The sequence below is a fragment of the Bubalus bubalis genome, chromosome 19, assembly GCF_019923935.1.
Source record: "Bubalus bubalis isolate 160015118507 breed Murrah chromosome 19, NDDB_SH_1, whole genome shotgun sequence".
NCBI classification, from domain to species: domain Eukaryota; kingdom Metazoa; phylum Chordata; class Mammalia; order Artiodactyla; family Bovidae; genus Bubalus; species Bubalus bubalis.
In genome coordinates, this window is record NC_059175.1 from 195339 (window position 1) to 1342567 (window position 1147229).

Below are 1147229 nucleotides of genomic sequence, written 5' to 3' on the forward strand. Positions count from 1 at the left end.
CATTCCTGTTTAGCATGTCACTAGAGGTGGAATTGCTGGTTCATCAGGTATATGTATTTCAGCTTTAGTCAATAGGACTAAACAGATCTCTGAAGTAGGCATTCCGATTTACATCCCATCACCAATGTGTGAGCATTCTAGTTGTTCTGCATTATCACCTGTATGTAGAGTTTTCCATCTTTTTTATTTTAGCCATTCTGGGTTTGTGTCACATTGTGGATTTCATTTGCATTTTCCTAACAACTGAGAAAGCTGAGGGTCCTCCATATCTTTATCAGACATTTGGTTATGCTCTTTTTCAAAGTGACCTATGATACCTCTTTCTATTGCATTGTTTGTCTCTTTCTAGTTTATTAAGGTAGAAGGTTAGGCTATTGATTGAGGTCTTTCTTCTTTTCTGATATAGGTATTTAAAGGTGTACATTTCTATCAAAGCAATTTTTTTTTTTTAGCTACATCCCAGGAATTTTGACCTTTTATGTCAGTTTAGGATGTTTTCTTATTCTCTTGTGATTTCTTCTTTGACCCATGGGTTATTTGGAGATATGTTGTTTAATTTCAAGATATTTGAGGAATTTTCAGATTTCTTTCTGTTACTGACTTTTTAAAAAAATTTATTTTTAGTCTTAGTTGCAACATGTGGGTTCTTTAGTTATGGCTTGTCGGGGTCTAGTTTCCTGACCAAGGATTGAACCTAGGCCCCCTGCTTTGGGAGCATGGCATCTTAGCCACTGGACCACCAGGGAAGTCCCATATTTCTGATTTCTAATTTAATTCCATTGTGGTTGGAAAACACACTTAATATCATTTCAGCCTTGTTACCTTTATTAAGACTTGTTTTTTGACCTAGCATATGCATCAGATTTTATTTGACTTTCAAAAGCTTTTAGCCTAGCTCATTTATCTTCCTGTACTCCTAACCTTTGGAGTCAGTGCAGCATAGTCAGGAAAATCAGATGTGTTTGAGGCTCCTTACTCGGATTTTGTCGTTCCAGCTCTAAGGAGCAGTAGAAAGATTTGACAGTTGCCCTTTCCCTGCCTAGTGTTTATCTGCCTGGGCCAAGTCCTGATCCACAACCCATGGCTGGCTTTGGCAAATTTCAGCTGCCAATCTGACAGGTCTCTTCTAAAATAGTCTGTCTTCTCTGAGATTTTTTTGGTCCGTCCAGTCTTCATTACTGCTGCAGCCCTTTGATGTCTTTAAAATGTGATTTTGCATATTGGTAATTTGTCTAGTTTTGTTTTTTTGTTTGTTTGTTTTTGGCTGGGCTAAGTCTTTGTTGTTGTGCACTGGCTTTCTCTAGTTGTGGTATGTGAGCGTCTCATTGAGGCTCGGCTTTCAACAGTTGCAGCAGCTGGACTCAGTAGTTGCAGCTCCTGGGCTTTAGGGTGCTTGGGCTCAGTAGTTGTGGTACGTGAGCTTCGTAGTTGTGGCACATGGGCTTAGTTGCCCTGAAGCATGTGGAATCCTCCCAGACAAGGGATGGAACCGTTGTCCCCTGCATTGGCAGGCAAGTTCTTAACCAGTGGACCACCAGGGAAGTCCTGTCTAGATTTTAATAGTTGCTGTTAGTGACAATGTTGGCCTGTTTCAACCTCCGTCCTACCCAGAAGTAGAAGTTGTTTGACCTATCTTATTTTTTTTCTTAAAGCTTTGAATTTTTAAAATTTGTTTATTTTTGGTTGTACTAGGTCTTCTTTGCTTTGCATGGGCCTTCTCTAGTTGCAGCAAGGAGGAGTTATTCTTCATTTAGGTGCACAGGCTTCTCATTGAGGTAGCTTTCTCTTTGTCAAGCACAAGCTCTAGGTGCATGGGCTTCAATAGTTGTGGTGCACAGGCTCAGTAGTTGTGGCTAATGGGCTCTGGAGTACAGGCTCAGTAGTTGTGCTGCATGGGCTTAGTTGCTCCACAGCATGTGGAATCTCCCCAGACCAGGGATCAAACCCATGTTCCCTGCATTGGCAGGTGGATTCCTATCCACTGTGCCACCAAGAAAGTCCTGTCCATTTTAGATGACAGAATCTTTGCGGTGCTGTTTACTCATGTTTATTTCACATACGGTGTGAAGCTTTCCTGTGGATTTATTTCTCTTTTTGCTGGACTATTACTTGCAAAGTATTTTCAAAGATGATCCTTGAGTGATAAACTGAGACTTTTTATATAGATAAAAATTCTGGGTTTTATGTTCTTTTCCTTTAATCATTTGAAAATGTTGTTTCTCTTTATGATAGTATTATTCCTTGAGGTCCCAAATTGGAAAGAAGCTAAAAGTCCATCAGCAGTAGAGTAGATAAATAAACTTTGACATGCTCATACAATGGAGTACTATACAGCAGAGCTAAGAGCAGAGCTAAGAGAAGATGAGGTTGCCTCCGTGGAGACATTTGGCAATGTCTGGAAATATTCTTTTTGTTATCACAACTTGTTGGGGCAGGAAGAGAAGATTGTTACTGGTATCTAGTGGGTAGAGATTGTGGATGTTGCTAAACATCCTATAATGCATAGGACAGCCTCCCCATAACAAAGAGTTATCTGGCCCATACAGGTCAATAGTGCTGAGGTTAAGAAACTCTGCTTTCGTCAGTGAGAATAAATGAATGACTGCTACATGGGTGCAACTACATGGTAACTCCTACAAACAATGTTGAACAAAAGAAGCTAGCTATAAATGAGTATATACAGTGTGCATCTGTTTATATAAAATTCAAAAATATGATATGATGCTAGCTGTCAGGATAGGGTTGTCTTTAGGCAGCAAGTGATGATTGATAAGGGCCAAGAAGACTTGCTTGGTGGTGGGTAATATTCTCTTTTTTGATACATGGGTCAGTTACACAGATATGTTCACATTGTAAAAAGCAAACTGTGTGTTATAATTGGTATGCTCTCTCTCTATATATATATGCTTTTAATAATAATAATTTTACATATATTTTATTAATATATGTTATTTGAGTAAATATTTTTCAAAGTTTCATTGCCTCATTTTAAGATATGATCTGTTCCTCCTCCTTGGGAGCATTTACATTTTCTCTTTGCTTTTGATGTTCTGAGCTATCATTTTAATGCCCCCATAAGTGGGTTTAGTCATACCTATCTGTCACTCTATTAGATCTTTTAATCTAAAGTGTTTCATTTCTTTCTAATCTTAGGAACAAATTTTGGTTATAGTTTCTTCAGATATTTTCTTACTTGTTTATTTTTTTCCCCTACTGGGATTTACTGACAGATCTACTTCTTTTGTGCATATGCCCTAACTTCTTTTTTTTTTTTTTTTAATTTTAAAATTGTATACTTCTTTGATCTCTTCCCAGTTATTCTGTGGGTAATTATCTGGACTAGAATTTCCAATCTTACTAATTCTTTTTTCAGCTCTATTCATTCTGCTCTTCAACCAGTCTGTTAAAGTTCATTTTTTTTTTTTACCATAATAGTTTTTATAATATTTCAAAACTCAGTGTTCCTTATTGTTTTATGCTTTTTATTCCTTTTTAGAAATATTTATTTATCTATTTGGTTGTGTCAAGTCTTCGTTGTGGCACTTTTAGTTGTGGCATGCGAACTGTAAGCTGCAACACATGGGTTCTAGTTCCCTGACCAGGGATCTGACCTGAGCCCCCTGCACGAGAACACGGAGTCCCAGCCAGTGAACTGCCAGGACTCCTTGTTTTTATGGTGTTCCAATACAAGTGTTTGTTTCTGAATGGTTTTATGAACTCTGATCCTCTTCTGTGGTTTTGAAGATATTGTTGTTCATATTCGAATTGTCTATGTTATTTGCTGTTCTTTGTCTGATTTTCATGGAATACCCTTTTGACTTTCTTCTATGGTGTTGCCCCACTAGTTATTTCACTGTGTGAGTTCACACACACTAACCCCCTTTGACTTGGCAGGTAGTGTATGTCCAGAGGGAGGCCTGAAAGGCCTGTCAATGGCTTGTGTTCTGCCAAGTGTTAGAAATGTAAGTATGTGTGTGGAGGTGTACACTTCAGGATGAGTGCTCTGGAATAACATCCTGGAACGAACTGTTATCAAATACAAGTTCATGTGCCTAACGCACAGTGAGGCCAAACAGTACGAAAACGTTGGACTTTGGAGCAGAGAAAAGTTTATTGCAGGGCCAGTCAAGGAGACAGTGGCTTATGCCCAAAAGGCCCTGAACTCCATGAAGGGTTTCAGCAAAGCATTTTTAAAGTCTGGATGAGGGAAGGGGGTTTCAGATGTGATCAACTGGTGTACAATCCAGTGATTGGTTGATATTAAGGTAACAGGGCAGTGTCACAGGTTTATTTATCAATCCTTAGGCTCCAGGAGGCCTAGGGGCTATGTGTTCATGGTCATCAATTGGTTTTTTTTAAAATGTATTATTTTAAAAATTATTTATTTATGTATCTGACTGCACCAGGCCTTGTTGTAGCATGCAAGATTTTTAGTTGTGGCCTGTGAACTTTAGTCACAGTCTGTGGGATCTGGTGCCTTGACTAGGGATTAAACCCAGGCCCCTGCCTGGGGAACGCAGAGTCTTAGCCACTAGACCACTAGGGAAGTCCCTTAATTAATTAATTTTTTTATTGAAGTATTGTTGAGTTACAATGTTGTGTTAATTACTGCTGTACAGCAAAGTGACTTGATTTTATACACACACATACACACACACACATTCTTTTTCATATTCTTTTCCATTTATGGCTTACCACAGGATATTGAATATAGTTCTCTGGGCTGTACAGTAGGACCTTGTGTATCCATTATATATATATACCAGTTCGCATCTGCTAATCCCATATTCCCAGTCCAACTCTCTCCCACTCTTCCTTTCCCTTGGCAACCTTGGTGGGGTTTTCACATCTGTAAACCAATTCAAGGAGTGTGCATCAGATACTATTATCTAGATTCTGAGATGGGAGCTAAAGCAAGGGATATGGGGGAAGGGTCTGCCCATTAGGGCCCCCCAGGGTCCTGCTCAGTTACATAACCACTGCTTTCCTTGCCCTGTCCTGGAGGAACCTGGCTGTTCCTCACCCTTGGGCACTGTTCTTTCCAAGAGTTATTTTCTTTGGCTGTACTTCCCTTGTCCTCAGGCTGTGGGGCAAGGAGGAGTGCCTGGAGCCAGACCTCTGTGTGCACCTGCTCTTCTCTGTTCCCAGCCCAGCCAGAGCCCTGCCGCTGCTGTTCTGCCCCAAAGCACTGGCTGGCAGGCAGTTCCACTCCAGTCCCCAGGGAAACACAAGGGAAAGAATAAAGTGGCTCTAAGATCCCCTTCAGAACCTATTACCTGGTTGTCACTCGGCTGTCCTCTTATTTCCTAGGTTACTGTCAGATTCATCAACCAACTTCAGCTTCTCCCTTTCACCTTCATGCTTTCTCCAGGGTCAAATTGGGGAGAGGGAGCCAGCAGCCTCTGCTGATTTCTCATCTTGCCGGAAACCAGAAATAGTAATGAGTGGACTTGAAAAGTAGACTCTTAAAAACCATATGACCTCAGCCTAGTTACTTCAGTTTGCTTATCTGTGAACTCTGACTGATAAGGATACCTGCTCCAGCAGGTAATTGTTTGTGGGTTGGTACAACACTGGCACATGTTATCTGTTAGTAAGTATTTATTATTGTTGTTATGACATGGTTCATGTAGTCATCCCTGGGAGCGGATACTGGTGGTTGGACTTGAGGATTTGAATGGCATGTCCCTGTGGGAGTGAGTAAAAAAGGGATGACGAAGGCTTCGGAAGTAGCCCTGGCATTTAAGGGTGAATGGGGAAAAATAGAAAAGGAGATGGAGATGGAGGGTGCATGTCAGGAAAAATTAGGGTCTCATAGGCTAGGAGAAAGCAGAGCCTCAAGAAACATGGGGGTGAAACAGGAAGGAAGAAGCAAGGCACAGAATTTAAAAGAATGACATAGTGACATAGCCCTTGAGGACACAAAATAAACTGGTTAGAACCAACTAGTTCGAAGATGATGGAAGATTAAATTTTCAGTAGACCTTGAGCCTTATTATGTGCTCATTGTAATACATTCATTCAGTCAGTTCAGTTCACTTCACTCCCTCAGTTGTGTCCGACTCTTTGCAACCCCATGAATCCCAGCATGCCAGGCCTCCCTGTCCATCACCAACTCCTGGGGTTCACCCAAACTCATGTGCATTGAGTCGGTGATGCTATCCAGCCATCTCATCCTCTGTTGTCCCCTTCTCCTCCTATCCCCAAATCCCTTCCAGCATCAGGGTCTTTTCCAATGAGTCAACGCTTTGCATCAGGTGGCCAAAGTAATGGAGTTTCAGCCTCAGCATCAGTCCTTCCAATGAACACCCAGGACTGATCTCCTTTAGGATGGACTGGTTGGATTTTTTGCAGTCCAGGGGACTCTCAAGAGTCTTCTCCAGCACCACAGTTCAAAAGCATCAATTCTTCGGCACTCAGCTTTCTTCACAGTCCAACTCTCACATCCATACATGACCACTGGGAAAACCATAGCCTTGACTAGATGGACCTTTGTTGACAAAGTAATGTCTCTGCTTTTCAATATACTATCCAGGTTGGTCATAACTTTCCTTCCAAGGAGTAAGCGTCTTTTAATTTCATGGCTGCAATCACCATCTACAATGATTTTGGAGCCCCAAAAAATAAAGTCTGACACTGTTTCCACTGTTTCCCCATCATTTCCCAAGAAGTGATGGGACCAGATGCCATGATCTTCATTTTCTGAATGTTGAGCTTTAAGCCAACTTTTTCACTCTCCTCTTTCACTTTCATCAAGAGGCTTTTTAGTTCTTCTTCACTTTCTGCCATAAGGGTGGTGTCATCTGCATATCTGAGGTTACTTATATTTCTCCCAGTAATCTTGATTCCAGCTTGTGCTTCTTCCAGCCCAGCGTTTCTCATGATGTACTCTGCATATAAGTTAAATAAGCAGGGTGACAATGTACAGCCTTGATGTACTCCTTTTCCTATTTGGAACCAGTCTGCTGTTCCATGTCCAGTTCTAACTGTTGCTTCCTGGCCTGCATACAGGTCTCTCAAGAGGCAGGTCAGGTGGTCTGGTATTCTCATCTCTTGAAGAATTTCCCACAGTTTATTGTGATCCACACAATCAAAGGCTTTGGCATAGTCAGTAAAGCAGAAATAGATGCTTTTCTGGAACTCTCTTGTTTTTTTCAATGATCCATTGGATGTTGGCAATTTGATCTCTGGTTCCTCTGCCTTTTCTAAATCCAGCTTGAACTCCATAGTTCATCAGGCATTCTGTCTATCAGACCTTGTCCCCTTAAATCGATTTGTCACTTCCACTGTATAGTCATAAGGGATTTGATTTAGGTCAAAATGGCAACCCACTCCAGTATTCTTGCCTGGAGAATCCCATGGACAGAAGAGCTTGGTGGGCTACAGTCCACGGGTCACAAAAAGTTTTACACGATTGAGCGACTTCATTTTCACTTTCACTTGAATGGTGTAGTGGTTTTCTTCACTTTCTTCAATTTCAGTCTGAATTTTGCAATAAGGAGTTCATGATCTGAGCCACAGTCAGCTCCCATTCTTGTTTTTGCTGACTGTATAGAGCTTCTCCATTTTTGGCTGCAGAGAATATAATCAATCTGATTTCGGTGTCGACTATCTGATGATGTCCATGTGTAGAGTCTTCTCTTGTGTTGTTGGAAGAGGGTGTTTGCTATGACCAGTGCATTCTCTTGGCAGAAGCCTTTGCCCTTCTTCATTCTGTACTCCAAGGCCAAATTTGCCTGTTAGGTGTTTCTTGACTTCCTACTTTTGCATTCCAGCCCTCTATAATGAAAAGGACATCATTTTGGGGTATTGGTTATAGAAGGTCTTGTAGAACTGTTCAACTTCAGCTTCTTCAGTGGTACTGATCAGGGTATAGACTTGGATTACTGTGATTTTGAATGGTTTGCCTTGGAAACGAACAGAGGGAGTGGTGCTGCAGAAGAATAAAGAAAAATAAGACTCAGAAATAAGGTGGGGATTAGAGAGCTGATGCCATTCGAAGGCAAAAGCCCAGATCCTAATCCTTGCTTGCCTGTTATTGTTAACATCTACTTCATTGTTCGTGCTCTAGAGATATCTGTTCTTTACGATCTCAGATCAGGGATAAAGATATATCATGCACAGTCCTCAATGTCAAACCTTCAGGCCTTTCATGACTTTGTTTAGCCCTTCAGCTAGTGACGCCCTTTCTCAGCAACTCCCTCAAGGCTCTGGTCACGGGAACAGCCACTAATGGTTTTCCATCAGTCACATCAGTACTTCAACATCTTGTTTTCAAGATGTCTTTCCACAATGTACTTTTTACTGCTCCCAGCCCTTCTCCTGGAGCTGATGAGAAAGTCATTCTTATTTTTCAAAGAAGCCCTGTTAATTATAGTACAGGCCTGTGCATAGCATATTCCCTACAGGTTGCCATGCCCCACTCCAAGGGATCCCAACCCAGGGATCAAACCCAGGTCTCCCACATTGCAGGTGGATTCTTTACTGTCTGAGCCCCAGGGAAGCCCCAAAAGTGGGCAGTGACCAAATTCCTGGAAATCCCTGCTCCTTTCTCAAAACCATTGGAATAATCCTCCCACTCATTAGCCTAGAAATTACCCAGCCCACAAAAACTAACCACCCAATATTTCAGTGCCTCTCGCCTTCTGAGATGGCCCACGCTCTGTCTGTGGAATGTGTTTCTCCCAAAGCCATTCTCACACCTCATTCCGTCTCTGGAATCTGTATCTCTCTAAATAAATCCACTTCTTACATATCACTTTGTTCTCATTAAATTATTTCTGTGATGAGACATAAAGAAACTGAGCTTCATTAAATCCTGTGACTAGGTATATGATCTCAGTTAAAAGTCTGTGGTTTCTGGTTGGGGTTGAGTCCTGGTTCATGGGTTCAAGTCCCACCAGAGGTGCATAGTTTGTGGGGAAGTGTCATCCTCAAGACCACATGTTCAGGAGAAACTTTTTTAGTCTGTTGGATTTTGCACTTAGATTCTCCCTGGTGAATTTAAATCAGTTTTAGTGGAGCATAGGGGAGCCACATTGCGGCCAGTTGCAAAATAAACAGGAGGTGATGAAGTAGACACAGATATAGACCTTTTCCCCTGAAATGTTTGGCTGTGAAGAGGAGCGTGATAAGGCAACAGTAGGTGGAAGTGTCAAATCAGAAGACTTGCTAGTGTGTTTGTTTCTTGATGGCAAATAGCCAGCTCCCTTGCTCATATCTTTCTCCTCTTCCTTCCTCTTCTCTTCTCCTTGATCCTTTCCCTCTTCTCTTCCTAATTTTCTTCTATAAGCCTAAATTTCTATCATGCTAGAAATGAATCTTAGACTGGAAGGTCCAAGAGAGAGAGAGGGGGAGAGATTGCACTTACTTGAGGAGGGATGGAGTAAATGTCCATGGGATTTCTCCTGAGAAGGCAGTAGGATGGGATCCAGAGCCCAGATGGGGAGGAGAGGTATCAATGTAGTTAAGTTTGCAATGGCAGAAGATGGGGAGGGAGAAGAAAGTAATCAGGATTTCTTCTACTGAATTTACTTTGGTTTATTTAGAGCTGAGACCTTACAACTCAGATTGGAACTTGCGCCCACATCTGGTCTCAGGAAGTAAAGAAGCTCAGGTTCTTTATGTTTCAGCACAGCAAAGTAATAGAGAAGAAGCAGATTTATTTAGAGAGAAACACACACTCCACAGACAGAGCGTGGGCTATCTCAGAAGGTGAGAGTGGCCTCGGAATATGGTGTGGTTAGTTTTTACGGGCTGGGTAATTTCATAGGTTAGTGAGAGGGAGGATTATTCCAACTGTTTGGGGAAAGAGCAGAGACTGGGCCACTGCCCACATTTTAGGTTGGTCTCAGAACTGCTGCGGAGCCTTGGTATGTCATTTAGCTTGCTGATGTGTTGAAAGTGAAACTGTTAGTCTCAGTCATGTCTGACTCTTTGCAACCCCGTGGACTATAGCCTACTGGGCTACTAGAGTAGGTTGCCATTCCATTCTCTAGGGGATCTTCCCAACCCAGGGATTGAACCTGGGTCTCCTGCACTGCAGGCAGATTCTTTAAGGTCTGAGCCACCTGGGAAGTCCTGCTGATGTTTTACAGCCAGCATATACTAAGGCTCAAAGTCTAGTGGAAGTTGACTGGTTTACCATGTTTTACTTAAGGGACTCTAATCAGTTTCTGTCATGTCCTTGGGGCTATGTCATTCTTTTAAAGTTTGTGCCCTGTCCCCTTCCCTCCTATTTCAAAATGAACACATAGAAATGCAACTGGAGGGCGCTGAATGGACCCTAGGCCTGCAAAACTTCTCCACAGGTGAACCAAATGACTTAACAGAGTGACGTGTGACTAGGTGTTTGGGGCCTAGATGATGCTTGTGGGGATAATACTTCTATCACCTAGGTCTCAGACCCTGTTTTCAGTTCAGTTCAGTTCAGTCACTCAGTTGTGTCCAACTCTTTGTGACCCCATGCAAAGAGGACTGCAGCATGCCAGGCTTCCTCCCTGTCCATCACCAACTCCCAGAGCTTGCTCAAACTCATGTCCGTCGAGTTGGTGATGCCATCCAACCATCTCATCCTCTGTCATTCCCTTCTCCTCCTGCCTTCAGTCTTTCTCAGCATCAGGGTCTTTTCCAATGAGTCAGTTCTTCACATCAGGTGGCCAAAGTATTGGAGCTTCAGCTTCAGCATCAGTCTTTCCAATGAATATTCAGGACTTATTTCCTTGAGGATTGAGTGGTTGGATCTCCTTGCAGTCCAAGGGACTCTAAAGAGTCTTCAACACTACATTTCAAAACCATCAGTTCTTCTGCGCTCAGCTTTCTTTATGGTCCAACTCTTACATCTATACATGACTACTGGAAAAACAATGTGAAGGTCACTCAGTTGTGTCCAATTCTTTGTGACCCCATGGACTATATAGTCCATGGAATTTTCCAGGCCAGAATACTGGAGTGCATAGCGTTTCCCTTCTCCAGTGGATCTTCCCAACCCAGGAATCGAACCAGGGTCTCCTGCATTGCAAGCAGATTCTTTACCAGCTGAGCTATCAGGGAAGCCATAGCTTTGACTATATGGACCTTTGTCAGCAAAGTAGTGCCTCTGCTTTTTAATATGCTGTCTATGTTTATCATAGCTTTTCTTCCAATTTCATGGCTGCAGTCACCATTTGCAGTGACTTTGGAGCCCAAGAAAATAAAGTCTGTCACTGTTTCCATTGTTTCTCCCTCTATTTGCCATGAAGTGATGGGACTAGATGCCATGATCTTAGTTTTTTGACTGTTGAGACTCTGTTTTCAGCTGCTTGTATTTGTGTGTGTATGGGAGGGGTGTGTGTGTATGTGCATGCATGTACACGTACAAGTAGGGTTAGAATTTACTCATTATATGCAGGTGTGCAAAAAAGAGGAAGGAAGGAAAGAAGGAAGGAAGACAGTGTATAGCATTTTTAAAAATTAATTTGTTTTTATATGTATTCTTTACTTTTACTTGACGTATAGTTATTTACAATATTAATATTAATTTCAGGTGTAGTGACTCAAAATTATTATAGATTATACTCTTTAAAGTTGTTGTAAAATGTTGGTTGTATTCACTATGCTATACAATATATTCTTGTAGCTTATTTATTTTCATCACAGTAGTTTGTATCTCTTAATCTCTTACCCCTATCTTGCCCCTGCCCCACCCCCAGGCACCCTTGATTTTCTAATATTCTGGTTGTCTTGCTCAGAAATGCCCATAGAGCTGACAACGAAAGGTTAAGAGCCTGTATGTTCAGGCCACTGAAGCTGGTTGCTCTCTTTCCTCTGCCCATCTCCTGCCTGGCCAGTGCCAGCTTCATCCATACCATGGGTACCCAACTAGCCTTTCTCTGTGCATGCCCCAGGCCATAGCTGGCGATTGTTCTCATCTGAGAGGTGGTGAGCAGCGTTCCCTCTGGAAACTAAAGAGCCCACCTGAGATCAGTTCCCCAATAACTGGTACTCTCCCCTTCTTCCTCCTAGGAGTGAACGCCAGGAGCCAGCATGGGAGTTCCCACCCATGACAAAGGTCATGCGGAGAGGATCTGACATGCAAAGGCAAATCAGAACTCGAGAGACCCCCTGGACCTGCCCGAGCATCTACCCCAGAACCAAAATCTGTCTGTTTTACTATCACGACTTTCACCAAATTAACGGGGGGCTATCACCGACCACCTTTCTCTGAAGAAAATCAACTTAGAGCTCTAGTTAATAAGTCTCCTGGGCATAATAGGAGTGTTTCAATTCAAACCACTCTGATGACTTTCTAGCTTGCCTGACAGGTTTGTTCGGACTCCTGCAGCTACGCATGTGATTGTTCACAGCCTCCCAACCACGAGAGGCATGGGAAGCTTAAGATATTCTAACAATGCAGAGCTTCTCAGAGAGTTAAAATTGTTAGAATAGCACTAGTAGAGGATTTCTTTGTTGAGCTAATGCTTGCTGCCAAGTTTCCATATCCCTTACCTACTGTGTCCCTGGGAGTGTATTGATTAATATAGTTGGTATATAGAAATGTAAGTAGTAGCTTTACTGTTTGTAACCTTTGAAAGGTTGTTGTTGAATCACGCGAATACACCGGGATTCTTGGCCCCCGGAGGAGAAGAATTCAATCCGGGGCCAGAGACGAGGCTTGATCGCTCAGAACTTTTGTGTAATAAAGTTTTATTAAAGTGTAAAGGAGATAGAGAAAGCTTCTGACATAGGCATCAGAAGGGGGCAGAAAGAGTACCTGCTTGCTAGTGTTAACAATGAGGTTATATAATCCAAAGAATGTCTGGAGGTTGCAAAGACCTCATCAGACCCTCTCCCATAATTTACATCTTAAGGTAACACTGTCCTCAGGCAAGATACATCCTTGTAAAGACCAGGTCTACTCCCATAATTAACATTGTAAGATAACAAAAGGTTGAATCCAAAGACTGTCCTTAGGCAGGATACATTATTGTTAAATAATCCTAAGGAATGCGGAGAAAGAAAAAAAGCTTGTCCTTTCTTCCTCCTTGAGAATTCCAGACCCCTCTCTCCTTGGGGACCCCTAGACTCCCTATTAACTTGCCTAGGAACTGACTCTCTCACCTTGAACCCTTGAGTTAATTCTTTTCTTGTTATAACGCACCGCACTTTTGCCCTATAGGAATGCAACTTTATCTAATGCTTTCAGAGGGTGGCACCTGACTTTAGAATAATCACCTTTAGAGAAAATAAGTTTTCTGATTGACTAACCATTATTCAGAAGAAAGGGTCATAAAATGTTAACAGGCCTCCTGGCCAGAAGATGATGTAAATCACCTAAAGCCTTTGCATATGATAAGTTTGCAGAAAGAAAGCCTGGCTTCAATATAGAGTCAACGACTGCTGACCTTGCATGACTCTACACCCCCTATTATCCTCTACACACAACTTAATGTATAAAAGCTACTTTGGAAAATAAAGTTGTGGACCTTGCTCAACAGGCTTGGTCTCCCCGTGTCATTCTTGCTTCCTTTTCTCTCCTTTTCTTCTCTGTTCTTCCTTCAGGATGACTAATTTGGAGCACGGGGGCCCTCTGAGACCACTTATTTGCCCGGGCTTCTAAGACCCACTCGAGAAGGTGCCTAAGGTGGGGCACTTTCCGCAATTTGAGAGGGCGCCTGTGGCCTCCGTGGACAGTGCAAGACTGATGTCACAGGTTTTATTGGCTGTCTGCGTAAACCAGCTAGTTCAAGCCTGTGTCTCTCCGCTTTGCTATCCTTTCGCCAACGCCATCCTCCAGAGGGAATCCCTGGATCCAACCGGGGCTGGACCCCAGTGAGTGAAGATGCTGCCACATCCCACCCGGCATCTGCTGCCCATGGACCTTGCTTCAGATGTGAAAGCTCCCCCATCCGTGAAATCACTGATGTCTCTGTTGTTGACTCCAGGCTGTTTCTTTGGTCTTGAAGCTGAGCAAGTGTTGGGCTTGCAGGTCTGTGGGGTGCAGCCCAACAGAGCCCTCTACATCTGAGGGAGATGCTAGACCAACTATGCAGAACATATAAACGGGGATCAGAAAACATGGCCTCTTTGCTTCCTTGAGACTATAAAAGAGGCAAGTGGAGACGTCCCTGGTGGTCCAGTGGTTAAGACCCCTGCTGTGAATGCAGGGAATGGGGGTTCAATCCCTGGTTGGGGAACTAAGATCCCACATGCTGCAGGGTGTGGCCAAAAGATAAGCAAGAAAGCAAAAACAGAAATAAAATGAACCAAAGGGGCAGTAAATGGTGAAGGAAGAGTGACCAAGACTTGTACTGTCTTTGAGAGGTGCTGTATATTTTCTCTCCCTGCCCATCCTCACGTTGAGTGAAGTGAAGGGACTCCCTGAGGACCACTGTGAATGTCACAAGTGTCTCCCAGAGTTCAGGGGTCAGTCTGGAGCAGACACCTCTTCCTTCCTAAAACTGGAGGCAAGAGATTGGCTAGAACCCACCTGAGGAGGCAAGGCTACCATGGGAGCTCACCACACCAGCTGGCTATGGAACCCGCACTAGCTGGCCACACCAGATTGGCCTTGCTGGGCACAGAGCAGACAGCAGGGATTGAGTTGGCTGACGTGTGCGTGTGTGTATACGCCGATGCACTCGCTTTCTTGTGTGTGATCTGGAAATTCATCCTGAGCAGGCACCACAGTGAGATCTTTTGGGAGATACTCATCCATCTCAGTTTCTCCTTTGAAGAGCTCCAGTTTGGAATCACCTTCAGACTTCCCACTAGAATCCTTTTCTGCTCCTAGAAGCCTCTAAGTAAGTAAGTGGTAGTTGCTCAGTCATGTCTGACTCTTTTTGACCCATGAACTGTAGCCTGCCAGGCTCCTCTGTTCATGGGATTCTCCAGGCAGGAATACTGGTGGGTAGCCATTCCCTTCTCCAAGGCATCTTTCTGACCCAGGAATCAAACCCAGATCTCCCACATTGTAGGCAGATTCTTTACTGACTGAGACACCAGGGAGGCCCCAGTGACTTAAAGGAAACATGATGTCTCAGAGCCAGGACATTTCAGCAGCTTTTCCTCATGTTGCAGCACTCATGTAGAACTATGGGGGTGGTTGTTGGGTCAGCCTGAGCCTAGTATCCAGGGACCTGGGCCTTCCTGACCTTCACTCTCCTGGAAACTCCAGAATTCTTGCAGTCCACCACCAGTTTCATAGCCTGTTACCCTTGGCCAGAGAGATGGAGCAATTGCCAAAGCTGCCCAGTGCTGGGTCCTGGAGCTGTGAAGTCTGCTACAGTCAGAACCCCTGGCTGAGCTGTAGCCAGAGTTAAAGAGGCAAGAAAAGTCATAAGTTACCCTAGTTGAAACAGAGATCATGAAATCCCAGAGAGCAGGCCACTCATTGAAGATTTCTCCGCCCTCACAGATCCCACGGGTGCCTGCTCACAGCACGGCTCCTCTTCTCTCTCTCTTCTTGTTGCTCAGCATCTCCACTGAGGTGCACAGGCTTCTCTTGTTGTGGAGCCTGGACACTAGAGTGTGAGGAATTCACACACTCAGAATACTAGTGCACCAGTATTCTCTGGTTGCAATGGAGCAGGTGGGATCTTAGTTTCCCTGTCCCAGAATCAAACCCATGTCCCCTGCCTTAGAATGCAGATTCTTAACTACTGGACCACCAAGAAAGTCCCTAGGCCCCCTTTCTCTAGCCAGCACCTCAAGTCAAGGTGGGATGCACTCACATTATTAGGCCTTTTGTTCAGAAAGAGCTTGGACCTTCTATCAGCAGATTTGGATTCTAAGCCTGGTTTTATCACTTTACCAGCTTCGGGACTTTGGATGGCTGTGTCTCTTCCCTACGCCAAGCCTCCTCACTTTTTTTCATGCTTGGAGATGATCATGCCTATTCTAAAGGGTTGTTGTACAAATGAACTGAGATAACACATGTGAAAGAGCTGCTGCTGCTAAGTCACTTCAGTCGTGTCCAACTTTGTGCGACCCCATAGACGGCAGCCCACCAGGCTCCCCCATCCCTGGGATTCTCCAGGCAAGAACACTGGAGTGGGTTGCCATTTCCTTCTCCAATGAATGAAAGTGAAAAGTGAAAGTGAAGTCGCTCAGTCGTGTCCGACTCTAGTGACCCCACGGACTGCAGCCCACCAGGCTCCCCTGTCCATGGGATTTGCCAGGCAAGAGTACTGGAGTGGGTTGCCATTGCCTTCTCCGATGTGAAAGAGCAGGGACACACAAATTGCTTTCTTTCCTTGTCAGCTTTGACCTCGACCCCTGTCTCTAATCATATTGATGGGCAGCCACTGCTTATTGGGAAGACAGAGGGAGAGAGGGTTTCTGCCCCTGTCCTTGTAATGCTGCTGTGCTGGTGGGAAGGATGGGTATGTTTTCTCTCAGCCAGCCACTCCCCATGGGGAATGCCATCCACCTGTAGCATGCACGCGATGGATCCACATGGGGCACAAGCAGCCAACCGTGATACAGGGTGGGGTCAATGCAGAGTGCAGACAGAAATGCACAATTGGAAAGAAACACCTGACTCATGGCCCTTCTCCAGGGCCTGTCCCCAACCGTAATGGCCTCCCCACCTGATCTTCTAGTTCCAGTCTGACACCTTGAATCCATCTTCCATGCTGCCCCAGAGGGAGCTTTCTGAAACCCTAGTCTGTTCATGTCACTCTTCCACTTCAAACCCTAAGTGCATCCCTATTGTTTAGAACTTTGATTTTCAAATAATGGATTATAACCTTTAATGGGTCACAAAATCAATGTAGTGAGTTATAATCAGCATTAAAAAAAATTAAATAGACTAAATGTCAGCCTCAATTGCATGTATTGTTTTCTGAAGCGATTGTTTATTTTAGCATATCTTTACAATTCTAAAGTTTATTAAAGTTTAACTTAATAAAACATTGAAAGCATTTTGTTTCTCAAAACAGCACATTTTCTATTTTTTAAAAAGCCAATTGAGTCCATCAAAATTGATGCTGTATAGCAAATGCTCCATAATAATTAACCACATGTGGTTAATTATAAAATGCACTGGATTTAATTAGGTTGAAACAGCACTTTCTGTATATTACAAAATGAACTAACATTCTTTGGATAGTTATTCTTCAGAAGGAAGTACTCTTTTTTCACAGTCTGTTTTTTTCATTTTTAAGAAAACTGGAGTACAGCTGCTTTACACTGCTGTACAGCAGTTCTGCTGTACAGCAAAGTGTATCAGCCATATATACAAATATATCCCCTTTTGTGGATTTCCTTCCCATTTAGGGCATCACAGAGCACTGAGCAGAGTTCCCTGTGCTATAACAGCATGTTCTAATTAGTTATCTGTTTTATACATAATAGTGTAAATATGTCAGTTCCAATTTCCCAGTTCATTCCCACCCTCCTATTTCAGTATTATTTCAGATTGTTATAAATGTGAGCATTTATTTTAATGGGAATTTGAGTCCCACATATTTTACATGTATTTATGATAGTGTGGAATAATTTTTTAAAAACTTTGCACTGAAGTGTAACATATATTTGAGTAAAATTCAGGGTCTTAAGTGTGCATCTTGATGGATTTTTATATAAGCCTATTCTCATTTAGTCACCACTCAGATCAAGAGATGGAGAAGGCAATGACACCCCACTCCAGTACTCTTGCCTGGAAAATCCCATGGACAGAGGAGCCTGGTAGGCTGCAGTCTGTGGGGTTGCTAGAGTCAGACAGGACTGAGTGACTTCACTTTCACTTTTCACTTTCATGCATTGGAGAAGGAAATGGCAACCCACTCCAGTGTTCTTGCCTGGAGAATCCCAGGGACGGGGAAGCCTGGTGGGCTACCGTCTATGGGGTTGCACAGAGTTGGACACGACTGAAGCAACTTAGCAGCAGCAGCAGCAGCAGCAGATCAAGAGATAGAGCATATCTAGCACCTCAGAAAGCTCCCTCATGCCCATTCTCTGTCAAAACTACTCTCCTTCCTGTACCCCTCTTTCCCGCAAGGTAATCGCCATTCTTACTGTTATACTCTTCAATTCTGCCTGTTCTTGAACTAAATGTAATTAAAGAATATGTACTGTTTTGGGGCTTGGCTTCATTAGCTCAATATTATATCTGAGATACATTCGTGAAGTCACATGTAGCTGTACTGTATCCATTATTGTATTCCATTGTATGAATATACTGCAGTTTAATTATCCAGTTCTCCTATTGATGGACTTTTAGGCTGTTTCTAGTTTCTGGCTATTAGGAACAAAGCTCCTGGAATATTTTTGTGCATGTCTTTTTGTGGGCATATTACCAGAAGTAAAAATTTTGGATCACAGGGTAGATCTATGATGACTACTTAAACGGCCAAATGGTTTTCTAAAGTAATTATGTTTGAGATTCATATCTACATGTCTACATCTATGTATATGGCATATATATGTATGTACATATGGTCCAGGTTGCCATGTGAAATGATTTTATTATCGTTGTTCTTAGTAAGAGAAACACATTGAAAAGTACTCATATGAGGAAAAAGTCATATTCCTTAGCACGCTTACATCTCTTTTTTAAAAATGTTTCCTGCCTTGTCTCCCACCCACCCTTCCAGCTCTTCAACTGCCTGAAAGATCTTTTCCCTCTTTTTTTGTTTGTAGACTCCTACTTGTCCCTGAATATTCACTTCAAATTAATTTTCTTCTAGGAAATTGCCTCTGTTCACCCCTTTCTTCTCTCCCTTTTTGCTCCTTTAGAATCTGTCCATTCTCCTATCATAGTGCTTACTGCCTGGTATTTTATCTCCTACCAAACTATTTCATTATACATGAGATCCTTGAGGGAGAAACTGTGATCCACCATTAGAATCTATGGTGAACATTTGTTCTTTGCCCCCCTTTCTCCACCACCCCTCCTTTTGCTAACAGCCTCGAGTTTTAATCCAGGGAGATACCTTTTCTGCACTCTCTGTTCAGGCAGGTCAGAAGTGGTCCCATTCCCCTGGTATCAAAGATATGCTTGGAATCCTGGTCTTGGTCCCTCTGCACATCTTGTGTCTTTGCACCTGTGTCATAGCACTTGGTTGCCTAGCTGGTTGGAAAGAGCTCTAGGGGATCATGGACCATGCTGTCTATGTCTTCGCCATTCCCTGCACACCCTGTAGTCATTAGCCCCTTGTTTACTAGGCACTGTGCCAAGTGCTTTACATTTAGAACAGAGGAGCCTGGTGGCAGTCTGTCTATGGGGTCGCATAGAGTCGGACATGACTGAAGAAACTTAGCAGCAGCAGCAGCAGCAGCAGCAGAAGCCCTATTGTTACTGACTCCAAGCTCACTCTGCTCACTGTATAACAAATCAGTACGTCTACAGACAAGTGGTTGAGGCAAGGAATAAAGCAAGTTATGATCTACTTTTTTTTTTCCCAGAAAGCTGGCAGAACAAGAAAATGGCAGACTAATGTCTCAAAATAACCTTATGGGGTCTAGATGCTGTTTTGTATTTTTTTTTTAATAGAGCAGAGAGAGAGAGGAGGTGAAGAAGTAAATAAAAAGGCTGTTTATCTTGCAAAATAGGAGGGGATGTGTTAATTTCTTCTTTTCTGCAGTCATTCAGAGGTAGGCAGGATCAGATTGTCTCCCTGCTGAACAAAGCCACTTTAGTTTAACATTCAGGCAGAGGGGCAGGATTCCCTGAGGCAGGTCAGTATATATGATTATAATAACAAAAGCAACAAAAAACAAAGGCTAAAATCATAGACACAGATACATCATGGAGTCAGAATTAGGTCTTCCCTGTTGCACTATGAGGTGAAGTTACTATTATCATCCCTGTTTTAGAGATGAGAACTTGGGTTCAAAGAAATTGAACAGCACACAGCAAATGTATTCGAGAGCTGAAACTTAGACTCAAAGCTCAGGGCTGCCTTTGTATCAATGATAAAACATTGAACTTTTCCTCTGTTGAGATTAGATGCTTAAAGAAATGTATGAGTAGGCTTTTCACAGGTGTTGCATGAGTGGCTCCTTTACTTTTCTTGAAACATTTTAAAGATGTTATTCTGTTGTCTTCTGGTCTCCATTGTTTCTAAGGCATAGTGAGCTATGATTATATTTGCTCTTCTGTATAGGATGTGTTGGGTTTCCCTGGTGGCTCAGTGGTAGAGTCCACCTGCCAATGCAGAAGACATTAGGTCAGGAAGATCCCCTGGAGGAGGAAATGGCAATCTGCTGTAGTATTCTTGCTTAGATAATCCCAGAGACAGAGGTGCCTAGAGGGCTACAGTCCATGGGGTCACAAAGAGTCAGATACGATTTAGGGACTGACTCAACAACAACAATAGTATGTGTTGTGTCTTTTATTTTCTCGGTATTTTACAGATTTTCTTCTTATCCTTACTCATCAGTAATTTTATTATGATGTGCCTAGGCATGGTTTTCTTTGTATTTATCATGTTTGGAGTTTTTTTAACTTCTTGAATTGTGGATTTGTCAGGGGAGTGTGTAATTTCCTCGGTTCTGTCTTGTCACAACAAAAATTTGAAGTGACGGACATTAAAGCCCTCAGTGCATCACAGCTCTTGGACAGTGTTACAGCTCCGTGTTATAGCTCAATTTTATTTAGAAAATAAAGGAAAATACATCCTCGAGGCCTGAGGACATGCCGACCCAAAAGACGCAAAGAGGAGAGACAGAGAGCGAGAGCGCACGAGTGTGCATGGAAGAGACCCTCTGGCCCCTTGGCTCCTCTGTTTATATGTTTTTTTCCCTCCCCTGGGCCTGCCCTATGTAAACTGGGCTAGCCAGGAGTGCCATTTGTTCTACCTGAGGTCCTCACTCCAGTCCTCGAACCTTCCTTTGTTCCATTTTTGCAGGCTTTTCCCTTCCTTGTCTTTTAGCCACCACTATTCTGAACTGTTTTTTCCTATTCTAACTACCTAACAGATTGAAATTTTTTCTTATTGAATTTGCAAAAATTTCAGACATTATTTCTGCAGATATTTGCTTTCTGTCCACTTTTCTCTCCCTTCTTCTTAGACTCCAATAACACAAATGTCAGTCTACTTAATGTTTTCCATCAATATTCTGTTCATGTAAAAAAAAAAAAAATTCTTTCCTCTGTGGTTCAGTTTGATCTGCCCTCACTTTCAGGATATCAAGTATGCTGTTGTCTTATCTAGTGAATTTTTAATTTCAAATATTGTATTTTTTAGTTTTAGGGTTTATATTTAGCTTAATTTTTAGACTTTTCTTATTTATCTTGAATTTCACCAGGTCCTCAATGTTGCACTAATTTTTTTATATAAAATATTTTAAATGTGTTTATTATTTCAAGATTATTATCTGCTAATCCAATATAGGTTTCATCTTTAGATCTGTTACTGTTGACTACTTGTTCTCCTGATTGTCACATTTTTGGGGTTCTTTGTATGCCAAGTAATTTATTATTGTATGTTTGTTATATGTAATTTACTCTAGAGTGTCTTGATTCTGTTATCTTTCTTTAGAAAGTACTTTGTCTTAGTAGATGGGTCAGTTGCTGACAGATCACTGTAATCTGTAGAAGCTTAATTTTAGCTTTTTGGGGAGTTTGTTTCTTTTAGTTCTGTCTTATTCCTAAGGCATAGATCTGGAATGTGATCTTTACTCCTAGTGTGTAGTCCCAGAAGAGTGTCAGTGGAAAGACCATAGTGTTTATTAAACCTCTCTGACATGGCAGAACTTGAACTTCAAACTCTGCTCAACTCTTTAGTCTCCCTGAAGTTGCTTTCCAAGAAACATAGAGTGGCACCATGTGTGTGAACTGTTGAGCAGTCAGCCTAGGGTTTGAGGAGTGTTGTACATGAATTTCAAGGTGCCTTTCTGTGCTTCCTTCACTTACAGGATTTCTCCCTTCAGCTCCCAGTCACTCCATCTCTTGTACATAGTGTAAAGAGGGATGTGCCTTTAGTGGAAGATCTCTCACCCAACTTGCTTCCTTTCTCTCAAGAGTCAAAGCCCCGCCATCCTTCCCTGCTTTGGTTGCTGTCCTGTGTCTTAAGGCAATTGTTTTTCCAGAATATAGAATTGTTACATGTGGGAGGATTAGTTTGATATGAGCTATTCTGCTATTGGGTCTCCCAAGTGGCACTGGTGGTAAAGAACCCACCTGCCAATGCAGGAGATGTAAGAGACACAGGTTTGATCCCTGGATCAGGAAGATCCCCTGGAGGAGGGCATGGCAACCCACTCCAGTATTCTTGCCTGGAGAATCCCATGGACAGAGGAGCCTATCAGGCTACGGTCCATAGCATTGCATAGTTGGACATGACAAACGATTTAGCACAGCAAGCATGCCTTCTGCTATTACCAGAACCAGCACATCTTCCTCACTTTCCTTCCCCCTGTCATCTCAACACCATGACTATGAGAGAACTAAGATGTCAAGGAAGCAATGACAAAATGTTCCAAGAGAGATTTACAAGGGCTAATAAGAAAGAGACAGTATAATGGAATGGCTAACTCTATAGACTGGGGAGGTAGTCTTGGGTTGGGTTTGAATCTTAATTCTGCCACTTACAAGATGAGTAAGTACATGAGCTTATGCAGCTTATGAGCTTATGCAAGATGCTCAACCAGTTGGGATCCTGTATTCCTGTCTACAAAATGGGTTTGGAAATACTTTTTTTTTTTACTGCTCTGGATCCTCATTGTGATGCTTGGACTTTCTCTAGTTGGGGCATGCAGGCTTCTCTTCCTGAGCAGCACAGGCTCTAGAGCTCAAAGGCTCAGTAGTTGTGGTATATGGGCTTAGTTGCCCCATGGCATGTGGGCTCTTAGTTCCCTGATCAGGAATTGAACCTGTGTCCCCTGCATTGTAAGTCAGATTCTTCTTCTTCTTTTAAATATTTTGGCTGCACTGGGTCTTAGTTGTGGCATGTGGGGTCTAGTTCCCTGACCAGGGGTTGAACCTTGGCTGTAGCATTGGAAATATGCAGTCTCAGCCACTGGACCACTGAGGGAAGTCCCTGAAAGTTGAATTCTTAACCATTGGACCACCAGGGAAGTCCCTGGTAATACCTTTTCATACTTTTTGGCGGGGGTGGGGGGCGGGTGGGGGGGTGGTGAGGGTTAAATGAAGTGCTTAGCACCAGGGATGCTACACAATAAGACTATAAGCAAAGGTAGTTACTACCATTAATTTGAGAATGATGTATTCTTTAACTGTGGGCTTACAGGAGAAGACAGAGCAAGAAAACACTCTTTTCCAGGGAATAGGTGGGTGCCTTCTGGTGGGACTATTGGGACTAGAAGTCTCTGTCTACAACAGTGCAGTTGTTTGGAAATAAGCAAAATCCCAAACTTCAGGGTTTTCTTATTGTTCCAGGAAAGGTTTATCAACAGCTGGAGGATCTGGACCAGATCCAGCAGGAATTTTAGAATAAAGGGACAAAGGTGATGGAGTTCAGCAAGAAGCCGTCTGGAAGTGGATATCAAAGGTAAAGGCTAGGAGATGACATCTTTCCCCGACCCCTGCTCCAATGCAGATCCCTTTCCTTAGCTCTCTAACTAGACATAAAGTGGTCTTTCTTAACAAACTCAAGCATCTCTGGAAAAATTTTTTTGGAGGTAAAGTTCGTATAATAGAAAATTCCCATTTTAGGCATTTTAACGTGTATGCTGCTGCTGCTGCTGCTAAGTCGCTTCAGTCGTGTCCGACTCTGTGCGACCCCATAGACAGAAGCCCAACAGGCTCCACCGTCCCTGGGAGTCTCCAGGCAAGAACACTGGAGTGAGTTGCCATTTCCTTCTCCAATGCATGAAAGTGAAAAGTAAAAGTGAAGTCACCCAGTCATGTCCGACTCTTAGCAACCCCATGGACTGCAGCCTACCAGGCTCCTCTGTCCATGGGATTTTCCAGGCAAGAGTACTGGAGAGGGGTGCCATTGCTTTCTCCGTTTAATGTGTATAATTAAGTGAATTCTAGTACATTCATGATGTTGTACAACCATCATCAGTATCTAATTCTAGAACATTTTCATCACCCCCAATGGAAATCCCATACCCATTAAATAGTCTCTCCTAGCCCATACCAAATACCATCTACATTTTAGATTCACCTAGTCTGTACAACAGAGAAGGCAATGGCACCCCACTCCAGTACTCTTGCCTGGAAAATCCCATGGACGGAGGAGCCTGGTGGGCTGCAGTCCATGGGGTCGCTAGGAGTCGGACACGACTGAGCAACTTCATTTTGACTTTTCACTTTCATGCATTGGAGAAGGAAATGGCAACCCACTCCAGTGTTCTTGCCTGGAGAATCCCAGGGACGGGGGAGCCTGGTGGGCTGCCGTCTATGGGGTCGCACAGAGTCGGACGCGACTGAAGCGACTTAGCAGCAGCAGCAGCAGTCTGTACAATTTATTTCAATGGAATCATACAATAGATGGTTTTTGGTGTTGGGATTCTTTTCATCTAGCATATGTTTTTGCGGTTTGTCCATTGCCTGGAATTTTTAGATACGCATTTTTGTGTAAATTTCTGTGTCTTTTGGACTTTTCCAAGTTAATTTCACCTCAGGGGTTTCCTATGGGGAACAGGGAATCTTGAAGAAATAAGGAATGAGGGGCGGGGTGCAGAGTGTGTGGGGCATGCTACACCCTTCTGTCTGTAGCTCTCTGTTTCTGCACCCTGTTAACAATGCTCTCCTGTAGGACCATCTCTGTTTTCCTAGCAGAAAATCCCCTCATCTGGGACCACAGTCAAAAGGCCGACGTCTTTCTGAGGTGCCCATTTAAATGCAATGAAGCAATGCTGTTTAGGAAAAAGTTCTTGTGTTTTAACATCAGATGTGGCTTTGAATCCCACTTTAAAGACTACATATAGACTCTGGGAATACCAGAGTAGAGGAGACCTGTGTCCATTTTGCAGCAGAACTGGGGAAAGGGCACATGCCCAGAGATAACCTGAGCCATAACGTGGCATGAGAGGAGCACAGTAGAAACAGCTGCTGTGCGCCAGGCCTATGTCAGTTCTGTGTGGTGGTAGTGCAAGATGACTTTTCTGTGGCCTAAGGGTGGGAAGCAAGTGGGGGGACAGACTTAGCTCCCCTCATTTCTTTTTTTGCTGGTGGGCATGTGGGGTTTTAGCTCCCTACTAGGGATTGAACCTGCACCCCCTGCACTAGAAGTGTGGTGTCTTAACCACTGGATTGCCAGGGTAGTCCTCCCCCTCCATTTTTAAAAAAAATTTTCTCTCTTAATATATATATTTTATTGAGGTATAGTTGACTTATAGTGTTCCAGGTGCACAGCAAGGTGATTCAGTTATACATATACACATATGTTATTTTTGAAATTATTTTCCATTACAGGTTATTACAAGATATTGACTATAGTTCCTTGTGAAAGTGAAAGTCATTCAGTCGTGTCTGACTCTTTGGCACCCCATGGACTATATAGTTCATGGAATTCTCCAGGCAAGAATACTGGAGTGGGTAGCCTTTTCCTTCTCCAGGGGATCTTCCCAACCCAGGGATTGTACCCAGGTCTCCTGCATTGTAGGTGGATTCTTTACCAGCTGAGCCACCAGGGAAGCCCATAGTTCCCTGTTCTATACAGTAAACCTTTGTTGCTTGTTGCATATCTGTTTTTTAATTAAAAACCTAGCATTCCAAAAACAACAACAACAACAAAAATAAAAAGCAAAAGAAAACAGATCTAGCATTCTATTCAAACCAGGTCAAACAAGTGGAATTAAAATGTCAATTTTTTTAGTTAGGCAAAAATTCAGAAGTTTTCTAAAATTTATATAATATACATATTTATATATATGTATCCAAAAGCTTTTCTATGTCCCCCCCCACCCGCCCACCCATTTCTGATGGTCTCAGCATGGCCTAGGGGCCACTAAGGGCTCCCAGACATCTGGGAGAACAGAGACGTGTAATAGAGAACCTGCAGACCTTGAGAAGACCTGTTGGATAGATGAGGCACAAGTAGCCAAGACAGATGTCCAGAGGTCCAGGCAAGCATCAGGACATTCGGCAACTTGCAGGAATACACAAGGACAGCAAGGGCAGACATCTCCACACAGAGCTCACATTCACATAGAATTTATGTTACAGTCCTGGAGAAAGAAACTGGCAGAGGCCGAACTGAGCAAAATGAAGTTTCTGCTCCACAGCAGGATGGGGGCTAAACAGAATTCAGGACAAATAGACACACAGGGAAGGTCATGTGAGGATGCTGCTGCTGCTGCTGCTAAGTCGCTTCAGTCATGTCCAACTCTGTATGACCCCATAGACGGCAGCCCACCAGGCTCCCCCATCCCTGGGATTCTCCAGGCAAGAACACTGGAGTGGGTTGCCATTTCCTTCTCCAATGCATGAAAGTGAAAAGTCAAAGTGAAGTCGCTCAGTCATGTCCGACTCTTCGTGACCCCATGGACTGCAGCCTACCAGGCTCCTCCGTCTATGGGATTTTCCAGGCAAGAGTACCGGAGTGGGGTGCCATTGCCCTCTCCTGATGAGATAGGCAGAAATTGAAGTGATGAATCTGTGAGCCAGGGAATACCAAGGATTGATGGCAAATACCAGAAGCCAGAGGGGAGAAAGCTTCTCTCTCATAGCCTCCAGTAAGAATCAGTTTCGCTGACACACTGATTTTGTACTTCTGGCCTCCTGAACTGTGAGAGAATAGATTTCTCTTATTTTAAGCCAGTTTATGGTACTTTGTTACAGTGACTCCAGGAACCTAATACAGATTAGACACTGTTTCTGGGATTCATTCATATTTTCATAATGTTTATAGTTTTAACAAAATGTACTCACATAGTTTATATCTTATGGTAAATTCTTGCCAAATGTGATACTGTGATTTGCAATAAAATATATATTTGGTCCTCCTCCCTTTTCCTGGCACAGAGCTCCTAAAAACCTTGAAGTTTCCTGTGATAAGTGCCATAAAGATGTAGTTTATTGTGTCAATGAGATGATTTCTGGAAAGCACCTAAGGATGGGGGCTGGTTGCTCTTGGAGCCAAACTCGTGATTAGAAGGTGGGAACTTTCAGTCCTACCCGCTGGCATGGGGAGGGGAGAGGGGCTGGAGATTGAGCTCACTTACCAGTAAGACTGGATTCAGAGAGCTTCCTGGTTGTTGAGCTCCAAGAGCAAGTTCTCATAACTTGCCCTACCTGTCTTTTCCTTCTGGCTATTTCTGAGTTTTATCTTTTTGTAATAAACTGATACTCTAGCAAGTAAAATGTATCTCTGAGTTTTGTGAGCCACTCTAGCAAATCATTTGAATCCAAGGAGGAGGGGTCATGAGAACCTACAATCTACAGCTTGTCAATCAGAAGTACGCACAACAACTTGGGCTTGCAGTTGGCTTCCTGAAGGACTGAATCTTTATCCTGTGAAATTTGATGTTTTCTCTGGATAGTGTCAGAACTGAGTTAGATTCTAGGTCACCCAGCTGGTGTCTGAGACTTGCTTCATAGTATATGGAGAAGCACACCCCTCCCCCCACCCCCTGCTCTGAAAATTAGGTTAATGCAGGCTCTTTTAACCAGCTAACTTTTCTGGACTGCAAGTGAATTTTATCAGCCTATTTCTTTCTTTTTTTAAAAATTTTATTTATTTTTGTCTGTGCTGAGTCTGTTACTGCGTACAGGCTTTATTGTGGTGCATGGGCTTCTTACTGCCGTGACTTTTCTTGTTGTGGAGCACAAGATCTAGAGTACTTGGGCGTCAGTAGTTGTGGCCCACAGGCTTAGTTGCAAACCAGAGATTGAACCCATGACCACTGCATTGGCAGGCAGATTCTTAACTACCAAGGAAGTCCCTTGAAGTTTATTTTTCTCTTGATGGCACTGTGCAGCTTCTGGAAAATTAGTTCCTTCATGTTGCAGGAAGGGGACTCTTGTCTGACACTCAGAAATGAATTGTCAAGGAGACACATGTGCTGCAAGAGCAAGAGACTTTATTGGGAAGAGGCACCTGGGCAGAGAGCAGGAGAGTGAGGGAACCCAGGTGGACTGCTCTGCCACATGGCTCGTAGTCTCAGGTTTTATAGTAATGGGATTAGTTTCCAGGTTGTCTCTGGCCAATCATTCTGACTCAGGGTCTTTCCTGGTGGTGCATGCATTGCTCAGTCAAGATGAATGCCAGCAAGGAGGATTCTGGGAGGTGGTAGAACACGTAGCATCTCCTTTTGACCTTTCCCAAACTTTTGCAGCTAGTGCTGGCTTTTTAGTTACCTGCTCCTTACTAGGACCTCCTGTTGTAAAATAACTCATGGAAATTGTTACTATGGTGCTTGGCCAGTGTGGGCAGTTTTGGTCATTGTGTTTCCCCTAATTTCACCAGGGACTAAACCCGGGCCCACATCAGTGAAATCCCAAGTCCTAACATGTGGACCACCAGGCAAGTACCCCATTCCTTTTCTTGTGTGTGTGTGTGTGTGTGTGTGTGTGCAGATGCTCAAGAGAGATGCATATTAACCCATGTGACCTAGCAAATTAGGGGCAATCCTAGGACCCTAGTTCATGTGCTTTTCTCTCTAGTGCAGGAGTGAATAGAGGATGTTGGTGATAACATTGCAATGGCCCCCATCAGCTAAAAAGTTCTGAATCCACAAGAATATGTATGATGGAAAATGACCCTCATAGGCATGGGTTGAAGGCCACTTGCGGAAGGGCCAGCCTCTTCAGCTATTCCTGTGCTATCCTTCCTAAGGTCTGCCTGTGAGACTCAGACTTCAGCTTCCATGAGTCACCCTTCCTCCTATCTTTACAACACCTGTTGCAGTCCCTCCTCGTTGTTGTTGTCATTTAGTCCCCAAGTCATGTCTGACTCTTTTGTGATCCCATGGACTGTAGTCCACCAGACTCCTCTCTCCATGGGATTTCCCAAGCAAGAACACTGGAGTGGGTTGTTGTTTCCTTCTCCAGGGGATCTTTTCGACCCAGGGATTGAACCTGAGTCTCTTGCATTGGAGGCTGATTCTTCGCTGCTGAGCCATCAGGGAAGCCCCTTGCTATACAGTAGGTCCATGTTGATCTATTTCATATAGTGTGTTTATGTTAATCCCAAACTCTTAATTTATCCCTCTGCCCCTTTCCCCTTTGGTAACCGTAAGATTGTTTTCTATGTCAAGAGTCTATTTCTTTTTTGTAAATAAGTTCAGTTATACCATTGTGTTAGATTCTACATGTAAGTGATATCATATGATGTTTGTCTTTATCTGATGTGCTTCACTTAGTATGATCTCTAGACCCATCTGTGTTGCTACAAATGGCATTATTTCACTCTTTTTTATGGATGAGTAGTATTCTATTGTGTATATACACCACACCTTTATTCATTCATCTAATGATAAGTTGCTTCCAAGTCTTCAGTTCAGTTCAGTCGCTCAGTCGTGTCCGACTCTTTGCGACCCCATGAATTGCAGCATGCCAGGCCTCCCTGTCCATCACCATCTCCTGGAGTTCATTCAAACCCATGTCCATCGACTCGGTGATGCCATCCAGCCATCTCATCCTCTGTCATCCCCTTTTTCTCCTGCCACTAATCCCTCCCAGCATCAGAGTCTTTTCCAATGAGTCAACTCTTCGCATGAGGTGGCCAAAGTACTGGAGTTTCAGCTTTAGCATCAGTCCTTCCAAAGAACACCCAGGACTGATCTCCTTTAGAATGGACTGATTGGATCTCCTTGCAGTCCAAGGGACTGTCAACAGTCTTCTCCAACACCACAGTTCAAAAGCATCAATTCTTTGGCACTCAGCTTTCTTCACAGTCCAACTCTCACATCCATACGTGACCACTGGAAAAACCATAGCCTTGACTAGATGGACCTTTGTTGGCAAAGTAATGTCTCTGCTTTTCAATATGCTATCTAGGTTGGTCATAACTTTTCTTCCAAAGAGTAAGTGTCTTTTAATTTCATGGCTGCAATCACCATCTACAGTGATTTTGGAGCCCAAAAAAATAAAGTCTGACACTGTTTCCACTGTTTCCCCATCTATTTCCCATGAAGTGATGGGACCAGATGCCATGATCTTCATTTTCTGAATGTTGAGCTTTAAGCCAGCTTTTTCCACTCTCCTCTTTCACTTTCATCAAGAGGCTTTTTAGTTCCTCTTCACTTTCTGCCATAAGGGTGGTGTCATCTGCATATCTGAGGTTATTGATATTTCTCCCGGCAATCTTGATTTTGGCTGTTGTAAATAGTGGTGCAGTGAACATCGGAGGTACATGTTTCTTTGTTGAATTAAAGTTTTTGTCTTTTCTGGATATATATGCAGAAGTGGGATTGCTGGATCATATGGTAACTCTATTTTTAGGCTTTTAAGGAACCTCTGTACCATTCTCTGGGCTTCCCCAGTGGCTCAGCTGGTAAAGGATCTGCCTGGAATGAGGGAGCCTTGAGTTCAATCCATGCGTTTGGAAGATTCCTTGGAGAAGGGAATGGCTACTCGCTCCAGTATTCTTGTCTGGAGAATCCCATGGACAGAGGAGCCTGGCGGGCTATAGTCCATGGGGTCACAAAGAATTGGACATGACTGAGTGACTAACACTTTCATGCCGTTCTCTATAGAGTTCTGCCTTTTTTTTTTTTAATCAATGTTTTTTTTTTTGCTATTGAATTTTATGAGTTCTTTATAAATTTTGGATATTAATCCCATATTAGATAAATTATTTGGAAATATGTTTTTACATTTGGTAGATTGCCTTTTTATTTTGCTGATGGTTTCCTTTACTGTGAAGAAGTTTTTATTTTTTTATTTTTAATTAATTAATTAATTTTTTGGGGGAGGCTAATTACTTTACAATATTGTATTGGTTTTGCCATCCATTGACATGAATCCACCACGGGTGTACACGTGTTCCCCATCCTGAACCCCCCTCCCACCTCCCTCCCCATCCCATCCCTCTGGGTCATCCCAGTGCACCAGCCCCAAGCACCCTGTCTCATGCATTGAACCTGGATTGGCAATCCATTTCACATATGATAATATACATGTTTCAATGCCATCCTCCCATATCACCCTCTCCCACAGAGTCCAAAAGACTGTTCTATACATCTGTGTCTCTTGCTGTCTTGCATACAGATTATCATTACCATCTTTCTAAATTCCATATATATGCATTAGTATACTGTATTGGTGTTTTTCTTTCTGGCTTACTTTACTCTGTATAATAGGCTCCAGTTTCATCCACCTCATTAGAACTGATTCAAATGTATTCTTTTTAGTGGCTGAGTAATATTCCATTGTGTATATATACCACAGCTTTCTTATCCATTTGTCTGCTGATGGACATCTAGGTTGCTTCCATGTCCTGGCTATTATAAACAGTGCTGTGATGAACATTGGGGTACTGCTGCTGCTGCTAAGTTGCTTCAGTCGTGTCCAACTCTGTGTGACCCCATAGATGGAAGCCCACCAGTCTCCCCCATCCCTGGGATTCTCCAGGCAAGAACACAGGAATGGGTTGCTATTTCCTTCTCCAATGCATGACCCCATGGACTACAGCCTACCAGGCTCCTCCATCCATGGGATTTTCCAGGCAAGAGTACTGGAGTGGGGTGCCATTGCCTTCTCCGATTGGGGTACATGTGTCTCTTTCAATTCTGGTTTCTTTGATGTATATGCCCACCAGTGGGATTGCTGGGTCATATGGAAGTTCTATTTCCAGTTTTTTAAGGAATCTCCATACTGTTCTCCATAGTGGTTATACTAGTTTACATTCCCACCAACAGTGTAAGAGGGTTCCCTTTTCTCCACACCCTCTCCAGCATTTATTGCTTGTAGACTTTTGGATAGCAGCCATTCTGACTGGCGTGAAATGGTACCTCATTGTGGTTTTAATTCGCATTTCTCTATTAATGAGTGATGTTGAGCATCTTTTCATGTGCTTGTTAGCCATCTGTATGTCTTCTTTGCAGAAATGTCTGTTTAGTTCTTTGGCCCATTTTTTGATTGGGTCACTTATTTTTCTGGAATTGAGCTGCAGGAGTTGCTTGTATATTTTTGAGATTAATTCTTTGTCAGTTGCTTCGTTTGCTATTATTTTCTCCCATTCTGAAGGCATTCTTTTCACCTTACTTATAGTTTCCTTTGTTGTGCAAAACTTTAATTTTAATTAGGTCCCATTTGTTTATTTTTGCTTTTATTTCCAATATTCTGGGAAGTGGGTCATAGAGGGTCCTGCTGTGATTTATGTCGGAGAGTGTTTTGCCTATGTCTTCCTCTAGGAGTTTTATAGTTTCTGGCCTTATGTTTAGATCTTTAATCCATTTTGAGTTTATTTTTGTGTATGGTGTTAGAAAGTGTCCTAGTTTCATTCTTTTACAAGTGGTTGACCAGTTTTCCCAGCACCACTTGTTAAAGAGATTGTCTTTTCTCCATTGTATATTCTTGCCTCCTTTGCCAAAGATAAGGTGACCATAGGTGCATGGATTTATCTCTGGGCTTTCTATTTTGTTCCATTGATCTATATTTCTGTCTTTGTGCCAGTACCATACTGCCTTGATGACTGTGGCTTTGTAGAAGAGCCTGAAGTCAGGCAGGTTGATACCTCCAGTTCCATTCTTCTTTCTCAATATTGCTTTGGCTATTTGAGATTTTTTTGTATTTCCATACAAATTGTGAAATTATTTGATCTAGTTCTGTGAAAAATACCATTGGTAGCTTGATAGGGATTGCATTGAATCTATAGATTGCTTTGGGTAGTATACTCATTTTCACTATATTCATTCTTCTGATCCATGAACACAGTATATTTCTCCATCTATTTGTGTCCTCTTTGATTTCTTTCACCAGTGTTTTATAGTTTTTCTATATATAGGTCTTTTGTTTCTTTGGGTAGATATATTCCTAAGTATATGATTCTTTTCATTGCAATGGTGAATGGAATTGTTTCCTTAATTTTTCTTTCTGTTTTCTTATTGTTAGTGTATAGGAAGGCAAGGGATTTCTGTGTGTTGATTTTATATCCTGCAACTTTACTATATTCATTAATTAGCTCTAGTAATTTTCTGGTGGAGTCTTTAGGGTTTTCTATTTAGAGGATCATGTCATCTGCAAACAGTGAGAGTTTTACTTCTTCTTTTCCAATCTGGATTCCTTTTATTATTATTTTTTTTCTGCTCTGATTGCTGTGGCAAAAACTTCCAAAGCTATGCTGAATAGTAGTGGTGAGAGTGGGCACCCTTGTCTTGTTCCTGACTTTAGGGGAAATGCTTTCAATTTTTCACTGTTGAGGATAATGTTTGTTCTGGGTTTGTCATGTATAGCTTTTAATATGTTGAGGTATGTTCCTTCTATTCCTGCTTTCTGGAGGGTTTTTATCATAAATGGATGTTGAATTTTGTCACAGGCTTTCTCTGCATCTATTGAGATAATCATATGGTTTTTATTTTTCAATTTGTTAATGTGGTGTATTACATTGATTGATTTGTGGATATTGAAGAATTCTTGTATCTCTGGGATAAAGCCCACTTGCTCATGATGTATGATCTCTTTAATATGTTGTTGGATTCTGATTGCTAGAATTTTGTTAAGGATTTTTGCATCTATGTTCATCAGTGATATTGGCCTCTAGTTTTCTTTTTTTGTGGCAACTTTGTCAGGTTTTGGTATTAGGGTGATGGTGGCCTCATAGAATGAATTTGGAAGTTTACCTTCCTCTGCAGTTTTCCGGAAGACTTTGAGTAGGATAGGTGTTAGCTCTTCTCTAAATTTTTGGTAGAACTCAGCTGTGAAGCCGTCTGGACCTGGGCTTTTGTTTGCTGGAAGATTTATGATTCCAGTTTCAATTTCTGTGCTTGTGATGGGTCTGTTAAGATTTTCCATTTCTTCCTGGTTCAGTTTTGGAAAGTTGTACTTTTCTAAGAATTTGTCCATTTCTTCCAAGTTGTCCATTTTATTGGCATGTAGTTGCTGATAGTAGTCTATGATCCTTTGTATTTCTGTGTTGTCTGTTGTGATCTCTCCACTTTCATTTCTAATTTTGTTGATTTGATTTTTCTCCTTTTGTTTCTTGATGAGTCTGGCTAAAGGTTTGTCAATTTTATTTAACTTCGCAAAGAACCAGCTTTTGGCTTTGTTGATTTTTGCTATAGTCTCTTTTGTTTCTTTTGCATTTATTTCTGCCCTAATTTTATTTTATTTTATTTTTTAACTTTACAATATTGTATTGGTTTTGACATATATCAACATGAATCTGCCACAGGTATACACGTGTTCCCCATCCTGAACCCTCCTCCCTCCTCCCTCCCCATACCATCCCTCTGGGTCGTCCCAGTGCACCAGCCCCAAGCATCCAGTATCGTGCATCGAACCTGGACTGGTGACTCGTTTCATACATGATATTTTACATGTTTCAATGCCATTCTCCCAAATCATCCCACCCTCCCCCTCTCCCACAGAGTCCGAAACACTGTTCTATACATCAGTGTCTCTTTTGCTGTCTCGTATACAGGGTTATTGTTACCAGCTTTCTAAATTCCATATATATGCATTAGTATACTGTATTGGTGTTTTTCTATCTGGCTTACTTCACTCTGTGTAATAGGCTCCAGTTTCATCCACCTCATTAGAACTGATTCAAATGTATTCTTTTTAATGGCTGAGTAATACTCCATTGTGTATATGTACCACAGCTTTCTTATCTATTCATCTGCTGATGGACATCTAGGTTGCTTCCATGTCCTGGCTATTATAAACAGTGCTGTGATGAACATTGGGGTACATGTGTCTGTTTCACTTCTGGTTTCCTCAGTGTGTATGCCCAGCAGTGGGATTGCTGGGTCATAAATATTTCTGCCCTAATTTTTAAGATTTCTTTCCTTCTACTAACCCTGGGGTTCTTAATTTCTTCCTTTTCTAGTTGCTTTAGGTGTAGATCTAGGTTATTTATTTGACTTTTTTCTTGTCTCTTGAGGTAAACCTGTATTGCTATGAACCTTCCCCTTAGCACTGCTTTTAGTGTTCCATAGGTTTTGGGTTGTTGTGTTTTCATTTTCATTGATTTCTATGCATACTTTGATTTCTTTTTTGATTTCCTCTGTGATTTGTTGGTTATTCAGCAGTGTGTTGTTCAGCCTCCATATGTTGGAATTTTTAATATTTTTTCTCCTGTAATTGACATCTAATCTTACTGCATTGTGGTCAGAAAAGATGCTTGGAATGATTTCAATTTTTTTGAATTTACCAAGGCTAGATTTATGGCCCAGGATGTGATCTATCCTGGAGAAGGTTCCATGTGCACTTGAGAAAAAGGTGAAATTCATTGTTTTGGGGTGAAATGTCTTATAGATATCAATTAGGTCTAACTGGTTTATTGTATCATTTAAAGTTTGAGTTTTCTTGTTAATTTTCTGTTTAGTTGATCTATCCATAGGTGTGAGTGGGGTATTTAAGTCTCCCACTATTATTGTGTTATTGTTAATTTCCCCTTTCATACTTGTTAGCATTTGTCTTACATATTGTGGTGCTCCTATGTTGGGTGAGTATATATTTATAATTTTTACATGTTCTTCTTGGATTGATCCTTTGATGATTATGTAGTGTCCTTCTTTGTCTCTTTTCACAGCCTTTTAAAGTCTATTTTATGTGATATGAGTATTGCTACTCCTGCTTTCTTTTGGTCTCTATTTGCATGGAATATCTTTTTCCACTCCTTCACTTTCAGTCTGTATGTGTCCCTTGTTTTGAGGTGGGTCTCTTGTAGACAACATATATAGGGGTCTTGTTTTTGTATCCATTCAGCCAGTCTTTGTCTTTTGGTTGGGGCATTCAATCCATTTGCATTTAAGGTAATTATTGATAAGTATAAGTTAAATAAACAGGGTGACAATATACAGCCCTGACGTACTCCTTTTCCTATTTGGAACCAGTCTGTTGTTCCATGTCCAGTTCTAACTGTTGCTTCCTGACCTGCATACAAATTTCTCAAGAGGCAGATCAGGTGGTCTGGTATTCCCATCTCTTTCAGGATTTCCCACAGTTTATTGTGATCCACACAGTCAAAGGCTTTGGCATAGTCAATAAAGCAGAAATAGATGTTTTTCTGGAACTCTCTTGCTTTTTCCATGATCCAATGGATGTTGGCAATTTGATCTCTGGTTCCTCTGCCTTTTCTAAAACCAGCTTGAACATCAGGAAGTTCACGGTTCACATATTGCTGAAACCTGGCTTGGAGAATTTTGAGCATTACTTTACTAGCATGTGAGATGAGTGCAGTTGTGCAGTAGTTTGACCCCTATATATGTTGTCTACAAGAGACCCACCTCAAAACAAGGGACATATACAGACTGAAAGTGAAGGAGTGGAAAAAGATATTCCACGCAAATAGAGACCAAAAGAAAGCAGGAGTAGCAATACTCATATCACATAAAATAGACTTTAAAAGGCTGTGAAAAGAGACAAAGAAGGACACTACTTAATCATCAAAGGATCAATCCAAGAAGAACATGTAACAAGAAGAACATGTAACATTCTTTAGCATTGCCTTTATTTGTGATTGGAATGAAAACTGACCTTTTCCAGTCCTGTGGCCACTGCTGAGTTTTCCAAATTTGCTGGCATATTGAGTGCAGCACTTTCACAGCATCATCTTTCAGGATTTGAAATAGCTCAACTGGAATTCCATCACCTCACTAGCTTTGTTCGTAGTGGTGCTTTCTAAAGCCCACTTGACTTGACATTCCAGGATGTCTGGCTTTAGGTGAGTGATCACACCATCATGATTATCTGGGTCGTGAAGATCTTTTTTGTACAGTTCTTCTGTGTATTCTTGCCACCTCTTCTTAATATCTTCTGCTTCTGTTAGGTCCATACCATTTCTGTCCTTTATCGAGCCCATCTTTGCATGAAATGTTCCCTTGGTATCTCTAATTTTCTTGAAGAGATCTCTAGTCTTTCCCATTCTGTTGTTTTCCTCCATTTCTTTGCATTGATTGCTGAGGAAGGCTTTTTTTTTATCTCTTCTTGCTATTCTTTGGAACTCTGCATTCAGATGCTTATATCTTTCCTTTTTTTCCTTTGCTTTTTGCTTCTCTTCTTTTCACAGCTATTTGTAAGACCTCCTCAGACAGCCATTTTGCTTTTTTGCATTTCTTTTCCATGGGGATGGTCTTGATCCCTGTCTCCTGTACAATGTCACAAACCTCATTCCATAGTTCATCAGGCACTCTATCTATCAGATCTAGGCCCTTAAATCGATTTCTCACTTCCACTGTATAATCATAAGGGATTTGATTTAGGTCATACCTGAATGGTCTAGTGGTTTTCCCTACTTTCTTCAATTTAAGTCTGAATTTGGTAATAAGGAGTTCATGATCCGAGCCACAGTCAGCTCCTGGTCTTGTTTTTGCTGACTGTATAGATTTACTTTACCATCTGAGCCAGCAGGGAAGACCTAAAGCTTACACTTAAGGTAACTAGAAAAAGAAAACACTGAAAGCCAAAGAAATAAATCATAAATATCAGAACAGAAACAAATGAAGAGAGACCAAAAAGCAATAAAAAAGATCAATGAAACTAAAAGATGATTCTTTGAAAAGATAAAGCTGTTAAATCTTTAGCCAGGCTCATCAAGAAAAAATGGGAGAGGGCCCAAATCAATAAAATCAGAAATGAAAAAAGAGAAGTTACAACCAACACCACAGGAATACAGAGGAATATAATCAATCTGATTTCGGTGTTGACCATCTGGTGATGTCCAGGTGCAGAGTCTTCTCTTGTGTTGTTGGAAGAGGGTGTTTGCTATGACCAGTGCATTTTCTTGGCAAAACTCTATTAGTCTTTGCCCTGCTTCATTCCGTATTCCAAGGCCAAATTTGCCTGTTACTCCAGGTATTTCTTGACTTCCTACTTTTGCATTCCAGTTCCCAATAATTGCAATTTCATTTGTTGGTATTTTGTTGAGGATTTTTGCATCTATGTTTATAAGTGATATTGGTCTGTAATTTCCTTTTTTAGGTGATATCTTTGTCTGATTTTGGTATCAGAATGATGCTGGCCTCATGGAATGAGTCTGGATATATTTCTTCCTCTGCATTTTTTTGAAATAGTTTGAAAACTATAGGTGTTAATTCTTTAATAAGTATTTGGTAGAACTCTCATGTGAAGCCATCTGGCCCTGGACTTCTGTTTGTTTGAAGTTTTAGAGTTACTGATTCCGTTTTATTGCTGATAATTGGCCTGATCATATTTTCTATTTCTTCCTGGTTCAGTTTTGGGAGATTGTACTTTTCTAAGAGCTTCTCCTAGAATTTCTCTATTTCTTCAAGGCTGGCCATTTTATTGGCATGTAATTGTTCATAGTTGTCAAATGATCCTCTGTATTCCTGTGGTGTTGGTTGTAACTTCTCTTTTTTCATTTCTGATTTTATTGATTTGGGCCCTCTCCCATTTTTTCTTGATGAGCCTGGCTAAAGATTTAACAGCTTTATCTTTTCAAAGAACCTTCTTTTAGTTTCATTGATCTTTTTTATTGCTTTTTGGTCTCTCTTCATTTGTTTCTGTTCTGATATTTATGATTTATTTCTTTGGCTTTCAGTGTTTTCTTTTTCTAGTTACCTTAAGTGTAAGCTTTAGGTCTTCCCTGCTGGCTCAGATGGTAAAGCGTCTGCCTACAATGCGGGAGACCCGGGTTTGATCCCTGGGTCGGGAAAATCCCCTGGAGAAGGAAATGGCAACCCACTCCAGTTCTCTTGCCTGGAAAATCCCATGGACGGAGGAGCCTGGTAGGCTACAGTCCATGTGGTCGCAAAGAATTGGATATGACTGAGCGACTTCACTTCACTTCACTTAAGTGTAAGTTTAGGGTTTTTATTTGAGATTTTTCTTGTTTCCTGCGGTAAGCTTCTATCGCTATAAACCTCCCATTTAGAACTGCTTTTGTTGCATTACCTAGGTTTTGGACCATCCTGTTTTTTATTTTCATTTGTTTCTAGATTTAAAAATTTTCCTCTTTAATTTCTTCAGTGATTCCTTGGTTATGTAGTAGCGTAGTAGCTAACCTCCATGTGTTTATGTTTTTCAGTTTTCTTCTTAGAGTTGATTTCTACTTCATAGCATTATGGTCAGAAAAGATGCTTGATATGATTTCAGTTTTCTTAAATTTACTGAGGCTTCTTTTGTGGCCTTGTATGTTGTGTATCCTGAAGAATGTTCTATGTGCACTTGAAAAGACTATATTCTGCTTCCAGATGAAATGCTCTCTATAGATCAGCTAATTTTGTCTGGGTCTAATGTATCTTTTAAGTTCAGTGTTTTCTTATTGGTTTTCTGTCTGGATTATCTGTCTATTGATGTAAATGTGGTGTTGAAGCCCCCTAATATTATTTTGTTACTGTCAGTTTCTCCTTTTATGTCTGTTAGCATTTGCTTTCTGTATTTAGATGCTGCTGTGTTAGGTGCATATATATTTACAATTATATCTTGGACTAAACCCTTGATCATTATGAAGTGTCTTTGTCTCTTGTCTGTCTCTTTATTGTAAAGCCTATTTTGTCTGATATGAGTGCGGCTGCTCTGACTTTGATTTCCATTTGCGTGGGATACGTTTTTCCACTCCCTTCACTTTCAGTCTGGTGTGTCTTTAGATCTTAGGTGAGTCTCTTGCAGGAAGCATATATATGGATCTTGTTTTTGTATCTGTTAGCCCAGTGTGTCTTTTGATTGGAGCATTTAATCCATTTATATTTAAGGTAATTATTGATATGTATGTTCTTTTATTTTGTGAATTCTTTGAGGGTGGTTTTTGTAGGTATTTTTTTCCCCTTCTTTTTGCTGTCTTGTGATCTGATGACTATCTTTAGTGTTTGGATTCCTTTGTGTATGTATACCTATTACAGATTTTTGGTTTGTGGTTACCATGAAGTTTCTATATAGCAGTCTGTACATATATGTAATTATTTTGAGTTGCTGATCTCTTAATTTCAAATGCATTTAAAAAATCCTGTATTTCTACTCTTCTCCCTTTTGCAATTTTCATACTTGTTTTTGGTATTATATTTTGCATTTCTGTGTATCCCTTAACTGTTTCTTGTAGATATAGATGATTTTGCTACTTTTGTCTTTTAAGTTTTCTGCTAACTTTGAATGTGGAGACTGGATGTTCCAGACTTTACCATATGTTTGCCTTTACTGGTGAGTTTTTTCATTTCATAATTTTCTTGTTTCTCCTTGTGGCCTCATCTTTTTCATCTAGGGAAGTTTCTTTAACATTTTTTGTAAGGAATTCCCTCGCATTCTAATGGTTAGGCCTCTTCACTCTCACTGCCAAGGGCTTCGGTTCAATCCCTGGTCAAGGAACTAAGGTCCCACAAACCAAGAGGTACAGCCAAAACACACAAAGCATTTGCTGTAAAACTGGTGCTGAACTCTTTTAGGTTTTGCTTGTCTGTAAAGCTGTTGAGCTCTCTGTCAAATCTGAATGAGAGTCTTGCTGGGTAGAGTATTCTTGATTGTAGGTTTTTCCTTTCATCACTTTAAATATATTGTGCCATTCCTTTTTGGCCTGCAGAGAAGAAAATCAGCTGATGCCCTTATGGGAGTCCTTTTGTGTACATTTTTCCCCTTACTGCATTAATATTCTCTCTTTAGTTTTAATTTTTGTCATTTCAATTACAATGTGTCTTTATGTTCCTCTTTGTTTTAATTCTGTATGGAACTCTGAGCTTCTTGGTCTTAGGTGACTGTTTCCTTTCCCAGGTTAGGGAATTTTTCAACCATTATGTCATCAAGTCTGCTTTCTGCCTGTTTCTTTTTTCCTTCTGGGGCCCCTCTAATGTACATATTAGTGTGCTTGGTGTTGTCCCAGAGGTCTCTTGAACTGTCCTCATTTCTTTTCATCCTTTTTCTTTTTTTTCCTGTTCACTGTCAATGATTTCAACTACTTTGGCTTCCATCTCACTAGTCTGTTCCTCTGTATCATTTAGTCTACTGTTGATTTCTTCTATTAATCTTCCATTTCAGTTACTGTAGTCTTCATCTGTATATGGTTGTTCTTTATATTTTCCAAATCTTTGTTAAAAAAACTTCTAGCTTCTTGTTATGTGTACCCATTCTTCTCCTAAGTTCTTTGATCATTTTACAATCATTAGCCAAACTCTTTCCAGGGTAGATTACTTATCTTTGTTACTTATGTAAAATAAGATAACTTGTCTTCAGATCAGATCAGTCGCTCAGACATGTCCAACTCTTTGCAACCCCATGAATCGCAGCACACCAGGCCTCCCTGTCCATCACCGATTCCTGGAGTTCACTCAGACTCACGTCCATCGAGTCAGTGATGCCATCCAGCCATCTCATCCTCTGTCGTCCCCTTCTCCTCCTGCCCCCAATCCCTCCCAGCATCAGAATCTTTTCTAATGAGTCAACTCTTCGCATGAGGTGGCCAAAGTACTGGAGTTTCAGCTTCAGCATCATTCCTGCCAAAGAACCCCAGGGCTGATCTCCTTCAGAATGGACTGGTTGGATCTCCTTGCAGTCCAAGGGACTTGCAAGAGTCTTCTCCAACACCACAGTTCAAAAGCATCAATTCTTCGGCACTCAGCCTTCTTCACAGTCCAACTCTCACATCCATACATGACCACAGGAAAAACCATAGCCTTGACTAGATGGACCTTTGTTGGCAATGTCTCTGCTTTTGAACATGCTATCTGGGTTGGTCATAATTTTCCTTCCAAGGAGTAAGCGTCTTTTAATTTCATGGCTGCAGTCACCATCTGCAGTGATTTTGGAGCCCAGAAAAATAAAGTCTGACACTGTTTCCACTGTTTCCCCATCTATTTCCCATGAAGTGATGGGACCGGATGCCATGATCTTCGTTTTCTGAATGTTGAGCTTTAAGCCAACTTTTTCACTCTCCCCTTTCACTTTCATCAAGATGCTGTTTAGTTCTTCTTCACTTTCTGCCATAAGGGTGGTGTCATCTGCATATCTGAGGTCATTGATATTTCTCCCGGCAATCTTGATTCCAGCTTGTGCTTCTTCCAGCCCAGCGTTTCTCATGATGTACTCTGCATAGACGTTAAATAAACAGGGTGACAATATACAGCCTTTACGTACTCCTTTTCCTATTTGGAACCAGTATGTTGTTCCATGTCCAGTTCTAACTGTTGCTTCCTGACCTGCATACAAATTTCTCAAGAGGCAGATCAGGTGGTCTGGTATTCCCATCTCTTTCAGGATTTCCCACAGTTTATTGTGATACACACAGTCAAAGGCTTGGCAAAGTCAATAAAGCAGAAATAGATGTTTTTCTGGAACTCTCTTGCTTTTTCCATGATCCAGCGGATGTTGGCAATTTGATCTCTGGTTCCTTTGTCTTTTCTAAAACCAGCTTGAACATCTGGAAGTTCACGGTTCACGTATTGCTGAAGCCTGGCTTGGAGAATTTTGAGCATTACTTTACTAGCGTGTGAGATGAGTACAATTGTGAGGTAGTTTGAGCATTCTTTGGTATTGCCTTTATTTGGGACTGGAATGAAAACTGACCTTTTCCAGTCCTGTGGCCACTGCTGAGTTTTCCAAATTTGCTGGCATATTGAGGGCAGCACTTTCACAGCATCATCTTTCAGGATTTGGAATAGCTCAACTGGAATTCTATCACCTCACTAGCTTTGTTGTAGTGATGCTTTCTAAGGCCCACTTGACTTCACATTCCAGGATATCTGGCTCTAGGTGAGTGATCACACCATCGTGATTATCTGGGTCATGAAGATCTTTTTTGTACAGTTCTTCTGTGTATTCTTGACATCTCTTCCTAATATCTTCTGCTTCTGTTAGGTCCATACCATTTCTGTCCTTTATCGAGCCCATCTTTGCATGAAATGTTCCGTTGGTATCTCTGATTTTCTTGAAGAGATCTCTAGTCTTTCCCATTCTGTTGTTTTCCTCTATTTCTTTGCACTGATCGCTGAAGAAGGCTTTCTTATATTACTTCATTTTGTTCCTCTTCTGAGGTTTTACATTGTTCCTTCATCTGGAACCTCTGCCACCTCATTTTGTCTAAGTTGCTATCTGTATTTTTACGTATCTATTAGGTTAGTTACATTTTCCAACCTTGTAAAAATGGCCTTCTGTAGGAGACATTCTATGCATCCCAGCATTGCACTGCCCCCTTATCACTAAAGCTGTATGCTATAGATGTTCCCCCATAAGGTCTGCATGGGTCCTTCTCTAGTGTCAGGCTGACTGTGTGGGTGATGTGATAGGCTTTGCTGGCCCCTAGCCTGCTTGGACGCCAGACCCTGCCTTTTGCAGAGGCTGCTGGTTAGTAGTACATGATCACCTGGCAGCTGACTGCAGAAACCCAGGGCCCAGGGGCTAGTGCTGGCTCCCTGGTGGGTGGAGTCAATGTCCAGAAGGCTCGAGGGCTGTTGCCCACCTAGTCCTAGAGTTAGTGCTAGACTGTTGACAGGCAGAGCTGCGTCCTGGAGTCTGACTTTAGGGCCCAGTGATCCCAGGGCCCAGTGTCAGATTGCTGGTGTGGGTGTTCTGATATAGGTGGTTTTGGGGTGTCTAGGATATTCTGAAGCATATGTTGACCTGCCAGTGGGCAGGGATGAGGCCCAGCTGGTCCCAGGGAAAGGTCTGGCCTGCTAGGTAACCTGGTCTCCAGGCTGCAGGGTTGTGCTTTCCTTGCACCTGGTGTCTCCCCCCGTGGGTGAGGCTGGTCTAGAGGCTAATGCAGGCTGAAGCCTGCCCATTGGTGAGTTGAGTTGGGTCTTGGCCCTCTAGTGAATAAGGCTGTGCATTCAGAAAGTTTTTAGGCATCCTGTTGCTGATGGGTGGGGATATAAATAATTAGTTATTTGGCCTGAGATATCCCAGCACTGGCACCTACACACTGTTGTGTGGGGCTAGGTCTTGGCACTAAAGAGCTAGAGTGAGGATTCCACAATGTTGCCCACACATACCAGTGTCCATGAGATAGAAGGAGCTCCAAAGTATGGCTGCCACCAGTGTCTATTCCCAGGGCAAGCCACAGCCACTCACTGCCTTTCTGGGGGACTCTACAAGACCAACAGATAGGTCTGGCTGTCTCCTATCAAATTACTGCTTTTGCCCTAGGTCTTGGGTGTGTGAGATTTTTGTGCATCCTTTAAGAGTGAAGTCTATTTCCTGCTGTCCTTTTGGGACTCCCAAAGCTTTGCTCTCCATAAAAGTCAATTGCTCTGTTTGCTTGTCTTCCTGGCACAGGACCCCCAGGCTCGGGAGCCTGACATGGGTCTCAGAATTCACTGCTGTGGGGGAACCTGTCTAATATAATTATTCTCCAGTTTTTGGGCCACCCACCAGGGGGTATGGGACTTCATTGTATTGTGAGCTCCTCCCTCCTACCTGTCTCGTTGTGGTTCCTTCTTTATGTCTCTAGTTGTAGACGTTCTTTTTTGGTAGGTTCTGCAAATACTTGTGATTTTGGTGTGCCCATGATAGGAAGCAAGCTCAGTCAGGGTCTTCATACTCTGCCATCTTAGCTGATCTCTGACTATGTTTTCAAAAAGTGGTTTCTCCAATTTTCTTTTTAAACAGACATTCTTTTTTTTTTTTTTTAGTAATTTTTTATAACCATGTTATTTTAATAAGCTCATAATTAGACATTCTTTTAAAATATTTTTCTTTATTTTTAATGGAAGGATAATTAAAAATTGTGTTGGTTTCTGCCATACATTAACATGGATCAGTCATAGGTATACATATGTCCCCTCCCTTGAGTGTCCCTCCCACCTCCCACTGCATCGCATCCCTCCAGGTTGTCACAGAGCCCTGAGGCATTCAGTCCCACTGGCTATCTATTTTATTTATATTAGTGTATATGTTTCCATGCTACTCTCTCCATTAGTCCCACCCTCTCCTTCCTACCGCCCTCCCTGTGTCCATAAGTCTGTTCTCTATGTCTGTATCTGCATTGCTGCCCTTCAAATCAGCTCATCAGTACCATCTTTCTTGATTCCATATATATGTGTTAATGTATGATATTTGTCTTTCTGACTTACTTCACTCTGTATAATAAGCTCTGGGTTCATCTTTCTCATTAGCACTGACTCATTCATGTTCCTTTCCATGGCTGAGTAATATTTCATTGTATATATATACTACAGCTTCTTTATCCATTCATCTGTCGATGGACATCTAGGTTACTTCCATGTCCTAGCTATTGTAAACAGTGCTGCAATGAACATTGGAATACACGTGACTTTTTTAGTTTTGGTTTTCTCAGGATATGTGCCCAGTGGTGGGATTGTTGGGCCACATGGTAGTTTTATTCCTAGTTTTTTAAGGACTCTCCGTACTGTCTTCTCTAGTGGCTATATTAGTTTACATTCCCACCAACAGTGTAAGAGGGTTCCCTTTTCTCCACCCCCTCTCCAGCATTTATTGTTTATATATTTTTTTAATGATGGCCAATCTGACCAGGGTGAGGTGATAATCTCATTGTAGTTTTGTTTTGCATTTCTCTAATAATGAGTGATGTTAAATGAGCATTTTTTCATGTGTTTACTAGCCATCTGTATGTATGTCTTCTTTGGAGAAATGTTTAAGGTCTTTGCCCACTTTTTGGTTAGGTTGTTTGTTTTTCTGGCTTTGAGTTGCAAAAGCTGCTTGTATATTTTGGAAATTAATCCTATGTCAATTGTTTTATTTGCTCTTACTGTCTTCCAGAGAAGACAATGGCACCCCACTCCAGTACTCTTGCCCAGAAAATCCATGGACAGAGGAGCCTGGTAGGCTGCCGTCCATGGGGTTGCTAAGAGTCTGGCACAACTGAGCGACTTCACTTTCACTTTTCACTTTCATTCATTGGAGAAGGAAATGGCAACCCACTCCAGTGTTCTTGCCTGGAGAATCCCAGGGGCGGGGAAGTCTAGTGGGCTGCTGTCTATGAGGTCGCACAGAGTCGGACACGACTGAAGCGACTTAGCAGCAGCAGCAGTAGCAGCATTGTCCTCCATTCTGAGAGTTGTCTTTTTACCTTGTTTATAGTTTCCTTTGCTGTGCAAATGCCTTTAAGTTTAATTAGGTCCAACTTGTTTATTTTTGTTTTTATTTCCATTACTCTTGGAGGTGGATCATAGATCTTTCTGTGATTTATGTCAGAGAGTGTTCTACCTATGTTTTCCTCTAAGAGTTTATGGTTTCTGATCTTACACTTTGGTCTTTAATCCATTTTGAGTTTATATTTGTGTATGGTTTTAGGAAGCATTGTCATTTCATTCTTTTATATGTAGCTGCCCAGTTTCCCCAGCATCACTTACTGAAGAGACTATCTTTGTCCCATGTATATACTTGCCTCCTTTGTCAAAGGTAAGGTAACCATAGGTTTGTGGGTTAATCTCTGGACTTTCTATCTTGCTTCATTGGCTTATATTTCTTTTTTTGTGCCAATACTATACTATCTTGATGACTGTAGCATTGAGGTATAGTCTGAAGTCAGGAAGGTTGATTCCTTGAGCTCCATTCTTCTTTCTACAGTTTGCTTGGGCTCTTTGGGGTCTTTTGTGTTTTCATACTAAGTGTGAATTTTTTTTTTTTTTTGGGTTCTAGTTCTGTGAAAAATGCCGTTGATAATTTGATAGAGATGGCACTGAATCTGTAGATTGTATTTGGCAGTATAGTCATTTTCACAGTAATGATTCATCTAACCCAAGAACATGAAATATCTCTCTATCTGTTTTGTTCTCTTTGATTTCTTTCATCAGTGTCTTATAGCTTTCTGCATATACCTCTATTGTCTCCTTAGGTAGGTTCATTCCTAAGTATTTTGTTCTTTTTGTTGCAGTGGTAAATGGCATTAATTCCTTAATGTCTCTTTCTAATGCTTTGTTGTTAGTGTATAGGAATGCGAATGATTTCTGTGTATGGATTTTGTATTCTGCAACTTTACTAAATTTATAAATTTACTGATGAGCTCTAGTTATTTCTGATAGTATCTTTAGGGTTTTCTATGTGTAGTATCATGTCATCTGCAAACAGTGAGAGTTTTACTTCTTTTCCAACCTGCATTTCTTTTATTTCTTTTTCTTCTCTGATTGCTATAGCTAGGACTTCCAAAACTATGTTGAATTACAGTGTCAAGAGTGGGCACCCTTTAGGCATTCTTTTTTTTAAAGTAATTTATCTTATTTATTTTTGGTTGTTCTGGGTCTTCTTTGCTGCGGGTGGGCTCTCTCTAGTTTCAGTGAGTGAAGGCTACTCTTTGTTGTGGTCCATGGGCTTCTCACTGCAGTGGCTTCTCTTGTGGAGCATAGGCTCTAGGTGAACAGTGTCAATAGTTATGGCCCGTAAGCACAGATGCTCCTCAGCATGTGGAATAGAACCTGTGTCCCTTGCATCGGCAGGCAGATTCTTATCTACTGCACCACGAGGGAAGTCTGGTTTCTCCAAATTTTAAATGTTGTTTCAATTAAGAAAAAAATTAGACAAACCAAACAAAGCATGTCTATAGACCATTCTCAGTCTGTGGATTCCTGATTTTCCAGTTCTAAGATTCATTGCTGTGAAGATCTGATTGACCCAGTTGATTCAGTGTATAAGCTGCTGATAAGATATGTGGTGATTCTTTTTCACACTGAGAATCAGTTAAACCATAAATAAAACTGAAGGTGGTGTTAGCTATACACCTAACATACAATAGACTATCATCATTTAATGCTAGTTTATGAAAGGTGCTTTGCTTACATTATCTCATCTATTCCCTACAACAACCGTGCAAGACAGGACTATATATTTTTGTGGCTTCCAGTAGTTCAGAGAGTCAGTGTCACAAAGGGGAGGATTGTAGTTAGTACCTGGATTCAGGCTGATTGGAAGCCGCATCTTCAGGCAACAGCTTTTAAAGTATGCTCATACACCTTTTTCAGGGAAGACTGGAAGGTTGACATTTCTGTCCAATCCCTGTGCACTGAGCCCTGCAGTGATGGCCAGTTGAGAACTGCTTCTTACTTTGCTACCGTTATGTTTAACCCATGCGCACAAGCACCATCTGCCAGCAGAGCTGGGCTGTCAAGGGGTATTTACTCTTGGTGGCAGCCCCAAAAGCCAGGGTCCTGGGCATATGCTAACTTCTTTCTTGGAGTCACCAATGATCTGGGGCAGAGCATAAGGAGAATATGAAGATGGCACCTGCCAGGTCTCCTGGGTCTTTGGAGAGGGCTGTAGTCAGGTCCTTGATGCCTGTTTAAAGAAAAGCCTCCCCTCAGTTTCTGACTGTGGATGTAAGCCAATAGGCCTCTTTCAAAGAAATGCCGGAGTTATGTTTCAGTCTGCTGGCTCTGCACAGTGTCCTGGGGTCAGGGTAGCCAGAAAAGAACTGTTGTTATTTTTGTGATGATCCCATAGGACCCATGAATGTGAGCCCTGGCTGGCCACCAGACCTAGGTAGAGTAAGTCCCCTGTGTACAAACCTTCAAGTTATCAACTTGATGCAAACATGCATTCTTTCATCAGGTGTGAATGAAATTTCATTTTGCCCTCCATCTCCTATTTCTGATGGTCCTTCAGCTCTACCATCTCCCACCTCCTCTCCCTCTTCCAGTCAGTAACTCTTCTTGCCTGTTCACTCAATGCCAGCCCCTGTATGCCAGCTGTTATACTGTACTACTGTACTTTTCAAAGTACTGTACTATAAGATTAAAAATGTTTATTTTTGTGTTTGTTTGTCATGTATTATCTATGTGAAAAGTACTATAAGCCTGTTACAGTACATTGCTATATAGCTGATTGTGTTAGTTGGGTACCTAGACTAACTTTGTTGGACTTATGAACAAATTGAACTTACAAATACAGTCTTGGAATGGAACTGGTTCATATGTAGGGGACTTCCTCTAATTTAAAAACTAAGGAATGTCCCTTGGGCAGCAGCTCCTAGAACTGGGACACTAGATGTATGGACAAACTCCTTTCTGGGAGATGCTGGGAGGATGACAGAGGAAGAACACAAAGATAGCACCTGTTCCTCTGAGGCTTCTATATAGGATTGTGGTTGGTCCTTAGATGTGTGTTCAATCAGAAGCCTGCCCCTCTGTCTGCAGCTATAAAGATAAACTCATAGGAGCTTTTCCCAGAACGACTGGGCACCTCCATCTGTTGCCTTGTGCTTTGGTCTCGGGTGTGGCTGGTTAAGAACTCTCCCTCTCGTTTCAGTCCTGTGGGACTCACAAACACAAGCCCTACTGGCCTCCAGAACCAGCTCATCAAGGGGTGTTCCCTGGGTGGCAGCAGCAAAAATCGGGCTGCCAGCTGAGTGCACAAGCTCCTTTCCAGGAGATGCCAGCAACCTGGAGTGCGGAAGAGGGAAAACCCAAATATGGCTTTGTTTTGGGAGACTATTCTAGTAGGTCCCTAGATGTGTGTTAAATTCGATGCTTTCCCCTCAGGCTGCAGCTTTTTAATTTTATTTTTGTAATTAAAATTCTTTTTTAAATTTATTTTTTTTATTTTTGGGTGTGCTGGGTCTTCATTGCTGTGTGTGGGCTTCCTCTGGTTAGGGTGAGTGGGGACTGCTCTTTGTTGTGGTTCATGGGCTTCTCACTGTGGTGGCTTCTTTTGTTTCAGGGCACAGGCACTAGGCGCATGGGCTTCAGTGGTTACAGCATGTGGGCTCAATCGTTGTGGTACTTGGACTTTCATTGACCATGGCATGTGGAATCTTCTCAGACCAGGGATCAAACACATGTCCCCTACACTGGCAGGTGTTTATTATCCATTACACCACCAGGGAAATCCCAAACTTTTAAAAATAAACAAATAGGCCTCTTTCACAGAAAGATAGCACTTTGTACCCTGTGGCCTTTGTACCACTGATTTTCTCATTTTGCCACAGCCTCACTGGTCTTGAGGACACAAACCTCACTGGCTTTTCAAAGCTAGATGTTTTGGGGTCATGTATGTCAGGTGCAGATCTTAAAAGCTGGAGTGCCAGATGTAGGCTTCAAGCCCTTTGCTTTTGATGGAGAAGCTCAGGGTTTGAGTTCCCTCCTGATTGTGGATCACCACATGGGGTGTGAGGTTTATGGCAAGATTTGATGTGAGATGACTTTTTTGACATAGGATGGCCATGATATTCTTTAGACTCCACAGAAAACTGGTTAAATGAATTTGTCTTTCCTTTGAAACTGCAAAACTGGCTCTTTTTGCATAAGCAATTAAAAACATCTAACTTGTTAAAAAAGGCCTGCCTAGAAAAAGCTTCCCTGGTGGCTCAGATGGTAAAGAATCTGCCTGCAATGTGGGAGACTTGAGTTCGATCCCTGGGTTGGGAAGATCCCCTGGAGGAGGGCATGGCAACCCACTCCGATATTCTTGCCTGGAGAATCCCCATAGACAGAGGAGCCTGGCAGGCGGTAGCCTGGGGTTGCAAAGACAGAGGAGCCCGTCCATGGGGTTGCAAAGAGTCAGACATGACTGAACAACTTAGCACAGCACAGAGTATTTTTAATTTCAGTATTTGTGTTATTCATCTCTCATCTCTGTTTGCTTTGTCTTTATTTCTTCTATGTCCTTGGTAAGTGTGTTAACTGTGTTTCTTGCATTTTCTCCATTCTATTTTCAAGGCTTTGAAACATCTTTACTATCATTATTCTGAATTCCTTTTCAGGTAGATTGCTTATTTCCTCTTCATTTATTTGGTCTTGGTTTCTACCTTGTTCTTTCATTTGTGCTGTATTTCTCTGTCTTTTCATTTTTTTTTTTTTTCCCAAACTTACTCTGTTTGAGGTCTCCTTTTCCCAGGCTTTAGGGTTGTATTCCTTCTTCCTTTCGGTTTTTTGCCCTTGGAGGGAAAGGTTGGTTCATTGGTTTGTGCTGACTTCTTGTTAAGGGGTGAGCTGTGCCTGCATGCTAGTAGGAAGAGATGAGGTTTTTTTTTTTTTTTTTCTTTTTCGTCTGATGCGCAGGGCTGTGTGAGGTTGTATATTTTGGAGTCTGTGGAACTCCCATCTGTTGATGATTGTTTTTGTGTTTTTGTCTAGCTTGTTTGGGTAAAGTGTCCTTGAGTGGATGCTGTCAACAGCTAGGCTCTGTGTACAAGTGTCAAGTTCAGTCAGTTCAGTTGCTCAGTCGTGTCAAAGTTCTCAGTAATCAATATCCCCTGGGGTTAGGAGTTATTTGGCAGTCTGGGATCTTGGACTTAATGTTCCCACCTCAATGGTTCAGGTGTGATCCTTGGTCAGGAGATTGGGGCTCCATACGTCATTTGTTCTGGCATTAGAGCGGGTTAAAGCAAACACACCAAGACAAAAAGCAAAACATGACATGAAATAAAAGATGAACCCATATAGATGGTAAATACAAGATCAGACAGGAAATTATAGAAATAATAGGACATATACACACACTTCCACACACACAGGTATAACCAAAGTATTCTAAAGAACAGAGTACAGGAGATTGACTTGGTGAGCAAAGGAAACCAAAAGTTATGTCAACCAATTAAAAGCAGAGCTAACTAATGCTCAATGTGGAAAACAGAGACTGAGCAGAGTGCCAACTGGAGAATATAGCAAAGAGAGCATCACAGTTTAACTTACATGGTGAAAAAAGAGTGAAGGAAAAAAAGAAAAAAAAGAGAAGGGGGAGAAAAGGAAGGGGTGGAAGAGAAGGTAAAAAAAAAGAGAGAGAGAGAGAAAAGAAAAAATAGAAAAGCAAAGATAAATAGATGTATGTAAAAAAGATTTATATATATTCAGGAATAGCTACACCCAGTAAAGAACTATAAAAGCAGTCAAACATAACAAAAACAAAATAAAAGAAATTACAAAGGAAAAAAAAATTCTTAAAAAAAGGAAAATGCTGCAGCACTGCAAAAGGTTAATGCAAAGGTAGAAATATGTAGGGGGTATGAACAGTGTGATTTAAAAGAGAAGACAAAACGTAGTTTTCTTGGCCTGTGGAGTCTGCCCTGGGGATGGGTTTGGATTAGTGTCCTGTGGTGTTTTCCTGGTTGGGGCAGCTTGTGCCTGTGTTCTGGTTGGTGGAGTGGATCTCATCTCCGAAGGGCAGCACAGTGTCCAGTAGTAGGTTTGGGCTTTCTGTGCGTTCGGCATGTCTGTGGGCAGTCCTCCTGGCTCCGCAGTGGTGGGCGCGTCTGTTTCTGCAGCCGCGTCGGGGCGGCCCTCTCAGCATACCCTCACTGCATGCGCCCCCTGTCCCTGGGATCTTTGCTGGTGCTTCTGTCCCCTGGTCTCGCTCTGCACTGCAGGTCGAAGCTTGCTAGGGGGGGGCTTTGTGTGGATCTTTTCTCAGCTCCCCAGCCCTGCCCTCTGTGTTGTGGAGACTTGTGTGGATCTCCCTCAACACCCTGAGCTCGTCCTCTGTGTTGCGGGGCTTGTGCGCTCCTCTCTCCGCACTGTGGGGCTTCTGTGTGCTTTTCTGGGTTCTCCAAGCCTGCCATCTGGTTGGGGTCATGGTCTGTGAGCTGCTTATAGGTTGAGAAGTGCAGCTTTCTCTGTTTTCTGCCCTCTGGGTCCCTGCTCTGCCACAACAGCTAAGATTCTCCAGCTCCCCACTTAGTCCCACCTGTGAGGGAGCCTCCCAGTGCACCGGGCCTCCTCCTTTTGCACAGCTCCCACAACTGCCTGGGGGCACAGGCTCCGTCCTGAAGTTCTTGGTCTCTTCCGTTTTTGCGTCTCCATCCTCTCTCCAACCTCATTCCAGGGAGCTTAGCCTGCCCTCCTGGAGGCCTGGGGTCTTCTGCTGTCGCCTAGAGGTTGCTTTGAAGGAGTTGTTTCATATCTTGATGAGTTTTTGATGTATTTGTGGGGAGGTTGACGATCTCCCTGTCTTACTCCTCCACCATCTTCTTCCACCTTCAAATGTTGCGTATTAAGCCAGCTTTTTCACCCCTCCTTTTTCATTTTCATCTAGAGGCTCTCTAGTTCCTCTTTGCTTTTTGCCATTAAGGTGGTGTCATCTGCATGTCTGAGTTTGTTGATATTTCTTCCTGCAATCTTAATTCCAGCTTGTACTTCATCCAGCTCAGCGTTTTGCATGGTGTATTCTACATAAAAGTTAGATAAGCAGGGTGACAGTATACAGCCTCAATGTACTCCTTTCCCAATTTTTAACCAGTTTCTTGTTCCATATCCAGTTTTAACTGTTGCTTCTTGACCTGCATACAGGTTTCACAGGAGGCAGGTAAGGTGGTCTGGTATTCCCATCTCTTTCAGAATTTTCATTTTCCATAGTTTGTTGTGATCCACACAGTCAAAGGGCTTCCCTCATAGCTCAGTTGGTAAAGAATCCACCTTTTCTGAATCCAGCTTGAACATCTGGAAGTTTTTGGTTCATGTACTGTTGAACCCTAGCTTGGAGAATTTTGAGCATTACTTTGCTAGCATGGGAGATGAGTGCAATTGTGTGGTAGATTGAACATTCTTTGGCATTGCCCTTCTTTGGGGTTGGAATGAAACTGAACTTTTCCAGTCCTTTGGCCACTGCTGAGTTTTCCAAATTTGCTGGCATATTGAGTGCAGCACTTTGACAGTATCATCTTTCAGGATTTGAAATAGCTCAGCTGGGATTCCCCATCCACCATCAATAATGACGTTATAAATGCAAGTATGACCATTAGCCTGCTATGTGTCCCGACAGAGAGACCATCCTCCCCTGAAGAGGCCACTATTTGTATCTATTTAGCACTCCTACATCCTTCTTCCTTTCTCCATGATTCCAGCCAACTGTTCAGTGAAAGATCCAATTAGTCCAAGCCAGGGTTTCTCAGTCTTAGGACTACTGATATGTTGGGCAGGATAATTCTCAGTTGTGGAGGCTGTGCTGTGCATTTTAGGATGTTGAACAGCATTTCTGACCTCCACCTGCTCTGTGCCAGTGGCACCCCCTGCCCTGGTCACACAATCTAAATGTGTCTAGACATCTCCAAATGTCTCCTGGGGTGGGGGGGCAGGCAGAGTCCTTCCCAGCTGAGAAGCTCTGCAATGGACGGATACAAACAGGAACTTGAGAGGGAATAATAGATCTATCAGTTCCAAACTTGGAAGGAGGGGCTCTTTGTTTTAACCATGGAAAATGGAGGTTATGGGCTCCTGGCCAGCAGCTCCTCCTGGCAGGGATGCCCAGGATGTGTGACACAGTGTGTGTGTGTGTGTGTGTGTGTGTGTGTGTGAGGCTGTGTGACTGTGTGTGTGTGTGTGTGAGGCTGTGTGTCAGGCTATGTGACATGATTTGTGTGTTTTGGGCTGTGTGACAGTGCGTGCCACACAAAACCTACCTCCTCCCCCATCCCCCACCCCCACCCCCAATTTCTTTCTTTCGTGCTGAGAGGTGGGACGCTCATGTCAAAGGAGTGTTGATGGGGGCTCGGGGCACCTGGCCTGTGCAGCTCTCTCTTGCTCAGGAAATAGCAGGCAAAGGAGTGCCTGGGTTATTTGCTGACGCTTGGTGAATCTGCTGCCCACCAGAGTCTTTTTCCCAGTGGGGTTCGTCACAGGGGAGATAAAAGCCATCTTCCAGGGAAGTGAAGGTGACCTGCATCCAGCCAGTGGTGGCCTCCAGACCCTTGGCATTTCTCATTCAGAGAGGCCCTGGGCCCCCAAGGAAGCCTGTTGGCTGGAAGCCGAGGGTGGGGTCTGCCCCCTCCCCTCACTCACTAGTCCTCTCCTAGTGCTCTCTTGCTACGGCATCAGTTCTGGCCTCCTAAGGATCTTGGGCTATCCACCTCCCTCAAATGAGACCTGTGTGAGGGCAGACAGGTAGGGAGGGCTGCAGGGCCAGGCTTCTTCCATTTCTTCTTTACCCCACCCTGAGTTCACATTCTTCAGAGAGGCCTTCCTCAAATTTGTTGTGTAAAGTACCCACCAGCTAATGTGCCAGGCCAACTCTACTTTTTAAATATTATCTGATGTTTTCTTTGGTTGATTGCTTGTTTTATATGTTTATTTATTTACTTGTCTGTTTGCACTGAGTCTTAGTTGTAGCATGTGGGATCTTTGATCTTTAGTTGTGGCTTGCAAACTTCTAGTTGTGGGATGTGGGATCTAGTTCCCTGACCAGGGACTGAACCTGGACTCCATGCATTGGGAGCTCAGCATCTTAGCCACTGGACCACCAGGGAAGTCCCTTTTTGATTGTTGATTGACACTCAGTTAAAAGTTAAGCTCCAGGAGAGGAAGGAATTTATCTTGGTCATCTTTGTAGTCCTTACTGCCTAGATCAGAACCTGGCACAAAGCAGATCTTCAGTAAATGCTTATGGAAGAAATGACAAAGGAGGGGATTTAATTAATTGGAGTGCCCGGGAGGAAATCTTCCTTCATATCATGTTCTCTGTGCTGGAGTGGCTTCCTCTTCTGTGACCCTTGGCATCCAGTATGTGACCACATGCCCTGCAGACCCTATGCCATGTGGCCATGTGTTCCGTTTTCTCTTCCGTATCTCTGGGGAACTCTGGATCCGTTTTTCCCACGTCATGGTGCAAGAAGCCAATTTTTTTCACTTATTCCACACCAGACTTGCCCCAACCATGAATGCAGTAATCTTTGCCCCAGGGAGTGCAAAGGTCAGGAGTAAAAATAAAACACACATCACAGAGGAGGGCTAAGCTTCTGGTATTCACAAGAGCATCTGATGGCTCTCATCCATTTATTTTAATGATATCAGCATATGACAGTCTGTTGAAAAAAAAAAAAACACATTATTTATCCTGTACTGGTGAAGTGGCACTATTACATTGTTTTTTTAAAAAAAAATCTTAAAATTTTTCTTTTTAGAAACTTATTGAGTTAGAGAAATAAGCTTTGCCAAATGCCCCATTCTGTCTTTGCTGGCCCTGCTAGCTGGCATCTCTTGTCAACTTTCCCCAAGTGTTTCCTATGGCACTGTCTAACCCAGACTGGGAAGTGTGGTTAAGCGTTACCATACCAGATCACGCCCCAGCTTGCGGACCACCTGAGGACACCGGGAGACGGCTGTGAGGGAAACTGTAGACACTTTCCTGGCCACTAATTGGAGAGTCTATTTCAGGCTTTGCGCTGCCTGGATGCCCCTGGGGAGTCGCAGGAAGAACTTTAGCCTGGGTAGTCTCTACCTGCTCCTGGCGTTGATTTCCTGGATGATCTTGGTCTCTGGTCTAGAAGTGCCATTTCTCTGATTTTCGGTGTTCTAGCCACCAAGGGCCCCTATGGGTTCCTCCCACTCTGATATCTGGGATCCTTTGTTTTTGAGGGCAGGTCCACTTATGCCAGGGGCTTCTGCTCCTAGCAAAGGCAGTGGCTGGCTGCTCAGCCTAAGGGTTCAGTCTGTTGATAGCTTTGTATCTGGTGAAGGGCAAGGTTGGCTCAGTTCCCTTTCTGGCCACCTCTATGTTCCTGAGGGTTGTCCTGGGGATTTTTGCCTCTTTCCCTGGCCCTCGGGGATCTCCCTCCCTTTCCTTGCCTCTTTCCCACTTTTCCTCCTCTCTGTCATCTTTCTGAAGTTTCAGACTCAGTTTCTTTTCAATGAAATTGAAAAGGCAAAGCCATCTTGTGTAAAGGACCTTTTGGCATGTCATTAATAGCAACAACAACAGTAATAATAACAGTAGCATCTTACATTTAAAGTTTTTAGAATATACTTTACAAAGAACTTTTAAGTACATTCTCTCGTTAGGGTCCCTTGGTTGAGTTAAAAGGGGATGTTTCCCTCCACTCCCCCTGAGCCCTGCTCGGGGGGAAACATAGCCTGAGCTGCTGCTTCTGCACATGTGCATCCTCACACACAAGCACTGAGCCATTGACTGTGCAGGTTAACTGAACTGTTTCTGCCCCATGGGACTTTCTAGAATTTGCCTGCTCCACTAAGAGAGTTTTAACCTCCATTTGTTAGAGAAACTTCATTTGGGGAGAATTTTCTTAATGGTACTGAGTTTGGCATTTCATAAAGTCAGGGCTTCCAAAATTGAGGAGGGAAGGCTCAAAATTGCCCCCTACCCCAGCAGCCACCCTGAAAGAATCTTGTCCTTTTGGCTGTCTTGGCTGACTGTGACTGATTAGGTGTTGGTCCCAGGGGGTGGCTGGCAGAGAAAGGCCTCAGAATGCTTAGGGCAGATGAAGGGAAAGCTGTGAGCTTGGCGAGTCCTCTGAGAAAGTCAGGGACCCTGGGTGGGGCTCTCAAGATGGCAAGCTGGGTGGGCTTTGTGCTGGGTGGGGAGAGCTGGGTAGGAATGTCGGTGGTAGAATAAGGCTCAGGACCACCTGCATGCATGAGGAGGGCTGGGAGTGTGGGGGGGTGGGAGGGGTACTGGGGAGACCCCTCCCAGGGCAGAGCTTCTGAACCACCACAAGGACTTTGTGACCCATTTGGAAATGAGTGTTGTCTAGCCTCAATAAACCAAAGTCAGCAACTAGGGGGAACCCAAAGGCCATTTTGGGTGGCAAAGCCCTGTCTTCTTCTCCCAGACCTTTCTCTACTTTGCCACCAGCTCTTTTCCTAAAACAGAGCTTGTTCTACTTCCCCTGCTCAAAAACCTGCTGGAGCCCTGTGGTCTAAGCCTGCTACACGTGGCTTTTTGTGGTCAAACTCCTGCCTTCACGTCTTCCCCATTTATCTCTGCTCCCCAGTATGCAGCCATACTCCCGCCACTCCAGACCTCTGACTGCCCCCCAAACATGCCAGGTCTTTTCACATTTCCCTGCTTTTTAACAGAGAATCATGGACATTTCAACTCCCTTCCCTGTGTCCTGGCAAACTCCTATTCATTCTTGAAGACTCAAGATTTGGAAATTCCTTACTCGGGACAGCTACTTCCATATAATAAAGCAATTATCTATTTCCATGATTGTTTCTGCCTCAAACTATAGAATCCTTAGAAGCAGGACCTGTCTCCTTCCCATGAAGAGAAAGTCCTGGAGTCAGACTGGGCCTAAATCCTGGCTCTGTAATTTATTAGGCATCTGTTCTTGTGCAAGTTAACTTTTCCATGATTCAATTTATTGAACTGTAAGATGGGTTAGCAGTGTCTTTACTACAGAGTTGTTTAGAGAATTAAATGTATATTATATGTTAATATATATAAATTAGAGTGGTACCTGATGTATAATGTAGGAAGCACTAAGCCAACCTAGCCATTAATATGTAAAACAGTCATCATAAGGTACAGTAAGTACCTGGAACATGATGTATATTATATATACATATTTTAAAGAAAATGCCCCATCTTATCCCTCTCTCCTCTTCATCATCTCTTCTTTGTTCTCTTTCTCCCTCAGTCCCCCTTCCTTCCCTTTTCTCCTTCCTTCCTACTCCTCCTCCCTCCTCATATTTTTCTTCCATCTTCCTTTCTTTTCTTTCTCCCATTTGACTCTTTGAGCCTTTGGCTTGCAAGAACCTCGAGGCTCTTCTGGGAATGCTAAGTGCTGGATGGTCCACTGCACCCCGCTGTCTCTTCCCTGATGCTTCTGCAGGGGGAGGCTCCTGGGGGAGGGAGCAATGGTTGTGGGCCCAGAGGTTGGTGTGAGTGGCTGGCCCCTGGGCCGTCTGGCCTGATGGGGGTGGAAGGGGGTGGACAGGGATGGGGCAGGGACAAGTCTCCTTCAGCAGTCTGGGCTGAGTGGGCTGGCCTTGCTCACGTTCCCTGATACCTAAGTCTCTCAGTCTAGAGTCTTTCTGGATATTAAGGAAGCAAAACGAGAACAGGAAAAATACCAGAAAAAACTGACTTTCCCTTCCTGGCAGGGCTTCTCTGATGACTTTAGCTGCCTGATCCTCCTGCATTTATGCTACTCTGGAGACGGAACCCAGAGTTTAGAGTTTGGGCTTTGGTCTTCCACTTATCATAGATGAGACATAAGGTGAGTTACTGGGGTAAAAAAGGCCTCAGTTTCCTCATCTATGAAACAGGAATACGTTCTCAGGGGCAGGGGATATGTGGACAGAGTAGGGTGCATTATGGCTATGCGTGGAAAAGTGTTGCAGATGGGCACGGCGTCTTTGTCATAAAGATAACGAACTGGAGGATGAGGTCTCAGAGGCCTATCTGTCCCATGGCAGGAGCCTTCCAGAACTTTCCAGAGCTGTGGGCAGGCTTGGCCCCTGACCCTCCTCATTCCCAGGAGCCCTGGCTGCCTGTTCTCCTGATTTCGCCTTCCAATATGAGGTGGACCGAGGGAGGAGAGTGGCTCAGAACCTCCAGAGGAAGGGCCAGGGCTAGGGCCCGAGGAGACGGGTGAGCACTGTGCCCCTGGGGGAGCCGCAGGGGGACTGCCTTTCTGGGGACAGGCAGGAGAAGGGGCACTATTTTCAGATTTGGCCAAACAGGCTCAGACTAAGCCTGTGGCACATTCAGACAGTCCCAGAATGGAGTCAAGGGCAGCCAGGAAGGGGTGGGGGCTGTGAGCTCTGACCCTGCAGGACCCAGGGCTCAGCGGTTTTTCCTGGAAGAAGTGCACACCCTGGGCCTCAACCACCAGGGCTGAAAAGCTGAGTGCTTCCAGGGAAGGAAGAAAAGTCAGTAAAGGTCAGAAGAAACAAAGGAAAATCTCTTCCTTTACTGTCTTCCTCTTCTCATTCCGTTTCCTGAGCTCCGTAAGCAGGTCCTCCTTTCTGCTGACACAATAGTGTTACCTAAACATTTAAGCCTCCTCCTTCTGCCTCAGTCAGGCTGTCACTTCTTTGTGTTCATCCTTTTGTTTTAAAACATTTTTATTAGTTCTTTTTTTCCCTTAAAACTTTTAACAGCTGTTTATAAAAACATGACAATTACACAACATGGAACAAAAACTCTGGTAAAAAGAACTCCCTATACGGTACATATACTCAGACGGTGTGATGTATTTATATAATAAAAGATGAAAATAGTCACTTTCCATAATAAAAATAAGTTCTATTTTTTGTTTATTTTACAATATACTTAATATTCTTTTCTTCTTTTGCTTCCTCTCCGGTTCCCACTTCTTCACTCCAGGCCTCGCCGGCGGGAGACCGGTGGCCGTCCCCATCCGCCCGGCCGGAGCCCAGGAGGCAGAGTGGGTGCAGGGGCCTTAGGAACACGGGCGGCAGGCGCACTCTAAGTGTCTCTCCAGCTCTTCCACGAATGAGGAGCCGTCTGTGCACTGAAAGACGTACTTCCGCCGCTTGCTGCGGGTGGGCTGGCAGCACTGGGGCCCGCAGCCCCCACGACACTCCATGACAGGTATCTTGGAGGCCGTGGCACATGATGCATAACCCTTCTGGCGGCGGATCACCTCTCGGACCACCTCTCCGAGGCAAGGCGTTTCTGCAGAGGGCACAAGAGGCAAGGACAGGGCATTGGTGGTACAGGTGGCGGGCCAGGGCAGGCTGCTCCAAAACACTTGTAGTCTGAGGACCATACTTACACATTCTCTCCTCCTTCCGTCCATCTGTCCACCCATTATCCCAGAGGTCCCCAACCTTTTTGGCACTAGGGACCAGTTTCATGGAGGACAATTTTTCTATGGATGGGGTAGGTGGGGAGATGGTTTTGGTTTTGCCTGCTGCTCACCTCCTGCTGTGCCTGGTTCCTAACATGCCACAAAACACCCTGTCCATGGCGCAGGGGTTAGGAACCTCTCCATTAACACATCTATTTCATGAAAGTTTAGTGCCTTTTCTGTGCCAGGCTCTGTGTGTGCGTGCGTGCTCAGTTGCTCAGTCGTGTCCAACTCTTTGCAACCCCATGGACTGTAGCCTTCCAGGCTCCTCTGTCCATAGGATTCTCCAGGCAGGAATATGGAGGGGGTTGCCCTACCCTCCTCCAGGGGATCTTTCTGACCCGGGGATCAGACGCTTCCTGCAGTGGCAGGCAGATTCTTTACCACTAGCGCCCAGTTTAAAACTAAGCCCTGAGGATATAAAAGTGACAAGATCAGGCTTGGTCCCTTCCTTCAGGGAACTTAAAGACCAAAGTAAATGTGGCAAGTTGGTGGACCGAGGGCTCAACCCCATCTCACACCCCATCCCACGCATATGTTGATTGCACCACAGGTGATTAACAACCAAATTAAATGCCAACATAAAAAAAAAACCCTGAATATTTCATCTAAACGTTGGGATATCTGGTTTCTTTGAAAACCAAGGGGTCTGGGAAGCCAAGCCTGCATCCCTGCATGGCAGTGATGGGCTGAAGCTGAGAGCTTTAGACAGGACAGGAGACATCCAGTTTGCCCCAGTCCTCACTATTCACAGTAGCCTGTCTCCATTGGTGTAGGGTCTAGACACTATATAGTCATTTAAATACATATATTTGTAATGATAAACTGAGGTGAAGAAACAGGACAGGTTTACACAAAATACATAGTAAAGGAGCCTGACTAGCCTAGGGGCCAGATATTGTCTTTCTGGGAAGTGATGCTGGAGTTGAGTTGTGAAAGAGGAAGAGGAGTCAATGAGCCAAAGGTATGTGTGTGAGCTTTTGTACAAGTTGTAGAAATGAGAGGTGGGAACCCTGTGGATCTGCTTAATCCTCTGGTTCCTGACCCAGCTTCTCACCTTGACCCTGCTACTGTCCTCAGTCCACCGGGAGAGCATGTGGAGCAAGGCAGTGAAAAAGGGAGTAATGGACCTTGGCCACATGGGATCTTTGGCCTCTCAGCCTTGGACCAGTCCCTTGCCATCCCTGACCCTCAGTTTCCTTGTCTGGAAAATAGTGACTCATTTCCTGGTCCTTCCCGCTTCTTCATGGGCTCTTATGAGCATCAGAGGGATTGTGAGTGCATTTTAAAGCTTTAGGTGGTTAATGTGATGTCATGTGAATTTTGTTAAGCTTGATGTAGTTTTTCAAAATTATGAGATTGTTAAAAGGATAGAAAAGAGACTCATGATCACAGGTGTGTGTGATGTGGGGAGGGGTGGAACGCAAACCCCGCACGCTGGGCCGTCGAGTTGAAGGGAACAGGAGTGCTGTTTGTATTGTTCTGGCAACTTTTCTGGTAGATCTGAAATTATTTCAAAATACATTATTTAACAAAGTTAGTTAAGAATGGTATTTTAACAAGGTATAAAATGTGAAAGAGTCCTCTAGTGATGGGGGGTGAACTGCCTGGGATTCTGGTGACAGGGAGGGAAACAAAGACTCAGGTTCTGTGCCAGAGAAAAGCCTCCAAGAGGAGACAGAACCATTTCAACTGTAACATAATTTCAACTTTGCTTTTTTGATTAACGCACTAAAGGGGCCACTAAGGGAGGTAAGTAATTTGATGTTTTCAAAATGGGATCAGACCAAGGAGCTGTCTTCTGTTGACCCAATAACGGCAGGAGGATTGGAAGGAGACTGCAGAGCAACAGCTGAAATGTCAGTGTGTGTAAGAGTCAGCACGGGCTCTTGTTAAGATGCAGGTTCTGCTTCGAAAGGGCTGGGCAGGACCCGGGTGTCTGCTTTGCTAATAAGCTCCCTGGTGAGCCAGTGGCGCTGCTTAGAGGGCCACGCTGGCAGCTCGAGGGCTGGCAGCTGCAGCAGGATGAAGGGAGGGCAGAGGGGAGAAAGGGTGCCCAGACAGCTCACCTAGTCCTGGCTGTTCGCTAGATAGTTTCAGTTTGGGTCTCTCAAGGTTGCCAAGCTGTTTCTGAATCTTTGACCTACAGGAACCATGTGGGATAGAGCATGTTTAGTGCAGTTCTGAACTGCTATGTTCTGGTGCTAATTTATTATGCAGCAATGGATAGCTCATACAGGAAGGTACAGCGTTGCTCCCATATTCAAAGTGAAGGAACTTGAGGCTCAGTAGGTGACTCAATGAGGGTCGCACAGCCTCTAAGTAGCACAGCTGGACCTGGAACTCAGGCCACGGGATGAAGGTGGAGTCTGACTCTGACCCCTGCATCCCTCTGAGGGCCCCCTCCCCTGCGCACAGTGGACTCACCTTCTTCACAGTGCTCCCCACTAAAGCCAGGCTGGCACAGGCAGTAGGGCTCCCCTCGGTCTGAGATGTGGCACTGTCCCTGGTGACATTTGAAGGTTGAGCAGGCGCTGCTGGAGTCATTCTTTTGGTCGCACAAGGCCCCTCCATAGCCTTCGGTGCATCTGCACACGTAGGAGGTTCCGGATGCCACACACTTCCCCTGGATGCAGCTGGGGGCAGAGGAAGGGTGAGAGGGGAACCAGGAGGCAGAGCAGCTGCAGGCTTCCTCTGTCCACCCCAGCCACTCCTGGGCTCGGACCAGGGGTCTTGGAGCCGCGGGATCCTAGGCCTGCTCCATCACATGGTCCGTCCTCTGCCAGCCCAGTGGCCCAGTATCAATCAGCTGGAGCTCGTGAGTATCACCCAAAGACCACTGTCAGCTGTGAGTGCAACAAGGCTGGCTTATTGGCTGTTTCATACCCAGACATCAGAGCCCACCAGTCTTGGTGGCAAGTCACTGCTCAGAGAAACCTAAGCAGTCTCCAACCAGTCCAACTGTTCTGCCGTCTTAACTGTTAACATGACTATTACTACACCACCACCAGCTACCACCTGCCCTGTGTCAGGCATTAGAGCACATACTTGACCCCCAACATCAGTCTTATTTTCTACCATCGCCTCTCCTCTGTATACCTGCGTAGTAGACAGTCTTATCTACACCTCACAGAGGACAAAGTGATGCCACAGCTGGGTTCTTAATCATGCTGCAGCATTCTCCCTCCTGGGATGACGTTCAGAGCCAGGGTTCATTGTGGACATATTCACTGTAGAGTCAAACATGCACACACACTTCAGAGCGACCCAGGAGACCCTGCCCCCTTCCAGCTGTCCTTCGCTTCCGATTCACAATATCATGTCCCAGCTTGCTCAGCCACGCCAGTTACCAGGCATGGCTCCAGTGTTGGTTTCGGTTGATTCAGATCTCTGAACACTGAGGACGCTGGGCGTCTTAGGTTTGGTACAAGGTCCGACACATCATAGACCCTCAGTATTTGAATGCATAATGAATGCCAGAGCTATGCCATGATTCATCTCTGTCTGGCTATACACCCCTGGTGCCTGCATGGGGGGGCACTGCTGAGAGGGGAGCTGAGTTGGGGCTGAAATGCACCCACCTGCCATGGCATGTGTGCACTGGTGCCCCATTCCACTTGGCTCAGAGGCACGTGGGGGCTGCTGCAACTCTAGGCAGGCTCTGACGGTCATCTGACAAGCACTTTTCAGCCAGGCCCTTGCACACTGACGTCCCTTCTGAGCAAAACCTGCTCTTTGTGTAAGTGCCTGACCTTCTGAGCAGCACCCCCACAGGTCCTGCCTACAGTCTGACTGCAGTCCTTCCAGCTTCCATCTGTGCTCACTTCCTGCTGGGGCGGGGGTGACGGGGGAGCGGGGAGGGCACAGAACACAGACCTGTGGCCAAGGCAGGGGTTGCGGGCCTCCTGGTCACACAGCGGGCCGGTCCAGCCCGGGTGGCACTCACACACCACGCTGTCCTTCTCCACGGCTCGGCACAGACCGTGCCTGCACACGCTGCAGGACTTGCAGCCCGGCGAGACACCCAGGGCCTGTGGGGGGAGGGCCTTGAAGTCCTGGAGCTCATTGTTGATGCGCACCTCATGGATGCAGCCGTGGAAACCTCCCAGCTGCCGGTCCATGCCCTGGCGCAAGGCTGAGAGGCCGGTGGAGGTGGGGATGCCTGCAGGAGGGGCACCAGACGGCAACCTGAAGACTCGCCCTGCCCACCCTGCACGCCCACATCCCAGCCCTCGGAGGTGGACTCTTGGGGACAAGCCTTGGGAATCTCAGTGTTGAACAGCCTACTCTGGTCCTTTTTGGGTTTTTTTGTACATAACCCTTTGAGAACTACGAGCACAAGGCTGTGCTTCAGGCCCAGGCTCTGCCAGGCTGGTCGCTTCTTCTCTCTTTGGCCTTTGAATGCCCTTAATTTTAAACATGCTCCTCCATACACATCAGCTGAGCCTCAAAGCATCAGAGGAGGTGGCAGAGCCGAGGTGAGCCTCCATATTGGAGGGCCTGCACCCTGTCTGCATCTCCTCCCTCCCCATTTCATCTTCACCTTCTCCCAGCCCCTGAACAACTTGTAGTTTCTCAGAAGGAGCCCTGCCCTCTCTCCTTTTCTCTTCTCTTCCCCATGACCTGGCTAACTGTTCACCCTTTAGGAAGCAGCTTGGCCATCACTTCCTGCAGGAAGCCTCCCTTGATTGGCTTTGACAGTGGGTGCTGAGATGAGAGCTGTGAGCCCCACCAGTGGGCCTGGGTGTGGGTACCAGAGTACAAGGGACAGGTGGGAGGAGATGGGGTTTACCTCCAAGGTAGAGGGGGCTGTTGATGCTCACTGCTGGCTGCTTCTGGAGCTTCCCCAGGCTTTTGGGGGCTCCTTTGTCCACCACCAGGTTCAGGGTCTGGTTTAGCATCACTAGCTCCACGCTGTGAAACTGCCCATCATTCACAGTCTCCACGCTGGGCAGGAGAGAAGGGGGAGAGACAGAAGGTTTGCGGAATGCCTTCCACAGCCTGTACCATGTGTGAACTTGACTGGGATTCCTTGCGTTTTATCTTGGAGTAATTCCAAACAACATAAATCACAAAAATAAAAACAGTACATAGAATTCTTAATACCTGTTACACCTATAGCTTCTCCACTTATTCATTTCATCTGTCTTATCTATCTATATAGATATACCTCAGAGAGAATGCAGGTTCAGTTCCAGATCACCTCAGTAAAGTGAGTCACTTTTCTAGTTTCCCAGTGCATATAAAAGTTATGTTTATTAAATACTCCATTAAGTGTCAATAGCATTTTGTCTAAAAAGCAATGTATGTACCCTAAAAATACTTTATTGCCAAAAAAAATGCTGTCACTTGAGCCTACAGGGAGTCAATTTTTGCAGTAATAACGTCAAACATCACTGATCACCATAACAAATACAAAAGTGAAAAAGTCTGAATATTGTTAGAATCACCAAAATGTGACACACAGGCATGAAGTGAGCAACTGCTGGAAAAATGGCACCAATAGACTTGCTCAACACAGGGCTGCCACAAACCTTCAATTTGTAAACAATATAATATCTGTGAAGCACAACAGAGCAAAGTACAACAAAACGAGGGGTGCCTTTAAGGGTATTGAATCAGTTATCAAAAACTTCCCAACAAATAGAAGTCTAGGACCAGATGGCTTCATAAATGAATTCTACCAAAAAAATTCGTTTTACTTTTTTTCTACCAAACATTTAAAGAAGACTTCATAATAATCCTTCTCAAACTCTTCCAAAAGTAGAATAGGAACGAACACTTCCAAGCTCTTTTTACAAGGCCCGCATCACCCTGATACTGAAAAACAGGAATACCATAAAAAATGAAAATTACAGGCCAATATCCCTGATGAAAACAGATGCAAACATTCTTAATAAAATATTAGCAAACCTAATTCAACAGTACATTAAAAGGATCAGACAGCATGATCAAGTGGATCAATCAGTGTGATATACCACATTAACAAAGGATCAAAATCAAATAATCAGCTCAATAAATGCAGAAAAAGAATTTGACAAAATTCAACCATCTATTTATGATAAAAACCCTCAACAAAGTGCGTGTAGAGGGAACATTCCTCAACATAACAAAGGCCACATATGGCAAACCCACAACTAACATTATACTTAGTAGTGAAAAGCGGAAAGCTTTTCCTTTAAAATTGGAAACAAAACAAGGACGTCCGCTCTAGCCACTTATATTCAACATAGTATTGGAAGTCCCAGCCTGAGCAACTAAGAAAGAAAGAAAAAAGGTATGAAAAAAAGTGAAAGTGAAAGCCGCATAGTCTGTCCAACTCTTGGCGATCTCATGGACTGCAGCCTTCCCAGCTCCTCTGTCCATGGGATTCTCCAGACAAGAGTCCTGGAGTGGGTTGCCATTTCCTTCTCCAGGGGATCTTCCTGACCCAGGGATCGAACCCAGGTCTCCTGCATTGCAGGAGATTCTTTACCAACTGAGCCACCAGGGAAGCCCCAAAAGGTATACACAGCACAAAGAAGTAGAACCGTCACTACTTGCAATGAGATGATATATACAGAAAAATCTAAAGTTTCCACTGAAAAACTGTCAGAACTAACAAATTCAATGAAGTTGCTAGACATAAAATTATAAACATCAGTTGCATTACTCCACTTACATCAATGGACAGATCATCCAGACAGAAAATAGGGAAACACAGGCCTTAAATGACACATTTAGACTAGACAGACCTAATTCATACCTATAGAGAGTTCCATCCAAAAGCAGAACACCACACATTCTTCTCAAGTGCACATGGAACATTCTCCAGGATAGATCACATGCTGGGCCACAAAGCAAGCTTTGGTAAATGTAAGAAAACTGAAATCATATCAAGCATCTTTTCTGACCACAACACAGTGAGATTAGAAACCAACTGTAAGGCGAAACTGCAAAAAACCCCACAAATACATGAAGGCTAAACAATCAACCAATGGATCACTAAAGAAATCAGAAAGGAAATAAAAAATGCTTAAAGACAAATGAAAATGAAAGCATGACTATCCAAAACCTCTGAGATGCAGCAAAAGCAATTTTGCTTTTATAGGGACGTTTATAGCAATACAAGCCTACCTCAGGAAACAAGAAAAACCTCAAACAACCTAACTTTATACCTAAAGCAACTAGAGAAAGAAGAACAAACAAAATCCAAGTTTAACAGAAGGAAAAAAAATCAAAGAGCAGAAGAACAACAACAAAAAAAGAAAATACAAAAGATCAATGAAGCTAAAAGCTGGTCTTTGAAAAGATAAACAAAATTGATAAACCTTGAGGAAAACTCATCAAGAAAAAAAGGGAGAGGGCCTAAATCAATAAAATCAGAAATGTAAAAGGAGAACTTAAAACCAACACTGCAGAAATACAGAACACCATAAGAGACCACTATAGGTAGCTGTGTGCCAATAAACGGACAGCCTAGAAGAGATGGACAAAAGCTTAGAGAGGACAACCTTCCAAGATTGAACACGGAAGAAATAGATGATGTGAGCATACCAGTTATAAATGCTTAACTTCTATCTGTGATTAAAAGACTCCCAGTAGGGACTTGCCTGATGCTCAATGGTTAAGAATCTGCTTCCCAATGCAGGTGACATGGGTTTGATCCCTGATCAGGGAACTAAGATCCCACATTCTGCTGACTAAACCCATGCACCACAACTACTGAAGTCCATATGCCTAGAACCTGTGCTCTGTGACAAGAGAAGCCACTGCAATGAGAAGCTTGCACATTGCAATGAAGAGTAGCTCCCACTCTCTACAACCAGAGAAAACCCATGCAGCCAAAAACAAGGTTTTTTAAAAAACTCCCAACAAACAAAAGTCCAGGACCAGATGGCTTCGTAGGAGAATTCCATCAAACGTTTAGAGAAGAACTAACACATACCCTTCTGAAACGATTCTAAAAACTTGCAGAGGAAGGAGCACTTGCAAACTCATTTTGTGAAGCCACTATCAACGCAATACCAAAACCAGACAAAGATATCACAAAAAAGAAAATCGCAGATCAGATCACTGATGAGCATAGACACAAAAAATTCTTAAGAAAATATTAGCAAACCAAATCCAACAATACCTTAAAAAGATCATATACTATGATAAAGTGGGATTTATTTCAGGGATGCAAGGATTTTTTAATATTTGCAAGTCAGCTGATACACTATATTAACAAATTGAGGGAAAAAACCATATGGTCATCCCAATAGATTTGAAGCTTCTGACAAAATTCAGTATCCATTTATGATAAAAGCTTTCTAGAAAGTGGGCATAGAGGGAACCAACCTCAATATTACAAAAGCATGTGTCACAAACCCACAGCTAATATCATATTCAACAGTGAAAAGCTGAAAGCATTTCCTCTAAGATCAGAACAAGATAAGGGAAGTCCACTCTCACCACTTTCATTCAACATAGTTCTGGAAGTCCTAGTCACAGCAATCAGGAAAGAAAAAGAAATTGAATGTGTCTTTTTGAATTAAGATTATAAAACATATATATGAAACAAATATATAATAGAAACAGATCTGCAGACACAGGAAACAAACTAATGGTTACCAAAGGGGAAAGGGGGGTGGGGACAAATTAGGAGTTTGAGGTTAATGCATGTACCCCAATATTCATTGCAGCAGTATTTACAGTAGCCAGGACATGGAGCAACCTAGATGCCCGTTGACAGATGAAGGGGTAAAGAATATGTGGTACATATATTCAATGAACTATTACTCAGCCATACAAAAGAACAAAATTGGGTCATCTGTAGTGATGTGGATGGACCCAGAGTCTGTCATACAGAGTGAATAAGTCAGAAAGAGAAAAATATCACATAATAATGCATATATATAGAATCTAGCAAAATGGTACAGATGAACCTATATGCAGGGCAGGAATAGAGATGCAGATGTAGAAAACAGGTGGACATGGGGATTAGAGGAGGGTGGGATGAACTGGGAGAGCAGCTGACATATATACACTACAACGTGTAAAACAGATAGCTAGTGGGAAGTTACTGTCGGCACAAGGAGCTCAGCCCGGAGATCTGTGACTTAGTGGGGTGGGTTGGGGGTGGGCGGGAGAGAGGCTCAGGAGGGAGGGGATACATATGTATGTATAGATGATTCAATTCATTGTACAGCAGAAACCAACACAACATTGTGAAGCAATCACACTCCAAAAACAAGATCTAAACAGATATTTCTTCATAAAAGATACACAAATGGCCAACAGGCACATGAAAAGATGCCCAACATTACTAAATATTAGAGAAGTGCAAATCAAAACCACAATGTATCACATCACACTGGTCAGAATGGCCATCATCAAAAAGTCTACAAATAATAAATGCTAGAGATGGTTTGGAGAAAAGGGAACCCTCATACACTGCCAGTGGGAATGTAAATTGGTATAGCTATTATGGAGAACAGTATGGTAGTTCGATAAAAAACTAGAAATAGAGTTACCATATGATATTGCAATCCCACTCCTGGGCATATATCCAGAGAAAACCATACTTCAAAAGACATCTGCACCCCAATGTTCACTGCAGCACTGCTCACAATAGCCAAGACACGAAGCAACCTAAATGTCCATCAATAGACGTGGCACGCAAATACTGCAATACACCACCACTCAGCCAGAAAGAGATGAAACAATGCCATTTGCAGCAACACTGATGGACCTAGAGATTATCACACAAAGTGAAGTAAATCAGAGAAAGCCAAATATCATATGATATCATTCATATGTAGGAGCAACGAAATAATACAAATGAACTTTTTGACAAAACAGAAATAGAGTCACAGACATGTTACCAAAGGGGAAAAGTGGAGGGAGGCATAAATTAGGAGTTAGAGAGTAACATAAACACATTACTATATATAAAATAAACAACAAGGACCTACTGGATAGCATAGGGGGCTATACTCAGTCTTTTGTAATAACCTACATGGGACAAGAATCTGAAAAAGAATATATATATAAATACTTTGCTGTACACCAGAAACTAACATAACACCGTAAACTATATTCAACTATACGTCAATAAAAAAAGCAAAAAAAAATCAGTTTCATTTCTATACACTAATAATTTCTATCAGAGAAATAAAGAAGGGGAGGAATAAGATGAGAGGTTGGGACTGACATATAAACACTACTATACATGAAATCAGAAAAGGCAATGGCACCCCACTCCAGTACTCTTGCCTGGAAAATCCCACGGAAGGAGGAGCCTGGTAGGCTGCAGTCCATGGGGTTGCTAGAGTCAGACATGACTGAGCGACTTCACTTCCACTTTTCACTTTCATGCATTGGAGAAGGAAATGGCAACCCACTCCAGTGTTCTTGCCTGGAGAATCCCAGGGACGGGGAAGCCTGGTGGGCTGCTGTCTATGGGGGTCGCATAGAATCGGACATGACTGAAGCGACTTAGCAGCAGCATACATGAAATAGATAACTGATAAGAATCTATTGTACAGCATGGAGAATTCTACACAATACTCTGTAATGACCTATATGGGAACAGAATCCAAAAAAGAGTAGATATATCTATAACTGACTCACGCTGCTGTACAGCAGAAACTAACAGAACATTGTAAGTCAACTATATGCCAATAAAAATTCATTTAAAAATAAAGAGAAATAAGAAAACAATCCCATTTACACTTCATCAAAAAGAATAAAATACCTAGAAAAAAATAATTAAGGAGGTAAAACACCTGTACACTCAAAACTGCAAGCCACTGATGAAAGAAACTGAAGAAGACAAAAATAAATAGAAAGATGTTCAGTGCTCAGGGACTGGAAGAATTAATATTGTTAAAATGTCCATACCACCCAAAGTCATCTACAGATACAATGCAATCTCAATGGCATTTTCCACAGAAATCGAGTAGTCATCGAATTTATGTGATACCATAAAGGACTGTGAATAGCCAAAGCAATCTTGAGGAAGAAAAGGCTGGAGCCATCGCTCTTCCTGATTTGAAACTGTATTACAAAACCATAGTAATCAACATAGTAAGATATTGGCATAAAAACAGACACATCAATAAATGGAACTGAGAGGGTAACAGGCAGGAAGGCCAGCGGTCTCCAAACGGAGGAAATAGGCTGCAAGTGTCAGACTTTTTTCTCTCTTAAGCGGCAGGAGGAAACAAACTGGGGATATTTTTTTTCCCCTTCTCTATACAAATTTAGGGGGCTTCCCTGGTGGCTCTTAAAATACTGTGTTGTCATAATGACACCTGGTTTCACCTGAATTTACCTTTTCTCAAATCTTGAGTTAACCAATGCATTTTTCATATGGAAATGTTTGTCTTAAGCTATGCTAATGTACCACGAATTTACCCCAGTCTCTGTCTTCAAGTCAGTTCCACCTAATGGCTCAGAACTGACTTGACAAACCAGTATGTTATATTCAAACACTGTTCCCCTAATCTATGTAAATGAAACTATTTGTATGGTAATCTGCCTTTCTACAAGACTCAAGTCAATCATTTTACAGCCCGGGATGACTCCTCTGGTGCCAAGATTATCGCAAAAATAAAGAACTAAATAGACATTTCTCCAAAGAAGACATACAGATGGCTAACAAACACATGAAAAGATGCTCAACATCACTCATTATCAGAGAAATGCAAATCAAAACCACTATGAGGTACCATTTCACACCAGTCAGAATGGCTGCAATCCAAAAGTCTACAAGTAATAAATGCTGGAGAGGGTGTGGAGAAAAGGGAACCCTCTTACACTGTTGGTGGGAATGCAAACTAGTACAGCCACTATGGAGAACAGTGTGGAGATTCCTTAAAAAACTGGAAATAGACATGCCTTATGATCCAGCAATCCCACTGCTGGGCATACACACTGAGAAAACCAGAAGGGAAAGAGACACGAGTACCCCAATGTTCATCGCAGCACTGTTTATAATAGCCAGGACATGGAAGCAACCTAGATGTCCATCAGCAGATGAATGGATAAGAAAGCTGTGGTACATATACACAATGGAGTATTATTCAGCCATTAAAAAGAATACATTTGAATGAGTTCTAATGAGGTGGATGAAACTGGAGCCTATTATACAGAGTGAAGTAAGCCAGAAAGAAAAACACCAATACAGTATACTAACGCATATATATGGAATTTAGAAAGAAGGTAACAATAACCCTGTGTACGAGACAGCAAAAGAGACACTGATGTATAGAACAGTCTTATGGACTCTGTGGGAGAGGGAGAGGGTGGGAAGATTTGGGAGAATGGCATTGAAACATGTAAAATATCATGTATGAAATGAGTTGCCAGTCCAGGTTCGATGCACGATACTGCATGCTTGGGGCTGGTGCACTGGGACGACCCAGAGGGATGGAATGGGGAGGGAGGAGGGAGGAGGGTTCAGGATGGGGAACACATGTATACCTGTGGAGGATTCATTTTGATATTTGGCAAATCTAATACAGTTATGTAAAGTTTAAAAAAAAAAAAAATACATCTTATGGGTGAGGGGCCTGGTGCCACTCTCTGAGTTTTAAGACATTCCTTTCTTTCATTGACAGACTGCTAGTGACTATATAACATCCAGCTAAAAACTAGCAGGCGGGTATTCTTTCTGCCCCCTTCTGATGTCTATGTCAGAAGCTATCTCTATCTCCTTTATATTTTAATAAAACTTTATTACACAAAAGCTCTGAGCGATCAAGCCTCGTCTCTGGCCCTGGATTGAATTCTTCTCCTCTGGAGGCCAAGAATCTCGGCGTCCTTTTGTGGTTCAGCAACAACCTTTCAGAACTAAACGGAAAGTCCAGAAATAAACTCATGTACATGTGGTCAATGAATTTCCAAAAGAGGAACCACCAATATAAAATGGGGAAAGGACAGTCTCTTTGACAAATGGTGCTAAGAAGAGTGGGCATACAAAGGTATGCAACTGCACCACTGTCTTACACCATACACAAAAATTAACTCAAAATGGATTAAGGACTCGAACATAAAACCTGAAACGTAAAACCCCTAGACGAGCACAAAGGTGGTGATCTCCTTGACATCATCTCGGTGATGATTCTCTGGATTCGACACCAAGAGCACAAGAAACAAAAAATAAATGAGACCACATCACGCTGAAAAGCTTCTGGGCAGCAAAGGAAATCATCAACACAATGAAAAGGCAATGAAAAAGTAGGTTACTGAAATGGGAGAAAATATTTGTAAATCATATATTTGATAAGGGGTTAATATCTAAAATATACAAAGAACGCATACATCTCAATAGCAAAAACCCAAACAATCTGATTTAAAAATGGGCAGGAAATTTGAATAAACAGTTTCCCAAAGAATTCATAAGATGTCCAACATGTACATGAAAAGGTGTTCAGCATCACTAATTGTTGGGGAAATATAAACAACTACCACAATATGTTGCCTCACACTTGTTGGAATGGCTAGTATAAAAAAGACAGATAACAAGTGTTCATGTGGACTAAAGGGGACTCTTGTGCATTATTAGAATATAAATTGGTGCAGCCACTATGGAAAACAATATAAAGGTTCTTCAAATAGTTACAACTACCATATGATCCAGCAGGTCCACTTTGAGATATTTATTTGAAAGAAACAAAAATTCTTGTGAAATATCTATGATCTCACATCCACTGCAACGTTATTTACAGTAGCCAAGACATGGAAGCAACCTAAATGTCTATCTACGGATGAATGGATAAATGTGGTGTATGTATGTACAGTGTAATATTATTCAGCCATGAGAATGAAGGTCACACACTTATTGTACAGCACATGGAACTCTGCCCAGGGTTATGTGGCAGCCTGGATGGGAGGGGAGTTTGGGGGACAGTGGCTACATGTATATGCATGGCTGAGCTCCTTCGCTATACACCTGAAATTATCACAACATTGTTAATTGTCTATATCCCCAATACAAAGGGCTTCCCTTGTGGCTCAGCTGGTAAAGAATCTGCCTGCAATGCGGGAGACCTGGGTTTGATCCCTGGGTTGGGAAGATCCCCTGGAGAAGGGAAAGGCTACCCACTCCAGTATTCTGGCCTGGAGAATTCCATGGACTGTATAGTCCATGGGGTCGCAAAGAGTTGGACACAACTGAGTGATTTTCACTTTCACTTCCCAATACAAAATAAAAAGTTAAAAAAAAGAAGGTCATACAATATGACTAACTTATATGTGGAATCTAAAACAAAGCAAAATGAAAAAAACCTGAGCTTGCAGATCCAGAGAGAAGTCTGGTTGTTACCAGGGGTGGGGGATGGGTGGGTGACCATGGAAGTGGGTCAGGAGGTACAAACTTCCAGTTACAAGCTAAGTCAGTCCTGGGGGTGCTATGTACAGCATGGTGACTATGGTTAATAATATTCTATTTTTGGAAGTTGCTAAGAGAGTAAGCCTTAAAATTTCTCATCATGAAGTTAAAAGAATTATAACTCGGTGTGGTGATGAATCTTAACTAGACATATTGTGGTGATCATTTTACAATATATACAAATATAAAATCATTATGTTGTACACCTAAAACAATATAATGCTATATGTTATATATAACATATATGTGATGTTAATATCTCAATTAAAAAAAAAAAGTAAGGATTCACTCCAAATCAAACCTCCCATAACCTTGCCTGTGCCAGTAGGTACTCATCAGTTAATACGCAACCTTCTTCCTGCACATCCTAACCACGGTCTCCTGGAAATAATGCCTGAAGCTGGTGGTTTTGAAACAGTGGGTCCCTGAAGGTTTGGGATTGGCAGTGCCACAGGTTCTGATTTTTTGGCACCACCTTGTGAATCACAATGGTTCCATTTCTACTTCTTTTTTTCAAATCGTGGACTTTGAAGTAAAACACAGATGGGAAAAATGGCTCTGCTGCTACAAAAGATGAGAAAAAAATTGGAAAAAAACAAAGTCAAACCCCAAACAACTTGCTGTGAACTCTAAAAGAGATAATCCTACTATGGGTCTGAGGCCTAGTGAGTAGTTTCCTGGTCATCTATTTAGGAATTTCAGAGGAGAAAGGGGCTCTGACATTCTTCCTCATTATCCACCAAGCCCAGTGAAATGGCACGGAGTAGGAGGTGGGAAGCCCTGGCTGCATCAGAGCCAGGCTGGGAGGTTCCTGTCGGGACTAGCATGAGAACTTGTGTTGGCAAAGAGGGGCCCATAGTGCTCTCTCCTTTTAGTAACAGCTGTGGCAGGGGAGAGGGGTGGAAGAGGAGAAAGCTTGTGTGGAGTGGTTAACTATGCTAAAGCACTTGTATTGTCTCATTTAACCCTAACACTTGTACATGGGATGTACAATTTTTCTCCATTTTAGAAGTGAGACCTAAGGCTCAGAGATCGAAGGTGTCCAGATTGAAATCTTAAAGTGTGGGTGGTGGAAGCAGGACTCAAATCCAAGTTCCCAAGGCACAGGACCATACACCACAGTGGGTGAATGGTCATCCCTCTTCTGTGCTGGAAGCATGCACCTGGATGCTGAGGCATGGCCACTAGGTGGCGACAGAGCCTCACAAAGAGTTCCTGGGACTCCAGCTAGGCAGCAGCCTGAGACCTCAGCCTGCTCTGTAGCAACCCTAGGCTCCCAGACCATCAGAGCGGGACCACACGCTGTCTCTTGGCCCACCTTTCTCCCTAGGATGTTGGACAGGGGGTTCTGATAGGAGGCTGTTCTGGCTTCGAGTCCCAGCTCTGCCACTTACTGGCCTCTGGGCCAAGGCTTCATCTGAGCATCAAAGTTCTCACCTCTAAAACAGGGGGGATGATGCTCGCCTGTGGCCTGCAGTGAGGACTGGATGAGACAAAGACTTAGCAGTGGATGGGTCTGTGGTAATTAAGACTGGAGGGAGCATGCACTGGTCACCAAAGAGGGATCTCAGGGGCTGTTTTAAACTTTGAATTCCCGTGGAAACCCTGAATTGCTAGCTTCTTTTGAGACTCTGGGGCTTCCCTGGTGGCTCAGAGGTTAAAGCGTCTGCCTGCAATGTGGGAGACCTGGGTTCGATCCCTGGGTCAGGAAGATCCCCGGAGAAGGAAATGGCAACCCACTCCAGTATTCTTGCCTGGAGAATCCCATGGATGGAGGAGCCTGGTGGGCTATAGTCCACAGGGTCGCAAAGACATGACTGAGCGACTTCACTAACTAACTCTGAGACTCTGCCTCCCCACACAGCTGCATCTGTTGGCATTGTACCCTCCAGGCTACCACGGTCTCCAACACTCCCTGCTGGGACCCACTTCCCCCAAGTCTGTCACCTTACTAGGTCCCTTGGACCTTGCATGCAGGTGAGTTTGCTCCTCAGACAAGTCTTAGAACAGAGGAATAGTGCAGTCTGCCTCCATTCTGGGGCAGGGAGGACTTGGGTGAGTTTTTGTAGATTGGGTATTATATATCTGGGCCTGGAACAGAATCTTTCTACTTGCAACTTCAGCTGGGAACCTGCACGGAACCCAGCTGCTCTGGGGCTGTACTTCCCTAATGCGGTCTGCAGCTGCCCCCTCCCGGATCAGATCAGCTGTGGTTTGCCTTCCTGTGAGGAGGCTGGAGGAGCCATGGCAACCCACTCCTGCATTCTTGCCTGGAGAATCCCCATGGACAGAGAAGTCTGGTAGGCTGCAGCCCATGGGGTTGCAAAGAGTCGGGACATGATTGAAGCAACTTAGTGGGCCCTGGCTCTGAGGCTGAGCAGGTCAGAGTTTACTGCTGTGATTCGGGGGAGGAGATCTTTCTGAGGCTGGTATGGCTTCCTGGTTCCGTAGCTGCTGTTCAGCTCCTCCCAGCCTGGCTTCCATGCATACAGATGGGGTCTCCCCTTCCCCAGAGTCTCCTCGTTTCTCAGCCTGTGGAAACACTCATCAGCCATAGCTCATGTCTCAGCTCAGGCATCACCTCCTCCTCCAGGGAGCCTTCCCTGGTTCTCTAAGCAGAATCAACTATCTGTTCCTTCTTCATTGCCCCTATAGCAGGCACTGGCGTCTTCTGTGAGACCTCTTTTATCCTGCTCCTACAACACTTGCTTATTTACACATCTGCCTTCCTCCCTGGACTGTGTTCTTCTGAACACTGTGGCTCCAACCCCTAGCACAGGTCCAAGGCGAGGTATTGTAAGCAGTTTTTGGCAGGAAAGAGCTCCCTGCAGGAGGCTCTTGTGTCTTTTCACTAACCTTACATCAGGAACCCCCATGCTCTACTCAGATCTTTGGATTGCACAATACTTCGCCTGATCTGTTAGTTCTTTCTATAGATCAAAGTAGAACAAATGAGTAAGTAATTAACAGATGACCAGATCTCTTCCCCAGCTTCCCCTTCAGTCATCTCACAGACAAACTCTGTGAGCAAGACAGCGTCTAAAGAAGAGTCACAAGAAGTTGACAGGTCTGCACAGAGTGGGAGAGGTGACGACTCTGAGTCCCTGTCTCAGTGATTAACTCAGACTTCTCTTTCCTCTTTAAAAGCTTTCATGGCAGTACAGAATCTTCGGAGGTGGTTTCTGGGGGACACTGAGTCCACCATCTCCCCAGATTGCCAGCATTCTGATTAAAAGCAACTTCCCTTTCTATCAACATTTGCCTTTCTCTTGAGTTGAATCAGTCAGACCTGATTCAGTAACAGTGCCTGAGAGATGTTCCTGAGTGAATGCACTACTGGGGAAAAACCAGGGCTACCTAGAGAAAAGTATTTGGAAGCAAGACCACTTGTTTTGGCCACGCCTCATGGTATATGGGATCTCAGACCCCCGACCAGGGATCAAACCTATGTCCCTTGCACAGGAAGCATGGAGTCCTAACCACTGGACTGCTGGGGAAGTTCCAGCAAAACCATTTTTTAATACGAGATTCTTAGAGTCTTGGGCCTTTAGGATTGGGGGTTGAAGGGCAAAAAATATGTCACCAGACTTGGCATGAGGATCCTGGTAGGGACATCCTTTACTTGGTTCCTCCCAGAGGTAAGAAAAGGGCCCTGGGGTCTCCCAAGGGCCACCTGCTAACTCTCACCTGACTCCCTGACAAGCGAGTAGCCATTCTACGGGTTCCTGATTCATTCCTGCCCTAAGACACCAGCAGAGTATTTCAACATTTGTATCAACAGCACACCGCTTGCCCAAACCAGCAGCTGACCTCAGTGTGGGAAGGGCAGGGAGTCCCTACGCTTTGGAGCAGCCTAGCCGCTCCGCAGTCTGGCTGTCACCTTCTGTCATTGCCCCACCCACGTCCAGGCCGCCAGCAACACCTGGAGGGACGCAGTCCTGTCATCCGCAACACGCGGGAGAACGCTGTGCGAGACACGGGGGACCCAGCCACACCTACATGCGTCTGACACTTCAGGCTTTGGTCAGGCAGCCCTGGACCTGGTCTCTGTCCCCGGGACTTCACCCATAGCCAGCGGCCCTAGGAACACAGATGGTAGCAGTCCCTGGCTCCAGGGAACTCTGAGGCCACGGGGACGTTCACTGAACCTGCTGGCCAAACCTGCCTGGTCTCTTCTCCAGCCACCCCCTCTGCTGTGACTCTTCATGGCCACTGCCTTTTCATGGTCCCTCAGGCTGGTGGCTGCTGTTCTCCCGGCCTGCTGGCCCACTGCTTTCCCTGCTCACACACCTTCTTCAGGACCCACTGCAAATGGTTCCTCCTCCAGGAAGCCTTCATGGGTAAGCAAGCACTTCTCAGAATCTCCTACAGGTTCCTTAAAACTGGTGGCTGGGTCGGACCCCAGAGAGCTTCAGGTTGGGTTGGCAGGTCCAGGGTGGGGTCTGAAAACGTGCATTTCTGACAAGCTTCCAGCTCTGCAGCTGCTCTGGGACTTTACCTCAAGAACGACTGCTTTCGGACGTCCCTGGTGGTAGTCCAGTGGTTAAGAATCTGCCTTACCAGTGTAGGGACACGGGTTCAATCCTGGGTGCAGGAAGATCCCACATGCCGCAGAACAACTACTCCAGTGCACCAAACCACTGAGCCCGCACTGTAGAGCCCACGGGCCTGACGACTGAAGCCCCCAGGCCTCGAGGCTGTGCGCCACTGCAAGAGAAGCCCCTGCTCTCTGCCACAGGGAAAGCCTGTGTGTAGCAACAAAGATGCGGCACAACCAAAAGTAAAAGCAAATAAATAAAGCTTAAAAGAAAAAAATCCGCCTTGCAATGAGAGGGACACAGGTTCAATCCCTAGATGGGGGGCTATGATCCCACATGTCATGGGGCAACGAAGTCCCGGCTCTGCAACTGCTGAGCACAGGCGCCAGAATGAAATATCCCACCTGACACAGTGAAGATCCCACATGCCACAACTGAGACCTACGCAGCCAAACAAATACATGCTGCTAAGCCACTTCAGTCGTGTCCGACTCTGTGAGACCCCATAGACGGCAGCCCACCAGGCTCCCCTGGCCCTGGGATTCTCAAGGCAAGAACACCGGAGCGGGTTGCCATTTCCTTCTCCAATGCATGAAAGTGGAAAGTGAAAGCGAAGTTGCTCAGTTGTGTCTGACTCCTAGCGACCCCATGGACTGCAGCCTACTAGGCTCCTCCATCCATGGGATTTTCCAGGCAAGAGTACTGGAGTGGGGTGCCATTGCCTTCTCCGAACAAATACATAAGTTTTTAAAAAAGAACGACTGGTTTGTGCCAATGGTTTTCATGGGATTCGTGGGAGGCGGGCTGGGGCTCCACGAGGGTGTGTGTGAAGGAGGAGGCTGCTCCCTCCAGCTCTGCAGGGTGGCTGTGCTCCTGTGTGTTTAGCATGATTGAATTCCACGTACAGTTTTGATTGAAGAAAGGATTTAGTTACTGGGAAAAACGTTGCCCTTCACTCATCGCGACCAGACGTGCTCTTGCTTCCAGAGGCGAAGGGCCGGCCTCTGGACGGGATTTGCTCTTACATCCTGTGCTTTCCCCAAGGAACGGCTCTCCTTCCACGGGGAGGTTTTATGTGATTTTAAGTGTAACACAGACAAACATGTCTCGTTTGAGTAGTTCCTTTTATACCTATTATAAAAATATTTGTAACTAAAATAGTTTTTAAACGTTCCTAGTTGAGAATTCATTTGACTGAGGAAAAAAGTAAGGCATGGCGAACTAGCAGAGCTGCAATGTCACAGATGCTATCACTCAGGAGGAAGCTAAGTTTAAAAAGTGAGCAGATTTAAAGCTGATGCAAGGGAGGGCATTGAGTAATAGCCCAGCCAACATACAGATAATGTAAAAATCAGGGTGATGGTTGGAAAGACCGAAGTTTAGGAAATACAGTTTGAAAGTCACTTAAGGAGAAGTCCTGCTCTCTCCATGCTCTGGAATTTCTTCCCCTTGAGTTCCAAGCTCATCTCCCTCTGTTTTCTTTCTTAAACTAATCAAAGATTGGGATGACATTTTTAAAAGGGCATCTCATTAAGCAGCCTCGTCTCCATTGGAGCAGAGGCTCCTGCCCAGGAGCCAGCTGGCCATTTATCTTATGGTAATGAGGTGTCATCTCCCCGTGGGTCTGCCTTCCTCCCTTCCTCCAAGACCGCCTCTCTGGCTCCCACCCGCCACTCTGTGACTATGTGTGACTGTGTGTGTGTGTGTGTTGGGGGTGGGGAGGGGGGAGAAGCAGACCCAGAGCCGCCAGCAGCTTCTGCAGCGCTGGATGCAGGCCGGAAGGTGCTGGGGTGGGGGGCGCTCGTGCAGCAGGGGCGGGACCGCGGTCCTCACCTGTACACTGTGGTCGGCGGCGAGCTCAGGCTGTCGTAGACGAGCCTCACGTGGCCCTGGTACAGCTCTAGCGCCAGGGGGTCGTTGTCCCCCTTGTAGAGGAGGAGGCCGTTGTCCTTGTCCGTGGCCACCTGGAGGGAGGCGCGAGAGTCAGGGCCGCCCCGAGGCCCGCCCCCCCGCCCCCTGCCCAGAGCCCTCTTCCAGGTGGCATATCCTGAACGAACCCTGGGTCTGAAATCATGTCCTTGTTTCCTCTTCCGTCTAGTCTGTATATTTCCATAAGGAAGGCCTGTGCTTAATACTCAAGCAAATGCCGATCGATCAATTCCAAATACTTATGGGGTATTCAATATGCGTGGCTATTGTTTTTATGGGGTGTGTGTGTGTGTGCGTGTGTGTGTAAGTGAACACATATATAAAAATGCCAGGAACCATGAGCTCTGATCTAGCCTCTCGGGGCCTTCATCTCTTTGTATATAGTAATAATTATAAACAAAAGACTAACCACTACTATTTAATTCAGTGTTGACTATGAACTCAGGAATTTTTTAAAACACCAGTGTCTGGGCTTCACCCCAAACCGATTACATGCAAATCTCTAGAGGTGAGACCCAGGCAAAGATAAGGTGCCCCGGGAGATTCTAATGTGTTGCCAAGGCTGAGAAGCCCTGGTTTCAGAAGCCGCTGCTCAGAGGGCATGTTCGCCAGGCACTGGGCTCAGGGCTGGGCTCTCGGACAGTCAGTCAGTGCCCACTGCCAGGCACAGGGGCAGTGGCAAGAGGGGGTGTGGGGCAGCTGGTTGGATAGAACACTGGGGTGTTTGGGGCCCGGGGCCCCATTAGTTGGGATGTAATGCTTGGGTCTCTGGGTGAGTAGGACTAAGAGAGGAAGGCAGGAGGGCAATGAAGTGACCGGGACAAGGGATGATGGCACCCAGAGCTTCTGTCTTGTATGTGCCAGTGGTCCACCCCCATCTCAGAGGTCTGCTTATGGACTGGAGGCTCCGCGAGGTGAGGCCATGGGAGCATTTGTGCATCTCTGCAGCCCCAGTCTCTAGAATGGTACCTGGCAGGTATAGATGGCCAGTGGATCTTTGTTGAATGAATATTTTTCTCCATAAGCTTAAACCCAGGCTAGTGTAGCCATAGCCAGAAGGAAGAAAGGGCCTCGGTGGATGCCACATGGCAGGGCTGCTAACTGGCCTGCACCCTCTAGCTGTGCCTCTGGGTTCCCACTGCTCACCAAGCCTGCTCTATAGGCAGGGTCCTACTCTATGTCACGTGCGTGCATGCTCAGTCAGCTGTGTCTGACTCTTTGTGAGCCCGTGGACGGTAGCCCGCCAGGCTCCTCTGTCCATTGGATCCTCCAGGCAAGAATACTGGAGTGGGTTATCATGCCCCCTCTTCTCCAGGGGATCTTCCCAACTGAGGGATCAAACCCACATCTCTTACATTTCCTGCATTGGCAGGTGAGTTCTTTACCATGAGTGCTATCTGGGTCTCTCTATACCATATCCCTTGCCTTCCCCTCTGCCCCCAACAGCACTGACAGCATCTGGAAATGTGGTTTGGAAGAACTACTCAGATCCACAGGTTAAGGAGCCTGACAGAAGTTAGATGGAAAAGAATCTGGTTCATGCTAAACAGTTTCCTGCTCCCTGAAAGATGCCCTGCTCCCTCCTGCCTCTGGGCCTTTGCACATGCTGATCTCCCAGGTTCGAATGCACCCCTCTTCACCCTGCATTATCAGCCCTTCCACCCTTCTCCATGCCAACTCCTACTCATCCCTTAGTTATCACTGCCTCTGGGAAGTCTTCCCTGATTCTTCCAGGCAGGCTGGGATCACAGCCCCACCTGCGTGCTCCCACATCACCAAGGATTATCATTGACAATTTTCTTGTTCTCCTGCCCTGGGCAAGGGGCTTGGCTGTCTTATCCCCCACTGAATCCCCACTGCCTGCTTGGCACGTAGTAGTTGAATGACTGTTCCCTAGAGGAGTCAGGAGCTGTCTGTAGAAGCCATGGAGTTGGCCAATACCCCCCACCCCAGCTGTTTCCAGAACAGTCAGAGCTTAGCGTCAGCTCAGGGTCCTTCCAGGCTGAGTCGGGCGGGGCGCACCTGCAGAGAGATGTTGGCCTGGGGCCGGACCTTGGCTGAGGCCAGCTCCACGTAGGAGTCCTTGCCCACGAAGTTGACGGTGATGAGCTTCTCGCACCTCGGGCCAGCGAAGCCGGGGGGGCAGCGGCAGGTGGGCTCCTGCTGCACCACAATGCACTGGGCCCCATTCTGGCACTCGTACTGGTCACAGGGGCTGGTCTGCAGCAGGACCATGGGCGGGGGGTGTTCACAGTGGAGCCCACTGGGAGGGCAGAGAGGACGGTGGGGAGAGAGGACAGGGGAAGGTGAGAGGAGATGCCAGGTCAATGAGGCCAAAGAGCTGCCTGGGGAGAGGGTGGCATGAAAGGGAATGGGGACTGGTTCCAGCCCTGCCAGAGATGGGGGGAGGACGGTGCCTTCTCTAAGCCACAGATTTCCCACTTTTAAAATAATGCGGTTGGACTAGAGTGCAGGTCCTCAGTTTCTGTGTCATCAGAATCACCTGCGATACATTTGTTAACGGTGCAGACTCTCTTCTAGCCATGAATGAGCAGATAAGCAGCATGGCATGTGCACACTATGCAACACTATTCAGCCTTGAAAAGGAAGGGCATTCTGACGTATGCGACAATACGGATGGACCTTGAGATGATACTGAGCCAAAGCAGCAGTTACAATGAGACAAACACTGTCTGATTCCATTCATATGAGGTACTCAGAGGGGTCAAACTCATGCAAACAGAAAGTAGAGTGGTGACTGCTGGGGCTAGAGAAGGGGGAATTGGGAGGTACGGTTTCAGTCGGTGAAATAAAAAGGTTTCTGGAGACGGACGGTGGTGATAGCTGCACGGCAATGAATGTACTCACTGTACATTGAAAAACGCTTAAGATGGTAAATTTTGTGTTATGTGCATTTTGCCACAATTAAAAACATTTTTTTTATAAGTGTGGGTTTCCAGCTCCTTCTCCCCACCCCCGATTCTCATTTCATAGCCCTGATGTGGGGCCCTGAAACTTATATTTTCATAAGCCTCGCTTGCAAAGGGCCTCAGTCAGCCTTTGGAACCAACCGCCTTGAGAACTCATGGTTCCTTCCAGGCTCATGTTCCCAGTCTATGACCAGGGCTCGTCTGCACAGTTGGCTCTATGCTTCCATGAGACCTGACGTGTATACAGAACACATCCCCCAGGCTGATCCCCTTGACTGCAGTCCCCAGCCTCCCCTCCGGGATCCCCTGTGCCCTTCCCTTCTGGTCAGTGTGGGAGCTGGAGCTGCCACCCATATACTCCGTCCATACACCCCACAGACATCTGACCACCTGGCCAGCACCTCCTGTCTCCCTTTTCTCGCCCGGCTTCAGTGACTTCCCCAAATCCTCCCATCCACCTCCATCTTCCTGTCACTAGGGAATCCATAATGGTTTATTCTCCAGCCTAGAAAGAAGATCCTGCCAGCGTGGCCATGTGGTTACCTCCACCCTGCAAGCTGGGCTCCAAAATGGAATCATCTTTCGTTACATGGAATCATGCCCAAGTTTGACCCTAAGTCCAACTGCCAGGGGGTTGCCCTGGGTACCTCCTTTTTCCATCTACAACACGGGGTTAACAATGTCTACTCTGGGACTTGGAGGGCGTGAGGAAGCTTTGGGAAATAAAGACACCATGGACATGCAGGGCTAGGGTCGCCTGGGCCCCCCAGCCCCCCACCCTCTGCTGCCTGCCCCGCAGCCCCTCAGCCCTACCTGAAGCCCTGGGGGCAGATGCACGTGTAGCCATTGGCCGCGTCCACACACTGGGCCCCGTGGCGGCACCGGTGGGCGGTGCAGTCATCATTGTTCACCTCGCAGAGCTTCCCGCTGTAGCCAGGGGGGCATTCGCACCTGCAACATGTCAGAGCGAGGCTGCTCCAGGCCCGGCTAGCTTCCAGGCAGCCTCTCCTGTATCTTCTTGTGTCCTCAAGGCCCCTCAGCCCCCACGAGCTCCCCAAAGCCCGGCCCACAGCCTGCGAGTCGGTGTCTGCCTGTTTTACACGGGCACCCTAGGAACTAGTTCTATGAAGACAGTGGTAGATCCCAGTTAAAACCTTGTCAGCAGCTGGCTGGGGGCTCACGTTGTGGTCAGACAGGTTTTGGCTCAGATCTGCCACTGTCTACGTAGAACTAGTATTCAGCTTAGCCCTCCTTCACGCACCTCTCACAGAGCACCTTGCTGAGGTCTCTCAGCACCCAGTGAGGGAGGGTCTGTCCCCTCCAGGATCAGGAGGAGACCGGGCTCTGGGAGAGCAGACTGGACTTCCCCGAGGCCCCCCCAGTGTAACGATGTTTCGTCTACGCGTACGTGTGTCAGATGCTGTTCTGCATGTGTCTGCTACTCGGTGCCTGTTTCAGCGTCTCCACCCTTAAATGTGGCTGATGATCAGTACCTTCACCTCTTATGGCAGCTTAAGAAACTAAGCGATCCACTCTGTGCGGGGCACTAGATCCACATTGAATAAAAGTGTGATATGCAGAAGGAGCTGGTAAGCATGGTGAAGAAATGATGCTCTCGGCACTGCCTTTGATTCTTCTCTATTGTTTATTCCTTTTCTCCCCCAGAGATTCAGGCTGATATAAGAACTGGGATAGATGAAGAAGATGTGGTACGTATATGCAATGAAACGTTACTCAGCCATGAAAAGGAATGAAATTGGGTCATTTTGAGAGATGTGAATGGACCTAGAGTCTGTCATAAAGAGTGAAGTAGAAGGAGAAAGACAAATATTATATATTAATGTGTATATGTAGAATCTAGAAAAAGGGTGAAGATGAACTTATTTGAATCTAGAAAAAGGGCAAGAATAAAGGCGCAGACGTGAAAACAGACGTGTGGACACAGTGGAGGAGAGAAGCACTGACATATATGCGCTACCGTGTGTGAGACAGATGCTAGCGGGGAGCTGGGGTGCAGCACAGGGAGCTCAGCCTGGCACTCTGTGATGACTCAGATGGGTGGGATTGGGTGGGGTGGGAGGGAGGAAAGTGAAAGCAGAAACCAACACAACATTGTAAAGCAATTATACTCAAAAAAAAAAAAAAAAAAGAAAGAAAAGAAAAAAACAACACTAAGCTGGAAAAAAAAAAGAGAGAGAAGGGTGAATCCCTTTGCTTTCGATAGATGCCTCTGGTCTCCAGGGGAGAGTATGGAGCTGTGGTTCAACTCAGGCCTTGCGGGCCTGCCCCGCCTCTCCCAGAGGAGCACAGTGTCGGCAGCTCCATGGTGTCCCTGCAGGCTCAGGCTTCAACATGGCCAGAGGCAGCTGCTATGGCCAGCCTCCCTGAACGTGGGCCAGAAACATGCATCTATGGGCTCCTCTCTCTGAGGTGACAATGTGTCAAAGTCCCAGCAAGAAACAGACCACAGGTACCACCTTACTCACAGGGGCTCAAGCACACACACAGGCACTTATGAACACAGATCCTTCCTAGCTCCTCTCCCTCCTGCAGGGCCTTGAGCCTGCACACCTCTCTGGGGTCCCTGGCTGAATTTTACTGGACTGACTATGAAAAATAAACACAGCCTGTGCAAGTCAGAGGAGGAAGCTGGTACAGAGGAAGCTGTGCAATAGGTGGTGAGGTAGGAAGTGAGACCTTGGAACACTTACATGATGAGGGAGCCCAACTGGGGAAGCATCAGGACAAAGGGACGGTCCTCCCTCCCCACTTTCCTTGCTCCACCCCCTACTAGGATGGAGAAAAGTGGGCTGGAATCGCAAGTAGATCCTGGTGCTGCTGGGGTTGCTGCGTGCTGTGGATTCGTGGTAAGGTACGATACTCAGGGGGCCTGGATGTCCCTGGAGGCCGGCAAGTTCTAGAATGTGAGGATTTACTGGGCCTGCACCCAAAAGCTGCGACATCTCTAAGAGCTGACCTATTCACCCTTACTTGTATGATGGATAAATTTGAAACACGTGACCTAGTGCTGCAGCAGCTAGAGCAAACTTTCACAACCTCGCCCCCACCTCAGCCCAGTCTTTGAAAGCGACATCCTGGGGATGACTTCGTGGGAGTGCATGCTGCACATACTGCAGGCCAGGCCTCTGCGAGGGTTAAACCTGGCCCCGGTAGGTACATGTGGCTGTGTCTCCTGAATTCTAAGTACCTGCAGAGCAACTCAAGCTGTATGAGCTTCTCCGAGGCAACGATAGCTACTCACTACTTACAGGGGCAAACCCAGCCTGGTAAGCACGGAGTTCAGGGCTGCTGAAGTCTTCAGGAGAAATGAGGGAAGCCATGCTCTCTTGCACATGAAGCAGTAGAGGTCTGGAGGCAGATGTGGTTACGGCCTTCTTTTCTTTCCAATGCTACAGCCCTCTCTACACATGTGCTTCCTAAACAAAACCCCCAGAGTCTTGTAAAAGTAGAGCTTCTGATTCAGGGAGTCTGGGTGGGGCCTGGGAATGAGCATTCCCAATAAGCTCCCATGGGATGCTGGCGCCACTGGTTCATGGACCTCATCTCTAATGGCAAGGATCCCTACAGTTCTTTATCGGCTAAAGACAAGCAACCGGTGGTATACCCCGCATTCCCTGTTTTCAAATGTTTTGCCTTTTTTTTCTAAGGCATAAGGTTTATGCCATTTTGATACGCATTTAACCTACTGATTCTGGACAAAGAGGAGTAACCAAGTGACATCCTTGGTTTCAGGACATCAGGAATCTCCGGACTGAGCTGAGGAATCAGCCAGACCTGGGTCAGCTCTCATCCCCTTCCATGCACACATGTCGGCCACTCGCTCCACCTCGCTGTGCTTCAGCCCACATAGAAAGTGGTAACAGTTTCTACATCCTAAGGGTGCTGAGTGTCAAACGTGGTCATACCCAGCGCCTGACACAGAGGGAGTGCTGGCCACTGCCGTCTGTTTCTGGTTCTGTCGCTTTCAGGGTGTAGCGGCAGTTACTTTCAGGCCTTCAGTATATTATTTCAGCGTTCACGTCACAGATACTGATATAGTCCTATCTGCTTTGTTGAGTTGAGGCCTCATTAGAACAGCATACAAGGAAACCCCCGAGGATAAACACCTTCAAACTTGGGCAAAGGCTGCAGGGACTGCACGTCTCTTTTGCTAACGTCCCTGTGGCCTGCCTGGGGATGTGAGTCATTATGGTGATGGTGGGGGGTGGGGGGGCATTGTGGGATAAAGTGAAAAATGTTGCACTGGGAGAAGGGGCTTTTGATTTAAATGCATCTTAATTCAAAAAAAATCAACATTATTGAGTTGGCCTGTAGACTTCATCAAGATTCTAAGAGACACTGTGCATAAATATATTATCTCAAGATTTTGAAAGCTAGACTGGTTTCTTTCTATTTTGTCCTTGAACTCAAGGAGGTCTTGGTTACAGTACAGAGAGTTTCCAGGGACAGGGAGCAGAGAATCAAGATCTGTGGTCCTAACTCCCTAACACCCCAGCTCCAGCCCAGCACCCTGGACCACTTCTGACCAGTCTCCATGCTCGCTGTGCTCATCCAAGCCAGCCTCCTCTGAGCCTGCTGTCCACTTGGCTGGGAACACCACTGATGTCCTTCCGTCCATGGATATTCTACCCAGTCTTCCTAGCTCAGCGACCACCACTACCCCTTCCTAGGCATACCCAAAGCACTCTGCCTGTCAGTCCAGCCGCCGCAGCTTTGGGTTCAAGTCTGTGCTTTAAGCCTCTCCTTCCAGCCCTTTGCTCGCCCCTCAGTTAAAGAGTAGCCCTGGTCTGAAGTCCGATCCTGGAGTGGGAGAAGCAGGGGCAAGGCAGCAGAGGCATCTCTCGCTCTTCCTTATGCTTAGGTAACTGGTTACCCGAGAGCCTACCTGGCACATCTGGAAGGGACGGAGTTGGCAAGGCAGACCTGAAGGACCTCAGCTTCCTCTGTTCCCTCTGAGCCAGAGCCCTGCACTCCTCTTACATTTTCGTGGTCACGGGCTCTAGGCTTCATATGTCCAGATGGAAAAGGAAAACTCAAGCAGGCCTGCTCATGGCCCTCGGTCACCCTTATGTACATAGACTCTGCCCCGCCTGCACGGTCCTGCTTCTCTCAGCCCATCCCAATGCCACCCATCCTTTGGTGGTCACCTCCAGTCTCACCTCCTAGAGTAGAGGGCTTCCCTCTCTACTCCAGGAGGTTCTTCCCCCTCCTCAGAATGCCAGCAGCACCCAGGGCCCGAAACTAGGGCCCCAGGAATTCCTTCTTTTCTAAACCTCTGTGTGGTGTCAAATTCCCTCCCCCAGGTCCATGGCAAGAGCCTCGGATGGAGGAAATAAGAAACCTCCTACACTACCCACCACCCTCACTGCAATGAGGATTTGGGGACTGCGGTGGGTTGGTGGGAGGACAGCAACTGGAACCCATCGTTCTTACATTCTAGGATTCTAAGAGTTTACAAGTTCAAGTTTTGGAGAATCCATGAATCTAAGAGTCCACAGTTCTAAGACCCTGTGATCTCATGATGTCGGGGGCCTTCTAAGATCATGGGTTTGCATGAAGTCCTGAGCTTGCAGTACAGAATCAGAGTCTCAACACCCCCAGGTCTGAGAACTCTCTGTCACGTGGTTGAGAGCTGAACAGACTCTGAGTGGTGACAGCTCCTGGGGACATCTAGACCACAGTCTGAGCTTGTGTCCTGAAGTGGCTGGGGATGCCACTGGGTGACAGGCTGGCCAGAATTCTCTTTCAAGGCTCGTAAGCACAGGCACCGAGCTCCAGACCCACATCCCTTATCTCTGCAGGTGGCTGTGAGGGTCATGTGGGGTGTCTTTGCTGAGGGCTTGTTTGGGGTTCCCCCACAGCTGCTCTGGTCTCTGTCAGATCCCCCAACCCTGATTCCTTGGTGTTAGAGGACCTCACTTTCCCCACTCAGTGCAGACAGAGCCTACTGGAAGGAGGGGAGGCAGGTGTGCGGTCAGGGATAGGAGAGTGCTCTTGACCAAAGGGTTCTGAGGTGTCCCTCCCAATATCAGAAAATCCCAAGACCTGAAGGGGAGGCAGGTGTGCGGTCAGGGATAGGAGAGTGCTCTTGACCAAAGGGTTCTGAGGTGTCCCTCCCAATATCAGAAAATCCCAAGACCTGAAGGCCTCAGGATCTTCTCCAGAAGAGGCAACGGCACACTTTCACAAAGGAGTGTGGAGGGAGGAGGTGGGGACAGTGCCCAGGAGTCCCCAGGGGCGCCCTTTGGTCTGCAGGCTCCTCCTGAGGCGGCCTCTTGTGTTCCCTTAGAACAGCCTGAGCGTGCCCCTGCTCCCCCGGAGACACCGCCCCAGAGGCCACATCGCTGGGCCTGTCAGAGCCCACAGCCTGCCTCCTCCCTGCCCACCCCCACCATGCGCAGGCACACAAGCTGGCGGACTTGCTGGAGCCAGGGGGCAGGGCGGGCTGCATCTGGGGAATGGCACCAGATGCCCTCTGGCCTCTGCTTCCTCTGTGGGGTGGCTCCGCCGCACTAGCTCTGGAAAGAAAAGATGTGGTGACCACAATGTCGTTTTCAATTCATTTCCCAGAATAATGGAAATAAAAGCAAAAATAATAAATGGGACCTACTTAACCTCAAAAGCTTTTGTATAGAAAGGAAACAATAAACAAAACAAAAAGACAACACACAGATTGGGAGAAAATACTTGCAAATGATGTGACTGATAAGGGACTGGTCTCTCAAATTTACAAACAGCTTATGATACTCAATAGCATCAAAACAAAACAACCCACTCAAAAAACGGGCAGAAGACCTGAACAGACATTTCTCTAAAGAGGACACATGTGTCCATAGGCACATGAAAAGATGTTCAACATCACTAGTTATTAGAGGAACGCAAATCAAAACCATAATGAGATACCACCTCACACCAGTCAGAATGGCTAGCATCAAAAAATCCACAAACAATAACTGCTGAGGGTGATGTGGAGAGAAGGGAACCCTCTTGCAATGTTATACTGGTACAGCCACTATAGAGAACAGTATGAAGGTTCCGTAAAAAATTAAAAATAGAGATACCATATGACCCTGAAATCCCACTCCTGGGCATACATCCAGAGAACTGGCCCTAAAAGACACATGCAGCCCAACGCGGACGGCAGCACTGTTTACAACAGCCAAGGCACGGAAGCAAGCTAAACGCCCACCGGCAGAGGAATGCATGAAGGTGTGCTACATATACCGTGGGATACCATCCAGCCGTTAAAAAGAATGACATAAGGCTATTTGCGGCAACATGGATAGACCTCGAGAGTGTCATACTGGGTAAAGTAAATCAGACAGAGAAGGATAAATATCATATGCCATCTGTCATATGTGGAATCTAAAAAGAAATGATACAAATGAACTTATAAAACAGAGACTCACAGACTTAGAAAACGAGCTTGTGGTTGTCACGGGGAAGGGACAGTTCAGGACTTTGGGAATATATAGGCTATATTTACAAAGGATAACCAACAAGGACCTGCTGTAGAGACCACATGGCGCTCTGCTCACTCTTATGTGTCAGCCTGGATGGGAGGGGAATCTGGGAGAATGGATACACGTGCACGTATGACCGAGTCCCTCCACTGTTCACCTGAGACTATCACAACACTGTTAATTAGCTGCTTTTGGCGTTAAAATAAATAAATGCATAAAACTCAAGTGTTCTAACAGGAAAAAGAAAACATGTGCTGGGAGAGAGGGAGGGAGGGAAGAGAAGGAAGACTAGGGAGGGGTCAAAGAAAGGGGCTCACTCGCTCTCTCAAGAGAGGAGAGAACAGGGAGGGCAGACACAGAGACTCATAAAGAAAGACACTGACAAAGAGAGAATCAGACCGTGACTAGTCAGGGGTACAGAAAAGCACATGCTAGCAAACTAATAGAAAAAGAGAGAGTGAAAAAAAAATATGGAAAGAACCCCAGAGTTTCTGCTGCAAACCCAGGCTACTGGAGCCAAATCCTTGGGACCTGGTGCCAGGCATGAATGAGCCTCACCTGAATCCTCTGTCCAGGGAGATGCACTTGGCCTCATGCTGACAGAGGTTCATCCCCGGCACACAGTGGTCAATGACCTCGTCGCACAGCTCACCTGGTGGGGCGGGTAGAGAGCCCAGGCGTCAGGGAGGAGACGGGGGGATACCCCGGCTAGGTCAGGTTCATCCAGTCCCCGGTCAGGAGCCTGCCATTTATTCTCTAGGCATCTCCTTTCTTCTGCACCTCTGTCTCAATTTCCCTGGCAGTGACCACAAGAAGACCCCAGGACCTCTCTTGGGCACTGTTAGAGCTTTGCCATTTGGCTGTTTCACTTGATTATCCAGGGGCTGCAGTAGCCGAAATCACCCCTGACTTGGTCAAAGTCGCTCAGTTGTGTCTGACTCTTTGTGACCCCATGGACTATTCAGCCCATGGAATTCTCCAGGCCAGAATACTGGAGTGGGTAGCTGTTTCCTTCTCCAGGGCATCTTCCCAACTGAGGGGCTGAACCCAGGTCTCCCGCACTGCGGGCGGATTCTTTGCTGCCTGAGCCGCTGGGAAGCCCGCCCGACTGTGGGCTATGCTTATCTTTCATTCTACACTCATTTATGGAGCATCTCCTGTGTGGTAGCACTCTGCCAGGGGCCAGGGACACCGCAGTGATCCAGTCCCAACCTCCCCCGTGGTGTGTGTGTTGGGTTGGGGGCGTGGATCTACAAATAACCAGGCAATTATAACACACAGCTATCAGCACGATGATGGGAAAACCTGGTGGAAACTCAGGGGTTTCCTGGAGGGGCAGCCAGGGCTTAGCAGTGCAGTCCACCTGTTACAGATAAGTAAGCCCCGTGGGTTTTCTCAGAGAAGAAAACATGGAAAGAATTTGAAGTTCTGGTCTCTGGCTACATCCCCTTTGAAATTCACAGGGCCAGAAAAATGCCTAACAGGTCATAAATACCCAAAGATATAAGCCCTGCCAATAAGCCCTGGAAAACTCACACCACCAGAAAGCAGAACGTGGGAGGTCAGACCAGCCTGCAGGGGTCAGGTTCCTGGAAGACACACCACTGATAACTTCCTTGCATTCCACCCAGTCAGGCCACGTGGAGAGTGATGGAGAGAAACAAGCTTGCAGCCAGAGAGGCGTGGGGCAGGTGTGTCCGGGGCAGGGTGAAGGAGGGTCCGAGGGTGGCTAGGTGGAAAAGCGTGGCAGACACAGCCCCAGAGTTGGCTCTCTGCTGTGGTGGGGGCAAGCGGACCCCACCCTGCCGTCACCGTGTCCCCAGCCTCTCGAGACCACAGAGGGTGCCTGTGTGCCTTCTAAGCCTCTTCTGCTTCTTCTCCGCCCGTGACACTGAGAGAGGTGTATTCTCTGTGGGACACTTCTGACATTTTCTGGCACAGACAAAACCTCGATGTCCCATTCTTAGGAACAAAGTACAATGAATCAGAACTGCATCGGGTCAATGGAAGAGGCAGGCAGGAAACTGCCTTTCTAAGTGTTTGCTCGGCACGCCTCCCCCCCTGCCCCCGTCCATTCTCCCACCTCAGTTCAGACCTGAATGAAGCATGAGCTGAGCGCAAGGCAAGTGCCTCTCAGTTGGCCTCAGACACCACTGGGGAGCCCAGGGCTCCCGAAGGAGGGGATGAACATGAACTAAATGAACAGAGAGCTGAAAGCCGGGGACCTGCTCAAAGTGGGGAGGAGTGAGTGTTTTGTGGGGGTGGGTGGGGGAGGGGTGGACAAACGAAGGGAGAGGGTCTTTGGGAAGCCCCTCAGGGCATATTATGGGTTTTTTATTTTTTTGGATTCAAGTTTTTGTCCAGAGGGGGAAAGGAGGTGGAGTTTTTGGAAGAAGCCTAGAAAGTGGTGGGCTTCCCAGGGGGTGCAGCGGTAAAGAACCTGCTGGCCAACGCAGGAGATGCCAGAGACGCAGGTTTGATCCCTGGGTGGGGCAGATCCCTGGAGGAGGAAATGGCCACCCACTCCAGTATTCTTGCCTGGAGAGTCCCACGGACAGAAGCTGGCAGGCTACAGTCTGTGGGGTCTGCAGAGTCAGACTTGGCCGAGCACACAGCGGTCTCCTCTAATGCGCGCCAAGCCCACCCAGGGCCCCGCACGGCAGCCCGCCCCTGGGCGTCGGGGGCTCACGCCAAGCCCACCCAGGGCCCGCATGGCAGCCCGCCCCTGGGCGTCGGGGGCTCACCCGTGAAATTTGGCGGGCACACACACACGTAGTTGTTGACCCCGTCCACACAGGTGGCGTTGTTCTCGCAGTCGTTGTCCTCGCAGTCGTCTGGGTTGATCTCACACCGCTGCCCCTCGAAGCCCAGAGGGCAGGAGCAGCTTTGGGGATGCGTGGGTGGGGTCAAGGGTCAGGGAGCGGCAGAGGGGAAGGCGGGGGTGGGAAACACAGTCAGTCAGGTTTCTCCTCTGGCTGGCAGTCTGAGGCCGTTCTTGGGGCACACAAGGCCTGGCGTTCTGAGCAGGAAGACCTTTAGGAGCCTTCGGGGCATTTCTGATAGCCCCCTGCCTCCAGTCTCTCCTGGCCCTGGGTGGCTGCCTTGCCTGGGGGCAATCCTACGGCAATGCCTCCTTCACGGCTCCCCCAGCTGCAGTGGTAGAGCTTTAATTCCTCCCTGTCTCCTAAGCGACCCTTCAGCTATGTTCTATGGGTAGTCTCTTTTGTAGACAAAGAGAGAAACAGCGTAACAAACTCTGTACTTTTTTTTGTGACTCAAGGGCAGCTTTTTAATTGGGAGCAGGACTTAGTGGCCAAGATCAGGCTTTGCAACCAGGTTTCCTGGGTTAATTTCCGTATCTGTTTCATCATCTGTTGACTGGTGGAACTATCTACCTCCAGGGTGGTTGTAGGCATTAAATGAGATTATACAAGGAAAACACTTAGAGGGGTACACAGCACAGAAAGCATGTCAGCTAGATTTTGTTCTAGACAAAACCACACACCTCCTTAACCTTCCCTCGGGGATGCCATTGCTCCTTCTCATGTATCCCTGCTACTTCTGAGCCCCCTCCTGCTTCTGGAAGATGAGGGGGTTGGGTGGGAGGACACCTTTCCTGCCAACACTTTCTGGTTAAAAACACCATAGACCAGCATGACACAATTCCTTAACGTGTCTCTGAAGTGTTAAACCTCTTGGATACAAACCTCATTCCCTCTCCTCTGCCTGGCCTTGGCCACAGCCCCAGGGTCAGGCTGCATTGTCCGATAATAAGTCAGAAAAAAAGTCAATATTGATGAAGGCTGGGCAGATGACAAGGGGTGAGGGGAGTTGAGAGGGTGCAGGTGGAAGATGAGAGTCTGATTAAATGAAATTAAATGAACGATGTAGGAATCTCATTCTTCCTGCAGGCTACCCCTCTCGTCAGGGACCAGAGTCCTGTGTTCCAGCTCAGACCAAGAATCCCAGGCCTCTCTCCATTTGAAACTAAACTAATAGAAAGTGGATTTTTGTGGTCTTATTTTTTTTGTTTTTTCCCTGCATCATGTGGCTTGTGGGCTCTTAGTTCCCTGAGCAGGGATTGAACCCAGGTCCATGGCAGTGAAAGCCCAAGTCTTAGTCACTGGACCACCAGGGAATTCCCTTAGAATCCAAATTAACATCCTTTTTTCCATGACCTGAAAAGTGGGTCACATTTCCTACAAAAGGCAGGCAGAGGATTCTTGGGTCTGAGCTCTTCATGGAGCAAAATAAATGACTCTAACTCCTCTCTTTTTCTTCTTCTTTTTTCTCTTAGGGACCCTGGGCATTCATGAAGAAGGTCATTTCTTCAGAGCCACACGGGGGTGGGTTTCCAAAGATCTTAAACCATAGTGTTGTCTATTTTCCTGATATGAGTTATTTCCCTCTGACTTTCCCCAGAGAGGACTTAGGACTCTTAGGACTGCGTGAAAGTGGGGTAAGAAGGGGCTGGTCCAGGGAGCGGAGGTTGCTCATGGACTGGACCAAGGGTGGAAAAGAGGTTCAAGTCTCTTTTGTCCTCACTGGAAACCTGGTGGGAGGTGGGGGGAGGAAGGAGGAGGGGATGTCAAAGATATCTCAAGAGCAGTGTTGGCTGTGTGGACAGACAGCAAGTCACATCTCCTGTGCAGCCAGCCCTGCCAGCCTTTGCCTGTTTTGTGAGCAGACAGTCAAAGCGTCAAGACTGGAGAAGCATCTGGATTAAGAGGTGGGTGATGCTTCCAGAATTCTGACTAGTCAGAGGTGTCATGGATTGAATTGTGTCCCCTCAAAAAGATATGTTGACATCTTAACCCCCCTCCCCCGAGCCTTGGAATGTGACCTCATAATTGAAGACGAGGTGACATTGGAGTGGCATGGGCCCCTAATCTCACATGACTGGTGTCCTTATAAGAAGCCAGTCATGTGGACACAGACCCAGGGAGAAGGATGTGTGTGCAGCTGAAGGCAGAGACTAGAGTGACACAGCTGCAGGTCAAGAAACGCCAGAAACGGCCAGCAACCATCAGCAGCTAGAAGGCAAGAGAGGAGCCCCCGCCCGGTTTCAGAGGGAGTGTGCCCCTACTGCCTGAGCCGTGTGAGAAGCCATTCTTTGGTTCCAGGCCCTCGAGCCTGTGGTCCTCTGTTATGGCAACTCTAGGTCACTGAATAGAGGGACACGAGAGCAAAGCCGCCCGACAGGGGCCCTCCCTGTGCCAGCCTACCAGGTGCTGCCCTGGGCGGTGGGGTGAGGTGGGGGATCCCACACAAGCTATGCCATCCCAGGATGAGGGCCTCATTGCCTGAGCCCTGCATCCCATTTTCCAAATCCTGTAGGTCTGGGCTGTTTTCCTTGAAAATTAAGTCCTAAACAATCCAGTTCATTTGGATTTCCTCAGTGATGGAGAGTGCAGACAGACCCTTCCGCATCCCTGCAAAGAGGGCAGTAACACCTGCAGGGGCGCCCCTGCCTCTTGTGGACGATGACGTGGGTCCCGGGGCTGGGGGTGGGGATGGGGCCAGGCTCCCCAGGCCTGGAGGAGTGCTTCCTGACTGAGGCCACGTGGCCACTGCTGTGCGAGCTCTGGGTGGCTTCTCCTCACGTCCACTCTCAGTGGGGGAGAGCTTGGCCCACTGCAGGCAGGAAGATGAGCTCTGCCTTGAATTTTGCTTTTCCAGAGTTGAATTTGATGGGGCTGACTTGGCGGATGGATATGTGGGCGGCTGTTTTCCCCAGGGAGAACCCGGAGCCCAGAAGCTGAATTTCTTTCACAGACCACATAGTAACTCGGCCAGGGGGCCTGTGGTTGTTCATTGTTTGTTCCCTGAGTGCTCTGACCTCCTCACACAGCACGGCACCCAGTGCCCCTTCCTTTGCTGCCTGGCCCCTGGCTCTTTGGGGGTGCCCTATGGGCCCGCCCCCCCTGATCTGCTCTTGCCAGGATAGGGCCCAGGAAACGGCATCAGCAGGCAGCAAGGGGTGGGTGGGAAGCAGGAAGGGGCCAGAGGTTTGGCAGAGGCCCAGAGGGCCAGCTCCAAAGACAGGGATGAGAAAAATATCTAAGTGGCTTTTACCTTTTTTCCTCCTGAGTGTCAGGATATGTGACCCAGAGCAAATCAATCTCTGTGCCCCAGTTTCCCCATCTATTAAGCAGGGACAGGAACTACCTGTACTGGATACGGTCCTTGGGAGGATTTAAATGAGATTTAGAGTTAAGTGCCTGGCACATATGAACATGTAATCAACACAGGAAAGAATAGTGGAATTTCCAGGCTGGCAGGTTTTTTGAGCTATTGATTATCCTAGTCTGCTCTGACTTCAGCCAGCAACTGTAGCTTCCCTTGGAGACCTCCTGGCTCTGGAGACAGACTCCCTGAATTCAGATGCCAGTCTGAACACTTTCTGTGTAACTGCAGATGAACAATTTATCCCTTTGATGCCCTAACTTCCTTATCTGTACAAGAGGGATAGCAGTAGCTGCCTTATAGGGAAGGCAAAGCCTGAAAGTCCTTCACATCGAGGGCTGGGTGGAGTGCGGCCCGCAGGAGGCGCGGAGCTGGGTTTCCTCCGCCTGCCACAGAGTCGTGGGGCAGACTGAGGAGGGAGGCCCAGGGCGAGCTGTTACCTGAACCCACCCTTGTGGGTCTCGCTCAGGTGGCAGGTGCCTCCGTGCAGACAGGGGTTCTGAATGCAGGTGTTGATGGGCACGGTGCAGTCTCTGCCCTGAGGAGAGACAGAGAAGCACATGGTGAGGGAGGCTCTCCACGGCCGCAGTGAAGAGGAGGCCCTGTGGGCTCCCAGCTCCCTCTGCGATGAGGGCGGGGGAGGTCGCCTGGGGCTCTGGGACCAGTGAGCTGGCTGTGTGCCCTGGGGAAAGCCCAAGGGAGCCCCTGCCTTGGGTTGCTCCATGGTGCGTGGCGCGGGGAGGAGCGCCGAGCTCAGGACCGCGGCCCCCAGCCTCACTACTGCCCAGACTTCAGCCCCTCCCCACCGTCCTAACCCATGGGCCGAGAGCAGGGGCTCTGGAGCCAGGAAGAGCTGGTTCACCTCCCAGCTTCACCTCTTCCTGGTTGGCTGACCTTTACTTTGTATTCGCTTTTTAACTTCTACACGCCTACCTCATAGAGCTGTTACCAGAGTTGAACTAGACCTTTCAATAAGGAAGTGCTTAAAATACGACATAACACATCTAGCACATAGTAGGCACTCTGTAAATGCCAGTAGATGATATTACCTCTAACCTCACTGAAGCATAACTGTAATCTACAACTTGGAGGGTAGACTATGGCTGAAGTGTGGTTAGCAGACCTTCGCCCCCTAAAGTGACAAGCTTGTCTCTGATTGGTCCAGACATGAGCATGGGTGTTGCTATTTGCTCTTAAGTTCTGTGGGTGATCCTGATGGTAGGCTACCCTGAGACCCCCTGTGAGAGAAATTTTGGGCAGAGTGGGATTCCTCTGTACCAGGCGCCCTGCAGGGGATGTGTGAGCTAAGAAGGTGCCAACTCTGTGCAGGTGGGGGGAGCATGCCAGGGAGGAGAACAGTGAGGGCAAGGCACCACAGAGCCAGGCCTCCGTCCCAGGGAGTCGCCCCTGGCTTGGTCCTCTGCCACCAGCTTCTCCCGTGGCACCGACGGACCAGCACTGCACCCAGGTTTTGGCAGCCGGTTCCCTGGACAACCTGCGCGATCCTGGGGGGATGTCTCTGCGTTTGCTTCTGGTCTGTGTGCTCAGTGTGGGCGCGGGGCCAGGCGGGGCCATCATGGGTGCCCTCCCACTGCCACACCACCTGCTCACCATCTGCCTGAGAAAACCCTCCTTCCCGCTCTGCCACTGCTGCCCGCGCCCGCAACAAGAGGCACTGGGCTTCCTGGCTGGACCCTGCTGCGCTCTGCCTTCTCCCACCGCCTCAGCGCTGCAGCCTCAGGTCCCGCCTCCAGCAGCCAGAAGGCAGGGCTGTGTCTGTCCGCTGCTTTTTGAGCCTGGCACAGTTAAAGGGCCCGTCAGAGGTTTCTCGGAGGGGAGGAGATCTGGGGTGTGAGCTGGGCTTATCCTAAACCACAGCAACATAAGATCCCTTTTGGCAAGCCGGTGTGTCGATGGAAACTGCAGTGCTCATCCTCACTCCCATATTCGGAGTATGGTTTCTGTTCCAGGACTCATGCTGAGTTTCACATTCACAATGGTGTATAATGTTCATAACACCCCTACCATATGGGTGTGGTTGTTATTACCCTCATTCTTACTGAGAGGGAAGATGGACTTGGAAAGTGAGGCAATATGTCCACCATCGCACAGCAGTATGTGGAACCAGCACAGTTGAACCCAGACATCCAGTCCAAAGCCAATTCTGGGAACCGCTTGCTGGGCGCTTACTCTGCCTCTCTCAAAGCACAGGCTCCGCAGGTACGCAGATCTGAGCGCACATGCTGGTCTGGCTGCTGCTGCTAAATTGAGGAAATTACCAGTTCTCTCTGAGACTTGTTTTCATTATCTGTAAAATGGCAGTAATAATACCTATTGTATGGATTTAACAAATAATTAGAAATCACACTCATCTAAGGTACCTGACCCTGGCAGGTAACGGTAGCTCCATAAATAAGAGCTATTCAGATACAGATCATGATGATTATGGGGGTCTGAGATAGATTTTTGGGTCTCCCTGGTGACTCAGATGGTAAAGAATCCACCTGCCATGCAGGAGACCTGAGTTCACTCCCTGGGCTGGGAAGATCCCCTGGAGAGGGGAATGGCACCCCACTCTAGCATTCTTGCTTGGAGAATCCCATGGACAGAGGAGCCTGGTGGGCTACAGTCCCTGGGGTCGCAAAGGGTAGGACACCACCTAGCGCCTAAACAGCAACAACAGCGAAATAGTCCAGGCATGTGTTGTGTGCGTGTCTGCGTCTGTGTGTTGGTGGATAAATGGGCCTGGAGTGCAGGACAGGAGAACCCTGAGCAGGTCAAGGCATGGCCTCCCTGCTCCCCGCCTGGGCCAGGGTCTTTGCTCCGGGGACTTGCAAGCACCTGGGGCTCCCTGGTGGGGGTTCCTCCCCTGGGGTGGGGGCAGGGGTGGAGGTGGTGTCTCCTCTAGCCCTGGATGCCACAGGGCACTGGAATCCAGGAAGCAGAGCCTGCATTTGGTAATGCGGTGCCTGGGCCCAGAGGTGGGGTTTCTATCATTCACAGGCTCTTCAGAAACAATCACCATTGTTAGCACCTGGCCAGTTAGCATAGTTCCATGCTCTTGAGCCTCATTTTGCTCAACCCACTTGATCTGTAATGCTCCTTGGTTGTCTCCCGTGACCCCCTCCCTACGGTGTGTGTGTGTGGAAGAGGGGGGACTGGGACTTGGCCAGGCCTTCTAGGTTCCTTTACAGGACCTTGGAAACAGGTAACCCCACTGGGATCCTGTTTCTGAGATGGGACCAGCAGGGTGGCTCTAAGACCTTGCTACTCCAAGTGTGGTCCTTGGACTACCAGCCTGGTGTCCCCGGGAAGCTTGTTAGACATGCACAATCTCAGACCCGATCTCAGATCTAATGAATCAGAGCCTGCACTTTAACAAGGTCTTCAGGTAGTTCCTGTACACTTTAAAGTGTGAGAAGCACTGTTCTGAGACACTGGACATATGTGCATGAAGCTAAATGGCTGCAAAAAAATCAGCCAAAATTTCGATTTTATGTTCTCCAATCTTAGAATCATGGTAAGAGTTACTCTTTGTTAAGTGTCTACTGAATGCTGGTACTGAGGCAGGCCAAGACACATGTGACCCCTTTTAGTCCTTACAACAGCTCTGCAGTCAGTATGGTTATTCCCATTTACAGGTGATAAAAGTGGGGCTACAGAGAGTCAGTTACTAGTGGAGGGCTTAGTATAGTCTCTGCAGCAAGAGAGAGCTGGGTTCTGGGTTTAGTGAATGTGCCCCCGGGGTGTGTGAGCTTGGGTATGTTTTTCAATTTTTCTGAACCCTCGGTTTCCTCATCTATCAAAAGAGATCGTCCTTCTTTTGGAGGAGTATTAAGTGAGATAGTGCACTTCAATTGCTTCTCAGGGACCTGGCATTATAACAGATGTACAGTAGCTGCTAGTAAACATTCAGCAGTGGCTGCCATGCTATTTCTATAATACTGTGGCTTCTCAAGGCCACTCACTAGTCACTGGAAACATGGAGATCTCTGGGAACAGCTAGATAAATGCTTGAACTTTGAGCTGTGTTTTGCAGCTGTCTGGTAACCGTTGTCATCTTAGCAATTCACCCAGAACTACTATGCCGGTCACTCTACTGGCAGAAAGGACAGGCGTAACGAAAAAGAGTGTGATCAGTATGTGATTAAGGGACCCCTCTGGTTCAGTCTGCTGCATTTCACTGTTGAGGAGCCTGAAACGAGCGGGGAGGAGAACCAGAGCTGTCCAAGGTCATGTCAGGTAGAGGCAGGCTCCAGAGGGTCCCAGTGGTGTTCTTTTCACCACCGCCCTGTGTATTTCCCGGTCCTGGAGATTTAGGCAGATTATAAATGGCCAGGGCCCCTCATCTGCAGCCCTGTCATGGTGCTTGCCAATGGACAGTGAATGCACTGGCTGAGGGCATGGATTCTGGAACCAGTTGACTTTGAGCTTTGAATTCTGGCTTGCTCACCTCCTGTGTCCTGTTTCCTCAACTGTAAAATGAGGGTCACTTTAGGAGTGGCCTCCTAAGGCTTTGATGAGGACTATGCAAATCAAAAGACGCTTACTCCTTGGAAGGAAAGTTATGACCAACCTATATAGCATATGCAAAAGCAGAGACATTACTTTGCCAACAAAGGTCTGTCTAGTCAAGGCTATGGTTTTTCCAGTGGTCATGTATGGATGTGAGAGTTGGACTGTGAAGAAAGCCGAGTGCCGAAGAATTGATGCTTTTGAACTGTGGTGTTGGAGAAGACTCTTGAGAATCCCTTGGACTGCAAGGAGATCCAGCCAGTCCATTCTAAAGGAGACCAGTCCTGGATGTTCACTGGAAGGACTGATGTTGAGGCTGAAACGCCAATACTTTGGCCACTTCATGTGAAGAGTTGACTCATTGGAAAAGACCCTGATGCTGGGAGGGATTGGGGGCAGGAGGAGAAGGGGACGACAGAGGATGAGATGGCTGGATGGCATCACCGACTAGATGGATATGAGTTTGAGTGAACTCTGGGAGTTAGTGATGGACAGGGAGGCCTGGCGTGCTGCAATTCATGGGGTCGCAAAGAGTCGGACACGACTGAGCGACTGAACTGAGCTGAACTGACCTGATGCAGGATAATGCATGCAGCTTGTCTGGGATGCTGCCAGCAGTCAGTAAGCGCTCAGTAAATGCCAGCCGCTAACTACTGTCACGGCCACCACAGCATCATGCTATCACCGGAATCATCACCACCACCAGCACCATGAGCAGTAGCAGCAGCAATGTACTCTATACCTGCCTGGACCCTTCAACTTCCTAAACATCAAAATCTCTGTTCAAATTCTTCCAAAATCGACAAGATGTTCAGGATCTTATAAGCAAAACCCAAATGCATAGCAGTATCCTGCAGGAACCCCAGGGGTGCACTCCTTGCTCTGACACCGAGGGCCAGGCAAGCTTCACATTGTCCTCAAGTGTGATGGGAAGAAGCCTGGGGCTTTGAACCTGGCTCCAGTGCTGTCAGACTCAGGCCAACTTTAAAGTGAGGGAAGTGAGACTCAAGAGTGTGAAGTAGTTATCTTTAACATAGGGATGACACCACCCAGCTCACAAGGTGATTATAAACAGCAGAGGAAGGAATAAATGCATGAGGTCCAGGTGCTTGGTGCACAGTTGATGCTCAAAAAGATGACTATGCATGTACGGAACTGGGGATGTATAAATATACATGTCACAGCTCTAGGAAAGCAGCAGACACTCCTTGGGAGTTCAGTGTCACAGACTGAGAATCCCCAGTGAAATCACCTGTTCCCGACAGCCACCACCCTGGCATTAGGGACCGGCATGTAGGGTGAAGGTAAAAGACAGCCATATTTCAGCTCTTGAGTACTTACTGAATGCTGGGTACTGTTCTAGGTACACTGCATGTGTTACTGTACATCTGATTCTCACAGCAAGACTTTGGGACGGGTCCTATCCTAGTGTGCAGATGGGAAGCCTAGGGTTATCACCACACAACTAGGAAATGACAAAGCCGGGATCCACACCTGCTGAGCAGTGTAAATCCATAGCCTGCGTTTTCTCCATTGAACATAAGGGAATTTGAGAATCCAGGTCTCTGGAGCATGTCTGCTTAACTTCTCGTCTTCCCCTACAATATGTATACATATGTGGTGCCGTGGTAAAGAACCTGCCTGCCAACGAAGGAGACATAAGATACATGGGTTTGATCCCTGGGTTGGGAAGATCCCCTGGAGGAGGGCATGGTAACCCACCCCAGTCTTCTTGCTTGAAAAATTCAGTGGACAGAGGAGCCTGGAAGGCTACAGTCTATGGGGTCACAAAGAGCTGGACATGACTGAGTGACTAAGCACATGTACGCTGCTGCTACTGCTGCTAAGTCACTTCAGTCGTGTCCGACTCTGTGTGACCCCATAGATGGCAGCCCATCAGGCTCCTCCATCCCTGGGATTCTCCAGGCAAGAACACTGGAGTGGGTTGCCATTGCCTTCTCCAGTGCATGAAAGTGAAAAGTGAAAGTGAAGTGGCTCAGTTGAGTCTGACTCTTCGCGACCCCATGGGCTGCAGCCTTCCAGGCTTCTCCGTCCATGGGATTTTCCAGGCAAGAGTACTGGAGTGGGGTGCCATTGCCTTCTCCGAAGCACATGTATATAACTATGTATGTGTGTGTGTGGGGGGGCATGAGTCTGGGACCACCCTGAGTTTGAGGTCCTGGAAGTGGCTGCACAACTGGGCAACTGAGCACATGTATGTAAGTGTGTGTGTGTGTCTGGGACCACCTTATGTGCATATGTGTGTGTCTGGGATCACCTTATATATGTGTGTATGTGTGTGTGTGTGTCTGGGGTTGGCTGCCTGGGCAGGGAGGGCTGTCTGCCCAGCTTCAAAGAAATCCTTTGGCTGTCTTATCTCAAGCCCATAGATGGCACTCTGACACTGTCTACCGGAGGCATGGATACAGCAGAGAAAGTCACCCCAGAGGCCTGCTGCCCAGAGCCAGTCTGCCTGTCAAGCTTGTCACCATATCCAGAGACCCCCATGGGGACAGAAGACCAGGGCTGCCAGCTCCCTCCCACTCAGCTCGGACCAGGTGTGGGCATCAGATGGGTTGGGCATGTCTACAGACTCTCGGCTCACCTAGAGCCTTCCGATGGGGGCCCTGGGATGCTGGAATCTGGGAAGCTGGCAGTGTTGTGGGGAAGAGGACCCAGTCATGGCTTTGCTGGCCTCTGTGAGGCATGCTGAAGGGCTCAGTTATCCAGGAAACCCTCCAGGGGAAAGGGGGCGGGCTCAGGAATCATGTAGCCCTGGGTCCTAACCCAACTCGACTGCTTACAAGCTTGGGACATTGAGTCAAGCCCTTTCAACAAGTCTGAGGCTCAGTTTCCATGTCTGTAAAATGAGAATTCATAAATCCTTCCTCACAGAGGAAAAGATGAATAAAGTGCCAAGCGGAGTGCGTAGGACCTCTTCCATTTTCTCCAGAGATTAATGTGCTCTAGATATGGCAGGGAGAGGAGGAAGGAGGCAAGGGTTATTCTGGAATTAGCCTGGGTCTCCAGGGAGGACAGGAGAGCTGGAATGTCCATCCCCGGCTTGGCTGAGCTGAGCCTGTCAACAGGGAAGGCTGGCTCGGCAGCCCGTAGGCCTGTTAATCCCCATCCCTGAACCTCCTCAAGCTGGAACCAGTGCTTTCAGGACTGGTTGTTCTGAGAGCAGAGAGGGGTCAGGGGTGGGGGAGACTCAGGAGTCCCCCTGTAAGGAAGTCAGGATGGTGGTGGGTTCAAGGGATGTCTCTCATTGGAGGAAAATTAGCTCTTGAGACTTAATCTGTCCACGTTCGAGCAAGAAAATACAAGTATTACATTTCCTCCTGCATCACAATCAAGACTACAGGGGTCCTCCACTGCACAGCACAGGGGTCTCTGCTCACTGTTATGTACCAGCCTGGATAGGAGGGGGGGTTTGGGGGAGAATGGATACACGTATATGTATGGGTGAGTCCCTTTGCTGTTCACCTGAAATTATCACATTGTTAATTGGCTATACCCCTATACAAAATAAAAAGTTTAAACTTTGGAGAAAAAAATCCAAAAAAACTGAAGGAAAAAAAAGAAAAGACTATGTGGGGTCCTCTGTGACTGGCGTGGATGTGATACCACTGGGAAGGCCCCACCAGTTCCGGGGTTTGCTGACAACACGGCTTTGGGGTGCGCTGTAAAGTGGACTTATGCACTGCCCTTGGAGAAGGGGTGGTCAGCGGGGTGCAGCGCCCCCCAGCGGCCGGAACGTGGGGGCGGCCTGCGTACCTTGTAGCCGTGGGGGCAGGCGCAGCGGTGCCCCTCCACCGGGTCCTGGCTGCATGTGCCGTTGTTCTTGCACGGGCTGGAGAGGCAGGGGTCGCACTTGGCCACGATGCCAATGTCCACTGGCCCTGGCGGCAAACCACAGAGAGTTGGCAGGCGGGCCCCGTAGGCTCACTGCCACCCCTCCCTTCTCTGCCCTGGCTCCTTCCTCGGTCAGCCACAGGCTCTCCTCATCTGTCCAGACGGCGGCTGGCCCTCTCCAGCCAGCACATCCAGTCCAGCTAGAGTCCCATTAATTCAGTCATCGTCCAGAGAGGAAAAAAGTCACAGCAGGACATCATTCAGAAGCACTTCTCAGTCAAATCAATTACTGTAATTAGCCTGATCCGATTTTGGTGCTAATCTGCAAACAATGCACCATAATTAGAAACCCCTTGTGTATCTTTTTATATTCGGGAAGCTCCAGGCCCAGGCTCCACTGGGACCTACCATTCCTCCTTCCCCAAACACCTCTCCCCACGGAACAGTCTGTGCCAGGCTAAAGAGGGCACAGACCCTGGGCCAAAGGCACACATAGGAAGTCCTCCTTACGGAGCCCTTGAGTCGGCAGCAAGAGGTAAGAAATGGCCCTGGAAGACACAGCAACGTGCTGACGGTGGCCAACTGGGCTCAAGTATATTTTGCATCCATGACAGTTTCAACCATGCCCCCTGTTCTACTTGGCCATCAGGGCTGGAAGCAAGGAGGCCATATTGATAGAACCCTGGATAGTCACGCCATGTTTCATGTCAGGACTTTCACTTATCCTGGGGTAACAGTCATCAGTTTGGAGACTGGTTTGAGATTGACCCCAGGGTGAGTCTGACCATTTGTGGGTGGAGTGAACAGAATGGCCTGACTGAGAACCAGTGCCAGTTGGCTCAATCTTGGCTTCACTGAAGAACAGGGACATTGTCTGTTCTTGGGACAGTGTGTTCCAGGGACATAATGAAGTTTTAGAGGTAAAGTATATCTGTAAATCGAAATAAACATTGAGACCTTAGGATATAAGCAAAGGACTTTAAGAAACAAATCTGTAGTACAAATGTAAAGTAAAGTAAAAAAGTAAGTTTTTGAAAAAAAAAAAAAAGTTCCCCCAATAACCAAAGGCAAAATATAAACGTATATAATATTTTAACTATTGAATTAGCAATAATTACAAAATAATTACAAAATAAGATAAAATAATGCAAGGGTCTGATGAAAAATGTACTCCAACGATGCTCCTGGGAGTGAAAATCGGTTACAACCCTTTCTGGAAATCAATTTGGCAATAAATGTGAAGACCTTTGTAATGATCATATACTTTGGCTCAGTAATTTCTGTTCTCTGAATCTTATCTAAGGATGTAATTTTAAACAGCCATGGTAAGGAAAAAATGGGAAATACTCTAAAAGTTCCAACTCAGGAACTGGCTAAAGCTCCTGTGGAGTTATGGTGGAGTGGCACGGCTTGGTGATCAAGACCATGCTCTGGGATCAGAAAGACCTGGGATTCTCTTAACTGTAATCTTGAGAAGTCAACTAACCTCAGTAAGTCTCAGGTTTCTCATTTTGGGGAATTAAATGACTCCGTGGAAAGTGAGAATTAAATGAATAATACATGAAAAACTGCTTAACAGAATGCCTGCCACAGAATAAGAACCTAGCAGTAGTTTGTTATGATAACCATGCAGTCCATCAAAATCTCATGAGATCAAAGTATGCTATAGTAAAATGGTAAAAATGCTTATGCTCTAAGAATGTTGGGTTAAAAATTAAGGTTAAAGATTTTCCCAACTATGCAAAAATAGGTAGAGTAAGAAGTCAATGAGGAATACATAGAAACAGCAGCAAGGGACTTAGGGGAACAAAGGACAAATGGACACTTAGGTGCAGGTCTACATTGGTTTCAGCATCTGAGTCTTTGTGTGGCCCATGGAAGAAATGGGACAATGGTTTTAGAAGTCACACTTGTTGAGATGCCTAGCTCTGACGGGCTGTTGGAGACAGAGCAGACCCTGCGGGCGTGGGGGGGGGGGCGGGGGGGCAGGCACACGCAGAGATGGGTGGAGGGGTGGGTCAGCACCTACCTTTGCACTGGAAGCGGTGGGTGGGCGTGGTGAGCAGGAGCCGGTCAGCCATGGGCTCAGGGCTACTGCAGCGGGCAATGCCAGGCTCCTTGTACCCAGCTTTCACCCACTCTGACAGCCAACGGAGGCTGCAGTCACAGTGGAGCGGGTTGGTTCCCAGTGCCCTAGGAGGCAGAGCAGGAAATCAGGGTCCCCTGCCCAGCCTGGCCCATAGGCTCCAAAGTCCCTTGAAAAAGTAGACTAGACTTTGCCTAGATTGGGGGTGTCCAACAGGAGGACCAGCAAAGACATTATTCCCACTGGGGTGAGGTCAATGACTCCAGACTCTATCTCCAATCCCTGAAGATGTTCCAACCCCACAGAAGCCTCTCCCCTCTCTGTGGCGTGGTCTCACCTACCCTGGTGAGATCCCATCCTCAACTCATCCCCAACTCCAGCCCCTCCGGGAGGCTTCCTGGGCCTTCTGCCACTGATTACCTGGCTCTCTTGCCCCACTAAAGAGTGCACTAGAGGATATACTCAGAGAGGTTTTGATACCCAGCAACCTAGGAAGCAGCTTCAGACCACCAAAAGGGGCTCAGAGGATGCCAGTTTCAAATATGCTGTGCTGGCTAGTGACTGTTTTGAGTTGAAGGCACTTAAGAAACATGAGATGCTGTTTCTGCCTAAAAGCAGGTCATATTTCCTATGAGAAAGGTACCCTCCCAGCACTAGAAAGAAAAGAACATTTTTATCACCAGAGACTGGGAGTTGACACCAGAATGGATCTGTACAAATAAACCTACTAAAATATTTCCTAGTCACTGTCCCATGACTTACTGCCTCTCGCCCAGGCCCCTCTGTCTTGTTACGTGGGTGCAGAGTAACTTAGCTGTGTTTGACTCTTTGCGACACCTTGGACTATAGCCCATCAGGCTCCTCTGTCCATAGGAATTTCCAGGCAAGAATACTGGGTGAATTGCCAGGCCCTCCTCCAGGGGATCTTTCCAACCCAGGGATCGAATCCCCATCTCCTGCATCTCCTGCACTGGCAGGTGGATTCTTTACCACTGAGCCACCAGGGAAGCCCTTAGCCCCACACTGTATCATTCTTTCTGTAAAAACATATATAGGAATTCCCTGGTGATCCACTGGTTAGGGCTCTGCGTTCTCACTGCTGTGGGCCCAGGGTCAATCCCTAGCTGGGCAACTATAAAACTAAAAATCCCACAAACCGCAGAACACGGACAAGAAAAAAATCAAAAACAGATAACGTCTATCAACTTTGGGGCTCAATGGTATCTTTGGATTTTCAATTTCCTTTTGAAGACTCCCATGTACACATAAAAATATTAAATGATTTGTATGCTTTTCTCCTGTTAATGTGTCTTATGTCAGGCTGGCCACAGAACCAAAGAGGGTATAAGGAAATTTTTCCTCCCCTATAGCACTCAGCTTTAAAATGTAGGGGAGGGAAGCCTCCAAAGAAAGACACCTCCAGTGCAGATACCTCCAAAGTGCTGTCTGGGAAGAAAACATGAAAACTTCCACTGAGTTTTAATCATAGCCTTTTCTGGGCTTCCCTGATAGCTCAGTTGGTAAAGAATCCGCCTGCAATGCAGAGACCCTGGTTTGATTCCTGGGTTGGGAAGATCTGCTGGAGAAGGGACAGGCTACCCACTCCAGTATTCTTGGGCTTCCCTTGTGGCTCAGCTGGTAAAGAATCCGCTTGTAATGTGGGAGATCTGGGTTTGAGCCCTGGGTTGGGAAGTTCCCATGGAGAAGGGAAAGGCTACCCACTCCAGTATTTGGGCCTGGAGAATTCCATGGACTATATAGCCCATGGGGTCGCAAAGAGTTAGACACGACTGAGTGGCTTTCACTTTTAATTTTCTAGTTTTTGAATATTTTATAATATGCATGTATAATATATCAGTATTGTAGTATATATGCACAATATCAAAATAATTAAATATACAGAGAGTCGATATACAAACTCAAACATGTGCACGGGGAGAGATATGCAATACCTAATATTCAGGGGCCTCAGTGCCCCCTGTGTGAAATGGGAGGGGCTACCTGATACTGGGTTCAGAGAGCATCTGTGTTTTGGCATCAAGGCAAACCTGGATTGAACCAGGTCTTTGCCACCTACTAGCTGTGCAACCCCTGGACCAAGTCTTCAGCTTTCTTAACTTCAGTTTCACCATGTCTCATAATGGGATAAAAATGCCTTATTTGCTATAAGAAATACATGAGATAATTCATTTAAAGTGTTGAGCACATAGTAAGAGTTTTATGTGCATTCTTATTAAACATTTATATTGTTTACATAATTGCTGATGATGCCCATGAAGGCATCTGAAGCTGGGAACACACAAGGTACTCAGCGTGGGTATGTTTCTGTAAATAAAACATGTTCCATACATACGGGAAGAATCACACCGAGCTGGTAACAGTGACACCATCACCCCTGGCATTACAGTCTTTTCTGTTTTGAGTGATGCATGAGGGGGAGAAACAGGGCTACTTACAGATGGGAAAGAGACATCAGGTCATTGAAGGAGCCTTCAGGAACACTGGAGATGTCGTTGCCGTGGAGGGTGCTGAAGCAGAAGCACAGGTCAGAAGGTCAACCTGCAGCAGGAGCTTTGAGCTCACTACCCTCTCCTGGTGTCCCAGGCTCTGAGCACACAGAGCCCCGCCACCGGCAGCGGGAGGGGGCATCTCCTTTAAGTCACGAGCATGGATGCTTCCACACCCAGCTCAGAAGCAGGAATGCAGTGGGTAGAGGGTTTGGGGAAGACCAAGATGGATTAGACGTGGGATGGAATCAGAAATCAGTCCCTTTCAGCTGTGGAACACTGGGTGAGTTATTTTCCTTTTCAGGGCCTCCATTTTTACACCTGAAAAATGGAGAGAGAGAGCGATCTAAAGAAGACACTGGAGTTTCAGAGATAATGGGAAGAACTGTGGTTGAGATGGGACGTTCTGGAGCTGAGCTGCCTGTATTCAAACTCTGACTCCACCACCTACCAGCTGTATGACTGTGGGCACAGTTACTCATGCTCTCTGTGCCGTGGTTTCCTACTGTAAAACAGGAATGACAGAAAGTAAGGAGATTTGGCATAGCAGGTAGCTGTGGATGCATTAGTCCATGTGGAGCCTGGCATTTTCTAAGTACTAAATGGTTAACCATTATTAATATTCATAAAAGGTCTTGAACAATGTCTGGTACAGATCACGAAACTGGTTCCCTTCATATTTACCTAGAGAGATTTAAGGGGGATTGAGAAATGCTATCAACCCCAGCTCAGGAGACAGAAGGAAGGGCTGTATATTTAACTTATTTAACTTATATGCAGAGTACATCATGAGAAATGCTGGGCTTGATGAAGCACAAGCTGGAATCAAGATTGTCCGGAGAAATATCAATAACCTCAGATACACAGATGACACCACCCTTATGGCAGAATGCAAAGAAGAACTAAGGAGCCTCTTGATGAAAGTGAAAGAGGAGAGTGAAAAATTTGGCTTAAAACTCAGCATTCAAAAAACAAAATCATGGCATCTGGTCCCATCATTTCATGGCAAATCGATGGGGAAACAGTGGAAACAGTGACAGACTTTATTTTGGGGGGCTCCAAAATCACTGCAGATGGTAACTGCAGCCATGAAATTAAAAGACGCTTGCTCCTTGGAAGAAAAGCTAGGATCAACCTAGATGGCATATTAAAAAGCAGAGACATTATTTTTTCAACAAAGGTCCATCTAGTCAAGGCTATGGTTTTTCCATTAGTCATGTATGGAGTTGGACTTAAAGAAAGCTGAGCACTGAAGAATTGAACTGTGGTGTTGGATAAGACTCTTAAGAGTCCCTTGGACTGCAAGGAGATCAAACCAGTCAATCCCAAAGGAAATCAGTCCTGAATACACATTGGAAAGACTGCTGCTGAAGTTGAAACTCCAAATCTTTGGCTACCTGATGCGAAGAACTGACTCACTGGAAAAGACCCTGATGCTGGGAAAGATTGACGGCAGGAGGAGAAGGGGACGACAGAGGATGTGATGGTTGGATGGCATCACCGACATGATGGACATGAGTTTGAGCAAGCTCCAAGAGTTGGTGATGAACAGGGATGCCTGGCGTGCTGCATCCATGGGGTCACAAAGAGTCAGACACCACTGAGCGACTGAACTGAACTGAGAACTGCTGTCAACCCCAGCTGAGGAGACAGAGGGAAGAGGGCACTCGGCCCCTGGAGAGGTTCCCTGGAGCTGGACATTCATCTTTATGGGAAAGGGTTTGGCATCAACCACACACATACGTGGGTCTCACTCTTACGTGCATTATCTGACACTATGTCTGAGGGGCCAGGCAACCTGCTTGGCATTAAACATACCTCTGTCCACTCTGTGGTGCAGTAACTGAGAGCTATTCTCACTTGCAGGGTGGGGACACACACTGAGCTTTTAATAAATTCCCAGAGAACAGGTCTGTGAAAAAGCTGAAGGAACATGGTTTTGCTGCTCAAGTAACAACACGAGTGAATCCCCAATTCATGGGCTATCTCCCCATGGAGGGATGCGTCATCCACTGCAAAGAAAAAAAATCCCCATGCTGATGACTCACTTAGGGTCTGGCCTGGGAAATGCAAGGTGGAGGATATTCACAGAAACTCTAAGGTTTCCTTAGTGACTGCTGGGCACCATCCCCTGGGCTGCAAAGGGAGCCCTAGTTAAACGAAGGGGTGATTAACATTGACTGTGGAAGTGTAAACAGGATAATAACTTAAGAACCTGCTCTTTTGTTTTCCTGTTAGCTGATGTTAGCCTGCCCTGGGTCTTCAGCTGGAATATAGATGTGAGCTTAATTACACTTAATAACAAGTAAAGCATCTTGAGCTGACTGAGCATTGGGGCTAACACACATGCATGTTTCTGAACCCCATTTCCAGAAATTCTGATTCCGTGGATTCTGCGTTTCTAACACGCTCCCAGGTGATGCTGCTGCCCTGGTCCTCCAGACCACACGTGGTTGTCCTGCGTTGCTCTCCTCATTACCATAAGCCCCTTCCCCTCCATCCCTGGTCTCCCTGAGTAGCGGTCCTCGATGCTTAGGCGGCCAGGAGAACAGGATGAAAGTGCCCAGTCCTCTAACCAGTGTTCGTGCTAGCTTCTCACCTTCCCGGATAAGAAGGGGCTGAAGCCCTCCCTCACACATTTATCAGTATCATTTAGTCTCTAATCCATGTGGTCACTTATGAATCAGAGTGGCTCCCGACTGCTATTAACTTGGATGACTTCATGGCTGCTTGCTGTTTGCAAGCAAATGCACCCAACCCCGTTGTTAATCATTTCCAAATGCGGCTTGGGCCCCTGGAGAGGCACAAAGCTCTAATTTAAAAACACCAAATGACCCAAAGGCAGCTTTGGTCCTGTGACTCCTGCAAGTCACACTCCCATTTATTATGAGCTGAGCCACTGAGATCTCTATAAACTGCCAAGTAATGGGGCTGTAATTTACTGGGATGATGCTACAGAAATCTGCCTACGCTGCAGGTTCTGGCTTCTGGTTTGGCCCCCAAAGAAGCACTCTCGCATGTCCAGTCACCCTCTTAAAAGATGCCAGGGGAGTGGGACCAATGCACCCTCCTGGGAAGCACTTTTCTCTCTTGTTCTCCTTTATACCTGATGGACGTGGGTAGGGCAGGGAGAGGGTGATGCGGGTGGGTGCAGGCAAGCAACTCTGAGCTGGACATGACTCATCTTCAAGTGCTGGTACTCCTTTTCTCCACCTGACTCTCAGTTGCTGTTCAAGCAGCCTAGGGAACTCCAGGATGCATGTGAGAAGATCATGAGAGCAGCAGGAGGGCGTAACCATTCCCTGTCAGTTCTCGGTTGCCTGAACCTGGATCTGAATAACTAGGTGTTGCTCACGGCTTGTACAATACATTGCATGAACTGCCCTCGTCCTAAATGTGGGATGGGTTGGGTGAATTCTCTTCTGAGCAAACTAGGCAATTCCCAGGTGATCTGGGGGCTGTCTAGAGCCAGAAAACATGGGTTCAAATCCTTATTCTGATAATCAACGCCTGTGTAACTTAGACAACTGACGTATTCTTTCTGTGCCTCCGTTTTCTCATCTCTAAAATGGAGGAGTTCTTAATATCTACTTCCCTGGTGGCTCAGTGATAAAGAATCTGCCTGCAACAACACAGGTTTGATCCCTGGGTTGGGAAGATCCCCTGGAGGAGGAAATGGCAACCCACTCCAGTATTCTTGCCTGGAGAACCTCATGGACAGAGGAGCCTGGCGGGCTACAGTCTACAGCGTCGCAAAAGAGTTGGACATGACTTAGCGACTAAACAATTTGTAGTAGATACTTTTCTGGGGTATGGGTTGATCAACATCAAACACCTCTTTTCTGTTAACAGCTCCTCCCTCTTCCATGGGGACTCACCCCTCCCCACTTCTGAGTCCAAGCGGTTTGGCCTTGTGGGCAGAGCTATGGGCCAGGTCTGCCCAATCGGAGTCATGGTGATTGCTCTGAGGTTGAGCATGTGACCTAAGCAAGTCAATGAGAGACATTTCTGGGGTTTTCCTTGGAATTATGAGGACAGTGGCAGTTTTAGTCAGTGAGGCAGAGAGAGTCGCATTTCTGACAGTACCCCCGGGGTACTGGCATCCAGCCTGAGAACCTAATACCTACTATTGCATTTTTCAGTTCCCTGCATTGATACAGTCTCTATTTCTGTCTAAGGTAGTTTGAACTGGTTGTCTTTGCCTTCATTCGGGAAGGGATCTCATATACTGCTTCCTAAGCTAGGATTTACGGATGGTTCAGCTGATGCAGGGCCGGCACGCGGCGAGCCCTCCTTTACGTCAGCCAGGATTACTGCAAACATTCTCCCAATTCCTCCCTTCCCTGTTCCCGGTCACACTGGGGCCATTCCTCTCAAGGCATTACTCACCCAGGGTGGAAGCCTGAAGCCTTGCAGCCTATTGTTCCCAAGGGGCCCCGTGTGGGGTTCCAGCAGACACGGTGACTTCTGGCAGAGCCGCCCCGGGTGTCTTACCTCTCTGCCCATATCTTTCATGCCACCCCACTCTTTAATTCTTATCCCAGCCCTCTCTGGGTAGGAAAAAAAAAATCTATTTTTAAAGAGGCCACGTACCCTCCCCCGCCCCCATTCTTCAAGAACAGTCTGAATTGAGAGGCCATAAAAATCGATGATAACCAGGACTTCCCTGGTGGTCCAGTGGCTAAGATGCCGTGCTCCCAATCTAGGGGGCCCGGGCCTGATCCCTGGTCAGGGAACTAGATCCCACATGCTGTGACCAAAGATTCCACACACCACAACTAAGACCCCGTGTGGCCAAATAAATAAATAGATGGTAACCTACAATGGAGCAGGACGGAAGGTGGTGGACAAAGCACTAGACTAGAAGCCAGGAGACACGGGTTCCAGCCTTGGTCCTGCTCCCACTTTATAACTAATCAGCAGTCTCCACCCCTGCCCCCATCCCCAGAAGCCCCATTCCAGCTGTGCATGGAGCTTCCTGTATACACTCCTCACACACATGCCCTTCCTGACTTCCGGGCTTGTCCAGAGAATTTATATTTCTCTTGCCTAGAATGTTCTTTACTCCATCCCGATTTAGGTAACTCCCTCTGACATTTCAGACTCAGCCTTCAGGACAGAAGTTAACAGCAGTGATTCAGACAGCAAACAGTCTTGGGTTCAAATCCCAACTTGACTCTCCTGGTTCTGTCACTTTGGAAAAGCTACTCAATCTTGCCAAGCCTGTGTTTCCCCATCTGGAAAATGGGGATAATAGTGGTATATTCTTCCTAGAGTTGATGGGAAGAGTGAATATGACAATGTAACAGAAGCGTCTACCCCAGTGTGCAGTACATAGTCAGGGTTTAGCAAATGTCAGCAGTGAGAAGTATTTTTAAATCAGAAAGTCTCGCTGGTGACCAGCACCGGCTGCGTGCCTCTCTTGTACTCCTGTGGCTCTCTTACAGGCATCACCCAGGACTGCAGCTGCTCTGCTTCCCCTTTAGACTATGTGTTCTCTGAAAGCATAAACTGCTACCTTCACTATTTCCACCCCTTTCCTCCCAGTGTTTAGCATAGCATTAACTCACAGTGGGCGTTCAGGAAAGAATGAATAAATGAATGAACTTGAGCAAGGCATCCAACCTTTCTGAATCTGTCTCCTTGTCTTATAAATGAATGGTTTGGACAGGATAATTTCTGAGACTCACTCCTGATTTCTAAAACTCATAATTAAACTTCTTTCTTTTTTTTTTTGTGGCACCATAAAGGGCCAAACTAGGACCATGGTTTGAAGGTCACAAGGAGTCACCTTTTGGCTCTCCAGGACTGTCTGATATTCAATATCTGGTCACCAGCCGGGGACTTCCCTGGTGGTCCAGTGGTTAAGACTGCACACTTCTACTGCAGGGGGCAAAGGGAACTAAGATCCCACATGTCACGTGGCCAAAAACTAGGAATATGGTTGTCTGGGAAGGGAGTGAGTTCTTGGTCTCCGAGGGTAAACAAGCAGAGGGCAAATGGGGCCCTTCACAGAGATGTTGCAGGGAGGGTCCATACTGACAGTGAAGAACAGCCCTGGGTGCATACGCAGCAAGCACAGGGACTTACTTCAGGGACTAGGAGCTAAAAATACAGAGGATGATGAATGACAATAGCCCGCTTGCTCCCTCACAAGCCCACACCAACACAGTCCTCCTGGTGCTGATTCCAGGTGGCCCTCCTGTGACTGGGGATGACAGCTGGGACCACACGCACGCAACGCGTGTGGCTCGGCGTGGGGCAAAGATCAGGGAACAGGCGGATCCCCCAAGGTCTAGAATGTCTGGGGGGAAGCTCGCTTCCAGCTATTTTTAGATTAGGAGTCAGGTAGGAAAAGCATATTTTCACACAATATTTTGTACTCCAAAGCTCCTTGACCAATGTACTATCTGAAATATATTCATATCCACCTGCCAACACACACACAAACTCTGTCTCTCACCTCGCCTCTCTCTCTCTCCCCGTCTCTCATAAATGTCAGGTCTTTCTTCCTGCTTTCCAGAACACTTTTTGGCCTTTTTATACAACTAGACCTTGCTGCTCATCCTCCTTATTCATCCCAAACTGCCAGTATCCCTGGGTCTCGGATCATTTCTGAAATTTTAATCAAATTAATGAAATCCTTTAGATATGAAAAAGGAATATACAAATGTCCACAAACAGCTACTGATACTATAATTACTTATTTTAAAAACCCTATCTGGGACTTCCCTGGTGGCACAGTAGATAAGAATCTATCTGCCAATGCAAGGGACACAGATTTGATACCTGGTCTGGGAAGACTCCACGTGCCTTGGAGCAACTAAGCCTGTGCACCACAGCTTCTGAGCCCGCACTCTAGAGTCTGTGAGCCGCAACTGCTGAGCCCATGTGCTGCAGCTACTGGAGCCTGTGCACCCTAGAGCCCGGAAATGACTCGATGTTACCAAGTTAGCCTTCGATGGTTCTCTTCATTCACCCATGCTCCGGTATAGTCCTTTGTGGTTATCAACATTTATCAGTTATAATTGTAACATATACACAAATTAGGCTTATTTTTTCACATAATACTGTGTAGTAAACAGGCTCCCACTCTGCTCCCTAGTTTTCCTCTTTACCTCTTTTAATAATTGTACTTCATCGACCGGTTGCACCATGCTTTCCTTATATATTCCCACTATGGCCCTTCTGAGTAATATTTAAAATTTAGGTTAAAAATAACAGTGCAACTAAGATCTTCAGGCAGAGAACCTTTCCCTCTTTTTGGATTATTTTTTTGTAAAAAAATCCTAGGTGCCCAATTACTGCAAGAAAGGATACAAATATTGTAAAAGAAATGTAGCCCATAAACATTTTAATTTTTCCTGCTTTGGCCCTTATGCAGAGAATGGTTGCTCCCCACTGAGGTAGACAGTTTGAGTGAGAGCCTCTAAGATCCCCTTTTCTGTACGAGAGCCCATCATTCTAAAATGATGCTGCGAAAAGCCTACGCGTTCTGAATTCAAGAGACAAGCATAAGTGTGTTGGACGTGTCTGTGGACTCCTGGTGAGCTAACGACAGCTCTGCTCCTGGAATGACACCAACGAGGTGCCGAGGAAGCAGGAAATCCCGGGCAGGGGGTGCTGTGCACCCCACCACGCTGGTCGACAGACAGATGGACAGGCAAGCCTCTTTCTCCCTTCCACACGTTGAGCTGCCCCAACCAGAATGGCTCTAATTATGAACACATGTACACAGACCCCACTGAGATGGTGGGTTCCACCCCTGGCAGCCCATCTATGCCCAGAACTAGAAGACTGGTGGGGGGGGGGGTCAATAAGCTGGGATTGAAGGGTGGTGGGGGAGTAGGTCCAGCCGTAGCCCCGGCCAGTGAGACAAGCCCCACTGTATTCAAGTCGAAACAGGGAAATGGTTTTGCTGATGTTTGTATTCTCCAGCTCCCCTGAGAAGCTGGATAATAAATAAGTGACAATAACAGATTGCACATTGTCAGCGCGGGTACTTTTTTGCCCCTAGAGAATTGATCTTTAATAACAGCACAGATGACATGTGGTGGGACTTGTCGCTGACACGGGTGTTTTGTGGGCCTCAATAAATCGCATCAGCTTGGAGGCTCATGAACGGACCCACTTGTTGGGTGCTGTCTGCTGATCATCACTGGGTCCTGGGAAGGATCCTGGGGCTCTGAGTCAGAAGGCTTGATTCTGCAACCTCCTGACCGCTGAATTTTGGTCCAGTGATGTTACCAATCTGGGCCTCAGTTTTCCTGTCTTTAAAATGGGTATAATTCCCTCACTCTCACAACATTGTTTGCAGAAGATTCCGTGAGGCAATGACCACAAAAAGCCCTGTAAAATATGGCTCTGACTATTATAGTTAATAGTCCAAAAGGGTAAGAAGTTGATAGGTTTAGGAGCAGAGTGTTTGGCATCTCTCTTCTCACAGGAATATCATTCAAAGGATCCTCCCTTGCCAAGAAAACAGTTGCAATATGGCAAAGCACAAAAATCAGGCAACAAAGGGCCAGGGTGAGGGGTGGCAGTGAAGTGCCACTCCTGCTGTTGCAAGTGTTGATGTGAAAACAGCCATAACAAATGCATATAAAGTGTTTCTCATGGACGGAGCTGTGCTGGGTGCCTTACACACAGTATCTCATTTAATCCTCATAAGACTGTGAGGCAATTGCCCTCATTATCTGATTTCACGGATGAGAAGACACACATCTGGGGAGGGGCAGAGCATGCCTGAAAAGCAAGGGACCCTACGGCCATCTCGCCTTTGCTCAGAGGTCACCTGCCTCAGCTGGCTGTCCCCTACCCGTGCGTAGCCCGGCCAGGCTACGGAGCTAAGTGGGCGGAGAGGGGGCATTGGTGAGGAGGCTGCTGACTGCAAAGCTCGGTTCAAAGGGGCGAGACTGCTCAGCCCTGCAGGAACGCAGAGGGGAAGCTGGGAGGGCCAGGTCTCTCCATTTTCCAAGAGCGTATATAGAAGTCAGAATTGATAGGAAAAAACTTCATGATATTTCAATGTTAACAACTGATTAAAACTTTGAAGAACTCTGTGAGTCGACTCCATTCCAAACAGACAGCTGTGTGTGCACGGGCCCTGGGCACTGGCTCCCAGCTTGGGCTCTCTGAGGCAGGAGCTCAGTTTCCTTGTGGAGGTTTGCATTGTTAACATGGCCCTTCTGAAGCCAAGGGGACTGACTGAAATAATGACCATCAGAAGAGAGGCCAAGTGCTGGCTACTGGGCTCTGCTGGGATGCGGAGTATAATCACATGTAACTACAGATCCTAATCCTCGCAAGGGAGGTGCTATGGATCCCGTTTTGCACATAAAGAAGTAGGAACTCAAGAGGGGTTAGTGATGTGCACCAGGTTGCTCAAGAGGAAGTGGGCTGGAACCAGGAATGACTGACTCCTAAGCATGAGCTCCCTCTGCCCCATGGAGCAAATTACGAGTGTTGGGTGGGGAGGGACGTGGGCTTTGAGTAAAGGCAAGCAGGGAATAGGAGTGCTCAGTCCTGTCTGCCGTTACCAGCAAAGTATAAGTCAAAGGCGGCTCACTGGGGTACTCACAGCACTCGGAGGGACCGCAGCCCGTTGAAGGAGTGGACGGGGATGCACCGAAGCCGGTTGTAGCTCAGGATCCTGTGGAAAAGGACACACAGGCTCTATTGGCCCCTCCTAGTCTCAGCTATTGGCGCGCATGAGTCCACACTGTGCACCAGCCAAAGCAAACGGTTTCTTTACCTTCTCCAATTTAATAAACTGGCAGAAAGCACCCTAAGGATAAAGGGAAGAGAAACATCCCCTGCCACTCCAGGAAGCTCATGGTTTCATCTCCCCATTTCCTCAGAGGCTCCTTTGCAGGCTGGCTCCCTGGCCAACTTTGCTGTCATCTCCCTCTATTGTCGAATGGTGAGTGCCCACAGTGCACAGAGCTAATGGGCAATAAATGGGTCTGAAAGTGAAGCTGCTCAGTTGTGTCTGACTCTTTGCGACCCCGTGGACTGTAGCCTACCAGGCTCCTCCATCCATGATGGCATTTTCCAGGCAAGAATACTGGAGTGGGTTGCCATTTCCTTCTCCAGGAGATCTTCCCGACCCAGGGATTGAACCCAGGTCTCCCACATTGTAGGCAGACGCTTTACTGTCTGAGCCATGAGGGAAGTCCAAATGGGTCTGAGCTAAATATAATTGAGTAGGGAAAGTTCACAAATCACAGAAGGTATTCCAGACATGGACTTCAGAAGTAATTAGGTGCCAACCCCTTTCTACCTGCCCACAGTTATGACCTGTGTTGCTTCCCTTCTGATGATGAAGGTCTGCCCTGTGCTGGGTCAGCCACTGTCCTGAGGGTCACTGGAGCAGGGCACGTAAGCCTGAGGGACAGGGGAAGGACACACTTTGTGCCAAGCCCATGTTAAACACAGTAGCTCTCTGTACTCACAGGGTGGAGAGGTGAGACATGTTGCTGAAGGTGTAGTTGGTCAGCATGCCAATGCTGTTGTTGCTCAGGTCACTAGGAAAAGAAAACAGAAGGGTCACATTGTACTGTTAGTTGCGTGTGAAGGGGTCTTCATACTTCCACACATGCACATGTGCTTCCTAAGCATCCACCCATTCATTCATTCACCCACTCACCCATCTCTCCATCCACCCACCTGTCCATATGTCCACCCACCCATCTTCCCATCTCATCCCATGTTTATCCACCCATCCATCCACCTACCTTTCCATCTGTCTATCCACTTATCTTCCAATCCATCCATGTATCCAGCCATCCATCCATTCCTCCATCTTCCTATATGTCCATCAGCTCATCCATCCATGTGTCCATCTGCCCATTCATCCACCCATCTGCCCAACTGTCTGTCCACCCATCTGCTCATTCATCGAGCTGTCCATCAGTCCAACCTTCTGTCTGCCTATCCATCCATCTACCCAACCCATCCACCCACCCATCTATGCATCCTCCCATCTGTCCATCAGCCCATTCATCTGTCCATCTACCTGTCCACTTCCCTGCCCATCCATCCATCTATCCACCCATCCATCTATTCACCTCATTAGTACAAATGTTCATTTTTAATTGTAGATTTATTCAATCAGTCATTCAGGAAACTGCCATTTATTCATTCATCCATTTATACAGCTGTCTACTCATCAAATTTATTCTACCAGCAAAACATAATACACAAGATAACAATTTCTTCTTGTTCTAGAGCTTTTTATTCCCCTTGATCAATTCTTGCTTTCACAGTCCCTCCACCTTCCCTCTCTCCCAGCATTCATTTTTTCCCATCTTATCACATTCTTTCTTAGAGGGAATGAGGTTGGTGGAGTATAATGCTCTGCCAACTGCAAGCTCCAGCTTCTCACCAGGGATACATATCCAGAGCAGCAGTTTTCAGCATCAGCTGTACATTAGCATCACCTGGGGGGCTTTGTGTCCTCTAAGACCTGAGTTTCATGGCCAGATATTCTGATTTAATTAGTCCAGGGTGGGCTTGAGCATCAGTATTTAAAACAAAACCTAAAGTACTATAATCAGCTGAAGTCCAGGGCCATTGCTCCAGGGCTCCCTGCCCCCTTAGCACATGGGGCATCTTTCAACTACCACTTGCCCAAGGATCCCGCTTGCCCTCTTGGCAAGGCAGTGAGGCTGTTGAGAGACAAAGCTCATGGACCAGTCAGCTTCCTGAGCCCCACTCACGCCTAGCAGCCCTGCTCCTCACTCAGGGGTTTTCCTGGGTTTTGGCAGACTTGGAGACAGTGGCAACTCCCACCTGAAGGAGTCTCAATTTGAACTATCTCCCTGGGTCGGGAAGATGCCCTGGAGAAGGAAATGGCAACCCACTCCAGTATTCTTGCCTGGAAAATCCCATGGACAGAGGAGCCTGAAGGGCTACAGTCCATGAAGTCGCAAAAGAGATAGACATGATTTAGCGACTATACAACAAACACCTGAGAACATTTACTGAGTAACTAAAGAAGTAGGAAGAAGAAAAGGCAAATTTATGCTTTTGGCCATCCTGAGTGCAGCCACTGCTTGCAAGAAACTGAAGACTAAGGGATCTCAGGAATTTAACTGGGAGCCCGGAAGGTCAGAGGCTCAGAAGGCAAGGAGGGAGGTGACGCAGGTGGCTACCGAGGCTGGGCTCTGGGTGCTTCTGTGCGCAGTCCTCACTGGGTGAGGCCTGGCCTCTCTGGTTGGCCTGTTCTTCCTAGCTGTCTCCTGCTGCTCCACCCAGGGGGAGAAGGGCAGGAACGCCCCAACGGCTGCAGTGCCATCCTCCCCTTCCTCCGCACCCGTTTCTTAAGCTCCCGTAGGAGAGAAAACTAAACATCCCACTGATGTCCCACTGATGCTGGGCTCCTTACATGAGTGTCAGATGTCGGAAGCTGGATAGCTCCCTGGGCACGGCCGTTAAGTGGTTTCCTTCCAGGTACCTGAAAGAGAGGTGCAGAGTCATGCTGGGCAAAGAGATGCCTGCTGTGATTTCCCAGGCTGCACTGGGTCTCTGTTTTGCTCTCTCATAGTTATATCCCACCCACTTCAAAGCACAAACTACATTTGTCATCTAATATTTATTTGCGTGATTGTTCAACTCAGGATGCTTTTCCACTGGGCTGCTAACCTCCATGATGGCAGGGCTCTTGTCTAGATCTCTTCAAGAAAATTAGAGGTAACAAGGGAACATTTCATGCAAAGAAGGGCACAATAAAGGACAGAAATGGTATGGACCTAACAGAAGCAGAAGATATTAAGAAGAGGTGGCAAGAATACAACAGAAGAACTGTACAAAAAAAGATCTTCACGACCCAGATAACCATGATGGTGTGATCACCAAGCTAGAGCCAGACATTTTGGAATGCAAAGTCAAGTGGGCCTTAGGAAGCATCACTATGAACAAAGCTAGTGGATGTGATGGAATTCCAGTTGAGCTACTTCAAATCCTGAAAGATGATGCTGTGAAAGTGCTGCACTCAATATGCCAGAAAATTTGGAAAACTCAGCAGTGGCCACAGGACTGGAAAAGGTCTGTTTTCATTCCAATCCCAAAGAAAGGCAATGCCAAACAATGCTCAAACTATCACACAATTGCACTCATCTCACACGCTAGTAAAGTAATGCTCAAAATTCTCCAAGCCAGGCTTCAACAGTATGTGAACCGTGAACTTCAAGCTGGATTTAGAAAAGGCAGACGAACCAGAGATCAAATTGCCAATATCCGCTGGATCATTGAAAAAGCAACAGAGTTCCAGAAAAATATCTATTTCTGCTTTATTGACTATGCCAAAGCATTTGATTGTATGGACCACAACAAACTCTGGAAAACTCTTAAAGAGATGGGAATACCAGACCACCTGATCTGCCTCTTGAGAAATCTGTATGCAGGTCAGAAAGCAACAGTTAGAACTAGACATGGAACAACAGACTGGTTCTAAATAGGAAAAGGAGTACATCAAGGCTGCATATTGTCACCCTGCTTATTTAACTTATATGCAGATTACATCATGAGAAATGCTGGGCTGGATGAAGCACAAGCTGGAATCAAGATTTCCAGGAGCAATATCAGTAATCTCAGATATGCAGATGACACCACCCCTATGGCAGAAAGAGAAGAATAACTAAAGAGCCTCTTGATGAAAGTGAAAGTGGAGAGTGAAAAAGTTGGCTTAAAACTCAACATTCAGAAATCTAGGATCATGGCATCTGGTCCCATCACTTCATGGCAAATAGATGGGAAAACAGTGAAAACAGTTGCTGACTTTATTTTCTTGGGCTCCAAAATCACTGCAGATGGTGACTGCAGCCATGAAATTAAAAGACGCTTACTCCTTGGAAGAAAAGTTATGACCAACCTAGACAGCATATTAAAAAGCAGAGACATTAATTTGTCAACAAAGGTCTGTCTAGACAAAGCTATGGTTTTTCCAGTTGTCATGTGTGGACGTGAGAGTTGGACCAAAAGAAAGCTGAGCACCGAAGAACTGATGCTTTTGAACTGTGGTGTTGGAGAAGACTCTTGAGAGTCCCTTGGACTGCAAGGAGATCCAACCAGTCCATTCTGAAGGAGATCAGTCCTGAATATTCATTGGAAGGACTGATGCTGAAGCTGAAACTCCAGTACTTTGGCCACCTGACGCGAAGAGTTGACTCATTGGAAAAGACCCTGATGCTGGGAAAGATTGAGGGCAGGAGAAGAAGGGGATGACAGAGGATGAGATGGTTGGATGGCATCACCGACTCAATGGACATGAGTTTGAGTGGACTCCGGGAGTTGGCGATGGACAGGGAGGCCTGGTATGCTGCGGTTCATGGGGTTGCAAAGAGTCGGACACAACTGAGCAACTGAACTGGACTGGACTGGAGGCCCCAGACAGTATACAGAGTGGCACACAGTAGGTGTTCAAGAAATCATTTGTTGAATAAAGCATGCACATTGTACCTGGCCCTCACAATATCCTTACGTGGCAGGGATTCACAGATTCTGACAGAAGTTCAGAGAGGTTAAAACACTTGCCCAAGGTCACAACGTGAGCAATGGCTGAGCTAGGACTTGAACCCAGGCCTCTCTGACTCCAGTCTTTCCCACAGTTCCCTCTGGCCTCTCCTTAGCTACTGGAGGGTGTGGAGAGCTGAGTCAGGATTCACCTTCAGAACCCTAATTCCATGTTGAGCATCTCTGATATGCATCTCAAAACTGAGGGAACAGGCATGTACCTGAAACCCTGGGCATGGCCCGCAGCAGGATGACCACACAGGAAGGGCCAGGGTTCAGAATGAGGGCGCATCAGCAGGAGACTCCTCCTGGACAGACAGAGGCTGAGCCTAGACCTGCCTGGACTTTGGGGTCTGTACCGCCCTGCTCATCAGACACATGAGTGTGGCTGAAGACAGAGAAGGCAGTCTTGTTTGAGGATGAATCACAAAGGGCCCACGTCCCCTCTCACTACCCGTGACAGGAGACATGGGCCAATTCATTCATTCCCACCCTTGCTGCAAATCCTTTTCCTTGAGATTCCTGCTGCTTTAAGTACAAAATAGCAAAATTTTTCAGGTGGTTTTTAATGCCTGCTCTGATCTCTTTGCAGCCAAATATAGAGAAGCTCTATACAGTCAACAAAAACAAGACCGGGAGCTGACTGTGGCTCAGATCATGAACTCCTTATTGCCAAATTCAGACTTAAATTGAAGAAAGTAGGGAAAATCACTAGACCATTCAGGTATGACCTAAATCAAATCCCTTATGATTATACAGCAGAAGTGAGAAATAGATTTAAGGGCCTAGATCTGATAGATAGAGTGCCTGATGAACTATGGAATGAGTTTCGTGACACTGTACAGGAGACAGGGATCAAGACCATCCCCATGGAAAAGAAATGCAAAAAAGCAAAATGGCTTTACAAATAGCTGTGGGGAGGCCTTACAAATAGCTGTGAAAAGAAGAGAAGTGAAAAGTGAAGGAGAAAAGGAAAGATATAAGCATCTGAATGCAGAGTTCCAAAGAATAGCAAGAAGAGATAAGAAAGCCTTCCTCAGCGATCAATGCAAAGAAATAGAGGAAAACAATAGAATGGGAAAGACTAGCGATCTCTTTAAGAAAATCAGAGATACCAAAGGAACATTTCATGCAAAGATGGGCTCGATAAAGGACAGAAATGGTATGGACCTAACAGAAGCAGAAGATATTAAGAAGAGATGGCAAGAATACACAGAAGAACTGTACAAAAAAGATCTTCACGACCCAGATAATCATGATGGTGTGATCACTCACCTAGCGCCAGACATCCTGGAATGTGAAGTCAAGTGGGCCTTAGAAAGCATCACTAGGAACAAAGCTAGTGGAGGTGATGGAATTCCAGTTGAGCTATTCCAAATCCTGAAAGACAGTGCTGTGAAAGTGCTGCCCTCAATATGCCAGCAAATTTGGAAAACTCAGCAGTGGCCACAGGACTGGAAAAGGTCAGTTTTCATTCCAATCCCAAAGAAAGGCAATGCAAAAGAATGTCAAACTACTGCACAGTTATACTCATCTCACACGCTAGTAAAGTAATGCTCAAAATTCTCCAAGCCAGGCTTCAGCAATACGTGAACCGTGAAATTCCAGATGTTCAAGCTGGTTTTAGAGAAGGCAGAGGAATCAGAGATCAAATTGCCAACATCCGCTGAATCATAGAAAAAGCAAGAGAGTTCCAGAAAAACATTTATTTCTGCTTTATTGACTAGCCAAAGCCTTTGACTGTGTGGATCACAATAAACTGTGGAAAATTCTTCAAGAGATGGGAATACCAGACCACCTGACCTGCCTCTTGAGATATTTGTATGCAGGTCAGGAAGCAACAGTTAGAACTGGACATGGAACAACAGACTGGTTCCAAATAGGAAAAGGAGTATGTCAAGGTTGTATATTGTCACCCTGCTTATTAACTTCTATGCAGAGTACATCATGAGAAACGCTGGGCTGGAAGAAGCACAAGCTGGAATCAAGATTGCTGGGAGAAATATCAATAACCTCAGATATGCAGATGACACCACCCTTATGGCAGAAAGTGAAGAGGAACTCAAAAGCCTCTTGATGAAAGTGAAAGAGGAGAGTGAAAAAGTTGGCTTAAAATTCAACATTAGGAAAACGAAGATCATGGCATCCGGTCCCATCACTTCATGGGAAATAGATGGGGAAACAGTGGAAACAGTGTCAGACTTTCTTTTTGGGGGCTCCAAAATCACTGCAGATGGTGACTGTAGCCATGAAATTAAAAGACGCTTACTCCTTGGAAGGAAAGTTATGACCAACCTAGACAGCATTTTCAAAAGCAGAGACATTACTTTGCCAACAAAGGACCATCTAGTCAAGGCTGTGGTTTTTCCAGTGGTCATGTATGGATGTGAGAGTTGGACTATAAAGAAACCGGAGCACCGAAGATTTGATGCTTTTGAACTGTGGTGTTGGAGAAGACTGTTGACAGTCCCTTGGACTGCAAGGAGATACAATCAGTCCATTTAAAGGAGATCAGTCCTGGGTGTTCTTTGGAAGATCAGATCAGTCGCTCAGTCGTGTCCAACTCTTTGCGACCCCATGAATCGCAGCACGCCAGGCCTCCCTGTCCATCACCAACTCCCGGAGTTCACTCAGACTCACGTCCATATAGTCAGTGATGCCATCCAGCCATCTCATCCTCTGTCGTCCCCTTCTCCTCCTGCCCCCAATCCCTCCCAGCATCAGAGTCTTTTCCAATGAGTCAACTCTTTGCATGAGGTGGCCAAAGTACTGGAGTTTCAGCTTCAGCATCATTCCTTCCAAAGAAATCCCAGGGCTTATCTCCTTCAGAATGGACTGGTTGGATCTCCTTGCAGTCCAAGGGACTCTCAAGAGTCTTCTCCAACACCACAGTTCAAAAGCATCAATTCTTCGGCACTCAGCTTTCTTCACAGTCCAACTCTCACATCCATACATGACCACTGGAAAAACCACAGCCTTGACTAGATGGACCTTTGTTGGCAAAGTAACATGTTATCTAGGTTGGTCATAACTTTCCTTCCAAGGAGTAAGCGTCTTTTAATTTCATGGCTGCAGTCACCATCTGCAGTGATTTTGGAGCCCCCAAAAAGAAAGTCTGACACTGTTTCCACTGTTTCCCCATCTATTTCCCATGAAGTAATGGGACCGGATGCCATGATCTTCGTTTTCTGAATGTTGAGCTTTAAGCCAACTTTTTCACTCTCCTCTTTCACTTTCATCAAGAGGCTTTTGAGTTCCTCTTCACTTTCTGCCATAAGGGTGGTGTCATCTGCATATCTGAGGTTATTGATATTTCTCCCAGCAATCTTGATTCCAGCTTGTGCTTCTTCCAGCCCAGTGTTTCTCATAATGTACTCTGCATATAAGTTAAATAAACAGGGTGACAATATACAGCCTTGATGAACTCCTTTTCCTATTTGGAACCAGTCGGTTATTCCATGTCCAGTTCTAACTGTTGCTTCCTGACCTGCATACAAATTTCTCAAGAGGCAGGTCAGGTGGTCTGGTATTCCCATCTCTTGAAGAATTTTCCACAGTTTATTGTGATCCACACAGTCAAAGGCTTTGGCTAGTCAATAAAGCAGAAATAAATGTTTTTCTGGAACTCTCTTGCTTTTTCTATGATTCAGCGGATGTTGGCAATTTGATCTCTGGTTCCTCTGCCTTTTCTAAAACCAGCTTGAACATCAGGAAGTTCACGGTTCACATATTGCTGAAGAAGCCTGGCTTGGAGAATTTTGAGCATTACTTTACTAGCGTGTGAGATGAGTGTAACTGTGCGGTAGTTTGAACATTCTTTTGCATTGCCTTTCTTTGGGATTGGGATGAAAACTGACCTTTTCCAGTCCTGTGGCCACTGCTGAGTTTTCCAAATGTGCTGGCATATTGAGTGCAGCACTTTCACAGCACTGTCTTTCAGGATTTGGAATAGCTCAACTGGAATTCCATCACCTCCACTAGCTTTGTTCCTCATGATGCTTTCTAAGGCCCACTTGACTTCACATTCCAGGATGTCTGGCGCTAGGTGAGTGATCACACCATCATGATTATCTGGGTCGTGAAGATCTTTTTTGTACAGTTCTTCTGTGTATTCTTGCCATCTCTTCTTAGTATCTTCTGCTTCTGTTAGGTCCATACCATTTCTGTCCTTTATCGAGCCCATCTTTGCATGAAATGTTCCTTTGGTATCTCTGATTTTCTTAAAGAGATCGCTAGTCTTTCCCATTCTATTGTTTTCCTCTATTTCTTTGCATTGATCGCTGAAGAAGGCTTTCTTATCTCTTCTTAGGAAGGACTGATGCTAAAGCTGAAACTGTAGTACTTTGGCCACCTCATGCGAAGAGTTGACTCATTGGAAAAGACTGTGATGCTGGGAGGGATTGGGCGCAGGAGGAGAAGGGGATGACAGAGGATGAAATGGCTGGATGGCATCACCGACTCAATGGACATGAGTTTGAGTGAAGTCCAGGAGTTGGTGATGGACAGGGAGGCCTGGCGTGCTGTGATTCATGGGGTTGCAGAGAGTCGGACACGACTGAGTGACTGAACTGAACTGACTGAACTGATCTCCTGGGTGAGTTTCCCTTGATATAAAGCTCTCAGAGTTTTTTCTTCTCTCATTAATACCTCCAGCTGCTGCTGTTCACTGATGCTCTGCCTGCCTCGGGCTCCATGAAGGCAAACATTGTGTCTATCTTTTTCTAGACCAGGACTTCTCAACCTGCAGTGTACACGTAAATCACCTGGAATCTTCCTAAAAGGCAGATTCTGATCTAGTAAGTCTGCCATTAGGTTGGAGAGTCTGTGTTTCTGATAGGCTCCTGGGAGATGGCAGAGCTCCTGGTCTACAGACCACATCTTGAGTAATGAGGTGCTAGCACGCTGCCAGGCTTCCAGTAGACCCATCACAAAATGAGTGAATGGGACAAAATGGGTAAAATAGGTATGGGTAAGTTTGTCAGTGCTTCCCAGGTGGCTCAGTGGGTAAAGAATCCACCTGCAATGCTGGAGATGCAGGGGATGCAGGATTGATCCCTGGGTCAGGAAGATCCCCTGCAGGGAAGGCATGGCAACCCACTCCAGTATTCTTGCCTGGAGAATCCCATGGACAGAAGAGCCTCGTGGGCTATGGTCCATGGGGTCACAAATAGTTGGACACAACTGAGCAAGCAGCATGCACATGCCAGTTTGTCAATGACCAAACGGGGCTTAGCTTTAAGGACAAGTTGAAATGGGTAGTACCATAATTTAAGGCCAAGTGACTTTATCCCCCTGACTTGCCCCAAGGGATCCTCAAGGCACAGAACACTAGGGAGGGCCCCCCGTGGTCTCTGGTCGCCGCGGCATGTTGGGTTAATGTCCCTTTGATCCTCAGTTTCTGCTGTGTACTTATTCTGTGCTGAGAACTCCACTAGATGCTGGGGAGATACAAACATGAACCAGACCCCATTTCTGCCTCTGGAAGCTTGACCATCTACTTAAAATTCAGCCCCTCCACACACACACATGTGCACACACACATGTGTGCACATGCACACACACATTTAGATTGCGCCCTCAGGCAGAGGAGCTAAGACAAACGTATTCACTGATGTCGTTATTTATTCAGGCAGAAATATTTACTGGGAAACTGAAATGTATCAGGTACTGTATATACTGGGGAATAAGGCTGAGATGGTGCCTATTTTCTGGCATTTAAAAATTTAACATGTGTATGGGGTCATGGGAGAGGTGAAGGGGTTGAAGGAGAGAGAGAAAGACACACACACACAAAGTAACGAAGATTACAAGCTGCAATGTGTGCTCTGAAGGAAAGGAACAAGATGCTACAGTAGAGAATGCCGCCGGCTTACTGCAGAAAGATGCAGCCAAGGATGCGGTGCCCACAGGAGCGTGAAGCCTGGGGAGGGCCCTGAAGCTGAAGGGAAGAAGGTGGGGGAGGACAGTCTGCGGTGGGGCAGATCACAAGGCAGTCAGTTCATCCACCTGTCAGAACAGCCGCTACCAAACAGGCCAGGGACTTCCCTGGTGGCCCAGTGGTTAAGAATCCTTCTGCCAATGCAGGGGACGTGGGTTCAATCTCTGGTGCTGGAAGATTCCACATACCACAGGGCAACGAAGCCCATGTGCTACAACTGCTGAGTTGAAGCACTGCAACGACTGAGAGCGCTCTGCCTGTGCTCTGCAACAAGAGCAGCCACGGCAGTAAGTCTGTGCACCGCAGCCAGAGAACAGCCCCTGCGTGCTGCAACTAGAGAAAACCTATACGCGGCAACAGAGACCCGGAGCAGTCAGAAATTAATTAATTAAAAATTGTAAAGAAAAAAGTCAAGAAACAACAAGGGTCAGAAAGGATGTGGAGAACAGGGGTCACTCGTGTGTGCCCAGTTGCTCAGTTGTATCCAGCTCTTTGCCATCATGGACTGTAGCATGCCAGGTTTCTCTGTTCATGGGATTTTTTCACTCAAGAATACTGGAGTGAGTTGCCGTTTCCTTCTCAAATGGATCTTCCCGACCCAGGGATCAAACCTGAATCCCCTGCATTATCAGGCAGGAACTTTACCATTGAGCCAAATTAAAAATAGAACTACCATACGTTCAGCAACTCCACTTCTGAATAGTTATCGAAAGAAAAGAGAAACACTGATTTGAAAAGATATGGGCATCCCGATGGGCACAGATGCCTTCTTTACCACAGCGAAGACACGGAAGCAAACCAGGTGCCACTGACTGGTGATGGATGAAGAAGAGGGGGTGCGCATACACAAGGGACACTGCTGCTGCTGCTGCTAAGTTGCTTCAGTCAAGTCCGACTCTGTGCGACCCCATAGATGGCAGCCCACCAGGCTCCGCCGTCCCTGGGATTCTCCAGGCAAGAACACTGGGGTGGGTTGCCATTTCCTTCTCAAATGCGTGAAAGTGAAAAGTGAAAGTGAAGTCGCTCAGTCGTGTCCGACTCTTCGTGACCCCATGGACTGCAGCCTGCCAGGCTCCTCCTTCCATGGGATTTTCCAGGCAAGAGTACTGGAGTGGGGTGCCATCGCCTTCTCCGCAAGGGATACTACTCAACCATAAAAGGGTGAAATTCTGCCATCTGAGCAGCATGGATGGACCCAATAGATATTATGTAATTAAAAGAAGTCACACAGAGAAGGCCAAAAACTATGATTTCACTTAAATGTGGAATCTAAAAACCCAAACAAACAAAATAGAAACAGACTTAGAGATGCAGAGAATTGGTGGCTGCCAGAGGGGAGGGAAGCTAGATGAAGTAAGCGAAGGGGATTAGGGGACACACATTTCTGACTATAAATAAAAAGTCACGGGAAGGAGATGCACAGCATAAAGAACATAGTCAATAATATTGTATATGAGGATGGACTGTAAGTGGCCTTGCTGGGGTGATCATTTCATAATGTATAAAAATACTGAATCACTGTGGTATACACCTGAAACTAATAACAGTATTTTAATTATCACTTAATTAAAAAAAAAAAAAATCCAAGCCTGGGACTTCCCTGATGGTTCAGTGGTTAGTACTCCACATTCCCTTTGGGGAAGAATGGATACGTGGACATGTGTGACTGAGTCCCTTTGCTGTTCACCTGAAGCTATCACAGCATTGTTAATCAGCTCTACCCTAAAGCAAAATAAAAAGTTTATATAAAAAGAAACTCCAGACTCAGATCAAGCAGAGGGCTCAGGTTCGGTCCCTGGTCAGAGATCTAGATCCCACATGCCACAGTGAAGATACTGAGTGCTGCAACAAAGACCCAGCGCGGTCAAGAAACAAAACGTAAAACCACCCTCCACCCCAGACAGGAGCCCCGAGATGGCTAAAGAGAGATGCGTGAGAGTCCAGTCAATCTGAAAGGAAATCAGTCCTGAATAGTCTTTGGAAGGACTGATGCTGAAGCTGAAACTCCAATACTTTGGCCACCTGATGCAAAGAGCTGACTCATCTGAAAGGACCCTGATGCTGGGAAAGATTGAGGGCAGGAGGAGAAGGGGGCGACAGAGGATGAGATGGTTGGATAGCATCACCGACTCAATGGACATGGGTTTGGGTGGACTCCGGCAGCTGGTGATGGACAGGGAAGCCTGGCGTGCTGCAGTCCATGAGGTTGCAAAGAGTCGGACATGACTGAGCGACTGAACCGACTGACTGAAGACAGTTAAAATCCAAAGTGCAAGGAGAGACCATGATTGCAGACAGGTGCAGGGGCTGGTATTTGGGGAAACTTCCCGAATGCCTCTTCCCCAGCATCACCTGCAAGGCATTTACAGTCTGTGGACACTGACCCTGCCCCTCATCAGGTGATGGCAGCGGAGAGGCAGGCAGGTGAGATGAGGCTTCCAGCTTTCTCTGCTGGGCAGGGAGGCTGTGGGGTTGTGGGATTCTGGGGTCTGCTCACGCTGAAGGAGGGGAGACAGGCTGCACTGGGCTGCCGCCTGCTCACTTGCAGGCAGTGTTTTGTGGACAAGTGTGGCACAGAGGGAAGCTGGGAGGCAGGAGCTGGGTAAGTGAGCAAGGCTGCTGGAGGTGCTGGGCTAGAGGCCATGTCTGCTGGAGGGAGACTAATGAGCCCCCAGGTAGGGCGAGGCTGGGGGGAGTCTGGCCTCGCCTGGCAGTGATCTCCCACCCTCTTCTTCAGCTCATTCTCTCACTCTCCTCAGTTGTTTTGCTACAATTACTTAGCAAACTTGAGGCATCTAAGATGAAACCCAGATTAAGATACCCAAATACTCTAAGCCTCCTTGCTGGGGTCTTTACAGTAGGCCCTGGGGCTGACACATTGGAGGGTGGGCCTATGGCTTGGGTTTGCTGTGTGGCTCCAGGAAAATTACTTAACCTGTGTTATCTTGTCACAGGTAACACAGTGACAAGAAGACTAGCAAAACCAAAACAAATCTCACCAACATTTGCTGAGATGTGCACCACAGTGCTTTGGGATAGAGACTCTGGTCTATTATCTCACTTGTCCTCTGAAGCTGGGCGTGTGAATGTGTGTCTTGCTGCGTACTTTTGTCCATTTTGTTGGTGAGAACATGAAGGCTCAGAGAGGTGAGCAGGAAGTGCAGAAACCAGGATCTGCTGGACTCTGGAGCCTGAGAAGTTGCGCTGTGCTACTTGACCTCTCCACTCTGTTCTCTTATTTTCAGTTTTGGCCACCTCAGCCCAACAGGCTATGCTCAACATGTCAGCTCGGTCAGCGGCCCTGGTGGTGTCCGTACGTTGCACGAAGCGGGGTTTTGCCAATTTTGTTTCCTGCTATATCCCATAGTGTAGTGTTCAGCTCATGGCAGAGCCTCCAATATTTGTTGAATGAATGAATGTAGAGAAAGGCTGTCGATAGGACCATAGTCAAGGAATGCCCTGAGCCCAGCCCATTTCGGTGGGTAGGGCAGGCCACGCTCCATAAACACGCGCATCTGCCAAACAGCTGAAGAAACGCATGAACGACCACTGGGATCCGGGGGTGCCGACAGTATCCTCACCTGTCTGAGAGAGGTTCAGGACCCTGCAGGATGGGCAACATGACACAGATGATGCTGGGGCCCCTGGAGCCCACCACGCCTGGCCCCTGGGTTCCATCCTGGCTCTGGGCAGGACTGTGTTGATTGTTTCAGCCTCTCTCCCTGCTTAAAGTCCTCTGTCTCCCATAGCTTGTTGGAGAAGAGCTACCCAACTTAGCCAAATCCTGCAAGGCCTTCTATGGTCTGTCCTGTGTCAGTCAGGATTATCCAGAGAAAGTGACCAATAGGGAATATGACCATATTATATGCACACATACACATACGTGGAGGGAGAGGGGGATGAGAGAAGTTATTTTAAGGAAGGTCAGGCAAGCAGACTTAAAGCAGGATTTTTATGCTATAATCTTGAGGCAGAATTCTCTCCTTTCCAGAAAACCTCAGTTTTCCTTTCTTAAGGCCTTCAGCTGATTTTATGAGGCCCACCTCCACATTAGAAAAATAAGAATGGCATTAAAACATGTATAATATCATATACGAAACGAATCACCAGTCCAGGTTCGATGCAGGATACAGGAAGCTTGGGGCTGGTGCACTGGGATGACCCAGAGGGATGGTATGGGGAGGGAGGTGGGAGGGGGGTTCAGGATGGGGAACACGTGTACACCCGTGGTGGATGCATGTTGATGTATGGAAAAACCAATACAATATTGTAAAGTAACAAAAAATAATAATAATAAAAAAATTAAAAAAAAATTAAAATAGCCTCCTTTACTTACAAAGTACACTGATTGTAGATGTTGATTGTATCTACAAACTGTCTTCATAGCACCATCTAGCTCATGTTTGCCCAAACAACTAGGCACCACAGCCCGGCCACATTAACACATGAAATTCACCCCTGTAGCTCCCGCCCGCCTCTCTGGTTCAGCTTACAGCAAACTCTCCTTTGACCTCTGGTTCGACCTCCGCTGACCTTACCCCTCCTGGAACACCCCCTGCTCTGTCTGGCGGGGCAGTCAGGTCTTTGCACCTGCTGGTCCTTCTTCTCCCCCCGTCTGGTGAATTCACACTGCCGCTAAGACCGCGGCTCAGGCCCTGCTTCCCCGACACCACCCCCACGCTGACTGGCACTGTCCCTTGGGTGACTGTGAAGATGGGGCAGAACGCAGTCTCTCGCACGCACTGCAGTGTCCCGCATGCTGGCAGGCAACAGTAGGCGCTCAGGACATGTCGTCTGTGTGACGAAGGCCCCAGAACTCCCAAGGCGTCACTGCAGTTGGCACTGTGGAGCTCAGTGGGAGCTGGGAGGGAGCTGTTTTAAGTACAGAATATCCCTGGTGATCTGGCACTGAGGCTCAGAAGATGCAGAATCAAAAGGTTTCCCCTAAGAAATGCAGATGCGGTTGTGTGGGAAAGCACTCTTTGTAGGAAGCCCTTCATGAACACTCTGAACTCCAAAGTTGCCTGTAGCCTGCAGCCTGGGCCCCAGAGGGACCCTTTAGAAGACTGCACTCTTGCCCTGCCAGCCTTAGAACTACCAGAGCATTTCCAGCGGGTCAACCTCTGCATTGATCTGCATTTAAATGCTCTGTTTCAGCCCCAGCACTAGTGAGAGCATACATCTGCCTTGCATGAAAATCCGCACGGAGCTCTGTCAAATGGATGGTTCCCCATCTCTACTCTGAGCTTTGTGGTGCTGATAAGGGCTCCTCGGAGAACTCTCGGACCTACTGAATGGTGGAGGATGAGGAGGGCGGCCACCTTCCAGGAACCCCAACTCCAGACCAGGAGTCCATAGGGGGCCTCTGAGTGAGCATAGGCAACTCAGGAGTCAGGAAGCTGAGGCTCATATCCTGGCTCCACTAGCTAATAGCTGTGTGACCCTGGACAATTTACTTACCCTCTCTGAGTTTGTGTCGCCTCATCTGTAAAATGGGGTTGATAACTATTTCACCTTGAACTGATTATGATGATTAGATGAGAGTTTTTGTGGAAAGCCTTGGAGCAGTGCCTGCCTCCAATACCTTTGAATTGTTCAGTACATTTTGTATATATAGAGAAAAAGATAGAAGTGTTAGTTGCTCAGTTGTGTCCAACTCTTTGCAACCCCATAGACTGTAACCTGCCAGGCTCCTTTGTCCATGGAATTCTTCAGGCTAGAATACTGAGTGGGTAGCCATTTCCTCCTCCAGGGGATCCTGCTGACCCAGGGATTGAACCCAGGTCTCCTGCATTGCAAGCAGATTCTCTACCATCTGATTACATATGTATATACGTCACCTCTCCGAGCTTGCATTTCATCTGTTTACACATGCAGATACATTCATACACATACATACACACGTCTGTCTCCCCGTCCGACAATACATTTGATTACTGAAAGATAGATAATGATCCCCTGGCTGCCTATTCTCCAGAGTCTGCTTCCAGAGTAATATTTCTAAAACGAGAATCATATCATGTCACTTTCCTGTTTAAAAATTGCTCCTTGGCTCTCACGTTTCTCCTGGGATAAAGAGGCACCCCTCCACACAGTCTACAAGCACGCACATGGCCCTGCTCAAGTTTCCAGGACGCACCAACCCCTGAACCACTCTGTCTGCGGCATCCCTTGGTCTTCTCAGTTTCCTGACTTTAAGATCTTTCCTCCTTGGGGGTCTTCATGGAACACTTTCTTCCCACTCCTTCCTGTCCTTTGCTTTCCTGGGAAATGCTACCCCCATACCTGAAAGCCTGATTCCCTGGGGAGCTTCTGCACTGTTTCTCTGCCCACTGCTAAGTTTCTGACATCAGGGGTCTTATCCGTCGTGGAAGCTGCTGTGTTCCTAGCTTCTGCAATGGGATCTGGCATGAGAAACTCCACGACCACGTGACTGAGCAAAGGGGGCTTGCTCAGGCCTCCCTCAGTCCCCCTCTCAGATGGCCGTGCCTGCCTGCCGGCTGAGAAGCGTCTTCTCCTGCAGTCATCTGCTGAGGTCTCCTCCAGGCCAGGGTCTGTGCCAGGACTCCTGAGTGCCGCTGTGCCCACAGCCAGTCCGCTCTCCAAAGATGCAGTCAGCTCCCTCCAGCTGGCTGTAGGCAATTTCTGCCCCTCTTGCTGGGCCAAGTAAAGGCAAGGACGCAGTCAGAGCTGAGCAGCTGCTTTAGAAAGTGCTCAGAGGAACCTGCCCAGGACAGGGGGTCACAGAAAGCAGCAGCCTCTTCTTGGGCAGCAGCTGGCATTGCTAGCGCGGGTCCAGCTGTCAGGACAGACCCAGCTGGAATCATTGACAGGTCCCTACTGCCTCATAGCGGGAGTGCTGTGCCTGCCCTCTCCCTGTTTGAATGCAGGTAGCAGGTCCCCAGAAGACTGTGGCTATCTTCTGCAAATGCCCAATAAGCTGGGCCACTGGGCTGGGCACACAGGGACCTGTGCTTCTGCTATGCAGGAGTATAGTGGCTCAAGGATGGGCCTGTGGATCAGATAGACCTGGACTTGTGTTTATGTTCTGCTGCTTCTTGGCAGCATCATTTTACAAAATTATTCAGGGACTTCCCTAGTGGTCCAATGGCTAAGATGCTGTGCTCCTAATGCAGGGGGTCTGGGTTCCATCCCTGGTTGGGGAACTAGATCCCACGTGCTGCCACTAAGAGTCCACATGTGGCAATGAAGTTCCTGCGTCCTGCAACTAAGATTCAGCATAGCCAAATTAGAGAAACAGAAAAAGCAAGAAATTATTCAGCCCTGCTGTGTCTCAGTTACCTCATCCGCAAAATGGAAATAAGTCCTACATGCTGCCTTGTCGGACTATGGGGAGGATTAAACGAGATCACATCTGAAAAATCTGGCACAAGTAAAGCTCTATAAATGATAGCCCTGGTGGATTTCACACAGTCAGGGCATTTTTCCTTGCTTTCCTAATGGTTTCAGTGGGCAAAACTTCCTGGATTTCTCCCTGGTCCAAAGCACATCTGTCCACGCTACTCATCTGTGCTCACCACTTGGCTCCTCCTCCTCCTCCTCCTCCTTCTTCTTTTTTTTTGTTTTGGCCATACCATGCAGCAGTTGGGATCTTACTTCCCTGACCAGGGATTGAAACTGCGCCCCCTGCATTGGAAGGTGGATTCTTAGCCACTGGACCGCCATGCCATGGAAGTCCCTTTTCTCCTGGTTTTGTATGCATATCCATTACCTAATTAGGTTGGAGATGAGGAGAAAGTTTCATCTGAGCTACCTGCTGTACCCCAGACCCCCATCCTCTAACCCCTTGGAGTTGACCAGTACTGGGCTAGGTCCTTCAATCAATGCATTCTTGTCATCACCTCCTGCTGCATTCACTCCCACAGAGCTGTGTCTTAGCCTGTGCCCTCCTGGTCGAGCCCAGGCCCTTTTAAGTCTCCTGTCAGTGTGTGTGTGCGAGTGCGTGTGTGTGCGTGCGTGTGCTTCTGCACTGCTGTCCTGCTTCCCATGATCCCTCAGATCCCATCTCCCTATAGAAATCCTTTCTTTCCACAGTTGAGATGGGGGAGGTAGATCATCCCTCCCTTCCTCTCTCTGTGGGATGTCAGCGGTCGGACACCAAGAAAAAAATCAGGTCCTCCTACCAAAATTATTAACAACACTTCCTTGATACTGACCAGGAGTGGACCATGCAAAAACTCCCTCTACCAGCACTAGATTCCCATCCTCCTCTCTAGCCCTTAGGAAGATGTAGGCTTGCAAAGTTTGTTTCCAGAACCAAGAAGGCCTGATGTCAGTAGCATTCCCTTAAGTGGAAGCAAGCCGATTTTAGGTATAAGTTTTTTCAGACTGGTAAGTCTGAGTCTAAAAAGTCCATGGATGGAGTAGCAAAAATTTCTGAAGCCAATGAGGCTCCACCTTTGCAGAGAGTATTTGAGTCAGTGACCTTGGCAGCTCAGATGTCCCACGCTTGTTTCTGCTCTGCTTGTTTGTTTTCAGCAGCACCGCATGGCTTGTGGGATTTTAGTTCTCAGATCAGGGATTGAACCTGGGCTCTGGCAGTGAAAGCACCAAGTCCTAACCACTGGCCTGCCGGGAAATTTCCCTGCTCTACTTTTAATAAGACTTCTCAGGCGTGCTTTTAAATCAGGAACTCGATGCTGACTTCTAATGGGTGGCTGTCTGCATTCTTTGCCTGATAGTATGTAACAAGCTGAGTGGTTCTCAAAGTGTAGTCCCTAGACGCCTATGTGGATCCTGCTGCAGGGGTCTATGAGGCTAAAACAACTTTTGCAATAAGATTAAAACATTTTCCTTTTATGTTGTGTGAGTAAAAGTGTTGGCACATCAGGATGAACTAAGGCAGCAGCACCAAATGATATTAGTAGTCACTATTCTACACCTCCGGGAGTTGGTGATGGACAGGGAGGCCTGGCGTGCTGCGATTCATGGGGTCGCAAAGAGTTGGACATGACTGAACGACTGAACTGAACTGATTCTACACCTCCACGCCATTTGAAGGTTAAAAAACAAGGCAAGTTTCACTTAAGAACGCCCTTTTCAAAGCAGTAAAAAGTTAATAATTGAATTAAACCTTGACTCTTGAGCACACAACGTTTTAGTGTTCTTTGTGGCCAAATGGGAAGTGTGCCGAAGGCCTTTCTGTGCTGTAGGAAGGACATTAGTTGTCTTGAGGAAAAGGGCCTGGGAAACTGAGTTACAAGCAGAACTGCTTTTTTTTTTTTTTTCTTTCATAAAACACCATTTTAACTTAAACGAATGACTAGCAAACAGATGATTCAGAGTTGGGTATTTAGTAGACAGTTTCTTGACAATGAAGAGAGTGAGCCTGGCACTTCAGGTAGAACAACTGACAAGACTTTGTGGAAGATGAGAAAATCTGAGCTTCCACATGAAAATTAAAAATTTAGAAAGCTTGTAACTGTCACCCAGGACTTGAGAGGGTTCCCTTAATTAAAGACTTTCCTGATGAGGTCAGTGGTGACCATTAATGGCTATCACATTTTTTTTTAAATATTGTATAATGCCATGTGTCAACATTGAGAAAAATCTTCAAAACTGAGCAAAGCAATATTTTCCAAATGACGAGTGCATTATAAGAACATGAATCAGGGGGAAAGTCACATTCAAAATGCAAGACAGATCAGTGGATTTTAAAGTAAGAGTATAAAGAGCCCATTGATACAGTTTCGAGTTTCACACTACAACCAGCATTTAAGAAATGACCACCATGTACTGGGTACATGTAAACCAATGAAGTTAGAACACACGCTCACCCCGTACACAAAAATAAACTCAGAATGGCTTACAGGCTTACATATAAGACAAGACACCGCCAAACTCCTAAAAGAGATCACAGGCAAAACATTCCCTGACATAGATTGTACCAATGTTTTCTCAGGTCTGTCTCCCAAGGCAATAGAAATAAGAATAAAAATAAACAAGTGGGATCTAATCAAATTTATAAACTTTTGCACAGCAAAGGAAACCACAAACAGAATGAAAAGACAACCTAAGGACTGGGAGAAAATAATGGGGAGAAGATATTTGCCAATGATGTGACTGACAAGGACTTAATTTCCAAAATATACAAACGGTTCCTATAATTCAATAGCAAAAACCCAAACAACTCAATTGAAATATGGACAGAAGACCTAAACAGACATTTCTCCAAAGAGGACACACAGATGGCCGAGAGACGCATGGAAAGGTGTCCATCATCTCTAGTTGTTAGAGAAATGCAAATCAAAACTACTATGAGTTACCACCTCACACGAGTCAGAATGGCCATCAGTAGAAAGTGTATAAATAATGAATGCTAGAGAGGGCGTGGTGGAGAAGGCGATGGCACCCCACTCCAGTACTCTTGCCTGGAAAATCCCATGGACGGAGGAGCCTGGAAGGCTGCAGTCCAAGGGGTTGCTGAGGTTCGGACACGACTGAAGTAACTTAGCAGCAGCAGCAGCACAGAGGGTGTGCAGAAAAGGGAGCCTCCTACACTGTTGTGGGAACGTAAATTGGTGCAGCTAGTGCTGCTGCTGCTAAGTCGCTTCAGTCGTGTCCGACTCTGTGCAACCCCATGGACGGCCTTCAACCAGGCTTCTCTGTCCCTGGGATTCTCCAGGCAAGAACACTGGAGTGGGTTGCCATTTCCTTCTCCAATGCATGAAAGTGAAAAGTGAAAGTGAAGTCCATCAGTTGTGTCCAACTCTTAGCGACGCCATGGACTGCAGCCCACCAGGCTGCTCCGTCCATGGGATTTTCCAGGCAAGAGTACTGGAGTGGGGTGCCATCGCCTTCTCCGGGTGCAGCCACTATGAACCACAGTATGGAGTTCCCTCAGAAAACTAAAAATAGAATTACCAGCAATCCCACTCCTGGGCATATACCCAGACAAAACTATAATTCAAAAAGATACGTGCTTCTGTGTTCATAGCAGGACTATTTACAATAGCCAAGGCATGGAGACAGCCTAAGTGTCCACTGACAGATGAATGGATAAAGAAGATGTGGCACATGTATCCAATGGATTACTACTCAGTCATTCAAAGGAATGAAACCACGGCACCTGTAGCAGCATGGATGAACCTAGGGATCAGCACACTGAGTGCGTCACAAGGGAGACAAACACCATGTGATGTCACCTATACATGGGATCTGAAATAGTACACGGAACAACATGTCCATGACACAGAAACAGACGCACAGGCACAGAGAACAGATTCGTGGGTGCCCAGGTGGGCGTGGGGAAGAGAAGGAATATGAGGTTGGCATTAGCAGATGTAGACTAGTATAAATGGACTGGATAAGCAACATGGTCCTACTATGTAGCATAGGAAACTATAGTCAATATCTTGTGATAACCATAATGGAAAAGAATATGAAAAAGAATATATATATATATATATATATATATGTATAACTGAATCACTTTGATGTACAGTAGAACTGAGTGACTTCACTTTCACTTTTCACTTTCATGCATTGGAGAAGGAAATGGCAACCCACTCCAGTGTTCTTGCCTGGAGACTCCCAGGGACAGGGGAGCCTGGTGGGCTGCTGTCTATGGGGTCGCACAGAGTCGGACACGACTGAAGCGACTTAGCAGCAGCAGAAATTAACACAACACTGTAATCAACTATGCTTCAATGAAATTCAAAAGAAAAAAGAAATGACTACTATGCTGTTTTGATATATTATCAGAGAAGAATGTTCACAATTATTTGAGAAAGCTACCAAAATTCTTTTTCTAACTACACATCTGTGTGAAGTCAGATTTTCTTCTTATAGTTCACCCAGAACATATCACAACATAGTGAATGCTGAAGCAGATATAATAATCCAGTTTCTTCTATGACATTTATAAAACATAATGTCATTCCTCACAATGAAATTTCTTTTAGTTTGTTTTCACAAAAGTATGATTTTTATAGAAACATGTGATGGTATATTGTTGTCATTTTTAAATGAAATTAAAATAAATATTTTAAAATATAATTTAAACTACAACTACTCAGTTGTAGTTTCCAATATGGTACATATCAATAGATTAAAACCCACATAGAAACACCAGTTCTTAGAGTCCTGGAGGCTTCTGAAAAATGTAAATGGGTCTTGATGGTGGTGAAGAATCTGCCTGCCAAGGCAGGAGAGGTGGATTTGATCCCTGAGTTGGGAAGATCCCCTGGAGGAGGAAAAGGCAACCCACTCCAGTATTCTTGCCTGGGAAATCCCATGGACAGAAAAGCAGTGGCCACAGGACTGGAAAAGGTCAGTTTTCATTCCAATCCAAAGAAAGGCAATGCCAAAAAATGCTCAAACTACTGCACAACTGCACTCATCTCACACGCTAGTAAAGTAATGCTCAAAATTCTCCAAGCCAGGCTTCAGCAATACGTGAACCGTGAACTTCCAGATGATCAAGCTGGTTTTAGAAAAGGCAGAGGAACCAGAGATCAAATTGCCAACATCGCTGGATCATGGAAAAAGCAAGAGAGTTCCAGAAAAACATCTATTTCTTCTTTATTGACTATGCCAAAGCCTTTCACTGTGTGGATCACAATAAACTGTGGACAATTCTTCAAGAGATGGGACTACCAGACCACCTGACCTGCCTCTTGAGAAACCTATATGCAGGTCAGGAAGCAACAGTTAGAACTGGACATGGAACAACAGACTAGTTCCAAATAGGGAAAGGAGTACATCAAGGCTGTATATTGTCACCCTGCTTATTTAACTTCTATGCAGAGTACATCATGAGAAACACTGGGCTGGAAGAAGCACAAGCTGGAATCAAGATTGCCTGGAGAAATATCAATAACCTCAGATATGCAGTGACACCACCCTTATGGCAGAAAGTGAAGAGGAACTAAAACGTCTCTTGATGAAAGTGAAGGAGGAGAGTGAAAAAGTTGCCTTAAAGCTCAACATTCAGAAAACTGAGATCATGGGATCTGGTCCCATCACTTCATGGGAAATAGATGGGGAAACTGTGGAAACAGTGTCAGACTTTATTTTTGGGGGCTCCAAAATCACTGCAGATGGTGACTGCAGCCATGAAATTAAGAGACGCTTACTCCTTGGAAGGAAAGTTATGACCAACCTAGACAGCATATTCAAAAGCAGAGACGTTACTTTGCCAACAAAGGTCCATCTAGTCAAGGCTATGGTTTTTCCAGTAGTCATGTGTGGATGTGAGAGTTGGACTGTGAAGAAAGCTGAATGCTCAAGAATTGATGCTTTTGAACTGTGGCGTTGGAGAAGACTCTTGAGAGTCCCTTGGACTGCAAGGAGATCCAACCAGTCCACTCTAAAGGACATCAGTCCTGGGTGTTCTTTGGAAGGAATGATGCTAAAGCTGAAACTCCAGTACTTTGGCACCTCAGGTAAAGAGTTGACTCATTGGAAAAGACTCTGATGCTGGGAGGGATTGGGGGCAGGAGGAGAAGGGGACGACAGAGGATGAGATGGCTGGATGGCATCACCGACTCGATGGACGTAAGTCTGGGTGAACTCTGGGAGTTGGTGATGAACAGGGAGGCCTGGCGTGCTGCGATTCATGGAGTCGCGAAGAGTCGGACACGACTGAGCGACTGATCTGAACTGATGTACAATAGTGTATTAGGTTCAGGTGTACAACACAGTGATTCAACATTATAGCTTCAGTTCAGTTCAGTCACTTAGTCGTGTCTGACTCTTTGCTATCCCATGGACCGCAGCACGCCAGGCCTCCCGGTCCATCACCAACTCCTGGAGTTTACTCAAACTCATGTCCATTAAGTCAGTGATGCCATAGCTTACACTTCATTTAAAGTTATTACAAACTGTCGGCTATATTCCCTGTGCTGTACAGTATATGCTCGTAACTTACTTATTTTGCACATAGTAGCTTGTGCCTCTGAAGCCCCTTCCCCCACCTGGCCCCTTCCCCTGCTTTTCTCTCCCCAGTGGTGACCACCAGTTTGTTCTCTGTTTGTGTGAGTCTGTTTCTGTTCTGTTACATATATATACATTCATTTTGATTTTTAGATTCTACATACAAGTGAGCTCATATGCTATTGTTTTTCTCTGACTTACTTCACTAAGCATAACACTCTTCACGTCCATTCACACTGTTGCAAACGGCCTATTTCAACGACAACATGGGGGCACTGAATGAACAGGTGTGGGTGGGGCAGAGAGGCCTCTGTTTAGCCCGACTCACCCAAGAGGAGAGGACAGAGGAGACCCACAGAGAGCAGGGCCATGGGGTGCCTGCCTTGCTCTCTTGTGCTGGTTGCAGACTCCTACACTGTGACCTTTGGAGAAACACTGTATAACTTGTTTTTTTCTCTTTCTCAGTGAATTAAGCTTATTTTTGTTTTGTAAGTTGGCAGCTCTGCCCAATATAACTAAAGATGCCGAGGGAGCTGAAAAGCCAACCTTGGAAACACTGACTCTGGACTCAGCCAATGTCCCTGACAAGAGCCCTCCGAGACCCGGTGTTCTGGGCCTGCCAGCTTTCCCTTTCTCCTGAGGCTGTTCCCCTGCCTCCCCTCCCCGCTCCTCCCCACTCTCTTCCCCCTCCAGGAGATGGCTGGTGACGGAGGTGAGGGGGAGGTGAGGGCTGCCCTCGTTGGTGAGCTTTGGATCCCACGTCTGGCAGAGAGCAGTGCCGTCATTTCCAAAGCAGGAAATCAGGTCTCCTTCCAAAGCTCTGAAGTTTATAATTACGACCAATTATGTTTGTTATTTCAATCTCTGTTTCGTGAGCTTTTGGGGAAAAACATTTGAGGGCCTGTTTTCATGGCATTTTCTTCTCTTTGACATGTGCTACTTGGCACTTAATTAGCTCAGGGAGGAGGCGTAAACCTGGGTCATTTTCTGCAGCCCCCACCCCCCCAAGTAGCCCAGCCAGGAAAGCATGGAGCTCTTCCCATTGCTCATGTGCATCTCCAAGGGTGCTTCCCAGGTGGCACAATGGTAAAGAACCGGCTGGCCGATGCAGGAGATGCAAGAGACGTAGATTTGATCCCTGGGTTGGGAAGATCCCCTGGAGTAGAAAATGGCAACCCACTGCTGTATTCTGGCATGGGCAATCCCGTGGACAGAGGAGCCTGGCGGGCTACGGTCAGAGTTGGACACCACTGAGCGACTGAACACGCGCACACACACATCTCCACAGGCACATCTCCTGCTCAAACCCAGGACTGACACGGGCTTTTTGTGACTATCCCAACCTTCCTCCATTGGGCTGGCAGTGCGGGGACAGTCTCACTGAGTCTCAGGACATGCCAGGAGCCACAACACACACAGGAACCGCTCAGCTACTCTAGAGCAGTGCACACTCAGGCTCCACCCCGCGAGGCGCTGGCAGAACCCAGCAGAGAAACATCCCCTCAAGGGCATTTGCTAAGCTCAGCCTCAGGACCGGGTGTGCCTGGGGCCCTGGGCAGGGACAGCCAGCCTGACCTGTGGGTGGTACAGTGACCCCAGTGGGCCCGCTGGGCTTCCACCAGCCCCTCTCCCAGCTCTGCCTACCCGCCACGATGGCCTCAGCTCGGGCAGCCCCCCTTCTCTTTATCAGCCCCTTCCCCTTTAGAGTCCAGCTCCAGCCCCTATCCTTACCTCCCACCCCCAGAGCAGCTTTCTCCAATCTTCACATCCAAGTTAAATCTCCCTACTTTTGGATGTCATAAGAATCTGGTTCCTCTTCTTTGTAGCACTTTTCATGGTTGTCACGTCACATGTGTGTCTGAGATGACTGAGCAAATGTCAACCTTCCCCATGAAACCAGGAGCCACGCGGGTAGGGGTCGCACCTGTTTCGTGCACCATCACCTCCTTGGTGTGAGCAGAGTACCTGACACACGAGGCACCCAGCAAACATGCGTGGAGGCAATGACGAAGGGATGGGAGACGGCACGAGGCTGCCTGCCTGGCCGTGCCTGCGCTGCGACGTGGCCGTGCCCACGAGGCCTTCCTGCCTGTGAGACCCTCTCAGCTTCCCAGAGGGCAGACAGAAGGCTTTTTCCCACAATAGTAAAACCCTTCATGAGGGGAACGGCCTCACTTTCATTTAACTGGGAGCTTCTGACGAAGGAGCAACCCCCAGAGACTTAGTGTCAGGAGGTGGGGTGCAGAGTAAGAAGGCTCCTGGGTGGAGACTAAGCGGAACTCAGAACTAAGATTTCCTCTGTAAAATGGGTGGTTTTAAGTTAAAATAGGACCATATTCGAAGATGTGCTTGCTAAGCCGTAATGCCTGCTGGGCTGTGTTTTGACCATTACGTGCTATTTCTGGGGTCAGACTGAGAAATTGTGGGGGGTTGTGACCAAAAAGAAGAATGAGCACCGAAGAACTGATGCTTTCAAACTGTGGTGCCAGAGAAGCTCGTGAGAGTCCCTTGGACAACAAGGAGATCGAACTAGTCAATCCTAAAGGAAATCAACCTTGAATATTCACTGGAAGGACTGATGATGAAGCTAAAGCTCCAATACTTTGGCCATCGTGAAGATGTGAAGAGCTGACTCACTGGAAAAGACCCTGATGCTGGAAAAGATAGAAGGCAGGAGGAGAAGGGGACGATAGACGATGAGATGGTTGGAAGCCATCACTGATTCCGTGGACATGAACTTGGGCAAACTCCGAGGGATGGAGGCCTGGTGTGCTGCAGTCCATGGGGTTGAGAAGAGTAGGACGCGACTTAGTGACTCAACAACAACTACAGACTGCAGACCAGGGGGCCCGGGGGTGTCAGAGAACACGAGACAACAGCCCTCCCACTTGTATTCTAGAGGGTCGTCACCGCCAGGCAGAGGTTTGGGTGGGAGAGCTTCCTGTGCCACGTGCAGGACGCCACCTGACCCTGGCCAAGGCTCCCGCTTTGCGGGGACGCCTTCGGGGAGGGCATCTCCAGGTCGTGCTGGTGGCAGGGTACTCACAGCTCCGTCACGTCCTTGGGGATGCCTTTGGGAAGGGCACGGAGCCCCCGGTTGCTGCAGCGCACCACAGTCTCCACACAGGTGCACTGCTCGGGGCAGCGCGGGCCCAGCTGGCAGCTGCTCTCATCGTTGCCTGCGGAGAGCCGGCAGTGAGCGAGGCAGGAGAGGGCCCCGCCTGCCCGGGTGAGCTCAGCCCGCTCCCTGACCCAGCTGCTAATGTGACAGGGGAGCCTCAGCTTTGAGCCAGAACGGGATAAGGAGCTTGCTGGTCTCCTCTGTGGCTGAAGGGAAAGGAGAGGCGCCTTGGAGGGAAATAGGGCTGTCTATCTTCTCCCACATTTATCATAAAACAAAGATGCTAAAAACTCGATTAATCAGATACTAGGAAGGGAAGCGGTCACTGTTAACCAGTTCAGGAGTAAGCCAAATGGGGACTTCCCTGGCAGGCCCGTGGTTAGGACTCCGTGTTTCTACTGCAGGGCCGCGGGTCAGATCCCTGGTAGGGTGACCAAAGGAGTAAGCCAACCTGACCGGAGGGGTGGTCCTGGTGGGGCGGGCCTGTGTCCAACTCCTCCTGTTCTCCACATCTTCTACTACACAATCCCCCTGGGGTGGCGACTGTGTCCCCAGCCCCCGTTATACCTGAACTTCTGTTAATTTACAAACCAGGTTGTCCATCTCTAGTTACCTAAAGTTGACCCAGTAAAAACCATGCTGGCCTGAATTTACGCAAAGAAACACGTGTCTCTAATCCTAACGCTCAAAGCCTTGGATCTGCAGGTGTGTACTGCCTAGCCCAGGACAGGAATTTCCCAGAAGCTCATCTGGAAGTCTGTTTCTCATGAGCACCTGCTCTGAGCCTCATGATGATACAGGCAGGAAAACTGCAGGCCAGGGCTCCCATGTTCAGCTGTGTAGGTGGCGTACTGCTCAAGGGTGCCCCATCACCCAACGGGCACCAAACTCGCTGTGGATACAGCAGATTAGGATATCTGGTTCAAGAGTGTCTTCAGAGATGGCCACAAACTATCTTGCTTTAACAAAAGCAGTATCTTACAACAGATTTCTAACTGATGGAAGCCTTAAGGTCTTTAGAAAGAGGCAACTGTTTTTAATTTGCATGATGGAACTGTGTGGGCCAGCAAGCAGGCCTGCAGAGTCCTTCGGAGCTCCGGCTGCCCGCCGAGGGCAGAGGAGACTCAGGTTTAAGGGGTCCTGACCTGCAGTTACCCCTGCCCGCGCCTCCCGTCTCTCCTCGCTTCCTTGCCTGGCCCGGCCCTGCCCCCAGCCTCCTCACCGTCACAGGTGAAGTCCTGGATGGCCACGTCCTGGATGGGAATCTCTTTGAGGAAGAAGGGCTTCTGGCACCGGGGGTTCCCGCTGACTATCCGTCTCTTCCTCAGCCACTTCCCGAGCCAGGCCAGGTGGCAGTTGCAGTTGAAGGGGTTGGAGAGCAGGTTTCTGGGAGGAGAAAAGGGCCCCCTCTGAGTGCTCAGCGTGTCTCCTGGTCCCAGGGGGGTTGGTCCTGGGATCCAGGTCTGCAAGCCTAGAACCTGGCTCTCCAGAAAGGTCTGCTTCCAGTGCAGGGGAATGAGGAAAGAGGAAGAAAGTCTGGAAAAGGAAGCCGGACCCTCTTCTACATCCCAGGGGCGGTCTTTGCAAGGATCTTATGCTAGACCTCTGCCGACAGACAGGACCCCATCCTGCCACGCCCTCCCTTGTTCAATGGGCTCTACCTGTGTGAACTGACTCAATTTCTCAAACTCAGAGCCTTCACTCAAAGCTGTCCCTCCAGTCTGGAATGAAGTTCTTTACCGTGTGCCTGGCTGGTCTCTCAGCTTAAATGACCCCTCCCCAAAGAAGCCCTGGGCTTCCCAGGAGGTGGGAGTGATAAAGAATCCATCTACAATGCAGGAGACGTGGGTTTGATCTCTGGGTTTGGAAGATCGCCTGAAGGAGAGCATGGCAACCCACTCCAGTACTCTTGCCTGGGAAATCCCATGGACAGAGGAGCCTAGTGGGCTACAGTCCATGGGTCGCACAGAGTCAGACACGACTGAAGCGGCTTAGCAGCAGCAGCAGGAGCAGCTGCTCTGTTCTGTTCTTGCTTCAGTCGCCCGCAGTTCCTCCGCAGCACACGTCGGAGCTGCTAATGCCTCCCTCCTCGGACTCGCTGTGAGGAGGGACCAGGCCTGTCCTCCTGCTCTGAGCCTCAGGAACCAGCAGGGCGTCGGCACGGCACTTGACACATATCCGTCAGATGCGATGATGGACGGATACGGGAGTTTCCCAGAGGGCTGGAATGGGGCCGAGAGCTTTATAAACCCATTCTCTTATTCAGACTTGTCATAGCAACCCTAGGAAGGATGTGACATGATTCCCACTTCACAAATGAGGGGCACAGAGCGTAGGAAGGTTGAAGAACAGGGCCAGAGAGCCCACGAGGGGCTGTGGTTTGACATGGCAGTTGAGGGCTTGGGAGTCCTTCCTGGGGTCGACTCTGGCTCTGAGAGTCAGCAACTGTGAGAAGGCGAGTAAGCTCCTCCTCCTGACGGAGTCGGTTCCCTACATGCTCTGTGGCTCTAGCCCTCTGGGTTTTGGATTTCCAGGGTGGAGGCATCCAGGAGAGGTAAGAAGTGGGCTGAGATAAACCGACCCACCCACACTGCTAGTTCCTTACCCATTGTCCTCCATGTTGATGTCACTCATTCATTCAACTCATCCACTTGTTCAGCAATTATATAAAGGTGGGACTTCCCTGGTGGCTCAGATGGTAAAGCATCTGCCTACAATGCCGGAGACCTGGGTTCAATGCCTGGGTCGGGAAGATACCCTGGAGAAGGCAATGGCAACCCACTCCTGTACTCTTGCCTGGAAAATTCCATAGACAGAGGAGCCTGGTAGGCCCCAGTTCACGGGGTTGCAAAGAGTTGGACACAACTGAGCAACTTCACTTTCACTTTCTTTCACTGAGTGCCAGGCTCAGATGTATGTAGTAAGGATAGAGCAGTGAACAAAGCAGTCATATATCCCTGTTCTTCTTCCTTCTGGAACTTATATTCCAGCTGATGGGAGGCAGATAGTTTCTAATTAAGAATACTGAAGTGGGTAGCCATTACCTTTTTCAAGGGATCTTCCTGACCCAGGGATTGAACCCGTGTCTCCTGCATTGCAGGTAGATTCTTTACCCTCAGAGCCGCCAGGGAAGCCCAACAAGCAAAAAGTGTAGTATGTTAGGGAATGGTCAGTGCTATGGAAAACAACTAGAAAAGCAGGGCTGGAAGAACTGGGGGTGACTGCTGAGGTGGAATGGGCGAGGCAACTGACACTGGAGACAACTTCGGGAGTTGGGGAGGGAGTGGGAGAAGGGCTTTGCAGGCAGTGGGTGCAGCGGTGCAGAGTTCTCAGGGGGGAGTGGGCCTGGGGCATGCGCAGAACAAGAAGGCTGATGGGACTGAGGGACTCGATGGAGTGGGGACTTTAGCACATTCTGGAACTTTGGCTTTTATTCCCAGCGAGGTCAGTGTCTGGGATCATGAACATGGGCACCTACAGGAGATGCAGGAATAGCTTTCGCTTCTGTCTACCAAAGGGTCTTTGGAGAAAAGAAGAGAGGGGAAAAAAAGAGCGAGTAACTAAGGGTAACAGAGCCACACGGAAATATGATCGACAGCCGTAAAGGCTGACACACGCTGAGCACTTTCCCTCTCAGGCCCCTGCTGTGCACTTTGCAAATATTAACAGATTCAGTCCTCAAACAATCCCATGAGGATTATGAGAAGTGACAGCAAAAGCACAGAGAGGTGAAGCAACTTTCCAAGGCCACACAGCTAACACGAGGTACAGCTAGGATTTGAGGCCAGAAAATTTGGCTCTAGAGCCCAAAGTTTTCACCATTATTCTAGACAGCCTCCCTTCGCAACGCAGTGAATTTTGTGGGCAGGAACACTCGTCCAGAGAGCTAGATTCTAACTGGTTCTGATACACATTTAAGCAGTCAGTGACATTGCTTAAAAAAATCCCCACTGGCCTGCTTAAAACCTTTGTGCGTTCCTAACATGCTCTGGTTAGAAACCGAACGGCCCACGGCTGTCCTGCAGCCTGGCCCTGGCCCCCTCCAGCCTTGCGCGCTCTGTGTATGACCACGTTAGGCACTGCTCGTCCTGCATCTCTGCCCTGCTTTAACCCAGGGCCTTTGCACATGCTCTTCCCAGTGAAGGAATGCACTTTCCACTTTCTTGAACAAGCTAATTCGCCCTCACCTTCCAGAACACAGCTCCAGTGTTCCTTGACAAGGCCCATATTAGGTTTTCATATCACTGTGGGCCTCTGTTCTGTGGCAGCTCGCTATGCTCTGAGCTCCAGGAAGCGGGGCCCACGTCTGTGCCTCCTTAGCATTTAATGGTGCCTGGCACATGGAGGGAGCCTGACACATGTTTAAACTGACAGATGGAGAGATGACTTTGGGTCAAAGACAGTCAGGCGCTGAGAGGGCAGAGGGCTGCAGGAGAGGTACCCAGAGTGAGTGTGTGGTGGGTCCAGGGGGACTTACATGGTGGATAGGGAGACAAGCGTGGTGAAGGCTCCGGGGGTAATGGTGGTGATCCGATTGTCGTAGAGAGAGAGCAGCCTCACTGAGCTCAGGCCAGCAAAGGTGTCATTGCTCACACAGCTGATCAGGTTACTTCTTAGCATCCTGCAGGGAGAGGGGTGCAGGCAGCAAGCACAGGTGTCGTCTCTTCCCTCCCATCCTTTCCGTGTGTGTCTGTGAGTGTAGGGCGCTCCTTTTTCCTGCCCCAAGGGTGTGTGTGTGAGTGTGGGGTGCTCTTTTTGCCAACTCCATGCTCAGACCTGTCATGATGCTGAGGTTTGCCATGGCTGGACCTGGGGCTGCCTGTAAATATGTGCGCACATTCTTGGCTGTGGGTGATTTATAGTAGAAGCAGGTGTCATGTGTGTATACGTATACACATGCGTATTGTACGGTGGTTAGTGTATGTGTGGATATTTTGGGGAGGAGAGGAGAATCAAGACGTGGCTCTGGACATCAGTTTGTGTGTGTGTGTGTGCTGATACACACGTGCCTGTTTGTGTATGTGTTTATCTGCGTTTTGCATGTATGTCTCTATGTCATTTTATGTACTTGTGTCACGCCTATGTTTGTGTAAATGTGTGCCTGTTTCGGGTATGAATCTGCATCAGTGTATATGTGAGGGCTAGTGTGTGTGTGTGTGTGTGTGTGTTGGGGGTGCATGCTAAGTTCCTTCCCATTCAGGGCTGGGAAATGCCTGACATCTCCCTGGGGAAAGGAAGGAAAGGATTCTGCTGCCCAGGCCTGCGACCAGCCCCACCCGCCCCCGCCAGCCCTCACTGGCCCCTCCCTGCCTCCCCAGCCCCTGCTACTGCCTCCCCAGTCCCTCCCTGCGGCCGTGGCCCAGCCCCCTCCCTGCCTCCCTAGCCCCCTCCCTGCCTCCCCAGCCCCCTCCCTGCCTCCCCAGCCCCTCCCTCCGGCCGTGGCCCAGGCCCCAGGGACTCACAAGGTCTTGAGGCCGCTGAGGCCGCGGAACGCGCGCCCGTGGGTGGTCTCCAGCTGGTTCCCCGTCAGCACCAGCTCCTGCACGCTGGCCGCACCGTCAAACGCGCCCTCTCTCACCTCCTTGATTCTGTTGTTACTCAGGTTTCTGGAGGGAGGGACAGGACAGGTCAGGACTCAGGGCGGGAATGGCCAGCTCTGCAGCCACGTGGTGACTGTGGGGAGCCCCCAGGACTGAGGACTGCCTCGGGGAGGCTCCATCTTGGGCTTCCTGACCTTCGGTCTTCAGCACCCGTGCCCCAGGAAGCAGGGAGCCCAGACCCACATGGGGTGGGTGGGGAGGTTACCTTCGTGGAACAGACTGTGTAGTGTTTGAAGTCTTTCAGTACAATTCTCCTTTCTGTGCCCTGGGGACTGGCAGATTTAAAATGGTTCTCAAACTTGTTTTCCCTCTTTAAAAGATCCTCTCACTAAGTAGTGATGCTCAAGAGGAGGGCAGGAGAAAAATTTCAAACGTGCCTACTCTCTATGGGGGTGAGGCATTTGTAGAACCTTCCGCTCTTCATCATGGGAGATTCCCGATATAAACGGACCCTTTCTAGTTACTACTTCTTGCGCACTTATTATGTACTAGGCACCATGTGAGGGCTTTGGCCAACAGAATCACATCAAATCCTCAAAACAACAGCCATCAGATAGATATTATTTTTATCATTGTCTTGTTTTATGGATGAGGTGACTGAGATTCAGAGAGGTTAGGTACCTTGCCCACAGTCACACAGCTGAGAGAGCTGGGATTGAAGCCCAGGCTTTTAAGCACGTAGAAAAGCCTCCAGCGAACTGCTTTTCCTAACTGGATATTCCTCTGGAGATGTGGGTGCCCACCCCTTCTATCAGGGCTCTGAAGGATTCAGGGTTTGGGACACCATGTTTTCCTAAGCGGGCTCAGTCCTATTAAGCCACTTCCGATTCCGCTTTGGAGGTCAGACAGCAGGCTCTTCCCTGCCAGGGCCAACACCACGTGGCAGGCTGTATGGGAGCTGAGTGGCAGCAGGTGCCGCAGAGCTGTAGGTGCTGTGAGGGGCAGGGGTCTCCACAGACCACTCAAATGCTCAGGCCTGAACGGCAGCCCTGGCTGGCTGGCTGGAATGGAAAGGGATGGGTTTATAGGAGCCGAATGAAGAATCCAGCCTCCTCAGCAAACAGCCTGGGGGACCTTATTCTATGACCGGGAGCCTCGTAGGTGGACGTGGAGTTGCTGACTGGCTGAGTGCCTTGAGCTTATTAGAACCGAGGGCTCATGAGAGAGACAGCTGGCCCACTGTCTTGCTGGATGCACTGAGGCCCAGGGCAGGGAGGGCACTGCTCCTGGGCCCAGAGCACCGAAGGGTAGATAGCACTCCATGCATCCCTGGTACTACTGCTTCTCTCAAGAGCTCTCCTCGCAGAGCCTGGGGCGGACTCACGGCCCCCCACCCTACAAGGATGTGTGAGTGCAAGCTAAGTCGCGCTGTTGTGTCTGACTCTTTGCGACACTGTGGACGGTGGCCCGCCAGGCTCCTCTGCCCATGGGATTCTTCAGACAAGAATACAGGAGTGGGTAGCCATGCCTCCTCCAGGGAATCTTCCCGACCCAGGGGTTGAACCCGCATCTCTTTTGTCTCCTGCACTGGCAGGCAGGGTCTTTACCACTGGCACCACCTGGGAAGCCCCATGGGGATGGTTCAGGGCAACTGAAATTCAACTGGGCACCCCGGGGCTCAGTGCAGGCTGCTTGCCCCCTTTGCACGTAGGCCCTGGGTTTGCCAGGGGTGGCAGTGCCCACAGCCGTGCACAGGCATCGAGGACACAATTCCCACCATGGCAGCATCTGCTTCCTCCGTGCTCCCAGTCAAGGCCTTCCTCACGTCCCCTCTTCCATCCTGCTGAGAAAACAGGTTCCAGTGCTCCTCTAACCCCTCCCCCAAGATCTGAGCGAGCTGGGAGATTCTCAGAGTAGATTTTTGCTCCCTGCCTGACTCTTCTGAAACTCAGCTGGATTCCTTATAAATCCTGGTAGTCTTGGTCCACAAGAACACAGAAGTAAAAGTCACACACAGGGGAGACTTCAAATTACCCCCAAATTTGACATGGGAGGAGAGAGAAAGGCTCTCCCAGCAGCTATAACTCATCCAAATGCTGGAGCTTCTCCTCCAGCTCGAGAGAGTTCGGTTTCTTGGAGAACTGAAGCAGACAGGGCGGGCAGTGGAGATGAGTTTGGGCAGCTAGCAAGCGGGAGGTTCCCGCTTCCTGACGTTTGTTTCTTTAAATGAGCAGAATTAATATCACGCTACTGTAAGGTTTGAGAATATGATTTCCTCAGGCTGGGAGAATGGAAAACATAAGGGCAAAAAAGGAGGATAGAATTTTCCAAAAGACCTGGATGCTGCCCTCTCTCCATCCAGGCAGCTTGGGCTGAGGGACAGAGACAGAGCAACGCAGGGCAAGCGCCGCAGTCAGCCAGCGCCTCGGGGCTTTGTAAGAGCTCCATCTTCCCTGGTGGCCCAGACAGTAAAGATCTACCCCCAAGGTGGGAGACCGGGATTCGATCCCTGGGTCAGGAAGGTCCCCTGGAGAAGGAAATGGCTACCCACTACAACATTCTTGCCTGGGAAATACCATGGACAGAGGAGCCTGGCGGGTTACAGTCCATGGGGTCGTAGAGTCAGACACGACTGAGCAATTCTTACACACACACACACACACACACACATCATCATCATCATCTTATTCTCAGGAATATCTTCCTGAAGACACCTCTGATCCCAGCAAACCCCCAGATGCAAAACTCAGGCCACTGAGGAAGCCTCTCCCCATTTCATCTCTGCAGACCACCTGAAGGATGACTGCTTCATCGCGGCTTTGACTGCACCGAGGATGGGGGTCTCACACCTGAAAGGACCCAGCCCCAGAAATCCCTGCCGCAGGCCAGGGGGTTCAGGACACAGCGAGTGCCAGGCTGCACTGCCTCTGCAAACTGCTGGGTGCACTTTTAACCCCAGAGACACCGAGGCCATTCCAGGCTGAGGGATTCACTCTGGAAAGCCCGTGTCTGGGAAGGAAAGCTCAGGCTTCTTCTAGGACCCTGTCTCTTCAGGTCTGTAGGACATCCCATAAACCATGGTAACATGGAGTATGTTAGTCGCTCAGCCGTGTCTGACTCTTTGGACTGTAGCCCACCAGTCTCCTCTGTCTATGGAATTCTCCAGGCAAGAATACTGGAGTGGATTGCCATTCCCTTTTCCACAAAGCATCTGCAATCCTATTGTAAAGTCCAGTCCTCCATGGAAAAGCAGTAGGGAGAGTGCTACGTGGATTTTTCTGGAAGGTGAGTATGCCGGGTCATGATTGAGCAGTACATTGGCACTGTGCTGGGTTGGTGAGGTCCTGTCCACCTCCTTAGGGATATCTCCCTTCCCCTGATGTGGAAACTCTACTTCAAGCTGAGGTTACAAGCTCAAATGTCCCAGGGTCCAGGCAAGTGGTGTAAAGTCAGAAACAAGCCCTGTGGGGACAGCAATGATCAAGAAAGCATGTGCCCCAGCTAAGGGGGCAGCCGCTCCTCAACTCAGCTCAACTGGAGCCATTTGGGAACATGGGCTGTTTTGCCAGATCTTCTGGTTTCCCAAAGGATGCTAGAAATCCACATTTATTTTTCTGCGGAAACTCTTGATTTTTAAAAGAGGGTGTGCATGTATGCTAAGTCACTTCAGTTGTGTCCAACTCTTTGCGACCCTATGGACAGTAGCCTGCCAGGCTCCTCTGTCCATGTGATTCTCCAGGCAAGAATACTGGAGTGGGTAGCCACGCCCTCCTCCAGGGGAATCTTCCCAATCCAGGGATTGAGCCCACGGCTCTAGCATCTCCTGCACTGTCAGGCATGATCTTTACCACCAGCACCACCTGGGAAGCCTAGCAATTACTTCTTATTAAAAATACAATCAGCATCACCAAGTCCACCCATGGGGAACTGATTTTGGCTAGAGGGGTGCTAGGTTTCAGTCTCTGCTTGAGATGTCCCTTCGGTATAAGAACTGACCTGAAATTCACCTGAGAGAAGCCGTGACCCTGCTCGGAAGGGGAGGTCACTTGAAAAGCTTCTTTGAGTTTCCACAGTCCTGATAACCCTTGTGGGGAACAGCTCACAGCTTTTCTCTGCATCCCTTAGCACAAGTGATCCTTACGAAATCTTTTTCCCCACAAGATAGGAAAGGACACAGAGGTTCAGAATAGTTTGGAAAGGCACAGCAGAGTCCAAAGTCCTGGCTCTGTGTCGACCCTCCTTTGCCCTCGTGCCCTGTCAGGATGCTCCCGTCCAGACCGTAACCTGAGGGTACTGGTCCCACAGACCTTGGGGAAGCCAAGCAGACTCAGTCACAGACACAGCTGGGTGCAGCCACTCTGATGGGCAAGATTCCAGCTGACCCATCGCCTCATTGGGGTGTCGGCGTGGTGATGGGTCCCAGCAGATGAGGTCTGTTTACTTAAAAAGAGTTGCCATCAGGACTTGCCTGGTGATCCAGTGGCTGAGACTCCACACTCTCAATGCAAGGGGCCTGGGTTTGATTCCTCATCAGGGAACTAGATCCTATATGCTGCAACTAGGAGTTCTCAGGCCTCAACTAAAGATCCTACAGGCCTCAACTAAAAGGTCCCATGCACCACAACTAAGATCCAAAGAAAAGAAAATACAATACCCATCACACATAATGTCCCTACTGGGACATTCGCTTGGTTGGCTGGCACTTAGGCGTACATGGGTTTAGGCCCGCACGCATGCGCACACGGGCGTTTGCCGCCTCGAGCTCCAATCCCAGCCGGCCTGCGCTGTCACCACTCTTGGCTCCCGGCTTGACTTTTAAACTTGGACAAGTTTCCTTCTGTGTTTCAGCTTCCTCGTTTGGGAAATGAAGCAATCTCAAAGCTGTTGTGTTTTTCCCATGAGGGGTAAACGCATGAATATCAGTACAGTTTGGCACAGAGTACAGTGATTGGTAACCGCGATCGGCCATTATTATCATTGTTGCCTTGCACCCACCGCCTTTTCACAGGGGGTCTTAAGTACTCGAGTTTGCAACTCCTGTTTTAACCATGTGCTCCAGGTCACTCAACCCAGATGTCCTCTTTCTGTCTCTCAGCACCTTCTCACCACAGTCCCATGGACAGAGGACATGTCTTTCCCCTTATCTTTTACACTTCTTTTTTTAAAATTAGTTTTTATTGGAGTATAGTTGCTTTACAATGTTATGTTCATTTCTGCTGTACAGCAAAGTGAATCAGCTCAATGTATACATATATCCCCTCTTTTTTTGCATTTAGGTCACCACAGAATACTGAGAAGAGTTCTTTGTGCTATATAGCAGGTTCTCATTAGTTAACTATTTTATACATAGCAGCCTTGCACTTCTGATCCTCAACATAACTTACAAGGAAACTGGATTTATTTCTATTATGCAAATAAATACATTAAAGTACAGAAAGGCTAAGGGCATTCCTGGAGTGACATAGCAGGGGAGGGGCAGTTGAACTCAGAACAAACGCAGGTCTGCCTGCTCTTCCCCTACACCTGGATTTCTGGCTGCTCTCAGGAAGGGAATATTTGGCAGCCCTGACCCTCCTCTCAGCATGGGAAATGCCAGGATGAGCTGCGTGCCACCTGTCTCCTCTGATGAGAGCTCAGCTCACATGAAGCCACAGTCCCCACCCCTCCCTTTTGCTGCTTGGACACTGAGGCTGTGCCGTGTCTTACTTGTGTCACGTAAACTCTTTGTTGCAGTATGTGGGATCTAGTTCCACAAGCAGGGATCGAACCTGGGTCCCCAGCATTGGGAGCACGCAGTCTTAGCCACAAGACGAGCAGGAAGTTTGCGGTTGAATTTGAAAGGACATGTCCTGGCAAGCGATGGGTGATGTCTGTGCTGTGTTCCTGAAGCTAGAGGCGGGCCTGACCACCTGGACAGCCACGGTCCTCCCCAGGACCTGCGTGAGCCCTCCCTCCTCTGCCCCTTCAGTTCCTGTGCTCGCCAGTGCTCCCAGTCAGAGGGCGGTCCTGAAGCCACGTGGTGCAACTTCAGGCAGGGAGGGAGGGACAAAGCCTGACCAGCTCTGATGGGACTCAGATGCTGCACAGGGCAGGGAAAGGCTCTTTCCTTCTTACCTGAAGGGGACTGATGTGATGGGTGGAGAGCAACATAAAATAAGGGTTACAATTAATTCTCATTATTCATTGTGCTTCAGTTCTACAAAGTCACTAGGCAAGATGAATTAGTGAATGCTAAACCATCGCTTCCAGGGGAAATTGAGGGTTAGGTCCCTGTGAGCCCCTGGTTATGATCTTTTTGGTAGTTGATCAATGCATAACCTTGTTTGATGCGTGCTTCTGTTTAAAGACATCCTGTTGGATATATTGTTGATTGTTACACTGTGCTCACAAACAGCAGTACTGTAAGTCTTGCCTGAACAAAGCTTATGTAACAAGTATTTTCTCCGTACAGCACACAGCCCTTCTGGACTATGCTTTAGGTCCATTTTAAACAGTGAAATCACCTACAAAAGCACGAATATGCAAAAAAATGTGGCACGAAATACACTGTGGATTGGACACTTGTTTACAGTCTGGGAGCTGAAACAAGAACTCAGAGCGTGGCCTTGTTCTGTGTCAGCTGAGGGCATGCGTGTAGGGTGACTCAAATTTTTTGCTGCTCTGTGTTTAGGAAGACCATGAAAACACCTGAGTATGGATTTTGAGATTACAAATAAATGTTAGCAAATACAGGGTCTGTGAATAATGAGGCTACGACCGTATTTCCTTTGTTCCAGATGCAGACCCAAACTCGGGCTGGGAGATGTGGAGGATGTGGTGCAGGTGGGGAGCAGGGTCAAGGAGAAGGGAATTAGATGGTGAAGGGGCCCCTGTCCATGCTGGCACGTCTACTGGGGCACCTGGGGAAGGGAAGGCGGGGGGAGTGCGTCCAGCTGTGTACCAGTGTGATTATGGATGAAGGAGGTGAGGCAGCTGGTGTTTCTGCTCCAATGGGTCACACCCACATGGAGGCCTTTAGAGTCTGTCTAAAAGCAGACCTTCCAAGTGTCATCTCATAAAAATTACTACAGCCCATGGGGTTGCAAAGAGTCAGACATGACAGACACTAACACATGTAGCCTAGGTCCCCTTATCTCACTGCTGGTGCTCAGTAGAGTCCCTCCCACCACCCCTTGGGGGTAGATGATGAGAGCAGAGTAGGGGGCAGGGATGAGCAGAGGGGAGAGGGGCTGAGGCTCAGGGCTTGTGCAGAACGCATGCTCTGGCTCTGCATGGCCCTGTCTCAGTGTCCTGCTTCCTGGGGTGTGATGGGGGAGACTGAGATGGGCCAGAGCAGAGGGAGATGAAGGCACCACTGCCCTGATGCTCTGCTCCAGTCTACCAAGGTCCTGAAGCTGACTTACATTTTCCGCAGGTTGGGCAACTTCTTGAAGATGCCAGTGGCCTCAAGAACAGATATCTCATTGTCGTTTAGTCGCCTGTGTGGAAAGCAAGCGGATGAGGGGGTGGGTGAGCTGTGGAAGGGACACCTCCCTCACCGGCCCCCCGTCCTCCCAGGCCTTCAGCTGAGCTGACGCCCGGACCTCACTCAGCCCAGGTCCATAGCACTGCAGAAACCGTCTGTATTGACTCCTCAGCACGGGGCGCCCAGCAGTGAGAGGAGGGGTGTGCGAAGGGTGGGAAGGGAGGCCAGGCTCCTCTGCGTGGAGGAGCCCCTGTGATAAGGGCCTGTGCAACTTGCTGAACACTCAGCACTTGAACAATCAAGGGCCAGAGATTTGCCTTAATTTTGTAGGGGTACCAATGACCACTTAAACTTCCTGGGAGGGCTCCCCAGATTCTCCAACTCTGCAAGCCACTCAGCACTTTCCAGACCACGTCCCTCTGCTAAGGGCAGCTCAGGGACTCCACGCTCAATGTTCATACAAACCCAGGGAGAGCAGAAGACAAAGAAAGGCCCCACTATGATTTGTAAAGTCAAAGAGAATAATAACAACAACCATTTACACAGGGCTTACTCCACGCGCACATTCAAGATGAAGCCTGTGCTCGCCTCCTCTCACCTCATCTTTCTCACCCCTGTGGGAGTGAGGTATCATCACCTCCATTTTACAGCTCAGATCTGGCGCTCAGATCTAAGAAGCAACTTGCGCAATCTCAGGAGAACTGGAAAAGGCAGGAGTCAGGCCCAGGTGTGTCAGCCCCCACCGCAGCACCCTCATCACCCCACGCTGGAATTTTGAGCTCTCTCATTTCTGGATAAACGCCTTTTTATTAGCAGAGATAGCCGGAGGCTCAGATACATCTGATGGTTCTCGCTGTTTTCTCACTTCAGGTCGTATCCATCTTTCTGGTTATGTTGTAAGTGTCCTAAGGGCCAGGAAGGGTGGTCTGCCTTATTCATGTGGAAACGGGTGGGCCTGGCAGTGCCTGGCTCCCAGCGAGTGTTCAGAGAATCTTTGTAGAAAGAATGAATGGTCTTTATTTGCAAGTAAACAGTCCCCAGTGGAGGCGTGAGGGTCTGCACTCAGCTGGGAAGTAGCAGACAGCAAGGAGCACCCAGGTGACTGAGGTGGGGGGGGGCGGTGGCCTCTAGAAGCCCACCCCTGCCCTGACTGGCTCAGGGAGATGGGTGTGGGGATGTGCGGGGGTCCTGCCCCCGGAGCACTCACAGGTCGGTGACGTATTCGGGGAGGTGGCTGGGGACGCGGGCCAGCTTCTGGTTGGAGCAGTCCACGATGGTGCCCTCGCAGCGGCACCTGTCTGGGCACACGAGGTCCATGAAGCACTCGCTGCTGAACCTGCTGCGGTAATCCTCCGAGCCTGGGGGGCCAAAGAGGGGCGTCAGCATCACCAGCCCGGGCCGGGGCAGGGCTGTGGGGACGGGGGATATGGATGGGGGGGTTGTCCAGAGCCAGAGGCAGCACTGCCCTCAGGTTATGGGCACCCGGCCGTGCCTCCCGCCCCTCAGCCTCCAGGCTGCTTGCTTCCCTTTGGTCTTTGTCATTCAACACTTTCAGGTCTAACAGCACAAACTCTATGTGTTCTTAAGCTTCGGTGGGTCACGCAGACCTTTTTCCACATTGGGAATTTGGTGTACAATTTAGGGGTGTCTTAGTCCGTGATGCCCACCATCTATGGACATTCTAAATACATTCTGAAGACATTTTGAAGGGGTTTTGATGAAAGCTATACCAAGGGTGGGAATGAGGTCAGGGAAGCGGGTAACAGACTCAGCTGTCTTCAGGGACAAAGCAGGGACTGAACGATAAAGGGGCCCAGCACACGGCAATCAATACCACTGACGCGCGATTTTATTATTGGGAAGTAATCATGAGAGTCGGGGTACTGGGGAATTGATGCCTGCTGCCCTAATGCTTGGGAATTTGGCTCAGGGTTGCCTGACAATTCTTTAAAAAAAATACTGGTAATGAATTCATACTTAAAACACTGTGACATCAAGCACAACTCTTGTGAGGGTTAAATGTACCTGCTGCCTTTGAAAGGAAGCTCTGTTTAACTACAGTCAAAAGCCACTTACAATCAGCTAAAAGTAGTTGGAGCTAAGATTAATGTTTGGAGTTGAGTTTTTCTTCAGGTTGCACAGCGATGGTAACAGGGTCAGTGATGCACTGTCTTGAGACATGCCCTTAGGAGCTGCTTTAATGATCAAAATGATCCCCTGGCACCTGGGCGAACCTCTGTAAGACCACAAATCTTGCCTGAGATAAAAGGGAAGTTCTGATTCTCCTATCAGACATGAGCCAGCTGATTGGGGTTGAGTCTCTTATTTTCACCTTCAACATATCATCAGCACAATGACAGGCACAAGAGCTTGGCTCACATTTGTCCAGTGCATAAATGGGCTGTCGGCACATAAACTGTCCACAGTGCTTCAGGGAATGTGAATGTCACTTGTTTGCCTGGCTAGCTGAGGTGGGCCTTCGCCAACTTACGTATATTAGTAGTAGAATGGGGCACCTGCAGTACAGAGATTTGGGCAGTAGAGGGCGCAGGTTTGCCCAGGCTTCGCTACTTAAACCTCAATCTCTCTGCCTGTAAAATGGGAATTATATAGTTGCCCCTATCTCACAGGGGTTGTCATGAAGATTCAAGGAAGATCAAGATGGTGGAGAGCTTCTGGGCAAGGGTCAAAAGGGTCAAGAGTTCTACAGATGTTTGTGATTCTGTTTTTTTTCCCCCTAGGACGTAGTGGAACATGTGACATGTCAGAGGCCATTACCATCAGCATGTGAAGTCAAGTCGCTCAGTCGTGTCCGACTCTTTGCGACCCCGTGGACTGTAGCCCGCCAGGCTCCCCTGTCCATGGGATTCTCCAGGAAAGAATACTGGAGTGGGTTACCATTTCCTTCTCCAGGGGATCTTCCCGACCCAGGGATTGAACCCCAGGTCTCCTGCATTGGAGGCAGACACTTTAACCTCTGAGCCACCAGGGAAGCCCAATCAGCATAGCGAGTGATAATAGCTGACACGTATGGAGCATGAATCACGAGCCGGGCACTATTCTGGGCACTTCAAACAGATGACTCTATTAAATCCGTCCCACACTCTGGGACTATTATGACTCCATGTTACAGATAAGGACACTGAGGGCTGCAGGTCATTCAGGACGTGGCAGAGAAACAAACCCAGGCAGACTGCCGCCAGGGTCTGTGTGACTAACACCATGCTTACTGCAGATCTGCTTTTGGACAAAATCTTAACCTCAGTCCTGCAAATGATAATACGGTCAAGTGGAGGTGAACTGAATGGCATTTTCTGCCAGTGGGCCTTGGGGAGACAGGAGGAAGGAAATGTCTCCACTGACTGCTTTATTTTTCACTCCTCACATTTTCTGCCCATGGTAATGCCTGATTAGGGAGAGACTGAGGGGGTCTCTGATTCTGAAGGGACATCATCTACCTAAAACAGAAGGTCAAGGCTTGGACCTGTTTCCTTTCCCTCTCTGCTCCTTCCCCATCCACCTCCTTCACCCCATTTCATCCCAGGCTTGTATAAGCAAAATTCATGCAGGTATCCCCGGTTATTTGGATGGCTTCCTGGTACAATGTATTATGCAAATCTCTTGCCCTTGGCTTGCCAGCAGCCATCCCACTGAATAACTCTGACCTGAGCCATTTCCTCCCAGACACATCAGTGTGCTGAGTCTTGGGTAAATCGCATCGTGCAGACCCTGCCGAATGACAGCACTCTCTTATTCCCTGACGGGGGTTCCCCATAGTTGTAAAGAAGCTTTTTGTGTATTTTTCCTTGAGAGGGTGTCTACAGTGGGATCATTGCAAATGGAGGAGCCCTGTGTGATCAAAGCCAGAAAGACAGGAGGGAGGACAGTTTGCTCGCCAACACAATGAGCCTGAAGATGTGCACGGCTGGGCCGCGGCCAGGGACAGCCACTGATTAAATGCGTTTTCGTTTTAATCAAGGTGAGAGCATGTGTGCTTAGCGGGAATCGCTCTCTGTAGTATACTTAGACTACAACTGGCCGACCTCTGCAATGGAGCCGCCGACCCATTTTAATGAAATGATTTTGCAATTAGATTCGATAGACTAATATGTTCTTCCCAACATTTTTTCCCCTGCTGTTTTTGTTATTGCCCTGGTTTGTAATAACGAGGGGGTCGGAGTGTGATATTTCCTATGAGCGGGAGCCAGAAATGTTAATAACGGTGTACGCCCGAGACCGAAAGGGTGCGTGCCCCAGCCAGGGCCAGCCTGAAATGCCACCTCCATCACTTCATATTTCATTACCCAAATTACCCAGGGTTTCTCAGAGCCATTTGTTATGCCTAATGTTCATAACTACCCAAAAGTATTTTTAACTTTTCTAGAGCTTTAAAAGTCAATTTCAATCTCCATGCCTATTCGTCACTGACAGAAATACTTAGTAGGAGAGGAGTAACTTAAATAGGCTGTCATTTCTTCTCTTTGGGAGAGTTCAGAGAGGAGAGATCTCAGAGGATTTGAAGAAGGGCCATAAAACTAGACCCTGGCTGAAACGGGCTTTTGGGGGAACTGACGTCAACTGGCATTTCACCAGCTTCTGCCCCCGGAGCCCTCCTCCCCCTTGGCAGGCAGTTCAGAACGACGACACTTAGAACATGAGCACAGAGAAACTCTAAGAGACCAGGGGAGTGGATGCACAGCAATGTGACTTTATTATGAACCCCTGCCCTGCTGCCACTTCCCAGGAGAGAATGTGTGCCACGCTGGCATGGTTTGGGCCTGGGGCAGGTGAGGAGCCAGAGCTCCCACTCTTTGGACGGACTCGGCTCTGAGGCTGGCGCTGGGCCCAGGGTGGCTGCTGTCATGAACAGTCTGCATTCCGCACCATCCTCTGGGCAATGAGTTGGTTGAACAGAAGTCATGGATGCACCATTATCAGAGGACCAAGGAAAGGCCAACACACACAACTATCCTCTTCTAGCTCCCTAAGGTGGGTGGGATGAAAGAAGAAGGAAAGGAGCAGAAAGAGGAACTAGGGGGAGCAGGAGGCTTGCTGGGGCTCTTCGGCTTGAAAGGACAAGCAGAGGTCAGAGGTAATGAATGGAATCAAGAGAACACTGCTAGGCATACAGTTATTCACTCATGGGCAAAGGCTGGGGGACCAGATATCAGTTGCCTGGTCACCAGGAAACACCAACTGTTCACCAGGAACTTGGAGATTGGTTGGGCAGACAGCTGTCCTAGTGAGCTCTGCCCCTCAGAGTCAGACATGAGTCAGCCATCTGCCTGGCAGCAGAGGGAAATGGCCACAGCCTGCAGCTGGGTACTTCCTGGTCATAGCCAGCTGAGGGCCAGGAAAACTCGGCATGCCCCCTCTGTTCAGAGGGAAAGGGAGTTTCTCTGGGCCCGAGGACTTGTTCTGTTCCAAATGGGTCTTGGTATGGTATTCATGCTGGAGGGGAGGAGCCGTGTAAACAGGGGTGTTTGCTCTCTTTCTTGCTCAAGCCTTTTACGGTTAACAGAGGAAGCTTGAAAGGGGGTGTTAAAAGATTTTTTCAATATCCTATCAAGTCAAGTCAATGTCTTTTTGATTTTGTAATTCAAGGCAAAGGGCCTTGTCCATAGCTGGGAAGGCTGAGGATTACAGCTGTAAACAGCATTCATGTTGGACTCTGATGACCCTGGGCAAGTGAGTTAACCTCTCTGTGCCTCAATATAAAAAAAAGAAAGTGTTAGTCACTCAGTCGTGTCCAACTCATGCGACCCCTGTAGCCCGCCAGGCTCCTCTGTCCATGAGATTCTCCAGGCAAGAATACTGGAGTGGGTAGCCATTCCTTTCTCTAGGGGATACTTAATCTGCAAAATGGGATTTATAGGGCTGTTGTGAAGACTGAACAAGGTGATGATGTAAAATAGCTCAGCACTGGGTCTAGAGTAAGCACTCAACCCATAGTAAAGGAATCTAGATTTAAACAGGATTCTCCATGGCTCAGCAATGCTGGGCCCTGGCTCTGGGGGTAACTTGAGAGAGAAAAGACAGTAAGAGCCGCACGTTGCCACGGGAGCCCAGAACTCAGCTCCTGGCTCAAGCCCGAGCTGTCTCGCATGTGGGCCAGGATACAGACTGCAGGGTATGAACCAACAACACCATCTTCTGGTTATGCTGGGTCTAGGGTTTATCAAGAAATAAACAGAATGGGAGGCCCCAAGACCCCTCTCTTTATTATCAGAGGCAGGAGGGTCTACATGGTAGTCAACTAGAACCACTGAGCAGCCCAGCACTTTGGTCTCATGTTAACTGTGCTTGACAGCTCAAGGAAACAGCCTGGACCTTAGGTTGTGAGGGGACCAGGGTCAAAGTCCTCATGAGGAGCGGGGTCAGTTCCAGGAGAAGCCTCAGGCTACACCCAGTGTCTCAGACTCACGGATGTTTCATCATTCTCATGCTCACATTAATTCCTAATGCTCCTGGTAAAGATGGTGGGTGAGGGGTGGGTCACCTCCAGTATGACGTTCAGGTTAAACCAGTTGAGAAGATGACCTTGGTCTGGGGCTCTTCGATGAAGCAAATGGCATATGCCTTGGGTATACATTTTCCCTTCAAATGGAAGAAGAAAAGCAGTGGTCTCAGATCTAAAGACCTTCCCCTTGGCTGGCACTCGGACTAGACTTAAAGACCTTCCCCTTGGCTGGCACTTGGGACTAGACTTGGGGAAGAGCAACTCCCTTGTGACAGAGACATGGAGGCAGATCTGGGCCCGCCCCGCCCCGGTGGGCTTCTGCAGCCCCCCTTTCAGCCCGGATCTGCTAGCTGGAGGGGGTGGGGGGCACTCTGTGAGTCCTTCGCGACTGCTCCCCGCCCCTGGACCCCCGCCCATGGTGAGGCTGGCCCGGGAGAGGTGGGTCTGGCGGAGGCGGGTGCGGTGCTCCAGAGCAGAGAAGAGGTGTCCGGCGTGGCGGGCCATGCTGCAGGAGAGCGCGGTGCTTTCCGCGGTGCTTGACAGAACCATGTTCCGTTTCCATCGTTCCACCACATGGTTAGATCAAGCACAAAGGAAAGCCCCGCGGCGACTGGTCAGAGTCAAGGTCAGGAAGCAGCGTCAGAGAGAGGACAGGAGCGCTCAGAGGAAGCAGCGTGGAGCAGCGGAAGGCAGAGCAGGCCCCCACCGAGGGTGATTAGTACCGGGGGTGGGATTCCACAGGAGCATGTCCAGAGACCGGGAGCTCGCTGCCCTCTCACCCCGCCCACAGGGGAGACAGGAGGAAGGGAGGAAAACCGACGGGAGGCCACTGGACACCCCTAACTCCGGAGTTTCCGGGCAGGACACATCCTTCCCAAGGGAACTAAGACCGCAAACATCTGTGATCACGTCACAGGCCTGAACTGAGACTCTGCACCCCACTCAATCATCTTCTCTGTTCTCTGCTGCCGCGGGCCCGCCCCTCGGCCGGGTGCCTCTGTAACCTTTTCCCCTGGCGCCTTCAGTAAAGACACAGGCCACGCTTCCCAGTGGTCCAGCAGAGCTGCAATGCTCTTCTTTAGTACAAGTCCCTCTGCCGTCTCCTCAGTATCCTTTAAGGCCCCAGAAGCTCTCTGGCGTCCGGACCTTCATCCCAGATCACTCGGGTGTGGCACGGAGACACGGTGTATGTTCCCAGCAGGGGGAGTCAGGGCCAATCCGGGGCCTTGGGTCTGGGGCTGAGAAACCCACAGCCCAACCATTATGGCGGGGTGCCTCTCTCAGACGGAGAGAAGGAAAGGAAGTGCGAGGTACCAGACTCGAGGGTCCTTCCTGATTTCCTCCTTGACTGTGAATCAGGAAGTGGGTTGGAGAGACCAACAACAAATCGCTTTGTTTGCCATGGCCCAGATGAGGGTGCTCAGCCTTTATATCCTTGTCTGCACTAGATTGGGGGTGGTGTTCATGAACTCCCGCCCAAGCCACGGGGAGGAGATGCGTGCATCCTGAAGAGGCCAGAGTCAGGGCTACGTGACTGGGACCCTCCGTGTCCTGCCCTCTGACAGGAGGGACAGGGTCACCGCTCCTCCACAGTATGATTGTAGGAAAGATGGCGGCAATATCTTGACAGCGTAGAGGTCATCTGCATTGACTGACTGGTTAGTCCAAGTCACTCTACAGCTCCGCACCTGGTTCCGCCTCTTGCTAAGCCCTCTCTGGAGGTGGCCACTGTCATTTAGACTCAGCTCTGCTTTTGTCCCTCCCTCTCCCCTCCGCCAGTCAGGCAGAGCTCTGCAAACACTCTGGTCTGAGGATTTCATACTCAAGTTTGATCAGGCCCTCAGTGCCCGAGAAGGGAAAACCCATCCGTTCACGCCCCTGCCCCCAAGCCTTAAAATCTCCTTCTGCTTCTCCTCCCGGACACAGCTGGGAAGCCAGACACCCAGCCTAAGGAGGGCCTCTATGCTTTGCAACAGCAGCCCTCAGATTGGTTTGGTTTGATTATCTTGGTTTCCCTCAACAGAAGGAAATGGAGGGACCCAGGAGAAAAGTAATCAAGAATCTTCTCAACATTAGAAGGCCTGGGTTACAGATCTTGTCCTGAGAATGCTGTTATTTGTTTAGTTGCTCAGTCGTGTCTGACCCTTTGCGACCTGATGCACTATAGCCTGCCGGGTTCCTCTGTCCAAGGGATTTCTGAGGCAAGAATACTGGGATGGGTTGCCATTTCCTCCTCCAGGGGATCTTCCTGACCCAGGGATTGAACCCGCATCTCTACACTGGCAGGCAGATTCTCTACCGCTGCGCTATCCTGAGAGTCCTACTCTATAATCTCAGATAAGACTTTCCGCTGCTGGCTTCAGCTCTCTAGCATGGCCTGAATGGCCCCCAGGGGCTCCAAAGCTCTGTGGTGCCCTGAGAAGTGTCCTGCTCTGTGCCATTTCTGCGCAGACAAGGACACAGAGGATGCCACTCTGTACTTTTCACCAGGAGTTTCTTGCCCACTGAATCTCCACACACAAAGTGGAGGAGGCAGGTCAGAAGACAGACAGCATTTTCCAACCTCCAAATGCTCCCCTGAGGATGGGCGTGGGGTCTCAGGCAGCCAGACGGTGCCTTCTGAAGACTTAATCTGATGGTCAGATTACCGCAGCAGGCAGCACTCACCTCTAACCCGATCTTGCTGCCTAGGGCATCGGATGCGGCTGATGGAGGCAGACACAGGGCAGCTGGGAAGCCAGACGGCCCAGCCTAAGGAGGGGCTTTACGCATTGCAATAGCAGCCCTCAAATTGGCTCCTAATTACATCAGCTGTTTTTGCAATGGGGGTGCTTTTAGGGGAAAGTAAAATGCAGACTTGTTATCTGTCAAATTCAGTACATATCACCTGCCCCTCCCTTCTTTCTTCTTGAGCTTCCAGGCAACAGAGCTTCAGAGCCACGGCTGCTGCGTCCCTCAAGGCTGAGCATGTCTGGGTCCCAGTGTCTCTCAAAGCCAAGGCCTTCGGAGTTCACCAGGACCCAGCTTTCTCAGCCTCTCTTGTCTGTAGCTGTCAGGATTACCACTGCTCTTTCTCTACCTTTATAGGAATCATCTTTCTGCTTAGTATTGATGAACAAAAATATTTTAGACAAGGTGAGTCAAAAAACCCTGTCCCTTTCTCCTATTTCTTTTTTTTTTAATTAAAAATCTTTTTTTTCAGTAGTTGTGGCTCCTGGGCTTTAGAGCGCAGGCTCAGGAGTCATGGCTCCCAGGCTCAGTTTCTCCGAGACACATGGGATCTTCCTGGATCAGGGATAGAACCCATGTCTTCCACATCAGCAGGTAGATTCTTACCCCTGAGCCACCAGAGAAGCCTTCCCTAATTGTTCCTTTTTAAAATTCCAGATCATTCCTACCCCACATAGGAAAAGAAGACAGCGTTCCTCACAGCGGTCCCCAACCTTTTTGGCACCAGGGACTGGTTTCGTGGAAGACAGTTTTCCCACTGACTGGGACAGGGTGGATGATTCCAGGATGATTCAAGGGCATCACATGTATTGTGCACTTTATTTCTAATCTCATGCCGCTGCTGGTCTGATAGGAAGTACAGGTCTGCGACCTGGAAGTTGGGGATCCCTGTGTCCAGTGTGAACGCAGGTAGCTGGTGGCAGAGCTCGAGTTAGAACTAAGCTCTACTGTTTCTAGGTCTGCCGGCTGATTCCTCTTTCTCCTAATTAGTTCTGTCTGTACCTCATCCCCAGTCCCAGCCTACAGTCATTCTGAGCCAATGGCTGACCCCTGGGCTGGTTCCACCCTGCTCTATGCCCCAGGGTCTTGGCGTCAATCAGGATGTTGAAATCAGGACCGGACCCCCGTGAGACTGAGGGATTGGGGTGGGTAGACCGCACCCTGCCTCCTTGGCATCTTATCACCTCTCTTCTTGGGCACAACTGCTTGTCAGAGCTAATTAGCTCAGCCCTGGCCAGACATGGGTAGGAACAGAGTGGGTGGGAGGGATGAGGGGCGTAAGTCATGAGGAAGGGGCCTGGGGAAAAGATGGCTGTGCCTCAGGGCGCAGAGACAGAGAGCACACTCCCCCCGACTCGCTGTGGGCCCCAAGGAGGGACCTAAGGAAGGAGTTCAGGGCCTGGGGCTGGGGCCACAGGCTGGGGGAGGTAGTCACCGCAGCAGTGGGGCCTCCTTCCCAAAGGCCCTGCCCTGCCATGTGCTCCACGGTGTGGCGGGGCGAGCCAGCCCTGGGTTCGAGCCTGCCCCTACTGTTTGCTTGCTGAGACCACAGCCTGCCCCTTCACCTCTGAGCACTCAGCTCCTGCTGCTGCAGCAAGGGGACCGCTCTTGCTGCTTTTGAGGGAGGAGACGGATGGGCCCCTGGGCTGGACACCTGATGTTTGTCTAGCAGAGTAAAATCGAAGCTTTATTCTCACCTAGACACACCAAGGACAAAGCTAGTGGCAGAAGCTGAGCTCTGCTAAAGAAAAGAGATAAAGTGCCCAGTCCTGAGGTCAAGGAGGACTCCCCTGTCTGCACATGCACAGGAAGGTTCCTTTGGGGTCAAAAATGGAGGGGTCACCACCCCATAATTAGTGTGGATACCCATCCATAGACCTCTGTGGAGGGATCCATCTAGGCAAAAATTTGCACACACATCTTGGTCCAAGAACGAGTTCGGTGTGGAGAAAGAAACAAGATAATGAGCCAAAGGTAAACAAAGACCTGGAAAGACTGTCTGATGTAAGTGATTTAAATCCTTTCTTTACTTAGCTCCTCACTCAGGACACCTGCACTCCTTTCCGGGTATGTATTTCTGTCTTGCTTCCAACTTAAATAAATAAACTGTTTCTCTGTGTGTTCTCCCATATGTTGTGCTGTCTCTAATAATAAACTTTGTACCTGTTTTGCAGTTTTTACCTCCTTGAAACAGTTTTGCTTTCAAACTGGGGTAAGAATCAGGGAACTTGGCTTCTGGACTCTAGCCCCTGGTGGACTGGCAGGTAGGTTCAATCCCTGGACAGGGAAATAAAATCCTGCTTCAAGACCCCTGTCCCTCCTAGAACAATCTCACGTGACTCCTGGAAGAAGCAAGCCCAACAAGGAGCCCTGAGCACAGTGCTCCTCAGGGGTGAGAGACTGCTCTGTAATCAACACTTATTCTGGGGAAGACAAACTGAGATCAGTGTCTCAGACTGCCACAGAGTCCTTGGGGTCCCTCCAAGCCCTCTCGAGGTATTGGCTTCTGCTGAAAAAAATAAGACAGCCCAAGTTTATCATTCTGGAGACACAGACTGAAGAATCTGACTTAGAGGATAAGAACAACAAGAAGAGGCGGAGGCTGGCCTGCTGCTCTCCTCCTGGCGACTAGGATCCATGCGGCTTTCTCCCCAGGAAAACCCACCTACACACGGCGCTTAGGCAGGGGAAGAAGACCCGTTCCTGATGACACACAGGTGGCCAGGCTTGGCTTCACCCCTCCTCACCACGTCATACTATCGACATCTCACCACTGGGAGCACAGAGCAGCTTGGCGATTTTTTTTTCTGCAGTAGCAAACAGGACAAATGACAGCCATTTCTAACAGCCTGTTCATTCAGCTCGTGGGTCAAGGAGAACAAGTTCTGTCTCCAAGATGAGCTGAGAATTCGCCTGCCACTCACCCCCTGCTTCATTTCCGGGTACAGCAGGGAGGAAGGTTTCTAGAGAGAGCTTGAAAACTAGAGAGCAAGGCTGTGCTTTCTTCCTGAGCAACACTCTCTGTGGTTCTCTCTGGGATCAGTAAGCACCCGTCTAGTTTGGAGGGGAGAGCAGACATGTCTGTGAAACCTACACTCTGGGTTAAGGGCTGTTCCGAAGGTGGCTTTCGAGGGCAAGAGGAAGCCCCCAGGACTGCATGTTTCCCGCAGCCTGGCCTGGGGTAGATTTAATTTCTCTATCTGCCACTTGGGGAGCATGGTTAGGAAACTAAAAGCCAAGGAAATCAATCATATCCTCTAAGAGCACATGTGTCCATGCTGCCTCATGGCCTCGCTTCCACCTGGCTCTGGAGATCTGTGGCTGCCTGGGTTCTGTATCTCCAAAACTGTGCCCCTCCTCCCCCCAGTGCTTGTATTGTGTGTGTGTGTTTTATTTTAAATCCATAAGCTAATTGGTTTTCTGCAGGGCTAACTGAATTTCCCCAATTTAATTTGCAGAGATGCTCCCCAGGAGCCATTACAGCATGCGATGTCCTCCAGATTGGATTATCGGCCTCTCCGGGGCTGCTGTACTGAGTCGGAAGGTGGGGCCCAGCCCCGTAACCTGATTACCTGAGCAGCGGAACTTCTTGCTCTTGATCTGGCTGATGCGCTTGTTGGCCAGCCGGCGTGGGCTGCTGCAGCGGGCCCCGCTGGTCTCAATGGGGTTGTCCTGCAGGTAGTCAGCCAGCCACCTCAAGTGGCAGTCGCACACGAACGGGTTTTGGGCCAAGTGGCTGCGAGAGGGATGGGAGTTCATTAGGGGGGCCCTCGGGGCTCTGTTCCGCCACCGCCCCCCTGGCACGGGCGCTGACAGTACAGCTCCAGGCTCCCACCCTCAGTGCCCCAGGAGGCCTCGGTGGGTGCCGGGGCTGCTAAGACAAGACCTCCAGACAAGACCTGGATGGGGGCCTGAGGCCTGCTGTTGGCAAAAGCCAGTCAAGGTGCAGCTGGCACCCAGTCTGGGGCATCAGCCTTCCAAACCCTCCCCACCTGGGGCAGGACCCAGGTCTCGAACCTCACCCATGACACTGCTGACGGGCAGAGTAAGCTGCGGGCTTAGGGTTTATGCGGAGAGCAGGCTGAATTTTGTTTTCCAAGCTCAGGAACACCCGGTGCATAAAGCAGCTGGTGTGGCATCGGGCACAGGGCGGCTGTTCCATTTACAGTAGCAAGTTTTGCTTTTATTATCCTCAGCATCACGGGGGCGTCAGCCCCGTGGGCTCACTCAGAAAACCCCCCACAGCGCCGCGCGGTGCTCAGCACACGGTCGGGCTTCAGTGTGCGGCAGCTGTCCTTACTCTCTGTGGCTCCTGTCTCTGGCTCCACGGGCAGTGAGCGCTAGATGACTCAAAAGGCCTCCAGAAACCCCCAGGATCGCGGTCAGGCCTGGCGCTGGGGCGAGGGTCTAAGCTGAGGGGGGGAGCCATCAGAAACACAGGCTGAGATCTGTCCTCAGGTGTCATCTGTCTAATGGAACTGTTTATGAACATCTGATATGCTTGCCTGGAGAATTCCGTGGGTGGAGGAGTCTGGTGGGCTGTGGTCCATAGGGTCGCAAACAGTCAGACATGACTAAAGCAACCTAGCACGCACGTATGCCATGCTTGGAAGTGAGGAACTCCTCTCAAAAGAGGGAGGTGAAATACCCCTGCATTCTGGTACAAGGTGCCTGTCCCAGAGACTTGGCTTTGTGGTGTGGAGAGGGACAGGTATTAGCGGGCAGGAATGAGTTTTCAGCAGAGACGGAGCCTGCTCAGAGAGAATACAGCACCCAGAGTGGTTAAGACAGCAGGTGAACCAGCCACTTGGGCTGGATTCAAATCCTGCTGCTTAGTAGCTGTGCAACCTTGAATAAGTTGCCTCACCTCTCTGTGCCTTGGTTTCCTACCAAAAATGGGGCATCATAGTAGCACCTACCTCCTAGGGTTGCTGTGAGGCTTAGTGGTTTGGATACAGGGAAACCATCCCGTGGAGCAGTGAGCATGGCATGAGTGCTCAGGACAGGCCCGCTAGCGCTGTGACTGGTGCTCTGCTCGGGCTGCAGGCTCCGGGGCTCCTCTGGGACGTGCCCGCTCTGCCTGGGTTGTGAGTGCTCTCTGGGACCGCCGGCGGTGGCCTGTGCTGGCACTCCTGACATACTCACAGTGTCTGGATGGCCTGCAGAGGGGCAAAGAGCCCCTTGCTGATGGTCTGTAGCTTGTTGTCGTACAGGGAGAGCAGGCTGAGGCTCTGCAGATCCTGGAACGTGTTCACCCGCAGGCAGTTGATCTTGTTGGCATTGAGGAGGCTGCAGACAGAAGAGAGGCCGCTGACTGCCTCATCCCAGTGAGGCCTGCAGAGCAGGGGCAGGGCTGCCGGCCTCCCAGCACCCTCCTGACGGCCAGGCCCCCCCACCAGAGAAAGAGGGGACCTGCGGGCCTCTGGCCGCGCAATCTCCTACCACACCCGGGCACTGGCAGCCGCGCAGCACAGATGCCGTGTGGCACACCAGCCCCTTGAGCCTTCCCCTGCACCCACGCCCTTGGAGGAAGACTGGAAATCGCACCCTGCGTGTTCCACTTTCTACTGTAGAAGGCAGAGCCTCCAGGTCTCAAAAGAAAGAAAGAAAGAAAGAAATCTTTGGCACAATTGCTTGGAAGCTGTAGCTGACTAAGAGGTAATTTTGATTCAGAAAATTCCTCAGAATTCTTCTGGATCACTGATCCCATTGGGAACCTGCTGAAAGCCGTAGGTCATTCTCCCAGAAAAAATTCAGCCACGGGAAGGCATGAGTGCACACACACATGCAGTCTCAGTCTCTCACACACAAACACGGAAGGAGCCCTCGTGATTGTGCAAATATGCCACGAGCTTTGGTCCAGGCCTTCTGAACATACTCTGTACCCCTTTCATCTGGAGACTCCTTCTCCTCCTCTGTATCTCAGCTCAGATGCCACCCCCTCAGACAGGCCTACCCTGACCACCTCATTTCCAGTGCAGCCCCACGATTGCCCGTCATAACCCCCGTTTACTCCCCTCATAGCCCTTCTCTCAACTTGTGATCAGAAGATATTTGCCTCCTACTCAAGACAGTACACAAATGATATATATTTTATTCTTGCCTTTATTCCTAGTACTTAGCCCAAGCGTTTATTAAGAAATACACCTGGCTCCAGCTCTGAGTCCAGGGGATCACACTCATCTAAGGTGACACCCATCCCCCAGGGTCAGCCTTCCTATCCACGAGGGCTGTGGCTTTAATTCTTCAGAACCCTGCCCCCACCAAAAACAAAGCTGTAAAAGAAAGCTTTCTGGTGAAAGGCTGGCCCAGCAAGAGTGAAGGAGGGTTACAGGAGTGTTTCCAGGATGTGGCTGCCAAGGCAAGCACTTTGGGTCCTAAAAACCCTTTATGATCCTAGACCGATGAGCTGTGCCCTTCAAACTCATGTGAAACTATTTCTATTTCTCACTTGCTCTTGAATGAAAGTGAGGGGCTACTAAACTAACCAGCAAAAATCTTGAATTGTAAAATTTTCTCTTTTTAACACTGGCTCAGAGCTTCCCTCCCGGGGAAGGACCCGAGAGATACATCATGGCTGGCTTGCCTCTAGAGTTCCTGGTGCCAAGGTCCACAAGACTGGAACTGGTAATGGAGGGACTGCCATGGGAGCTCAGCCATCCATGCCACCTCTCCATGGCTGCAGCTCCGTCCTCACAGGGGCCCCTGAGCATCCTGTGCGAGGCAGGCGGCCGCGCTGGTGACAAGAGGAAGCGCTGCCTGTTTAATCTGGCTAATGATGGGCAGGGGTCCCAAGGGTTCACACAGGTGGCCTCCTGCCTCGCGGTGGAACAAAAAGCTCACGTTACTAGAAGACTTTTCACGTTTTCCAACGTGCTTTCCTGACATCCCGTCATTCTCACAGTCACCTGGGCAGAGGGGCAGAGCCAGCCTCACATGTTAAAGGCGAGGAAACTGAGGCTGAGAGTTGGGGGAAAGAGAGGGGAGTTGTACAACGTCATGCATTTCCAAGGAGTATGCTGGAAGCAGTTATGGTAACTGAAGTCTCTGGAGGATTTCCTTCTTCTTTATGAGTGCTTCATCTACCCTGCCCATATGTCTATCCCTTTGCAGCAATTTCCCCCCAAGAATATCCTATGCTTTGTATATTAAATTTTACTCAAAGTCACTCCATTTGTCGGGGTGAGGAGCATTCCAAGGAAGATGCTATGGAACACAGAAACGGGGAGAAAAGAGAAAGAGTCCAATAGGGCTAAACCCCTATGAGTCAGGAATAGATGCTTCACACAACTATTTTTTGGTTTTCTTGTTAAAAAGAAAAATAAAGTAAGTGGTAAATGATTTGTTCCAAGCTTGATGTTCAGGGCCTTTTGAGGGAAAAACTGAATGAGGTAAAGAGACCAGGTCTGAGGTGCTATCTCATGACCTAAGGACAGACCCTCTCTGCAGCATCCTGCAACATGCCACATGCAACTCTTTTCATCCAGCCCTCCCAGTGTGCTGAAGGTGGGGACAAAGCTACCCTGAGGTGTCACCTCACACCAGTCAGAATGGCCATCATTAAAAAGTCTATGAACAGCAAATGCTGGAGAGAGTGTGGAGAAGAGGGCACCTTCCTACACTGTTGGTGGGAACGTAAATTGGTGCAGCAACTATGGGGAACAGCAGGTAGGGTCCTCAAAAATCTAAAAATAGAACTACCATATGATCCAGCAATCCCACTCCTGGACATATATCCAGACAAAACTTGAAAAGATGCATGCCCCTTAATGTTCATGAGGCGTTCTTTACATCAGCCAACACATGGAAGCAACCTAAATGTGCATCAGCAGATGAATGGATAAAGAAGATGTGGAGTATACATATATGTACACAGTGAAATATTACTCAGTCATAAAAAGAATGAAATAATGCCATTTGTAGCAACATGGATGGACCTAACGATGATCATACTAAGTGACATTAGTCGGACAGAGAAAGATTAAAAACATGATATTACTTATATGTGGAATCTAAAATATATACAAATGAACTTATTTACAAGACAGAAACAGACCCACAGACAGAGAGAGCAAACTCATGGTTATAAAAAGAGAAAGCGGGGTGTGGACTGATAAATTAAGAGTTTGGGATTAGCAGATACCAACTACTGCATATAAAACAGATAAACAGCAAGGTCCTACCACATAGCACAGGGAACTATATTCAATATCTTGTAACAACTTATAATGGAAAAGAATATGAAAAAGACCTTATGCACATACACACATACATATGCACATACATGTGTGACTGAATCGCTCTGCTGGACAACAGAAACCAATACAACACTGTAAACTAACTATACTTTAATTTAAAAAATCTGGATATTTCTGTCTGTCTCTCTCTGTCACACATACACACACAGACCATAAAAGATTTTTATTTTCTCCTGGAAAAAAAAACAAACCAGCTGTCCTAGTCACACTGGGTCTCCTGGGGGCGGTCACGGAGCAGCTGCCCTCTTTAGATAAGACGTGCGCCCCGTGGGCCACCGTCCTCATCGTTCCCTAGTGCCTGCCCCTCTCAAGGGGACTGATGCCGAAGCTGAAGCTCTGAGACTCTGGCCACGTGATGTGAGGAGCTGACTCATTGGAAAAGACCCTCATGCTGGGAAAGACTGAAGGCAGAAAAAGAGGCAGGCAGAGGATGAGACGGTTACATAGCATCATGGACTCAATGGACATGAATTTGAGCCAACTCTGGGAGATAGTGGAGGACAGAGGAGTCGGGCGTGCTGCAGTCCATGGGGTCTCAAAGAGCTGGACATGACTTAGCAGCTGAACAACAACAGCAGCAACAACTCAAGCTTATTCTCCCTACCTTGTCTGACTGCTGCTGCTGCTAAGTCACTTCAGTCGGGTCCGACTCTGTGTGACCCCATAGATGGCAGCCCACCAGGCTCCCCTGTCCCTGGGATTCTCCAGGCAAGAACACTGGAGTGGGTTGCCATTTTCTTCTCCAATGCATGGAAGTGAAGAGTGAAAGTGAAGTTGCTCAGTCGTCTCCGACCCTTAGTGACCCCATGGATTGCAGCCTACCAGGCTCTTCCATCCATGGGATTTTCCAGGCAGGAGTACTGGAGTGGGGTGCCATTGCCTTCTCCGACCTTGTCTGAGTAGGAACTGAAATTTGAGACCTGAGGGCAGATTCACAAAGACAAACTGCAGAACTGGGTTCTGGGGAATGCTAGACACCAGATAAGGAGGGTGGCCACGGGGAGAGTGGAATGGCGCTCCGATCCGCCTTGAAAGGGCATCCAGATCGCAGGCCACTCTGGCAATGCTCCTCACCCATCAGGACTATCGAGGCTTCTTGTTTTGATCCAGATGCTTTCTTGTTCCCCATTGCTCCTAGACCTCTCAGCATGGGATGCTATCGCAAAGATGGAAGGCATCAAAACAACCCAGGCTGGCACGATTATGAGGCAAAGATAGCGCGAGCAGCAGGAGCAGAAAGAAACACAAAAGGGCAGCGCCTCGGGGTCACTTATTCTCCCCAGGAATGCTTGGCTCCCTAAGGCAAGACACGTAGGTGCAGGGAGAGATAAAGCTAAGCTGCTTATCCAGATTTAGATGCCCAGGACCGCCTCACTGATCCCCAGCACCGGCAGCATCCAACAGCCTGTCCTTCTGTCCCATCTCCTCTGGGAGGAAGGTTGGCAGCTACTCAGCTCAGTCTGGCTTCCATAAAAGGATCTCTCAGCTATCTGGTACAAGAGGACAAGAGCTGCAGGGGAATTAAAAAAAAAACAACAAACACCCTAAAAACACTAAATTAAAAAACCCTACCCTATGATGGAGCAAAGAGACAGTAACTAACTATTTGAAATAGGGTTCAGCAATTCTGTAAGAAGTTCGGAACACAAGCCTTCTCCCTCTTTCAATGGAGGGATTGATTCTGTCGCCATTCATCCCCCTTTGAGGAGCAGTGGTATAACGGCTGTGCGAATTAATAATAATGTAGCATTGTCTCGAGAGACTGCAGCTTTGTGAGCAGCCCTGTGTGAAAGGTTTTCCAAAGCGCTTTTCACGTAGTGTCTCCTTTCACCCTCACAGTAGCACTGCGATCGTCCTCATTTTGGGGGATGAAGAAATTGAGGGTCAGAACGGTGGTGGATTTAACCAAGGTGATAGTGAAGCTCCAGTCTACCTGAGTGCAAAGTTCATCTCTCACCCACCATATGGAGAGAAAAATCCGTATTCTGCCCCTGTACTTGGTGGAAGGTATTCCCTGTCCCTGGGGAGCTATTTTTGCTAGCTTGGGAACGCACCTGGGCACACTTCAGGTTGATGGAGGTCTGGCTGGGTCTGGAAGACTGCTTGCCTCTTGGCTGTGAAGAGGCATCAGGAGTCCCGCTGGCTCTTAGCGAGTGCCCGGCACCAGGTGGGTGGGATGGGATGCCCTCTGAAATGCTCACTAAACTTCCATGGGCACGATGGCAGGCTCTTCCCTGAGTGGCCTGCACCTGTGCAAAGCAGGGTCTCAACCTCCAGAGCCCACTGACTAAATGCTGACTGCGGAGCTGGTACACTCAGCCCTGTACTCCCCTCAACCTGGATTCTCACACGAGGCAGACCAGGGGAGAGCGAGGAAGCAGAGACAACAGCTTCCCTTATGCAAGACGGGACGCTCCAGTCCACCTCGCACAAGAGACAGCCTGGTACTCAGGGTCCAAACTTTGATCCCCAACTAGGTCTCAGCTTGACGGCCTGGTGGATCCAGTGAGGGGGAAGGGCTTGGAGGTATATTCTGTTCATAAATATTTCCCCGGAAGCAGATCCAACCATCTATCGGGGCCATCTGCTCCCAGACCCACCTCCCAAAGGAAACTCAGAGGCCATATAAACAGAAAAGAGATGGAGGTTGGTGGGGATGAGGGTTCGAGAGGATCCTGTCAGGTGAACCTGGGGCCACATGACCTAACAGGTAATAAACACTGCGTGTGGCCAGGCGCTCTCCCAGCCCTTTACAAATAATAACTTGCTGAATCTCCCGACAGCCTCAAGAGGTAAGTGCCCCTCCGTCCAACAGATGATACCTCTGGCACACGCAAAGCGTAAGTACCTTTGCCTGAAGTGGCACAACTAGTAAGTGGTAGGTCGAGATCTGGATTCATGCTATTTTAGTTCAAAGACTTTGCTCCTATTCCGACTGTGGGAAGTGCCTGCAGCTTCTGGGAGGAGGTGGAAGTTGGTTTTTTGTAGCCACTCCCATTGACTTAGTGATGATTCTACAATGAAATGAAAGCACAGAGCCATGCTCCCCTCAGAGGAGATCAAGGAGAGTGGAGCACGCGCACATCCCCTTCTAAATTTATGTCTAACCGCTAGCTCTGTGAGGCACTCTGCTACCCGCCTCTTCACCGAGCATTTTCAGCTTCCACATATGTTCCATGTCAAGAGGTATTAGCACTCAGCCCATTGACTAACCAACCTAACAATGCTGCTGAGAGATTATCCTTTCCAGAAGTTGTTGCCTTCAGAAAAAGCAAAGTGGGCAACAGAATCCATGGAGAGTGTCAGAGCTGGAGCGTGGGGTGGAGAGAGGTGGAATAAAATATCCAGAGTCCTGGGTCTGGGCTGAGGAAGGGCCCCTGCCTCCAGGCCTGCTGCGTGATCAGGCCTGGCTTGACCGCAAGAATCCCAGGGGCTTCCATCACTCACAGCAGCTTGTAGCCTCCTCCACTCAGGGTCCAGGTAACAGGAGGAGATGGGCCACAGAAGGGAAGAGAGGTTCACCCTAACCCTAACCCTAAAGAGGCCACAAGTTCGGGGTTCACTTGGCAGCAGCTATTCTTTCTCATGACTGGCTCTGCTCCCGTCTCTGGCTACAGGAGCAGTAATGGGACAGCAGACCACTGAGGCCGCCTTTCTAGCTCTGCCCTTGCCCACATCCCCTCCTCCGTTAAGATTCCCCTGAGCTTACAGCCTTAGCCACGAGGTTGAGAAAACACCAACTTCTGGAGTCAGGTTTAATGATAAATTGCATCAAAATCACCTTGGCAACGCCAGTGGTTCACACATTGATTCAGTGGCCTGAGCTCTCATTTGAATGATATTTATATTCTCCACATCTGCCCACAGGTCTGCGGAAGACAGCAGTTTAAGGCTATTCCTCCTACTTATACTGTGTTTGTCTGCAAATGCCAAAAGCATAATGCAAACCCCGATGCACAAGGTGTTCTTAGGAAACTGCTGTCAAGAAAGAGGGTAGCGGCCACGTCCTGGAGAGTAAGTGAAGCCCTCCTGGGAAAGACCACGGGACAGGAGGATGAGCCCAGCTTCCTGCCAGGAACCTGGGTGCTTCATGGAACCTCCTTTTCTTAAGTGAGGCTGAGGGGGGGTCGCGTGGTCAGCTTCTGTTTCATAAACACTCAGATGTTTATCATGCTATGGAGGGGAAAGGTGGTACCGACGACCTCAGGGGATAACCCTTTCTCTGCCTCCTCCAGTAGGGGAATCATTCTTCAAGAATAGGTTACGGGGAACATGCCTAGTGGTGGGATTGCTGGGTCATACAGAGATGTGGATGGACCTAGAGTGTGTCATACAGAATGAAGTAAGTCAGAAAGAGAAAAACAAATACTGCATCTTAATGCATATAAATGGAATCTAGAAAAAATGGTACAGATGAACCTATTTCCAGGGCAGGAAAAGAGATGCAGATATAGAGGATAGATATGTGGACACAGTGGGGGTAAAAGAGGGTGGGAAGAATTGGGAGATTAGAATTGACGTGTCTATGTGTACGCATGCTAGGTCACTTTAGTCACGTCCGAGCTTTAGTCGCGTCCGACTCTGCGACCTTATGAACTGCAGCCCGCCAGGCTTCTCTGTCCATAGGATTCTCCAGGCGTGAATCCTGGAGTGGGTTGTCATACCCTCCTCCAGGGGATCTTCGCAACTCAGGGATCAAACCCGCGTCTCCTGCATTGGCAGGTGGATTCTTAACCGCTGAGCCGCCTGGGTAGCCCCGGACATGTATACACTGCATGACCGCAACAGACAGCTAGTGCAACGCTGCTAAAAAGCACAGAGAGCTCAGCCCCTGTGTGATGGGATAACCTGGAGGGGTGTGATGGGGTGGGTGGGAGTGAGGTTCAAAAGGGAGGGGACATGTGTACACATACAGCTGATTCACTTCGTTGCACAGAAGAAACTAACACAACATTGTAAAGCTATTTTATTCCAATAAAAAAAGGAATGGGTTGCAAAGGCTCTGTTATGAAAACAGAAATTCACTGTGTGTCCCTGTGAGTATTTCCCACTATTAAGCACTGGCATAAACTATTAGTGAGGATGCCAATTAGGGGAGCCATTCTGGACCCCTGATTAAGCTGCAGTATTTAGAGTTGACCCCTGCAGTATTTAGAGTTGACCCCTTTGTATCTTCTCTTTTAAAATTTTTCCTTTAGAATTAACCCTCTGCCATCCTGAAACTCTTTATCTACTAAGTGTAACAAGGGCCACTCTCTTGTCTTAGAATAAACATGCTCTCATCCCTCCCATATGAAATATGAGGGATTTATTTTGACCTTTGGTAACCTCCTGAGGCTTCCCAGGTGGCTCAGTGGGTAAAGAACCTGCCTGCAATGCAAGAGACACTGGAGATGCGGGTTCAATCCCTAGGTTGGGAAGATCCTCTGGAGGAGGAAATGGCAACCCACTCTAGGATTCTTTCCTGGGAAATCCCATGGACAAAGAAGCCTGGCGGATTACAGTCCATGGGGTCCCAAAGAGTCACACGACTGAGCATGCATGCAAGGCAACCAGAGGGAAGCTGAGATACTGACAAATCAGACAAGGGAGCCAGCACCTGCTCTCAGGAGATGGAGGGCTTGTGTGAGCTGGCTTGCTCCTTTCTTCCCCAACAGCTACTAGGGTCACACTTGCCTATCTGATTACTACCTGGTTCTGAATCAGTCCTTTAAGAGGGATAAACCCTTTAACAAGGATAAACCATCCACTCAATGACCAAAGCATGGAATGATTCCAGAATTTAACTCTCCCTAAGAGACTCAGCTTCCCTTAGGGAGCTCCAGATACACAAGAGAGGGAAGAATTCCTCCCTCAAGAATGCATGACAAGGCTTCCTTGATGACTCAGTGGTAAAGAATCCACCTGCCAATGCAGAAGTCACGGGTTCAATCCCTGATCCAGGAAGATTCCACATGCTTCGCAGCAACCAAGTCCGTGGGACACAACTACTAAACCCATGTGGCACAACTACTGAAGCTGTGTGCCCTAGAGCCTGTGCTCTGCAACGAGAGAAGCCACCGCAGACAGAAGCCTGTGCACCAGAACTAGAAGGTAGTTCCTGCTCGCCACAACTAGAGAAAGCCTGCGTGCAGTAAGGAAGACCCGGAGCAGCCAAAAACAATGCATGACAGGGACTTTCCTGGCTAAGACTCCACAATCCCAGTGAAGGAGGCCTGGGTTTGATCCCTGGTCATGCTAGAGAAGACTCCTAAGAGTCCTTTGGACAGCAAGGAGATCAAACAAGTCATTCCTAAAGGAAATCAGTCCTGAATATTCACTGGAAGGACTGATGCTGAAGCTGAAGCTGAAGCTCCAATACTTTGGCCACCTGATGCGAAGAGTTAACTCATTGGAAAAGACCCTGATGCTGGCAGATTGAAGGCAGGAGGAGAAGGGGGCGACAGAGGACAAGGTGGTTGATGGCATCACTGACTCAATGGACATGAGTTTGAGCAAACTCTGGGAGATAGTGAAGGACAGGAAAGCCTGGCGTGCTGCAGCCCATGGGGTCACAAAGAGTGGGACACAGCTTAACAGCTGATCAACAATAACAGGGAACTAGGCTACTAAGAGTTCGAATGCCACAACTAAAGATCCCACGTGCCTCAGTGAGGTTCTGCACTCGGCAACAAAGATCTCGCTGCAACGAAGACCTGGTGCAGACAAGTAAATTAAAAAAAAAAATAATAATAGAAGGAATGCATTACAAAGTAAGTCTGCTTCTACTTCTGGAGAGAATTCTCATCATCTCACCTTAGCCCAGTCTTTTAAAACAAGCAGCTTCTTGACCGCCCTCTCACTGAGTTCAGGGCAAACTCTAGTGGGGATGAGGACAGTGAACTCGAGGATGTGCCACAGGAGACAGTGAGCCCATGCTTTAGACTGAGGCTAACAAGAGGAGCTGAGTAACAGTTCCATGGTACTTCCTCCTTGGCTTGAGAGAGTGAGGAATTCTTGTTTCATGTATCACCAAACTAGCTCTGCAGATTGACCCACGACTGGGTCAGACGCAGATGTCTGGCAGGGACTCCACGTTCAGAGTGCTCGGGTTCCAGTGCTCCATCACTTACACACTGAGAGACAATGGCCAAGCTACCTACATCATCAGTTGCTGAGTTTCTACATCTGTAAAATGAGCCTCTCATCAATACCTTCCTCTTGGCATGGTTGTAAAGGTTAGATGAGGAGATGTACATGAAATTGCTTAGCACAGGTTCTGGAGCATATTAAGTCTTCAATAAATGTTATTAGCAGCAGTAGCTGTACTAGTGAAATAGCTGGTGAGGGAAAGTGAGCTATAGGGAATTAAGTTTTGCTCACTGCCCTGTAATTGGCAGGTTGCTTGGAAAACTCCAAGACCCTTCAATGGTCTTGTCTGCCTTCCAAGAAAATCAAACAACAGGTGCCTGGGTTGCCTTAACTTCTCCCAGCCCCAAGACAGTGTGGCTAGGGTTAAGACCTCCTGGAGCAGGTTTAACATCTACTGGAGCCAGGATTTATGTGAAAGCTTCCACCTCAAATGACTGCCCACCCCACCTGAGTGTCTCTCCCATGTGTGCTGTGCAATCAGTGAGCACTAACTGAATGCACTGACCCCTGGGGAGCTGTAACATTGCAGCCTGATACCGCCCATCCAAGGAAGAAGTGATGGCTCTGGAGACATTCTCGCTGCTTGCTTCCCTGCATTAGAGAGGGCCAATTCCTGAGCTGCAAACTCACAAATCTGGGGGCATTTTGGCTGGACACACACTCAGGATCACAATCTCCAGGAGCCCAGGAACCACGGTGGGCAGGGGAATGGTAAGATCTAAGCTTTCACACTAAAGTTTCCAGTGATAAAGAGGGTAGATGGAGCCTGGGAGAAGAGGACAGGTCACTTCTCAGGTGATCAGAGTTGGGAGTACACGTCCAGTGGCATGTCCCGTCCTAACCGTGATTCTGAGATGTCTCCATGTGGGAAGTTTCAGTTCCCCGCAGCTTACAATGGAATGTCTCGACACACTTCTTGCCCAACTGGGCCCCTGACTTGCATCCTAGCAGCCTGTCTCAAGGAAGAAAGCTGGCAGATTCGTTCATACCCTCAAAGATCATAAGGGTTGTTCGAACTAAACAACAAATGTGTGTTTATACAGATGTAAGTCTGTACTTTTAAGTCTGTAGTCAGTATTTATGCAGATGGAAGTCTGCAGCAACTGAACCTTTTAGGATTAATTACGGGGAGACATACTATTTTCAAACACGTGAAGAATATGAGAATAGCCTTTTCTGAGTTTTGCAGAAGCCATGACTGAAGGTTAGTATAAGAAATAGCTGGAGCCCCTTTGCTGTCCACCTGAAACTATCACAACATTGTAATCAATTATACTCCAATATAAAACGCAAAGTTAAAAAAAGAGAAAGCACTTCCTGACCTTTTCAGTACGCCGAGAGAATTCACCACGGAAACCATCTGCACAAGAGCAGCAGGGTTTGTGCCAGCGTGTGCGGGACATGATTCTACACCAGCTGGGACAGAAGCTGTCCGGGAAGCGCTGAAGATTTTGGAACTCCAGCTAAAGGAGGTGACTCTTGCGAGGCTGACACCCAGAAGACAGGGTACTGGACTTGCAGTCCCTTCCCAGGGCTGCTGAAGCTTGTTCATGGAGACCTATTGGCTGCAGCCTCTGAGAAGCCCTGAAGACTGAGTTTCCCGTTAGTGTTGGCCATCTGCCTGAAGCAACAGGGCATGAAGATGACCCGGGAGGGATGGGTACCTAACAGGCTGGCCTAGTGTAGTAGGGTAGCTGAAAAGTTTGGGGACACGGGGAAAGAGGGGATGGGCAGGCAGGACAACTAGCTTCAACACACCTGCTTTATTATGGGCTGAGTATGAACGCTGCTTATTGTACTACAGTGGGCTGGTCATGGAACTAGAGCGGCTGTCTCTTGTTTACAGTCATCTTTTTACTCTAATTTAATGTGTATAACATGAAAAGTACGGGCACATGGGAATTTATAAAGAAGTGCCAGCTATATTTAAAATGGCTAACCAACAAGGTCATACTATATAAGAGAACTCTGCTCATTGTTATGTGGCAGCCTGGTTTGAAAGGGAGTTTGGGGGAGAACGGATACATCTATTTGTATGGCTGAGTCCCTTTGTTGTCCACCTGAAGCTATCACAACATTGTTAATCAGCTAGACCCCAATATAAAACAAAAAGGTTTTTTTTTAAGTTCCAGAAAGGAAACATCCAAGATCATTTTGGGTGACAGAGACAGCTTGGCTTTTTGCTGTTGTTTTTCAGTCACTAAGTTGTGTTTGACTCTTTGTGATCCCTGTGATCTCTGGACTGGTACTGCCAGGCTTCCCTGTCTTTCATTATCTCCTGGAGTTTGCTCAAACTCATGTCCACTGAGTCGATGATGCTATCCAATCATCTCATCCTCTGTCGCCCCTTTCTCCTCCTGCGCTCAACCTTTCCCAGCATCAGGGTCTGTTCCAATGAGTTGGCTCTTCACATCAGATGGCCAAAGTAATGGAGCTTCAGCTTCAGCATCAGTTCTTCCAACGAATATAGTTGCTTTGTGATGCGACCATAGTTTGAGAGACGGAGAGAGAAGAAAAAACACAAAACCCTTGCAGAAAGCTTTCAAGTCAAAGGAAAGGAAATTTCCCAGACTAGCAGGGTATTCTAATCAGAGCCTTCTTATCAGAATGTCTCCAGTCTAACAAGGAGAATCCAATCAGAATCTGTTTTCTAATTTGCTCAACACCAGGTCAGAGCCCAATGACGGCTACTGTTGCTGGTTCTTTCTGGAAAGTGAGGAACTTGAGTTGTGTCAACTCTTGGTCTCAAGGGAAGAGAAAAGCTTTGTCTTCACTCCCAGATATTCAGCTCCATCAGCTCAAAGTAACGAGACGCAACCAGAGTTTTTTCCTGGCCTATGCAAAGCTCTAGTCATCTTATGACTGCTGTCAGCTGGGAGCTGGAATCTATTTCCTTTTTAAAAAACATGCATTCAGGACTTCCTTGATGGTCCAATGTTTAAGAATCTGCTTTCCAGTGCAGGGGACGGGGGTTTGATCCGTGATCAGGGAACTAAGACCCCACATGCTGTGGGGCAACCAAGCTCAGGCACCACGACCAGAGAGAAGCCTAAACACCGCAACGAAACTCCTTAGTGCTGCACCTGAGTGCTGACACAGCCAGATAAAACAGCAGATACATAAACAGAGCGAACGGCAAGAAACAGCCCCCGAGCGTGCGTTCGTGACACTGTTGCTGTATGCCCTGCACCCTGCTGGGCACTTTGATGCGTTCTATGTTTCTCCCTAATGCCTACAAGGGCATATAGCTTTCAACAATCAAAACACGACTGTAACAGGATATCTACCCCAGCCCAGTGAAACACGACACCTCCGAATCTCCCTCTAGGCCATCCTATTGTTATCTTCTGGCAGGGGATTAATAGGTACAGTCAACTGGCCTTCTGGTGGCAGTTATACCTTACATGTTCTTTGCTCCAAGCAAAGAATACCATCTGTGAACCCCCCCAGCTCACTGCAGAGCCCTGACATGTCATTCTAACAAATAGCCACAAAGGCCCAACAAGGGCTGCGACCCTTGAGCACTGATAGGTACACAGAGCCACACACAGAGAGACAGACACGGAGACAGAGGTGTGCAGGGCTGGACAAAGAGGAAGCAGAGAAAAAGACACTGAATTTTCTTTCTCTGCCTTTCCTCTTCACTGAAACAAGCCTGCCCAGTGCTGTGATGGATGCCCTGTCTGAAAACTAGCTGGCCACCTCATCCAGGCGTGATTCATGTGCTGATACTGTGTGAGGAGACTCTGTCCAGGGCTGAGTCTTACAGGGCACAGAAAGGGTAGAGAGCAGAGATGTGGGAAGAAAAGGCTAAAGGAAAAGCCTCACTTCCTTTTTCTTGAAGAGTCTTGGGCGTCCCTGTGTGAGACGCACTGTGAACCTTCTTCTATCCACCCTTGCTCCTGACTGCCCACCCATCTGGAGATAAAACTTGACTACATTGTCAGCAAGCTTGTGATGGAGCTTCACTTAACTGCACACGGGAGGCAGGAAGGGCCCAGGCCCCTTCTGTAAGGGGCCTGCGACTTGGAGGTGATTTTACAAGGGAGCATGTATGAGTGCGTGTGTGCGTGCACACACACACACACACACATACAAACACACACACACACACACACACACACTCATCTGTACTCAGATGCATGCTTCTTGTGGTATTCAGAGGTGTGGGGGCCTTCTGAGCCACAGGACCATGTAAGCTCTTCTCCAGCTTCCACACCCATTTTCTGTATGATTGAGGGCAAGTCATTTATCTCTCTGAAACTTGGTACTGTCCATTGCTAACAGGATACTCAAGATCATTTCCTAATACCAATAGGAATTATGATGTGCAGACATGGATGTGTACGTGTATACACACACGTGTACACACACACACACTTCCCACACCCACAGTACATGCGTGTAGATGCTACGGCTACCTGATCACAAACCAGGGATAATTCTAGCCTGATCATAAAATCTTAAAATACAAGATGAGCTAAATTCCTTTCCTTGTCTCTCCACATCAGAGTTCACTTCCTTTCTTCAAACATTTAAGCTCAAATGACCAGAATGAAATAAATGCAAATAAATAATCCCAGAGCTTAAAATTTGAGGCAAGAAATCCTCCTTTAAATTAAATAAACACCTCAGCCATATCTTTCCCAGATAGAGTCACAACAGTGACTGATTATGCTCCTAATTATTTCACTGCCCCACCCCTACCTCCTTCAAGGTCACATGTCTACCGTCAGCTCTGTTTCAGCTTTAGTATTGGAATACAGTGTATGAATGTTTTAGTTCCCTAAATACTGAGGATTATCGTGGGATTCGACTCTGGCTTAATTTCTAGCCCCCCAAGCCTGAGGGTGGTGATTCTTGCTCGGGTCAGGCTCCCAAGCTGCATCACCTAGCTTGTTCACACTGACTTTAGCCTTCCTCTGCCAACTCCCCGGCTCTCTTTCCACCAACATGAGGCGGTGGAGGTGAGGGCTGGACAGCTCAAAACAATTTCTTTTTTCCTTTTAATGAGCACAAAGTCAAAAGAAGAACTCTACAGAGCATGGCTCAAAGTTTGCAAAAAAGAGCCTGTTAACCGTTCTAGAGACAATATTAGTGACAAAGTTCCTACTCACAGCAGCTGCAGGGACACCAGCCCATCAAATAGTCCCTTGGGAATCTCCGTGATCTTGTTTCCGTAGAGCACCCTGGAAAAGAGCAGAGGGGACAGTGGTCACTGTGGATGAGAGGCCACTGTCACCCCTTCACGCAGGAGGTCACCACCTCGGCCCATTCCGGTGGGATCTCAGCATCGCCTTCCCCAGCCCGCCTCTTCCCTCCTCCTCACCAGTGAGACAGCGAGCTCGCGCCTCTGAGGCTGGAGGGGCAGGCCACCCGAGAGGCGAGGAGGAAAGGACTCCATCCTCATCTCCTTCTGGGCAGCCCCACTCAATAAGTAATCCACAATAGCAAGACACAGTCCCTTTGTGGTGTCTCCCGGAGCTGCTAATATGACTCACACCCTGGCAATAAATAAGACGTGTGGGAAGCCAGCCAGCCCTGTGTTTTCTTGTCTTCAATGGGTATTGATCAGGCTGAGCCCAGCCTACAGAATGTTTCCTTTTAATATCCTGTTCCATCCTAAGGAATTCCTGAACTGAGTCCTTTAATCATCCATCTAGACTGGGCTTTGGATATCTGGGGTCCTACCCAGATGGCTCAAGGACTGGAGTCAAGAACCGGCTCTTTGGAAAAACTAGGGAGCAAGGAACTGTTATTGCAGTAATAGCAGCTTCTATATTCCAGCCTCTTTTTCCCTTCTCTGAGCTCCAGGAACCAAGGAATTCTTTTTACCCTTCTGTCTTCCAGCCTACGGAGTCCCTCACACCGGGTCTCCTATTCAAGGGCTGGTCTCTGGTGACTTCTGACGCACCAGAAGTGTGGGGAAGAAGTCTCCTGAGTCTGGCTCTTCCGTAGACACTGCTGGCTTCTCTTCTCTCATCCGTGGCACAGACTTTGATGATCTCTTGAGTCCAGCCTCCTCTGAGATGGAGGGAACTTAGCTAAGAAAGATCTTTTAAAAAAATGTTTCCCTCTTGAGGCCTGGAGCACACTGAATTAACTCAAGATTTGATTCCCGCTCCGATTGCAAATCCAGGCTGTGACGTGTCTTTGAGGAGGCAAAATATTTGGATGAGGAAATGGTAAATGGGAGTGATAAACCCACCCCCCATTTTCCAGACACCACCAGGAGAGAATAAGTGTCCCGCTCAGCCTGCGGGTGTGTTTCATTAATGTTTCAACAAATTAATGACTAAATAAAAGTCAGCATGCTGGCTCAGGCTCCCATTTGTAACTCATATGACTGTCTCCCTGCTCACTGTGGCAAATGCAGTACCATCACTGTCTGCTCGGCGGCAGATGGCAGGCCCTCCAGTGCAGCAGGGGCTGGTGGGTGACGGGCAGGGTGGGGAAGGGGGTCCTTGAATCACAGGTCCTCGTGGGGTGTGCCTAAGCCTCAGTGGGTCGAAGCCACTCTCTGGAGGCTGATGGGGGCTTCTGGGCATAGACCTGTCTGCCTGTATCCTCAGCTCTTTCCTGGACTTCCCTTCCCACCTTTCGGATCTGGCCTTAAACACCTCGTCCTTGGAAGGTTCTCTTGAATATCTCAGTCAACATTTTCTGTCTTTCTGCATTTGATTTTTTTTAAATTAAGTAACAGTTTACATACATTAGTCACTTTCTATCACCTATTTTTTTATTACCTCACCCCTTTTCATTATGTCATGTTATATTATTACACATTTATTCATTTTAAAGATTTTCTGTGTCTCCTCTACAGCCCCCTTTAATAGATGAATAGACCCCGTGTGTGTGATGACATCATGTGGACTGTTCACGGCTGGCTCCCTAGAGCTGAAAACTGAGCAGGATCTAACACGGTGAACGCCTGTTTGAGAGAACGGTGCACAGGTATGGGGTAAGCCCTTCTTGCCCTTTGCTTTGGCCGCTCCTCACTCTGGGCAGGGGGTGTTGTGGTTCGAAGCCCCTTGAGGCCAAGACTTGCCTGTCCAGTCACGGCCACTTTCTCAGAGCCTGTGAGGCTGCTCAGCACGTGGTAAGCATCTGTTGAATGGATGATACGTGTACTGGGGATGAGAGCACTTCATTTAAACAATGCCCTGATGGAGTTCAGAACTGGCTAGTGGCATGCCAGTTTCCCATTTGGCAACCAGATTGTGAATTTCTTTTCCTGTAAGACAGGAAGTGTCTCACGGACCTCAGCAGGCTCCCAGACCCCGGCAAAGGGAAAGCAGAAGGGGACAGGAGGGCGGGGGCAGGGAGAGGATCCTGGTGGCAGACAGCCACTCTCCCTCCTCCTCTGTGATCTTCAGCACAATAAGCAGACACTAATCTTACGCACAATCCTGTCTTTGATATCCCAACCAGATGTTCTACCTGATAAATGAAACTAATTTACTCCGCCAGCAGCAGGCAACAGCTGAATCAAGAGACCTCCCTGTCTCCAGCCCCTTCCCAGCAGGATAGGGCCAGGTGGGGGAAAATGTGTATCTTGTTACCTGCCCACTCATCAATTAAACAAATAGGTTGCACAGAGAGACAAAGCACGGACAGCTCGCCTCTGAGCATCCTTTTCCTTGCCAGGTAGGGCAGGTCACCAAATAATACAAATATCAACTGATGACACCTTAGCTGTATCTTGTACTTTTCACGTTATCTCAGGATGCAGTGTAGATGGGGATCAAGAGCATGGTTCTGGAGACAGACTGCTTGGGTCTAAATCCTGCCTTTCTCACTTGTTACTGTGGACTCTGGATATCCAAAGTTACATTTGTTTATTCAACATGTCTTTTTTTTTTTGCACAATCACTACATGGCAGGTACCATTTGAGGTACCAGAGGTTCAGCCAGGACCAAAAGAGACAAAAGCCTCTGTTTGTATAGAGTTTAGATGACCCAGTTTTTAGATGAACCATTAAAGACAGATGAGGACAGGTTTCCTATTTTAGGTCCTTGTGAGGATGAAGTTTGCAAGCCTCCTAGAAGAGTACCAGGTACACAGTAAGTGCTCAGTAAGTACTGCCAGGGATTGTCGGGACTGCAGTCATGAACGCATTTCAGGCAGGAGAGGTGTCACTGTGCCATGTTGCCTGTGAGGGAACATGCACACCAGATGCACGTGATGGTCCTGTGCCACAGGGCAAGTCACCAGCAGGGTCAGAACAAAGCTCTATGCCTTCCTGTCCCAGGGGGTCTCTGAGCCCCTGCTAGGCACAGCTTTGGTTCCATCCAATAGCCTGCTTTCGGGTTTCAAAATCAAAGGAAGGCTTACAGGATGGGGTTGATGCCTTCTCAGAACAATAGCCATGAGATTGGTTTGGAGAAAAAGCCTTAAAATCAGAGGAAGAAAATGAGATCCTCCCTAGACAAGGCCACATGCATGGAAAACACGGGCACATGGTACTAATCATACATTACAATCCTCTCTCTCCATCTCCCCGGACAGTGCTGCCGAGGTGGGGGAATGCGGTTGGAGGAGAAGATGCATTCGAATTAGAAGCCAATAACTGGGAAGGCTGGTGGGCACTTAATCAATACAAATAATGCATTTGGGTTGTAGAAATATTCCCCAAGATCAATTTCCCCTGAAGAAATATTTGTTTCTTTTACCAGGTTGCCACAAGTGTGTAAGGGAACATAAAAACCTTGATAAACACCGCCTGGAAAATATGAATGCATCCCTCTCCCACTCCCACCCCACATGCCTCTGCTCCCCACTTACAGTGACGTGAGCGACTTCAGACCCTGGAAGGCATCTGGAGCAATGTCTGAGATCTGATTCTTGCTGATGTCTCTGAAAAATTAACAGGGAAGTCTGAGAACACAGCTCAAAGGTATGATATGGCCATATCTGAGGGGTGGACCAAGCATTGCAGGTATGCAAAATGGTGAGGATGAGTTCATCAATTTATTTATTTATAGTGCGAGAGCAGGTCTTAAAGATCATTCAATTCAAATGCCTCATGATAAAATGCGTTACATATGTGTATCCCTCTTCTTGGCTTTCAAAGCACACTTACTCGTGGCACCTTGACTTTGACATACGGCCATGCACATGGCAGCCTTCGCTCTGCAGGTGGGAAATGGCACCCAGTTCGATGAGGGCCTTATCGTAGGTTGCAGAACCAGGTAATTATAGCATAAAGGAAGCAAAAGCCAGCTTCGCCCAAACATAGCCCAGGGTTCCTGTGAGCCTCACCTTCCTGTGTAATGTCTTGGCAAATGCTTATTTTTCTCCCATAAAGTCCTGAGTCATTTTGCCTCCCCCAGTGACTTCTCCCTGACCTGAATGGAGGTTTTGAGCAGTGTCTGCAGTCTCTGGTTCAGTGCATCTTCAGCCGTGTGGTATAAGGACATCATGAGAGCCTCACGGTGACTTTGAGACATGTGAATGCCACTGGCAATACTCCTTGGACGGAAGCAAGCCCAGGGTGGTGAAGACCAGAAACAATGTGAGTGAGAAGGATACTGTGTGTTAGAAGGCAGCTAACCCAGCCTTGGGGCATTGGGATCTCCCCTATCGGGAGGTTGCTCACTCCGCAGCACCCCAGTGACTTCTGAACACCCACATCTAGTTCTCACTAACGACATTTCCCTGAGTGCAGAGATGTCTCTTAGGAGTCATTAGCTCAGAGACAGCCTCTGGGCTCCTGTCCCTGGATGTGGAGATGCTCCAATTTCCAGCTACAATGAACTCTGGTGCCTCATCTTTAACAAAATAAATCAACGGGTCTTTGCTTTTGTGAAGAAGAGGGGAAGTTGGGGACCTTGGAGGGTCAACAAGGAGGAGACAGGGGAATATTGAGAAGAAAGCATGTCTAAGCAACTGCTTCTGCTGAAGTCAGACGCCCGGCTCCCCTAGCCTCTTAAGTGCATTCCTTGAGCCTGTTTCTCTACTCCTTCTGCATGTGTGTGCTACGTCACTTCAGTTGTGTCTGACTCTTTGCAACCCTATGGACTGTAGCCTGCTAGGCTCCTCTGTCCATAGGATTCTCCAGGCAAAGAATACTGGAGCGGTTTGCCTATTACCTCCTCCAGGGGATTTTCCTGATCCAGGGACTGAACCCCTGTCTCTTATGTCTCCTGCACTGGCAGGCGGGTTCTTTACCACTAGCACCACTTGGGAAACTAGCCTTCAGAAGGGCTGCCCGACAACTTGTGCTTAGGTCTCTGCTCCCTTCCCTCCCTGTTTCCATGGCTTGTGAGTTGAAAGCTGCTTCTCAGGTTAACGTTTCTTAGGCACAGCTGGTGGGCTTATCCCTTGAGCAGGCAAGAGTGCCTCTAACAAATCCACAGATTGTGCTCGCAAACTCATCAGCTTACACCAGGCTTTTCTTCAGAGCTCTTTTTTTTTGTATAAGGGTCTTAACAAGCAAATGCCCCAGATTACCCTAATCTTGCTGGGCCTCAGTGTGGCTGCCTAGTAAGGCACTTCAGGCAAGTGCATAGTCTGTATTTAGATCATTCCAGTGAGAAAGCCTGTTTTGTTTGGTGATGATTTTTTTTTTTTTTTTGGTGACATTCCTAGTGGGATGTCCCTTCAAGGTCCTGAGCCCTTTACCATGTGAGAGAAAATTCTGTGACCAGTGGAGAAGCCCTCTTTAGCCTTGTCAGTGCAAATTAGTTTTAAGTTCACAGCTAAACTTCTGGAAGCATTTTTCTCTAAGGACAAGGTGAGATGTCTCATGATTTGAAGATGCTGGGGAGTAGACGTGGGATTGCTCCCCCCGCCCCCACAGTGGCTCAGCTGGTAAAGAACTTGCTGGCTAATGCAGGAGATGCAAGCAATTTTGGTTTGATTCCTGGGTCAGAAGATTCCCTGGAGGAGGGCATGGCAACTCATTCCAGTATTCTTGCCTGGAAAATTCCATGGACAGAGGACCCTGGTGGGCTACAGTCTGTAGGGTCGCAAAGAGTCGGACATGACTGAGTGCCCAGGCATGCATGCACGCAGACATTGGAGAAGTGATAGTTTAGCTGGGAACTGACTGTGGTGGTTCTTAATTCTGTAGGAAGGAAATAAGCAGCCATGGCGGGTAAAGGACCAGGAGTGACAAGTGATCAGACACAGCAATTTGGGCACAGAACTGGCATCTCCAGTCTCCTTTCTATTTCATCGAGTTGGGTGCAGAAGGTGGTGGCCCTGGACAGGAAGGCAGCCTAGGAAGGTTGAGTGCCCACCTATCTCCATGCCTGACCACCCCAGTCCACATCAGGTGGTCCCAGAGCTGATTCCTGGTGTCTGGGTCACCCTTGACTAGTGGTTCTCAAACCCCATTAGAAGTTTATTAAAATGCACCCACAAGGGCTCCCCTGATGGTTCAGTGGTTAAGACTCCATGCTTCCAATGCAGGGAGCCCAGGTTTGATCCCTGGTTGGGGCACTAAGATCCCACATGCCACGAAGTGAGGCTAAAAGATTAAAAAAAAAAAAATTAAACACACCCATAGAAAGTCTGATTTGGCCAGCTGGGGAATTGGGGTTAGAAACCTGCATACATAACAAATCTCCAGGTGATTCCAAGGCAGGTGGTCCCTGAGTTGTACTTGAGATCAGTATTTCAGAATATGGTTAGTCTCAAACCTACCCCAGTCCCCTGGATGATGGAGAAGAAGTGGCCTTTGCAAGCTGTTCAGAACAGAGGGTAATTTCCAATGCTGATGAGGGTCAAGTGGGGAATATGAGCTTAAAACACTAGAAGTTGGTGGAACTTGTAGAATATTGCTCTGCCTAAGAGCATGGGAGGGAAAGAACTCAACATCTTGAAGGTGTGGCCTTCAAGTGTCAGTGCTCCCGCTTAACCAGCCCTGTAAGACTGGCATCCTCCCTAATCCCTCCTACTCTTTATTTTCTTGGGCTCCAAAATCACTGTGGATGGTGAGCACAGCCATGAAGTTAAAGATGCTTGCTCCTTGGAAGAAATGCTATGACAAACCCAGACAGCATATTAAAAGACAGAGACATCATTTTGCCAACAAAGGTCTGTATAGTCAAAACTATGGATTTTCCCAGTAGTCATGTATGAATTGAGGGTTGGACCATAAAAAAGGCAGAGCACCAGAGAACTGATGCTTTCAAACTGTGGTGCTGGAGCAGACTCTTGAGAGTCCCATGGACAGCAAGGAGATTCAACCAGTCAATCCTAAAGGAAATCAACCCTGAATATTCACTGGAAGGACTGATGCTGAAGTTGAACTTCCAATACTTTGGCCACCTGAGGCGAGAGCCAACTCATTGGGAAAAAACCCTGATGCTGGGGTCTTTTCCTCTCCTGACGAGGGCAGGAGGAGAAGGGGGCAACAGAGGATGAGATGGTTGATGACATCACTGACTCAACAGATGTGAGTTTGAGCAAACTCTGGGAGATAGTGAAGGATAGGGAAGCCTGGCATGCTGCAGTCCGTGGGGTCACAAAGAGTCAGACACGACTGAGTGAGTGAACCACAGCACAACCTTTATATTAGATTTTACCTGGAAATACTTTTTTTACACTAAGCTGACCACTTGAAATTCATTCTATTCAGGAACAAAGACATTCAATCAGGAAAACTTTTTTTTGTCATTGGAATGGAGATAAGAAGAGGATGTGGTTCATTCATTGTTGAAGGAAAACATCTTTCTGTGAGATAGTAGAGATAAACTGGTCACATACGCCTGGGAGGAATTCACCCTTTGTGTTTTAAAATCTATTTTCACCAGGGACCCTACATCTCCCAAGCCCTTGCACTTCAGTCTAGATTTCTGACGTTAGTCAGAAAAAATTTTAAGTGCTCTCTCTTTCCTACCACCATCCTCTTGGGAAGGAAAAAAAGAGCATCATAGTAAATATCAATAGCATCAAAATGATCAAAAATGAAATTCACTCCCCAGGTCATAACTGAGAAGGTCTTATGAATTTTGAATGCACAGATCGTGGCAATTCTAAGCAGATGGAGAAAGGGCAGTAAAACATAGCCATGTTCTAAATTACCTGGACTTCACAAAAAATTAGAGTAGTCACTTAAATCATGCAAGAGATAGAGGTTGGGGCAGTGAATGAATTTGTCATTTTTCAGTGAAATTACTATCTGGCTGCATAATCAAGCTGGGCTTTAAAAATGAATTGGGAGGGTGGGGATGGAAAATGAGCTGGAAAAGCAGGGAGACCGGGAGATGAATGGCCTAAGATTTTAAATATTAAGGCCTATATTTATACAGCCCCTCCAACAGGAATGCTGCCTAGTGGGGGGAAGGAGAATGTGCTCAGGGCTGGCACATTATGTTGGTTTCTACTTCTGGAACTGTACCAGGAGAAAATCTTGTTTGGTTTGGATTTCCAGGGAGATGGGAAGTTGGTTTCCTGATATCTGAGGGTAAAGCTTGACAATGCCACTGTTTCTCAGGGGTATTTATTTTTAACATAAAAGGAGCCAGCAGACACTTAACCTCTTTAATGTAGGCCCTCCTACTCAAGGGAGACTGATGAATCAGCCTGCAGTGGAAGGGAACAAAACCAAGCCCATGCCTATTTCTACCTGCTCTCTCTCCTTCCTTTGTCAGGGCAGAGAAGGAAGCAAACGCAATGAAAATGGCATCATGATTACTGGGCTATCATAAATGATTTTTTAGGTTGGAAAAGGGATGAGAGCCCCCCTCCCAGTTCTTCATGTCTATGATGGCAATGGTTGCGGGTGTATCTGAGTCCTACTAGCCTCCCTTCAGAGTGCCCCACTCTGACTGACTCACAGAGAAGTGCTCATGGCAGTCATGTGAAGGGGAGGGGCGGTGCTGATGACGTTGCCACGATGGTGGGGATGAGGGCAATGGGGCTCAGAGGCTGTGAGTCACGTTGGTGTCACCAGGTCCTGGTAGGATGTAGTGATGGCGTAATACTGGATGTGGTGCTAATGGCCATGATTCGGATCATCACGGCTGAGGGTGATGATCTAACCTTCTTATCTTACTTAGAAAGATTAGAAAGTCCTGACCATGGGTCTAAAGGGTCCATAGGACCTGGCCCTTACCTACCTTTCCTGCACAATCTCCGCCACTTTCCTTTCCATTCACTCCATTCTGCCTCACTATTGTGCAAGCCATCCTGAGAGCTCATCTAGACGCCCTCCCTTCCTTCCTTCAGGTCACCCACACAGAGGGTTTCTTGGGCCAACCCTCCTGGGGACGGCCTCTCCATGACTCTCGTCCCTTCTTTTATTTTATTCCATAAGATGGTACAGAAAACCCCAAACGAACTTTTTGGCCAACCCAATACTTTCTAGTACTGATCAATTTCTGATATTTGCCCTCCCACTCGAATGTGTAAGCACCATCATCAGAGCAGACTTCATCTTAGTTTGTCTTCTACCCATAGATGCCAGCACAGCTCTCTACACCCAGTGGACACCTGCTAAGCATTTGCCAGCTGCATGTGTGCATGGTGGTACGGGTGTTGGTGATGGTGCTGTGGGATGATACGGAGTCACTGTCACATCTCTACTGAAGCGCCTACTTGAGGTCCACATCCCCAAAGCCAGAGGGCAGTAAAGCGGCGAGATGGGACCTTCTTTAGGCCAACACAGTCCCACCTCCTACCCAGATAATTTTACCGCATTGTAGCTGGAGATGCCTAAGCTCTGAGATGCCTGAACCCACACACCTTCCCATCTGAAGGCTACACTCAGGCCGCACCTCCCAGTCTTGGGAGACATTCCAGGTCTAACACTGAGCTCTCCAGAGCATGGTCATGCAGCTCCTTATCTGAGGAGATTGCCCACTATACCTATGACCCCCTGAACTGAAAAGATCCGGCCTCCTTTCTCGCCAGGGAGACTCACATGCGCTTCAGTTTCTTGTACTGGGTGAACGCTCCAGCAGGGATGGATCTGATGGAGTTCTGCTCCAGGCGTCTGGGAAACAGAGCAGAGAAGAGTCGATCAACCATTTATTAATCAACCAGTGGTTGCCGGGGGCCTTGAGGACAGGATCGTTTCTCCCATCAACGGCGCACATTCTTGGACAAGAGAGACTCAGTCAACGCTGTCAAAAGCCAGAGACTCATGTTCTGGTGTCTGGGGGTGCCCAACCCAGGGTCTAACTCCCCTGGGAGAAAGCTAGAAAAGATGACTTCTTCTTGAGCACATTTGGTTCTTGCTGATGACAAGCTGTCTTTGGGAAGCAGTTGTCATCTTCAGGAAAGGTTGTAGGAAGTAACCAGAGGGCTGAAAAAGCCAAAGCGATAAAGAGAAGGATGAGCAGAGAGAGATGGACAGGTAGCATTGCCTGTCTATCCTGGAAGCAAGTCACCATTCAGTTAAAACCTCAAGTAGTCTACTGCTGGCAAGCTGCACAGGCAGACGTGACCAAGGCTGACTTCATTTCTGGGCTTTTCTTTTCTTATTGGAGGTATAATTGACATAGAACTTAATATTAATTTCAGGTGTACACCTAATGATTCAATATTTGTTTCTGGGTTTTTAACTGGCTGTTCTAATATGATGGAGTCTACCAGTCTTTAAGCTCCCAGCCTGACATTCCCCAAACTGGATCCTTGACATCTGGAGGGCCCCAGGAGCCCAGAATGGACCATTCCCCTGCAGTCTGTGGCTTTACGGTCTTACAGACTTTGCTGAAATGCTTCCTCCTCTATTACTCTAGAATGAACAAGAGAAGCTGCAGGCTCAGGGTCCACAGCTTCCTTGGAAGAGAAGGAGCGTGAGGAGTGAGCATGCTTCTCCGTTCTTTATTCTTTCATCTCTCAAATGACTTCCCGTCACCAAGAACAGGTGTGGTGGGAAACGGGCATGAGCAGGAGGCAGGGCCCTCTATTAGAGGTGATGAATGAGGGCCTGGTCCAGGCTGAGGACTCAGCATCTCCTCCTCATCCATCTCCCATCTCTCCGAGGTGCGGATCTTTTCATCACCTCCTCATTTGGCATGGATGAGCCCCCAACCCTTCGCTGGGAAGACACACAAAAAGATATGTGTGTGTGTGGAGGGGAGGGCTGGGGGAAGCAGAAGGAAGAGACAGGAGGAGCTGGCTCCCTCGGAGGCTACATCTAGAGGAAGCACATTTCTGGCTGGGATGAACCCATTCATCTTGAAGAGTAATCCCCACTGCAGAAAAGGGGAGACAGTCATATTAATTTGTGCCCCTGCAATCTCATCTTCATTGGGGGAAAGAGAGTATTTGTTACTGGAACCACTAATGGAGCAGTTTGCCAGCAATTTTCCCATTTCAAACAACATCTTAGCTGCTAATGTGGAATGGTTTGTCAGGCCTACCCATAACACAGACAAATCACTCTCCAGGCGGAAGGAAGGGGGTGAGGGGTGGGGGGGTAGAATGAGGAAGGGCGGGTGAGAGGAGAGAAGAGCATCAGGACAGATCATTCCTGGCTGCTGGATGAATCGAGTCTACAAATGAGACTGCCAAAGTCTATTAAGAGAGCCTTTGTGGGGCTGGAGCGGGTGGGGGTGTGCTCTGTTGGGCTCGTGGGCACAGGATGGCTGGACAGGGGCCTGGTTGGCTCACAGTGAGCCAAAAAGCATGGCACGAGGTTGCAGAGGTTGCGAGCTACGGGATACAGCCACCCACAGAGGCGGCAGATCTGGGCAGGCCGCCTTGACTGAAAGGGTCCAAGGACATTCTCATTTTCCAGCTGAGCAGAGTTTAGAAATTTCTCAGCCAAGGCAGCAGCTCTGTGGACCACTGGGGTGGCCAGTCGGGTGGCAAATGCTCTCCAGGAATCCTGGGATTCACCTGCCACTTTGGCAGGGGGCTGGGGGCTGGAGGATGCCTCTGGAGAGAACCACTCGCTGTAACGATGGCAACCCCTTCCACTCCTGCAAGAGGACCCACTGCTCCCGGCTGAGGCTAGGAGCACATGCAAGTCAGGTCAGCCAGCTGCCAGCGCAGAGCGTAAGAAATAACGTCCACCTTAGTGAGGGGTGCCAGAGCTAAGGGAGGGGTGCATCAGGGAGTAGGAGGTGATAGTGATATCTGTCCCCAGGAGTTTAATAATGTGGTGACAGAGACGAACCCAAGATGGCCCATCACAAAGCCAGATTTTATTGCTAATATAACAAGAAGAGCTGTCCTTTATGGAATCGAGTTGACTTATGTCTGTTTCTCTCTTTGAGTCCTTACACTGTGGAGGAAAGCTGTGTTGGTCCTATTTTGTGGATGAGGAAAATAAAACCTACAGGGACCCAATAGCCTATCCAGAGAGACAGAGCCTTAAGTGGCAGAGATGCCATCTTTCTTTTTCTACCCAGTGGAGGCTCTGCCTTCTCTGAAAACATGGAGGAACTGAGGCCCAGGGACCAAGGTAGCTTTCCCAAAGTCCCAGAAAAGTTTAAGGGGTGAGGATCCCAGTTGTCATCTGGAGACATCATGTATCCTCTGAAGTACGTATTTTGTAAAAAAAAAAAAAGGCTGTAGAAGTTGAGGGAAGGTGGAATATAGATGTATGTGTGTGTGTGTGTGTGTGTGTGTGTGTATTTGGGATTTCCCTGGTGGATCAAATGGTAAAGAATCCAACTGTAATGCAGGAGACCTGGGCTGGATCCTTGGATTGGGAAAAGTGTATATATATATGTGTGTGTGTGTGTGTGTGTGTGTGTGTGTTTATAAAATGTATGCAGAGTGCAAAGGTGTGACTTTGAACAAAGAACAAAGAATTCCGATCTTAGTCTGTTAACCCTGGCTGGGACATTGCTGTGTATCCTGTACTCTTTACCCTTGCACACTCTGGTCTTTATCTCTGCAGTCTCTCTGCCTCTTATGCTGCTGTGGGTACCAGCTGGACACCCAACCCCTTATAGAGTGCCAAGGCCAGGACATGATGTGGGTTAGCCTTGCCTCAGGGGGCTCCAGAGTTGGTCAGTGTACTTCATATGTGAAGTTAAAGCCAGGGTGAGAATGATAACAACAATAAGAGCTAATATGTATCAGCCTGTACTTGTTAAGTCAGGCATTGGGCTAAGAGCTTTGCACAGGTTGGTCTAAATATTTACACCTCCTGGAGGCAGGTCCTATTCCTTATCACTGTTCCCACTTTAAACATGAGAACATTGAGGCTCAGAGAGTTTAAGTCACTAGTTCAAGTTCACAAAGCCAGGAAAAGCTACAGCTGGGACTCAGACTCATGTTCATCCAATTGGAAAGCCCGCACTCTCGGTCACCAAGTTTGCTGAATACCATTTGCAGCCGAGGCATCGCCATTCCTTTAGTACTGCCTGTTCATCCTCAGGAAAATGGCCCCTCGGTCAAGGGTGGAATTCTGGGGGGTGTGTGTGCCCCGCGGCCACAGGCTCTACACAGTAGGTGCCCTCTGGTGGGTTTTACACAGCTTGGAACAAGCATGCAAAGGTCCATGCTCCCATGACAAAAATTCAGTGTGACAGACAAAGAGAAGCATGAACATCAGCAAAAACTGTCACATTTGGGATGTCTGAAGCCAGCGGCTGTCTTCAGTCTCTCTTAACTGGCACGTGTGTCTTTCTTTGGCAAACATTCTTCAGGCTGCAAACTGATTTAATAGAACTAGCATAAAAACAAACATACAAATCAAACATCTGAGCATCTTCCGGCACCAGAAACAATGGGAACATCTGATGGGGATTTCAGCCATTTGTGCGTTGTATTGATTTGCCCTAGTTCCTCGGTGCTTCCTTAATGATCTGTCATTTGCAAACACTCAGCTGAGCACAATACATTTCTAGCAACACAGAAGTCAACGTGATGCCAGAGGGATTGGCAGGGACACAGCCAGAGCAGGGCCATGGCAGCAAGTCACCTGATAAAGAGGTTTTGGAGTTGGGTTAGAGCATTGGCTGCGATGATGATGGACAGCTACCATCTACTGAGGGCCTGCTGTACATCACACGCCGTCCTCTGCACACTGGCTCGTTGTATTCCTTCAACAGTGCTACAAAGCAAGTCGTATTACTAAAGTAGAAACAACATGGGACTTCCCTGGTGGTCCAGTGGTTAAGAATCTGCCTTGTAATGCCAGGAGATGCGGGTTTTACCCCCGGGTGGGGAACTAAGATCCCACATGCCACAGAGCAACCAAGCCTGCACGCCCCAACCAGTGAGCCCATGTGCCACAATGAAAGACCTTGCATGTCACAACTAAGGTCCAGTGAAGCCAAATAAACAAATAAATTAAACAGATATTAAAAAATAACAACAAAGATGAAGCACGTGGGCATATGTGGCATGAGTCATTCCTAACCAACTGTGCAGAGTTCCTGGCATTCCCTACAGAAACCAGAGGGCCGACACAGGGTCAGGTCTGCCCTTATTATTATGCATTTTCTCAGACTCCTCTAACAGAGAAACCTTTGTCATCAATGCTGAAAAAAATAGAGAACTTGAAACTAAAGCCTTCCATCACGTCACGTATGTGACACGAGAATCAGCTTTTCCCTTTCGGATTCCATTTAGTAGTTTTCAAACATTGTGCTAATTTCCCACACAAGTATGCTATTTAACCCTCATGGAGAATCTCTAGTGGGGATGATGAGCCCCACTTTGCAAAGATGGGAACTGAGAGAACCATGAGCTGTTAAGCGTGCGTGTGCGCTAAGTCGCACAGTTGTGTCTGACTTTCTGTGACCCCATGGACTGTAGCCCTTCAGGCTCCTCTGTCCACGGGATTTCCCAGGCAAGAATACTGGTTGCCATTTTCTCCTCCAGGGATCTTCCCAACCCAGGAATTAAACCTGCATCTCCTGCATCTTCTTGCTTTGGCAGGTGGATTCTTTACCACTGAGCCACTTGAGAAGCCCTAAGCTGTTAAGACAGGTACCCAAAGAGCCAGAAGCAAGATTCAAACCCCAGGACTGGACTTCCCTCATGGTCCAGTGGTTGAGAATCTGCCTGCCAATGCAGGGGGTCCAGGTTCAATCCCCGGTCTGGGAAGATTCCACATGCCAAGGAGCAACTAAGCCTGTGTGCTGAAAATATTGATCCCTCACTCTAGAGCCCTCTAGCCACAACTACTAAGCCTATGTGCTGCAGCTACTGAAGCCCACATTCCTTAAAGGCCATGCTCCGCAACAAGAGAAGCCGCCACAATGAAAAGCCTGTACACCCCAACTAGAGAGCTAGCACCTGCTTGCTGCAACTAGGGAAAGTCCTTGAAAAGCAACAAAGACCCAGCACATCCAATATAAATAAATAAGTAAATAAATAAAATAAAAAACACCCCAGGGCTATTTATCTCAAGGCTCTGTTGTTAATTATTCTGCTGCCTGATTGGCTTCCCCTTTACTCAGCCTGTCCCCACCCACCCCATCCCCCTCCTTCCACATGGCAGTCCCCCAGAAACTCAGTGTCCTCAGAACGTTTTAAGAATCCAAGATGTTGGTGATGCCCAGAGTCCTCTAACCCTTTTGTTCTGCTGGCTGCTTTTTTAAAAATTTCTCTAAAAAACTCCCTGGTGACCAGTGTTGTAGACGCACACTTGCTTTGTTAAGCAGATAAACCACTGTTTATCCCTCCACTGCAGATAGACAATAGGGCTGAGGTGAGGCCGGGTGGAGAATGGGGCTACCTTTCTCCCTAGATGCTCTGATTTACGAGTTGGCATCTAAGTCCATCCACAACCTTTCTCTGGGCTTGGTGGTAAAACAATCTGCCTGCAAATGCAGGAGACATGGGTTTGATCCCTGGGTTGGAAAGATCTCCCAGAGAAGGAAATGGCAACCATTCTAGCATTCTTGCCTGGAAAATCCCATGGACAGAGGAGCCTGGCAGGCTACAGTCCATGGGGTTGCAAAGAACTGGACATGACTTAGCAACTAAACAACAATAATCTTTCTTGAGAAGCTGAATTTATTTGTTAGAGCTGAGGGCATGAGACAGGAATGACACTAAGTGGGGTAAAAGAGTAAAAATGGAAGGAGATGGGACAGAGATGAAGAAGGAGCTCTAGGCACTGAGAGTCCCTCTCAAGCCTTGAGGACCTAGGAGGGTGGAATGAGGACCACAGAACAGAAGACTGTGTGGGCCTCTCACTCTTCCCAGAATCATCCCTGCTGGAGGCTGGAGCGGGTTCAGAGAAACGACAGGGAGCAGCAAGAGCTGTGCTGATGGTGGGAGCTCAGTTTCGAGGAAAATCTGCAGTGAACTGTCTTGCTGTGGGTTCTCTGAAAGAAAGCTATTTTTAGAGGAATTGGCTCTGCTATGTGGGGAGACCAGCGCACACTGTGAACTGCTCTGGCTTTGAAAAACAACCGGAAAGAGTCTGCCAGGTTGCTCCGCATGAGAGACAGCCCTTCCATCCCCCAAATGCTGGGGAGTGCAGATCCTTCCCAAGGTTTAAGAGCATCATGACCAGCTCAAGACTGGGCAGATAGGGAACAGAGAACTGGATGTAGTGCAAATTATCCCTAAGGAGAAGGAGATATCTGGGTTATACAAGTGGCCAAGGATGTAAGATGGAATTTTTTTTTTTTTTTTTTGGCTATGCCAAGGTCTCAGTTGCAGCATGTGGGATCTAGTTCCCTGACCAGGGATTGAACCCAGGCTGCCTACTCTGGGAGCACAGAGTCTTAGCCACTGAACCACCAGGGAAGTTCTGAGGTGAAATTCTTGATGGTAAGAGGAGAAGTTACATTCAGATGCCTTTGGATGATAAATCAGACACTTCCTGTGCATCTTGGGGTGCATGTTATGATGTCCACTCTCTGCTCCTTCTTTCCCATCTTTCGACCTCTCCCATCTTCTGGTCTCTCATTGATTAAGAACATGAATTTTAACTGCTCTAAAGACAGGTCAACACACAGATCTCCAGCAACAGGCTTTGTTGCCTCAAGGAACAAACAGGTTTCCTCTGCAAAGTTCTCTCAGTATCCAATCAGAGAGCCTTGCCTCAACTGCTTTGATGTTTCGGCTTCATTTTATCATGAGGAGAAAGAGTAAAGCATACAAGAGAAGTTCCAGGCAATCTGTCTGGTGGGCCATGGGTGCTGGGTTAGCAGGGGCAGCCTTATTTTCATGTCTGCATATATTTGCATGAAAATGAGCTACTGCCAGCCTCAATTCATAATGCAAGTGGCTAGCCTAGTTTTTTAACCTATTCTCTCTACCATAATCTTCAAAGAACTGAACAAGCTTTAGGGAGGGATCTAATGCAGGTAATTCCAGCTCCTGTGATGTGGTTCCCAACCCCTCTTACCATGGCTAAGATAAAAGTGGTGGGAGTAGTAGCCGCAGTCATAGCAAAATCATACCAGTCACTGCTAACACGTATATCTTATGTGCCAGACCCAGTGCTAAGCATTTGATAGCACATATTCATCTAACTTTCACATGAACCATTAAGAAGGTACCATTAGCCTCTACATTTTCAGTTGAGTAAACCAAGATGCAGAAATGTTATTTGTCAATGGTTAAAAGGCAGGGAAGAGCTAAAATGTGGGTCTGTCTGAATCCACAGTCTACAGTCTTAAGACCATGCTTGTTGTTTCTGGCTGCTTATTTTTAGAGGTACTCTAGCTAAGCTGGCCATTTCCAGGTTTCTAGATTTCATGGGCGAATTTGATCCAGATGACCATTACATCTACTACTGTGGGCAAGAATCCCTTAGAAGAAATGGAGTAGCCCAACAACAACCCAATATGCAGTACTTGGGTGCAATCTCAAAAGTGTCAAAATGATCTCTGTTCGTTTCCAAGGCAAACCATTCAATATCACAGTAATCCAAGCCTATGCCCCAACCACTATTGCTGAAGAAGCTGAAGTTGAACGATTCTATGATGACCTACAAGACCTTCTAGAACTAACACCAAAATAATATGTCCTTTTCATCATAGGGGACTGGAATGCAAAGTAGGAAGTCAAGAGATACATGGAGTACCAGACAAGTTTGGCCTTAGAGTACAAAATCAAGCAAGGCAAAGACTAACAGAGTTTTGCCAAAAGAACACACCAGCCATAGCAAACATGATCTTCCAACCAGACATGAGACGATTCTACACATGGACATCACCAGATGGTCAATACAGAAATCAGGCTGTTTATATCCTTTTTAGCCAGCCGAAGATGGAGAAGCTCTATACGGTCAGCAAAAACAAGACCGGGAGCTGACTGTGGCTCAGATCATAAACTCCTTATTGCCAAATTCAGAATTAAATTGAAGAAAGTGAGGAGAACCACTAGGCCATTCAGCTATGACTTAAATTATATCCCTTATGATTATATAGTGGGAGTAAAGATAGATTCAAGGGATTAGATCTGATAGAGTGCCAAAAGAATTATGGATGGAGGTTCATAACATTGTATAGGAGGTGGTAATCAAAACCATCCCCAAGGAAAAAAAAATGCAAAAAAACAAAATGGTTGTTTGAGGAGGCCTTACAAACAGTTAAGAAGAGAAGCTAAAGGCAAAGGAGAAAAGGAAAAATACATCCATCTGAATGCAAAGTTCCAAAGAATAGCAAGGAGAGATGAGAAAACCTTCCTAAGTGATCAATGCAAAGAAACAGAGGAAAACAATAGAATTGGAAGGACTAGAGATCTCTTCAAGAAAATTAGAGATACCAAAGGAACATTTCATGCAAAGATGGGCTTACAAAGGACAGAAATGGTATGGACCTAACAGAAGCAGAATATATTAAGAAGAGGTGGCCAGAACACAGAAGAGCTATCCAAAAAAGATCTTAATGACCCAGATAACCACAATGGTGTGATCACTAACCTAGAACCAGATATCCTGCAGTGCTAAGTCAAGCGGGCCTTAGGAAGCATCACTACGAACAAAGCTAGTGGAGGTGATGGAATTCCAGTTGAGCTATTCCAAATCCTGAAAGACAGTGCTGTGAAAGTGCTGCACTCAATATGCCAGCAAATTTGGAAAACTCAGCAGTGGCCACAGGACTGGAAAAGGTCAGTTTTCATTCCAATCCCAAAGAAAGGCAATGCCAAAGAATGTTCAAATTATCGCACAATTGCACTCATCTCTCATGCTAGCAAAGTAATGCTCAAAATTCTCCAACCTAGGCTTCAACAGTACATGAACTGAGAACTTACAGATGTTCAAGGTGGATTTAGAAAAGGCAGAGGAACCAGAGATCAAATTGCCAACATTCGTTGGCTCATAGAAAAAGGAAGAGAGTTCCAGAAAAACATCTATTTCTCCTTCATTAACTACGCTAAAGCCTTTGTGTGGATCACAACAAACTGTGGAAAATTATTAAAGAGATAGAAAACCAGACAACCTTGAGAAATCTGTAAGGAGGTCAAGAAGCAACAGTTAGAACTGGTCATGGAACAACAGACTGGTTCCAAATTGGGAGTACGTCAAGGCTGTATACTGTCACCCTGCTTATTTAAGTTATATGCAGAGTACATCATGAGAAACGCTGGGTTGGATGAAGCCCAAGCTGGAATCAAGATTGCTGGGAGAAATATCAGTAACCTCAGATATGCAGATGACATCACTCTAATGGCAGAAAGCAAAGAGGAACTAAAGAGCCTCTTAATGAAAGTGAAAGAGGAGAGTGAAAAAGCTGGCTTAAAACTCAACATTCAAAAACGAAGATCATGGCATCTGGTTCCATCACTTCATGGCAAATATAAGGGGAAACAATGGAAACACTGACAGACTTTATTTTCTTGGGCTCCAAAATCACTGCAGATGGTGACTGCAGCCATGAAATTAAAAGACACTTGCTCCTTGGAAGAAAAGCTATGACCAACCTAGACAGCATATTAAAAAGTAAAGCCAATACTTTGCCAACAAAGGTCCATCTAGTTAAAGCTATGGTTTTTCCAGTAGTCATGTATGGATCTGAGAGTTGGACCATAAAAAAAGTGAGTGCCAAAGAACTGATGCTTTTGAACTATGGTGTTGGAGAAGACTGTTGAGAGTCTCTTGGACAGCAAGGAGATCAAACAAGTCAATCCTAAATGATATCAACTCTGAATATTCATTGGAAGGACTGATGCTGAAGCTGAAGCCCCAACACTTTGGCCATGTGATGTGAAGAACTGACTCATTATAAAAGATCCTGATGCTGGGAAAGATTGAAGGCAGGAGGAGAAGGAGATGACAGAGGATGAGATGGTTGGATGGCATCACCGTCAATGGACATGAGTTTGAACAAGCTCCGGGAGATGGTGAAGGACAGGAAAGCCTGGTGTGCTGCAGTCCATGGGGTCGTGAAGAGTTGGACATGACATAGTGACTGAACTGAACTGAACTGTGGTCGTTTAGACCTCTTATTTAATCAATTAAGGCAATTTCTGTGTGTCTATTATACATACTATTTATATACAGACATATATTTATAATTATGTAATAATCACACATATAATTAAACACATTTCTATTACACACACATATTCTTCCTTGAGTGCCCATCATTTTATAAAATGAAGAATATTTTTGACAATAATGGTAATGGAATAAGGAAGTCTAGAATGTTAAAATAAAAGATGCTTCTTTAAATGGAATCTTTTTGCTCAATGGAAAAATATCACATTGTTCTTGTTATTTTTAATTTACCTCATTTAAGGAAAAACTCAGTAATAATCAGACAGGCTTTCAGAAATAACTAGTCTAGCCTGTCCATGTTCCTTTTAAAATTCAATGTTCGGGTGTGAGCCCAGTGGCCTAGGTATGGTCTGGCCTCCATGGGCTTCCCCTCCAATGTGGATGTCTGTGATTTCTCTCCTTCAGGTGCCTGATCTGTGAGCCTGTCGAGCCCGAGCTGGAAGTGCAGGCACATGGAGCAGGAAAGGAGGGTGAGCGGGCCTGAGCTCCTGAACCAGGGCTGCTGTGGGGGTCAATGGTTGCAGCGTGATCATTAGACTGGCCTTTTCCATCATGCTATGGTTTGAGACCTGGCCAAGGGAAGCTCTGTGGCTGCCAAAGAAAAAAGATAAAACCCGGCAGATGGAAGGGGAAAGAAGTGAGGCAGTGCAGAGACAAGAATGTTCAATGTGAATCTGAACTGAGGCATGAATTGGCAGGAATTCTGTCTTGACATCCACCTTTGGAGGATCAGAGTCCTACTCTGGCCTGGATGGAAGACGAGGGGCGGGCTCCCGTAATGAGGAGCACAGGGAGGACCAGGCGGAGAAGGAGACCTGGCTGACAAGGGAAGTGGAAAGATCACGGGTGCAGAAAAGGATATAAGAGGGCAGAGGAATGGATCAGGAGAGGCAGAGAGGCTGGGAGGGGCCGAGAGGGACAGGTGGTGAGGTCTAAGTGAGGTCCGTGGAAGGAAGGGTTCTCCAAGGCTGGGGCAATGGACCATGAGGAGTGAAGGCACATCCCAGTGAAGCACAAAGGGAAGTTGTTCTTGCTGAAAGAAGACTGAGTCAAGGTGGGGGAAGGCACAGGAGGGATGGATGTCAGGCCAAAACCACCCTTGGCTAACACGTTCCTGCCCTCAGGAAGGATGTGGAGGCACAGATTGTGTCCACTGGGGCTGGGTGAGAATGTTTCAAAAGGAATCAGAGAAAAGTTAGCAAAGCAGATGAAGAAAGAGAAACTAAGGCCCCTGTGTTGTAAGCTAGATGTTTCTTCTCGTCTCAGTGGGTGAAACTAAAGTCCCTAAAATGCCCCCATGATCTGGCCCCTCATGACCCCTCTGACCTCAACCACTAACACTCTCCTTTGTGTTTACTCCACTCCAGCCACACTGGCCTTCTGGTATACCTGGCACAGCCCTACCTCAAGGCCTTTGCACACACTGTCCTCTCTGTGTGCAACACTCTCCTCCAGATAGCCACTTGCTTTTTCTCGCTTACTTCTTTGCTTTTCTCCACAGAACCTCCCATCTTCTACCATATTACCTGACTTACTTTGGTTTGTTTACTGGTCGTTGCTCTCTTCTCTCTATGGCAATGCAAGCACCATAAGGGCAGAAATTTGGTCTGTTTTGTTCATTGCTGCTCCCTAATCACAGAATTACCATTGGACCACAGTTGGCTCACAGAAGATGTTTGTTGAATGAATCCGTGAATGAATGAAAGGGTCGACTTGGTCACCCACTGGAGTGCATTGGCAATAGAAGGGTGTACGTAAGAGGAGAAACAGGTGGCAGAAGAGGGGAAAAGGAGAAGGAGCGGGAAGGAGGGGGAGTAGGGGGAGCCAAGGTGTAGCAGAGAGGTGAGGGAAATGTGTACCATATCTTTTATTTGGAGGGATTTTTTCTAATGATGCTTTCAGTGAGAGGGGTTCCATCTAACTGATGTTTAATAAAGCCATCTAAAAGTAAAGGTGAATATGTTATCAGTTATTGTCATGTAAGGAGTGATCTTGAGGTCAGTGTTCATTGACCTTCTAATCCAGAATGAGACACTGGCCATTGTTTAACATATGAGAGAAGAGTCGACAAGATTGAGCTACATGGACAAATGAATTTTCTTGGAATTTTGGAGATCAGTGCACACACAGACACACACAAACTTGTCTTGTTACCTAAAGGCCTAATCTGGATGACGATAATCTGATTCAGAATGATGAAAAGCTCAGTCTCTTGCTCTATAACAGTAACTATAAAATTAGTGCATTATTCATATGCTTTGTACCACCACCATTTTATGGAAGACTTGCCCTTGTGTCAAGGGCTCTATTAAGTGCTTTCCATGTGGTATTTCATTCACTTTTCATGACCTGTTGAGTAATACTATAATTATCACATTACTATAAGAAAACTGGAGATGAAAAAGAGCAATTATTTTGCCCACAATTATACAGCCAGTGCATGGTAGAATAAGGATATAATCACAGAGTGACTCTAGGGTAGGGAATGGTGAATCTTTACTGTAAAGGACCAGATGGAAGATACATTAGGCTTCGTGGGGCATAAGTTCCTATGTCATTGCTACTCAATAATGCCCAACAAGAACAGCCATACGTAATATGTAAATGAATGGGTGTGGCTGTGTTCCAATAAAACTTTATTTACAAAAATAGGTGGTGGACATATTTTGTCTACGGGTTGTCACGTGCTGACTGTGCTTGAGAGTCTATGCTTTTGACCCCTGAGCTGTAATACCTGGGAAAGCGTGGGAGGAGGGCAAAGAGATGGCTGAGCGTTTTCAACAGTCAGCTCTAACAGCCCAACATGCTGCCAGTCTGCAGGGATTGGCCGAGACCACGAGGTGAACTCACCAGGGACAGATGATGGCAGGCAGGCACTTACATTTCAACGATGCCCTCTGGCAAGTTGGTGGGAATCTCTGTCAGGCCCTTCCCTCGACAGTCCACGATGTTATTACTGCAAGTGCAGGCTGAAGGGCAGGAGATGGAGTTGGCATTGCAGGCTGGAGGCTCTGAGTGGGGGCCTGTGGGGTCAGAACACAGTGGTCAACTCATGTCAGTGTGAGGAGCTCCCTGGGCTTCTGTGATCCTTAACCAGCTTCCCAAGAAGGCAGTGCTACCTCATCACCTACCTGAAAAATGATCGCCAGCTGACATCACCCCTCATCTGGGAGTCACAGGTGCTACTGGCTAAATATTCAGCCAGGAGGAGAGAGCCTGACCTTGACCTATTTCTGGATTCTTCCACCTGCTCTGTCATCTGATCGTGCCAGCTCTTCAGTCACAGAGTTGCTCTCAGAGTCAACTGCACATGGAAATACACCACTGGAATGCAAATAACATACCCTGGGACTGCTTTTTCAGGGGCCCAAAGTCTGAATGGCACCCCGAGGTTTTGATCTTTTATCTGGGGCTTGGCTACTGAGTTTAGATACATTTTCATTCCTTTCTCAAACCCAAGTGGGAGGAGAAAAGATGACAGAATTTCCCCATTTGGGGGCACTAATGACCGAATGTCATCAACAGCAACATTCAAGGCCTGTTCAAATAGCTTTTCTGTCCAGAGATTATGCAAATAAAACTTATCTCATGAGAGAAAAAGGTGAACAAGTTACTACACATTTTGGGGCCTTAATTTTGCTTGAGGTGAGAACCCATGTGAATGTAATGCAAAGTGGTAAAACAAAACAAAACAAAAAAAAGAAAATGGTATGGAAGGTGTTTGTTTATTAATAGAAAGCCGATGGGGAGTTCCCTGGTGGTCCAGTGGTTAAGACTCGGTGCTTCCAACGCAAGACCGGGGAACTAAGATCCCACGTGTGGTGAGGTGTGGCCAAAAAATTTTTAAAAAGAAAGAAAGAAAGAAAGCCAAGTGAAAATAAACATACACACTGGCAAACTAACTCAAGATTCAGAGAGTCATAAGAATCTTAGTCAGTTTCTCTGGTGGTCACATCAAATCACTAACAGAAGTAAATTCCAATTTAAAAGACAGTGTATAAGTTTTCATATTATGACTATTTCTTCAAAGTGAAGACTCTCAAACCTGTGGTTAGTTTTTCAAATGTGGACAGGATGGTCCAAAAGGTAAACTCAACCCAATGGCCTCCTCAGGCCCTTACCCCACACCCGGGGATCCAGCCAACAGGGACAATTTCAATGTCTTTCCAGGTCCCCCTCTCAGAGCAAAGGGCCATTGGCTGAGAGCAGATGCAGACCAGCTCTGCAAATACGCTCACTGTTCAGACACGGACCATCTGGCCGGGGGCTCTTGGCCAAAGATAAAAGGTGAAACATGGAAAATGTCTGTAGAGAAAGATGATTTTGGTTTGGCCCCTGTTCACTGCAGAAGCTGAGGCTGGGAAGCCAGAGCAAGTCCAGCCACAGAGGTTGAATCGGAGGACTGACCGGGCCCGGGGCCAGTCCTTGTTCAGACACTGAGCGAGGCTTCCAGTGGAAGGTCCCCTGCTGCATTCAACAGTCCCTGTACCTGGGGCGGTCCTTCTTCAAGACTCAAATCGATGCCTGTGGCTCACTTAGGAACATTTGCTTTGCTAGAAAGTGCTAACTCAGTGATCAAAGCTTCTTACTTCCCTTGGCTTCACTTTCACACACACACATGCAATTTCAAAACATCCTCTTAGATGGAACATTCAAGAAAATATTCTTGTGTAGGGTACAAGCACTTCAAACTCTCCAGTATCACACTAGTGGATCTAACAGAGACCATGGAAAATGCCAGTGAGATGACAATGTACATTAAAATCCCCAAGTGAAGCATTCCCTTAGAGAGCGAGGTGATGCTGGCTTTGTTCCAAACTGGTAAAGTCTTTACACTTCTGAGAAAATGAAAAACCCAGAGGGCTGGCCTGTAAGAAACTCAGGTCAGGAATGAGATTATCGTGGCCAAAAGTGTGGGCTCTGGAGTCGTACGGGCTCAATTTGAACCCTGATTCTATACTATTATCCTTAAGTCCTCCTGTCTCAGTTTTCCCCATCTTTAAAATGGGGGAAAACAAGAAACCTTACTTCATAGCATGGCTTTATTGTGAAGGTGAAATTAATGCATGTGAGGTATTTAGAAGAGTTTGTGGAACACAGAGCTCAGTCGTGTTATTTGTTATTGTTATTAACAATGGTTCTGGCTCGGCCACAAGTTGTCTGCAGGATGTTGGGCAAGTCATAGTACCCACCCTGAACTTTTCTGCTGCCATCTCAGTGAACAAGAAGCTTCGACCGCACCACTGACACCCTTCTGAGCCTAAAGGTCAACCACTGCTCTTCAGACAAATGGAAGCAGGAGGACTAAGGCACCTGACCGCCTCCCCTCCTCTGCTCCCTCTCTTCGCAGCTGGCAAAGAAGATCTATTGTGGGCAGGGCTCTCGTCCCCTCACCCACATCCTCCCAGGGAGGCACAGAGCAGGAAGGCTTCAGATGTCAGGGCTTCTGAAGTGCAGTGGTGCCCAGCAGAGAAAACCGCCATGCCTGGCCCTCCACATCAAGGGGCTCGGGCGCCTGGCCAGCCAGGAAGACAGGCCACACCCTGCCCCTTCCTGGAGGGCAAGTGTCAGGGGCTGCATGGAGCGCCCTGAGCCTGAGCACTTGCCTTTCCATCCACTGAGGCACAGGGTCTCTGGCGGCTGTGCCTCTTTTGATCTGTCAACTGTGATGTAGACGGGGTGTGTCAGAAAAGAATGGAAGAAAGACATCATGTTCTGGTACTCCTATGGGCAAAAGGAGGTTCTGAAATGGAGTTTCTTCAAAGGGACCCCTTCTGACTTTTAGGCTGAAATGAATTCTGTTTAAAGCAGATCCAGACTGCAGCCTTGAGTCCCTCTGTAAACAAGCTGGGTGTTTCATGGGGTGGCTCTGATTCGGAAGAAAGGGTGTGCTGCATTGTAAGGGATGTTGTCAAGGCAAAAAAGCCTTTGAAAAGATTCCTTAACCAGGTCAGTAACAACACCTTTAATTACACAGAGGGAAACACTGGTAATTATAGCCTCTGTCAGCATCCTGGGCTGGCAGCTCCCCAGCCAGGTATTCACACGTGGTGAGGGTGCTCCCCTCTTGTTGTAACAAAACACGGTCTACGCCAGGCTTGAAAGATGAGTTCACTTTCCCTGCAAACACTTCCCCTGAGTCAGCGCTGGAGGGGACCAAGCCCATTTCCCTTTGGGTCTCTGAATCCTGTGCTGGCAGGAGTCTCTCCCTTAGGCCTTGTGTCTCTGGACAGATGGATGTTAAATTCTACAAGGGCAGCAACCTTTTCCACCTTCTTCACGATTACATCTTCAGTGCCTAGAATAGGGCCCAATACAAGTCAATAAACACAACTTAGGTGAGGGAGAGGATGAATCCATGAATGAAATTGGCCCAGAAGCCTTAGAGAGGTGGGGCCTGAATGTCACCAAGCTCTGGAAGGACCCTAGGGGTAGGCTCCCTGAGTTCCGAGTGCCCTGGGCTCTTGTCCATAGGATCAGTCCCAGAGTGGGGAGACGAGCGGCTCTGGAGAAACAGGACTCTCGCGCTGACGCGCAGGTCGTTTTAACCACAGTGAAGGCCACTGGTCCGGTCTCCTGCAGCCCCATCTGAGCTGAGACCCCCGCGCGGATCAGCAGGGACGTCCAGGCCCCGCGCCAAGCTCTGTCTGCAAAGCCACCCCTCCCAGCCTTTCCTGTCCACACACATGGAGGCCTAAGAGAGTGGTGCAGGGGACAGTCGATTTCCAAGGGGGACTAAGCGTGGAAGCACCTACCTTTCTACCCAGCAAAATCTATGACTACAGGCTAGGAAGCAGAGAGGAATGGGAACAGAGTTTTAACATTGGGATAGGAGTGTGTACAGATCTTCAATGGGAGGGTCTCTCTAGGTATGTGCCTGCTCCATGCACATGTGTTCCCATTGCATGATGTGTTCTCTGGGGACACATGAGTCCTCACGGTCCTCGAGCGAGCCTGCTGATGGGTACCACCCCCTTCCCTCCCTGGCACAGCAAAGGCCTTAAATCAGAGCATAGCGATGGACTAGTGGGTAGACCTTCTGTCACCTACTCTCTAAGACATCCTCTCATAAACTTAGCAGTGCACATGGACTTGCTCTTCCTTTCTTCGTTTGAAAGTGTGTGCCCAGGCTCCTCTGCTCTTGGACCTCTTTCAGGCCCAGTGTGAACACGCTACTGCCCTGGGGTGGAAGGATGTGCTCATCAGAGCAGGGAGACGGGCATGCGGCCCAGGTGCCTGCCTCTGCTCTGGGGTACCATCTCACCTTTCCTCAATCACTACCAAAGCTCGAGAATTTCAATAAGGAGTCAAAGCTACCTCAGAGGTACTTCAAGAAGGGAGTTGCGATGTCCAGCCTTCAGAGATCTCCTAAGACTCCCGGCCTGTGGTCCACTGTCTGGAGGGAAGGCAGGGCAGAGCTCGGGGGGAACAGACACGTTGGCCCTTCCTGATCTTACTGGTCATCAAGGGAGCTGCTTCCCAGCCCTGGGAGCCCTCAGCGAGGGAAAGGGCAAGAATGCGTTCCCAGCTAGAACTCTCACAGGGTGAGAGCCTGAGGGTGCCTGCATGGACACTGCACAAATTCTCCTCCCTCTACTGACTATAAGCTGCCCTCCAGTTCTACAGGAGAGGAAAAATGGAGACGTGACCAGGGCAGTGATCAGCGTTGACTCCTGCTCAGCGCTCACCTCATTTTCGTTCTTCTCCTTGTTGGCAAATGAAGGTGATCATCATCCTAAAAGTCCAGATGAGTGGGGCTGAAGTCACTGAACTTCAGATCCAGAGAGGGCCATGGAGATGGGGTAAAAACAGAAGTCTTGAGAGAGGAGCGTGCGTGCCCATGGACACAGTTGTGTCATTCTCACAAGAGTAGCTAACATTGGCGGGGTACTACCTATGCGCTGCATTAAGTGCTTCGGATGTGTCATCTCACTTGACCCTCATAAAACCCCTGATGTAGGGACTTTAGTGGTGGTCCAGCGGTTAAGACTCCATGCTGCCAATGCAGGGGACTTGGGTTTTATCTCTGGTCAGGGAACTGAGATCCCACATGCTGCACAGTATGGCCAGAAGATTAAAAAAAATTAAACTAAAAACAAAAAAACACCCTGACATAGATCCATTATGTTTATTCCCATAATAGAAGGGCTCTTCTACCATCTCCTCTGCCAAGAAGACACCCACCATGCTTTTCTATTGCCCTGAAACAGAAAACGTCGAAGTCTTGAAATCTTGGGCGGCAGGAAGAGAAGGCTCAGGGGCAAGACTCAACTGAGTCAGCCACACTGGGGACTGCTTGACATGCTTGTGTTAGAGCCGGGTTTCTTTCTGTCTGTCTTTAAAAAGAACTTCACCCAGTAGAATGAATATAGTTGGAAAATCCAATGGCCTGGTGAGCATGTAGAAATAAATTAATTCCAGTATTCAAATTAAGCATCCCTGTTGCCCTCTGGCCTTTCAAAAGCCAACAACAGACTGAATGACAATGGGACTCAAGCAATTATGATGAGAATATAAATGAACGTGATTTAAATACCAGAGGCATGATCATTTGGGGAATGACTAAATAAACCTAATAATCTCATTCCTGCAATGTCCAATTATGGTGTTTTAATTAAAACCTCCTAAGGAGATGGGCGGCTAGTCATGGCTTACCTTAATTATCTTTATACTTAGTAACTAGTCTCAAATTTTAAAAAAAAGGAAGTAGAAGGAGAAAGTTTCTTGTTTCCAAGGAGACATACCTATTTCATTTTAATAATAACTGAGAAAGAGTTTGTTGAGAGGCTGTTAGGAACCAGCAGAGCTCTAGGTGATGGGGCACCTGGAAAAAGTAAGACATGGCCCCTTATTACTAGAGACAGGATCGATCTTCATGAAGAGATATCTCACATTCAGAGACACATTAACAGGTTCAAAGATGCTCAGAGGATGGTGGGAAGGGTTAACTAGGGAGTTTTGGATACACACACACACACTACTATATTTAAAAGGGGTAACCAACAAGGAGCTACTGCACAGCACAGGGAACTCTGCCCAGCGTTAAGCGAAGCCTGGATGGGAGGGGACTTTGGGGGAGAATGGACGCACGTGTATGTACGGCTGACCTGCTCGGCTGTGCACTGAAGCTGTCACATTGTTAACTGGTCATACTCCAGTATAAAATACAAAGTTTAAAAAAGATGTTCAGAGGAGAGAGATAATTAACTCAAGAGGTCAAATATTTAGCTAATACCCTTGATCATATTAAGGGACCAGGAAACTGACACAAGGAAGAGAAAACCTAGAGTTTAAACTCCAAAACAAGCCCTTTACGTAAGGATAGGAAACAAAATTCAGCAACTTGCAACTCACATGAGCCTAAACATGGCCAAAGCAGAACCTTTTCTCCGATCTATCGTATGAACTCATAAAGTCCATTCAGGAACTCTTCTAGTCCTATGGCCCTAAGCTTTCTCTTAAAACAAGGGAAATTAACAGACAAATCCTTTCAGCAAGAGCGAAAGGAGACCAAGCAGTCCCACTGTATATCATAGAAAATCATTAATAATAAATAAAATAGTCTCCCACCCTTGTGAAAAAGTCCCAGTTGTCTCCCCAGGGGAGGAAACTAAACATCTTTGATTGAAGGGGACCATTGACAGAGGAGATGAATTTTACCCAAGTATGCTGCTAGCGAATTTCTGGGTTAACCTGGCATCATAAGAAGCCTGTAGCCAGGGCTTCTGGGGAGAAGAGGCTGGGCTCAAGACAGCCAGATATAATTCAGAGGGAGCTATCAGGGACTCGGGCAGGCAGGGCCCTCACAGGCTGAGAGAGATAAAGCTTATTTCTGTCTCTGGGGTCCTGTGTCAGGTGACTTTTTTGACACCGCATAGGGGCTCAGGGAGGTTTCTCTTAGGCTGCCTGGGGAGGGACCACTGGTGATGAATACTCAGAGGGACGGCCTAATTGCTGCCCTAAGCCTTCTCTCCTCAGCAGACGGCTTCATTTTTTTAAAGAAATGTTCACGCCCCTTCTTTCTTGACTGAAGTCCGTCTCTTGCAGGTTATGGGAGGAACAGCTTGGATGAGGCAGAAACCCTGATGGTTTTGCAGCTTTAAACAACCGCCATCAGGTCTGTCCCAGACCGCCTCCTTCAGATGCCGTTCTGGGCTCTGCCGTGGGGCGGGCCTGCCCCCTCAGAGGTGGGCTTCACTTCACAGGGCTCGAGTTATGGTGGCAGGTACATGAGAACAGCCCATCTCTTTGACCTCCTGCATGTACACAGGCTGAGCCTTGCTCCACACTGCTTCCCCCAGCACCCCCCCCTTTTTTTTTTAACAGTCTCACCAACTACCTTGAATCATTATTAAAGATATAATACTTTTCGGAAGGGCTGCTCCTCCTGAGCCCCACTAATGAAATGCTTCATTCATCATGATGTTCAACTAACCAGTTCCCCTGGCCATTGTATCTGATTGACTTTTCAGAAAGTAACCCAGCACAGCATCCTGTTTTTAATTCTTCATAACCTGGGAAAAACATCTAAAAAATCCCCCATGCATAGGGGCTCCAATGTGCCACTCCCCTAAATTTACACTATGAGCAAGAGGGTAGAGTACAATAGCATATTCATGTCTGGAGTCTGTGGATTAAATTCTCATGTCCTTAAAAGACACTTGGCTTTGTATTAAGAAGCTATAAGGACCATCACAGCAATAACAAGATTGCTATAAACAGGGGATGTGATAAAGGTAACAGTCACCTATGTAACTATTAACCCACCTGTGAGTCCATCCTAAAGGAAATCAGTCCTGAATATTCATTGGAAGGACTGATGCTGAAGCTGAAGCTCCAATACTTTAGCCACCTGACGCGAAGAACTGACTGCCTGGAAAAAATCCTGATGCTGGGAAAGATTTAAGGCAGGAGGAGAAGGGGATGACAGAGGATGAGAGGGTTGGATAGCATCACCGACTCGATAGACATGAGTTCGAGCAAACTCCAGGAGTTGGTGGACAGGGAAGCTTAGTGTTCATGGGTCACAAAGAGTTGGACACGAATGAGCAACTGGACTGAACTGAGATCCAGCCTTTTCAGAGGAGGGAGACTTGGGGCAGCAGCACCCTCAGGATCCAGGAGGATCAGCCTTCCTGCCCTGGGTTTTGGGTCCTGACTGCTGCTGGGTAAGCAATGTCTCGGCACTTCTCTGATGGGAAGGTGCTTTTGTGACGAAGTGTATTCGTGTTGGTGCATAGCTTTAAACTTGGCACCCACCTATAATGATGTGTTTTACCATTTTCCCTAATTAGGTTTTCTCACTAGCTCTTAGATGACTCCTGCACTCTATAATTATTTCTTTCACTGGCACTTATGCCGATATTATACCCTTTGCCTAATAATTACTGTAATTACAGGCACTATATTTGAGTTTGGTGCCTGTGTGATAAACGGTTTTATTATGTGTTTGATGGAAAGTGATTTCTAAGTGGGTGTCTATAGGAAATTGTTGAGGTACTGCTCAGAGACATGTTAAAATGTTTTTGGATAATAAGGAATTTGATGAAGCTGTAACATGACAGGGGAAAGCAGTAGAGTGTGAAGTTAAATTCAAGGAAAATTCCTACATACGGCAAATGCAGCCTAAGAGCTGGAGAGGACCAGCCTGTACTCCTGGCCACTTGCGGTCCCTAACATGTAGTCGGCTTCTGTACTGAGAACGCTCCTTTTTCCTTATTTCTGCTCAATGTTACGCGGCAGCCTGGATGGAAGCAGGGGACTAGGGGAGAATGGAAACATGTACATGTATGGCTGAGTCCCTTCACTGTTCACCCGAAACTATCACAACATTGCTAATTGGCTAGATCCCAATACGAAAAGTTTTTGGTGTTAAAAAAAATTAAAATTTAAAAAAAGTTCCTTTTTCTACACATCAGCACTCCAAGATCAGCCTTTAGAAGCCACTGGACCCAATTGCAGGACTGAGCTCCTGAATTTCAGGAATGCCTCTTTGGGGATCTCTCCAACTGAATACTCTCTGTTTTTGAGGCAATCAAGAGATTAGCTCTACATCCTTGCCACCAGAAAAGGGAAGACTTGATGGGATTGAGAATGTCAATGAAAGTAAAAACAAATGAGCACATAACGTTTAGGACCCAAGGCAAAGGTAACCTCCTCTGAGAAGCGTTTCTCAGGTCACTCAGTCACCTCGCATCCTGGGGACCTAGGCTGCCTTCAGTTACGCTCTGTTTTCTGTCCTATTACACTTCAATTACCCACAGATCAAACTCTCGTGTTTGCTTGGCACATTCTGTGAGCCCACTAAACTCTAATAATTAAGCTCCACTCATTAGCTCTCACCAAGTGCTGTGTATCATGCTAACTGCTTCATATGCATTATTTCATTGGATCCTCCCACCCGTCCCTTGAGTTATAGACGACGATTATTTCCATTTGGCAGACATGCAGCAACTTACCAAAGTCACACACCACTAAGGGACAGAGCTAAGATTTCCAAGCAAGCAGATTTGGAAATAGCCTCCATTAGCCTGGGCTTAGGAATGCGTTTGGCCAATGTTAAAGGACCTAACGAATGTTAGCTTCTCAGGATTGATGGACTCTGAGGCTTAACAGAAAGGGATCCATGAGTTCCTTCAGTAAGAGCTTCTTTTCCTGGCACGCCTGGAGGCACACTAGAGTGCTCCACACCAAGTTCTGGGCTGGGCATGTGTTCATGGCTGAGACGAGCTCACAGGTGGGCGAGCGGCAGGACAGGAGGGGAGGGGAGCCATGCCATCTCACCTGGGCACACGTACTCCTTCTTCTGCACGTCTGCCACGTTGAAGCCCCTCAGGTGCACAGGAGCCATGCAGAGAGTGAACTGGCCGATGGTCCGCCGCTGTCGCAGCCAGTCCGAGAGCCAGGCCAGGTGGCAGTCACAGTACAGGTGGTTGGAGTGGAGGCGCCTGGGAGCGGGGGAGAGCGGGGAGAGGCTGTCACCGCAGGAAGTGGGGAGGCTGCCTCTGGCAGAATGGAGTGCCGAGCCTCAATGCTCCTTTGCCCAGTGTGACCATCCTTGGGGTCCCGGGGAGAGCTGCCCTCTGCACTGCGAACTGCCCCAGCGGCCTCAACCCTCCTATTGCTAAGCCACAAATGACAGTCATCTTCTTGTGCCAGCCACATCCAATGGTGGCCTTCAGGGTTCTGAGCAATTCCCATTTCTTAATAGTAATTCCACCCTTTCATTTCCACCAGGGAAAGCCTCAGCATATAGGAGAGGGAGGGTGGCATGACCACACTGACAATCCTGATTCAGGTCCAAATTCCAAAAGGGTGGCTCGGGTGCAAATGTCAGTACTTTAGCTAACTTGAGTTACAGATGGCTCGCAACAGCTTCCTCATGGCCATGCCCTAGTCTATAGTGAATTGTGGCCAAGATTTGCCACAATCTTTTCTCTCCCTCCTTCATTTCCACTCTAAATCTCTTTAATGGACCCCCTTCAGGATGTCACACTGGGCTTCCCTGGTGGCTCAGCTGGTAAAGAATCCACCTGCAACACAGGAGACCCTAGTTTGATTCCTGGGTTGGGAAGATCCGCTGGAGAAGGGCAAGGCTACCCACTTCAGTATTCTGGCCTGGAGAATTCCAAGGACTGTATAGTCCATGGGGTTGCAAAGAGTCGGACACGCCTGAGTGACTTCCACTTTTCCTGTCACACTGGTGAGCCTAAAACACCGCTGTGTGCACTAGCCAGGGTAAGCAGGTCACAAAGAGAAGGGGGCTTTCTGAAGAAAGCATCTTCTCTCCATCCTCCTATTTAAATAAGGTATTATCCATACAGACTCCTGCAAACCAGAGCCATCTCTCCAGAGTGCCTTTTATTGCCTTCCCAAGCTCAATTCCATCCGGTATATTTGCTCTTCTAACTGCTTCAGGGCTTCTGAAAAGGCTTTCCATTTGTTTTCAGGACTCTTGGGCTTTCTCCCTCTAGTAGCTATAATTCCAGGTCAATTTCTCATTCTGGACTAAGATTCCTGAGAGAGATCTGCAGATTCCACATCTGAGGGGAACCCCAATTGGTTAAGTGAAATTTCATTTCCACTGACTGGAGGGCAACCTAAGGATAGCCAGGGCTTCTAAAGGTTCTTTCCAAGGTTCTGCATCAGGGGTTTCCAGTGTCCACACTCCCTACCAACCTCGGTCATTACAAGTAGCCCGCGGGTGAGTTCTAGTCACGACAGTTCATCATACACTTGACTTTATGATGTCAATTTCAATGCCCCATCCTGCACATGCTAATCAGCCAGCCATATCTTGGGGCTTTTGAGTACTCTGTGTTATGCCAGTTAATACTGCATGGCAGCCCAAAGCAGTTGGCTCGGGCTACATCCGTGCCTGATGTGGAGAGAGCTGAAGGGCTCTTGACCACACTCCACTTAGGACAAGGTCAACACTGCTAAACATCGGCCGAGTGCAGCTCGTCTGTGCTGCCTGCAGGCAGAGACTCCCTGCCACTGCATGGGTGCAAACCTCGGGCAAGCCAGGGCCACTGGGGAACTCAGCAGCCTCAGGGTGGGGCCCCCAGATCCCACTGTATCCGACTGACTAAATGAACCCATATCCCACCCAGAATATAATTTTTTTTTCTGCTGAAAAAATTTGAATTTTTTTTTACGATTTTGTTTAAAAGTGATGAATTGTGATGTTACAATTTTCTTTTCATACTTCAGAGCCAATACTTTAAGGTCAGTCAGTTGCGAGGACAGACACTGTGCCTATAATGGGCCCAGAGCAAATCTCACTTCTGAGCATCAAAGTTCAGGTCCTGATGCTGTGGAAGTGAGCCTGGCTTCCTCTTAGGCTGGCACTCCAGGAGAGAGGGACAACAGGAGGGAATTGGGAGGGGAGGAAAAACCCTAAGCTTGGGGGAAGGACCTCAGTGCTAAGGAAAGCAAGACACATGTGTGTTCAACAAAGATGACTCCGCTTTGTGGCAAGGACAGAGCAGAGCTTGGTGGAAGGCCTGGAGTTGCTTATTCTCTCCTAAAGAGCAGGAAGGGGAGAAGGGAATCCCTTTTCTGCACTGGGACCTGTGGGGAAACTGCAGCATGAGGGAAAGTGATCTGTCTGCTGACCCATCAGTGAGCTGTTGAGGGAGAGAGGAATGGCCAGGAATACACCACCAGCTCTAAAGGCTGCCTAGGAAAAGGGCGATGGCGGAGCAGCTCTCGGTGACAAGGCGGAGCAGAGGTGGGCTACCGTGGCACACACAGGCTGAGGCACCAGAGGTTTTTTTGTGTGTGCCTTTTAATGAATTTGGCTTTTACTGGGAAAGGCGGTTGCCCTCTTTGGCGCTGAGGTATGGAAGGTAAGGAAACAAGGTGGATCAATGCAAACAAATTCCCATCAGTTCCAATGAGAAGGAAGAGATCAATGAAACAACACAAATGAGATTTAGGTAAGTCAGATCCTTATTGAGCTTATAAATTTCTGGGATAATCAAAATGTCAGAGGTTTTCCTTTTGGAAGATTATATTAGGCTGTTTCTTCCTGAATCCCCACTGGCCAGTCCTAAGCCACTCGTCTTCTTAAGCCAGCTATAGATGGCCCTTACCCTTTTGTTTGTTTCTGTAGGAATTTCTCCTCTCCCAAGTAGGAACATGGAAAAGAGGAGACCCAAACTGTCTTTGAAGCCATATGAAGGCCCTTGTCAAAAGCCCAGGGGCATGGACGGACTCAGGCCTCCCTTCTTGGAATTATACCTGCCTGGAGAGCTGAGCTGAGCTGAGTCTTTCAAGATGCCTTTTACGTCATGTTTGGGAGATCAAATTGAGCAATATCATCCCAAACACTAATATTAAAAGAAAAAAATAATCATGATGATCTTGAAACTTGAGCCCAGACACAGCCAGGAGTATTCTTAATTTTCTTGAGTGAGAAAAGAAATGATTTTGATTACTTTCAGTAACTTTTGTTATGGTGATAATACAGGGGAGAGTGGCCTCCTGTGGCCCTTCAGCCACGTGAGAGCTCAGATCTCCCCTTTCTCAACTCACCTGATACCCTTCTGCTTTTGTTCCTAGAGCTTAGCTCTAGGAGGTCAGCTTCTGAGAAGAGCTCAGCTTCTGAGGTCAAAGTTTCGGAATCTGACATGGGCTCTGTGCTTTTTTGACTTTGACCGTGGGCAGTGATTTAACCCTGGTTCTCAGTGTTACCAGGCTTCCCACATGATGCTAGTGGTAAAGAATCCGCCTGCCAATGCAAGAGACGTAAGAGACACAGGTTTGACTCCTTGGTTGGGAAGATCCCCTGGAGGAGGGTGTGGCAACCCACTCCAGTATTTCCGCCTGGAGAATCCCATGGACAGAGGAGCCTGGTGGGCTACAGTCCATAGGGTCGCAAAGAGTCAGATATGACTAAAGTGACTGAGCACGCAAGCATGCATGCTCAGTGTTATCATCTATAAAATGGGAATATTAATGGTGCCTTCTTCCTAGAGCTGTTGTGAGGGTCAAAATGATCCATGAAAAGTGCTTAGGGACTTCCCTGGTGGTCCAGTGGCTAAGACTCCACGCTGCTAATGCAGGGATTGTGGGTTTGATCCCTGGTCAGGCAACTAAGATCCAGCATGCCATGCAGTGTGGCCAAAAGATTAAAAAACAAAAGTGCTTAGAGCTCAGTTTGGGATACCGTAAACTCATGAAGACATATTTGCTATTATTATTCTTACTGTATGGAGACTAGCTCCAGACTTCAGGCTCTTCTCAACCCAAGGTCCTGCCTGTACAAGGTTATCACCTCTTATCCACCAGAGCATCAAGGCAGCTAGATGGTTCCTGCCACTTGCTCTGTGGTCTCTTCCTGATGGAAACACCATATTGCATGTTGGCAAAACCACCTTTACAGGAGATAAGGTGAATGAATACAAATGCCAATTTGTAGAAGGTGCCTTTTAGCCACAGACGCTAAATTAAATTTCCAGCAAATCCTTTTAGAGAGGGTCAGTGTTCATTTTCTATAAAATGTGGCTTTCTGAATTCAATATAAAAGCTTTCCTTTAGAAATCCCATTTATGACTTCCTTCCTCTCCCCTCTTCCCTCCTTCTTCACCACCAGCACACCCCTCCTCCCCATCCCCACCACGCTTTAATTACAGTGAAGGGGGATTAGTCAGCTCAGGTCTCCAGGGAGTTCTTTGCAGAGCCATCTCTGAAATTAAACTAAAGAGAAAATGGCAGCAGGCAGGGAGCAAAGAGAGCAGACAAGATTGATTGATTGATCTGAGCTCATCAGATGAGTGTTCAGGACCACAGGAAAGTATGACCACAGAAACAAGCAGAAGAAACTCTCCCGCCCTCCTCCCTAGTGCCTACAACACCCACACAGAGCGCCCAAGATCAAGACCTGGCCAGCTTCCCTGCCTCCCAGGGCCCCTCCCAGCTCTGACTGATTTTCCCACCGAAAGTAACAGGAGAGGGAGCGGACATCTCAGAGGAGCAGCCCACAGGAGCTGGGCTGCTGGTTTCTGCAGGTGAAAGCCATTATTTCTTCTACTCAACCCACTGTCTGGGGAGATGCACTCCAAGGCTCACTTCTGCTTACCGGCCGGAAGCCCTGGGCCACGCTCCATCCGTGGCTCACTTGTGGTTTGCTGTGGACTCCGAAGAGGCCTTGGAAGGCCCCATGGTTTCTCTGGCATCATTCCCTTTTAAAAGGGAAGGAAGAGGACAGATTTTCTTGACTGAATTCTGCCATCCCAGGAAGGATCAAAGGAAGAAGTGGGGCACCATGATGGAACCTGAGCTCGGAAGCGCCTTCATATTGGGTGGCCAAAAAGTTCATGTGGAATTTTCATAAGATGGTATGGAAAAACTTGAATGAACTTTTTGGCTAAAACAATACTAAAAGGTCAGTGTTCATTCCAATCCAAAAGAAAGATGCCAAAGAATGCTCAAACTATCACACAATTGCACTCATCTCAAAAGCTAGTAAAGTAATGCTCAAAATTCTTCAAGCCAGGCTTCAGCAATACGTGAACCGTGAACTTCCAGATGTTCAAGCTGGTTTTAGCTAAGGCAGAGGAGCCAGAGATCAGATTGCCAACATCTGCTGAATCATCAAAAAAGCAAGAGAGTTCCAGAAAAACATCTATTTCTGCTTTATTGACTATGCCAAAGCCTTTGACTGTGTGGATCACAATAAACTGGAAAATTCTGAAAGACATGGGAATACCAGACCACCTGACCTGCCTCTTGAGAAACCTGCATGCAGCTTCAGGAAGCAACAGTTAGAATTGGACATGGAACAATAGACTGGTTCCAAATAGGGAAAGGAGTACATCAAGGCTGTATATTGTTACCCTGCTTATTTAACTTATATGCAGAGTACATCATGAGAAACACTGGGCTGGAGGAAGTACAAGCTGGAATCAAGATTGCCATTAGAAATATCAATAACCACAGATATGCAGATGACACCACCCTTATGGCAGAAAGTGAAGAAGAACTAAAGAGCCTCTTGATGAAAGTGAAAGAGGAGAGTGAAAAAGTTGGCTTAGAGCTCAACATTCAGAAAACTAAGATCATGGCATCTGGTCCCATCACTTCATGGGAAATAGATGGGGAAACAGTGGAAACAGTGGTTGACTTTATTTTTGGGGGCTCCAAAATCACTGCAGATGGTGACTGCAGCCATGAAATTAAAAGACGCTTACTCCTTGGAAGGAAAGTCATGACCAACCTAGACAGCATATTAAAAAGCAGAGACGTTACTTTGCCAACAAAGGTCCGTCTAGTCAAGGCTATGGTTTTTCCAGTAGTCATGTATGGATGTGAGAGTTGGACTGTGAAGAAAGCTGAGCACCAAAGAATTGATGCTTTTGAACAACTGTGGTGTTGGAGAAGACTCTTGAGAGTCCCTTGGACTGCAAGGAGATCCAACCAGTCCATCCTAAAGAAGATCAGTCCTGGGTGTTCATTGGAAGGACTTATGTTGAAGCTGAAACTCCAGTACTTTGGCCACCTGATGCAAAGAGCTGGCTCATTTGAAAAGACCCTGATGCTGGGAAAGATTGAGGGTAGGAGGAGAAGGGGGAGACAGAGGATGAGATGGTTGGATGACATCACCAACTCAATGGACATGAGTTTGGGTAAACTCTGGGAGTTGGTGATAGACAGGGAGGCCTGGCGTGCTGCATTTCATGGGGTCACAAAGAGTCGGACATGACTAAGTAACTGAACTGAATACTAGCTAGTATTTTTTACCTGGACACCATGACTCTCGGGGCTGACTCTCCCCTACTCCTGTGATGTAAATTCTGCTGAGGCTCCATCAACACAAGAAAAGCATCAAGTACCAATGTCTTAGACAGATCAGCAGAGTCCATTTGCAGAGAAACTTACAAAAGAGTTTCTGGCTCAGTGAGGGGACCTTCCCAGGTAATAAAGGCACTAGACATGTTCTTGGTATGGGCTATTAAGCGGAGATTTGCTTCTTGAGTACATACTTTGGAGGGCTTGAGCCCACCCAACTCATTACAGATAAAGAACTGAGTAACTGCATTCTGATACCAGAATATCATCCAGGGAGCAGGAAAGCACGGTGGGTGGGGACTAGGAGGATGGGGTGAAGGAGGAGGTAAGACTCCCTTTCCTCCATTGATCAGCGTGCATGCGTGTGTGCTCAAAACTGCTAAGTCATGTCTGACTCTCTGCGATCCCATAACTGTAGCTCTCTGTCCATGGGGTTCTCCAGGCAAGAATACTGGAGTGGCTTGCCATTTCCTCCTCCAGGGGAGCTTCCTGACTCAGGAATGGAATCCATGTCTCCTGTGTCCCCTGCATTGGCAGGCATGTTCTTTGCCACTGAGCCACCTGGGAATCCCCCACTAGTCCCAGAGGGGAAAACATTATAACCCTTGACAGTACAATAGAACGGCCAACAGTACAGGACATGAGCTAAACAAATGACAAACCATCACACCCCTATTCTAATGGCAACGTAACACTAACAAACTTTTCCAACCAGTGAGAAAACACAAAGATTTCCCCAGTCGAGGAAGATCCCAGGGTGAAGAGAAATAAGCCGGCCCAGAGCAAGATGGTGGAGAACCATGCATGCTCCGTGACCCTGCCCCAACACTAACACACCACTTAGTCAATAGCAGAGGGAGGAGGCATTTGGATGCAGGAACCGAGGGCGAAGTTTTACAAGCAGCCGAGAGTGCTGCCCCATGGGCCTCCTAAGGGCAGGAGCAGATGGGGGAGGAAGCAGGGACTTTTACTCACAAGGTTCGAATCTTCGGCATGTGGTTGAAGCTGGTGACCAGGATGCGGCTGATGTTGTTGTTGTTGAGGGTGCTGCGGACAGAGAGGAGAAACATGTCAACAAAGGAGCATCGTGGGAGGTGGATGCTTATGGATGGTGTGGGAAGGATGGATATAACTGCAAGAGGGACCATCCCTCAGCAGCCATGTGTCAAGCAGCAACCAGTGGATGGGGCTCCAGATGAGAAGAGAATCTCTGTTTCCTTTTTACAGGTGGATCCCTCCTCCCCTCTGCTGCCCTCTTGGTACTTACTACCTGGAGCAATAAGGCTGCCCTTGTGAAATCCTATTGTGAGGGTTTCATTACAACATCATTAATTCCCACAACATAATACAACACCAATTAAATATTGTCCTCATTTCAGAGAGAAGGAATCAGATACCCAACACCTTGCTCAGTTACATATAACCCTACAGGGCAGCCTTTATCCTTGCATTATAGATGGGACTGCTGAGCTTCAGAGAAGTGAAATCATGCTTCCAAGGATACACAGCTGTTAAGCTGTGGACATTGGATTTGAACCCAGCACTGTTTTTTTTTTAAAAAAATGTATTTTTAATTGGAGGATAATTGCTTTACAATGTTGTGTTGGCTTCTACCATACACCAGCGAGAATCAGCCAAGGGTGTGCATAGTCTCCTCCCTCTTGAAGCTCCCTCCCACCTCCTACTCCATCCCAGCCCTCTAGGTTGACACAGAGCCCTGGTTTGAGCTCCCTGCCTCACACAGCAAATTCCCGCTGGCTGTCTATTTTACTATGGTAATGTAAATGTTTCCACGCTACTCTCTAAATTCACCCCGCCGTCTCCTTGCCCCATGGTGTCCAAAAGTCTCTTCTCTATGTCTGTGTCTCTACTGCTGCTCTGCAAATAGGCTCATCAACACCATCTTCTAGATTCCAAACATATGTGTTAGTACACGATATTTATTTTTCTTTCTGACTTATTTCACTCTGTATAATAGGCTCTAGGTTCATCCACCTCATTAAAATGGACTTAAATGTGTTTCTTTTTATGGCTGAGTAATATCCCACTGTACATATGTACCACAGCCTCTTTATCCATTCATCTGTCAATGGCCATCTAGGTTACTTCCCCACCCTAGCTACTGTAAATGGTGCTGCAATGAACCATTGCGAGTACATGTGTTTTTTTCAATTATGGTTTTCTCAAGGTATATGCCCAGAGTGGGATTGTTGGGTTAATGGTAGTTTTAGCCCGTTTTTAAAGGAATCTCCATACTGCTCTCCACAGTGGCTGTATCAATTTACATTCCCACCAACAGTGCAAGAGTGAACGCTGTATTATCTTGCTCCAAACTCCTTGCTCTGCCCATTACACACACTGCCTCACAGGATGCTATGTGCAGAGGTTATTTTATGAGTAGTTTCCAGGCATCTGCTGACTCTTCAAGCACATCCTAAGTGAGTCTGTGAGCTCTGTGGAGACAGGGATTAAGTCTCTCTTGCGAAGCCCCACGACCATGGATAGGAACTCCCCTAGTATCTTGGTGCCTGGGGGAAAAGGGAAGAGAGGGATGTGAGCTCCATCAATTGAACAAAATGAAATAGAATGAAATCAGGCTATAGGTAACTATAGTCCAAGGCTTACCCTTCTAGAAGGACTTACTACGGGAGCCCAGGGAAGCATGGTAAAGGAAATGGCAACCCATTCCAGATTCTTGCCTGGAAATCTCATGGACAGAGGAGTCTGGTGAGCTATAGTCCATGGGGTTGCAAGAAGTCAGACACAACTTAACAACTAAACCACCACCATCATAGGGAAGCATGGCAGCCAAGGAAGCCATCACGTGGCTGGAGGTGGAAACGTGATGGAGCAGGAGGGCCTTTCTGGGTCGGTGAGTTCAGTGGCTATGCAGACAGAAGCAACCATCTGTGGCAAGACTGGACCTAGCTCTCAGCTCTCTGACCCACACCTCCCTCACTCTGGATCCCCAAGAGCAGGAGTTGGATCCAGCCCACGGTATACTCCTTGGTGATGGACCCTTGCTCCTGAGCTCCTCCAAGGTCACATCAGATACCCTCCTCTCATCAGCCCCACTCCTCTTACTCTCTCATGGGACCCCACTAGCCCAGGAAGCAGCCTTCCCTAGAAAGGCTTCACTGGTTAAACGGAATTCTTTTGCCCTTGGCTCTTGATGAATACGTTATCTTACTCTTAGAATACCCTCTAACATTTTCCATCTTGTGTGTTACCACAGTCCATACATGGTTCAGATTAAGTCACGTATACCCTAGTCGTGTGGTCTCAGGCAGATTATCACCATCACTTAGCCATAGATTCTTCACTGGCAGAAGAGGGCAGGCAATGGTACCTACCTCACAGGCTGGTTAGGGTTAGGGTTAGTATGTGATTGGTAGGTGGAGGCTACCATTTAACTGACTTTGGTGGAGAGAACCTAGCCCTGTCCTGGTCATTCCTGTTCCCCTCACCCAACCCCAGACCCCAAGGGGGTATAAACAGAGCTTTATCCTGCACACAGAGGCCCCTGTGCCCACCCCTGCACAGACGCCTTCTCCCCTGGGGACCCTAGTCCACAGCAGGATTCCAGGGACCACATCCCCTTTGACCCAGGCTTTTTCTCAAGGCCTTTGGCCAATAAGACCCAGAGGAAATCTATTTACACAAAGGCACAGAACCTAATACTTTTTCCTCCCCCCCCTCCCCATACTTCTTCTGCACCTACTGGCATTCTTCTGGCATTCTTTTAGGCATATGGTATTATGATAAAGTGGAATCAACCCAATTTACATTGCCAGCTTCAGCCCACTCAGGGAATTCATTAATGCATCAATTCTGACACCTGGCATTTTATGATCTTGAACCTATTCTGTTGCCTGTGGCTTATCTTTTCTATAGATGTGTGTGTGTGTGTTGGGGGGGTGTGAATCCATCCTATCTTCATCCACCCAGGAGGTGTTCAGAATACGTCATCAGATAGGGCGCAAGAACTTGTCACTCCCATCAGACCAGGCCGTCCTGCCTTGACAGGGAGCTTCCCCGGAGTGAGGGTCATGCTCCCTATCCCACCCCTTCTCCAGCAGATTAGGAATGCCTCCGGGGTGGAAGCAATGCCTTCATCTTTCTTCTATCCATCCCAGAGTTCCAGGCTCCACACCTGGGGGAGACCTAATTAGAATCGTTGACTCACTAATCAGACAAAAATCTGGGTCCCCCTTATCTCTCAAAAACAAAGAGCTCAAGATGCCTTTGCAGAAAAGAGGCTGCCTTCCAAACATGCCCAGCCACTCGACATCAGACTGAGTTCACAGCCAGCCCTAATTTAGCTGAATATACAGTGCAGTTATATACAGGACTTGAATTGTAACTGCATCCGGCAGGCGTCCGGCAGTGATGACTTATTAATGTATTACTACACTGATATTTAAATGTGAGCCATAATGAGGGCAATAAAACATTTATGATAATAGCAATTATTCCAGAACTAAAATGACTAAACACAGTATTCAGACTTCCATGATTTGCCGGCCCAGGGACCTCAGAGGGTTGGTAACCTCTTGGACGTGGTTCTCCATGGAAGCTACAGTTTCTTTTTCCCTAATGAGCCCAGATTTATTTGATTTCCAATCTTGGTGGCTTTTGCCCATGCAGGCAGCACTCTCTGGTTCTTGTGCTTAGGCCCAGCAGCTGGCATTTGATGAAGGTGGTGTTATCATAACCCTGATGCAGAGGAGCAGAGTGGGGGTGTGTGTGTGCTCAGTTGCTCAGTTGTGTCTGACTCTTTGTGACTCCATGGCCTGTAGCCCACCAGACTCCTCTGTTCTTGGGATTTTTCAGACAAGAATACTGGAGTGGGTTACCATTTCCTCCTCCAGGGGATCTTCCTGACCCAGGGATTGAACTCGTGTCTCCTGTGTTGGCAGATGGATTCTTTGCCACTGTGCCACCTGGGGAGCCCAAGAGTGGGTGAGCATGGCCTCAAAGGCAAAGCCTTTGTTAAGATTCTGACTCTCCTACTTATAAGCTGTGCAACCATGAATAAATTTTCTTAATCTTACTAGGTTTCCTCCCGTTTAACATGCAGAAACTAGCAGCATTGATCTCATAGAGCTTTGTTGGTGGTTCAAGGAGATGGTTCTAATAATTGCCAACATTAACCGAGAGCTTATTGTAGGCCAGGCAGGTATTGGGTTGTGGGTTCTACGTGTACCATCTCACTTAATTCCTACAACCACCCGATGAGGCAGGCACTTTCTATCATCTCCATGTCAAGGATGAGGCAAGTAGTGGTATCAGAACTTGACTCCAGAAATGATGCCCGTCTTCATTGTCTATTGCTGCTGTAACAGATTACCACAGTTTCTACGGTTTAAAGCAACACAGACTTATCTCATACAGTCTCGAGATCAGAAGTCTGAAATGGGTTCATGGGACTGTGTTTCTTCTGGAGGGCTTTGAGGAGAATTCATTTCCTTGTCTTCTGCAGCCTGTGAAAGTGAAAGTTGCTCAGTCGTGTCTGGCTCTTTGCGACCCCAAGGACTACACAGTCCATGGAATTCTCCAGGCCAGAATACTGGAGTGGGTATCCTTCCCCTTCTCCAGGGGATCTTCCCAATCCAGGTATCGAACCCAGGTCTCCCTCACTGCAGGCAGATTCTTTACCAGCTGAGCCACAAGGGAAACCCAAGAATACTGGAGTGGGTAACCTATCCCTTCTCCAGGGTATCTTCCTGACCCAAGAATCGAACCAGGATCTCCTGCATTGCAGGCAGATTCTCATCCCTTGGCTCCTGGTTCCTTCCTTGTATCACTCCACCCTCTTGCTTCTGTTGTCACACCTCCTGCTGTTCACTGCAATGTCCTGCCTCTTAAGAGGACCTGTCTGATGACATTTAGAGCATGACAGGATAATCCAGCTCAGGATTCTTGGCCATATTTTCCAAGTTCCTTTTGGCACATAAGTTCCTGGGATGAGAACACGGGACACTTTTGAGGGGACATTATCCAGCTAGCTATCATGACCTTGAAACTGGGCATGGAAAGTATACGCACACTGGCTTGTAGGCAGTAATCTGCAACTATTAGCTATTATTTTTGTAGCCTGGGATTCCCTGATAGCTCAGTTGGTAAAGAATCCACCTACAGCGCAGGAGACCCCGTTTCGATTCCTGGGTCAGGAAGATCCTTTGGAGAAGGGATAGGCTACCCATTCCAGTATTCTTGGGCTTCCCTTGTGGCTCAATTGGTAACAAATTGCAATGTGGGAGATCTGGGTTCAATCCCTGGGTTGGGAAGATCCCCTGGAGAAGGGAAAGGCTACCCACTCCAGTATTCTGGCCTGGAGAATTCCATGGACCAGTCCATGGGGTCGCAAAGAGTCAGACAAGACTGAGTGACTTTCACGTTTTTGGTAACCTGTGTTTGGTCTTTTATGGTTTACTATGTATTTTCACATTCATCTTATTTGGTACTTGAAGCACTCTGCAGTTGAAATTATTATTCCCATCTTACCAATGAGCAATTTGAGGCTACAAGAGATAAGAGACTTGCCCAGCACAGCAACAAGCTCCAAGAGGATTCAGGACTATTTCTTCTTTACATCACAATTTCTCCCAACTTTCCCACTGCCTTCTGTTTTCAGGGCTAGTTTGCTTCTCCAGCAAAGATAGTCTCTACCATGTCCCCTTAGGGACCCAAAGCTAGAATTCACTGCACAAGTCTATTATTGCCTCCTATTCTAGAAACCTTCTTGAAAATGAACCACAGAAAAAATAAATGGTTTGATCTGACAATGACCCACCTGGACTCCCATTATATGATTGCCCACACTTAACCTATGGTGACCTCATCAGCCTCATCTTATTTACTTCCATCTTCTGGAAGAGTATTGCTAGTTCTAGAATGTAGCTTTAACCTCACTGCTTTGTTCTTATTGAGAAAATATGCTTTACCCTAAGTTGCCCCAGTTGGAAATTTTTCTCCAGGTGTGTGTTAGTTGTTCAGTCATGTCTGACTCTTGTGACCCCATGGACTGTAGCCTGCCAGGCTCCTCTGTCCATGGGCTTCTCTAGGCAAGAACACTGGAGTGGGTAGACATTCCCATCTCCAGGTAAATGCTGTCAATTCATTTTGTGTCAGGTTTCAAGCTCAAGTGCAGGGTCATATCAATTCTATGAAACTTCAGGACTGGCCCCGTCTGCCCTTTTTGCATCCTGACTAACTACTGAGTGGGCATTAGAGTATGAACCAGAAATAGGGCAATTTCCCTCTGCTGGATTTAAAAGTCAGTTGGTCCATCCAACTCCCCTTTCTCTCTTATACAGCCCTTACTTACCAAGCCCTGTGTACACAGCATTTCTGCTGAGGTTTAGCTGTGCTCTCTGCAGCCTCTCTTCCATTCTGTCACAGTTGGAGCACCTAGGCCACACCAAAGTCACCTGTTTGGACAATGCTCCTTCTACCAATGGATCTCTCTTGCTTGTGAGAACTAGAAAACATTAAACACTTTTTCTGGGGACTTCCCTGGCAGACCAGTAATTAAGACTCCCAAGGCAGGGAGTGTGGGTTCAAGCCCTGCTCAGGGAGCTAACATCCCACATGCCTCATGGCCAAAAAATAAAAACATAAAATACTAGCAATATGGTAACAAATTCAATAAAGATTAAAAAAAACAAAACTTTTTTCCCAGGTCACTAGGAGATTTGCACACTTACTACTGCTTCTATTATTGTTGGTTAGCCACTAAGTTGTGTCTGACTCTATGCTACCCCATGGATTGTACACGGCCAGGCTCCTCTGTCCGTGGGATTTTCCAAGCAGGAATACTCAAGTGGGCGCCATTCTCTTCTCCAGGGGAATTCCTGACCCAGGGATCAAACTTGGGTCTCCTGCATTGGCAGATGGATTCTTTACCACTGAGCCTCCAGGGAAGCCCTACAGTACAGGTTGCGCTAGTGGTAAAGAACCCACCTGACAATGCAGGAGGCGTAAGAGACACGGGTTTGATCCCTGGGTGGGGAAGATCCCCTGGAGGAGGGCCTGGCAATCCACTCCACTATTCTTGTCTAGAGAATTCCATGGACAGAGGAGCCTGGCGGGCTACAGTCCATAGGGTTGCAAAGCGTAGGGTATGACTGAGCGACTAACACAACACACCTTCACAAACTCCGCATTTGCCTGGGTTCCTCAGCTAGATACCGGGGCACTGCAGCAACGCAGGGGCTCCGAGTCACGATGTATGTATGAAGCAGTGGTACACACGCCGGTCTGTTCCAGGGCTTGGTGAATCGCTACCTACAGGCCCATCTAATGCCACCTGCATTTGTGAATACAGTTCTATCCATTTGTTTAGTCACATCTATGGCTGCTTTCAGATTACAGCAGCTTAGTTTCGACAGAGACCATATGGCCTAAAAGCCTAAAATATTTACTAATTGGCTTTTTATAAACCATGTTTGCTGCCCTCTGGCTGCTTGAGAACTGGGCAGTTCTGGTTCTGCCTTCTCCAAAGACTAGCTGTGATAAGTAGGATGTTACGTAACTGCTTGGTGGGAAGAGGGGGTGAGGTTAATGCCTTTGAGGTCTCAAAAACAAAAACTATAAAACAGCGGTAGGAAAGTCCCAGTGGCAAATGGTAGGGCTGGGATTCAAAAGCAAGGAGTCTAGGTGGTTCAGTGGCTAAGACTCCCTTGCTCCCAATGCAGGGGGCATGAGTTCAATCCCTGGTCGGGGCACTAGATACCACATGTGCAACTAAGAGTCTGCATGTGCAACTAAAGGTCCTGCATGCCAGGATGAAGATCAGGATTCTGACGGCTGCAACTAAGACCTGGTGCAGCTGTTAAAAAAAAAAAAAAAAAAAAAAAAAGGCGCCAGCAGAGTTGGTTTCTGGTGCTGCATCTCTTCGGGCAAAAACAAAAGCAAACATAAGCAGGCAGCCTCACCCTAGATCTACGCTTCTCCCTCCCCCTTCCCCCACGATCCTACCTGGAAGCTGGGTTGCAATGCTCCCAGAGCCTGCAATGCTGTGATGGAATCAGAGCCTAGAAGACCTTTTACAAGAGACAGGGTGGGGAGATCCACCTCTGGGTGGTCGTGCAATGAACCTGGACAGTGGTTCTCCAAGTGTGGCTCTGGACTTGCAGCGTCATCTGGGAACTTGTTGCTGCTGCTGCTGCTAAGCCGCTTCAGTCGTGTCTGACTCTGTGCAACCCGAGAGACAGCAGCCCACCAGGCTCCCCTGGCCCTGGGATTCTCCAGGCAAGAATACTGGAGTGGGTTGCCATTTCCTTCTCCAGTGCATGAAAGTGAAAAGTGAAAGTGAAGTCGCTTAGTTGTGCCCGACTTTTAGCGACCCCATGGACTGCAGCCCACCAGGCTCCTCCGTCCATGGGATTTTCCAGGCAAGAGTACTGGAGTGGGGTGCCATTGCCATCTCTGGGAACTTGTTAGAGATGTATATGTTCAGGCCCTGCCCCAGCCTCCTGAATCAGAAACTCTGGGGAAGGCCCAGCTTTGTGTGTTTCAATGACCAAGAGGATTCTTATATAAGCTCCAGTTGTAGAACCAGTGAACTAGGGGAAAGGCTAAGGACAGAGCCTTGACCTGAGTGTGGAGGGCAGCCTGTGGCTGCCCTGGGCCCAAAGGCCTCACGTGTGGACAGCATGAGGGAGCTGGGCCTCTTCCTGTTTAGGAGGAAGTCTAAGTTCTGAAATAGTATGCAGCCCTCAACGGAGGTGGCTGTGATCACTCTTAGAGAGGTTCACTGGTCTCTGCTGGGTGCTAAAATGTGGCTCTCCCAGCATCACGCAAGATAGCAATCTTTGATCTGGAGGAGCTCAGTCCAGCTGCAGCCACACCACCCTGGCAATTTCTTAATAAGGCTGACATTTCCCTCTGTCTCCTCTGATCAGGCCATTGCTTTATCAAGCTGTGCTTTCCTGGCTCTGGGTGTAATCTGCATGTTGTGTGTCCATAATACTATGTAATTGGCTCTAATGCAGCAGTATTAACTGCAAGCATGTACCACATAATTTCAGGATCAGGCATCCACAGTAAGTACCAAGCTTTCTGGGGTGCTCCTGGAAACCCTCCTCTTCCCCTCTGCACAGGTGATCCAGAATTCTAGAGTCAGACAGATCCTCTTGGTAGCTTTGTCCATTCATCTCCTGTCTTGGGGCAGGTTGACTTCTTAAGTCTAGATAAATAAGGTGGCTCCCTCATTAAGGAAGGGCTTGTCTGGTGGCTCAGCAGTAAAGAATCCACCCCTGCAATGCAGGAGCTGCAGGAGACTCAGGTTCGATCCCTTGGTTTGGAAGATCCCCTGAAGGAGGGCATGGCAACCAACTCCAGTATTCTTGTTGGAGAATCTACGGACAGAGGAACCTGGTGGGCTACAGTCCACAGGGTCGTAAAGAGTCAGACAACTGAAGTGACTTAGTATCTATGCACCTACTCCTTAAGGATCCCTAGGAAGAAGAATTTTGGTGGGTCAGCAGCAGCCATAGCTATGGCCACAGGACATCTTTTTTAAGTGACCCTTGAGATTCCTTGACTTGTACTTACCAAGGTGGGAGCCCAGCAGCCAGCACTCTAAGCCCAGAAGATGTAACTACTTCTTACAGGGCCTACATTGAACTCACAGGGACAGGCACAACCAAGGTAGGCAGAATCATTTCCTAAAGAGCAGCTGAGTGCAAACACGTAGAGGATCTAAAGCAGCCTCAGTTTCATCCCTCTCTCCTTGCCTGAGCCAGAAAGAGGAAAGATGTGAGCCCCCTAGAGCCTCCTTTTGTGGCCCTCATGCTACTGGAACCCCTCTGTGCTCTTCATGCCCCATGCCAGCTGTTCAGATATTTCTGCACAGGGTATGGCCACAATGTTTGCACTCACTGGGAGGCACACACTGGGCCTACAGAGGTTGACAGAGGCATTCCCAAGCCTCTCCCCCCAGCCTAGGGTCCCTCTCCAACTGCACTGTCTCAATCACTTTGTTTGTTTCTTTGTTTTCAATTTGTTTTTTGGCTGTGTCATATGGCAGGTGTGATCTTCGTTCCATGACTAGGAATTGAACCTAAGTCCCCTGGATTGGAAGCACAGAGTCTTCACCTCTGGGCCACCAGGAAAGTCCCAGGCTCAGTCATTTTTGAATGAAGCTCCTTAACTGTTTTCCTCCTATCAAGTCTGAACTCGCCTTTCTCCCCCAGCTACCCACTGCTCTGATTTGGCTAGAGGCTCTGGGAAATTCCAGAAATCAAGAAGAATATTATAAAATAACACATCATTTGAAAAATCTAAATTGATGTTACAGATTCTCCCATGAACATTCTGCTTTCCTCCAACGAGCTGGACTAGTAAAGGATATTGCTTTGAGGTGAGCTTCCAAAGATCTTTCAATACAGATGTCCACAGTAACAGCAATACTGATGTTACTGATCATGTTTTTGCTCTGTGCACACATTATCTCATTTAATTCTCCCAACAATCTGAGATCCTCTTGCCATTTCCATTTTGGATCCTAAAAAGATCAGTGAACTCTGCCTGATCATGTAAGTATGGAGTTGTGGAGCCAATATTCAAATCCAGGAAAGCATCACACCAGACCAGACTGTATTTTTCATCATTACACAAAACTGCCTCTTACAGGATTGTCTTCGACAGACAGCAGCCACCCAATTTCCCCTGCTGTCCCGAGGAGGAGATGAATCACACGTGTTAGTGGTAAACTCAGTCCTTCCTGGCTTCAATGTGGCAGGGACCCTGGTGTTTGACTCGCTATCAAGCCTGCTCATAGCAACAGCATTGCCTAACTCTCCTCTGGTCCAAGGAAGACGGTAGTAGGGGCTTCAGAGTGCGTCTGCACGCGTGCTAAGTTGCTTCAGTCGTGTCCGACTCTTTGCAATCTTATGGACCATACCTTGCCAGGCTCCTCTGTCCATGGGATTCTTTAGGCAAAAGTACTGGAGTGGGTTGCCATTTTCTTCTCCGGGGGATCTTCCCGACCCAGGGATCAAACCTGCGTCTCCTGCATTGGCAGGCATGTTCTTTACCACTAGCACCACTTGGGAAGCCCAGAGGCTACAGAGAAGAGAGGAGAATCATGGCCCAACACCTTCCAAGACTCAGGCTTGGCTGACAAGTCTAAGTGTTGCCAAAAGTCACCCTGACTGTTGGATTGGCTAATAGAGATTTTTCAGAGCACCCTGAAGAACCAAGAATCCAGTCTTGCTCCTTGAGCCAAGCTCATCCTTGGTCTGCTAGGAGCAGACAAGGAGTCTCTGAGGGCAGATGGGGCAGGAGGAATGAGAGATGGAGGGAGAGAGAAGAGGGATGAGGGTAAGAAGCTATCTTGCTTATGGTACCTCCTCTCCTGGACTATCCTGGGTGCTGCCTATTAGTGACTTCCTTCATCTCCCTGCGGACCGTTTAAATTAAAGCTCATAACCATTGTGTGGGCATATAATGAAAACAACTGATGCTGCACTGATTAGTCCATTACTCTCAACTGTTAGAAAACATAATGACCTCACAAGGGGCCTTATTCACTGACGTATAGCAGTCGGGCTCTCATTTGACACCTCAAATTAGCAGCCAAAGCAATAACAGCTGGGGTTTTTGTCTCAATATTTGTACCCGACTCTAAAGTGATTTGGCACCGGGTGAGTGTTATTTTTAAACACAGAGCTCTCACCGCCAAGTAACATTTTAAATGGTCTCCAGGTGTCATGTAAAACCTACAAAAATAAATAAAAACAATCAGCTTCCAATTAGGGCTTTTGATGATAGGGGTTCCTGAACAAAAGGGCTTGTCTTTGTTTCTGGCTTCATTATATATTCATGTTATGGCAGCAGAAACTCATCTCCTTCTACCCAGCGGAGCCTCGGTGTTAAAAGGAAGAAAAAGATGCCAGTAAAATAAATAGAAAAAGTGGAAGAGCAAAAGAGAAAGATGAGTCTTCGAATCCCACCACTGCTCAGTCAGATGCTGGTGGTATAAGTAATCAGGATGCTCCAGTGTTTTTGGTCCCTGAATTCTGAAGAACTCCTTACTCATTTATTGAGATCACCACAGATCCTGCCTAGTGGTGATGCAGAATGATTCAACTGCTTCCCAGTGACCTACTGAATTGTAAAATGTGCCTTAAACGACCCTGGGAATGAGATGGCCCTAGTCCCCTAATTCTATTTCATCATCTATAAACTGGGAACCGGGACCATTAATCTTGTCTACTACATTATTTAGAAACACCACAGTTTCCAGTGTGCAAGATATCTGTGGGGGGTGAAGAAATGACCTCCAACTTACATAACTGGACAGGTGAGTTTGTAGCTGAGAAGGAGAGAAGCAGACAATTCCACCTCAGCTGCATTTGAGCAGGGACAGGAAGAAGGGGCAAAGCCTTCAACATCTATGAATGTGTACAGTAAGAGACATGTACACTCAGAGAAAGCAGAGGGCGCATCTGGTTTACCCCTCCTGCCTGCTCCCCACCCCCACCCCCGGCGCTGTGTAGGCAGGACCTAGCTCTGTGTTTGGCACCAAAAAGGACTCAAGTATTTACTGAAGGAATGGATGAGTTTCCAAATGCGAAGGATCATGCTTTTAGCATCTTTTGATAAAAAAATAAATCTCCACTCTAAACAGCCTTCTGGGCTGATCCCAGAGTACAAAGTTAGCTGCCTACAGGAGCAAGGCTTGACATCGGAGGAAGGGGACTGTACGGGACCGTGGTAAACACAACTTTTCTACCCAGGGCCATCACTTCTCATTTCCAAGGACTGCTGCCATGCTGGAAAGTGGGTGCAGTGCTGCCAGTAAGCCAGCCATCTAGAATTTGTATATGAAATCTCCTTATTCGTTGGTCCATATTGATGACTAACTCTCCTTAAGGAACAAAAGTCACAAATGAAACATACCTGGGGGCTGGGTTTGGCTTGCAGGGGCCAGTTTTCAGTCTCTGAACCAAACAGATTACTTCAACAATTTTAATCAAACATATATATTTAACACCTAAAGATCACATATGGGCTATATAAATCAATCAATCTATCAATGTATTTTAACGGCATCATGGTACTGTGTGATTAAAGCCTTCTTCCTATACTGCATTTCCTGTAGGGCAGTCACTAGCTAAGACACACTCCAGGAACCTACTATTTTGAAACCAACTATCTTTAAATGGTTGAAACTTATTCAATGCTCCCCCCTCCACCCACCGCTATCCTCACTGAGGATAATGTACACTGTGAGCTATTTGGGCTCAAAGATGGGTAGGGGTCGCTGATGCTGACTCACAGGGCCCTGGGCATGCCTGCTAGCTGGGATCATAATGCAGAATTTGATGTCTCCCCAGGCTGCCTCTGACCAGGGTGGTCATCTCCCAAGCACTGGCTGTAGGACTGGAAGACTCTAGAAAGGGAGGGTGTGGTCCCCATGTTGAAGGTAAAATGTTTCCTCTGGCAAAATGCTGGAGATTAAGGGATGATGGGATGGACAGGACATACTGGCTGGCTCCACCAATTTTTGTTTCCTGCCTGCTAAAATAGAGAAAGGGCTTCTTGGATAGATGGCAACACACTGCATCAGATAAGAGTCAACAGACCCATTTTCTGGCCTGGTTCTTCTGTGAAACTTTCTCATGGCTGTGGGCAAGCTGCTTAACCATTCTGGGGTGTTTTCCCCGGCCCCCCCCCCCACCCCCATCTTCAAATGAAGTGGTAGGACCAGCTGACCTCCAGGGTCTTTGCAGCCTACAGTTCCACTCTCCAATTTACTTCAGCTGATTCTGAGTCTACAATGGTATTTCTGGAATGGGAATAGATTTCTAGAAGGCAGTGGGAAGGACTGTGGATACCCAGAACTGTCCAGATCTGCCTAAAGACAGGACATCTGGCCAAACTCTGAAAGTCACAACCAGCCCCCACTGTGCAGCATTTGAAAACACATAGTTGCACGGGTTGGGGCAGAGGTGTTGGTTCCTTTTCTCTCTCTCTCTCTATGCAGATACCGAGCTCAACTTTTGCAGGGTTAATGGGCTTGCCTGTCACATCTCCACTTACATATGGAGCAGGGATGGGTCTGGAGTGATTTTCCTATCCAGTTGACTTTGCGGAAGTCACTTGAAGAGTGGAGAGAAGAGAATAATTGGGATCCAGGAAGTAATTCATGCAGAGAGGGTTTTGCTTTGGTGGGAGTCAGTTTTCATAACCATACTCCTGGGTTTCAGTGAAAATGGGTCTTTTGGGGGTATAAGATCCAGATGTTTAAATTAAGAACCAGCAAGGGCAGAATGGGGGCGGGGGGTGGGGGAAGAGGGAAGTGGTAGATATTTCAAAGTATCTAGCTTCAGAAACGGAGAAGGCAATGGCACCCCACTCCAGTACTCTTGCCTGGAAAATCCCATGGATGGAGGAGCCTGGTGGGCTGCCATCTATGGGGTCGCACAGAGTCGGACACGACTGAAGCGACTTAGCAGCAGCAGCAGCAGCAGCTTCAGAAAATACACCGTTTAACCATTCTGCTTATTAATGGATGTGAAATGGCTCCAGGGGGTTGAGTCAGGCAGGCAGGAAAACATGCATGGTGGGAGCTATGGAGATCTGCAGAGGGCATGCTCTGTCCAAATGCAGTCCTTGCCACTCAGCTTCAAGCCTGCACTCTTCGATAAGGTAGCCACAAGCTAAATTTGGCAATTTAAATTGAAATCAAGGAAAATCAAGTGAAGCTAAACACTTAGCTTCTCGGTTGCACTAGCCACATTGCAAGTGCTCAAGAGTCACATGTGGCTAGTGGCTACCTACTGGACAGCTCAGATATGAAGCAATTCTTTCATCACAGAGGGTCCTTTAGGGGACAATGCTGCTTCAGACCATCACAGCCACATGTCCACCCAGGGTGGAATCAGCTTCTAAATATTCAAGGGAAATTGAAATTATTTCAATAAAATTACCCAAGATTTAAGTGTTGGGAACTAATTCCATTTTTCTTTAAACATTGGAAAGACCAAAAAAAAAAAAAAAAAAAAGAAGAAGAAAAAATAAGAAGAAAGCTCACATTAGCAGGTCTGATTCAACCGATGAATAAAATAGAGCTGATAGGTGGGATCCTTAAAAGACAATGGGTGCTCCAGAGCTTTTCTACAGTGAATCCAAATCTGGTCTTAGAGAAATAGGACCATTATTCCCTCCATCCCCGCTCCTCGCCATCCCTTACTCGTAAGTGCCTTCAAAAATAGGAAACAAAAGCTCAGGACAAGGGAAAAACTGAGAGAGAGCTCTGATTCTCCACTACTCTGTGTCCTTGTCTTCTCCATGCCCTCCTCCCCTCCACAAACTGACAGGAGGGATCAATTTCCTGCTTGGCTCTTAGAACCCCGTTCTGTAGAGTAACGGACCCTCAGCCACAGGGAAGCCAAGCCATCCAATATTTTTCACACCCTGGGTGGAAGTGGTAGCATCAGTCATAGGCAAGTTCAACTCTACAAGGGGACTCAAAAGCTGATAAGCGGAAAGATACTAAAGATGCTCAAACACTGGCTACCAAAGCCACTGTTGGTAGCTGGGACATGGAGGAAGCTCAGAGTCTGAGCATCCACATGGGAGCACCTTTTCAAGACAGAGGCAAAGCTCTGTTTGGGGAGAGAACTGACTCCTAAGTATATCTGGCAGCTCTGAGGCATTCCCCCACCAGCCACTTGCTACTGAGAGAAAAGCCTCTGGAATCTTTTTTCAAAAATGCAAAGGTATTTTCCCATTTTGTTTTAGATGGGACAAAGCAAACCAAAAGGCTGCTCCCAAACTTGGTTTGTCAAACCAGAATTTCAGCTCCAAGACCTGGTGGCTGCATTATACAGGGACATAGAGACTGTTCTCACTCCCCAAGGACAGAGAGACTTCCGTTACCGGATTCCACTGAAGTGCTGCTCACAGGAGATGCTGACACTGGGGGTCCTGCTGACTCAGAACCTCCGTGGGTAAAGAATGGCTCAATGATCTTCACTATAGACTCTTACCTCAGGAACGAACACCATGACACTTTAAATTCAGACACTAGACTAGCCTTTAGTGAACAGGAAAATGAAGTAAAGTGGAAACCACAAGAACTCCTCAGATTCTGGTTACTTGGACTGCTAAAGTGCTGTTTATTTAAATGGAAAATATCTCTACATTTCAAAGAAAGGGTCAGTTTTTCCTTAGTCTTATGTTCTCAAAACCAAGCTTGTCATTTTCAGAGCTTGACTATGATCCAGGTCCCCGGCTGGGTGAAGTGCATTTATGGGAAACCCAGTTCCCTTCCTAATACCCTGGGGGTTGAATAGAAGTTACCAATGTTTTCATCAGGGTACAGTTTTAATCCTGATTGCCTCCTCAAATCACAATTTGCAGCACAATACCAAAAAATCATATTCCGGAGATATTTTAAGACTTTGATTAAGTGATGACAGTTCCATATTCAAAGCTATGTCATGACTAAACACCCTGATTCCTAAGGCTGTTGAAACAAGCGCTTGCATCTCCCAGAGAAACCCAGGTGAAATAGTTTGCAAATAAATGAAAATGAATCTTGTCTCTGTTAGAAAGCACCAATTTTCACTGTGGCTCTAATTTTGTTCATTAGGAAAAAGAAAAAAAAAAAGGGGGGGGGGACCCACTTAGCTAAAGGAATAGAAAACCAAAGGTAATGTGAGAAATGTGTGCTGTTTCAGAAAAAAATACTATTGAACACACTGTTCAACATCTAAAATAATTCTGGGACAACCACAGTCTTAGTTCCGTTCAGGACACAGGTAAAACAGAGACTCTAGAGACTGGGGTGGGGTAAGCTTCAAATTCAGTTAATTACAACTGGCCCTCTGCATCCGTGGGTGATGCATTTGGGGTTTAACCAACAGCATACTGATCCGAGGGGATCTGGGATCCACAGGATAAGGCACCAGGGGATACAGACAGCTGACTGTAATTTCAACTCAATTTGATTCCATGAACTTTAACTGACCACCAGGCTTGTGCAAGGCAGTGAACAGTATAGGAATACTCTCCAACTATGATTTTTATGAGTGTCCTGACGGGGTATCTGTTAGACACACACCTGAGGTTATCTCCTTTAATCCCTAGCCTAAGGATTGGTATTAATGCTTCTCTTTTGAAAGGAAATGAAGCCCAAACCACTCAACTTAGTGGAGCTGATTTGGCAACCAGTCCCGTGGGAGGACTGAAATGCCCCCCCACCCCCAACCCCAGAAGAGCAGCCTTTTCCTCCCGCCTCCTTGTCTGGGCAGTCTCATGTAATGGGATGTGGTGCTGAATAAAGTGATGTCATAGGTTCGGATCTGAGCACCCTAGGAGTCGACCTCTCAAAAAGAAAGTCTGCAGTTCCTGAATTATTCTGGGCTACAGAGAATAACCTCACTAATGCACATAACTGTTTCTCTTGTATGTGTGCTCTGGGATGTATTTTTTAACTCTAATTTCTTGTGTGTAGCAGAACAATTAAGTGCAGGGGATTTGATACTGGAAGAGTAATTCCCTTCTTGTACTTGTTCACATCACCCTGGGACAAGTTGTTCAACTTCTCTAAGCCTCAGTTTCCTCACTGGTAAAATGAGGAGATTACCAAGATCTACCTTGGAAGGCTGTAGAGAGGAGTTATGTAAGATGCTGCATTATAATGTTTTATCACAGTGCCTGGAAGGTAGCAGGTGTTAGAACATGGAGACTATCATGGTAATTATAGCAGCTATAATGCCTAATAATTCCTATGCTATCCTTTCATTATACAATGCATCAGCATATTATTATTATTCATTAATCAGAGCATCTGGTTCCACACCCAGAGGAAGCTCACTGGAAGTGGAGGACATACCACCTCTTGCATTAAGCTCTGGGTTTTCGGAATTGGACCAACCATGTCCATAGAGGTCCCAACACCCAGTGCCCAGCACCCCTCGGCCAGGACCACCACCCTCTGCTAGGAGAGTGAGCACATCCTGATCTGAGTATCAGGACTACTGTCCATTTCTTTTACTGTCTTCTTCTTATATCAAAAAAGGACTTTCTTTCTGTATCTACAAGTAGGGCTCAGGGTCGGGCCACGTCATATTTGCCCAGAGATGGCTGAATTAGAACTGCACTAAAAGTCTAGTTAATTCCCATCATTGCATTAACTCTTTTCTTTAAAGGGAGCTCATTACCCAGGCTAAAAGACTCTCTTTTCTCTAACGGGAGCTCATTACCTGGGCTGACGCTGGGCTCTAGGGAACAAGGAATAGAGTGGGAGGTTTTCCTCTCTTGCTTCTCATGCTATGTTCGCATGTGCACGCTAGGTTGCTTCAGTCGTGTCCAGCTCTTTGCGACCCTATGGACTGTCGTCCACCAGGCTCTTCTGTCCATGGGATTCTCCAGGCAAGAACACTGGAGTGGATTGCCACGTGTTCCTCCGGGGATATTCCCGATCCAGGGACTGAACTCGTATCTCTTATGGCTCCTGCATTGGCAGGCACTTTACCACTAGTGCCACCTGAGAAGCCTGTATAAACCCAGTTACAACTGCTTTACAATCAAAGGGAGTCTGGAAGCAAGTTCAACTCCTGAGAAGAACTTCCCGGCAGATGAGGCATGAGGCATCCCAGGTGGCTTCCAAGGCGCCCTTGTTCAGTCTGGGAGTCCTGGACTCCCCATCACTTACTTTGTCTGTGCTTGTCTGATCAACAGTTCTGATAAGCTCTCACCTTTAGTTTGATCCACTAAAGCACCTGCTCATTTAAAGCTTTACTGTCCTTGGCATCTGGCACAATGCTGGCACATATCCTTGCTTTTTGGATGGATTAAAGCAGGGGCTGTCTGGGCTGGTAGGTAACTGAAATGGGGGGAGGTCAACAGGAAAGTGGAGGCTATACACACCCCATCTAAGGAGGGTATGTGCTTTTCAGTCTCAACTGATTGTCACAATGCAGATGTCCAGGCCAGAGTTGCCAATGCTTCTGCTTCACTGAAGTCCAAAGCTGGAATTCTGGACGTTTACAAAAAATCGCATCAATTTTCAATATGAAATGCTAATTTAAAATGCTAAAAACACTCTTAGGATGAAAAAGAAAACCTCATTTGTGACCAAAATGTAGTCTGTCATCTAGTTTGCAACCTTTGGTTTCAAGAGAGTTGATTAGCAGATTGTGGAAGGGCAAACTTCAGTCCATGATAGAATCAAAGAATGATTCTGCTTTCAGCTCTGCTAAATGGGGCTTCCCTGGTGGCTTGGATGGTAAAGAATCTGCCTGCAATGCAGGAGACCCAGGTTTGATCCCTGGGTTAGGAAGATTCCCCTGGATAAGGAAATGGCAACCCACTCAAACATTCTTGCCTGGAGACTTCCATGGACAGAGAAGACTATAGTCCATGTGGTCACAAAGAGTCAGATATGACTGAGCGACTAATACTTTTACTTTTCACTTCAATCTGCTACATAATATAAAACATTTAATGATAGGTTTTGAAAAGACAACTGTGCTTAGGATCCCCAGACTTATCAGAGGATTTCTTCTGTATAGCTGAATTGCTTAGGGGTGCCTACTGTGAGCAAAGAACATGGAATCAGGGGTCCGGAGACCCAGGTTCTAGTCCTTTGCTACTGCTAACTTTCTGTTGCCCTGGACAAGCCAAGGTGAGGGCTAGGACTAGGGGGAGGGAAGTGGGGCACCCAAGGTAAAAATGTTAGAAGGCATGGGCCTCACTCTAGTCCTGACCCTGCTCTCCGCCTCCCCGTGCCTTATCTCAACAGTAAGAGGTCATCCTGGAGACACCGAAGGTCTTTGCAGAGCCAGCCTATGATGATATCACTGAACTTCCAAAATTGGTAAGTGACAGAAAGGCGAGCAAGGCTTTCAAGACAGCACACACTGGTTATCGAAAGACGTGTCTGATCGATGTGAGATTTGGCCAGTACAATTGCTTTATCAAGGGCAGACCACTCACTGAAAGTGTCTTGGGGATGCGTTCCTAGCATTTTGGCAGCATATCTACCAAACTTCTGATCTCCTACGTTTGTCTTCTGGCTAGGAGACAATGCCTAAGAATCTTTCCTCCCACAATACTATTGAAAAAAAAATTTAAATATTTGATTAGCTACGTTGGTTTTTGTTTCATTTTCCCCTACTCATTTTTTTTGCCATTCAATATTTTTTCTGATTTTTTTTTTTTTTTTATATAAGATGGCATGTAGGGCAGAGAGGAGCCTGGTACAACTGGTGACATGCCTGGCTGTCCTCAACCTAGCTGGCGGGGTCTAGAAACCCAGGCTCAGAGTCCCTCCAGAAATGATTCCTGGCCAGCCAGGGAAACGCAGTCTTGGCATATTCGACCATGGTTTACACATGCCTTACCTAGAGAAAACCAAAAACCGAGGACGTGAACGGCCAAGTGTACAAACCCGCAGAAATTAGCAGTCTATGATTTGGATAACAGAAGGGCGTCTAAAGGCGAAGTAACAGAAAGTGAGGTCCCTCAACTAAGAAACGGAGCAGCAGCGAGTGCCAAAATTGATTGGTGACGCCCAGCAGTGAGGAGAAGTTGTCTCTGGGACTCAAATGTAAGTCAGTGAAAGAGCAGGATGGTTTTTTTCCCCTGTGAAGTTGAGTTACCTTCAGCTTTATGGGGACCCATCCCTGGGTAAAGGGAATGACAATCTCAGAAGCTGTGGGAGGCTCCGGAGTTCTCCTCAGCAGGACCCTGAGGCCCTGGGAGCTCCCCAAGACCAGCTCTCGGGGCCAGTTCAGACCACCGAGGCACACGCTGGCCCTGCCTCAGCGGGCCAACACCTGAGAGCCGTAGTAACACATATTCTGCTGCTTGCCAGTTAGGCAGTTACTTGGCTTCTCGGAAATAGGTATCCTCTGTGAAAAAGAAGGCGACAGTGTTTCACGGAGGGTGGTGAGAATGCAGAGAGAGAATGGATATAAAAGCACCACTTTCAGTGCTGGTCCCAGGTGGCTCAGCAGTAAAGAATCCACCTGCCAGTGCAGGAGACGTGGGTTCGATCTCTGGGTCAGGAAGATCCCCTGGAGAAGGAAATGGTGACCCACTGTGGTATTCGTGCCTGGAGAATCCCATGGACAGAGGAGCCTGGCGGGCTACAGTCCATGGGTCGCACAGAGTAGGACACAACTGAGCGACTCAACCACAACCAGCAGTAACCACGCGCCGAACGCCAGCTATCATCACTTGCCTTAGGGTTCCTTCTCTGGAGTCTTGCCCGTACTACGCGTTCCTTCTCCATCCCCTTCCTGGCTGCCTGAGAAGGAGAGGCTGGTGGCTCTCTTCCTTCGTGTACCATACTCTGCGCTGAACATCCCCCATTGGGCATGAGTCAAAAATGAGGCTGAGGTGGACAGATTTCAGTCTTTCCAAAAGCTTGTACAGTTCCTTACTCCTCACCGCTAGGGGTTCCTGCCTAGACTCACCCTTTATGTTCAGTGCTTGCAACCTCAGCCTGGATGGAAAGAAGTTTTATGGCATTTCCATCCACAGAAAGGATGGAATAATAGGGTGATCCTGTGTGAAATACTTTCAATACTAGTTTTTGTCCCTAAACTTGAGTTAATTTTAAGAGAGATTTCTTTGAGGTAATGGGGACTCTTTCCTTATTTTATACTTTATTCTGCCTCACGTTGGAGAGAAAACATACACAAAATACTATATCTCGTCTTCTTTTTTTTCCCCACACCACGTGGCATGTGGAAACTTCTTTCCCCAACCAGGGATTGAACCCATGGCCCACGCAGTGGAAGTGCAGAGTCTTAATCACTAGACTGCCAGGGAAGTCTCTATACTTTGTCTTCTTGATTTGCAGGCTTTAAAAGCTTTAGATATGTAGAGAAGGCCTTTGTGGGGAGGGTGTGTTTTGCATTTCCCTCCCCCTCCCCCTGATGTCTCGGTCTCTCTCTGAAGGATTTATATGATGCCCTCACTTAGCTCCTATTTATTATTAATACTTCATTGTCAAGTTTCTTTATAGTGCCTAAGTTGTGATTACAGAGAAATATTATAAAATGTCAATGTGAAGATGAGATTTGGAAGGTCTGGGGGTGGGGCAGAGAGGGTCTTTAAATGGAGATGTCAGCTCCAGCCAATTTCAGTATGCTCACCATGAAGATGGATGGTTCCAAAGCTGTGTGCCTCTGCTGGAAATTAAAAACCCATGGAATACCTGATTATGATTAATTTTAAGTACTTAGCCATGTGAAGCCAAATGAGAGTGTCTTTAAAACAAAGCTATTGATCTAGCTTTGTTTAGAATTGAGAAGATAAACTAATCAGATCCTTTGAGCTCTTTACAATGATGGGGAGAGAGAACTTTTTTTTTTTTCATAGTGAGTTTTTAAGCTTCAAGTTGTGGTGTATCTGGATAAAAAAATATATATACATCATGAATATTATATATATATATATGTGTGTGTATATATATATATATATATATATATATATATATATAAAATCAGAGTAGACAGGACAGTTCAATTCTGTCCTGGACAGGGGTTTGATGGCGATGAGGGCATGGTGGGAAGAAAGTTAGGGAAGTGGAGGGGACCCCAGGTGACTCAGATGGTAAAGGATCTGCCTGCAATTCAGGAGACCTGGATTTGACCCCTGGGTTGGGAAGATCCCCTGGAGAAGGGAACGGCTACCCACTCCAGTATTCTTGCCTGGAGAATTCCATGGACAGAGGAGCCTGGTGGGCTACAGTCCGTGGGGTCGCAAAGAGTCAGACACGACTGAGTGACTACTAGAAATCCTATGTAGTATAGAGGGCATCTCTTAAAGTTAAGGAAACAGAGAGGTAGAATAACTTGGCCAAAGGGACACCACACCCAGGACTCCACACCCAGGGGTGTCTGACTAAAGCTTCTCACTCCCCCCAGACAGCATTCCTGGTGAGGCAAGACGACACCCCGCCAAGCCGAGAGCACTGATATGTGGACTGTCAGGTCATCACAGCTGTTTTGTGGCAGCTAGCGACTTCCATTTCTTGGTCCCTTCCCAGGGAATTTTCTCATCCTTCTCAAGAAGAAGGTGATATGCTCCCAGCAGCCCTTTCTACAGAAGCTTTTTTTTGCAGTCAGGGAAAATCGCGCCTACCCTTCTCAGCTCCAGCCTCTTGATAAGAGGAGTCCCGGGTTACTAAATTTGGGCTGGCATCCTTTCCCAAGCAGACACGCATTTGGTGCTGGTTCCGGGGTCAGAGTTTGGGTGAGGAGAGACCACCCATCTTAGGAATGACAACCTGACCGGCCTCCTGGCTGTGGGTTCTGCCTTTTCTGTATGGGGATTCTCGGCTTTCATCCGATTTCCAGCAGCTTGCAGCATCAGCATCCCCTTGATTTCCAGTGATTCCTCTTGGAATCACCTTCCTTTCACACAGTGTGGACAGGGTGTCTCCAACCCACTGTTGCTGCCTGTGGGGCCAGGTGAAAAGGAAGGTGGGCCTCCCCTTGTGGACAAAGGGACATTTTAATGTACTCATTCATTCATTTGTTTGACATTTATTCATTCTTCTGGAAGTCAGAGATATGTAACCTGGTGACCATGTGATTTTTTTTTTTTTTTAAATTTTCAGGGGAGTGTACCCTGCCCTTATCATTCTGGCTAGAACTGTACCATCAAAATTATTTTTAGAAGCAAGCAATTACAGAAATTGGAAAGGGGAAGTCCCTCCACGATATGGCAAGCACCCCCTTCATTTTCCAAGTGAGAGAAGGGAGGCTGCAAACACAGACGGCACTTGCCCAAGGTCACACGGCTAATTGAGGGGCCACGCTGGGGCTGAATCACACGTCTCCCAGCGCAAGTTCTGCTAGGCTTGGTCACCTTCCTCTTCAGGTTTCCCCAAATCAGAGACAGCTGGAGGTGTAGTTTGGGGTGGGGGAGAATAATCAGAAGGTTTTCTTACACAATCCAATTTTAGTCTGAATGACCCGGGGATGACTCCTAGCTGACTCTCCCCCTGGAAATCAGGTTTCCTTAGCTAGACCCATTTGAAAATCCAGAACACATGAAGACAGCTACACGTTTTCCCTAGACAGGGTATACAAGGTGGTCTTCTGGGGAGGGGTTCATCTCCTCTCATCTTCTCCTTCACCTCCCAGCCCCTGTCACTTTAAGGCTACTGCTTAAAGTTTGGATTTAAACCTGAGATGGGATCCCAGGAGCCACAGCCATGACTGGACTTTACTAGCTGTCTGGCATTCCACCTGGTTCTGTGCCAAGGTCCCTTTCTGATTCTGGGTGATTCCAGCCTCGACCCCACAGCGCTAGCTCTTCCTCATCTCCCAGACCTGTAACCTGCTCTCTAAGCCCACACTCAGATGCTCCCTGAATGCTCCGGCAGGCACTGGGGGTCTACTCTAGCCCATCTGTTTCACCCAGCAACAAATATCGTGGGAGCATCGGGGGAGAAAGGACTCAATCGAGACTTAATTAACAGGAACCCCAGTTTGTGGGAGGTGAGAAATCACACTTTGCTGCCCGCAAACACTTTGACCAAGGTGAGCTGGAGGGATCTCCCAGTTCCCAATTTTAATAGCACTGCAGCAAAAGACACAGAAACGCATCCACACGGACCCCTGGGCACACACACTCCCCCTGTCTCTTCCTCACCCGGACGGACACTCACACACACACACACACATACACACACACGCACACCAGGCAGCGATCGCAGAATCAACTCACAGGATCTCCAAGTCACGCAGCGCTCGGAAGGCTCCATCTTCAATGCAGCTGATGTGGTTGTTGTCCAGTTGCCTGTGGAAAAGCAAGGGGAGAGCATGAAGGGCTGAGCGGGGGCCGTGCGTGAGCCTGCCGGGCGTCCCCGGTCCCCGAGCACTGGCCCCTCCACCCTCGCGGCTCTGCTCGCCCGCCAGGAGCTCGTGCAGAGCCAGCCTGTCTGCCACGCTGCTGTCTCTCCTCTCTGACTGTCTGAGGGAACTACACAGACGAGCGCACCAAAGGCTGTCAGGTCTCAGTAAATATTAATTGCGCATTTTTTTTTTTAGGCAGAAGGGAGTAATTTCATTACATTAGGGCATCCAATCCATTACGAGCTCTTACCGTCATGTCACTGAAACAATTTCATTAAGCTAAAGGCCTGTAAATCATTGGAGGTCACTGCTCTGCCCTCGGTGACCTCCCAGAATGCTTTCTTCCCCCTCGCTCCCTCTCTCTGTCTCCCTTTTACTGGAAGTTGCAGTCTTCCGCTCTGACACAGTGCTAAATCTTTAGGCTTTATCTGCCCAAGAGCAGTGAGGGTGCATGGGGAATATACCAATTCCAAATTAGACTCAACTAATCTAATTTTATAGTCTTTTTATTATTCTAAGCACCAAATGTCTGTGGTGGTTTGATGCCTCTGTGCTTTGTTATGGGGCCCATCTGGTAGGTCATTCTATTGAAGCAGCCTCTGACTAAATACAGATTCCCTCAAACTGCATCAAGCATCATCGACATTAAAGAAACTCATTGATGGAAGCGTTCCTGATGGGGGGAAAAAAGGACTATCGTTATCGCTTTAAAGATGTACCACTTAAATTTAAATTGGGGAGAATTAAATGCACCTATTTTGGGACTTTTTTTCTTATTTCCCTTTCCATCTTTTGAGCATGAAAATCCTGTCTTTTAAAAAGACGCCTTGACTAATATACATTCCAGTTGGGGACTAAGGTTATTCTAGTTGAGTGATAACAAATAGATACTGCTATCTCAAATCAAAATATGCCTGATGTGTAAGTCAGGAGATTGATCATGACCACACCTCAACTTAAATATCATCTATTATATATATTAAAAAACTCATTTAATTAAAAACTATTTTATACAGAAAATAGTGATTATCACCATACTGTCTTAAATTTTGTGTGTGGAACACACCACGGTCTTTGGAGGAGGAGGAGCAGTAGAAAGAAGTATAGCTGAAGTGACAAATTCTTGTCTAGACTCCTATTTCTTTCTTTTGTCTCAGACAGAATCAGTCCTCTCAGGTGGAGGGTTCTCCGGCTGCTGGAATTTACACCTGAAACTTGAGTTTGTCTTGCACCAAGACAACTCTCTGCAGAAGATATGTCAGAGCTGCCTTTGGTAGCCCACTTGGAGTGTTTTATATTCTGCTGAAGGAAGGTGGAATTACAATTATAATCCTGTTATCATTGAAAAAAATATATAGATGTAGGATTGCATAAATGCACATGAATGAAATATGTACAATCAAAGTGATGGAGTGCATCAGAGCAGATGGGCTCTGCTGCGGTCCCATGGGGAATTGAGTCATCTCAAAAGACGCTCACGATATAACACACTAGGCATTTAGAATGAAAGAAGCAGCAAGAAATGGGCGTCTCAAGAAGCAGAACCACTCCGTAAGTTGATGAATTCCACATCTAGCGTTCAAAGTCCTTGCTGACGCCAACTCACGCTTTATCTCTGAGTAGTTCCTGCTACCCCAGGTTCTTCCCGAGCCTTTCTTAACGCGAGTTTAGAGAGTGGCCTTTTTGTAGATTTCCCGTAAGTGTTGGAGCCACTGATTCCCCGCAGAAGTTCTATTAAGGCAGTCTAGTACTACTGTCCAACTTCTAGATTTATCATCTATTTAAGGGTCGATGAATCAACAACTCCTGCCCTGCTACAAGGCCACCAAACCTTACCAAGCAGAAATGCAGTGGAGTTGGCATTTGGCTCCCAGAAATTGTTCAATGAACGTGCTGAATTCGGCAAAAACGGGACCATCCACCTAAGTAGAAAAGTCTCTAAATCATCAAATTGGGAAGTCTGGGGTAGTGCAGAGAGATGGCCATTGTGTGGTGCACCTGCTTTTGTACAGACATGTTAGAGAGATCCTGGCTATTAGAATATTGTTTATTTGCTGGATTTTGGAAGCATTTTCTATTCCTTTTCTTTACAAGAGTGCCAGAAACCAACCAGAATACTCTAAATGTACAGCATTTTACATGGAAAGAATGTAATGTTCAGGGGAGGAAAAAACTCATAGAACGGAGGAAAAAAGAGAAGTGGTTGAATGAAATGAGAAAGGGTAGAGGGAAAGGATATGTGCAAAAGATTTTGAAAAACCACTACTCAGTCTCCCATCAGGGTTCTGCCGCTCAGGATACAGAGCAGTGGCGACCAAGAGTTGCTGAGAGCGCCCTGCTCATTTTAAGGCTAAAAGCAGAGATGTCTAGTACGCTATCAATTACGTGCTGTTTAAATAGTTTTCAGTGGGTGGCACAAGTCGACACCTTGTTGTGTATTAGTAATGGGGAAAACTGAACTTTAATATAAGCATCTCTGTGGGTGTATTTTATAGAGTGTCTTGGAAGCCATGAAATGTATCAAAATTTAAAATATTTATGCTGAAATGTGCTTTTCTAGAAGACATTTATTATAATCTAGATTGTCTCCTTTCATTCTAGTCACAGATAAACAGTATCCCCGCCTTGGTAGTAAAGAGTTCTTCCCAAGATGTCTTGTTCATTTTGAAAGTCTACGGGGTAAATGCCTGCGAGGGTCTTGTCAGGCAAATGTAAACCCGAGTTATTCACTTCCCAACAATCACATCTGCATGGCACTGAGCCTCAGAGTGTTCATGATACGCGCGTTAATTATCTGCAATCAATTCTTATATTTCCTGCAAATAAGCTAGATCCCTAAAACAAAGTAAACACACACTCGGTCCCGACAAGGTGTCATTTTCTTTCTAAATTACATCTCAGACACACACAACTTAGTCCTGAAGCACAGAAGGGAGGTGAAATACACGCAAATGTAGCATCTTTCTGTGGGTATTGGGAGAGAAGTGAAATTAGGCACACAGAGACCTTCCAGAGCTAAGGACAAAACGTCTGACTTAGCAGTTTGCTCCCAGGGGTGGACAGAGGCTGCCGACTTGTGTTCTAAGCTTTCTGGTCAAAGGTCCATATCACGCCTTTGAAGATTCATTCAAAGATCCTCTAAGGACAAATCAGAAAGCCAAGCATCCCCTCCACACACCGTTTACTCAAGAATCAGGTGCAAAAGGAACCCCGGGAACGGGAGCACTGAGAACCTGGCCATCTGAAAGCACCTGGCGGCTCTCTTTCTAGTCTGCCTCGGCAGTGAGAGGTGGGTCTGGCCCTGCTACGGACCCTGACTGCCTGCCACACAAAATAACCGCCCCCAGTGCTCAGCCTAGTGCCAGGGGCTTCACAGCTGTCACCTGTGGTTGTAGAATGAGGCCTTCCAGCGCCACCGTGGCAGGGCTGAGCTCAAAAATATGTGGACGGAAGCTCTAAGCCACAAGCCGCACGGTTCTGGCTGCGGCCCTGTGGCCCCATCACTAGCAATGACGATGGAGCGGTCCTTCAGGAGCACAGGGTGAGAGGCGGCCTTTCTGCCTCACACATCTCCACTAGCGAGCGTCTGGGGAGTCTGCTTGGAGTAAAGGGAGATTTCCACAGGTGCAGAGTGAGGCTGAGGGGCAGGAAGGCAGCGGGTGGAAGCGGCTCTCACTGTCCTCTGCTTTATACAGAATACTTAATGTGATTTACACTCCCCCACCTGTGAATCAGGCAAGAAGCCCCCAAACATTCATGATATTAAATTAACTGCTCTAATTTCCCTGGGCAGCTCCAATTTTGGCAAACAATGTGAGTTGCTAACATGATACCAAAGTCCGTTTAGAAAGGAATCCTCAGACAAGAACTAAAGGCAGACACCCCAAGAGGAGCTTTCTGACTACTGTATTTTTATACTCTGAGAATATAAACAAGTCAGAAAGGAAAGTCAGCGTGAGTGAGGACTTAATCTTCACAAACAGCAGACAGGGAGAGTGGGCTTTTGTAAGAATTCCCATTTGTAAGCATAGTATTATCACAATTCATCTCTTTCGATTGCAATTTCAAATTTCATAATTGATGCAGGATGGAAAATATTTTTGTGGCTCAAAAATGAAAAGAAGCATATCTAAATCCTTTTAAAAGGGTTTAAAAAAAACTGATTACAATTTTGAACCATCTACCTATCTCTCAACCACCACCATCACACAACAAGAGAAGAAAGAAAATTTCATGATTTCAATGATACATTTGAGACTCTGTGAGGAATACCTTGAAAGTAGAAATCTCCAGAAACAGGTTTTTGGAGAGCTGGAAGAAAAGAATTCCCAACTAATTATCTAGATGCAGTGTCTACACTCTATACTCCAGAGTACACCTACCCAGATGTTCACCTCTCATCCAGATGTTCTGGGGACCCAGCATCTCAGCCCGGGATGGTTAAAGTTAGCCTCAGGGCGCTGCCAGTCTGGGCCTCAAATCCAGCTGCAGTGCCTTGCTCTAGGACTGCAGCTAGATTTGCTGCAGTCCTTCTGATGCTAAATGCGAAAAGTAGCTGAAGTTTAGCACCCTCTGCAGTTGAACAGTTTGGTAATTTCCAAGCAAAACTATCTACATGAAATGTGTGAAATAAAGAAATGGAAGGACTTCTGCATGAAATTCGCAAGGGAAGCCTAATAAGAAATTCAAAGCAAGTCTGTGGTCTTGGAATCCAGCTAATGAACTTACAGTTAAAGATCCTGTTACAGCAACTGAGTATTATTAGATGTTCACACTGTATTAGGGACTGGGATAGAGAATGAAGTGTGAGATACCCTTTGAAAGTATCTGGAAGGTTACCTTTGGTGCTTACATTTCAACTATCTTAAAATGTATAAGAGAATTCTAAAAACTAAACTAACTTACATTTTTTTTGATGAAATAGATATGCTCCAATATATATATATTCAAAGTGTATTTCTACACCAAGGAGAAATAGAATTTTGCAACTATGAAAAGAAAAGAAAAACCCTGGGGAAACCCCTGTTTTCTTAAAACAATCCAGAAGACAAAACACGAAGTAGCTTTGACTGGCTATTCTTTTTCTCCCCAGCATTCAATTGTCCTTTAAGAAGAAAACAAGAAATCTAGTGGCATTTCTGAAGGTTGTTTTATATGACAGTTTAACATTCTAAAAAAATCATTATTGAAAAACATATTATAGAAGTATTTGTCTTCTGCTGGTAGGGTCTTCAAAAGAAAAAAAATAAAGCTCAAGGTTATTTTAACTGGCAAAAGGAAAAAAATTGCGTTCAAAAGAAATGCAGACACTTCATATAATTGAACACTGGTCACACTCTGTAGGCAAATCGAACACTTGATCCAAGCCACAGTCTGCTAATGAATTGTCACTGCCTCTCATCATTAAGGAGCTACTGTAATTTTGCATTAAAACAACATCTCAAATGAGCAAAAGGAGGTTTATCTATTATTTTGCACATTTTGTACACTTGTCCACCAGACCCAAGAATACATGCATATAGATTTGTTTACTGATCTATGAATTATTTATGTATCCACAGAGATTCCTATATATAGAACTGACAACTTTATGCCTATTTCTCCTACATAATAATTACATGTACTGTCTCCCTATTGTATACATATAAAGGCAAAAGTATATTATAAAACAGGTAAAGTAAGTGGTATTGACTTCTGAAATTCAATGTGCCTGCATCAGTCATATTTACAGAGTAATTTAGATAATTAGGTGATTGTCAGCATTCCCAAACCTCAATCAACCAAACCCACTTTGCAAAGGACACAGTCTTACGTTAATTAAGCTCTCTGATCAGAACATTCTGCCTAGAATGTAGTTAAAAACTGAAGCATGAATCTGTTTTGCCAAGTAGCGTTATGCATACTTTGCCACATGGCTAGCATAATACCTTTTATTTAGTATATATCATATTGCTGTTTGACATATGCAACTTCTCAGCAGGAAAATAACTGCAGCCACTCCAGTAGATGCTCCCAAACTCAAGCTCTGCAATAATGCAAACCCAGATGATGGATTAGCACCAAAGCAGCATGCCAGACCTTGGAGAATAAAGGCGTGTTTTACACATCGCTGGGAAATATCAATAACTCCACTTCTGTGTTTACACAGTTTCCGGTTTGTTGGGGATTTGGCAAATGAATTTGTGCAGAAAAATGCAGGGGGGGGTGGTTAGAAATCCCTGCAAATTAATTTAGCAGGAAGGATGGTTGTCAGGAAGACGCTGAGCTCTCGTTTATTTTGGACAAGTTTCAGAAACAAATTTCTGGCTTTTCTAGATAAATAAAACAATAACAAAAACCACGCAGATAAAGGGCAAATCAAACGAAGATACCCCCTATTTATAATGAGAGAACTTCTTTTCTTTCTAAGCAACTTTTAGACCAAGGGACAGAGGAAGTTTGGCTATTGTTTGTAAAATGAGCTCTCTTGTTTTGAGGCATGCTTCAAATCCAGCCTTTCTTCTGTCAACCTGATCTGAAGACTAAAGCACGTTAGAGCTGGGATGTGCAACTTAACCACGTTTGCCCGGAACTTCCCTGTTTAAGTATGGAGACTTCTGAGACTGCTCTAGGAAACTCTTCTGTCCCAGGCACTGTATTAAACCTCTGGAGCTGACTCTGTTGGAAACATTTATTCTCAGCACCAGTTTACTTAAATCTTATGTCTGTTGTTTCACAAACTCAGCTTTCAGTTACATCAACTCTAAAAGGCTCCGTACTGCAGCTACTGTAAAACGGGCTGCTCCTTTAAACACTCCTGCAACTAGGCTAATGGGAGCCCTCAAAGTGGCTGATACATTCTAATGTGATTCTTAACTTTGCTCATCAGGAATCATTGATAAAATTTCTTTGTAAGAAGCATCCTTGCTGATGTCGTGAATACTCAGAGGCCAAACAAATAAAAGGCTGTCTCCATAGTGATGGGGGCAGGTTTGTGGTTTCCTTAGTTACACTCTTGAGTGATAACCATCTGGGGTTCCTCCCTGGCAGAGGGGAAAGGGAGTTAGAACCTGGAAAGATGAAATGTGCTTTTGTTAACAGGCCTGAGAGTTATCTCCCACATCTCTGTGTTTGACTTTTTTTTTAAAATCAACCAGTACAAACTGTAGTGAGTTTTTAAATTTTTTTCATCCTTGTGGGGGTTTTGGAAATTTTCCCTCTGGACTCTAGAGAGAAACTATTTCAGCCGTGAGAATATGACCCGTAAGCGCAGCCAGAGCAGAGAATTTCTTCTTAGCCCGAAGCAGCTGCAGGCGTCGGACCCCAGACAGGATGCTGGTTTTCATTCAAATACAGGAGTCCTAAGCAGCACTCTTCTGGGCTGAAGCTGAGGATCTCTTGGCCCCCATCACAGGAGGGCAGGGGTGGCTTCCTAAGACTTCAAAAAGATCTAGTTTCCTTTAAAAAAAAATCACATGGATCTCTCATGTAGAAATTAAAAAAAAACTTTCTTGAATTTATTCACCTTTCCAACTCATATTAATTACAATATTTGCTGGGTCTTTTTTATAAAATGGAAGACTAGTGCTCTTGTAAATTTCTGGCATGTGAATAAGGAGAGTCACATAGGCCCCAGGGGGCCTTGAGTCTCAAGGTTTTGGGTTTGCTTGGGACTTGCCACTCCTTTCTTCTGTCCTGTTTCTCCCTCTTGGAATGGGACCATCTGTCCTCTACCTGTCCCACCATTGTGTTTTGGAACCAGATATATACATGATTTCACAGGTTCACAGCTTTTGCCTCAGAATGACCCAATAGCTCGAGTCACACCCATATCTGATTTAGGTGATATTTAGAGGAGACTTTAGACCCCAGTTGGATTCCTGGGTTGGGAAGATCCACTAGAGAAGGGATAGGCTCCCCACTCCAGTATTCTTGGGCTCCCCTGGTGGCTCAGCTGTTAAAGAATCCACCTGCAATGAGGGAAACCTGGGTTCAATCCCTGGGTTGGGAAGATCCCCTGGAGAAGGGCAAGGCTACCCACTCCAGTATTCTGGCCTGGAGAATTCCATGGACTGTATCATCCATGGGGTCACAAAGAGCTGGACACAACTGAATGACTTTCACTTTCACTGGACTTCAGACTTTTAAGTTGAGGCTGGACTGAGTGTGGATCTACTGGGATGGAATGAATGTATTTAGCATGTGAGAAGGATGTGAATTTGGGGGGATCAGGGGCAGAATACTATAGACTGAATGTGTCCTTCCACCAATTCATATGTTGACGCTTATCCCCCAAAGAGACTAGGAGGAGGGACCTTTGAGAGGTGATTAGGACATGAAGGCAGAACCCTCATGGACAGGATAAATGTCTTCATAAAAGAAGCCCTAGAAAGCTTCCTTGCCCCTTGCATTGTGTGACCTTACACCAAATAGACAGCTATTTAGGAAGCAGGCCCCCAGCACACACAGAACCTGCTGGCACCTTGATTTGGGACTTACCAGCCTGCAGAACTGTGAGAAACACACTTCTGCTATTTATAAGCCACCCAGTTTTTGTTACAGGAGCCTGAACAGACTATGCACTGTCCGTGCACCCAAGTCTCAACTTCCTCTTCTGTAAAATGGAGATAACATTTAACCTGAAAGGAAATTTCCAGTATGAAAATGATGAACTGTATGCACTCTGAAAATGTGGCCTTGCTTAATTTTCTTTGCTTTGAAATAAATAATATTAAATATAAGAATTTGACTCACATAATCTCTAAAGGCTCTTTCAGCTCTGAAGATGTGCAGCCTGAGGTCAATTTCTTATGAGATTTTTAAAGAAAAAGTTCCTGCTCATCTTACTCAGATCCTGCTGTGATTTGAGCTTATCTCTTTATCCCTTCTTCCATCCCAGACCAAAGAATCTATTATTGAGATATTCAATATATCCTTTCTGGACTGAGGGCAGCAGTTCAGACTCACATGCTCTTTGTACTTCTCCAGCTGATATGAGATTGAAATACAAGAAGCCATCAAAACCCTGCATGGACGACAACACAAAATTTTCTCTCACCAGGACGATGATATCCATATGTACAACTCCCATAGGCATGAACCACTAAGGAGGGTAATACAAAATTTAACCCTATTTTTTTTGGTGGCCATTTGCAGTTAATAAACAATCAACTAACGTCTGGAGCACCTAAACTAGTGAAATCCACACCATCATCTATGGGGTATGATTTCTTCATCTTAATATTCCTTAATCTGTACACAAATGTTGAACAACTCCCTGTGGCCTATGCTCTAAACTGTTACAACAAGAATCCAACCACAATAATTGTTGCACAGAGTACATATTCACATTTATTAGGCATTAAGTATTGAGCTGAGCATCTTCAATATGTTCATTAAGTTGGGTCTTACAACATTAGTACTCCAAATTTACAGAAAAGGCAACTAAGGAAGAGTTCCAGCTCTCACCTTGGCTTTGAATCCAGATCAGTCCATTGCCCACAATGACTGCAGGCTATGCTGCTTTTTTTTGTACACGGCCCAAACTTCTTAGCATTGCACTGCCTACCTCATCTCTGCACCAGAGAAGAGTACCATGCACTCACTCGTGCTGGTCCTTTCCCTCTCCTCTGTTTGGGAAATCCCTTCCCCTCCATCAAGGCCCCCCTCAAAGCTCACATCCTCTATGAAACCTTCCTGTGCAAACTCAGCCAAAATGAACCACCCTCTCCAAAACCTCCAGTAAATCACTTATTTCACATCAGGAGGACTAGCTGTAAACACAGAAGGAAACCAAGGTTCAGAGAGGTTATGTAGCATTTTCAAGGCCACTCAGAGAATGCATTGAAGAATCAGGTTCATACCTGTCTTCCTGCCTGGGAGCCTTAGGTTTCATCCTACTGGTATGCTGCCTCTCTCTGACTTTTGGCGTGGAGGGACAAGGAGCCTGTTATGACTTAACTCACTATCTTTGCATAGAAAGAGGCTGGTGAGAAATGTCAAGGTTGGTCTCAGCATGTCACTGGGTCCCAGTTGCTTTCACTGGCTTGCAAGCATTCTGACCCAGAAGATGGTAGGTGAGGGCAGTACAGTCCCCTCACCTCCCTTGTGTGTGTCTGAATTAGATTACCTGGGAGTCCCAGGCCAATTGACTTTTTAGCAGCATTGGGGAAAGCAGGCTGATTTTAGCTCCAGTTTCTGGGAATAATGGGGAGGGACCTCCACCCTAAGGAGACTGCCACCATTCCAGGTCACCTACTGAGACAGATGGGCAGCCTCCTGACCAGGCTGGCACAGTTTAGAGCTTCTCGAGCAGGGGCAAGGCACATCCAGAGAAATGGCTCTCCTTGCTCCAGGCAAGTGGCCAATTACACAGATTTTAATCAGGCTTTCCTGGGCCTGACCTTCCCCAGGGTGACGCAGGCCTGTCTTCTAAAGGTATACACGCCACAGGTCCTGAAAGAACTAGGTAGCCCTCAGCAGGTCGTGTACTCGGATGTACGGGGTCGGTGGCCATTAGCGAGGTGTCACTCAAAGGTATCTTTGTGGCAGCAGAAGCCAATTAAAATGTGTCTTGTAAGCTCAGCGTAAGGGGATATCAAGGTCTGTGTAATTAACTGTTGAAAAAAGGGGCATCAAAACTCAGCAACATGGGCAGTGCTGATAACTACGTTCAATTCAGCAAATGCACAGAACTGAAATACTCTAGGAAAAGGCCAGCTTCTTTTTCTAAACTAGGACTTGTAATGAATAATGGATGCCTGGATTCACTGGCAACAGGACAGCAGGGGCAGGATCTGTCTTGCTCACAACTGCACCTTCTTCACAGCACCTGGCACATAGGAAGTACCTGGTGTAAAACCCTAGGGGGTCACAATGAGATACTGCTTTACACCCACTAGGATAACTAGACTCCAAAAAGATGGAAAGCAAGTGTTGGCAAGGATGTGGAGAAATGGGGACCCTCCTACATGGCTGGAGGGAATATAAAATGGTACAGCCACTCTGAAAGACAGTTTGATGGTTTCTCAAAAGTTTGAACATAGAATTACCCAATGATCCGGCAACTCTACTCTGAGGGATATACTTAAAAGAACAGAAAACAGTGTTCAAACAAAAATTTGTACACAAATGTTCATCAGTTCAGTTCAGTTCAGTCGCTCAGTCATGTCCAACTCTTTGCGACCCCATGAATTGCTGCACGCCAGGCCTCCCTGTCCATCACCAACTCCCGGAGTTCATTCAGACTCACGTCCATCGAGTCAGTGATGCCATGCAGCCATCTCATTCTCTGTCGTCCCCTTCTCCTCCTGCCCCCAATCCCTCCCAGCATCAGGGTCTTTTCCAATGAGTCAACTCTTCGCATGAGGTGGCAAAAGTACTGGAGTTTCAGCTTTAGCATCATTCCTTCCAAAGAAATCCCAGGGCTGATCTCCTTCATGTTCATAGGACTATTCATAATAGCCCAAAGGCAGAAACAATTCAAACACAGCCAATGGATGAATGAAGAAACAAACTGTGGTACATCCATACAATGGAATATTATTCAGTCGTTAAAAAGGAATGAATCCCGATCACACTACAACATGATGAACCTTGAAAACAAAGGGTCACCAGAGGGATGGAATGGGGAGGGAGGAGGGAGGAGGGTTCAGGATGGGAAACACATGTATACCTGTGGCAGATTCATTTTGATATTTGGCAAAACTAATACAGTTATGTAAAGTTTAAAAATAAAATAAAATTAAAAAAAAAAAAAAAAGAAAACAAAGGGTCAGACAAAAAAGGACCCATGTTGTATGACTCCATTTATGTGAAATATCCAGAACCTATAATCTACAGAAACAGCAAACGGATTAACAGCTGCTGGAGACTGGGGGTGAAGGAGGGACGGGAGGGGCTGCTTAATGGGCACAGGGTGTCCTGGGGGTACGAGTGCTGGAGGCCACAATGATGGCTGTGTAACCTTGTGGGTGTACTAACTGCCACTGCACCACATACTCCAAGATGGCGAATTCTGTGTTATATGAATTTCACATTTAAAAAAATTAAAAAGAGGAGCTTTCTGAGGGCATCCCATTGTGAGAGCAATTCCCCTGTAACAACATCACAGGAAAAGGCAGGGAAACCTAGGACCAGGTCTTACATTGGGCACAATCAGGCAGGAAACCCAATTCGGCTTGATGTGGAAAAAAAATATCTTGGCATTTGTAGAGCAATGAGAAAGATGGAAAGAAACAAGGGTGGGGGGCGGGGTGGTGGGAGAATTATTTGCAGCAAATTTTAAAACTCTCTCCTGGCTGGCTTTGGGCACACTACCAGTCACTCTACACTTAAGAAAAAATAAAATTGGTTTAAGCAAGAGAATGAGGATCCTAAACTTGATGGAAAGGGCCAAAATCACCTTCTCTATTCTCAAGGCAAATATAAAATGCTGGGGGATTAGCCACTATTTTGTATTTTCCACACCACTGCTCTCTCCTCTCCATGGGTAGCCAGCATAGATAACTCAGTAGATTGTGTCTGCATTTCAGAAGCCGAGTTCCTCACTTTGTTTTCACCCTTCTTGGGACTGGTTCTCTGGGTTCCCTCTCTGAGAAGGCTGGAAAAGAGGCCTTGGGCTTTCCCTTCGAGGCAGAGACAGTAGCGCCTCTCACTAGAAACCCTTCCCTGGCTGGGCGTCTGTCTGTGTGGGCTGTGGGAGCCCCCAGGCGAGGTTTGTGGGCAGAGTAAGGATGGAGGCCAGGTGACAAAGGTGAGTCATCTTCCTGCCTGCTGGGCTCTGAATTCCCACAGGACTCTGGGCAGCCACACTGCTCTCATTGAGCTGGATAAATCCAAAAAAATTTGGATTAGAAAGAAGAGGCCAGAAAAACAAAAGAGAGAAAGAGCCGGAAGCCAGAGGGGTCCTTCTGAGACGGTTCCCACTTGGGTACTTAGCTGAAAGCCAGGTTAACCAACAAGCATCCATGTCCGGGGCCACTGTTTCTGACTTTCTGTTGTGGCCATTTTAGTTTAACTGGCCATAGCCAGCCTGATGGCTCAGCAGGTAAAGAGTCTGCCTGCAACGCAGGAGACACAGGAGATGCAGGTTCGATCCCTGGGTCAGGAAGAGCCCCTGGAGTAGGAAATGGCAACCCTCTCCAGTATTCTTGCCTGGAAATCCCATGGACAGAGGACCCTGGTGGTTTACAGTCTACGGGGTTGCAGAGTTGGACACGACTGAGTAACTAAACACACACACACACACACACAGCCTCAAAGAGGTTTCTAATTCCTCTCCTGATTCCAGGAAAAAGAAATGAGGACATGCTCCCACTTCAGAACTAAGGATAAGAAACACCGCACTGGTGGGGTGAGGGGGGGGCACTGGTTCTCTTTTTCTCATTTGCTAGTAGTACAGTTTTATCTAAGACACTGTGGTTTAGTGGGGAAAATAAAAACAATTCGCTTGGGAAGCAGATGACAAGGATCTCTGACCTTGCTGAGTCGTGGTCTAACTTCTCTAGGCTAAAATTTCCCTGTCAGTCAAAGACATAAAATAGATGATTTCTATGCGCACCTTGTGAGCAGACATTCAGGGCTGCAGAATATTATTCCAGCCTCTGGATCCTCACATGAGGACTTCCTTATTTTGTTGTTATACTATCCAAGGAGTGAGATTTGATTTTAATGCAGTATGTCGAGAACGCAAATATGAGTTTCTTCTTGTCTGGAACAGTTAAGACAGGAAACTTTCAAAGCACTGGAGATCTGAACAGTAGGTTGGGAAAAAAAATACAAATATGAATGAAACGTGCTATCAACTTCTTCCAAACTGCTCATGGGACCCCACCAAGCTCAGACGCCCTCACCAGTGCCTATGGGGTAGAGATTTGTGGAGCACATTGCAGATAAGACAAGTCCAGCTCTCTCAGGCTTCTGGATGCTTCTAGGGTTAGCAATAAGGGGTTAGGTTCCTTCTGCTTCATCTCCTTGAAGTGTACCCTTTTAGAAACAGTATTTCTTCCCATTAGTCACAGAGATGATTTTTGCTGTTGTTGTTTTTAAAACTTTTTTTTTAATGCAGACCATTTTTAAGGTCTTTATTCAATTTTGTTACAATATTATTTCTGTTTTATGTTTTGGTTTTTTGGCTGCGAGACAGGTGGGATCTTAGGTCCCCAACCAAGGGCTGAACCCGCTGCACCCCCTGCATTGGAAGGTCAAATCTTAACTTCTGGATCACCAGGGAAGTCCCAGAAATGACTTTTGAAAAGCACTGAATAATTTTTCAGTGGCATCAGAAAATGAAGGCTAGTCACCCACATCTCACAGGGGGCCGACACAATGTGGAACACAGCCTCTGAATGCAGAAGGGAGAAAACCACCCTGGGGTGATACCCTCAAGTTGAGTAGATTTATGGAGAAGCTGCTGGGAGGAGCCAGGGCAGAGAACCAGCCTTCTAGGGTTTTCCCAGGATTTGTCAGTAAAGTACATTAACAGTGGGAATCCTTACCCCCAGAAACAAACTTGGGACTGGCACTGCTCTTTCTGGCAAGTTCACTCTATTTTTATATCCTAGACTGAGCGACTTCACTTTCCCTTTTCATGCATTGGAGAAGGAAATGGCAACCCACTCCAGAATTCTTGCCTGGAGAATCCCAGGGACGGGGGAGCCTGGTGGGCTGCCGTCTCTGGGGTCGCACAGAGTCGGCCACGACTGAAGCGACTTAGCAGCAGCAGCAGCTAAATGTTAGTTCCCTCACAGCCCTTGAAATTTGGACCTGAGGGGGAAAATGCTCACTTTCAGGTCCAAAGCGCTATTTTTCCAGCCTCTCACACTCTCCCTGCCGAGCATGCTCCTCTCCGTGCAGGAAGTCCCCGGAAGCAGCCCATCAAGCATCGGGCGACCGGAGTGCGGAGCTCCCGCGTCTGCCGCTGTCCTCGGAGCCCGAGCCCAGCAGGCACAAATGCAACAGCCTGCATCTCCCTATGTCGCCTGTTCTTCCATTCTTTTTGTTTCCCCCTTAAGAAATTCGTTTTCATATTCACCATCCCAGGTTCCAACTTCCCATCCTGGGTTCTGAACATCCTGTCCCAGGCACCCACATCCTCAGCAGAGGACACAGCACATTTTCACCCCAGTACTCTGGTTCCTTTACCCCCGGCCAGACTGGATTCAGGGGTTCGAGATTCATGTGTGAACTGTAGAACGGGGGTGACCCCGGCCACAAACGAGTCTCCTCTAGACAGAGGGCAAGTGAAACTGGAGATGGGCTGAGCCCAGCGGTCCTGCCACAATGAAGGGTGCCATCTCGCAGGACTCGAAAACAGAAACATCGGAACCCATCTGATCAGAGGAAAGGGTTGGGTAGGGTTACTCAGAGCTAACATTTCCTTTGTCTGTGATGGATAGCCACTTTAGAACTATTTCCTTCCTGAGTTTTCCTTTGGTCAGTGTCGCGGGGGGAAACGGGGGGTGGAGGGATGGGGTCTATTTCGGTCACGATGTTCTATGGACCCCTCCAAGAAGAGTGCAGGACTAGAATTGTGTCTGTACAAAAGGTTTGCATTAACTGTAATGAAGCAAATGACAAAATCAATAAAGCGGGAATTGTGCGGCTGTCATAAAGATGATGTAAATCCAGGGTTCACGATGGTTATGAAGCTATTTAGAATTGTAATTAAAACCAGCACCATTTTTTTTCAAGATAAAAGCCCCTTTGACAACCATAAATGCAAGCTACAGGAAATTTTCAACAAATATATTCAAAATTAATGTATGGCACAAAGATGGCATAAATTAACGGTGGATAATCCATAAGCCCAGGCTTCGGAATGTAAGAGCACTGAGTAAAGAGATTTCGATTTTGCATTTGGTTTTCAAGCGATGTGGTTTTCAATTTTAATCAAGTTAAAGCTTGACAGAGCACTTAGAGACTCTGAATGAATGGCATATTTCTGACAACTACTTTTCAATGAGACTGAAAATGCTGTCTCTGTATTTGTACAACTTGAGATCTGACAGCATTTGCTATTTTATGCATCCCAGATATTTTAGAGGAGAATCTAAGGTGTGGGGGTGTGTGTAGGAGGAGATGACCTTCTTGTTTCATTCAGGAGTGGGAGTGGGATGAAGTGGGGGAGGCACAGGATGGGAGGTCCAGTCTTTTGGTACTGATGAGCTATCTTCCTTGGAGTTTCTTTTGAGTCCTGATTATAAACTGTAACACTGAGATGTCTTGGGAAACATCCACCTACCTACCTATCCATTCACCTAACTTCAGAGCATCACTGCTTGCTTTTAGGTCATGGACAATATACCCTACTATGGCCTTCAGCCCTGCTGAAGGAGATTCTAGCCCTCTGGGTGATTATAACTGTACAGTCACTGAATATCAGTGTTGGGAGCAATCTCAGAGATCATCAGGTCCAAGTCTGTCATTTTTAACAGAAGAGGAAAGTGAGGATTAGAGAGAGAAAGAGTTACTTAAAATCGTAGGATAGCATTAGGCAGTGTACTCCGGACCTGATCAAGAACCCCTCAGGTCACACTATTTGGAGCGGAAGGAGTGACATATGCTAAGTCAGTGAAAAACTAAGACAGCAAATGGTGATTAAATTGCATTGTCAAGTCGGAAGTGCCACTGGAATTCAGATATGCTTGATTCTTTCAATCTACTTGGGGCTTCAAGTGTGGTAAGGAGGTGGTTGGGGGAGACAGTAAGTAGGAACTGAGGAATCCTAGTGATTGAGGGGTGTATTCATGTTCTTTGCTTTTTCTGTATTTTATGATGATTTGACATCTTAAGGGGTCTTGAGACTTTAGGGAGAGCCTGCCCCTCCCAGAGCTAGTTAAGTCCTTCAGATAATGAACAATTGATCAGTGAGCCCATCTTTCACATACAAACCAAATGGTCCCCAAGCACCTTCTTTACCTAATTCTCACACACTGAGCCAGTATCAGTGTGTGAGTCACTCAGTCATGTTGGACTCCTTGTGACCCCGTGGACCACAGCCCACCAGCCTCCTCTGTCCATGGGATTCTCCAGGCAAGAATACTGGAGTGGGTTGCCACTCCCTTCTGCAGGCCATCTTCCCAACCTAGGGATCAAACAATATTTCCCCTCCCTAAATCACCCCAGGACCTGGTGCCAGGCTAATAGGATAGTCCCTCTGCCCCAAGGCCTGAGATTATTCAGACTGGCTGATCCCAAGCTGTTTACAGAGTCCTGCTTGGCTTTCCCAGGAATCCTCAATACAGTCTGCGGTCCTGCCCTCTTACTTCTGCTTCCTCCTCGGGTGCCTCCTGGTGTGGTCCTGCGTGGCATGGTGTGCCTCACATTTCTAGGAGAGCTCTGAGGAATGATGAATTTTTCTTTCAATGGCATTGACCTCCCTGTGTTATCACTCTGTCACCTTTATAAATTAAGACCCAGACATAGGTTTAAGGGACCCAGGTTTGGGTTAAAACTCAGGTGCACTATCTGAATGATCCTAGACAGGTTTCAGATCAGATCAGATCAGTTGCTCAGTCGTGTCCGACTCTTTGCGACCCCATGAATCGCAGCACGCCAGGCCCCCCTGTCCATCACAAACTCCCGGAGTTCACTCAGACTCACGTCCATCGAGTCAGTGATGCCATCCAGCCATCTCATCCTCTGTCGTCCCCTTCTCCTCCTGCCCCCAATCCCTCCCAGCATCCGAGTCTTTTCCAATGAGTCAACTCTTCGCATGAGGTGGCGAAAGTACTGGAGTTTCAGCTTTAGCATCATTCCTTCCAAAGTCATCCCAGGGCTGATCTCCTTCAGAATGGACTGGTTGGATCTCCTTGCAGTCCAAGGGACTCTCAAGAGTCTTCTCCAACAGGTTTAATCACATTTAAAAAAAATTTTAGTTTTATTGGAGTATAGTTGATTTACAGAGTTGTGTAGTTTCAGATGTCCTGCAAAATGATCCAGTTATACACATACACATGTATTCATCCTGTTTTAGATTCTTTTCTCACATAGGTTATCACAGAATACTGAGTAGACTTCCCTGTGCTATACAGTAGGTCTTTGTTAGTTATCTACCTTGTATACATAGTATAATCACTGTATTTTTAAAAAGGAAAAGTGTGGACTGTATCTTCTTCAAGTTCTTCCTAGCTTCGTAAGTCTATGACTCTACGTAGAGCCACCTGAATTCCAAGTCCTTTGTTCAACAGGTAGCGAGGCGGGCTGCCGTAGACGAAAGGCTGCTGCTAAGTCACTTCAGTCGTTTCCGACTCTGTGCGACCCCATAGACGGCAGCCCACCAGGCTCCCCCGTGCCTGGGATTCTCCAGGCAAGAACACTGGAGTGGGTTGCCATTTCCTTCCCCAATAGACGAAAGGCAAAGCTAGCCAAATCACTTAGTATAAAAGCACAGCTCACGCGTGTCTCAGTAGGAGAATAGGCAAAGAAAGGAATTCATTTTAGGAACTCTAATTACATTAAGGAGCTGATTCTAGCAAATAGTCTTGGATTGATAGTCTACTCTGATGCCTTGTCCCCTGTGATAGATAATCCAGCAGAGAGGCGCACATCCACAGCTCGATTATCCTGGTTGACAGCAGGTCCCCAAACTGCACAAGGGCCATCTTAATTGCCAGAAATGTGCGGATTTGGGGAAGCTGCTTCACAATGGACCCAAAAGAAAGCCGAATGCCAGCCTTCACTTTTAAATGACCCGAGAAGTGTAAAGAGGTCCCAGGAAAGTTTGATTTAAACCATTCAACCTCTGGGACATGCACTAAGAAAATCCCTCAAAATTCAAAGCAGTAACTCCTTCCTTGGGAACCTTGGGGTTTTTATGTTTAGGGCAAAGATGGGCCTTTGTTTTTTAACAATAGCACCAGGAGCTGTAGTGAGAGTATCACTTAATGGGCTTCAGGAGATAAAACTAGGAGAGACGGGCCTTCTCTTTTGAGAGAGAATAGAGCAGGACCAATTCCTAAAGTAGAGTTAAAGTTTAGAATCTTGGCTTTGTGTTCTGTGTGTTCTTTGTGTTCTCTCTAGCTGGGTAAGGCTGACTCAGAGCCGAAGGGATCTCTTGGGATATCTGAAGTAAGGCATGGGCAGTAAAGGCAGATTAAAGGAAATGGGGGCAGGGAGAGCCTGCTTGAGGGAATTTTTGGAAAACCTCTTTTGCTTGGACCCCTGTGAAATGTCTTAAATTTTGAGTGCAAAATACTCCAGAAATTGATGGTAGTTAACTGGGGTTTTATTGTCTGGCAGAGTTGTCTTACTCTATTATGCTGGGTTGAATCACCAGCACCTAGCCACGCCCTCCTTCCCATTCATTTCTCCCTTGTCTATAACTCCTAAAGATCATATAACAGAAAACAGGCTTTTATCTGCTTCATTGTCTGGCTTGGGTAACAGTGTGTGCCGGGAACGAAGGGAAAAAATGCCACACAGGAAGCACCCATGTTACGAGCCCCAGAGCATTCACAGACCCGAACTAAATGCAGGCTGTTCACAGTGGCACAAAGTCTGTTTTGCCTGACAACCGAGTAACAACTCAACGTCTGTATCTTCCCAGTGAACCAACGCACTGGTTGATCTCAGGACCACACAGGGCACACTGTGAATTTGGGTGTGGAGTCTTATTTGAGAAGGACTCAAGCCAACATCTTTAGGCTTGTGAGCCGAATGTGCTTAAGTAGACAAAAACGATATTCAGCCAGTGATCTAATTGACATTTTCCTTGGGCAAGAAAACTGAGGCCGGCCCAACGGCAGGCAAATTCATTTTCCAAAGGTCATGGGGTTGGCTGCTGGTGATTCGTTGTTGAAAGATATCTCAGGGCTGGTCAAGGCCACAATCAGAGATGCCAGTGGAATACAAATAATTCCTCTCATTCAAAACTGGCAGCCAGGACCATGGGTCAATGTGGTTGTACTTATGCAAATAGTAATGATCACAGTTTCCAGTTACAGAGGGTCAGCGGTGACAGAGACAGGCAGCCTGCGGCATGACCGGCTCAGAGTCCTTGTGAGTCCTTGTTCAGGAAAATACACTCTGGTATCTTGTCCCAGAGAATTGAGTGAAATGGAAGTACTCCCGTTCTTTGGGCTGAGATCAGATGGATTTCGTTAAGGCACAGAAATATTTTTGATATGTAAATATATGCACAAGATAAGGAAAGTCCAGAGAGCCTCAAAGAGTCCAGAGAAAAAAGCAACACCCTCTCCTGCCCCCTCCCCTCCAGTTTTGTACTTTGTAGTAATTACTTTTAGAGTTTTCTAAAATTTGTCCACAGAGATTCCACATATCTAAAAGTCTGTGAGAACAAATAGAAGCATGGTGGTCGTGGTGGTTTAGTCGCTAAGTCGTGCTCAACCCTTGAGACCTCATGGACTGTAGCCTGCCAGGTTCCTCTGTCCATGGGATTCCTCAGGCAAGAATACTGGAGTGGGTTGCCATTTCCTTCTCCAGAACAGAGGCATACTGTCCTAAAAAGCGCAAATGGTGAAAAACTGCACTGATCCTCCTGCCTCTTGTGTTCTCATGAATCAGCTTTGGACGCTGTCCTGTGTCATATAGAAAGATCAGTCTCCAACAGATGAGTGAATAAAGAAGATACGGTATATGTATGCATATTTATACAACGGAGTATTACTCAGTCACAAAAAAGAATGAAGTAATGCCATCTGTAGCACTATGGATGGACCTAGAGACTATCATACTAAGTGAAGTAAGCCAGACAAAGACCAAGATATCATGATGTCACTTATATGGGGAATCTAAAACACAAATGACAAATGACACAATGAAGTTATTTACAAAATAGAAATAGACCTGCGTGCGTGCATGCTAAATCGCCTCAGTTGTGTCTGACTCTTTTGCCACCCTATGGACTGTAGCCCTCCAGACTCCTTACAGAACAGAAAACAAATTTATGGTTACCAAAGGGGAAAGGGGGTGGGGGAGGGAGAAATTAGGAATTGGGGATTAACAGATACGCACTGCTATATAAAGTAGATAAACAGCATGGGCCTCCTGGGTAGCACTGCGAACTATATTCAGTATCTTGTTATAATCTACAATGGAAAAGAATCTGAAAAAGAATATGTATATTCTTATATATAATATAATTGAATCACTTTGTTGTATACCTGAAACACTGTAAATCAACTATACTTGACAAAAAATTAAAAACTTGGAAAAGAATCTGAAAAAGAATATGTTCTTATATATACATATATATATGTACATATAATTGAATCACTTTGTTGTATACCTGAACCATAAATCAACTATACTTAACAAAAATTAAAAACTCATTTCCTAAATTACAGTAGCACTTTTTAAGTGTTTAATAGCCACACACGCCTAGCGGCTACCGTTATTCTGTGCTAATATAAAACACTTCTGTTATTACAGGACATTCCATTGGACAGTGTCGGTCTAGAGAATCACAAGAAGCAGCACTAGGAGCATCAGATTAGAGCAGCCCTGAAGCCTGCCACGCCTCTGGACTCCAGATACGTGAGCCAGTAAATGCCACTGTGGTTTGAGCCGAGGTGAACTTAGTGTTCAGCTCCTTCTAGCTGGAAGCATCCTAGCTGGCTAGACAATCAAGCTGTTTAAATATTAAAAATTAAGACATTTTGTGTACCAAATAAAACTGTGGCTCTCTCATATGACAGCTCCCATTATTCTGTTTGGCTCTTTATTAATTAAAATATAGTTGATTTACAGTGTTATGTTAATTACTGCTATATAGCAAAGTGATTCAGTTTTATACATACACATATATATATAAATTCTTTTTTAAAATATTCTTTTCATCATGGTTTATCATATGTCTGGCCTTTTGGTAAGCACTAAAAGTTTTGGTCAATTAATAAAGGAATGATTACATAAATTAAAAAATTAGTCTCATTGCTCTTAACTACCCTTCAATAGTCCAGTAAATGACACACCATGATTTATTTAACTAGAGTGATACTAAATGGTTTTTAGGTGGCTCCTGAGACATTTTCTATACAAATGATATTGACCTATAAATCTTTTGGGGACTTGCATAAGTTTACCTTTAAAATAAATTCATAAAATTCAAACAGATGGATTGAGGAGTATATGTATTTTCAATTTTGATAGCTGCTGTCAGATTGCTTGTTGGGGGGATTATACCAAGTGACGCTCTTACCATCAGTGTAAAATACTGCCCCACACCTTTGCCAGTTCAGTGACCTATGAACTCTTACCAAGCACTCAAGGAATCTCTCTAATCATATCTAAATTTCCTGGGAAGAAGTTGGATGCACAGGCCTGGCATTAAATGGTCGTAGCTAAAATGCATTGATTAAGGCTTTCTCTGCCACCTTATGTGAGCTTCCTACAACAATGCAAGCAGGGCGGGTTTTCTCTACTCTGGTCTTTGTTGCTATCACTTTTAAGTAATGTTGTTCATTGTAGAAATATTAAAAGCCAGACAAAGCTAAAAAAATAAAGCCATTCAGGTATATACTCAAGAGAAATGAAAGTGTAAGTGAATGTTCATGCATCTTGGTTCACAATGACCCAAACTTGGAAACAATCCAAGTGCCCAACAACAGGGGAATGGAGAAATGTGCTGTAATATATCCACACAGTGGAGTATTACTCAGTAATCAAAGCTGATAGACAACACAAGATGAATTTCAAAGTACTATGTGGTGTGAAAGAAGCTAGATACACAGCGCACTGTGTGAGTCCATTTATATGAACTAATTGTCGAGATAAAGCTACACAGAAAGACAGAAAACAAACCAGTGGTTGCTAAGTCTGAGGCGGGTGGCGATCACGTCCTAGTGTACTTACAGAAGAGCAGCGAGCTCTACAGCTTAAATGCGTGTATTTTTTGTTAGTATTTTTTTTTTTACTGACGCATAGTTGACTGTATTAAAACATTTTTGTGAACTTTTAAGGGTCACTTTTCATTTGCAGTTATTACAATATATTTGCTAATTCCCCTTGTTGCACAACACATCCTCGAGCCTGTCTTACCCCCAGAAGTTTATACTTTCCACTCTTCCACCCCTACATCGCCCCTGTCTCTCCACTGGTAACTGCTGGTTTGTTCTCTGCCAGGCTGCTGCTTTTTTGTCACACTCACTAGTTTTTGTACCTTTTAGATTCCATACACAAGTGATATCACACAATACTTGTCCTTTTCTGAGTCACTTCACTTAGCATAATGCCTCCCAAGTCCATCCATGCAAATGGAAGATTTTCATTCTTTTTATGGCTGAATAGTATTCCATTGTGTAGGTATACATACACACATTGTATATATATACTCATACATACATAGTGTGTGAATACTGGAGGGCAAGAATACTGGAGTGGGCTGCCATGCCCTCCTCCAGGGATCCTCCGGACCCAGGAATTGAACGCGCATCTCTTGCGTCTCCCGACTGCCTGGGGGGCTCTTTACCACTAGTGCCACCTGGGCAGTCTATATGCACACACACACACACACACACAGTCCACAGCTTGATCCATTCATCTGTTGATGGACACTTAGGTTTCTTCCATATCCTGGCAATTGTAAATAATGCTGCCATGAACACTGGGGTGCATGTATCTTTTCAAATCAGTGTCTTTGTTTTTGGGATATATACCCAGGAGCGGAACTGCTGGGTCATATGGTAGCTCCGTTTTTAGCTTTTTGAGAAACCTCCATGCTATTTTCCATGCTGGTTGCATGAATTTACATTCCCACCAACAGTTTAGGAGGGTTCCCTTTTCTCCACATCCTCACCAACATTTGTTATTTGTGTTCTTTTTGATGATAGTCTAAAATGGGTGCATTTTATGGTAGGCAGATTATACTTCGATAAAATAGCCTCTTGATTTAGGTCCTTCTGACTTTACTTCCCATGCAAATATATACACATATAAAACTATAATCACACTTTTTAAAATGTACCTTCTATTTTATTTTTTTTAATTAAATGGGGATATATATGTCTTGGTAATTTGATTAAAAAAAAAACTTTATGATATATTGGCTGGATTCTTTACTAGTTTAATTCCTCATCTCAAACAGAAATAAGTAGTCAATTTCACCTTCCCACCCAGCCCAGCATCAGGTGAAAAATCATCCTGGCAGAGTAACCAAGCTTGAGGAAGCACTACAAATTTCAACATCTCCTGTTTGAGATGCCTTTCTCCTTCTCCCTACAAGATGTGTGGACTAAGCTGGCCTCAGGCAGATGGCACTGCCCACCGGGTCAGCTTTCACGGTGCAGCGCCGTCAGCAGAAACCAAAAGCTGGGCCAGGCTTCTCCACAGCTGGGAGGACGTGCATAGCGAGAAACTGAAAAAGGCGCCAGAGAAAACCAGAGACCCTGCACCCTCCACTATCTGGGGAAACAAAAGCCTCAAAGGACCCGAAAGGGAGGCTTTGTTCTCTGGCTTTGCCCCAGAGGAGGCTCTCCCAGGTCCTCCAGTGAACACTCCAATGCGCCCTCAGGATAGGGAAACTCCTTCAACCACAGCCTTCCTACGGGTTGGCAAATTAAGGACAACAAAGGCTGAGGCTTTGGACACAAAAGGAGTCAATACAGGTCACAATCCCGGCCTCTCTCATCCTCAAGGCACAAAGAGAAAGTCCAACATCACAACAGAGGCGTGCCTAGCCTCATGTGTGGGTAGGTCCCCCCCAATTCTGTTAATCCTCCATAGGCTTCTAACCATCATTTTAATTTGGACGGATTTCCCACAGTTGTTTTAAGAATAGTTAACAGTTTGAGTCACATCAACATAGGTTCAAATTTCAGCAATGCTGTGTGATCTTGGCAAACTACCTACCCAACCTTGCTGAGTGTACATTTGTTCATCCTTATTTCATTCCAATCCCAAAGAAAGGCAATGCCAAAGAATGCTCAAACTACCACACAATTGCACTCATCTCACATGCTAGTAAAGTAATGCTCAAAATTTTCCAAGCCAGGCTTCAGCAATATGTGAACCGTGAACTTTCTGATGTTCAAGCCGATTTTAGAAAAGGCAGAGGAACCAGAGATCAAATTGCCAACATCTGCTGGATCATGGAAAAAGCAAGAGAGTTCCAGAAAAACATCTATTTCTGCTTTATTGACTATTCCAAAGCCTTTGACTGTGTGGATCACAATAAACTGTGGAAAATTCTGAAAGAGATGGGAATACCAGACCACCTGATCTGCCTCTTGAGAAATTTGTATGCAGGTCAGGAAGCAACAGTTAGAACTGGACATGGAACAACAGACTGGTTCCAAATAGGAAAAGGAGTACGTCAAGGCTGTATATTGTCACCCTGTTTATTTAACTTCTATGCAGTGGCACCCCACTCCAGTACTCTTGCCTGGAAAATCCCATGGATGGAGGACCCTGGTGGGCCGCAGTCCATGGGGTCACTAAGAGTCAGACACGACTGAGCGACTTCACTTTGACTTTTCACTTTCATGCATTGGAGAAGGAAATGGCAACCCACTCCAGTGTTCTTGCCTGGAGAGTCCCAGGGATGGGGGAGCCTGGTGGGCTGCCGTCTATGGGGTCACACAGAGTCGGACACGACTGAAGCGACTTAGCAGCAGCAGCAGCAGCAGCATGCAGAGTACATCATGAGAAACGCTGGACTGGAAGAAACACAAGCTGGAATCAAGATTGCTGGGAGAAATATCAATAACCTCAGATATGCAGATTACACCACCTTTATGGCAGAAAGTGAAGAGGAACTGAAAAGCCTCTTGATGAAGGTGAAAGTGGAGAGTGAAAAAGTTGGCTTAAAGCTCAACATTCAGAAAACGAAGATCATGGCATCTGGTCCCATCACTTCATGGGAAATAGATGGGGAAACAGTGGAAATAGTGTCAGATTTTATTTTTCTGGGCTCCAAAATCACTGCAGATGGTGATTGCAGCCATGAAATTAAAAGACGCTTACTCCTTGGAAGGAAAGTTATGACCAACCTTGATAGCATATTCAAAAGCAGAGACATTAATTTGCCAACAAAGGTTCGTCTAGTCAAGGCTATGGTTTTTCCAGTGGTCATGTATGGATGTGAGAGTTGGACTGTGAAGAAGGCTGAGTGCCAAAGAATTGATGCTTTTGACCTGTGGTGTTGGAGAAGACTCTTGAGAGTCCCTTGGACTGCAAGGAGATCCAACCAGTCCGTTCTAAAGGAGATCAGCCCTGGGATTTCTTTGGAAGGAATGATGCTAAAGCTGAAACTCCAGTACTTTCGCCACCTCATACGAAGAGTTGACTCGTTGGAAAAGACTCTGATGCTGGGAGGGATTGGGGGCAGGAGGAGAAGGGGACGCCAGAGGATGAGATGGCTGGATGGCATCACTGACTCGATGGACGTGAGTCTGGGTGAACTCCGGGAGTTGGTGATGGACAGGGAGGCCTGGCGTGCTGCGATTCATGGGGTCGCAAAGAGTTGGACATGACTGAGTGACTGACCTGATCTGAAAAGAAGGATATCCCCACGAATCCCACTGGGTTGTTATAATAATTCAATGAGATGATAATAATTAACATTTAAAGTGCTTGCTCTGTGTGCTCACTGCTTTACAAGTGCGAAAGTGTTCATTCACTCAGTCATATATGATTCTTTGCAACCCCATGTGACTGTAGCTGCCAGGGTCCTCTGTCTATGGAATTTTCCAGCAAGAATACTGGAGTGGATTGCCATCCCCTTATCCAGGGGATCTTCCTGACCTAGGGATTGAACCTGGGTCTCCCACATTGCAGGCAGATTCTTTACTATCTGAGCCACCAAGGAAGCCCCCACTACTTTATAAATATTTCCTGACTTAAGTATTACGTGTAGTCTCCATAAAAATGAAACAAGCTTGAGAAGTCAGCCACTTGCTCAGGACAGCCAGGAGAGCTGGGACTCACACCCAGATTTCTTTTACTTCAGTGCAGAACTTTATTCAGCATGTCAGTGGCTCTCAAACATACTGAATTAGCTGAAGAGTGAATTAAAAATTTAGATTCTTGGGCCTTGACTGGAAACTGATTCACTCGGTCATTAATAGGGCTCAGGAATCTGCTTTCTTAATAAGGTCAGGAGATTTAGAAGCAGGTGGTTTTCAAACCACACTTGGAAACGTTGCACATGGCTATATTGAAACAACATGATTATTACCTTACAATCATTACTTAAAACAAAAGGAGAGACATTCCAGGGTGGATGAGCACTAGAGGAAGGAAAGGGACTATAGGATTTGTGAGCTCTGGTCATTTCTCAAAGAACACAGGATCAATGACAGGGTCAAGATGGCACGGGAGATGGAAGGGGCACAGAGATAGATGTGCATGAATTGAGTAAACAGTCTATCTAAATAAATAACCATGACTCAAGCTAGAGAATGCGCTGGTCCCAGGAGACTTGGAGGCTTTGGGATGCTTCAGTGAAGATGACTGCTGGGGTGTGACTTTGAAAGAAGCAGAGCAAAGGCATTCACTTCAGGAATGGGCCAGGGAGATGCTCTGATGCAGCAAACCCACTTCCTGGCAGAGTATAGGGTTTGGCCTCAAAACATGATGAGAGTTGGCCGAAGGGGAAATTCAAGTTCAGAGTCAGGGCTCTGCTTAGCGCAACGAGCAACAGCCCATGCAATATGGTGTCAGGAGTTTACACTCGCACATTTGTCCCTCTTTAGCCATCTTAATTGTTACCACCAGAGTCCCTCTTTCAGGGCCCTTTAAGACAGGTGGATTTTAACTGGTTTGAGAAATTACGGCACCATGACCTGCCAGCACATTAGCAAGGGTTAGATTATTAAAACATGGGGCTACAGGACAAACCACCAGAACCTTTTGCTTGCTTCTAGTCCTGTGGCCAGTTCACTGGTGGTAGGGGGTGGGGTGGGGTGGGAACTTTAGCCTGTGGTTGAATCTGACCCACGGATGGTGTGCTCTGCCCTGCCCAGTGTGGATGCTCAGTGTTTAGAAAAGATTTTATGTTTAGATGCCAACATGCCAGAATCAGATGATTTCACACAGAAATCTAAATTTCTTGCTTCTTTCAGAAAAATGAAAAACAATTGTTAATTCCGGGCCTCTGTGCATCCACTGGAGAGGACCAGCTTAGATGAAGCCCACGTTCTCCAGGGAGCGGTTCCCACCACCTCCTGCTGCTCCTTACACAGAACTCAGGCTGCGTTCAACTGTCCTTTGTCAACTCATGGGGTCTAAGTTTATAATCCCTTATTGAAGGGTTTTATCTTCAATATACTGGATCAGAGAAAATCCTCAAGCCCACCAAATCACACCCTCCAAACCCTCTCTTCCCTTCCAACCCTGCAGGCCAATAGCACAACTGTGAAATAATCTCTTTGCATCCATGAAAGTGGAAAGATGTGCGGGGGTTAGGGTTCAGAATATTAATATGTCCTAAGCATCTGCTTTGTGCCATGTTTCACCTTAAATCCTTTCCCCTCATACATGAAAGTGTGTGCCTGGTGGACTAGTGGCTAAGACTCTGTGCTCCCAAGGCAGGGGTCCCTGGTTTGATCCGCAGTCAGGAAACTAGATTCCACATGCTACGGCTAAAGACTGTGGATACTACAACAAAGATTGAAGATCCTGTGTGCTGCAACTAAGATTTGACACAACCAAATAAATATTTTTTAAATGAATAGCTTGGTTAAGGGTAAATCGTCTTCATTTGATTGAGAAGGGGATGGAGGCGCAGGGAGCAGCAGCAGTGCCCAACCAGCAAAGCACAAAGAAGAAACCCCAGCTATTGTACCAGAGACTGGGATCTTTCCAGGGTAAGAGGTGGGTTGCTAACTCTTCCTTTAAGATGGCTCTACACAGCAATGGGATCCTCTGGAAGCTAGTAATTAGGACTAGTGAAGCAGGCCTGCTGGGACAGGTGGGCACACGGCACATGGAAGAAGGAAGCTGCCATTCAGCTCCACTCTATTACTACATGATTTTTCCAGAGGAGCTGGAAATACAGATTTTTTTTTTTTTTTAATGCACAAAAAGAGGAAACGCAATCTATCTGGATATGGGATTTGGGCCACAGCTTTTGATCTTCATGACATGCTCCTCTAAGCTTTTAGTCAGTATTGCATAGTGGTTACAGGATCTAGATTTAAACTCTCTGGGTTCAAATCCCCGCTCAGCCACTTGCTGTCAGCATGTGACTGTGGCTAAAGCCCTTCCCTGTACTTCAGGTTTATCATCTGTGAACTGGTGACAGTAATCATATTGTCATAAGGTTTAAACGGGATCAGTTCAGTTCAGTCACTCAGTCGTGTCCGACTCTTTTTAGGTCGGTGATGCCATCCACCATCTCATCCTCTATTGTCCCCCTCTCCTGCCGCCTTCAATCTTTCCCAGAATCAGGGTCTTTTCAAATGAGTCAGCTCTTCAAATCAGGTGGCCAAAGTATTGGAGTTTCAGCTTCAACATCAGTCCTTCCAATGAAAACCCAGGACTGATCTCCTTTAGAATGGACTGGTTGGATCTCCTTGCAGTCCAATGGACTCTCAAGAGTCTTCTCCAACACCACAGTTCAAAAGCATCAATTCTTCGGTGCTCAGCTTTCTTTTTTTTTTTTTTTTAATTTTATTTTCTTTTTAAACTTTACATAATTGTATTAGTTTTGCCAAATATCAAAATGAATCCGCCACAGGTATACATGTGTTCCCCATCCTGAACCTTCCTCCCTCCTCCCTCCCCATTCCATCCCTCTGGGTCGTCCCAGTGCACCAGCCCCAAGCATCCAGTAGTCCAACTCTCACATCCATACATGACCACTGGAAAAACCATAGCCTTGACTAGACGAACCTTTGTTGGCAAATTAATGTCTCTGCTTTTTAATATGCTGTCTAGGTTGGTCATAACTTTTCTTCTAAGGAGTAAGCGTCTTTTAATTTCATGGCTGCAGTCACCATCTGCAGTGATTTTGGAGCCCCAAAAAATAAAGTCTGACACTGTTTCCACTGTTTTCCCCAACTATTTCCCATGAAGTGATGGGACCGGATGCCATGATCTTCATTTTCTGAATGTAGAGCTTTAAGCCAACTTTTTCACTTTCCTCTTTCACTTTCATCAAGAGGCTCTTTAGTTCCTCTTCACTTTCTGCCATAAGGGTGGTGTAATCTGCATATCTGAGGTTATTGATATTTCTCCCAGCAATCTTGATTCCACCTTGTGCTTCTTCCAGCCCAGCGTTTCTCATGATGTACTCTGCATAGAAGTTAAATAAACAGGGTGACAATAAGCCTTGACTTACTCCTTTTCCTATTTGGAACCAGTCTGTTGTTCCATGTCCAGTTCTAACTGTTGCTTCCTGACCTACAGATTTCTCAAGAGGCAGGTCAGGTGGTTTGGTATTCCCATCTCTTTCAGAATTTTCCACAGTTTGCTGTGATCCACACAGTCAAAGGCTGTGGTATAGTCAATAAAGCAGAAATAGATGTGTTCCTGGAACTCTCTTGCTTTTCCGATGATCCAGTGGATGTTGGCAATTTGATCTCTGGTTCCTCTGCCTTTTCTAAAACCAGCTTGAACATCTGGAAGTTCACATTTCATGTATTGTTCAAGCCTGGCTTGGAGAATTTTGAGCATTATTTACTAGTGTATGAGATGAGTGCAATTGTGCAGTAGCTTGAGCATTCCTTGGAATTGCCTTTCTTTGGGATTGGAATGAAAACTGACCTTTTCCAGTCCTGTGGCCAATGCTGAGTTTTCCAAATTTGCTGGCATATTGAGTGCAGCACTTTCACAGCATCATCTTTCAGGATTTGAAATAGCTCAACTGGAATTCCATCACCTCCACTAGCTTTGTTTGTAGTGATGCTTTCTAAGGCCCACTTGACTTCACATTCCAGGATGTCTGGCTCTAGGTGAGCAATCACACCATTGTGATTATCTGGGTCGTGAAGATCTTTTTGGTACAGTTCTTCTGTGTATTCTTGCCACCTCTTCTAAATTTCTTTTGCTTCTGTTAGGTCCATACCATTTCTGTCCTTTACTGAGCCCATCTTTGCATGAAATGTTCGCTTGGTATCTCTAATTTTCTTGAAGAGATTTCTAGTCTTTCCCATTCTATTGTTTTTCTCTATTTCTTTGCATGATCACTGAGGAAGGCTTTCTTACCTCTCCTTGCTATTCTTTGGAACTCTGCATTCAGATTGGTATATCTTTCCTTTTCTCCTTTGCTTTTCACTTCTCTTCTTTTCACAGCTATTTGTAAGGCCTCCTCAGACACCCATTTTGCTTTTTTGCATTTCTTTTTCTTGGGGATGGTCTTGATTCCTGTCTCCTGTACAATGTCATGAACCTCTGTCCATAGTTCATCAGGCACTCTGTCTATCAGATCTAGTCCCATAAATCTATTTCTCACTTCCACTGTATAATCATAAGGGATTTGATTTAGGTCATACCTGAATGGTCTAGTGGTTTTCCCTACTTTCTTGAATTTCAGTCTGAATTTGGCAATAAGGAGTTCATGATCTGAGCCACAGTCAGCTCCTCGTCTTGTTTTTGCTGACTGTATAGAGCCTCTCTATCTTTGGCTGCCAAGAATATAATCAATCTGATTTCAGTGTTGACCATCTGGTGATGTCCATGTGTAGAGTCTTCTCTTGTGTTGTTGGAAGAGGGTGTTTGCTATGACCAGTGCGTTCTCCTGGCAAAATTCTATTAGCCTTTGCCCTGCTTCATTCTGCACTCCAAGGCCAAATTTACCTGTTAGTCCAGGTGTTTCTTGACTTCCTCCTTTTGCATTACAGTTCCCTACAATGAAAAGGACATCTTTTTTGAGTGTTAGTTCTAGAAGGTTGTAGCTCTTCATAGAACTGGTCAACTTCAGCTTCTTTGGCATACTGGTGGGGCATAGACTTGGATTACTGTGATACTGAATGGTTTGCCTTGGAAACGAACAGAGATCATTCTATCATTTTTGAGATTACAGCCAAGTACTGCATTTCAGGACCCTTTTGTTGACCATGATGGCTACTCCATTTCTCCTAAGGGATTCTTGCCCACAGTAGTAGATATAATTGTCATCTGAGTTAAATTCACCCATTCCAGTCCATTTTAGTTTGCTGATTCCTAAAATATTGACATTCACTTGTGCCATCTCCTGTTTGATCACTTCCAATTTGCCTTGATTCATGGAGCTAACATTCCAGGTTCCTATGCAATATTGCTCTTTACAGGACCGGACCTTGCTTCCATCACCAGTCTCATCCACAATTGGGTGTTGTTTTTGCTTTGGTTCCATCTCTTCATTCTTTCTGGAATTATTTCTCCACTGATCTCCAGTAGCATATTGGGCACCTACCGACCTGGGGAGTTCATCTTTCAGTGTCCTATCTTTTTGCCTTTCTATACTGTTCATGGGGCTCTCAAGGCAAGAATAATGAAGTGGTTTGCCATTCCTTTCTCCAGTGGACAATGTTTTGTCAGACCTCTCCAGCATGATGGTGTCTGGTACATGGTCAGGGCTCTATAAGAACGTATTACCTACTAAGAAGAATGTGTATCTGTGCAGAGTTACTCCTTCTTTCTTGAGAAAGCCTCTGTTTATTCTGGGTGTGGGGACAGAGGTTCAGGGATACATAGGAGCATTTTGGGTAGTCTGGGCTTTAGAGGGATTTCAGAACAAATACTTCATGACTGTCCCCCAAGAAATGCTATTGCCTCTAAGAGCAGAAAAAGAAGTTCAAACTTCCTAATAAAATGTTAATTAGCTATAAAATTCCAGAACTGCTCCTGGACCATGCACCGTGGAAACCCAGACTTACTCACCGGAACTTCCTTGTCTGGCTAAGGTAGTTTTCCTGGCAGACCTACTTCTTGAGAGCCAGTCATCGGCATTTAGAAGAATTTAGGTTTGCCATTGTGCCTGAAGACTGGTTATAGAGAAATTTAAAGGAAGGTGTTAACAATGGCAAATAATAGCTGTCGTTTTAAATGGACACATTGTAACACCCTGCCCATTTACAGAGCAGAACGCCAGTGGCAGGCAACCAAGCGCTCCACTCAGGCATGGCAGGCGCTGTGCATACGGATTTGTCAGCTTCAGGACACGGCGCTCTGAAACATCAGCTCTTATAGCAAAGCGCTCGAACCGCAAGCAGTGTCAAGGCTATCTCAGGCTCTGAACACCGGGGCCCACACCCTGCACCAACAACCTCCTTGTCTACCCGACGAGTAATTTTTGAGCACTGTGGCTGACAGGTCTTCCCCATTGAGTCAGTAAGAGCTCCCTTTCCCGAACTGGCCATTTCCTTGAGACACAGAGCATCATCTGGTGCAGCGAGCAGAAGGCCAGATGGTGCAGGAAAGTTGGCTGAACTCAGACCTGCTGCAGAGATCACTAGCCAGCCCGAAGGATGTTGGAAAGATTCTAGAGCCCCTCAGCCTCATTCCAGAAAATATCTCTCAGTCAACATCTAACTTCCTCTTTTCCTTTTCTCTGAAGGTGAGCCCAGCCCAGACCTCAACCTTAATATCCAAATTCTGGGCATCAAGATCTGCTGTCAATCTGACTCCTCTTTTCTGCTGTCCCTCACCAAAGCCTGGCTTCTTGACTCTGCTCCTGAGTTCTGTCTTGATAACAATAAAGCTTTGCTCCTCTCTGATAGAAGGTGGTCTTAAAGAATCATCACACTAAACAATCTGACCTAAAAAGACTGTCTGTCTAGCCCCAGTGATTTTTTAAGCCTTTTTTAATTAAAAAAAAAAAAAAATAAGACTCTTCATTCCACCAAAGTCTCTTTATGAAGCTTACTGTCTAAAAGAGACAATTTTAAACATTATCCTTATTGGAAAACTACTTTTTATCTGTCAGCTCTCGGAGCACTAGAGTTTCTCAGTACACACACTGAAATCCACTGATCATAACGTGTCCATGACTTATTTTAACAAATGTGAAAACTGAGACCAAGAGGTTAAGTGGCGCCCTGAGGGGAGTGTTAGTATTGGTTTCCTATTGCTGCCAGAACAAATTACCCCAAATTTAGCGGTTTACAACAAACAAAACAAACATATTTTCTTAGCATTCTGGAGGTCAGAAGTTCTAGATCAGTTTCACTGGGCACGTGCCAAGGCATAAGCAAGGCTATATTCCTCCTGGAGGCTTTAGGGGACAGTCTGTTTCCTTGCACCCTCCAGGATTATTAGGTGGGTCCACATTCCTTGCGGGACCTGGGGGATTAGGAGGGCTTCCCTTCTAGCTCAGTTGGTAAAGAATCCGCCTGCAATGCGGGAGACCCAGATTCGATCCCTGGGTTGGGAAGATCCCCTGGAGAAGGGAAAGGCTACCCACTCCAGTATTCTGGCCTGGAGAATTCCATGGACTATATAGTCCATGGGGTCACAAGGAGTCAGACATGACCGAGCGACTTTCACTTCACATTCCTTTCCCCACATGGTCTCTTCTTCCTCTGCTTCCAGCTCATGTCTTCCTTCTTTTAAAGAACCTTCTGATTACACCAGGCCTACTGAAGAGCTGACTCAGTGGAAAAGACCCTGATGCTGAGAAAGACTGAAGCCAAAAGGAGAAGGGGGCTGCTGAGGATGAGATGTTTAGATGGCAATGACTGACTCAATGGACATGAATTTGAGCAAACTCTGGGGGATAGTGGAGGACAGAGAAGCCTGGTGTGCTGCAGCCCATGCAGACACAAAGAGCTGGACACAACCTAGTGACTAAACAACAAATTGAAATAATCTGGGATAATCTGTCTACTTCAACATCCTTAATTTCATCACATCTGCAAAGTCCCTTTTGCTGATAGGGTACATGGTCACATACTTCAGGGAATAGGATGTGCACCTTTGTGGGGGTGCGGGGGGTCATTATTCAGCCTATCTCACATAGGCAGCAATTAATAGCAGAGCTGTGACCAACCCCGGACTTCCTGGGCTCTTGATGGGGACTGGGGGAGGGAATGGGGTGAGGAAGATACATCTTTTTATCTGAACTATCTTGTTCCTGGTCTATTACAAGCCATAAACCAGAACAGGGCAGTCCCACTGAAAGAAAGAAGAGAAGGTGTGAAGTTAAAATTTTCAGAGTTAGGGTTACTTTGGGAGCAGAATATCATAAATATAAGCTTTGTTTCTGGGTATGTAGGCTCCTCTGTCCATGGAATTCTCCAGGCAAGAACACTGGAGTGGGTTGCCATTCCCTTTTCCAGGAGATCTTCCAGACCCAAGAATTGAACCCGAGTCTCCTGCACTGCAGGCAGATACTTTCCCATCTGAGCCACCAGGGAAGTCCCATGTAATTATCTAGGAAGGGAAGATTTAGTCTGTTAGATGTGATAATCTCAGCCAAATTAACTCTCAGAGATGGAATAAGGGCAGAAGTATTATTAATCTTCATAGCAATACCATGATGAGAGCAATATTATTTCCACTTAACATATGGGGAAACTGAGGCTAAGAAAGAGATAATTTGCTTAAGATCACATAGGTGATAAAAGTTAGAGTTTGTTTGATTCCAGGCAGTCTAATTCAGGAACCTGAACACTTGACCGTCTAAACATTCCAGAGTTGATGTGGTTTATACTGAGACTCACGCATGGGCAGGTTCTTTGAATCACAGATCTTCTCTGAAGGAGAAGAAACTGTCACCTTCCTGGCTTAGGCTATGAGACTTTTCCTGCTGGTTTGCTCTGTGGCACTTAAACTTGCAAGGTGTCCCTACCTTCTCTCCAAGAAGAAAAAAAGATGATTCATGCTGTTGACTCTGAAAAGCTGAATAAACATAAGCTATTGTGAAGGGCTATAAACGGTGAAGGGATGAGATGTTTAGATGGCATTTAAAAGCTCACCCTTCTCTGCTTGGCAGAATAGAAGGAGGAGGGGCAGAATAGAAGGAGGAGGGCATTTCCAGGGCAGTGAGACTCTTCTGTGTGTTACTACCATGGTGGACACCAGTCATTACACATTTGCCCAAACCCACTAAGTGAGCCCTAAGGTGAAATACGGCTCTTAGTGAAAATGTTCAGTATTGGTTCAGCAACTGTGACAAATGTACCGCACACTCAAGCAAGGTGTTATTAACAGCAGAGACTGTGTGAGGGGCAGGCAGGGGGCACATGGGAACTCTACTTCCCACTCACTGCTTCCATGAACCTAAATCTGCTCTTCAAAAAATAAATTAAATTTTTTTCTACTAATTAAAAAAAAAAAAGAAGAAGAACTCATACTTTTAGACAATCTCAACGGTCTTCTCAGAAATATTTTCCCAATGGTGAGCATTACAGCTTGCTCCTGCCTGGGGTCGTGGCTGGTGCTGCAGACCACAGATGCTTTTCCAAGGCTCCCCATTGAATCATGCCTGCTGCTTCCTACAAGCCATCACCCCGTGCTTGTCAAGTCTCAGCCCTTTTCCTAGCTAACCCCTCAAAAACAGTTTAGACTTGTCTTAGATTTCGCTGACTAGCCTGGTTGCCTTGAGAGAGTTTCTGAATTTCTTTGAGCCTCAACTTCCCCACCTATATCTAGAAGCTAATAAAACTTTCCCTAATGATCTGGCTGGGCTGTTGCATTAATTAAACAAGATAGTACCAACGCAGGCTTTGGGCAAACCACAAAGTAGCAGTGTTCACATATTTAAGACACAGAGTTTCCCTACTTTACACCTCACTGGTATTTTCCCCATTTTAGCTTGTGAGCCTGAGGCTCAGAAACATAAGTTACCTGTTTAAAGTCACATAAGTCATAGCAGCAAATCGAGAATTAAACACGAATATCAAGTCTGACCCCATAACTCATACTTTTTTTTTCTGACTTTTTATTTTGTATTGGGATATAGTTGATAACAATGTTGTGATAGTTTCAGGCGAAGGGAATGGGTCATACCAATACATGTATCCATTCTCCCCCAAACTCCCCTCCCATCCAGGCTGCCACATAACACTGATAGAGCTCCCTGTGCTACACAACTCACACTTCTAACCACTCCACTACAGTGACCCCAAATGAGGTAAAGAATCAGAACAGCAATAGGTGCTAGGGTCTCAAAGTGTGGTCGCCACTGTGATAACCATCTTCCCTCTTCTTAAGGCCCTTTCGTTTCCCTTCGGATCTACAAGTCTCCAGGCAAAAGCTCGGTGCAACAGTGAATGCCTCATAGGACTGCTCAGCCCTGCTCGGAGGGGCCCAGAATCACTGCGGCTTCTTGCCAGCCTGCAGGAAAAGATGCGACTCTAGGTCACGTGCTTGTCGTAAACTCCGTTTGCTGTGTATTTAGTGCTCAGAGAAGTTAAATATCCGTGATGGTTTTTTAAAAAAGAATTTGGCCTACAAATAAAAATATCCCAGATGAGAAATTTTAGTGCTGGATCCAGAATAAGAGTCTCTGTTATCCTGAAGAAAAAAAAAAAAAAAAAAAAAAAAGAAGGCTTCTCTGGGCTGATTCTTACAGCTTTGCTTTTATCCTTCTTTGTTCCAAGATATAGACATGCTCTTTCGCTCAGGGTTTTAGCAGTCCTCTAAGTGTTGGCATCTTTTTGTTCTGAAAGTCACCCACTTATTTTCAATGTTTATTGAGCATCTACTATGAACCAGGCATGAAACTAACTCAAATAAAACAGTGGGTAAGACAGATTCTCCTTCAACCTCTGCATAGCTTGCAGGCTGTTGGAGCAGAAAGACGACTCAGAAGGCAGTTAGAACTTAGGATGGGGGGTTATGTGAAATATCTAATGCCCAATGGAGGCCCTCTAACACAATCTATAAAATGATGTAATCTTGGCCTAGAAGGGATTCTATGTGTTGCCTGTATAGCTTCCAGTTCTAGACACAACTTCTGGGAAGTGGCACTTACCACCACCTTGCTTTTGTATAAAGTGAAAGTCACTCAGTTGTGTCCAACTCTTTGCAACCCCATGGACTCTACAGTCCATGGAATTCTCCAGGCCAGAACACTGGAGTGGGTAGCCTTTCCCTTCTCCAGGGGATCTTCCCAACCCAGGGATCGAACCCAGGTCTCCCGCATTGCAGCTGGATTATTTACCTGCTGAGCCACAAGGGAAGCCCAAGAATACTGAAGTGGGTAGCCTATCCCTTCTCCAGCGGATCTTCTTGACCCAGGAATCGAAACAGGGTCTCCAGCATTGCAGGAGGATTCTTTAACAACTGAGAGCTATCAGGGAAGCCCGCCTTTAGATAACACTGTATCATATCTTAAATAAACTGGCAAATTAGACTCCTTGAGTCTGGAGAAGATAGGATACACTTTGGATAACACTGTATCGTATCTTCTGCAGACCAAAGGAGGCTAATTTGCCAGTTTATTTTACTATTGGCCTCGGTTCAGAGGATTAACTTTAATAAATCAACTGGTATTTATTGAGCACTTACATTGTTGGCCCTGGGAGCAGAAGGAGCAGAGTGCTCTCGGGGAGAATGTATCATATTGTACACACTCTTTGTGCACCTGTTGGTCTCCTTCTGTGATGGTGTGTCTCAAAACCAGGGGCTGTGCTTACTCATCTTTTTCTTTCCAGGACTTGCTCTGGATCTGGTGAGGGTAAGGGCTCCATGATGGTTTGTGGAAGGAGGAAGGGAAAAATGGAAGAGCTGTAAGAAAGAAGGAAGGAGGGGAGGAAGGAGTAAGGGAGGGGAGTGGAGGGGAGGGAGGAGGAAAGAGAGGGAGGAGGCAGGCAGGCGGGCTGCTGGGATTCTTTTCTTCAGACAGCTTATTTGGGTAGCACTTAGCATCCTGGGGTGCAGTCCAACTTCCTCCAGCGGCACCTCTGAACCTGACACACACAGCCAGGAATGCAAAGAAGGAGAGGCTAGGAACCCGCTGCACCTGGGGAAGGTGACGCATCGGCATCTGCTTGCCACCTGTGAGCAGATTTTCCCAATTCTCCCTTCCAAGAGGCAACAGGCTTCCATCAGGAGAGGCAGGCACCAGTCATGTCCTCTGTCTCCACCCACTAAGCCCTGGTGACAGGCACTCGGTTCACTGTCCAGTCCGCCCCGTGGGCCTGCCAGCTTTCTCCAGGTTGCTGCCAGCTCTCTGCAGGTTGCTGCTGCCTCTTTAGGTCCACTTTGCCTGCTTGAATTCAGGACCATAAGCTTTCAACAAGTCTTCTCACTGGCCAGCCCGACTTCAGTCTCTGCTTCTCACCCTCCCCACTGACACCAGAGCTGTCTTTTTGAAATGAAATTCTGCTTATGCTGCTCATCTACTAGAACCTTTTCAGTGGCTCCCCCTTGCTGTTGCTGTACTGATCAGGCATTCAAGGTCCTCCCTGACCCCCACTCCTCCATATTCCGCCTCCCCTCCCTGCTATCCTCATCTCTCTTCACTGTTCCTCTTGCTCACTGTGCATCAGCCATGAATCTCTGACAAGACCCAACTCTTTCACACACTTCTGTCCCTTTGCACAGGTGGGTAATTTTTCATATGCTGTTCCTTCGGCCTGGAATGCCCTTCCCCCAGCTGAACTCCTACTCATCCTTCAAGACCCAACTCATGTCACTTCCTGAGTGAGGCCAGAATCAGGTCTGCTTCCCGCATCTTTGTTCTTACCTCCAACAGAGTCCTGGCCCCTGTCCTGAACCCACTGATTTACTAGTTTGCCTCCTCATCACACTGTGAGTTCTCTTTCTATAATATTATTTTCATATTAAGTATTTCAACAATTGTGCATGATTTCTTATATGGAGTAGGCCAACTGCAAACACTTGAAAAATGAAAGAACAAACACATTCATTTGATATATTTTTTGTCAATCTTTTTCTCTGCTATGACCTGTTTAGGCACTGGGGATTCCACAGTGATTGAGATGGGCAGGGTTCCCGTGTGCACATGTTCACTGTGTCTGACATCAGAGACAGGGTGACAAGTAGAGGAAGAAGATCATTTCAGAGGCCAGTGCATGCTCTTAACAAATATAACTGGGTAGTAGGCTAGAGAACAAGGGCAGTGGGGGCTGGAGAGCTGCTCCAGATGGGTAAAGTAAGGCCACTCTAGGAGGTGTGATGTCTGAGCTTAGACTTAAACCATCTGAAGGAGCCGACTGTGTGGAGTTCTGAGGGTTTAGCCTACCACAAAAAGGGAGCAGCAAGTGCAAAGGTCCAGTGCAGAAAGAAGCTCAGGCTGTGTGTGAGAAGCACCAGATGAGCGAGAGAGGACCCAGACAATGCAGTCTTGCAGGGCACGGCCAACAGCATGAACTCTGTACCAGGTGCAGCGAAGAGTGAGCTGAGCTGAGATGAGCAGACAGAGATGCCACCAACCGATGGGCGGCCCCTGCCCCTCCCTCACCCTCACACAAGATTACTGCCTGCTCATGGGGCCGAGACAGCCCTCATTAATCTCAGGAAGCGGGAGGGCAGACTCGGGCAGTGCAGCAACTCAGACTAACTAGGGAACACAAAGGCTGCCTGCCCAGCTTTGTTTTGAAAGCGTCAATTCCAAATTCTGCTAGCTGGCAGAGACAGGGGTTATTGATTTTCTCTTCTGGAATGCATGTCCTACAGAGTCCTCGCAAATAGAAACTGAAAAACAGAGGAAAACATAACTGCTGAGAAAGATAGAGCAAGGGGACATTTTTAAAAAACAATCTATGCTGGTTTTGTCTTTTTCTTATTACGCTTTGTTGGATTGTGGCTTGTCATCTCTCTTTTTGTTCCAATTCATTTTCTCCCTTATTTCTATGTCTTATGATTCTCTCTCTCTCTTCTCTCTTTCCCCCCTCTTTTTCCTCCCTGGGTCTTCACTGATCCCTATCATGGTATTTGCATATTGAAGGCAGAGAACATTGGCATGTCAAATATTGGTCTCTCTACAGGTCGGTATGCCTGAATGCCTCTTTTGCCAGAGCAATCTAGCCATCTTATTATCTCTCTTTGTTTATTTATTTATTTATTGTGTGTTAAAGATGATTCTACTTTTAAAATTTTATTTTTATTTTTTAAAACTTTTCATTGGAGTTTTTGAAGCGACTGAGTGCACAGACACACACTTGTTTTATAATGGTATTGTGTTAGTTTCTACTGTACAGCAAGGCGAATCAGCTATACATATACATATATCCCCTCTTATTTCAATTTCCTCCACATTTAAGTCATCAGAGCACTGAGTAGCATCCCCCATGCTATACAACAGGTTCTCATTAGTTATCTTGGTATCAGAGTGAAAGTGTCAGTTGCTCTGTCATGTCTGACTGTTTGCAACTCCATGGACTGGAGCCTGCCAGACTCCTCTGTCCATGGAATTCTCCACGCCAGAATACTGGAGTGGGTAGCTGTTCCCTTCTCCAGGGGATCTTTCCATCCCAGGGATTGAACCCAGGTCTCGCCCATTGCAGGCAGATTCTTTACTGTCTAAGCCACCAGGGAAGCCCCTGCTGATCTTATTTACAAAGCAGAAATAGAGACACAGACATAGAGAACAACCTATGGATACCAAGGGGGAAGGGGAGGACGGGAGGAATTGGGAAGTTGGGACTGACATATATACACTGTTGATACTACGTATAAAATAGACAACTAATGAGAACCATTGTCTCTCTTTAAATAGAGAAGCTCTCCTCTCCCAGGCAGGCACTGTAGCAGGATCAGCCCATAAAACCAGCTTTGAGTAATTGCATAGAGGGATATCCCCAGCTAATCGCATTCTTTCTTTTCTCCAGAGAAGCAGGAAGCAAATCCGGGCTTCCTTCTGCTGCCTGGGTGGGGGCAGCACTAAACCCCCAGCACCTGCATGACACCGGTGCCTCCTCATCCCCACCAGGTTCAAACACTCCACGGCCCTTTCAGCTCTGATGAATCAGGCCTCTGCTTGCCAGCAGCCCCGTGGGTTACTTCCCTTCCTCTTTCTGCTGGTGGGGCTGAGTGGGGAGCAAGTTGGGTAGACAGAAATGTCCATGGACTGAGTCCAGAAGATGGGTGGGTGAGTACTAAGTGCAGAGGCCTAGGCCCAACGGGGTCTGCTGACTTTTACTAAATTAAATGCAACACACTCATTGAAACTTAGTTTTGTCATCTGGAAAATGGGGGTAACAGTCTCTTCCTTCTTGAAGGGGAATGTCAGGATAAGCGAAGAAAATCCACATCAAGACTACAAAATCATAAACCACAAATAGCCAATCCTTGATTTTCTCCTCTTAATAGTATCATGAATCGACAGCCTGATACTGCAATAATTTATCATCTCCTATTTTGCTTAAGTAATAGTAGAAGACTGTTACGTTCCCTGGCAGGTGGTTCTCAGATCAACGGCAGGGATATACATTCCCGAGGTTTAAAATTTGCTCTTTGTCACTCACAAGAAAGACAATCTACAACTGGGTGATTGAGGTGTGGCTGAGTAGGGTGTTCCCTTAACAGGTTTTATACAAACAATTTTTACAAACTGTCTCCTATTTCACATGTAGTGCTGCATATTTAAATGTACAACTACAGCCATCAACCTTTATTCAGATGCTTCCTTCTTGACCTTGCTCCACAGCTTGGGTCCTAGACCTTCAATTGCGTGCCTGCATGCGTGAGTGTTCGGTCATGTCCAACTCTTTGTGACCCCATGGGCTGTAGCCTGCCAGGCTTCTCTGTCCATGGGATTTCCCAGGCAAGAATACCGGAGTGGGTTGCTATTTCTCCAGGGGATCCTCCCGACTCAGAGATCGAAGCCGTGTCTCCTGCACCGGCAGGCAGGTTCTTTATCACTGTGCCACCTGGGAAGCCCCGTGCCTCTAATTACCTACACTTCATTTTCTCTTAAGGCTAGGAGATGATTGAGTTTTATACCCTCTGAGTTAAACCAGAGATGCAGCTGTGACCACAGACCAAAGTCAGAGAACCAGCAGGAACAGGGTGGGAGGTCAAGTTCACCAATTTCCTAATGCACAAAAGATGCTCCGCCCACACCGTGGAAGACTTGACACTACTTTACACTCAACTCAGCATCTTCCAGCCTCGATCTTCCTCCTGATCTTTTGATCTCTGTGGAATAGGAGCTCCAAGAAGGCAGAGCCCACAGGTACATATCTTACTTCCTGTGTTTTTCCCTAGAACTGGCATTTAGTAGGAGCTCAGAAAACATCTGAGCCTGCATGTATGGATGACTATCAGAACTTGCCATCACTCTCTGTGTCATCTAAATATGGAACGTATCCTTTTCCTCTTCTTTTCCTCAGTCTAATAATTCACTGATTGCCAGCCCTGCTGCCTTGGTTCTCCCTGGCATCTTATTGTGGGACTCCTCCTTTCACTCCTGCCTGCGAGCCCTGACCCCCATGTTGGACCAGCCTCATCTCCACATCCGCTCTCCTTCTTCCACCTTCTCCTGTCCGAGGTTCCTCTTCCAGAGTGAATGTTTCCATCATGACCTCTTTCAGGTCGGAAGCTATCCACCTTCTCAGTACCTAGCTAAAGTGCATGCTCCTTGCAGGCAAGGCTCACCACCACCTGGCTCCACCTCTCTTTCTGACCTGCTCACCTATTATTCTGGCGCATAATCTCCCTACTCTGCACACAATATTTGCCCGTTCACTCTGTGCATTCCAATCAGGATTCCAGGCTCAGTGCAAGTCTTTACAATTATAACCACACTACAGCGCTCGTTCTGACCTGATCACCTGTGACTCTGGCTCATGATCCCCCAACTCTCACGAGACGGCTCAGCTTGTGTCCCTTGACACCCAACTTGTATAGGCTTGCCTCCCCACTCTGCACACACCATTTGCCTGTGCGTTCTGTGAATTTCGTCGTCACTCTGTCTGGGCTCAGTGAAAAGCTTCACAATGACAACAACAACAGAAGACAGTGGTAACATTAGCTACAACTTTCTAAGCACCTTCCGAGTGCCAAGTAAAGTACTGTATTATATTCAAACGTGTTATTCCATTCACCTTCACAAAAGCCCTGGAGGTGAAGTACAATTCTCATCCTCCTCTCACAGAGTAGAAATCAAGGCTCAGAGCGTCAAACGCTGTACCCTGGGGTCACAGAGTCAGTACGGGGAACAGCTGGGTATCAGGCACATGTCTAGCAGATAACCAGAGTCATGGTTCTATCCTTTAGGTGACACTGCCTAAAGCTAGTGTTCTTCTTCGAGCTCTGACAGTCCTTCGTAACGCATGGCCACTGGTCAGCTCATTTTCCTGTGGGCTGTTAAAACTCTTGATTTTCTCTCAGATGCATGCTTCTTGTCCCCAGTTACACCATAAGTCACCTGAGACCATGACTCATACTTCTGGGCCTTAGAGGTCCTGGTCCCCCAGAGCATGCTGACTGATCAGAAGCATTAAGTAATCAACCTCTTGCGCTTTGTTGGTTAATTCATCCTTTAAGCAGTGAGTTTATTTGCCTCCCCTGTTCCCCTAGACCCTTGCTGTTCAGGATGCACATCTGGGTGGAAAAGGAGGCCCTGTCCATAGTGCTTGAGTTTGCAGACTCTTAACACCTGCTCCTGAGGCCTGTGTGAAATCAGAGACAGTACAGAGAATAGCAACAATAAACCCTCAAACCCCAGCAACTACTGAGGATGACTCTAAGAATGAATCACTTTCCTGAGAGTCAAAAATGTGCTTAGTAATTACACAGTCCTGCTTATCCATCACCATGATTTACTTTTATTAACTGGCTCATTTAAAAGTACAGCCATGACACAGGATAGATATATCCCTTTCTGTATGTAAGATGTTGATTGGGGGCTCAACAATCAGGAAGATGGTTGACTTTGAGTTAGTCACTGTTCTCTGGTCCTCAGTTTTCTCACTGACCTGGGAAATTTAGGGATCTGATCCTTTCCTGCTTTTCTGGGACGCTGTTCAACACCACCTCTTTTGTGCTCCATCTTGAGTCACAGTCTCCACAGTCTTTGTCTGCTCTTCCCAGCCCTTCTCTGATGCTGGGCAGATGAAGCAGTGGGCAGCCTCCTACCTGGAGACCCTTGCACAGTCCTCTCTGGCCCTTGCCCCCTTCACTCCAGATGCCTGTGCCCTCTGGTGTGCTTCGCATATTAAACACCTAAAGCTTTCTGCTCAGTTCTCAGCAAGGGGAGGCAGATAGCCTATATTGGGAAGCCATCATCAGCTGCCTGGCACACCGAAGTCCCCGCAGTCCTTACAGGGAAACGTCAGAGCTACAGTAGTTTTGTTTTGTTTTGTTTTTTTAATCTCCTTCAAGACTTTTCAAGTTGGAGACAAGCCTGTGCAGGAGGCCAGTGGGCAGAAGCGCCCCCTCTGTGCCCCTCTCCAAACTCAGGTTCTGAGCACATGGACTCAGGAGGGTAGGCAGAAAATTCCAAAGGCACACTCCTGGTGAAGGAAGGGCCCAGGAGCCATGATTAGCGGCAAACAGTGGGGGCCAGGCAAGAACCGACAAAAGCCATTTGGCAAGTTCAAAAGCAGGGTGATGGAACAGTTCTGCACCAGTTGCGGTAACGGGCAAGGGAATCCTAAAATGACACAGACCTGCCCATGCGCACGTGTGCACACAGACTCACGGGAGTGCAGAAAGGGTACACAGACCGGTCCACTACTTTTGAAACTTCCTATGAATCAATACTTACTTCAAAATAAAAAATGAAGAAAAGCCCCAAGCGCCTAGTGCAGTAGGTCTGGCTATGTCGCCCCAGGATCCTGGCACACAAGGCCTGATGCTCCCTCACAAGCTCCTACTTATTAACAGTGAGATCTTCACCATCAGGATCTTCAGCATCATCAAGGCTCCCACTTGCTGAACACTTACCACGTTGAGGCACTCAGCATGAAAAGCATTTCCTCATTTGCACCAACACCCCACCAGGTTATCACCCCCGTTTTACAGAAGGCAATGAGCTTGGGAGAAGCTGCATCGAGCCTCAGGCCACAGGGCTGCTGTGGAACAGGAGTGGGACTGGGGTCTGGGACTCTATACTGATGCTTGGGGCCGAATGATCGAAGAAGAGCTGCCTCGGCATTCTGGAAACCACTTCAGCACACCCCTCAATCTGTCCCAAAGGCAGCTGGCCGGAGGCAGCTCCAGGCGCGGGATGCTGCCTGCCTGTCCCGGTGCTCACCCCGCCTTTGCCCAGAGAGCCGTCTGCAGCAAAGCAGCAGAAACATCACTTACAGGTTCTTCACGTCGGCGATGCCGCGGAACGCCTTCCTCGGGATTCCCAGGATCTGGTTTTCGCTCAGATCTCTAAACAAGAAGAGAAGAGGCACAGGCGTTAAGGACCCAGCCAGGTTTTATCTGCATCTCATTATGATAACAAAACCCCTCTGGTGGCTGCGTCTGCGGTCAGGAGTGTTTGGGGAACTGTTTAGTTTCAGGCCCCAGGCTGGGAGCAGCCCTCACATTGTTCTTCTGGTGACGGCCTTGCTGAAATGGTTCGCAGGCGGCAGGCTGCCTCCAGGGCGGGCTCTGTGGGTGGTCTCGCACCTCCAGGCCGCGAGCCAAGCGTGGGTTATTTGTTGCACACTGCACCCAATTCTGTTTTGCCACCTCCCAGAGATGACCCCTTCCTCCCCTCCCCCATTACGCCCCTCCCCCAGGGCAGGGTCAACCCCTCTCCCTCTCCCATCTTCTCAGGGACTCTCCTTTGTCATCTGAGATGGGAATGCAGCCTGGCCATCCGGATTTTCTGACGTTGGGGGAGATGCCATCTCCGCTTTTCTGGGGCTCCGGAGAGACTCGGGGTGGGGGGGCCTCCTGGATTGTCTTAGGGATAGGTATGATGGATTCAAGTTGCATTTCCACAAACCCACCCAAAATAGGGGTTCTACTGCACTTCATGTAGTATTTAGCAGCGTACCATGCTGTTTTGAGCAGGGAGGGGAAAGGGACAAAGTTCGGGTCTCAAAGCTGCTCAGAAACAAGTCTGTATCAGCGTCCTCTTTAAGAATCCCCAAAGCCTCAATTTCCTTTCCTGAGACCCATGCGTTTGTTTTGGTTCTCACGGCCTTCCAGTTTTCTTTTTTGCTGGACCAAATATATGCACCTGTTTTCATTCATACCCCAAAGCTTGCTTGGGGTCTTAGTGAGTAATCAAGCATATATTTGTGTATCAATCATGTCTATATATACAAATATGTATCTTCCTTATTTTGAAAAGAACACAATAACTTTCAGATATTAAGGTAAAAAATGTCCTACCCAGACACAACCACTGTTACCAATTAGGAGTAATATATATATATTTCACCAATATGATCTCATAGTATATAGTCTGCTATAACCCTTTTTTTCCCACTATATTGAGAACATCTGTTTCTGTCATTAACAGTATGCCAATGCCAACATTTCTTAATGGCCGTACATCGTCTGATTCTACAGATGGCTATGATCCTATGCTGTCAAGTATTTATTTATTTGTCATTTAAGGCAACCCTGGGATGAATTTTCCCAGTGCCCACACATTTTGAGGACACTTGTTTGGCTACCTCCTTGATATAAAGTTGTATGAGGAGATGTACTGGGTCACAGGGAAAATGTCTTAAATTGCCATGCTGTCCTAGAGGCAGCTGGACATTCCCATGCTGATTTTCCATGGGCACCTAATCCAAAGCTATGCTGCTGCTGCTAAGTCGCTTCAGTCGTGTCTGACTCTGTGTGACCCCAGAGACGGCAGCCCACCAGGCTCCCCCGTCCCTGGGATTCTCAAGGCAAGAACACTGGAGTGGGTTGCCATTTCCTTCTCCAATGCATGAAAGTGAAAAGTGAAAGTGAAGTCGCTCAGTCGTGTCCGACCCCTAGCAACCCCATGGACTGCAGCCTTCCAGGCTCCTCCATCCATGGGATTTTCCAGGCAACAGTACTGGAGTGGGGTGCCATTGCCTTCTCCGAATCCAAAGCTATAGATGATTCCAAATATATTTGGAAAGAGAAGTCAGACCACCATCCTCCACTAAAACCTGGGCCCTCTAAATTAACCATTTTGCCAGGAGCAAGAGGAAACCTAGGAAGCAGGAGAGAGGTGTCCCTTTTTTGCTCTCATCCGCTGAGCTGAGTGGCCCTACTCTGAGCGGTGGGCCAAACTCAAGATCCATGGAGACATGGGCCACTATTAGGCCCCGAGGCCAGGTCTGGTGTTGGGGTCAGGTGCAGAGACAAATTCAGAGGGAAGTCTTGGGGCTGAGTAACAGGGTGCTCCCAGTCTCGAATCCAGTTTCCTCTGCCTGCAACTGATGTCAGTCAATTCAGATGCAGAGTGCGCCCCGCTGCAGGCTCCCCAGGCTGGGCCTGATTCAATGAGCAGGGCTCCAGCCTGCAGTCTGGGCGCTGAACAAAGCCCATGACAACAGCAGAGGTCAGGCAGTGTCACCAAGGCCACTCCCCTGCTCTCCATCAGCCTTCAAGAGAAGGGGGCCCAGGTCCTGTCATCCGACTCAGGCAATTTCCACCAGGCATCTGGGCTGAACCCGAGGCTCTGGCAGCCACAAAGGGCCCAGTCTTTTCTGCCAAGTGGAGGCTGGTCTCCAGGACAGCGAGCCCCTGCCCGCTTCTCTCTCAGGCTTGGCTGCTGGCTTTGGCCGCTCTGGGAAACCGCTCAGGCCACATTTTTGGCAAACAGCTAATGATCAAAATCAGGGGCAGGTAGAGGAAACAGGAGAGAGGTTTAGAATGGTCAGCTCTAAGCACATTTGAAACCCAGATGAAGTGGTACATAGTCCAATAATGCCTTCACCCTTTGGGTTTACTTACCCCAGTATACCGAACCAATAACAATTGTATGCGTATTCTGGTTTGCAGTACAGTGGGATGAAGAGAGGACAGTCTTATTTAAGCACAAAAATCTGGTGGAGGTGCCGGGCAATCTCCCACGAAAGTGGTCACACAAACAAAATCCTGCACTGGGATGGGACGGCTACATGGGTTTCCATTCACTTTTCTCTGGCTGTAAACACACCCGGTCTTGCTCCTACTTTCAGAAGCCCCATTTAAAGCACTGCTCTTGCCACCTCCTTGCCATGCCTTCCTCTTGCCACAATTTGAGCAAAACTGTAGATGGTAGGGAATTTATCTGTTCCCCCATGACAATCTGCTTGTAAATTTTATTAATTTTATTTTCCATGGAGCCTCTTTTCTCTGGCTACTGGTACCACTGCCATTTATCTGCAGGACTGTATATTGATTTTATAAATACCTCTAGTGGGCTGACAAACTGGCAGCTTTAATGGTGTTACTGATGGGGTGTGGAGGAGGGTTCAGGGCTGGGTGCTCCATTTTCGGTAACTGTCCCTTCACAATTATCTTGGGGCCTTTGTGAGGGTTCCTAATAGTGTGTTTATCTCAGCGTGATGCCAGAGCATGGAGCTATTGTTAAGTACTATCTTTGAGAGAGACAAGAGCCACCATTTTCGCCTGACACTTAGATAAAAATAACAAAGTCTATCCGGGGTGCTCAGAGCGTAGTTCTGGCCAGTTGCTTGTCGGGGGTTAGTGCTTCCCTCTTCCTGGAGAGATGCTCAAAAGTGGCCAGGGAAAAAACCCTAGAGGAAAGGAAGAGGTTGGACTAGGGTGAGAGAGAATTGAGCTGGGGTTTTCTAGGGCAATAAAAGAAGATGACCGGTAGGAAAGGCTTTCTTGGTTGGAAAATGGGGCTACAGATTGGAATGCATTTTTAAATAATTAGGACTCAGAAAGGAGAACTGCATTAGCTAAAGTGCATTTTCCTGCTTCCAGAAAATGATTAACCAACTGATTATTCCATCCCAAAACACCAAACCAAAGAGGACTTATTAAGGAGACAGTAAGTCAAACAGGAGTTGGCAAGAACCAATAGATCCCCCTTCCAGCCAGCACTCCCCCCCGCCCCCGCGCCTTTTTAATTTACTAAAATGCTTTGGACACAGATTAACTTTCTTCGCAAATTTATTATTGTTTCATCTACCTTGAAACGGGAAATGCAGACACTTTGATAAATGGATTGAAAGGTTGTCTAGTTTCAGTGGCGCTTTTGAAATGCTTCCCGGGGCTCTCCCTGCAATGTCAGGCATGCTTTGTTCTCAGAGTAGCGGTGAATGACAGTCCCCACCTTCAGCCCACCCCTGCCTCCCCATGTTTACCAGGCAAGGCAAGACGCAGGAAAATGCTCTCCTCTCTGCTCCGGTGGGGACAAAGTGTTTGTCCTGATCACCTTCAAGCTACGAGGAAGTCCTGTCTGTGTTAAATGGCAGTTTATGGGGGCGGGGGAGATTCGCTCCTGGAGGCCCATCTCTAATTACTCCCAAGTTTCAGGCACGGTTTGGAAGCTCCCCAACCATGGGAAATTCTTGTGTCTGAAGTGATAGAGCCACTTATTAGCTGTATGATCACAAATACTACTGAAATGCTCCATGCCTCAGTTTCCCCTTATTGATCTCCTGCAGATTAACACTGAGGATGAAATGAGTTGGTGTGTGTATACTTTGCACAGTGCCTGGAACCCCGGAGGCATTCAGTGAAAGGCTGCATTTATTTCTTGAACTTTCCCCCATTCCGTCCTGGACTTACAGTGCTGAAAATGTCCCTTTTCACCAACCTCAGGACATAAGCCTACAACTCCGCAAAGAATAGAACACGTAAACATCGTTACTATTCTTTTCATAAAATCTGAGGGAGATCAAATTTCCTCTCGGGTTTTCCTGGTGATCCAGTGGTAAGAATCTGCCTGCCAATGCAGGGGACACAGGTTCCACCTCCAGTCCGTTAAGATTCCACATGCTGCAAGGCAAATAACCCTGAGCACTGCAACTACGGAAGCCCGTGTGCCCCGGGCCTGTGGTCCGCAGCAAGGGAAGGCGCCGCAGGGAGAAGCCTGCGCACTGAGCTAGAGGGTAGCCCTGGATCACCGCAACTAGAGAAAACCCAGCACAGCCAAGGGTAAAAATAAACAAATAAATGATTTAAAAACTTCCTCTCATCTATCATCTAGATAGCAGTATCCTTATTTGACTCTAGATTCTTTTGGATAAAACAGGAGCGTTTGATTCAGGAAGAAAGGAGTATCTTAGAGGGGGCTCTTTCAGAAGCAGATGCTTGCTCCAGTGATGGATTTAAAAAGTACTCCCGGGAGAGACAAATAAGGGATGGAGAAAATTGGATGGAGAAGGAAATACAGGACAGTCAGGTAAAGTGCTGGCTTTGGCCCAATGCCCTGGGAGCTCCAGTCTCTAACCAAGGGTGCTGGGTCTTCATAGCCCAGCATTAGACAGTCCTTGTTCGACCACCCAGGAGAAATGTGAATTCCCTGGTTTGCCTGCTGTCTGTAGGTCTGGGTGAAGGGACTTCAGCAGCTCAAGGACAGACTGCTGAAGAAGTTCCCAGCCATGAGGTTCAGAAGCAAAGTCCGAAGAAGCAGGAGATGGGAGCTGATGTTGGTAAAGGGAACCCAAGGGATTCAAACCAAAGCACTTGATATGAAGGCTTCAACGTTAGTTTTTCTAAATCAGGAAGTTCTCAGAAGATTTAAAAAATCACCCCAAGATGACATATCCAGGATCAGGGGTCAAGAGGCCATGAGGGGAAGCTAATTGAGAAAAAAAAACCAAAAAACTGCAGCAACCCAATCTGGCACCTTCTTTGTCTATTTCCTCAAACCCTTTGCACTGAGACCAATCAAAGGCCTTTTTAGTAACGTAAAAAAAAAAAAAAAAAAAAAATATATATATATATATATATATATATATATCTCTCCATATATCCATCTACTCTTGATTAGCCAAACTAAAAGAGGGTATGATCTAAAAGCATTTATATTTAGAACCTTCATTGGACTGGGGGTCAGGATTCTCTTTGGCCCAAGACTGTACTAAAATTACTTTCCTAGTCACTCACACTGCCTAGCAGAAAGAAATAGTCCATTGGTGTAGTAGGTATCAACCCAAACTCATTTCATTTCTGACGGATAATCCATGAATCTAAAATTTCTTGGACTCTCAATGTTATCATCCTGTACAAAGCTGAACCTTCCTCCCTTACCCCCAACTCCTAAAATATAGTAAACGTGATGCATCACTCTGCTCTAGGAACTAAAGAGAGAGGTTCTGCTTTGCTTACCTTGTTTTATACAGCAGGAGGGACAAATATGCAGGAAAAATTATTCCCTGGGGATTTTTACAATGTGGGCTTCAGGGGGGATTCATCTTAAAAGGTAAATCTCTTGTGCAGGCAATTTATCTTAATAAGCAAGATTATACATTTGCAGTTGGGTCACTGTCAAAATCAAATGAGCCCCAAACATAGGTCCCAGCTAAGATGGAGAAACAGTGGAAACAGTGGAAACAGTGTTTCACAGACTTTATTTTGGGGAGCTCCAAAATCACTGCAGATGGTGACTGCTGCCATGAAATTAAAAGACACTTGCCCCTTGGAAGGAAAGTTATGATCAACCTAGCGAGCATATTAAAAGGCAGAGACATTACTTTGCCAACAAAGGTCTGTCTAGTCAAAGCTATGGTTTTTCTAGTAGTCTTGTATGGATGTGAGAGTTGGACTATAAAGAAAGCTGAGCATTGAAGAATTGATGCTTTTGAACTGTGGTGTTGGAGAAGACTCTTGAGAGTCCCTTGGACTGCAAGGAGATCCAACCAGTCCATCCTAAAGGAAATCAGTCCTGAATAATCACTGGAGGGACTAATGCTGAAACTCCAATACTTTGGCCAGCTGATGCGAAGAACTGACTCATTTGAAAAGACCCTAATTCTGGGAAAGACTGAAGGCAGGAGGAGAAGGGGACAACAGAGGACGAGATGGTTGGATGGCATCACTGATTCAAGGGACATGAGTTTAAGTAAACTCCGGGAGTTGGTGATGGACAGGGAGGCCTGGCGTGCTGCAGTCCCTGGGGTCGCAACGAGTTGGACACCACTGAGCAACTAAACTGAACTGACCAAGTCCTGATAGGTCCAGCTGAGTGTCTGTCAATAGCATTCTTTGTCTGAGGGAGGTTACAGTAGAATACCCGAATCGTTTCCTGAAGGAAACGCCACCGATCTCAGAGATCCAGAGACTCAAAGTATCAATGGGGGACCATCGCCACCTCCCCAACAACAACGATTTCCCACGGCTGCAGCTGGGTTTCTGATATTTCACTGCAGCAGGGTTGACATTGCCTGCTCCCTTTATGTTAAAAAGTTACAGAATGAAGCACTTCAATAAGAGTTCCTTCCTTTCTGCCTTCTCTGGACAAGCTCGTTAGAAAAGTTCTAGCATTCAGATACTTAAGATTGGTGGGGATTAAATGACTGTTCAGGTTTTTACTCCACTCAACAGAAAGTGAGTTGAGCACCTACTGTGCGCTGCACTACTGAGACCCAGAAGTGAACAGAACCAGGTTTCTCTTCTCCTGGAACGTGCATCTTATTGATCACAGATACAAATAAACAGACTCCTTCATATATATGAATATAAAAACCTAGACACTTCAAAACATAAGAGCTGCAATTTCACTGTTTTCTTTTTTTCCTTTTCAACAAGTAGAAAGCCTGTATCTAAATCCACACTGTAAGATTGTTGCTAACCACCAAGGAAAATAATTCACAGTTTTGTTTTCCTCAAAATTCAAAATCTTTTTAGGTTTTAGGGGGGGAAAAAGGGAAAGATGCCAATCTGAACTGGGACTTGCAGAGATGCAGATTTGTTTAATCAAGTACTTTGGATTTGTCTTTTAAAGTGGACAGTTGGGTAAAAATCAGGATAGTTTGAAAATGTTATTAACAGGGCAGCTATCCCCACACTGGGGCTCACTGCCTACCTGATCAGAATTTACTGATGATGCTTTGAAAAAATATATGGATCCCTGTATTTAAAAATAATGTAGATATGATGATAGTATTATGTTTTCAATGTTTTGTATGTGTTATTTTTTTTCTTTCACTTATGTCTTTATCTTTGAGAGATACATACTGAAATAATTAAGGATGAAATGATAATGTCTGAGTTTTACTTCAAAACAATATAGGAGAGGAAGAACTGAGTAGAGAGATTGATAAAACAAGATTGGCCATGAGTTAATACTTATTAGAGCTCAGTGATGGGTATTAAGGGGGTTTGTTTATAATCCATGCTTGACTTTTACACAAGGGTAAAATTTTCCATTATAAAAAAAAAATTTAAGACCGATTCCTGGGACCCATCCCAGATCTACTGAATCAAAAGCCTTGAGGATGATTTCTGGACACTTTGAACAAGTTTATGAACATGGGTAGGATAATTAGTGTATCTGATTAGGTGCCAAGTTCATATTCTAGCTGTGTGTCTTTAAGAGTATTAATTCAATCCTTTAAGCTTCAATTTGTACTTCTTTGAAATTATGATAAGCATCATAGATAATGGACAAGCAAGTGCTGTCTATATTCTAGGCAGGATATAAATGCAAATCACTATCTTTATTTTATCAGCATGGAGTTAACAGAGCATCCTACTTCTTTACATATCTAGTCTGCTTAGGGAAAATCTTGGGTTCAAGATGCAAAGGAGTTTGTAGGCTTGCTGGTGTTGGGCAAAATGATCATGGGATAGGTAGGTAGATGGGTAGGTATGTAGCTAGATTGATCAATAGATAGATGGGTGGATGGGTAGGAGGGTAGATGGATGGATGGATGGATGGATGGGTATGTGGGTAGATGGACGGATGGATGGATGGGTATGTGGGTAGATGGACAGATGGATGGATGGGTAGGTAGGTTGGTAGATAGGTAGATAGATGGTAGATAGACAGATGGATAGATAGGTAGGTAAGTAGATGAAAGGAGGGTTGAATGGATGGGTAGGTAAATGGATAGGTAATAGATGGATAGATGGAGGGAGAGTGTCTCCTCACAGGAGGAGGCTGCGGCAGGTAGAGTGACAACGTCTAACCTGTATCTTAGAAATCCACTCAGGGGCCCAGTTTGGAGGCTGACCCAGAAGGGACTAAGAGTCCCTGGGTGACTCCACCTCTCCCCAGGATCCCAGAGGTGCGGCAGAGGCAAACCAAGTACTTTGTCCCTCCCAAACCCTCAGGTGAGTGAGACAGGACATTCCTGGGGGAGCCTCACAGATGAGGAATTTCCCACAGATTTCTAAGAGAGCTGCAATCTAAGAGAGAAGTCACTGGAGGGCAGGGAGTGAGCAGAAGGGCACGGCCAGGCTGGGAGGCAGATCTAGAGCCACGACGGCCGACGCAGGCCTGGTGTTTGAGCACAGTGGAACTCAAGGACCCTCTGAGGGGCCGAGGGCTATAAGCTGCTACAAAAGCCTGCAAATGGAATTGGGGCTCTTGGTTTGCTCTGAGTAGTAGAGGCACCCTTTCTCTTTCTTGGCTGATGTTCTAGAGACCACAGACTAATGTATTCAGGTTTCCCAGGTTAAAGCAAATAAGTAAAGCAAAAGATTGTTATGGACAATCATAACAGTGAGGAGGTAGGCTGGGGGAATGCAGGGCCCATTTAAATTAATTTCCCCCAAGTCAAAACCAAATTATTCTCTGTGCTTGCCAACAGAACACTCCAAGGACTGAAGGGTGCCGAGGCCAGTATCCTTCCAAAGAAAGTGAAAGTATTAGCTCAGCTGTGTCCAACTCTTTGTGACCCGCTGGACTGTAATCCTCTGTCCATGGACTTCTCTAGGCAAGAATTCTGGAGTGGTTGCCATTCCTTTCTCCAGGGGATCTTTCCGACCCAGGGATCAAACTCAGGTCTCCTGCATTGCAGGCAAATTTTTTACTGCCTAAGCTACCAGGGGAGCCTGGCCCTTCAGAGAAGACCTGCTAATTCTAGAGCAGTTCTGTCTTATCCAAGTGTCATATGAGCCTCTAGTGCAACTACACTTCCTCAGGGACTTTTCTGGCGCTCCAGCAGGTAAAGCATCGCCTTCCAGGGCAGGGGTGAAGGTTTGATCCCTGGTCAGGGAACTAAGATCCCATATGCTTCAAGGCCACAAAAACCAAAACATAAAAGAGAAACTACATTGTAATCAACTCAACAAAGACTTTAAAAATGGTTCACATTAAAAAAAAAACTTAAAAAATATTTCTCTTAGCTGCATCAAAAGCAATCAGTTGAGATGAATATTAATAAAGTATTTCACTTAACCTGACATATCCAAGACATAATCATTTCAATATGAAAATAAATTAGTGAGATACTGTACATTCGTTTTTTCATACCAAGTCTCTGGAATCTGTGTATTTTAAATCCATGTCAATTCGAGCCAGCCATCCCATAAGTGACTGATGGCTGCATGTGGCTGATGCCTATTGTATCAGTCTGTTCTAGGGCAAAGCTAGGAGCTGCATGCTAGAGTGATGTGTCCACTCATTGCCAAGAGAGAAAGAGCCTTCCATGTAGGAGTCAATCTAAAGGAGCCCAATGGAGGGTTGCTGGGTGGTGAGGGGAGGTTGAGTTATCAATGGGAAATGTGGAAAGGAGCCAGTCAAGATAGAAACCCCTGGATTCAGGGAAGCAAGTCATGAGTTGAAATATTCCAGTCATTCAATCATCCCTTCTAGGAGCAGAGAACCTCTTTCCAGTCGTGGGGTTTAATTACCTTTCCCAACCACTACCCTTCTAGGGCTGGAAGGATAAAACTAACACTTCCAGTCCAAATAGAAGCTTTCTTCATTGAACTGTCATACGTAGCTCCAACCAAGGCTCTCTGTGCTCATGATGTAGCATTATAACTGATTGATCATCTCCAGATAGTGGTGCAGAGGCTTAGCTTCTCAACAGTTTACTAATCCCTGGGATTATCACAATTTACCGACAAAACAGTTACTTCGGTGTGATTGGGGAGCTCTTATTGTCAGCCAAATTGAGCCTTCTGTTCTGGCCTTCCTCGTGTCACTGAATGATCAAGGAAATATTACCAGGATTCCAATTACTGGCATCTGACTTGAGTTTATGTGTTCATCACCAACGAACACTTCAGGCAGTAAAACTGTGATCAGGTATTCTTATATCATGTGCAAAAACCTGGTGCTGAAAATAATCTGACTATAATGACCTAATGATGTTAGTCGTTCAGTTGTATCTCACTCCTTGCAACCCCATGGACTGTAGCCTGCTAGGCTCCTCCACCCATGGAATTCTCCAGGCAGGAATACTGGAGTGGGTAGCCATCCCATTCTCCAGGGGATCTTCCCAATCCAGGGACTGAACCTGGGTCTCCTGTACTGCAGGCAGATTCTTTACCATCTGAGCTACTGTACCTGAGATAGTCCCTTGCCAACTTTTTTCCATTCAATGAAATGTTTTGGTTTGATTTGTCAATATTGGCTGGGGTGGGAAGAGCGGTCCACTTGGTTCAAAAAGATGGAGACTGGTGTTTTCTAATTTTCCTTTGTTTGAAGCTGTGCATCTGCCCAATGGAGTTTGGGAAAGGGAGCCCATTTCTGTGCAATCCATCCTCCTCTCCATGAGACATGCTGTTCCCACCCCCTCCTTCCCCTCCGCCCCTCTCTCTTGGCAGCCCTCCGAGGCTTTCATCCCTAATTTGATTGTTGTAGCTGACACTGTCAATCTGAAATCCAGTAGCATGTCTAATGCTGGCTGGAGAAGGGGAATGCAGGAGGAGTCGAGGGGGAGGCAAATTCATCTTGCGAAGTAGCTTTATGTAAATCGATCCTTTGGCCGAACGCTGGAGCCAAGCATTTGCTGATTAATTGGAGAAGCGTCCTTGTTCCTGAGTCTTCTTTAGAGCGATGGCAGAAATTGAGTCTGCTCTCCTTCACAAAGACATTCCCACGCCAAAAAGCCTTTGCAATTAGGAGATGAAACCTTGGGAGTGAGGGGGAGGTGGCAGGGGTGGGGGGAACGCTTATGGAATTGTTCTGAAATGAAGTGCGTGCACTAGGTCTGCTTCGTGATCAATTGCTGACCTGAGTACCCTCATTTGCCTCCCAGACGGTGGCCTGACAGCCTAAGTTCTGAGGCAGAACACCCCATAGGTGAAGATCTGCTTGTGCAATAATTAGCAAAAACCAAGAGGGTGGCTCGTGTGTCTTCTACATGTGTTTTTCTTGTGGATTCCAAATATATCTGTTCAGTTACTGCTCAGATCCATTTCTGTTGGTGTCAAGAAGGAGGGAGTGAATCTGTGATTGATCCAATCCCTCTTTCATACCTTCTAAACTTTTCTGGAAAAAGAAAGCCCCAGCAAGATGTTACCTCATCCTCCAATGTGATCCTTTTAACTCTGTCCTGGAGCACTGTCTGGGGCTTCCTAGGTGGCCTGCCAATGCAGGAGACGCAAGAGATGTAGGTTCGATCCCTGGGTCAGGAAGATCTCCTGGAGGAGAGCATGGCTACGCACTCCAGTATTCTTACCTGGAGAATCCCACAGACAGAGGAGCCTGGGGCTACAGTCCATAGAGTTGGAAGAGTCAGACATAACTGAAGCGACTAAGTGTGGACATGCATGCAGGGCATTGTTTAACTTGCCTATACCAAACCTTCTCTACCCCATCGATGATGTTTATACTGAAATGTGCCTTCAGAAACTTGGCTCCAGAGAGACACAAAGCCTTCAGGACATTTGATATAGAAGAGAAAAGCAGGAGTAACATTTGTTCCTATGTAGATTTGATGTTGGTACATAGTAGAAAACCTCAAGAGATGATTGATATTTGGTCTTGGTTGCAGAGTACTCATTTAAAATACTGAATTATGTGCAAACTACATTTTACATAGCCATGTATCTCAAATAGTTCCCATTTGTGTTCTCTTCCATTAGAGGTCGTTTCTATGTAAAACCATCAAAATTGCCTTTATAGGTCATATACATTTGACGGCCTCTAAACCCTTCAGTTCAGACGGTAAAGCGTCTGCCTGCAATGCAGGAGACCTGGGTTCGATCCCTGGGTGGGGAAGATCCCCTGGAGAAGGAAATGGCAACCCACTCCAGTGTTCTTGCCTGGAGAATCCCATGGATGGAGGAGCCTGGGGGGCTACAGTCCATGGGGTCACAAAGAGTCGGACACGATGGAGCGACTTCACTCACTCACTCACTCATACCAAAAAGCTAATGACAAATGAGCAGCCTGCACACAGGTTAAGTGAGCGTGGATCTGGAAAGATTGCTTATGACTGCTAACCCACGCACTGATGAGAGGTGGAGCTGGCCAGGTCACATGGTCTCTGCTATTGACCCCTCACTAAGTTATCCGCTTCATGTGGCCCAGGACTTCTGCTGAGCATGAGGCCTGATGCATAGCTTAAAAAATACCTGTCAAATGGATAAAAGAAAAAGCTAAAAAGATTTCATGGCATTACCTGGTCCAAGGGTGATTGAGAATAAACCTCCAGCTATGAGGAATTTTTTTTTCCAAGTCCAGGTTGTCCATTTAAATTAGAAAGAGCTCTGGACTCTTCCTTGACCCTTCTGCCTCTCCCTTCCTGATGGAGTATCATGTGTGTGAACTGATACAGTTAAAATAGGCTTGCATCCTATGGAGTCACAGATAAAGTGTCCAATTCAGAAGGGTTTAGTGAGCTGCGCTGAAGAGTGGGAATGAGCAGTTATATGGGAAGATAGGCTATGCAGATGAATAATTAGCCTTTGGGGGACAGAGTTTAAACCTGGCCTGAGAGGGTACAGCAGTTTTGGAAAATGGATTTGATCTGGAAAGGGGCTGTGTGCCTGACAATCTTTCATCTCCCCATTTCTTATTTCTGGCACTCGTGAAGACTAAGATGATATAAGACAATGAAACTCCAGCTAGAGAAGGAGACACTTTGAGCATCAAGTGGCAGGAGATGTCAGAAGGGGATGACTGGCAGTGAGGAAGTGTTGATTATCTTTGTGATAATCTGCTCTGTGATCAATCTCCTCACCACCAAATTGTCTGAAAGATCTGGAAATCCTCATGGAGGCTGAGGATTAGCAGAAGCCAAGTCGGGGGTGAGAGCAGAGGAAGCGGAGGTGGGAAGGAGAGGGGCAACCTGGAGTGAGACGTAACTGTGTTCGGGGAGCAGCTGAAGCCCCTTTCCCATGTCTATCCCTTGTAACCTTAAATGTTCAACTTGATGATGAGGAAGGATTCTTTGAACACATTCTCCTCTGCATGCTCTGGGGGCTTTCCTGATGACTCAGATGGTAAAGAAGCCGTCTGCAATGAGAGACCTGGGTTCAATCCCTGGGTTGGGAAGATCCCCTGGAGCAGGGCACAGCAACCCACTCCAGTCTTCTTGCCTGGAGAATCCCCATGGACAGAGGAGCCTGGCGGGCTACAGTCTACGGGGTCAAAAAGGGTCGACACGAATGAGCAACTAAGCACAGCACACTGGAGGCTCTGTGTGCACTGCAGCCTAAGACTAACATTTTATGGCTGAACAATTTCCCCTTAAGGGGATAGAGCACGGGGGTACCCCCTGTGACCCATCTTGTCTTCTTTTTCTTTTTAAAATATTCATTTACTTTTGCCTGTGCTGGGTCTTTGTTGCTGCACAGACTTTTTCTCTGGCTGTGGCAACTGGGGGCCACGCTCCAGTTGTGCTTGGGCTTCTCATTGTGGTGGGTTCTCTTGTTGCAGAGCATGGGATCTAGGTGTGGTGCATGGGCTCAGTTGCTCCATGCCATGCGTATTTTCCTGTATTAGGGACTGAACCCATGTCTCCTGGATCAGCAGGCAGATTCTTTACCACTGAACCACCAGGGAAGCCCCATCCTGTCTTCTTAAAGACCTAGGAGGTGGCAGGGGCTGCAGCTGGCTCTGCCTTAAGCTGCAGCTGCCTAGAGGCTGGAATTTGGAATTCAGCACTGCAGCTCAAGGATACATGGCTTGTATATGCCTGTTCTTTCTTGTAACTTTTCAGAACCCCATCAAACAAGTGAAATCTCAACAGTGAAGGTGAGATGCCATCCTGGGGGCCATCTGCCGATAAAATCAATGTGGTTTCAGAAAGGCTCAAAATTATCTCCTGCAGAAGCAGGAAAAGCAATTCAGTAAGAGCTCAGCACTCTGGGTTGCGAAGCCAGCTCTGGAAACCAGTGTTGGATGGAGTCTACAGCAGTTTAAGGCATTCGCCTATGCTAATTCTATACAAGGACATTTCTCATCATGACCCCTGTGCTATTTATTGTTCCACTCAAAGCAATTACAGTTATTGCTAATAACTCACACCTGTGGGTGTCCCGGTATTGACGAAAGCAGAACAGATGCTGTTCTCTGGCTTATTTATGTAAAAATGGATGCAGTTCAATAGATTTACACCAAGTTTGAAGTTAACACTAATATTTAATCCCAGACCTGCTTCTGGCTATTTAGCTTGAAAGGCACCAGATGAGGGATGCGAGCGAGGAGAGAGCCCAGTGAACCGCAAAGATGAAATTAATTTGTGCCGAGCGTGAGACTGCCGCCACTAGTCTCATGCCAGATGCAACAACCTCTCCTGTCCCAGGCGAAGAGGACAGGATCTCCATGGTAAGAGGTGGGGCAGGGAGAAGGGAGAGAGGGGACACATCTCCCTGGCCCCTCTGAGACTGTGCATTGATTGCAGCCTGAGTTATACTTTTCCGGACAATCAACTCCGTTCCCTGCATATCTGAGCCCAGAAGTCCTGCATACAGTCAAGGCCCCAGGAGACAGTGAAGTACTATATCAAACGCATGGCTCAGGAGCCTGGAAGACCCTGGAGTGAATACCAGCTTTGCCTCTGGCTAGCTCTGTGACTTTGTATGAGTAATTACCTTGTCTGAGCCTCAGTCTCCTCATCTATAAAATGGGCATGATGAAAACACTTGTGTCAGGGGATTATTACAAAATGGATAATGAGTTCAGAGCATTTTTCATGTTATGTGGCTCATCATAAGCACTTAAGAAGTATTCATCATTATGAGTGCTGCCTACATCTGTTCAAGTCTTCCATCAAACACTCTGAATAGAAGACAAGAAAATCCCTGCCTCTCTGTCCCAGAAAATATCACATAGAAACTCTAAAATTGTAAAACAGCAATTCAAGGTCAAGTTTAATATCAAAGGAAGCAAAATTGGGTTCCACTCAGCCTGCTGTGTCTCAAAGCTTCTGCACGTCCTGCAGGGAGACTTGACCTCTTGGAATCTCCCAGGCTCCCCTGAGGATGGAGAGGGTGGGTGGGGTACAGAGAGAGACACATAAGTTAAAGCTGCACAACTCTCTAACCCCTGCGGAAGCTGGCTGGACACGGTCTGCAGTCCCTGCCGTGCTGGGGAGAAGGCGGCAGGAGACTTCTATCAAGAAGGAGAAGAAGGGCAGCCAGAAGGCAGCTGGTGCTCCAGCAGGGAGGAGCAGGGAGATCACAGCCCCAGCAGCATTCAGACTGGGAAGCAGCCTCAACATGACGCCGTTCTGGGCTGAGAGCAGACTGCTGATCCAGCCACATGTACACAGACTCAGAACAAGCCAAAGTAGTTCTCCGTCTTCCCGAGGAAGCTGGGGGCTTGTGTGAGCTTCCAAGGGGTCCAGAACCATGTGGGGAATGGCCCTCAGAGGAAAGCCTGAGATGGGGCAAGGTGGGGAGTCCAGCTGACTTTGCTACTAAAGCAAATTTCTGGCTGTGGTTAGTCTCCGGAGAACAGACTCCTCGCCGTCCTGGGGCTTACATTTCAATGAAGGGTCACCATTAGTAGGATGACTACGATGTTCCCAGGGAGTCAGGTGCTGCAGGTCAGAGCTAAGTAAATGAGGAGACATGGTCCCTGGAAGACGCCATGGCACAGCAAATATGATGTCACCTCTTAGGAAAGCTCGGTCCCCTGAGGAGACAGAGCCGGCTGCTCCAGGCAAGACTGCTTTCCTATCCCAAAGTGAAGGAGGCTGCTTGAGGATTGAAGGGTGGAACCAGAGAGACAGCCTCTGTTATGCTGGTGTGGAGACTGTTGGAGGCTCTACCTCAGTGAATGAAAGACCACCTTTAGAGTCAACGGTTGGGCAGGAGAACCCACGCATAGCGAGATAGAGATAGATGTATGTATGTATGTGTGGATGGATGGGTGGATAAATTGTGAGCCAGAGACACAGGACAGAGAGAAAGAGAGAAAGACTGGCAGGCAGAGAGACAAAAACCAAGAGGGACAGAGGAAGAGAGTGACACAGTGAGACAGAGTAAAACTAGAGAAAACAAAAGGAAAAGAAAGCCAGAGAGAAACACATAAGCACAGAGACAGTCATTGCATGGAAGAGACCCTGAGAGGAGAGACGCACAGAGGAAGAGGGCTGCATGGGTGTGAGGCCAAGAGACGCAGGATGCACACAGGTCCACACACAAAAGGAGAGACACAGAAAGACAGGCTGGGAGAGCAAGAGACGACAGAACGAGAGGAAGAGGCTCAGTGGAGGCCAGCAAAGCTTTGTGAGGCTGAACGTGAACCTCCTCTCCAAAAGACCAAGGGTTTAGGCTTTCCCACGACCTGGGGGCCCAGAACGGGCGGAGGTGTGAGGGCTCCCCACAGCAGACTGCGAGGTTGCTCCAGGATGAGGAGTGTTCTCCTTGTCTGGACCCTGCACCGAGCTCAGGTCTCGGCCCTCCGGGACAAACCCTCCTCTTCACCCCAGGAAAGGAGCGCCCCAGGCCAGGGCGAGCGGCTGCTGGCTTTCTCTGAAGCTCTCAGCTCCGGGGGGCCCAGGGCTTCCTGTCTCCCTCACCTCTGGAAGCCAGACTGGAGGTTCTGGTGGGGAAAACTTGCGGGGGTTTCAAACTTTTTACATGACAAAGCGAGTTTTTAAAAGCCCCATAAAATTTCAAGGCACATACTTAATGTTCAAATGGCAGAATATATCGATCCCTGCCCATCCTCTAGTATCTTAAGTTTACCCAGAGGACCGTTTTATTTAATTAACTTGGTGCTTTATTAATATAAATATTCTCCTATTGATCATAAGAGGGCTTGACAGGCACTCACGCTGGGTATACATCACCTCCCCTCCGAGCAACGCCACTTAGAGGACTAGCTGGCTCTGAATCAAGGAGAGTGGCAGGAAGTGGTCCCCTGGGATGTCAGTTGCAGATGAATCTACAGCACTTTTATGGAAGGAGACTTTTTTTTTAAGATCCAGCTCCTCACTTCTCTTAAAGTAGAAAGCATATGGAAATGAGATATGAAAATGGTCTTGGCTTACATGTATCAATTAAGCATGTCAATACCTTAATTAAATCGCTCAGCTTAATGAGATTTATACCAATGAGTATGTTTTATAGTTATAATAGCTTTTTTGGCCACTGTTCAAAATGTCAAATAAATTGTGAAAAGGGGATTTTTAAAAAGACATAATTGACATTCTGAACCGAAGCCAGTTTTTTTCTCCCCCTCCCTTCTTTCCCCTTTATTCATGTAATTTTGGAGAATATATATAAAGTAATGGACCTTATAATGGATTGGGTTTTTAAAAGTCTTTTTTATCCTTCAATTCTAATCCGTCTTATCAACTTTTCTAAGCCTCAGATCACTGAAACTATGAATGCCCCTCACTTTTTTCTGGCCCTCTGGAGCTTGCCTTTTAATAATCTATAACTGAGGCTCACCATCTATACACACAGAAAAAAAAACATACTCTCTGCCCTGATGAACAAAACCCCAAACAAAACAGGGTATAAGGTTAAAAGGCCTTATGATGTGAGGTTATTACCAAAACATCAGAACATCTGGATAAAAAGTATTCTTAATCTCTTATGAAAAATCATATTTTATTTAACTTACAAGGCAAAGAAAGTCAAGGTTCTGCCTCCCTTCTCCTTAGATTATTTTTCTCTCTAAGCTTTTCTAAATCATTTCTTCATTTACTTTTGTATATAACCATGACCTACTTCCTTAAGGACAGAAAACCAGGAGAAGACCTTCTAGACATGGGCACACACACTCTAAAGGAGGTGAAATGATCGGGGAAGTTTGCTTCCGGTCGTGGATTCCTCCCAGTAAGTCATAGGCAGAATGAGCGAAGTTGTGAGCATTGCCATGTAGGTTCAAGGTTATTACAAAAGCCATGATTGCAAACAAGAAAATGAAAGAAAAACAATATACACGATTTGGGGGCACTTGTCTGAAATGCCATGGACAGAGTGGGCTACAGTTCGTGGGGTCGCAAAGAGTCGGACATGACTGAATGAGCACACACGCACGTCTGAATGCACAAGTGCATCTTGAGTCGTGGTTCAGTCCTCCAGTCCTGAGGTCTCAGCCAGGCCACGGGTTGAACACTGCCCTAGAGCAGGCTGACTGGAGGCAGGAGACCCTTGGGCTTTGTGCTGGATGATCCCCTCTGAGGTTCTGGCCTTTGAGGACCATGTCTGTGGCCTCTCAGCCTTTCACAGTCAATCCCCTCCCAATTCCCAGGGAAGAATGGTACCAAACAGAGGCTCCAGAGGCAAGCAAGAACCAGGTAGGTCCACCCATTCTGATTCCCTTCGCTGACAAGATCTGGCCAAGGTTTGCAGAAAAGAGCAAAAACAGCAACCATTGTTGGATACTATTCAGAATAAAGCATCTTTGCTCAGAACCCATGAAAACTTTGGAGCCAAAACATCCAATCTTCTTGGTTTACAGATGGCAAAACTGAGGACCCCAAAGAGAAAGGATTTGCCCAAAGTCACACCGTTTGAGGCAAGTACACAGGACCCCGACTCTGAGGACAGGCCCCTGGCCTTCTCGTGAGTTGTTTCTGCTCACTATCCACGGGACAGGACAGGAGGGAGGGCTGGGTCCAGCAGTTCTCATCTGTCTGGTTGCTGGGGAGCATCCTGGCTCATCTAGCTACCTGGCAGGGGCCCTCCCTCCTCTGCTCTCTCTGCCTACCTTTAAAATGGGTAGTCTTTCCAGATCCATCCGTCCATCCAACCAACACTTATGGAGCATTTACTGTATGCTAGATATGGTGCCAGGCTCAGGGGAAGAGAAGGTGAACTAGTTCTCTGTTCCTGTAGCTTAGACTTTTAGGGAAGACAAACATGAGCAAATAATAGTACAGAGGAGCATTTGTGATTTAAACCCTATCAACACAAGATGCTTGTATGATAGGAACATGTGCAATAAGAGAGCTCAATCCAGAGAAGATAGCTAGAGGAAGTGAAGCTTGGATGGGAACACAAAGGATGCAGAGAAATGACGCAGGGGAAGAGTGCTCACAGGTGTGGGCTGGTGCAGTGGTTCTCAGAGTCTGGTCTCTGGACCCACAGCACTAATATCATCTGGGAACCTGTTAGAAATGCAAATTCTTGGATGTAATCCCAGATGTTCTAAATTAGAATCTTGGAGGGGAATAGCTACCTGTGGGTTTTTCTCCCCTCCAGGGATATAATTTTTTATTTTAGTGTAAATTGAAAAACATACATGAAAGTAGAGAGAGTAGTATAATAAACATCAACTTCACCAATGATCAATATTTTGCTAATTGGATCTTAGTTCCCTGACCAGGGATCAAACCCAGACCCATAGCAGTGAAAGCCGTGAGTCTTAACCACTACACCACCAGGGAATTCCCTCTCTGGAGTTTTTTAAAAGCATCTTAGACATCATGTCATTTTGTTTATGTATAAACATATTTCAGTATACAATTCTAGCCAGTGAGGACTTTTCCTGCAGCTATCTAGAATTATTTCACCTAACAAAATTAACAGTCCTTATTGCTCGGCTGGCATGCTGAAGTCCACGGGGTCGCAGAGAGTCTAACATGACTGGGCAGCTGAACAACTACGATTGCTTGCAGTCAAGGTTTAAACAAAGCCCAGGCACTGCATGTGAGCCACCTGTGTTTTAAACAAGTCCTCTGGATGATGCTAATGCCCATGGGAATCTGAGACCCACTGATAAAGAGCATGCTGGGAAAGAGAACATGTGGTGAGGATGCTGAGATGATAAGCATGAGGCATGTGTGATTTGAGAAGCCGAGAAAGGCGAGTGTGGCTACATTGGGGCAGCTAGAGAGTAGTGGCTGAGAGGGGATTGGTCGGGAAAATAGGAGGGGATGGCAGATGGGATCAGGTTTGGACATGATCCGAGGACAAGGAAAGCCACTGAAGGGTTTTAATCAGGGGAGAGGAAAGTTCATTGAATGTTGATGAAAACTCTCAAATGAAACCAGCAGAGCAACAGGAATAGGCCCTCCTTCTGCTGATTTGGAAAGCCAATTAAAAAATAACTGATATTTTAACGAATTCACATTTACATGTAAATTTTCATTTAAAAAGCCACAGGCTGTCACTGTCTCACCATATGCTTCTTCTCCATTCCGTTCTCCACAGTGACGAACAAGCCCCGAGTCTCCACATGCACCAAGCGGGGCAGGAGAAGAACAAAGAACTCAGAAGCAGCCGGGTTCTCCGGGAGTGGGAGCCGCGAGCCTCTGGAAACCCCGAGTGTTTGCTTCATTATGTTTTCCCAGTCAGGGCTTTACTTGTTTCAGCATTTTCAGAAGAGTTACAGACTTATCTGCACCTGACAGACTCCTTAGAAAGGAGCCTGATGCTGGGAAAGATTGAAGGCAGGAGGAGAAGGGGACGACAGACTGACTAGATGGACATGAGTCTGAGCAAGCTCCGGGAGTTGGTGACGGATGGGAAGCCTGGCATGCTGCAGTCCATGGGGTCACAAAGAGTCAGACACGACTGAGTGACTGAACTGAACTGAGCTAGCATTTCATTAGAAGAGGGAGCACAGTCCTATTCTCCAGACCAGAGGGCGAAGGCTTTACCCCATAATCCAATGTCACAGAAAACCAGGGCAGGACCCCAGGATTGCTTGCTCTTTATTCTAGCTGCCCAGGAGAAAAGAGTGCACGTGTTGGGGGGGGAGGGGGACATGGAATGAATGACTTAAGGGTTAAAGGGCCTTCGGGCCTGGCCCCACTGCTGTGCATGCGTGACTGGAGCACGCTGCCTTCCTTCTGGCCCTTCAAGGTTCCGCCGCAACCTCGCCTCCCCTCCCTGTCCTCACTCCTGACCCCAACTCTACGCTAGCTACCCCTTCCTACTCTCCACAGACATCAGTCATGGTGCTTCTTCCAGCATCTAGTTCAGTAGGTTCTGAATGATTCCTTACATGCAGATCGTTTTGCTGAGTAGATGTTTGCCTAGTGCCCTGATGCACAAGTAGATCTCACTGGAGCTTCTCTGATTGCAGTGGTGGGTGACAGGGGATCCTGGAGGGACAAACACCCATGGCGTCAGTTTAAATTTCACCATCCCCTTCAGTTTATTCTGGAAGAGGCGGTGTCACGAGCGTCAATGTCTGTCTGGGGCGCTCGGCAGAGGGAGCCTCAACACACCTACCTTTCATGTTCTGCCGTCTCTCACTCCATCTCCAGAAACTCAGGAATGTCTGGAGCCTGGGAAACTACTCTCTGTGAAGACTCGGTGTTGCCCACACTTGCTTGTGTGTGTGTGGTCAGTTGCTCAGTCGTGTCTGAGTCTTCTGTGACTCCCTGGACTGTAGCCCACCAGGCTCCTCTATCCGTGGGATTTCCCACGCAGGAATACGGAGTGGGTGCCAGTGCCTCTCCAGGGGATCTTCCTGATCCAGGTATCGGACTTGGGTCTCTTGAGTCTCCTGCATAGACAGGTGGGTTTTTTACCACTACCACCACCTGGGAAGCCGCTGTGCTTGCTTACTAGTAACTAACTAGTTCTAGGTGAGAACCACACATTCTTGAAAAAGAAAAACTACTATTTTATTTTTATCCTGACCTTTCCTGCTCAGTTTGCATGGGGTAGAAGACTAGGGAGAAGATGAACAGAGAAAACAGTCCCAAAGAGCCTAATTCTCCATTCCTGATCATCAACTTCCCTCAGAGAGAAAGTGATGGAATTTTAAACCTTCTGACTCTTACCTCCTCTGAGGGGGTTAATCCAGAAAACTTTACTTTAGAAATAATAATAACTGATAATAATCCCTCATGCACACTTAACCAGCATTGGCCACGTTACTGTAGTCTTCCTAGTATTTCTGCATACGCTTCAATTTCTCTTTCCTATCAGAACACAGGAAACAGCTCCCAGACATCACTGCAAAATGCTAATTCCAGTTTTGGGTGCAGGCATAATGGCAGGAGGGTGAATTGCCATGGAGATAATACATTGTGACAGACACGTGTGCATAATTAGAGGAACCCATAACAAAAGGGATCATGCCACTGGTCTCTGGAAAGGGCAGTTCTTCTGTGCCACCATTTTAGCATCACAGGGGTGCCCTGGGCTGGCACAGAAATTCTCAATAATTTTGAATTTCCTCAGGGTTAAACTCTGATAAGCTTCTTTGAAAAAAAGAGAGATTTCCAGACCCTGCCCATTGACAGGAATGCAGCTACCAGGCATCATGAAATACTAGGAGTCATGGCTTAGATCTGCACTCATTCAGAGAAATGAACATTTGATGAACACCTACTATCTGCTCACTTCAGTTCTGAAAACGATAATGACACAGGGGATTTTATACACAAGATCACAGTTCAAACACTAGGCAGCTTGCTCAAGGGCACATGGCAAAGAGGAGCTGAAACTGCACACGTCTGTCCTGACTTCCGGAGGAGGCAATGGCACCCCACTCCAGTACTCCTGCCTGGAAAATCCCATGGACGGAGGAGCCTGGAAGGCTGCAGTCCATGGGGTCGCTGAGGGTTGGACACGACTGAGTGACTTCACTTTCATTTTTCACTTTCATGCATTGGAGAAGGAAATGGCAACCCACTCCAGTGTTCTTGCCTGGAGAATCCCAGGGACGGGGGAGCCTGGTGGGCTACCATCTATGGGGTCACACAGAGTTACTTAGCAGCAGCAGTCCTGACTTCAGAACCTTGTTCTGACCTCGCTAGACCATAGCACTTCCTGGAGGAGCCAGGTTCACCACCCATCCTGCCCAGCCCCACCTCTCCCCCGACATCAGCCAGTTAGAAAGAAGGATACACTCAGGTACCCATGAACACAGAGATCATGTCTAGACTTTTAGCTTTGGCTTTAATGAGGTTCTGGGGATAAAAGAAGTTGAAAGAGCAGTCTCTTTTGAGAAGATTTTGGCTAATGAGCCATCCATATCATGTGGCATAGATTTGGGCCTAGAGGTCGGTTTCTGGGTAAGTTCTCGGTTGAGGTACTGAGTGTTAGACAGGAAAGCACTAAGATGGGGAGAGAGCTGGAGAAATGTAAAGGCCTGGGGAATTTCCTGGTGGTCCAGTGGTTAGGACTTGGTTCTTCTACTTCTGTGGCCTGGGTTCAATCCCTAGTCCAGGAACTAAGATTCCACAAGTCTAGCAGTGCAGCCAAAAAAAAAAAAAAAAAAAAAAAAACCAGAAATACAAGGGCCTTATAAGAACTCAGCTAGAGGGCTAGAAACAGCAAGCCCAGAACTCGAATTATCAGCAAGTCCTAATTTCTGTCTCATGTTCCTCAGAGTCTGTAGAAATCAGGTTATCCATGTGTTTTCTTATAAGGAAAGGATCACATTCCCCGCCCTACCTTACCCCTATGTTTTGATGTTCAAGAAAGGAAAGAAGAATCAGAAACAATTCTTAACATACCATACCATGTTGATATACTTAAAAGTGCAGAAAGCATGAAAACGGCCAGAGTACATTAAAACTAACGACCAGTTTGGTAAAACCCCACGTTGCCTTGGCACTGCCCATTGTCTCCGGCAATAAAGAAACATCACAGGCAATTTATTGGGAGTTATTCTCAAATGAACTGCATTTGCCAAGAAGAGCACATTTAGCACTTGGTGATTCATACATGGTAAACATTATCATTCTGGTGAAGAACTTCAGATAAGTGAGATTTAGAGCCCAGGGGATAAATAAAACCTGAGAGTTTAAGTTTAATTAATATTTAAAAACACACACTCATTATGTGTTCGTGCACGGTGATGGATCTGGATAAAAGTGCATCAGGAAAGTTTCGTCTGGATCTCAAACTACAGGGATTATCTCTAGAATGAAGAATGGAATTGGGAAGAAGGTAAAGGGGAATTGTCCATGTTTCTTACCAATAAACACAGAGGAATAATGTGGCAAAAAAATACATGTTATAACTTGATATTTCTATATTTTAAATGATGTTTCCATATTTAAGTGATTTTTGTAACAAAGTATTCACAAGTTGTTTGTGTGTACTTGAAAGTTCAATTTAAAGGGAGTGATTTCATTTTCGAGAGCACCTTTTTACTGCCTTTGGAAGTAAGGTAAGTGATTTTTTTTGTCCTTTTTCACCAAGTAGTTTAGCTCCTGTGCTCCAAGTGACTAATGTCAGCCCCATCAAGTGCTGTGTCCACGCAGAAGCAGAGCTGTGGGTTGGCTCGGCTCAGTGACCTCGGCTCTAGGACCTCACACTAAAGGCAGATTATGGGAACATAAACATTGCTGTCCTTTCTCCTCATTCGTGTGACTGGTTTATCAGGATGTAAATTTATCTACACCCTCCCAGTTGGAAAACCTTTCTTTCTTGTTTTCCTCAGCACTTGATGCACAAAGATGCAACATTTCTCTTTTGAAAGTTCTTTTATAGTTATATAGGGAATAGGAAAAGATGTCTTGAATATTTCGTTAATCAGAAGGCAAGTTATTGAACCATATCAAAGTGTGATGCAAAGAAAAGGCCAGGAAGGTAGCATGAAAGCAGATGAAGCAGCATCAGTAGTGAGCTGAGGGCTGGGAGGAAATGAGTAACTTTTCTTCTCTTTGAGGATTGGTCAGTACTCTTGCCTGGAAAATCCCATGGATGGAGGAGCCTGGTAGGCTGCAGTCCATGGAGTCGCTAAGAGTCGGACACGACTGAGCGACTTCACTTTCACTTTTCACTTTCACGCATTGGAGAAGGAAATGGCAACCCACTCCAGTGTTCTTGCCTGGAGAATCCCAGGGACTGCGGAGCCTGGTGGGCTGCCGTCTATGGGGTCGCACAGAGTCGGACACGACTGAAGCGACATAGCAGCAGCAGCAGCAGCTTGGCCACTTTTGGTCCATAATTTTAATGAGGTACTATACTTACACTAAAGAAATGTATGTATTATTTTTAAAGAGCAAAATATATAGAATAAAGACATTTTAGAAAATACAGGAAGGTAGAAGCAATTACCTGTAATCCTTCTACTTGAGATAGCCACTGAAAACACTCCACTTATTTTTTCCAGTCTGTCATCTATGGATCCTCTGCTTGTGTTTATATACATATATATGTAAGCGAATATATAAACAAACATGCATATCGAGAGAAAGAGATGGAAGAGAAAGAGAAAGGCTTATCTTAGAAAGGCTTATACTCTTCTTTTTTCACTTAACATCACATTGCAACCGGAGAGGGCTATGTACACGGAGAGTGGTAGACAGAGAGAGGCTTTTCATCACACACCCTTTTTATCATTTGTATTTTGAACCATTAAAATGTACTGCCTATCTTAAAAGAGACTGTAATTCCATATTTTATTAAGCATTTTACCACGCTACTGCATTTCGTGTACTCATCCTTTTAAGTGACTGCATTATCCTCTTTGCAAACATTCTGGAAGGGACCGTGACCACGGCAGTCACCCATCAGTCACCCCTCGGTCCTCCCGACCTTCTCACACCCTTGCCTGAGCTCTCCTCAAATCTGCGCGAGAAGCATGTGGTCCACAGCTTGGTCTGTGGAGATGGAGGGCAGGGTTCCAGCAGAACTGATGTCACTCTGTGGAAACGAAGCCTGATGTCAAGAAGGATGAGAGGTGCAGCAGAGAAACACTGAAGAGCCTGAATGAGTAGTGTCTCCAGTTCCCAGACCTCTCATGACTGTACTGCTAAAGCGAGAGGGGGCAGAGTGCTGCGGATGCTCTTAAGGCGGCTCCAGGGGACTTCTTCCTCTTTCCACAAGGGATTTTAGAACACCTATCATCAGGGTAACAAACTGTGTAAGGAAATACGGCAAGGACATGCACTAAAAAGGAGAAATTCTGAAGACTGGCAAACATGGCTTATTTTTACAGATCCTTATCATGAAATAGGATAAAAAAGCAGGCCAGATAAAGTTCACTGCCATTTTTCTAAGCATGATTATTCTCTAGCACATATTAAGAATGATAAATACTTTCAAGCTCTATTTCAAATAAAAATGTTTCCGAAGTAAGACCTATGGAGGAACAGTCATTTCTGTGTAAGAAAACTCCCCAGGAAGACAAGTAACACCTACCTATCCCCTGCTTCTCAGGTGGCTCAGTGGTAAAGAATCTCTCTGACAAGCAGAGACGCAGGGGAGATGCAGGTTTGATCCCTGGGTCAGGAAATGGCAATCGACTCCAGTATTTCTGCCGGGAAAACCCCACAGACAGGAAAGCCTGGCAGGTTACAGTCCATGGGGTTGCAAAGACTCATTCACAACTTAGCAACTGAACAATAAACCCATACCCTACATTGACGTTCAACCTCCCTTACAGACTAGATACAGTGGTGACGTGGAAACCACATCAGGCTACTCACCCTGTCTCCTTGCCTTTTCTCCCAATACACTCGTGGGCTTTCCTACACAAATTTGTATCGTACACAAGAGAATCTGTCCTAGTGTGTGCCACACACGCATATGTGAATGTGTGTGTGTGCTCAGTCATATCTGATTCTTTGTGACCCCATGGGCTGTAGCCTGCCCGGCTGCCCTGTCCATGGATACAGAGCATCCAAGACAGCAAGGGCCCCTCCCAGAGTGTCCTTGCACAGATGACCAATACTTAGGGCACAGTTTTATTTCTTGGGGATTCTCCCTTTGCCTACAGCAGCTGTTGCAAACTAACATTTCATTTGGCTTGTGCATCCATAAAAATTAAAAAAAAAAAAACCCAGCCACTATTTTAAAACTGGGGAATTTGTATAAATAAACATCTGGATTTGGGGCTACTCTTGAAAACTCCAAAGCCATCATCTAGACCCTCTGTCCCGTGCACAGAGCCCATCAGCAGCTGCTCTTACAGGAAGGGGCAGACCATTTCTATTTCAAGCTCAGCATCATCCATGGAAGTCCCCATGGCCCCCTAACCTTGAGGCCCCTGTGTCCACTGCCATTCGTTATTGGGCTTACATTGTTGTTTCTCTGATCGTGGAGAAATAATTTTATTATGCCTGCCCATTTCACTCAATTATCCCATACTTTACTTGAAGGTATTTGTGTTGTAACCCCTGGTCTAGAGTTTTGAGAATATGACCTCAAGATTTATTCAGGAGCTATAAACAATAAGAAACACAGAATAAAACCATGCCTTCTGCTCCATGCTGCCACCACCACCCCCGCCCCCTGACTGTGACCATTCTTCTAATTCCTGGCATTAAAACCGGGTTTCTGGTCTGGCTTTGGGCACATTCTAAGGGACTGAAGTTCATGAGGCAAGACTCCAGACCTGTCTACCTCGACTTTGTTGTACTTTCCAGCCTTTCCCCAAAGAAGCCCAGCCTTCCCCTTTGCACGATCTGCTCTAAATCCATTAACTTAATTTGTTACAAATGTGCAGCATTCCCTTTCTTGTTATAAACATGGACAGATAGGTGCATGATTTCAAAGCTGAGAGAAGCACATAATCAAATGATTTTGTGCAGAACCGAACCATCTGGGCTGAAAACAAGCTTCTCAAAATAACTGTTTTCTCCCCTTGGTGGGGGATCACATTAGAGTACTTAGCTCCTTGGCTGGTTCAGCCTAGCTATGCAGATGAAGCCTGTTTATTTACACAGTAATGAAACTAAAGGTTTGCTGTCACTACGCCCAACCATCACAGAGAAATCACCCTCCACACTGAAACATCGAAATGAGCAGAAGTTCCACATTACATTAGCTTACTCCAGTTGTTTAAAGGAATATTTTATTCATAGACACACATATACTCTCGTTTAGATAGTCACTTTTGCACATTCATATGTTGACACATTTACACACATACATACATATTCGGCCACGCATCACGGATGGATTAAACCATCACACGAACCTTGCAAAGTCAGATGGTCATAACAAGTGGATCTTTATACTTAATCAAAGTGACCTCTGTAAATAGAACCTCTTTTGAAATAGCTTATGTTTTTAATTCTTCAGAAGGACATCTGGAGCCCTACCAATGAGACCGGGAGAAGACACAACCCTCATCCCTCTTTTGGAAAGAAAACACTAACAAAACTCCTAGACTCTGGGAAATGGAGAGTGTAGCCTGATATTTTTGCACCAGGAAAAACAGCAAAAGAAGAAAAAGCTTGTGTTTAAAATCAAGTAGCTTCTCTATTGGGAGAGGGCAATGGCACCCCACTCCAGTACTCTTGCCTGGAGAATCCCATGGACGGAGGAGCCTGGTGGGCTGCAGCCCATGGGGTCTCGAAGAGTCGGACACGACTGAGCAACTTCACTTTCACTTTTCACTTTCATACATTGGAGAAGGAAATGGCAACCCACTCCAGTGTTCTTGCCTGGAGAATCCCAGGGATGGCAGAGCCTGGTGGGCTGCCGTCTATGGGGCCGCACAGAGTCGGACACGACTGAAGCGACTTAGCAGCAGCAGCAGATTCACTATTGGTTTGATGAAAGCCTGCCTCTTCTCTCTGATCCTGTCTCTCAAATCAGCCTGATTTTGCAAGACAGATAATGCACATTAATTAAATACCAAATAATTGTTGAAAACATTTGTGAAGAATAATTAATTGTGTATGTAACAGATATATGTATGTTAGACTGCAGTACCTACGTTTGAATAATTTACTGGGTATCTGAGCTGTAGTAGCTCTCCGATTAAGTTTCACCCTTTTCTTTACAATCTCCAATTGCTGGTATAACTTATGCACGTGGGAGAACAGCTGCATTGTGGATTTAAACTTATTTTCTCTCTCTTCTCATTACTTCCCAATGAGTAAGTATGCTTTTAATGAAGAGTCTCTGAATAAAAATAGGATTTTGCAAAATCTAAATTAAATGAATGGCTTAGAAACTTTTTTTTTGTAAAACAGTCTCACTACATGTAAGTTTGTTAGAATTATGAAAATATGTGCATCCTGGCAATAAGTAGGGGCTACTAAATAAGCACCTTCTGGCTACCATTCTAAATAATTCCAGCCCTGATTTCAGAATGAAGGAGGTTTACATTAGGTGGCATATTTAACGTCAGGATGATAGTGGGAAAAGCCAGTCATTTAGAGCACAGCACAGTCATTTAGATTCAGGTTCAAGTCTGAGCTCCATCCCTTTTTAGAGAAACCTTTTCTGTTTCTGGGTCTTAACTCTCTTGTCTCAGAGAGGATTCTATTATAATAATGTTTTAAAACTGCCTGATACCTGGAGTGCACAATGTAGGCTGTAGTGGATCCGCTTTTTGAATGGGCCTTCATTCATACAACAACCATTACCATTTATCGAGCACTTAGTACACACGTTTCTTCACCTTCTTCCCATTTAACTGACAAGAAGACCAAGGATCCAAGAGGTCCAGGAGGCCTTGTGTCACACAGCTGAGAAGCAGGAGAGACCGCACTGCACCCAGGTCGTCTGACTTTGAAGTCAGCCCCCTTTGCTACACGCTGCCTCTGCCTTTCCACTCTCTTAGTTCCCCGACCAGGGATTGAACCTGACTGCAAGGTGGATTCTTAACCCGTGGACCGCCAGGGAGATCCCTGCCCTTTATCTCTGTGATTTCTCTCTCTCCCCATACATATCCAGAGCTAGGGAAGTCTCGGTATGTATTATGCACAAATTGACCACAGAATGTACATTATAATCTTTAATCTTTATAATGTCTCTACAATCTATTCTACACATTTTACAAATGAAGGCGCTAGGTCACATATTTTTGCCTATGTGTCCTCAACAAGTAGCCAAGTTGGATGTAAACCCATGGCCCACCAAACAAAAGCCTTTGAAACTTCTGCATGGCTCCCCTGGTACTCACTCACTTTCAGTTCCAGTGCTCTGGTCCTGCCCACCCTCTCCCTTCTCCGTGTGCCCATCCAGCCTGGATGCAGCTATTATCGTTGATGTGGCTTAGGGATTCCAGCCCTCCCTGCCCAGCTCCAGATAGGAGATTCTCCTCTGTGTTCTGAAGCACCCAGAGGCTAGAAGCCAAGATCAGCATTTAATTCCAGACTGGCTGCTACTTTCGGAGTCATTTGAGGTCTATTGGTCTTTTCTCCCTAATGGTAGCAAGCTCCTTACCATTGCCTGCTCCTCCCCCACTGGAGGGGCTTCCCTGGTGGCTCAGACAGTAAAGAATCTGCCTGCAATGCAGGAAACCCAGGTTCGATCCCTGGGTTGGGAAGATCCCCTGGAGAAAGGAATGGCTACCCACTCTAGTATTCTTGCCTGGAGAATTCCACAAACAGAGGAGCCTGTTGGGCTACAGTCAATGGGGTCGCAAAGAGTCAGACGTGACTGAGTGACTGACACTTTCTCTTTCACCCACTGCATCCTGCTCAGTGCCTACCAGGCACCTCAGAGCTCAGTACACATGCACAGTAATGCAGCTGGTGGCTGCTGGGCTGAGAAGTATCACTGTCCATTTATTCAGCAACCAAAAGACCAGACTTTTAAAACTGCATCCTCAGTTTTCCCTTATATTAAATTTATAGGCAAATTTGAACGTTCAAATTTGCCTATAAACTTAATATTTAACAAGTTAATATATGTCCATGGTGTTAAAAAATAATGATAGAAAAAAAAAGTAAAATCAGTATCTTTCCCCCATTACTCTGACCTCTGGTCTCTTCCTCTAAAAATCTTAATATTCTCTTGTGTATTTTTCTTGGCATTATTTAAAATAGACACAAATTTAAAACAAACAAACAGACAGAAATTTCAAACAATTAAACAGGCACAAGTACATACTGTTCTACATTTTTCTTTTTTAACTTAACAGTGCCTTTTATACTTAACGGTACTTTTCCCATATCTGAACATGCAGCTTTAGCTAACTCTTTTAAATGACCACATACTAATTCCTTTACAGATGGATGTGCCAATAAACTATTAACTGGTCCCCTATTGAAGATTGGTTCCAATGTTCTGTGGGGACAGTGAACTTTAAGACCCAAATTTCTTGGAATATTTTGTGAATATATCTGTTAGAAAAATTCCTAGCAGCACAACTGCTGGGTCTAAAAGGGTCAATGCACTGAAAATTTTGATAAATATTGCCCAAGGGGGTCTCCAAGGAGGCTGCACTAATTCTATTTATTTTGCGTACTTCACATTGACTCTCTAGGTCACTGTCCCCAAGGAGGGCCCTTCCTATTGGCCTGGGAAGCATCAGAATCTGCCCAGGGTTTGGGAAAAATTAAATCATGGTCAGAGATCCAGTGGCAGCAGTACTAAATTGTCATCTGCATGAAGAAAACGCAGAGCACAGATTGAAAGGGTGCCTTCCACTAGCTGCTGCCCTGTTCCTTAGACTTGCTGGGAGCAGCCTCTTGGCAGCTGAGGGTGAGCACAGTGGTCCTCCTGCGGGGGAGGAAAGGTGACTTCCAGTGTCAACTCCCCCCCTCACTTTGCCTTTTCACCCTCGGCCAGTTCCTGCTCCTCTCTGTACTTTAATTTCCTTGCTTATAATGTAAGACAGATTCAGGATCACAAACTCAAATAACAGGGATGAAGCATAGAAATTAACTCAGTAGCTGGTGGGGATGGTGACCCCTCCGGGAGCACACGCCTGCCTAAGCACTGAGCCAGATTCCATGCCAAAGAGCCCTGGGGACAAACTTATGACCCATGGTTGCTAGATCCCCCAGTGTCTCATGGGAATTCCAAAATAAAAAATGTATGCAACATTTCCAGATTTCTTTTTCTAGACTTTTAAATGCTAGAAACAGATTTAAAATCTTAAAAATTCTATTTGATACTTAATATTAAAAATCCATGAGTTCACAATCATACTGAATAAGAAAAAGTAAAAAAAAAGAAAAACAAGAAAATAAAGTTTGTCACCACTGAACAACTCTATTCTGAAAACTGGAATTTAAAGAGAAAGAATGAAACATTTATCTAGTCTTTTCTCTAGGAACTGCATTTCAGGGTAACCAAATGGCCTGGGTTCTGAGTTTTTCTTTATGTATGTTTTACCAACAGATGTAAACAGAATGGCAGACAAAAGTTATTTTGCAACCTCTAATTAAATAACTGATCTGGGCAACAGTCACCAATGACTGCTAAAATCATTAAGTTATAACTTGACTTAGGGTGCCAAATTACTATTAGTATGGGTAGAAAAACAACTTTACAAAAGAGAGATCAGATTATAACTATCTGATCAGACCTTAGCATGAGAACAGTTAAACCATGTTAGGTGTGTCCTGAGATACAGGGTCACTCAGAGTATTCCTGTCAAAAATTTAAACCTGAATTTAACCAAGTCTAATTAACTGGTGGCTAGAAACATGGGGTGTAGAGAAACAGGTTAAACTACAGCATGGAGAAACCATTAAAAAAAAAAAATCCAGAAAGTGGGGCATACATCAGGACTTGACTTCTTCAAGTCAGCGGCATGAGAAAAAACGAAAAAAGTGGAGACTCTTCCAGATTAAAAACAGAAGAAAAACAAAAAACAAAACAGAGAGTAATGTTTTAAACCAGCACCATCTGATGTAAATACATAAGCCCTAATGCCAGCCACAAATGTAATTTTACATTTTCTAGTAGTTGCAGTAAAAAATAAAAAGAAACACATTTTAAGTGTATTTAATAATAAATTTTATTATACCAAACATAACCAAAATACTATAACTTCAACATAGAGTCAACATAAAATTGTTCATGAGATATTTTTACATTCTTTTTCCAGTACCATCTTTGAAATCCCATGTATATTTCACACTTACATCTGAATTCAGCACATCTGAATTTGAACCAGCCATGTTTCAAATTCTCATTGACCATGTGTGGCCAGAGGCTACCGCAGGGAACAGCACAGTTCTATCTAGACTGAAAGAGGCGTAACAAGTAAATGTGATGCATGAACTGTGTGTGGTCTGCAGTTTGAACAAACCAATTGTTGAAAAATATTTTGGGGATAATTGGAAGACTTGTAATATGGACTAGACATCAAATGATATTAAGGAGTTATTATTCACTTTCTTAGGTATGATAACAGTGCTGTAATTATATAAGAATACATTTTTACTTTAGGTGTACTGAAATATCTCAGTAAACTGCCACAGTGTCTATAATTTACTTTAAAATACATGGGCAAGAAAATAATAATCACCCACAGAGAGCAAAATATTCACAAATGTTAAATCTAGGTGATACGTATATGGGGGGAATTTCAGTGGGTCAGGAAGCAGGAAGATCCTCTGGAGGAGGAAATAACAACCCACTCCAGCATTCTTGCCTGGGAAATCCCAAGGACAGAAGAGCCTGGAGACCTGCAGTCCATAGAATCTCGAGTAGGACACAACTGGGCCACTAAACAACAAAAACAACTGAAATGATCTTTACGATTTTTTCTAGATGGGAAATTTAGGATGCCAGTTACATCTCTGCCTTTGAATTTCATTGCACTGGGCAAAAAGTATATACAGCAAGCAAGGAGCCCTCACTTGAACAGGGTTTTTCTCCTCTCCTCTTCAGGGAAAACCTAGGAGAACCTACATACAGCTGGAGGAGGCTGTCTGCCGAGCCTGCTCCACAGAGCTCAGCGGAGGGAGCAGGACCTGGAAAGTCAGGTCCCAGCTGAGCTGGAGCCAGAGAGGAGGGGCCCTCCAGGCGCCCAGCGCGCCACTTACCGGACTCCAGGCAGGACGCATCTACATTGCCCTTCATTAGCGCTAATGGAATTTCAAGGTCAATGACCAGTCAGAAATACCAGCCCTAAATTAAGTGTATCTGAGGCTCCTTGCCCAGAGGATTTTTTTCTTTCTTTCTTTTTTCTTAAAAACTAAGTTGCTTGGGAGATAGGGGAGTGTCAAAAATACAGTTAACCTTTCAACAGGAAAACGTTATCAATTCTATTGATTTGGATCATAACTCACTTCCACTTAACTGATCAAAAAGGACTGCCAATTTTAGAAACAATGCATTTCTCAGTCTCAGGAAGTTTTTTTCCTTTCTGTCTCCCACCCATCCCCCACTCCCCAACTCTCTTTTTCTAGGCAGCTTTTGTCTCCGCTAGGGAAGCCTCGTGCAGGAGATGGACTTGGGGGCTGGCTAGATGGCTGACACCACCAAAATGCTGCCCATCTCGCCAGTGGTGCTTTATATTATTGATAGCAGCTTCTCTGCTTGTCATCTCTCCCCTTTCTCCTTCTGAACAGCTGGGAATATCCCCGCAATCCTTGTCATGCAACATGACTAATATGCTCAGCTTCAGAGGTACAAAGGAGATGGAAATAAATGAAGGGATCACTAAATAGGAGTTTTTCTATCTCTCTGGTGGGATGATTAGTAACTAGGAGCAGACAACCACGAACGTCACCGCATAATAATCAGGTTGAGAGCTTGAGAGACTCAAAGAATCTGACATCAATACCTTATCTAAGGTCAGTTGTACAGTGAGATTAGGTTCCAGGGCCAGAGTAATTCCTAGGTAAGTCCTGGTGTTATCACGCCATGAGGCTTTCAAGCCAGGGTTTAGCAGTTCCCAGTACCCCCCACTCAGCTCTGTGGGATGTTGTGTCTTGGCTGTATACATCAGCTCGTTTCTCCGCCTACGTCTGATGTGTGTGTGGCACTACCCACAGAGGAAAGAACTGGTCTGACAAAAATCAGTCAAAGTGCTATATTTGTTTTGTATAGATATTCCATGTTGAAGAATCCCCACCAGAACTCCAAACAAGGTACATCTTGCTGCAAACAGGAATGATGATTTTTTTTTTTTTAAACAGAATTCTGTCTTTATTGAAGAAAGCTGGCCACAGCCCATCCCCCATGCCCTCATGGCTCCCTGCCAGCCTTCTCTCCAAATCCGGAAGTCTGTTGAAAGGTCTCCTGTTTCCCATCAAAAGAGAGAAACTAGGCATTGCTTTTATGTCCATGTTGTCTCTAGAAGCACACCTTCTGATATGGAAGGTTTGGGTGTATTTAAATCTAATTCCTCTTTGGAGAAGCCAAGGAAACCTTTGCAGCACTATTGTGTAATTCTTTTATTTCCCAGGCTGAAAGAGTTAGCTTTATCAAGCTAATACAATCTTGTCTCCCAAGACAAACTCGGACTTTAAACAATCTGTGAATAAATAGCTGAGCTTTCCTCCAAGTCTCTTTCCATTCATCTCAGCAGAGGAATGAGGGAATATGGATTATCGTTTTGGTTACAAATGTATTTCAATCTAGAGGAAGATCTACAAAGGGCTAGAGACACCTCTATAAATTTAAACAGTCTCTAGTTAGTCCTGAAGAGTTAAATCCTCCCACCCTTTCTTTTTAAAAACATCCTGGTACCTCAAAGATGTTATATTAGACAGATGTCACATTTATATAATAAACAGCAATGCCAAATCTAATGAATGAAGGGAAAAGAGAACCATATGCTGAGATTTTCAGATGAAATCAGGTAATGACAGGGGAGAAAAATGAAGCTGCATTTAAAAATGACTTAGTCCAAAATTCAAGGTTTGAAAAGGCTCACAGCAGAAGAAAGCTCACCTGTGCATTGCATTCATCTTACATTTATATGCATTTCTGCCCGATGTCCTGACTTGAGCAAAAGAAAAAGAAATTTAAAGGGTCCCTGGAGCGAGTAGTACTTTGGTAAAGGAAGCTTGTATATTAGTTGTCACTGAAGGCCTCAGCCATGTTGTCAACGGCTGCACTAAGGTGAAGGTTTTTAGAAGATATTTTATAAAAGGTTTGCAAACTCGATTTATGTTCCTAACCACTTACTTGCACTTGTCATTAATTATGATCGGGTGGAAGAATTCAGCTTTCAAGGTTTGGATCTGGGGACGGATGTGTGGCCACAGCCTCCCAAAGCATCAGCATGGCCGTGCACGTCCAGGCCTGAACCTGGGTGGTTCTTCTTATCTGTGGATTAGGAGATGCCACCACCTCCATGGTGCGCTCAAGGTTACACACAGAAGACCAAGCCCGACTTTCTGTCCAGCTCAAAGAGCTCTGGCTTTAATTTGTGCCCGTTTCACTTTATGTCTTCAACATGTTCTACAGAGGGGGACACGGCTTCTGTCCCTGGTCTGGGAAGATGCCCCTGGGCAACTAAGCCCATGCACCACAACTACTGAGCCTGTGCTCCTGAGCCCATGCTCCTCAACAAGAGAAGCCACCGCCGCGAGGAGCCCATGCACGGCAGCCCCCTTCACAGCAACTGGAGATAACCTGCTTGCAGCAACAAAAAGCCAGTGCACTCAGGAGTAAATAAATAACTATTCTGCAGATACATCAACACCCTTCTCAAAACAGAAATCAAAACACCTTCCTAGAACTACTTGGTAATACCTAACCAAATAGAAAATGCTTAAACTCTTGGCTTAGCCATTCCAGTCCTAGAGGTTCATCCTATAGATAACTTAGAGTAAGGACTTTCCAGGTGGCGCAGTGGTAAGGAATCCGCCTGCCCAGCAAGAGACTCGAGTTCAACCCCTGGGTTGGAAAGATCCCCTGGAGAAGGAAATGGCAACCCACTCCAGTATTCTTGCCTGGATAATCCAATGGACAGAGGAGCCTGGCAGGCTACAGACCATGAGGTTGCAAGAGTTATGACTGAGCGACAAACAACAGCTTAGAATAATGTGCAAAGATATACGCACAAGGCTGTTTACTGCTGCACCGTAGTATCAACATACAGAAATAATTTAAATCTCTATCAGTGCTTACCTAGTGACTGTTAAAACTAAATTCTAGCATGTCCAGACAACAGAATGCCAAGCAATCTATAAAAAATGAGCTGTGTTCTGACATGGAAACATAGCTATGATATATTGTAAGATGAGACAGCAAACTCCAAAACAGTATACAGACTGATTCCATTTGATCATGCATAGAGTCTGGAAACCGAGACCCAAGCTTCTAATAATGGTTACCTCTGTAGAGAGGAAGTCAGGAGAGGACAGGCACTTCTGTGTTCTAAGATTAGGTAGTATGTGATTTTGGACTTCCTTGGCGGTCCAGTGGTTGGGGATCTGAGCTACCACTGCAGGGGGCGTGGGTTCTATCCCTGGTTGGCGAACTAACATTCCACATGCTGTTTGTGTTGTCAAATAAAAAAAATAAATAAAACTACAATTTAAAAAAAAAGGCCCTCTGCTTTAAAAAAATATATGATATTTTTAAAACACAAAGAACATTGTTTTTATAATTAAAAACAAACAAAAAAGCCCCTTATCTAATAAAGATAGATCAAATTACACTTTAGACTTCTCTTTTCCAGGTTAAATACAACCAAGTGCTTTAATTTTTCAATCCTAATAATAGTAATAATAATAATAATAATAATGTTATATTTTGGAGTTTACACATTTATTATTTAATGTTACTTCCTGGTTGGGGAACTAAGACCCCATATGCTGTGTGGTGCAGCCAAACAAATAAAATAAATAAAACTACAATTTAAAAAAATGACCTCCTGCTTTAAAAAAAAAATGCACTTTTTTTAAAAAACAAAGAACATTGTTTTTATAATTAAAAACAAACAAAAAAGCCCCTTATCTAATAAAGATAGATCAAATTACACTTTAGACTTTTCTTTTCCAGGTTAAATACAACCAAGTGCTTTAATTTGTCAGCCCTAACAACAGTAATAATAACAGATATGTTGGGTTCTGCATATTTATTATTTGAGGTTACTTCCTCATTGATAAACAGTGGGAACGCACAAGCAGAAATCTTCTTCCATGCCGCAGTTTGGTGTGTGTGCGTGTTCGTCACTCAGTCGTGTCCGACTCTTTGTGACCCTATAGACTGTAGCCCACCAGGCTCCTCTGTCTATGGGATTCTCCAGGCAAGAATAGTGGAGTGGGTCATCTTTTCCTACTCCGGGGGATCTTTCCAACCCAGGGATTGAACCCAGGTCTCCTGCATTGCAAGCAGACTCTTCAAAATCTGAGCCACAAGGGCTGACTTACACTCAATTCAATATTATGCAATATGCTTTCTTCTACTGAAGGCCCTGCTTTGAGGACAGTCAGTGTCAATGACCAGCACGCAGTACGTGGTTCTGAGCGGTTACAACCAAGTGCAGTTTCGGCTGCTACTACCTGGAAGTGACTGTCGTTTTTTTCCAGGAAGGATGTCTTGCACCTTGAGTTCTCTCTGTAACACTGACCTTGATTCTGGAAGATAAGAGACTTTTGGTGATCTGGTCCCTTTCAGGGAGAATTCCAAAAGAGGACAATAAACCCTACAAAGTAAGGGTGTCAGCCTCGCCTGCAGGGAATGTATACGTACTTATTCGATTACTTTGGTTTGTATTTGGGAATCAAACACTTCAGCCAGCTGGAGCCTCCGGCGCCTTCTTGCCAGTCCTCCACCCCCACTCCCACCACCAGGGTCTGTTGAAATCCTGTATCTGTGACCCTCACCGGTTGCTAACTTCCCCTCTCCAGGATTCCTCAGTCTTACAGAATCACAACAGCTTCACATGCCCGGGCCAAATCTTCGGAGAACAAGAGCAACAAGTTAACTAGAGACAGGGAGGATAATCTCAGGATGAATTATTCACCGGTGAGATGATCAGGGCTGCACGGAGGGGATACAGTGGCCTGCTGTGGGTCTGCATCTCACCAAGGCCCTTACTCAGTTTAAATATGTCTTTCCAACCCTTGTGAATCGAGTGCTTGTATTGGCATTCAGGGAGCTTCCGCACTGATTCCAAAACTGCTGCCTTCCTGCTCCATCTTCCAGTTCAAGCTTACGTCTCTGAGCATGGGTGAAGTCCCTTCTTTTAAAATCCTCTTTTTTAAGTCCGTTTCTCTGTTTCTGCCCCTGTCTCTCTCCTTTTTTGGCTTATTTAAATTGAGTCTCCCCTGACCATTGGAAAAAAATAGGAATCACAAACACCACCCACTCATGCTGCACTCACTGACACATTAGATAAAAGCTATCCGTGTAAAAACCCATGCACATCACTCATTCATTCATTTATAGCCTTTGAAATAACTGCAATCCCACCATCATGACACAGTGTTACACTCCTTCAATGGGGAGTAATATAGCAGAATGGCTGAATGCAGAGGTTTAGGGGTCAGATCACTAGAGTCTGAATCCCAGGTCTCTGATTTAAAATCCTAATTTTTTTTCCCCCCTCAAAATCTGTTATTTCAACACCGTCTATTTTGCCCTGACCCTGATCATGCTCAGAAAAACAGCTTTTCTTTTTCTTGTTCTTCCCTCTGTAATCTTCTGGAAAACTCTCACAGTCCCACACTCTTCATGTTCCAAACTTCCCCTAATGCTTCCACTCAGAGACGCACACACAGGGGCTCATCCATTCAGCTCACGTGCGAGATGAAGGGGGTGATTTTATGTAGTAAAGATATATGGGATGAGCCAACCTCAAGTTCACATCATTAAAGCATTTCTCTGTTGGCAACATTTTTACAAGCCTCTCACAGCTATATGTTTAATTAAAATAAAAGGGTGATATATATCACTGCACCAAGTCCTTGCTGATGTAGAGGAAGAGAAGGGAAAAAAAATGAGTACATTAGTTCTACTTTATTAAAAGAGTTATTTCAGCATGACATCTCAAATAAAGACTAGCCATTAGCAAAATTAAAAATTACGTGAAGTTGATTTTGGGAAATGCACCCATTAGTGCCCTCCTGCCTCTGGCTGCATCTCCTCTGGTCCTGCCCAGCTCTAAACTGCCTACCCACCCCACTCCAGTGGCTTTCTTGATCTTCAGCTCCCAAATCTGATTATCATAACTGAAGGACAAGCAGAAGGAAAACTGTTTGTTTATAAATTCTGCCTAATACTTCCTTAAATTAAATAAGAAAAAACTTAGTCTTTTCGAGCACCTACTATGTGCTGGACACTATTTCAAGCTTTATTCATAAATGCTTGCTTAACTATTTAAACCACTCTTAGGGTCTGTAGGGGGACTTCCCTGGTGGCTCAGATGGTAAAGAGTCTACTGGCAATGTAGGAGACTGGGATTTGATCCCTGGGTTGGGAAGATCCCCTGGAGAAGGGAGTGGCAGCCTGAACAATCCCATGGACAGAGGAGCCTGGCGGATTACAGTCCATGGGGTTGCAAAAAGTCAGACACAACTAAGCAACTATCAATTTTAACACTAGGGGCTACTGGGGAAAAGAAGGCCATATTTACTGCACACTTGCCACTTTCTAAATGCATGATGTGAGTTTTCTCTGTATATGCTCATAACGACCCTGCAAAATTAATGAAATGAACCCCATTTCACAGATGAGAAAACTGAGACTTTGAGAAGCTAAGTAACTTGCCCCATGCTGCAGTGTTACTAAGTCAAGTGCAAGATTTCAAACTGAGGCCTTCCTCTTTGCAAACAAGATCAACCCAATACAGAACACAGTAGGAAGAGGGTGGGAACCAACATGAGTAAAAATCTGCAGAGAAGATCTCCATAAAAAATGCCATGAGGCACACGAAAAGACACTCATCACCTACAATCGCTGCTGCTGCTGCTGAGTCGCTTCAGTTGTGTCCAACTCTGTGTGACCCCATAGATGGCAGCCCACCAGGCTCCCCCGTCCCTGGGATTCTCCAGGAAAGAACACCGGAGTGGGTTGCCATTTCCTTCAATGTATGAGTGAAAAGTGAAAGTGAAGTCGCTCAGTCGTTTCCAACTCTTCACAACCCCATGGTCTGCAGCCTACCAGGCTCCTCCGTCCATGGGATTTTCCAGGCAAGAGTACTAGAGTGGGGTGCCATTGCCTTCTCCCATCAACAATTGCTAGAGAAATGCAAAGCCAAACTACACTGAGGTACCACCTCAAACTAGTTGAAATGGCACAGGGAGGCCTGGAGTGCTGCGATTCATGGGGTCGCAAAGAGTCAGACACGACTGAGCGACTGAACTGAACTGAACTGAACTGAAATAGTCTACAAATAACAAATGCTGGAGAGGGTGTGGAGAAAAGGGAGCCTGCCTACAGTCTTTGTAGGAATGTAAACAGGTGCAGCCACTATGGAGAACAGTATAGAAGTTCCTCAGAAACCTAAAAATAGAGTTGCCATATGATTGAGCAATCCCACTCTTGGGATATACCTAGACAAAAATATAATTTGAAAAGATACATGCACCCCAATGTTCCTAGCAGCACTATTCATAATAGTCTGGACAAGGGAACCCAAATGCTCATAGACAGATGAATGGATAAAGAAGATGTGGCACATACGTACAATGGAATACTACTCAGCTACACAAAAGAATGAAATGCTGCCATTTAAAGCAGCACGGATGGACCTAGAGATTATCATAAGTCAGAGAGAGAAAAACAAATACCACATACTATCACTTATCTGTGGTATCTGAAAAAATGACACAGATGGAGGACCTGTCTACAGAAACAGACTCACAGACACAGAGAACATTGTGGTTGCCAAGGGGGGAGGGGGAGGGGGAGGAAAGGACTGGAAGTTTGGGATGAGCTGTTGCAAACTATTATATACAGGATGGATAAATAACAAGGTCCTACCACATAGCACAGTGAACTACATTCACTATCCTGTGATAAACCATAAAGAAAAAATATGAAAGAGAACATATATGCATAATTGAATCTCTTTGCTGTACAGCAGAAATTAACACAATATTATACATCAGATGTATGTCAATAAAAATTTTTAAAAGTCTGCAGATGTAGGAGTGTGCATGGTACATTTGAAGAGGGTGAGGGGATTAACCAAGGCCAACTCGTCCTGAAAGGCAAGACAGAGAGGCCATGGTCACAAAGACAGGCTGGGCTGTAACTGCAGATGTTGGAAGACTGGGTTAAGGCTGTGAGCTTCAGCCTGGAGGCGGTGGGCACCCATCATAGGTTTGCAGGCTGCCTCACTAAAAAAGCACTTTATGACAGTTGATCAGCAAGTGATGTATAAACCGATTACAGGGGATGCTGGTAAGGAGTCTGGGCTCGACTGGAGGTGCCACTGAGAATTAATAAGAAACTGTGGGCGCTGCTTGATAAGGGAGGTTTTGCTGTCCTAATTCAGGAACTGAGCTGATTCAGACAAATACTGTGTGATACCCTTACCAACTGAACATGTTGTATCAGAAGTCTCGTTATTTGAACTAGGAATCAGCAGATGTGGAAAGCGAGGATATTTGCATTTAAGAAGCGCTGAGTTGCTGAATTGACAGATCAGGTACTTAATGAGATAAGAGCAGGACTTGTAGGAAAAAAGGAATCAAGGATGATTCCAGTCTGGAGTCTTCACAACTGGGACAGTGACAGAGAATCCACAAATGGAAGAAAGATGCCAGGACTGAGAATGTTTTGAAGAAATGGTTTGCTTTAGCACATCATTAAATGGAAGAGAAAAAGAAGGGTGAGCAAAATGACCCCCAGAGCATTCTATAAGTCAGAGCCCTGGGTATCAGTCTTGATGTTTCCGTCTCCTTCTTTAAAAGAAAAAAAAGAAGTATAGTTGATTATAATGATGTGTTAGTTTCAGGAATATAGCAAAATGATTCGGTTATACAGATACATTTATTCCCAGGTGGTGCAGTGGTAAAGAACCCACCTGCCAATGCAGGAAATGCAAGAGACTTGGTTCGATCCTTGAGTTGGGAAGATCCCCTGGAGGAGGAAATGGCAACCCGCTTCAGTATGCTTGCCTGAACAACTCCATGGACAGAGGAGACTGGTGGGCTATCGTCCATGGAGATGCAAAGAGTCAGACATGACTGAGTGACTGTGCACACACACACATCTATTCTTTCTCAGATTCTCTTCTATTATGGGTTATTACAAGATATTGAATATAGTTTCCTGTGCTATACAGGAGGTGCTTGTTGTTCACACACTTGCTATACAGCAGTGTGTATCCGATAATCCCCAACTCCTAGTTTATCCCTCCTCCTCCTCATTTTTCCCCTTTGGTAACTGTAAGTTTGCTTTCTATGTCTATGAGTCTGTTTCTGTTTTGTAAATAAGATCATATGTATATCTGTCTAATCACCAAGTTCTATTATCTTTACTTCCAAATATCTGTGCCATCCATCTCTCTGTGTCCACCAGCAGCATCCTCACCTAAGCCACTCACACCTCTTCCTGGGCTGCTTAGATCCCTCTGCTCCGTCCAATCAACTCTCGACTCTGAAATCAAAGGGCTCATTTAGAAACATAAATATGATTAAGCAACCCCCTTACTAAGTATCTTTTAAGGCTTCTCCGTGTCCTTAGACTAGGTCCTGCATCAGCAAACTATGGCCTGTGGGCTGAATCTAGCCTGCTGCCTAAATAAAATTTATTAGAGCACAACCACACTCATTCATTCATGCACTGTCTGTGGCTGCTTTTTGCCACAATATCAGAGTAGAGGAGTTATAACAGAGACTGGCCCTTTATAGAAAAAGCTTGCCAATCACTGGAATAGATCAGAGTCCTTAACATGGTCCATCAGGCCCAGCATGATCTCCTCATCTCCTACTTCTCCACTCTCTCTTTGTACCAGTGATCCCTTGCTCTTGGCACTTCAGTCATTCTGTCCAACTTCCAAAAGCTAACAAGGCCACAGTAACGGGGCTACACGGTCATGCACTGGCACGGTCCACAGAGCATCCCGCCTCCATGTGCTTCTGGGGAACAGGCCTTTGGACCAAGGGCACTCCTAGCTCTAGTCTTCACTGGCTTCCTTGTCCTCTGTCCTGCTTCTCTTCTCCCCGTGAACTTGGGTCTACTACCCTCCATCTCTCCCAATGCTTCCTCTTTAAACCCTCCTTTAAGGAAAGAAGCCCAAATCAATTGCAGCACCTCATTTCAACTCAAGCTGATATGATGAAGGCAGGGACATTTTCGTTCTGAGCCTTACTTCTAAATGAGAAAGTCTTTTCCCTTTTTCAAAACCTTCCAGATATCAATGAGCATGTGGGAGGACTCAGCAGAGTGGAGGAAAAAAGGTAGAAAAATCCCTTCCTTGCATCCCTAAGACCCCATTATAGAGCAAAGCAGTGGCCTCCTCCACCAAGGTGAAGATCAGCCTCAATTTCAGATTCAGGGTCAGCCAGTTTTTACTGAGTATCTTCTAGGAGCCAGGAATGGTGGTAGGAAAATTTGCTTGCTATTTTGTGTTGTCCTCCTAAATCTGTAAACTAGTCTGGGACTGGTTGCAGGTAATAGGAGCCACTTCTAGAGAGCTTAAGCAGGAAGACCAACAGTTCTGTAAGCATTTATCACTTTTGTAGCAAATGGGATTAGAGGCTTACAAACTTGTTGGGTGTGCTTGAGGAGAAGGCTCCAGGATGTGCCTCGGGAGTAGCTTGCAGAACTGATTAGCCAGGGGAGCTACCTCTATGCAGAAGCAGGATGCAGCTGACCCTACTGTTGCTTCCAGAATCAGACCCTCTTGGCTGCCATGTGGGGATTTGAAGACTACATACAGAGCCACTGGCTCCATAGCCAAGCCCCGACTGCACAGGCCCACACCGACAGGGCGGATCCTTGGCAGGCCTCGTTTCTTCCTATCTAACTGGGTTCTAGATTCCAGTTTGGTATACACGCATCAGATAGCAGATATTAAATCACCCCTAGAGCCCCAGCTACAGGAGAGTCTGGGAATGGTCATTTTTAGTTCTTTCCATCTCTACAGGATAGGAAAGTACACAAGGAAGTTGCTGGGGTGGATGTTGAGTGAGGCAGATTAAAAGTCTCTGTCTACAGTAAGAAAAAAAAAAAAAGGTGGAGGTTGTTTCCAAGGGTCCAAGAGTGATGTGTTTAGTCTCAAAGTCAAGTCCAGGTGTGCCAACTCTAAGTGCTTTTACTTTTCTAATATAGGAAAAGAAAATGTCATTTGTTACACTCAAAGGCAGTAACCAAATGAGGTCTTAGGCTTCTTGCTGGCCAAAATGATACATTTCAGAGCTGCAGCTAGCTGCTAAGAAACTGATACACAGGCAGCTGACAAAGGTCAGCCCTTGAACCCAGATGGGTAGGATCTGGAATCTCTACCAGTTTTTCCAGCAATTAACCATTCAGAAAATGATATCCACAGGAAATGGTTCATCCCCCAGTGTGCCCAATGGCAACAATACTTTTCTCCAGGAGCATGACTCAGAATTCAAGATCATCATGAAACTACAAGCCATAGTTCCCAAAGAGCCGAAAGTCTAAGTCCATCCACCAAACTGGAAGAGAAGGATGAGTATGAGGTCCTGAGGGGAAACCCATTTCTCTAGGGGGGAACATGAAAAAAAGTGAATGTGTTAGTCACTCAGCTGTGTCCGACTCTTCGCGGCTCCATGGACTGTAGCCCACTGGGCTCCCAGGTCTCTTGCATCGCAGGTGGATTCTTTACCATCTGAGCCAGACACAGAAAGACAAGCACTGTATGATTCCACAGATGTGAGGCATTTGGGTAGCCAAGTTCACAGAGACGTAAAGCAAAGTGGTGGTTGCCAGGGTTTGGGGATGGTGGCAGGATTGGGAAAATCGCTATTTAACGAGTATAAAGTTTCAGTTTATATGATGAAAAGAGTTCTGAGGATATACTCAACCCTATTGAATGGTATACTTCAAAATAGTTAAGATGTTCAGCTTTATGTTATGTGTCTTGTACAACAGTTAAGAAAATATATGAAGTGCAAGTCACTTGGTGGGCATTCAATGCCTTAAACAAAGGGCTCCAACCTGTGGTTGTAGCTTCGCCCCCAGCTGCTTCTTGCAGTGAACTCTACTGGCCACTCCTGAGTTCACCATGCCTTTCCACATCTCCGGGCCTTTGCTCACACTGTCCCCTGGACCTGGAGTGTCCACATGTTTGCCAGACAGCCACCCACTTCCTCTCCCGACTTCTCCCAGAGTTTAGCCTCACAGTCAGTCTTGACTGTGGCCCACAGGACCCTCTGCTGCTGTGCCTGTGAACCAAGCGCCGCCTTGCACCCTGTTCTACGCTCACACGGGCCCTTCTTTCAGTTTCTAATACACTCAAGTTCCTTCTCGCCTCAGAGTCTCAGTCCCGCCCGCTTCCCTCTGGTCAGGGCACCCTGTGTCGCCTTTCCTGTGGCCGGCGTTTTCTCATCAGCATGTCTCAGCTTCACTCTCCAGAGACACCTCCTCTGACCAGTCCACACAGAGGCAACCCCCGCCCCACTGTCCTGTAGCTCTTTTCCTTCACGGCTCTTGTCAAAACTTCCACTGGCATCACATGCTTCCCTGACCATTAGGAATTTGCCTACAAAAATGTAAGCTCCCTGACCTTAGGCACTCTGTTCCCTGCAGCACTAAGTGTCTATTACTAACGGTGGTGGACATATCACCATCAGGTCTGGCTCCAATGTCCTTCCTCTTGGGTGCCTGTTCCAGTGACCCTGCCAGAATGAATCCTTCCTTTACCTGGTTTGGTCTGCACTTTCCTCAGCAGCTAACTCATAACCTATCGTATCGTGTTACCGGCAGCGTGGATGTGGCTACTTCTCACAACGGATGGAGAGCGGCAAGCCAGCAGTCATAAATTGTAACACTGATGTTCCCAGAATCCAGCAGAGTGGTTGGCAAACAGGTGTTCAGTAAAAGGTTTGTTTCATGCGGCAATTTCCAAGCTTTCATCATTTTTTTCACCTTCAAGATTTCTGTCATATTTACTTACCTTTAAATTGGCTCATGATTTAAAAATTATTTAAAGAGGAAAAACAGTCATACCAGTAAAATCAAGGGTTTCCTGTGCTCATGTATTTTTCTCTATTATACACTAAGTTAATAATAATAAATTTTTTTAATGTACACCTCAATAACGTTGACTATCATTCTTGGGAAAACATTGGTTTAAAGGTTGAGCACTTTGACTCCGTGCCACTCTGCAGTGCCTCCAGGGTCTCCAGAAAAGACTGGATTTGGGCCGAGCCCAGGAAAGCAGGGGTCAGAGGCTGCCGTGTCCATCGCGTCTGTCCACCTTTCTTTCCTCTGCTCAGACACCTGGCCACGGGCCGCTTCTCGCCCCCGTGTGCATGCTCAAGTCTTTCTGGAGGAGGAAATGCCAAACATGATTTAAAAATCTCTTGCATTTGACATTCTACATTCTCCTTTGGAGGATTTCTTCCTCTTTTTTTTTTTTTTTTTAACATTTAAACAGTAAGGACTGAATCTAATTAATATTTTAGGTACTACTTTACTTAAAATAGAACTTGAAGAGCCAAAGAACTATCGCACCTACTTTCCCATTTTCTCTTCATAACTTCTCAGGAAGGAAGTGGGAAATGGGCGATATATTATGGACAGAGAGAGGGATCCAGGCTGAGGTCATCGGGGTGTCCCTGCCCCAAGTCTCTGGGCTGGTCAAGGCTGCACACTTTTGACTCTCTGCATAAGACTTATGTTCCCGGTACATTAGATGTCATCGGCCTGGATCCAGTAGTAAATAATAATAAATTGTTCATCAAAATACTAAGTAGTAATAATGATAATATAATAGCTAATGCTTGGGGAGTGTTTATTTTCACAAGGCACTGTGCTTATTCAAAGCTAGCAAAGACCCTGAGAGTTAGGTACTCTTGTCTGTTTAATTTTTTACTTTATACAGGGGTTTAGCCGATTAACCGCGCTGTAACAGTTTCAGGTGAACAGCAAAAGGACTCAGCCATACCTGTGTCCGTGCTCCCCAAATCCGCCTGCCCAGTCCAGGCTACCACATAGCATTGAGCAGAGCTCCTTATGCTGTGCATTGGGTCCTTGTTGATTATCCAGGTTAAATGCAACAGTGTGTACATGTTGATTCCAAATTCCCTAGCTGTCCCTGCCTCATCCTTCCCCTAGGTCCTCTTATTGTCCCCACTTTATAGATGTGGAAATGAAGGCTAATAGAGATGAGGTCACCCACTCAAGGTTATAATAGCACGTGCTTCCCCACCCCACCCAATGTCCTGTAATAATATATCAAGCATTGTTACCACTGTGACTGTTCTTATCATGGCAATAGCTCACATTTATGGAGGGCTTACCTTGAGCCAAATGCTGTGTTAAACATTTTACACGACTGAAATCATTTAATCATCACGATAATCCTATAAGTAGGTGCTACCATGACCTACTCATGAGGAAATAACCTCAGAGTGGTTGACTGACCTACCCAAAGCTGTGTTGAGCAGTGGCAGAGGCAAGGTCAGAGCCAGGCATGTTCTGGATGGATGAGGGTCAGAGAAGAGTAGAGAGGGAAGATTCTGCATGACTGGAAATGAAGCTTCCTGGGATTAAAGCTTCCCCCAGTCCCCCTGGAGCGAAACCTGGAAGGTTATTTATCTGAAGTCTACCTAAGAAATCTCTTTGTGCATGAACAGACGAAGCCTGGCTTTGTGGGGAGCTGGGGAGACTGTCCGATAGTTCACGGAAGCCTTGGGCTGTCATGGAAAGAAGTTGCTCTACTGGGTTGGCCAAAAACTTCATTTGGGTTTTTCCACATTATGTGACTGAAAACTGGAATGAACATTTTGGCCAACTCAGTAAAATATGGAGGCTTCCCTAGTGGCTCAGATGGTAAAGAATCCACCTGCAATACAGGAGACCCAGGTTCAATCACAGGGTCAGGAAGACCCCCTGGAGATGGGGATGGCTATCCACTCCAGCTTTCTTGCCTGGAGAATTCCATGGGCAGAGGAGCCTGGCTGAGCAGCTACCCCTGCCACTGACCGATATAATAGAACATGGACCACTGGGGAGTGGCTGACGCTGGCCTCCGTGCAAGGAAGAGGCTGCCTCCTCACCCAGGCTTTGTCCCTGGAGACCACACCCACCAGTGTCTATACTGCAGGCAGGTGGGTGTGGAGGAGACACAGTGAGCCCAGCAACTGGCGGCACCAGTTACCCACAGGACAGAAGTGAGGTCTCAGTCAGGGTCACACTGGTGAGGCAAGTGGCCCCCTGGAGTCACTGGGAGAAAGAAGTGACATACAAATTTCTGGGCACCCCTCAGATGAACCAGAACCTGCAGGAGCAAGGACTCTCAGCTTTGAAAACCCATGGCTGCAATTTGCCTAAAGAAAAGGTGGCTGAAAACGAGGTGAGAACCATCCATTGCATGAAGGGCTATCAGTGTGGAGGAGATGAAAACCTCTAAAATTTTCTCTTAAAAAAAAAAAATTCTTCTATACAGTCCTGCAGGCTTCCCAGATGGCTCACCTGCAAATGCAGGAAATGCAGGCTTTGATCCCTGGGTTGGGAAGATCTCCTGGAGAAGGGACTGGCAACCTGCTCCAGTATTCTTGCTTGAAAAATTCAATGGACAGAGGAGCCTGGTAGTTCATGGGGTCACAAAGAGTCAGACACGACTGAGCCAGAGAAATAGGTACACATTTCAGCAAACAGTAAAATGGCAAACACCTCTGGAGGTCGAATGCACTGTTGTTTGGGGCTCTGAGGTCAGGCAAGCTGACTTCCACTGGGCCCTCTGTGACTTCTGGCCATGTGACTTCAAGCCAGTTGCTCAAACCTCTCACAGCCTCAGTTTCCCTATCTGCACATGTGCGTGCACGCTAAGTCGCTTCAGTTGTGTCTGACTCTGTGCGATGCCATGGACTGCAGGCCATCAGGCTTCTCTGCCCATAGGATTCCCCAGGCTAGAATACTGGAATGGATTGCCATGCCGTCCTCCAGGGGATCTTCCTGACCCAGGGATCGAACCTGTATCTCTAAGTCTACCTGCTTTGGCAGGCGGGTTCCTTACCACTAGTGCCACTTGGCCACAGTGGAGTAAACTGGCCCTGCTGTCTTGGAGTTGTTGAGGGGCTATAAGGGGGCAGAGCTCTGAGAGAGCCGAGCTTAGCCTGGCACACAGTTCACGCTGAATGGGCACGACCCTCGGGGCTGTAACTGCTCTTGCTATGATTGACGAGGAAGTCTGCGGCACTGCCCTCCTCTCCTCAGGCCTAGAAACAGAGCCCTAGGTAGCATCAGCAGCTGACAACTGCAGGTCAGTTCACATGAGAAGCTGAGCTCCAGACCTGGAAATTCTCAAACCAGGAGTCCCCTGGAGACCTGACCCACCCAGCACAACCCCTGGTCCTGTTTCCTGGTGCCACATGCCATGAGCGATGTGCCTCCTGGTCAATAACTTGTGGGCTTTTGGGTCCAGGAAAGATGTAACATCTTCTGTCAGAGGATAAACGATGAAATCCACAGGGAGCCTGCAAAGCCTCCTGGAATCTCCCAGGCTGAGCATGGCTCTGCCTCCCTCGCTGCAAATACCATCTCCTGCCCGGACTGCTGACAGCCAGCCTGGGCCTGATGCCCTCCATGCCCATGGCAGGGACAGCCTGGAAAACCCTCGTTAATTGTGTCACTGGTTTTGCCCATGATTTGCCAGGAAGAAACACAGGCATCAATTAAAATCCCCAGAGCAAGACAGAGCAGCAACTGAAAAGGTGCCCCCTGAAAGAGAAAGACCACACTTAATTTTATTTTGCCTTTGCTTATATTGTGTATGGAGTTTAGACTATGTCTTACTTGATAATTTCCTTTTCTGGAAAAAAAATAGATGAAGAATTTGAAATAACAAATGATTACTTGATTGACTGATTCATCCACCCATCATTCAACCATGCATCCATCCTGCTAATATTATTGTACATGTATTATGTGCCAGACATTGTGTTAGGATTTGAGGATACAGGAATGAGCAGAATAAATACATGGTCCCTGGCAGGACTGAGCTTAAGATTAAAGTGGAAAATTCAACTGAAGCCTAAGATTGATCTGCCCCTCCACAAAAACCTCAAGTCTCCAGTTCAGTATTCTGATGGAAGTTCTCTCTGAGAAGGAAAGGCATGGTGTGTCTGCGAGCAGGTAACAAGGGGCTGCGTAGGGGGCACTAGATGGTTAGGGATCTCAGATTAGGATCTCACGATCTCATGATCGCAGGCCCAGCCTCCTGCCTTTAGCAGCTCTGTCCTGACACTGCCCTGAGTGGATGCACGTGAATAAAGCAGAATGAAGACATGTGGGTGGCATGTCAGGGCACGGGAGTCTGTTAGCACACACTTCCGTGCAGGGAGAATTGCCCAGGGCATGCTGGCCTGAGATGACTCCCGAAGGTTCCCCTCCCAACATGTGCTGTAATAGCTTCCTGGAGAGGTTTTCACCATGTACCCAAGCATTGGAGCCAGACTTAAAAACGTTCCTTGATACTTCTACTCTGAGCCACTGACCTGCAGGGGAGGGAACCCTTCCTGTCCGCCAGGCCTGTAGCTATCAATGATTCTGGTAGGATGGTGCTGCTTTCAAATATGGCAGAGTCAGGACCAGACGTTATCACTGAGGATCACAGATGGGTGAAGAGAGGGGAGGCTGCCCCCTGCAGGGGATCATGGTTGCCATATGGTAGCAGTTCTCCGGCAGGTGGGCAGGACCTGTTGGGACCATTTCTCCCAATTTGACCCCCAATCACATCTCTCTGCCCCATTCCTGACACTTTTCTTTTTGGTAGAAGGTATCACCAATTTGGGCTCCCCTGCCTGCCAATGCAGAGGTGCAAACGATGTGAGTTTGATCCCTGGGTTGGGTAGAGCCCCTGGGAGAAGGGGCTCTCCAGTACTCCAGTACTCTTGCCTGGAGAATTCTATGGACAGAGGAGCCTGGTAGGCTATAGCCCCACAGGGTCGCAAAGAGTCGGACATGACTGTACAACTTGGCATGCACACACACGCATTGTCAATTTACAAGTTATTCTTCTGGAGCAGATACGAAGGAGAGAAAGGGGATGAGGAGAAAAAGACATATGCGCGGGCTTCTTCTTTGTACATCTCCTCCTGGGTCCCTCACACAGGGAGGCAAAAAGCACAGTAGTTTCTGCCTTTTTTTTCCTTATTTTGGTTGGCAAAATTTCTTGCAGATAGCACAGCCTTAATGTACCCATATGTCAATCAGTCAACAAGCATGACGTGGGTATGGGCCTGCCCGGGGACACTCTGTGGGGTGGCACGGCGAGTCATCCACGAACTTGGAGAGAATCAGCACCGGAGTCAGATCCCAGCTCCTTCACACATATCCAGTTGTGTGACTCGGACCAGTTCTCACCTCTCACCATATCTGTAAGATGGGGAAGCCTGTCTCCTAGGGGTGCTGTGAGAACTCATGAGGTCCTGCACGGTTAAACCAGTCCCACATGTGTGAAGACTTCATTCAGCAGCACAGACCACCAGCTGGGTAGCACCCCCTGGAGTGCAACAGGCATAACCTTACGTGGGAGTCTGGTCCTCACCAAGAGCTCACACACTAGGAACAGTTATAATTAGAGCTGATCCTTGTCTTCAGAAGCTAGCCTTCCATATGAATAACAGCACCAAGCTTACCAGGCAAAGTGGGAGAACTGCCAGCTTCCAGAGATGACAACATTTACTGTCCGTGGATAAAGAGAAGCTCACAGACAGGAGAAAAAGCAGCATCAGCAAAGATTCAAGGCATAGATGGGCAGGGGTGTGAAACAGAGCCACTGTGCTGGAGCGGAGAGTATTTAATCATCACTAGCGCATTACAAAGGACTTCCCAGTCTGTTAAGTGCTTCTGACCAGCATCTCTGCTAATTCTTGCAATTATAAAAGGAGGCAAGAAGCGTGATTGCCTTTTTAGGGATGATAAAATTGAGGCTTTGAAGAGCTGTGTCCCTTCCCCTAGAGAGCATAGTTAGAGAGTTCGGGAGCCAGGACTTGGGCCCAGTGGCTCAAACGCATCCATGTGGGTAAAGTGTCAGAGAGAAAATGACAAGATAATCTGGGGCCAAGCCCTGAAGGACAGCAAAGGCCCAATGGGACAGCTGGGATTATGCTGAATAAGCAATGAAAGGGAAGAAAGGTTTTCCAACAGAAGAATGACATGAGAGATGTTTCTAGAGGATGCACTGGGCCAGGATGGGCTGAATGGTGTGTGCAGTAGGGAGAGAGGTAAGGAGGAATTTGTCCTTCATTTATTATTCTGGGCTTCCCAGGTGGCGCTAGTGGTAAAGAACCTGCCTGCCAATGCAGGAGACTTAGGAGACTCGGGTTCGAGCCCTGGGTGGGGAAGATCCCCTGAAGGAGGGCATGGCAACCCACTCCAACATTTTTGCCAGGAGAATCCCATGGACAGAGGAGCCTGGGGGGCTACAGACCATGGGGTCACAGAGAGTCGGCCACAACTGCACCCGATGTTTCCTGAGCATGGTGCTGAGCTCCGAGGCCTGCTTGATTCCCTCCCTTTCTGACTCCACTCTTCCAGGCAGCAGGGGCTCTGGAGTACTGACCAGTCCAAAACCGCAGTACTGCTGATCAAGGGAGGGGCTCAGTTTACCTCCCAGAAGCACACCGGGACTTCAGCTCTGTTATCCTCTAAAGTGACCCACTTGCCAACGTGGGCAAGGCCTTCCAGCAGATGGTGTAGGGCTCATCATCTTCGAAAGCTTCCAGGAGGAATAATTAACCTATTGGAACCTCCCGCTTGAGGGGAGAGAGGAGAGCAGAGCAGACAGCCCCCTCAAGCCTGTTCCCCCTTCCTGAGGGTTGGGATTCAGCTTAAAGGCGTGCTTCTCAAAGATCTCCTCCCAGTTCCCATTTTCTCGGCACAGAGTGCAGCTACAGGAGAGAAGTAGTTCACTCATGCAATCATTCATTCAGCCCACCATTACTGGGCCTACTGTGGGGAGAAACAGAGGTTCTCTGAGAAACAAAGAAACAGAGGTGTGCAACGGTGTCTGTGTTCAGGAGACGCCAGGCTGGTGGGAGAGAAGGGCTGATCCCACGCTGCAATGACAGGAAAACAGGAGGCTGCAGGAGCGCCTAGGCTGAGGGGGAGGCTTCCTGCTAGCACTGGCGTTCAAGCTCAGTCTTGAGAGAAGAGCAAAGTCAGCCTCCGAAACCAGGCCAGCATAGTTAGGAGGGCAGAGCCCGTGCAGAGAACTGGAGGCAAGAGAGCCCGTTTGAGGATCTAAAACAATGACAGCAAATAACAGCTAATTATTCTTAGGCTCCCCAGGTCGGTCAGTGGGAAAGAATCCACCTGCCAACACAGGAGATGCAGGCTTGATTCCTATATCAGCAAGACCTCCTGGAGGAGGAAACGGCAACCCACTCCAGTATTCTGGCCTGGGAAATCCCATAGACAGAGGAGCCTGGCCGGCTATAGTCCATGGGATCACGGAGTTGGACATGACTGAGTGACTGACCACACACAGAGGAAATTATTCTTAAGCTCTTATTGTGGGTCATGTGCTATGCCAAATGCATTATATAATTATCTCATAAATCTTTAAGTGCCAAACAACAGAAAAGAATAAGTTTGTGAAGATCAATTTTGCCCCCATTTTGCAGATGAGACGTTAAGACTCAAAGAGGGTAGCTAACTTGCCCGAGGTGCCCAGTTAAAATAAGGTGAAGTCGGTTATGATTGCCAGGGCAGGAAGGATGAGGGGAAGGAGGGTTGGGGAGTTTGGGATGGACATATACACATTGCTATATTTAAAATGGATAACCAATACTGTATTGGTACAGTAACCAATACTGTACAGCACAGGGAACTCTGCTCAACGTTATGTAGCAGCCTGGACAGGAGGGTAGTTAGGAAGAGAATGGATGCACGTATATGTATGGCTGAGTCCCTCTGCTGTCCACCTGAAACTGTCACAACAGTGTTAACTGGCTATATTCCAATATAAAATAAAAATTTTTTAACGTGGTGAAGTTGGTATTCAGACGCAAGTTATCTCCCTCTGGGTCCAGAAATGGAAGAACCACACTGCGCCTTCAGGGCCTCTCTGGTCACACCCCCACCAGGAAGCCTTCCCTGACTTCATCAGCCTGCAGGGATTATCTGCTCCTATCCTGGTTAGCTTTAGCATCATTCCTTCCAAAGAACACCCAGGACTGATCTCCTTTAGGATGGACTGGTTGGATCTCCTTGCAGTCCAAGGGACTCTCAAGAGTCTTCTCCAACGGGCAGGAGGAGAAGGGGATGACAGAGGATGAGATGGCTGGATGGCATCACCGACTCGATGGACGTGATTCTGAGTGAACTCTGGGAGTTGGTGATGGACAGGGAGGCCTGGCGTGCTGCGATTCATGGGGTCGCAAAGAGTCAGACACGACTAAGAGACTGAACTGAACTGAACTGACTAATCCTGATTAGCTCTGGATTCCTTCTGATCTCCACCATGAGAGAGCCCTTCCCCAAAGACAGGGTTGCAGCCTCCACTCTTGCTTTGGCTTGTTTGTTCACTCTATGGTTTTAATTCTCCCACAGCACCTGAAGGTGTATTTGTTGACTAACCATTCTTTTGTCTCACGGTCATACTGATGAAATGATCTTTTAAAATGGAAAAACCTGGTGGGTCTACCCATGCCTCTAACCCCTGGCTGAAAGGAAGTCTGAGTGTGTTTCAGCTTTCATGGTGTTTTCATAAATACACAGGGATATCGGGTTATGATGAAGAGTAAGGAAAGAGAGCTTCAGCACAAATCATGACATTCTGTTCTGAGCTCCTGGGGCCCTGGAGAAAGTCAGAGAAATCCCATCACAGCACTCACAGACCCTGTGGTGTGGTTTCTTTGAGAAGCATCCTTTGTATTTGTGTCTGATTTTTGTTTAAAGAATATTCTTTCCAAGATGGCAAACATTAAAAAAGCAAATCTGTTTGTATTTGTCTGGCAGCTAAAAAAACACAGCAGACTAAAAGCAAATTTCAAACAAATGGAATGAATCTGGCCTAGCAAATAAAGGCTCTGGAATCCCATAGTTACAATTAGTTTCCCCTACACAATTAGGGATGCTTAGCCTAGGGAGGACTACATGGATGGGAAATTAGTAAACTGGAAAAAGGAGAGTCTAATATAAGTGATCCTCTGGCACCAAGATACTGGATTCCATTACTTATAGATGGGAAATCAACAGCCATCAGGCCAAAACCAAAGATGGGGCAGCTTATTCAAAGGCCCCTTCTGGACCACAGCCTTCCACTCAAAACAAGCGGTCATTGCAAAGACCTCCCAAGCCATAGCATCCACCCAGAAAGAATCAATATTCCCCAGGACAGAAGAAATTAACTTTATGAGCAGTTTAGTTTATATTGGAATAACAAAGACATAGCTTTCCTAGCCCCACGACTACCTATAATGGCTGGCTCCAAGGCTCAGATCCTCAGTGGATCCAGCGTGGTGCTTAGTAAAAGGAGCAGGCTTTGAAATCACTGTCACTTAGTCAATCAACACACATTTATTGAGTACCTACTAGGTTCTTGTCCCATCATAGGAACTGGGGCTACAGTGGTGAAGATTCAGTGTCATCCTGCTCTCCTGGAGCTTCCAGTTTGGTGAAGGTACCTGGAGGTGAAACACCTATACAGGGAGCTCTTTAATGAAAACTGAGCTTAGTGCTGTGGAAGTGAGTTTATTACACTCAGAGGTGTATATGGGAGTGAAGCTGCAGTCACAGAAGCCTTCTTGGAGGAAGGGACATTCAAGTTGGGGTTTGAAGAATGAGCAGGACTCAACCAGGTCGAGTCAGGGAAGAAGACCCTGTGGTGCTATGGCATAGGAAGGAGTCCACACACTGGAGGGACAGGAAGAAGGCTGGTGTGTCTGAAGCGCAGGGGCTGTGGGGTGAGCGTGGTGATGATGCTGGGCCTCGGAGGCCACGTGGGAGGACTTTCATTTACCCTAAGAGAATGGAGGAAACCATTACAGTGCTTAAAGCAGGAGAGTGAGGGGATGAGAGGTACAGTTTGGAAGAGAGATGCCAATTTCATGGAAGATGAACTAGACAGGGACAAGACTGCAGGAGGAGATATTTAGGAGGCAGCAGTCCAACTAGGCCAGTGAGATATGGCGTTGGGGAGGTGGTATCCAGGACAACCTCACGTTGTGCAGCTGGATGGCAGGCTCCGGCATTCCTTGAGCCTGGGACACCAGAGGTCACTGGACTGGGGAGGAATATCACAGACAAGGGTGAGGATCCCAGGTGAGAGCTCAAGGACAACTCACCAGCCGTATGGCCTTGCGTGAGTCAGGCACCCCATGTTTTCTTTTTTGAAAAATACTAACAGCTCTTCTTTTAAAAAAGGATTAGAATAAACATTGATGTCCACTGGGAATATATCTGGTTAAAGCTATAATTCAAAAAAATACATGCAGCCCTATGTTCATAGCAGCACTATTCACAATAACCAAGACATGGAAGCAAACTAAGTGTCCATTCACAGATGAATGGATAAAGAAGATGTGACACACACACACGCACACACACGCACACACACACACAACACACGCACACACACACAACACGCACACACACACACAAACACACGCACAACACACGCACACACACACAACACATGCACACACATGAACACACATAACACACACACACACGCACACGCACGCGCTCACACATGCACACACACACAACACACCCACACACATGCGCTCTCACACACACACATACACATGCACACACACACACATGCACACACACAACACACGCACACACGCACACAACACACACACACACATGCACACGCACGCGCTCACACACGCACACACACACAACACACACACATGTGCTCTCACACACACACATACACATGCACACACACACACACACACGCACACATGGATACTACTCAGCCATAGAAAAGACTGAAATGATGTCATTTGCAGCAACATAGATGGACCTAGAGATTATCATACCAAGCGAAGTAAGTCAGAGAAAGACAACTATCATATGATATCAAATATCATGATACCGCTTATGTGTGGAACCTGAAATGTGACAAATGAAACATATCTACGAAACAGAGGCCGACTCACAGGCACAGAGAACAGGCTGTGGGTGTCGAGGGGGAGGGGAGGGGAGGATTGGGATCAACAGATGCAAACTATTACATATAGAGCAGATAAACAACAGGTCCTGCTATATAGCACAGGGAACTATATTCAGTGTCCTGTAAGAAACCACAGTAGAAAAGAATATGAAAAATAATACACATATGTGTACAACTGAATCCCTTCACTGCACAGCAGAAGTTAACGCAACATTGTTATCAACTATACTCCAACATAATACACTTTAAAAAATAATAAACTTTGGTGTCCAGCACAACAGCAAATATATAAAAGATTCTAACAAATGATAGCAGTTACAATCGTGAGTATTTTTTCCAGAAGCAAACCATCAGATTTCCATCAACTGCCTGATCACAAATAACTTAGATGGCAATTCTGACTTCTAGCATGCAAGTGTACCATGTGGACATAATCCTAGGGGATTCCAGTCACATCAGAGACACTGTAGGTCTGTGTATTTATCACATTTTCCTCCTCAGAGTACGGCAATAGAGCCCTTGTTCTAATAAACCAAAACATTATAGCAATTTTCTATAATGCTGGTAAACTACCTGGCGGAAGGATAAATTTTTCTCGTTCACACAATTTGTCGTGGTTCTGTCCACGATCACAGCATGTGAGGTGTATTCTGGTTAAACACTAGGCAGAAAAGCATCGGACGTTTTTGCTGGCATTTAACTGTCAGTAAGGATGGATTGTAGCACCTTTTACAGAGAATGTTGGATTCTAATATAAGACATTAGTGTGTGAGAGAAAGGGGCATTTAACAGGAAATGGTGAGAGATGCAACTGAAGTGCTCAACACGTTGCCTGGTCCCCCTTAACTGACGACTACATGGTGGCATGACTGTACAGCTGCTAATCTGATATTTTTGTGTTTTGTCACAATCCTCGATATCTGAGTGCTGTAATTCACAAGAACCCCTTTTCAGGGCATTTGGACACTATGATCTGATTTTTAATCTCCTATCTTTATTCTGCTCTGTCCCTTTCTCTATATAATAATTGGAGCAGACAACATTCTACTCTAATGTGGAAGACAAAGAGACTTGTTCAAAATGGAAGATGTGCTACGCCTCCAGATCCACTGTGGGACAATGATGTGAAAAAAAAAGGTCCTTCTTCACTGGGTGTAAAAAACCCTGCAGACACACAGGAAGCGGGAACCTGGTGGGGAGGGAGGCAAGGGACCCAAGGCAGACGAATCAGCAGCAGGCCAGGTAGAGGCAGCTGGGCCACAAGCCTCAGCTGGCTGCAGGTAGGGGTGGCTAGAGGGGTCGTCAGGTGTCACGCTGGGCCTGGGGATATTTCACCATGGGAAGCCACCATCTTCTGGTCCCCAAATTGCTCATTAAAACAGAAAGCAGGGAAGAGCACTGATGTGTACCTGGTTTAGGAATTTCAGCTAGAATGCTGTCTGGTGAGCATCCCAGGAATACAGGAAAACTTGTGGATTCTTGCACTTCAGAAATTTGGAAGTTTTGCTAATTCAGAAGGGCTTAAGATGATCTGAGTTTATTCTATGAAGAAAGCCTTGGTGAAACAATTTACTGCTGCAGAACTAATAGAGACCAAGTCACGGAAAAACCAAGCCGTTCAAAGCACATCAGACACCTTGGGAGGAGCCAAGATGGTGGAGGAGTAGGACGGGGAGAACACTTTCACCCCCACAAATTCATCAAAAGAGCATTTAAACGTCGAGTAAATTCCACAAAACAACTTCTGAATGCCGGCAGAGGACATCAGGCACCCAGAAAAGCAACCCAACTCTTCGAAAGGAGGTAGGAAAAAATATAAAAGACAAAAAAAGAGACAAAAGAGGGAGGGACGGAGTTCCGTCCCGGGAAGGGAGTCTTAAAAAGAGAGAAGTTTCCAAACACCAGGAAACCTTCTCACTGCCGAATCTGTGCCGAGCTTTGGAAGCACAGAGGGCAACATAAAAGGGAGAAAAAAAATAAATAAACAATTAAAAATCGCAGATTGTGAGTCCTACGGTAACTCCCCCAGCGGAGAAGCAGTGCAGACGCCTGCACACGGCATTAGCAAGCGGGGGCTGGGCAGGGAAGCGCGGCGCGGGCTGTGTCCCTTAGAGTAAGAATCGGGCTGAATGTCCTGAGCGCTATCTGAGTGAAATAATTTGGGCTAGCAAACCAAACTGTGGGATATCTACCAGGCGAAAAGCCAGCCCTAACCTAAGACACCGCCAGGCCCGCGCACGGAACAAAGGACTGAACAGAGATAGCCGGCTGCAGACCTTCCCCCTCCGGTGACAGGGAGCCAGAGCCGGAAGGGGGCAATCACAGCCCCAGAGAGACACTATATATAATACTGTAAGCAGGCTTCTTTGCTAACTAAAACTTCTTGGGGGTCTGGACGGTCAACATCTGCCTGAGAAGGTGCGCCGGTTTTACACCCAGATAACCGAGTGGCGGGGAGGCGATAAGTCGCAGCATTGGCGCTCGCCAAACACCTCATCACCTGAGCTGCTCGGACCTGGGAAGAGCACAAAACACAGGCCCAACCGAGTCTGCGCCTCTGAGGACTACCCGAGTGCCTGAACCTGAGCGGCTTGGACCTGGGAGCTCAGCCCAGGGCCGGCCTCTGATTGTTCCCGGCGGAACAACCTAGAGCCCGAGCAGTGTGGGCAGGGAGGCTACACGCGCCGTGAGCGGGGGCAGACCCAGTGTGGCTGAGGCACTGCGAGCGCACGCCAGTGTTATCTGTTTGCAGCATCCCTCCCTTCCTCCCCACAGCGCGGCTGAACAAGTGAGCCTAAATAAAATAAAAAAAAAATAGTGTCCCCCACCGCCCCCTTTGTGTCAGGGCGGGAACCAGACACTGAAGAGACCAGCAAACAGAAGAAGCTATAACAGAGGGAAATGCCTTGGAAGCTACAGGCCATAGATTAAAACCCTGTGGTTACTACGGACTACATAGGAAGGGGCCTATAGATCTTGAGAAATATAAGTCGGACCAACGAAGTACCCAAAAATGAACTGAACCCACAATACTCACAACAAAACCAGAGAAAGACCTAGATATATTTTTACTATTTTTACGATCAATCTTTCTTTCTTTTTTTTTTTAATTTTTTAAAAAAAAATTTTAAGTCCTCTATTGTCCTTTAATTTTCACTTTTATAACTATTACTTTGCAAAAAAAAAAGACCCTATTTTTTTTTCTTCTTCAGCAAACTTCATATATATATTTTATAATTTTTTGACTGTGTTTTTTTTTTTTTTCTTTTTCTTCTTTTCTTTAACATTGTATTTTTGAAATTCCAAACTCTACTCTAGATTTTTAATTTTAGCCTTTTGGTATATGTTATCAATTTTGTACCTATAGTTTTTTTCATAATTTCTGTGACTTGTTTTTTTTCCTCTGTTTCTTTCTCTTCTTCTTTTGTATAACATCATATATCTGCAATTCCAAACTCTACTCAAGATTTTTAATTTATGCTTTTTGGTATTTGATATCAATTTTGTACCTGTATTTTCTTTATAATTTTTGCGACATTGTTTTTGTTGGTTTGTTTGTTTTCTCTCTTTATTTTTCTTCTTCTTTTTTTTTTTAACATTGTATTTTTGAAATTCCAAACTCTACTCTAGATTTTTAATTTTTGCTTTTTGGTATTAGTTATCAATTTTGTACCTGTAGTTTCTTTATAATTTTCACGACCTTGTTTGTTTTTCTTTGTTCGTTTTTTCTCTCTTTCTTTTCCTTCTTCTTTTCATTAACATCGCATTTTTGAAATTCCAAAGTCTACTCTAGATTTTTAATTTTTGCTTTTATGTATTTGTTACCAATTTTGTACCTTTAAGAACCCAATCTTCAGGACCCATTTTTCACTAGGGAACGAGATTACTGGCTTGACTGCTCTCTCTCCCTTTGGACTCTCCGTTTTCTCCACCAGGTCGCCTGTATCTCCTCCCTAACCCCTCTCTACTCTACCCAACTCTGTGAATTTCTGTGTGTTCCAAATGGTGGATAACACTTAGGGAACTGATTACTGGCTGGATCTGTCTCCCTTCTTTTCATTTCCCCCTTTTATCCTTCTGGCCACCTCTGTCTCCTGCCTCCTTCTTCTCTTCTCTGTATAACTCCGTGAACATCTCTGAGCGGTCCAATTGTGGAGTGCACATAAGGAAGTGACTACTGGCTAGCCCACTCTCTCCACTATTGATTCCACCTCATCTCATTTGGGTCACCTCTAACTCCCTCCTCCCTCTTCTCTTCTCCATGTAACGCTGTGAACCTCTCTGAGTGACCCTCACAGTAGAGAAACTTTTCATCTTTAACGTAGATGTTTTATCAATGGTGCTGTATAGAAGGAGAAGTTTTGAAACTACTGTAAAAATAAGACGGATAACTGGAAGTAGGAGGCTTAAGTCCAAATCCCGACTCCAGGGAACTCCTGACTCCAAGGAACATTAATTGACAGGAGCTCATCAAACGCCTCCATACCGACACTGAAACCAAGCACCACACAAGGGCCAACAAGTTCCAGGGCAAGACATACCAAGCAAATTCTCCAGCAACAAAGGAACAAAGCCCTGAGCTTCAAGATACAGGCTGTCCAAAGTCACCCCAAAACCATAGACATCTCATAACTCATTACTGGACATTTCATTACACTCCAAAGAGAAGAAATACAGCTCCATCCACCAGAACATCGACACAAGCTTCCCTAACCAGGAAACCTTGACAAGCCACCTGTACAAACCCACACACAGTGAGGAAACACCACAATAAAGAGAACTCCACAAACTGCCAGAATACAGAAAGGACACCCCAAACTCAGCAATTTAAACAAGATGAAGAGACAGAGGAATAGCCAGCAGATAAAGGAACAGGATAAATGCCCACCAAACCAAACAAAAGAGGAAGAGATAGGGAATCTACCTGATAAAGAATTCTGAATAATGATAGTGAAATTGATCCAAAATCTTGAAATTAAAATGGAATCACAGATAAATAGCCTGGAGGCAAGGATTGAGAAGATGCAAGAAAGGTTTAACAAGGACTTAGAAGAAATAAAAAAGAGTCAATATATAATGAATAATGCAATAAGTGAAATTAAAAACACTCTGGAGGCAACAAATAGTAGAATAACAGAGGCAGAAGATAGGATTAGTGAATTAGAAGATAGAATGGTAGAAATACATGAATCAGAGAGGATAAAAGAAAAATGAATTAAAAGAAATGAGGACAATCTCAGAGACCTCCAGGACAATATTAAACGCTACAACATTCGAATCATAGGGGTCCCAGAAGAAGAAGACAAAAAGAAAGACCATGAGAAAATACTTGAGGAGATAATAGTTGAAAACTTCCCTAAAATGGGGAAGGAAATAATCACCCAAGTCCAAGAAACCCAGAGAGTCCCAAACAGGATAAACCCAAGGTGAAACACCCCAAGACACATATTAATCAAATTAACAAAGATCAAACACAAAGAACAGATATTAAAAGCAGCAAGGGAAAAACAACAAATAACACACAAGGGAATACCCATAAGGATAACAGCTGATCTTTCAATAGAAACTCTTCAAGCCAGGAGGGAATGGCAAGACATACTTAAAATGATGAAAGAAAATAACCTACAGCCCAGATTATTGTACCCAGCAAGGATCTCATTCAAGTATGAAGGAGAAATCAAAAGCTTTTCAGACAAGCAAAAGCTGAGAGAATTCTGCACCACCAAACCAGCTCTCCAACAAATACTAAAGGATATTCTCTAGACAGGAAACACAAAAACGGTGTATAAATTCAAACCCAAAACAATAAAGTAAATGGCAACAGGATCATACTTATCAGTAATTACCTTAAACGTAAATGGGTTGAATGCCCCAACCAAAAGACAAAGACTGGCTGAATGGATACAAAAACAAGACCCCTACATATGTTGTCTACAAGAGACCCACCTCAAAACAGGGGACACATACAGACTGAAAGTGAAGGGCTGGAAAAAGATTTTTCATGCAAATAGGGACCAAAAGAAAGCAGGAGTAGCAATACTCATATCAGATAAAATAGACTTTAAAACAAAGACTGTGAAAAGAGACAAAGATGGTCACTACATAATGATCAAAGGATCAATCCAAGAAGAAGATATAACAATTATAAATATATATGCACCCAACACGGGAGCACCGCAGTACATAAGACAAATGCTAACAAGTATGAAAGGAGAAATTAACAATAACACAATAATAGTGGGAGACTTTAATACCCCACTCACACCTATGGATAGATCAACTAAACAGAAAATTAACAAGGAAACACAAACTTTAAACGATACAATAGACCAGTTAGACCTAATTGATATCTATAGGACATTTCATCCCCAAACAATGAATTTCACCTTTTTCTCAAGCGCACATGGAGCCTTCTCCAGGATAGATCACATCCTGGGCCATAAAGCTAGCCTTGGTAAATTCAAAAAAATAGAAATCATTCCAAGCATCTTTTCTGACCACAATGCAATAAGATTAGATCTCAATTACAAGAGAAAAACTATTAAAAATTCCAACATATGGAGGCTAAACAACACGCTGCTGAATAACCAACAAATCACAGAAGAAATCAAAAAAGAAATCAAAATTTGCGTAGAAACGAATGAAAATGAAAACACAACAACCCAAAACCTGTGGGACATGGTAAAAGCAGTCCTAATGGGAAAGTTCATAGCAATACAGGCACACCTCAAGAAACAAGAAAAAAGTCAAATAAATAACCTAACCCTACACCTAAAGCAACTAGAAAAGGAAGAAATGAAGAACCCCAGGGTTAGTAGAAGGAAAGAAATCTTAAAACTTAGAGCAGAAATAAATGCAAAAGAAACAAAAGAGATCATAGCAAAAATCAACAAAACCAAAAGCTGGTTTTTTGAAAGGATAAATAAAATTGACAAACCATTAGCCAGACTCATCAAGAAACAAAGGGAGAAAAATCAAATCAATAAAATTAGAAATGAAAATGGAGAGATCACAACAGACAACACAGAAATACAAAGGATCATAAGAGACTACTATCAACAATTATATGCCAATAAAATGGACAACGTGGAAGAAATGGACAAATTCTTAGAAAAGTACAACTTTCCAAAACTTGACCAGGAAGAAATAGAAAATCTTAACAGACCCATCACAAGCATGGAAATTGAAACTGTAATCAAAAATCTTCCAACAAACAAAAGCCCAGGTCCAGACGGCTTCACAGCTGAATTCTACCAAAAATTTAGAGAAGAGCTAACACCTATCCTGCTCAAACTCTTCCAGAAAATTGCAGAGGATGGTAAACTTCCAAACTCATTCTATGAGGCCACCATCACCCTAATACCAAAACCTGACAAAGATCCCACAAAAAAACAAAACTACAGGCCAATATCACTGATGAACATAGATGCAAAAATCCTTAACAAAATTCTAGCAATCAGAATCCAACAACACATTAAAAAGATCATACACCATGACCAAGTGGGCTTTATCCCAGGGATGCAAGGATTCTTCAATATCCACAAATCAATCAGTGTAATACACCACATTAACAAATTGAAAAATAAAAACCATATGATTATCTCAATAGATGCAGAGAAAGCCTTTGACAAAATTCAACATCCATTTATGATCAAAACTCTCCAGAAAGCAGGAATAGAAGGAACATACCTCAACATAATAAAAGCTATATATGACAAACCCACAGCAAACATTATCCTCAATGGTGAAAAATTGAAAGCATTTCCTCTAAAGTCAGGAACAAGACAAGGGTGCCCACTTTCACCATTACTATTCAACATAGTTTTGGAAGTTTTGGCCACAGCAATCAGAGCAGAAAAAGAAATAAAAGGAATCCAAATTGGAAAAGAAGAAGTAAAGCTCTCACTGTTTGCAGATGACATGATCCTCTACATAGAAAACCCTAAAGACTCCACCAGAAAATTACTAGAACTAATCAATGACTATAGTAAAGTTGCAGGATATAAAATCAACACACAGAAATCCCTTGCATTCCTATACACTAATAATGAGAAAACAGAAAGAGAAATTAAGGAAACAATTCCATTCACCATTGCAATGGAAAGAATAAAATACTTAGGAATATATCTACCTAAAGAAACTAAAGACCTATATATAGAAAACTATAAAACACTGGTGAAAGAAATCAAAGAGGACACTAACAGATGGAGAAATATACCATGTTCATGGATTGGAAGAATCAATATAGTGAAAATGAGTATACTACCCAAAGCAATATATAGATTCAATGCAATCCCTATCAAGCTACCCACAGCATTCTTCACAGAGCTAGAACAAATAATTTCACAATTCGTATGGAAATACAAAGAACCTCGAATAGCCAAAGCGATCTTGAGAAAGAAGAATGGAACTGGAGGAATCAACCTACCTGACTTCAGGCTCTACTACAAAGCCACAGTTATCAAGACAGTATGGTACTGGCACAAAGACAGAAATATAGATCCATGGAACAAAATAGAAAGCCCAGAGATAAATCCACACACATATGGACACCTTATCTTTGACAAAGGAGGCCAGAATATACAATGGATTAAAGATAATCTCTTTAACAAGTGGTGCTGGGAAATCTGGTCAACCACTTGTAAAAGAATGAAACTAGAACACTTTCTAACACCATACACAAAAATAAACTCAAAATGGATTAAAGATCTAAATGTAAGACCAGAAACTATAAAACTCCTAGAGGAGAACATAGGCAAAACACTCTCTGACATACATCACAGCAGGATCCTCTATGACCCACCTCCCAGAATATTGGAAATAAAAGCAAAAATAAACAAATGGGACCTAATTAACCTTAAAAGCTTCTGCACATCAAAGGAAACTATTAGCAAGGTGAAAAGACAGCCTTCAGAATGGGAGAAGATAATAGCAAATGAAGCAACTGACAAACAACTAATCTCGAGAATATACAAGCAACTCCTACAGCTCAACTCCAGAAAAATAAATGACCCAATCAAAAAATGGGCCAAAGAACTAAATAGACATTTCTCCAAAGAAGACATACAGATGGCTAACAAACACATGAAAAGATGCTCAACATCACTCATTATCAGAGAAATGCAAATTAAAACCACTATGAGATACCATTTCACACCAGTCAGAATGGCTGCGATCCAAAAGTCTACAAGCAATAAATGCTGGAGAGGGTGTGGAGAAAAGGGAACCCTCTTACACTGTTGGTGGGAATGCAAACTAGTACAGCCACTATGGAGAACAGTGTGGAGATTCCTTAAAAAACTGGAAATAGAACTGCCTTATGATCCAGCAATCCCACTGCTGGGCATACACACTGAGGAAACCAGAAGGGAAAGAGACATGTGTACCCCAGTGTTCATCGCAGCACTGTTTATAATAGCCAGGACATGGAAGCAACCTAGATGTCCATCAGCAGATGAATGGATAAGAAAGCTGTGGTACATATACACAATGGAGTATTACTCAGCCATTAAAAAGAATACATTTGAATCAGTTCTAATGAGGTGGATGAAACTGGAGCCTATTATACAGAGTAAAGTAAGCCAGAAAGAAAAACACCAATACAGTATACTAACGCATATATATGGAATTTAGAAAGAGGGTAACAATAACCCTGTGTACGAGACAGCAAAAGAGACACTGATGTATAGAACAGTCTTATGGACTCTGTGGGAGAGGGAGAGGGTGGGAAGATTTGGGAGAATGGCATTGAAACATGTAAAATATCATGTATGAAACGAGTTGCCAGTCCAGGTTCGATGCACGATACTGAATGCTTGGGGCTGGTGCACTGGGATGACCCAGAGGGATGGAATGGGGAGGGAGGAGGGAGGAGGGTTCAGGATGGGGAACACATGTATACCTGTGGCGGATTCATTTTGATATTTGGCAAAACTAATACAATTATGTAAAGTTTAAAAATAATATAAAATTAAAAAAAAAAAAAAGAATTTCTTACAGTCCAGGTCTGCTGAAATAAATTCTTCATAATTTTTAAAAATTTGTCTTAAAAAAAAAAAAGCACATCAGACAGGGACTTCCCTTGTGGCCTAGTGGCTAAGACTCTATGCGCCCAGTGCAGGGGGCCTGGGTTCAATCCGTGGTTAGGGAACTAGACCCTATGTGCTGCAACTAAAGACCCCACATGCCGCAACTAAGACCTGAGACAGTGAAATAGATAAAATAAAAGTTAAAAAAAAAATCCACAAAGCATAATTGGACAGATTTAAGCACTTTTCTTCTGTAAAGCAAGTTGTCTCAAGCATCTCTATTGGTCACTATTTTGCTCTAGGATATATATAATTTCTAAGTGCAGTGAAATTTATCTTTTAAAATAAATGTTCTATAATCAAGAGTTTTCATGGATGCACATTACAGGCGTACCTCAGAGAAATTGTGGGTTCAGTTCCAGACCTCTGCAATCCAGTGAATATTGCAATAAAGCAAGTCACACAAAGTTTTTGGTTTCCCAGTGCACATAAAAGTTATGTTTAAACAATACTGCTGTCTGTGTGCATACATGCTAAGTTGCTTCAGTCGTGTCCAACTCTTTCTGACCCCATAGACTGTAGCCCACCAGACTCCTCTGTACATGGGATTCTCCAGGCAAGAATCCTGGACTGGGTTGCCATGCCCTCCTCCAGGGGAACTTCCTGACGCAGGGATCGAACCCGTGTCTCCTGTGGTTCTTGCACTGCAGGCAGATTCTTTACAGCTGGGCCACTGGGGAAGGCCATACTACAGTCTGCTAAGTACATAATAGCATTATGTCTAAAACAACAATGTACATACCTTAATTAAAAATACTTCATTACTGAAAACCGATAACCCTCATCTGAGTTCTTAGGGTGTCATAAACTTTTTGCTGGTAAAGAGTTTGAAACATTTCAAGAATTAACCAAAATGGGACAAGGAGGCATGGAGTGAGCAAATGCTGTTGGAAATGGTGCCAACAGCTCCATCAGGGTTACATAAACCTCCAATTTGTAAAAGATGCAGTATCTTTGAAGTGCAATAAAATGGGGTAGACCCGTATCTGCACTTATGCCAGGCACTTTGGTGTACAAAATCAAGAGTAACATTTAAGACCATGTTTTCTGTCATTAGCATTATTACTATTGTTAGCCATAATAATATCACCTGCCATTTATGAAACATGTTCCTTGCACTTGGCACTCTTTTTCTGTTAAAGATGTTTTAAATATTACTTAATTTAACTGTATTATCCTATTTTTAATCCCTATTTTGAAAATGAGAAAATCAATTAGGGGTTAAGTTAAATAGCCGTGGTTACTACCCAAGTAGTAACCATGAGATGGGATTTAAAACTGAATTGGATTAACTCTGGAGCTGTATTCTCAGGAGATGGAAGTACAGTGGGGGAGGATGAGACAAAAGCTAAATTAGACTGTCAGGCAATAAAGGACAAGTGTCAAATGAGATGCAGGTAATAAATGCTAACAAAGGCTAATAGCTCTCGGTGAGTGCCACAGGCTGGTTTGGTAATAATAGGGTTGTTCTGTTCAAGTCTTCATCTTGAAAAAGTATGATGGCTGCTCAGGGCTTAAAAGAAAAAGAACGCTTAAATGATGGAATGCTTCTGGCTGGTGCTTCCACAGGTTTGTCATATTGAATGCCAGATGTCACCAGTCTTTCATGCAGAGTGGTGATTCCTGAGAACGTAGGTGATTTCCCACTGCCACAAATCAATGGTTAAGAAGAACCACATCCTTGGATGTATTTACCGCTATTTAAATTCAAACGACATAACTGATAGCAAAGAAGGGGGAAAAAAAAAAAAACCAGGATCTCCTAGACATATAAAGTTATAAAGTATTTTTATCATCTCTGTTTAAAAAAAAAAAAGGAAGCAACTAGAGTCTTCAGATTCTTTTACAGCCTGGCCTATTTTGCAAACACCAACCATCCTATTAAGGGTATCAACAATACAAGGATGATTTAGTCCCAACCTGGAGATTGGAAATAAACTACTAGGCAGGTTACATTAAATCAATCCTGAAATGAATCTTCCAGCTATCAAATCTGGGCTTTTCAGGACAGTTTTATTTGCTAATAAGCCTAATAAATTGAAAGCTGCCAAGTGTTGTCATGAGACATGTACCTTGAAAAGTATAAATGATGTGAAAATGCGAGTTTGCAGCAGACTCGGCAAAAGACAGGGCTGGGAGCAGGACTGGGCGCTGTGTTGCAGTGAAGCTCCGGTCGGTCTGCCCGTGTCTCCATACAGAACCACTCAGGGCTCCCCCAGGACTTGTCACTCCCAAGTGAGTGACGGCAGCAAGTGAAACACAAGCCTCTCCCACGAGAGCGAACTAGCCCACAGGGCTGGACAATTAAAAGCTCTCGAATGTTAACTTCCAGAAATCTTTGAAAGATGATATTCTTGTTTCAGCCTGTACTTTGTCTGCTTGTTTGTTTCTCATTATTTTGACTGGAAGCCTTTTGAATCACCAGGAATTTGTCTACAATCTAATTTTCTTCCACTTTTTCGGGACCCCCACAAAGTTGGAGATGGATGCTTTTCTCATTCCCCATCTCTACCCAGATTTCTAATGAATTCTAATCAATCTGTGACTGAAATTGAAGACATTAGGCACACTCATCTCTCTGTAGGAAGAACAGCAGGAAAGTGAGAGCTGGGTTCAACCTCTGGCTCCTACGTTAGGTGATTTCATCCTTCTGAGACTTGATTTCCTCAGCTATCTATCAGAAGTGAGAAGTCCTGCTACATACGGTTGTTTCTAACATTGAGTGGGATATTCTCTTTTTTTTCTTTATTTTTAAAACCCTTTTTATTTTATATTGGCGTATAGCCGATTAACAACGTTGTGATAGTTTCAGGCGGACAGCAAGGGGACTCAGCCGTACGTATACGTGGACCCATTCTCCTAAATGGGATATTCTTCATAAAGTGTTCACGTGACTGCTTGGCACATAGTAAGTGCTCAGTAAACTATAGCAGGTACTGTTTCTACCTTGTACCTACGTACTGATGCCCAATAGGGGACACAGTTCTCCTTATTGCAACTTTGAAGGCTTATTCCTAAGGGAGAAATGGAAATCCACTCTCTGATTTGCCTCTTTCAAGTAAATGAGTAAATAGTTTCAATTTTTCACATGAATATTCTTTCCTGTCCCAACACAGGGATCATAAAAAGGCATAGAATTTGGAGCTGGCTAAATTGAAGGTCAAGTGCCAGGTCTACTCAGGTGGGTTACAGAGCTCCTCTGAAACATAACTTTCCTCATCTATACAATGGAAGGAATAAAAATACTTATCTTGTGATGTTTGTCAGAGTCTAAAAGGGTTATTTATTTAGAAAGAGTCTGCAAGTTGTTGAGTTTTTGACCTGTTTGTAATGTCTTCTTTCAGCATCTAGCACTGGGCCTGGTATATAGAGCAAGCAGTTATTTGAGAGGTGGTCAATTTTCCCTCCAATCCAGAATATCTACATCATTTTTCAGAGTAAGTAGTTGGTGTGTGGAGGGGGGAGAGGGGAAAGGGCTAGTTCCAGAGAGACCACATGGCCCAGGCTGGCCAAGCTGAATAAGTGCACCCCCCAGCAGCAGTTACTGGTTCAGGGATGGGCACATGACCAAGACAGACCCAATCAGAATAAGTTTTAGAACTTTTATAGAAACTCTAGGGAGAAAAAAATTCTCTCTTTTTTTTTTCCTGCCAAACTCCATGCTAAAGTGATAAATGTGGAACTACTGGGATTTACCTTGTAGGAAAAAGTTACAACGACATTACTGAACTACTAGATCCAGCCTTGCCTAAAGCCCTTGCATTTTTAGTTTAGAAGCCAAGAAATTTCCTTTTCTTTCTTTCAAAAGTCATTTTAAATACGGGTTCGACTGCTTACAAATGAGAATCCTGACTATACTTCAACAGTCTATATTTGTTTTATTTGTCTGCTGTTTTAAAACCTTGGTCTGTACACTAGATGTGAAATAAGGGATGAACATGTGTAGAGCATATTGTATCTATGTGTATTTCTTTTGAGGAAGTAAGGGTATACAGACTCACTGGTCTGCAGCAATCTAGATTTCTACTTACGCACACACCTTGCTTTCCTGGAAAGTAGACTTCTGCCTTAATCTTTACTGTAATTGTCCTCTGAATATATTAATTTCCTAAATCTAAAGTTTTTTTGATCATTCCACATTCTCCTTGACCTTCTGTGGGTGTCTTGAATTCTTGATCACCAATTGAGGCCATAAGATGTTATCAGACTGGTTGATCTTGCTGCGGCTCTCAAAGGCCTCTGGAGTTTTGTGGGGTCACCAGAGTCTGTGATCAGAAGGCTAGAGAGATGTCATCTTGCTAGTCAATTCTTGACTCTCTGTGGTGGCTGGCTGGTGGTCAGTGTTGAGATGTGTTGGAAGTCCTAACCCAGACCAAGTAGAGAACTGGTGATGGTCTATTAGCAATGTCTGCAATGGGCTTAAGAAGGGGAAGAGAAGCCACTGCTGACCCTGACAGACATCAGGAGCTCAGATTTACCTACTTAGAGCTTTAACTCTTACCAGTTTACCAGAGGAGTTTGGGGCCCAAAAAAACTGTCATTAAGTGAAATTATAAGAGACTGGTAATTTACATCTTTCCATTAATTCTAATATCCATGTCTCTAAACCCAGGATCTTCAGAAGGAACTTGAGCATTTACTCTAGGAAAATGAAGTGATTCTTAAAGGAGGACAGACTCTAGTTGAATATGTCAGAAGAGAGGTTTGGGGTAACACCCAAAGAATAGTTCCATCTTGTGTTCCATGTGCAAAATCTTTCTGAGCGTGGAAAGAAGAAGAAAGTATCTAGCAACTAAATCAGTTGTTCAAAACTGACATCTACATCCCATGGCACATAGAGGAAGAAAAGAAAAACCAACTGGGTTAATTCAAATATTCAACTGCCATGAGCTGAACATATACATACTTTGTGTTTAAAATACATACATAAACTGAGTTCACATGTGTTTGTAGAATGCTAGGCTAGGGATAGCAACTGTGAGTGGTAACCTAAGTTCTGGGACCATCTAGCTGGGTGACCATGGATTAACCTCTCTTGAGTCTCAGTTTCATTACCTGAAAAGTCATTATAATAACGCCAATTTATCCCAAAGCGCTGCCGTGTGGGTTAAACGAGGAATGTGGAAGTGCTTTGTAAAGCTATGAAACATTATGCAAATGCAAGGTATTATATGGGCACACACTCTTTATATGTGCACATGTACGCAAAACTGATGAATAATACATGAGCTCTGTGAGTTTCAGATCCACTCTGATCAATAATCTCACCTCCATGCTCACACAGAACATTAGTGACAAACATCTTGGATTAGTGCTTTGACAGCGACTACAATGGCACTGAAGAACAGTGTTGAAAAAGGAAAACAAACAGGAAATTGTTAACCGTGGCTTTAAGCCATCAGCTCTATCCGAACAGAACTCCTTGGCGAATCCCTAAGCAGTAATTCAATAAACAAAGCCATTCACTCAGTTTTACCCCCAAAGTCCTTGGTGGCCCAGCAGTGCACATTCTGAAGGTTCACTTTGTTATGCACAGTCCCCATCCTTGGACTAATCTTTTTATAATGAACCTAATCCAGTTAGAACTCCCTAGAATGGCCACATGTCAACGTAATTGGATAACGGTCTGAGATTTTGTAATTATTCCTACTCTTCAAGCAGAGCTGGTTTGAGTCTGCCCATCCCTTCCTCTGAGCACTGACAACCGTTCCCAGCAATAAAGCTCACGCTGAGGGGGGAGACCGTCAGATGAGCTCTGTCCTGGAGGGCCAGGGTTTTTGCAGGAGGAAATGGGGAGAGAGCGGTGGAGAGTCAGCTGCTCTGGGTAGACAATCTGTCTCTCTTAATAGGCTGCTCCTTGCAATAAAGAAACGCAGACTTCAAAAGGCATAGGTGTCTCTGCACCACAGGGAAGAACAATTAACCCAGTTGAGAAAATGGTTTTGAACAATCTTGCAGCTGCTTGGGCACTGTGTCCCTCCTCATTTTCCCATTTAGCTGATTTACCTTTCCCCTACCGAAGCACACCGCACTCACCTCTGTTCTCCCCAGTGCCCTGAGATACAAAGACACAGAGCCTCTTTGGGGGCACCAGTCCCAGAACACTCTGAAAGCGGAAGTACGGGCTGAGTTGTGATTATGGAATGATGACGCCATAGTGATCACAATCACTTTAAAAGGGTAACTTTCCAGTTTTGTTCCTTGAATGTCTGTGGGTCAAAATCATGAGCAATTCTGGGCTTCCCCAAGCCATTTTGAAGGGGGTCTTGATGATTCTTTAACATCAAATGGGAATCTTATGTGTATCCCTAACTTCTGAGCTGAGAGTGTCGGCTTAACTGTAATAAGCCTATTTCAATACTTCAAAGGGTCTCTAACTAAAGTCATCTAAAGGATGCTGATGAAGTAGAGACAAGCATCAGACCCCTAACTGGGAAAGATCTGTAATGCTAGAGGGAAGAAGAGCTCCCCACAACACCCCCCCACCCCCGTCCACACCTGGTACTTCTCTCCAGCTCAGCAGATTTGCAACACTGGTGTTTAATTTGTGCAAAGTGAATGGGAACCTGGTAAACCTGGCAACTCCTGAGAAGAGAGTGAGACTGTGATGAACCTAGCCACACGATCCAGAGTCACACCATATTGGTGGGTATCAGGGAGTCATCTTAATAACTCACAAGCATGCAATCTCATTCTCGGGAAGGAGACCCAAAGGAGATCAAAGGCTTCCTGACTGGCAGCCCCCATTAGGGCAGGAGAAAGGCTGAGAGACGCTGGCCTCCCTCTGAGGGTTCACGCCTCTCCTCTCCCACCGGGGCTGCAGCCCCTTCGGGGAGCCCAGTCCGTATTTCCTTTTCACGGGTTTGAGGTCTATTTTCAGTTACTTTGAATCTATCAACACTGAGATAGGAAAAAAAATCCCCTGACTGTTTTACAGCTTAACTCGGGTGCTTCCTCCCAACAAGGGGATCAAAACACATGTTTGGTATGTGTTTTGGTAAAGAAGCAGCTGGTGACTTAAAAAACTCAAACCAAGTAAAGAAAAAACGAGGGCATTGGTTCTGTTAGGCCTGGGCCAGGTCACTCTTCAATTTGTTCTAATCTCTGCTGTGTGTGTTGTGTGCACAATATTATCCAAGAAAAAGGATAACATTCTCACTTCTTTTTCCCCCTTTTCCACACTAAACTGTAGGCTCCTTGAGGAGTAGCTGGGAAAATAATAGTTGCTGAGATGCCACTGGGCCCTTCCCAGGGGCCAGCCCCTCTGCTAAGCACTTGCCGTTTCTTTGAATCCTCACCATGACCCTCATGACCTGGCTATAAATTGTCCCTCAGAAATGCAAGCTGCACGCATGGATGAAAGCTGTACCAGTCTGCTCACAGCCATGGCAGTGGGAAGAGAAGCATCCTTTTGGGTTATGCCTAAATCTCCATGCAGGTGTCAGAGCAAAGAAATCCTCCAACTGAATCAGGTTCTTAGGAAAGAAATCGTGTTTTCTGTGGGATCTGCCTCCCTATTCACTTTGCTCCATCTCACTTTTTTCTTTTAATTTTTAAAATGTGTTTATTTTGGGGCTGGGCGGGGTCTTTGTTGCTGCTTGAGGCTTTCTCTGGTTGTGGCGAGTGGGGGCTGCTCTCCAGCTGTGGGGCGTGGGCTTCTCATTGCAGTGGTTTCTCTCGCTGCAGAGCACTGGCCTAGAGCACACAGGCTCAACAGTTGGTGGTGGCGCATGGAAAAAATACTAATGATCGTGTGTGTGTGTGTGTGTGTGTGTGTGTGTTAGTTGCTCAGTTGTGTCCAACTCTTGTGACCCTATGGACTGTAGCCCATCAGGCTCCTCTGTCCATGGGGATTCTCCAGGCAAGAACACTAGAGTGGGTTGCCATTTCCTTCTCCAGGGCATCTTCTTGACCCAGGGATCAAATGCGTGTCTCCTGCATTGGCAGGCAGATTCTTTACCTGCTGAGCCACCAGGGAAGCCCCGCTAATCTCTGCACTAGTATTCGATTGGATTGGAGACAAGATTTTCCTCCCAGGCTAAGGCCTTGGGAGATTCTTTGCTAAACTTCTTGTTATAATGCTAGCTGCACTATATATATTAAGTTTTATGTACACTATGCCCATTTAATTCTTACAGAGCTGAGAGGAGTCCCATTCAAGGCACGTGATGAACCAGAAGCTTGGAGACGTGAGACAGTTTGGCCATTTTATACGCCTGGCTGTTTAGAGTGAGGCCAGGTTTGGGTCTGACCCGTGCACATGCTGGCCTGGAAGCCTCTCCCTTGGCTTCTGACTTGGCGAGCTCTGCCCCGGGGCCTGAGAGCCTCGAGGAAGAGGGGCGGGGGCTCGGCTGAGCCCAGTTGTCTCAGCTGCCCCAGCCTCCCTGCACTAGAGAACCATGCCAGCTCGGGCCTGGCGGGGCTCGACGCCTTGGTGTCACCGCAGGCACTGTCGTGGGGCAGCAAGGTCTCTGGGACTCTGAGCGCCCCCCTTCCCGAACGCCTGCTCATAGGTCTGGTCCTCCCTCTTCCTACTGGGCCTCCCCACCAGGAGCAGCTGCTTCCAGGAGGGTTCCTCATGGTCCTGGAAGTGCTCCCCAGCGTTGTTCACATAGCACAACAGTGACATCCAGGGGAGAGGCTGGGTGATGGCAAGCACCACCTGGCCCAGCTTTTTCTGTAGGTTTCAGACTGACTGACAAGCACACAGACCTTGACTCATCAGAGGCTGGGCGTCTGGGGCTCTGTGGGTCAGCACTCCTCTGTGGCTTGCCCCAGGGTCCTTCTACACAGACTACCTGCCTCCCCCACCCTCTCACTCCACCTCATCTCCAGCCTTTGCGCAGTGACTCCAGAGTTCAGGGAAGGTGTCTTTAACTTGACTAAGTTGGACATGTAGCAGCTCCCCCCACCCCTCAAACACACCTCCATGCATGAAGTCTTTTATCAGCACCATCTGATGACAGAGAATGAGCTCAGTCCTTTCCTCTAAGAGAAACATTTTCACAAGCGACAGGCAAATGTGCTGAGTGTCTTATGACGAGTCTTATGTCTCTATTGTTGTGTCGTTCATATTCAATGTGTTGCTCCCTATGGCTTGATCTGCACTATAAAGAGTAAAGGTTGTCTATGGAAACAAGAAACAGTCACTGCACATAGAGAATGAGACCCTAAACACAATACACACGCGTACTTGTATACACAGCACACACACACACACAGCACACACACACATACAGCACACACACATACACACACCGAGAGAGAGAGAGGGAGAGGTAGAGAGGGAGAGAGAGAGAGAGGGAGAGATAAACATGCAAGCATTTAACCATCTAAACAGACGCCAGGGGCAATATAAACACAAGAGTTGAAAGAGAAATGCAACAAGAGAACACAGATCCTTGCCTCTATGGGGCCACTCTCTGAGGAGCATTTGGGCTGGTGTCTGCCCATCACAGTCCACGGTCCATGGGTGTCGTCTCCGCAGAGCGCACTCGGGATGCTCCCTGAATCCCGCAGGCATCACAGGGAGAGCTGCTGCCTGCAGCCTGGGCTTTGGGACTTCTCTCCCACAGGCCCCCGCTCGCTACCTGCTTTGGCCAGGAGGTGGCAGGGCAGAGATGCTGCCCAAGACTGAGGCCCAAAGCGGTAGCAAAACAGGGAAGCCAGACTGAGAGGCTCAGCCCTGGTCCTTTGTGCTCTGCAGCCCTGCCCCGGGAAGGAGTAGGGTCGCCGCCCGTCCAGGCCAAGTGAAGCCTCAGCCCATCACTGCTACTCTTCTCCTCTGTCAGGTTTGGTGAAACCCTTCTTCAAGTGTCTGCCCTGTGTCCAGGGGTAGGAACAGGGTGAAGTCCCCAGGTCTGGGCAATAGGGAAGGAGCCTGGAAGGCAGATTTGCATCATCCTGGGAGGAAGGCAGCAGGGAAAGAAGACTGGAAACTGCTGCTCGAGGGAGGGTGGTGAGGGCCCGCTCAGCCGCCTCCCTTTCTCTTCTCCGCCAGCCGGATGGTCCACCTGAGCAGCACGCCTGCCTTGTCCAGGGCCTTACCCAGTGCCAGGCACAGGTGCTCGACCATCATAAGAATCATAGTTATGACTACACGAGGCGCTGGGGCTGCTGAGAGGAGAATCAGAGAGGGGAGGAGCTCCATTTGGAGCAGGTTGTGGTTTAGTCGCTCAGCGGTGTCCTACTCTGTGTGACCCCATGAACTATAGCCCACCAGGCTCTTCCGTCCATGGGATTCTCCAGGCAAGAATACTGGAGTGAGTTGCCATTTCCTTCTCCAGGGTGTCTTCCTGATCCAGAGTCTCCTGCACTGGCAGGTGGATTCTTTACTGACTAAGCCACCAGGATATCCTGGAGCATGCAGGGATTAGATGCAAATAGAGTTCAGGGCCAGACCCGTGGAGACTGTGGAAGGACACATGGCTACAGTGGCAGATTTCTCTCAGTTCCTGAGAGCCCTGGTTGTGAGGACTGGGTGATGCTCTGCAGGTTTAGGTGGTGGAGTCCCCCGCCTCTGGAGAGTTTTGAGAAAAGGAGACTCTGGCAGAAAAGGTTCAGTGGATTGATTTGCTGTAAGACGCGGTGATGAGAGTTTCCTTTTTCCATTAGAAGATATTTTTTTCTTGCCTGTTCTTGTTCTAGAGACAAAATCTAACCTGAGCCTGACACAGACAACATATAAAAGGAACGAATCTGGCTGAGCATGGACAGGGCCAGAGCTTGGCTACTTGGACCACGCCCTGGTTGTCCTTACCTCCTCAAAGGCACTGTGTGAAGACCTCAGGGCTCTGCTGGTATAGGTCTGGAAACTTGGCGAGGATGGATCGTCAGGGCCCACAGAGTCTGATCCTAACCGTGGTCCACTGGGTCAGTGTCACTTCCATCTTCCTGACTCTCAAGGGAGGGGTGTGGACCAGACCTGCAGCTCCCTGACCGTTCCTCAGATGCCTTACGTCCCACATCTCTGGGATCAGAACGTCCCGGGGCAGCAGAGAAGTACATGTACTTCTCATAAATGTGCTTGGGGCCTCTGATGATCCGGACTGGGAGCCCCTGGACAAGCTGACTTCTGAGGTTCTCCCCACTTGCCTGGACTTGAGGCTCTGCAGTCGTGCCTTTAAACTGGAACAAATCTGACTGGGTTTGGGTCAGCAACGCTTCCCTTCCAAAAACATATCCACAGAGCAGAGGCCTCAGGCGGTCCAGGCAGTCACAGGAGCTGCTCGGCACCTCCACAGACATTGCAGGAGGAACCACATGGTGGGAAATACAAAGCAATGGGGTCGACGAGCGAGGCTCGGATCTGTAGTGTGTCAGCCACATGCGGCTCCATGAAACGCCAGTCCCTGGAACACGTCACAGGGGTGCTCCCGCGCTTAGTACAGCAGCACATTATCTGGAGAATATCCCCTTGAGAATTCTCCAAAACCATGTGCCATGGCTGTATACACATGAGGCAAAAGATGGCTGACTACACTGGGTAAAAGAGGTTCAAAAGCAAAATGCTGCAGTGGAGGAGAATCTTTGTTAAAGTTAGGTAGATAAGTCAATATGTAAGGCAAATTCACAGCTATTTAAAATTGCCCTGGAAAATTCCTTAAATCGCCCATAAAACACTGCATTGGACAGCTCTGTGTATACAGCTCTGTATAGGAATATGTACATGTTCATATATAAAGCAGGGCAGGAAAACTTTTTCTTAAAGGGCCAGATGGTCAACATTTCAGGCTTTGTGGATCATACAAACTCTGTCACAACTATCTGATTCTCCTGTTGTAGTTAAGAAAGCAGCCAGAGTCACACAAATAAATAAACATGGCTGTGTTGCGATAAAACTTTATTAACAAAAACAGGCAGTGGGCCAGACTTGGCCCTTGGGTCAATTTTCCAGGCCAGAGTTTGTCATCCTCTGGTATGCAATATAAAAAAAAGAGAAGGACCTATTTTACAAAAAACTACCTGTCCCAAAACTATTGTACAACGTTGTGGGGTTGGGGAGAGGAGTGGATTCGTGTGTTCCATCTTCGGCTCACTGGGGAACACACTGGCCGGAATGGCAGGTGAAATCACCCCGTATTAAGTGATGTATTTGCCTCTCACTGCTGAGCACACAGAGTTGATTTCATAAGTTGATTTTTACTCTTCATAACTTAATATAGAAATGCAAAAACACCACGCCTTTTTATTATTTTTTTCTAATTTCAATGAGTTATATTGCATCCCAGAGGGTTAGACTAGGGTACATCTAAATGGATGGCAGCGAAGGGAACTATGAAAAGTCAGGTTCTGTCCCCTTATCTAGAAAGATGGAAGTCATCAGGAGGAATACCAGCCCCTGGGGAGGGCAGCTATTGGTTTGGGAGAGGGGAGTCAAGGTCTTCTTACTGCCAATCTTTGGCAAGAGAATAGCTCCACTCTGTTTGCAAAGGTCAAAGTGCAAAAGTTCTTGTGAAAGGCTTACACATACTTGGCATAGTATTAATATTTAAGGCAGGGTGACTTAATGTCAACACTGGTTAAAGAAAGAGGTAATTCCCAGCTGTGAACAATGCTTATTAAGAAAAATGTCATTTCAGGCATTAGGAAGGAGCTCCATCTTTAGATGGAAAAGTCCAAGCAATAAGCCCTTGGCTCACTCCTGAGAGAAGGGAGCCCTCTCTGTGATGAGCAGGTTCTGCTGACCAGAAGTCTGACCCCTAGTCTGGCCTGATGCGTCACTCTGTCTGCCCCTACAAAACCATCTCACGAAGAGAGACCTCTACCAAAGAGAGATGCAGAGCCAAGAACGAAGAGACCCCCAACTTAAGTTCATAGGCGCACAGGGCTCTTTCAGACAAGGGAAAGCGCGGCAGAGCCCTGACACACCTGGCTGCAAGGCCCCAGCCACTGCTCCCCACCACCCGGTTTCCAGGCTCAATTCCAGGAGACCCACCTTGCCCCGCTGCTCAAGCCTGTCTTGAATTTTCTGGTGTTTCTCAGAGCAGTCGGAAGGAGCTCCACAGAGCTGGGACATAGATTTAATGAGAAATAGTCCCCCAAAGTTCCCAAGTGTTATGGGTTATAAATGTGGCCATGAATCATGGGACTGCCTGCAATATTTTATCAGTGGTGTTGGAAAACCACCTCTAATAAACTTGGGGGAAGATGGATCACCTTTCTGAAAAAGCAAAAAAGGGATGTTGGAGGCATAATATATGCAAAGAGCAGGTTCTGATCACCTCTGGTTAAGAGGCAAGGCCTCGTTTCCTGCTCCTTCTGGCATCCCCAGCCCTCCAGCTGTGTGAGCTTTATTACTGGAGCTCAGTGCACACCTCAGGCTGGCTGTGGGCACCAGCGTCACACCTGGTATTACTACCCCCATGTGGCTGCCTTCCTCCCCGCCCCGGCCCCGGCTCCGTCACCCTCAGAACTTCCCACAGATGTTTCTCCTACAATCTCAAAGGCCTGAGGGCTAACAGTGTGGGGAGCAGGAGGAAGAGGAGGAGGAAGAGGACGACAGAGAGAATGGGGAGGAAAAAGAGAAGTAATGGAAGAAAGAGAAGCAAGGGAGGGAGGATAGGGAGGAAGGAAAAAATGAGACCAGAAGGGCAAAGGAAATATTACAAGAAAAAAGGAAAGATGAGAAAAAGAATAATGAGAAAAAAAAGTGGGACTTCTCAGGTGGTCCAGTGGTTAAGAATCCACCTGCCAACGCAGGGGCCACTTGCTTGATCCCTGGTCCAGGAAGATTCCACATGCCACAGGCCAGCGTGGGGGAACTGCTCAGCGCCACAGCTACTGAGTCCTAGAGCACGCGCTCCACCGCAAGAGCCCTCGCCGCAATGAGAAACCCACGCGCCGCGGCGAGGAGCAGCCCCCATTCACTGTAACTAGAGAAAGCCTGCCCTGCGAGCAGCGACAAAGACCCAGAGCAGCCGTAAGCATAAGAAAATGAACATTCTGGAGACACATCAACGCCCTTCTTAAAACAGAAATCAAAACACCCGCCTAGGACCCCCTGGCAATACCTACCCAAAGAGAAAATGCTCACCCTCTTTGCCTAGCCATTCCAGTCCTAGAGGTTTATTCTATAGATAACTCAGAGTAAGGCCTTCCCATGTGGCACGGTGGTAAAGAATCTGCCTGCCAAGCAGGAAATCTGGGTTCGATCCCTGGTTCAGGAATATCCCTGGAGAAGGAAATGGCAGTCCACTCCAGTGTTTTTGCCTGGAGAATTCCATGGGCAGAGGAGGCTGGCAGGCTACAGCCGTCCATTGTGTCACAAAGAGTCAGATACGACTAAGCGACTAACACACACGATCATTAGATTTTTTTCCATGCACCACCACCAGCTATTGAGCCTGTGTGCTCTAGGCCGGTGCTCTGCAGCAAGAGAAACCACTGCAATGAGAAGCCCGTGCCCCACACCCGGAGAGCAGCCCCCGCTTGCTACAACCAGAGAAAGCCTCAAGCAGCCACAAAGACCCCGCCCAGCCCCAAATAAACACATTTTAACAATTAAAAGAAAAAAGCGAGACGGAGCAAAGTGAATGGGGAGGCAGATCCCACAGAAAACATGATTTCTTTCCTAAGAACCTGATTCAGTTGGAGGATTTCTTTGCTCTGACACCTGCATGGAGATTTAGGCATAACCCAAAAGGATGCCTCTCTTCCCCCTGCCATGGCTGTGAGCAGACTGGTGTAGCTTTCATCCACGCGTGCAGCTTGCATTTCTGAGGGACAATTTATAGCCAGGTCATGAGGGTCATGGTGAGGATTCAAAGAAACGGCAAGTGCTTAGCAGAGGGGCTGGCCCCTGGGAAGAGCCCAGTGGCATCTCAGCAACTATTATTTTCCCAGCTATTCCTCAAGGAGCCTACAGTTTAGTGTGGAAAAGGGGGAAAAAGAAGTGAGAATGTTATCTTTTTTCTTGGCCCGTGTCTATGCACGCCTGGTCAGAATCAGAAACAAACTCAGCCTGTTTTCATCTGTAAAATGAAGAGTTGCAGTAGTTAAATGAGATACTTAGTGCAAACCTCTAAGCAGGTCTCCACGTACGTAAGTATAACCTGTTATCACTGACTTCAGGCCCAGTGCCGGCCCAGAGTAGGTGCTCAGCGTCACCCCACGCAAGGGATGCAGGCACTGCATGTTCGCCCACTCCCACACTCTCTTCTGGGCCCCCTAATTGGCTCTCGGCTTGGGGAATTGGGGCAACAGAATCAAACATCCACTGTGCACAAAAAGCCATCCTGCATAAATATTTATTTGCCCTTCAAAAATATTTTCCCTGCTGCTTCCAGCTGAGAACCAAAGAAATGCTCTCTTCAAGCACCCGTGTTGACGATGTCTACAACGCAGCCATAACGGGCCCCAAATAGGTTTTTCCTGTGGAGCTGGGAGCTGAGAAAATTTGGCTTCAAAGGTGTCATTTCTGCTCCAGGGAAACAGGTGTCACTCCAGAGTCCAACAATTCCCTGAACATGGTTTGATTCTCCATGAGCAAACAAAGGAAGGAGGGATTTGGGGAGGGTGGGAGAAGACTTTGGCCACTGCTTCTCCAAAGGAGTTCACCTCGGGCAGAATATTTGACCCCTGGACTCTAACTGCTCATCCATAAACTAGGAAGGAAAGCCCTGTTACTTTGCAGGACTAAAAGCAGGACAGATAATGGACATGAAGTAAGAGACCCAAATCTGGCACATAAGGCTCTCTCCATAAATGTTGGCTATTGGAGAAGACTCTTGAGAGTCCCTTGAACTGCAAGGAGATCCAACCAGTCCATCCTAAAGGAGATCGGTCCTGGGTGTTCATTGGAAGGACTGATGTTGAAACTGAAACTCCAATACTTTGGCCACCTGATGCGAAGAGCTGACTCATTTGAAAAGACCCTGATGCTGGGAAAGATTGAGGGCAGGAGGAGAAGGGGACAACAGAGGATGAGATGGTTGGATGGCATCACTGACTCAATGGACATGGGTTTGGGTGGACTCTGGAAGTTGTGATGGACAGGGAGGCCTGGTGTGCTGTGGTTCCACCTGCCAAAGCAAGAGACTTGGGTTTGATCCCTGGGTTGAGAGGATCCCCTGGAGAAGGGAATGGCAATGCACTCCAGTATTCTTGCCTGGTGAACCCCATGGACAGAGGAGCCTGCCAGGCTCCAGTCTATGGGGTCACAAAGAGTCAGACATGGCTGAGCAACTAAACAAGGACAACAACCAGGGTATGTCACCTGCATTCCGCAGATGAAAAAAGCAGGGTTTGCAGACAGGATATGACCTTTACAAGGGCATTTGGAGCCAAGGTCCTCTATCTCCTAAGTCTAAGAACTCAAGGAGTTCAAAACCCACTCATTAGCAGGGCCCAGGTAGGTCAGACAGACGAGCGAAGTAGTCACAGAGAAAGCCATTATTTGGCAAAATGGAGAGTCAGGGCTTGCTTACAGGGGCAGCACTTCTGAGTATTGCCATAGAAGAATGTGGACCACTGTGGCTAGGTCTTCTGATTGCCAAGCAAATCAAATACTCTGGATTTCTAATGACAATAACTTAAAAAAAAAATCACATGCATTTGTCAGATGTCCTGAGGTCCTCCCGGTTCCTGCCCCCACCCCTTATCTCTGTCTCTAGGGACTTCAGAATGTCTCTAGGGGTTCTGGAGGAAACCCTGTTCTCCAGACATGCTCCTCCAGACACCAGTGGCTCTCCTGGCCTCCCCCACGGTGGGTCCAGCTCACCAGGTGTTTCCTATTTACTTTTGATGCGCAGGTTTTAACAAGAGCAATTTATAAGTTTGACATTGTCAGTGGTGGTCTGAACGGCTTCTCAGACTAATACAAAGGCTGCCAGAACCCATTAGCAAATCAATTGGGCAGTGTGGCATTTCTGAAAAGAAAATTATTTTTCTGTTTTTGCAGGTTAGACAGCACTGCTCCCTGGAGACTTCTTCCAGAGCGAGTCTGGGTGGCGGCTTTCTCTAAGTCACGAACACTAACGGTCAGGACTGAACTGCTTCCTCCACACACATTCCCCTCACCCCCTACCCCACCAGCCTCAAGCCTGTTTACTAGTTTGGATTGAAGGAGTTTATTCAGCCCCTTCTGGGTGTCAAGCTGTTCTAGGCCCTGAGAAATGCATTTGAACATGAGCTCAGAACCTGTGGCCTGACTGTACCGGTAGACTGACCATGGGGCCAGATGAGCTGGGGAGTGCAAGGGACAAGCTTGGGGAAAATCACCACTGGACCGACCCCCCAACCTTTGTGGGGCCAGAAAGGACACCAAGCTTTGGGCCTCTGCTGAAGAGAACAGGGTAGGAGTCGGGATTATAGAGGCTGTGTGTCAAGGTGAAGGAGGGAGATGAGACCAGACCGAGCAAGGAAGGACACCAGCAAGGAAGAAACCACTAATGATTAGTCTGTTTAAATTTTGTTTTGTGACCTGTGATGGAAGCTTTTTTCCTGCCCCTTTATCTCTTCCAATAAATCCTATGGGAATGTCTCCAGGTGTGGCTAAGATGTCAGGTTTGGGTTGTGACTCCTGCTGAATCTGCTCCTAATTTGGTCAAGAAGCAACAGAAACCAGCCCGTGAACATCTCGCTTATTTCCACACCAGCAGAACAGCAGGGCCGGGGATGTGCTCTGGGCCAGCACACACTCTAGAGGCAGCCCCACCATGCACGTGGGCACCAAGCCTCACCAGCCAGAGGGCAGAGTTGAGATAGCACTTGTCCGGGGATCTGGAGGCCTGAGTTCTAATCTGCCTCTTGCATCAGCTAGCCTGTGACCTCACACAGGTTCTGTCCGACCTCGCACTTCAGCCTGAGTGTGTGCGTAGTTGCTTAGTCGTGTCCAACTCTGCGACCCTATGGACTGTAGCCCGGCAGGTTCCTCTGTTTATGGGATTTCCCAGGCAAGAGTACTGGAGTGGGTTGCCATTTCCTCCTCCAGGGCATCTTCTCAACCCAGGGACTGAACTCGAATCTCTTGCATTTTCTGCACTGGCAGGTGGATTCTTGACCACTGAGTCACCTGGGAATCCCAGACCTCAGTTTACCCACCCATAAATGAAGGAATTGACCTATATCTTGGAGAAGCTACAGTCTCTCTCATGAATAGCATTGTAAAGTGATTAGCCTCCAATTAAAATTAAAAGAAAAGAATAGCTTCCCAGCTCTGACACACAAAAGGCTCTGTGTTAGTTAATATGACTGGAGGCCAAACCCATATAAGACAGTATACCCACAGGTGAAAACCACCCTGGACAGGTCACTAGTCTACATTGCTTGCAACTGTGTGGGATAAAGTGTCAGTAAGTGGAAAAGGAAGTAAACAATTAGGTTTGCTTTAACAATGGAAAACAGAAGTCCCACCCTTGGCTGTACGGAGTAGGTGATCTCTCTGGAATGGAACCTGAGGTGTGGGAACCAGGACCCCGTCCTAATGATGTGGGCAGAGGGAGCTGGAGTCTAGAGGACAAGGCTGCTTAGTTCTCCTGCAGCTTCCAGGCCTCAGCTGCCCTGGGCCTGGGAGTTGGCCTGGAGTTGCTTCTCCTCCATTCAGCTCAGATATGAAGGACCCCGACTGTGGCCTCCCAGCAAAAATGAAGATGTCTGGCCTTAGTGAGAAGCCCATCCTTCCAGGTACTAACAACAGCGTACATTTATCAAGTGCTCCATCTGTGCCTGGCACCATGATAGACGCTTGAACCGTCACAATCCAATGAGGTAGGAACCAGTCTCACTCTGATTTTAGGGATAAGGGAGCCAAGGCACAGAGAGGTGATGGAACTTAGCTAAGGTGACACTCGGGCAGAAGGCAGGGCCAGGACTCAGTCCCAGGCAGTCAGCTCCCAAGTCCTTCACTTCGGCCACATTGAATACTGTTCCCTAACAGGGCCTGTGGCTCAAGAGAGAGTCAGGGACTCCGCTGCATGTTCTCTACACTCTTCTTTAAATGAGTGTCTTCCCAGAGAAAGACAACTATCCTATGACATTGCTTATGTGTGGGATCTGAAAAAAAAAGATACAGATAAACTTCTTCACAGAACAGAAATGGACCCTCAGTCATAGCAAATAAACTTATGGTTATCAAAGGGGAAGGGCGGTGGCAGCGCTCAGTCGTGTCCAACTCTTTGCGACCCCATGGACTGTAGCCCACCAGGCTCCTCTGTCCGTGGAATTCTCCAGGCAAGAATACTGGAGAGGGCTGCCATTTCCTTCTCCAAAAGGGGGAAGGGGTGAGGGATAAACTAGGAGGTTGGGGTTAACATACACCCACTACTACAGATAAAATAAATAACCAACAAGGTTGGTATGGCACAGGGAACTCTACTCAGTATTTTGTAATAACCTATAAGGGAAAATAATCTGAAAACGAAAACACACACAAACACCAACATACACACACAACTGAATCACTGTGCTGTACATCCGCAACTAACACAACATCGTAAACCAACTACACGTCAGTAAAAAGAAAGTGTCTTCCCTGCTGGGTTAGACACTCTAGGAGAGCAGGGGCCACGTCTTATTTATTCACCACCGTGCCTGCGGTGCCCAGCAAGCATGGGGCACATAGTAACGCTCAGTGAGTCTCTGGTTTGCAGACGCATAAATAAAATCCAGCAGGTGAGACATAAGGAGCAATGCTTCCTCTCTAGAATTTTAAGCTTTACAAAAACAAAAAGGAGGGAAAGTGTTAGTTGCTCAGTCGTGTCTGATTCTTTATGACTCCATGGAGTGTAGCCCACCAGGCTCCTCTGTTTATGGACTCCTCTAGGGAAAAATACTGGAGTCGTTAGCCATTCCCTCCTCTAGGAGATCTTCCAGACCCGGGGATCGAACCTATGTCTCCAGCATTGCAGGCAGATTCTCTACCGTCTGAGACACCAGGGAAGCTGTTAAATGTCCACTTATTGGGACGTCCCTGGTGGAACAGTAGCTGACTCCAGTGCAGGGGCCCCGGGTTCAAGCCCTGCTCAGGGAACTAAACCCCACATGCTGCAATTAGGAGCTCACATGCTGCACCCCAAGACCCTGCATGGCACAGCTAAGACTCGACACAGACAAACAAATACGTGTTATTTAAATGCCCACTTATTTGCTAGATTCTGTGTGGAAGGCTTTACATGATTGGTTTCTTTAAATGTCATAACAACCAAGGGAGGTACAACTTCATTCTTCCCTACATATGGGGGAAATTCAGGCTCAGGGAGCTTCAATAAATTGCTCCAAATGATGTAGGTTTAAATGCTAGATGTGGGATTCAAACTCAAGACTATTTGACTCCAGAACAATCCATGACTGTGTGTCACTGAGTCCAAACTTAAACCAGTCCTGGTTAAAGATATCCTCTTAGGCTTGGATGATTTGGTTTGAGAGAAAATAAAGAATCACCATCTCGTGCAATGTAAATAACATAAAACTGAGTATCAGAAGCTGTGGATTTTAATCTTGGCATCTTTACTAAATTAGGAACTCTCTCCCCTGTCTGGGACCATCTGTAAAGTGAGGAGTCTTGAGCAAAGGATCAGTAAAGAACCTCTCCATTTTAATGGTTTATGACTCAATGGAAGAAACAGAGCCCAGGAGAGAGCCAGGAGATGCAGCGGTCATTTTAGGGAGGGGTCCCCAACCTGCAGGATCTGATGCCTGATTATCTGCAACGGAGCTGATGTAATAATAATAATAGAAATAAAGTGTACAACAAATGCAATACTCTTGAATCATCCTGAAACCATCCCCTGACCCTGGTTGGTGGAAAAATTGTCTCCCATGAAACTGGTCCATGCTGCCAAAAAAACCATCCCCTGACCCTGGTTGGTGGAAAAATTGTCTCCCACGAAATTGGTCCCTGCTGCCAAAAGACCACTAATCTTGGGGATTTGGGAGGAGGTGATTTCTCTCTGGTCCGCTGGAGGTGGTGATGAACAGGACAGCAATGAGAAGGTAGGCATGTTGCCCTTACATTTTTTTTTGTTTTTCCAATTTGCCATCCTGCCTGAACCTTGCAAGCCTTCAAAGTCCTTGAGACAGTTACTAGCTCAATGTCAGGAAGTGGTGGCTGCTTCCTCAGCATCCCAGATAATGCTAAGATTTTAAGAGAGAGTCGATGATACAAAGCCAAGTTATGACTGTTGGAAGGAAAATACCCGAGCGTCTCACAAGGATTTGCAGTAGTCATAGAACCAGAAAATATTAATAAAGTCAGAGCCTGAGGGCACCAGGAGATAGGAACTAGGAGCTCAAAGAGATGTTTTATTTGGCCCAAATGGTACTTTAATAATAAAATGGTATAATAAAATAATAAAACACCAAATATCCAGATTTTCTTAGGGAAAAAACGGAAAATCTGAAAAGTGTGGGCCTGCATTCTCGCCTGGTAAATACTGGATAGAGCTGAATTGGGTAAGAATCTTGTTTTAACAGAAGTAAAGGAAAACCCAAGCCAAATACCTGAAAAGCCAGAGGGAGATTAGAAGGCAAGGTTGGTTAGATTTAGAGCCTAATAGAGTCATCAATGACCCTGTTTCTTTCTGCTTCTCCATTCTTTTTTCTAAGATATTAGCTTCCTCTTAAAGCTGGCTTCCCTTCTGGGGGAAAAATGGTGGTTATGGTTCTAGACATTATTGCATTCTGTAGAACTGAGAGGGAACCAGCCTTCGTGTGTCTCAGATTTTCCAGCAAAGACCCCTGAGCTTTCGACTGACTGGGCCACTTTGAACCAATTCCTGTGGCTTTGGGAGTACCATCTGTGGGTTGGCGTAAACCTGGACGGCCTGAAACAGTTGAAATACTGAAAGAGCAAGGTGTATAGGATTCTTCCGATTAGTTTCTACCAGCCAAGGGCACAGTGTGTGGCTGGGCTGGGGGTGGGGGTCCCACCCTAGGTGCCTGTTTCCCAGCGCGGGGAAGGGCAGGATTGATGTTGGAAAGACAGCCTCGTTGTTCCCAGACACTGCTGTCCCCCTCATGGGGTATCTGCTCTCCAGTTCACCATGCTCCCCACCACTCTCCAGTGTCTGACACCTGATTCATTTTAGCCATGCTTTCTGGGTACTGGACAATGAGTCTAATTCGTGCCCTCAATTAAATGAGAGAACATGTATATGCTTAGAAGCACACTCCAGGTAAGTGTTGAGTTGGCGTCATTTTACAAACGGGAAGTCAAGGCTCAGGAACCTGGGACGTGCTGCACAGTTGCAGGTTACACCTGGGGAGTTAGTTCCAAACGGCATGGCTGAGCCAGGGAGAGAGCCCAGGGAATTCCATGCTGTCCACCTGGTGGCAGGCTTGATGTGGAAGGACAGAATCAGTCCCACTCAAGAGTTAACTTTCAGTCCATGTATAGATGGAAAGTGATGGAGATATCAAGCAATGTAGTTTTGATGAGCAGAGGCCTTTAACATATACAGGGCTGAGGGAAATTCCTGTTTTTGAGGTGACATCTAGCAGTTTTTTTCTGCTAAGGACAAGGCTGAACTAACACAAGCTGGGTAAAAAGCTCCTAAACTGGTTTGTAATAGCATCCCAGGTTCCCACCCCTAAGCAGTCCTGGGAGGTCTTGGTTTGAATGTGGGTGTTTACTGAGCTGAACTGCATAGAAACCCATGAATGCCACTCCATGGTTTGACAGTAGTCAGCAAAATTACAAATCAATGTATCATGGACACAGAACAGGTAAGTTTCTAGGATGATATTAGGTCATGAAAGGTGGGCAAAGGGACCCCACCCTCTAGAAGATGCTGGGCACGCCTGGAGTGGAAAGGGGCACTGGAGCTGGTTGGGGTGAACAATGAAACTGGAGAGGAGGAGCCCAAGAGGGAAGGGGAAGAGGTCCTGGAGCTCAGTTTCCTGAGGTTAGTTTACTTTCCTTTTTTTTTTTTTTTTTTTTTTTTAAAGGGCACTGCACTCAGGAAAGATGGTGCACTGAGAGGGGGGCAGGCAGTACAGCTTCTGGTAAGAATCCATCCTAAGATGAACAATTGGGCTGTAAAGATGTATGGTAATCTAATGAACCTTTGACCTTGGAAACCTTTAGTTTCTCACTTGTACCATGAGGAGTCAGTGGATAATCTTATCATATCTTCTTTCCTTCAAAAACTCCTCATTCCAAAGAGAATTGTCACCACTCCCTGCCCCACCCCCTTTCACTGTTTAAAATGCCCAGTTAGGGACCAATGCATCTTTGATTGGATAAAAGCCCTGGCAGAAGGGAAACCTGCAGGTAACAGGCTAATTATTGTAATTACTCAGGTTTCCACTGCAAAAGCAATTAGCTCCCCACCCCCAAAGTCACTCATTCATTATAAAGGTACTGTATTTAGTTTCAACATGTACTAGACACCACTGTCGTGCAAAGATAAACAAACAGACAAAACAAAAATAGAATCAATACAAAAACATAGACCCAGCCCTGTTTCTTGCCCCAGGACAGATGACTTAGGGAGTGGAAAATGAAAACCAAGATTAACCAAAGGTTAATCAAGTAATACAAGGAAATATTTAACTATAATAGTAATAAGTGCTTTAAAAGAGAAACAAAGGGTGTTTAGGGATATAGAGAAGAGAAAATGGACTTACTTAGGAGGCTGTGTATTTGAGCTGAAAACAAAGTGATGAGGTAATAAGGGAACAGAGTTTTCATGCAGAAAACAGTGTGGACAAAAGTTTATAGCAGAGGAGGCAGGATGGGCTAGTAGAACTGATAACAAGTTCAGGGATGTTGGAGAAAAATGAAAGATGATTCTTGGGAAAAAAACGTCAAAGGCCTAACTATGTGGGTATTTTGTGCTATGTTGGGGAAGTCTGCCTTTATCTTAAGAGCCATAGGGTACTATTTAAGGTAGGCATTCGTATGTGTATACAAGGCTTCCCGGGTGGTTCAGTGGTAAAGAATCCACCTGCCAATGCAGAAGCTGCGGGTTCAATCCCTGGGTCAGGAGGATCCTCTAGAGGGGGAATACTGGCAACCCACTCCAGTATTCTTGCCTGGAAAATCCCATGGACAGAGGAGCCTGGCAGGCTACAGTCCACAGGGTCACAGTGTCGGACATGACTTAGTGACAAAATCAACAAATAACAACCATGCTTTATCTGTATATGCACTTGTATGCCAGAGAGATGGGGAGAAGGTGGCTCTGGGTGGGGATGGGGTCAGGGAAGTGTGATGAGGCCGCAATAGCCAGTGAGTCTGCTGAGACCTCCAGGGCCCAGGACTACGGTCTCACGGCTGTTTTACTGGGTAGAACTACGGATTCCGATGCTCTAGAATCTCCAGCTGTCCACCTGCTCAACTTCTGCCCCAACCAGGGACCTCTGGCCAGTTTCGCTACCCATGGGGAATTTCAGTACCCTTCAGGGTTCAGGGCATCTCTTCAGGGGCTAGTTATGATGGAGACAGCTTCTGGATGCAGGAAATACATGCATTCTGCTCTTCAGATAGGACCAGATGATGAAATTCTGCCTTGGAAATCAAACAGTGCACACACACACAGACACACACACACACACACACACACACACACATGTACAATGGTTCCCTGCAAATCTGTCAGAAACCTGTTCCTTGGACAAATGATGATTTATGGGAGGCTGCTCCGTTTCCCGCCTTTCTCTTGCTCTGTTTTAGGAGAATAAATCCAGACCATGTGTTTTTGCTTAGCCTGACACATTCCAAGCAAACCTTCTGTTTTCCATGTACTGGTGAAAGGTCCTCTCTTAAGAAGTAGAAGGAAAAAAAGAAAAAGAAAAAGCAAGCCCCTCTGCCCCCATCTGCCCTGGGTGGCTAGAGGAGAGGCCTGCTAGCCACACACTGGGAGTCCCAGGGAAGCCCCAGGGCAGCCTGAGCCATTGCTTTCAAGGCCAGATGCTAGAGTACGCCAACAGACGCCCCCTGCATTTCATAGGAACACCCCACTTCAGGCATGAAGGGCGCTGGGGGGGATGAAAGGTGCCCCAGTGGCCTTTCAGATCCTCAGACTCATCAAGCACCTTCCCTCCTCTGGCCTGCAGCTCTCACCGCCTGACACCCCCACTTCACATCGCTGAGCCCTCACCTGTCTCAGGACTCAGCCTAGGTGACACCTCCTGAGCTGCCTTCCCTCGAAGACTGCTGTGTCCAAAGGAGGGCCCCCATCGCTCGTCTCCCAGGGCCCTGTTTCTTCTAGGGCAATGACCACCTACGGGAATTATCATAGTTAGTTCTTACTTGTTTTCACATCTTTCTTTCATTTGGCCAGCGATAGGCAAGCTGTTGTATCCAATCCACTGCCCGTTTTTGTAAATAAAATTATATTGGGACACAGCCACTTATGCTCACTTCACAGACTGTCCAGGGCAGCTTTCACCACACGTGGCAGAGGGCAGAGTGGAGCTGCTGTGCCAAAAACCATACGGCGCCACAAATGAACTTATCTACAGAACAGAAACAGATTCACAGGCTTAGAAAACAAACTTACGGTTATCAAAAAAGAAAAGAGGGGAGCGATAAATTAGGAGGTTGAGATTAACATATACATACTACTCTACATAAAATGATCAACAAGGACCTACTCTATAGCACAGGAAACTCTATTCAATAACCTGTAATAACCTATATGGGAAAGAATCTGAAAAATAGATACATTTATATGTATAACTGAATCACTTCGCTGTACACCTGAAATTAACATAACATTGTAAAACAACAAAAGAAAAAGAAAGACCATATGGCTTTCTAAGTCTAAAATATTTACTCTCTGGCTCATTACAGTAAACGTTTAGTGACCTTTGTATTAAAGAAAGCAAACTTCATGAAGGCAGAGACTAAAAAAGCTTGTCTTTTTAAAAATCGGTGTTTGGCCCACAATTGGCACGTGAAAAGTATTTGTTGAAAGACCCTTGCAAATGTTAGGCTGAGTAACAAGAGGGGACCTGCATCTTTAAACCTCAGAATCTTGTTGCTGTCGCTGCAGAAAGTATAAGGCTTGCCTTCTACTTAGTTTGGAGTTGAAAACCTGGAGAAGATAACTTTTGTCTCATAACATAGTATCCTTAGAAAAGACAAAAAGGTACAGTTTTAAGAGAAAGAGGAAAAAAAAAAAAACACAACCCTCAAACTCAATTTTAAAAGACCAACAGAGACATAAATATTAACAATTCTGATTTATGAGACCACCGAGGGTTGTCCCTCATTACAATAGCAAACTCGAGGAAGGCAGCTTGAAAGGAGAGAAATACAAGCGGCTGAAAAAAAGAGGGGGTGGGGGTGGGGGTGGAAATTCATTAACTTGGTTTTTCTCCAAGAGGGCACAGACTTCCTACTGATAAAAAGAGAGTGTTTGTGCAAATCTTAATTTGATAAAGCATTTGGGAAAATACTTTGTAAGCACAACCAATATTTTTAAAGTCGCTGTTATGGGAAAATATTAGGAACAATTTCACTAGACTCAGTGATGGAATACTTTGAGAACTATAATTTGATCAGAGACATCCAATGTGGGTTTTTATAACGAAGTGTTTAATACCTAGCCTGTTGGAAATAAGTTTCCTTGATAAATTACTACAGTGAGAGATAAGAGAGAGGCGGATATTTACATGCACTTCCCAAAACCCTGGGGCATCGTTTCATGTACCATCAGCTGGCCAGTAAGACATACGAGATAATGTTAGGAGACTGCCACATGCATAATGCTCCACACTAACTCACTTCATTTTTCAAGCTGAACAAAAAGTATGAAGTCAGGTGAACTGAGTGAACTTGATTATCTATAAGTAAAGCAAATGCTGAAAAACTGTAAAATCACTCAGTTCAACACAGTCAACCTTCTGAGACTTCTGGCCATCTAGTGGTACTCATTTCAAAGCTTTTGGTCCAAATGGAATGGTGGCAGAGATGTCACACAAGCTAGGACGGATGTGGAAGAAATAGCATCCAATCTGTGTTGTCAGGAGCTGAGCCGCCTGGAGATCAGCAAAGAGGGACCTCTGTCCCGTTTAAGGCACGTCTGCTCTCCATCACCCACACACCGCAAAGCACATGTCCCTGAACACATCTCTAGCGCAGAAGGCTCTAAAAGCCAGGTATCAGTGATGAGTCCCAAACAAGCCTGGGGATCAACTGGGCCCGGAGCCAGGACCAGGGTGAGGACGGTGGAGGGGCCAGCACACTATTCAAGGAGGCAGCTCCTCCCGGGTGCCGAGCTTACACCTATTCGTCCCCCAGAGCAGGTGGGGGACCCGCTCCTTACATGGTGAGCAGTGGGCATCGCGCTTGCCCTACCCTACTCCAGGCTCTCACCTTGTGTTCTCAGAACAACTGAGCCCAGATGGATCGCTCTCACAGGAAGAGAAATGGTGATTTCCTTCATTCAGAGTGTTGTGAAAGGGGAAAAAAATCTTAAAATGCTGCTGCTAAGTCGCGTCAGTCGTGTCCGACTCTGCGTGACCCCATAGACAGCAGCCCATCAGGCTTGCCTGTCCCTGGGATTCTCCAGGCAAGAACACTGGAGTGGGTTGCCATTTCCCTCTCCAATGCATCAAAGTGAAAAGTGAAAGTGAAGTCGCTCAGTCGTGTCCTACTCCTAGCGACCCCATGGACTGCAGCTACCAGGCTCCTCTGTCCATGGGATTTTCCAGGCAAGAGTACTGGAGTGGGGTGCCATTGCCTTCTCCGCTTAAAATGCTAAATATCTATTAAAGATAATATGGTAAGAACAAAATCAAGACATAAGCTCATTCTCCCAACATTTAGGAGATAAGTAACACATTAATTAGGGATGAAAATACGCTCACTCTAACAAGCAAAGTCCCTTGAAGTAAACCTGAAGCAGGAAGATGACGTTTGAGACCATAACAGCTAAGCAGCCAGTTCTGATAGGATAGTTCTTTTTTGAATCGTGAACATGAACTTAATAAAGCTATGAAATACTGAATTATTGATACTTAGCCCATTCTAGACAGTCCCCAAATATCTAGCTGGGACTTGCATTGCATCTTGACCGATGTTAAGTTAGTTCAGGAAAAGATGATGCGTTCTGCCTGTTGGAGCGTGGTCCCTGTGGATCCCTTGTTGGTGACCCCAAACAAGCGTTGTGCCAAGAGCACTCTGACAGAGCAGTGTTGCCAACTGATAAGACACGGCAACTCCGAGCACAGGCTGGATGCTTCTCTGTCACTCACCAGCCCTGCCACCTAACAGTTCATTGTCTTTTTGAGGGCAAACCTTCCAACCGATTCTGACTTGGTGGTTCTGGCTTCTAGGTAAACAGCTCAGCCATCCCAACTCGAATGTCCTGGGGCCTTCCCTGGTGGTCCAGTGGCTAAGACTCCACTCTCCCAATGCAGGGGACCGGGTTCAATCCCTGATCAGGGAACCAGATCTCACATGCTGCAACTAAGGTTCAAATGCTGAAACTAAGGATCCTGCATGCTGCAACTAAGACCTGGCACAGCCAAAAAAAATAAGATGAAAAATACAGTTTGAAAAGCTACTAAAGGAAGAGAATGTCCTGCGGTGCATCTGCCTTCCCCACGGTGAGGTCCCCAGCTCCCTCACTCTGCCTCCCCTCTCACTGGCGCGCTGAGGGAGACAAGGTCAGCCTTCTCAGTCACCCACTGGTGAGGGCTCAGCACGGGGGATCTCGACAAGGACAAGCACGCAGGAGCCTGTGTTTCCTTCACCAGAGGCAGGCCTGAGTTTATACCTACTCTACGTCATGTGCAGAAACGCCTGGAGAGATGCTATATTGATTATGAGATACAATTGTGAATTTTATTACCTTCTGGGAACAAATAAAAGCAAGGAAACATAAAAGCAAGAGTTTTGTGCCAGATGTAAGAACTAAACGCTACGGTTATCTGATTAGCATTAGAGACATGTGCTTTGAATGCGAAACACTTGTAAGTCTCCCCAGGTGAGCTCTCCATTTTCTCTGCACCATTGATGTCAGACTTTTATACGCCTGCTCTCCTCAAATGGGACCCAGATGAAGTTCAGTCTCTTGCTGGAAGAGACTGAGGTGTTGGGCAGATTTGTTTTAAAGCCAGGGTGATTTTTTAAAGAGGAAGATGACACTTGGGGACCTTGCTTGGAATCACCAAGAAGCAGGAGGCCAGAGAGGGCAGAGGCAGGCAGTGGTAGCGGTCTCTTTCCCCATGCCACTAGGGGCCCGCTACCTGTGTGCATCCTCTTGAAAGTGTCAGTTCTGATGCAGGAAGCTGTTGTTTGATTCTACATATGAAACCTGACAAGGAGAGGACCTCCCAGTCACCACCACGGCCCAGACGTTAAATACATTTGTTTACATGTCCTCTGATTTCTCCAAATCCACCTCCAGGGAACCCAAATGTCCCGGATGACTAAACCTGTTCTGCCTGAAGAGTGCTGGGGAAGGGGGGAGGGGTGGAGCTTCTAGGGAGAGTTAGGTCATGGTATTCTTTCAAGACTCTTAAATTTAACAACATCAACTATTTTTTTTTAACGATGATACTCTGTGAAAGAGAGCATGGGGAGAGACAGATGCTTGCACTCACTTCTGGAAGGAATACAAACGGGTAATGCCTTTCAGTTGGGCAATTTGGCAATATATCTCCAAGGCTCTTCCTGTGTGCCTAACCTTTTATTTAGCAAGTCTACATGTAAGAAAATCGTCTGAAAAAGGCACAAACAATTATATGTAAAGGCTATTCATTGGAGCTCATTTGATGACGGAAAAAACGGGAAACCACCTACACTTCCCAACCGTAGGAGCTGGATGTCAGGGCCCACCACTACAATGGAAGGCCAGCGGTCGTATAAAAGGAGGAGGTTATTCAGAAATCTGGACAAAGGCTTGGGACTTCCCAGGTGGCGCTAGTGGTAAAGAACCCACCTGCCTATGAAGGAGACATAAGAGATGCGGGTTCAATCCCTGGGTCGGAAAGATCCCCTGGAGGTGGGGATGGCAGCCCACTCCAGTGTTATTGCCTGGAAAATCCCATGGACAGAGAAGCTTGGCATGCTACTGTCCATAGGGTCGCAAAGAGTCAGACACAACGGAAGTGACTTAGCATGTACTCAGACAAATGTTCTGTATATATTTTTAAGTGAAAAGGGGGTTTCCAAAGAGTATGCACAGTGCAATTTAAAGCTATAAATATAAACTATAAATGTATGTGTGGTATGTAAGAGAGAAGAAGGACTGGAGGAAAATTGCACCAAAATGCTCATAGCATATGTGTCAATTATTTTTATATTTTGGCTTCTCTGCAATTTTTCTGCAGTGAATATATAACACTTGCGTGGTAACTAAAAAACAACAACAAAAATCCTCATTCCTTTGGCACCCCCATCACAAATCTTTGAGGTTTTTTTCATGACCGTATTGCACCTGTCTTCTTTCTCATAGCTCTGCTGCTGAGATATTTGACGTGGTCAGCTTTCCTCTGCAGGAAGGATAATGCGTCCGTTTCCCCCTTTGCTTCCTCCCGTGGAAAAGATGAGGTCTGCACTCTTAGACCCCCTCACACCTCCTGCTGGTGTCTCTGCGCTGGCACGGGATTTTCTTCCCAAACTCTGCTCACCTGCTCTGGCAGGTTTTCAAATTCCTTCCTCACTACATTCCCCGAGCCTTGGAAAAGAGAGTGGGTTTTGAAGATTTCTCGCTACCCTCCTCCCTAAACATAAAGAATTATTGATCTCTCCCCGCCCACTAAATATGGCATTTGTTCTCTTACAGCCTGTCTCCTCCTCTCCTTGCCCAGGTCAGTGGAGCCGGGGCTATGTCTCATCACCATCGTTATCAGCAAGCTTTCTCACTCTCTGCTTCCCCCCCATGCCCTCACTCTGCCGTTACTCTTCTTGTGTCTCCCAACACAACCTGTAAATCTTCTTCTTTGCCTCTCCCTGTTAACCTGGAATTTCAAACTCATCTCTTTCCAAATACGGCTGGTCTGGGAGCTCCAGTCTCTGCACTTGGCCGGCAGCAGGCTCTCATTCCTGTCGTCACCCTGGCAGACACCGGCCTTCACTGCCAGCATTGTCCATAGCATCCCTGGAAACGTCCAAAGGTATCTTTGTACTTGGCTCTGCTGGGTGTACTACAAAGGAAAATTTTCTGCAGACCTATTTGTAGACTCTTTTGAAGTACTTGTCTTCAAGGAGCATAAAATCTCATTGGGGAGATAAGACATAAAGCTGAACTCACTCATCTGCAGCAATGCAGCTCCCACCGCCGCTGTCAACCCAAACTACTTTCCTAAGGCTAGCGTAACTCCCATGCTTACCACATCTGCCCCTGCTCTCACAGGGTCTGGGCTATGTACCTCTGAAGATCTTTGCCCTATTGACCATGATCTCCTATGTGAAACTCAGGAAATTTACAGGCTTCTACTCAGCCAACCTTAGATTTGTCTCAGCTCTGACTCCTAGCTGTTTGACCTTGGGCAAATCACTCTACCTCTCTGATCTTCATCTATAAAATGATAACAACGTGTACCCTGTTCTGATGTGTTTAGAGGCCGAAGATAACCTCGTTGGAATCTGTAACTGGGGCTTTGCTTTCCTGGTCTAGAGAACTTTGAGAAAATAACCCAGAGCATATTTTCTTTTCAGGAAACATTAAACTTGAAATAATAATAATAATAATCATTAATCATTAGGATGCAGTCGCTTTCATCCCAGCCAGTGGAGAAAACAAAGCCATTCGAGGAATAAATGAAAGAACTGTTGTTGCAGTTTTGTGTTTTGGTTTATCTTACTCCCCTGAGCGGACTCTTCTGTTTTCTCTTTAAACAGACACAGCGGAAGCAGTTAAATGAGCTCAGCCTGAATACAGACAAGCAGGGAGTCAGTTTTGGGTTGTGATGAATAAACTATACAGAGGGTTTTGGCTTTAATTTTCTCCTCGGTGGATGTGTTATACCTTGAGCCACTGACTGCCCAGGCGCCAGTGTCTAACTGGACAAAAATAGACACAGCTAACCCAGGCAACCTGCGGCGGCAGGCGGCTGTGCTGTTGGCGTCTACATCACCCCCAGCAGCGAGCGTGGCCGGTTTGTTTTGCTTCCCTCCTGTTCAGGGCAACACCAGCAGGAAGAGAGCCTCTCCTCTCAAAGTCGCCCTGAGCAGAGCCAGCCAGCCAACCTCAAGAAAAGCAGCCGATGGCGCTGCCCTGCTCCATTTAGCTGATTGACTCAAACACATCTAGATGGTTTTCTGACACGTTAGGTGTTGACAGCTTGATTAATGGAAAGGAGTCTCCCTAAATGTGTCTGTGACAGGTGCAGTTTCCATGAACCTTGCTTTTCTTCCCCAAAACTGCCCTAGCTCCTGGGGATGAAGAAAGGTGTGTTTAGTTCAGGTTCTCTTTGGGGTCCTTGAAACAACATTTCTCATTGTGATGGAAGATTAGTTAACACTCTTTTTCTTCCCTTGCCATCCTTCCCTTGAAAAACAAGACCTCCTCAAAAAACACCCCAAAACAAAAAAACAAATTCTTCTGAATGGAACTGTGTAAGAAAACCCAGAAACAGAATCTTTGCAGAGTGCAGTGTTAAGCTGACTTTGTTCTACAAATTACATTGCTTACAGATGTCCCAGCAAGTTATAGCATTTTTTGAAGGTTATCTCAAACTCACTCTTGCACCCTCATCTGTTATTTTCTATGCAGTTTTTTTACCCCAACTCCTAAACCAGAAGTACTCTTCTTTTTTTAAAAAAAATAATAATTAAAAGTTGAGATGGGAAGGGAGTTTGGGGGAGAATGGATAAAATGTATATGTAGGTTGCTGTTCACCTGAAATTGTTACAACAGTGTTAATTGGCTATATTCCAATAAAAAGTAAAATATTTTTTAAAAAGCCAACTGTCACCACTTAACCACTCCCTGGCTATGTGACTTTAGGAAGGTTACATTACCTCTCCAGGCCTCAGTTTCCTCATCTGCAAAATGCGGAGGTGATTACTCAGCAACTATCTATTGAATACTTCTTTTGTGTTAGGCATTTCTTAGGCGTCACATGTGTGCTCATGAATTATGAATCACAGTCAAACAAGCCCCTTGCATTAAAAGAGCTCGTATGCTGGTGGATAATTACAGGGCCCACCTCCTTTATTCATTCAGCCAACAACCACTAAACATCTTCTACAAACCAGACACCACTCTAGATGCTGGTGAGTCAATGATTAAAAAGGCAAGTTTCCTGCTCTCACGAAGCTTATGTATGTACAGAAATCCTGTGGGGATGGACTGAGATAAAGCCAGGAGAGGGGCTCGGGCAGTGCCAGCCTGTTGCAAACACGCACTGTGTGGTATTGTCGTTGTTCAGTCGCTAAGTCGTGTCTAACGCTTTGTGACCCCATCGACTGCAGCATGCCAGGCTCCTCTGTCCTCCGCCATCTCCTGGAGTTTGCTTAAATTCATGTTCATTGAGTCGATGATGCTATCCAGCCATTTCATCCTCTGCCACCCTCTTCTTCTGCCTTCAATCTTTCCCAGCATCAGGGTGTTTCCCAATGAGTACGTTCTTTGCATCAGGTGGCCAAAGTATTGGAGCTTCAGCTTCAGCATCAGTCCTTCCAGTGAATATTCAGGGTTGATTTCCTTTAGGATTGACAGGTTTGATCTCCTTGCTATCCAAGGGACTCTCAAGGGTCTTCTCCAAAACCACACTTCAAAAGCATCAATTCTTTGGTGCTCAGCTTTCTTTATGGTCCAACTCTCACATCCATATATGATACTGGAAAAACCATAGCTTTCACTAGATGGATGTTTGTCAGCAAAGTGATGTCTGTGCTTTTTAATATGCTATCTAGGTTGGTCATAGCTTTCCTTCCAAGGAACAAGCATCTTTTAATTTCATGGCTGAATCACCATCCACAGTGACTTTGGAGCCCAAGAAAATAAAGTCCGTCACTGCTTTCACTTTTCCCTCTTCTATCTGAGGGGCAAAAATGAAGTGATGGGACTGGATGCCATGATCTTAGTTGTATGCTGCTGCTAAGTTGCTTCAGTCGTGTCCGACTCTGTGCGACCCCATGCGACCCCATAGACGGCAGCCCACCAGGCTCCCCCGTCCCTGGGATTCTCCAGGCAAGAACACTGGAGTGGGTTGCCATTTCCTTCTCCAATGCATGAAAGTGAAAAGTGAAAGTGAAGTCGCTTAGTCGTGTCCGACTCCTATCGACCCCATGGACTGCAGCCTACCAGGCTCCTCTGTCCATGGGATTCTCCAGGCAAGAGTACTGGAGTGGGGTGCCATTGCCTTCTCCGTTTAGTTGTATAGTGACCCTCAGTTTTCTGGTGACCCTCTGTATGGTGACCCTTGCTCTGATCACCAGCATGTTCACTACTGCCACATGTGAATCACTTTTGATCACAGAGCAGTTAATTTGGACACAGGGCTCTCACATTCTACATCTGCCTTGGACACCTGTGAGGCTGGGAAAGTTCAGCCTGTGAAGATGAACTGGTTAGGTAGCTGCAGGGACCACAGAGTCACTTCTTCCATGCCCATCTATGTGGTTATAACTAATGCAAGTTAAAATAGATTGGAGTTCCTCTTGTCCTTGACAATCCTACCCCTCCCCATCCCTAACCTAGGACCACAGACTTTATAACTGCATCTCAAGGTCAAATCTCAACTTCAACATCCATTTTCCTGCTGCCTAGGATATCTATTTGCAATTGCTAAGAAGTGGATTTTATTTTTAATAAAAAGAAAAGTGTTCAATAAATACCTTTGGAAATGAAGGCATGAGAAAAGTGTTCAAATGCTCACAAAAAGTGAGCAGAAAACCAGGGCATCCCAGAGTCCTCTGCTCCCTAGACACCACTGTAATGAAGCTCTTCTTTACCCTGTGGAGTACCTCCAGAAGGCCCCCTTCCACCTTCCCTTCCACGTTCCCTCTCCTGAGAATCTTCCACGGGTAACACACTGTCCAAGGTTCCAGGACATCTCAAGGAATAAGAGAATTGAATCCCTGACTTTCTGGACTTATAGTTAGGGACATAGTGAACAAATATGACTACAGATAAATAGACTGAAAAGAATAACTGCAGATTAAGATAGGTGTTGGGCTTCCCGGGTGGCTCAGCTGGTAAAGAATCTGCCTGCAATGCAGGAGACCTGGGTTCGATCCCCGGGTTGGGAAGATCCCCTGGAGAAGGGAAAGGCTACCCACTCCAGTATTCTGGCCTGGATAATTCCATGGACTGTATAGTCCATGGGGTCGCAGAGTCGGACACGACTGAGTGACTTTCACACACACACCAAGGTAGGTGTTCTATAGGAAGCAATCCTGGCGATGGCGGAGAAAGTAAGTAGGGATGGCCATATCGGATGGGCTTCCAGGAAGTTTCTTTGAAGAGGTGGTGACCCTTGAGCTGAGACCTGAAGTAGGAGAAAGGATCCAGTGGCAAGAAGACCTAAAAGGGCATTTCTGACAGAGGAGAGCACAGGTGTTCTCCCAGTGGAGCAGGAAAGAAGTGAGCGAGAAGCTGAGAATGGTCTAGGCTGAGTCTGCGCAGGGAAGGAGGAGCCAGGGCACACATGACCTGAGGAGCCAGCTGAGGACTTCGATCTGACCTGCCTTCCTGGATGGACTGGTGGGAGCAGAAATCAGAGCATTTCCAGAAGAACACCTCTTAGGTTTTTGCCTGGAGCAGCTAGGTAGATTATGGCAGACCCTTTCTCTAGGTCTGCTGTAGGGCAATGCTGGTGAAGATGCTCCAGGCTTCCTTGGGGGCTCGGTGATAAAGAACCCGCCTGCCAATGCAGGAGATGCAGTTCAATTCCTGGTCAGAAAGATCCCCTGGAGGAGGAAATGGCAACCCACTCCCGTATTCTTGCCTGGGAAATCCCATGGACAAAGGAGCCTGGCGGGCTACAGTTCATGGGGTCACAATAGTCAGACACAACTGAGTGCAAGCGTGGGTGAAGATGCCCTAGGTCTTGTGCTTGGGTCTCAGTTTCCCTCCTTGCTAACTGAGTGCCCTTCTGAGAAGGACCATCACCTCTACTGGCCAGTTTCCTTGCTTGTAAGAGTGGTGTAACAGCACCTACCTTTAGGAACGCTGTAGGGGCTGAGCCACAGGGTGCTTTGTGAAGCTCCCAGTACCCAACGTACTTATGATGAGGGTTTTCCCTGAGGCCGGTTCCTGTCTCTTCCCTTTTCTGTCTGCTGGACTCATAGCTGTGTCTGCCTGCTTTGGCTCCGGGTTTGCTTGTCTGCTGGGTGTGAGCAGCATCAACATCTCACTCACACTTCAGGGCAGCTGTTGTCAGTCTGTTCTCTCCTCCCATATACGGGGTCAAATGCATTCTTTCCCAAGTCCTTCCTTCCTCTCCAAGCCGTGCCACAAATGTCCCCCACATGTATTTTTAAGTTCTCTTCTCCTCTCTAGGTGTAATTTCCTGGTAAAAGCAGAGATTAAGAAGTGTTTGGCTGAGCTGAGATGCTGGCAGTGATGGGCATATTTTCCTTAGATGACCTCTGAAATTCTTTCCAACTTAAGGAGGCTAAGCTCCAGCAGAACATAGATTTTGGGTATTGTCCCTGCAGAGCACAAAGGAATGAAGGGACACAAACTAGTTCCTTCTGTCCTGTTTCCACGCCTGTCAAGAACAAGACTACAGTCTTCTAATCGTTGGCTTCTGATTCAGTGTCAAAAGCAAAAATATCTAGAAAAACTTTTTTCCCTCCATTCACTGAAAATTTTTAAACAGTATTATTGAAACATAATTCATATACTTAAAATTCACCCATTTAAAGTATACAATTCAATAGTTTTTAATATATTTACAAATAAGTACAACTATCACTATAATCAATTTATAGTTTTCATTGCTTCAAAAAGAAACCTCATATTCTTTAGCTAATACCCCATCCCCCTATCTCCATCACCAAACAGTCAATAATCTACTATTTTTTCTCTTTAGATTTCCCAATTCTGGATTTTCATGTGAATTGAATCATGAAACACATACATTTAGTGACTGGCTTCTCTCATTTCGCATAATGTTTTCAAGAATCATCCATGTGTTAGCATGTATCAGTATTTCATTACATTTTATGGCTGAATAATATTCCATTGAATGGATATACCATATTTTGCTTATCTATTGTCCTTTGACAAAGCCTTTGACTGTGTGGATCACAATAAACTGTGGAAAATTCTGAAAGAGATGGGAATACCAGACCATCTGACCTGCCTCTTGAGAAACCTATATGCAGGTCAGGAAGCAACAGTTAGAACTGGACACCGAACAACAGACTGGTTCCAAATAGGAAAAGGAGTACGTCAAGGCTGTATATTGTCACCCTGCTTATTTAACTTCTGTGCAGAGTACGTCATGAGAAATGCTGGGCTGGAAGAAGCACAAGCTGGAATCAAGATTGCCGGGAGAAATATCAATAACCTCAGATATGCAGATGACACCACCCTTATGGCAGAAAGTGAAGAAGAACTAAAAAGCCTCTTGATGAAGGTGAAAGTAGAGAGTGAAAAAGTTGGCTTAAAGCTCAACATTCAGAAAACGAAGATCATGGCATCTGGTCCCATCACTTCATGGGAAAAAGATGGGCAAACAGTGGAAACAGTGTCAGACTTTATTTTTGGGGGCTCCAAAATCACTGCAGATGGTGATTTCAGCCATGAAATTAAAAGATGCTTACTCCTTGGAAGGAAAGTTATGACCAACCTAGATAGCATATTGAAAGGCAGAGACATTACTTTGCCAACAAAGGTCTGTCTAGTCAAGGCTATGGTTTTTCCAGTGGTCATGTATGGATGTGAGAGTTGGACTGTGAAGAAAGCTGAGCACCGAAGAATTGATGCTTTTGAACTGTGGTGTTGGAGAAGATTCTTGAGAGTCCCTTGGACTGCAAGGAGATCCAACCAGTCCATTCTGAAGGAGATCAGCCCTGGGATTTCTTTGGAAGGACTGATGCTAAAGCTGAAACTCTAGTACTTTGGCCACCTCATGCAAAGAGTTGACTCACTGGAAAAGACTCTGATGCTGGGAGGGATTGGGGGCAGGAGGAGAAGGGGACGACAGAGGATGAGATGGCTGGATGGCATCACTGACTCGATGGACGTGAGTGAACTCCGGGAGTTGGTGATGGACAGGGAGGCCTGGCGTGCTGCGATTCATGGGGTCGCAAAGAGTTGGACACAACTGAGCGACTGAACTGAACTGAACTATATCCTTTATGGCTACTTGGAGTGTTTACACTTTTTGGCCATTACAAATAATGCTGCTATAAGTATCTGAGTACCAGACTTTGTATGGACATGTGATTTCATTTCTCTTTTAAAACTTTAAAAACTTTTAAAACTTATCTTTGAACAACTTAACTTTGAACTTTTAAAAACTTTTTAAAATCTTTTAAAAACTTTTAAAAACTTATCTTTGAACAAATTTTCCCACTGTGAGGATGTTAATTACCATTATCATAACAAAGGATATATATCGGGTTAGTTGGTGTTAGGAACTATGCTAAGTATATCTCATCAAATCTTCATACCACTGGCTTGAGATAGGTATGTTTTTATCCCTGGTTTACAGATGAGGAACCTGAGGCTTATAGAATCCAAATAATGTAAGAGGAAAGAGAAACTCTTAGATATCAACCAGAAGAGATATGTTTCTCTTCTTAGGAAACAAACATGAAAGACATAGAGTGATTCTGAAATTTTTTTCTTCCAAAGGGTCATAAGATATCTGTGACACTAAGATACCATCTCCCACAATTTTATATTCATTCTTCCAAAAAAGAAATATATTTGCCTTTATAGTTTGCATCCAAAGCCACCTACCTGTTCTCTAATAACTCTAATATACAGGAAAATATTGCTACAAAGACTACAAAAACAAATATATGCATCAATACATACAGACTTTATGTTTATCCCATAACCATGACAAAACTATGGTCTTGGCGGCCCAGTGTCTACAGAGTTATATGTAAAGAAGTAGAGTTATACGTAAAGATTTGGACCACAATCACAGGTGGTTCAAAGAGAATTCTAATATTTACTTGACTGTCTAAAAGGAAGACTTTTCAGACATTCTTTCTCATGATCTCTATGTGTCGTGTACATTCCTCATGGAAGCCTGCACACTCTTTGCTGACACACCCCATGCCTCAGTCAATCTTGCCATGTTAGGGTTGCCTTTCAGATCCTGTCTCTCTATTTGTTCTCCAGATTTACATCATAAGAAATATAGCAACTAGGTTGGTCCAAATGGGACTTCCCTTTGGAGAACAGGATTCAGGAGAGGCAGGGAACAGGGGAGCAGAAACAACTAAGGGGGCAGAGAAGGAGAGAGTGGGTACATATAATTACATTTCTTTTACAGTGCATTCATTCTCCACTTTATTTTTTCATTAGCAAAAATGGGAAAATTCTGACTTGCTTAAAGGGTCCCACCCAGATCACATGACTAATAGATTTTCATGAAAGGCAACTGTGAACATGATCAGCAGAATATTAAAATGAATAATTTACCTAGTTTTGACTAGAATGTAAATGATTGACATTACATGGATAGCTGATTTTCATTATTTGCAGATTCCAACTTTATAAAATTCTCCTACTTGTGAAAACGTATCTGTAACCCCAACAATCAATCCTCACCATGCTTTCGAGTTCATTTATGGACATGTGCAGACAGGGGAAAACCCTGAGTTGCCCAATGAACAGGTTCCCAGGTCAGGTCAGACAAGGCCACAGTCCACCTTCTTGTCTCAGGCCTCACAGAGATGGCTGGAGGCGGGGAGTCTGAGGGCAGGGCTGGGCCCCGCAAGATCGGCTCTCAGGCCAATTGGATGGAGTTGAATCCCAACTTTGGCATCGGTCTAGTAGAGTGGCCTCAAGCAATCCACTTACTACTTCTGTACCTTGTTTTTCCTTTCATAAAATAGAGGAAACGAAATCTACGAGGATGATCTGCTTCTAGGAATTAAGACGATGTTTTATGGGAGTTGTGTGCGTTTCTGTGTGTGTGCGTATTTTCCCCTAGGGGCAATGATTCAGTATTCACTAATTCATGTTCAAGGTGACTTTATAATCTATAACTATTGTGAATAATACGAATTGACTGTATATATTGGTTTCATGGCCTGGGGTGAGTTGGATCATGAAAAGGAATCTACACTCAATCTTGGAAACTAGCAGAGAGCTGAGTATTCTGCTTAGGACTCATCTGCCCAGAACTGGTAAACTCAGATCTTTGTCTGTTTCTCTAAAACATCACAAAAACTTAGATGTGGGAGACCTCAGACTTTAAAGACTGTCTGTCTCTTTTCTTTCTTTTTTGTCTTACTATGGACCCTTTATTTACATGCAATCTGACATGAAACCCTTAATATATAAATCAGATAAAAGTAGAGCTATATCCTTGCAAGCAGGGACCCAGGGGAACCTGGAGTCTTGACAGCTAGGAATTTCCTCATCTACTTTCTCCCTTTTCAGCTCCTGAAAGGGTCCCAGGGGCATGTGCAGAGAACCTGACCAGTGTGTGTGAAGATCATGAATTTAGCCCAACAGCCACATGGTCTGTTTGAGTAAACTCAGTCTCCAAGAGGTAATTCTGTAAAAGTATACATTTTCAAAGTCCTAAATAGTAAGGCCTTCAAGTTTTGTAAGATGGTACCACCCTGTCCCATCTTTGGTCTCTCTGGGTACCAAAGAGTCAACTAAGACTTGCCTCTAATTCACCTTCGGTATCGCCAACACACATGGCATCTAGAAAGTCATAAGGAAGGATTTTTCTTGGTTCACAAAGAGGACATCAAAAATATTAGCTGATTTCAACCCTAAAATAGGAATATTCAACACTTACAAATAAATTCTGGCCATCTGTAATCTATTTCAACAATATCAAGGGGGACAGGGTTGTATTTCTAGTTCACAGGGCTTTCATGGAAAATATATATAATTACAAAGACATAACTGTAAAAGTATCTCAGTCTCCTCTACTTTGGGATACTTTAAATCATACATTAAAAAAAAAGGATGGAATCTAGCTATTTATTCACCTACTTACCCATCTTTTCACTGAGTTTGTTCTAAAGTTTGGAAAATTACTATCCAGAGGGGTCAAGTGTCTTGTTCAAGGTCACACAACTAGTTTGTAGTAGAGCTAGACCCAATTTGAGATCTCCTGCTTTTTGGTTCACTGCCTTCTAGATTCTTTTTTTTTTCTTTTTTTTTTTTTACTGAAGTTACATCTGTAAGCACATTGGACTTAGAAAACAGAACTCCATCGCTCAGCAAAAAGAGAAAAATCCATCATCATTCTAGATCAGGCTAGATCTTGGCCTTGAGTACTCCAGGGAAGGTTGGATCTCAAATGAAAACAGAATTTAGAAAGGTAAGTCCCTGGGACTTCCCTGGTGGTCGAGTGGTTAACGGTCTGTGCTCTCGGTGCAGGGGGTGCGGGTTTGAGCCCTGCTTGGGGAACTAAGATCCTCCATGCTACACAGAATAGCAAAAAAATAAATAAATAAATAAATAAATAAATAAAAACATAAAATTAAAAAAATAAACACAAAAAGGTAAGATCCCTTTTTTGGCTTTTGAGTTTTGAAGGGAGCACATTCTGGAGATTTATGAGTGATTTAAGGGATTTTCAAGGGCTCATATGATTATACTGTTGACTTTAGAATCAAATGTTTACATTCAGTGGGTTGCATTGTATTTCCCTCCCCAATATGAATAGTTCCACTTAAAGATCCTGCTGGACTCTGGAATCACTGGAGGACAGAGGAGAGGTAGCTCTTTAAAAACAGCAGTTGAGAATGTGGTCACCTCTATCCATAGGGAGGGGCTGTCACCCACTTATTTCTGTCCTGGGCCCTCTGCCTGAGAGACTAAGGCTCAGGCAAGCTAATCTCTCCTCTGCCAAGGTCCCCTGGCTGCTCAGCTCCCGGGAGTCCCATCCCAGCTGCGGCAGGGGCTTCAGGAAATCCCCAGAGGAGGGGGCTCTGGTGTCCCACCCGCTAACACACCCTTAGCCTTTTCCTTTGAGGATGGGGGAAAAGTGGCAGTGCCCCTTGTAGGAATCCTGCTCCATTTCTGAGTCTTCCCTCTTGGCCTCAGGGGGCTGGTCTTGAGGGTGGAGGACCATTCTCTTTCCAAGTTTGGCCACCCATCCCCATGGTGTCCTTAGGCTGGTGCTCTGGTCAGGTAGAAAAGTCACATCAAGTAGAAATGCTGGTACATGGAGGATGGGACCTCCCAGGCAAAGGACTTCTGAGTGCCTGGTAGATGATGTCCAGCCCGCTCCTCTTCAGCCTACACAGACAGATGAGGAGCAAAGGGAGTGGGTGTAAGACACACCTCGCTGGCCAGGGAAGCCCTGTGCAGGCCCAGTCTCTCCAGTACCTGGGGTAGGAACCAAGACCAGGCTCTGCCCAGTCAGCTCTGGTTCTGAAGTCCTACTTCTGCTAAAACGGACCAGTTTATGGATCATCTGGCTGATATGACATGAGCCACTCCTGGCATGTACCACGTCAGCCCAGCCAGGAAACCCAGCCTCTTCTCCTGCATTTATGAGCATTATACCCACTAACCCAGGCACACAGACACACACGGACACGAACAGACGAGACACACACAGACACACAAACACAGACATGCACAGCATCTGTATATGATACAGACCAATGGGAAGGCTATGGAGATGGAGGAAGGCTTAAAAATGAATTTTAAGCATCTCTGTTCTTAAAAGAATTCAGCCACCGTTCTCTGCAAGGCTCCACTTCCTGTTCTCCCCTGGAGTCTCCCCTTTGTTTCCCTCTCTTGAAAGAGTCCTCCAGAAAGCTGTTCTTCCCCTGTGCTGTGCTGTGCTAAGTCGCTTCAGTCATATTCCATTCTTTGCAACCGTATGGACTGTAGCCCGCCAGGCTTCTCTGTCCATGGGATTCTTCAGGCAAGAATACTGGAGTGGATTGCTATGTCCTCCTCCAGGGGATCTTCCCGACCCAGGGATCGAACCCTCCTCTCTTGCATCTCCTGCATTGGCAGGCAGGTTCTTTACCACTTAGCGCCACCTGAGAAGCCCGTTCTTCCCCACTTGCTCCCATTTCATTAGTCAGAACGATTAACTTGGCCAAATCCCCACCTCCAAGGGGCAGTCCTACTTTTACAATGTGTCCAGACCTACGGGTGGGACTCCCATTCATTCCCACTTCCACAAGCAGAAGGCATTAGGACACAGATGAATTTCTACAATGGATTCTGCTTCTTTAAAAGCCAAAGCATCTAGGGTCAATTTTCATTTTACCAGCAATAAATCTCTCTCTGTAAACCACCCACTTACCCTTACCCTGGCCTAGTAACTTCATGACCTCAGGGCCCAGAGCAATGTGAACCATTGTGGGCACCAGGTGCCAGCCATGATTCTAGGGGCCCTTCATTCATTATCCCATTCAGTCCTCAGTGCCTTACAAAGCAGGCACTATCATCATCTCCTTTTCTTGTTGCTTACCCTCTAAGGCAGGTCTGACTCTTTTGAGATGCCACGGACTGTAGCCCACCAGCCGCCTCTGTGCATGGGATTTCCCAGGTAAGAAACACTGCTGTGGGTTGCTATTTCCTTCTCAGGGGATCTTTCCAACCAAGGGATTGAACCCACGTCTCCTGCACTGGCAGGTGCATTCTTTACCACTGAGTCACCTGGGAAGCCCTTACCTCCTTTTCCAGGGAGGGAAACAGGATCAGAGAGAATTCGTGACTTGCTTAAGGTTGCAGAGCTAAGGATAGTCCTCAGGACTCATCTTCCTGACTCTTCCGTGATGCTCTTTAATGCAGGTCACTGCTTCTACTGTCCCCTTCATGATTGCCGAACCAAACTTCCTGGGAAACTGAGGACTGAATTCCCAGGGGTGCAGAAAAAGTAATGAAGGGGCCCCATAGGCTGTGCATTTCACTGCCTCGTCACTGCTAGCGAGCCTTTTCAACCTCAGAAAATGCAGCATTCCACGCTAACCAATCATCTGAAATTCCTGCAATAAATGAAAAAATAAACACACAGCTGAGGATATAACTCAGCTAACCTCGCGCCCAAATGAGGCTGATTCCAGATAGAAAGCAGATTTTCATATTTACTGTATGTGACAGCTGGAGGAATTACATGAATCATCTGTCTATCTCCATCGCCTCCTTCCTCCTGTGCTGTATGTATCTATCCCTGGGGTTGTCTGTCTTCCCATTCCAGGAAGACAGATCAGGGTAGTTTCAATTATTAATTCCATGTTTAGATCACAGTAACACCAGTTCCAGTTCAGTGACCTGCAGTTCCTATTGATTTAAGTGATGAATTATCTACACCGCAATGTATTATTAACTTTATTTTGTCTCTTATTCCTTCTGCATTCATGCATCAAAATAATAAAGCACCATTCACAGGCTAAAAGGGCCTGTTTCCTTTCTCACATTTCCCAGAAGGGTGAAACCAATGCACACCAGGGAGGTAATTACAGAGAGCTGGGGATGGGACTGGGTATTTATTTTGCCTGTGAATTATTTATCTCAGCTGTGAATTTGGGGGGGCGGGGGAGACTGCAGAACAGGGATTTTGTGTAGTGGCAGGGGTCTGAATGGGGCACAAAGAGGCGCAGGAAGAAGTTAATGAAGACAAGTGAAGAATGGAACCTTGATGATTCCAAGGAATCAAAGTAATTTCAGCTCCAAAGGTCAAGGTTTAGGCGTCTGTCTGTCCCGATACTGACAGGAGGACGAGTGTGGGTGTGATGACGGCGGAACCCTGAAGGGACGGAGGCAGAAGAGAACGTCACCCGTGTTTTACAAAGCCTGTGCGCTGCCATAGCAAGACCCACGGGGCAAGGTTAGGCCCCAGTGCCGCAGAGAATCACAAATGTTTGGCTGAACTTTGCTGATTTTCGGCGGCTCACCAGCACCTTCCTCTTTTTGGGATAACAGTACACTCTAACCTATCACATGCTGAGGAGTTGCTTTTCCCTGCCTACAGTCTGGTAGGTCAATGAATCAAGATGCCCTACCAATCCCTGGCCAAGCTGGGCCACTGAGTTTCTCCCTCCATGGCCTTTAAATTCTATATAGGCAACGGGGCCAAAAAGCCGAATGCAGTTGACACCAATCCACTAGCACCGATGTCTAGGTACAACCACTGAAAGACGGCTGCCCTCAAGACCCTCTGGAGCTGATCAGTGTCGGTCTTTGTAAACCCTGCTTTTCAACCATGTCTTTGAGATGTCCACCCTATATGCTTTTCAAACATCCTCTTTAGATTAACTAGATTTGTTTCGTTGCTGGCTAAACAGTCAAAGGACTTGGATCTATCTGCAGAGTCACTGATCTCTGAGAAATGGGAAAAGGAAGATGCTGGAGACAAGTCTGCCTCTCACACGATCAAGCAACAATTTTGTAAGAATGGACAGGCAGGTAGGAAGTGAAAACATTCCCCTGTTCACTTTTTCATTCAAGCTGAACCCAACCTTCCAGCCTCCAGGATTCCTGTTGGAGTGACTCCCCAAGTCAGAAGGGCTGGAGAGACACCCCACCTGGCAACCCCGCCTAAAAGGAAGAGCTCAGTGTGGGCTGCCTGGGGTGAAACCCAGAGAGTAAGGAGTGACACGCCAAGACCTCCCAGCTTGAAAGGGGAGGGGAGGAGGCTGAATGCATAAAGGTTTCCCTGTGCAGACAATCGGAGGATTACCTGGGTCCCTTTCCTAACTCGATGGCGCTCAGAGACAGTAGGAAGGGGCCTCACCCAGGGCTGCTCTGTGACTCACAGCTCTCTAGGCGGCCTTGGTATGGAAACAGATGTCCTGACGGTTTCGTTGCAGTTCCCAGTTGCCACCCCTCTGACCTTCCTCTCCGGTTCTCCCCGGCTTCCCTCTTCCATGTGAAATGCACAGAACCTGTAGCACGCAGTGTCTGGTTCCGCTCGTCAGCCCAGCGCCTTGCAAGAACCAGAGCACGGCTGGCAAGGCCAGAGATAGGAGTTCTTTCTCTTTCCCGAACTTCACCAAATAAGGAGAAGAGGAGCAGAAAACCACCGTGATTAGATTATATGGAAGAGGGTCAAAGATTAAAAATCCGCTGCCTCTCATTATTAGAGGCGGGATGACAGATTCAGACCAGAGCACAAGAGAAAATACATTATTTCAAAACAGGATATGAAACCCAGTCCCAGGCGATTAGTCTCTGTTAAGTAAATTTACTATCTAATCTTTTAACTGTCTCCCGAAATTGCCGGGCCAAGGCTCCCTCCCTCCTCCTGGTTAGAAGCTCAACCTGGGGCGGTGCAGTCAGCTGCCCCGAGCTGCATCAGCATGCCAATGGAACTGGGACTCATCTCTGGGGGGGGAGGAGAGGAAGGGGTTAGAAGCGAAACACACCTCCTAATAAAAACAGGATGTGCGCTCTACAGCCCAGCCCAGCCAGAGGAAGGCCTGGGACCCCGGCTGCGACACTGTCCTGCGTTGGGTTCTGAACCAGGCTCATCCACCAGGGGACTATTCTTCTACATCACTGTTGGGCTCATCTCGGGAAAACGAGACTCCCCTCTTTCCACGCAGCCCAGAGGGGACCGCATGCCAAGGAATCCCACGCTCCCGGAACTGTTCTCAAACCAGATCAACCTTCAGAGCCTTGATTTTAAATGAAAGCTGCTTTGCGGGCCAAATACCGCAGGCCTGTGCTGGGCCCGAGAGCACTCCATGTGCGCTTGGAAGCCAGACGGTCCCCTGCACCATCCGAGTGGCGAGGAAACAAAGAGAAAACACGACGCAGTGAAAACCAGGCTCTGTTTCCCAAAATCTCTCTTGGCTTTGCTGCCGCAGTCAGCTCAGAGAAGCACAGGACCTCAGGCCCAACGCAACGCCTTCCCTCCTCTATTTACCAAAAGGAACTCATTTTTTTTCTTTTTTTGTCTCTGGGCTTCACTATTTTCTCATCGTCTGTTTAGTCTAAAAGGCTGAACTATCGCACAAAGAAAGTTCTCTCCAAGAATGAGTTTTCCAGAGAAGGCTCTTCAGACTAGGCCAGTGTGTGCCGCGGAGAATGGGGCATGTGTTAACAGGAGGGGGAGGGGGTGGAGCTGGACTCTAGGGAGGACTCCCAAGGAGGTGCTCTGTTTGTGTGATTTATCCTTTCTGGAAAATCCAAACATACAAATGTGTCTGCTGCAAGGCAAGGGCAGACGGGGGACACAGGCTCCAAACAAAGCTAAGCGCATACCGCTCACCTCCCCCGGGACCCTTGTCAATTTTAACCTTTGTAGCTTTCAATGAAAACAGATCAAAGGGAGGTACCGGTCCTTTAGCTAGGGATCAACAAGCATCATCCCTCTCTCTTCTCAGCCCTCAGCACGACTCACACAGAACCCTGGATGGGAGAGACCTGGCAGAAAGGTTTCCCTCAGTTCCTGGGTCTCAGAGCCTGACACTGTCACCTTGTCCATCAACGAGGCAGAAACACCCAACTCTGAGCCCCTGAACTTCTAGAGAATGGGACACAACCCTCAGGAGAACCCAAGCTTGTTCCATCTAGGACCTGTCTGTTCACATTCGATTCTGTTCCCGTTGTAGAATAGCTGAGACCAGTCCTGCATGCCTCTCTCCCCAGCATAAGTTGTACTGTGGAACAGTGCCCCAGGTATGAGGCTGTGTGACAGCTGATGGAGACGGCAGACAGAGCTAAGAACCTGTGCTCACTCAGACATCATGTGTCCCAGGGCAGGGCCGCTTCCTAGGAACTGTGCTCAGGGCTTTGAAACATGTGATTTTAGCTGAGCTTCAAGACAGTCCTATGGAGTTAACACTTTTACTTTTCTCCCTGTTATTTGGCTTCCCAGGTAGCTCTAGTAGTAAAGAATCGCCTTCTAATGCAGGAGATGCAAGAGACATGGGTTTGATCCATGGGTTGGGAAGATCTCCTGGAGTAGGAAATGGCAACCTACTCCAGGATTCTTGCCTGGAAAATCCCATGGACAGAGGAGCCTGGTGGGCTACAGTCCATGGGGTTGCAAAAAGTCGGACACGATTGAGTAACTAACACTTTGTTTTTTGTTATATGGAGGCAACTGAAGCTCACAGAGTGTCAGTCCTGAACATAGGTCACCCGGCAGAGTGAGGGTTATGACCAAGGCCAGTCTTTCTCTACAGTCCAAGGTCTTGTCTCTCCATGTTCACTTGTCCAATATGACAAGGCTTCAGGAAGGCCCCAGAATTTTCCATGCCCTTTGATCCAGTGCTTACAAGGCTACAGACTTCACTTAAAAAAATAATCATGAAGGCAGACAAAATGTATTTGCAAGGATGTTCAGGAACACTATTTCAGGAGAAATTGGGGTGTGGGGAAATATGCTGTGTGCTGTGCTTAGTCGCTGAGCTGTGTCCGACTCTGCAACCCCATGGACTGTAGCCCACCAGGCTCCTCTATCCATGGGATTCTCCAGGCAATAAGACTGGAGTGGGTTGCCATGCCCTCCTCCAGGGGATCTTCCCAACCCAGGGATCGAACCCAGGTCTCCCGAATTGCAGGCAGATTCTTTACCAGCTGAGCCACCAGGGAAGCCCAGGGGGAAATATGGTATTGGTTAAATAAAGTATTAGGTTGGCTAAAAAGTTTATTTGGGTTTTTCTGTACCATTTTATGGAAAACCCAAACATTTTGGCCAACTCAATACTTTACTTATTACTTTATTTATCCATACGAGAGAATTTATTATTTATCCACACAGTAGATTATGGCATAGTCATTAAATCATTAGGCTAGATTATTTAATGACATGGGAATGATTATAATGTCAAGTGAAAAAAACAGTTTAATCACATGTCCATCGATAAAGTAATGGATAGATCCATTTTGATATAGTCATACTATGATATTATATTGCCATACAATGGGATTCCCTGGTGGCTCAGATGGTAAAGAATCTGCCTGCAATTTGGGAGACCTGGTTTCGATCCCTGGGTCAGAAATATCCCCTGGAGAAGGGCATGGCAACCCACTCCAGTATGCTTGCTTGGAGATTCCCATGGTCAGAGGAGCCTGGTGGGCTACAGTCTATGGGGTTGCAAAAAGTCAGACACGACCGAGCAACTAACACACACATACAGTGGCATACTTCAATGCTGTGGAAAAGAGTGACTGAGTTCCAGACAAACGCTTACTTAGAAGAATCTCTTCTTTCTGCTAATTTGCACTTTACCTCCAAACACACTATTTTTTAAATAAGAATAAACCATTAAAGACTTTCAATAGTCACGTGTAAGGCACTCTTTTTAGATACTGACTCGATACATGATTTTGATCAGTGTGTGACAAAGATATTATGTATGAGCAAGGTGACTTTTGTCTATCAATATGCTTGCAGCCTGAATCATACGTGGGCTGATTCCTCAGTGTGTACTGCGCTCTCTGTGGAATGAACTAGGCTTACTGTGGAATGTACTGGGGTCTTGCTTACAGAGATTTGACTCTGCAACAGGTCAGACCTTTGGAAGTGGGAAGATCTGAGGGAGGTAGGGATCAAATCAGGAGGGAGACAGGGCAGAGGAGACAAAGAACTGTGCAAAGGATTGGAGGCTTCAGAGGAGTTGGGGGGCTTCTTCCACTCTCAAGAACAGAAGTGCCAATGCGGCAGACAGTCCATACGCAGATCCTCCCTCAAGCCCATCAGAGAACAAGGAAAGCCTCAGGTGGCAGGGCCAAAAGCAGAGAGCAGGCCTCACAGTCTGGCCCGGTTCCCAACACACTCCCTGACTGTAACCATTGCAGACGGAGATGCACAGGCTGCCCGGCACCCCGCCCCTCCCCCGCCCGCCCTCTGCTGTAACAACCAGAGTCTTCATTTCTTCTTTGATCAATAACTCCATGCCTGAATTCTAAAGATATATCATCTGCTCTCACTTTCCTCTGATAAATGGTTTACATCAATGTCAGGCACGTTATTCCTAGAGCCCTGGATTACAGTATCAGAGGCATCTAGTTCCCCAAGAAGCTTCTAGGGCCCTGGATATTTAAGGGCACTGAGGGTTGGAGCCAAGACTGGAGCCCCATTAACTTTCAAGTGATCACAGCCAGTCCATGAAGAGTTGATTACTGGCCTCTGAAGATACAAACACAGACGCTGAGAATAAGTGACTTAGAAACTTTTATAACAATTTGACATTGCCACATTCTAGGACATGACATGAATCACCTTCACATACCCTTTCCATAACCAATATGCACAGGGTTGCAGCTATTTCCCCCTTTTCTAATTATGTTTATTTGGATTATATTTTTTTTTTTCAAATGTCATTCTATGCCTGCTTCATAATTACATATTTGGGCCTCTATTTTCTATGTCTCTTTCATTTTTCCAGCAAGTCATTTTTATTATATTTTACAAATGTATTAGTAGATAGGTTGGAGGTTTTCCTTTTAAAAGAAAAAGGCCAGCTCCACAGATAGCTTGAGAACCACTAAGGAGGTATGGGTTCAGTCCTCTTAGCTTTTTTGATTAATGGACATAATCAAGAGTTGAACAGAGCTGGCATTTGGGGTAGAGCTTCATCTTTGAGTAGAATTGCAGCTGGGTGGCAATTCGAAGGGTCATCAGCATCTTCTGAGAATCTCTTTGGACAAGGCTGCCGGGAAGGTCAAGGGACCAAGAGAATTCTGGAGCGTAATCTCCTTATTTTGTGCTGAGGAACTTCTGGTTATTAATATCCTTTTTTTAAACACAGTAATGATCCCCACTGCACTCTGCCTTCTTGCAATTTCATTCAAACTTTCTGGTTTGCATAATTGTGCCCAGCAACATTAAAGTTTTTATTTAAAATAACTACTCTGCTACAAGAAAATTTACATAAAAATGGGAGGGGAGGATAAAATATTGTTCATAGTTTCAAATTCCTTGCTCAGCTTCTTTTGAGAAAGAACAATCATGTATTTTTAGCCATACTATCAAAGCCAGGGAATAAGCCACAGTGCAAGTCGAGAAGTGGACATACTGCTGTCCTGGAGACCTGGTGAATTGATGATCCCGTCTCATGTGACATTTCCATCTGCATTTGAGATGGATTTGAATGTCAAAAGGCTAAGTCAGACTTCCTGATATCTACTGGCCCCAGAAAACTCAGCGATCAAAACAATAAAATGCCCCTTGCTTTGTAGGGATCTCTCAAGCCTTATCCCCCAGGTAAATTCCCCAAGATTACCTAAAGCCAGGGATTTCCCTGTCTGGTGCCAATTTATCTTTTCACATAAATCAATAGCAGGCTAGAGCTCAGGTTTTCTCTGCCTAAGCCCTGCAATCCTTTCCCCTAGGATGGGAGCAAATATCTTCTTCATCAGAAATTTTGCAGATGCTGAGCAGGGCTTTGATGGTGCCCTGTTTCTGTGAGGCTAACATTCTCTGGGGAGGTGGCACAGGATGGTGGGGAAATGCAGAGGCCTGAGAGCCTTTCCCAGCCCCATGGCCTTTCAGTTGTGGGCCCTGAGTGAAATCCCGTAACTTCTCTATGCCTCAGTCTCCTCATCTGTGAAATGGGGAACATGATTCCTAAAGTTATTGTAAAAACTTGCAAAGTACTTAGCACAGTACCTAGCACACAGTAAATATTAGCTGCGATAGCCATTTAATTACTTAACAGGGTCTAAGCTACTTCCTGCTTATGAAATGTGGTGCTGAAAAAGACTCTTGGGAGTTCCTTGGACTGCAAGGAGATCAAACCAGTCAATCCTGAAGGAAATCAACCTGGAATATTCATTGGAAGGACTGATGCTGAAACTGAAGCTCTAATACTTGGACCACCTGATGTGGAGAGCTGAGTCACTGGGAAAGACCTTGATGCTGGGAAAGACTGAAGGCAGGAGGTGAAGGGGGTGGCAGAGGATAGGATGGTTAGATAGCATCACTGACTCAATGGACATGAATTTGAGCAAACTCCCAGAGATAGTGAAGGACAGAGGAGCCCGGTGTGCTGCAATCCATGGGGTCACAAAGAGTCTGACACGACTTAGCAACTGAATGACAACAAAGCTACTTCCAAAAGGCATTATAATGTGCATCATATGGACAGGAAAGAAAATTTTTTCTTTCTCAAAAGACCCCAAATCCCCAAATTTGAGTCTTGGATCAAAACTATATTAGAAGCAGACTTCCTGGTGATCCAGTGGTTACGAGTTCTCCTGCCGATGTAGGGGACATGTGTTCGATCCCTGGTCTAGGAAGATTCCACACGCCTTGGGGCAACTAAACTACTGAGCCCAAGCACCCTGGAGCCAGTGCTCTGCAACAAGATAAGCCCCACAATTAGAAGCCTGTGCACTGCAACTGGAGAGTAGGCCCCGCTTGCTGGAACCAGAGAATAAAGAGATAAAGAAACTGCATTAAAAGCTTAGTACCACATTAAAAGGAGACTGAGACAGAAAGAAAAAAAAATGGAGAATTTGTTAGGAAAAACAATGGATAAAAGGAGAGCAAAGCATTAGAAAATATACTTGGGTCAAATCAGTGTATCTCTCGACTTTGAACCCAGGTGGCACTGCTGATAAAGAACCTGCCAATTCAGGAGACGTCAGAGATGAGGGTGCAACCCTGCGGAGGGAAGATTCCTGCAGGAGGAAATGGGAGGCAGTCCAGTGTTCCTGCCTGGAGAGTCGCCGTGGGCAGAGGAGCCTGGTGGGTTACAGCCTGTAGGGTTGCAAAAGAGTCGGATACGACTGAAGCGACTTAGCCGGCATTCACCAAAAAATTTAACAATAATAATAGTAGAACTTGAGACAATCTCAAGGGAGGAGGGAAACAGACAAGTGACTCGAAAATCCAGGTGAACACAAGCAGGGCAAAAACCCAGCGTCGAGACTGGCTGGGTTGTCAGGGTCTGATGCAGAACACCTCAAATTGCATCGCCCTCTTTAACAAGGAAACTGGTTATTCAATCTGAATTTCCTAAATGAGAACCAGCTACTCCATCTGAATTGCCCAAATTCAATTAAGTCACCTGGCGTGCTTCCTGTCCGTTCTCTCTGTCTTTTAACCAAGATGGCCTCTGATCATCATGGAGAGAGGGCGGCCTGGAAGTCTGCAGAAGGCCAGCAATGGGAGAGCGCTCTTAGAGGCTCCAGGAAAGAGCCAGGAGTCCTGTATGGGGCCTTGAGACCCCTTGCTGGGAAAACGTCAGGCTAATTCTGCAAACCTCTTGCCTGCCTTGCTTTTCCAGGGGGAGGGGTCCCATTGATAAGGTTTTCTATCCCTTCATGGATTACTTCTAGAATCTCAAGGATAGTAACTGGAAGATGAGGCTGATTTTCAGTTATGTGCTGGTAAGATGTGAGTCATACGGCGGTGGTCCCCGATCTTTTCAGCACCCGGGGCTGGTTTCATGGAAGACAATTTTTCATGAACCGGGGTTTGGGGTGGGGGAATGGTTTCAGGCTTCAAGTGTACTGAATTTATTATGCACTTTACTTATATTTTTATTATCTCAGCTCCACTTCAGATCATCAGGCATTGGATCCTGGGGGCTGGGGACGCCTGCGTTACAGGGGAAATATTGTATGGAACAAAAGAAAATCTCAAACCTCCGTAGACTTAGCAACCTAGGAAGAGGCTTGTCAACGGGAAGCTTGCTGTCTCCACCCCTCAATCCGACCCTCTGTTCTGAACCACGAGGTCACAATAGGACCAGTTCTGCACTTTCAAGTGCCTGGATAATTTTAATAAAAAACACTAAGAAATAATGATCCAGAAACATCACACATAGGAGAGAAATGCCAAGAGGAAAGCAACCAGAAACCCTGAAGGAGGCATCTAAAGCTTTCAGATCTTTTCACAGAATTGACTCGATCTTCCAGTCCCTTCCCTACTGGCTGTGACTTCCTTAAGGCCAGGGGTCTTCAGCCTTTGGGGCCCCACACCCCAGGAGGAGTTCAATTCCTGGGCAGGGAACTGCAGCCTGAATTCACTTGCATTCTCAGCCACCAGCTCAGGAGCCACGACCCAATTCCCTCAAGAGCTGCCATTTGGGCTAGGCCAGGGAGAGGCCACTCTGGTCTCCAAGGTTACTCTGCCCATTTCTTCCCCGGGATTCCACAAGTTCTTAGGAAGGAGAAAGAGATTAAACTTCACCCCTTTTCTCCTTTGTGGTCAGCAGTCCTCCTAAATTGAAGAGCGAGACCAGGGTGGTGGGATCTGCTGACAGATGGCTTAGCTTTCTCGTATCCCTTTCCCTATTTCTTTATTTTATTGCAACAGCCCCCCTTTTTGTTGGCAGAGTCAGTCTTCCCCACATTTTAGTTTGTGTGTACGGGTGGGCAGAGCAAGGCCCTAGGTTGAGCCAATTGGAGCTTCTTGCTTCTCCAGACCCCTGACCCAGCTGGACCAGTGGGAGGGGTGTGTTGGCCAGAATGCTGGAACAAAAGGTAAAGGCTCGTACTGATATTCTTTTCTGCTCAACTGGAACCTGAGGGATGTGGGCTCTGGAGCTGTGGTGGCCATTCTTCCATAGTAAGGGGCTGTCTACAGATGGAGTCAATGCCAAGAAAATCAGGGCAGAGGGAAACCAGGAGGAGAGAGAGACCCCGAGCGTGGCAGCTGAATCTGAACCCTGATTAAATCGCCCTGTAGGTGTCCTGTGTGTGCGGACTTGCTCAGCGGTGTCTGACTTTTTGAGACGCTGTGGACTGTAGCCCATCAGGCTCCCCTGTCCATGGGATTCTCCAGGCAAGGATGCTGGAGTGGGCTGCCATTTCCTTCTCCAGGGGATCTTCATGACCCGGGAATCAAACCTGAGTCTCCTGCACTGCAGGCGGATCCTTTACCGTCTGGACCACCAGGGAAGCCCGTGGAGGGTGTTCTACTTCTGGACTTTTCAGATCCATGAGGTAATCATCTTTTTTTTTAAATAAACTGCAGCTGACTTTTCCTAAACCTTTGTAACTGCAAGACACCTAACCAATATAATGAAGCTTTTTAAAGTGAGCTGACCAATCTCACAAAGAAAACACTCTTTTCACATTCTTTGTACCAGATGCTGTCACCAAGCCTTCCCCATAAAGCATCTATTAATACAGTCAGTTTAGGAAATGAGAATACTTCTCTCTCCAGCTCAGTTCATTCACATCTCCTCTTACATTTTATCCTCAGCATTTCCTTCTACAAGGCGAGATGCTATTAGGTTTCCATGGTTACAGCAACAGTGGTGATACCCGTACAGCAGCTGAGGCCGCTGAGGCCGCTGAGGCCAGGAGGGGTGAAGGAGCTTGCCTGAGGTCAATGGGTCTGTGAAGGGCTCCACCCTCAGCCTCTCCTGGGGATATGGATAAGCGGCTGTCGGCACTCGGATGATGGGGTCCTTTCCTCTCTGGCTGCATGGTCCTCCTCTCCCCCTGGGAGTACAAAGGCAGCTCTCTGCTCACACTGATAGTTGGAGGGAGAGGCTTTCAGCAGATTCATCAGCCGTAACATTCTTTTTTTTTAATATAAATTTATTTATTTTAATTGGAGACTAATTACTTTACAATATTGTATTGGTTCTGCCATACATCAACATGAATCCGCCACGGGTGTACACGTGTTCCCCATCCTGAACCCCCCTCCCACCTCCCTCCCCGTATCATCCCTCTGGGCCATCCCAGTGCACCAGCCCCAAGCATCCTGTATCCCGCATCAAACCTGGATGGGTGATTCATTTCACATATGATATTATACATGTTTCAATGCCATTCTCCCAAATCATCCCTCCCTCTCCCTCTCCCACACAGTCCAACAGACTGTTCTATACATCTGTGTCTCTTTTGCTGTCTCGCATACAGGGTTATCGTTACCATCTTTCTAAATTCCATATATATGCATTGCTGCTGCTGCTAAGTCACTTCAGTCGTGTCCGACTCTGTGTGACCACCAGGCTCCCCCGTCCCTGGGATTCTCCAGGCAAGAACAGTGGAGTGGGTTGCCATTTCCTTCTCCAATGCATGAAAGTGAAAAGTGAAAGGGAAGTTGCTCAGTCATGTCCAACAGTATACCATATTGGTGTTTTTCTTTCTGGCTTACTTCACTCTGTATAATAGGCTCCAGTTTCATCCACCTCATTAGAACTGATTCAAATGTATTCTTTTTAATGGCTGAGTAATACTCCATTGTGTGTATGTACCACTGCTTTCTTATCCATTCATCTGCTGATGGACATCTAGGTTGCTTCCATGGCCTAGCTATTATAAACAGTGCTATGATGAACACTGGGATACATGTGTCTCTCAATTCTGGTTTCCTCGGTGTGTGTGCCCAGCAGTGGGATTGCTGGGTCATAAGGCAGTTGTTTCCAGTTTTTTAAGGAAACTCCACACTGTTCTCCACAGTGGTTGTACTAGTTTGCATTCCCACCAACAGTGTAAGAGGGTTCCCTTTTCTCTACACCCTCCCCAGGATTTATTGCTTGTAGACTTTTGGATAGCAGCCATTCTGACTGGTGTGAAATGGTACCTCATTGTGGTTTTGATTTGCGTTTCTCTGATAATGAGTGATGTTACCGAGTCCAAGCTCTGTTTGCTGTGTGACAAGCCAATGAATCCGAGGCAAGGGGTTAAGGCAAGGAAGAGACTTTGTTCCGAGAGCCAGTTGACCAAAAGATGCCGGGCTAGTGCCTCAAAATAACCATCTTCTTGGGGTCTGGATGTCAGGTTGTTTTACAGAACAGGGATGGGGGAGGTGAGGAAGCAAAGTAAAAAGGTCATTAATCTTGCAAACATCTCCTAGAATGGCAAGCCTCAGGCAGGGCACATGTTAATTTCTTCCTCCCTGCCATCTACAGGTGGACAGGGTTCTGAATAAAGGCACTTCAGTTTAACAGTCAGGCAGCGGGGCATTCTGCCATTCTGTGTTATGACGGTAATAACAAAAGCAACAAAAAGCAATCAAAGAAACAGTTCCAACATGGAGTCAGAATTGGCTTCTCCGCAGCAGTTCAGGTCTCCGTCTCAGTGCCCAGTGCCCTGGCCCGCCTCTCCCCTGCACAAACTCTCCTTTATCACTTTTGTGACTGTGGCTCAGGCCCTCCACACCCACGCCAGTTCTGTTTTCCTCCACCAGCAAATACGTCGATGTTTAGCACAGGCTCTGAGTCAGAAGCACCCGGGTTCCACTTGTGCCTTTCATTTATCCATACGACCCCAGTTAAGTAACAACCTCTCTAAGGCTCCGTTTCCTCACCGAAAAAGTGGGAGTCATAATAATACAGACCTCAGGGGGCTTTTGCAAAATAGGGAGATATATATAAGTCCGTCAGCACAGGTCTAATGAACAACAGTAAGCATGCCCTCCTCCAGGGGATCTGCCCAACCGAGGCATGGAACTTGCGTCTCTTGTGTGTCCTGCTGCGCCACCTGGGAAGCTCAACCATTGTTACTAGCAGCTAATACTCATGAGCATGGACACTGCCAGCACGCTACTTCATGCTCACTAGGCTGTAGCTTGTTTTGTTGATCTGACTCCTATCGTCTCAAAGGCTGCTTCCTGTCATGCCTTATTCCTCAATCTTTCATCCTGACAGTCTAGTTCTCTCTTCCCTTCTACCTTGGATTCCACTGCATTTGACATCAGAGCCATTTGATGGCTTCCTTTCATTCTGTATGTGAGCTTCTCCCACATATTCAGGATGACCCCTCGTATGCTCATCTCACCTCTGGCACAGCCAAGTGGTCAAGGTCATGCAATCCTGGTTTCAAACTTTAGCTTTTGGTTTTGTCACCTTAAAAAAAGTGACGGCCTCTCAGTCTCAGTGTCCTCGTCTTTAAATGAGGTGATTTACAGGGTAAATCACCTGTAAAACAGTGGTCAGTCAGTTCAGTTGCTCAGTCGTGTCTGACTATTTGCGACCCCAGGGACTACAGCATGCCAGGCTTCCCTGTCCATCACCAACTCCTGCAGCCTGCTCAAACTCATGTCCATTGAGTCATGCCATCCAACCATCTCATCCTCTGCTGTTCCCTTCTGCTCTTGCCTTAAATCTTTCCCAGCATCAGGGTCTTTTCCAGTGAGTCAGTTCTTTGCATCAGGTGGCCAAAGACTTGGAGTTTCAGCTTCAGCACCAGTCATTCCAATGAATACTCAGGACTGATTTCCTTTAGGATTGACTAGTTTGATCTCCTTGCAGTCCAAAGGACTCTCAAGAGTCTTCTCCAACACCACAGTTCAAAAGCATCAATTCTTTGGCACTCAGCTTTCTTTATAGTCCAACTCTCACACCCATACATGACTATTGGGAAAACCATAGCTTTGACTAGATGGACCAAAGTAATGTCTCTGCTTTTTAATATGCTGTCTAGGTTGGTCATAGCTTTTCTTCCAAGGAGCAAGCGTCTTTTAATTTCATGGCTGCAGTCACCATCCACAGTGATTTTGGCATCCCCCCAAAATAAAATCTCTCACTCTTTCCATTGTTTCCCCATCTATTTACCATGAAGTGATGGGACCCGATGCCATGATCTTAGTTTTCTGAATGTTGAGTTTTAAGCCAACTTTTTCACTCTCCTCTTTCATCAAGAGGCTCTTTAGTTCTTCTTCACTTTCTGCCATAAGGGTGATGTCACCTGTATATCTGAGGTTATTGATATTTCTCCTGGAAATCTTGATTCCAGCTTGTGCTTCATCCAGCCTGGCATTTTGCATAATGTACTCTGCATATAAGTTAAATAAGCAGGTGACAATATACAGCCTTGACGTATCCTTTCCTGATTTGGAACCAGTCTGTTGTTCCATGTCCAGTTCTAACTGTTGCTTCTTGACCTGCATACAGATTTCTCAAGAGGAAGGTCAGGTGGTCTGGTATTCCCATCTCTTTCAGAATTTTCCACAGTTTGTTGTGATCCACACAGTCAAAGGCTTTGGTGTAGTCAATAAAGCAGAAGTAGATGTTTTTCTGTAACTCTCTTGCTTTCTCAACGATCCAACGGATGTTTGGGCTTTGCTTGTGGCTCAGTTGGTAAAGAATCCAACTGCAATGCCAGAGACCTGGGTTCAATCCCTGGGTTGGGAAGATCCCCTGAAGAAGGGAAAGGCTACTCACTCCAGTATTCTTGCCTGGAGAATTCCATGGACTGTATAGTCCATGGGGTTGCAAAGAGTTGGACACGACAGAGTGACTTTCATTTTCACTTTCACTTTCAATGGATGTTGGCAATTTGATCTCTGGTTCCTCTGCCTTTTCTAAATCCAGTTTGAACATCTGGAAGTTCACGGTTCACTTACTGTTGAAGCCTGGCTTGAATGTTAGGTGATAGAATTTTGAGCATTACTTTGCTAGCGTGTGAGATGAGTGCAATTGTGCAGTAGTTTGAATATTTTTTGGCATTGCCCTTCTTAGGGATTGGAATGAAAGCTGACCTTTTCTAGTCCCGTGGCCACTGCTGAGTTTTCCAAATTTGCTGGCATATTGAGTGCACCTCTTTCACAGCATCATCTTTTAGGATTTGAAATAACTCAACTGGAATTCCATTACCTCCACTAGCTTTGTTCATAATGATGCTTCCTAAGGCCCACTTGACTTTGCATTCCAGGATGTCTAACTCTAGTTGGGTGATCACACGGTCGTGGTTATCTGGGTCATGAAGATCTTTTTTGTATAGTTCTTCTGTGTATTGTTGCTACCTCGTCTCAATATCTTCTGCTTCTGTTAAAAACGGTGATAATAACAACAATCCCTACCTCTCAGGCTTTCTGGGAACAGTTTAGGAGATGCTGCCTGCAAAGTGCTAAGCACCTTTGTCACGTGCACACAGCATGCTCTCCTAGTGCTCATCTAACTGCTGTCTTCGCCTCACAGCACTTGGTTTGCTACCTCTTACCAGGTAGGAGCTGAATTGATTTTAACCCAAAGGCATTTCCTTCTCTGTGGTTACCTGCGCTTGCCCACATTCCCCGCTATGGCCACAAGGTGGCAGCATATCCATTTATAGAGGAAGTTTCTCTCAGCGCAGTGAGGTATGACGCTCTATTCGGGGATACAGAGATGGGTTTGTTTGTTTTTTTCCTGGTGACGGAGGGGACAGGGATGGACTGAAAATCCTCACAAGCTCCTGCTTAAATTCTCTGTGAGCTTATGATTCACAACAGCCCGAAGCAGCAACAGTGAATAAAGGTATCAACCAAAGTTGAAGGTGTTGTCTTTTGAGGAATGAGGTTGGCACCTACCCTCTCATTGCCTCCGCAGGCTCCATCAGGGCCCGATGGACTCAGAAACCCCCTTTAGGCTGGACTTTCCCATCGACGTCTATTTTAAAGTGTGACAGAGGGCACAGTAAGTGCACTCAGGGTCACAGTTTGGTCCACAACTTTCCTGGTTTTTAAACAAAAAGTTCCGTGCCCTCGGGGTGCCCCGTCCAGCAAATGGGGACAGTGGGTCTCTCCAGGGCCCCTCTCTGGCACATTGCTCCTCTAACTCCAGGACCCAGTTTTTCTTTTTTCCCCCTCAATGACCTGGGCATATAATTTGCCAAAGCCTTAGAATTCTATAATTGTACACTTGGAAGGGATCACTGACAACGCTTGGTCTCCCGACGATGGGGAGGATAGGGAGGGTGGAGTGGGCCCGCCCAGGCCCCCGACTGGGCTGGCAAGGAGGGACTCGGAAACTCGGGTCTCATCCACAGCTCCTTCCACAGGCTTGCCGTCTGCTTGGAGCCACGGGATACGGAAGGAGGGGTGTCTAGCTTCCTGGCCACTCTCTCAGAATAGCTTCTGGGAAACAGCAATCCAGGGCGGGACGCACCCAGGGAGACTGGAAGATGTAACTTACAGCAAACTTCACCCCAGAGGCTTAAGGGTATAATTCACATGTTCCTCAACAGACCCAAGTCCTCTACGTGGGGGAGGGGAGGAGCTGCAAGGTAACTTGTATGAAGCCCTCACAGACCCTGCTTTGGTAGGCTGGAGGAGGATTATCTAGGAGATTCCCCTCGGAGGCCAGCAGGGCAAGAATTGAGCCTTGAAAGCCTCCTGGATTTTGCCTCCAGAGAAAAGAATGCACTAGCTTTCTCCTGGAATCTATTTGGCACACTCCATCACAGCCGTGCCAGCCATTTGCCCTCCTTGTTCACTTCAGAAAGCCAAATTTTCTGGATTTATTTTCATTAACAAATCCCACTGAAGCAAACTCCTGCTCTCCACGTTATCACACGTTTACATCTCCACCGTCTCAGCTCTGGCACTAAATTGATTTGCCTCAGAGACACACACTGAATTCAACTTTTTCTTATTAGAAAGCTTAAGCTGAATGTAGGAAAGCTTTGCAAAACAGGATAGAAAGAATGCCTCTTTTGCAGAGCCACGAAGATCAGGCAAATCCATTCATGATTGAAGATGGTAAGTATACATCTTTAAGACATGATCTTTTGTGGTTGTTTTGGTGAAAAAAAAATCTCATGAAATAAAATTCTTATTGGTGACAAAACCTTTCAGAAGTTACTTTTCCAAAACAAAGTTTGCAGGGAATGAAAGCATCTACACGAGGAAAGAGCGTGTGCTCAGCTGCCCAGTCGTGTCTGATTCTTTGTGACCCCAGGGACTGTATTCCACCAGTCTCCTCTATGCATGGAATTCTTCAGGCAAGAATACTAGAGTGGGTTGTCATTTCCTTCCCCAGGGGATCTTCCTGACTCAGGGATCGAACCTGTGTCTCCTGCATTGGCAAGCAGATTCTTTACCACTGAGCCACCTGGGAAGCCCCAAGGAAGGAACACACACAAGCAACTCTTCTACAACACAGAAGAGGAACTTCAAACTCAGGTTTAGTTCCTACTTGAAAGGAATCTGCTAAGAACACAGTAGAGAGACTTTTAGCAAATCTCCTGTATGATTTTGCCACACTTCTCTCTCTCCCCAGGGTCATTGAAAAGGAGTGCTCGACCAGAGGAAGGCTATGTGGACAAGTCACAGCTAACTTCTCAGCACTGAGTATAATTCTGAAAGTTCTATGGTAAGCTAGCTGAACCCTAAAATCGCTAGGCAAGTCTGAGTTGTAACCAACCCCAGCAAAAATGGAAGAGGCAGATACAAACTAATGCAAAGTCATTAGGCAAAAGACCTGGAAAAGGAAGGGATCCTTGATGCCTGCTGCTGCTGCTGCTGCTGCTAAGTCACTTCAGTCGTGTAGACTCTGTGCGACCCCATAGACGGCAGCCCACCAGGCTCCTCCATCCATGGGATTCTCCAGGCAAGAACACTGGAGTGGGGTGCCATTGCCTTCTCCAATGCATGAAAGTGAAAAGTGAAAGTGAAGTCGTTCAGTCGTGTCTGACTCTTCGCGACCCCATGGACTGCAGCCTACCAGGCTCCTCCATCCATGGGATTCTCCAGGCAACAACACTGGAGTGGGGTGCCATTGCCTTCTCCGCCGATGCCTGCAGGGCTCTGCTGAAATGAGGACTGGAGAGAAGCGGTGAAAGAGCAGGTCTTCACAGCTGGGTGGTCAGCAGTTTCACCCCAGGGATGCCAGACCTGGTGGCGGTGGTTTAGTCACTAAGTCACGTACCAACTTTTGTGACCCCCTTGTAGCTTGCCAGTCTCCTCTGTCCATGGGATTTCCCAGGCCAGTAGAGGGTCCACGAATAAGTTATTTGCCTGTCTGATATTCTTTGCCGCCACAAGGCACAGTATGTGGAATCTCAGTTCCCTGAACCCATGGCCTCTGCATTGGAAGTACTCGAGGGAAGTCGCTCACCTGCTTGATTTTTGATTTCCTGGAAGAGATGAGGTCAGGGTCAAAGCCCTTTGAAATCCCTTTTGTCTCTAACAGTTAAGTGGATAAACATGTAGCTGGTACACAACAGTCAAGAGGTAAAACTGAGGAGACAAGAAAGACCAGACCGACATCCTAAACATCCCGCAGCCGCCTCTCCCACTCTGCATGCAGGTTCAGAGCCCGGTGCTGAGTTACTGTTTGCCGAGCAAGCCTCGGATACTAAGCACCTTCCCCTACAGATGTGGAGGAGATGGGCTGGCCCAGAGCACTGAGTCCCAGCAAACAGAAAAGTGCGTCTGTGGGGCCACCGGGGACCAGGAAGGATGGAACAGGCCAAGAAACGCCAGCCCCAGCTCCGCACCGGCCAAGGGAAGCCTTCGTTTTCATACTGGATGCTTTTGTTTTGTTTTCTCTTAATTCAAATCCCGTGGAGTCCTGTCTTTTCTCCTTCACTTTTCTAGCTAGTCTTCCTCTCTCCTCATCCCTTCTGCCATGGCCTGGCAGCCTCAGGAGCATGATCTTTATTACATTTGATGACAACCAACAACTTGAAAACGCTGATGTCCCTGTCCCAGCCAAGAGCCTGAACAGCATGGGTCCAAAAGAGGGTCAGGGGACCTCAGGACAGGCTCCCTGTCTGGTGGATCAGTGCTTTTGTCAGCTAACAGGCTCTGAGGAGACTTTAGGAAAACAAACCCTTCAGTTCTGCTTGGAGAAAGCTAATGTGGGAACGAGCACTGATACGGGTGTCTCTCATCTACTGACTGTTTGCTAGTAAATGCCTTGTGCTAATAAGCACGCATTTGCATGATCTCCTTTCATTTGCCACCTTGTGAGATGGGCAGTACCAGCTTTATTCCGCAAATGGGGACAGTGAAGCTCAGAGAGGTCAAGGAATTCATGAAAAATCACACAGCCAGCAATTGGAACAGCCGAGACTGGAACCCAGACCTTTTTTCTAGCAAAACACGTGCCATTACTAAACACTCTATTCAAGTGCCTGCTTTCCAAAACAATCTCTGAGTCAACTAATGACGGTGGATATTTATGTGGGTGGTTACTACGTGCCAGGGACTGAGCCGAGTCTTCTCTCACCCTTCCAAAGGACTTTTACAGAACAGGTGCTATTCAGATTTCCATTCCAGAGCTGAAAAAACAGAGGTTCAGAGGGTTCAAAAGGAAGAAGCGGTAGGGCCAGGATTTGAACAACTGCACGAATCCGGCTCTGAGGCCCCACCCACCTGGCAGGGAAGGGAGCCGAGGACCACAGCCCCGGCTCCGGGTGGAACCTGCGTCCCCGGCACTGTGAACCATCCTGGCCACCTTGCCTTCTGGTTCCAGCAGCAAACCCGAAGCCGGGTTGGGGGAAACACAGAGCCACGGTGGTCTCTCCAGAGAATCAGGAAAAAATTGCCCCTCCTTCTCTGATTTCGCCTGGCACTCTGTGGAGGTCCTCTTCAGTCTTTGGAGTAGGCAGATGTTTATAAGCGCCTGCCTGTCCTGGAAACCCGAGAGGAGAAAGCCCCTTTCTCAGAGGGGCCGCCCCGCCCAGCCCTCCCTGACTAACCCAGCGTGCTCCCGCGGCCCCCACCCCGCAGGTCCCCTCTCAACGCGCCTTTGCCCTTCTCAGGGGAGCGGGGGTGGGGCGGCGCTGCTCTGCAGACCCTTTCGGGGCCTGGGAGGCCCTTGGCTGGCAGACACTCATCTTTTATTTGAAAGCAAAGCAAACAGCAATATAAAAGGGCCCATATAAGAACTCAGTGTGCGAGCAGGACCCGCCTCAGGCAAATTTCTCTAATTTTCCTGAAAACGTGCATTTTACCTTTTGGCCCAAAGCCATGGCTTCTGCCTCTGGACTTGCCCCCTCCCCCACCCCTCTTGGGGCCACCATTCAGTGGTTGAGAAGCTGCCCCCTGCAGAAAAGAGAATGACCCCCGGCATTTCCTTCAGAGGGATGGCCACAGATCTTTCGTCTTTGCTCCCTTTCCGGCCAGAGTCCATGGAAGGTACTCCCACACAGTGTGAGGTGACCTTATGAATTAGGAGCAGGGGGCTCCGCTGCAGAGGCAAGGACCCCCAACTTCATCCAAAAGGGAAGAAAGAATTATGATGACTTGGAATCCTGAAGAATTCTGCTGAGATTTGCTTTCACTTTTTATAAGGGCTAATTAAGCCAGATTTGTAAATGGGGTTTTATTTATTTTTTCCTGTGGATATAATTATAGCTTGAATCCTGTGGATAGAACCTCTAAATCAGTCAGAGGTCTTCAAACTTTTTTTAAAAAAGCAGTGGAATCTTCTGTCAATGAAGCCGTATGCAGAACCACCACATAAAGAACAGATGAAAACAAAAGTTCCAGGTGGAGGTGGAAGGCCTGCGGCCTTGGCCTCTGGGCTTCCGTTTCTCTGCCCTTTTCCTCTGGACCCCTGACGCGCGCCTCACTCCTTGATGCAGTCCAGGGAACCCCAGGGCTCCGAGGGGTGCAGTTTGAGAAACAGTGCTCTCCACAAACAAAGACTCCTCGGAGTGTATTTTGTAGTGGCTGCCTGCCTCCCGGGATTACTGAACGCAGAAGGACTGTAGCTTCAGAACCACGTGTCACTAGCATTTCCATCTCACAGGGGTTGAGGCAGTGTCCGCCTGGTACTAGCACATCTCAGTGGGTATTAGCCAAGGCGCTCAACCAGCAGAACAATGACCACCAAAGCACGGCGTGAGCCTCAGAGAGTTCTCTGGATTGCCAAGGGTGTGAGGATGCGGGACTTGCCCCTGAGCCTCTCAGGGAGGGTCAGCTCCTCGGGCTTCAGTAGGGGGTGTTTGGGCGCCGGGAAACCCACGTGGGTCTGCCAGACCCCAAAGGAGAACAGTCCTTCTGGGCTCACTTAGCTTTAGCTCTGACATTTCGAGATTTATCTCCCTCCTCCAAGTGAAAATACACATTTCCTCTCCTCCTACAGGAAGGAGGAAACTTGAGATGTCTGCCAAGTGCAGAATGGCCAAGTCCTCGGGCTCCGTGCTCCGGTCCAGGCTTTTGGGGTCGAGAAGGAGCTGGATGCACTGGCCCACATGGGGTGCCCACCCCTGAGGGTCTTATCCTTGCAAAAGCTGGAAAAGCAGAGACTCCTTCCTGCAACACTTCTGAAGCAGGCAGAGCAGACAGGAACCCAGCGCGCAGGTGGGAAGGAGGCAGTCTGAGGTGAAAGGTCCGGGGACAGAATCCCCGGTGGGTGCCCCCTCTCCTGCAGCTCACAGCGCCCTTACGACCTGCTCTGAACGTGCTGTCGTCATAGAGATACTGGTACTTCCATTTCTGGTGGAAATGCTTTTCCACCTCCTCACTCCAATGGATGGCAAAGGGTTTTCATTTTCTGACATACTTTCTAAGTACCCGGGGGAGAAAATCCTGACTAAATGATGAAAGTCAGAAAATGTAAACCAGAAAAAGTGATGTGTGACATGGAAAGCCATCGCCTGCTCTTGGGCTGTGCCTGTCTTCCGTGGGGCACGGATTTCAGAGCCACGTAAGAACAGGATCAAGTGGTCCTGGGTCTTCCCATTCTGACAAAGCCCTTGGATTCCTCTTGACGTCATGGTTTAATATAAATAAACCAAAACCAAAACCAAATTTATGGGATGTAAATTTCTAGCAGCCACTGATGCAGGGTTTCTAGAGGTAGCTGGGACTGAAGGGTGCCTGGGATCACACTGGGGGATGCAGAAGAGAAATCTGAGGCGGAGGCTCGTGTTCCCACCTCACCGGCTCCTGTGCAGCTTTGGGAAGAGACAAAGGAGAAGGAAAGCACTTTGACTGGCTGTCTGCAGACAACCTGGTCCCAGAGACGCTGGAGTGGAAAGGCTCCAGAACTCTACGGTCGGGAAATTCCATGACCCTGAGGGACACAGGGGGCAAACGGGATCCTGGGCGCGGGGAGGGGTGTGATGACGCTGGAGCCCCTCTTCAGCAGGGGTCCCTGACCTCCGGGATCTACGCCTGATGTCACAATAATAGAAATAAAGCGCACGATAATGTCATGCACGTGCATCTTCCTGAAACATCTTCCCTCCCCTGTTCATGGAAAAATTATCTTCCACAAAAATGGTCCATGGTGCCCAAAAGGCTGGGCACCACTGCTCATCAGGACTTTCTGGGACGTATAACAAATCAAAAGGCATCTTCCAGATTCCGGCAGAAAAAGAGCCCTAACCTTTAAAGCACGCTCCACCTTCATTTCCATACTACTGTACCTAGAACTTGCTTGCACCCTATAAGGTCACAAAGCACCATCCCAGGATTCAGTGATCTGTCCGTCACCATCTCCTGTCACTCCCAACAAGATTATTTATTTACACACCCACACAACCCCCTCCTTGCCTCTCAGATGAACAGCCCCTCCATCCTCTGGTCAAAATGGTGATGAACAGATATAATAACATTTAACATTATTAAATGCCTCATCATGTGTCGGGCTTTCTACTTTGTACATGTCTTATTTAATGCTTATAACAATCCTAGGAAGTAGGAGCTATTATTCACTCCATTTTTACACGAGGGAACGGAGGCCCAGAGGAACTGGTGTTCTGTTCAAGATCACAAAGTTGGTAGGGGAGAGATAGAGGCAAGATCCAAACGAATCTTTCCTAAGAGCCCCATCTTTTAGGCACACCGCTCAACTGTAGCACACACACTGCATCTTAGGATTCTTACAGTGCAACCAAGCAAATTGACATGGTAACACACACAGAGTTTTCCAGCACATACACAGCAGGAAAGTGATCCCAAAGGAATTCTTGAGGGCTGGGCTAAAAGGAGGGGGAGGTGGTATGGACAGGACAGGGAAAACTGACCACTTGGATCATCCAACAGAATGGAGCCTCTGAAAGTCACTTGCTCTCCTATCAAACTGCTTACGTTTCCCGTTCCTAACTGTGATACACATCATGGTTTGCACAGCTAATACTAAGTTTGTTTTCTCTGGGAACTCAATGATTAAGTGATAAAAATCAATGATTTGAATTGTATTAAGGGGATAAGGAGGGAGAAAAACCTGGCTAATCTACGGCAGAAAATTGAGAATTATCAATGTCAAGAAGGCTCTTCCCCTGAGGGAACCCACTTGACACACTGGCAAAATAAATGATTCTCATTCGTCAGATGGAAACAGTTCCAATGGACTGGGAACCTGTGGTCTCCACTGGCGGCCTCCTTTGCACCCCACCACCTCCTGCCCTTCTTTGTGGCATAATTGCTTACCTGGCAAGCCAGTATCAAGCTGGCACCTGCCAACTCTGCACACAGACCAGTTCCCGGATAACAAGGGTCAGAACACGATGGACATCCGGGCCTCTGTTCTCATGCAAAGCTGGAGAACTAGGGTTCATTATCAGGAGAAAGAGTGCCATTGAGCCCAATTCCTCCAGCAGTGGCTATCTTTCTAGGCTCCTCTTGACCAACCATAAGCCCCCTCACGATCCTGCCTCCCCCACACTCAGCTGGTGGCTGTCTACATCATTAACGTACACGAAGGCTCTTAGTGTTTTTACAGCCTCTGCTGGGAAACAAGCCAAGGGGACTCGCAGCTGCCTCCCGTGGTGAGCGGGCTGAGCAGCGGTGAACTGATGTAGAGGACGAGTCAGCCTGTGGTCTGTGGTCTGTGGGCTTCCCTGGTGGCTCGGACAGTGAAGAATCCACCTGCAGCTCGGGAGACCTGGGTTCAGTCCCTGGGTTGGGAAGATCCCCTGGGGAGGGCATGGCAACCCACTCCAGTATTCTTGTCTGGAGAATCCCCATGGACGGAGGAGCCTGGCGGGCTACAGTCCACGGGGTCACAAAGAGTCAGACATGATTGAGTGACTAAGTACAGCACACACAGCTGGTCAAGTTTAGGATCCTTCTGGCTATTTCAGGACCAGCAGGTGACTGGACAAGCCGGTCATCCTCACAGGTGGAGGCAAGGTTAGAGAGGGAGGAAGGGACCAAGATCTCTCCAAGTATAAGGACTAAGGTGCCTCCATCTCCTGGCACTGCCTGCTTCTGTCCCAGTGGAACTCAACCTTCTGCCTCACACCCCAGGGACCTGACACCTCTCAGCTCCTTCCCACAGAGTGACACGTGCAGCCTCTAGGACACAGGCCTGGGGGCCGGGCCCCTGAGAGCGCACGCTATGATCTGGGAAAAGCTGTGCTGGGCACCTCTTGAACAGACATGGTTCAAGGTGGGAGCTGTGCCTGGAGTCCAAGGTCTGGGAGGGACCTCGCCCCTTACCGTGTCTCAGGGAGGGGGCCCCAGGAGGCACAGCTGTGTGGCTTGTCCAGAAGCCTTGCCGAAAATTCCCTTTTCCGGCAAAACTTAGGGAAAGCCAAGCTGCTGTATCCCGAGGGGCCGCGGCAGGTCAGGGCAGGAGGTCGGGCTTAGCGCTGCTTCTGGGCAGCTTGCACACCCCTGACTCTGCTGGGAGGGTGCTGGGAGAAAGGACCCACAGAATGATTGACGTGGCACTTCCAATCAGCGTGGTAAGATGGGCACTTAGGGTCAAAACCAGGTTTATGGGAACGGTACTTTCTCTACACCTGAATATGTCCAGGGCATTTCCCACCCACCTGGGGCCCCTTATCTTTGGTATCTATAAAAGACCAGGGGCTCTCACCTTCATCTAATCACCTAATCATCTAATCACCTGAATTTGGGACCAATTTCTTCATATTCATTCATTCTCTCTCCCTCCCCTCCCCACCTCCTGTTCGTATTCAAAACCAGGTGGAAGCCGTCAGTAATAAATTCCTGGAATCACTTGGGACATAGGATGTCCCAGTCTCACAGAGTTCCAAGAAGGAAAGTCATTCAGGTTGTCTCTGGAATAAAATGTCAGCAGAAAATGTATTTTAAGAATAAAATGCTCTGTCATGCTTTAAAGTGGCACATCCCTTCATCCTTTCCTTAGCTTTAGAAAGTACAACCACTTCCAAAATGCTTTCATAAGGCTCTATGCAAGATCACAGATATCTTAGTTAATAATTAAATCCACTTTCTTTCCTAGTTCTAATGTGTTGTACCAGGATTTTATACCACCTCGTGTTCTAGTGAACGCTGCAGCTCGTAAGTGAGCAATGCCAGAGGACAGTAAGAGGCTGAGCGCAGAGCAGCATTCTCACAGTGAAGTCCCCGGACCAGGGGCGTCAGTGTCCCCTGGGAACTTGCTATTAATGGAAACGCAAATTCTTGGACTCCCAGCTGAGAGCCACAGAATCAGAAACTGGGAGGCGGTGGGCCAGCCACAAGGGTTTCCGTGAGTTGCCTGGGGGACGCTGAGCAAACTTTTAAGTCTGAGAACCTCTGGTGAGGGACTCAGGACCCCCGGTTCTGGAGTCCAACAGACCTGGGTTTGAATCCCAGATCTTTAGTCAACAGGCTGTTTATCTCATGTCACTGCTTTCATTGCTCTTAGCCTGATTTTCTGACCTAATAAGCAGGAATAATAATTCCCATCTCATAGATTCTCAAATCAAGGGAAATAGCACAGCTATCCAGAGCCAGGTATGGGTATCTTAGGGGTGCTTCCTGGAAACTCATCACAACCCCATCCCTTCCACGTTCCAGACCAGCATCATCAAGCAAATGGAGATCAGACTCTTGGCTTTATGACTGATGCTATGCTAAGTCACTTCAGTCGTGTCTGACTCTGTGCGACCCCATAGACGGCAGCCCACCAGGCTCCGCCGTCCCTGGGATTCTCCAGGCAAGAACACTGGAGTGGGTTGCCATTTCCTTCTCCAATGACTGATACAGCTCCTTTAATAAAGGACGTGACTCAGGTGCATGGCCACCCCAACCACTAGACTTTCTAAGTGCCGCTTCCCAGAACTTCTGGAAAATGCCTCTGGGTGGGGAGTGGGCAGGTGTAGGGTAACCTGAACCACTGCCTCACGCTGTCAAACCTGGAGGCATGGACAGAGCAGGCAACGAAGGACAGGCTCCACAGACCCCAGGGGCAAGCACAGCGCTGAGGCCCGCTTGTGAGCTGGAAGACTTATACAAAAGGGGACTTGTGGGGCTCAGTGCTCTTGCACTCGGAGACCTTGCAGTCTGGGCTGGAGAAGTGAGTGCAGCGGCGTGCAGACAGCCGCAGACGCCCTGATGCTGCCTGTCGAGGCCGATGCTCCAGCGCCTCGATGGACCTCTGTGGAAATGGGAGTTGAGGGTGGAGAGGGTAAAGCATTCCTCATCATTTGCAAAAATTGGTGCTCAATAAATGCTGTGATCATTATGAAGAAGTGACACAATATTTCCATATTGCTACAAGGAAAAAAATGGTAACATGGCATGCTTTCTAGCCGGTGATCAGCAACAGTCAACACACAGGGAGAGCCAAGTGTGGGCCAGGTGTGTATTAACCCATTGATTATTATGAAAACAATTGATTACTGCATTCTTCAATGTATTAATCCACTAACCCATACAACTCCGCTACGGTGTGTATGTATTTTTCACATCAGTTTTACATTGGAGGTAACTGAGGCACAAGATGCTGAAGCAGTTACCAAATGACAAATGAGTGTGTGTGTGTGTGTGTGTGTGTGTGTGTGTGTGTGTGTTAGTTGCTTCAGTTGTGTCCAACTCTTTGTGACCCTATAGACTGTAGCAGGGGACCCCAAGGTCAAGTCCAGGGGCTCTGCCTACAGGGCCCCTGCCTCTCGTTACGGTGCTGTAAACAGCTAGGGAAAGGCTGCGTGCGCTCTGAAACATGTGTGTGACTTGCTTTAAAAAGATTAGTTAAGAACACAAAAGCTATAGAAGTTATTAATAAGACCTTTTCCAGAACTGAAAAGTTCTTTCAATTGCCTTAATACTGAAGTCTGCAATTCAGAATTATACCAAGAGTAAAACAATAATAAGCTATTTGTATTGTAGGCTGAAAAGAATGAGAATCAGAGAGTAGATCTGCAGCAATCTCTTCTGAGGATAGCAGAAAAATAGACATTTCAACTGCACCTTTAGATTCGCAATCAGGTTGATGGAGACAAATAGCCCCAGGTCATTCACCTTAAAACCTAAACAAAGAAACAAGCAGTCGGCCAACCAGAGGTGCAGAACTGGTATAGAATTTAGAGACTTGAGACAGTTCTCCATGACAGGTCAACCTGGGGTATCCGATAAAGCACATTAGTGAAGTCTCCTTTATGTACATACAGTTGGGAAGGTCCCCTGGAAGAGGAGATGGCAGCCCGCTCCAGCACTCCTGCCTGGAGAATCCCATGGACAGAGGAGCCTGGCGGGCTACAGTCCACAGGGTTGCAAAGAGTTGGACAGGACTGAGCAACTAATACTTTTACTTTATACTACAATTCAGAATTATACCAAGAGAAAAACAATAAAGGGATCACAGACAATATTCAACAATCAAACAACAACAACAACAACAACAAAAACCTTTAGGTAAGAACTAATAACAGAAACTTGATGGTATTAGAAGTGAGATGATTCAGATAACATAAGAGTCAAACATTAAAGGCGTGGTGAGTGCCAGCTGCACTAGAGAATGGCCAGACATTATCTTAATACAAACACAGCCATGGAAAGGAAGATGCCCAGCTGCCAGTCATGACAAGCGCGCGCGTACTGGAAGCCTTGGCAAATACTCGCCGACCAACTGCTCAGTAACAATCCTGAGAAACTACTTCAGTTCCAGTCCTAAAGCTTTTCTTGAGTAACTTTCCTGACTAATCTGCTATCTGTTTAACCCTTTTTAGTGAATTCTGAGCTGACTGCACAAGGTCCCCCTAAGAAATCTATATGTCAGAGGCATATAAATAACACCATTCAATTGAAAAAAATGCTTTTCTGCAAGTACATCGTATTTTTCACATTTCAAGCCAGTCACCTTTTTCTAAATGCTTTGCTACTTTTTCACTGACGTGTAGCTGGTTTATAATATTGTTGTTTTCATGTATATAGCATAGTGAGTCAGGTTTTTTCGAAGATTATATTCCATTATAGGTTATGACAAAATATTGAATATACGTACCTGCATTACACAGTAAATCCTTTTTGCTTATCTATTTTAGGTACAGTAGATGGTATCTGTTAATCTCATACTCCTAATTTACACCCCCCCCCCACCTTTGGTAACCATGTTTCTTTTCTGCCTAAGAGTCTGTTCGTTATCAGATTCATTTATATTATTTTTTAGCTTCCACGTATAAGTGATATCATGTACTACTTGTCTTTCTCTGACTCATTTTACTATACATGCTTTGCTAGTTTTTAATAAAGTCTGAGGGGAATAAAATGAAAAAGTCTCAGCCAACATTTTACAAGTTCGTCACAACTGGTGCCACTCTGTCACTAATTTTTCAAATCTGTATCTTCTCTATATGATCCTGAGAAAATAAAAAGCTCTCAAACTAGCCCTCTTGACTACTTTTCAATCACCCACACCTACTAAATCATTAAAAATCCACCTTCTCTTTGAAATAAAGGGATAGTCTCCCCTCAACTCTTTCAAATTTGGCCTTAAAGAGTAAGATAAAAACGCAAAATAATTATAAGAGGTATTGCACATTTGCTGCTTATATCTTTTTTTTTTCCTCTTCAAGTGTTTACAATGGGGCATTTCAACTTGTTATGAGTAGGAATGAGAAAGTGAAATAGACTAGAAACAGACCAATTTCATTTTTCTGTCAGCATCTCCTGACAGGCCAAAGATAAACCTCATAAACTGTGAAAAATGAACAATTCTTGGTTTTGATAACCTAAGCCAGGAGGAGGACCGAGGAGTTCCTATCTCTGGAACCCAGGGGTTTATCTCACTTGTTTTTCAATGATTAATCCCAAACTTATCCTATTTCGTCAACAACTTCAAGGAGCCCAAAGGGAAGTTTTAGACCCCTGGCTCCAGCTCCTCTCTGTGTCCAGGCTTACTGGTGCCAAACGAAGTGGTAATTAACCCAAAGTCCCCCCTTCCTGACATGCAGACTTGCAAGGCAACAACAGCCCAAGGAGGGGAGACCCCAGTGGGAACTGCCAACAGCAGATTTGTAGAGGGTGAGGGCTCCAGAGAGGAATGAGCAGGACAGGATGCAGAGACAATTGCACCAGCAAAAGCAACGAGGCAGAAAGGAATGTGGAATGTGACTGGGAGCTGGGGAGGACCCTGCAAACAACGGTCTGGCAGGAGAGAAGAGCTTCCAAAGTGGGAAACAGCAGAGAGAACATCAGGTAGAAGGCTGGGCTTGAAAATCCAGTTGAAGGAGTTTGGGGGTAATGTGGTGGCCATAGGGAGCCATCGTGTGTTCTAGAGCAGGGGAGTCTCATGATCTGAGTGGGCATCAGGAGGAAAATGGTGTCCAGGCAGCTGATGGAAGAGGTGAGGGTCAGGGTGTCTAATTTAGGAACATTTCAGTAATTGCGGCAGGAAGTGAAGAGGGCTGGATTCAAACTTTCCTTGTGGTCCAGTGGTTAGGAATCTGCCTGCCAATGTAGGGGACATGGGTTTGATCCCTGATCCAGGAAGATTCCACATGCCACAGGGCAACTAAGCCTGTGGGCCACAACTGCTGAAGCCCCTGCACCCTCGAGGCTGAGCTCTGCAGCAAGAAAAGCCACCAAGATGAGAAGCCCGCACTGCAGCAGCGAGCAGCCCCTGCTCCCTGGAGAAGTGCTGTGCACAGAGAAAAAGACTCAACCAGCCAGAAGTAACTACGTAAATAGACATGTTTAAAAAGAAGGCTGAGTTCTCCTGGGTTTTTTCCCTTGATTCAAGTATTTCCCTATTCAGAACTAGTGACTTCTGCCATAGATGCATACAACTTACGCCACTATAGATTTAACTCCTTTTATCCTTATCCACTTGACGCCTAGGTTTACTTATATAATCTGTTTTAGCCTCACCTTGATCTGTAATATCTGTGAAATCATAACTTGACATATGAGTTGTATGCATACATTTTTCTAATGCACGTGAAAACAAGCCCATGGTTAGTAAAGTAAGAAGTTGGTCTGTGCTGCACCTCAAGGCCCCTCAAACCACTAAGGGGCAGATATGCTTTGAAGAAAGTTGCCTTAGTTCATGGGTTCTTAAGCTTACTGAGGTCACAGACCTCTTTGGTTACCTACTAAAACCCACAGACCCCTTCCCAGAAAACCGAGTGTCTGCCTGCACACACACGATTTTGTATATCATTTCTGACTGTCATTGTCCCTTGGGTTAAAACCCTCGTGACTTATCCGGGGCTGGCAGAATGTGAACCTTAGCTTCCCAGCAGGCCAGGTTACTTGGCAAATCTTCCCAGAGCTCACTATGGCTTTGGAGTCCTTCCAAGAGCTTGCAATATCTTCTGGGGGGTGTCTGATGCCTGCAGTTTCTAGAACGTTCTGAGGCCAAAGCCACGGCTAATGGCTCCTCAGACACCCTTGCTCTCTTCTGAGGCTCCAAGCAGACAACTGCCACAAGGAGGCTCTGATCTTCATGGGCCTGCACCACCCCCCACCCCAGGGTTAACCTGGACACGGCTGGGCTGGCCTCAGGGAGGTGGGCTGAGCCGTTCCATTCGGTTCCCCAGCCTGTTGCTGAGAGAAGCATTCGGTCTCACCCATGGCCTGTGATTGCTCTGTCAAATCAATTCGAGAGACTATAAAGATATAAGAGCTGAACAGCACCAGCAGGAGACTCCATTTTTTTTTCCTGGAAGGCTTTTTGCCAGATAAAACAAGACTAAATATGAAATGGCTTCATATTCCAAGCATGAACTAATGCTGGGGTTGCGGCTGATAAGTAAAGAACAGCTAAACAGGCTTTGACACTATGACTCTGCAGAGGGCAACGCTCTCCCTGGAAGTGGGGGTGTGGGGATTTATCGGGACTGTTGGGGAGAGAGCTGTCTGGAAGAGGTTCCTCCCTCATAAAAAACCCAGGCCCCTGCTGACCGATTCTCACATTAGGAAAACATTGGTAAATCATCAGCATAATCCAAGAATTATTCCCTTCCTCGGCGCTGAGCACCAGGGCCCTTCTCTTTTTATCTGGTTCTAATTTTCTTCATGGGTGCTGCTCCTAATTCATTAATTGAAAGGATTTTTGGCTAGAAGCCCATGACCCTCCTGGAACAAAAAACATAAAATCGTAGGGGCCGATCTTCTGCGGGTCTAGGAGAAGCCAAAGTGGATGGGGCTGGTTTGCTTCGGGGTCCCTGCTGGGTTCGGTTTGGACCCCCTGAGGCACAGGTGTAGGGAAATGGCTGCCTGGAGATCTTCCCTAGCCAGGGAACCATGGTAAATCACTAGCTTTCTGAATGTCCCCTGGAGAACATACATGATCATATAAGGCTTTTAAGATCAACTGTAATAGACACCCAACAATCTGTTTTTCTTTGGCTGCTTTTACTGACTCCTCTAGACCTTCCTCCAACGCTGGGTCTGATACTACTCAGCATGACACGGAGGTAAGAGAAGGAGCTTTGGGGTCTAACAACGGACCTGAATCAAAATATGCCTCCATGCCTTCCTAACTGTGTGGCTTTGGGCATGTGGATTAATCCCTCTGGGCTTCAGTTTCTGTGAAAGCTCAAGAAATCGAGTAACTGCATTACAGAACGGCTATGAGGCTTGCATGAGATGATGCATGTGAAATAGATCTGCGAGCTCTTGGTACATGGTAGCTCTCAACCAACAGTAAGAATCACCACCACACCACCATCACCAGTATCTTCCCGGATGACCTGGGCCGGGGTTGAAAGAGAATAAAGACGTGGGGTTCAACTCAACTCAGTGTCATTTAGAATGGATTTGCCAGTGGCATTCATGATGGTACCAGCATGTACCATCCCCAGTTTCACCCTTGAGCTGGATAAGCAGGATGTGGGAGACGACACGGCTGTCATGTTCTTCCATTCATTTACTCCCTCGCTTAACAAATATGGTACCTACTATGTTCCAGACACTTTCCTAGGGTGGTAGATACAGCTATACGCTGGACAGACATAAGGCTTGTCCTGAGGGGTATAGTCCCTCCGCCTCTCAGCTGTAACACAGCGCAGGATGCCGCAAAGGCAGCCTTTACCAATCGAGGTTAGTTTCACCACCGAATGGCAGCATACAGATGCGTCCAGGGCCACAGCAGCTCCACCCGAAATGCCCATAGGAAACTCAGCAGGCACTTGTGCTGACATCTCCTCAATACCAGGTACTGCGCTAGTCCCGGGAATGCCCTGGCGGACAAAGCAGGCCCGGCCCAGACCCTGAGGTGAGGGCCATTGTCTAAGCGGAGGGAGAAGGCAGCCAAGAAAACAGTCACGCTACCAGTGGCAAGGCCTGGTCCACAAGGCCGCTGCTGCGTCACCGAGTCTCAAAGCCATACAGCACTGCACTCACCAGGCAGGTCATCTTCTGAAGCGGGGTACATACTTAACTTTAAACCAACTCTGCATGCTCTGATCACCTATTTCATTTACAGGATACTCACAAAAGTAAAGAAACCAAAAGACTCACAGATACAGAGAAGAAATTAGTGGTTACCAGTGGTGGGAGGAGCAGGGGAGTAAGAGGTGTAAGCTACCTGGTGTATGATCAGCTCGGGGATGCGTCACACACACAGAAAACATAGCCAGCATTTTGCAATAATTGTAAATGGAAAGTAACCTTTCACATTGTATAAAAAGTTTTAAAAAATCTAATAAAAAATAGGACAGCAAAGACTACTTTCGCCACTGAAGAGGTGGGCTAGCAGTTAGAGTGTGAGGGCGCCGGCCCTGGACCCTGCTGTCCATCTGGCTGCTCCCCTACTCCTCACGGCACAGCCCCCACGGGATCCATTAGGAATCCACCCCCCGCTCTTTCTCACCAGCCCCAAACCTCCCACACAAGCACATAAGCTGTGGTCTGGGACTAAGAGGGTTTTGTTTTTTAAACAGTTAAATCTTTCATTGCAGACCAATTAAAATTTAAAGACTCTCTCTCCTCCCCCTAACCTCTCTCTCCCTCCCTCTTTCTCACACACACACATACACACACACACACACACACACACACTTCCACTTCTCTGAGCACAAAGAGCTGGAGATAGCCTGGTGTTTACTATTAGAAACAGGATTTGAAAACCCACTGAGAGAAATCCTGGCTCTTCACCTCCGCTTGTCTTTTTCCTGCTCAAACTTTTCCTGAATGAGAGATTGCTCCACCAGGAACCCTGAGTGTCCACCCCCAAAGCAGCCTGTGGGTGGAGGATACAGCCCATCTCCCTGGCGCCCGCGGCTGTCCGGCAGAGCATGAGCAGGCACCTGTGGTGTCCATGAAGTGGCGGAGCGCCCGGCGGGCCAGGTGTCTGCTGTCCCCCTGCCCTGCCCACCCCACCCCGCAGCGTCTGCCTACATGTCTCCCTGGCCTCCTCGTCTATCATCACACATCACTGACAGCATCAGGGACCCTTCCTGATCATCCAGGAGGAAGGGGAAGGGCATTAGGTTACCCCTCTAGCCCCAACCTCATTCCACATGGTCTCCTGTTCTCAAAGCAATGGACTTTTAAAATAAGATCAGGTAGAGAAGCTAGAGAAGGTCTCACACGCACACACACGTTTTACTTTCAGAGCTTTTGGGTTCCCCGTGGCATCTCTTGCTAGAATTCTCAGTCAGGGAAGTCACCCTTTGGTATTAATTTGGACATAAAATTTCCCTCATCTTCCATTCCCCCTCTTGCCTTAGAAGGTCCCAAACAGTGACCTCCTTGGAGGCAGTCGGCCTGAGGCTCTGGTGCTGGGTTTCATGGGGTCCCATCCTGGGGGGACTGGCCACTTTCCTGAGGATTAGTGGGTGGCGAGCAGTCATCCTGTCATGATGCTGGGTGTATGCTCCCAGCTCTAGACGGTTCATGGTGAAGTGATGAAAACTTTGTCTTTCTCCTGGCTAAAGACCGTATAAGGACAGATCGAGATTGAAAGGCAAAAACAACATCCATTCTTGGTGATGGAAAGAAATCATCTCTGGCAGGATGTGAGTTAGAGAAAAGTCTGGGCCCCGTGGAAAAAGGGATCTTGAGACTCCTATAAAACAAGGCAAATGGGGTGACTCATCTCAGGGTCAGGGTGTGATCTGTGCTGTGGAGCTGTGAGGCTGGAAGCAGCCAAGAGAAAGCAGAGCAGACGCTCCTAGTCAAGGGGGCTGGGTTCTCTGGCCACAGAGGGGAACACGGAGACTTGGGAAGAGGCCAGAGAAATTCACTGAACAAGTGGTCCTGGCCAGGTCCACCACTTCACTAAGGAAGAAGGGCTCCCAGCTCAGCTACTGACATCCACTGTAGGTCTAGACCAGGTACCTGGTCCATTGAGGTCTCACTGTGCGTGTGCTAAGTCGCTTCAGTCATGTCCCACTCTTTGAGACCCCATGGATTGTAGCCTGTCAGGCTCCTCGGTCCAAGGAATTCTCCACGCAAGAATACTGGAGTGTGTTGCCATATCCTTCTCCAGGGGATATTCCCAACTCAGGGATTGAACCCACATCTCTCGTGTCTCTTGCATTGGCAGGAGGGTTCTTTACCACTAGTGCCACCTGGGAAGCTCTGAGGTCTGTGTGCGTCAGGCGCTCAGTCATGTCTAGCCCTCTGCGACCCCACGGGCTCCCTTACACTGCACTGGCAGGCCGGTTCTTTATCTGTAGCGTCACCTGGGAAGCACCCGAAGTCTCAGTGTCCCCCTTTAAATTTGGAAATCTTCCTGCCCTTCCTTTGCCTCACAGATGGGTGATTCCGAAAGCACTGATGGCAGACTTTCACTGCGCGCTCAGCATACACCAGGGGCTGTGCACGCATGTTTCACCAGACTCGCGCGCCAAGACCCGGCGAGCTTAATGCGTGAGCTGACCACTTGCCTTTCACTAACAAGGATGCTGACATTCAGAGACGAGCTAACTTGTCTGAGGTGACGATACTGGTAAGTGGTCGAGTCAGGATGTGAGCAAAGGCAGATGGCCTTTCTGCATCCCTGGTAACATTTCAATGTGAACACACTTTACTGCTCTTTTTAGAAGAAACCAGGAAAGGTAAATGAGGAGAGACAGCGCGATTGCCTTGGAACACAAAGCGAGTGTGAGAGATCCTCCAAAGGCATCAAAACAGAACAGGGTCCTCCTCCCCTTGAAACCTGCATTCCACATCGTGTGCTCCCCGTTACCTTCAGAGACCCTCAGCCTGTTAATTTACTTTCCAGACCCCGTGTAGTTGTGTCTCTGGGTGATCGTAACTCGGGTGAGTCAGCTGACAAAGTCTGCGCGCGTTCGGAAAGATGTCATTAGTTGGAAATGGTGCCGAGTGTCACACAGGGAGTCTGCTTGCAAACACTGTCCTCTCCCCTCGCCGAAGAGCCGCGCTCCGTGTGTCCACCGGCTGCTCCCACGCCGCCTCTCTGCGCTGGCTGCTCCAGCCCGCCCAGCCTGTGCCACGAGGAGCAGTCGTCAACAGGAGCCCACAGCAGTGCCATCTCTCTGCTGCGGTCACGAAGGGCAGCCCACTTTCCTGAGGACCCAGATGGGGCAGCCCTGCCAGATCCCACACTGCACTAAGCTTGAAGCACCAAGACACGTTCAACAAACACTCAAGGAGCCCTATTTCAGGTCAGGTAGCAGACATGATAAAGCAGGGTGCCTATCGCCCCCAGGCCAAATGTGAAATGTAGGGCAGGAAAAGACCAGCAAAGAAGCGCCATATTATAAGCTGTCATTAAATACATACTAAATGAACACCATTTTAACTGCGGCTGGAACATACTTTGAACGATTCATTTGTATTTATTTCTCTTCAATTTTCTCCTTTCCTCTGGTCCTTTCTCAAGCAAGTAGCCAATCAGCTTTGTCTTCATTCCCTTAGAAAAGGTAGGGGAGAAGCCGCCTACAAGACTATCTCACGTCAATATTCCAAAACCTGAGGCTCAGAGTTGGTTCAGCAGGATTTATGGAGGAGGAGGTAATAGAGGATTGGGAGGAAGAAGCAAAGTGAACTGGAGAAAGCCAAGGTCGAGAGCAGCTTCCACCCAGAATACAAAGAAATGTCCCTGGGTTGGTGGGGAGGTAGGGCAAGTATGAGAGGGAAGAGGGGTAAGAGAAGCAGAGAGAGGGAGAGGGAGAGAAGAGAGACACTGACCCGAGGTTAGGACCACTGAGCGCTCAGGCAAAGAGGGCTTGGCCTCTCTACTCCTGCCTGGCGAGGCCCCAGTGACCAATGGCTGTGTCACATCTCTAGGTTAACACAGGACCAAAGGTGATTCTGTTAAAACAATTCTCCTGTTGCCCATGTGACTATAGAGAGCTGCCACCCTACAGAAGCAATAAGATGCACCCCAAAGGTCACTCGCTTGGCTTCTGCTTACTTTGATGCTACACAAGTCCCTAGAGCTCTGGCCCAGACTGAGCTGTGGCCCAAGAACTCCTACCAGTTTCCTGGTGGCTAAAGGGATAGTGCTAAGGTTGCCAGACACTATACAGGATGCCTTGTATTGGGGGTCCTATATTTTATTTACTAAGTGAGGAAACCCTAGATTGGGATGGACAATTGAAATTAAGGTGATAGAAACAATGTGGATGAAAATGTATACCAGAATTTGCAGAACTGTTTGTGTGGATTGAGAGACACACCTGTTTGAACACAATGCCTTCTTTTTTTTTTTTTTTTTTACAGTGCTTTAAGTTTTATTCCCAGGTGGCTCTAATGGTAAAGAATCCGCCTGCCAATGCAAAAGACTCAGGTTCGATCCCTGGGCCAGAAGATGCCCTGGAGTAGGAAATGGCAACCCACTCCAGTTTTTTCGCCTAGAGAATCCCATGGACAAGGAAGCCTGGCAGGCTCCAGTCCGTGAGGTCACAAAGAGTCGGACATGACTCAGCACACACTCAGACCCCAGAGGGGACAAGGCTGAGGCACGATTGTCCAGCAAACTTAAGACAGCCACTGCCAGTGGTGGGGGGAGGCCTCTGTCAGAGCTCTGGTTTCTGCACATCCTAAAAGCTCTCCTTGGGAGAAGGCAATGGCACCCCACTCCAGTACTCTTGCCTGGAAAATCCCATGGACGGAGGAGCCTGGTGGGCTGCAGTCCATGGGGTCACTAAGAGTCGGACACGACTGAGCGACTTCACTTTCACTTTTCACTTTCATGCATTGGAGAAGGAAATGGCAACCCACTGCAGTGTTCTTGCCTGGAGAATCCCAGGGACGGGGGAGCCTGGTGGGCTGCCGTCTATGGGGTCGCACAGAGTCGGACACGACTGAAGCGACTTAGCAGCAGCAGCAGCAGCAGCAAAAGCTCTCCTTATGGACAGCAGGTCAGAGGGAAGGGAAAATGCAGCCAGACTTGAAAAGTTGCCTGGGGCTGCTGTCAGCAAATGGACTGCAGCTGTTTTTGCCATTTCAAAAGCTGATGCTCCTGCTTTTTTAAAAAGTATGTTGTAGGAAATAAAGAATAGGATTGTGGGGAAGCCCCCTACCACCGCCCACTTTGATAAAAATTTCATTTTTCACTCTACATATAAGAGACTTTAAGGGCAGGGAATTTTCTTTTCTTTTTCTTTTTGAAGTGTTGAAATATAGGAACCAGTTTTATTCTCATTTTTTATTCATTGTACTTTTATTTAAAAACATTTTTAATTGGAGTATAGTTGCTTTACAATGTTGTGTTAATTTCTGCTGTATAACAATGTAAATCAGCTATATGTATACATAAGTGTGTGTTGCTAAATCACTTCAGTCGCATCTGACTCTTTGTGACCCTACGGACTGTAGCTTGCCAGGCTCCTCTGTCCATGGGATTCGTGTTTCTTTCATCTCCTGCATTGGCAGGCAGGTTTTTTACCACTAGCCCACCTGGGGAGCCCATGCATACACATATCCCCCCCACTTTAAGCCTCCCTCCCTCTCACTCCCCTATCCCATCCCTCTGGTCATCACAGAGGACCGAGCTGAGCTCCCTGGGCTACACAGCAAATCCCTGCTGGCTGGCTGTCTCACACACGGTGATGTATATGATTCAATGCTACCCTCTCAATTCATCCTATTGTTTCCTCCCATGTCCGCAAGTCCGTTCTCTATGTCTGCATTTCTATTACTGTCCTGCAAATTATTCTTTGTACTTTGGTATGTTGTAAATATTATTGATTATCCACTAAATACAAACAACAGTAACTCTTCACTATGGGTGGAAGCCATTTCGGGAGTGTGAGAAAAGGGCATCTTCTAGGTTGGGACATGAGAAAAGGATTTTGATGATCACCAAAACACTCCTTACAGATGTCTGCTTTGCTAAGTTTCCAACATAAAATGAAGTGGAGCTTTGCACCTGATAACTGCATTTGAGCCTCTCTTTCGAAGGTCTCACTGACGGCAGCCTGTGGCCTGGGACACATCGTCTAAGGAGCCGGAGTCCACGCTGCGTCCATGTCAGGACTCAGTCACTGTAGCTGGGCAGGTGAGTCCTGCTCAGAGCTCCTTCTCATCAGCCTGGCTCAGCACTGAACTCAGCCCAGGATCTCAAGTTCCCTTCCTCCACCTGGGGCTGGTGACTTTTAAACATGGAGGCTCTGCTAAGCACTGGGATTTCATTAAGGGCCCCATTAAAATTTACTAGAGTAAAATAAAGAAAAGACCTGGCCTTGGAAATTATTCTTCAGCCGTGTCTCTCCCTCTCCTCGCTTCCCACCCCAAGCCTCAATCCCACTTATTCACCCATTAGACAGCCAGCAATTGAGCTAATTCTGGAAAGATGCCCATATTGAATGTCTTTAGAAATCATTTCAGAAAATGCCTTTAGGAAGGCAGGTCACCTCTTCCCATCTGGCTTACTCTGGCAGAGCTGGGCACCTACACAAAGAGGCAGTGAAATAAAGCCGTATCAGACGAGGATACATCCTGGCCATTGCCTTACTTTCTGGATGACCCTGGGCTTGCTTCTTAGCCTCTCTGAGTCTCACTCTCTGCATCTATAAGATGGGAAGAGTGCTATGAAGTGTTGTATAGCATGTTAAGATGTTAGACCAAACAATGCGTGTCAGTGCTTAACCCAGAGTCTGGCACTCAGCAAGTGCCGGAAGCGGGAGCCACGGACAGGGGTCTTCCAAGGGCACCACCTGCCTTTCTTGTCACACTGGTGCAGCTTGTGTTTAAGAGAAGCTTTGCCAGGTGCACGGGGGAGCTAAGGAGAGGGGAAAATGTGTTCACACTCCTGGAGTCAAAAGTTGTCCCATCCTTCTGTGATGTCATAATCGGAGCTGCAGCCTACAGATCTGAAGTCTAACAACCCCCACAACCAGTCGTCACCACCCACACACTTTTCAACACCCTCTCACACATAACACCTAGGGCCTCTGCTTCCATCCCACCATTTCATGAGCCTGTCCAACTCAGGGTCCTTTTTCGGCATCACAAGGGCAGCCAGTATCTGCAAGAGGTAAGCACACTGGGCCCCCCAGGAACTGAGACAGGAAACCCCTTCCTGGAGAAGCTGAAACTGAGCAAGATGGGATACAGGCAGGCGCATCTCTTTGGTTTCGTAATTAAAACGGAAACTCGATCCCCCCGCTCAGGGAGACTTGGCCACAGGCTTCATCTTTCAAAGCACTACCTGGATGCTTATTAAGGGCCCACTTGCCCCCAAGATTAGGTTACTTCACTTTCAGCAGCTGCTTGACCTCTCCCCACCACCAGTGCCAAGGTGAAGACTCACCTGAAATTAAGCCCGAGCTACACAGGTAGCCCTTGGCAGCCAGGGCTAGAGGTAGCTCCTTGGTAGACCAATAATTTCTGAGGAAGTTTGGCTCCTGCTTATTAGGGCTCTGCCCGAAGGTCCTTCCAAAGCTCCAGAGTCACATACCTCTCATCTCTTCTGCACATTTTCCCTTCCTATGTTCTCACACTGCTTACCTCAGAGCATCTCATTTTTTGATTTACTTGTTTACCTTTGCTCACTCCCCTTTTACCGTCAGCTCCAATGGAAGAGAAACTCTGCTTGCCTTATTCATGCTATAAGCCCAGCGTGTGTTGGTTTTTGCATTGAGTAGATAAAGGAAAAGAGTAAAAGATTTATCAAATGCCACACAAAGGACTTCCTTGTTGGTCCAGTGGTTAAGAATCTTCCTGCCAATGTAGGGAACATGGGTTCCACCCCTGTTTGGGGAAGAACCCATATGCTGTGACGTAATTAGGCCGGCACACCACAACAGAAACCACCGCTACGAGAAGCCCACTCACCACAGCTAGCAAGCAGCCCCCGCTCATCGCAGTGAGAGAAAAGACCCAGCACAGCCAAAAATAAATGTTAAAAATTAAAAAAAAATTGATATGTCATACAAAAACCAAGAGGTCTGCCTGTAATGGGGCTTGGAGTACAGAGAATGTTCTGTGAAGGAAGGAAGGACAGACACGTTCTTTCCCTCTTGATGTCCCCAAGCTTTATGCACACACTCATGCACCGACCACATTCTTTATAACATCATACACAAGGGCTGAGCAATTCAAGATCATTTGATCTGAAGTATCGCCTGCCGCTGTTCATCATTCTTAGTGACTCACTTGCTATATCTAGTAAAATTTCTGAACCAGTGTGGATACCTAAGTACATGGAGTGGAAAGTCAATACAAATTTGATGTGAGCCAAGAAACCTAAGTGTGGGTGGAGGAGAGAGGATGGTGAGATAGGGGAGAGGAAAAATAACAGGAATAGTCAGGGCTGCCCTTTGGCTGAAGCCTAAGGCAAATAAATGAAATAGGACAGGCCGAGACTCCAGTCTAGCTTGCTTCCCTCTCGTAGACACGCCTTCTGGTCTTTGCTTCTCTGAGCTGGGCGACAGTGAGCTCCATACACAGTGATTTCCATACACAGGGATGCAGAGAAAGAAGAGAAGCTGGGCAGAGAAGCGGCAGCCATGTCTGCAGGAGGATTAAGAAGCAACCAGAGAAGGCTTTGGTGGCTGCAGGCTCCAGAACAAAACTTCCAGGAAGGCCAAAAGCAACGGATGTATGATGAGGGCTGCACATCCATTCAGAAGTAAACTGCAAAACCCGTAACTGAACAAAAACAGAGCAGCACCCTCCACAAGCTGTTCTATTTGACCCAGTGTCAACTTTCTCTGTGTTATGAAAGAACAAAACGGGAGCGGCTCTGCCCGTCGCCCCCGCCACCCCGTCACGAGAACTGTCGCCGTCTGCCCAGTCCAGGGCAGCTGTCCTTATACTCAGGATGGAACCCTCCTTCCAGGGCAGGTTCAGGGTATGTTTCTGGTGACCCTGAATCATCTGAAGAGCTCCTGCAGGTGTGTGTTTGATACTCTGTGGACCTCTGTGAAGGAACTCTGGATTTCTTAGTTCTAGAAACCAGTTAGCAGTGGGGTTCCAAAAGCCAGAGTTTGGTAATATGCATGCATGCCCCATGCATAGACAGGCCGAAGCAAAGTTACCCCTGCTAACTCTCCAAAAATGGTACATAATCTCTAGCTGTGTAACTTTGTTACAAAAACCTCTCTGGAACTTCCTAATGTTTTTGATGAAAATAATACACTGATCAATTTAAGAATCTTCGAGTTTAAAATTTTTACACTTCTAGATAACCAAAAGGACCTACTGTATAGCACGTGGAACTCGGCTCAGTATTCTGTAATAACCTAAATGAGAAAAGAACTGGAAAAAGAACAGAAACATGTATATGTATAACTGAATCATTTTGCTTTCCACCTGAAACTGACATGACATTGTTAATCAACTATACTCCAATATAAAAAATTTTAAAAAATTCTATACTTATATAATAAATATTACTCAATGCTTTTTCTTTCTCTCTCTCTTGCTTTTTCTGTCCCTCCTCCTGCTTTTCTTCTTTCTTCCATCTTGGCCAAGTCCCTTTCATCTGCCTCACAAGGGCTAGTGACCCCCCAAACAGCCAGCAAATTAGCAGTTGTATTCACAAGGTTTGGAGTAGCTGACATTCCAAGATTATGATTCAACTATTGAGTTCTGAGGCTCTAAAACAAAATCCCCAAGTCTCCTGTTGAGCATGAGTAAGAAAAAACCAGCCAGTCAGCAAGCAAAGGTCTCCTGATTGAGTCCTGGGGGTGCACACAATGAATACAGCTACCGCACCATGAAGTTTGGTCTAATACAGAAACATGTGTATACAGAAAAGCAATATTTCTGCTGCAGGAATGAGACAGTAGTAGTCATGTATGGATGTGAGAGTTAGACCATAAAGAAGGCTGAACACTGAAGAACTGATGCTTCTGAGCTGTGGTGTTGGAGAAGACTCTTGAGAGTCCCTTGGACTGCAAGGAGATCCACCCAGTCCATCTTAAAGGAAGTCAATTCTGAATATTCATTAGAAGGACTGATGCTGAAGCTCTAATACTTTGGCCACCTGATGCGAAGAGCCAACTCATTAGAAAAGACCCTGCTGCTGGGAAAGATTGAAGGCAGGAGAAGGGGGCAACAGAGGACGAAATGGTTGGATGACATCACCGACTCAATGCACATGAGCTTGAGCAAGCTCCAGGAGATAGTGAAGGACAAGGAAGCCTGGCGTGCTGCATTCCACGGGGTAGTAAAGAGTTGGACACGACTGAGCTACTGAGCATACAAGATACCATACTGATTATAGGAGGAGTGAATTTTACGCATCCAGAAGGCTTTCCAAGGAGAAGGCACAGTAATGTGGGAGTTGGTGGTGGTGGTATAGTCACTAAGTTGTGTCCAACTCTTACAGCCCCATGGACTATAGCTCACCAGGCTCCGCTGGCCACGGGATTCCCCAGGCAGGAACACTGGAGTGGGTTGCCTTTACTCTCCAGGGGATCTTCCTGATCCAGGGATTGAACCCAGGTCTCAGTGGGTTCTGCACAGCAGGCAGACTCTTTACCAACTGAGCCAACAGGGAGTCCAGTGTGGAAGTTTAGCAAACCACAATTCATATTATTCTTCATTAAGTGCATCTATTTCTATATATTGAAAAATTACTTCATTTAGGATGAGCCCATCCATTTAAATATATATATATATAAAATACACATGATTAGCATTTACTGAGCACTGCCTGCTATGAACTGTGCTAATAAGCTCCTCATACACATATCATTCAACCCACATAAAACAGATGGATGTCGGCACAATGCTAACAGCATGTTAATAGTCAGATTCCATCTTTCTCTGTGCCTCAATGTTTTTTTATCTGTGAAATGAGACAAATAATAGTATACACCTCAGAGCGTTGGTGTGATTTTTTAATTAAAAGTTTCATAAAGCCCTTACTGCAATGTTAGGAATGTGGCAAATGTCCCATAAACAGTATTTATTGATAACCTTGATGTCTCAGATGTTAAAGAATCTGCCTGCAATGCAGGAGACCCTGGCTTGATCCCTGGGTTGACAAGATCCCCTGGGGAAGGGAATGGCAACCCTCTCCAGTATTCTCGCCTTGAGAATCCCATGGACAGAGGAGCCTGGTGGGCTACAGTCCAGGGGGTTGCAAAGAGACGGACACGATGAGCGACTAACACTTAACATCCTCTTCCCAAATATAACTTGAGAGCATAAGTGACGTGTCTGAAGTTGAACTAGCTCTGAGTATGTCACCATACTCTGCTGTCTCTCGGATGTCAACTGCCAACTCAAGTGTGCTCGATGGCAACTGCTTCAGTGTTCCAGTAAACTTGGCATGCTCTGTGTGATCTGTCCTGCAATCTACCTTTAAACGTCACTATTCTCACACATACCTTGGGAAGGTCGTGCGTACTTGTGGCATATATGGTCAGGCCTTAATAAGAGTTAGAGATGCCTGTGGTCTCTAAGGTGCATCAGGCTTTTTCCTGCATCACCTGTGATTCCTCCTCACCTAGCCCCAATTCTGAACTCTTCTGGAACATTCTCTTTTGCTCTCTGCTAATGATCCAGGCAGTGGGAGTCCCCATATCAGGCATCGAAGTCACCAACACAGAAAAGTCGGGAGGGCCAAGATCAGTGGCATGGAGTCAGGCTGGAAAGGCAGAGAGCGGGGAATGTTGGAAGCTTTTAAGGAGAGCAAAACAGCCACCTTGACAGGTTGGGGGGATGTATGTAACACTCACACCAGCCCTCGTTCACAGCAGGGCTGGAAAGGACAGGCCAAACTGCACGCCTTCTGCAGCAAGCTCCTCCAAGTCAGCTGAATGCTTCCCAAGAGACTGCCGAGCAACGGGGCCAAATTCCTGCAGAAGTGGATGACCTCAAAGGTGTCCGCTGCAGTGGGAACTCTAGGAAGGGTGGCATATCAGTGTGGATAACTGTATGATATCAGTATGATAACCTATGAGGAAGTCCTAAAGGAATTTCGTCTATAACAAAAAGGAAAGAAAAGAAAAGTCTGAGGAATGGCTTAGTGACTTCAGGCAGCTCCAAAGTTTCATTTTGGTTTCCTTGCTCCTGTGAGGGGAAGCCAGAAGAAGTAATCCGGAGCCACTGAGGATCAAAGGAAAGGGAAAATGGACTTAAGTCGGAGGAAAATTCGAGTTGGGCAAAACAAAGTGTGTTTTGAAAGTAAGGCTGATAAGATGGCTAGATTTCACTGCTGAGGTTATGGTTCTATTCATAAATCTTCCAACCACCCCACCTCAAAAAAAAAAAAAAAAAAAAAAAACAACCCTGACTGCCCGGAATCCTGTATGTTTCCTAATTATACCACTTGTCCCAGCTGTGTCTGCATCATTTATACTAACTATCAGATCACCTGGAAAGCTTATGTAAATGCAAGTTCTCAGGCCTCACCCCAGTCTCCTGAGTCAGAATGGGATGCCCCATGACCCACAGGCTCTCAAGGTGATTGCTACATACAGTGTTGCTGTTGAGAGGCCCCTACTTGCATTAGAGGCATGGGCCACTGCAAGGTGCCCTTGACCTTGAATTTGCTGAATGTATATATCTTACCAAACTCATCAGAGAGTTGCTGGAAAGAGCACTGAAATAAAACTACAGTTGCCTTCTCTGAGGTAATAGGTTGCTCTTTGGCTAGAACACCATCTTGAGCCCAAGCTACTGAGCAGAAGCACAGGCTTCGGCCACCCATGTCTACAGACAGACAGCTGAACGGGGGCTGCTGGGATTTACCTATGAGGGATCAGAAGAAATTTCAGGGCAAATAGCAATTCCTACATGTCAGATATGAGTAGAGGACTGTCATCCTCTCCAAGAAAAAGAAATCTTAGAGCCATCTATCTTCCCCCTCTTATCTCTGAGTTGAGTGGCGAACTGCCCAAACACGTATTGATTTGCTCTTCACTCTTGAATGCTTTGCAGTCCTCTCGCTAAGGAAATCGGAAACATCCCCACCCGTTCTGATGATTAGGCGATAGGCTAATTCTAGGGGAGAGCAGGGGGTGGAAGGCAGCGTTCTTTTCCCTTCTATTTCCACTTTGGAAGATGAACCTGGTGGCTGGCGTATGGGACTCCCTGCCCCGGGCACTCCCAAGGTGACTTTCCACAGGCGCGTTTTTCCCTCTCCCTCTCTGGGGTGCCTAGTACCATGCAATTCTGACACTTGGCCATGCTTGCCTCTCCCAGGCTACTCTGCCTCTGCACACTCTGAGCTGCTGGGTGACGGAGTAGGGGAGGGAAGCTGGTGGCCAGAGACAATGGGTGCGCCCAGCTCTGAGCTGCACTGTGGGGAGCGGGAGAGAGGTGACAGGGCATCATGAGCCAGCAACGGCCAGCTGCATCACCTCATTCCCCACAGCCACAGATCCCCCTCACCAGCACAGACACGGTCCCCTGTCAGATCTGGGGGCTGCCATTTTTGAGAGGAGGGAAGCAAGGGATGGGAAGCTGCCTGCCAGCCATGCTCTGCTTGGACGGCTTGACTCGCAGCTCCTTGTTCCTCATCCTGTTGTGGGTCATGCCAAGCGCTGCTGTTGTTCAGTCACCGAGTCACGTCCGACTCTTTTGGGACCCCATGGACTGCAGCCCACCAGGCTCCTCTGTCCATGGCATTTGCCAGGCAAGAATACTGGAGCAGGTTGCCATTTGCTCCTCCAAGGGATCTTCCTGACCCAGGGATCGAACCCAGGTCTCCTGTACGGGCAGGGGGATTCTATACCACTGAGTCACCAGTAAAGTCCCACGCCAAACACAATTCGTCGCTAAAAAGAGTCCCAAGTTAACACATGTAAAAAAAAAATTAGAAAGACCTATCAGATCACCCCCATCATCGTGCATTCTGATAGCTTTCTTGAAGGAAAAAGAAAACTCGGGCTTAGTGAGATCAGTGGGTTTGTGCCTGCCCTGCTCTGCACTGTCCATGTACTCTGTAGGCTCGTAGCTGGTTATAGCCACAAGAGTCAGAAAAACTAATGCTCTAGTGGTATTCAGCAAACGGTGACCACCAACCTTTTGGTTAAAACCAGCTGGGGAAGCATGTTGCAAATGCAGATTCCATGGATCCACCCCAAAGATACTAAGGGTGGAATACTGAAATGTACATTTTTAAGAAACTTTCTCTTCATGGTTCTCACTCCTCTTTGTCAAAGCATAGCTGAAAACATTTCTCTTTTATGAAAAGATTAAATAAGTCATCCAACTCCTTTTCTATCTTCTGAATCCATTTTCTTTTGGTATCTCCAGGACTCTGAGAAAACATACATACTTTTTTCCAATTCTTTGCAGATAGCTTAAAATGTTCCATTCTGCGTTTTGCTTGGGAACAAGGGTTTTCCCTGGTCTAGAATGGGTTGGCTGGCCCACTGCTTGCTTCTGTGATAAAGTTTTGTTGAAACAGTCATGCCATTTTGTTTACATAGTGTTTATGGCCACGTTTATGCTGCAATGGCAGAGGTGAATATCTGCAACAGAGACAAAATGGCCTGTAAGGGCTAAAATATTTACTTTCATAAAAAATAGCTTGCCAAATGCTGGTTTACAAGAGTGGCAGCTGTTCAACAAATTCATTTCCGCGTCTTCCCGGGACATAGCTGGACGACATTTCCCAGCCTCCTTTGCAGTTAGGCATGGTCATGTGACCGAGACTCTGAGTCTGGCCTGGCGTTCAAAAAGCTCCAGGCTGCAGATAAGCCTCACCTTGAACCTAGGATACTACCTGCCAAAGGTGGCAGAGCCTCATGATGGAGTTTGGGTCTTTCTCTCAAGACTTGGAGGCCAGCCCCTTGCTCATTAGGAAAAGCCACTTTGAATTGTACATGAGAGAGAATTGAACCTCAGTTTGAGTCTTTATGCATTATAGTACATTTATTTGTTGCCACAGCCCAATTTAACTTAAACTCAGAGGCACCTTCATTAGGCTACCAGATGGAGAGAGTTAAACAGTAAGCTGTTTTCCTTATCCAGAATGCCCTTAGTGTCTCCAGAAGCATGGATGGGAAGTAAGGACTGCTTCTGTGTATAAGAGAAAGAGAAGGGTGGATGGAGAGGCAGAGAACGGAGTGGTTATGGAAATCAGTTTTGTCCAAAGTGCCTGCTCCCATCCAGTACCACCAGCATAATGAGCTGGTCCTCCCCACTGATGACAGGTAGACACCCTACCATAGACAGGGATGGAGGAGACACGCCCCTCTTTCCAGGAAATAACTATTTCCAGCGGAGTTGGAACAGTCTGGCTTTGGGGTCAGAATCCTATAGAAAGATATAGGAGAAAGAGTTTTGAATAAGGTGTGGCTTATTCAAAACTTGGCTCTCAAATCTTTCCTGCAAAAATGAGTTGGGTAGCTTCAGGCAAGTTACCGCCCCTTCCAAGCTATGACTTCCTCATTTAGATGTCTGTATCTTCAAATGTCAGAAGCAGGGGCTGCCCTGGTGGTCCAGTGACTGAGACTCCATGCTCCCAAATCAGAGGCCAATTTCCAACCCTGGTCAGAGAACTACATCCCACATGCTGCAACCAAGATCTGCTGTAGTCAAATATAAATAAAATAAAATAAAAAGAATGTCCTAATCAGACTGCATTTTAGATAGAACCAGCTCAGTGGTTTCCAAGGCAAGTTCCAAGAACCCCTATTATCCTTCAGAGGGGCCTCCCTATCTTCAACAGTGTTGAACGGATGCACAATGGGTAGATTCTGGGCCGCCCACTGATTCAACTATAGCACAACACAACTTTTTATTTATTGATAATGGGGTAGTGTTTTGAAGTGAGAACTGATGTATTTCATGCTGCACCCTCTAAGATATGAACAACTTCTTTAAAAGTAGACAGTACATATTCCACCTTTGCCTTATGCATGAATGATCCCAGCACAAAATAGAGAAGAAAGACATGAATTCTTGGCTGATAAGTTAGCAAAATCTAGACCTGTGCTTTCCAGCAGAGTAACTGCTAGCCATAGGTGGCTACTTGAATTTCAGTTCAGTTCAGTTCAGTCACTCAGTCGTGTCCAACTCTTTGTGACCCCATTAATTGCAGCACGCCAGGCCTCCCTGTCCATCACCAACTCCCGGAGTTCACTCAGACTCATGTCCATCGAGTCAGTGATGCCATCCAGCCATCTCATCCTCTGTCGTCCCCTTCTCCTCCTGCCCCCAATCCCTCCCAGCATCAGAGTCTTTTCCAAATGAGTCAACTCTTTGCATGAGGTGGCCAAAGTACTGGAGTTTCAGCTTTAGCACCATTCCTTCCAAAGAAATCCCAGGGCTGATCTCCTTCAGAATGGACTGGTTGGGTCTCCTTGCAGTCCAAGGGACTCTCAAGAGTCTTCTCCAACACCACAGTTCAAAAGCATCAATTCTTCGGTGCTCAGCTTTCTTCACAGTCCATACATGACCACAGGAAAAACCATAGCCTTGACTAGATGGACCTTTGATGGCAAAGTAATGTCTCTGCTTTTGAATATGCTGTCTAGGTTGGTCATAACTTTCCTTCCAAGGAGTAAGCATCTTTTAATTTCATGGCTGCAGTCACCATCTGCAGTGATTTTGGAGCCCCAAAAAATAAAGTCTGCTTGAATTTAAGTCAGTGAAATTAAATATTCAAGGACTTCCCTGGTGGCTCAGTGGTTAAGAATCCATGTTGTGATGCACAGGACTGAGGTTTGATCCCTGTTCTGGGAAGACTGCACATGATGGGGCAACTAAGCCCATGCACCACGACTCCTGAGCCCACGCAACCTAGAGTCCGTGCTCTGCACCAAGAGAAGCCACCGCAATGAGAAGCCTGAGCACCACAATGAGAGAGTGGCCTCTGCTCGCTGCAGCTAGAGGGCCCGCATGCAGCAACACAGACTCGGCGCACCCAAAATAAACAAACAAAATTTAGCAAATTAAATATTCAGTTCATTGGATACATCAGTCACATGGAGCTGTGGTTACCACAGCGACATTTCCACCATAACAGAAAGTCTTGTTGAACAGCGCCGATCTAAACCCTATATGTACTCACAGTATCCTTGATTACTCAGAATTAGTAACCTCCCTTTTCCAAAGGTTTTTCCAGCTGGGGAATATAGTAAAAGTATGGTGAAGGGAGTCAAGACACAGATGGGCACCTGGGAGAGACCCTTTCTTGACATCTCTCTGCTAAGCACCAGGACTACAAGTGGGCACCAGGAAGGGGATGGCAGAAGCTGAGGTCTAAGCAGACATCTGCGCTTCCACCATGGAGACCCGGGATGGGCGGGGCGCGAGGCAAGGCCTCTCAGAATTCCCTCAGCTGAAAGGTTACCTATGTATGACAGGTAACCTACATGGTATGTTACACTGTTGGTATTGTTTAATTGCTAAGCTGTGTCTGACTCTTTGCAACCCCATGGACTGTAGCCTGCCAGGCTTCTCTGTCCATGGGATTTCCCAGGCAAGAACACTGGAGTGGGCTGTCATGTCCTTCTCTGGGGACTCGAACCTGGGTATCCCACACTGAAGGTGGATTCTTTACAGCTGAGCATACAGGGAGGCCCCAATATGATACACAGAATTTTTGAAATGATAAAATTCTAAAAATAAAGAACAGATTAGTAGTTGAGGTTAGAGAAGAGATGGGTGTGGAGGAGTGACTTTCAAAGGGTAACAAGAGGGATTCTTGTGATGGAACTGTTCTGTATCTTGACTGTATCAATGTCAATATTCTGGCTGGAATGCTGTGAGGTAGTATTGTGAGAGGTTACCATTCTGCAGGGAGGGTAAATGGTGAATGAGATCACTCTGTATTACTTCTTACAACTGTATAAGAATCTACATTTATCTCAAAATAAAAGGTTTTATTTTCAGATGTTTTAAAAGAAAAGAATTTCCTAGGCTCTATTTTGTGTAGGAGCACTAGATGAGTAATGGATTCATGGTAGTATAGGCAGCCTTGCCTGAAAGACAGCCTTTGTGAGTTTCCCAGAGCCTCTGAAGAGCAGGGATGTAGAATAACTTCTTGTGTCCTGGAGAATTACAGGGAAGAAGCAAGTTGTGTGGGAAAGGGTTCTCTTATTGAATGCAAGGTGGAGGGACTTCAGTAGAAACAAACTTCACTTCCTCCCCAGTGCTGGGCACCATTTGAACACCCTGGAACTTGGATGCAGCCCTGGGCAATGGGGGAGAGGGATCCAGAGCACCTGAAATTTAATTTTTGTGGAAAGTAGGAACTGATCATGTGTGAGAAACTGCCATATACACTGATGTCTGCAGGCTGAGTTTATCTCTACTATGCATTTCTTATGTGTGCTTTCTGTGCCCCAGAAAACAATGAAAGGTTGAGAAATTAGTTAAGCCAGTGATCTATTTCTTGTACCTGAAAGCGTCCTACTGGATACAGTGGGGTTTGAGGTAACAGGCAGATGCAGAAAGTGGTTTCAGGCCCCTCACTGTCATAGATGAAACGGTGGGTGTGTGGAGGTGACAGAATTCTCCAGTTTGGGTCTTGCCACCCCTCCTCAGGGGAGGGACAGTCACGATCCAAGTAAACAACAGAGGGTATGCTCTGAGCGTAAACACAGATGCACTGAGACAACACACGTTCCAGCCTGAAGTCCGGCTACGTTCCGCAGGAGAACGAGCAAGCAGTCAACAGGCAGCATCACCTTCTCGGTTAAAGCTCGGCATCATCTACACCTCGAGTGACGCCCATTCTATAACCACGCTCTCTGCGTGTAAGAAGATGCCCACGGAACTGGAAGCTCTAACTGCTGTTATCCAAGCATGCTCTCCCTCTGAGTGTTCCTGAATAATTTCTTTAAAGAAATGTATTTATTTGGCTGCAGGCTTTAGTTGTGGCACATGGAATCTTCAGCTGCAGCGTGTGGGATCAAGTGCCCTGACCAGAGGCTGATCCTGGGCACCCTGTCCTGGGAGCCCGCAGTCTTGGCCACTGGATCACCAAGGAAGTCCCCTGAATAATTTCTTCATCAAGTTATTCATGGCCACATTTCTACCACGCTGGATTCCCATCTTTTAGTGAGGAGCTGCGTGAACGTCCAGATGCGGAGAACTACGTACCGGGCAAACAAGCCAAAGGAGGCCTCTGGAGGGGCGGGTGTGACTCTCCTGTGAGGCCCTTGTGCTGGCACCCCAACAGTGAGCTCCCCCCACGGATATGCCTGAGGCGGTGCTTACTCCACCACTGTGAAAAGTGGTTTGTTCTTCATTTAAAAATAACCAGTCGTGTTCTTTTCGGAGCATATTTGAAAAATAGGGCTCATGGAATTTTCACTTTAAGAAGATTATAAGACTAAAGATTCTCAGAGGCCCTTATCATCTGCTTTAGAGACAGTTCTAGACCTCTGAGCTGCAGGCGGTTAGCACTGAGAAGAGGCTCAGATAAACCTCCCCCAAAGGCTTCTATGAATCTAGTCTAAGCGCATAGGGAGATTATCAGTCCCTCTCGCTTTCTCTCTCTCTGCACTCCCTTCTCACTCCTTTCCTATTTTAACCCCAGTTCTCTGATCTCCCCGCTTTCCCTATCTCCCTGCTCTCACTGTTGTTCAGTTGCTAAGTCATGTCCGACTCTTTTCGACTCCATGGACTGCTACACGCCAAGCTTCCTGGTCCTTCACCATCTCCCGGAGTTTGCTCAAACTCATGTCCACTGAGTCAGTGAGGCTGTCTAACCATCTCATCTTCTGCTGCCCCCTTCTCCTCTTGCTTTCAATCTTTGCCAGCAACAGGGTCTTTACCAGTGAATCGGCTTTTCACATTAGGTGGCCAAAGTATTGGAGCTTCAGTATCAGTCCTTTCATTGAATATTCAGGGTTGATTTCCTTTAGGATTGACTGGTTTGATCTTGCAGTCCAGGGGACTCTCAAGAGTCTTCTCCAAGACCACTATTGTCTATAATCCTCACCTGCCCTTCTTCTCTGCCCTAAACCCTTAGGCTCCCCGATCACACTGAAGGCCTTGCCTGCAAGATGCATGCACAGCTAATAATGTTTGGGTGGGTGTTCAAGTATGCGAAATGATGGCTCAGAAGTTGGGGTTTCTTCCTGTGCTTTACCCATCTCTCCAGATAGATGGGAGCAGGTCTCACAGGGCATGTGCATATTCAGTAAGGGATGAAGGACTCCATCCAAGGAAGAGGAAAGAACTGTTTCTCTCCCCATGGAAACATTCACATCCTGAAGTTGGAGAATTTGATTCTGCCCGCAGTCACAGCCCAAACTGTGGACCTCATGCATAGTATTTTATTTATCTTCAACCCCTAGCTTTGGGGTAGGCACAGTAATTCTCCTTTTATAAATAACAAACAGGAGGACCAGAAAGGGGAAGTATATGAGCAGTCCCCTGGCTGGTAAGCTCTCAGCTAGGTGCTGGGTGTGACTGTGTCCCCGGAAGATGCCGGGACGGCCTGTGTGCTGGAGGAGGTGGAGGAGCATTAGAGCGGGATGTGATGAGAGCTCGCCTTTCTTGAGCATTGTCTGTGTGCCTTGTCTCCTGTCAGCTGGGCTGAGATTCAGTTGGAATTTGAGTTGGAGTGCTTTTCTGATTAACTGCACTCCCCCCAACACGAGCAGACGCACATGCTCTAATGTCAAGAGGCAAACTTCTACTCGGGACCGAAAATCCAAAACCCCTCCTTGGGGAGGTGGGTGTGCTTTTCCTGCTGAAAGTTGACCGACAGTGTGAGAGTTATCAGGTTGGGAAGGCCACGATTCTGCTCCAGGTCCTGTTGCTTCTGTTTCCAGAGCAACAGCACAGACTTGGGCGAACATAAGAGTTATCAGATTTGGACAGGGCGGCGAGCGGCAGTGTTTGTCAGAGGGATCGGAGTGTGACACAAGAAGCCTGGGCTCCGTGCCTTGCCCAGGCTGCCACAATGTACCGCATCCTCCAGGAGCAAACCGCTAACAGCCCAGAATCAACCAGCCCCGCTCATCTTTCAAGAGGGGCCGAGTAAAGGAGGAAAAGAGACAGCACAGAGACAAAAAAAGACATCAAGGCCTAGGTTTCAGCCTCCAACAACTCCTGTCTAAGCATCCTCAGCCCCGGCCACAGGACTAGAGGACAACGCTGGGACTCCTGATGTCTCCAGACTCGGCCAAATCTCACCAAAGTAGAAGGCAATTTGTGAAATTTTAATTGCTTCTCATCAGGATACTTCATTATTCTTTATTATTGAGGCTGGCACTTTTTTTTTTTAAAGTACAGGTGTGAAGGGAAGTGTGAGTCAGAGCAAAGTGTTGAAAGTTTCAGAATGCAATCCAGTCTTAGGACTTCCCTGGTGGTCTAGCAGCTAAGAATCAGCCTTCTGATGCAGAGGATGTGGGTTTGATCTCTGGTCAGGGAACTAAGGGAACGTGCCCAACTAGAGAAGCCTGTGCGCTGCAACAAAAGATCTCGCATGTGGCAAATAAGACCCGACCCAGCCAAATCAATTTTCTAGAAAATTCAATGCAGTGTCTTCTGCTGGACCAAGATCAGAGAAGGAGGTTTGGATATGATTCTGGAGTCAGGTGGAGAGTTAACAGAGGGAATTTAAAAAAATGTCCTTGAAGAAATATCATATGATGTTTATGTTTAGATATTTAGATTCCACATGTCCCTTACATGTGGAATCTAAAAAGAAAAAGGTACAAAAAAACTTACTTACAAAACAGAGACTTGTGGACTCAGAAAATGAACTTACATTGCTGGGGCGAAGGGATATTTAAGGAATTTGGCCGCTATATTCAAAATGGAAGACCAACAAGGACCTCCTATATAACACATGGGACTCGATTCAATGTCCTGTGGCAGCTTCAGTGGGGGTGCCGGGGGCGGGGAGGTGTTGAGAGAGAATCAATGCAGCATATGTACGGCTGAGCCCTTTCACTGTTCACCTGAAACCGTCACAGCATTGTTAATCAGCCATGTGCTCAGTGGCTTGTCATGTCCGACTCTTTGCAACCCCATGGACTGTAGCCCGCCAGACTCCTCTGTCAGTGGGGATTCTCCAGGCAAGAATACTGGAGTAGGTTGCCATGCCCTCCTCCAGGGGATCTTCTTGACCCAGGAATCGATCGGGGGAGGGGGGGTTTCTTCTGCATTGCAGGCAGATTCTTTACCAGTTGAGCTACCAGGGAAGCCCTAATTGGTTATACCCCAATACAAAATAAAAGTTTTAAAGTTTGAAAAAAAAAAATTTCCATGAATCCACCTGGAATCTTAAATGATCACTCAAGGAAGAAAAAAGGGTGAATTCAGAAATGGTTCCAACCTAGTAATGGAAGCAGCAACTTGGACCCCTGAGTTCCTGGCTCATTACGGAAGGTCCTCCAACATCTCTGCCCCGGGTGGGTTTTGTAGATTTGATGGGCTAGAGACCAATCCAAGTGGTCAAAACAGGGAGCAGAGAGACTCAAAACCATGTCCTTGGCACAGACAGTACATTCTTCTCTCTTCTCTTCTGTTTTATAGTCTTTCTTTTCTCATAAGTTCCTTTTGCGGGAGGGATTGTGGAGAATCCAGGAGACTCATCCCATATTGGGTAGAGACCAGGCATACAGGAATCCTGGACCTACATCTTTGTGGTAAAGAATCCAAGAGATGGTGAGATCAACTCTCTTCTTCATAGTGAGGGAAGCACACAGCTCTTGGGGCCTCCCAGAGTCAAGGGATGCATATAATTCAACAAATGGTTTAATAGGAATGCTGTCGGAAATAGAATTTCCAATACCATCACTATGGTGACAGCTCATAAAAAAAAAAATCTGAATCTAAAAGCTGCCTTAATTTGGCTGCTTTAGTAATAAACAGGGCTCCCAGGGCCTGCACTCTGTACTAATTCAGTATCGCCCCTCACTTGCCCCCGGCTCCACCTTCATACCTGCCTGGTTACCAGCACAGCTTCTGCCACCTGGGACTCGCCAGGGTGTACTTGAGCCCATTTACTTCAAGGGGAGAGGGTCATGCCCTGAATCCCAAGTCCCCAGCCTGCCTCCTTTCTCTGTGCCCTTGCTAGCATTCATTAGCCTTTGACTCTGGGTTTACTGGTTGTCCAAAGTAACTTCACAGACAGGACACTGACAGAAATGGCTCCAAGACCCATGTTGTGGTGACTCCAGGGAGAGAGTGCTCACAGGGGAGGAGTCTAGAACATCCTGATGCACTGACCCAGGAATGGGCATTCGTGATTTCCTTCTGTTCTAAGGGGAATGAGCAGCCCAATTTTCATCTTAAAAGCTGAATTGTGCTAAGTCTCAAAGGAACCCTGAAACAAACAATATATATCCTCTGCCATTTCTAGGAGAACTGTAATCCAAGCCAGTGTGAAGTCTTCAAGAAGCAAGGCCAAGAAGGGGACTGAGCACCAAGCTGTAAGTGCATGAATGTTGGCCACATCTTTGTAGAGACAAGCAGGTATCAGGAGCTACCTGAGCCCACTGCTGTGGATGGGTGAATCCTGATGCAGCCACACAGTAGAACACTGTGCAAGACTATGATACACAAACTGCCAACGCTCTACGGCTACTGGTGTAGGAAAATGGCAATGACTTACTGTTAGCAAAACATCAGGTTCCAAATAAGTGCCATTCCATTTGAAGTGTAATTTATGTGTATATGTACACAAGAAGAGGGCCATGAATAACAAAATGCTAATGGCTGTTCATCTCTGGCTGTTTCTTTTTAAAATCTTTATATTATTTTACTGCCTATACCAAAGCTTTATGCAATGAACTTGTATTAATGTTATAATCAGGGGGAAAAAAAAAAACCACACAGAATCCTCAAGCTCTTTTTAGATCAGCCTTTCCAGAATAAAGGGCAGGGAGCAGGTCTCTGTTGTACCAGGCACTGTGGTGGGAGGCAAAATTAAAGGACCATGGGGTCCTTGCCTTCAAGAGGCTTGAAGTCTAAATGAGGGGGAAACGAGAAATAACTACGAAGGCACAAAGCTTTAGGAGATGAGCTTGGATCAAACTCACAAAGATGGTGATGTTGGGTAATATTCAGGAAGGGGACAGGCATAGTTTGGCGGTGAGGAGGAAGAGACCGCTGAGGTCCGTATCTGAGTGGATGTGACACATATTGAGCTGCTGATCTGCCTTGAGGTCCAGTTACCCCATGTGAGAGTGGGGTTAACACCAGAAGAGACGCCATTTGCAGCAACATGGATGGACCTAGAGAGTGTCATGATGAGTGAAGTCAGTCAGACAGAGAAGGAACAATATCATATGACATCCCTTATACATGGAATCTAAAAAGAAATGATACGAATGAACTTACAAAACAGAAAGAGACTCCCAGACTTAGGGAACACATTTATGGTTGCCAGGGGAAAGGATATTGGGAAAGGATAGTTAGGGAGTTTGGGATGGACATGTACATACTGCTATGTTTAAAAAGGATAAGCAAGAAGGTCAATGTTATGTGGCAGCCTGGACAGGAGGGAGTCCGGGGGAGAATGGACGTACGTGTATATATGACTGAGTCCCTTTGCTGCGCACCTGAAGCCATCAGAGCACTGTTAACTGGCTATATTACAGGACAAAGGAAATATTTTTTTATTTTTTTAAGAAAGTAGAAGAGACTCTATGTTAGAGGGTGCCTGTGAAGTTTAGATGAGGCAAAGACATGCGGTACCCACAGGAGGGACATTCAGGAAGTGCCAACTACCATTAGAACTTGACTCTCATTTTTACCAAGAGCTCGATGGGAAAGTGAGTGTGGGAGCAGCTTTGGGTAGAAGAAACACCACCCTTTCCTATAGCATCTCTTGGATGGGCCCAGGCATCTGCCTTCCGAAAAACATCCTTCCTTTAGCTTAAGTGTTTAAATAAGTTTTTCAATTAAACGGCACTCATTTTCCCACGTGGGAAGTCTGGCCCACACTTCCCAGCAGGATGCAGCTTTTCTTGTACTGCTTAATCTGCTGGTCCCTTAATCTGTTGATGAAGTCAATCAATGGTGTGCTCCCCTCCTAAGCAAATGATCTGCGTGACTACAATCAAAAGGCACCCTTAATCTGACTCCTTCTCACTCAGCTCTCCCCTAAACCCACATGTCATTTCATTCCTCCTTCTCCCTCCTGAAAGTAATCAGCCTGGTCCAATTTGCTTGTATAAACAAGAGGGCGAAGCGGGGGACGTCAGTTGGCCATGGCGGTTCTGCTTTTTATACATCCCTCTGCCTTGTTTTCCTGAGACCTTTCAATAGAGGCAGACTTGGAGGAGAGTTATATTAAACAGTTTGACTCCAAACCTAAACAGCCCCTGAAGCATTAGTGGTTCAAAGATCTCCTGGTGCATTTATGAAAAGCCATTGATCTGGGAAAAGGTGTTAGCGGACTTGAAATGCACTAAGAAAACTCCTTTGCTGGCAGGAGGCAGAGTGGTTTTCATTAAGAAACTGCCCTTTATCTCGTCACATTACTGACCTACAGGCCAAGATGGGCTACTTCCCCTTGAACGGAGGCTGCCTCTGGTTAGAAACGCCGATAAGAAAGTGTTCATTTTTCAGACGGCCACAAAGGACAGAAGTGGCTTGCTCTCCTGAGCTTGGACCCCAAACCTCCTTTAAATTCTAAGTTTGGGAACCACCTCTGATGCCTAAAAGCCTTGAAAATACCACGGGTCACTTCTGCAACATTTGGTTCTTAGGAAAAAATACTGCAGAATTCTGGAACTTCAGAGCTCACGGAAATTGAAATATCACCCAGAATAGGATCCATTCTTTACTTAGGGCCATGTATGCCGGGGGACCATTTGTCAGCTTTAGGACACAGTCCTGCCCTTGAGTGCGCTCTCAGTCTGTCCGAGTAGCCCGCCAGGCTCCTCTGTCCATGGAATCCTCTAGGCAAGAACACCGGAGTGAGTTGCCCTGTCCTTCTCCAGGGTTCCCAACCCAGTGATCGAACCCTCATCTCTTGCATCTGTATTGGCAGGTGGGTTCTTTCCCAGCTGAGCCACAGGGAAGCCCAGTGTAGGGGCCCTCAAATCCCCGTGCTATGACTTATGACTGGGGTGACCCAGGATGAATCCCATCCTGTCTGTGTCATGAGTCCCTCCCCTAGAAATTGGACATTATAACCTCGCAGAGTGTTGCAAAGATTAAATACAGTAATACATGTAAGTGCTTTCTTTGCACAGAGCCTGGCACGTAGTTAGCACCCTATAGATGATTATTACTTGTTATTTCTACATTATTATTATTTAGGCAAACTACAATTTGCAAACAGCATTTCCCATGTGCACGTGTGCATTTCCCTGGCAAGACGTCCCTACATTCCACTTTCATTCTTTTCCCTGAAGAGGAAGAACCACTAATCTCACTAGACTAATCCCTTCTTTTAACGCAGGAGTAAAATCCTGCCTCAGGGTTTAAAGTGATTTTTCCACATCATGTGGTAAGCCAGATGCAAGGCCACAGCTAAAACCCCAAAACTTTGGACTCACTGTCCGGTGCTTGGCAAAGTTCTGGAAACATTAGCAAAGTAGTCCAGGTCTTCCTCTGCCTTGCATAGATGTAATCTGTGATAAATGTGGAATAGGATTGGAACACATACTGGTGGCCTCGAGGCAGAGGGGGAATGATCAGGGGTCTCGAACTGTGATGTCTGTGGAGTTGCCAAAACACACACGAGTAATCACCAGAAGCAGAGTGAGTGCAAAGCAGACAAAAGATGGGTGGCAGCCACCAGGAAGAGCCTGCCCCAGTGCCCAAGTCCTTTCGTATTTCCTGTGCCACAGCCAAGCACACATCCATCCATAAGCTTTATAAAATTCAATGCATGCCTATTTGATGTCAGAAATGAATAATTTTTCATTTCTGAGTGATCGTATCTCCACTCCCAAGGAGACCCAGCCCCCAGAACTTTGAGATGCGCATTCTCTTTTCTTTGACCAGATTAAAACAGGGATCCCCAACTCCCAGGGCTCATGGCCTGTTAGGAACCAGGGGGCGAGCAAGCGAAGCTTCATCTGTATTGACAGCTTCTCCCCATCACTTATGTTACCAGCTGAGCTCCACCTCCGTCAGATCAGCGGCAGCATCTGATTCTCATAGGAGCGTGAACCCTACTGTGAACTGCGCATGCGAGGGATCTAGGTTGCAAGCTCCTTAGGAGAATCTAATACCTGATGATCTGAGGTGGAGCTGAGGCGGTGATGCTAGTGCTGGGGAGCAGCTACAAATACAGATTACCATTAGCACAATAAGTGTAGCAGGCGTGACTCATCCTGAAACCATCCCCCTGCCACTCAGTGTGAAAACTGTCTCCCACAAAACTGGTCCCTAGCACTAAAAAGGTTGGGGACCACTGCTTGAAAATACTTTGATATTTCCCTAGTTCTGTGACATTCAGAGCGTGTCTCAGAAGCCCCACCATCAGAGTTACTGGGAAACTTGCCAGAAACACAAGCTTGGGGGACCTCCTTAGGCCCAGCGAATCAGAGACTCAGGGTTGGACCCAGCGACATGTTTGCACAGGGTCTGCAGGGAATTCTTAGGCACATCCAACTTTGAGAACTGCTAATTTTAGTCGCCGGTATGATAGAGAAACCTACCAAGGAAAGAGGGTTTGCAAAAGCCTTCAGAAACCTGAGTCCCTGGAATACTTTTCCTTCGGTATGAAATAAATTGGAACTAGCTTAGTAACCTGGTTTCTCTTGTGTTTTGCAAACAAGAGCTCTTGGAGGGAAGTGGAAAATAAATTTCAAGGCCTTTCATCTCAGTTACAATGACATGTTCATTTTAGCACTGGGTGGGGAGGGAGGGAGGAGAGAAGGGCCAGCGGTTAGGCTTTTGGAGGAAAATACACAATTCCAATGGAATCCACTGTAATTTAGGGGCAATTAGCGTCTGCACATTCTCCATCCACGAGCCTCCATTAATCCAGTTAATCCTTATCTTCTAATCAAAAACAAACATCTTTAAGTGTACTTGGGATCCTTTTAACACTTTCTGCACACCTGGATGGTGTCCTCAGCCTTATAATCCAGAGCTTTTTGAAGCCACTTCAGCTCCTGGAAAGGAGGGAACAACCAGTGTTGTGGCGGGGTCCTGCCAGCCCCTTAGTAAGCCTGTCCCAGGATGCACCTCTGCCTGGAGCACACGTGCTCCGGCTAAACCTGCCCTGTTCCTGCCATCATTCAAGTCAGTCTTGCTGTTTCGGGCAGCCCTCCCTGAGAACTCCTTGACTGCCCTTTGGTTAAATTAGGCAAGTGCCTGGATCATATAAATGCCTTCACTAAGGCATTTGGCTGCTTCCAAAGGCCTTATACCCTGTGGCTGTTTCATTTGATCCTGCAAACCACCATAATGTCATTACCATTCTCCACTTCCCCACCCACACCCACTCCCTGCAGTTTACAGATGGGGGCCACTGAGGTTACCAAGGGTTACATGACCCATCTAACTCCCACAGTTAGTAACTGGATGACAAGGTAGGTTCAAACCCAGGTCTCCTGATCTGCAGACGAAGATCTTCCTGCTACAGAACGCTGTGTCTTTCTGACCACCCACCTAAATCCATCATAAAGCTAATGAATAATACAGTCGTTCTTTCACTCTGTTTATGTCTTTGGAATGTCTTTGTATCTATGAACATCAGGGCATCTTCCTTCATTTAAAAGCCCTTAAGGAGAAGAAGATGTCATATATATGTGTAACTGGGGCTCAAATAATAATGTAAAACGCTTCTACCTATTCAAAATGTTTGCATTAATCTTATCCTGTCTACAAAATAGCCCAATGAATTAAGTAGGATGAGTAATATTACACCTATTTTAATGGTAAGAAAAACGAAGTTTGGTTGATAAAAGCAACTTACTGACTCAGAAGTAGAAAGTAGCATCGTTGGGAAGAGAATGCCAATTTTCAATTTCTGGGGCTGTATTTATCTACTGGATGTGTGGTTTTGAATTTGTGTTCCCGAGAGCCCTAGGCTTCCTATGTGCTGCCTCAGGAACTTCTGGGCAAGTCACAGAGAAGCAGGGCTTTGGGTATTGTGCAAAGTAAAAACCATGAAAGTGTTAGTCATTCAACTGTGTCTAACTCTTTGCGACCCAGTGGACTATAGCCCGCCAGGCTCCTCTGTCCATGCGATTCTCTGGGCAAGAATATGTGAGTTGGTAGCCATTCCCTTCTCCCGGGGATCTTCCCAACTCAGGGATCGAACCCTGGTGTCCTGTGTTGCTGGCATATTCTTTACCATCTGAGCCACCAGGCAACCCTCATTGGGCATAGCACTTGAGGGTTAACTTAGAATACTCCTTCCCTTAAAAAGCAGCTGGGAACCACTGGCAGTTTCTCCTTTCCTGCCTGCTGCTGCTAAGTCACTTCAGTTGTGTCCGACTCTGTGTGACCCCACGGACGGCAGCCTACCAGGCTCCTCCGTCCCTGGGATTCTCCAGGCAAGAACGCTGGAGTGGGGTGCCATTGCCTTCTCCTTTCCTGCCTAGAGCATCCAATATAGTAGCTGTGAGGTGTAGACAGCAGCGTCAGGATAATACAGTGGCAGGTGGCCTTGATCAGTCCCAAAATCCTTGCAGGCACTTCGTCCTGGCTTGCTCTCCATGTAGGCAGTGAAAACTTACCCTGTCCTCAGAGAGGGTAAGCCACCTACATGGCTTTTCATACTCAGTTAACTCAGCAATACTTGTTGAGCAGCCACCATGCACTTACTTCTGTGTTGAGACATTCTAGTCTAAGAAAAACACGGGATGATTCCACCTCTGCCTTCATGTAGCAACATATCAATAAGCAGTTCTGAGTCACAATAAGAGCCACACAGGAAAGATCTGTCTGCTGCAGGAGAGAGGACAAGGAGGGGTCTCATCCCACTAGGAGGTAAGGAGTTCCACTCCTTGGAGGTAGCACTGAAGCTCGGTTTTCAGCAGGGTGGAGAGGGAGGACATCGCTGTCACATGAACAGGGTTGTCTAGACAATACGAAGCGACAAGTGTGCTGGCTTGTTTGGGGACTCGCAAAGAGACGAGGCTGGCTGACCCCACGAGCAGGACCAGAAGAGTGGGGCTTGGAATTGACGCAAAGTGGCAGCCACTGCAGAGATTTATGTATGGAGCGTCACAATGAGTGGACACATTTTCAAAGATGATTTGGCTGCTGCCCGGAGAACCAAAACTGGGGTTGGTCAAGAGCAGAAGTGAAGACATCTGGGAGGAGGTTACTATAAGGTGGTTTTCCTTTATTTGTGACCTAACCAGCCCAGTTTCTGATTACATAACATATAATGTTCTTGAGTTCAGCGCAAGTTATCAGAAAGGGAATTCACCATCACAGCATCAAGGGTGCCCTTGAGGGACTTTATAATTTAAGGTGGAAGAGAGAGCAGACAACAGGAAGTATAGAAGAGCAATAGTGGTGAAAAGAGTAAGAGTTCTACCCTGGGTGGAGACGACAAGATTCCTGTTCCGCACCACCACGACTTCGCTGTGGAACGCGGGACCGGCGATTTAACTCTATCACCCCCACCTGAGGCCTCGTTTTTCCCATCTGTGACAAGGGACTAAAACCCAACCTCGGCACATTATTAGGAAGCCCAATTAATAATATAAGTGCACGTGCTCTGTTAACAGCAAAGCATTATTCAAACACAGGATGTCATTACCATTAACCATGTCAATATATAAAGTAATTATAATTACAGTTCTGAGTAAATATGGAATAACATTTTTATCCTGGATTGTGCCCTTAAAGTAAATTACCAGAAATTAAGAACTTTGTGTCCTTAGATTAGTTATGTGTCACTGTATTTCATCAATCTACTTTATTTTTTCAAATGCTGAAAGTGAAAGTGAAGTCGCTCAGTCATGTCCAACTCTTTGTGACCCCATGGACTGTAGTCCACCAGGTTCCTCCATCTGTGGGATTTTCCAGGCAAGAATACTGGAGCGGGTTGCCATTTCCTTCTCCAAGGGATCTTCCCGACCCAGGAATTGAACCTGGGTCTCCCTCATTGTAGGCAGACACATTACTGTTTGAGCCACCAGGGAAGAAATTTGTACAATTACTGAATAAAATAATTTTATTCTTTCAAAGTATCAAATTGACTCAGAATTATAATCACATTTGTTTCATACATTCCCCACGCTTTAGTCATTTACGTATCAAAGTCACATTTTTTACCATCAGTGTGTAAATATTAACTTGATATTTTGTTGAATGTGAATTGATATATATTCCCGGTTTTAAAAGAAATTTTAGCCTAAAGAATACTACCTATGAAATCACAGGGTTGATAATGCTAGTTATACTTTTTTTCTAATTTGCACTAAAATAGTTGGAGGACGGGACTTCCCTGGGTGTCCAGTGGTTAAGACTCAGCAATTCCAATGTAGGGGGTGCAGGTTCAATCCCTGGTGGGGGAACTAAGATCCAACATGTCGTGTGGTGTGACCAAAAAGTGAAAATTAAAAAAAAAAAAAGTTGTAGAACTGTTAACATACCAATAATCTAAACTATCTAATAGGATCTCACATAACACCCTCCCTGCTTCCCCCTCCCCCTGTAAATGCTGTATTAGGAAACAATAGCTTATACCATTCATATCCCTGGGAGCTTTTTCAGTGTCAAAATTAACGAGGCTTTCCACTGGCCTAGTGGTTCTTAACATTAACATCACCTGGAGAACTTTAGAAATTCTTGATATCCAGCTGGGCTGCAGATCAATTAAATCAACATCTCCAGGCATGGGATTCAAGCCTTGGTATTGTTCAAAGGTCCCCAGGATGATCGTTACATGAACCCAGGTTGAGAAGCATGGACCCAGATTCCTGGATACTTTCCAGGACTGCCTAGGAATCCTAAGATCGGACAGACACTGAGGACAGATAGGGAGAGCCTGCAATAGTGGAGCCAATCCCAGTAACAAGGGGAAAGCCATCTGGATAAACAGCAATAGCAGAGGTGTAGTTACTAACAATACAGAGGTAACATTAATTGAAGGCTGACGCTGCAATACTTTGACTACCTGATGTGAAAAAGCAGGCTCATAGGAAAAGACCCTGATGCTGGGAAAGACTGAAGGCAAAAAGAGAAGGCAGCAGCAGAGGATGAGATGGTTATATAACATCAGCGACTCAATGGACATGAACTTGAGCAAACTCTGGGAGCGGAGGACAGAGGAGCCTGGCGTGCTGCAGTCCACGGGGTCACAACGAGGCAGACATGACTTAAGGACTGAACAACAACAAAGAAAACTATGTCACTTACTCTTCTAAGTACTTTATAAGAATTAGTTCTTTTAATCCTCATAGCAACACTGCAAAGGCAGCACCATAATGATCTACTTCCAAGATGAGGCATCCAAGGTCCAGAGACGTGCAGTAACTTGTTCAAGATCACACAGTAGGTATGTGGTAGAGCTGCAATGGAAGCTTCCTTGAAGGCACGCCTCAATTTTCCATCCTTTTTTTGGCTTCCTATTGAAACATTTACCTTAGCACCTGGAATCCTATTATATAAATGCCAGGATCTCTTTTCTCTGCCATTTTATTAGACTTATGTCCCCTAACTTTACAGAAGAGCACAATTTATCGATGTGAAAATAAAGAACTGTAGACAGTGCACTATTTCTCGTGTTTTATAATCCCAACTACACGTGTAGTCTTGTGGAAGTCCCGTAACTTCTCTTGGACATGGCTTTCCTCATGTGAGTTGCAGAAATAAACGCTTCTGCCTTGTAGCCATTAATGCTGGAAGAAGGCGAGGCATGCCAAGTGTTGGATCCCCATGGCTCCTTGCCCTGGAGGAAGCTCCTCCCAGGAGTCGGGTTGGGAGACAAGGATGGCTTCCAGCAGCCCCAGAAGTCGCTTTGCTCCTTTGTAGGATCCAGTTACACCCAACAGCCTTAGATCTGAATGAACTTGACTGTATCAGCACACCCACAGGGTCTTTGAGTCTAGCTTGGTTTTGAAAGTCCAGCCACAGGCAGGTGAGATGAGCCTGCTGTTTTCTGAAAGAGAGATGAAGACCCCTCCCTCCCGTAAGCAGCAGAGTTCACTTCACAGATGAAAAAGCGACGTGAAATCGGATGTTTTTCAGGCTCAAAACAAAGCAGCGGAAAGTCTACTTAACCCTCTCCCTCCATAAAGGACATTGAAACACACAGCGTTTAATTTCCAAATTTGGCAACGTTCTTTTTAAGGCAAATATTAAGTGGGGATTAGAGGCACACTGGGCTATGTAACTCTATCCTCAGCCCTTTCATTGTTAATAGCATTTTTTTTTTTTGGTGGCATTTGTGTAGAGATGTAGGAAAAACCAAAGTCTTATGTAAATGAGAATTGACACACACTGATACACCAAGCGCCAGACCTGAGGTCTTAATTACACAAGAGTCTAGATGTCAGAATGAATGTGGCTTATTGACATGCAGAGGTTTCACTCAGTCTTGAGCCGGGCGACCTTCATCCAGGAGCAGAGAGAAAAGTGTGGTTTCCCATTACCCAGGGCTACGCTCACAAACGGTGAAGGACTGAGGCCATGCCTAGGAGCTTTTCTGGGTGGAATACACCCTTACACCCGACAGCCACACCTGCTTCTGGTGGTTACAAGCAAAGCAAGGAATTCTCAGTTGTTTCCAGCTGTGCTCGACCATGCTGCTAACTGGCTGAGGGTTCCTAATAGCCAAAGCATATAACGGCATCTCCTCCGGCCCCCTCGCCCTCTTAGCCTGTCTCCCCCTTTCATAGCAGCCATGGCATCTGAACAGGGCCATGGACACGCCTTCATTTCAACAACGAACGCTCCTGCGAGATGCATAAGAGCATCAGTAGGCTTCCCCGGTGGCTCAGTGGTAAATAATCTGCCTGTAATGTAGGAGATGGAGGAGATGTGGATTTGATCCCTGGGTTGGGAAGATCCTGTGGAGAAGGAAATGGTAACCCACTCCAGTATTCCTGCCTGGGAAATCCCATGGATAGAAGAGCCTGGTAGGTTACAGTCCATGACATCGCAAAGAGTTGGACATGACTGAGCACGCACACGCAGGCACGTTTTAGGAATATGAAACCTGCAAAGTCAGTAAGTGATGAGCATGTATGTTGCTGAAGATGAGGTCGCCGGGGGCAGCACACTCACACAAGTTGTTCCCGTGAACGAGAATCTAGTGAGGCTTATACCTCCTGGCCACGGCTCTTTTCACGAGCTGACATTACGGCCGTCATCCCAGGGGGGTACCGGCTGTGTTTGTAGAAGGAGAGAAGACCACATTCAGGCTTGGGCATAACCAAACAGTTCTCAGTGGTTAGTGTCTTGGCCTTTAAATAGAAAAACAATACACCTTTTACCTCTGCCGTGCTAATTAAAATGTCAGGATGGAGCCCCAGCACTGATGTGACGCATGACATAAGGAGGTCCCGTGTAATCCGACATGTTCTACGTGCACATCAAAGCCCCATCAGGGATAACGGAGAGGGACAGTCCATGCATTTGCGCTGCAGGCTGACACATAACTCTGTGTGGCTTCATTCACAGGCCCTCGCTCACCGGGAAATTAAGCCATCAAGCCGCCGGGTGAGAGGGACACAGCAGACCCTGACCGGAGGCCCGGGATGCAGAGGAAGTCACGACAGATCCGCCTGCTCAGGGAAGAAGAGTTTTCAGACCGCTGCCGCACCGTGACCTCATCCTCCTGTGGACTTTGGGGGCAAGTGCTCTCCCAGTCACTGATATGGCACTGGGTCATTTATGATGGCCTTATGACACTGTTTTTCACTATTGTGTTTGCACTCTTGTTAAACAACTTTGTGTAATCGTCTCTTCTTACTCCAAATAAACCTTAGCCCCTGGAAGGCAAAAAGGAGCTTGTGTCTGTCCTAGCAAGTTTCTCCAGCGCTTCTGTGTAGTGGAACCATTTGTTTTGTTTTGGTTTGGTTTTTGCAATCTATCGCACACCCAAACTTTTCCAGACTACAATAAAAATGAAGCATTAGAAAAATAAGCATGGGCACGGAGGGCTCAGCAGTGTCAAATTATTGTAAATATGTCTAAATGCTTAGGCTTCATTTCTGTACGCATCCTATTCCCGACTAGTAACCCAGTTTGCCAACTGGTACACATCTGTGGACCAGACTTCAAGTAGCACTAAACCAGGAAACACTGGACTGCTTGGAACAAGGTGGTACATCCAATATATCTCAGAATGTAACAGTTGATTGAATGTGGATGTATATATATCACATATATAAATATATTATCTATATACATATATGATACAATCATTCTAATACAGCCATATGCAAATACAGTCAATTAAATTATCCTTTACCCCCTATACATACTAAAGATAGGACTACAAAATGGAGAGCCGCACCTCAGAAAAAGAAAGCATAAGTGGAAGATCCACTTGATGGAAAAGCGCGTTTGAAAGGGGAATTACGGCCGAGCACTGTCTGCCCTGCGCTCTACACTCTCTTCTCCCAAGTTCTGTATGGATGATGTGCATTCACCTCGCACTCAAGGGGCAGTGATCCTCACTGAAGATAAGTGATTCACCAAGCTCAGCTCTATAGGGATGCAAACTGGATCCAAACGCACGCCTGTCTGTCTCCACAGTCTGTGTTCTTTCCGTGGTGATGTCATGGGTTATATCACAGAGGGTACCAAGAGAATGGATGCTGTCCCACCACCACCTCCAAGCAAAGGGGGCTTTAAAATAGTCACCGATGGGCTGGCCTTGGCAGGTTTCAAGTGAGAGTGTCTACTGTTGGGCTTCCAGGACATTTACTTCTCCCCAAGAGAAAGACCTAGACCCCTTCTTCCTCTAGAGATTGAAGCATCAAGATATAACGGCTGAATATGGATGGACCTAGAGACTGTCATGCTGAGTGAAGTAAGTCAGAGAAGAAGAAATATGACATCCCTTATAAGTAGAATCTAAAAAGAAAGGATACACATGAACTTATTTACAAAATAAGAAACAGACTCACAGACTGAATGAACTTATGCTTGCCAGGGGGGAAGAACTGGGGGAAGAGACCGTTAGGGAGTTTGGGATCAATGTGTACACACTGCCATGTTTAAAACGGACAACCATCAAGATCTTACTGTGCAGCACAGGGAACCCTGCTCAGTGTTAGGTGGCAGCCTGGATGGGAGGGGAGTTTGGGGGAGAATGGATACACGTAAATGTATGGCTGAGTCCCTTTTCTGTCCACTGAAAGGATCACAACACTGTTAATCAGCTATCAGTTCAGTTCAGTTGCTCACTCGTGTCCGACTCTGCGACCCCATGAATCACAGCACACCAGGCCTCCCTGTCCATCACCAATTCCTGGAGTTCCCCCAGACTCACATCCATCGAGTTGGTGATGCCATCCAGCCATCTCATCCTCTGTCATCCCCTTCTCCTCCTGCCCCCAATCCCTCCCAGCATCAGAGTCTTTTCCAATGAGTCAACTCTTCACATAAGGTGGCTAAAGTACTGGAGTTTCAGCTTTAGCATCATTCCTTCCAAAGAAATCCCAGGGCTGATCTCCTTCAGAATGGACCGATTAGATCTCCTTGCAGTCCAAGGGACTCTCAAGAGTCTTCTCCAACACCACAGTTCAAAAGCATCAATTCTTCGGCGCTCAGCCTTCTTCACAGTCCAACTCTCACATCCATACATGACCACTGGAAAAACCATAGCCTTGACTAGACGGACCTTTGTTGGCAAAGTAATGTCTCTGCTTTTGAATATGCTGTCTAGGTTGGTCATAACTTTCCTTCCAAGAAGTAAGTGTCTTTTAATTTCATGGCTGCAGTCACCATCTGCAGTGACTTTGGAGCCCCCCAAAATAAAGTCTGACACTGTTTCCACTGTTTGCCCATCTTTTTCCCATGAAGTGATGGGACCGGATGCCATGATCTTTGTTTTCTGAATGTTGAGCTTTAAGCCAACTTTTTCACTCTCCTCTTTCACTTTCATCAAGAGGCTTTTTAGTTCCTCTTCACTTTCTGCCATAAGGGTGGTGTCATTTGCATATCTGAGGTTATTGATATTTCTCCCTGCAATCTTGATTCCAGCTTGTGTTTCTTCCTTCTTCCAGTCCAGCATTTCTCATGATGTACTCTGCATATAAGTTAAATAAGCAGAGTGACAATATACAGCCTTGACGTACTCCTTTTCCTATTTGGAACCAGTCTGTTGTTCCATGTCCAGTTCTAACTGTTGCTTCCTGACCTGCATACAAATTTCTCAAGAGGCAGATCAGGTGGTCTGGTATTCCCATCTCTTTCAGAATTTTCCACAGTTTATTGTGATCCACACAGTCAAAGGCTTTGGCATAGTCAATAAAGCAGAAATAGATGTTTTTCTGGAACTCTCTTGCTTTTTCCATGATCCAGTGGATGTTGGCAATTTGATCTCTGGAATGTGAAGTCAAGTGGGCCTCACTTGACTTGATGAAAGCATCACTACGAACAAAGCTAGTGGAGGTGATGGAATTCCAGTTGAGCTATTTCAAATCCTGAAAGATGATGCTGTGAAAGTGCTGCACTCAATATGCCAGCAAATTTGGAAAACTCAGCAGTGGCCTCAGGACTGGAAAAGGTCAGTTTTCATTCCAATCCCAAAGAAAGGCAATGCCAAAGAATGCTCAAACTACCACACAATTGCACTCATCTCACATGCTAGTAAAGTAATCAGCTATACTCCAATATAAAAATACAAAGTTAGAAAAAAAATACAAATTTTTAAATGGTTAGAAAAAGATACAATGACTAAGACGTGTTACAGCCACCTAAGACCCAATTAAGGGCCAATGCTCGGAGAAGGCAATGGCACCCCGTTCCAGTACTCTTGCCTGGAAAATCCCATGGACGGAGGAGCCTGGAAGGCTGCAGTCCATGGGGTCCCTAAGGGTCTGGCATGACTGAGCGACTTCACTTTCACTTTTCACTTTCATGCATTGGAGAAGGAAATGGCAACCCACTCCAGTGTTCTTGCCTGGAGAATCCCAGGGATGGCAGAGCCTGGTGGGCTGCCGTCTATGGGGTCGCACAGAGTCAGACACGACTGAAGTGACTTAGCAGTAGCAGTAGCAGCTCTAAGTAGGGCAGAGCAGCAAGAGAGCCAGAGAGGCATGACAACCTCCTGCATCTGGGGTGCGTGCGTGCGTGCCAAGCTGCTCAGTCCGACACTTTGGGAGCCCATGGACTGCAGCCCACCAGGTTCTTCTGTCCAAGAATACTGGAGTAGGTTGCCATGTCCTCCTCCAGGGGATCTTCCGGACCCAGGGATCAAACCCACGTCTCCTGCGGCTCCTGCATTGCAGGTGGATTCTTTTCCTCTGAGTCACTGGGGAAGCCCTCTGCATCTGGGTTGTCTCCCACCAAAGACTCAACATGTGAGCTACTTATTAACCCATTCCTTATAAAACTAATTCCAGTGGGGCTTTTCTACTGCAGTCCAGGACCCCTGTCTCATGCAGCCTTTTAACACGACAATAGGACACTGAGCTTCACACTGTCCCTTTTTAAAAAAAGCCAATGTTTGCTCCGCACTGTTGGGCCAGAATTTGAAAAGAAACCATCATCTAATTTATGGCAGAAACATACATTTTTCAAACCACCCTTTGAAATGAAATGTAGTTGCCTTGCAGGCATCATAAAAAGTTTAACTTGGGAATAAAAAAAAAAAAAAGAGAAAAAAGAAATGAAAGAAAACCCACAACAAGTAACATAATGCTTTCTGACTACATCCAGGGTTTCGTTTAACTTTCAGGACACAGTGCATCAAGGCATATATAATCATAGCCCTTCAGCTCCATTTAGGAATTCCCCTGCTCTTTCCTGCATGTTTACACAACTTTAATGCTTTTCTATATTGGCTCAATAAAGCATTTTTCTATTGAGATGGCATTGCTCATCTGTATTTATCCCACAGTGAGGAGGCTGAGCTCTCTGAGCAGTCCATTTTGGTAACTGCAGAGCTAATAAATTGTGAATAAACAGCTCAAATATTTCTCAGGAAATAAAACTGGAAAGCAGAGGCATTTGCTTCAACTACCTAAGACAGTCTTGCATATTTAGAGATTAAGGCTGAGGTGAGGCTTTCTTCTTTCAGCTGTACCTCATCCCCCCTGCCCTTGACAACTTAATTTCCTGTCTTCTTTGGGAGACGGACGGATGAATATTTAGTGTAGAACATGATTGTGATTAAGCTTCCAAATGTATCTTCATCTGGATTCCAGCTGGTGAGGCATCTCAATTACTCTTCCATCCCCCATGGAACTGTCTTATTGATGTAGTAAGCTTTGCATGATGGCACTGGATTAAAAATCTCCCAGGACTCCCCAAAACTTCTGACCTCAATTATCCCTTAATAAAGAGAAAAAGGAGGTCTTGTGCATACACTGTGACCTGAAGAATCCCACCAATAGGCATCACTTGCTGACTAGCCACCTTCAAAGAATAAGAATGTGTCTTACAGACAAGCTCTTTTCTGCAACTTTCCACCTTTGCAAATGATGATCGATGCCTTAATGTGAGGCTGATAAACTGATGGCGGTGGTGATTAATAGGTGTACTGTCAATACGACACAAAGAGGGTTGCAAAACCTTCAGTTGCCCAGAATTTCTTTCCTGAACCAATATTTCATATTCGTCACTCTTTCCATGATTCCTGATAGCATTATGCCCAAACTGAATTACAGAAGTACAGTATCATTCTCTGAATCTGTTCTGAATATCTTGGGTATGTACGTACTATTTTTCAGTATCATTTCCTTTGAGAAATTTGCATTTGCTGAGCCATGTATAGGCCATGTATAGGCTGTGTGCAAAGCACTGGGCATAGGTCTGTAAGCAAGACATAGATCCAGAGCAAGTTCCCTATTCTCAGGGCACACAGTGGGGTGGGCGACAGGCATGCACACAGTCACAGCTCGGTGAGAACAGCGCTGGAGGAAGCCGAGGACGAGATTCTGCAGGGACACACAGGGGTGGCATCTGCCTAGACTCAGGAGGACAGCAGAGAAGGGTTTGCAGAGCTTCCCTTCTTCTCCCTTCCACCTAAGTGGCCTCAAAACTTAGACAAAGCCTTTGACACCAGAGGACAGCACCTGCCCTTTTTTCTTTCCTTTCTCCCTCACTCCCTCTTTCCATCGCTTTCTATAAAAGTAAAGGTCAGACACTTTTCAATTCTTGCACTTACAATCTAACGATTTCACGAAACGGGAAAGAAGAGCAGGCTAAAAGGTGTTTTCTTTTTCTTTTTTTTCTTGCCATGTATATAAATGACTTTAGATGATTAAATGCTATACCCAACGTCTCACAAATTGTATGGTTCCCACTGCAGTTCAGAGAATGGGGTAATCTGTGTGGATTAGAGTATTCAGGAGATGCTTAAGAAGGTGGGGAACCAACACAATATTGTAAAGCAATTATACTCCAATTAAAAAATTTTAATGTGATATATAACACAGGGATTCAAGATTACAGGAAAAAAAAAGAACCGGCGCTGAGCTTGCTTTCTAAGACATGCTAACAGTGGGGTCAGCACTTCCTCCTTCCATTAGGCAAAATCTGCATTTCCAGCAAGCAGAGTCGAAGGTAGATCCTCTTAGGAACCAAGTGGGCCCACAGAGAATTCCAAGACCCCTGTCCAGGAGGAAGAGGGAAAAAAATAAGGTATAGATCTGATTCCTCATTCAAATCTTGCAGCGCTAAAGAAGGACTTCTGTCCCAAGAGGGAAGCTCGCTTCCCCTGCTTGCCGTCTTGGTTGAGCATCTGTGTGTATGTTGCTGCCACACAGCGGCTGAGGGGACACAAGGAAGGGAGCTGAAGGAAGAATGGCAGTCGCTAAGAGGGACAGGCTAGCTCACAGGGCCTCCTGGAGAATTTTCAGTCTCTCTAGAATCACTCTTGAAGAAGGCAATGGCACCCCACTCCAGTGCTCCTGCCTGGAAAATCCCATGGACGGAGGAGCCTGGTAGGCTGCAGTCCATGGGGTCGCTAGAGTCGGACACGACTGAGCGACTTCACTTTCATTTTTCACTCTCATGCATTGGAGAAGGAAATGGCAACCCACTCCAGTGTTCTTGCCTGGAGAATCCCAGGGACGGGGGAGCCTGGTGGGCTGCCGTCTATGGGGTCGCACAGAGTCAGACACGACTGAAGCAACTTAGCAGCAGAATCACTCTCCCACATGATGACCAAAGGGAAAATAGAGCTCCTCAAATACCTTCATTCGGAGACGGTTAAAACAAATCACCCTACACATGAAAAAATTCTCAGAAACTAGGAGAGGCTGGAGTGGTAGCCTGAAGCATTATAAACTCATGAAAAATTAATTCAGTCCTCAAAGTCAGCACCAGTCAGGACTTTTCTACACAACGAAAAGTTCTCAGTGGCATTATTAAAAACACTGGAGTGACCAACTAATTTCAAAGGCCCCACTCTCGGCATTAGAAGTTATCAAAGACAGATGTGCTAAAAAGTTTCCCTCTATCAAATTCAGTGCCCATCAGCTCTCCCAGGGTTAGAATTGAGATCCTTGTTATGATTGGAGCACTTTTGTTTTCATTTTAACATAAAGGCTTTTGTGAGATTTCCCTTTCAAAGCACGATGGAGAATAAGATTAGTGAGATCAGTCTTTTTCTCCCAGGAACCAGTACCTCCTTGAATCCAGAGACCCTGAAATTGCACACGCAGCCCAGTCGCATTGAGGGAAGGTACTGTTTGTCTGCCACACCAGCATTTGCCAGCCTTAGAAATTGTGACATTTTTCGAACAGAGGCAGGAGACGGAGGCTTCAGGCTCTGGACAAGTGGGTCCCATGGTCAGAAATCCTGCTATCCAAAATAAAATGCACACAAAACCAGATAAAACTAGAAGTGATTCGTCCCATTTACAAGCAGGACTCACCACAGGGTTCCTTAAACATCACGGTTCATTGTCCACAAAACAAAACTAAAAAGGACTCCTAAGTGTCTAAAGATGCATCTATTGTGCTACTACCACCAACGGATTCCCTTTGTTGAATGTCTACTGTTTATGTGGCTGTCCTTGACACTTGACGTAAGTAGTCTCATCTACTTCTCACAACGGCCCTGTGACCAACATAGCAGAACCTCATTGTATTCTAGGGAAAAATGAATTCTTGCCAGAGGTCGTACAGCTAGAGCTGAGTTGGAATTGAAACCAAAGTCTGTTTTGCTTTGCACTCCACTGTTTTGATCTTCTTCGGAGTCAGACGCACTGGTCATACTCTAAAGCCTCATTAATTTGAGCTGGCTGAGACACATGACAGCGTAAATTTGCTGGAAAAGTTTGAATTACAAAATATGCACAGATAGTCCACAAGTTACCCCAGGAACTGGTGATTTCAATCTTTGCTGGAGATGCTTCAGGACTTACTCTAATAAGAAGGACTATTTATAAGTCATAATTCCAACACATCACTAAAATAGATGAAAATACTTTGTTGCCTTAATTTGGTTTAGTCTAACTTGATAACATGCATATTAATCTCTTTTGAAGACACTTTACACCAGCTATTTCCAAGAGACCACAAATTCTTGAATACCAAGTCCAAATGTGACTATGCTTCACATTTAAATTCTTCCAAACCAAGGTTTGTGAACAAATCATCAGTCTCTTGGTTTAGAAATAAAGAGAAGCAAGAGGTTACAAATGAAAACCATGAGCTCCTGCTCTTCTCTCTCCACTGCCTGGGCAGGAAGGGTGGCTGGTTTAAGAGGGAGTAGCTATCTATGTCTTATGAAATTCAGGCCTTAAATTGAGCAAAGAATGGGAGGAAAAGAGTTCTGGATCTTTGGAGGACATGTGAACTGGGAGCTCAAAATTGGGATGAGGCAGACTCAGGCCAGGTTAACAGAAAGAATGAAACAACTATGCTAAAAACTGTCCAACATCTTTCAGAATTTTAGGAAAAATTCTGGATCCTACTTGGGAGGGAACTATGGTGATAAGAGTGACTGGTAGAGAGAAGTAGAAAAAGCCTAGAGTGACCAAATTAATACACATAAGAAACAGCACCATTTCCCATCGAGTAGGCACTATAACGGAGATACAGGTGTATCTATAAGCTGTGCTGTGCTCTCAGTCATGTCCGACTCTTTTCAAACCCATGGACTGTAGCCTGCCAGGATCCTCTGTCCATGGGGATCCTCCAGGCAAGAATACTGGAGTGGATTGCCATGCTCTCCTCCAGGGGATCTTCCCAACCCAGGGACTGAACCCAGGTCTCCTGCACTTCAGGTGAATTCTTTACCATCTGAGCCACCAGATAAACCCATATATGTATATATACATATATCTCCATAATAAATGTTGGCAAGGATATGGAGAGACTAGGGCCCTCATACATTGTTGGTATGGGTATAAATGGCACAGCTACTGTGGAAAATACTCTGGCAGTTCCTCAAAACATTAAATACAGAATTACCATATGACCTAGTAACCTCACACCCAGATATAAACCAATGACAAGGGAAAACGTACATCCACACAAAACCTTAAACAAAAATGTTCATTATTAGTAGCCAAAAGCTAGAAACAACCAAATGCCCATTCAATGATGAAAGGAAAAACAAAATATGGTAGACATACAGTGGAATATTATTTAGCCATAAAAAAGGAATGTAGTAGTCATTGGCTACAGCATAAATGAATCTTGGAAACATGCCAGGCAACAGAAGTCAGACTACTACACGATTCCACGTAGTCAATTACTACACGATTCCATGTATATAAAATGTCCTCCAAAGGAAAATCCACGGGGATGAAAAGTAAATGAGTGGTTACCAGGGCTCTGGAGAGAGGAACAGGGGAAGTGACTGCTAATGGGCGGTGGGCTTCTCTTCGAGGTGATGGACATGCTCTGGAATTAGATCCTTGTGATTATAGCACAACAGTCCTAAAACTGAATTCTGTACTTTATGGTAAAGAATACTACGCTATTTGAATCTGAAAGAAAGGAAAGCCATCTACTGCGAAGAGAACAGGTCAAAGCACTGGTGGTAACAGTTTTTCAGTTCGATGTACTGAAGAGTCCAGCTGTGTGTTCTGGAAGGAGGCTACTTTTTGCAGCACTTGGGGATCATCGACCACAGCCAGTAAGCATCACTTCCTTAGCTCCCCACTGCACAAGCTTATCTTTTCTGGAGAGGCAGTCCCTGTCCATCACAGCGAGGGAAGGACTCCTCCATGGTGTGGAGTTGAGTCACTGGGTCACACTAAGGTTTCAGCTGGGTCAGCAGTTCATAGAGTCTCCTCACTCCATGTGAAACACTGTGGCTGGACACGTGCATGGGAAGGCCAAGTTCTCCCTGAGGAAAAGCTTCTGGGAGCTGTGCATTTTATTTCTAAGAATTTCAAGTATTCAGCAGCAGTGGGCACTTGTAAAATTTTCAAGGCACCTGACTTGGGTTTTAGACTATTTCTGGCAGCAACAGAGGATGAGAGTGCATTCGTATGTATTTCATCATGCTGAGCAGACATAAATTCAAGATGGGGGTGAGAAGGGAGGTGATGGTGAGAGAGGGCGACTCCTGGGGACCTGGACCAGTGGGAGGCAGCCTGGAGCTGTGGGGGAGATGATCCTCTCCAAAATGTAAGTTGGGTGCAGCTTAACTACCTCCTCACTGCCCGCGCTTTTCCTCACCTCCGGGAAAGTTCACTTGGTTGCTGCTTCAACAAGCAGTGCAGCTTACGAGACGACCTTCTCACTGCCTGGGCTTTCCCTCACCGCCAGGAAAGTTCGTTTGGTTGCTGCTTCAACAAGTCGCAAAAGAGAATTATTAATATCACTTCTAAGATTTCCCCATATATAGTCCAGGCAGAAGAAAAAGGACTGATACAAAGTGATGAACTCTGTAGAAATGCTGATGTTCTAAGACCTGGGCACTCCTCTACACACCTCCAAGAACACTGCCTGACACAGGGTGGAACTTGATGAATGTACTGAATAAAGACCGAATAAAGGGATGAATGAACGCACGCATGAATATGTGCCTTTTCAGCATTTCTATGAGCTAGCTGGGCCTCCCAGGTGGCTCAGTGGTGAAGAGTCCATATGACAATTTAGGAGATACGGGTTTGGTACCTGGGTCAGAAAGATTAAATGGCAACCCACTTCGATAGTCTTGTATGGGAAATCCCATGGACAGAGGAGCCTGGCAAACTACAATCCACTGGGTCACAACAGAGTCAGACAGGACTCAGTGACTAAACACCAAAAACGTCCTAGCTCCTTTAGTAGGTTTCTAACTCAGTATCATGTTTTGAACGCAGAGAGGTGTTAAGTAACTCACCTAAAGTCACACAGCTTGTGAACAGCTGATTCAGGATCCGAATCGCAGCAAGCACACAGGAAGCACGCCGCCTTACCAGAGCGAGGAGCGGCCCTATTCCACGTTCCCACGGCAGCCAGTGCTCACCTCCATTTTGGTGTCTACATAGCACACTGCAAGGTCCTGCCCTCTTTTCTGTCATCCCTGACTATATTGCGAGATCTGAGAGGCAGGGACTAAATGCGCTTTGCTCATTGCTATGTCCCTGGTGACACAGTCCTCGATACATCACTCCATATAGACATGCTGACTTAACAAACGGGAATGAACTGATGAGTTGGACTTATATAGACTGAACAGAGAAGGCAGAATATGAGCAGGCTCTGATGGGCAGAGAAGTGGAAGGCGGTGTAGAGAGGGACACCCTGTCCCCAGGGTATCTTGTTGGTGTATTTTGCTGCAGGTAAAGTGGTAGTATTGCTGAAAGGGACTGTAGCTTTCCAGGGATCTCAAGGCAAATTAGGGGGCACCAGGGTTTGGCAGGAGAACATCTGTACAGCACATTGTGAGTGTCAGATGAAAGGCGTGCATAGAAAAGCAAAGATCACAGCATCACTTCTGCAGAAATGAAACATTCCTAAATTAATACAAGGAGGGAGGTGAGGCTCTCAGAATCAGAGAGACTGCAGAGGGTCCTGGCTCACGTCGATGCTGCTTTCAAAGTAAGTAGGTACGTGGGTAAAAGACACAAGAGGGAGCAACAGTTACAGCCTATTTGAAACTACGGCAGATCCACAACCTCGCAGGTATGCCCTGGGCCGATCAGAGTTGAGAGGTGGATGGCACATTTAGGAAGGCATAAAGAAAGCCATGGAAGGCTTGGGAATCACTTTCTCCTTGCCCTTCACCCCAAATACATTCTTGTGAGCACCGGAATCTGCTTAGCAGCGAGCAACAGTGCCCCCGTCATGCAGGGAGGCTCATGCGTCCTCTCCATCTCTCTCCATCGCTAAACCCTGTTCTTGCAAGAATTACAGTATTATGAACCCCATGTGTGTAAAATTAAAAACAAAAGTGATTTCTTCTTAGAGATAATTCTCCTGCCCCTCTTTTCTCTGCCCTCCCCCACCTTCTTTTTTCCCTGCCCCCTCCCCAGGCCAAAACCCCTACTTAGCAGCTGGGTGCCTGTCCCATACTGCCAAAAACACCATTTGCTTTCGATATTCTGGGCTTTGCCACAGGGGTTCTACTCTGGCCAGAGTCAAGACACACTAATTCCAACATTATTTTTACTGGCAACTTCAGTTCTTTAAGGCGGATTCAAGTTCTATTTGTAGATTGGGGTGGAAGGCAGGGAACCGCAACAATGCATAGCTTAAAAAATATAGCTCTCCACCTGGATGTCCTGTGGGCATCTCAGACTCAACGCGCCCCACACTGACTCCAGGCCACCCCCTCAAGCCACCTCTTTGTCCTTTTGCTGGTAAACAATACCCCCATTCCTGCTCCCTCCCTTTTAAAATCTGTCTCCAAGTCCTGTGGATTTTTCAGTTGAAATGTCTCTTCAATCCAACCCTTCCTCCATCTCTGTGACTGTCTGGCTTAACATAAGGCCCTGTCTATATGGGGGTCTTTGCCTTCAACAGCCTCCAAAGGTCTTCCCAGCATGAATCTAATCATCTTTCCACTTAGCCTCATATCCCTTTTCCATGATGATTCCGTCAATCCAATTGGTCTGACCGAATTACGCCGTCAGCCCTTGAATATGATGTGTGTGTTCCTGTTTTTGGATCCTGACACACAAGACTGTTTCTTTCTGTGTTGGGAGACTTGCTGCGCTGACTCCCCTGGTTGCTCTGGCCCCTGTGCTACGGCAGTCCAGCACACAGCGCTGTGGCTGTCCCTGGCCCGTGGCGCCGCAAGGATGCACTGTGTGGTCACACCCTCTCCCGGGGTGTGAGTGACTTGAGAACAGGATCAGGTTACAGCAACTTAGCAGAGTATCTACTAAGTGTTTGTGGAGGAAGAAAGTAGCAGGGAGGAAGCAAGGAAAGAAGGAGAGACAAGGGAGCCCCGGTGGTCCAATGGTAAAGAATCTGCCTGTCAATGCAGGGAGCGTGGGTCTACATACCGCACAGCAGCTCAGCCTGTGTGCCACAACTCTTAAGCCCACCAGCCACAACCACGGAGCCCGAGAGTCACGACGACTGAAGCCCGGGGACCCTTAGAACCGTGCTCAGCAACAAGAGAAGCCCCCACAGTGAGAGGCCCGTGCACCTCAACGAAGAGCAGCCCCAGCTTGCCTCAGCTGGAGAGAGCCTGCGCTCAGCAGGGCAGACCCAGCATAGCCAAGAATGAATAAATAAATTAAAAAAAAAAAAAGAAAAGGCCAACTTCTGCTCCATCGCTGCTTTCAAGATCCATACACTATCCCTCAAAGTCATTTAGTTTCTTTGAATGTCCCCCAAAGCACAGAATTTACAGCAGACAAAGGTGTGAATATTCACACTCTGTCCATAGTGGCCTTGGACTTAACGTCTCAAAGCCTCAGGTTCCTCCTCCTTAAGCAGGGAATCATTAGCTCTCTACAAACACTTGCCTAAACGTTTGACTGTGGGATAAGGTAAAAGCATTCTGATAACAATTATTGAGTTTTAATGATTATTGCTTATATTGTCTGTCCTTAGGGATTTTTACTCAATACAGCTCCTCCAACTATAAGACAGTCTCTGCCCTGGTGAAGCTGGTAGTGTGTGTGTTGGCAGGGGTGGGGTGGGTAGGTTAAAGATGAGAGGTTTTCTTAAACCAGACTTCTTGTAACTTAAGCATCACCATAGATAAGACCAGTCAAAGCAATACTTATTTGGTTTGCCTACAGGCTTCTCCTACTGTTGCTGCCAAAGATTCCACACTGCTTGTATTTTTTAGCTTTGAATATAAAAAGTGAGGTCAGATCTGAGTTCTAATAGAGTACTACACATGAAATTTCATAGTATTTTTGTTCAGATAGCAATCATATTAAGTGGTTATAGTTATCAGTTTTATCCTGTCTCTGCAGATGGCATGAAATTCTTCTGGAAGGAATCACAGTCTGGAAAAGGGAACCTGGGTCTCTTGCCCCAGTGTTTTGGCTGCTTGGAAAAATATTCCACCTACTTGACATACTATTTTTGAAATCTGGAGCATCAGATTTGACTGAGCCAAGAACAGGCCAGAGCTTGGAGCCCTTGGAAGCTGAGTAATGCCCTGACCAGTGGAGTGCTGAACCTTGAGTGGCTGGCTGAAAATCCAGCTTTTTAATTGAAGTATAGTTGCTGTACAATATTTTATAAGTTACAGGTGACAACATAGTGATTTACAATTTTTAAAGATTCTTCTCCATTTACACTCACTATAAAATATTGGCTATACTCCCTGTTCTACAATACTTCTTGTAAGCTGTTTTATACCTAATAGTTTGTACATCTTACTTACCCGCCCCTATGTTGCCCTCCCCTCACCACCGGTAACCCCTAGTGTGTTCTCTTTATCTGTAAGTCTGCTTCTTTTTTGTTATATTCACTAGTTTGTTGTATTTTTTAGACTCCACATATAAATTGATATCATACGGGATTTGTCTTGCTCTGACTTATTTCACTTAGCATAATAACCTCGACATCCATCCATATTACTGCAGACAGCAAAATTTCACTTTTTAATGGTTGAATAGTATTCCATTGAACATATATATATACCTAAGAGTCCATCAACAGATGAGTGGATAATGAAAATCCAGCTTGACTGAACACAGAGGACAGTCAGATGACATTCTTATGAAAGCCAATGGCCTGTAAGAGGGCCACTGAAATTGCTGCGGAAAGAGGAGACATTCCTATGTTAGTCAATACCTACGTCACATGAGCTTTCTCAGGGTATATGGAAATGTTCGGAGCTGGAAGATATATAAGCCCCAATATATAAGCGAAATTATAAAAGCATAACATGCATTCCAAATTTTGTCTTTTCCTGTTAAGGATTTAATACCTGAACTGTAGGACAAGATTAGATGATCCTGGCATATGATAATATTAAATTAATGTAAAACCAACAACAAAAAAGCTATTCCTAAATAGGTAAGTGATGTTTTTGATTATTATAAGTAGGTTTCAGTTATCCTTCAAATGCACACTTAGACACTGTTATCTCATTGTTTATAATAAAGAATACTAAAAAAAGTGCTTTAATTGTTCTGCAAATTTATGCTATTTAAGGTGTGATATAATTTACTATGTTTGCTATGATGGGAGTGTGGGACTCCTCCAAACCTAAGAACTCTTAGGGTTTCTCAGGCCCTCAGTGCAGGTCAGCAGGGATCAGTATACGTATTTACTGTATTACTGTGTTTACAAAGGTGCTGCTTTGTTTGACTTTTGGTTTCCTATGTAATTAACACCTCCTCTGGCGCTCAAAAAAGCTATATAAGCAAGAAAAACCAACAAGCAACAGAAATGGAGAAGTGAAGAGGATAATCCAAAGCGTAGAGAGACTGTAATCTTTCAAATGATCACGAAAGGACGTATTAGAAGCGCTTGTCAGCCCCCAGGAAGTCCAGTCTAGGGAGCCAGACTCTGCAGGAAAGCTGGGAGGTTCCTCCCTGTCCAGGTTCCCGCAGCGGCAAGGAGCCACACTGGGAAGCAGAAGCTGGCACTTGGGGTCGACAGGCAGTGCGCTTCAATCTGTCAGAGGGAGCCCTAAATTCAGAAGCGAGTGCAAGAGAAACGAAACAACAGTGTTTCAGTAGATCTCAGGGTGGGGGTGTGCTGGTGTTGTTATTTGCTATCTTTGGCTCCACTGTGGTCAAGAAATGCTGCCGGGAGCATGTGCTCTTTACCAGGGAGGTGGCAGCCTTGCCATGTCAGGCGTGGATGCTGGTTTCCTGGCATTGTTGAGCCCTGCATTCCTTCTTGGCTATTTCCTTTTCTCCCCATTCTTCCCTTATATAAATGACACGGCTCCAGGAAAGATAAAAGAAGAGGTGTGTGAGTAGAAAAGCATCTTCTCCAGGCAGTGGACTAAACACATCGGCAGACCCCGGATTTGTTGGACCACAGTGCTTAATGTCCAGGGCTCCTTCACCACTCTTCTCACTTATGGCCCAAACCTAAATAAAGGAGAGCTATTCAACACTTAATTATATCTCTTACATACACACACCCAAAGCTCTTTTTTGAAAGAGCCTTATTTGCCTATAATCCGTCATTCTGGGTTTGTCCAAAACAAAAATCTCATTGCATTTCTTCTTATCACCTTTGATCCTGTGCGTCCATCCACTCATCCATCCATCTGTCAATCCATTCATCCATTCATCTATCCATCCACCCATCTTTCCATCTACCCATCTTTCCAATAATTATTGTTTGTGACCAGCTTTCCAAGCACAAAGTTGGCCCATATTTCTTTGAAATTATTGGGTCTGTGCCAAGATAGTTCATTCATTCAACAGATATCTGTTCAGTATTTGTGAAATACCAAGCTCTCTGGTAGGCTATCAGAATGTGGTGATCAGCCAGACTGCCACTGTGTCTGTCTTAATAAAATTTACAGTCAAATAAAATAGATTTAAGGGACTAGATCTGATAAGTTGCCTGATGAACTATGGATGGAGGTCTGTGACATTGTACAGGAGACAGGGATCAAGACGATCCCCATGGAAGAGAAATGCAAAAGAGCAAAATGGCTGTCTGGGGAGGCCTTACAAATAGCTGTGAAAAGAAGAGAAGCGAAAAGCAAAGGAGAAAAGGAAAGATACAAGCATCTGAATGCAGAGTTCCAAAGAATAGCAAGAAGAGATAAGAAAGCCTTCCTCAGCAATCAATGCAAAGAAATAGAGGAAAACAACAGAATGAGAAAGACGAGAGATCTCTTCAAGAAAATTAGAGATACCAAGGGAACATTTCATGCAAAGATGGGCTCGATAAAGGACAGAAATGGTATGGACCTAATAGAAGCAGAAGACATTAAGAAGAGGTGGAAAGAATACACAGAAGAACTGTACAAAAAAGATCTTCATGACCCAGATAATCATGATGGTGTGATCACTCACCTAGAGCCAGACATTCTGGAATGTGAAGTCAAGTGGGCCTTAGAAAGCATCACTACGAACAAAGCTAGTGGAGGTGATGGAATTCCAGGTGAGCTATTCCAAATCCTGAAAGATGATGCTGTGAAAGTGCTGCACTCAATATGCCAGCAAATTTGGAAAACTCAGCAGTGGCCACAGGACTGGAAAAGGTCAGTTTTCATTCCAATCCCAAAGAAAGGCAATGCCAAAGAGTGCTCAAACTACCACACAATTGCACTCATCTCACACGCTAGTAAAGTAATGCTCAAAATTCTCCAAGCCAGGCTTCAGCAATACGTGAACCATGAACTTCCAGATATTCAAGCTGGTTTTAGAAAAGGCAGAGGAACCAGAGATCAAATTGCCAACATCGGCTGGATCACTGAAAAAGCAAGAGAGTTCCAGAAAAACATCTATTTCTGCTTTATTAACTATGCCAAAGCCTTTGACTGTGTGAATCACAATAAACTGTGGAAAATTCTGAACGAGATGGGAATACCAGACCATCTGATCTGCCTCTTGAGAAATTTGTATGCAGGTCAGGAAGCAACAGTTAGAACTGGACATGGAACAACAGACTGGTTCCAAATAGGAAAAGGAGTACATCAAGGCTGTATATTGTCACCCTGCTTATTTAACTTATATGCAGAGTACATCATGGGAAACACTGGGCTGAAAGAAACACAAGCTGGAATCAAGATTGCCGGGAGAAATAGCAATAACCTCAGATATGCAGATGACACCACCCTTATGGCAGAAAGTGAAGAGGAACTAAAAAGCCTCTTGATGAAAGTGAAAGAGGAGAGTGAAAAAGTTGGCTTAAAGCTCAACATTCAGAAAACAAAGATCATGGCATCTGGTCCCATCACTTCATGGGAAATAGATGGGGAAACAGTGGAAACAGTGTCAGACTTTATTTTTGGGGGCTCCAAAATCACTGTTGATGGTGATTGCAGCCATGAAACTAAAAGACGCTTACTCCTTGGAAGGAAAGTTATGACCAACCTAGATAGCATATTCAAAAGCAGAGACATTACTTTGCCAACAAAGGTCTGTCTAGTCAAGGCTATGGTTTTTCCAGTGGTCATGTATGGATGTGAGAGTTGGACTGTGAAGAAAGCCGAGCGCCGAAGAATTGACGCTTTTGAACTGTGGTGTTGGAGAAGACTCTTGAGAGTCCCTTGGACTGCAAGGAGATCCAGCCAGTCCATTCTAAAGGAGATCAGTCCTGGGTGTTCTTTGGAAGGACTAATGCTAAAGCTGAAACTCCAGTACTTTGGCCACCTCATGCGAAGAGTTGACTCATTGGAAAAGACTCTGATGCTGGGAGGGATTGGGGGCAGGAGGAGAAGGGGATGACAGAGGATGAGATGGCTGGATGGCATCACCAACTCGATGCACATTAGTTTGAGTGAACTCCGGGAGTTGGTGATGGACAGGGAGGCCTGGCATGCTGCGATTCATGGGGTCGCAAAGAGTCAGACATGACTGAGCTACTGAACTGAACTGAAGGATTTGCCTAACCACTGACCTCTTTGAACTGGAAACTGTGCAGCCTATAATATTAATAGCACTTTTTCTCAGCTACATATCCGTGTTCATATTGAGTTTGATGCCAACCGTCGTGCTTCGATTTTCTCTCTCACTAGGAGGAATACACAGAGCGCAGGGGATGCCGCTGGCATCACAGTCAGATCACATCCACCGCTTCTAGAAGTTTTCATGTACCTGACACATAATAGACAGAAATATACGTTGAATGAATTTGTTGGTTTTGTTTCTTTTATGTTTCATTTTAGAGTCAGCATCGTTCCAGCCCTCTACTATCTTTATGAAGCCTGGTTTGTTATCTGACATAACCTCTCTCTTACTTGCTTTAAAAAAAAAAAATCTGAAAAGACCACAAGGAAGCCATCAAGATCTGCATTCAAATCATTGGGAAACAATATGGAAAACTGAAATCTGGCTATACCAGAAAGTTCATGTCAACTTTTGAACTTGTCAGAACTAATCAAGAGTAGACTTTGTGGGTCCTTTAGAACAGGAAAGGAAAGGGAAACCAAACATTCATGGGGTCAATTTAGATTCATGAAAAAATAGAAAGGAATAAAAATGAAAGCCAACAGAATTAACGTTAGTTTGATGCAAAAATAAATCACCACTAAAAAAAAAGATCTCTAGCCCATTTTCCCCCCTCTACAAGACACTGTGAGGCTGTATGTGTGCCGTGCTAAGTCATATATAAAAGAGTAAATCAGAGCTGTGGTTGCCATGTCTCAATCTCTATTTAAGTTTCCTCCTGCCCAGGAGTGACTCCAAGAAGGAAATGAATTCTCAGTGGGGGATCCTGTAGCTGATTAGCTTTTACCTTCCAGAGGAGATGTCAATCATGTTAATTGGAATCAATAGACAGATGTTGGGGGGGGGCAGGATAATTAAGCAAGTCATAAAGGGTAGAACTAGAGTTCCCTCTAAAAATTAAAAGGGATTCCACTGTTTGCTAACATTTTAAGCCACTCTGGCTACCTAGACTTATTCTGATTTAAACTTACTGATCAAAGAGAGGCCAACTTTTGTGCAGAGGGAAGAAGGGCATATGCTCATCCTGTGGGAAGGAGGAAAATCCACTGTTTGGCAGTGAAATTCCACAGCACACCAAGGGGAGATCTCCTCCTGTGGCTTTTGAGCTTATGAGCCAGGCTGTTCTATAGAGCTGGGGTGGGGTGGGGGAGGTGGGGGAGAGAGAAAGAGAGAGCGAGCTTAGACACTAGTCCTCTGGTCTCTTGTCCTTTTCAAGCTGTTGTCCCCTAAGCAACCTACAGAATCCACCATCTGTGACCCGGGTCTTCCCAGAGGGTGGCGCAAAGAAAACTTCACAGGAGCAGAAGGGAAGAACACACACCGGCAGCACCTTCCACTGACCGGACATCCTCAGGCCTCTTCAGAAAGACGCCTCCCTGCCAGACACTGTCTGCGCAGAAATGCATGTGCATTTTTATGCCTCCTTCAAAACTTGAAAGGGAATTCACATCCCACCACCAGCACCCCTGCCTCCCCCTGCATGCGCGCGCGCGCGCACACACACACACACACCACCCATTTGCTTAAAGACAAAGAAGGGCTCCTTCACCCACATGGCAACATGAAAAGAAAATGAAATTCTGTCCCAAGGCTTGTGAGTTTTTTTTTTTCCTTCCTTTTCCTGAGTCAATGAATGCCAGATGTTCTCACAAAAACGTCTTCATATCTTCAGGACAGCCTGAGAGCGTACTATTTATTATTGCTCAGAGGTCAAGAGGCCATAACAGATTTATAAGAAGGCTGTGGTCACCCTTTGTGTCTCCTATACTTAGGAGTTCTACAAGGCAAGAGTCAAAGACGGCTCTTCTCGCTACACACTTGACTTCCTCAGGGCCAATTTCCTGGGTCAGATTAAGAGCAGAGGTGCCTTCCCTGCCTCAGGCAAAAGCATGTCAAAGCCAGCGAAGCTGTATCAGACTTTCCAACTGTCAGAAGAACTAAGGGAGGGAAAACATCCAAAAGAATACAGAGTGTGAGGGCCATTAAGTCCATCTGTCAACGATCTGCAAAACGTGGGTGGGTCACACTCTTTTTGGCCTTGACCTGGCAATGTCTCAGCCCCAATAAGCCATCGCGTGGTTGAGGTCTTCCAAGGTTGAATCGGGTGCGAAGAAGAAGGAAGGTAGATTTCATTCTGCACAAACCAACCCAAGCTTCTTCCCAGACCACTGCTGAAATACTGCATCATTGCCTCTGTCTGGTGACTGCAAATTCAATCAGCCTTTTCATGGGGATCCCCCACCCACCTCCGCCCCTGTCTGATTCAAAGCACGAGTGGATGTTGCAGAGAACCACGGCCTCCAGGTAACATGCTGAAAGGCACTGACGTCTATGGGAGAGTGGGTCTTATTTGGTCTGCACATCAAAGAGGCTCAGTAACAGGCACCGGATGGACCATGTGAGAACAAGGCCCTGGGTTCTTGGGGCCAGCGTGGAGGGTGCTGTTTCCTATGTGTGTGAATGCTCTTCTGAAATACACTCTGTGGTTAGAGTCGGCCTCCCTTTTCTAAGGTTTTTCCAACCAAACAAGACACTATTGATTTCAACCTGGCTCCCGAATGAATAGATTCGGTCAACAGATTTGGCTAGGAAAACAAGTTTCCCTTCCTCCACAAGGAAAACTGAGGTTGTGTCCGTGGCTCTAATTTTTAAGAAATCACTTGAATTCAGTAATTTGATTTCCATTTCAGCTTCTAGTCTAAATTTTGAAAAAGGTAATGTCCCCTCTTGTTTTACTCATGCAACTGCTTCTTGGTCACTTCCTTCTTTCTAGGGGAGTTCTTTAGGCTACTGAAATGGCTTTGGATGATAGGGTAAGTATTTGAAGATGAAGAAAAGAAATTGTGTATAATATATTCTATATTTTAATGAATGGCTTCATGCTCTACTACATCTGGTCCCATCACTTCATGGCAAATAGATGGGGAAACAGTGGAAAGAGTGGCAGACTTTATTTTTTGGGGCTCCAAAATCACTGCAGATGGTGACTGTAGCCATCAAATTAAAAGACGCTTGCTGCTTGGAAGAAAAGCCATGACAAACCTAGACAGCATATTAAAAACCAGAGACATTACTTTGCTGACAAAGGTCCATCTAGTCAAAGCTATGGCTTTTCCAGTAGTCGTGTATGGATATGAGAGTTGGACCATAAAGAAAGCTGAATGAAGAAGAATTGATGCTTTTCAACTGTGGTATTGGAGAAGACTCTTGAGAGTCCCTTTAACTGCAAGGAGATCAAACCAGTCCATCCTAAAGGAAATCAGTCCTGAATATCCACTGGAAGGACTGATGCTGAAGATGAAACTCCAATACTTTGGCCACCTGATGCAAAGAACTGACTCATTTGAAAAGACCCTGATGCTGGGAAAGATTGAAGGCAGGAGGAGAAGGGGACGACAGAGGATGAGATGATTGGATGACATCACTGACTCAATGGACGTGAGTTTTAGTAAACTCCGAGAAATAGTGAAGGACAGGGAAGCCTGGCATGCTGCAATCCATGGGGTTGCAAAGAGTTGACTACAACTGTGAGGGAACAGCAACAACAAAATTCACATGTTGGAACCTAATGTCCAATGGAGAGACATCACTTTGCTGACAAAGGTCTATATAGTCAAATCTATGGTTTTTCCAATAGTCATGTATGGATGTGAGAGCTGGACCATAAAGAAGGCTGAGCACCAAAGAACTGATGCTTTTGAATTGTGGTGCTGGAGAAGACTCTTGAGAGTTCCTTGGACAGCAAGGAGATCAAACCAGTCAATTGTAAAGGAAATCAGTCCTGAATATTCATTGGAAGGACTGTTGGTGAATCTGAAGCTCCAGGACTTTGGCCACCTGATGTGAAGAGCCAACTCACTGGAAAAGACCCTGATGCTGCGAAAGAGTGAAGCCAAAGGGAGAAGGGGTAGCAGAGGATGAAATGGTCAGATAGCTTCACTGACTCAATGAGCATGAATTTGAGCAAACTCCAAGAGATAGCGGAGGACAGAGGAGCCTGGTGTGCTTCGGTCCACGGAGTTACAAACAGTCGGACACAACTTAGTGATGGAAAAACAATAACGCTCGACGTAATGGTATTAGGACTTGGGGAAGTGTGTAAGCTGACAGCATAGTGCCCTCATGAGCGGGATCAATGTTGTACAGGGAGCCCACAGAGTTCTCCAGTCCTCCTTCTGCCACGTGAGGATACAAGGAAACATCAGCAATCTGCAACCTGGAAGAGGGTTCTCAGCAGACACTAAATCTGGACTTCTCAGTCTTCAGACTTGTGAGAAATAAATTTCTATGGTTTATAAGCCACTAAGGATTTATGCTATTTTGTTACTAAGATAACCCAGGGCCTATGAATGTGTACATATTTCAAAGTGGGGTCTTTGAAGATCAAATCAACGTGAAGTCATTAACACGGGCCTTAGTGCAACATGACATAAGACAGGGAGAAACAGGAGAAGATGACAGTGTAAAGACAGAGGCAGAGACTGAAGTAACACTGCCCAAGCCAAGGAGCACACTTGGAGGAGTCAAGGGAGGGTGCCTTGCCAGAGCCTCCACGGGAACCTGGCCTTAGCCACACCTCGGCTTTGGGATTCTGTCCTCCACAACTATGAGAGGGTCAATTTCTGTTTTAAGCCACCCATTTGGTCATAATTTGTTACATCTGCCTTAAGAAAGTGTGCCACTTCCCTAGTCCAGCCCCAAGGTCCTTTAAGACCAGTGTTTTCTTCCTCTGACACATCCTCTCCACTGGGGCCAAAGTTATTATGCTAAAAGTTCATAGTTTTTTCAAGATAAAGTCCAAACTTCTACATTATAAAGGTCTTTCATAATGTAGCCCTTATCACCACTCTAGCTCCTACTTCTCTTTCATGGGAATCCTTTACTCCAGCCATACAGGAGGATGTCCGCCGGGCTCTCATGGACCTCTTTTTAAAAAATACTTATTTATTTGGCTGCATCGAGTTGTAGTAGTTTCAGCATGCAGGCTAAGTTGTCCCGTGGCACGTGGGACCTGTTTCCCGGCCAGGGATAGAACTCACGTGCCCTGCGTTGCAGGGCAGACTCCACCACTGGACCCCCAGGGAAGTCCTTCTCTTGGACTTCTTGCTGTTCGCTTTTTTCTGCTAAGAATACTGGAACCCCTTGTTTGCCTAATTCCTACCTGTCCTCTCAGTTACAGTTCAAGGTTTATCTCCTTTTGAAATCCCTTCTTTGAAACCCCTGACCTAGAGGTCCATTTTCTGTGTTCATGACACATACCTTTGTTATATTTCTTATAATTTTGACAAATATCATGGAGTTCTCTAGATCGTGAATTCTTTGAAGTCAGCGCCTGCCTGGGGGCCCCAGGACCTGACATACAGGCTAGAAATAGTCGGGCAGCAGTCCCCAACCTTTCTGGCACCAGGGACTGGTTTCATGGAAGACAATTTCTCTGCAGACTGGGGGTAGGGGATGGTTTTGGTTTTGCCCACCACTCTCCTTCTGCCGTGTGGTTTGACTTCTAACAGGTCATGGGCTGGTACCAGCCCGTGGCCTAGGGGTTAGGGATCCCTGTAGTAGGGAATCAATACATGTCTGTTAAACAAATAAATTTTAAAAAATGAAAGATTGACTCTCTGATACATTTCAATATGGTCATTTCTCAACTGGTAAAGGAAACTGTAGGGCTGGTGGTGGGGAGGAGGCATCGGTCCTGCCATTACACTCATGAAGAGGCTCACCGTGAGCCAAGCAGCGCTAAGCACGGGGACGCACTGTGAGAAGACAGAGTCCTTGCTTCCCAGAGCCCTTCATTGCAGGGGGATGGGTAACAGTTGAGTAAATGAGTATATTTCAGGTAGAGATACATCTAAGAGAAATAAGACGGGGTAATCGCTAGAAATAAAACCAGGTAATAGCACCTATTTTGGAGGAGGTGACATTTGAAATTAGACTCGACTAATGTGCCAGGTGAAAAGCTGGACAGAAGTTGAGCAAAGGCCCAAAGGCAGGGAGAGCTTGGCCTGTTCAACTAAGAGCAAGAGGGTGAGAAGAGGCTGCAGCTTAGGGAGTGCACTGGGCAGAGGTGCAGGAAGAAGTCAGAGAAAGAGGCAGTGGCCAGAGCTGCAGGGCTTTATCCACAACGGCGTGAATGTGGGATCCTCTACAGATACAGTGGGCCACGAGTGGAGCTGGGCTTCAGCAGAGGCAAGGTGTGATGTGACCTAGGTTCTCAGGAGACTGCTCTGCCTTCTCCCTGGATATAGATAGTAGAGAGCAGAGTGGAGTGAAAGAGACTGCTTAGGCAGCTTTCGTGGTCATCCAGGTGGGAGCTGAAGGGGGCCTGGAGTGGGGGTGTCCCATCTTTTCTCCTCAGGTAAGGCTATTGCACAATAAGGGATCTGAGTAGGTCATGGGGCCTTTGCTAAAGCAGCAGGAGCCTAGCTTTCTCCTGGGCCCAGCAGATGAAGAGAAGGCTCCTACTGCATTCTGAGGCCTTGTGGATTCTGGGCTGAGCAGGCTTTCCAGCAAAGAGCGGGATAGAGGTCAAAAGATCCCTTGATTATGAAGCCGGTTTTTGTTTTCTGCATTCCATTAAATGCATATGTTTATACATACTTACATATGCATGTGTTGCTTTCCTAAACCACGTTCAGGGAGGCCCAGGGCGACTGCCTTGTCTTTTCAGTGTAGGCTGTTGAGTGAGCTTGCTATCACATTGCCATCAATAGAGAGGTCTGATTTACAAATTATTTACTGCTTAATATGGATCATCGGCCATCTCCCAGATAGTCAGAGCGGGCAGTCTTAAAAAAAGAAATGAATCTCACAGTGACTTCAGCATTAACTGCCATTAACCATTGCCATTAGCCATTAACCTGGCTTCCAGGATTTGTGTCTATTTGAGGCAGAATTCCTGCAGTTCTTGCAGCTGCTGATTTCATGGTTTCTACTTTATAATCACTCTAAGGGACAGGGGAGCAGATTGGCAGAACTGAGGGTACCCTGTGGCTGACTTCACAGCCCCAACAAGGGGAAGGGTACCCTAGCAGGGGAGGAGGGATGGTGCCCACAAGGAGGGCTCAACCGAGAGTAAATACACCCACATGCTCTTCTCACCTGTGCCGCCCACAAGCAGTGTGACCTTGATGGGTCTCTTCACCTCACTGAGCCCCCGTTTTCTCAGCTGTCCCCATGATGATGAGAATGTAGCAAGTGAAATGGTGAGCATGTGCTCAGTTGCTTAGTCCTGTCTGACTCTTCGCATCCCCGTGGACTACAGACCACCAGGCTGCTCTGTCCATGGAATTTTCCAGGCAAGAATACTGGAGTGGGTTGCCATTTCCTCCTCCAGGGGATCTTCCTGACCCAGGGATCGAACCTGTGTTTCCTGTATCTCCTGCAGTGACAGGTGGATTCTTTACCACTGAGCCATCTGGGAAGCCAAGTGAAAAGGTATTAATATCTAAAAAAAAATTCCTGATACATTTTCCTCTTTTTGGTAAGATTCTATCACTGCATCCTATTGACAGCATGCCATGAAAGCCATATTGATGTTTGGTATTCCAGGAACAAAATGGGCAGCTACCACCGGTAACCTGGGGAAGGTGAGAAGGAAGATAAGGCAGAGTGGTGAGTTCTCATCTATCAGGAAATGAAAAGAATGCTCTTCTGGACACTACAGGAGAAATTCAAAGGATAAGACTTGAGGGTGGGATTGGCGGGAAGATGTTGTTACCCTGTAACCCGAAGCTGAGGTCTAGAAGGATGTGTCAAGGACTATAACCCCAGACAGAGAGTGAAGGGGCTAAGGACAGGGGTTCATTTCCTTTCTCTTCCCTTTTCCAGGTGGAGACTGCCTTGCCGAGTGCTCTGGCTCCAGCTTGGAGCAGCTCCGGTGGTATTGTGGGCTTAGGCAAAGAGAACCAAGAAATCGAGCCCCGAGAGAGGAAAAGCAGAGTCTGAAAAGTGCACGTGACCTCGGGGCGGGGGCTGAGAAAGGCAACGAAAAGTAGGAAGCTGGTGGTTCCATCGGGAGGTCCTTATGTGGAGGTGATAGGATCCCTTAGCAAGAAGCAGAGGGAGGACGAAGGCAGGGGCTGCAGGGAGAACATGCTGGAGACACAGAGAAGCTACAGAAGGTAGGTGGATCCCAGGTTCAGGGAGGGGGTGGAGTCATCGTGACGCCCCACTGTGCTGAGAGAAGACGCCACAGGCTTCATCTGCCATGGGTGTTGGCGATGGGCGTCAGGATACCCGGGGAGATGGTGCCAGCACACGGATATAAGGGTCTTACCTCCACCCACGCTGTGAGAGGTATGTAAGCTTCCCTCTGTGCCCCAAAGGGGTGGTTTTCCTTTCTGTTAGAAAAGTTAGGGATCATCCCCTTTTGGCAGAATGGGGGCTTGAAACCAAGATGAGATTGGCCATAGAAAATAATGTCACCTTGTCTGTTGCCCTACTGTGTGCTGAATGAAGGTGACTCTTTGTGACCCCTTGGACTGTAGCCCGCCAGGCTCCTCTGTCCATGTAATTCTCCAGGCAAGAATACTGGAGGGGGTAGCCATTCTGTTCTCCAGGGGATCTTCTCAACCCAGGAATCGAACCTGGGTCTCCTGTATTACAGGCAGATTCTTTACTGTCTGAGCCACCAGGGAAGCCTAAGATCAGCCCTATTCCGTAAGGTACAAAGAGCGGAATTTCCCTCAGTCAAATGAGCGCTGTAGCCGATGTAGCACTGCCCTGTTCGCACATGCTAGGTCTACTCACTAGCCTGCTTCTCAAATATTCTGCCTGTCAAAAGACCTCCCCTCTCAGGTGGCTTCTCCGGACCCTGTGACATCCACTACATTCACGTGATGGGGCAAAATTCAGATGCTTATATATTCATACCTTCCCAGGTGGCACCAGTTGTAAGCAATCTGCACACGCTATTCTTACACTATGTATTCATCGCCTTTCTCTCCACTGGCATTCCAGTACAGTCTTTGTTGCCTGCAATTCTGTAGAGAAGCACAAACCAGAGCAGCTGGGAAGGTGAGCCTGGTTTGCATGAAAAGACAGAGTTAGGAAGAAACTAGATCTGAGAGGCAAGAGAGCACAGGTCAAGCAGGCAGGGGAGGCTCAAGCTACACAAGGAGGGATAATTGAGGGAAGGCGGGGTGGGGACGGCTGCCTGACCAGTGTGAGGTTCGGAGAGAATTCAGAGAACTTCTGTTATGTGTTATGAAAGGAATCTTGTACTATAGTTTTTGAGAAACTGTTTCAAGATCATGGGGCCTTCTTTTTGGGTGCTGCTCTGTGTTCTATCTGAGTGCTTCACGGTGCTGGGTCAGACTGTGGGGGGCAATTTGGCTTTCTCTGGATTGCATTACTGGCGGCCCGGATGGTAAAGAATCCGCCTGCAATTCAGGACACCCAGGTTTGATTCCTGGGTGGAAAAGATCCCCTGGAGGAGGGAATGGCTACCCACTTCAGTATTCTTGCCCTGAGAATCCCATGAACAGAGGAGGCTGGCGGGCTATATAGTCTATGGGGTCACAAAGAGTCGGGCACAACTGAGTGACTAACACTCACCTTCCCTGAGCAAGGGGAGCCCTCCACATTCTCTCCTTTTCTGAGATTCAGACAGTAGGCTGAGACCAGAGGGGAGAGTAAGATCACCTCAGGTTTGGAAAGTGCATCTCCTCAGGGAAAGGATTCTCTGCTGCTCCAGAAGGTGGCCAGGAAGAGCTTCTAGAACAGTCCATACCAGGAGGGCACTATCTCAGGCCCCTTTGCAGAAGATCAAATGTAGTGAGGATGTTGCAGTGTCCACAGCGTGGAGCAGAGGTGCTGCAGACTTTGCCTGGAGAACTAAGGATAAACCCTGAAGGAGAGGGTTTATTTTGAAGCATGAGCCCCAGAACACTTGCTTTTGTCCTGGAGGGACAGATGTGGTGAGGGAGCAGATCTCCAACTCCTGGCATCCTTGACCTTCTGGGTAAGGAAGTCACTGTCAGAACCCTCCTTTCAGAGAGAAAGCTGCAAGTTCTTCAGCTCTAGAGATCCTGTGAAGGATCTCCATAGGATCTTCATAGGATCTCCTCAGAGATCCTATGAAGGACACCTAAAGTATCTTCTCTTCTTGGGAGCAAAGTCAGGCAGCTCACCCTTCATACCTACATGATACAAGGATAATAATAGCAAGATTTTTTAAGTGCTTTCTACCTGCCAGGCCCTGTACTAGGTATTTCAAAAGTATTACATAGTGTACTTAACACTACAGCAAGCCTGCCAGGTGGTATTAGGACCTCATTTTACCAGGATGTCAGGCCATTCAGCAAACTGCACCATCAGGAAGCAGAAAAGCAGGAGTTTGAACCCAGTGCTGACTGTCCCAGATCCCTTTCTCTAGTCCTCCACTGTACTGCAGGAGTCTCAGAATGGGTGGCCCGTAAGCTTCCTTTAGCCCACAGGTGTACGCAACATGCCCAGCACATCATCAAAAACATTGCAGTACTATTTGCAATAGGCAGGACGTAGAGACAGCCTAAGTGCCCACCGAGAGAGGAATGGATGAAGAAGGCGTGGTGCGTATTCAATGGGAGATTACGCAGCCAGAAAAAGGAATGGATCTGAGTCATTGGTGCAGATGTGGATGGACACAGAGTCTGTCATCAGAGTGAAGTAAGTCAGAAAGAGGAAAACAAATATTGTATATTAACATATGTACGAAGAATCTAGAAAAAATGGTACAGATGAACCTAGTTGCAGGGCAGGAACAGAGACTCAGACATAGATAACAGACATGTGGACACAGGGGGCACAGGGAGGGTGGGATATTAGGTTTGACATTAATATACTATCATGTGTGAAACAAATGGCCAGTGGGAACTTGCTGTCTATAACACAGGGGGCTCAGCTTGGTGCTCTGTGAAGACCTACAAGGGTGGGATGGGGGTGGGGTAGGAGGTAGGCTCAAGAAGGAGAGGATATATGTATATAGCTGATTCAATTCACTGCACAGCAGAAACTAACCCAACAATGTAAAGCAACTATACTCAATAAAACATTTCAATTAAAAAATTAAAAAAAAACACAACACTTTTTTTTTTTAAACTTTACAAAATTGTATTAGTTTTGCCAAATATCAAAATGAATCCGCCACAGGTATACATGTGTTTTAAAAGTCAGTCTCCGACACTGTAAAGATGGGAGATTTTACCTTTAAAGACCTATATTTCTATGGGTACCAGGGGAGAAAGCAGAGCAGGGTGGAGGGGGATAAACTGGGAAACTGGGATTAACATATACATACTATTATACATAAAATACATAATTAATAAGGACCTACTATAAAGCACAGGAAAATTCTCAGTACTCTGTAATGATCTATATGGGGAAATAAATCTAAAAAAGAGTAGATATATGTATATGTTTCATATATATATATATATATATATATATATAGTTTCACAGCAGAAACTAACAAAACATTAAAAATAAAGAAAGATAGCGCTAAGTCATGTCCGGCTCTTGTGATCCCATGAACTGTAGCCTACGAGGCTCCTCTATCCATGGGATTTGCCAGGCAAGAACAATGGAGTGGGTTTCTATTTCCTTCTCCAGGAGAACTTCCCAACCAACCCAAGGAACTGAACCCAAGTCTCCTGTATTGCAGGCAGATGCTTTACTGACTGAGCTACATGGGAAGCCCTTGAAAATAAACTATACTCCAATAATACTCAAAGGCAGAAATTTAATTTTTTTTAATTTTACTGAAAATCAGCTTACTCAAATTATTTTTTCTTTAAATTTCTGCCTTCAGTTCAGTTCAGTTCAGTTGCTCAGTTGTGTCTGACTCTTTGCGACCCCATGGCTTCCCTGTCCATCACTAACTCCTGAAGCTTGCTCAAACTCATGTCCATCGAGTGATGCCACCCAACCATCTCATTCTCTGCCATCCCCTTCCCCTCCTGCCTTCAAAGCATTATGGTCTTTTTCAATGAGTCAGTTGTTCACAAAGATGGCCAAAGATTTGGAGTTTCAGCTTCAGTATCAGTCCTTCCAATGAATATTCAGTCCATCCTTTAGGATGGACTGGTTGGATCTTCTTGCAGTCCAAGGGACTCTCAAGAGTCTTCTCCAACACTGCAGTTCAAAAGCATCAACTCTTCTGTGCTCAGCTTTCTTTATAGTCCAACTCTAACATCCAAACATGACCACTGGAAAAACCATAGCTTTGACTAGATGTATCTTTGTTGGCAAAGTAATGTCTCTGCTTTTTAATATGCTGTCTAGGTTGGTCATAGCTTTTCTTGCAAGGAGCAAATGTCTTTTAATTTCATGGCTGCAGTCACCATCTGCAGTGATTTTTGAGCTCAAGAAAATAAGTCTCTCACTGTTTCCATTGTTTCCCCGTTTATTTGCCATGAAGTAATGGGACCAGATGCCATGATCTTAGTTTTCTGAATTTTGAGTTTTAAGCCAACTTTCTTACTCTTCTCTTTCACTTTCATCAAGAGGCTCTTTAGCTCTTTGCTTTTTGCCATAAGGGTGGTATGCATATCTGAAGTTATTGATATTTCTCCCGGTAATCTTGATTCCAGCTTGTGCTTCATCCAGCCCCGCATTTTACATGATGTACTCTGCATATAAGTTAAATAAGCAGAGTGACAAAATACAGCTTTGACGTACTCCTTTCCTGATTTGGAACCAGTCTGCTGTTCCATGTCCAGTTCTAATTGTTGCTTCTTCTGGTATTCCCATCTCTTTCAGAATTTTCCACAGTTTGTGGTGATCCACACAGTCAAAGGCTTTGGCATAGTCAATAAAGCAGATGTTTTTCTGGAACTCTCTTGCTTTTTCAATGATCCAACAGATGTTGGCAATTTGACTTCTGGTTCCTCTGCCTTTTCTAAATCTAGCTTGAACATCTAGAAGTTCATGATTCATGTATTGCTGGCTTGGAGAATTTTGAGCACTACTTTACCAGCATGTGAGATGAGTGCAATTGTGCGGTAGTTTGAGCATTCTTTGGCATTGCCTTTCTTTGGCATTGGAATGAAAACAGACTTTTTCCAGTCCTGTGGCCACTGCTGAGTTTTCTAAATTTGCTGGCATATTGAGTGCACCTCTTTTACAGCATCATCTTTTAGGATTTGAAATAGCTCAACTGGAATTCCATCATCTCCACTAGCATTGTTCGTAGAGATGCTTCCTAAGGCCCACTTGACTTCACATTCGAGGATGTCTGGCTCTAGGTGAGTGATCACACCAGTGTGGTTATCTGGGTCATGAAGATCATTTTTGTATAGTTCTTCTGTGTATTCTTGCCACCTCTTCTTAATATCTGCTTCTGTTAGGTATATACCATTTGTGCCCTTTATTAAGCCTATCTTTGCATGAAATGTTCCCTTGGTATCTCTAATTTTCTTGAAGAGATCTCTAGTCTTGACTTACAAAAATTGAAAGACTGAGTACACAGGCCCCACATGACCATGGGCCCAGCAGGCAGGAACTGAGAAGCAGTTGACCTCCCTTTGACAGAAGACAGACTCACAGGAGACTGCTGGCCATTGGGTGACCTGCCCAGCCCCACAGGCTCGTGGACTCTCTAGCCCTGTGTGTGTCGCTTAATGTCACCACCACCTTGGGTACAAGTGCAGCATGAGCACCACCTGCCAGGCTCTGGATCGGGACTCCACGGTCTCTGTATTCTGGTCTCCCACTCTCCACTGCACCCAACGATGCAGCCTTCTCTTCTGCTCCTCAGCCAGACTCCAGCCTGAGGCTGTCCAGAAGCACAGCCGCAGGCAGAGAGAAACCTCGGACCACAGGATGAGATAGTGCTCATAGGGCTTTGCGAAGCACTGACCCCAACCTGGGTCTGACCCACGTGAGGCCTGGATTAGAAAACCCAAGGCTGGGACTTCCCTGGAGGTCTAGTGGTTAAGACCTTGCCTTCCAGTCCAGGGGGTGTGGGCTCAATCCTGGTCAGGGGGCTGAGATCCCACATGCCTTGTGCCCCCAAAACCAAAACATAAAAAACAGAAACAATACTGTAACAAATTCAATAAAGACTAAAAAATGGCCCACATTAAAAAAAAAAAAAAGAAAGAAAGAAAGAGACAAGGAAGGAAAGAAAGACTGAGAGGAAGGAAGGAAGGAAGAAAGCCAGCCGGCCAGCCCGAGGCTGTCTAAGTGCTGCTGGGAAAATCACAGCCCCTCCCCTGCGCATTGATGAGGAAATACCCATCCGTCCTGAGGAGGAGCTGCAGAGGTGCCCCCAGGGACACAGCCAGGGACTGTGGGCTCAAGTCCTGCCCAGCTACTTCTTCCTCAGGTATCTTACGCAACCCTTCACCTCTCTACACCCCCATCTCCTTACTTGCAAACTGGGGGTAGTAACAGAGGCCACCTCGCTGGGAGGCTGTGAGTGTCCAGTGAAGTAATTTGTTGGCATCAGATGTGGGATAAACATTAAATAAATAGAAGCCACTCTTACCATTTTCTCGTTCGTGTTTCCTTCCTGAATGTCTTAGAAGGATTTTCAACTCAGCCCAGGGAGGAGCACGCCCCTTTACAAGGGGGTGATGCCGTGTGCCCTCAGCTGTGTTTGGGGGAGTTCTCTCAGAATTCTGCTCCAGCATGGGGGTGGGGAGAGCGCAGCTCTGAAGTGCTGTTTCCCATCTGCTGTGCATAGGACTGGACGTTGATAGATGACACGCACTGGACGAGAACCTGAGTCTGCTTGACCCTCAGTTATGTATTTGTTCTGCATAATTCTCACTCCTAACTATAAATGCCATCCCCACTAGAAGCCTACGTCCCTGCACTTGACTCCCCACTGTCTGCCCCGTAGTCCTGACTGCAGAGAGCATCCTGTGAACCACATAAGCTGAGGGTGATGGACAGATGATCCTGTGTAGCATCAGATGCCCTGTTCCATCTTCATTTGAATGTATCCCTGAACCTCAGCCAGGAGCTAGGAAGGACTAGGCTGGCCATGTTTCTGTCCTACAGGCCTTTAACAGTACACAAGAAACCCTGAGCACTTGGAATAGAAAGACTTTAAAGAAAGCATCAACAAGATGCGACCAGCCCTTCCTGGGAAAATACTGGAACATCATTCATCTAGGGTCATGATTTGGGCTCTAAGAAACAGTCCCCTTCTACTCCAGCTGGAGACCAGTGTCAGGATGACAGAATTGTCCCTCACCCCAATCCCTCCACTCTCTGGGGCCAGAAAGGTGCCTGGTGAGGCTGAGTCTAATCCTGTACAGTGGGGAAGATGAGGAAGTCAGAATCTAGGTTACTCTGGAAAGAACTCCAGGCAGTTCATTTCACAGACCCCCACCAGTCATCCTTCCATTTAGGGTCTTCATTGCTGGAAGAACCCCCTCCCACACACACACCCCTTTATTCAGTGCTCAGCGATGCTTTAGGGCTTCCCTGGTGGCTCAGAGATACAGAATCCACCTGCAGGAGACCTGGGTTTGATCCCTGGGTCACGAAGATCCCCTGCAGAAGGAAATGGCAACCTACCCCAGTATTCTTGCCTGGGAAATCCCATGGACAGAGGAGCCTGGCAGGGTACAGTCTATAGGGTCTCAGGGTTGCAAAGAGTTGGACACAACTTAGTGACTAAACAACAGCAGCAGCAATGCTTTAGCAACCCCATGACCACTCATCGAGCTTATACAGATGCCTAGGAATAGACTTCGGAGAAGGCAATGGCACCCCACTCCAGTGCTCTTGCCTGGAAAATCCCTTAGACGGAGGAGCTTGGTAGGCTACAGTCCGTGGGGTTGCAAAGAGTCGGACGCGACTGAAGAGACTTCACTTCTTTAGGGATAGACTTCGGTATCTGGTTTAATCTTCTTCCTTTCACGGTGTAGGCAACAATTCACCACCTTCACGTCCCCACCTCGGCCCTGGACCACCTGACCTGCGCCTGTGTCTGATTTCATCTGCCTCCATCCCCTCCCCACCCACTGTGCTCTGGGTGCACTTCCCTCCTCTCTGCCCCCTGAACGTGACAAGCCCCTTCCTGCCCCTGTCACCAGCCATCCTACTGTGCCTTTTAATCATTGTTTAGTATGTTTTGAAAACATTTCATTTAGTCTTGTCTTTGGGTCTTATGGTCTGTCCCTCCCCGAGACAAAGTAAATTCCCTGAGAACAGAGACCATACTAGCGAGGGTTTGTCACCTGTGAGTCTCTGGGCACACAGTCAGGCATAACAGAGTTCTTATTACCCTCATCTTCCCAGTAATGCTCCCTCGCTGCCTTAACCATGTGGGGAGGTTCTCAACATAGCCAGGGAGGAGAAAGGTCTTTAAGAGGAGAGAAAAAGAAAGAGAGAGGCTCTGAGTGTGAACCTCTTCAAAATCAAGCATTGGCTAAGATGTTCCTTACATTTTGAAATGGAAACTTTGTCTGAACTGTTTAAAATGCACCTGTTGGACTGTCTGCCAAGCTTAAATGTGATGCTTGGACAAATTAGCACATTGGCAGCTGCAGACACCCAGAGGAGGGAAGTTTGGAATCCTAAACGCCAACTGTGCCCCAGCACAGCTGTATACAGAGGACCACGAACTGCCATGGAGCCAGATGCAGGCCCTTGGCAGTCAGCTCTGCGTCCTCCAAGGTCATCTCATTCCATCTCCTCTTACAGGACTGCTCCTCTGGATGAGCTCCATCTCTGGAAGGAGGGGGTTGCAGATTGCTTCCCTACCAGGAAAAGATGATGCCCCTCAGTATTTCTTCCCCTAAATGTCTCTGCTCCTTCTATCCTCCCACGTTCTCTTAATACTTTAGTGGCTGACGGAAGGAGTAGGGACAGACTTGTCAGAACCAAGGCTCCCAAACACCCCCACATGCCACTGGCTTCTGGATGCTCTCTCCTGGTTTTTACACCCTGCTGGTGATGACGAGCTCCCCAGTCCACTCCACCTGTGGCCACAAGTGACTTCCTCCCATGTGTGAGAAAGAGAGTGATCCGAGTGGAAGTTTTATGTGTGTGATGTAGACACCATAAATCAGGGCCCTGGCAGTATTTAAATCTGTGAAATGCAAAGGCAATTTAAATAACAAGCCAGCCACGCAGGCAGGTGGCCCCTGCCTGAAGAATGTTCATCTCATGCTAACAGCTTGCACATTTATATTATGGTACTAGAAGCAGCAAGCAGAGAGAGAGAAAGGTGTTAACAACTACTGCAAAATATTTCTTTAAGGATACATTTCCTCCATTTCCTCTCAATATAAATCCTGACAACACAAATGCAGTATTTATCCATGAAATCATGTATCAGGGAGGACTGCTTTTAATTTATGGAATGATTTGAAAAGGCCGTCCTTTAATCTATACCGGGAGTAGCTGCTTATGTGATGTAATTAGCAGAGTAAATTATTTTCATAAGGGAAAGGTTTAAGCACGAAACCAGTCCATTACAAATGAACACCTTTCCATTCTGCTTGGTGCCAGGAAAGTGGATTCTGTTGTTCTTCTTTAAACAGATACATAGATGCACATTCTTGGGTATGAAAAATCAAACAACTTTTATGATTCACCTGTGACTTCCTGGAAGGACCCTAACTGAAGTGGGAGGAGGAGACAGGGGCACAGAACAGACAATCTTTGCCCTTTGATGCTTCAGGTGGCTGAAATAGGCATTTGCCTTCTCTGTTTTAGTCCAATAATAGCCATGGTGGTCACATTAGTAACTGCCCACATGTGTGAGGCCCTCTAATATGCACGCATTTTTAGACACATGAGCTGATTCGCTACTCATAAGACCAGCAGATACATTATCTTTCCTTTTAAAAAAAAAGAAAACGTAGATGGAACCTGAGGCCAGAGAGGTGAAACGGCTCATTTTCAGTTACAGAGCTAGAAAGGGGCCCAACCAAGATCTGCATGCAGGTCCTCTGCCCCCAAACTGCACGTACTTCTAACGCCATACCGCCTGTTTGCTGAGTGTCACCGCGGACTGTGCGCGGCTGTGACTGGGAGAAAGGCAGGCTCCCCCCTCGCTGCACGGCGTCTGTCCTGAGAAGCTGCGTTTCTTTCAACAGCAATATTCTAGGGATGTGCTGCTGCTGAATCCTTCTGGACACTGCACATACAGTCCCAGAGTGTGATAGCTCTAAGGGGCTCATTTCAATCTCTTGATTTTAAAGATGGAGAAATAAAGGTTCCAGAGGGCTTTTCCCCGGCAGTTCTGAAACTAAAACCTGGCCTACACGGCTCGCCTTGACCATATGAGCTTTGAGCTTTCACTTCTACTACTTAGTTTTATCCTTGAAAGTTTCCCTTTGAGGCAGCTGTGGAAATTACTACTATTGTTCTTGAAGAAAGGGGAGCCCCGAAGAGCCAAGGTCATATGGTTAGACTGTCGTATGCAGTACTGACAGGAAGGGTCAGGGCTGGGCCTGTACGAAAGTGAAAGTCACTCAGTCACGTCTGACTCTTTGTGGCCCCATGGACTATACAGTCCATAGAACTCTCCAGGCCAGAATGCTGGAGTGGGTAGCCCATCCCTTCTCCAGGGCATCTTCCCGACCCAGGAATCAAACCGGGGTCTCCTGCATTGCAGGTGGATTCTTTACCAACTGAGCTGTCAGGGAAGCCCCCCTGCAGATTGTACTCGAAGTGCTCCAAGAGGATCCTTAGAGAGTCCCAGGTATTCAAGAGAAGTAAGATGAATGTCTCTCTTGAGCTAGTTCCAAGCGCAGTCGCGTCATCTCCAGGATGAGCAGGCGACATTCAGCACCGGCCTTGGAGCCGCTGCTCTTTACAGTGTTCCATGCAGGATGCTGGAATCAAAACCAACGGAAGAAACACTCCCTCCTCTGTCCCAAATAGCTAATGCAGAAGCTGACGCGCAGAGCAGGGTCCAAGGCTCACGGCGGGATCTTCAGTCCCTCCTTCCACTGGAGTGGCCCCTCTGAAGTGCTTGCAGAGTTGAGCCAATGTCCCGGTGTCCCCAGAAGTTCTAAGCCCATGTCCCTTGGGAATGAATTAGAGAAGCCTGAGCACCACAGCAATTCTCTTTCTGACTTGACATTTGTCTTGACCTTTGACCTGACCACATCGGACATCCCACTTATTGCTAGGGCATGTGGAGGCCAAGTCATTCTCCCCAAGGTGCCCTTGAGTCCTGGGAGCACTTCTATTCCCACAGCACTGTGGGTCAGGAGGGAGGGGGGGGTATCTGCAAATTCCCAAGAGGGCCCAGCCCATGGGAGCTGGAAGACCTTCTAACATAGCATGTACCCATCTCCGCTCATGCCCTCAGCAGAGTGACAGAGAGAGGTTGAGGGAGGTCCCAAGGATTACATCAAGGCTACTTGAAAATGACATGTTGCAGCAGAAAACCCGACATTGCAGTCCGTTAAGTGATGATCATGATGATAATGGCATCTCTCAAAGGTACCATCTTTGTGCTAAGCACTGTGTTTTATAAGCTTGATCGCACTGGCTACTAGACAACACTTTGTGAGATGGGGGTCATTATCCCACTTGACAGATGAGAAAACTAAAGCTCAGAGAGGTGAGGCAACATGGCCTAAGTTCACAAAGCTAGTAAATGGCGAGTCAGGACTGAAACGTGGTCTAACTTTAATGACACACATGACCCCAGAATTGGCAAAAAACTGTTAAATATTTTTGGGTCATCTGGAAGGTGCTGTGCACACTTTGCTAGACTTGGATGCAGTGGTACCATTACACTTTCCCTAACACCAAACCCAGAGGTCACGCTATCCCCACTTTGGCATGCAGCAACATAGCCATTCAGTTCCTTTTTATTTTTGGTAAAGTAGCATACTCTGAGCCCCTCAAAAGATAACCACATCAGTGTTAACATCACAACACAAAATGCAGAAAGGACAAGAAGAGACAACTCACAAAATAAATGCAAATGACCAAAACATGCATGAAGAAACATTCGAACTTTCAACCTGAATTGTATGGAAAGAAAACAAGCTAAAATTAAATCAACTACTGTTCTCTGGGCCTTGAAACCTAGAAAAGAAGATTAATCATAAACATGATAATTCTCATTGTAGAGAACATTAATACAGACATTAAAATTCTCCATTCCCTTTGACCGACATCTAAAATTTCTGTTCAAGGAAGTAATCAAGTATATTTCAAAAAGGATATTAATTGCAGTGTTACTTATAATAATATAAGCTTAAAAGTAATTCAAACATTCAACAATTGGCAGAGATTAATAATTTATGGCACATCTGTTTAATGACATACTTTGCAGCCCTTAAAGAGTGAAATGGTAGAAGATGGTTTAGTGACATGGGAAAATGTTCATGATATATTGCTAAGGCAACAACATGAAGCCATTTCTAAAGGAAAAAAAGAAAAAGAAAGCAGAGATAAATATATCCCTATAAAAATATAAGAAGAACAAACATGTGATATTAATAGTGAAACAAATGCTGGCTGTTATTCTGCTCCTTCAAGGCATTTTCAAAAATTTCCACAGTGACCACACCTTTGTTTTTAAAATACACATATTTTTAGAAAGGTAAAGACTAAACAGCGACTGCAGTCATGAAATGAAAAGATGCTCGCTCCTTGGAAGGAAAGCTATGACAAACCTAGATAACATATTATAAAGCAGAAACATCACTTTGCCAACAAAGATCCATATAGTCAGAGCTATGGCTTTCCCAGTAGGCATGTATGGATGCAAGAGTTGGACATAAAGAAGGCTGGGTGCCAAGGAATTGATGCTTTCAAACTGTGGTACTGGAGAAGACTCTTGAGAGTCCTTTGGACTGCAAGGAGATCAAACTAGTCAACCCTAGAGGAAATCAACCCTGAATATTCATTGGAAGGACTGTTACTGAAGCTCCAATCCTTGGCCACCTGATGTGAAGAGCTGACTCAGTGGAAAAGACCCTGATGCTGGAAAAGACTGAAGGCAAAAGGAGATGCTATGTTACATAGCATCATTGACTCAGTGGATATGCGTTTGAGCAAACTCCAGGAGATAGTGAAGGACAGAGGAGCCTGGTGTGCTGCAGTTCATGAGGTCACAAAGAGTTGGACATGACTTAGAGACTGAACAATAAGAACAAAGAATGAAGACTAATTACCCTACATAGGCAGTGAGGTTCCCCACATAATAGACAGGGACAATTCGTTCTCCGCTGCCCATCTAAGGAGAAACAGCCAGCACATACAGGGAGGATGCTGCAAGTTTCAATCCTCAGCCCAATGGCCGATATGGACGAACCTTTGAGTCCACCATTTGCAAATTCACATAACTCCAGTTGGCTGGGCTTCCCAACTTACATCTCAACTAGAGATCAAAATATGCCCAGGGAAATATTCCAATTGGGTTAATTGGGTTAGCTTCCAGAAGCCTCTTTCATCAAGAAGAAGGCCTGGAGGTGTTATGGGCAGCACTCCATAAAACCCAACGATAGGAGCTCTGAGAGATAGTGCTGTCTGTTAGCAGCGCTTTCCCGAGTCTGCAGGCACCCCAGCCTCCAAAACAAAACAGCAGGTCTGTGGTGTGCTGCAGAGAAAAAGGCTGAGGCTGAGGCCAGCTACAGCACGGCTAACACACGGGGCCCTGAACTAGACTGGAACACTTGAGGGAAATTATTTAGTTATGATCATTATTAGCTGCTTTTAATCACAATAATGAACTAATACAGCAGTACTTATGCCTGGGAAAGTCAAAGAGGATCCATTAAAAATCTAATTAAAAGCCAGTCCTTAAGAAGAATCATGGCTTATTTATCTCTCTTTTAGGTAATATAAACTAGTGGACTGTGCAGCCTGGAAATTTTCCACCAGCAGAGCTGGTAAGGACTATTCCCTATTCAGCTATAAAAGTACAATAAATTCTGCTTTAAGGGAACTCTCACTATGCTTTAAGACAAGAAACAATAAAGGAGGAAAAAAGAGAGGGAAACAGAAAGAAATGTTAATAATGTTTCTTCATTTATATTTTGCCATCTTCTCAAAAAGGGGGTGATAATCTTTGGAAATTAGACTGGGGTTAATAACTCTTTACTATGGGTCAGGCATTGAGTTGGTGCTGAGGTAAAGAGACTAAGGTAGAAGGAAAATAAAGCAGGCCACTGAGATGAAACCTGAGGTCAAGTCAGATATTGATCATCCGAGGGGCTTGTTTAAGTGAGTTGTAAGTTATACTCTGAGCTTCCTAGCAGCCAACTCAAAGAGAGATACAAAAGGTCAAAAGGTAGCAATCATTCTATAGAGTACTTCTGGACCACCCAGGGCTGAATGGAATTTCTTTGGTGAGTTTCCAAAACACAATGCTCCCAACAATACCCTCAGAGAGGCAATACCCTGGCAAGTTTCACAGGTCGTGCCCACATGCAGCTCCTGGTATCTTACAACGTCCGTTGTTAAGCAGCAGTCACTCTCCAAATGTCTAAAGCAACAAGGTCCAAATACTTCGATGTTCAGTGAGACAGGCGAGGGAGGACCCTGGATGGCAGAGCGGAGCTGGGCACGTGCACTTGTGCACAACACACACGCGGCCTGCCAGGCTGGAGAAGCCGCACCCGAGTGCTTGTACTCTATTTCTTATGGGAAATGCCTGCTAAACATCTAAACTGGAAAAGCCTCAAAAGAACAGTGCAGAATCCTTTTCTTACAATCTCAAAGGAAAAGATTACCTTCTGAAAAAGCAGTGGCTCAGGGACAGTTCAATTTCGGTTAATAAGCTTACTGAGTCTGTTTCATAACATACAGGAGAAGCGGATAAGTGGCTAGGCAGAAACTCTTTCAAGCCATGCTAGTGGTAAAGACCGTGCCTGCCAATGCAGGAGACGCGGGTCAATCCCTGAGTCAAGAAGATCCCCTGGAGGAGGGCACGGCAACCCGCTCCAGTATTCTTGCCTGGAGAATCCCATGGACAGAGGAGCCTGGCAGGCTACGGTCCATTGACTTGCAAAGAGTCAAGACACAACTGAAGCAACTTAGCATGCATGCATGCAGAAAGTGCTGCCATGGAGTAGAAGGCATGGGTGAGAAATAACAGGAGCGGCAGTTACCCTTTGCTGACTGGTGAGACATGGACTATACACTTAATGAAAATTGTCTCAATGAATCCTCACCATCACCTTAAAGGGAGTGACGATTTCTATGCCCCATGGACAGAAGAGGTACATATCAAGAGGTGTGAACAACAGGGACCTACGGCAGGCACAGGGAGCTCTACTCAATACTCTGTAACGGCCTATGTGGGAAAAGAATCTGACTCAGCTGAACATAGCTGGATCACTTTGCTGTACACCTGAAACTAAGACAATATTCTAAACAACTCTACTCCAATAATTTTTTGTTTTCAAAAGAGGCATATAGATCCTTGGAGTCAGAGATGGAAGGTGAATGCAGCCCCAGCTCTAGAGACCACCCATCATGGCAGGGACTGTCTTCCAGATGCCGCTACAAGAACGAGGAGCAGAGGAGTGACCAGCAGCCCACAGCGGGTGGGTGAGGAGAGGCATGGCCACGGAGGGCCCAGAGGGCACAGGCAGGAGGTGTGCGGCCAGAGTCACCTCAGGACCGCAGTCAGCGGGCGAGCGGTGACAGTGAAGACTCATTCAGGCCCCACTGGCTGCTTTTAGCGTTTACCACGCACCAGGTCCCCTGCAGTTCACCAGAGAAACAGCCCGTGCTCACAGTTCCCGAGCAGCACAGACTGTGGGAGAGACCCCAGAGGGCTGGGAAACCCGGGAGGGAGATATCTAACTACGGTTGGAGGCTGAGCATATGCTACATGTGGTAAGATTATTACAGGTAGAGGCAACATAGCATGGAAAACATGTGGCCTCTTTGGGGTTTGGCAGTAGGAGAAGGCGGGTGAGGGGAGGAGCAGGGAAAAGGTGTGGGGGCAGACACAGGGAGAGGCAGCGTGAAGAGAAAAGAAGGGGAGGGGAGCACGGAGGGCGCGTAATGCGCAAGGACAGAGAGGCGAGCAGGGCCCAGTCTAGTCCAGGGAAGAGTAGACTATATTCTGAGAGCAGTGGGGAATTCTCACAGATTTCGAGAAAGACTAAGTCAAGGTCAAATGCAGGTTCTAGAAGAGTCACTCCACCTGGGTGCACAGGAGGCATGGGATGTAGACAGGTTGGGTGGAAGGGCATGGGATGTGCATGAGGGCAGCAGCAGTTGGAACAGAAAAGGCAGGGAAAGGAAAAGAGAGTGTAGGGAGGCAGACAGTCTTACCAGACTCTGGTAAGAGGAAAGATGCAGCGGGTTCCTAGGGAGCTGACTGAAGGCAACACAGCAGAGAGGGGGCTTCAGGAGTTCCAACGGGGCAATGTTCGGGGGCTTGTGATGCATTCATTCAGATGGCGCATCTGGGAGGCAGTGCCCAGGGGAGTAGTCCATGTGATGGGCTGAAGAGGCCGCAGTGGGAGAGCCTGCTCCCCGCCACTCTGCACCCTGACCAATCTCGAACCCTGCTCTGGCCCACATGAAAATAAATTTTTGATCACTGCATGTTCTATATCAAGTCTAATCTCAGGTTGCCTCCTGTCACTGACCATATGTTGCAAAGAGGATGAAAATTTGAAGTTTCGGCTAAAACTCTCACCAGGGAAAAGCAAAAGGCAAACCTGAACTAATTGCTCCATTGGTTGAGGTGCCCTTTAGAAAGAAGCCTGAACTTTTGTCCGCATGTTATCGGTATTTTCATCAGGAAGTATTTCAACCAGCTAATGTTTGCCAACTGGGAGGGCCAAGTGTTCGGTTCAGCATCAGGGTTTCTGTGCTAATCTGACCTTCTAAGGTATTTAAAGATGCAAAGGCCAGATTCATCACTTGAGTTCCCACACCCATCGCCTGAATGCCATCATGCTAGGTCTCCCAACACGCGTCCAGACTTGCTTTCTACTTTTTCCTCCAAGAGAAGCCTAATGCCCTAGCTTTTGAACTGACCTTACAAACTTTCTGGAATCCCATACTGCTGAGGCCCCTTCAGCATCATCAACCCCTTCCGTAAAAAGACACATGCAGAGCAGTTAGGTACTTGGGCTCAGGATCCAGCCTGCTGGGTTTGAATCTTGCCTTCAGGATTCCTTAGGCAAGCTACTTCACCACCTTAAACCTCAGTTTCCTCATGTGTAAAATGCAGCTTGGAAGGGACATCGGCTTACAGGGAGGCTAATATGAGATGTGTCTTGAGACTATGCTTATCCCTGGTGCTGGCAAATGGGGAGTTCTTGATACATGTGGTCATTATGATGCAAAAGTCTTTGTTACTGAATCAAGCCTTTGTTACTGAATCGCATAGAAGGTGCTGGGTTAGGTTCAGTCCCCGATAGGGGCCCATGTAGCTGACACAAAACCAGGGGATGTGCTTGTCTTCCTTCTTTTTTATAAGCAGAAGCAACAGATAAAACCATTTCTATACAATCGAAGAAGTAGCAGCAGGAGAAATCCAGAGTTTAATTCAATTCTCTTATTTTGCGTAACACAAGAGAGGAGAAAGAGACTTCAAGGAAAAGGATGTTCATAAAACACTGATTGTTGTGGGGGCACACAGCGTGACAGGACTGTGCCAGGGGAGGGCATGTGAGGAGGGCTTTGCCCACTCTGGAAGTTTGCTCAAGCTTAAGGCATCCCTTCAGGACCTTCCGTGCCCTTTGATGGCGAGTCAGTGCCGGAGCTGAGCTGAGGATCCAGGACTGCGACTGCAACTGAAACTGCCCACCTCGTCTCTTTCCAGCACGAAGGCCTCGTGTTCTTGAGTTACCACCACGACTGGCTCGGCCTCTTGTTCAGGGAACAGCTACCCTGCCTTCTCGGCTCCCTGTGTGACGGTCGGGAGGGTGGGTGGCATGGGGCAGGTGGGGGAGAGGCACGGGGTCGTGATGGCTAGAAAAGGAAGGGGAGGTGAGGTGCAGGCTCTCAGAATGCCTTGGGAAGGGACAGAAGCTTTCCCTTTGATGTTTCGTGGGTCTAAGCTGGCTTGAGTTGGGACTAGAACAATAGCTCAGTTTTGATTTCCAAAGAGTTCTTTATTAACAGGTATGAGAATCATTACCCCCAGATTCCAGAAACCAGTGAGGGGAGAGGAAGATGGCGCCCTCGTGAACATACTATACCCAGACAGAGGGGGCATTTGGTGGTGCTAGCAGTGTGGTGGTAGGTCCAGACATGAGCCAGAGGATAACGATAAACATGAAGAATAAGAACATGACCGAGAGCTGCCATCTGACCCTGTGCTAAGTGTTTGACGTGCATCATCCTCTTTCATCCTGACTGCATCCTGGACAGGCTACGTCCAGCCCCAGGGCTGTCGAGCACTGTGCTCTACCACCAACACAGAGGTATCTCCAGTCGAGGAGAGAGACAATCACCCTGGCCCTGCATCAGGGGACAGGAAGCCTGAGATCAGCCCTCTTCTGTTGCCGTGTGACCTTGGAGAGGTCACGGAAGCTTTCTGAACCCCACTCGCCTCCCTCATCTAGCAAACAAGCTTGGTAAATACCTGCTGGCCCTTGAGAGGAGCAAATGACTTAAGACAGGTACGTCTGTGTATAAAATCATCTCTTCCATTATTCATATCAGGTCTCTCCAGCTCCAAAGGGGCTGTGATGAAAGGTGTGTACTAATGATGATGTGACTTACTGAAGGCTAAAGAGTCTCCGATAGATCAAACAGAGCCACTGTGCTGGGTCTAGCTTGTCTAGAGAGGCTTCACCATCCTGACATAGCCACCCAGGGAGAGAGTTAGGGATGTTTCTAGACTTCAGGGGTCAGTCCAGAGCCACGGGGTACTAGCCAGGGAAGACAGAACTCAGACCAGATCATCTACACAGCTGGCTCAGTGGCCAGAAGAATCCCTCAGGCAACCTTACACCCAGCCCTGGTCTGAGCTTCGGGAAGTTCTTTCTGCTACCTCTGGCCATGCTCAGCCTCCAGCACCCTCCCCCTTGCTTAGCAGGCCTGTGTTCCCAGCAGGCCCAAATTATGCAGTAAAGGGCACCGGCCACTTGCTGAAATGCCAGCAGCTTCCACGGGAGACACCAGCCTACCTGGAACACACTTGTGGCTTCAGGTGGCCATAGGGCTCATCCAGTACTTACAGCATATTCATTAAACATTTATGGGTAAATGTTCATGCCTTGCAGGAAGCAGGGAGAGCACTGGAAGTTTATCCTTCAGACTGGACGCTTCACATCCCATTGTGAGGCTTTATCTTTACGCTCCTTTTCCTACACTGTTCCCTCCCCTCCCCCGTCACTTTGTTTCTCATTGGGGCTGGGCAGGGGGGTGGGGGGAACTCAATTCCTTAGTTGTCTGGTCCTTCCAGAAGCACCAACACACTAAAAGGGGGTGAGGCTTGTATATTCACCAGTCACCACCATGCAGAAGCTTAACACACCCCTTCCTTCCAATATGTGGGGAATTCTCTGAATTCTGAGTCTTGGGATGCAAAGCCTGTTTCTATAGCAAAATCAGACAGTGCCAGACACTTGCTTCCTAGGTGCCCCAGGAGGAATAACAGAGACAGACCATTGAGACTCTACCAAGCAGAGCAGATCCACAGGCAAAGGAGGAGTGGGTTCCTCAAAGAAAGGGAATTTGGAGGAATCCTTTTCAGAGGTTGGGCAAGAGGGGTTTCTGGGGTGGTGGCAGCCGGAGAGGGCAGTGGCATGCACCATAAATCTCCGGAGCTCAGTGAAGGTAGCAGTGTTTTCCTCAAGGGCAAGTATCCAGGGTAACCTGGGGTGTTATTCCTGAGTAGGGGGTCTCCAGGTCACATTTTCCGTCTCTCTCTGAGCAAGTCTGTAGGCCATCCAGTATCTTTTTTTTTAAGTCTTTATTGAACTTGCTGCAATACTGCTTCTGCTTTTTATGTTTTGGTTTTCTGGCCACAGGAATGTGGGATCTTAGCTCTCTGACCAGGGAGCGAACCTGCAGGAGGGCAAAGTCCCAACTGGGCCACCAGGCAAGTTCCTAGCTAATACCATTTCTAATGCATTTCTCTTCTGTGCAAATGAGCTAAATACGATTTTGTAGCTTGAAGCCAGGAATGACACAAATAATGCTTGTAATAATATTCCCATAAAATTTGTATTTTCACATTCCAGATACCGTCCCAAAGTTTTTCATATAATAGCTCATTTACTCCTAAAACAGTCTACGAAGTAAGTGCTGTGAGCAGCCCTGTCTTATGGTGGAAGAAGCAGCTGGAGAGGCAGGTAACATAGGTCTCAAGTGTCACTCCTTCCTGTGACCGTCTCCTAAGGAGCAGGCTTAAGAATGCAATCCAGAATTCAAGTCCTCATGCTTGGAGGTCCTAACTCTGGCTCCTGTGTGTTTGGGCCTGTGAGGGGGCCTTCTTTAAGGGGAAGAGTGTACACCTTCCTAGGCTTCCCAGGTGGTGCTAGTGGTAAAGAATCTGCCTGCCAATGCAGGAGACGCGAATTCAATCCCTGGGTCAGGAAGATCTCCTGAAGAAGGAAATGGCAACCCATTCCAGTCTTCTTGCCCGGAGAGTTCCATGGACAGAGGAGCCTGGCGGGCTACAGTCTGTGGGGTCACAAAGAGTCAGACACAACTGAGTGCGCACACGTACACGCCTTTACATCTTCAAGTGTCCTCTGCAGTGAGGCTGAAATTCCTCCCAGATGGACCAAACTGGGGCCCTTTCCTTTGGTCGGTCTTGCTACAAACAACGGAGCCAGGGTCCGAAGTGGGTCAAGCCCCCAGAGCGGCTTGAATACAGAACCACCTGAGGGGTCTGGAGCCCTGGGGGGAGTTGGCTGCTGGAGGACAGAGGGTGTTCTCTGGACACATCACTGCTGACCTCAATCACCACCCCATGGTTGTATTAATTAGGCGAAGAGCTCTGCATACCGAGCTGTTCTCACATATGGAGGAGGTTTATAACGCAGGAAACCCACCACTAAAGGCCACCTGTCGAGCCAGAGAGTCAGATATAAACACAATACATCACGGTGAGGCTCTGCTAATGGCTGGGTCATGAGTCGTCACCTGGGAATGACTAATGGTTTTCTCTCTGCTCTAATTTTGGACCAGTCACTTGGAGGATGATGGCTGGGTTTGACATTTCAGTCGTCTTCTCTCTTTCCATGAGGAAGTCTAAAGTAATCATGAGTCCAGTGGGAAAGGGAGGGTGGAGGGGATCTGCTGGTGCCAGATTTTTATATTTATTTTTCTTGAACCAACTACAATAAGAGCATACTTGGGGAATAAAGTCTTCTGCATGGGGGCGGGGGTGGGGGTTGGTGAGGACCTGGAGCTTTCTCTGTTGGTCTGTTTTTGGTGCTGCTGGTTTACATGTGTCTAAATCCTGGCAAATAATAAAAGCCATTTCCTCAAATCTGGGGGATAGAAGGCATTTTGTTAAGAGATTTTCCCTTCTAAAACTCCAGAGTGTAAGTGTTTGCCTAAATTCTAGCTATGCTAGAGTGGGCTATTTAAAGGCTTTCTTTGCACCCTCCCACACAAATCTGTGATTGGTTGACTGAGCTTGGTTCATGCCCAGAAACACTCTAGAGAGAAGCACAGGAGACAGGTTCCTATGTACAGACAGAATGATCAAGCGGAAAACGATTAATGACAGTATTCTTTTCAGGATTCCCACTGCCTTTCATGCAAAGCCCTACATGATCTGGCTCTTTTCTGCTTCTCTCTTTGATCTCATCCAGTACTTTCTCTGGCCACGCTCCTTTGCTTTTCATGTTCCTAACAGGCCCAACTAGTGCTCCCTTGCTTTTCCATCCTCGATTTCCTGCCTGGAGAGCTCTCATCTCACAAGAAGGTGTGATCACCCTCCCAGGTGGGGCTGGCTCTTCTTTCCTGGCATTTAGAACCTTGCTCCTCAAAGTTTGGTCTAGCCCACAACAAAGCATGTCAGCATTCCTGGGAAGTTGTCAGAAATGTAAAGTCTTAGCCCCACTCAGCCCTTTGAATCAGAATCTGCATTTTTAACAAGATTTCCCAGGGGATTCCCTCCAGGTCAAAGCATGAGAGCGCTGAACCAGAACTCAGCTTGAAGGTCACCTCCTTCCTATCACCCTGGACACCTTTTCTGACCATCACAGCCTCCTAAGCAGGCTTCCTCCCACTCCTAACCACCTCCTCCAAAGTTTGTTCTCTGCACAGAACTTAATAAAACTTGACATGTCTGCTTTACTTTCAGTCTGTCTTTATGGTTGTAGTCTCTGAAGCCTCGGTGGGACCAAGAAATTGTTTGTTTGGTTCATCTGAGTGTTCTCCAAGCCAAGATCAATGCCTGATGCATGACTGGAGTAGGTATTCAATAACTATTTTTTTTTCCCTAAATGAATTATTTTATTCTTTTCAACTTTATAGAGGTATAGACAAAATCATCAGATATAAGGTATAATCATCATGATTTGATACACGTATACATTGTAAAAAGTTTCCCTCATCTAGTTAATTAATGCATCCATCACTCACACATTTATCTATTTTTCGATAACAATTCTAGAATGAATGGATAAGTCAATCAATCAATTAACTGTGACTACAAGATGCACCCTCCCAACCCTCCCTCTCTATGGATGGATCAATTGATCCACCTATCTAGTCTGTCTCTGGGGGTCTTAATTCAACAAATCCCACCAGAGAAGTGAAGGGAAGGGCATCAGGATCTCGGGGTGAGGTGATAGCTCCACCCCTCTTTGTGTACCTGCAGTGTGGAGAGAGGTACCCTAGGAAGGCTCCTTACCAAAGCTGAGCCCCATTTTACCCTGGGAGAAAGGTCCTTGCAGGAGATCCACCAACAAGGGCCCGCAGAGCAGGTTTCATTCAGGACAGAGCAGGCCCGGTGCTGGCTTTGGTGCTCAGTGGGTCTGACCCTGGCTGCAGGCAGGGAGTTGCAAACGGATTACAGGAAAGAAGATAAACTGAGTTTCTCCAGTAGTTTACGAAGAGTGCTATTCAAAGGCCAGAGGAATCAAGTCCTTTTTAGACTGAAGGAGATCAGAGAGACCATATATTAGGGCCAGGGTGTGTTCAGGGGGCTATGATTATTACCCAGCACTGGCCTCTGGGGGCATTCACTGAATATTAGCTAGACGGACAATACTGCAGGCCCCACCCTGCAGGGACGCGCCGCCAGATGCGCTCTCGCTTTTCTGCCCTCCCACCTCCACTGTCGTCACCTCCTCTCTCTCTCTCCTACCTCCCCTTCCTTTCTCATTTATCTCTCTCCCCACTTCTCTCCTCAGCTTGCTAAAACCTCTTTTCATACAATATATGTAGGAAAGAAACAGTCAAAAGTTAGTTTTTTCCTGCTCTCATACTTACTCAAAGAGGGGAGAGAGGGCAGAATAAATTTGTCTTGCAAGCCTATGAGAAGTAGAGAACATAGTAGAACTCAATCCGTGCAGATTCTAGTCTTTGGGCATTCAAGAATAGGTTGGAGAATATTGCAATTAACATTTCCCAAGAAAATTCTTTTTAATTTCAGGGACTTGAGAAAAGCTAATCAGAAATAGAATCTGGTTCACTTCACTCAGTACAGGACGTGAGAGACAGTCAATGAAATAAACTGAACTGATGGATTTTTGGAAAACTAAGTACTTAGAAAATAATAAAAATATACCCCAATTTTATACTACCCTCATCAAGGAGAAAGGCATGTGCAGACAAATATATCAAAAAGTCAAGAGTGGATTATCTCCTGATGTGCTTATAGGTATTCTTTTCTACCTTTTCCAAAATTTTCAAAATGAATGCCCACAACTTCCTTAATTCTTAAAAAGAAAATGTCATTATAAAATATTAAATATTATTTTTAAAAATAGCAACACTTTCCAGGTATACTTTTTTCACACTGTGTCTCTTTGGGCACACAGCCAGTTTGCCGCCTGGGCCAATTGACAAAGGCAGCCTTCAACGCCAGTCCACTCAGGATCATGACAGCCAGTGTCTGTAAAGTGCAAAATCTGGGAAACATCATATAACTTTGAGGACATGGTCTGGGGCCCCATGTTCACTGTGCACCCCCCGACCCCTGCGGAACGTATCCCAGACACATATCACCCTCTCTGGACCCCAACCACTTACTGCTTCACCTGAGTCACATCAAGTTACAAAGAAGGTTGAGCGATAAGGTGATGACCAAGTGCAATGACTTCTCAGGCCTGAGTCCAGCCAGTCCTAACTGGCCTAAAGCAGTGAGAACAGGTTGGATTTTGAAATAAAAACTCCAGTCTCCTCCTTTTTGTATCCCAGGCATGCCAGGAAGTCTGGGCTCTGTGGTCACAGATGTATTGGGTTGGCCAAAAAGTTGGTTCGGGTTTTTCCATAAGAGGGTATAGAAAAATCCAAACTAACTTTCTGGCCAACCCAATGTCTCTCTGGAGACACAGCACCAGTAAATGAACGTTTTCACTCCCATCCTACAGACGAGGAATCTATACTCAGGTCATACGGCCAAGGGGAAATCACAAACCTAGGGGCTGAGAAAAGGCTGGCCTCCTCCAAACCCGGGGGTCCTCCTTTCCCCACCTCTCCGTTTCCTTCTCTACTTTTTCTCCAGCATCCCCTTCCCATCACTTTCCTTTCTTTATCCCTCCTCTTTTTAAGGAGCACATCTAAGGTGAGAAAAGAAAAAATAAACATACAACGGAAATAAACTGAGCTTGGCTTTCACACATGGTATCTCAATAAATAATTTCAATAACTCAGTAGGACAAGTAGTATGCATTCGCTCAAATACTTACTGAATACTAACAGCACAGAAAATATCACAAATATGACACTCAGCGTGAAATAAGTTAAAAAGGGATACAATCCCTACCCTCAAGTCACTTACAGTTCAGTAGATACTCCCATTATCATTTGTATTCAAAAGATAAAGAAATTGAGTCTTGGAAAATTTTATTAGTCTTCTCAATGGCTTAGTTCAAACCCAGAATCCTCCTTTTTGACCCCAGATTTCAAGCTTGCTATTGGCACCAGAAAGACTCCTCTGTCCATGGGATTCTCCAGGCAAGAATACAGGAGTGGGTTGCCATGCCCTCCTCCAGGGGATCTTCCCAGGGATCGAACTCATGTCTCTTACGTCTCCTGCACTGGTAGGCAGGTTCTTTACCATTAGCGCCATCTGGGAAGCCCACAGAATTCTGGGGCATATGAAAAAATTCATAGCCTCCCAGAATCAACCTTCATCTTTAACTCTTCAAACAGAAAAAACAAAAACAAAGACAAAACAGAGAGCGAGAGGGACAGAGGTGGGAGGAAAGACAGAAAAGCAGATGCTTGGCCCTCAGCCCTCTGTATCCCAAGGCAATGACTCACTGACGAATTCCTTTTCTTCCATCTGGGAACGAGCACACCTCCAGGGGCCCAAGGCTCTCAGGCCAGGGTTTGCCCGGGGAGCTGCGTAAACCAGAGAATGAGAGAGTGAGGCGTGTCATCATGTACCTGCCTCCTTTCAGCTGTTTTGTTCTCAGATTTCACAGCCTCTTGCTAAACAAAGAAGCTTTACCTACTTCTCATCCAGGGTCTCTGGCAGAGAGAATTTCAGTTCTTTCAATGGAAAGGAAGACTCCCACTGACCGGGCAGAGAGAGCAGGGTCAGGGACGGGATCCCCAGCTTTGGGACCCCATGAGAAGATGCTGCTGCTGCTGAGGATAAAGACGATGAGAGCGCTGAGCATTTGTTGAGCTTCTATATGCCAAACACTATGCCAGGTGCTTCTACAAACAGTGAAAGAGTTCGTTGCTCAGTTGTGTCTGACTTTGCGATCTGACGGATTGAAGCCCATCAGGCTCCTCTGTCCATGGGATTTCCCAGGCAAGGATACTGGGGTGGGTTGCCATTTCCTCCTCCAGGGGATCCTCCTGACCCAGAGACTAAACCTGGGTCTCCTGCACCGCAGGCAGATTCTTTAACACCTGAGCCACCAAGGAGGCTTTTACATGTGGGATCTCATTTAACTCACACGAAATGATTCTGTGAGGTAGATACTATCATCATGCCCAGGTAAAGGCAAGGAGCCTGTGCTGGGAGACATTACATGCCTAAGATCCCCCGTGGGTAGGTGACGGAACCAGGCCTTGATCCCAGGCTCTCTGGTTCCCAGACCTGTACAGGCACATCTGTTATTACTCCCCACTGAAAGCTACAGAGCCCGTGGCAGACACTCAGTCAATGTTAGTTTCCTCTTTATTATGGTAAAACACCTCTGGGGAGGCTGTTTCTCATAAACCTTGCCCCCTCGACCCATCAGCCACTCTATACTTTACCATACAGCCAACTCTGCGATCAGGAAAGGAGACCTTTGCAGGGTCTATCCTGCATCCCTGGTGCCGCTGGTGAGCCCTCAGTCCTCAGCCGGCGGCCCCCAAAGGGCACCTTGGGCCGCTGGCATTCCCTGCTATGACTCGTGCTATGACCAGATTCCCGGGTGATTTGCAAGCCCATGAACATTTAAGAACCACTGCTCTAGACAGCATTGGTGCTTGGCTTCTCTGAACAACCATTTATCATATTTCAGAGCTTGAAAGAAAGAAAGAAAACAAAAACATAAAAAGCCAGGCACCCTGCAGGAGCTGACAGAATAGCCTCTGACCTGTGGCTTAGGACGGGAATGACTGAACAGCCAGCTCTGCGGCTGCACACACCGCCCTTGCTCCCTCCCCCGCAGACTGTGCGGACTTGGAAATGGCCTGGGGAGGTGGGGGAGGACTGGACAGACACGAAGGCTCTGCACAGGTCACGGAGGACCTGGGCCAAGCTTGGTCGGCCAGGTGCCTGCCACTTACAAGAAAACAATTTTCCCAGGCTGAACTCTGCTCTAGCGCTGAGCACCCCCTGTACGGGTAGATGCCTTTCTCTTTCATTAAACAAGGGCAGGGGGTGCACCGCAGGGTAGAAAGGAGTCTGGGAGGGGAGGAGAGGAGGAGGGTTTCACGCTGGTACAGGCAGGGGGCTGGCTGGGCCTCCACCTCCCAGCCTGGGCCAAATGGAGCCAGAGAGACCCTCAGGTTCATAACTCATCTTAATGAAGGGCCTCAGTAAACCTGCCGTGCCCTCGGGTTTCGGCAGGAAGCTCCCAGCCATTTTGCTGACACTTGTCCCCAGACGTGCAGGTGCTAACGGGCTCTTTCCTCCTGGGGTTTTTATGGCATAGTTTGGATCAACTGGAGGCTTCAGAACTTTCTCTCATCAGTGCCTCTGAGGAGTGGGGGATGCAGAGCTGACAGGCCTGCTCTGGGAAGGTCCCAGAAGCCACAAGAAGCTCCTCCACTCAATGGCACATGCCCCGCTCAGCTGAGAGCTAGTGGAGATAGCGGTGGTGGGTGTAGCAGACTGGATGGAAGGACTTATACTCACAGCAGATCGGAACACTTCAAATTTACCAGAAATTGGTTCAAGACCAGCTGCTGCACTGTGCTCTTTTTACACACGCGGTGTCACTGCTCATGATAATACACGCACGCATCATAGGTTTTCAGCTGAAGAAACTGAAGCTCGGAGGGGCTGAGCGATGTGCCCAAGGCTGCTGAAGAAACTGAAGCTCGGAGGGGCTGAGTGATGTGCCCAAGGCCGCACAGCTGCAGAGTTGCAGAGCCAGCGACAGAGCCCATGCCAGTCTGACTCCAGTCCCCACACCACAATGCTGAGTGAGTGCTGCATGAGGTGAAATAGATTCAACTTCTCTTTTAACATAAACAACTCCCTGCAAGGTCCTTATAATTAACATATTTTGCACACATGGAAGACAGAGCTCAGATAGGCATCAGGATTTGCAGACACTAATGAAGGAAGTGTCCTTAGCCAGAACTCTGCAGCCTGTGACCTTCCCAGCAAACCGGTCTATGAATGCAAACCTACCCTAAACTAACTACGGATTTCCATGGTTTAAAGTTCTCAATCTTTTCTAGCTTTTTTTCTATTTTTTCCTACACTCCCAAGGAAGCTCACAGACACTGAAGATACAGGGCTTGTAGACTATGCTCAGATTTGTTTTTAAATCTTCAGAACCTACAGTTTGAGTTTTTGGCCAACTATTGAGTTACAATAATGATGAAATAGATTTTTTAGAATATAGTATGCTTCACCTAGGGAGAAGGCAATGGCAACCCACTCCAGTACTCTTGCCTGGAAAATCCCACGGATGGAGGAGCCTGGTAGGCTGCAGCCCATGGGGTTGCGAAGAGTCAGACACGACTGAGCGACTTCACTTTCACTTTTCACTTTCATGCATTGGAGAAGGAAATGACAACCCACTCCAGTGTTCTTGCCTGGAGAATCCCAGGGACGGCAGAGCCTGGCAGGCTGCCGCCTACAGGGTCGCACAGAGTCGGACACGACTGAAGTGACTTAGCAACAGCAGCAGCAGCAGCATGCTTCACCTATTTCCAAAAAAGAATGAGAAAACCTATTTTTAAAAATAACACACAAGCCTCCTCTGCCACACTGTGAGCTCAAGGTTGGATGTCTGTCTCTTGATGTGCTGTATTCTGCCCTTTTGACCCCAAGGCACAGGGCTTTGAAAAAGTGTGTGTGTGTGTGTGACAAAATTATGTGAAGAATGGGAGAAATGACTGTACCAGGGCTAAGAGTTACCACGATTTGCCATTTAATCAGTTCAGAATATCCTGGCAACCCTGGAAGAAAGTGAAGAAATGACAGAAAGGAAGTTAGTTAACACTTTTTCCCCCTGTAAGAACCACAGGTTCCTTTTCACCTCAGATCAGTGCCTTCATCAGCAATTGTACACAGCTTCCTAGCCCTTTTGGCTAAGTTTATCCCTGCTCCCTCCTTGTTTCAATAACATCATTCACAGGTCATTGATAAATGTGCTCCCACCAGTTCAACTGAACTCATCCATTTTTTCTTCCAGCTCCAGAGAAAATGAAGTGATCGCAGAATCAGATAATCTGATCTTTGTGAATGACTACCATATGTGACATAATGTTTCCAAAATCAGAATTTTATTCCTCTGCACGCATGTCTATCTGGGAATCAATTAGTTACCTCAGAGGGGGAATGGGACACACGAAGGCCCCAAACAAAACTAACTTCATTGTTGATTCTACTTCCATATATATTATGTGCATTTGGTTTCAAATACATATGGTTATCTGGACACACATGTGAACATCCATTGATGGGCAGAAGGACACATATCTACTCCTTTAAGAGAACAGATTCTTATGTAAAGAGTCTGTGGGTTAACTGGGCCCTGAAAGCTTGACATATCTAACACCTCCTCTCCCTGCAAAGCACAGGCATCTGAAGATGAAACACTGGGCTGAAAAGAGACCCGCCAATCCACGATTAGCACTCTCCAGCTGCAGTGTCGAATGCCATCAACATGCGTTAGTTAAACTTAACACAATCCCACACTGATGAGATCCGGGGCTGCAAACTGGCAAACAGGAAGCTGTCCCTGTGACCTGCTCTTCAAAGGAGTGCCTCTCTGTTGTGTTTGCCAGTTCAGGGTTTAATTAGCCATTTACCTACTCAATCTGGGCTCAGCAGGGAGGTCCACACCTTCAGGGCTGGAGCTGGCCTCTGCGAAGCACAGGGCACTGCTCAGAGCTCTGTCCACCAGGGGCCTGGCACGCCAGCCCCTCCAGGGATTCCTCCTCCCCCTTCCCAATGTTTAGGGGCCCCAGGGGAGACCTGGAATTCTTCTAGTCTGCCAGGCAACTAAAGAGAGGAAACTCATTAGAGGTACAGAAAATACCCACCTGGAGCAGAACTGTCCATCCTGTTAACTTTGCTTGACTCCCTGAATAACCATCCCCCCAGCCCTCTCAAGGTTCTGCATCTCCTTGGGATTTTACTCTCTTCTCTGGGAGAACAGTCAGCTCCTTACCAGTGTCAACATGTTCAGACCTGGCATTTGTTCTTTTCAAAAGTGTATCCATTTTGGTATAAGAATCAAAAGAATTCAGATCCTCAAATCTTTTGTTTCAAGTGTGTGTGTGTGTGTGTGTGTGTGTGTAAAAGACACTTGCTCCTTGGAAGAAAAGCTATGACAAACCTAGACAGCATATTAAAAAGCAGAGACATTACTTTACCAACAAAGATACATCTAGTCAAAGCTATGGTTTTTCCAATAGTCATGTATGGATGTGAGAGTTGGACTATAAAGAAAGCTGAGTGCCAAAGAACTGATGCTTTTGAACTGTGGTATTGGAGAAGACTCTTGAGAGTCCCTTGGGCTGCAAGGAGATCCAACCAGTCCATCCTAAAGGAAATCAATCCTGAATATTCATTGGAAGGATTGATGCTGAAGCTGAAACTCTAAATCTTTGGCCACCTGATGCGAAGAACTGACTCATTTGAAGAGACCCTGATGCTGGGAAAGATTGAAGGCAGGAGGAGAAGGGGATGTCAGAGGATGAGATGGTTGGATGGCATCACTGACTTAATGGACATGAGTTTGAGCAAGCTCTAGGAGTTGGTGATGGACAGGGAAACCTGGCATGCTGCAGTCCATGGGGTCACAGAGTTGGACACAACTGAACAACTGAACTGAAGTGTGTGTGTGTGTGTGTGTGTGTGTGCGTGTGTGTAGGAGCAGAGGTGTATATGATATCAGAGTCTACAAAACTACAGTGCAATCTACCCTCAGCCACACTTGCTGGTTCACTCTAACACTTTGTTGGTGTTGAGTCTCTTAATTCTGCCGGCCTCACTGTGACCCCATGGACTGCAGCGCACCAGGCTCCCCGGCCCTGCACCATCTCCTGGAGCTGCTCAAACCCATGCCCACTGAGTCGGTGACGCCATCCAACCATCTCATCCTCTGTCGTCCCCTTCTCTTCCTGCCCTCAATCTTTCCCAGCATCAGGGTCTTTTCCAATGAGTCTACTCTTCGCACCAAGTGCCCCAAGTATTGGAACTTCAACTTCAGCATCAGTCCTTCAGCATCAGGGTTGATTTCCTTTATGATTGACTGGTTTGATGTCCTTGAGGTGACAGATTTTATTTTCTTGGGCTCTAACACTACCAAGGGGAAACAAAAAAGGTGGCTTACATTTTTAAATCATGCTATTTCACACACAAAAATTCAGTTTCCAGTTTCCCTAAAAAACAAAAAGCCAGAAGGTGATAGCAAGCTGGGCCCACCCCTTTTTGCAGGACAAACACTGCCTGGAGGGAGCCCATTTCAGAAGGCCGGCCACTGCATTTGGTTGGTGGTGGTGGGAGGGGGTTGTGTCTCTGAAATCAAAGTTGGCCCAGTTAGCTTCCACGGGGAGGAAGGGGCCCCTCTTCCTAATTTACTGGAAGGTTTCCTATGGGCTAGAGGAAACCCAGTCCCCTCCACTAGCCACCTGACCAACTTCACCCATGCAGGTTACTTTCTTTTCCCAGCAGGAGTGTCTAATCCCCATTACAGACCACAAGGACTTATAGGTCTAAACTTTATACAAGTTCACAGCACCAATCCATACATTAGATTTCTACCCAGGCTTTAGGAGAAAATTCTTTCTGGGTTGCTATCCAAGTCCAATCTTTTCTAGACCCCATGTTGCTGGCTTTCTCTGATTCAGCACCTCTCCTTCTGCTCCAGCTTCCCTGCTTCCCTGGGTCCTGGAAAAACACAAAACCTGACTCTTGGAGCCAGAGCAGGTCAGCTGGAAACATATGTGGCTTATTATACCACCGAGTTATAAAGAGTAAGACTGGCTGGTCCAATTTCTCTGTGGAACAGCCTGCTGTCTCTGAGGTTGTCAACAACCTTGGGCCTCTGCTTTTATGACATCTTCTGACCCAGTGAGCAGACCTGGGCAGTAAAATGCAAATCATTTCGACAGTCAATTAATCCCACTGAAATCTCTTCAACTAACACAGCAGTAAAAGAGTAGGGGGCAAGGGGAGGGGAGAAGTTTTCCTCTCTTGTCTTTTTCTACTCAGATATAACCTACAAAACTTAAAGGACTTTTAATTGTCCAGATCCACCCCAATCCCCCAAATCCAGGCCACATGGATGGCTATTTAAGCCTTAATGAAAATCAGTGAAACGGAAACAAGAAGCCGGTTGCTGCTGTGAATTACCACTGCCTGGTGTCAACACCCAAACCAAACACTGCCTACCCAGCTCAGCAAGAGGGATCACAGTCTTAAAGAGACCAGCCAGTGGCATGCAATGCCTACCCCAGTCCTAATGCTGATCCATCCCCTCCCTGGTTTCTGGAATAATGGAAGATCAATGAGTTCATGAAAATTCCCTCTGTAATTTTCTCAGCGGATAGAGTGTGTTCAAGCCACAAGGAGAAATGACATGGGCACTGACTGACAAGCAGCACCATCTTGCCCCTCTTGTTTCAAAGCTGGTCCAGTGTTGGCATCTTTGATCCTCATCTGACTCAGCCACAGAGTGCCAGCCCACAACCCCCAGCCCAGGGAGTCAGCATCAGCCCCAAACTTAACTCCATGGGTGCTCCTCATTTCCCAGAGGCCTTGATTTGAGGTGGCCAGCATCCTCAGCAAAAACGCCAACCCTCCCGCCCGAGAGCCAACAGTGTTTCCACTCTCAGTCGCGGGGTGGCCTTCAAAAAGCATGAGCATCCTATATAATCGATTTTTATTCTCCTGAGAGAATGGCCAAGGCCAAGGAGCACAAACACCTTTTTTCCAAGAGCTTAGAGGTTACACAGGCCAGCTGCCCCATTTTACACAAAAACAGAGCAGAAATGACTTGCAGGAGGGCATAAAGCTAGGATCAGAATCCAAGCATCCAGAGTCACTATTCAAGTTCTAAAATTAGGTTTTCATCTCCCCAGTCCCTTCCCATTCTCTTTAATCTCCTACCATCTATCTTGTTTTTCCAGGTCACTTATAGGGGGTGGGGCATCCCTGGTTTCTGAGAAGGTGGGGAAACAAAGGCAAGAGGGCAGAAGTGCCCCTAGATGCCAACATCCACGCCTCTCTGCATTAGACGGTCCCACTGCTGTTCTCAAGGCGACAGTCCCTGGATTCTCCAACAAAGGACAATGGTTGGAGATAAGGTGGGAACTAAGCAGCCCTCTCTCCTTTACTGTGTGTGTGTGTGGTGGGTCGGGGGTGTCTGGTACTGGTGAGAGAAGTCTGTCCTTCCTCCTAAGTTGTTCTCATCTCAGCCAGTAGCTATATCATGCTTCAGAAGCTTTGGAAGACACCGCATATGTTACGAAGGGTCCAGTAAGGAGTTTGTAAAATGCTGAGGTCCACGTTGCCCTGTGTGTGTGTATGTGTGTGCTCAGTCGCTCAGTCATGTCTGACTCTTTGCGACCCCATAGACTGTAGCCCACCAGGCTCCTCTATCCATGGGATTCTCCAGGCAAGAACACTGAAGTGAGTTGCCATTTCCTTCTCCAGGAGAACTTCTTGACCTAGGGATTGAAGCCATGTCTCCTGTATTCGCAGGCAGATTCTTTGCCACTGCCAGCCTGGTTTCCCGACAATTTTTTTTTCTTAAAATAGTTGTTCTTTGCCTCCACCACCACAGCAATAATTAAAACAACAACAACGGGCATTGGAAGAGCTGACCCAAAGAGAATCACAGCATGAACCTAGCATTTTTGAAGAACGTATGCACCTGCAAGCCACCAGAAGTGAGGAGTACGGAGGAAGCAATAATCACACCACAAACAAGGCATGGGGCAGGTGTCTCCCCAAGGTCAGATGGTGAGCACTGGCTGCTAAGCCTGCTTATGCATAGAACTCTCCAGGGAGCTGTGGAGATTACAGATGTCAGGCCCCTTCTCAGAAATACTGAAACTGGGTCCTCAGAGACGGGGCTAGAGAAACTGTCTTTTGAGCAAGACTGTCTAGAATTCTCCGGCGGCCAGCCCCAGTCTCCAGGCCTGAACATAAGTGCTAAGGCACCTTAGGATCCCTTCTCCTTCCTGCACTCTGGCTATCCATCACTGAGTTCCAGGGCTTCTTGGGAGGTGGCAGGCCCCTCTGTAGCTAGAAACTTCTTCCTGGTGTCTGGATCCCAGGATTCTCTCATGTGGCCTCTACGTCCAGTATGTGCTATGTCATTACTTGAGAAGAAAACTCATCACTCAAACCCTACAGCTGGGTTGGGGGAGTGAGGTGGTATCTGTCCCTGACCTTCTGTGGCTCAGCCGGGCCCTGCCTTAGGCAGCTTCCAGCCTGGATTACATTCTTCTCCCTTCTAAGGACACAATATCATTGACTCCTCTTCCCACACCCAATTGCCACAAGATCCTGCATGATCCACTTCTGTTTTTCCTTTCTGCCCTCCCGGGAAGCCCTTTACTTGAGATGTCGGTGTTCCAGTCACATGCATCTTCTTTCAGACCTCAGATAGCTCCCTCCTGCATCAGGGCTTGTGCGTATGTCTTGGTCTCCCTCTGGAATATCTCAGTTGGGACATCTCCTAACTCTACTCTCTACAAGGAGCCCTCATGACCCTCCATCCTGGGCTGGATATCCCATCATGATATTTTTCTAAAGCTCTCTTACTTCCCTTTCATACACTGACTACTGTTTGTTATCGTGCATTTAACTGGATGCTTAGTTAGTTAGGGTCTACCTTTTCCATTCCACTAAGGGTTCCAAAGAGGCCGGATCTGCCCAGCTGGTTCACCACTGTAGCTCTTGGCACAACAGTCCTAGACTATTCCATCCTTCAAATCCCAGCTTGGACTTGGCATTGGTCAGGGGGCTACCAGGAAAACTGAAACAACCTCAAGTGCTTCCTACAGAGAGAATTTCATGCAGGGGAAATGCTGTGCAGGTGATAGAGGAGCTGAGAGCCCAAGAGATGACGCTGAGCTATTTCACAGCAACAGTGGAAGCTGTTCCCAAGTCTAGGCTGGAGGCCCAAAGGGAGCAAGATTATGTTACCAGAGCCCAAGGACCCATCTGGTAGGAAATGCAATGGCCAAGGATACACAGATATTACCAAAGAGGCTATTAGGAAAAAAGCTTCTCCTTCCCTCCCATTCTGCTCCTCCAACATCTCCAACGAATGACTCCTTGAGAGAATTCAGATGGAAGCCAGTTGACACAGGAACCACAGCCTTCAGGGGCTTTCACCCTCCCCAAGACACAGAGTAGATCAGGAAGGGAACTGGGTCTGAGGGCAAAGGGGCCCTAAGACCAGAGGTCCCTAATTCTTCTAGGAACCCTCTCTTGCCCCCATTCTAGGCTGGACTAGGGAGTTTGGTAGGCTGAAAAATTCCCTCCCTGAAAATATATTTATTTCCTAACCCCTAATCCCTGGCCACAGGGATTTCCAAGGACTGGAAAAGGGCAGTTTTCATTCCAATCCCAAAGAAAGGCAATGCAAAAGAATGCTCAAACTACCTCACAATTGTACTCATCTCACATGCTAGTAAAGTGATGCTTAAAATTCTCCAAGCCAGGCTTCAGCAATACATGAACCATGAACTTCCAGATGTTCAAACTGGTTTTAGAAAAGGCAGAGGAACCAGAGATCAAATTGCCAACATCCACTGGATCATGGAAAAAGCAAGAGAGTTCCAGAAAAACATTTATTTCTGCTTTATTGGCAATGCCAAAGCCTTTGACTGTGTGGATCACAATAAACTGTGGAAAATACTGAAAGAGATGGGAATACCAGACCACCTGACCTGCCTCTTGAGAAACCTGTATGCAGGTCAGGAAGCAAGGTTAGAACTGGACATGGAACAACAGACTGGTTCCAAATAGGACAAGGAGTACGTCAAGGCTGTATATTGTCACCCTGCTTATTTAACTTATATGCAGAGTACATCATGAGAAACGCTGGGCTGGAAGAAGCACAAGCTGGAATCAAGATTTCTGGGAGAAATATCAATCACCACAGATATGCAGATGACACCACCCTTATGGCAGAAAGTGAAGAAGAACTAAAGAGCCTCTTGATGAAAGTAAAAGAGGAGAATGAAAAAGTTGGCTTAAAGCTCAACATTCAGAAAACAAAGATCATGGCATCTGGTCCCATCACTTCATGGAAAATAGATGGGGAAACAGTGGAAAGAGTGGCTGACTTTATTTTTCTGGGCTCCAAAATCACTGTTGATGGTGATTGCAGCCATGAAATTAAAAGACGCTTACTCCTTGGAAGGAAAGTTATGACCAACCTAGACAGCATATTAAAAAGCAGAGACATTACTTTTCAAAAAAGGTCTGTCTAGTCAAGGCTATGGTTTTTCCAATGGTCATGTATGGATGTGAGAGTTGGACTATAAAGAAGGCTGAGAGCCGAAGAGTTGATGCTTTTGAACTGTGGTGTTGGAGAAGACTCTTGAGAGTCCCTTGGACTGCAAGGAGATCCAACCAGTTTGTCCTTAAGGAGATCAGTCCTGGGTGTTCATTGGAAGGACTGATGTTGAAGCTGAAACTCCAATACTTTGGCCACCTGATGAGAAGAGTTGACTCATTGGAAAAGACCCTGATGCTGGGAAAGATTGAGGGCAGAAGGAGAAGGGGACAACAGGGGATGAGATGGTTGGATGGCATCACTGACTCGGTGGACATGAGTTTGCCGGGAGGTGGCAGTGGACAGGGAGGCCTGGTGTGCTGTGGTTCATGGGGTCCCAAAGAGTCGGACATGACTGAGCGACTGAACTGAACTGAAATCCCTGGAGCCTCTGAATGTTACCTTATATGGCAAACTTACCTGTGCAAACAAATGTGATTAAGTTAAAGATCTTAAGAGGAGGAGCTTATCCTGGATGTTCTGGAAGGACCCTAAAAGCCATCATAAATATCCTCATAAGAGAGAGGACAGATACATACATAGAAGACAAGGTTATGTGAAGACAAGATGAAGACAGAGACGGAAATGAGGAAGCCACAAACCAAGGCATGCAAGCAGCCACCAGAAGCTGGAGAGACAAAGAACAAATTCTCTCCTGGAACCTCTGGAGGGAGTGCAGTCCTACCAACACGCTGATTTTAGGCTTCTGGCCTCCAGAACTATGACAGGATGCACTTCTGCTGTTTTAAGCTACATTGTATTTGCTCCAGCAGCTACAGGAAACGAATACAGTTCCCCTCAGTTGTGTTCCCACAACGACACCCCCTGTTTACCCAGTAGCTCACTCCCTTTGCACTAAAGCAGCCCATTCCATTCCATTGTTTTATCTGTCCAACTAGACTGACCTCTTTGAGGGAGGTCTATGTCATGGGTGGTTATTTCTTCAGTTCCCCGCACGTGCAAAGTCACTTCAGTCATGTCCAACTCTTTGCGTCCCTATGGACTATAGCCCTCAAGGCTCCTCTGTCCGTAGGATTCTCCAGGCAAAAATACTGGAGTGGGTTGTCACGCCCTTCTCCAGGCGATCTTCTCCACCCAGGGATTCAGCCTGCATCTCTTACATCTGCACTGGCAGGCGGGTTCTTTTCCACCAGCCCCACCTGGGAAGCCCTGGTCTCTGCATAATGACTGGTGTATGATGGATGCTAAGTACATATTATTGAATTAAATTCAGGTTTAAGCCACATCTGATCTTTGATCTCTTATTTAGGAGAATATTGCCCAAACAAAGAGGTTAACACATTCTAACATTTCCAGCAAACCTGTCAGACTCTAAATTTCAGGCCACATAATCCAGTCCCCATCTCCCAGGGCCCCGCAAGGGATACCCTCAGCTTCAGGTGGCAGGAAGCAGTTTTCCAATGTCAGCTGTGTTCCCACTCTGCCTACCTATCCATCCCAAGGTCCACAAAAGTGATGGTGAGCCGTTGGGGGAAAAATGCTCTTTTATCCAGCTTTTTCAGAGAAGGCAATGGCAACCCACTCCAGCACTCTTGCCTGGAAAATCCCATGGGCGGAGGATCCTGGTAGGCTGCAGTCCATGGGGTCACTAAGAGTCAGACTTGACTGAGGGACTTCACTTTCACTTTTCACTTACATGTATTGGAGAAGGAAATGGCAACCCACTCCAGTACTCTTGCCTGGAGAATCCCAAGGACGGGGGAGCCTGGTGAGACGCCATCTATGGGGTCGCACAGAATCGGACACAACTAAAGTGACTTAGCAGCAGCAGCAGCAGCATCCAGCTTTTTTCTTGAGTCATTCAACTCACAGCCTTGGGCCAGGTCAAAAGTTTCTTTGGAAATCCCCTGTGTTAACAAGCTGGAAGCCAAACAGCACAGCGTGGTATAGCTTTTTTCTGAGTAGTTAATTAACGAGGGGATAAGCTACCTTGACAATCACTGGAGCAAACAGCCTCGCTGTGCATTTGTCAAGAGGGATGGGATTAGTTTCCAGGGAGACAATAGGGAAATGACAAGGGGGGAGGCGGGATGGGGCCCTGGCTTCCTTGGCGCTGCTCCCGACCGGCTCTCCGCCTGCCCACAGTGCAGAGCGGACTGTGCACAGCCTTGCGCTGATAATTACATGATTAATTATATGATAATTAGTCGTCACTCAGTGCTGTGGACGGCGTCAGAGTCTGCTCAACGGCGGCCTGAGACAGGTGAAGGGCTTTCTGGAAAGCACACTGCCTGAGGCTGACAGCCCAAGGAGGTGACGTGTTCCAGGGAAATCACTGAGTGACCCGGGGGAGTGACTCAGAGGTGGGCAGGGCTGGTCAGGTCATGGGTTCTGGCTAACCCACAAGGGAGAGGAGGTGAGGTGAGGCGGTTGCTAAGGGCCAAGGAAGAGGAAGATGGACCACAGTGGACCTGTGCCATTTTAAGTTATTTTCTTCTACTCCATTTCTCTCTACTTCATTCCACTGCCTTCCATTCCACTATTTTTTTGCTGCCCAAAGGCTCAGGGGGAGGTGTAGTCTGCCTTCCACCTAGAAGCCAAAATGGCCAGATCACTTCCCAGCCTCCCCTGCAGCAGGATGTAGACATGCGATGCTGGGGCGAGCACCAGAAGCACAACGAGCTGTCGAACAGCCCGCGAGAGGAGGACGCTGGAGCCACCGGACACACAAAGCAGGCTGGGCCAGTTGGACACCCCTGCCTGGGCGTTTTGAGTCTGAGCTTTCTAACGAAGAAGCAGTGTCAGTCAGCACACAGAATTCTCGCAGGGCACATAGCAGAGGACACTTCCGGGGCAGCAGCGCCAGGACAAGACTGTGATCGGGACAGCACCCGGGGCTGCGCTAGGCTCCCCTTGGGGCTGCACTAGGCTCCCCTGCATCCGGCCCTCTGCGGTGCTGGGGCACGACTGCCCTTGCTCCCAGATCTGTCCTCAGCCCCGGATATCTTCAGATCTTGAGCTATGCTGCAACTCACTTGGTTTATTTTCTCAATCAATCTGCTGTTCAGCCGGCGTGGACTTCTGTTTCTTTGAAATATTCACCCAGCCTCCCTCAGAGTGTCTAACGCTTTATTTCTAAGTGGTTGGAGAAAGTGAGAAAAGTTTGCCCTGTTTTTTTCCAGAGTTCTGATTTTCATTCTTTTTTTTCTGTCACAGCATAATGGGTTGGATATATTCCTCAGGCCTCTTTGAGGTGCAAGTGACAGAAACGGGTTTAAGCATAATGGGGGTTTACTGATACGTGTGAAGGCGGGGAGCAAAGAGGACCCAGGCACAGAGGGAAGCAGTGTCAAGGACGTTTCTCTCCTGCTTTCCTCTTTTCCTGGCTTCATTCTTAGGCAGGTTCTGCTTGTGGAATGGACTCCGGCTCCTCCAGGCTTACATCCTACCAGCTTAACAGTGTCAGTAGAAAAAAATAAAGACGATTTTCCTAAAAAGTTCAGCACAATCTTGGGCAAACTTGGGTCATCCCTCCATTTGAACCTATGGCTCAGGCTGGGCATGGTGAGGGGCAGAGGCAGGCTGGCCTGGGCTAGACTGTGCCATGGGGTCCACTGGAGACACTTGTCTCCCATCTACTTCTTCAGCCTATGAGAATCAAAGCCTTACAACAGAGTAACTCACATTTTTAAAATTTTAGTCATTTATAATTAATGTATTATTAGTAGAATTTGACAATGGCACCCCACTCCAGTACTCTTGCCTGGAAAATCCCATGGATGAAAGAGCATGGTCCATGGGGTCACTAAGAGTCGGACTTAACAGAGTGACTTCACTTTCACTTTTCACTTTCACGCATTGGAGAAGGAAATGGCAACCCACTCCAGTGTTCTTGCCTGGAGAATCCCAGAGACGGGGGAGCCTGCTGGGCTGCCGTCTATGGGGTCGCAGGACTGAAGCGACTTAGCAGCAGCCGCAGCAGTAGAATTTAGTTCCTTCCTTATAAGCTGTGCCAGATAGAAGAGAGACTGTCTATTTTATTTTAAACTTTGTATTTTGTATTGGAGAATAGCCAAACAATGTTATGATAGCTTCAGGTGAGCAGCGAAGGGACTCAGCCATACATGGATGTACATACCTGCATTCTCCGTCAACTCCTCTCCCAGTCAGGGTGTCGCTTGACACTGAGCAGAGTTCCTTGTGCTATACACCCTTGTGTGTGTGTGTGTGTGTGTGTGTGTGTGTGTGTGTGTGTACTGCAGTGCAAGTGAATAAGGGTGACCTTATTCTAAGTGTGTGTGTGTCCAGTCGTGTCCAACTCTGCAACCCCACAGACTGTACCTGCCAGGCTCCTCTATCCAAGGAATTTTCCAGGCAAGAATACTGGAGTGGGTTGCCATTTCCCTCTCCAGACCTTATCCTAAGGATAGCTTTAAGTTAGCTTTCATTTATTAATTCTGAAGGTAGGTGAAAATCTATTATTATTTAAAACAAAGTGCTAATAATAGAAGCAATAACTACCCCATACAACCAGTAGCCAATGTTTACGGACATCTCTTTTCCCAGAATAATTCTAAGCTCTTCCTGTCAACTCACATCATAGTCCTAATATACTGTGAAGTAGGTATCCTTATGAATCTTATTTTACAGATGATGAAACGGAAGAATAGAAACATAAAGGACCTGGCCCAAGATTACAAGCTAATAAATGTTGGAGACATGACTGGAGTCCAGTAAATCTGTATTCTATATTCTTGAAAGTCACTCAGTCGTGTCCAACCGTTTGCAACCCCATGGACTACACAGTCCATGGAATTCTCCAGGCCTGAACACTGGAGTAGATAGCCTGTCCCTTCTCCAGGGGATCTTCTCAACCCAGGAATCGAACCCAGGTCTCCTGCATTGCAGGCGGATTCTTTACCAGCTGAGCTACCAGGGAAGCCCAAATGTAAATATATCCATACCTAAGCTTAGGTATGCATGCTAAGTTGCTTTAGTCGTGTCTGACTCTTTGCGACCCTATGGACTGTAGCCTGTGAGACTCCTCTGTTAATGGGATTCTCTAGGCAAGAATACTGGAGTGGGTTGCCATGCCCTCCTCCAGGGGATCTTCCTGACCCAGGGATCAAACACACGTCTCTTACATCTCCTGCACTGGCAGGCTGGTTCTTCACCACTTGTGCCACCTGGGAATCCCTCTATATTCTTACCACTATGCTAAACTTCCTCCATTCATTAATCTAACAATATTCAAAAGAGCCCAATGAGGTGGGCATTATTACTATTCTTACAAATGATGACGCTAAGCCTCAGGAGGCAACACCAGTTGGCTCCCCTGGTGGCTCAGATGGTACAGAATCTGCCTGCAATGCAGGAGACCTGGGTTTGATCATTGGGTTGGAAAGATCCCCTGGAGAAGGGAATGGCTACCCACTCCAGTATTCTTGCTGGAGAACTCCATGGACAGAGGAGTTGGGCAGGCTACAGTCCTCGGGGTCACAAAGAGTCGGACACAACCGAGCAACTGACACTTTAACTTCACAGAGCTAGTTCTGGCTTAGGGCCAGAATTCAAAGCCACTGTCCTTAACCAGCTCCCAGCACACTGTCAAACAGGGGAAAAACAGCATGTTCACACCCCACAGTATAGAATCATTGCTTTAGAATAGAGGCTAACAAGCTGTGGCTCATGGGCCAAACCTGGCTTGACACTGTCTTTATGAATAAAGCTTTACCAGAATACAACCATCCCCATTCATCTAGGTGCCATCTAGACTGCTTTGTGGTCACACAGCAGAACTGGACAGAGACCACAAACCCTAAAATTCTGAAATATCTGTTATCTGACTCTACAAAAGCAACCTTGCTGCCCCAAGAAGACCCAGGATGGCTCGTGACATACTGGTTCCATCAAACACCGCACAGACCACCACAGGGTGGAGGCAAGCAGCAAGGAATGACAGCTTCCCTCATTCCAGATGAAGCCTGAGAATCAGCTCTGTAGCTCTGAAATGTTATTTCCCTGCCCCACTTCCTGTTTCTGCCCTGTGCTCCTGGCCAGGGCACACCCTTGTCTTATACAAGAGCCCAGACCTGGCCACCTACTCAGTTTCTCCTTGTCTATTGCATAACTACTGCTCATCCCAAGAAGCTCACGGAAATGCTTCTCCAACTGGGTGGATTTCCCAATGTTAAAACTATGAATGCAGAGTCATCTGGCCCCAAACCACATCTGACTGGCACTTGTACATTTTTTTTTGCCACCATCTCAGAAACAGGTTTTTATTTTTTATTTTTTTAATCCTAATGTTAAAAAGCAAATCCAATTGCCCATTCAGTTCTATGAAGCTCCAAGAAACAGAATACATTTTCTGGGTCCCTCCTGCTAGAACACAATCTGAAGAAACTAAAACATTAAAAGGGGGAAATGGGCACTTCTCTGGTGGTCCATTGGCTAAGACTCCACACTCCCAATGCAAGGAGCTCCAGGCTCAAACCCTGGTCAGGGAACTAGATCCCACATGCAACTAAAGGTTCTTCATGTTGCAGTGAAGCTTGAAGATCCCAAGGGCTGCAGCTAAGACCCGCTGCAGCCAAATAAATGAATAAACAATGAACACTTCTAACAAGGTGGTGGAGGAGGGACTGATGAGCGCAAAAGCCACGCCCTCGTCTGACAGGTCAGAGGGCCTCCAGGGCCCTGTCTGGCCTCTTCCCACCTGCCATAGCATCAGATGTAACACTCTAATCCCCTTTGTGGCCTCTGCTGTGATGAATGGTGTCCCCTGGTGCTAACTGTCTGTTTCCCTTCTGCAGCCCTCCCCTTCTCCTGACTGTCGCAGGCCCACATCCGTCACTGTCCTCGCTGCCCAGGGACAGTGGTGCCTTCCAGCCCCCACTCTTTTGCTCCTGTGGTCCCTCTGGCATCATGTTCCTCCCCATCGTTCCACATAATAGAGTCACACCCATCCCTCAGTGTTCTGCCCAGTGTCTTACATTTTATAGACAATGCTTTCCCGATCAATCTTACGTACATCAGAAATACAGGAATGAATTCTCCTGGTCATAAAATAGAAGCGTTACAAATAGACCTGACATCTACTGACAAAAGACAGCAAGCTCTCTTCCTCCTAGAAAGCAAGGGCTATTATCTGTGTGCTGCTGATTTTTCCAGAGTCATTTCTATGCATCTGTATACTTACATACGAACCAGTAGAAAATTATGTTTTCTATGTGTATGAAAAACATACGCAATTATGTTTTGCATGTTTTATACCAATGGTAACTTCTCTGCTTTCCTTCACTGGATAGTCCCTACTGGAGATTTTTCCACATGACTCAAAAGCGACAGAATGCATTCTTTTTACCTGCCACAGTATAAGTACAGGATTGCTCTTCTGATTGACATTTCGAGTGTTTCCAACTATTTGAGAGCAAAATAATGATGTTATAAACATCTTTGTCTATGCCTCCTTAAGTACTTGTGTGTTTCTCCAGTGTAGATTATATATTATTTATTGTTTTCTAATTGCTTAGAGCAGTGGGCAGCTAATGCCGTTTTGTAAAGGGCCAGGAAGTAACTATTTCAGGCTTTGCAAGCCATAAGGTCTTTGTCATAATACTCAACTCTGCCCTGTGGTTTGAAACTGGCCACAGACAATACATAAATGAACAGCTGTGGCCCTGACCTAATAAAACTTTACTTACAAAAACAGCCAGTGGGCAGATTTGGCTCACAGACGTAGTTGGCTGTCCTTTGGTTTAGAGTTCATAACATCAGTGGTGTTTTAAGGGTATTTTTACGTTATCACACCAATGGTTACTAACATTTATGGAGTCCCTCAGATGCATGATGCCCATTACACATGCTTTGTCTGGATTATCTCATTTAATCCAAGCTCAGTGATGTTAACTACTAACTTTTTATAAAGTCACAAAGCTAGTAACTGATAGAGCTGGGCTTCCTATTCAAGTGGCATGACTCCACAGCTTGTGTTTGTCTTCCTACTCTTAAAGGGAGAAGATGTAGCTGGGGTACAGGTCAAAACAGCTAATCAGTAATTTAAGTCCCAGATGGCTCTGATAACTTAAGAATCTGATGGTTTGGGGTGACCATTTCCCAAGGAATATGCACATTCTTTTTATTTAAAATTTCAGGTCATTCCAGAGAGCTCCTGACTGCCACCCATGAGCCCCAGATTCAGATTCCTTGTTCTAGAACAGAGTGGCTAGGTACATATCCCACGTTCTCCTGGCAGTGGGCATCATGCCCTGCTTACAAGGTTGAGGCACTGTAACTCTTAACTCTTTTCTTTGAGTGGAAAGTAAAAGTGTTAGTTGCTCTGTCACGTCCAACTCTTTGCAACTCCATGGACTGTAGCCCGCCAGGCTCCTCTGTCCATGGAATTCTCCAGGCAAGAATACTGGAGTGGGTAGCCATTCCCTTCTCCAGGGGATCTTTTCAACCCAGGGGTCGAACCTGGGTCTCCTGCACTGCAGGCAGATTCTTCACCATCTGAGTCACTAGGGAAGCCTTTTGAATGGAGGTCCTCACTTTTATTTCCTACTTGGTCCAGTAAGTTTGAGAAATGGCAATAAGGCTGATTTGTGTTTCCCTCACTGAAGATGCACAAATAGATAGGTGGGTAGGAGGATGGAGGGGAGGGAATGAAGGGAGGGGAGAAGGGAGAAAACAGAAGGGAAGGAAGGATGAGAGAAGGAGAAAATTAATTGCCTGTTCAGTGCACACATCCGCTTCACATTTCATTCACCCAGTATGCGTTCATCTCTTGGGGATACTTCAGGGAACTGGACTACCGGGGCAGATGACCAGGGAGATGCTTACTCTCCAAGAAGAGCAACTTTGGGAGAATGTGATCTTAGCAGTCGGGGGCAGGCTGGCCATCAGGGTTCTGGGGGGCAGTGGTCAGGGCGGGTGGCAGTAGCGGGCACGCTGCCAGTTGCCCCTGGGGTTTCACAGCTTGCTCTCGGGCCCCTAAAGTTTCCCCAGGGCTGTTCCTCCTTATTTCATCTGACTTTAGCTCCAAACCCGGATCCACAGGCACAACCGGGAGGATCAAGTGTGTCTTCCACTCCTGTTCATGTCAGCAGGAAAGTCGAGCCCTGCCAAGGACTGAGCCGTTAAAAATATAAGTGGGGAACTCCCAAGGGGCCCGAACCAGGAACCATTCAAAATGTTTTCTTCTTTTTCAAAAAAGGTAATATACTTGACAAGTGCTTATTCTTGGTTTGGGGAAAACCTGTCAGAGGGATGCCCAGAGCAAAGGAAAACTTTGAGTCTGGGCCAGCTGCCCGCATACCTTCACAATGGTTATCACTGGGCCCCACTTGGTTTTATTTCTTTTGGAAAGCTGCTTTCTTCTCACCCTGGGTATTTCACAGCTTGAGGTTCATTATTCAGTCACAAGTTACTCCAGAAAGAACTTCCCCCTCCAAGAAACCAAGTGACCAAGTATCTTTCCTTCTACAAAAAGAACCTCATCTTTTTATTTTAACTCAGGCAGCCCCTGCCCAAACCATGCCCGTGTACCCAACAGGCACGCACATACACCCTACAAAGGCTGTCAGTAAGCACACACAATCTTAGGCACACTTTTGGCTTGACTGAATCCATTCAATGCTGAGGCAGAAGCTTTCGTTCCCTCTAAGCCTAGAGACTCCACAGAGACTATCATTAAGACAGTAAATCAGAATCTGAATAAAGGCTGGTAGGCAGGGAGGATTCTGTCCATCAGTGGATTCACCACCTATTATTCCACATGTCACATGACTCTAGTTCTAGATATTTACAGCTCTGATCATTCCAGAAAGGGAGACGTCACATACAATTACGAAGACATGAAGTAGCTCAGCAAATGAACACAGCCGTGAAAGCGGGTGACGCCGACGCACCACCTACGAGCACAGCCTACGGTATGTGAGTTATGTGTGGATTGCTTCTGACAAAGATGTCATTGGAAACCCTGGCCTTCTACTTGGCTGCACGAGCTCACTACAATGGGGCAATTGTGCAGGCCCAAGAGCAGGAGCCACATTTTCCCAACTTGTTTGTATTTTTCCTTCCCAAAGGGGCATTTCTCGAGAAGTCAGAGGAATTCGGCTGATTACATCTGCAGCATGGCCACATTCCAGGGAGTGCGAGTTTCACACACCTGGGTAGGCAGGAGAAGGCCAGAGCCCGGGACTGAGGTCACAGCTCGGGTGTCTGCCCCTCCAAGCAGCATGAAAGCTCGGCCTGCTGTCCACAGCCCGGCGAAGGTTTCACAAAGCTGCTGCCTCTGCTTGGGATGATTCCACTTCACAGGGCTGTTGCAGGGACAAAGGAAAGAGTAACAAGAAAGTGCTTTGTAGGCCTTCCCTGGCAGCCCAGTGGTTAAGACTCTGTACTTCCAATGCAAGGGATGTGGCTTTGATTCCTGGTCAGAGAACAAAGATCCCACATGCCACACAGAAAAGCCAAAACAAGACCATGATAAGCACGTAAGAAGCTCCACAATGATGTAAGGGAGTCAGGAAAGTGTTCTCTCGTGGGCAGAGGAGAGTAACAGTAGCTCAACAAATGATGTGTGAGGTCTGTTTTGATCTTGGCTTGGTCCCTCTCCCCCGAGGGTGGGAGAAGAGAGAAACAAAGACACCACAATCGTGATCCCATAACCTGCATCATGACCATCTGACTCAGAGCTTCCACCCCTAAACCCATGGTAGAGGGAAGGCTTGAGGAGATGCTGAGCCACCCCTTCTCCCAGTTCTGTGGCTAATTCCACGTGCCCCCGTCCTCACCAGCAGTCAGGGGTGCCTCCACAGCAGGCCACTCATCAGCGCTCTCCACGGTTATTGGCAGATGACTAGCTGATACACGGAAATCCCATTTATCAACGAAGCCTGCAGGCAAGAAGATGCTGGTTGCTGCCTCTCCAAATGTCCTCCTGTTTCCAAAACAAACAGCCCTGCATGGGAGCCAGAGTGAAAGTTGACAGTGGAAGCCTTCTCCCAGGGTCTCATCAGTTAGCTAGTTTTGATTTCTGTCCATTTTGACAAAGGAGAAGTGAGTATCCAGCATTCAGTCTCATCCCAAGTCTCATGGATGTCTTAAATTACTGTTTTCACTTTGATGGTCTTCAGGAGCAAAGAAAAACTGGTTGTCGCCTTCCAAGAGGAAAGCTACGAACATGAACATCAGGGGGCAATGAGAGCTTTGATCCGCCGTACAATGTTTAGTCCAGGAAAAAGAGCCCACAAATGTCCCACCCAACATCATTACTGAGCTCTGGAATGGTCCCTCTTCACAGGATAGGACTCGGGCAAAATCAGGAGGCAAGTGAACTTTGTTTTCAATATCCTAGTACCTTCTACACCTCTTATCAAGGAAACTTGCTCTTGGGGAAGGTTCCAGAACTCATTCACATTAAAATGTGAAGAGAGATTAAATTCTTATCCCATACATACCCAGTGAGGTAGGAATCTAAACTTCAACTACTAGAATGGAAGTCTCAGATTTCTAGGAATCTGCCATGGAGACTACCTGGTCACCTTGCCTCCACCGTCTCCACAATACAGCTGGAGTGATTCTTCTAAAATGGAAATTTTTTTGTCATTTCTTTGCTAAAACCCCTCAATGGTCTTGAATCATTTTCAAAACAATTGATCCTGATGATCTTGCCTCTCCTTACCTCTCTGGTCTCAACCTGAGTGTTATCCTGTGCTCCAGCTATGGCAGACTGTCCTCTAAATCCACTCTGCTTCCGTTACCACAGAGCCTTTGCATATGCTACTCCCCCTGTTGAGAGTGTCTTTCACTTCCTTTCCACCTGTCTAAACTTCTACTCAACCTTCAAGACTCCCCCTTATTAGCGGCCTCCCTCGACATCCTCTCTATTACAGACCAGATAGCTCCAGAGGACCTGACCATACCTCTGTCCATTCAGCATGGCAGCTTTCTACTTACACGTCTTTCTTCTCCAACAGACGGTGCGCTCTTTACATGAAGCAACCCATGTCTCACTCACCTTAACCCTGCCTCCCACCAGTGAATATTGACATATGGATGGATCCTACATTCTGAAAGGTAGCCAACTTTCCCAGTATGCCTCAAAACATTTCTCCATGGACTATGTGGAGCTGCATATAAAAGTGAGAATGTGTGTCAGGATGGGAGTGAGAGCAGGAGATCACATGCCCTGTCAATCTGATGGGGACAATTGAAATCACCTCCAACCAATTTTTAACTATTTCTTATTTTTCAAAGATCCTGGATATTTGGGTTGTTTTTTTGACATGGAAACATGTAGACAATCATACACACACATGTGCACCTTCACAGACAAACACACCACTGAGAGCCAAACTTGGCCGTTATGTCATACATTAGGTTCTCCAGAGAAATGGAACCAATTGTGACTGTGTAAATAAAATGTATATAACATATATTATACATATATAATATACAAATATATATATATATAGAGAGAGAGAGAGCGAGCGAGCGAGCGAGCACGCTTTATGATATGGAGTCTGGCAAGTCTGAAATGTACAGAGCTGCTGTCTCACGTAAAGATCAGTAGGCCACCGCAGACCCAGGAAGAACCAACGTCCCAGTTAGAAGGCCACTGGGCATGAGAATTCTCAGAAGAAGGTCAACCCTTTTGTCCTATTCAAGCCTTCAACTGATTGGATGAGTCTCACCACACCAAGGAGGGCAAACTGCTTTACTCAGTCTACTGATTTAAATGTTATTTTCATCCTAAAACACCCTGACAGAGACACCCAGAGTAATGTTTGACCAAAATCTGAGCACCTCGTAGCCTGGTCAAGTTGATAAATAAAACTAACCATAAAAGGACACTTCCACTGCAAATCAGTAAATTCCAAACATGCTTTATCCCTTAGAAAAATCCTTTTCTTCTTCAACTTGAACCTTCCCCACCACTCTTACATGACAGTGAGCATGGTAAATACTGATGAATAGTAGCAGTCACATTTTTATGTGATTATTACACCCAGATGGTGACTGTAGCCATGGAATTAAAAGATGCTTACTCCTTGGAAGGAAAGTTATGACCAACCTAGACAGCATATTAAAAAGCAGAGACATTACTTTGTCAACAAAGGTCCATAGTCAAGGCTATGGTTTTTCCAGTAGTCATGTATGGGTGTGAGGGTTGGACTGTGAAGAAAGCTGAGTGCTGAAGAATTGATGCTGTTGAACTGTGGTGTTGGAGAAGACTCTTGAGAGTCCCTTGGACAGCAAGGAGATCCAACCAGTCCATCCTAAAGGAGATCAGTCCTGGGTGTTCATTGGAAGGACTGATATTGAAGCTGAAACTCCAATACTTTGGCCACCTGATGCAAAGAGCTGACTCATTTGAAAAGACCTGAAGCTGGGAAAGATTCAGGGCAGGAAAAGAAGGGGACGACAGAGGATGAGATGGTTGGATGGCATCACTGACTCAGTGGACATGGGTTTGGGTGGACTCCGGGAGTTGGTGATAGACAGGGAGGCCTGGCGTGCTGCAGTTCATGGGGTTGTAAAGAGTTGGACACGACTGAGCGACTGAACTGAACTGAACACCCCACCTCTATTCATAGCGCTTTGTATACATTATTCATTGAATCTCCATAGCAATAGTGTGAAATAGGTACTATTATTCTTCTTGCCATTTCACAGAGGTGGAATGTGAGGAACAAAGAGAAAGTTAGATAATATAATTAAAGTCACATAACTCCTAAATAGAGAAGGTGGCATTCGAACTTAAGGAGTAGACTTTCTTCCCAGCATGTTATGTAAAACAAACCAAGCCTGTTCTATCGGAGGTGGAGGTGTAGCCCCTTCCTTCCAGCAATGGTTCTGGAGTTGTAGCCCTGGCTCAGGTGATCTGCAGAGACTGTGATGAACACCAATCTGATCATATATGACACTGTGGTCCCCAGTACAAGGAAGGTCAGCTCCACCTGGTGAGCTCTGAAAGCAAGTGGCTGCCAGTATCCAGAGTTGTCCCCTGGGCCAGGGCCAGGAACGTATGTGGAGGGTGAGAACCTCTTTCCCACTCTGGGCCATTCCATTTCCATTTGAAAAATGCAGGGATTAAATTACATACCTCAAAGCCCCTGTCCCAGGGCCCCTGTGCAGTGACAGAGGGGGAGGGTCAGCCCCTTTTCTAGGTCCGGACAGAAGGGCTTCCTGCCTGCATGACAGGAGCTTTCTGCAAGCATGGCCTGGCACCCCGCCCCTCCGGGCAGGGCAGGCCTACACAGGTCTGGGGCTGCCCACACTGCCCGGAAGCCTCAGCTCCCACCCTCTGTCTCTGACAGCAGGCAGGGCAGCAAGACCAAGGAGCGAGGGAGTTGGTGTGCATCCTGCCCCTGCCGCCAGGGTGGACCTGCCGCCTGGTGCTCGGAGCTGGGGTTTCCTCCAGACCGGTCTGTGAACCCCGCAGTCACTTGTTAGCAGGGCTGGCTACAACTCGTCAGGGATCCTATTTCTCCTGAATCCAGTTCCAAAAACAATATGGGGCCTGATATATTAGCCCTGATTAAATTGGCCCACAACATGTTTTTCACTTAATTCACCTATTTTTCTTCTTGCCTCTCCTCTGGGCTCCACCCCTTGCAGCTTCATTTGGAAATAACCCCACATTTGACCCCAAGGTGAGTCCCTTTGCCGAGAAGAAGCCAAAAACCGTGAAATCATCTGCCTCTTGTGCATTTTACAGCTAAGCCTCAAAGAGGGGAAATGCCCAAAGAGTAGATGCATGAAGAATAAATAAGCCCACACAGAAATGCCAGGGAAGAGGCGGTATATGCTCAGCTCAATCACGTGGTCCAATTTCTTCTTGTATATTTTTCCTGACATCTCTGCATAGGGTAATTCTGATGAGGTTTTCACCTGTCAAATGGAAAGGCTTTTAAAACTAACAGCAGATTTCACACAGGGGCCCTATTTAATCTTAAATCAAAGGCCCATTGAATGCACGAGGAACTTCACATGAACACGTGGACCTGTGGGCCACCTTCTCTGCCGTCACTGAGAGCGCACATTCATTCCACTCCGGGGCCATGCTCAGACATTTATCACCTTCTCCTGGTCAGGAGCTCCAGTGAGTTTTCCTCCTATTCTGGTGGGTGGACTTCATGAACCCATCCATCTTCTTCGCCCAGTTCTCCTGGCAACCAGGGAGACACCTGGGAGCCAACCACAGACGGCCCATTTTGGTGTGGTGGTGAAAAATCAGCACTCCAAGGAACACTCCCAGGAGAAAAAAGGAAGAAGCTCAGAGTCCAGTACTCTGTGTCTGGCCTTCTGATGTGTGCGCCTCTTGACCGGGTACAACATTCTGAAAGCAACACGCACAAGACTTTAATGTCAAGAGAAGAATTAGTATCTCAGAAAAGCCTCAAGTATGACCACATGTAATTGTTTTATAGATGCTGGCACAGGTTCAGGGAAGAATGGGTTTTTAATACCAAATCTTTCCATTTCTCTTTGTTTCCCTGTGATTTGTGGGCTCTGTGAGTGGCAGGTTTCTGGCAGATCCGCAATTTCGATTTCCCCTTTGTTTTCTCACGCTCATGAAGTTCAAGCTTTCTTTCCTTCCCTTTTCTTTTTCCATGCATCACAAATACTATTTAATGGGGGTGGGGGTTGTTTTCTCCCCACTGGAGGCACATCATTTGGTTAAACCACACATAAATTTTACCTCTCTCCAAAGAAACATTAACGATTCTAATGCACGTATATGTACATGCTCACACAGATTGAGAAGGCGTTCCTTTTCCCTTTTAAACCAAGGAAAATCCGTAGAACAACTTCTTGCCCCATCTTGGTCTTCATGGAAAAGCAATTTTCAGGCAAAGGAATGCAGGAGGGCTATACTCAACTGTGTTGCAAAAGTCTTCCCCTGACCCCTACAAAGGCACGTTGAGTGTTACTGAGGTTTAGGGAATGCCTTCCAGAGGGGGAAGGCAATCTCGGGGGGCTCAAGCCTGTGAAGATAAAACTCACCTATCAAATAATGCCCTCAAAGGCCATTCCTCAGATCAGCCAGCATGCTCTAGAGCAGAGGGAAGGAGAAAGAACAGGATTCAGAAATGAGTGGCTTTGGGGTTGTTGATGTTCAGTTGCTCAGTCATGTCCGACTCTTTGTGACCCCATGGGCTGCAGCACACCAGGCTTCCCTGGCCTTCACTATCTCCTGGAGTTCGCTCAAATTCATGTTTATTGAATCGGAAATGCCATCCAACCATGTCATCCTCTGCCGCCCGCTGTGAAAGTGAAAGTGTTAGCTGCTTAGTCGTGTCTGACTGTCTGTGACCTCATGGACTGCAGCCTGCCAGGCTCTTCTGTCCATGGAATTCTCCAGACAAGAATACTGGAGTGGGCTGCCAGTTCCTTCAGGGGATCGTCCTGAAACAGGGATCAAACCTGGGTCTCCTGCATTGCAGGCGAATTCTTTATTGTTTGAGCCACGAGGGAAGCCGCCCTCTGTAACAAGACGCAAAAGCCAAGGATCCCCTTTAAAACATATTGTTTCAAAAAAAAAAAAATCCCTCTATCTGCAACACAGAGGGCAGACCACAGAATGACCAGTACTGTGACCGCTGCAGTATTCTGAGTGACGGATGCTGAGGGTCGCGGCCGAGGGTGCGGACGGGGAGGAGAGGTGGGGAGCCCCATGGAGACTTCCATCCAATGGGCCCCTCCTCAGCGCCGCCAGTGCCAAGTGGGTCCTTCTGAAATGAGCATCTGGCACAGTCGCTGCAATGCCACAACTGTGGTATCAATGTGCAAAACACCGTTTCACAAATAAATTGCCAGGACTGAGTGCAACCATCATCTTATCCCTGATCCTTTGCTATCTCTGGCCTCTCCATTCTCTGTCTCAGTCCTGAGCTTTCCCCAGCCCCGATGCTCCTGCACGTGCCCATGCCCGCTCCCCACTTTTCTGCAGCGGCTGAGGCATCATCACACAGGCAGACAATTTTCTGGCCCGATTTCTAGGACACGTCAGAATGACTCTGGGTCAAAAGCACCAGGCCAAAATATTCCCCACCACTGTGCAAAACTTCAAAAGAAGCAGAAGTCCTTCAGCTTTTGCAGATAAACCCTCCCAGACAGAGCTGGGGAGATGCCAGTCCTGGGCAGAAAGCGGTCTCCAGAACCTTTAGCTAAACCCGGCTTCCCTGGGCCTTCCAAGGTCAGGCACATCTCGAGATGAGCCACAGGATCAGGTGAGACTCTGCCAAGAGTATCCGAGGAGGCAGCACCTGTCCGCCCCCTCAATCGGGGCCGCCTGCTCTGTGCAGGAAGTGGTCCCTGCTGGGCGCGCTCACAGCCACTTCAGCCAGGCCTTCGTTCGCTCCTCATTAGCACTGAGCAGGGCACATCCCCTCTGCCTCCTCACCACGGCCCATATGCTCCTCGTGGCTAGTGGGGGAGGTGAGAGAGCCTGTTCCTGTTCCTCTTTTTTCATAGATCAACCCTACAGTTACATTCCCCCAGCTCAGGCTTTTATTTCCAAAGCCAAGGTGTGAGGAGGATGTGCAGAAGAGAAAATCAGGCTTCCTCTCCCCCTTTAGAAATCCAAGTGCACTTGCTGAGTTTACTGACTTTCCTAAGCGCTGTGGCCTGCATACTCCCCGGGTTCTCAGAGCTGAAACACTGGCCTCTCGTTCCAAGTAGATGGGACTCTGACATTTCTGAACACGCAGAGAAAAAATGTTATTATTCTAAGCTGTCTGCCTCGCACGTGGTAAGATGACTGGCTGGATTTCTGCATGGAGCTAACCTCTCCCAATGGGTGAGAGCCCCAGAGGGGAGGCAGGGTGGGGGCTCTTCAGAATGCTGTGTGAGGCCCTGGCACGTGGGGTCACAAGGAGCCTGGGAACAGGGAGCGCAGCCCCGCACCCTCTCTGCTGGCGTCTGGCTGCCTGTCTTCAGACTGAGCACAAACCACCACCCGGCTCTCTGCTCTCCAACCTGACTGGCTGTGGGAGCCCCCCACGCTCTCTCCCACTCCAGGGCCTTTGCCCTCTGCCTGGATTACTGTTCTAACTGCCTCTTCTCGTGTCCTGGGCTTGACTCACTTTTCTTCCTCCTTTTAATTTCAGCTTCAGAGCCTCTGAAGCAGGGGTACCTTCTCTGACCTCGCCCACCTGCTCAGATGCTGCCCCCAAGGGCTCTGACACCACCACGCTCTGCTCACTCTTAACATTTATTACAGATGGAGCTGCATGTCGTCTCCACTTAAGTGTGTAGTTCACACCTGTCTCCTGCACTAGACTGTAAGCTCTCCAAGGGTGTTTTCACCCCAGGGCACCCAGTAGGCACCCAATGAACACTTGTGGAATAAGTGAATGGAAACACACATTACCATATGTAAAACAGACAGCCAGATGGGAATGTGCTGTATGACTGAGGGAACTCAATCTAGGGTTCGGTAACAACCTAGAGGGGTGGGATGGGGAGGGAGGTGGAAGGGAGGTTCAAGTGGGAGGGGAAATGGGCAAAACTGTGGCTGATTCATGCTGATGTTTGGTAGAAACAAACAATACTGTGAAGCAATTATCCTTCCATTAAAAATAAAGAAATATAAAAACAGTTAAAAAAAACTAATCAATTTAAAAAAATTCTCCAGATGGAAGGCAAGGATGGGGGCTCCCCATCCAGACAGCAAGGTGCTCTGAAAGAGAAGGGCCTGCAGGGTCAGGACCTGCACTCAAGTCCTGCCCTGACAGCCAGTTACTAGCATTGCTACCTGTGCTGTCTGTTTCTGTTGCTGTTTAGCTGCTGAGTCCTGTCTGACTCTTTGCAACCCCATGGACTGCAGCACGCCGGGCATCACCAACTCTTGAAGCTCACTCAAACTCACGTCCACTGAGTCAGTGGTGCCGTCCAACCATCTCATCCTCTGTTGCCCCTTCTCTTCCTGCCCTCACTCGTTCCCAGGATCAGGCTTCCCTGGGGGGAAGACCAAACAAAGGCCTCCCACCACTGGTCTGGAGTCAGGAGGGATTTTTCAGAACGATGTCCCTCAAGGCTAGGGGAGGAGCTGGGTGGAGAAGTGGCAGAGCCAGAAGAAGGGCACCAGGTCCCGGAGGGTCTGGCTCAGTCACTGTAAGAATGAGACATGGTAGCTTCAACTGCTAGGGATGCCTGGGCATTGCGACCTCTGCCCTGACACCTGGAGGGCTGGCTAAACCCACAGCTGGCCAAGCGCCCTGCCTAACACTCTGGGCAAATGCTGCTGCTGGCGCTGCTGTTGCCAAGTCGCTTCAGTCGTGTCCGACTCTGTGCAACCCCAGAGACGGCAGCCCACCAGGCTCCGTCGTCCCTGGGATTCTCCAGGCAAGAACACTGGAGTGGGTTGCCATTTCTTTCTCCAATGCATGAAAGTGAAAAGTGAAAGTGAAGTCGCTCAGTCATGTCTGACTCTTAGCAACCCCATGGACTGCAGCGCACTAGGCTCCTTCGTCCATGGGATTTTCCAGGCAAGAGTACTGGAGTGGGTTGCCACTGCCTTCTCCCTGGGGGAATGGAGTACCTTTTGGGGGAGAGCAAGAGTGGCAAATTGCTCACCTGTGATTACATTCAGTTACACAAGACTCCGTCTCAGTGGACAGGAAAGAGGTGCTCCTTGCTGGCGTGATGGGGCCAGGCATGTTGGGGAGGCCCCATGGGCAGAACTGTGGGAAATCCCGAGGACAGGGTGGCAGCCTCTGGCCAACAGCCAGCAAAGAGCAGGACCTTCAGTCCTCCAACCACAGAGAAGTGAATTCCGCCAACAACCTGCAGGAGCTGAGAGGTGGATTCTTCCCCGATCAGGCCAGATGAAAATGCAGTCTAGCCAACAGCTTGACTGTAGGGCTGTGAGACCCTGAGCAGAGGTCCCAGCCAAGCTGTGCCCAGACCCCAACCCCAGACTGTGAGACAGCAAGTGCTGTTTTGAATCAGCAAGTCTAAAGTAATTTGCTACACAAACATAGAAAAATAACACAGCTACCAGGACTTGAATTACACTCTTCCTCTATCTGGAAAGGTGGGACCAAGAGACTCTTATGAGACCAAGTTTAGGTACCACTTCCTGAAGGATTCTCACTCTCCTTTCACCTTGGGAGTCTGTCATCTGTGCTCCTACAAATCATAGACTCTAGATTTTTATATTTGCAGTCACTGAGCTCCTCAAGGGGACAGGCTCTGTCTGTCTTTCCATTTCCTTTCCTCTCTTTTCCTTACCTTTGGCAGAGCTCACAGGGGACAGGCAGAGACAAAAAACATTGGAAGCCTAGAGATCGTGTCTCATGGAGTATCTGATCTAATAACAAAGAGACACATCAATACCAGAATCACACACTTAAGGTTGTGGCTAAGCACCAGGGTGGTGCTAAAAAGGCATTAATGGTTGATGTGACCTAGTGAGCAAGTTCAGGGAAGGATTCCTGAGAAAGGGATGCTTAGGAGGCTGTATGAAGGACAAATAGGAACTGAACAGGCAGAGGCGAGGTAAGGAATGGCTTAGGCAGAGGAACACTTTACATAAAGGTCTTGTAGAGGAAAGATGCTCAGCAAGTTTGAACAACTCAAAGAAGACTAGAAGGCTGCGGCCGAGAGAAGGTGAAGGCAGGTGGGGACGAGGAAGTGGATTGGTCCCCAGAGCAGACCCCGCAGAACACCACAGACCGTGTTAGAGTTTAGCCTGGACCCACTGGGTGTGCACTGGAGGATTTCAGATACGAGAGTGACACGATCTGATGTAATGCCTGTGCGCTCAGTCGCTCAGTCATACCTGACTCTGCGACCCCGTGGACCGTAGCCCACCAGGCTCCTTTGTCCATGGGATTTCTCAGGCAAGAATACTGGAGTGGGTTGCCATTTTCTCCTCCAGGGGAATCTTCCCAACCCAGGGATGAAACCCCGTGCCTCCTGCACTGCAGGTGGATTCTTTACCACTGCGCCCCCAGGGAAGTTCGTGTGCTGATCTAAACTGCAAGAACTCATCTGAGATGTGGACAGTCAGCACAGGATAAGGGTTTGAGGATGGGGACAGGGTGCTTTGCAAGAATGACTGTGGGGAAACCAGTTGCAATAGTTCAGGTGAGCGATCATGGGGTTTTGTTTAAGGGGCTGAACTATATCCCCCATGACTGGGGGTCCTCACTTCCCAGGACCTGCGAATGTGACCTTATCTGGGAACAGGATCTTTGCAGACAATCAAGTTAAGATGAGGTCATGAGGATGGACCCAAATCCAACCCAATTGCCCCAAAAAGGGAATGTGAACCTAGAAACAGACATGCACAGAGAAAAAATGATGTGAAGACACAGAGAGTCACTGTCTACAAGCCAAGGGGTACCTGAGGCTAACAGAAGCCAGGGGAGAGGCCAGGCATGGTTTTCCCTCCCAGCGGTGGGAGGGACAGCCCCGGGACACTGCCATCTCGGATTTCTAGCCTCCAGCTGTGAGACAATAAATTTCTGTTATTTTATGTCACCCAATTTGTGGGACTTTTTTTAGGGCAGCTCCAGCAAACTAAGACCCTTGGTTTAGGTGAGGAGTCAGCAAACTTCTTCTGTAAAGATCCAGGGAGTACAGTCTTTGGCTTTAGGGGTCACACTGTCCCTGCAGAAATGACTCAGCTGAGCTGAAATAATGTGAAAGCAGCCTGTAGGCAGTAGGTAAACACCGGGCATGACCCTGTGATTTCCTAAAATAGGCAGCAGGCTGGAGCACAGTTCTGGACTCTGGGTCTAGGCGAGGGTGGTACAGATGGAAAGAAGAGGATGGCGTGGGACATACCAGGGCTATGTCGAGAGTCTCCCTGATGTCTAGTTCAGACTGGACACCAGCGAGGTGCTGGGCAAATGCTGAACTGTTGAGCTGAACTCCCGCTGTGCTGGTGGGTCACTCTGTCCAAGCGGGGTGGAGGGGTGGGGACTGGGGGTCGATAGATGCTTTCGGCTCCAGCATCCTGGTGTCTGGTGCCAGGGGTGGATGGATGGATGGAGCTTTCTGTCTGTGCCTAGTGTGGCTTGTTACAAAGTAAGTTCCCTGCCCGGAGTCTCAGCGTGGGGTGGAGAGGCACGGGGTCTGTGCATAGCAGCTCCTCTTGTCCAGACACAAGACACAATGCGGTCCTTGCTCAGTGACCGCGTCCTGATGCTGCGTTAATGGTGGTGACAGTGAGTGACAGACCGGCTGAAGCGCCTTGCATTTGGTGGAAACAGCTCGGCTCTGGAGTCTGAAATCCTGGCTTAGCTCCTTGTTAGCTGCCTTACTGAACTGAACTCTTGAGTCTCTCTATTTTCATCCATTTGGGAAGAGAAAGCACAGTGCTGGGCACATCCTAGAACTTCATTGCACTTTAGGGTCTGTTCCTCTCTTAGGAGGACTCTGAGGTTCAAAGCCTGCACTGCATTCACTCCTTGTGTGAGTGACTTCACCTCAGTGTTCTCATCTGTACAGTGGGAACAATGGTAGCTGTGCCCAGTCTTTTCTGGTCACCCCACCCCACCCTCCACTCTTCTCTGAGCTCTGGGGAGGCTGGTTCCATGGAAGACGTCATCAGCTTCCCTTGCCCTCTGGTTCCAGCTTGGTGTGGCCAGGGGTATCAGGGGCAGCAGGATGGAGGTCAGGGCACTTATCCTCTGGCTCCTGTGTGTGGGCTCTGGCTTGGCAGTGCCGAGTTCCTCTACCTCCAGCCACAGCTCCTGCTGGATGACCCTTCTCCCATGTGTTCTCACCTCGTTCTGGTGACCACTGCTCCTGCTCAGCCCTCAGGCCTGTGGGTGGAGGAACTTCCTGTGGTTGCTGCTAACTCTGTGCTGAACCTCATCACTCCTTGGCACCTATAACCATCTGTGTCTTTGTAAACATCCTCTTCCCTAAGCCCTAAGCCTTTTAAGCTTATTTTTAACTGTGGTAAAATACACATGACATAAAATTTACCATTTTAACCATTTTAAGAGTACAAATTAGTGGCATTAAATATACTCACACTGTCGCACAACCATCACCACCACCCGACTCTAGAACTCTTTCCACCTTGCAAGACTGAAACCGCACGCCCATTCATCAAGCACTTCCCCAGCCCGCTAGTCCTTGCAGCCATCCTTCTACTTTCTGTCTCTACATTTTCTACTCCAGGTACCTCATGTAAGTGGAAGTAGGCAGTATTTGTCTTTTGTGACTGGCTTATTCCACTTAGCATCATTATCCTTACGGTTATCTATGTTGTAGCATGTGTCGGCATCTCTTTCCTTTTTAAAGATGAATACTATTCTATTGCCTGGAGGAGGGCATGGCAACCGCCCACTCCAGTATGCTTGCCTGGAGAATCCCATGGACAAGAGAAGCCTGGAGGGCTACAGTCCACGGGGCTGCAAACAGTCAGACACTACTGAAGTGATTCAGCATGCACACACACACTATTCTATTGTATGTATATACCATATTTTGCTTAACCACTCATCTGTTGAACATGTGGGTGGCTTCTACATTTTGGCTATTGTGGAAAATGCTACTATGTATATGGAGGTGCAGATACCCTTAAACCCTGTTTAACTGTCCCTTTGAGGGTGCCATTGGATTCTTCCCAAGACACTCAGTGATACATAATATACATTTGGGATCATCGTGTCATTTTGAGTCATTAAGGTAATACATGCAAAGTGCTTAAGTCAGCACCTGACACGGGGCATGCACACAGTGAGAACCTGCTGCTGCTGCTAAGAAGGCTTCTCTGTGTGGCAGAGGCGGGGTGGCAGCACCTCTTCATTCTGAGTGCCAGCAAACTACCTCCCCCCGCCTACTTAGGCTGGGGCCATGAACCCGCCTTCCAGAGCATGGACTGTGACTGGAGTGTGGCATCCCCCTCCTAAGCCTGGCCCATCAAAACCCCCCCAGCCAACCCTTCACGCACCCCCTTTCTGTGAGGCAGACACCCACCTGCGGACGATGTGTTTAAGACGGCAGCGCTGCCACCGGTATGGGTCCCTCCATGGCTGGAGCCAAGGTAGGTGCTGCTGCTAAGTCTCTTCAGTCATGTCCGACTCTGTGCAACCCCATAGACGGCAGCCCACCAGGCTTCCCCGTCCTTGGGATTCTCCAGGCAAGAACCCTGGAGTGGGTTGCCATTTCCTTCTCCAATGTGTGAAAGTGAAAAGTGAAAGTGAAGTCACTCAGTCGTGTCCAACCCTTAGCGACCCCATGGACTGCAGCCCACCAGGCTCCTCCATCCATGGGATTTTTCCAGGCAGGAGTACTGGAGTGGGTTGCCATTGCCTTCTCCGAAGGTAGCTGCTAGAATTCAATTATCATCCATGATTTAAAGATGAAAAATCAGGAGATTTGGTAACATTGCCAGCAAGTAGCAGAACCTAACCTAGAGTGGGACCTTGGCCCAGGGCCCACACTCCTAAAGCCCCCTCTGCACGCTCTCTGTTTCAAACTTAGGAATAAGCCTTGGCAATTACATTTTCCTCTTCCCAGACAACCCCCAGACCCAGTCTAAACTCAGGCTTGCCAAGGTGGAAATCCAGGGAGCTAACCACTGTGCCACAAGGCCGAGGTGATCCTGGGACATTCCAATTTACTGTAGTTCATTCCAGTGGGGCATGTGGGGCCAGAGGGAAGCACATCAGCACTTGAAGTGGCCTTGGTCCCTCTGTCCTGTTCTCTAGTATTCTTTTCTCTGAAAGCCCAAGGCTTGCTCTAACCACTCAGTAAGTAGGCTGAAGAAAGAAGGGTGTTCCCAAGATCCACGGCAGCAAAGTCGGGATTACCCGCTGACATTACAGCTGGCAGTCTCTGGCTGCTGGCACCCTTTAAAAGAGAACATGATGGCAATTTTCCAGCTAAACTCTCCCAATTAGGCAGTTAGAGAAATACTATCCACCCTAGGATCACGCTGATGAAATGGAGGAGGCAGGGCTTGGGAGGAAGAGCGCTAATCTATGCGTGCTGGATTGCACGGCCCAGAGCATGTATTTCCAGGGTGTTCACGGGGAGGCATGAGCTGCCTGGGGCAAAATGGGTGATCTGTCCACCTCTGCCACTGGAAGGGCCCCACTTGCTTGAGTTAGGAGCACAGAACAGTCCCCCAAATCCCAACACTCATCCAGCTCTGGTCTGGACTGAGTGGGCAAAGAGGGCACAGAAGAGTGGACTGACATAAAGTTAGAGCAGAGGGAGGCCTCTCTGCAACACCCCAGTGAGACTCAAGGTGGGGGAAACTGAAGCACGGCAAGGGCAGAACTCCTGATCATTTCCCCACTGTGACCCTCTGGGTCCCAAAGCTCTTTCATTTACTGAGCCTTCCTGAAGTGCAGACATTTTATATCCATGATCACATTTTAATTCTTACAACCCTGGGAGGTGGGCGCTCCCAATCTCCCCTATTTACCCTGGAGGAAACGGGGATTTACTCAGATTTACAGAAGCAGACCTGGGGTTCCACACGCAGACTGAGCCAAATGTTCAACCCCACAGAAAGGCTCTAGGCTTCATCACCAGAAATCTATTCATTAATACGTGCCTATTTAATGAGTATAAGGATAACGATGACAATAGAGCATTCAGCATCACGCCAAGTGCCTAACCCAGAATATCAGATTCCACCATGTCAGCTACTGCTGTGACATGAGTCATCACTCCCCGCTTTGCAAATGAGGAAACTGGGCCAGAGAGAAGAAGGAACTTTCCCAGGGTTGCACACTACGGTGGGGCTCAAGCTCTAACCCTGCTGACTCAGTCCAGCGCCCCTGGCCTCCAGTGGCAGCCCACTTCGACTTTGGAAAAGGCCCTCCCAGCACAGCAGGCACAGTGCGCCCTGCAGAGAGGCAGGGAGTAGTCTCCACATTTAGGACAGGTATCCTGTAAAGTGATGAGAAATAAACTCCCAGTCTGCAAGTGCTAAAGGAGCAAAGACAGAGACAGACAGACAGACAGACAGACCAGGTGTTGGGGCTGTCAGGGATGCTCTGTGACAGACGAGGATGCGAATGGAGCACCACTGCAGGGCAGCACAGCCAAGGGAGGTCTTCTGCACAAGCCTGTGATGAGGCAGGGACCTGAGGGGCCGGGAGCTCTCTGTCTGCTTTCCACAGAAGCAGTGTGGGACGTGAGGCCAGAAAGATGAGTTGAGACTTGAGACCAGGCTGTGTAGGGATCTGGATGTCAGATACAAAGTTAGGACCTTACTCTGGGGAAATAGGGAGTTACTGAGTGTTTGGGGGCGAGGAGCCAAGATTTCTCTTCAAGATGAACAACCTGTTATGGTGTTCAGAGTGGATCTGAGGAGGGAAAGACTAGAAGCCTGAAGACATGATAATGGAATGGAGAGGGAATTATCAAGGCCATTCTGACAGAACATGGTGGCTGACTGCAAAAATATAGGCAACTGGAGATTTTATCATCACCGATAAGAGGACAGTTCATGTACACAGTCTTTCTGTTAATTACACTTCTTTTGGCCACAAATATTTCTTCCCCTTTAACAAAAGATTGAGGTCGGGGAGAGCCAGGCCAATCAAGCCTACATTCCGAAAAGGGCCTCCAACTGCTTGGCACCAGCGCTAGAGAAAAGTCCTCAAGCATGAAACGGCCTCCTGCCCTCCAATTCCCACGCAGTCATGGCCTAGTTGTTTGTAGGGCATCTACTAAAAAGCAAGGGGTCGCTGATGTGTTGAGGTTTCCCTGGGCTGGCCTCAAAGTCCATGCAGCCTTTTCGATGCACATAACCCTTCAGGGAGGGCTGCGTTCTCAAGGCTCCTTCATGCCCACCACATGCGGGATGGGCCGGACCGTCAGCCAACCAGGAGCCGCCTTGGGCCCGGGGGCAGCAAGGTCTTCCGTGAAAGGCTGGGAGGGACCATCTTGCCGGGTGAAGCAGCAACAGCATGGAAGGGAATCGCACATACATGTATGTCCCTGCGTGGTCCTGGGGCACCAGTAAAGATAAAGAAAACACTACTTCACCAACCGCCAGCATACACAACTTTACAACAGACTTACGGTCTATAAAAATGCAGCTCTGTGCCCGGTGTGCTGGGAGAGCCAAACCGGAAGTGGGAGGGCAGAGATCTCGCGAAATTACTTCCTGGATATAGATCCCCATCACCGGGCCATTCACAGCAATTACCCTCTCCAGCGCCCTGCACCCTGCCCTCCTCTGCCCCCATACCTTTGCCAGCCCTACTTTGCCCATAATTTTGAAAGTCAGGGATACGTTTCATGGGGACTTGGCTCAAGTCTGCCAGGAAAAGCAAATTTGGGCCAGAACTAGTAGAATTTAGACATGATGACAGAGCCAAGCTGCTGCCAACCCGAACTTCACCTCAAATTTGATGTGGGACGGAGGGACGGAGGGTTTCTAGGCACTCGTGGGTGGTGTGCACCAGAAATCTGTTCGTTTAAAAGCTGTCACCCAAGCCACAGCCAAAGTAAGGCTTCACATTCCCTGGTGGCTGACAAATGGTATTCCAGGGCACCCAAAGGTCTCTGTTCTCAAGAGGAGAAATCTCTCATTCTCCTATGCAAGGTGATCGCTAAACATTGCCAGTGACTTCAGAAATAGATCTAATAGATTTGGAAACACTAGGTTTCCAGAGTTTGGAAGCACGGTTCTCTTTCTTGGGCTTTTAAATGGCATTTGACAACCTTCTAGGTTGTTTTCCAAGCACAAGTTGACATAACAAGGAAAAAATATGGCTTTGATATGGGCCCAAAATAGTGTTGGTGGTCTTTGATTCTACCGTGTATGCTTTCCACTTCAATGTTTTTAAAATGTGTTCCTTTCCAATATATACGTATAATAGAGCCTTCCTTGCCACAATAATTCATATTAGACAGGTTGTGTGATACAATTAATGAAGTCTTAAATAGAAGCAAATTTGGAAAACTCAGCAGTGGCCACAAGGACTGGAAAAGGTCAGTTTTCATTTCAATCCCAAAGAAAATCAATGCCAAAGAATGCTCAAACCACCACACAATTGCACTCATCTCACACTCTAGTAAAGTAATGCTCAAAATTCTCCTAGCCAGGCTTCAGCAATATGTGAACCGTGAACTTCCTGATGTTCAAGCTGGTTTTAGAAAAGGCAGAGGAACCAGAGATCAAATTGCCAACATCCGCTGGATCATGGAAAAAGCAAGAGAGTTCCAGAAAAACATCTATTTCTGCTTTATTGACTATGCCAAAGCCTTTGACTGTGTGGATCACAATAAACTGTGGAAAATTCTGAAAGAGATGGGAATACCAGACCACCTGACCTGCCTCTTGAGAAATTTGTATGCAGGTCAGGAAGCAACAGTTAGAACTGGACATGGAACAACAGACTGGTTCCAAATAGGAAAAGGAGTACGTCAAGGCTGTATATTGTCACTCTGCTTATTTAACTTATATGCAGAGTACATCATGAGAAACGCTGGACTGGAAGAAGCACAAGCTGGGATCAAGATTGCCGGGAGAAATAGCAATAACCTCAGATATGCAGATGACACCACCCTTATGGCAGAAAGTGAAGAGGAACTAAAAAGCCTCTTGATGAAGTGAAAGAGGAGAGTGAAAAAGTTGGCTTAAAGCTCAACATTCAGAAAACAAAGATCATGGCATCTGGTCCCATCACTTCATGGGAAATAGATGGGCAAACAGTGGAAACAGTGTCAGACTTTATTTTTGGGGGCTTCAAAATCACTGCAGATGGTGACTGCAGCCATGAAATTAAAAGACACTTACTCCTTGGAAGGAAAGTTATGACCAACCTAGATAGCATATTCAAAAGCAGAGACATTACTTTGCCAACAAAGGTCCGTCTAGTCAAGGCTATGGTTTTTCCTGTGGTCATGTATGGATGTGAGAGTTAGACTGTGAAAAAGGCTGACAGCTGAAGAATTAATGCTTTTGAACTGTGGTGTTGGAGAAGACTCTTGAGAGTCCCTTGGACTGCAAGGATATCCAACCAGTCCATTCTGAAGGAGATCAGCCCTGGGATTTCTTTGGAAGGAATGATGCTAAAGCTGAAACTCCAGTACTTTGGCCACCTCATGCGAAGAGTTGACTCATTGGAAAAGACTCTGATGCTGGGAGAGATTGGGGGCAGGAGGAGAAGGGGACGACAGAGGATGAGATGGCTGGATGGCATCACTGACTCAATGGACGTGAGTCTGGGTGAACTCCAGGAGTTGGTGATGGACAGGGAGGTCTGGCGTGCTACAGTTCATGGGGTCGCAAAGAGTCAGACACGACTGAGCGACTGAACTGAACTGAACTGAAATAGACATTTGTATGCTGGGGAGGAGCGTTTGGCAGACAGCACTAAGACCAAGGATCAAACTTTGAGTTTGCCACTCCTGGGACAAAGCCTGAAGTGGCCGCTGGCTTAAATGCTCCCTTCAGTCTTCAAGGATTCCCTGAACCTTTGAAAGACCAGGTAAAATAAAAAAGTGGAAAGAAAATCTGCAATTAGCAATTTTGTCCTGATCTTCTTAAACTCCTAGGCAGTCTCAGGCCACACCAGGCTGTCAACCCAGGAGATGGGGGGCTCCATCTATGCTTTAAGTTAAAGGTGTAAGATACAGCCTCCCAGGTGGCCTGCTGTGAATCTCTAGAGAAGAGGTGGCCCAGGGATGCGGATGGTATAAAGGTCCAGGGTGCTTAGGACTTTGGCCATCACTAGGAGATGAAACGTAGCAGTTGCTGCAAGGAGTAGGTGTGTGATTTGGCGCCTGAAGGAAGCTCTTTATGCGCCAACCTGCCACTCTGATAGTGACCCACTCTGAGAATAGGGAACACTAGCCACCTTTTTTTTTTTTTTTTTTTTTTTTTTTGCCTGAATGGCATTTATGACATTCTTTGGTTTGTTTCTGTCTTAGAATACACTCCACAGTGCTAAAGTCCTAGAAACAGACTGGGGCTTTACAAATATTTAAAAACAATTTTAGTGGTCTCAGTTTTTAAATGATCATTTATGAGCACTTACCATGTACCAGGCACCATGCTAAACTATCCTACAGAGATGATTATATTTTTTCCACTGTTAAAATCTTCCCTAGCTCCCACGACCAGTTAGTATTGAGCCTCATATCTGAATCCAAGTCTGTCCAGATCCAAAATCATGATACTTGGGCTGCCTGTGCAGCTATTAAAAGCATCAAAGCCAATTCACATGGATGTCAAAGACTCTGGTGGACTCAGTGCAAAGATCTTGAATTCCACCAGGACAGCCTTCTTCACCCTCGCCTAGGTATCTTGCAGATGACCCTCAGAAACTACCCAAACTAAATCTCACCCAGGAACATCTTCCCTATGACCACATACGACTCCCTTAGGAAGCTGCATCCACCATAAAGCGATTTTCCAATCTTCATGAAGGTTTGATAAAGGGACCTGCATCTGGCATAAAACCCAGCTATGCTGTTAATGACTTGACAGTGTTATCAGGCTGATTAATGCTGCCATTGTTTAGAACAATGATTAACCGGGCAGGAAGGACCCAGGGGAATGAAACAGCGCCTCATCAATTTTGAAGGAATTGCCAAGTGATGTTTATTTCATGAAAATTGGAGGGAACTAAAGGCATAACCATTCTTCCTTGACACGGACATTCCAACAGGTGGGCAGCAGCAGCAGTCAGAGCCCATTCATATCCTATTTCAGGTGGATGGTCAGCTAACACGTATGCAGGCAACGCAGGAAAGGGATGGAAGGATTTGTCTTTGGCTGACACCCATGGTGTGCTGCCTCTGTGACTCTCTTCTCTTCCTTCAAATCTTAACATCCACTTTCTCAAGAGTGGTTCACCTGAGTTGCTAATTAAATAATTAGCATTAAGTAATTTCCTTGTTCATCTGACTTGGATGGTTTTCTTGTAGCATTGCCAAGTGAAAATAGCTCTTAATTATGTCAATTCACAAAACCACACCAAAGACAACTTTATCAGAATATTTGTTTGCCACACTATTTAAAGAAAGAAAAAAAATTAGGTAACTGATGGAGGGGGGCAATACAATCCTTTGTCATTGTAAAGCTCTTCATATTTGCACCACTTGTCAGTTCCAAATGCAGAGTTGGATCTGCCTGTTTGAAACCCTACTCTATGTGGGGAACATAACAGAACCAAGAAAGATATCTTCTGAAGTAGGAATGTAGAGAGAGTCTCACCTTTCCTCCCTTTTAAAAAAGACTTAATTTCCTCCCTTGAAAAAGTCAAGAAACATAACTGATCACAGACATAAAATCAGAGTGCTCAGCCTGGGGATAATGGTGTAAGACGTAAGATGGAGAAGCAACAGGACCTACTTTTCCAGCCTTGCCCATCTTCCTCATATAGGTGGTCTGGGAACACATGCTTTGCAGAAATCCTATTGGGGAGAAGCAACTTCAACCTAGCGCCACCTAACAGAGTTCCACCCCTGTCCCAGTGACAGAGAGAAGGTGATCTGACAACAGAAACAAGCAATGAGACTCAAACACAATAGTGCTGCTTTGAAGAAGGAACAAGGGGCCATGAGTCAAGGGATGCAGGCAGCCTCTAGAACCTAGGAAGCGGCTTTCTCCTTCGAGCCTCCAGAAGGAGTGTGGTCCTACAATATCTTGATTTCAGCCCAGTGAAACCCGTTTCAGACTACTGACCTCCAGAACTGTAGGATGATAAATTTGTGTTGCTTCATGCCACTACATTTATAGTAATGTGTTAAAGCAGCAGCAAGAAATTAATACATGTGCTCCAAGACTTCTCCTTCATTGCAGGCGTACATGCTCTGCGCCCACTGCCACAGTGACATCTCGCTGCGCTTAGCTTCCCACTGGTCTTTTTCTACCATCGTCTTGGTTTACCTGCCTCTAACCTACCACCCACAACCCAACATCCAGCTTGTCCTCTTCTTCCTGTTTTAGTGCTGTTGTTTGAGTTGGATCCTAATGTTTTGCTTTTAGAATTGATACGGGATCTTCTCTCATAGTTCTAGCTTTCATTTCCTGGGAGTCTAACATGAGATCTCTTACTTCTTATAATTTCTCACTACATGAAACATACTATATTTCTCTCCATCCTGCAATAAGGAAGCTAGAGAGGTGTTAACTTGCCCACATTTACAGCTACTAAACAGTAGAGCCAGATTGTAATCCAGACCTGTCCAAATCCAAAGGTGTGCTCTCCAGGACTCTTCAGTGCAGTCATGCTCCTGAACCCCTTCTATGGGCAATCCCAGGAGCTTTGGCACAGAGCCACATCTCTTAACCCCAACAGCTCGGAATAACTTTAGGAATTCCCAAATCTACACCTTTCTGATAACAGTTGAAACTGATTTAATCTCTACTTGATTTTATTCAAGAGACAGAAAGATTAAACCCAAGTTCTATAGTGACGTACTTTGTATAGCTTTAGACTCATCGACCACAGAGATGCAAAGAAACCCCCTCCAACCCCGTTCCTTGCAGACTTGTGTCTACTGTCTGTGCCTCAAACATCTGACTCTCTCAACAGAGAGACTGTCCTGTGATCTTCGATGGTGTGGCTACCCCAACTGCTGACTGACACTAAGGCTGTCCTAGCCTGTCCCTGTTCAGCCTTCAGAACTGAAAGGGCTTGGCTTTCACAGTTCAGGGGGTCATTCATGTCTCTATTCCTTTCTGCTCCGTGTTTGCATTTGGAGGCTATTCTATGAGGTGAACAAAATCTCATCATGAACATGTTTATTCTGTGAGGTGAACACAGTCTCATCACAAACATTTTTTAAAGTCTAACTGTCTGTACATATTAGAGACATTTATTCTGCAAAGAGAAAGGGAAAAACAATCAACACTTCTTTCGGGTTGGAAGGCTTTTCCTTGTCAGTGGTTTTCCTTTCATCAGCCTTAGCTAGTGGTTCTGTTCACAGTCCATGGGTTTTATAGCAGGAAGTTCCCTAGTGACAGCCTGGCAACACCAAGGACGATGCGGAGCCTCAGGTTATCCCTGAGTCACGCAGACTCCTAGTTCAGTGCTTTCTCTTCTCCCCTTGGCTCCCAGTCACCACCGGATACTCCAGTCCTACTGGCTTCTCGGAGAATTCAAGGGCTGCTCATCAGCCTGGGACACGCCCTCTGCTTACTATATGCCAGCTCCTTCAAACATCCCTCGAAATGCGCGGGTGACTTCTTATTGCTTTTTATTGAGCTGAGAGTGGGGAGCTGACCAGCTTGGCCCCAGACTGCCTTGCAGATAATGCTGCTTCTAATTTCTGCCTCACTCACAGCAGAGACTATGTTTAGGTGCTTCCAGATAGGAGGGTGTTCTGAAATAGAACTCAAAGTGAGGCTGTCACAGGGTCAGTGGGAGTGCAATTAGATATTATTACACACATAAACTACACAAGCCAAGGTCTCAGACCACGCTTTCAAGAGGAGAAGCCCAGAATGACTATTGAGTTCATAAAACTGTCATTATTCCAACCTTGACATTAAAACGAGGCTGCCCCAGTAAAAGCCTTGAGCTCTAGTACCCAGCCTCCTCCTGGCTCATCCCAGCTTTTCTCTAACTTGAGGAAAGAATGCTGGGAGCTATTTAGTTCCAATATTTCATGCCTATTGGGTATCTCATGTGACTAAGTGCTCTCTCTGGTAAGGTACCTCAGTATCTTCGCAAATGCCTATAATGAAGGTGAGACCTTACAGAGAGAGGTGGATGGGCAGGAGGCTGAAGGAATGTGACCGTCTTCCGCCCCAGAGCAGCCACAGGATCAGAGTGTCCCTTTGTTTAGGCTCCTGGTAACACAGTCACCGTCTCCTGGAATAACGAAAGTTGCCTGTAACCTACTGGCATCTGGGCGTTAACTTCGGTCTTTCATTGTTCAGTGTCTATTACGGACATTCCAAAGTCAAATATTCTTTCACCTCTCCCAATCCATTCTCATCCCTAGGAAATGAGATTTTAAGCACATAAAAGGATAGTTGCAAAGCCAAAAGAAAGCAGTCCTTTAGGAGAACCTTTGAACTTTGCCTATCCGTACAGAAAGCCATTTCTAAACTCTGAACCTGAGTATAAGGAATCCTGCTACTCTTAGATTGGGAAATAATTCCCTTTTATCATACAATATGGTGATTATGTGCATGTATGCATGCTAAGTCACTTCAGTTGTGTCCAACTCTTTGCGACCCTATGGACCATAGCCCATCGGGTCCCTCTGTCCATGGGATTCTCCAGGCAAGAATACTGGAGTGGGTTGCCATGCCTTCTTCCAGGAGCTCTTCCCAACCCAAGGATCCTGCATCTCGTAAGTTTCCTGCACTGGCAGGCAGGCTCTTTACCACTAGCGCCACCTGGGAAGCCCACAGTAATTATATGAGATGGCTAAAATGATTAACAGTGGGCACACACAGAGAGCAGAGCTGCTGCGAGAAAATCCATTGTCACTGTATCAATTCAAAAAAGGCACCCTTCTGGGCAGATAAATTAGAAAAAGGCTCCTTTTCCTTTGGGAAGGCACAGCCCAGGGAGAGACAGATTTCCAACCCCGCTTACCCTTTCTAAACCAGCACTGGTGTGCGGCACAATCTGCCCCACCACACAGATCAACCCTAGAGAAAAGTAGAGTCAAGGATATGGAATATGAACATAGGTAGAAATTGCCTGAACTAGAGTGATTGTGAATCATTAGAGAAAAGGGAAAAGTTTAGAAAACAGAAAAACCACAAAAGAAAAATAATCACTAGTAACATTACCTTGAGAAATGATGACTATTTAAATCTTTGATGTACTTCTTTCCACCTTCCCTTTTCAAATGCCTATATCTAAAGAACATCAACATGGAAATGTTCTGTGCATACTGTTTAAGGCCTTTGCTTTTTGCCTACTATATCCTGCCTATCTTTGCATGTGAGCTAAGATATAACGCTGGTATCACTTGTAAGGAGATCAAACCAGTCAACCCTAAATGAAATCAACTCTGAATATTCATTGGAAGGGCCAATGCTAAAACTCCAATACTTTGGCCACTTGATGCAAGGAGCCGACTCATTAGAAAAGACCCTGATGCTGGGAAAGATTCAGGACAGGGGGAGAAGGGGATGACAGAGGACAAGATGGTTGGATGGCATCACCGACTCAATGGACATGAGTCTGAGCAAGCAATGGGAGATGGTGAAGGGCGGGGAAGCCTGGCATGCTGTAGTCCATGGGGTCACAGTTGCAAAGAGTTGGACATGACTGAGCGACTGAACAACAACAGATCACTTGTAACAGCAATGCAGCATTCTCTTGAACTGTAATGCATTTGTTGGACCTGTGGTTGGAACTTCAGATTAACTAGTTCTCTCTTTTTTTCACATTCTTTTTAAAAAAAATATTATTTTCCATTATGGTTTATCACATGATATTGAATATAATTCCCTATGCTATATGGTAGGACCTTGTTGTTTATCTCTTAATTCCTGTCTTAGCCACCTGCTTGCCATGAAAAGCCTTCCGGCTACAAACAGAAGCAAAGAAACTGCCAAGCATCACAGTTAGGATAGAGCTGTGTCTGGCTAACAGCGAGGGCTGGGAAGCACCCTTCTTTGGGAGAATATACCCAGGGCAAGCTAGGTCCTCACAGCTCATTTCTGACTTGTAGTGAAGGTTTCCCTCACCTCCCACCAGTCACTTCGCCTCCACCACAGGCACATTCCTGGCTTCCACGCTCACTGAGTCAGATGCCATTGTCGGAATTCATTGACAAGTAGCAGCTGGCTGGAACTCAGACAGCTTGTTTGCACCCTCTTCCTGCAGTACAGCCCCTTCCACCTTGTTTTTTTCCCCCAAAGCAGAGAGAGGATGGATAAGATTGTGATTTCCATTTGTTCCCGGGCACCATCAAATTCCTGCCAACAGATGCATTCCTCCCATACCTGTCCATCAGCTTGAGAGGAACAAGGCCTGAGAACAGAGGCTCACATTTCCTGAGCAAAGTTCTTTATCTTTCCTTAGGTAGAGATGAAACCAGTTTGCTAAGAGATGAAATAGGCTTCTAGCCCATCTGCTGGAAGAGCACATCAGTTGGGGGCCCAGATTTCACACTCCTCAGGGACTTCATGTTGGTGAGCTTGCCTCTGAGCTCAACTCATGACCACAGGTTTGCATGGGGAGCCACAGAGAGAAATTCAATGGGAGACGCTCCATTTACCAGGGAAGACTGGTGCCAGAGGCCACGCCAGATTCCAGCTTGCCAGTGCACACCGTTTGACCTCAAAACATCTTATAGGAGTATCTTCCCATGCAAAATCCTGTGATAAATTTTTATTTTAAAAATCATCCACTTTGGACATCCTATTTAAGTTCTGAAGTGACAGTGGCTTGAAAAAATTTAAAAGCAAATGTATATACATAAAAGAGAGAGGGGGAGGATCATGGGGGAAGGAGACAAGAAGAGGAAGGAGGGGGAGAGAGAGAGAGAGACTGCAAGATACAAGACCTCAGCCATGGAGCACCATCACGTTGCTAAAGGTCACACAGAGTAAAGTAAAAGAGAGAAAAACATTGCATATTAACACATATATGTGGAGTCTAGACATGTGGAAAATGGTACAGATGATCTTATTTGCAAAACAAGAGAACAAACATATGGAGGTCAAGGGACAAAAGCGGGGGTGGGGGGTGGTTAATTAGGATATTGGGATTGACTTATATACACTATTGATACTACGTATAAAACAGGTAACTAATAAGAACAAACTGTACAACTCAGGGAACCCTGCTTAATTCTATGGTGACCTAGATGGGAGGGAAATCCAAAAGAGAGAGGATATCTGCATATGTATGGCTGATTCACTTTGCTGTACAATAGAAGCTAACACAGCATTGTAAAGCAACTATAATCCAATAAATATTAATTTAAAAATAAATAAATATTCAATACTCTTCAGGACCTCTTTCCTCTCTTATCACCTATTAACAAAAACGTCAACATAAGAGAAATGACACAGGCTCACAGCCAAGGCACTTTAGTGGTGACATCGTAAGGAGCAGAGCCTGAGCCGGCCGACCCTCAGCGATGACATCATGGTTACACGGAGCACAATCTCTCTGCAGCAGCCCTGCTCAGAGATACAGGCTTTGCTCTCTTGACACGGCGATATCAAGCACTCGAGGCACCGGGGGCAAGGGCCAAAGCTGGAGCTGTATGGACCTGCCAGTGTGTCTAGAGCTTTCCTCTGATGAGGCTGGGGAGGCAGGCCCTGAGTCCGAGTTGAGTCTTCAGGTGACACGGAAGTGAAAGTGAAACATGCTCAGTCGTGTTCTACTCTTTGTGACCCTGTGGACTATACAGTCCATGGACTTCTCCAGGCCAGAATACTGGAGTGGGTAGACTTTCACTTCTTCAGGGGATCTTCCAACTCAGGGATCAAATTCCGGTCTCCCACATTGCAGGCAGATTCTTTACCAGCTGAGCCTCACTTTGCCAGAGGTCAGTCACAGATGGGGACTACCTCAAGCCTTGCCCTTGGTTGCCCAGATTTTTCTCCTCAGCTTAACCCACATGATCCATTAGTCACCCTTTACCAAGATCCATTGGGAGACATCAGGACTTCATGATCCACATAATTACAATGAAAAGTCTGCACTGGCTTCAATGATTCAAATGATCTGGACAAAATATTTCCCAGACAATGGACCGTGGCTTCATCATCAGTTCTAGCTGTGAGTTACTCCTGTTGGCCTCAGTCATAGGCTGCTAAGAGATGGACATTTGTTCCTCCAGTCATATCAGGAAGCCATTTTAAGATGGTACTTCTTACACCCAGACAGCATCACAAAAAAGGAAACAGCCAAATGAAAACCCCGTGTATGAAGTTAAGATGACCAATGAGGAGTATTGGAAGGGGAGAGTCATGAAATTGAGGGCTTTACTTTTCAATGCAGAAAATAATACAACAGGCATCATCCTTTAAATCACTGGAGAAGTCCTCCAGATGGCACTTCCCAATGGGGTCAGAAATCCAAGTGCATTTTAGTTACTAAAAGGAGACAGCAGCAGCAAGGCCTATGAACATCAGCCTTCTAACCAAAATGGTTTGCTCATGCACAGAGAAAAGGCTGTAGTTTGTCTTCTGGGCTCAAATCAAATGTCTCTCAAATCTAATGTGCAGTGACCACCCTCCTCTAGAATCAGAAGAGCTTAGTAAGAAAAACAGAACCGGAAGTAAAGAGTCATAAACCATCAAGCCTCTGCTGAAAGAGATGCTTTCAAAAAGGAACCATCTAACTCTTTTCTCAATCAAATCAGGGTCTTCCTGAATCAAATGCTGTTCTGGACATGAGAGCAGGACCTTGAGCCTTGCTCAGCATCTTATCCTCAGCATCTGGTAGAGTGTCTGACATCTGGACTTATGTCAGTGAGAGAACGTATACATGAATGATGAATGAATAAGATCTTGAGCTATTCTGGCAAACATAGTTGTTGTTTTTTTTCTTTTTTTCTGTTTTTTTTTTTTTTTTTTCTGGTTGCACCGTGTGGCTTGTGGGATCTTAGTTCCTCAACCAGGGATTGAACCTTAGCGCTCAGCAATGAAAGCCTAGGGTCCTAACCACTGGACAATCAGGGAATTACCTAAGTCAGTATGTTTAAGTCCAGAGAGCAAGCAGTGATATAGGACAAAGTTAAACTAATACAGTCATGGTGGAGAATTCTGACAAAATGTGGTCCACTGGAGAAGGGAATGGCAAACCACTTCACTATTTTTGCTTTGAGAACCCCATGAACACTATGAAAAGGCACTGAAAGACAAGGCACTGAAAGATGAACTCCCCAGGTCGGTAGGTGCCCAATATGCTACTGGAGATCAGTAGAGAAATAACTCCAGAAAGAACGAAGAGACAGAGTCAAAGCAAAAACAACACACAGTTGTGGCTGTGACTGTTGATGGCAGCAAGGTCTGATGCTGTAAAGAGCAATATTGTATAGGAACCTGGAATGTTAAGTCCATGAATCAAGGCAAATTGCAAGTGGTCAAACAGGTGATGGCAAGAGTGAACGTCGACATTTCAGGAATCATCGAACTAAAATGGACTGGAATGGGTGAATTTAACTCAGATGACCATTATATCTACTACTGTGGGCAAGAATCCCTTAGAAGAAATGGAGTAGCCATCATAGTCCACAAAAGAGTCCAAAATGCAGTATTTGGTTGCAATCTCAGAAAAGACAGAATGATCTCTGTTCGTTTCCAAGGCAAACCATTCAATATCACAATGGTTTTCCAAGGCAAACCATTCAAACCATTCAATATCAATATACAAGACCTTTTAGAACTAACAACCCAAAAAGATGTCCTTTTCATTATAGGGGACTGGAATCCAAACATAGGAAGTCAAGGAACACCTGGAGTAACAGGCAAATTTGGCCTTGGAGTACAGAATGAAGCAGGGCAAAAGGCTAATAAAGTTTGCCAAGAGAACGCACTGGTCATAGTAAACACCCTCTTCCAACAATACAAGAAAAGACTCTACACATGGACATCACCAGATGCCCAACACTGAAATCAAATTGATTATATTCTTTGCAGCCAAAGATGGAGAAGCTCTATACAGTCAGCAAAAACAAGCAGGGGAACTGACTGCGGCTCAGATCATGAACTCCTTATTGCCAAATTCAGACTTAAATTGAACAAAGTAGGGAAAACCACTAGACCATTCAGGTATGACCTAGATCAAATGCCTTATGATTATACAGTAGAAGTGAGAAATAGATTTAAGGGACTAGATCTGATAGACAGAGTGCCTGAATAACTATGGATGGAGGTTCGTGATATTGTACAGGAGAAAGGGATCTAGATCATCCCCAGAAAAAGAAATGTAAAAAAGCAAAATAGCTGTCTGAGGAGACCTTACAAAGAGCTGTGAAAAGAAGAGAAGTGAAAGGCAAAGGAGAAAAGGAAAAATATACCCATTTGAATGCAGATTTCCAAAGAATAGCAAGAAGACATAAGAAAGTCTTAATCAGTGATTAGTGCAAAGAAATAGAGGAAAAGAATAGAATGGGAAAGACTAGAGATACCAAGGGAACATTTCATGCAAAGATGGGGACAATGAAGGACAGAAATGGTATGGATCTACCTGAAGCAGAAGATGTTAAGAAGAGGTGGCAAGAATACACAGAAGAACTATACAAAAAAGATCTTCATGACCCAGATAATCATGATTGTGTGATCACTCACCTAGAGCCAGACATCCTGGAATGTGAAGTCAAGTCGGCCTTGGGAAGCATCACTACAAACAAAGCTAGTGGAGGTGATGGAATTCCAGCTGAGCTATTTCAAATTCTAAAAGATGATGCTGTCAAAGTGCTGCATCCAATATGCCAGCAAATCCGGAAAACTCAGCAGTGGCCACAGGACTGGAAAAGGTCAGTTTTCATTCCAATCTCAAAGAAAGGCAATGCCAAAGAATGCTCAAACATTTTTTACCACACAATTGCACTCATCTCACATACTAGTAAAGTAATGCTCAAAATTCTCCTAGCCAGGCTTCAACAATACTTGAACCATGAACTTCCAGATGTTCAAGCTGGATTTAGAAAAGGCAGAGAAACCAGAGATCAAATTGCCAACATCCGTTGGATCATCGAAGAAACAAGAGAGTTCCAGAAAAACATCTATTTCTGCTTTGCTAACTATGCCAAAGCCTTTGACTGTGTGGATCACAATAAACTGTGGAAAATTCTGAAAGAGATGGGAATACCAGACCTCCCGACCTGCCTCTTGAGAAATCTGTATGCAGGTCAAGAAGCAACAGTTAGAACTGGACATGAACAACAGACTGGTTCCAAATAGGAAAAGGAGTATGTCAAGGCTGTATATTGTCACCCTGCTTATTTAACTTATATGCTGAGTACATCATGCCAAATGCCAAGCTGGATCTTCATCAAGCTGGAATCAAGATTGCTGGCAGAATAACCAGCAGATATGCAGATGACACCATCCTTATGGCAGAAAGTGAAGAAGAACTAAAGAGACTCTTGATGAAAGTGAAAGAGGAGAGTGAAAAAGTTGACTTAAAGCTCAACATTCAGAAAACGAACATCATGGTATTGGTCCCATCATTTCATGGCAAATAGATGGGGAAACAGTAGCAGAGCATTTTTTTGGGCTCCAAAATCACTGCAGATGGTGACTGCAGCCATGAAATTAAAAGACACTTAGTCCTTGGAAGGAAAGTTATGACCAATCTAGACAGCATATTGAAAAGCAGAGACATTACTTTGTCAACAAAGGTCTGTCTAGTCAAGGCTATGGTTTTTCCAGTGGTCATGTATGCACGTGAGAGTTGGACTATAAAGAAAGCTAAGCACCAAAGAACTGATGCTTTTGAACTGTGGTGTTAGAGAAGACTCTTGGGAGTCCCTTGGACTGCAAGGAGATCCAACCAGTCCATCCTAAAGGAGATCAGTCCTGGGTGATCATTGGAAGGACTGATGTTGAAGATGAAACTCCAATACTTGGCCACCTGATGTGAAGAGCTGACTCATTTGAAAAGACCCTGATGCTGGGAAAGATTGAAGGTGGGAAGAGAAGGGGACGAGAGGATGAGATGGTTGGATGGCATCACCGACTCAATGGACATGAGTTTGAATAAACTCCGGGAGTTGGTGACAGACAGGGAGGCCTGGCATGCTGCAGTCCATGGTGTCACAAAGAGTCAGACATGACTGAACGACTGAACTGAACTGAACTGAAACTAATATAGCATTATTACCTGGCTTCCACTGAGCTCTAATAAGATGAGCTCCGCCATCCCAAAATGTATAAAAAATGTTAGAAATGTTGATATTAACTTAATTATCCCACTTCTAGGATCCTATTTTATAGAAATAACCTAATATATAAGAGAAGGAGAGCTCTATTTTAAAAAAGGTTTTTCTCAGCATGAAAAGTAACCATATATATTATAGAATGATTAAGTGAAATAAAGATTATTTAAATAAGAAATTATTATGTATTTGTCAGTTACTTAAAAGAATCAGTAAAATGTTTATGATGGTATTATATAAATTATATAAATATTATATAAATAAAATATAAATAAATTATATAAATATTATATAAATTATATAAAAATATTAAAACATATATAATGTATTCTGAGAAAGAAAGTATAAATATGTAGAAGGAAATGAGTAAAAGATACACAATAATCCTCTTTGGGAAGTGGGGGATGAATAAATTACATTCGATGCTGCTTTCTGAAAAATTCCAAAAATTTTACAGTTATGTTTATCATTTTTTTAATAATGGGGGATGAAATATAGCATATTTTTGCATATAAATTTTAAATATATTTAAAAATAAAAGAAATTTTAACTATAAATAAATACATATAAAATAAAATATAAATTTAAAACATAATGTGCCATAAACACTGAACTTCTAAGAAAGTATCTGGCTCCAAGATTTGACCCTGTCTGTGCTCTTCCATCCTATAGCTTAACAAATCTTTAAACCAGTAATTTGGATATCACTTCAAAGAGCTTCCTGATACCTCCACATTGGTAGCCAACATGGACCGTGGGTCTAGCAAACGTGATGATTAAATTCTGTTTTGTGACTGTATCACAGAACCCAGACAAAGGAAGCTCACGCTTATCCCTTTGTCACTGAAGAAGGGTTTCTCTTTGGTGCCATCAGAGCAAGGACTGACGCTGGACAGACACGGATGTTCATAGGAAAGGCGGCATTGAGGGAAATGGGACGCGTCACATTGTAGCTGCAAGGCACTGGAACTGCCACTGAACACTGGTAGGCAGGAGGGTATAACTCCTCCATAGCCTGCTTGGCTTCCAAGATCTACCAGCTGCCATGCTCGGCAAGCATCTGGCCCCTCCCGTCTCAAGACAATGCGTCACTCGCCTGTCTCCCTGTGCCCCTGCATCGGGCCGAAGTGCCAAAAAGATGTCCCTTCTGATGTGCTGAAACGGCGACTTTTCTCCACTGCCAGGACGCACCAAACTCTACTCTCAGGTGAGCTGCTTATGGCTCTCTAAATTCTTGATACTGCCTCATTTGGACATTTGTGATAAACTACATGAAATCAAGGCCTCAGTACACTGATTGTAAAGGGCATGAAAAACAAGGAAAGACTGAGAAGCTGTCATATCAGAGGAATTTGAGATGATGATTTACTGCAACGTGGTGCCCTGGACAGGCTCTTAGAACAGGAAGGACATGAGTGGGAAACCGGTGACATCCAAATAGTGTGGAATGTGATTAACAGTTACAGACAGGTGTCAGTTTCTTAGTTTTGACAAGTATGCCATAGTAAAATGGGGCTTCCCTGGTGGCTCAGACGTTAAAGCATCTGCCTGCAATGCAGGAGACCCGGGTTCAATTCCTGGGTTGGGAAGATCCCCTGCAGAAGGAAATGCAATCCACTCCAGCACTCTTGCCTGGAAAATCCCATGGATGGGGGAGCCTGATAGGCTACAGTTCATGGGGTCGCAAAGAGTTGGACACGACTGAGCGACTTCATTTTCACCATAATAATTAATTAATAGTTAATAATATTAACTATTACCCATAGTTAATAATGGGTAATGGTAATATGTTCATAATAACTGGATGGGGGTGTATAGATATTCATTGCACTATCTTAGAAACTTTTTTGTAAATCTAAAATTATTGCAAAAGAAAAATTAATTTTTAAAAGAATCAAGGCCTCCAAAGAAGATAAAGAAGACGGATGGTAACTATTGTCTCACTGATGCTAAATTCACCAGAAATCCAGTGAAAGTAGAGTTTGGAATTGGAATGAGGCGATTTGATTCAAAACCTCCTGTTCTTTTCAGTGGGAGCCAAGATAAGTCACTTAAATTCAGAGAATTTCAATTTCATCTGTAAAATGTGAATAACAGCACCTGTTGGATAGATGTATAGCAAGTACCATGGGAAGCAAGCATCATGAGGGAGGGAGGTGGCTCATCCCCTGCTAAATCCCTTGTGCCTAAAACAGTCCCTGGCAGAAAGTAGCTACCTGACTAACAAGTGTTACGTGAGTGAATGCATGCAAAGGGTTCAAAATGGCATCGCATTTCAATACACTGCTGGCATTCATGGCAGGATCAAAACCTTACTCATCCTGCTGAAAATAACCTGAAACATACAGGAAAGACAAATGCATTATACGAAAACAGAACACTATGAAGCAGTTAAAATAAATAAACTAGATTGAGATGAATCACCAAGACTGGAGTTCAACGTATTGTTGAACAAAAATGTAAGTTGCAGAACAATATACACGGTATGATACTACTTAAGTAAAACATTTGAAGATATACCAAGGGTTGCCATGTTCAGTTCATAGACACTGATTTACATGGTGAAACAAATGGAGAAACACAGACCAGAAAGGTTTACTAAGTGTGTGGCAGTGGTCATCTCAGGGAAAGGGCAGAGTGGCTGAGGACAGGTCACCACTCATCTCTTAATAAGGCACAGCCAGGCCACAGCAGTGAAGACCTGCCTCCCAAACAGTGTGACCACCGATGATTCCAAGGTTGAGGTTAGCTGGCCTGTCAGCCACACTGGCTGCTACTGTGTTATTCAGTTGCTAAATAACACACAAAGACAGACCGGTTAAAACAGCATAATTTAGGGAAGTCTGTCATAGGATGACTGGTTGTAAACTGCATGCTTGCAATTGGTTGGCAGGGTGTTTCTCAAAGTGTTTCCTAAACCAGCAGCATCCACATAGCCCGGGAACAAAATGCAAATTCTCAGATTCCCTCTCAATGCTACTGAGTTCTGACTTCTGGGGGTGGGGGCCCGAAACAGGTATTCTACTCCAGTACTCTTGCCTGGAGAATCCTGTAGATGGAGGAGCTTGGTGGGCTGCTGTCCATAGGGTCGCACAGAGTCGGACATGACTGAGGCGACTTAGCATGCATGCATGCACTGGAGAAGGAAATGGCAACCCACTCCAGTATTCTTGCCTGGAGAATCCCAGGGACGGCGGAGACTGGTGGGCTGCCATCTATAGGGTCGCACAGAGTTGGACACGACTGAAGCGACTTAGCAGAAGCAGCAGCAGGGAGCCCTGCAGGCGATTCTGTTGCCCACTCCAAGGGAGAACCCCTGGACTAGTAGAGTCTGCCAAGAAGGGTTCTTGTGTGGCCTAGCCTTGATTAAAAGTCCCTTCATCTCAGACTTAGCTTCTTTATCTCTTAAAATATGGACTAGATACAAATGATCTCTAAATTCTTTCCCAATTCTACAAGTTTATACATGCATGCATGCTAAGTCGATTTAGTCAAGTCTGACTCTTTGCAACCTTATGGACTGTAGCCTGCCAAGCTCTTCTGTCCATGGGATTCTCCAGTCAAGAACTCTGGAGTGGGACGCCATGCCCTCATCCAGGGGATCTTCTCTACCCAGGGATCAGACCTGGCGTCTCTTATGTCTCCTGTGGAGACAGGTGGGCTCTTTACTACTACTGCCACCTGGGAAGCCCTTACAACAACACACCAACTTACATAAATTTATAAGGTTAACTTTTAATAACTACTTTCTTTCTTACCTTGGAGAATGTGGTAACAGAGAATTACTATCTACGTTTCTTACTGTCCTCCCCCTCAGCTGGTTCTGGCCTAGCTACCCCCAAACCATCCATACTCCACTCCCCCCTTGCCTTCTTCTACTACTGAGACTATAAAGCTAAATGAAACACACTCTCTCTCCACTTTCCTCGCAGTGAGGTACACCCATAGGAACAGTTCTGGCCAATGTGATATGAGTAGAAGAGTGTCACTTTCTAAATACAGAACATGGTCCAGAGGGAAGGAGGTCCTTTATGGGCGTCACCTCTATGGAGATGGAAGGATGGAGGTGGCCCAGGATGAGAGAAGGAACCTGGGACTTTGATATCACCCAGGACAGTTGCATCAGCTCTGCTCTATCTCCTTCAGGACTCAAAAGCCTCCATTGTTTAAACCACAGCAGGGCTTTTCTATCACTGCGTATGTGTGACTTGTTTCTGATTGATGTCCCCCATGTGTCTGGCTCTAAGGAACGCCTTAGATGTTAGGTGTCCCTGCGGTCATAACAGGGAGAAGGAAGAGGAGCAGGGGAAGAAGAAGAAATAAAGAAGTAGAACAGAGAGGATTAAAGAGAGGATGGGGGACTTTCCTGGCAGTCCAGTGGATAAGAATTCGCCTGCCAATGCAGGGGACACAGGTTCGATCCCTGGTCTGGGAAGATTCCACATGCTGCAAAGCAACTAAACCAGGGTGCTCCAGAGCCCACAAACCTCAACTACTGAGCCCACACACCGCAGTCGCTGAAGCCCGCGCACCTAGGGCCTGGGCTCTGCGACAGCAAAAGTCACCGCAGCGAGAAGCCCACAGTGAAGAGGAGCCCCGACTGCCACAACTAGAGAAAGCCCGCACGCAGCAGGGAAGATCCAGAGTGGCCAAAAATAAACAAATTTAATAAACACATATTACATTTAACCAACCAACAAATAAATAAAAAGAATACCTTAATTAATTTAAAAAATAAAGAGAGGATGGGCTCACAGAGGATAATAAAAATAAAGAGAGGATCGGGTGCCTAAAAGGAGAAAGTTTTAAGCACATGTGTAAAGTGAGTAAAAAGGCCTGGAAGAGAGGAAAAAAGAAGGCATGCCAAACCTGTATTTATACAAGAAACTTTATTATAGCCATTAAAACATGGGTTTGATGTGCTGCTTATACATATTTTAATGCACATTAAAATGAATACATTACTATTAAAGTAAAAAAAAATATATTAGTCCATGTGCCACTAACAATCATCTCATGAACCAGGAGAGGCCCGCCTGGTGCTCACAGGGAGCTCTGACTTATGCAAATTCCTGGCCAGAGGGTTTGCAGCTTCGGGTCTGAAACCGCACAAGATAAGGTGGTAAGATTCAAGTCAAAGGCTGCTTGAACGGGGCAGGCACCAGTTCGTCTCAAAGAGCACATTCTTACCACGTTGAAGGTCTTTAGGTCTAATCTTTATTTCCCTAAGGTGCACCAAATTTCTTGGCTGACCCCAGGTAAAATATAGGAAAATATAATGAACACAGAGATAGAAATGGCTCCTGCTCTAGCCGTGGGAGAGCTCCCCTGATCTCTAACCCCCATGGGACATTCATTTTACACCCAGAGCAGGGTTGCATGGGTGTGTTTCAATGCATCTTTGCTGCATGTTGAGATACAGAGTCTTGTAGCAAGGCACATTTTAAAAAATTCCTTTTGGTGTTCTGGTTGCTTTCAAACCATTCCTTTCTTTCTTGTGGCAATGTCTCACAATGCCTCTTCTCTTTTCAACTACCTCCCTCCAACAGAGACACACACAGCCCTCTCCTGTTCAGGGTGAGCCCATTACGGACACACAAGTCAAGATGACAGGCCAGCAGGAGGTGCTGCTGTGTGTCTCATCTTCCTTTCCACCCCCTTATTCCCTGAAGAGATCGCGCGTTTCTGCCCTTCCCCAGTCCCCAGCCCTCAGGCCCATATCTGCAGCTATGGTCAGGCACTTGGTCAGACAGGGCTCGATGACCTTGTCAAGTACCCACCAAAGAGCACCCTGCAGCCTCAGTCCACCCGCGGCCTTGGAACCTTGAGTGGGGAGCCCGCCTGTGCCACCTTCCTGTGAATGTCAAGTCGGAGCCTGTTTGTCTACCGCCCACAGCTGCTGAGCCGTGTCACCTATGTGCATGGGCCACGGGAGTCAGCTTGCCAGCCGTCTCCATGGAGAAGGGCGGAGGTCACCAGAGAAGCCACTGAGAGATGTGCCAACATATCAGAGATGCTCAACGTTGATAGGGATCACTTTCCTTTCTCAAAGTGGGAGGGGGAAAAAACAAACCCATACAATCTTTATAGTAGGAGCTGGATGGAGGGGGAGAGAGAGGCAGAACGGGAGGGCGAGAATGACATCTGTGTCAACTGTTTATTTTGGTGACTGTCTGCAACTTGCAGGCAACAGGGCTGAGCTGAGCTGTCATGGAAACACAATTCCGTTGCAGATGACGAGTTGGCATAAAGACAGTGTAGGTGGGAAAGAGGTGCGGGGAAACCAAACTACCTGTCACACAGGCGGAGGGAGGACGAGAACCTACCCTCACACACTCTCCTCGCAATTAAATGTCAGATGTACACAATGCAGTAAAATAATTAGCATGGCATAATTACCGTTCAGATGGACTCCCTCGTATAAGCCAAACACATTGCTGTACTAGAGCACAAGCTGTTAAAACAAATTGAGTTACTTAATTTTTACATGTGGCAGCCTGTTTTATCATTTCCTCAGATGCAAATGCTTCATTAATGATGCGGTCCCTTCTGCGTGCGCAAGGCTCCGGGCTACTGCAAAGACAGAGCCTTTGGTCTCCCTGCGGAGGCCCTGCAGACGAAAATCCACGCACCCTCCTCTTCCACACGTGTCCCCTCCAATCTCTTCTCCACAGACTAGCCCAGAGGATATTTGAAAGCCATAAATCAGATTGTGTCACATGCCTGCTTGAAGACTGTTCAGTGGCTCCCACTTAGATAAAGGCCAGAGGCCTTCTGGAGGGAGCTTCCTGACCGTCGCAGGCCTCTCTCTTCCCGTCACTGTGCTCCAACCACACTCGTTTTCTTTCTCTTCTTTGACCCAAGGTCAAAGGGCTAGTATTGTTTCTATGCTATTTTCTGTTCTGTTAGTCTTAACAACAATTGACAAGGGATAGATAGGCACCCACAGGCTAAAGGAACACTGAGGCAGCCCATACCCGCATTTGGAAGAGGAGAAGGCAGAGGCACAGTGGAAGGAAAGTGACTTCCACTTCCATTGCTCAAAACACGTGCCGCCTGCACTCTGCCATCTCCTGCCCTCACCGTCTCCCATCCCTCCAGAGCTGCCTAATTCTCTTAAATTTCGCATCTTCAGGGAGACTTCTCCTGACCACCCTACAAAAAGTAGGTCCTGGCCCTCTCCGCCCCTCCCACCAGCCTCCTCTAGAACTCTCAGTGGGCTTTCTCCATAGCATTAATCCCATTTAATACTATAATTTAATGCTGATATATCAGTCTGTGTTTTTGTTTAATGTCCACCTCTCCCACAGGGTTCTAAGCATCCGGATGACAGAGACCACACCTGTTTTGCTCTCCGGGACACTGAAAATGCCTAAGGGAGTTCCTCGCAGGTAAGAGCTGTTCAATAAATCTAACCAGATGTAGTATGATCCTGGGTAAGTCACTTTCCTTCCGCTGTGCCTCTGCCTTCTCCTCTGCAAAATGCGGGTGTGGGCTGCCTCAGTGTTCCTTCAGCCTGTGGGTGGGTATCTATTCCTTGTCAATTGTTGTTAAGACTATCAGAACAGGAAGTAGCATAGAAACCACCAGAAACATAGAAACAATACTTACCCTCACCACCAGTGATTTCAGGAAGGTAAGTACTGTTTCATGGCACTCTTTCTGTATTGATATGTATTTGTTTACTGAGCCATGGGATAAAGTGTAAAAATAGTACACATAGCCATTTCTGTGGGGCACAGGCAAGAAACATCAAAATGTCTTCAAAACCTGGAGGCTGGAAAAGAGCTGGATTAAACAAACTCTGAGATTCCCCAGTTGCCTCTCATCCTTGGCTTTCTTGGATCCCTCTTCCCGCTCCCCCCTGACTGCTTCGCTTGAGCTGGGAGGGTCTTTCTAAACGGGACAGAAGATCTCTTTGCTCCCAGTGACTGAGAAGAGGCTTGAGGCAATGACCGTGGTCCCTGGGAAAGCATGGCTCGGTCAGCCCTGCCTTTACCATAGCACCAGTGCCGTATTCCACGTCCCCAACAGGGAAAGGCAAACGTCCTTCTCAACCCTGCTCCTCCGGGCACAGTCTCCTAATCAAAAGGACATGGGCCAGGATGCCACACAGGGAGAATCAGAAATCAAGTTAACTCTCCATTTTTCCTACCCCTTGGCAAAGAGCTCACATCCTTGCCTGGACATCACAGTCAGAACCCAGTCCCTGGGGAAGAGGATCCTTTTCCCAGAGCACTTCCCCAACAAAGCAGACTTCTCAGGAGTTTACACTGATTAGGGATAATTAGAGAAAACAGCACGAAATAGGAGCTGGAAATAGCAGTGGTGAACTGAAACACTTCTAAACAAATCTTCCCAGCATCCCTTCTAGAACGCGCAGCACCAAGCCCGGTCCACCCTCTGCTCCAGCCAGAGTGGAAGGTCTTGGCTGGAGCTTTGCTCTGCCCTGTGTCGCCAGATGACCACGTGACCACCTTTACCCCTGAGGTGGCAGGAAGCGGCCGTCCAGCCATGGGTCCAGCTGAACCATGTGTCAACAGTGCCGTGGCGGGTGGGGAGGATTGCTAACCTGACCATTTTGGAGGTTAAGCTTGGTGATCCTTGGCTCCTCACTTCAACTCCTAAAAATCTGCCTAACCCCTGAGTCTGGGTCTTGGCTGAAGTTCCCCATCTGGAGAACGGGCCACGGTATTTTTCTGGTTAGAAGGAGGTGTGTGTGTGTGTGTGTGTGTGTGCCTGTATGGGTGTATACCAATGCACACATGTATCTATATTTTTATATACACATGAATATATATGTGCATATATACAAACCTGCTGCCTGCCAAGTCGCTTCAGTCGTGTCCGACTCTGTGCGACCCCATGGACTGCAGCCCACCAGGCTTCTCCGTCCATGGGATTTTCCAGGCAAGAACACGGGAGTGGGTTGCCATTTCCTTCTCCAATGCATAAAAGTGGAAAGTGAAAATGAAGTCACTCAGTTGTGTCTGACTCTTAGCGACCCCATGGACTGCAGCCCACCAGGCTCCTCCATCCATGGGATTTTCCGGGCAACAGTACTGGAGTGGGGTGCCATTGCCTTCTCCCATATACAAACCTACATGTATTTATATATCTACATTACACCAGGGGCTTCCCTGGTGATTCAGATGGTAAAGAATCCACCTGTAATGCAGGACACCTGGGATCATCCCTGGATTGGTAAGATCCTTTGGAGGAGAAAACGGCAACCCACTCGAATATTCTTGCTGAGAAAATCCCACGGACAGAAGAGCCTGGCGGGCTACAGTCCATGGCATTGCAAAGAGGCAGACACGACTGAGCGACTAACACATTACAAGGATTATGTGCATAATGTATGAGAATTGAGCCATCACTGCCTGAGACTCAATCCTGGGACCCAAGACTCCCTTTTTCTTTTAGGCTTTTGCACCTCAGATCTGAATTCTTCACCCAAGGCTATGATTATTCATGTCATGTGGCTCCTGGCTTCCCGAGAGCTTCTCCTCGTCAGGTCTGCAGGTTACCCGGCTTTAGGTGATGGGGCCTTTCAAGAACACAGGAGACAATTTCACCTCGCTCAGTCCTACAGATGGACAGGAACTTAACAGGACAACACTTACTCATAGGATTGATTCCAATATGCATCCTCCTGTCTTCTCTCTTCCTTGCACTCTCTCTCTCTCTCTCACACACACACAGCAAAACAGCCTGCTTGAAAGTGGGAGGCAGAAGCAGGGTATCTATTTCTGGCAAGCTCCCCGAGGAGGCCTCGGGGACTGGTAACTTGCTCCCCCTCCCCTTCTCCAATCTATCCAAGACTCTCCTCTCAGGAACCCACCCTGGATCTGGACCACCCTCTCTGCTCAGGTCCTGGCCAGGATACCCTCCTCTTCCTGACTTGCTCCCCCTCAGCCCCATGTCCTGATGGGCCCCAGGCTGCGGCAGCTCTGGCTGCAGGAGCCCCGGGCTTTGGCAGCTCCGGCCACTTGTACTGCCTCACTGGTGCTGTGCGGCACCACGACGTGCTCCCATCCAGAAGCCCATGCAGACCAGCTGTCCTGATTTTCCCAGGACTGAGCGGGCTCCCAGGGTGTGAGACTTGCAGTGTCCAAACGTGGAGGACAGGATGAAAAAGCAGGATGACCTGCTCCCACTGCAGAGGCCTACATTCTGGGCTCGCCCCTTGGGCTCCTCTCACCTTCTTTCCAGGTCTCCTGAGCTCATCTCTCACCTTTCTCCAGTTTACTGGTTCCTCCCCGGCCCTTGCTTGGACACATGAGTTATCAAGGGAGGGAGTGTAAGTCAAGCGAGTCCAAAGGTTCTAGAGAGAGATGCCTGGGTTTGACCCCTGCCTCCACACAGCTGGGGGCCAATTACACAAAATACTCTAGGCCTCAGCTTCCTCATCTGGAAAATGGGCCTATTGATCACACCTACAGTAGCAAATGCTACTGGGGCCCCAGCCACTTTCCCTTTCCTGTCCCCCAGTAGCCGTAAGACTTGGCTGCTAATATGGGAGTATGGGAGTGGCTCTCCCAGAAATTCGGGGGAAGGTATGCCTCACCCTCTGCAGGAGGTGAGTTCCAGCTTGTGACAGACAGAGAGGACAGCCCCCTTGCCTCCAGAGAGAGCAAACCTGGGGTTCCCTGCACAAGCCAGCACGGCCAGGGGGTCAGGCTGAGACGAGATGTTTCCTGCAGCCACGACTATCCTTGCCTTCCTCCCCTATTCCAGCCTGCTTCCTTCTCTTAAAGTTCCCTCCTCGAGCTCATCCACATCCAATCACTTGTAAAAGAATGCTGAGCTCGGGCTCTGCTTCTCTGGGGCATGACCCAAGACACCTGCCTTACTAAATCGCTGCAACGATTGAATGTGACCGTGCACATAAAATCTGAGGCCAGAGCAAGGCGCCTAGTAAGGTCCCAACTGCAGCCACGCTGTCCTGCCCCCTGGAGCTGCGGGCCTGGCCTCTTCTCACCGTGCACCGCACTTGCCATCTCGCGCCCCTGTGCATGGCACACTGCAGGGACACGCCTGGGGTGAGCCAAGTGCCAGGGGCCCCAGCTGTTACCCAGCCCCTGACTTCAACTCCAGAACGTGTTTCCGAATGGAAATGACCTAAAGTAACAGAGTGCGGGGGTTGGGGGGGATTGTTCTAATTTTCAAAGTAACCATTTGCAGGCCTCAGTGGTATGACAAGTAAGTAGCTTCTCAATGATCCACTACATGGTTGAGAACCGCTGTGTCCCGTCTTGGCCCCCACTGTCCCAGCCCTTCCTGGTGGAAGCCCCGCCCCAGCAGCAGCCCCATTGGTTTGGGTTGGTTTAGATGCTCAGTCGAGTCTGACTCTTTGCAACCCCATGGCACCCCACTCCAGTACTCTTGCCTGGAAAATCCACGGACAGAGGAGCCTGGTAGGCGGCAGTCCATGGGGTCGCACAGAGTCGGACATGACTGAGCGACTTCACTTTCACTTTTCACTTTCATGCATTGGAGAAGGAAATGGCAACCCGCTCCAGTGTTCTTGCCTGGAGAATCCCAGGGACAGTGGAGCCTGGTGGGCTGCCGTCTATGGGGTCGCACAGAGTCAGACACGACTGAAGCGACTTGGCCGTTTGGCAGGACTGCAGCTCGGCAGGCTCCTCTGTCCATGGAATTCTCCAGTCAAGAATACTGGAGTGGGTTGTTATTTCCTTCTCCAGGGAATCTTCCTGACCCAGGGGTCTAACCTGATCTCCCCTTCGCAGATTATTTACCAACTAGGCCACCAGGGAAACCCAGCATCAAGTCTAAATCTTCTTTAAATCTGCCTCCCAGAGAGATCTCTGACAGAAGGGCCCCTCTACTTTTTCACTGGATAGCCCTGTCCTGGGACAACTTTTCTCCCTGGTGCTCCTGCCTTTGATGTATGGCACTTTGATTAAAACCCCAAAGCTGGATGTAGGACATTTCCTGTGTATCCGGCACTACCCTGTCAGGAGAGAGACAGAAGAAACTACAGAAGAAGTAGACAGTTCAGTCCTTATCCTCAAGACACTGAGGGCAGGCAGAAGCATCCAAGAACCACCAGACGTTGATTCAAAGAGAAAAACAGTAATGAACAAGACCCGGCATCTCTGAGCGCTCGCTATGCACAAGGTGCTCTGTTACCCGTTTTGCTAACCCTCGCGGCTCTGCCGTCCTCCTCCTCCTCACCTCCCAGAAGGACATCCGAATGAGAGGTGCGGAGCTCACCCAGGGTGTGTGTCTCCCCAGCGAGCACAGCATGCCGCCCAGGCAGCCTGAATCTGGCCCACGCTTGCAGCTGCGAAGCCCTAGTCCTCCCAGAGCAGCCCGTCCCGAGGGGCTTCCAACCAGCGGTGACAATGTGGGTGCCAGGACCAGAATTCTGGCAGGGCCGGGCTGCGTGAAGGGGGGAGTGAAATATGCCAGGAAACAGGGAGTGACGGGAACAGTGTGAAGCCCTGACAGCGTCACACAGGGCCAAGCTGTGAGACTGAAAGCTCCTGGGAAAAGCGGGGCTCCTTCTCCCTGGCTCTTGTCAGCAGCTAGTCACCCCTGCAACCCTGCCAGAACAAGGAAGAATGATGCGAGAGAAGGCCATCTATCTGCTGGCATTCTGGGGACGTGCTCTGCGCCAAGTACCCTCCCAAGGAAATCCTGATGTATTAGCCACAGTCAAACCCTGTGAGTACAGCAAGCACGCCTCCGCAGGGGAGTGGCAGCCAGCTCGCTGCCACCTCCCGCAGCCCCGTCCTGCCTATGGAGGAGTCCGCAGAGCCCGTGAGCAGGGCTGGTTGGGGGGCAAGAGACCCTCACTTCCCCCCGGTGATGGGAAGGTGGCACTAGCAGTCCAGAGGTGGAGCCAGGGTCTGTTCAGCAAGGTCTCCTTCCGGGGACTACTACTAGATCCTCCTGCAGCCTTCAGGGTTGTGCAGATTAGGTTGGGAGCAGGGATCAAGAAAACAAGGAGCTTGAGAGCTGTGATAACGAGACGAAGGTCTAAGTGGAGAGCCTGCATTGAGTTCTGCTTGGTTACGGATCACAGAGCGCTTATTTATACTGATACACATACAGTAACGAAACCAGAAACCCATTTTACCTCCTTTCCTTGTTATTTCCTCCACTACTGAAAGGTCAAACTGGAACTTCGTTTCTTTGATTTAAAAGGGAAATACTTAGTGAATTGGATCTGAAAATGCCAGAGCCAGGAGGGATCCCACCACTTCATCCAAACTCTGGTTTCAATGATGAAAAGACCAAAATCCAGGCAAGTGGGCCTGCCCAAGGTCCCAGCTAGCAGAAGACGCCTGGAATACGACCCAGGCTTCTGACTCAGGCGGCATTAACCCCTACATATAACCCTGGCCTCTCGCCCACCACCCCCACCCTCAAATATCACTGCCAGTTTTCAGTGGTGGCCAGCGTGTCTTCTCAGCTATGAGTGAGCACAAGAAGGGCTGGGGCGGGGAGGAGGTGTGTGGAGAGCTAGGGTCGGGGGAAGCCAGCGGGTGGAGTGTGTGGGCACCTCTAGGCATGCCGGACAGTCCTGTGTGAAGGAAGCCTGGGCGTGCCCAGCTGGTATTTAGTAAGGATGTCAGACATGCAGGAACAATCCTAGGAGCCTACACTTACTAGCTGGAAGTTGCTTCCGGGAGCACTGTGTCAAGAATGGTCCTGAGGCATCTTCCAGGCTCTGTGAGAATGTTTTGTGATCTGTTTGTGATGTTGGCTGTGGGCAGAGGGGACTGTCTCAAAAATACGCCAGTCATTTGCCAACCCTTCCTTTATGTATAAGCATAGTGATGATGGAGTTTCCTTGGTGGCTCAGACAGTATAGAATCTGTCTGCAATGAAGGTGACCTGGGTTCAATCCCTGGGTAGGGAAGATTTCCTGGAGAAGGGAATGGCTACCCACTCCAGTATTCTGGCCTGTTGAACTCCATGGACAGAGAAGCCTGGCGGGCTAGGGTCCATGGGGTTGCAAAGAGTCAGATATGACTGAGTAACACACACACATAGTGATGATGCTTGAGGCTGTGATCTTTCTTTCCCAGGAAACCCTTCTGGTCCCTCCAAGGAGAAAATGGGCCACTCTATGGAAAATGCCAAGTACATAGTGGAACTTAATAAATGCATTCACTAGGAGAAAGGGAGGGAGGAAAGGCTGGAGACACAATATCCCTGGCAGCTCCTGGAGTTTCCTGCCTTTAAGTATTCCACCTTCATTCCTGGACTTCTCTTCTCCTCGGCAAGGCTGCTATGGGGAGACCCCAAAGAACTGCTCCATCCAATGGGGACCAAACTTTACTTAGAAACTCCTGAAGCACTAGTAGGTCTTCGGCAAGAAATTTACAGCCTGTTCAACCATAGAGACCTTGATGGTCCCCCTTCCTTCCTTCCAAGAGTGAACCTGCACCCAGAGGCCACCGCCACCTGGAGCTCCAGCAACCACAAAGACCAGAAGGAAGGAGGTGAGGGCAGCGGGGAGAGAGATGGGGCTGTTGCCCCAGGGTTCTAGGAAGGTACTGCCTACCACAAGCTGGATCACTTCTGAGGATGGGGCCGACTGGAAGAATCATAGAAAACGTAAGCCAAACTATGCTCCACTCAAAAACTCAGAGGTTCCCCGCTGCCTTCTAAGTCAAGTATGAAACCCGCTGCACCATCCTGTCCTTGAATCTACCTGCTCCTCTTTGTGTCATCTTAATGCCCTCTGCAAACTGGCGCTTTCACAATATCTTATGCAATCTCAATTTTTTCCCTTTGCTATGAATTTGACTCATGTTTTTTTTCTTCCTGTTTGCTCTTGAAATGCTCAGAATCGGACCCATTCTTAAAGACTCACCTCAATGCCACATATGCCAAGAAGCCTTCACTACTCCCTTGAGTTGCATGCTGTCTGTCTCTTTCTCTTTTTATGTGTCTCACACACACACAAACACACACACACACACATACACACACACACACACACTCCAATAAACATAGGCTTAAGGGTATCCTAATTCTATCTCCCCAATCACAGAACCGTACCCAAAGATATGCCTGCTATATTGTCAAATTTAAAAAATTTAAAACACTAAAAAAAAAAAAAAAAATTCACTGCCACAAAGCTGATTTAAAAATCTTAACTTCCTCCACCCCATCCTCCTTCCCTTGGAAAAGGTTTTGTCCAGACCACAGAGGCCTTTAAAAATGTTTTAATGAAGTCAGGTCATGAGTGTGCATGATTCTGCGGTGTGTGCCCATCCATTGCATATTCACTGTGAACATAAGCTGAACTTAACCAGTTAACTTTATTTATACTCTGGATGGAGACTTCTCTTTTAATAAAACAGAATCCGTTAAGGATTATAAACAAACAGTGTTTTATGAACTAAAACTGCAGTGTACTAGTCACTCAAGGGCAAAAACTGTGCTCTGGGAGGCTCGGCCAGCTATAAATAAAGATAAGGCCCCGCCAGGCATGGGCCTGGGCAGAGTAATTGCTGACTCCATAGTCAGTCTCTCCCCTCCTCCTTCAGGCCCACAAATCACTCGGGCGTTGGGTCACTGCCCACTGGATTCAGCCCAGCGACAGAGAGAAATGGCAAAGCAGTTCATTAGCTCCGAGACTGAGTGTAAACTGGGACTCGTAAAACGTCTAGGTCCCGAGTCAAATGACACAGCGCTAATCCTCGAAGCCACTGAGGAGTCTGATCACGAGCACCCAGGGGTCGAGCCTGCACTATATTCATTGGGGTGCATCTCTGCTACAACACCCTCCCTCTCGGGAAGAACCCGCACATGCACTCCCAGTCCTCCACCACACAGCGGGGACTGTCCATCATCCCAGATCAGATCCCAGGCTCTACCCTCAGGCCCCGTGACGGGCACGTGTGCACGCAGAGCCAGTGAGCACCCACCCTGGGAACTGTGCTTCCACCCTGCGAAGAGGACATCCTTTCCCAGGTTGGTCACAGGGCGGAAGAACAGGTCGCTGGCATTTCTAGAGACCATCTTTCTGCTCCATGGAGAAAGCCCACCCACAGTGAAAATACCCTGTATGACACTACAGTGACGGATGCCTATCATTGTACGTTTGTCCAAACCCGTAGGCTGTGCACCCCTGAGAGAGGCTTAATCTAAACTGCAGGCTTGGAGTAATTATGATGAGTCAGTGCAGCTTCATCGCGGGTACAAACGCCCCACTCTGGTGGGGAATGCTGGCCGTGGTAGGGCCACACACGTGCAGGAGGAGGGCGCGTGGGGAGGCTTTGTGGCTTCCTTTCAACTCTGCTGTAAACCAAAAACTGCTCTGAAGACAATAAAGTCTTGGGAGAAAGACAAGAAAAAGATAACAGTTCATCCCAGAGAGAACGTAGCTGAGTTGCAGAAATAGAGCAAAAGAGGATGAGCCCTAATGGCGCGCAAGCCCTCAATTTTTCTATGAGCTGTGTTTCTGCCACTTTATCCTAAAGCGTCCTTATTGACACTCTTCTCAGTGACTACACCTGCCAGGTGTCAGACGCAGGACTGAGCACTCAGTACTGACTGCTGCCATTGTTACTGCGCATTCACAGCTTGCTAAGCGCAGTTTTTCGGACTGTCTTTTCTAATCCAAACGCTGCCAGTGAGGTTGATGCGCTCACCTTCATTTTGCGGATATAGAAACTGAAGCTTAGAGAGGTTAAGTACCTTCCTCAAGGCCGTGTGGTCAGCGGTTGACACAGCCAAGATTTAAACTCAATCCGACACCAAAGCCCATGCCTTAACCCCCACCCTACAGTGTTGCAGTATGGTTCCAGTTTTGCTTGCTTGAGCGACACATATATGTACACACTCCCATGTGTGATGGGGGTGGTGTGAGCAGTGAAGGGGCAGGGAGGGGAGGGGCAAGGGAGAGGGGATGAGAGAGAGAGAGAACTGACCACAGGCAGGATCGCCAGGGTACGTGGAAAACACGGGGAGAGAGCACAGGAATATCAAAGCAGAAGCCCTGGCCTCTCACACTGCCAGCACTAAACAGTGTCATGAAGTTGAGGACTGTGGTCCCAGCCTTGACTCTCGGGTGTAAGGAAAACCCCGAGCGCCTGGTAGGATCTCAATAACTCGGCTGCACAGTCACAAAGCTACTCTCTCACTTTATGCTTACAATGCTGTTGTGGTACAGACAGGAGAAGGCAACACCACCTTTATTTCATGGATGGGAAAACTGAGGTCCATCCAGCTGCCCAGCCTCTGCCTGATGTGTGTAACACTCGCCTCCTTCACCTGTGTTCCAGTCCACTGACTGTATTTTCTGTTTTGTTTTTATCATTTTGGCTGGACCACGCAGTTTGTAAAATCTTGGTTCTTAGTTCTCCAACTAGGGATTGAACCCAGGCCCTCAACAGGGGAAGCACAGAGTCCTGACCATTGGACTGCCAGGGAAGACCCAATATTCTGCTCTTTGAAAGTGTCTCCCTCGCCCTTGTCACAGAGCCCTGGACCAGAACATTCCCTCCCTCCCACATGGGCTAACCTGAGGTCCTCTCCCAATCGCAGCTCAGAGTCCCTTTCTTGGGGTCCTCTTCCTTGACCACATTGATGCCACAGGTTTATGATCCCCTTTTCTTGCGTGGCATGTTTCAATGATTCTCATTCTGTAGTTGGGTTATTATTTCACTAACATCCAGCTGGCCCATCTGACTATAAACCTCTGAAGACACAGAACACACCTGTGCTCACCATTTCATCCCAAGAGTCTAGTGAAGTGTCTAGTGAAGTGTCTAGAATGTTCTTAACAAACATTTGATGGAAGATGAGTGAATGAATGTGTGTCTAGGATGACACAGGGATTGAAATGCCCCTAGGACTTCCCTGGTGGTCCAGGATCAAGAACACGCCCGCTGATGCAGGGGACACAGTTTCAACCCTGCTCTGGGAAGATTCCACATGCTGTAGAGCTACTAAACCCATGCATCACAACTACGGAGCTGCGGTGCCCTGGAGCCTGTGCTCTGCAGGAAGAGAAGCCTCTGCACTGAGAAACCCGAGCACTACAACTCGAGAGCAGCCCCGGCTGCTGCAACGAGAAAAAAGCTCACGTGCAGCAATGAAGACCCAGTGCAACCAAAAATAAGTAAATAAAGATAATTTTTAACAAGTGCAAAACCAATACAATATTGTAAAGTAAAAAAAAAAAAAAGAATAATAAAAAAGGAGTTAAAAAAAAAAAAAAAGTGCCCCTAACATGTAGAATCCTAAAGTGGCAGAGGGGTGGTCTGATCCCTTTGGAAAGCCACATACTGAACCTGGTGCAAGCCTTCTGGTCGACCTCTATGGCAGGAGAAGATCCACTGGCTAAAACATCAAAAACAAAGACCTGTGAGATATCAAGTCTTGCAACCTGGGCAGATATAGGAAGCTCATCACACACCCAGCCCTGTGAGAGCAGAGGCAGTCGTGAACCGGGGCAAGAAACACCCGAGAAGGAAAACGCTGCCTGCCTGGAATACAAGCCCCTCCCCTTCCCTCCTTCTGAATCGGCCAGGGAGCACCTTTTACATCCAGCTGATTATGTTTAACCATGGGCTTTTGTCCTCGCCTTATAATTACTGCCTTTTTAAACCCAGTGGCAAAATTAATTGCCCCTTAATAAAGCAGGGTAGCAATTAAAGGCAGCGAACCTTGTGAGGAAGGAGAAACACATTTGTTCGAGGTGTATCGTCAGGAGACCGACTTCGGAGGCATCATCATTACGGTTGTAATTATTTTCCAAGGCTGCGTGACACCTCCTTAGACCCGATTGGAGCTGCCAGGCTCTGGAGAAACCCATTGTTCCTTCAGAGTTAATTAGAGTCCAATTTGGAGCTTCCTGTCTCCTGTACTCAAGAGGAAATACAATTTATTACCTCTCGATGCCCCCTGAGGTCCTCTGAGGATAAGTGGCCTTCCCTCTGGCCCATCACACGGCTCCTAAGGCAGGGATGTGCAGATGCTGGAAAGGCCCACAGTGCAGGCTGAGCTGAGTTTCTCCACATAAAAGGAAGCACACGTGCCTCCTCAGCCTGGTGACTCGGGCAGCTGCAAAGAAACTCTTCGTAACCAAGAGGCCAGGCCATGTTGGTTGTGCTTCCTATCACCCTTTAGAAGAGCTAATGTCCTTAGATTAGACAGTTGAGAAGCTGAGAGGTTTAAACCTGCGTGCTCTGAGATGGTCCGTCTCTGGCATTCTCTAGGCTCTGGAATAATGCTCACGTCTCAAAGTTGAAGATGACAATGACAAGCACAGAGTCACCTAACACACGCCGAGGACCTGCTGCACGCCAGGCCCTTCGGCTCTTAGGCCAACCGTGCCAGCAATGCACTGCCCCTCAGCTTCACAGAGACGCTCAGGCACAGGGCAAGCAGGCACTCTTCCAAAGGCACACAGCTAGATGGCAGAGCCAGAACACACACTTCCAGTTAGGACTGCACACATACTCCTTCTTGGAAAATAAATGGCTAATAAGAAAAAAATAAAACATAAAAAACCTATTCCTTCTCGAGCACAGGCTGGCGGTGGCATTGAAAGTTAACGATGATTCAGTGTATGGCCCGTGACCCTGCTAACTACGGGCAGTTTCCATCTTTAGGACAAGGGGATCTAGGGCCGGAGGGAGCCTGGTGTCTGTCAGGGTTCCACCAGCTGCAGGGCTTTCATCACTTCATTTCCCCTGGCTCTGGTGTGGTGACAACGGCTTGACGTTCAAGGCCCCACAGGCCAGCTGGCCCCAGCCATCCTCCTGCCCATCACGCAACTCCTCTTCCACTCGTCTCGGATCACTCCAGCCCCTCCTGCGTGATGTTCTTCCTGTCTGTCCCCATATTTGTAAGTTCTTCCAAACCCAAGTGGTGCACTCCCGTGTCTCATGACATCTTTGCCAAAAGCCCAGCTCACAGAGACTCCTTCCTCCTTGAAACGGCTACAGTCCTGAGTTTTTTCAAATTTCACATAAATTTGCCAAGCTGGTATGCAGATATGCATATATGTATGAATGTGTGTTGTAAAAGGAAATGGCAACCCATTGCAGAATTCCTATCTGAAGAATCCCATGGACAGAGGAGCCTGGAGAGCTACAGTCCATGGGATCGCAGAGTTGGACCTGACTGAAGTGATTTAGCATGCACACATGTGTTTGTGTGTGTGTATGTATATGTATTTTATTTACTTACTTTTTACTCTTTTTTTAAAGACCTTTTTTTTTTTGATGACCATTTTTTAAAGTTTTCATTGAATTTGTTACCCTTTTGCTTCTGTTTTATGTCTTGGGTTTGCAGCCACAGGGTATGTATGATTTCAGCTCCCCGACCAGAGACCAAACCTGCACCCCTTGCACTAGAAGGTGAAGTCTTGACTACTGGACCCCAGGGAAGTCCCTATTTACGTATTTCTTTAGCACGCGATTCTAGCACATTATCTTGTTTGTGCAGTAGAATCCCTGGGCCACCACCTACTAGCTAGGTGACCTTGGGCAAGTTACTTCTTTGTGCCTTAGTTTCCCAGTCTGTAAAACAGAACTAATGACTGTGCCTACCTCAAAGAGTTGTTTGAAGTCAGCAGAGGGGAACCACTCAGACTAGTGTCTGCTCAGAGTCAGTGCTCAGTACTTGGCCATGCGCATCTTCTGTCATTATAGCTCCTTGAGGATGGAACCGAGTCTGATGCTCATTTACGACTATGCCCTGCAAACATGTATCTGTGTGGACTAAGTCTGAGAGAGCCTGCCCTCTGCACCTGTCTTTCTAGTCTTTGCACTTTCTAACCTGGTACTTTTGGAGGTGTCAGGGTGGGCATGTGGAGAGACGCAGAGCCTCCTGCTTCTTTGTGGATAATGTCTGGTCCAGTCTGCTCCACGTCCAGTATCCTCAGGCTTTGGACATCTAAACACTGGAGCCTTCCTGATGCTGACTCACCAGTTTTTGCAGCATGGGCAAGCAGAGCTGGGCGCCTTTCCCTCTTCCTCCATGTCCTCCCTGCCCCTTCCCCCATAACAGGGCTAGTGCCCTGCATTTCTAAAGCCAGAAGGAAGCCTCTGTACTCCCTGGAGAAAGATGCTAAGCTGATACATCCCTATCTATTTATGCAGGCCAGAGTGAAACAAGAAGAGATATGGGCCAGCAGCTTTGGGAGCCAGCCATCAGATCTCTTTGCACCCAGAGTCCTGTCTCTGCTGCTCCTTCCACGTGGCTCCAAGCTCCAGGCACTTCCAGAGCCTTCCAAGCCTTGGTCCACTATTCCTGCTCATGTTCAGGGTCAGGACTGTTCAGGTAAGTTTTGATGGTGGTGGAAAAACCCAAACGGGTTTTGAAAAATGGAGGTGGCCCCAGCAGCCAGCGGTGGGCCTGAGTTTAACCAATTTAACTCTGCAAACCACTCCAGCGACACACATGCTTGGGCTGCTGCTCGGCTTCTCTTTTTAAAAGGCCGGAGATGAAATAAAAATGAATGATGACAAAATGTCCACACGGGTAGGAAAACAGAATAGCTTGAAAGCTCCAGGGCAGGAACTGACACAATTTAATTAACTATTTGGAATAAACATGTTTGGTGCCGCTAGCAGAGCTGTTTGTTTGCCTTCACAAAATAATGCTCTTAATAAGTCTGAGACTAAACCTTTGAGAGATTAATTAAATGCAATACCTTTATTTGAAATGTTAGGAATGGCCAAGACAGCATAATGTTTTCTTTGCACATTGTTCAGTGGCTGTTGTCGTCGTACATAAATAGTTCCCGACCTCTGTTACGCGTTGTTAAAAAATTGTCACTAATTGTGATTTGGCATTGGCACCCTATATAAAATACTTATTTCTTAAATAGTCTAATAAATGCTTAACAAGGAAATAGGATGGATCAAGCTTAAGCCGAGACGGAGTGGAACTGACACATTTGATTACATCCTGGAAGCCCTAAGTTGCTCTCTAAGGCAGATCAACAATGTTTGTGACTAACAGTGTCATTTAAAAAAATCAAAATGCTCATAATATCTGTCACTTATTGAAAAGTTACTACTGTGCCAGATGTCAGTGCACATCTACTATTCAGAGGACCTTTAGAGGAATATCAGATTCCCATTTTATAGAGGAGAAACACTGAGGTCAGAAAGCTTACATGATCTGCCAAAAGCTAAACCATCAGTAGGTGGAAGATGTTGCAATTTGAAGCTAGATCTCTCTGACTCTGTCGTTCATGACCACAAGCCATCTAATCCCTAAAACAGAAGAAACATAGCTTTGGAAATTCCAATCACACACTAATTGCATGACAAATTAAAAGGAAGTGACACGAACACATTTTATTTGCTCAGAGAAGGGCATTTTGTACTCAATGATGGTTTGGGGATAAAATCATTGTAAATGGCCTCATTAGGAAAAGATATAGCTTAACCTCACAAAGGAACACGACACGGGCTTTTTTTCATCATGTGGTAAGATTCTTTATTAACTCCAGCTCCAAAATTCTGTTCTTATCATCTGCAGTGCAGTCCGGCTTTTCCCTCTTAAAGAGTTCTGCAGTGATCGACTTCAGGCTTGTTCGCCACTCGGGGGAGACCCAGGCGCCCGAGACCTGGTGCGCCCTCCAGTGCTGTCAGCACAAGTCCAGGGAGCCCAAGAAGCCAGGACCCAAGAGGGGCCGCTGTTTCATTGCTTTTGCTTGTGCCCATAAAAGCAAAGTGGGGCAAGATGTTGCACAACTTGAAAGATCAGGGGCATAAATAATGTAAAATGATCTTAAAAATCTGGTAATGCAATTGTGTCCCAAACTAGGAAGGTCTTAAGGTACTCCCTTAACAATTAAATTCCAACAGATTGTTCCCTCCTGAGTCAGGAATGATCGATGTCAGATGATCCCACTTCAATAGGAATCTGAGCTGTGGGTACAATGAGTACCACCCGGCACTGGACGGCCACAGATGCTGGACAGGACTCCCTACTGCAATCGAGCTCTCTGTATGCCAGGGACAGTGCCAAGTACTTTAACTGAGTATCTCATTTCATCCTTGCTTTACATTCCTGTTTTACAGATGATGATATTGAGGCTCTGAGAGAGAAAGGAACTTACCCAGAATCATGCAGCCAGTGAGTGGGATTCTAACCCTGGAAATTAGACAGCAAACCAGGCTCTTCTCCATTACATTTTGATTTGCAATTAGATATTGCAAATATTCCTTATGCAAGCAACAAATAAACAAATAATTGGTTTCCTTTACAAAGTTGTCTGCAAATTAGCAAGGGCTTTTCTGATTTTTCCCCTCATATCCTGTTGTATTGAGGATCTGGAAGTTAATTACTACACCAGACACTCCTCAGCAGAGATAAACATCAGGGCCCCTTGCCTTGTGTGTCTGCCCTTATGATCTGGTCCAGGCAAGCCTGCAAATGGCTAATGAGGTTAAATATAAAGTAAGATAAAGCTGTGAGGCTGTGCAGGTTTCTCAGGGACAAGCAGAAGACACCTGGGTCTAAACAGTAGTCTAAATAAGGAAAGAGAAATGGTCTCTGTTCCAGGCTGAGATCAAGGAACAATTTCCCATACGACTTCACAAATGTGCGTACATGCACACACACACACACACACACACACACACACACACACCCCTCTTTATCACGCGCACTTTTCCTCACACATCACACAGGGGTATAAGGATTCGGGGTGGAGTAGTCACTGGCACCTCTTTGTCAGGAGGCACCAAGATACAGACACAAGATACAGCACATTAAAAAGCAGAGACATCACTTTGCTGACAAAGGTCTGTAAAGTCAAAGCTATGGTTTTTCCAGTAGTCATGTATGGGTGTGAGAGTTGGACTAGAAAGAAGGCTGAGCACCGAGGAACTGATGGTTTCAAACTGGGGTGCTGGAGAAGACTCCTGAGAGTCCCTTGGACAGCAAGGAGATCAAACCTTTTGATCCTAAAGGATATCAACCCTGAATATTTGTTGGAAGGACTGATGCTGAAGCTGAAGTTCCAATTCTTTGTCCACCTGATATGAAGAGCCGATTCACTGGAAAAGACTCTGATGCTGAGAAAGACTGAGGACAGGAGAACGGGGAGGCAGAGGATGAGAAGACTGGATGGCATCACCGACGCTATGGATATGAATTTGAGCAAACTCCAAGAGACAGTGAAGGACAGGGAAGCCTGGTCTGCTTCAGTCCACGCAGTCACAAAGAGTCAGACATGAACAACAACGAGAGAGAGGTAGAAGGTGAGAGGACTGACCTGGGAACCAGGTAACCTGGCTTCCGTTCTTGGGCATTACTAAAGCATCGTGACCTTGAACAGGAGTTTCCATCTGAACAAGAGACGTCCTATCTACCCATCTCCAGAGGACCTGGAGATGTAGAGCAACTTCCAGATACCACTCTGTAAATAACCTGTCATTCTTGAAGGACTCTTGTAGCATGTGGCTTTGGGGACCGGCAATTTGAACTCATGTCAGAGGTGCTGGAAACGTCTACTGAAATTGAGGCCCCCACAGCTTGGAGGAAGCAAAACTCAAACCTTTATCTCCCCTAAGAGAGACAAGCCTGAAGCATTTTGCAGCTGGACTTCTAGATGTGAGGGGCGTGGCAGTGGACAACACCTGGGGACTTGGAAGGCAGGTGGCAGGCCAGGAATTAGGGCAGGGAGTGAAGGAGAAAAGCAAAGTATAAAAGACACTGGGATCAGTGCTTTCAAAGGAAGCAGCAATCCCTTCCTGCTTCCCATTGAGCCAGTGGCTCTGGCCTGACCTGGACCATCTCCCTTAGCACAGCAGGTGGCTATCTCATTAAATGCACCATTTACACCCAGGCCTGCCTGGGACTGCATTCCCTCCACGGTGCATGGCCCTGCTTCCCCCTTTTACTGGAATCAAACCTCCTGCCTTCTTTCTGAGACTTTCCTGAGCTCTGTCCACTGCACCATGGGGCCTGGGTTCTAATGGCCCCATTGCACTGAAGGTATGACAATCACTCCAAAGCTTGGAGTAGCAGCTTTGGTGGGAGGAAAATCGGTGCAGGGACAGCTCTCCTGTCAGGATCCACCTGAGCCTCCTCTGCAGAGCACAGAGCAGGCAGCGTCTGAGGAACTCTGTCGTCCCAGGCAGAAGTGGGGCTGGCCAGGAGTTCACTTGGCATCAGGGGCACACTTCTTGGAAAATTTATTTAGCTGGATGACCAGGTCATTTGGAACTAATTTTTTCCGGGTCCCCATTAAAAGCAAGCCAGGGACTTCCCTGTGGGTTCAGTGGTTAAGAATCCAGCTGCCAACGCAGGGGATATCGATTCCATCCCTGGTCCTGGAGGATAACATGTGCAGCAGAGCAACTCCGCCCACGGCTCCTGAAGCCCATGTGCCTAGAGCCCGTGCTCCATGACACGAGAGGCCCGAACCTGGAGAGCAGCACCCACTCACCGCAACTACAGAAAGCCCACAGGCAGCAACAAAGACCCAGCACATCCAAAAATAAAGAAAACAAAGAGCCAGCTAGAGAGCCCAGGGTAAGATACTCTTGTCTCCTCCTTCTCCCTTCAAACGGCTGGCTGTCCTCACAGGGCGTGTGAGCATGTGGCTCCATGGTAAGGAAAAAAATGAGAAATAGGCAGAAGAGCAAGGTTGTTAGGGTATGGAATGGACTTGGGAGCTGCCCAGATCTGGGTTCCAATCCTGTCTCTGGCACTTACAAGCTTAATGACCTTGTTCTGTCCTTCTGTGCCTTAGTTTTCCATTCTATCAAATGGGCATAATCAGAGCCTCTCCCAGGCTGTTGTTGGAAAAGCAAAGAAGATAAAAACATGTATGACACTCAGTGCAAGATGAAATCTCAAAGCTGCCACTACCATGATGACGAGCATCATCACCACCATCATTATTACTGAAAGGTCAGCAGACAATGGTCCCCTTGGTCAGGCAACACCGGGCTGGGGGAGGCCATGCGACGGGGGTGTAAAGAGGCCCAGGTTTGGAGTCAGAGGCCTTGGCTGGAATGCCTGCTCTGGAGCTTACAGCACATTTCCAGCGCATGCTCATGTAAATTGGGCAAATTCAAGTATGTGCATTTGTTACAAAGAAGAAGAGAAAGTCAACCACTGAAATGTCTACCTGCCCCGCTGCTCAATCAGGAGGCAGACGCCCTGGGAGCAGGAGTGTGGAAGGGGAGATGCAAGCCTGTGGCTCTCCTGGTGTCTCAGCTCCTCCGTGCTCCCCATGTATGTGCATCTCAGCAGGCCGGGGACTGAGAAACTCTTTTTATTTTTTCATAAAATACGCCCTCAAAATGAAAGTCAACTACTTCAGCTGGCCCTCCACTGAAGAAACTGATCACTTCCAACTCTGGACAGCAAACTGGGCGGACACAGCTCTTGGGGGTGGGAGCGGTTTGTGTTATTTTTCAGGGTCATTTTTATGAGACTACTTTCTTGCTGAGTGTACGAGCTGCCAGTCTCCTGCTGAGCTGCAAGGACACAGGTCAAGCACCTCAAGGCCCTCATCAGAAGACGTGGTGGCGAGTCTGGGCGACCAGTGGGTCCAGTGCTGATAAAGACGTGAACTCTGTCCACATGCTTTGCAAACCACATTCACAAACATGGGGATAGTTATCTTCTTCCCTGTCCCTTTCAGCATCCCAGTCCCAGGGAGTGGGAGGTGGAGGTGGGGGTGGGTGGCTAGGATTCCACCATCCCCTGCAGGTCATATTCTCACAGCATAACAACAGAACTCCCACCCCAACCCCAGGGAGCAGCTAGGGGGCCTCCCCAAATTAGTTATTAGCCTGGTTTAGCTCCAAGCCATTTGCAGCTCCTGGTCTCCAGAAAGGTGGCACTTTCCCTTTTTCAGGTTAAAAGCATTCTAAAAATACCTTCAGAAGGCTCTGAGGTCCCACAGCCTTCCCTGCTCTTTTAACCCAGTTCACATCTCCTGTCGCCTGTGTGTGGATAAGACATCACTTTTGCTCATGTAGGCCAGGTTCTGAACTCACAGCTGAAGACTGATAAGTTGCTTCAATTCAAGTTACATGGCCATCCCCTCACTCCACCTGGGCCCAGAAGAGGGCAGGAGGACCCCCAAGACATGGCTTAGACTCAGGGCAAGTTTCCAGTCTTTGGCAAATGGACAAACAATGATTTTTCTCTCCCTGAACAATCTCTAAAGTCCAAAAACTTTGTTTCCAGCTTCCAGACTTTACAAAGCAATGGAAATTATATCGGGCAATTTACAGGTCCCTTTGTAGAACCTCCAGCCTCTCAACAGATATGATACCCTGTAAACTGTGGCAGAGACAGTGTTTCATTTGAGTGAGTGGCTAGGTGGTATCGTGGCACCCCTGCAGTCTCCCTGTCTCCACCAACAGACTGTCACACAACATCGAGATAGTTGGCATTTTGTTTGTTTGTTTTGAAACGCCCAGGCCTGGGTTTTCTCTTTGGCTCCAGGACCGGGTGCGTGTCAGGCACAGCCTGCTTGCATTCTCCCTGGGGGCTTGTCCCAAATCAATACTAGTTAATTATCACTTGGGCAGAGACAATCTTGGGATCTCTGCCTCACAGGTTGGGAAGCCCGATCATCAAAACAGCATCGACTTTGGCTGTAAACCTGATATATTAGCTCAACTTTTGCCTTCGGTCTCCACCTTGGCCTCCCATTCTGGTTGTTGGTTTCAGGTGTTTTCCTCTGACCTAAACCTACTGAGGTGAGCAACATGACACCTGAGTCCCTTCACTTGCAGGGGCCGCCTCTGAACCCGACCCACCCAGCTGAAGTCTTGACGAGGTCCCTTGATGCTGCCAGCCTTTCCAAGTCCCTGGGGAACACAGACTCCTGATTCTCCATCCCTGAGTTCTGCTCCCATTACTTCTAATCTACCACCCTATGCTGACAACTCTTTGGCATCACCTATGTTACCTACACAGCCATAGTCTCTATGTCCTGGGGTCTGCTGCCTCCCAGGCATCCAGATGAGCCTGACGTTGCCCCTCCTGCCTAGTCCTAGGGTTCTAGGTCCAGCCCCTGCCTGCCCATCTCATATGATTTCTGGGAATGGGGCCATGTGCAGGCGACAGAGGACGCAGAGGCTCCAGGGTTAGACTGTTGGCTTCAAACCCCAGCCCCAGAGCATCACTGGCTAAGCAACTCTGAACATGCTCCTCAGTCACTCTGCGCCTCAGTTCCTTCACTATAAAGTCAAGATAGCCCCATGGAGTTTCGAGGGAGTTAAATCTGATATAATCTGATTATAAACGATAGCAAGGTACCTGGTAACTTTCAAGAACACAATAAATATCAGCTATTGTATTAAGTGGTCTGTCGACATTCAGGTATTCTAAAATTTATCTTGAAATCTGGAGCAAACAGAATGAGGATTAGGAAAATGAGCATGATTTGTGGGAATGTTATTTTTGAATGTGTAAGCTCACCAAGGCTTTTCCAAATAACCTTCAAAACAAGCCCACAGCAAGCCATCTTTTGACCATATCTTTTGGCAAAGAGAATGGTTTACTTACTTAGGAACATTAACAGAGGAAGTCATCTAAATATCAGCTCTGAGAATCCAATAGGAAGAGAAAGCTAAAAACAGACATTTGACCGACCAGCTTTAGAAAAGACTTGGTTAAAGCCCCTCCAACAAGCAGCTGCAGTTTTTGGTGGCCTAGCGTCCGTGGCTGGAGTTTGAGCTGATCAGCCCTGTGTCTGTGAGTCAGATAACGACCAGTTTACAGAGCGTATCTGCATATTTGCCCCGACAAAAGGACAATGCGCTCAAATCTTCCCTATCAACACGGTCAGCTTTCGACATTCCTGCTCAGACAAAGCGAGACTGTTCCAAGCAGTGTCAACACCTCGGTGTCTGCGACAGATAGCATCAGAGCCATTTCTCCTGGCTCAGGTCACGTTTACACGATGCAACATCACCAACAATTTGGATCTGAAATTAATGTACTGAAAACTCCACTGCCCCATAAGCTGCTACAAGTACAAACCTCCTTTCTGTCCTTGGAAAAATCAAGTGACTGGAGCAAACGGCCCCTCTATGAGCAAGGATCTCAATTCTAATGTGGATCCAGGGCTACGACTGAGAGAAGGTGAGAAGAGGGCACACACCTTGGTGGGCACATCAGTGGAATGAGCCTGCATCCCCATCTAACATGGGGCCTTGACTCTGTGGAAGAAACCTAAGGCAGAGTTCTGGGATTTTCCTTTTCCTTTAAGGGTTTACAGGGGACATGGATCCAAGATAACACTCCCCAACTTCTTAAGTGACAGAGGCAAGTTGTGGCTGCCTTTTCTGAAAACACAGAGCTGGACACAGATAGGGAGAGAGTTTGCTTGTGCACTTTGGTTAGAGGAACATTTTCTCTACAAAGTTATGAAATGCTGAGTCTTGTCTCAGGCAGTACTTCCTACAAGATGTCTCCCCAGGACACTAGTCTCCAGCAATGTTCCATCATAAAGTGGATCCATTACATGTATATGTACGGCTGAGTCCCTTTGCCGTCCACCTGAAACTATCACATTGTTAATCAGTATAAAATAAAAAGTTAAAATAAAAAAATAAAATAAAAACTTCAGGATAAAATAAAAAGTTAAAAATATAAAATAAATTGGATGGAGAAAAAAAATAGAAGCCTTTTCAAAATAGTTACTATGTGCCAGGACCTATGCTAAGTTACTTTCATTCATCCCAGTCACAATGTTTTTATATAAAATGAGATTTTATATACTTTCTGTTGAAGCAAAATATGCTTTGAGCTCCATGAATTTTCACAAACTAAACACACACATGTAACCAGCACCGACGTCAAGAAACAAAGCATGAGCAGTGCCCCCAGTCCCTCTTTGTGGCCCCTTCCAGTCACTGCACCTACCTGAGGGGAACACTGCTCCAAGGCCCAACAGTACAGATTTGTTTTGTTGGTTTTTGTGCTCTATACAAATGGATATTTACTGAAAAAATAAATGAATAAAAAATAAAATGGGTCCATGACTGGGTGAACGTGGCAAATAACGCAGATTTTACAACCCACGTCAGCACATTAAAGGTTCTTAGAAGTCCCACAGTAAAGAAATGCATTTAACTTATTTTAACCTAGAATTTCTCAAATGTTTTTGGCTACAGCACTTTTTAATTTACTAGCCTCTAGAAGCTTCAGGAAATAGTCTGAGAAATGGCAGACTTATTATTATAAGCCGCCCAGTTCACTCTTCTGACTGCTAAAGAGAAAAACAATGACTCTCACTCCAGCTCATTCCCTCCTGACAAGGAGTGAGAAATAGAGGTGCTGGTAAAGGACAGATTTTGAAAACGTGGTTTCCTCTAAGACGGCTATCCTGCAGACAGCCACAAAGCACAAGTGTACACACACACTCAAGGCCAGACTCCATCTCATTTCATGATCCTTAAGGCTCGAACTGAGGACACCCTGATTGTCTCCCATCCCCAAAGGCTACTCTGACAAGTGTCTTGCTCAGTACATCAACAGTCTTCCTGCCCCAGCAGCCTGGTCCTGGGATCAGCAGGAGAAAGGGCATTCCCAAGCTGTGGAGATGGAAAGACCCAACTGTACCCCCTTCTCTGCCCAGCCCTGGACTGTTTCCTCCTCTTGAGGGCAGCTTTCATCAAGAGTTCAGTGGAAAGCACCTTCCATCTCTTTTCTAATGGGCACCAGGCACAATCTTTAAGAATAATCACTAGGGGATTTAGAAAGGATTTATAAATGAATAAACCATAGCTCAGGTCAACTAGCTCACATCTGCCTTGTCAGAAACATAAAGGTCCCTGATGATGCTTAGAAAGCCATCATAGAGGACTTCTGCTTCTAGGAAGGTGGAATAGACAGTTTTCCTTATTTCTTCCACTGACTTTCATTTAAAGCCCTCAACATGATATGAAACAAGTATCAGAAGACTCTAACAGATATGGAGAAGAAGGCAGCTTGGCTCAGGATCTGGAACCCAAAAGACATAATGGTGAGTTCCTTGGGTTTTCTTTTTGCCTCCCCTATCCCAGAGCAGCAGCCCCAGTAGATCAATGGGGACAGAACAAAAAAGCCTGTTGCATTAGCCAAAGGAGCAGAAAAGAGGCAGCCTGGTAAGCAGAAAACTTCTAGACAATAACTGCTCTACTCCAGCCAAATCTGTGGCTTCATCTCTATGAGCACTGGCTGAATGGGGAAGCTTCTGCCCTAATCAGCCTGACAAGGCATCCCAACCCCAACACAGATACTGCCTTGCTGAGGCAGTACCTGTGAAGGCCAAGTTATCTCTGAGTGGTAATGAAATCCTTCACCACAATGTCAGTGGAGATCATGTGAAGGGCCTGGTCTTCTAGACTCAGCTGTTGACAGGTAACAAGGTGTCTCTTCTAACAATCTAACCACTAGGGTGGTATCAGGGGAGTCTTGGGGAAGCTCAGTATTTTCACCACTGCCCAGAGATAATGAGGGCACCTCTGCCCCTCTGTGGTGTTGGGGAAGCCACATGGGGAGCAGTAATAAGTCACTCTTGCCCATCAACCAGGTGGTATCAACAGAGGGCTAGAGAGAGTAGAATTCTCACTGTCATCCAGCCATAACAAGGAGATCTCTCTCCCAGCAATCAATGGGGAATTAGAAATTTCACCTGTGGCAATAACAAGGCAGTGCCACTCCCTTCCACTGCCAGAGGAGTGTCAGGAGCCAGATAAAACAGAAGAGTTAAATGGAGTTCCATTACACAATACCTAAAGTGTTCAGTTTCAACAGAAAAACCATCCATTGTACCACGAACAAGGAAAGCCAAAACTTAAATTTTAAAAGACAATCAAAAGGTGCCAATGTTGATGTGAATTTTTAAAGCAGCCATCATAAAAACGCTTCCATGAGCAATAAAGAATATGCTTGGCACAAATAACAAACCTAGAAAGTCTCAGTACAGAGACTGAAGATGAAAGAAGAATTAAATGGAAGTTTCACAACTGAAAAATACAATAATCAAAATAAAAAAACTCAGTGGGTGGGCTCACAGCAGAATAGAATGAAATGAAGAAAGACTGAGTAAGCTTGAGGACAGGACAACAGAAATGACCTAATCTGAACAAGAGAAAGAAAACAGACTGAAAAGAAATGGGCAGTGCCTCGGAGATCCAACATTGATCGTCACTGGGAGACCCAGAAGGAAAAAGGCAATAGAGCTGTACTTGAGGAAATAACAGCTGAAAATGTTCCAGATTTGGAAGAGAAGATTGCAAATGCAAGAAGGTGAGCACTCAAACAGGAGAAACCCAAATAAATCTGTGTGTTATAGCCAAAGTTTTGAAAACTAAAAATAAAACAAATAAAAACCTTATCTATATGGGAAAACAATTCAAATAACAGCAGATTTCTCTTCAGAAACCATGAAGTTCAGAAGTAAATGACAAAAATTTTTTCAAGAGCTGGAAAAAAAAAGAAAGAACTGTTGATCCTAAATTCTATACAGCAAAAGCATCCTTCAGAATGAAAGGGAAATCAAGACATTCTCAGATGAGAGACTAGGAGAATCTGTCACAGTAGATTTATCTTTAAAAATGGCTAAAAGAAATCCTCTAAATAGAAAAGAAATGAACATCAGAAAAGACAAAGAACAATGGGGGAGGGCAAAAATATGAGTAAATTTATTTCCCTTATCCTGTTAAGGTTTCTAAATTTTGTTTGTGGCTGAAGCAAAAATTATATCACTGTCTGGTGTGGTTCTTCCTGTACAGAAAGGAAATATTTAAGACAATTACATTTTAAATTGTGGAGGGTAAAGGGACATAAATGGAGGTTAAGTTTTCTACACTTCACTTAAACTGGTAAATTGCCAAAACCAGTGATGATAATGTGTTAAGTATAATATATATAACATAATATCTAGAGAAACTACTAAAAAAACCATACAAAAAGAGACATTCAAAAACACTATAAATGAATCAAAATGGAATTCTCTAAAAATGATCATATAACCTACAAAAAGACTGGAGGAAAAAAGAAAACTGAGAAACAAAAACCAGATCACACAGAAAACAGAGTATAAAACAGCCGACTCAACGTACCAATAACTGCATTAAATGTAAATGGTCTAAATATACTAATTAAAAGACAGAGATCTCTGGATTTTTTTTTTTTTTTAAAGCACGATCCACCATAAGCTAATAGGATGTGAGCAAAAATTTTATGTAACTACTTTCCTTAAAACGTACATAGAGGTATATGCACGTGTCCTGGTACATGTCCTTTTCCTTTCTTGGGTTTTCTTCCATTTGGCCTGTTGGAAATGTATGTGATGCTGCCGCACACACTCAGACTACTGGGGTAAGGCCATAGCGTAGGAATAATGGGAGAAAAAGGTAAAGCAACCTGGCTCTCTGAGTGCTTGTTTGAGCAGAGATGTGACACCAACTCTGGACCTCCTCTCCATGAATTCTTAGTTCACAGACAAACAAATCTCAACTTGTTTAAACCCTGATACCATGTGGTTTTATATTCGTTGCAGTTAAACATAATCCTCACGGACACCAAAGAGCTGTACTTACTGAGAGCTTGTGCCAAGCCCTTCACAAAGATTATTCTACTGATTTGAGGAGGAAGGTGGTCAAGTTAACACATTACATCTGCCCAGTGCAAACCTGTTTAGTGCAACTCTAGGGCCTAGGCTGCTGATCTCAACAGTGTGCTTTGAAACCCACTGAAATCCTCCCAAAAAAAGGCTTGGCTGAAAGATTTCCTTCCATAGTCACACAAAACCATGATGAACTCAGATAAAGCTTTTATTCATCAGGCATTTCAAAAAAGCTGGCTGAGATTCTCTTTGAATCCATTATCCCCTCGGACATAATCAATCTATTAATCAATCAACCCCCATTTCATTCAACAAACATTTATAAGGGCTGAATGGTGCCAGACCCTGAGATAAGCCAGGAGAATGAATCAAGTGACACAAACCTATTCCTCCAGGGGTCCCCATTATGGCACTGAATTCATTTACTCTGAAAGTTAGATGTTTCCACATCTCGTTGCTTAGCTCCAAGCCTAAGATATCAAACGAGGAGACTATAGGGGTTCATGGGTGAAGTCAATCTCCCAGAAATCCTGCTGTTCCATTCCATCTACACTTTTGAGAATTCAGGTCAATTTTTCCCTTTCATGGCAATGGAGACTTTGATGTCTCACCTTGCTGAGAGGAGAAGAAAGGGCAGAAATGCCTCAGAAAGGGTGGCCAAAAAAGCCTTGAGATCATGCCAAGCCCCAGCAGCATGGCTTGGTCTTTCCTCTGTGTTCCCTTTCCTCTATGTTCCCCGGAATGAAAAGTGGATTTTTCTAGCTCCTTCTCACTCCCACGTCTCCACCCAGCTCTTGGCTCCTGGCAGTGCCAGCACTCACATCCAGGGATAACAGTCAAAATCGCCTCCTTCTTCTTTGACAATAAAATACAGCAACCATTTGGCATCCCAGTGGTGCCCCAGTCTCCTGACCCCTGGCTGGGTCCCAGGGGATTTGTGGTCGGCTGCTAATCAGAGTCCCGGCCATAGCCATTTCCCATGACATAGCTGGAATTCTCGCACTGCCTGCCCCCTCGGCTTCAGTTACCCGGCCAGGCTGAAACTATCTGCTCCCCTCCCACCCTGTCCATCACTGCCCCTTCCTTAGGCTGTGCCTCTGCACCCGCCCGCTGGGTCAGACTCCTGAGGCTCTCAGTGGGGAAGCTGCAAACCTCTCTCCCCTTTTATTACTGACCCGCAACCCACCTCCTACACTCCTTCAGCCCACAAGGCTTCTTTCAAGCACCCTCCTCTTGAGCAATGATAAACCCCAGTGCCAGAGAAGTTTAAAGAGATACAGCCAAACTGATACCAAGAAAGGAGGTCAAGTGTGTGATTTTCAAGCTGTGGTCATAAAACAGTTGTCTTTACTTTGTCATTTCTAGTTAATATGCCTACAAACTAGAAAATCAGCCTCTCTGCCCTTTGGGAGGGCTCATTCTTAGCCTAAGAGCAAGAAGGAATGTTTGTCAACCACAACACAGCACTGTACACTGTGGAGACTGAGGGCACGGGTTCTCCAGCCAGGCTGCCTGGGGTGGAGCCCGGCTCCTTGGAGTTAGGGAGGGGCTTGCAGGCAGGTCACAGAACCTCTCTGGGCCTCAGTCACCTCTCTGGACAATGAAGAAAATAAGAGAACCACCTCCAAGCTTGTCATGGGTACTAGATGAATTCATGTTTGTTTCACAGGACAGGAAGAGCCATGTCTGCTTTGGTAAAGAAATTTGATGTTTCTGTGATATTCTGTTTGTTTTCACAACAGCTTGATGAGGTTATCATTCTGTTTAAAGAAAACTCTATTGGATGTGACACAGTTATAGAAACTTGCCTGCGGTCAGACAGTAAGTGGTTGAGCTGAGACTTGAACTTGGGTTGTATTTCCTGTTATGACAGTGTTTCTGAGTGAGTCCCAGACCACCTAGGGGTTTAGCAGAAATGCAAATTACCCAGTCCCACCCAGAGCTCCTGACTCAAGACCTCTAGGGGTGGGTCCAAAGATGTTTTAACCAGTCCTTGGAAGGACTGATGCTGAAGCTCAAGTTCAATCTCCAATACTTTGGCCGTCTGATGCAAAGAGCTGACTCATTGGAAAAGATCCTGATGCTAGGAAAGATAGAGGACAAGAGAAACAGGGGCAATAGAGGATGAGATAGTTGGATGGCATCACTGACTCAATGGACATGAGTCTGAGCAAACTCTGGGAGATTGTGAAGGACAGGCACGCCTGGTATGCTGCAGCCCACAGAGTCACAAAGAGTGGGACACAACTTAGCGACTGAACAACTGGGAGGACGTGATACCAAAGGTTGGGATGAACTGTCACCACCTTCCTGCAGAGCCTGGGCCGGGCCTCCCATCTTTTCTACCTCCTGGTAATTGGCACAAAGCGAGCGCCAGCTGCACACTCAAACTGCACCTCTCAAACAACACACAGAAACACAGGTCTTCTATGTGAACGGTGTTGTGCTAGACACCAGGAGGACACAAAGACATGTGAATGCCTTGCCTGAAGAAAAAATAATTATGTGCCTGCAGATAATTCGTTAATTATCAAGTTCAAATGAGGATATGCACAAAGTTAGCCAACAACATAGACCATAAAAGGAGTCAAAATCATCAGCATTCCAAGGTTGCAGGGGGTCAAACAGAGCTAAGTGCCAATCCTGGCTTCCATTCTCATCAGCTGGAACTTCAGTGAAGTCATGTGACTTTGCTGCGCCCGACTTCTTGACCCTCCTCATGCGGCTGTTCTCAGAATGAGATTGAGGTGACCGTCATATGCGGTGCATGGCACATAGTGCAGGGATCAGTCACTGAGTGGCTAGAGTCCCTGCTAAGATCTCTCACCAGACGATACGGGCTTCATCGTCAAACCATGACAGAAAGGTAAGGCGGGGTGGGGAGACAGCACCGAGGGAGGAAGACAGACAGGGAGTGGGGGCTTGAGAACTTGATTTCAAGCAAGATGAACATCTCACAGATGAACACAAGGGGAAAGAAGAAAACGGTGCCACTGGTTCCTTTAAGGGGGACTGAGAGGCATCCCAGGCTGACACCCAGTAGGCCAGACCACTCTTATTTGCACAGCTTTCACCTTGAGCGTGCAGACTCAGCACAGGGAGCCAAAGCTGCACTCAGAATCCCGGAGAACCATGGCCTCAGACACAAGGTTTCTGAGTAGGCCCAGTTTAATCACCAGGAGTCAGGAATGGAGTTGTAGATAGCTATGGCTGTTCCTTTTAATTTGGATATTTCTTGTAGGAACATCTAAAATAACTTACATACTGAGAAAAGTAACTGCAAAAAATTGAAATTCTGATTTCCCACATTTTCTTCCTGTTCTAGAGGCCTAAACCTTCATCAAAGTGATTAAACAGACAGCATGGGCTATTAGCTCAGTGGTGTGTGCACGCTTAGTCGTGACCGACTCTTTGCGACCCCATGGACTGTAACCCACCAGGCTCCTCTGTACGTGGGATTTCTCCAGCAAGAAATACTGGAGCAGGTTGCCATTTCCTACTCCAGAGGATCTTCCTGACCCAGAGATCGAACTCACATCTCTTGCATCTCCTCCATAGGCAGGAGGATTCTTTACCACTTGTGTCAAAGGGCAAAATAGTCTGGAAACTTCATTTTACCTTGGCCTCAGGCATACGTGGACATACCAAAGATGTTCAGGAACCATCTCCTGGACCACAGAAGAAAGGGGGACACACTCACTCCCATCCTCTTCCAATCTTGTGACTTGCAGGCTAGTTTTCCTTTCAAATTCACCATGGCCAACTCGTCAGACCTAGGCCCTGTTAGTGCCTTTGGGGCCTGGGCAGAAGTGGTGCTGGTGGGCCTGGCTGAGGGCAGCTCAGGGGCAGACAGCAGAGTGAACCAGAAGATCATGGGAGATGGGCACTGGGCCCACCTCAGCATGAGCTCAGATAGCACCCAGCTCCTCCCAACCCTCACCCCAGTGATTTATGTTCTGGGAGGATTTTAGCAAATCAAGATGTTTTGGCTGCTCCTTTTCAAAGCCAGGGTAAAGCAACCCAAGACATCTCAACACGACCACATTTTTGAAAGCCTAGTCTATTGTTTTAGAATTTCCCTTGAAGGTCCTCTAAGTACCACCCTCAGACTCCCCACCAAGACCAGTAAATACAAGTCAATGGGAGGGAAAATGTGACCTGAAATATTTCCTTGAATTTATTTCCCTTGGAGACTGCTTCACTTCCCAAGTCCCACTCTGGAGGTGGGGGATGGGGGAGTCAGGACCGCAAAACCTTTTCCCGAAGAAGCGGCAGAGTCTGCGGTTCCCTTCTGCTGATTGTTTCGGTACAGATGATCTCTGTGGCTTCGGGGTGTGCTTCGACTCTGGGTGGGATGTTAAAGGGACTGGCTGGCTGCCGCGTTACTCAGCCCCAAAGTGTATGCGACTAGGGGCAAATTTGGCTTCTGCATTTTCCCTTCCTTCCTGGGCTGTGCTCTCCTGTCTGTGAGTCGGCCTTCTCTGGGGCTGCACCAGCCAAACACTCCGGGCCCTGGCTCTGCTGGATCAGGAGCAGCTGTCTGGGTTGGGGGCAATGACCGTGCCCTTCCCTGCTGCTGCGCAAAGCCATTGTTCTCTGGGCCCAGGGCTGCTTTTATCCCTGGCATTCCTGTGATGGGGATTATCGGATCTGGGCCTGTCTCACTGGGTTGCTTTCTACTTCACTTATCTGCAAGCCCTGTCCTCTGGTTTCCCATGCACGGCCCGCCACTCCAACCTGGCACCCCCAAGGCCTCACACATGGACGAAGGTGGGGGTCAGGAAAACCACGACGATGCTGTCTCACAGGACACTGAGGTGCCGCCCCTGCAGGGCACTCATGGTCCTGCCTCTCAGGGCCAGCACTGCCCCAGCTGCACCCTGGTTCCCGCCTCTCAACCAGCGGGGGCAGCAGCGATGGCCTGCGTCCTCCTCGGCCTGGGGAGGGCTAAGGAAGGCAGCACACATGCGGAGCAACTGCAGAATGCCCGGCAGGAACTTCTGGGGAAACAGGAGGTCCCTTCACCCTTTCTAAACTAGATGGGCAGCTGGGAGCACCTGCCTTACCTACCCCACAGCACAGGGCTGCTGGAAGGAATAGGTCATGCAAAATATGCAAATATATGGAAAATCTCCAGAGGCTATAGGTCTAAGGAAACACTATCATGATCCACGTACATGTGATGAGTCTTAGCTTGAGCCCAGAGAGGTCCCATTGTACAGCATCTGTCAGTAGATCAGAGGAAGTTCTGGGGCCTCCCTTTCTGCACATCTTGAAAACATTTCCAAAAGTCAAAAGTACGGGTGTGGTAGCAACTTTGTTGCTTTGTCTGCTGAATATAAAAACAGCTAACATTCACTGAGCATGTACTATGTGCGAGGGACTCTTCTAAGTGCTTTACACACCCTATGTTTGCATTTCATCCACACAACCTCATCCACTCACTCACTCACTCACTCGCTCAATCCCTCGTGCTCTTCCCCAGACATCACACGTCTCTCTCTCACCTTCCTCCAGGTGTCACTCAAAAGTCACTTTCTCAGCAAGCGCTCCTCTGGCTACCTTTAAAATTAGTCTTCACAGATGCTTTACAGTGTTGTGTTAATTTCTGCTGCCAAGCAAAGTGGAGCATCTGCTCATATACATATATCTGCTCTTTTTTGGATTTCCTTCTCATTCAGGTCGCCACAGAGTGCCGGGCAGGGTTCCTCTGGCTACCGTATGTAACGTTCACCTTGCCACTGGGAAACGTCTTTGCTGTGTATTCTTTTTAGCCGGTATCACTCGGAGAAGGCGATGGCACCCCACTCCAGTACTCTTGCCTGGAAAATTCCATGGACGGGGGAGCCTGGTGGGCTGCCGTCTATGGGGTCTCACAGAGTCAGACACGACTGAAGTGACTCAGCAGCAGCAGCAGCAGCCGGTATCCCTATCCAGCGGATCAGCTGTTTTGTTTGTTCAGCTTGTTCACCTTGTGCATCGCCCACTAGGGCGGGCTCCCTCAGGCTCACGCTTTTCCGTTTCCTTCCCAGCTATGTCCCCGTAACCCGGAACAGAGCAGAGTCTGAGTGTCCAGCTCAGAGTGTACACCCAACAGACATTTGTATCCCATTCCAGTATTCTTGTCTGGAAAATTCCACGGACAGAGGAGCCTGGCGGGCTTCAGGCTACGGGATCGCAAAGAGTCGGGTGGGACTGAGCACACACACATAGGGCTCTTTCACAGATAAAGAAACTGAGGCACAGGGAGGTTAAGCAATTTGCCCAAGTTCACACAGTAAAGATCAAAGCCAGGTTTCAATGCCAGAAACCACGCACTGTGTTCTTTGACCTTTCCATCGAAGGTTTGCGTCTGCCCTAACACTACTGTTTTTCATCCTTTTTCTTCTCCCTCTCCTCCTCCTCTAGGGTCACTGCTTTTGTATTTAGTTTTCTTTTCCATGGAGACCAATGACTCCCCCAAAGACTGCTTCATGCTGAGATACAGACTCATTTGCTGACACATGTTCTTAATGAGAAAACTGCTGCCTGGTAAATGATTCTCTCAGTGTATTCATGCTCAGATGCTTCATTTAGCAGGGGACACCTCGAGGTAAATGATCACGGCATTGTTGCTGCAGGACCACGGAGATCTTTTTGAGCAACAGGGCTGGGAGATAAAGTGGCGGACCTAGCCTGGATCCCAATCCACACAGCGCTCAGTCTGAACCCTGGACCTTATTACAACGTAGCTGTGGGATCTTGGTCAAGCCAGCTTACTCCTCCTGGCAGTGAACATAGCCAAGGGCTGGAGCACGGTAGGCGCTTCGCCACAAACGTCATTTCCGTGCCCTCCTCTGGCCCCCACTCCATCGCCGCCTCTCCTGATGCTGCCTGCCCATCTTTTCCAGTGTCTGCTTTACTTCAGGATCAGCACTGAAAGTACATGTGAGAGAAACTTGGGAGTGGTAGAAATGGGAAAAATGATGCTTCCTACCCAGAAACATCTGTGTATGTCTCCACAGCCCTCAGAGCAGAGGTCCCCACCCTTTTTGGCACCAGGAACCAGTTTGATGGAAGACAATTTTTCAGTGGACCGGGGGACAGGGGCGATTTCGGGATGGTTCAGCTGCATTACATTTATGCTGCTGCTGGTCTGACAGGAGGTGGAGCTCAGGGAGTAGCTCGAGCGATGGGGAGCTGCTATAAACACAGATGAAGACGCGTTCACTCACCCACCACTCATCTGCTGTGTGGCCCATTTCCTAACAGGCCACAGACCAGCACCTGCTTGCGGCCCAGGAGTTGGGGACCCCTGCCTTAGACAATCGGGGATATTCTCCAAAGTGACTTTCCTACCTCCCTTCCCCAACCCCGTGTTAAGAACAATGATGCTGGAATGCTTACTTGGTTCTAGGTTCTGTTCTACATGCTCATGTGCATTAACTCATTTCACGTCCACAGCAATCCTGTGAACCCAGCACCATCATGATGCCCATTTCACAGGTGACAAAGTTGAGAGACCCTAAGAGGTTAAATAATCTGCCTGAGGTAAGTAGCAGAGGATTCAAACCCAGGCAGTCTGGCTTTCCGCATTGGTCCCCCTACTCTGCACCCCGCCCCTGCCCTCCCCCCACCCCTGCATCCTGGACCTGCTAACCCCAGGGTGATGCTAATGATGCTAATGAGAGAGTGAAGCGGGAGGAGGGGCAGGGCTGGCGGAACTCTGGAAAGTGCTCTGGCCTAGGGGGAGGGGAGCCCACAGCTCCTTTGGAACACTACCTGAGAATTTCCTAACCTCTCCACAGTGGGGATCTGAACTTTAATGTTCTGCTGAGGTTTCTGGCAATGCAGATAGGCAGCAACGAGGGAATTTCCTGTGGGAGCCCCTTTTCATCTTTTTAAGCATCTCTCCTATCCCATAGGTCAACAGAACCCAGATCCCTCACATCCTCCTGGGACACTCTTTCTGAGCCAGGTCAGCCCCTTCCTACAACCTCACGGCACTGAAAACAGTTTCCACAGAGTAGGCTGTATGTCTTCAAAACTATGACTTAGGACTTATTTCCAAAATTCTTCACACAAATTGTTCTTAATTAGGAAAAAAAAATAACTTTTTAGAAAAGAATAAATAGGCAATCATCTTATTTTCTATTGTTCTAAGATTACGGAGTCTCAGAGCTCTGGGACTGCTCAATAATCTGGTAAATTCTCTGCCTTAGAGCCTTTGACAGGAGGAAAATGTGCTCCACGGAGGCAGATGATAAAAATAGCAAACATTACAGAGACAGTGTTAATTAAACACTGTGCACTGTGCTAGCAGCTTTAAAGACATCATCTCATTTAATTTTTACACAACTCTACCAAGGAGGTGTTAATATCACTACTTTCAAACAAAAGAAAACAAAATTGAACCTCTGGGAAAGGAAGGAACTTGGCCATGGAACTCAAATTGAGGATTCAAACACAGGTCTGTCTGGTTTTTAACCTCCAGTCACTCAAGTTATGCAGACCCCCTGCCTTCCAGCTCTCACCTATAAGCATGCTTCTAATAGCCAACGGCCCATGTCTGACCTGCCTTCATCCTCAGAGGAACAACAGGAAATGGAAACGGAAGGCAAGTTCTACAGAAGCTCCTTGGACCTGGGATGTGGCCCCTGGCTAGAGAGCTTGCCAGGACAGAGAGTCACTCAGCTCTACACCTCCCCTTGCCCCACCAGAGCGCTGGGGGACCCTCTCACTAATCATTCAAGATTCATCCCAAATCTCATGACCCTAGGGGGCTCCTTTTTCAACTCAGGAGCATTGTAAGGACTAATAGAAACCTACAGTTGTCTCTGGTTTCTGGGCTGTTTCCTCCTCTATAACATGGGGAACATGAACTCCCTTGGGACAGCTGTATGTAGGGAATGTCCTGCTGGTCACCATCCTGGATCCATGCCTTCTGAGCACAGCATATCCCAGGGTGTCTTTCTGAGTTTGGATGGGCCTCAATGCTTTTCAACATATTACCCTGGGCACCATTTATCTAATCACGGTTGGCATTCTAGATGTAATCAATTTGCCATGCCTAAACTAGGGGATCTCAAAGGGCCCTTCCAGATTAATATATCATTTTATGGTATGTCTACACACAAAGTGAATAAAAGCACACATTTTTCTGGAAGAAATAATGGAGTCAGTTTTCAATGATGTAATTCATGAAAATAAATTAGCTGACTTCTCCATGAGAAGGTCCTGAGCCCGGGGAACCTAGAGATGTCAAATGATAGAGAATGGAAGACATTTTCATGGTGCAGAAAATTAGAGAGGGGATCCCTGGCAAGAGAAGCCTCCTGACCACAAATTGTTCGCTATCAGAGAGCTGCTGCCCGGTTCGGGAGGTAATTAGCACTCCCCAGATCACGTGACAGCAACAGCATCACCAAGACCTGGACACAGAGGCGCCTGCACTCAAGAGAGAAGCCGGTCACCGCAGAAACAGCGCCATGACTGAGGGACGCCGGGATGAAATGAGCTAACTGCTTCAGTTAAAAACAGACCTCTTCATTTCTCTAAAGCCCCTATTTGCAAAGCCCCATGAAGCAGAGGAGCTTCAAGGCCTGGTCTTGACTATGTGATGCCAGAGGCCGCGTGGACTAGGCACAGAGACCGAGTCTCGCTCTCCTGGGTGGAAGGAAGCCTGTGATGTGGGGCAGGCGGCTCCAGCCCTTCCTCAGAGAGGGAATGCACATTCCTGAAGGATGTTCAGCTGGGCTCTCTCTATTCTTCCTGATTACACCCAGGCAACAGGATCTGGTCTTGGGGACCAGAGGTAGCAGACGTGCTGCAGAGTCCACAGACTGCATGAACACCCACATCGGAAAGGCCCCTGCTGCCTCCCTGCCCTGGCCTTCAGGGTCCCAACAAGAGCATCTGAGGACTGCCAGATGGTTGCTAGGCAACCTATTCTATGGATAGAGATCAGGACGTCTGCTCTGCCCACTTCTCAGGGGTGAAAGGACTGTGCAAACCACCAAAGAAAGGTCCAGTAGAGTCTACGACAATTTCCAAACCCAACACAGGAAAAAGGAGCCCTGCTGGGAGGACCATTCTGCATCCAGGGTTGTGAAGAAGGGGTCTGCCAGCTGGCCCCCATCATCACTGACCTATCGGTCCCCTGGCCTTGGGGGCCTCAGTCACTTCTGTGTACTGCTGCTGGGAATGAAGAAGGTCTGGCCCCCAAATTTAAGGTTATGAAGGTTATGAAAATAAATGAGTAGGGTCTATGCAGGGCAGTGAGGGTGATGGGAATGTTAGCAAATTGGGGGAAACGCACTCCTTGAAAACAGCACCCAAGACTCACCTCTAAGGACTATTACTATTTGGAAATTGGGGCCCAGTGCTGCAGCTGCTTTGGAAGGAGAACAATTAATCTGTATTCTTACATGAAATCTCTGAATTTTTAAATATAATCAACTCATAGTTTTCAAACAATGCAGACCAAACACCATACAAGTGCAGGCAGGATTCCACCCCCCACCACCCCACCCCGAGAGAGGGCCACATTTCAGTCCCTGTGGTTGCCAGCACAAGAGTAAGCATGATATTTCCATGTCCTTGACTTTTTTTTTTTTTTGGCCAATCAGCTGGTTCAATCAAACAAACAAGTAAATTAACCAACTACTCTGTGCCACTGACCCCAGCAAACAACATGATCCTCACAACATGGTTGAGAGAAAAGGGCAGAAACAGAGAGAGAGTCCTGTTTAATAACAGCAGAGATGAAGAGAACCATGCCAACGATATCACTAGATGTGTCCTCCACGTGGTCCTGATGCTCAGGCTAAGGAACTGGGGGGATCAATGTGGGGTGAGGCTGCCATAGAGTCTTCACTGAATGGGGAGGAATTGAGGCTTAAGGATTAGATAAATGAAAGCCATGGAGATTTACTGAGCATCAGGCCACGTGCTAAATGCTTTATAAAGGATTGCTTCATTTATTGCTCACAATTCCAACTTACAATTCACTCTGAAGGCACTGCCTTTAGCTTTGGAAAGGCCTTGGAAGAGAAGGCAGGGCATCCCAGGCAGGAAGAATGGGCCTGAGCAACAGCAGGGAGGTAGTAAGGGGTCAAACAAGCCTGCGAGCCAGAGGGGAGAGGAGAGCCTGAGTGTGGCAGGCAGGTTTCCTTATGTCCCTGGGCTTCTGCAGGTGTCTGACGCCACGATGCCAGGGGTGGCCACAGCCCTGACGCTTGTGCAGCACCCTTGATCTGAAGCCTCAGGAAAGAGAGTTTAGCTGAGGGAAGGGATCCACACAGGAGGGACAAGGGTCAGACCACAGTCCTGAGGAACAGAGAGCCAGAAGGTGGAAAGGTCCCTGTCCTCAGGCCGGAATGCAGCCCACCAAGAGAAGGCATGAATATTCATCATTTTGGGGGAAGCTGCTGAGTATTTGTAGGCATTCAGCTCCTTGGACTCCACTGGGAAGAATTTACCCCACCCCCGGAAAGGAAGTGGTGGGGGTAGGGTGGGGATGTTGGATTCAGGCAGAGATCTGGATTCCAATGACCCACCCAGAATGCCTAAGTGGCCTACAGCTATTCTCTGCTCTTGGAGCCAAAGGAATCCCCCTAAGACAGAGTCACAGAGGGAGTGTTGAAGGTGCTGGGTGGGGAGAAGGGGGAGAGGAGCAGGGAGTGTAGGATGGGGGTGAAAAGCTACCTTTCCTTTAGGCAAAGCTTCCAGCAGCAGCTATGATGTTCAGAAGGCTGCCGCTGCAATGCTTCTTGACCTCAGTAAGAGGAAGTGTTCAGAGAGGGACCCTGCCACTGTATCAGAACCAATAAAAAGAAGGCTCTCAAGGGCCAAGTTGAGATTATAATTAAATGGGGCATAAGATTCACCAACCTGGACTGACCAACATTTGGTCCGTTTTTATCAAAGGGTTCCCACTGGAAATACTAAATTGCCCTCAGATAATTCTTGCAGGGTCTTTTTATGCACTCATTAACCTAATTTTTTAAAAGTTCTAAGCTCACATTTTCTCAACACCAGTCCTATAAAACCCAAGTCCCACCCAACGTGCCATGAAACCTGATTCCACAGTCAAAAATATCTGGGGCACTATCTGTGTACAAATTTTTGCCTCTTGGAAATTTCCAATGGATATTAACATGATAAAGGCTCTGAGAAGTCCTATAGTAAAAAAACTTCCCATACTTCCTTTAGCACAGTATTTCCCAGACATGTTTGACCAGGGTGCTTCTTTCTGAACATCTATTAAGATGGAACATATTTGGGAAATGCACCTCTAGATGTGAAGTGGATGTTCAGATCTTCCACCTCAAATACTTCAAAGATAATGAATTCCATAAAATCAACAGCTGCTCTCTGGCACTACTTCCCATTTGTTATGGGTTTAATGTTTGTGTTTTCCTCAAAATTCATGAGTTGAAGTCCTAATCTTCAATGTATGTGGAGGTGGGACCTTTGGGAGGTAATTAGGTTTAAATAAGGTCATGGTGGGTGGTCGTCAAGTTGGGATTAGTGCCCTTATTAGAAAAGAACAGAACTCTTGTTCTCTCTCCCTCCTCCCCCTCTCTCTCCTACCCTCCCTCCATTTCTCTCTCTCTTCCTCTCTCTCTCTCTCCCCCTGTCTCTCTCGCTCTCTCTCCCTCCCTCCCTCTCTCCTATTCTCCCTCCATTTCTCATCCTCATGCAAGGACACCTCATGGAGATGGCCTTTTGCAAGCCAGGCAATGGCACCCCACTCTAGTACTCTTGCCTGGAGAATCCCATGGACGGAGGAGCCTGGTAGGCTGCAGTCCATGGGGCCACTAAGAGTCGGACACGACTGAGCGACTTCACTTTCCCTTCTCACTTTCATGCATTGGAGAAGGAAATGGAAACCCACTCCAGTGTTCTTGCCTGGAGAATCCCAGGGACGGGGGAGCCTGGTGGGCTGCCGTCTATGGGGTCGCACAGAGTTGGACACGACTGAAGCGACTTAGCAGCAGCAGCAGCAGCAAGAGTTCTCACCAGAACCCAACAGTGCTGGCACCCTGATCTCATACTTACCAGTCTCCAGAACTGTAAGAAATAAATGTTTGTTATTTAAGGCACCAATGTACAGGGTTTTGTTATAGCAGCTTCCACTAAGACACCATTTATTCAGTTTTTCCATTAAAAAATATTTTAGCCCTGCACTACACCCTGATAATAAAAAATAAAAACACAATTCCCAACTCACAAGCAGCTCACAGTCTGGTGGGAAAGCAGACAAAACGTCAGCTTTGGAGTTGGCATGGTTAGTGCTCAAATGGCAGGGGCCCAGAGGCAGCCTTTCTAACAAATAAAACTAGCATCAGCAGGGAAGGCTTCCTGGAGGAAGATAAACAAGAGCTGACTTTTAGACCGCAGGATGTGAGAAAAGCCTTCTAGGTACGACTAAGAAGGCACAAAGATGCAGAGAAAACAAATCATGGTGAATCCCTGAACTGCCAAAGGCTAGCTACGGCAAGAGTGAGCAAAGACGTGGGCCAGAGTCAGAGCTGGGGAGGGAGGCAGAGGTGCAGTCAGGAATCCCATCAAGTCCTCTCTGTTCTCCTAATATCCTGTCACGTTTCCAGGATCTGGAAACAAAGGCATGGCCATTCTAAGTTTGCATCCCTTCTCCCATTATTTTCCTAGCCTATGAATTCTAATGTTCACCCTTCATCAGCCTTGATGTCACCTCAATCTGGCTTTATTTTTTTTTTTTTAAGCTCCCTTGGGTCATTCCTGGCAATAGCTGCAGATGACTTTTCCCTGTTTTAGGGAGGACCTGGGAATGAAATTGCAAGGCATTCTAGGCATGACTGCTGTCTTGAAGCAGCCTAGCTAGTATCTGGAACAGGAGGCTGGCTGCGATCTTCAGCATGCATCCTAACCAGAGCTCCTCCTGGCTGAGGCATGCTGGCTCTAGTCTCTGGATGCCTAGAATCCACTCTGCTTTTTTCCAGTATGTGACCCAGACTGGGTTAATCAGAGCTCCTAGAATCTGGCCACAATGACCAGTCCAAAGAAGGGCACATGGCTCTAGCCAGACCCAACAGGAGTTCTGCCCTGAGAATCTTCTGGAACAAACAACAGGGAAGACTCTTGGTTCTCTGACCGCAAAGCTGTAAGGACATTGTGCCAGTCTGCCAGAGCTCCGTCAGAAGGTGACATGAGGGATGAAGCCACAAGGCAGAGAGACGTGAGATGACATTTGGAGAGTGACAGCCAGCCAGCGGGCTCTGGTCCTGGTGGCCTGTAACACCAGCCTGATATCATGACTTTGTGTTCTCATCACTGACGCTTGCTTGGTTTTTCCTTATTCCACTTTGCTTCAAGTTTCTGTCTGTGGTAACCTTGAGAGTCCCCAAAAGCCAGGTTCCTCGAGGGAGGAAGTGGTCAGATCCCAAGAAGCCACACACAGCCCCTGGCATGATTTCTAGAATTCTTTGGAGACAGTTGGGATGTCATCAGAAAGAAGTGAAGACAGTATCTCTTCTTCACAGTGCGATGGAGTGTATAATAAATAAGCTCCAGAATTGGAAAGGAGAGGGTTCTGATCTCGTTTCCATCTCTTCTTAACTCTGAGACCTTCAGTCCTTTAAATCCTTTCCCTCAGCGCAAATGCAGATGACTAACACCCACCTCACAGGGCTGGGAGGGAGACATAAAGACGCTGGAGAAAGACCTTGCCCAGCACAGAGTGCAACACCAAACATGTGAATTTTCTTTTCTTTTTCTTTCTTTCTCGCTCTTTTTTTAAAACCACCTGCCTGTCTCTCGTGTTCAGTCGACGCCTCTTTCTCCACTTGGGCTGTTTCGCAGTCTTCAGTGCGCTCGTTTATTTTTTGCTTCGGTTGTGCCTCGCATAGCGTGTGGGATCTCAGTTCCCGACCAGCGTTGGAAACTACGTCCCCTGCAGTAGAGTGCAGAGTCTTAACCACTGGACCACGAGGGAAGTCCCTGTTAATTCTCTTGTGTTTTTAATTCTGCTCTGGAAGCCCAACTCATCAGCACATCACAGTCCATGCCAGCTCCAGGCGAGGAGCCAGAACCAAGAGCCTTTACAGCCCGAGCAAAAGAGACGCGGCAGCTGGCCCTCACTTGTCCTACCTGCCTATTTCCACATCTCTTTCTGCTTTCTACTGCCTAAGCAAAGAAAAATGAATTGCAAAAAAAAAAAAAAAAGTCTTCCTCTAAAATGTAAGTTTCCCTGTCATGCATGTGATGCTAATACCTTTTGCTCTCTTTATACCTTTTGATGGTCCTTTCTCCCTGGCTGGGTTCATAACGGTACAACCACTGATACACGGATAAATGTACATCCATCTTAGATGGAAAACGCCTCCAAGGGAGAGGTTGGGTCTGCGTATTCTACTCCCTACAGAGCTCAGCAATACATCAGAGACAACGATGGCGGCGACAGTGAAGCTCGAGTCTGTGTCTTATCAGCTATGGGAAGAATTAGAAAACGGAGAGGAACACACTGAGCTCTTACTATGAGTCAGAAAATAGGATTATGCTGAAAATATATCATCACCCTCAACTGTTTCTACAACCCTGGCTGTTATATCCTTTCAAATATTGGACATTGAAGGTCAGAAAAGAACAATCATGTATGCACATGGCACGGTTGGTCCGTGATACTCTCACCATGTGTGTGGCTGCCTCACTTCCCACCTCTAGTACATGGACTGACTATGGGGGCAGGCAGATGGGGTTCTCAGCTTCACCACTGACACATTAGCTTGAGCAAATTATTTCTCATCACTGAATTTATTTCCTCTTCAGTAAATGCCCATCTCACAAGATGATGCTGAAGGTCAAATGAGATCATAAAGATGGTCTATTCTGGCCACCTGATGTGAAGAGCCCACTCATTGGAAAAGACCCTGATGCTGGGAAACATTGAGGGCAGGAGGAGAAGGGGGTGACAGAGGATGAGATGGTCGGATGGCATCACCGACTCAATGGACATGAGTTTGAGCAAACCCTGGGAGACAGGGAAGGACAGGGAAGCCTGGTGTGCTGTGGTCTACAGGGTTGAAAAGAGTCAGACACGACTTGGAGACTGAACAAAAACAACAATAGAGGTAATAGGGTTTAGGGCAATGCCTGCTACTTTCTAAACACCTAACAAATGGTAGCTGCTATGACATGGCTGTGCTATGTACCATTACTCCACTATACCTTCTTGCCTTTTTAGGTTCAGAGAGTAAACAAGAGGTGCCTTTGCTTCTGTTTTCAACCCGAGATTTCTGCAGCTACACTGGTGATACCTGTGGACCCCTCACTTTGCCCACATTCACGGTAGGAGTGCAGGGTGTCTGGATCTGGCTTGAGGCTGCCCCAAAGCCAGGAGAACTGCTCCCAGAGAGCGCAAGAGCTAAGGCTCCCCTTCCACCCTGCCTGCCGCAGAGTTGGTGGCGTCCACCTCCCCCATGAGGACGCCATATGGACCCTGTTTTCCCTCCGGCAATCAGCACTGCACTGGCAACACAGACCATGGAATAAGCTCTTCATCAGCCCGGCCTTTTTCTCTTGGGCTTTCTCTTGCTGTCTGACAAACAACTGTTAGGTTTCCCAACACAACAGAGCACTCCTGGGTCCACTCCAACAGCCACCCCGCAACAAGTGAGGGTGCAAGAAAACAAGACCCCTCATTTCTTGAGCTTTCCACATTTCTTGTGACTTGGGTGCTCACATGTTCCCTTTCCACAGCCTTCTGCAGAGAGAGGCAAAGCCGAGAAAACCCTCTCCCAGTGCCAACACCTTCATCCTTCTTTTTTGCTGAGAGGCAACAAGGCTAAGGTGAAAGAAGACAGAATTTGGAGCCACATAGGCAAGGTATGAATCCCAGTCCTGCAACTTCCTTACCGAATGACCTTGGGCAAAACATTTCACCTTTCAGAGTCACAGTGTTTTCTTCAGCCAAATGGGTTCGTAATCCCTACTAAGGCACACAACTGTTGAGAGAAGCCACACGAATGGATGCAGAAGCACCGCAGAGCAAGTGACAACCACACTGTTGCCATCACACCTCCTCACCATGGAGTTGAACTGTCTGAAAAAAGAAAGCTACGGGGAGTGATCTAAATCAATCTCTCCATCTCCATATAAAATATTTGTCGGAAGGTTCTTCTTTTGGCAAAGCAAGGATCAGCAACCTTTTTCTGTGAAGGGCCACATTATAAATATCTTTGGCTTTGAGGGCCATACAGTTTCCTGCCAAGAACTAAGGCCCTCTGCCGCTGGAGCACAGATAGGGCCACAGACAGTATGGAAGTGAGTGGCTGTGGCTGTGTGCCAATAAAATTTTATTTACAATAGCAGGTGGCAGCAGGCTGGGGGGGGCTTGCAGACTGAGGTTTGCCCACATCAGCCATAGCTGTTTAGAATTGGGAGCTGGGGAAAAGCATCTGCCTTGCCAAGCAAACCGGAATGTGTTCAGAGAGTCAGAGCCCATGCCAGCCACCAGAATTCCCTCTCTGCCTCTGAGACACTGGAGGTGTAGATTTATGAGCATGGCAATTTGTTTCACATAATTCTGTCCATAATTACACCAGCAGCCATTAGGTAAATGATTTGGCCCTTTCCCCTGAGTAATATTTCCCCCACTGAAATAAATGGAGGGTGTACTTCTCTCCCATAAGTTAAGCATATTATTTGCCTCATCACACAAGGCAAATGCAGCAGCTCTGAGCTATTAGTCTATCACTGCAGTGATCAGACGGCCAGGAGCCAGAAGTAATTTACAACAGGGAAGTAAACAGGGCCCCAGATAAATAAATAAGAGGCCCGGGCTGGTCTGGGGCCTGAAAAGATTAAGTAAGGAGAATATCTAGCGAGAGATTTAGTGCTAAGTGAGCTAGGACCAGAGCAGCCTCCTAGAGAGAAATCAAATTATATCACTGAAAAGAGATATTACTGAAGCCCCTCATGCTGAGATGGGAAATCAGCCTCCTTGGGAGGGGAGGGTTGCCATCATTAGCACAGCAACTGGGGATTCCACACTCAAGTCTGGCTAATTAAGTGCAGGTAAATGCTTGTAGATGACAGGTAAGCAGGGTGCAGTGTTCATGCCCACCAAGAAAACCCGGTCAGTTCCTCAGCAGCTGCTGGCTTATAAGTAACAGGCTGCGGGCTTTTTTCTTAAATGATCAGCCTCCTTACACAGGATGGGTCCTCAGAGGTAACTAGCTGCAAAGGGGGAAAAGTGATGCTGAAGTGGATACCAAGCTGACTCTGGGTTTTTAACTTCTGAAATTCTTAAAAGAAGATGGAGATTCAGATGCACCGTGCTGGTTGCCCGTGGGAGGCCTGCAAGGTCTGAGAAGCAGCCCTCATTCATCACCCCCCACCCTCTAAGAGGACTTCCTCTTTACTTCCTTTTGATGGTACCCTTCCAACACCAGGGTGGAAACCTTAGGGGGTCAGTCTCTACATCTTCCTCTTGTCTGCCTATTCTGTTGATTCATTTCTTGCAATGACTCTCAAGTGAGGTTGATTCTTTGGATTCCCTTCCTCAAGTATGTCATGACAATAACCACATAATCGCAACAACCCTTTCACAGGTAAGAACTGCTCATCCTTACTTGGATGAGCAAATCTATCACCAAGATCACCTCTCTCAAGTGGATATCTTTGCTCTTACAAGAGAAACGGCTACCCAGGCAGACTGACCCCTGGAAACTCCAATCCTTAATTCCTAGTAAATCAGTGGTCCTTCTTCCATGATTTCTCTTCTCTGCCACTTACTGACAAATCATGGCAAAGGTAGGAATGTATCTTGCTTGGGCTGTGCCCACAGCCCCGGACTAGGAATCCCAGGACTGGGGTTTGTGAGTTCCATACTGCACCGTGCCGCAGTTTCTCCAGCTGCAAAAACAAAGGCCTATTTCTAGAAATTCTAGAAAAGCCATCCAGCCCTGGGGTTCTGGGAAGATGATGCTCTTGCCTCCTGAGGGGTTGCTGTAGAGACAAGGATTGACACAGAGCTTGGTACAGAATGGAGGGGCACGTGTGTGATCAGAAATTCTTCCAGCTGCCTTGGGGAGCAACCAGAAAAAGACAAAAACAAACCAGAGATCAATTTTCCCCCAAAGATTCCTACTTTCGCTCCTTCTTTTCCTTGTCCCCTCACTGAGTCTTTATCTTTACCATCTCTGTTCCTTATTTACTATTTGGTGATTGGTGTTCTTTTTCCTCCCTCCCTCTTTTTCTCACTCTTGGGGTTCTTCCTTCCTCTCCATCCTATGATTCCATCCCCCCACTCATCTGAGGGAGAGACACCTCCTCTTTTCCCCATAACATGGAATGAAGGGTAGTAAGTGGGTCTCTCTTCTCATCAAGGCAGCAGTACAGCGAGTCTGGAAGGCCTGCCTTCCCAGGGCAGCACTGGTAAATGCCCATTGCTAATGGATGCCAGGTTTGCAGAAAGGAGAAGAGACAGGTGGGGCAGAGGCCTGGGTAAGGGAAAAGGGGAACAAACAGCAGGCTGGCACTGTAGCTACGCCAGTCAGAAACCCTAGAGAGAGTCCGTTTAGAAAACGTTAATATTTTGATGTTCCAGTGTGGTTCTGGTTCAATTATTTCGGAAGACATGGTTGACTTCAGGTTTGGACTAATTCACCAGATGTCTTTCAAACAACCTCTGGTTTAGATCTCAAAAAAATAATTGGAGGTTTAGGTCAATGCTCAGTAAATGAGTGTGATCTATTCTTTTTTCATACTAAGATTGAGGCTTGTTTTGAGCCCCCACAGGTCTCAAAGCCTTTCTGGAAAGCCTTCACTGAGCTGAGGCTTCCAATAGCTAGACGATTCCTTTCAATGCCCATTAGAAGTAAAAAAAAAAAAAAAAATCAGTGAGGCCTGAAGATGAAGCAAACACAATTTATCTTTTCATTTCATTGTGTCACAGAATATTATTCCCAGGTCTTTGAAATAAGCATCAAAAAATAACATTCCCTCCCCAGCTCTCAGTCCCGGACATTGGCTCACATCTGCTAGCAGAGGAGCCCAGCATGAGCTCTTTCTCTCTTTGGTGGAAGTCTGAATCCTGCCCTAGTGGCCCTTGAAGTCAGCTCACACCTGTGCTGCAAGGCATATCTGTGTGTGGATGGGTTCGTCCCAGGACAGCCCTCTCAGGACCCCAGGAAAGAGTCCTTCTACTTTTTAAACCCAAGTAATTTGTCTTGCAAAGCGTAAAATAAACAGAGTCTAGATACCAAGAGAAGAAGTCCAGTGTGTTAGTCTTCTCCTCACTCTTATGTATGTGCAATATTATCGAGTGTGTGTCTATGTCCATGAGTGCATATATGTAGCTCAGTCATGTCCAACTCTTTGCAACCCTGTGGACTGTAGCTCACCAGGCTCCTTTGTCCATGAGATCCTCCAGGCAAGAATACTGGAGAGGGTTGACATGCCCTTCTCCAGGGGATCTTCCTGACCCAGGGGTCGAACCCAGGTCTCCTCCTTTGCAGGTGGATTCTTTACTGTAAAGCTACCAGAGAAACCATATATGTACACATATGCTATTAAATTTTATTTGGGACTTTTTCAGAGCTATGAGCAGACAGTGCTGGTCTGGAGCAGAAGGTGCCTTTGATCATGTGCTGAGAGTAAAAACCAGACTGTGTAAAGCCCAAGTTCCTTCTCTCATTTGCTCCTTTATAGCACACTTTCGCAGTGCCCACTCCACGTTAGGTGCAGTGGTAGCCAATTACAGAGTCAACAAGACAGACAAAATCCCAGCCCTCAGGAAGCTTCCAATCTCCTGGGGGACGCACAAGCAGAAAGTAAATAATAAATGGACAAAAGAACTTTGGGTAGTGATAAATGTTATGAAGAAAACAAAACCAGCTCATGTTATAGACAGTGGCTAGTAAGGAAGGGATGCTACTGTGGGTAGGGTGATCAGGAAAGGGTCTCTAAGGGAGCGCACAGGCCAAGGCCACGATCTGAGAAAGGCATGGGAGTGTGGGAGCATCAGGAAGAAGGCCCAGAGGCTGCAGTGCGGTGGAAGTGGGAAGCATGTCCTAGGATGGCACTAAGAAGAATGGGGGCCAGGCTGTGATGTGGGAGCTTGGCGTTATTCTTAGGATGATATGAAGTCATTGAAGGTTTTATTGGGGGAATGAAATCTGATTTGACTGAAAACAATCACGGTAACTGTCGAATGGATGATGGACAAGGAGGAAACATGAGTAGAAGCAGGAGGATTTAGTGGGGAGGTCCTTGCAGTCATCTCATGGAGAAAGGATGGTGGCACGTACTTGGGTGATGACAGTAGATGACGCAGAGTGGCAGGCTCTACCCGGCTGCCCCGCCACTCCTATCAGTGACTCCGCACTCAGGGAAAAACGGGCAAGTACGGTACTTCCTGGGCAACAAGTCTCACTGCTGCTGCTTTTTTGACCTCATTAGGCCTAATGATTGCCCATCCTTCACTCTCATTTACACAAAGGAAGTGCCATGCATGGGGCAAGAGGATCTGCAGAGAGCGCCGTTAGCAGCGGAAGCCATGACAATTATTTCCCAAGATAATGCTGTCCAGTGGCTGAGCCCTCGGGAACGAGTGGGCGACAAAGCTCTGCTTTGTGTTGTAATGTGGAGTGACCATCCCTGCAGGTCTTGGGGAGAAGCCTGGCCCAGGCACATCTCTTCCAGGGAACAGAGGAGCTCTCTCTGGAGGCCAGAAAACATTTACACTAATAATTTACTGTCTCTGACACAGATCTGCCACTACCATCTCTGTGCACCAAAAACACCAATTATATGAGCCAAGGAGACAAAGTGTCTCCTGTTCCACCACCGCGGCTGCTGTCCTGACCTCTGGTATCTCCTCAGAGCGTTGCTCAATAATGTGAGCTCATTTAAAAGTCAGTATCGTGCACTAAAGTGGAATTATATCTGTGCTCTGATTCTGCAGTCTGTAAGGGATCTTCATTTATCTGTCTGAGATTCTTATACAGAGAGAAGGTTTCACTGTGTCTGTGTGTGGTGTTGACGGGTATGTGCATTTGCTTTTGAAATAAAAGGGGGAGTGGAGGAGGAGATATAAAGACACAGGAAGGAGAGGATTGGGCCGTGATATTAATAACATGGATGACCCAGCCTTTCTTTCTCTATTGCTACCATTGATTTTCATTTTTTAAAAATTATTAAAGTTAGGATGCTCTTCCTGAGCATCCTGATCTATGGCTCAGTTCAGTTCAGTCGCTCAGTCATGTCCGACTCTTTGCAACCCCATGAATTGCACCATGCCAGGCCTCCCTGTCCATCACCAACTCCCGGAGTTCAACCAGACTCACGTCCGTCGAGTTGGGAATGCTATCCAGCCATCTCATCCTCTGTCGTCCACTTCTCCTTCTGCCCCCAATCCCTCCCAGCATCAGAGTCTTTTCCAATGAGTCAACTCTTCGCATCAGGTGGCCAAAGTATTGGAGTTTCAGCTTTAGCATCAGTCCTTCCAATGAACACCCAGGACTCATCTCCTTTAGAATGGACTGGTTGGATCTCCTTGCAGTCCAAGGGACCCTCAAGAGTCTTCTCCAACACCACAGTTCAAAAGCATCAATTCTTTGGTGCTCAGCTTTCATCACAGTCCAACTCTCACATCCATACATGACCACTGGAAAAACCAGAGCCTTGACTAGACGAACCTTTGTTGGCAAGGTAATATCTCTGCTTTTCAATATGCTATCTAGGTTGGTCAGTCACCATCTGCAGTGATTTTGGAGCCAAAAAAATAAAGTCTGACATTGTTTCCACTGTTTCCCCATCTATTTCCCATGAAGTGATGGGACCAGATGCCATGATCTTCATTTTCTGAATGTTGAGCTTTAAGCCAACTTTTTCACTCTCCACTTTCACTTTCATCAAGAGGCTTTTTAGTTCCTCTTCACTTTCTGGCCTAAGGGTGATGTCATCTGCATATGGCTCAGAGTTTCCTAAATTCCAAATTCAATGAAATTGAGATGGAGGGAATCAGTCCTTGGCTACCCTTTTATCCTCTTAGAAATGCAGTTTTCTCTCTCAGACAGAGCATCCTGACCTCTCAAAGTTAAGATGCTTCCTCCCCACTGAGAGAAATGTTGGCATGTATATTTTAATCAAAAGCTGTTCCAGAGCCCTAGACATGCCAATGAGAGCCCAAACTATCAGCTGCCTAGCTGAACCCTCTGCTTCACCAACCATGGGGAGGACTTTGGGCTACACAACGGGCAGCACCGATCAAGACAAATCCAGACTTCCAAGCAGGCTACATCACCACAAGCAGGGTGAGGAGAATTAGAGAAGGAATGATGGAAATAAAGGAACATCATGAATAAAACATTAAAATATTATTCTAAACCATGAATCAAAAACTCAGGCCCAGCACACCACATTCAGGCAAGGAGCGTGAAATTTACTTAAACTTCTCCATTTCTGTTTGGTTTGGACAGTACTGTGTTATCATAGTTTTGCTGTTGTTAATACTGTGTCAACACTTTCATTACAAGCTTTAGGCTCCAGGATTTGTAAATGGACTGCAAACTTTACAAATGGAAACTGTTGCTCAAAGACCAGGATCCCTAGGACAGCCAGGAGAAAGTCACTATTACAGACTTTTGTGTATGTGTATAATTCAAAATTAGGCTAGAATTTGGGACATCAAATTAAAATGCTATTTGTCCCCTGGAGGGATTCCCAAGTGGTGGTTGAAAATGAGAGATGATTAGGCCCTTTAGAAAGGTTTCAGTTGATACTGATGTGATTCGAGAACAAATAGGTCAAGATTATGAAATAGGGGTACATACCATCATTTAGGTAATTGGAGAATGTGTGCCTGGGGTTTTTTCATGTCAACAAGGCTGATATATTTCGATACGCAGTGTGATAGTTCCCTGACATGTCAAGTCCCCTGAGAGTTTCTAACCCTAGATAAGGAGGAGCAGGTCCAAAGGTATGGGTGAAGGCTGGCCTCTGATTGTCATCTTCAGGAAAGGGCTACATTGCCACCTACCCTTTAACCCTCTTAGAAATGCAGTTTTCTCCCTTAGACAGAGCATCCTGACCTCTCAAGGTCAAGATGCTTCCTCCCCACTGAGAGAAATGTTGGCATGTATATTTTAATCAAAAGCTGGTCCAGAGCCCTAGACATGCCAATGAGAGCCCAAACTATCAGCTGCCTAGCTGAACCCTCTGCTTCACCAACCATGGGGAGGACTTTGGGCTACACAACAGGCAGCGCTGATCATCATGGTCTCTACGAGCACCCTTGGCTTTGTCCATACAGCCTGGCCAACTCCACCGCATGCCACAGGGTGCTGAGAACAGCACATGTTCTTCTGCAGAAAGTTTCCAACTGTGCAGGTGGGTCCCGGCCAAGGAAGCCTGAGAGGAGCCAGGTGGCGAACAGCCCGTGCGCATACCCTCAGGGATAAGATGAGACATGTCTGCATCCTGGACTCAGCATCCCAACAGCCAGTGCGTGGCGGTGACTCAGGCAGTGGGTGCTCAGCGGAGCCTGGACTGTCCCTGGCAAAACAGTCTTTTCTCCGCCTGGGAACTGAGCAAGAATGTCCCCAGTAGGGCACTGACCATGTGCCAGGGATCAGCCTGGGAGTTTGTTTGATTTTTCTATTTTCCTACAGATGGACCAAGGCTTTTGGCTTTGCAAGAACTCAACCTCTTCTTGCCATCAGCTGTTTCATGCTCACCAGCTCACCAGCTGAGCAAAGATTCATGAGGTCTCCTAAGTCCTTACCCATGTAACCCTCTCTCCCTTCATTCTTCCTTTTCCTGTAGCAATTCAGTTGGCCCCCAGGGTTCCAACCATCACCAGGGTCCAGTGCTTTTCATCACAGGTTGGTCTGACTTCCTCCAACGGTGGCTCTTCCCATCCTGACCCATGGCCTCACTCTCAAATCTTAACCCTTTCCATACATCCTCGGAAAAGCATCTTGGAACCCCCACTAAGTAGGCCAGCAAAAACCTTTACCTTCGAACCAAAGAAAATACTAAATCCATGAAGTCACTTAAGCCATGCTTCCAACGAGAGGGAAACTCAAAATGTTTTATACAGCAACCTATAAGAAACTCATTTTGTGGGATGTTTCACATTCCAGCCCATGCTTATTCCCCCATATATCCCTGCCAGTAATATCAACCAGATGTGGCAAAGAAGTCTGTGCAGAATTGTAAAAATTACAAGCATATTCTGTAATTCCAAAGCATTGTAAAGTCACAGCTTGGTTTTCTTTCTTAAAAAAAGAAATGTAAAAACTTTCCAAGCTGGCAGAATGTACTCAAATACAAGTATTGCTTGATCACTTTAGAAGATTCTCCTGCTGGCCCAAAGAACTGGAAAACGTAAAACCTCACTCTTTCTCTGATAAATTGAGGGAACTTAGAAAGATACTCGCAAACATGCATTTAAATCTATAAATTCTTCTCTTTTAATGTTTCAAGGCTTAATATCCTAGATCTCAGATACGAGCATAGGTTCATATATGCTCATATGAGCATAAAAGTACAAACCCCGAGTCTTGAAAGCTTCAGAGCTCCACGACTGCTCTCTTATTCTCCCCTCCCCCTACCACCCACCTATCGTTTTTTTCAAGATGTATTTCAGTGCCAGCAGCACAAAAACAGAAAAATATATAGAACTGGGGGTCAGAACAACCTGGGTTTATTCCTGGTGAGTTAGCTAAACTCATGCCTCAGTTTCATCATCTGTGTAGTGGGCACAAATACACCTACCTTGAAAGAGGGCCAAAGATGGCAAATGCATAAGGTGTGTAATGCACAGTAGGTGCTTATGAAATGTTTGGTGCCTTCTCTACTTCCCAACCTATAAAATAACAGGGTTGTACTAGATCAGTGTTTCCCAAAATATGCCCCATGGGTGGGTGACCTACACCAAAATCATCTGCTTACAGAGTCAAATCCTTAGGCTCATTCCAGATCTAATGAACTAGAGTCCTTGGGGACAAGGCCTGGGAATCAACATTTTAACTAGGACCTCAAAGGATTTTTTTTCTATAGGCCAATCTAAGAACCACTGCAATCTAGATCCTTGCTCTGCAAAGTGTGGTCAAGCAGAAATGCAGAGTCCTAGGGCCCACCCCAGAGCTGCAGAACCAGAGTCCACATTTTAACCAGATTCCCAGGTATTCAGATATGCAGTCAAGGTTGAAAAATGCTGGTCCAGATAACTTTTACTTCTAGCCCTTTTATTCAATAGGATGAGTCTATAAGGCAATTCAAAGTATTATCCTTACAATCAACTGTGTGAACAAGGCCAAAGGCTTCTGTGCTCAGTTGCATAAAGTCTCAGTGAAGGGAGAATAGAAACCTTGCCTGACTTCTTTCCCTCGCTCCAGCTTCAGGCACTACAGTGAATGCGACTCACACAAAACTGAAACCCCAAGAGTGCCAGGGTACCCACTGCAATCATTATCTGTCCACATGCAGACTAAAGCTAAACCCGTCTTCAAGCACGTGATGAAGCCTGTCATAAAGCGAGAGGAAGGCTGGCCTTGCCGCAGCGCTCGGGGGTTGGGGGGATGTTGGAGGAGGAAGCAGAGTTCCAATGGGCGAGGATTCTTTCCCTGAGACTGAGGTAGCCGTGCCCCTGGAAAAAGTGACCCCGTGTCTGCGATGGTGAGGCTGGTCTCACCGTCTGCCCCTGGCCTCTGAAGGCTGGGCCAGCCCAGAAGCGGGACAGGTCTCCTGGATCCAGCTCCAGGCAGGCCGTCTCTGAAGCCCCCTCCCCCAATGGATTGGCTTTCCCCTCATCCTATTACCATTTTACCACATCAGATAACAACTCTGCTGGAAAACTGAGTAGTATGGGTTTTGTTTTCTCCACTGGGTTTTCACTTTTATAGCACTGTTTCACATCAGTGCGGAGTTTTATGGAGACACACATTGCATGTACTTATGTTTTAAAGGTTAGTGCAGAATTGGAAGACTCAGGTGGCTGCGAAAGGATCTCCGAGAAGCAGAAGGTAGAGGTACGGCGTTCCAGTCAGCCAACAAATCTGGGCTCACGTAGGGCTTCAGAGATAGAAAAGCACCGCAGCACTGGCTGAGCTTCTATCAGGGCCGCGCCGGCACTTCAGCTACTAACTCCTTATGACTCTAGCATGGGGATTGTGGTGAGGGTGTGCGCTCTGCGCTCAGGCAAGCCTGAGTTTGAATTTTAGCTTTGCCAGTGACCTTGAGCAAGCTGTCCAAATCTCTAGGACTCTGTCTGTTTGTCTCTAAACTGGGGATAATGGAGTATCTAACCTCTTAAACCTGAAAATGGTGGTGGTGGTTTAATCGCTAAGTTGTGTCTGACTCTCGGACACGACTGAGAGACTTCACTTTCACTTTTCACTTTCATGCATTGGAGAAGGAAATGGCAACCCACTCCAGTGTTCTTGCCTGGAGAATCCCAGGGGCAGGGGGAGCCTGGTGGGCTGCCGTCTACGGGGTCGCACAGAGTCGGACACGACTCAAGCGACTTAGCAGCAGCAGCAGCAGTGTCTGACTCTTGAGACCGCAAGGACTGTACCCCGCCAGGCTCTTCTGTCCATTCTCCAGGCAAGAGTACTAGAGAGGGTTGCCATTGCCTTCTCCAGGGGATCTTCCAGATGGAAGGATTGAATCTTGCATTGCAACCAGATTCTTTACCAACTGAGCCACCAAGGAAGAGAAGCTACCTGAAAGCAGATCGCAGAGAGATTCACAATAAATATGCAGAAAACACTTGGGATCTATTATGTGCTGATGTGTCCATTCATTTGTTCAAGTTCCTGCCCCCAGGACTTAAATGAGGCTCTATTTGGAGACTGGGTCTTTGATGAGTTCACTAAGTGTGGCCCTAAGACAACACGAGTCGTGTCCTTGTGACAGAAGGATGGGACCTCACGGGCGAGCGTGAACAGGACAACCGCAGCAGAAGCACAAGAAGACCATCAGCTGCAAGGCAAGGAGAGAGGCCTCCGGAAACCAGCCCTGCCAGCACTCAGATCTGAAACTTCCAGGCTGTAAGCCGTGAGGAAACACATTTCTGTTATGTAAGCCATCTGGTCTGAGGCACTTCACTGTCACAGGCCCAGCAAACTAAGACAGGAGCTCTGACTAGTATCCCTGTTGTCTAGCTAATCAACCAGAGACTGAGATAGTTGAGGTCACATGCCTAGGGTCAGTCAGCAGAGGGTGGGATCCAAACCCAGGTCTGGGCAGTTCCCTGACTTTTTCCTCCACTATTGGACTGCTTCAAAGAAATCCCACACGCCACAGTTAAGACCCCAAGCAGCCAAATAAATAAATATTTAAAGAAAAAAAAAAAGAAAGAAAGAAACATTAGATCACTTAGCAAAGCACAGATGCAGAAATGCAGCTTCTGGTTTGTTTGGGGATATGGGCATGGAGCTTCCCAGGTGGTATGGTGGAACCCACCTGCCAATGCAGGAGATACAAGAGAAGCAGGTTCAGTCCCTGGGTAGGGAAGATCCCCTGGAGGAGAGCTTGGCAATCCATTCCAGTATTCTTGCCTGGAGAATCCCACGGTCAGAGGAGCCTGGTGGACTGCAGTCCATGGGGTCGCAAAGAGCTGGGCATGACTGAGCCTGCACACAGCATGGATACGCATGGCTGTGTGACTGGGGCAGAACATGATAATATGAAGGAGAGGTACAAGCAAGCAGAAAGCGACAGTGGAGGGGATGGCTTGCTCGCTGCAAGTAAGCTCCTTGAAAACTGAGGTCTCACAACTCTGGGAGGGGGCAGCAGCCCAGTGACCTGGGACACAGTTGGCTGTCCACTTTTCACATTGTTTTCAGCTGCCTGGCAATCAACTTCCCGAGTCTTGCAACCCCACTGACCCAAGTGAGCAACAGCAGTTTAACCCCTGCGGCATTTTTTTAAATCCGCCAAATACCTTGCAGGACTGTGTGGAGAGTAACTGGGGGCCTCTGTCCTGCTGCCAGTGCAGCTGCTTCTTCAGTCAGGCTTTAAACCACTATCAGCTATGTAACGAACTCTTCTGCCACGAATCCACGAGACATGGGCCAGAAGGACCCCAGGGGTCTGCTCAGCCTTAGCTGGCAAAGTCAAACTCGTAAAAAGCAGTTGCAAAACTCCGTGTCCCTCTCATTCCCTTCAAAGCTCCCTAATCTGGGGAAAGGCAGACAGCTTTTAATTACTGTTTTCATCTTGTCTTTTGCTTCTCTGAAGGAATTTCTGGCAACATTAACCACTTAACTTCCAAATAACCAGAAACTTTTCACTCCTTCCCCCAGTGTATAGGTAAAAGAGAAAGCTGGAAGGAGAGGCACGAAAGGAGAAATCAGTAACCTACAGACCATATAACAGGCTGTGCTCCATCCCAGCCTCTCTGAATCAGGCCCGGAGAGGTGAAGTAACATGCCTAAGGTCACACAGCTTGTGGGTGGCAGAGCCAGTGCGAGGGTCGGGATCGTCCCACTCCTGGTACCTCCCTCAACCCTCCTCTATTTCAGAGCCTAAACTCTTTGCCAGGTTCTCAAATGTTGACATCAGAGATGCCAAAGCCCCAGCATATGCACCATTCCTATCAGTTAGCCGGCAAAAGCTAACCATGGCCATTTTCACCGAGTGCTTTCTGTGCTCTATATTCAATGCTAAAGGTTGTCCCTGGGCTGTTTCCAAGCATATTACAAACCCCTGGAGAAGGAGGTTCTATTATAGTCTATTTTACTGATCAACAACATGAGACCAAAGAGGTTAAGTATTAATAATTTGCCCATAGTCTCATTACAAGTAATTGGCAGCTCTTTAACACTTTTCCTTCACTGCCATCTCCTAAGACCTGGGTCAGGAGTGAGAGAAAAGAAAGAGCAGAAATACAGCTCTGACACCTGAAAATCTTATAATCTACCTCAGGATTCAGTCAGTTCAGTCACTCAGTTGTGTCCGACTCTTTGCGACCCCATGGACTGCAGCACACCAGGCCTCCCTGTCCATCATCAACTCCCAGAGTTTACTCAAACTCATGCCCATTGAGTCAGTGATGTCATCCAACCATCTCATCCTCTGTCTTCCCTTCTCCTCCTGCCCTCAATCTTTCCCAGCATCAGGGTCTTTTCCAAGGAGTCAGTTCTTTGCATCAGGTGGCCAAAGTATTGGAGTTTCAGCTTTAGCATCAGTCCTTCCAATGAATACCCAGGACTGATTTCCTTTAGGATGGACTGGCTGGCTCTCCTTGTAGTCCAAGGGACTCTCAAGAGGCAGTTTCCCCCTCAGTCAGTCTCTCTCATCAGGAAGCTTCCATAAGCCTCTTATCCTCCTCCATCAGAGGGCAGACAGACTGAAAACCTCAGGATTAGAGTGAGCTAATATTTACTGAGTGCCCAAGGTAGGACAGAGACCTTGCTGGGTGTTCTACAGACCACAATGGTATTACCTAAGCCACAGGGCACTTCTGCATTCTAGGATGCTGTGGCTCATGCTGTGTACCGAAGGACAAAGTGAGAGCGTAGACATGGCACTACTACACACACGCACCAAGGGATCTGATGGTGCTGCATCTGAGGGGTGTGGGTAACCAGCCAAGGTCTGATAAAAACTCTCATTTTTAGCATGACTTCAGCTCCCCACAATAGTTAGCACAGCCGTGTAGCATGAGAGAAATACTCTGCAGCAACATGCATGCGCTCTGCTCCCCATTCCAGTGTATCCTGGTTATACACATACACAGAGAGTACTTAGGTAGGTCAGACAATCCTTCTGAGCTTCAGAAGTAGATTTAATAATGATTCTCTTTGCAGAATTGCTGTGAAGGCTGAAACCTGCACACTGAGGCAGAATCAAAAGAGCTGCTGCTGCTTAGAAATATGAGCTATACAGACAAGTAGTTTAAAATCCGAGCCTTAGTTTCCTCATCTATAAAATGGGCGTATTGAGGCAGAGAGCTAATTGTAGGAGAGTGAACGCACAGTCTTCGGAGTCAGATTACCCGCATTTGGTTCCTGGCTCAGTCACTGAGGAAGTGTATGAATCTGGGCAAGTCCCTGGACCTCTCCGAGCCCCAGTTTCCCGTCTGTGGAAAAGCAGTCACGGTCCCTACCCCCACACTGTCATCAGGTGCATCAAACGAGCTACGTGCAAAGCATCAGAGGAGCATCTGGGACGCAGCGTTTGCTACTGTCATTACCTTGAAGTGTTATTGTGAAAATCCAAGCCATTCAGTGGAAGCACAGGGAACTGCACAGACTAGATGCTCAATAAACTTGTAGACATCAGATGTGTTTAAGTTCGGGGGTCTCTCGCTCCGTCTTCTGATAATAGAATTACTCTTTTCTTTGGGAAATCCATTCCCAGGACCCACACCATCATCGCCAAAAAACTGGTTAATCAGAGGACACCGTCTCACCAGCCACAGTCACCTGCTCAGAGTCTGAGGTGTGACCAAGGTAAGCAACTGACTCTCAGTTCTTTTTTGCATGTCTGTTGTCAGTGACACCCTCTCCACCCTGGTTGCTAGGTTACTTCCCTCTGAGTCTCCTGCTGCTGTCTGCCATCCCGTGCACACTTCCAAGGGCTGGAGGGAGTGAGATGAAGTCCTGATGACACCACCATGCCCCTGGATCCAGCAGTTTCTAAACCCAGTCACAGGGGCTTCCCTGGTAGCTCAGTGATAAAGAGTCTGCCTGCCAATGCAGAAGACACGAGTTCGAACCCTGACTGGGAAGATGCCACATGACCCAGAGCAACTAAGCTTGTGTGCCTCAACTATTGAGCCTGTGCTCTAGAGACTGCAAGCCAAGACGGCCGAGACCCGCATGCCCTAGAGCCTGTGCGCCACAACAAAGAAATCCACTGCAATGAGGAGCCCGCACACTGCAACCAGAGAGGAGCCCCTACTTGCCGCAACCAAAGAAAAGCCTGTTCCGCAGTGAAGATCCAGCACAACCAAAATAAATACATAGAATTATTCAAGAAAATAAGAATAATAAATAAAGCCAGCCAACCATAGCAACCACTGGCCTTCTCATGCACATGAACTGATGCACTTCCCCTTTGGGTTAGACCGATTTAAGTCATGCTTCTGTCACTGCTGCTGCTGCTGCTAAGTCGCTTCAGTCGTATCGGACTCTGTGCTACGCCATGGATGGCAACCCACCAGGCTCCCCCGTCCCTGGGATTCTCCAGGCAAGAACACTGGAGTGGGTTGCCATTTCCTTCTCCAGTGTATGAAAGGGAAAAGTGAAAGTGAAGTCGCTCAGTCGTGTCGGACTCAGTGACCCCATGGCCTGCAGCCCACCGGGCTCCTCCGTCCGTGGGATTTTCCAGGCAGGAGCACTGGAGTGGGAGCCATTGCCTTCTCCGCTTCTGTCACTAGTTAGTAGCAATATTATAATAACATTGGTTCCCAATGAATATCATTTCCCTTTCCCATCACTACATGTCTTAAAATATGACCATAGCTTTTCCAAAAGGTGTTTTTCAGATAATCATTGAATATGAAGCAGTTTTTGTCTACAGATCTAGTAAGAGAAGGTGTGTTAGAATGGCTGCTTAAACCTCATGGCAGGCTGTGGAGGAGACAGCCACCCAGCAGCCCCATTTAGCATTCCTTGGAAAATGGCTCGCTGCGTCTACTGAGATTCAGTGCTCTTTTAAAACAGAGCCAGTGGCATATGTATACACACTCATGATTGCACATTTATTGATTTCTAATTTGCACCCTGCTTACTTCCAAACAGGCCCTGGAGTGGCTGACAAAATAAGACAAAGACACAAGAGGGCCATTAAGAAAAATCAAAGACCAAGCCCAGAGAGAAAAAGGGATTGCTGATTATAGCCAAAACCCAGGTTAATAAAGCTGCTTCAGTGAAAAATATATACATTCAGCTCTCAGCTCTTTGGCAGCTATTCAGAGTGTGTCCTGACGGGGTGGGTACAGGGCATCCTTCATATCTGCAGCTCAACACCCAGCACAGAGGCCAGGCACCTGGGAGAAGCTTCCTGAATGAACGATGGATAAAAGATTCAAAGCTCCCTGAGTGCACTGCTCATAACCCGAGGCCTGTATCATCTATCCACCCACTCCTGAGGGCCTCTGTGTGTCACACTGGGCCTGGCCAGGAGCCTGGAGAGGAATGGACCTCTCCAACCGCTGTTCTCTGGCTTGAAGCGAAAGCTCCATGTAACAGATCACAGCTCCGATGGCAGCTCCTCGTCCCTTCAAGTCTCCCATGAAAGGAGAGGAGAAGCAAGTTGTGAAGATGGCCGTTGCAGGAGTAACAATAGTTATCTATGCTGATTATGTGTGCAGAGCACTTTAAACCCTAGAAAATGCAGGCACAGCGTAATCTCTTTGGGTGCAGAGAGCTCCTTGGTGAGGTATATGAACGGAAGAGGGGGCCTCTCATCATTTCCTGATGAGGACACAGGCACAGACGACCTGTGGCTCTCCCGACCTCTCTCAGTCAGAAAGCAGCCATGAGGCTGCCACACTGGACTCCCCACACCCCTGTGCTGCCTGCCTGGGCCTGTACCCTGCATCTCAGAGACCTGTTACCACGGCCTGAAACGCCTCCTCTGCCCAGATCAAGATCAGCTCTGCCTAAAATGGGCATCTGCTGATGTCTGCGCAGAGCAGGAACCAACCCCTCCCCCAACCTCCTGCAGCAGCGGGACCCTCAGACCCCGCCTGCTCAAAGCTGCCCGGCAGCCCAGCCCCACAGGCACCTTCTGTTTGCTGGAAAGTGATGCTGAGAGTCCAGGTGGACGGCATACAGTCTGTACGGTTTAGTTAAAGGCAGGCTGAAAGGCACAAGGTAGTGCTGTGTGGAGAGTCGGCTATTAAGCGAGTGTTTAAGGAAAGAACTCTCCAGGAAGAGGAAGGGAAAAACCAGAGTGGTTTCCCCATCTGCCCATTTGGTACCGCTTATTCAGCTCTGCCAGATACACACTGCACTTCATCCACCCTCACATCCATCAAGGCAGATGAAGAGTGGAAGAGTGGAAGGGAGGCGTACTCTTTCCCACATTTAGTACAGTCAGTCGGGTGGACTGAGCAAGAGAAAGGGAGTACCAGCCAGACACGACTGTGACAAAGTCCAGGTGCACCCAAGAGAAGGCAAGCAAGACCACCGTAGCACTGAGAGACTGACTATAGTCTCTTGCTGTGTGTAACAGATACAATTTCCTAATTCAGAACTCATTCTTAAGTGCACATGCAAACATGTGTTTCATATTTCCCAATTTATCCTGGAGCCTACATGCACCAGTGGACCGCATGCGTAGGTATTAAACATGGCCATTGGAATGGGAATGGTGGCCACCATGCATAAACCTCTCCAGTAACGTCACAGTCCTCCCAGCCACGTTGTAAATCTCGCTGCCTGATTGCTAAGCAGCCAGACACTTGTTGCTCCAACCAGAAAGTTAAGCCTTGGGCAAGCAGTTCACCCCATAACATACACTAGTCACCGCCAGTAGGACTTCCAGATACAGTCCTGAAGCTGTTCACTGTCGGCAATCAGCACTCGCCTAACACCCCCAGTCCATGAATCACACTTTCTATCCGGATGTGTTTCTCCAGTTCTTGAGTATCCAAACTCTCATGCTAAATAAATACACAAAGACATCTCCAAGTCTCCCTGCTTCATTATATCCTGGACCATCCCAAAGAGAAAGCAAAATTCAAGGTTTTTCTTCCTTTCCCACACAAATCACAGACCTCCAGATCCAGAGTTCCCGGACTGGAAGTGGGAGGAAGCAGGCACAGGGCAGGAACCCTTCTAGCCAGCAAGGAGGTGAGGCTGACAGGTTTAATCCAAACCACTGCCCTCCGAGACTGTCTTGTGTGAACCAACTCACCTCCAAGCCCCCCTCGGGGCATTTCCCTGAGGTACATTCAGACCCAGGTGAAAGGATGGATTTCCTCCCTCCATGTAAAGGAGACACGCACTAGCCTAAGTCCACAGCTCTCACCGGCCACTTCAGTGACTCTCTGAAGGAAGGGAGCAGAAAAGGTGGGCTGGAGGGGAGCACAGGGACCCCCATGCTGAAGCCGGACTCCGGATGCCCACACGTGCGGACTCACTGCCACGCTCCACGTGGTCAGGGCTCCCCGCGCTAAGGCAGCCACATCCTCTGCATCAGCAAATGCAGGCAAGACCCAAGGCAGAGAAAGTAAGTTCACTCTACTCACAGTCTGGTGAGCTTCAGGTTGCTCTGGAAAAGCAGCTCTGGGAGGACCTGCAGCTTATTCTTGTTCAGGCGTCTGAAAGGGGAAAAGAAAAAGAAAATGAAGAGATGTCAAGAGGACAGGAAACTGGATCAAGGGTAGTCACAGACCCCCCCTCAATCAATCCATCAACAGGTCTTAAAGGCTTCTAGATCTTTCATCATGGGATGCTCAGCACGTGGAAGGCATATTCTATCTTGCAAAATGTGGAGTCCAGTGGGGGATAAAAGGCAAAGGTGCGTGGAAAGCAGGAACACAACGTGCTTGCTGTCTCTCCCCCGTCCCGAGCCTCAGACAGACGACACTCAGTGAGGACAACATTCTTTCCCAGGAACCTCAGACAGGCTTTTGAACTCATCTCACCAATTGCCTGCTCTAAGTAGCTATTGCCAGCTGATGGGACGGGCATGTGAAATGGGTCCCTAAAAATAAATAAAATGCCAGAGAGAATATTCCAGATTCTAAGTGGGTGGTGGGGGCAGGGAGGACAGACAGCCCCCATTATAGGAGCAGAGAAGAGAGTGGGCACATCACCGTGGGTTCAAGGGCCAAAATGGGCCCTCGGTACTTTTGCCTTTGTGGGCACCTTCCTCTATTTAAAAAATTAAATATTATATTGTATAACTATGAAAGTGAAAGTCGCTCAGTTGTGTCTGACTCTTTGCTACCCCGTGGACTATACAGTCCATGGAATTCTCCAGGCCAGAATACTGGAATGTGCACCCATTCCCCCTCCAGGGGATCTTCCCAACCCAGGAATCAAACCAGGGTCTCCTACATTGCAGGCGGATTCTTTACCAACTGAGCTATCAGGGAAGCCCACTGTATAACTATGCTGGTATTAAAACAAATACATTAAGATTATATAACATTTACTTGACCTAAACACTCACTTTTTTTCTTTTAATTTTTAAAGAAATTAAACCATCTTCATGGGTCCCTTAAAAGCGATGTTGGCCCTGGGTGCTGTCCCCACTGTGCCCAACAGGGAAGCCGGCCACTGTCTAGGTGGGCGGTGGGGCTGAAGGCCAGTCCAGGAGGGACAGCCCATGTCAGATGGCGGCAGCAGAGCCAGACTCTGTCCTGAGAATGGTCCACGCTAATACCCACGGCAAAGAAGGCCACCTGAGCTTCCAAGGCATGGTGAGTCACTGCTGCCGCCCCCATGAAGGCTGCTTTCCTGGGAGTGTGAGGCCAGAAGGGAAAGCCTGCCCCATGCTTGGGGCTTCCCAGATGGCGCTGGTGCAGGAGATGTAAGAGACTTGGGTTCGATCCCTGGGTCGGGAAGATCCTCTGGAGGATCCTCTGGAGGATCCTCTGGAGGAGTGGAGGAAGCCACTCCAGTATTCTTGCCTGGAGAATCTCATGGACAGAGGAGCCTGGCAGTTTATAGTCCATGGAGTCACAAAGAGTAGGACACGACTGAAGTGACCTGGCATGCAGGCACACTCCATGCTAACCCCCAGGCCCTCTCTATCCAAATCTCATTCGGTTCAGTTCAGTCGCTCATTCATGTCTCTTTGTGACCCCATGGACTGTAGCATGCCAGGCTTCCCTGTCCATCACCAACTCCCAGAGTTTACTCAAACTCATGTGCATCAAGTCGGTGATGCCATCCAACCATCTCATCCTCTGACATCCCCTTCTCCTCCTGCCTTCAATCTTTCCCAGCATCAGGGTCTTTTCCAGTGAGTCAGTTCTTCGTATCAGGTGGTCAAAGTATTAGAGTTTCAGCTTCAGCATCAGTCCTTCCAGTGGATATTCAGGATTGATTTCCTTTAGGATTGACTAGTTGGATCTCCTTGCAGTCCAGGGGACTCTCAAGAGTCTTCTCCAACACCACAGTTCAAAAGCATCAATTCTTCTTCACTCAACTTTCTTTATAGTCAAACTCTCACATCCATACATGACCACTGGAAAAACCATAGCTTTGACTAGATGGACCTTTGTCAGTAAATGTCATTATGCAGCCTAATCACTGAAGCCCAAACCAGTGTCCCCAAATCTCCTCAGAGTCCTCAGATTCTTACTCCCAAGAGTCTCCCAGTGCAAAGACCAGTTTACAGATGGCTGAACCTCTCTGCTTAAACTATGCATGTTTGGCTATGTGGAATAACCATGTTATTCCATCTTAGAGCTAAGTGAACTGAAGAGAAGAAAAGGTGAACTTCTTCCCAGCTTCTGGCCCCAAAGCCCACACTCTCATAGTGCTCCAAGCAGCTAGGATTCCAGGGGGTGGGGTGCGGTTGGGGATAGGATATTGTTATTTGCCCTTTTTTATTCCAGGTCAACAGATAAAAACTTGAGAGGCACAGGACACCAGAAGGGAGTTTACAAGGGCAAAGCATGTGGGGGAGAAGCATTTACGACCTCAAGGAATGAGGTTCTGGTGAGAAGCGTGTGGCTCAGCCCTGAAGGGGTGCACACCGAGTGCAGGCAAGTGTGGACCACGCACACTCTGTGGTGACACTCTGACTGGAAGGAAGCCAGAGGGAAGGCTGGCAAGTGGGGCAAGTGAGCTCAAGTTCCCTGCCCCACCTAACTCCCTGTGCTCTTTTCCATTTTTAAAAACAGAGGTTATAAAAAAAGCCTTAACATAGAACTGACCATCTTAACCATTTTTAAGTGAAGTATGTTCACGTCGTCGTGCAACACATCCCCAGAGCTTTACCATCATGCGAAGCCGAAGCCCGTGCGCGTGAGACGACAGCGCCGCCCCGCCCCCGCCGTGTCCCTGGTGGCCCCATCCCGCTGCACTTGCTCTCATCACTCCCAGTACCTGCTCTGTGTGCTCCTGTCACTAAAGTGGGGAGAACGGGGCGCCCCAGAGGACAGGAAGGTGAGAGGAAGTCTACCCCTTGTTTACAGCCATTCCCGTACAGCCAGTGATAACTGAGTGTGTGTGCGTGTATGCTCTGTGACCCCAAGGACTGCAGCCTGTCAGACCCCTCTGTCTGTGATAAGCCACTTTCTTATACGGATTCTTATGGGGAAGAATCCCTTAGAAGAAACGGAGTAGCCCTCACAGTCAGCAAAAGAGTCCGAAATGCGGTACTTGGATGCAATCTCAAAAATGACAGAATGATCTCTGTTCGTTTCTAAGACAAACCATTCAATATCACAGTAATCCAAGTCTATGCCCCAATCAAAATGCTGAAGGAGCTGAAGTTGAACGGTTCTATGAAGACCTACAAAACCTTGTTAGAAGTAACACCCAAAAAAGACGTCCTTTTCATTAGAGGGGACTGGAATGCAAAAGCAGGAAGTCAGGAGATACCTGGAGTAAAGGCAAATTTGGCATTGGAGTACAAAATGAAGCAGGGCAAAGGCTAACAGAGTTTTGCCAAGAGAATGCACTGGTCATAGCAAACACCCTCTTCCAAAAACATAAGAGAAGACTCTACACATGGACATCACCAGATGGTCAACACTGAAATCAGAATGATTATATTCTTTGCTGCCAAATATGGAGAAGCTCTATACAGGTGGCAAAAATAAGAACGGGAGCTGACTGTGGCTCAGATCATGAACTCCTTATTGCCAAATTCAGACTTAAATTGAAGAAAGCAGGGAAAACCATTAGACCATTCAGGTATGACCTAACTCAAATCCCTTATGATTATACAGTGGAAATGACAAACAGATTCAAGGGATTAGATCTGATAGAGAGAGCGCCTGGAGAACTGTGGACGGAGGTTCGCAACATTGTACAGGAGGCAGTGATCAAGACCATCCCCAAGAAAAAGAAGTGTAAAAAGGCAAAATGGTTGTCTGAGGAGGCCTTACAAATAGCTGAGAGAACAGAAGCTAAAGGCAAAGGAGAAAAGGAAAGATATACCCATTTGAATACACAGTTCCAAAGAATAGCAAGGAGAGATAAGAAAGCCTTAATCAGTGATCAATGCAAAGAATAGAGGAAAACATTAGAATGGGAAAAATTAAAGATCTCTTCAAGAAAATTAGAGATACCAAGGGAACATTTCAGGCAAAGATGGGCTCAATAAAGGACAGAAATGGTAGGGACCTAACAGAAGCAGAAGATATTAAGGAGAGGTGGCAAGAATACACAGAAGAACTGTACAAAAAAGAGCTTCATGACCCAGATAATCACAGTGGTGTGATCACTCACCTACAGCCAGATATCCTGGAATGTGAAGTCAAGTCGGCCTTAGGAAGCATCACTACGAACAAAGCTAGTGGAGGTGATGGAATTCCAGTTGAGCTATTTCATATCCTAAAAGATGATGCTTTGAAAGTGCTGCATTCAATATGCCAGCAAATTTGGAAAACTCAGCAGTGGCCACAGGACTGGGAAAGGGCAGTTTTCATTCCAATCCCAAAGGAAGGCAATGTCAAGGAATGCTCAAACTACCACATAATTGCATTCATCTCACATGCTAGCAAAGTAATGCTCAATATTCTCTAAGCCAGGCTTCAACAGTACGTGAACCATGAACTTTCAGATGTGCAACCTGGATTTAGACAAGGTAGAGAAACCAGAGATCAAATTGCCAACATCCACTGGATCATCAAAAAAGCAAGAGAGTTCCAGAAAAACATCTACTTCTGCTTTACTGACTACACCAAAGCCTTTGACTGTGTGGATCACAACACACTGTGGAATTCTTCAAGACATGGGAATACCAGATCACCTGACCTGCCTCCTGAGAAATCTGTATGCAGGTCAAGAAGCAACAGTTAGAACTGGACATGGAACAACAGATTGGTTCCAAATAGGAAAAGGAGTATATTGTCAAAGCTGTATATTGTCACCCTGCTTATTTAACTTATATGCAGAGCACATCATATGAAATGCTGGGCTGGATGAAGCACAAACTGGAATTAAGATTACTGGGAGAAATATCAATAAACTCAGATATACAGATGACACAACCCTTATGGCAGAAAGCGAAGAAGAACTAAAAAGCCTCTTGATGAAAGAGAAAGAGGAGAGCGAAAAAGTTGGCTTAAATTCAACATTCAGAGAACTAACATCATGGCATACGGTCCCATCACTTCATGGCAAATAGATGGGAAACAATGGAAACAGTGACAGACTTTATTTTGGGGGGCTCCAAAATCACTGCAGCCGTGAAATTAAAAGACACTTGCTCCTTGGGAGAAAAGCTATGATCAAACTAGACAGCATATTAAAAAGCAGAGACACTACTTTGCTAACAAAGGTCCATCTAATCAAAGCTCTGTTTTTTTCAGTAGTCATGTATGGATGTGAAAGCTGGACTATAAAGAAAGCTGAGCGAAGAAAAGTTGATGCTTTTGAACTGTGGTGTTGGAGAAGACTCTTGAGAGTCTCTTGGACTGCAAGGAGATCAACACCAGTCAATACTAAAGGAAATTAGTCCTGAATATCCACTGGAAGGACTGATGCTGAAGCTGAAACTTCAATACTTTGGCCACCTGATGCGAAGAGCTGACTCATTGGGAAAGACCTAGATGCTGGGAAAGGTTGAAGGCTGGAGGAGAAGGGGACGACAGAGGATGAGACGGTTGGATGGCGTCATCAACTCAATGGACATGAGTTTGAACAAGCTCCAGGAGATGGTGATGGACAGGGAGGCCTGCTGTGCCACACAGTCCATGGGGTTGAAAAGAGTCAGACATAACTGAGCCACTGAACTGAACTGAACACGGCAAAGCACTGGTCCCGGAGAAGGTGTGGTGCTTTGACTCTGGGATCGGCCAGACTGGGTTCAGGTCTGGCTGTATTGTGCTCTTGCCATAGGACCTTGGGGAAGTTACCTCACTTCTTAAGCCTCAGTTTTCCACCTGCAAAATAACTCTACTCAGTAGGTTAGAGTAAATCTTGACACAGTGTATGTAAAAGCATCTAGCACTGCAGTGAGTGCATGGCATCATCGAAATGAGCTGCTTTATAACTCTGTGTCAGACACTGCACTACGTGCTGGAAAGGTAGGATCTCGGGTAGTGCAGCTCAGAGACTGGGGTCATTACCACCAGCATCTTATGGATAAAGGGTATCAAGGAACTTCCCTGGTGGCCCAGTGGTTAAGAATCCACCTGCCAATGCACAGGACACAGGTTTGATCCCTGCTCGAGGAAGACTCCACATGCTACAAGACACCTAAGCCCATGAGCTGCAAAAAGAAAAGCCCCTGCAGTGAAAAGCCCACACACTGCGACTTGAGAGTAGCCCCGACTTTAAGCACCTAGAGTAAGCCTGCACGCAGTCAACAATAAATAAATAGAAAGATTCTGTGGACTTCTCCAGGCCAGAATACTGGAGTGGGTAGCCCTCCCCTTCTCCAGGGGATCTTCCCAATCCAGGGTTCAAACTCAAGTCTCCAACATTGCAGGCAGATTATTTACCAGCTGAGCCACCAGGGAAGCCCAAGAATACTGGACTGAGTAGCTTATCCCTTCTCCAGAGAATCTTCCCAACCCAGCTATCCTGAAGCGAGGACTCCTGCATTGCAGGCAGATTCTTTACCAGCTGAGCTATCAGGGAAGCCAGACAGATAGATAGATAAAGGATGTCAACAAATGGAGAGGTGAAGCCCCCTCTGCAAGGCCACTGTGATAGGAAATTGCGGAGGCAGGATGTTGACCCCAGAGGTCTGCCTCCAGAGCCTGGTTCTAAACCACTGGGGTTACTGGAAGCCTCTCTATCAGTAACAGCTCCCTTCCCCCCACCCCCGCCCTTTTCTCCCCTTCTTGTCTTTTTGGCTCTGCTTCCTTTCATCCAGGGTGGCCACCTCCTCTGCCCCTGCCCAGACCACCATCTGCCCTGAGGACACTTCCCTCCCTGAGAAGGATGCTTTTGGGTCCCCGAGGCCAGCAGTGGGCCTCCAGGTAGGTCTGTCTGGAACCTTCCTCTACATCCACAGCTGCACAAAGCCTGGTAAGAGTTACACCCAGACAGCCAGTGCTCCCATCCAGGCAAAAGTCCTGAAATCTGGCCCACCACGGCTTGCAGTAAGGAGGGTATTGAGTGTGCTCAAAGCTCAAAACCAGAGTTGAAGCTAAAAATAAAACCAGCTTGGCTCTGAGGCTCCAGGAAGGGAAGGAATCATTTTCAGTTCTTTGCCGGTATTTGCAGCCGGACAAAAATAAAAACACAACCAAATTTAGCCAATTGTGTGCTGCCTGCTGCTTCATAAACCCTGAATGAGGATTCCAGGCCGGTTGGGCTGGGCTCTCCTTCCTTTAAAAGCCTCAGGGTCTTTCTGCTTTGGCTTGGGCGGGCCGCACGCCATTTCTCTGTTATCGAGGGGTGCTTGATACATTTCTAGTTCATCCCATCCTGGGATTTATTCATTCTTATTTAGAGAGCCAAGTTGGTCTGAAAGGTCTTACTTGAAAAGCTGATGAAGCCTCCAGGCTGCATAAGGTGCACTTCTCACATGGCTGCTTTAAGAGCAGCTCCCGAACAGGAAAATGAACAGAGGGAAACAGGTCTTTCTCCTGCCAGAGGGGCAGATAAGCGCTGGGCTGCAGACAGCGGCTATTGGCCTCCGTGCCCTCCATCACTCACGCCATCTGCTGCTCTGTCACCTGGGTCCAGAGGTAGAAATCTGCCACAGTTCAAATTGGAAATAAACCTGTGATGCCTGTATGGAAAAAAGGACCGAATGGGACCCGCATGAGGGCAGGCCTGAGGAGGTCAGCAGACAAGACATGGGCCCGGCCAGTGATAAGTCAAGTCCATCTGGATGTCTTCTCTTCCTCTAAGATCAACTCTCCTTTTCAGCTTTCCTGCTGGAACAATCGGAGCATCAGGGTCAAGAAGTCCACGGGCTTCCAGCTGCAAGGTCATTCTGTTTTTCAGCCTGAACTGTGAAGCCCCAAGAAATAGAGTCTTGGCTTTGTGGTATCACTGATGGCCTTCTTGGAGGAACCTGGGCGTAAGATCTAATTAGAGATTTTTTCCACCTTATTGAATTCTTTCATTTGTCTGTCCATTAAACCTATCCAACCACTAATTTATCCATTCATAAAACCACCCTCTACCCCTATGTCTGTCCATCCATCCATCCATCCATCCATCCATCTTCCCAGTCATTTTTCAATATGAACATACAAAGATGATTAAGATACGGTTCCTTTCTCTATCCGCATGAATAAGATGTAGATGAAGAAGGATGTCAGATGCTAGCGAAGGAGACTGACATGGAAACAAAACTCTGTAGCACGATCTTGTGAGCAAAGCTATCGTGCGGGCACATGAGGAGGAGCAGCTAACCCAGACCTGGGACAGGAAGGCTTCCTGAAGAAACTGGTTTGGAGTTTTTGTTTACTTGTTTGCTTGTTTGAAGCATAATTTTGACTCTTCAGGAGACAGGGACAACGGGTTCTAGACTTTGAGAGCAGTATGTGCATGGAGGGCCAGGAGACTGAAGAGCAACTTTTGGGAAACAGGGCTGCATTGCAGGGACTAGATGGCTCGAGAAACACAAGTGGTGATGCTCTAGGGCTAAGCAGAGCTCATATTAATGAGGGTTCTTGCGGATCGTGATAAAGGACTTCGGCTTGGCTGTGTATTCAGAGTCGGGGGAGCCACAGACAGAGTCTGAGCAAGGGAATGACCATCTGTTTTGGATTTTAACAAGTTCTCTTGAGCAGTACAGAGAAGGCAATGGCACCCCACTCCAGTACTCTTGCCTGGAAAATCCCATGGACAGAGGAGCCTGGTAGGCTGCAGTCCATGAGGTCGCTAAGAGTCAGAGAGGACTGAGCGACTTCACTTTCACTTTTCACTTTCATGCACTGGAGAAGGAAATGGCAACCCACTCCAGTGTTCTTGCCTGGAGAATCCCAGGGACGGGGGAGCCTGGTGGGCTGCTGTCTATGGGGTCGCATAGAGTCGGACATGACTGAAGTGACTTAGCAGCAGCAGCTTGAGTAGCAGTAAGCCTGGTTTGAAAGAGGGTGGAATCAGAAGCAAGGCGAGCAATTAAGAGGGCTCCTGAGTAATCGCTGTGGCTGTGTGAGGCCCTGGGGAAGGGGAGGAGTCACACTGGAGTGGAGGAGCGAGATCTGAAGTCTCAACCACAGGGTTTTGTGAGTAAATGCATATGAGGGGTACAGGAGTGAAGGGGTTAAAAGTGGCCCCAGGGGCTCCCACTTGGGTAACTGATTAATCAAAATGACCAATTAGTGCTAAAAAAAAATAGAGATGAGAGGACCATCACACAGAAGGGACTATGTTCAGATTCAGGATTTCTAAACCACTAGGATCCCTCAAATAATTCTGACAACTAGTGGCAGTAGCTGGTAATAACACGAAGACCACGAGTCAGGCACTGTACGAGGGGCTTCCCATGTCCAGTTCATTTAACTCCCCACAGAATAACTTCAAGAATAGTACTAGTGGTCACCCTATAATAATGAAAACAAGGGCCTAAGACGGTTAAGCCACCTGCCCAGAGCCAAACTCAGTCAAAAAGATGGTGATGGACTTGAACACAGATGTGTGTACTTGGTCTCTCAGTTGTGTCCGATTCTTTTTGATCCTTTGGACTGTAGCCTGCCAGGCTCCTATGTCCAGGGGATTTTCCAGACAAGAATAGTGGAGTGGGTTGCCATTTCCTCCTCCAGGGGATCGTCCTGAGCCAGGGATTAAACCCACATTTACCTAATGCCAAACCTGTGCTCTTAGCTACCATGGTTAATGATGGTAATTAATTTAGCCCTCATTATAGATTGTCATGACTTATTACCTCGTGTGTGGGTCTCATCTTCCCATTAAGTTCTAAAGGTCCTTAAGTGGGAAATATGTCTAATATCTGCTCAGTGACCCGCTGTGAGCCAACACAACCCCAGGGATACAAGGGAGCTTTTAGTAAGGGCTTCTTGAATTTCATGAATAAGTCATAAACTGGGAATGGTCAATTAAGGGAACCTGAAAAATCAATAGCTTTTCTGGGCTGGGTGAAGGGAATCATCCTGTTTGCAGGTAAACAAGACTCCCAGAAGATCTAATTGCTTGAGTCTGTCTGCTTCCAGAATCTTCTTGGAGACTCAGCTTCCAGAGTCAGCTGCCTCACTACTGACCTACTGGGCAGAAAGGCAGGAGAGGATGGGGCCAGGGTAGCCTCTTAGTGGGTGCAGGATAGATGAGAGGCCTCCAGGCCAGAAGGAAGCTGGCTCAGCAGCCACAGGATGCCTCCCGTTTCTTCGGGAGGTGTGGAATGCTCAGCTGCTCAGCTAAGGCCCGAGGGAGGAAGGAAGTCAGTGGGCTAATTCCCAAAGGTCACAAGACTGTTGGCTTTAGTAATGAAATGAATTGAATCCCCTTCTCCAGGCACTTTCTTAGGCAGGCTGGATGGCTTCCAGGTCTTCTGGTGTTTTCAGAAACACCAACAAGGGCAAAAGTGGCTTTGCTATTTGGAGCAGAAGCTCCAGGCCTCCCCCAGTGGAGGGGGAGACATTCTGGCAGAACCTACAAGGGCAGAACCCACGAGAAGGGCAGAACCAAATTCAGAGGCCTCAAACCCCAACTTGGAGGTGGCACTCTCATCCATGAGGATGTACAGATGTCACTCGACGTATCAGGGGAACTCCTCAGCAGAGCAGAGTCAAGAGCAGAGAGGCCTGAATAGGGCTTGTCTCTACAGATATTCACTGTAGCCACTGATGGCCTCATATTTTCTTGGTTTCCTCACCTGCCCACCTCATCAAGTTCAGGTTTTTTCTTGCTATGCAAATTTCATAATGCAAATTGGATGTAACCTGATCAGCTCAGCAAGAAACCTGACCTGTGCTGACTGCTGGCTTACAGCACTGTCCAGATCACAGAGGGTCCCTGCACACAAAAGAGAAAAGCCTGCTGGCCTCCAGGTTCAACACCCAGGAGCCACTTTGGTTAGTGACTGGCTGTTCTCTGCCACTGGGATTTCCCTCTTTTTTAATAATGTCTTTCTCTAAAAAGACGTTTTGCGTGGGGGGTTGGGGGGGGGGTGGACAGGTGGGTAGCAGCTTTATTGCGCTCTGACAGGGCTTCCTTTTTAATAGCACTCCTGGACCAAGCCACAATTTAATTTCATGGTTTGGAAGCCAGTTGACCTGGCTTCCCAAATCTTGTCTTCCATGGAATTCAGCATTTGCTCAGTGACATTTAGGTTGACTTCTGTCAGTTTTGAAAATGTGTTATTTTTAGTTGGTAACTTCAAAATGTCCTAATAGCAATTAAAAACCTTTACTTTTGACATTCCTGTAAGAGAAACAACTTTGTCATCCTAGTCTAAAACTCTTGCCCTAAGCAGTTTTTTCCCCACTGAGTTGTTTCAGAGAATCCTTTTTTTAAAAAAAAATAGCTTTAAGTTTATTTTAGGAACAGAATTATTATATAATAGCAAAACTTGAACCTTGTGAGATACCCAAGAGGGCATCTGTGATGGGCTTTGCAGTGTGCTGCAAAGGCTTGCTAAATGGCAGCTGTTACGGCCACTATGGAGAAGGCGATGGCACCCCACTCCAGTACTCTTGCCTGGAAAATCCCATGGATGGAGGAGCCTGGTGGGCTGCAGTCCATGGGGTCGCTAAGAGTCGGGAACGACTGAGCGACTTCACTTTCATTTTTCACCTTCATGCATTGGAGAAGGACATGGCAACCCACTCCAGTGTTCTTGCCTGGAGAATCCCAGGGACGGGGGAGCCTGGTGGGCTGCCGTCTATGGGGTCGCACAGAGTCGGACACGACTGAAGTGACTCAGCAGCAGCAGCAGCACGGCCACTGTTGTTTTCATTATCATCATTCCTAGATACCCCAGGAGGTCAGAAATAGGGGAGATTTATTTCTCCTTCATAGATGACTGTATTGGTCAGCAAGGCTATTAACAGTAACAAATGAACTCCAAAATCTCATTGCATTAACACAACAGACATGGATTTCACACTCACATAAAAACTTGCTTCATCTTGTAGAGAACACAGAATGGTGGGGAGGAGTGGGAGGGAGGAGCTACAACAGGTCTTCAGTTCCCTGACCTCCTAGTAACTAACATCACTTCTCTCAGTCTATTGGCCAGAACTAGTCACATGGCCACACCTAACCGCAAAAGAAGACAGGAAATCTACAGGACACTTGGGTATTTGGTGAGAACTACCACTATAACCAACTCATCTTGGAATCAAAGCAACAATAATGACCTCTTTATCTTGTTGTTCTTCCTTCTTTCCTTCTTTCCTATCAATGCCAGGCCCTTACAGCATGCTAAGTACAGTGGGAGGAGCTTAAATGCATTATCTTACTTCATCCTTAAAGCAACACTGTTATTGTCAGTATCTTACACAAGCAAACTGAGGGACAGAGAGGTTATGGAGCTTGTCTAAACTCACACAGCTGATAAGGCTTTGACAGAAGTCTCTCTGACACCAAAACCGGTATTAGAATCCCTTCACCATTCTGCTTCCTTAACTCTTTGGTTCTTGGTTGACCAGAAGGCCTCCCAACAATTCTAGGAAAGAGCCAGTAACAAGGAGTTGTTGCTCAGTCACTAAGTCATGTCCAACTCTTTGATACTTCATGGTCTGCAGCACGCCAGGCTCCCCTCTCCTCCGCTATCTCCTAGAGTTTTCTTAAACTTATGTCCATTGAATTGATGATGTCATCCAACTATCTCATCATCTGTCATCCCCTTTTCCTCCTGTCCTCAATCCTTCCCAGTATCAGAGTCTTTTCCAATGAGTTGGCTATTCACATTTAGGTGGCCAAAATATTGGCGCTTCAACCTCAGCATCAGTCCTTCCAGTAAATACACAGAGTATTCACTCATTTTGCATTTGCAGGAGAAACTGAGTCAAAGCAGACTAGGAAACTAACCCTGTGGTCCTTGGCCTTATTGTCCAAGGCATCTGGTTTCAGAAGAAGGCTCTGAAGGTCCCAGCAAATCACTGCCCCCAAGCCAGGGAGGGAGGACAAACCTGAGCTGTCCCAGTCATTTAGTTCAGTCACTCAGTCGTGTCCGACGCTTTGTGACCCCATGAATCGCAGCACGCCAGGTCTCCCTGTCCATCACCAACTCCTGGAGTTCACCCAAACTCATGTCCATCGAGTTAGTGATACCATCCAGCCATCTCATCCTCTGTCGTCCCCTTCTCCTCCTGCCCCCAATCCCTCCCAGCATCAGAGTCGTTTCCAATGAGTCAACTCTTCGCATGAGGTGGCCAAAGTATTGGAGTTTCAGCTTTAGCATCAGTCCTTCCAATGAACACCCAGGACTCATCTCCTTTAGGATGGACTGGTTGGACCTCCTTGCAGTCCAGGGGACTCTCAAGAGTCTTCTCCAACATCACAGTTCAAAAGCATCAATTCTTCGTCGCTCAGCTTTTTTCACAGTCCAACTCTCATATCCATACACGACCACTGGAAAAACCATAGCCTTGACTAGATGGATCTTTGTTGGCAAAGTAATGTCTCTGCTTTTGAATATGCTATCTAGGTTGGTCATAACTTTCCTTCCAAGGAGTAAGCATCTTTTAATTTCATGGCTGCAGTCACCATCAACATTTGGAGCCCCCAAAAATAAAGTCTGACACTGTTTCCACTGTTTCCCCATCTATTTCCCATGAAGGGATGGGACCAGATGCCATGATCTTCATTTTCTGAATGTTGAGCTTTAACCCAACTTTTCACTCTCCTCTTTCACTTTCATCAAGAGGCTTTTGAGTTCCTCTTCACTTTCTGCCATAAGGGTGGTGTCATCTGCATATCTGAGGTTATTGATACTTCTCCCAGTGATCTTGATTCCAGCTTGTGTTTCTTCCAGCCCAGCGTTTCTCATGATGTACTCTGCATATGAGTTAAATAAGCAGGGTGACAATATACAGCCTTGACATACTCCTTTTCCTATTTGGAACCAGTCTGTTGTTCCATGTCCAGTTCTAACTGTTCATTCCTGACCTGCATACAGGTTTCTCAAGAGGCAGGTCAGGTGGTCTGGTATTTCCATCTCTTTCAGAATTTTCCACAGTTTGTTGTGATCCACACAGTCAAAGGCTTTGGCATAGTCAATAAAGCAGAAATAGATGTTTTTCTGGAACTCTCTTGATTTTTCCATGATCCAGTGGATGTTGGCAATTTGATCTCTGGTTCCTCTGCCTTTTCTAAAACCAGCTTGTACATCTGGAAGTTCACGGTTGACGTATTGCTGAAGCCTGGCTTGGAGAATTTTGATCATTACTTTACTAGCATGTGCTGCTGCTGCTACTGCTGCTGCTAAGTCACTTCAGTCGTGTCCGACTCTGTGTGACCCCATAGATGGCAGCCCACCAGGCTCTGCCGTCCCTGGGATTCTCTAGGCAAGAACACTGGAGTGGGTTGCCATTTCCTTCTCCAATGCATGAAACTGAAAAGTCAAAGTGAAGTCGCTCAGTCATGTCTGGCCCTCAGCGACCCCATTGACTGCAGCCTTCCAGGCTCCTCCGTCCATGGGATTTTCCAGGCAAGAGTACCAGAGTGGGGTGCCATTGCCTTCTCCATTACTAGCGTGTGAGATGAGTGCAATTGTGCAGTAGCTTGAGCATTCTTTGGCATTGCCTTTCTTTGGGATTGGAATGAAAACTGACCTTTTCCAGTCCTGTGGCCACTGCTGAGTTTTCCAAATTTGCTGGCATATTGAGTGCAGCACTTTCACAGCATCATCTTTCAGGATTTGAAATAGCTCAACTGGAATTCCGTCACCTGCACTAGCTTTATCCATGTATGCTTATTTCACTTTCAGATCTAAAAGGGTCTGTGCCTTCAGAAACCCCCCAAGGGCATTCTCAGCTCCCTGTCTGTCCTTGTGGGTGACTCTGTCCTGAGACATCTTTCCAGCTCTAGACAGCCCTGGGGCTTGCCCAGGATTCAACACTCCAGTGTGAAAAGAAAACAGGCACAAAGACTCTAAAACAACCCTTTTTGAACTTTCCGGCACTCCACATTGGACCAATTTTCCTCCAATAACACGGTTGTTAAGGACAAAGCAGAACACATCAGTGGCCTGAGTCTGACTTGCCTTTGACCCCTGTCCCAGCTGCTGCCATGTGCCCAAATACCGCTGTCTCCAGAAGACCCTGATTTCAGGAGAAAATGGGGAAGGTGGGGGTGGGGGAGATGGGGGCGGGGACGGGAGGTGGGAGTGGGAAAGAAGGGCAGGAGTCTGGATCTGCAGCAGTGGATACTCCTGGCTCTGCAGAGAAGCGGCCAAGGGCTCAGAGGGTTATCTTATCCCAGGGTGACAGCCCACAAGGCTTAAGTCATATCTGCCTAGAACCATGCAGGGAACTCCAAGGGTCTGTGAACAAAAAGGCTGCTTCATCTAGGATTAAAGTCATGAGCAGAGGTTTCTGGGGATCTGCCAGCAGCAGACTGGACATGGAACTACATCAGTAAAACGGAGGGCTCAGATGCTAGGAAAAGATGTCAAGAGTGAGTGAAAATGCATACTTACGCGTGCATATGAGCACTCACACGCGCACACACACACACACACACACACAACATACACTGTAGACGTAATGCACATGCAATGAACCAAGTCATGCACATCCCTAGAGCTGGCCAGATCCATTCCAGACAGCCAGACCCCTCGGCAGTGGCCAGAGCTCAGATCCCCTTAGCAATCTCTTCAACCCCATTTTATAATGGGGCCCACAGGGCAGGCAGCTCCCCAGACACTAGAATCGCTCCTTCATCCCTTCTGAGAAACTCCAGTCTTGCATCTTCCCCTGTCTCAGGGTTTCTGCACATGGTCCTCCCTTCTCTGGGAACTCTCTTTACCCTTCTACCAAGGGGGTGGCTGCAGAGGTGTTAAGATGAAAATATTTGAAGGTGGAACTGACAGGCTTTGCTGATGGATTGGACGTAAAGCTTGGGAGAGGAGAATGAAGGATGATGCCGAGGTTTTGGCCTGTGCATTTGAAGGTTTCATCTGTTGTTACCCGAGAGAGAGGAAGACTGTGGGTAGGGCAGTGTGGCGAGGGGCCAGATTTGGACATTTTAAATTTGATATGCCTATAAATATCCATGTGGATAAGCCAATGGACAAGTGGATATGCAAATCTGGGCTTCGGGGATAATACCAAAATGGAGATGTATTAATAGACTGTATTTAAGTGCAGGAACCAAGGCCACCATGAAAGATGAAAAAAAGAAGGGAAGAGGATCTAGGACTGAGTCCTGGGCTGCACCATCCATTAGAGACCGAGGGAGGAGGAAGCAGTGCAGTGTGGTAGGAGGAGAAGGTGGAATTGCAGAAGCCACATGAACAAGCCTTCCAAGGAGGGAGTGGGGAGGGAGGAGGGGGCCGGTCCATTAAACGCAGCCAAGAGGCAGAGGCAGAGGAGGACAGCATGGACCCAGCAAGACGGTGACTTGAAAGGGCAGCACGGTATAAACTTAGGCATGAACTATAAACTGCAGTGGTTCAAGAAAGAGTGGGAGGAGGAAAAATCAAGGGAAAACAATAATTTGCTACAAAAGGGAACAGAAAATGGGTTGAGGGGAAAGGAAGTCAAGAAAGGTTTCCTTTTTATTTTTTAAGATGGGACAAATTGCAACATACTCCTATGCTGAAGAGAATGATTTGATAACTTAAAGATGCAGGGGATGAGGAGAAAATTTTTAGTGTGAGGCTCTGAATGGACAACAGAGAAGATTCCAGTGCACATGTGATGGCAATGGCAGAGGCAAAGACCTGACATCTGCGGCAAGAACAGACCAGGCAGAGGTAAGAGGACCATGCAGGGCAGGTCTGGTGCTAAGAGTCTGTGGAAGATGAGACTGGGAAGGCAGTGGAGGAGATGTGCTTACGGTATTAGGAAAACGGGCCATGAAATCTCTAGTGGTTAAGGAAGTAAGGGAGGTCACTACAGCCTGAGGGTTTGTGTCCCCTCCTCACCCAGATTTGTATGCTGAGATCCTAACCCACAAGATGACACCATTAGGAGGTGGGGTCTTGGAAATCTGACAGGGATATGAGAGTAGAGGCTTCATGAAGGGGATCAGTGCATTTATCAAAGAGGTTCCAGGGAATTCCCTGGTGTCCAGTGGCTAAGAGTCCACACTCCCACTGCAGGGGGCCTGGATTCGACCCCTGGTCAGGGAACTAGGTCCCATACGCTGCAAATAAGAGTTCACTTGCCACAAGTAAAGATGCTGCATACTGCAGTGGACATGCATGATCTCGGCCTTCCAGAACTGTGAGAAATAAGACTGTTGCTGATAAGCTACCCAGTCTCTGATATGTTATTACAGCTGTCTGAACAGACTAGGACAGTGGGACAGAGAGAAGATGAGGGATCCAGTGAATTTTAGGACACCAGCATCAGGCACTCATGGACAGGGCCCCAGGAATGGACCTAGGGAAGCCGGGCTCTGGTCTGAGCTCTGCCACCATGAGCTGTGTGACTGTGTGAACCACAGCCCTGCTCTGAGGCTGCGTTTCTACATCAACACAATTTGGGGTTGGAGGAGATTATTCCTAAGATCCTCATTCTATTCTTATTCTGAGAGCTTGTTGAGGATACTTGGATTCTAAATCCAGCTCTCAATAAGGTGAGTATCCTTTGGGGTTGAACCTCTCTCTTTTTCTTGGTTTCTTCCTGTGAAAGTGGGAATAATGATCTTGATTAGAATACCCATTTGAAGATGAAATGCCCCCAAGAAGAGGGTCTTGGTCTGTTTTGTTGAAACCAGGTAACTGGAGGGTTGGACCTGCAATAGCACAAATGAAACACGTGTGAAACAGTGCTTGAAAGAGGGTCCTGAAACTTACCTGGTGGCCCAGCGGCTAAGACTCTGCGCTCCCAATGCAGGGGGCATGGTTCCCACCCCTGGCGAGGGAACCAGATCCTGATGCCAGAACTGAGAGCTCATATGCCATAGTGACCGTCCCATGCGCCTCGAGGAAGACGGAAGATGGCTACCTGGGGCGGCCAAACAAATAACTAAGATAAATGTTATAGAGAGAAAGAGACAGAGAGAGGGTCCTGAGAGGAAGGAGCGGAGGCCCAGTCCCTCTGAACTGCACAGGGCCGGGGAGGTGGGGGCGGTGAGGGGCCTGCAAAGGCAGTTTCAGAACCGAGTGAAGGTGAGGGTCCCCATGCTACACAGGGCACCAGAGAGAGGTTTCTACAGCAATAAAACAAGGGTGCTAAAAAACAACAAAAAAGAGGGCAGAAGGTCCTCAGAGACTAACTCTCGCTTGTCTGTGCTGCCTGGGAATGAATATGAGAGAGCTGTGATGGGTAGGCAAGGAAGACTGAGAATTTCTTAGAAGTGAGTGTTGTTCTGTAAAAACGCTCCACAAAGACGTTCAGCATGCCTTGAGCAGCTGGTAGCTAATGTTGAGCCATTTCTACTAGGAATTAAGAGGAAAATACTTTAGGCAGCTATGGGATTCCCTCCCACACTAAAAATCCCCAAAACAATGTAGCAAGGTTCCTTCTAAATAGGATAGCAGGAGCACCACTCACCACGGATTTTCCACTTTCTTTCTGTTTGTTTTTTTTTTTTTTTTTTTGTATTTGAATTTTATTTTATTTTTAAACTTTACATAACTGTATTAGTTTTGCCAAATATCAAAATGAATCCTCCACAGGTATACATGTATTCCCCATCCCGAACCCCCCTCCCTCCTCCCTCCCCATTCCATCCACTTTCTTTCTGGATTATTGTAGGCCCTTCACCTGGGTCTCCAACCCCTTCAACCCACAGGTAGGAAAATGACAGATGCAAATTGAAGGAGAAATACTCAAGCTGGTAGATGTCACCAAGGGCAGGTACAACTCAGCACAAATTTTCTAGAAGGGCACTGTTTAAAATGATTCTGTTTGAACCCGCTGACCTTTTCTTTTGTTTTGGAAAAGTTCAAAGTAAAAAAAAAAAAGGAAAGAAAGAAAAAGAAAAAAGAGGCCTGACAGCACACGATGCAAACATTCCTAGCTTGTGAATGACAAATTTCCCTTTCATTTCTGTTCTAAACACTTGCACTTGGCAAGATCTGTTAATGACGGTGAGTTTCTCTGTGTTTATCTGCGTATCTAGATATATGTTTACATATCTAGCGACAAAAAAAGATCTTTTAAGCCCTCCCAGGCATGAGCCAAGGAATGTTGAGTAATTATCTGTGACCAATTCTCATCTATAACTAATTAGAATTTTACTTTCTCATAGCATTTCCTTTCTGGTTAAAGTCCAAGTTTTTTTTTTTTTTTTTCTTTCTTCTTCCTCTTTTTTTTTTTCCTAGAAAAGGTAGAAACCTGGACATTTAAAAACTATGGGGTAGAAAGGGAAGAGGGTGAAAGGGGAAAGGGGGTACTTTGCAGATTGCATTATTGCTTTGATCGGATTGAATCTCCTTTGATTATCCTCCTCCCGCCTTTCTTACAATGCTTTTTCAGCCTGAGAAGGGTTTCTCAACCCTCTGGCTATTGCATTTGAACTGAAGTCTGCAGAATAGTTTAACAGCCCCTGATCACCTCTCTCACTCCCACCTCGGGCGAGCAGTCCCCCTTCCCAACCACGGCTTTGAGATCCCATCCAAACTTGTTGGCGTCTCAAACTGAATCCCAGATGTTCACTTAGCGAGAAATAAATGAATGGTCCAAGCTGTGGACTGAACCAGTGATCCTCACAAATAGACTCCAGGTGTGTTGGCATCTGGACTGCTATCTCTCTTTTTCTCTTCTACACACACACACACACACACACACACACACACACACACGATACCAGTTCCATCCTGCATAGAATTTGACACCATCAGCAGATGCAGAGCTGATATAGAGTGGACAGGACTAGGTACCTAACATGCTCTGCATCTTTCCTTTCATTTATGAGCAAAGGTTAAGGTCTCCTACATAGCCCCGGCTGCCTTCAGTTATCAAAATCATGATGCATTTGCTGTTCAAAATCAGCTCAGGGCTAAAACAGCTTAGAATTGCTACGTTATCTTAATTGTCACCAATTTTCACTGTCAACCACAACCATGTCCTGTATTTCATTGGCAACTCATCTAACTTCAAACTTAAGAAGCACCTACTGTTTATCTACCTGAGGCAAGCAATTATGGGGAAGGAAAAAGAGAGAAGTCAAGATCTCTGCCCTCAAAGAACATATAATCCTGCTAAAACAGCAAAGTTCCAAGTTACTTTAATTCAAAAATTGATTGAGAAATTCAGCCATTAAAAAGAATACATTTGAATCAGTTCTAATGAGGTGGATGAAACTGGAGCCTATTATACAGAGTGAAGTAAGCCAGAAAGAAAAACACCAATACAGTATACTAACGCATATATATGGAATTTAGAAAGATGGTAACAATAACCCTGTGTATGAGACAGCAAAAGAGACACTGATGTATAGATCAGTCTTATGGACTCTGTGGGAGAGGGAGAGGGTGGGGAGATTTGGGAGAATGGCATTGAAACATGTATAATATCATGTATGAAACGAGTCGCCAGTCCAGGTTCGATGCACGATACTGGATGCTTGGGGCTGGTGCACTGGGACGACCCAGAGGGAGGGTATGGGGAGGGAGGAGGGTTCAGGATGGGGAACACAGGTATACCTGTGGCGGACTCATTTCAATATTTGACAAAACTAATACAATATTGTAAAGTTTAAATATAAAATAAAATTAAAAAAAAAGAATTTGGGATTAACAGATACATAAGCCTATGTATAAAATAGATAAACAAGGTCTTACTGTATAATACAGGGAACTATATTCAATATCTTTAACAACCTATAACAGAAAAGAATCTGAAAAAAGAATGTTTGTGTGCATGTATAGTGTGTGTGTATAACCGAATCATTTTTCTGTACATCTGAAACACTGTAAAGTAACTATATCTCAATTTAAAAATAAACTTTAAAAATAAAACGCAAAAAAAAAAGAGAGAGAGAAATTCAATGTTTACCAAGTACCTATTCTATGTCATGCTCTGAGAAACAAACGCCAGCAAGATCCACTTCTTAAGGAGCTTACAGTCAGTCCAGTGGGCAAGGGAGATAAGTATACTGATGACCACGGGCATGTGACATGTGCTGTGGAAGAAGGACACACGGCAAGCTGTGGGAGGAGTCTTCACAGCCTCATAGCGGAGGCAATGTTTGATTAGCATCTTGAAAGGAGAGAAGAAATGGACCAGGAGATGAAAGACAGAGAAAGGGCAGAGAACAAGCCCAGTCAAAGACACTACAGAGGAACACCATGGGAACAGCACTTGTTTTAACATGCAGAGTGAAGGATGAGGAGCCCCTGCAGGGTGAGTGATGGAGAGAGACTAGGCAGGAGCAAGCCATGTGAGGTTTGGGGGCACTGGTGGGCCAAGTTGGTGAGACCAGTACCTGTGAAATCATGAGAAAAGCGTGAGCGGGCGATGGGTTGTAAGTGAAGAAGGAAGTGAGAGCCAGCTAACTAGGAGAAAGGGGATTTATGGAGGAGGCACGGACCTTGAAGGATAGACAGGCAGAGAGAAAGGGGCAGAGTCTTCTAGGCTCCGAGGGAGGTCTAAGCAAGGCTACGGGCAAACGCTCTGCCATGACAGGTGCACAGAGAGGAGACCATCATGGTCCCTGCAATGGAAATATGTAGAGATGAGAGTGAAGGTTAGACAGGTGGGATGAAGCAGCAGGGGCTGAGAGGCCAGTAGGTCCCTGAGAGCAGTCATCATATCTCTAGTGACTTTAGAGGGCAAACACACAAGCATGTTTATATTAATCGGCATATATTTTTATGTTTTCAGAAAAATGTACAATTTTCTCATGGTCACTACAATTTAAGGTGAGGCTAGGGAAAAAAAGTAAGTTGACTTAAAGTGAAGTGAAAGAAATATTAATAGTACAGGTGTTATACAGACTGACCAAAACCATGAAGAAGGTACAGAAATTACTGGCATGTGAGGATCCTGTTGCTAAATGACTGGGCACTGACATTTTTTGAGCAGGATGGGTGTAAAGAGACCTTGCAGGAAGAACACTCAGGCAGGCGCATGCAGAATGTGATGTGGCGGAGAAATGAGTTGGTTGAAGAAAAACATGAAGGAGACTATTGTGTGAGGCAGTATGTGAGCCTAAGGGGACCTGAGTTAGGAATGGATGAGAGAAACAGAAAGATGACAAGCGAAACTTGATGACAGCGGGTGATGGTACTGGGACAGAGAGGGCGTGGAAAGTCAGTTTTTTGTCTGCTGTCCCTCCTCCATTCTAGAATCTTCCACCCCAGACTCTGGCTGAGTGTCTCTGCGGCTCTCCCATTCAAGTGGGCAGTGTGTATTTCCTCACTCCCCTGATGTCGGGCTTGGCCAGGTACCTTGATTTGGCCAATAGAAGGCTGGTGGGTGTGGTGTGAGCAGAGGCTTAAAATGTGCTTCTGTGACTTGGCTGGACCTCGTCTCTTCTTCCTTCTGCCACGAGAGAAATATGTCTCTGGGAGCCACAAAGCCAAGAACGAGAAATCACAGGAAAGACTCTGAACCCAATCGACAGCCTGAATCCAAGCCCTGCTGAGATCAGCTGCAATCAGCCAAACCATGACCTGTTAGTGAAGAAAATGTTTACTTTGGGTGACCACTGAGATTCTGGGGTGGTTAGGACAGAGGAGAAAACCGACAAATGCAGAGGGGAGGAGGTGCATTCAGATTTGCAGTAGTCTCCCGCCTGGACTCCTGGTTCTCCCTGGTTCCCCGACAGCCTGCTCTCTGCCAGCAGCCACCGTGATCCTTTCACAGTCCTCACTAACCAAGGCAATCCTTTGCTCGAGCCCTTCAGTGGCTCCCAGCTCACTCAGAGTGAAGGTCAGCATCCTTGTGATGGGTCACTGCCCATGCCTGTTGTGTCCACACCCTTTTCCCTGCACCCCCCAGTCTTGACCTCCTTCCATCTCTTACTTGCTGCCTCTGCTCCAGCCACAAGGCCTCCCTTGCTGCTCTTGGGACTTCTCATGGTACACCCTCCCTGGAGGCTTTTCTTGCTTTCCTCTTCCTAGGAAACACTTCCTTCAGATATCCAAGTGGCTAACATCTTAAACTCTTGTCTTAAAGCAGTGAAATGAATGACATGAATTACTCTGAAAAGACTCAACACACACACACACATGCTCCATTAACCATAATGCAGCATTAGTACAAAAAACACATGTAAAATACCACGGAACTGAAAAGTTGAGAGCAATTACTCCTTTGTTTGGGTGTGATTTGCTGGTGAGGGGAAACTGCACTGAGGGGTTAATACTTGAGTGGGGTCTTGAAGGGGTTTCTTTAAAGGACCAGACGGGGATGCCGTGCAGCCAGAGCACGCCACAGGCACCTGCCGTGGACCCTCCACAGCTCCCGAGGACTCAGCACTGACGGCAGGCCCAGCAGCGCTCCACGTGCTTTCTACGCATTGTCCCACCTGACCCTCACAGCGCCTCTGTAGAGAAAGCACTGCTCTTTCATTCACAGAGGCGGAACCAACGCACAGGGAGGTAAAGTAGCCTGCCCAAGGTCACACTGGACTTTCCCGGTGGCTCACTGGTAAAGTATCCGCCTGCTATGCAGGAGACACAGGAGATTCGGGTTAGATCCCTGGGTTGGGAAGATCCCCTGGAGAAGGACACAGTGGCTACCCACTCCAGTATTCTTTTTTTTTTTTTTCACTCCAGTATTCTTGCCTCGAGTATCCCACAGATTAAGGAGCCTGGCAGGCTACAGTCCATAGGGTCACAAAGAATCGATGTGACTGAATGACTTAAGCACACACAAGGTCACTCTGTTACTGACACCAGGTAGCAGAGCCAGACTTCTGGCTCCAAAGCACATGCTCTTCACCTTGGCCACGCCCAGTGCACTTGGATGGCCAGGTCCCAGGATACACAGGGAAGAGGATGAACCACAGCCAGATATGCTAGGAATACCACTCAGGCTTGGTCAAGGGCTCTGCAAGGGCCGTTTAGGGAGCATGAAGCTTGCTTTTTGGTCATGAGAAAAGCCACTGTGGGTTTTTAAGCTGATAAGGGCTATAATGAGAACTGTGTTTTGACGGTGACTCTAGAATTGATGTGTAGGATACAATGGAGGAGAAACCACTAAAGGTTTCCATGGTGAGGAAGAGAAGAGAGGGAGAAGGCAAGATCCAGGACCTCCGGTTCGTCACAGTGCCTGGCATACAACAGGTATCCAAAAATGATTGGTTAAATAAACATCTCATAGTTGTCTTCGTTGGCTTCCGCTGGATGTAAACTCTGAAATAAGGGTTCCACTGTGAGAGGTTTATTTAGGAACCTATGTCCAGGGGCGTCTGGAGCTCAGTCTCTCGGGGGCAGCTGTGCGGGTCAGTGCAAAACACACCCTCAGAGTCACCCCTGGAGGACAGCAAGGGACTCGGATGTCCACAGACCAGCTCAGTTGGTGGTTGAGGGTCGCTGCTGGGGAGTGTTAATTTCTTGGCACCAGGGCATTGGAAACATGTCCCTTGGAGAAGGAGAGGTGGGCACAGGGGTGTGGATGGAAAGCCCCATGGCACACTGACCATCAGGCACGTCCAGATGGAGATAAACAGGGTTTGCTATAAAATCAATCTGGGGCCAAAATGGGAAGAGTGGAAACTGGACTGTGAAACTTATCTCCCCATGGGCATGTCCAACATGGGTACAGTCACCTTCCTGCACCCCAAACTTGCTCCTGCCCATGTGGTCCGCATCTCAGGCCGTGACCCTCTTCACACTTTGCTCCTTTTCACCTGACACTCACCATGCACAATCAATAGCTATGTGCTTTGAGCACTGCCTCTTAAATATACCTCCAAAGCACTCTCTTCTCTTGACTCCACTACTATCTGTAACTCAGGCTCGCGTGCTTTCCCCCTGCATTACTGAAATGGGCTCCCCACTGCCTTCTTGCCTTCAGTCTTGATCCCCACTCCCAGTCAGCTCTTACATTCAGACTCCTTATTCCAGGTGGACTTACCTCCTTATAATACGAGGCTAATTATGTTGTTCTCCTGCTGAAAAAGTCTTTAACAATACTCTGTGTGTTTGTGCTAAGTCTTCAGTTGTGTCCAGTTCTTTGTGACCCTAAGGACCACCAGGCTCCTCTGTCCATGGGACTCTCCAGGCAAGGATACTGAAGTAGGTTACCATGCCCTTCTCCAGGTTATCTTCCTGGCCCAGGGATCGAACCAGCGTCTCTTACATCTTCTACATTGGCAGGCAGGTTCTTCACTGCTAGTGCCACCTGGGAAGCCCAACTTCCCTCAGAAAACCATCAAAATTTCTTCCTCTCTGTGAAGCTCCATGTCACCTGCCCTCTGTCCCTCCAGTTATGATGAATTTTATTCAGTTCCTGAACATACTCTGCTCTCTCTTACCTCTGAGCCTTTGCTAATGTTGTTCCCTCAACCTGGAACACTTTACCCTTCCCTTCTATTTCATTAACACCTCTTCAGCCTCCAGGTCTCAGCAGAGTGGGCATCTCTCCTAAGAGGCCTGTCCAATCCTATTTTCTAAAGTATATAATCCTCTGATTATTTTACTATAGTACAATTTCCTACTGACGTGCCTCTTTTAATAGAAAGTGAGAGCCACACTGAAAGGTCTCTCCAAATTAGGTTCAGCAAATATTTTCTGCAAAGAGCTAGATGATAATCACTTTAGGCTTTGCAGACTCTGCGTCTGTCACAGCGCCACAGTTTACCAGTATAGCCTGAATGCAGCCATACACAATACATAAATGAATGAGCATGGCTGTGTTCCGATAAAACTTTATTTACAAAAACAAGCACTGAGCCAGATTTGTCCCAGGGGGCCCCGGTTTGCCATTTTCTACTCTAGATCCTCACTGTATCTCTGGGCCTCGAATAGTGCCTCACACATCAGAAGAGTGAAACTGAAAGTGTTAGTTACTCAGTTCTGTCTGGCTCTTTGCCACTCCATGGACTGTAGCCCACCAGGCTCCTCTTCCCATGGAATTCTCCAGACAAGAATACTAGAGTTGGTGGCCATTCCCTTCTTCAGGGGATCTTCATGACCAGGGATCAAACCCTGGTCATCCCACATGGCAGGCAGACTCTCTACCATCTGAGCCACCAGGGAAGCCTCACACATCAGAGGGGCTCAAGAAAAATTTCTTGACTAAAGAAGGAATGATTGACGGAATGCAAATAAATAAACAGTACATTTCAAGGGATAAACTAATTAAACTTAAAAAACTTCTTTGCTGTAATCAACTCATGTGTTAGGAACTGAATTTTCTTGTTCCTTCATATCTAAACCTTTGCTTGGAAAATCATAACCAAATTTATGGAGTACCACTCATTCAAACACTTAACAGTTAATCTATTTATTTTATCCTCAAAATAACCCTAGAAACTGTGAACTATTATCTTCAACTTACATAAGAGGAAATCTCTCTGAGGTTTCCTCTAAGATGGGGCCCTGTTTTGCCTTTGGCAGACCCCTCCTTCCCTAAAGATCCTCACTGATGCCTATAATCTAGCCCCTTGGTTGGGCTTCTTCCCCAAGCCTTTGTGTTTTGCCTGAATCTGTATCTCTCTTTTGCTTGTTCTGCCATGCACTCAGCCTAAGGTTGGTGCTGGTTTAGTCGCTCAGTTGTGTCTGACTCTTGCAATCCCATGGACTGTAGCCCACCAAGCTCTTCTGTCCATGGGTCTCCAGGCAAGAACACTGGAGTGGGTTGCCATTCCCTTCTCCAGGGGTTGGACATCCCTAATTCTGATCACCTGCCTGCCTGGCCCTCTACTTCCCTTGCCCACAGTCTCTAGTCTGACATCTCTTTCCTCTTTCCCAAGGGTTTATCTCTGCTCTGGGCCCCACTGACCCGTTGAGCTCCACTCTATCATTTTGTTCCCTCTCTCACCTTTTTTCTGCTCTCCAAGGACGTTCTAACACGAGCACAACATGCTTCAAAGGCCAGCGCACAACTGATTGTATCTAGAACTTGAAAAGCGTGAGAAAAACCCAAGCGATGAGAAATGCTCTGATAGAAGCAGTAGCGCGCTCAGCGGTGCTCCTACCGAGATGTGGCCAATTACCGAAAACGCTTCCCTCGGCTGAAAAGCTCATCACTGAATCAGACTCGGGAAGAACATACTGTAACGTTAAACCCCAGAGGGTCGCTCTTCGCTCCAAGGCCCTGATCTCATCTGTAATCCTTCAATGGTTATCTGAAGTATGTTCCCCATGAGGATTTAAGGGCTCCCAACAAAAGCAGATCCCAGGTTGAGAAGCAGAAGGAAGAAGTCCTTTGAGTCTGAATTTGTCTTTTCTTCCCTTTTCTGGACATGGGTCTCTGCCTCTCACCCTGCACTCGGCAGCCCACAGTGCTGGTCTGAATCTGAATTATGAGCCGATGGGTAGCGCCTTGGTGGTATGCGCAGCTCGGGTGTTAATTGCTCATTAGCCATCTATGTGCACTGTGCCTGGGGCGAGACAAGAGAAAGACTGTGAGCTGCCGATACCTGGGAGTCCAGCTACCGGCACACGTGGAAACCATCCAGGGAGACCTCAGGTTCAGTCCGCAGCTTGGCCACATATTTATTTCTCACTAAAATAACATCTGGCTTTCATTTTTTGGTGACAACTCATTTGGACAAGACCTTGAGTAGGTTAAAAAAAAATTTAGACTTTTCACCCCTCCCCCAGCCTTGAAGAGCTAAACTTTGTTTAAGCTCTTTCGTGAGCCATGGGTGTGAGTAAAGAATCGGTGTGGGGGCTGAGAGCTGGGTGTAAACAAGGGGCTATTTGTTTCTTCCTGTGAAAAGACAATGACGCTGAGGATTTCACACACTCCCCACTTGGGTGCAGGGCAGAGTTCTTGAGGAGAATATACAGCAATTACATGAAAGTCCCAGCTAAAGTCCCAGCCCACAGAGAAAGTACTTGGCAGCTTTAGGGCTTGACTCCAGGGCCAAGGCATTTGGGACCCCAGTGGAGCATGACTGGGTTTGGGGAGCATGTTTGAGTTGTGCAGGGATGCTGGGGAATGTGACACACAGCCTCAACACTCTGTGGGCCCTGTGAAGAGCTGGTGGCCCTGGCTGCTACAGCCCGTGGGACCTGGGGGTCCCCACCACAACGCAAGTTCCATGAGGTCAGGGCATGACCTCTCTTGTTCTTAACTGCATCCGCGACCCCTAGCAGAGTATCTGCTTGAAGTAGGTACTTACAAGTGTTTGTTGAACAAAAGAACAAATGACATAATACACAGGTTCTGTTGTGATTCCAGCTCCTACCTATGGCCACACCTCTTTCAAACTACAAGTGTTTCCTCCTGAGAGATGGGAGGTGGCCAGCCATATATACGGTAAAGAAACTTCCTTGAGACAAGATAAGGCCCTTAATGACTGTAACCTCCAGAGCAGACATGGAATGGAAGCTCCTGCTTTGTGGCTCTCCAGCTGGGTCATTTCTGAGGAAGAAATGGGTAAGACTGCATAGCAAGTGAGTCGCTGGCATGACATATCCAAACTTGAAGTTCAGTGTAGCACCCACCACGTGCAGAACATGGTGCTAGGTGCTTAGGAGATTTCAAAGAAGAAGAAATGATAGTGTTTGCCCTGGACCCTCACAGGCCCATGCTCTTTTCTACTACAGACCATTTGCATGTGCTGCTTGTATATCTGCAAGGGTGCCCTTCATGCCTCCCATATTCTTTCAGGTAGCTCCAGATTTTACTCAATGGTGACTACATCTGGAAAGCACTCCTTGATCCAGACCCACAAGACTAGGTCAGATCCCCCCACCATGCCTTTATGCAACCATGCCTAGCACTTATGATAGCTGTAGTCTCCCATTGATTTTTTGGTGATTTTCATTAACAGCTCTCTCCTTCTACCTGCACTGTCCAGTACAGGGTCCACTAGCCCCATGTGGTTTTTTACATTAATGAAACAAAATTAAAACTTCAGGAATCTAAAATAAGATACAAATGAACTTATTTACAAAATAGAAATAGACCATAGACATAGAAAACAAGTGTAAACCCAGATCAGATCAGATCAGATCAGTCACTCAGTCATGTCCTACTCTTTGCCACCCCATGAAGCGCAGCACACCAGGCCTCCCTGTCCATCACCAACTCCAGGAGTTCACTGAGACTCACTTCCATCAAGTCAGTGATGCCATCCAGCCATCTCATCCTCTGTCGTCCCCTTCTCCTCCTGCCCCCAATCCCTCCCAGCATCAGAAACTTTTCCAATGAGTCATCTCTTCACAGGAGGTGGCCAAAGTATTGGAGTTTCAGCTTTAGCATCATTCCTTCCAAAGAAATCCCAGGGCTGATCTCCTTCAGAATGGACTGGTTGGATCTGCTTGCAGTCCAAGGGACTCTCAAGAGTCTTCTCCAACACCACAGTTCAAAAACATCAATTCTTCGGTGCTCAGCCTTCTTCACAGTCCAACTCTCACATCCATACATGACTACAGGAAAAACCATAGCCTTGACTAGACGGATCTTTGTTGGCAAAGTAATGTCTCTGCTTTTGAATATGCTATCTAGGTTGGTCATAACGTTCCTTCCAAGGAGTAAGTGTCTTTTAATTTCATGGCTGCAATCACCATCAAAAGTGACTTTGGAGCCCAGAAAAATAAAGTCTGACACTGTTTCCACTGTTTCCCCATCTATTTGCCATGAAGTGATGGGACCGGATGCCATGATCTTCATTTTCTGAATTTTGAGCTTTAAGCCAACTTTTTCACTCTCCACTTTCACTTTCATCAAGAGGCTTTTGAGTTCCTCTTCACTTTCTGCCATAAGGGTGGTGTCATCTGCATATCTGAGGTTATTGATATTTCTCCCAGCAATCTTGATTCCAGCTTATGTTTCTTCTAGTCCAGTGTTCCTCATGATGTACTCTGCATAGAAGTTAAATAAGCAGGGTGACAATATACAGCCTTGACGTACTCCTTTTCCTTTTTGGAACCAGTCTGTTGTTCCATGTCCAGTTCTAGCTGTTGCTTCCTGACCTGCATACACATTTCTCAAGAGGCAAATCAGGTGGTCTGGTATTCCCATCTCTTTCAGAATTTTCCACAGTTTATTGTGATCCTCACAGTCAAAGGCTTTGGCATAGTCAATAAAGCAGAAATAGATGTTTTTCTGGAACTCTCTTGCTTTTTCCATGATCCAGCAGATGTTGGCAATTTGATCTCTGGTTCCTCTGCCTTTTCTAAAACCAGCTTGAACATCAGGAAGTTCATGGTTCACATATTGCTGAAGCCTGGCTTGGAGAATTTTGAGCATTACTTTACTAGCATGTGAGATGAGTGCAACTGTGTGGTAGTTTGAGCATTCTTTGGCATTGCCTTTCTTTGGGATTGGGATGAAAACTGACCTTTTCCAGTCCTGTGGCCACTGCTGAGTTTTCCAAATTTGCTGGCATATTGAGTGCAGCACTTTCACAGCATCATCTTTCAGGATTTGGAATAGCTCAATTGGAATTCTATCACCTCCACTAGCTTTGTTCGTAGTGATGCTTTCTAAGGCCCACTTGACTTCACATTCCAGGATGTCTGGCTCTAGGTCAGTGATCACACCATCGTGATTATCTGAGTTGTGAAGATCTTTTTTGTACAGTTCTTCTGTGTATTCTTGCCACCTCTTCTTAGTATCTTCTGCTTCTGTTAGGCCCATACCATTTCTGTCCTTTATCAAGCCCATCTTTGCGTGAAATGTTCCTTTGGTATCTCTGATTTTCTTGAAGAGATCTCTAGTCTTTTCCATTCTATTGTTTTCCCATTCTGTTGTTTTTCTGTTATAAACCCAGAGAAAACTATAATTCAAAAAGATAAATGAACCGCTATGTTCATAGCAATGCTATTCACAGTAAGTAAGACATGAGGACAACCTAAATGTCCATCAACAGATGAAAAGATAAAGAAGATGTGGTACATATATACAACAGAATATTACTCAGCCATAAAAAGGAATGGAACTGGGTCATTTGTAGTGATGTGGATGAACCTAGAGCCTGTCATATAGAGTGAAATAAGTCAGACAGAGAAAGATAAATACCATATGATATCACTTATATGTGTAATCTGGATTCATTTTGATATTTGGCAAAACTAATACAATTGTGTAAAGTTTAAAAATAAAATAAAATTTAAAAAAAAAAGTAAAAAAATGATACAAATGAAGTTCTTTAAAAACAGAAATGGACTCACAGACTTTTAAACCAAACTTATGGTTACCAAAGGGAAAGGGGTGGAGGGATAGATTAGGAGTTTGGGATTAACATATATACACTGCTATATATAAAACAGATAACCAACAAGGACCTACTGTTTAGCACAAGGAACTATACTCAATATTTTGTAATAATTTATAAGGGAAAAGAACCTGAAAAAGAATATATATATATATATATACACACACACACACATATACACACACACACATATATATATAAATCACTGTGCTGTACACCTAAAACTAATACAACATGCTGTAAATAAACTATATTTTAATAAAAATATAGTCACTCAGCTACATTAGTGACATTCTAAGTGCTCAATAGCACTGACATACTGTGATGTTGGAGAAGACTCTTGGGAGTCCGTTGAACCACAAGGAGATCCAACCAGGCCATTCTAAAGGAGATCAGTCCTGGGTGTTCTTTGGAAGGACTGATGCTAAAGCTGAAACTCCAATACTTTGGCCACCTCCTGCAAAGAGATGACTCATTGGAAAAGTTTCTGATGCTGGGAGGGATTGGGGGCAGGAGGAGAAGGGGACGACAGAGGATGAGATGGCTGGATGGCATCACTGACTCAATGGACGTGAGCCTGATTGAGCTCCGGGAATTGGTGATGGACAGGGAGGCCTGGTGTGCTGCGATTCATGGGGTCGCAAAGAGTCGGACATGACTGAGCGACTGAACTGAACTGAAATGAACTGAATAGTGGCTAACGGCTATTACACTGGACAGTAAAGAGAAGATCCTCATGGCCATAGGACGCTGTACTGGGCACTGCTGTGTTAGACTGTACACTGTGTGAAGACAGTTATTGCCTCCCTCACACACCACCACGGGGAACACAGTGCCTACCCCATAATGAGTGCTCGTGAAGGATTTGCCAAATGAGTGAGGAAACTTACAATTGAGCAACGGAGGTAGACTTGTAAACAAAAACAGCAGGCAGCATGATTCAGGGCTACGTGGGAGCCCAGAAGACTAGGGTACTGTGGACCAGCTGTTCTTACAGGTAAAAACTTAGCAGAAGAGGCAACATGTGTGTTGGGCTTTGAAGAGTGGGTAGGAGAAGAGGCTCTGGAGAAGAGGCAGGCTGTTATAAACAGCACAAGAAAACAGCACTCACGTAGGATTGTGGGATCAGAAAAAGCACGTCATGCCTGGGAAAAGCAACGATCCATGACTGTTTGGAATCAAAGTGTTGGATAACCTTCATTCAAGGTTTTGGATGTTTAGGAACCTGGATTTAATCCTCATGCAATTTCAGGTAAGATTATTTTCCATCTACTATGTGCCAGGGCCTAGTGCTACATACATGAGCTGTCTGATATTTGCAGCATCCTCGTAGGGTAGGTACAATAATGATCTTTGTTCACAGATGAGAAAACTAAGGGCCATATGGGTCATACGATTTAAATAACCTACTAAAGGTCACGAGGCTAACACGTGGCAACTGTATGACTACTGAAATGATGTCCTGTACACGGAGGGAGTATGGCTGTCTCACTCTCTGCTGTGTTACCAGCACTTAGCACTGTGCTGGCTGGCTCAGCTGGTAACGAGTCCACCTGCAGTTTAGGAGACACAGGAGACGAGGGTTCGATCCCTAGGTTGGGTCAGGGGCCCCTTGGAGCAGGAGATGGCAGCCCACTCCATTACTCTCGCCTGCGAAACCCCACGGACGGAGGAGCCTGGTGGGCTGCTGCCCGCAGGGTCACAGAGTCGGACAGGACTGCGCACAGCTCGGTGCCAGGACACACTAGAGAGTAACAGGTAGCTTTTCAACAAATCAATGATCAGACCTGTTTGATGGCAATGCCTCTAACTATAGTGAAGGCTGAGAGAAAGGAGAGCACTGCAATACTGCAGTATCACAGAGGGCTTAGGAGTGACATTGTTAGCTTAGGTTCTCTGGGTTCAGGCCTGCAGCCAAAACTTACTCTCTGGGTGACCTGGAGCGAGTCTCTGAACCCTTTTGACAACCATCAGACTAAAGGCAATAATAAAACCTGTTCAGTGGACAGTGGTGAGAGCTTAATGAAGTAGATCCTTCATATATCAGCTATCAAATAAATAATGGCCTATGTTATGAAGAGGTGACTTTGTCCATTTCCCTTCAGTTTTGGAGGGCACGGATGTCAGCGGTATTACACAGGTTGAATCAATTTTGCACTTAACAACCAAAGGAAAGCTGGGGCTAAGGAAGAAGTCAAAGATGCCTGAAAGCACTTATCCTGGGAAGAATGAAAGGCTCAATGAGACCATGATCAGAGATGGGAAGCACGAGAAGAGAAAGAGGCTCAGGTTCAAAATAAAGGTCAGGTGGCATCTCTTTGACCCGAAACCCAGGAAACCAGCAGAGACTAGGAAGACAGACTCCTCCAGGACTGCAGAGGGGCCCTCTCTCTTAGTCGAGTAGTATGGATTTAAAACAGAAGGGATGGTTTCAGGATGGGTCAAGTGCATTACACTTATTGTGCACTTTATTTCTATTATTATTACATCAGCTCCACCTCAGATCATCAGGCATTAGATCCTGGAGGTGGGAGACCTCTGCCCCAAAGCCTCGCAGGACTTAATGCCTCACCTGCTGAGACCCACACATAACCCCACCTTTGCCATGAGTGGTGAGCCAATCGCTGCCAGGCAACCATGCAATAGGTGAACCCTTAGGCCCGCAAAACAAGACAGAACACACCAAGCTGAGGCTGTGCAGCTTCCTGGTTTGATGCCTTGTCACTCAAAGCACGGCTTCCCAAGGTAGCTCAGCTGGAAAAGAATCCACCTGCAATGCAGGAGACCCTGGTTCGATTTCTGGGTCGGAAAGTTCCCCTGGAGAAGGGATAGGCTACCCACTCCAGTATTCTTGGGTTTCCCTGGTGGCTCAGATGGTAAAGAATCTGCCTGCAATGCAGGAGACCTGGGTTCGATCCCTGGGTTGGGACAATCCCCTGGAGAAGGGTATGGCAACCCACCCCAGTATTCTTGCCTGGAGAATCCCCATGGACAGAGGAGTCTGGCAGACTACAGTCCATGGGGTCGCAAAGAGTCAGACACGACTACGTGACTAAGCACAGCACTCAAAGCACCAGCAAGCAACAGCATCACCTAGGAACTTGTGAAAATGTAGTGTCTCAGGCCCCGGACCTGCAGACCCCACCCCAAGGCCCCAGACCTGCAGACCCCACCCCAAGGCCCCAGACCTGCAGACCCCACCCCACCCCATCCCCAAGGCCCCAGACTTGCAGACCCCACCCCCAGGCCCCAGACCTGCAGACCCCACCCCCAGGCCCCAGACCTGCAGACCCTACCCCAAGGCCCCAGACTTGCAGACTCCACCCCACCCCACCCCCACCCGCCAGCCACACCCCCAGTATCTGGTGAGAACACTAAGGTCTGAGGGCTTAGAGCTCTGCAGACTGATGCCTACATTCTGGTTCTGTACTCACTAGATCTGAGACCTTAAGAGGAGTGATTTAATATCCCCAGGCCTCCATGTCCTCATCTAGGCAAAGGGGAAAACAATCAAGCTGACTCATCAAGTGGTTCTGAGGCTGACCCAAGAATACGCATATGGAAGTGGTTAGCACAGAGCTTATAACTGGTTAGTGCCCAATTAATGCCAGCTTATTAAAAACCCAGCACCCAAGACAGAAGGCAGAATGACGATCCAATCGGCCACTCTTTAGGTAACAAGATGTTCTCTGAGGAATGAATTGGGAAAGCTAAGATGAACCTCCCCACAAGCCAGCCACCCTCCCCAGATGCATGTATTTATCACTCACCATGCAGAGCACTTGAACTGGATCAGGCCCATCTTCTTGGACTTACAGTTCACGACAGACAAGATTAGGCCCCAAGCCAACATAAATATTGGAATGGGCCCTGAATTCCTCTCCTGAGTAGATCAGCAAACACTCTAGGGCCGCTAGAGGACACATTCCCCAGGGACACAGGCAGATAGGAATCAGGTCAACCTCAGGCCCTGCCCAGCAGAGGTTTATGGGCAGAGGAAAAGAAAGACCACAGGGGTTGGCCTAACCCACTTCAGCCCAGACCACAGGCTGACAACAGAGGCAGAATAAGGTTTTGGAAGAACACAGCAACATTACCTGACCTTTCTGGGGTGTTTACCAGCAGTGCGGTAAAAGCTTTATAGGTTTTAACTAATCAAATCCTCTGGATAACACTGTTAGGTACAGACCATTATTAATCTCATTTTACAGATGACAAAAGTGAGGATCAGGTTGGTAGATACAAATTATTCATGTAGAATGGATAAATAATAAGGTCCTACTGTATAGCACAGGAAACTATATCCAATCTCCTGGAATAAACCATAATGGAAAAGAATATTTTTTAAAAATGTCTATTTGTGTATAGTTGAGTCACTTTGCTATACAGCAGAGATTTGCCAACAAAGGTCTGCATAGTCAAAGCTATGTTTTTTCCAGTAGTCACATACGGATGTGAGAGTTGGATCATAAAGAAGGCTGAGCGCTGAAGAATAGATGCTTTCCAGCTGCGGTGCCGGAGAAGACGCTTGAGAGTCCCTTGGACAGCAAGGAGATCAACCAGTCAATCAAGTAAATCAACCCTGAATATTTATTGGAAGGACTGATGCTGAAGCTGATGCTCCAATACTTTGGCCACCTGATGCAAAGAGCTGACTCACTGGAAAAGACCTGATGCTGGGAAAGATTGAGGGCATGAGAAGGGGGCAGCAGAGGATGAGATGGTTGGATAGCATCACCAACTCAATGGACATGAGTTTGAGCAAACTCCAGGAGATGGTGGAGGACAAGGAAGCCTGACAGGCTACAGTCCATGGGGTCAAAAATAGTCGGATATGACTTAGTAAATGAACAACAAAGAGACTGGCAAAGCATTGTACATCAGCTGGACTTCAATAAAAATTTAAAAAATTTTAAATATTAAAAAGCAACTGAGGCTCAGAGAACTTCAGTTACTTGTTATATAACTTAACACACCACTAGTATATGGCAGGATCAGGATTCTGGTTGGGGTGCAGAATGCACCTCTCACCTCAACTGTGACTTAACTGATCATCCTTTGCTCTCCTGCTCTCTGTTCATCCTGTATGGTCAGGAGCAGTCTGCACTGCCCAGAGGAGGGTAGTCTGGCTGAGACATGCATCACGGGGCTACCCTACTGGGGTGGGATGGGTTCTAGACCCACCTGGGGGAGAGCTTCTCAGCTTAGCCTCAGCTACAAGCAAGTGGTGACACTTTCTGGGACACCTTTATTGCAATATGGAGATTCAAATATGGAATCAGAGAAGCAGCACAAAGACAGGCATTTGTCACGAAACCATGCGATTACAGGTGAGCAATCATTAAGTGGTTCTTCCTCTGTTGTTCTCTGGAGTCTTTTGAGGCCTCAAGTTGGCAAGAAGTCTTTAGCGGCGGAGACTCGCTCTCTCTGTGTGCAGACAAATGCCTAGGCAAACACGGAGGCCGTGGTCTCTGTGCCGGGCCACAGTCTGCTCGCTCACAGCTCACACAGAAGACGGCCAATCAGGACGAGCCTGGGCTCCTGTCCCAGCCCCCAGGGCTCCTGCCATCTCCCAGCTCTCCTCCTCAGAACTGGCACCATTTAGACTGCAGAGTCTGCAGCTTCACGGCTTTCTCCTTCGGCTCTGGCCCTGTCCTTGGAGCCCCATGCTGCTCCATGGGGATGCTGACAGTGGGGGAGGCTAGACACATGTTGGGGCAGCGAGCAGATGGAAATCTGTGGACCCTCCCCTCAATTTTGCTGTGATCCTAGAACTACTCTAAAAATAGTCTTAGTTATTATTTTAAATCTAAAGAATGATTTTCAAATGGTTAAGAAAAGATCTTGGATGTGTGACAGGCCTGGGATGATTATTTTTTTGGCTATGAGACCTTCTGGCTTCCTTCAACCACACCAAATAAATGATTATCTTCTCCATCTACAGATAAAGCTCTGACTGGTGCAGGGGATCTCTCTCTTTCTCTCTCTCTCTTTTACATACACACACACACACACACACTTTTATAAGTTTGTATAAGAATAATATCTGGAAGCATATAAAGAAACAAGACAATGGCTACATTTGGGAAGGGGCATCAGCAACCAGGAAAAGCAGTGACCCTTGGGCTTTACTGACTTGTCATCCTTAAAAATCTTATATATCACAACTACCAGTACCTGAGACTTTCAGTTCCATCAACAGTCAATAACAACAATAAAACACATGGGTTTGGGAGAGAAATATGGTCATGTCATGTGCCCACTCTCTAAACTGCCTCTTCAGACCCAAGCCTTCTTCCAAATCACACTGCACGCAAAGCAGTGTCAACAGCAGGGAACAGCCAGGGCCCCGCAGGCCAGACCCACTGCACCCCTCAACCCGCCACCCAGAACTCGTCTCCTTGGCACCAGGCCTCCACTTCCTGCTCCCAGTCTGTGTCTTGATCAACAGATCTGACTCACTTGAAAAGACTGAAGGCAAAAGGAAAAGGCGAAAGAAGAAGATAAGATGGTTAGACAGCATCTCCAATTCAACAGACACGAACTTGAGCAATCTCCAGGAGACAGTGAAGGACAGAGGAGCCTGGCGTGCTGCAGTCCATGGGTCACAAAGAGTCGGACATGACTTAGCAACTGAACAACAACTGGTTTCTTGGGACAAAGGACTTTGCCCACGATATGCCCTCAGGCTTTGCCCTTGTGCTGACTCCTGAGATCCCAAACCCAAGGGGACCCGCCCGAGCGGGGTCAGGACACGAGAACTCACTTTCCCTATCAGACAAAGATGCCTCAGTGCTGGGTCCACACTCCTTGTGAAACCAAACATGAACGCTCTGTGACCACAAGTGCAGAAGTGAACCTGTGTCCTATCAGGGTTCACCACCCTGGCTCTCAGCGACCAAAGAGAGCTGCATGACTGACTCAGGGCACATGTGGCTCAGGACAGGAGCACTCCCTTCCGGCTTGGCTGCTTCTCCCCATTTACCAGGCCATCACTACGTGCGCGCCAACAAACAGGAGGCGTCGCGGACACGGGGTATCGCTGCTCAGGGCTGCCAGAGCTACAACAGGAAGACCACTTAGAAAATCATGGAGCCCACAAATTAGTCATCGCAGAGGTGCCAAGACAGTGTTAGTCTAGCCACTGTACTCAACAGCCTTACACATCTGAATGGTTTTTTAAAGCTCCTCAGAGGGCTGTGTGACGGGGCGGGGGCAGTGGCAGGGCATGCGCTGTCACTAGCCCATCACACCAGTGGCCCTGAGCCTCCAGACACCCTGCTCCCTCTGTCCCTCCCTCCTCTGACATCTAGCCGGCAGGCCACGGTGCTGCATCTGCCTTCTGCCGCGCCCCCAGCAACCCTTCTCAACACCAAAGCAGAGTGATCTGGATGTGCAGAATCTAACAGGCAGCTTGTTTCTCCCCACCAAAGGGCCTCTGCATGCTGACTGTCAAGGTTGCGGGGAGGTGGTCTCCATGTCAGTGTGACTCCTGCCTGGACAGCAGGCAGGGCACGAGGACATGTGTGAGAGCAGCTTCATCACAACCCCATCATGGGTCGGCCGCGCAGTGAGCCGTGCAAGCTAATGACCAGGTATTGTCAAACTCTCAAAAGCCCTTGGCTTACCTCCTTGAATAGTAAACTGACTTGCTTCCTTGGAGATGCATATTTAAATTCATCTAGGATATCAGCCTTTGAGATTCTAATCACTCATGGACCACCTAGTTATCATTTCTAGGTCTCATCTCCATTATTATTTAATTAATATATCAATATTTCTATAAGTTAACTTACCTTTTCAATTTTATTTAACTGCCTGCTTCTTTATCCTTCTAAGCAAAACTACCCATAAGGCCATGGATTTGAAGAGGTATTTATCTAACACACATCACAAGAAAATCCATGAAAATGAAAATTAAAATGTTATGTCTGTCACACCTTGGCACTCATGGAAGGAAAATAATCATTCAGAAATCAAAAGACTCCACTGTGTCTTGAACTCTATTTCCCACCATTGTAGCAAAGACTCCAGTACACAGTAAGTGCTCATAGTGATTTGCTTATCGGAATTGGTCTCAGATGCCACTTGATCAGACTTGTCAGGATGTGAAAAATATATGTGTGTGTGTGTGTGTGTGTGTATATATATATATATATATATATATATATATATATTCATTCCAGAACCTCAGCAAATCATTTCCCTGATTTCTAGGCCTTGAGACTAGAAAACAAAGAAAGAAAGAAAAAAAACACTTTAGCCCTGAACTTCTTGGTTCAATTAGAAGGGTCTAGGGAAACTGACAAGTTCATGCCATAACTTATTCTTAGCAAAACAAGAAAGCACTCAGGGAAGTGGAGCTTGCAAAAAAATGATGCAGAACTTTGTTTTAAGTGTCTTTAGGAGAAAGAATAAGGATGTCTGCAGACCCTAGCCCCCAAAGAGAAGGGGGTGGCAGAGGATGAGATAGTTGGATGGCATTACCCACTTAATGGACATGAAAATTTGAGCAAACTCCAGGAGAGAGGGAAGGATAAGGAAGCCTGGCATGCTGCAGTTCATAGATACTTAGCGACTGAACAATAACAACATGTAGAGTTGGTATGCGCATGGCAATCCACATAGGTGGACGTCAGCGCTTCAGTCATTCTCATCCATAAGCGTGAAGGGCCACAGTAAAGCCCCCAGCCCATACTTGATCAAAGCTGGTTCTTAACCAAAATGGCCAAGGCATGGGTGTTCACGCAACAGACCTGCATGGGAAGGTCTGCTTCTCACCAGAGAGACAGAATTGTGCATGGAAAATTTCAGACCATAGTTCAAAGGGGCATGGTGACCCAATAAATTTAGTTGCATGGGTTATTAAAGGCAACTGTAAATTGAGCCTGAGGTTCCCCACCCCACCCTCTGTGCTTTTCCCACAGCTGAAACACATGTTAAAATGGAGAAAGTTCCCAGGGAGGCCTGGTGCCTGCTCTGAGTCTATCTGACGTGAGATGCGCCTGGATGAAGGATGCCTCCGTAAATGGTCTTGCTGCTGATGTGCTGACCCCAGGAACCCCGGCCTGGAATCCCTGCTGAAAGCCGCGGAGTGGGGCCTCTTGGACCGCCAGGTAAAGAACCCAGCAGTAATTGAATCTGCAGCCAGCTGGAACTGGGAACATTTCCTTTCACTGGCTGGTCGTCACACCTAATCTCAGCAGAGAAGCCCCACTGGAGAGTGAATAATTCCTGCACTCTTCCTCTGTGGGGTTTAGCAACGTAGGTGTCCTGCCAAGTCAAACAACAGTGATAGAGACGTGTCTTTGGGGATTAGTGCAAATCGGACTCTTACCTGCAGAAGAGGCTCAGGGATTTAGCTCTGCTCAGCCCTATTCTGCAACCTGTGTGATCTCAGGGTCAGAAAATAAAGTAAAAAGGCAGAGCTCAGCATTTAGAAAGCATTGCACAGGGAGTAGCATACACAGTTTCTCTTTTATTTCTTCTTCGGCTTTTCAAGAGAGACCTTTGGAGATAAAAAAAGATTTTGAAATTCCAAAATGATGTACAGAGCGGGTCCTTGTCAAATAAATCAACCAAGAAAAATAAAACCAGCAGAGAGGTTTCTTTTTTTTCCAGGGCTGACTCAGAGATCCATTTCTGTAGCAATGCCTGTGTATGCGTCTCCCAGGCAGGGATATCTAGGAGGAAAGGGGGCGGTTGCAGAGAAGAGGGGAAGCTAAGAGATTAAGAGCCCAGTTTACCAGGTTCAAAGAACAAGTGGGCTTTGGACTTTGTAACTACATCTTTACTCCTTAGGATTTTAAGAAGATGCACAAGATCAGGTGATATTTGCTTTGGAGGCCATGAGAGCTGCTTTCTAATCCTGCCTCCACTTCTCATGTATTGAGACTTTGGTCAAATCACTTAACCTCTCTGGACCCCTGTTTCTTTGCTAGAAATGGGAGGACAGCATTACTTTGTAGGGTTACAGTAAATATTAAATAAGGCAATGTATGGGAATTTCCTGGCAGGCCAGTGGTTAGAACTCCCTGCTTTCACTGCAGAAGCATGGGTTCAATCCCTGATCAGGGAACTAAGATTCTGCATGCCATACAGTGTGGCCAAAAAAAAAAGATGACACATAAGAGGATATCACTACAGAAATTAGATAGTATATAAAAAATTACTATGATTGAAAATTACCCAGCTTACCAATGTATTACAATTATTACTACCTCACCTAGCTTAAATTTTTTTAAGTGGAAGACACCATCATTCTAACAAGTGATCATTCTATCACTCAAAATGTATGTTTTATTTTATTTTATATAACTTGAATCTCAATTTTAAAAATCGCTGCTAAGAAGAATGGGTATTCAATGAAACATGCTGCTGAGCATCCAACACATGTTCCCAGAATACCTACTACATGTGCTGGGTTTTCCATCCCTGCCAGAGGAGAGGTGAAGGCAGTTCCAGACTCTTCAGGCACTTCGTAAATGGGCTCCTCACTGGGACAAGTGAATGGCCTCAAAAGACAAAGACTATGACAAGGAAATCAAGGAAGTTCTAGACGTATGGCACTCCCACTGGTGGTGGAGTAGAAGGGAGCCCAGCAGAACCTATCCAGCTGGAGGGGGAAGGGAAGTGGCTGAGGTAACCTGAGCAGCCTCCGTCTGGCCACACCGGATGCTACAGGCATCCTACCTGGGTTTCAAAGCACAGGCATCACCAGTGACTCACAGGTGACGCACTCACACGACCAGTGTTCCCAGCGCAGACGCTGCCCGGACACAAAGGCAGGCGCCAGTGATACCAAGTGGAGCGCAGCCCCAAGCTTCCCATCTCAGGACTGCAGAGTCTAGTGAGGAGGACAACGTCAACACAGCATCACTAACAAAAGCATACACACAGACAGACGGGGAGCAAAGGGCCAGAGTCCTGGAAGAATGTGTGGGAGAAAAATGTAACAGCCTGGGGAGAAGGGAGCACACGGAAGGCGTCCCTGGGGAAGTGACCTTATCACTGGAGCTGAAGAGCGAACGGTGGCCACTTGGAAAGGAGGGGAGAGGAAGAGCGGCCAGGAAGGCAGGGTGGGGCCACGCCTTATGGTCCTGAGGACCACGATGAGGAGCCGAGGTTGACTCTAAGAGCCAAAGGAAGCTGAGGAAGGATTTTCAGCATGGTCTGTAGTTCAGAACTTCACTTTGGCTTGCCCTAGTGTGAATACTTCCCCTGGCGCCTGAGTGGAAACAGACAGGTAAAACGGGAGGGCTGTGGTCCTCCAAGTAAAAGATGCTGACGGCCAAGGTGAGTTCTGGGACGGTGCGGATGGAACAAGGTGGGGAACAAGAGGCCTCAGGCAGAGGCAGCTCCTCCCACCCCCGTGCCCCTCACTGCTCTGTGTGCCCCCTCCAGGCCCTGTCACCCTGGCACAGAGGCGTCCTGTGCAAGCCCCACACCCACCTGCTAACCACTCACAACTGGGCTGGGGGTGCTCCAGAGGTACAGAGCTGGGTCAACCCCCAAGTTCCTACAGGGTGGGCTCGATGGGAGACAGCCATTGGGAGGCAGGGTGGACTCCTCTTCGGCCTCTGTCTTCTTCCTGCCCTCTCCCACCCCTCCCCATCCACCATGGCATGGGAAACGAAGTGGCCTTAACACCATTGCTCACCTATTCAATCCTCAGTACCAAACCCAAAACCCACGGAGACCTGGAACACTTGCTTCGGTTAGAGCTTTGGTTCAGGCACCAGTCCCTGCTCTGTGGGACAGAAAGCAAGTGATTCACCTTCCTGGAACTCCCTGTTCTCATCTGTAAAATACTGATAATAACCCTTGCCCTGCAGGCTAGCTTGGAGGATACAGTCAGACAATATCTATAAAGCAACAAGTGCTGGGTCTGCTGAGTAGGTGTTTAATAAATGTTATTGCTATTCATTATTCTGAGGGTGAGGTTAAGGCCAAAAATCAAAAATGCCAGTCATTCTCCTCAGTCCCTTTTTTCACTTTGTCACAACCTATTGAGGTGGTAATGGTGCGTCTCAAGATACTCAAAGCTTCGAGCAAGATTCATCTTCATTTTTTGCTAAGATCCAAGCCTAAATTCTCTCTGGTATTACACAAAGTAGAGGCTGGAAGGGGCATTTTAACATGAGATGGATACCGAGACTGGAGGAGTGGCAGGGACTTTATCTGAACTCATGTCCCCAGGCTTTGCATTGTTAGTCCTGTCACTACAGCGTCCACCCTGTAGAAAGTAGGGACCAGCTCGGGAAAGGGTGGGGCCCAGGCAAGCAGTAGCAAGTCTATGAGAAGACAGGTAAATGAGGGACACGGAGACCACTGGGGAGATGAAGTATCCGCACCGGTGATGGGGGTGGCTGCCAGCATGCATGGGACCCAGACTTGAGCACTCGTGAGTGAGGGGAGAGCCGAACCATCCATCCTGAACATCCAAGTTTCCATCCAACTTGTTTTCATTCTTAAAAGACTCTGTAACTAAATTTTGCCACTTAAATCTGATCATAATGATGATGATGTAATTAGCAGTTCAGGTAGAGTAAGCACTTCCTTTGTTTTGAGTCAGATGCTTTGTTAGACACAAGGCTGCCATTATTTCATTTAATCCTCTCAATAATTTAGGCAGGTAATTCTATTACCCTCTTTTCCAGATGAGAGATTCAGGCACTTGCCTCAGGCTACACAGCTGGCCAGTGGAGAACCTGAAATTCACAGCGAGTAGCCCAAGGATACAGCCTGTGCTCCTAATTGCTAAACCAATCTCCAATGAAAAAGGGCATTTTTGCAATCCAACCTGGGTAGCACTCTGCAGTTCTACAGAGGGCTGCAGTCTCAAATTTATCTCATTTGATCCCATAGAAACAATGTCATGGTACGTGCCCAGATTCCCAATGAGGAATCTGATGGTACACTTTCCCAGAAATGACCACAAGTGCCCTACTTAATCAATTGCAAATGGTATATTTGTACACTGTATGTTATAAAGTTCTCTAGTGTGTACATAAATCAAATAAATACAGCAGTATTTGAGGGGCTTTGAGGAAACAACTGGGAGAACCTTGGGGAGAAGGTCTGAGGCTAGAGCCAGGGAGAGCCCCCAAGACAGGGGAGTGGCCACTTAAGAGAGATTTCCTAAATGACAGGAGCAGGAGAACGTGCTCTGAAAACACAAAAGCTGTCAGGGAGTGAAATTACTCGGTAACAGGGAGTAACGACGGCCAAACAGAAACTCTCTAAGTAAAGACATGGGTGTAGCTGCAGAGACTTCTGACAATTTGAAACACCATTAAGCAAAGGTATCCTGGGACTATTCCTTTTTTTTAAAAAATACATTTGTTTAGCCTATCAATCTCCTTCCAGTACTCACATCTCAAAGATAAATTCTTCAACTACATATATTTAATGTGTGCCTGTTCCGTGCTGTTTGGTCTTTGGGCCACAAAAAATAAACTAGAACACTCAAAGTATAACTTTTTTTAAAAAAGGAAAACATCCTAGAATGCCGTTCTTTGTTTTACCATTCAAAAGCTCCTAGGGAACTTCCTAGTTAGAACCTTAATTACAGAAATTCTCATTTGTATTACATGATTTATATAACCCTGTCTTTCCAAGAGAATAAAATTCAGGTTTTGAAGCACCTCTCAAAACAATTTATTCTTCTCCTCTGACTAACTGCTTTGGCCAGCAATCATAAATTTATACCACATTATGCCAAAGTAAAAACACTCTAATAACTTAATCAAACATTTAAAATCCAGCTCACAGCCATATAATATACAGAAGCCGTTCTCTCAGCTTTCTCGTTAAAGGTCAATTACCATTTTTATTCTGAACCTCCACATCTTGGAGAAGCCACATACACACACAAAGACAGGAAGGCATAAGCATTTTGAGATTCAAAACTTGGCTTAACATATTTCCAGACTTAGAGCACTTCTCCTTGCTACACTTTGAAATGAGAAAATTGATCCTTCAGATATGTTTTTAAAATTCTAGTCAAACAGTATGATGTCAAGAAGGAGAATACAACAAATGAAACTAAAGTATTGGTTCTTAGATTCTCAAAGCATTCAGGGGAAGAGGTGGGCACAGCGTTAAACTGATGTGGCTGTGGCCCTAAGAGAACAGCGTGATAGAAAACAAGGTAGTAACTGCCACTGTTTTGTCTGTTTGCCTGTTTAGAGTGCTTGACAATGCCCTCACTCCTATCAGACCGAAAATACTACTCAACTCACTTTTTAGATGAAAACAAAACAAAACAAAACACGTTTTGACAACTTTTGAGGACAGACCAAGGACAGGAAGGAGATGTGGTGTTTTTGGCTTGGGGTATATGACCTCAGGGTGTCAAAAAGCCAATGAGTGAAACTGCAGCCATTTGGCTCACTTGGTCAAATGGTTCTCTTTCTTAATTCATGACTCTTGGCCTCTGAAGATGATGAAGAGAAGAAAGAAAAGGAAGGTCCAGGAGGATGACCGAAGGTGGCCAAACACCATGTGAAACATTTCAGCTAGATAATGTCACAAGACCCTGGTGAAGTGGGTTAATGGAGTCATGTGACTTATGCATTTAACCTGTGAGTGAACCAAAGTGTAAAGTGAAAGTTGCTTAGTCGTGTCTGACTCTTTGCAACCCCATGGACTATACAGTTCATGGAATTCTCCAGGCCAGAATACTGGAGTGAGTAGCAGTTCGCTTCTCCAGGGGATCTTCCAAACCAGGGATCAAACCCAGGTCTCCTGCATTGCAGGTGGATTCTTTACCAGCTGAGCCACCAGGGAAGCCCAACCAAAGTGCAGCCACTCAGCAAAAATTAAAGAAGGTGAAAAATATAAGGTGCAGAAGGTCCTACCAGCCATTCTTCTCAATGAACCTGTGCTACCAAATGACCCTGAATGAGAGATGTGAACAACCTCTCAGTCCTCATGGCGTGCTCACAGTCAGCCCATTTTTGGTGATGTGAATTCCAGAAATCAATCATATTTCTCAGTACCGAATGGTCCCTAAGTGTCTTGTTTTTGAACGAGAGAACCATCAATACTTCTGCGTATTTTCCATTTTGATCTTTCACACCAACTTAAGCTCCTGTTTAAAAGGCAACTCTAATCAACAATGATGATCTCCAATTCACAGATGGTATTAGAGCTATTAAGAAACGTTCTCAAGGCCCATAGCTGCCAAGTGAAATGAAAAGACTGACCCAGGTTCAAATCCAGATCTATCCTAACTCTAGAGTCCATACTCTTCAGCTCATAATCATTAGGCTAAGTGTCTACCACACATTCACTCTAGCTAAATTAGCAGATGAAGGGCCTGTGTAAACTTTCAGAGAGCATATAACTCACCCTGACTGATGCCAGATGCATCACTCTTTGCCAAACTGGTAGTCATGATGTATTATTGTTGCTGTTTAATCACCAAGTCGTGTTCAACTCCTTGTGACCCCATGGACTGTAGTCTGCCAGGCTCCTCTGTCCATGGGATATCCCAGGCAAGAATGCTGGAGTAGGTTGCCATTTCCTTCTTCAGGAGATCTTCCTGACCCAGGGATCAAACCTGTGTCTCCTGCATTGGTAGGCAAATTCTTTACTGCTAAGCCACCAGGGAAGCCGGTCATGTTGTATACTCCTATGTGATTTTTAAGTCTTGGTTCAAGTGATGCCTCCTTGGTAAAGCTTTCCCTGACCTCTCCAATAATTGGTCACTTCCTTTATACTCTTGAACCTTCAATATTTGCCATGTTCAAAGACACAAGTGTACAGATTTGCCTTCCTAGCAGACTGTAAGCTCCTTGAGGACAAAGATTTCCTTGTATTCTTCTTAAAAACTCTAGTATTAACAAACTAGTGCATCAAAGAAGCTCAGGAAATGCTTGTTACATGAAACTATCTAATAACAAGATGAAAAATATGCCTGCAGACTCCCTCTGGAAGTGGCTGGCTGCAGTGGGGTAGGTGGTAGAGGAAGTTGCTGAAAGGAAGTATGAAAATCTTTGTCTTAGAGATTCCCCAGGACCACATAAGCAGTCTTTTTCTTTTCTTCAATCCCGTTTAGAGACTGAAGTGAAACGCCTATGAGCACTTGTGACAAGCCAGATACGATCCTGAATTCTTCGTGTGTATGCTATTTAGTTTTCTGCAACAGCCCTATGAGGCACATATACAGATGTTTTATAAATGAGGCACCTGAGGCTCAAAGAGGTTCATTCATTTGTCCAAGGTCAGACACTGTGTACATGTGAGCCAGCAGGTGACGCCTTCCTGCTTGGCTATACTTTCTTTCTATGTAGCTCCTGAAACTCCTGCCATCACTAGCTCTATATTCCTAAGTCTTGTTCTCTATGGATCCAGCCCCATCTTTCACTATATGACAATCTTAAAGGTTTAAGTCTAGGTCTTCCAACAACCTTCTCCTCTTCTGCCTTAGACCTTTTAATGCATACTCAGTCACTCAGTCATGTCTGACTCTTTGCCACCCCATGGACTATAGCCTGCCAGGCTCCTCTGTCCATAGGATTTCCCAGGCAAGAATATTGGAATAGGTTGCCATTTCCTCCTCCAGGGAATCTTCCTGACCCAAGGATCGAACCCATGATTCCTGCATCAGCAAGTGGATTTTTTAACACAGAGCCACCTGAGAAACCCCAGAGCTTTTAATCCAACTAGAGCAAAGAGAGCTTGGTGGAGGGGTCAAGCTGGGCTGGGTGACAAAGGCAGACCAAGAGTCTTGCCTGGGCCTTCTAACAGCTCTGAAAATCTTCCCTAGGTTTTTTCTTTCCCCCTACTTCCTTAGTCTTATAGCTTCCCCCCAGACTGTCTTGTAATTCTTAAGGAGACAATGGAGAAAATATTCCGAGATGGAAGTTTTGGGTTTGTTTTTTAATAAGGAATAATAACATAAAGCAATCAAAAATCTGTCAACAGTGGTCTTTCTGTTGTTGGCAGCTTATACCCACACAGACACTGGGTTTTTTTTTTTTTTTTTTCTTTTTCTTTTTAAGGACTTAGAGTGATTTAAGTGTTGACACCGCAGGCAATACATTTCACAAAGAAAACTCTGTCCATAATTCTGAGTTAATAACAATGCTCAGGCTTTGATGTTGCTACAAATGAGGCCAAATGAAGAAAAAGCCATATTCATGGGCAGTTAGAGGGTCTGGCCTATAAATGATAAGCTCAAGGTACATAATGTGTTAGTGATGATAGGAAAAGCAGGAGTCTATCTACAAGGAACAAAATAGTTCTTGCAGTAATTTCTATTTTTTTTCCCTACACCTATGCATTTAAAAATATAACCTAATTATTTAATTCATATCTGATTAAATGTGAAATCTAGGTTAGAGCTAAGGGCACCATTTCTGTTTTGCTCTTTGGAAAAACTGAACTAACACCAAGGCAACTCAAGCCCTCAAACACTGCATGCTGGATTAACATTTCATGGAAGTCAAATTGTTCTCTGATCTGTTTCCTTGTCTGCAAAATGAGAAAACTGAATAATACAATATCTCAATCTCCTTCCAGTTTGTGGCCGTGATTTTTTTTTTTCCCCCTAGCTCCTGAATTCAGAATAGTCCTGGATTCAAATCTCAGGTGTGGCAAGTTACTTTAACTTTCTGAGCTTCAGATATTTTTCCTTTGTGAAAAGGGCATGATTATTAAAAAAAAAAAAAAAACATTAAAACTTTTCCTTATCAATAAAATGTTAAAAATACAGAAAAGGAGAAATGTGTTTTGAGCATTCATATGCCTATCATGTAAATTCAACAGTTGTTTTCAATTTGCTATATTTGATTTTGCCTGTCTTCTTTACCAAACCATTTTAAATTATCAACATCAGGGCACTGGATCCCTATATTCTTCAGATGCACCCTGCCCCTCCAAATTAAGGAGATACTCTTATTTAACTAGGGTACCATTATCATGCTTAGTAAGATTAATAATTCCCTAACATTAACCGACATCCAGTCCACTTTCAGATTTCTCCATTTGTCCCCAAATTTCATTTTATACATTATTTTCTACAAGCCAGATTTCAATTAAGAGCCATGTACTTAAAGTTTGATCTTACACACCTGTCTCCAAATTCTGTTTTTAAAATAATTTTTGAAGTGTAATATATTTCTAGGGAAGTGCACAAATCAAAACCGTGTGGCCTGAAGCATTTTCACCATGTGAAGAGCTCCATAAAACCTCTACCCAGATCTAGAAACAGAGGATGATATACTTTGGAAACCCCCTAAAGTCTCCTTCCATTTACAACCCTTCAAGGATAAATACTTGGAGAAGGCAATGGCACCCCACTCCAGTACTCTTGCCAAAAAATCCTATGGACGGAGGAGGCTGGTGGGCTGCAGTCCATGGGGTCGCTAAGGGTTGGACCCAACTGAGCGACTTCACTTTCACTTTTCACTTTCATGCATGGGAGAAGGAAATGGCAACCCACTCCAGGGTTCTTGCCTGGAGAATCCCAGGGACGGGGGAGCCTGGTGGGCTGCCGTCTATGGGGTCGCACAGAGTCGGACACGACTGAAGTGACTTAGCAGCAGCAGCAAGGATAAATACTACCCCAATTTTTAATACCCTAGATTGATTTTGCTTGTCTTGAAGAATACATAAATGGAATCAAGTAATATCTACTATGTTCTGCCTTTGTCACTCATTCCGTTTCTGAGATTTTCCATGTTGTCCCATGCAGCAGTCATTTTTCTGTGTTGTTTCCATTCTCCATCAGTCTATCTGATGGTATGACCGTATCTCAGTTGATTTTTTTTTTTTTTTTTCTCATGTGGGTGAGCATTTGGTTTGTTTCCAGTCCGGGGCTACTACAAATAGTGCTGCTATGAATATTCCTATGTATGTCTTTTTGTGGGATGTAAATCCAGGAGTGGGATTGCTGGGTCATGGGGTATGTGTATCTTCTGCTGGAGCTGCCAAAGAGTTTTCTGGAGTAATTGCATCGAGTCCCACAACAGTATATGATGGATGCAGTTTGTTTCACATCATTCTAAGTGTTCCTACACCATTCTGATGAGTGTGTGATGTACATCACTGTGGTTTATCTTCCATTTCTCTGAAGATTGATGACACATTGGGCATTTTTTCATATGACCATTAGCCATTCAGACATCATCTTTTTTTGAAGTACCTGTTTGAAACTCTTAACCACTTTTCTACAGTCATTTCTCCTTTTCTTACCTGTTTGCAGAAATTCTTTATATATTCTCAATGTAAGTCTTATCAGTTACATGCACTGTCAATATCTTTAACCACTCTGACAGGTCTTTTTCACTCAACTAGTGAGGTGTTTTGATGAATAAAAGTTATGTATTGTAATGTAGTCCAAGTTACCTACTTTTTTCCTGTAAATTTAGTGCATTCTATATCCTGCTTAAGAAGTACCACAGCCATGAAGACAGCCTACATTACATTCTACAAGTGTTATTATATTATTTTACCTTTCATGTAGAACTGATTTTTGTGAATGTTATGAGCCAGAGGGCAAGACAATTTGCTTTCCATATCCAACTAATCTATCACAATTTATTAGATCATCCATTCCAAGCTGCTCCACAGTTCCATCTTTGTTACAAAGCAAGTACCTTCTGTTCCCTGGGTCTTGATCTGTCTTGGCTCTCCTTGGCCAACTGCATTTTCATATAAACTTTAGAATCATTTTCACAGTTTCCACAACAACATGTTAGCATTGGAACTGCCCTAAATCTATGTATCAATTGGGAGAGAACTGTCATCCCTGAGATATTGAATTTTCCAATCTATGAACATAATGTATTGCTCTATAAATTTGAGTCATCTTTCATTTTTTCCAGTAATGTTTGCTATTTTCAGTGTTAAGGCCTCACACATCTTTCATTAGATTTATTCCTGGGCAGTTGATATTTTTTGATGTTGCTATATACATTACTTTAAAAATTTCCTCATTATTTGTTGTTGGTATATAGACGTTACACTGATTTTTGGTACACTGATATTGTGTCTAGTGACCTGAGAAATTCACTTAGGAATCCTGATAGTTTATCTGTAGATTATTTTGCATTTTCTATGTATTTAATCATGTCATTGATATTTTTCTATTCTAATCCTTATACCTACCTATTCTTTCTCTTTTCTTCCACCTTTCCTTCTTCTTCTTTTTTTTAAACTCATGGCCAGGACCAGGATTTCCAATACAATGTTAAATGGGACTCATGACAAAAGATGTCTCTCAGAAGGAATGCTTTAAATATTTCCCAATTAACTATGATGCTTAATTTAGGATTTTTTTTAAAGAAATTCCATTTTATTCTTATAATTCTAAATACTTTAAAATCATGAATTGGTGTTGAATTTCATTAAATACTTGTTTCTGTATCTACAGAGATGAAATGACTTTTTTCATCTACTCTGTTAACGGGATGAAATACATTGCTGTTTCTGAACTAATAGAAATTTACCTCTTGTTCATGTTACAGCCACACGCACGTCAACAGGGACTCGGAATTCTTTCACTTTGTGTCTCTGCCTCCTTCAAGTTCTTGGAGTCCTGTCAATTTAGCCAGAATAGAGGAAGAGGGCCAGGATGCAGGGTCACAGAGAGCAGAGCACTTCCACTCTGATTCCATGGAATTCCAAGCTTCAGGGACAAGTCTCCACTTAACTTCCAGGAGTTTGGGAACTATAGATGTATCTGTCCTTATGCCAATACCTCTCCAGCTTTTCGGTTGTATGAAACCTGCTCTCTGGGAGATTCCCTAAGAAGGGCTCCATGAAAAACACAATGCCTGAGTTCCTAAATGCTCACAACAGTTTTCCTGTAGCCATTACTTTTGAATATATGTAGGGCTATGGTTCACAGTTTACAAAATTTCTGCTTCACAGTTTATTTCCTTAAAAATTATTCAACTGTATTCTGGCTTTGGTGTCAAAAATATACTAGCAATCTGATTTTCGTTTCCATTATAAGTATCTTATTAATTGAATGCTTAAAGATTTTTTTCCTATATACCCTGAGATAACTATGATTCAAAAAGACACACATACCCCAATGTTCATTGCAGCCCTATTTACAAAAGCTAGGACATGGAAGCAACCTAGATGTCTACTGACAGATGAATGGATAAAAAAGATGTGGCACATATATGCAATGGAATATTATCCACCCATAAAAAGGAACAAATTTGAGTCAGTTGAAGTGAGGTGGATGAACCTAGAGCCTGTTATAGAGAGTGAAGTAAGTCAGAAAGAGAAAAACAAATATTATATATTAACACATATATATGGAGTCTAGAAAAAAATGGTACTCTTTTCTAGAAAAAAAAGAAAAAAAATCTATTTACATGGCAGGAATAGAGACACAGACATAGAGAACAGACTTATAGGCACAGTGGTGGAGGGAGAGGGTGGGACGAATTGAGAGAGTGGTAATGACATATGTGCACTACCACGTGTGAAACAGACAGCTAGTGAAAGCCACTGTGTAGCGCAGTGAGCCCGGCGCAGTGGCCACCCACAGGGGTGAGCGGGGCGGCGGCAGGGGGAATCTCGGGAGGGCAGGGATGTATACTTATGGTTGATTCTAGGCGTTGTATGGCAAAAACCAACACAGCATTGTAAAGCAATCACCCTCCAACCAAAAATAGATTTTTTAAAAAATAAAATATAACGAATGCAGAAGATACAAAATAGTTCTATTAGTTTTAAACTATATTTAGTTTATATGTAAAGTATATTTAGTTTTAAACCTGCAGGGACTATTTTCCAGGCATTTGGTTTCCTTTCAGTATGTACCTTCAAATCATCTTTTATTTCAAAAAAATGTTAATTACTATTAGTTTAGTTTTATTTTGTTCCATTGCTTTAGTTTTCTTCCTCCGAGGTTCATATTGTAAGTGTATTAGAACATCTTTGACTGACTTCTGTATCTATTACTGTTCCTTAAATCCTTTTTGCTTTCCTATTTGTTTCTTATTGATTTAAAAAAATACTTCTTTACATTTTCCTTTTCTCTTAAAGTATTATCCATTACATGTATCTTCTCTTGAATTCCATGTAGGTGAGTACTGTTCAGTCGCTCAGTTGTGTCTGGCTCTTTGCGACCCCATGGACTGCAGCACGACAGGATTCTCTGACCTTCAACATCTGCATGAATGGATTTTTGGTGTAAAACAGTAAGATTTATTTTCCGCATGAATCTGTAATTCAAGCAGGGTTTGGCATAGTCAACTTAAAAGAAAATAATAAATGTTTTATATTAGAACAGATTTAGGTTTATCTGGGGGCTCAGACAGTAAAATATCTGCCTCCAGTGCAAGAGACCTGGGTTCAATCCCTGGGTCAGAAAGATCCCCTGGAGAAGGGAATGGCTACCCACTCCAGTATTCTTGCCTGGAGAACTCTATGATCAGAGGAGCCTGGTGGGCTACAGTCCATGGGGTCAGACACAACTGAGTGACTAACATCTTCACTTTTTTCAAAAGTTGAGAAGGTAATACAGAGCAATTTCACATACCTCATTTCTGGTTTCCTCTATTATTGACATCTTACATTCATATAGTACATTGGACAAAATGAACTTATACCGATACATTATTATTAACTAAAGTCAATACTTCGTAAGGGTCCCTTAGTTTTCACTTCTGTCGCTTCTCTCGCTTAGGATGCCACCCAGGCAGCCTCCATTACATTTAGTTGTCGTGTGCTCATCAGTGACTTTGCCTGTGAAAGTTTCTGACTTCTTTTTGATGACCTTGACAGCATTGTGTTCACATGTTTTAGAATAGCCCCCAAGTGAGATTTGTCTCATGCTTTTCTCATTAGACTGGAGTGATAGGTTTCTGAGATGAAAATCACAAATGTAAACTGCTATTTTTATTATATCATATCAAAGACACATACTATCAACATGACATCACTTTTGATATGGACCTCAATCACCTTGCTAAGGGAGTATGTCATATTTCTCACTATAAAATTACTATTCTCCACCCCTCTCTTCTCATACTTTTTTGAAGGAAGTCACTGTGGAAAGCCCACACTTAAGAAGTGAAGAGTTACACTCCACCTCCTTGAGGGCAGAAAATCTACATAAATTACTTAGAATTCTTTTGTGTGGGCAATCTCTCCTCATATGTTTATGTATCCAATCATTTATCTATATTACTATGAACTCATGGATATTTATTTTATACTTTGGTTATAATCTAATGCTAATTTATTTTATTGGTCAGATTACCCATACTTCCTGTCCATCTGTATCAACTGAAAGTATCTATCAACATATTAGGTTAAACATTTGTTCACACTGATGTCTCCAATTCTCATCCATTACTACATGGATCATTACAGCTTTGTCCATTGCTTGTCTATAAACACTCATTTCAACAGTGAGAAACCTGCCCCACTGTGCATTGTTTAATTCCAACATACATGTGTCAACCACAAATTGGCACTTGCCCTGGGTGCTTGCCATCTCCCTCTACAAGGATTAAATTATGTGCTGCTGCAGCTGCTGACCTTCAGCAGCCCAATAAGGAGTTCAGGGTGGAGAGCAGAAATAAGGCACTCTGTGCTCAGGGAAAAACGGGCAGAACAGGTCTTCAAACAGTTAGGTATGCTCGGGAGCTGATTATATGAGCCCAATTCTTGTAGCTCCTCATATCTAGAAAAGCACTAAAATCCTTCATGGTGATGACTGTTTCTCATGACTAGCAGAAGCTTCATGAGACCAGGAGAAACCTTCTAAAAAATAAATGTGCTTGATTGCATGTATTCCCCCTTTACCAAAATCACATTTATACTGTCCTTCCCCCCATCTCTTTGGAGTAATTTCTCAGAGCCATCTGAGGTGCTATCCCCTGCACTGCAGTCCTCATATTGCCCCAAATAAAACTTAACTCATGACTCTCACATTATGCATTTTTAAAGTCAACACATTTTTTGTAATGATTCCAGAATTGTTCACCCATACACCTGTGGGAAATAACTCTGTTGACTAGGGCACAGTTCTTGTGTGCTATTTTTTTTTTTTCTTTTTACTGTAGTCTCACAGAGTCCACTCACTTCAAATCTACTTGTTGTTGTTCAGTGCTAAGCCATGTCCATCTGTTTGTGAGCCCATGAACTGCTGTGCACCAGGCTTCCCTGTGCTTCTCTGTCTTCCCGAGTTTGTTCAAACATGTCCATTGAGTCAGTGAGGCCATTCAACCATCTCATCTTCTGTTGCCCCCTTTTCCTGCCTTCAATCTCTCCCAGCATCAGAGTATTTTCCAGTGAGTCAGCTCTTCCCATCAGGTGGCCAAAATACTGGAGCTTCAGCAATAGTCCTTCCAGTGAATATTCAGGATTTATTTCCTTTAGGATTGACTGGTCCTTAGAAAAGGCAGAGGAACCACAGATCAAATTGCCAACATCTGTTGGATCATAGAAAAAGTAAGGGAATTAAAAAAAGAAAAGTCTACTTCTGCTTCATTGACTATGCGAAAGCCTTTGTGTAGATCACAATAAACTGAGGAAAATCTGTTTGTGTCAGCACCTTTTCCCCCGTCATATTCAGTGAGGTTGATTCACACATTCATCACAGTGTGCACCCTATTGTGGGATCCTCCAATTTCCTAAATGATATTTTTAATTTGCACACATTAAGGTTCACTCATTCGTTTACATTTATTTGGCTCTGCTGGGTCTTAGTTGTGACATGGTATGCGGGATCTTCGATCTTCATTGCAGCACGTAAGAACTTTAATTACAGCATGTGAACTCTTAGTTGCTTCATGTGGAATCTAGTTCCCCGACTAGGGATTGAACCCAGGCCCCCTGCATTGGGAAAAGAAGTCTTAGCCACTGGACCACCAGGGAAGTCCCATGGTTCACTCTCTGTGCTCTCAAATTCTATGGGTTTTGATCAATGCCTGTGTCGTGCATCCACCATCTCAGGATCACACAGCATAGTTTCCCCATCTGCAGTCCCCATTCTCCCACGCTTCACCTATTCGACCCTCCACCCTCTCCTTAAGCCCCTAGCAACCACTGATACAGACTGCAAGATACAGTTATGTTTAACTTTTTAAGAAATTGCTACACTGTCCTCCAAAGTGACTGTACCATTTTGCTTCACCACCAGTAATCCACAAGGGTCTCTTGTGCAGTAATCAGTAGTGTCAGTTTTCAGTATTGTGGCCATTCTAGTAGATGTGCAATGGTACCTTATTGTCTAATTTGCATTACCCCAATGAAAAATGAATCTTCAGGATGTTTTTACTGCTTATTTTCCATCTGCATATCTTTGGTATAGTGGCTCTTCAAATCTTTTGCTCAATCTTCCTTGTTGGTGGGTAGGAGTGTGTTTTCTTACTGCTGAGTTTTGAAAGTTCTTTGTATATTCTGTATGTTGTTGTTGTTGTTGAATTGCTAAGTCATATCCAACTCTTTGGGACCCAATGGACTGTAGCCCACCAGGCTCCTCTGTCCATGGAATTCTCCAGGCAATAATATTGGAGTGGGTTGCCATGTCCTCCTCAGAGGATCTTCCTAACCCAGGGGTCAAACCTGCAGGAGATCCTGCAGCTGCTGCATTGGCAGGCAGAAGCTCTACCGCTTAGCCGCCAGGGGAGCTCTTTATATTCTGTATACAAGCCCTTTATTAGATACATGCTTTGCAAAATTTTCTCCCAGTCTGTGATTCATCTCTTCATTTTTGTAATAATTCTTTCTCAGAGCAGAAGTTTTTAATTTTAAAAATGTTCAACTGATCAATCTTTTTCTTACATGTATCATATTGAAAAATTCATCCTCAAACCCAAGTCATGTAGATACTTTCTCTCGTGTCTTCTTCTAGAAGTTATATGATTCTACATTTAGGTCTCTGATCCATTTTGAATTAATGTTGCATAAGATATAAGGTTTCTGTCTATGTTCTGTTTTCTGCATATCAACATCGAATTGTCCCAGCACCATTTGTTGAAAAGACTATTTTTTTCTCCTCTGTCTTTGCACCTTTGTCAAAAATCATCTATTTTTGAATGGGTCTATTTCTGGGCTATGTATTCTGTTCCATTAATTTATACATCTAATATTTCACAAGTACCATGCTGTCTTGATTAGTGAAGCTTTATAGTAATTCTTGAAATTGGATAGTGTAATTCTTCCAAGTTTGTTCTTCTTCAGTACTGGCAGTATTTACTTTGAAATGACTTATTTTATTTCTAAATTGTTTCTTGAGTTCATTGCCCTTCCTTTCAAATCCTACTCTAATCATCTAAGTTTTAAAAGTTCAGATTTATGTTGTTCTTCTACAGTTTATAAGATCTTAAATTTGTGTAGCTAGTTTTGAACTATTTCCTATTATAGTTCTCATCTGTTTTGTGGGTACCTCTTTCTCGCATGTTTTCACTGTTTCTAAAGAGATTATTATGTTTCTTATTCTTCATTTTTCTTATAAAAACTTTTGTATGAGCTTCAATCATAATCCTCTTGGTTGCATACTTCTTACATGAAAGAAGTTCCCTGTAGTTTTATGAGGGAGGGGTGGGAAGTGATAGCTTTTTAGCTTTAAGAGTCTAGAGAGCTCATTTTCGGGTTTTTTGGTTGCTGTTTTTTTTTTGTTTGTTTGTTTGATTTGTGTGTATGTGTTTTTGGTTTTTGTTTGTTTTTGTTTTGTTAAACTAATGAAAAACATGGCCTTGTATTTTCTAAGATCTGCCTCTTTTGGTGATTTCTAACACTTCCATCACAAAGGTCTCTCTTCATTTCTGCAATTGCTCCTGTTCTGACTGACTAATCCCAAAAGTTTCGTATCAATGTTAGGCCCTTCTTTGGAAAAGAGCCTTGTTTTTATTAGTTTGAAGAGTTTTTAGGACTCAGAATACTCCAAATACTATCAGTCATTATCACATCATGATTCCTTTGTACTTATCATGAATTGGATTTAATCAAACTTCCTTCTAAATTGGTAACTTTTCTCAGTTTGATCTGGAAAAGGTCAGTTTTCATTCCAATCCCTAAGAAAGGCAATGCCAAAGAATGTTCAAACTACCTCACAATTGCACTCATCTCACACGCTAGTAAAGTAATGCTCAAAATTCTCCAAGCCAGGCTTCAACAATACATGAACTGTGAACTTCCAGATGTTCAAGCTGGTTTTAGAAAAGGCAGAGGAACCAGAGATCAAATTGCCAACATCTGCTGGATCATCGAAAAAGCAAGAGAGTTCCATAAAAACATGTATTTCTGCTTTATTGACTATGCCAAAACCTTTGACTGTGTGGATCACAACACACTGTGGAAAATTCTTATAGAGATGGGTCTAGTAAGACCACCTGACCTGCCTCTTGAAAAATCTGTATGCAGGTCAGGAATGAACAGTTAGAACTGGACATGGAACAACGGACTAGTTCCAAATAGCAAAAGGAGTATGTCAAGGCTGTATATTGTCACCCTGCTTATTTAACTTATATGCAGAGTACATCATGAGAAATGCTGGGCTGGAGGAAGCACAAGCTGGAATCAAGATTGCTGGGAGAAGTATCAATAACCTCAGATATGCAGATGACACTACCCTTATGGCAGAAAGCGAAGAAGAACTAAAGAGCCTCTTGAAAGTGAAAGAGAAGAGTGAAAAAGTTGGCTTAAAGCTCAACATTTAGAAAACGAAGATCATGGCATCCAGTCCCATCATTTCATGGCAAATAGATGGGGAAACAGTGTCAGACTTTATTTTTGGGGGCTCCAAAATCACTAGATGGTGACTGCAGCCATGAAATTAAAAGACACTTACTCCTTGGAAGAAAAGTTATGACCAACCTAGACAGCATATTAAAAAGCAGAGACATTACTTTGCCAACCAAGGTCTGTCTAGTCAAGGCTATGATTTTTCCAGTAGTCATGTATGGATGTGAGAGTTGGACTGTGAAGAAAGCTGAGCACCAAAGAATTGATGCTTTTGAACTGTGGTGTTGGAGAAGACTCTTGAGAGTCCCTTGGACTGCAAGGAGATGCAACCAGTCCATCCTAAAGGAAATCAGTCCTGACTGTTCATTGGAAGGACTGATGTTGAAGCTGGAAACTCCAATACTTTGGCCACCTGATGCAAAGAACTGACTCATTTCAAAAGACCCTGATGATGGGAAAGACTGTAGGTGAGAGGAGAAGGGGAAGACAGAGGATGAGATGGTTGGATGGCATCACCAACTCAACGGGCATGAGTATGAGTGAACTCCAGGAGTTGGTGATGGACAGGGAGGCTTGGCGTGCTGCAGTCCATGGGGTCGCAAAGAGTCAGACACAACTGAGCGACTGAACTGAACTTAGTTTGATCACTGTGTTTTCCAGTGAGTATGTATTGGTAATTTTAGGAATCTCCTGTTCTCAAGTTCTTCTTTCTACTTTCTCCCACACAGCTGAAACAACACAACAGTATTATAACCATCAGCTGTGCCACCCCACCCCCAACTTTCCCTAGGGAGGTGGGTGTTTACTGGGATATTTTGTCAACAAGTTTTATTGTAGATGTTGTCTGTGTGTCTTTCCTTTTGTTATTCTAGTTGTTAAGCATGTTTTGAAGGGAGGAATGTTCAAATGTTTAACTAACCTTGCCTTCCTTGAATAAGCCAAACTTGGCTATAATATATCCTTTTTGGGTATTGCCAAATTCATTTCACTAATATTTTGCTAGGAAATTCAGATAAATACTCATGAAATATGCTGTATGCAATCCATACTTTTATATTTTCTCTTGAAATGCTTTGTTGGGTTTTGCTATAAAGGTTATGCTCTCCAAATGACTAAAGTTGATTTTCTTTATAAAATGGGTTTATGTTAAATTGATACTATTTATTTCTTAAAACTTTGGTACAATTTACTGATGAAGCCATCTGAGCTTAGACAGTTCTTAGGGAAATATTTAGATTAAATTAAAGGCTTATTTCATTTAATTTAAATTAAAGGTTTAATTAGATTTTCAGTTCAGTTCAGTTCAGTCGCTCAGTCGTGTCCGACTCTTTGCGACTCCATGAATTGCAGCACGCCAGGCCTCCCCGTCCATCACCAACTCCCGGAGTTCACTCAGACTCACGTCCATCGAGTCAGTGATGCCATCCAGCCATCTCACCCTCTGTCGTCCCCTTCTCCTCCTGCCCCCAATCCCTCCCAGCATCAGAGTGTTTTTCAATGAGTCAACTCTTCACATGAGGTGGCCAAAGTACTGGAGTTTCAGCTTCAGCATCACTCCTTCCAATGAACACCCAGAGCTGATCTCCTCTAGAATGGACTGGTTGGATCTCCTTGCAGTAGGATTATATATATTTTCTACTTCTTGTTTTAGTTTTTAATTTCACTTAATCTTTAAAATCCTTGAAATAAAGTTCTTCAAAATTTGCTCTTACTATCATTCCAATCTTGGCAAATCCATACTTATGTCCCTCATTTTATCCTGCATATCAGTAATTTAGTCTTCCTTCTTTTTTGCTTTCTAATAAGCCTTGTTGGCTCTTATCATTTTTTCAGGAATGAAAGGTTGCTTTTTTAAAGGCTTTCTGTGTCACACACTTCTGCTATTATTCATTTTCTCCCTTCTGCTTTCTCTAGCTCCTTTTGTGTGTTCACACTCATTCAGTCATAGCCAACTCTTTGTGACCCCATGGACTGTAGCCCACCAGGCTTCTACATCCATGGAATTTTCTAGGCAAGAATACTGGAGTAGTTTGCCATTTCCTATTCCAGGGCATCTTCCCAACCCAGGGATCAAACCTGTGTCTCTCTGCATTTCCTGCATTGGCAGGAAGATTCTTTACCACAGGAAAGGGAGATGCTCCTTACATCTTAAAAAAGGTATTTTAATAAAGATTTTAATCTTACTTCATTTTAAATAGGTACTATACATAAATCAAATAATATGCTTAAAGGCTATACATTTTCCTCTAGGCATGACTTTGGCTGCAATCCATATTTTGTGATATACTGGATGTTTTTTAACATTCTAAAAAATATATCCAATTTCCATCATGAAATGTTTTTTGACTCACAGATTATTTACAGGAATATCATTCAGTTTCTAAATATTTTGAAAATTTCTACTTACTATTTTTGTTGTTGTTGTTGATTTCTGTATTTCTACTGTGGTCAGAGAAAATGCTCCTTATGACTTTAATACTTTGATAATTGTTGAGACCTGCTTTCCAGAGCAGTATTTCATAAAAGTTCTACACGAACCTGAATAAATGGTTATTCTACACTTCCTGGTTGTATTGTTCTCTTTGTTTCAAGTTGGTCAGGTTTGTAAACCTTGTCATTAAAATATTCTATACTGTTACTAACAGTTTTCTCTACCTGTTCATCAATTGAAGGACCTTATCTTAAATGATTAGAAACTTGTCTCTTTATCCATTTAGTTTTGTCAATATTTGTTTTCTGTATCTTCAGAATATGGTTTTAATATACACTATATATGGAACAACAGACTAGTTCAAAATTGGGAAAGGAGTACATCAAGGCTGTATATTGTCACCCTGCTTATTTGACTTATATGCAGAGTTCATTATGCGAAATGCCGGGCTGGATGAAGCACAGCTAGAATCAAGATCGCCAGGAGAAATATCAACAACCTCAGACAAGGCAGAAAGCACAGAGGAACTAAAGAGCCTCTTGATGAAGGTGAAAGAGGAGAGTGAAAAAGCTGGCTTAAAACTCAACATTCATAAAACTAAGATCATGGCATCCAGTCCCATCACTTCATGGCAAATAGATGGGGGAAAAAGTGGAAACAGTGACAGATGTTATTTTCCTGGACTCTAAAATCACTGTGGATGGTGACTGCAGTCACAAAACTAAAAGACGCTTGCTCCTTGAAAGAAAAGTTATGACCAACCTGCTGCTGCTGCTAAGTTGCTTCAGTCATGTCCAACTCTGTGTGACCCCATAGACGGCAGCCCACCAGGCTCTGCCATCCCTGGGATTCTCCAGGCAAGAACACTGGAGTGGGTTCTTGCCATTTCCAGTGCAGGTCTGCTTGCCATTTCCTTCTCCAATGCATGAAAATGAAAAGTGAAAGTGAAGTCGCTCAGTCGTATCCGACTCTTCACGACCCCACGGACTGCAGCCTACCAGGCTCCTCCATGCATGGGATTTTCCAGGCAAGAGTACTGGAGTGGGTTGCCATTGCCTTCTCCGGACCAACCTAGACAGCATATTAAAAAGCAGAGACATCACTTTGCCTACCAAGGTCTATATAGTCAAAGCTATGGCTTTTCTAGTAGTCAGGTATGGATGTGAGAGTTAGACCACAAAGAAGGCTGAGCACCAAAGAATGGATGCTTTCGAACTGTGGTGCTGGAGAAGACTCTTAAGAGTCTCTTGGACAGCAAGATCAAACTAGTCCATCCTAAAGGAAATCAGTCCTGAATATTCATTGGAAGGACTGATGCTGGAGCTGCAACACTTTGGCCACCTGATGCAAAGAGCCGACTGATTGGGAAAGATCCTGATGCTGGGAAAGACTGACAGCAAGAGGAGAACAATGCGACAGATGATGAGGTGGCTGGATGGCCTCAGTAACTCACTGGGCATGAGGTTGAGCAAACTCCTGGAGATAGTAAAGGACAGGGAAGTCCGGCTTGCTATATAGTTCACGGGTTCGCAAAGAAGTGGAACACAACTTAGAGACTGACAACAACTCACACACACATGCACACTACACATAATAGTATGTCCAGTGCAGGTCCGCTGCTCCTTCCTGATTGATTCACTCCTTTATCGTTATGAAACATCCCTCTTTATCTCCATTCATGTTTCTTGTTGTGAAGTTCATCTCGTCTGTGTTAACTTAGCTACATCAGCCTTCTACTCGTTAGTGTCCTCACAGGGTCATTGTCTATCCTTTCACTTTCAACTTTTCTCTCTCTTTTTGCCTAATGTTCCTCTTTTAGAAGAATCACATAATTATTGTTTTCTTTTAATCCATCCTGACAATCTATGTCTTTTAAAGTATTAATCATTGTCATACAAAATAATCATGATATGTTTGTATTTAAATATATCATCTTAATATTTGTTTTCTTTGTCTCATTTTATTCTGTGTCCCTTTTACTTTCCCTTTATCCCTTATTTGAATTACCCACATTTTTTGGTATCATTTCTCCCCCCACTAAGTTATATTTTTTTAACTATCCTTTTTAATAGCTATCTTACAGATTATAATATGCATCCTTCATTTAATAAAGCAATAAATATCAGCACCACTATCACTTTCTGCATAATTCAAAGATCTTCAAACACTTAAACTCCATTGACCTTCCCAATTTTTGTACTACTTTTTCTACCCTAAGCTTCTTCTAACGTAGAACAGTCAAATCCCATCTCCTTCATAACACTAACTTTTTGAACAGATCAGGGCAGTTATCTTGTAGAATGTTCACAGGATTTACTTGTTTTCTCCTGGGTTTATTTAAAAACCTGCTCCCCTATCCTGTATACTTCCTCAAAATCAGAAGCAAGCTCTAGCTATTAGATTTAGAATAAGCACATTTAGTCAATGCTTTGAATTTTATATTTTGTCACATCAGGAATGTGATCATTCTAACCTCATAATGTTATATGGATTAAATGAGATGGCCTATATCATTACTAAAATGGCATCTGACGCATAACAGAGAAAGAAGAGAGATTCTCAACCTCAGCACTAACAACATTTTGGGCTGGGTAATTCTTTGATCTGGGAGCTGTTCTATACATTGTAGGTTGTTCAGCAGAACTCCTGACTTCTAGTCATTATATGTCATCAGCATCCTGCAGTTGTAAGGAAAGACGTCTCTAGACATTGCCAGGGGTCCTCTAGCAGGAAAAACTGGTCCCAGTTCAAAACCACTGTATTTGATGAGTAAGCACTACAAGTGCTTACTATTAGTATCATGCTTTGCACAAGGCTTTGAGAGTAACAGTTAGATGGAATGCAATTCCTCATTCAACATACTCATAGTTCTGGAGATAGACAATCAGGCAAATAAGAAATTAAAATATGGCATAAAGGCTATGATATGGACCAACATGTGTAGTCATGAGGGAAGGAGCACCTCACGCAATCTGGGGCAAGGGTCTTTTCATGGAGAAAGAGAGAATTCCTCTCAGCAGAGACCTGAAGGATAGAATTCTCTCCCTTTTCCCCATAATCCCTGAAAGAGATTACACCAATAATGATCACCTCAAATGAAAATAAACATTACAAAAGTGTTACAATTTTCAGCCTCCTTTTTAGAGTATAATCCATAAGGATTATTCTACTATGAAATACAGAGACAGAGGTAAATTAAGCCAGCAGTTGGGAAGATCCCCTGGAGAAGGGAATGGAAATCCATTTCAGTGGATTTCAAGTATTCTTGCAGGAAAATCCCAGGGACACCAGAGGAGCCTGGTGGGCTACAGCCCATTGGGTCACAAAGAGTCGGACATGACCGAGCAACTAACGCTTGACTTTCACTTCCTTTCAAAGCCTAGGGACGCAGTGGCACAAGCAGCCATCCACCTCTTCCGTTATTAACAGCGAATCCACTGGGGGCAGACTGGACACCCCAAACCCGATAATCACGAGTCAAGACACACTAGCCATCTCTCTCTCTCTCTCTCTCTCTCACACACACACACACACACACACACACACCCCGATGCTGAAAGGCGCTCTCTCTCTCTCTCTCACACACACACACCCCGATGCTGAAAGGCTCTCTCTCTCTCTCTCTCACACACCCTGATGCTGCAAGGCTCTCTCGCTCTCTCTCTCACACCCCCCGATGCTGAAAGGCGCTCTCTCTCTCTCTCTCTCTCACACACACACACACACCCCGATGCTGAAAGGCGCTCTCTCTCTCTCTCTCACACACACACACACACCCCGATGCTGAAAGGCGCTCTCTCTCTTTCTCTCTCTCACACACACACACACACCCCGATGCTGAAAGGCGCTCTCTCTCTCTCTCACACACACACACACACACCCCGATGCTGAAAGGCGCTCTCTCTCTCTCTCTCTCTCACACACACACACACACCCCGATGCTGAAAGGCGCTCTCTCTCTCTCTCTCTCTCTCTCTCACCCCCCGATGCTGAAAGGCTCTCTCTCTCTCTCTCTCTCTCTCTCTCTCTGTCTCTCTCTCTCTCACACACACACCCCGATTCTGAAAGGCTCTCTCTCTCTCACACACACACACACACCCCGATGCTGCAAGGCTCTCTCTCTCTCTCTCACACACACACACACACCCCGATGCTGAAAGGCGCTCTCTCTCTCTCTCTCTCTCTCTCTCACCCCCCGATGCTGAAAGGCTCTCTCTCTCTCTCTCTCTCTGTCTCTCTCTCTCTCACACACACACCCCGATTCTGAAAGGCTCTCTCTCTCTCACACACACACACACACCCCGATGCTGCAAGGCTCTCTCTCTCTCTCTCACACACACACACCCCGATGCTGCAAGGCTCTCTCTCTCTCTCTCTCACACACACACCCCGATTCTGAAAGGCGCTCTCTCTCTCTCTCTCTCTCTCTCACACACACACCCCGATGCTGAAAGGCTCTCTCTCTCTCTCACACACACACCCCGATTCTGAAAGGCCTTCAGTGAGGAGCCTGTCCAGCTGCGCATACTAGTCCAGCTGCCTCTACTTCCACTCTTCTCCCTGACCAAGTGTTTTTCCACTCACTTGCAACGGAAGTCAGAGACGATCTGGCTGTTCGCTAAGCCTGTTTCTTCTACTTACAGCACATATAGCTCAACAGTTTTCTCAGCCTCCCCTGTGGCCATGTGGCTGAGTTTCAACCCAGGGCATCTAACAGCAGAAGTAATATGTAGTCTTTCCAGTTCTTTCCCATGTAAACCTCCCACTCGCAGTCCTCCCTACTGTTTTCCCGTCCAGTGGCTTGATGTAGACAAATAATGGTACCTCAGAAGCCAAGATTTAGAAATTGCAGAGTGGAGCAGAAGGAGTCCTTGTCTCGAAGTCTCCCCTTGGAGGAGAAAAGCCCAGCAACCAGGAATGCCCACACTGGGTTTGCTATGAATAAGAAGTAAACTTCCACCCTGTAAAGCTGTGAAATTTGAGTGTTTATCTTGTACAACAGCTAGATGACCTTCCTAATACACCAGAGGAGAGAAACAGCCAGGCTTACCCTACAACTGTAATCCTCTTAGTCCCCCAGACATGCAAGATATTTCAGCCATACTCACCAAGCCAAAGAAAAGTGCCTTTTTCTAGACTATTCCACCAATATTCCCCAGAGTTCAGTGGGTATGTGAGAGGCTGTTTGCAGGGCCATTGCTAAAGATCACACTTCATCTCATGTCTGCAGCACAGAAATATGAAAGGAGGTGGGCTTTGATGTCAGACAGATGTGGCTTTGAATCTTGGCTCCCTCTCGCAATCCTTTGGCTTCATCTCCCTCAGCCTCTGTTTCTTCATCTACAAAATGAGGGTAATCACACCTCACAGGAATTTTGTGGGGATACAATAACAGATAGTATGTAATATACTGGCCCAATTCCCAGCGTGTCCAAAGGACTCTATTAGTTCCTTCCCAGCAACCATGAAATTAATGAATTGGGAATTTATTTACACTTCTAATCAGAAGAATAAGCAACAAGTGGCCTCCTGACAAAGGATTTTGTATTTATTCATCCACATAAACGCTGAGTACTTCATACAAAGGAAGCAAGTTCAACAAATATTTTATTTTTTTCCTTGGTCTAAATAAGGAGAAGAGTTAAAATTTTAAGAAATGAAGCCCTGGTGGCTAAGACAGTAGAGAGTTTGTCTGAAATGCAGGAGACCTGCGTTTGATCCCTGGGTCAGGAAGATACCCTGGAGAAGGGAATGGCAACTCACTCCAGTATTCTTGCCAGGAGAATTCCATGGACAGAAGAGGTGGTGAGCTACATACAGTCCGTGGGGTCACAAAGAGTTGGACACAACTGAGCGACTAACACTGTCACTGTCAAAGGTATAAACAGTGGCAACATTCTTTTTTTTTTTTAATCCATTTTCCCTTGTAAGAAATTAATGTCCTATTTTCAAACCAACAACAATGGAACATATGTTGACCTTTGACCTGGAAGGAAAACAGTGAATGAGACAGTTCATACCACAGAGTGGGGAGTAAGGATTTTGCTGGGTAATGTCCCTTCCCTTTCTCAGGTCACCCCACAGAGAATGACTCCAAGGGAAAAGAAGGCAAATCACAAAGCTAACCAGTTGTTGGCAGGCCCACCGCTATAGACAAGACAGGTAAATTGGGAACATCCTTCCAGGTAAGTTGGAGGAGCAGTGAGCTGCTACAGCCTCGCCCCCTGATGAAGAAGGAGGCTGAAATATCAGGTCAACCGGGATACAGAAGGAAGCACAGAAAGAGCCGCCCACCAGCGCGACTGAGTGCTCTTGGGGACAATCCCCTCTCCAGCGGCACAAAGCAAATATCCAGATGCTATGAGCTGCCAGATGTGATTAACCAAGGAAAGGTGAAGCTGCCCACTCAACTATCTGAGGAGACCCCTCATCATGGTGACCCAAGGGTTTTCTGCAAAAGCATTAACAGAACAAATGGAGGCTCCATCCATCTCCCATCTCCACTCCCTTTCATTCTCTCCCTCTGACAGAGTCAGAACAGTGGGCTATTTTTAAACCACTGGCAACACAATCTCTCTTGGAAGTATGGGGGCTTCCTGACATGGGCTGATGCTCCCTCAGAGGAGGCGCAGGCCCACCCCGCCTGTCCGTCTTCTCCCAGGACAGTGGGACACAGGGGCCTGAAAGACAGGGCCTGAGGAGGGAGCCTGCCCCCCCTGCACAGGAATAGGGAGCATCTGATGCTGGTTTCCACGGCAGGGATAACCAACTGTGGTTATCCCACACATACATTCAACGAACTTCTTCACCCACTAGAGGGAAGGCTGAGGCTTGGGCAGGAACCAGCCCCACGCACAGCTACCCTGAGACAGCTCAAGGCCGGGAGGCAGAAAAACAAGCTCCAGATGCCAATTCTAGCATCTTTTAAAGAAAAAAAAGATTAAGTGGATCTCAGTGTCTCTTTAACAGGCATCCAATATGCTCTAAATATAATAGCAAACATTTTATTAAACATTGGAGCGTCTTTTTTTTTTTTTTCTTAGAGAGGCCACAGTGAAGCCAATTTACAAACAAATAAGGCTTTTCAAGAAAGGGGGCCGTGTGTACTTACAATCGCTCCAGCTGCTTCAGATCCTGGAAGGCACCTCTCTCGATGACGCTGACCTGGTTGTCTTCCAGATGCCTGGAACCAAAGAGGTAGCATTGGTCAAGGAAGAACGAGGCTCACGGATTCTCGTACTAGGCTTAGGGCCATGCGGGCATGGTCACTCAGCCCCTGCCGTGACCCTCTGATGCCCACCCCTCCCCCGCAGCCGGGATCAGTCTGGTGGGACAAGATACTTCACATCCCAGCTTGGTGCCACGGTAACCAGGGTTTCGCCGCCTGCACACTTCTACCTGACAGATTGGTTTCCATGCCTCTATTTTAAGAATGTTCTCAGCAAATGTCCTCCCCTCTCTAAGCACTGCAGGATGTTATACAGAAAAAGAAGAGGTAAAAGCTGCTTCTTACAAAAAAAAAAAACCACACATATATTCAGCATCTCTTCCCTCGGAGCTCCCTCCTCCAAAGATTCAAAAATACTTCATTGAAAGGGCTTTCTCTGCTCACTTTGTCTCTGGGTCACCTCGAAGAAAGGCTGAAGCTACCGTTGGGTGTGCCTCCCTGCGCCAGGAAGTCCACCTGCCCCAGGCCCGTCTGCTCCCAACGTGAAGGTGATGGTCACAAAAGCTAGGTCTCCCCAGTCACCAACTCTACCCATCTCCAAAGCCCTTCAAGCAGATGATTAAAAGTTTGATTCATGCATGTGGCATATCCTGAAAATTGAATGTACAATGAAACATTTGTTCCCCTAAACTTAAAAAAAAAAAAGCAGCTTAAAATGAATTAGCTGAACAGCAGGGAAGAGAAGAGATGAGGCTGCACAGTTTCCATCCACGGCTGCCCCTGGTGGTCGAATGGGATTTAGCGAGGATGCAATTGTGGCTGAAGATGTTTCTTTGGAAGGTGGAATTTTCAAAGGGCTGAAGGTTCCTCTGGATGAGGCAGAAGGAGAGGTGCCCTGAGGCACCTGAAGGAAAAGCAGAAGGAAGGAAGAGTAGCCTTGGAAAAGCTTGGTTTTCACTTCAAAAATGAGTCCATGCATGCCAGCCCTCCACCTGTGAGATATTTCATAACCCCCTGCACTTCTCAGGCTTAACACTCAGGGCTTTGTGTTTATTTCCAAGTAATCTTCCTCACAATGCCTAAGAACAAAGAAGGGAAGGTCTGCTGTTCATCCTCACAGTCCCAGCCCTAACACAGGTTCCCAGCACAGCAGCCACTTCACAGGCTTAGTGTATGAATAAAACACTCAAGAGGACCTTGGGCACACACTGATTTTACATCAGAGAAGCCTGGTCCAGGACACATGAGGTTTCTGACTACCAGAGTGATGGAGGTATTTGCTTTGGGTTCAATGATATTTTACATGTTTGTGAAATTGTTGCAAACAATTAAAATTCAGGATAGTATACACACATATACACACCCTACAAAAGAAACCCTTTTAGGAAAATCAGCTTATATTTTCCAATTTGAACAGCTGGGGCTTCCCTTGTAGCTCAGCTGGTAAAGAATCCGCCTGCAATGCAGGAGACCCCGGTTTGATTCCTGGGTTGGGGCAGATCCCCTGGAGAAGGGGAAGGCTACCCACTCCAGTATTCCTTGGCTTCCCTGGTGGTTCAGACTGTAAAGAATCCGCCTGCAAAGCAGGAGACCTGGGTTCGATCCCTGGGTTGGGAAGATCCCCTGGAAAAGGGAAAGGCTACCCACTCCAGTATTCTTGCATGGAGAATCCCCAAGGACAGAGGAGCCTGGCAGGCTACAGTCCATGAGGTCACAAACAGTCAGACACAACTGAGTGACTAAGCACAGCACAGCATACGAACAGCTGGCCAGAATCCTCATCCACTGGGATTCACACATTGATGTTACTCCTGACCCTGTAGGCTGGCCTCATACAGGCTCCTTGCTTAAAATGTATGGGCTCCAAGGAGTAGAAAGGTAAGCTTAGACCCTTCCAAGGAGAAATTATGCATATAATGCCACATGGTACGCTCTCCCTCCCAGTCTGGTGTGCTTCTCAAATTTGGTTGAGAATCCCTTTCCAGCTTGTTCACTAACTGACGGTGTGATACTGGACTGTCTAGTCAACCTCTCAGAGACTCAGCTTCCTCATTTGTAAAATCACACACACAAACTAAGCCCTTGTGAGATTAAAAGTGGAAAAAGTGTATAAATGATCTTGCCCAGGATCTAGAGTACAATCAGAGGCTTAATAAATGTTCTTTTCCTTCCCTTCTCTTTCTTTCCCATCCTGCCATATGGCAAGGAGGGCCTTGGAATACTAATAGACTCACTAGCGCCTCTTGCTAAACCCGACCAGTGCAATGTGAGTTACCGAGGGTTTGTTCAGCTGGGTTTTTACTGTCAATCAATCCATCACAGAGTCTGTTGTCACTACTTCTCAGTTGTTACAAGGAGCAACACTAAGGTGGCTGAGTGTCACGTTCCCTCAGGGTTTCTAAAGGAATCTAACTCCAACCTCCCATGAGGAATCTCTTAGTTCTGTCCTAATTACTCTAACACTATCAGTTTATTTCAGAAAGGGAACTAGAAGAGACGGTTGGATACCTACCCCTTCTCCTCCCTGGTCAAGCCCTAGCAGGCTCAGTTTTATAGTAAGTTCTCTACACACAAACCTTCAAGTTGCGAACTTTCAAACGTGCGGACATGTGTTCATATGTCCAGTCACACGAGGCGGGAGTGAAACAGCAGCGTGCCCTCCACCTCCTGTTGCTGACGGTCCTCCAGCTCTACCATCCCCCTCCTCTCCCTCTTCCCGTCAGTAACTCTTCTTGCTCGTTCACCTGATGCCAGTCGCTGTATGCCAGATGCTGCACTGTATTCTGCACTTTTCAAGGAGTATACTGTAAGATTAAACATGTTTTCTTTATTTTTTCTGTTTGTCTGTCATGTATTATTTGTGTGAAAACTATTATAAACCTATTACAGTGCAGTACTATATAGCTGATTCTGTTAGTTGGAAAGTCTAGACCAACTTTGTTGGTGTGTGCTAGGCCACTTCAGTTGCGTCCAACTCTGCCACCCTACGGACTATAGCCCACCAGGCTCCTCTGTCCATGGGATTCTCCAGGCAAGAACACTGGAGTGGGTTACCACGCCCTCCTCCAGGGCATCTTCCCAGTCCACAGATTGAAGCTGAGTGTCTACCTCTCCTGCACTGGCAGGCGGGTTCTTTTTCTTTTCATTTACTTGGCTGTGCTGGGTCTTAGTTACGGCATGTGGCATGTGGGATCTAGTTCCCTGACCAGGGACCGAACCCGGGCTCCCAGCATTGGGAGTGCAGAGTCTCAGCCACTGACCAGGAAAGTCCCAGCAAGCAGGTTCTTTATCACCAGCACCACCTGGGAAGCACAAACAGGGCTTACAAATGTGCTCTCGGAACAGAATTTGTTCTTATGTAGGGGAGTAGATAACTTACTTGGAGAAGGAAATGGCAACCCACTCCAGTATTCTTGCCTGGAGAATCCCAGGGGAGCCTGGTGGGCTGCCGTCTATGGGGTCGCACAGAGTCGGACACGACTGAAGAGACTTAGCAGCGGCAGCAGCAAACTTACTATACTGTCTTCATCGAGAAGCGTCCTTGACTCTGGATTACCTATGGGGTTCAGCCAGAGGAAGGAGATGAGTGGCTGGAAGAAGAGTGAGGGAGGTGGGGAGATTGATTCCAACTCCCCCACAGCCAGATCATTCCAAGTTGACTGTGTTTCTCTACCTAAGAGCCCAAGTGCTAACTGGCAGTCCTTCCTTTGCGGGGCTCAGGTAACCACTTCCTCCCACTGTTCCTTGAGGCTCAAAGGATGCTAGTGACGGCTGCTAGCCCCAGGGAGCTGCACCAACTCATCCTGGTTTCTCTTAACCTTACCCATAGTTTTGCAAACAAATCTTCATTGATCTCTCCTCCTGTGTCCTCCTGGGATCCTGAGTGGTAAGGTAGTTTGGGCCTCTTCTGGACCTTCTTCCTAGACCTTTCAGGATCCAGCCTAATACCTGGTTTTTAAAGGCTCAATAAATAACCAACGTGTGATGAATAACTGAATCACTGAAGGAGTGTGGTGCGAACCTCCTGTCCAGACTTCCAGGCAGTTGAGGAGAGTGCGCTAACGGTTGCTATCACTCTCATTTCACTGGCCAGCTACAGGAGCCAGGGGATCCAGGAAAGGCTGGACACCCAGAAGGGCTGACTGGCTTGAATCTGTTCTGAATAAGGGGGACACGGGTTGTGTTCATCTTCAGCTCTTTCGGCATTGTTATATTTTTAGTTTTAACATTGGTTCAGAATCGGAAATCGCCCCCACGTGGTGATGGCTGGGGTGGAGTTTAACTATTTTATTAACCCCATTTGGGATAAAGCTGGTTCCCACATTGTGGGCATAGCAGAGCTCTTGCAACAGACTACTAAGAAAGAGAATATAATTGATAACACCAGAAGAGACCTTTGTCTATTCCCACCCCTTGGAGGAAAAAACTGTTATAGTCAATGCTTGTATCTTCTCCCTGAATAGACTTTCTTGGGGAAAATCGCCTCTAGATGAAGCCAAAGTTCCCCAATCTGCATTTCATCCGCTTTCGTCCATTCACCTGCACTGTATTAACAGCTCTGCATGGAAATGGATGGTAGGCTCAAATTATTCAAGATGATTGAATCTTTTCTGGCTCACAATAAACTGTAAATAAGAAACAGATACAGGGACTATGCCAAGGTGTGATGAAAGTTTTTCAAAAAAGATAGTTGTCTAGGTTACTCAGCTAAAAAGAATAGATTGAGAGGAAATATGGTTTAAACGTCGGGATATTATATTGGTGTGAGTTAGAAAACATTTCAGCTATTCCACGCAGCAGATTCTTACACACTAATAAAGGGCCACTTGAATGGATTGTCTTTGAGCTGCTAAGTAAGATAATGAAACACCGTGCATTAACAGAGTCTAGGAGGTTAAGGGGGCGGGGGGTGGATTTTGGCACAGCTTATCAAAATAAGAAGAATGTACCAATTAACTGCAAAGACAAACTGTGGTCAAAGGAAACTTGTAGACCATCCAGAGGATATTAATATGATCTTTTGTGATTATTTTAAACTTTCTATTTATTTTAAACTTTCTATTTGCAGACAGCAGATATGGAAATTGGAATTTTTATTACATCTTTCTGATGTAATGGTAAGAAAATCAAAGCGTTATTTTTGACTTTGTTAGAAAAATGAAGCATTAGCTGCAATTTCTGACTTGTATGAAAGGAAATCTCCCACAGATGCAAGAGAAAGAAATGGAAAAAATAGAGGAATGTCTCTTCTTTAAGCTGGTAAATGATCTGGAATCAGCAGTTTACTGCCTATATCTCTTTAATAAAAATCACCTTAACACTGAGCCATGAAACTCCCCCACCTTTATCCCATCTCAATTCTGATCCACACGCTTGTCAGAGCTGCCAGTCATTTGACAGACACATGACTGCTTGGGGCAAAAGAAAGACTTGGCAGAGGGTAAGGGCCTTCCCCCACCCCGGGATGGTGGGAGGACGGAGTACTGGCCCAAGACCAGAGAACACGTGGAGGGAGCAGCACCTGTTAGCTGGAGGCCCAGAGCTCGGGTCCCAGCACCCCATCCCCCAGTGCTCGGGGGAGCTCAGCTCAGTCACCTGCATGCCAATGCTGCATTTATAAATGGCTAGGCTATTACCTTCCTGGTTTCCCGAACTTTCTATAACATAAACGAACAGAGGCACTGCATGGAGGTTAGAAAACACACACTCTGGCTTCTGAGTCCCCCTCCTTCCGTTCCCTGCTCTGCAGAGTTGGGACCACTTAAGCTATCTGTGCCTCTGTTTCCTCTGGGCAGATAAGCATTAGTAACTATGTAACAGAGCTTAGTCTGTGGAAGGCATCATAGATACATCAGTTATTATCATCATCATATTTACTTCTCAATCAGGAACACAACACGATGCGAGTGATGTTCCACAGGCTTCAGTGAGAATAAACAGACTGTTTTCGAATACATCAAAACCATAAGGCATTACGAGGGTTAGGACTTCTAACTACTTTTTATGAGTCAAACTGTATGTTCCCCAAATTCATATGTGGAAGACTTAATTTCCAATAAATCAGAATGTGGCCTTATTTGGATACAGGGTCTTTACTGAGTAGTCAAGTTAAAATGAGGTCATTACATGATTCCCCTGGTGGTCCAGTGGTTAGGACTCCATGCTTCCAAGGCAGGGGGCATGGCGTGGCCAAATTAAAACAAAAAGTTAGGTCATTAGGATGAACCCTAATCCAATCTGACAAGTATCCTTATACAAAGGAGAAATTTGGCCACAGAGATAGACATGCATAAAGGGAAGACAATGTGGAGAGACCTGGAAACAACTGTCTCAAAGCCAGAAAACTCCTGAGGCCACCAGACGTTAGAAGAGAGGCCACACTAGACCCTTCCTCCACAGTCCGTGACAGAAGCTTACTCTGCCAGCACCTTGATTCTGGACTTCTCCAGAAATGTGAGACCATAAACTTCTATTGTTTAAGTAACCTAGTATATGGTGCTTCCCTGGTGGCTCAGACAGTAAAGAATCTGCCCGCAATGCAGGAGACATGGATTCGATCCCCGAGTTGGGAAGATCCCCTGGAGAAGGGCATGGCAACCCACTCCAGTATTCTTGCCTGGAGAATCCCACGGACAGAGGAGCCTGGGGGGCTACAGTCTATGGGGCCGCAAAGAGTGGGGCATGACTGACAGACTTTGTAACAGCAGCCCTCAAGAACTAATATACTATTCACTCCCTAGTTTACAGACAAGAAAACTGAGGCCCAGAAGCGTACAGTGATCTGCTCAAGGTCACGTGGGTAGTAAATTCCAAGTCAGGACCAGAACCTACTATTTCTGGCCTGTAGAATAAAATTCACTGTATTATAAAGGGCTGGTAGTAAAAAGAAGGAGGTGGCTTTAGATACCAAGACTTTAGCTGCGACTTCTAGTAAAAATCTGCCAGTGAAGATTCCATGACATAACAAACATCAGGCTGCACTCTCGGTCTGGAACCACACTTACAGGTCAAAATCACCTTCTGAGTCAGGAAGTAAAGAGGTCCAATGGCTCTTTTCTGGTACTTCTGATCATCTGAGATCCATCAGTGGACACGCATTTAGGTAGCTTCTTATCATTCATATTTAGGGGTGGGTGAAAGTGTCCAACATTCAGCAATGAAGCCTAGCATTTCTTGCTGCCCAGCTCCACCAATGCCCATCTCAAGTCTTCCTACCTGTCTGTGCAGCTGCAGGTGTTCAGTAAGTGCCCTGACCCTGTCTGACTCTCCCCCTCCTTCCTCCCCTTCTCTCCATTAAGCAACAAGATAAATAACTTTTGTCCAGACTGATGTTTTTTTTTTCTTTTCAGCATGAAAAATTTACAAATCTATTGCAGGAAAGCCCAGAAAGCATTTAATAAAACAGGAAGCTTTGTTGAATTATCCTAACAAAATGTCCAATTTAAAATTAGTATATTACCCTTACATAAAATAATAATTGGTCTTATATCAAGTAACAGAACAGTAAAAAATGCCCACTTTAATAAGATGATGATAAAAGACATGAGATAAGGAGGTTAATATATGGTCGGCCTTCTTCTGTTTATCACTGGACAATATATTCAACGAAACGGAAGTCCTAGGATAAGTTTTGAGAGCCTATTCTTCTACGTGCAGATATTTTCAGTTGCTGAAATTCATGTAGTAAGTTGAAGTTTTATGGCTACATTATAGCTATTTTTGGATCAACAACATTCTGGTTATACTGTATTAATTATTCTAAAAATATCAAAATAATAACAGTTGATTAATTCTAATTTACTCACAATTTCCTTAAATCTACTTAAAAGTCAATGAATTCTTACTTTTTCCATTCTCTATGCACCCGTTACATTTTTTTTCCTTTTTTCGGGAAGAGCTCATGTTTCTTTTTAGTACTACCCTTTTTCCAGGTGTCGTGTTAAAGAGGTATGTGTTGTTCCACTTAGTCCTCGCAACTTCAGAACATAGACAAGGGTTTGCTCTTTAATGCACAGGCTGGAGAAGACATCATAACCTCTACGGAAGGGAAGCATGGTGAGCCAACGTGACCCTGCTGCCATCCTAAAAGCTGGGCACAATGGTTTATTCATGGATTGCCTTCTGTTTTCCCTGTCACTAGAACAGACTTCTTCCATCAGTCTAGTCCAGCCCACAGCACAGAGACACAGAACGAGACAGCTGAGGAAGGAAACCCGGGTGTGCAACACAGGGCTTTCTGCTGCAGAAGGCTGAGTTCTAGTTGCCCAGCGCTGGAAGGTGTGATGTCAGGGCAGTGGGACATTTCATGAGGCTGAAGAGCTGAGGGTGAAAATGCACTGGAGAGCCTCATGCTACTTACAAGACGCGGAGGTTCTTAAGTCCAGCAAAATCCGTCTTGGTGATCCTAGTGATATTATTTCTGTCCAGGTCACTGCAATAGAGAACAAATTTGGGTCAGATTTTTGCAGGTTACAATTATGGTCTATTTAACCCAGACTGGCTCAGGCTGGAGGGATGTTGCTTGTTACAGGAAAAGGCACTTTCAATGATTAATGATATTCCCTAGAGCATGCCCAACCAGGCTGAAGGACACTGTATGGAGTAAGCTAGCCATTATGTACTCTTGCCTGGAAAATCCCTGGTAGGCTGCAGTCCATGGGGTGGCTAAGAGTTGGACACGACTGAGCGACTTCACTTTCACTTTTCACTTTCATGCATTGGAGAAGGAAATGGCAACCCACTCCAGTGTTCTTGCCTGGAGAATCCTAGGGATGGGGGAGCCTGGTGGGCTGCTGTCTGTGGGGTCACACAGAGTCGGACACAACTGAAGCAACTTAGCAGCAGTAGCAGCCATTATGTACGTAGTAGAGCCTGGTATGTTCAGCTGCCTGGCTTCTGTTGCCCCTTCTTCAGATAACAAATTTTTATTTGGAAGCTTCCTGGCCCTGATATAATACAAGTGGGGCTGATCCCTCTTCCCAGCTCTAAGGATGGGCACTTGATCCAGGCCAGGCTTACAAGCATACTAACTCCCTGTGACCACAGTAACTGTTTCAGAAGTACATGTGTGACTCAAATTCCCAATAGCTTTCTCTCCACTGTAGCTGCCAGAAGCCATTGAGCTATACCATGAAGAGAGAACTTTCCAGATGCAGATGAAGAGAGCCTGGTTCCTGGTGCTTATCCTGTGAGTAGCTGGATCCACCCATGCCTGATACCAGATTCCTCTGTATTTTGAGATTATGTGAGCCAATCTATCTTTTCTCCCTTATATTTTGTCCTAAATCAGTTTGAGTTGAATTTTCTATCACCTGAAATCAAAAGAATCTTGACTACTTTGGTACCCATCCAGGTACTTGCTGATTTGCCAGCTAATCTGCAGACTCTCTGAGGGCAAAGACCATATCTCATTTAACTCCATAACCCAACATAGCAGAACATATGCCTGGCAAAAGTAATCTCAAACAACAGGTAAAGACAGCTACATGGACTACTCTGGCTCCAACTTGTAGGCTGAAGCTCCTGAAAAAGGTCCCAAAGAGAAGAATGTACCATGGAAGAGCTCCAAGCATTATGTAGTATTGGTGTCAGGGAGAAGGAGGCCCCTTAGGTGGCAGAAAACCAAGATTAGGGAAAAGTCAAAGTCAAGAATGAACCTGTTAACAATCGTATAAATATCGTGTCCACTAAAATTATCTAAGAAGACAGGATTTTTTTTAAAAAGACCATGGATAATATGTTACAGTTCTTAATAATGAAGCCTGAGCAATTAATTCTTATTTACCATGCCTTACTGATGAGAAGCTTTTCAGGATTTTGGCCAAGTTGGAATTTCAACAAGGTATCTATAAATTGGCTTTGCATCCCTCCAGAACACTCAGGTACTGAGAAGCCATTTTCCCAGTGGCAGATCCCACCCATACATTCATGAATTCTTTTTTTCTCCTAGTCAGGTTCTAAATCTTGCTATTATGCCTCAGAAAGACCAGTGAGTTCTCAAGTTGCATAAAGTGACAAGGGAAACAATTTTCATATTCTAGCACTTTGTATAAGGAAAAATCAAGTTTGAGGAAGGATTACTCTTCTAATTTAAAGAATCATGTGCTGTGCTATGCTTAGTCACTCAATCATGTCCGATTCTTTGTGACTGTAGCCCGCCAGGCTCTTCTGTTCATGGGATTCTCCAGGCAAGAATACTGGAGTGTGTTGCCACGCCCTCCTCCAGGGGATCTTCCCAACCCAAGGATCGAACCCAGGTCTCCCACATTGCAGGTTCTTTACCATCTAAGCCACCACGGAAGCCCACTGAAATAAAAATGAAATGACTCCTTAGGCCACCTCCCTGGGGAACCACCTCCCTCCCTCATCCAGCTTTCCTCTATCTAAAGTAACAATCATTTAGGCCATTATAGAATATTGAGCATAGTTCCCTGTGCTATACAGAAGGTCTTTACTGGTTATCTATTTTATTTTACATTTTTATGGTTATCTATTTTCAGTTCAGTTCAGTCACTCAGTTGTGTCCGACTGTTTGCAACCCCAAGGACTGCAGCATGCCAGGCCTCCCTGTCCATCACCAACTCCCGGAGCCTGCTCAAACCCATGTCCATTGAGTCGGTGATGGCATCCAACCATCTAAACTCTACCATCCCCTTCTCCTCCTGCCTTCAATCTTTTCCAGCATCAGGGTCTTTTCCATGAGTCAATTCTTTGCATCAGGTGGCCAAAGTACTGGAGCTTCAGCTTCAGGATCAGTCCTTCCAAGGAATAATCAGGATTGATTTACTTTATGATTGACTGGTTTAAATATCCTGAATATTCCTTGGAAGGACCGACGCTGAAGCTGAAGCACCAATACTTTGGCCAACTGATGCGAAGAGCCAACTCATTGGAAAAGACCCTGATGCTGGGAAGGACTGAAGGAGGGAGGAGAAAGGGATGACAGAAGATGAGATGGTTGGATGGCATTACCAACTCAATGGACAGAAGTTTGAGCAAACCCTGGGAGATAGTGAAGGACAGGGAAGCCTGGCGTGCTGCAGTTCATAGGGTCGCAGAGTCAGACACGACTGAAAACAACAAATTTAAATACAGTAATGTGTATACGTTAATTCCAGCCCCTCCTCTGAGAAAAGTAAAGTAACAAAGTTTGTTCTCAAATAGCTTGTGATGGAGAAAGGCTGTATTTAGACTTTTCAGACTAAGCTGAGGCTCGTCAAGAAGAGCAAGAGGTACACAGGGAAATAAAGAATAGTTGTTCGTGCGAGGACTGGACACCAGCACGCAGACAGGCATGAGGGTGTGCTCATCATCACCCCGAGTTCCTTCTCCCTCCCATCTCAACTGAATGGGCGCCTGGGCACCGTGACCACTGTGAATATGACAGTGCAACAGAGGCTTTAATTACCAGCACGCAGCATGGCATCTCAGCGGCCTGCGGTACTGGCCGTGGCACTGGTATTTCCAATTGACATTTATTTAGGAAGGGGCACAAAGTGTGTGGCTGAAACGCTGAGGACCTGGGGACAAGAGTTCAGGTGGGGACTGTGGGGTTGGCTCAGGCACAGAGTCAGTGTCTGGGAGGCTGAGCTTCAGAGGGAAGCAACCATGAGTTTGAATGCCTGTACTGCCATGTACTAAGTGACTTATAGGCAGTTCATGTCATCTCCAAGGCTCAGTTTCTCCATCAACAAAATGAGGGGGACAGTCTCGACCTCAAGAGTTTCATGACGGTTAAATGAGACGATGCACACACAGTGCTTACGAGGCACATGTTTAATACTCAATCCTGAAACCTGTCAGTACTATGATTAGTTGAATCACATCCCCCAACACTCCCATTCTCTCAGCCTCCCCTGACAAACTTCCACTCTGAAATTTCAGCACACCGAGAGCAGAGGACCATCCCAGCCCAAATTATGTGCCTTAGAGATGAATCCTGGGCTTGCCCAAGAGACTCTGCTGGTGTGCTCTTTTCCTATAGGGGAAAAGTGGGGTGCACTTTGTGGCTAATAAATATTAATAGAAAGACAGCACCCAGAGTGGTCCCCTCCAGCTGCCCCTCCCTTGCAGCCTGCCTATGACACCTAATTCTCTGGTATCTGGCTGCAGACAGAGGGTAGGGAGAGAGCTGAGTTGTTCATCTGCCCCCAACGCTCTACCCTGCCTAATGCACACACTTCTACAGGTCAGACAGCACACAGGCTTGAGGAGGCACAGGTCAGGGTTCAAGTCTCTCTCCCACTGCCCACTCCGAACTATATGAGTTTGAGTACCTTACTTAAACTCTCTGAGCCTCCATGCTTTATGTAACCCTCTCCTACTTGCAACTTCCCCAGTGGCTCAGTGGTAAAGAATCCACCTGTAATGCAGGAGCCTCAGGAGACACAGATTCGATCCCTGGGTAGGGAAGATCACTTGGAGGAGGGCATGGCAACTCACTCCAGTATTCTTGCCTGGAGAATCCCCTGGACAGTGGAGCCTGGGAGGCTCTACAGTCCATGGGCTCACAAAGAGTTGGACACGACTAAAGCAACTTAGCACATAAGCATGTTCCTACTTGAAGATCTCGAAACTGTGAGGAGGACAGAGCCTGGACTACCAGCTTCTTGGCTGAAAATGAGAACTAAGGAAACTGATGCTGAGAAAAGGCTGCCCTGCCTCATATGCTCGTTCCATCCTCAGCCCACTCATCGCAGGCCAGGCTCCTCTGGACCTTCAGCCATATGTCTCAGCCTTCAGCTTTGTTCTTTGAGGAAATCAGTCTACTTTAGCCCAGTATGAGTTCTGGACCATGTGCAGGATGAATGATCCCATCTGGGATGATGCTAGATGGGGACGCCATTACAGTGTCTAGATGGGAGATGGGGAAGTGGGGCCTTCTCAAAACACATCTACAATGAGTTTCTTTGATACACTTGCCTTCAAGAGATGAAGTCCATGCCCCCTTGCCTTGAACCTGAGCAGGCCTTTGTGACTGTGTAGGCAAACAGGACTATGGCAGGAGCGATGCTGCAGAACTTCTGAGCTAGATCGGAAGAGGCAGTAAGTGACTGACTGGCTCCTTCTTTGAGCACTTGCATTAGAGCCTGAGATGCCGTGTGAGAAGATCAGAGGACCTGGAGTCCCCACTGGTGAGATCATGTGAGGGGACCAGAGAGACAGAGAGATCTCTGTGGAGCCCTGGCTGGTCCAGCCCTGGCTGTTTTGAGTCTTTCCTGCTTAAAGGTCAGATGTGTTAAGTGCAGACACCTCTGAGATTCCAGCCCAGCTACCACCTGACTGTAACTTATGAGAAACTCAGATCACCCAGCTGAACCATTCCTGAACTCTGAGTCATAGAAACCATGAGAGACAATACTAAAGCAAGTGTGTATCTTAAGCCATTAAGTTTTAGAGTTACTCATTTTGCAACTATAGAGAGATGGAAGAGAAATATTTAATGTATGAATATTTAATTGACCATAAAAAATGGAACTCCATTTACATGACTGTCAATGGCGTGTCCTTTTGGAGACTTGCCTGTCATTCTTGAGACCCTTGGTCCTGTCATCGTGGCCAGTGATGGCTTAGAAGGGCCAAAGGCACATGTTGTTCTAGGGATGAAGTAAGAACTGGCCCTTCTCTCAGGCTCTGAGAAGTAAAGGCTGCATGATTAGGGTTGCCCATCTCTCTAAGTGGGGCTTAGGATGCCATGGGAATCATCATGGTATTATATTAGCAATCAAAAAATGTCATTGCCATTCATTGAACACTGGGGCACAGACTGGGAAGTCATTCACCAAGCCATTTTCCTATGTCTGATGCATACACACAGGCCTCATTTCACAGCTTCCCGTGCAGGCAGGTGTAACCACGTGACTGCAATTTCATCACTATTACATGAGTGAAAGTGTTAATCGCTCAGATGTGTCTGACTCTTTGTGACCCCGTGGACTAATAGCCCACCAGGCTCCTCAGTCCATGGGATTCTCCAGGCAATAATACTGGAGTGAGTGTCACATGAACAGAAGTAATATATGCCACTTTTAGGCCTGATCCATAAAACTTCCCACCTCCACATTCTTTATTTTTCCTCATCTTGAACTAGATTCAATCGAACCAGTGGAGAACTCCAAGTGTGGCAGACAGCAAAAGCCCAAGACCCTGAAAAACTGCGGAACACAGACTTTTCTCCCGTCCCTCCGTTTACCCACATTAGATTCAGACATGTTCAAGAAATAACTCTTAAGTGACTGAAACTTTGGGACTTAGAGTCAGGAGCTTTTTATTCTTTATATTTCCTTCTCTTTGCAACAGTTCTGGAAGGTATGAACTACTATCTTCCTTCAGTAGACAAAATACTAAAGATTAGCTTTAAAAAGAGCTGATATTTATTGAGCCAAACAATGCACCAAGCTTCCCTGGTAGTTCAGAGGGTAAAGCATCTGCCTACAATGCGGGAGACCCGGGTTTGATCCCTGGGTCCGGAAGATCCCCTGGAGAAGGAAATGGCAACCCACTCCAGTACTCTTGCCTGGAAAATCCCATGGACTGAGAAGCCTGGTAGGCTACAGTCCATGGGGTCGCAAAGAGTCGGACACGATTCAGCGACTTCACTTCACTTCAATCCAGTCAGCAATCATACGTAGTAGGTACATTTATTATCCCACTTTTCACATGATAAAGCACCCTAGCTTAGAAGATTTTATCCATAAATCAACTTGCCACAAGGTCAAACAAGCAGTATGTGGCAAGGCTGGGATTTGAACCCAGGCTCCCTGAACGCAGAGATCATGTTTTTAACCCGCACATCATGCTGCCCAACTCCAACTAGGATCTCAGCATTTTCTACTTCATCAGGGTGTGTGTGTGTCCAGTCGCATCCAACTCTTTGAAACCCTATGGACTGTAGTCTGCCATGCTCCTCTGTCCGTGGGACTATCCATGCAGGATACTGGAGAGGGCTGCCATTTCCTTCTCCAGGGGATCTTCCTGACCCAGAGATTGAACCTGCATCTCTTGCATCTCCTGTGTTGGCAGGCGGATTCTTTACCAATTGCACCACCAAGAAAAACTAATGAATAAATAAACAGAACAGAACAGAATTTATCATCATATGTCTTAAGGAAAGTGAAGGGATACCCCTAGTGGCTTTGCTGCTCCCCACTCCAGCCAAGATGGTGCACACTTTTATCCCATCTTCCCATGAGACCTGAGCTGGTGGGAGTGCTGAGCCCCCTTGCAAACTACAGGGGGACATGCGTTCTTGCTCAGGTCTGGTTTCTACCATGTTCCACATCACCCACCATGTTGCTTTCATACTTAGGCATTACCACAGTAAACCCTTGAGTTTTGCTCTCCATCCCTGTCAGTGACTCATAAAGCAGTGCTGTGACTTGGAGCTCCGTGCTGCTCTCACATCTGTTTGACACCTTGGGTGGGGTGGAGAGGAAGAGTAATTCAGAACAACACTGGAAAAAATGAAACAGTAATGTTCTAGGGCAGACCACTGTCCTTATCTTGGCACGTGTACATTCATCCTTCTTTTGATTAACTCTGTGGCATTCTTGCAGCATTTTCTTTTTGTCATTTGGGGGATGAAGAAAGGAGCAAAACCCAACCCCAGCACAGGGGTAGAGAAACAGGGCTTCAACTGTAAATTCAGGAGAGGAGCGTTTGAGTCCTCGCTTTCTCACCTCTAGGCTATGTGACTTTGAGAAAGTCACTTAACCTTACTGGGCCTCAGTTGTTGGTACTGTTGTTGAGACGTTTATAAAGTATGACCAGAAGTGCCAGCTCTACAGGATTACTATGAGATTCAAGAGATAAAGTATGTGAGGAAGTGCTTTCTACACAGCATTTGGAGTGGTTAAGTTTTCATCCACACCATCAACGGGTAGGGAGAGGATGCAGAGGTATAGGTTAGGACTGGCTTCACCAAAGATGTTCATCTGTGATGGTGAAACATACAGAGCCAGAGACTACACCATCAGTTCAGACCAGACGTTAAGACTACCAGCCCTCTGTACGGGCTTCCCAGGTGGCTCAGGGGTAACGAACTTGCCTGACAATGCAGGCGATGTCATTCAATCCCTGGGCTGGAAAGATCCCCTGGAGGAAAAAATGGCAACCCACTCCGGGATTCTTGCCCAGGAAGTCCTGTGGACAGAGAAGCTTGGCAGGCTACAGTTCATGGGGTCACAAAGGGCTAGACACAGCTGAGGGACAGAGCATGCACAAGGGCGAGCATGCCGTCTGCATGATCAGGACACGCACAGTGCCGCCTTCTGCGTGGCAGGAGAGAAAATAAGGCCTCGACACAGGGCAAGTGTGTAAGCGCCACCCTACAACAGAGCGGATCCCCATCACAGGGGCACACAAGTGGAGATCAGCTGTTGACTCGTGTTGGAAATGATGCCCAGAGGGTATCTGTGATGGGTAGGAAGCAAGACTCAAGATCTAGAATGCCCTGACAATTTGGAGACCTATAATTCTATTTGGGGGTCCAGAACCAAGTGGGCTTAAAAGTCATGCCTTGGTCCTTGTCTTTAGAGAGCTTGCAGTCTAGCTTAGGAGACGGATTAAGACGTATGAGATACATAGAGAATGGTGTAAGAATATGAAAAACTAAGTGTTGAGAGATGTAATCTATTAATAGATTCTGTGGAGAGTGGGCAATCAGCGATCTGAGGGAACTATTAGAGCAGGAACTCAGAGAAAAGACCCCTAGAGCAGACGGGGATGGAGGGTGTGGGGGTCAGGGCGCGTGGTGATAGCAGGGGCCATGGCGGGGCCTCAGAGAAGTGGACGGTCTGAGGCCAGAGAGGGCCCATAGGCTCACGAGCCCTCAGAGGGGTGATGCGCTCACATCCAGACCCGTGGCCCAGACTTCCCTGGTGGTCCACTGGTTGAAAATCCACCTGCCGATGCTGGGAACACGGGCTCCACCCCTGGTCCAGGAAAATCCCACATGCTTTGGCACAGCTATGCCAGTGAAATCCACCTGCCGATGCTAGGGACATGGGTTCCACCCCTGGTCCAGGAAAATCCCACATGCCGTGTCTCAGCTATGCCAGTAAAATCCACCTGCCGATGCTGGGGAGACAGGTTCCACCCCTGGTCCAGGAAAATCCCACATGCCGTGTCTCAGCTATGCCAGTGAAATCCACCTGCCGATGCTGGGGAGACAGGTTCCACCCCTGGTCCAGGAAAATCCCACATGCCGTGGCACAGCTATGCCAGTGAAATCCACCTGCCAATGCTAGGGACACAGCTTGCACCCCTGGTCCAGGAAAATCCCACACGCTGTGGCATAGCTGTGCCAGTGAAACCCGCCTGCCGATGCTAGGGACATGAGTTCCACCCCTGGTCCAGGAAAACCCCACATGCCGTGTCTCAGCTATGCCAGTGAAATCCACCTACTGATGCCATGGACACGGGTTCCACCCCTGGTCCAGGAAAGCCCCACATGCCGTGGCACAGCTATGCCAGTGAAATCCACCTGCTGATACTAGGGACATGCGTTCCACCCCTGGTCCAGGAAAATCCCACATGCCGTGGCTCAGCTATGCCAGTGAAATCCACCTGCTGATACTAGGGACATGGGTTCCACCCCTGGTCCAGGAAAATCCCACATGCCGTGGCTCAGCTATGCCAGTGAAATCCACCTGCCAATGCTAGGGACACGGGTTCCACCCCGGTCCAGGAAAATCCCACATGCCGTGGCACAGTTATGCCAGTGAAATCCACCTGCTGATGCCATGGACACGGGTTCCACCATGGTCCAGGAAAATCCCACATGCCGTGGCACAGCTATGCCACTGTGCCACAACTACTGAGGCCCACACTCTAGAGCCTGCGAGCCGCAGCTACTGAGGCCCACTCGCTCTAGAGCACATGCTCTGCAACAAGAGAAGTCCCCATAGAGAGAAGACCACACACTGCAACTAGAGAAAGCCTGTGTGTAACAACGAAGACCCAGGGCAGCCAAAAATTAAAAAAAAAAAAAAAATCCCATAGCCCGATCTGGGGACTCCTGCTCAGGACAGAGTAGGAGGGGCTAGTAAGATGTTCCTCACCTAGTCTGAACCCCTGTTTACAACCAGCAAAGAAGAGGGTCTAACAAAGCTAGAAAAAGCTGGCAAGGGAGCTTTGGCCTCAGTTTGTGATTCACCTCTCTCTGCACTGGGAGGCTGACCTCAATGGACCACACTGCAGGGCTGGCCCCTGGGCTCTTAACCTCTCTTTGAGTTAAGTTGAGCGGGAGCTGGGAGAAAGGGAGCAGAGGGAAGGAGGCCATTCATCCTCCTGGTGGGCACCCTGAGAGGTCATGCAGGTTAGCTAGCATCACCACCAAAGGTCACAGCTCCTCCTCACGACTGACCACTTCCTGCCCCAGAACATGCTGCCTTCTCTCCTCTTCTCTGAGAGGCTCCATCACCTCTAGTCTTGCTTCCCTGAGCCACAGCCACACCTCTGAAATAGTCGCTTGTGATACTTTCAAACTGTGGTTCTGGAAAAGACTCTTGAGAGTCCTTTGGACTACAAAGAGATCAAACCAGTCAATCCTAAAGGAAATCAGTCCTGAATATTCATTAGAAGGACTGATGCTGAAGCTGAAGCCTCAATACTTAGGCCTCCTGATGAGAACAGCTGGCTCACTGGAAAAGACCCTGATGCTGGGAAAGGCAAATGGAGAGGAGGCAGCGGATATGAGATAATTAGATGGCATCACCAACTCAATGGACATGAATTTGAGCAGATAGTGGAGGACAGGGGAGCCTGGTGTGCTACATACAGTCCATGGGGTCGCAAAGAGTTGGAAATGACTAAGTGGCTGAATAACAACAAAATCAACCCTCCTCAGGTAATCCTAATTTGAGCTTTTCCACCAGCTTTCTGTTTCTGACAGATACTTCATTCATTCATTCAACAAACATATCTTGACCAAGTTTCAGATCCTGGACTAAACGCTGGGAAATGGTTAAACTGGCATGATCCCCATCCTTAAGCAGTTAGGGGTTAATGGGGAAGAGACAGACAAAGTGTCAAATACCACAGGCTGTGGTAAGCATTCTACACTGAAAAGTGAAAGTAAAAGTCGGACTCTGCAACCCCATGGACTACACAGTCCATGGAATTCTCCAGGCCAGAACACTGGAGTGGGTAGCCATTCCCTTCTCCAGAGGATCTTCCCAACCCAGGGATCGAACCCAGGTCTCCCGCATTGCAGGTGGATTCTTTACCATCTGAGCCACCAGGAAAGCCCAAGGGATTTGCAATTTTCCTTATTTTTTTTAATATAAATTTATTTATTTTAATTGGAGGCTAATTACTTTACAATATTGTATTAGTTTTGCCATACATTAACATGAATCCGCCACGGGTGTACACGTGTTTCCCATCCTGAACCCTCCCACCTCCCTCTCCGTACCACCCCTCTAGGCCACACCAGTGCACCAGCCCCGAGCATCCTGTATCCTGCATCGAGCCTGGACTGGCGATTCGTTTCTTATATGATATTATACATGTTTCAATGCCATTCTCCCAAATCATCCCACCCTCGCCCTCTCCCACAGAGTCCAAAAAACTGTTCTATACATCTGTGTCTCTTTTGCTGTCTCGCATACAGGGTCATCGTTACCATCTTTCTAAATTCCATATATATGTGTTAGTATACTGTATTGGTGTTTTTCTTTAAAAGGTGAGATAATAAATTTTCTTTAAAAGGTGATTCTGCCGGCCATATTTTCTATGGCAACAATTCAACTTTGTTTCCTAGCATGAAAGCGCTGTAAAATACACAAACTAAGGGGTGTGGCTGTGCTCCAATAAAACTTTATTTACAAAACAGGGTGAAGGCTGGATTTGGCCTAGAGGCTGCAGTGTACAGACTCCTGCTGCAGACGGGGCCAGAGGTGTAAGTGAAGGCTTATGGGAGAGTATAGAAGAAGGAGGACTGAGTAATCAGGTTTTCAGGGTCAAGAGAGGTTTCCATGAAAAAGTAACATTTTAATTGAGACCTCAAGAATGACTTGGTCATGGCCAGTTTGGTTGGTACAGGAATATGTCAGAGGGAGAAAAGAGGATTCCAATAAAAGAAACAGCATATAAAACCCCCAGGCATTGCCTCAGGATAACCGCAAGCAGATTTGTCTAGCTGTTACTTTTGGCATGTTGCAGGGGAAAGCGGGACATTCCTTCTTTTCCCTCATTTCGTCATTACTTACTTCCTCCCTCTGTCTTTCTCCTTCTCTTTCCTTTCTCCCTCCAGTATGCCTTTATTAAACGCCTACTCTGAACTGGCTCTGTGCTGGTGGCTAGGGATAGAGTATTGAACAACAAAGAAGCTCCTTTCAGGAGCTCTGTGACTCGGAAACTGTGTGCCTCAGACTGGGACTTGAACCCTCATGGCCAAGACGAGAACCCAGCCAAACCCCACAGCCTTCCAACTGGGATCACACACCTGGTCTCAGGATGTAATGAAGCTCAGGTTCTGATGTCTCATCCCAGAAAGAATTCAGTGGGAGACAAAGTGATAGGTAAGAAGTGAATTTATTTAGAGAGAAACACCATCCACAGAGTATTGTTATTATTGTTGTTTAGACTATGCCAAAGCCTTTGACTGTGTGGATCACTCACAATAAACTGTGGAAAATTCTGAAAGAGATGGGTCTAGTAAGACCACCTGACCTGCCTCTTGAGAAACCTGTATGCAGGTCAGGAAGCAACAGTTAGAACTGGACATGGAACAACACACTGGTTCCAAATAGGAAAAGGAGTACGTCAAGGCTGTATATTGTCACCCTGCTTATTTAACTTATATGCAGAGTACATCATAAGAAATGCCGGGCTGGAGGAAGCACAAGCTGGAATCAAGATTGCCAGGAGAAATATCAATAACCTCAGATATGCAGATGACACCACCCTTGTGGCAGAAAGTGAAGAGGAACTAAAAAGCCTCTTGATAAAAGTGAAAGAGGAGAGTGAAAAAGTTGGCTTAAAGCTCAACATTCAGAAAACGAAGATCATGGCATCCGGTCCCATCACTTCATGGGAAATAGATGGGGAAACAGTGGAAACAGTGTCAGACTTTATTTTGGGGGGCTCCAAAATCATTGAAATTAAAAGACGCTTACTCCTTGGAAGAAAAGTTATGACCAACCTAGATAGCATATTCAAAAGCAGAGACATTACTTTGCCAACAAAGGTCCGTCTAGTCAAGGCTATGGTTTTTCCAGGGGTCATGTATGGATGTGAGAGTTGGACTGTGAAGAAAGCTGAGTGCCGAAGAATTGATGTTTTTGAACTGTGGTGTTGGAGAAGACTCTTGAGAGTCCCTTGGACTGCAAGGAGATCAGTCCTGGGATTTCTTTGGAAGGAATGATGCTAAAGCTGAAACTCCAGTATCTTGGCCACCTCATGTGAAGAGTTGACTCATTGGAAAAGACTCTGATGCTGGGAGGGATTGGGGGCAGGAGGAAAAGGGGACGACAGAGGATGAGATGGCTGGATGGCATCACTGACTCAATGCACATGAGTTTGAGTGAACTCTGGGAGTTGGTGATGGACAGGGAGGCCTGGCGTGCTGTGATTCATGGGGTTGCAGAGTCCAACACGACTGAGCGACTGAACTGAACTGAGTCACTAAATCATGTCTGCTCTGCGACCCCATGGACTGCAGCACACCGGGCTTCCCTGTCCTTCACTATCTCTCGCAGTTTGCTCAGACTCATGTTCATTGATTCAGTGATGCCATCCAGCCACCTCATTCTCTGCCACCCTCTTCAGAAACAGCAGTGCCAAGATAGGGGATGGTTAGTTTTTCTGGACTAGGTAATTTCATAGGCTAATGAGTGGGAGAATTATTCCAACTATTTTGGGGAACAGGGAGGGGACTTTTAGGAATTGTCCACTTTCTGGTCTTTAGTGGTTAGCCTTAGAATGGTCATCGTGCTGGTGGGCATGTCATTTAGCTGGCTGATGTATTACGATGTACATATACTGAGGCTTAAGGTCTGGAGGATGTCGATTTGACCATCTTGTCTGCCGTCTTGGACCTATTTGGTTTTAATCAGTTTATGTCACATGGGCTTCCCTGGTGGCTCAGTGGTAAAGAATCCACTTGCCAGTGCAGGAGATGTGGGTCTGATCCCTGGGTTGGGAAGATCCCCCTGGAGAAGGAAACGGCAACCCACTCCAACACTCTTGCCTGGGAAATCCCACAGACAGAGGAGCCTGGCGGGCTATGGTGTACGGAGTCACAAAGAGTCAGGCATGATCTAGGGATTAAAAAACAACAACAGTTTATGTCACGTCCTCAGGCTAGATCATTCTTCTAAGTCTGTGCCCTGCTCTCCTCCCTTCGGTTTCAACTCCTGCATGACTCCTGCTGTCACTTTTATTCTCTTGGAGGGTGTGACAGACAGCTTCTAGGGCACCTCCATGCTCAGTGCCCTTTGGTGTTAGAACTTTGTGTAATCCCCTCTTGGTGACCATGGACAGGACCTGACGGCTTGCTTCTCACCAATATAATACTGCAAACGGGACAGGAGGTCACCACTGTGGTTACCTTACATATGCTGTGTTGCCTATGTTCCAGGGGACCCATTCTCTCACTACCTGTGATGAAGCAAGCAGCTTGTTAGGGAGGTCAGTCAGGTGAGGGACGGAAGACAGCCCCTACAACATCCAGTGAGGAACTGAGGACAACCAGCAAGAGCTCAGAGACCCCTGTCTAACAGGATGCAAGGGACTGAGTTCTGCCAACAACCTCAAGAGTCTGGAAGTGGGTCCGTCCCCAGTTGAGCCTTCAGAGGAGATGACAACCCCAACCAACAGCTGAATTGCAGCTTTGTGAGACCCTGAAGCAGAGACCCCCAGCTAATGCAAGGTAATAAATGGGAGCCGTTAAAGCTGCAAATTTGTGCAGTATTAGAAAACTAACACAGGGCAACACAGGCAACCACAAATAAACAACAGAACTACAGGCTGTGGGGAAATAACCAGGGAACCATGCCAGGGTGAGGTGGAGAGAAGGGAGGCGGTGGGGAAGCAGGAGCAGCAGCTGAGGTGACCAGGAGGCGGTCTCTCTTACACGGTGAGATTTGGTCCAAGAAAAACAAAAAGCAGCAGCCAGATGACGGCACAGGCTAAAGGCAAGATTGCCAAGAGGAGGCACAGAAGCACAGCACACTGTGACCACAGAAAGCATCTGCAGAGTCTGCGGGACAGACAGGAGGCCCAGGTAACTGCAGCAGAACGCCCCAAACAGGACAGCGAGGGAGGGTCACCCAGACAGTGGAACATCCACGCGCAGACTTCAGGCCCTCAGCAATCAGAACCACAGAGGGGTCAGGCAGGAGATGATCTGATGTAACAGCCCGCATCCTCTCCCTGACATCAAACCTGCTCCCTGCAGCCAGTTAGTCTCCCCAAAATTCCAGCTTCTTTCCCGATGCAAGAGCAAGGCAGCCAGGTGGGTCTTATCACCCTTTGAGCCTACCTCATTTAATTCTTTTTCTTTTTAAAAAATTTTTATTGGACTATAGTTGATCCACAACAGTGTGTTAGTTTCCGCTGCACAGTGAAGTGAACCAGTTACACACGCACCCTTATCCACTCTTTTTTAGATTCTTCTCCCATATCAGCCATTACTGAGTATTTTCTTTTTTAATTTATTTCTTTGACTGTGGCAGTCTTAGCTGCAGCACTCAAACTCTCAGGTGCAGCACGTGGGATCTACTTCCCTGATGAGATATCGAACCCAGGCGCCTCTGTATTGGGAGTGTGGAGTCTTAGCCACTGGACCACAAGGAAGTCCCCATCTATAATGAGGAGTATTTAGAAGAGTTCCCTGTGCTATACAGTAGGTCCTTGTTAGTTATCTATTTTATATATGTGGTGGTGGTTTAGTCTCTAGGTTGTGTCTGACTCCATGGTGACCCCATGGAATGTAGCCCACCAGGCTCCTCTGTCCATCGAATTTCCCAGGCAAGAAATACTGGAGTAGGGCGCCATTTCCATCTCCATTATATTAATATATATAATGATGTGAGTGTGTCAATCCCAATCTCCCAGTTTATCCCTCCCCCGACCTCTCATGTCCACCTGGTAATTGTAAGTCTGTTACTTCTTTCAGCCCACAGACACTGACCGAGCTCCCATCAGATCAGGAACCATGCTGGGTGCTCCATCGACACCTATGGACCTGTCCTTTGCTGGCCTCAAAAGCCCTCTCCTCATCCAAACCCTATTATCCCGTTACAGGTTGAACTGTGGTCCCCATGAGATGCGCTGAAGTCCTGTCTCCCAGCGCTCATGAACGTGGTTTTATTTGGAAATCGGGCTTTGGTTGATGTAATGAGATTAAACGAGGCCATGAGGGTGGGACTTCACCCAATACGACTGGAGTCCTTATAAGAGGAAGAGACAGAGACACAGGGAGGACACGTGATGACAGAGGCAGAGGCTGGAGTAACGCAGCTGCGAGCCAAGGACCACCAAGGAGTGCCAGCCACCACTAGAGCTGGGGACAGGCAAGGAAGGACTCTGCACAGACACGAGGGCAACAAAGGACTCTCCCTACAGATCGCAGAGCAAGCACAGCCCTCCCGGTCCCTTGATCTCAGACTTTTGCCCGCACAACCATGACAGAATGTATTTCTGTTGTGTGAAGCCACCCAGTGTGTGGCATTTAGTTACAGCGATTCCAGGACCCCAAAACACCCTCAGTGCAGGCTTGGAGAAGCCTCCCATCCTGCTCTTTGCAGGGCTCCCAGCCACTCCATCCCATGCTGACCTGTCCTTGCTCTGGACTTGTGCCTCATTCAGCCTCTGCTCAGCTCATTCTGGTCTTTCGTCACACTCCCTCCCACCTCGTGTGCTGCTGGCGGATTCCTATACGTTTGCCTCTTCTCCCAAAGCAGTGTGAAGTTCTGTGGGAGCCGGGACCGCAGACTCTATCCTCCCACCCCCTTCTTCCCAGACCCCTCGAGTGAAGTGAGGCCTCTGGGAGACGTTCAGAGAGATGTACGCTGGTTTTCCTTGGATCCTGGGGTGAAGAGTTTTTTTTTTGTTTTTTAAACATTTCACACTTTGCTCATTAGTACTGTCAATGTTTTCCACAGTAAATATGTATTACTAATATACCCTCTCTTCCCTCAAAAAAAAAAAAATCGCAAACAGTGACCCAGTTGAAATAAGACCCTCCCCATAGCTACAGGGACTAGCTGGTGTTGCTGCTCAGTTGTGTCGACTCTGCAAACCCATGGATTGTAGCCCGCCAGGCTCCTCTGTCCATGGAATTCTCCAGGCAAGAATACTGGAGTGGGTAGTCATTCTCTTCTCTGCTGCTGCTGCTGCTGCTAAGTCACCTCAGTCATGTCCGACTCTGTGCGACCCCATACACGGCAGCCCACCAGGCTCTGCCATCCCTGGGATTCTCCAGGCAAGAACACTGGAGTGGGTTGCCATTGCCTCCTCCATTGTGAGAAAGTGAAAAGTGAAAGTGAAGTCGCTCAGTCGTGTCCGACTCCTAGCGACCCCATGGACTGCAGCCTACCAGGCTCCTCCATCCATGGGATTTTCCAGGCAAGAGTACTGGAGTGATTCTCTTCTCTAGGGGATTTTTTTTCAACCAGGAATTGAACCTGGGTCTCCTGCATTGCAGGCAGACACTCAGTAAAGTTAAAGCTGTTCGAGACTCTGGAAAACTGGCCAAAGGAAAATGTTCCTTGAAAACCCCAAGGGCAGTTCTTGGGAGCTGCTCAGACTGCCCTGCCTTAATGAGTGTCTCTCTTTCTTTGCTTTCTCTCCCAGTCTAAAGGACCTAATGCCATCCATCCGTCTTCAACAATGGAAGAGAAAAAACAGCATGTGTTCCAGAACTGTCAAATTACCATCCCACCAGGCCACAGACAGCCGTGTTCCCCCACAGAACACCCATCACAGAGTTCCTACCTCCTGCCTTAGCTCTCCCGACTCGCACAACAGGAGGCATCATTCAATTATTCTCCAACTTTTTGCACTACATTCAGATCAGTTATAACCACATACAAGTTTAAAAACATATACACACCTTCAGGAGAGAAATGGCTGAATCTGATTTAGAAAACTGGCTTCACACTACCTCAGTTGTTTGGGAACTAAGCCTCCCTGGGCTAAATGTCTGGCTTGGCAACACTCTTGCATATATAATTTTACACCTGCAGAACTTTGCAGCCAGTGCCGTGCAGACAGCTACCTGCAGGGAGGAGAGCGGGCCAGACAGAGGGGTAGCCTGGATGCTCAGATGTGGTGGAGGATACGGTGGCAGATGCAGTGGTGGTGGGGGTCTGTGGGGAGAAGGGAGGAGCATAGGGGCTCCTCTGTCCTCTCCCTGCAGCAGGAGGGCTCCCTGAAACCCCTGTTTGCTCTGCTCAGCTTCACCTCCAGTAGGAAGAGGCATACCTGGGGCATCGCCAGCTCTTTGGAGGCAGTCGAGTAGAAGCTGCGAACAGGTAGCCCACAGGCCTAACTAGGCCACAGACATGTTTATTCTGGTCCTCAATATGACTTAACATTTGTCACTCAAACGCCAGCTGGAGATCATTTCATACACAGATCTGGAATTCTGGCTTGTCTCCCCCAACTCAGGTGATGTGACAACCCTGGGCTTTCGTGGCCCCTGGAAACTGGAGCTAAAAGACAACTGCCCATTTTGGACAAGGACAAGTGCTCCGATACTCTTCAGTCCCGTTCATCTGCTTCCCTCGTCTGTGTCACCTGCCTGGTCCCTACCGGCACATGAGTTTGAGATCCCTGCTCCACAGGCTAGTGCTTAAGAAAGCAGGCCCTGGCACCAGTCTGGGCTCAGATCTTACCAGAGAGCAATGCAATTTCAGGCAAGCTACTGAACCCACTCCTAAGCTGCTGCTGCCTCATCTGTAAAATGGGTATAATGACAGTACCCAGCTCCAAGGATGTTGTGAGGATTTAATGAGCTGATAAAGTGATTCTAGCATAGGATTTGTCAAATAGTAAGTACTCAATAAGCAACCATCACCATCAATTTGATGATTATTATTCATGTAAAATGTGAGCACAAGTAAGATGCAGAAAGGGAGGGGGATGGGACCTGGTGAATAATTAACCTCAAAGAGGCTCTTGATCTAACCCATAGCTCTTCCCCTGGTTTTCCTAGTCCACCCAGACACATCACCCTTCCACAAAGCATCCACAGACATCTCTCTCCATCCACAACACACACCCAGACACTCCAAACCTCACTCTCAAAAAATAAATCCTTCCTGAATTATTCCTGTGATGACTTCAGGCAACTTGATCCAGTCTAAGCAGTAACCTCCAGGAGCTGACTATCAACCCAAAGGGTTACTTATGTCCCACTTTATCATGCCCAGAATTCTCAAACTCTTTCCAGAAGATCTGTTCTCAAAACCCTTCCCCACACTGTACAGGAGAGCATATGAAAAAAAATGACTCTGCAGCTCCCTGGGAGAAACAGATATCTCAGAAGAGACCGAGGTCAGCCTTGGAAAATGTGGCAGAAAATGGTGGGTACATAGGATGTCAGGGACAGTGTTCTGTGCTAATGAAACAATTTCATATTCTTCCTAGGGAAACACAGGATGAAATTTCCCAGCACCCTCTGTACTATGTGGGGCCACGTGACTGATTTCTGATTAAAGGAATGTGGATGGAAGTGACAGATGCCAATTGTGGGCAAGTCCGTAAAACATTCTGCACAACATCACACTCACTTCCCTTCTCATGTCTTCCTGACATGTGTAAGCCACATGTCAAAATGCTGGTGTTCCAAGACGGAAGGAGCCCAGGCTCCCAAGTGACTGGAATACAGGCCACCCAGCCACTACCCAGATATGAAGAAGTGATAGCATTTTCTTACGTCTTACCACTGATATATCTGGACTTTTTGTTCCTGCAGCACAGCCCTGTCTGTGCGGGCTGATATGGTAATACGGTAGAGTGGGAAAGAATGTCTAGAAGACCTTCCTGCCTCCATGCTCTGTTTCTAACTCTGAGTAAGACCTTGGAAAAGCTACTTCCTCCAATTTTGTTCTTATTGTTCAGTCACTCAGTCCAGTCCAACTCTTTGCAACCCCATGGACTACAGCATACCAGGCTTCCCTGTCCTGCACTATCTCCTGGATTTTGTTCAAACTCATGTCCATTGAGTTGATGACGCCATCAACCATCTCATCCTCTGTCATCCCCTTCTCCTTTTGCCCTCAATGTTTCCCAGCATCACAGTCTTTTCTAGTGAGTTAGCTTTTCACATCAGGTGGCCAAAGTATTAGAGCTTCAGGATCAGTCCTTCCAAAGAATATTCACTGATTTCCTTTAGGATTGACTGGTCTGATCTCCTTGCTATCTAAGGGACTCTCAAGAGTCTTCTCCAACACCACAGTTGAAAAGCATCAATTCTTCAGTGCTCAGCCTTCTTTATGGTCCAACTCTCACATCTATACATGACTACTGGAAAAATCACAGCTTTGACTTTACAGACCTTTGTCCACAAAGTAATGTCTCTGCTTTTTAATACGCTCTCTAGGTTGGTAATGGGAGAAGGCAATGGCACCCCACTCCAGTACTGTTGCCTGGAAAATCCCATGGATGGAGGAGCCTGGTGGGCTGCAGTCCATGGGGTCGCTAAGAGTCAGACACAACTGAGTGACTTCACTTTCACTTTCCACTTTCATGCATTGGAGAATGAAATGGCAACCTACTCCAGTGTTCTTGCCTGGAGAATCCCATGGACAGAGAAGCCTGGTAGGCTGCAGTCCATAGGGTCACACAGAGTCGGGCACAACTGAAGCAACTTGGCAGCAGGCAGACAGCAGGTTGGTAATAGCTTTTATTCCAAGGAGCAAATGCCTTTTAATTTCATGGCTGCAGTCACTGTCTGCAGTGACTTTGGAATCCAAGAAAATAAAGTCTGTCACTGTTTCCATTGTTTCCCCATCTATCGGCCATGAAGCAATGGGTGCCATGATCTTAGTTTTTTGAATCTTGAGTTTTAAGTTTTAAAAGGGGGTAAATAAACTGATTGATCTCCCCAGGGTCAGACTCTCACAGACCCTGAATTATCCCCCAGGATAATTGTCAAAGGCTCTGAACTTCCTTAACACATATTACCTTAAATTATGCTTTTCTTTTTTTTCTTTTTAAAGAAGGCACCCTAAGTTCCAGGCAACAGAAGTACAAAAGCTTCAGCCAGCCCCTATTAGAGTCTAAATAAATATCTGAAGCATGAGTAATTATTATGCAAGAGCCAGCATGTATTGGATGTTCAGCATGTGCCAAGCATTCATACTCAGTGCCTTTTGTAATCCTCATAACCAGCCTACAAAATCAATGTCATTATTGGTCCCATTTTATGGATGAACAAATGGAGGGACAGGAATACTGAAACCCTCATCTATGGTCACAAGCTGATAAATACCAAACACCAAACAGATATTTACATACAGGCAGTCAGGTGTCAGTGTCTGAGAAGTTAGCAATCAATTTATGATAAATAAATTCTGTGTGTCCCGAAGAGCAGAACACAAATTAAAATGATCTTGTCAGAGAATTTTCATAATGAATCCCTTCATTTTAGCTCAACCAATAGACTCCAACTCCATGAGAATCAGGGTCATATTTTATTTGTGTCTGAATCCCCAGGGTTCAGCACAATGTCTGGCAGATAAAAGGCACAGATAAACATCTGCTGAATGACTGAATGATCAAAACTTAAGCTCTTTATCGGGAGTTTTAATTGAGCTGCATTTGCCCTTCGTTGACAATGGCCTGAGATTGAAAGTGGATGTTCATATTTCATTTATAGCAGTGAATGTAGACATGAGTTAGAATGACCACATAGTTTATCATCCAAACTTGAATGCTTTTGTGAGTCAATGGGGATGCCATTAATACTAATATCAATAAAACATGAAAAAAAGTTGGGATGATCCTGAGCAAATCAACATAATACTCATACTTGCTACAGCCAAAAACTACCCAGGACAGAGGTGAAAAACAAAGGAAGTGCTCATAAGGGGGCTTGGCTGCCCAAGTGTTTCTCTTCTGAAGGAGCCCCATTTCCGGTCCACCTGGGCCACTGTACACTTCAGAATCTATGTCATCTGCAAGATGCAGTTAAGTGTCATTCTCTAAACGATCCACCTTGCCAAGCCTGATCAGCCACAGAATACACACATGATTCACTTCTAAAAGAGGTGCAATAATCGCTTTAAGAAAACAGGAAGGATCACCCCAAGGAATGCAATGATTGCTCCATGAATATAAACATGGATTGCACTGGAACAGACTACATACTTTGTATAAACACTAATAAAGTGAGTTCAGGCTGAGCTGTGACTTTAAAGGAAATTCTTCCCCATAAACATGTCCTGCCATGCCCTAATAACTCTTTAATTTGATGCACATTTGGGAAGGATGATGCGAAGTAATCATAGAATAATGTTAAGGTCTGTTGCGAAGGAGGAGTGGGAGGGACTGTGATGCAACCTGGAGCTAACGCCATCCACCAGAGAGCTGGCCCCATTGCTCACTTCACACATGGAGGGAATCTGCTGAGTGACACACAGGAAATCAGAGACAGGCCTTTGCAGGGTCAGCACAAGAGAGTTCTGGGTGTCACCTGATGGTGCCATATGAGACCATACAGGATGCCTAGCTCGTGGATTTCTGGCCTGCCCTCTCTTGCTGGAGACAAGTGACTCTTCCACTTGCCTGTGGACTCCCCATTGCTGAGACAAGGCTCTTCAAATTTCAACTAGACTGTCAGTTCCTTAAGAGCACAGAACACTTGCTCCACATCTGGGCACCACCCACAGGGCTGGCACCGCCCCTGTGTGAAGACAGAACAGTCATTGATAACAACCAGACCCGGAGCTGCAGCACTGGGGCTCATAACCTGGTTCCATACTGACTAATGGTGCAGTTTGGGCAAGACACTCTTCTCATCTGCAAAATGCAAGACACACTTGCTCAATCTCAGAGGCTTTCAAGATGATTAAATGATGTATTGTAAGACAGACATGTTTGTTTTAGTCCCTGAGTCATCCGACTCTTTTTGCAACCCTATGGACTGAAGCCCACCAGTCTCCTCTGTCCATGAGATTCTCTAGGTAACAATACTGGAGTGGGTTGCCATTCCCCTGCTCCAGGGCATCTTCCTGGCCCAGGGATCAAACCCACATCTCCTGCATTGACAGATGGATTCTTTACCACTGAGCCACTTGGGAAGCCCATTGTAAGAGAAAGGGCTTTGTAAATTAAAAAGTTGTACTAATGTAGGAAATTATTATTGCTGGGAAATAATAACAATAATAATAAATGCAGTTCTGTCATTCATTGAGTTCTCTTGATGTATCAGGCACTGTTCATCTCCTCTAAGTCCTCACAGCAGTCCTATGAGGTAGATACTTTCATTATCTGCATTTCACAGGAAACTGAGGTCCTGAGAGGCTGAGTAACTTGCCCCCATTAACATCTCCTAAATATTAGCTAGTGGATCTCCAGGTGGCGCAGTGGTAAAGAACCTGCCTACCAATGCAGGAGACTTGGGTTCAATCCACATCTTCCCTGGGTAGGGAAGATCCCCTGAAGAAGGAAATGCAACCCGCTCTAGTATTTTTGCCTGGAGAAGTCCATGGACAGAGGAGCTTGGCAGTCTAGAGCCTGTGGAGTTGCAAAGAGTCAGACAGGGCTGAGAGACCGAGTACACACAAACACAAGTACTATCCACAGGCAAGAAAACGAGGACGGAGTTGGGTTGTTGGGGCTCCATGCTCTTTGTTTCCAGATCTCGTGAAAAACTGGAGGAACTGAATCTGTCTACTTTATTATAAGCAACAAGAGGGCAAAGGCTGGGTGGTAGTCCCATCCACGTCTCCAGAATCCAGCAAAGAACTAGGGAGTTAAGGCTTTTCAATCAAATGACTGCAATCTCTCCCTCTCCCAACTACTCCTGTGCTGCCACTTAGGTCATGTCTGACTTTTTGCAACCCTATGGACTGTAGACCACCAGGCTCTTTTGTCCAGGGGATTCTCCAGGCAAGAATACTGAAATGGGTTGCCATTTCCTCCTCCAGAGGATCTTCCTGACCCAGGTTTTAAACCTGCGTCTCTTACCTCTTTGCTGCCTGCTTTGGCAGGCAAGTTTACCACCAGCACCACCCGGGAAGCCCTATTTTACGTATACACCAACTCTCAGCGCCCATACCCAGCAGCATTTGGCCAAACACACAGCTGATTTTTCATCCAGACATGTGGCACATGTCCCTCAATCCATCAAGGTTCTCCACCTCCACCAAGATGAGAGGCCTCAGCCTTATTGCTGGCTGCCTGGAATTGTAGCCCAAATAGCCAGTCCACCCATGGTGCTCCCCCTATACCCACCAGGCACATTCCTAGCACCATGCCTTTGCTCAGGGAGGTCTCCCATCCATAATCCTCTCTCCCATGGGCCAGAATGAACTGCGGCTGATGGAAGCTGGGCTGGGAAGTGGGAACCTACTTTAGATGCCCATGGAAGAGGAGCTGGAAGGAAGAGGATGTCTTTATAGTGAGACACTGGGCCCAGGATGGGCCCCCCAATCTTGCTCGGGTAGGAGCCACTCTCCCCCATCTGGTGCTGATAAAGTGCCAAGGGGGAGAGAGAAGGGCCCTGCACATCCAGACCCAAGGGAGGCAAACCTCCCTTTCATCATTCATGAAACCATATCTTGCTTATTATGACAATTTTTAAAACTTCTCTGATTATTCCTTTGAGAATCCAATTTGTTTCCTTTGTAAAGAGGAAACAATTCTCTTCTCTGTTAGGGAGGTGGGGACATTCCATTTATCTTCGGGGGAAATCTGTTTCCTATTACAAATCACGTTCTGTAGGTCTATTTGCGAAGAATAAATCCCTCCACTTTATGTCGAAAAAAACTTCTCTCTTCACTCTCCTGCAAACATTCGGGAAGGGAGCCCTTGTGACAATGACTGCATTTCCATCCCGTGCTTTCAAAAAGGGAAGCTTCTTACTCTTGCTCTGAAAACCAGCAGTATCCCTGAGTCACCCATCGTACCTGGGACAGCTTACCTTGGCGTCACTCAGTTAGCATTCGTGGATGGAGACAGAGCTAGGACTGAGAGTGACCCTAGGGAGGCACAGATTAAAAGTAAGTCTGTAACTCCCCGCAGCCCTGCCCTCTAGGATGCACGTCCCACAGGACAAAGCAAGCCCTCAACTTATTTTTGTTATGGCTCATGAGCTAAGAATGGCTTTTACACTTTTAAATAGTTGGAAAAAAATCAAAAGAAGAGTAATATTTCACGACACATAAAAAATATATGAAATTCAAATTTCAGAACCCATAAATACAGTTTTCTTGGAACAGAGCCACGCTCATCTATTTATAGATGGCCATGGCAGCTCCCACGCCATAAGGGCAGTTGAATAGTTGTGAGCAGGAGTATATCGTCCCCAGAGCCTAGATATTTACTAGGTGGTCCTCTGCAGAAAAGGGCTTCACTGGTGAAGCAGTGGTAAAGAAAAAGCAGGAGATGCGGGGCTGGTCCCTGGGTCGGGAAGATCCCCTGGAGAAGGAAATGGCAACCCACTCCAGTATTCTTGCCCAGGAAATCCCAAGGACAGAGGAGCCTGGTGGGCATAGTCCACGGGGTTGCAAAGAATCAGACACAACTTAGCAACGAAACAACAAAGAAAAGGTTGAAAACAAGGAAACGGAGTGTTATGACGGAATGCGTGTGCCCTTCACAAATGCATATGCTGAAGCCCAGCCCCCATGTGATGGTACTTGGAGGTGGGGCATTTGGAGGGCAACTTGGCTTAGAAGAGGTCACGTGGGTGGAACCCCCATGACGGGACATGTGCCCTTAAAAGAGGACAAAGAGATAGAGCACGCTGTCCACCACTGGAGGACACAGAGAGAAGGTGGCCAGCTGCAGGCCGGGAAGAAAGCCCTCGCCATAATTCAACCACGCCGTCACCAGAGTCTTGGGTTTCTGGCCTCCACAACTATCAGAAAGAAATGTTGTTTAAACCACCCAGTCTGGTATTTTGTTACAGCAGCCTGACCTAAGACAGACAGTAATCACAATAACAAGAAGGACGGAAACCACCAAACATTGACATGGAAGGTTAACATGGTTAAGTGTGGGCACTGGGGTCGTATTGACACTTACTCTGTACTTGGTGTACCGACCTAGCGATATAACTCTGGAGAATTCAACCATCTGTGCCTCCACTTTCCTGTCTGTAAAATGGGGATAATCTGTGTCCTCCTTCTTGGATTGGGTTGGGAATTAAGCAAGTTTATTCACATCAAGAGGACAGAACAATGTCCAGAAGTGCTCAATATCTCCTTGCTCTTATTATGACCAGTTCTGTGACTCACACAACAGGGGGCACTGTCCTGGAGTAGACAGGGAGAAATGCACCCCCGAGACATATAATGACCCAAGAGTTCAGCAACAGGATTGCCCTGCTTATAGCCAATATTACATCGACGCCTGAATAGAGTTTTGAGGAAAGAAGGGGAGCAGACAACTCCATTCCAGATGGAGTGGGCAGGCTGGCACATCATTCACTCTTCCATTTTGAAAGAGACCCAAGAAGGTAAAGTTAAATAAGTGGTGGGGCCTCCAACCTGGACCCCTAACCTCTAGCCTGTCTCTCTCCCAGCCCACAGTCCCTGCTCACTCATCCTGGGGCGGGTCCCCAACACCCATTCCCGCGACTACACCTTGCTCCCAGTCCCTCAAACTCTCAGGCTGTGGGCTATTTTAAGCCCAAATTAAAGACTCCTCTCTCCTGAACGGCTGCAATTTCAGTCTGTGGTTTGTTCCCTGACGTGGCTTGGGGCCATGGAGGCACTGCAAGGGGGTAAATTGTTTTAGGAAGGAGGCAAGCGACTTCGCAAGAACCGCTCACTGCAATGCACTCTCCGTGGAAAACACGGGCACATAAATGGACAAAGAAAAACAACAATGAAAGAGTCCTATAAAACCGTGTAAGGATGCTAAAAGCAGCACTCCGTAAGAAGAAATGAAGCCTTGGCAGCTAGGCAGGCCTTCGGATCCCAGAGAAAGGGATCTGCCACTCTAAAACCACGAGCTCAAGTCTGTGTGTTTCTTTGTCATCTCTTGTAGGAAAGGCCCCTGAGCCTAATACAGACCTCTCAATCTAGACACCTTTCATAGGTTCAGTGGCACAGGGGGCACAGCTGCGGAAGCTGAGAGCACAGGCAAAGCCTTCAGGGCCACCCTCAGCTCACCCCAGTGGATCTGGGTCCCAGTCTAGTGGTGTGTACTAAGGAGCACAGTGCTGGAGAAAGCGGGCAGGTGAGGACAGAGGGAGACCCAAAGGAGATTGGGTGGGGGCAGGACAGAAGCCCACCAAGCTGTCCAAGTCAGCATTATCTAAGATGGAGGAAGCAAAGACGAGAGCGATCGGGACCCGGACCCTGCTCCCTGCCCCTCCTGTTCCTACAGGGACAGAGGCGCCTTCCAGTCACACCCAGAGGGCAGAGTCACAGCGCTGCGTCCCTGGTCCCACCAACAGCGTCATCAGACGCCCCCAAACCCCCCACCGGTCCGGGTCAAGTCCCAGCTTGGCTAGTTGCACTCTGCAGGTTTTCCCTGACGCTCAGTCCACGTGGCCTCCTCGTGCGGCGTTTGCAGATGAAGCTGACTCCACAAGAGGACCTCTCCAGAAACACGAGTCTGTCCCGGGCTCTGGGTTTCCGACCCCTCACACAGCCCGTGGCCCCTCAGCTAAGTGCTCGCCACCTCCAGTGGCTAAAGAGGCTGTGACGCTGGCTGCCCACCACAGCCCCAGTCCCACTGCACAGACCCTGGTCCGTTTGCCTGGCAAAGAGTTTTAAAAAGCACCTTTTGGCTGGGTATGAGGCCCCTATCAGCCCGCTCCACTCCTACGGCTTTACAGGCAGCCCATCTCACCCTTTTCCAGGACCTCCCTGGCCCAAGCAGTACACTGGATTTGACTCCAGACTCCAGAATGACTGAGTGCTCGCCTCCCTCACGTACAGACTCCCAGGCCAGCGTCCCTGGCCTCGCTCTGGTGTCCAGCCCAGTGTATCACCCAGCGCTACCTCGCAAACAACAGTGGGTGAGCCGCACGTAGTGACGTGATGGCGTCTCCAACACACAGTTTCTGAGGCCACATGAGAAGAGAAAAAGGAAGGGAATGAGAATTACTCACCCAACCATCTCTCCGGAAGACAGGATCCTGCTGGTCTGCTGAAGCGCACAGGGACAAATCCATGCAAATGACTGTAGGTGAGCCAAGCCTCGGCTCCAATAAAATTGAGACCAGCTGGCATTTCTGAATCCCCTGGTCCCCAGGGGCCCGGGCTGAGTGCACACCAGTAAGCCCCAGCCCTTTCCTCTCTCCCTTCCTGTCATGCCTGATTATACCAGGGGTGTGCGAGTCAAGCAGCCTGCGGGGTGGGGCTCGGGCACGGTCTTTCCCGTTGCTCTCAGCCAGCGCCTAGAGCTCAGGCCGCTGTGCGCACCTCAGTCAGGAAACCCAAGAACAAACTCAGCGCCGGGGCGCACGATGCCAAACGCTAAGCCGCACACCTAGGCTCCTGGGAGGACAGCCCCTTCTGCGCCGAGGGGAACAAAAGGGCCTTGCAACAGCCACACCACCTGCACTCAGCCTTGAAACAGAGCTCCGTCCACCAGGGAGCACGGCGACCAGCAGTTGACCGAAGGTGGTCCGGAAAGGGGCAGGCCCGCTGCTCGGGGTTCTCACGGGCCCCCTGGAGTGGCCAAGCTTTCACCCAAGGCTTGACTTCCAACCCTGGAGTCAGAGATGCACACCCGGTGCCACTCACTGAGGCCTGCCTAGCCCTGCCCTTCACCGCACAGGTGTGAGCCCAGAAGCACGCAGGTGAGGAGGGTGCACAGCGCTCTGAATGGCCCCAGAGAAAAGCGCACAGCCAATGGCTGGGGAGTGTTACAAGCCCTGCCACCCAGGCCACGCTTCAGAGCAATGAAATCAGAATCTCCAGGGATAGGCATCAGACATATACGTCATCTTAGAGCACCCCCACAGATTCCATTGTGCAGCCAGGATTGAGGATCATTGCTGCTGGTGCACTGAAAGCCCTGGAAAATTCCATCCACCAACCTATGCTTTGAGGCTGAGCTTCCACACTGGAACTGGGCCCAAGATAGCAGGCAGACCCTCAGGCTATTGGCCATAAAGCCATAGAGACTGGCGATATTCATTCAACAAACATCAAATATATACCAGCCCCTCTTCTCGGGATCTAGAGATTGTTTCAAGAGTTGTACTCCCAGATCAACTGGCTTGGAGTTTGAGTCTTACGAATGTTGGTCTCTGAATCACTAACCAACCAGCTAATATTTACCTAACACCCCGTGTATGCAAGGTTCTGCAAAAGGTGCTAAAAAGTATAAGGTGAAATTCCTGATCCCTGTGAGTTTAAACCCTAAATGGCAAAGCCTAATAATTTGTACATTTAGAAATAAAAACAGAACAAGGTATACAAAGGACAAATGACTGTGCGATTGAACAATTTAAAATAACAAATACATACCTAGCAATGACTTTGTGTCAGGCACTGTGTAATTATAGAGCACAATTTGTTCTGTCAACAAAGACAGAATCCCTGTCCTGAAAGGACTTGGCCTAGAGCAGTGGTTCCCAAAGCAGGGTCCCCCAGTTGGAAGCATCAGCCTCACCTGGGCATTTGTTAGAAATGCACATTCTTGGGCTTCATCCCAACCTACTGAATCAGCAACTCTGAGGCGAGGCCAATCAATCTGTGTTTTAACAAGGCTTCTAGGCGATTCAGATGCACGTTCACCTAGAAGACTAATTAATGTTATATGAGTTGGAAAAGGAAAGACATCTTCTTGGGTCTAGAATTGGTGAAGTGCTCAAAGGATTTGAAACCAGGGTCTGGCATAATCTGGACACCTTAAGCAACAGCTTTAACCTCTTTAGGGCCTTTGTTTCATCAGTTGTGAAGCAGTAATAAGCAAGTGGTAATGAGGGCTACCATATAGAGTTGTACGAAGAGGACCCTGGACAATGCGTAAATGTCACCAGGACGTGCCTGGGGCCTAATAAATACTCAATAAATGATCTCCGGCCCTGGTAGTCATGATACAAAGGAGCTGGTCCACAAAATGAATGTTGATGGAAAGAATGAAAGGATGAACTAATCAAAGAATGACTGATGGGGAACGAGCTTGGCAAACTTAGAAAAGCAACAAAGAATGGGGACTCCACTCACTGGGCAAATGCAGAGATGTCGAAGACAGGACAACGGCTTCTGAGACTGAGTGGTCAGAACACACGGTAGATCTTGAGACAGCCATCCCCTGGCTCAGCCTCCAACATGACCCCAAGGAAGGGGTGTTTTACAACAGCACGTGAGCTCTGGCATCAGATGTCTGGGTTCCAGTACTCACTAGGTGAGTGGTCCTGGGTGTGTCATTTAACCCCAGAGAGCCTCAGTTTGGGCTTCCCTGGTGGTGCAGTGGTAAAGAATCCACCTGCCAAAGAGATGCAAGAGACATGGGTTCGATCCCTGGGTGGGGAAGATCCCCTGGAGAAGGAAGTAGCAACCCACTTCAGTATTCTTGCTGGGAAAACTCCATGGACAGAGGAGCCTGGCTGGCTACAGTCCAAGGGGAATGCAGAGTGGGACACGACTGAGCACACACACCCAAGCCTCAGTTTGTATATGTGTGGCACAGTGGTAAAGAATCCACCTGCTAATGAAGGAGGCAAAAGAGACCCAGGTTCTATTCCTGGGTCAGGAAGACTCCCTGGAGGGGATGTGGCAACCCACTCCAATATTCTTGCCTGAAGATTCCCATGGACAGAGGAGTCTGAAGGACAGGATGAGCACACACATGCACACAAGTCTCAGTTTTCCCTTCTAAAAATGGGTATAATGTCAACATCACAGAGTTGGGATGAGACTTGAGCATGATCATGTATGTAAAGCAGCTTGGTGCATAAATACAGCAACTGATCTCTACACAGTAGCTCTCTGCATGGAGCTGGGTGCTGCCATGACACCTGATAAATTAAGGCTGTCGGGGATTTGTCAGCAGACCAGCAGCGGCATGCTCCAGCACCAGATCCACATGGCACAAAGTGGCTGCTGGTCTCTTCATCAGAGCAAGAGCTGCCATGGAGTGGGCAGCTGCCCACCTGCAGGCTATGTGCAAATGCTCCTCATGTAGAGGCGCCTGACGCGGGAACCCTGGGGCACAGGTGTCAGTCACTGTGCCCGTTCTGCAGACTGGGGGACTGATGTTGAGTGACTCACCAAAGTGAAACGATTATCAAGTGTCAAAGCCTGGGTTCAAATTTAGCCCTAATTCCAACCCCCTGGTCATCATGTTACTGAGAAATAACCCCCAGATTTCCCCCAGAGGCTGTCTGTGGGGGAAGACCCTTCCAAGTGGGGTTCTGCCAGTGGCAGTGGCAGAGGAAGTGTGCCAGGCTCCTTCATGGCACCACTGTGTCACACTGCATATCAGAGGGGATGGGGCTGAGAACTCTGAGTCTGGAAGAGGGAAGTCACAGGCGGGCTGGAGACAGGCTCGCCACAGGAGGATCTCCCTGCAGGAGATCAGGCTTCTGGATTCCCAGGCTGCTCCTCACTTACTAATGATTCAGTGGGTGTATTGCATGTCTGTGTGTCTACTTGTGTACTGGTGGGGGGAGAGCTGTCAGAGGGGAGGGGAGGCAGGAGACTTTCCTTTCCCATCCAAAAAGGGTTACCTAAGCCTGGAAACAGTGGGAGAAGAACTGAATGCAATGCACAATTCATGTCAGCTTTTAGAAATCATTTTCTTTTAAAAGAAGCATTTTGGCCCATGAAACAACACAGCAAGACGAATCTCTTTTATCTCCTCCCAGGTCTATTTCCTTAAATGCCAAATTGTGATCTTTTTTCTTTCTCCCAGATACCAGCTGTCAAGGAGATCCTTAGACTCACAAACACCATTCCTGAGGATTCGAACTGTGTCATGAATGAATGGAGGGGACTGTGGATGGCCTCTTGTCTTCCCGTGAGAGCATCTAGCCGAGATTCCTCAAGTTCAATACCAACTTCCTCCTCTCACTCCTTGTGGTTCAACTGGTCCAAAGAGCTCCCTGGACGCTCTCAACCAGAACAAACAGGGCACAGGCTGGTGAGGATTCTGAGTTTTTATAACAATTACTAATAATTCACGCTCCCTCAAATCTTATGTTTACCTGCCATGGGCCATGTTACCTTCAGCTGACCTCACCTGCCAAAAATATCACTGCATTTTCACATGTATCATCTCAGTGTTCCACAGTTGCCATGGCAGTAAAATATACACTCAGCAGCCTCACTGCCATTTCCGACTACAAATGGAATTAGTCTGTTCCCAGTTTGGTTTAGAAAAAAGAAAAAGAAAGAAATATGCATCCACTATGTGCCAGGCCCTGTGCTAGGCATAAGGCCTGGGTGCTGAGGGGAATAAGAAAGGGATTTCTGTAAGATGCCGTTCCTTTACAAAGCAGACTTTTTCTTTCTCTTGTGATGAGACCATTTTCATTACACTGCAGTAAAGTATATATAAAACTTCCCATTTTAACCTTTCAGTAGCGTAAGTACACTTAACAATGCCGCACAACTATCTTATCATATGGCTTCCCTGGTGGCTGAGAGGTTAAAGCATCTGCGTGTAATGCAGGAGACCTGGGTTCGATCCCTGGGTCGGGAAGATCCCCTGGAGAAGGAAATGGCAACCCACTCCAGTATTCTTGCCTGGAGAATCCCATGGATGGAGGAGCCTGGGGGGCTACAGTCCACGGGGTCACAAAGAGTCAGACATGACTGAGCGACTTCACTTTCACTTTCCAAACATTTTTCATCAACCCAAACAGACACTCTGTACACATTAAGCACTAATTTCTATTCTCCACTCCCATGAGCCTCTAATAACCTCTAATCTACTTGCTGTCTATAAATTTGCCTATTCTGGACATTTCATATAAATGGAATCACATGATATTTGTCTTTTTGTGTCTGATTTACTTTGCTTAACATAATGTTTTCAAGGTTCATCCTGGTCGTAGCATATATCAGAACTCCATTCCTTTTTAAGGCTGAATAACTTTCCATTGTATGTATGTATCTCATCTGTTGATGAACACAAGTTATTTCCACCGCTTGGATACTGTGAATAATGCTGCAATACCTGTTTCAGTCCCTGCTTTCATTTCATTTGAGTATGCATGTACGCATGCCAAGTCTTCAGTCATGTCTGACTCTGTGTGACCCTATGGAGTGTAGCCTACCAGACTGCTCTGTCCATGGGATTCTCCAGGCAAGAATACCAGAGTGGGCTGCCATGCACTCCTTCAGAGGATCTTCCCAACCCAAGGATCAAACCCACATCTCCTGCCGCTCCTGCACCGCAGGTGGATTCTTTACCACTGAGCCACCAGGGAAGTCCAAGAACACTGGACTGGATAGCCTATCCCTTCTCCAGGGGAATCTTCTTGACCCAAGAATCGAACTGGGGTCTCCTGCATTGCAAGCGGATTCTTTCCTGCTGAGTCACCGGGGAAGCCCTCTTTTGTGTAAACTACTCAAAAGTAGACTAGATCATATGGCAAATCTGTGTTTCACTTTCTGAGGAACTGCCATATTGCTCTACATAAAAGGTGTATCATTTTGCATTGTATTCTCATTTCTTCACATCCTCACCGGTACTTGTGATTTTCTGAGTTCTTGGTTTTTGTTTAATTGTTTTGACTAAAGCCATTATAGCAGGTTACGTTTTGGTAAGAGAAAGCTGGTGAGGTAAGAAATGGCTCGCTCGGCAGGGCACACAGGGGCACACGGGTGCACTCAGTACAGCCGTGCTGAATGAATGGATGAAAGGCTCTCCTGGCGATAGCACCATCTCACCCCCTTGGACCTGATGTCCGGGACAACTCTCCCAGTAACGGAATTCGGAACTGGCACAAAAATGTACAGCTTCACAAAGGAGATCCAGGCAGCGACCGAGACCACGACTGTCTCAGGGCTTTCATTCAGGGACCACCTGAACCACCTTTCTGCAATTCTTTTTCACACCTGCTGCTAAGTCGCTTCAGTCGTGTCCAACTCTGTGTGACCCCATAGACGGCAGCCCACCAGGCTTCCCCGTCCCTGGGATTCTCCAGGCAAGAACACTGGAGTGGGTTGCCATTTTCTTCTCCAATGCATGAAAGTGAAAAGTGAAGTCGCTCAGTCGTGTCCAACTCTTTGTGACCCCATGGACTGCAGCCCACCAGGCTCCTCCATCCATGGGATTTTCCAGGCAAGAGTACTGGAGTCCCCACTCCAGCCAGAAGGCCATCGCCTTCTCTGCTTTTTCACACCTAGGAATCAGTAAAACCTGCTGCTTTAGAATCGGGGAAGCCTACTACGTGGAAACTCAAACGTAAGAAGTCTATAGGCTGTAGAGAAGGGTGGCTAAGAAATCAAAACTATGAGTCAAAGTGGCCTGAGTTTCGGCTCCACCCCTGACACACAGGCCGCCATGGCTGCTGTCCGTCCTCTGTGCCTCGGGGCCTAACCCTATTCTTGTGAGGATGAAGTGAATAAGAAACCCATGTATGAAACAGGGGACTCAAAGCTGGTGCACGGGGACAACCCAGAGGGATGCGATGGGGAGGGAGGAGGGAGGGGGTTTCGGGACGGGGGGACACGTGTACACCCATGACTGATTCGTGTCAATGTATGGCAAACACCACCACAATACTGTAAAGTAATTAGCCTCCAATTAAAATAAATTGATTAATTTTTAAAAAAGAAAAGAAACACTGCACAGTGCCTGATGCACGTGAGGTCTCAATAAAGGTCAGCTTTTCTTGTCACTATGAAGCCCCAGTATCAGTGCACAGACCCCCAAAACCCCACCCCCTTCAGGCACTTCCTCCGATCCCCAAGATCCCTGGGGAGACAGAATGGCTTCCCCCAGGATGAGGGCCAACTGAGTCTCCTCACGAGTCTCCAGGCTGACTGGAAAGTGAAAGTGTTAGTCACTCAGTCGAGTCCGACTCCATAGTGTCAGGCAAGAGTACTGGAGTGGGTTGCCGTTCCCTTTTCCAGGGGGTCTTCCCGGCCCAGAGATCCAACCTGGAAGGACAGCCAGTGCCCACCCAGAGGCGCTGCCAGGACTGGAGACGAGGGGTTCCGCCTGCATCTTCTGTGCTCGGGCCACCGACTCCCCTGATCTTCGGCGAGAGAGCAGGGCCATGACCTCAGCGCTCCTGCAGAGACCTAGAACCCACAGCTCAAGAGGTCAGAAAGCACACTCCTTGCATTAAAACCACAGTTAGGAACTGGAGTTGGGCAGAGTTTCCAAAGACAAGGCTGACTGACAAGCCGCAATTCAGTAAGAACCGCAAGGGAGGCTGTTCTGTGAGGGCCCGAGAGCAAACACCAAGAAAGGAGCTAGGAGGCTGGGGGGGACGGTGTGCGTGCCGGCAGCCCCGTAACTCTCACGGATCTGAAAGACCACGGCACTCAGCCTGGATTGGCAGCGGGCTCTGTACTACACTGAAACATGCTGAAAATACCAAAGTCCCATGGAATAAAGTATAGCTCCTGGGGCCAAAACCTCTCCTGTGCCCTAAAAGTTTTATTGTGTATGAACACTCTCAAGTCAAAAGCCAAGTCCCCTGGGGGTGGGGTGGAAGGAGTGAGACAGGAGGACTCAGCAGGTCCATCACCAGGCGATTAATGGGTATGACTCGCTGAGCACTGTGCTGGATGCTTTCCATACACGGGTGTGATGGTTCTGGGTGCGGCAGCACCCGCCGTGAGGAGGGAAAGGCACCGTCTCCTCCTCCGTCCATCTTGTGGTTCACAGATAGGAACTTCCTGAGGAAGCCGAGAGAAGGGGAAATTGCTATGGCTGGTGTAGCATATAGTAGGATGAATTCTATAAAATCACTACTGTTCAACCTTCCCTAGAACAAAAACACCAACTCCATAGGGTTTGACCTAGAATATATTTATGTTCTTGTTGTTCAGTAGCTCAGTTGTGTCCAACTGTTTGCAACCCCATGAACTGCAGCACGCCAGGCTTCCCTGTCCTTCACCATCACCCAGAGCTTGCTCAAACTCATGTCCATTCAGTCTGTGATGCCATCCACCCATCTCATCCTCTGTTGCCCCCTTCTCCTCCTGCCTTCAATCTTTCCCAGCATCAGGGTCTTTTCTAATCAGTGGCTCTTTGCATCAGGTATCCAAAGTATTAGAGCTTTTGCTTCAGCATCAGTCCTTCCAATGAATATTTAGGATTGATTTCCTTTAGGACTGACTGGTTTGAGCTCCTTGCATTCTAATTACTATATTATATATACTTATTATATTATATATAATTTGTATGTTAATCATACCATACACAAATGTCCTGTTTTATTGACTGATTATATAATGTTATCTACACATCACATCAGAGGCGTGAGACAGAGTGCTTAGTGGTTGAGTACGTGGGCTATGGGCTCAGGCTGCCTGGGAAACCTGCCTCTACCACATACTAGCTACGGGACAGAGTAAATCATGTATCCTCTCAGCGCCTTTGTTCTTCACCTACAAACCGAGCTAACGACAGGACTGTTGTGAACAGTAAGAAAGCACGAGTCAGCGCTAGAACGGTGCCTGGCACTCGCTACTCACTAGCTGTCATTGTGCCTGCTTTTGGTTGCTAGTGCCTTTCTACAGCCCTTGGCAATAGGCAATGCCACCTTGATTTCACAAGGAGAAAACCAAGACTTAGACACTTCTGGGATTACACATCCTGTAAGAATGTATGCACAAATCAAACTCAGGTCTTTCTTCTGAGTTCCAAGCCCTGCTGTTCTTGTAAAGCTGCCAGTCTCTCTGAGCCTTCATTTGGTGAAAGGAGAGGTTGGATCAGCTGATTTTATGATTTTTTCCAGCATCCTTATATATCAAAGTAACAGCAGGGGAAAAAAAAAAAAAAAAGGATCATATACTTTCAATTCCACTGAATTCAGTATCCTTAGCCATGTGGCCAGAAGCTTTCTCTATTTAGGGTTCCATTTTTTCCCGTTTTTTCTATTTCTTTCCTTAGTCCTCAGTACATTTCCTAATTAATCACTCCCACTTAATTTCCTAAAGCAATCACATCCTCCCCGCAGGCAAGCGGCCTCGTCTCAGGCAGAAGCACACTCACCAGCTGGCCCCACAGCTACGTGGGAGTGTGCGATCAGCTTTTGGACACAGACCAAAGAGTGGCACAGACACAGGAAAGACGCAGCTTGGGAGCTACACTCAGAGGACACTCTTCCCATCTCAGGGACATGCGGGTTTCCTGGTGAGCAAAAGGACACTAGATGTGGTCCTCCAAGGAAACCCTGAGGTGCAGAAGATCCGGCCGGGGCATCCCGGGATGCAGGGAGACTGCCGGCGGCTGCTTTGTGATGCCAGGCAGGGCGATGCTGGCGAGGTAGGAAGGCTTAGGTTCCAGATAAGCTTTGCTGCTTATCTGTTGTATGAATTTGGACAAGAGCTTTCCTTTGGGTGAGCCTCAGCTTTCCCATCTTTAAAATGAAAACAGTAATATATGCCAACTCTGTGTAGTATAAGGAAGGAGCCACAGATATGACAGCCTAGAAGAGCCTGGCAGATGACATCAATGAGGGAAGTTGGGCTGAGCAAAAGAAAAGTAATGATGCCAAATGACAGCTGACACACAGTCTCAGCATTGGGGTCACAATAGGGAGCGGTCAGACTGTGGGGAAAGCCAGACAGGCCTCATCTAAACGTAGTCAACCACTGCCCTAGAGCCAAGCTGACCCCCTGCTACAAACATTTCCAATTTTTTTTAAGAAGGAAGACAGAAATAGATTTTTATATGAATTCACTCAATCTTGAAATGTTGATAAGCAATTGATACTAGGGCTTCTCTAGTGTCAATGGGTGGGGCTCAGGGGAAAAGAATTAGCTTGCCAATGCAGGGGACATGGGTTCCATTCCTGGTCCAGGAAGAGTCACGGAGCAACTAAGCCCATGCACCACAACTACTGAGCCCACGTGCCTAGACCCCGTGCTCTGCAACAAGGGAAACCACTGCAGTGAGAAGCCCGATAAATAAATAAGTCTTAAAACAAGAAAACGGAAACCGACACTAAAGAACTCCAATATATGAGTCAATATCACGTGAACCAAGCACGGCACTTTGGAGGGCTGGTTCTGGTCCCCTGGCCATCAGCTTGCAAATCCTGTCAATGTGAAGCTTTAAGGGATGTGACACATGAAGCGCTTAGCTGTGCACGTGACACAGAACAAACCCTCAGGAAAGGGCGGGCGTGGGCGCTGTGACGGTTACACTGACTTCTCTGCAACTCAGACCCGCTCCTGACAGTGGCACGCAAGGCTCGCGGCCGTCTCAGCACATCCCCGAGTGCGCTACGGAGGGGACCACCGCGCACACACTGATGCTTCACGAACCCAGACACACGTCACTGAGATGGGCAGGGCAGCGGTTCTCCACCAGAAGAGATCCAGTCCCCCAGGTGACATCCGGCAATGTCTGGAGACACTTTGTGGTTGTCAGACTAGCGAGGGGTGCTTCTACAGTCCAGCCAGTAGAGGTCAGGGATGATGCTAAACACTATAAAATGAACAGGACAGCCCACAATGACAAGAAGATATCTCACTCAAAATGTCAACATTACTGATGTAGAGAAGCCCTGGGTAGATGGACGTTTTCCCTTTGCATCCTCTTTGCAGAAAAGACTTTATAAAGGTAGCGAAAGTGCTAATCGCTCAGTCATGTCCCATTCTTTGCGACCCCGTGGACTGTTGTAGCCTGCCAGGCTTCTCTGTCTATGGAATTCTCCAGGCAAGAATACTGGAGTGACTAGCCATTCCCTTCTCCAGGGGATCTTCCTGTCTCAGGGATCAAACCTGGGTCTCCTGCATTGTAAGCAGATTCTTCTATCATCTGAGCCACCAGAGAAGCCCCTTATAAAGACAGAGGTTTGGAAGTTTCTAGAAGGCAAGATGTGGGAGAGGCTGTGGGGTAGGAGCTAAGGGGGCAGCAGACAGGAGAAGCAGTGCACAGATACATAGATGGCATCTCCTCTAAGAGTTTCAAGGCCCTGCTTTCACTCTGCTTCCTATAGATTCTTTTCATCCTTGTCTGAATAACAGTCACATCGATATATTTCCTTAAAAGATACTGTTGAAGCTACACCAGCTAGATAATAGGATCTGGGGAAACTGAGAACTTGAGAGCTAAACTGCTTGAGGCAAGGTCACGCTGCAGGTTGCAGGGCAGACCTGGGAAAGAATCCTCTTGGGTCTTAATCCAGGTCCCTTGGGAAGACATCATTCCATTCTGCTGTTGCCATAGTAATTATAAATCAATTTCATCTATCCATTAAAGCAGTTAGTCCATAGAATGTTCTCAGAAAGCATTGTTGAACTCGCCCTAGTTATTCCATGGATGTGAAAGTCATCACATTTTTGTATATTCTATAATTCTGGCTACACTGACGACTGGCCTTCACCTCAAGTGGTATAAATAATCAGGGTTATATTGCACCGTGGTTGTCATGCATTGCTATGACTACTCCAAACAAAGAAAACTGTGCTAGAAGCAAAAGCACGTGATTCGAGCTCACCTTAAGAAGGAAAAGGAAAGGAGAGTGACTTTTATCAATCCCTAGATAAAGCTACCTAACCTGGGGAGATAGTGAAGGACAGGGAAGACTGGCACGCTGCAGTCCAGGAGGCTGCAAAGAGTCAGACACAACTTAGCAACTGAATACCAGCAACATAATGCTAAGTGTTTTACATAACTTATTTCATTTAGTATTCTCTATAATTGGGAACTTTTCTTTAGGTCAGTTTTCTGAAACTGAAACTGAAACGGTACATCAGAAATACCTGGGAACTTTTCAAAAATCACAACATCCAGGAAGCACCTCAAAATCATTAAAACAGAATCACTAGAGATGGAATTCAAGGATCGGTAATTTTTAAATCTCCCCAGGTGATTCCAACACACAACCAAGTTTGAGAATCTGAATTTCAAGACTCATTACCGTTATTTTACAATGATGCTGACATCCTAAGAGCAAAGTGAGCTTGCCTAAGGGCGCCCAGCTGGTGAAGGGTAATACTGTGATTCAGACCGGAGTCTGCCTTTCTCCAAATGCCAGGCATAATCTTTCTCATTATGCCACTTTCTCCCCGAAGTTTGCTGTCTGTGGCTTTCTCAGTTAGAGTTATTTGGTTGTAAGTTTGTAATCTTCAGCAGAAGGGAATTCAATGGAAGGCATAAGGGTCTTCTGGAGCCAATGGGAATCTTAAAATCAGGTCTGAGGAAGGGAAAGCAGGGATGTTTGGTCCCTGCACAAGTACTTAGATGATATGGCAAGACATCTTGTCCAACTTCTTTGTCCTTCGGGTTCAGATTCCAGTTCTAGGAGAAAGTCCCAGACAGACCTGACTTGGGCTATGAGCTGATCCCTTGACTTGGAGAAGGGAAGGTCCCTGATTACAAATCCACCAGACTGCATCCCATAGGGGCAAAAGACAATATTCTCCTAGGAAGCGAGGCTGAATCCTCGGCAGCCACAACACAAGTCTCCTCTGATCGAGGGGATGGAGGGACTTACAAAAGCATAAAGACAGAGACCCTCTCACAGGTGCACTACGAACCTTAAGAGCATGCGTGTGTGCGTACTCAGTTACTCAGTCGTGTCTGACTCTTTGTGACCCCATGGACTATAGCCTGCCAGGCTCCTCTGTCCATGCGATTCTCCAGGCAAGAATATTGGAATGGTTTACCATTGCCTCCTCCAGGGGATCTTCCTGACCCAGGGATCCAACCCACGCCTTCTGCATTGGCAGGCAGATTCTTTACCACTGAGCCACCTGCGAAGTCCATGAACCTCAACTAGAACACAGCAAAAACCCAGAAGTCCATGTAATCATTGAAACAGATAGGGTCATTCAGAATAAAACTGCCACCCAGAAAAATGACTGTGAATGGCTTCAAAATCATTTGCAAAATATTGTGAGTTTGTGCATTTTTCTAAGAACAAGGTCAATTTATTCGATCAGATTATCTAGAATTATTTTTAAAAGGCTTTTAGGAGATCTTAGGGAAGAAAAGGAGAAGCTCTTGACTGAGCTCAGATCCCAGAAACTACCTGGAAAAATTAAGCCTTATGTCCTTGCTTGGCACCACACAGACACGGCTGGCAGAATCCACCAATCTTGAGCCAGGAAAACAGTGCTTTTTAAAAATGCAACAGCAAAGACAGACACAGGTAAGAGCCAGCATGTTTGCCCACAGTCACACAGCAGTGGGCTTCCCTGGTGCTCAGACCGTAAAGAATCTACCTGCAATGCGGGAGCCCTGGGTTTGATCCCTGGGTTGGAAAGATCCCCAGAGAAGGAAATGGCCATCCACTCCAGTATTCTTTCCTGGAGAATTCCATGGACAGAGGAGCCTGGTCCTGCAGTCCATGGGGTCTCAGGAGCCGGACATGACTGAGTGACTGACACTATTATTGTATACAATAGTAAGAAAGAGTATAGATAGAAAAGGAAAAAGAACTACGTGGTTATTCCAGAAAAATGGTTATCATTGGAGGAAGCTAGGGGGCGCTCTGGGGTCAAAAGCACAAGGTCAGTTGCGGAAGTATTTAAACAGAGCACTGTCCCTCAGTTCAGTTCCGTTCAGTCGCTCAGTCATGTCCAACTCTTTGCGACTCCATGGACTGTAGCACGCCAGGCTTCCCTGTCCATCACCAACTCCCAGAGCCTACTTAAAGTCGTGTCCATCGCATCAGTGATGCCATCCAACCATCTCATCCTCTGTCATCCCCTTCTCCTCCTCCTAGCTGGCACTGTCCCTAGCTGACTCCTTACCAAAACAGGACCAGCTCTCTATCCCATAAGGGTATCCTCCCAGATCTAAACATCAAAAGACCCTAGAATGCAGGGACTTGGAAAACGAGGCTATTGTATAATTAAATATATAATGTTCAATGCATAAATTTGTGGATGATTCAATAGACAAACAAGAGAACTACAATTGTTAGCTGCAGCTGCCCAATTTATAGGTACTATGTATTAAGTCTCTACTAAGTGTCAGGGACTGAGCTAAAAGCTTTAGCTGATGAATTTCTCATCCTCACAATAACCCTAAAAGGTATTTACCATTGTACCCATTTTACAGATGAGGCTCCTAGGACTCCACACAACAGAAGGACTTGTCTATTGCTACAGGACAATAAGCGGTGGACTTGAAACCAGAGCTGCCAGCGTGGGCATCTGTGTGCTTGCTGCAGTGCCAGGATGCCTCACAATGCCCATCAGCATCAACTACATGACGGGCGTTTTGCTAATTCTTATAACAGTCCTTGAAATAGGTATTATTGTCTTCTTTTTTTTTTGATAAGAAAATTGAGTCTAGAAAGACCATTATTGATAATTTGACAAAAGGCACATTTTTAGCCCAGGTTTTTTTAAATCCAAATCTCTTTGGCTTTAAAAGCTGAGGGACTTTCCACCAAACCTCCTGCCTATCTAATTCAATTTGATTTTTAAAAATGCATTGACTTAGTTTTATTTTCACGAGCATTGTACTTAATCCATAGAGAAATGCAGCCTCTGCCCTCAAGAAGCTTTTAATCTTGTTAGGATATTATTTACAAGGAATAATGGAAAATAACCATGATAACTATATGACTATTGGGTTTTATAAACATGACCACAGGTTCTTTGAGACTTCTTCCTTCCAGAAGGAAGGTTCCTCCTCTTTAACGTGGGCTAGTATGCAGTCGTTTACAGCAATAGAATACACCAAAGGGACACTGTTACTTCTAAGGCTAGTTTATAGAAAATCATGTAGCTCCTGGGTTATTTACTGACCCAAGGGTTCTTAGAATTCAGAGCCTCTATTTAAGAAGTTAGATCACTCTAAGGCCCTCATGCTTCAGGGAAGCTCAAGCCACATCGAGGGGTTACGCACGGGCACTTTAGTCAACAATCCCCACAGAGCTGTCTTCAAGTTAAACCACCTGGGTGCCAGACATATGGGTGAACAGCCTGAAGATGATTTTAGTATCCACCCATTCAAGTCTCCCATAGTCATTCCCTCCTCTCTATGACATGTCACACATCTGGAAGCAGAGATGAGCCATCCTACAGAACCATGTCCCACTCCCTGACCCAAAGAATCATGGACCATAATAAAATGGCCATGGTTTTAGTTTTGGAAGTGGTTTGTAAATCAACCATGCGTGCCTGCTTAGTTGCTCAGTCATGTCCGACTCTGGGATCCCATGGACTGAGGCCCACCAGGCTCCTCTGTCTGTGAGATTCTCCAGACAGGAATACTGGAGGGGGTTGCCATTTCCTTCTACAGGGGATCTTCCCGACCCAGTGATCAAACCTCAGTCTCCTGCACAGCAGGCAGATTCTTTACCCTCTGAACCACTAGGGAAGTTCGAATCAGCCATAAGTAATCAGAATAATGGCTTTTAAAGTGGTTATTTAAGACCAGGCATGTCCTCTAAGCTTGACACGTAACACCTTATTTGATCCTCCCGCAGCCCAAGGACACAGGTGACTATTAAAGAACATGCCCAAGACTGCTTAGCTAGTTCAAGCCCCGGCCACACCAACTCCAGCGTCAGTACTGTGAACTGCTCTGCTACAGAAGGAGGGACATTCTGCCTGTGCAGAGTCTACAAAGCCCAGAGCCAATCAGTTTTCAGAAACACCGACTGCTTTTTTTGACACTAAACATCTTTTTCTTTCTTAATTTCAGAAGGCTTACTGGGGAACTGAGCTAATTATTTGAGCCTTAATCAAGGACCAGCCACTCCCTGAAGCAGCTGTTCTGGCCTCTCGATTGCCTCTAGAAAGTCCCTGGGGTTGGTTACTTGTTGGCTCAGGTCTAAACCCCAAATCCCAGCCAGAGAAGTGAAGATGTATAGGGTCGAAATGATCCTTGGAGATCTGCCAGCCTCCTCCCTCTGTCCCCTTAAAAGATGAGGAAACTGAGGCCCAGAGAGGTCAAGTGACTTGTCCAAGGTCACACAGTATGTCAGAGGTACAGCCAGGTCTCCAAATTCCCAGGCAAACATTCTTTCCACCACACCATGCTGCAGTTGCTAAAAATTCCCCAGAGCTGCCTCCCTCAGCCCTCCGCTTGACAAAGCTGTTTCCCCCCACACCCCCACACAACTACACACAGTCACATTTGGCAAGAGGTGCTATCAGCCCCACTCTGCTCATGAAACGCCGTTTTGCAATGGGGCCTCCTTGTTCGTTAGCAACACAGACAAAGGAAACTGTAGCGCAGTCTTCTCAGAAGGGGATGCCTCTTGTTTTAAAGACGGGAAGAGGGCTTCCTGGCTGAATATGGCTCGAATCAGCATGCAGCTCCAGTCGGGAAAAAACCTAGAGGAGATTTTGGTTTTTGCAAAATTTCTAGAACATATAAGGAAGGCACATGGCAGGAAGAAGCGTAAGGGAAGTGTCTCAGTGTTAAAATGAGCGCCTGAACAGAGTAAACAAAGCAGACTGGTTACCATCCCGTGGCATGAAGTAATTAGAAGGGGGCGGGGGGGAGCCTTAGACATTAAAACCTCCCATGAAGTAATTGGCCTTCCCATTTTGGATTTTTCCTCTAGTCCTGGTTCCCAGCTGTTTGTTTGTTTTTTTGCCTTCAATCTGGGATCGTGCTATCAGATCAGATCAGTCGCTCAGTCGTGTCCGACTCTTTGCAACCCCATGAATCGCAGCACGCCAGGCCTCCCTGTCCATCACCAACTCCCGGAGTTCACTCAGACTCACGTCCATTGAGTCAGTGATGCCATCCAGCCATCTCACCCTCTGTCGTCCCCTTCTCCTCCTGCCCCCTACCTATACCTATACCTTAATCAAGCTCCTCTGTGCCTCTCCCCTTGGGTTCCACAGTATTCCTTATTTATTTATTTACGACTAGATTTGGTCCCTTCTGTCTCCCTGGTTTCTCAGATTGGCAGAGGCTTCCTACAGCTCTGAGTGATCATTATTGAGGACCAAATGCTGTGATTGAGGCTGAAATGAAAGCAGGACAGACTTCTCATGAGGGCAGCTCACACCACAAAGCTGGGGTCCCCTCCGATTGCAGTTCTGAGACACGTATCTGTCCGGGTGGGTTGAGATCAGTGGCAAGCGGGGAGACCAGATGATCTCCAGAGCTACTTGCAAAGCTTGAAAGCCTCCTGGCTAGAGAAGGGAATGAGGGGGAGGGACAGAACCAAGTTCCATGGCAGAAATTCAGGACTTGTAAGCTGGCAGCAGATGGAGAGGAAAGTGCCAGTTTCTAGCAGGAGGAGATGTACTGCATGCATTTCTCAGGGCTACTGCAAGCCCCAGGTCTTCCCTTCCAAAGGATCAGCTGACCGGTGCCCAGGAACCGCACAGTCAGCCACATGTACAGGCACAAACTGAGTTTTCCAAAACAGAAAGTGGCCCAAATGCAAGTTCTCAGACCCTTCCCCTCAAAGCTGTCTTGCACATCAACTACCCCACTCCCAGGCAAACCTGTCCAAAGAGCAACCTGTGGTCCAAAGCCCGCTTCCTCATTCTCCCCTGGGGAAACTCCTGCCTGCTTTGTTACGCCTCAGAGAGAAGACTGGGGGGAATCAGCACCAGGGAAGCCATGTCCAGTGGTCTAGTTACAGCTGGGGCGGCCCAGGAGAGGCAGCTGGCCCCCCAAAGGAGGCCCTGTGTCTCCTCATGGCCCCAAATGCTGCTGTGCTGTGTGTCAGTGTTTATGAAATGCTTCTCAAATAAGGTCAGTGTTCCACGCAGAGTCAGGACTCTAATAAAATGCAGAACTTGTGCTGTTTGCCAGCTAGCTGTGGAGCCATACTTGAATTCTTTCTCGGATACAATTGTTCTCATATTAATATTTTCCCCATGCGTTTTTTTTTTTTCAAATTCTACTTGTACTTTTTTTTTTTATGATGTGTGAGTTTTCCTACATATTGTACCCACTAACAGGGATGAGTGGGGCTTGCTTTCACCAGTGGTTCCTGAAGGCTTGATGTCTCTTCCTTCATTTTCCCCATCACCCCATAAATCTCTTCCTCTCTGAACCTAGCATGGTGGCTTTCACCTTGTCAGTCACCTGGTGGGTAAGCTCAGGCCAGATTGAGTTCCATATTATTTTGAGCTGTTCCGGTTATGAGGATATTTCACTTGCTTTAGCCATCATTCTATACTGCTGAGCTGTGCTGTGCTCAGTCGTGTCCAACTCTTTGTGACCCCCTGGACTGCAGCCAGCCAGGCTCCGTGGGATTCTCCAGGCAAGAGTACCGGAATGGGCTGCCATTTCCTTCTCCAGAGGATCTTTCCAACCCAGGGATTGAACCCACATCTCTTGCATCTCCAGCATTGCAGGCAGAGTCTTTTACCATCTTACCACCTGGGAAGCCCCAGTCATCATTGTTCAGTTCAGTTCAGTCACTCAGTCGTGTCTGACTCTTTGCGACCCCATGGACTGCAGCACACCAGGCCTCCCTGTCCAGCACCAACAACTGGAGCTTACTCAAACTCATGTCCATTGAGTTGGTGATGCCATCCAACCACCTCAACCTCTGCCATCCCCTTCTCCTCCCACCTTCAACCTTTCCCAGCACCAGCACTCAATAAATAGCTCCCTTAAATGACTCCATCTTTCAAGGAGCCCCTTATGTGGTTCTACTTTCTTCAGACCGCTGGTTAGTAATTACTCAGATGAAAAGTTCTCTCAACTCCCCTGGCTGGGTTACTGGTATTGGTATGAGGCTCTATTTGCATTTGTAAAAGATGCATCTTGATAAATGAAAAGGATAAGCCCAGGCAAAATTTAAAAACATGGGTGACCCTGAGCAAGTCCTTTGAATTTGCTGTTTCCTCACCTATAAATATAAGATGCTAAGATGAATCCTGATCATCTTTTAGATGCAGGATTTAGCTGATAAAGCTCTTGTGGGCGGCATCAGTAAGTCATTGCCACGGCACTAGATTTAGGAGACATTTGCAGACATTTGATCTCATTCAAACTCTGCATCAGTGCCATGAGAGAAGTGTTATTCCCACCATTCTAAAGGTTACAGATGAGACAATTAAGACTCCAAAAGATACTCCTGTAAGTTTCTGCAGTTAAAAAAATGGATGGAAACCAGGTTTCTCCCTAGGTCTTTTTCCTCATTAAAGGTTATAACAAACTGTACTCTCCACTGGTTTCACATTAACACCTCTTCGAAACCTCATATATAAAACACTTTCTACCTACATTACAGAGCTTGGCAGAGGTGCAGGGGAGCAACAGAATATCAGAAAGCACTAGATGATCCAGAAACTTTCATAACACATTTCTGAGCAGGACAGCTCAGCAATGAAATCATCATTGCTGGGTTCCCACCACAGAAGAAGCCGCTCTATTCTCCGCTTGGCTCGCATGCAGTGCAGGAGCATGTTGTAGTCACCATTCACAGAGGTCAGCCCCAGAGGGCCTCTCCCCACCACCCTGGGCATTAGGAAAGACTTCGGGGGGCCCTGAAGATGAAGTCTCAGGCTGTCTTCAGGACACAGCCACGGACTGGCAGTCTCCAGTCTCCAACTAAGGTCCAGGCCACAAAGATCCTCCTGAAATACAATCTGAGGAACTGAGGTTTAGATGGTCGAAGTCCAAATTCAGTACTAGGCAATGGAGAGCTACCTGCAGGGCAGGATTGGGTAAGAAGCCAAGCTTGGAAGGGTCAAGGCGGGGACCAGGAGAGAGACACAAGATGCACACACCCATGGTCAAGCCCACAAATCTCAGATTAGAAGAGACCACAGACACACTATGCAGACAGACCTGAGCTGGGGTATCTACAAATTGAGGGCAGGGGAGCAAGGAGGGGGTACGCCAGGAGCAGACGGAAACTAGGGAGGCTGAGAAATGCAAGAGGGAGTCAAGGTGGGTGGTTCAATGTGCTGGCAGACTTTCAGGAACCACACTCCACGCTGTTGCCAAAGTGCAGAATGAATCAGGGGTCAGGAACTCAGACTGGCATTTCGGACAAGAGAAGAGGAATCTGAGCCCACACAAGCAGTGATAAAACTATGAAAAGTGAAGCTGCATTCATTCCAGCGAGGCTGCATCTTATACACATCCTGTACCAGCAGGACCCAACCTCAGGGTGGCAGGAGTCCAGATATCACGGCTGAAAGAAGGCGAGTGGTACCACCAGCTAGAAGGAAAGACAATCCCTGGCAAGGGCTAGGCAGATACTCATGGGGGAAAACGCCCGCCAAGAAGGCTCATCAGGGGACTCCGCTGGTGGCCCGGCAGTTAAGACTTTGCCTTCCACCGCAGGTTCAGGTTCAGACCCCGGTCAGAGAGCTAATAGCTCACATGCCTTGCAGCCAAAAATCCAAAACAAAACAAACAAATAAAAAAAGCAGAAGCAATATTGTAACAAATTCAATAAAGACTTTAAAAAAAATGGCCCACATTAAAAAAAAAAAAAAATAAAGCCACATTAGAATGTTCTTGGAGGGTTATTCCCCTCAAATCTAAAATAAAAAATCATAGTAATTAGCCACATAACCATGGTGATATTTTCCCTAAGACTGAGTTTAGTCCTAAACACCCTAAATGCCCCCATTAGATAAAACTTTCTTAAGAGCAGCCCCTATCATGTTAAATGGGGTTCAGGCCCTCTTAGGTTTCTTATAATTGTGAACTCTGTGAATCTAAAGTACATTCCTATTTCTAGCCATGGGAACCCACTTCTCGAATTCAAACATCACCTTTTAATACGTCCCCAAGCTGGACAGGCTAGCTTTTTTGCCAGGTGGCCAGAACATAGCTTCGGAACCCCTCTCAGAATACCTTGCATCAATAGGTTCTCTGATTCAATAGGATCTTGCTTTTTTCCCCTTCTGGTCATCCTTTGAGAACTAGGTTTGGAAGAATGGACAAGGGTGTGCTAACTTAACTTGGGGAAGGGATAACGTGACCAGTGGTGGGAGCGCAGAATGGAGACCAGCCTGCCTGGACAAACCCTGGCTCCACACCTCCCACCTGGGGAAGGGCCCTCTCCATCTCTGTTTCCTTGTCTGTAAAACGGGGACACACGGAGTTCCTGTTTGGCATGACGGTTTGAAGATTGAGTCTATGCACGTCAAGAGTGAGAGCAGCACCAGGCCCAAACCCCACGAACGGGCGCGGTGGAGACGGACAGCGCTGCCGCCACTGCCACCAGCGTTTACGGAGGCTTCAGGAGCACCCGGGCACGCAGTCCTCTGTGTCGCGTCCTGCATCACATTCGTCCACCCACTTTCCAAGCAAATGGGCTCCGTACCAGTGGGCACCCCAGATAGTCAAAGAAATCACTTTGAGAAACGGAGGTTCTCAGATGGGCCATGCTGCTGAAAAGAAGGGCCTGATTTCTCAGGCTAGAATATTTCACAGGAGAGAATAACACACCTACACACACCTACACACACGCACACACCCCACATCGTAGGCTGATGGGGCTTCTGGCACCAAACTTGACAGAAAAAGGATGAAGCAAAAGTCATGAAGGAAAAGGCTACAAGAAACCAAGAGTATAGAGAAAATTCAACACACAGGGGAAATTAAACATTAATAGGAAATCATTCCAGAGAAAATACGAACAATAGAGCTCCAGGGAAAGAAGATGCTACAGGCCAGTAAGACCTTAAGAGTTGTATCTACCCCAGCCAGGAAGAACAGGACAATGTCCTTGTGTAATCTACCCCCCAGACCATAGAAAGATGTGGAAAAAAACCAAGGGAACGTTGCTGACTGTATTGACAACCTGGATAAAGATCTATAGGACAAGCTCACTAAAACTGCAGAGGGAATGAGGAGAGGAGTGGCTAATATGTAGGAAGGAAATTCAACAGAGAAACGTTCCTGAAAAGCTGATGAAATGAAACTATTTGCCAAAATTTAATTAGGATAAATGCAAAGTGTTGGACTTAGATGCCAAAAGTCAAGAGCACAAGTCGAGGATGGGAGAAAGTAAGGTGAACAGCAAGGAGGTCCGGGGAGACCCTGGGGAGACAGTGACCAGCAGGGTCCGAACGAGCCGAGCGGGGCTGAGCCAAGTGAAGAGGCCCCTGCAGCAGGCCCTGCCAGGAGGCAAGACAGCGAGGGACTGGAAGGCCTCATTCAAACCAATGAAAGGCAAAGAGGACTGGGATCTAGTTAAAGGAAGAAAACTATGAAAGGAGAGAGTGCTTGTCTCAAAGTCTAACACGCACAGAATAGCTGAGGTAATTATAAAAGTTTATGGAAGAAGAGAGAAGGCTTGGGCAAGGGGGTGTTGAGAAACTCAGCAGCAGTAAGATGTCTGAAATCCTATCATTTGGGAAAGGATTCTGCTTGCTTTGTGTAATAACAAGTAATGGGAGATGAGTCCAACCCTCAAACAAAGAAAAATTTTTTCTTAGAACTGCTTTTAAAAATGGAATAAATTGCCTTAGGGAGAACTGAGGGCCTCACCACTAAATGTAATCAAACAAAGAATGACCACTTTCCCCCAAATTACGCTTGTGGAAGATGAATCTGCATGTGGTCGAAACTTGGACAAGAGGACCTCTTTCAACCTCGACAATCAATATTTTTCCAAATCAGGCTTTATCTTGAATGTGCTCCAGAATGAAGACTACAGTCAGTAACAATTGTGATAAGCATGATAATAGGTGTATTTATGGAAGATGCACTGGGATTTATACAGTCTATACACACCTGATACAGTGTCCCATTTAAGGGGATGATTATCATTCCCATTTTGTAAACGAAGACACTGAGGTAACCCAGCTAGTTAAACAGTGAACCAGGACTGGAGCCCCATCTGGCTCTGAAATCCACACCTCTACTCACAAAAGTATTCCTTTCCCACTTCCCAATCTGCTCAGTACTGAGGATCTTTCATCACACACTCTTGACACTGTTTCTGGGGGAATGGCTGGACCAAGCACGGTGCCAGCGACAGAACCACGAAGACCACAGAGGGTGGGAAGGAAAGTGGAGCCTTCGGCAGACTGCAGCGAGCAGTAGTTTCAAAATGCAGTCTAGCTCTCCCAGCAGAGTTCTCCCCATCTGAGTAAGACGGATTTAAATTTAAGTCTGGAGAATAATGAATAATCGGGAGCCTCAAAAAACTCAACACCAGAAACCACAGCAGGGCACCCTCGGATCTACTCTATCCAGAATTAGTAGTGCTTCAGGAAATCTCTCAGGAAAAAAAAAATATGCCTTGTTTTTGTTTGTTTTTTGTTTTTCCAGCAGTTATAAAAAGGGTTAAGACCACCTTACATAACAAGGGTGGAGCATGCTAGTAAATACAGCTGTTTCAAGTAAAAGCAGTAACAGAGGCAGACAAGGGAAGTCAGTAAAAGTAGGTATTTAGGCAAAGACAGAAGGAATAAGCGTTGAAGAAATAAAGTCAGGGCCAAAAATTCCACATGTAAATCCAACCCCCTCAAAATAAATAAATAAAATGCATTCTTTATTTAACTATTCCACAGAGCAGCACACCCATGGAAAAGATATGAACCACTTCAACCATAATCTCATTTTTAAGAAACAGAGGCCAACCTGGGCTTAGCTGGGGAGGAGAGGGAGGGAACCGGGCACGAAGGGACTGGGCACAGCCTACGTGCAGGCAGGGGACTTGCCCCGACAGGCACACTCGAGTGGGCATCTCAAAACTTCCAGCTGGATGAGGCCCGAGATGAAGAAATGGAAATAACCACTGTGGTCACAATCATTAAGAGTTTGTGGAGGCCTATGTGCCAGGTACTGTGTTAAGCACTTCCAGTACCTTATTTCATGTCATTGTCCCCCAAAGGAACACGACTCTGTGCCCTGTACAGATAAGGAATGGTAGTTGGAAAAGCAACATGCTGGGCACTGTGCCGAGTGCTTCACATGGATGCCTTGGGCCACATGCATAGCATTCCGACAAGGGCCAGTGTGAGCGCCATCCCTGTAAACAGGTGTGGAAATATGGTACAAAGGGATGAAAGAGACGGCAGCCCAGAGGAGTGGGGTGACCTGTCCCAAGTGCAACAGCAAAGATGGAGCAGAGCCAGAACAGAGCTGTCTGTCTCCAGAGACCAGGCCTGAACCAGGAGGCACGGGGCTCTGGAATCATCTTGCATCACCCACATAATGCCAAAGACTCCCCAGCTCTCAGACCTGTTGTTCTCGCTTTCCAGGGGAGAAACAAGTCAATGACAACAAAGGGAACTGGAGAGAAACAAAGTAGCAAATATGCAGAAATAAACAAGGCCCAGCTCAAGCACAAAAGCAAAACTTAATAGCGAACCTACAAACACATGGATTAATACAAGCAGAGCAGCAATCAAAAACCACAGAGTGGAGGATAATGCTGATGAGCTTCTGATTAAAAAGTCCTACAGTTTAAGTGATCGGGATTTCTAGCTCTTTTCATGGGCATGTGCACAGTAGGAGTTTTGCAAGATTGCTTAGCAACGCCTGGCAACCAGACTCCAGAAAGGATCACTCCTTGGTAACTCTAGTAAAGCAATAATTTTAGCTCATGAAAGCTAAATTTTAGAAACCCTTAATAACTCATATAATAGGTTACTAGTAAGTAGCCTGCAGCCATACATAAAAATGAAAATCTATAACCACTCAGCTTTCACTTGTATGAACCAAAGAAAGACATATACTTTTGAGATTCATCATTAATTTATTTAATACACACTTGCTGAAAACCTACTATGTGCCAGACTCTGTTCTATGCTGTGGGAAAGAGGCCCTTGACAGTTTACCAGTGAACTATAGGCTATACACAAAAAAACATGGGCTGGACTAGAATCCTACTTTTAGGAAAATGAGGCCCAGAGAAGGAAAGCAATCCATTCTAAGTTGCACAACACCCTACAGGATATTTTCAGCTGCTTATGTCCCACTCAGTAGATTCAGCAGGAAAACACTGCTCCCCTGAAAAGGCCACATTCCCATGATTGGTCCAGAGAGGCCCCAGGATCCACCAGTTTGCCTCTGAGCTGGCCTGGAGGGCTGGGAGTACCAGGATGCAGGGCCTGGCTGTTGAGCATCTTGGAAAGTCTCCCACTTGACCTCAGGACCTCTGTGGTCAAGTAAGGGAAAGCCTATGACACGGTGTCGGTTTTTATTGGACCCAACCACCGGCGAAGCTTGCCGTCATCTGGAGTGATGGAGAAAATTAAGTTACCACATTCTCACGTTTCAGCCTTTAGCCCGTATTCCTTCGCAAACAGGAAATGTTTATTTAAATACAGCAGTCTCCAGCATGTTCCAGAGCCAAGTGAACAACCAAAGATGTCCACTCTTGCCCCCTCCACTGTCCAGACCACCACCTTGCCGTGGGTGAGGAGCAGGCCTCCGCCTGCCTGGGCAGGACGGGGCGGAGGGGCCCAGCATGAGAGTTCATTTTCATCCTTTTCTGGGCCGAGATTGTGGTTGGAGAAGAATTACATCTGTGGGCTTCTTTTGTACTCAGAAGGGTAAATGCAGCATCTGTTTACTCTGTGCTCCATGGTAAATGTTTTGTTTCAGGCACCACCATTCACTTCCTCTATCTCTGCTCCGTGGATAATAAATTACACTGAATTCTCCTCTGCGTTTATTTTGCTTTCTTGTGGGTGTCACCTCCCCACTGAAGGGAAAAAAAATTTGTCAGTAGTTTATAAACGGCAGAGAGTTTCTCCGCGTGATGTGCTGGCATTATGGAGAGTATGCTAGAACACAGACCCCTAGCTCACAGATACCAGCTTAATTATGAACAACTTAACAGGCCCCATTCCAGGCCTGAAGCAAAGTCCAAATTGTGACTGCATTATCCTCATGTACGTTTCCCTTAAAGGCATGCCATGGGTGGACATGGTCACAACACCAGAGCAACAACCACACACACACACACCCCTTCATAAAAGGCTCTTTGGGAGACAGAATAGCAGGAATGCAGAAGGGAGAAAATGCTTCCTCTTTGTTATAAAATGCAATGTAAACATCTGAGATCAGAAAATGGCTTTTAGGAAGGTCCCGAGCATCTAGGGGCAGCGCTGACAAAAGTTGTTGTCGTTCCTGTTTAGTTGTTTAGTCGTGTTTGACTCTTTGCGATCCTGTGAACTGTAGCCCACCAGGCTCCTCTGTCCGTGGGATTTTCCAGGCAACAATGTTGGAATGGATCACCATTTCCTTCTCCAGGGGATCTTCCGGACCCAGGAATCAAACCCCAGTCAGATTTTTTACCACTGAGCCACCAAGGAAGCCCCACTGACAAAACTTAGCCACATGAAAAAATGAGCCTTGAGAAGTTGAAAGCACTCACTAAAGGAAAGTTCCTTCTTCCATCCTTTGATTACATTCTTGAAGTTGGATTACTGGTTTTCCTCTGTATATGCCATGATTTTATATACAGTTACTGGAATGCAGTGGACGCTCAAGTTATGTTTGTTGAATGAATGAAGGGAAGAATGAATGAAAAATTCCTCCCTAAAGAAATCCTTAACATAACTCAGAAATTCCACCCCCTCCCCCCAAGAGTATGCAGAACTGAAATGTTACATGTGAACTGACAGAGAGGGTGTGGGATGATGAAGGACTATTGGAACTGTTGTTGGGAGGCTGTGCCTAATCCTTGCAGTAACTCTGACCCAGCCTGCCTGTAAAACCTGCCCCCACCCCCCACCCCGAGGAGGAAAGAGACTAGATGAAGAGCCAGCCTTGGCAACCACCTCACCCTAATGCAAGCCCAGCAAACGAGACATTAATGACCAGAACCAAGGGAGATGAGATTCACACATTCCAAAGCATCTCCTACTCTGCCAATGCCTGCTGGTGGCCATGATGGCAGAGGCCCATGGGAATGCCCAGGACTCCAGTCTCTACCCAGTTTCTTCAATTACAGAGCAGATGGGCAGCCCCCAGTTGCCTGGGTCTCCTGGGGGAGGCAGTGCAGTGGCATGCTGGCTGCAGAGCTGTGCCTGCAGCTTTTGAGGACTTCCTGCAGAAATAGAGGGGCCTACTCTCCTTGTTGTCTCAAACATGCCACATGATTTTAAATATCAAAGAGACCCCAAAGAGGAGCCCTAATGTCAAAGCAAGTGAATGTTCACAGAGCGCACCTGAAGCAGCAGTAACAGTTGCCTATTCTAAGACCCCGGCCCAAGGAGAGCCCTCCCAGGACCATCTATTTACAGATCTTGGTCCAAGTTGACCCTTGTTCCAAGGATGTCCAGCAGAGGGGTAAGGGGTGTACACTTGGGAGCCAGATATACTCGAATTCAAACACTTAACTAGATACTACATGACCTTGAGCCAATGACAAAAAGGCTTAACAGTTAAGTGGAATAATAAGCATTACCTTTGTAACTAGTAAGACGGTTGTAGAGATTCAGTAAGGTAACCCATGTAAACAAACTGAGGCACACAAAGCATTCGCTAAACATTAGCTACAGTTATTATTTCACTCACTCAAGTGGCTGGCCCCAGTGTGAGGAGGGAGGTGAATTTAAGTTTATCAGTTATAGGTTTCCAAAAACACCACTAAAACAAGTTTTTCACTGGCATGGTAGAATATAATGTCTGAATTCAGTCATGGAAGCCTGGATTCTGGCCCTTTTATTGCCACCAACTTGCTGTGTGACCTTAGGCGAGTCATTTCACATTTCCAAGCTACATTTTCCACGTGTATGCATGAAGGTTCAGCTCTACCCTCCTCTAGAACTGTATGGTTCACCCCCCACAGAATAATCACTGCACTTGGGAAAAAAAATGTTTTGAGCCAAAGCAAAGCAGGAAAAAGGAAGGCAATTCTACTGAGTCTCCGCTCGGGGACACACAAAGAGTAGGCAGCAGAGAATGAAGTGGCAGGAGGTGATTAACAGGAATAACACACTCTAAGACAATCCATCTTAGTCTCTTGCCACTCTCCTCCAGACTAAAGCCGGGAAGGCAGAATCTCAAAGACCCCTGCGCCTACTCTAAGACATGCGGGGAAGGGGCAGTGGGAGAACCAAGACCCGCAGGAAGCTACCAGCTAGAGCAAACCCTCGCCCACTTCTGGGCTGTGTTCCCAGTCCCTTCCAACCCCCCTCCACCATTTCTCCTTCCTTCTTCACTCCTGACTGCAGGCTAGAAAGAGCCCACCCCAGTCCAAGTTGTGAAATTGGTCCGAGGATCAAAATGATAAATGTTTCCAAAACGTTGACATATGAAAAGTAAATATTTGGTTGCACAATTGGGGTTAAAACGAGGGTCAATCCACCCCACTCTCCAAGCGCCTCTCCTCTTGCTGCCAAGCCCAGGATCCGAGGTTGAGTGCGGTTTGTAAGATTATAGCGCTCGCTCTCATTTAAAGGGCTGTCAGCATTTCCATTCTCCGGCCCGTTCGGAGAGGCATTTATAACCGAGCCATAAAAAATTCACCCGGGCTGCAACTTGGCTTCTCGGAGGCTGCGCTCCAGGCAGGGCGGGTTTTGCAAGCACCCACTCCGAAATGGTTTGGTTCCTAAGAAGTTAGACCTTCAGACACACTCTCAACTTTCCTCGCAAGGGCAGCCAGAGAGCGGCTGGCCCATGCTGATCTCCGAGCTGGTCAGTCTCTGGAGCCCACTCTCCTAGTCCCATGCCTTGCAGCCCCATCACCCTTCCGCTTTCTTCTTCCCTCCCTCTTCAAATAGCGCGGGCCCCTTCCTCTCACCCTAAGACCTCACCGTAAGACCTCCCTGGCTGCAGTGTCATCTCCTCCCTTGCCTTCCGCCAGCATTCTCCTTGGAAACTGTCAGCTGGCCCTGCGTCTGGAACCCTTCACCCCTGGAGAGGCACTGCTCTTCGCTTATCACAGGGGGCCTCAAGCCCTCTCTCCCTAGACCTGTCCAAAGCCACAGACCCCCAACTCAGAGGGTGGAGGATCCGATCCAGGAGATGGGGAAGGCAGAGACTGCAACCAACGCGACCAAGGGGAAAGGAAGGATCTGGCGCGCCTGGGGGCCCTTCTGTGGGACCCAGGTGGGTGGCCCGGGTAGGGCGGGGCGGGGGTACTCACAGGCGCTCGGCGTTGCGGGGGATGCCCCGGGGAACCGCCCGGAGGCCCAGCCCATGGCAGTCCACGCTGGCGGCGGAGCAGGTACACTTGGTGGGGCAGGCGGCAGCGGGGGGCCCGCTCAGAACACTCGCCAAAGCCAAGGCCAACATCAGGCGGGCGCGCACGGCGGCGCCGGCCCCCGTCCGCCCGGGGGCCATAGTGTGCAGGGGCCCGCGCCCGGAGGAGGCTACCTCGGCAGGGCAAGACGCGTGGAGCCCGCGGAGATGCGCTAAGAGCACGGACGGCCTGGGGAGCGGGCAGCGGAGTTAGCGCGGAGGAGGAGCGAGCTCGGCGCTCAGGCGCACGGGGCGCGGGCGGAGCGGGGCGCGCCGGGCGGCGGCGGCGGCAGCAGCTCCATCGGCGGGGCCGGCGCTGCCCCGCTGCGCATCGCTCGGAGTGCCCAGGTGCCGAGCGCCCCCTGGCCCCACCGGACCGCGGCCCGGGGCGCGGGCCGGGTCGGAAACCTGGGGAGAGCGCAGTGGGGCGCGGCGCCCGGAGCGGTCCGGCTTGGGGCCGGGCTCGGGAGCGCGGCGGCGACGGCGGCTGGGGCACGGGGCGGCTGGGTGAGCTGGCCGGCGCTCGCTCTCTCCATTCACTGAGCGGGGCAGACACCGGAGACGCGGGGCCCACCCCTCCCGCCCCCCCAAAAACGCCAGCTCCGCCTCCCATTGGCTGCGCCGCGCGTCATGTCGACTAAGTTGGGAACTTTGCTGGAGCGACCGGGGAGCACGAAGGGAGGAGGCCACAGAGGAGGGAGAAGGAACGGGCGGGAAGAGGGACTCGCTCGGCCAGCAGGGCCCCAGAATTGAGGCTTATTCACTCTAGGGAGCCAAGGACTGAACAGGCTGGTGATACATTTTCTTTATTCCAGCACTGAGCTAGGCATGCTACTTACAGTTTTACCTTCTGTCCCAACATCGTCCCGCAAGAGGGAATTTGTGGACCCCTATTTTATAGATTAGAAACTCAGAGCTCAGAGAAGTGAAGTGACTTGCCTGAAGTCACACAGCCACTGGGGACCCCAAACCGTGGCCCTCTCATTCACCATGTTTTACTTCACAGTCCATCAAAGATGCAGCCCTGCCTCATCTACAAAGATCCTCAAAGATCCTGCCTGATCTTGGCCAAGATCCACTTCTTCCTGAAGGACCTGTTGCATTGACACGACTGCCCTCCACGGTCACAAGTGTCAGAAAACGGCCACCTGAGTTGTTCAGGTCACTGTCCGTAAGCCCTACTTGGAAGCACTGCTTCTTTGCCAAGCCCCAACACTGGCTGGGCTGCTAAGAGTGGTGATGGCTGGGCCGTGGACCCTGGATTGACAGTGCTGGGTTCCTAGGCCTTGAGCTTCTGTTTCCTGACCAGGTGACTTTGGGTCAGCCGTGTCACCTGAACCTTGGTTTCCTCAAAGCAAGGAGGCCACCTCACTGTCTGGGCCTGCCTCCCTGGGTTGTCTGGGCCACCAAAGAAGAGAAAGTGTGATTTTCAAAACACTCATTGCATGCAAGGCAACCCTTTGGCCTCTAGTGCCTTCCTCTCCCAGTGCCCGCTCTAAATTGGCCAGGTCTGAGCTTTTCCAGATGCCCTGGGGAGGGCATGTGTTAGGGGCTCCATAAATACTTGTTGGAATGATTTTGTTTGTTTGTTTGGAGGGAGAGGGCAGGAACTGGAGGAAGTATTGCCCAGACTTCCTTGAGGTCTGCTCACAGTGAAAACATCTGAATGAGCCTTTGCATATATACACATTCATACACACACACACACTCATACCTACAAATACACCAATGCCTACACACACCATCACACATATCATCACACACACCCACTTGTATACAAACATGCTTCCACATACTCATACACATTCACAGTCATATAACACATGTGTGCATCATACTCCCACATACCCTGTACCAGCAACAACTATGCTCCTGACAGTTCTGCCATTTCCTTTCACATAAATGCTACTCTGATTCCTTCTACTGCATTTTCCTTCAAGGGAACTTTCAACTGCTTGGACTATAGCCTATGAATATATAGCAGAGGTGCAGATTTTATTTTGTTGTATTTAGCAGATTTTCAAAGTTTTAGCCCCGGGCACCCAATTGCATGTCCATGTACACACACATGCACTCATGCACACACTCCAGCCCCTCCATCATTCATAAACACATTAGGTGCAATTTACTGCTGTTATTCTTGGGAGCAGCTTTCAGCACAGATGCTGTTGTCATCGCCCTCTGGTGGCCACAGAGGGTCGACGGGTGACTTCAGCATTTAAGAACTCTAAACATCCTTTCCTCTGAAGCTTTCCTCCAAACCTTGAACCAATTTAGTACCAGGACTGAGGCAGATGAGAGAACTGGGCAAAGGCCCAAGGGCACACAAGTGTCTCAGACTGTCTGGAACAGAAAGGAGTAGGGGTTTCTTTGTTTTCTCAAATGCATACTAGAGCGTGTTTTGCAATCCCTTCAGGCTGGGCTCTAAGCACAGTATATGTGTGTGTGAGTGAGTGTGTGTGTGTGTGTGTGCTGGGCTGGGCTCTAAGCACATTATGTGTGTGTGTGTGTGTGTGTGTGTGCGCGCGCTGGGCTCTAAGCACAGTATGTGTGTGTGTGTGTGTGTGTGTGTGTGTGCTGGGCATAGTGTGTGAGTGTGAACGTGTGTGTGTGTGTTAGGGTGGGTGGGGTGTTTTCCATTTAAGCTGCTAGGAGGGGAGTTCATGAGCCTGACTAGATCTTTAAGTGACTTTATAGGCATTCAAGTTTGCTCTTCCCTGGGAGAGCCACCTTAGAACAGAGCCCGGAGTCAATCAACCCCAAGAAAGGGGAAGTGGGAGAAATAGGAGGTACACAGGACACTGGCTACCCAGAACCATGGGGTGTGTAGGCTGGAACAACCGTAGACATCACTTAATCCACCATCTCTGTGTTCTGAAGATTGCTGCTTCCACATGTTTTTTCAAGGGCGGAAGTTTCCTTGGGCAAAAATAAAGTAAGGAAAGCTACTCACTTTCACCTCTCCTGGTGATGGCATCACAGATAAGTGTATTAAAGAGTATTTAAGAGTCCTAAAATAAAATGGTTTAAAGTTTATTCAATTCAAGGGACTTCTCTAGTGACTCAGTGATTAAGACTCTGTTCTCCGAAAACAGGGGCACAGGTTCAGTCCTTGGTCAGGGAAATAGATCCTGCGTGCCACAACTAAGAGTCTGCATGCCACAGTGAAAAAGAGCCCACGTGCTGCAACTCAGACCCAGCAAAGCCAAACAAATATAAATAAATAGATATTGTTTAAGTAGTGTTAAATTCAGTTTCCCAGTATCACTGGCCCTTTTGCGTGTAAATTTAATATTCTTTTGAAACTTTTGGAGAACCCCCAATAAAATTCAACCCTTATATCTAATAACATAACAAGTCTCAGAGAGGGAAAGGCACCAGTACAAGGTCACGCAGTGCATCAATAAGCCAGCCAGAGCCAGATCCCAGGCTCCTCATGCCCAGTATGGGGCTCCACCCACTCCCCCGCTCCACTGATTCCAAGGAATCTGCAGAATGTGTCAGCCTTCCCATGGAAGAATTACTCTGTGTAAAGAAGTCTAAGTCCTTATGAGGTCAGGGCATTGGGTAGGACTTTATGTCTAAGTTCCAGAGATGACTTTTATACTCTGTGGAATGATTTTCAGACTGCTACACAAGTCTCCGGGGATTTTTGGATCTTTTTTCAAATCAAAAAAATGTTTCCTTTACTTTTCCATAGCCTTCTCAAAAGCAAACTATCCACCCATTCCCCCAGGAAAAGCCACCTCAGACTTTCTCTTCCAACCTGTTTTCTGTCTCAATGTAAGGCCATTTTAATCATAGCAGGTTTTCTGGTTGCAGCAATAAATAACTGAGGTAAAGAAATGAATTTTTAAGAAGGTTTTGGGGTAATGTAAAAATGTAAGGAACAAATTAAAGAGGGGGGTTTCAAAAAAGACAAGAACCAGGGCAAGAACTAGCTGCCAAGCACCTAAGATTTCCAAACAGCCAGGAAGAAGAGATTGGTTGCCCTGCTGACATCACATGATCACCCCCTTGGTCAAAGAAGACAAGAGCCCATGGGTGAGGGTTCTTTGCAAACTACACTCAGCTAGGCAGGTAGAAGTGGTGCAGTCAAAGGAGACTCAGGGAGCTGTTCGCTAAAAATGTAGGGGAAGGCAAACAGAACCAAAGCCTCTTGTCTCTGCCTCACACCACAGCTATTCAGTTCCTGAGCCCTGTTAATTCTCCCCATGATTATTTTCTGAATCTGTCCCCTCTTCATGTTTGGTGCTCCTATCATTGTTCCCGGTTATGAACACCAGCTTTCAATATGGCCCTTGTTCACATTGGCCCCCATATCAGTTCTCTAATTTTGTTTGTCCCTCCCACTCCCAATCCATCTTTTGCTCTGATGATCAAGGGACCTTTCTAGCAAATCTGACAGTGCAATCTTGAACTTTGAAATAGACTTCTGTCTTTGCCACCTCATCTCCCACCACTCCCCCACACCCTCCCAACACCCCTCCTGGAACATCCTACCCTGCTCTTCCCTATCTGGGTCTCCCAGAGTTGGTTTAACTGTTGATTTCTCCAGGACATCTTGCTGAGCCAGACTATTAGATTCTCTAGGGCAGTCACCATATATAATCCATTTGTTCCAACATTTTAATATAAAAATTTTCAAACATTCAGAGATGGCTAATCCATTTTTGCATGCTTGATGCCTAGAGGTACAAATAAATCTTTGATGACTGATGAATGAATAAATGAACAGATCCATGAATGAATGATCTTCCCAATCTTCCTATTCTCCCGTCATAGTTTTACTTATTTTAATTAACACTGCTTGATCTTTGGAGTAGGAAAAGGTTACATTCTTCTAGAATTCCTGGGAGGTTTCTTTCTAACTATATATATTCTCTCTCGCTCTGATACATTTTCTCCTGCTCCATTAAAACTTAACGTTCATGCTGGCCACTGTCTAATGGATTGTCCACATCGTTCTCTGCCCACTGTCTCCTGATTCTGTTACCGAGGAAGCTGGCCTTGATGGGCTGCACCACCTGCACATTCTTGGGTCTGGTCGTGCGGGGAACTAGCAGGATATAAGAGACCTGGAGGAGAGCAGGCAGGACTTCCTCCACAAGGGCTTCAGTCTGGCTGTGGCTGCCTTCCTCTATCAAAGATCACAATTCACGCCTTCTGACCTGTCTTCTAATTTCTAGTCCCATCCCCTTGCCTCTTTGGGGATGAGAGTAAGAATAGCTGCCTGTTACCCTAAACCTGACAGTTCCCATCCCCTGTTGATTCCTTAACCCTTGCCTTGCTTTTCTAAATAATCCCCTTATTAAACTTTCTTCAGTTACTCCTTTGAGTTATGTCATCCATGTCCTACCAGGGACCCTGAAAGGAACACACTGTTCACAGAGCCACCAAAGCAGATCTCTGAAGAGCAGCTGAGCAGGGAGGGGAGGGAGAGACAATGAGACCCGCACTTTGACATTAAGACTGTTATCCCCATTAAACCCCCAGGACAAAGAACATGAACAGGGTTAGGGAAAGATACCTTGTTTCCAATGCAAAGTCTTCCTTCTCTCTTCTCTGAGAAAGCACGAACAGTAAGGCCTTATTGACAGTTAATCTATTGTCTCCCCAAGAAGCAGGATCCATTCTGACAAGATAAATACTTAATGATGAATACCTAATTTTAAAATAATATATTTTGGAGAAGAAGATAAAGAACCAGAATCTTCCAAAATCCAGGTATACCTATAGTGGATGACTGTCCTCTTCACTCCAACTATTCTGATTCTTCTATTCAAGAAGGCTCAGAACCTTCTTGTTCTTACATAATCTTATTTCCCTCAAGACTGATGTTTTAGGGGTTCAGCAAATGACTGAAATGAGCAAATCAGAGTCTTTCCTAGGATTTTTGTAACTAGAACTGGAGAAAGAGACCTAGTCCCTCTGTGATTACAAAGCTGGAACACGTGATGAATACGAGTAAGTGGTCATGCTTTCAGTTGTGTGGCTCAAGCCGCTATAACAGAATGGATCAGAACCATTTTCTAGAAGGGTGAAGGGCATCTAGCCTAATTTAAGCAATCAAACAACCGATTATTGGGACCTTCCTACATGCCTAAGAGAAGACACAGACCACAGATGCCAACAATCCAGTTAGGAAGACAAAATTAAGATATGTGAAAGAAAAGAAAAGATGTGGCATATAATTAAATGCTAATTGGCATGGGTCATATAGTAATTGCTATGAAAATTCTAAAGAGGAAGAAAGCACTTCAAGCTGAATCAGGAGGGCTGAGGGATACCATTTGGCTTTGGAAGGATGCATATATTTGATGAAATCAACGAGAGGGAAAAGAGTCTTTGCGTTGAGGGAAGCAAAGGCAAGAAGGCAGAAATAGAATAGTGTGTGGGGTTGGTGAGAGGGCTCTGGGAACGTGGTGTATGAGGGTTTGGGGACATATTTCTATTGATCTGAGACAAAATTTGAGAGAAAGAACTTGGATGCCTGATTTCCTTTGGAGGGGGCTTGGTCACCTTGCCAGAGAAGTTGGAGGACTCTGTGTAGAGACAATGACTCTGACTTTGAGCAATGATACAGATTGGAATCCCCAGAAGGGAACCTTTAATGTGACTCCAGGTCAACTTTGCCCTGGTCTGAAAGGAGGCCAGATGATCTGAGGTGCTTTTGTTTCCCTGAATTGGTGCATTTAGATGGTGACTCAGCCAGCTGTTGGGGTCAGCCAGAGTGATGCCCTGAGTGGCCTGGCAGGTTGGTGAGTTCAGTCAGTTGCCTCTTCAAACTATCAATGAAGATTTGTCTCATATTTGAGCAAAGCAAAAACTGTCACTGGGGAAATGGCTCTCCAATCTGAGGAGTATTAATCACCTAATTAACCAGAACACCTGCTCATAAAACTTATCCCACCCAGGGAATCAAATTAAACAAAGCATGAGGATGTGCCGCACAGACTTGGTGGTGACATCTGCATCTTTGGCTGGCCTCCTTGGGCACTGGGGCTCATGAAACTCTCTAGCCAGCTGTTGGGTTTGCAGAAACTTTGAGAATACTAGCTTTGTTTAGCAAACAGTAATCAGTACAAGCAGAGAAACTCTTCTTGCAACTTACCTGGAATCATGGATGTCCCTAATGCACTGGGTACTATTCTGAATATTTTGCATATATTAACTATATAATCTTCACGGTAACCAACTGAAGTCCCCTGCTGTAGCAGAGGCTGGCTCCATGCTCACAGATCAGATCCACTTTCTTTTTCCTGGACACACAGGAAGACTATATTTCCCAGTTTCCTTTGCAGTTACATGGGGGCCATGTGCCTCATTCTGACCAAATAGAATGTATGCAAAAGTAATGCATACCACTTGCACAGTTGGTCTTTGGAATCTCTTATATAACCAGGTAAGACTTCCTTCTGACTGTTAGCTGGGTATAACAGAGGGGATTCAATGAAGGATCCCAAAGTATCACTGAGAGAGTAGTAGAGCCACAAAAAAGAAGACACTGGAGTCCCTAAATTACCACATAGAAAATAGTGATCAAACACTCTGTAACATGAGAAAAACCTACACTCTTGCTGAGATCTTGGGGTTGTTTACTTCATCCATTAGCATTAATTACCCAGGCTGAAACACCAATGCAATCTTGGCAACTTTGTTTGCACAATCACACAGGACCAATCTTAGGGAAAGCTACTACCTGTGTGTGTTACAGTTTCAAAAACAACAGGGAATTCCTCCCATCCTGAAATCATGTTTTCTTCTGTTAGCTCATAGATAAAACGCTTTTTAATAAACACCCTCATTATCTGCATTTTCTTTCTTATTCATATAACACATCTCTGCTGAGTACGTTCAAGGTACAGGTAATATTAATCATCTTGTAGTGAAGACAAAGTAAACATAAAGTCTTGTATGGGCAACAGATGTAAATCAATCAAACAAGAAAGTAGATAACTACAGATTACAAGATGTTAGGAAGAGAAGTAATAATGTGACATGATAAAGACCAATTGAAGTTAACAGATGTTCCAAAAAGTGGTTAGGGAAAGAGACTCAAAAGACAAGAAGAGTCTTGCTATGATATAATAAGTTATGGAGTAGGGCAGGTCACTATCCCAAGAGACAAAATAGAACACGTGAAGGCCCTGCAGTATGGCATGACTGGTTGGAGGGAAAAAAAGGGCACTATGGTTAGATCCTAGAGCATGAGGGAGACCTGTTCTGGGAAGATCAGAGCTATTTCTCCCTCACTGTTGCATTGACACCAGTCTATGCAAATTACAAGTGATCTTACCTCTGTCACTTGTGTGTATGATGAGAAACGTAAGCTCTTAGATTAACCTGATCTGATACAGAATCTATTTTAGTTCCAAGGGTATTTATATACAACTGCTAGTCGCTCAGTTCTGTCCGACTCTTTGCGACCCCGTAGACTGTAGCCCACCGGGCTCCTCTGTCCATGGAATTCTCCAGGCAAGAATACTGGAGTGGGTAGCCGTTCCCTTCTCCAGGGGATCTTCCTCATCCAGGGATTGAACCCTGGTCTGCATTGCAGGCATATTTTTTACTGTCTGAACCACCAGGGAAGACCCAGGGGCTGAATAAAGGCAAACTAGTTAAGGAAACTGTATTAAAGCTATCTGTATAGGCAACATCATATTTTCCCACAGTCTTTAAGTTTTTTGATGCTGCTGGTAGGCAGGGAGGAGACATGAAGAAGACCACCAGGGTAGTAGATTAAAGCCCTTTTAATCTACGCTTTGAGTCAGCACTCTTTGACTGAATTCTCACTCCTGGGGAAGGCATGTAAAATATTTTATTGTACAAATATCTGTTTTGCCAAGTTTAGCTAGTAGCACCATCATCTCCTCAAATGGCCAGACCAAAAAGCTAAATGCCATCTTCAACTCCTTCCTCTTTTCCCTCTTAGTTCAATCCATCCATCAGCTCATCTAAACCTCTCAGTTCCTCAACTAAAGTCTTGGTGAGATCCTACCCCCAACACTATCTCCTTGGCTGCGTTCAAGAAGTCTCACTGGCTTCTTACTCAGGCCCTTCAACCAGCTCTCTTATTCAATTCCTCAGTCACATTCCAGAGCTTAGAGGCATTTCCATTACTTAGAGACTAAAGGCTAAGGTATACACATGGTAAAAAAGGGTCTTTATTAACTAACCTTTTCACTGCCTTTCTATCTTGCTTCAGTTCAGTTCAGTTCAGTCGTTCAGTCATGTCTGACTCTTTGCCACCCCATGGACTGCAGCATGCCAGGCTTCTCCCTGTCCATCATCAACCCCCAGAGCTTGCTCAAACTCATGTCCATCGAGTCGGTGATGCCATCCAGCTGTCTCATCCTCTGTTGTCCCCTTCTCCTCCCGCCTTCAATCTTTCCCAGCATCAAGGTCTTTTCCAAATCAGTCAGTTCTTTGCATCAGGTGGCCAAAGTATTGGAGTTTCAGTATCAGTCCTTCCAATGAATATTCAGGACTGATTTCCTTTAGGATGGACTGGTTGGATATCCTTGCAGCCCAAGGGACTCTCAAGAGTCTTCTCCAACACAGTTCAAAAGCATCAATTCTTCTGTGCTCAGCATTCTTTATAGTCCAACTTTCACATCCACATATGACTACTGGAGAAACCACAGCTTTGACTAGACAGACCTTTGCTGGCAAAGTAATGTCTCTGCTTTTTAATATGCTGTCTAGTTTGGTCATAGCTTTTCTTCCAAGGAGCAATCGTCTTTTAATTTCATGGCTGCAGTCACCATCTGCAGTGATTTGGGAGCCCAAGAAAATAAAGCCTCTCACTGTTTCCATTGTTTCTCCATCAATTTGCCATGAAGTGATGAGACCGGATGCCATGAACTTAGTTTTCTGACTGTTGAATTTTAAGCCAACTTTTTCACTTTCCTCTTTCCCTTTCATCAAGAGGTTCTTTAGTTCTTCTTCAATTTCTGCCATAAGGGTGATGTCATCTGCATATTTGAGGTTATTGATATTTCTCCCTGCAATCTTGATTCCAGCTTGTGTTTCATTCAGCCTGGCATTTCTCATGATGTACTCTGCATATAAATTAAATAAGCAGGGTGACAATATACAGTCTTGATGTACTCCTTTCCCAGTCTGGAACCAGTCTGTTGTTCCATGTCCAGTTCTAACTGTTGCTTCTTGACCTGCATACAGATTTCTCAGGAGGCAGGTAAGGTGGTCTGGTATTCCTATCTCTTGAAGAATTTTCAACAGTTTATTGTGATCCACACAAAGTCTTTGGCATAGTCAATAAAGCAGAAGTAGATGCTTTTCTGAAACTCTCTTGCTTTTTCCATGATTCAACGGATGTTGGCAATTTGATCTCTGGTTTGTCTGCCTTTTCCCAATCCAGCTTGAATATCTGGGAGTTCACAGTTCATGTACTGTTGAAGCCTGGCTTGGAGAATTTTGAGCATTACTTTGCTAGTGTGTGAGATGAGTGCAATTGTGCTGTAGTCTGAACATTCTTTGGTATTGCCTTCCTTCACAAATCCCCATTCCCACCTTAGGCTGAGCCATAGAAAATTAATGTCCCCTGACTGCACTGAAGTATTTGCCATTTGTCATCTTCTCTCATGCTCTTCCTTCTTTCTGCAATTCCCTTGCCCACCTCTTCCCTTTGGTGAAATTTTCCTGGTCCTTCTTCATGCAACTCAAGCCTCACCACCTCTGTGAAATATTTTATACTGGAAGGAGGAGAAGGGGGTGGCAGAGGATGAGATGGTTGGATGGCATCACCGACTCAATGGACGTGAGTTAGAACAAACTCTGGGAGATAGTGAATGACAGGGAAACCTGGTATGCTGCAGTCCACGCAGTCATAAAGGGTTGGACATGATTTAGTGACTGAACAACAATAACAAATATTAGAGACGTCTTCATTTGATCTCTGGCTATAGAAATTTCTATTACTGTAGACCTCTTTACCATTCTTTCTTCAATCCATCTCTTTCAGAATTTCTTCCCAACATTCTACTGAAACTGACCTCCCAATTCTTCTAGTTACTTAAGCCAAAATTCTTTGAATCATCCTTCCCTGCTCTCTTTGTTTTATACTCAACATCCAAACAATCAGCAAATCCTGTTTATTGTTTCTTCAAGTCCAGAATTCTACCATTTTGCTTCATGTCTACTGTTCCCACAAGTGACTGTCACATCTGGCCTGGATTATAGTAATAGCCTCCTACATCCTAGCTTCCATCATTCTCTACTTTCTGTAATTAACTTCTAACCCATCAGTCTCATAATGTTAAAATGTGTAAGATCATATCCCTCTTCTCATCCAAAGCTTCTAGCAATGATGCAGTAACAGGAACTGGATTTATCCTCCCTTCTTAAACACATAGAAAACTGGGCACAATGTATGAAAAAGATGATTTTAAACACTGGAAAATTGGAAGTGTATGACTGTGCTCCCTGAAATGAGAAACAAATGAGATGAGTTGTACAAGTTTGCTCTCACTGCCTAGAGACATTTTCCAAGCTGAAGTACAGGGAGAAGAACTAAGCATTCTCTCTAAGTTGAAGAGACAAAGATTAGAGAGGTCAGTGAGTCTCGAGTTGTGAGACTGTATACTTGATAAGTAGTTGCTCAACAGAGGAGACTTTCTAAGAATCTACAAAGAGGCTCCTCTGAGCTTCTGGCTGAGAGTTTGTAAGAGAGGACTATATGAGGCTGAGGGAACCACCAGAGAGCAGTAGAATAACCCTAATTCCTACAGTTCACACTGGAATTCAGTGTTTCCACTGGCCACAGTGAAAGTCCCTCATAATACACAGGCCACTTGGTAAAAACCTCAGAAGAGCATTGATTTAATAATAGAGCTAACAACACTACAAAGAGGATGTACCTAAGAAAAGCTTAAAACAAATCTCAAAAGAATTCAACTGAGTTCATATAATTTAACTGTGAGATAGGACAACATTTCACACTCTTGAAAAAAATATACAACATGAGCACTCAACAATGTCAATTTCACAAAGACTGGCATTGTGCTCTGTTGTGTCTGACTCTTTGTGACCCCATGGACTGTAGCTCACCAGGCTCCTCTATCTGTGGGATGGTCCAGGTAAGAATACTAGAGTGGATTGCCATTTTCTCTTCCAGGGGATCTTCCTTACCCAGGAATTGAAGTTGAGTCTCCTGTATTGCAGGCAGATTTTTTTTTTTTTTTTTTTTTTTTTTTTACCACTGTGCCACCTAGGAACCCATTCAGAATGATTGTCATCTAATAAAAAGTCATCAGGAACACAAAAAAGCCCGAAAATATGATTTATAAAATAGAAAAAAGTAAAATAGAAGCAAACCCAGAAATGGTAGCAATAATAAAATTAACAGACAATGATGTTAAAATAGCTATTATAAACATACTTGAAATTTAAAAGAAGTAGAAAAAAATGAAGATACAGAGAGAATCATATGGAATTTCTAGGGCTATAAAATACAATATCTAAAATGAAAGGCATTGGAGGGATTAACAACAGGTAAAATCCAGAAAAAGAACTTGCATCCAGGATTTTTTTTAATTGTACTGCTTCATAATTAAAAGACAAACAGCCAAATTAAAGATAAGAAAAAGACCTTAAAAGATACTTCATTAAAGAAGATATAGAAAGAGATACAAATAATAAGCAGACACATGGAAAGGTGCAAAAAATCATTCAGTTCAGTTCAGTTCAGTCGCTCAGTCATGTCCGACTCTTTGCCACCCCATGAATCACAGCACGCCAGGCCTCCCTGTCCATTACCAACTCCCAGAGTTCAATCAGACTCATGTCCATCGAGTCAGTGATGGCATCCAACCATCTCATCCTCTGTCATCCCCTTCTCCTCCTGCCCCCAATCCCTCCCAGCATCAGGGTCTGTTCCAATGAGTCAACTAATCGCATGAGGTGGTCAAAGTATTGGAGTTTCGGCTTTAGCATTATTCCTTCCAAAGAAATCCCAGGGCTGATTTCCTTCAGAATGGACTGGTTGGATCTGCTTGCAGTCCAAGGGACTCTCAAGAGTCTTATCCAACACCACAGTTCAGAAGCATCAATTCTTTGGCTGTCAGCTTTCTTCACAGTCCAACTCTCATATCCATAAATGACCACTGGAAAAACCATAGCTTTGACTAGATGGACCTTTGTTGGCAAAGTAATGTCTCTGCTTTTCAATATGCTAAAAATCATTAGTCATAAATAAATACCAGTTTAAATTTCAAGCTACCACTATATAGCCACTAGAATGGCCAAAACCAAAAAGTATGAAATTACTAAGCTTTGATGAGGATATAGAGAAACTGGACCCCTATTCATTGCTAGTAGGGATAAAAATGGTATATATGCTTTGGAAAACAGTTTGGCAGTTTCTTAAAAATTAAACATATACTTATCATCATATATAGGACTCAGTAATTTTACTTCTAAGTGCTTGCCCAAGAAAAAGGAGAAGATATATCTATAAGAAAACCTGTATAGTGATATTATTCATAACAGCCAAAAATTGAAACTCTGTGTATATCCACCACTTGATGACTGGATAAAAAAACTAAAAATAATATATTCATACAATGGACTACTACTCACCAATTTAAATAAATTAAAATAAATTCCTGATACATGCAGTCATACATATGAAACTCAAAAACACATAAGGGATTTGATTTAGGTCATACCTGAATGGCTGAGTGATTTTTCCTACTTTCTTCAATTTAAGCCTGAATTTTGCAATAAGGAGGTCATGATCTGAGCAACAGTCAGCTCCAGGTCTTGTTTTTGCTGACTGTATACTTCTCCATCTTTGGCTGCAAAGAATATAATCAATAGGATTTCTATATTTATCATCTGGTCATGTCCATGTGTAAAGTCATCTCTTGGGTTGTTGGAAAAAGAGTGTTGTCCATGACCAGTGACTTCTCTTGACAAAACTGTTAGCCTTTGTCCTGCTTCATTCTGTACTCCAGGGCCAAACTTGCCTGTTATTCCATGTATCTTTTGACTTCCTACTTTTGCATTTCTAATCCCCTATGATGAAAAGGACATCTTTTTTTTTTTGATGTTAGTTCTACAAGGTATTGTAGGTCTTCATAGAACCAGTAATCTTCAGCTTCTTTGCCATCAGTGGTTGGGGCATAGACTTGGATTACTGTGATGTTCAATGGTTTGCCTTGGAAATGAATTGATATCATTCTGTCACTTTTGAGATTGTACCCAAGTACTGCTTCAGCAATATGTGAACTGTGAACTTCCAGATGTTCAAGCTGGTTTTAGAAAAGGCAAAGGAACCAGAGATCAAATTGCCAACATCCCCTGGATCATAGAAAAAGCAAGAGAGTTCCAGAAAAACATCTACTTCTGCTTTATTGACTATGCCAAAGACTTTGACTGTGTGGATCACAATAAACTGTGGAAAATTCTGAAAGAGATGGGAATACCAGATCACCTGACTTGCCTCTTGAGAAACCTATATGCAGGTAAGGAAGCAACAGTTAGAACTGGACATGGAACAACAGACTGGTTCCAAATAGGAAAAGGAGTACGTCAAGGCTGTATATTGTCATCCTGCTTATTTAACTTCTATGCAGAGTACATTATGAGAATGCTGGGCTGGAAGAAGCACAAGCTGGAATCAAGATTGCCGGGAGAAATAGCAATAACCTCAGATATGCAGATGACACCACCCTTATGGCAGAAAGTGAAGAGGAACTAAAAATCCTCTTGATGAAAGTGCAAGTGGAGAGTGAAAAAGTTGGCCTAAAGCTCAACATTCAGAAAACGAAGATCATGGCATCCGGTCCCATCACTTCATGGGAAATAGATGGGGAAACAGTGGAAACAGTGTCAGACTTTATTTTGGGGGGCTCCAAAATCACTTCAGATGGCGATTGCAGCCATGAAATTAAGACACTTACTCCTTTGAAGGAAAGTTATGACCAACCTAGATAGCATATTGAAAAGCAGAGACATTACTTTGCCAACTAAGGTCCGTCTAGTCAAGGCTATGTATGGATGTGAGAGTTGGACTGTGAAGAAAGCTGAGCGCCGAAGAATTGATGCTTTTGAACTGTGGTGTTGGAGAAGACTCTTAAGAGTCCCTTGGACTGCAAGGACATAAAACCAGTCCATCCTAAAGGAGATCAGTCCTGGGTGTTCATTGGAAGACTGATGCTGAGGCTGAAACTCCAGTACTTTGGCCACCCCATGCGATTAGTTGACTCATTGGAAAAGACCCTGATGTTGGGAGGGATTGGAGGCAGGAGGAGAAGGGGACGACAGAGGATGAGATGGCTGGATAGCATCACTGACTTGATGTACATGAGTTTGGGTGAACTCCGGGAGCTGGTAATGGACAGGGAGGCCTGGCGTGCTGCGATTCATGGGGTTGCAGAGTCAGACATGACTGAGTGACTGAACTGAACTCAACTGCATTTCAGACTCTTTAGTATAATAGCATTAAAAACATGAACTATTTAAATGCAAAAGATTGAAATGCTGACAATGACAAAATGATGAGAGAAACCAAGACAATCTTATAAATGGATAGATACAACTGTGCTCATGGATTGGAAAATTTAGATATCAATTTATCTCAAATTGATTTACACATTCAATGCAATCCCAATCAATATCCTAGCATGACTTTTTTGTGTAGAAAGTGACAGGGAAATTCTAAAATTTATATCGAAAAGCAAAGGAACTAAAATCATTGAAATAGGTAATTCTGAATAAGAAGAATATAGTTGGAGTAGTCATGTTACCCACTTGAAGACTTACTATAAAGATAGAGTAATCAAGATGGTGTAGTATTGACTAAAAGAGAGACACAGATCAAGGTAATAAAATCAAGAGTTCAGAAATAAACCACACATATATATGGTTATTGATTTTCAACCAAAGTGCCAGAGTAAGTCAGTATGTAAAAGATAATCTTTTCAGCAATGGGTGCTGGAACTATTGGCCATTTATATGCTAGATAAATAAATAACCTCGACCTTTTTTTGCACAATATATATAAAATTAACTTGAAATGGTCTGTATCTAAATGTCAGCGTTACACATATAAAAACTTCGATAAGATGTAGGAGAAAATCTTTTTGATTTTGAGTTAGGCAAAGATTTCTTAAATAAGCCACAGAGAGCACAGACCATAACAGAAGAGAATTGGTAACTGAACTAAATCAAAAGTCATCTCTTCTTTGAAAGATATTAAGAAAATTAAAGATAAGTGACATATATCTGATAATGGCTTTGTGTTCAGAATATTAAAAAAAAACCTCTCAAAATTCAGTAAGACAAGGAAACTAATAAAAAATGGGTAAAAGCTTGAACATCAGATCAGATCAGAGATCAGATCAGTTGCTTAGTCATGTCCGACTCTTTGCGACCCCATGAATCGCAGCACGCCAGGCCTCCCTGTCCATCACCAACTCCCAGAGTTCACTGAGACTCACGTCCATCGAGTCAGTGATGCCATCCAGCCATCTCATCCTCTGTCGTCCCCTTCTCCTCTTGCCCCCAATCCCTCCCAGCATCAGAGTCTTTTCCAATGAGTCAACTCTTCGCATGAGGTGGCCAAAGTATTGGAGTTTCAGCTTTAGCATCATTCCTTCCAAAGAAATCCCAGGGCTGATCTCCTTCAGAATGGACTGGTTGGATCTGCTTGCAGTCCAAGGGACTCTCAAGAGTCTTCTCCAACACCACAGTTCAAAAGCATCAATTCTTCGGCGCTCAGCCTTCTTCACAGTCCAACTCTCACATCCATACATGACCACAGGAAAAACCATAGCCTTGACTAGACGAACCTTTGTTGGCATACCCTTTACCAAAGAAGTCATATAGATGGTAAATAAACATTTGAAAAGAAACTAAACATCACTAGTTATCAGGGAAACTGCAATTAAAATCATAGTGAGAAACCACTACATACTGACTAAAATTAAAAAGTGCCATTGAGAATGTAGGGCACCTGGAGGCCTCATACACATTAGTGATGGGGATGTGAAAGGTTAAAGTCTTTAGCAGTTTCTAGTAATGCTATCTGGAGAAGGCAATGGCACCCCACTCCAGTACTCTTGCCTGGAAAATCCCATGGATGGAGGGCCTGGTGGGCTGCAGTCCATGGGGTCGCTAAGAGTCAGGCACAACTGAGTGACTTCACTTTCACATTTCACTTTCATGCATTGGAGAAGGAAATGGCAACCCACTCCAGTGTTCTTGCCTGGAGAATCCCAGGAACGGGGGAGCCTGTTGGGCTGTCGTCTATGGGGTTGCACGGAGTCGGACACGACTGAAGTGACTTAGCAGCAGCAGCAGCAGTAATGTTATCAATTCACTTACTATGTGACCCAGAACCCACACTTCTAGTATTTTAACCAAGAAAATTGATAACCCACGTCCACAAAAAAACCTGTTTACAGATGTTTGTAGAAGTTTTATTTATAATAATCATATAATAGAAGCAATGCAAATGCTCATCAAGTGCTGAATGGATAACCAAAGCTGGGAAAGATTGAAGGCAGGAGGAGAAGTGGATGACAGAGGACAAGATGGTTGGATGGCATCATTGAATCCATGGACATGTGTTTGAGCAAGCTCTGGGAGATGGTGAAGGACAGGGAAGCTTGATGCGCTGTAGTCCACAGGGTCACAAAGAGTCAGACACAACTGAGCGACTGAATAATAACAAATGTAATGGAATACAACTTAGTATAAGTTGTATAAGCAACTTATATATATATATATATATATATATATAAGTATAAGCAACAAAGATGAATTTTAGAAGCATTAGTGAAAGAAAATATAAAACATACATACTCTATAATTACATTTATATGACATAAAAAGTCAAAAAAACATATCTAAAAACAGATTGATCATCGGTTGCTAGGGACTGGCTGTGGGAGGAGTTGATTAACTACAAAAAGACAGACGGAAACATTTTGCAGAAGCTGGCAGGCTACAGTCCATGAGATTGCAGAGTCGGACATGACTGAGGCTGTGTGCACGTGCGTGTGCATGCACACACACACACGCGCACACACACACACACACACACACACACAGGAGGTATCAGGGTTCTGACATAAAGCAGTGGGACTTGTATTTTCATAGCTGACATAATTATACCCCGAGTAACTGGATCCATTTTGTGTTTCTTCCCTTTTGTTTCCCATGGAAGTGGGGTTACTCCTTCACTTGGCCTCAGAACTCAGCCTGCGGTTTACCTCCTATTACAACTCTAACAGGGATTCTTGTTGCTTACCCTTAGTATCTACCTTCACAGACATCTTCAATTGTCCTGATGGATCAGTTGCTAGTCTATTATTTCAATTGGAGACATATTCTCTAAACCTACGTAGAGCTGAATTTTCTAAACCAGACCCATCTGTAAACTGTAGCACTGTTATCATTATTTTGCTTTTTAATAATAATCATGACGGTAATAATAATGATGATAACATAGCAACAGTACCATTAATTGGCAATTGGGCCTAAGACAGTGCTAAATACTTATAACAATCCTCATGACTTTCAGTAACACAGGTTTGGCCATCATTTTACAGTGAAGAATTAGGATACAGGCATCTCAGTGGCTTTGCCTTGGCCTTAAAGCCTGTGAATGGTAGATCTGAACTCCAGCACAGGTTTGACTCCAAAACCTACATTTTCTCCCTTGGCTAAGAAGGCCCAAGAGCTCACCTTGCCTGTTGGCCAGGACATATTGGCACAGAAAATAATTTAGGTCAAGTTTTTGGAAAGAGTGAAAGAAATAAGACTTCCAAAAAATATTCAGCAAAATTTTCCTCTTAATCAGGCCACTGACAACATTTAGATATTCTCTTTAATTAAAACAGGGCCACTCACCAGACAATTGCTTTTCCTGGATGACTGCTGATAGGCAAATCCTGGTGGCAGGTTGGTGATTATGCACCTCACCTATTTGACTGCTTACTTATATCTGACGCATGGCAGACATCACTGATCAATCATAGGCCTCTCCACCACAGAGGCCTTAGATGTCTTCACAATCCTTCTCATTGTTCTGCTGAGAGAGATGAAAAGGATTCTAGCAACTGATTACCAGTGATAGGTAAGTTAAGAAGCGTTTGCCTTCCCGTCCTGGCTCAGCTTGTTCCACACGTGTGTTGACTCTTCCCTTCCACGGGTAAAAACACATATACGGTGACAGATGAATTGCAAAGGTATCATCTAGCAACAAGTCTGCTTTGAAGTCTCCCTCCTGAGAGGTCATATTCATAGATATCTACAGCTGCTCTTAAGATCTGTGAGCCCTAGAACACTGAGGCAGCAACCTCAGCAATCAGAGAAGTGGGTGATAATTTAACCAGCCCTGAAAAGGATAAACTCTAGAGCAGTGGTTCTTAGCCCCAACTACACACCAAAAAGCCTCAGGGAGCCTTTAAATGATACAGATTCCCAAACACTATTTTAGACTAATTAATTTCACATCTAGACACATATGCTAAAGAACTGAGCAGTTCCAGATCTAAGAGCATACATGGGAAAAGACACCAATGAGAGCATTGCTTTAAAGTGCAAATTATTGGGAAAACCTAAAGGCCTACCAAAATAATGGATAATAAATTGTGATTATACATACAGCGCAAAAGATGCAACTAAGTCAATGAAAGCTTTGTGTATGTATCAACATGAATACCCTACTAAAACACAAGTGGAAAATGAAGTCCAAAAATGCATGAAGTATTATGTCATTTATATAAAACTTGAAACAAGCAAATTCAATACTGCAGCTCAAATGTCATATGTTTCTTATGGATATATTCATGTGAAAAAATTAATTAGAAAATAAATAGTTATGTAAACACTAAATTCTGGATAGTAGTCACCTATGGAGAATAAGAGAGGACAATGGGATTAGGCACTTCGACTCTATCTGTAATATATTATTTCTTTAGAAAGTTTTAAAACAAATATGGCTAAATATTAAGAACTAGCAAGGGTGAAGAGTCAGTTCAAGAGTGTTTTGTAAACAACTTTGTAAAGCAACTACATTCCAAATAAAATTAATTTTAAGAGTGTTTTGTATCATTTTTAAGCTTTTATGTATGCCTAAGTATATGAATATAAAAATTAAGATCTAAATAGACATTTCTCCAAAGAAAACATACAGATGGCCAAGAGGCACATGAAAAGATGCTCAACATCACTAATTATTAGAGAAATGCAAATCAAAACTACAATGAGGTATTACCAGACACCAGTCAGATATGGCCATCATCAAAAAATCTACAATGAATACTGGAGAGGAAGTGGAGAAAAGGGAACCCTCCTACACTGTTGGTAGCAATGTAAATTGGTAGAGTCACTATAGAGAACAGTATAGAGGTTCCTTAAAAAACTAAAATTAGAGCTACCATATGACCCATCAGGGCTTCCCAGGTGGTGCTAATGGTAAAGAACCCATCTGCCAATGCAAGAGACATAAGAGATGTGGGTTCGGTGCCTGGGTCAGGACGATTTCCCTGGAGGAGGGCATGGCAGCTCACTCCAGTATTCTTGCCTTGAGAATCTCATGGACAGAGGAGACTGGAGGCTTACAGCCCACTGAGTCACACATGACTGAAGCAACTGAGTACCCATGCATACATGATCCAGCAATCCCACTCCTGGGCATATATTCAGAGAAAATCATTATTCGAAAAGATGCATGTATTCCAACATTCGTTGCAGGACTATCTTCAAAAAACAGGACATGGAAACAACCTAAATGTCCATCAATGGAGGAAAGAATAAAGAAGATGTGATACATATATAAAATTATTATTCAGCCATAAATGAACAATAATGCCATTTGAAGTGACATGGATGGACCTAGAGATTGTCATACCAAGTGAAGTTGGACAGAGAAAGACAAATATATGATATTGTTTATATGTAGAACCTTTAAAAAATGGTACAAATGCACCTACTTACAAGACAGAAATAGAGTCACAGATATAGAAAACAAACTTACGGTTACCAGGGGACAAGGGAGGAGTGATAAATTGGAAGACTGAGATTGACATAATGATACTACTATGTATACAATAGATAACTAATAAGAACCTACCGTAGCACAGGGAACTCTGTTCAATACTCTGTAAGGACCTATATGGGAAAGGAATCTAAAAGTGCTATGTGTATGTATAACTTATTCACTTTGCTGTTCAGCAGAAACTAACACAATATTGTAAATTAACTATACTCCAATAAAAACTAATTAAAAAATAATACAATTATTTTTTCTGCCATTAAGATCATCCAATGAAATATATGAAAAATCATTAGCATGGAGCTTTATAATGGTACTCAGTAATCAGTCATTAAATGATAGATTTATAAGCTCATTAATTATGCTCAAATACACTCAAAGACATTCAAAATAATAAAGTTTAATAACACAGTTGAAGCAATTAAAATATCTGATTAAAACTGTTGTGTAAAATATAATAGTTTAATTTACATGAGTGGGCACATAAAAAAATATTCACCCACTGAAATGATGGTTTGTGAAGATTAACCTTATGGAAAATACTTAATATATAATGTTGAATGAAAAAAAAAACTATGTAATACTGGTTATATATGTGATATCTAATTATAAGGAGATTGGAGCAAAAGTCAGCATAAAAAAGCAAAACAACAAGGAGAATGGTAGAATGACGAGTGATTTACTTCCCTTCTCTATTTGCAACTTTTTCCTAATTTCTTATGATTAAAATAGTTAAGATATCAAAGTGAGTTCATACTTTCTTAGGTAGACACCAAAGAAAAAGGCACCACATGATTCCTATTGTCAGAATCTTAGAGAGAAGTAGATACACAAGCTGATGTGTAGATCTGATGATGGCAACTACAAGCTTCTGAACTTTGGCTTTTGATTCAATATGGCCAACCCTTTCAAAATCTGTGCAATTTATAAATTCTTGTCCCCACTATAACTGAGGCTCAAAGATATATGTGACTTTCACATCCTCTTTCTCCTCAAACCACAAAAAGAGACCCTCTCCTTCTCTCTCTCCCACTCCCTTTCTTCCTGCTCCTTCTCCTCCTCCCACTGTCCCCTAGTCTGTCTCTGAACTGGGCTCCCAGATCACTGAGAAAACTGAAGCAATCACAAGAACTCTTCTCCTTCCCTAGATGCGATCACCACAGCCACCTGCTACCATTTTCATCCATAGACTTTTCTTTGCCTTCTCACCTGTGTGAACCATCCACGTTCCCATCTAAAGCGAAACTCTTCCATCTGTGCACCAGATCGCACTCTCCTCTCTTCCATGATCATTCTAGCAATCTCTCCTCTCTCTTCTGTGCAAATAAATTTCTCTACTGGGCTTTCTTTCCATCATAAACATGTGCTGTATTCTCTCCCATTAAAAAGAGAACACTCTTCTTGACCTCACTTCCGCATCCATCACCAATCTTGCTCCACTTTGAACAGAAGTTTTCTCTGCAGGCAGTCACCAGTGCTCCCCATCCAGCACTCCACTAAAAAACCCTGACCAAGGTTGACAATGACATCGATGTGTTGCTGAATCAATGGTCAATTCTAAGTCCTTGCCTTGACCTATTTCACACAGCTGCTCACTCTCTTTTAATACTTTCTTCCACTAAACTCTGTTGCTTTTCGTCCTTCCTAGATGAATAAACTGCTTCAGTGTTCTTTCCTTATTCCTATTCTCTCCAATCTCTTCATGTTTAAATGTTTCAGAACTCCGTATTTGGATCTCTTCCCTTCTTTATCTTTACTAATTTTTCAGTGATCTTATCTGGTTTCAAGACTTTAAACACCATCTGTATACTGATGGCTCTTAAATTTATATCTTTATGCCAGACTCCAGATTTGTACATATGATTGCCTATCCTACATTTCCACTTGGCTGCTTAATGGAAATCTCAAACTTAACACATTCAAAATTGAATTTCTTGTCTTTCCCCTAAAACTTTCTGTTTGCTGCTTTGCTCATCTCAGCAGATGGAAACCGCATCCTTGAAGTCTCTCAGCCCCCAAACTTTGGAATCCTCCCTGGCTCCTTTCCTTTTTACCCCCCAAATTTAGTATGTCAGGAAATCCTGTTAGTTCTGTTTTCAAAATACTTTCAGGTTCTGGCCACTTCTTACCACTCCACAACCTTTCTCCAAGTCATGAAGATACTTGTCTTCGACTCCTGCAACCATCCCTTAACTGGGCTGCTTCTATTCTCCCTTCCTACAACATTCCAGTGACGCCCTATTCCACTCAAAGCCAAAGTCCTTACAATGTTTTAAGCTTTACATGGTCTGCAGGCACCCCATGACATGCAGACCTCCTTCCCTATTATTGTCCCCTTCATTTATTCCACTCCAGCCCTACTGACTCCATTTCTGTTCATTGAATATGCTAGGCACCCTTCTGCCTTGACTTTCTCCAGATTTTCCCTCAACCTAGGGCAAACTTCCCTAAGATATCTACTTGTGTCACACTCTCATTTCCTTCAAGTCTTTGCTGATATATGACCAATCAATGATCATGTTACTTAACATAGCAATCTCCACCTCCATCCCCAACACTAGCTCCTCCTTACCCTGCTTTATTTTCCCCCTCTTTTGCTGAGCATTTATCTATTTTTGTATCATATAAGGCATTTGATTTTCTTGTTTATTATTTATAGACTATCTCCTGTGCTAGAATGTGAGCTTCTTAAAGAATGGTCCCTTTATTTTGCTTAGTGATATGTCCCACTCATCTCACACGCTAGTAAAGTAACGCTCAAAATTCTCCAAGCCAGGTTTCAGCAATACGTGAACCGTGAACTTCCAGATGTTCAAGCTGGTTTTAGAAAAGGCAGAGGAACCAGAGATCAAATTGCCAACATCCGCTGGATTATGGAAAAAGCAAGAGAGTTCCAGGAAAACATCTATTTCTGCTTTGTTGACTATGCCAAAGCCTTTGACTGTGTGGATCACAATAAACTGTAGAAAATTCTTCAAGAGATGGGAATACCAGACCACCTGACCTGTCTCTTGAGAAACCTGTATGCAGGTCAGGAAGCAACAGTTAGAACTGGACATAGAACAACAGACTGGTTCCAAATAGGAAAAGGAGTACGTCAAGGCTGTATACTGTCACCCTGCTATTTAACTTCTATGCAGAGTACATCATGAGAAAGGCTGGGCTGGAAGAAGCACAAGCTGGAATCAAGATTGCTGGGAGAAATATCATGTATACCTGTGGTGGATTCATTTTGATATTTGGCAAAACTAATACAATTATGTAAAGTTTAAAAATAAAATAAAATAAATATCAATAACCTCAGGTATGCAGATGACACCACCCTTATGGCAGAAAGTGAAGAGGAACTCAAAAGCCTCTTGATGAAAGTGAAAGTGGAGAGTGAAAAAGTTGGCTTAAAGCTCAACATTCAGAAAACGAAGATCATGGCATCCGGTCCCATCACTTCATGGGAAATAGATGGGGAAACAGTGGAAACAGTGTCAGACTTTATTTTTCGGGGCTTCAAAATCACTGCAGATGGTGACTGCAGCAATGAAATTAAAAGACTCTTACTCCTTGGAAGGAAAGTTATGACCAACCTAGATAGCATATTGAAAAGCAGAGACATTATTTGCCAACAAAGGTCCGTCTAGTCAAGGCTATGGTTTTTCCAGTGGTCATATATGGATGTGAGAGTTGAACTGTGAAGAAAGCTGAGCACTGAAGAATTGATGCTTTTGAACTGTGGTGTTGGAGAAGACTCTTGAGAGTCCCTTGGACTGCAAGGAGGTCCAACCAGTCCATTCTAAAGGAGATCAGCCCTGGGATTTCTTTGGAAGGAATGATGCTAAAGCTGAAACTCCAGTACTTTGGCCACCTCATGCAAAGAGTTGACTCATTGGAAAAGACTCTGATGCTGGGAGGGATTGGGGGCAGGTAGAGAAGGGGACGACAGAGGATGAGATGGCTGGATGGCATCACTGACTTGATGCATGTGAGTTTGGGTGAACTCTTGGAGTTGGTGATGGACAGGGAGGCCTGGCGTGCTTCGATTCATGGGGTCACAAAGAGTCGGACACGACTGAGCGACTGAACTGAACTGAACTGACTGATTTCCCAGTGCTAAGAACAGAACCTATACCAATGGAAAATAAGCACATGAAAGGGTACAAATTAAAATGATAACAAAATATCATTACACACAGATTAGAAAGGAAAAGGGGGATAATACGAAGTGCTGGTAAGGGTGTGGAGCAACTAGAACTCTCACACATTGCTAATATTAATGCAAAATTGTACAACCACTTTAGAAAACCATCTGTTAACTCATATAGTTAAATATACACTCACCATATATGATCCAGCAGTTCCATCACACTAAAGAAATGAAAGCATGTATTTATACAAAACTTTGTATGCAGATCTTTGTAACAACTTTGTTCATAAATGCCAAACACTGGAAACAACCCAAATGCCTTTCAACTGGTGGTTGGGAAAATAAGTAGTATTGCATTTATTCAATGGAATACTGCTGCTGCTGCTGCTGCTAAGTCGCTTCAGTCGTGTCCGACTCTGTGCGACCCCATAGACGGCAGCCCACCAGGCTCCCCTGTCCCTGGGATTCTCTAGGCAAGAACACTGGAGTGGGTTGCCATTTCCTTCTCCAATGCATGAAAGTGAAAAGTCAAAGTGAAGTCACCCAGTCGTGTCCGACTCTTCGCGACCCCATGGACTGCAGCCCACCAAGCTCCTCCGTCCATGGGATTTTCCAGGCAAGAGGACTGGAGTGGGGTGCCATCACCTTCTCCTCAATGGAATACTACTCAGCAATAATAAATGAACTATACTTACATACAACAGCTTAGATGAATCTCAAAATACATTATATTGAGAAAAGTTAGAAAAGGCTACATTCTATATAGTTCCATTTATATAATATTCTGGAAAATAAAAAATACAGAGATGGAAGACATATAAGTGGTTTCCATAGACTGGAGTGGAAGCAGGGTTGACCACGAAGGGGAATGAGGGAATTTTTTTTGTGGGAATCATTCTATATTTTGACTATAGTATAGATTGCTTGACTGTATACATCTGTCAAATCTCATTTTGCCCAGTGTAAAATAATTTTGCCCAGTGTAAACTATACTTAATACACCTGAGTAAAAAAGGAAAAATCTAGATTTACTGTTGTTACTTCTTCAGCACTTTGAAATTATGATTTCACTGCCTTTCATCCTTTGTTGTTGTTATGATAAATAGTATCTTTTGGCTTAACTACAATATATCAAGAGATGTGTTTATTTTCATTTCTGTTTACCCTTTGCTTTCTAAGTCTGAGAAGTTACATCTTTTATTAAGTCTGGAAATTTTTAAGTATTATCTCTTTGAATGTTTTACCTCCTATGCTCTATACTCTATGTAGTATCTATTACAGATAAATTTGACCCTTTTAATTCTTACATTCATTTTTATTAATATGTTTTTCATATTATTTCCTGTAGCGGCATTCTGGAGAAGTTCTTCAGATTTATTTCTCAACTTTCAATGCTCACCTCAGTTTTGTCTGATCTGTAATTTTTGTAACCAATCCATTGCCTTCTCAGGAACAAGACAATTGTGCCCACTCCCATCACTACTATTCAACATAGTTTTGGAAGTTTTGGCCATAGCAATCAGAGCAGAAAAAGAAACAAAAGAAATCCAGATTGGAAAAGAAGAAGTAAATCTCTCACTGTTTGCAGATGACATGATCCTCTACATAGAAAACCCTGAAGACTCCACCAGAAAATTACTAGAGCTAATCAATGAATATAGTAAAGTTTCAGGATGTAAAATTAACACACAGAAATCCCTTGCATTCCTATACACTAACAATGAGAAGACAGAAAGAGAAATTAAGGAAACAATTCCATTCAGCATTGCAACGAAAAGAATAAAATACTTAGGAATATATCTACCTAAAGAAACAAAAGACCTATATATAGAAAACTATAAAACACTGGTGAAAGAAATCAAAGAGGACACAAATAGATGGAGAAATATACTGTGTTCATGGATCAGAAGAATCAGTATAGTGAAAATGAGTATACTACCCAAAGCAATGGAGAAGGCAATGGCACCCCACTCCAGTACTCTCGCCTGGAAAATCCCATGGGCGGAGGAGCCTGGTGGGCTGCAATCCATGGGGTTGCAAAGAGTCAGACATGACTGAGTGACTTCACTTTCCCTTTTCACTTTCATGCATTGGAGAAGCAAGTGGCAACCCACTCCAGTGTTCTTGCCTGGAGAATCCCAGGGACAGGGGAGCCTGGTGGGCTGCCTCCTATGGGGTCGCACAGAGTCGGACACGACTGAAGCGACTTAGCAGCAGCAGCAGCAGCAGCACCCAAAGCAATCTATAGATTCAATGCAATCCCTATCAAGCTACCAATGGTATTTTTCACAGAACTAGAACAAATAATTTCACAATTTATATGGAAATACAAAAAGCCTCAAATAGCCAAAGCAATCTTGAGAAAGAAGAATGGAACTGGAGGAATCACCCTGACTGACTTCAGGCTCTGCTACAAAGCCACAGTCATCAAGACAGCATGGTACTGGCACAAATACAGAAATATAGATCAATGGAACAAAATAGAAAGCCCAGAGATAAATCCATGCACCTATGGACACCTTATCTTTGACAAAGGAAGCAAGAATATACAATGGAGAAAAGACAATCTCTTTAACACGTGGTGCTGGGAAAACTGGTCAACCACTTATAAAAGAATGAAACTAGAACACTTTCTAACACCATACACAAAAATAAAACTCAAAATGGATTAAAGATCTAAACGTAAGACCAGAAACTATTAAACTCCTAGAGGAAAACATATGCAAAACACTCTCCAACATAAATCACAGCAGGATCCTCTATGACCCACCTCCCAGAATACTGGAAATAAAAGCAAAAATAAACAAATGGGACCTAATTAAATTAAAAGCTTCTGCACAACAAAGGAAACTATAAGCAAGGTGAAAAGACAGCCTTCAGAATGGGAGAAAATAATAGCAAATGAAGCAACTGACAAGGAACTAATCTCAAAAATATACAAGCAACTCCTGCAGCTCAATTCCAGAAAAATAAAAGACCCAATCAAAAAATGGGCCAAAGAACTAAACATACATTTCTCCAAAGAAGACATACAGATGGCTAACAAACACATGAAAAGATGCTCAACATCACTCACTCTCAGAGAAATGCAAATCAAAACCACAATGAGGTTCCATTTCACGCCAATCAGAATGGCTGCGATCCAAAAGTCTACAAGCAATAAATGCTGGAGAGGGTGTGGAGAAAAGGGAACCCTCTTACACTGTTGGTGGGAATGCAGACTAGTACAGCCACTATGGAGAACAGTGTGGGGATTCCTTAAAAAACTGGAAACAGAACTGCCATATGACCCAGCAATCCCACTGCTGGGCATACACACCGAGGAAACCAGAATCGAAAGAGACACGTGTACCCCAATGTTCATCGCAGCACTGTTTATAATAGCCAGGACATGGAAGCAACCTAGATGTCCATCAGCAGATGAATGGATGAGAAAGCTGTGGTACATATACACAATGGAATATTACTCAGCCATTAAAAAGAATGCATTTGAATCAGTTCTAATGACCTGGATGAAACTGGAGCCTATTACACAGAGTGAAGTAAGCCAGAAAGAAAAACACCAATACAGTATACTAACGCATATATATGGAATTTAGAAAGAAGGTAACAATAACCCTGTATGCGAGACAGCAAAAGAGACACAGATGTATAGAACAGTCTTTTGGACTCTATGGGAGAGGGCGAGGGTGGAATGATAAGGGAGAACGGTATTGAAACATGTAAAATATCATATGTGTAATGAATCACCAGTCCAGGTTTGATGCATGATACAGGGTGCTTGGGGCTGGTGCACTGGAATGACCCAGAGGGATAGGATGGGGAGGGAAGGAGAAGTGGGGTTCAGGATGGGGAACATGTGTACATCCGTGGCAGATTCATGTTGATGTATGGCAAAACCAATACAATATTGTAAAGTAAAATGAATTAATTAATTAAAAAATAAATAAATTTTAAAAAATAATAAATTTTAAAAATAAAATTAAAGTTTATTGTAATATAAAATACACAAACAATTATACATAAATCATAAATGTCAACTCAAATAATTTTCCCAAACCAAACACACTGTGAAACCACCTCCCAGAACAAGAAATTAAGTGTTGCTGGCAGCAGCACCCCAAAGACCCCCCTTCACATTGCTTCTCAGCCACCAGATCCCCAGCCAAGGAAAGCACAATTTTAACACCATAGATTAGTTTTACTCATCTTGAACTTAATTCTAAATGGGATTTTCAGTCTGAAATCTCTTGGCTTCTTTTATTCAACATCGTGTTTGTGAGGCATCATACTGTTGTGTGTTGCATCCATGTCTCACTGTGGTTTAGTATCAGTTGTCTTAAGACTTTACATGTGATCTACTTATGTACATGTGGGTAGTTTCCTAGTTGAGTCTGATATGAATAAGTCTGTATGTACATTCTTGTACATATTTCTGCCTTTCTGTTGAGTATACATGTAGGAGTAGAATTACTGTGTCATAGGATAGATAAGTTTTCTCTTGATGCTGTGACAAATTGCCACAAACTTAATGGTTTAAGATAACAAATTTAATAACTTACAGTTTATATCAGAAATCTAACATGAATCTCACTGAGCTAAGATGAAGGTTTAACTTTAGAAGGCAATGGATTGGCAGGGCTGTCTCTCTTTCTGGAGGCTCTGGGAAATAATCCATTTCCTTGTCTTTTCCAACATCTAGAGACCACCTGCTTTCTTTGGCTCACGTGCCTCCACCAGTAACTCTGATTCAAATCCTTCTCATTCTTTCATTTGGTTCTCCCTTATGATTTCCTCTTCCACTTTTAAGGACCCTTGTGATTACATTGGGAATGCCCAAATAGTCTCCCTATTTTAAGGTCAGGTGATTTGTAACTTTAATTCTATCTACAAACTTAATTCCTCTTTGCCATATAACCTAACGTATTCACAGGTCCTTGAGAGTAAGACATGGACATCTTTGGGGAGCCATATTTTGCTTACCACACAGGGTATGCATATGTTCAGCTTTATTTTACTATGGAATAAGTTTTTTAAAGATGCTATTAACTTACACTCCCACAGCAGTGGAGGAAAGTTCTAGTTGTTTGATATATTTACAAACACATTATTTTTTATTTTATTCATTTTGGTGGCACTGTACTGGTATCACACTTAAGTTTTAATTTGTACTTCCCCAATGGCCAATGATCTGAGCCACAGTCAGCTCCTGGTCTTGTTTTTGCTGACTGTATAGAGCTTCTCCCTTTGGCTGCAAAGAATAAAATGAATCTGATTTTGGTGTTGACCATTGGTTGATGTCCATGTGTAGAGTCTTCTCTTGTGTTGTTGGAAGAAGGGGTTTGCTATGACCAGTGCGTTCTCTTGGCAAAACTCTATTAGCCTTTGCCCTGCTTCATTCCGTATTCCAAGGCCAAATTTGCCTGTTACCCCAGGTGTCTCTTGACTTCCTACTTTAATTCCTTATGATTATACAGTGGAAGTGAGAAATAGATTTAAGGGCCTAGATCTGATAGATAGAGTGCCTGATGGACTATGGACTGACATTCATGACATAGTACAGGAGACAAGGATCAAGACCATCCCCATGGAAAAGAAATGCAAAAAAGCAAAATGGCTGTCTGGGGAGGCCTTACAAATAGCTGTGAAAAGAAGAGAAGCAAAAAACAAAGCAGAAAAGGAAAGATATAAGCATCTGAATGCAGAGTTCCAAAGAATAGCAAGAAGAGATAAGAAAGCCTTCCTCAGCGATCAATGCAAAGAAATAGAGGAAAACAACAGAATGGGAAAGACTAGAGATCTCTTCAAGAAAATTAGAGATTTCAAGGGAACATTTCATGTAAAGATGGGCTCAGTAAAGGACAGAAATGGTATGGACCTAACAGAAGCAGAAGATATTAAGAAGAGGTGGCAAGAATACACAGAAGAACTGTACAGAAAAGATCTTCATGACCAAGATAATCACAATGGTGTGATCACTGACCTAGAACCAGACATCCTGGAATGTGAACTCAAGTGGGCCTTAGAAAGCATCACTACGAACAAAGCTAGTGGAGGTGATGGAATTCCAGTTGAGCTATTTCAAATCCTGAAAGATGATGCTGTGAAAGTGCTGCACTCAATATGCCAGGAAATTTGGAAAACTCAGCAGTGGCCACAGGACTGGAAAAGGTCAGTTTTCATTCCAATCCCAAAGAAGGGCAATGCCAAAGAATGCTCAAACTACTGCACAATAGCACTCATCTCACATGCTAGTAAAGTAATGCTCAAAATTCAACAAGCCAGGCTTCAGCAATACATGAACCATGAACTTCCAGGTGTTCAAGCTGGCTTTAGAAAAGGCAGAGGAACCAGAGATCAAATTACCAACATCCGCTGGATCATGTAAAAAGCAAGAGAGTTCCAGAAAAACATATATTTCTGATTTATTGACTATGCCAAAGCCTTTGACTGTGTGGATCACAATAAACTGTGGAAAATTCTGAAAGAGATGGGAATACCAGACCCCCTGACCTGCCTCTTGAGAAACCTATATGCAGGTCAGGAAGCAACAGTTAGAACTGGACATGGAACAACAGACTGGTTCCAAATAGGAAAAGGAGTACGTCAAGGCTGTATATTGTCACCCTGCTATTTAACTTATATGCAGAGTACACCATGAGAAATGCTGGGCTGTAAGAAGCACAAGCTGGAATCAAGATTGCCGGGAGAAGTCTCAATAACCTCAGATATGCAGATGACACCACCCTTATGGCAGAAAATGAAGAGGAACTCAAAAGCCTCTTGATGAAAGTGCAAGTGGAGAGTGAAAAAGTTGGCTTAAAGCTCACCATTCAGAAAACGAAGATCATGGCATCCGGTCCCATCACTTCATGGCAAATAGATGGGGAAACAGTGGAAACAGTGTCAGACTTTATTTTGGGGGCTCCAAAATCACTGCAGATGGTGATTGAAACCATGAAATTAAAAGATTCTTACTCCTTGGAAGGAAAGTTATGACCAACCTAGATAGCATATTGAAAAGCAGAGACATTACTTTGCCAACAAAGGTCCGTCTAGTCAAGGCTATGGTTTTTCCAGGAGTCATGTATGGATGTGAAAGTTGGACTGAAGAAAGCTGAGCACTGAAGAATTGATGCTTTTGAACTGTGGTGTTGGAGAAGACTCTTGAGAGTCTCTTGGACTGCAAGGAGGTCCAACCAGTCCATTCTAAAGGAGATCAGTCCTGGGTGTTGTTTGGAAGGACAGATGCTAAAGCTGAAACTCCAGTAGTTTGGCCGCCTCATGAGGAGAGCTGACTCACTGGAAAAGACCCTGATGCTGGGAGGGATTGGCGGCAGGAGGAGAAGGGGATGACAGAGGATGAGATGGCTGGATGGCATCATTGACTTGATGCACGTGAGTCTGGGTGAACTCTGGGAGTTGGTGATGGACAGGGAGGCCTGGCGTGCTGCGATTCATGGGGTCACAAAGAGTCGGACACGACTGAGTGACTGAACTGAACTGAATGGCTAATGATGTTGAGCATCTTTTTCAGTGGTAACTGGCCTTTGGAAGGCTTCTTTTCTGAAGTTCTTATTTGAGTCTTTTGGTCAACTTTTTATTGGGATTACATCTTTATTGCTAATCTATCTATGAATAAAGTTCTAGCAATAGTTTTCCTTAGGTATTATGGATGTTTTGGTATTATGGATGTGCTATGTACTCAGATGCTCAGTTGTGGCCGACTCTTTGTGATCCCATAGATTACAAACTGCAAGGCTCCTCTGTCCATGTGATTCTCCCAGCAAGAATGCTGGCAATCCTTTGTCAGATATATATACTATAAATACCTTTTCCCACTCTATGGCTTGTCTTATCACTTTCATAGTGGTATCTTTTGACAAACAGAAGTTTCTAATTCTAACAGTCCAACTCTTTTCTATTATTATTATTTTATGGTTATTCCATATAAGAAATTTGGCCTGAAAATATTCTTCAGTGTTCTCATTTATAAACTTTATTTTCATACTTATTTATAATATATCTGGAATTTTTCTATAATGTGAGGTATAAATAAAAATTCAATTCTCTCATATGGATATCCAATTGATAAAAAATTAATCTATTAAAAAAATTTAACTTCCTATTGCAATTCAGTTTCACCTTTGTCAAAAAATGAGTAAATATATGTGAGGTGCATGTGTCTTTTACTGATTTTTCAATTTGAAATGCAATTCTCATTTTTAAAAGATTTGCTCATTTATTTTTCTTTTTTTTTGTATTTCTTTTTTTTTAATTTAATTTTATTTTTATACTTTACAAAATTGTATTAGTTTTGCCAAATATCAAAATGAATCCGCCACAGGTATACATGTGTTCCCCATCCTGGACCCTCCTCCCTCCTCCCTGCCCATACCATCCCTCTGGGTTGTCCCAGTGCACCAGCCCCAAGCATCCATTGGCATTGAAACATGTAAAATATCATGTATGAAACGAGTTGCCAGTCCAGGTTCGATGTACGATACTGGATGCTCAAATTTCCCAGTGTAGCCTTTATTTCTATAAATGATACTTCAAATAGTGAAAATGCACTTTTTAATATTTTCTCTGACACATAGTTCTATCCTTTCTGACTTTAGGAGCGTTACTTGTTGTGCTGTTTCTGCTGTTCCCCGCACGGTGGGCTGCCGCCCTGGGCAGCTCTAGTTCTTGTGTGAGAACTTCTTTTCAGTGGGCTGTGTATGTCTGCATTTGTATATAAGAGACACACAACATGAGGTTTGGCTTAACACATAAAGGCTTATTTTTCTTCTCACGCAAAGTCTGCAGCTGCCTTCCAAGCAGCGTGACCCAGCAATCCAGCTGTTTCCATCTAGTGGCAAAACTGTCTCAGGACGCAGCTGCCACTGTCACCGAGAAACAAAGGGGACGAGCAGGAGACCCATGCCTTCTCTTCCATGCCGCAGCTCAGAGCTGACCTGAGTCACTTCCACTTAGTGGGAACTGCCTAGAAATAATCCATTGGTCCTAACTAACTGCAAGTGGCCTAGAAATTATAAGGGAGCACACGACGATCTGGTGAGCAATAAATGCCTCTGCTTTTAAATAACCAAGGGCAACAACTCAGAAGGGCCATTCAGTCATTTCATCCAGTTCAAACCCCATCAGATCCAGACATGGTTCCTCTTTGTCTTGAGGTCTGTGACCCAAAGAGGTAATATCCTCTCCTTTTCTAACACAGTGGTAGAACAGCAGCAGGATAACTTCAGTGAATGCCTTCATTCAGGAAGGGGTGGGGAGGGGTTCAGCAGCCAATGGTCTGAAATGGCACTGTGTAAATTGTGAGGCTCCACTTCAGTGAGAATGGGAACTTATTGTTTTGTATCCTTAGGAATGTTCTGTACTATCCAGTTCTTGGAAGCCTCAGTTTCTAGTTAATGTTGTCTGCTGACTATCTGTCATGACAGACTACTTTCTACTGTGTTTTGTAATTTTTGTTTGTGAGCTGATCAGCAGTAGGGATTTATGAGTGTGGAGTCAGTCACGTGTACCCCAAGTTATGAAAATGTTTCTGCATTGTGCCTCAGGGGATTATTCAGTCCAGGACTGCTTTTTTAAAAACTTGAATTTCTCAGTTGTTTTATCATGAAATACTAATAAACTTAGACTCATGCTCACCCAAGCACAGGTCTGGGGATTTTTCAAGAAAAATTTCTGACTGCTCTGAACCGCAAAGCATTTAGTTGAAGCCTTTCTTGTCCCCTTCCCAAGATCATTTCCCAACTCTCTTCCTCAGAGGTAACTGGTGTTGTGAAAATGGTTTGTATCCTTCTCATTCATGTATTTATACTTTTTTTTTTCCTTAAAAGTTTTTTTATTTTATATTGGAATGTAATCAATTAACAATGCTGTGATAGTTTCAGGTCAACAGCAAAGGGACTCAGCCATAATATATATATGTACCCATTCTCCCCCAAACTCCCCTCCCATCCAGGCTGGCACATAACATTGAGCAGAGTTCCATGTGCAGTACAGTAGGTCCTTGTTGGTTATCCGTTTTAACTATAGCAGTGTGTACATGTGGGTTCCAAACTTCCTAACTATCCCTTCCCCCATCCTTCCCCCTGCCCCCGCTCCAGCATTATTCTCTAATTCTGTGAGTCTGTTTCTGTTTTGTAAATAAGTTTTGTTCTTGTTGTTTAATCACTAAGTTATGTCCAACTCTTTTGCAACCCTGTGGATTGTAGTCCACCAGGTTCCTCTGTTCATCAGATTTCCCACCCAAGAATACTGGAGTGGATTGCCATTTTCTTCTGCAGCAGATCTTCCTGACCCAGGAATAGAACCTGTGTCTCCTGCATTGGCAGGCAGATACTTTACCACTGAGACATCAGGGGAGCCATTTATACTTTTACTGTGTGTCTAAAAATAGTCAATAGTATTGATCTGTAGTTTAAAATTTATAATAATGGCATCATATTGTGGTTATTCACTGCAACTTGTTTTTCTCTCAGTAAACATATTTTCAAGATTTAAATATGCTGATAAGGGCTTTGCTGGTGGCTCAGTGGTGAAGACTTCCACCAATGCAGAAGACAGGTTTGATCCCTGGTCTGGGAGGATCCCACATGCCACAGAGCAACTAAGCCCATGCACCACAACTATTGAGCCTATGATCTAGAGTCTGGGAGCCACAACTACTGAAGCCCATGTGCCCTAGAGTGTGTGCTCTGCAACAAGAGTAGCCACTGCAATGAGAAGCCTGTACGCCACAACTCGAGACTAGACTCCCATTGCCACAACTAGAGAAAAGCCCACACAGCAATGAAGACCTGAGACAGCAAAAATAGACAAATAAAATTAAAAATTAAATTGAAAAATTTTAAAGTTGCTGATAAAGATCAAGTTTTTTTGTTTTAATTACTATATAGTAATCTACTTTAAATAAAATTTCAAAAACTCAACACTTTTCCATTTTTCTATTAATGAAAAAAAATAAGGTTGTTTCCAATTCAATTATTGCTGCATGAATATTCTTTGTTCATTTTCATGGAAGTGTACTTGGGTTACATATTTGATACGAAATTATTGGGTCACAGGATCTGGCTATCTTTATTAAGTACTAATAAATGGCTCTCCTAAATGGTTATGCCAATTTAAAGTCACAAGCATTTTGATAGAAAATATGATGTTGGCTTTTCAATATTTAAGTCAAAACTTGATTTTGTTAGATCTTTTACTTTTTTCCATATGACAGATATAAAATGTTATCTCATTGCAGTATTAATTTGCTGTTAGAAGATTATCATGAGGTTGACCTTTATTTCACAATTACCAGCTTTTCAGGTTTCTTCTGTGAAGTATTCCATTTTCTACTATGATTTAATCTGTTGTCTGTTGATTTATAAGGAAGTTTTATATTTTTTGGATGTAATCCTTTGTCAGCTCTGTGAATTTTAAGTGTTTTCTTCTAGTCTGTGGCTTGGAAATCTTCCTTAGAGTCCTAAGAAAACTTTACTTGGTTGAAATGTCTGGAGTCTGTATGTTCAAATGTCTTGTTCATGCTTTTTCACCTTACTGCAGTGTGTCATGGACACCATATGAGTAGGTGATATTTCCATGTTCCTTGGGACCTGTGTAGACACTGCTCTTGAAGCTGAATTGATTTTTCTCATCAACTTGCGTCTGTGGGACCCTTGGCTGTCAGCGGGACCCAGGTCACCCTAGACTGGTCACTGTAAACTCCTGGAGCCATTTCACCTGATGCCACCTCAGTGAGAGCTTGAAAGACTAGTGACCGAAAGAAAATGATAATCTGGGCAATGATTTACTAGCAGTCAGGAAAATACTTGCTATAAGCCTTCAACAGACAAGAAGTGGTGCTGACAGTCAGGATCACTGAAGAGGAAGCTTTTAATCTGACCTGAAAATCGTATAAGCTATCAGAACCATTGCACAAGGTTTTTGCTACAACTTGTAATGTTTAACTTAGAGAGAGTGTCACATGCAATCTATCTCTTGTGCGTGTAAGCTCAGTCACTCAGTTGTGTCCAACTCTTTGTGACCCCATGGACTCTAGACCACCAGGCTCCTCTTGTCCATGGAATTTTCCAGGCAAGAATACTGGAGCAGGTTGTCATTTCCTACTCCAGGAGATCTTCCTGACTAGCTATCTCTTGTTTGTTATTTAAAGAACACTGGAGGGACTTCCCTGGTGGCCCAGTGGTTAAGAATCACCTGCCAGTGCAGGGGACATGGGTTGATCCCTGGTCTGGGAAGATATTACATGCTGAGGAACAACTAAGCCCCTGTACCACAACTACTGAGCCAGAGCTCTAGAGCCAGCAAGCTGCAACTGCTGAGCCCACACGCCTAGAACCCGAGCTCTGCAACAGTGAAGCCCCTGCAGTGAGAGGACCTCGTGCCACGAAGAGTAGCCCCACCAGCTGCAGCTGGAGAAAGTCTGCTCGCAGCAACACAGATCCAGCACAGCCAATCATAAATAAATAAATAAACAAACCCATAGTTTTTTTAAAGTGAAGGAAAAAAAGAATGCTGGAGAGGCTTATCTGTGTACCCCCAGGCAAGTGTTACCTTCTCTTGAAAACTCATTGTCTCTACAGACAAAATTAGAAAAAGGGATTTGGTACCTAACATTTTATCATTTTCTTCTGACTGGCTTGGTCCCATGCAATTTCTATCACCAGGAATACTCCTTTGGTTTAGCTGTGAATCTCAAACTTTGGCCACTAAGTGCTATAATGGAAAGTTTTCCACAATGTCTGCATCACAGCTCCAAATAGCCACCTAAAATGCAAATTCTCATTCTTTATCATAAGTTTTCATGTGATTTTTTCAGTCTACTTCACATTATATGTGAATTTTTTTAATGAACAAAATGATGCATTTGAAATTTAATTTTCAAGTAAGTTGAAGCTCTAGGAAGAGCTGTTTATGTTGTGACTTTGAATAGCCCCTAGTTCATTTGTAAAAACACCCATGCAGCTGTGGTTCCTGCAGCAAAGGTTCCTTCTAGCCATATGTCTACTACTCTTCAAACACATAACAAAAGATTTCAGTCACAAGGTCTCTTTGTTGTCCTTTGAGCTTGCTATTCTATTTCTTACCTAAAGATCTTTACTTATGTCAAGTCACTTTCCAATTTAGCATACTTTATCCTCCTTCTGCTAATTTTTCTGAGAACTAGAAGGCTCTGACTCTTGGATAAGGTTTCTCAAGCCCATGGAGCTTGACCTCAGAGCTCACCGTCTTTTATTGTTGGTTCCTCAATTGAACACATTTACCCTAACTGGACTGCACTTTCCTCAAGGCCGGTCTATGTCTCAGAACTCTGCATCTCCCTTAGACCTCATTAGAACTACACTTTCTAGTAGAAAGCATCTAAGATTTTACATTCTGTGAATGTAGACAAAGATAAAATCATCCTCATAAAAAGAAGAAAAAGGAGGCAGAGGGGAGAAGGAAGAGGTCTCAGTCCATTCTGCTGCTGGAACAAAGTACCACAGACTGGGTAACATACAAACACACACACAAACAGAAGATTGTTTTTTTTTTTTTCTCACAGTTCTGGAGGCTAAGATGTCCAAGTTCAAGGCATCAGCATGGTTACGCTCTGGTCAAGGCCCTCTTCCTGGTTGATAGCTGTCCCTTTCTCGCCATGTCCTCACACGATGAACAGGGCAAGGAAACTCTGTGAAAACCCCGTGATAGCAGCATTAATCCCAGCCACGATAAGGTCCTCTGAAAGGCCCCACCTACTAATACTACACACTGGGCATTAGGACTTCAACAGAATCTTGAGGGGATGCCAACACTCCAAGAAGCTAACGTTGAAGGCTGACGGTATGCAGGCACTATGCAAACACGAACACTATAACACAGTCTTTACCATACTGCTGTGAAGTGCTGATAGGTATCACTGATACCCACATTCTGTAGACAGAAAAACTGAGGCTCGTAGAGTTTAAATAACTCACCAAAATTCACATCACTGTGAGAGAGCTAGAATGCTGGTCCCTAACTCCCTGATCAGTTCAGTTCAGTTCAGTTGCTCAGTCGTGTCCTACTGTTTGCGACCGCATGGACTGCATCACGCCAGGCTTCCCTGCCTGTCACCAAAAACCAGAGCTTGCTCAAACTCATGTCTTTTGAGTCGGTGATGCCATCCAACCATCTCACACTCTATCATCTCTCCTGCCTTCAATCTTTCCCAGCATCAGGGTCTTTTCCAGTGAGTCAGTTCTTCACATCAGGTGGCCAAAGTATTGGAGTTTCAGCTTCAGCATCAGTCCTTCCAATGAATATTCAGGACTGATTTCCTTTAGAAAATTAGTCTGGTTGGATTAGACTGGTTGGATCTTCCTGCAGTCCAAGGGACTCTCAAGAGTCTTCTCCAACACCACAGTTCAAAAGCATCAATTCTTCTGTGCTCAGCTTTCTTTATAGTCCAACTCTCACATCCATACGTGACTACTGCAAAGACTGTAGCTTTGACTAGATGGATCTTTGTTGACAAAGTAATGTCTCTGCTTTTTAATATGCTGTCTAGGTTGATCATAGCTTTCCTTCCAAGGAGCAAGTGTCTTAATTTCATGACTACAGTCACCATCTGCAGTGACTTAGGAGCCCCCAAAATTAAAGTCTCCCATTGTTTCCCCATCTATTTGCCAAGAAGTGATGGGACCAGATGCCATGAACTTAGTTTTCTGAATGCTGAGTTTTAAGCCAACTTGTATTAGTTTTGCCAAATATCAAAATGAATCCGCCACAGGTATACATGTGTTCCCCATCCTATGTAAAGTTTAAAAACAAAATAAAATAAAAAAAAAAGCCAACTTGTTCATTCTCCTCTTTCACTTTCATCAAGAGGCTCTTTAGTTCCTCACTTTCTGCCATAAGGGTGGTGTCATCTGCATAGCTGAGGTTATTGATGTTTCTCCTAGAAATCTTGATTCCAGCTTGTGCTTTTAGGAAGCATCCCTATGAACTCCCTGATGGTGGTCCTTATGTTCTTAACTATTAAGGGGGAAAAGAATGGGAACACAGGTAAGACCAGTTTAACATGGTTTGGGGTGATTGGTGAAAGTAGCGACACAAGACATCAGGGGGTTCAGGAGTGGGAGGCAGTGTGCTTTCTAGTAGAAGAAACTAGTACTTTCTCACAAAAAGTAGGTGATTTCTGCTAGAATTGTCCTAATGAAGTCCAGGAGAGACAGAGAGGTCTGAGGCTCAGACGTGATCTTGAGAAGCATGCAGTCCAGTTAGGGACACATGTGAAGAAAAAAATAAAGCTAACAATATAGGGTGATATTCCAGGCTCAAATGGGCATTGCTGAGTGGCAAAAAGGCCCCAGTCATTGGGAGGAGGGCAGAGGAAAGAGCACAGAGAACATCAATTCCCAGAGAACCTATTTCCTTTCTTCTAGTTGACCCCTCACAGAAACCAAACTCTCGCCCAGCCTGTCAGTCTGATACCACGCCTGGCCACAGCAATCATGCCTGCTCAGCATTCCCACAGATGGATATCGTTTTCCAGAATAGAGTGTGGAAAGCGATATTTTTCTTCCTTCATGATAACATCCCCACAGTTAGGGGGGGAAAAGCCAGAAACTGATATTTTACAAGGTCACGCTTCATTTTCCCTGGCTTAGTGCAGCTTCATTTCTATGAAGCCAGTGTGAACTCTGGAGGCTGAGTATCTGGTGGAGTCTGTGCCCTCAAGAGTCTGGCGAGTCTTTCACAGAATCTCCGTAAGTGGAAGAATGTAAAACTGTGCAGGGAAATGCTTTAACATGCAACCAGTCAGGATTTGTCAGATCAGCGAAGGCCAATTCTGAGTGTTCCCTGCTGGGTTTCCTTACACCCTGGGACACTCAGATGAACCATCTATTAAGAATATTTTCCCAAGTCATTTGTGTTAGATTATAGGCTATAAACTGTGTATTGTTGCCCTTCTGCCATAAATATAAAGCAATTATTTTTAATGCAAACAGCTGCTGGGCTGGCCTCTCCAAGATGCTCTGCCCAGGGACTCATGTTCGGCTGTTTTCTCCTTCATCAAGTGCATTTCTGATTGTTTTTCTGCTCTGTGGCATACCACACATATGGTAGTATTGGGGGTGGGCATGAATTTTCCTTGCAGAGCTCTGTTTGGGCACAGAGTTTCTAAAAATATCCAAAAGGAATTGAAGGTGCAGAGGGGCAATTTAAGTTGTACAAAATCTGATGACTCAAACCCTTATTACAGCCTCTAATTTCTTAAAATGATCTTGGAAGCACCAACCCATTTTTCCTAACCTCCAGCAATAAGATTTGGGGTTTTGGATTATACATATTGATTCAAAAATTCTTTATGGAGGGTCTGCGATGTACCAGGGCATCATGCTAGATATTGAAGATACAAATGTGAACCAAAATTGACATGGTGCCTGATCCCCTGCCTCTGCCTCTTCCCCTAGCTTTACTGAGGTATAGTGAACAAATAAAATAAGGTATTTAAAGTCTATAATGTGGTGATTTGATATACTGGGTTGGCCAAAAGTGTTGTTTTTTCTGTAAGACGGCTCTAGTAGAGCGTAGTTGTCTTTACCTCCATTTGAAATGATTTTGTTAGACTGTGCTGTGACAGCTGTCATTCCAGTATGCATCTAAAAACAGAAAACTTATCAAAATTGGTGAATTTTTGTGTAACCATTTTAATATTGAAAATGGAAGAAAAAAGCATTTTCAGCATATTATGCTTTATTATTTCAAGAAAGGTAAAAACATAACTGAAATGCAAAAAGAATTTGTGCAATGTATGGAGAAGGTGCTGTGACACAGTGAGCACGTCAAGAGTGGTGCGAACTTCCATGCTGGGTGATGCTCCACGGTCAGGGAGGCCAGTGGAAGTTGATAGCGATCAAATCAAGACATTAATTGAGAACACTCAATGTTATACCACACGGGAGATAGTGGACATATTAAAAATTAAAAAAAAATTAAATTAAATTTAAAAAAATAAATAAAAATATCCAAATGAAGTGCTGAAAATCATTTGTACCAGCTTGGCTGTTAATCACTTTGATGTTTGGGTTCCACATAAGTTAAGTGAAAAAAACCTTCTTGACCATATTTCTGCATGTGATTCTCTACTTAAATGTAATGAAAATGTTCTACTTTTAAAACAAATTGTGATGGGCATTGAAAAGGGGATACCGTACAATAATGTGGAATGGAAGAGATAATGGGGTAAATGAAATGAACAACCATCAACCACACCAAAGGCTCTTCATCCAAAGAGGGTGATGCTGTATAGATGGTGGGATTGGAAGGGAGTCCTCTATTATGAGCCTTCCGGAAAACCAAACAATTCATTCCAACAAGTACTGCTCCCAATTAGACCAACTGAAAGCAGCACTCTATGAAAAGCATCCAGAATTAGGCAACAGAAAATGCTTGATCTTCCATCAGGATGACAGGACTGCATGTTTCTTTGATGACCAGGCAAAAACTGTTACAGCTCGGCTGGGAAGTTCTGATTCACCCGCCATCTTCACCAGACATTGCACAATCAGAGGTCTATTTACTTCAGTCTTAGCGAAATTCTCTTAATGGAAAAAATTCCACTTCCCCGGAAAGCACCTGGAACAGTTTTTGCTCAAAAAGATAAAAAGTTTTGGGAAGATGGAATTATGAAGTTGCCTGAAAAATGGCAGAAGGTAGTGGAACAAAATGGTGAATACATTATTCAATAAAGTTCTTGGTGAAAATGAAAAACAGGTCTTTTATTTTTACTTAAAAACTGAAGGAATTTTTGGGCCAACCCAATACATGTACCTTGTGAAAGGGTTTCCCCATCACGTTAATTAACACATCCATCACCTCACGTATTCATCCCCCACCCTTTTGAAGGGGATGAGAACATTCAGTTCTACTCTCTTAGCAAATTTCAACTATACCAAACAGTGTTATCAACTAGAGCCACCATGTGATGCGTTAGCTCTTCAGACTTTATTCATCTTATGGCTAAAAGTTTGTACCCTTTTACCAACTCAATTTCCTCCACCACCTTCTGAAAACAACTTTCAACTTTTTATGTCAATCCCATTCCTCTTATAGCCTAGTAGGGGAGAGAGACTATCAAATTACTGTATAAATTGTGATCCAAGGTATGAAGGAAAATTAAAGAACTAAAAAAATGCCAAATCTAGCGATTCATGGCAATTCTTCTAAGAAAGCAGTGCTTGAGTTGATGGTAAAGTGGAGTCAACTCTGCTAGGGAAGGGAGGGAATGAGGATGAGATTTCCAGGAAGACATTAGCTCAGCTCAGCTCAGTCGCTCAGTTGTGTATGACTCTGGAACCCCATGGACTGCAGCACTCCAGGCCTCCCTGTCCATCACCAACTCCCAGAGTTTATTCACACTCATGTCCATTGAGTCGGTGATGCTATCCAACAATCTCATCCTCTGTCATCCCCTTTTCCTCCTGCCTTCAATCTTTCCCAACATCAGGGTCTTTTCAAATGAGTCAGCTCTTCACATCAGGCGGCCAAAGTATTGGAATTTCAGCTTCAGCATCAGTCCTTCCAGTGAATATTCAGGACTAATTTCCTTTAGGATGGACTGGTTGGATCTTCTTGCAGTCCAACAGACTCTCAAGAGTCTTCTCCAACACCACAGTTCAAAAGTATCAATTCTTCAGTGCTCAGCTTTCTTTATAGTCCAACTCTCACATCCATACATGACCACTGGAAAAACCATAGCCTTGACTAGATGGACCTTTGTTGGCAAAGTAATGTCTCTGCTTTTTAATATGCTGTCTAGGTTGGTCATAACTTTTCTTGCAAGGAGTTAAGTGTCTTTTTATTTCATGGCTGCAGTCACCATCTGCAGTGATTTTAGAGCCCTCCAAAATAAAGTCAGCCACTGTTTCCACTGTTTCTCCATCTATTTGCCATGAAGTGATGGGACCGGATGCCATGGTCTTAGTTTTCTGAATGTTGAGCTTTAAGACAGGAAGACATAAAGGCACAGTAAAGGCAAGGAGGTAGGATGAACATTAAAAGAACTGAATTAAGGCCTGGGCACCCGATTCAGAGAGGGAGACAAACAGCACAGTGAGGCTGAGAGGGGGCAGGGGTCAAGTCCAGCAAGACTGTGAGGGCCTTGTGAAGAGGAGCTTGGGCTCCATCCTGAGACCAGTAGGAGGCCATTGGAAATTACAGCTATAATCACTAAGTTGTGCCTGACTCTTTTCAATCCCACAGACTGCAGCACACCAGCCTTTCCTGTCCTTCACTGTCTCCCAGAGTTTGAAAATTTAGTGACTGAACAAAGTTATCATCAATACTTTGCTTAAGTATGGTTCATGGAAACCAGCAGTTTCCTCCTGAGGCCCCAATAGCTGTAGCTTCCAATGGCTTCCTACTGGTCTCAGGATGGAGCCCAAGGTCCTCTTCACAAGGCCCTCAGAGTCTTGCTGGACTTAACCCCTGCCCCCTCTCAGCCTCACTGTGCTGTTTGTCTCCCTCTCTGTATCAGGTGCCCAGGCCTTAATTCAGTTCTTTTAATGCTCATCCTACCTCCTCACTTTAATGTGTCTTTATGTCTTCCTGGAAATCTCGTCCTCATTCCCTCCCTTCCCTACCAGAGTTGACTCCACTTTACCATCAGCTCAAATTGGGGCTTCCCTGATAGTTCAATTGGTAAAGAATCTGCCTGCAATGCAGAAGACCCTTCTTTGATTCCTGGGTCAGGAAGATCCCCTGGGGAATGGATGGGTTATCCACTCCAGTATTCTTGGGCTTCCCTTGTGGCTCAGCAGGTTAAGAATCTGCCTGCAATGAGGGAGACCTGGGTTCAATCCCTGGGTCGGGAAGATCACCTGGAGAAGAGACTGGCTTACCCACTTCAGTATTGTGGCCAGGAGAATTCCATGGACTATACAGTCCATAAGGTCGCAGAGTCAGACACAACTGACTTTCATGTCCATTGAATCAGTGATGCCATCCAACCATCTCAGCCTCTTCCTCCATTCTCCTCCTGCCCTCAAACTTTCCCAGCATCAGGATCATTTCTAATGAATCATCTCTTTGCATCAGGTGTAAAGTACTGGAGCTTTAGCTCTAGCACCAGCCCTTCCAATAAATATTCAGGCTTGATTTCCTTTAGGATTGATTGGGTTGATCTCCTTGCTGTCCAAGAGACTCTCAAGAGTCTTTTCTAGCACCACAATTAGAAACATTAATTCTTCAGCACTCAGCCTTCTTTATGGTCCAACTCTCACATCTGTACATGAGTACTGGAAAAAACCATAGCTTTGACTGTACAGACCTTTGTTAGCAAAGGCATGTCTCTGCATTTTAATATGCTGTCTAGGTTTGTCATAGTTTTTTTCCAAGGAGCAAGAGACTTTTAATTTTGTGGCTGCAGCAATTTTGGAAACCAAGAAAATAAAATCTGTCACTGTTTCCACTTTTCCCCCACCTATTTGCCATGAAGTGATGGGACTTGATGCCTTGATATAAGTTTTCTGAATGTTGAGTTTTAAGCCAGCTTTTTACTCTTCTTTTTCACTCTCATCAAGAGGTTCTTTGGTTCATCTTTACTTTCTTCCATTAGAGTGGTTATCATCCCCATATATGAGGTTGTTTATATTTTTCCCAGCAATCTTAATTCCAGCTTGTGACTCATCCAGCCTGGCATTTTGCATGGTGTAATTACAGAAGAAATACTTTAATGGGTTTTGTGGAGTTAAAGGAACCAAGGAAGGGTGTTGAGGTACTCAAGCAAAGTAATGTGGAGAAGCCACGATCACCTTCAGGTCTGAGGAGGTAGGGAGGGAAGTCATGAGAGGCAGAACCAGGAAGGAGAGTCACTAAGCAGGACGACATGGAAAGTCACAGCAAACAGCAGGAACTGCGGCACTCCAGGGGGAATACACACTTCAAATGCCCCCATCTCTTGCTCTCCAGTCCCCTGCTGGATCCTTCACTGGCTGAACCCCAATAGGACACAGAAAGCCAAAGAAATCCATTGAGATTAGCAACCCAAAAAGGCAGAGAGAGGGGAAAGTGGAGAATAACCAGCCCTGAAGGCTTTTAGCCTGTGAGTACATGATCAGATTTGTGTTACAAAATAGATTATTCTGATTGCCCTGCAGAGGACCAATGGGCACAGATTAAGAGCAAGAGGACCCGTAAAGAGGCATCAGCAGTAATCAAGAGAATAACAACAACAGTGCCCAAGCCAGAGTGCTGACCAAATAGATGGGTAGGAGTGGGCACGTTTGGAGATTCCTAACATGGAAGAGCTTGGCCATGACTAGAAGGAACTTGTGCAGCCTTGAGATCACACCCATCCATTGTAGTGAGATCGCTGAGGCTCTAAATATATTAATAGAAGGAACATGAGCCAGAGGCAGAGTTTTTCCCCATCCCCTCCACCACACTGCTCCATCAACATACTCTGCTTGGATCAGAGCCTGATCCTTCACTTTTAATCTCCAGGACAAATTCCATCCTTCTCTAGGGCCCCTAAGGGTCACTGTGGCAATATCCATTCTCAGAACCTTGACTTTACCTACCTGACTGCAGTTTCTCGACTCCATGTTCTTCTTGCTGGGGAGACCTGAACGTTAGTGGTGCTGTAGAGCTGAGTTCACCTTGATGCTGGATCAGAGTAAACAAGGCGTGCTAGAGAAGCAAAGCACAGCCTCTTTTCACCTTTATTTCTAACAGCAAACAATTACTGAATGCTTACTCTATGCTGGGCAACATTTAAATCCCACAACCATACATGGAGATGTATATATTATCATTCCTCTACAAATGAGCCAACTGAGGCTCACACAGATTAAACAACTTGCCCAAGATCCACAGCTGGTAGCTGGAAAAACCCAGATTCAAAGCCAGGTCTCCCTGCCTCTAGGCATCTATTTACCTTACACCTACCTGGCACACCACTCTACTAGGCTCTCTTGTTTAGGGTATTGGTGTTGATAGATAGATTTCAAGGCATCAGAGAGTAGGAACTGGCAGACAGTCATAGATGACAACCCTCAATCCTGTGTGACACGCTATTCTTCACATCAAGAGGAGTCACCCAATTTCCCTCACCTTGAATTTGGGCTGGGCTCAGTGCATTTGTTTTAACCAGCTGAAATCTGGAGTTTCTGTGGCCGTATCACAAAAAGTCTTGCAGTTTTCTCTTCAGATGCTCCCTCTTAGGAGCCTGCTGCCATGCTTTAAGAAGTCCAAGCCACATGGAGAGGCCACGTGTGGACACTTCAGGTGCAGCCTCAGCTGAGCTCTAAGCAGAAAGCCAAAAATAAATGCAACCCAGGTGAGTGTGCTTAGATATCAAGACCAGCTGAGTCTTCAGATGACTGTAGCCTGAGACACCATCTGACTGTATCCACCCATGAGAAATCCAAGCAAAAACCACCGCCCAGGTACGCTCAAGAACTATGAGATACAATTCATGCACTATATTAATAAAGTGCATGAAGCCACTTAATTTAGGGGTGGTTTATTATGTATTCATGGATAGTTAGAACAAAGGGTAAGGTCTCTGACCTCATGAAAATAATATTTAGACAAATGGAACATAAGCATACCACACGCATTCCCTCTCCCACGAAGCTGTTAATGAGGAGCACCCCCCACCTCTTTCCTGGAAGCTTTCCCTTCTCTGCCAAAATCTGGGCCCTCTGGTTCTTGAGCCCAGCCTCCCTCTTAGTCTGCAGGGGTTTACCTGCCTGGGAATGCCTCGGTGTACAGTAGGAGACCCAGCAGGGCAAGATGGGGTGTGTCTTGGCCTACAGTTCTTTGCCTTCCACTCCCTCCCATCTTATGGCCATACAGGTTCTCCACCAATATGAAGTGTGGAGGTGGAACAGATGCTAGGAGCCACAGGACTCAGACGAGAAGGAGGCAAACCAGGGTGAAGTGGAAGACAGGGGGGGCCTTGCAGGAAAGCTTTCATCGTAGAAAAGAAAAGAAAAAAAAATCCGTAAATTATTTTAACCCAGGACTAGATTTAAGTCAGGTTCTAACAAGTTTTCTCAGTTTCAGCATTACTGACATTTTGAACTAGATAATTCTTTCTTGTGGGGGCTGTTATGTGCATTCTAGGATGTTTAACAGCATCTCTGACCCCCATGGGCTTCCCAGGTGGTGGTAGTGATAAAGAACATGCCTACCAATGCAGGAGACATAGAAATGCAGGCTCGATTCCTGGATTGGGAAGAGCCCCTGGAGGAGGACATGGGAACCCACTCCAGTATTCTTGCCTGGGGAATCCCATGGACAGAGGAGCCTGGGGGGCTACAGTCCATGGGGTTGCAAAGAATCAAACACAACTGAAACAACTTAGCAGGAGTGCACACTGGCCTCTACCAACCAGATGCTGGTAGCATTCATCCCTCCCCATGGTTGTGAGAACCAAAAATGTCTCTAGACATTGCCACACGTCTTGGGGGTAGGAGTGGTGGGAAATGGCAAAACTGCCCCTGATTGAAAACCGCTGCTCCTCCCTTCCTTCTCTGATGATTTTTTCCTCTTGGATCTGAGAAAACCCCATGACAGCCACAACTGTCCTTCACCCTGCCAGGTGCCTGATCATGGCAGCACCCCCTCATACATCTCCCCCAGCCTCCCCACTCCCTGGTCTTCCCCCCTACCCCAGCCAGATGGCCCTCAAGCTCTATGGAGGGCATCTTATAGACATGCTGTGGTACTGCAGGCTGAGTCCATCCCACACTCCAGGCTAAGGATGATACAACCCTAAGCCACTAGGCAGCTGTCTAGTGCACCAGTTAATAGGGGATACTGAAATGTCACTGGAATAAAACTACAGCAGGGAGCTGGTTAACTCAGCTCTCCACACATGACTGCTGACAAAACTGGTGACACCTAATTTAGTTTGGTTGCAATTAAGCACTGGGTATTGTTGCCAGTCTATCTCTGCTGATATTTTTGTGGCAATTCATGCAATTTACATGGACCGGGCCTCACCACTAACTTTGAGACTGGCCCCCCAAGAGTTCCCTTTAACAATTGAGCCTATTGAAATTCTGAAACTGAAAAATTCACGATACTGCATGTACTCTTTCCTGGAGATGATTTATTAGAATAACTTCATTTTGGGGGGTATTTTTTAATATAAATTTATTAATTTTAATTGGAGGCTAATTACTTTACAATATTGTATTGGTTTTGTGATATATCAACATGAATCTGCCATGGGTGTACACGTGTTCCCCATCCTGAACCTCCTCCCACCTCTCTCTCCATACCATCCCTCTGGGTCATCCCAGTGCACCAGCCCCGAGCACCCTGTCTCATGCATTGAACCTGGACTGGTGATTCATTTCACATATGATAATATACATGTTTCAATGCCATTCTCCCAAATCATCCCACCCTTGCCCTCTCCCACAGAGTCCAAAAGACTGTTCTATACATCTGTGTCTCTTTTGCTGTCTCCCATACAGGGTTATCGTTACCATCTTTCTAAATTCCATATATATGCATTAGTATACTGTATTGGTGTTTTTCTTTCTGGCTTACTTCACTCTGTATAATAGGCTCCAGTTTCATCCACCTCATTAGAACTGATTCAAATGTATTCTTTTTAATGGCTGAATAATACTCCATTGTGTATATGTACCACAGCTTTCTTATCCATTCGTCTTCTGATGGACATCTAGGTTGCTTCCATGTCCTGGCTATTATAAACAGTGCTGCGATGAAAATTGGGGTACACGTGTCTCTTTCAATTCTGGTTTCCTTGGTGTGTATGCCCAGCAGTGGGATTGCTGGGTCATGAGGCAGTTCTATTTCTAGTTTTTTAAGGAATCTCTACACTGTTCTCCATAGTGGCTGTGCTGGCACAAAGACAGAAATATAGATCAATGGAACAAAATAGAAAGCCCAGCGATAAATCCACGCACCTATGGACACCTTATCTTTGACAAAGGAGGCAAGAATATACAATGAAGAAAAGACAATCTCTTTAACAAATGGTGCTGGGAAAACTGGTCAACCACTTGTAAAAGAATGAAACTATAACACTTTCTAACACCATACACAAAAATAAACTCAAAATGGATTAAAGATCTAAATGTAAGACCAGAAACTATAAAACTCCTAGAGGAGGACATAGGCAAAACACTCTCCGACATAAATCACAGCAAGATCCTCTATGACCCACCTCCCAGAGTATTGGAAATAAAAGCAAAAATAAACAAATGGGATCTAATTAAAATTAAAAGCTTCTGCACAACAAAGGAAACTATAAGCAAGGTGAAAAGACAGCTTTCAGAATGGGAGAAAATAATAGCAAGTGAAGCAACTGACAAAGAATTAATCTCAAAAATATACAAGCAACTCCTGTAGCTCAATTCCAGAAAAATAAACGACCCAATCAAAAAATAAGCCAAAGCACTAAACAGACATTTCTCCAAAGAAGATATACAGATGGCTAACAAATACATGAAAAGATGCTTAACATCACCATTATCAGAGAAATGCAACTCAAAACCACAATGAGGTCCCATTTCATGCCAGTCAGAATGGCTGCGATCCAAAAGTCTATAAGCAATAAATGCTGGAGAGGGTGTGGTGAAAAGGGAACCTTCTTATACTGTTGGTGGGAATGCAAACTAGAATAACTTCATTGTAAAAGTTCAATATGCCTAACTGTCTAGTTCAGAAAATCCCATGCAATATGTACATGGAATATAAATCTTTATTTTCAACATAAAAAGCATTTAATTTTTATTTTTTCATTCCTACTAAACGTTGAACAGACATGTAAAAACAGGTAGTGTTAAAAGGCCCCCAAATTACTCACCTGGCATATTGATGTCTCTGTCTAACCAGTGTGTGGATGGAAGGTGAAGAGGCAGAAACCCTGAGAAATTATGCTGGAAAATTTTTAACAATAATGGTACTCCCATTTATTTCCATGTAAAATCAGATCTATATAAATCCTCAAAATTACTTTGATGTGAAAATAAAGTAAAAACAAAACAAGAAACCCTCTGAAATATAAGTCAGGAAATGAGGAGGAACCAATCATCTTCTATTTGACCCTGGGGTTTTGAGAACAACTAAGTGCTAATTTTTTAGCTTCATCGGGTAGGTCCAGCTCCTCCTGCTCCAACTGATTCTTCCTGGATTCACTGGTTAACTACCCTCTTCTGCACCTGAAGCAAGAAAGTACTCACCAGTTGTTGGGTTGGAGAAGACTCCTTGCTACTGGTGGCCTGTGTGCAGTCGCATGTGTTACTCCTGGTCCTGCAAGAAGTAGAGGCCAAGATGGGATTAGACGTGTAAAAGACTTGCTGGGGAAATGTCTGCAGGAGGAACAGAGGAGGAATCCTAGGAGGCAAGGGGAGCCATCAGACCCCAGCACAGGTCTGATCCTGGGAAGGACAGAGGGAAGGGAGGGAGCTGGGTGGGCAGAGTCTCAGACTGCAGCACACTGCTAGGATAATTTCAGCCAGGCTGATGGGAGTCCAAGAGTCAACTTATCCAATATTTTGCAGGAATGGTCCTGCTTTAGCATTATGCTTGTGTTCAATCACTGACTGAGAATCAGCTCAACGGAAGCAAAGCCTCAGTAGATGACATGGTGGATTTGGAACACAGTATCTGGGTCCATCTATCATTTATGGCCCCTGTGCAAAGCACAAGTTCTGAGTGGTGCATTTTCAAGGCCACTGCAGCCATGGAAGCTCAGTTAAGTAGAAGCTCAGAGAGGAAAAGAGGGAAGAGGAAGGAACAGGGATATTAGCAAGGAAGAAAGACCAAAGGCCAATTGAACCCAGTTCTACCCAGGGCCCAACTCATACCTCAAATGAGCACTGGGGCTATTTCCAGGCTTCTGAGCTTCCGAGTCCCAGGCCAGCACAATGCCCATCAGGTCAGCTAGAGCATGATAGACTGGAAAGCAAGCACCACTGACCATATTTTATCTAAAATAAAATGTAATTCAGGTTCCTAACAACCCTTTTCCATTAGAGTTCAGAGATCCAGGCATGACAATGCAGGAGATTGTCAACAACAAAGTATTTTCTCTCCTATGATGATGTAGCATATTGGGCACCTACTGACCTGGAGAGTTCATCTTTAAGTGTCCTATCCTTTTGCCTTTTCATACTATTCATGGGGTTCTCAAGGCAAGAATACTGAAGTGGCTTGAAATTCCCTTCTCCAGTGGACCACGTTTTGTCAGAACTCTCCACCATGACTCGTCCTTCTTCATTGGCCCTACAAGGCATGGCTCATAGTTTCATTGAATTAGACAAGGTTGTGGTCCATGTGATCAGATTGGTTAGTTTTCTGTGATTGTGGTTTCAGTCTGTCTACCCTCTGATGCCCTGTCTTAGCACCTACCACCTTACTGGGGTTTCTCTGACTTGGATGTGGTGTACCGCCTCACGGCTGCTGCTACTAACCTTGGACATCGGGTATCTCCTCTCGACCGCTCACCACTCCAGCACTGACAGAGGAACTCCCCAGGTCTGTAGGTGCCCAATATGCTACTGGAGATCAGGGGAGAAATAACTCCAGAAAGAATGAAGAGACAGAGCCAAAGCAAAAACAACACCCAGTTGTGGATGTGACTGGTGATAGACACAAGGGCTGATGCTGCAAACAGCAATACTGTATAGGAACCTGAATGTTAGGTCCATAAATCAAGGCAAATTGAAAGTGGTCAAAAAGGAAATGGCAAGAGTGAATGTCAACATTTTAGGAATCAGCGAACTAAAATGGATTGGAATGGATGAATTTAACTCAGATGACCTTTATATCTACTACTCTGGGCAAGAATCCCTTAGAAGAAATGGAGTAGCCATCATAGTCAACAAAAGAGTCTGAAATGCAGTACTTGGATGCAATCTCAGAAACGACAAAATGATCTCTGTTCATTTCCAGGGCAAACCATTGAATATCATGGTAATTCAAGTCTATGCCCTGACCAGTAATGCTGAAGAAGCTGAAGCTGAATGGTTCTCTGAAGACCTAAAAGACTTTTTAGAACTAACACCAAAAAAGGATGTCCTTTTCATCATAGGGGACTGGAATGCAACAGTAGGAAGTCGAGAAACACCTGGAGTAACAGGCAAATTTGGCCTTGGAGTACAGAATGAAGCAGGGCAAAGGCTAATCGAGTTTTGCCAAGAGAACGTACTGGTCATAGCAAACACCCCCTTCCAAGGGTGTTTGTAGGGAAGACTCTACACATGGACATCACCAGATGGCCAATACTGAAATCAGATTGATTATATTCTTTGCAGCCAAAGATGAAGAAGCTCTATACAGTCAGCAAAAACAAGACCAGGAGCTGACTGTGGCTCAGATCATGAACTCCTTATTGCAAAATTTAGACTTAAATTGAAGAAAGTAGGGAAAACCACTAGACCATTCAGGTATTACTTAAATCAAATCCCTTACGATTATACAGTGGAAATGAGAACTAGATTTAAGGGACTAGATCTGATAGACAGAGTGCCTGATGAACTATGGATGGAGGTTCGTGACACTGTACAGGAGACAGGGATCAAGACCATCCCCAAGAAAAAGAAATGCAAAAGAGCAAAATGGCTGTCTGAGGAGGCCTTACAAATAGCTGAGAAAAGAAGAGAATCAAAAAGCAAAGGAGAAAAGGAAAGATATACTCATTTGAATGCAGAGTTCCAAAGAATAGCTATGAGAGAAAAGAAAGCCTCCCTTAGTGATCAGTGCAAAGAAATAGAGGAAAACAACAGAATGGGAAGGACTAGAGATCTCTTCAAGAAAATTAGAGATACCAAGGGAACATTTTATGCAAAGATGGGCACAATAAAGGACAGAAATGTTATGGACCTAACAGAAGCAGAAGATATTAAGAAGAGGTGGCAAAAATACACAGAAGAACTGTACAAAATAGATCTTCATAACCCAGATAATCATGATGGTGTGATCACTCACCTAGAGCCAGACATCCTGGAACGTGAAGTCAAGTGGGCCTTAGGAAGCACCACTACGAACAAAGCTAGTGGAGGTGATGGAATTCCAGTTGAGCTATTTCAAATCCTGAAAGATGATTCTGTGAAAGTGCTGCACTCAATATGCCAGCAAATTTGGAAAACTCAGCAGTGGCCACAGGACAGTTTTCATTCCAATCCCAAAGAAGGGCAATGCCAAAGAATGCTCAAACTACCACACAGTTGTACTCATCTCACATGCTACTAAAGTAATGCTCAAAATTCTTCAAGCCAGGCTTCAGCAATACATGAACCGTGAACTTCCAGATGTTCAAGCTGGTTTTAGAAAAGGCAGAGGAACCAGAGATTAAATTGCCAACATCCGCTAGATCATGGAAAAAGCAAAAGAGTTCCAGAAAAATATCTATTTCTGCTTTATTGACTATGCCAATGCCTTTGACTGTGTGGATCACAATAAACTGTGAAAAATTCTGAAAGAGATGGGAATACCAGACCACCTGACCTGCCTCTTGAGAAATCTGTATACAGGTCAGTATGCAACAGTTAGAACTGGACATGGAACAACAGATTTGTTCCAAATAGGAAAGGGAGTACGTCAAGGCTGTATATTGTCACCCTGCTTATTTAACTTATATGCAGAGTATCTCATGAGAAACACTAGGCTGGATGAAGCACAAGCTGGAATCAAGATTCAGTCCAGTTGAGTTCAGTAACTCAGTCATGTAAGGGTGGTGTCATCAAGATTGCTGGGAGAAATATCAGTAACCTCAAATATGCATATGACACCACCCTTATGTCAGAAAGTGAAGAAGAACTAAAGAGTATCATGATGAAAGTGAAAGAGGAGAGTAAAAAAGTTGGCTTAAAGCTCAACATTCAGAAAACTAAGATCATGACATCCGGTCCCATTACTTCATGGCAAATAGATGGAGAAACAGTGGAAACAGTGGCAGTCTTTATTTTTTTCAACTCTAAAATCTCTGCAGATGGTGACTGCAGCCATGAAATTAAAAGACTCCTTGGAAGGAAAGTTATGACCAACCTAGGCAGAATATTAAAAAGCACAGACATTACCTTGCCAAAAAAGCTCCGTCTCATCAAGGCTATGGTTTTTCCAGTGGTCATGTATGGATGTGAGAGTTGGACTATAAAGAAAGCTGAGCACAGAAGAATTGATGCTTTTGAGCTGTGGTGTTGGAGAAGACTCTTGAGAGTCCCTTGAACTGCAAGGAGATCCAACAAGTCCATCCTAAAGGAGATCAGTCCTGAGTAATCATTGGAAGGATTGATGTTGAAGCTGAAACTCCAATACTTTGGCCACCTGATGCAAAGAGCTGACTCATTTGAAAAGACCCTGATATTGGGAAAGATTGAAGGCAGGAGGAGAAGGGGACGACAGAGGATGAGATGGTTGGATGGCATCACTGACTCAGTGGACATGAGTTTGTGTAAACCACTGGAGTTGGTGTTTAACAAGGAAGCCTAGTGTGCTGCAGTCCATGGGGTCTCAAAGAGTTGGACACGACTGAGAGACTGAACTGAACTGATGATGATGGTTACATCAGCAGGGAAATCTAAGAGCCGGGAAAGATACCTACCCTTCTACAACTGATACTGTGATATAGCTGAGACAATGAAATTAATTTTTTTCAGCAATACTGATTGAGGGACTTCCCTGGTGGTCCAACAGTTACGAATCTAGCTTCCAATACAGGAGCCATGGGTTTGATTCCTGATCCAGGAGCTAAGATTCCATCTGCCGTTAGGCAGCCAAGCCCATGCACCACTGTGCACTCTGGAACCTGCACGGCACATGCCACAACAAAGACCACGTTGTTGCGTGCATGACACAACTAAGAGACGACACAGCAAAGAAATAAATATCAAAAAAAAAAAAAAAAAAAGGAAAGTCTCCTCCCTGCTCAGTTTCCTCCCTGAAAACATTTTAAAAAGAAAAAGAAAGAAATACTGATTGAGTACCTTATGCGTTGTCAGAAATTGTTCCAGAGGTTAGAACAATAAGTAGACATATCTGGAGCTGTTCAAGAATGAAGAATTACAAATATGCAGGTATAAACCACAGGGAGTTAGATTTAGATTTGAAATATGTAAATATATTTAAATATCTAAATATCTAAAACATTTTCAATAATTCTGCTACATATCACATTCTGCTGTGTTTCCCAATCTTTTGCTCACATGGCTGTTGTCCCATGAATCATGTTGTATTCCAATGAGTTATTTATGGATTTATTTCCCCCTGGTAGTTTGCAAAATCCCCAAGGACTGGGAATATGTGTGTTAATTCACTAATTAAAAAAATTTTAATCACTCATATGTTTATTCATCACTCATCACTCACATATTTATTCAACAAAGGCTTTCTGAGTACTTTGTCTGCACCTGCTGTTGGTATCTGGGGAGGCCAAGATAAGTAAGACACGATATCTGTCCTCCAGGAGCTCAAAGAAAATTAGGGAGAAAGATGAGGAGACATCAATACAGCCTTGAATGGTGTATGCTGTTGTTGAGGTATTTACTGAGAAGAGCAGAAGCATCAGGAGGGAATATCCAACCCTGCTGAGGCAATGGGGGTGAAGGAATTCATCACAGAATGGAAGACAAGGAGAACTTGTCCAGGATTTTATCCCTTGTTTCCAGCACACAACAGTTCCTCTATGCAAAATGAATGAATGAATAAAGGAAGATGCATAAACAGAATATAACTGAGAACATTTTGTCCTAATCAGCATCTACTGCCCTTCATTTTGGTAACATCGTCTCACTCCTCACTCCAGAAATGGATCCATGGCCCAGGCCTTGACAATTAATGAACAGGTTCTGGCCAGTGAATGGTTCAGGAGTGTGGACACAATTGAACTTGGTCCTGCGAGCCTCATCTCAGGACTTGGTTGAGCAGTGGGAGGACAGAATCTCTCTGCTGACCTGTAAGAATGTCAGTCTGGGGACTCTGGGGCATCTTGGTTGAGAAAAATATCCTGGAGAATGAAGTTGCTAGAGGAAGAAGGACTGAGAAATTGAATCTTGATGACATTGTTTTACCTCTTGGGTCCAGAAATACAGTAAGTGGGTCTATCCTTTTCTGTTCTTTGGGTAATCACTAAACTAACGTTTTTGAGAGGAGGTGAGGCCGGTTTAAGCCAGTTTGAGTTGGCTTTTCTATTACTTGCAACCAAATGTGCCTTGACAGAGACAAACAACATCAATAGTAAAATTGCTTCAAAAAGTGTCGAGTTCCCCATTTCCAAAATGGTTCATGAAAAACATCAAGGTAAGTCTATCAGAACAGGAAATGCTTTATTATTAGCGACCCCTAAGCCACATTTAGCCTTTCTGATTGAAATTTGTGTCTGTTACCTGAAGCAGAGAATGCGTGCAAACAAAAGAAAGGCAGTGGACACCGAGAATCTGCACCCTACCATCAATCAGATTGCTCAGCAGGCTTTTCATAAAGGCTTGATATGTTTAACTGAAAGGACCACTTTATGATTATTTATTTTCTCCATTTTTGGTGAGTGACAAGACTGACCTAAACAAGAGAGAACAGACACATCAAAAATTTTGTTAAAAAGAATTAACAAATGTGCAGGTGGGTTCAGAGAAAATGATGTGGCCACTGAGACGGCAGCTGAGAAAGGTATTTCTCTTTTTCCTCTCATTCCTACACGCACCATCTAAGAGAGGAATTATTATCAAAGTCCAGAGTCCTTCTAGCTCCTTAACAAACACAAACATCCTTACCACAGTGCCAACCTTGGCAGGAACCAGAGGAGAAAGGGCCCACTGCCCCCACTCCCTGGGGTTTGAGTCAAGAGGTCAAGAAATCTGTGCAACACGTCTGGGGCAGACACGTAATGAGGCAAAGCCTAGAACTGGAGAAGATGTGTTTTATGAAACAGAAATAAATACACAGCTGACACCAGAAGACAGACTGTCTCCTGACTGTTTAGAAACCACTGGATTCTGGTTCTATTTATAAAGATGACATGTTCCACAGAACCAGTTTTCCCTGTGACTAATTGAGGCCAAAGAACCAACATATTCCAGACACATGTGGAAAGGGATTGAGATATGGGTTCAGGGTTTCGACCTCTTTAATGAACTCATTCTGGCTCTGGGTCAGGACACGCGCAGAGTGTTTTTGAATGTTCCACTCTCAATAACTGGGACAGACATTGATGCCTAGCCTTCCTCTAGAGTTCCAACCTTTCTCCCCTGCCTGTCAGTTTCATCTTTCCACTTTCTTGCTTGCTTGCCTCCACTATCCACTTTTCATTTCCTCTAAGTGTAAGAAAACTCCTGACTACTCAAGAAGCATGGATTTTGGTTTCATACTTTGTTGATAACTGGCTATTCAACATCAGGCATCTTATTTAATCCCTCTGGACCCCAGTTTCTTCTTCTGCAAAATGAGCTTAGATAAGTGTTTACCCAGTTCATGTTTCTCAAAATATGAAGAACTGGGGTACATGTTTGGATGTTAACAACCCTGAAATATATTGCAACAAAGAATCATATTTAGGGGACTTCCCTGATGGTCCAGTGGTTAAGAATCTGCCTTGCAATGCAGGGGACATGGAGCAACTAAGTCTGCACACTGCAACTGGGAGTCTGCATGTCACAACTAGAGATTCTGCACTCTGCAAAGAAAGATCCTGTACAACGAACCAAAGATCCCTCATGCCAGTTAAGACCTCATGAAGCCAAATAAATAAGTATTTCTTAAAAGAATCATGTTTAACTTTGTTTTACCAAGCATGACTTCAATTCGTTTGAGAACAAAATCTTTAAAAAAGTAACGTTTAGCTACATCTTGCTATTCTATGGTATACACATTGAAAAATTCTGGTTGTGGTCAATGCTTTGGTTCTCTAAATCTTCTTTCTACTATCTTTCTCTTAAGAAAGACTGGGAACAAAAACTATACTTCCCAGACTTCCTTGTAGCTCAGGTTCTACTTTAGGATTACATCCTACCAATCAGATATACTCAGGTTAGATGGAAAAGATATTTTCATTTCCTGCCCAAACTCTTTTTTAAAGCCTGGCTCAACTCTGGGAGGCTTTTATGTTTTCTCTCATGGCTATACCTTCTCTTAGGCAAAGAGCTTATATGTCATGCAGCAATTCCAGACAGAGAGATACTTATTAAAAAGTTGGAATGGTAACCATGATGCCCTATGGATCCTCTGGTAGCCATTATGAGGCTGGATTGAGCTGCGCACGCACTGTTCCACTTCAACATTCAGTTCAGTTCAGTCGCTCAGTCATGTCTGATTCTTTGCAACCCCATGAATTGCAGCACGCCAGGCCTCCCCGTCCATCACCAACTCCCGGAGTTCACTCAAACTCATGTCCATCGAGTTGGTGATGCCATCCAGCCATCTCATCCTCTGCCGTCCCCTTCTCCTCCTGCCCCCAATCCCTCCCAGCATCAGAGTCTTTTCCAATGAGTCAACTCTTCGCATGAGGTGGCCAAAGTACTGGAGTTTCAGCTTTAGCATCAGTCCTTCCAAAGAACACCCAGGGCTGATCTCCTTTAGGATGGACTGGTTGGATCTCCTTGAAGTCCAAGGGTCTCTCAAGAGTCTTCTCCAACACCACAGTTCAAAAGCATCAATTCTTCGGCGCTCAGCCTTCTTCACAGTCCAACTCTCACATCCATACATGACCACTGGAAAAACCATAGCCTTGACTAACCCTGATGTTAATTTCATAGGGATGACTATGTTTCCCATAACATTCCAGAAGCACCTTAAATGCTGCTCCAGTTAAAGAAGACAGCTCTAACTCCCTAATGACTTTAGTAAGCAACCTTGGGAAGGACAAATAACCACCCTATCTCTTTGATTCTCTAGTTTAAAATCAACAAAGCACCGTTTTCCCTGAATGCCAGTACTTTAGACAAATAGCAGACCCTGCAATGCAGTGAGTTTTAGAACTCAGTTTTTAAAGTCGGTGTCAGATACTACAAAAGTTAATCCTGACCTTGACTCCATGAAGGTTAGACACTGGAAGTTAGATTCACTAGAGCATGGGCTAAAGGGAACCTCTGGGTCATTGGCCCTCTGGCAAAACCGTGAAGTGATTAAAACTTGTCTTTTTCTTCTTACAAATGAGAAAAATTTGGTTTTCCAAACTTAGCACCAGAAACCTTTTCCCACTTTCCTCTGCCCTCTAGAATTGTGCAGGGTTTTAATTCTGTTCTCCTTCTCAGGGCATGGAAAAATAGTAAGCTCATGTATCCTGGGGCTGCGGTTTCAACCCTGGCTGCTCATCAATCCTGGATAGCTTTGGGGAGCATAGATGCCAGGGCCCCACAGCTAGAAACCCAACTCAGTTGGTCTTGGATGGGGCCCAGGTAGACTGACTACTCCAAAGCTCCCACAGGTTGAGAACCACCAGGGTATTGTTACCTAGAAACACTTCTTCAAAGAGAATCATGGAAGAGGTTCCAGGGATGAACTAATCTTGCTTCATTCCTACTCAAAGATTTCATAAAGTAGGCCACTGCCACTCACTTTTACTTGCAAACTTCAAGCTAGCCAAATGGGAAGTGGGCTCTTGCCATAAATAAGCTCATAAAATCTTGCATTAATGCCAAGGTTAGTTTATTGTGGAGCTTCTATCTAGTAGCTGGTGCCCTGTTCTGGAAATTCTGTGCCCCCTGGCTTCATTGTGATCAATTATCCCACCATGAAAACCCCCAGAAGCTGGTTTCATCCTCCATCTGGTGTCCTGTTCTCCGTCCACCAGGATCAAATAGTGACAAGCTCATGGACTTAAAGTCAGATCTTTTTCAAGTCTTGACCCCACCACATTGTTTTTCAGGATACCTTGAGAAAGATATTCTGAGTTTTGATTTCTTCATCTCTTCATCTGTAGAGTAGGGAGGACATCACCTACTTTCTCAGTTTAGGGTTTGACACATAGTACTTCTCTGATGGCTCAGAGGATACAGCATCTGCCTGCAATGCAGGAGACGTGGGTTCAATCCCTGGGTTGGGAAGATCCCGTGGAGAAGGAAATGGGCAACACACTCCAGTATTCTTGCCTGGAGAATCCCATGGACAGAGGAGCCTGGCGGGCTACAATCCACGGGGTCACAGAGTCGGACACGACTGAGCAACTTCACTTTCACTTTTCACTTCCCTGCTGGCTCAGTGGTAAAGAATCCGCCTGCCAATGCAAGAGACATAGATTCAATCCCTGGTTGGGAAGATCCCCTGGAGGAGGAAATGGCAACCCACTCCAATATTCTTACCTGAGAAATCCCATGGACAGAGGAGCCTGATGGACTACAGTCCATGGGCTCATAAAGAATTGGACAGGACTGAGTGACTGAGCACAAGCACAGGCACAGACAATTGTGAAGTCCCTTTCCCCTCAGTTTCACTGTTTACCTGTACCTACTTCCACCTCTACTGTTGATGTGACCAGTAACCCAAAGGTAGGATTTGAGATATTAGTAAGAAGATGTTTTAGGAACAGCAAAACCTTTGTGTTGCAATTGAGATTACAGCCTACTGGTCTCCACTTACTCCATCTTAGTCCTGTCATAAGAGGTCCTACCAAGGCATTCAGGTCAGTGATATGATGAGGAAAACTAATGAACCTGGTGGACAGAGCGATCTGAAGAAGCTCTCTGACAGTCACTTGTGGAAGACTGAAAAATAAACCCGGAGAAGACCTGGAAAGGGTAAACTACCAGATGTCCAACTAGGAAGCAGAAATCCTGGTTAGAGTCTGTTTCAAACCACAGAATCTGAATTTTGGGAAGAAAGCATTAAAAACAATAAATTACTCCAAATGGCAAATTTAGGATTCAACTGCCTCAAACTGCAACAACTTAGGCACTTGTAAAAGAGAAATATTCCAGATGGCAAAGTGGAAGGATGAATTATAGAGAAGGAAGTGGCTAATATCCTGTGTAAGACTTTGAAGCAAGGCAAAGAGAGAGCCTTTCTTAAAGGAGCAGGCTGGTGTGTCTAAGAGACAGAAATAGAGTGCCATTCTCTCAGGGTCAACTGGCCCCACTGGCCAGCCCTGAATACTCAGGGCTCAGGTTTGATTTCAAAATGTCTTCTGTCTTCCAAGAGATTGTGGAATATTAGCCCTGGTGGCCTCAGGGAGGCATCTGGAGTGACTGCTTAACATATATAGAACTTTGATTGACATGGTCCATCCGTTGTCACTGCTTAATTCAGGGCTCCACGAGCCTAGGAAGGGTGTCAGATTGTTTCTTGTCCCTTTTCATCTTGTCTCTCTCTTTATACAAGGTCACATCAGTCCTGGAATCAAGGGGATTGAATCTGAACATGTGAGCAGAAGACAGCTGAAGGAATTTAGCTACATCCTGGTCAAAGGGTTTTAGTTCTGGCTTTTCAAAATGTAGCCTTTAGGCTACAGGATCTGATTACATGATGCTTCTGTGTTACCTGGGAGATTACTGGAATCATTATTGGAAATATGAGAAATTTTGAATCTACCAAATCAAAACCCTCATTTTAATGTGATTCAGAGGTATTCCTAATGCATGTTAAAATTTGAGAAGCAATGTTCTATGAGATTTGATAAGCAAAAGAGGTATATAGTCTCACAAAGATCCCTTTATTCATCAGAAAGGACATTTCCCATTGAGGTTGTTTAATATTTTCAACAACACTGCACTTCATCGAGTCTCTAAGATCCTAACAGCACTGTGTGCATGCTAAGTTGCTTCAGTTGTGTCCAACTCTGCAACCCTGTGGACTACCAAGGCCTTAACCTCAATGTTATTAAAAGGGCTTTCCATCTGACGTTGGGTCCTTAAACGAAGGACCATCCAGTGCTCAATCTCAGCCTCAGTTACTCCATTCTATTGTTTCTCTCCCTTTTTTCACAGGACAATCCATCCCCAGCATAAAAGTCAGATAAAACTCTCTATCACTTTCCTATCAAAATTTTAAAAATTCAGATTCCTTATTGCATTCTTCAAGGCCCCTCATGGCCTGGCACCTGACTATACCTTAGATTTTATTTCTTGCCCTTTCTGCTCAAGCCACCCTGGTCTCCTTTCTTTCTGGAACACACCAAGCTCATTTCCAGCTCCAGGCATTTCCAGTCATTGTTTCTTCTGTGAGAATTGTTCCTTCCTTATATCTTATCAGTGCTGACTCCTCGTCATTTAGCATGAATACACTTTCGCTAGAAGGACCAATCCTGCCACTCTATCTGAAATCTCACACCCTTCATTCATTTCTATCACATTATCCTATGTGATTTTCCTCACTGTACTTCATGTTACCTGGTATTCTCTTGTTTATATTTACTACCCCTGTAGCTCAAACAGTAAAGAATCTGCCTGCAATGCAGGAGACCAGGGTTTGATCCCTGGGTGGGGAAGATCCTCTGGAGGAGGGAATGGCAAGCCACTTCAGTATTCTTTCCTAAAGAATCCCATGGACAGAGGAGCCTGTTGGGCTACAGCCTGTGGGGTTGCAAAGAGTCAGACATGACTGAGAGACTAACACACAACACACACACCACATACAAGCTTTAGAAGAGCAGGAAACAAGTCCTTCTTACTGATTGCTACACCCCAAGTGCTCGACAGAGTATTTACTCAGTGAACTTTTAGTGAATGATAGTGCTAGCGTGAAATCACTGACTTTTCGATTACCTGTGTGTTACTACTCTTCCTGCCCTAGCCTCTCCACTCATGCCCACAGATAACTCAGAAGGGCTCAAATGGCAGAGGCTGAGTTAATCATGCTTTAGATCTGGGCCACAGAATCGAGGTAGGTCATGTTGGGGTCACTTCAGAGATGTATAGTACTTCAATTCAATGTAGTTCTATAAACCCTTATTAACTGCCTGTCCATGTACAAGACACTGTGAAATATAACAGGGAATATAAGTTCCTGACCTGAAAAGCCTCTCCTTAATCAGACAGACAAGTAGGTAAGCTAGTAATTTTCGTAAAATATGAAAAGTCCCATAGCCCTTGTAAGTTCAGGTTATAGACATACAAAGAAAAAGCGACAGTTTAACTCCATGTGAGGAGAATTAGTAAGAATTTAAAATAAATGATGTCTGATTTGGGTTTTAAGGCACAACTAGGATTTTGCCTGAGGCACATCAAGGCAAAAGGCATTCCAGGGAGGCAAAGTGGCATGTACAAAGGTAAGGAATCAAGAAAGGGAACCGGAGAGACTGCAAACAGTTTGGTGATGTTGAAGTTCCAGGTGCACAGTTTGGGCAGGCAGAGGAAAGAGGCTGGGGAAGGAGTCAGGAGTTTGTAATAATACATCTCTTTAAGGTGCTGGTCCTCCTTTACATTTGAGGTCAGATGCAAATATCTCAAATTGATTTTAGTCCAAAAGAGTCAGCGGTGAATTTAGCTGAGCGCGTGTTGCAACCTCCAGCCCTCCTCCGTGCTGCCCTTGGGCACCAGGAGTGCCATACCCGGCAATCTCAAAAGCTCCCACATGCTGGACCCATTAGGCACTGCATGCTCCGCTGTCTGAGTCATTTCCCCCTCTGCCAATCGTGGCAGAGCCCAGAGGAACTCTCCACTAATTGAATTTGAGATGACTCACTTCAAACCAAGGACTTGAAACTCGAAAACCTCAGCAACAATATCTTGGCAATAAGACTCTTGGTTCATATTGTCCAGCTTGTGTGAGGAGCCAGGGGAAGAGAAGGGCTAGAACAGGGCTATGCAGGGGGAGGGTGTTACAAGCAGGGACTTTGGGTGTTCTCAAAGAGCTGCAAAGACAAGAGCACCCACTGCATGTCATTCCTTGAGATCCAACCATTTCCCAAGAGCCAAAAAATGACACTCAAACATGTTTTGTTTGGTATACTGCATTTTGTTTATAATATTTGATGCAATGTTTACAAGTAAGGAGACTTCACATTTAATTCTAGATTTCTGGATTCTCTCAATGGTTTTTGAAAGGCCTGCAGTAACACACCACACATGAAGGGTGGGTGCCCTGTATATGGACTGTGTGCTCCTCGGGTTTCATGGTCCTCACCCTAGTTTACATTCTGGTGCTCCTGTGCTCATCCCAGAATGCTTCCATAAACTGGTTTACTGAAGCTTTTTAGATCCTCTGGACATTTGAGTTTGCAACCCCTCTTCTGAAGCCATCACCGAGAGGACAAACTCTCATGACATTTTTGGTAACAGAGGAATGAACCTCAAAATATTAACACTGGAAAATTTTACCTGTTCAAGGCTCAGGAATTTTTAGAAAATAATACAATAACAGGGCATGAAGATGACCAGTATCTGCCTGCACTTCTCTCCTAGCAGATTCATGGTATTCAAATTTGAGGCTGGGGTTATATATTTTTATTGTCTTATTGTTTCTCAACATAATTACATCATGGTTTGTATTTAACTTGTGCCCAATAGACGAGTAAGGAATGCAACAGCATTATTGCTCTAGGTCTTGTGTGTCTGGTATCCTCCCCCAGGAAACCTGACACCCAGGATATGGCATCTTTTGCCCTTTTCCCCATCTATTTATGTTTTAATGCTCTCCTTCCTTCCATCCATATTCATCTGCCTGCTCTTTCAAGAAGCATTCCATGATGAACCAAGGAACATTAGTTTTTCTACTCTCTATTCAAAATTCATACTTAGTTATTTTAAATTTTTTCATTTATTTACTTATTTGGGCTGTGCTGGGTCTTTGTTGCTTCTCAGGCTTCTCTCTAGTCGCAGTGAGCAGAGGCTTCTGTGTGGTTTCAGTGCCTGGGCTTCTCTTTGCGATGGCTTCTCTTGCTGTGGAGCACAGGCTCTAGGGTTCATTAGCTGCAGCACTCAGGCTTCAGTAGTTGCAGCTTAAAAGCAAGAGAGCACAGGCTCAATAGTTTTGGTGTGCATGCTCCATTGTGTCCAACTCTTTGAGACCCCCATAGACTGTAGCCTGCCAGACTCCTATGTCCATGGAATTTTCCAGGCAAGGATACTGGAGTGAGTTGCCATTTCCTTCTCCAGATGATCTTCCTGACCCAGGGATCAAACCCATGTCTCTTGTACCTCCTGCAGGGGAATTCTTTACTCCTGCACCAGCTGGTAAGCCCAGTACTTATTTGTGTTATGTAACTGAACTTTTGTTTCCTTCATGGAAGAAAAGAATGTCCACGTCTTAAGATCACTATGTATATTATGTCTGGACAGGGTTAAAATGACAATTGCACATACTTATATATCAATTGCTCTATGCCAGAAGGATTTCCCTGGTGGCTTAGACAGTAAAGAATTCCCCTGCAGTGCAGGAAACCAGGATTTAATCCCTGAGTCGGGAAGATCCTCTGGAGAAGGGAATGGCTACACACTCCTATATTTTTGCCTAGAGAATTTCATGGACAGAGGAGCCTGGTGGGCTAGAGTACACTGGGTCACAAAGAGTTGGACACAACTGAGTAACTAACACTAACTATATGCCAGGAACTCTTTCAAGTGCTTTGTATATGTTGATTTATTTAATCATCACACCCATCACTTCATGGGAAATAGATGGGGAAACAGTGGAAACAGTGTCAGACTTTATTTTTGGGGGCTCCAAAATCACTGCAGATGGTGATTGCAGCCATGAAACTAAAAGATGCTTATTCCTTGGTAGGAAAGTTATAACCAACCTAGATAGCATACTGAAAAGCAGAGACATTACTTTGCCAACAAAGGTCCGTCTAGTCAAGGCTGTGGTTTTTCCAGTGGTCATGTATGGATGTGAGAGTTGGACTGTGAAGAAAGCTGAGCACCGAAGAATTGATGCTTTTGAACTGTGGTGTTGGAGAAGACTCTTGTGAGTCCCTTGGACTGCAAGGAGATCCAACCAGTCCATTCTGAAGGAGATCAGCCCTGGGTGTTCTTTCGAAGGACTGATGCTAAAGCTGAAACTCCCGTACTTTGGCCACCTCATGCAAAGAGTTAACTCATTGAAAAAGACATTGATGCTGGGAGGGATTGGAGGCAGGAGGAGAAGGGGATGACAGAGGATGAGATGGCTGGATGGCATCACTGACTCGATGGACGTGAGTCTGAGTGAATTCTGGGAGTTGGTGATGGACAGGGAGGCCTGGCGTGCTGCGATTCATGGGGTTGCAAAGAGTCAGACACAACTGAGTCATTGAACTGAACTGAACTCAACTGACATTGCTGCTAATATAAAGCAGGCACTCATATAAACCCCATTTTACAGATTAAGATGCTCAAGCACAATAGGTTAAGTAACTTGCTCAAGGTCACCCAGCTAACAACTGCTGAAGATAAGCTTCAAATCTCAGAATCCATGGCCCTAAACCTAGCATCTATGGCCCTAAGCACTAGGTAACACTGCCTTCCTTCTGAAGTGAGGTCTACGATACACAGTAGAGTCCTTTGTGTTCAAGACTGTAAATTGTCCTCCATCATCTATTCCTACCAGAGATATTTTGTCTCTCTTACCATAGATATTTTTAGTCATTTGCAGCCAGATTGAATCCTACCAGCTTTCAAATCATGATTTGACTAGCTGAAGAGAAATGTGGAGGGAAGAGTCTCAAATAACATAAGCAAAACTGGAGAGGTGGGATCCTTATCCTCTTTCTTTAGGCAGGAAAATCTTCAGGCAGAGAAATCTTTTGAAAAATAGCTTATCAGTAGATCCCTCTAAAAGCTCTTTGCCTTATAGAAGAAGCAAACAGCCAGCATAGATGCAAATTTACCCTGAGACCAAGAAAAAACTTGAAACTATCAGAATGGAAATGGCATTGATTTTCCTTTCATTGTTTTTGGATATTGATCCATTCCGAATTCTATCACTGTCTTACTTGTACAACTTGATAGATTTGGTTTTTCCATCTGTAAAATGAAGGGTTGGAAAATGGCAACAGATTTGCTTTTTGTAGGCCCATATCCAATTGATTCGTTGTTCTTGCCTGGAGTATTATAAGTCATTAACGGTATTTGACCAGCACCGTCTGTCTTTGGTGGCTTTCCAGGTGGCACTGTTAGGGGAAGCACACTGATTGAAACTGCCACCCCGGCCAGGCACCATAGTAACCATTTGCATGAGTTGTTTTACGACAGGACGTCCTGGTAAGGAACATGGAACTAACAAGCATCCACGGACTGGAAGAGTTCAGGAAAGGTCAAAAGGAGACATCACATGTCTGACCACCTCCCAGAATCCTTCTCTCTGGCATCCATCTTGGCTGAACAAGGTGTGCACCACCAGGAAGGACTCTGAGTCAGAATGATTGGCTAAAGACAACCCTGAAACTAATCCCATCACCATAAAACCCAAGACTGCAAGCCATGTGACAGAGCTGTTCTCCTGGGTTCCCTTAGCCTACTGCTCTCCACCCGGGTGTCCTTTCCCAATAAAATCTCTTGCTTGGTCAGCACATGTGTCTCCTTGGACAATTCATTTCCGAGTGTTAGACAAGAGCCCAGTTTCAGGCCCTGGAAGGGGTCCCCCTTCCTCCAATAGCATTAGTGGTAAAGAATCTGCCTGCCAATGCAGGAGACATAAGAGATACAGGTTCAATTCCTGGTTCAGGAAGATCCCCTGGAGAAGGAAATGGCAATCCATTCTAGTATTCTTGCCTGAAGAATCCCGATGACAGAAGTCTGGCAGGCTACAGTCCATACGGTTGCAAAGAATGGGACACAACTAAAGTGACTTAGCAGTCACATACACATGTATGCCTTTGGAGAGAAGTGTGTGTCAATATATTGGCCAAGAATTTGATTCCCTGGATTAGATTCTCTAGGCTCCTACACAATTTTATGTTCATGTGAAAATGGAAAGCCCTACAAGGAGAAAAAGAGTATAACAAAGCAAGAGATATGAATAAGATTTTTAAAAGGGGATTGTGAGGAAACAAAGTATAAATGTTGAATTACCAATTATGCCAGAGGCAGTAAAGAGCAGGATTAATATTAAGGGAAATCAAATCAGTAATGCAATAGACAAACGTAAAATTAATGCTGAGAAAAAAAAAAACAAAGTAAGAAGTGAGACAGAAAGGGCAACATGAGGGATCTTTGTGGTGATGAACCGGTTTTGTGTTTTGACTGTGATAGTGGAAAATAGACCAATGCGTTTAATAAAATTACATAAAATTAAGTACACCCACACCCACATGTACACAAAGACATCCACAAATGAGTACAACTGAAATTGGGGATATCTGAATAAGATTGGTGAGTTGTATTAAGTGTCAATATTCTGTTTATAATGTTATATTGCATTTTTATAAGATATTATCATGGGAGAAAACTGAATAAAAAGTACACGAGATCTCTCTGTATTAGTTCTTATAATTGCATGTGAACCTACAATGATCTCAATATAAAAGTTAATTCAAAGAAAAGATCAAAGCTATAAAGACATAAAAGGAGAATTAGAGATAAGAGAATATATAAACAGACAAATAGTGTTATAAAATAGAACTAGGCACAATGATCAAAGTAAAAATAGATTAAAATGTTTTATGCTGAAAAAAATGTCAATTTTCACAGATTTAAAAGACTGACCAAAATCTAGACATAATGAAACAAAGGAGACTGATTCTTAAACATGTGTCAAACTCCCCACATTATAATTGCAGCTGAAAATGAAAGCCAGATGAAGTAGCTAGGAATCAAGAGCTTGTAAACGGCCCTTGGACAACAGAGAAAGCTCACAGGAGAGGGGTGTTGATGAGCTGCGGTCCCGGTGACTTATTGTGGGGATTCCACTTCACCTGAAAGCCGTGGACTGGTGACAAACCTGGAAACACTACTGAATCACACATGCTGTGGGACCTGCGCTGAGAGGAGGATTAACATTCCCTACCGTCCTGAATGACTCCCTACCATTCATAAGCAATTTATTGAAAGACAACAGGACAACTTTCACAGTTACTATTAAGATGCAGATCTAGGTACAAATCAGACTTGATGATCCCTATACTTGCCCTTGGAAACATTTCTTTACCCTTAATGCTGTGCATTCAGTCAATGGACAGTTACAGACACATGGCAGGCAGAAGGCACTGACAGTGTACAACAATAGCGAATCAGGCATGGCCCTTACCCCAAGCAGCCCGCCAGAGACGAGCATGCAACACCAACAATAATGACTACGCTTCATTAAGTGTTATCTGCATTCCAGACACTGTACAAGAACTTTATATATTATTTAATTTAATGATCTCAATAATTTTGTTGAAGGTAGAACTGGGATTGTATGTTTGTGTCACCCAAAGACTATGCTATTTTCTAAGTTTACTGCCCACCATTTTTCAAATGAAGGTCAAATCATAAAGCCACTATTAAATACATCTTCTATAAACCTGTACAGATTCATCATTTGTTCATCAACAAATAATTATTAGCACCATCTTTGTACCAGGATCTATGCTAGGTCCTGCGATACAATGATGAGAAAAACAGACAGGAATCCATCATTAAGGAGCTTAAGTTTAATGGGGAAAACTGCTGCTGCTGCTGCTAAGTCACTTCAGTCGTGTCCGACTCTGTGCGACCCCAGAGATGGCAGCCCACCAGGCTCCCCCGTCCCTGGGATTCTCCAGGCAAGAACACTGGAGCGGGTTGCCATTTCCTTCTCCAATGCATGAAAGTAAAAAGTCAAAGTGAAGTCGCTCAGTCGTGTCCAACTCTTTGCGACCCCATGGACTGCAGCCTACCAGGCTCCTCCCTCCATGGGATTTTCCAGGCAAGAGTACTAGAGTGGGGTACCAGGGGAAAACTGGTATTACTTAAATATTGAAATGAATGGAGATGTTTCCGTGTCTATGGCAAGGCTATAGGGAAATACACTTGTTGCTTTAAGAGTATATAAGGAAACAATTTCAACTGATAAGGAAATTAGGAGGGTTTCTCCAAAGAAGTCACCCTTTAAGAAGATTAGAAGAGGGATTGAGTTATCTGGTTGAAGAATGAAAGGAAGGCACTCCAAGAAGAGGGAACAGCATGGGGAAAAACACTGTGTTGGGAAGAGGCATGACAATATGATCCATTAAAAGAGGGCCACTGTGGAGACAGCGAAGCAGCGTGGTACAAGGTAAGGATGGAAACTTAGGAAGGTCCAGGACATGCTAAACTTTAGGGCCTGTGAAAGTAGTTTTACCTTTATCCTGAAAACAAGAGAAAGTCATTGGAAGAGTTTAGAAAGGGAGTGATAGGGACATGATGAGTTTTGAATTTTCAATCAATTCATTTTTTTCTTTTGTCTTCTGTAGCCAAAGCTGTTAGTGTGACCGTCTCAATTATATTCTGCCTTATATTGCTTTCTGTAACATAAATAATAAAATATCATCTCCCCAGCTAGAAGGGAGATATCTGGAAGCTTGGGGTCATTTCTTAAACCAATATTTAATGGATTTAAGACATTCAAGATGTATGTTTATCAGTGAACTCCACTAAAAAAGAGAAAACATGACCAATTAAACATGCCAGTAATTAAAAACAGCATCTCTATTCCAAAGATGTGAAAATGTGGGAAAAATGTGCATCTTTAACTTGATGAAATATTGTACTTCCTTTGACTCCTTCATAGTGCCTAGTACAAGACTGTCGTAAGTGGAGTGGGCAGAGTGCTAGACTTCAAATGAGGCATCTGAGTTTGCAACTGTTTCTGCCATGTATCTGAACAAGAAGGATTTTTGCCCACTCCTCTATAAAATGACTGTGTGATCCTTGAGGTTCCTCCCAGACCCACATCTTCTCTGTGCAACAACTGCCTGCCAACAGCCCTGGGAAGGTGCCTTAGAGCTTTCCTCTGCTGACAGGGGCCTGGCAGTGAGCTGTAGGAGCCCCTACACCTCTCCATGTGGAAGGTGGTAGGGAATGTGCCTAGAAGCCACAGAACTCTGATTAGAGACAGAAAACTGAAGGCTGGAGATGCCCAGTGATCAAGGAAACTTTCTGTGGGTCTCATGTTAACCAGAGGTAGGAGCAAATTATTGATTGTGTTATGCATTGAATTGTGTTACCCCCCAATCCACCCAAACATAAAGTCCTAACCTCCAGTATCTGCTGATGGGACCTTATCTGGAAATAAGGTCTTTGCAGATGATTGAGTTGAGATGAGGTTATTAGGCTGGGTCCCCTAATCCTATATGACTGAGTCCCTATGAAAAAGAGATATTTGGACATAGAGACAGACATGTGCAAAGGGAAGCGATATGAAGACAAACGAGGAACATCATCTCCAAGCCAAGGAACACCTGAGGCTGCCAGAAGCCAGGGGAGATATGAAACAGCCCTCGAAAGGTGCCAACTCTGCTGACACCTTGATTTTCTATTTCTGGTCCCCAGATTTTGTTTTAGCAGCCCTAGAAAACTACTCTAGGATTGTATTACTGCAGTGATCCAGGGTCTTTCATTTCCTATCCTCCTTTGCTTCTGAGAGGGTAGTAGATGATCACAGACCAGGGGGCAGCAACACGTGAAATCCTTAAAAGAGTAAACTGTTCTCAACATGCTTCCATCTCTGCCTTCCATACCAGACAACTCCTCTGGCCTCATGTACCAACACCTCATTCTGCCTTCTCATAGCCAAAAATACCTCTGAAGCCCTGTGAATATACTCTCTCAACCTGAATTCCATTCTGCATCCTCCTCTCTCATTTGCCTTCATCTCATATGTGTTTTAAAATTTAGCATTTGGCACAAGAAAGGGATGAGGGATTTTGTAGCAGAGGTGATGAATTTTGTGGGTGTTGACATATAAATTTCTAATGGGTGAAACACCTGTCAGTGTGGAAGACATTACTTTCAGGAGCCATTCTGGTGAGCTGAGAGGACATGTAACATTTGGTTTTGAAGGTTGAGATGATCAGATTTCCTCCATTCAAAATCCACTCTCCTACATTCTGAATCAATAGTTTCTTTGTAAATTGAAGTCTTCTAGGTTGAACCCAACCCCAGTCCCAACCATTTACAGAACCCTATCCATTAATGCTTAATAAATGGTTGCCCCCCAAGACTCTGCTCTAAACTGGCCCCTGTCCCCAGCTCTACAGGGATAGAAGGTTGACCTGGAAGATGCTTAAGATCCTTGTCCCTACTAGCTCTAAGATGTAGTGATGATAGAACTTCATTCTTCTTATGTAATCTTCACTCATAGCCCCTTGTCCTTTACAGCCATTTTCTCTTCAACTTTCCCAAGCTTTCTCTTTTCATACCTGCCCTTAAACTGTGCCTAGAAATGGGAACGAGATTGAAATTCAAATTTATTGCAATATCTAGTGTAGAAGAGTGGTACTAATAATTATTATTTAGAGTTTTCACTTCTTGAGACCTCACTGTGTGCCTGAGTTGATGATTTGTTTCATAAGCACTTTTTTTTTAACCCTTCCTATCCCTGGGTTGGGAAGATCCCCTGGAGAAGAAAATGGCAACCCACTCTAGTATTTCTGCCTGGAGAATCCCATGGACAGAGGAGCCTGGCCAGCTATGATTCATGGGGTCTCAGAGTTGGACATGATTAAAACAACTTAGTATGCATGCACATAAGCCTATCAAGTAAGTATGAATATGAATCCAATTTTAAAATGAAGACTGAGGCTCACATAGATTAAAAAAAACTTTTCTAAAATCAGATAGGAAGAGATAGAAGTGGAAATCTAACTTAGGTACAGCCAGGAGTCCATGCTTTTAATCACTTTGCTATATTGACTTCTCATGTCTGGAAATTAAAATGCCTTTGTTTATGGTTTAGGAAAACCTTCCATCATGGAACTTGAATTAGTTCTGAAAATTAGGATAGAATTATGAAAATGCATTTTAAAATTTGAAGACACCTTAGAGATTTTCTTGTCTTTCCCTCACTTAACAAATAAAGAATCTGGAGGATTTCATGGACAAAAATACTTGCCAACAGATAAACATTTACAAAGCTTTGCACTAAATCCAGATCTCCAGACTCTTAAGCCATGGCATAGGGAAGAAGAGAAACATGTCCTAATCCTTGTATTAGTGTTTTCAAACCCATGCACGCATCAGCATTATCTTGTAGGGTAGTTAAAACACAGATGGCTGAGTCTCATCCAAGGGTTTCTGTTTGATCCAAGGTCTGAACCCGGGCCTGAGAATTTTCATTTTTAAGTTCTCATTTGATGTTTCTGGGGAAAAATCAGTTCTTTAAACTCAGAAGATGCTGCTTGATTAGGTAAGCAGGTGTCTTACGGTGGTCATTGAGTAAGAACTACACACTAATACGATGGTTCTTGGGACTTCCCTGGTGGCTCAGCAGTAAAGAATCCCTCTTCAATGCAGGAGACTGCCTGCAATGCAGAAGATGCAGGTTCAATCCCTGAGTCAGGAAGATCCTCTGGAGAAGGAAATGGCAACCCACTACAGTAGTTTTGCCTGGGAAATCCCATGGACAGAGGAACCTGGTGGGATACAGTCCATGTGGTCACAAAGAGTTGGACATGACTTGGTGACTAAACCACCACCACCATGATGGTTCTTATCCTTGACTGAACATCGGAATCACCTGGGGAGATTTGAAAACCCACCACAGAGTTTGATTTAATTGGTTTTATGGATGGGCTGTACATTGAATATTTTATAAGCCCTGAAATAATTCTTAAGTGCAATCAGAACTAAGAACCTCTGTCTTAATACTCACTGATTGTGGGTTTATATAAACTCTTGGTACTTCAGTTTTCTCATCTATTTAAAGAGAATAATAATGGTACTGTGATTTTTATGAGTATTATATGAATTAATAAATTAAAAAAATTAGAAATACTGGCATTTAGTAAATATTTTATAAAAGCTGGCTGTTGCCATTATCATTGTAATTGTAATTAGTGTCTTCTTTCCTCTTTCCCTTCTTTCTACATGTTGTAATTTTCACGGACTATTTTACATGTGGGCAAGACTTTAAGTCTTTTCTAGAACAGGCTATATTAAAGTCATGAAAATTAAATGGGGCCACCTGGCCCCCATCAGCTTCATCTTACATATTTTCACCATCCTCCTTGTCCAAGAAAAGCAAAACAAAACCAGAAGCTGCTCCATTGTTTCAGTTTTGTGTAGTGCAATCAGGAGGTAAAGATTTTTCTTTAGACTGAAATTCCAAAGCCCTTGTTGAAAATCAATTAACCATTAATATGACAGTTTTACTTTGTGACTCTCAATTCTATTCCACATAGTTATATGTCTCTCCTTATGTGGTGCCTCAATATCTTGTTGATCAAGATATCTTATAGTTTGTACTAAGTTTTTCATTAGAAAATGTGTGTCCACTAAGATTTTTTTTTCAAGATTGTTCTGGCTATTCTTTTTTTTTTTTTTTTTTTTTTTTAAATTTTATTTTATTTTTAAAATTAACATAAATGTATTAGATTTTCCAAATATCAAAATGAATCCGCCATAGGTATACATGTGTTCCCCATCCTGAACCCTCCTCCCTCCTCCCTCCCCATTCCATCCCTCTGGGTCGTCCCAGTGCACCAGCCCCAAGCATCCAGTATCGTGCATCAAACCTGGACTGGCAACTCATTTCATACATGATATTTTACATGTTTCAATGCCATTCTCCCAAATCTTCCCACCCTCTCCCTCTCCCACAGAGTCCATAAGACTGTTCTATACATCAGTGTCTCTTTTGCTGTCTCGTACACAGGGTTATTGTTACCATCTTTCTAAATTCCATATATATGCGTTAGTATACTGTATTGGTGTTTTTCTTTCTGGCTTACTTCACTCTGTATAATAGGCTCCAGTTTCATCCACCTCATTAGAACTGATTCAAATGTATTCTTTTTAATGGCTGAATAATACTCCATTGTGTATATGTACCACAGCTTTCTTATCCATTCATCTGCTGATGGACATCTAGGTTGCTTCCATGTCCTGGCTATTATAAACAGTGCTGCGATGAACATTGGGGTACTCGTGTCTCTTTCCCTTCTGGTTTTCTCAGTGTGTATGCCCAGCAGTGGGATTGCTGGATCATAAGGCATGTCTATTTCCAGTTTTTTAAGGAATCTCCACACTGTTCTCCATAGTGGCTGTACTAGTTTGCATTCCCACCTGTTCTGGCTATTCTTATTCTCTTGCACTTCCATATGAATTTTAGAATCAGCATGTCAATTTCTGAAAAGATGCAAACTGGGATTTTAATACTGATTGCATTGAATCTATCAATCAAGTTGGGGCATATTGCTATAGTAAAAATTATTAAGTAATTGAATTGAACATGAACATGGTATCTCTTTCCATTTAACTCTCTGATTTCTTCCATCAGTCTTTCGTAGTTTTCAGACTATAGGTTTTGCGGTTTTGGTTAAATTAATTCTTAAGTACCTTATTTTTTATTCTTTTTGATGTCAATATCAATGCAAAGGCAAAGGACAAAAGGAAAGATATACCATCTGAATGCAGAATTCCAAAGAATAGCAAGGAGAGATAAGAAAGCCCTCCTAAGTGATCAGTGCAAGGAACTAGAGGAAAACAATAGAATGGGAAAGACTACAGAGATCTCTTCAAGAAAATTAGAAGGGAACATTTTCTCTTCAAGAAAATACCAAGGGAACATTTCATGCAAAGACGGGCACAATAAAGGACAGAAATGGTATGGACCTAACAGAAGCAGAAGATATTAAGAAGAGGTGGCAAGAATACACAGAAGAACTATACAAAAAAGATCTTATGACCCAGATAATTACAATGGTGTGATCACTGACCTAGAGCCAGACATCCTGGAATGTGAAGACAAGTGGGCCTTAGGAAGCATCACTATAAACAAAGCTAGTGGAGGTGATGGTATCCCAGTTGAGCTATTTCAAATCCTAAAAGATGATGCTGTGAAAGTGCTGCACTCAATATGCCAGCAAATTTGGAAAACTCAGCAGTGGCTACATGACTGGAAAAGGGCAGTTTTCATTCCAATCTCAAAGAAAGGCAATGCCATAGAATATTCAAACTACCACACAATTGCACTCATCTCGCATACTAACAAAGTAATGCTCAAAATTCTCCAAGCCAGGCTTCAGTAGTATGTGAACCAAGAACTTCCAGATGTTTAAGCTGTATTAGAAAAGGCAGACAAACCAAAGATCAAATTGCCAACATCTGCTGGATCACAGAAAAAGCAAGAGGGTTGCAGAAAAAGCAAGAGAGTTCCAGAAAAACATCTACTTCTGCTTTATTGACTACATCAAGCCTTTGACTGTATGGATCACAAGAGACTGTGGAAAATTCTTCAAGAGATGGGAATACCAGACCACCTGACCTGTCTCCTGACAAATCTATGCAGGTCAAGAATCAACAGTTTGAATGGGACATGGAACAAAAGACTTGTCCCAAATTGGGAAAGGAGTACATCAAGACTGTATGTTGTCACCTTGCTTATTTAACTTATATGCAGAGTACATCATGCAAAATGCCAGGCTGGATGAAGCACAAGCTGGAATCAAGATTGCTGGGAGAAATATCAATGACTTCAGATATGTAGATGACACCACTCTTATGGCAGAAAGTGAAGGGGAACTAAAGAACCTCTTGATAAAAGTGAAAGAGGGGAGTCAAAAAGCTGGCTTAAAACTCAGCATTCAAAAAACTAAGATCATGGCATCGGTCCCATCACTTCATGGCACATAAATGAGGAAACAATGGAAACAGTAACAGACTTTATTTTATTGGACTCCAAAATCACTGCAGATGTTGACTGCAGCCATGAAATTAAAAGACACTTGCTGCTTGGAAGAAAAGCTATGACCAACGTAGACAGTATATTAAAAAGCAGAGACATTACTTTGCCAATGAAGGCTATGGTTTTTCCAATAGTCATGTATGGATGTAAGAGTTGAACCATAAACAAGGCTGAGCACCAAGAATTGGTGCTTTTGAATAGCGGTATTGGAGAAACCTTTTGAGAGCCCTTTGGACTGCAAGGAGATCAAACAAGTCAATCCAAAAGGAAATCAGCCCTGAATATTTATTGGAACTACTGATGCTGAAGCTCCAATATTTTGCCCACCTGATACGAAGGACCAACTCATTAGAAAAGACTCTGATGCTGAGAATGATTGAAGGCAGGAGGAGAAGGGAATGACAGAGGATGAGTTGGTTGGATGACATCAGTAACTCAATGGACATGAGTTTGAGCAAGGTCTAGGAGACGGTGAAGGAGAGGGAGGCCTGGCATGCTGCAGTCCATGGGGTTGCAAAGAGTCAGACATGACTGAGCGACTGAACAACAATATCAGTGGATTGTTTTCTTAATTTCATTTTCAGATTGTTTATTACTAGTGTATAGAAATATAATTTATTTTTATATACTGATCATGTGTCCTACATACTTACTGAATTCATTTATTATTCTAATAGGTTTTTAGTGAATTCTATAGGATTTTCTATATAGAAAACCACACCATTTGCAAATAGAGATAGCTTAAGCATTGCTGTATTAATATCAAATTAACTACGTGTTTTTCACAGATGGTATCTATCAGGTTGATAAGGTCCCCTTCTTTTTCTATTTTGTTTAGTGCTTTAGAAGGGGTATTGGATTTTGTCAAATGATTTTTCTGCATCTTTTGAAATAACTATGTGAGTTTTATTACTTATTGTGATATGGTATGCTATACTGATATTCACAGGTTAAACTAGCTTCACATTCGTGAGTATATTGAGGCCCTTACTAAAAATAACAAAACAAAACTTGTTGTCATAAAAAATTTTAAACACATAAAAAGTGGAGACAATAATATACTGCATCCTCAACTTTATTATCAACTCCAGAGCCAATCTGGTTCATCTATATTCCTTACTTCACTTTGCCACATTTTATTAATTTTGAAGGAAATCTCAGCAGTTATATTTTTCATCTGTTACTGTTAATGTATGTACCTCAAAAGTGTATGACTTCAGAAAAGGCAGTCATTGTATCATATTTAAAAGCAATAGTCCTTTAATATATAAAATATCCAGTTAGTGAACAAATTTCTCTAGTTATCTCATTATCTTTTAAAATACTCAAGACTCATGACCAAAAACAGTCTGTATTTTAAAATCAATTCCTGTAGCCCTTAAATATCGTTTAACTTAATGGATCACCCCTCCATCTCCCTCCATCTATTTTTTTGCATGAAGAAATTATATAATCTATCTGATAATGCTTACCACTGTCTGGATATCATCGATTTCATGCCCATGGCATAGTTTCACATGTTCCTCTGTACCTTGTATTTATTTCCCATAAATTTCCAGTTAGATTTAGAGACTTGATCATACTCAAGTTTGACTTTCTGGCAGTAATACATCACAGGTAATGCTGTGGGTTTCCGGTAGGAGACGTATACCTGATTGCCTTAATTTTTGTTATGTCAGTAGCTATTATTATTTAGTTTGTAATTTCATTAAGAGTTTCAAAATAGCATTTCAATTCTTCCTCTGATTCTAAGTAACATTTTCACTTCCTTCAAGATTAAGGAAGAAAATAAGGGTGTTTGATGGGGTAGAAAGAGACTTATTAGAAGGAACTCTAGAGGTGTTTCTAGAAACCAAGGATTCATGAAGGACTACCCCAGTCTTAGAGTCCATCAGGCAATATGGAGCTTCTCTCTCTCATCTCTCTCCTCAGGATTGACCCATTCCTCTTCACTTAACTTATTTGGCTTTTTCATAATCAAATATGGTTCCTAAGTATATTTCTACAGTTTACAGAGATATTATTTCAATGTCAGATTTCCTGGCTGGTATCCGAGGCATGCTGCAGTCCATGGGGTGGCAGAGTCGGACACGACTGAGCAACTGAAAAACAACAAATCTGATTAATCCAGACTGGGCCAATTAGCTACGATCATTTGGACAGTAAAAGTATGGTTCTTAGAGAAGAAGTGCATGCATGTATATTCAAAAATATTTGTTATTGGTATCTCCTGGTTTCATGTCTACCCATGACTTCAAACCACCATTTTTATATATTGGTGAATCTCCTTCTCCTCTCTTCCATCAAATGAACTTCAGACTCTAATATAAATTTACCAACTAAAATATCCCCTTAGAAATCCTAGATTTTAACATGTCAAAGACTGAACTCATCATCGTACCTCCATAAACTTGATCCTTCCTCTTTATGCCCTACCTTCATGAAAGGAACTGTAATCAATGAAGTGAATCATGTAAAAAAATAAATGAATAAAATGTGAGAATCTCACTACACTTTTCCCTATAATCCTTTCTTTCCATCTTATTCACCTAGTCACCAAAGGCTCTAATGCAGTCTGCTTTACTAATGGTCACTGCTTTAGTCACTATCCCTTGCCTCTAACCTTGATTATTGCTTTTGTTCTTAACGGGGCTCTCTGGGCTTCAGATGGCTCTTCCCCCATTTGTCTTCCACACTCTCATAATATCCATCTTCCTAAAACACAGTTTTAATCATTTCAGTTTGCTGATTAAATTCTATCAATTGGCCACTGTAGCTTACAGGGTAAAGAATTCAAACTCCCTATCTTAGCAACCAAAATTGGTCACCATCTGGCTTCTGACCACTTCTCCAGCTTTGCCCCTCCATCACTCCCTCACAGTAAAAATATTGTCTAGTCATCCAGAAGTATTTGCAGTTTCCCAAATTTGACAAGTTATTTCATGCTTCTCTTCTTGCTTTCCCTCAGCTATTTCCACTACCTGGTGTCCTTTCACCTTTTCATCCAACTAATAGCTGGTGGCTCCTCAAAACTCAACTAAGAAGTTGACTTTTCATCTTTCATGAGAAACATCCTTGGGTACATGTTTAGCTGGACTTTTCATCAGCAGAACTTTAGCTCAGTGCCCAGCATAGAGGAAGTATTTAAACACATTTGTAATATAACTAAATTGAAAAACTGTAGTTAAGTCTTTGGGCAAAAGTGCCTGAGCTTAACAGCAGCTTCATTTTTCAGACATTCTGGGCAATGACTATTTTCCTGCACCTTAGTTGCCATAGGAGTCCCTGCGACCTCCTCTGATGGATTCTCTTGGTTCAGTGTATCTCAGTGCATGGACCACAGCCCAGCAGGCACCAGCCAGACAGCTCTGAGAGTCAGCACTGCTCCTGGGTACCAGTGCATGCATAAGGAGACCAGGCAGGCACTGGAGAGTAAGAAGACTGGGAATCTTCAAGTAGCACAATGAGGGTCCCCTTGTTTGATTATGAAAAATTCCAAAATCAAAAACCAGTATTTTGGGATTTAAAGGGTTACATCTTTACCAGGAATGAGGCCTTTGCTGATTACCTGTAGCCCACACTAATCACTTTTTGATCACCTAGGACATTTCTCTCTGTTTCTGTCATTTATTTTAATTACCTGACTACATTTTGTGTAATTTGTTACCTATTGCCTAGTTGCTTTGAGTTTCAGGTAGCATTTAGGGCAAAATAAAAAAGCCTCACACACAAAAGAACAGGACATCCATGAAGTTTCTCAGAGGGAGAAGTGTCAAAAAACCTGGAAAAGGATATGTGTCTTGATGTTTTTAAGAAAGAAGGGATGATTCTAGAACTTATGAACTTACTGCCCCTAAAATTTAAGAAACTAGCAAAAAGAAAAGTTCAAAGGTGATTTGTGAGTACTGTATACATAAAAAGGTGAACTTGTAATCACCTAGAGGCAACCATCATGGTCAACAAAAGAGTCTGAAATGCAGTACTTGGATGCAATCTCAAAAACAACAGAATGATCTTTGTTCGTTTCCAAGGCAAACCATTCAATGTCACAGTAATTCAAGTCTATGCCCCAACCAGTAATGCTGAAGAAGCTGAAGTTGAATGGTTCTATGAAGACCTACAAGACCTTTTAGAACTAACACCCAAAAAAGATGTCCTTTTCATCATAAGGGACTGGAATGCAATAGTAGGAAGCCAAGAAACACCTGGAGTAACAGGCAAATTTGGCCTTGGAATACGGAATGAAGCAGGGAAAAGACTAATAGAGTTTTGCCAAGAAAATGCACTAGTCATAGCAAACACCCTCTTCCAACAACACAAGAGAAGATTCTACACATGGACATCACTAGATGGTCAACACTGAAATCAGATTGATTATATTCTTTGCAGCCAAAGATGGAGAAGCTCTATACAGTCAGCAAAAACAAGACCAGGAGCTGACTGTGGCTCAGATCATGAACTCCTTATTGCCAAATTCAGACTGAAATTGAAGAAAATAGGGAAAACCACTAGACCATTCATGTATGACCTAAATCAAATCCCTTATGAGTATACAGTGGAAGTGAGAAATAGATTTAAGGGACGAGATCTGATAGATAGAGTGCCTGATGAACTATGGACGGAGTTTTGTGACATTGTACAGGAGACAGGGATCAAGACCATCCCCATGGAAAAGAAATGCAAAAAAGCAAAATGGCTGTCTGGGGAGGCCTTACAAATAGCTGTGAAAAGAAGAGAAGCAAAAAGCAAAGGAGAAAAGGAAAGATAAAAGCATCTGAATGCCGAGTTCCAAAGAATAGCAAGAAGAGATAAGAAAGTCTTCCTCAGCGATCAATGCAAAGAAATAGAGGAAAACAACAGAATGGGAGACTAGAGATCTCTTCAAGAAAATTAGAGATACCAAGGGAACATTTCATGCAAAGATGGGCTCGATAAAGGACAGAAATGGTATGGACCTAACAGAAGCAGAGGATATTAAGAGGTGGCAAGAATACACAGAATAACTGTACAAAAAAGATCTTCATGACCAAGATAATCACAATGGTGTGATCACTCACCTAGAGCCAGACATCCTGGAATGTGAAGTCAAGTGGGCCTTAGAAAGCATCATACGAACAGAGCTAGTGGAGGTGATGGAATTCCAGTTGAGCTATTTCAGATCCTGAAAGATGATGCTGTGAAGGTGGTGCACTCAATATGCCAGCAAATTTGAAAAACTCAGCAGTGGCCACGGACTGGAAAAGGTCAGTTTTCATTCCAATCCCAAAGAAAGGCAATGCCAAAGAATGTCAAACTACCGCACAATTGCACTCATCTCATACACTAGTAAAGTAATGCTCAAAATTCAACAAGCCAGGCTTCAACAATACGTGAACCGTGAACTTCCAGATGCTCAAGCTGGTTTTAGAAAAGGCAGAGGAACCAGAGATCAAATTGCCAACACCTGCTGGATCATCGAAAAAGCAAGAGAGTTTCAGAAAAACATCTATTTCTGCTTTATTGACTATGCCAAAGCCTTTGACTGTGTGGATCACAATAAACTGTGGAAAATTCTGAAAGAGATGGGAATACCAGACCCCCTGACCTGCCTCTTGAGAAACCTATATGCAGGTCAGGAAGCAACAGTTAGAACTGGACATGGAACAACAGACTGGTTCCAAATAGGAAAAGGAGTACGTCAAGGCTGTATATTGTCACCCTGCTTATTTAACTCATATGCAGAGTACATCATGAGAAACGCTGGGCTGGAAGAAGCACAAGCTGGAATCAAGATTGCCGGGAGATGTCTCAATAACCTCAGATACGCAGATGACACCACCCTTATGGCAGAAAGTGAAGAGGAATTAAAAAGCCTCTTGATGAAAGTGAAAGAGCAGGGTGAAAAAGTTGGCTTAAAGCTCAACATTCAGAAAACAAAGATCATGGCATCTGGTCCCATCACTTCATGGGAAATAGATGGGGAAACAGTGGAAACGGTGTCAGACTTTATTTTGGGGGCTCCAAAATCACTGCAGATGGTGACTGCAGCCATGAAATTAAGAGATGCTTACTCCTTGGAAGGAAAGTTATGACCAACCTAGATAGCATATTGAAAAGCAGAGACATTACTTTGCCAACAAAGGTCCGTCTAGTCAAGGCTGTGGTTTTTCCAGTGGTCATGTATGGATGTGAGAGTTGGTCTGTGAAGAAAGCTGAGTGCCAAAGAATTGATGCTTTTGAACTGTGGTGTTGGAGAAGACTCTTGTGAGTCCCTTGGACTGCAAGGAGATCCAACCAGTCCATCCTGAAGGAGATCAGCCCTGGGATTTCTTTGGAGGGAATGATGCTAAAGCTGCAACTCCAGTACTTTGGCCACCTCATGCGAAGTGTTGACTCATTGGAAAAGACCCTGATGTTGGGAGGGATTAGGGGCAGGAGGAGAAGGGGACGACAGAGGATGAGATGGCTGGATGGCATCACGGGCTCGGTGGATGTGAGTCTGAGTAAACTCCGGGAGTTGGTGATGGACAGGGAGGCCCGGCGTGCTGCAATTCATGGGGTTGCAAAGAGTCGGACACGACTGAGTGACTGAACTGAACTGAACTGAGAGGCCACTTGAGTTCACTGAGGACAAATTATGCCAAATGAACCTACTGGTTTCCCAGTAGAATTTCTAATTGGTAAACAAAATTATAAGAACAATTCAAAGCAGGATTTTATAATACAAAACACTTTCACATGTTATCTTAGTGAAGTACCACGGAATTCAGGAAGGATGATGGATTTTTTTTAGCACAACAAATATGAGTTTGAATCTTGGTGCTGCTTCTCTGAGCGTTTTTTCTTCATCTGTGTAGTATCTTTAAAATATATACAGTAGGACTTCCCTGGTGGTACAGTGGATGGGAATCCACCTGCCAATGCAAGGGGCACAGGTTTGATCCCTGTCTGGAAAGATTCCACATGCCATGAAGCAACTAAGCCCATGCACCACAACTACTGAGCCCACGTGCTGCAACTACTGGAGCCTGTGCATCTAGAGCCTGTACTCTGCAACAAGAGAAGCCACCTCAATGAGAAGCCCATGCACTGCAACGAGGAGCAGCCCCTGCTCGCTGCAACTAGAGAAGGCCCATGGGCAGCAATGAAGACCCAATGAAACCAAAAAGTAAGAATCTACCTGTAATGCAGGAGCCACAGGAGATGTGGGTTCCATCCCTGGGTCAGGAAGATCCCCTGAAGGAGAGTATAACTGACTCCAGAATCCCATGGGTGGAGGAGCCTGGCAGGAGGCTACATTCTATAGGGTCGCAAAGATTCAGACATGACTGAAATGACTTAGCACAGAATTTAAAAAAAATACACACACACACACAAACACACAGACACAAGAATGAAAGATAATCTATGTTCCAAGTCCAGGTACTGAAATACAACAATATCTGCATTTTATGGAGAATTTATTCTGGTTATCACCATTCTTAATTCTCTAGTAAGCACCAAGGAACATACTAGAGTTGTTTTATGCAAATGAGAATATCAAAAGTAAGTTTGAGTAATTTCCTACAAGACACCCAACAAGTGTGTTAAAGATTTGATTCGTGTTCTTTGCCATCCTCTTTCTCCTATATGGCCTGGGGCAGTGAGATAACCTTCTAATTTCCTCATTTTGCATGCACAGTGTTTGTGAAATGGCAAAAACTAAGAGTTAGGTGGCATTAGAGCATGGAGAGCTTATAGCTGTTAGATCAGTCAGATCTCCATCAGATCAGATCAGATCAGTCGCTCAGTCGTGTCCAACTCTTTGCGACCCCATGAATCGCAGCACGCTAGGCCTCCCTGATCTCCATAATGTTGATCAATCTACCTGGATGGACGTGGGCTGTCTTTCACCTCACAGAGCTCTAGCTTGACCTATCCTCTTTAACAATTCAATTTAAGCAAATAAAGTGCATTTTGATTAAGTCAGTAATTACTGTAATAAGTAGTTACTATGCAGGATATATAAATTGAGATATATTGTAAAGGAAATACATAAAAACTGGTCACAGACTTTTGGACTCTGTGGGAGAAGGTGAGGGTGGGATGATTTGAGAGATTTACATTGAAACATGTATATTATCATATGTGAAATAGATCACCAGTCCAGGTTCGATGCATGAGACAGGGTGCTCAGGGCTGGTGCACTGGGATTACCCTGAGGGATTGGATGGGGAGGGAGGTGGGAGGAGGGTTCAGGATGGGGCACACATGTACACCCATAGCTGATTCATGTCAACGTGTGGCAAAAACTACTACAATATAATTAATTTTTTTAAAAAATTAAAAAACTGGTCAAAATAATGAGACTAATTTTACCAGAGACCAAGAGAAAAATCCTATATGCAGGATCAAAAAAATTAAACTTCATCAGTATGGAATTGGAGAGACATGGCTTAACAGCAGCAAATGTAAAACAACCTCATGATTTAAGCTGATTACAAGCTTAATATGAATCAGCAGTATGGCAAGTCTACCACTTAATCTTTTTGTTGTATTCAAAGAAACTTATTACACACAATGAAGATGATGTTCTCAAAGTGTTTGGGGATGGTCAATTTGTTCCTGGAGTTGCACATTTAAATTTTCACAGCATATTTTGAAAAACACCTTGACCAGCTGAAGGCAAGCTGGAAAATATTCCAAGGATGTTGAAAGTTGTTTAATACCTTATTTCAAGAAATGCTGTGGAGACACTGGAAACTGTCCACAGTGGTGGAAAGAAAACCTATGGGAGACACTATAATAAAAGATACAAGAAAGATACAAGAGGAAAGATTTGACTTAGTCTGTGTAGATCCAAAAAGTGAACCAAAGACCTTGAAAGGCAGACATCTTTTAAGGCAAATGAATGAAAGTGAATGATAATAAAGCGTACTATTTACCAAGCACAGAGCTAATATGTATCCTATATACTTTATTTTTCATGAAAGCCCTTTGAGTGTTGAATAGCAAGCACTACTATTTCTATTGTATGGATTAAAAAAAATTCAAGTTTAGAAAAATTCAAGTAACTCATCCAAAGTCCTAAAATAAATTAGTAAGTTCTTATGCAGGGTTAGATCTTCATAACCCTATGCTGTAGGTATTATTTCAGTTACAAGAGAATCTGAAGTTACCAAATTACTAAAGGCCAAAGGTGACTACATACTGGAACTGGCTTAATAAGCATCTAGTTTGTGCTGGAACTGGGCAATACATTTTTAAATTTTTTTTTGAAAGCAGCTATTGCGTTCACAGTTTTTGTTTTTAATTTTGCTGCAGTGGGTCTTAGTTGTGACATGCAAGATCTTTGTTGCCTCAAGTAGGATCTCTTTTTGCACTGTGACACACAGACTCTCTAGGTGCCATGTGTGGACCTAGTTGCTCCTTGCTATGTGGCATTCTAGTTTCTGACCAGGGGTCAAACCCACATTCCCTGCATTGCACGGTGGATTCTTAACCACTAAGCTACCAGGGAAGTCCCTGGGCAATACATTTTATAAGCACAATTAATTTTCATACAATAATGGTTTTTGCAATGGTTATCATTATTCCCATCTTAGATAAGGAAATGGAGGCATAGATATAGTGACTTGCTCAAGATCATAAGCCACAGAGATGAGATTAGAACTCAGGTCCATGGGAGCTAACCACTGCACTATGCTGCCTCTCTGAGGAGCACAAAGAATTTTCTAACAAAAATTCTTCAAGAGTCAGTCAGTGAAGTGGTCCAAGTAGAGGCTGATGGTCCCTATCTGAGGATAGATCCGTAGACTGAGATGCCTGGGTAATCCAAGGTTTTATAACTGTACAAATTTGCTTTTCAGATTAATTCTTCACAGAGTGTGCTAAACACCAAGTAGATGCTCGGTAAGAAGTTGTTGACTTGCATGGAATAGAGTCCACTCTCAGGAAGGGGACCCCTTAGTGCCTTGCTGTGGGAGTTGTGGCTTTGCAAGTGAACTCTCTAGCTATTTGTGTCAAGGCTGAATTAGAGGGAGGAAGGCTTCCAAGCATAGCTAGCAATTACAGTCCAACCCACAAATTCATGCACTGGACCGGCTGCTTGCATGGGAAGAAGGAAGGAGGCACCTTCAAGGGGACAGTGGAATAATGTGGGGGCAGCCGTGGGCGCCAGCCCTGGAGCTGTGGCCACAAGAACAGGCTGGACAGCTGGCCTCAGTCTCGATTTGGATTAAGATGCTTGTTCTGATCTGCCTCCCAGGCCTCGCCCTTCCTGCCTCAAGGGCTATCCACTCTAGTGTCTGAAGAGGTGATTAACTGGAGACAGACTCAGATCCAGTCAAGAAGTATTCTTGGACTAAGATTCACTTTGGGAGTGAAAGATACCCTCCCGGTGGTACTTCATAGAAATTCCCTTCTCTTGCTACTTATATAGTTTAAAGGTCATGATCCATGAAAAAATATGAACTGAATGCATGCACACTGAACATATGTCTGAGCACAGACTTAACTGGAGCTGTAAAATGGTATTGTAGGGAGAATATGTAACCCAAGTTTTAACTGGAGAGAGGGGGGTTCCCTGGGACCAAATGTTCTCAGAAAGATACACAGATTATCCGCTTGGCTTTTGATGGAAGATAAAAAGTCCTCTTGGTCAATGGCCACCCCACTAGTTTATTAGAAATAACCTGAAGATGGCAGAGGAATAGGATGAGGAGACCACTTTCTCCCCCACAAATTCACTGAAAGATCATTTGAACACGGAGCAAATTCCACAAAACAACTTCTGAATGCTGGCGGAGGACACCAGGCACCCAGAAAGGCAGACCACTCTCTTCAAAAGGAGGTAGTGCAAAATATAAAAGATAAAAAGAGAGACAAAAGAGTTAGGGATGAAGACCCGTCCTGGGGAGGGAGTCGTGAAGGAGGAGAGGTTTCCAAACACCAGGAAACCCTCTCGCCGGCAGGTCTGTGGGGAGTTTTGGAATCTCAGAGGGCAACATAACTGGGAGGGAAAAAAAAAAAATCCCACAGATTACACACCTAGCCGCGTCTTCCAGTGAAGAGGCAGCCCAGACACTTGCACCTGCCAGCAGTGAGCAGGGGCTGACCAGAGAGGCACAGGCTGCTTTCTTAGGGTGGGGACTGGGCCTGAATGCCCTGAGGACAATCTAAGGGAGCTAACGTGAGACAGCAACCCAAACTGTGGGTAGCCAGAGAGAGAGAAAAAAAAAGAGAACTTTCCCAAGAAAAGCTCTGAGGCACAGCCTGGCCCACTCATACAACAAAGGATTGAGAGAACACCAGAGGAGAGCTAGCCAGGCTGTGGACCAGCCTCTCCCCCCACCAGAGAGGCAGGCGGGCAACAGCCAGAGCCAGAAGGCGAGGGGCAATCTCGGCCCCAGAGACGGCATCCTCCACCAAACTGTGAGCAGGCTCCCAGTTACTAACCAAGTCTTCCTGGGATCCTGGACAGTTGACTTCCACCAGGAGGGTAGCAAAGATCAGCTCCCCAGAGGAGACACATGGCACATCTGAGACGGTGCTCTCATGGTGCACTCAGGAAACCAAGCGCCTGGGACCGGGGAGGTGATAAGACACACCGCCCAGCTGGGAGAGTGAGCTCGCCAAGCACCTGGTCGCCTGAGCTGCTTGGGCCTGGGAAGGGCACAAAACATGGGCCCAACCAAGTTTGTGCTTTTGTGGAGTACCCAAGAACCTGAACCTGAGTGGCTTAGACCTGTGAAGTGCATGCAACCCAGGGCCCACTTTAGACAGTTCCCCTACAGAGCAACCTGGAGCCTGAGCAGTGTAGACTGGGAAAGCACACACGCTGTGAGCGGGGACAAGTGTGGCTCAGACACTATGAGCACTCCCCACACACACCAGTGATATTTGCTTGCAGTGTTTCTCCCTCCCCAGAGCATAACTGAACAAGTTAGCCTAAATATGTGACCACCTTTGCCCCCTTGTGTCAGGGCAGAAGTTAGACACTGAAGAGACTTGCAAACAGAGGAAGCCAAAATAAACAAAGAAGAGGGAACTGCTCTGGAAGTGACATGTGTAACAGATTAAAACCCTGTAGTTAGCACTGACTACATTGGAAGGGGCCTATAGACTGTGAGAAGAAGTATAAGGTGGAACGAGGAACTATCTGAAACTGAACTGATCCAACACTGCCCTCAACAGCTTCAGAGAAATTTCTAGAGATATTTTACTATTATCATTTTTAAATTTTTTTTATTTTTAAGTTCTTTATTACTCCTTTAATTTTCATTTTTATAACCTACTATTACCTTACAAAAAAGACCCTATTTTTAAAGCAAATTTCATATATTTTTTCCATAATTTTTGTGATTTTGTTTTGCTTTTTTAATATTGTATTTTTGAGAGTCTAACCTCTACTCTAGATTTGTAATCTTTGCTTTTCGATTTTTGTTATCAACTTTGTACTTTTAAGAATCCAATCTTCAGTACCCATTTTTACTTAGGAGTATGATTACTGGCTTGATTGCTCTCTCCCCCTTTTTTGACTCTCCTTTTTCTCCCCCAGGTGACCTCTATCTCCTCCCTCCCCCTTCTCTTCTCTACCCAACTCCATGAATCTTTTTAGATGTTCCGGGCTGTGGACAACACTTGGGGAACTAATTACTGGATAGATCTGTCTCTCTCCTTTTGACTCCCCTTCTTCTCCTCCTGGTCACCTCTATCTCCTTCCTCCCTCTTCTCTTCTCTATGTAACTCCCTGAGCCTCTCTGAATGTTCCAGATCATGGAGAGCACATAGGGAATTGATTACTGGCTAGACTGCTCTCTACCCTTTTGATTCCCCCTCTTTTCCTCCTGGTCACCTTTATCTCCCTCCTCCCTCTTCTCTTCTCCATGTAACTCTGTGAACCTCTCTGGGTGTCCCTCACTGTGGAGAATCTTTTCACCATTAATCTAGATGTTTTATCATTGGTGCTGTATGGATGGAGAAGTCTTGAGACTACTGTAAGAATAAGACTGAAAGCCAGAGGCAGGAGGCTTAAATCCAAAACTTGAGAACTCCAGAAAACTCCTGACTCCAGGGAACATTAATCAACAAGAGCTCATCCAAAGCCTCCATACCTACACTGAAACCAAGCTCCACCCAAGAGTCAACAAATTTCAGAGCAAGACATATCAAGCTAATTCTCCAACAACACAGGAACATAAACCTGAGCATTAAAATACAGGCGGCCAAAAGTCACACCAGACCCACAGGCCCCTCAAAACTCACTACTGGACACTTCATTGCACTCCAGAGAGAGGAGATCCAGCTCCACCAACCAGAACACTGGCACAAGCTTCCCTAACTAGGAAACTTTGACAAGCCACTTATCCAACCCCACCCACATGGAGGAACCTTCACAATAAAGAGGAACCACAAACTACCAGCATACAGAAAGGCCACCCCAAACACAGCAATCTAAACAAAATGAAAAGGCAGAGAAATATTCAGCAGGTAAAGGAACATAATAAATGCCCACCAAACTAAGCAAAAGAGGAGGAGATAGGGAGTCTACCTGAAAAAGAATTCAGAATAATGATAGTAAAAATGATCCAAAATCTTGGAAACAAAAATGGAGTTACAGATAAATAGTCTGGAGACAAGGATTGAGAAGATGCAACAAATGTTTAACAAGGACCTAGAAGAAACAAAAAAGAGTCAATCAATAATGAATAATGCAATAACTGAGATCAAAAACAGTCTGGAGGGAACCAACAGTAGGATAACTAAGGCAGAAGATAGGATGAGTGAGGTGGAAGATAGAATGGTGGAAATAAATGAAGCAGAGAGGAAAAAAGAATTAAAGAAATGAGGATAACCTCAGAGACCTCTGGGACAATGTCAAATGCCTCAACATTCGAATAATAGGAGTTCCAGAAGAATAAGAAGACAAAAAAGAAAGGCCATGAGAAAATACTTGAGGAGATAATAGTTAAAAACTTTCCTAAAATGGGGAAGGAAATAGTCACCCAAATCCAAGAAACCCAGAAAGTCCCAAACAGAATAAACCCAAGGCAAAACACCCCAAGACACATATTAATCAAATTAATGAAGATCAAACAAAAAGAGAATATATTAAAAGCAGCAAGGGAAAAACAACAAATAATACACAAGGGGATTCCCATAAGGATAACAGCTGATTTTTCAATAGAAACTCTTCAGGCCAGAAGGGAATGGCAAGACATACTTAAAGTGATGAAAGAGAAAAACCTACAACCCAGATTACTGTACCTAGCAAGGATCTCATTCAAATATGAAGGAGAAATCAAAAGCTTTACAGACAAGCAAAAGCTGAGAGAATTCAGCACCACCAAACCAGCTCTTCAACAAATGCTAAAGGATCTTTAGACAGGAAACACAGAAAAGGTGTATAAACTCAAACCCAAAACAACAAAGTAAAGGGCAACGGGATCATACTTATCAATAATTACCTTAAATGTAAATGGGTTGGATGCCCCAACCAAAAGACAAAGACTGGCTGAATGGATACAAAAACAAGACCCCTATATATGCTGTCTACAAGAGACTCACCTCAAAACTAGGGACATATACAGACTGAAAGTGAAGGGCTGGAAAAAGATATTCCACACAAATGGAGACCAAAAGAAAGCAGAAGTAGCAATACTCATATCAGTTAAAACAGACTTTGAAATAAAGGCCATGAAGAGAGACAAAGAAGGTACATTACACAATGATCAAATGATCAATCCAAGAAGAAGATATAACATTTATAAATATATATGCACCCAACATAGGAGCACCACGATATGTAAGGCAAATGCTAACAAGTATGAGAGGCGAAATTAATGGTAACACAATAATAGTAGGAGACTTTAATACCCCACTCACATCTATGGATAGATCAGCTTAGCAGAAAATTAGCAAGGAAACACAAACCCTAAATGATACAATGGACCAGTTAGACCTAATTGCTATCTATAGGACATTTCACCCCAAAACAATGAATTTCACCTTTTTCTCAAGTTCACATGGAACCTTCTCCAGGATAGATCACACCCTGGGCTGTAAATCTAGCCTTGGTAAATTCAAAAAAACTGAAATCATTCCAAGCATCTTTTCTGATCACAATGCGGTAAAATTAGATGTCAACTACAGAAAAGAAAAAAAAAAAAAAAAACCATTAAAAATACAAACATATGGAGGCCAAACAACATGCTTCTGAATAACCAACAAATCACAGAATAAATCAAAAAAGAAGTCAAAATACACATAGAAATGAATGAAAATGAAAACACAACAACCCAAAACTATGGGACTCAGAAAAAGCAGTGCTAAGGGGAAGGTTCATAGCAATACAAGCTTACCTCAAGAAACAACAGAAAAATCAAATAAATAACCTAACTCTATACCTAAAGCAACTACAAAAAGAAGAAATGAAGAACCCCAGGGTTAGTAGAAGGAAAGAAATAATAAAAATTAGGGCAGAAATAAATGCAAATAAAACAGACCATAGCAAAAATCAACAAAGCTAAAAGCTGGTTCTTTGAGAAGATAAAATTGATGGACCATTAGCCAGACTCATCAAGCAAAAAAGAGAGAAGAATCAAATCAAAAAAATTAGTACTGAAAATAGAGAAATCACAACAGACAACACAGAAATACAAAGGATCATAAGAGACTACTATCAGCAACTATATGCCAATAAAATGGACAACTTGGAAGAAATGGACAAATTCTTAGACAAATAAAACTTTCCAAAACGGAATCAGTAAGAAATACAAAATCTTAACAGACCCATCACAAGCATGGAAATCGAAACTGTAATCAGAAATCTTCCAACAAATGAAAGCCCAGGACCAGACGGCTTCACAGCTGAATTCTACCAAAAATTTAGAGACAAGCTAACACCTATCCTACTCAAACTCTTCCAGAAAATTGCAGAGGAAGGTAAACTTCCAAACTCATTCTATGAGGCCACCATCACCCTAATACCAAAACCTGACCAGGATGCCGAAAAAAAAAAAAAAAAAGAAAGAAAACTACAGGCCAATATCACTGATGAACACAGATGCAAAAATCCTTAACAAAATTATAGCAAACAAAATCCAACAACATATTAAAAAGACCTTACATCATGACCAAGTGGGCATTATCCCAGGGATGCAAGGATTCTTCAACATTCACAAATCAATCAATGTGACACACCACATTAACAAATTGAAAGATAAAAACCATATGATCATCACAATAGATGCAGAGAAAGCCTTTGACAAAATTCAACATCCATTTATGATAAAAACCCTCCAGAAAGCAGGCATAGAAGGAACATACCTCAACATAATAAAAGCTATATATGACCAACCCACAGCAACCATAATCCTCAATGGTGAAAAATTGAAAGTGTTTCCCTTAAAGTCAGGAACAAGACAAGGGTGCCCACTCTCACCACTACTATTCAGCATAGTGTTGGAAGTTTTAGCCACAGCAATCAGAGCAGAAAAAGAAATAAAAGGAATCCAGATGCACTGGGACGACCCAGAGGGATGGTGTGGGGAGGGAGGAGGGAGGAGGGTTTAGGATGGGGAGCGTATGTATACCTGTGGCGGATTCGTTTTGATGTTTGGCAAAACTAATACAGTGTGTTTCAGGTTTAAAAATAAAATAAAATTAAATTAAAAAAAAAAAAAGGAATCCAGATTGGAAAAGAAGAAGTAAAACTCTCACTGTTTGACATGATCCTCTACACAGAAAACCCTAAAGACTCGATCAGAGAATTACTAGAGCTAATCAATGAACATAGTAAAGTTGCAGAATATAAAATTAACATGCAAAAATCCCTTGTATTCCTATGCACTAGCAATGAGAGAACAGAAAGAGAAATTAAGGAAACAATTCCATTCACCATTGCAACGAAAAGAATAAAATACTTAGCGATTATCTAAAGAAACAAAAGACCTATATATAGAAAACTATAAAACACTGGTGAAAGAAATCAAAGAGGACACAAATAGATGGAGAAATACACCATATTCATGGATCGGAAGAATCAATATAGTGAAAATGAGTATACTACCCAAAGCAAACTATAGATTCAATCCAATCCCTATCAAGCTACCAATGGTATTTTTCAGAGAACTAGAAAAAATAATTTCACAATTTGTATGGAAATACAAAAACCTTTGAATAGCCAAAGCAATATTGAGAAAGAAGAATGGAACTGGAGGAATCAATCTGCTTGACTTCAGACTATACTACAAAGATACAGTCATGAACAGTATGGCACTGGCACAAAGGCAGAAATATAGATCAATGGAACAAAATAGAAAGCCCAGAGATAAATCCATGCACCTATGGACACCTTATCTTTGACAAAGGAGGCAAGAATATACTATGGAGAAAAGACAATCTCTTTAACACGTGGTGCTGGGAAAACTGGTCAACCACTTGTAAAAGAATGAAACTATAACACTTTCTAACACCATACACAAAAATAAACTCAAAATGGATTAAAGACCTAAACATAAGACCAGAAACTATTAAACTCCTAGAGGAAAACATAGGCAAAACACTCTCTGACATAAATCACAGCAGGATCCTCTATGACCCACCTCCCAGAGTAATATAAATAAAAGCTAAAATAAACAAATGGGATCTAATTAAAATTAAAAGCTTTTGCACAATGAAGTAAATTATAACCAAAGTGAAAAGACAACCTTCAGAATGGGAGAAAATAATATCAAATGAAGCAACTGACACAGAATTAATCTCAAAAATATACAAGCAGCTCCTGCAGCTCAATTCCAGAAAAATAAACGACCCAATCAAAAAATGGGCCAAAGAACTAAACAGACATTTCTCCAAAGAAGATATACAGATGGCTAACAAACACATGAAAAGATTCTCAACACCACTCATTACCAGAGAAATGCAAATCAAAACCACAATGAGGTATCATTGCACGCTGGTCAGAATGGCTGCTATCCAAAAGTCTACTAACAATAAACGCTGGAGAGGGTGCAGAGAAAAGGGAACCCTCTTACACTGTTGGTGGGAAAGCAAACTAGTACAGCCACTGTGGAGAACAGTGTGGAGATTATCCTTAAAGTATTGGAAATAGATCTGCCATATGACCCAGTAATCCCACTGCTGAGCATACACACCGAGGAAACCAGAATTGAAAGAGACATGTGTACCCCAGTGTTCATCATAGCACTGTTTACAATAGCCAGGACATGGAAGTAACCTAGATGTCCACTGGTAGATGAATGGACAAGAAAGCTGTGGTACATATACACTATGGAATATTACTCAGCTATTAAAAATAATGCATTTGAATCAGTTCTAATGAGGTGGATAAAACTGGAGCCTATTATACAGAGTGAAGTAAGTAAGAAAGAAAAACACCAATACAGTATATTAATGAATATATATGGAATTTAGAAAGATGGTAACGATGACCCTTAGAATGAACTCCAGGAGTTGGTGATGGACAGGGAGGCCTGGCGTGCTGCAATTCATGGGGTTGCAGAGTCGGACACGACTGAGTGACTGAACTGAACTGAACTGAACGATGACCCTATATGCAAGACAGCAAAAGAGACACAGATGTAAAGAACAGACTTTCAGACTCTGTGGGAGAAGGTGAGGATGGGATGATTTGAGAGAATAGCATTTAAACATGTATATTATCATATGTGAAATAGATTGCCAGTCCAGGTTCAATGCATGAGACAGGGTGCTCAGGGCTGGTGCACTGGGATGACCCTGAGAGATGGGATGGGGAGGGAGGTGGGAGGAGGGTTCAGGATGGGGAACACATGTAAACCCATGGCTGATTCATGTCAATGTATGGCAAAAATCACTACAATATTATAAAGTAATTAGCCTCCAAGTAAAATAAATAAATTTTTAAAAAAGGAAAAAAAGAAAGTGAACTTGGTAAAAATAAAAAGAAGTAACCCTGCCTTAGACATTCTGGAATGTGAAGTCAACTGGGCCTTAGGAAGCATCACTACAAACAAAGCTAGTGGAGGTGATGAAATTCCAGTTGCGCTATTTCAAATCCTGAAAGATGATGCTGTGAAAGTGCTGCACTCAATATGTCAGCAAATTTGGAAAACTCAGCAGTGGCCACAGGACTGGAAAAGGTCAGTTTTCATTCCAATCCCAAAGAAAGGTAATGCCAAAGAATGCTCAAACTACCACACAATTGCACTCATCTCACAGGCTAGTAAAGTAATGCTCAAAATTCTCCAAGCCAGGCTTCAGCAATACGTGAACTGTGAAATTCCTGATGTTCAAGCTGGTTTTAGAAAAGGCAGAGGAACCAGAGATCAAATTGCCAACATCCGCTGGATCATCGCAAAAGCAAGAGAGTTCCAGAAAAATATCTATTTCTGCTTTATTGACTATGCCAAAGCCTTTGACTGTGTGGATCACAATAAACTGTGGAAAATTCTGAAAGAGATGGGAATACCAGACCCCCTGACCTGCCTCTTGAGAAACCTGTATGCAGGTTAGGAAGCAACAGTTAGAACTGGACATGGAACAACAGACTGGTTCCAAATAGGAAAAGGAGTACATCAAGGCTATATATTGTCACCCTGTTTATTTAACCTATATGCAGAGTACATCATGAGAAACACTGGGCCGGAAGAAGCACAAGCTGGAGTCAAGATTGCCGGGAGAAATATCAATAACCTCAGATATGCAGATGACACCACCCTTATGGCAGAAAGTGAAGAGGAACTGAAAAGCCTCTTGATGAAAGTGAAAGAGGAGAGTGAAAAAGTTGGCTTAAAGCTCAACATTCAGAAAATGAAGACCATGGCATCTGGTCCCATCACTTCATGGGAAATAGATGGGGAAACAGTGGAAACAGTGTCAGACTTTATTTTTGGGGGCTCCAAAATCACTGCAGATGGTGGTTGTAGCCATGAAATTAAAAGACACTTACTCCTTGGAAGGAAAGTTATGACCTACCTAGATAGCATATTCAAAAGCAGAGACATTACTTTGCCAACAAAGGTCCGTCTAGTCAAGGCTATGGTTTTTCCAGTGGTCATGTATGGATGTGAGAGTTGGACTGTGAAGAAAGCTGAGCACCGAAGAATTGATGCTTTTGAACTGTGGTGTTGGAGAAGACTCTTGAGAGTCCCTTGGGCTGCAAGTAGATCCAACCAGTCCATCCTAAAGAATATGAGTCTTGGGTGTTCATTGGAAGGACTGATGCTGAATCTGAAACTCCAATACTTTGGCCACCTCATGCGAAGAGTTGACTCATTGGAAAAGACCCTGATGCTGGGAGGGATTGGAGGCAGGAAGAGAAGGGGACGAAAGAGGATGAGATGGCTGGATGGCATCACCCACTCGATAGACGTGAGTTTGAGTGAACTCCGGGAGTTGGTGATGGACAGGGATGCCTGGCATGCTGCAGTTTATGGGGTCACAAAGAGTCGGACACAACTGAGCAACTGAACTGAATTGAACTGAGGCTAAAGCAGAGGTTCTCAAACATTTTGGTCTCAAGTCCCATTAACACTCTTAAAAATAATTTAGGGTCCCACAGGTATACATGTGTTCCCCATCCTGAATCCTCCTCCCTCCTCCCTCCCCATACCATCCCTCTGGGTCATCCCAGTGCACCAGCCCCAAGCATCCAGTATCGTGCATTGAACCTGTGGCGGATTCATTTTGATATTTGGCAAAACTAATACAATTATGTAAAGTTTAAAAATAAAATAAAATTTAAAAATAAATAAATAATTTAGGGTCCCAAAGAGCTTTTGTTTATGTGATTTATACCTGTCAATACTTATCATAGTGAAATTAACTGAGAAATTTTTAGAATAATAATTCATTAATTCCTTTAAAATAATAATAAACCATTATAGGTCAATACAATTTTTTTCCTTAAAATTTTTTTTCTAAAACGAAAATATTTTGTGAGAAGAATGTCACTGCTTTATATTTTTGAAAATCTCTTTAATGTCTGGCTTAATAGAAGGCAGCTGTATTTTAAGGTCTGCTTCTGCTTTCAATCTCTTGTGATATTTTGTTTGGGTTGAAGGTTATGAAGAAAATCCCACGTCACATAGTCTGTACTTGGGAAAGAGAGGAGTATTTCAATAACCATTTTAGATAACTGTAGTGATTCATTTTTTTTTTTAACCATACGAAAACAGATCAGTTGCAGAGTAGAACCTGACTTCATATCAGTGAGCTTTTCATACTCTGTTATATTAAAATCCATGTACTTTGAATACATCTTTTACCCATACATGGTTTTGAAATATCATATATTAATCATTTGAATAATACTGATTCACTGAGTTATGTAGATCTTCCAAATATTGATACATTACATTCAACAGTATTTTTAAAATCTCACATCTATTAATATCTCCACTGATCTTACCAGAAAAATCTTGAAATATTGGAAACTTGTGAAGCTCATCATGGCAGATAAAAATTTTTTTAAATTCTAATTTTCACTTGAAAGTTCAAATGTTATCATTGACATTGGATACTGTTATTTGTTTCCCCTGAAGTGACAGACTCACTTTGTTCATTTTTTGAGAAAATGCCTGCCAAATACTCAAGTCTGAATAACCAGTTCATCTGTCAATCATTTTTTTCAGGAATAAATGGTTTTCCATGGAAAAAGTAGCTAGTTCAGTTCACAGCTCAAACAGTCACATGAGTGCTTAGCCTTGAGAATTTGGTATGCAGCAAAAGTGTTTTATGGGTGCTTCTCATCTTGTCACAGGAAATATTAAGCATATGTATACTCAAGGATTGAGATTTTAATAAAAGTAACAATACTCACTCCTCCATCATAAATATTCCTAAGAAACCTCCTTTTTCCTGTGAGTGTGTGGTGTGGAAGAAGGCAATGACAGTTGGACATCACTGCCCCAATTTGTTCTAAAGGGCCAGCAGTTATGTCCACAGTTGATTTTGTACCATCAATGCAAATGTGAACTTAGTGAGAATGCAGATAATATCTTAGTATTATTTTTGAACATCATTTGACTTTGAGGATCTTCTGAAAGGTTCTTATGGACCCCAAAGGCCATGTACTTCACTTTGTTGGGCTGAAGCATCAAAAGACCTTATTAAAATGCAGCCATCACCTGGGAGGGATGGGTAGAAAAACATACTCTTGGCGGTCACTGCCAGCACTGTGTGGACGCAGTAGAGTTCAGCAAGTGTGACCTTCAACTTTAGGAGTCAGATAAATCTGGGAAAGAATACCAGATCCCACACTCTGCAGTTCTGTAAATCATGCAATAAAAGGTCCTGGTTTTTTCTTCTGTAAATGGAGATAATAATCCCAAACCCTTCAGTGTGTTAAAAGTGTTTAATATGACAATTAAGTACCTAATGCATGAAGTGAAGTGAAAGTGTCAGTCACTCAGTTGTGTCTGACTCTTTGTGGCCCCATTGACTATAAGCCCACCAGGTTCCTCTGTCCATGGAATTCTCTAGGCAAGAATACTGGAGAGGGTAGCCATTCCCTTGTCCAGGGGACCTTCACGACCCAGGGGATCTTTGCCACCCAGGGATCAAACCCGGGTTTGCTGCATTGCAGGCAGATTCTTGAGCCACCAGGGAAGCCCCAAGGATACTAGAGTGGGTAGCCATAGTATATACTTAGTAAATGTTGGTATAGTAGTATATACTGAATGAAAGTTAGCTGACTTTATAAGCTATATTCTTAATAACCTAGAAATAATGAAATAAAAGATGGCTAAGTTTTTATGGACTTGGGGAACAGAAAACTACCTGGGGGCTTCTGGGCAGGAAATTTTTGAGTATCAGTCAGGAGTGGGCATCTAGAGGGTGCATAGAAAAGAGGCAGAAAGGACTAAAGACAGCCTTCACTTTTTCATTCGTCATTCAAGTATATGATGACCACCTACAGCAGGCTGACTCCAATTTTGTACTAAGAAAAGCCACCAAGTAAGGACAACAACTGGTACCATGGGCAGGATGTGGTGTTCAAGTCAGGAACCTTGGCTTTTGGTCTGAGTTTTGTACTAGCTGTGTCACTGAGGGCATGCCCTTTAAATCCTCTGAAATTTGTTTTCCCTATTTGCAAAATAGGAAAGATAATAAATGCTTCACGTGATGTTTCAACAAATAAGTGTAAACATTTGGTTAAAGCAGTCTTTAATCATTTTGGGGCCTGTGGTTTTTGAAGTGACTCACCTTTTAATGTTTTGAAAAGCATTGGAGAAAGGAAAAAGGAGTCCCTCCATCCCTAGTATCTTTGACTCTAAACTGTAATAAAAACACCTGTCTACTTTTGAGGGGTCTTAGTATATACAGTCGGAGAAGACGATGGCACCCCACTCCAGTACTCTTGCCTGGAAAATCCCACGGATGGAGGAGCCTGGTAGGCTGCAGTCCAGGGGGTTGCGATGAGTCAGATGCGACTGAGTGACTTCACTTTCACTTTTCACTTTCATGGATCGGAGAAGGAAATGGCAACCCGCTCCGGTGTTCTTGCCTGGAGAATCCCAGAGATGGGGGAGACTGGTGGGCTGCCGTCTATGGGGTCACACAGAGTCGGACACGACTGAAGTGACTTAGCAGCAGCAGCAGCAGTATATACAGTGTCAATATAGCTAGCATATGGCACATGGTATCATTATTGCTCCACAAATAGCAGCTATTATTTATAATTTTGTAGTGAGACAGAGATACCTCCATGGAAGCTGGCACATAATAAGCCTAGAAAATAAATGATAAGGACTTTTAGCATAATACCAGCAGGGACTTAATATTGATAGAATGAAAGGTCTGATTCTCATTTAGAGACTCATTATGTGGCCAACTCCAGTACTCTTGCCTGGAAAATCCCATGGACAGAGGAGCCTGGTGGGCTGCAGTCCATGGGGTCGCAAAGAGTCGGACACGACTGAGCGACTTCACTTTCACTTTTCACTTTCATGCATTGAAGGAAATAGCAACCCACTCCAGTGTTCTTGCCTGGAGAATCCCAGGGACTCTGGGCTGCCATCCATGGGGTGGCACAGAGTCGGACATGACTGAAGTGACTTAGCAGTAGCAGTATGTGGCCAAACAACAATGGGAACATCTTCTTACCTTCCTATCACCACTCTAGAGATCTAACCTACCTTTAAGCAGCACTGAACGCAAAGGGGTTGTATAAATGATAAATTGTGCTGGTCTGAGCAAATGATTAGGTAGAGCCTTAGTGGGGGGTAAGGAGTAGAGTATGGAGAAAACAAAGGATCTGAAAGAATAAAGAATTTTTGAGAGCAGAGAGCTAGATCAGCTTCCATGAAAGGATGTGAAGTATCTCTGCTGACACTGGGGAATGCTACATGGAGCACCCCAGGATTCTATAGCGAGCACCCCAGGCCTCAGTGAACCTAAAGAAGGAGAAAACAGCACAGAGAGGCCTTTTCTACTCTCTGCTTCATAACAGAATGTGCATAAGATAGGAAATACCACCAAATTCATACTGAACATTCTGTATATCTCCTGGGAGTTTGATAGGCTGGCAGTTAATCTCCTTGGTTGTGGGCTATATTTTATATTTTAAAAAATATAAACAATATTTGCTAAGTGTCAGGAATTAATGCAATTCACACATATTTTTCTTGTAATCCCAATAAATTATAATGAGATGAGTTAAATGAATTATGCCCATTTCATAGATAAAGAAATGGAGGCAAAGTAATTTGCCTAAACTATTTCATCAATAAGGGGCAGACTCTCAGGAGTCAGAGTATCAAACTCCAGAGTTCAGCCTCCTAATCATACAGCTCTGCCATTATTAAGAGAGTAAATGTGGGATACAATTATTTTGATGCTGATAACTCAATGGCAATGTAATGACGATAAGGAGGAGGAAGGTGCCCATTGTCAAAGTAATCTTTATACTACATGATAAGTCTAGCAGACTGTAAACAATGACTGTAATTTTTTTTTTTTTAAGAAAAGTATTATGTTTTAACTTCCAGTTTAACCTCCTGAAGGATTGTCTGAAGTCTGCACAAGGGTCAGTGGAACAGGAAAGTAAGAGAAAAGCCAGAAAGCTTATGAATATGTCCTTCCCCTGTCCAATCCCCATTTTTAATGCCTCACCCCTCCCCAAACTCCTTGCAGAACTTAAGAAGGCTTGCAAAGTTGTTGCCACTGAAACACCTAGAAATGGATGGAGCCTCAAGCTTCAGGAACCATTCATCTCCTACTTGAAAATAAACTTCCACAGGACTGCAGAAGAGAGATGCGGATTACATTTCCTTAGGGGCTGCTTAGCATGAAATGAATTCTTGGAGGAGATCTGACAGTGTTGTTCACATGATCCCCTGTAACCAAATAGCCACCAGAAACCCTCTTTATTATGTTCACCTCTCAAAGTATTCTCTTGTCCAAAAACACCACCCAGGGAGTGCTATGGACTACCTGTTAGGTTCCAGTCAACACAGTACTGAAGTTGCCTTTCCTGGCTTGATCAGTGGGCTTACGAAGGGAGAAACAGCTCAGGAAGATCATCTCAGCTTAAACAAGGGAGCCTCCTTTCAACCAACCTATGAATTTCTCAGTCCTGGTTGCAAGTGAGAATCACTTGAAGCATCTTTTAAAATATGCCTAGAGCCCAGGTTGTACTACAGTCACACTCAACTGGACTGCTAGAGAGGAAGGTCTGCACATCATTCTTTTATGAAAGCACTCCATGTGCTTTTTTTACGATGCCTAGGTTGACTGTTGCTGAAATAGGGGTTCACAATTTCTTCTACATGGCCAGGACTATTGTCTAGGCTTCGCTTCCTCGTCTCATTAGAAGGCTTCCTGCTAGAAGTGCCATCCCAGTACAATGAAAACAACCCAGGCTTTGGTGTTCTGGGTCCAAGCATTCTGATTCAAATAGTTACTAATACTGTACAATTTAAGGCAGCATGTTTGTTGAGTGCAAGGAGCACAACAGAAAGAGATTAGACACAGAATCTAACTTGAAGTCAAAGAAGCTGGGGTTGAGTCGAAGCTCTTCCAGTCATTAGCTATGTGACCTTGCATCTAGATCTCTTCATCTGTAAAATGAGTGTATTAATGCCTCTCTTGCAGTGGAGTGTTTTTGAGATTATAAATTCTCTAACTAAACTATTTAGTATAGGTCTAGGCACATAGTAGCTATTATTATAAGGACTTTTGCAGCAGATGGGATCTTCAATCTCCACTGTGGCATGTGGGTTCTGGTTCCCTGACCAGGGATCCAACCCAGGCTTCCTGCATTGGGAGTGCAGTCTTAGCCTCTGGACCACCAGGGAAGCCATATGAAGACCTTAGAATCTCATGCTTATTTTACCCCAAGGCAACCTAATATTAAGCCAAACCAGGCCTGTAGGAGATGAGATTTCTAAGAAGAGGTTGGGGGTAGGCAGTGACTACAACTGAGAAACCATGTAGAACATTTTAATTACTGTGATCATTATGCTAATTTATGCTGAATAGGAACAGTCCTATTTATACTTTGAGAAGACCACTCTGGCTGCTGTGTGAAGAATAGGTTGGGAATGATAAGACTGAAAGCACGGGACTGATTGGGAGGCTGCTGCAGTTTTGTTAAAAGATGATGGAAGTTCACAGTAAGGCAGTGGAAGGAGAGACATAAGGACATAATCTCTAGATTATGAATCTCGTAATTAGACAAATTTTGAAAGCAGCAGGGAGAGGGCTTGTAGATTTATTGGACATGGGAGGTAAGAGCAACAGGGAGATCTGTGTGACTCCAGGTTTCTGATATGGACTTCTGGGTGAAATGTGGGTCCACCTACCAAGATGGGAGAGGTGGAAGAAGGATTTCAGAGGACACTGAAAGTTGAGTTTTAGTCATGTGAACTTTGAGATTCATGTATCATTCAAGTTGTGAAAAGATACAGATGGTTAGGTATAAGGGTGTGAAACTCCAAAGAGAGAACTGGTCAGGTGATATATATTTAAGAATCATCTTCATAGAAATGGTGCGAATTTATGAGTGGCCAAGCTTACATAGGTAAGAATATAATGTGAACACAAAAGAAAAGAAAAGGGACCCAGGGTGGATTCTTGCAGAAAAGAAGCTTGCTGTGTTTCCTACTAGAGTGTAGATTCCTTGAGGCCAGGAATATTCCTTACTCACTCCCAGGTTCCTAGTGTGTGACACACAGTAGGCACTTACTGAATGCTGGATGAATCTATTGATCATTCAATGAATTAGTGGAAGAGGTGATGTCGCAAGAAGTGCCTCAGTTCTGATGTTCTAGAATCTGTGTATATTTTCCATAAAGTAGCAGTAGAAAGTTTTGGAAGGCAAGCTCAGCCCCTGAGGAAATATGAGGGCTCTTAATCGTCCAGAGAATTCTTACTACTGTAACTCCATGGCTCCCACTGTTATTTCCCTGAGGAAGTTATTTGATGTTCAGGCCTCCACATAAACAGGTATTTAAGGCATTAAAAAGAACAAAAATGGTTTAGTTTAATTACATGCTTTCAACCAATTGGTTCTATTTAATGAGGTTCATCTCCTGAGACACTTTAATCAAGATGCAAAATAATCCTCTCTGAAAGGGACTGACATTTCCACAGAGACCACGATGGGGCCAGTTCATCTCTGATAGCTGTCACCCCCCGCATCTCCCTGGTAACCTCTTCATGCCCCCTCTGAGCCTTTCCCTCTCTTCTCTTTAAAATTCAGTGAACGCTCCCATTACTTCCTGTGCATCTCTGGCTCCCACAAAGGAAAAAGAAGCAATTTCTCTTCTAGGCTCCCTTGAAAAAAACTGACCAAGCACCTGGTTTAGATTTGCCAATAACAGCATTTTAAAGACCCAAAAGGAGTCTATTGAGGCACCCTGCAAAAACAAAACAAAAATTAAAGAGAGAAATGTTCCAGCTGGTCTCTTTTCTCCTACTTCTCCATGTGAGAGGGCTGCAAGAAGAGTGCAATTGTTACGGACACTAGTTTTCCAGCCAACCTGAGTTGGCAACTCACTCTCCTGCTCCTTAGTTGTGTCTCCTTGAGGACACTGCTTCAGCTCTCTACACCTTAGTATCCTCATCAATAAAATGAGGGAGAATATAGTCACCTGTAGTCTAGGGTTCTAGAGAGTTAGAAATGAGATAATACATATCTGGTAGTCCAGTTGTTAAGCGTGCAAATGCAAGGGACACAGGCTCAATCCCTGGTCAGGAAGATCCTACATGCCACGGGGCAACTAAGCCTATGCACCACAACTACTGAGCCTACGCTCTGGAGCCCCCAGCCTGCAACTGCTGAGCCCATATGCCACAACTACTGAAGCCCATTGCCCTGGAACCCATGCTCTGCAGCAAGAGAAGCCACCACGATGAGAAGCCCACCCGCTGCCACGGAAAGAAGTCCCGGCTTGCCACAGCTAGAGGAAGCCCATGTGTAGCCAAAAATAAATAAATAAATAAAAATTAAAAAAGAGAAAATAACAAGACTGATTAAAAAAAAAAAAAAAGATAATAGATACAAAGCGCAGTACCTGGCCCAAAATAAGTATGTAGGAAATACACACTAGCATAACTGAATGAATCCCAGATTTCTCGATCCTTCAAGCCATAGATTACAAATGCAACTTCAATTTAGCATTCTAGGGAACTCCTAAACTGTCTACAGTAATGATGACTGGTGAACCAAAATTGGGGCTTTCCCAAGTTGTTATTATCACTCTGGATCATTCTGATTGCTTTCTTATGCTTTGAAAAGTCCAAATCACATCCTGATATCAATAAGCAATCAAATGTAGATTAAAGAGTATGCATGAGACATTAATAGAACTATCCCCAGGTACGTGCAGGTTAAAAAAACACGTTCATCATTCAAAATGAGAGTCATACACCAGGGTGTCTGTATCCCATCCCTGGTGCAGAATATCTGCTGGAGTAACAACTAAAGATTCTACTGGAATCTTTAGTGCATGAAAGTGAAAGTGAAGTCTCTCAGTCGTGTCCAACTCTTTACGACCCCATGGGCTGTGGCCTACCTCGCTCCTTCATCCATGGGATTTTCCAGGCAAGAGTACTGGAGTGGGTTGCCATTTCCTTCTCCAGAGGATCTTCCCAACCCAGGGATCAAAGCCGGGTCTCCCACATTGTAGGCAGATGCTTTACCGCATTTCTGTCTGAGCCACCAGGGAAGTCACCGGTGCATACATATGTAAATTAAATCTCTAGCTGGCTAAAACACCTTGAGGGAGAAGAAATAACAGACACCATGTTATTCATGTCTGGCATTTATACTACATGCAGGCCCTATCTAGGCACCATTCTGAAATTCTATCAGGTACAGTTTTTACATTACTAAAGTTATTTTCTCAGACCTCAGCATGTTCCATCTGGGAGCTCTATTCCGGGAGAGATATTAACAAGTAAAGCTTGTTTAATGAGGATATCTAGAAGACAGAAGAAGAGTTGAAAATGTGTTATAAGTATGTAGCAAGGGCCCCTTTAGGAAGATAATTGTGTTGTTTAGAAACATTTTTTGATAAATAGCTTTGGTGTGGAAGATAAGACCCTTTGGGCATAACTTGGAAGGAGAGAGCTCTGTATAAGTAATGAGCAGGAATTTAAATATCGTTAGAGAAAAAGAGTAGGAAGTGGGTAGAGTAAAGAAGAGAGGGGAGTTAGGGGCAATATACTAGAAAACAGAGTCCAAGGAAGAGGGGAAGCAAATAATAAATTCCCAGGGGCATAATGGATAAGAGATTTGAAGAAATAGATTGTCAAATATTTATTTTCAAATTGTTTATGTTCAGCAGTGAAAATTGCCTCTCTTGTCACCATTGATAAACTCGTCATGCACCCAAATGCAACATGTGAGTTAGGTTAAGGATTCAAGAGGATGAGTTCATGCCAAGATCACGGTTGGGTAGAAAAATGAGGAAATCCAAGGCAAAGGAACATAAATGAAGCAGAGGTCTGTGGAATTAAGAGCTCAAAGCCAGAGGTCACCTTAAGAACATAAATCCCCAGGAATTCTACTGAAACCTTGGGTTAGGCCTTGGATTTCCCACAGGATGTGGGATGGGAGGCTCTAACCAATTTTATTTAAATCTCAAAGGACAGATTGTCCTGAATTGACATCTGGTTTATATGAGGAACATTGGAAGTTACTGGGCATATCTGGCTTGAAATGAGAGGTACCAAGCAGGTCTCTGAGCTGTAGTGCAACATCTGCAAGGAGGTTCAAGCAAAATAAGACAAAATGAAAAGCAAAAACATATTGCATGCACTTCCAGAAGGCAGAATCAGAGTTAATGCCCTAAATTTATGGATCATTTGCCTTAATACAAAGGAAAAAATTCCTAAGTATGAGAGTTTTTCAATAATAGAGTAGATAATCTTGTGAAAATTGTGAATTAGTTGTCGTCCCTCTTTGGAGGTACCCTAATAAAAAGATTCCTTTAATGAGTCCAGCTGAATTAGGTGACTTCTAAAGTCCTTTTTTTACTCTAAGATTTACATACTTACATTTTAACAATACTTACTGGGCGCCGATACTGTACCTGGCATTGTGTTAGGTACTTAATACAATTATGATCAAAATAACCCACTCAAGGAAAAAAACAATTCAATAGATTCTACAATTCTAGGAAATGTGTTTGCTTATATAAGCAACTAACAATATTGAGTGCCTTCTATATACCAGGCATATTTCATAATTACCTTATCAAATCTTTCCATCAAGGCTAATTACTGTTTACCATTTTGCAGATTTAAAACATAAAGTCAGAAAGGTTAGTAAGAACTTAATACAGGACTACAAATGATTAATTAAACTCTTCTTGCATCCATTCTTCATGAGTATAGTAATAACATTCAATGCTTAGAGTTCTTGTGGTGATCATAGTGAGTTAAAGTGCTTAGTAATTCAAGTCAGTGAATATAATAACAATTTTGTTACTGTCATTATTGCACGGCTTTCAGTAGTAGATCTGAAAGTGGAATACAGGCCTGCTACTTTCAAAATGCCTTGGCCTCGCATAGAATGGGGCAAGATGAGCAGTGAAGGGAGCTTGATGCCGTTTATTTCTCTTAAACAGGAAAATAAAAGCCATTAGAGCCGTAGGATATGGGAGAACAGGTAACTGAATCTCCAAACTGGTATCATCTCATTTCAAGTGTCAGTAAACTTGACAGTCACTCCTGCCAATAGGGAACTCATAGCAAAAAGATATCCAGATTCCAGCAAAAAGATTTCCAGAGGAGGAAATTAAATTACCCCATAGATGTCACAAACTTTTGTTCATTCCATATTTCACAATATTGATGTACTGGCTTACCTCTCATACAGACCAAATAATCTTAGAGAGCATTAAGTAGATAAAGACTAGAAAGACCAATGGGGTTCATTTTCCAGTAAGATATGGAAGATGAACCATAAACAAGATAAAAAATACTAACCAATATTCCTTCCATAACCAATGGATAATTGCTTGAACTGTTTAAGAAGCAGAAATGGGTTTTAATTATTCTTTAAATGGTTTCTGTCCACCACTTTCTGATTATATTAGCAACAGAGGTAAGCCTTGACTGTAAAAATATTTTCTTTTTCTCTACATACTTTGAAGTTCTCATCAGCATGCTCATTACATGATTCTTTTCCCTCCTGCCAGAGACATTTAATAGCTGCTGCACAGGTGTTAACAATTAATAAGACATAGTCCTTATCAATAACATAATGCAAATAATAGCTATTTTAATTGAGAGTTAATTATATGCCATATGTTTTGCTAAATAGTTTATTTATACATCATTTCGGTCTCAAAAGGGGCTTCCCTTTTGAGGAATTGGTAAAGAATCCGCCTGCAATGCAGGAGACCCCAGTTCGATTCCTGGGTCTGGAAGATCCCCTGGAGAAGGGATAGGCTACCCACTGCAGTATTCTTGGGTTTCCCTTGTGGCTCAGCTGGTAAATAATCCACCTGCAATGCAGGAGACCTGGGTTTGATCCTTGGGCTGGGAAGATCCCCTGTAGAAGGGAAAAGCTACGCACTCCAGTATTCTGGCCTAAAGAATTCCATGGACTATATAGACCATGGGGTCGCAGATTCAGACACAATTGAGCAACTTTCACTTTCATTTTGGGTCTCAAAACAATAATACATGATCATTGTTTATGGACTCTATAGGTGAAGCAATAAAGTCTTGAGTAATGGTAGATTAGGTAGTTCAGGCTGATCTTCCTGCTGAGGACAATCTGCAAAATGTTAGTAGAACTATGTAAAGTATCTTCCCCTATAAACATCACACAATAATCAAGTTAGAGTGGAATTACTAGGTAAAAATCTGAGAGAAAGTAGGTATACAGAAAAGTGAGTCTGTGTTTGGTTCCCCCAGAGGACACTTACTCATGCAACAGAAGTGGAAGAGAATCTAAGCAGCACTTTTTATAGCATGATACAGGTTTAGGGAGACAAAAGTTCCAGCTTGCTAAACTTAGGGGTTCTAAGAAAACATCTTACACTAAGGATTGTAACCTGAGAGGACTAGATCCCAGAAACCATGATGAAATCACATTCACATGGAATAGTTTTAAATCATCTGTGTGGCCCAGAAAAACTTCAAGCCTGAAAATCAGATTCAGATAATCCTATGTTGCTAGTACTCCCAGACACTTGGGAAAAGGAAATATGAATCCTCTCTGGATAAAGACAACAGTATGATAGTCACTGGACTTCCCAGATGGTACAGTGGTCCACTTGCTAATGCAGGAGACACAGGAGATGGGAGTTCGATCCTTAGATCAGGAAGATCCCCTAGAGGAGGAAATGACAACCAACTCCAGTAATCTTGCCTGAAAAATTCCATGGACAGAGGAGCCTGGCAGGCTATAGTCCATGGGGTTGCCAAGAGTTGGAGATAACTGAGCAACTGAGAATGCATGTATAATAGTCATCATATTATTTTTGGAAATTAATCTTCATATACAATAGCCAGCACACAGTCAACAATAACTAGGACAAGAGAAGATACGACAACATAAAAGAAAGTCAGTATAAATAACGTAAAAGTTGCTCAGTCATGTCCGACTTTTTGTGGATCAATATTTTAATCAATTCTGGGCCACTCTCAATGATTATACCTTCTTTCCTATTTTTTTCTTTTCTCCTTCTAGTTGCCTCTGCCTCTTTAGTTACAGGTACATTAGACTTCCTGGTTGTGTCCTACTATCCTACTTATTCTCCAGGCCAGAATGCTGGAGAGGGTAGCCTTTCCCTTCTCCAGGGGATCTTCCCTATCCAGGGATCAAACCCAGGTCTCCCGCATTGCAGGCAGATTCTTTACCAGCTGGGCCACTAGGGAAGCCCAAGAATACTAGAATACATGAGAGAATAGCCTTTCCCTTCTTCAGCGGATCTTCCCAACCCAGGAATTGAACTTGGGTTTCCAGCATTGCAGGCAGATTCTTTACCAACTGAGCAATCAGGGAAGCCCAGGAAAAACTTAAACAGACCACACATGCTCTAAATAATGGAAATTCTGAGCACAGATTATGAAAACAATTAGCTTATTATTTTTATATATATAAAAATTGACCTTGATATTTTTAGCAAAGAACCAGACATTATTAAAGCTAACTTTGAAGATTTAGAAAATAACTAGAAATTCTAGAATTAAAAAAGGTACTAGCTGGTTGGATTCAACAGTTTATTAACAGAGTTGAAGAGAAGATAGGTAAACTGAAAGAAAGGTCAGAAGAAGCTATTCAGAAAATGTCATGGGAGAAGTGTTAGTTGCTCAGTTGTGTCTGACTTTATTCGACCCCATGGACTGTAGCCCACCAGGCTCCTCAGTCCATGGGATTTTCCAGGCAAGAATACTGGAGTGGGTTGCTATTCCTTCTCCAGGGGATCTTCCCAACCCAGGGATCGAACCCACGTCTCTTGCCTGTCCTGCATTGGCAGGTGGATTGTTTACCACCAGCACCGCCTGGGAAGCTTCATGGGGAGAAAAATGCATACAGAGTAAGCAGGATAGCAGGACACAACAAGGAAGTCTAACCTGTAACTGAAGAGGCAGAGGCATTAGAAGGAGAAAAGAAACAAACGGGAAAGAAGGTATAATAATCGAGAGTGGCCCCAAATTGATGAAAATACTGATCCACAGATTTGAGATAACCTAATGAATCCAAAGCATAATATAAAAATAAATCCATACCTAAATACGGAGAAGGCAATGGCACCCCACTCCAGTACCCTTGCCCGGAAAATCCCATGGATGGAGGAGCCTGGTAGGCTGCAGTCCATGGGGCCGCTAAGAGTCGGGCACGACTGAGCGACTTCACTTTCACACATTGGAGAAGGAAATGGCAACTCATTCCAGTGTTCTTGCCTGGAAAATCCCAGGGATGGCGGAGCCTGGGGGGCTGCCGTCTGTGGGGTCACACAGAGTCGGGCATGGCTGAAGTGACTTAGACAGATACCTAAATATCATACTGAAGTTTTTAAGAAGGAAACATTCCATAAAGTATCTGAAGGAGAATACAGATAACCTTCAAAGAAGTAGCAATAAGTGCGACAGACGGTGGTCTCCCTGGTGGCTTAATAGTGAAGAGTACCTGCCAATGGAGGAGACACGGGTTCCATCTCCCATCTGGGAAGATCCCACATGCTGTGAAGCAGCTAAGCTCATGCGCCATAACTGCTGAGCCTATACCCTCGAGACCATAAACTGCAGCTACTGAAGTCAGTGTGCCCTGGAGTTTATGCTCTGCAACAAGAGAAGTCACTGCAATGAGAAGTCTGCGCACTGCAGCTAGAAAATAGACACCACCCTCTGCAACCAGACAAAAGACCGAGAAGCAGTGAAGACCCAACACAGCCAAAGAAAAAAGAAGAGTGACAGATAGTGTTCAGTATCAATAACAGAAGCCAGCAGAGAGTGGAATGGCAGCCTTTCATTTGCTTTATAAAAATAATCACCATCATAGAAATTATACCAAGCAAGAATATTCTTCAAGAATAAAAGTGAGACAGGAATTGTGAAAAGATAGTTGTTGTGGCAATGGTTGTTTTTCAGTCTCTCTAAATCACCCCATAAAAAACACACAGAACAACTAAGATACCAAAAACAATATCTACAACAAGAAATAGAGATTAAAGTAGCCTAATCTCCTCAAATACAAATGATTCAGATGAACAACTACTAGGCCCATATGCTGTCAGCAAGTATGTGAGAAAGAGCAGAGGGAAGCAACAGGGCATGTGATTGTTCTAAAATGAGAAACACAAAATACTCAATGGTTATTCTCTAAGAAGTGTGAGTCCAATTTGAATCTGGGGAGATGAAATTGGGAGGGATTTTTAAAACTTCTTTTTAAAAATTTTTATTGATTTATTGTTTATCTTTTGCTGTGCTGGGTCTGTGGTGCTGTATGCAGTCTTTCTCTAGTTGTGATGTGTGGGGGCAGCTCTCCAGATGTGCCTTCTGGGCTTCTCATTGTGGTGCTTCTCTTGTTGTGGAGCTTGGACTCTAGGCATGCGGGCTTCAGTAGTCGTGGCTCATGAGCTCCAGAGTGTGGGCTCAGTAGTTGTGGTGCATGGGTTTAGTTGTTCCATGGCTTGTCTGATCTTTTAGAACCAGGGATCAAACCAGTGTCCCCTGCATTGCAAGGCAGACTCTTAACCACTGAACCACCAGGAAATTCCCAGGAGGATTTTTTCATATTACAATTTATAAATGAGGATCTGTGGTAAAGCTTGAATGAATGGAGAAGTTAGGGCCCTACAAATTCTCAAAATTAATCATCTCAAGTTTCCTTCCAGGATGAAACCCCACAATGGAGTGTAATGCTTGGAAATAAAATTTAAATTGAGTAGGATAGAATCAGTAGGAGCAATAAAAACAGAGAAGAGCTATATAAACGTGGAGTAGGGGAAAAAGTCAGAAGGTCTCATAAAATACAGGGGCATATCTTTTCTTTTTACTTTATTTTTAAATTTTTTAATTAGAGGATAATTGCTTTACAATGTTGTGTTGGTTTCTGCCATATATCAACATGAATCAGCCATAAGTACACACATGTCCCCTCCTTCTCGAACCTCCCTTTCATCCCCCACCTCACCTACACCCTTCTAGGTCATCTTCTAGAGCAGCAGGTTAAGCTTCCTGTGTCATATAGCAACCTTCCACTATCTATTTTACATATGGTACTGTGTATGTTTCAATGCTGCTGCTGCTAAGTCGCTTCAGTCGTGTCGGACTCTGTGCGACCCCATAGACAGGCAGCCCACCAGCCTCCCCCGTCCCTGGGATTCTCCAGGCAAGAACCTTTTCCTTCCCCTGCTGAGCCTACAACTCTGTTTTCTATTCCTGCCCTGCAAATAGGTTCATTAGTAACATTTTTCTCAATTCCATGTGCATACTCAGTTGTGTTTGATCCTTTGCAATCCCAAGGACTGTAGCCTGCCAGGCTTCTCTGTTCATGGAATTTTTCAGGCAAGAACACTAGAGCTGGTTGTTATTTCCTCCTCCAGGGGATCTTCCCAATGCAGGGACTGAACTTGTGTCTCCAGTGCTCCTGCACTGGCAGGAAAATTCTGACAGCTGAGCTGTCAGGGAAGCAGATTCCCTAGATTTCATATATATGGATTAACATACGATATTTGCTTTTCTGACTTACTTCACTCTGTTTAACAGGATCTAGGTTCATCTACCTCACTAGAACTGACTCAAATTTGTTTTTTTATGGCTGAGTAATAGTCATAATTTCACAGTAATACAAATCTATGCCTCAACCAGTAATTCTAAAGAAGCTGAAGTTGAATGGTTCTATGAAGACCTACAAAACCTTCTAGAACTAACACCCCCAAAAGATGTCCGTTTCATTATAAGGGACTGGAATGCAAAAGTAGGAAGTCAAGAGATACCTGGAGTAACAGGCAAATTTGGCCTTGGAGTACACAATGAAGCAGGGCAAAGGCTAACAGAGTTTTGCCAAGAGAACGCACTGGTCACAGCAAATACCCTCTTTTAACAACACAAGAGAAGACTCTATACATGGACATCATCAGATGGTCAATACCAAAATCAGATGATAATGTTTTTTGCAGTCAAAGATGGAGAAGCTCTATACAGTCAGCAAAAACAAGACCAGGACTGGCTGTCTCAGATCATGAACTCCTTATTGCCAAATTTAGTCTTAAACTGAAGAAAGCAGGGAAAACCACTAGACCATTCAGGTATGACCTAACTCAAATCCCTTAAAATTATACAGTGGAAGTGACAAATAGATAGAAGGGATTAGATCTGATAGAGAGAGTGCCTGAAGAACTATGGACAGAGGTTCATCACATTGCACAAGAGGCAGTGATCAAGACCATCTCCAAGAAAAAGAAATGCAAAAAGGCAAAATGGTTGTCTGACGAGGCCTTACAAATAGCTGAGAAAAGAAGAGAAGCTAAAGGCAAAGAAGAAAAGGAAAGATATACCCATTTGAATGCAGAGTTCCAAAGAATAGCAAGGAGAGATAAGATAGCATTGCTCAGTGATCAATGCAAAGAAATAGAGGAAAACAATAGAATGGGAAAGACTAGAGATCTCTCTAAGAAAATCAGAGATATCAAGGGAACATTTCATGCAAAGATGGGCACAATAAAGGACAGAAATGGTATGGACCTAACAGAAGCAGAAGATATTAAGAGGAGGTGGCAAGAATACACAGAAGAAGTGTACAAAAAAGATCTTCATGAACCAAATAACCACCCAGATCACTCACCTAAAGCCAGACACCCTGAAATGCAAAGTCAAGTGGGCCTTAGGAAGCATTACTATGAACAAAGCTAGTGGAGGTGATAGAATTCCAGTTGAGCTATTTCAAATCCTAAAAGATGATGCTGGTTAAGTGGTGCACTCAACATGCCAGCAACTTTGGAAAACTCAGCAGTGGCCACAGGACTGGAAAAGGTCAGTTTTCATTCCAATCCCAAAGAAAGGTAATGCCAAAGAATGCTCAAACTACCGCACAATTGCACTCATCTCACATGCTAGCAAAGTAATGCTCAAAATTCTCCAAGCCAGGCTTTAACAGTACATGAACCATGAACTTCCAGATGTTCAAGCTGGATTTAGAAAAGGCAGAGGAACCAGAGATCAAATTGCCAACATCCACTGGATCACACAAAAAGCAAGAGAGTTCCAGAAAGACATCTGCTTTATTGACTGTGCCAAAGCCTTTGACTGTGTGCTGCTGCTGCTGCTACATCACTTCAGTCGTGTCCGACTCTGTGCGACCCCATAGATGGCAGCCCACCAGGCTCCCCCGTCCCTGGGATTCTCCAGGCAAGAATACTGGAGCAGGTTGCCATTTCCTCCTGTAATGCATAAAAGTGAAAAGTGAAAGTGAAGTCACTCGGTCGTGTCCAACTCGTAGCAACCCCATGGACTGCAGCCTACCAGGCTCCTCCATCCATGGGATTTTCCAGGCAAGAGTACTGGAGTGGGGTGCCATTGCCTTCTCTGCTTTGACTGTGTAGATTACAACAAACTGTTGGAAATTCTTATAGAGGTGGTAATACCAGACCATGTTACCTGCCTCCTGATAAATCTGTATGCAGGTCAAGAAGCAACAATTAAAACTAAACATGGAACAATGGACCAGTTCCAAATAGGGAAAGGAGTACATCAAGGCTGTATACTGTCACCCTGCTGAATGCCTGGCTGGATGAAGCACAAGCTGAGATCAAGATTGCTGGGATAAATACCAATAACCTCAGATATGCAGATGATACCACCCTTATGGCAGAAAGGAAAGAAGAACTAAAGAGCCTCTTGATGAAAATGAAAGAGGAGAGTGAAAAAGTTGGCTTTAAAATCAACATTCAGAAAACTAACTCATGGTACCTTATCCCATCACTTCAAGGCAAACAGATGGGGAAACAATGGAAACAGTGATAGACTTTATTTTCTTGGGCTCCAAAAATCGCTGCAGATGGTGACTTCTGCCGTGAAATTAAAAGACGCTTGCTTCTTGGAAGAAAAATTATGTCCAACCTAGACAGCACATTGAAAAGCAGAGATATTACTTTGCCAACAAAGGTCCATCTAGTCAAAGCTATGGTTTTTCCAGTAGTCATGTGTGGATGTGAGAGTTGGAATATAAAGAAAGTTGAGCATCAAAGAATTGATGATTTTGAACTGTATGTTGGAGAAGACTCTTGACAGTCCCTTGGACTTCAAGGAGATCCAACCAGTCAATCCTATAGGAATACAGTCCTGAATATTCATTGGAAGGACTGATGCTGAAGCTGAAGCTCCAATACTTTGGCCACCTGATGTGAAGAACTGACTCATTGGAAAAGACCCTGATCCTGGGAAAGACTGAAGGCAGGAGAAGGGGACAACTGAGGATCAGATGGTTGGATGGCATCACCAACTCGATGGACATGAGTTTGAGTAAACTTCGGGAGTTTATGTTGGACAGGGAAGCCTGGCTTGCCTCAGTCCATGGGTCACAAAGAGTCGGACATGACTGAATGACTGAACCGACTGATCACAACTTCTTTACCCATTCATTTTTCAATGGACTTCAAAGATGATTGCATATCCTGGGTATTGTACATAGTGCTGCAAAGAACACTGGGGTACATGAGTCTTTTTTAATTACAGTTTAATCAGGGTAATTATGCCAAGGAGTGAGGTTGCAGGGTCATATGATAGCTTTATTCCTATTTTTTTTTTTAAGGAATCTTGATACTGATCTCCATAATGGCTGTACCAACTTATCACCAACAGTGCAAGAGGATTCTCTTTTCTCTACATCCTCTCCAGCATTTATTGTTTGTAGATTTTTTGATGATGGCCACCAGTCAGAGGCTTCCCACGTGGCTCAGTGGGTAAAGAATCCACCTACAATGCAGGAGATGAAGGCAGACGTGGGTTCAGTCCCCAAGTTGAGAAGATCCCCTGCAGGAGGGCATGGCAATCCACTCCAGTATTCTTGCCTGGAGAATTCCAGAGAGAGAGGAGCCTAGAGGGCTACAGTGCATAGGGTTGCAAAGAGTCGGACACAACTGAAGTGAATGAGCACACACACTCATACCAGTCAGAACAGTCATCATCAAAAGGCATATCTTTTTGACGTTAGAAAAACCAGGAAGGAGGAGCTCTTGAGTAACAAAGCTAGAAAAAAACTATCTTCCTTCCCTAAAAGTTCCAAAATACGAATTTAACACGTAAATAAAATGAAAGGAACTTTGATCACTGTTCATTTGAAATTCTGATTAAAAAAATAAAGAGCAGAATAACATCCCTCTAGACACTGAAACTACCCTAGAAAGATATGTGCACAGATAATGATTGCAATATATCAAACAAGACTAAAAGATTTTAAGAAAATCAACAAAGATATAAGAGAATAGCATACATCAGAAATTTTAAAACTAAAAAAAGTGATGGAATTCAGAGAAAGAGAAAGGAAAGGAAAGCAAATGTATTTCAGAAATGAAGATTAAACTCTAAAGAACTTGGGGGTAAACAAAATAAGTAATGCCTTAAGAAAACTAGATGGTTCAGTAGTTAAGAATCTGTCTTCCAATGCAGGGGATGTGGGTTCAATCCCTGGTCAGGGAACTAAGATTCTACAAGCCACAGGGCAACAAAGCCTGTGCATTCTGCAGCCCACATGCCACAACTAGAGAGCCTGCCAGTTATACTGAAGATACCGACTGAGTGCTGCAACTAAGACCTGACACAGCCAAATAAATAAATAAGTATTAAAACAAAAAGAAAACTAGAAGATAAAAAGGAGAAATGAAAAGACAAAGATCATTTGAGAGAAAATTCCAAGGCTTTCTGGGCGGCTGAGTGGCAAAGAATACGCCTGTGATGCAGAACATGCAGGAAATGCAGGTTCAATCCCTGGGTTGGGAAGATCCCCTAGAGGAGGAAAAGGCAACCCACTCCAGTATTCTTGCCTGGGAAATCCCATGAACAGAGGAGCCTGGTGGGCCATGGTCCAAGGGTTGCACGGAGTTGGACAGGACTGAAGCGACTGAGCACACATGCAGGCAAATTTCCATGAATGTATACTTATAATTTCTTATTTAAAAAAGTAAATCAAAGCAGTAGAAAAATGTTGAACCATAATTCAAGAAAACTTTGTGGAAAATAAAAAAAAGTAAGACATTAAAGTACAAATTGATAGGACATACTGCTTAGCTTGATAAATTAAACCAGAATGCTGCTGCTGCTGCTGCTGCTAAGTCAGCTTCAGTCGTGTCTGACTCTGTGCAACCCCAGAGACGGCAGCCCACAAGGCTTCCCCGTCCCTGGGATTCTCCAGGAAAGAACACTGGAGTGGGTTGCCATTTCCTTCTCCAATGCATGAAAGTGAAAAGTGAAAGTGAAGTCGCTCAGTCGTGTCCGACTCTAGCGACCCCATGGACTGCAGCCCACCAGGCTCCTCCGTCCATGGGCTTTTCCAGGCAAAAGTACTGAGTGGGATGTCATTGCCTTCTCCATAAACCAGAATAACCAATACCAAATATACTCTAGAAAAACAATAAAACTTTACCAAGGTAGAAAAATTCGACATTGGCTATCCAGAAAAAATCACCAAATCATTTACACACACACACACACACACAATATATATATATATATATATATATATATATATATATAAAATTTGACTTTGCAAGAGCTATACTTTATGTCAGAAGACAATTCTGTAATATATTTAAAATTCCCATGGAGGGTACTGTGAGTTGATTATTTATCTAATCAAACTATCCTTCAAAGATAAAAGCTCAAACCATAAACATGTAAGAATATTATCCTCTTTAGTACTTTTCACAGAAAGGACTAGATGAGAGGCTTCAGACAACCAAAATAAGTTGTCTGAGGTAGTATAGGTTATTGACAAAACAATTAGAATCGATCAATAACTTCTGTCATCAGAAAAAAAAAGAGGCAAATTTTGTGCCTCTTGATGAAAGGGCTCCCTACCATGTTTGAATAGTAAGGGCTCAATATCAAATAACTAAATCTGCAGTTCAATAGAAAATAAGTCCCTTAACTACCAATTCATGAAAAATATAAGGAAGGAGGAATGTGTTAAGTGAAACTTCACAGATGCTATCAGTAAAACTACATTTATGGGGAAACTCTATCAGAAAAATGATGCCACTTTCAAAACGTAAGTTGTAAGAAAAAAACGAGATGGACAGAACTATTGGTTCTCCATAGCACCTGTAACTATAGGTTCAGTTCAGTCTCTCAGACCTGTCTGATTTTTTGCAACTCCATGGACTGCAGTACACCAGGCTTAACTCCTGGAGCTTGCTCAAACTCATGTCCATCGAGTTGGTGATCCCATCCAACCATCTCATCCTGTCTCATCCCCTTCTCTTCCTGCCATCAATCCTTCCCAGCATCAGGATCTTTTCCAATCAGCCAGTTCTTCACATAAGATGGCCAAAGTATTGGAGCTTCAGTTTCAGCATCAGTTCTTCCAATGAATATTCAGGACTGATTTCCTTTAGGATTGGAAATCAGTTGGATCTGGCTGGATCTCCTTGTAGTCCAAGGGACTGTCATGAGTCTTCTCCACCACCACAGTTCAAAACCATCAATTCTTCAGCACTTAGCTTTCCTTATGGTCCAACCCTCACAGCCATACACGACTACTGGAAAAACCATAGCTTTGACTAGACAGACCTTTGTTGGCAAAGTAATGTCTCCGCTTTTTACTATGCTGTCTAGTTTGGTCAGAGCTTTTCTTCCAAGGAGCAGTAGTCATTTAATTTCATGGCAGAAGTCAATACCTGCAGTGATTTTGGAGCCCTTAAAGTCTTTCACTGTTTCCATTGTTTCCCCATCTATCTGCCATGAAGTGATGGGACCAATACCATGATCTTAGTTTTCTGAATGCTGAGTTCTAAGCCAGTTTTTTCACTCTCCTCTTTCACTTTCATCAAGAGGCTCTTCAGTTTCTCTTCACTTTCTGCCACAGGGATGGTATCAATTGCATATCTGAGGTTATTGATATTTCTCCCAGCAATCTTGATTCCAGCTTGTGCTTCATCCAGCCTGGCATTTCACATGATGTACTCTGTATATAAGTTAAATAAACAGATTGACAATATACAGCCTTGATATACTCCTTTTCCTATTTGGAACCAGTCCATTGTTCCATGTTCAGTTCTAGTTGTTGCTTCTTGACCTGCATACAGATTTGTCAGGAGGCAGGTAAGGTGGTCTGGTAATCCCATTTCTTGAAGAATTTTCTACAGTTTGTTGTGAACTACACAGTCAAAGACTTTGGCGTAGTCAATAAAGCAGAAGTAGATGTTTTTTCTGGAACTGTCTTGTTTTTTCTATGATCCAACGGATGTTGGCAATTTGATCTCTGTTTCCTCTGCCTTTTCTAAATCCAGCTTGAACATCTGGAATTTCATGGTTCATGTACTGTTGAAGCCTGGCTTGGAGAATTTTGAGCATTACTTTGCTGGCATGTGAGATGAGTGCAATTGTGTGGTAGTTTGAACATTCTTTGGCATTGCTTTTCTTTGGGATTGGAATGAAAACTGACATTTTCCAGTCCTGTGGCCACTGCTGAGTGTAACTATAGGTTTCAGTAATTTAAAATTATTGAGTAATAATTACCATGTATGGACTTTAATTGGATCCTGATTCAAACAAACAAACTGGAAAAAAAAATTTTTTAAGATTAAATACAGTCATTTTCAGACCAAGATAAAACCGATAGACTTTGCTGCCAGTGGACCTGCACTAAAGAAAACAGTAGAAGATGTTCTTCAGACAGAAGAAAAATGAGGTCTGGGAAGAAACAAAGAAAAATTAAAATGGTAAATATAGGAAATAATCTAAATGAAATGACTAAGCAAACTAAAATTAACAAGATTGATATATAAAATAAATTGCATTTCCAAATTCAAGCGGCAGTTGGAAAATAAATTTTATCTATTTTATATTAGATCCAAAAAGTCAAATTCCTAAGAATGAATCTAACAAAATCTGTAAGACCTTTTCATAGAATACTCAAAATATAATGAAAAAAGATTTTAAGTACAAAATAGAGATACACTGATTGTTAATTAGAACACTCATTATCACACAAGTATTCAATTCTCCAGCTTGATTTTTGCCTTAAAAATAAATCTCAAAACTTTTTCTGGTGAATTTTTCAATATGATTTAAAAATATAAATAGAAATGCAAATTACAAAAATAGCAAAGACAACTTAAAGAAGGAAAACAAGGTGGAAAGACTTGCTCTATTGGATATTAAGATTTATTATAAAGTTACCATAATTAAGGTAATCTCTACTTGTATCAAGTTAGACAAATAGACTGATGACTCATAATAAAAGCAGATCTACACAATAAATGGGAATTTGATTTATGCTAAAAATTTCAGAGAAGTAGGGGAAGGATGGTCTTTTCAATAAATTTTGCTGAGATGATTCAGTATGCATATGGGAAAACTAGATTTGACTCAATCAAAAAATTAACAAAAAAGAATTCTAGGTGGATTATAGACTAAATATGAAAAGTGAACAATAACATTTTAGATTATAATAAAGGAGATTATCTTTATAACTGGTTTGAGATAGAAATTCTTAAATGTGACATAATAAACACTAGGATGATAACTTTGACCATATTAATATTAAGAACTTTATTTCCTCAAAATGTACCATTAAGCAAGTAAAAAGGTATTTTCACACAGAGTGTGACACATATTAGCAAAACACATAACTCACAAAGGACTCATATCCAGGGCGTATAAAGAATTCTAACAAATGGATAAAAATAAGACAGGCAATCCAGCAGAAAAACAGGCAAAGAAAGAAATGGAAAATAGAGGAGACTGTAACAAGTCCTTTGCAAAAGAGAAAATTAAAATAATCCAAAAGCATAAGGAAAGGTATACAACCTATCTATCATCAAGAAAAGGCAAATTAAAACCAAGGTGAAATATTACAACTTACCTATCCAAATAGCTAAAACTAAAAGATGGACACTATCAAGTGTTTGTAAAGATGGAAAGTGATGGAAAGTGTGAAGTGACACACCTTGGGAACACTTCTGCATTATCTACAAAATTTAAAGATAATACATGCCTGTGACCCAGCCATTCCGAAACTCATACACATATGCTCCACAAGACATGGATAAAAAAGTTTGTAGCAGCATACAGTCATGGCCCCAAATTGGGAATATCCCAAATGTCCATCACAAGTAGAATGGCTATTTAAACTGTAGTATATTGGAATACTAGGCAATAAAAAACATGAGTGAATTACAGCCACATACAACAAGGTGACTGAGTCACACAAATGTCATACTGAGGAAGAGAAACCATGCACAAAATAATACAGACTACAGATTTCCATTTTAACATTCAAGCCACAGTATTCGCATGGTAATTCTAAAGAAATGTAAAAAAGTTATCATCATATAATTCATCATATGATTAATGGCTACACCACCCTGCGACTGTAGTTATATTTAGGGGAGAGGAACGAAGTGTGACGACAGAAGGCCACAGAGAGGGCTTCTCAAGTCCATGTTGTGCACTGATTGGTATGACCTGGGGGCGTCCACTTTATAGGAATTCATTAAACTGCATATTTATGACCTCTATATGTTCTCTTTCACAACATTCAGTTTTAAAAGAAGTTTTAAATGAAGACAGGAAATCAAGGCACAGAGATTTTGAGTTTTCCAAGGCGGGATGCCCATCAACTCAAGACAGCCCTGGTGTCCCTGATTCCAAAACTTAGGCTCTTAAGCACTATCTATAAGTTAGTCATCATCAAGTAAAGGACATCAGGTATATCTGTAATACAAAAAAGAAATAAACAGTGATAGAAGAGAGATAGAGAATCAAATTGAGGAAGATATGTCCAGCCCAGCTATTAGAACAAGTTTCATGGAAGTGACATAACCTGTAAGTAAGTAAGTGTTAGTCGCTCCATCGTGCCCGACTTTGCGACCCCAAGGACTGCAGCCCACCAGGCTCCTCTGTCCATGAGATTTTCCAGCCAAGGATACTGGAGTGGGTTCCCATTTCCTTCTCCAGGGGATCTTCCCAATCCAGGGATTGAACCCGGGTCTCCTGCACTGCAGGCAGATTCTTTACTGATTGAGCTACAAGGGAAGCCCTGTACTAAGTCTAAAAGATCAAGGCTTTGGGGGTTCTAAAAGCTTCTGGGCCTAGATGGACAGATATGGTGCCAATGCTGCATTATGATCACGAGACACAGGCTCTTTGACCCTTTTTGAAATGAAGTGAAGTCACAGTTTAGAACAAGAGGCTTGAAGAACAACTATCTTAGACCCAAGTGCCCAAGTTCACAAACAGGAAATCATAGCTGCCAGGAGTAAACTTTAAAGGATTCACAGTTACAAAATCGTTCTCATCAAACACAGCTTAATGAGTTTAATGAATGAGTGCATACAGATTAAATTTCTCCTGCAAATGTGCAGATGGGCTCAAAAAGCAAGAGGGAAAACACATGAGAAGTATCTCTAGAGAACTGATCAAACCTTGTGGGACTAAAGGGAGGAGTCTAGGAGCTTAATTCCATCTGCAAACAAATCTACATGTCCCCAGCCCAGCTTCCTTCCCCTGCCCCATTCTCAGTGTGATCCTCCATCCTAAACCACGTTTCTTCACAGAAGCCAGAAGCTTCTGCAACAGCTTCCATCTGGCGCACAGAGAAGTGACTCATAGCAATAAACACCAAGAAGAAAGAAGCCCTTCCTGAATAAAAGGGTAGGAACAGAAGCAGGACTGGCATGAAGCACTCAACTCTCCTATCTATGAAGTGAGTAAGTAAAGCAATGCCAACAACCTAAAAGTGCCATGCCTCCTTTCCACACTCCCTGTCACACACGGCAGTGTCTTCACTGCATCTGACAGCAAGACAAGCCAGAGTCACTCACTAGGTCCCGTCTTTCCGGGCAGGAAAAGACATGGTGCAATTTTCAGAAACTTCCTCAATGTGCCCTGAACTGAGCACACTTGGGCCCGCCTCCTGTGAAAGGAAACACTGCCTAGAAGTCACACAGTGCAGCTGGATTGGAGGGTCGCATCTCAAATTTCCTTCGTCATCAGATCCCTGGGCACTTCTGAATCTGCTGGTCTCTTAAACAGTCTCTGAACCTCTTTTCAAATTATGGAGCATTTAAGAATGGTCAGCTCTGTCGGGTTCTGCACACCTGATAGGTGGTGTAGACATGATCTGGAACCGGTGCCCACTTCTTGGGAAGCAGTCTAGCAGGAGAGACAGCGACCTTAATACCAAAGGCCACTTAGGTGGATCAGGATGACAATGGAGAGAGATTAAAAGATACTAGGAGGATGGATAAATTCTACTTGGTGGACCAGGGGCTGTATCCTAGAAGAGATATTGGTATTTGAACTGGATTTTGAAGAATGATTTGGTATCTACAAAGAAGAAAGGGGAAGGGCCAATCAGACAGAGGTACAGAACATGCAAAGACATGAGTACTAATATGAATAGTCATCCCAATTCTCATCTGAATTCCAAGTGTTAAGCCTAATACTAATATTCCCTTTATTGAGGATTACTATGACTTAGGTGTTGCACCAAGCTCTTTACTGTAATTGCTTCATTTAAATCCTATAAAACCCTACAAAGTATCAATTATTATTATTATTCCCATTCACAGATAATGGCCTGTGGTTGGAGAATTCATACTGCTGGTATTTGAGAAAACCTGGATAGTGAAGCACACATCTGGCCATTAGGTTACACTGTTCTTTGGGAGGTAGGCATTCTAACTGAGAATAGAAGTAATCCAACTTGTAGAGTCTTTCTCTTTCTCATGGGACACCAAAGACAATAGAAATGTGTGAATGGTTCTTTAAATGGAAATCTGTACTTGTTAAGCAAATCTTCCTTATAGAAATGAACCAAAGACAGGTGTATAAAATCATGCTGGGCATGAATAAAATGAATAGAGATAGGTTTATGCAATCCTAGAAAACTAGACCTCAAGGGGTCAGATCAGTAAAAGCTGAATTGCTTTACAAAGCAGAGAGGAATCTTCTTCAGCTTTTGAATATACCTAGAAATAGCCACACCAAATGACTTAGTAGAGCTAACTCCAAAAATGCCCATAAAACATACAAGCATGTTCTACAGCCATGAAGGAATGAGAGTGGGAAAGGCAGACTTCAGAGAATTCCATAAAATAAGGCTGTCTCATCAATTCAGGATATTTATACACATTCTCTTATTAATAGCCATTAACAGCAAGAGTGATAGTAGTAGCCATTGCTTATTGGGAGCCAACAGTATACCGAGGAAGGCCTGCCTCAGCTCATTGACTGACCTTTCCATATCTTTTTTTCTTTTTGGAGCTATTTCTCCACTCTTCTCCAGTAGCATATTGGGCACCTACCGACCTGGGGAGTTCATCTTTCAATGTCATGTTTTTGCCTTTTCATACTGTTCATGGGGTTCTCAAGGTAAGAATACTGAAGTGGTTTGCCATTCCCTTCTCCAGTGGACCACATTTTGTCAGATCTCTCTACCATGACTGGTCTGCCTTGGATGGCCCTACATGGCATGGCTCATAGTTTCATTGAGTTAGACAAAGCTGTGGTCCATGTGATCAGTTTGGTTAGTTTTCGGTGATTATGGTTTTCATTCTGCCTGCCCTCTAATGGATAAGGATAAGAGGCTTATGGAAGCTTCCTGATGGGAGAGACTGACTTTGGGGGAAACTGGGTCTTGTTCTGATGGGCGGGGTCATGTTCAGTAAATCTTTAATCCAATTTTCTGTTGATGGGTGGGGCTGTTGTATAGGGGTAATGAAGATAATCCTTCAAAAGGATTTGTGCATGCACTGTTGTATTCAGTGTCCCTGACCCTGCAGCAGACCGCTGTTGACTCACACCTCTGCCGGAGACTCCTGGACACTCACAGGTAAGTCTGGCTCAGTCTCTTGTGGGGACACTGTTCCTTTCTCCTGGCTCCTGATGTGCACAAGGTTTTGTTTGTGCCCTCTAAGAGTCTGTTTCCCCAGTCCTATTTAAGTTCTTTAATCAAATCCCACTAGCCTCCAAAATCAAATTCCCTGGGGGTTCTCAGTCCCTTTGCCAGATCACCAGGTTGGGTAACCTGTGTGGGGTTCTAGAACTTTTTAACAGTGTGAGAATTTCTTTGGTATAATTGTTCTGCAGTTTGTGGGGTCATCTGCTCTGCAGCTCCATGGTGGGGCTAATGGTGACAACTGCCAGATCAACTTCAAGAGGAGTTGTAATACTCATTGCCCTAGCAGGAGTACACATTTATGAAGAAGCACTGTTGAAAAAGTTGATTAGCAGCCACTGTGTCTTGGGTCCTCTGGATGACCTGTAGTCTATGACCCTCCACTCGGTGCTCCAATGCTGCTGGGGTGCCAGGGACCCACCAGCCAGGTCTTTCCCAGCCCCTGAGCACTGACTCCAGAGACTGCCGCATGTTACCATGGCCCACAACAAGGAGTCCAAAGGTGGCTCATTGATGCTTTTGAACTGTGGTGTTGGAGAAGACTCTCAACAGTCCCTTGGACTGTAAGGAGATCAAACTAGCCAATCCTAAAGGAAATCAGTCCTGAATATTCATTGGAAGGACTGATGCTGAAGCTGAAGCTCCAATACTTTGGCCATCTGATGTGAAGAACTGACTCACTGGAAAAGACCCTGATGCTGGGAAAGATTGAAGGCAGGAGGAGAAGGGGACGACAGAGGATGAGATGGTTAGATGGCATCATGGACTCGATGGACATGAGCTTGAGCAAGCTCCAGGAGCTGGTGATGGATAGGGACGCCTGGCATACTGCAGTCCATGGGGTCACAAAGAGTCGGACATGACTGAGCGACTGAACTGAACTGACCTTTCCACCAACCCTATGGGTTGTTTTACAAGGTCCCACAGTCACTGCAAGGAGAGACAAGAGAGCTCAAGTTCTGCACTCCTAGACTTTGAATCTTACTCTTTTTACCTCAGTGTTAAGGAAAAGCATGAGAACAGAAAGTGCGTCCTGGAGATAATCAACAGCCTTGGCCCACAGGGATTCCAGGAAGCTGAGCTGGGAGCCAACAGAGACCTTACACAGATGCCCTGCATCTGTTGCTTTGTGGGTGTCAGCACAGAGAGCATTTACTCCACAATCCATGGAGGAATTTGAATGAAATTCCTCATAGGATTCCGAACCCATTTCCAAAGCATCTTGGAACATGGGAGACTCTTTACAGTGCTCTGCATGCCTAGGATCTTACAAGGCTATGAGCTGACCTAATCAGACAAAGCCCATACTTGACTGCAGTAGGGAGATGCTCACAAGTTTGTCATTAGGCAGGGAGCAGCTGGAATTACTTATTAAACCATTCTTTGTGACAAAGATTGACAAAAAAAAGAGAACCCCTTTCTAGACTCCTAACTGAGGCACACTGACTTAGCCTCTGGGAATGTTTGAAAGGAAGAGGAGCTTGGTTCCTCTGGTTCTGTCCCTGGGCCCATCTCCAGAAATGAAGGGAGTGAAGACAAGGCCAAATGGGTCACAGAGAAGACTCCAACTTCCCAGAACCTTGCATTGAGATGAATGGGAAGCTCTGCTCTCTGTGGCAACATTCTCTTGCTGACTCCAAAGATGGTAGAAATAGTTTATGACCTCTGAGCTCCTTAAAGAATCTCTTGAACCTCCATGACCTTGGTTGGGAATTCTTCTGCATATCAGCGTCACCTCTGCTTACCTCTATTATAGCAAATTTGTATCAATCAGCAGCTCAAGCCATTAGTCAAACTGTTTGAGCTCAAATCCTAGCTGTGTTATTTATTATGTTGCCTTGGATAAGTTGCTTAATAAAGTTTGCCTCAATAAAGTTTGTTGAACTAAAGGGAACTTCATTCATTCACTTATTTTTAGTGAGAGATAACAATACTAAATTTATTCAAGAAATGTACAAAGAATAGAAATGTGACAGCAACCCAGGGCAGGACATATCTTCCTTCTCTCCCCCACCATGTGGGGACTGGCCTGGGAAGAAAGCTTTCATTTTAAAATGCCAGAAAAGTCACAACTGTCAATCTACAGTCAACCTAGATGAAGGTTTCGATTCTAGAAGATTGCTTCTATATAGAAGAAATCTTCTTTGTAAATCTTTCCCTTTTCTGTAAAATAGAAACATCTCTCTCTCCAAAATATTTGAGACAACAGCTTCCCTCCCTGTTAGGTCCCTCTCCATCCCTTGCCAAGGAGGAAGAGTGGTTTCATGAGGTTTGACTCATGAGCTGGAAGTCAGAATAGAACTTGCAAGGCTAGGCCCCTGATGGGATGATTGTCTGGGACCTGCCCAGAGAGAATGAGTGTTCTCTGCACCACCTGAGTCCTGTGAAAGGTAGACTCACTTGATCATGCTCACCTCCTTGCATATTGGTGGGCACATAAGTCTAGTTTTAGGTGGAAAGGAGGAAGCCCATTCTCAATAGGCCATACAGTTGGAGTCTTGATTGTTCTCTGCCCTCTGTATCTACTTTCCAAGTGGTTCCAAAGTTAAGGGGGAAGACTGAAGAATGGCTTCTCTAAAACACCAACATTCCCACTCAAGGAACTAATGTGTTCACCATTCAAAATCCAGCAGAGATGCCTGGGGAGAAAGGTGAAGAATTCTGGAGCTACTAATGCAAGAAGAGTCAAATTTCAAGGTAGATCTCCTTCTAAAAGTAATCAGTAATATAAAGTACAAAATTTAGTCTTCTTCTAATGCTGAGTTTTATTCAAGCATTAATGTATCAATCAGGGCCCCAAGGGCACACTCACTGAGGATTTATTTAGGAAAGAACCAAGGGCAAAGCTGTGGGTGGCATATAGGGGAGTATTCCCAAGTCACCTCCTCCTCACTTTCATTCCCTTTCTCTCCTTAAATTTGGGACAAACCTGGTAAATGATGCCAGAAAATGTGGCTGAGTCTACTTCCTCCTTCAATAGATATGGCAAGGTCTGCAGAGTAGACCCTGAATGTATTAATTACACAATCTGTGTGACCAGGGATGGCCAGTTTGCCTGAAAAGAGCAAAGTACTCTGAGAGTAGCATAAGGAGGCAGAAAGAGAAGGAAGACCATACCAAGGGACTGATATAGGTAACTCACCCATTAGTAGGTGGCCCAGTGGATATTCTTTGTTCCACCAATTGAGTTAGCAGCAATGTCTTGGGAAGGACATAGTGTGTATGTGGAGACTGGGAGAGAGATCCAGTTTCTTCCCCTCTGGACTTAAGTAGAATTGTGAAAGGACAAATTGTGAAATTTCCTTCCCCATATAAGGGCCTTTCCTCAGTCTTGGATACCCCAAACAATCCTACTCTGTTTGAGAATGACCTAGTCCAGAAAGAATAATTCACCAAAGTTAAAAGTGACTGACTAGGTTGTGTATAGGAAAGGAAGGATGTATTTACATAAGTGTACATACTCTATCTATGAACATAGCCTGAGAGAGAGAATTCTGGTACAGAAAGATGAGTCCTCATTCCTTGTACTCACAGAAACACTAAATGGGATGAGGGAAGAAGAAAGAAAAAGGAACTTTGCAACAGGATACAGCCTGATATCCTCCCCTGTCACTTCAGGAGAGAACCTGTCTACCCCTCTCAGACATGTGTCACTTAATCTGTATGTAAAAGATCTCTGGAGAAATGATATCACAATTTTACTTGAAAACTTCTTCTCCAAGCTCCTGACAGGAAGTTCTTCCAGTTGTTCCCCATGTCAATGGGAATCCATTTCCTCTCTACAGGCCCTAGGACAAACTTCATTAAGTCATTCATCACCTTAGATTTCTGTCACTAAGTAACCATAATCTAGTGGGATTTCCTTATATCATGACTGTGAATAATTAATTAACTTCTCTTGAGAGCTCTGAAGAGCTTTGATAAGGTTAAGTGATGATATCCAGAGTCAATCTTGTCTAATTTTAGGTCTAATGCTTGCAAAGAAATAGAGGGAAAAAATAGAATGGGAAAGACTACAGATCTCTTCAAGAAAATTAGAGATACCAAGGGAACATTTCATGCAAAGACGGACACAATAAAGGACAGAAATGGTATAGACCTAACAGAAGCAGAAGATACTAAGAAGAGGTGACAAGAATACACAGAAGAACCGTACAAAACAAGATCTTCATGACCCAGATAACCACGATGGTGTGATCACTCCCAGAGCCAGACATCCTGGAATGAGAAGTCAAGTGGGCCTTAGGAATCATCACTACAAACAAAGCTAGTGGAGGTGACGGAATTCCAGTTGAGCTATTTCTAATCCTAAAAGATGATGCTCTGAAAGTGCTGCACTCAATATACCAGCAAATTTGGAAAACTCAGCAGTGGCCACAGGAGTGGAAAAGGTCAGTTTTCATTCCAGTTCCAAAGAAGGGCAAGGCCAAAGAATGTTCAAACTATCACACAATTGCATTCATCTCACATGCTAGCAAAGTAATGCTCAAAATTCTCCAAGCCAGGCTTCAACAGTATGTGAACCATGTGCTTCCAGATGTTCAGAATACATTTAGAAAAGGCAGAGGAAGCAGAGACCAAATTGCCAACATCCACTGGATCATAGAAAAAGGAAGAGAATTCCAGAAAAGCATCTACTTCTGCTTTACTGATTATGCCAAAGCCTTTGACTGTGTAGATCACAACAAACTGTGGAAAATTCTTAAAGAGATGGGAATACTAGACCACCTTACACGCTTCCTGAGGAACCTACATGCAGGTCAACAAACAACAGTTAGAACCAGACATGGAAAAACAGACTGGTTCCAAATAGGGAAAGGAGTATGTCAAAGCTGTATATTGTCACCCTGCTTATTTAACTTTTATGCAGAGTACATCATGAGAAATGCTGGGCTGGATGAAGCACAAGCTGGAATCAAGATTGCCGGGAGAAATATCAATAACCTCAGAAATGTAGACAACACCACCCTATGGCAGAAAGTGAAGAGGAACTGAAAGCCTCTTGATGAAAGTGAAGGAGAACAGTAAAAAAGCTGGCTTAAAATTCAATATTCAAAAAATGAAGATCATGGCATCCAGTCCCATCACTTCATGGCAAATAGATGGGAAAACAATGGAAACCATGACAGTCTTTATCTTCTTGGGCTCCAAAATCACTGCAGACAGTGACTACAGCCATGAAATTAAAAGATGCTTGCTCCTTGGAAGAAAAGTTATGACCAACCTAGACAGAATATTAAAAATCAGAGACCTTACGTTGTTGACAAAGGTCTGTCTCATCAAAGCTATGGTTTTTCCAGTAGTTATGTATGGATGTGAGAGTTGGACCAAAAAGAAAGCTGAGCACCAATGAATTGATGCTTTTGAACTGTACGTTGGAGAAGACTCTTGAGAGTCCCATGGACTGCAAGGAGATCCAACCAGTCAATCCAAAAGGAAATCAGTCCTGAATATTAACTGGAAGGACTGATGCTGAAGCTGAAGCTCCAATACTTTGGCTACTCTAATACTTTATGCGAAGAACTGACTCATTGGGAAAGACCCTGATGCTGGGAAAGATTGAAGGCAGGAGGAGAACGGGACGACAGAGGATAGATGGCTGGATGGCATCACCGACTTGACAGACATGAGTTTGAGCAAGCTCTGGGAGTTGGTGATGGACAGCGATGCCTGGCAAGCTGCAGTTGATGGGGTCTCAAAGAGTTGGACACGACTGAGCGACTGAACTGAACTGAATGCTTACCTACTTCACATTAAGAGAAGCTGCTGTCCCTGCTTATATGTGTATGTCTGGACTAGTTTCTCACATAAAAAAAATATCTAGAAATCCATATTTTAGATGAATCATTCACTCTGCTATCCTGTGTGGCCTGCTAACTTGTTGAATCACTCAGATTATCACCAAGTTGGGCCTTGCAAACTCGTGACCAATATATTCCTTCCAATCACTTCAATGAACCCTTGTAGCATTGGATTTTTGCAGACAAATACTGAATCACTGTCATGCCTTCAGACATCAGCATCACTATTTGAAAATGACATAGTGTGTTTGATACAGGAGATGGGCCTCTGAAAAGCCAGGAATGTAAGAATTCTTGTAAACCAGAATTAACTTTCCATATGTATTGTCAACCACATTTTAGAAATCCTCAGTTTCTGATTTATTGTGGTCAGTCTTGGGTTTATCTCCAAATTCCCACCCCATCCCTAGATGGATAGTAAATTTTATGGACAATAACAATAAAACCCCAAATTTCATGGAACTACTGATGGCCTCCATTTAAGAGATTATTTTCATAAAGGAAAGCTTTAGGCATAAGGGGTGAAAATAGGACTCTCCTGTTATAGTGATTCCCATATTTTTGGAACAGCCTAGAATATTTTAGATATTGATAGGATCATCAACATTGTAGTGTGCCAAGTTAGATATTATTTAAAATTTTAAAATAAGTATCATATAGAATCATCATTACTTCATAATAGGGGGTGCATTTTGAACACCAAAATGTAAGAAGGCTATAATCTTACACTGAATTAAGAAACAGCTGGCCATAGTGCACTGATTTTTAAATAGATTTTAAACTCTTTTAAGTGCTGAAAATTGTATGATATATTTTAATCTGTGATGTTATTTTGCATGTAATTAATTTTGGTATAGGTGTGGTCAAGTTAGGAATATACCTTAGGGATATAGTCACCTGTGGGACACAAAGTAGAGCTCATTCAATTTTTGCTTTTATCATAGATGTTGTCTAAAATCCAGGTTGATAAAGGCAGAAAGACAGAAAGTGAGAAAGTGTTAGTCCCTCAGTTGCATCCAACTCTTTGCAACCCTATGGACTATAGCCCGCCAGGCTCCTCTGTCCATGGGATTCTCCAGGCAAGAATACTGGAGTGTGTTGCCCATTCCTTCTCCAGGGGATCTTCCCAATCCAGGGATTGAACCCATGTCTCCTACATTGCAGGCAGATTCTTTAGCATCTGAGCCACCAGGGAAGCCCTGATAGAGGTATATGGGCCCAAGTGGAAACAATATACCTAATAATACCATTTCTTTCAATAAAGACTGTGGAAGGTTGAATTGTGTTCCCCACAGAGATATGTTGAAATCTCAACTCCCAGTACCTGTGAATATAAACTTAATTGGAAATAGTTTTGCAGATGTAATCAAGTTAACATGAGGTTATACTGGATTAGGGTGGTCCCTAGTCCAGCGATTCGTATCTTTATAAGAGAAAGGAGAGCAGCACAGAGACACAGAGAAAAATACAGAGGGAAGATGGCCACGTAAGGATGGAGGCAAGTCAAGGAATGCCAGGGATTGCTAGGAACCACCAGAAGCTAGGAAGAGGAAAGGAAGGGTGTTTCTCCAGAAGTTTCAGAAGAAGCATGGTCCTGTCAACACTTTAATTTTGGACTTTTGGTCTCAAGAACTGTGAGACAATAGATTTCTATTGTTTCAAGCTGCCACTTTACAGTTCCTCTCCTCCAGTTCCAGGCTCTGCTTTCCTTCTACATGTGTAAGGAAAGATCAAGGGAGGATACCAAAGACCTAGACAGCACAGGCTGCAGGAAAGCATGCCCCATTCAGCAGTCGCTTGTGTGGGGACAGCACATTCTGTCACAGGTGAACATTGGTCATCAGAGTTTTCACAACTGATAAAAAAAACTAAAAAACAGCCTTGACAAAGTAGCAAGAATGTTGCCCATTCATGTGTTCCCATCATCCTGTAATAGGTTTTCTTAAGGCAAAGTTACCCTTGGACTGAAGCATCCCATTGACCAGAAAGGCTCTTCTGGAAGCCAAAACCCAAATGGCCAAGACTGAGGAGCAAACTCCTAGGCCTTTGGCCTTCCAAGTAAAGAATTAGATTCCTCTGTCTTCCAGGCTCTTCAGCTAAGTCTATTGAACCAGAGTTTCCCGCAAGACAGCTGTCTCCACTGGCGGTGGGGCAATGATCTCTAGGGGAACAACTGTTCAGGCCACTAAAAGCAGTTAGATAAACCTATGAGAGTGGTTCTTAAACCAAATACAAGAGGCCCCATCTGCGTTTGGCCTCCTGCCCTGCTGTTTGTGAGCCTGGTGAGAGCAATGCCTTCCCATTGGCTCCTGGGCTATGGAATGTATTTAAAATGCCTGGTTCAAAACCCTCACCCACCTTTCTCAAATTTGACAACTCTTTAACCATTATTGATAGAAAGGATGCAGATGTTCAGCCCTTTTCTTACTGAAGGGAGTGTTTCTTTAGAAGGGGGAGAATTGGCTTTTTTTCTTCTTTCTCTTTTTTTCAGACACATATTTTATCTTTATGTTTGTATCAAGAACTGCCAAGAGATGCATCTGGTCCCCAAATCAAGAATCTCACACTCCTCCTCCCAACTGACAGTTTTCCAAGTGCCTTTCTTTGTGATCTCTGCCCAAATAAGCTGTAGACAGAACTCACTGGACAAATGACCACACCTTGTAGAAAAAAAAAAAAAATCACTTTCTCACCAATGCCAGAAAGAATGGCATCGATGACATTTTTCAGGACACCCCTCTCCCCAACCCTTTTACTTTTTGTGTGTAGTTCATTTTCTGATTAATATTTTCAGCAGCTAGAGCAAATGCCAGTTTAATTAAATTCCCACACTACCCCCACTCCGTTATCCAATTAGTGGGTTCACTGGCTCCTCAACAACCTTCAGCGTCTGCGTTTTCGTGAATGCTCAGTTGCTTCTGGCCTTGCCAAAAAAGTCTGTTACATATTAAGTTATAATAAGATATAGGCAATTATAGTAGCAGCAGGACAAATAGATTTGTATGGTTCATTACAAGGGATTTCTGGAACATACGTAGTGGAAATAGACTGTTTCTGGGGCAGAGCATATTTTGGAGGAAAAATACATTTAAGAGTGGGGGTTGCTAGTAGAAGAAATCATTATGAGTTTCTATAAGAAAGTTCTGGGTACAAGGAAATCCTATCACCCCAGTAGCTCTCTGTTACTTAGCTGAGTGATGTTTCAACATATAACCACAAACAAAAGTGAAAGATAAAAGGATTTCCCATGGTAAATGGGTGGGACCTGTTTTTCATTCTTAGAAAGAGTAATGCCATTGTCGTGGCACTGAAATAGACAAAATCAGCAAGAGGAAGAAAGTAATTACCGGAGGAGCATCTGACACATGGCCACCCATGTGCCACACACTTTGCACACATTACCTCATTTAAAACTCATGACTACCCTGAGAGATATTATTAGAGATATGAAAATGACAATTTCACAGAGTTTTAATAGCGACTGTTTTATGAAATAAAAACGAGGCTCAAGAAGCAATAACCACTCAAGGTCACCCAGGATCTGTCTCACTCCAAAGACTGTGCTATTTCCATAACACTATTCCTGGGTCAATGTATAAAGTGGAGGGGGAGACTTTCTGCCTGTAATAATAATTCTAGAAATACCAGAGAAGTCTCTCCCTTAGGTTAATTACTGTATTAGACAATGAACATCACTCAATGTACATTAGGTTATGCCTGACATTTAGTAGGTTTTGATAACAGAGTGAAGCGATAGTATTCCACTCAAAGGGTGAGAAAAGGGTTTCCTTAATGGGGATGAAAATATGCTTAAAGGAATGATGGAGTAGATTAGAAATAGTTGCAGTCACGATTTTGTCTAAGTAGACTCTGAAGCAGACCACTTTAATGCCACAGCTCTACCTCAAGGACATTAAAAAGTCCCAAATTGGGAAATATGGTATCTTCCTATATCCTAAGAGCTGGACTTGGAAAGAACCTTGAGAAATCTTGTTCCTCTTGTCACCCAGTTTATCCCTAAACCAAAAGAACTGTTTTATCTTAAAAATTTTCAAGGATGATGGTTCTCCAGCAGTTTTCTACTTTCCATATAGAGAAGTGTTTTTAACCAACACCACTCTGCAGAATCCATTTTATGATTCCCAGGATAAATTCAAGGCATTCTGCCTAATTCGTCAGCCTAGATTGGAAAATGGGGTTGAAAAATCCCATATAAGTAAATACTTCATGAATTTATATGGGCTGAAGTCATTGAGCCCAGAATATTATCAAGCTCCCCAGAGACACCACAGCAGCATGTGAAAATGGCTTTAAAGAGATGTGCCAAGTTGCTGACCTCTTCCCTTTGAGAAACAAGGGTGGGAATGGGAGATTTGGAGCTGGTCACTGGGATGGGAAGAGAACTGGACTGAACAAAACCAGCATACCCAATTCAGAGTGCAGGTTAGCTGAACCTGCAAGTTCCAGCAGCTAACCGAGGACGGAAACACAGCTGCAAAGTCGCGTGCAGGTCAGCAGTGCTTTTTGTCTGAATGGCACTGCCACCTGTGTGTGCTCAGTTACTCAGTTGTATCTGACTCTCTGCAACCCCATGGACTGTAGCCTGCCAAGGCTCCTCTGTCCATGGAAATTTTCGGGCAAGAATACTGGAGTGGGTTGCCATTTCCTATTCCTGGGGTCTTCCTGACTCAGGGATCAAACCCTTGACTCTTGCATCTGCTGCACCGGCAGCTGGATTCTTTACCACTAGAGCTACCTGAGAAGCCCAAAGGTCGGGTTGCTGCTTTGGCCCAGAAACCAAACCCAGGTCAACTGCTTGGAAGGCAGCTATGTTCACCCCTCTAACACCAACAAAGCACAAGTTGTTGTTTAGCTGCTAAGTTCTATCTAACTCTTTGCAATCCTATGCACTGAAGCCCACCAGACTCCTCTGTCCATGGGGTTTTCCAAGCAAGAATACTGGAGTGGATTGTATTTCCTTCTCCAGGGGATCTTCTCGACCCAGGGATAGAACCCACGTCTTCTGCTTTGCACGTGAATTCTTTACTGGTGAGCCACAAGGGAAGCCCCTTGGTGGTGTCAAAATGGTCCCTCTGGTTATCTTTTGTGTTCTGTGTGTCCACTTTCACTGGCCTCTGAGTTGGCTTTTCCTCCCAGGGAAGCATCATGGTGCAGTGGCGAATGCTGAATTTGGAATCCTGGGAAGTGAGTTTCATCTGTCTCTGCTTTTATGTACTTGTTTTTAATCAAAACAAGCAGAAAACTTCCAAAACTTGGAAGTCTTTATTTCCTTATCTCCAAAATGAGAGGTTCTGAATTCATGACCACATGCTCTTTTTTTTTTTTTAATTGAAGTATGATTGACATACAACATCCCATCAGTTTCAGGTGCACAATGTAACGATTCAACATTTGTACACACTGCAAAGTGATCATCACAATGAGCCTAGTTACCATCTGTCACCATATGAAGTCACATACTTTTTTTCATGTGATGAGAGCAACTTGCAAATTTCATACTATAATATTACTGACTATGATAGCTCATAGTTGAGCTATTGGCGTCCCTGATAGCTCAGTTGGTAAAGAATCCGGCTGCAATGCAGGAGACCTCAGTTCGATTCCTGGGTTGGGAAGATCTGCTGGAGATGGGATAGGCTACCCACTCCAGTATTCTTGGGCTTCCCTTATGGCTCAGCCAGCAAAGAATCCGCCTGCAGTGTGGGAGACCTGGGTTTGATCCCTGGGTTGGGAAGATCCCCTGGAGAAGGGAAAGGCTACCCACTCCAGTATTCTGGCCTGGAGAAATCCACGGACTGTATAGTCTATGGGGTCACAAAGAGTCAGACACGACCGAGCGGCTTTCACTATCACTATAGTTACCAGGCTGCATATTACATCTCAATGAGTTATTAATTTCATAATGGAGGTTTGTACCCCTCGAACTCCTTCACGCATTTGCCTACCCCTCAAACCCTCTCCCTCTAGAAACCACCAATCTGTTCTTCATATCCATGAGTTTTGTTTGGCTTGTTCATTTATTTTTTAGATTCTGTGTATAAGTGAAATCATATGGTATCTGTCTTTCTCTGACTTATCTCACTTTGCTTTATATACTCAAAATCTATCCCTGTTATTACAAATGGCAAGATTTCTTTTTTATGGCTGAATAGTATTCCATTGTATATACATATACAACATTTTCTTTATCCATTTATCTATTGATGGACACTTAGGTTGTTTCCATATCTTGGCTGTTGTAAATAATGATGCGTGAACATAGGGGTTTGTATTTCTTTTCAAGTTATCATTTTCATTTTTTTCAAATATTTAGAATTTCTTCAAATAAATTCAGAAGTGGAATTGCTTTATCATATGGTAGTTCTTTTTAAAAAATTTTTTGAGGTATCTCCATACTGTTTTTCATAGTGTTTGCACCAATTCACAGTCCTACCAATAGTACACAAGGGTTCCTTTTTCTCCAAATCCTTGCCAACACTTGTTATTTCTTGTCCTTTTGATAGCAGCCACTCTCACAGGTGTGAGGTGACATCTCACTGTGGTTCTGCTTTGCATCTTCTTGTGATTAGTGAGCCTGACCATCTTTCATGTGCCTGTGCCTGTTAGCCACCAGTATGTTTTCTTTGGAAAAATGTCTGTTCAGGTCCCTGCCCATTTTTAAAATGTATTACTCCTTTTTGTTGTTGTTGTTGTTATCGAGCTATGTGTGTGCTTTCTGTTTTTGTATATTAATCCCTTATCAGATATATGATTTAGAAATATTTTCTCTCATTCTGTAGAATCCTTTTAAACTTTGTTGGTTGTTTCCTTTGCTGTGCAAAATCTTTTTAGTTTGATGTAGCAACTCAGTGGTAAAGAATCTGCCTGCAATGCAAGAACCACAGGAGATGCTGGTTCAGCCCCTGGGTGGGAAAGATCCCCTGCAGGAGAGCATGGCATCCCCTTCCAGTATTCTTGCCTGGAGAATCCCATGGACAGAGGAGTGTGGTGAGCTACAGTCCTTAGGGTCACAGAGAGTCAGACATGACTGAAGTGACTGAACACAGCACAGTGCTATATATTACTGCTTTTGGAATCAGATCCAAAAAATACTGCCAAATGAGACAAGTTTATTGCCCATGGTTTCTTCTTGAAGTTTTACAGTTCCAAATCTTACATTCAACCCTTTAATTCATTTTGAGTTAATTTTTGTGTATGGTGTAAGATAGTAGTCCAGTTTCATTCTTTTGCACATAGCTGCTGACTCGTTTCCCAAATACCATTTACTGAAGTGACTTCCTTTTCTCATTGTATATTCTTGCCACTTTTGTTGTAAGTTAATTAGTCATACACGTGTGGGCTTTTTTCTGGGCTCTCTACTCTGTTCTATTGATCTATGTGTCTGTTTTTGTGCCAATACCATACCATTTTGATTATTCTAGCTTTGTAATATAGTTTTAAATCTGGGTACATGGTACTTCTAATTTTGTTCTTCTTTCTCAATACTACTTTGCTATTCAAGATTCTTTGTTGTTCCATACAAACTAGAATTGTTTGCTCTATCTCTGTGAAAAATGTCACTGGAATTTTGATAGAGACTGCAATGAATCTCTAGGTTGCTTTGGGTATAGATATTTTTACAATATTATTTCTTCCAATTAGTGAGTATTGCATTCTTTCCATTCATGTATGTCTTTAATTTCTTTCATCAATGCCTTATCATTTTTGGTATATAGCTTTTTCATCTCCTTTATTAAATTTATACCTAAGGATTTTATTCTTTTAATGAAATTATAAATGATATTATCTTTAAATTTTTTCTGATAGTTCATTATTAGTGTTAAAAATGCAACAGATTTTTATATGTTGATTTTTTTACCTTTCAACTTTACTGAATTCTTTTTATTAGTTCTGTCAGCTTTTTGGTGGAGTGTTTAGAGTTTTCTATATACAAAAATCATGTCAACTGCAAACTGTGACAGATTTACTCCTTCACAATTCAGATGTTTTTTATTCCCTTTTCCTGCCTAGTTGTTCTGACTAGGACTTCTAGCACTCGTTGATTTAAGTGGCAAGACTGGCCATTCTTTTTTTGTTCCTGATCTTAACAGAAATTCTGTAAGCTTTTTGTCAGAGTATGATGTTAGCTGTAGGCTTGTCATACATGGCCTTTATTATATTGATGTACTTTCCATCTATCCCCATTTTATTAAGAATTTTATCATAAATATGTGTTAAATTTTGTCAAAAACTTTTTCTGCATTTATTGAAATGATCATATAATGTATATTCTTCATTTTGTTAATATGGTATATCATGTTGATTAATTTGCAGATATTGAACCATCCTTCCATCTCTGGAATAAGTTCTACTTGATCCCAGTGTATGATCCATTTAATACACTATTGAATTCAGTCTGCTAATATTTTGTTGGAATTTTTGCATCTGTGTTTATTAGAGACATTGTTCTATAATTTTCTTTTTTTGTGGTGTCCTTGTCTGGTTTTGACATGACGGTAATGCTGGGATCACAAAAATGAGTTTGGGAATGTTCCCTCCTCTCCAATTATTTGGAAGGGTTTGAGAAGGAAAGTATTAAAACATTGACTGTTTAGTAGTGAAGTCATCTGGTCTGGACTTTTCTTTGTTGAGAGTTTTTTTTTATTATTAATAATCCTTTTATTAAGGATTTAATATCCTTACTAGTGATCAATCTATTTTGTTTCTATTTCTTCACTGATTTCGTCTTATAAGATTGCACATTTCTAGAAATTTATCCACTTCTTCTAGGCTGTCTGATTAGTTGGTATATAATTATTCATAGAAATCTCTTAAGATCCTTTTTATTTGTATCAGTTGTAATTTCTCATTCATTTTTTATTTTATTTGAGCCCTTTATTTATTTTTCCTTAGTGAATCTAGCTAAAGGGTTATCTTTTTTTTTTTTAACTTTTCAAAGAACCAGCTAGTATTTTCACTGATCTTTTGTATTGTCTTTTAGTCTTTTTTCATTTATTTTCACTCTGATCTTTATAATTTCCTTCCTTCAACTAGCTTTGGATCTCATTTGTTCTCCTTTTTCTAGTTCCTTTGGGTGTAAAGTTAGATTGTTTATTTGAGATTTTTCTGGTTTATTGAGGTAGGCCTGTATCTCTATAAAATTCCCTCTTAAAACTGCTTCTGTTGCATGCTACAGATTTTGGTATGTTGTACTTCCTATTTTAAAATTTCTCTTGATTTCTTCATCAGCTCGTTGGTTGTTCAGTAGCATGTTGTTTAATCTCCATATATATGTTATTTTCCAGTTTTCTTTCTAGCTTCATATCATTGTGGTTGGAAAAGTTGCTTGATATGATTCCAATCTTGTTAAATTTACTGACACTTGTGGCTTAGCATATAACCTATCCTAGAAATGCTCCATATGCATTTGAGAAGAATGTGTATTCTGCTGCGTTTGGATGGAATGCTCTGTATATATTAAGTCCATTGGAGTAATGTGTCATTTAAGATCAGTCTTTCCTTATTGATTTTTTGTCTAAATGACCAATCCATTGAATTAGTGAGCGCCACATGCTCTTTTTAAGTGCTAAGGCACAGGTGTGTATTCAATGAGTCACAAACAACAAAGGCCAAGATTAAATGCCTCAGGTTCATAGAGGTTGTCCTGATAGAATTATGTGGCAAATTTAAGAGCTCCAATATGGATGTGAAGCGTAAGATAAAGGATCTGGAACCGAACTCTCCAGACTTTTGGTCCCTTTATAGTGGTGCTACTTAATTATTAAGTCCCATGGGGAAAGGCAAGGCAAAAACAAGGAAAGTACAAGTTATGTCTTCTAAAGTGACTGTCACAGGCATAAACCCTAAAGAGAAGGCAAGCCTGGGTTGCTATGTTTAGTGCCATTGGGATCCAGTTGAATCTGGCCTTAACTAATAGTACAGGAGCTGAACAAGCAATTCATACACTGTCCAGTAAAGCTATAGACCAAACAGAGTGCTCCAGCAAGAATCTGAAATTTGTGAAATGGATGATTAATTCACAGAAATTTAAAAGATCATCATGGAAAGAACTCAAAAGGCCAGAAGCAGCAGTCAGGACAGATCATAAGCAAACTAAAGTTATGAGGAAGCATACACTATGGGTAAGCTAATGAATGGTCCTGGAGTAACTGGTCTCCACATATGGCCCTCTCCGTCGACCAGTCATCTTGGTATTCGTGTTTTTATACTCGCCTTGAATATAGCCTGACCCTGTAACCAGTCAAATATGGTAGAAATGACAGAGCGTGGTTTCTAAGGATAGGCCATTTGAAGTCTTGCAGCTTCCACCTGGGTCTCTTGGAATGCTGGCTCTTGAGGTGCTATTAGAAAACACAGATGCCATGCAAAAAGAAATCCAAGGCACATGGGGAGGCCACATAGAGTTTAGTCAACAGCCTCAGCTGAGCTGCTAGTGTCAACAGCCAGCATCGAGCACCATCCATGTGAGTGAGCCACTTTGGAAATTCAGCCCAGTTAAGCATTTAGGTCACTCTAGCTCAGGTATCTGATTGAGACTACACGAAACATCTCTGGTGAGAACTGTAGAGTATGGTCAACTCACAGAACTATGACACATGATGATAACTGTCATTGTGAGCCACTAAGTTTTAGAGTGGTTTGTTGTATACCAATAGATAACCAGAGCAGGCCCATAGGGAAGAGGCAGATGGGCAAATGGAAGTACAGTCTCCAAGAGAGGTATTGGCTCCCAGAGCTGCCTTGGTGTCTAAGACTTCAAATCTTCAGCAGAGCCACGTTTACCTTCAAAATAACATTCTTTTATCTGAAGCAACTTGAAATCTGTTTTCCTCATAAAATAATCCAACAAACAAACTAAAATCCAACTGGAAAGACTAAAATAGATACATAGTGAAAGTTTAGGACAATGGTTTCCAGAAGCTAGTTCATGAATAAATACTTGTGCTAAGAAGGTTTTCACAGACCTGCAATAAAATGAGAAACATAAAGACAATGTAGTTTTTGTTCACTAACCTAAATTTATTCAAGCTAATAAAGGGAAATAGATCTATTCATAGAATCTGAAATGTGAAGTAGGATAGAATCAAATCCCCACCACCCAAACATTAATCATCAAATTCTTCATCATCAGTTCAGTTCAGTTCAGGTCAGTTGCTCAGTCGTGTCTGACTCTGCGACCCCATGAATTACAGCATGCCAGGCCTCCCTGTCCATCACCAACTCCTGGAGTTCACTCAAACTCTTGTCCATCAAGTCAGTGATGCCATCCAACCATCTCATCCTCTGTCATCCCCTTCTCCTCCTGCCCCCAATCCCTCCAAGCATCAGAGTCTTTTCCAATGAGTCAACTCTTCGCATGAGGTGGCCAAAGTATTGGAGTTTCAGCTTTAGCATCAGTCCTTCCAAAGAAAACCCAGGACTGATCTCCTTTAGAATGGACTGGTTGGATCTCTGTGCAGTCCAAGGGACTCTCAAGAGTCTTCTCCAACACCACAGTTCAAAAGCATCAATTCTTCAGCACTCAGCCTTCTTCACAGTCCAACTCTCACACCCATATGTGACCACTGGAAAAACCATAGCCTTGACTAGATGGACCTTTGTTGGCAAAGTAATGTCTCTGCTTTTGAATATGCTATCTAGGTTGGTCATAACTTTCCTTCTAAGGAGTAAGTGTCTTTTAATTTCATGGCTGCAATCACCATCTGCAGTGCTTTTGGAGCTCCCAAAATAAAGTCTGACACTGTTTCTACTGTTTCCCCATCTATTTCCCATGAAGTGATGGGACCAGATGCCATGATCTTCATTTTCTGAATGCTGAGCTTTAAGCCAACTTTTTCATTCTCCTCTTTCACTTTCATCAAGAGGCTTTTGAGTTCCTCTTCACTTTCTGCCATAAGGGTGGTGTCATCTGCATATCTGAGGTTATTGATATTTCTCCCGGCAATCTTGATTCCAGCTTGTGCTTCTTCCAGCCCAGTGTTTCCCATGATGTTCTCTGCATATAAGTTAAATAAGCAGGGTGACAATATACAGCCTTGACGTACTCCTTTTCCAATCATCAAAAGATGGCAAAATCCATATCTTGCATTTGCTCTCCTCCCAAGGTCTGTTTTTCCCCACAAGTCCCAGGACTGAAAAGGTTGGGAATTGCTTTTACCTTCCCTTCTTGATCAACCTGCACTTCTCTTAGGGAAAGGTGGTTCTAGACCTCCCATCTCCTCTGTGTCATGTCCTTCTTCCCTATCCCAGACTCAGGACTAAGGATCAACAGCAGGAACTAGGAGAGGGGCCATCAGAAGTACAAACATTTAGGGAATGTGGGAGGGTGCATACCTTCTGTCAGATTCAGTAAAAGAAGCCCTCAATATAAAATAGGTGGGACAATTTATTATTTCTCAATGCCTTGGTCTTGCTTTAACTCAGCTTCTAAATCTATATTAAGTTAAAAAAAATGGACAAAATCTTTTCAATAAGATGCCTTTTCCTCCCTAGCCCTCTAATGTTGTGTATAGAGTAAATTATAATTCAGATAGTTTAATGATCATCGCTACAAGTCATGTTACTTTTCTATACACAGAAAAGGGAAGTCCTTCCACAGACTCCACCTCTCCCGAGGTAACAGAGGAGCAGTGGGTGAGCAGGGACCAGGGCCATGGCATTCCCTACCAGCCTCCTGCTCAGGTAGGAGATCAAAGCTTGGGCAGACAGCCAGGTGATCTTGATTTGCATCGTGAAAGTCACCTGTCCAGCTTTGTGCCTGAGGCAAAGAGATCAAAGCTGGAAGGTTAGCTGGGGGCAGGGAGGAAATAAAATATTGATTTAATGATATGCAGGATAATTTTCCTCCATCCACCTTTTCAGTAATGAAAGTGGGGTTGAGAAGTGACAATTATTCATGCTCCTTCCATGAGCTCACATTATGGCTCCCATTTGCCCTGCCAGATGGGTCTCATATAGCTTTGCCCAGAAAAGGAAGAACAGGAGAGAAATGAAGACTGAAAAATGTGGTACAATCAGACAGTTTCCCAAGCACCACTACCACCTCTGTGGAGGTATTCATTCTATAAGGAGGTAGGTTTTGAATTCTTTCAGTCCCAGTTCAAAAATATTCACATGCAGAAGCTCAAAATCTAAAATATACAAAAGAGCATATGTCATTCTTAAAAAGAAGTAGGGAGAGGGGTTTACTCTGGAGCCCCCATCTTTCCACAGGGGACAAGTGGAAAATGACTGTTTCAATTCTGGGCATTTCTGCTGCTGAAATGATCTGAAGTTCACTATACTTGAGCTGGGCTTTGATGAAGTGGGCAGGGTAGAGGGGACGGGTAGATGAAAATAAGAAGGGATATCAAGCTTGGTGGCAAGCTGAACTAATAGAGCAGCTTATGGATATATTTCCTAGCTGGGAAGGAGACAGGGGCAAGAGACATATTGATTGTGAGGTCTTTGGGGAATTCTCCATCTGAAATGCCTGCTGAAGATGACGTCACTAACCCTCATCAGGGGCCAGGCTCCGGGGAGCTGCGGCTCACCACAGAAGTGGCTCGAGTTTCTGGGTAAGAGGAGCCAAGGCCTCTTTGGCCCTGGCTGCAGAGTGTGGGCAGGCAAGGGAAGATTTAAGGATTAAGTGGTGAAAATGTTAAGTGAACACAAGCTCCTTATTCATTGTCTAGATCTTAAAATCTTTCAGCTTTTTTTTTTTTTATTGCAACACCCAAGAACAGCTTATGTATTTTCCCCTCATATTTCTAAAAATATAGTAAGAGTTGTCTAAAAATTAAAAGCTGCCCCACCTCCCCGTGCCAGGTCCACCAGTGCCATCTGCCATGCCATCTCTGCTTGAACCTCCCCACTCGTCTCAGTGTCTGTCCTTCACGCCTTTGTCATGAGCAATGCCTTGAGCACATGGCTTCTGTCCCCAGAGGACCTTTCTACCTTCTCTACAGCAAATACTGTCACAGAGGGCAAGGAATTTTGGAATTCTGGGTTCAAATTCTGAGTCCTCTACTTATAGTCCACGTGGCGTTGGGCAAGTCATTGCAACTCTCTGAGCCCCAGCTTCTTTATAAAATAGAGTCAGGATGAAAACAGAGAACAGATAGGTGGCATGTGCTTGTGAAGAGTTGCTGTTTTCTTGGCAAATGCTGACTCCATTCATCAGTATGCAGTTCTGAGAATCTCCAGTGACTGGGACTCCTTCCTTCCATGCAAGGCTCTGTGTTATTGACAGAAAGTTTTCATTTATATTACCGCAAAACTTTCTTCCACTAGCAGATGCTGAGTAATGCGCATCTGCACTTCTAGTCAAGGAAAATGTTCTGTGCAAGTCATGCTGAGATAGAGGATCCACTGCTCCAGTGCATCTGACTCCCCCTTCCCCATGGTGGACTCACAGCAGAGCCAGGAGGATGACATTCACCTTCTCTGGGCTCCACGGGGATCCAAGTAGAGGAGGACAAAGCCTCGAAGCCCTCTGTCCCATTCTCTGGATCCAGCAAATCCTATCCCCACTAGTGCAGCAGCCCAGTGCTGTTCAAGCCCAGTTATTCCTAACACCCTTCACCTAGGCCCAAATGTCCTTTCTTTGTCAGGAGCCCACCATAAAGCATCCGGAGCTCTGAATGTAAATCAGGTAGCTTGGGTGGTGGAATCTCACTTTGGGGGTGAGAAAAAAAGAGCTCTAAAGAGACACTGAAAATTGTTTCTGATCCAGACCCCTTATGGGCTTCAAACTCACAGGGCCCTCAGGTGAGGGCCCTCAGGTGGATGGGGCAGAATGTTCCACTGCGCAGGAAATGGAAGACAAGAGAAGTCGGTAACATTTAGGACATCTCTGTACATTAGCCCAAGTTCAGCAAGGGGATGAGCTGGAACATCTATGAAGCTAGACAAAGAAAGAGCTTCAGTATGAGATGACTCTGCATATATTTACCACTCAGAGGAATTTTCCTGGCTATAATTGTTCCTGAGAGCCCCCTACTGGATTGCAGGTTCACCAGATATTTTCAACAAGCCACCAGCTTCAAAACACCTGAGCCACACAAAGACATCATTCATTCATTCACAAATATCTATTGCAAGTCTAGAAATCTCTAGGACTGTTCTAAATCATAGAGATAACAGTTAAGAAAAAAGACAGTAACTCCCGCCTTTGCATTTACATTCTAGTGAGGCATTCTTTGTTTGGCTAAAGCACAATACCATATTGAGATTCAAGATCAGGATTCACAAACCCAGTTCCTCTAGAGCCTGGAAGGGTAACAGACATGGGCAGGGTGATCTAGCTGCAAGACAACAGGGAGTGCTGGGGACTCTGGACACCAGAGGTCTCATACACTATCTAAAGGACGAGGCTGCCATTTGGTTCAGACAACTGTTTCCATACAACGATACAATCTCACTGCTTCCAGATCTGCTTTGTCAGCAGAAGCCAAAGGTCTAGATTTCTGTGAAATTCTCCAATTTTTAAAACCTGAAAAAATAAAATTAAAGTCATCTGTCAGATTCTATGTGAAAGACATCTGCGCTTGATGTCTACTGGGATCAGTGGAAATTCAGGAGTGGAGTAGATTAATTAAAACTTAGAGTCAGAACGACCCAGCCTCAAACACTGCCGGTGTTGCAGGGCTACTTTTTAAAGTCAGGTTACTTAGACTCCTTGAGTCTCAACTTTACCATATGTAGAATATGAATAAAACCATGGAAAGGTTACACTAAGCAATAAATGATAGGTGTGTGGCACCCATGCCTGGTACATATAAGAGCACAATAAATGTTACTTACTCTAACTGTCAGGGTCATGACAGGACACAGAAGCACGTTCAAATGTTTCAACTGAAGGCGCTTAATTACTATATTTATGGAGGCATAGACATGGTTTAGGGAAAAATGCATAAGGTCTGATAAAGCACCCAGAGTAGAAATATTAATTTCAGGGAGCCATTACCACCTCTGGCCTGCAGGAACAAAGAAATAAAAATTACCAGATCCCACTGAAAGATGGGCCTGGGGAAGGACCTTTGGCAGGAGCCGTGGCCCTAAATGAATATCAGCCTTGCCAGAACTTCAGTGAGGAAGGGAGGGAGGAGAGAAGAATAACCACCTCATAGTCTCTCCTCAATTACCTTGCCTCTCATTGGCCAAAACAATCTTAAGCCAGAAGGTAAGATGGCCTATGGGGTGCAGTCTGCAGAGCTCAGTCTCCCAGGCACAGGCAAGGGTAGAAAAGAGCAGAATGTGAATCAGCGGATCTGGAAGAACACACGGTTGTTCTTTACTTCCCCTTGAGGTGTACTGGCCCATTTTTTTTTCAATTGCTACAGTTTAGTGGCAAATATTCTAGTGGAGCTCTCTTCTCTCTAATTGAAAATGCTCACAACTCTGAACTTGTCAAGTAAACCAAGAAGAAATACCCAAAAAGCAATTTTCTGGAAAAGGCTAGTGCATCTACACTGAGTTCCCCAGTGGGCTGTGTGTAGAGCTAAATTCATAGTTGGTCTAAAGCATTAATCATGTCTCCTTTTCTATACAGGCCACTGGGATAGGAAGTGTGCCAACAGAGGACGGAGTAAGTGAGGAGAGGAAGGTAGGGGAAAGGCAGGCTACCTTGCTCTTATCGCCACCTTGGGCAGGAAGTGGGTGGCTAAGTAGGAAAAGGGATGATTGGGAGAAGCCACACCTGAAGTGATGCTTTAAAAAATATCACTTAGCACATGTTAGACTGCAAGTAACTGAAAGCTGACTAGTACAACTGAACAAGTCCAGAGGTATGGCAGTGATCAAGTGAGGTTTGGGCAGATCTGTGGTTCTGGGTCCTGCCTTCTTTCACATGATGGTCTGGCAGGGAAGACTATAGCAGTCTCAGGACTCACATCCAGACGTGACAGCGTTTAGGAGGAAGAAGAACTGACTTCTGGTATCTCAGCCAGAGAAGAATGGTCTTTTCCAGATGGACCTGGCAAACGTCACATTTGAAGAGCCCAAACTAAGTCATTTGCCCATTCTTGAATCCACAGATAGACTGCCAGAAACAATTTCTATAGCAACAAGGGTGGGTGATATTACTCTGATGGAGTGACAATTTTCTCAGTTCTCCCTTGGAAGGTACATAATTAGTACTATTTAGAGGCACTGAAGAGACACGAGGTAGATGTACTAGGAGACAAGATCGTTCATCACGTACACTAGATTCCTTACTAGGCTTGGCTCCCCTGATGAATCCCATAAGAACAATCACATTTTAGTGCCTTTTAAAAACAAAGGTTTGTTTCTCATTCATGTGATTTATCCACTGGGAGGGCTGGCTAGGAGCTTTGCTCCACATCTCCCCTCTCAGAGACACAGGCAGATGGCTGAACCTCCACCATCCAGAATATTGCAATGGCAGGGGGAAAAACAATGATTTCACACTGTCTCATAAGTACACCTCTGGAAGTGGCACACGTCAATTCTACTTGCATGTCAATGACCAAAGCAAGTCACACAGTCACTTCTAACTTTAAGGCAGTAGGCAAGTGAAATTTGACATTATGCCTGGAAGGAGGAGAATGGACCTATTTGTGAGTGGGCCTAGTAACCCCCACACAACGCTGGCAAGAGTTAGGTGAGATGGACACTCGCAGGCATCCTGGCAGCAGTGCAGATCAGCATGGATGTCCTGAAAAGCAAATTGTGAAGATGTGTGTTCTTCATGGAATCTTCTCTTGGGAAGTAGAGAAGTAAACAAAGATTCTGAACACAAGGGTATGTTAAAGCACCCACTGTGCATACAAACAAACAAAAACCAAATAATTGGATTGTCCATCAGCAGGTAATAGTTAAATAAATCAAAGTATAGCCATATGATGGTTAATTCTCTAATGTTTCAAAATGTTGCTTTTGAAGAGTGTTTAATGACATGGGAATAGGAGCATATTAAGTAGAAGTTAAGTGAATGATAAAAAATAGTACTTTACAAATATGAAATTAAAGTACAAAGAAGAAAGACAAAGGAAGCACACGAAGTATTAATGATGTCTATCTCTAAGTGAATGCTATTGTCTTCTTTGTTTCTCTCTATTTCTTTAGTTCTCTATACAAATATGCAAATATATTTTAGTAATCAGGAAAAAAGGTTATTAACATATATAATCATGACAATTTCTACAATACTAGAAATTGAAAACATCTAAACTCCATCAATAGAGAGCTGGTTAAATGAGTTATAGTTCTGTCAAATAATAGATGATGAAACACTTAAAGATCAAATATATAAGATATATTTGATCTGTTAGGGAACATTTGCTAATATACATTTAGAAAAGAAGCAAGGTACAGAATATTAGATACAATACACTGCAGTTGTATAAATATGCACACACACATACACATTTTTGAAAAGAACGCACAATAAAACTGGTAAGAGTGGTTGCCTTTGGGTGGGGAAAGCTAGGAAACTGGAATGCTGATTTATAACCATGGAAGGGAAACGTTCAACTCTAAGTCTTTTACATTATTCGATTTTTTAAAACCATGTGAGTCCATTATATATCTTGAGTTATTTTACAAACAAATAATAAACAAATAAATCAGATCCTGGCTCCTGCAGACACATCATAACTACTGTTACCTTCCCTGCCCTTTTTCTGTCCTTAGACAATTTCCCTCAACGCCTCAGTCCTAGGTTGGGCCACAGCTACAGCTTAACAAGGCTTAGAACTTGAGAATGGATTTCACTGATCTTTCTGCCATTCTGAGCATGAATAACAGAGCACTCCCCAAGGAGGGCTGACTCAGGCACAGGGAACACGTGATCCTTTCACGTGGCTTAGAGACATCTGGCACTCTTCCCAGGGACCCGTCTACTAGAAACACAAAGGCCTTTACATGGCTGATAGTGAACATTTCCTGCAAACAGCTGACATCTTGAGCCCAGAACTTTGTATCTGCCCAGGGATATTTAATTCTTGGGAGTTACTTATAACCATGGATACTGAGCTGGACCAATCACTGTGGACAATCTCAGGGTCAAACGTTCTGAAGAGAGTCTCCAATGCTGATGCAGAGAATTTTGTTTTCAGCTCCCCAGAACAAGGTATTAGAGAATGGCTTCTTCTAATTCTATGTCCCAGGACAAGTGTGATGAGAGGACAGTTAGATGTAGAAAAGAGTTTGCTCTTAAACCTTATTCTTAAATTGGATACTACAGTTCTCTAGGTTTCTGCCACACAGACCTTCTTCTCCCAGTACCTCCAGCAGCATATGTTCCCTCCTCCCCATCTCTTCTGGGAACTGTCTGTGATAAATGTTACTTAGGTAGCAAATCTCCAGTCCAGGTAAACAGAACTGAAGAATGATTTCTGCTCCTGTGTAGTTTACATTCAAGTGTTCAAGCACCAATAATAATCAAAATTCAAAAAATAAATTCAGTATGACACAAGCACTAGAGAGTTAAATAAAGCAGAGATATGAATGGAGAGTGCCAGAGCGAGGCCTCATCCCCAAGGTGGAGCTTGAGTGGAGACTGAAAGCAGCAGGGAGGGAGCCATGTGGACATCGGGGAGAGCATGCTCCAAGGGAAGTGGCTAAATTTTACCTCTGCTTCAGCAGAAGACAAGCAGACAGCCAGCTGAATGCAGGAATAATGGTTTTAAATTTCTGCACTTAAAAGTCTCAAAACTTATATTCAAGATCTGAATAGTCATAATAATAACATAATAATCACAGAAATAATCTAACTATCCAACAGCAGATATAGCATGGTATGAACACTACATGGATTATGATCCAGTTTCTAAAAACTGATAATATTCATTTCTAAAAATGGATAACATTTAATAAGATGAGGAAATACACTCCAGCAAAATGTCCTATGGGTAAAGAATACAACATTACATTCTAGTTTGTCTTGATCACTGTCATAAACTAGTTTAGCACTCCAGTGCTTGGTACATAGTGGATATGTAATAAATAGTAATAAATACCTGCTGATTAAATTAATCATTGAATTTAAGCATGACGGGAAAACAACTAGAGAGAACATATCATTTACAGCTATTGGTCCTCCATGATGGAATTCTTGATCAGTTTCTGTGGTTTCCAAATTTTCTACAATGAAAAAAATTATTGCTTATTTTTTAAGGATTCAAGCATATAAGATCATACCTGAGCCCCTCCTTCAGGGACAAATTTGGCTACATTTGCCCTGAGATACCTAGTTGCTAAAAAAACAGAGATTTCTTTACCTAGCCTAAAATTCCTACCATCAGCAACCTTCTTGAGGAGGCATTATCTAAGAACTTCCACTTATCGAATACATATTTGGGGTTCAGAAAAAGTACTATACTTTATATTAGGTGTTCTCAGTTGTAGCTGCATGTTAGCATAACCTGAAGACCAGATAAATTATATTTTTGGAGGTAGGACTAAGGTATGAGTATTTTTTAAAGCTCTTCAGGGAGTTTGTCCTTGGAGTACAAAATAAAGCAGGTCAAAGGCTAACAGAGGTTTGCCAAGAGAACTCATTGATCATAGAAAACACCCTCTTCCAACAACACAAGAGACAACTCTACATATGGACATCACTAGATGGTCAATACAGAAATCAGATTGACTATATTCTTTGCAACTGAAGATGGAGAAACTCTATACAGTCAGAAAAAGCAAGATCAGGAGCGGACTGTGGCTCAGATCATGAATTCTTTATTGCAAAAGTCAGACTTAAATTGAAGAGAGTAGAGAAAACCACTAGACCATTCAGATGTTATCTAAATCAAATCTTTTATAATTATACAGTGGCAAATAGATTCAAAGGATTAGATCTGATAGACTGCCAGAAGAACTATGGATGGAGGTTTGTAACACTGTACAGGAGGTGGTGATCAAAACCATCTCCAAGAAAAAGAAATGAAAAAAGGCAAAATGGTTGTCTGAGGATGCCTTATAAACAGTTAAGAAGAGAAGCTAAAGGCAAAGGGGAAAAGGAAAGATACACCCATATGAATGCAGAGTTCCAATGAATAGCAAGGAGAGATAAGAAAACCTCCTTCAGTGAAAAATGCAAAGAAATAGAAAACAACAGAATGAGCAAGACTAGAGATCTCTTTAAGAAAATTAGAGATACCAAGAGAATATTTCAAGCAAAGATGGGCACAATAAGGACAGAAATGGTATAGACCTAACAGAAGCAGAAGATATTAAGAAGAGGTGGCAGGAAGGAATACACAGAACTATACAAAAAAAAGTCTTAATGATCTGGATAACCACGATGGTATGATCACTCACCTAGAGCCCCAGACATCCTGTAATGCGAAGTCAAGTGGGCCTAAGGAAGCATCACTATGAACAAAGCTAGTAGAGGTGATGGAATTCCAGTTGAGCTATTTCAAATCCTAAAAGATGATGCTGTGAAAGTGCTGCGCTCAATATGCCAGCAAATTAGGAAAAATCAGCAGTGACCACAGGACTGGAAAAGGTCAGTTTTCATTCCAATCCCAAAGAAAGGCAATGCCAAATAATGTTCAAACTACCACACAATTGCACTTATTTCACATGCTAGCAAGGTAATGCTCAAAATTCTTTAAGCAAGGCTTCAGTAGTATGTGAACTGAGAAATTCCAGATGTACAAGCTGGATTTAGAAAAGGCAGATGAACCAGACATCAAATTGCCAACACTGTTGGATCATCGAAAAAGCAAGAGAGCTCCAGAAAAACATCTACTTTTGGTCATGGACTACACTAAAGCCTCTGACTGTGTGGATCACAACATACTGTGGAAAATTCTGAAAGAGATGGGAATACCAGACCACCTTACCTGCCTTCTGAGAAATCTGTATGCAGGTCAAGAAGCAACAGTTAGAACCAGACATAGAACAACAGACTTTTTCCAAATTGGGAAGGAGTATGTCAAAGCTGTATACTGTTACCCTGCTTATTTAACTTTTATGCAGAGTACATCATGAGAAACACCAGACTGGATGAAGCACAAGTTGGAATCAAGATTGCCATGAGAAATACCAATAACCTTAAATATGCAGATGACTCCATGTTATGGCAGAAAGCATAGAGGAACTACAGAGCTTCTTGATGAAGCTGAAAGAGGAGAGTGAAAAAGCTGGCTTAAAGCTCAACATTCAGGAAACTAAGATCATGGCATCCAGTCTCATCACTTCATGGCAAATAGATGGGGAAACAATGGAAACAGTGACAGACTTTATTTTCTTGGGCTCCAAAATCGCAGCAGATGGTGACTGCAGCCGTGAAATTAAAAGACACTTGTTCCTTGGAAGAAAACCTATGAAAAACCTAGACAGCATATTAAAAAGCAGAGACATCACTTTGCCAACAAAGGTTTATATAGTCAAAGCTTTGGTTTTTCCAGTAGTCATGCACAGATATGAGAGTTGGCCCATAAAGAAGGCTGAACACCAAGAAACTGATGCTTTTAAAATGTAGTGCTGGATAAGACTCTTGAGAGTCCCTTGGACAGCAAGGAGATAAAACCAGTCACTCCTAAAGGAAATCAGTCCTGAATATTCATTGGAAGCTGAAGCTCTACTACTTTGGCCACCTGATGTGAAGAGCTGGAAAAGAGCTGGTCTTTTCATTAGAATAGACCCTGATGCTGGGAAAGATTGAAAGCAAGAAGAGAAAGGGATGCCAGAGGATGAGACAGTTGGATGGCATCACCAATTCAATGGACATGAGTTTGAGTAACCTCCAGGAGACAGTGAAGGAACAGGGATGGCTGGCACGCTGCAGTCCATGGGGTCGCACAGAGTCTGTCAGGACTGAGCAACAACAACAAAGCTCCCCGATTTCAATATGCAGCCAGGGTTTAAAATGACTATTCCATATATGTCTTATTTTATCCTCAAGTATTTCAATCTGCATTGTATAGATGAAGAAATGATGTTTAAAGAGACAAAGGTCAGTTTGCCCAAGGCCATATGCTAGGAAGGAGAAGGAAATGGCAACCCACTCCAGCATTCTTGCCTGGAGAATCCCAGGGATGGAGGAGCCTGGTGGGCTGCCATCTATGGGGTCGCACAGAGTCAGGAAGTAGAATAGCAGGTGATTTAAATCAACTGCAGACCACTTGGTCTGATATTTTTACTTGAAGCAACTACCACGCAGAAAGGGCACTGGAAGAACTTACTTCAAGGCACAGGTTGGCTGCTGCTAAGTCAGTACCCAATCTGAGGCCTCTGTACCCTGCTTGGAACTCTTTCAACTACTCCTTGTCACTGAGAAAGGAAAGATAACAGAGGGTGTGTGCATGTCCACATGTGTGCACAAGCACGTGCGCAAGTGCGCACACACACACACACACACGCACACTTGATTGTGAGTTTCTTTTCTGCCCCAGATTCAGTCAGAATTACAAGTTTGGAAAAGAGACTTTTCCAAAGAAGATATATGAATAGTCAACAGGTACAGGAAAAGATGCTCAACATTCCTAGACATTAAGGAAATACAAATTAAAAACCACAAGAAGATATCACTTCATGCCCATAAGAATGTCCATCATCCAAAAGATGTATGTGCATGGTAAGTCACTTCAGTTTTGTCCAGCTTTTTGCGAACCTATGGACTATAGCCTGCCAGACTGTGCATGGGATTCTCCAGGCAAGAATACTGGAGTGGGTTGTCATGCCCTCCTTCAGCAGATTTTCCCAACCTAGGGATTGAACCCATGTCTCTAAAATCTATTGCATTGGCAAGCAGGTTCTTTACCACTAGTGCCACCTGGGAAGCCTCATTGAAAAGAAGAGAGATGATAAATTTTGGCATGAATGTGGAGAAAAGAGAACATTTGTGCACTGTTGGTGGAAGTGTAAATCAGTACAGTTACTGTGGAAAATAGTATGGGAGTTTCACAAAAAATTAACAATAGAACTACCATAATATCCAGCAACTCTACTTTTGGGAACATAACCAAAGGAAACAAAAACACTAACTCAAAAATATATCTGCACTTCCACATTCATGGCAGCGTTATTTACAATAGTCAAGACTTGGAAACAACCTAAGTATACATCAGTGGGTAAATGGGTAAAGAAGTGGTGATACACACACACACACACACACACACACACGAATATTGTATATATAGAGAATATTGAATATAATATATGTCTGTGTGTATATATATATATATATATATATATACACAATAGAATATTATTCAGCCATAAACAAATGAGGGAATCCTACCATTTGCAACAACATGGATGGATCTTAAGGACATTATACTAAATGAAATAAGTCAGACAGATAAAGACAAATACTGTATAAACTCACTCACATGTGGAATTAAAAAAATGACCAAAATTATAGAAAAAAATAAGATTTGTGGTTAACAAACATGGGAAGTAGGGGGAGGAGGAATTGGAGGAAGGTGGTCAAAAGTTGGAAAATTCAAGTTTTAGGATGGTGGCTCAGACGGTAAAGCGTCTGCCTACAATGCGGGAGATCCGGGTTCAATCCCTGGATTGGGAAGATTCCCTGGAGAAGGAAATGGCACCCCACTCCAGTACTCTTGCCTGGAAAATCCCATGGACGGAGGAGCCTGGTGGGCTGCAGTCCATGGGGTTGCTAAGAGTCGGACACGACTGAGCAACTTCCCTTTCACTTTCCTTTCAAGTACTAGGGATACAGTGTACAACATGAAGATTATAGTTAACATTGCTATATGTTATATATATACATATAGGAAAGTTATAAAGCAAGTAGATTCTAAAAATTCTCATCACAAGGAGAAATTTTTTTCTTTTCTTTTTATTGTATCTATATAAGATGATGGATGGTAACTAAACCCATTGTTATAATCATTTCACAATATATGTAACCAAACCATCAAATTGTATACCTTAAACTTATACAGTCATACACATCAATTATTTCTCAATAAAACTAGAAAGAAAAGAGTTCTAGGTTTGATCCCAGCTAGTTCCACCTTGCTGAGATGCACGGGCTTCCCTTTCATGCCAATCCACAGCCTCTAGGAATGCAGAGTTCACTCAAGGATGCATGTGAATTTAAATGAGGGCTGTCTGCATGGGGTGATTGGTTGGGGGCTGAACAAAGTCTTAAGCACACACAACTGTTACTTGATTATTAAGGCCCATCTGCTAATGGGTGGTCATCCCCACTGGTTGGCAGTGACAAAGATACGTGGGTGCTCTTAGATGTCATTTGCATCTTCTGGTGAATGCAGCTGCCCTGTTCATCAGTCTCACGTGGTTGGGTCTCATTCCTTTTTCCTCAACCTAACTACCTTTTATCTAGTCATAGGTAGGAAAACAGTCCATAATTGTTCACTGCAATTGTCCTTCTGTTTCTCCTTTTGAGAACTGTTGGAATGGGTTTGTGGCCTCTGTTTCTTGGTTCTGCAGTGGATGACTCATGCCATCTGTCAGGAACAGGGTGGAGGGGGACAGGGCTTCTGGGTCATGTTCATCACGTCCTATTGATTCCAGGGGCAGAGCAAACATGGAGAGGACACCAAGATGACTGATAAAGCAATGTGTCCTTGAGTCAAAGACAACAGGTCAATGTAGGCTTTAAAATGTGTCTTTTTTGCCTTTGGGTGAAAGCACGTGGAAGTGAAGTGGGTGTTATTAATATTCCTGCAGCTATTATCTCAGCTTTAGTCTACCTATATTAAAACTTAAAAGAAATCTCCTGGCCAGAAGCCTGGCCCTCTAATAATTGATTTCCTTTTCAGGCAGGCCAAAGAATTCCCTTAAAGGGCTGCATAAACCACCAGGCACACAATAGCACAAACGCAAAAAGGTCACCTTGGACTGGGCCAAGATGGTGAATGCCAATGAGCTGGAGCTCCCTGAAACCTTACTTATGCAGGTCAGAAAGCTAACCTCGCCATCAGGCTCAAGCCTCTGCCTCTGCAGTCCATTCTGATTTGAATTGAAAGGGTTTGCCTCACTGAGAGATCCCTTCAGAATCGTTCACATGGGAACCTGTTCATCCATGGTTCTCAATCTGCTAAAAGCTCTGGGTAGGCCTTTTGCAAGCTAACATTTTTTTTTTTTTTTTTTTTGCATATAACCATTTACAGATTTTGTTTTCCCCTCCTGATATGAGTAAAAACAATAAAGGGAGGCTCATGAAATTGTAGAATCATGGACCACAGCTCTCTCTGCCCTTTCTATAGGCAGGAGAGCTTCATGCAGGAGCCCAATTCTTCACTTTTCTAGGCTTTCTTTCCAGAGTAAACTTCAAAAAAATAGGAACATAAAGATTTACCTGTCAACAGGTCTATTGAATACCCTGAGAATCTCATTGGAGTAGGAGGCCCAACACCCCCTAAACATTAACCTCTCCATCCCAGTTCCATTTTATTGGCTTAAGTCAATTGAGAAGGTGGTTTTCTGCTAAAATGCACATCTTCTACTAAAGGCACAAAGGTTCTGCTCCTGGTTAGGAATCAGCATTTCTCAGGAAGTTTGTGGTGTGTACAAAGACTTCCTGCACTCAAATCCAGGTTCCAGCACTTACTAATTACGTGAACTTGGCCTGTTCTTGAACTTCCCTTGTACAGCCTCAGAGTCCCCATAATAAAATGGAAGCTTACATAGTAATATCTACCTCACAGAGTATTGTATGGTTTAATCAGGTCAATCCTTGTAAAGTGCTCAAAACAGTGCCTGCCTGCCACATAGTGTTCAACAAATGTACTTATTTTACTCCCTAAGAGTAAGGTTTGATCAGGAGGGGCACTTAGGCAGAATGCGACCCTGCTGTGGAAAAGTGACAGAGAAGAGGGTGGGAAAAGACACAGAAAAAGAAAACTTAAGGCACCAAAATCCAAATGTCATCTTGAAACTGTACTCCTAATATCTCTTGAAGATGGGTACACTGAGTCAGGTAGAGACACAGAAACACAGGCCCCTGTACAAGGATGATATAGCATTGACAGGGTGCTAAAGAATGTGAGCAGCAGAAACAACACTTGGCACTCTTGGGGGGTTAAACTTGCATTAAAATTCTAAGCATAATGAATGCTTCTATAGAAATTTGGAAGAATACAAACAAAAAAATTTAAATCAATATTTCTACTATCCACTGACCATTTTGATGTATTTCATTCTAATCTTTTTCTTCCTGCAGAATTTATATACCTAAAATGTATTCTATCCTCTCTATAACCAATTTTAACAATAAAATATACAATAAATAAATTAAATACGGGATCATATTTTAAACTTCTTTTTCCCCACTTAATACAGTTTGAGTACTTTCCCCTCATTAAATATGGCTTTTAATGGCTACATTATAGTCCATCATATGGATTCATTTATTCAATTCACTATAAATATTTGGGTTGTTTCTAATTCTTTTGTTATTATAAATCATGCAACAATGAGCATCTGTACACATAAATCTTTATGTGCATGTCTGGTAACTTCCTTAGGATAAATTCCTAGAAGTGGAATTGTTGGACGAAGAGTTATACTAATTTTGAAAGACCTTCATACATATTGCCTTCTTTCTTGCTGTGAAAGTACATGCACAGGAATGGCACAGCTAGAATTCAAGCACCCTTTCTTCCTTCCACTACTTTCTTGCTTTGGCTGAATATTTCTCATCTTTGTATACTCAGCCCAAAGCCCAAGCATCACCGCCCCAGGAAGTCTTCTACTCTCCCACCCTTTAGATGCAAGCCTCCCCCCTTTTTTTTCTCCCATAGCCCTTGCCCTTTACTCAAATACATATATGATTTGGTGTACTGGATTGTACTTGCTGATTTACATGTATGTCTACCTGGCTGGACTAAAAACACCTTAAGGGCAATCTCCATAGTTCTGGCATCCCGCATGTAATAGATGCTGAATAAATTGATGGAGTCAGTGAAGAGCAAGCATTGGGTGGGCTGGTGCTCTGTGGGGGCACACATGGGCTATTCTCTGCTCACACAGGCCTCCTCCATCATGACCTCTGTGGGTAATGTGATCCCAAGGAATATTCCCAGCCCTTCTTCTGACCTCTAAACCAGTGAAAATGCTGACTTGGGGACTACTGTTATACCTCTCACAGAAGGCTTATCTACACATAGGATTAAGGCAAATAACCTACAAGGCTTGTTTAATAGAAGCCAAGACCCTTGACAGTAATGACCGCTGGTCCGAGGTGTTAGAGGAAAAGGGCCTTGAACAGCTCTCAGCAGCCCATTAATAGGATCATAAGCTCTGACTCTTGCTTGGAAACTTCCATGGACTGAGGAGCCTGGTAGGCTACAGTCCATGGGGTCGCAGAGAGTCGGACACGACTGAGCAACTTCACTTTCACTTTCACAAGCTCTTAAAGTTGAATGGAAACTAAGAGTATATTGGATTACCTTCAACATACCAATAATACTTATACCACAGAATTGTTATAATGACTAAAGAGTGGCATACGTTAAGTCCTAGTAAATATCTGGTATATCATATGTGTTCAACAAAAGGGATTCATGCATTCATTAATTCAATCATTCATTTAGCTAATATTTACTGAATGCCTGTTACATGCTGTTATGGACTGAATTGTATTGTCATCTCCTAAATTTATATGTTGATGCTCTAACTTCAGTGTGACTATATTTGAAAACAGGGCCATTAAGGAGGTAATCAGGTTAAATGAAGTCATAAGGGTGGAGCCGTAATCTGACAGGACTGGTGTTCTTAAAAGAAGAGGAAGAGACACCAGAGCATGCTCTTCCTCTCTGCACATACAGAGGAAAGTCCACTTGAGGACACAGCCAGAAGGAAGCCATCTACAAGCCATGAAGAGAGGCCTCACCAGAAAACAATCCTTGCAACACCTTGATCTTAAACATAAAGCCTCCAAAAGTACGAGAAAATAAATGTTATGATTATGCCCTCAGTCTGTGACGTCTTGTTACGGCAGCCTGAGTAGACTAATGCGTGAGCCACAACCCACCAGCTGTGTGTGGTAGTGATTACACCCAGGGTAAACTGTGCTGGGAAAGTATAAAAAGACACCTGGGGTAAAAATGCAAGAATATCATGTGGATCATTAAGGGGTCTCCATTTTCTCATAATTCAAGGACACTTTCCAGCTCCAAGTTGAAAAGCCATCCATTCATTAGTTCTACAAATTGCCACCTTTTGAACACTGTGGTCCAGTTCTGTGACCAGCACAAAAATGTGTGAGAAGGCAGCTTCTTGTTGTCTGAGAAAGAGTGAGCACTTCGGAGGCAGACAGACTCCGGTTTAAATCTCAGACCTGTCACTTACTAGACCTGGGTCTTGGGAAAGTCACTGTACTTCTCTTAGTCTTAGTTTCCTCATGTCTAGAATGGGGTTGCTTGTATGGACTTAACAGAGGCAGAAGATATTAAGAGGTGGCAAGAGTACACAGAAGAACTATACGAAAAAGATCTTCACAACCCAGATAATCACGATGATGTGATCACTCACCTAGAGCCAGACATCTTGGAATGCGAAGTCAAGTGGGCCTTAGAAAGCATCACTACGAACAAAGCTAGTAGAGGTGATGGAATTCCAGTTGGCCCATTTCAAATCCTAAAAGATGATGCTGTGAAAGTACCGCACTCAATATGTCAGCAAATTTGGAAAACTCAGCAGATGCCACAGGACTGGAAAAACGTCAGTTTTCATTCCAATCTCAAAGAAAGCCAATGCCAAAGAACGCTCAAACTACTGCACAACTGCACTCATCTCACACGCTAGTAAATTAATGCTCAAAATTCTTCAAGCCAGGCTTCAACAGTACATGAACCCTGAACTTTCAGATGTTCAAGTTGAATTTAGAAAAGCCAGAGGAAACAGAGATCAAGTTACCAACATCTTTTGGATCATCGAAAAAGCAAGAGAGTTCCAGAAAACATCTACTTCTGCTTTATTGACTATGCCAAAGCCTTTGACTGTGGGGATCACAACACACTGTGGAAAATTCTGAAAGACATGGGAATACCAGACCACCTGATCTGCCTCTTGAGAAATCTGTATGGAGGTCAGGAAGCAACAGTTAGAACTGGACATGGAACAGACTGGTTCCAAATAGGAAAAGGAGTACATCAAGGCTGTATATTGTCACCCTGCTTATCTAACATATATGCAGAGTATATCATAAGAAACACTGGGCTTGAAGAAGCACAAGCTGGAATCAAGATTGCCGAGAGAAATATCAATAACCTCAGATATGCAGATGACACCACCCTTATGGCAGAAAAATGAAGAACAAAAAAAACTCTTGATGAAAGGGAAAGAGGAGAGTGAAAAAGTTGGCTTAAAGCTCAACATTCAGAAAACTAAGATCATGGCATCTGGTCCCATCACTTCATGCAAATAGATGGGGAAACAGTGGAAACAGTGACAGACTTTATTTTGGGGGGCTCCAAAATCACTGTAGATGGTGACTGCAGCCATGAAATTAAAAGATGCTTACTCCTTGGAAGGAAAGTTATGACCAACCTAGATAGCATATTCAAAAGCAGAGACATTACTTTGCCAACAAAGGTCCTTCTAGGCAAAGCTATGGTTTTTCCAGGACTATGAAGAAGGGTGAGCACTGAAGAATTGATGCTTTTGATCTGTGGTGTTGGAGAAGACTCCTGAAAGTCCCGAGGACTGCAAGGAGATCCAATCAGTCCACCCTAAAGGAAATTAGTCCTGAATATTCATTGGAAGGACTGATGCTGAAGCTGAAACTCCAACTTTGGTCACCTGACATGAAGAACTGACTCATTTGAAAGGACCCTGATGCTGGGAAAGATTGAAGGCAGGAGGAGAAGGGGACAACAGAGGATGAGATGGTTGGATGGCATCACTGACTCAATGGACATGAGTTTGAGTAAACTCCAGGAGTTGGTGCTGGACAGGGAGGCCTGGCGTGCTGCAGTCCATGGGATCACAGAGCCTGACACAACTGAGTGACTGAACTGACTAACTGACTGACTTGTATACACCTTTGTAGTAAGCATTTTAATGATCCCCAAATATGACCCCAGTGTCTGTGATATGTCACCTTACATGACAAAAGGGACTTTGCAGATGTGATTAAGGTTAAGAGTCTTGAGAGGAAGAGATTAGCCTGCATTATCATTATGGAAGGTGGGGTAATAAGTGGAAGGGGAGGGTAAATCTAATCATATGAATCCTTAAAAGCAGAGAAATTTTCTTGGCTGTTGTCTGAGACAGAGTGCAGCAATGGAAGCATTCCAGAGAACAGCATGAGGACCGGAACTCCTATTGGGGGCTTTGAAAGTGGAGTAAGGGGCTATAAACCAAAGAATGTAGGCTGTCTCTGGAAAGGAAAAGACAGTGTAACAAGATTCTCTCCTGGAGCCTCCAGAAAGGAGTGCATCCCTGTCGACCCCTTGATTTCACTTCTTGAGATCCTGTTGGACTTCTGATCTGCAAAATGTAAAGATCAATTTGTGTTTTTGTAACCCAGTACATTTATAGTACTTTGCTACAGCAGCTATAGGAAATTCAGACAAGTTTATATGATTGTTCTAAGTTTTAGAAGACAGCATGTGCTTGTCACCTAAGAGGACCACCACACAGGCTCATTCATGGTCCTCTAAAGTGGGGCAGAAGATCTTTACTGAAAATAAATGCTGTTTATATTCAAATGTCTTTAAAAAGGGGAGCAAATAAAAGTAAGCCTGTCTCTTAACTACAGGCCTGTATCCCTTCTCCACTCACTTCTTCTCATTATTTATTTCCATCAGCAGCAGCTAGCTGGCAGAGACTCCTCTCCCTATGGCCAACCAAGGACCTGGCTGACAATCCCAAATGGTCTCCACCTTCCTGTCTGGTGACATGTCTTCTCCCCTCACCCCACTGAAAGCAGACTCCCTAATGGATTTTTTTTTTTACTGCCTGGCATACACACAGGTCTATGTCATACACAGGCTTGGCTCCAAATGTGGTTGCTGCCATTTCCTGGTGGTATGTCCTTGGGCAACCACTACACCTCTTAGAATCCTAGATTTCTTATTCAAGAATTAAAGGTAACTCCTACTCTATATGGTTGGTCAGAGCAGGAAAAGAGAGACGTTTGCAAATTGCTTAAAACAGTACTTGTCACATAGAAGTTGTCAGTAAATGGATTAATTTATCCAAAATATATAAAAAGAGAATAAATATGTTTGAATAGACACACATAAAAATGTTTATTGATATTAAATATAATATCATATAAAATATCTTGAATACATATATAAACATGTAACTATGTATATACAAATACACATATATAAACATATGTACTACACACTACATAAGACCTACAAATTTTTCCCAGTCCAATTCAGACAAGACAGGCAAGATAGGTCATTTTAAGATAATGCAACCAGGACAATGGTTTGGTGGGGGGTGGCGGGGGGAGATGCAACTAGTCCAGTTTGTGTGGTTGAGGAAGGCTTCTGAGTAAAGTCACTTCTAAGCCGAATCCTTCAGGATTAACAAAAACTGGTAGGTAAAAGAGGAAATAAATATTACATGAAGATAAACAATCAAGCACAAAGGTTTAACATAAGAGAGAACATATAGAAATCACGAAATGAGCACAATTTAATATTATACAGTTGAAAAGAAGAGGAAGTGTAAGTAAATTACTTATAGATGCAATTATTATGTTTAGGTTTATTTCCATATTATTGTTAGACGTGTCAGACAAAAAATACCTTTGCATTAGTGTACAGCCTATTCCTCTCTCCCACCTGCTAAGGAGAATTCTGGTTGCCATTTAACCCTGTCCTGAGACTTCACGGGTAGATTGAGGTAATCAGTGGAGAAGAGAAATGCTGAAAAAAGTAGAGAATAATTTACCACAAGAGATGAGAATCTAAGGGAAGGGAAAAATTGGTAACAAGGGGCGGAAGTCCTCCAGTTTTTTTGTTTCCTAAGAGGCTGTAGTAAAGATTTAAGTTAGTTTCAATTTCCCCAACTATTAGTTCTTTGAATTTGATTCCATGCCAAGAGCAGACTTTGTGGGACCCTGGTTTTATACAGCTTTCACATACACATATAAATCCGAATCTTTTCCAGCCAGACTTATTTATTGTTCCTTCAAAATACCTATCTCTAACCCTTTACTTATGCCCTGCCCGGAATGCTTTCCTATTTATCTAAATCCCTCTCATTCTTCAAGGCCTGGCTTAGGCTCCCTGTGCTCCATAAAAGCTGTCCAAGCACAGAGGAATTCCCCTTTGATGAATTTAATGCATTTGTTGTCTGAATTGCAGACTTTAGTGCTTATCTTCCAAAAAATCTTCACCAAACATCTTCACCAAAACATCAAAAGACAATATAGAAGAAAATGCATCACCCCTTAAGATCACTGCCCTAAAGGAGCAATTATTTATACACAATCCCTTCCAATCCTTAATTATGGGTATAGATAATCAGCAATACTGCAACCGTGGTAGGAATTTTTATTTCATCTCTTAACTTTCTGCCTTACAGAAAGTTTAGAGTGCTTGTTCCCTCTACTTTTCTGGCTTTTACATAGCATAGGAGCTTATGAATTTGTAATTTAAAATCTGTGGTAGAGAGCATTGTCTAAAATAGAGAAGATGCTCAATAAATGTTCATTACTCCTTTTGAGGAGGGCATGGCACCCACTCTGGTATTCTTGCCTGGAAACTCCCATGGACAGAGGAGCCTGGTGGGCTACAGTCCACAGGGTCACACAGTCGAACACGACTGAAGCAACTTAGCAAGCACCAGGTACTCCCTTTGAGCAGCTTAACATTCCTGAGAGAAGGACTGTATTATTTTTTTCTTGTTTTCCTTTTTTTTCTCTCTGTCCCAACAACTTAACAAAGGTCACAAACTCAAGCACTTCTAGGACTCAAGCAGATTTTGTAAATGAATAAAATAAGCTGGGTGTAGGATGATATGGACAAATTTTATAACATGCTGGAGTGGTATTGCCAGCATGCTAGAGCCAACTGTTTTATTGTTAGGACTTTTGCAAGCCTGGTTAAACAAAGCTTTCATCAACTAAACACTCAATTAAATTACATTAAAAACAAAGGGAATACACACTCAAAATTTACCACTTGCTAATTATTTTACTAAAAAGTGCTTTTACCTATGCTTTTGAGGTGGTTTTGTTGCAGAGAAGAAAGCCAATTCTGACTCCATGTTGGAACTGTTTCTTAGACTTGCTTTTATATTTTGTTACTATAATCATACAGAATGGCCTGCCTCAGAGAATCCCGCCCCTCTGCCTTTCTGTTCAAGTGCCTTTGTTCAGAACCCTGTCCACCTGTAGGTGGCAGGAAGGAAGAAATTAACACATCCCCTGCCTGGGGCTTGTCGTTCTAGGAGATGCTTGCAAGATTAATGGCCTTGTCACTTTGCTTCCTCAGTTGACTTCAGTTCAGTCACTCAGTCATGGTTTGACTCTGCGACCCCAGGGACTGCAGCATGCCAAGCTGCTTCCTCACATCCCCCTATCTCTGATGTATGAAAGAACCTAGTATCCAGACCCCAATAAGATGGCTATTTCGAGGCACTACCCTGCCATCTTCTCAGTCAGCCAGCCACCTGAAAAAGTCTCCTCCTGGCCTCAACCCCTCATCGTTCAGATTCATTGGCTTGTCGTGCAGCAAGCAGAGCAATCTTGGACTCGATAACAGTTTGTGGAAATGTTACACTGTGTGTCCCTGAATATCTCTTCCCAATTCCTTGTTTAGTGATGTCAAGTTCAAATTGGCTATGGGGGGAGCTTAGACAGTACAGAAATTACCAAATGCTACAAATCAGGACTTGGTTTATTGTGGGTTTTTTGTTTTAATTATTTTTAGAATTAATTATTTTTGGTTGTGCTGGGTCTTTGTTGCTGCATGAGGGTTTTCTCTAGTTGGGGTAATGGAGGCTCTTCGTTGTGGTGCTTGGGCTTCTCATTGCAGTGGTACACAGAAGAACTGTACAAAAAAGATCTTCACGCCCCAGATAATCACGATGGTGTGATCACTGACCTAGAGCCAGACATCCTGGAAGGTGAAGTCAAGTGGGCCTTAGAAAGCATCACTACGAACAAAGCTAGTGGAGATAATGGAATTCCAGTTGAGCCATTCCAAATCCTGAAAGATGATGCTGTGAAAGTGCTGCACTCAATATGTCAGCACATTTGGAAAACTCAGCAGTGGCCACAGGACTGGAAAAGGTCAGTTTTCATTTCAATCCCAAAGAAAGGCAATGCCAAAGAATGCTCAAACTACCGCACAATTGCACTCATCTCACATGCTAGTAAAGTAATGCTCAAAATTCTCCAAGCCAGGCTTCAGCAATACGTGAACTGTGAACTTCCAGATGTGCAAGCTGGTATTAGAAAAGGCAGAGGAACAAGAGATCAAATTGCCAACATCCGCTGGATCATCGAAAAAGCAAGAGAGTTCCAGAAAAACATCTATTTCTGCTTTATTGACTATGCCAAAGCCTTTGATTGTGTGAATCACAATAAACCGTAGAAAATTCTTCAAGAGATGGGAATACCAGACCACCTGATCTGCCTTTTGAGAAATCTATATGCAGGTCAGGAAGCAACAGTTAGAACTGGACATAGAACAACAGACTGGTTCCAAATAGGAAAAGGAGTACGTCAAGGCTGTATATTGTCACCCTGCTTATTTAACTTATATGCAGAGTACATCATGAGAAACGCTGGGCTGGAAGAAGCACAAGCTGGAATCAAGATTGCCGGGAGAAATATCAATAACCTCAGATATGCAGATGACACTACCCTTATGGCAGAAAGTGAAGAGGAACTAAAAAGCCTCTTGATGAAAGTGAAAGTGGAGAGTGAAAAAGTTGGCTTAAAGCTCAACATTCAGAAAATGAAGATCATGGCATCTGGTCCCATCACTTCATGGGAAATAGATGGGGAAACAGTGGAAAGAGTGTCAGATTTTATTTTTCTGGGCTCCAAAATCACTGCAGATGGTGACTGCAGCCATGAAATTAAAAGACGCTTACTCCTTGGAAGGAAAGTTATGGCCAACCTAGATAGTATATTCAAAAGCAGAGACATTACTTTGCCAACAAAGGTTCGTCTAGTCAAGGCTATGGTTTTTCCAGTGGTCATGTATGGATGTGAGAGTTGGACTGTGAAGAAGGCTGAGCGCCGAAGAATTGATGCTTTTGAACTGTGGTGTTGGAGAAGACTCTTGAGAGTCCCTTGGACTGCAAGGAGATCCAACCAGTCCATTCTGAAGGAGATCAGCCCTGGGATTTCTTTGGAAGGACTGATGCTAAAGCTGAAACTCCAATACTTTGGCCACCTCATGCGAAGAGTTGACTCATTAGAAAAGACTCTGATGCTGGGAGGAGTTGGGGGCAAGAGGAGAAAGGGACGACAGAGGATGAAATGGCTGGATGGCATCACCGACTCGATGGACGTGAGTCTGAGTGAACTCCAGGAGTTGGTGATGGACAGGGAGGCCTGGCGTGCTGCGATTCATGGGGTTGCAGAGAGTCAGACACGACTGAGCGACTGATCTGATGTGATCTGATCTCTTGTTACAGAGCACAGGCTCTAGTCGGGTAGGCTTCAGTAGTTGTGGCGCATGGGCTTATTTGTCCCACAGCATATGGAATCTTCCCAGACCAGGAATTGAAACCATGTCCCCTGCATTGGCAGGCAGATTCTTTTTTTTCACAATTTATTTATTTATTTATTATTTATTTTTGGCTGTACTAGGTCTTCATTGCTGAGCTTGGGCTTTCTCTAGTTGCGGCAAGTAGGAGCTGCTCTTTAGTTGCAGTGCATGGTCTTCTCATTGCAGTGGCTTCTCTTGTTAAAGGGCATGGACTTTAGGGTGCATGGGCTTCAGTAACTGCAGCATGTGGGCTCAGTAGTTGTGGCTCCTGGGCTCTAGAGTACAGGCTCAGTAGTTGGGGTGCATGGGCTTGGTTGCTCTGCGGGCTGTGGGATCTTCCCCGATCAGGGATTGAACCCATGTCTCTTGCACTGGCTGGTAGATTCTTTACCACTGGACCACGAGGGAAGTCCAGGGCTTGTTTTATTGTTTTGTTGATTTTCTAGACTGAAGAAAATGATGGCAAAAATGTCATTCATGATGATAAAACTTAAAATTGTGATATGATTATAGTTGTTACACATCAAACAGCACAAAAAATGAGGAAATAGTCTTCTATTATTCAAAACCTACATGTGATTCAGCAAAAAGTCACTCATGTCATTGAAGAACAAGTGGAGTTTTTCAGTGCTAGACAAAATAAATAAATAAATAAACCAAGATGCCCAGTTAAACTTGACTTTCAAATCGACAAGATTATTTTTAGCCTAAGTAATCATAAATATTGTTCAGAACATACTTATACTAAAAGTGTATTTGTTTATCTAAGATTCAAATTTAACAGAGCCTTCTGTGTTTCTATTTGTTAAATCTGGCAACTCTAAACATATATCTTCATTGTTTCACTTTCATCTTACATGTTAAAATAGACAAAAATATCAATGAATATTGATGTTGGAGAAAAACTTGTTAGTTGTAACCCATAGGTTGGCTATGGATAAAACAGTTTGATGAAATAATCCTGTGAGAATCAATTGGCTATATGAAATTGATAAGAAAGAATATTGTATATATTTTATTATTTATAAATTTATATTATGCATCCTTTATATCAATTTAGAATAAATTTATGTGTGTGGGCTTCCCTGGTGGCTCAGATGGTAAAGCATCTGTCTACAATGTGGGAGATCTGGGTTCAAGCCCTGGGTTGGGAAGATCCCCTAGAGAAGGAAATGGCAATCCACTCCAGTACTATTGCCTGGAAAATCCCATGGACCTTAGAGGAGCCTGGTAGGCTACAGTCTATGTAGCCTACAGTCTATGACGCAAACAGTCGGACACGACTGAGCGACTTCACTTCACACACACACATATATGCATACCTTATTAATTTTTGGAGAGCTGGTCATTAAATATTCATCAGCAAACCACTGGAGACACTGAGATGGGGATAAACCATTCCTTGAGAATGCATGCAAATTAAAAACACTGTCTTTCCAAACAAAACATCGTCACCCTACGCTCCTCCAGCTGCCATTTTGCTGTATCAAAACCTAGGACCCATCAAGGTCAGAATCCCTTTAAACAATAACAGCAAAGTTCACACTATTAAGAAAACAATCCTCTCCAAAACAGCTAAATGCAAACAACTGAAATAATCTTGCTGCTTAAAGGCTAAGTTAAAAAGAACAAAGAAGGAAGATCATTCCTCCCTAACCCCACACCCTCTTTTTGAGCCTCATCCAACCATCTGGACTACTGTGCACCACGCCCATCTCCACCCAACTACCCATTCAAGCTAAGGAGGCATCTCTGGGTGCCATTAGGCCCCAACAAACAGGACTCATAACCATAAGCAGATAGCATTCCCATTCTTGCCAAAGTGGTGTTCATCTTGTGAAGACTGATGCAGTTGGCAAGCCTGCTTAATTGTGTTTTTGCCGCTATTCTGACTGGAAGCCACCTGGACCTTGTTTTGGACAGTCGTGGGGCCCAAGATAGCCCTGGAATGAAGAGTCCCTCTGAATCAACCTGGTTAAATGCACAAAAACCAAGAAGCATGCCAATGAGGCAACATCCTTAGACTGTCTCATCCCCAGAAAGGCAGATAGGCAAGGGCAGAAGAGAAGGCAAGCTGGGCCTCCGGTCCAGATGCCTGGAGAGAGCCAGGGGCTCCAGACAGACCGGGTTTCCACATTCCAAAGCTTAGCTCAGCTCCCATTTGGTTCTCTTGCCACACACTTGCTTTGTGTTAGTAACTAGGGAGAATCAACAAACTTCAGTGATTTTATGGATAGTATCTGTCTGTTTCTCCCCCTTCAGAATAAGCAAAGAAACAATAGGAAGAAAAGAAAAAGAACAGAATCTTTAACTTGGTGTAACTGCAGTATTAAAAACTCCCATGGATACATTCTCAACTCTATGTCCTAGGCCAGCATTTCCCAAAGTGTGTTCAGACAGATGTTTATGGAAAAATGAGGGGAGAATTCCATGGTCAAATAAGTTTGGCTATTACAAGTTTAAAGTTTTAATTAAATTTCTTTGCAGCAGAACTTCTCAGAGCCTTTTAATATGCAGATGTCCTTTGGGAATCTGTTCACTGGAGTAAAGTTCACCACATTTTACAAATTTGTTTGAGTCAAGAACCCCCCTTTTCATGGAGTATCTTACAGAACCAGGGTTCCGTCGTGGAGATTCTACAAAGCTCTTAGGCTCCAACCATTTTTCAATAGCTTCTTATTAATCAGCTGATACATTTCCATTACTTTATTCACCTACTCTCTTCTCTCCTCCTCAGCTATTAAAGGACTTCTCTTTCTTCAAGGCCCTTTGGGTACTTTCAGAGTGAGTGAGTGAGTAAGTGATGGTCACTCAGTCATGTCCGATTCTTTGCAATCCCATGGACTGTGGCCCACCAGGTTCTTCCACCCATGGGATTTTCTAGGCAAGAATACTGGAGTGGGTTGCCATTTCCTTCTCCAGGGGATCTTCCCAATCCAGGAATTGAACCCAGGTCTCCCGCATTGCAGGCAGACTGTCCATATTTTGTTCAGAGAAGACTGTCTTGGTTAGAGTCTTATTATCATTACCACGAGCTCCTGGAAAGCCGTAGGGCTTAGTGGTGAGGATCTGGATTAAAAGCTATGTGGCGTGGAGTCAAGGTCTTTCCCCCAAGTGGCTTTAATCTGTCTACTTTACCTTTTAGAGGCTCACTTTCCTTTTATGTAAAATGGGAATAATAATATTTTTGTCACAGACTCATGGTAAGGTCATATGAAAGGGTTTCATGAAAGTGTTATCAAATAATGAAACTGAAAAATAATCATTAGCCTAATTTCCCCTAAATTTCTCTGGCCATAAGCATCACTTAGGGCATTTATTAAAAAGAGAGGTTTGTCTCAGGAGTCTGGTTCCATTTTGGGCGGGACCTAGAATCTATGATTTTATCAAGCATCTTAGGTTACTTTTACCATCATAAGAATTTAGAAGGTACTGAATTTCTAAAGAAACAAGAAATGAATGGTGAATTTAACAGTGAAAGTTAGATAAGTGGGCGATGTTTGGTTGGGGGTTAGCCAGTGAAGTGAAACACTGCAAGGCTCCTCCTACTTATCACACTATGTAGGTGTGTGTAGGTTCCTTTGCTGGGCAACACACTCCAAAAAATATATTAAATATCCTACTGGTCAAAATTTAGGGGCTTTCCTAGTGGTTCAGTAGTAAAGAACCCACCTGCATATGGAGATGTTGGTTCGATCCCTGGGGTGGGAAGATTCCCTGGAGAAGGAAATGACAAACCACTCCAGTATTCTTGCCTGGGAAATCCCATGGACAGAGGAGCCTGGCAGGCTACAGTTCACGGGGTCGCAAAAGAGACAGACAAAACTTAATGACTAAACACACACATACATACACACAGCTCTGATTAGCGCTTTATTTGAATCTTGAGTCTTTTTTTCAAAAAATCAATTATAATCTTAGATCATAACACACACACACACACATACACATCTCTGTACTAGCTGATGCCACATTTAGCATTATCAACCCTTAACATAATTTTTGAAATGCTCGTGAATGACAAAAAAAAAATAATCTCTGAAATAATCTTTCTGTTTGTGTGTATTCTTTATGCCGCCTGCATCCAAAAACGGGGATTACTTAAAGATTTTATTTCTTCAGTGGAGAAGTAAGGGAATAAAAACAATATTTGCTTTATTAAAAATAAAACAAACACTCCAAACAGAAACTCATTATTTCTAGAAAATCCCCTCTCATGTTTAACCACCAAGGGAGCCTCTACTGCAACTGATTTCTTGAAAAAGTTCAAATCAAAGCAAGGAAAATCTTGTAGCCATTAGACTGTAATCTCTATGAATCACCAATTTGTTTTTGCATGACTTTTCCTGCATTCCTTCTATCTTCTGTAGTTTATTTTGTTCAATGTTTTCAGCAACAGCTTTGCCAAACCCCAGAGTACAGAAGCCATCCAAGTGGGGATGTGTGTTTCCCACTCCATAAGCTGCTTGTGCTCAAGTGACAAGGCATGCAGCTGACTACCCACCCATCCCATTCTTCCCTGTGTCATTACAGGCACAGACAGGAAACAACCAGACCTAAACACTCATGGAATAAGGCCCCAAACAGTCAAGGATGCCATGAGCAAATTCTGAGCATTACGATTCTTTCTTTCCTATTACTCAGAGTGTATCTTTTAGAGAGGAAGGCCTTTAAGGAAAAAAAGAAACAGCAGTTGTGACCAGTTGGCAGTGGCCCCGTTGTGGCTTAGTTAGTGCAATAAATGGTTTACTTTAACTTAGCTCCAGCTACCCAGTCTCTCCCTCTTCCACTCCTATACATAAACAATCCACTTCTCATTTACAAATATTACATATCTGCATATATAACCGCAGTCTATCTCACTAAATAGATATTTATTTCTCTTTCTGCCCAACATGGGGAACCAGTATTAAAGTAAGTTAACCAGATCAACCTCTTTCAGTATATTAAGTAGACTGGTCTTTCTGAATCTACTTTGGTGGTAACAGCAGGGTGGGTATCTAATTTACTCACTCAACCATCCATTCATTCCTTTATTCATTGAGTAAATATCATCAAGTGTCTATCCTGTGGTACACAGGCATTGGGGTAGGCACTGGGGGTACAGTGGTGAATAAAACACATGAATTCCATGTCTTGGTGAAATGTATTGTCTAATGGAGAGATAGATATTAAACAAATGATTACACATATGAGAAATTTTAATTCTAATAAGGGCTGCCAGGAGTAAAGGGCCTTATTAAGGTTAATTAAAGAAGAGCTGAGAACCATACACATGGGATGTCCAAAGCAGGCAAATCTGGACAGAGGGTGGGAAAAGCACACTAGTGGCTGCCCAGGCTTGACAGAGGGCACCTGAAGGGGCACAGCATGATGCTTAAGTGGAGTGGGATGTCTTTTTTCAGTTCAGTTCAGTTCACTTGCTCAGTCGTATCCAACTCTTTATGAGCCCATGTAATGCAGCACACCAGGCTTCCCTGTCCATCACCAACTCCTGGAGCTTGTTCAAACTCATGTCCATTGAGTCGGTGATGCCATCCAACCATCTCATCCTCTGTCGTCCCCTTCTCCTCCTGCCTTCAATCTTTCCCAGCATCAGGGTCTTTTCCAATGAGTCAGGTCTTCACATCAGGTAGCCAAAGATCAGAGTTTCAGCTTCAGCATCAGTCCTTCCAGTGAATATTCAGGACTGATTTCCTTTAGGATGGACTGGTGGATTTCCTTTAGGATCTCCTTGCAGTTCAAGGGACTCTCAAGAGTCTTCTCCAACACCACAGTTCAAAAGCATCAATTTTTTGGTGCTCGGCTTTCTTTTATAGTCCAACTCTCACACCCATACATGGCTACTGGAAAAACCATAGCTTTGACTAGACGGACCTTTGCTGGTAAAGTAGTCTTTTTTAGGTAATAAAAATGTTCTAAAATTGACCGTGGTGATAGATGCACAATTCTGTGTACATACTCAAAATTTTGAATCCCTCTTTCTCCATTCACCACTACTTTCTTGGGAGCTAGATTCATTCTGAGGGAGTATGTCTACCAGCAGCAATTGATGTTTATTCTACTAACCTAGCAACTCAACAACAGCGAGTACATTTACCTTCTAGGTCCTGCCCAGACCTAAGGAGATCTTAATTGGTCTGACTTGGTAACATGTATCTAACTTTGCATCCATCACTGGTTGGGGGAATATGGTGCCAGAGTGGGTATATGCCTAACCCAGCTCTACCAGAACCTTGTGCTCTCAGGATGGAGGAAGAGATGGTTCTTTCACCAGGAAAAAGCAGCAGCAGCCCATCCTGAGGTGATCTGCTCACTGTCTCATACATCCTTGGAATAAAGGTTTCAATACTGATGGACCATAGCCCTTCAGAATACAGACTCACTACATTACAACTGTTGCGTTCCACTTGCAATTGTTGAATTGCTTTGCAGTGTCACACAGAGACCCTCAAAATTTGCAACTCTTGATAGGTTATATGATTTAATTGAATGCAACAACTTCTCTTGTGGCTCAGACAGTAAAGAGTCTACTTGCAATGAGGGAGACCTGGGTTTGATCCCTGGGTTGGGAAGATCCCCTGGAGAAGGGAATGGCTACCCACTCCAGTATCCGGGCCTGGAGAATTCCATGCACTGTATAATTCATGGGGTCGCAAAGAGTTGGACACGACTGAGGGACTTTAACTTTTCTTCAACAACAGCAAAACCTAGTCATTAACTGAGTAAGATTTAAAAAGTTACTATATTTGTAAATTGACTTATACAAACATTCAATTCACATTAATAACTAATTTGCATTAAGGCCTTTGGCTTATATCAGGTTTCTGGGAATCCTGAAGCTCCAATTGGTAGTAATAAAAAATAAAAAAACTACCATACATCCTGGGATATTTCCACTAAGAAGTGTAGAGGAATTATAGGCAACATCTTTATCTGCTAATTACTATCATGAAATTTGCTTTGGGCTTCCCTGGTGACTGAGATGGCAAAGAATCTTCCTGCAATGCAAAAGACCGGGGTTCAATCCCCGGGTCAGGAAGATCCCTTGGAGAAGGAAATGGCAACCCACCCCAATATTTTTGCCTGGATAATTCTATGGATAGAGGAGCCTGGCAGGCTATAGTCCATAGGGTTGCAAAATCAGATATGACTGAGTGACTAACACATACTTATACACAGTAAGAAAATGTAAACACACAAAGGTGTCAAAGGCATGGCCACAGGGTCTCACTGCTCTCTCATACACAACCATCATGAGCTGGTCATGGGGCTTGTGCCTACTCTTATCCAATGTGGCCTCAGGGTCCTCCTCAGCTCAATGCTGAGGAACCACAGTCAACCAAAGGTAGTTAGAAACCAGGATGATCTGTGTGATCTTGGAAGAGTTATTTAATCTTATTAATACTAAGCCTTAGTTAACCTGCTTATACTTATAAAATGCACTTGTGCTTGACAAAAAGTAGTTATAATCATGACAATGATGATGATGATTGCCTTCAGAAGATATCTAAATATAAATGCCTCCAAAGTGTTTCTCCAGAGATTAGTGGTGAGGAGGGCAGCATAAGTGATTCCCTTTCTTGGTTTATTTCAGATTCTCTCAGTGTACTGGAAAGAGGGTTCTGAGTTACTATAGAATGTTTACTTCACACATCTTCAAGATGAGAACTTCCAGATGAAAAACTACACATTCTATAAGACGTCATGGAGGGATATACTCTCCATTCTGTCCCACAGTGTCCTTTATACAATGAGTCGTGTGATAAATGCTCAAGCTTGGTTCCAGGAAAAAGTTTGTCTCTACAGAAAAATGTGTATGTTTTCCATTGTCAGAAAACCAAAACTAAGCAACCCAACATGTTTTCACTTTGCCTTCACTGCCAGGAAGCTCTTGCCAAAAATGTATTACCCAATTGTTATAATTATCCCTGATCAGGTGCCTAAAGACATCAACTCCTTTTGAGTCCCTCAGATATTCCAAGTTTTCTTGGTTCCTTAAATGTTTTATTTTATACTGATTGAAACTGCAAGCTTCTGTAATCCCGCTGGAAGAGTTGGGTCACCTGATCATTTAAAGTCTCTTTCAACTATTAAATTCTAAGAAATTTTCAATAAAATTCAATCATCAAAGCAAAAATGATTAGCTCTAAGTAAGACATATGGTCTCTGGCTCCAAAACAAACGGGAAAGAGATGAAGGGAGTTCAAATGTCTTAGGAACCTACTGTAGGTTAAGTAGTTACATCCATAACTGGTATTTCAGATATTCTCACTAGCCTGTGGGTACAAATGTGGCCAGGCTGCCACTCATAATCACATCTGCAGCTCAGAGTCCCCATATTATCACTCCATATTACAGAGGAAGAATCTAGGCTCAGACAGGTTAATTTTATTTGCCCAAGATCACAAAGCTAGTATCAGAGTTGAAACTCAAAGCCACATCTGCTGTGTTCTTTCCATGACATACCTGTGTGAAATGGATTGCAGAACATGCCTTTCCTGTTCCTCTAATTTTGTCAGTATCTATTTCCCAAAGCTACAATAGACCATTTCTATTATAACACTTCCAAAATCAACCTCCCACTCTGACAAATGCCAAAGACAGCAACCAACAGCTTAAAAATCAGACCCCCAGTCTCTTATCTAGCCCAGAGTAGCAAGGAAGGAAGGACTCATTGGGCAGATTTGAAACCAAGATAGAATTTGGAAGTTTTTACTTTTTAGTGTTGCTATCTTTTATGAACATTCTAATAGAAATATAGTTCATGAAAAGTATAAAGCATATATATATATACATATATATATGTATATATATGCATACATAGATAAGATTCTTGACTTTATTGGAGGATGAGAAAGATAATGGATTTGGGGGATTTTGTATTTCTTAAAGTAAGATTAAGAAGCCCTATAATAATACTTTCTCTTTATGAGAGAAAGAAAGGTTTCCTCCTTCTACATCATCTGTGTGACTGAATTTCCCCCAGGTGGAGTGGGGTGAAGAGGCTAGAAATATTATGAGAGTTACAGAATAATTTTTTTTTTAGGAGAGGAGCATGTTATCTGAATATTGTGCTAGGTTCTAGCCTTCTGGCACTGCAGCCCCCTTGACTACTTAGAAAAGGGCCAACAGTATCTCCAGGCTCCTGGGAATGTGCCTGGAGGGGGCCTGGCTAGGCTGGGTGTTCCAGTGTGTACTCTCCCCTAACCTATCACTAGAAGACATAGACTAAGGCATCTCACACTGCCAGAAACGTTTATTTCCCCAGAATCACAGAATTTAAGAGGCTGAAAACACCCTGAAGACCAAGTCAGTATTTTTAATATTTATTTTTAAGCTACAGAACCCTTTGTGTTATATATATAAACATAACAAGCTGAAAAAATATTGTCTTGACATTTGACATCTTAATACCTCTTAGGGAGGAAACTATCGTTGTTTGGAAAATACCTTGGTAAATTACTTGGCTGTGACATCAGCATGATATGACATACTTGGGATATGACATCAGCAGGAGCCAAGACCTCAGAGGAAAAAGAAGACAAACTATTCTGGGTAAGAATAGAGAGGACTCATGAGTCCTGAATGGGAGGAGGACAGGTTATGAGGAGCAAAAGGAATGGAGAAGGAAATAAGAGGAATCAGAAATTAAAATAACAATAGCCTAATTTTCTTTTCTTTCTTTCTTTCTCTTTCTTTCCGTCCTTCCTTCTTTTTCTTCTTTTCTTCATCTATCTATAGTATCTGGCCACATTCTAATCATCTTGGTTATATTGCCTTATTTCATCCTCAAATCAATATTGTAAGTAGATATTCTTATAGTCCTCATTTTAAATATGAGAAACTAGGCACAGAAAGTGTACATAACTTCCTCAGATGCTATAACTAGTAAATATGGACCAGGCAGGGAGTAGGTGAAATGGCATCTTAAAAATAAACATGTCTGCTACTCCATATGAAGTTAATTTTCTTTCCTGCAAAATAAAACTTTTTCAGTTTCCTGAACCCCACCCCAGCCCCTACCAAAAGTGTCTATTGTAAAGTCTATAAATATTTTGGGTGATTGAGATAGCTTCTAATGGAATTCAAAGAAACAATCAAGTTCCATGATTGGGCACAGTGTAATTTCAAGGGGTCATGCAGCAACCTGGGAGACAGAGAAGATCCCCACCTCCAGGAATTCAACAAAGCTTGGGCAGGGTTCTGTACTTTGGAACTGGTGGATTTTAGGCAATCTAGCCTGATCTAAGAGGACAAGGAACATGCAAACGACATCTGGGAACATCAGTAGAAACAGCACTCCACGGGCTGAAACTGTCTAGGGGAGGTGGGGGGCAGTGCCTTGCCAGGATGGCCTCCCTCTTGCTCCATCAGCAGCCGGGAGGTCATCAAGGACTTCACAGACTTAGAACTTCTCTCTCACTGATGAACAAACTGAGAAGAACCCTGCACCCTAAGAGACTGGAGACTGGATTCTGATTAATTCTGCCCTGACCTGTTTTTTTAAAACCAAGTCAACAGTATTTAAAATGGAGAGATTTGGGAACTTCCTTAGTGGTCCAGGGGTTAAGAATCCACCTTCCAATGCCAGGGACACGGGTTCAATACCAGGTAAGGGGACAAAGATCCCACATGCCACGGGGCAACTAAGCTTGTGCACCACAACTAGAGAGCCAGTTCTAGAGTCTGCATCACCACAACTACAGAGCCCTCAGGCTCTAGAGCCCATACTCAACAACAAAAGAAGCCTGTGCAGCACAGTGAAGACCTAGCACAGACAGAATTTTAAAAAGTAACAATGAATAAAATGGGAGGATTCTGCATTTTGTTGTTGTTCAGTCTCAGTAATGTCTGACTCCTTGTGACTCCATGGACTTCAGCACACCAGTCTTCCCTGTCCTTCACTATCTCCCAGAGTTTCCTCAAATTCATGTCCATTTAGTCAGTGATGCTATCCAACCATCTCATCCTCTGTCGCCCCCTTCTCTTCCAGCCTTCAATCTTTCCCAGCATCAGGGTCTTTTCCAGTGAGTCGGCTCTTTGCAACAAGTGGCCAAAGTAATGGAGCTTCAGCTTCATCATCAGTCCTTCCAGTAAATATTCAGGACTGATTTCCTTTAGGATGGACTGGTTGGATCTCTTTATGGTCCAAGAGACTGTTAAGAGTCTTCTCCAACATCTTAGTTCAAAAGCATCAACTCTTCAGCACTTAGCCATCCTTATGGTCCAACTCTCACATCCATACATGACTACCAGAAATATCATAGCTTTGACTATACAGACATTTGTCAGCAAAGTAATGTCTCTGCTTTTTAATATGCTGTCTAGGTTGGTCATAGCTTTTCATCCAAGGAGTAAGTGTCTTTTAATTTCATGGCTGTAGTCACCATCTGCAGTGATTTTGGAGCCCAAGAAAAGAAAGTCTGTCACCGTTTCCATTGTTTCCCCATCTATTTGCCATGAAGTTATGTGACCAGATACCATGATCATCATATTTTGAATGCTGAGTTTTAAGCCAGCTTTTGCACTCTCCTCTTTCACTTTCATCAAGAGACTCTTTAGTTCCTCTTTGCTTTTGGGCATAAGGGTGGTATCATCTGCATATCTAAATTTATATTTCTCCCAGCAATCTTGATTCCAGCTGTACGTCATCCACTCTGGCATTTTGCATGATGTACTCTGCATATAAGTTAAATAAGCAGGGTAACAATATACAGCCTTGATGTATTCCTTTCCCAATTTGGAACCAGTCCATTGTTCAATATCTATTTCTAACTGTTGCTTCTTGACCTGCATACAGGTTTCTCAGGAGGCACGTAAGGTGGTCTGGTATTCCCATTTCTTGAAGAATTTTCCACAGTTTCTTGTGATCTACACGGCGTTAGTGTAGTCAATGAAGTAGAAGTAGATGTTTTTCTGGAATTCTCTTGCTTTTTCCATGACCCAACAGATGTTGGCAATTTGATCTCTGGTTCATCTGCCTTTTCTAAATCCAGCTGTACATCTAGAAGCTCTTGGTTCACACACTATTGAAGTCTAGCTTGAAGGATTTTGAGCATTACCTTGCTAGCATGTGAAATGAGTGTAACTGTGTGGTAGTTTGAACCTTCTTTGGCATTGTCTTTCTTTGGGACTGGAATGAAAACTGACCTTTTCCAGTCCTGTGGCCACTGCTGAGTTTTCCAAATTTGCTGGCATATTGAGTGCAGCACTTTAACTGCATCATCTTTTAGGACCTGAAATAGCTCAGCTGGAATTCATACCTTCACTAGCTTTGTTCGTAATGATGCTGCCTAAGGCCCGCTTGACTTCGCATTCCAGGATGTCTGGCTCTAGGTGAGTGATCACACTATGGTGGTTATCCAGGTCATTAAGACCTCTTTTTGTACAGTTCTTCTGTGTATTCTTGTCACCTCTTCTTACTATCTTCTATTTCTGTTAGGTCCATATCATTTCTGTCCTTTATTGTGTCCATCTTTTCATGAAATATTCCCTTGGTATCTCTAATTTCCTGAAGAGATCTCCAGTCTTTCCCTTTGTATTGTTTTCCTGTATTTCTTTGCATTGTTCACTTAGGAACGTTTTCTCATCTCTCCTTGCTATTCTTTGGAACTCTACATTCACATGGGTATATCTTTCCTTTTCTCCTTTGCCTTTCACTTCTCTTCTTTTCTCAGCTATTTGTAAGGCCTCCTCAGACAGCCATTTTGTCTTTTGCATTTCTTTTTCTTGGGGATGGTTTTGATCACCACTTCCTGTACAATGTTATGAACCTCCATCCATAGTTCTTCAGTCGCTCTATCAGATCTAATCCCTTTGTATTCTGGCTGTAAAGAATGTAATCAGTCTGATTTTGGTAGGTATTGACCATCTGGTGATGTCCATGTGTAGTGTTGTCTCTCATGTTGTTGGAAGAGGGTGCTTGCTATGATCAGTGTGTTCTCTTGGCAAAACTGTTAGCCTTTGCTCTGCTTCACTTTGTACTACAAGGCCATACTTGCCTGGTACTCCAGGCAAGGTATCTCTTGACTTCCTACTTTTGCATTCCAGTCCCCTATAATGAAAAGGACATCTTTTTTGTTGTTATTTCTAGAAGGTCTTGTAGGTTTTCATAAAACTGTTCAACTTCAGCTTCTTCGGCCTTATTGGTTGGGGCATAAACTTGGATTACTGAATGGTTTGCCTTGCAAACGAATCGAGATCATTCTGTCATTTTTGAGACTGCACCAAAGATCTGCATTTCAGACTCTTGTTGACTATGAGGGAGGGCTACTCCATTTCTTCTAAGGGACTCTTGTCCACAGTAGTGGATATAATGGTCATCTGAATTAAATTCTCCCATTCCCATCCATTTTAGTTCATTGATTCCTAAAATGTTGATGTTCACCCTTGCCATCTTCTGTTTGACCACTTCCAATTTACCTCGATTCATGGACCTGACATTACAGATTTCTATGCAATATTGTTCATTACAGCATTGGACTTTACTTTCACCACCAGACATATCCACAACTGGGAGCTTCTGCTTTGGCTCAGCCTCTTCATTTGCTTTGGACCCATTTCTCTGCTCTTCTCTAGTAGCATATTGGGCACCTACAGACCTGGTAAGTTCATCCTTCAGTGTCATATCTTTTTGTCTTTTCACACTGTTCATGGGGTTCTCAAGGTAAGAATGCTGAAGTGGTTTGCTGTTCCCTTCTCCAGTGATTTTGCATCTTACAGGTCAGGATTTCGTCTTGCTCTGGTGAAAGACAGCACAGCTTTTCAAATTTTCAAAACAAGCAGGAAATTTTGCATCTTATAGGCAGGTCAGGATTTCCTGCTTGTCTTGAAAATCTGGGAAACTGTGCTGTCTTTCAGCAGAACAACACTTCACCATAGGTGGGGCTCACCACTCTTGTGCACGGGGCAAGAAATTTCCAGAGTGACATGAAATTTCCTGCCTGCTTTGTCCATTTACTACATGATCAAGTGCTGTATCTGTAGCTCCTAGAGCACACAAACAACAGTGTGGTTCAACACAGACTTGAATTCAAACCTCTGGCTTCCCCTTTCAGGGTTTTACTCTATCACCGAGATCAGGGTCCAGCACAAAGCTTTTCTTCCCAATGTGTTCTGATGTTTGGCACATCAGAAGAACTCAATACACACTTCTTAAGCCATGGACAGAGGGATGGATGATGGACAGATGGATGGATGAAAGCCCACAGTGGCCAATGAGGAGGAGGATACCCTATTTCTCCTCCTGTCACTACTGCCATCACCAAACAGCCTCACACACAGGCAAGTGGCCCTGCTGACTTTGCCCCTTTAGAAAGAATCTGCCAGATGCAGCTATTAATACTTTATCAAGGCCTGAAGCTCCCTACTTATGGAAGAAATACACCACCTCTTCTTCTTAAGTATCAACCATTCTAGTCAGTTGCCAGCATCATGCTTCTCAGATTGGGGACCTGAAGAGGATGACCAACCCAAACCCAAAGCAGGGGTGTGGAAAATTCAGAGAGTCTTCAAAAGATGGTTGGGGCCCAAGGAATCTCATGCTGAGTCGTCATGATAAACCCCAGATCCCAAGGCACAGCCTGCACAGCTTTGCTGTTGGCTGGGTGGCATTTTAAGCCTTAATTATTATTCTGTTTTATACTTGCAGCCTCAGAGCCTTTCTATTAAAGTGCTTTCAAATGTTTGGGAAGTCAGTTGCGTTCAAGTTTATCCTCTTACTGTTTGGTTGACAGGAACTATTTGTAAACAGAGCACCCTGCCAGTTACCAGCATTTATTTGCAGTTATATCACAAATGTTTTTGAAACTTGTGTTTATCTATAATTTGACACATCAAGAGGACTTTTGCTCTTGGCCCGAGCCCCTGCCAAAGTAAATGGTGATGTGTTAAAGTTACTTTCATCAGACCTTCACACACCTAATGGCTGACTCTCACATCTCCCTCGCATCAGGGTTACCCAATCTGATATTAAGAGAGCAATTGAACACATATGTGACAAATTGGAGAGCCCGAGTAAGAGAAAAGGGGGTGGGGGGGGGGCAAGCTCTGCTTGGAGTAATGTTCTAAATAAAGGGCTGTTTTCAGAGAAGCTGGCTCTGACATCCACAAAGGCAATTTGGCAAAAGACAGGGTTACTCTCTCATCCACCTCTGCACTGATTATGATGATTGCTCTTTGCTCTGTTGCTAAACACAGAGGAAGACATGTCGGCACCCGAAGGCATCTGTTTCACTCGGCTTGCTTACCCACCATTTCAGTTAAGCCCTGGGAAATCCTATCTTGGCTGATTTGTGGAGAAAAGCTCTCCATTGGAAAGATAAATGCTTTTTGTGATGGATTTTGAAAATCATAGTACTTCATAGCTGGAAGGAGACCCTCAGAGATGATCTAGTCCAAATCCCAGCTTATCTAATTCATGTATTCATTCAACAAGTATTTGCCAATCTCCTTCCACATGCCAAGCACCATTCAACTTGATAGGGAAACACTGTGAACAAAACAGACAAGGCTCATCTTTCATGGAGCAAGCAAACAAACAGCTTAATTGCTGGGAGTCTTAGTTTCTATGAAGAAGACAAAAATAGGATAATGTAATAAAGAGTGATTGAAGAAGTGGTCCTTTCAATAGGCAGAGCTGGAGAGGAAACAATATTGGAGTTGAGATTAAGTGTTAAGAAACTGGTCAAGCAAAGATCTTTGGGAAGGCAGAGGAAAGTTTAAAAGCAGAGTCTCTGGGAGAGAACAGGTTTTGTGCGTTGTAGAACAGAAAGTTGGCCATGCTACAGAACTTACCAGGTAAGGTAAGAGAGGAGCAGGGACCAGGCTGTGTGGGGCTCTAGGGATGACGAGGAGGAGGAGGAGTAAAGGGACCGGCTGCATGTCCCTCACAGAGTACAGATCTCTCCACCCCATTCAGAACTTCTTTACCCAACACATGTTGTCTCTAAAACAAAAGCCACCATCCTTTCTCTGATATTTTCCCACAAGATATGTGCTCTAGGAGTCACAAGATATGGGAAAATCTGTCTTGGCACAAGACAGAGAGATTAATCCAGGAATAAATATGTCATTCTCATAATGAAAATCACTTTTGATAAAAATGATTTCTCAGCCTGAGTTGTTTTATGTGCTTGTTTCTTCATATGCTTTTTTTTTTTTGAGAAGAAAATCTCCATTTCCACATTTCTCAAAATCCGCCAATTTGTGAATCATCTTTGGAACTCATGCTATATCTGTGTCCCATCTTTACTATTTTCTATTTAATAATCTTGTTTAAACTGACTTATCATTCTATACTTTCTCCTCCTGCTCCAATGGATAACATCCATAAAATTACAAGTTTGATATGCTATCTAGTTTTTTAATTTTATTACACATAAAATAATTTCATTTTTAAAGTTTAAAAGTTCTGACTTTTGTACCATCTAAAACCATACCCTATGGGTAAAAATTTTAGTAAAAAACACCCATTTTTTGTATCCAATAAGGGCATGCTGTCTTAGAAGGTTAGTGATATAGGCATTCCCTTTCTGTTTCTATCTTTTATTTTTGTTCCTGGCACAAACATTTATGCCAGCTTCCAGCTGCTGGTCTGTTCTCACCGGTGGAATACACAAAATCTCCAGAATGTTTTACTTCTGAAAAGCTTAGGATTCCTAGATGACAGTAAGTAATACAACCATCAGCTCTTTTCAACTCTCTTGGAAAGTAGGACGGGGGAAGACAGCAATCCCCTCCAGGAAGCCCCTTTCAAGTGGCAGAGGCACAGGCATGCCATGGACCCAAGACAGCAAAACACATCCACAGGCAATATTTGCCAAAACCAAGCACATTTTTAAAATCTTTACTTTAAAAATATTTACATAAGTAAAGAAAATAATATAGTGACCACTCCTGCACCCATCACCTACTTTCAAGAATCATCAATTCATGGCCAACCTTGTTTCCTCTTTACTCACACCCTATACTCATATGGTTTCCTCTCCAGTGAATTATGCTGAGGCAAGTCACAGACACTGTTTTGCTTTTGTTTTTGTTGTTCAGCCGCTGAATTGTGTCTGACTCTTTGAGACCCTATGGACTGCAGTGCACCAGGCTTCTCTGTCCATCACTATCTTCCAGAGTTTGCTCAAATTCATGTCCATTGAGTCAGTGATACCATCCAACCATCTCATCTTCTGTCACCCCCTTCTCCTCTTGCCCTCAATTTTTCCCATTATCAGGGTCTTTTCCAATGAGTCAGCTGTTGGCATCAGGTGGCCAAAGTATTGGAGTTTCAGCTTCAGCATCAGTCCTTCCAATGAATATTCAGGATTGATTTCCTTTAGGATTGACTGGCTGGATCTCCCTGCTGCCCAAGGGACTCTTCAAGAGTCTTCTCCAGCACCACAGTTCAAACGCATCAATTTTTCCATGTTCACCATTCTTTATGGTACAACTCTCACATCCATACATGACTACCAGGAAAACCATAGCTTTGACTAGACGGACCTTTGTTGGCAAAGTGACATCTCTGCTTTTTAAAACACTGTCTAGGTTTGACATAGTTATTCTTCCAAGCAGCAAGCATCTTTTAATTTCATGGCTGTAGTCACCATCTGCATTGATTTTGAAGCCTAAGAAAATGAAATTTGACACTGTTCCCACATTTTCCTCATCTATTTGCCAGAAGTGATAGGACCAGATGCCACAATCTTAGTTTTTTGAATACTGAGTTTTAAGCCAGCTTTTTCACTCTCCTCTTTCACCTTCATCAAGAGGTCCTTTATTTTCTCTTCACTTTCTGCCATTAAAGTGGTATCATCTGCATATCTGAGGTTGCTGATATTTCTCCCTGCAATCTTGATTCCAGCTTGTGATTCATCTAGTCTGGTGTTTCACATGATGTACTCTGCATATAAGTTAAATAAGCAGGGTGACAGTATACAGCCTTGATGTACTCCTTTCCCAATTTTGAACCAGTCCAATGTTCCAAGTCTGTTTCTAACTGTTGCTTCTTGTCCTGCATACAGGTTTCTCAGGAGACAAGTAAGGTGGTCTGGTATTCCCATCTCTTTAAGAATATTCCATAGTTTGTTGTGATCCACACAGTCAAAGGCTTTTAGCATAGTCAATGAAGCAGAAGTAGATGTTTTTTGGAATTCCTTTGCTTTTTCTATGATCCTGCATATGTTGGCAATTTAATCTCTGGTTCCTCTGCCTTTTCTACAAGAAAAAATTTTACTTTATCTGAAAATATTTCAGTATGTGCCTTTAAAAGGAGTCTGATTTTGACTATAATCACAATACTAGTAATTATACAGCAAAATTAACAATTATTTAAATATCAAATAAATGGCTAGTGTTGAAAACATAATTTTGTGTAGTTGTTTTGTTCAAATCAAGATCCAAACAAGATCTACACCATCTGACTGGTATAGTTCATAAGTCATTTAAAATCAAAAACAATTCCCCCCACCTTACTTCCTCTAGCCTTTATTTTGCAACTTTTTTCCAGTGAAAGAAACCAGATCATAGTCCCAAAGAATTTCTCGCATTCTGGATCTTTTCTGATTGCATCCTTGGACTGTGTATAACATATTTCTCTGTCCTCCAATTGTTCCACAAATTAGTGTTTAACTCCACAGCTGTTCTGTCCAAAACAGCAGCCACCCTTCATGTGCCTGTTGAGTGCCTGAAATGTAGTAGTCTGAATGGAGAGGTTGTCTAAGTGTAAAATATGCACCAGATTTCAAGACAGTACAGAAAAGGTAAAATATTTCATTAATAATGTTTATATGTTGAAACAACAGCATTTGTTTATATTAGGGCTGAATTAAATATATTATTGAAATTAATTTCTACCTGTTCCTTTTTATTTATTAATGTGCCAATGAGAGAAAATTTAATTACATATGTGGCTTACACATTTCACATAGTCAATGTTGTGCTAGAGACTTGGTCAAGTTCAGATTTGCTCTTTCAGTGAGAATATTCCGTATACTACAACAAGGTACACAGAAAGACTGGTTACCTCGTTTTTTGTGGTAAAATTAATCAGTACAGTTGGCCTGATCCATCCATTCTAAAACTGCTTATCAGCCCCTCACCTAACAGTTTTTAGCAGCAATTAATAACTATGCCAAAGCCTTTGACTGTGTGCATCACAATAAACTGTGGAAAATTCTGAAAGAGATGGGGATACCAGACCACCTGACCTGCCTCTTGAGAAACCTATATGCAGGTCAGGAAGCGACAGTTAGAACTGGACATGGAACAATAGACTGGTTCCAAATAGGAAAAGGAGTATGTCAAGGCTGTATATTGTCACCCTGCTTATTTAACTTATATGCAGAGTACATTATGAGAAACACTGGGCTGGATGAAGCACAAGCTGGAATCAAGATTGCCGGGAGAAATATCAATAACCTCAGATATGCAGATGACACCACCCTTATGCCAGAAAGTGAAGAGGAACTAAAAGCCTCTTGATGAAAGTGAAAGAGGAGAGTGAAAAAGTTGGCTTAAAGCTCAACATTCAGAAAACGAAGATCATGGCATCCGGTCCCATCACTTCATGGGAAATAGATGGGGAAACAGTGGAAAGAGTGTCAGACTTTATTTTGGGGGGCTCCAAAATCACTGCAGATGGTGACTGCAGCCATGAAATTAAAAGACGCTTACTCCTTGGAAGAAAAGTTATGACCAATCTAGATAGCATATTGAAAAGCAGAGACATTACTTTGCCAACAAAGGTCTGTCTAGTCAAGGCTGTGGTTTTTCCAGTGGTCATGTATGGATGCGAGAGTTGGATTGTGAAGAAAGCTGAGCACTTAAGAATTGATGCTTTTGAACTGTGGTGTTGGAGAAGACTCTTTAGAGTCCCTTGGACTGCAAGGAGATCCAACCAGTCCATTATGAAGGAGATCAGCCCTGGGATTTCTTTGGAAGGAATGATGCTCAAGCTGAAACTCCAGTACTTTGGCCACCTCATGTGAAGAGTTGACACATTGGAAAAGACTCTGATGTTGGGAGGGATTGGGAGCAGGAGGAAAAGGAGACAACAGAGGATGAGATGGCTGGATGGCATCACGGACTCGATGAATGTGAGTCTGAGTGAACTCCGGGAGTTGGTGATGGACAGGGAGGCCTGGCGTGCTGCGATTCATGGGGTCGCAAAGAGTCAGACATGACTGAGTGACTGAACTGAACTGAACTGAACTGGTAACTATTATCTTAATTGAAGTTTCTCCCCTCAGCACTAGTGGCACTTCAGGCAGGATAATTCTTGGTTGGGGCTGTCCTGTGCATGGTAGGATGGACGGCAGCATCCCCAGTCCCTGCCTACTAGCATCTCTCCTGCCTCCAGTGGTAACAAAGACACTGTCAAATATGCCCTGCGGGGCAAAATCACCTTCCCTACCATCCCACCCTCACCCCTGATTTAAAATATCTGGTCTAGAGCCCTTATCTCAGTGGGACCAAATACAAATTCAACCTTGTCAGTGAAGCCTTCCCATAACGCTATCTTCCTATAACCCAAAAGCAACCTTCAACTCTGTATTTCCCTAGGACTCTGTGGCTATCTGGAAGCATTTACTGCATTATTTTACAATCGTTTTGGTCTCTTTCCTTCTGTAGAATATAAGCTCCTCAGGGCAACCTTCACACCTTTGTATTCCTACTATCCAAAAAATGTCTGAATGTGGGGCTCAATGGATGAAATACCAAGTAAAAGCAAGAGGCAAGAACCTCCAAGTTCCCTGATTCCATTAAAAAGAAAAGTGTGACTGCTGGTCTGATTGCTCAGGAGCCAGTTCTGAAGTTTGCCTATTAGAAGGCCCTTGCATCGAATGTACTGTTTGTGAGAAGAAGCGTGGAGTCAAGCCCGCCATTATAATTGAGAATTTACTCATTTGTTCAAGAAACATACTGAGCACCAACCACTAGACAAACATTTTTCTCAAAATTTGAGATATGTGAAGAACAAGCCAAAAAAGTTCTTCTCTGAAAAAGCTATATCCTAATGGTAGGGGGATGTGCCTGGAGGGTCAATAAACAAATACATAAATAGGGACTTCTCTGGTGATCCAGAGGTTAAGACTCTGAGTTTCCACTGCAGGGGCTGCGGGCTGGATCCCTGGTTGGGGAACTAAGATCCCAGCAATCAACAACACGTTTGTTGTGTACTATCAACACATAAATACACAGAAAAACACGATAATCTCAATTTGGAATTATAAATATATAAAGAAAATAAACAACATTATATGATAAAGAGAGTACAAGAGGGATGGTATGGGGAGGGAGGAGGGAGGGGGGTTTAGGATGGGGAACACATGTATACCTGTGGCGGATTCATGTTGATGTATGGCAAAAACCAATACAATATTGTAATTAACCTCCAATTAAAATAAATAAATTTATATTAAAAAAAATCCCAAAGAGCCAAAGCTACAATGATATAGTATAAAGAAATAAAGTCAATACCTTATAAAAATTTTAAATGGAGTATAATCTATAAAAATATTAAATTGCTATGCTATACACATGAAACTAATAATAATATTGTAAATCAACTGTACTTCTATTTTTTAATAAAATAAAAACTTAAAAAAAAAAAAGTACGGGGGGAAGCAATTACTTTTAGACAGAGAACAATGAGAGCTAAGCTACGCTCATGTAAGAGAAAAATAAATTTCTATTTATGTCAAAAAAAAAGAAAAAAAAAGAGAGAGAGAAAGTCATGAGCAAAACAGGGAAGGGAATTCCAGGTAGAAGAAAGAGCAAATGCCAGGACTCTGCAATAGAAAAGAGCCAGATGTGCTCAATTAATAGATTGTGGGTCAGGGTTACTGGAGCATATTGAAAGGGACATGTGGAACAAGGCAGTTCAGAAGCACGGGCAGAATGAAGGTGATGGCCAAGTTTTGGACTTTATTCTTAAAACGAGAAGGTACTAAATAGCTTAAAAATAGACAAGAAATTATATAATTTATATTTTTTAAAAATAGCTTTACTGAGATATAATCCACATACTGTAAAATTCGTCCTTTTTAAAGTGTACAGCTTAGCAGTTTCCAGTATGCTCCAGAGCTGTGCAATCATCACCACTATCTGATTTTAGAACATTTTCATTACCTCATAAAAGAAACCTCACTCCCCATTCTCTCCTACCCCCAGACCCTGACAACTACTGATCTACCTTCTTTGTGAATTTGCTTATTCTGTATATTTCATGTAAATGAAAACACAATACGTGGCCTTTTGTGTTGGTTTCTTTCACTTAGCATACAGTTTTCAGAGTTCATCCAGGTTATGACATGCATCAGTACTTCATTCCTTTTCGAAAAGTTTTTTAGACTTATTTTATTTATTTGGCTGTGCTGAGTCTTAGTTGTGGAACACGGGGGCTTCTCTCTAGTTGCAGTGTGTGGGATTCTCTTGTTGCAGAGAAAGTTGTGGCTTATTTGCCCCCCAGCATGTGGGATCTTAAGTTCCGTGACCATGGATCAAAAGTGCATCCCCTGCATCAGAAGGCATATTCTTAACCACTGGACCACCCAGGGAAGTACCAGGACTTCGTTATTTTTTTTATGGCTGAATAATAATGCATTCTATGAATATACTACTTTTATTTATCCATTCATCTGTTGATGGATATTTGCATTGTTTAACCTTTTTGTTCGGAGAAGGCAATGGCACCCCACTCCAGTACTCTTGCCTGGAAAATCCCATGGACAGAGGAGCCTGGTGGGCTGCAGTCCATGGGATCGCAAAGAGTTGGACACGACTGAGCGACTTCACTTTCACTTTTCACTTTCATGCATTGGAGAAGGAAATGGCAACCCACTCCAGTGTTCTTGCCTGGAGAACCCCAGGGACAGGGGAGCCTGGTGGGCTGCCGTCTATGGGGTCGCACAGAGTCGGACACGACTGAAGTGACTTAGCAGTAGCAGTAGCAGTAGCAGTAACCTTTTTGTTATTATGAAAAATGCTACTGTCAACCTTCATATAAAAGTTTCTGTGTGGATATAACTGTCTGTTCTCTTGAACATATAACTAAGAATGGAATTATTGAGTCCTATGCTAACTCTATGTTTAACTTTTTGAGAAATTGCCTATGATCCCACTTCATCTTTTGCATTTTTTCAAAATGGCTGAACAATTTTTCAATCCCACCAGCAATATATGGTTTGCCTCCACATCCTCACCAACACCTGTCATTGTTGTCTTTTTTTTTTTAGCCATTTGAGTGGGATAAAGGACATTGTGATTTTGATTTGCATTTCATAATTACTAATGATTTGGGCATCATTCCATGTATTTATTGGCCATTTTTATATCCTATTTGAGAAAAATGTCCATTCAAATACTTTGCCCATTTGTAATTGGGTTTTCTGGTTTTTTTTTTTTTTTTTTTTTTTGAGTTAGAAGAGTTCTTTATATTTTCTAGATACAAAGTCCTTTCCTGGATATATAACTTACAAGTATTTCTCCTCATCATTGAAGCTGCCTTTTCACTTTCTTGATGGTATCCTTTGAAGTATAATCGTTTTAAATTTTGATGAAATCTACTTACCATATTTTTCTTTTGTCCCTTGTACTTTTGTTGTTATACCTAATAAGGCTTTGTGACCCAAGGTCATAAATATTTACTCCTGTATTTTCTTCCAAGAGTTTCATTGTTCTAGCTCTTACATTTAGGCCTATGATCCACTTAAATTAATTTTTGTACATGATGTGAGAAAGGGGGCACCACCTCATCTTTTGCATATAGATATCTACTTGTTGACACCATTGGTTGAAAAGATTATTCTTTTCCCATTGAATGGTTTTGGCACCATTGTCAAAAATCAGTTGACGATAAATGTGAGGGTTTATTTACGGATTTTCCATTGTTTCCCTATGTCAGTCTTATGCCAGTACCACATAGTCTAGATTACTGTAGACTTGTAGTAAGTTTTGAAATTGAGAAATGTGAGTCCCCCACTTTTGTTCTCCTTTTCAAGATAATTTTGGCTTCCTTGTTCTCTTATGTTTCCACAAGAATTTTAGGATCAGCTTTTCAATTTCTGAAAAGAAGACAACCAGAATTTTAGTAGAAATAGTGTTGAATCTGAAGATTAATTTGTGGAATAGTCTCATCATAAGTCTTTTAAACAAAGAAAATAGGATGATTTCCCATTTCTTTATGTCTTCTTTAATCTCTTTCAACAATGTTTTGTGTTTTTCAGTATGCACGTCTTGCAATTCTTTTGTTAAGATTATTTTAAAGTATTGTATTTTATTCTTTTTGATGCTGTTGCAAATGGAACTTTAACCATTTCATTTTGGATGGCTCATTAGTGTACAGAAATATGACTGATTGTCATGTATTGATCTCATACCCACAACCTTGCTGAATTCATTTATTAGTTCTGACAGCATGTGTGTGTGTGCCCTCCCCTTTTTTCTCCTAATTGCTTTGGTTAGAGTCTCTATAACAGTGCTCAACAGGAGTGAAAAGAGCAGACATATTTCTCTTGTGCATGACCTTAGGGGTAAAGTTTTAAGTCTTTCACTATTAGGTATGATTTAGAAGTGTGTATTTTACAGATGTCCTTTATCAGGCTGAAGGAGTTACCTTCGATTCCTACTTTGTCAGTTATTTTTATCATGAAAGGATATAGTGTTTTGTCAATGGCTTTTTGGAGTCAATAGTATTACCATATGTGTTTTTGTCATTTATTTCATTAATATGATGTATCACATTGATTGACTTTAATATGTTGATTCAACTTTGTTTTTGCATTCTTGGGACAAGTCCCATTTGGTCATGGAGTATAATCCTTTAAATATGTTGCTACATTCAGTGTGCTAGTATTTTGTTAAGGATCATTCAGTGTGCTAGTATTTTGTTAAGGATCTTTGCATTTATATTCATAAGGGATATTGGTCTATGGTTTTCTTGTGATGCTTTTGATTTTGGTATCAGAGTAATAGTGGTTTCATAGAACATATTAGGCAGTGTTCCCTCTCCTGTTTTCTTAGAAGAGTTTTTGCAAAGGATTACTATTCTTTTTTAGATATCTGGTAGGTTTCAACAGTGAAGCCATCTGGGCCTGAACTTCTCTTTGTGGCAAGATTGTTTTTATATTACTAATTCATTCTATTTACTTATTATAGGTCTGTTCAGATTGTCTATTTCTTCTTGAGTCAGTTTTGGTAGCTTGTGTCTTTTAAGAATTTGTCCATTTTTCCTATGTTATTTAATTTCTAAGTATACAACAGTTCACACTGTTGTCTTACAATGCTTTTTTATTTCTGTAAGTTCAGCAGTGATATCCTTTCTTTTTCTCCTGTATTGAGTAATTTGAGTCTTTTTTTTTTTTTCCCCTTGTTTGGTCTGGCTAAATGTTTGTCAATTTTATTGATCTTTGAGAATAAACTTTTGGTTTCAGAAAGTTTTCTCTGTTTTTAATTTTTTCATTATCTTCCACATTCATCTGAATTATTTTTTTTCTTCTTCTAACTTTGGATTTAGTTTGCTCTTCTTTTTGTAGTTGCTCGAAGTGGCAGTTTTTGTTGTTTAGTCTCTTAGTCGTGTCCAACTCTTTGCAACCTCATGGACTGCAAAACATCAGGCTTCCTTGTCCTTCACCATCTCCTGAAGCTTGCTCAAACTCATGTCCATTGAGTCGGTGATACCATCTAACCATCTCATCCTCTGTCATTCCCTTCTCCTCCTGCCTTCAATTTTTCCCAGCATCAGGGTCTTTTCCAATGAGTCAGCTCTTTACATCACGTGGCCAAAGTATTGGAGCTTCAGCTTCAGCATCAGCCCTTCCAATGAATATTCAGGACTGATTTCCTTTTGGATGGACTGGTTTGATCTCTTTGCAGTCCAAGAGACTCTCAAGAGTCTTCTCCAACACCACAGTTCAAAAGCATCAATTTCTTTGGTGCTCAGCCTTCTTTATGGCCCAACTCTCACAGCCATACATGACTAATGGAAAAACCATAGCTTTGACTAGAGAGCCCTTTGTCAGCAAAGTAACGTCTCTGCTCTTTAATATGCTGCCTAGGTTTGTCATAGCTTTCCTTCCAAGAAGCAAGCGTCTTTTAATTTCATGGCTGTAGTCACCATCCACAGTGATTTTGGAGCCCAAGAAAATAAAGACTGTCACTGTTTCCATTGTTTCTCCATCTATTTGCTGTGAAGTGATGGGATTGGATGCCAAGATCTTCAGTTTTTTAATATTAAGTTTCAAGCCAGCTTTTTCAATTCTCTTTTTTTACTTTCATTGAGAGGCTCTCTAGTTCCTCTTCACTTTCTGCCATCAAAAAGTGATGTCATTTGTGTATCTGAGGTTACTGATATTTCTCCTGGCCATCTTGATTCCAGCTTGTGCTTCATCCAGTCCAGCATTTCTCATGATGTACTCTGCATATAAGTTAAATAAGCAGGGTGACAATATACAGCCTTGACGTACTCCTTTCCCAATCTGGAACCAGTCTGTTGTTCCATGTCCAGTTCTAACTGTTGCTTCTTGACCTGCATACAGATTTCTCAGGAGGCAGGTAAGATGGTCTGGTATTCCCATCTCTTTCAGAATTTTCCACAGTTTGTTGTGATCCCCACAGTCAAAGGCTTTGGCATAGTCAATAAAGCAGAAGTAGATGTTTTCCAGGAACTCTCTTGCTTTTTCTATGATCCAACAGATGTTGGCAATTTGATCTCTGGCTCGTCTTATCTTTTCTAAATCCAGCTTGAACATCCGGAAGTTCTTGGTTCATGTACTGTTGAAGCCTAGCTTGCAGAATTTTGAGTGGCAGTTTAGGATATTGATTTAATAAATCTTTTTTTAATATAAGAGGTTACAGGTAAATTTCTATCTAAGCCTTTTCACTTTATCCCATAAATTTTAGAATGTTTAGTTTTCATTTTCATTAATCTCAAAGTCTTTTCTTATTTCTTTTGTGATTTCTTCTCTGACCCATTTGTTATTTGCACATATTTGTGAATTCTCCAAATTTCTTTCTGTTAATCATTTCTAACTTTATTCTGTCATAGTCTGAGAACATACTTTGCATGTTTTGAATCCTTCTAACCTTTTGTGGCTTGTTTTGTGGCTTAAAGTATGGTTTATCCTAGAAGATGCTTCATGTTGCTTGAGAAGAATGTCTATTCTACAGTTGTTGAGTGCTCTAGAGATATTTGTTACATCTCATTAGTTTTCAGTATTATTCAAATGTTTTATTTCCTTTGAGTTTTTATGTTTAGTTCAGTTCAGTTGCTCAGTTGTGTCCAACTCTTTGTGACCCCATGAACTGCAGCACGCCAGGCCTCCCTGTCCATCACCAACTGCTGGAGTCTACCCAAACCCATGTCCATTGTGTCGGTGATGCCATCCAACCACCTCATCCTCTGTCATCCCCTTTTCCTCCTGCCCTCAATCTTTCCCAGCATCAGGGTCTGCTAGGATTCCCATTACTGTATATTGGTAGACTTGCTGTTTCCTACAAGTTTCTGAGGCTCTGCTCCTTTTTTAAATTATTTTGCCTTTCTGTTCCTAAAAATAGTTAATCGATGTATCTTCAAGTTTGCTGATTCTTTCTTTTGCTAATTGAAATATGCTCTTGAATTCCTTTAGTGAATTTTTCATTTCATTATTGTATTTTTTAATTCTGGAATTTTTATTTTTTATATTAATTTGTCTTTATATTGCTAATAATTTTGGAAATATCACTTTCATACTTTTTACATGAGCCCCTTTATTTATTTAAACTTTTTACAATAGCTGATTTAATAAGCCTAATGTCTGAGATTTCTTGGGGATAGTTTGTATTGATTTCTTTTTTTTCTTGTGCTTGAGCTGCACTTACCCATTTCTTTGCAATATTATGACTTTGTGGAAAACTGAACATTTAAAATAATATATAATGCTGAAAATCAGATCCTACTCTCCTCCCAGAGTTTGTATTGTTGCTGTTCATTTAGTTACATTTCATGACTAATTGTGTGAAGTTGTATTCTTTATTGTGCAGGACTGCTGAAGGCTCTGCTTGATTAGCTTAGTGTTCAACTAATGAATGGACAGAGATTTCCTTAAATGCATTAAAACAATGTCTCTCAGCCTTCATCAGAGGTTCTGTGTGTTTGTTGGGGCTTTCTGTTAACACTCCAACAGGCAGTTGACAACTCTACCTTAGCCTTCACTTACTGATTGTGTGCAGATCATCAAGGTGAGACAAAGGTGTTACTGGGATCTTCTCATGCCTTTCCTGGGCATGTACATTGTGCTATATATATGTATGGCCTTCCAGATTCCCAGAAATATGTCACAGCTTTTAAAATTCCCCTTTGACATCTCCTTTCACAGTTTTTCTTTAAAGATTTTTGGCCATCAGTCTCTTGTTAGCTTCAACTGATAGTGCTACCACAGGTAGCTGTAATTTCAAAAAACTGCCATTGACTGTTTCTGATGAATTCCCTAGGGATAGAGTTGCTCACAGAAAGCAGAGCTCTGCAGCAGATAAATATAATCACTAAGATTGGAGCATTTCTTATATTTTTTGGACATTTTAAAAAAATTCAGGTTTACTGTGACATAATCACATACAATAAAATCCATTCTCTTTGTTTTTTGTTGACATATAGTTGATACACAAAGTTGTGTTAGTTTCAAGCGTACAGCAAAGTAATTCAGACAAACATACATATATATAGGCTTCCCCAGTGGCTCAGTGGTAAAGAATCTGCATGCAATGCAGGAGATGAAGGAGAAAAGAGTTCAATCCCTGGGTCAGGAACATCCCCTGGAGGAGGTCTTGGAAACCTACTCCAGTATTCTTGCCTGGAGAATCCCATGGACAGAGGAGCCAGGTGGGCTACAGTCTATAGGGTTGCAAAGAGTCGGACACGACTAAAGCAACTGAGTGCATGCACACACACACACACATACACGAACCTGTATCTTTCTGAATTTGAGTTTTCTCCTGCTAAATGTTCAGGAATGGGATGGAGAAAAGACTCAAAGTAAAAAGGGATGAGGTACATGGAAACCCCAAAAGAGAATGCCTAGTTCTCTGTGTGGTTGTGTCCTTTACTTAGCTGGGGATGTTACTTACTTACCAAGTAAGTTACTATACTTACTTAGGTGGAGGGGACTATCAAGAATTCTAATTTCATCATGTTGGAAACCTTTTAGGTTAAGAAGAATTATGCTTCCTATACAGCAAGCTATCAGAACTAACACACTTCAAAATGTAAACTTATTCATCCTTTTTCATGGATGCTCAGAGTTTCCCACACAAATATTGATTTCTACATGTTCAACAAAATGCCACCATCAGGCAGGTCTACCATGGACTGTATATCTGTGGGCAGAGTATTCATCTTCTCCCCCTTGTACTGACAAGTTGAACAGAAGACACTTTGCTTTGCCAGCCTTCAACTTAAGACAGAACCTAATTGTCTCCTGGCTTTGATCAGAGAGGGTCTTTGGAAAGTTTAACAGGTCAGAATGAACTTGATTGCCAGACAGAAACCAGCATGCCAAAAATAAAGCATTAACCAAAGCCAAAAAAACAGTGTTGGCTGAGGCATGACTTGGTATGGGGCTCTAGGTATTTTGAACAGCCGGGTTTGATGGAAGCAATTAGGAACAACAGTAATTGCCTGTCAGGCAACATTGCCATTTGCTGAGGACAGAGCTGATACTTTTAGACACAAAGGCTGTTGGGCCTCCATTGTAGCCTTTCATACTTTTGGAGACTGTCTTCTGGTTTCCATTACAATGAAGCTCAAGCTGCCGACCCCATTAAAATGTCATGGTGGGAGGGAAACAAGGTCTTGAAAAGAATCTTTCAAGGCTATTGCCATGGTTGGTTTTATTTAAAGAGTAAGGTTCCCATACACACTTATTTTACCTTTTCTTTCCCTTAAGTGATGAAAGCACCAAGTCCCTTAGCCCTATCACCAAGGAGCTGAGGAGCTGAAGATTTTGTTCTCTGTGCAGCAGGGCTATAGTCAGGTCCAATCTGTTTCCTTCTGTTCCTCCCTATATGTAGAATACGGGGTTCAGGTGCCCCAGAGCAACTTTTCTGCACAAGTCCTTTAACCAGTGACTCTCAACCATTCACAGAGTTTTAAAAACCCAATTCCACAACTAGAAATGTTGTGGTAATCTGGAATTCCCCTTTCCCTCCTCTCTTCAGAAATACTCGATCATAAGCAGCTATTCTTTCATCAGATTATTTTCAAATTCAGAGCCAAGTGAAAAAGAAAAGTATCCAGCCTCAGGGCTAGAAAGGATTGCAGTAATACATGTAATGTGTTCTCAGGAAGTATAGGCTTGCTAGTAAAGAGGCAACCTTAAGCTCCCTAGAGAATAAGTAAAATGCCCAGGCACATTCACGGGTAGTATAAGCATTGCCAATGAGAGTCACTCTTTACTTTGGAGAATGTAATTGAAACAAACCAAAAGAGAAACACTGATCTGGAAGCCTGGAAACTTATCATAGTGTTTACCTCATCATAGTATTTACCTTTTACAAGCTATGCATCCTAGAGCATAATTTTAACTTTGTTTTGTTTAGAACTATACAACCAAGACCTAAAAGATTACCTGGTACTTAGTAGGCACTTGGCATATACATGCTGTTTAGATTTTTTTTTAATCTCAGAGTACTAATCAGCAATATGGGGCTACACTAGTTTTCCAAGGTTTCTATAACAAAGTACGACAAACTAAGTGGCTCAAAATGACAGAAATGTATTCTCTCTCAATTCTGGAAGATAGAAGTCCAATACTAGGATGAGAGTAGGTCCATGTTCCACCTGAAGTCTGCAGGGGAGAATTCATCCTTGCCTCTTCTTAGCTTCTGGTGGTGGCTGTCAGATCTGGCTATTTCTTGGCTTGGCTTATAGCTGCATCACTCCAATCTCTGGCTCTGTTGTTACATGGCATTCTCTCTGTGTTTTCTTTTTCCTCTTTTTGTAAGGACACCAGTCATGGATTAAGGATCCACCCGCTATGGTATGAGCTCATCTTAACTACATCTGCAACAATCCTATTTCCAAAGAAGTTCACACTCTGAGGTGCTGCTGGTTAGGACTTCAACATATCTTCTGCAGGGACACAGTTCAACTCATTACAGGGATAATTCATGTTGTCTAATCCATCTCAGCATTTGTTATGAGGACTCAGTAGGATAATGCATGGGAAAAGTCTTTAAAATTACAAATTTTAAAGTTTGTAAAGGGGAGTTTCTTCCCCTTACTATTTACTGTGAGGATGCAGTAATATTGCATGACTTAAATTTCAGCTTTAATACTTCATAGGTCATCACCAGTATGCTCACCTGCACTGCAGGAGACATGGGTTTGATCCCTGGTTGGGAAGATCTCCTAGAGTATGAAATGGCAATCCACTCCAGGATTCTTACCTGGGAAATCCCATGGACAGAGGTTCCTGGTGGGCCACAGTCCATGGGGTCACAAGAGTTGGACATGATTTAGTGACTAAACCACTACCACACAAACTCCACTTTAGACTGTGAAGTGGCCAGGGAAAGAGCTACTGGCCCCATTCTAGAGGTGAAAAAACTGAGACATTAAATTAAATGATATAATCAAAGGCACATGGTCTGAGAGCGAAAGAACTGCTACTATATGTCAGGGTGTCAGCCTCCTGGTTGTGATACTTTTCAGCTCAGCATAATGCTAGGATGACAATTCCTCCTGGGAGCTTTCATTTTCTCAGCATTTGGGAGCCTGCTGCAGAAAACCAGAGTTCACTACCTGATCAGCTGAAACGTGAGGTATTATGAAACTTCTGTTCAACTGGATCTCTCTGTACTGTGGTGCTGGAGGTGCAATGCAGGGAAGAGAGAAGGGAATGGTAAAAAAAGAAAAAGGATGAGGGTAAGGAGTAATTACAATGAGTAGGTGAACTCACAACTCAGCCAACAAGGCATGAATTAAGTGTGGTGTATAGGATAATTAGCAGCCATTTAGTGCAGGAAAATTGCTACCAGCTGTTCAAAACCCAAGACTGTGGGACTGATCTATAAATGGTTATCTGAATAAGCAGGCAGACAGCTAAAACATGAAGCTGTGCCCCAGGTCCGAAAGGCTGTGTTTTGTTTTCCAGAGAAAGCCTTGTCCTAGATGAATCCATTATGCTTATTAATTACTGTTAATGCAAACTTAATGGCCTGACCAAAGGCTCCCAGAGAACACTGGGTCATAGATCTGTGGGGAATTAGACCAATAAAGGGGAAAACAGGAACGTCAGAGGCTTCAAATCCACAGACTATTCTCAATATGAACCTCCAACATTTTTCATGAGAGCCCAGTCAACAAACACAATCTTATCCATCAAATGCCCATTTCCTCATTTCCCTCTGCCTACCTCTCAGCAGATCAGTGTAAGCACTATTCCAAACAGTCTGAAATCTATCTTCAATTTAGCACCCAAATGCAGTTGATTTACTTGGGAACCTACAGAATAACAGCTACAAAATATAGGCATAAACTATACAAGATGACCCTAGAATGTCTTATCATGCCTGAAAGCAAGGGCACTGTCAAAGACTATGAGAGTCAAGTCAGAAGGTCAAAAGTCAGCTCAAAGAGGCTACTGCTGCTGCTGCTAAGTCACTTCAGTTGTGTCCAACTCTTCGTTCATGGGGTTGCAAAGAGTCAAGACACGACTAGGCATGCACATATGCAACAACATAAAAAGAGAGACAAAGGAATGTTTATTCCTCCTGATAAAATGACACATCACTACCTGTAAAAGATCCTTGTAAAAAGTCACACTAGATCAAACTTCTAGAGCTAAATACCAATTTAAGGAAATGCAAAGAACATAGAAACATGTCAAATGCTACTACAGGCATGCAATCAGAAAAATCCAGGATGTGGGAAATTCCACAGGACAAATTATTTGGCTTCTTCAACAAATAAATTATAGTGAGAGGAAAAAATAGGGAAGGGAAACTGTGACTGATGGAATTCTTGGCCTCTGTTATTCACCCCTTTCTACATTCACACCCAAGCCATGCCTTACTGTGGGAAGAGAGCACCTCTTTGCCCTTGAATCTAAGTTTGGCATTGAGAAGTGCTTAAAGAAAAGAATTCCGTGACAGTGACAGTGAAAGCTCTGGTCTAAGGCCTTAAGAGGGCTCTTAGGTTTCCACTCAATCTCTTACACTCCAGCTCTTGCCTTGGGAAGAGTTTCCCCCCTTCAGCCTGGACAGTGAGCACATCAATGGCAATAACAATGGACTGACGACAGGAAGCCACAGTCCAATATTCTAGACAAGATGTACAACCCCGAGAAGCGGAAAGCATCGTCTCCACCCCTACTCACAACATGATCTGCCACCACAGCCACAGCCATGACGACATCACATTTCCTGACTCCTCTAAAGATGGAGCGAACCCAGAAGAAAGCGATTAAAGAACAAGAAAGAAAGAGTGAAATATCTCATTCAAATACACTTAAAATAATTTTTAGTTTCCAATCTAATCTATCTAGTTACCAAAGTTGGTAAAATACATCCATGAACTGACCCCTATGACAGAATCTTTTATTATTGTGGCAAAGAAAAATAGAACATGTCTTCATCATCACAGGTTAAAATATTTATATAGAATGTCTCTGTATAGAGACATAAATGGGTAGAGATGAATATGAATATTTCTTATATGCAACTCTCCTGCAAGAAGGTCAACTGTTTTTGAACTTGGGATATTAGTTCAGGTTCCAAGTTTGAGCTCCTTCCCTGTAAGAAGTCCTGAGGAAACAAGTTGCTGCATTTCAGCAACTTGGCAGGACTTTGGGATCCAAATGTTGGGAGTCAGGGGGATCAATACACTTTAATCAAAAAGGCAGATGTGCTCAGTTGAATCCTTTAACTTTTAAGGTCAGAATTTACTGTGGAAATTTTGTAGTCTGGAGCAAGACGGGGAACATAAGAAAAGATTCTCTGCTATAGGTCTTCACTTTCTTGCCAGAGAAAACCAATTGGGAGAAAAATTAAAAGAACAGGGCCACACTTGAACCACCAACCCAAAAGCCCCCAGAGTCACTTCAATTAGTAGTTTATCTAGAAGTTGTTAAGTTATGTGATGGTCTCTCCCATCCCAGGAACTTCAGAGCTTATAAACCACGGAAGGTCATGAGTTCCAAACATGGTTTCAGTAATCTCAGGTCCCACATGTTCTTTCAGAACCTTGCCACTCCCCATCTAGAAGTAGAATCTATTTTCCCTCCCTTGGGTTGAGCAAGACTTTATGGCTAATTTGATTATAATTCAGTGGAAGTGACACCATGTGACTGAGCTGTGCTATTAGTCTTGTCTTGTTCTTGGACTGGGATTTACACCATCAGCTCCCCTGGTTCTTAGGGCTTCAGACTCAGATTGGAATTACACTTCTGGTTTTCTGGGTCTCCAGCCTGAGATGGCAGCTTGTGGGACTTCTCAGTCTCCATCATCTTTCTCCCTCTCTCACTAAACACACACGCACACATCCTTTTTGTTCTGTTTACCTGGAGAATCTTACTAATACAAGTATTTATTGAGCAATTACTAAATGTATATCCAATGCTCTAAACACGAATGATCTCATTTAATCTTCATACCAGGGACTTCCCTGGCGGTCCAGTGGTGAAGACTATGCACTTTCAACATAGGGACTTGTGTTCAATCCCTGGATGGAAAACTAAGATTCCACATGCTGTGAGGTATGGCAAAAAAAAAAAAAAAAAAAAAAAAAAAAACAGAAATAATCTTAACACCCAACTGGAGATAGAAACTATTTTTTCTTTCACATTTTACACATGAGAAAACTGAGAAACAGGGGTTAAGCTATTTGCCAAGTTCACAAAGCTAGTTAACTAGCAGAGCAGGGGTTCAAACAGACCAGTTCAGGTGCCACACTCTCTGGAATTTCTTTAGGTGGCCTTTTAAATCTCAGATTCTTTCATCTAGAAAAAACAACAACAGACAGCTTGGGTTAACAAAAGTAGTTTTAAATGCAACTTTTTTCTTGTAAATGTGTTTGAATTTCTCCACGACTGTTCTTGACTGCATCCTGGCCTAGACACTAGACCTAATTAATCATCTCTGGGTCCCCTTATTCTTTGTGGCAGCTACAATCCCTTTCGAGACAGAAAACCTTCAAGTCCTGCCCTAAGAGGAAAGCCAGGGGAGAAAAGGAGGGGTCTTGTTCCTGTTTGAATCAATTGTTTACTTAACCCTGTGGCTGATTATAAACAGTTTGTTGGTGTTTTTTTTTTTTTTTTTTTTTTTTAAGGCTAAGGAGAGTTAAATTGGTTCAATGTAATGACTTAGAAGGGCTGGGATTTTAAATGTGCAGGAATGTGTTCATCTTTTTTCCATATGTTTTGGTTTTTCTTTCATACTATATTAAAAGTAGCTATGAAGAAGGGGAGGAAGGAGAGAGGTAGAGGAGGAGATGGAGATGAATAGGAGGGGAGAGGGAGAAAAGTGAAGGAGGAGGAAAAGAAGGAAGCAGTTCCAGACACATCACCCAACTCTTTAGAGATTCTGAATATAAAGTTCATGTTTGTTATACCTGGGGAAGAAGCTGATAGTCTCAGTTAAGGCAGCACTGAAATATTTATATTACACTGAAATTACTGAAAGACTTGCAAACCAGTTGGTTAATATCCATTGCTCCCAGCCTCCTGAGTGCTCCACTGTCACACTTCCTATGATGAAGATCTCCATACCACGTAGCAACCAAAGGGCAAACTTGATACTGCAGAGGGCTCTTGGGACCTGCTCCATTACTGAGGTGGCACTGCCCGATCTTCCTGCCTATTAGTGTTAGTCACAAAGTTGTGTCTGACTCTTTGTGACCCCATGAACTTAGCCCACCAGCTCCTCTGTCCATTAAATTCTCCAGGCAAGAATACTAGAATGGGTAGCAATCCCTTCTCCAGGGGATCTTCTCAACCCAGGGATAGAACCCATGTCTCCTCCACTGCAGGTGGATTCCTTATCGTCTGAGTCACCAGGGAAGCCTCTTCCTGCCTACAGTTTGTTAAATATTTTAACTATCATTTCTGGACAGAAATACCTATCCTGCAGCCTTGGAATAAGGTTGTTATTATCTTAAGTTTTCCTTGCTTTGTTCACCTTTGACTGTCCCTGGCTGAGCATCCAATGGTCTGAGACCACCAGTAACCTGGTCAATTTGGATGTCACCAGTCAACTTGCCTTTGGCCATCTGCTCAAGACAAACAAAGCCAGACGAATGGTGTGCCATCTTGAAGCTGGGGATGGAAGTCATTTAGAAACTGAGAGAGGAGGAAATGGAAACGGTTCTATAAAGTTCTCAGGGTAAGAAGAAAAACCAGAAGCTTTCTAGTTCAAATAATATAAATGCATACAATGATTCCCTGTTCAGGGTGCTAGACAGTTCACATGATATTCCACAGTTTGTAAAATGCTTTCACATCCATGATCTCACCTGATCATCATGACAAATCTTTCAGTAGGCAGGACAGGGGTAATGGTTCCAGTTTCACAGAAAAGGAGATATAAATCCATAGACCTGATGGGACATGCAAAGGTCCTAGAGCTAAGTTTTGAACTGTGGTGTGTAGATGTCAAGTCCAGCCCTCCATGATGCCTTCTTAGTGACAAGCAGCAGCTGCTGCTGCTGCTAAATCACTTCAGTAGTGTCCGACTCTGTGTGACCCCATAGACGGCAGCCCAATAGGCTCCCCCGTCCCTGAGATTCTCCAGGCAAGAACACTGGAGTGGGTTGCCATTTCCTTCTCCAATGCATGAAAATGAAAAGTGAAAGTGAAGTCGCTCAGTCACTCAGTTGGGTCGCTCTTAGCAACCCCATGGACTGCAGCCTACCAGGCTCCTCCGTCCATGGGATTTTCCAGGCAAGAGTACTAGAGTGGGTTGCCATTGCCGTCTCCGGTGACAAGCAGGGAAGTACCCAAAAACAGCAATCAAGTTGAGTCTGACATCAATAAAAATCTCTGGGTTTTTATAAGCACGTTACTCAGCTTGATTCTACTTTTCCTTCATTGCTTGTGTGTCCTTAACGATAATCATATGAGGACATCAGACAACACATTGCTGCCTACATTTTAAAATGAGGAAATGGGATCCCAAGGACATTCAGTGATTGACAAGGCCACACATACAGTGGGTGACAGCACAGCCAGGCTAGGGTGCTGACGTTCTGAACCCTTCTCCAGCTCATCACCACCGTGTACCACCCACTGCTGCACACACACCTCATGTCCTTCCAAACAAGGAAGGAGGCAGTTTGGGTAAAGAAAATACTGAATGATCAGCCACTGATTCTCCAGCGTCATGGGAACGCAGATGGTCTACAACATGAAATAACCAAGAAGAATTTATCATTTAAGAACATGCTCTTAGGTAGGAAATCTACCTCTTCCATTATGCTGTGTTCTGCTTCCAATGAAAAGTAAGAAAGGAGGCTAAAAAAAATGAATGCTTACTGCTTCCACTACATTATCTTATCTAACCATCATAACAACTGTTACGCAAGAATACTATCATCCACTTCTATCTACTTCACATGAATGAGGAAATAGGTTCTGAGGCATTTGTTCAGTCGTACAGGAGAGAATTTGCCTTCCCAAATACTCATGAACTTTGTAAGGAAGTGCCCCTTTAACATGAACCAGCTTTGCCATTAGAAGGGATGAGTATGAATTCGGGTTCCACTTCTCAGCTCTGTGTGATCCAGAACCAGTTATTATCTTATTCCCTGAAATTGTTTCTTCATTTATAAATACTGCAGGTAGTATACCCTCTTCTCAAGAAGGTTAAGAGGATTAATAGCAATAGCTAACATGTGTTGAGTGTTTGCTGCATGCTAGGTGCTATTTTACACTCTTTCCATTTATTATCTCCATCAACTGCTCTGAACATCTCTATGGGATTGGGTACTATTTTCAGCCCCATTCTCCAGGTGAGAAATCTGAAGCCCAAAGCATTTAAGGGACACCTCCAAGTTAGGAGGTGGAAGGGCTAGTATTTTAAGTCAAGGAGTCTGATTCCACAGTCTAAGACATAATAAGAGCTCAATAAACAGTGTCTGTTTCATCGTTAGGACTGGTAGTTGAGGTGAGTGTGAAATGAGCAAGTCACTGGGACCAATCTACACAATAGCTTAAATTACCCACCTAAGGTGCATAAATGGGAAAAAGTCAAGGAATCCTTCACAGACACAGAGGTAACGTAAGCATTGACAGGTTTTAAATTACTTGATGGAGGCCTCAGAGAGAAAGAGGTCACCCGCTCCACCTCCTAGCACACACAGGGTCCCACCTCATCTGTGGAAGGTTTGGGGCTCCCAGGCCTTGTTTCTTCTCTAGGCTTGGGTAGGAGGATGATCTCAAGGAATGGAGCATGGGTTTTAGAAACATTCAGAAGACAGAAGAGTCTGATTGTTAAAGAACAAAACACTTTAAATAAATAAACTGAAGGCTATATGGACATAGTTATACAAACACACACAGGCTTTTCACAATTTTTCTTTTATCTTTCACATACTTCGCAAACACTCTCCTTGCAGCTGGCAAGCTGTTCCTCATTTTCCCACTCAGCTGAATGCCAATTGTCCCACTCCCACCCCCACCCCCAGTCTCTCATAACAGCTTAAGCTTCCAAGAGACAGCTTGACTCAAAATGCCATCCAGTCTTATGCCAGAGGGAGGACTAAGACTTGTCCAGCAGGAAGGGACAGAAAAGACAACAGCCAGAACCACTGTCCCAGTAGAACTGTAAGAACATGAGCAGGGTATTTCTGCCCAAAGGTGGGCCTGCAACCTCTGAAGATTACTAGCCTATCAGTGAGTATGCCATGGGGCAAAAGGGTCTTTAGTATAAGTTTCTGGCCTCAACTTATGTTGAAAGTTAAATGTATGAGACCAATCAAGCAATTCATGTTACTTGTCTGTATCTTGTTTTTCCTCTTTTAATGCTGTATCATTTGTCCTAAATTTCACTCCTATTTTAGGAAACCTCAGAAACTCAAGGGGGAATGACCCTGAAAATCTGAAAGCTCTCTGCCTTACTTTTCTTGGATTCAGATTCCTATGTCACCTGTCAATTTTGTCTATAATGTATTTACTTCTGTCCCAATTGTGTCACCTGAAGCCACATTCAACTGTAAAAAAAAAATTGAGAAATTTAAGTGTGATGCTCTTAAATGGGAATTGTGCTTCCATTTTTACAAAATAATTTTAAAATCATTTGTGTGTGTGCGACTGAATAAGCATGAAAGTGCATGAAAAAATACATATCAGGTCATTAAAACTGTTTATGTGGGGTGAGGAAGTAGAGACAAAGAAGGGAGGCAAGTATCTTTCATAACAATTTTTGCTTTTTGTATAATAACTTTCACTTATATGCTTTTCCAGTTTTTAGGGGCTACCCACATTCCTTGGCTGGTGTCCCCCTTCTCTGTCTCCAAAGCCAGCAATGGCTCCGTGTGGAGTCTTTTTCACATCATATCACTTTGACGCTGACAGTGACTCAATGAACACATTGAAGGATGCCGGTGACTACACTGGGCCCACCTGAACCAGTTAAAATTATCTTCCCATTTTAAGGTCAGATGACTAATAACCTTAGTCCTATCTGCTTCTTTCATTCCCATTTGTCACGTAACCTAACATTTCACAGGTTTTGGAGATTAGGATGTGGACATCTTTGAGGGCTCTACCTACCACAAATTATGATCCCATTTATGCAAATATAGATATATATAACACAACAAATGGTAGATGGTCATCAAGATGACAGTGGTTATCTCAGGCAGTAAAGGTCAGTTCTCTTTCTTTTTTTCCTCAAATTTTAAGTAGTGTGTTATCGTTTAAATATTTGTAAATTTATGTACAGAAAAAAGCAAAAAAGCTAGTTTCATTGGTGAAAATGATCAAAATGATCTGAACTCCCTCAAACACCATAGAGCTGGGCCCTGGATGGGGCGAGAGGTCCAGCCTCAGAGGAACTTTGTAACCATTGAAGCTCCCCTATCAAACCTCCTTCTTCTGTACACAATAGGAGATACTGAGCCAAGGCAATAGTAGGACTCCCATCTGGTGTTGTAATAATCCAATCCCAGTGATCCAAAGCCAGGCAGAATATGCAGACTGATGGATGTGCAGAAACCAACTTTCAGTAGCTCCACAGGAGCAGGGGATGGTAGGGAGAGTATGAAGGCAACTCTGAGGGTCTTAGAATATACATCTCAAAGGAAGCCACTTGCCCCTCCTTCCCCTTCAGCCCACTGCAAAACGTCTGCTCATTTTCATCACCCTCCAGCTGTCTCTTTCCATACCCTGGGTCACTCACACACACACCCCTTTCAACTTCTCCATTTCCTCGTCTCAGAGGGTTAGAACACTGCTTCTTTAAGAGCATCCTCCATCCATTAATTCTTGCTCCAGAAGACAATATGTGACATCAGCACTCCCCATATCATGAGATATTTATCAGGTGTGCAGTGAAACATATCACTCAGTGGTCAAAACATAGGAAAACAGGACAAAAACAAAATAAAATTCTTTTTTTTTTTTTCCCTCTGCAGGACACCCCACAGCCCTTAATGCTATAATGAGCATAATGTGCTATCATGCGCACTACAATGCTCTAGGAGGTGGCTATCGCAAGCAGTTAATCCACCTAAATGTTCAATCATGTTGTTGAAACATAACTGATAAAACTAGTTGGACAAAATCCAAGTGATGTGTTGGAAAAGAGCATCAAAACATTCCCATATGGGATTTCCCTGGTGATCCACTGGTTAAAAATCCACTTGCAAAGAGGAGAAAAGGGTTCAATACCTGATTAAGGAAATAAGATTCCACATGCCTTGGAGCAAATAAGCCCCCATGCCACAATTAGAGAGAAGCCCACATCCCTCAGTGAAAGATCCCACATGCCTCAATGAAGATCCTGTGTGTTACAACTAAGACTCGATGGAGCCAAAAAAAAAAAAAAAAAAAAATTCTGTATGATCGTAGAGATTTGTCTTAAGTCACATAGCTAGTTAATGGCAAAGATGGAAATCTCTTTGCAGTGTACCACCTAACTCACTATTTTGTGTTCAAGTTACCTCTACCACACATAGAAAAGAGGCACACTTCATGAATCAGATCTGATGCAGATCACAAATTACCCCTGGATACTGTAAGCCTTATGTAAGTTGGTGTAATGTCTTTTTACCTCTTAAAAGATATTTTAGACATTACAGTCAAAATGACTTGGGTATTTTGCTTTGTGAATGTGGTGAGAAAACAGGCATGTAGAACTGTAATGCCCCTTAATGGTTTCTTCATTACACACGGGACAAGAATTTCATCCACGATAATACAGAAAATGATTACTGGATATTTGAAAACTGCTTTGTTGAGGTTTAATTGACATACAAGAAACTAAACATAATTAATAAACTACACACTTACAATTTGATAAGTTTTCACCCATGAAACTCTTATTGTAAGGTGATAAAGAATCTTATCACAGTGATAAAGAATCCACCTGCCAATGTAGGAAGTGCAGGAGACTTGGGTTCAATCCCTGAGTTGGGAAGATCCCTTGGAGAGGAAATGGCAACCCACTCCAGTATTCTGGCTGGGATAACCTCATGGACAGAGAAGTCTGATGGGCTACAGTCCCTAGGGCTGCAAAGAACTGGACATGACTGAATGACTTATCACACACATATCCATTACCCCCAAATATTTCTTCATGCTCCACTGTCATTCTGCTATCTTGCCTCCTGCTCCCACTCCCCACCCCCAGCAACCACTGATCTGTTTTCTATCACTACAGATTAGTTTGCATTTTCAGCAATTTTATATAAATGGAAACATACAAACTACTTCAGTTTTGATTTGGCTTCTTTTACTTGGCATAATTTTTCTGAATTATATCCATATTGTTGCTGGCATCAGTTGTTTATTCCCATCTATTGCCAAGCAGTATTCCACTATATGTATACATCACAATTTGTTTATCCAGTCACCTATTGATGAACTTTTGGGTTACTTCCAGTTTGGGACTATTACAAATAAAGCAGTTATGAACATTCATTTACAAAACTTCATATGTGCATATACTTTCTTTTCTCTTGGGTAAAAACCTAAGAATTGAAAGACTGGATAACATGTTAGGGGTATATTTAAAGCACCATCTAATGTACCAACAACATGCCACATCTTTTTTCTAAAGGGACAGTACCATTTTATGCACCCAACAGAAGTGTGTGAGAATTCTAATTCCTCCACATCCTCACCAGCAAACAGTAAAGTTACTCTTACTAATTTCAGTCATTCTAATAATAATTATGAATTTAATTTTCATTTCTTTAATTACTAACAATATTGAACAAATTTTCATATACTTATGATTTCAGTGCTTTCTTTGATGAAATATAATTTCAAATCTTCACCTATTTTTTAAATGGGTGATTTTTTTCTCATAATTGAGCTAGAAGAATTCTTTATATACTCTGAATACATATAGCTTATCAAATATATGCTTTGCAAATATTTTCTACAAGTTTGTGACTTGTTTTTATTCTCTTAGTATATTTCAAAACACAGAAGTTTTTTTTAATGTTGATGAAGTCAAATTTATCAAGTAGCAGCTTTCTTTTATTATAATGTCTTTGTCATGGTTTGGAATTAGGATAATGTTGGCACCAAAGAATGAGTAGGAAAGTATTTCCCCCTCTTCATTTTTCTAGAAGAGTTTATATAAAATTGGCATTATTTCTTCCTCAAATATTAGGTGAAATTCACCAGTGAAACCATCTGCGTCTTGATGGCTTCTTTGTGGATAGACTTTTAATTACAAATTCAATTTCTAAAATAGACTTAAGCTACTCAGCTTATCTATTTCTTCTTGAATGAGCTTTGGTGGTTTGTATCTTTCAAGAAAACTTGTCCAGTGTATGTAAGTTGTTCAATTTATAGGCATAAAGTTGTTCATAATCTCTCCCTTATTATTCTTTTAATATCTGTGAATCTGTAATGGTATTATCTCAATGGTTCCTGATTTTGGTAATCTGTGTGTTCTTTTTGTCCTCAGCAGTTTGGATATACTTGATCATTTTAATTATCTAAGAGAACTAGCTCTTATTTCATTGGTTTTCTCCATTTTTTGGTTTTATATCTCATTGATTTTTGCTTTAGTCTTTATTACTTCCTTTCTATACTGAGTTTGCTTTTAATTTGCTCTTCTTTTTCACATTTCTTATGGAAAAAGTGAATGCATTGATTTGAGACCTTTTTCTTTTCCACAACAGTCATCTCTCACTATATTTCTCCTAAGTATCTCTCTAGCATCATTCCACAAATGTTGATATGGTGTGTTTTCATTTTCACACTGTTCAAAACACTTTCTAATTTCTCTTTTTATTCAGAAGAGTATTATTTAGTTTCTAAATATTTGGAGGCTTTCTACACATCTTTCCAGGACGGATTTATAATTTAATTTCAACGTAGTTAGAGAACATACTTTGCATGACTTTAATCCTTTTAAATTTACTGAAACTAGTTTTAAGACCTAGAATATGGTATATCTTGATAAATGTGCTGGATGCACTTGGAAAACATGTACATTTTACCATTGCAGGGGTGGTGGAATAGGTGGAGTATTTTACAAACGTCAGGACAAGCTGGTTAGTAGGATTGTCCAAGTCTACTACATTGCTGTTGACTTTCTGTCTGCTCATTGAGAGGGACTTATTTCTCTCAGTATAATTGTTTTTCTTTCTATTTCTCTTCTTAGTTCTATCAGTTTTTCTTCATGTATTATGCTGCTGCTGCTAAGTCGCTTCAGTCCTGTCCGACTCTGTGCGACCTCAGAGACAGCAGCCCACAGGGCTCCCCGTCCCTGGGATTCTCCAGGCAAGAACACTGGAGTGGGTTGCCATTTCCTTCTCCAATGCATGAAAGTAAAAAGTGAAAGTGAAGTCGCTCAGTCGTGTCCGACTCTTAGCGACCCCATGGACTGCAGCCTACCAGGCTCCTCCATCCATGGGATTTTCCAGGCAAGAGTACTGGAATGGGGTGCCATTGCCTTCTCCGTTCGTGTATTATAAAGCCCTCTTACTAGGGGCTTTATTTATCTAGGGTTGTTATGTCCTCTTAATAAATTGGACCCTTTATCACCATGAAATGACCATTTTATCTCTGGTAGAGCTATTTTCTCTAAATGCTTCTTTGCCTAAAATTAATACAGTCACTCAGTTAGCTTTTTTAAAAAATATTTATTTATTTGGCTGTCTCGGGTCTTAGTTGCAGAACGTGGGATCCTCACTGCATCATGCGGGAACTTTTGTTGAAGCATGCAGATTCTGGTTTTGGCACAAGGTCTCCAGAGCACACACGCTCAATAATTGTGGCATGCAGGCTTTCTAGTTGTAGCAAGTGGGCTTAGTTGCTCCACGGCATGTGGGATCTGGTAATGATCAGGTTTGATTATTCCCTGATCAGGGATCAAACCTGCGTCCCCTGCATTGCAAGGTGGATTCTTCACCACTAAACCACCAGAGAAGCCCTGTGATTAGTTTTTGATTAGAGTCAGCAAATAATATTTTTCTGAACCTTTTACCTGTAATCTGTTTTTGCCTTCATATTTATTTAGTTTTTTCTAGCTTTTATTTATTTCAATTGGAGGCTAATTACTTTACAATATTGTAGTGGTTTTTGCCATACATTGACATGAATCAGCCTTGGGTTTACATGTGTTCCCCATCTTGAACCCCACCCCCACTCCCCTTCCCATCCCATCCCTCTGGGTCATCCCAGTGCAACAGCCCTGAGCATCTGTCTCATGCATCGATATATTTAAACTGTGTTTTTTGTAGACAACATCTAGTTGTGTTTTTTTTTATTGAACCTGAAAATCTCTGACTTTCAAATGGGGTTTTTAGACCATTTACAACTAATGTGATTATTGATATGGCTAGGCTTAAGTCTATCATCTTGCTACTTGTTTCATATCAGTCTCCTTTGTTCTTCATTCTCTTTTACCTCTTTTTCTGTGTTATTTTGAATTAATAACTTCTATTATTTCATCTTTTTACTGGCTTATTAGCTCTCTTTTCATTTTACTGGTTGCTTTAGGTTTTACTAAAGCATGTTACTACAGATGTAATATACATCTGTAACTTATTAAACTCTAGCTTCAAGTGATTCTTATAACACTTTATGTGTAAGACTTTAAAATACTATACTTCATTTCTGTCCTTTCAGGACTTTTGCCATTTTTGTCATACATTTTTACCTACACCTATGAAATAAAGCCTAGGACATATTAATATTATCATTATTAAATAATTTTTGTTTTAGAAAATTTACTTTATAAGAAAAAATTATACATGTAACCATATAGTACCATATCTGGTGTTTTTCATGCCTTTGTATAGAAATTTCCATTTAGAAGCATTTTCATTCTGTCTAAAGAATTTCCTTTAACATTACACTAACTTTTTTGTGGCACAAGTGTTCTGGTGATGAGTTCTTTTCTTGCTGTTTTTTTCTTCATATGTGAAACTGTCTTTACTCATCTTTAGTTTGAAAAATATTTTCATTGGGCATACACTTCTGACTTTATAGGTTATTTATTTTTCCCTTTTAGTACTTAGATCGTTCCACTGCCTTTATGATTAAATTATTTCCAATGAGAAATCTGCTGTCATATCTTTGTTTCTTTGTATGGAATGTGCTTTTCTCTACCTACTTTTGATATTTCATCATTAGTTTTGAGCAATTTCATTATGGTGTGCCATAATGTAGTTTCCTGAATATTTTTTGTGCTTGGGGTTCATGACAGTTTGTGATATCTGGGTTTTTATCAAAATTGGAAAATTTTCAGCCATTAATTATTTTAAAAAATATTCCCTCCACCTCTTGAGGACTTAAAGTACTTGTATGTTAGGTTACTTGTACTTTTTCTATAACTCACTGATATTCTTTCTTTTTTTTTTTTTTTTTGCTGTGTTTCATTTTGGAGCATTTCTATATATTCAACTTCACTAGTATTTTCTTTTGCAATATCTAATCTGGTATTAATCCCATCCAGTGTAGTTTCATCTCAAACACTGCACTTTTCATCTCTAAAAATTTGAGTTGGCTCCTTTTCATGACTCTAATCATATGTTCAATCTTTCCTCTAAATTTGTGAGTATATGGAATACAGTCATAATAATGTTTTAATATCTTTGTCTACTATTATTGAAGATGTCACCTTCAGATTTCTAAGTTCTCTTTCTGTGAAGTTCTCTCTCCAGTATTCTGTCCTATGAACACTACCTACCTTGGGCTCTACTCTCTAATTCATCTCTTCAACTCATGGAGTCCACCAGGCACTGGCAATGTTGCCTCTGTGCTGCAGCCTAGAAATTCCCTCAAGGTAGTAGCTGGGGCAATTTTAGGGCTTACCTCAATTATTCCTATCCTATGTGGATCACTGTTATTTTCTGCTTAATGTCCAGTATCTTGAAAATTGTTGTTTTACAATATTTTTCTATTTTATTTATTTATTTTTCAGGCAGAAGAGTGAATCTGGTCCCTTTTACTCTACATTAAGTAAACATAGAAGTCCCCAATTATAACATTTTGATAAGACTTCCTTGGTTTTTCACTAGCTTTGCTTTATTCTCTCTTTAAAACTGGATATTTGCATCCTCATCCTTCTTTCTCTGGGGGAACCTCATCCCAAAGTTTCAAGTAAACAGACATTGCTGCTACTGCTGCTGCTAAGTCGCTTCAGTCGTGTCCGACTCTGTGCGACCCCAGAGACGGCAGCCCACCAGGCTCCCCTGTCTCTGGGATTCTCCAGGCAAGAACACTGGAGTGGGTTGCCATTTCCTTCTCCAGTGCATGAAAGTGAAAAGTGAAGTCGCTCAGTCATGTCCAACTCTTAGCGACCCCATGGACTGCAGCCCACCAGTCTCCTCCGTCCATGGGATTTTCCAGGCAAGAGTACTGGAGTTGGGTGCCACTGCCTTCTCCAGCATTAATGAATCCCAAATTTCTGTAATCACCTCAGTCCATTCTCCTAATTTCTAGATCTAACTACCCAATGGCTTATTGGTTATCTTTTTCTAGATGTCCCATAAGTTGCATGAGCTCAATATATACAAAATAAATAGCCCCCTCCTACATGCTCCTATCAACTCTTTATTTAAATCTCTCTGTAGCATTCATCATACAGCTCCTTGACACTAAAAAGCTTCTCAATAAATATGCTGAATTAAATTGAATCCCACAGATAAGGGGATCTGTCAGAGGCAGTGAAGACAAATAGTCTAAGCTAAAATCTATCACACTAAACAGGGTCTGGTCCTTCTCTCTGAAACAATGGATTGGGAAGCAGAGCCAGTCTGGGGTGCTGGCTGACTTTCCATCTCTGTTAACTGTGAAGGAGATAACTGGGATAAGCAAGGATGGAAAATTAAGAGGAAAGAATGGAAGGAAGCCAACTTCCTAGGCTTCAAAATGCTAAGCATTGCCTCTTAGAACAGTGTCCAAGTTAACTACTCATATTGCTCCCTTCTGTGCTGAATATACCAAATTCATTATACATTGCTTTTTAAATTGTTCTTGAGTCACTTTATGTGAAGATGCTTCTTTTCACCAATCATATTATAAATTTCAACTAGACATAACAACACTTATTTCCCCAGTAACTTTGAGAGACTTTAAGAACAAGGACCATGCCTCTTTATCATAATAAATGCATCTCAATAATAAGGACCATGACTCTATTTTCCCCCAGGAGAAAGATAATGCATAAAAATATTGTTTATCTATACTAAAAGTAGAGATACAAGACTACTTTGGGGTCTGAAGTCCACATCTGGTCGTAAACCTCATTTTCACACATTCCCTATCCATGCTATAGCCATGGTCCAATCATACTGAGAAGCTAGGCTATTTCACTTTGGCAAACCAACTTCAGCTCACCTAAAGCTTGTTTTCCAGGGAAATCCTGGCACAGCTTTTCTGGATGCAGACTCCCTGGCATGTTTTTCTGTCTTTAGGGAAAGTTCTCAGCATGTTCTGCCTCTGTTCAAACTGGCTGGGTGGAGTTAAAGTTAACAAGAGATTTGAAGAGTAGGCCAGGCAGGTGTGAGGGCCTCTTCCAGCCATCCAAATAATAGACAATCTTTTCAATTATTTTGGCTGGTGCCCATGTCTTGTTCCTCTCAGAGAGGAGGCTGGGATGGCTCAGCACTCCAAATTCCAAGACCCAATGTTACAGAGAGTGTAAAATAATTAGACCTGACTTAGAAGACTATTGTTATAAAGAACAGTCCAACTTCTCAACAACCACACTTAACTTACATTCTGTTCTAATAAAGTTTAATAAAAATTTCAAAACTGAAGATGGAAGGCCAAGAGGTTTAAGATAAAGATTAAAAAATGATGTTTGGTAAACTAAAACAAACATGGGATATCATTACTTGCCTAAATTAACAATTTTTTTAACTGATAATAGCCAGTTATTGGCAAAAGTATGAAAAAAAACCCAGTAATTCTCCCATACTTTTGGTATAAAATTTTAAAGGGCATTTTGGAAGTATCTATCAAAATTTACTGTAACTATGCTTTTCAACTCAGCAACTCCAGTTTCAATTATCTGTTCTTGAGAATTACATTCTCATGTACACAAAAATACACACTCAAGGATGCTCAATTCAGCATAAATTTTTCCTTTTTTAAAAAAAATTATTTATTTTAATTGGAGGCTAATCACTTTACAAGATTGTAGTGGTTTTTGCTATACATTGATATAAATCAGGCATAGGTGTACATGTGTTCCTCATCCTGACCCCCCTCCCACCGCCCTCCGCATCCCATCCCTCAGGGTTGTCCCAGTGCACTGGCTCTGAGTGCCCTGTTTCATGCATCACACTTGGACTGCTGATCTATTTCACATGTAGTAATATAAATGTATCAATGCTATTCTCTCAAATCATCCCACCCTCGACTTCTCCAAAAGAGTCCAAAAGTCTGTTCTTTATATCTGTGTCTCTTTTGCTGTCTTGCATATAGTGTCATCATTACCATCTTTCTAAATTCCATATACAAAAATTCAGCCTAATTTTTTAATATTCAAAAGTTATAATCTAAATCCTCATTAGTAAGAGTAAGGGAAAATTATTCCATATATCCACATTATGAAACACTATACCACAACTCAAAAGAATAGAGTCTCTCTGTATTATGACATTTTCTGAGAAATGCTGTTAAATAACAAAAACCACTGCAAGATAATATGGATAGATGATCACATTCATGCAAAAAGTAAATGAACCTTGGAACTCTATGTCTGTATACAAAATACACTTCTACAAGGCAGCACATCAAACTATTCACAGTATTAATGCTGGGACTCCAAGAAAGTGGTGAATAGGGAACAGTGAGAAACGGGCAAAGAGAGAATTTTAAATTTTATTTTATACTTGCTTTAAAATTTAATAAAAAGGAACATTAATGAAAACTCCATGTCTATATACATCATCTCTGGAAGTGAGGAGAGTTCAGATCTCTCTCAGAGGAAGTGTTTTTCTAGTCTGACCATGTGGTAGAATTACTTGAGGAATTTAAAAAAAAATTGTCTCAACTCAGTCTCTGTAGGAAGTAGAATGCTGAGACTTTATTTAGGTGGTACAATCATAGGACAGTGAAGGTGAAGGGATAAGAAAAGTGGGCAAAGAGATACAAATTAATGTTATACAGTATTTCTTTTTGATGCTCACACTTCACAAAAAGTACTGACAATACAGAGCAGTTGCTCAATAGGACTTCTCCAGATATGTAGGGAGCAGCTACACCTCAGAACAGTTGACAGAAGAGAGAAGAAGGGGAACCCAGATCCCCTCCATTAGCCAAGATTTGCCTCATGGTTAGGTGCCTCCCCTTACCATCAAGCCCAAGATTTCTGGGAGAAATATCAATAACCTCAGACACTCAGATATGTAGAGGATACCACCCTTATTGCAGAAAGTGAAAAAAAAAAAAAATTTAAGAGCCTCTTGATGAAGGTGAAAGAAGAGAGTGAAAAAGCTGGCTTAAAACAACATTCAAAAAATGAAGATCATGGCATTCAGTTCCATTACTTCATGGCAAATAGATGGGGAAACAATGGAAACTGTGACAGACTATTTTCTTGGGCTCCAAAATCACTGCAGATGGTGACTGCAGCCACGAAATTAAAAGGCACTCGCTCCTTGGAAGAAAAGCTATGACAAGCCTAGACAGCATATTAAAAAACAGAGACATCACTTTGCCAACAAAGGTCCATCTAGTCAAAGCTTTGGTTTTTTCACTAGACATGTGTGGATGTGAGAGTTGTACCATAAAGAAAGCTGAGCACTGAAGAATTGATGCTCTTGAACTCCAGGGTTGGAGAAGACTTTTGAGAGTGCCTTGGCCTAAAAGAAATCAACCCTCAATATTCATTGGGAGGACTGATGGCTGAAGCCAAAGCTCCAATACTTTGGCCACCTGATGCGAAGAGCCAACTCAGTAGAAAAGACCCTAATGCTGGGAAAGATTGAAGGCAGGAGGAGAAGGGGATGACAGACAATGAGATAGTTGGATGGCATCACTGATTCAATGGATATGAATTTGAGCAAGCTCTGGGAGATGATGAATAATAAGGAAGCCTGGCATGCTGCAGTCCATGGGGTCGCAGAGTCGGCATGACTGAGCAATTGAACAACAACAATCATCCAGCCCATGGCTACTTCAAGAAGTCATATCCCATGCCCTGAGGTTTGGCATTTTATCCAAATCTACATAAAAAGAGAAGAGACTTTGCAATAGCTGGAACTCAGCATATGGGTCATGAGATTCTTGCTCTTGGGATTTTATCTTGAGTGCCAGCCAGGGCAGGGGAGGTGGGAGTTGAAGAGATGGAGGTGGTGTGGGTGGGGTGTTCTGCAAGGATCTAGCAAAGATAAAAGTGGTACAACAAGGTCAGAGAGGCAAGAGCCTTCAGAAAGTTGAAGGAGATTAAGAAAAACTAAGATGGTACATAAAAGCTTCTGCCCACTGTAATTCTATGAACTACATAGAATTACAACCTATGAACTACAACCCTATGAACTACAGCCCGCCAGGCTCCTCTGTCCATGGAATTCTCCAGGCAAGAATACTGGAGTGGGTTGCAACACCCATCCAGGGGATCAAACCCATGTCTCCTGCACTGCAGGCAGATTCTTTACCATCTGAGCCTCTTAACCCTACTTATGACTAAGAAAATCAGAATGTCTGTAGACATATATTGTTTTAAAGTCTCCCTTGGTTATTCAAATATTCACCCAGCACTGAGAAACATTGCTCTAAAGCATCTATCAAAACAAACTTCCTGGAGCAAATTTCATATCATGGTGGCCTAATTTTTGTTTTTCCTTGCAACTAAAAAATAACAAAACTACCTAGATGGACATCTTGAGAGCCACTGTGCTTCAAAAGCTTAAGTTATTTCAGAGTAGTATTTCAGAATCTTCCAGTATTTCTGGAAGATACAAACATTTCATGACCTTGACTTCCTGTTAGTGAACAGGCCGCAGAAGTTCTTGATGCAAAACAATACAATTTTCCATTAGGTTACATTTAAACAGCAATTTTACAAAGGGTAGGGAGAAACAGCAGGTTCCTCAGCTGCCCTAAATAGGTTTTGTTTGAAAAAGAATAATCAGTTCACTGCCTTGGATTTGGAGGGCACATCCTTCCTCAAAATGAACAATGTCACATTTTATTTTCTCCATATAAATTGTGCTCTAACCATGTGCATCCAGATGAAACCAAAACATGAATAAAGTGATTTCCTGGACTTTTCCTAGATATATATTTCTTGGTACAAACCTCCGTCTTTTACATTTGTACTCAATCTATTGCATGCTGGTTTCTATATGGATAAAGAGGAAGAAACTGCTCTGAAAAGAAGTTAAATATTGCAGTCAAATGCAGCTTCATTAGATAGCCTAATATTATTTGAATGCCTTTGCCCCTCATTCCATTTCCCTACTCCCAGCTGCCCCTTTGTCAGTTCAACAATTAGAGTAAAACTTATCACAAGTGATGATGAACCTACCAAGAATAAAATATATAAGGAGTATCTTGAGAGATATGGCATTTAGATATATCCCTTTTGCTATCTGGTCACTATTTTCCCCATCTACAAATGAAGGAATAGGCCTTGATAATGTCTTTAGTCCTTTCAGTTCCGATATTTTACATTTCTAAATTCTTGGACCATTTCCCATATGAATCTGTCAACATACACACTTGGCTGTGAATTCTGCCCACAAAGTTTCCAAAGATTTAGTGGTCAAGAAAAATTATCTCAAAATAAAATAATCAAAATGTCTATTTAAAACAGGCGTGCATATTGGCTGCATTATATGTTGCAAAACAATATAGAAAAATGTAGAAACTTCCTCTGGGAACTTAAAATTCACTCTCTGTTATCAGCAGAGATAGAGGGAAAGGCAGTAATGACAAGAGAACCCAGATGTTGAAAAATGTATGCCAAGTAAATGTTTTAGAGTATATATTATGGTTTGGGGATTTTGAAGATTATTATTTATTGATGATAATCATGAACTAAATATGGATAAATTTTTTAAAATGACAAATAATAATGATGACCCAGTTATTTATATCTAAAGCATCTCTTTCAGTCTGTCTATACAAATCAGCCAAAAAGTTTGTGAGATCTGCAATTTAGATTCATTGAGTGTTAGGAAGGCTTTCTACAGAATACGCATGTGAGGATCATTATTCCTGCACTTTTTATTTCATGTTCTCATAAGACCATTTGTTTCTCCTTTCTGGTAATTTAAAAAAATCACTGGTAAAGATATTTAATAACTATCATTCCCTATGGGTTATGAGAATCATGAGAACAGAGGTAGAGGGTCTTATTTGCCTCTGGTTTCTCTGCAAACAGCACAGGGTCATGTATATAATGAATACCCATAAATATCTGTTACATCATTGTGTGAATAAGTCAATGAACAGATTATATCTACTTTCAGAAAAAGATTTGAGGTGGCTCACTATTAAGTATATGCTGACCATTTTAAGAAGGACACTGGATCAACAGCCTTGTAATGGTGCAGAAGGGGACTATAATTTGACCAGAACACTTGCCTAAAGATACTTACTGCTATTAAATACAAAATTTTAAGTCTGGGATATCTGGCAATTAAGTTATAAAAAGTAAACATCATTATGACCTTAATATAAAAGAAGCATACTGTTCTCTGCCTAAAGAGAAGAGCATGAAATCAGGACTCTTTTTATAAGTATCTTGAGGAATAACGACCAACATGATGGAAACATCTTCACTCACTTCATCTGAATGCAAAGCACACCAGTTATTCGGGCATCCAACAGACAGCCCGCCTTGACACACATTTTTCCCAGGTGAGTTGTGTTTGGCAAGCATTCCTTTAGCCTGTTTAGGGTTCTGTTCAATGCAAATCATTCTGATCCATGGCCTTTTGGTTGGGAATATTCTCAAGGACACTGAAATCAAGTAAGTGCTTTTCTGTGAAATGAGAGAGAACATTTTAAGGCTTTTGTGTCAAGTCAGAGGAAATTTTCATCATTTCTCTCAGCACATTATTGAAAATCAAATGTCCATTTTCAAATGTTTCACAAATGGCAATAACCACGAATAGGCTCATCCATAACTAGAATCACTCCAGTGCTCAAGGGCCCTACTGTCAAGATCTTCTTCCAGGGTAGTTTAAGCAGCTCTGAGTAAAATGGAACTCTGTTTTGATGAATTGTTTAATACAGTTTTAGGTAGATTCATGAATGGGAGAAAACATATTAGTTTTAATAGAGTACATGGTGGCACAGAGGAAAACTTCAATATTATTACTGCATGTGTAATTTTATTCAGTCCTTTCTTTAACCATGGGACATGAAGATTATTTCCACCGTACAGATAAACTCAGACACATACATATTAAGTAAACTGCCCAGGGTCACAGAACCAGTAAGTGACATATTAGTAATTTCAAGTCCAACTATTTCAAACTACAAATTCTAAGCCCTTTTTGTTATAAAATTCTTGCCTCCAAGAAATACAAGGTCTATTGTTTTTGAAATCCCTGAGTACCTGGCATGAATAACTTGGAAGACGAAAAACACTGCCTTTGACTATGAAGTATAGTTAACCCTTTAACAAATGACTAATTTTCCGAGCACATTTAGTAGTGCTGGAAAACAGTGGAAATTTCTGGTGATGTGTGCCATGTGATGTGTGCCACTTAGAAGAGCCTATCGATATGCATCAGTAAGGATGATTTTTGTTGCAAGTAATGTAAGTCCCAATTTAAAGTATCCTCAATAATAAGGAGGGTATGGACTATCTGGTAGATAACTACAGAGTTGGGGTTAGAGTTAATTCAGCATCTCAGCAATATCATCATGGCAGGGGCTCTGCCATCTTCAGCATGGTTGATAATATGCCTATCACATATATAATAATAATACTTGTTGAACTCCTATCATGTTCTGCTGCCGCTGCTAAGTCGCTTCAGTCATGTCCGACTCTGTGCGACCCCATAGACAGCAGCCCACCAGGCTCCCCCGTCCCTGGGATTCTCCAGGCAAGAACACTGGAGTGGGTTGCCATTTCCTTCTCCAATGCATGAAAATGAAAAGTGAAGCCGCTCAGTTGTGCCCAACTCTTAGTGACCCCATGGACTGCAGCCTACCAGGCTCCTCCGTCCATGGGATTTTCCAGGCAAGAGTACTGGAGTGGGGTGCCATCGCCTTCTCCAATCATGTTCTAGACAGTTCTAAATGTTATACAAGCATTTCAACTCAGCTGATTCTCTCAGCACTCCTATAAGATACCACTGTGTTGAAATAGATAAAGGCCCTTTATGGACATAAGATAGCTGCAACAATGCCAAATATCAAAGTGGACAAAATGACAACCAGGAATAAAGAAGGATGTTGTCTCCCATATGCTATTCTTTCCAGAAGCCACTGAGCAGACTTTCTCCAAGGTTCCATGCTCAAACTAATCACCAGCAAGAGGAATGGAAATTATCACAATTATCTTGAACAAATCATGACTCACGTAAGTTCCTCTGGAGTGGAGGCCACCCCACACCTGATTTCTTCAAGCACATGGCCACCAAGGGAGGTGACACCCAAATGAAAGCTGGACTCAGATGCTACAACCAACTTCTTCATCTTCACCTGGATAGGGAACATCCTTAGACACCTTCAAAGCTGACAGGTTTCTCATAAAAGATGGGCACACTGGATATATTTAGAGGTCCTGTTCCTTGGTAAATACTAGAAGTAATCTGCTTGAGCAACTGTAGAAGTTCTAAAGAAAGCCAGGATCTGAGTTTTAACAAAAAAAGTATGAGCTCTTTCAGGAGACAAAAGTCAAGGTCTGAGTTTCACCAGTACAGCATGACTTGAAGTAATACCATTTGGAGTTCACAGAGGTGAGGAAAGAAGCCCCAGTGTGATTGTAAAGAGTGCTGCAGAACAGGAAACATTCCTGGCGGGCGACATCATGCTGTATTAGGTAGATTTACTACATATCCCTGCCACCATGCCTCCAGCAATGGCAGAACTCCCTCAATCTGCACTAAGATGCATGTATGTTTTTGTGTAGCAGCTAAAAATATGTGCGTCTTCAGAAAGAGCAGGTACGTGGGTAAATGTGTGTAGAAATTTCCCCAAAACTGCAGGTGCCTTACTGTTGACTGAATTGTATCCCCTCAAAATTTGTATGTTCAAACTCTAACACCCCATACCTCAGAATGTGATTCTATCTAGAGATAGGCCTCTAAAGAGGTAATTAAGATAAAATGATGCCAGACTTCTTACAAGAGGAGGAGGATGGAACACAGAAACAATGACTGAGAAAAGACCTTGTGAACAAGCGGGAGCAGACATCCATTCACAAGCCTCAGAATGAAACCTCTGAGAAACCTCTGAATGAAATCACCCTTGCCAACGTCTTGATATTAGACTAGCCTACAGAACTGTGAGAAAATAAATTTCTATTGCTTAAGCCATTTAGTCTGTGATATTTGTGAGAGCAGCCCTAGCAAACTAACACACCTATCAGTTTGTACAAGATAAAAGTGTATACAAAATACATCATATATGGAATGTTGGCTTTTTACAAATGACTGGTTCTTCCTTAAATCTTTCCTCCTAAATATATTTCAGAATGAAAGATAATGTAGTTGAGTAATAGCCGCTTGACTGGTTTAGCTATTTTAACTGAATCAGATAAACTCTGAAGCCAATTGGGAGTGTTGTGCAAAAATTAATATTTTAAACAGCCCTAATATGTGACCCAGGCAATATCTTTCCTCCTAAGCTCTGACTCTTGAATCTATTAAAACATTTTGGTCACCAACAAGGACGTAAAACTTACCTCCTCCTCCCACAAAGAAATTAGAAGATTTCACTGGAGAGATGAGAGGTGATGTGGAAACTAGTTTAATTATTCTGCAAAGAATATATCAAAACTTTCTTTTAGCCTTTCTATTCTCCCTTACATCTTTTCTAAAGATTGACAGCTTTGGAAGTCATCTCTCTTTTGCTTCCCTAACACCGCTCATGCTGAAGGTTCACCTACTCTGGATGCCCCCAGAAAAGCCAAATCCCCAATTGCCTCTTCCCTACTTAGCAGAAAAACTTTTCTCTCTTCCTCTGAAAACCTGGATGCCGGATGATAATACCAAGGCCCTGAGACTCCAAAGTGAATTTATCAGTGCATTTTCTCAAAAAAGCCAATGTTTCATTATAAGAAGTTCTGATACCAGCTGTTGAGATAATAAAATTATTTTCCTATCTTTACTCATAAAAAAAATAAAAAGAAAGCAAATAAAAGAAAGAAAATGTAGCTGAATACAAGATACTCCTATTTCCTTGTGTCAGAGAGGAAAGAGGCTTGTGTTTTGTGGTCTAAATAACAAGGACAAGCCTAGAAAACGAAAATAAGCAAAATCACATAGCTGTGCCTAAGGGTCAGCTAATCCCATTTCCAGAGACAGAAAAAAACATTGCTGCTTTCCTTTTGAATTAACATTAACTTACATTGCAAGCGCACACGCGCGTGCGCACACACACACACACACACACTTTATATTTAGAAATGTTTTAGCCCTGACTTCTCTGCAGGGGTAAGTGCCTTAATTTCCTGCAAATCATTGTTAAGTGTCTAGACAGGAGAAGTGGAAGCAAAGATAAGAGATCCTGAATTTCAACAGAGGGCCATCAAGCTAAATCCAACTCAGCTGTGCTTTTTCACTTGGCAACAAGTGATAACCCTGATAGCCACATTATCTTCCCTGTTGCCTTTGACTTCTGATAAGAAAGAGGAAAGTGGGAAACAATGATGAGTGTTAATGATAAACACCCCTGGCCATGTATTTTCCTCGGTCTTTTACAGTTAACTGAACTTCAGAGGAATCCCAAACCCTACAGGTCTGTCTGGTATCTGGAGAGGTTTATGAGCATTTGAAACTACAGATTAAGATGAACAATACTTTAAAGGGTTTATGACTTGTATAGTGCCTTAATTTTAAATATATTTAAGTCAATCAAAGTCAATCAAACATGCTTTGCAGAAATTCCTAAAGTCTAAATATACTTTGTGAAAGAAGGTTTTGCAGTGTCTTAATCTTTAAGAACTGGGCATGACCTCAGAAGTCAGGATCATCCTATACATATATATTAAATTCACTGTGAGAATACCTGAGATCAGTATAAAAGTTTCTTCTCTTGGAAAGATTCAGAGAATACCCTCCCTAAGGACCCAATCTTTGGCTGTGTTACATGAACATATAATTTATCCAATCCAATCCTCATTCAATCATACATTCATCAACCCCTTCCTTGGGTGTCTTACTGAATAGGGTAGGGGTTAAGTGGGTGGGTAGTGGCATAAAAACTAAGTGGAGTTTTTACTTAGATAAAATTTAGAACAAATAATGATTCCACTATCCACCCTAGTTTAGAACTCTGTGAATCATTACTGTTCACTAGCTATGTGAATCTGAGCAAGTTATTTAGCCTCTTCTGCCTCAGTTTTCCTATCTGTAAAACAGGGATACTGACAAGTCTTATCTCTCAGGATTGCTGTGAGGGTTAGAGAGTTATAGTTGCAAAACACTTAGGATAGCATTCGGCATATAGTAATGAAGTTTAATTATCACTATTTTAAGTGCAAAATAGCACTCTTTAATCAAAAGAGGAAAAGATGAAAATAATTTTATAGGGATGATGGCAAAGAAGAGAAATTCACCAACTACTTAATTTAAGAAATAAGAAAACACAGTGGTACACAGTTTATTTCTAGGACTTGTCTAGATATTAATATAATTATAATAAGCTTCAACAGTAACTTGCACAATAGCACTAACTTAGGTAAAACATAGACCAAATAATCAAACAGTCTGGTTTGAAGGATGGTACTAGTCCAAAGAAAAGAGAGGTCACTATGGACTGAAGGGGCCAGACAAGATTTCATGGAGGAGGCATGACTTTTCCTGGGCCGTGTTGAATAAGCAGGATATGGATGAGCAGCTGGAGAAGGAGTTTACTGAGGGAACAGCATTAAAATCAGAGAAGTGGGAACCACTGTGACACAGGCTGCACCGTATTATTTTTTAATCAGTCTAGGAAGAAGACTTGCCATCATCCTCATTCTCTGCCTTACAGCTTAAAGGCAGAACTCGACACAAAGGTCCAGGCCGCCTCTGAGTTCCTCCTTTCCAGTAGATCTTATACAATCTACCCCAACTCAACCTGCTTTCAACACCACTGCCTTCTTGTCTCTACCCTTTTCCTAACCATCAGTGTCCATCTCAATTTCAACTATATCCCCATTCTTTTCGGGTAAAACCAAATTTCTTAGTCCAATACTCAATGCCCTTTACAATCTGACTCTAAATTGCCTTTGGTTGCATCCCCCAGTATAGTGTGAACTCTGTGCGTCCATTTAATATGTGGATTTTTTCAATGGTAAATACTATAGTACCACACAATCTCAGGCTGGTTGAATCTGAGAACGCAGAGCTATGGATACAGAGGAAGTGAAGTGCATATACAGAGGGCCAGCTATAAGTTATATGCAGATTTCTGACTACACAGACATGGTTGTTTGCCCCTAAGCCTAGAGTTTTTCAAGGGCCAGCTATATACCTTGCCCCTTTTTTTCTCACAATTCTTCCATCTAATCTTTCTTTCACACTTCTGTCAAACTCGGATATGAATTTACCTCCATTCTCTTCCTAACCATCTTATAATTATTATATCTGTGCATAATTTGTGAACTTTCTGGATCTCTGCCAATTTTCTAATTCAGTTAAATTTTTTGCTGACTTTCCAATCTCTTCACTAACTTCCTTAACCACCACATTTTCTCTCTCATGCCCACAGAACACATCTGTTCCATTTACCAAGCAAGCAAATTTGCAGTATTCTTTCAGCTAGAATTTTATATTATTATTTAAATTGGTGTCGGTGGGTTAGTCACTAAGTTGTGCCCAACTCTTGTGACCCTATGGACTATAGCCCACCAGGCTCCTCTGTCCATAAGATTTCCCAGGCAAGAATACTGGAGTGGGTTGCCATTTCCTTCTCCAGGGGATCTTCCTGACACAGGGATCTTCCCAACCCAGGGGTTGAAACCAGGTCTCCTGCATTGCGGGTGGTCTCCTACATTGCAAGTGGATTCTTTACCAACTGAGATAGCATCACTGACTCAACGGACTCAGTGGACATGAGTTTGAGCAAACTCCAGGAGATAGTGAAAGACAGGGAAGGCTGGCATGCTGTAGTCCAGTCCAGTTCAGTTCAGTTCAGTTGCTCAGTCATGTCTGACTCTTTGCAACCCCATGGACTGCAGCACACCAGGCTTCCCTGTCCATCACCAACTCCTGGAGCCTACTCAAACTCATGTCCATTGAGTCTGTGATGCCATCCAAACATCTCATCCTCTGTCATCTCCCTCTCCTCCTGCCTTCAATCTTTCCCAGCATCAGGGTCTTTTCCAATGAGTCAGTTTTTTGCATCAGGTGGCCAAAGTACTGGAGTTTCAGCTTCAGTATCAGTCCTTCCAGTGAATATTCAGGACTGATTTCCTTTTGGATGGACTGGTTGGATCTCCTTGCAGTCCAAGGGACTCTCAAGAGTCTTCCCCAACACCACAATTCAAAAGCATCAATTCTTCGGCACTCAGCTTTCTTTATAGTCCAACTCTCACATCCATACATGACTACTAGAAAAACCATAGCTTTGAATAGATGGACTTTTGTTGGCAAAGCAATGTCTCTGCCTTTTAAAACACTGTCTAGGTTGGTCATAATTCTTCTTCCAAGGAGCAAGAATCTTTTAATTTCATGGCTGAAGTCACCATCTGCAGTGATTTCGGAGTCCAAAAAAATAAAGTCTCTCACTGTTTCCATTATTTTCCCATCTATCTGCCATGAAGTGATGGGACCAGATACCATGATCTTAGTTTTCTGAATGATGAGTTTTAAGCCAATGTTTTCATTCTCCTCTTTCACTTTCATCAAGAGGCTCTTTAGTTCTTCACTTTCTGCCATAAGGATGATGTCATCTGCATATGTGAGGTTATTGATATTTCTCCTGGCAATCTTGATTCCCACTTGTGCTTCATCCAGTCTGGTACATCTGCATGATGTACTCTGCATATAAGTTAAATAAGTACGGTGACAATAGACAGCCTTGACATACTCCTTTCCCGATTTGGAACCAGTTTGCTGCAGTCCATGGGCCTCCAAAGACTTGGACACAATGTAGTTTTGCTGAGCAACAACATTTCAGTCGGAGGGAGGTTAGCTAATTTTTAAATTGAGATCTTAGCTTCCAATCTGGGTAGTAGGTTCCTTCAAATCGCAACTTGTATCTGACTCTTCTTGCGAGCACAGTAGTTGATAAACTACTAGAGATGACAAGAACCTGGAAGGTCAATTTACAAGACTAATTTATTAAACTACCCAAATGAGGACAAGAAAAGCATAAGGAAAAAGATAAGAGTTCAAGATTGGTAGGTTATAGATAAGGTTCCCTGGAAAATATACCATGAGATGCTGAGGTTTTTATTGCTGGTGTGTTGTTTTATTGTTGTTGTTGCTTTTGTTCTGAAACTTGTACTCAGGAAGTTACTACTCTTGGGCTCAATAACCCTGGGACATGAGGAACAAGGGTGAAGGATGACGACTGGGCAAAGGAAAAAGTGAGAGGTTAAACTGTGCTGCACCTGTAAGAGGATCTTCAGTCAAGTTCATGGGGAGCTCTGGACTGGGATGGCCATTGAAGCAAAAGGGCCAAGTCTTGGTACATCCACTTAGACCACTCTTTGAATGTGTACTGGATCTTTGAACGTGTACTGGACCTGAGGGAAGGGAATAACTTTGAGCAAGGCTGTTCTTGGCAGTTCCTGGGGAGGGATGCTGCGGTGAGCTGTCAGGAGCCAGCACTCCTTGGCTTGGTCCTAAAGGCAGAGCTAGTGCTTTACCACAGTATTCGCCACTGTGTTGGGTAAGATGATAGCATGAGGTGCTGGCCTTCTCATTTCCACCTCTGTGCCTGCCACTCAGCTCTGCCTGGGATTATTCTCTTCTCTGGCTGTTATTTCCTACATGCCTGACCTGACTATCCATGTTCATCTGCAGATCAAAAATCAAGTCCTTAATAAGTCATCTCTTTCCGGCAATTTTTCCTTCCACTTATCACAAAGAAAATTGCAAACTGTTTATTTACTGGCCTGGCAACTAATCAGTGTCCAAATCATCAGCATTCGCTCTGGAATTAATAAGGAACTATTCCATCAGATGTTTTCTAGAATCTCAAGTGAAGGGCCTCTATAGAGATTGAGCTTTCACTGGATCTATTCTAGCTGAAACTGATAGGATAGCCTGAAGTTTTAGCCCTTCCCAGAAACAGCAGCTGACCAAACACAGAAATATCACAAAACCAACAAGGAAGCGCTTGTGTGAGAAAGACTGGCTTAGCAAAGGGAGACAAGGAGACAGCCTGCACTAACGTGCTGATCCGTGGCCGCCTCCAAGAGCTGACGGTTTTCACCTGGGTGGCCCTTCCTCCAGTCCATCACCCCGACACTGCCACTTCTCATATTTACATCTTTTGTTATTGATGATAATGACGGTGATGATATGAGAAATTTAACAAATACAGAAAAAAAACAAGAATAATGAAACAAACATTTAGGTGTCCGCATCCCAAAACTCACTATTGTTAACTTTTTGCTATATTTTCTTCTCTGTTTTTTAAATTAAAAAAAAAGTTATAGATATAATTAAAATTATCTCTTTTGCTACTTTCCATAGTCAAAATCATGATTTTTAATGTGCATCTTTCCTGCTCATTTTTAATAATTTTAAATGCATATGTTAGTATCCATGAAAGTGCAAAACACTGTCATGCATGATTTTCAAGTTGACATAAATGGTATACTGTATTGCACTTTGCTCTTCTTCATTAACTCTTTTTGAGAATTTTTCATATCACTTTATACAGATTTAGTTCATTTTTAACTGCTTATGATAGTTCATCTAAGAATCATGTTACAATTGATTTATTTGTCCTTATACTGATGGACACTGAAGTAGTTTTCAAGCTTCTCCTTTTTGTGCATTTTTTTTCTGACTTCCTTGACAGCTCAGAATGAATGAAAGGTCTTTTTTTTTTTTTTTTTTTAATTTCTTGCTGAGATTGACCAGGCCTCCAGAGAAGAATTCCTGCTATATCTTTGTTCTTTGCCCTTCTCCCTCAGTCCTGACAAATACCAGGTGCTGGTTTCAAGAATTCTCATTGTTTTCTGAGTTGGTTCTGCCAACAGTTTTCAATCCTAGCCAGACCTAAGGAACAGATTATAGAAGTGATGACTATGGGCAAAATTAATACAGTTCACTGGGCCTCAAAATAAAATTGGAGTTACCTCTGGAAATTTATCCCAAGAAAATAATTCAAAGAAGAAAATTCATCTATACACATGAAGATTTTCATTATAAAACTGTTTTTAAGATTTATTTACTATTTTGGTTGCACTGGGTCTTCGTTGCTTTGCACAGGTCTTCTCTAGTTGCAGCAAGTAGGGGCTAGTCCTTGCTGGGGTGCATGGGCTTCTTATTGTGGTGGCTTCTCTTCCTGTGGGGTGGGCTCAGTAGTTGCAGCATGCTGGCTCAGCAGCTGTGGTGCATGGGCTTCATTGCCCCATGGGTGACATGTGGAACCTTCCTGGATCAGTGATCGAACTTGTGTCCCCCGCACTGGAAGGTGGACTCTTATCCACTGTGCCACCAGAGAAGTCTTATAAAACTGTTTTTAATAGGAAAATATGAAACATAATCAAAATAGTCATAATGCGTATCCTTATATAAATCACAGCATATTGACTCAATAGAGTATTATTCATTCTTTTACAATGATGATTCTGAAAACTCCATATTACATGGGATAAGTGAAATTGCTGTATCTAACTCAAAATAGTTGAATATCAGCACTTTCACATGATACAAACTAAGACTAACAGAGAAGGACAGATGATGGTATAATAGCTAAAACATGTATAAAGCCCAGGTGGCTCAGTAGGTATGGAATCTGCCTGCAATGCAGGAAACACAGGAGACGCAGGTTCGATACCTGGGTAGGGAAGATCCCCTGGAGGAGGAAATGGCAACCCACTCCAATATTGTTGCCCAGAAAATCCCATGGACAGGGGAGCTTGGTAAACTACAATCCAAAGGGTTGCAAAGAGTCAGACACGACTGAGTGACTAAGCACACATGCAAAATTACATCTACAGTATGTGAAAATGCACCTGCATTTGGATAAGAACTTGAAAGAAGCACAACAAATTAAAAATGGTTATACTGAGGAAGGAGAGTGGAAGAGAACTAAAATTTATTAAAATTACATGTGCAAGACCTTATCTATATTATTATTTTAACAAACACACAGGAAACCTTTATTATTCCCATCTATAGATGGGGAAGAGCTTCCCTGGTAGCTCACCTGGTGAAGAATCCTCCTGTAATCAGAACACCTCAGTTCAATTCCTGGGTCACGAAGTTCCCCTGGAGAAGGGATAGGCTACCCAGTCCAGTATTTTTGGGCTTCCCTGGTGGCTCAGTCAGTAAAGAATCCACCTGCAATGTGGGAGACCTGGGTTTGATCCCTGGGTTGGGAAGATCCCCTGGAGGAGGGCATGGCAACCCACTCCAGTATTCTTGCCTGGAGAATCCCCAGGGACAGAAGAGCCTGATGGGCTTCAGTCCATGGAGTCACAAAGAGTGGGACAAAAATGAATGACTAAGCACAGCACAGCACATAGATGGGGGAATGGTGGTTAAGAGTTATTAAGTAAGTAGTTTAGTGTCAAGTCGATCGGAGAAGGCAATGGCACCCCACTCCAGTACTCTTGCCTGGAAAATCCCATGGACGGAGGAACCTGGAAGGCTGCAGTCCGTGGGGTCGCTAAGAGTCGGACACGACTAAGCGACTTCACTTTCACTTTTCCCTTTCATGCATTGGAGAAGGAAATGGCAACCCACTCCAGTGTTCTTGCCTGGAGAATCCCAGGGACGGGGGAGCCTGGTGGGCTGCCATCTCTGGGGTCGCACAGAGTCGAACACGACTGAAGCAACTTAGCAGCAGCAGCAGCAGCAGTTTAGTGTCAAGTCGATAGTCCTAGAGCTAGAATCTGTATCCAGGCCTCTTCCACTCCAAAGCCTGTGCTCTACCCATATTCCTCTCTAGATGAAAGAACATCCTTTCTTTATAGTTCTCATATTGTTATTTGTATAAGTATAAATTCAAATTAAAAATTCCCAAAGGTTATGAGGATAAGGAAGACAGGTTAGAAAACATCTCTCCCTGGTCCCAACTGATCTAGAGAGATAGGGCACCTACTAGAATCATTCTTTGATCTTCTAAGCTTGCCCTTAGGGCTCCTGGTATAGAACAGTCGCTGCTGGTGAGAGGGTGACAATCAACAGACAAAGCCAATTGAGTTGGGAATGGGATAAGCCATGTACTGCCTAAGGCCACTTGATCAAAGCTCTTGAACAAAGAGACCTCAACTATTATATGAAGCTGTTGAGAGTAAGCTGAAAACCATTTGCAGGCATGTGGGTGTTCTCAAGGAGACACTTCCAAATTCCAGCCCCAGTCAATTAACAGAGGGACACTAGTCTGGGAGTCAGGACTCCTGGGGTCCCCAGTACAGCTCCTGAGAAGATGTGTACCCCTGGGCAAGTCACCCAGGTGCCAGTTCTATCATACTCAACATGAAAGGGTTTGACTCTTCCAGCACTAAGTGTTTCTTTGGCTCTTTCTTTCTACCCGGAAAGAAGAGTTCCACAGTCCACTACTGGAGAAATCGTTATGTCAGACGTCTGAAGGAAGTGCTTATTCCTCTTACCTTCACCCTTTCAGAAAAGGGGGGACCTTCCACCAACAATTCTGTTCTTCTGCCCACCGACTCCTGTCATCATCACCTCCCTCTCTAGCGAGTTTCAAGAAAGGCCGTATCCTGGGTCTAGTGCATGGAAATACTCTGCTATAAAGGTGGCATGCAGGCGCCACCAACTCTCAGTGAAGCCCACCTGCCAGCAAGTAGGCAGGGCTGCACTTTGTGCTCCTGCTCTCAGGCAGAAAGCATATGAGGTCAGGCTGCAGCTCTGCCTCCAAGGGAAAACCTAGAGACACAGACGTTCTGTCTGACAGTTACCATCTACAGCCCTCCAGGTAACCAGCTGGCTAAACAGACCCCAGAGTTTAAACTTGGGGTGTGGGGAAGAGGAAGAAGCATGATGCCCCATTATAATATCAAGATCAGTCTGTATATTCCAGCAGTTTCAGTGGGGCCAAACTGGGGGTTCATAAGCTGATCCTGGAATTTGATCTTCTTCAAGTTCCTTGTATCTGTTTGCCACTGCTTGAAAAAAAAAGGTTAATTTGCATCCCAAAACCTCAAATACAGAACCAAAATCTAGAAGAAAAACCAGCTCAGGATCAGGCATAACCTCCTCATCAAACTGTTAGTGTGAAAATGAGAGAATGAAAGGATCAGAAGAGAGATGGGATAAAAGTGGATGGCAGAACTGAAGCAACATTATGCAATTAAGCTCTGGGAGAAAGAGAGCTAAATTAAAAATAAGAATGCCAAACTGAACTTCGGGGTCTCAGGAGAGACCGAGATATGGGTCAGTAAACCAAAGACCAGCCAGGGATGTGTTCTGTTCCCAGAGCACCAGTACACAAGTAAACAGACTGGGGGTGAGAGCTATAACTTTGTTCATGGGGCTGCGCTGGGAAGTGGGAGGGCAGGATGGACAGATGCCTATACACCCTTGCACCTGAAATCAAATGCCACCATCACCAGACTGTAGACAAAGCTAAACCATATATGCCCTCAGGTTTTCAAAGAGCAGAACAGATATCATAATAGCAGCAACTGGGTTGTTGGGAGCATTTAATGAGATAATCCATGTAAATTCCTAGCACACCTAGTGCTCTGAAAACACCATGGTCCCCTCCTATCACTAGATGGTAGGTTCCAAGAGGCCAGGAGCCAGAACTCCATTTGCTAATTGGTGGATCCCCAAAGCCTAACACAGTATCTCAGAGAATATTTACTATTGGTGCTGACACTATGGTATTAGAGAAGAGACTGGAAGAAACATTAGTTCCCTCTTCATCCTCCCCAGATCACTTTCCCCCTCACTGAAGCAAGCTAAATACACAGCAGAGGGACAGCAGTGAATTTCCCCCACTACTTCAGGAATCACCACCGTAGAGGCAAATGGAAGCCAACCTAAACTAACCCAGCTGAAGTCTCGGTCTGACTCTTATTCCCCACACAGGGCCAGCAAGGCAGCGTACTACACACTGCCTTTATTTGACTGATATGATTTGATCTGATTAATTCTATTCCATTTGATTGATTTTCAAATCCCTTTCTTATTTTCACTCCAAGTTCCCTAAAATGCAAGCGAGAGAGAACAACCACATCCTAGGAGACAAATTTTAATATTAGAATAAGTGCATTTACTTGGTTGAGAGGGGCTGGAGAAGAGGCCTCTATTGGAATAAAGACTAAAGGAAGAAATGCTTTTTCCAATTTAGATAACTTACTTTTTGAGAAGAAAATTTATCCACTTTCTTATATCCAGACTAAACAGTTGGCGATGAGGGGTTTTGGTTCTGGACTCCTGCCAATTAGAAGGAAAATTTAGTATTATTTGTGGTAGAACAGAGCTAGTACCCTGTTTAAATTCCCATTATCATTTAGGACCTGGATTCTAGGTAGGCGACATACAAACTCTTTACTGTTCACACTAATTCACTATCTTGTAGCCCCTGAGTTGCCATGATCACACAAAGACTTTAGTGGCCAGGACCCAGGTGACCACCTCCAGGCTGGTGTAGCATCAGGAGCATCTTGGATGATTAACAGATGTTCAGTCAAGTTTAAACATTGAGGTTGTCTGTCTAGACAGCTAGTCAAACTTCTTCACATGTCCCAAGAGCCCTGCCCTGACTCTCCCTGGCTCCAGCTGTGGGGATGATTGACATTTTGGACCTCTTAGAGACATACACTTTCTAAACATGAGTCTTGAAGTGAGGGAATGGGGAACTGAATGAGGACTGCAGGGCCCCACTAGTGAAGGAACTTGTTTCAAACCCCTCAGCCTGCGGCTGAATACGACCTCGAGCCTCGGTCTGTGGACACTAAGACCAGTGCTATTCCCATTAAATGACATGAATATTGATAAATATCTTACATTTTCCTCACACTTAACAAAGTCTGTGAAAACAGAATTTAATAATACACTTCTGCATCTGCCAGTGGGCATTACAGGCACTTACAGGTTTCTACCCTTTAGAAGCACATATTTTTAAAATGTCAACAACTGTCCAGGAGGCAGTTCAGTTCAGTTCAGTCGCTCAGTCGTGTCCGACTCTAAGCGACCCCATGAATCGCAGCACGCCAGGCCTCCCTGTCCATCACCAACTCCCAGAGTCTACTCAGACTCATGTCCATCGAGTCAGCGATGCCATCCAGCCATCTCATCCTCTGTCGTCCCCTTCTCCTCCTGCCCCCAATCCCTCCCAACATCAGAGTCTTTTCCAATGAGTCAACTCTTCTCATGAGGTGGCCAAACTACTGGAGTTTCAGCTTGAGCATCATTCCTTCCAAAGAAATCCCAGGGCTGATCTCCTTCAGAATGGACTGGTTGGATCTCCTTGCAGTCCAAGGGACTCTCAAGAGTCTTCTCCAACACCACAGTTCAAAAGCATCAATTCTTCGGCACTCAGCCTTCTTCACATACATACATGAGCACAGGAAAAACCATAGCCTTGACTAGACGGACCTCTGTTGGCAAAGTAATGTCTCTGCTTTTGAATATGCTATCTAGGTTGGTCATAACTTTTCTTCCAAGGAGTAAGCATCTTTTAATTTCATGGCTGCAGTCACCATCTGTAGTGATTCTGGAGCCCAGAAAAATAAAATCTGACACTGTTTCCACTGTTTCCCCATCTATTTCCCATGAAGTGATGGGACCGGATGCCATCTTCGTTTACTGAATGTTGAGCTTTAAGCCAACTTTTTCACTCTCCACTTTCACTTTCATCAGGAGGCTTTTTAGTTCCTCTTCACTTTCCACCATAAGGGTGGTGTCATCTGCATATCTGAGGTTATTGATATTTCTCCCGGCAATCTTGATTCCAGCTTGTGTTTCTTCCAGCCCAGCATTTCTCATGATGTACTATGCATATAAGTTAAATAAGCAGGGTGATAATAGACAGCCTTGATGTACTCCTTTTCCTATTTGGAACCAGTCTGTTGTTCCATGTCCAGTTCTAACTGTTACTTCCTGACCTGCATACAGATTTCTCAAGAGGCAGGTCAGGTGGTCTGGTATTCCCATCTCTTTCAGGATTTTACACAGTTTATTGTGATCCACACAGTCAAAGGCTTTGGCATAGTCAATAAAGCAGAAATAGATGTTTTTCTGGAACTCTCTTGCTTTTTCCATGATCCAGCAGATGTTGGCAATCTGATTTCTGGTTCCTCTGCCTTTTCTAAAACCAGCTTGAACACCTGGAAGTTCACGGTTCACATATTGCTGAAGCCTGGCTTGGAGAATTTTGAGCATTACTTTACTAGCATGTGACATGAGTGTAATTGTGCGGTAGTTTGAGCATTCTTTGGCATTGCCTTTCTTTGGGATTGGAATGAAAACTGACCTTTTCCAGTTCTGAGGCCACTGCTGAGTTTTCCAAATTTGCTGGCATATTGAGTGCAGCACTTTCACAACATCATCTTTCAGGATTTGAAATAGCTCAACTGGAATTCCATCACTTCCACTAGCTTTGTTCGTAGAGATGCTTTCTAAGGCCCACTTGACTTCACGTTCCAGGATGTCTGGCTCTAGGTCAGTGATCACACCATCGTGATTATCTGGATTGTGAAGATCTTTTTTGTACAGTTCTTCTGTGTATTCTTGCCACCTCTTCTTAATGTCCTCTGCTTCTGTTAGGTCCATACCATTTCTGTCCTTTATCGAGCCCATCTTTGCATGAAATGTCCCCTTGGTATCTCTAATTTTCTTGAAGAGATCTCTAGTCTTTCCCATTCTGTTGCTTTCCTCTATTTCTTTGCATTGATCACTGAGGAAGGCTTTCGTATCTCTTCTTGCTATTCTTTGGAACTCTGCATTCAGATGCTTATATCTTTCCTTTTCTCCTTTGCTTTTTCACTTCTCTTCTTTTCACAGCTATTTGTAAGGAGGCAGTTAGCTTCAAGCATATGAAAATAATAATACTGGGAAAGACTGAAGGCAAAAGGAGAAGGGGACAACAGAGGATAAGATGGTTAGATAGCATCATCCGCTCAATGGACATGAATTTGAACCAACTCCAAAAGATAGTGGAGGACAGAGGAGCCTGGCATGCTGCAGTCCATGGGGTCAGAAAGAGTCAAACACAAATTAGGGACAGAACAACAGTATGAATATAAATTCTGTATTAGTTAGTAAGGGCTACTGTAACAAAGTATCACAGACTGTATGGCTTAAACAATACAAGTTAGTATCTCATAGTTCTGGAGGCTAGAAGTTCAAGGTGTTATCTTGATAAGGCTGATTTTTTCTGGGGGCTGTGAGGGAAGGATCTGTTTCAGGCCTCTATTCTTGTTAGTAGATGGTTGTCTTCTATGTCTCTTCACATCATCTTCCCACCATGCATACATGTCTCTGTGTTCAAATGGTCCCATTTTATAAAGACATCAGTGATACTGGATTAGGAGCCACACTTAGTAAAAGACCCTATCTCCAAATCGCAACACATTCTGAGGTACTAGGGGTTAAGACTTCAGCGTAAATTCAAGGGGGAACACAACTGAACCAATAACAAACTCTAAATCAGTGTTTCCCAAATTTTGACTATTTGTGTATGTATCATCACATACCTTTGCTATATTCATATACCATCTATACAATTAACCCCTTAAGATTTAGAAATCAACCTGGCTTAGCAAAATAGATTTATTGTAAAAGGCAACTTGATCTCTTATATAAACAATAAACCAATGCTTCTCTACTATACATTAAAACTATTATTATGATTAAAAAGTCCACATACCACCCTGCCTGGTGGGCTTCAGTCCATGGGGTCACAAAGAGTTGGACACAACTCAGTGACTAAGCACACACACATGCGTAGCACTTAACATTTTCTCACATACCACCATTCGTAGGCATATCATACTTGAAGTAACATCATACGTGAAGTAACACAAATCCAAATGGCTTGTGAGTGGGTTTGCATATGTTCCATGTGAGTTGAGGTTTTGTGGGTATTTATTAAATAAGACAAATCTCATTTAAGAGGCAATAGTTCTGCAATTCCAAATCAATTCTTGGTATCTTCCAGCCTCACAGAAACAGTCCATCTAATTTTCTGTATGGTAAAGTTCCAAGAAAATTCTATAATGGGAAAACAGGATCGGGGTCTCTAGGAATTTGACTGCTACAAGTGACACATAGGAGAGCTGCAGAATAATTTTGAAAAGATAAATTAGGGTGGGATCACATACCTTCCACCCTGCAGCTCACTGGCTATATGGTTTCTGAATGAATTATTGAAACTTCTGCTGTGAAAGGCTTGGAGTGGAGTAAGTTGATTTTAAGGGAAGTAATGGGGAAGTATATCATCCCATAGTCTTCCCAGTTTATGTCCTAGACATTAGATCACAAGAAAAATTCTCTAGAACAGGAATAAATGGGGTCCAGGGGCCCTTCCCACTCCTATGATAGATACAACCAGTTTTCCATGGGTCTCCTTACTCCTGAGCCCTTAAGAATCTTAAAATCAGTTCTAATGAGGTGGATGAAACTGGAGCCTATTATACAGAGTGAAGTAAGCCAGAAAGAAAAACACCAATACAGCATACTAACGCATATATATGGAATTTAGAAAGATGGTAACAATAACCTTGTGTACGAGACAGCAAAAGAGACACTGATGTATGGAACAGTCTTATGGACTCTGTGAGAGAGGGAGAGGGCGGGAAGATTTGGGAGAATGGCATTGAAACATGTAAAATATCATGTATGAAACGAGTTGCCAGTCCAGGTTCGATGCACGATACTGGATGCTTGGGGCTGGTGCACTGGGACGACCCAGAGGGATGGAATGGGGAGGGAGGAGGGAGGAGGGTTCAGGATGGGGAACACATGTATACCTGTGGCGGATTCATTTTGATATTTGGCAAAACTAATACAATTATGTAAAGTTTAAAAAAAATAAAATAAAATAAAATGAAAAAAAAAGAAAAGAAACAATACTAAATAAGAACTGAAAATAAAATAAAATAAAATGCAGTATTTTACTTCCAAACCTTTAAAAAAAAAAAAAAAATCCTTGCCAACACAACACTCCAGGAAGCCACTGTCAACTACAGAGAGGAAAACCACAGGCCAGCTCTTTGGTTCAGGGCGCTTTCTCTGGCCTCCACAAGGGCCAGTCCTATAAAGTAATAGGAAAAGGTCTTCACCACCCTTTTCTCCCATGTTTTCTTCTTAGCCTTCAGGACTCAGTTGAAATGCATGTCTCCAAGAACACCTTTCCATAGATACCTAATAAGAGATCTAAATAAATGCTTTAATGCCTCCCATTATTCTCTATATCAAATATTTATTTGATTCCTTTATATCATTTACTATGACTTATAATTACTATTTGCTTAAGTACTTATTATTTTAATAGTCTTGCTTTCATTCAAGGAATGTAAGTTCCTTGAAAGTAAGGGTTATATTGGTGTTATTCATCATTCTATCACTACCATACACTAAGCACTCAATAAATACTTCTTGAAAGAAAAATAGAAAGGAAAAATGAAAGGGGGGAAATGATAAAGCAAGGGGAGGAAAGAGAAAAGAAAGAAAAAAGGGGAGGTGGAAGAGGAGGGGAGGGGCAAAGAGAGAGTGTTCTAAGCCATTGACAATTCGCCATAATATGTAGTTGCACGTGATTGATCACCAGTTAATTTGGTGAGTGAGGTATTCCTCTCTGTGGGTCATACAGTGAAGCTACCTTTCCTCTTCTCAAAACCTTGCTTCTCAAATAGGAATATCCCCTTCTTAGAAGTACTGGCAGTGGGGGAGGAATGGGAGACTTTTGCTGTCCTCTCTACTTCTTTTCTGGTTCTCCCCTGTGAGGAGAAGTGATCTATCTGCTTGATGAGGTGATCAGACTCTAGCATCAAGTGTCTACCAATCGCTATGGTGCAGGGTAATGATTTGAAGTCTTTGTTTGCTTGGGCTCATTCTCCACGCTTCTCTTTTGGTCCCCTGACCTCAGCAGGATGTGAGGATGGCCGTGTCCAACCATGTGACTGGCTGGTGGAGTGTCTGCTGGGCAGATCTACTTTCTTCAAGTTTATCCCAAGGTCTAGACTTGGGGGTAAAAAAATAGAACACTCACTAGACACTGTCAGGTCACATCATTCTACATTTTTACCAATTATGATTTGGATATTTTGAGCCCTATATAACTTGGATATCTATTTCTTGAAAGACTTATAACTCAGAGGGGAAAAAAGTGAATTTGATTACCCCCTCAGAAAACCTAATATGAAAAGACAAAGATATTGCATGATACCAGCTTGACTTTGCAGTACTAGAATCCTAGCTGGCAGAACATGCAGCCTTTTTTGGCAGGCTAACAAATGTTCCAAGATCACTCTTGGCATCATGCTTCCTCTCCAGGCTCTTTCTAAGCTTATAATAAGAGCCCTACAACACCTAGTAGATCAGAAACATAACAGACATGGAGAGAAAAGGCCTGCGGAGCTGGGTGAGGTCATTTCAGAGGGAGCCTGGTTCGCCATAGGATGGCTTTATACGATGAGACCCCCATTAAGATGGAGGTCAGGCCCTCTCACAGCAGATGTCCTGTCAGATTCTGAGAATTTTAACACAAAAGAGGAATGGTGCTGCAGTGGCTTGCTGCAGCAATTCATGGGATGTGGGAATACTGTTTTTGGTGGTTAGGAATTTACAAATGCTTTTAGGTATGGATACTATCCATGTCTGCAAAGATGCAGAGAGCTGTTCATACAGAAGAGTTTGCTTTTATTGTTCCAGATGTGAAATGCTCCTTTAGAGACATAAGAGAGAGACTGAGGATATTTCATAGAGAGAAGAAAGTGATTTTTAAAACAGAGGCAGGGATATTCTTTTTTAAAGGATCTACATTAATTTGTGGCATTAAGGAGCCCACAAAAAAGGAAATTCTACCCCTCTGAAACAGCTCAGTCCATGACCCACTTCACCCTCAAACCTTGCCTGATTATTGCAGAAAGTAGTGGATTCCCTGACCTCTTATCCTCATGGGACTCAACCTGTTCCATTCCATTGGCATTTTTCATGTACTGTTTAGGGTGGTCAGTCTTCCCAGTTAGATTGTCAACTTTTTAAAGAAGGGAATTATATTTATGTCTTACACATCTTAATATTATTATAGCATCTAGCATCTTGTCCTAAATACATTAGAAACAAATTTAATAGTTTGAATTTTTTGATTTCTAAAAAGAGGTCACATGAATGAATTTCACATTTGCAGTGTTCCTGCCACAGGCTGGGAGCTATTCTGGAGTTTGAAGCTGCCATGATGTTGTGGATAATGAAGATAAAACTAATAACACCAATATGAACAATGGTTATCATAGGTAAGAGTTATTAAGTTTTTATCACAGTAGGTCAAGCACCACTTTAAGCCTTTTACATATATTATCTCATTTAATCCTCACTGCGTCACTACGAGGTGGTTATTACTAAGCTTATTTCTCAAGAAATAAGAACATTGAAGCACAGAAAGAATACGTGAAACAGGGTCCCTGTCCTAGAGTAGTTTACAGACTGGTGGGGAGTCAAAACGTAAAGTGGTGATGATAATATTCATAATACTAATAATACTCATAATTCAAATATACTTTTAAGTGAAAACTGGAAGACCATACATAAGAAAAAAGAAGTGTGTCAACTATACGAATAGCGTGTATATGTGTAAGCAAGAGATAAGATGAAATTAAGCATAATAAGGCATCAGAATTAGATGAATGAGTATTTCTTTTCTTCATAATTCAATGAGTATGATCCAGGGGTGTTGATTAATGTTTAACAATGAGATTTCCAGGTGTAGTCTCTGATGAATGTTGTTTGATATTTTCACTTACATTAATGAGTAAGATGAAACTGAAATAAATAATAAGAACATATGTCAAAACTTCATTTGTCTGTAAAGGATGAGTAGCTTCTTTGTTAAATCAGATAATAGTTTTCAAACACTGGAAGAACATCTCATCAATTTTCTTCAGCTATTCACAATGCAAAAAGACCACATAAACAACACACAAGTTAAACCTGCATTACTGACTTTTCTCTGTCATTTGTTACAAATAGAACAGGGGTTAGCAAACTACAGTCCATGGGCTCCTATTTTTATAAAGTTCATTAGCTCACTGCCCCCCCCACCCCATTTTTAAAGGGTTATAAGGAAGAAAGAGGAGGAGAAAGAGGGAGAAGAGAAGAAAGAGGAGGGAGAAGAGGAGGAGGAAGTTATGAAGTGGAGGACGGGCAGAAAGGGGAGAAGGAAGAAGAGAAGCAACAGTAACAAAGCCTAAAATATTTATTATCTGTGTCTTTATAGAAAGAGTTTGCCAACTCTTGGTCTATATAATCAACAAAACAATAAATTATGCCTTGATTTTGTAGCATTGCTGATTTCTATAGTGCAAATATTCCCTCTGTGGCTGATCTCAAGCTAACAATACAATGCAAAGTTGAGAGGAGATGTACAGTCAGGCACCATCATACAGTATTTCTACCACATGGAAATAATAAACATAGATTATCTCAATAGCATTGAGAATCAGAAAGTGCAGTAAAATAATTGGGGAGGGATGAGTTTTGAGTATTTATTATGTTAAAAGGTAATTTTATTTTATTGTAAATTTTAGAATTTTTTCTTTTTATAATTCTTGCTTTTTAAAATTCATGAAACTTTAACAACTTCCTTTTGCAAAATAAAAGAAGCTGGCCCCAGCACACTACAGTGTGATCACAGAACTAGCTGGTTGCCCATGATGTTAAAGTTGATACCACAATGACCCATGTACTCCTGTAAAGTAACAACAGTCTAACCAGCAGAACATGCTAGTTCAGTTCAGTTCAGTCACTCAGTCATGTCCGACTCTTTGAAACCCCATGGACTGCAGTACACCAGGCTTCCCTGTCCATCACCAACTCCCAGAGCTTGCTCAAACTCATATCCATTGAGTCAGTGATGTCATCCAACCATCTCATCCTCTGTTGTCCCCTTCACCTCCCACCTTAATCTTTCCTAACTTCAGGGTCTTTTCCAATCAGTCAGTTCTTTGCATCAGGTAGACAAAATATTGGAGTTTCAGCTACACCATCAGTCCTTCCAATGAATATTCAGGACTGATTTCCTTTGAGAGTGTCTTGTTGGATATCCTTGCAGTCCAAGGGACTCTCAAGAGTTCTTCAACACCACAGTTCAAAAGCATGAATTCTTCGGCACTCTGCTTTCTTTATGATCCAGCTCTCATATCCATACATGACTACTGGAAAACCCATAGCTTTGACTAAACAGACCTTTGTTGGCAAAGTGTTGTCTCTGCTTTTTAATATGCTGTCTAGGTTGGTCATAGTTTTTCTTCCAAGGAGCAAGATTCATTTAATTTCATGGCTGCAGTCACCATCTGCAGTGATTTTGGGGCCCAAGAAAGTAAACTCTATCACTGTTCCCATTGTTTCCCCATTTATTTGCCATGAAGTGATGGAACCGGATGCCATGATCTTTGTTTTTTGAATGTTGTGTTTTAAGCCACCTTTTTCACTCTCCTCTTTCTCTTTCATCAAGAGGCTCTTTAGTTCCTCTTCACTTTCTGCCATAAGGGTGGTGTCATCTGCATATCTGAGGTTATTGATATTTCTCCTGGCAATCTTGATTCCACCTTGTACTTCATTCAACTCGGCATGTCACATGATATAGTCTCCATATAAGTACTCTGCATATAGAACATGCTAAGAATACCCTTTATGAGGATGTTCATTACAGCCTTGTTTATAATTGTGAAAAATTAAAAATATCTAAATATCCGCTGGTAGGAGAACAGATAAATAAAACATTGTATAGTTGTATTACAGAATATTTACATTGTGGAATTCCTATTATGCTACAATGGTAATGCATTATCTATCCCTACATGCATCAATATAGATAGATTTCAAAACCAAAATTGTGAAAAGGAAATGTCAGAAAAATATGTACAAATGATGCAATTTATGTTGATTAAAAACAAAGGATACAACCTGTATATTGTCTATAGCATATCAAGTGTGATAAAGGCATCAAATCATAGAGGAGGAAGATGATCCCCTAAATGTGATATTAGTTGCCTCTACAGGGTAGGACGGAGAAGGCAATGGCACCCCATTCCAGTACTTTTGCCTAGAAAATCCATGGACGGAGGAGCCTGGTAGGCTGCAGTCCATGGGGTCGCTAGAGTCGGACACGACTAAGTGACTTCACTTTCACTTTTCACTTTCATGCATTGGAGAAGGAAATGGCAACCCACTCCAGTGTTCTTGCCTGGAGAATCCCAGGGACAGGGAAGCCTGGTGGGCTGCCATCTATGGGGTCGCACAGAGTTGGACACGAATGAAGTGACTTAGCAGCAGCAACAAGGGTAGGAAGAACAAGCCTCCCCAAAGTAACCATTATGGGTTTTAGACTGATCATTGTATAGAAAATGTTTTATGTATGTGTTCCTAAACAATATGTTGTTTCATTTTGTCTTTTTTATGAACTTTATTTTTTTTATTTTTTTTATTTTTTTATTATTATTTTTTTTTTTTACTTTACAACATTGTATTGGTTTTGCCATACATCATCATGCATCCGCCACAGGTGTACACATGTTCCCCATCCTGAACCCCCTTCCCACCTCCCTCCCCATACCATCCCTCTGGGTCATCCCAGTGCACCAGCCCCAAGCTTCCTATATCCTGCACTGAACCTGGACTAGCATGAACTTTATATAAGTGTATACCTGATGTCATCTTCAGTGACTTTTTTTCACCACATTATTGCTTCAATATGTAAACAGCTGTTTGACAAAGACTGATTGGTCTGATAATAGAACTAACAGTGAGGATTTGGAGCAACCTGAACTGTTTGTAGTAGTATAAATTATTATAAACACTTTGGAAAACAACTGGATGCTATTTTGTAATCTTGAACAAATACACGTACTATATGCACCAACCTACCACACACTTGTACCAGAAGACACAGGCAAATGCAAAAATGTTTATAGAGCATGCTCGTAACAGCAAATACTCGAGGTGAAGTATTTTTGATTTTGGGGATTATTAATACACTGTAATTCTGAACTAGGCAACACATTATTTTTTGTGGAAAAGAGATGAAAAAATGGTTTTTATCTGTCATTAATAGCAAAGTAATTTGGATTTGTTCTAGGCTAAAGTATAGCCTTTGTAATTGTATCATATATTTAGGCTGCTGCTGCTCCTGCTAAGTCGCTTCAGTCGTGTCCGACTCTGTGCGACCCCACAGACGGCAGCCCACAAGGCTCCCCTGTCCCTGGGATTCTCCAGGCAAGAACACTGGAGTGGGTTGCCATTTCCTTCTCCACTGCATGAGAGTGAAAAGTGTAAGTGAAATCGCTCAGTCGTGTCCAACTCTTAATGACCCCATGGACTGCAGCCCACCAGGTTCCTCCATCCATGGGATTTTCCAGGCAAGAGTACTGGAGTGGGGTGCCATATTTAGGCTAAACACTTTTAAAAAGCCAATTTTTAACTCTTAGAAGTCAATGGGATTGATGTCATCATAAATTCATAGCAAGGTCTCTGTATTCTTTTGTAATAGGTTGGAAAGGGTGGGAGAAGTGATGCTAGAGGCAGATAGAGGGGAAAAGCTGTGCATTTCCCCTCTATCAGAGTTTCAGAACCCTGATCATCACCACGCCCAACCCCATCTGCCTCCATCTACTGAGCATCAAAGTTTATCTCCTCTACAGAGAACCATGTTTGTTGAGTCTGAGAAACAATTAGATTAAATTTTTGGCACCTATTTAAAAGCATAGAAATTTTGAATTCATGTTCAACTTTGAAGGATTTCTTCCTTGGAAGAACAACTAAAAGAAATTTGAGGTTTGACCTTCCCCTCCAAAAATGATTATTTTGTAAAGAAGAATAATTCTTTACAGACTCTTTCCCCACACACATACAGGTTTTCTTTTCAGACTCTTTAAAATGAGCCACATAAGCCCAGAATTCCAAAATCAGCTGTTTTCTCAGTGACTACTCTGTGGTTAAAATGCAACACAGAGAAAAATACATGTACAAATGTATCAAGTGTTAACAGTAGAAAAGATCTTCCAATTTGCAAAACAAAATAAAAAGCTCAGTCATTAGTGAACACCCACCTAGCTCCCATCCTTCCTCAATCCCAGCTTGCCCTAGCATGCACAAGAAGTCCCTGCGGGCAATCCTATGATTCCACCAGAAAAGTTAACCCTGTTAAGTGTCAGAGGTTAAGTGACCTGCTCATGATCTTTGGGTGAGCGTCAGGGTAATGACAAGAACCCAGTTCTGAGGAAAATTTCTGCACCTGCTTTTCCAGTCGTTTTTACATGTAGTTCTATGAATGGGAAATGCTTTGTTTGTATTTGTTGCTTTGTCTCCACTGTTCATAAAAACGCTTTGAGACCCCTTCTTTGACTTGACTTCTTGAGTGATACTGTTTGCATTTTAATCAAATGAAAAGGGGAGCATGACAGTTCACCCAATAATCCCATCATGCCATGTACAAGAAGAATACCAATTACCAGTCTTAATACCAGTTAGACATTCACCTGTCAGTAACTTCCTTCCTGATAACACTTCCTGCAGATTCTGTAGGCAGCTGGCTGGGTTCCAAGTTCCACAGAGTGGCCGTGGGAAGCTTTTCACAAACTTGGGCCCCTCCACCCCCTGCCCTCTTTGTCCCCATCCAAGCACAGCCAGAGACATGCAGCAGTCTTCTAAGCACCAACTGTGGAGAGGCACTTGGGGGGCTTCATAAAAAATGGCAAGAGAATGCTTCTGCTCACTCTAAGGACTTCAGCTTTTTGCAAATAAATGAGAAATTCTCATTGTCCTAGAGAAGAAGATACTTACTGTCTTCCCTCTAACTCATCTCACACACACACACACACACACACACACACACACACACTCACAGACTGCACTTAAACAGTTCTTCAAGATGTTAATACCTTTACTCAGGTTTGACAAAACGCTGCATTCCAACAGTTTCTGTGGTTGAAAGAGAAAGACAACATTTCCCAAAAGGCAAAGCTACACTATTGTGGGAAAGGGAGGAAGAGGAAACTGTACCTTAGGGAACTCCTGCAAAATTCAGAGTGATGCTTTGAAGTCAAGGCAAATTGATAATTTACCTCTCACTTAACCAATCTGAATATTCATTGCATTCTGATATACTACAGGTAAAGAAGCGTGTAAACTTAACAACCCATTCCAGGAGGGATGTGTGCATCACACATGGGGCAAAATCAAGGAAAGAGAAGGCTGCTACCCTAGTTCTTCAGAAGAGAGATTCTCTCAATACCCCCACCAGGCTGTAGCACCATACCCTCAGATGGCCCTCAAAACAAGCTGAGGAGCCTGTCCTGAGGGCTGCTCTGGGCTGTATCTCAGCACATATCCTGCATTACGTGTTGCCTCCTTTTCTCCTCAGTGCTTCCAACATGCTAGTGAATTAACCAGAAGCAAAAGGGATTCAAAGCTGGTCCTTTGAGTGGAGGGAAAAGACTGAGAGTGGATATCAAAAGGCAAAGATGGAAATAATGATGTTCTTGGGCTATAGAGAAGTACATTTGCAACTGTCTGCAGAAACATTTCTTACAGGGACCGTCAAGAAAAATTCACTGGTTGAGACTTGGGCAAGGAAGCTTTTTCCAAAGAATGGGTGTCTAGGTTATTCCTGGCAAGATCTCTGTGGATGTGTAGATTCATTCTCAAAGAAAGAATGGTTCCCACAGCTCTAGATTTACAACCCATGTTGATAAACGCCTTGAAGACTGGGGTCCCAACTCTTTCATTCTCAGTGCTTCAATTCCCACATTCAGAAGAAGGTGAAAATGACTTCCTCACAGTTTTTGTGACTAAATAATATACCATCGGAGAAGGCAATGGCACCCCACTCCAGTACTCTTGCCTGGAAAATCCCATGGATGGAGGAGCCTGGAAGGCTGCAGTCCATGGGATCGCTGAGGGTCGAACACAACTGAGCAACTTCACTTTCACTTTTCACTTTCATGCATTGGAGAAGGAAATGGCAACCCACTCCAGTGTTCTTGCCTGGAGAATCCCAGGGACGGGGGAGCCTTGTGGGCTGCCGTCTATGGGGTCGCACAGAGTCGGACACGACTGAAGTGACTTAGCAGTAGCAATATACCATCAGTGACAATGCTCAAGAAAAGGGGCCATGTAAATGGATCATCCGTGAGTTAGAGCAGGAGTTTTGAGTTCTGATGTCCCAGATACATCTCAGTGAACCAAGAGCAGCATCCTGTTGTATCGAGGAGGCAGTCACCTTAAACAGCCAGCCAGACGACAGGAAGGCAAGCCTACTTTTAGAGAATGTGCAGTAAGTGCCTCACGTCATGCTGGGCATCTTCTATCCCCTATCTCATTTAGCTGTTGCAAAACCTCTGCAAGAATACTTGTTACTATCCCTGCTTAACAGGGAGGAAACAGATGAGGAACCAGGCTGAGACTGAGAAGGTCTGTCAGGTGAAGACAGCTGGTAATGACTGCTGTTTCTGTAAGAGGTTACCAACAACAGGTGCTCACTTTCAGCCTCTCTCCCAGCGAGAGCATTTTTGTGTGCCCTAATTCTGGCCCATACGACCTAAGCAGGGTCTGCTGGGATTCTATGAAGATTGTACTCCCTAATTAAAGGTATGCAGGAGGAATCATCTCACTTTTCCTCATTGCATATCCTCATTTCTTCCTGTGACCTCTGGAATCATTAAAGCTATTCCATGGTCATGATGGCTCACATTATCAATTCAGAAAATGCTTGTGGGCCAGTCATGATATGGTAGTCCCCCGCCACTGAATTAACCAACAGGAAAAGCTAGCCTCTGGGTATCTCCTCGTGTTAAAAAAATGCCTTTGGCACTCCTTGGTATTTACCCAAAGGAGCAGAAAACTTAAGTCCATGTAAAAACTTACACACAGACATTTACAGCAGTTTTATTCATAATTGTCAAAACTTAGAAGAAACCATGTGTAGAATATTTTGTGTTGCTGGAAGAGGGCGTCTGCTATGACCAGTGTGTTCTCTTGGCAAAACTCTATTAGCCTTTGCCCTGCTTCAGTCTGTACTTCAAGGCCAAATTTGACTGTTACTCCAGGTGTTTCTTGACTTCCTACTTTTGCATTCCAGTCCCCTATAATGAAAAGGACATCTTTTTAGGGGTGTTAGTTCTAGAAGGTCTTGTAGGTCTTCATAGAACCGTTCAGCTTCTTCAGCATTACTGGTTGGGTCATAAACTTGGATTACTGTGATATTAAATGGTTTGTCTTGGAAATGAACAGAGATCATTCTGTCATTTTTGAGACTGCATCCAAGTATTGCATTTCAGACTCTTTTGTTGACTATGATGGGTACTCCATTTCTTCTAAGGGATTCTTGCCCACATTAGTAGATATAATGCTCATCAGAGTTAAATATACCCATTCCAGTCCATTTTAGATCGCTGATTCCTAAAATGTCGACGTTTACTCTTGCCATCTCCTGTTTGACCACTTCCAATTTGCCTTGATTCATGGACCTAACACTCCAGGTTCCTATGCAATATTGCTCTTTACAGCACTGGACTTTGCTTCTATCTCCAGTCACATCCACAACTGGGTGTTGTCTTTGCTTTGGCTCTATCTCTTCATTTTTCTGGAGTTATTTCTCCACTGATCTCCAGTAGCATATTGGTCACCTACTGACCTGGGGAATTCATCTTTCAGCTCTATACAGTAAGCAAAAACAAGACCGGGAGCTGACTGTGGCTCAGATCATGAACTCCTTATTGCCAAATTTAGACTTAAATTGAAGAAAGTAGGGAAAATCACTAGACCATTCAGGTATGACCTAAATCAAATCCCTTATGATTATACAGTGGAAGTAAAAAATAGATTCAAGGGATTAGATCTGAGAGACAGAGTGCCTGAGGACAGGGCATTGTACAGGAGACAGGGATCAAGACCATCCCCATGGAAAAGAAATGCAAAAAAGCAAAATGGTTATTTGAGGAGGCCTTACAAATAGCTGAGAAAAGAAGAGAAACAAAAAACAAAGGAGAAAAGGAAAGATATACCCATTTGAATGCAGAGTTCCAAAGAATAGCAAGGAGAGACAAGAAAGCCTTCCTCAGTGATCAGTGCAAAGATATAGAGGAAAACAATACAATGAGAAAGACTAGAGATCTCTTCAAGAAAATTAGAGATACCAAAGGAACATTTCATGCAAAGATGGGCACAGAAATGGTATGGACCTAACAGAAGCAGAAGACATTAAGAAGAGGTGGCAAGAATACACAGAAGAACTATACAATAAAGATCTTCATGACCCAGATAATCATGATGATATGGTCACACCTAGAGCCAGACATGCTGGAATTCAAAGTCAAGTGGGCCTTAGAAAGCGTCACTATGAACAAAGCTAGTGGAGGTGATGGAATTCCAGTTGAGCTATTTCAAATCTAAAAAATGATGCTGGTAAAGTGCTGCACGCAATGTGCCAGCAAATTTGGAAAACTCAGCAGATGCCACAGGACTGGAAAAGGTCAGTTTTCATTCCAATCCCAAAGAAAGGCAATGCCATAGAATATTCAAACAACTGCACAATTGTACTCATCTCACATGCTAATAAAGTAATGCTCAAAATTCTCCAAGCCAGGCATCAATAGTACGTGAACCATGAACTTCCAGATGTTCAAGCTGGATTTAGAAAAGGCAGATGAACCAGAGCTCAAATTGCCAACATCCGTTGGATCATAGAAAAAGCAAGAGAGTTCCAGAAAAACATCTATTTCTGCTTCATTGACTATGCCAAAGCCTTTGACTGTGTGCATCACAACAAACTGGAAAATTCTTAGAGATATGGGAATACCAGACCACCTTACCTGCCTCCTGAGAAATCTGTATGCAGGTCAGGAAGCAACAGTTAGAACTGGACATGGAACAACAGACTGGTTCCAAATAGGGAAAGGAGTACATCAAGGCTGTATATTGTTACCCTGCTTATTTAACTTATATGCATAGTACATCATGAGAAATGCTGGACTGGCTGAAGCACAAGCTGGAAATAAGACTGCTGGGAGAAATATCAATAACCTGAGATATGCAGATGACACCACCCTTATGGCAGAAAGCAAAGAAGAACTAAAAAGCCTCTTGATGAAAGTGAAAGAGGAGAGTGAAAATGGCGGCGTAAAACTCAACATTCAGAAAACTAAGATCATGGCATCTGGTCCCATAACTTCAAGGTAAATAGATGGGGAAACAATGGAAACAGTGGCTGACTTTATTTTTGGGGACTCCAAAATCATTGCAGATGGTGACACTTGCTCCTTGGAAGAAAAGTTATGGCCAACCTAGACAGCATATTAAAAAGCAGAGACATTACTTTGCCAACAAAGGTCCATCTAGTCAAAGCTATGGTTTTTCCAGTGGTCATGTATGGATGTGAGAGTTGGGCTATAAAGAAAGCTGAGCATTAAAGAATTGATGCTTTTGAACTGTGGTGTTGGAGAAGACTCTTGAGAGTCCCTTGGACTGCAAGGAGATCAAACCAGTCCATCCTAAAGGAGATCAGTTCTGAATATTCACTGAAGGCCTAACACTGAAGCTGAAATTCCAAAACTTTGGCCACCTTATGGGAAGAACTGACTCATTGGAAAAGACCCTGATGCTGGGAAAGATTGAAGGTGGGATGAGAAGGGGACGACAAAGGATATCAAGGTTGGATGACATCACCAACTCAATGGACATAAGTTTGAGTAAGCTCCAGGAGTTGGTGCTGGACAGGAAGGGCTGGTGTGCTGCAGCCCATGGGGTCAAAGAGTCGGACACGACTGAGTGACTGAACTGAATTGAAGAAGCAACCAAGATGTCCCTTAGTGGTGAACGAATGCATAAACTGTAGAACATTCAGACAATGTAATATTATTTAGGGTGAAAAAGTAATGAGCTATCAAGCATGAAGAGACATGAAGGAACCTTCAATGCATTTACTAAGTGAAAGAAGTCTGAAAAGGCTGCACAGTCTATGGTTCCAACTATATGATATGCTAGAAAAGGCAAAACTATGGAAACGGTGAAATATCAATGCAAGAGGTGGAGGTAGGGTAGAGGGAGGAATATGTGGAGTACCAAGGATGTTTAGGACAGTGAAAGTATTCTGTGTATTACTATAATGGCGGGTACATGTCATTATGCATTTGTCCAAACCCAGAGAATATACAACCCTAAGCGTGAACCCCAATGTAAACTATGAAGTTTGATATAGGCATGCCAAAAGAAAGGAGGTCTCTCTTTTCCTTTGGATCTAAGTTATTAAGATTAGGACTAACTGCCATTTTTCTCACTATGTGTAAAAAACCTGGCTGAGATCGTCTAGTGGAAACCAAAGCCAAGAGGTTAGAAAAAGAAAAAAACACCTTAATATCATTTGATACCCTCGATTAGATTGCTCCTGAAGTCCTTCTCTGGGTATCTCAACAACATCATCCATTAATTTTTCTTTTGTGTCAATGCCAATTTGAGTTCTATTTCTGTCTCATGCTACCAAATGGATACCATCTAATTCACCCAAATCATCCAGGAGAGATATTTTTTCATTTCTATTGTGTTGGCCAAAAAGTCCGTTCTGGTTTTTCTGTAACATGTTATGGAAAAACTCAAACAAACATTTTGGCCGAACCAGTAAATGGAGGCTTGGATCAGGAAAACGTATGGAATTCCTTAGAGATAATGAAAGTCCAACCCTAGAATCTCTGACCCAAGATTCACTCGATTTGGATAAAATTTCAGATTTGAGGGACTTCCCTGGCAGTGCAGTAGAAAAGACTCCACACTCCCAATGGCAGGGCCCTGGGTTTGATTCCTAGTCAGGAAATTAAGATCCTACACGCTGCACCTAGGCCCGAGCATTGCAACTACTGGGCCTAAGTGCCGAAATGAAGGGCCAGCACAGCCAAAACAAATAATAACTAAACAAGCAAATAAATAAACAAGTGTGTGTGTGTGTGTGTGTGTGTGTGTATTCAGTTGTGCAGGACTCTGCGATCCCATGGTCTGTAGCCAGGCAGGCTGCTCTATCCACAGCATTTCCCAGGCAAGAATACTGGAGTGGGTTGCCATTTCCTTCTCCAAAATTAATCAATCAATCAATAAAAATAAGTTCTTTTTTTAAAATTCAGATTTTTGTTTCTTCACTTTGCTGTTGTTCAGTCACTAAATCGTGTCCAACTCTCAGTGACCCTTCACGTGGGAACTTCTCAAACACTGCTGTTTTTCAGAGTTTGCACTCACTCCTGGGCTACTGTGGGGTGACCTCCCCACCCAGTCAAGTCCTACCTCCAGGCCCCTACACCAACATCAGCCCACTTGGAGGTGCAGGAGGGGGCAGTGGAGCAATCAGAGGCCCAGTTGGCAGTCTTGAGGGAACCCTTCCTAGCCCCTGTACCTCATCAAACTTCACAGTATACTGAGCTGATTTATGAGAAAAAGTTATTACAGCATGTAAGAGCTCCTGCTGGAGAGAAAATTATCTGTATAAACAAAGTGTTATTATGGGAATCAGGGAAGCCACATGTGGGAAAGGTCATTAAAATAAGGAAAAACTGGCATATCAATCTCTTCTAAATCACTGAACTTGCCTGAGATAAGTTAAGTATCTTTATATCTCACATGTTTCTTTTTGATCATTAGTCCTTCCAGCTCAGAAGGAGACATTCTCAGATGCTAAACTGTTGAGCAGTTTAAATTAGAGGGAATTTCTGAGAAATAAGTAGTGAAGTTGCATTTTTGAAGGAGGGCTCAATTAGAGACTGCCTTGTAATACAAAGCAGGCATTTGAATCTCCATAGTGTTATTTTCTCTCCTACAAATGAAAGACTAATTTTTTTCCTTTGCTTCATTTGACAAGATTTGATGTTTTCCATTCTTTTTCCTAACAAGGAGGAATGCACAAACAGTCACCCTGTATACAGTGGTGTACTTCACAAAAATGATTTTCAGGCTTCGGGTTAAGAAAACAAATCCCCTTAGTAGATTAATTTGTATTAAAAAAAAATTTGAGTTAGGGCCAGATTCCTCCCATGGAAATCATATTAGTAAACAGTTGGTTCCATTAAGATGTTTTACTCAAGTTTGGTTCTCTGAGCCAGATTCCTTTGTTCTTAATGAGGGGTTTTGACAGCCCAGCTCAGACTACTGATCTATATTCTTCAAGCATGTGAGCCATATAATGAGTCCTTGATTTCTCTTTTATTCATTCTTTGGAACTTTAATTCTGGAATTCAGAGACAATAATATTATATCTAAATGTTCTCAAAAGTTTTGTTTGCAGTGTACAATTACGTGCAGTTAAGTACTGGCATAAAGATATTATGATGGCATTTCAGTCAGGGGCCCTAGCACTACCTGAATTCTTGCCTTGGGCACACCACTACTTCTTTTATAATGTTTCCAAGGGAGATATTAAACAAAGGAAGCAAAACACAGGGGCTTTAACCCCAAATGCCAAAGTAGAATTCAAGCATGCTGGGCTCAAATCCATAGAGAGCTCCTGAGGCCAAGTGAGACAGGTTTGAATGGACTAGAAGCAAGAAGAAAGGCTATTCTGTCTCAACAAAGCCTGGCGAATTTGAGTGCTTATCTCTGCAAAGTTTTCAGTGCCTAAGCCTGAACTGGAATTCTTAGGATCTGGTGATGAAGCATTGAAAGAGAGATGCCTAGATTCTCCCCCAGTGTAGTGGGACCAGGCCAGAATATCACCCCAAAGGAGAAAAGATGAATTCTTAAATCATGTAGTGATCCACCCAAAGTGGTCCCTTTTTGCAGGTGGAGGGAAGTGGCTATAATGAAAAAGAGGAGTCAAAAACCCCTTCTCCATTTTTAGAAAACAAAATGTGAAAAATTTTTATGCCTTAGCATTGTGTATTTTAACATACAGACATATAGACTTGACTCATGTAGGAAATTCTCTCTAATTAGCATTAGTGTTGTTTTTTATATAATGCTAGACATAATTAGTCATCCAACATAATGAGCTTGGTCTGAATTTTAGTATGTACTAGAGTCCTCAATGTTGTCATGTCCAACTCTTTGTGACCCCATGGATTGCCACACACCAGCCTTCCTGTACTTCACTATCTCCTGGAGTTTGCTCAAACTCTTGTCCATTGAGCCAATGATGCCATTCAACTATCTCATCCTCTGTCACACCGTTCTCTTCCTGAACATCTCATCCTCTGTAACCCTGTTCTCCTCCCGCCCTCAATCTTTCCCAGCATCAGGGAATGAGTTGGCTCTTCTCATCAGGTGGCCAAAGTATTGGAGCTTCAGCTTCAGCATAAGTCCTTCCAATGAATATTCAGGACTGATTTCTTTTAGGATTGACTGGTTTGCTTTCCTTGCTGTCCAAGGGACTCTTCTCTAACTCCATAGTTCAAAAGCATCAATCCTTCAGTGCTTAGCCTTCTTTCCGGTCCACCTCTCACATCCATACATGACTACTGGAAAAACCATAGCTTTGACTAATTCGACCTTTGTTGGCAAAATGATGTCTCTGCTTTTTAATATGCTTTCTAGGTTGGTCATAACTTTTCTTCCAAGGAGCAAGTGTCTTTTAATTTCATGGCTGCAGTCACCATCTGCAGTGACTTTGGAGCCCAAGAAAATAAAATCTGTCACTATTTCCACTTTTTCCCCTTCTATTTGCCATGACGTGATGGGACCATATGCCATGATCTCCGTTTTTTGAATGTTGAGTTTTAAGCCAGCTTTTTCACTCTCCTCTTTCACCCTCATCTAGAGGCTCTTTAGTTCCTCTTCATTTTCTGTCATTAGAGTGGTATCATCCGCATATCTGAGGTTGATGATATTTCTGAGGTTTGTCAAATCACAAACTGGAATAAACATTGCTGGGAGAAATACCAACAACCTCAGAGTGCTCATAGTTATACTCAAAGTCCTCCAAATACATTTAAAAGCATTCATCGTTGTGCTGTCTATAATCTTTGTATCTTTTTTCTAGTAGCTATATCCTAATTTCCTCCACTTTCAACCTATGTGCTTCTAGTGAAATTGACTCTAACTTTAACTCAAGAATGGGATGAATGACTCGGACCTGGCCAAAGCCCTGCATCCAGATGGCATCAGTAATCCAATCAAAGATGAACACATGGGCTTACCCAGTCCAATCAGAGTTGACCCCTGACTATTCCTTGGAAATTCTAGGATAAAGATGCTCACTTTTTTTCTGCTCGATTTCAACACAGAAGCATGCAGCTCCAAGAGCTGACAACAGTCACCATTCAAGCATGAGAAGAGAGCCAACAAGAATGGAGATAACACCAAGGCAACACAGCTGAGAAATGTGTAGAGAAAAAGTAAAGTTCGGAGACAACTTTTGAGTCTTGGATCAAGTCATATCTGAAGCTGGTATGTCTTTGAATTACTTGATTTACAAGAGCCAATAACTTATTGGCCATGTGTAAGACAATTTGGGTTGAATTTTTGTCTTTTGTAGACTTAAAAAATGCCATAAATGATACACATATGTGCATTTCATAAACATTACCCAGGATAAAATAACACTAGAGGATAAAGATACTTCTATAAATTCACACACTAATAATAAAATTTAGATCTAAAATGTGTGAGTACTTAATGTAGGCCAGACATTATTGTAACTTCATTCTATGTTTAACTCATTTAATTCTAACAAAAAATCCAATAAGTGAATGCTATTATTTTTCCCCTTTACATATGGAAAATGTGACACAATGAAGGAAAGATGGAGCTCAAATACTAACCCAGGCAATCAGAACACAGAGCTTGTATACATAACTACTATATTCTACTGCTAAGACCTCCCCAAAAGATACTTTCAATGCTCATCACATATAAAGGTGTCTACTTGAGAGATGAGGGTCATTTTATGATGTAACAATCAAAAAGTGGCCTTAAGATGAATATGAAGACCCTTGAACAAAGATATACATGTATTTAATCTTCAGTAAGATTTGAGCCCAAGAAGCAATTTCCATATTAAGAGAATGGCCTTAAACACCAGTCTTTTCAGTAATGGGCACAGAAACAGGTGTTTTGAAGTCAGTCTCTCTCTGTCTCTCTCTCTCTCTGTGGAATGGCCAGTGAGGAATGGGCAGAAATCAGGATATGGAGCTGCTGCTGCTAAATCACTTCAGTCATGTCTGACTCTGTGTGACCCCACAGATGGCAGCCCACCAGGCTCCCCGGGGCCCCTGGGTTCTCCAGGCAAGAACACTGGAGTAGGTTGCCATTTCCTTCTCCAATGCATGAAAGGGAAAAGTGAAAGTGAAGTCGCTCAGTCGTGTCCAACTCCTAGCGACCCCATGGACTGCAGCCTACCAGGCTCCTCCATCCATGGGATTTTCCAGGCAAGAGAACTGGAGTGGGTTGCCATTGCCTTCTCCGAGGATATGGAGCAATGGAGTACAAAATCTATGGTTTCAATTTCCAGTTGGCTTGACAATTCTCAGGGGCAGGGGTGATAGCTCTTGATCCCTGTTATGGGCTAAATTGCTTCACCCTCTAAATTTATGTACTGAAGCCCTAACCTCCAGTACTTCAGAAAAGGACTGTATTTGGAGACGGGACCTTTAAAACGGTTATTAAGTTAAAATAAAGCTGTTAGAGTGGGCTTGAGTCCAATCTGATTAGTGTCCTAATTAGAAGAGATTAGGACAAACAGACACCAAGGACACACACACAGAGAGGACCAAGTGAGAGGACACAGCAAGAAGACAGCCACTGCAAAGGCAAGAGAGAGGCCTTAGAGGAGACCAAACCTGCAACACCTTGGTCTTGGACTGCTAGTCTCCAGAACCATGAGAAAAATAAATTTCTGTTTTTCAAGCCGCCCAGTCTATGGTATTCTGTTGTGACAACTCTAGCAAACAAGTCTCTGCGAGTTCAGGGTAAAACATGTATTCGAACACCCTGTGCGTAGCAGCTTTATATCTACCTGGGTAGAGTTTATTAAAAGCTGGGGAAACGCCATGGTTCCCAGCCAGATGGAGAACTGGAATGCTGAACAGAATGCCTAGGTAAAAGCCAAACAGTAGTGACAGACCAATGGGCCATGTTTGACGAGCAATGGATCAGATACCCGGCTTAAAATCGTAGCTCTGCTACTAACTAGCTATGTGACCCTGTGCATGTTTTTAACCACTGAGTTGCTTCATCCATAAGGATCCCTATCTTGTGGCTATTGCAAGGATTAAATGAAAAGAAGTAATATATGAAAAACAGTACAGTTACAAAGCCATTGCAAGCACTCAATAAATGGAAATCATGGGGTGGCCATGATTTTATGGATGCTGCATGCCTAGGGTTCATCCTAGTTAGAACCTGTGGCTTCCAGCCTGACTCTGCATAGATCATGGCTGGCAGGGCCAAGTCTTCTGGCCTTTTGCCTGCCTTGGTACAGACTAACTTCCCTACTGGACTGTGCTGGCAGGAGCACAGGTTCAAGGCCCATAGCTGAACAGGTTGAGAAGCCAGAGCTAAGATTTTCCCCCATTCCCCCACAGATAGATAGTAAATCTATCCAGTAGGGTCATCTTAGAACAAAAAGGGACAATACCAGGCATGAATTCCTGTATCCTGTTTAGTACCCACTTCAAAGCACTCTGACCCCCAAGACCTCCCTTGAACATGGGTGGAAGAAAGCTCCAGAGGAGGAAATTCTCAGGATACTATGCAAGAAAAGGGTCATCATTTTGATATGTGGATGTCATTTGCCTAATAAAAAAAAAAAGTTCTTGAATAATCAAAAACACACTGAAGTGTAAGCAGTAAATTAGGTCTACACATCCAAAACACCCAGACCATTGCTACAGTGAAATTAAAAACATTTTCAGTCAGTTATGATTCTAAGAAGGGAATTTTACAAAAATGAAGCTATATTTTAAAAATACTTCTTGAGATTCAGTCACATCAGAGAAGAAATATTTTTTCTTAAGATATTTTCATCAAGGATGACTTTGTTTTCTTTCTCTGCTGAATTAGAAACCCATTTACAATGCCAAACCATTAGAACGAGACCAATCCTGTTATGACAAATATCATTGCCCAGCCAATGGTCCACTCATTGCAAAATGTATTTAATAAACATTTCCAGAACCACCCAAGAATGGAAAAACTATGAATGCTATTTCCTGTTGAAGGGTCTGAAGCAAGCCTAATGGGAGAACCACACAGTGTGGGGGAATCTCTGGTGCTGGAACTAGAGGAGTGTTTACTCAAAGCAACTCGAGGGAGCATGGCTGGAAATGGGTAGGGGAGGAGGAACCAGAATCCTAGAGAAGTCAAAACAGTCACCAGGAAAACAACCTCAGATGTTAAAATATCAACAGAAGGATGAGGCAAGGACAGAAATTGAAAGTAAGTAACAGTTTTAGCAGATATGAAACCAAAGCATAAGTGAAAGAGAAATGTGAAGTCAGAACTGGGGCTAAGAACCTTAAATACTGGCTTTCTTTGTGGGTCACACAGATAAAAGAGTGCAGGCGTGCTTGCATGCCTGCCAAGTCGCTTCAGCTGTGTCTGACTCTTTGTGACCCTATAGGCTGTAGCGTGCTAGATTCCTCTGTCCATGGGATTCTCCAGGCAAGAATACCGGAGTGGGCTGCCATGCCCTCCTCCAAGGGATCTTCCAGACCCAGGAATCCAACCCGCATCTCATGCCTTCTGCATCGGCAGGCTGGTTCTTTACCACTAGCACCACCTGGGAAGGCCGAAAAGAGAACAGGACTGGACATCAACCGAAATTTATTTACCAACACACATTTTCAGGAAAATCTAATCTATGGAAGAAGACACGACTATTAAATTATTGCATAAAACCATCAAAAAGTATTCTGATGTGCTGAATTTCTATAAAAGTAGAGAAATTTTTATTTTTAATACTTATGCCTACAGTAATATTACTGCAAATTTTTAGCCCTAAAAGGTACAATTAACTGACAAGTTTAAAAACAGAGTAAGTGCAAACCAGAAGTTGCAAACTGGGTATCTGCAGGCTGAGTAAAGTTGTGTTTGCCTTGCACATTTTATAAAATGAATGACTCGTTACTATGGTGGACTTCCCTGGGTTGGGAAGATCCCCTGGAGGAGGGCGTGGCAACCCACTCCCGTATTCTTGCCTGGAGAATCCCATGGACGGAGCAGCCTGGTGGGCTACAGCTCTTGGGGTTGCAAAGAGTCGGATACCTGAGCAATTAAGCACAGCACAGCAGACGGTAGGACTTCCCTTCCCTGGCCTTCTTCCTACCTTATGTTTTAATGTGCATGTGGCAGTGGCAGCAGCGGGGACTTCCATTCTAGCTCTCTGATCTTTCATCCTGATGGGCAGGAGCTTAGGTCTGACATTCACTGGTCCTTATTTCTTAATTGGATAGAGTTACTCTATTAACAATCTGAGAGCACTATCATTCCTCTTTTTTTCATCCTTTCTCTCCTGACCAAACACTTCTGCATACCCAAGGTTTCTTCTGAGAAGAATGGTAATTAGAAAATACATTTCAGCCTTGTTCTTCCAACAACTTTGTCAGTAATAATGTTGACATCTTGATCTCCAGCTGTCTAATTTCTGTGTCATTTCTCTATTGGTAATGAAATCAAAAGGAGATGAGAGGAGGTGTTATTAACTGGGCCCAGCGAAGTTCAAGGGGTTGCTAACATATAAACATTGGAGAATTTAATATAAAGATCTAGGTTCCTGAATTTTGTTGAAAAATGGAAGATCTGGCAAGTCTGGGACCACGTCTGCACGCTGTATGCATTGGCTGAAGTTGAGTAATGGATGCCACCTTTAGAAGGAGCATGAATGTTCCAGCTTGCCAGTCTCCACCACTCCATATCATCTCACGCTCTGGCATTTAAATGACATCTTATCCTAGAATTTTAAGTTTATAATTTCTTACTATAATCTTACAAACTTCTTTCTTTAGAATACAGACTTTTTCTAGGTTAGTGCAATCCTGATTATCGGAAAGAATGATTAATAAAAATTTTGAGGAGCACTGGTATGGAAAATCCTGTATCTGTAAGTCTGATTGTAAAGCTAAGTGTTGTGGCATTCTGGCTCTAACCTGGAACATCTACAGATCTCTGTTATTTCACTCCACACATTTCCAGTGCATGGACCTAGACCCACAATTTTCCCCTAATTTTAGATGAGACTGCACTTGCCAACTCGGAAAAATCCTTTAAGCCCAATAGCAAAGAAAATTCTCCATCTCCAGCTTATATTTGTGTCCAGACATCATAAGATTGTCTCTCTCTGGCAAAACCAAAGTAGACAATTGGGAAAATTATTGAACTAGCTCAAGCAAAACACATGTCAAATGACCCAGGTAATTTCCAGAAAGCCAATGTTTTCGCTGAATTAGAGAACTTGGAGAATTGCCCCAACCACCTGTATTGCTTAGGTCATGGAGACTGAGACTGTTTTCACAACTAAAATAATCATAGTTGAACCAGCCTTGGAAGCCCATCTCAAAAGTAGATTTTGCTGCATCACTGTAGATCAAATTACCTTTAAAACAATCAGTTGTGGGGATAGTAAAACATATTAATTTGATTGTCCTGAAGTAATTTAATCATGTTACACAGATATGACTAATATTATACTGATTCTCAATTTCATTTCATAAGATAGCAAAGTAACTAGTCAATCAATCAGCTGTCTAACCCAAATGATAATAACAGTAACAGTTGGGTTGATATTTTTATTTAATTAACTGACTGCAATTTTGAAATTCTTTAAGATACCCTTATGATCCAGGTACAGGCTAAGATTTAGCTCCCTTAATTATTTTTTCTTTTTCTAGAACCTAGCTTTATTTCTCTTCACATACCTGTTTGGATGACTTCTAAATAAAGCTAAATTCCTCCACTGGCTTTCTTTCTGTGGGCTCTTACCTATTTGTTTTTTTGTTTGAAAATAAAGTCTCTTCTGGCTTACCTTCTGAGTATCTTTGACATTGATTTTTTTGAAAGTTAACTGCCTCTTAACTATCCATTAGTGTTTCTTACCTGAAATCCTGGCCACCCTGACATCATTCACTTCAGAAAATACAAAGTAAATACGACTCCAGATTTACACCAGGAACTTGAACAAGCACTACAGACTAGCGTGTTTGGCTTCATGTCTTGCTATGAGTCAGAGCCAGGAGGTTCCCATTAAGGTGTACATGAATTGTGTTATTCCATGCAGAAGTTTGTCTATACCGTAAGGTTGTAAGGCTGCCAAGTTCTTCTAACAATCTCCTGGGCCAATTTTCAAAACATATCAGTATCTCATTAGAGCCTTCATTTGTAAAAAGCTTTACATTCTACTCGGCAAGCTATAGTTACACAGATATTTTGTTATAAGGTAAAGTAAAATCCATTTTAAATAAGTTTATTACTTCCATTGTCTTAGTACCGCTCAGGTTGTCGCATTCATCTGGAATGAGTTGCCATAAAAAGGAGAGATAAATGCAAAGAATTATGCATGGAGTGTGCTTTGATATAGCTCAAAGTAACAGCAGGGGCATTTTCAGGGAAAAATTTGTTCTACACTCCCATCACTATTCAAAACCAGGGGAAGATCCCTCAAACTAAGTCACTTGGCAGGACAAAAACCGTTCAAATAAGCTCAGATCATGAGGGAAAAAAGCAACAAATATTCTCTCCTCGGCTTCAAACCCCTCTCTTTTCCTTTTGCTCCTCTCCTTTAAATGAATCCCTCAAGAATTTTAGGCAAATATATTTTGAAACAGTGCTGAATCTCAAAAGATTTAATAGTTGAAGAATTCACTGCTAGACCCCCTCCCACATCTCCTCCTTATTCTTCAAAAACCACTTCTTCAAATGATAACTTGTGAAGATGTCCCTCATCATTAGGTCATCTCTCACCCTAGTATGTCACCACCTTCAAAGATAAATGACCTGGTAAGAGGATGAAACGTATCAGGGTTCAAAGCTCCCATGGATTGATGGTCCCAGCACTATAGCTGGGAGATTTCTTTCCCTGTCTTACTAAGCCCTGTGTTCTGTGCTGAAAGGACAATGATTATTTCATCGGTTCAAGAAGTAAGACATGAAGGATGGGGGCCAATAGAAATTGGAACCAGGGAATATAATCACGTGTTTTCTAGTGGGGGGAAAAATCACACAAACTGAAAAAGAAACTCTGACAGCATAAAACAAAGAATTAACACTAGTCTGTTACTCCTTTAAAGAAGGTATTACTGAGGGGCCTTAAAGAAGGAATCAGATGTTCTCCACTGTCACTGAGAACAATAAAATAAAATAACACTAAATTATGGCAAGAGAAGAAAACGTTATATACCAAGCAAAACTCCATGACTGGGTAAGACTCTTCTTCCAAGGTCTTTAAAGCTATTGGAAGTAATCGTAATAACAATAACTATAATAATTTCTTGCTTTAAGCAGGGAAGTGAGTGAAATTTCTAGCAGAATCTGTGCATCATGTTCCCTGTTCTCCCCTCTTTCAACCTATTTCATGAAGTCTCACTACAAACAGGTGACAAATGGCTTTGTTCTATATATTGCTCCTATCAAACATTGCCATGTTTTGTCTCTCTGTTTTTTAAAAATTGTATTGGACTATAGTTGATTTACCATGTTGCTAGTTTCAGGTGAATCCGTTCATTCACCTGGTACATACATTCTCTCTGGTATAGATTCTCTTCCCATATAGGCCATTACAGAGTACTGAGCAGAGTTCCCTGTGCTACAGTAGGTCCTCATCAGTTATCTACTTTATATATAGTAGTGTGTATATGTGGATCCCAATCTCCCAATTTATCCACCCCTCCTTAACCTCACAAGTTTGTTTGCTACATCTGTAACTCAGTTTCTGTCTAACAGATAAGTTTATTTTGACCCTTTTAAAAAGATATTGCATGTAAGTGTTAGTTGCTCTGTCAGACTCTTTTGCAACTCCATGGGCTGTAGCCCACCAGGCTCCTCCATCCATGGGATTTTTCAGCCAAGAAAACTGGAGTGGGTTGCCACTTCCTTCTCCACACATATATGCAATATCATATGATATTTGTCTTTCTCTGTCTACTTCACTCAGTATGACAATCTCTAGATCCATCCATGTGGGTGCAAATGGCATTATTTCATTCATTTTTTATGGCTGAGTAGTATTGCACTGTATATGTGCACCACAACTTCTGTATCCATTCTTCTGTTGATGGACATGTAGGTTGCTTCCATGTCCTGGCTATTGTAAACGCTGCAATGAACACTACAGTGCACATTATGGTTTTCTCTGTTTTTACACGCCTATTTCTTCTACTAGTTGTAACTTCCTTAAGGCAACAACAATTGTCCTACTCAACTTAGCAAGATTATATACTATGGAGACGTGTTATGAGAGGTTTAGTTTTTAAAGTCAACATGAAAGGTAAAACTATTATATGATCAAGTCATTCTGGGAAATCTCCTAGAAAGGGGCAATTTGGAGATCACTTTTCATTAAGTCCAACATGGCCAGGTTTCCCCTCGTGTTGAAACAGTCAGCATATCATTACATCCTTTATTTGTGTGAAGCCTTTTTTTCTACTTTTTTTCAGTTGACCATTTGGCTTGTAATGAGGACCCATATTGATTGAAAAACACATTATTAATAGTGAACACTAGATTCTCGGTATTACAAGATATTACTCAACCACGAGAAGCACACACAATCTGACAGTGAATGAAGAAAGAGAACATGTGTATGTCTCATCTCATGCTCACTGTAGTCTGAACTCTGTCAGAAGCCATGCTAGGTGTTTCAGAGAGAGATGATTTAATACAGGGGAACAGTTACACAGGATTAGAAGGCTGAGAGAGGGGGAAAGGTTTCTAAGATAACCCTGGGATTAGTAGCTTGGGAAGCAGCGCTACCACTCTTGGAGCTGGAAGTGTAAAAGAGCAGACATGGTCTACCAAAACCTGGGGGCTTGCGGGGAGTGTTTCCACAGAGCAGATGCTCATACCCCCAAGGTACCACTACTCAGATGGTCTGAGGAAGACAACACGTGACTGCTACCTGTCCTCTGATAGGAGTTCTAAGAGGAAGTATGGCACTGCTAAAGGAGTCACAGAACTGATGCTAGAAATGCTGAGATTAGGTGGAGGCGGAACCTTTTATGAATGCAACAAATGAAGGGAAATTGACAACTGAAAACAAGAAGAATATTCCTTCTGCTTTCTTATCAACTTATAACCTCCAGCCAATGCCTCTAGTGGGCAGACCCTAACCAGAAGCCAGCCATCACAGAAGTCTGGGGAATAGCCTGCATAGTCCCAGATCCAGTACCACAAAGCAGAATGTAAAAGCTTGAGCCTAAGGTTGATGGGCAGTAGGAAAATTAATCTGAGGCACAAATTCATTGAGAGGAATAACAGGAAGAACTTTCTTTTATCATAGTTGCATTCCAATAAGTTAAGAATCAGCCTGCATTACAGAAGACCCCAGTTAGAAAGTAATTAGCCTCTAATTAAAATAAATAAACTTAAATTAAAAAAAAAAAAGAAGATCTGCTAGAGAAGGAATAGGCTACCTACTCCAGTACTCTTGGGCTTTCCTGGTGGCTCAGCTGGTAAAGAATCTGACTGCAATGTGGGAGACCTGGGTTCGATCCCTGGGTTGGGAAAGGCCATTGGAGAAGGGAACAGCTACCCACTCCAGTATTCTGGCCTGGAGAATTCCATGGACTGTATAGTCCATGGGGTAGGACACGACTGAGCCACTTTCACTTTCATGCATGATGCAAATTCACTTTTTCTTATAATCTCAAAGTTCATTAGTCTAATATCCTACTTGTAGTGTGTGATTAATACATATGTTGAATGGATTAATGAAAGTCTTTCTGTCTTTTTAATGCTGAGGGGATTTTTTCCAATTATTATTCCTGTTTAACTGCCACTGAAAAATGAGTCAGAGAAAATATATAAGAACCTAAGGGCAAACTCTGCCACAGTTCACTGACATTGCAAATGTACCTACCCAAACAGTTCAAATGGTTTCTATCCCTGGCTATATCTCTAACTGTCCATTTCCAATTCACTATTGAAAAGTCACTACTGAAGCCACATTTGCACAGTTTAAGAGTGACACCCAGTGGCTTATAATTTAATCACATATTACAATGCATCTGGGAGTCTAATCAGTTCTCAATTATCAACATAAACAGAAAGGTGCATAATATATAAAATACATAAAACTGTAAACAGAAAATGAACCATTACATTTGTTAATACTTTGATAGATTACAGAAGTAGACTTGCTTATCTAGTTGTTGAGATTCCATATTTAAGGTTGTTTGCAATTTTCCTTTCCTGAGGAAAGGAAATGCCTGTCACAATTCTGGTGCTAACTGCTAATGGCATGAGCTGATGGGCTGGGAAGGAAACTGGGTACAAAATAGACTGGGACTGGATTTATCAAATATTGAGTAGTTCTAGACCTGACTCTAAAAGCCAGAAGTTCATTATTTGGGGCTCCAAAGGGTATGGAAAATTCAGCCTAGATCAGGTTAATATGTAAAGGTATCAAGGAGGGTAGTAGAGCCTGTCTGCACAGGGCTCCAGGAAGATGCAATATTTTAGAGTTGGGCAGGCTCTTCAGCTGGGGGCCCAGGGGATCAGGCTACTTAAGGAGGAGTCCCAGCTTACAGTTGCTTTAGGGAGCCTGGGATCAGCAAAATGCCAAGGCAGCAACTGATCTTCCTCAAGATCAGAATGGAGCTCCATTCTCAGTGACATTCTGCAGGAAGCTGAAGGTGATTTCTATCTGTGGCTTGTGAAGTCAACCTAATTCTAGGATAGACGATCTTCAAAACAAAAACAAAGCAGAAACCCCACAAACACTTTAAATTCTATTTCTTTCAATGGAATGTTTGAAGAAACCAGTAACTCCATCATAAAATCTCACACTAAATAAAATAGAAATAGAAATGTTCTCATCTGTTTAGACAGAATTTAGCCTGAAAAATTCAGAATTCAGAATTCACAGTGATTGAATAGGTTCTCAGGCCTGAAGGAATTTGGCTCAGAGAAGCTCCTTCCCTATTAAATAATATTTTCCAGAGGCAAGAAAAAATATATTTACTCATAAATATATAGCAGTGAGTTCAAAGGAAATCTCGGTGGTGGCAGTAGTTAGAATTAATTCAAACACTTCTTTGATTCAGCCTGACTTGGGAGCAGGATACTAATAGCGAGTTATGAAAATGATTAGCATAGCTCATAACATCAACATATGGTAAGAGATTTGCTGCGGCTTCCTTCTATATAATCGTATCCCACAGGGAAATGGGGATATGATATTTTTATGATTACGGAGTATAAAAGAAATCTGTTGCCACAAAGTCAGCTTACCTCTCACATCAAAAAGATAAGCAGAGTTAGCCTCTCCTATGGAGACTTCTATGCCATTTTAAATATATATTTTTGGAAACTGAAAGGCAGAACTGTAGAAATTCACAGATGCTTGCAACCTCAAAATGGTCTTTTTCTCAGTGAAAATGCACTGTCATGATGACAAAGAGGATGATGATAATGATGATCTTACCTTTTATCAGGATTCTTTTTCATCCCTTTGAAAAATGGGAGCTCTCAGCAATCAAATGGAAATAATTTCAAGACCAGCCTCTTAATGATAGTGTTTTAATTACCAGAGAAAAGGGCCAAGTCTGAAACTTAATAGGAAACTAGGAGATGTACATCTTTCACCTTTTTCAATTAATCTGGCCTAACAATGACTGATTGGCCAAGAGAGTAGAAGGTAGATATTTCAATGAAGATAGAAACATATATCTTAGTGTTTTGTCTAGTTTTTTTCCTCAAAAAATGCTATTTTAATAGGAAACAGATTGCGTGTCTCAAATCTAATAATCAATAAATGGAAAAATGTCAATTACCCTCTCTAGTTTATTGTCCATAGCAAGTCTGCTTTTGCGTTTTGTTTATTTAACCGTGGGCATTCGCTTATCAAAAAAAAAAAAAAAAACCACATGAGATGGAGTAAATCTGGGAAATGCTCCAGAACTTAAATGCTTTTGTGGCTTACTCTGCTTTGGCAGAGCTGGTGGTAACAGAAGGCACTGTTTTCAGGAGACCCTTCAATTCTATCAGCTCCATCGCCATGGAGGCTCATGTGTGACTGCAGTTTACTTACTGCACAGCTCACCAGCAGATTCTCCCTTCAGTGGGGGAGACTTGCCCTCCTGGTCCCCCAGCTCACATGCACAGGGAAGTATTTCAAGGGAGAGTCTCACAAGAATCTAGAAAGAGGTCAGAGTTATCTTTTAGGAACTGACTTTAACTCAGCGATAAGACTTTTGTATCAATGTCTGTCTTCATGGAGAATGAGAAAGATCATGATTTAAATAGGCCATTAATGGAGAGACAAAATGAAAAAAAATGTGTGTTTCTGACTGAGGGAGTTGTATAGTGTACATAAAAATAAAAGGAGGCTCATAACTGAATTTCTCTTAAACACTTGATTTAGATTTTCTACCATCAGTTTGGGCTTCCCAGGTGATTCAGACAGTAAAGAATCCACTGCAGGAGATATAAGAGACACAGGTTTGATTCCTTGGTTGGGAAGGTCCCCTGAAGGAGAACATGGCAACCCACTCCAGTATTCTTGCCTGGAGAATTTCATGGACAGAGGAGCCTGGTGGGCTACAGTCCATAGGGTCGCATAGAGTCAGACACAACTGAAGCAACTTAGCATGCAGACATGTACCATTAGTTCACCAGAGGTACAAGGAATAAAATGCAATATTTACTATTTATTAAAAGCCTAATGGAGCATAGACTGTGTTGAGGTATAAACAGAAACAGTATTTGTCCAGAAAGCAGAATATAATTCTACCAACAAACACAACCTACAAGCTCAAATTCTGGCTTCTCGGAAAATTATCAGAGTAGAGTTCTTGTAAAGATGTCCTCTGCTCATACTGGTGTGGACCTCTCATGTAGTTTCCAAGAAAAAGAAGTTTCATGTTAAATACGACCCTGTCCTCTCGGTATCATATCCTCTGCTTACTCTGTGCCCCAGGGCACTCAGAAGTGACCCCCTGCTTCCATTTCCAGGTCTGTAAATCAAGGCAAAGATACCTGACTACTTAGACATTACCCTCTCTGGACCCAGTTAAGGCACACATCTAAATGAGACACTTAACATAAACATAGGACCTTGAAAAAATGACATCTGTGTTGAGTGTTCAATATTGTTCAGAAAGTGAATGTGTCAGGGGAGCAGAGACAGGTGACAAGATTAGTCAATAAAAGCAAAAAGTGAACTAGAAAATTTATAGAAAAAAGGAATATAGGTGGATAAGACCTTTAAATTTTAAAAGGCAGAGATATTTATATTTTTGTGAGCATAAGAACAAGCATAATCCAAGAGCTCTGTTAAGCATCCAAACAACAAAAATGACCCAAGGAGATCCCAATGACATGGAAGTGTGCTCCCTACTTACAGTCCCCTAGGCAACTGGACTTCCTCTGCATGCTGACTGCATTATTATGAGACAAGTCAAATGCAAATGAAATAAACTGGAATTTGAGGCAGAGTAACATTGTGGACTAGGCAACCTCTCCATGAGACAGATAACGGGAGGAGTTTTGCAGGGTCTATGAAGCAAAGGATGAGATCATGGTATAAAAGGATAAACAGCTTGAGAGCTCAGACATTTGTCAAATCCTGGAGATTTACCTGTCATATCTTGCTCTGAATTTGATCATGATCAGGGTCAATAATTAACCAAATACATTGGTCTCCTCTTACTTGAACTATCACACTTTAAAATGTGCTTTAAAAATGTGAACTATCATACTTTTAAATGTCTTTTTAGGGCTCTATCTACAGACATATTTGCACAGGCACACAAAGACACCTCAACCGGAGTTTTTGAATGCAGTGTCATGTAAAATAATCTAATATTGGAGTAACCTAAATGTCCATGAATAGGGCAATGCTAATCATAATAAAGTATGATATACCTATACTAGGAGCAAAGTGTAATGATTGGAACATGATCTCCAAACCCAGACTGCTTGGGATCATAGCTCTGTTGCTTTCCAGCTATGTGACCCTGGCCAAATTTCTTAGCTGCTCAGTGACCGTTTCCCCTAATGGTAACAAGAAGATGAACATTTCCATTTTTGTAGAGCTATTGTTAGAATTCACTGTGATACCACTCCAAAAAGCCAGAACACTGTGTGACACATACCAGGTATTCAATTCATGTTAGCCTGATTCTTATTTTGAACACATGATTATGCAGCATTTAAAAAGAATGTGATTCATTTTGATATTTGGCAAAACTAATACAATTTTGTAAAGTTTAAAAATAAAATAAAATTTAAAACAAATGAAAAAAAATAAATAAAAAAAAATAAAAAGAATGTGATCCATAAGAACAAGGCTAGCAGTATCACATACCCTGGTTTTTTAAAGAGAAAAACAAACATCATATATATGGAATCCAGAAAAGTGGTACAGATGAACCTAACTGCAGGGCAGGAATAGAGGCACAGACAGAATGAATGGATTTGTGGAGGTAACAGGGGAAGGAGAGGGTGGAATGAATTGAGACAGTAGCAGTGACATACATACACTCTCATGAGTAAACAGACAGTGGGGACCTGCTGTGTGCCACAGGGAGCTCAGTTCAGCGCTCTGTTATGACCTAGATGGGTGGGATGGGGAGCGTGGGAGGAGGGCTCAAGAGAGAGAGGAAACATATGGCTGATTCACACTGCTGTACATCAAGAACTAATACAACATTGTAAAGCAATTATAGTCTAATTAAAAATGAAAAGGCACTAGGAGGGAGATATTTCCATGTCACATACCCAATAAAGTACTATATTTTAATACTCAAAATATAGAAAAAATACATATAACTAAAAAAAAAAAAACAATTTGAAAATAGGCAGATGATCTGAATAAAAATTTTTCCAAAGAAGACATACAGATGGCCAATAGGCATATGAAAAGATGTCCAACATCACTATTAGGGAAAAGCAAATCAAAACTTCAATGAGCCATAACTTTATACCTGTTAGAATGACTATTATAGAAAAAATAAGGAATAACAAATGTTGAGAAGGATATGGAGAAAAGGGAACCCTCCTAACACTATTAGTGGGACTGTAAACTGGTGTATATTATGGAAAATGGTATGGAGGAGATTCCTCAAAAATTCAAGATTAGCACTATCACATGGCCTAGCTATTCCACTTCTGGACATTTACCCAGAGAACACAAAAATGTCAAGCCAAAAAAATATATGCCCCCCTGTGTTCACTGCAGCATTACTTATAATAGCCGATATGGAAAAAAACCTAAATGTCCATCAATGCATGAATGGATAAAGATGTAGTATGCATACACAATGGAATACTACTCGGCCATAAAATGAATAAAATCCTACCGTCTGTGAAGGGTATTATGCTAAGTGAAATAAGTCAGAAGGAGAAATACAAATACCATATAATTTTATTCATATGTGGAATCTAAAAAATGCCTCAACAACAACCACAAAACCAAACAACAAACTCATAAAATAAAAGCAAACTCATAGATACAGAAAGCAGATTAGTGGTTACAGAGGGGAAAAGGGACGTGGGGGTGGGTGAAATGTGCGAAAGGGGTCAACTGTATGCTGCTGGATGGTAACTAGGCTTGTGGTGCTGATTACTCTGTATGTTGAGCTATAATGGTGTACACTTGAAATTTATATAATAAAAAATAATAGTCAAAAAAAGAAATAAAAAGAATAGAATACAGCTTTAATTCCTGCCATAGAAAACTCTGCAAAGTAAACTGTGAGATGAAAAAAAAAGCTGCAGAACAATATGTAAAGGGTGATTCTTAATTTTTAGTGTATACAGGCAAACACACATCTGGGTATATATAAATGCACAGAAGAAAGCATTAAAGGACCAGACAATAACAACTATCTCTAGAGAAGGAATAGGATTGGATGGAAGAAGGACCTGAAAAGAGATCTTCACTTTCTTCCTCTATGTTCTGTAGTTGATGAGCTGTTTTACAAACACAAAATTACGTGTTACTTATGTACTTTTAAAATCTATACTTTTGAATATATAATAAGTAGACAAGTAAAGGAGCAACAAGAACAGTGAAAACCACTTTGATCAAGTCTATGTTGGCAGTGTTTTAACAATCTGAGTTTCCAAGGAAACGGAAGTGATCTAGCACAGGACAAGACTGAGAGAAGACAAGTAGGTCGCTGCGCAAAAGCTGAGGGAGGTATTCTATATATATACATACATATATATACACACATATATATATAGACTTTTTTCTCTCTTCATTCCCATTTTAAAGAAAACAAAATAGTAATAACTTAATTGATTTTAAACCACTGATTTTTACCACCTGGAATGTAAGTCTAACGCATCCTAGGTGCAGTCTCCCAGAATGCAGACCGAACTCGAGTCCCACTCTTGCTGTAGCTATCACTCCTCCGTTTGGGAATGTTGGCCTGACCAAAACAAAACAAAAAACAACAAAAAAGGAGAGATTGTGAGGGGGAAGAAAAGAGTTTTCATGATCTTTTTAAATGCTTGAGTACTAAGCTTTAGACCCTCAAACAGTTTGATGGGAATTTACCCTCTTCCTTTGGCTAGTGTGATATTAGCATTGTCATGTATAAAGTAAGCTGAGATTAGCAATTCAGCATGATAACTGAACCAGGGTGAAATGAAATACCCAAATCACGGTGATATTTGTTTATCTGCATAACATGCCCCACTATGGCCCTACCGTTTGTTTACGGAAAACATTCATTCTGACTCGTCAGTGCCCATACCTTCTTGGTTGTAAATAATTCTGAATATCATCCCTGGGAAAAACTAAGACTATGGCTCAACAAATACTTTCATGAGCAGTCTAACCAGCTGAGCTAATATCTGTAGATATTTAAAATGATAGCGTAGTCCCATAACTGCACAGTATCTTTGAATGATCTGATCATATCCCCAGCCGTGATGCTTTTTTCAAGTGCAGGCCTTCATTACCCAAGGGAAATTGAGCTCAGAAAAACCCCACATAAAATAAATCAATTAAAAATTGTGACCAAAATTTCATAGTAAATAGCAAGGGCTAAAAGTGATTGGGGGATTTACTTTACAAAATTAAATTTTTAAAATGAAATTGCCTCCATTTTCATTTCTATAACTTACAAAATTTGAGTTATAACTATCTTCTAATTATTAGGATAAAGAATGAATCGCCTTTTCATTGTTTAGAAACATAAAATTTCTTTAACAAATTTTATGGGAGCATAATATAATATCCTTTGGAAAGTGGAAAGTAAAAGTCACTCAGTCGTGTCTGCCTCTTTGTGACCCCATGGACCGTAGCCCATCAGGATCCTCTGTCCATGGCATTCTCCAGGCAAGAATACTGGAGTGGGTAGCCATTTCTTTCTCCAGGGGATCTTCCTGATCCAGGGAATGAACCTGGGTTTCCTGCATTGCAGGCAGATTTGTTACTGTCTGAGTCACCAGGGAAACTTATTTCAAGGCTAATTACCTGAACTGCTTTAAAAATATATATATACCTAGGGTATTTAACAATTTTTTCCAAAGGCATTTCTTAATTCCCTGATAGCTAAATCATTCCCTTCTGAAATACTACCATCTTTATCTGTTTTTGTTTATTTGTTTGTTTGTTTGTTTGTTTGTTTCATTTGTTAAGCAGTACACTCAATCATATGATCTGGGAATCAAGCAGTTCTTCAAACACCATTTTCATCACTGTCATTAAATCTTGCTGCAGCAGACAGAACTCTAAGACAGCACCCAAGATTCTTGTCTGCTCATGAACATGTGCTATATAATTCCCTCCTTGTGAGTGTGGATGGGGACTGTAACTCTGATGGGATAGTTACTCTTGCAGTTAGGTTATATTGTATGAGACTCTATCATAACAGACAGGAGTGAGATTCTCCTGCTGGCCTTGAAGAAGCAAGCAGCCACGTGTGAACTGCCTAAGGACGGGGACATGTGACAAGCACCTGAGGGTAGCCTCTAGGAGCTGAGAGCTCTCTCTGCTGACAACAAGCATGAAAGAAGGGACTACACCATAGGGATTATATAAATGGGGATAATAGTCTATAATTGCAAGACATTGAATCCTGCCAACAACAAATGAGTTTGAAAGAAGACTCCAAGTCTCATGAGGTCACAGTCTCAGCCAAAACTGTACTTTCAGACTCAGAAGACCCTGAGTAGAGACTCTGAGAAGACTCCTGCCTAGCATTAGAATCTCTCAATCCAAAAAAACTGACAGAACAGTTGGTGAAAAAAAGGACAGAGTAGTTGGTAAGGTGGATTAGGATACACAGACTCTACTGTTAAGAACAGATTTTTGATTGATGATAAATATGGTCTTCTCATTACTGAATATTATATTGAAGACTTTAATTCTACAATGATCTTTACTTCCCTAAGCAACTCTGTGAGGCAAGGGACACTTGGAAAATAAAGACTCCTTGCTGGTGGTTATGACAGAATCCCTAGCCTCACAGTGCTTGATTCGCACTTTCCAGTGTTGGCAAAACAGTGTGTTTCAGGCCACTGTTCTTCCAGCCCTACTTCTTTTTCCTCTCTCACAGGTCTTGATTACAAAGGAAGCCTGTAGTAAACAACCTGCATAACAAATTCTCAGAGTCCTCGGAGTCAGTTTACCAGGAAGTCCAACCTACAAAACCAAATTTTGACAATGATGTCATCTACAATATATTCCTGAAGATCTAATACAAACTCACACACACATATGCGTATAAGTATATATGTGTGTTTTTTTTCCTCTCTCCCTGCAAATATATGGGCAGAGAGAGAAGATAAATGTGGAAAATGTTAAAAATTGGTCTCTATTGGTAAAATATAGGTTTTCATGATACTATTTTTTCAAGTTTTCTATTGTTTTGAATTTTTTCAAAATGAAAAGTAGACAAAGAAACAAGATGCATTAGTAACAAAAGAGACAAAAATGATACTGACATCATAAATGATGGAAGTGAGAAGACAATGAAAGTATCTCTGGAAAACACTGAAGGGAAATAACTGTTCACTTATTACTAATAATTCAATTCCCAAAAAAATATCCTTTAAAAATGAAGGCAAAATATAGACTTTTTATATAAATAAATATTGAGGGAATTTGTCAGCAACAGACTCATCATAAAAGAAAAAATAAAGTAAGTTATTCAAAAGTGGAAGGAAAGTGATGTCAGACTGAAGCACCAGAGAGCCATGAAGTAATATTTAAAAATAGCAGAAGCAAATATGTGAATAAATATTAACTTGATAGAATAGTAATAATTTACTTCGTGGAGATACTGCAGACTTCAGTCTCCACACTTAGGTCTCTCGCCTGGCTCTCTGGCAGTCCCTGGGCTTGGCTGAGCGTCAAAAGACAAGGTGAACCAATGGGCGTGAGGCTAAAGGGCAGGGCCTGCATGAGGCAGCGGAGACGTCTAAGTGGGCTAGGAATCTGTCTTTGTGCCTATAACAAATTTAAAAGCAAACTCTCAGTTATCTACTTGCAAAGGACACCATGCCGGCACAGATAAAGCACAGGAGACATGTACATTTAAATTACGAATTCAAACTCCTCAGCTAAGCAGTTTACATTGGTTTTGGGTAAGCAGCAGATTAAATTTTCCGTCACTATTTTCTCTCTGGCACAGGGAAAATAACTGATCACAGTAAAAACATCAGTGGTAATAAATATCAGCAGCAAAGATAAAAAAAAAAAAAACGCTATATTTACATATACATACAATTCTTACCACAAACTAGAAAAAAAAAAAAAGTAAGAGACCTGAACAGTCCACAAATTGGTCTTTTTTTGAACAGTGAACAGGAAAGATTTAACCTCAGGGCTTTTGGGATGGGAAGCATTTTGTTTTTAAAGTCTCTTCTCTTGTCACTCATACATTTTAATATTATAGTTATTTTCCTGGAAATTACAAATATTCATTCTTACTGAGTTTAAATCTAATATCATGAGTACTTTTCCACTTCCCAAGAAACTCAAGGATGTTAGAATCTTGTAAAACCATTTACTTTCTCCCTGCTTTCTTGCACTCCTGCTACTGTGGTTTTACATACATATCCCATTAGCAATATTTGCCCATTTTCCTATTGAGTTGCTTTTTTTTTCTTATTGATCTGTGGAAACTTTTATTTTAACACTGTGGATATTAACCCTTTTTTAGTTTTATATATTGCAAATATTTTCTCCCAATCTACGTTTCCTTTTGATAAAACAGCTTTATTGAGGTATAACTGACATACAATAAACTGCACATACTGAATATGTACAATTTGATGACTTCTGATATATCTATACACCTGTGAAACCATCACCACAATCAAGACACTGAACAAATACATCATCTCTCAAAGTTCCTTCGTGTCACTCTCCTGCAATACAGTCCATCTTCAGGCACCTACTATTATGACTTTCTGTCTTTGTATTTTATAAAATTTTATATGGAAGGAATCATACAATACATACATTCTTCTTTGCCTGGCTTTTTCACTCAGTATAGTTATTTTGAGATTTCTCTATGTTGTTGCTTCATTACTTTCTATTTTTTTTCTGAGTAGTATCCCATTATACAGACATACAAAGGTATTTGCATGTTGATAGACATTTGGGTTGCTCATACTTGGTGTTAGCAGTCTTTTAAACTTTATTCATTCTAGTGGTTCTGAAGTAGTATCTCATTATACTTTGTATTTCACTAATGACTGGTGTTATTGAGTACCTTTTGTCTGCATTAACCAAAGTGTCTGCCTGCATCTTTTACTCATTTTTAATTGGATTGTTTGCCTTCTTATTATTGAACTGTTAGCAGTTCTTTATATATTCTGATACAACTTCTTCATCATATAGATGCATAGTGAATATTTTTTTCCCAGTCTGTGACTTGTCTCTCAAAAAAAAAAAAAAGGTTTTTTTTTCTTTTTTCTATACATCCCAGCTTCCCTGGTAGTTCAGCTGGTAAAGAATTCACCTGCAATGCGGGAGACCTGGGTTCAATGCCTGGGTTGGGAAGATCCCCTGGAGAAGGAACGGCTATTCACTCCAGTATTATTGCCTGGAGAATTCCATGGACAAAGGAGCCTGGCAGGCTATAGTCTATGGGGTTGCAAAGAGTTGGACACGACTGAGCAACTTCCACACACTTCCCAGCAACAGCAAAGCATGTTTTGAGGGTTAGTTCAGTAAATCCCAGAATCTGAGCTCAATTGTTTATGCTATTATTTGAACAAGAATAATTACTCTTCTGCATTTCTATCACTGAAGTATTTACACAACATCTCCCTAATGTCAAGTAAAATACTGCCTAGAACAGCACAAAAGGCCCTGAGTTCACTGTCATAAAATTCTTGGCTTTATGATGTCAGCCTCTCAAAAGAAGCACGGTTGTCATGTTCAAAATCTGCAACTGATTTAAAGTTCACAAGTTATCAGCTCTAATGAATAAACTGAGCTCATCCTCCATAAGACAGCCTCAGAGACTATCAGAATGTAAAGGCTGTCTTAACTTAAACTTGAGGCTGCAACTGATGCTTTCAGCTAGCAATTTCCTTTGGTACAGCGTCCTTCAGATTTTCATCTCCATCAGTGACTTCATACCTGATCCATCAACTGTCCTTCTAAAGTTAGTCAGTGTCCAAAATGTACCTTCAAGACACCAACTAAACATATTTTCTCTGTGGCATCAATTGCAATAATACAACAGTAAAAAGTAATGCTCAAAACTCTCCAAGCCAGGCTTCAGCAATACATGAACCGTGAACTTCCAGATGTTCAAGCTGGATTTAGAAAAGGCAGACGAACCAGAGATCAAATTGCCAACATCCGTTGGATCATAGAAAAAGCAAAAGAGTTCCAGAAAAACACCTACTTCTGCTTTATTGACTATGCCAAAGCCTTTGACTGTGTGGATCACAACAAACTGTGGAAAATTCTGAAAGACATGGGAATACCAGACCACCTGACCTGATCCCTGAGAAATCTGTATGCAGGTCAGGAAGCAATGGTTAGAACTGGGCATAGAACAACAGACTGGTTCCAGATTGGGAGAGGAGTACGTCGAGGCTGTACGTTGTCACCCTGCCTATTTAACTTATATGCAGAGTACATCATGAGAAATGCTGGGCTGGATGAAGCACAAGCTGGAATCAAGATTGCCAGGAGAAATATCAATAACCTCACATATGCAGATGACACCACCCTTTGGGTTTTTTTTTTATGTCTAGTATATTTTTTTATTTTATTTTATTTTTAAACTTTACATAATTGTATTAGTTTTGCCAAATATCAAAATGAATCCGCCACAGGTATACATGTGTGCCCCACCCTGAACCCTCCTCCCTCCTCCCTCCCCATACCATCCCTCTGGGTTGTCCCAGTGCACTAGCCCCAAGCATCCAGTATCGTGCATTGAACCTGGACTGGAAACTCGTTTCATACATGATATTTTACATGTTTAAATGCCATTCTCCCAAATCTTCCCACCCTCTCCCTCTCCCACAGAGTCCATAAGACTGTTCTATACATCAGTGTCTCTTTTTGCGATCCAAAAGTCTTACAAGTAATAAATGCTGGAGAGGGTGTGGAGAAAAGGGAACCCTCTTACACTGTTGGTGAGAATGCAAACTAGACACCACCCTTTGGCAGAAAGTGAAGAGGAACTAAAAAGTCTCTTGATGAAAGTGAAAGAGGAGAGTGAAAATGTTGGCTTAAAACTCAACGTTCAGAAAACTAATTCATGGCATCCAGTCCCATCACTTCATGGCAAATAGATGGGGAAATAGTGGAAACAGTGACAGTCTTTATTTTGGGCTCCAAAATCACTGCAGATGGTGACTTCTGCCATGAAATTAAAAGATGATTGCTCCTTGGAAGAAAAACTATGACCAACCTAGACAGCATATTAAAAAGCAGAGACATTACTTTGCCAACAAAGGTCTGTCTAGTCAAGGCTATGGTTTTTCCAGTAGTCATGGATGGATGTGAGAGCTGGACTATAAAGAAAGCTGAGCACTTAAGAATTGATGCTTTTGAACTGTAGTGTTGGAGAAGACTCTTGAGAGTCCCTTGGACTGCAAGGAGATCCAACCAGTCCATCCTAAAGGAAATCAGTCCTGAATATTCATTGGAAGGACTGATGCTGAGGCTGAAACTCCAATACTTTGGCCATCTGATGTGAAGAACTGACTCATTCCAAAAGACCCTGATGCTGGGAAAGACTGATGGTAGGAGAAGAAGGGGATGACAGAGGCTGAGATGACTGGATGGAATCATTGACTCAGTGGACATGAGTAAACTCTGGGAGTTGGTGATGGACAGGGAGGCCTGGTGTGCTGCAGTCCATGGGGTCTGCAAAGAGTCAGACATGACTGAGCAACTGAACTGAACTGAAAAAGGAATCGGGAGAGAGAGCAAGAGAAAGAGAGAGACAAAAGGGAAGAATATCAGTCTCTAAGACTGAGTTCCATGAGGAAGAACAAGATGACACTGGAGGAATGATCAAAAATTCTCAAGAAGAAAATACACTTTAATGGAAGACAAAATCTCATATGTTTGTAATAATACTAAAGCAAGATAATAATGTAAAGTTTAATATTAACAAGTATGGTTTATCCTTTCTTCAGCCTTCCTTTGCTGGCACTCACTGCACACAGGATAGGTATCTATGAGCAAAAATGCAAAGAGTGACAAAAGAATTGATCTCTTGGCTTGTGAACTTTAAAAACCAAGGGCTAAGATAAGAGCAAAGTGAGTTTTTCCCTCCCTACTTTCACCTCCTCTCTCTCTATGTACTTGAACAAGGTAACAATTCTCTGAGCTGATAATCTCAATCAAAGGCGAGTAAAGATCCTTGATGACTAAATGCAGTTAGCGATCCTGAATTGGACCCTGGATTAGCGAGGGAAAAACATTTGTAAAGGACATTGAGGGGATGACTGTAAATTTTTGGACACAGAAAGTAGAAATACTAGTAAAAGTACACGAAAATATTAAATTTCCAAATACGATAAGATTGAACACCTTGTTCTTGAGAGATACATGGTATTTCAGGGTTAAATGGCATGATGTAGGCAACTAACTCTTCATTGATTCAGGTAAGGGGAGTACGTGTGTGTGTGTGTGTGTGTGTGTGTGTAGACAGATAAAGTATGTGTGTGAGTCTGTGTGTGTGAGTGTTAGTGTAGACAGAGAGATAATGTGAGACAGAAAGGTAACCGTTGATGTGTCTAAATAAAAATGTGGACAGATATTCATTAATCTTAACAACTTTCTGAAGGTTGAGGTTTTCAAAATTAACACACTTTCCTGAGATAGGAGAAGAGAGACAGAATCAGAAAGGAGAGCAAAATAGTGAGGTGCTGATCAAAGATTTTTAGCAAAGGGGTGTTTGTTGCAAAAGGACAAAAGATATAATACTCAGATGTGGTAGCACAGGGGACCTGTACCCCTCTTTCCACCTGGATTCCGGGAGGCAGTAGCCTTGCCCGGAGGAATAAGGTAAAGAGGGCTGTGTGGAGTGTTGAGGGCCAAGAGGATATGACAAAGCTAATCATGTTACCCATGGCAGAGCAAAGCAGCTAGGTCCACATCATTGCCAGTGCTTCAGGGGGATTTGTAAACAGCCAGCAGTGGGCTCATCTCCCTGATGCCATGATGTGGTCTGCTACTCCAGGAAGAAGGATGGAGAAAGAAACTCAACTTACTGATTTTAAACTTGGAAAAGCTGAGTATACCCACAAATGACTAATTTTGTATTTTATGTTGCTCAACAGAAACAGAATAGGGATGTGACATTGAGATGAGTATCAGTGTTAAAAAAAAAAAAGTGTTACATTTCTTCTTTTTTTTTTACATTTTTATTTTTTTAATTTTATTTAACTTTACAATATTCTATCGGTTTTGCCATATATCAAAATGAATCTGCCACAGGTATACATGTGTTCCCCATCCTGAACCCTCCTCCCTCCTCCCTCCCCATATCATCCCTCTGGGTCATCCCAGTGCACCAGCCCCAAGCATCCAGTATCGTGCATCGAACCTGGACTGGCGACTCGTTTCATATATGATATTATACATATTTCAATGCCACTGTGTTTCTGTGGCCTGAGATTCTATATACCAGAACAGCAACATAACAAACAGATATTGCCTGGATATTCATAACATTTCAAACCTTGGACAGGTGTAATTTAATCTGGATCCTGTTCCCAAGAATCCTTCGCCATCAGTATTAATTGACTGGGGCAAGAAGGGAGGAGAAGGTGACTTCACATTTATGAATATCAAATATGAGGACTCAGTTTTTTGCCTTCCAGCAGCCAAATTCCTTATCTGGGAAGTCATTGTTGTTCAGCTGCTAAGTCATGTCCAACTCTGTGTGACCCCATGGACTACAGCATGTCAGGCTTCCCTGTTCTTCACTATCTCCCAGAGTTTGCTCAAACTCACGTCCATTGAGTCGGTGATGCCATCCAACCATCTCATCCTCTGTCACCCCCTTCTCCTCCTGCCCTCAAACTTTCCCAGCATCAGGGTCTCTTACAATAAGCCAGCTAACTGAGTTGGCATCAGGTAGTCCAAGTACTGGAGCTTCAGCTTCAGCATCAGTCCTTCCAATGAATCAGTCAGGGTTGATTTCCTTTAGGACTGACTGGTTGGATGTCCTTGAAGTCCAAGGGACTCTCAAGAGTCTTCTCCAGCACCACAGTTCTAAAGCACGAATTCTTCAGTACTCAGCGTTCTTTATGGTCCAACTCTCACATCCGTACATGACTACTTGAAAAACCATAGCTTTGACTATACAGACCTTTGTCAGCAAAGTGTCTGGGAAGTGCTTCGCTGTTAAAATGACGCTTTTAAAGTGACAAATACCTTTTAAACAGAGCATGTGGGAAAGCTTTCTAAAATCAAAATCCAATATTAGTGATCACACAGTTGTTTATCTAAGTTCAGGCATGACACCTTATATACTTGTAGAATTTTGGAAGGGTTTATAGTTATAATTATCTGCTTAAATTGTGTTTTAAATGTCAGCCCTCTAAAAAATACCCAGGCATATTCCCTGTAGTCTATTTCATTAAGCTAGATTTTTACTTGGCAGCCCTCAAGGTGAGGATTCTTACAATATTAAGATAATAATCTCTTCTGTGCAGATTTTTAGTACCTTGGGAATTCAAAGATCAAGTTGCTTAGAGACCCCATGGAATTTGTAGAAAAAGCAAACTCTAATCTTGACATCTGTAATTAACGTTTATCTTACTCTGAAAATTCAGTTTGCCGGCAGCTCAGCTGCTCTTAGGAGGTGAATAATGCCCCTGCTACACCACATCCCACACGCTTTCCCCCCAAGGGCGGGTGGGGTGCTCCGGGGCTCTGCACAGGCTCTTCTCTCTTGGACACAGTTTCAGGCTCTTGTTCTTGTTATGTAGTGCTTGCAGATGCCTAGGCTTCCTTTCAGTCAAGCTCCCTGCAGGTCTCCTGAGCAAGGGTCGTGCTGGCCTGGTTTCAATGCTTTTTATACTGGGGTCTCAGAACAATGTGTACATATGCCTAGAGCACAGGATCAACTGAAGGTTGTGAAAATAACATACTAGGACATGAAATGTGAAAACATCTGTATAATCCTGGCACAATGTAAAAAATATTTAGCTTTCCCTCGCTAACCCAGATCATTGGCTACTTAGGCAAAGCCAAGATATACAAGCCTGACCTATATGTGCACACACACACACACACACACACAAATACGCACTTTATTGTGACTGATCCATGTGCTAGTTCTAACTGCTCCAATATTGTTTCCATGTATTTATATTGTAACTCTTGGGGCTGAGGTGCACATATGCTTGGCTAACACATACATCAACACCATCACCAAACTGAAAAGAAAGAATCTATCTTCCATCTCATCCTTAAAAGACAATTTATTGAATTGACTAAGTAGCCAAAGTATTGATAGTCAGAGCATCATTAATTCAACCAATATTTATGGAACTCCTACTCTGGGACTGGCATCTTGGCTGAGTATGCCACAGTGAATAAGACAGAGTGGGTCCTGCTGCCTCTAATCCAACATCCTAGTTAGAAAAGGGAGAGAGAGATCAAACAAGGAGAAAAGTTAATAAAATAATGGTCAGATGTTGATAAGTGCCTGAAAGAAGTTAAAATGGAGTGAGGTACCTTAGGGAGGCTGTGGGCCTGCCTCAGTTGAGGGATCAGAGAATGTTTCCTTGGGGTAACTTTTGAGCTGAGAACTGGTTCACAAGTGTTTAGGATATGGCTCTGTCTTCAGTTTTTAGGGTCATTTTATGACTTGGCCAGGAGAAAAATATATCCTTGGTACACATTCAAATGCAGTTATTAGAATAAACATCTTATGGATAGGGTTCTATATTATGATCTTGATGTCCATCTTCTTCCTTTTTAAGCTTCATTCTAAAGTGATATTATACCACTGGAATCCACTTTGGAAATATAAGTGGCAAGTTCAGACCCATTAGCTGTGAGTGATACAGAAATCCCAAAAAGATGTTCCCTCAGAGGCTATGCTGGCCTTTCAGACAAAAATAATGAGTTCACTGTTGTGCTGCCTGCCATCGGCTTGCACATCTCAGCCTGTATCAGCAACCAAAATCATCCAACAAAATGACTCTTTAAGTGTCTATGATGAAGAACAGCTACTAACACACCCAGGCAAGCATTCTTCCATTCGTATCTTCTGCAAATTCATCAACCAGCAGTTCTCATGCTCAGGGTAAAAAGCAGACATAGTTCTTGTCAGGCAGTGTATCTATTGAGATGCTATAGGATTAGTTAATAGTCTGTCATCTTGGACTTCATATGTCTTCATGACATATGACTTCATGTGTCATATGACTTATGACATATAGGCAACAGAAACAGCCAACTCAAAGTGCTACCATGCAAAGTTCTAAAAATGATCTAAAAAATTAACCACTAGTCACATAACCTTAAGGGGCTTTCCAGATGGCTCAGTGGTAAAGAATCCACCTGCTAATGTGCTAATGTAGGAGACACAGGAGACTCAGGTTTGATCCCTGGGTCAGGAAGATCCCCCGGAGGAGGAAATGGCAACCCATTCCAGTGTTCTTGCCTGGAGAATCCCATGGACAGAGAAACCTGGCAGGCTACCGTCCATGGGGTCTCAAAGAGTTGGACACAACTGAGCACACACACATACATAACCTTATGCTAATCATTTACTTCCCATAAATATTAACTTTTTGTATGTAAAAAGAAAAATATTTAGGTGAACTCTAATTCTAAATAAATTCTAATTTTAGTTCTAATTTGTGTCTTTTAGGATTCCACGAAAATGACTCACAAATATTTCTATGCAAGGCAAGACAGAAAACATATTTAAATGCAAGAAAGAATACCTGAGCATTTTGAGCACTGTGTGTTTTGGAAATATGCTTGGTGCAACTAGAACAAGAGTCAACAGTGGCTTGAACAAATAAGGTATTCTCTTTCCAGCAAAACAAGAAGTCTGGAGGTAGGCTTCAGCTGAATTTGGTTCAGCAGCACCACCTGTTAGGGTCAGACTCTCCTTGATCTTTCCCTCACTTGTATCCTCAACTTTGCAAAACAGCTGCTACAACTGCAAAACTCATATCCTCACAACTGGCTGAACAACCTAAGGGAGAAGAGAGCTTTGCCAGTTAGATTGGATATTTCTACCAGGAAATTAAAGAATTTGACAGAATCTCACTTCGCATCCAGTACCTTTGGTCTCATGGATCACATGGCCAACTCGACGTACAACAGTGACTGCAAAGTGTATCCAGCATCTCCAGCCTGCAGGATGGAGACCTCTTCAATGAGTCTTGGGCCAGCCAAGTGCCCATGTCTATTACAATCATTCCAATTTAACAACTTCATTTCCCTATGCATCTCCTTAATTATAGCTCTCAAGATAGTTATATCAATGGTTCCACTAAAATACAGATATGAAACAAACATTAAACTATTGAATAAATGAAATTTAGGAAGGAACTGGCTTGTAGAAAACATTAGCAGGGAAAACCAACACTATTTGAGTCAAACAGGAATGCCTCAACATGCATAAAAACTAATTATGGTTAAAGTTGGCCAATTTTTAAAAAATATCTTTTCTGACTGTAAAAGAAATATAAGCTTATTGAACAAGAAGCTTAGATTGTAAGGAATTGTAAAGGAAAAACTGAAAGTCACCTGAAAGTAACCCTGATATAATAAATTTAGTATTCGCCCCTTCAAATGTTTTTTCTAAGCATTCTACACATATTCTTCTTTCCTCACTCTATTCTTTCTGTAACTAAGCCAGCTTCTTCTGAAATCTACTTTCTTCTACTGAATATATCTTGTCCCCTTTCCACATAGTTGCTGAGTTACATTCCACACATAGGGGTTAAGAGTACAGACTCAGGCCAGAATGCCTGGGTGTCATTCCCAACTCTACTATTTACCAGCTGCAGAGCCTCATGCAACTAATTCAACCCTTTTGTGTCTCACTTTCCTCGAATTTAAAATGAGACAAAGTAATACTATCTACACAGAGGATCGTTGTGAAAATTAAGAGTTAACTCCTATAATAAACTTAGCATAGCATCAGGCTATGTAATATGTAATATTACATAGTAAGTGCTATGTATGATGTACTTACTATGTAATAGTAAGTATAGTATAATAGTAATTGTAATAGTAATAGTAATTTTAAGTATAATAATTATTAAATATTATTATATGTAATACAGTAATAGAGTAGTAGTAATTGTGATAGTAAGTATAATAATTATTACATATTATTATATGTAATAATTATATTACATACAATATGTAATAGTAAGTGCTCGGTAAATGTCAGTTATTTTTAATGTATGGAAATGTGCCAACTAATTTCATCATTCTGAATTGGTGAACAAGTTGTTCTAAAATATTTTATGGCCCATGCATTAATATCCTTGAAGTACATCTTTGGACACATGTCCAATGATTTTCTAAGTATACATTCTATCAAATAGAATTGTTGGGCCTGATGATATCCACATTTAAACTGTTTACGCTTATTTCCAAGCTGCCCTTCAGAAACCTTGCTCCTGGCAGAGCAGAAGTGCTTATTTCTGTGTACAAAAGTGCTCGTTTCTCCACACCATCTCTAACACTGGATGTTAGCTTTTGCCGAACTGGTCAGGGAAAAATCTTATTACTCCTTAAATTTGCATTTCTTTGATCAGTTAAAAAAAAGTTCAAAACTTAAAAATATTTTTAACCATTTATGTTCCTTTTGTTTCTTTAATGAATTACTTGATTATATCCTTCAAGGCTTAACTGATTTTTTTTTGTAGGTATTGATTGCCCTATATGCTCTTGAAATTAAGGACTCAAGTGGCAAAAACGAGTCTGCCAATTCTCCAAACATTTCTTCTTACATTCTCAATGCCTGCTACCAAATTTTTCTCAATTTGGAAGAAATATCTGGTCAAGAGAAATTTTCAGCTTTTCTGAGCTGTATATCTCAGAAAAACCTATAAGAAGGGACGCAGTGAAAAGATGAGAAAAAAAAAACAGGAAGAAATTATTTTAAATGAGAATGAGTTATTGAATTACCTATTTGATTATTTTTAAAATTTTGATTATATTTTGATTTGTCCCAAATTGCCAGGGACAGAGGATGGAACTCTACTGTTTTACTAAGTGTTCCTGTTGTACATCTTTAGAGGGAATATAAGTCACACAAGGCAGCTTTTTCCAAAACCCTTTTCTAGGCATCACTTGGAAATCTTAAATACTTAAATCTTAAATACTTGGAGTTCAATTTCCATGCTAATGATGAGAATCTCTAAAGATATAGACTGAATAGTTGACTCTTTTAAAAGCTCTTCTGAGGGGATTCTTAAAAATATCAATGTTGGAAAAACTTCAGAAGATGTCAGTTTATTAAGATTACTTCATTCAATTGCTCAGCTATTCATTAAGAAGTAATTAAAATAGCTACTGAGCACCTACTATGTACCAGCCACTGGCCTAGCGATATAGCAAATTACATGTTCTAATGGAGTTTACATTAAAACAGAGGGAGGCAAATTATAAACAAATATGTATCATTAGGCAAGGTGGTAAGTGCTATTACAAACAAAGTAAGGAGAAAGAGGGTGATGAGTGATAAAGAGTGGGTACTACTTTCTTTTTATTAATAATAAATCTCTTTTATTTATCTCTCTTATAATCAATAAAATTATTTTAATATCAGTTTGAGAGGACTTCCAATTTCTCAGTTCTCCTGAGTTTGGGGCTGATTCTCTATTCTTCAGCATCTCCTTGCTTTCTTCCATCCTTGCCTATTCCTGGAGAAGCCTGGGCCTTATAGAGTATCAGTAAGGGATAGACTCAATGGCCAAAGGACTGGCCATTTCTATGATAAGATAATGAACAAACTAGTGTGAGATAAACAGCAAAGACAATAATCAGGTGGTGGTAAAATAAGAACTAAGGCAAATATTTATAGTCTGCACAAGCCTAATAAATTATCAACTACGAGCTTTACGAAAAGCACTGCCAAGTCCTGTGGAAGCATCCAGCACATTGGACAGTGCCAGCAACAAGCTAAAGTGCAGCTGCTGAGGAGCTGCCAAGTTCTGGAACATTCTATTGCACAGAACTCAGGCTAAAGGAAGATCAGGACTGGGAGTGGGAAGAATGTGCTTAGAGCTTTGAAAGGCTTTGAAATAAATCTGGTTAAACTAAGTACTGGTTAAGAAGCTTTCATACTCTAAACCTGAAATCAAGCCAGAAACTCATACCAACAATTCCTCCTCATTCATCAGTAGCTGCAACAGAACAGAAATTGAAATGATACTTGGCAAATTGTCATACACAGACTCCTTGGCATTTAGAGCTGATTATCAGCCCTGGGATTCAAGTAAGGGGTCTGCTCACCCAAGGTCAGAGTTCATTAACTGTATCTACACATTATCCCCTGGAGAAGGGAATGGCTACCCACTCCAGTATTCTTGCCTGGAGAATTCCATGGAGAGAAGCCTGGTGTCAGACACAACTGAGCAACTAACATATGCATCCACACAGTTACTGGTTCATGAGCCCCGTGATGTAAGCAAACTCTTATTTGTGTGTGTGTGTGTGTGTGTGTGTGCGTGCGCGTGTGTAACAAGAGGGCTGTATACCCATGCATTTTTTTCCTTTGAAAATGTTCTATCAGTTATTCAAAAGAGACCATGGCCCAATATAGCTTGTTCAAGTATCAACATTCCTTGGGCCTTAAGTTGGAATATCTAGTTCAGCCATAGAAGGCTCACAGTTTGAATGAGTATCTTGAAATACTATTTCCACCCTGATCTTAACATGCTGACACTCTCCTTCAGAGTTTTAATTTTTTAATATAAATTTATTTATTTTAATTGGAGGCTAATTATTTTACAATATTGTATTGGTTTTGCCATACATCAACATGAATCCGCCACAGGTGTACATGTGTTCCCCATCCTGAACCCCCCTCCCACCTCCCTTCCCATACCACCCCTCTGGGTCATCCCAGTGCACCAGCCCCAAACACCCTGTTTCATGCATCGAACCTGGACTGCCAATTTGTTTCATATATGATATTATACATGTTTCAATGCCATTCTCCCAAGTCATCCCACCCTTTCCCTCTCCCACAGAGTCCAAGAGACTGTTCTATATATCTGTGTCTCTTTTGCTGTCTCACATATAGGGTTATCGTTACCATCTTTCTAATTCCATATATATGCGTTGCTGCTGCTGCTGCTAAGTCGCTTCAGTCATGTCCGACTCTGTGCGACCCCATAGACAGCAGCCCATCAGGCTCCTCTGTCCATGGGATTCTCCAGGCAAGAACACTGGAGTGGGTTGCCATTTCCTCCTCCAATGCATGAAAGTGAAAAGTCAAAGTGAAGTCGCTCAGTCGTGTCCGACTCCTAGCGACCCCATGGACTGCAGCCCACCAGGCTCCTCCATCCATGGGATTTTCCAGGCAAGAGTACTGGAGTGGGGTGCCATTGCCTTCTCCAATATATGCATTAGTATACTGTATTGGTGTTTTTCTTTCTGGCTTACTTTATTCTGTATAATAGGCTCCAGTTTCATCCACCTCATTAGAACTGATTCAAATGTATTCTTTTTAATGCCTAAGTAATACTCCATTGTGTATATGTACCTCAGCTTTCTTATCTATTCATCTGCTGATGGACATCTAGGGTGCTTCCACGTCCTGGCTATTATAAACAGTGCTGTGATGAACATTGGGGTACACATGTCTCTTTCAATTCTGGTTTCCTCGGTGTGTATGCCCAGCAGTGGGATTGCTGGGTCATAAGGCAGTTCTGTTTCCAGTTTTTTAAGGAATCCCCACACTGTTCTCCTTAGTGGCTGTACTAGTTTGCATTCCCACCAACAGTGTAAGAGGGTTCCCTTTTCTCCACACCCTCTCCAGCATTTATTGCTTGTAGACTTGGATCGCAGCCATTCTGACTGGCGTGAAATGGTACCTCATTGAGTTTTAAAATGTTTCCTGCCCTGTAAGTTCAGTACCCTGGTCAGGATGGTAAAAGCAACATGTTTGTTATCAGTTCAGTTCAGTTCAGTCACTCAGTCATGTCCAACTCTTTGCGACCCCATGAATCGCAGCACACCAGGCCTCCCTGTCCATCACCAACTCCCGGAGTTCACCCAAACTCACGTCCATCGAGTCGGTGATGCCATCCAGCCATCTCATCCTCTGTCGTCCCCTTCTCCTCCTGCCTCCAACCCCTCCCAGCATCAGGGTCTTTTCCAATGAGTCAACTCTTCGCATGAGGTGGACAAAGTATTGGAGTTTCAGCTTTAGCATCAGTCCTTCCAATGAACACCCAGGACTGATCTCCTTTAGGATGGACTGGTTGGATCTCCTTGCAGTCCAAGGGACTCTCAAGAGTCTTCTCCAACATTAGGTACTTTAAAAAACACGTCATTGTGTTAGGTTATCTACTGCTGCATAATAAACTGCCTCAAACTTAACAGTGCTGTTTATTCACAATTCTGTAAGGTCAGCAACTTGGAATGGACTCAGCTGAACAATTCCTTTATCTAGGAATTCCAAGACGTAGGTTTAGAATCCCACATCATCACTTTTGCACATTCATCAGTCACAGCATGTTACAAGACCACCTCCTAATGGGAGGAGCCACAAAGGCATGTTACAAACAAGTTGCACACAGAATTACTGCAGTCATCTTGCAAACAATCTACTGCACCTACATGCTAAAGAATTTGTGGTTAAAATAATATCATTTTTGTAATTTGCTCAAAAAGTCTCAGAAAAAAAAAACAAAACCTGATGGGACAATAGTTGAAACAATAATGGCAAAAAAAAAAAAAAGATCATCATTAAAACTTGATGCTGGGCACCCGGGATTACAGTTTACCCTTGAAATAGTCAGTTCTTAATGCACCAACCCCCAGTGCAGTTAAAAATCTCTGTAAAACTTTACAGTCAGCCTTCTGTATCCATGGTTCCATATCCCTGGATTCAACTAACCTCAGATGACATAACACTATAGTATGTATTTATATTAAAAATTCCATGTATAAGTGAACCCTTACAGACTCATGTTGTTCAGAGGCTCACTGTATTTACACTAGTCTCTCTAAAATTTCTTTTTGGTTCTTTCTTTGGATTTCCATCTCTCTGCTTACATTGCCCATCTGTTTTTACATGCCATCTAACTTTGTCCATGAAAGCCCTTAGCATATTAACCAGTTGTTTTAAATTCCAAGTCTGATAATTTCAACATCCCTACCATGTCTGGTTCTGATGCTTGCTCTGTCTCTTCAAATTCTGAGGTTTGTGTTTTGTTTTGTTTTACTTTTAGTATGCCTTGTAGATTTTTCCTGATAGCCAGACACGATACACCAGGTAAAAGACACCACTGTAAGGAGGCCTTCAGTCACATGGCGGTGGGAGGAGGGGAAGTGCACGACAGACCTATGATCAGATCTCAGTCTTTAGTGAGCCGATGTCTCTGGACTGGAAAGTTGACGGCAGGTTTTTCTCCCCGCTTAGGTGGGACAAAGTGGCCATCGTAGGCTGGAGTTGGGTATTTCCCAGCCCCAGGTGAGTCAGGCTCTGATAATACCCCAACAGGTGAGGCTCTGGTTAATTAGTTTCTCCTGAGGACAGGCCAACCAGTCCATTCTAAAGGAGATCAGCCCTGGGATTTCTTTGGAAGGAATGATGTTAAAGCTGAAACTCCAGTACTTTGGCCACCTCATGAGAAGAGCTGACTCATTGGAAAAGACTCTGATGCTGGGAGGGATTGGGGGCAGGAGGAGGAGGAGACGACAGAGGATGAGATGGCTGGATGGCATCACTGACTCGATGGACGTGAGTCTGAGTGAACTCCGGGAGTTGGTGATGGACAGGGAGGCCTGGCATGCTGTGATTCATGGGGTCGCAAAGAGTCGGACACGACTGAGCGACTGATCTGATCTGATTTGAGGACAGGCCTTGTTAAAGAAGAAAAGTGCTCTGGCACATTTCATAATATGTTTCTTCCTCCTCTCCTGATGGAAGCATGAGGGGATTTTTCCTTGGTATTTACTATGGGAACCTGCTTGAGTTCCTGGAGATAAATCTCACAGTATTGTCCCCTCTCCCAAGCCGGGGTCCCCCTGGAGTTTTGAGCTCTGAGACTTGTCCCCACTGAGCCTCCAGCAATTCAGCAGTTATAGACCTGCCTGAAAGTTTCTGTTCCAGGAAGCCATGCCTCTCTGTATTCACCTTCTGTCTCTCCAATCTTGGGGGCAACAGTTTGTCCTGTGTCCTCCCTTCTCTTACAGATCCAAGATTAGTTGTTAATTTTTCAGTTTGTTAGACTTGTTACTTGCTGTTAGGATAGGGTACAACTTCTAAGCTCCTTACATTTGCAACTGGAAATTGAAATCACAGTAGTCTCCACGTTGGTGTTTGCAAGTTTCCAAATAAAAAGGTTAAAATTAAATTAACAAAACCCATGCTCTAAATTAATCCATATAATTTGCTTTTCCACTCATATATGGGGACACTGAGAGAGGGACCAGTCACTGGCCTTTGCTAAGGTGACACATTTAGTAATAATGGCTAATATTTACTAAAGACATACAATGTGCCAGCACCTTTCCAATTACACTGCATAATACATTCCCCTTAATTATCAAACACTATGCACCAGGTGGTATTATAATCTCCATTCTGAGATGAGAAACACCAAAGGGTTGCCCAGGGTGACAGAATAAGTAGAGAAAGTAAAATATAGATCCAAAACGTGTGGCTCCAAAGACTCTACTCTCAGACCACTGCCTAACAAAGAAGTAAAGCTGAGATTAGAATCAAAGTTTGTCTTTCTCCATTGGCAGGACTTACCCATTCCACAGTGGCAGGCTGGGACTTTGGGAGCTGGGTGGTTTCCTGGTCATAATCTTTCAGTCCATTGCCTGTCCAAGTTTTTTTCTCTCAAATCTATACATTGTATTGACAATTAATATGCCTCACTCTACCAGGGATATGACTAAACTGCATAGTTTAGGTTTTCCATCTCTTCTACTATGAAACATAATGTACCCTAAGTGCTTTAAACTATAAAGAGGACAATTTCACTCATTAACCAACTAGCATTTTAAACCGACAACCATTTGTAAAGTTATTTTCAAAAGAAGCCAAAACTTGTGGTAAAATAAAGTTCCGCTTTGGAATTTTCCTAATGTCCTCAACCAGAAATGTCCTTTAGTGTACACCTGCACCATTTCAGGGTGAGAAGCAAAAAGACTCATGAGTGAGGAGGGATTTTGACTATGAAAGTTTGTTTCCAGGAATGACCTGAGAAGAAGTACAGGGAGCTGCTTGGGAGTTTTCAATTACTCTCCCTTCTAAACAGAGGTGCTCTTTGTCACTTCTAAGCACTTCCCTTTTTTGAGTCAGAGCCTCAGCTACTCAGTCTGAAGGCATGGCTTATTACTCCTAACTCAGAGGAAGTGAGAAAGTATAATTTACCAAAATACTTACTGACAAACAGCAGGAGGGGATTTCATACCTAGGCCATGTGAAGTACTGAAGTATCCTAGGCCTTGTCTGAAGGGCTCTTCCAACTCCATCAGCAGCAGGACTGCCACATCCCAACTGTAACAGGAATGTTTATAGATGCGGATTAAGGAGAGGGAGGGTGTGTGTGTGTGTGTGTGTGTGTGTGTGTGTGTGTGTTCATGCTGATTAGAAGTTAGAAGAGGTCATAACTTATCTAGAAACATAGCAAACTTTTTAAAAGGGAGCAGTCCCTCTAAGAGTTAACTGCTGATACAAAAAGTTGGTGCAATATTTTATTGATTTCAGTTTAACTTGTTTCTCTGAGGTCCTAAAATATCCTTTTGTAAACAGGCTTGTGAGTTAGTGAGAGTGGCTCAGTCGTGTCCGACTCTTTGTGACCCCATGGGCTATACAGTCCATGGAATTCTCCAGGCCAGAATACTGGAGTGGGTAGAGTCCCTTCAAAAGGGAATGAAGGGAAAGTAAGTAAAACAGTGCCTGACTCACAGACACAAAACATCGGATCTACTTGTCCACTGTATTCCCTCAAACACCCCAGCTTTGCAGAGAGGATGCCAAAGGACTGAGGATTGATCAGCACTGAGCTATGCAATGTTCTCTGATGCTTCACCTTCTAAAGAAATTGAAATACTGAGATTAAGGAACATGAGACAGCAGAGTGAGCCATATTTAAACACGTAATGTTTTCAAAATAGAGAGTGGGACAGAGAAGACAGACAGAGAGGCAAGCTCCTGATACCAGGCTCCTTAATTACGTGGATCTCAAACTCAATTACAAACACATAAAACAGTCAAATATTTAATAAAAAAACAGTTGGAACTTGACCTCAAACACTCATAGGTGCATTGTATGGATCAAGTTTCCCAGAAACAGGAGTAGTAAAAGCAGATTATTTATAAAGAAGTATTTTCTCTCTCCATCCAAGTAAACTCTTCCCCTGGTAACTGTGCAGCTGCTGCAGTAGCCTATGGGAGAGGGGTCAGTTGCTTCCCTTTCTTTAAGCTCCCCAACACTAGACAAAGGTAAATCAAAATTTGAATTCTTCTCAGCTTTCAGAATTTCTAAGAAAATAAAAGTTCATCCCAGAAGATTGGCCTAAGTCGATTAGTTAGATACTGTGAGGGGATCATCACCGAGGAAGCTGGAACTGCTGGATTTTTAATTTTCACATTGGTGTTATTCAGCCCGGAATGCATCCTAGGTCTCAGCCCTCAGCGCGCGTCCCTTACAATCACAGCCACCAGACATTTTTCTTTCACTGTGGGAAAGTGTCAAATCCTTTTTCTTTGTGTGCATATTTGAGTCACAGGAAATGGTCTTTACATTCCATTCTTAGGAATGAATGAGGTGTGAGAACATTCTAATTTCACATAAATGCTTCATGTCTTTATCACAGTGGATTTGCCTTTTTTTATATATGTAACGGTTTAAAAATTCTAGCAATTATAAAAGTGATATAGACTCATGGAAAATTCAGAACACAGACAAGAAAAGGAAAAAAGTGGGAGAAGCTATCTAAAGTCATGCAAAGACAACTACCGGTAACATTTCCTGTTGTTCAGAAGCCTTTTTATTAAAATATGAATTATACATTTTTCATTACTAAGGGTCATCCTCACATTTTAAAAAAATGTATCTATGAAATGAGTTACAGTTTCATTACACATGATTCTGATAATTATAAATATGTAGTTATGGCAACATTAATACAATTTTTGCTGTAAATAATGCTATTGCAATAAACAATAAGCAACAATGAAAGCTGAGAAATAAACCTGAAACTATCTATATAATTTTAGAAGTAATAAGGATAACATAGGGCTTCCCTGGTGGCTCAGTCATTAAAGAAGCTGCCTGCAATACAGGAAACTTGGGTTCGATCCCTGGGTCAGGAAGATCCCCTGGAGAAGGAAATAGCAGCCCACTCCAGTATTCTTGCCTGGGGAATCCCATGGACAGAGGAGCCTGGCAGGCTTCAGTTCATGGTGTCACAAGAGTTGAACATGACTTACAGACTAAAACACCACCAAGGATAATATAAATAACATAGGCCCTGGTTAAAGTCAAAAGAAATGGGTTTAGGTCTCAGCTGAGATACTAACCTGTAGTGTATTTAAGAATAGGTTGCTTTAAGCCAAACCTGTGATAACTCTACTTGGGAATTCTGAATGTTTCCTCTAATTGCCCAGCTGAGATTCTGTAATGGTGATGTGAAAGATCACCTTACTCTTCTTCCCTACATATAGGAAGGTGAGCACCCAGTGCACCAAAGGGGCTCTTTGAGAAAAAGGCTCATAGCAGATTCATCTCATCAAGAACTCCAGCAAGGCCTTAGCTAAATGGAAAAGCAAGAAAGAGGTGCACGGGGCACAGAGAAGTGTACCTCTTCATTCCCACCCACACTCTGAGGATCACATGTTGACAGATGTTAGTTTCAGATGCACCAGGTAGAGGGGAGTGGGGAGGGGTGATTCAAGACTCTGGACAATAAACAGAGGCTCCTCCTCCCAGTAAAAAAGACTAGATTGCTTAACCACTCTGAAGTTCCGTTTTTTCATCTGTGAAATGAAGAGGTCAAATTTTAATCCCTAAAGTCCTTTCTTGTGTTAAGGTTTTTTGATATTAAAATAGGTGATTAATGTTAACAGTTGAGCATTTGTTTGCTGGATTTGACCTGTACTTGCAACCACCTCTGAAAATCAAATTACTAATTTCTGTTTTCTACTTATAGATGAGTTCATCCAGATGATCACTTTAATTCGGCAATGAAAACACTGCCAAAAAAAAGAAAATCAACTTGAGTTACTCTTTAGTCACAAATTCATTTGTGCTCTAAAACTAAACTGAAATAGGGCAGAAACAACTTTTAGAACTGCAGTAGCATAGTCAAGTTCTTCCCTCAAGCAAAGTTTCAGATAATCTATAACAATATTAAGAACTCCATTTGTACAAAACAGAAAATCCACAGAAGAAGCTTGAAAGACACTTGAGCAACAACATAATCTAGTCTTGCCTTATACCATGGATTGCAAACTCAAATGCATATAGGAACCATATAAACAGGTAATATAAATGTCTCCTTATATCTGTCTCGTTTCACTGAATGAATAAACCCAATGCCAGAGTGACAGGGGCTATAGCAAACTGGAAAAAGTGTGTCCAGAAAAAGACAAAGATCTACCAGATTACTGGCAGGAGGAAAGTGAGCATAGCATAGTCAAATCTTTTGATATTTCAAGAGAACCTGGCAATCCAGGTGTGTGTGTGTGTGTGTGTGTGTGTAAAATTCCAAGTTTATAATTTTGGCTCAAATTTGCTTTTTGTTTTCTCCCTTGCACGGTGTGGGTCAAACAGTAAAACTGTGGGCCACCAATTTGCAAACCTCCAACCTGTATAAAAAATCTGATTCCCTGCATAATCTGGAATGTACACTGCATAGACATGCTACAGAAGCAGTCAGGCAAAAAGTGGAAGGCCAAGCCAACCATCTGTGGAAGAGAGAGCTTCACCTATCTACACTGCCTTAAAGCTTAAAGAAGTTCAACATATAAACCAAGGAGATCCATTTTGGAAGTATTTTCTCCAAATAGCTACATGTTTTCTCACCTATGAATAAAATAGCTGATGATGACTGGATTGCTCACAGGTGGATAAACATACAGCTCTTTGGTTTTCAGAGTCCTAAGATGATTTTTAATCCTTTTTAAATTAACTTGGAAAAAAGTCTTACCATCAAAATATGCAATTTACTTGAATTCAGTTTGAACTATAGAATTATTCCAAAGCCTCTGAGCACCACCCCCTCCCCACCTCTCTTGAGCCAGGAGAAAGGGGCCTTATGCAGAGAAATAGTCTGCTGCTTTGCTGATGTGCTTAACATCAGACCACCTGCCCCTCCCTCTTGTTCCTATAAAAACATCTGCACAAAGTGGGCCCAGCTGGCTTGCAAATATGTTCCATGATGCAGCTTTCAGCCCCTTCCTATCACCCTTTGTCTTGTCTCCTTCTGCCAGTGTGCATTTCCCTTTTAAACATCTAATGCTTAGTGAAAAAAACCATTGTTAACAGGTTAAAAGTTAATGTGCTTCACCTGTTTCACCTCCTTCCATTAGTAAACTTGGACTGGCAAAGGGGGATTTGACATACTACCTGTTGGCCTATCTCTTCCATGGAGGATATTATGAGGGGTGCTCAAGAGTAGTTCATCAAAATGTCAGACTCAAATTTGGTAAAGTCATTATAACACCTGCTTTCGGGAATCCTTGTGAAATCTCACTCCTTTTCTCTTTGTATAGAGCCTTCTGTTGGTCAAGAAATGCACCTACCTATGACTTTTATTTACAGTTCAAGGCCTATTTGGGGATGGTGAGGAGGAAAGAAATTTAATGAATCAGCTAGTGGTGAACAGTCCCAGCGGATGAAGCTGAAAGGCATCCCGACTGCTTTGGAAGCCTCTTGAGATTAGAGGGTTCTTACAAGATTGCCAGGGACTCCTGAACCTCCCATTAGTTCAGACTCAGTATGCTATGAGAACAGTTTTACCTGGAAACTATCTCAACTCCAGTCAAATATCTAATATTCAGATAGATTAAAAAGAAATAACATGAAAAAAAAAAAAGAAGAAAAAGCAAGTCTGAAGTACCTGAAAGTCATAGAAAAAGCTCAAAATGGCAATCCTTTTGAGAGTGCAGAAGTAGGGTTCCTGCAACTAAAGCATATATTCAAGTCTTTACCTCTTTCTATGCACAATGACACCCAGCCTCTCCTATACTCCTCGCCTGCTGGTCAGCCAATGACACTCTAAGTAAAAGGGAAATGTGGGTCCTCCTGGCTCACTGGGAGATCTTAAGTAGTTTTTAATTCCCAAATCACTCATGCCTTTCATCTACCACTTCTGCAGCTAGAATGGATAAGAACTAAAAGGCCATAAACCTTGAAGATTCAAAGGATGGGACCTTCCCCAAATTCAGCTGCTAATTTTTCTAAGAATGAGCCATGCTCTCCCACCAGTTAGTGTTGGTAGATATAGTCAATATAGGACACTAGTTAAATTTAAATTTCAGAAGACAGCATTTATTGTTTAGCTGAAATAAAATATAACTGGCTGTCCTGTATTTCATCAGGTAATCTATTACCAATGGATTTAGGAAAGTGGTTGGAACTTTAGAGCCTGGTGAACTGAAAAAGAAAATTCATTCAACAAAGCAAGTGGATAGGAATTTTAATATGCATAAAGTTCTTACTGCAAGAAAAAGGCTAAAGGACCCACCTATGGCTAGCCCAGTGATTTTTTCACCATGGCTGTATGTTAGAGTTAGCTGGGAAACAGCAAAGCATTTCTGATGCTTATACTCAGCCCTAGACCAAATGGATCAGAATGGAATATTTTAAGATGCCTCCTAATTCTAATAAGCAGTCAGATTGAGAACTATTGAGATAAAGAAGCAAGGGAGAAAAGCTGAAGAGCAGGTAGAGAGCGTGACTGTTTTAACTCAGGTTCCCAAACTTTACTGCATATTGCCTTCTCCTTGGGGATTTTTAAAAATCACTGATGCCTGACAGACACCCCCAGGCATTCCAATTCAATTAGTGCTGGGTATAGACTGGGCACCAGGTGTTATAAAAGCTTCTCAGGTGTTTACATGTACAACAAAGTTTGGGGGGCATGCTTTGAAACTTAAATACCTCTATTTATTAGGATGGAAGCAGCACCAATTAACTTTTGTGGGAGCAGAAATGAAATCAAATCTTACAACTATATTTAAGAATAAATTAGATGCTACTTTTTCAACCTAGTTTTTCCATGTTGGCTGAGAAATTTAAACCCTATGAATAGTATGCTGTTTTTAAGAGCTTAACTCTGCCTGTTTGTAGAATGCCTATTAATTCCTTTGCCCGGAGTTTTATAGGTGGGAGGAGGACTGTCACCCAAGACACTTTGATAACTCCCTGCCTTCAGTCATATGCAATAATACTGATTAAGTGCCAGTATAATTCAGAAGCCACATTTCTGTCCATAAAGGTTTGCTCTATGCACAGACTGATGGATTGGCATGGGGTCGGGGAGACTGTGATGCCAACCTCCAGACTGATTTACAAAAAGGAAAAAATAATCTGGATCTTGCTATATTCAAGAAAAGGGACATGTATTTCTTTGATCTTTCTTACAAATTGCTAAGCTCACACTGATCCCTGAAACTGTTAGTCTTCCAACATTTAAAAGGTTACTCACCCCCTGGAGATTATTCAGCCCTGATCTGACAGAAAGTGCAAGAACATTGCTTTTTAGTGCCAAACGCCAATAGATCTAAATTCCAAAGAAGCACGCTTTATGGGAGGATATGGGCCTTAACCCAGCTGGTGGGGTAATCTGAGAGCCAAGGGAAGACAGGACTGTCAGAGAGGACACCTGACAAGTTCCAGAACTCGAGCTTAGGGAAGTATTTTACAAGACTAACCAATTTATCAAAAGTAGCTGAATACTGCTGGCATGCAGCACATCACGGGGAGTGGATAGGGTTCATTTGCGATAGAGCAAGAGTCTGAGTATCCTGCCTGATAATGGAGAGGCAAGTAAGTGGTAAAACAATGATGAACGCAAAGCAAGATCACATCTAATATTAGGGCTGCCTAAGGTTTTATCACTGCAATAGGAAGAAAGGGAGCTTTTCCTGTCTATATAAGGTACATAAAGCCTGAAAACCACTTTCTCATGTCTCATATTTTGAGAGAACTTTGAAAACAGAAAATTGTCTTTTAAATACACATAATTAGCATTTCTTGTTACTGTGCTTTTGAGTCTTCTTATATAATCAAAGAACTTTAAAAGTTACTAGAAACATACACTCCTTTTAATATTTTCTATTAAGGAAAAGGTAATAGGACAGCATGTGCCAGACGTATTTTGCAGGAAATAGATAAACGTATCTGGGACATAATAAAATATTAGGAAAACATGAGTTTTAAAACTTTAAGTTCGTCGAGAGTAGCTTTTCCTTTAGGGAAACAACACATGAGAGTCTCGATTTACACAAAAGTGAACATTTACTTTAACCAAGGAGTCTCTGCTTTACAGGCCTCTCCAATAGGGTTATTTTATATGCCAAGTTCCCTAGTACAATTTAAAATGCTTGAATTACAGAAATTACATCAATACCTAAATTCTGAATGAAGAAATATTAGTTCAAGTGAGGGACACATATCATCATAGGCAAATGCAACAATAAAAAAGTTCAGAGGGTATCAAGTATCCTATTTATTCAGTGTACTGTCTCTGTGACATGTAATCTGTTTCATGTAAACTGATTGATAAATTTTTAGCACTTTTCATTTAGGATTAAGAATAGTAATTTTAAAACAAGTTATTTGACTTTGATCTCTCAAAGAGAGTTTATAGATTTCCCATTTAAATGAATGAATTGCATTCATCAAACATGACTTTAGCAACAAGCACGTCTCAAGCACTTGCTGGGAGAAACCATAGTGAGCAAAACATATATTGGCCATTTCCATTCTGAGCAAACTTACCTTTTAGTGAGGGAAGCAGATGTAAATTACCACAAACTACTATAATTGTTTTAAAGGATAGGCACAGGGTGCTATAAACTGTACATAGAGGACATGCCTGAGGATTAAGATTCAGAACAGAGGGAGTGGCATTTGAACTGAGATAATGCTGTTGATAATATCAGCTACTATTTACTGACTTTATGCTAAAGATTAAAAAGTATTAGATCACTTAAACTGTACAATAAATGACTGAATTAGACACTTTAATTATCCCATTTTATATTCCAGGAAACTGAGGCCTAGAGAGGCTAAGCAGTTTCTTAAAGGCAATCAGAGGAAGTAACAGAGCCTGCAACTGAACCCAGCTGCTGACTGAAGAACATGTACTATATTCTTAACCATTAGTCACATGGCTTCTCTAGTGAAAAAGATGAAATGGTGTTTATCTTAGTCTGCTTGGGCTGCAATAATCAAGTACCTAAACAACAGAGAATTTACTTCTCACTGTTCTGGAGGCTGGAAAGTCCAAGCTTAAGGTGCTGGCCCACTCATTTCCTGGTGAGGGCTCTCTCCCTAGTCTTCAGATGCTTCTCTCACTGTCAGTTTATAGTTTATGGTCTTTTTTGCTTTGGTGCAAAGAAAGGAGACACCTCTTTTTCTCCAACTCTTCTCATAAGAGGCTACCAATTCTATGGGATTAGGGTCTCATCCTTATGACCTCAATTAATCATAATCACCTCTAAAGGCGGTATCTCTAAACACAGTCATGTTTAGGTTAGGGTTTCAACATATGAATTTGTAAGAGACACCATTCAGTCTACAGCATGGAGTAAACTAGGTAGGAGAATGATGGGGAGTAACTATGACCTCAAAAGACTAAGAGTACAGGTTATAATAAATATGTGCATTTGGCTAATCTTCTGGCTGGAACTAGCATAATAACCATCAGTTCAGTTCAGTTCAGTCTCTCAGTTGTGTCCAACTGCAACCCCATGAATCGCAGTATGCCAGGCCTCCCTGTCCATCACCAACTCCCGGAGTTCACCCAAATTCACGTCCATCGAGTCGGTGATGCCATCCAGCCATCTCATCCTCTGTCGTCCCCTTCTCCTCCTGCCCCCAATCCCTCCCAGCATCAGGGTCTTTTCCAATGAGTCAACTCTTTGCATGAGGTGGAAAAAGTATTGGAGTTTCAGCTTCAGCATCAGTCCTTCCAATAAACACCCAGGACTGATCTCCTTTAGGATGGACTGGTTCGATCTCCTTGCAGTCCAATAACCATATCTACAGACAAAATCTAATTTCTGTGGCAGATTCATTTTGATATTTGGCAAAACTAATACAGTTATGTAAAGTTTAAAAATAAAATAAAATTAAAAAAAATTAAAAAAAATAAATTAAAAAAAAAAAAAAAAATCTAATTTCTGTAACAGAAAGGCCTGTAGGACAAAATATTTTCAAAGACTGTCACCTAGTGGCAATAGGCAGGAGGTAGCTCACAGTGACTTACTGAGCAGGTGAAGTCAATGTATTTTGTGTGCATTCCCAAGTTGTCCCCAAGGAATAAAATACATTAAATTGAGCATTACAACATCAAGGCAACCACCACTTCTTTCCATGCAGAAAAGCAGTGTGACAGTTTCAGGCCCTCAGAGAAAGAACAGTATTTAAACTATCCCATTTTGAGTCAGGCCAAATAAATTTGGCCTAGCAGCACAGTGAGTAATATATATCATAGCTAGTGAATGTGTTTTATTCAGCAATGTAGATTTGGGTCACAGTGCTGGTAAAGGGTTCCAACTAGCTGAGGCATGTCATAAAATAAAAGGAACAAGTGACAGACACTGGAAGATAGAAAGTCATAAGTAGAAACTACGGTTCTACAAATAGTTGCAAAAAATCAGGACGCTAGATTTTTTTTTGTATGCATATATACCCTGAACTAACTAGAGTGGGTACTATTCTTGGAAAGTAAAAACCGTAACTGCATCTTAATTCTAACTGGCTTAGGTGTTAAAATCATCAGAAGAAGCAAGCTTAACAGGGATATAATGATAATGTGAAGTGGTGCCAGGAAAGGGATTACTTCCAAGCTGTTTGGATCCTTATTTTCCTTTACTCTCGACTGCTGCTGCTGCTGCTGCTAAGTCACTTCAGTTGTGTCCGACTCTGTGCGACCCCATAGACGGCAGCACACCAGGCTCCCCCGTTCCTGGGATTCTCTAGGCAAGAACACTGGAGTGGGTTGCCATTTCCTTCTCCAATGCATGAAAGTGAAAAGTGAAAGTGAAGTCATTCAGTCATATCTGACCCTTAGCAACCTCATGGACTGCAGCCTACCAGGCTCCTCCGTCCATGGGATTTTCCAGGCAAGAGTACTGGAGTGGGGTGCCATTGCCTTCTCCTTCATTTAGGATAAACCTTCCTTTTGGTTCAACTAAGACATTTTTCTCAGAGGAGCCATCGCTAGATTCTATTCTTGGAAGTTAGTAATTTTCAATTTTAGCCTCATAAACTCCTAAATGTAGAATTAGAAGTTGACAGGTTGAAGTTGACTAGTCCATTCAAGTTTGGACATAAGTATTATTTTACTTTATTGTTTTGGCCATACTGCACAACATGTGGGATCTGAGCCCCCCGACCAGGGATCAAACCAGTACTCCCTGCAGTGGAAGTACAGACTGCCAGGGAAGTCTCAGATATAAGTATGATTGAGTGTATTGGTAAACAATTATTATATTTCAAGTAACAGAAAACTCAGATTGAAGCTATATGAGCAAAAACTAAACAGTTCAAAGATATCTCTAGCTTCAAGAGAAGCTTGATGTAGGAACCCAGGCAGCTTTTTTCCCTTCTCTATCAGCTCTGCTTTCGATTCCATTTCAAGTCAACTTAAGCTTCATGGACCTAAGATGGCACTTGGCAGCTCTAGGCTACAAAGTCTAAGTACAGAAGGGGTTAACAAAATCCAATTTTTTCCAACAGTCCCAGTGATTACCTCCTCTTATTTCACCCACTTGGATTTAGTCACATGTATATCCCTGAACCAATTATACCCAGGGGGACCCAAGAGTTGAAGGACAGGATCAATTTTAAACAGTCCACATGGCTGAAAATGGAGAGAAAGATGATTTACCCAAAGTATAATCAGAATGCTTTGGGCAGGACAAGGAAGAGGGAACTGATGCTAAAACTTCAACCAATAAATGTCCACAATATTGGGATGAGGCAGCTTTGCTCTGAGTGAGGACTGCACCTATTTGTGGGGAAAGGAATGTAGCAGTAGGGCTCATGAAGAGTCGAAGCTGGAGCTACTATACAAAGCAGAGTCAACAGAGACTGCAGACTAGGCTGCCACGATCAGTATTAACACTAAACTGTCAAACCCACCACCCAGTTCAATTATTCACTTTGATATCAAATCATCATAAGAGATCTGTGACAATTCAAATTTCCTGATATCTTTTCAGATGGCTCTTCTGTTTCTTTTGCTGGATCCTTATTCTCCTCCTGTTCCATAGATTAGGACAATGACCAAAGTCCTGCACACAGCTCTCTCTACTCTCTCTAAACCTCTTTCTTGACTTCAACCATTCTCCATGTGTTAATGACCACAACCTTAAGTGTAACTTCCAAAACTTCATCTTCTGGTCCATCCTATGAGTCATGGAACTTTGTAAATTAATCCAGCTCTTATTTGCAAAACTCTGTCTTGGGGTCCTGGGCTGGTTCTTCTTTTGCCCCTAGTTCTTGTGCCAAAGCTTAATAATATGAAGGAACAAGAAAATCTTAAGTTGTACTCTGACTAATGCCTTATTGTTTGGTAAATGCCCCTTCCACTAAACACTAAGTACCTTGAGGGCAGAGAGTATTCACCTGTGGTACCAAAACAAACATGATCATTTAGTAAGTTCATGTCAAAATACACACACCTTTCAGTGCAATGTAACAACTCCCTTCTACACCATTTTTGATAACCAGTCCTCTCTTTTCCACTAAACAGTCACAATTAAGGAATGATGGCCAGTTTACTACAGCAGTCTTTTCCAGTTTTGAATAGCTATAATATTAGGAATTATACAATTAGAAATATTAGTAGTCACGATACTGGATGCTTGGGGCTGGTGCACTGGGACGACCCAGAGGGATGGAATGGGGAGGGAGGAGGGAGGGGGGTTCGGGATGGGGAACACATGTATACCTGTGGCGGATTCATTTTGATATTTGGCAAAACTAATACAGTTATGTAAAGTCTAAAAATAAAAAAAAATTTTTTTTAAAAATTAAAAAAATAAAAGAAAGTGAAAAAAAAAGAAATATTAGTAGTATTATTAGAAGTAATATAGCAATATTAGGACTGATTTCCAGCATCGAAATTCCCTTGCTATGCTTGATGCGTGCCTCCTCACACTTTCTGCATGAGGAGGCAAAAATCCCATCTCTTATTACGTAAACTAAAAAGTGACAAATGCATTTATTTTCCTGACCCTTGGCATTTAGCACATGGTATGTGGACCTCACCTGGGTAGGCAGATCTGCATCTGGAACCCTGAATCTTAATTATCCAGGCAGGGAGAATCTAGAATTCATTTCACTTGTGACATCTAGTGTCCAGTGGTGGTATAGGCAGCACCCTATCCAAATGGCTCCTAAAAACTGACTTTAATTTTGATATTGGTAGCGTCTATGATTTTACTAATGCTGCCTACTTCCCTAGAGTGTTTTTCTCCTCACTTAGCTCGGCCATTTTTCAAGGCCCTACTTAAGTGCCACCTGCATGGTGAAACATTAAAGGGACACCATAACAAAACTGACCTCTCCCTTCACACGTCTTTAGTGTAGGGTATATACCATTGACATGACACTCATAGATAGCCCGATGGTTATTTGAGTTTGTTTTTATTTAATCCCCTACTACATTGTGAGAATCTTCCAGAGTCGAGTGGCAATTACCATATCTCTAAATTCCTTGCATTTTGCTAACACGTTGTGGTCACTAAGGGACATGTGGACACAGGGATGAACTGGGAGAGTAGGATTGAGATATACACTACCATGTGTAAAATAGATAGCTACTGCATAGCACAGGGAGCTCAGCTTGGCGTTCTGTGATGACCTAGAGGGAGTAGGAGGGAGGTTCAAGAATGAGGGAGTATATGCATCAGTTCAGTTAAGTTCAGTCGCTCAGTCGTGTCCGACTCTTTGCGACCCCAAGAACTGCAGCACGCCAGGCCTCCCTGTCCATCACCAACTCCCGGAGTTCACTCAAACTCATGTCCATCTAGTCGGTGATGCTATCCAGCCATCTCATCCTCTGTTGTCCCCCTCTCCTCCTGCCCCCAATCCCTCCCAGCATCAGGGTCTTTTCCAGTGAGTCAACTCTTCACATGAGGTGGCCAAAGCACTGGAGTTTCAGTTTCAGCATCAGTCCTTTCAATGAACACCCAGGACTGATCTCCTTTAGGATGGACTGGTTGGATCTCCTTGCAGTCCCAAGGGACTCTCGAGAGTCTTCTCCAACACCACAGTTCAAATGCATCAATTCTTCGGCGCTCAGCTTTCTTCACAGTCCAACTCTCACATCCATGCATGATCACTGGAAAAACCATAGCCTTGACTAGACAGACCTTTGTTGGCAAAGTAATCTCTCTGCTTTTCAATATGCTATCTAGGTTGGTCACAACTTTCCTTCCAAGGAGTAAGCGTCTTTTAATTTCATGGCTGCAATCACCATCTGCAGTGATTTTGGAGCCCCCAAAAATAAAGTCTGACACTGTTTCCACTGTTTCCCCATCTATTTCCCATGAAGTGTTGAGACCAGATGCCATGATCTTCGTTTTCTGAATGTTGAGCTTTAAGCCAACTTTTTCACTCTCCTCTTTCACTTTCATCAAGAGGCTTTTGAGGTCCTCTTCACTTTCTGCCATAAGGGTGGTGTCATCTGCATATCTGAGGTTATTGCTATTTCTCCCGGCAATCTCGATTCCAGCTTGTGCTTCTTCCAGCCCAGTGTTTCTCATGATGCATTCTGCATAGAAGTTAAATAAGCAGGGTGACAATATACAGCCTTGACGTACTCCTTTTCCTATTTGGAACCAGTCTGTTGTTCCATGTCCAGTTCTAACTGTTGCTTCCTGACCTACATACAGGTTTCTCAGAAGGCAGGTCAGGTGGTCAGGTATTCCCATCTCTTTCAGAATTTTCCACAGTTTATTGTGATCCACATCGTCAAAGGCTTTGGCATACATGTAGCTAATTTATGTTGGTATACAGCAAAGACTAACACAACACTGTAAAGCAATGATACTCCAATAAAAAATAATAAATAAAAGTTTAAAATATTTCTAAAATATTAAATTTGAAAGAGACATGAATGAAACACAGGCCTATGTATTCATGTAACTAAGGAGAAAAATGAAGTTCAGATACATTATAGACTACCTAATTTCAGCCAGTCATGATTGGACTAGGTTAGAATGGTATCTTCCCGAGTCCTGAGTTGAAAAATCTTTGTCAAATGAAAAGGAAAATCAAGTTTCATTTATTCAAGAACTTGGGGGGTGATGACAAATGAAGGAGTATCTGGCTAATCCAGGCCCCAAGTGCATTTGCTAGGCTATACTGTGAGCAACACGAAGGTATCACTGTTGTCAGTCTTTGAACCCAGATCAATCCTTAACTTAGTGCAGCCTATCTCAGTCACAAATAGAAGCCTGCAAAGGAAATTGAGAAGGGAAAAGCAGGGAGGTGTGGCATCCCAACACCTAAGGAGACTCAGGGAGAGCTATCAACTGTCAATTGTTAAGTGAGGGCTGAAAAACGGATTTTGTAAGATAGTACTCACTGGTGATGTTGAGAAGAGCCATTTCACTGGAGTGGTGAGACCAAAACCTAAAGTGGGGAAAAAAAAAGAATAAAGAATAAGAAAATTAAGATAATGAGTATAGGCTTTTTTTCCCAGGAATTTTACCAAGGGAAGCAAATAATGAGGTGGTAAGCTGACTGAGCTCGACTTGTTCCTTGCTTAGTGGCTCAGTTATGTCTGACTCTTTGCAACCCCATGGACTGTAGCCCACCAGGCTCCTCTGTGCATGGGCTTTCCCAGGCAAGAATACTGGAGTGGATTGTCATCTCATTCTCCAGGGGAATCCTCCCAACCCAGGGATTGAACCCAGGTCTCCTGCTTGGCAGACAGATTATTTACCAGTGAAGCACCAGGGAAGCCCAACGAGGTCAAGGAAGGTTAGTATTATTTTTCAGATGGAAGTCATTACAGCATGTTTATTTGTTGATAGGGAAGATCCAACAGAGATGGAAAAAACTGACGATGAAGAAGAAAGCACATATGGCCAAGTCCTCGAGTAAGCAAGAAAAAAAATGGGCTCAAAAGCATAACTTGATCTGTACTACGGTTGCTAATGGATTCAGAAGTGCTCACTAAATGTTGGCTATTATTATTTCTGATTGCTTAAAATTTTGAATAGGCATCAGGTTTAAAAAATATAAAATAATTGTTTAAAGACACACGCAAGAGCTTGGACTTTAGCAGACTTGTTCAGTTGCCCAGTCATGTCTGTTTGCGACCCCAAGGACCGCAGCCCACCAGGCCCTCCTGTTCCTCACCACCTCCTGCAGTTTGCCCAAGTTCAGGCCCATTGCATCGGTAATGCCATCCAGCCATCTCATCCTCCTGCCTTCTATCTTTCCTAGCATCAGGGACTTGTCAAATGAGTCAGCTGTTCACCTCAGGTGACCAAAAACTACTGGAGCTTCAGCTTCAGTAACTGTCCTTCCAATGAGTATTCAAGGTTGATTTCCCTTAAGATTGACTGGTTTGATCTCCTTGCTGCCCAAGGGACTCTCAGGAGTCTTCTCCAGCAGCACAGCAGGCTGCATTAATTCAAATTCTAGTTCTACCACTTGTCTAAGGTATCTTTCTTCTTGGGACTCTGTTTTCCTCTGTAGAACCTCATAGGGCTTCCCAGGTGGCGCTAGAGGGAAAGAACCTGGCGGCCAATGCAGGAGACAGAAGAGACCGGCTTCCATCCCTGGGTCGGGAAGATCCCCTGGAGGAGGGCACTGGCAACCCACTCCAGTATTCTTGCCTGGAGCATCCCATGGACAGAAGAGCCTGATGTGCTATACAGTTTATAGAGTCGCAGAGTCTTACACGACTGAGTCGATTAGCATGCACCCACCTCATAAGGCTGTTGGCGGGCTTAAATGTGATAATCTGTGTAAAATTAACTGGCACTCTGTCTTATAAACATAACTGTGATTCCGTCTATGATGCTTTTAGGCAGTGTCACACTCACTGAAATTTCTGGAACCCTAAAATAGGTACCACAGGGCATAGCCTTCAGGATGCACACCGGCCAACGGGCCGTTAAGCCAGCACACGAGGGAACTCCCCCGCCGCCTCGCCTTCGAGTGACACTATCCCTCCAGAAAGCACTGTCTCTAGGGAAAACGAAGACCAAAAAACCCCCAAAACATCCAGAAAACCAACCGTGAGTAATGCTGACGCGACACAGAGCTACGTTAGAGCCTGCGCCAAACCCGCCGTAGCTGGGGCGTGGCACTGTCTTGGGAGTTCCTTCCCTTTTTTTCCCTTTACGCCACGCTAGGGCGGAAAGTATCGCGTGACGTGAGTTCTCGCGGGAATTGCATTCAAAAAGCCCTGGCGCTTCCCCGAGCTCTTGGTGAGTGAATGGGCTGGTGATTGTGCGCTGCCGCCGTGGAGTTAACGTTGGGAATCTGAGCGCGGAGAGCTGCAGCAGCAGGGAAAAGGGTGAGGAGAGAAACGTAGGGGCCAGGGGCCCGGAGGGAGGTGCGTATGAAGGGGGAAGCGCCGGGGCGGCGTAGAGAAGGGCTCCTGGGGAGAGGAGGGCAGGGCCTAGGAATACTTGGGGCCTGGGTCTCCGCCCAGGCTTTTAGCTGGAGCAGCTTCTTCGGCAGAACTCAGCTCTTACAGACCAGGTTCCGAGCCGGCCCTAATATTCCGCTGGGCCGCTACGACTGCCCCCGGGAATTCTGCGTAAATACGGAAAGTCGGGTCCGTTGCCTGGGTCTGGGGGATAACGAACACTGGATCTGCGCTGGCTGTATGTCGGCCGGCTGTATGACACATGTGGCAGTCCGATTCGAGAAAGGCTACAAATGTAATTAAAATACACACTGGATTTTAAAGACTAGACTCTGGTTGATAATATGACGACTACATGTTGAAATGATAATCTTTTGGATATATTGCGTTAAATAACGCATTGTTAAAGTGAATTTCACCACTATTTACTTTTTAAAATGAACGTGGAACCTAGAAAATTGAAAATCAACGTGTCTTTTTTGCACTGTATTTCTACTGAACAGCGCTGCTCAGACAGTTTCGTGTAGGATTCCGCTCTAGCTGCTTTTTACCCATTGCTGGTTTAATCTTAAACAAAAACCCTATTGTAACTGACCTTGGTTTATGGATGACTAAACAAGACATTGGAGAAATTGTTCAAATTGATGCTGCCAGTCAGTACTGAAGGTGGGGTGACAACTCAAGCAGTCTGATCCCCTGAGCTTCCTGTCTGCGACATGCTTTTTTCAAAGTGGTTAGGAGCACCACCAGGCTATGGAACCAAATCCTGTTCCCATCTCACTTAGCCACTGAGTTATCAGTGTTATCACCTGATAACCCTGGGCAAGTTACTTAACCTTTCTGTGCCTCTGTTACTTAACCTTTCAGTTTGCATCTGTGTAAAATGGGGGGTTGTTGTTCAGTCGCCAAGTAGTGTCTGACTCTTTGAGACCCCATGGAGTGCCTGCAGGCTGGCATGATGCAGTCCATGGTTTGGGGGGAGGGGTAATCCTTTTATCTCATAGGGTTGTTGAGAGGATTCAATAGAATAATGTTTCAGTTCAGTTCAGTCACTCAGTCCGTCCGACTCTTTGCAGCCCCATGGACTGCAGCACACCAGGCCTCCCTGTCCATTGCCAGCTCCCAGAGTTTACTCAAACTCATGTCCATTGAGTCGATGATGCCATCCAACAATCTCATCCTCTGTCGTCCTCTTCTCCTCCTGCCTTCAATCATTCCCAGCATCAGGGTATTTTCAAATGAGTCAGTTCTTCGCATCAGATGGCCAAACTATTGGAGTTTCAGCCTCAGCAACTGTCCTTCCAATGAATATTCAGGACTGATTTCCTTTAGGATGGACTGGTTGGATCTCCTTGCTGTCCAAGGGACTCTCAAGGGTCTTCTCCAACACCACAGTTCAAATACATCAATTCTTCAGCACTCAGCTTTCTTTATAGTCCAACTCTCACATCCATACATGACTACTGGAAAACCGTAGCTTTGACTAGATGGACCTTTGTTGGCAAAGTACTGCTTTTTAATATGCTGTCTAGGTTGGTCATAACTTTTCTTCCAAGGAGCAAGCATCTTTTAATTTCATGGCTGCAGTCACTATCTGCAGTGATTTTGGAGCCCCCAAAAATAAAGTCTGACACTGTTTCTACTATTTCCCCATCTATTTGCCATGAAGTGATGGGACCAGATGCCATGATCTTCGTTTTCTGAATGTTGAGTTTTAAGCCAGTGTTTTCACTCTCCTCTTTCACTTTCATCAAGAGGCTCTTTAGTTCTTCTTCGCTTTCTGCCATAAAGGTGGTGTCATCTGCATATCTGAGGTTATTGATATTTCTCCTGGCAATCTTGATTCCAGCTTGTGCTTCATCCAGTCCAGCATTTCTCATGATGTACTCTGCATATAAGTTAAATAAGCATGGTGATAATATACAGACTTGACGTACTCCTTTCCCTATTTGGAACCAGTCTGTTGTTCCATGTCCAGTTCTAACTGTTGCTTCCTGACCTGCATACAGGTTTCTCAAGAAGCAGGTCACATGGTCTGGTATTCCCATCTCTTTAAGAATTTTCCAGAGTTTGCAGTAATAATGTTTGCAAAGCATCGAATGCAATATCTGGTACATATTAGCTATAGTGTTTATTCAACCCTGGCTACCTTTCTCTGCAAATTGATAGGTTACTCTTAGATGTTCATTACACCTGTTGAAAAGTCACTTCCTCAGAGAAATCTTTCTTGTCCTTATTCCCTCTGACCCTGGCCCCATGCCACCACCCAGATTGAGACTGCTGCCCTGAGTTATAGGTTCAGATAGCACCATACACCTCTCCTTCTTGCACTTAACACACTTGTAACTTTGCATTATCAGTTATTTGATTTAACATCTTTCCAGTAATAGACTGTAAAATTCAAGAAGGCAGGCATATGGTCTGGTTTGAGGATCACATTGTGTCCTAAGCAACAGCACAGTACCTGACACATAATAGGAATTCCAGCAAATCTTTAGAGTGAAGGAGAGCTAATTTTGTGGCTGCCTTGGACATTGATGGCTGGGATATCTTGAGGCTAGTCCCATATTTTCTTCGGTAAATATTGATGCCAATAGTACATAGCTCAGGCCCATTAAGAGAATTAAATGTGATAGTGCATTTGAAGCTCTTCTGCCTGGCAAATGGTAAATCCTTAGCAAATATAAATTATTATTAACAGCTCAACAATTAATAGCTGGCTCCATCATGTACGAGCTTTGGAGAGGTCTCGCATTTTAGAGCAGTGATAGCCAGTCCTGGATAACATAGGCTTCTTTTTTTTTTTTTTTTTTAACCCCCTCTTCTAAAACCCTATATTTCCTCCTCCATCTTCATAATTTACCTTCCTAATTTACTGATAAATTGAAGCAGAAGGGCACTCATGCAGACTCTGAACACTGTATCTACGTACTTATCAGTGTCTGTACCCATATACTTTACTTTCCTTTAATTCAGATGAAACATTCATGTACCTGTCCAGAAATCAGACCCTGCACATTCATTACTCCGTAGTTCTCCATGTCTTCTATATCATTTGTTTTTCTTTGCTTGATCTCTCCTTTGTTATACAAGCTTGCTGTTGTTTTTTCTTAAAGAGTTTTTCATCTTAAAAAAAAAAAGACCCTAGTGCATCTCCAGCTACTGCCCCGTTTATCTGCTCTTTGCAGCAAAACTGTGCTTGCTATCCACTGTTCTACCATTCTCTCCAGTTAATTCCAGTCAGGCTTTTGCCCCAGTCTCTCCATCAAAACTATTCTTGGGGTCATCTTCTAGTTGACCTCCATGAATTTAAATCCAATGGCCAGTTCTCAGTGTTCACCTTATTTGATTTAGCATTTGATGCAGTTTATCATCTACCTCCTTAATACATGTTTGTTTATTGAGTTCTAAGACAGCACATGCTCTTCCTTTTTCTCCCAGCTCACTGATTGTGCTTGAGTATCCTTTGCTGTCTTCTTTCCCACCTCATAACAGGGCTCCATCCTTTGTCCTCTTCTCTTTAATTATGCTTGTACTTTGATGAACACAGAACTAAAAAATTTATGCTGCTGCTAAGTCACTTCAGTCGTGTCCGACTCTGTGCGACCCCATAGACAGCAGCCCACCAGGCTTCCTCGTCCCTGGGATTCTCCAGGCAAGAACACTGGAGTGGGTTGCCATTTCCTTCTCCAATGAATGAAAGTGAAAAGTGCAAGTGAAGTCGCTCAGTTGTGTCTGACTCTGTGCGACCCCATGGACTGCCGCCTACCAGGCTCCTCCGTCCATGGGATTTTCCAGGCAAGAGTACTGGAGTGGGGTGCCATGGCCTTCTCCAAAAATTTATGCTAATAACTCCCAAATTTATATCTCCAGCTTATACCCTTCTCCTACACTTACAGCTGTTACTTACTTGACATATCTCATGTTTTAAAACTTAAACCTCTCATTTTCTTTCCAAAACATCTGTACCCATAGTTTTTGATGTGTCTGCTGCTGCTACTGCTGCTAAGTCGCCTCAGTCGTGTCTGACTCTGTGCGACCCCATAGAGGGCAGCCCACTAGGCTCCTCTGTCCCTGGGATTCTACTGGCAAGAACACTGGAGTGGGTTGCCATTTCCTTCTCCAATGCATGAAAGTGAAAAGTGAAAGTGAAGTTGCCCTGTCGTGCCCAACTCTTAGCGATCCCATGGACTGGAGCCTACGAGGCTCCTCCATCCATGGGATTTTCCAGGCAAGAGTACTGGAGTGGGGTGCCATTGCCTTCTCTGAGCCCCTGACATGCCTCCATATTAATTCAGGTAACATTGTGAATTATTGAGCATGGACAACACAGTGCTATAGATGAACTGTGGGAGATTTAAAGAAAAACTGTGTTTGTGCTCATGTTATATTGTTTCTGTCCGACATTATTTATACTCTTGTAGTTAGGACATATAAACATAAAAAAAGGTGAAGTACTCAGTCTCCTAATACACATAACAAGTGTCAAGAGTGGAACAACCATAATTTCTGGGGAGGTAAAGGTGGGAGAAATGACAGAAGAGACCAACTTGAGCCAGATATTGAATGATGGATTTAGAGGAGAGCAGAAGGCAACTTACCAATTAGCATGATCTAAGAAGGGTATAAAAAGAGCTTTACTGGAGAATTTCTATTGGGGAGTAGAGGGTGAAAGGGTTAAAAAGTCAAGCTGAAGCCAGATTATAAAACTGTAATGCCAGTTTTAGCAGTCTGGGCTTCATTCAACTAACAGTTTTTGGCAAATCTATTCTACTAGTTGCTCAGCCAGAAGCTTTGTAGGCCTTTTAAAATTCTCTTTCATACATCCCACATTCCATTTGTCAGAAAATCATTTTGGCTCTGCCTTCAGAATATGTGTTAAATCTCATCACCTTCTGTGGCAGCCACTCTGGTAGGAGTGGCCATCCCACCTGATCTTTCTGCTTTCAACTTGCTTCCCTCCCAACTATTCAGCGTATCAGCCAAAATGATCCTTTTAAACGTATCTATCTCTACTCCAAACTTTGCAATGACTTCCCATTTCACCCAGAGTAGAAGCCAAAGTTTTTGTTTACAATGGCCTGAATCAAGGCAAATTGAAAGTGTTCAAACAGGAGATGGCAAGCGTGAACGCCGACATTCTAGGAATCAGCGAACTAAAATGGACTGGAATGGGTGAATTTAACTCAGATGACCATTATATCTACTACTGTGGGCAGGAATCCCTTAGAAGAAATGGAGTGGCCATCATGGTCAACAAAAGAGTCCAAAATGCAGTACTTGGATGCAATCTCAAAAACAACAGAATGATCTCTGTTCATTTCCAAGGCAAACCATCAATATCACAGTAATCCAAGCCTATGCCCCAACCAGTAACGCTGAAGAAGCTGAAGTTGGACGGTTCTATGAAGATCTACAAGACCTTTTAGAACTAACACGCAAAAAAGATGTCCTTTTCATTATAGGGGACTGGAATGCAAAAGTAGGAAGTCAAGAAACACCTGGAGTAACAGGCAATTTGGCCTTGGAGTACAGAATGAAGCAGGGCAAAGGCTAATAGAGTTTTGCCAAGAGAACGCACTGGTCATAACAGACACCCTCTTCCAACAACACAAGAGAAGACTCTACACATGGATATCACCAGATGGTCAACACTGAAATCAGATTGATTATATTCTTTGCGGCCAAAGATGGAGAAGCTCTATACAGTCAGCAAAAACAAGACTGGGAGCTGACTGTGGCTCAGATCATGAACTCCTTATTACCAAATTCAGACTTAAATTGAAGAAAGTAGGGAAAACCACTAGACCATTCAGGTATGACCTAAATCCCTTATGATTATACAGTGGAAGTGAGAAATAGATTTAAGGGACTAGATCAGATAGATAGAGTGCCTGATGAACTATGGACTGAGGTTCATGACATTGTACAGGAGACAGGGATCAAGACCATCCCCATGGAAAAGAAATGCAAAAAAGCAAAATGGCTGTCTGGGGAGGCCTTGCAAATAGCTGTGAAAGGAAGAGAAGCAAAAAGCAAAGAAGAAAAGGAAAGATATAAGCATCTGAATGCAGAGTTCCAAAGAATAGCAAGAAGAGATGAGAAAGCCTTCCTCAGCGATCAATGCAAAGAAATAGAGGAAAACAACAGAATGGGAAAGACTAGAGATCTCTTCAAGAAAATTAGAGATACCAAGGGAACGTTTCATGCAAAGATGGGCTCGATAAAGGACAGAAATAGTATGGACCTAACAGAAGCAGAAGATATTAAGAAGAGGTGGCAAGAATACACAGAAGAACTGTACAAAAAGATCTTCATGACCAAGATAATCACGATGGTATGATCACTCACCTAGAGCCAGACATCCTGGAATGTGAAGTCAAGTGGGCCTTAGAAAGCATCACTATGAACAAAGGTAGTGGAGGTGATGGAATTCCAGTTGAGCTATTTCAAATCCTGAAAGATGATGCTGTGAAAGTGCTGCACTCAATATGCCAGCAAATTTGGAAAACTCAGCAGTGGCCACAGGACTGGAAAAGGTCAGTTTTCATTCCAATCCCAAAGAAAGGAAATGCCAAAGAATGCTCAAACTACTGCACAATTGCACTCATCTCACACGCTAGTAAAGTAACGCTCAAAATTCTCCAAGCCAGGCTTCAGCAATACGTGAACCGTGAACTTCCAGATGTTCAAGCTGGTTTTAGAAAAGGCAGAGGAACCAGAGATCAAATTGCCAACATCTGCTGGATCATCAAAAAAGCAAGAGAGTGCCAGAAAAACATCTATTTCTGCTTTATTGACTATGCCAAAGCCTTTGACTGTGTGGATTACAATAAACTGTGGAAAATTCTGAAAGAGATGGGAATACCAGACCACCTGACCTGCCTTCTGAGAAACCTGTATGCAGGTCAGGAAGCAACAGTTAGAACTGGACATGGAACAACAGACTGGTTCCAAATAGGAAAAGGAGTTCGTCAAGGCTGTATATTGTCACCCTGCTTATTTAACTTCTATGCAGAATACATCATGAGAAACACTGGGCTGGAAGAAGCACAAGCTGGAATCGAGATTGCCAGGAGAAATAGCAATAACCTCAGATATGCAGATGACACCACCCTTATGGCAGAAAGTGAAGAGGACCTCAAAAGCCTCTTGATGAAAGTGAAAGAGGAGAGTGAAAAAGTTGGCTTAAAGCTCAACATTCAGAAAACAAAGATCATGGCATCTGGTCCCATCAGTTCATAAGAAATAGATGGGGAAACAGTGGAAACAGTGTCAGACTTTATTTTTCTGGGCTCCAAAATCACTGCAGATGGTGACTGCAGCCATGAAATTAAAAGACGCTTACTCCTTGGGAGAAAATTTATGACCAACCTAGATAGCATATTGAAAAGTAGAGACATTACGAACAAAGGTCCATCTAGTCAAGGCTGTGATTTTTCCAGTGGTCATGTATGGATGTGAGAATTGGACTGTGAAGAAAGCTGAGCACCGAAGAATTGATGCTTTTGAACTGTGGTGTTGGAGAATACTCCTGAGAGTCCCTTGGACTGCAAGGAGATCCAACCAGTCCATTCTGAAGGAGATCAGCCCTGGGATTTCTTTGGAAGGAATGATGCTGAAGCTGAAACTCCAGTACTTTGGCCACCTCATGTGAAGAGTTGACTCCTTGGAAAAGACTCTGATGCTGGGAGGGATTGAGGGCAGGAGGAGAAGGGGGCGACAGAGGATGAGATGGCTGGATGGCATCACTGACTCGATGGACGTGCGTTTGAGTGAACTCCGGGTGTTGGTGATGGACAGGGAGGCCTGGAATGCTGCGATTCAGCGGGTCGCAAAGAGTCAGACACGACTAAGTGACTGAACTGAACTGAACTGAACTGAGGCGCCTGGAACCAGTGGGGAAGGATGATGAGTGAGGTTGAGCTCTATATTAAATGTTTAAGTCTTTGCTTGAAACTCTAGAATGAGGTTGTTCTTTAATTACTCTAAACATGGTGTCTGTTTTGCATGTGTTCTTATGAATAACTAGCAAAATGCTAGTGAGTCTGTTTTCAATAAAGTACATTTAATGTGGCAAATTTAATGTGTTCAGGAAGTTAACACTGTTGTGAACACTTGTGGACATGCTAGTCCTTACCTTATCAATCTTATTCAGAGGTACCTTTTTATAGTTAAGTAGAAGTTATGCTGCTATAAAGTTTGTTGATTTCTTTTACTGTTCTCTTAACTTGGTTACCTCTATAGTGATATAATTATGAGATCATCCTACCGTAGCATTTAAGGAAGCTTAGCACACAACAACTGAATAGTTTCCTAATACTACATTCCTTAGAAGCAAAATTAAATTGTATTCATCTTTTTTTTTTCTTTTTGCTCTATTTCATTTGTTCTCAAATTGGGTAACAAAGTAGTCAGACCTTACTCTTATAACAGTAATGCAAATTTGACCATTTAAAAGTCAAAGAGAAAATCTTTAATACTGTGTTTTAATGTGGCAGTGATATTGCATGTATACATACACACACAACACACTTGTATCTTTTATTAGTGACGTGAAGTTTTTTGTTAAAGTTCAGATACTTTTATTTCTTCTATTTACAGTAGACAGTAAAAAAAATCATGGAGTCGGATGTAATAGCAGATCTTCGATGCAAACTCAAAGAGACTGAAGAAGAGCGACGGAAAGCTGCACAGTATGGTTTACAGCTAGTGGAGAGCCAGAATGAACTGCAGAATCAATTGGACAAATGCCGCAATGAAATGATGACCCTGACTGAGGTAGGACACTAGACTCCTGTTCACCAGTTTGTGCTTAGCCACTGAAGATTGCTGTTGTCCAGCAGTCATTTAATATTTTTCTTTTCTGAAAATTTTAGGTCTAATTCCCACCCATCTGCAGGGAAATGAACTAATTGAATCTCTAATATTTTTTTTTTCTGACTCTGTGTTCTGAGTTTGAAAAATATGTTCTCTTTCTTTAGTTCATATTCAATTTTAGACTTTGGTTTGTCTTGATGCTATACCAAGTCCTTAGTTCTGTCCTAAGTCTAGACTTTTGTAGTCCGTTGCCCACTAATGGTCATCTCAGACTTAACATAAACAGAATAGTTGATTCCTTGCCCACTAACCAAACATGCTCTTGCAGAATTCTTTACCTTGCTTAGTAACTATAAAAACATTTATCCAGTTACTTGAGCCAAACATCTACGAGTTTTACTCAATATCTTTCTGTCCCATATTTCTCATATTTAATCCACTAGTAAGCTGTAAAAACTTGACCTACAGAACATCTGCTGCTCTTGTTCAGACCACCGTCATCTCTCCCCTGGACTGTTATCATAGCCTCCTGATTAGGTTTTCTGTCTCCCAGATTGCCATTCACACTGTTCACTCTTTACACGTCAGCCAGGTGGTCATTGAGGAGCATATAAAAGGTGATGTCACAGCTCTGCTGAGAGCACGGAGCAGCTTCCCGTTTTATTTACGACAAAAACTGAGTTCCCTACCTGGGTTTGTAGATTTCCATGTAGTCTAACCTCTTTCAACGTTTGACCTCATCTTATGAATTACTTTCCCTTGTTCTTAGCTATACTAGTCCTGCCTTATGGGCTCCACAGGAGCTCTTGCCTCTTTCTGAGTTATTTGTCCCCCACCCTCATGAGAGACGAGACATGAGAGAGGGGAATTTTTTGTCTCTTGTTCACAGCTGCATCCCTAATATCTGACATGCTTTTATTAAAAGAATGAATAAATCAGTTTTACTTAGAAAATGCTCAGTAATGTATTTAAAACTTTGATCTCCAAATTTAAACATAACAGTTAAAAAAACTAATGACCACCCTTATTGTTAATTTTTTCCTTTTAAATCTAATTTTATCTTATTTTTTTTAAAGCTTGTTGAAGAGGTTTGAACTAATGACCTTTTTTTCATTTTACTTAGAGCTACAAGTAGAGAATATTGTTATTAAACCAAATAATTTTTACTAAATAAACTTAAGTGCTATTAATTTTTTTTTTCTTCCTACTTGACTTGACAGCCATAGATCACTTTTTACTTCTTTGACAGGACTTAGAAGCAATTACCATATCCCCAGCATGAACTTTAATTTAGTCTCAAATCACCTCTCAGCGTTTTTTTTACATTAATACTAGCTATAGTTATTCCAGATTGAACATGTGGTTGTTACTTAGAAAGCAGCAGATGTGTGAAACAGGAATGATTCAGTCAAGATGAAAACTGCTTATGTGTGATGGCTTTAAGTTATTTTTATGTAACTGAATTATAATTGAATCTGTTTTCAGAGCTATGAACAAGAAAAATACACTCTTCAGAGAGAAGTTGAGCTCAAGAGTCGAATGTTAGAAAGTTTGAGCTCTGAATGTGAAACTATTAAACAACAACAGAAAATGCATCTGGAGCAGTTAGAAGAAACACTGAGCAGAAGCCACGGGCAGGAAGTGAATGAACTGAAGAAAAAGGTTTGAGCATCTGTGTTTTGGAACAGAAGTATTTCACGCTCATGCAACCATTTGTAAACTTTAGATGATGAAAGACTTTCTTACTACCATCTGTGCAAAATAGCTGAGATGAGGGGTTCCATCATCTTAATATGAGGCTTGGAAACACTGAGAAACAGTAGTTACCTTAGTGGTTTGTTTAAATAACATTTTAGTAGTTAAATTGAATTATTTAATTTTAGCAACTGAGTATTTGTTAAGGAGTTTTAGCTCTGATCAGCATGGCCTCTTTTAGAGTGTTTAGGATACCGACCCCTTTTCAGAAAGACTAGTTTCCTAGCCTTCACTGCAACTGGTGGTACACTTTATAATTCCGCAAAGAAACCAATAGTTTTTGGTAAATTAAGGTACATTAGAGTTGTATATTTTATAACTATAAAATGTATATTTTACAGTTTGTTTATTGAAGATAAACTAATACATATGATCTAGTTCATACACAACTCCTTAAGGGAGGTACCATTATTATCTCCATACAGCATGAGAAAACCAATGTTTAAATAGATTGAGTAAAGTTGGACAAGATTATAGAGCTAGAGACTATCAGGCAAAATTTGGTTCTCTTATGTCAAAGCCTGCTTCACTGTGTTTCGTGTAGCGTCTTTTAAGATTTTTATGTATCTGTACCACCTGTGCTGGTTAGTTAATTCTCATTAAATTGATTGTCTTTTAAATGTTCTCTAATTTTAAGTAACAATATCAATGAAATATATTATGTTTGAGCTGGTTATTTTTTTCCTAATATGCAATAAAATATAACTATCAAAATATGCTTTCATGCAATACTTAGAATCATCTTGCTTACCACTCTGACAAATAATAATCCAGCTTGTCTGAAGCTATGCAGGTTGAGACACCAATAACTGATATGGATGCTTTTTTTCTTCCTCATGGATATTTTCAGTTTAGCAATAACTTTCAATACCTAAACAAAAAAGTAATGTAGGAAATATTGAGTCTAAAGTAAGGCCAGTTATAGAGATGGCTTTTTGGTAAAGACTAAATCATTCAAAAAATATTTTCAGTCTTCTTATGTTCTCAGATTACTTGTACCAATAATTAGGAGTTTTACTTGCCATCTTTCTTTCACTTATTTCTCACATTTAGTCCATCAACAAGCTCTTAAGAACTTGAGCTACAAAATATCTATATCCGCTACTCTGTAGTCCAGCTCACCATCATCTCTGCACTACTGTCCAGGTAGCCTGTTTCCTTTATCGCTGTCATGCCATTCATTTTTCACACAGTGGCAACATGGCCAGGAGTCCAGACCTACTCTGATGATGTGTAAGGATTAGATGTGTGCTTATAAAACAAGGGATGTCACTGCCTGTTAAAAGATATGTAGCTTTGACCAAATAGGAAGCCCCAGTCCATGGGGTCGCTAAGAGTCGGACACAACTGAGCGACTTCACTTTCACTTTTCACTTTCATGCATTGGAGAAGGAAATGGCAGCCCACTCCAGTGTTCTTGCCTGGAGAATCCCAGGGACGGGGTAGCCTGGTGGGCTGCCGTCTCTGGGGTCGCACAGAGTTGGACACGACTGAAGCGACTTAGCAGCAGCAGCAGCAGTCATCTCATCATAGAATAAGTTTGGGTTATTCAGTGATGTTTTTCAGAAGGATATACACATTTCAACATACATCAATCAGGTGAAATTTTTATTTCACATGATAAAATTGAAAGGGGAAAAGAAATCAAAATAGAAGTCTCTTTATATTTTAAATAGTAAGCAAATATCAGTATATATTCTAGGAATGTTGAGACCCTATTCAATGTAATTCAATATAGATGATAATGGTAACCCTGGACATCAAGTAAAAGACTTTTATTAACAAACCATTTGGTGAATGTTAGATGTGGTACTGAATGTTTTACCCACCTAATCTCGGTTGAGAGCCACACAATAACGCAGGTAGAATCATTTATAGTCTTACATTTGAGGAATGTGAGACAGGTTAAACCTCGACCTGACCCTAAAGCTTCATCCTCCTCCTGTAAGGAGGATATGACACATATAGGCATACCTCTGAGATACTGCAGGGAAAGTTCTAGACCACTGCAGTAAACTGAGTCACATGAATTTTTTAGTTTCCAAAGTGGTCTTTTAAAGTCATCTTTTTTTTTCATCTGTGTTGATGGCTGCTGACTGATCAGGGCAGTGGTTGCTGAAGGTTGGGTTGGCTGTGGCAATTTCTTAAAATAAGTCAACAATATCAATTGACTCTTCCTTTCATGAGCAGTATCTCTGTAGCATTAAAGCTGTTTGGTAGCATTTTATCCACAGGAGAACTTATTTCAAAATTGGACCCAATTGTCTCAAACTCTGCTGCTGCTGCTCAGATGCTCAGTAGTGTGCAACCTTTATGCCTCAGACCCCATGGACTATAGCCTGCAAGGCTCCTCTGTCCATGGGATTTCCCAGGCAAGAATACTGGAGTTGGTTGCCATTTCCTCCTCCAGGGGACCTTCCCAATTCAGGGATCAAACCCACCCACGTCTCTTCCCTCTCCTGCGTTGGCAGGTGGACTCTTTACCACTCGTGCCACCCGGGAAGCCCAGTCTCAGACTCCGTCACTACATTGTCAACTAAGTTTATGTCCTGTTCTAAATCCTTTGTTGTCATTTCAGCAGTCTTCACAGCATCTTCACCAAGGGTGAATTCCATCTCAGAACCACTCTCTTTGCTCATCCATAAGAAGCAACTCCTCATCTATTACCATTTTATCATGAAATTGCAGCAGTTAAGTAGTAAGAATTAATAGTCAAAAATTACTCCTTGATCCTGTGGGCTGCAGAGTGGATCTTGTGTTACCAGGCACAAAAACAACCTGAATCTCCTACATCTCACTTTCGTGACCAGGTGCACTCTGAGTGAGCAGTGATATTTTGAAAGGAATCTTTTTTCTGAGCAGTAGGTCTCAATAGTAGACTTTGAATATTCAGTAAACCATGTTGTAAAGAGATGTGCTCTCAGCCAGGTGTTGTCCCATTTATAGAGCACAAGCAGAGCAGATTAAATGTAATTTTTAAGGGCCCTAGGGGTTTCAGAATGGTCAATGAGCATTGGCTGCAACTTCTTTTCTTAAACTTCATGAACCAATCTCTGTTAGCATCAAAATTTTCTTCGGCACCTTCCACCTGCCTCTCAACCATCGTAAAATTGAAGATAGTTTGTATTAGACTTTGGCTTAAGGGAATGTTGTGTCTGGTTTGATCTGCTATCTAGACATCTAAAATTTTCTCCTTATCAGCACTAAACTCTTCAGCTTCCTTTTCATTTGTGTGTCCACTAGAGTAGCAGTTCTAACTTCCTTGAAGAATATTTCCTCTCAGTTCACGACTTGGTTAACTGACACAAGAGGCCTAGCTTTCGGCCTGTTAGCTCTCAATAAGCCTTCCGTCACTAAGCATAATCATTTCTAGTTTTTGATTTAAAGTCAGAGGTGTGAACACTCAGAGGCCATTGTAGGGTTAGCAATTGGCCTAATTTCGTATCGTTGTGTCTTGGAATAGAAAGACTCTAGGAGAGGAAGAGAGAGAGGAATGACCGTTCAGCGGAGCAGTCAGCTCCATCAATTTATCAGTTTGTCAATTCAACTCACCCTCTTACAGGAGTGTGTGGTTTGTGATGCCCCAAAGCATTTACAATAGTAACATCAGAGATCACTGATCACAGATCATTATAACAAATAAAATAATGAAAAAAGTTTGAAAGATTGTGAGAATTACCAAAATATGGCACAGAAACAAGAAGTGAGCAAAAGCTATTGGAAAAACTTGCTTGGCAGATTTGCTTGGCTCAGGATTGCCACCAGCTTTCCATGTCTGAAAAAAATGTAGTGTCTGGGAGGTACAATTAAGCAAAACGCAGTAAAACAGGGTATGCTTGTATTAGTTTTCCAAGACTGAAGCAATGTGACATTTTTGGAAAAGGGGTTAAATAATTTTGTTCACTTTGATTGCCTTCCAAAATAGTTGTCCTGCAGGTACCAGAACACTTTGTCCTGCAATTGTATGTTCTGATGACCTTCTACTTTTTCTTTTTTTTCTTTTTTTAGTTAGAAACACTGAAAGCTGAGTTAGATGAAGCTCGGCTAAGTGAAAAGCAGCTGAAGCACAAAGTGGATCATCAGGAGAAACTCCTTTCTAGTAAATCAAAGGAAATGCAAATGTCTGAACGTGTACATGAAAGTGTGTCTTCAGAGACACTGACTCTTCAGATTGAGCTGACCGAAATGGAAAATGTGAAGGTAATTTTTATGGCATGTGTATTATGGAGTTTTCTCCTTTTTCTGGCTGTATATTTTTCATGTTTTTGTAATAATCCTTATGAGCTGCTTTTAAGACTGAAATATTTTTTGGCCTAACTTTGATCTAATTAAAAAATAAGGTTTTAAATGGATTCCTTCAATTAAAGTAAAGCTTTAAGTTACATGATTATGTAAGGCAGACTTTACTTTTAGATTAATGGAACCTCTGGAAGAATTTAGACATTTATTCTAATCCTAGTTTGTGTCATAAAAGCCCAATATAAAAGTTGGTCCTGCAGAAGGTGATTTGTTGTCCAGCTGCTCAGTCATGTCTGACTGTTGCGACCCCATGAACGGCAGCACCCTATTGTTTTGCCAAAAGTTTTCACTTTAGTCTCAGGTTCAAAGGATTTGTTAACAAACTAAGCCACTTGTTCTATACAAATAATACAAATATTTATTAGAGAATTATCTAGCTTACTTTCAATATAGTAACATTAAAAGAAAAGGGAAATAGAGGATACGTCACCAAATTGGGTTTTGACCAACATCCAGACTCAAACAGTGCTGAGAAATCCCGTGTCAGAGCACATCTGGAGTCCCAATTGTCCCAAGGTCCCAGGCAGCATGTCCACTACTTGGGTTAGACTTCAAAAAATTGCAGTTCAGGGTTCCCGCCTATAATCCCAGGATGAAAACTGGTATAATCATCAGTCTGACCAAATTGCAAGCCTGGTTTCATGTTAATGCTGTTTGTTTTGTCTTGTAAAACTTGGAGTGTTGTTATGCCTGGGGCTTGGTTGGCCAGGGCCCCTCCAAGGTCTCCACAATCTCAAAATTCTTCCCCATCTTATCTGTAGCGCTGCAAGTCTTGCGCTCACAGCAGGCAGTCACTCACAGTCTGGGTAGTGTCCAGGAAGGCTAGAAGCAAAGTCAGAGGCCTGCTCTGCTTTGTCTCTGAAGCCTAAACAAGACCATTTAATTTCCTCTCCTTTTGTCCTTTTTGTCCTTCTTGAACATTTAACACCTGTCCTTCACTATCTCCTAAAGTTTTCTCAAACTCATGTCCATTGAGTCAGTAATGCCATCCAACAATCTCATCCTCTGTCATCCCCTTCTCCTCCTGCCCTCAATCTTTCCCAGCATCAAGGTCTTTTCCAGTGAGTTGGCTCTTTGTGTCAGGTGTGCAAAGTATTGGAGCTTCAGCTTCAGTTCTTCCAATGATCTCCTTTAGGATTGACTGGTTTGATCTCCTTGCAGTCCAAGGGACTCTCAAGAGTCTTCTCCAACTCCACAGTTCAAATGAATCAATTTTTCAGCACTCAGCCTTCCTTATGGTCCAACTCTCATATCTGTACATGACTACTGGAAAACCCATAGCTTCGATCGTATGGACCTCTGTTGGCAAAGTAATGTCTCTTCTTTTTAATACGCTGTTTCGGTTTGTCATAGCTTTCCTTCCAAGGGGCAAGCATCTTTTAATTTCATGGCTGCAGTCACCGTCTGCAGTGATGTTGCAGCCAAAGAAAATCTGCCACTATTTCCACATTTTCCCCATCTATTTGCCATGAAGTGATGGGACCAGATGCCATGATTTTCGTTTTTTTGAATGTTAAGTTTTAAGCCGACTTTTTCAATCTCCTTTTTCACCTTTATCAGGGGGCGCTTCAGTTCCTCTTCACTTTCTGCCATTAGAGTGGTATCATCTGCATATCTGAGGTTGTTGATATTTTTCCTGGCAATCTTGATTCCAGCTTGTGATTCATTCAGCCTGGCATTTCAAATGGTGTACTCTGCATATAAGTTAAATAAGCAGTGTGACAATATACAGCCGTGACTTAGTAATTTTGAAATTTTAAACCCATCTATTGTTCCATGTCTAGTTCTAATTGCTGCTTCTTGACCTGCATGCAGGTTTCTCAGGAGGCAGGTAAGGTGGTCTGGTACCCCTTTCCAGAGTTTGCTGTGATCCATACAGTGAAAGTTGATATATGTGTATAATTTTTTTCATTGTAAGCTAAAATTAACTTAAAAATGAAAGTTTTAAATTCATAGAAAAGAAACAGTCTCTGGAGTCTTTTTTTGATCACTTTCTAAAAAAATAATTAAAAAAAATTTTTTTGAGTTTTTTTGAATTTATTTTTTATTGAAGGATAATTGCTTTACAGAATTTTGCTGTTTTCTTTATTATGCACTGTAATAATCTTTGAGTAGTTATTAGTTTTAGTTTTGAGTGTTAACCTCTGCTGATAGATAAACTGACAGCTGCTAACTGAAGGATTATTCAAGAGTTTCTTCTTTTTCAATTCCTGTTTAATAGACCACCCTCCAAGAAGAAGTGAATGAACTACAGTACAGACAAGAACAACTCGAACTTCTTAATGCTAATTTAATGCGCCAAGTAGACCGGCTCAAAGGAGAAAAAGAAGAGCGAGAGAAAGAAGCGGTTTCTTACTATGATGCCTTAGAGGTATTGTGATTATAGTAATACCATCTTTTCCAATTTATATAAGTTGTTTTCTTGCTAATCTTATGTCAAGTAGCTGAATTGTTTTCTCTTTTGAATTTAGAAAGCTCGTGTAGTGAATCAGGACCTTCAGGTGCAGCTAGACCAGGCCCTCCAGCAAGCCTTGGACCCTAACAGTAAAGGCAACTCTTTGTTTGCAGAGGTACATAAAAATATTCCATTGATTAAATTAGCATTTCACTTAATAAAAGCATAATTAAACATGTTATATTTTCTAGGTGGAGGATCGAAGGGCAGCAATGGAACGTCAGCTTATCAGCATGAAAGTCAAGTATCAGTCACTGAAGAAGCAAAATGCATTTAATAGAGAACAGATGCAAAGAATGAAGGTGAGAATTAGTGTAAGATTTATTAAATCTTATTTTGTATCAGTATGACTTGTACAAGTAATACACTTTAACGATTATTTCTAGAACTACATGACCTTAGAAAAAAATTTTTTAATTGAATGAGAGATCCCTTTTATATTTTATTTAAAAACATTTAATTCTGTGTAGATTTTAGTGGTATATGTAGCATTCATGGATTGATTGAGTTTTTAATTATTACTCACTAGCCTTGAGTTTTTAATTCTTAGTAGCCTTGCCATTAGCTCTTTATTTGTAATGGGAAGAATCAAGTATTAAAAATTTTTTCTGTCCTGCTGTTGGCCTGGTTTCTTTCTGAGGGTAGCCCTGAAATGTCTACTTCAACTAAAGCTAGCTCTCTCACCATTCTTCAGTTCTCCCACAAAGGCTTATTAATAGACTGAAGTTTGAATTTCCTTTCCTTGCAGTTTCTCAAGTCAAGCATATCAGCCCTTTAAATTTTAAGGTTTGTTGGGCGTCATTGTTGCCGAACAGCTGGTAACAGAAAAGCATGTGGAAATTAGATTCCAGTATTGTGCCAGCCCTTAGACTCCTGATCTCCTGAAGTGGTAGCGCTTACTAGAAGTCTGTAAGGTTTCCTGCCTCTTTTAAGGATGATGAGATTTACCAAAGAAATAGGAAAGATCGGTGATTAAACTTTGGCATCAGATGAACTTGGGATTGAATCCTAGTCTCACTTGTTAGCTGTGTGACTTTGGACAAGTATGCTTATTTTTCAGAGCAATTAGTTACCTCATTTGTAAAATAGAGATGATAGAACTTGCCTCTTAAGAGTTGTCCTGGAGTTAAATGAAGGCATAGCAACATGCTTACATGTTTGGCAAATAGAAAAGTACTGACTTAATGGACAACAACTGTGTCTTTTATTTATGAGGATTTCAGTTGTGTTGTCTGGTTTAACTTGGCTCTCCCCTATCTGGGAATTATTTCTTTGTAAATTTTCTCATATTTGCTCTTTGTTTAAATACATTAAAATACATTTGTTGGGCTATTGTTATTAATCTCTCACTGTTCTGCTACCCCAAACTATCTTTAGACACAGGTAGCATTCTGAATTTTGGGGGGATTGCCGTGTCTAGCTTCCAGTATGAAAGTGAAAAAGTGAAAGTGAAGTCGCTCAGTTGTGGCTGACTCTTTGCAACCCCATGGACTGTAGCCTACCTCGCTCCTCCGTCCATGGGATTTTTCCAGGCGAGAGTACTGGAGTGGGTTGCCATATCCTTCTCCAGGGGATCTTCCTGACCCAGGGATCAAACCCGGGTCTCCTGCATTGTGGGCAGATGCTTTAGCATCTGAGCCACCGGGGAAGTCCAGTATGAAGCAGGAGCAAAAAGTGGATCCTTAAAAATGTTAAAAGTAGTCTCTTACTTATAACCATAGCTGCAACTTCATATAATTGCTGTACTCAAAAATTTATTTTAACTAATTGACACTTTTTAGAACTGCAGAAATTTCCAAAGGCAGAAAGGAATGCTAGGTTTAGGTTTTAGCTAATTTCCTTCTGGTTGCTGTGCAGCTCCAAGTTGAGGTGGAGTCATAATTAGGTAGGTTGATTGCTGCTCTTAAAAAAATAACTTTATATTGAAGTTTGCGCCCTTTACCTTTGCTTTCCATCCTTGTCCTTTGCAAAACTCACATTTGTGAATGTGAGTAGCTTAATAATTTCGCCCACTGAATACTACTGAATTTCATTAAAATTTTTGAGAAGCTGCACCAGCCCCTTAATGAGAATGCCTATGGTGAGTACAGTACAGCGTCCTGCTGGGTTTCTCTACCACTTAACTGGTGACTTCTCGACCACAGCCATGCAGTTCAGCTGTGTTTCACAGAAGTACAGACAATTGTTATGGACTTCAGATACCAACTCATAAGTAGTTAAAATAAGTACTAGAGAGTTATATCTGTAACTAGGCTATTTGAAATAAATATTTTCAAATTATTAGAGTATTAAACTAGACACAGCTAATTTGTTTAGCTTCTAAAATGAAGCCAAAGTAGTATAGTACAAGATATGAATTGTATCAAAAATATAGTTATCAGAATCTTCTCCTCCACTCAATTTTATGGGGGAGAATTTTTTTTTTTTCTTCTAGGTACAGATCGCTACATTGCTACAAATGAAAGGGTCTCAAGCTGAATTTGAACAGCAGGAACGGTTGCTTGCCATGTTGGAGCAGAAGAATGGTGAAATTAAACATCTCTTAGGTGAAATTAGGAATCTGGAGAAATTTAAGGTATGTGTAAACACCTTTTAAAAATATAACAGTTTTTTGTTTGAATATCTTGCTACTTTTAACTTGAATGGGTTTCTTTATTATGTAATTAATCTATAGTTTCTATTGAGATTTACCAATATTTACTTTTTTCTTCCAGGTTGTTTTTGCTTTTCAGTGGTTTGGACTACTGCTTCTTTTAATAGAGCCCCCATATTTGTTGTTGTTATTGTAAATTTTAACTCATTTATACTCAAAGCACCCATATCTTAGGTGTACAACTCAGTACATACATATACCCCCTTAAATTATTACCAGCTCATGGTATAGAATACTTCTAGCCTTCCAGAAAAGTTCTGCCATGTCCCTTTTGAGTGAGTACTCCCACTGTCTAACTTTGTACCAGCTTTACATGTACAAATACTTTTGAACTCCATATAAATGAAACCATTCACTACACACTCTTGCTTCTGTCTTCCACTCAACATTATGTCAATGAGATTTGTTCCTCTTGTCAAGTGTTACCAGTAATTAATTCTTTTTGGTGCTTTCTACCTCTAATTTTTGATGAATGCAAAGTAAGATTTTTGTCACATTGTCCAGTATTATGTGGCAACTGGAATTCATACAAGTCTTTAGTAAACTATTTCAAAATTTTTGAAATTCAAACCTTCAGGAAAGTTGTAAAACTATTACCGCATACTCTTCACCCAGATTCCCCAGTTGTCAGTTTCACCACATTTGCATTTTTATTTTCTCTCTCTCCATGTATATACATTTTTATCTGAAACATTTGAGAGTAAGTTGCAAACCAGTTATCCCTTTACCCTTAAGTTGTTACTCAGCAGTGAAGTTTATCTTTTACATAACCATAGTACAATGATCAATCAGGAAACTTACATTGATACATAGTTTTAGCTGAGCTGCCTTTTACACTTTAGGAATTACCACTAATGTCCTTCCTGGAATACAAAAATGACCAAATGCTTTCCTTTCTAGGGTCCAATCTGTGATCATATGTTGTATTTAATTGTCAAATCTCTTTAAAGACTCTAAAGGTCCATATAATTAAAGTCAGGAAAGATTGACCGCAGGAGGAGAAGAGGGTGGCAGTGGATGAGGTGGTTGGATGGTTATTCAATGGACATGAGTTGGAGCAAACTCAAGGAGATAGTGAAGAACAGGGAAGCCTGGCATGCTGCAGTCCATGGGGTTGCAAAGAGTCAGACACAACTGAGCAACTGAACAGAAACAGTCTGGGACAATTCCTCAGGCTCTCTTTATCTTTTATGACCTTGACATTTTTGAGGAGTACAGCCATTTGCTTTGTAGAGTCTCTCTCATTTTGGGGTGTGTGATATAATTAGTCACTGATTCAGTGGATATGAATTTCAGCAAACTCTGGGAGATAGTGAAGAACAGGGAAGCCTGGCATGCTGCAGTCCGTGGGGTTGCAAAGAGTCAGACACAACTTAGAGACTAAACAACAACAATGTATTTTTGATGGGAATACTCCAGGAGTAGTAGAATACTTTTTCAATATGTCACGTCAGATGGCACTGTAACAGTAACAGGTGATATTAACCTTAAATATTTCATAGGGAGTTACTTATGTGTTTATGTGTATATATATGTGTGTAATACACAAAATTGTTTACATGAAACATTGCTAAACATGCATATAACACATACATAAATACACTAAATATGTGGACATAGACTTCCAGTTCTGTCTGCTAAAAGAATCCAGAAGTGATGACATTTCAGTAGCAATAAGCACATTCAGTGCCCAGATTCTGGTTTCTAAGTGCCCTTCTTCATTTAAAGGAACCTACGTTCCTTGTAGAAATGTTGATTCCATTTGTTGTGGAATCTATTTCCCCTTATACTTGAATATCCATTGATGATTCTTGCCTGAAACAGGTATTACTGTGATGATTGCCAAATGATAATTTCAGTTAGAATAATGAATTAGAGCTTTTCTCCTCACTTATTGATGTCATATAGTCTCATAAATTCTTATTTTATCCTATGGACTGTAATCTATAACTTCCTTATTTACTCTGTCCCAGATTTGGCCAGTGGGGGTACTTCCTTACTCTGGCACAACAAATGGAATCAACATTTCTACAAGGAACGTAGGTTCCTTTAAATGAAGAAGGGCACTTAGAAACCAGAATCTGGGCACTGAATGTGCTTATTGCTACTGAAATGTCATCACTTCTGGATTCTTTTAGCAGACAGAACTGGAAGTCTATGTCCACATATTTAGTGTATTTATGTATGTGTTATATGCATGTTTAGCAATGTTTCATGTAAACAAAACACATAATAAAACCTTGATGTCGTACTTAATAACTCCAGTTTGAGTCCAGTGCCACAGGGTTTTTTGCCTACCCCATTTTTTCCAACAGTGAAAAACCTGGCTCTTATTGTCCTCAATATATTTGCTTATTTACTCATTCTTAAAATATATATAGTTTTGAAATTATTCATTAAAGTTCAGGATTTGTTCTTTTTGTTTTTAACTTGAGGGTACATAGTCAAAATACTATGTTCAAAGGTTTTGTTGTTGTTGTTCAGTCACTAAGTCATGTCCAACTCTGCGACCGCATGAACTGCAGCACACCAGGCTTCCCTGTCCTTCATTATCTCCCTGAGTCTACTCAGACTCATGTGCATTGAGTCAGTGATGCCGTCCAACCATCTCATCTTCTGTCACCCCCTTCTCCTCTTGCCCTCAATCTTTCCCACCATCAGGGTCTTTTCAAATGAGTCAGTTCTTCCCCTGAGGTGGCCAAAGTTATTGGAGCTTTAGCTTCAGCACCAGTTCTTCCAGTGAATATTCAGGGTTGATTTCCTTTAGGATTGACTGGTTTGATCTCCTTGCTGTCCAAGGGACCTCAACAGTCATCTCCAGCACCAAAGTTCGAAAGCATCAATTCCTCAGCTTTCAGCCTTCTTTATGGTCCAACTCTCACATCCATATATAACTACTGGAAAAGCCTTAGCTTTAGCTAAATGGACCTTAGTCGGCAAAGTGATGTCTCTGCTTTTTGATTCACTGTCTAGGTTTGTCATATCTTTTCTTCCAAGGAGGAAGCGTCTTTTAGTTTTGTGGCTGCAGTCACTATCTGCAGTGATTTTGGAGCCCAAAAAAATGAAGTCTGACACTGTTTCCACTGTTTATCTATTTGCCATGAAGTGATGGGACTGGATGCCTTTATCTTCATTTTTTGAATGTCGAGTTTTAAGCCAGCTTTTTCACTCTCCTCTTTTCACCTTCATTAAGAGGCTCTTTAGTTCCTCTTCATTTTGTGCCATTAAAGTGGTATCATCTGCATATCTGAGGTTATTGATATTTCTCCCAGCAATCTTGTTTCCAGCTTGTGCTTCATCCAGCCCTGCATTTCGTATGATGTACTCTGCATACAGTTAAATAAGCAGGGTGACAATATACAGCCCTGACGTACTCCTTTCCCTATTTTGAACCAGTCCATTGTTCCACGTACAATTCTTACTGTTGTTTCTTAACTTGCATACAAGTTTCTCAGGAGACAGTTAACGTGGTCTGATATTCCCATCTCTTCAAGAATATTCCACAGTTTGTTGTGATCCACACAGTTAAAGGATTTAGCATAGTCAATGAAGCAGAAGTAGATGTTTTGTTGGAATTGTCTTGCTTTTCCTGTGATCTAGCGAATGTTGACAATTTGATTTCTGGTTCCTTTGCCTTTTTTAAATCCAACTTGAACATCTGGAATTTCTCGGTTCGTGTACTACTGAAGCCAAGCTTGAAGGATTTTTAGCCTAATCTTGCTAGGATGTGAAATGAGTGCAATTGTACATGATTTGAACATTCTTCGGCATTTCCTTTCTTAGGGATTGAAATGAAAACTGATCTTTTCCGGTCCTATGGCCACTGCTGAGTTTTCCAAATTTGCTGGCATATTGAGTGCTGCACTTTCCCTTACTAGTTATGAGTGTGTTGTTCATCTGAAATAGGTTTTGTCCATCCTTGTTGAATTTATTTACTCTTTCCAGCATGTGAACCATTAACGTGGTCTAAAGTCAAAACTGTACCGAGTTTTGCCTGTCTCCGTTCCTTCCCCTCTGTTGACACCCACCTGTCTGGGCAGCCAGTTTGTTTCTGATTTACTCATGCCCTGTTCTCTGTGCAAAGAAAGCAGCTTTATGTAGGCTTTATCTTCCCTTTTTATTTCTTGGACAAAATGTGGCATAGCATAGATAGTCTTTTATAGTTTCCTTTTTTTTTTATTTTAACCTGGAAATCACTTCATCTAGTTTAGAGAGATCTTCCTAATTCACAGCAACAGAGGATTCTGATGTATGGGTTCTCATACATTCTCCTCTGTCTGGGTATTTAGATTATTTCCAGTATTTTGCAATTATGTACAGTGCTACAAAGTGTATTTTGCATGTATGTGTGTTTCCTTATTATAGATGTATCATCCTGAATAATTCCTACAGTATAATTGCTGAGTCAAAGTAAACTAGCACCGTATCATAGCGCTCATTTCTCTGTCACCTCACCAATAGAATGTATTATTTTAAAAAATTTTTGCTGGATTGATAGATAAGAAATGGTATCTCAGTGTAGTCTTAATTTCTATTTTTGTAATAATGAGTGAATTTTAGCATGTTTTCATAGGTTTATTTACTTGCATGGGTATATAGAGAAACTGACGCATGTTTTCTAGTAGTGTTTGTATGGTTTCACATTTTACATTTAGAGACCTGATGTCGATTGAAGTTTATTCTTGTGTATAGGGTGAGGTATAAATCTAATTTTACCTTTTCCAAATAACTAGCCAGTTGTCCCAGCATCATTTATTTAAAAGTCAGTCTTGATAGCAGTGATTTAATATAACATCTTTATCATATATCAAATTTTCATATATGCTTGAGTCTGTTTCTGGATTTTCCATTCTATTCGATTGGCCTGCTTTTCTAACATCAGTGCCATACTTTTAATTTTAGAGGTTTTACAGTTACGTTTTGTCTGATAGGGCTCTTCTCCCACCACAGCTTTGCTTTCTCAGCATTTTTTCTCTCCTTTCATGTCTGTTTTTCCCTATGAACATCTCGTCTAGCTCAAAAAAAAAAGTTTGTTGGCATTTTTATTAGGAGTACATTGAATTTATAAATTAACTTAGGGAGCACAGATATCTATCTTCTCACTAAAGAACTAATCACAGCTTATAAATGACAAACTTTGTAAACGTTAATAATGTCAACGTTCTAAATTGTAGCTATTATTATAAAACTAGCTATTGGTGTAAAATTTTAAGCTTATATAATTTTCTTTCTCTTACAAGAACTGTTTAAAGGACTGCAATTTTGGTTGAACTTGAAAAAAGGTGTATGTGGCTCACCAGTATACTCTGCACTATACTTCCAAAAGTATGGCTTTAAATTAAGGGCTTTTACCTGCAATCTCTGAATTTGTTTACATACTTTTAAGCAGATTTACATTTTTTTTCCTTAGAGAAATTGTACAGAGATTCTTTCAGAATCTCAGAAGAGCGGGCACCAAAAATAACTATACGGATTTCCACTCTTTTTCATATTTTTGTTATTTATGGCTGTTTTATAAGGCTGGAATTAAGGCTTTGGGATTGGGATGAAAACTGACCTTTTCCAGTCCTGTGGCCACTGCTGAGTTTTGCAGATTTGCTGGCATATTGAGTGCAGCACTTTCCCAGTGAGTATTTGTTTCTTCCATATTAAAAGCCAGGAGAGAGGAACCAGAGGGAGGACACAGGTGTGATTAGGAGCATAGGCTGTGGAGACAGAGCTGTGTTCAGGTTCTCTCTTGTCAGTCTACTTGCCTGTAGTATTGTGAGCCAGTTCCCTCATCTGTAACAGAGGAGTGCTCCTCCTATACCTGCTTCAGAAAGGGAGTGAGTTACGTGGATGTGATAAGCATTCAGTAATGGTAACTGATATTAATAAACCTATGCCAACCTAAATTATTATCTAAGTAGTAAGAATTTTTGTTTTCTTTAGAGTCTGTATGAAAGTATGGAATCTAAGCCTTCAGCCAACTCTGTTGCTCTGGAAGATGACACCTATTACACAGATTTACTTCAAATAAAGCTGGACAACTTAAAGTAAGTGTTGGATGCTTAGAAAGACAGAGACTCTGTTCACTTGCTTGTAATAAGTGGTAGTAGCTTTGTCTTTACATTGCCAAAGATATAATTATTACTGGTTATTGAAGAAAAATACTTTAAATGAATAATTAAATGTTTTTAGTGTTTTGTTTTTCTTAAAGCCCTTCAATTAGCAAATATAAAGAACTTTAGAAAATGTTCTTATAACCTAATTTTTTTAAGAATAAATATCATGTAATTTAAAACTTAAAGGAGTTTATTTATACATGTGTAAATGTGGAAAGTATGCCCCTCTTTGTCCATTTCCTTTGAAAAATGCATGAGTTTTTTTATTTGAAACTGCTATTGTTAAATCTTATTTTGCTTATTCTTTCTTTGTTACTAAAAAACACCAGGGAAATATGTTTTACTAAGAGTTAAAATATATAATATAGTAAACAATTGGTGGGCTTTCCAGGTGGGTCAGTGGTAAAGAATGTGCCTGCCAATGCAGGAGATGCAAGAAATGTGGGTTTGATCCCTGGATAGGGAAGATCCTCTGGAGAAGAAAATGGCAACCCACTCCAGTATTCTTGCCTGGGGAATCCCATGTAGCCTGACAGGCTACAGTCCATGGGGTTACAAGAGAGTTGGACACAACTTAGCAACTAAACAAATAGTTTGTACTAAAAACTATGTATTTCATGTGCTATGTTAATAGTCCTTGGTTCTCTCTCTTTTTTTTTTAAATTAATGTAGCAAAGAAAGTGAAAGCATCAAAGGTGAATTGTCCATCCAGCGGATGAAAGCACTACTTGAGAGCCAGCGGGCTCTGGATATTGAGCGGAAACTTTTTTTAAATGAAAGGCACCTCCAGCTTTCCCAAAGTGAAAATATGAAACTGAGAGCTAAATTAGATGAGCTAAAACTGAAGTATGAACCTGAAGGTATGAATGTATCATATATTTTGTCTTTTATATCGTGAGAAGCTCTGAGAAATCATATCAATTTTTTTTCTTTCTACAGCTTTATGGAAACCTCATTACAAACTAATTGGTGACTTTGTATCTATATTTAATAAAATAAATGTATTGCTACAGAATTTGTAGGAAAGAGAACTGTGTATTGGATGTGCATGAATAAAATGAGTATTCCTTAACATTTGAGCCTTTTCCATTTAAGATTGCAGCATCTTATGTAATACCAAAGAGTTCAGTTTTGTTGAGGTAACTGATGTTTAAGAGCTATATTCAGTTCAGTTGCTCAGTCGTGTCTGACTCTTTGCAACCCCATGAATCGCAGCACGCCAGGCCTCCCTGTCCATCACCAACTCCCAGAGTTCACTCAGACTCACGTCCATCAAGTCGGTGATGCCATCCAGCCATCTCATCCTCTGTCGTCCCCTTCTCTTCCTGCCCCCAATCCCTCCCAGCATCAGAGTCTTTTCCAATGAGTCAACTCTTTGCAAAAGCTATATTAGTTAATAGTAACTGTTCATAGAAAACCTAAAATAATGGAGTCTAAGAATGTGATGGTTCTTAGGCCAAAAAAAGTTCTGTTACATGTTCTAGGTTATAGACTTTCAGCCATTTTTGCCCCTACACCGTTCACATGCCTACAACTCTCTCTTCATCATCATTTCAGGGACAGGAGTGATTCTCAACAATAGGGGGCAGATTGTCAGCAATAATAAGGTTTCTTTATAGTTTAAAAAGGCTTCTCTTTCTCTCATCTTTTTCCCCTTCTCTGATTAATAGAGTCCTGATTAAGAGTTATCCACTTCAAATTTCAAAGGTCTGCTGAACTAAGCAGTGCAAGCAGGAGGAAGTATAGTGAATATTGATGATGTGGATTTCAAAGAAGCAGTGCAAGAGAAAGGAAAATAATGATTTAAAAACAACAGTGTAGAGCAGGAACACCAGCCCCACAGTCAACTGTGGTTTCTCCAACTTAATTAATATTTTGATTCTGAAAATGAAAGAATGTTAGTTTTGGAAAACAGAAAAAGTATTAGAATGATTATTCTGTGACTGTATATCTAGACCTGCATAGGAGATGGAATGATGTTATGTTAATCCTTATAACACACTACTGAGTGTTCACTCAATTAGTGCTTTTAATTCCATTTTATAAATTACAAAAACATAGATTGTGTTTTAGATTAAGTGTAAAAGCAAATAGCAGTTACCACAGTGCTTTCTACTTAGCTGATCAGTAAATGATTATTATTATTCAAGCTTAAAAAAAAGTAAGAAAACAATGCTCAGAGAGGTTAAGTACTTTTCCAAGGTCACTCAGCTGCTGAGTGTTGTTAGCACTAGGATTTGTACCTGGATTGCTTGACTCTTATGCACTATATCCTTCCTAATTTCCATGCTGAAACCCCATGCAACTTTTATAATAACCCTCAGTTCAGTCAATCAGATCAGTCGCTCAGTCGTGCCCAACTCTTTGCAACCCCATGGACTGCAGCACGCCAGGCCTCCCTGTCCATCACCAACTCGTGGAGTTTACTCAAACTCATGTCCATTGAGTCAGTGATGCCATCCAACCATCTCATCCTCTATCGTCCCCTTCTTGTGCCATCAATCTTTCTCAGCATCAGGGTCTTTTCAAATGAGTCAGTTCTTTACATCAAGTGGCCAAAGTATTGGAGTTTCAGCTTCAGCATCAGTCCTTCCAATGAATATTCAGGACTAATTTCCTTTAGGATGGACTGGTTGGATCTCCTTGCAGTCCAAGGGACTCTCAAGAGTCTTCTCCAACACCACAGTTCAAATGCATCAATTCTTAAGTGCTCAGCTTTCTTTATAGTCCAACTCTCACATGCATACATGACTACTGGAAAAACCGTAGCTTTGACGAGACGGATGTTTGTTGGCAAAGTAATGTCTCTGCTTTTTAATAAGTTTTCAAGGTTTGTCATAGCTTTTCTTCCAAGGAGCAAGCATCTTTTACATGGCTACAGTCACCATCTGCAGTGATTTTGGAGCCCAAAGTCTGACACTGTTTCTACTGTTTCCCCATCTATTTGCCATGAAGTAATGGGACAAGATGCCATGATCTTAGTTTTCTGAATGTTGAGTTTTAAGCCAATGTTTTCACTCTCCTCTTTCACTGTCATCAAGAGGCTCTTTAGTTCTTGCTTTCTGCCATAAGGGTGGTGTCATCTGCATATCTGAGGTTATTGATATTTCTCCCGGCAATCTTGATTCCAGCTTGTGCTTCATCCAGCCCAGCATATCTTATGAGGTACTCTGCATATAAGTTAAATAAGTGGAGTGACAATATACAGCCTTGACATACTCCTTTTCCTATTTGGAACCAGTCTGTTGTTCCATGTCCAGTTCTAACTGCTGCTTCTTGACCTGCATACAGATTTCTCAAGAGGCTGGTCAGGTATTCCCATGTCTTTAAGAATTTTCCAGAGTTTGTTGTGATCCACACAGTCAAAGGCTTTGGCATAGTCAATAAAGCAGAAGTAGATATTTTTCTGGAATTCTCTTGCTTTTTCTTGATCCAGCGGATGTTGGCAATTTGATCTATGGTTCATCTGCCTTTTCTAAATCCAGGTTGAACATCTGGAAGTTCATAGTTCACATACTATTGAAGCCTGGCTTGGAGAATTTTGAGCATTACTTTGCTAGCATGTGAGATGAGTGTAATTGTGAGGTAGTTTGAGCATTCTTTGGCATTGCCTTTCTTTGGGATTGAAATGAAAACTGACCTTTTACAGTCCTGTAGCCACTGCTGAGTTTTCCAAATTTGCTGGCATAATGAGTGCAGCACTTTCACAGCATCATCTTTTAGGATTCAAAATAGCTCAACTGGAATTCCATCACCTCCACTAGCTTTGTTCATAGTGATGCTTCCTAAGGCCCACTTGACTTCTCATTCCAGGTTGTCTGGCTCTAGGTGAGTGATCACACCATTGTGATTATCTGGGTCATGAAGATCTTTTTTGTATGCCTAGAAGAGAACATTTAAGTGTTTATTCCTACAGTCAAATATATTGAGGTCCCAAGGAAAAATTTATAGGCAGATAACCTTGCAAAGATATAGTTAATGGAATCCATAAAAAAGAAAGAATTAAAGACAGTGTATTTCAGTAAGGAGATGAATAGTTTTTAAAGAAACAGGCATGGAAAACAAAGGAAAACAAATACATTTATAGCTAGTTCTACCTTACGTTGATTGTATCTTTGACATATTGACTAAATGCATTTTTTAATTGTTTTTATTCTCAGAGAAAATTGAAGTGCCTGTACTCAAAAAGAGACGTGAGGTCCTGCCTGTGGGTAGAAGCGCCCCTCATGGTGCTTGCGCCACCAGTGCCGCTGGGGAAGAGGATCACAGACGACCCCCATGGGAAGCGCGGGCACAATCCTGTTCTAACGGTTTGGAAGATAACAACTCGCAGCTAGAAAAGCCAGTTTCTGTAAGCACATCAGGAGTCATTCTCCCTCCTTACAAAAATCTGTCCATGGATATTCAGCCAAGAAAGGAAAAGAAGTGTGTGAAACTTATAGGAGTTCCAGCTGACTCGGAAGCCTTAAGTGAAAGAAGCAGAAACACCCCTAACTCTCCCAGGTCAGTGTCGTCTCTCCTGCAAGGCAGCGAGCAGCCCTCTCCATCTTGTCTCTATCGCTGCATGAACTGTGCTGTCTGTTTCTTAATCTATTTTCTTAGTATTGTATGCAGTATAATTCCCCAGTTTCATCTACCTACCTTCCAATTTTCTAAAACTTTAAGAAAGACTAAGATGATTGCAAGGGGAAAAGACTCCTGAATAAGGGAATTATTTTAAACAGTAGCACTTTTCTCTGTCACAAGTCTAGTACATCTCTGAATGTTTTGTTGTTTTGAATAAATGTAGTTATTTTTTTCCTGGTTCAGGAGTGACCTGAAAGAAAAATTACCTTACCTCCTAAAAGGGCTTTCCAATTAGTATTTCAGCCTTCCAAAAAACTCTCAGGTGAAATTTTTTTATGGCTTTTGAAATTGTTTATTCTAAGCCTTCAAGCATGTGCTTTAATACCTATTCTGACATTTTAAAATATCAAAGGTATTCGTTTTCAATTTACACCCAAACTTCAAAGCCTCTAGTTTTTGCATAATTGAGTTTGTGACTAAAAGACGAGGTGTCAGACATACATGTCTGTAGGAATTAACATTTTTTAAAAAATTAAAATAATAGAGGCCAGAAAGACGGTAAGAGAAAGTGAGTGGAAGGGAACGGTAGGTCCAGTGACTGAGGTTAGGGTGGCGTAAAAGCACGTTCCTGATGTGTGTAGCAGGACCAAGGATGGGCAAAAAAGAAGCGAATGAGGAAAACAGAGAAGGCGAAAAAGGGTGATAAAGATGAAGGATGTCTTTATGCAGTGGAATGATAGTGGAATTAAAATAAATAGATATTTTAAAAATTAACCATGTTGGTATGAAAATAGTTAGCTTGGATTGTCGCTATGAAAGGAGATCTTTAAGGTGGTACTAGATCTTTAAGGTACTACATCAGTCTTAATGGAGACGTACAAAATAAGACATTTTACATTTTACTAAATGTAGTATTCAACAATGGAAGCATTTCAACAATATTGCAGTTTTTGTTAATTGGAGTAATGTATTACTCCATTTCTTGAATTTTTATGTAATAGCATTATAACCTATAAGTCACTTGAACTAAAAGCTTAATATTCTCAAGGAAAGGGGTACCTTTAAATGAATGCTACCTGACACACACACAGTTTCAACTAATTGTGAATTGAATTCAACAAGTTACGCTTGTGTATATGTGATTCATTGTGTATGTGTGCTTGACCATTGTATATTTCTGGAGGTGAATTTCCAGAACTGATCAATGCAAATCTTACTATCTATGTTGTCTTCATTTCTTCTTCTGCCTTTTTTTGCTTAATAAAAATTATTCAAGCAAATGTTCAGCTACTTGTTTGACTCAAATAGCATGTTGAAATTTTTTTGTCTTGCTGCTGCTGCTGCTACTGCTAAGTCGCTTCAGTCGTGTCCGACTCTGTGCGACCTCATAGACGGCAGCCCACCAGGCTCCACCGTCCCTGGGATTCTCCAGGCAAGAACACTGGAGTGGGTTGCCATTTCCTTCTCCAATGCATGAAAGTGAAAAGTGAAAGTGAAGTCGCTCAGTCGTGTCCGACTCTTAGCGACCCCATGGACTGCAACCCACCAGGCTCCTCCGTCCATGGGATTTTCCAGGCAAGAGTACTGGAGTGGGGTGCCATCACCTTCTCCTTAAACAAAAACAAAATAACAAAACATTTGTTTGTGTGTTTGTGTGTGTGTGTGTGTGTGTGTGTGTGAGTCTATCTGCTAACTTCAGATGTTTCCAGCCTTTTGTCCTCTGCATGATTATCCTATGATAATATTATAATAATAAACATGGCTTCTGTTAGGAGATTCACTGTTGCATGCTTTATAAATTTAATTGATGCTCTTGCTATAAAATATCTGTATAGGCCCTTTAAAATATTTCTTCATTGTTTATTTTTTCTTAAACTATTATTTTGCTAGTTGAAATTCGAGTTTTTTAATGGGATATTTAGATATACATGCAGCCCAGGATTCCTTGTTAGTTTTTATCTTGCATTTGCTTTTGTTGAGTCATGTTAACATTAATACAGTGCTCTAGCATTAAACATTTTTTGTTAGATATGTTTATCATGATAGGTATCATTATATTTTAATTCTTTATTTTAGACTGCCATGACTTTTTATCAGCCTTAAAGATATTTCTTTAGACATTTGAAAAATTAAGCCTACTGATAGAAAATATTTTTAGCAAGGCAGTGATTTAGTTTTTTTTAATTGTATTGGAGTCAACTGTAATTTTTTTTCTTAAATACCTTAAAAAAAAATCACCTTGTCTCATTAAGAGATCCATTATACTATAGGATTATTTCTTCTTTAATTTTTCCTGACCACATTTGAATTCAGAATGGATGCTTTAATGCCTGTAGGTTAGCTGCTGAATCAAGGCTTCAAAGAGAAGTTAAACAAGGGAAAGAAACTGCAAGCAAACGGGAAAAAGCAGCTTGTAAGAAATCATACCCTACTGTGTATGTGTCCTCCAAGTCAACTCCAGAGACCCAGTGCCCTCAGCAGTAAAGACTTTTCCTTTATGAGAATAAGGTACCACTTGCCCCAAAGATTGCTCTGAAGCTTAAAGATTGTCTTTATCTGAGGATACCTTCTTGCAGCCTATTTTCCTTCTACGCATTGTGCCAGGAACTGGTATTTTCATGCTTTGACCAAACATTTAAAATGTGATTGTGATTCTAACCAGGAGAGTTCCTTAAGTGATGAACTGTGAATCACAGTGAATAGACTATTAACTGAAGGAAAGTGTTGTTATAAATCTGTTGGATGCGTTGTATATAGATTATTAAAGTACCTTCAGAGCCATATATACTTGAAAAGAGAATACATTATTATATTTTCCAACATTTTTATGAATATAGTTTTTCACTATGTTGTGAAAATAGAAAACTTTGTTTAAAAATATATTGTAACTAGATTTTGTCAGTGTTTAAAGCATGTATGTTCATCTTTGTATTCATCTACATGATTTAAGTTTTGTTTCGATTACATGAAAAATACAATTTTGAAATTTAAAATAAAGCTGCTATAATTTATCTCCTTTTTGTTTTTTTATTCTGCATAGATTATAGTGTGTTATCAAAGAGAATAAAAGAACAAAAATGAAATCAGGGATTCTTAATTCCCTGGTACATATAATTTGTGTGTGTGTGTGTGTATATATATATATATATATATATGCACACACACACAATATATATTTTCAATTCTAAACTTTCCAAATACAGGCTTTTTTCCTGTAAGTGATTATAGCCTGGTCTGTAACTTAATTTCATGTATACATTCAATGGTGTATTAGTCTAGAGAAGAGAGATTTATTTTAAGGAATTGCATTTTGCAAATGAGGCTGACAAGTCCAGAACCTACAGAGTAGCCTCTCAGGCAGTAGACCCAAAGAAGAGCTGATGTCACAGTTAAGTCCAAAAGCTGTCTGCTGCAAAAGTTGCCATTTTTCAGGGGAGGTTAGCCTTTTTTTTTAATCCAGGGCTTCAACTAATTACATGCATAGGCCCACCCACATTCCGGAGGGAAATCCGCTTTACTCAGAGGCCACAGATTTAAGTGTTAATCTTATCCAAAAGCACACACAGAAACATCTAGAATGATGTTTGACAACATTTCTAGGCTTCAACCAAATTAACACATCCTTAACCATTACGTTGGGTTAATTAGATAAGTCTATTGAAATATATTGTGTGCTTCCCTGGTAGCTCAGATGGTAAAGCGTCTGCCTACAATGCAGGAGACCCGGGTTCAATCCCTGGGTCGGGAAGATCCCCTGGAAAATGAAATGGCAACCCACTCCAGTATTCATGCCTGAAAAATCCCATCGACTGAGGAGCCTACATGGGCTACAGTCCATGGGGTCACATTGAAGTATATTAGGTAAAAGGAAATTGCCTCTCCCTTCTAAATAAATCAAATAATAAACTAATTTTAATTTGTCACAAAAAGTATAAAGAAGCTACAAGTTTCATATTAATAATATTTCTTATAAAAAGTAGCTGGAGGCACTAGAAAACAAATGATTTTAACCTGAGGATAATAATGAATGACCACCATATTCCTTGCATACTACAGAATATAGATCAGTTCCTTCCAACACTGAGTTTTTGTCATGAGTTAGGTGCTAGTGGTACAAGAATAAGCCTTCAGAGCTCACAGTTTAATAGACCCACATAGATGAATAGTGGTAGTTGGTGATATTACTAGTAATCATAGTTATATCTAACATTTGAATATATCTAATGTGCCAAGCACTTGTTTAAACCCTTTCACATATTACCACATTTAACCTTTCCAACATCTCTGTGAGCTAGATATTATACCATACTGATGCTCATTTTACAGATGAGGAAATCAAGGTATCAAAGAGGTTATTTGTCCAAAGTCACAGTTTAGTTCAGTCGCTCAGTCGAGTCCCACTCTGCAACTCCAAGAACTGCAGCACACCATGCCTCCCTGTCCATCACCAACTCCTGGAGCCCACCCAAACCCATGTCCATTGAGTCAGTGATGCCATCCCACCATCTCATCCTCTGTCGTCCCCTTCTTCTTCTGCCCTCAATCTTTCCCAGCATCAGGGTCTTTTCAAATGAGTCAGCTCTTCACATCAGGTGGCCAAAGTATTGGAGTTTCAGCTTCAGCATCAGTCCTTCCAATGAACATTCAGGACTGAGTTCCTTTAGGATGGACTGGTTGGATCTCCTTGCAGTCCAAGGGACTCTCAAGAGTCTTCAACACCATAGTTCAAAAGCATCAATTATTTGGCGCTCCAAGGTTACAAGTGTTAGTAAATCATGAGACAAGAGTTGTAGACATTGTACAAGTGTGTATAGAGCGCTATAGGAACCCAGAAGGAAAACAACAAACGGACTTGGGGCTTTTTTAATTTTCATCATTTCTAAACTGAGATGGCTTCAGAGGTTTCCTAAGCCACAGAGAATAGCATTACACGTGGAAGAAATTGCTGTTCAACCAATACATGTATGAAACATCTTTAATTCAGCAAACTGAAGCCTGAAATGGCTGGGTATACAGGGCCTGTGAAGAAGACTGTAACAGTACACAGGATCTGAAGAGACGGCCAGGAGGAAAGCATGGCGAGCGCAAGCTAGGCAATCTGCTGCACAAACAAAGATCTGTAAACACAACGAGCAGGTGTGTTTGAAGGTTGAAGAATAGAGATGACAAGAGAACCTTATCCATCCAGCTTCTGTCTTATCACCCACGGAGACTGAAACAATTCTGCTGAGTCTTGAGTCTTTTAGGAAAATGTTCTGAAAAATCGGCACACTAAATGACAAGAAAACTGAATAATCGATAGAAGCAAAGCAATTACTGAACACATTTAAAGGGTTGAATGCTCAATTTATTTTCTGTAAAGATACTCTAGGGGCATAATGGAAAACAAATTTAGAAAAAGATAAGAATGGAGGCTGAAAAAAGCTAGTTTGACCATTCTGTAGACCAGGTAGGAAATACAAGTGTGAACAGTGGAAATGCAGAGTGGTGGTTGGAGTTGCAGTATAATTTAAAGAAGCAAAGTAGTGAAGAGTTGCTGGCAAAATAGGATGTGGTTCCCTGGGAGAAAGGAATATATCTGCTACATGTGGATTAGTTGTGCTGGTAACAGAAAATAGGGGTGGAAGGTATTTCAATTTTGATGAACACTTTTATTCAGTTCCCTGTGGGGTGTCCAAGTTGGAGTCAAGCGAAGTGTTCGTGTATGTCTGCATGATCGAAAATAATGTTTTCCAAACCTTCATTTTTATATAGAAAATGTGAAACTAAGATAACTATTAATAATATGCACTTTTTTCCTCATCATTAGTCAAAGGTGGCTTGAGGGTCAGATGTTTATAATCATAGCCCTGATTTATCGTTTTCACTGATTAGACATAATAAGCCCTGTGAATGGGCCTAGAACAAAGATGACAAAGTATGCTTTCTTGCCTCGAATAAAGTATCAGTGTATGTATGCATGCTAAGTTGCTTCAGTAGTGTCTGATTCTGCCACCCTATGGACTGTAGCCCACCAGACTCTGTCCATGGGATTCTCCAGGCAAGAATACTGGAGTGGGTTGCCATGACCTCCTTCAGGGGATCTTCCTGGCCCAGGGATCAAACCTGCTTCTATCTCCTGCATTGGCAGGTGTATTCTTTACCACTAGCTCCACCAGGGGAGCTCCTAAGGTATTGGAACGGTGCTAATGTTTATTGAGTTGCTAGGTAATTGGCCTGTGTTACGTCTCTCAATACTACCTAGTTTAGCATAATACTTACTATTGTAGCATCTGTTATTAAACTGCTTGAGTTGAAATCTAAACTTATCCACATAAATGTTAGGCTTTAGCAAGTTTATGATTCAAAAAATGGTTTGTTTAGGTAATCCTTTAATTTTTTTTTTATAATTATTTAAAATATGTGGGGACTTCCCTGGTGACTCAGTGATAAATAACCTACCTGCCAATGCAAAAGACAGAGAAGCCTGGAAGGCTACATTTCATGGGGTCACAAAGAACTGGACACAACTTAGTGACTGAACAACAACTCTGGCTTCCCAGGTGGTGCTAGTCATAAAGAACCTGCCTGCAAATGCAGAAGACATAAGAGATGTGGCTTTTATCCCAGCGTCACGAAGATCCCCTGGAGGAGGGCATGGCAAACCATTCCAGTATTCTTGCCTGGGAAATCCCATGGACAGAGGTTCCTGGCGGGCTACAGTCCATGGGAGCACAAAAGAATTGGATACGACTTAGTGACTAATGGACTTCCCTGATGGCTGAGAGGGTAAAGTGTCTGCAATGCAGGAGACCTAGGTTCTACCCCTGGGTCGGGAAGATCCCCTGGAGAAGGAAATGGCAACCCACTCCAGTACTATTGCCTGGAAAATCCCATGGATGGAGGAGCCTGGTAGGCTACAATCCATGGGGTCACAAAGAGTCGGACACGACTGAGCGACTTCACTTTCACTTTTCACTTTCATGCATTGGAGAAGGAAATGGCAACCCACTCCAGTATTCTTGCCTGGAGAATCTGAGGGACGGGGGAGCCTAGTGGGCTGCCTTCTATGGGGTCACACAGAGTCGGACAGGACTAAAGCGACTTAGCAGCAGCAGCAGCAGCTTCTATAACTGTTACCTCCTCCCACCAGGAACCATTTAAATTTCATGGTTTATTTTTCTCTCTCTCTCTCTTTTTTTTTTTTTTTTTTTTTTTTTTTTTTTTTGTATTTCTACATAGCAGATGTAGATAGTAGGTAGATAGAATCTCCATTCTTTTTCTTAGATAAAATAGTGGGTGACATCAGAGAAGACTTGTGGATAGGAAACAATAAAAGCCTGTCCCTCTACAAAATCTGACAATAAACTGGCAAGGATAGTCAGAACCAAATTTATATTCTGGGAAAAAAATCAAGGATTCACAGCAATAAAGTGAACAATTAATTAAGAAAAATCAGCTGAATCTGGGCATTCCAGGAAATCTCCGATGAAACACCAGGTGATCACTAAGCTAATGGAATGACAATTTCAGTGGCTAAACACAGCAAAGAACACAGACCTTACAAAATCAGTTCAGAAAAATCATTTAAAAAGTTGGACCAATGACTACAACAAGGAGCAACAACCAACTAGGGAGGGAGGAGAATCAGGTTTACAGCACGGTCACAGTATCGGTCTGTGTCCATGAGATATCCCAGGCAAGAATACTGGAGTGGTTTGCCACTTTTTTCTACAGGGGATCTTCCTGACTCAGGAAGTGGGTCAAAGAGATCGACTTCCAACAAAAATCACAAGACCTGGAAGAAATAAGAATATGACCCATACATAGGAAAAATGAAATTAGTAACCATCCAGGAGGAAGCTCAGACATTGGACTTGCTAGATAAAAACTTATATCAACAATTTAAAATATGCTCAAAGAACTAATGAAAGGCATGCACAAAGATCTAAAGGACCGGCAATGCCAAATAGAAACTACCAACAAAGAGAGAAAATTATTTAAAGTATGTGTGTGTTAAGTCACTTCAGTCATGTGTGACTCTGGGCAGCCCTATGGACTGTAATCAGGCTCCTCAGTCCATGGGATTCTCCAGGCAAGAATCCTGGAATGGGTTGCTGTGCCCTCCAGGGGATCTTCCCAACCCAGGGATTGACCCTTCATTTCTTTTGTCTCTTCCATTGACAGGCAGATTCTTTATCACTAATGCCATCTGGGAAGCCAAAGTTGTTGTTCAGTCGCTGAGTCCAACTCTTTGACTCCTTGCACTGTAGCCCACCAGACTCCTCTGTCCATGAGGATTTCTAGGCAAGAAAACTGAAGTGGGTTACCATTTCTTTCTCCAGGGGATTTTCCTGGATCAAGAATTGAACCTATGTCTCCTGCAGTGGCAGGCAGATTCTTTACCCACTGAGCTACCAGGAAAGCCTTAAAAGGAGCCAGATAAAACCTCTGGAGTTGAAGAGTATAATAATGAATGAGAAACTAGAGAGATTCAACAGCAAATTTGGCCAATTGAGATTATTTAGGCTAACGAAAAGAATGAAAAAATATGAACAGAGCTTAAGAGACCTACCGACACTATAAAATATAGCAACATACGCATAATAGGAATCCCAAAAAGAGGACAGAGAAACGGACAAGAGCATATTTGAGAAAAAGAAAGACATTGCAGTCCAATATCCTTGATGGTTGTTGCTGTTGTTGTTTAGTTGCTAAGTTGTATCTGACTCTTTTGGGACCCTATGGTCTGTAGCCTGCCAAATCCCCTCTGTCTGTGGGATTTCCCAGGCAAGAATACTGGAGTGGGTTGCCATTTCCTTTTCCAGAGGATCTTCTCGACCCAGGGATCAAACCCACATCTCCTTCATTGGCAGGCAGATTCTTTACCACTGAGCCATAAAGGAAGCCATCCTTGATGGACATAGATGCAAAAATCCTCAACAAAATACTAACTAGTCAAATTCAATACATTATAAGGGTCATATAAGATAATCAGTTGGATTTATTCCAGGGATGGAAGGATGGTTCAGCATCTACAAATCAGTCAGTGTACTATACCACATTAATGAAATGAAGGATGAAAATTATATGATCATCTCAATAGATACTAAGAAAACAAAAATAAGCAAGTGGAACTATATTACATTAAAAAACTTCTACACAGCAAATGTAACCATCAACAAAATGAAAAGGCAACCTACTGAAGGAGAGAAAATATTTGCAAATCATATGTCTGATAAGGCACTGATATCCAAAACATATAAAGAAATCATACAATGACAAAAAAGAAAGCAATCTGATTAAAAAATAGAAGACCTGAACAGACATTTTCCTAAGGAAGACATACAGATGGCTGCTATGTTATTATGCTTAACAACATCATCTCGACATGTGAGCTCTTTCCAGTTCCCTTCTTCCCCAGGAGTTCCCTTGCTATCACCTTCTGGATGGTGGCCCCTGACCTGTAGCCTCTGGATAGTCTTATGCTGTGAGGAACTTTCTCAGGCAGTCCTGTCCAGGTGTCATGCAGTCAAGCTTACTGTGTGTTACTGCCTTTCATGGGCTTATCTTTTTCTACTTTAGCCTCCAGATTCCCAAGATCCCTTATTAGATGAATTTACATATCAAGACATTATATAATGGGAAAAGTGTCAATCTATCAAGATGGGAGAACAATTAACAAATAGGCACCTAACAAGAGAGCCTCAAAACATCTAAAGCAAAAAACCTGAATTTTGAAATCTGCCTGTGGATTCCATACAATCTCAGTGAAAATTCAAGCAGGCTTATTGTGGAAATTTAAAATGTGATTCTAAAATTTATATGGAAATGCAATGAACTGATACAACCAGAGAAACTTAAAATGAAGAATGAAGTTGGACAACATGTACTACCTGATTTTGAGAATTACTATAAAATTGTGTCAGTCTGTTTGTGGGCAGGGTTGGATGTCAGTGGGTCCTGGGGCTGGTGCATGTCCACTAGGGGGCAGAACTGGGTCCCAGGGTCTCTGGCTACCAGGCCCTGGGGTCCCGGGCTAGTGCCTGCACACCAGGTTTTGGGGCCAAGTTCTGGATTCCCTGGTGGACAGGGTTGTGTCTTGGTGTGGCCGTAGGCTCAGGGGCTCTTAAGGCAGCCTGCCTTCTGCCCAGCTAGTTGCTTGGCTTGAGGTATCACAGTACTGCTGAGGATAAGCTAGTGGGTGGGGCTGGGTCCCAGTGCTAATGAGGTAGAGGGAAGACTCCAAAATGGCAGCCAGCATTGACTGAGCAGCTGAACTGAAGTGAATATTATGGTGCTTTTGTGGTGTACAGTGTCCATCTGGTAGAATGTGTTCCCCAAAATGGCTGCCTCCAGTGTCTATGTCTCCAGGTGAGCTCCAATTACCTCCTGTCTGTCCAGGAGGCCCTCGAAGATCAGCAGTGGAGTCTGACTCAGGCTCCTTTCAGATTACTGCTTCTGCCCTGGGTCCTAGAGCATGTGAGATTTTCTGTGCACCCTTTAGGAGTGGAGTCTGTTTCCCACAGCCTACTGGGTCTCTCAGAAGTAAGTCCCACTGGCCTTCAAGGCAAAAGAATTCTGCAGTCTTTTCTTCCCAGTCAAGGGCCTCTGGGCTGGGGAGCCTAATGTGGGTCTCAGACCCATTCTTCCTTGGGAAGAATGTCTGCAATTGTAATTATTCCCCCTGTTTGTGCATTGTCGTCCCAGATATGGGTTGTGAGTCTACCTGTACACTGCCCATCCTACCTGTCTTGTTGTGGTTCCTTCATTATATCTTTAGTTGTAGAAGATCTTTTCTGGCAGATTCTGGTCTTTCTTATCAGTGGTTGCCCTGTAAATGTTGTCATTTTGGTGTGTCCATGAGAGGAAGTGAGTTCAGGGTCTTCCTACTCTGTCATGTTATCAAGCTCCCCATTATTAAAAAGGAGATGGACTCCTTTTGCAGACTGGAAAATGAGTGGAAAAGAAACAAATGGGAAAACATGGGGCCTTCAAAGACAAAAGCACCATAATATTCAGTTCAGTTCAGTTGCTCAGTCATGTCCTACTCTTTGTGACCCCATGGACTGCAGCAGGCCAGGCCTCCCTGTCCATCGCCAACTCCCGGAGTTTACTCAAACTCATGTCCATTGAGTCAGTGATGCCATCCAACCATCTTGTTCTCTGTCATCCCCTTCTCCTCCCGCCTTCAATTTTTCCCAGCATCAGGGTCGTTTCGAATGAGTCAGTTCTTCCCATCAGGTGGCCAAAGTATTGGAGTTTCAGCTTCAGCAACAGTTCTTCCAATGAATATTCAAGACTGATTTCCTTTAGGATGGACTGGTTGGATCTCCTTGCAATCCAAGAGACTCTCAAGAGTCTTCTCCAACACCACAGTTCAAAAGCATCAATTCTTCAGTGCTCAGCTTTCTTTATAGTCCAACTCTCACATCCATACATGACTAGTGGGAAAACCATAGCTTTGACTAGATGGACCTTTGTTGGCAAAGTAATGTCTCTGCTTTTTACTATGCTGTCTAGATTGGTTATAACTTTTCTTCCAAGGAGCAATCGTCTTTTAATTCCAAGGTTATAATCACCATCTGCAGTGATTTTGGAGCCCCAAAAAATAAAGTCTGTCACTGTTTCCACTGTTTCCCCATCTATTTCCCATGAAGTTATGGGACCAGATGCCATGATCTTCGTTTTCTGAATGTTGAGCTTTAAGCCAACTTTTTCACTTTCCTCTTCCACTTTCATCAAGAGGCTCTTTAGTTCTTCACTTGCTGCCATAAGGGTGGTGTCATCTGCATATCTGAGATTATTGGGATTTCTTCAAGCAATCTTGATTCCAGCTTGTGCTTCATCCAGCCCAGCGTTTCTCATGATGTACTCTGCATATGAGTTAAATAAGCAGGGTGACAATATACAGCCTTGACATACTCCTTTTCCTATTTGGAACCAGTCTGTTGTTCCATGTCCAGTTCTAACTGTTGCTTCTTGACCTGCATACAGATTTCTCAAGAGACAGGTAAGGTGGTCTGGTATTCCCATGTCTTTAAGAATTTTCCAGAGTTTGTTGTGGTCCCCACAGTCAAAGGCTTTGGCATAGTCCATAAAGCAGAAGTAGATATTTTTCTGAAACTCTCTTGCTTTTTCAATGATCCAATGGATGTTGGCAATTTGACTTCTGGTTCCTTTGCCTTTTCTACATTCAGCTTGAACAACTTGAACAACAATAATATTATTGGACTCAGAACTTCCTCCCAATTCCTCCATCACTGAGAACAAAAATTCTTCATGAAAGACTATATACTTCACTTCACTGACAGAAGGGGGCACCCTTTGACTAGGAACTTTGTAAAAGTACTCCAGAATTTTGATGACATAGACTAAAGCTGTAAAAATCTATTATGTGAAGGAAATGAAACAAGATCACTTCATGAACTTCATGTTCTCCCCCTCTCAAACGCCATCTGAAGGAGAAGCAAAGTATAACACAACACTTGAAACTAAGAAAACTGATCTAGAACAGTCTATTAGGGTTTTAAAATAGAGAAAAATTCTTCAGAACTCAAGCAGAAAATATCAAATAACTTACAGTGCTACGATAATACTTTCCCAAAACAGCATTCAGAAAAATTTTTTAAGGAAAAAAAGTGTGTGAACTAAGTGTTTTATTTTCATTGAATCTATCCTTGAGGCATCAAGACCAAAGGAAAACAGTTTAAAGCATGCTAAAATTTAGTGATTTTTGTGCCTATGAACCCTCCTTGAGGATCATCCAACAAAAGATGAGTGGGGAAACTTTTGCAAAAGGACTAAAGGATTGAACAAATAACCATGTGTTGTGGATAATTAGAGACAGATTTCTCACTGTTGGGCAAAAAAGTGAAAATGAACAAAGGGGGAAACTAGATTAATGAAAAAGGAGGCTAAAAATGAACCTGTGACCGATTGGAATTGGAGGTGTCAATATAAACTCATGATTTTGGAGAGAGAGATTTTAAAAACTAGAGTGAAGATATGCAATTACATATACACATATATATATGCAAGTACATATAATCATACACACACACATATATACACTTACACATAAGTGTTTGTATATTTCCAAGTCTATCTGTTGAACCCTAGAAGCAATAACATCTCAGTAGCAATAAACACATGTATACATTTAGCATACAGATCTTGGTTTCTTAATGTCACTCTGCACTGATATGAACCATTTCTTTCAGAACTGGCTACTTTCAGGATTAGACTGAGAATGAATGAGATAAACCCTAAACATCTTGTTTGAAAAAGTAGGAAAATGGTCACAGAATGATGGGGGCATCATGATGAGTCCTCCTGTCTGAATCTAGGACAATTTGAGAATCAAAATAAATGATTGTTGCTGAATAACTAAGTTGTGTCTGACTCTTGCTACCCTGTGACTGTAGCCTGCCAGGCGTCTCTGCCCATAGGATTTCCCAGGCAAGAATACTGGAGTGGGTAGCCATTGTCTTCTCCAGGGGATCTTCTGGGCCCAGGGATTGAACCCGTGTCTCTTGCATTGGCAGGCAGATTTTTTAGCACTGAGCCACCAGGGAAGCCCTCAATGAATAATAGTAATGGATTATAGACTATTGTGTAAGATAGGAAATCATGAGCCCATATTGTTTTAAATAAGTGAGTAAATCCATGAATGAATACATAATGAAGGAAAAGCTTTTTCTCACAGTAGAAGCCCATTTAATAAAAGTGGAAAGAATGATAGAATTTTTAAAATCTCTATTTGGTAATTATTATAATAATAAGTGTTTCAGTAAAGAACTGTCAATAAATGATACTAAAACTAGTGGACTAAAAGTATGATGAGTTAAAGAATATTTCTGCTTTATTGACTATGCCAAAACCTTTGGCTGTGTGGTTCACAACAAACTGCAGAAAATTATTCAGGAGATGGGAATAACAGACCACCTGACCTGCCTCCTGAGAAATCTGTATGCAGGTCAAGAAGCAACAGTTAGAACTGGACATGGAACAACAGACTGGTTCCAAATCAGGAAAGGAGTATGTCAAGGCTGTATATTGTCATTCTGCTTATTTAACTCATATGCAGAGTACATCATGAGAAATGCTTGACTGGATGAAGCACAAGCTGGAATCAAGATTGCCGAGAGAAGTATCAATAACCTCATATATGCAGATGACACCACCCTTATGGCAGAAAGCGAAGAAGAACTGAGGAGCCTCTTGATGAAAGTGAAAGAGGAGAGTGAAAAAGTTGGCTTAAAACTCAACATTCAGGAAACTAAGATCATGGCATCTTGTCCCATTTCTTCATGAAAAATAGATGGTAAAACAGTGGAAACAGTGAGATTATTTTTGGGGGCTCCAAAATCACTGCAGATGGTGACTGTAGCCATGAAATTAAAAGATGCTTGCTCCTTGGAAGAAAAGTTATGACCAACTTAGACAGTTTATTGAAAAGCAGAGACATTGCTTTGCCAACAAAGGTCCATCTAGTCAAAGCTATGGGTTGAGAGTGGACTATGAAGAAAGCTGAGTGCCGAAGAATTCATGCTTTTGAACTGTGGTGTTGGAGAAGACTTTTGAGAGTCCCTTGGACTGCAAGGAGATCCAACCAGTCCATCCTAAAGGAAATCAGTCCTGAATATTCATTGGAAGGACTGATCCTGAAGCTGAAACTCCAATACCTTGGCCACCTGATGTGAAGAACTAACTCATTGGAAAAGACCCTGACGCTGGAAAAGATTGAAGGCGGGAGGAGAAGGGGACGACAGAGGACAAGATGGTTGGATGGCATCACTGACTCAATGGATATGAGTTTGAGTAAGCTCCAGGAGTTGGTGATGGACAGGGAAGCCTGGCTTGCTGTAGTCCATAGGATCACAAAGAGTCGGACATGACTGACTGAACTGAACTGACAGCATCTCTCCACAAATACAAAATATTTACAAGGGGAAAACTAGTAATCTTCACGTGGAAAAGTTGAAGGACATCACCCTAATCAATGATCAGTGTAAACATCACCAGGAAAGTTACTGACCCTCCCAGTTTTTCCCAACAAGGGTCCTCCTACCTGGTGTTCTAGCCAATAGAGTGAGACTGAGTTTGGCTCAGAAGCAAAAACAAAAAAAGTTTTCTCTTTGATCCCAGGATGGAGAGGTAGGAGCTCAAGCTCTGGAGTATGACTCTGAGGAAAAGCCCTCAGGGGCCGCTTCGCAGGCTGAGCTGAGGAGGGCGGGCTGGGGCTCTCGCGGGGCAGGCTGACGGGCGCTCACCGCACTGCAGCTGCCATCTTGGCTTGAGGCGCTGCGTGGAGCTCTTCTGCGCACGGTTCACGGGCCTCACATGTCCAGAGCAGCAGTGTCCAGGAACACTACAGTGTTAGATGCCCGGCTTCCACACCCGGCACCCTACAGGCAAGTGAAACTAGACTAAGCCCAAAAGAACAGGTTAAACCTTATTACCTAGATTTGCTGGT

The 1147229-nt window shown here is 44.6% G+C and overlaps 3 protein-coding genes, 1 long non-coding RNA gene and 1 other non-coding gene across 13 annotated transcripts; 2 read left to right on the forward strand and 3 right to left on the reverse strand.

The window, feature by feature from the left end:
* Positions 1-59749: 59749 nt before the first annotated feature.
* On the reverse strand, positions 59750-789508 carry SLIT3 (slit guidance ligand 3). Of its 2 annotated transcripts, XM_044932474.2 has the most exons (37): positions 789176-789508; positions 732356-732427; positions 723940-724011; positions 655519-655590; positions 302263-302334; positions 256112-256183; positions 231374-231445; positions 223889-224052; positions 213987-214128; positions 200654-200725; positions 194566-194637; positions 190898-190969; positions 175537-175680; positions 173964-174127; positions 162409-162559; positions 161140-161214; positions 153659-153802; positions 152674-152817; positions 149419-149582; positions 148122-148254; positions 123116-123184; positions 121182-121253; positions 120308-120379; positions 110677-110748; positions 108164-108327; positions 106057-106181; positions 98205-98302; positions 94323-94462; positions 92137-92230; positions 84908-85045; positions 83187-83427; positions 81069-81199; positions 65131-65285; positions 64215-64500; positions 62766-62974; positions 62408-62481; positions 60039-60163 (listed from the first exon to the last, which is right to left on the reverse strand). In XM_044932474.2, exons 1-36 carry the CDS (start codon positions 789370-789372, stop codon positions 62435-62437), a joined length of 4383 nt encoding a protein of 1460 aa, XP_044788409.2. In that variant the 5' UTR covers positions 789373-789508; the 3' UTR covers positions 60039-60163; positions 62408-62434. The 2 variants fall into 2 exon arrangements, with proteins under 2 accessions (XP_044788408.2, XP_044788409.2); XM_044932473.2 differs by lacking the exon at positions 62408-62481 and having other exon boundaries at positions 59750-60163.
* TRNAC-GCA lies at positions 405995-406066 on the forward strand. Its single transcript has one exon. It is a non-coding gene; the product is annotated as a tRNA-Cys (tRNA).
* A 17390-nt stretch (positions 789509-806898) lies between the features above and the next one.
* On the reverse strand, positions 806899-836750 carry LOC123465172. 2 transcript variants are annotated; one of them, XR_006640304.1, is made up of 5 exons: positions 836541-836750; positions 836009-836117; positions 828005-828132; positions 808153-808333; positions 806899-806957 (listed from the first exon to the last, which is right to left on the reverse strand). It is a non-coding gene; the product is annotated as an uncharacterized LOC123465172 (long non-coding RNA). The 2 variants fall into 2 exon arrangements; XR_006640303.1 differs by lacking the exons at positions 806899-806957; positions 808153-808333; positions 828005-828132 and adding an exon at positions 830829-832124 and having other exon boundaries at positions 836541-836721.
* Positions 836751-1011102: 174352 nt separating this feature from the next.
* Positions 1011103-1101384, reverse strand: LOC112580673. Its single transcript, XM_044932732.2, has 4 exons — positions 1101231-1101384; positions 1100764-1101129; positions 1099099-1099145; positions 1011103-1012087 (listed from the first exon to the last, which is right to left on the reverse strand). Exons 1-4 carry the CDS (start codon positions 1101382-1101384, stop codon positions 1011767-1011769), a joined length of 888 nt encoding a protein of 295 aa, XP_044788667.2. The 3' UTR covers positions 1011103-1011766.
* Positions 1100849-1134783, forward strand: SPDL1 (spindle apparatus coiled-coil protein 1). 7 transcript variants are annotated; one of them, XM_044932383.2, is made up of 12 exons: positions 1100918-1101045; positions 1109725-1109901; positions 1111426-1111602; positions 1115704-1115895; positions 1118216-1118365; positions 1118466-1118564; positions 1118641-1118751; positions 1120884-1121024; positions 1127034-1127137; positions 1127879-1128066; positions 1131367-1131709; positions 1134109-1134783. In XM_044932383.2, exons 2-12 carry the CDS (start codon positions 1109743-1109745, stop codon positions 1134254-1134256), a joined length of 1812 nt encoding a protein of 603 aa, XP_044788318.2. In that variant the 5' UTR covers positions 1100918-1101045; positions 1109725-1109742; the 3' UTR covers positions 1134257-1134783. The 7 variants fall into 7 exon arrangements, with proteins under 7 accessions (XP_025126598.3, XP_025126599.3, XP_025126595.3 ...); XM_025270813.3 differs by lacking the exon at positions 1134109-1134783 and having other exon boundaries at positions 1100849-1100956; positions 1131367-1133052; XM_025270814.3 differs by lacking the exon at positions 1134109-1134783 and having other exon boundaries at positions 1100849-1100956; positions 1109728-1109901; positions 1131367-1133052.
* Positions 1134784-1147229: the final 12446 nt, after the last annotated feature.

Excerpts from the sequence above, each read along its gene's own strand:
- LOC112580673 (XM_044932732.2), bottom strand. The coding sequence starts at position 1,101,384 with ATGTGTCATACAGCCGGCCGACATACAGCCAGCGCAGATCCAGTGTTC. Across the intron at positions 1,101,130-1,101,230 it reads TAGGGCCGGCTCGGAACCTG|GAGCCCTTCTCTACGCCGCC; the intron begins GTCTGTAAGAGC and ends TCCTCTCCCCAG. Across the intron at positions 1,012,088-1,099,098 it reads GGCTCTTCTCAACATCACCA|AAAAGCACTTACTTGATTTC; the intron begins GTGAGTACTATC and ends CTCATTTCACAG.
- SPDL1 (XM_025270813.3), top strand. The coding sequence starts at position 1,109,743 with ATGGAGTCGGATGTAATAGCAGATCTTCGATGCAAACTCAAAGAGACT. Across the intron at positions 1,111,603-1,115,703 it reads TGAATGAACTGAAGAAAAAG|TTAGAAACACTGAAAGCTGA; the intron begins GTTTGAGCATCT and ends TTCTTTTTTTAG. Across the intron at positions 1,118,752-1,120,883 it reads AACAGATGCAAAGAATGAAG|GTACAGATCGCTACATTGCT; the intron begins GTGAGAATTAGT and ends TTTTTCTTCTAG.
- SLIT3 (XM_044932473.2), bottom strand. The coding sequence starts at position 789,372 with ATGGCCCCCGGGCGGACGGGGGCCGGCGCCGCCGTGCGCGCCCGCCTG. Across the intron at positions 655,591-723,939 it reads CTGAAGCAGCTGGAGCGATT|ACGCCTGAACAAGAATAAGC; the intron begins GTAAGTACACAC and ends TTCCCCTTTCAG. Across the intron at positions 153,803-161,139 it reads TTGCCCAACCTGCGGAAAAT|AAACCTGAGTAACAACAGAA; the intron begins GTAAGTCAGCTT and ends CCCTCCCTCCAG.